Genomic DNA, 1,086,783 nt, shown 5'->3' on the forward strand with positions numbered 1-1,086,783 from the left:
TGATGCAAAAATTGCATAGTAGGATCCTAGTATTAGCAAGCTATACTTGGAACAATCCACGAAACCATCCCCATAATCCTGAGGGTAGCTGGGTAAGGAATATAAGCAATCTGCATGATATGCTGAACATGGTTTATGGTCTCATTGAAGTTATCCAGGATATAAACACAACAATCTTGGCCAATGAGGGTACATGTTCCTCCTTTGGAGGCTGACACTACATCTAGGGCTTGTTGACTCTGTAGGGACATCTGGCAAATTTGCCTTTGTTCGTATGCCAGGCCAACTAGGGCTTCTGCTGTTTCATTGGTCATTATTTCTACTATGGCTTGAAGTTGCAACAAGCTAGTCCCTACTCAAAGCACTCCTGCTATTGGTACAAAAGCATATGTCATAATTGAATTCAAGCACTGTTTTGCCAGATCTCTCTGCAGCCAGAAATTATAAAACTTTCTGGGGGGCTTTTAAAAGATCCTTACAACTTAGGAAACATGGAATCGAGATAATTTCCTACCTTCCTTTTGGCTGTACCCTAAATACCCTAGGGAGTGGGACTGGCACAAGCTAGATGTCAAGAGAGCCTTCGAGACATGTATCAAGAGCATGGCTCCCTTCCTTTGCTCCAACTTCCTTGTCTGTCTCTTGCAACCCAGAAACATGAGCCAGAGGATCTCCCAATTCCACTACAGCCAGATGGATTAAAGCCTGCACCCCCTGGTACAATATCGCTGTATATACAGTATCCTGTGTAGTCTCTCCAGGATCATAGCATATTCCACCTGAACAGCAGCTACACTGACAGCCTTCTCTACCAGAGCTCCCATTGAGGATGTTTGTAAGGTAGCCATCTGGTCATCTGTCTATAAGCTGGACCGCTACAGCTCAGCTGAATCAGCATTTGGAAGAAGGATCTGCCAACAGGTTGTTTCCCAATGATTCATCTCAGTTTTTCAACAGTCTGTCTGTTTTGCAAAATACTTTGGAATCCAAATATTTTGGTGGTAATGAAAATTATTTTAAAAGCTATCCTAGATTGTACAGCTAGATTTCATTCTATAAGTCATATACTCTAAAGATTCTTTTTTTTAATTAATTTTTTTATTTTTTATTTTTATAATTAGGGGGTACAAAAAGGAAAAAAAGGGAAGGGTAAAACGTTGTATATATAAAAACAGGTGTGTATAAACAGTATAGTATATAAAAACATATAGCAATTTTTCTTTAGAAGATAAACTCATTCTGGTGCAGCCTAAGTATTAGTCTATTACAATACACTATATCTAAATAAGTAAAAAAATGTTTGTAAAAATGTAAATTTCAATCGGATTTTCTAACTGTTACACATTAAAAATTTAGCATATAAAAGCCCGAGATTTGCTTTACAGTTAGTTGAAACCTATTAAATAAAATATTGTCTGTTTTGCATTTTTAAACTTGTTAGTACGTCCTTCATTTGCTTAAGTAGAAGTCATGTAAATATAAAAAGACTCCCACTTTTCATCAAATTGTTCTGTGCATTCGTTAAACTTTGGATTTAACACAAAAGTCATTTTAGCCATACTGGCGTAGTCCAACAGTTTTTCTTTCCAATCTTCTATTTCGGGTATCTGAATTTGTTTCCAAGTTCTTGCCAAAACCGTTCTGGCTGCTGTTGTTGCATACTTGAATACATCGTAAAATTTCGAAGGCAAATTTGGTGGCACAATACTGAGTAAATAGTATTTGAGGTCTAATGGTATCTTCATTTTTATTATCGCCTGGAGTTCTCGGTGAATCTTTTTCCAGTACATTTGTAGTTTAGGGCATGTCCACCAAACATGAAAGTAAGAGCCGTTCGTATCTTGACATTTCCAGCAGACACCTTTTTTTCCAGGAGAAGTCATCTGAGAGACCATATTTGGAGTCAAGTACCATCTATAAAATGTTTTGTACCAATTTTCTTTCACTTCTTGACACACAGTGTATTTCAATTCAAAAGTATAGAGTTTCTCCCAGGAGTCCATATGGATCATTTCACCGAAGTTTTGCATCCACTTAATCATATTAGTTTTCACTTGTTCTTCTTCTGTATCATATTTCAGGAGGAGTTTGTAAATTTTTCCCAGTAGGTGAGAGTCATTCTTAGATATTATCAGTTCAAATTCTGTTAGTTCTCGAAATGGCCGGGGATGTGAACAGTCTTTTTGTAGATTGGACCTCAGTTGAAGATATGTCAGCCAATTTAATTTTTGAAATTTTTCTTGAAGTTTGATTTGACTTTTAATTTCTCCTGTAGGCTCTATCATATTGTTGTAGGTAAAATGAACACCCGGTTTCGATTTGACGTTGTCATGATAAGCTTCAGTCGGAGACATTATAGATGGTGGAGAGGGACTTATTCTTTTTTTGTATTTTTTCCATACTTTCAATATTGCCCTCTTGATATCGCAATCTTCTGGTATTTTATCCTTTTGAATTATAGTTGTAGGATCCCACAAAACTTTATGAAGTCCTTGTCCAAAATCCGCTCGTTCTAAAATAACTTGTCTATTTTTGGGATGTTTTATCCATTCTGCAATCCAGGCTAGGCAAGCAGCGTGATAATATAATTTAAGATTGGGTAATGCCAAACCTCCTCTTTTCTTTTCATCTTGTAAAACTTAAAATCTAATTCTCGGCTTTTTCGCATTCCACACAAACCGATTGATTTGTTTTTGCCAATTTTCTATTATTCTGTCTGGTATTTCGATCAGAAGAAATTGAAATAAAAAGTTTAATCTCGGAAGTATGTTCATCTTTATCACCGATATCCTTCCTAACCAAGAAATATTCATTTTGGACCATAAGTTCAGGTCCTTTTCTATTTCTCCCTAGGTTTTCAAATAATTTGACCTTAAAAGTGTCTTATTTTCTGAGGATATTCTAACACCCAGATACTTGATTGACTCCTTCGTTATTTGACACCTGGTGATTCCTTTAATATACTTGTCTTCATTGATTGTAGTGTTAAAGTCAAAAATTTTGTCTTTACTTTATTCAATTTGTAGCTGGAATACTTTGCAAATTCCGTGATGTGATGATGGACATATGGAAAAGTTTGTTCGGGATTTTGACAAATTAAGACAACGTCATCTGCATAGCTTTTAATTTTGTGTTCTTCATTTCCTACTATGAGGCCTTCAATTTTTGGGTCGTTTCTTATATAATTCGCAAGAACCTCCATTGATAAATCAAAAAGAAGTGGGGAAAATGGGCATCCTTGTCTGGTGCCTTTTGTGATGTTAAATTCTGTTGACAAACAGCAGTTTATTAAAAGACGTGCCTTTTGAGCCGAGTATATTGTGTTAAAAACTGTAAGAAGAGTGTCTCCACAATTCATTTGTTGTAATGTTTTTGAAATAAAGTACCAGGAGACATTGTCAAAAGCTTTTTCTGCATCTAAGAAAATCATCGCAGCTTTTAGTGATTTCGACTTTATGTATTTGATTGCGCTAAGGACCAATCGTACATTGTCTCTCATAAGTCTCTCTGGAATAAAACCGGTTTGATCTGGATGCACCAATTTGCTGATATGTTTTTGTAATCTTTTAGTGATTATAGAAACAAAGATTTTGTAGTCAATGTTCAACAAAGAGATTGGTCTGTATGCCTGAGGAAGGTGATGATCGGTACCTTCTTTTGGTATCAAAGATATGTGCTTCTTGCCAGGACGGTGGAACCTTTCCATGTTCAATTACCTCATTGTACAAGGAAAGTAAAATCGGGGTTAGTTGTTGTTCGAAGAGTTTGTAAAATTGTGGTGTGATCCCATCCGGACCTGGTGCCTTATCTGATTTCAAATTGTTTATGGCATCAACAATTTCTTGTGTTATCTTCTGGTTAAGGCTCTCTTGTTCCTCTGGTAGTAACTTAGGTAACTGTGCACCTGATAGGTAACTTATTAGCCCCTGTTCTTGGAAATCGTCCTTCGCATATAGTTGCTTGTAATAGTCAACAAATATTTTTCCAATTTCACCTTGTTTATTGTGGGTTATACCATTAACTTTTGCACCGGTTATCTTTCTTTTCTTCTCTTGTTGTCGGAGTTGGTTGGCAAGAAATCGGCCAGGTTTGTTTGCTCTTTCGAAAAATCTTTGCTTAGCGTATTTAACTTTCGTTTTGATTTCTTCTGTTTCTATCACCTCAATTTGATGTTTGATCATCTTGATGTCACGGAGGATAGTTTTATCTGATTTAATTTGAATTCTTTTTTCCAATATTCTTAGTTGATCTTGGAGAGCTTTAAATTTCTTTTGTTTATCTTTTCTGATTTTGGAATTTAAAGCTATCATTTTTCCTCTAATGAATGCTTTGCTGGCATCCCATACAACAAAATCGGACATACCTGGAGTCTTGTTTAGGGTAAAAAATTCTTTCACATCGCGTTTGCATTGTTCAAGTGTCTGTTTTCTCCGCAATATTTGATCATTCAACCGCCATCTCCTAATTCCTAATCTTCCTCTTAGCACAGTCAATTCAATTGGATTGTGATCTGACAATATACTGGGTGCAATCTGTATCCTGTCCACACTTGTTATCATGGATCTGGAAATCCAACACATATCAATCCTGGAATGTGATCCATGACGATTTGAATAAAATGTAAAATCTTTTGTTCTTGGATTCTTCGTTCTCCATAAATCAATTAAATTAAATTCTTTCATAAATTTAAAGACATTCTTCGGTAATTTTCCGGATGTACTGTTATGGGATTTATCAATCATTGGATTTATTACCGCATTAAAATCTCCTAGAAATATAATTTCTCCTTGATGACAATCTACAAGATTCTTAAACAGTATTTCATAGAAACTTTCTTTTGCAGCATTGGGAGCATATATATGTACTAGTGTAAAGCAAATTCCATCTAATCTGTGAAGAATTAAAATCTGGTAGCGTCCATCTAAATCTGCTATATGAGTCTTGACAGTTAAAAATTTTTCATTAATATAAGTGACTAGGCCTCTCTTCTTCACTTGGGCCGATGCAAAATAGGGAGTTCCAAGATGATTTGTCTGTAGAATTTTTTCATGTTCTTTTTTGATATGGGTTTCTTGAAGGCAAACAATGTCTTTCTTTTGCTTCTTTAAACTATGAAAAACTCTTTCTTTTATTAGGAGAATTAAGACCGTTAATATTCAATGATATGATTTGCAGTTGGTTCATAATGAGTTAAAATACAAATCTACAGTGCAGCTGCTTGGTCTAGTTTGTCTCCTTCAGGAGTCTTCTTGTGTTTCCGTAGTTCTCGTTTTTCGAGCGGTTGTTTTTTGTCTTTCTGAGTCAGTTGAGAACTACTGGGACTTGTTTCCGGGATGTCTTCCGAATCTTTCGGGGTAAAGTCTTTCGATGTTTTTAGTTCCTCGAGCAATTCTTCAGCTTGAGGTTGATTGTGGACTGTTGTCTTCCCTTGTGGCAATGAAATTTCTAAAGAGTATGGAATGAGCCAGCGAAACCTAATTTGTCTCTTTATCAGTTCTTGTTTTAACTCGTTGTACTCTTTCCTTTTAGTTAAAACACTTCCCGGAAGATCAGATAAAATCTGTATTGAATTCCCTTCCCAGACCAGGGGATCGTCTCTTTGTGTCCTAAGCAGCAGATCTCTAGTTCTTTTGTGAACAAATCTCACCAATATATCTCTAGGTTTGTTAAACTTAGTAGCATAAGATGAATTTATTCTGTAACAATATTCCAGCAGGGTGTCATCATCATCAAATTTGTAATTATCATGAAGTAATGTTCTAATATCTGACTCCAAGCTGGTTTTTCTGAATCGTTCAGGAATCCCACGAAATTTAATATTTTTGTCTCTAAACTTCACTTCATGAGCATCAGCTTTAACCGACAGGTCTTGGATTGTTTTGGATTGTTCTAGAAGCTCTGTAGTATGTTGCTTTACTGAAATCTCTATGTCTTCTTGCTTCTGTTTAATTTTGATAATTTCTTGAGAGTTAAGTTCAAGCTTTTCTTCGACCTTTGCAATACTTTGAAGCACCTTCTGCTCGGAATCTTGAATTGACTTCTGTAAAGAGGTTTTCATATCCAGTATCATCTCTTGGGTACGCAAAAAAATAAATAAGAAAAATTCAAGCCTACTTTAGAGAATCCACAGAAAAAAAGCCCGGTTATGGCCAAAGAAAGTCAAGACTTTTTTTTGCGTACTCAAAAGATTCTTGAAACTCAAGAATTGTTGTAAGATTTTGACTTCTTCAAATTAAGTGTTTTATATGATGCCTGAGAAATGAGATGCCATTAAAATATTACAGAGGCATTAGTGCCTGCTAGACTAACTTACAAAGGCCCTTCGAGCCAAACAACTTTAATTTTAAAATGGTGTTTGGTTAGGATTCCAACTTGACACAAAGTTTTTTTTGTTAAAGAACTGGTAGCCTAATGGCCTCAATGAAGATCTGTGAGAAAATACTATTGGACAGTGACTTTAAGATTGGGCTAGGTTGGGTTGGGTTTTTTGTTAGGTTCTGCTCCCGGAAAGAAAAGGTGGTCAAGAATGAGGTTAGTATGAGCCATAATCAGTGCAGCAGTAAGAGAAAGTGGGGGTAAAGATGAGAATTTTGTGAAGGGAGAGCAGGGAGTTACTGTACATCCCCAAGCCTTGTTCTCCTCGTTTCTAGACAGCAGCTGTTACATCTGCTGGGCTAATATACAGCTCTAACAACTGTCTAAATTGCACTGCCCAATGAATATTAGTGTCGGACTGCTCCTGAACACTGAACGTGTTTCAGTTTTTGCTTACTGCTCCATTCTATGGCTTTTAAAAATGTTGTTTGGTTAATGATCATTTAGAATTTCTTGCATTTATGTATGTCTATTAAAAATAGTGGCTGCTTGCTTTTCTGTTTAACAGCTGGTAATTTGTTTTCTTCAGAAGAGTTCCAGAGAGAGCATGATTCCTAATATTCCAGGAGCAACAATATTTGAACGCCTTTGTGAACATACCAGAACTTGGCTTGGTAGAGTTCTTCCAAAACATTTTCTGAGAGAAGGTTCAACTGAAGGTTCACTTGCTTTGCCAGAAGAACTTATGGTTTGTATTTTGGAACTGTATATTTTAACATTCTGTCCTGAAGTTTGTGGAAAGTATATTCTACTAGCTTCATAATTCCTTTCCTCTTTGCCTTATTTCCTTCCCAGAGAAATGGGCCATTTGCTGCTTCTGACACCTTACACTAGATGTTTGATGAATTATGATTGTGGTTTATTTAGACACAATTGCAAAAAGAGCCAGGGCTCCCTCCAATAGTGACCTTGACTGGCACCCTGGAGTTGCTGGCAATAAAAGAAAAGCACCTTGTAAGGAGTTTTACTCCTTTCCAGATTGCTGAAATATCTGGATTTGTGAGTGGTGGCTGACTCACAAAAAGAGGGGGGACTTCTAAACTTCTTTGCACTTATAGTCTCACTAGCTCTCTTGTGTTACAAGACAGAATAGCTTCCACAGTGGCAAATAGAATACATTTTTAGCTTTGCCAAATAGCAAAATAGCCTTAACCTAGTAAGGACAAAAGAAGTTTAAATTCTGGTAGATTGCATATCTACATTAGAAGAGATTATCATATAGATGCCATATTAGCTAGATGAGAATGCTTAGTGGAAAGGGGGTAGGAGGAATGTGCACATTAGTCAGGGGTGAAGAGGTAAAATTGAAGTTTCTGGGAAAGTAACTACTTCATTCTTACTGAACCTCAATCATGCTCACATGGGATTCTTTCCAGTGAAGCATGCAATATGTGTAGAATTTATCTTCATAATTACTGCTTTGTTTGTTATAAGCTAGGTTCTCATCTTCTATGGCTGCAGATAAGTCTGAAAATATAAGCAAACCCCTGGATATATCTTCTCTGGGTGTCCCTCTGCTGGTCTTTTTTGGGTGTCCCTCTTTTTTGGGTGTCCCTCTGCTGGTCTTCATGCATTTCTTTTCCATGTACATTTCTGCATCTTGAGATTTAAGAGCTGGTTTTTAAGTATGTTTACAGATAGCTGTGCACTCCTGTGCACACACACACCAACAGCTTTGTTGGGCTGCTATTCTTGTGTCTCTACTGCTCGTAGGAGTGAAAATGTAGGAGTGTGCTTCTTAGTAATAATTTTAAAAGCTGAATAAATTAGTCGTTTAGCCCTGTTAATCTAGATGTATCCCCTGTCACTGTTTTTTGCCTCCTTCCACTTTCATCAGTCCTTTCTGCCATGGAAGCACAAATGTTTAAGGAATGATTTTTGTCTCGTCTTCCCTTCTTCCTCCACCATTATGTGGGGCATGATATATTGGGTTTGGTAGGTAGAGGGATTTGCATTTTTTCCTCTCTCCTGGTCTCTACTGTGAGTATTGAGCAGCAGGTATCATCACAACTTTTGTGGGGGGAGTTGTGGATTTTTTCCTTCTTGCATTTCTCAATGCCTGACTGCTAAAAAGCGGAGGGGGGGAGGAAACCCCCCCCAAACATCCACGCGGCTCCCCTTGAAGAAGAGGGGAAGCTGACAGGGTTGCCGGCTCGCATCCCGACCTTGATGCGCCCGCTGCTGCAAAACGGCGGCAGGCCCACGGAAGGGAAAGCGAAAGGGCCGGTGCCATTGAAATCAAAAGAGCCTGGGAGGACGGCGCAAAACGGCACGGGAAAGCAAAGATAAGGCTTTTTTCTATGCATATCATTTCTAACAACTAATTCACGGGGGTGTCTATCAGCTTTCATAATCAAGGAGAACTTTTTGGATTTTGTTTTTCTATACTCGCTAACGTTTACATGAAGGAACTTGGCTTTTTGCCAAAGTTGCTGCGCACTTAAAATTCCAGCTGCGCCATTTCAACTCTGAGAAACAATTCAACAGGATAGGGTGTGAGTGAAATGCTGGCAATGGAAAACTGAATGATAACAAGTGCTATGACTCTCCAGACAACTTTTATTTTTTTGAAGCTCCATTGAGAACTGTTTGTATTGATGCTTTAAATAACAAATCTCACCCCCCCCCCTTACTTTCCCTGGACTATAATAGTAGCCATCCTAAGGTTTTTCCATGGGAGATAAAGAAGACAAAGCCAAGAAGGACATAGAAAAACATCCTAAAGTTTTAATAAAAGAGACCAAACAGCTTCAGATCCAACAATCTTTACAACTTAAAAGAAGAGCTTCTGTCACCAGCCCAGCTCTCTCACCAGCTTCTTCTCCTGGAACAGAGATAACACTAACAGCAAAGATGACTAAAAAACCTGATGCCACTCTTAACTCTTTACAAGAACTCTTGACTAAAACACTTCAGGAGGTGACATCAGTTAAACAAGACGTGGCAGAAGTCAAACAGGAAATGGTCTCAATGAAGCAGGAGATTGAATCTGTCAAGCAAGGTCTAAACCAAAATGCAGTGGCTATTATGACACTTCAAGAATCTATCTCATTTCTGACAGTAAAACAGGATAAGCTTGATGCAAAGGTTCAAAAGCAATCAAAGGATTATAAAGAAACGAGAAAAAAGGTTGATGCTCTTGAACTGTCACTGGAAGCTTCCCAAGAACTCGAGGAATGGAGCGATGATCATACTGCAATGTTGGAAATGAAGATAAAGGAAAGTTGGATTCGTATACGTGGCCTCAGAGAAAAACTGGAGGGTACAGACTTGAGAAATTATCTGAAAACATTGTTGGCTGATTTTTTACAGGAAGATGATGCCATTGTGGAAGGTATGATAATAACGGCCTACAGACTGAACTCTGCCTATGCTACAAAAAATAAAGTTCCAAGGGACTCCTGATCCAGCTTTTTTCAAGAAGTCACCGTGACCTAATTTTGAATAAACATTTTAATAATCCAATAACAATTGATGGGAATCCGGTGAGATTGATGAAAGAAATCCCTGGAAGGCTTCTGAGGAAAAGAATTTTTTTTGCAGAGTTTGTGGAAAGACTAAACTACAATGGAATACAACACAGATGGGAATACCCTCAAGGAGTTTCTTTTATCTTCAAGGCCAAAAGATTCAAGATCACGGATACTGTTAAGGCCGAACAATTTTTACGAAGATATGAAGGGGAGCTACGTAAATCACCAGGTCAAGCCTCAAAAGAACTGGAGGGAAAGGACCGTACTGAAGAAGAAAAGGCAGAAGAAGCAACTGGGGGGGGCATCATCCTCAGATGAGGGAGGAGCTGGCTGATTCATATAAAGGGGAAATAAAATGGGATAAGTAGGGAGGGGGGAGAAAGATAATGTGGAGGTTTAAAGAAAAGAAGAAAAATAATTAAAAAAATTAAGTAGGGGTTTATATTAATAATAAAAATGCTACAATTATTATAATGGAATGTTAATGGTTTGAATTCTCCAAATAAGAGGAAAAAAGTATTTTACCATCTAAAAAGATCTAAAGCTAATATTTTTTGTTTACAGGAGACACATAGGGTGCCAAAGGATGTTAATAGGTTGGAGCAAATAAAAATGGGCAAACTATTTACTGCGTGTAATGAAAAAAAATTAATGGTATTGCTATGTATGTTCCTTTAGCACTAGAACCTAAAGTTTTGTATAAAGATGTAGATGGGAGAATATTGATGGTGGAAATTGTAATGGGATTTCAGAAAATAATTTTAGTGGGTATTTATGCAACCAATATAAATCAAAAATCATTTTATACTAATCTAGCATTGATATTAGCAGAATATGCCAATGAAAAAATGATTTGGATGGGAGATTTTAATGGAGTTATAGAACCAAGGTTGGATAGGTCAACAAAGAAGAAAAATAGTAAATTTGAAGGTAAATTACCTGGTATTTTTAGTCATATAACAGATCAATGGGAAATGTTTGATATATGGAGATTAATGAATGGTAACAAAAAAGGGTATACTTTTTACTCATCAAGACATTGTTCCCATTCAAGAATAGATATGTTTTGGCTGTCTAAAGATATTATAAATCTATCTGATGCCCCCGAAATTTTACCCAAGGTGCTTTCTGATCATAATGCGTTATTGCTTAGGATCAATATAGGTACTAAAAAAAATAAATCATGAGTCGTGAATGGGTACTTACTTAAAAATAAGAAAATTGTGGATAAACTGAAAATAGACATACAAAATTATTTTTTGGAAAATATGGATAAAGGGACATTGGATGATATTGTATGGGATGCAGGCAAAGCAGTAATAAGAGGTTTATTAATACAACAAAACTCGAGATGGTATAGAGAGAGAAGGTAAAAAGAAGAAATTATTAGACCAAATTAAACAACTGAGAGTCAACTGAGAAAAGCACAAACTAAATTGCTTAAACAGGAACAGAGCGATAAGATTAAAAACTTGAAATATCAGTATGAATTTCTAATAAATGAGGAAATAGAAAACCCCCCATGTATAATAGATTAAAAAAATTGAACATGCAAATAAACCAGGTAGATTATTAGCGTGGCAACTTAAAAATAAAGAAAAGAAATTACCCATAACAAGAATAAAGAGGGATGGTAAAGTTATAATGGATAAACAAAAAATTGTGGAAACTTTTATAGATTGTTACTCAAATTTATATAGACGAGAGGTTTCAGAAAAAGAAATTGAGGTGTATTTAAACCAATTTGAATGGACAGGAACTTCACAGGAACATAAAGAATTATTAGATGCCAATATAACAATGGAGGAATTAAAAGTAGCAATAGGTAAAAGTAAATTGAATAAAGCAACAGGTGCAGATGGTTTTACAACATTTTATTATAAAGTTTTTATGGAACAAATTTCTCCATATCTTTTAAAAGTGATGAACAATTTCTTGCAGAAAGGATCTATTCCAAATACCTGGAAACAAGCAAACATAGTTTTAATTTCTAAACCAAATTCAGACTTATTAGATGTTAAAAATTATAGACCAATTTCACTATTGAATAATGATTATAAATTTTTTGTAGCGATTTTGGCAAATAGATTGAAAAAAATATTAAGTCAGACTATTCATAATGATCAAGCAGGCTTCCTTCCAGGAAGGCTGATTAGTCAAAATGTTAGGGTAGTATTAGATCTTTTAGAATGTGCGGAATTTAGTACTACACCTCTAGCAATGATATTCTTGGACGCAGAGAAAGCGTTTGACAACGTCAATTGGAAATTTATGAAAAAAGTATTAGAATATATGGATTTTGGGAAAAAATTCCAATTAGCTATTGGAAAGATTTATACTTACCAATCTGCTAGACTGTTGATAAATGGAGATTTAACATCACAATTTGAAATTCAAAAGGGCACCCGACAAGGATGCCCTCTTTCACCATTATTGTTTATAATAACGCTAGAAGTTTTATTGAGAAAGATCAGAAATAATGTAAATATTATAGGATATAAGGTTGGGAGAAATCACGTTAAAGCATATGCGGATGATTTAGTTTGTTTCTTAATTAACCCTATTAGCCAGATTGAAGAATGGAAAAAAACGATGGAGGTTTATGGAAAACTTGCAGGTTTTAAAATCAATAAAAACAAAACGAAAATATTGGTTAAAAACGTCTCATTCTTGCAGCAGCAAGAACTATCCAAAATTACTGGTTTTACTATAGAACATAAAATAAAATATTTGGGCATTTGGTTAACTTCAAATAATTTTAATTTATTTAAAAATAATTATGTAAAAATCTGGCACCAAATTAATATAGATCTGAAAAACTGGCAAAGAATACCTTTATCATTATGGGGTAGAATCTCAGTTGTTAAAATGATGGTTCTACCTAAGATGCTTTTTTTATTTCAAAACTTACCAATAAATAAGGGGGTTAAAATATTTAAAATTTGGAAAAAAAGATATTTTAAATTTCTTGTGGAATAAAGGAAAACATAGAATATCTTACAATAATTTGATTCAACTAAGAGAAACGGGGATTAGGTTTACCAGATTTAAAAATGTATTATGAAGCATCATGCTTCACATGGCTGAAATCTTGGATAATGTTAGAGGATATTGAAATATTAGAACTTGAGGGTTATAATTTACGTTTTGGATGGCATGCTTACTTATGGTATGAGAAAGAAAAAGTAAATAGAGATTTTAATATCCATATTAGAGCTGGACTGTTTCAAGTATGGAAAAAATATAGGAAGATTTTAGAAAATAAAACCCCGGGATGGGTCAATCCAGTGGAAGCTTTTATGAGAAGAGGAACACAGTTGAATTTAGAAATGGATATATATATATAGAAATATTATTGATTGGAAAGAAGGGATATGTGTTTTAAAAAGCAGGGAAGAACTTGATATAAAAGATTGGTTTTTATATTATAAATTAAGGGATATATTTAATAAAGATAATCAGTTTGGATTTATTAAAAATAAATCGGAATTAGAGAAAATATTAATAAAAGGAAACAAAGGATTGATAGGCAGAATGTATAAACTATTAATGGTAATTAATTTAGAACAAGAAAGAATTAAACAAATTATGATTAAATGGATGAAGGAGCTAGGTTTTAATATAGATTTGGAAGTATGGGAAAACTTATGGAAGAGAGAATATTAATTCACAATAACTAATGAAATCAGAGAAAATTTATATAAAATGTTCTATAGATGGCATATAACACCAGTGATGATATCCAAAATGAATAGTGAAGACAGGGGACTATGTTGGAAATGTGGGAAGGAAAGAGGTACATATATGCATGCATGGTGGTTTTGTAAAAAAATTAAAAAATTCTGGGAGAAGGTTGTGAGAGAAACGAATAATTTGATTAATTGTGGAGTAAAAAGAAAACCATTATTTTGCTTATTGGGAATACCACCAAAAATATGAATGATGATGATAGAATTATTTGCCAATATAGTTTTGCTGCTGCAAGAATTGGGTTAGCTAAAGTTTGGAAACAACCGAATAAACCTTCAATTAATATCTGGAGAGAGAAACTATGGTTATATATGAGGATGGCCAAATTAACAGATTTTCTACACGGGAAAGATATGGAAAAGTTTAAACAAACTTGGTCAAAGGCCGCCTCATACTGGGATAAGTTGGCAAAAATTTATTTTATGGTTATAATTAACGAGTTATAGAAATTAGAATAATTTTATACCTTTGTATTTTTAAATATTAAAAACTGATAAGACACCGCTACGGAAGTCGGGTGAAGGGTCACTGTTATTGGTGGGTGAAGGGGGAGGGGTTATCTATTTTTTTTGAACATTAGAAATTTTATAATTAAGATTGTAATGAGTAAGTCATATTGATACCCTTCTGAGTTTGTATTTTGTATTTTGTGTTACTTAATTTTTTTCTTTGTATTGTTTTTAGTTTATAATTTGTTTAATTTTTTTATTTCTGTTAAAAAAAACCAATAAATTTTTTTTTTTTAAAAAGGAAAAGTGTAGGGCTGTTGTCAAAATGTCCTACTTCATCTACCAAAGAGAAAGGAGAGATTTGACGATGGGAAGCAATGACGTATGATGGTGCTTTTCTGTTTGCCGTGTAGGGGACTTTTGATGTTTGCCATGAATGGGGTAGAGGGATGGGGTCTAGCAGCAGCCAGAAATGGAACGGATAATGAAATTTGTGTGAAATAAACTCAGTGAAAAGAAATTTGTCTCCTGTAAGAAAACAAGGATACAATAGGTAACTTACTTGTCTCTGATGAAAACTTGAGGCATGTATCTTCTGGAGATGTAGTGAGGGAGCCCAGCACATCTATTTTCCTCAACGTCGTCATGATCCTGAAGATACCTATGGAGGGAAATATGCAGAAGGGGAAGCATAGTGTTATAGCAGGTTTATAAATCAGGCTTTTTAGGAATAGAAGCACAAAGACCCAGAGCAATATTTCTGGAAAAACAGTTTTTTATTTTAATCAGCTGTTTGAGTCTCCAAACTCTGCTCTCAAGAGCATTCAAAATGGAGTTTGAAGCCCCTGGCAAAAGTGTGTTTGATCTTTTATAATCTTTTACTATCTCATTAATAATATTTTAACTATGCATATCACATAATAACTTTTCATTGGATCCAGAGTTCTTGTTAATGATTCATTGGCTAACAATATTCAGGTTATTTTTAATTGGTTCAATCATACAGAAGAATCATTGGTCAATCATAAAGCAGAAATAACATGATTGGTTAAATAAAATGTGTTTAGAGTCTGTTGTTTAACACCTGGCATCTTTATTTAATTATCCTTCCTGAAAGTTCCCTGACGCCTCGTCTGCTTTCAGTAACTTTTCTCTTGTTTTTTAACCTTGAGCTGACTGAATAATAACTCTTCTTTTGCTTGCCTCCTTTGTCTGTTCCTGAATATATCTTTCTGGCCCCCTTCCTCTTTGGAGTTCAGTGATGTCTTTTTATTTATTATATTTTTATTGTTAGAGGCCTACTGATTTTCAGAAAGCCTGCTGTTTCAGTAGTGAGAAAAGCGTCAGCTTCCTCCTTCTCCCTAAGTTTGCATTTTTGTTTACACTTGCCAGGAAGTAAGCTTTATTGAAGCAGGTGGGACTTGCTCTAAGCAGATATGCACAGGATTGCAGTATTAATGTCTCAGTTGTGTCCCTGTAGAAAATGATGTGTCTAAAGGTAAGAGGAAAGAGAAAGTAAAATGAAGGGAAATTAAACTTCTTCCTTCTTAGGTTTAGGGCCAGACTACACAATACAGCTTTCATGGGCTGGGTCAGACTTACCTGACTCAACTTACAGACAGATGTGACATCGAGTAACTAACATTTCTAAGCTTGCAATTGCCCCTCTGTGAGGCTCCATGTACACTGTCTGCAGCATATGGAACCCCACAACAGAGCAAATATGGCCTCCTGCATCTGTTTTAGCTTGGGAAAACTGTCTGAGGGGGAAGGTGAAGCCCCTCTGCTCCCCATGCCTTGCTCCCAAGATGAGTCAGTCCCCTTTGTGTTTTCAAATTTTAGCTTCCTGACATCACATCTGTCTATGCGTCAACCCATCTAATGGCAGATGGATCATTTAGTTTGGCCCTTAGTAGTCTGATCTAGACATTTGTAGTCCCTGCAGGGGAGACTTCTGGATTTAGTCCTGGAAGCATAATCAGGCTCCAGTCAAAGCACATCTATTTTCTTCCCATAAAACAGGTGTAAAATTTGATCAAACTGCTCAAGATTCCCAGTTCAGTCTTCTGAGGTGGTGGGAACGATGATAATGAAAATGTGACAATCTTCATTGGTTTGCTTTTAACTTATAACGTTTTCTTCTATAGGTGTGGAATTGTTTCTTGAAAATATTTTTTTCTGATGAGAATTTCACAGAGCAGTGGAAAAGGACTTTAATTTCAAATATGAGAAGCAGAATCAAACAGGTACTAATGTGTATGAAAATAGAGGTTGTATTTGTCCTAACTAACGTGGAAGCCAAGCGGATTAGCAGTCTTGTCCAGGATACCCATCAGAAAGTCCACGGCTACTTAGAAAAAGTGTTGTTTATTTGTACAGTGCAGAAATATATACAGATACTCCTTTCACACTCTCCGCTCATAACATCCCGCATAGAACTGCGGTTTCACTTCATTATATACACCTGGTGATTGCAACCACCAATCACAGTAGATATCCAATTATCCTGGCATTGCTACTGCATTGCATCAGCCACCTGGCTATAGCTGGATCAGGCCAGCTTCTCTAGCTCCCCAGGTACTTTCCAGGCTGATTACATCATCCTTAGATCTCACTGATCTATCCTGCACCTGTCAAACTAACTGACAGACTTGTAATCTTGACACTAACCAGCATGGCCCAGGCTAGCCCCAGATCTCGGAAGCTAAGCAGGGTTGGCCCTAGTTAGTATTTAGATGGGAGGCCGCAAGGAAGTCCAGGGATGCTACTCAGAGGCAGGCAATGGCAAACCACCTCTGAACATCTCTTGCCTTGAAAACCCTACGGGGTTGCCATCAGTCTTCTGCGACTTGATGGCACTTTCCACCACCACCACCAGAGGTTGTATTTAAGCGTATAACATTAAATATGACCATGTGATTTTTAAAATGTCTAATTTGCTTTTGTCTCCCTCTTCATGCTTGAAAACCCAGTAAGAAAGTATTTGGGTGTGACTTTTCCTTTGTGTTCTGTTATTTCGTCATTAAAAACTGATGCAAATCCTTGGTTTGATTGCCTTCTAGCGACACCTAGAGCTTAAAATATCTCTGTAGGTGTCCCATACAAGGTGTTTGCCTACAATTTGCCTTTGCTTATAGGTATGACTAATTTGAATATATTACAGGATTTTACACTGTTGTTTAAAGATGGGATAGATTTGGTTGGCCTTTCTCAATCAGATTGCTTAGGGAACATAAGGGACAGCCTCTACATTGAGAAGCTTTCCGTCTGGAAGGGCAAAGCTTTCTCTTTCCTACATAAATAAAAATGGTTAACAATAGCATAAAGTCTAAATTCCTTCCTTGTCTGCATTTTCTAAATTTCTTCCTAGTCAATGTTTTCTTCTAATACTTCTCAATATCTGAAACCAATGATGGTATTTTCTATTCCCTTTACAGGAACGTGAAGTTCAACAGATTAAAGCCTACTGCAATTGCCATACAAAACTCGAGGAACTTCACCCTCAGATTGGGAACACCTTTGAAAACTGTGCCATTGAAGCTATTAATTTAGCATGTCAGGTAGCATATTGGCAAATTCTTTGAATAATTATCTCAGCAAGTATTATTGAACATTTAAGACTATTCAAAAGTGTGCTTATTTGAGCTGGAATAAGTTATATAGAGAATTAGGTATTTAGAATATTTGCAAGTGGGGGACCTGCAAGGACTTGCAAGAGGCAGCTCATTTCCCACTCCCCTATTATTTCCTCTTTTTTCTTCCCTGAAATCGCCTATGGCCTCTCTCCATTTCCTGCTTCCTTTTTTCCTTCCCACCTACCAGCCAACCTACCTTCCCCTCTGTATTTAGCTTTCCCCCTCTCCCCAGCACCCTTTCCCCAGGAAAACTGGTTGGGTTGCACAAGGCCACCTGCTAGTCTGGGCTGGGCCTAATGAGAAACCCATAAAGACTTGTGGGGGGGGGGCACCTTACTTTCCTCTGTATCACTCTGCCCACATTATTTCTTCTTTCCTAGAAGCCCCTGTATCCTCAACTTTCCCTACTTCTTTTCTGCCCACCAACCAACCTTACCTACCTTTTATCTGCTCCCCATCTTCAGCTATGTTTATTATTTATTGACTTCATTTATACCCTACCTTACTTTACAACGGGGACCGAAAGTACCTTACATCATTCTCCTCCATCTTATCCTCACAACAACCTTGTGAGGTAGGTTAGGCTGAGTGTGTGTGACTGGCCCAAGATCATGCAACAAACTTCCATCGCAGACTGGGGACTGAAATTTTGGTCTCCCAGATCCTGTTGAGAAACTGTAACCACTACTCCGCAATGGCTTTTGTGTGATGGCTGCTGTTGAACCAGCCAGGCCTGGGTTCATCATAAAAGTGAGGTGATAAAGCTAGAGACATTGCCTCTATTATTTGGGAGGGTTATCTCCTCTAGTGTGTGTGGTGGTGTTTTAGATATCATATTTTTAGCAAATCTGGGATGTTAGGTTTATAGAAAGATCTGTCTTGTCTGTTCATGGCTCCAATCTGTGGATTTAATTATCCATTGATTTGACCATGTTAAGAACTGGTTATATTGATATTGATATCCTGCCTCTTCAAATAGCTTGAACACTTGATGCAATAAGTTCACTGAAAAGCTGAGCTGATTTAATATTGGTAAATATTAACATTACTTTCAGAATTTTTTGTTAAGAATAGCTGCAGTTCTTAAGTGTTTATTTTGAAAGTGGAGTATTTTTTGCTTGTGCCTATGCAGATAGTGTTGCCCTGACCTGGATGGCCCAGGCTAGCCTGATCTCGTCAGAGCTCAGAAGCTAAGCAGGGTCAGCCCTGGTTAGTATTTGGATGGGAGACCACCAAGGAAGGTCCAGAGTTGCTATACAGAGGAAGGCACTGGCAAACCACCTCTGTTAGTCTCTTGCCATGAAAACCCCAAAAAAGGGGTCGCCATAAGTCAGCTGTGACTTGACGGCACTTTACACACACACACACACACACACACACACATGCATTAGTGTTATAATCTGAGCAAGCTGGGCAAAATTGGATGTGCTGCCATCAGAATATGAGGGAGTTGAAGTGTTGTAAAATATCTCCTTATATGGCCATGCATCAGACTGTTTTCAACTTTAGTGGTATTACCATTCTTAGGGAAATTCCTATCCCTTAGTAATGGAAATTGAGATGTGAATATCTGAACCCTGACTTAGAGAGCCATCATAGTGTGAGTGGCAGACTCTAATCTGGAGAACTGGGATCAGTTCCCCACTCTTCCACATGGAGCCTGCTGGTTGACTTTGAGTAAGTCACAGTTCATCTGAATGGCTTCTATGCAGTCCCACATTGGAACTGGGACTGCGCAGGCGCAGGCCAGCCACGGAAAAGAATTGTCAGCTTCTAGCAAATTCCAAAAGAGTGCTCCCCCTCCCCTCGGGGCATGCAATCTCCCCGCCCCCGAGTCACATGACCCAAGGAGGAGGGAGCACTCTTCCCTCCAGTTCTCTTTCTGCCGCCACGGAGAGAGAACGTGCTTAGCTTCGTTCTAGCAATAGTAATGGAGGCTAAGAAGATTGCTCCATTCAAAAAATGCTCTTCTTGTGGGGCAAAGGTTGCCAAATCTGACCCTCACAAGGAGTGCTTACTTTGTTTGGGAGAAGGCCACGTTTCCTCCTCGTGCAAGAGCTGTGGAAAACTTACGGCCAAAGCTCTGAGGGAACTTTCGACTCGCCTCATCTCCCACCTCTACAAGGTGTCCCTTCGTCCTCAGGGGGATTCGTCTGATCGCCCTGCTGGTAAGGCGTCCTCCTCCGATGGGGCCCTTGTCACCAAACCTACTGGGGTCTCTGTTTCGGAGAAGCCCTCCTCGATAGTTCTTCGCCCGGCGAGGTTTATAGCCCCGGGCTCCCAAGATGGCCGTGGCTCGTCAAAGCGTGCTTCCCGCTCGAGATCTCCTAGGCGTCGCCCGCCTTCTCGGCCCCCAAAGTCCCCGTCGGAATCTTCCAAGAGGGATCGGCGCCGTTTGCCTTCGAAGTCGCCGAGGTCTTCTTGACGCCGGCTGTCGTTGACGCCATCGCGACTCCATCCTCAGCCCGTCGCGGCCCCGCGTTCTGCTGAGCCTATCATCACTGCGGAGGACTCCCCTCCCCATCCCCTGGCAACCCCCTCGGCTTCGGATCCGAGCAGGGCCCAGGAGGTATCGGTGGAATTCAAGGAGCACCTCCTTCATCTTTACAAGGATGTGCCACAAGTACCCCTGGACAGGAGCATTGCCCTGGAGCCGCAAGAGTCCCAAGATGGTGCCACTCAGCTGTGCTCCAAAGATTATGCTCGGGAACCACCGACCCCATCTGGCCGGAGTCGTTCCCAAAGCCGGGGCCGTTCAGCCCGCCGCAGTGGTTCTGTGGCGGCAGGTTGGAGAACTGGAGGGAAGAGTGCTCCCTCCTTGGGTCATGTGACTCGGGGGCGGGGAGATTACATGCCCCGAGGGGAGGGGGAGCACTCTTTTGGAATTTGCTAGAAGCTGACAATTCTTTTCCGTGGCTGGCCTGCGCCTGCGCAGTCCCAGTTCCAATGTGTTACTGCAAAGAAGATCCATCAGATGAACAACAGTTACAGGTAAGTGAAACTCTGTTTTTCTCTCAGAACTCTCTCAGCCCACACAGAGGCAGGCAATGGCAAACCACTTCTGAACGTCTCTTGCCTTGAAAACCCAATGGCGTCGCCATCAGTTGGCTGCAACTTGACAGAACTTTCCACCACCAACTTAGTAATGTTTTAAAAAATTAAAACCAGCTCATCGTAGTTCCATCAATGTAGAACTATGTAGAGAAAATGAAAGCATTTTATCTAATTACATATTTTGTTTGCCTTAAAAAAACACAGACTATTACATTGCCAGCTTAAATTTACTTACCGTATTTTCCAGCGTATAAGACGACTTTTTAACCCCGGAAAATCCTCTCAAAAGTTGGGGGTCGTCTTATACGCCAGATGTATAAGGGCGGGTGCTGAATTCCGAGCCGGACTGGAGAATGCTGAGGGGGGGGGGGGTTGAGACTCAGGCCTCCGGGGCCTCACCAGCCTGCATGCTGGCTGCGCCGCCGGCTTAGTGGGCCCCTGTGTGCGTGGCCAGGTTCATGCAGGAAGGAACCTGGGACCTTCTGCAAGCGGGTGGGTGCCTTTGTGTGTGTACGGGGGAGGGGCATGAACCGGGAACTAACCTGGGATCTTTTGTAAGCCGGTGAGTGCCTTTGTATTTGCGGGGAGGGGGGACCGGGAACGAACCTAGGACCTTTTGCAAGCAGGTGCGTGCCTGTGTGTGTGTGTGTGTGTGTGTGTGTGTGCGCGCGCGCGCAGGGGAGGGGGGGAACCGGGAAGGATTCCATGTTCCTTCTCGGCTCCCCCCCTCCCCTGCACGCGCGCGCACACACACACACACACACACCCGCTTGCAGAAGGTCCCAGGTTCCTTCCGAGTGGTGGGGGGAGGGAGAAAGAAGCTTCCCCCAAGGCTGCCCCTACAGCCGCAGTGTGCAGGAACGTCGCAGCACACTTAAAAAACTCTCACTGCCTCAGCTGTTCCTGCACGCCGCTGCGGCGTGTGCAGCTGGGCTTCACCCTTCCCGCCTCCCTACCCCGCCCCCAGAGTCGCCTTATCGCCTCCCTTGCGGATGCTCCGCCGCCGGGAGCGGCTTGGCTTCTTCTCTTCCCCCTCCCTCTTGCCACTCAACAGCTGACAGGCGGCGAGCGGGGGGTAGAAGAAGAAGCCAGCCGCTCCCGGGAGCCGATTAGGCACTCTGGGGGTGGGGTGGGGCGGGGTGGGGAGGTGGGAAAGTTGAAGTCCAGTTGCGCGGGGTTGCGAACGCCGCCGTGTGTGTGTGTGTGTGTGTGTGTGTGTGTGTGTGTGAAGGCTTTTCTCTCTTTTCTTCCTTTTTCTGTCGCTCTTTTCTCTCCCTTTCTTTCTCCCTCTTTTTCGGTCTCTTTCTTGGTCTGTCACACTCTGTCCTTTTCTTTTTCTCTGTCCTTTTCTTTCTCCCCCATCTCTCTCTCTCTCTCTCTCTCTCTCTCTCTCTCCCTCGCTCCCTCGCTCCCTCTTTCCCTCTCTCTCTTTCTCCCTCCCTCCCTCCCTCCCTCCTTCCTTCCTTCTGCCATTTATGCATGGGAGGTTTTGCCTTGGATTTGCCACTCTCTAGACTAGATGCACATTTTCCCGATCTGAATTCTCAAAACTCAACAATAAATCTCATGCAGAGTTTTGAGAATTCAAATGGGAAAAATGTGCATCTAGAGAGCAGCAAATCTAAGGCAAAACCTCCCATGCATAAATGGCCTTTCTTTCTTTCTTTCTTTCTTTCTTTCTTTCTTTCTTTCTTTCTTTCTTTCTTTCTTTCTTTCTTTCTTTCTTTCTTTCTTTCTTTCTTCCACCCCAAAAACCTCCCTAGCCTCGACCCTCCCAACCCCTCCAACCCCCCACCCCCCGCTGGGAGATCTACAACCGGTATGGCATTGGTATGGCCCCCGAATGATGTGATAAATATGCAAATGGCCCTTGGCAGAAAAAAGGTTCCCCACCCCTGCCGTAGAGAAACCGCCTCTAGCAGTTGCAGCCGGGCGGATGATCACCCATGCAAATCTCCTGCCGCAAAGAGTTTCTCTGACACCATAGGGATGGGACCTTCTGCACGCTGAGCGGGTGCTCTGCCATTGAGCCATGGCCCCTCCCCTATGGGGTCAGAGAAACTCTTTGCTGCAGGAGATTTGCACGGGTGATCATCCGCCCGGCTGCGACTGCTAGAGGCGGTTTCTCTTCGGGCGCTTCTACCCACTCGCCTCGCTCTTGGCTCAGAACCCGGCCACCATTTAACTGTGCGTTGTGTGGGAAAAAACAACAACAACTTCTGTTTTGAATCTCTCCCCCTCCAGCTTGAGCAGATGGCCCTGCCTTCTAGTATTATGGGAGAGGGTAGTCTTATACGGCGAGTATATCCCAAACTCTATATTTTAGCTTGAAAAGTTGGGGGTCGTCTTATATGCCCAGTCGTCTTATAAGCTGGAAAATACGGTATTTGTCCAAATGCTTTGTGTTTTAAGTCCAAATGCTCTTGTGTCCAAGAGCAATGGGTACAGGGGAATTTAGAGAACCCCTATGCTCAAAAAAGGGTGGGTGATCCATGACTTTGCCCAAGAGCATGTTGTTCTCACCAATCGCTTCTGAAGAACACCTTGTGAAAAGGTGAAAGGGGTAGTGGCAACTAGTTAGCATTAAGATATGAACCAAATCAGAATGCACAAAACACTGTGAAAAATTTGTGTTCCAGGTAAGTGAATTCTATGACAATGGCTTGTTGAAACTGGTGAACCTGGGCAGGACTGGACTGTAGGGCTGTCAATCTCCCCCCCCCCCCCCCAGTATTCTTCGGGTTCGGGTTTATTGAACCAGAAAATTTTCGGGAAATCTGGAAAACCCGGATTTCCTGAAAATATTTGGGTCAATAAACCCGGACCCGAATAATACCGAAAAAATTCGGCACAGATCCACGCTGCCAAGCCAGGCTTGGCAGCGTGGATCTCTTTCAAGTCCCCGCTGCCCGCGTCCCTGGGCCTCCCGGGGAGGCGGGCGGTGGGGGCTTAGCTTAGATCCATTCTGCTAGGCTTGGCAGCGTGGATCTCTTTAAAGCCCCCACAGTCTGCGTATCTGGGACTCGGGGAGGCGGGCGGTGGGGGCTTAGTTTAGATCCAGCATGGATCTCTTTAAAGCCTCCCTCCCTGGGACTCCCGGGGAGGTGGGCGGGGGGGGGGCTTAGTTAGATCTGTGCCTTAAAGGAAGGCGGGGGATTCCCTAAACCGGGAAAGCCGAATTAAATCGGCTTTCCCCCGAAGTTTGGCTTCTAGAAACGGCTGCCTTTTTTTGCTTCGGTTAATCCTGAACTGGGGAAAGCCAGATCAACGTTGATTCGGGATTTTCCCAGTTCAGGATTAACCGAATTGACAGCCCTACTGGGCTATACAATGAAAATTAACCGTCTAAGAAATCAAATGAAGCAAGTGTGTGAAATCAGCTCCGCAGTATGATGTACTCATTGTTTTCCAGCACTGAACATACTTTTATGTTTTATGTAGACTCAGAAAAATCTCCTTGACGTGATGTGCTCTTACAACCTGAACAAGCTGGGTGCTCTTGTATCTGCTGTCATCGTAAAATCATGGCCAACTAACAGGGCTGGTGAACCTGGTGACTTGGAAGGTGCTCTGAATCATCTTCTTGTTTGGCCAGATATCAAGCATCTTTTCAGCTTCAATGGTATTTATGTATAGCATTTAATTGGGAGCCGAATTCTGGGTGCAGGAGGGAAATCTTTCAGAGTGTCTAATGGTGCAAAGTACATTATTCAACATCAACACTGACTCAGATTGCAGATAACTTAAATGTGACATTATGGAAAGGGAAAGTCACATAAGACTTAGCCTTTCAGAGAGGAATTATGTTGAAATGAAAATCTGGATTTATTTCGCTGATGATTTGAGAGGAGGAGTGCAGTCGTTACCTGTGTGCTTCTTGTTTTATGTGATTTTTTTCTTTTAAAAACAAAACATTGTGATATACTTGTATAAAGGAGAGTTGACAAGGTGAAGTGTGGCAAATGTGCAAACTTGCCATGGAAATGTTGAGAGGGACAAACGTTGCTTTTGATGAAATGGGGATGGAAGCAATTCAAGCAGTCTTTGTTCTTAGTTCTGAAAGAACAAAGACTGCTTGTTTTTTGTTGTTTAAATACATTATCGATTTGCCAGGGTCAGGTGGGGACTTCCTGGATCAACTTACTGATGAAGCCAAGGAGTGCATGACCATTGCTGACTCCATATATACCAAAATTGCCCATGAACTCAATTCAGGCAATATCCTCGTTAAACACTTAGAACTGATTTTGAAGTACAAGAAACAGTTTCTGTCTATTTGGGAGCTAAGTAAGTATGAATTCTTTTTGCATGCGTGTGGGGGCATGATAGGTAAATGTAATCAGAATAATAGGTTTATATGGGGTGTAGCCATTGTTTCTTCTTAGTAGTTTGAGGTAAACATGTGGGCAGGTTGGGGGCTCCCAGCCTGATTAGGAGGAAAATGCAGATTTTTTTCTTCTGGAGCCCTTAAATAATGCCAGGCAAAGATGCGTTGGAGCAACTGAGGCTTGTTTGCGTGTGGTCACCAGAAATTGTGCATTAGCTCAAGTGCCAGGGCAACTTGAGAGAGTCTTCACAACAGTTTGCGAAGGAAGAAGAAATGGAGATTAGGAGCAGCAAGGACAATCCCCCCCCCAGTGTTTTATGGTCATTTATAAAATAGCAGATCATTACAAAATACCAGACAAAGTTCTGAAACCCACGAAAATAAAAATTTAAATTTAGAGGGGAGAAATTGCCATTAACTCTTGAGTCACTGTTTCCCAGATTATACCAATAAGAATCCTAAAATTGTATACAGAACAAAGTTGGAAGAGATGTAATTAGATTGATTATAACAAAATACGGTAACAGCTTTGATTATAACAAAATACAGTAACAGCTTTGTTATCCAGCATTTGGTTATCCAGCATGCTGTGTTCTCTTATCAGTGGTGGAAGGTATCCAAAAGTGGGTTACACCCTTCCACACTCACTCCACAGGCAGGGCAATGCAAATTATTTTTGCATTGCTTCCATGTCTGGCTTGGGGGAGAGCCCCAGTCCATGCCCTGCCTTCCTCTGCATAGGATGAACTTCCACAGTTCTTCAAAACTGAAAGTAGCCTAGAGAGCAAGAGCGAGACAAAGAAAGCATTTAGGCTTATTGAAGAGTGTAGGTTAACAAGATGCCCAAACCAAGGAGACTTCTGGCATGGCAGCTGCCCACCCTGGTGCCTTTCCAGAGCATTTTGCCAGGATGCCTCACCAGAGTCAGGAGCACTTGGCTGAGTCCCCGGCCACCAGACCATCCACTTTCAGGGCAGATATCAAGTCCATGCTGGCTCCCCAGACCAGGGGAATGGTTGGGACTCCTCATGCAGATATCTCCTCCACGCCAGCTCCCAATGTCATGGAAACAGCCGGCGCACAGCCACCAAAAGAGCCTGCCAGGATCTCCCCTCCGACGAGGCCTCGGCTGAGACAGGATCTTATCAGATCACTGCAGCCTCTACCATAGTGGCTCCCTTGTGCCTTTGGAGCACAAGGGAGTCACTTTTGATTGTAACCGCCAGTCCCCTTCAACGCAATTCACGTGGGCAGGATGATATCCAAGGCTTCAGAGCTCATAATTATTGGTGGCATTGAGACTTCCTGCGCATGAGTAACCAGCAAAGGGAAGGAGAAGTGCAAAGATCCCAGGAATTTGAATCCACCCTCCTCCTTTCCCTCCAAAGATTTTTGACGGGGTGTCCCTACACCCCAGCATGCTCAGACAACTTGATGGTCATAGTGCATTTGATAGGACTAATGATCTCCAGCATCAATCTCCAGCATCAACATAGTTCCACAGACCAGACTGCGCTCGTGCCCTCTACTAGTGGCTCCTCTTGCCTCACCAGGACAGCATCCTACCCTGCAGCCACTAACTGATTCCTCTTCTAAAGCAAGTGTGTACCTTCTTCCTGTGATGGATTAAAAGGGATAACCTCACAAAGGGAACTCCCTTCCTTAAATCTTCCCAGGTGCAAATAACCACACATGCCAGCGTACAGGGCTGGGGAGACCACTGCCAACACCTTTTGGTGCAGGGCAAGTGGAACCCTTCCAAATTCATGTACAGCATAAACTGGCTGGAGCCATCCAAATGGCACTAGTAGCCTTTCAGTTGTAGATAGAAGGTGCTCACTTTCTAATCCTCACAGACAACACCACAGCCAAAGCCCATCTCAATTGGCAAAAAAGGACTAGATCCCACTCCCTAAGGAGGAAGCCCTTCTCCTTCACTGGGTGGAGACCCACACAGAGTCTTCCTACAGGCCGATCACCTACAACAGGCCCATCACCTCCAAGGTGTCTGCAACCTAAAAGCTGACTGGCTCAAGACGCGGATCCTAGCAAGTGAGCACTAAACCCCAGAGTGTTCAGGACAGTGACCAGACATCTGGGCAATCTTAGCCTGGACCTTTTTGCATCTCCAACCAATCACAGGGTTCCCAGGTTCCTGTTCAGATTCAGGACAGAGAGGCAGGACACTCACAGTCTCAGGAATTCCTATACTAGTTCCCACTAGTATCAAGAATTCTGAACGGGGTTCACAGGGAGGGAACAGAAGTAATCTTCATCATGACATACTGGCAAAGATGACTATGCTTCTTCGAACTTGTCATGATGGCAGTCAGACCTCTGTGGATCATCCCCCCATCCCAGAACATTTTCATTCAGGTGCCCTCTCCTCTATCCAGATCCAGCCTGGCTCCAGCTGTCCTCATGCAAGTTGATGTGTAGGCCCTAGAAAGGCACAGATACCCTCCTGAGCTTATAGATGTCATGCTTGCCTCCAGGAAACCCTCCACCAGCAGGGTTTGAGGCAACCTGGATAGCATTCACCAGGTGGTTCTGCAGAAAGAAGGTCAGTCTCTTGGCAGCCGGAATCAGGGAGGTGCTGCAATTTCTCTATGCCAGCCTAGCTCAAGGTCTACGGCCCAACACTCTGAGATGGCAAGTCACATCCCTAACTTAGATATCTCCTCGGGGACCAGGGGACCTCTCTCATCTCATACCCACATCAAAAGATTTCTCAGAGTTGGCCCTCCTAGCCCCTCCCCCCCCCCCCGAGACAATGTTTTCCCTCTTGGGACCTACACCAGGTCCTAGGGCTTTACTTAAACCATAGTTCAAACCAGTCAGATCAGTAACTCTTAGAATCTTATCCTTCAAGGATGCATTCCTTTTGGCCATCACACATGCCAGATGGGTCTCGATAAGGAAAGAATTGTGCTCCTCCCATAAAGACTCAGTAATCCGCAGGACAGACCCCTCCTTTGTATCAAGGGTAACCCCTGCCAAAGACCACGAAAGACCAGGAAATCCACCTACCATCTTTCTGCCCATTTCTTCACATCCCAAGGAGAAGGAACGGCACAAAGTGGATGCAAGGAGAGCACCGAAGACTTACATAGAGCGCACAGAGTCTTTAGGCTTATAAACTCACTGATTGTTCAACCCATCTTCCATGGGTATCCAAGACCACTATCACCAGGAGGATTAAGGTGTGTATCTTATTAGCAAATGAGGTCCAACACTTACCTGCTTCCGTCTTCCATGGGTGATAAGGTATAAAAAAAATCTTCTTAGCATACAAAATCCAACATTTATCTGCTTCCAAAGGAGTCACAGCACACTCCATTAGGGTGACAGCCACCTCAGCGGCATTCTGTACCAATGCTGTAGTTGCAGAAATCTGCAGAGCAGCAACCTGGATATCACTGTCTATCTTTGTCAGTTATACTATTGAATACCTACAGGTCTGCAGATAGAGCCTTGGGTAGGAGAGTCCTCCAGAAGGTGGTTCCCAAGTAATTCCTCTGACAAGCAACAAACTGCCCAACTTGGATGACTCAGCTGTTCAATATCCCACTTCTGGGTACCTTCCACCACTGAGGGAGAATGAAACATTGGCGCTACCATGAGGGTTTCTTCTCATTAGTGGAATGGAAGGTATCCCTTCCCTCCCACAAGACAGAATAAATTTCTGGGAGATGAAAGTAAACATGGTTCGAAGGATGATGTTTCTGCAAAAGAACTAAGGAATTTCTCTTGACATGAACCTTGGCGAGCATGAACTAGGACTCACCCCTTACTGGATGTGGAAACAATGCAAAAATAATGTGCAAGGCCCTGCCTGTGGAGCAAGTGTGTGGGGTTTAACCCACTTCTGGATACTTTCCTTTCCACTGATTAGAAGAATCCCTCCTGGTAAGTCCAGCGTTAACTGGTTAGTTAACTGGTATCTCCCAGAGGGCAAGCCCCTCAGAGCAATAAGCTTGGTTAACCAGCAACCTCCATTGCCCATGCCAGGTAGGGGTGTGTGTGTATGTGTGTGTGTGTGTAAAGTGCCATCAAGTCGCAGCTGACTTCTGGTGACCCCAGCAAGGGGCTTTCCAGGCAAGTGATTAAGCAGAGGTGGGTTGCCATTTCCAGCGTGGTGTAGTGGTTAAGAGCTGTGGTTTGGAGTAGTGGACTCTGATCTGGAGAACCGGGTTTGATTCCCCTCTCCTCCACATGAGTGGCAGAGGCTAATCTGGTGAACTGGATTGGTTTCCCCACTCCTTCACATCAAGCCAGCTGGGTGACATTGGGCTAGTCAGCTCTCTCAGCCCCACCTACCTCACCAGGTGTCTGTTGTGGGGAAGGGAAGGTGATTGTAAGCCGGTTTGATTCTACCTTAAGTGGGAGAGAAAGTCGGCATATAAAAACCAACTCTTCCTCCTCTTCCTCCTCTGCACAGTCTTTCCTGGAGGTCTCCCTTCCATGTACCAACCCTGTTTAGCTTCTGAGACCTGACGAGATTGGGCTATACCATGCTGTCTTCTCTCCTCCCATACTAGATAACAGCTTTTTATTGTGACTATAAAATTGTGTGAGTGTTAAGTGCCGTCAAGTCTCTTCCGACTCATGGCGACCCTATGAATTAAAGTCCTCCAAAATGACCTATCTTTGACAGCCTTGCTCAGATCTTGCAAATTGAGGGCTGTGGCTTCATTTATTGAGTCAATCCATCTCTTATTGGGTCTTCCTCTTTTCCTGCTGCCCTCAACTTTTCCTAGCATGACGGTCTTTTCCAGTGACTCTTGTCTTCTCATAATGTGACCAAAATATGATAGCTTCAGTTTGTAAAATTTCAGATTGTAAAATTACCCATGATCAATAAACATAAAAGCAAACACTAATTGGGTGAATTTGCAAAATGAGAATCTGGCAGGGCTATACTAGCTACACAGTAGAAGCAAACTCAAATAAAGAATGGGGGATGAAAAGAGAACAGAGATGGCTTGCCCAAAAGGGTTTCCCTGGGTGCTCGGAATGCAACAAACCAGAATAGGCAGGAGGGAAAGGACCTGCAGACGCTGACAACCCCCTCCCTCTAATCTGAGACCTTGGCCTGGGCAGCCAAGGTTTTTATAGTCATGAGAGTTCAGAATCTGTTGTGTCTTACTTTGGAAAATACTGAATCCAAGCTAGAGACATTTTTTCTGGGGGTGGCAAGCAGGGGAGAAAGGGTTGTACTGACATGTAACTTCCGGTTTTCATTTCAGAAAATAAGCATCTTTCAATCATGGAGAAAACTGAACAAAAGCAGACCCTCCAAAAAGTGCTTGAGTTGAGGCTTCAAGAAGTCTTGTTAATCAAGAAGGAGCAAAAAATGTTGGGATCCTTCTTGGACATGTGTAGGAAGGTTCAAGATTTTGTAAAAGGTAATGGTTTAAATAGGCAGATGTTGAAAATGAGAGTTTTCTGTTGTGAACTGCCTCTGTTGCAGTGGCAAAGTTGCTTCTAATTTTGGAAGTAGAACAAAACTGTTGACTGGGAAGGCAGCAGCATCCGTGTCATATGGGAACCTGAAAACATAACTTCATTTTTAGTGTTTTAAGCAACTATTGGGGCTGGCATTTGATGCTGAAATGTGATTTGTTGTACCAAGAGAGAAAGTGAGAATGTGTGCATTCCAAGTTATGGCTGTCCTTTCATTTTTCAGTGGACATTTCTGAAATTGAAATGAAGCACAGTGAAAATCTGGACTCTAAAGCACTGAATGACATTGTGACTGTGAGACATCCGGGTCACCATGATGATGGTAAAATAGAGACCTATTACAACCTGAGTCCAGCTCTAGGGAAGACAGCTAAAATAGTGCATGATTTTAAAGAGAGCCATATCTTCCAGCATTGCTGGGAGTGGGCAGCTAAAAACCTGTTGGGCAACGATGAAGATGTAATTGAAGACCAGGATTTTGCCACTTTGAATTTTGATGATGTGCTAGAAGACATATATGAGCCCTGCTACAGTGAATTCTGCCGATTCTATAGCAGCCTGAAATCTGGAGAGCTCACATTTGCTGAAGTGGACATTCTCTTCAGAGATTTTACCAACAATTATGAGGAGTTAAAGAAGGATTTGAGGATTATGTGCAACCAGGACCCTCAAGATAGTGGTGAATGGATAGACCAACGGGCTCAGCAGATACAGCAGTATCATGAACTGCATTTAGCTGTGGACTCTGCTAAAGTTATTGACAAGGTCAAGGAAGGTTTAAGCCTATCTGGTGACTTCAAAGTCTTGCGACTTCTGCTGAACTTTGTAAGTACAGATCTTCAAAATATTAGCAGCCTATCTGTCAGGCAAAGGAAGTGTACCTAAGCTTTGTAAAGCTAGCTTGGATCTGCATGGAGAAAGGCAGGTCAGACGTTATTTTTAAAAATGCCTAGCTGATTTCAGATGTATTCAAATTTATATTGGTTGCTTATCTTAATTCATTTATTTTTGGGGGGATATTTCTGCATCGCCTGTTCAGAGTCCTGCTCGAGGCTGCTATCGATTAAAGCAACCTAACAATCTAAAAGCAAGCCATTGGGCATAAACAGCATAAAAGCTATCCATAAAACAGAAACAGACCATTAAAAAAGTTGGTAAGATAAAATCCCTAATTAAAACCTTACTTGTAGTTACGGCAGTTCTGATGTCCCAGAGAGAGGTGGCGGGGGGAAAGATCAAATACAGTGAGAAAATAATGAAATTTAATTGAAGGATAAGAACAAAAACATCAAGAAGTCTGTTTTATTTAAATCAAACTGATTTAAATCACTAGTCAGGAAGACTCAGCTTAATCATGGCTTTCTGTATAAAAGTCCATTTTTGCTGGTTGTTATAAACCTTAATATATATGCCCAATTTGGAAAGATGCAGGTTTTATTTTTAGAAGATACATACTCTGGAAATAAAAATCCAGTTTTGTGATGGTATCTTCTACACTGAGCACTAAGTACTGTTGGGTAGATAGAAAAAAAATACCCTAAATATTCTTTACATGAGATTCTGGGACAGTATAAAATTGGGCCCCTAATCCATCAATTAAGGCACTGGCAAACCACCTCTGTTAGTCTCTTGCCTTGAAAACCCCATAAGGGGTCGCCATAAGTTGGCTGCGACTTGACAGCACTTTACACATACACACAATCCATCAATTACTGAAACTCGTTTACAAAATTATTCTTAAACATTCCATAAATATATTGTCTCATACTATTGAATTGCCGTTTTAAAAATCTTTTTAACAAAATTTTATTTTGACAAACACAAACAACCATAAAAAACATTAAAACATAAACTCAATATAACAATGTATATGAAGCTTGCCACTCAAAATTACAATTCTGTTGTTCTCCTCATTGAATTACATTGCTCTTTGTATATCACATATTCTTCTATAACTGTTAACACATTTAGTACTTATTGCCCTAAAGCTCTCTCATGTTATCTAAGTGTGATTTAGTTCTGTTCCAAATTTCTAGCTATATAATTGGGGGGGGGGAATCCCATTTTTCCCGAAATTCTGAGATTGGCCTATTATGTATAAACTATGTCAGTTTTGCCATAGTTGCATATTCTATTAATTTATTAATCCACTCATCTAAATCTGGGCATTTCTCTGCTTTCCATTTTGCTGCATGTAGAGCAGTCTTGCCGCCATCACTATATACTTAAATAGTTCATTGTGTGTTTTTGAAATAATACTTAATAAAATGTTTAATAACATACTTTTCAAATCCATAACAAACTTAATTTTTAAAACCTTTGGCATTTTGTCGTGTATCATTATCCAAAGTTTCCTTGTTTTCTTACGTTACTATTGAATGACAAATTAATCCCTATTCCATGATGAGATGTTTTTAAGCAGTAATGTATCTTAAACCTATCAAAATACAGTTTTAATTTTCTTCAAAAAGCAATCTGATTCATTTTTAAAAATCCAGTTGATTATTTTTAAACAAATAATTTATTTTAGCTGCCCTGATGAAAAGTTGTTAAACTCAGAGTTTTTCTCCCCTTCTTCAGATGACCAGTTTCTGACTGTTGTATATTCATATTCCTGCATTTTCTCTAACCTGCATGTATGATGCCCACACACATCTGTCTCTGTCATATCTACTATAGAGCGAATCAGCTCCATGACAGTTATGTAGCAAGCTATGCTAACGTGGTGTCAGTGGGCTGATACAAATGACTGTTGACTGCATGGTGTCTCCTTGCAAGGATAACTGTGCATAGTGATCACCTGTGGTGGAGATGACTGGTTAATGCATGGTAGCTCCATAGAAGTCTTCTGTGGGGGGCACCAAATTATGTGAGGAGCTGGTCATTTATAGTATCCAGCCGCACTTTGAGGCAAATATGGCCCATTCCAATAGAGTTGCAGGGATGTGGTCATGTTTTTGCCTTATTCTCTGACCAGGTGTATTGTAAACGGAGTCTTCAGAGGCTTGAAATGTGAAATTATTTCCAGCTGGAAAAGGAGGCATTAATAGATGAAGCGTACACTAAGGATGCCACCATAATCTAGCAGATTCAGTTTCTAACACTGATATTATTCTGCTGTGGCAGACAATGGGCCAGAACCCAGCATCTATCTGATTTGCTACGCCTTGAGCAAAATCCAAGTACAAAGATTATTGATGTGTGAATGCAGAAGGCTATGCATTCCATTAAAAACATTGAACTGCATCTAGATTTGGATGCACATTCAAACTATAGCACACAAAATTACAACCTATGCTGTTAAGCAAATCCGGAATCCAAAGCACAGCACAAAAGCCAACTATAGATAGATACATACTGTGAACACAAAAGAAACAGCATAAATATCGACCAACCATCTATATGTATTGAAGAAATCACGTTAGTCTAATGTGGTTTCTTCACTACATATAGATAGTTGGTAGATATTTATGTATCCAAACTATGTCTGCAGTTCGTAAAAGCAGTGATAAAAATGGGATGTTCATGGGATATCGGAAACCACTTGGCAGTAAAGTAGAAAACTCCATTAAAGTAAAGGGACAGTTTTTGTACAATGGTGCTATGCGATATTTCTTATCCATCTGTGCAATTGTTGCTTTTCAGAAAGATGAATTTCAATCTTTTCAACAACAAAAACTCACCTGCATGAGTCTCCAATTGATGCGTGCTAAGAAACTGCTGCAGAGCATCACTGAGCCACGTCGCAGGTGTCTTGAGGAGCTTACTCTCAGGAGGGACTTTGTCAACTGGGTCAGAGAGGCTCTGGAAGGTAAAATAGATGCAAATATAATTTATTTATTTATTGGAATTAATTGGGAATTATGCTCAGCATATCTGGAAAGATCATGATTTATATTTGATCTACAAAGCCTTTGTCAGGCCTCTGCTTTCTCAGTTTCTTTTATGCTTGTCTTATTGAGACTTGCAGGAAATCTTTTTGGCAATAAACTGGAAAGTGTCCTCCTTCTGCACCCTCCCTTCACCTCCTCAGTTTCTGAACTTCTCTTCGTCCTACATCGTTTCCCAGTTTCATGCCTCCTTTCATTTGCTTGTACAGTCTCTCCTTCTGACACACACACAAGCAAGCATGTTACCGACCCTGGATGATCACATGTGCAAGTAACTATGCATGCATTCTTGCACACAGTCTCATGTAGGGTGCTTTTGTGTATGTGCAGGGGGTTCATTTGCCTCTCTCCCCATTGCTTTTCACCAGTTTACAGAAACCTTCTCCTGCCCTCCTTTGCCATCTTCACAGATGGTCCAAGATGGCTAATAGCTTTGACTAGGTTTCCAAAAGTATGTTCCAGTTGGTTCCAAAATTATTCTTTTCTCCTCCTCCTTTTTCTTCTTCTTCTCCTCCTCCTCCAAATTGAGCTATCTTATTCCAAAGCAGCATTCACAAATGCAATTCAACTTCTTTCATGTGGCTACTGACTCTGGATTGGCTTAGAATAGCCTATTCTTACCTGACTAGTTTGCATCTGGTAGAAGCAAATAACTCTACAGATGTGTCAGGATGCTGTAAGCATGTGGGCCAGAAAAGTGTGGCACAGCCATTCATTTTTACCCATCCAATCAAGAGACCTTTGAAGCTCTTAATAAAATCAGTTAATGCTAGCTTGTTAAAACTGTTACTTTTTCTGCTAGAAGGTAGCATACAGAGGGTATCAGGAGCCCTCCTTGGCTGGACTCAGACTCAAATCCAGCCTCCTTACGGAATGTATAGGAGGAACTAGGGATCACGCAGGGGCCACATCAGGGATGCCCAGAATCACCAGGCTGTACCCAGACCCCGTGGACTTTGAGGGCTCAGCTGAGGGGCCTGCTCCTGAAGCCTCTGCTCAAGAAGACACTGCCAGCTGATCATACCTTGGGCAGCTGCCCCTCTCCCCTGTAGGGCCAGACCTCAGACCGCCAGCACCCCAGGATGTCCTTCCTCCCAGAAGGCACAGCACAGCATAGACAGCTGGCCTTGTGAAGAGGCAGCACAGTGGTGAAGAGCCTGTGCTCCTCCCATGAAGTACTGTTCTGGTGGAGGCAGTTTCTTGCAGGATCAGGTCTCCATCATGCCCTAGCTGGCTGAAGGCCAGGAAGAGATTGGGTGTCTTTCCCTTTCAGGGTATTTAGCGTGAGGCAACGCAGAGGGATTTGCTGGTTCAGCCAGTTCATAGAAGCCAGTGTATCCCTGTTAAATCTGCAAACTTGGACCTAGTAAACTGCAGATCATGACAGACCTTAGTGTTGCCCTGAAAGGCAGACCCCTTCCTCTAACTAGTATGTGGATCCCTCTGTGTTGCCAAGAGGCAGATGGTTCTTTTTCCACTAGGGATTTCAAAAGCAATGAGCACACCGATGATAGAAGAAAAGCAGTTTTATTATTCACAAACTAGAAACATAAGCAGAGAATAACAGAAATGTATACCCACACTGCTGGAACCCTGACAATAGCAGAGGGTGGACTCAGTTCCGCGGCTTGGCCTGAGCTGAGATTCAGAGGAAAAAATAGCCCCCCTTAACATATATGCTGTTAGGTGTATGTGTGTGTGATTCTAACTCTTAGCCTTGGGAGGCAGTTTGCTCCAAGGCCAAGAGATAGGTGGTGTGAGGCAGTGAGTGCCTCCCCACATTCCAGTGCCAGGGGCATTGTTCCCCTCTATACACAACCCACTCCCAAAAGTGCATTAGCTACAGATAAGAGAAAAGGTATATTTTTTGGAGAGACGCTCAGCATCAGTAACCCCTTCCAGTCTGATGCTGTCACAGAGCAATCTCTGGCACAGAAGGAGAAATCTGTGGTTCACCACTACTTCTTTTGCAGTGTGCCACTACACACTGAGGAGCCCCGTGGCGCAGAGCGTTAAGCTGCAGTACTGCAGTCAAAAGCTTCACTCACGACCTGAGTTCGATCCCGACGGAAGTCGGTTTCAGGTAGCCGGCTCAAGGTCGACTCAGCCTTCCCTCCTTCCGAGGTCGGTAACAAGAGTACCCAGCTTGCTGGGGGTAAAGGGAAGATGACTGGGGAAGGCACTGCAAGCCACCCCGCAAACCAAAGTCTGCCTTGGAAACATCGGGATGTGATGTCACCCCATGGGTCAGGAATGACCCGGTGCTTGCACAGGGGACCTTTACCTTCTCGGCTCAGAGGGACAAGGGGCATCTTCAGAATGGGTGTTTCCTTTTTCCTCTTTGCTCGGGAGGCAGGATTTAATATTTAAATTTTCCTTGACTACTGAGGGTAAACGCCCCCTGAAGCCAGTTCTATTTCCTGCCTTATCGGGAGAGCAGCCTCTAAGCAGCTCTCAGCTCAAGGAGAACAAATTTTTGCTCTTATTCCTTTCTATTCCTATCTATTCTTTTCTATACCTAATTTCACATCTATATTTCCTGTACTTTTTCTATCTTAGATAGAAGGCTTAAAAAAAAAATAAAAAATCTTCCCGCCAAAACAAGATGGCGGATCGGCAAGAAGACAATTATATCGCCTCAGCCGATTTGGACCCTAGCCTACTAACAGCTATGCCGGGTCCTTCTGAATCCTCCACCAGTCAACCAGTTGACTCGGGGGTTAAAAAGAAAAAGAAAAACGGCTCAAGCGGCGGAGGCAGCGGTAAGTGCAAGAGGGTCGCCTCATAGACGCCGCCCGGCTCACAGGCGCTCCGAAAAGAAGCGGACGAGTTCCCGCAGCGGCTAGCGCCACGGAGATTACAGTGGCTCTTGCCGCTCCTCCGGTGCAGCAACTTCCAGGGGAGAAGCAGCAGGCTGGCGGCTCGCCTTTGCCTTCTACCGCTTTGTCCTATGGCGGCTCGCCTTTAGTGCAAGGATGTGAAGCGGCTGCGGAGACACCGGCTACCGGTAGGATTCCTCCCCCCCTGTTTCAAGATGGCGGGCTAGCCTTTCTTAGAGCGGAGCTTTCAGCTCTTATTAAAGATGCCTTCACAGAAGGCTTGAGAGCAGCCCAACCCCCCCCCTCCTCCAATCTATCCCCAGCCCTCCTCAGCCATGGAAGCCCAGACATTGCAGGACTATACGTCCTTGGGTGCCCGTCCAAAACAAACAAGTGCTGGCAGTACTTACCTCGGGGACGGCAAGTGGCCTACTAAGGCGGCCCTAAAAGACACTTCAGCTCAGCAGGTTATGCAAGGGGAGGAAGGAGATGACTCCATGTCTGAAAGAGAGGAGGGCGAGTTCAGTTCGGATGGGGAAGACATAATTGAACAACCAAAACAGTCTAGAGTGTTTAACGCTGAGGAATTTCCTCTGCTATTGTCTAAAACCCTAGCAGCCCTTGATCTTTCAGATGACACTGACACTGCAAACACTCAAAGAAAAAAGGGGATGAAAGAATTCTTTCATATGCATGACATTCCAGACAAGGTGATACCTGTACCTGATTATTTCCTATCACTCATTAAGTCAGAATGGGAGAAACCAATGGCTTCAAAACAGTTCCCTGTAACATCAAAAAAGTTTTATAATGTAGATCAGGCCACCTCAGAAATGCTCAAGGTACTCCCGGTGGAAGCTCCGGTCACTACACTACATACTTCAGACACAGTCACTGAAGAGGGACAGGCATTGATCAGAGATCCTGCTGATAGAAAGGCAGAGTTGGCATGCAAAAAGTCACATGAGGCCTCAGCCCTGGCAATTAAGGCCTCGGTTACATCTGCTCTGGTGTCAAGAGCAGCAATTATCTGGGCCAGAAAATTGACTCAGATTATTCCTCAGGAGGAAAAACAGGCTTGTGAAGGTGTCTCTAGAATTCTAAGAGCTGTCTCCTTCCTGGCAGACTCTACCTTAGACACCATGGCTTATGCTGCCAGAGCTTTAGCTACCTCAGCCGCAGCTAGAAGAGCCTTATGGCTTCGCCCTTGGTCGGTGGAGCACCGGTCAAAGTCAGTCCTCATGGGCTATCCATATCAAGGAAAACGCCTATTTGGAGACAAATTAGATTCCATCCTAGTGGAGACTAAAGATAAAAAGCAAGCCTTACCCAAGTCTCTTCACAAAGATTTTAAAAGCTCCTCCAATTCTACCAATTTTCGATCTTACCATACTCTCCAAAAATTCAGACCTGACCAACGCAGAAATCAATGGGGTCAAAACAATCAGTGGAGACAAAATCGTACTTCCTTTCGGAGAGGAGGTAGATTCAATAGGAATTCAAAATTCTCCTCCTTTCAAAGTGACAAGGGGAATAAACCTGGACAACAGTCCAAACAGTGACGCCGACCTGCTGCCTGTGAGGGGCAGGCTCAGTCACTTTCATCCACAGTGGTTGACCCCTCATGTAGACCTGTGGGTTCAAAACATAATACTTCAGGGATACCAAATAGAGTTCTCTCACATACCTGCAGACAGACTTCAGATATCACCAACATCCAAGAACAAACAAAAAATACAAAGAACTTCAGAAGCGATACAACATCTAGTAGACATCAAAGCGATAGAGGTAGTGCCTCCTTCGGAACGCTCATTGGGAATCTATTCAGTATTCTTCACCGTTCCCAAAACAGATGGGGGATGGCGGGCCATCCTAGATCTGAAGTTTCTGAACAGATTCATCCCATTGAGACGCTTCCGAATGGAGACACTGAGGTCAGTTTCAGAGGCATTGAGACCAATGGACTTCCTAACATCCATAGACCTCACCGAAGCGTACCTACATATCCTCATTTATCCACAACATCGACGCTTTCTGAGGTTCCTCTACCAAGGAATGCACTACCAATTCAGAGCCCTCCCCTTCGGGTTAACTTCCGCCCCAAGGGTATTCACCAAAGTACTGGTTACTTTGGTGGCAGAATTACGCAAGGAGGGCATACGCATTCATCCCTACTTAGACGACATTCTGGTATGTGCAGATTCCATACACAAAGTCTACAACACACAAAACAAGTAGTAGAAAAATTGACAAGCCATGGCTTCCTAATCAATCACAAGAATAGCAAGTTAACTCCTTCACAACGTCTAAAACACTTAGGCGTTCTCATAGACACTCAGCAAAACAAACTCTTCCTGACGGAGGACAAGATCACTCTCATATCATCCCTAGCCAAGGCTGCATGCAATTCCAGGGTGTCCAAACTCATGGCTCTCGCCAAGTTACAAGGGCACATGGTAGCTTGCATCCCCACCATACAATGGGCTCGTCTACACTCGAGGCCTCTACAATGGCTACTCAGACCCTATCAAAGGGACATTCAAAGGAAACGAGACATAAACATCCTCCTTCCCAAGGAAGTCAAACACAGTCTACAGTGGTGGTCACAAAGAAACAACCTTTCAAGGGGCCTCCGATTCATTTACCCGATACCAGAGCAAATTTACACGGACGCATGCACGACTGGGTGGGGAGCAACCTTTCACGAGCACATAGCCCAAGGCAATTGGAACCCCCAGGAACAAAAATTACACATAAACGTGTTAGAAATCAGAGCGATATACAAAGCTCTACAAAGCTTCACTCCACTAATCCAAAGAAAGGACATACTGATAAGAACGGACAATGTGGCCGCAAAGGCACATTTGAACAAACAAGGGGGCTCACGGTCATCAGCCTTACACAAGGAAGCACTGAAAATACTGAATTGGGCAGAAACCAACCTAACCTCACTACAGGCGGAACACATTCAGGGAGTCACGAATGTTCAAGCAGATTGGCTGAGCAGGGAGACAATAAACGAGGCAGAATGGTCCCTTCACCCGGACATATTTCAGCACATCACACAAAGGTTCGGGACACCTCAAATAGATCTATTTGCCTCAAAATCGAACCACCAACTGCCCCGGTATTACTCCAGATTTGCACAACAGGGGGCGGAACAGACGGATGCACTAACGGCTCCTTGGCCCAGGGGAATGCTATATGCTTTCCCTCCACTCCCTCTCATACCAAGAGTACTGAGGAGAATAAAAACATTAAACGCACACGTCTTATTCGTAGCCCCTTACTGGCCCAGAAGGCCATGGTTTCCGAGTTTAATCCAAATGTCTCACAACAACTTCTGGAGACTTCCAGACAGACAGGACCTTCTGATACAGGGCCCAGTATGCCATCCCAATCCAGGATGGTACAAAATGACCGTATGGGTATTGAACGGAGGAGACTTTGCAACTTAGGTTACAGTGAGGACATAATTAATACCATCCAGGCTGCACGCAAACCTTCAACTCAAAGAATCTACAATTCTACATGGAAAGCCTTCACTAGGTGGTGCAGACGCAAAGGCTTTAACCCACTCAAACCTAGAACACTTGGCATCCTGTCTTTTTTACAGGAAGGTCAACAGATGGGCTTAGCCACTTCTGCACTACACAGGCAATTAGCTTCCATAGCCACCATCGTTCCAAGAGTGGCAGGTTATAAAATATCCAAACATCCTCACATTAAATTATTCTTTAGAGGTCTAAGCATCATCAATCCTCCAACAAAACATAGGTTCCCTACTTGGAGCCTGCACACAGTATTGACAGCACTCACAAAACCCCCCTTTGAACCTCTTTCGAAGGTAGGGCTCAAATGGCTTAGGATGAAAGCGATATTCTTAACAGCCATAACATAGGCACGTAGAGTCTCAGAAATAGGTGCATTATCTATTCGCCCTGGTCTCATCACCTTCCACAAGGATAAGGTAGTACTCAGACATGATCACTCATTCTTACCTAAGTGCAATACAAAAGTCCACAGAGATCAAGACATTGTTCTGCCCTCATTTTGTCCCAATCCTAAGACTCCAAAGGAAAAGACATGGCATACACTAGATGTAAGGAGGGCCATTCACATTTATATGTCCAGAACAGAAAGTATCAGGACTTCAGAAGCCTTGTTCATTAACATATCACAGCCAAAGAGAGGTAAACCCATGTCAAGAGCTTCTATCAGTCGCACCATCTCATTGTGCATTAAGACAGCTTATAAGGAAAGCAAGCTACCAATACCGGGGGGCATTACTGCACATTCAGTTAGAAGTTCAGCAACTTCCACAGCCTTCGACAGGCAGGCTCCCATAGTTGAAATTTGTAAGGCAGCCACGTGGTCGTCGGTGTCTACCTTTGTACGACACTATAAGATGAACCTATATTCATCTTCAGATGCAGCATTCGGCAGACGAGTGTTGCAAAGTATATTACAGGACGTCTAACCCACCCTGGGCGGGGACTGCTCTTGTATGTCCCATTCTGAAGATGCCCTTTGTCCCTCTGAGCCGAGAAAGAGCCTTGGCTACTTACCATGAAGGCTTCTTCTGCTCAGAGGGACGAAGGGCATCTTGCCCTCCCAGACGTCTGCTTTATTTTCCTAGTGTTCTTTATAGTTCATTACTACCAGTTATACTTAAACCTTAGTCTCGTTAAGACTACTCTCCTCTAGACTCTCAGCGTCTTTTACTACTAATTGTTTATAACTTACTGATGACTTAAATGTTACAAGTTTTTTCTCAGTTACCTATATAAGGCTTGGAAAGTTTTTAACTGGCTTCAGGGGGCGTTTACCCTCAGTAGTCAAGGAAAATTTAAATATTAAATCCTGCCTCCCGAGCAAAGAGGAAAAAGGAAACACCCATTCTGAAGATGCCCTTCGTCCCTCTGAGCAGAAGAAGCCTTCACGGTAAGTAGCCAAGGCTCTTTTTACACTACACCCTCCTCTGGAGGAGTCCGTAACCAGCACCTGGGCTTGGCTGCGAAGACAAAACAAAAATGGAGAATTACTTGTGTTTGCTTATGGTACGATGTACATTTGTGTGTGAGTGAGTGAGAGAAGGAAGCAAGGGTTGTAAGCAGTGCATAGCATTTAGTTATACTGTTAGGGTGGTACAAGTAGGAAATGGGTAGAAATACTTTCTTCCTGGAATATGGGAATACTACAGTGCATTACCACAGCCTTGCTATTTGTCAATTGAGAGTTTGTTTTGATTTCTCTTAGATATAACTGAGCTGAAGGTGTTCGTGGACCTGGCCTCTATTTCTGCGGGAGAGAATGACATGGATGTAGATCGTGTTGCGTGTTTCCATGATGCCGTACAGGGCTACTCTTGTCTTCTGTATGAGCTGAAGCAGGAGTCTGGGTTTGAGGAGTTCATGGAGTGCTTGAAGAAATTGTGGAAAGCTCTGGAAAGTGACTGCAGCCTTCCCCAAAAATTGGTAATTCCTCCATCAGTATCTTAGTCCATCTGCTGCTGTTTATTTGATAAAAGATTTTAACCCTGCTTTGTGCTCATTGTGAGTTTACTGTTGAAGTACCAGAGCAGTGGTCTGCAGCCTTTCTAGGCCTGGGACTCAGTAAGCTGCATGGACGCAACATGAGTCTGCATTGCAAGGCGAGGACTGTGGGCAGAATAGAGAGGTGGGGACAGAAACTACAAGCCAAGGCACCAGGAGGTATACCACAGTGAGGAACAAGCCAAGGGACAGAGCCACGGAGGAATCCTGTGCTTTGCTGAGTTGATCTCTCTTCATTGCCCTGTTCCTTCTCTGAGTGTGTATGATAAAGAGCTCAGGAGGGGTGGGACCCTTGTTCTCTATACCGGCATGCTAGCGGCAGGTTCTTCCACAAGGTGGGGGTTGGGAATGGCAGCTCTGTAAGGGCTTGCAGTGCAGTAGGTGAGGCTCTGTAACTCACCATAGTGTCCCAACATATGGTGCCACCACCATACGGCACAGAATTCCTGCCTGAAGTACAGAGATGCCAAACATTGTCACTACTGAGGATATCCTACTCATAACTAATTAGCGCTGTATGTTCTGTATATGGAGAGTGCACTACTGCATACATTTTCTACTGTGTATGCTGCTACTTGAACTGGTAAAAGTTGTATGTTTCTGGCATGTCGCAAAATATTCTGTGCAGTTTTGAGCATTGAGATAAAGGAGGCTGAGCACAACTCTGTCAGCACACTGTTATTCCACCTCTGTGGTGGTTGATATGGGAAAAGGTATGGGGTTAGGAGGACTAAACTGGTTCATATTTTCTTATGCCACACAGCGGGATTCTGCCAGATACCTGGAATGGCTAAAAACCATAAAAGAGAGCCATGGCTCTGTGGAACTATCATCTATATCACTGGCGACCACAATCAATCGCAAAGGAATTTACGTAATTGAAGCACCAGCAGAAGGCCAGAAGGTGAGACGACAAGAAACCGTTGACGGCACACTGTTCCAATATTTGCAGCCTCGACTCTTGCCTGTGTTCTTTAGTGTCTCTCTAAACAGCCTGCTGTAAACAAAGCTAGCAAGAAAAGGACTTGTGCAGAGAAAAATTATAGTCACATCGATAATGTCTGTCAATGACTAATGGCCTGTAAGCCCACCCATTGGTAAACTGCTTTCATTATCAGTTTGTGGCCTCTCATTGCAGTAATGCCATTCTGAACAACTGTTTTCTCGTGTAGACCAAACAAAAGTGTCTTGTGGCACCTGAAAGACTGACAGATTTGTAATGGCACAACCTTTAGTGGCATGTATGCATGGGCATAAGAACAGCCATGTTGGATCAGACCAAGGCCCATCAAGTCCAGCAGTCTGTTCACACAGTGGCCAACCAGGTGCCTCTAGGAAGTCTGCAAACAAGACGATTGCAAATGGGGACATCAGAAGGCAATGAAATACGAAAGGTTCAGTCTATTATAAAGTTTTCTGTTGCAAGGCTTTAAATGTACATACAAGTGACCCTTCTCAAGTCAGGAAAGCATGTGGCTTTGCTCTTTCCTGTTAATACTGTTGTGAATGATTAATTTTTATATATTCATGAGATTTGCATTGCACAGCTACTGCTCTGCCATTAACGTAGAGAATATATTTGTGAACGTTGAAGACTTAGGGATTTCCCCCCATAGCATTCATGTGACTATAAGCTTGAGAACACAAAGCATAAAAAAGTAAACCAAATTCAGTTTTAACTGCAGCCACTTATTTATTTGAAAGGTTTCTCTGGAGACAGTCCTGTTCCTGACGGTCTCGGAAAGCCATGATGGCCAAGAAGAGCGGCGGCATTATTCGCTAGAGGAGCTGAAAGAACTAATGAACAAGCTGATGCTGATGTCAGGCAAAGCAGAACAAGGCGCAGAAGTAGAGAAGTTTTCCGAGGTTGGTTTCTAGCCTTACCATTCAGTGAATTTTTTTTGTATGTTGGCTTGCTGAGGAAGAAAGAGTACATTCCAAGCACTTTGCATTTCCAAAGTACATTAAAAAATGGAGATAAAGAGGAACTGATTTCAGACATCTGTTATACAGATTGAAGCTGTTCTGTGTTCTCTACTTATTACTGAAATGTGATTGGTTCTCTTAGAGACTGGATGTCCATTTTCTGGTCTCGCACAAGCATGCCTGACTCAAAATCAGACTGGGTCTTATAGACAGACCTGTTTGATTTCTCTGCAAAGATTTAAGCTGAAAGCATTGAAGAACCAAAATCTAGAGTGCCAAATATGCTTACTAACCAGGGGAGAGAATTTGGGAGGAGGGTGAAGGCCAAGAAAGGAAAAAATAACAGTTACTATATTTTGTCATTGCCTGTCATCCTTGTATTGATTTTCCCTGCAAAATAGTCAGAAATGTTGAATGGATTATGATGACATCCTTTCCTATTTCTAAAGAAAAGAACTATTCTGTCACTTCAGTGTAATGCCAGAGAAGCTTTCACTTCTGACTCTGTAAGTCAAGGGTTGACCATAAGGCATGGGTACAGACTACTGTGTGTGTGTATTTATTGACAGGTGTATAATTTTATTGCTATTTTGAGTTTTGCTTTGGTTGTGTTAATAGCATCTGTTCACTGGAACTATTTGTACTCTGTCTCCCACAATGTTTATTCTACACACAGGTATTTTCTGGTGTCCAGAGACTTGCACTGTCCTTCGTAAGACTGTATTCTGCTGGCAATATGCTCTTCCGATCTTGGATCACTAAGATAGACTGCTCGCCTAACAGCAAGTTCTGTATTGACATGGACTTCAATTTGAATCTTATGCAAGCCTTTTTTGGGAGTGGAGAAGTAATGGAAGTTCTCCCAGCCTTATGCAGAAAGATGGAGAGTTTCCTGGAGAGGTGGGACCGTTTCATGTCTGAAAAGCGATCACAGTATTTCTACTTAAATTATTACATGGCTGAGCAGCTTGTTTACTTGTGTAGAGAGCTTGGCTCCAAATGCCCTAGCGAAGCTGCTTTGTTGATGCTATCATTCATAAAGCACAACTGCAGCAAACAGGATGTCCAGAAGATCTCCAAACATCTGATGTCCAGAAAGGCAGAGAGCAATCCTGATGATCTTTTTGGGACAGTGGTAATGGAGAAAGAGCTGACTGAACAACTGGAGCATGTCTGGGAATCCTACATGAAGAGCATGAGTTCTTTCCTTCCCGGTTGCTTGGACATTGATACACTCGGCACTTACTTGGACCTTCTGGCAGGTATGGAGAACACGAGAGTTGTGCGAACATTCCCACAAGGCCTTCACACTGACAGGCCCAATCTCATCCTGTGTCCTCACTCTGAAGTGTTGGCTTCAGCCTTGGCCATCTACATGAACAGTCCTGAGGAGATGCTGCCTTCCTATGATGAGGTCTTGCTCTGTACACCACAGACCAGCTATGAGCAAGTGGCATTGTTTTTGAGGAGATGCCTCACTCCGGGCTGCAGTGAGAAGAAAATTTTTACATTGCTCTACGCAGATGAGTTGAGCTATGATGTTGGCTACAGATCTGAGGAACTGTTCCGAAGCCTTTACTTGAAACACCAGGATGATTATCACCTAGTGATTCTGTGTAACTGTGAGAGAGAGCACTGCTATGTCCCTGCTGCCTTCAGTCAGTTCAAAGTTCACATGATCCCTCAGCAACCCCTGAAGGACATTCAGAGATACCTTGGGAATCATTATGAAGCCACACAGTCTGCACATTCATCAGCTTCTGTCTTCAAGGATAAAATGTGTGTTGGGATTGTATCTTCCAGAAGAGCTGGAGTGGGTGAGAGAAACATTTTGAAAAGTTTTCCAAATTCTTAGAGGCCTAGTCTACACAAACGGCACAATTAGGTGGTAGAACACTTCAGAGCTAGTATAATGAAGTGGTTAGAGCACTGGACTGGGGACTTAGGAGACCCAAGTTCAAAATCCCTGTTCAGCCATGAAGCTCACTGGCCCAAAGTTGCTCAGTCATGCACTCTGAGCCTAACGTACCTCAGAGGGTTGTTGTGAGGGTAGTATGGAGGAGAGGTGAAATCATGTATGCTATCCTTGGAGGGAGGGTGGCTTAAAAATGTGGTGAATAAATCGCAGGGAAGATACTTCATTTTTATTGCCCCAGCATGTTAAAATACTCTGCAAATTAAACACTAGGACATCAGGTTCAGAGCCTAGCTCTTTGAATGCAATGTTGGTTTTCCACTTCAATGGAATTAAGGCAGGAGGGCTTTGAAAAAATACAATCCCTCAACTGCACCTCAAAGTGGCATTGAGCCTGTTCTACCAGCTCAGCACTTCTACCAGCCATCTTCTTGCCACCTCATTCTTCTGTGAGCGTAGACTCAGGCTTAAAACTTGGCGTTTGAAAGGTCAATGTACCATATATGTGATCAATCGGTCCAAATTCCAGTTATTGAGATGACACACCGGTCTTTAGTTTCTTGTTTTCTATGGTTAGAGGTATTGAAATTCATGACAGAAGAATCTGTGTCTCAGTGACAGAGCATCTACTATGCATGCTGAAGGTCCCAGAGTCAATCTCTGGGATCTCCAGTTAAAAAGATTAGGTAATTGGTGACGTAAAAGCCCCTTTACCTGAGATTCTAGAGAGCAGCTGCCTGTCAGAGTAGGCGGTACTGACCTTGGTCGACCAATGGTTTGATATGGCATAAGGCAATGCTTTTGAATCTGATCTCCTTAATTATGTAACAACTAGGGTAAATTTCTCAGCACATTTTTTAAATAAAAAGTTGAATTTCCTCAGCATTAAAAAAAAAGCAAAGCTAAATTTACTGAATCAGAATGAGGCATGTGCAGGTGAAGATGAGAATTCAGAATCTGATTCCATTTTCACTTTATATAATATAAAGATCTATTTAAAATAAGGTTTATTAAAACTTTGCTAATATGCATTATAATTTTATAATATCTACAGGAATCAAGGACTATGAGCACAATCCTGAAGGGGGTGGTGGATCCGTGGCGGCGGGGAACCGTGCCACCTGCTCCGAGGCTTCCCGGCCGCAGCGGAGGCAAAAAAAACCTTTGTTAACCATTTAAAATTTAGAAGGGGGAAAATGCCCTATAGCAAGCAGTGAGGCTGTGCTATCGGAAAAGGTGGCGCACCGAAAAAGGTGGTGCAGCCTTGCCACCACTCAAGGGGCATTCCCAGGGCAAAAGGGCTGTGGAAGCTGCCTAAGGGCAGGAAGCCCCCCCCCCCCGCTGGTGCTGGCTTCCGGGAAATCTCTGCTGGCATGGCTGCACTGGCGGTGGGGACTGGTAGCACCGGCATAGGTGCCACCTTATTCCATGATAAACTGGCACAGGGTCACGCCAACTCCTAAGGAGCTTTGGGGGCCCCCTTCAGGAATGAGCTGCCCGAGTTCATGCTACTACCATGTGTCAGCATGAATGCTTTCCTCTGTGTGTATGTGTGGGGGGGAGGGACGGCAGGGTTCTAGCATCTAAATTTTGTTGTTTCTTTTCTAATCAGTTATATGATCTTGATTGATACGACAAAACGGTGTCACCTGTGGAGCATGTCAAAGCTTTCTTTTTTATCCCCCTTAGGTCTTGCCAGATATTAGTGTTCTCAGTAATTTGCCGCAGCAGATTTTGTTGTCTGCTGTGGCTCGAAGTAATGTTGAGATTGGTTGAGGAATTTGCATGCTATTTTGAGGAACATCGAGGAATTCTAAAATAGAAAAAAAATGTATGGAGACCTGCATAAAAATGGTTTGCTTCTGTAGCCCGGAAGAATCCTTTAGTAGTTAGTAGTCACAGAATTCCTAGAATGAGAACTGAATTTCTTTACACAAGAATATGTCTTTAGCATTTCACTTATTTATGCTGATTTTTTAATCCATCAATTACGGTATCTTCATTTCTGTGGTGGTCCTTGTACACTAGTAGTGCATTCATTTATATATTTAAAATATGTAATGCCCACCTTTTCCCTGAGCATCCCTGTCCATGAATGCAAGGATCCATTAGGAAATAATGAGATTCAGATGTGGTATAAGATTTAACCGTATACTGTACCAGGGACCTGGTGCAGCTGGCCTCAGCAGGAACTGGTACATCTTGGAATATACCCAGGGGAAATAGCTGGTGTGGACATATCCTTGAATGTAGACTAAATTGTATCTGGTTTGTTGTTGTTGGTTATTGCTGATCAGTAATGCTTTTGTTATTAATAACAGGAAAATCTCTCTATATAAAAAGACTCCATGAGAAATTGAAGGCAAAACTTCATGATAATGAAATGCCAATAAAAACCATTCGGCTGATAGATCCCCATGTTGATGAAAACAAAGTGCTGAAGTCCCTCCTCCCATTCCTTAATCATCAGTACCAGAAACAGCCCATGATATTTCATTTTGACATCACCTCTTCCGTGAGTATACCGCAAATTTGACAAGGAGAGTTCTAGTAGTAAAAAATGTCCCCTTTCCCACACAATAAACTGGGGGGGGGGGCACAACTCTCAACTGGGGTCCTGCAAACTCTACAAGAACTGCTCCGGCTTCCAAGCACAGCCCCACTAAGCACACATGGGGGTGGGGGGTGGGTGTCGTCGTAAGAGAAAAGACTGTGCTTTCAATCCCCCGAGTCAAAGTAGTCCCATTCGGCAAATGCAGCTCTAAGGTGGGCTGGCAGTGGGGAATCCCGGTGCTTTGCTGCCGGAGGAAAAAGAGGGCCCTTTCCTTAAAAATCACCCCAGTCAAAATGATCCAGGCTACCTGAAGTGCGTACACAGAGGGCTAGGAATGGGCAGGGGGGTAAAGCAGGGGCCAGATGGGGCTGCAGTTATATGTGCAATGGGAACCAGTAATGCCTCTGATGCCGATGCTCCTCTTCAACTCCGGCTCACGTTCACAACCCCGGCTCCTTTCTCCCTGCCAAAGACCTGGCTACGTGGTCTGGATGATGCTTACTTGCTCACTCCTCTGATCCTCTCTGTCTGTTGCTCCTGCAAAATGAGGCCAAGGGCTGGGTGGAGGAGCCTTAAATCTGAAATGGGTGGGTACGACGACATTGCATTTGTGTCATGCCGTAGCCCCTCACCCCCAGGAGGCCATCACGCCCCTGTGGATCCATGATAGGCTGCTGCCAGGGGGAAGGCTGGCCCGGCTTCAGCCAGCATGCTCTTCTTCCATGTTGGTACAGTGCTCTGCGGCTGTAAAGGCAGCCACCGGTAAGTCTGTGGCCGCAATTTGTTGGTAATCAAATAGGAATGAGAGATTAAATGCATCCTTCTCATTAAGTTGTTCTCTTTTCCTAGGTCCAATCTGGAATTCAGGAATTTCTGTTCAAGCTTTTAGTTTTACATTATCTGGGAGATACGGATGGGAAACTTTGGCTGCGGAAGCAATGCCATTTGTATGTTATAGAAATTCTTGAACCATCTCCATCACCAGAAAAACAAACAAGATCTGTAAGTCAGTGTGTGTTGTGTGTGTGTGTGTGTAAAGTGCCGTCAAGTCTCAGCCGACTTATGGCGACCCTTTTTAACTACCGTGTACTTAAAGATATCTCTTTATATTAAATGTATAAATGAGCTAAGATGGCTGTAGTATTTTATTACCTAGAAAAATACTAATACATTTATAGATGCTTGTAGTAGTCATTAATAACTGGTTATCTCAAGTGGGAGGATGCCTGATGCTTAGGATGAATAGAATAAATAGACATATTTTATAAACAGCTGCTAACCCTATTTGAAGGTGCAAGTACTCAGTCAACTAGGTCTCCTTTCAAGAGCCATGAGCTGGTTACATACTCTTTAGTTGGTCAACCATTTCTCTTTCAATTAATTGGCTAGATTTAAGGAAATGCAGAAGCCTTTTGAAATGTGAAAAGCAAAATAACTTACAATTTAATAAACAAAGAGTTGTCACTCACTGTAAAGAGGCTACAAGCATACCTCAGAGATATTGTGGATTTGGTTCCAGACCACTGCCATAAAGAAAGTCATGTGATTTTTTTGGTTTTCCAGAGCATATAAAAGTAGTTTATTAAGTGTGCAATAGCATTATGTTTTTAAAAAAGTACTGTAATAATAATGAAATAGTTTGAAATATTGCGAGAATTACCAAAATGTTACAGAGACACAAAGTGAACACATGTTGTTGGAAAAATGGCATCGATAGACTTACTCGAAAATGCAATATCTGTGAGGGTGTGTGCGCGTGTGTGTGTGTGTTTCTATATATACATACACACACACTCACTGTGAGGAAACTGTATTGAATTGTCAGCCCTGCCAGCAAGTCAGAATTGGAATCCTATGCAGAAGTGATACAATGTTTTTGATTTTTATAACCTCTTTTTCTCTTTTATAGAAGACTCCTGGATTAAAATACAACCTTCTTGATGTGTTCCCCAAAATAATGTGCAGACCTCCCAAGGAAGTGCTAGAAATGGATATCCAGAGGAATTCATCCTATGGTTACTCAGACCCAGGAGTGGATGACAAAATTTTCCGTAGCGAGGCCTTTCAGAGACCATTCCAGTACTTAACAAGATCCAACAGAGGCGATAATCTTGATACGTTTCAGTATGAAGCCGGTAGTGTTGAAGGGACTGCAGTAAAATGCCTGCAGTTACTGCTGATACATTGTGGAGTAATAGATCCTTCTTGGTCAGAACTGAGAAACTTTTCTTGGTTTCTAAACATTCAGCTTAAAAATTGTGAAACGTCTGTGTTCTGTAACCCTTGTTTTGTGCAAGATACTTTGCAAGGCTTCAAAAATTTTGTGGTCACCTTCATGATTTTGATGGCCAGGGATTTTGCAACACCTTCACTTAATATTTCTGATGAAAGCCCCGGAAGACAGTTCTTTGACATGGAAGGAGTCACCGAAGAAGATCTTGTTCCGTTCCGCATTCGGAAAAAGTGGGAATCTGAACCTCACCCTTACATTTTCTTCAATCATGACGGTATATCCATGACGTTCATTGGGTTTCATCTCCAGGCCAGTACCGATGGTGGGATTGATGCTATTAATCCCTTGGATGGCACTGTCATCAAAAGGAATGTTATGTCTGCTCAGCTGTACCAAGGATTGGTCCTTCAGAGAGTTCCCTTCAATGTTAATTTTGATAAACTGCCCAGAGATAAGAAAATTGCAAAACTTTGCATGGTTTTAGGAATTGAATGGCCGATTGACCCTGATGAAACTTATGAGCTCACAACAGACAACATTCTAAAGATCCTGGCTATTGAGATGCGATTCAGATGTGGCATTCCTGTTGTCATTATGGGAGAAACTGGTTGTGGAAAAACCAGGCTAATAAAATTCTTGTGTGAACTGCGTAGGTGCGGTGCTAATACTCAGAACATGACTCTTGTCAAAGTCCATGGGGGCACTAGTGCAGACGCAATCTATAACAAAGTCAGGGAAGCAGAACAACTTGCTATTGAAAATAAGCAGCTTTGCCAATTTGACACGATCTTGTTTTTTGATGAAGCCAACACGACTGCTGCTGTCAGCAGCATCAAGGAAGTCCTGTGTGATCGCACAGTAGAGGGACAACCTTTGACCCACAACTCAGGCTTGCAGATCATAGCTGCATGCAATCCTTATCGTAAGCACACTGGAAAAATGATTCAGCGCCTGGAATCAGCTGGCTTAGGCTATCGTGTTAAAGCCGAGGAAACCAAGGAAAAGCTTGGCTCTATTCCTCTCAGGCAGCTTGTGTACCGTGTCCATGCGCTCCCTCCTAGCATGATCCCTCTTGTGTGGGATTTTGGGCAACTGAACAATGTTACTGAAAAATTATATATACAGCAGATTGTACAGAGACTTACTCGCTCAATACAAATGTCTAGAGCTGACATCACGACAATAACAGAAGTGCTTTTTAACTCACAGATTTATATGAGAAAACGGAATGATGAATGTAGTTTTATCAGCCTCAGGGACGTGGAACGCTGTGTGGAAGTCTTCAAGTGGTTCCATAGTCACAGTGAGCTCCTAATCAAACACCTGGCAAAGTATCTAGCAGAGAAGAGAACAGATGCAAAATACATCACGAGAAACACAGTTATTTGGTGTTTGGTACTTTCAGTTGGTGTTTGTTATCATGCCTCCCTGGAAAAGAAAGAGGAATACCGAAGAGTCATCAGCAAAGTCCTACCAGAGCCGTATGACAATGAAAAGGGAATCCTTGAAGAAATCAGCTTAATTCAGGATCTGTTCTTGAGTGGTGCACCTCTGAGGGAAACAATAGCAAGGAACTTGGCACTGAAGGAAAATGTGTTCATGATGGTAATCTGCATTGAGCTTAAAATTCCTTTGTTTCTTATTGGAAAACCTGGCAGTTCCAAATCTCTTGCCAAAACAATCGTGGCTGATGCCATGCAAGGGCAAGCAGCACATTCTGAGCTGTATAAGGAACTGAAGCAGATCCATTTGGTTTCCTTTCAGTGCAGCCCGCACTCTACTCCCGAGGGCATCATAAATACTTTCAAGCATTGCGCTCGGTTCCAAGAAGGGAAGAACCTGAAGGAGTATGTCTCTGTGGTAGTCTTAGATGAAATTGGTTTGGCTGAAGACTCCCCCAAAATGCCTCTGAAGACCCTTCACCCTCTCTTGGAAGATGGATGTGTTGATGATGACCCACACCCTCATAAAAAAGTTGGCTTTATTGGGATATCGAACTGGGCTCTGGATCCTGCCAAGATGAATCGGGGTCTCTTTGTATCCCGTGGAGACCCAAACAAAAAGGAGCTTATAAAAAGCGCAAAGGGTATTTGCTCTTCAGAACGCATCACTCTGCAAAAAATTGAACAGTTCTTTCCCATCTTTGCAAATGCATATGAAGAAATTTGCAAGAACCAACATAAGGAGTTTTTTGGGTTACGTGACTATTACAGCCTCATAAAAATGGTTTTTGCTTTGACAAAAGCATCTAAGAAAGAGCCATCTCCCCATGACATAGCAGAGGCCGTTCTCCGAAACTTCAGTGGCAAAGAAGATGTTAAAGCCTTGGACATTTTTATGTCTAAAATCCCAGAGAAAGAAGATATCATTTCCGAGAATATCGACACAATTGGCCTTGTCGAACAAAACATTTACAGTGACTGTCAGGATGGTGAATGCCGATATCTGCTAGTGTTAACACAGAATTATGCAGCCCTGCAGATTCTCCAGCAAGCTTTTTTCAAAGGAGAACAGCAGCCAGAAATTATATTTGGTTCCAGCTTTCCAAAAGACCAGGAATATACTCAGATCTGCAGAAACATTAACCGAGTGAAGATCTGCATGGAGACGGGAAAGATGGTGGTCCTTCTAAACCTGCAGAATCTGTATGAAAGCCTCTACGATGCCCTCAACCAGTATTATGTGCAGCTTGCTGGTCAAAAATATGTTGACTTGGGTTTGGGAACCCATCGAGTGAAGTGCAGAGTGCACCCTAAGTTCCGTTTGATTGTCATTGAGGAGAAAGAAGTGGTATATAAACAATTTCCCATTCCATTAATCAATAGGCTTGAAAAACACTATCTAGATATCAATACTGTGTTGAACAAATTGCAGAGGGACATTGTGGAAGAACTGAAGAAATGGGTGAAGAACTTCATAGCAGTTGATACAGAAAAACATTTTATAGGCCAGCAAAAATATAGTCCTTCTGATGCCTTTGTTGGGTATCATCCAGACACCTGTGCATCAGTTGTCCTGCAAGTGACAGAGGAGCTAAAAAGGGATTGTCCTCTTGAAGAATTGATGTCAAAAATACAAGATCAGGCCACACTAGTCCTCTTGAACTGTGCAACCCCAGATTCTGTGGTTCGTCTTGGTAATTCCCGACTGGGGGCCTCTCAGGCGGATCATTTAACTAGGATCTACTTTCAGCAACAGCAGCATGATTCTCTAGCAGATTTCCTCCATGCTTGCCTTTGCACAGAGTCCAGGGGTTTTGCAGTCTTCACTGAGGTGAGTTGTTCAAAGATTATTTCCTTTGTTATTTTATATACTTAAAGATTCAGAGCTCTTAGGAGATGACATTAGAGCTTCCCTTGGGACTGTAAGCATGGGAATGTACTTCTCAAATAAATTAGTGGTACATTTCAGTGTTTTCTTTAGCAGTTAGAGCAAGAGTCCAGTAGCACCTTAAAGAATAACAAAATTTCTGGCAGTGTATGAGCTTTTGTGAGCCACAGCTCACTTCTTCAGATATCTTTAGTGTTTCCTTTATAAAAGGTAAAGGTCCCCTGTGCAAGCACCGGGTCATTCCTGACCCATGGGGTGATGTCACATCCCAACGATTTCTAGGCAGATTTCGTTTAAGGGGTGGTTTGCCAGTGCCTTCCCCAGTCATCTTCCCTTTACCCCCAGCAAGCTGGGTACTCATTTTACCCACCTCGGAAGGATGGAAGGCTGAGTCAACCTTGAGCTGGCTACCTGAAACCAATTTCCATCGGGATCGAACTCAGGCCGTGAGCAGAGCTTGGACAGCAGTACTGTAGCTTACTGCTCTGCGCCACGGGGTGCTTAGTGTTTCCTTTAGATTTTTATTTAATCTCTGCCTTGAATATGATTCAGTACTGCTAGAATGTGTTGAAGTAAGCTGTGTGTGTGTGTGTGTGTGTGTGTGTGTAAAAACTGCTCTCCAGTCGCAGCTGACTGGCGGCAACCCCAGCGACGGGCTTTCAAGGCAAATGAGAAGCGTAAGTGGTTTGTCATTACCTTCCTCTGCAAAACCTTCCTTGGTGGTCTCCCTTCCAAGTTACTGACTCTGCTTAGGTTACGGGATTTGTCAAGGTCGAGCTATACCATGCTGCTTTCCCTCCTCAAGCTGGGACTGTAAAGATGAAGACTTGCAGCATGTAAGAATGAAGCAACCAGCAAACAGGTCTAGTTTTTGTTGAATGTATTAATCCATTGATTGGGTGTTTTTTTTATAGCTGGTTAGGATGATGTGAAACTCAGTGAAACTATCTACATGACTGCCATGAGCAGCTGGTACTCTGTCCTGCTGAGTTTGTTAAGATCCATAGGTAGATCATGCAGCAGGAATGTTTTGAAACTAGAATTTGACAACACAGTGTCAGGGTTTCCTTGGGGAAGGGAGGAAGGTGCCTGAATGCTGTTCCTAGGTGTTGGTTGTTTACATTTTCTATTGCCACCATGTGTTGTTTCCCTCCCCACTTCATTTGCATGTTCCTTATGTGGCTCTTGGAATGTTCAGTTGTGCAAATAGGAGATTGAATCCTCATTGGACTAGATGAACCTGGAGGTCCCTTCCAACTCTGATTCGATGATTCATCCAAGCTGTAGGATGTGCCAACAGCTTGGCCTGTGATGGCTGGAAACTTTACTCAAAGCTTTTCTAGTTTCCAGAGTGAGCTTCCAGTCTGATATCTTAGGCATGTTCAAGAGCCTTCATGCAAACAGTGTTTGTTGTAGTGAAAATGCTTTATTTGAACAATATTCAGCAGGGGTCCCCAACATATGGTGCCTATGGGCACCATGGCACCCACTAATACCTTTCGTGGTACCCACCAAGTTTTTTTAGAAAGTGCGTGGAGCCAGGTGGGGCTCCTGCCCAGCAAGGCTTCTGATTGCCCATTGGAGATTTGATTGGTTGTGCAGATTAAAATAGTGTTTTGGTGGCAGCTGCCACTGCAACATGGGCTTTATTCTCTCACTCCTCTTTCCCAGTGTATTTTTGAAAAATGCTCCTCTTTGTCTTCAGCCCTTGGGTTTCTTTTGTGTGTGTGTGTGGGGCTCTTGTCTCCCACAGCGGCCATTTTGTGGTTGTGCCTACCACGCTGTGACAGAATTCCAAAGGTTCCCACACTCAAAAAGCTTGGGAAACCTTGGTATACAGTAATCTGCATCACTCTCATTGGTTTTAACAATGGTGTGGCTTCAAGGGAGGACTGGGAGGGCTGCTGTGTAAGAAATGTAGGCCTATTTAGTCCTGCAGAAATCTCTGCCAATGTCCACGTCAGGATTCCATGGTTTGGGCAACAACTTCTTCCCTTTTTAGGAAGATGCTTAAAATGTTTTGACCATGTTTGGGAAATAAACTTGCTTTCTTCTTTACCATTTTAGATCACTACTTTCTCCAGGCTCCTGACAACTGCAGACGTGGAAACCTTGGCAGCAGAAGTACAGAGCAATATCGAGAGCATCAAAGTTTTGTCCTTGCAGCAGTTTGACACAGAACATGCATTTTTGAAAGGAATCCGGTGAGCTCCTCCCTTTCACAGAGTATAAGGCTTATAAGGCAGGCAGAGTAGAAAGAGGGGGTTGAAGGGAAGGATGGGGTTGCTGCACTGTTTACCATTGGGGGAGGTGTGCGTGTGAGCGTTGCTGTGCAGGCAGGACTGTGCTGAAAATCTTGTAGAGTCCTTCCATCTGTAGGAGGCGTGGCCTCTGAGTCTCCCACCCGTCGCTCCTCCGCAACCTGAAGGGGGCGGGCCAGTGGAGCTTCCTCGGCCTCAGACCATTCGGAGGGAGAGTCTGAGTCGACCTCTCCCTCCGATGAAGCCAGAGTTTCACCACTGCCAGTCGCCAGCACGGAGCCTTCTGACTATCCTTCTCCTCGGCCTCCGCCCAAGTGGCCTCCTTTATAGGCCTGGCTCCACCCCCTCCTCTCTGGCCCCACCCCCCGAGGCCTTATTAGGACTCTGAAAGCCCTCCCCCGGAAGCCGGCCTTCCTTGGCTGGCTTCCGTCCCCGTGTTGCTGCACTCACGCCCGGGGCATGCCCACCCGCCTCCCAGCTGGTCCGCCGGGCTGCCGCCCGTACTCCGGGCTGAAGCGCCGCCTCAACCCTGCCCAGGACACGCCCGCCCGCCTGTCAGCTGGGCGGCAGGACGGTTGCCCTGGAGGCTGACTGGGACGCCACGGCTGCGTGCCTCCCTGCCTTCCTGCCGCGCTTTTGCAGCGGCCTCTCCGGGGCACTCCTCTGGCCGTCGGCTACGCCCTCCGATGGAGGCGTGCTGGCCGGCTCCTTCCTCTCAGTGCGTCCCATCGGTGGTTGAGCCTGTGGGAGGGAAAAACCCGGTAAGGGGCCGGTTACCCTGTTGTGCCCGGGTCCTTTCTGACCCCTCCCTATCTCCTGCAGTCTGCCTGGGTGGGAGGTATTGTTCAGGTCCCGACGGTCCCGGTCCGTCTCAGGACACATCAAAATGCTGGGATTTTGGGAGCATGTATGGCTGTTGTACTAACTATTCTGTGGATGTGTGTGTAGCAGTTTACTGCCCTGCCAACACCAAAAACAGAATCTTATCTTTTTTTTTTTTTTTGTCTCATCTGCTTGTTCCAGGAGTTTCCTTGATGTGACACCTGGAAATAAAATCTTGATTATTCAGACTGACTTTGAAAATGGATCTCTCAGCGCGCAGCTTGTTGCCTCCGCTAAGTATGTTGCATGATAGGTGGCATTGTGTGATGTGTTCTTAGGATTGCCAACCTCCAGGTAATAGCGGGAGATCTCCTGCTATTACAATCTGATCTTGGTGTTTAAGCATGGTCAGACCACTAGGGTTGCCAACCTCCAGGTAATAGCAGAAGATCTCCTGCTGTTACAGGTGATCTCCAGCCGATAGAGATCAGTTCACCTGGAGAAAATGGCCGCTTTGGCAATTGGACTATGGCATTGAAGTCCCTCCCCAAACCCTGCCCTCCTCAGGCTTTGCCTCCAAAACCTTCTGCCAGTGGCGAAGAGGGACCTGGCAACCCTAAGTGTTGTCTAGACCCTCAATTCCATCGGCCTTGAGCCTGTGATAGTAGTCCTTAGTGACTGTTGGTTCAGATCAGTTTTACGAGGTCCACACATTTTGGGCAAGATGGGGGAGGGGTGCAAACTTGGTTCAGAGCAAGCAGAACCCATCGGGTATTCGCATAATATGAATTTTGGGCTGTGGAGAGATGAGCCTTATTGTTCTTAAAACAATGAAAGGGGGGAGTTGATTTGAATGGAAGCTGCTCATAATGCACAAGACAGGAGGGTGAAGGTGTTCTACAATTCTGCATGACTGGTGGCAAAACCCTTTCCCTTCCCTTGCAGATACTCAGCAGTAAATGAAATCAACAAAATTGATTTGAACAAGGCCTCAGTTTTTGTGCTTTTCATCACTAAGCTGTCACGAGTTGAAGGAGGAAGTTCCTATGTGGGGTTTCATGGAGGTAGGACTACCTGTATAAAGGGCTGTAGAATAATGTTTGCTTTTCCTGCTAGTCTGACATCAGTGCCATTGCAGAACCGCCAGCGTGGTGTAGTGGCTAAGAGCGGTGGACTCTAATCTGGAGAACCGGGTTTGATTCCCCACTCCTCCACATGAGCAGCGGACTCTAATCTGGAGAACCAGATTTGTTTCCCCACTCCACGTGAAGCCTACTGGGTGACCTTGGGATAGTCACAGTTCTCTCTGAACTCTCTCAGCCTCACCTACCTTACAAGGTGTCTGTTATGGGGAGGGGAAGGGAAGGCAATTTTAAGCTGCTTTGAGACTCCTTAAAGGTAGAGAAAAAGCGGGGTATAAAAGCCAACTCTTCTTCTTTTCTTCTTGATGCCCCATCTGTTGCATCCACCATAGAAAATGTATTTCTTTCATATATATTTGATGTTGCTTCTGTTCAGCATTGCAATTAATATTTTTGATCTCAACTGGTGGATAAAGAATGCCATTCAAATATGAAAGTTCATTTTATTTGTTACACCTATGGACTGTGCCCTCTAGAAAAGACTGAAGCGAGTAGAATTTTGTCCTACCCAGGCGTGTTCCTGCTAGGCTATTCAGAAGGATGTCATTGTCAGTGTTATCAAGTGTCACTGAAAAGTTCAGGAGAAATGTCGGGAACGTGTTCCCCATTTCAGTAGACTAGTATAGATCATCTGTCAGGGTGACCAAGGGCCAGGTCAGAATCCAGACTGAAAGGGCTCTAGATTATCACTTGCACAGAAGAACACCAGGAGTGCTTCAGCCATCACTCATTCTAATATTTTCCCCAGAAATGCTAAATTTAAGGTGGATTTTATTTTATTAAAATAGTTACCATGCTGAGGAAATCAAAAGATACAAAATGCCATGCTTCTAAGGCACTGTTTTTAGTCATCCTTATCTGAAGGCTTGGCTGGACAGCAAAGTAGTCTCAAATACTAGTAAACGATCATAGTAATATTAGAGTAGAGAAAATGAAAGCAGGTCTGAATGACTTATGCATCTATGTGTACTTTTGAAATAATCTCAATATGCAGTAAAAACATTTAAGAAAGAGCCTGCAGTAATGCAGTAAAAACATTTAGTAAAAACATTTAAGAACCTGCTGAAAATTACTGCTGATGAAAAGATTTCCATTTTTAAACATTATTTATTTGTGTTTTTTACAGTCCACCACTCTCACTTAGACCCAAGGCTGATCACACAGTCAATATAATTGGTGGCCACAATGGAGAAACATGTGTATGGGCAGCTGTTGATTTTGCCCATATGCAGGTTGGCACCTGTAGAAGCCCCTGCTGACATGAGTGAAACTGTTTGGCAGAGCATAGGGGGAAAGGCAGTCTTGCAGGTATGAGGATCCAGGGCCATGAAGGGCTTTGTATGTGATAGCCAATTCTTTAAACTGAGCCTGGTAACTAATGGGTAGCCAATGGAGTGACTGCAGAATGGGAGCAATGTGTATGCACTGTCTAGCTCCCACTAATAGCCGAGCTGCAGCATTCTGCACTAACCCCAAGGCTCTTAACCAAGTCAGCCGAACTCCATCAAAAGTGGGGTGTACTATGTCTTTCAAGATCTCCACCTTACCAACCAGCATTACCTCTGTCTTTTCGGGGTTTAGTTTCAATTTGTTCGCTCTTAGCTGATATAGGATCTCTCCGGCATCATCAGGAGATTTGGATAAGGGTACATACAGCTGGGTATCATGTGCATATTGATGACAATAGTGGAGCATGACTGTCTCACCTTGTCTCTTCTGCTGCAAGCCAAAACGTGTCCTGAAATACTGCTCCTGGGGCACAGTGGCCCCAGAAATAAAACGGGAGATCTGCGGAAGGAGGGGGCGACCCCCTTTCTATCGTTGGAAATAATAAGTGGGATCCAATAAAACAACAAATACCTGTATTGCAGTACATTGTTTGAATAGTATGATGGGGAAGCATGTGTACAGTAAAGCTTTCTAAACTTAGATTCATGTAGTCTCTTACTGGTGTCTTCACTATGAACAGTGAAGAATGGACATTATTTTGTTTACAGGATTGATTATTACCTTTGGTTAAAAAAAAATAGAGGGCATATCTAGGTAGTGAAGCCATTGTCAGTCCCCCATCCCCTCCCGAGATTAATTTACTGATGTAATCTAGGGCTCACTGTGAATTTAGTACAGCTTTGCACTTCCCTGTAATCCTATTCTCAAAATTTTGTACTTTTGTTACATTTTTAATTAGTCAAACCTAGAGGAAATTTAAAATAACTGAAGCTCTTCTGGAGGAAATGGCTGGTTTGGTGAAATGAGAAGTCTACGGAAATCAGTGTTAAGAGCACCCATGTATTTGGGCTCATCTGGATTTGGTTTGTGTTGGAATCTGTTTCTGAGAATCTTTCAGTGCAACCTATAATCCTGAAACATACTTGTTCATTAGGGCTGTGGCAGTCTGTTCACATTGATGATCTGAGGAGGTCCGAGGATATGGTCTCTGATGTAACACTGCTGAGAAATGTTGCCATCAGTCAGCTGTTTCCGGAGCAAATGGGAGAGCCTGCAGGAAATCTTGGATGTAAGAATTTCAATAGTTTGGTAGCCACCTGAAGAATGTGTGTGTGTGGGGGCGGGGGGTATGTGCTTGCATGCATAAGCATGGAAATGCACATGGGTTTGCATGTCTTGCACATGCATGTAACAGCTGTTTCTGGCAGTCTGAAAATTCCCAGACTCTGAGTTTACCAGAAGGCAAATCTCATTACTCTGAGACATTCTGTATTATAGTTGTATTGGCAGAGGGAGTAGAAGAAAAAGAAGATAAGATGGAGGTAGAAGAGCCGACAGCGCCTGAACTGGAAAAAAAGGCTGTAAGTTCAGATCCAGTGTGTATTATTTTAATTATGCTCTTTGACTCTTGGAAAAAACACAGGGCACTTGTTATTGATGCTAGCAAAAGATCTCAAAATAATTCAGAGGAAATGATTATTTTTGCCCTCTGTCTTACTTCATATGTCATTTTTCCCCGGTGACATCTTTAACAATATAAGAATACTGATTTGTATTTTGGGGGTTCATTCACATTTTGCACCCTTGAAGATATAACATGTATAATGAAGGACCTCGCTGTCTTCAGTGGCCTCCAGTCAAACAGAGCAGACCCCCTACCTTGGCAGCCAGAAGGGGTGTAGCAGTGAGAGAGTATGCAGCTTTCAGTCTCATCTTCCTAGCTTTGTGCTTCTAGCAAGGACTTGCTGCCGTGGCCACTCTTTCCCATGTAGCAGCAGTATGCAGCTGTTCTGCTTCATGGAGCCCTGCCATACCAGTTCTTTCCCGAGCTTATTCTCTTTGCTGGTGTTCTTCTCAGAGCAGATCCTTACGCTAACTGCCAGTGTTGCAATGGGAATGTCCCACCATTATCACCTCTACTGATACCTCCACTGGTTCCAGATATGGAAGAAGCAGAAGTGGGCTTCATTATATTTATTAAAATGTTTCAAATAAATAAAAATATTCTTTCATTAAGAAGGAATAGTTAATGTGTTATTAGACCGGGCTGTTTCAGAATACTAATAGGGTTTTTTCCCCCTCCATGCCTGGGAAGACCCAAGTCTTAGACACCACCATCCTTCTGAGGACCTGTGTGCAAAGTGCTGTGGGAATGCTGAGGGACCAAAATGAGGGTTGTAACCGCAGCACTAGGAGAATTGAAATCCTCCTTAATCTCCTGTGTGAGGCAGATCCTTTGAGAGGTATGAATGACTAGAAGCTCTTGATTCCATAAAACGGAAAACGTTTTTTGAAAACCTTCCAGAATGCATTATATGTAAATTTATTCCACAATGTATGAAATCCCACAGTTAACTTGGCTGACCTAACAAGCATAGAAAGGGTAAAGAGGATGAGAAATACCATTTCTACTTTGTGTAGTTTGGTACAGCCAGTACTACTTAATGCATTTTGTTCTTCAGGGTAGTAGTTAATTGGGTGCAGTAGAAAGCATTCCGGAACAGAATGCATATTTGCTATTTCAAAGATGATAGTCAAGTGCTATAGAAACGAGGAAATAATGACTGATGTTAATGAATCTAAGTAAATTAGCTGCCAGCCTTATATTTTTGCTTATTGGCTAACTTTTAAGTGCTGAAGCAGCAGGGCTTCTCTTGGTAAGCTTGGACTCACAAAAAGATAGGGGCTTCTGCATACTGGGAATGGGGTGGAGGATGAAGACACTCCAGCTATGCAGAAAAATATTACTTTGTGAATTTGAAAAAAAAAAAGAGAGAATTCCCCCAAAGCTATCCAAATGAGGATGTAGTATGAACATTGTCCTCTAGGAGACTTGGACCATCAATTAAAAAGGAAATTGGAAATTTTCCTTCTCAAGTTTATAAAAGTTTATAGTTAGGATGAGAGATTTGGGCCAGGGGAGAATTTCCAAGATTCTTATTCCTCATGGTTTCCCAACTTATAAGGAGAACTAATCGGAAAACGTCTGTTGTTTTTTTTCAGCCTCTTTCTTGAGAATAACAAATAATCGTCTCTTAAGCCTTTTGAGTGAGCAAGAGGAAAACTCGTGCACCATGAAGGAGTGGGTGCTGCGGGAGGCATTAAACCTCAGTGCCCTCCAGGAAGCAGGAACTTTCAGGTATAGTCAATTATCAACATTTCAGTAGATCTAAAAATACAGGGCAGAATCCACCGCCACCCTCGCCCCATGTATCCTAAGGCACTTCTTGGCACACAGAGGAGGAATGCCTGATTACTACATTGTGGTCTTTGCATCACACTTGTGGGTTTTGTGTCTATGCACAAACTTTTACCTTTGGGGCACAAATAATTGTGTGCAGTATTAGAACAAAAAACGTTGCATAGAACATGATGCCTGAATTAATAGCTCTGTGTGCCACTTTGAAAGGAAACGTGTCTGAGCTGGTAATATTAATTTTAGGAGTAGTATACCGTCCTTCAGAGGCATGGTTCACCCTTTTTGACAGATGCTACCAAGGAATGGAATAAGGAAGTCCTAACAAAATTGGGTTAAAATGGAGGGTTTAAGTAATTTTTTTCTTCCTCTATATTATTCCATAATCTGTTCTACTAGAGTGCTTCTGAAAGTCTTTGTTGGTGTTTAACATCATGTTTTTAATGCCTTGTTTTAATTGTTTATATTGATGTTTATACAGGCGCACACTGTGGAAGCGGGTCCAGAATGTAGTGACTCCATTTCTGGCTTATATGGTATCGATCTTAGACAGAGATGCCAACCTGGATTTACTGATCAAACCAACAGAAAACTCTGTGAAGGGTTTGTGGATGTTCATCTTCAATGATCTGAAGCTTCTGAATATCTCTTATGTTATTGGCCAAGGCAGGTGAGTTGTGTAAAGTGACCTTAGTGATGGCTGGTGAAATGCTTTTTTGTTTGCTTGTGAATAGGGTTTTAAGTGCATGTATGGTATTATCATTCAAGTTTCTGCTTCAGTTTGGAAATGTATGCCAGTAATAAGCCCAGATAAATTGGATGCCCCTTTTCTGAGTGGGTCTTGCTTATGAAAGATATAGTGGTTGCTTAACTCAAGAGATCCATGCCATGAGTCTTTGTCTTGTTGGAGATAAATAAAATCTCATGGGTTGTTGCAAGACAGCACTACAAGAGCAATCCTGAGCAGATCTATTCAGAATCCTACTCAAGTCTGTTCAGTGGGGCTTATTCACAGAAAAGTGTTCTTGGGATTGCACTTTTAACCTCTTATTTTTTCTCTTGAATGCTGATTAAACAAAACCTCTTTCCATGCTGAAACGTCTGAAATGATACACTAAGCTTCCTGCTTGGTAGAGGACACACCAAGTTTGCTGAACACATTTTCCCTGTATCTTCTCCAGCTCTCAGACTGAAACAATTTTGGTGCAGAGTTGCTTTCAGGGAAGTGTGACTGCTGTCAATGAAATGCCCTTCAGCTGGAGGATAAAAGATTATTTGGAAGACCTTTGGGCTCAAGCTCGGTACATCACTGGCGATAAAGGTGAGAATACAGTGAGAGTGCAGCAGGTGTGGGGAAAGCCTATTAGTACACTTCAGACTGATTTGAGGGGACTGTAAAGGTGCAATCCCTTTCTGATGCTGCTTTTTATTTTTATTTATTTAAAATATTTATACCCCATTTTCTCCTAATAAGTGGGCTCAAAGCCCATGCCTCTTTCAGATACCCAGTCAAAATATTTCATTTTATCTAGGCTTTTAATTAAGTCTTGGTCTGTTAACATCATTTTTATAGTCTGCTTTTAGCCTAAGTACTGAGCATGACTCATTTTAAGCTTCTCAGTGTTTTGTGCTGTGGCTGGGTTTTAATTATTTATGGTGTTTTATATTTTTATTATTTATGTTTTGGGTAGGTTTCATTGAGAGGTGGTGTAGCAGTTGTCTAAATAAAGATGTAAACTGGTTTTATTTAATTAAAAACCTGCTTAAATCTCAATCCATATAAATACAGTAAAGGAGAAAGCAAGCCTGTACTTATTATCTATCACACGGACTGATCTTTAGTCATGCCTCACCAAATGCACACTGTCTGCCTCTGGCTTTCACTGGCCTTCCTCTCTCGTGTTCAAGTGAATAATACAGAGAGTAGCTTTTGTTTTCTGTTTCCAAAAGCTAATAAGGAAATAACCTGGAGCAACTTGTTCATCTTCAGTGCAGCCCCATATTTGGGGACTGCGCTTGCGCAGACCTGCCATTGGTAGAAGTTTCTAGCCTCCGAGATACAACGGGTGCCCCTCCCCCTTGGAGCAACCAGGATGGCTTTTCCCACCAAATCCATCATGTGCTCTGAGGGGGGCCACCCCTTTCCTCCTCAGTTCCTTTTTCTGCCACTGTTGTGTGTGGGCGTTTCTTCCTCTTCGCTGCAAACGAGTTAGTTCTGGAGCATTTCTTTCTCCATATCTTCTCCATTGGTCATTGTCAGGGCATTTCTTCTTTGCCAACGTGTTTCTCTAAAGGTTTGACGTAGCTTTGGCTGACCTAACCTCCTTAACCCTCCCCTGACCATCAGCATAGGCCGTGGCTGCAGGTCTCCAGGCCATGATGGCTTCTAAGGCATTTTTCAAGAAGTGCACTCGATGTAACACCAACGTGCCTTATACTGATGAACATGAGGAGTGCTTACTTTGCCTGGGGGAAGTGCACAATGTTCAGGCTTGTACCATCTGCCTGAAATTCACCCCAAAAAGCCGAGTTTTTTGCCTGAAGGCTGCCGTGTGGGAGAAGACTCTGAAGTTGGTCTCCATTCAGGTTGGAACGCAGCAAAGACCAGCCTCGGTCCAATCGGCCTCCACTCTGTCTTTGACAGAAACACAGACTGAGACCTCATCGGTCAGATCCATGCTGGTCACTTTGTCAAAACCAACTACTGTGTTGCCTTCGGTTTCGACAGTTCCAGAAAGATCCAGGGCTCCCATCAGTTTCAGAGACTTTGGTATCGGTTCCGACGGGTCCGAGCACCTCCAGTTTGGTTCCTGTGGTTCTGGGGACCTTGATCTCTGTTCTGTCAGCTGTGGAATTGATGGGTGCAAAGTGCCATAGACCATCCTCTGCAAGTCAACATACCTCAGGACCTTCTGCGAAAAAGCAGAAGTTAAAGCACATTTTAAGTAACGTATCTCACAGGAGATCTCTGGGGATAGAGTCAAAAGCCCCTTTAAGATCTAAAAAGGTAGCATGTAACTTGGTGCCACGTCTCCCACTCTGTATTTGTTGGCTAGATGGATGAGGGTAGCACAGTGATCCAGGGAAGACTTTCCTTGACAAACTTTCTTGACTTGCTTGCATTGGCTTCTGAAACATCTGCATATAAAACCATAAAATGCCGGATTCTAGATATAGAACTCCAAGGACTTAATTGTGCAGCCAGGAAAACCTGTTGTCCGTTATATCTGGGGATTTCACCATCTTTGGCTGGCCCAGCATTCTATTTCTACCACCTGACCAACCCACAGCAACGTAGAGCCATAGCAACATAGAACAAGGATTAATGTTCTACCCTCAGCTGTGCTATTAGGGAGGGTTCAGAGAACCCCATACATAAATGGACTCTGTCCTTGCAGACTGAGATGTGTAGAATCATTACAGCATCCTTTTCTGTATTGCCCTTTTAAGGCTGACATTCAAGCCAAACTTCTTAGCCCACTCTTAGTTAATTGGAATGGAGCTTCGGACAAGTGCAAGGTACAACTATGTCTTTCCGGACAAAAAACTGCCACTATAGACAGGCTAGCAAAATTTTTGCAACTGGCTATGAGGCTCCAAGAATTTAAATTTTGACTTTGTTTAGTCATAGTTTTGCACACTATTGCAAACATATGCCAATAAAGGTGTTGTTTTTGTTCCAAGTTAAAGCACAAAGAGAAGGATAAGTCCTCCAAGAAGGAGAAGAGGGATGCTAGGCGCTTAGTCCTGAGCCCTGTTCCGGAGGTCTGTTTAGATCCACCCAACAAGGCACCATCTCTGCACTCAGATTCTCCACAGCATTCCTTTTCTGATCCAGACATAGAAGGTTTGGTACTGGAGGTTTTGGAGCCACAGGCTGCTCCTTCACTCCAAGGTGCTGCTTCTTGGTTGCATCCTGTCCAAGCCCCTCCTGTGCTGTTATCACCATAACACATCCAGAGGTGGATGAAGTTTTGCCAACAAAGAGGCTTGGACTTGTCTGGGAGACCCTTGAAACAGATCTCAGAACCAATGGCTCCCACTTTGCACCAGCCCTTCACCCATCTGTCATCTTACGCTGAATCTGAACTTGGTGAAGAGGATTTGGGTGCTTCCACTTACAGCTTGGAAGCAATGTCTGAGATGTCTCCTGGTGAGAAGGTGGGCAACCAGGAACCATCCTCCCCCAATGATGATTTGTGCCTGCATGGAGAACAAATGATTAGGATGGCCAAGGCACTTGACATTGACATTTCTACTTCTGACAACAGTCCCAAGGATAAAATCTTGAGCAGACTGTATGCAAACTCCCCTGGCATTGTAGCTTTCTCAGTTGTTGGGCAAGATTGTGGCAGACCGATCTCATTGCATCTTAATAGCCCTGTTCTGGCCCCGTCAGATTTGGTCCACAGAACTGTTCAGACTAGCGGGCTCAAAGCATATTCTGCTTCCTCTGGAACCAGACCTACTGATGTGGGGGGTGTTGTTCCACCACAATGTCGAGAGGTTACATCTGACAGCCTGGCTCTTACGCCCCAGGATGTAGGATTGCCCCGTGAGATCCAGGAAGTTCTGATTCAGGCTAGGAAGCTGTCTACACAATATTCCTATTCTAGGAAATGGGATATATTTGAGACTTGGTCTAAAATTCACAGTGTTTCCCCTTTTACCTATCCTAGTGCCGTTAGTGTTGGACTATCTATTATCCTTAGCATGCAGTAGTTTAACTGTCTCTTCTGTTAAGCTACACCTAGTGGCAATTTCGGCCTACCATGACAAAATGAATAAGGCTTGGCTTCCTGCCCTGAAAAACCTCCAGACTAACAAAGGCTACAGTCAACAATAGCCATGCAGATTAGTTTTGGATTTCACACATTACCAGATCATTTCAGGATACAATGCTTCCATATTAACATACCACACTCTCATTAGTACATTATCTTGATACTTACAGGACAATGATTAGCACATTACGTCTGCAGGACAGTACTCAGCTCAAACCCAACCCCTCTCTGACTCTTCCTACACACTTGACACTGAGAGACACTGTCCTTCAGTGTTACTACTCTGAAGATGCCTGCCACAGCTGCTGGCGAAACGTCAGGAAAGAAAATTGTCAAAATGTTATATGAAAGGTTTGTTAAATATGTTTCCACCATTGCCAAAGTTAGTTTTCCAATGGTCTCTCTCTCTCTAGTTTTGTCTCAGCTTATGGGACCTCCCTTTGAGCCATTACGAGAATGTCCACTGGGGATGCTTTCCAAGAAGGTTGCTTTTCTATTAGCCATCACATCCATTAGAAGAGTAAGTGAGCTTGCGGCCCTGAGATCTGACAGTCCCTTCTTGAAAATATATGCTGAGAGGGTAGTTTTATACCCTGGCCTAGATTTTCTCCCTAAGATTGTGTCAAGGTTTAATTTGGGCCAGTCCATTACCTTACCGGTATTCTTCCCTGACCCTTCTCATGAGGCTGAGAGGGTTCTGCATACTTGAGATGTTCGGAAGGCCCTCTTGTATTACTTAGACAGAACGAAGGCCTTTAGAAGGGATAAAACATTATTTATTTGATATGCTGGTCTGAATAAGGGAAAGGCTGCTTCTTCCCAGACTATATCCAGGTGGGTGGTGGCTGCCATTTGTTCTGCATACTGGGCTGCGGGGAAGCCTTACCCCCTGGAAGTTACAGCCCATTCTGCACGTGCTCAGGGTTCATCTGCAGCCTTTCACTGCAGGATTATTTTGGCTGACATCTGCAGAGCTGCTGCCTGATTGGCTGGGGACACGTTCGTGAAGGACTATGCTCTGGACCTGCGAGCAAGAAAGGAGGATGAAGTGTACCGCAATGTACTGAAGCTGTACTGCAGTCATTGTTGCGGTAGGATCGCCTCCCCACCTCCTACTGTGATAGCTTGCTAAAATCCCAAATGTGGGGCCGCACTAAAGACTGAAGATGAAAACAGAGTTGCACTTACCTGTAACTGTTGTTCATCAAAGTCTTCGGTGCAGACACACATTCCCTCCCTTCCTGCCCCGCTGTGAGCTCTCTTCCTGTATCTTGATTGGTTTTTCTAGGAGCTTATGGCGGCATCCAGGAACTAAGGAGGGAAGGGGCGCCCTCCCCCTCAGAGCATGTGACAGTTTTGGCGGAAAAAGCCATCCCGCTCTCTCCGAAGGGGAGAGGCGCCCCCCCATTGTATCTAGGAGGCTAGAAACTTCTACCGATGACAGACCTGTGCAAGTATAGTCCCGAAATGTGTGTCTGTACCAAAGACTTCAATTAACAACAGTTACAGATAAGTGCAGCTGTGTTTTATGAGGCAAAAGGTCCTGCTAAAACATGTGTTGCAAATCCTCCAAGAAGTACGGGTTATAACTATCCTTTACTTATCAGTTGTTTATGGGACTAAAATGCAGAGATTTTTTGCCTGTGTCTGCTGACTTTCCTTTTCTCTTGCTAACTATCTAATATTCATATGTAAAACTTGGCGTACCCTATAGAGTCTTAACTCTAGCCACTTAAAGCAAGGAAGCAGCACCCAGTGTTGTGGATGATGAGATAAGAGATGTAGCAACGGAAATTCTCATCTAACTGCATTCTCCCATTTTACAGGCCACAAAGAAAAGTTTATTGACATCTTTCAGAAGACGCCACTTGGGGAATATCTTGCTGAGCTCTCTGAAAAAGAGAGGGACACTCTCTTCCACTGTTACCTCAGGGACTTCATCCTCCTGACAATGGGTGTATCTTCTTATAAAGAATTAAACGTCAGTATTCCTTTCCTTCTTTCATTCAAACTCCCTTGACCAAAAGGTCTTGAGCAGTAAAAGGGGAGCCTATTTCTTTAAGGAAAATATGGTGGATCGATACTTGGCTACCGACAATGTTGTTTTTGGGTCTTTATCTGCCAGCAAAAAGGGGACTATTTTATCTTTTGTTACGGTGGCAGGTAATTTGATTAAGGTAGCGGTAATCCATTGATTGTGATAGGAATTATATGGGGGGCATTCCAACATCATATATGGGATAATGAACCCACTCTCTTCAGATCACATGGACAAAGCCTATCTGAATAAGGTAAATTGCCATATTTTCCATTTAACACCACTGAAGGGGCGGCATTCAAGCGAGCGAGCATGAATGCTAAAAAAATGTCAGTATTGTAACAAGAGTTGATTAAGTGCTTGGGACAAAGTATGTGTCAATTATAGAATGCCCAGGAGTTGTGTGCTGTAGCATCTGTACAGAACACAAGCGTCATCAGGTTAAGGCTGGTAGGCAGCTATCACTGAGGCTGTTTACCAATCCAATATCAAGAATTTGGTTTTTCTTGAATGAGTTAACTTTTTATCCTAAAAAGCCTCATCTGCATAAGAGAGTGTAGATATTACAACATTATGATTGATTGCGACTTTATTGAGATTTTAAAGCCTTTTTTAAAATTAACAATTTTACAGCTGGGCATGTGATTATGAAAATGAATTAGACTTGTGTTTCAATTTCCAGTTTCTCCAAATGGCCCTGTTATCATGTATTGAAGAAATGAAGGCAGCCTCTTCCAGTGCAGACCAGAATGTGCTGCCCCTCCCCTGGATCCACCTTGGTTACTATCAGTTTAGGGGTCGACTACAGAACTTCTCAAGGATTCTTGCTGTGCACCCTGATATAATCAATGCTCTAACCAGCCATGCTGGGAAAGGAGGCAACATCCCACATCACCAGATGGTAATTTTGATACTCAATGTAGTGTAACTAAATGCGTGCCTCTTCTAATGGTTCTACTTTCTTTGCATAATCTTAAGTATTAGGGGAAGTGCTGATCCTTTTGTGGCAATGTTGGAAGACATATATGTAATAAAGTAGGTGTCTGCTGCAGTCCTTATGGCAGTGGTTCTCAAACTTTTTGAAATAAGACCCACCTCTAAACTTTTTAGGGTCATGTCACTGTAGTGCTGCATGCTGCCAGCAGTGCAGGTTCAGGTGGCAGCAGACATAGGGAGCGGGGCGCACATTGCCTTCTGCACTGTTGGCATGTGGGAGGGGACCAAACTCTTAGAAATGAATGGAGGGGCAAAGGAAGGTGAACAGTGGGTCAGCCCTCTTCTCCTTTTCCCATTGCTGTGAGGAGGGGATCCCAGAACATCCTCTCTGAGTTCAGAGGCTTGGGGTTTTTAAACTACCCGCTAGAGTCATGACCCACCCTTTGGGTCACAGCCCACAATTTTGAGAACTGTTGTTTTCATTTATGCATGCCTTTTTATTGGAAAACACAGAAAACTTCCTTTGCTCGTGTGCACTTCATCACTTGCATGGCTGACACTGCATACATATAAATCTCCTGATGTGTATATATTGAGCATTTGCCACAATTATAAGAAGTGTGGAAATTATACTTCGAATAAGAAAGGTAGAGTCTTGTGGCTCTTGAAAGATTAACATATATTTGAAGCATAAGTTTTCATAAGCTAGATGAAGGAAGTGGCATCTCAATCAGTGGAATGTACACAGCAAAAAGAGAGGTTAAAATGCCATGAAAGGCAAGAAGTATTCCTGTCAGAGTCAGTGCTGTGTACTGAAAGTGGCAGTAGCTCCCCTGGGTTGTTGGAAGGGGTCTTTCACATCACCTGGTACCCGAGTTTCTAGGTGGAAATGCCAGGGATTGAACCTATGACTTTCTGCTTGCAAAGTAGATGGTGTACTGCTGAACTATGGCACTATCCCTCCCTCCTGTGTTAGCTGGCTGATGCACTTGAGATGAGCTTTAGCACATGAAAGCTGACCTTAGAATAAATCTGTTCATCTGTAAGATGCCAGAAGCCTGGTTTTTGTTTTTGCTGCAACAAACAAACATGGATACCTCTATGGAATTTGTAACATAGTGCAGGGAACATTACAAACACTGAAAGATGGAATTGTAATGAATTCCTTGATAAATTAATACATTAGGCTGAAAACAGTAAGAAGAAACTCAACAAGGATTAGTATAAGTAACGTACAAGGGAGGAAAATGGATCTTAAAGAGTTGCTTAAGGAATGTTGTTCTGTTCAATTGAGAGATGGGGAAACAAAGGGACATGTCAGAAAGAAGCCAGTTGTGGTCACTGAGGCTGAGAAGAGTCAATCTAATTATGGAACTGGGAAAAAGAAAGGTGTAAGTGCAGCTGAGGGCATGGTCCATTTCATTAAGAGGTGAGGGCTTCAGAATTCAAAGGCCTCTAGAGATCACTCCATTTAAGAAAACAAAATAAAATATAATATATTTAATCTAATTTCCTTACTGTTAGTAAGTGAAACAGTGAGGTTAGTAATAAAACCTTGTCTATGCGTAGGTACTGGATGTGCTAGCTGCCCTGGCCTGCACTGAAATGTTGGAAGGAAAACTGTTGAAATGCAAGCCACAGATATGGCTGCGGCTGGTGAAGAATCTTCAGATGCCAATTGAACTTGTGTGTACAGCAAACGACTTAAAAAGCAATGCTGGTCTATGTGACCTCCTTCTCCAGCAAGTCAGGTAGGTCACAGAGGCCAAGTAAGGACTTCAGAGTGTAGGGATGCTGTTTGTATGGGGGTGGCTCTGCATCCGTGTTTCCCTGCTTGCCAAGCACAAGCCCTCACCTTGATTACAGGGGGTCTGAATCAGTTGCACACGCCTCAGATCTGGGAGGTCCTTTGTCTTTTATGGGGGCTTTATATAGCATTTTACACGACTTACCTACATGTACCAAAAGTTAAAGATTTGTAGATGAGTGCCAGCTGAAAGGAATTAAGAACTCTGGGTAATACAATAGGTCAGATTGCTGTGCAATTACTTGTATTCCCCAGTCTGGTATTCACCTTTCTACTGACTGGCCTTGCCAGTACCTGTTTCTGAGCCACAAGAGAATAAGTAAGCTATTCAGCTACTCTAGGTCTTCAGCCGCTGGTGTCCAACATAGCTTTTCTTCCTCCACTTGTGCATCTCTTTCATCCTCTCTGCCTCTACAGATTGTGACAGAGGAAACTAGTCTATGGGAGCTCTCTAGGCAAGTAGGGCTTAACAGAAGTGTGAATGGGGAGGGAGGGAGAGCTGTTAAGTGTAGACCAAACTGGGCTTAATATAGTTCACAGAGATCAGACTATAGTTAAAATGAAAAGAAGTTCAATAAGTAAATTAAAAGCACACCGCATAAGCAAGGAAAAATTAAAATAGGTATAAACTCATTTCCACTCTCTGTAAATCTAAAAGCTTATCTCTATCATGTTAATAACAGAGAGACTGTTCAGATCTTAAGTTGCATTCATTTTGGCTGATCCATTACTTTGGTTTCAGTATTTGGGGATCTGAATTGAGATGGACTCCTTCCTCTTGAAGGTGTATAAAATGGCCACCTGCCTCAATAAACTGTAAAGCTTTATTTTGCTTCCTTCCTCCCCTCCCCCATTAGACCCTCCTTCTCTTCCTGTCTGCCAGAAGGCCCACCCTCACCTCAAGGTCCACTTTGGTGAGGGTCATCTGCATTTCTGTGGCATAGAACAGCTCTGCACTAAGGCGGTGATTCATACCAACTTGTTTTTCAGCTTTCCTCCTGCTAACCAGAAAGGAGCCCCTTATAGCTTCTGTGCCTGCACAGAGTGTGACATCATTACCCTGTGGGGTTGTAAATTTTGGTACTAGACTTTGGGGGTGGAAGGTATTTCACCACACTATTCTCATTTTTAATTGAGTTCTCACTGTGTTTTGTCTTTCACACAGGAGTCAGTGGAATCGGGTGTTCTCAGTGTCCCTCTTTGTGGAACATGTGCTTCTTGGAGTAGAAACAGTTATGCCAGAGATGCAGGATCGGGTAAAGAAGTTCACTTTACTTCTTGGCAAAGTAAGAATCCTATTCTTGTTTAGTAAATCTTTGGGACTTATTTTTCCATTTGAAATATGCTTAGGATTGCTCTGTTAACCTTAAGATGAGTGCTGTGTCTGTTCTGACCAAAGTAACCAAATACCAAGAAATTATACATGAATTATAAATAAATTGTGGGTCCATGAAGAATCATGGGAGTAACAAAGCACTGAAAAACCGCTCCAGATCTCCCACTCACTGGGAACTTTTGCAGCTCTTCAACAGTCAAAGTAGCCTAGAGAGGAAGGGCAAGACAAAGAGTGTAGGTCGACAAGATGCCCAAGCACTTCAAAAAGAATTACACATGGCAGCTGCCCACCCCAGCAGCTCTCCAGCACATTCTGCTACAATGCCTAGCTAGAGTAGGAAGTGTTAGGCTGAGTCCCCGGCCACCAGACCATTCACTTCTCGGGCAGATGGTATGTTTGTGCTGGCTCCTCAGATCAGGGAAATGCCGGAACTCCTCCTGCAGATATCCACACCAGCTCCCAAGGTTGTGGGAACAGCCGGTGCCCCAGCTGCCAAAAGAGCCTGACAGGAGCTCCTCCCCCATCCCCAAGGCCTCAGTGGAGACAGGAGTCTATCAGATCACCCCAGCCTCTGCCATGCTGGCCACAGATGAGGAGCCTTTGAAAGCACAAGGGAGCCAGTTTTGATTCTAGCCTGCCAATCCCCTCCACCGCGATTCAAGTGGGCAGGAGCATCCACCTAATCTGTAGGTGGCCCTTCACTTTCCTTTTGATAGGTACTCGACCCTAGACTTTGATGTGGATTACGCATTGATTAAATCTATATCTATAAGGAATTTGAGAAAGGACGCTCTGTAGAGCTAGGATCCAGAGGCAGGTGAGGGGCAGGATGCTAAAGACCCAATTTTGACTACTGCTCATCTGATCGTGTCCCCAGTACTGTATAGTTGCTAATGGTAATTGTATACATTTTCAAGCTGTTCTTCCAGCCATTGAGAAAACACTGATATTCTTGCCTTTCTAAATTCTCACTTGGGGCCCGCACAGTCTTTTAGCATTTGCTCTTGTTCACCCTTTATGTTTCAAAAGATCAAGGAACAGAACTAGTATAGTGAAGTACTGGTGGCCAAAACACTTTGAATGCAGCTTCTGGTGGTAGTAGCAGCACCAGGTTCTCTCCTTGCTTCTGAGCACAGGGCAAAGTAACTGGAGAGCAAATACTGTGAAGGGGATTCACTGTATATGAGCTACTGAGGACAGGAGCTTGCTCAATTCTTCCAGAAGTTGGTGCAGGCAGTGATGACTTGGCTGTAATTATTCTGTCATTAGGATTGATCAGAGCTTTAACGGGTGCATTTTTTATTTGGCTTGAGTCGAAAGATCCACTACAGCACATAGGGGGAACTGCTGTTGTGTTACTTTTTAAAGTACATAAGCTGCTTCTCCTCTCTCAAGTCAACTAGCACTCAACAAGAAAACAGTCAAAACAACTTTAAAAACTCCTGTACTAAAAACAGTGAACACAGTGAAGCTGGTCAGAAAGCTTATCTATCTGGTTTGTGAAAACCCGTCTCAATAAATTAATAGATCTGCAGAACTTTACAGTTACTATAAAGCTTAGAGTTGTGGTTATGTGGTTATATTTGAGGATATTGCCTTTACTCTTGCCTAGAGAATGACAGGATTGTTCTTTGCAGTGTTTCCAGTGGGATTCTGACATTAAAACGCATAAAACATTCACTGCAGTGATGAAGGTACTGTGCCAATGCAAGGAAGAAGTCAGTTTAGCAAGTTGCAGGTAATACCTTTTTGGAATGAGTTCTTTTCCAGTTTGTCTTGTTCTTAGAACCCCAGTTTAGTAGTTTAGTATGTTACCTGAAGCTGTAAAGAATGTGGGCTTATAAACAATCCAGTGTCCTGAGAAACAGGATTAAAAACAAATTCCTAGAAACGTTTTCTGTTATGGACATAGTCACATCCATTCAGTCTCCTAAGACTCTTCAGTTTCACCTGAAGATCCAAAGCATGGGATTTCCTGCTGTGGTAAGCAGAGCATGGTTGGATTAGACAAGGAGCCTCCAAACGAGCCCAAGACGGATAGTCCAACTGCAAGAAGAGATCCCAGTAATTAGTACAAGTTAACAGGTATGCCTGATGATATAAACTAAGATCAGGGAAATCAAATCCTCCTTCATTAAATGAAAGTTGCATCCTCTTTAAAGAAATGTGAGGCGATGAGGAACCCCACATAAATTTCCAAAACAAAGTAGTAACTTTATTACTATATATATGCAAGGTATATAGAAAGGAATTGCACATAAAATAGAAATAATCCTAGGTATAATATTCATTTTGAGTGTATTTACTTTGTCCCTTAGAGACATCAGTCTAAATCTAAAGATTTATCAGCAATTAGCTTGTTAATATTTAGCATAAGCAGATGCATAATATCTCTGGGAATCAGTATTAAGATAAGTAATGACATCTGGGCACCACCGAAAATTTTCCATAGGCAAATACACTCTGTGATATATTGTCTCCCAGTAGCACCACCTCAGATTTTTCTAGTTAATTGAATATCCAGTTAAGTCTCCAAAGGGTATTAATCATATTCATTAAGGCAGGAATGGAAGACTGAGGTTCCAAAATAAATAATAAAAAATCATCTGCATAAAGAATTTTAAATTCCAAGAAGTTAATGTATAAAGCCATGAGTATTATTTTTTTTTGTCTAATCGCATAAGCCAGAGGTTTCAAACATAAATCGTAATAAGAGGAGAAAGAGGGCAACCTTGTCTAGCTCCCCTCTCAAGTGTGAAAAATATGCCATTGCAGTGGGGGGGAAGGGGAAAGGAGCCGGTGTGACCTCCATGCTGGTGTTAGTGCCTGCCACTTGTATCGGCTAAAGTGGCACAAACTCCGGCACAGGGGCACTTACCCTGGCTCTGGGGAGCTGCACGGCAGCACCATGCTCTGGCATCAGCACAATCTCACCGGCAGCACAATCTCACCAGAGCAAGCAGGGGCTTGCTCTGGCATCAAAGGGGGCATTCCCTGGGGCAGAACCTTTTTGGCCCGAGAACGCCCTTTCTGCAAGCACCGAGTTATACCTGCAAAAGGCAGAGGTACGCTGAGGAACTCCATGGAGAGTTCCACGAGGTTTTCTTCAAAATTGCTTTTTCATCTTGCTGCACTTAGCAGCAAGCGACTCTGAAAGCGGTGTGGCTGCGCTATCTCCGGCTGCTTCTTATCCACTACCCCCCCCCCATTAGGATTGGGCTGTTAGCACTGTGGATTTGGGAAATGAATAAAGAATTCTAATCCACTTAGAATTTATGAGGAAAACTTTATGAGGAAAACTGAATTTAGTCAATGTAGCAAAGATTCATTTCCAGTATATTTTGTCAAAAGCCTTTTCAGCATCAAGTGAAAGAATGGCAACTTGATCCGCTCTCCTATTTAAAGCAATTAAATCAATGACCAGCTTAAGATTGTTAGAGCCTTGCCTATCTTGTATAAATCCTATGTGGTCTATATGTACCAAAGTTGTAACAACCTTTTGGAGTCTGTTAGCAAGAATAGCAGTTTAATATCTTAACATCCACATTTATCAAAGAAATAGGCTGAAAATTTGCACAGTCTTTGCCAGGTTTCAGAATAACAGTAATTATAGCATCATATAACGATGATGGCAATGAGCCAGACTCAAAAATCTTGTTATAAAATTGGTAATGTTTTGGAATTTTTAAAATACCTTCAAAGGTTTTGTACCATTCAATTTGGCAACCCATCTGGTCATGGAGATTTGCCATAATTCATATTCATTATTGAATTCTATTCTTAAATACATATTTCCATAACTAACAGTTCCAAAAAGGGAACTACTAAATCCAAATATATATATTTTATATTGACTTCAGCTCTTGAATCCACAGGTATGGTTTGAAGCCATGTCCAATTTGCTTGGGAGATCCAAGGGATCCAGTCAGCCTTCCTTGTGATCATGTGTTTTGTGAGAGTTGCATCAAACTGTGGTTGGTACCAGCACACATGATCTGTCCATTCTGCCTAGCCTGCCTGCCAAATGACTACACATTGAATGTATCCATGAAGCTCAGGTAAATCTTTATCTCTGCTCTACCAGATTATAACCCTGGTAGTAGTTTGAGACTTTGTCATTTCTTTCTGAGGATTTTATATCACCCCTTTGGCCAAGTATTTCTTATACATACGGTGCAAATTCTACAACTGACTAATTAAGTAATTTTTTCACCTATTTTTCCTGCAGTGATGTCATCAACAAATATTCCAAATTTCGCAAGTTTTGCAACAGTTTTTTTATTGATCTGGTTTCTACAATGTGTTTCAAAGACAATGAACCTCCTGAAAAAGCTGTGATCCAAGAACTGTTGAACTTGCTGTTTGCTCATAAGGAAATTTTGAGAGGAGGCCAGAAAGGTATGCTTGCTTACTCCTTTCAGTTGTCCTACCCCAAATACATTGACTTTACAGTTTCTCTAAACTGAGTTTTGTTGTGTTTTTTGTTACAGAAAAGCCAAGAGTGCATACGAAATCTCTTTCCCCTTTTGATGATGTGGTAGATAAAACTCCTGTAATCCGTTCTGTGGTGCTAAAGCTGCTTCTGAAGTACAGGTGAGAACTGTCAGATCAAGAAATTTGAACTTGGTAAATATATCCTCCTGCTTGAAAGGTAGCCACTTGATGCCTACGCTAGATACAATTATTGCTTTCCTCTTTTCCTGGCACTTCAGGATTGGACCCTCACAGAGTTTTTAAACCGCCTCAGTAGGTTCTTGTAGGTTATCCGGGCTGTGTAACCGTGGTCTTGGTATTTCTTTCCTGACGTTTCGCCCGCAGCTGTGGCAAGCATCTTCAGAGGAGTAACACTGAAGGACAGTGTCTCTCGGTGTCAGTTGTGTAGGAAGAGTAATATATAGTCAGAAGGGGGTTGGTTTTGAGCTGAGTCATTGTCCTGCAAAGTATTAAAGGTAATGTGCACATCATTGTCCTGTAAGTATCAAGATAATGTGCTAATGAGGGTGTGGTATGTTAATGTGGAACCATTATATCCTGAAGTGATCTGTTAGCATGTGGAATTCAAGGCTAATCTGCATGGCTGTTGTGGACTGTAGTCTTTGTTAGTCTGGAGGTTTTCAGTAATAAAGACTACAGTCCACAATAGCCATGCAGATTAGCCTTGAATTCCATATGTTAACAGATCACTTCAGGATACAATGGTTCCACATTAACATACCACACCCTCATTAGCACATTATCTTGATACTTACAGGACAATGATTTGCACATTACCTTTAATACTTTGCAGGACAATGACTCAGCTCAAACCCAACCCCCTTCTGACTATATATTACTCTTCCTACACAACTGACACTGAGAGACACTGTCCTTCAGTGTTACTCCTCTGAAGATGCCTGCCACAGCTGCTGGCAAAACGTCAGGAAAGAAAATACCAAGACCACAGTTACACAGCCCGGATAACCTACAAGAACCAATGAACTCTGACCGTGAAAGCCTTCGACAATATTTCACCTCAGTAGGCTTTAAAAGGGCATTGGTGTCCATGGGTTGGACCCGGGGACACTGTCACACCTAGTTTGGCCTTTTCTTCTCAAACTCTGCTGGTTCTTTCTCCCTGCTCCCATTACCTAACTGCATCCTTCCTAGAAATGTCTTTTTATTTAATGTACAATTAATATCAGTAGAAGCAAATGCTTTGTTCCTTAGTAATGGGATGCATTTGTTTCCTTAGTTTCAATGATGTGAAAGCCTACATGCAAAACTATTTATCACAAGTGGAAATGTGGATCCTAGGAGAAGATGATAAAACAGAACTTTATACACTATTTGTGAACTGCCTTGAGGTAAGTCTTGCACTTTTCCCCCCAGGGCACTTTGTAAAGTAGTTGTGGAACCCATGGAGACTGCATGTGAAATTCATGGTCTTAATATTTCCTTTGTTCATGTGTGTTTCCAAATGCGGAGTGTGCTACTCTCCTTTAAATGGTTTGAACCATTTATTTTGTTTTAAGTCTGAAAAATCTGCACTCTTATAATACCTGTATCACACCTCTTGGGCTCTTTCATTTTCTTTTTTTACTTGTGGGAAATCTCAGGTTATATCTAGACTGTAGCTTTTTAGGGAGAAAATTGACCTGACCAGAAGCTGCTTGTGATCTAGACTAGTCAATGTTACCACTTAGGAAACAGGAAAGAAAGTAAAGGAAAGTGAGCTAAGGGAACAGGCCTTTCTCCTTAGTATCCAGCCAGACTCCCACCTACCCCTTCCCCAGCATTATGATTGCATAGTTTTCAAGCTGTTGATTATGAGTCAGGTCAGGAATGTAGTATTCACTGTTCTATGGATACTGTAGGTTGTATATAGCCTTGATATAAACATCAGCATAAACTGTGCTATTTGTGTTCTAGGTCATTACAGAGCGTTTTCTGGTTAGATACACATGGTACTGAATTCTTTAAAAGATTTCAGTTAGCAGTTAAGAAATTAGCAGTTACCAGACTTAATGACGATGGAGTAAATTCTTCCTAAGGAACCCTTGAAAGTGTGGCATGCTTCTTAAATTGGCACAAGGCAACACCCTTTGCTGCCATCAGAGTATCAGAAAAGTGCTCTTTTATAAAAGCTACGTTCCCCCTCCACACCAAAAAAAAAACCCTTTAGAGATGTACAGTAGGTTAATTCTCTGTTCACTTTGCTTTCTTGACGCCTAATTTGATCCCCTCAATTGTAATTAACATGATTTTCAAAGCTGTGTTTTCCAGTTATAACTGATAATTTTCAACTAAATGTCCTCCTTTCAGGATTCCATATGTGAAAAATCAGGAGCATCCTCTGAGGAAATCAAGGCAACCTTTCTGAGGGATGATGGCTACTTCCTGGAACACTATTTTCAGTGGACCAGTCAGGATATCCCTCAGGAAGCTTCTGTTGAGTATTTGCAGGGAGTGGCTCGCATCCGGATGTGCTTGGATAGGGCTGCAGAAATGCTGTACAAACTCCATGGAACAGAAAGTAAGTGGGATGATGGTAAACAAATGAGGTGCTAACGTACCAAAGAGCTACTATATGAGAGAAGTTTTTCTGATACAGCTCCTTCTAGGTGTAGAGTATTTGGTAGAATAAAGAAACCTATGTTTTTATGCTTTAGATAAAAACTTGCTCTGTAGGTTACACCTGCAGTATGTCTTCTGTAGTTCATCTTTCGTGTTCTGTGCAGTCCCGCATTGGATAGAAGTTTCTAGCTTCTAAGGAACTGGGAGGGTGCCCCTCCCCTCTGGAGCAGGAGTGCAAATGGTTTGTTCTGCCTAAACCGTCACATGTTCTAGAGAAGCAGCACCTCCTTTCTTCTTTGCCATGGGCGGGATAAGAGCTTCTAGGCTTTCAGTGTATTAGAATTTGTCTCCACTGATCTACTTCTGTCAGTTGATCTTCCTTATCTTTGAAGTTTCCTTTTCACCTTTTGGTGATCTGCAAGGGGGGAAAAAAACCACTGAAAAGAAGGAAAAAAAGGAAGAAAAAGCTGTAAGCCAGTCTTGGTGGTCTGAGATTACTTTAATTTACCTAACCTGGCCATTGGTTCATGGCCTCACTTGACTGTTTCTCTTCTTCCCACGCTGTTCTCTGCCCCTGCTGGGTCTCTACTTGGGTGGTGAGCTACAATGTCAGTTGAAGCCCTCTTTAAGAAATGCACACAATATGGCACCAAGATGACCCACACCGACAAGCATGACCTGTGTTTGATGTGTTTCGAAGAGGATCATAATGAATCAGCTTGCAAATCATGGCAGCAATTTGACTCCCAAGGCCTGCAGTGATAGGGAACTGCAGTTAGAGGCCATGCTGTGGGAGCCGGCACTTTCGTCCGCTTAAACCTCAAAATCTGCCCAAAGTACCAAGCCACACTTGAGACCCTCCTCTGTTCAGTCAGTTCTGTCCATTCTGGTGTTGGAATCGCACTCCAGACCACTTTCTGTGCGCTCCATTCCATTGGTCCCATGCCTGAGGTTCAGTCTTGACCACCATCGGTACACTCAGTTCCATCAATTCCGGCCTCAGAACCAAGGAAATTGCTCTCTCCATCACTATCATCTGCAGGGCCCCAGAACCACCGGCTATAAAAACTAAAAAGACAAAGCACAAGGAAAGTCAGCATCAAAAGAACATAGGCGTCTGCATCCACCTGCCTCAGGTCCACCACAGTAACAACCTGAGGTCATTCTGGTGACACCCCGCACACCTTCTGTGCATTCCAGTTCATCGGCACAATTGGTTTTGGAGGTGGAGATCGAACTGGCTCCACTGCCACCTAGGGAGGATCCAATTTCCCTTCCACCTGAACTATCAGTTCCAGCACCATGGCCACAGCACTAACTACCACCTCTTTGGCACCCATATTATATGTCCCCAGCCTATGCCCTGGACTGGTCCGAGAACTATGGTTCTATGATGGACCCTGCCCCTTTTCAATACCAGCACGGACAGTGCTCACTGAGTGCAAGGTGCCTGGAACCCCAACAGCAGTTCCCCATGGATCCTATCACCGTAGAGTCTGAAGGCGAGGATAAGGGAATGGCAGCTTCTAGCTACAGCGCCGAGTGCCAGTCAGAACCATCCCCAGATGAGAGGATGGAGGACCCACCATGCATCTCGGCCAGTGAGGATCTTCAGCTATATGCCGAACAAATGTTCCAAATGGCTACATCGTTGGAGATTGATGTCACAACTATGGACAATAGGCCTAAGGATAAAATATTGAGTAGGTTGTTGTTCATTGTTGTACTTCCGTGCAAGCACACATTCCCTGTCTTCTGCCCCACTGTAAACTCTTTTCTATATTATTGGTTTGTTATAGAGTTTTTCCTTATTTGAAGAGAGTCATAGTGGACAAACAGGAACTGAGGGAAAGGGGGCATTGCTCCTTCAGAGCACAGGATGGGAAAACCATTGTGCTCTTGCTCTGGAGGGGAGGGCCCCCCCACTTGGTTCCTTAGAAGCTAGGAACTTCTATTTGCAGCAGGCATGTGCAATACCAATGCGTGCCTGCACAAAAGCTACGTTGATGAACAACAATTACAGGTAAGTGCAACCCTGTTTTTTTCTGGTTCTATCATTATTTGCCCCTTTCTTTCAGTTGTGAAGCAACGGAAAGCATTGCTCTGGCTGCTTGGGTACTGCTCAAAATATTGAACATCAGTAGGTTAGCATGGTTAGGAAATAGAATTCTCTTTGTCTCTGCAGATGACTCTCAGGAACATGAGAAGAAGATCCACCTGCAGAAAGTGAAGCAGTTTTGCAGTAAAAATGACTGGTATAAAATTTATCTTGTCCGAAAGATCACTAACCAGCATGGCCTGGAGTTCACACAGAGCCTTTCCAAGAAACAGCAGTGTCACTGGATATTTCCGACTGAAATAATTCAGCAACAACTGGTAGTGCAAATTTATCTGTATCTTCAGCCTTTTACAACATCTAAATGTCAATTATTGGGCAGTTATTTAATACAGGGAGGGGGGCAAATGGGGTATCTGTTAAGGGGGAACATTTGAAAGCAGATGAATGGGATTCTGGTATATTAAGGTTTGTTGCATAAGCAGAATCTGGTTATCACTGAGCTCTTTTTTAATTTTTTTTATAAGAAAAAATAAAACAAATTATATACAATAACAAAAAACATAAAAAAGAACATAAAAATACAAAAAGAGCACATTATACAATAATCAGTATTACACCATTTGATATGAATTATAAAATACACAGTGCTCAAATACCCACCACCCACCTTAACAGTGAATCCCACCCCCAATAGACTCCCGGAGAAGTGTTTTGACAATATTTAAAATTACATTATACTATTATAATTGTAAAAAAAACCCAATATATTTTATCTATAATTCATTAACTATACTTGTAAAGTTCATTTTCGCCAGTTTATCCCAAAAAGCGACGGCCTTTGACCATGTTTTTTTAAACTCTTCCATATCTTTACCATGTAAAGAATCTGTAAGTTTGGCCATTTGCATGTACATCCACAATTTCTCTCTCCAGTCCTTAATTGAAGGTTTATTTACTTGCTTCCAGTTTTTGGCTATTATAATTCTTGCTGCCACAAAACTATATTGACATATGACTCTGTCACCTCTATCCATATTATCTTTAGGTATTCCCAATAAACAAAAGGCGAGGTCTTTTTTATTTTTATATTTATCAGGTTATTAGTTTCCTTTAATATTAATCTCCAAAATCTCTTGATTTTTTTACAAAACCACCATACATGCATAAACATGCCTTTTTCGATTCCACACTTCCAACATAAACCAATATCGTCTTTCTTCATTTTACTTAGCAGTACCGGGGTTATATGCCATCTATAAAACATTTTATATAAATTTTCTTTTATTTCATTAGTAATTGTAAATCTGTATTCCCTTTTCCACAAGTTTTCCCATATTTCCAAATCAATATTATAACCTAACTCCTTCATCCATTTGACCATCACTGATTTAATCCTTTCTTGTTCTAAATTCACTTCAATTAATAACTTATAAATTCTTCCTATCAATCCTTTATTTCCCTTAGTTAATATAATTTCTAGTTTAGATTTATTTTGATTAAATCCCCTCAAATTATGTTTGTTAAATATATCCCTTAGTTTATAATACATAAACCAGTCTTTAATTTTTAACTCTTCTCTACTCTTCAGTGTCCAAACCCCTTCTTTACAATCCGTAATTTCTCTATAAATATCAATATCCAGGTTTAGTTGTACTCTCTCTTCATAAAAGCTTCTACTGGATTAATCCAGCTGGGGGTTTTGGATTCCAAGAATCCTTTATATTTCTTCCAAATTTGAAGTAAACCATCTCTAATAATATGGGAATTAAATTATTTGTTTACTTTCTCCTTTTCATACCATAAGTATGCGTGCCATCCAAAACGCAAATTAAATCCCTCTAATTCTAATAGTTTAGGATTCTCTAATAGAATCCAATTTTTTAGCCAAGTAAAACAAGCTGCTTGGTAATACATTCTCAAATCTGGTAATCCCAGGCCTCCTGTTTCTTTTAATTCCACTAAGTTATTATATGCTATCCTATGTCTTTCCTTTCCCCATAAAAATTTTTAAAATATCTTTTTTCCAACTTTTAAATATCTGTGCTCCTTTCAAAATTGGTAGGTTTTGAAATAAAAAAAGCATCTTAGGCAATACCATCATTTTGATAACTGAAATTCTACCCCATAATGATAATGGTATTGTTTCCCAATTTTTGAGATCTATTACTATCTGTTGCCATTGTTTAATATAATTACTCTGAAATAAATTAAGGTTATTCGGTGATAACCATATACCCAAATATTTAACTTTATGTTCAATATTAAACCCTGTCTTTTTAATTAATACTTCTTGTTGTGAGAGAGTCATATTTTTAACCAATAGCTTAGTTTTATTTTTATTTATTTTAAAACCTGCAAGCTTTCCATAAACCTCCAAAATTCTATTCCACTTATCAATTTGCTCAATAGGATCTATCAAAAAACATACAAGGTCATCTGCATACGCTTTAATTTTATAATGATTTCTCCCTATTCGAAATCCAATTAAATCATTCGATTGTCTAATCTTTTTAATAAAATTTCTAATACTAAAATAAACAACAAAGGAGAAAGAGGACAGCCTTGTCTCGTTCCCTTTTGTATTTCAAATTGTGATGACAATATTCCATTTATCAACAAACTAGCCATCTGATAAGTATATACATTTTCTATGGCTGTCTTAAAATTTTCTCCAAAACCCATACATTCTAATGGTTTTTTCATAAATTGCCAATTCACATTGTGAAACGCTTTTTCCGCAACCAAAAATATCATAACTACCGGAGTTGTAATCTGTTCAGCATATTCTAAAAGATCTATTACCACTCTTACATTTTGACTAATCAATCTTCCTGGTAAAAATCCTGTTTGATCTTCATGTATAGTTTGGTTTAATACCCTTTTTAATCTAGTTGCTAAAATCGCGACAAATAATTTATAATCATTGTTCAATAATGAAATAGGTCTATAATTCGCTTTTGGTATTAATACTATATTCGCTTGCTTCCAAGTCTGAGGAATGGATCCATTTTGCAAACAGGAATTCATCACACCTAATAAATAAGGGGCTAATTGTTCTTGAAATGTTTTATAATAAAATGCTGTAAGCCCGTTATCACTGAGCTCTGAGCAAGTATAGTGGAATCAAGGAATGATGGGGAAGGTGTTTGCCAGGATGATTTAAGGATAGGCTGCATTGCCTGAGGTCACTGTGTCAAAGGCCTCAATATTTGGTCTGGGCCAAGTTACTCCATGGGAAGCTTCATCCTCCTAAAGACTAAGTTCATGCAGGAACTTCAAAATCATTAAATTTAACAAATTATTAAAACCCAGCCAGAGCATAAAAACACCACATAACAGTTCACAGCCTAAAAGGTTCCTCATAAAGCCATAGGCTAGAAGCAGACTACAAAAACAACTCTGAAAGATCAGTGCCCTTAGTTAAAAGCCTGGATAAAAGAAATGATTTTACCTAGCACCTAAAGGGAGAGTAGGATAGATACCAGGTGAGCCTCAGGTGGAAGGGTATTCCATGGGTGAAGTGCCACCACTGATAAAGGCGTGCTTCTGGTCTCCACCTGCCTCACCTCTGCAAGTGAGGGCATGAAGAGCAGGGATTGTCAGGAAAATCTTAACTGGAAGTCTAGGAATCATGTTATTTTATAGTCTGATTTCATATTCACACTTTTAAAAAGTGGAACTTTTTGTGTGTTGTGGCCTCAGAGGCATCAGCCTGGACAGATTGATCGGTTCCTGGTATGTGGCAAAAACTACAAAATGATGCGTGATTCTGTGGGGAAAGCCATGGTAGAAGGCCAGATGGACAGCATAGAAGCAGCCCTGAAGGTAAGGCCTTGTCCTCTAACTGGCACGGTTGTCTTTGATTGGCCGGAAAGCAGGCCTTCTTCTGCTCTGTGGCGAAGAAAACATGTTTCAACTTGGTTTCTTTTCTCTATCTCTCTTTTTGTAGCTGGGCTTGATAAATAGGTTTTCTTGCTTAATGTTGATGCCTTTTTAGTTGTCATTTGCCTAGAGAAATGTCTAATATTTTGTGCTAGGATTTCTCTTAGTGCATCAGTTACTCAATATTGGATTGGTAGAATGTGCAAACGACAGTCCACTTGCACGTTGACCAAAGCATCGAGGGCAGCAAAGTGGCTGTGATTGTTAGCCTGCTGCGTTCCATATTTAGATAATTAGAGGCAATGTTTGCATTTTCCTCCTTCTGCCATTTTGTTTTAGTTAATTGATTAAAAATATGTATACCTCACATTTATAACCAGAGTTGCTGAGCTTCCTGTGAGCATATTGCATTCCACTTTGAGGGAAGAGCTTACCTCTATAGGGAGGCAGAGAAAATGAGTAGAAACCCCCCCCCCCCACAATACACTGCTACTGTTGGTTGGATGTTTCTGAGTACAGGGTTGAAACAGTGGGTCTTATCCAGATGTAAAAATATCCTCTTTCCTGAGTGCCTATAGCAAGTATAAAAATTGTCTCCAGGTGGCCAGACAGGAAAGCTTTACAAAAGTTGGGGGTCTTCCCCTCCTCATTAGGCTGCAAATTGTTAACATAGATACATGTTGACTGGTGGTTAAGTGAAAAAAATCTGTGTCTAGTAACTCACATGGAGTCTTGCAAAAGACCTACTATTATCCTTTTGCACTAATATCAATTATTGTTATTGGCCAAAGAGGGAAATTCTACTGCCAGTGATCTTTCTTTCCCTCCCTGTCAGTCTTCATCATGAGTTTCTTTTTCTTCCAGGTTTATAATGGCCCCAGTTCTGCCCAGCCTCTTCACTTTCTCTTGGCTATTTTCAGTGAGTTCACGTCTCAGTACGGATGTGGGGACTCCAGCCTTCGCCCCACCGAGAAGGTAAAGTATCTTGTTCTGCTGCCAGACAGCGTGAAGGGGCTTTGTGTCCAGACTATGCAAGTGAAACTGGGAGGACTAGGAAAGGGCTGGTTGTAGAAAATACAGAAAAGGAAATATTTTCACCACCAGCTTTTATTTGGAAATCCATTGAAAGGCTCTGTTTCGTTTATTATTAAACATTAATTGACCCCTTCTGCATTTCTAATATTTGACCATACAAAGAGTGAAATGAATCTTTTGAATCTGGCTAAAAAGTATTATCTTGCTTTGTGTAACATAATGTTTCTTCTTATTTCAGCAATATCAAGCTCTTAAAGAGTTCATACAAAATTCCAAAGTTCTTCCTTCTCCAGAACTTGGGACATTTGCCGAATCTCTTGTGGCTAACAGTCTCCCATTCCTGACAGTGAATCCGTGGGATTTCAGCCACAAAAGGGTAGTAATTGAAATGGTGGTTCATATTGGAGCTATTTTGCTGTGTGGCCAGAATCGAGTCCTTGAGCCTCTAAGAAATCTGGCATTTTATCCTGACACTATGCAGGTAAGGGACAGTATACCCATCTCTCAGTCCTTAAATCATTCGTATGTTACTTGCATTAATTTTCTTACATTTTGAAGAAACTGGAGGTACATCTTAGTCTTTAATATCTGCTTCTGCTTTGTTACAAGAGCAAATGGGTCAACTGTGTTTGGGGCTTACCAAGGCAGATGAAAGTCTGTTCTAAGAAAAGCGTCACTGAATGATACTTCGATATAACTTTGATAGGTGTATCTCTTTCTCTGCAGCATGCTTTCCTGCCCACCATGCCAGAAGACTTGCTGGCTCAGGCTGTAAAGTGGGAAGCTACAGCAGGGCTTCATTGGTATAGTAAGTACTCGGCCTAATCTTGGAAGAACCATTGTTTCACTGGTGCTTTTCAGAAAGAGAGAAGAGGGAGGGGTCATGGCTTAGTGGTAGAGCATCTGCTTGGCATGCAGAAGGTCCCAGGTTCAGTTCCCAGCATTTCCATGTAAAAGGATCAGGTGTTCAGGTGAAAGACTCTCTGCTTTGAGACCTTGGAGAAGTGCTGCCAGTCTGAGCAGATAGTATTGACTTCGGTGGACCAAAGGTCTGATTCAGTATAAAGGAGCTTCATGTGTTCTAAAGTATTGGGAAGGCTAGTTTTCCTTTTTACAGACATCTGTACTCCTTCTTGGGTCAGGATAATCCTGTTAGTCTCATAGACATGGTGTGATGCTTCCTTTTAAAAGTCTGATCATGTTATCATATATTTATATACAGTAATGACACTTCACACAAAAAGGAAGGAGTGGTAAAAGTTTTTACGAGACTACTTTGCACAAGAAGGAAAGATGGAAATGCCTTTAGGTACTTTCTGAGCCAGGCATCATAAAATCAAATAGTAAGATGATTCTTGTGTACAAATAAAGATTCCTGCAAAGGATCCAGCCCAAGCATTTTACAGAACCAAATCTTTTCATTTGCATCAGTTCAACTGTGTACATCTCTTAGGAGTACCACAGCATATCGTATTTGTCCTCACAAAAATGCGTTTGTTTAATGCCATTTTATCTCACCTTTCCTGTGAGACGCTCAGGCCAGCATACCTGGTTTTCCTCCATTCATTTTATCCTTACAGCAACCTTGTGAGGTAGGTTAAACAGAGAGTGACTGTCTGAGGTCACTCGGTAAGTTTCATAGCAAGCAAGGATTTGAACCTAGATCTTACTGGTCCTAATCCAACATTTTAACCAGAATACAACTCCAGTGTGAGAGAATCTCTCTGCCATCTGATATAGTTTAGGCTGAGAGATAAAGGCTGTTACCGCACTAGGTATTCCCAGCGATGTATTAAGAGTTTGAAAATGTTATAAAAAACATCGCTTTAAAAGGGTTTTTGGATGCCATGGCTAAAAAATGGTTGGAAGACGTCTTCACAGCTAAAGGAGCCAAACAAAGTGCAAACAGTATTTTTTATAACAGTTTCAAACTCTTAATACATCGGTGGGAATACATAGAAATTGCGAACAGTATTCTTTATAACATTTTCAAACTCTTAATACATCGCTGGGAATACCTAGTGCGGTAACAGCCAAAGACTAACTCAATGGGAGCCAGTGTCAAATTCCTACTCAGAGTCATGGCTAAGTGGGGATTTAAATCTAGATCTTTCTGAATCAAGTTCAATACTCTTAGGGTTGATCATATGTATCCGTATTCTACAACTCCACTAAGCAACGTTTGAAGCTTTCCTCAACCTTGAGAAGCCTTCCTCCAATCTGTTTCTTCTGTTGGAGGAAGAGCCACTAAGGCTTCTTGGAAAGTGGTTGGATTCACCCCCATTGTCTGCTACTTGACCATGGGTATCTGGGGTAAGAATGAGAGTTCTAAGCTTGGGTGTAGTTTAAAAATGTTCTATGACCTATTTGCAGTGCCGATGTACTAATTTATTGTTTATTTTTAACCAGCTTGTCCAAATGGTCACCCCTGTACTATTGGAGAGGTAAGAGCCTGCACTGGTGGTGTGTTTAGTCTAGTACATGTCTTTTTAAATTGTCTTCTGTTTTGCATACCATTTCACTATCCCTCAACACCATATCTTGGGCAAAACTGTATTGCAGACAAACATTGCCTTGGTTCTTTGCAACTGCATAATGGCTTGACAAGCATGAGGAGATACCCTGTGCCAGTTGGTTTTCAGGTTGAGCACAACCAAGTTGGTCTGTTTCTTTTTTGTTTGGTTGTCATTTTGGCACTCTGTCTTCCTTTCAGTGTGGTCGCCCCATGCAACGTGGAGTGTGTGTTGATTGTGGGGCTCAAATAGGAGGCGACAACCACAGAGCAGTGCCAAACTTCCATCAAACCCGGTATGTCTTTTTATTTAATGTTTAACTGTTGAAATGCTGAACAGTACTATAGCTCTTTTCTGGAGATCTTAAATATTTTCAAAATGAGATGCAGACAGGTGTAACAAGTGTATTTACTCTTGACTACAGTGTTTCTAGGTTATAAAGAGAAGATGCTAATGACTTTGCTGTGCTTCTGCCATGGTCACCTATTTACCTGTATTAGTTCTTCTGGGATAGGCTGTATTTTCACATTTTTTATGCTGGGGCCTCTTTGGTCAAAGTAAATAAGAATTTCATTTTCTTTGTGATACATGAATACTGTTCCTTTATGATGGTTTTTTTCCTCTTTAACCCTTAAATTAACTATTCTGTATCTTCTGATGGCCAGACATCTGATGAACAATGCCTAGGATTTTAAACCTAGAAAAACAGACTCTCATTTTTTATCTAGTAAGCACATTCACTGTTCGTTTTTATGCAGGGTTGGAGCAGACAGAACACAAACTGGCCATGTGCTTGGAAACCCTGGCAACCGAGAAGCCACGGTAGCATCCGAGAGGGAGATGTCTCCAGCTGTCTTGATTCTGATTCGCTTGCTCACTCACTTGGCATTGCTTCTGGGTGCCACGAGAGATCCCCAGGTATATTGGGGGAGGGGGGAGGGAAGGGATACCAACCTCTTATTCTACGTGGAATGCATTACAATGAGGGAATGGCCAAGGAATTATTTTTAAAAATCAAGTCTCCTCCCAGTATTATTGCTAACAAGCCAGCGTGGTGTAGTGGTTAAGAGCGGTGGTTTGGAGAAGCAAGTTTGATTCCCCACTCCACCACATGAGCAGCGGAGACTAATCTGGTGAACTGGATTTGTTTCCACACTCCTACACATGAAGCCAGTTGGTTAACCTTGGGCTAGTCACACACTCTCAGCCCTACCTACCTCACAGGGTGTCTGTTTGTGTGTGTGTGTATGGGAGGGTTGTAATCTGGTTTGATTCTTCCTTAAGTGGTAGAGAAAGTCGGCTCATAAAAACTATTCTTCTTCCTCTTCTTCTTCCTCTGGGTGATCATTAACATTCAAGGCTCCTGTCATACACCCTGTGTTCCCTGAGAGCAAGGAGCAGTGTTGCTCCTATAGCATTCCCTCCTTTGTTTAGACTGCTGCTGTGCTTGACCCGCTGTTTCTGTTCCAGGACTGCTTCAAAACAGCTAGGCAAGTAAAGTCCATTGGAAACGATCCTGCACATCAAGCAGCTTTCTCTTCCCCAGGTCTCTGAGCCAAACTTGGCTCCACTTCCCTCCATTCTTGCTTCCCCAGAGTAGCTTGTATGCCCAGGGAAGAGTGAGCTGCAAGATGTTCATGGGTGAGTGAGGGGAAGGCCCTCGTTTGAGGCAAATTGCCTTTGGCAGTATGACAAGAGGGGTCTCATGAAGTTCTGCTGGCGTCATTCTAGAGCCGTCTCTCTCTGTGCACGATGCATGATTGAGACCCAAGCACATAAATCAATTTTTTAAATGCTATACTTGCAGAAATATCTCTGATTGATTTTTAATAACCTTACAAATAAGGGGCCATCAGGAGTCCAGAACAGAGGGGGAAGTAAGACTACAAACATGCTTCAGGAATTGTTGAGACTTCCTAGAAATTGAATGTATGTCCTCAGTGTTGTCAGATTATAGTGAGCACTGAGTGCAGTTCTGGCTTCCCTAAGATTTTCACTCATTCTTCACCCTGAATCTTGTTGTTCAAGGCCTTACTGCAGATCATAAAGCTGCAGGTTCAAGATCCGGTGAGTTTTCTCCTGCAGCATATTCAAAAGGACTTGGAGCAACTGATGAATACCCTTGGGAAGAGCACCGATGAAACTACTAATGTCGTCCATCTCATTCTGTGTAGATTTTTCAAGGAAACCCATCAGCGCCCAGAACATTGTGAGTAGAGCAGTGGTGAGCGTTAGGAACACTTAACACTTCCAGTGCAGCATAAGACTTTTGTCATTGTATTTTAAAGTAATGGCGGAAGCAGCAAAGGTTGATCAAGGTAGAGCTTTGTTTGTTGACTCATTATATTGGAAACAGGCACACCTATTTATGTGTGAAGCCACTTTTCTGCCAGCTGCCGTTCTCTGTGTCCCCGGCTGTTTCCTCTCTGGAGCTTCTTCTTAAATTCCCCACAACATCAGGAGGACAAAACACCTCAGCTTCTCCTCTAGCTGAGTCTCCCTCTTGGAGTCCTTCCCCTTCCTTCGCTCCCTGTTACCAGGCAAAAAAACCTTTACCCTGCCTCCCCTGTAATAAGCATTTCCCTGTAGAGGGCTAGTGTTCCTAGGCTAGTGTTTCATAACTATGCCAGTGAAACAAGGCAATATACTTTTCAACATAAATACAATTTTTTAACAAGGCTTACACATTATTTTGGACTCGTATTTTATTCCATTCAAGAGCCATGAGTGCTGTATAATTTTCAGATTCCAAAATGGCCCCAGTTCTATTATTGCTGGTTCTGTATGTTTTATAAATCCTGCAAGAGGCATACAGTAACAAATGGTGAATTAACATGATTGATGATAAAGCGAAGAGAGTAGTGAGTGATAAGCTTCCTGTTGACTAACATGTGGAACTTTAAGATGCCTCTTCCCCCGCCCAACCTGTAACCATTGCAGTATTCATTTTATACCTGTAGATTTCTTGGGGTTCTATACTTGGTTCCCTTCATCAATAAATATCTTCATAGGTGTGCATGTTTTGACAGTCAACAGGCATCACCCTGGAAAGAACAAGAAGGCCACACAAAACTTCCCAAGGCTTAGAGCTGATTGATAGGTACCCCTCTTAATAAAGAAATAGGTGGGATCAATTTCACTGCCAGTGGAGTGAAATTGCCTGTATTAACTTATTTGCCTGTATTTTTCAGAAGTTAATACAAGCTGTGGGCAGTGTGCAATCCTGAGAGCCTCCTGGCCAGTGTAGCTACACCAGCTGTGCTGTGCCACAGTCATCATCCTATGGGCATTCAACAAAGGAGGGGGGAAATCACAGAACAAAACAAAAAACACTCACATAAACACCCATCAGTTAAGGCCCAGACTGCATAGTGAGTGTGCAGGAGACCCTAGCAACTCTAACCACATCCACCAGTCAGAGTGGCACCCTGCTGACAATCCCTGGGAGTAACATACATGAGTGCAGCCAATCATGCCTGCCAGTGCAACCACGATCCACTGGCAACATCCACCCAGAGGAGGAGCACCAGAAGACAGAAAGGAAAGACTTGCAGACACAACCCCCCACGGGGGCCTGTGGTGTGAGGGACAGGAATCCTGGAGTTAATGTACTCCAAGAAGTTTCACAGACATGCGGCTGACTCTCCTTTTGGCCGTCAAGCTTACGGACATCGGGCATCGGGGTAGCAACAGGGAGACAGACAACAGCACTCCTAAAAAAGGCTATCACCACCCACCCAACCCCGCTCACACAGCTCACTGAGCAAGGGCGCCCATGTGGCGCATTGGAGAGATGGGTTCAAGCCCAGGGGGCAGGGGGGCAGCCAAAAAGCAAAGTCACTTTAATCAGACGATCAGCAGTGAAAGAGAAGGCAGATGCTGAGAATGAGCCCAAACCTCCCATGTTGATGACCAGCACCCTAACTGCCGAGTCAGCCAGGCACACACAAAGGAGAGATGGCATAAGGCATTGCCCACCAGCTGTGGTATCACCAGCAGCCATATGAAGCCAGCCAGGGAACATTGCAAAGGCAGGCATAGCCCACTGGGATAGAATGGCCAAGGGTGCTTGGTTTAGCACCCACACAGGGGGAGCTCTCAGGGAGTCCAGCCATGCACAGCTGAGGTTTTGCTCCTGCAAACAGCACCAGGGTGGACAGGATGGCCCTGCTGATGGGTATTCATCATTTTGGCTGACATGCCCCCATAACACTGCCCTCCCCTCCACACTCAAAAGAGCCCATCAGTGCCTTCTACTCCCATGTTCCCCCTGCACACCTCCCACCCTGAGGATCCTTCTCCCCCCACCCCCATCAAACTGCATGGCTTTTCAGATGCTTCCAACAGATTTGGGGGAGTGCGAGACCCACCCCTCCATAAGAACATACTTTGGACTGCTTCCCATGTGAGCAGCACATCATGAATACATGAAGCTGCTTTATGCAGCCTTGGTCCATCGAAGTCAGTACTGTCTACTCAGACCAGCAGCAGCTCTCCAGGGCCTCGGGCAGAGGTCTTTCACATCACAATGGAGATGCTGGGGATTGAACGTGGGACCTTCTGCATGCCAAGCAGATGCTCTACCACTGAGCCACAGCCCCTCCCCTGTAGCGCACTGCAGACGTTATTGAACAGCAGAAGGGGAATTGTGATGATGTCCAAAGAATGGAGTTGCCTACTGCCTCTGTCTGATACGGCCCCTGTGCCTTTGCAGGCTGCACTGAAAGGCGATGCGAAGATTGCGTGAGCTGTTCCTGTCACAGCATGCCTTTGACTGGGACAGTTGTGCTGCATGATTTTATTTATCTATTTGAAACACGAATTAGCCACCTCTCTTCCTTTGTAGAACTCAAAGCAGTTTACAACACAAATAAAACAACTGTTGAAAAACACAATAAACACAATATGAATAAAACAACTATTAAACAAAAAACATCAAAAGGTCACAATTTTAAAAACTCCAATTAGGACTGCCAGTAAACAAAAACTAAATAAGTCACAGGCAGCCCTAAATGAAACTGTCTTTAAATGCCTCCTGAAGATCGAGGGGGCCAGGTGCAACTCCCTGCTTTTCTGCTCATCTGTCTGAGATGGGAGGTCACCCTTTGGAGTGTGTCTCCGGTAAGGAGATGACCTGGAAGGGTTCTGAGCTAAGACGAGTTAGTGACGCTGCAACCACACTTGCTTTCTTGCTTGGGTGTTTGTGCTAAGTACTCTCTTCGAACATTTCCCAGCACCTGGGCACAATGCTGTGTGCTCTGAGTGTGCACAGCAGAGGCCTGAGTGAGGAAAGCCTGTGCCCTGTCATCTGAGCTTTGAGGGTCCTGGCTGGGGTCTATGTAGCCCTGGGGAGGGGAGCTATGATTGAGCATGGAGTGGGTGCCTGAACCCTGGGAAGGGGTGTGATTGGCTGCAGGCTGTAGTTGGCATCCTAAGCTACATGGGTGAGGTGAGGTGCTTAGACTTACCCTTTTCATAGGCACCTATGGGCTATGCCACTGTATTTTCTGGGATAACGTGTTGATGGGGGAGTGTAACCAGGCTTGGAGGGGATTGGGGAACCAACGAGCTCCAGGCATGCCCTTTTCTTCGCTAGTGTGGTAGGTATACCAGCATATCTCCGGCAGGAAGCCGCAGCACGTGGGCAGCCATTGTGACTCCAGGATACACCCATGTAATGTTTAATTGGCTCTCCAGGCACATCTTGGCTTGGGGCTCAGGACTGCTCTGAGAATCATGGAGTTGCTATCAGTTTTCTCCACTCCTGCAGGAGGAGAAAGTGCTGAGTGTGTTCCCTGGCTGCTGCACTGGTTCTTCTAAAATAACTGCATGCTTGGGAAGTGGGAATTAGCAAGCCTGTTGCTCCTGATATGCTATAAATATTATTTTACAGGGTCGGCTCCCTTTGATGGTCAACTTTCTGGGAAACAAGCCAGAAACAATTGGGAAAAAGTTGCAAAATCCATTATTGTTCCTGAGCTAGAGGTAAAAAGATGCATGTGCCTCCTAAAGTGTATTGAGTAGCCCATGACTCAACATGCTCTCTAAGCCAAGTTAACATTCATGAAGTGTTGCATGCCCTGATTGAAGTGAAATATTATTATGTGGTTCTCTTTGTTGATGTGTATTCTTGTGCATTCAGTCCAGTGCATCCTTGAGAGGGTAAATATATAATAGGGCTTGCTTCTTCATGGACTGAGAGTGGTGTTCACACATGACTTTTTTCGAGTGCTAAGCATGCTGGGGGTTATAATCTTAAATCTCAAAGGAGATAATAATATTCAGCCAATGGTGTATCAAATAGAGGTCATCCATTAGCTTTAGAGGGGGTTGCTGGGAATATTAGCAACACAAGAATCACACCCCCTCCAAATCTGACTTCTAAAATATAAATAAAATATTGGGGGTGGATACTAGGGATTGTAGAGGGTACAGGTTTGTAAGCCTCTCATCATCTTACTATTAAATGCCACAATAGCCATGTAGATTAAGAAGGTGAAAGTAGAAAGGATATTGTAGAAATCCCTGGCACACTTTCATATTGTTGTCTGCACACACAATGGTCTACATGCGCAAGTTGCCATTCCAGTTCTTGGACAAAATACCTTGCAAGAAAATATTTGGAATTTGGCACCCCCCTAGTTTTGCAGATAGAAGAGCGGAAACCTACCAAATACATGTAATTTGATTCTTGTAGGTTATCCAGGCTGTGAGACCCTGGTCTTGGTATTTTCTTTCCTGACGTTTCACCAGCAGCTGTGGCAGGCATCTTCAGAGGAGTAACACTGAAGGACAGAGACACTGAAGACGCCTGCCCGGATAACCTACAATAACCAATGAACTCTGACCGTGAAAGCCTTCGACAATATATGTAATTTGTTTCACATTTTGATAAGTATACTGTATCAAAAGGATTTTAGCCACAAGGAAGTTGTTCAGTTAAGAAAATGTGTGTGTGTGTGCCTTGCATTGCAGCTCTTATGGGCCACCTACAGTCAAATGAGGCGGGCTGATTTTTACTCCCATTGTACTCTTGTCGCCAAGCCATTGTTTCCCCTGAAAATTAGTTCATTTATCCACCTGTATGGGAGAAAATAAATAGGGGACCCTGGGGGGATTGTGTGTGTGTGTGTGTGTGGGGTAACTCTACCTCCTGCCTTTGGAGATTGCAGCCTTTGAGGTGAGGACCAGGTTTTACACAGGGCCATGTTCCAGATTGATCCAGAGATCTCAAAGAAAGCCACTAAAATTTGAACCAGTAGTTACCTGCATAGCATCACCCTTCTCTTCAACATAAGCTCACCTTGGGGTCAGTTTATTCATGTGAAGGTAGACAGGACCCTAGAAACTAGTTTGTTTATATATTGGAGGAGTAATCTTTTTCTTAGAGCCCCATGGTGCAGAGTGTTAAGCTGCAGTACTGCAGTCAAAAGCTCTGCTCACGACCTGAGTTTGATCACAACGGAAGTCGGTTTCAGGTAGCCGGCTCAAGGTTGACTCAGCCTTCCATCCTTCCGAGGTCGGTGAAATGAGTACCCAGCTTGCTGGGGGTAAAGGAAAGATGACTGGGGAAGGCACTGGCAAACCACCCCACAAACAGAGTCTTCCTTGGAAACGTCGGGATATGACGTCACCCCATGGGTCAGGAATGACCCAGTGCTTGCACAGGGGACCTTTACCTAATCTTTTTCTGCATGAACTCCTGTGTGTTGAAAGATTACTTCTTTTCAGAAGCTCTACTTGTGATGACCTATATACCTGACAGAGAGCCAGCAAGGTGTAGTGGTTAAGAGCGACAGACTCTAATCTGGAGAACCGATTCGCCATTCCTCCACATGAAGCCTGCCGGGTGACCTTGGGCCAGTCACAGTTTTCTCAGAACTCTCTCAGCCCCACCTACCTCACAAGGTGTCTGTTTTGAGACTCCTTGAGATAGAGAAAAGTGAGATATGAAATCTACTCTTCTTCAATACAGACAAGCTCATGTTTTAACTAGTTTTACCCTAGACATTAAGAAATAAGCACTCCAGCTTTTGAAACCTGATTTAAGTATCCGGAAGGAAACCAACTGACTCTGTTCTTCAAGGCACAAATACAGTTTATCTTGATTTTTTTGTGTGTGCAAAAGATTTACCTGTCTTTATGCTTATGTTGATTTGCCCCTCCCACCATCATTTTTTCCAAGCAGCTTCTGGATAAAACACTTCTGGAGTTGAATCAACAAATCAGTGAGGATGAGAAAATTTCTTCCAACCCAGTAGTGAAAATTATATATGGAGACCCTGCAACCTTCCTGTCCAGACTGCCAAAGAACAGAACTGTTCATTGTTCTAAAATGTGGAACTGCAGTAAGAGAATCTCCGTTGAATACCTTGGGCACGTTGTCCAGCAGAAAGGTGGCAAAGATACTGTGCCTGTCTTATGGAAATTTTTGCAGAAGGTGAGTGTTTCCGTGGCCCCATCTTGGGATATGGACCCTAGCGTAAGCTGCTTTTTGTAATTAATTAAGCCACCACCACACAGCTTTGCATTGTCTCTTCTCCTTTTTTTTTTGATGAGTGTGATGACTTTGATCTTAAAAGCAGAAACTCTCCTGTCAGCTTCTCGTCAAAAGCTGAGATACATCAGTAAATATCAAACCATCTGGGTGCTTTGAAATATTAAAATCACAGCACCAGCATAAGGTTGTCTTGTGTTGGTGTCCATGAGGTGAAGCCATTCAGAAACCAAAATTTACTCTGCCTCCCAAAGATGCTGAGCATTGTCAGGATATGATTAAGCTAGCTTTTATTCATGCATAACATTGTTGAGAGTAAAGAGAAGAATCTTGAGGACAAATCCTTGTGTTCACGGCGATTAGTGGGTACTATATTGTAGGCTTTGTGAACCGTGGCATACATTTCTCAAGACACAAAGCCAACTTCCTTCGGGTTCCTTGGTTCCAGGGGCTATGTGAGAGAGAAGGTGGAATGCAGCAGTGGAATGATAACCAGTATTACAGAACAATCTGCCACTCTTAGGGCCAAATCAGACAAGATGCCAAGAAATGCAAGATCCATTTCTCAACAACTTGTCTTTTTTAGTCTAAAATCAGGGTGGTGGGTGTGGCAAGCTGTGAATTTCAGAGTAGTCATTGAGGAAAGCAGTGTATAATCCTTCTCAGGTCATTTTTCAGATCAAAATCCTTCTCTCCCTTCCTGCACTTAATAGAAAAAAGATACGGAATTCTGGGGCTGGATTGAAAAATGGTCTCAAGGACAGAGTTAAGCAACATAAACCCTCTGCACTTTTGAACCACCACCCAGCTACACATTTCAGTTTTGGGGAGTTTTGTTTTAAGTCACATAGTGTATCTTCTTAGCCAGGGGGACATTATTGCCCTGAAGGAAGCAGTTGCTTGGCTAGTTTCATGGTCACTTCTTAGAAGAATACATTACCCAAGCCTATTCAGAAGTCAGTATTGTACCACTTAACACTTGGCACAATAAAAGCCTCATACTACTTCATACTTTACTATGGTATTAGACCTTTGGAGATTGGGCCCTAGGGAACCCATTAAAAGACTGAAACCCAAGATGTGAAAATTCTTGCCTTGAACTTGTAAAAAAGTAGTATTTTATGATGTTATGGCTAGACAATTCCCAAGGACTAGAATGGACATATGTTAGAAATGTAATGCTAGTGTCCAAAGATTTTAAAATATTGTTTCAGTCCTTCTTGTCAGGGATGCCATAAGTAAGCATAGGACCCTGAACAGGGTTGCTTTTTACCAGAAATGTGCTTGCTGTATATAAGGAAGATAAAAACTTTGTGAATATAAATGGAATATTTTTTTCCAGTAAGATGGAGAATATCGTCTGGAATGAAAGTAGTCCAATAAGCAGGTTTTTGGCATCTGGTTGCCTTTCTCAAAAACAGATTGAGAGTTTGAGGGGATCAAAAAGAATGGTGAAGAAGACAAATAATATTTTTATTCAGGTTATAATAAAATAGAATTTTGATGGGGTATTGAGTGCCACCTCAAAATGGCTTTCACAGGAAGCAGAGCAATCCAAAATGGCTGCCTCAGAATACCTCCCTCCTCACACCTCCTGGAAAGAAGAAAATCCTAAAGGTGGAAATGGAACCACACCAGTCGCTTACCACTTTGCCTCATCATTCACTGGAAAACTCTTTCATATGAATGAGGGAGGCCAGTAATGGCCTGCCTTCCAGTGGCCCCGCCCACTTTCTGAAAATCCCAGTGGGCGCTAAGGGAAGTTCTGGTGGGCACCATGATGCCCACAGGTACCACAATGCGGAACCCCGAATTGGAGTGTCAGTTTCTTTTATGTTTAATGATGTCAGAAATATTGCATGTGATCTGCCAACTTTACATGGAGTGTATCACACTTAGACTAACAGCTCATTCCTGAGCCTCGCGGCGGCCAGGGACAGCATAGCCAAGGTGCCGCTGCAGCGCCTCCAAAGAGGTTCCCCAGGTGCCACAAGGCTTAAAAAAGCCTTTTTAAAAGGTAGAAAAAGAAAATGGGGATTTCCCCCCTATTGAAAACAGCAATGCTGCGCCAGGAAAAACGTGGCGCAGCAACGCTGTTGTTCAAGGGAGTGTTCCTGGGTTGGAGGGTCTTTGGAAGCTGACTACGGTCACCCCCGGGAATGCCCCCCCCCCACCAGCGCCACATTCCTCTTCCGGGATTTAGGTCCCAGAGAGACTGTGGCGTTGGAGGAGCAGTGTGCAGCCTGGGTGTTGCAGAACTGCCCCCGCCGCCAGTGTAAGTGCCTCTTATTCTGTGATAAGAGGCCACTTTCAGTCCCCCACCTCAGTAATGGTCTGTAAGTAAATCAATGCTCAGAATAAATCATGCGACTTTGTCTAAGTGTCCTTCAAGTACACTTAATTCTGACTGAAATCTTTCTAGAATGCAGAACATTTTGGCAGCCTTAGAGGGGTGAACGGGGATTAAAACTGCAATTTGGGGGTGGGGTGGAGAGAGTGGTAGACAAAACAACACAGCTATAATCAGGAGGTACTCTGTCCAAGATTCCTGGTTGCCACACCTTGCGAGTGCTCCCAACTTTTCTACATTTGCTTTAAAAACATTAAATTGAGACATCTGGGAAACTATTACTTGTAGATTTATGGAATATGAATAGCTCTCTGTGTATGTGAATTGGTGCCTGTTGGCAGCCGTCAGAGCTGATATTTCTTTAAGACCCTGGGCAGTCTCTTGGCTTCTGTTTGACCTCCCTGATTCTGCTACATTTCTAGGAAGCTGAATTGAGGCTGGTGCAGTGGTTGCCAGAGATTTTGGCTCTGCAGAAAGACCTGGTGAGGAGGTTCCAGAATGCCGTTGAATTGGAATACCGGACAATTGCCGACTTCCTTAACAGTTTGCATTCAGGTAGGAGATTGCCAGGCTGTGGGAACAGAGGGCCTTAAACAAAGCGTTTAGTGCAAAGATGCACTCTTAAACAGGTTCACCATCCCCAATAAACATAAAGTTTGTGAATGTGGGACAAGTCTTTGTCTTAATAGCTGCATAAATGGTGAAAATCACACTGAAGGAAATTGTATCAGTATTGATTTGTGGATGTAGCATGTTGTGTGCTGCCTCTGCATCAATGGGGCACATGCAACTATTGTTTGTGAAGACATGATGGGCACAGTATTATTAAAGTGAAGCACTTTTAAATTCGCCTGGTTTCAACAGGACAGTAAAAGAAACAATTAACGTTTCTGCCTGACAGAATGTAAAAGTGTTCCCTTGCCTGGATTATGTGCCAGTATTGATAAAACTTCCTTTTTCATACATTTTGCAGTGCAGACACTTGGTGGTCAGTATCATCTGACCAGAGAGGTATAACTTGCTTATGTTTCAGACAATACAGAACTCATGCTTTGTTTTACTGATGTTCTCCATCTTGGAGATATTGTATGGAAAGGATAGTTAGAAAATATCTAAGTTAATGAAATCCACTGCCACAAGATGTGATTTCCAGTGGTTCAGAGGGAAGGAACATAGTAAGACACTTCCATGGAAGACAGGCCTGACCCATGTTAATGAAATAGAACCCCTGAACCAGATGTGGAGAGGGCTATTACCTTCCTGTCTGCTTGTGGGCTTCTAATGTTCTAAGCCACTGAGCACAAACTACTTCAGCTCAGGGCACTTTTAACAAGATCTACAGCAATCAACAGGGATATCATGAGCTGTTTATTACTTTTTTTGTTTTTGTTTTTTACTTGCGTTCTGCAGAAGTCACAAGACGTACTATGGAAAAACAAGTGAGAACATTTCTGTCTGTCTGGAACAAGCTGAGAAGATCCTTGGAGACAAACGGTGAGTGGCCCCAGTTCACACCTTTGCTACATCAGAGTGGCAGAATTAAGAGGTCCTCTGGTGATCCCTAGTGGAAGGCTGACTCTTCTGTATTTTGAGCAGGCCAGGTTTTCCAAATTGTTTTTTGAATGATGGGGGAAACATCACAATTGATATTCTAGCCTTATCTTCTATGCACATCTAGTCAGTAGAGCATAGCATGATTCATTCCAGCATGCTTAATACTTGCTTCTCAGCCCTGAGTTCAGGAAGTATTGTAGTACTACTGAAGGATAGCAACAGGCAATAATTACTTTAAAAGCTAGGAATGAGCCAAAAGGAAAAGAGAGCTCCCACGAGCATGTCTGGGAATGTTGCTAACCAATGTTTACTTGTCACATTACAGGCGAAATTAAACTCCCCGAAGGCTATTGTGATGTTGACCTCACTCTGCAGAGTGAATTTGAGATCCTTCTGCCTCGCAGGCGAGGTCTGGGCCTGTGTTCCACAGCCTTGGCTAGCTATCTCATCGGCTTGCACAATGACTTTGTCTACACCGTAGAAAAATCTACCACGGACGCCAAGAGGTATGCCTTTCACTGCAGGAATCCCTTCTACTTCCAGAACTCCAGGCGTCTTTACTGCTGACGAATCAGCAGTGAAATGAGATGTCCCATTCTCCCCCTTCCTTCTCCACAGCTATTCTGTCAGCCCCGCAGAAGTGACTGACCTGCATGTGATCACATATGAGGTGGAGAAGGACTTGATCCCTCTGATTCTGTCCAACTGCCAGTACAGCATTGTGAAAGGAGGGGAGGCCCTCCAGGAATTCGACCTGGACAAAATCCAGCAGCAGGTCACCAGCAGATTCTTACAAGGAAAACCTTTTATCAAACTGACGGTAAGAGAGCATAGCGGCTCAGTTCTCCCTCTTGGCTTTTCTGGTTCCCATGAGACCCAGCTTCTACCACCGAGGACGTTGCTACAAACCTCCCACTTACTGAGCTGTTTTATTTTTGCTTTCTATCCTGATAGGGCATACCCACTCTGGTGTACAGGCATGACCGAAACTATGAGCATCTCTTCAATGATATCAAGAGAAAGCTGAAGCAGGTGAGCCATCTGTGGGGAGAAGGACATGTGAAAAAGCAGGCTGGGTGTTTTTCAATATGTCTTGTTTAAAATTGGGACCAACACTTAATACTGTTAACATCATAATACTTTGCATGCTTACCCTGAAGTGAATGGCACTGAATTCCATGGTGTCCTATATATTTGACTGATAATAACCTTTATTGCATGGGAAAGGAGTGGGATATAGAGACAGAACAAGGCACTAGAACAGACTGCACACTGTGTTGTCTGTTTCCTGAAGAAATATTCACACAGCATGTAGTCTTTCCTTTACAGCAAAGGGCAGAAATGATGAATGCTGATTGGCTTTTATCCCTTTGAATTACAGAGCTCCCTTCCAAATTCCACAATTAGCATGATCAGTGGGGAGCTGCAGTCCTACAGTGACATCTGTGAGGCGTTGTTTGTCACTGAAATAACCTTAGGATTCCTGGCTATGGCTGGAGGAGAACCAGAGATGACTCTGACTGAATACGTTGAAAATACCCTGCAAATGGGCACTCAAACAAACACTCATGTTCTGAAGGTGAGTTAGAGGATTCGATGCAAATGGAGGGGAGATCTCAGTCAGATTGTGAGGCATTGCAAGAATAGCTTACCAGTGAAAGGGGTGACTTAGCCTTTTCTGCCTCTCAGACGATTACACTGTTAGGGTGGACAAGGGCAATATCTACTCTGTAGTTTACACAATATTCACTTTGCATTATGTCCCTGCATTTATGGAAGGGATGCAGGAAAGACAGCACTTCAAACAGGAAGCCATATTTTATTTAAGGGACTTGGCTGGTTATATTTGATTAATAGTGGTTCCCTAGTGATGGCCACTGATCTTCCTCATGGATAATTTATTGCTGTAAAAAACCAAAAACCAAACGGCATCTCTCCCTGCTGGAACACTTCCCCAGTTACACAGCAGTTCAACATAGATTACCATCGCCAGTCCACATCCTCCAGATTTGTGCTGTCAACTTCAAAAAATGCAACATAGATTATCTTGTGATGTCACTGAGGATATTGGTGCAGGACTGCCAACCCCGTCATAGCCATGTGTATGTAGTTCAACAGTTGCACTGTGGTATTCACCAAAGGCTGCAGAAGGTTCTGAGATGTATCTCTTAAGCTTGCACGCTCGTTCACTGGAATCCTGCCAAACTTTTCTGTCTCAATTGAGTGCTTGGTTATTTGTGCTTTCCATCTACTCTGGATCAAGCACTGCTGCCAAAGGGCTTAAGGAGATTTATAAAACCTCGTTTTACATTTAATTTGTTTAAAACAAGGTTTGCATAAAAATACAAAATATGAAACACTGGCATGCTGTTTATCATACGATCAATGAACACCACACTGATTAAATGGTGTTACTTTAAAACCAAATTTTACAGATTTCTATTCCTTTTTAGACTCTCTAAAATGTATGTAAGTAATGTTTGTATTTACATTTTTCCCTAACAGGTGTTTTAACTGTTTCTGGATAAACTTTACAGATATAGTTGTGTGATTCAGAATCAGGGTTATAGGAATCCTCTCCTGAAGATAAATTTTCTCCTTTTTTCTTTTCAGGCACTGAGTGGATGTCTCCTGAAGCACACCATCGGCCTGTGGCAGCTGCTCTCCTGCCATAAATCTGAGCAGCTCTTGCAGCTAAAAAGGGTAGGAAATCCTAAGTGGAGAATGAATGGGATGACTGGAAGTTTTGTGTTTCCATTCTCCATTCCTAACCAGGTTTCTTGTTTGTTCTTGTATCTCCCAGGATCCCTTTGCAGAGGTTGGTGAACCTTATAAAGCTGAGCTCGATGCAAAGAACACCAAATGCCTCAATACCTTCCTTCTCCAGGCTGGGGTCGAGACCTTCCTCCAGGAACTGCATGAGATGATAATCCTGAAATTGAAGTATGCCAATGCTGGGGATGAATTCAAGCCTAATTGGAGGTAAGACTGCAAAGGCCTGACCAATCATCTTGTGCAGTAGCTTATTTTGTTCTTCCCTGGAATTGGGAACTCTGAATGTGGAGTGGGAAGCTCCACGTTAAAGGGCTTCGAAGGGGGTTGCAGTATACAGCAGGGTGGCTGATCATACTCATGTTTGATTCTTTTTGTTTTAGCCTGAAGCACACACTTATTCCTTATCTTGAAGCGAAAGAGATTGTGCCTGGAGAACTCCAGGATAAGTATTCAAAAGACATTCCGCTTACTGAGGAACTAGAGGCTATGTTCCCGGATGACATTCAGGTGTCCCATTGCATCGCTGTCTGGAAGGTGGCTGCTACTCTTAAGCGAGATCGAAGACTCAGTTAATGCAGGTGGCAGAGACACTGTCCTCTCTCTTCCCACTCCACCCCTTTTTATTAACTGTTGAAGGATAAGTAGCAGCAGTGGATTTAACAGTATTGCCTTTATTGCACTAAGCAAAGCAAATTTGGGGGCCCAAATTTGTTGGTGACCTTTCCCAGCCCTGCTGTTCAAAATCTTCTGCGCTCCAGAACAGGTTTCTTAGTACTTGCACTTCCTTCTATTAATTGCGCTGTTACTTTTTGAAGAACTAAGCAAATATCACTTTCTTCTTTAAACTCCAAAAGCTACAGTCACAAAAATCCTGGTTACTGGCAGTACTGGCAGCCTGCACAATTTTCCTGAACTGCCCTAACTGCATAATCTTCCTTACTTGAAAATCTACACTAGATACCAAACATAGATTCTGAAATTTTAATAATTCTTTGGGACCTTTCTGCAGTTATCTTAAAATTCTGATGGGTAGGGACTTGTGAATATGGTGCTGTCAGCAACTTTGCTCTTCCTCAGAACATGTGTTGGATTGCATGTCTGTGCACAGAATGAATGAGCCGCACTCTTGCTCATCTTTGGATGTGGGCATGCAGAGGTTGTTTTCAGGGACGGTAGTACAAGTGTTGCAGCTTTCTGTGCTGACAGGGCAGCAGTAAGCAGTGGATTGGGCAACCAATGTGCTGATGGATTTAAGACAATTTTCTTATCAATGTAGTACAAATGTTTTTTCTGTATTTGCTCTTTTTTTAAATAAAGTTTTTGTATTTGCTGCTGAAGTCTTGTTCTTTTGTTCACGGTGACTGCAAAGCGTTAATCTTGCTGGGGAAATTGTGATATACTGAATTCAATCTGGGAAGATGGGCTTGTCTCAAACCCCCAGAAAACGTCTAGGAATTTTATCCATAACATTATCGACAGTTCATTTGGGAGCTTGCAGTGTTGTGCTGAATCTACCCCCCCACCCCAACTAAGACAACAAATGTCCTAGGGGCCTGTTTTCTTTGTTCCTTTTATAGCAGTGGGTACACCACTTCAGAAAAATACAAGATTTGGTGACAAGTGAGGTTTTGCCCATATTGAACCTCACAGCATCTGATAAAAAGAGCAACAAGTAGGTCTTCTGATTAAGCCTCAAATATTGTAGGCCCAAGAGGCTTCACTACAAAATATTCATTACTGAACAGGTGGGGTATTTAATCCATGGTGAGTAATCATCTGCACTCTGCCTAGTATTACCTGTACAAAGGTGGTACATGGACTACTCTTCCATCTACATATCTGCCCCTTTTTAGCAGCCGTATCTGAAAGGAGAAAGAGTCTGTATAATGGTTGATGCTTTCCATGGAATTGCAGTGCTATGGCTCTTCATTTCTCCTCCTTGTCCATACTAACCCTGTCAGCAACCACAGGGTGTTTTGAGAGTGATCATGCATCTTCTGTATTCTTCTAGTCACGGTGTCCACAGTTCTGTCATTTGCTAAAGGGCAGGTGAGGCTCCAAAACAGGGCAGTGGAAGAAGATATCCTTAAGATTGGGTTTATGCAAATGAGTTTTTCAAGGCTTCCTCTGCCTCTTGGAGACAAACTCCAATCCACGCCCGGCCGACTCTGCAGCTGGAGAAGCTTACTCAACTCACAAAAGAAGAACAGAAAATGGAAGACAGCCAAAAGGCCAAAACAAAAGAAATTGTGACCATCTCTTCTGCTGCTCAGTTACTTGCAGGGGCAGTGGGAACAGAGTGGGAGAAGACCCTCTCCCTCCCACCATAAACACTCCGCTTCCTAGGGAGTTGAGCTGTGGCTAGAACCCAGTGTGACCCCTCCACCTCAAGTCTCCAAAGCACCTGCCAGCTCTTCAGTAGCTGCTTCCCCCTCTTCCACTGAGGCTTCAGTAGGGACAGAGCTGACCTTCCAACTTTCAGACTCCTACCAGGAAAGAAGGAAACAATCTTAAGTTGACCAAAGCCAGACATATCAAAGCCTGCATCATCTTGGCATACGAGATCCACCTACTTGCACCTTCAGGAGTCACTGTCCACAATACCAGGGCACCTGCTACGTTGGCAGCCTTATCCTCAAACACACCCATTGAAGCAATTGGTAGGGCAGCTTATATGGATTTCGGCCTCTACCTTTCTGAGGCATTATAGTCCAGATGCCTTTACCTTGGCTGAGGGAGCATTTAGCAATAGAGTTCTCCCAAGTGCTGTCCCCTAGTGATTCTTCATGTCTTCATAGTCCCTTCTGTTAGTCTGCAGCTTTTCAACGTCCCTGTCTTAAGGATACCTTCTTGCAGTGATGAAGAATACAACATTGAACCTACCATGAGGGTTTCTTCTCATCAGTGGAATGGAAGGTATCCTTCCCCACCTTTGTTGGCAGCAGAGGGATCAGGGGAGGACTCCTATGGTTTTTCATTATGGCAGACCTTCTCAGTTAGACATGTTCTCTCATTAACAGTTTTATTCCGACAATAAAAGTAAACCTGTTTTCCTTGGTAGTTGGCAAGACATGAACCAATGAAGGAAGCCTTGCAAAAATCATTGACATAAGCCCTGCCTGCAGAGCAAAGAGGAGGCATAACCCAAACTTAAGGATACCTTATATTTCACTGATAAGAAGAGAGACTCAAGTAAAATACAATGTTTTGATTACTTGTAATTCTGAGTTTGTTACGTGAGCATCATTAGCAGAGATTCTAAGTCACTGTAAAAGAACAAGCACATTATTTCCCTTGAAAGTTGAGAAACAAAATGGGGAACACATACTTATATTTTATGAAGTAATGAAGAGCTCTCGTCCTTCATTTGGGGCTACTGAGAGCAAAGCCTCCAGTTGGGTGACTGACTTTTTTTTCGTACAAGCAATGGAATCAATATTCTGTAATGCTAGTTGACTGGTTTTATTTATGTAAACTATATCATGCTGTACTTCTTATCAATGGTATTTAAACTGCTTTACATCCAAACAAAAACAAATATACAAATAGAAGAAAAAGAGTTGGTTGTTATATGCCAACTTTCTCTACCACTGAAGGAAGAATCAAACTGGCTTACAATCACCTTCCCTTCCCCACAACCCTGTGAGTTAGGTAAGGCTGAGAGAGCTCTGAGAGAGCTGTAACTAGCCCAAGGTCACCCAGCTGGCTTCATGTGAAGGAGTGGCGAAACCAACCTGGTTCACCAGATTAGTGTCCACCGTTCATGTGGAAGCGCGAGGAATCAAACCCGGTTCTCCAGATTAGAGTCCACTGTTCCAAACCACCATTCTTAACTACTACACCACGTTGCCTCCGGTATAATCACAAATTACAGCAATATAATTAAAAAGCAAACTCCAACCTACGTTACAAACCATCAAAAACTTGCTGGAAAAGAGTTTGGCTATGCAGTGCCAACTGCAATCGCATACATGCCCAACACAATAATGAAGCAAATTCAGCCTGGGGTTCAGAGAATGATTCCTTGCAAATGGTTAAGGAACTTGGCAGCATCATCAAGAATGAATTGCTAATTCTGCAATAAGGTGTAAGGACAAAAATAGAGCAGAATGTGTACAAAATTAATGGAGTATATGTTCACCAAACTCTCTCATCAAACTATTAGTATAGCTATTCTGAAGGCGACTATTTTATGGCAAACTAATTTTTAAAACCCTTTATATTTTATTTTGCTTTGCTTCAGACTTTCATCCAGCGCTTGTAACGTCTGGCCTTGTGATTTGTGAGGGCTGTAAACCTGAACCGATTTGATAGCAACAGTCCATTAACCCCTTTAACAGCAGGAAGTTCAAATCGCCACCAAGACTTAAGCCGTTCTGTGGTCTGAAAGAAATGAAGATTTCCAGTACCCAAGGCATTTCTTTGTATCCCATTCCAAGACACAATTTTATCATTTTATTGGATGTTCAGACCGCCTTCCAGACTAGGTCTGTCTCAGAGCAGCTTGCAACCATTTAAAACAGCCATAAGTTACAATAAAATGATCAGCAGTAATAAAAAACTACGCACCTTCAATTTTAGCCGCAATGATAACCTACTACCAGATAGTAGAATAACAACAAACAAAACAATATAATAGCGGGAAGCACGGCAGAGGCGGGTAGGAGGAGGAGGGGAGGCCAATCAGATGGAAACGTCACTGTCCTCAACCATATGCCTGGCAGAACTGCAGTTTTACAGGCCCTGCAGCATTGTTCCAAATCCCACAGGGCCCGAACCTCACTGGGCATAGCGTTCCACTAGGCTGGGGCCAGAGCCAAGAAGGCCCTGGCCTTGGTCGAGGACAGCTGGATATTTTTCGGGCCAGGGATCACCAGTAGATTTTCTCCAGTTGAGCGCAGAGCTCTTTGAGGGGTGTATTGGGAGAGGGATCCTGCAGGTACCATCGTCCCAGACTGCTTGGGGCTTTAAAGGTCAATACCAAAACCTTAAAGCTGACCCAGTGCTCAATCTGGAACCAGCGTAGCTGGCAGAGCACTGGTTGGATGCGTGCTCTCCAAGGGGTCTCCGTAAGGACCTGCACCACTGCATTCTGGACCAGTTGGAAGTTTCTGGATCAGTCTTAAGGGAAGCCCTGCATAGAGCGAGTTATGTTAGTCCAGTCTGGAGGTGACCATTGAAGGATAACTGCCGCTAGGTCAGGGCAAGACAGGTAAGGCACTAGTAGCCTGATCTGATGTTGGTAAAAAGCCACCCTGGTTGTATTGACCCTGTGCCTCCACTGAAAGGGAGGCATCCAGGATTATCCCCAGGCTCTTGATTAATGAAGCTGCTGTTAATTGCACCCCATCAAGAGTCAGTAACTGGCCACCCACACCCCATCTCGCCGATCCAGCCACAGGAGCTCCGTCTCCGATGGATTTAATTTCAGCTGACTGCTTCAGCCGCCTGACCATGGCCCCCAGGCACCTGGCCAAAACATCCGAGGCGGCATCCAGACGATAAAGCTGGGCGTGATCAGCTTACTGGTGACAGCCCAGGCCAAAACTCCAGATCAGCTGGCCAAGGGGGCACAGATAGATGTTAAATAACACGAGAGACAGGATTGCCCCTTGAGGGACTCCCATTTACCAGAGGGTGTCATGGAGACATCCTCTCCCCCTATGTCACCCTCTGTCCCCGATCATGGGGATGGAGGGTTGCGCAAACATAACTTTTTTTCCCTTTCACACAAAAAAGGCAATTAAGAATGTGTGTATTTAAATAAGAATCATTTGTTTTGAACCTTGTTCAGCGGTTTCCACATGATGACATCTCTACACCTACATGAAAAATAGAATTGTACTGCCTCTGTTAAAAGAATCAGCATAAGGGTAGATTTATTAAGGGTTTGTTAATAAAAGGTAAGCCCTGACCTGGATGGCCCAGGTTAGCCTGGTCTGGTCAGATCTCAGAAGCTAAGCAGGGTCGGCCCTGGTTAGTATTTGGATGGGAGACCACCAAGGAAGTCCAGGGTTGCTGTGCAGATGAAGGCACTGGCAAACCACCTGTTAGTCTCTTGCCATGAAAACCACCCAAAGGGGTCGCCATAAGTCAACTGCGACTCGACTTTACGGCACTTTACACACACCCACAATGGGGTGACGTAACATCTGTGGCGGACCAACATTTTTGGGGCCCTGAAGCTTGAACTGTTATGGGGCCCCCTTCGCAACCAGCAACAATAGGGCATCGTCCAACAAGGTCCAAAGGGCCTTGCTGCCCTTGCAAGGACCTTGAGGCCAAAATGGTGAAGAATGGGGGTGGGGTGGAGTCCTTGAATATGGGCCATACAGTGACAAAACTACAGAACTATTGAGCTGTGCACCAACGAAGGACTTGAGGATCCAGCTGCCAAAATGTAGGCTGCGAATAGATTCTGGCGAGCTCAGTGAGCCCTTACAGCTGCAAGCCCCCAAGAAAATTTTGAAACTTGACCAATTACAGGGACATTATCAGGCCATATGAAATGGGTATTAGAGCATATTTTAAAGTCAATATTAACTACTTCAATCCATTGGCTTATGATTCGATCACTAAACTCCCATCGATTTTGTTGAAAAATTCACTCATTAAAAAAAAGGTGCTTCGGGCGGCCCCTCCAGGATTAGGGGTCCTGAAGCTTAAGCTTCATTAGTTTCACAGTGGATCCACCTCTGCGTAACATTTTCTAGGAAGGGTATAAATTGAGTTGGGGGTGGGGTGGTGGGTGGGGATGCCTACAGCCTTAGTGGGTTTAAGCCAAACAAATCCAGGAGAGAAAAACTATGGATGTATATGCGGATGGCCAAACTTACAGATTCTTTACATGGTAAAGATATGGAAGAGTTTAAAAAAACATGGTTAAAGGCCACTGCATATTGGGAGAAATTGGCAAAAATGAATTTTACAAATATAGTTAATGAATTATAGATCAATGTTTCTTTTTATAAATTAGAAATAATAATATTTTTAAACACTTCTCCGGAAGCCCAAGGGTGGTGGGTACACAGTTAAGGTGGGTGGTGGATATTCGGGCACTATATATTTTACAAATTATATTATTCAATGTAAATTTAATGGTTGTAAAAGTGCTCTTTTTGTGATTTTGTATTTTTATGTTTTCTTTTTCTTGTATTATATTATTTTTTGGTTTGTTTTTTGTATTTTTATTTTTATTTTAATTATAAAAATTTATATAATTTGGCAGGACGGTGCCAAAAGAGAGAGGCGCTTGCCCAGAAATTTCGCATTGGCGAAGGCTTTCACGGTCAGAGTTCATTGGTTCTTGTAGGTTATCTGGGCTGTGTGACCGTGGTCTTGGTATTTTCTTTCCTGACGTTTCGCCCGCAGCTGTGGCCGGCATCTTCAGAGGAGTCACACTGAAGGGCAGTGTCTCTCAGGGTCAAGTGTGTAGGAAGAGTAATATGTAGTCAGAAAGGGGTTAAGTTTGAGCTGAATCATTGTCCTGCAAAAAGTATCAGTATGTTAATATGGAACCATTGTATCCTGAAGTGATCTGTTAATGTATGAAATCCATGCAGATTAGCTTTGGATTGCACACATTATCAGATCACTTCAGGATACAATGGTTCCATATTAACACACCACACCCTCATTAGCACATTATCTTGATACTTACCGGACAATGATGTGCACATTACCTTGGATACTTTTTGCAGGACAATGATTCCGCTCAAACCCAACCCCCTTCTGACTATATATTACTCTTCCTACACACTTGACCCTGAGAGACACTTGACCCTGAGAGATGCCGGCCACAGCTGCGGGCGAAACGTCAGGAAGGAAAAGACCAAGAGCACGGTCACCCAGCCCGGATAACCCACAAGAACCAGTTTTGCCTTGGATTTGCCACTCTTGAGATGCACTTCCCCCCCCATCCTTATTCTCAAAACCCAAGAATAAGCCGCCATGGCGAGTTTTGAGAATTCAGATGGGGGGAAATGTGCATGTAGAGAGCAGCAAATGTAATGCAAAACCTTCCACGGATAAATGGCCTTCGCTACCGGAACCGTCCGCCTCGGCCCGCGCTCTCGGGAAGAGAGGAGGTTTGCAGCGCAGGAAGTAGGAGCCCAGGCGCCGCGCAATGGCAAGCGGGGCGGCAGCGGAGGCGTCGCGGCCCGGGGACGAGGCGCTGCGCGGCTGGGAGCGGTAAAGTACAACAAAAAGGTCGCCCCGAAGCGGGGGCATCAGGAGAAAGAGGCGCTGGGCGCTCTGGGGCTTGTATCTCTCTGAGCGCTGGGTCCGCGGAGCCTCCCTGGGCGCCTCCGCCGCCCGGCTGCAGCCGCTTCTCCTCGGCCAGAGGCGGCGCGCGGCAAGACCCGCTTCCCCGCGAAACGCAGGCGCGGCTTGCAAAGGCGGCCGCCTCCCCGCCTCTCCAGCAGTCACGGGCGCGGCGTCGCCGCCTGCCGGTGGCTAAGGCGGTGTCAGCACGGAGTCAGCTGCAAATGATCATTCCCCGTGGGCAGCCGGGTTAGTCTGTCTGCAGTAGTAGAAAAGGGCAGGAGTCCAGCAGCACCTTAAAGACTAACACGAATATTTTCTGGTTAGTCTTTCCCATTCATTCATAGATCAACTCACACCCGCTAAATTAATTCCCAGTGGGTAGCCCTGTTAGTCTGTCTGCAGTAGCACAAAAGGGCAAGAGTCCAGGAGCACCTTAAAGACTAACACAAATGTTTTTTAGAAATCTTTCCCATTCATTCATAGATCAACTCGCACCCGCTAAATTAATTCCCAGTGGGTAGCCCTGTTAGTCTGTCTGCAGTGGTAGAAAAGGGCAGGAGTCCAGCAGCACCTTAAAGACTAACAAAAATATTTTTGGAAATCTTTCCCATTCATTCATAGATCAACTCACACCCACTAAATTAATTCCCAGTGGGTAGCCCTGTTAGTCTGTCTGCAGTAGCACAAAAGGGCAAGAGTCCAGGAGCACCTTAAAGACTAACACAAATATTTTCTGGTTAGTCTTTCCCATTCATTCATAGATCAACTCACACCCACTAAATTACTTCACCGTGGGTAGCCCTGTTAGTCTGTCTGCAGTTGTAGAAAAGGGCAAGAGTCCAGGAGCACCTGAAAGACTAACACAAATGTTTTTTGGAAATCTTTCCCATTCATTCATAGATCAACTCGCACCCACTAAACTAATTCCCAGTGGGTCGCCGTGTTAGTCTGTCTGCAGTTGTAGAAAAGGGCAAGAGTCCAGCAGCACCTTAAAGACTAACACAAATATTTTCTGGTTAGTCTGGCTGCAGTAGTAGAAAAGGGCAAGAGTCCAGTAACACCTTAAAGACTAACAAAAATATTTTCTGGTAGGGTATGAGCTTTCATGAGCCACAGCTCACTTCTTCAGACAAGAGTCCAGTAGCACCTTAAAGACTAACAAAAATATTTTCTGGTAGGGTATGAGCTTTTGTGAGCCGCAGGCTACTGGACTCTTGCCCTTTTCTACAACTGCAAATGATGTCCTACTTCCGCAATCTTTTCTCACAATAACCCGCACAACCGCTCGCATTTCAATCATCTCTCGCGCGTACATCCTTCCTTTTGCATGAATCGAAGGCATTGCCACCGTCAGGACAGATTGCGGACGGGGCGGGGGGGGGGGCGAGAGTCTGAGACTCGGGATAGTATAAGAGATGCCGGATTGACGTCTAAGCTCAACAAGCTATCGCTTAGGGGCCCCACTCTCTTGGGGGCCCCCCCCCAAAAATTAAAGGACAAAAAAACTGGATGTACATTTCCAAAATATAAGATAAAAATCAAATCAAATAAAACCTACATACAGCAACAGTGTAAGTTTGATAAAATACATATTTTGTTATGTGCAAATGGCTTTAGATACCTATTAGGTCCATAAATTACCATATGGCATATATTCAACACACACAAAAAAACAGCGACAATTTGTTGTTGACAAAGGACAGCTGGACATATAAAGGGCCCCATTACCTTCAATAGCTTAGGGCCTCATCAAACCTAAATCTGGACCTGCGGGACACAATTAAGTTTCTCACATGAAAGGGAAAAAATCCTCCCTTGCCTTAAGGAATGAAGTCCCGTTGAGCCCTAGAAAATGGGTTTGGGATTGCAATCTTAATGTGTCTCTGCTGCACAACAAACACTGTCATTCTAGTGCCCCATACTGTAGCTGGTTCGCATCAAACTTATTAATGTAAAGCCTACAGATTTGCATAAAGCTTCTGATGGCTTACTTTATTGGTGTGTTTGGGCTACTATGTATGTTATTCTATGCCCCTCATATTGAATCTGAATTTAGCATAGTCCTTCAAATGTTGATAGGAATTAATGAATAATGAATAAGGCTTTGTGACTAGGGTTGCCAACTGAAACTTGGGAAATTGCTGGAGATCTGGGGCCAATTTGGGGAGGGAGATCAGCGGGGATGTAATGCTGTAAAATCCACCATCCATTTCCTCCAGATGAAGAGATCCCTCTATTGTGGAACTGAGCTCTAATTCTGGGAGAACTCCCAGCCCCTCCTTGAGGCTGGTAAGCCTATTTGCAGTGCCAGAGAGGGGTGAGGGAGAGTTGAGAAGGGAATCCAGACAGGGTGGCCCTCGTAATGAATGGGGTGGATTTATGATTAACAGAGGAGCAGCTTGTTTACGGAAATTGGCTATCTTGTGAAACTATCTTACACTGAGTCAGATCATTGGTCCCTCCAGCTCAGTATTGTCTGTTCTGACCGGCAGTGGCTCTCTGGGGCAGGGAAAGGTCTTCTTAGAACTGATGAGGCCAGGTGTGGAAGCCGCTTTGTTTTTTAAGGCTCCATTTCTAGTGAGCGAGACTATCACATTTTCAGGGAGGTGGGAGAAGGAATTAGATGATTGATGCAGGAACTGGTTTTGGTCTGTTTTATCCAGCCTTGAAAATGTTTTCAGTATTGAGCCTCAAACATAACATGACATGACTGATAAGGTTCAGCCAATCTAAAAGCTAACACAAGCCCCAGGAAACAGTTAAAATCCAACCAACTTTTACTTTAATTATTTCCTAGGACAAAATACTAAAAGAGCCCCATGGCGCAGAGTGTTAAGCTGCAGTACTGCAGTCAAAAGCTCTGCTCACGACCTGAGTTCGATCCCAGCGGAAGTTGGTTTCAGGTAGCCGACTCAAGGTTGACTCAGTCTTCCATCCTTCCGAGGTCAAATGAGTACCCAGCTTGCTGGGGGTAAAGGGAAGATGACTGGAGAAGACACTGGCAAACCACCCCGTAAAACAAAGTCTGCCTTGGAAACGTCGGGATGTGACGTCACCCCATGGGTCAGGAATGACCCGGTGCTTGCACAGGGGACCTTTACCTTTATCTTTACAAAATATATAAAAGGCCTGTATGCAGGGGGTAGGTGTTCTTCTCAGGAGACTGAAACCATGCAGCTGTGTGTAATTAATAAAGAAACTGGCCCAATGCTTCAAATTCTGGTTTCTGAATTTCCTCTTATTTTGGCTACAACACCAGGATTGGGCCATTCTGTGTGCAAAGGAGCTGACACTGAACCATGGCCCCTCCTCTTGGACATGGGAAACCACGAAGCCACACCATGAATGTATGCATTTTACAATCTTGCTGATTCAATCCCAACTGGAGGAACAATAAATTGCCGACATAAGCTTTCTGGACCCACAGAAGGTCTTGCTGGAGACAGATGATAAAATAATGTTTTTTAAAAAGAGGGAACTGAAAGATGTATGCTAGCAACTTCATTGCCTGTGTTGTATACCAGCATGGAGTTCTTTTACCTCTCTGTCCTATCTGATCAAACAGGTTTTTGAAGCACCACAAAAGCCTGCAAAACTTTTTTAACAGCGGCAACAGGGGGTGAGTGCACACACAGTTGGCAGGGATGTCTCTATTGCATTCATCGCCAGCGTTCTGGTTAAACACAAACACGCTTGCATATCTCCAGCCCTGTTCTTAGCCATGAAATAAACTGCTTCTATTGCATTCCCTAGGGATCAGGCCCAGCTCAAGGCAGAAGTGATTGAACAAGATACAGAGGAATGGCAAGGCAATCCCAGCTTTGCTGGGTTGGAAAGAGTTGGAGGGGTGGACCTGTCTTACGTCAAAGGAGATGACACGAGTGCCTGTGCTTCACTGGTAGTACTCAGCTACCCAGACCTCAAGGTAGCGGTCTTGGAATAGGAATGTGGTTCTCTGGGATGGTGTTGAGAGCATAACCAGGAATCCCTGGGGACTGGTGGGCAGCAGGGAAAGATGGCATAGACAGGGGCATGAAAACTCCAAAGATCTTCACAACTGTCTTGAAACTTTAAGGTACCTGGTCAACAGAAGATACCTGTCTACATAGAAGGGCTCAAGATAAAATGGTAGCAGTGAGTCTGGACTAAGGCGGCAGGATGATTGTGATAAAATGGTTAGGAATCACTCTGAATCAAGCAGATTATGGCTACAGATTCTGCCCTGCTTACAGGCAAGACGTGTGTGTTTCCTGAAATGATCCACCATCAGGTCGATATTCCCCAAGGTGTCGTATTTTCAAGCATTTGCAAGTTTCTGCCCAATTTCATGTGTTTGATAGACTTCTGAGTTAGCAGCAATTTTGCCCCTGACAGTTTTTCTTCACAGATCTTAAAATTGTTCCAAAAAATGAGGTATATATGTGCCTGGAAGGAACTCCATCAGAAGGATGAGGATTTAAAAAATAATGTTCTCCACCTTTGACAACTCCCCAATACATCTTGTTGTTTTGTGTCTGGTTGCTTGCCAAACTGAACTCCTTATGAGTTTTAAACGAGCTGGCAAATGTGGTTAAGTTAAAAAAATACATCATTTTTATGAGGAGATTTCTCTCTCAATAATCTCTTTTTGTTTAACGTCGTGCAAGTGAATGCAACTTTTGTTTGGTTTCCGTTTCTTTCAGCAATCAAAGCTGAAACGTTTAGAGGCTGAAAAATGGGCAGTAGTCCATACTGCTTTGGCTGCAAGAAACCCAGAACATGGTCCATTATTTTATCTGTGTCAGATGGTCTCCAGAGACTGGTGACTGATTCCTGAGACTGCTGGTACAAGCTGAGCAGGAAAGAGTTAGGCCCCTTTTCAGCTTCGAGGCTTGGTGGGTGAAGAAGTGCCTACAGAACCGTTGTCAGACAAAGAAAAAGTGCTCAGCTTCTCCAGCTTGCTAGCCTGGACGACCTTGCAAACATTAGGTTGGATCCAACAGAGTATTTCCTTGGGTTAGAGGGCATTTCCACCCTCAGAATGCAACTTTATGTCCTTGTCCTCCCCTCCCCTGCTGTGGGCAAAACGTCCCCCCAAATGCTGTTCCTGCGGGTCCCCTGTCCCAGAGGAGAGCATTTGGGGTGCAGTGAGGGGAGGCAGAGAAAAGCCATGCTGTGTGGACAGAAATTGTTCCACATGCAGAAACATTCTGTTAGATTCGAGCCATTATTATTTGTTTCCTAGTTATCCTGAACAGAAAAATCACTCCTTCTACATTCTGCCTCCCTCTCAGGTGCTGTATGAAGACTGCCGCATGGTGGTAGTTAACGCCCCCTATGTGGCGGGCTTCCTGGCTTTCCGAGAAGCCCCTTTCCTTGTGGAGGCTGTGCAACGGCTGGAGGAACACCAACCTGGCCTCAGGCCTCAGGTGTGATGTTTTCCCTGCTTTTAATGGGGAGTTATTTGCCGCCAAGGATGTCTGTCTGTAAATTATGCCTTTCCCAGTTACTCTGGGCCCGAGGCCAGGGTCTGTTTTACAGGAGTGTGAGGCAGGCTGCCAGCTCAACAGAGCGTTTGGGGCAGTGTGAAAATTGCTGTTTTTGGACCTGACCAATCCAACAGCCAGATGCCTCTGTCATCAGTACCAGTCTGTCAGCTTTCCATGTGAGTCAGCGTGGTTTTGCAGGGATGCTTTCCAGGAAAGCAAAGCATGTGACAAAAGCCATAGAGCAGCCTCTTGTTTCTGAACTTGACTGAAGGGGTCCAAAATGGTCTCAAAGCTGTGAGACCTAGAGATACCCAGAGATGCTCTAGCGGTTCCCTTACATGAAAGATAAAAGGGAAATCAGGTAATATTGGAAGCAGAGGGTCCAAACATCAGAGCTCTCCCATATCCTCCTTCCTGATAAATTTAAGTCATCAGGAACTGAAGGGTGTTCACCCAAAGTCATATTTCTGTAGCAGAGACAATCTTGTTTAATTCATTTATGTGTATATCACACTCCCCCCCCCCATTAACTGGGATTCAAAACCGCTTTTCACATTGTTCTCCTCTCCTCCACCTTATCCTTACAACAGCCACCCTGTGAGGTGGGTGGTTAGGCTGAGAGACTGCGCACAAGGGGCAACTGGCAAGCTTCCAAGGCAGAGCAGGGATTCGAATCAGCATCTCCTAGTCCCTAATCTGACACTCTCACCTCTAACACCAGTCCAGAACGTTATCTCACTTCTTCCTCCCATTGGGAAAAAAGCTTTTGCTTCCTTGTACATCTTCATGCATAAATATTCCATTTTTTTTTCAAAAGTCTCCCACCATGCTTCATCTCTTTGCTTTTGTGTCCTTCTCTGGCTTTCCTAGGTCCTCCTTGTGGATGGAAATGGCACCCTGCATCATAGAGGTGAGACTCTTCAACAGTCCTCTAGACACAGCCAGGTTTCTTTGCTTAGTTTCGAATCCTGCCCGAGAGCTCTGGAGACATCAGCCTGGGGGAGTTACTAGACTTCATTGGTGAAGCTGAGGACTTAATTGGTGAAGCTGAGGACACTTCCAGCCTGTTTCCCTTCTTCTATAGCCACTTACAGCTCTCATTTCCTCACCAATAGACCCTGGTTTTTCTCTCTAGAGCAAATTAAAGGTAAAGGTCCCCTGTTCAAGCACCGGGTCATTCCTGACCCATGGGGTGACGTCACATCTCAACGTTTACTAGGCAGATTTTGTTTACGGGGTGGTTTGCCAGTGCCTTCCCCAGTCATCTTCCCTTTACTCCCCAGCAAACTGGGTACTCATTTTACCGACCTCGGAAGGATGGAAGGCTGAGTCAACCTTGAGCCGGCTACCTGAAACCAACTTCCATTGGGATCGAACTCAGGTGGTGAGCAGAGATTTGACTGCAGTACTGCAGCTTACCACTCTGCGCCACGGGGCTCAAATTAGATATCTCTTTTTCCTGGTTGCTTTTCTTCTACTTCATCTCTTTTACACTTCTTCCCTTGACAGGGTTTGGCATTGCCTGCCATCTTGGTGTGCTCACAGGTCTGCCATGTATTGGTGTGGCCAAAAATCTCCTGCAGGTGGATGGTCTGGCCAATGACGAGCTACATAAGGAAAAAGTAAGTCTGGAATAGGAATGTGGATTCCACAGTCTGAATTGTACTACAGAGTAGAGGGAGCTGCTGCTTGTTTTTGTTTTGTTTTTTTTTCTCAGCAAGGAACCTTGTAGTTACGGGATAAGTTGTAAGATATTTGTGTGTGTGTGTGTCAGCAACTGCAGTTCCAACCATTTCCATCAGGAGGGATCTATTGAAAATCAAAGTGATGATAGTGCTGGGCATTTATTTATTTTAGGACATTTTTATCCTGCCCTTCCTCCAAGGAGCTCAGTGTTCTCCTTTTCTCCCTTTTATCCTCACAGCAACCCTGTGAGGTAGGTTAGGCTAAAGCAGAGTGACTGGCCTAAGGCCATCCAGCAAGCGTCATAGCAGAGTGGGGTCTTGAACCCATACCTCCTAGATCCTCGGATGACACTCTAACTATTACACCAAGCTAACTTAGGGTATGGGGGAGTGCATTCAGGCTGCCTCATGCATTGAGCAATGTGTCCTGCCCGCTATGTGTACATGTGTCAAGAAACCACAGGTAGTCTTAAATATTATCTTAGTAATATTTCCGGCTGCTTATTATGCACAAAAATATACATGATTACTTTTTATTGAGTAAGAATAGAATAGAAATTAACATTTTGAATCAGCAGTAATAACTACAATAAGTATAATATAATTTAGATATTAAGTATAATCTACGTGTGTATATCAATGATTGAGACAATGTCGTTTATTGTAAACGGATGCAAACTTTCCCCCTTCCCCTTCTTCCCTTTCTGTATTCCCTAAAAAATAATAAAAAAAATAAAAAAAGAAAAGAAAGAAACCACAGGTAGTCCTGAGTACCTGGCACGGGTACCCATATCACACATTTGTTGCATGCACAAGTTACATTTTTGCACGCAAGTATAGAGCAGTTTACATGTGTATGTCAAAAATGCAACCTGCAAAGTAGATGTTGAAAGAGAAGCTATGCTTTTCTGCAGGGATTGAGACCTACAAGTGAGAATCGAACCCCGGCTGTTTGGGTCCAAGCCTCTTTATTCAGTCATTGTTGCCCTGGGCGCCAGAACTGAAATGCCTGACCGCCAGGAGTAGACTGGCTGTTTCACTTACTGGGAAAGTTCCTGGAGGGCTGCTGGTGAGCAAATGGCCCTTGCTCTGCTGGCAGCACTACAGAGTCTGCTCAACATGGTGCTGGGCCAGGGTGGTAATGGGAATGGGTGTACCCAGCTTACTCCCAGGTTGTTTTAATGACCCAGTCCCCCTCCTGCTGACTATTGTGATCCCAATCTTTCCCATCAAGGGCAGTTGATCCAAGTACTATCAGCCATCCTGTCAAATCTATTTCTTGCACCCCAGATCCGGGACCTGCAGGTGGGAGGAGACACATTCCCACTATCAAGTACTTCAGGGAGAATCCTGGGTATGGTAAGCAGGCCATCTACTTTCCTCAGGGGCATCCAATGAATAATTGTGGTGGGGCCACCCAATGAAGCTGATGGGCAGTAGATTCAGGGAGGACAAAAGGAAGTTCTGCTTTACTAAATGAGAGATTAAAATACGGAATTCACTGCCAGAGGATGTAGTGATGGCCTCAAGCACATATGGGGCAAGACCACTGGGGCAAGAAACCTCTGAGTACCGGTGCCAGGAGGCAACACCAGGGCAAGGCCTCGGCCTCTGTGCCCTGTTGTTGGCCCTCCAGAGTAACTGGTTGGCCACTGTGTGACTGGGCAAGATGCTGGACTAGATGGACCACTGGCCTGATCCAGCAGAGCTCTTCTTAAGAGAGAAGAGTAAGAAGCAGAGAGCCCCTGCCAAATATATCAGCCCAAAAAGGAGTAGATATTTATTGCTCCTGCATTGTACTCAATCCTCTGGTGCTAGTGAGCTTTCAGCTGGGATCCCCTTTTCAGCAGAGAATTCCTACATGATGGATAATGGGGCTGTGCTGTCAACTAGAGTTGAATGGGTGCTGTACAGACCTGCCCTGGCCACCTGAATGTTAAGAAAGAAGCATTCCTCTGGAGCTTTACACAGGATGAAGTCTCAAAGACTTGCAGAGGGCCCAGTCTTAGGAGGGAAGGGGAGATGCCCTTTGGGACCATCAGCATTCTCTAGGGCACATTTTGGCACAAAATCTTGGATAGGAAGGGTTAGTGAACTTATTCAGTCACCAACACATACTTGTTGCCCACTTTGGTCACAGCAGTCAGTGATATCACATTGTGTGGGGATGTCCGTCTAGAAGCATCATCCTTAGCAGTCCCAAGAACAGTAGTTTTGATTCTGCAGCAACTATCCTGCACACCCACTCAGTCCCGTACATAGCCCCCCTTCACCACCATCACTACCATCAATCTTCCACAACCTCTGAAACCCCCAGCTTCGCTGCTGCTGTCCATTGGGCTGTTTCCCACAGTCCCCTTCGACCTCGGTATGCACGGGGCGCTTGCAGGAAAACAATTAACAAATGTGATTGAAGTCTTCAGTTCTCTCCCTTTCACCTTGTCTCCCTCTTCTGCTAGCTAGCCTGATTTTTTTTACCTCTTCCTGGGGCCACTATATGTGCATGCATTCCTAAAGGAATGCAGGAGAGGCTGTCCTGAGAAATGGAAAGCAGAGAGAAGACAAGCTTGTTACCCCTAGCATAGTGGCTCTTCTTGTTACCCCTAGCATAGTGGTCGGACCAGAACCAACGGGTTGAAATTAAATCAAAAGAGTTTCCGACTAGACATTAGGAAGAATTTTCTAACAGTTAGAGCGGTTCCTCAGTGGAACAGGCTTTCTCGGGAGGTGGTAAGCTCTCCTTCCAGGGAGGTTTTTAAGCAGAGGTTAGATGGCCCTCTATCAGCAATGCTGATTCTGTGACCTTAGGCAGATGATGAGAAGGAGGGCATCTTGGCCATCTTCTGAGTATTAAGTTGGGGTGTGTGTGTGTGTGTGTGTGGGTAGTTGTGAATTTCCTGCATTGTGCAGGGGGTTGGACTTGATGACCCTGATGGTCCCTTCCAACTCTATGATTCTACACCTGCATCTCTGATTTTATTTGTATAACGGTGTAGATGAAGCCGAAGAGCTGGTCTTTATATTCTTGCTAACCCACTGCTCTTGATCGCATCAGCTCTTTGGGTTGTCCTGGGGCGATATAATTTATACTCTGTATGATTCTTCCCTTTCTAGGCCCTGCGCAGCTATGCCAAGAGCACAAAACCTGTGTACATCTCTGTGGGCCACAAGACGAGCCTTCAGTCAGCTGTGAGCCTCGTCCACTCCTGCTGCAGGTACCGGGTCCCTGAGCCCATCCGTCAGGTGCGTACAGGTTCTGCAGTTAGAACTGCATTGTCGACATCTTCAACATCAGGACAAGGGATCCAAAAATAAGGAACACCTTGCTGGGTTAGGCCAAGGTCAATCTAATGCAGCATACTGCTGCGAACAGCAGCCAGCCAGATGCATCTGGAGAGGCTCAGAAGCAGCACGTGAAAGTGACAGGTAGCCCTGGCTTTTTGTCCCCTGGATCTAGCATTCAGAGCTTCTGTCTGTGGAGGCTCCATTTAGCATCATGGCCTCTCCTCTGTGCTTTTGCCTAATCTACTTTCAAAGCCCTCCACACTAGTAGCCATCACCATACCTTGTAGTAGTAAATTCTGTTCCAGAAACAATGTTTTGTGTAAAGAGAGACTTCATCTGTCTTCAGTCTACTGTCCCCTGGAAACATTTATATCCAGAGAATTAGGGACAGGAAAGGAAGGGTCTGGATTACCAAATCACAACCTGGAGAACCAGCCTGTCTCTATAATAACCTGATGACTGTGGAAAAGGATGCAGTTTCTCTTGCCTAGCGCTGTTACCTCACTTCCCTTGCAGCAGGTCTGTAGCTGTACAGTCTTGTGCAGTTGCAAAGCTGGTGGAGGAAGATGGTTGCAATCGGACAAGGGCTGGTGTTCTGGGAGGCCGTGGGTAACCAGTTTCCTGTTCTGAGAATCAGAATGAGTGGGCTTGGGGGAGGGAGGAAGGCCAGTGATTGTGGTGCCCTGCGGGGATGGTCTGGAGTTTTCAGGGAGAATGCAACGGGACCTGGAAGAGATCGCCAAGCTCCAGTAGGAGTGCTAGCATAGACAGGGTGAGATGACAGGATGTGAAGACTTAGTACAGGGATCTCCAACATGGTGCCCGTGGGCGCAATGGCACCTGCCAACACCTTCCCAGCCAGCGTGGTGTAGTGGTTAAAAGCGGTGGTTCGGAGCAGTGGACTCTAATCTTGAGATCCAGGTTTGATTCCCCACTCCTTCACATGAGTGGTGGACACTAATCTGATGAACCAGGTTGGTTTCCCCGCTCCTCCATATGAAGCCAGCTGGGTGACCATGGGCTAGTCATAATTCTCTCTGAACTCTCTCAGCCCCACCTACCTCACAGGGTGTCTGTTGTGGGGAGAGGAAGGAGATGGCAAGCCGGTTTGATTCTCCTTAAAAGGTAGAGAAAGTTGGCATATAAATACCTCTTCTTCCTCCTCCTCCTCCCCCCCCAGCACAAATGTTTTTAGAAAGTGGCTGGGTCCAGGTGGGGCTTTTGCCCAGCACGGCTTCTGATTGACCATTGGAGATTTGATTGGCTGTGCAGATTTTTTGAAATGTTACTTTGGCATCGGCTGCCGCCACAGCACACAGTTCTTCCACTGTGTGACTGAAAATAAGCCTCAGCAGCCATTTTGTGGCTGGCTCTTCCTCCTGCAGCAGCCATCTTGTGGCTGTGCCCACCATGCTGTGTCAGAACTCCAAAGGTGCCCGCAGGTTCAGAAAGGTTGAGGACCCCTGGCTTAGTACTAAGCTACTTCTTGTATCCCTGCTTCAAGGGCAGGATTGACAGTTGTATCTTGAGGGACATCAGCTCTTTTTCCTCGGAGTTAAGCATGCATCTGCTGCTATCCCTTTCACATCCTGCTCAATTTGAGTTACTGGTGTTGCCTAGACAACTCCTTTTCTCTGTCACCTTTCTATTCCATGTTGTTGTTTTTAAGTTCACCGATAATAGTATCTGACCCTTGCCAACTCAGTTAAGAGCCTTAGAGTTATACTGGATCCAACATTACTGCTGGAGAAGCAAGTGAATGCGGTTGCTAAAAAGGCTTTCTTCCAGCTCAGCCTAGCTTGAAAAATGGCCCTTTACCTTGATAGAGCTGATCCAGCCACCTGGATCCATGCCATGGTGAGATCGACTACTGTAACGCACTGTACACTGGTCTCCCCTCAGAATCAATTCAGAAACTCCAGTTGGTGCAGAATGCCACAGGCTCAACTATTATCAGGAGCTAGATGAAGCAGGCATATTTCCCCCATTCTGCAGTTACTCCACTGGCTGCCCATCAGTTACCAGGCTCAATTTGATGTACTGGCTGTCACATACAAAGCCCTTCATGGCCTTGAACTTTCATCTCTGTGACCCTGCCTTGCCCCCTATGTTCCACCACATCAGCTTTGCTCTTCTGAGCAAGACCCTCTGCAGCGGCCAACCTGCAAATGGGCAAAATCAGAAACTGCCCACACACGTGCCTTCTCCGTTGTGCCCCACCCCCCACCTTGTGGAACAGCCTGCCTTAGGAAGTCAGGAAGGCTCCCCTTCTCTTGGCCTTCTGAAGACTATGCAAAACTGAATTATTCAAGAGGGTCTTTCTATACAGACTGTAGGGTACCACTGTACAAAATGATTCACAAAAGTTACTTGGATAAATTGTTAGGGACTGTGGTCTATACTATGGTGTATAGCTTGCTGTTAGTTGGATTTTACTTTGTAGTTTTGCATCATTTAATGTGTCATGTTAACACTTTGCTTCAGTTCTGTTTTTACATTTCTGGTTGGTTCTAAAACCCAAATCCCATTTCATTGTTTATTGAAGAAGAAGAAGAGTTGGCTTTTATATGCCAACTTTCTCCACCACTTAAGGAAGAATCAAATCTGTTTATAATCACCTTCCCTTCCTCTCCCCACAACAGACACCCTGTGAGCTAGGTGGGGCTGAGAGACTAGCCTAAGGTCACCCAGCCGGCTTCATGTGGAGGAGTGGGGAAACAAATTCAGTTCACCAGATTAGCCTCCGCCACTCATGTGGAGGAGTGGGGAATCAAACCTGGTCCTCCAGATCAGAGTCCACTGCTCCAAGCCACCTCTCTTAACCATTACACTATGCTTGCTTTTTGTTCTCTGTGCTTGACCTTGGGAACCAGGGGAATAATGTTTACTCACACCTGCCTCCTTTGCAGCAGTGGGTTTCTGAAGGAAAATGGACAGTCAAGGGATGGAGAGTGGGGAATCAAACCCGGTTCTCCAGATCAGACTCCACTGCTCCAAACCACCGCTCTTAACCACTACACCACGCTGTCCAATCCTGTTGATTGTATTGACTTGCACTGTGTGATCCTCCTTGAGTCCCAGTGAGAAAGGCAGACTATAAATAATGTAAATAAATCAAAATAAATAAATAGATATTTTATCTTCACAACTACCATGTGAGACAAGATATGCTGAGGTGAAGGTGCTAACTGTAGAGGTCATGCAGAAAGCCTCATAGCCAAGTGGGTGTGCACCAGCATCCCCTCCTGCTTGCCAAGTACACCGCATGCATGCTTTAGCAAATCAAGCCATACAGTCCGATTGCTGAGAATTGTTCTTAAGTTGCTTCCATCCAAGTTCTGTTGTCTTTTTAGCAGCTTAGCTCATTTTGAAAAAAAGAGACGCTGACTTCCCGAGAGATGATCCCTTTTCTCAAGAACACTGGCTAGTTAAGAGTCTTCCGTTGGCGTCAAATTTATTGCAGCAAGCTCATGTTCTTTCTTGACTACTAAGCCACGTCTCTCAGCCTGCTTCTAAACACAGGTACCATCTCTCCATCTATCACAATCCTGCATCAACAGGACCAACAGTTTTTACTGAGCAGGCTACCTGCACCGTTCCCTGCTGAAGTATGAAGTTCCCCGGTCAAGGAAAATACTGCGTATAAGCTGTGTTCTTTGAGTGCAAGATGATGCCACCCTGTGAGATCAACACAGGTGCAGCCTGCCATGGAGTAAACATGTCCATCAGCGAGTTCCCAAAGACAGAGATGTGGAAGCCATTGCCCGGCCCTCTTCCTCCCTGAGCCTCTTTTCCCCTGGGCTGCATCCCGCCTTCAGTGCACAGAAGTGCACAGAAGAACCCTGCCAGTGGCAATTTCAGCGAGAGGCTTTGTGCTGCTGACTCTTTAATGGCAAGGCAGCTCCTGCATTGACTGCAGTGCTGATCTCTTGAGTGTTTGCAGAACTGTGCAAGAGGCTGCGGAGGCTGCCAACCTGAGATGCAGCCAGTAGGTGGCAGCATTAGACCACCCACCTGCACCTTGAGGAGCAAAAACCCTGCTTGGAGCATCTGGGCATCAGGCGGTGCCTTTGACAACTGTGAAGCTGGGAGAAGTTCCACAGGAGCAGCTTCTTGCCTGCCTGCAGCACTGACTGGGGCACGATTGAGCAATTGTGTTGTTCTCCCCCCCCTCCCCCCCATCAGCCCTGCTTTGCTTGCCTGCATCATCCTGAAGGCTGGAGAGTGAGAATCGACTTGGATATCTCTGTTGTTTTCATAGTGCCAACTCGCCTTAGGGAATAGTATGCAACACGCTACAATGTTTTCATCCGTTTCTGTCCCCCAGCTTGGGGGCTGCAGCCTTTTGCCATGCCAAGCTGATGTGGGGCACAGCTGAAGTGTAAACGCCTTGTGTGAGCTAGTTGCAGGAAAGACAGAATGCTCTGGGGCAAACCTAAGAGTGAGAAAAGCTAAACCAAAGAGTGAGCTGATCTTGCCGTCATCTCTGTGGAGTCACAACACCCACCCTATTGATAGATTTATTACAAATCTGCAAGTGCAAAAAATTGTTTGTGCTTCCAATCCTGGAGCCCTTCACCCCTTGTGGCCCTCACCCTTCCAAAGAACAAGAGTCCAGTAGCACCTTAAAGACTAACAAAATTTCTGGCAGGGTATGAGCTTTCGTGAGCCACAGCTCACTTCTTCAGATACAGCCAAAATGTGGATCCATCCATCCTTAACTAGAGAAGAGTGAATTAGACACACAATGGCAATGTAAAGGTCAAAAGCAAGTAGCTGGCGTGATATGAATTACGTGTGATATGCAGAGGGGTGGTAGGCATGGAGAAATTAGCATTGGTAATGAGACAGGAATCCCAGATCTTTACTAAGTCCAGGAGAATGCATAGTCTTGAGCTTCAGTTCCTTCCAAAGCAATTCCTTCCAAAGACTACTATTCTAGCAGTACATTCCTGAGATTTCGGCATTCGGGAATGGCAGGGAGGAGGTGCTGCAGCAGCTCCTTCTAACCCGTTTCCCCAGTGCCGAAAACTTTAAAAAAAGCTTTTAAAATTTTAAATGGGCCTTTTCACCCCATAGAGAAAAGCATGGCTGCGCCTGCTAAAAAACAGGTGCAGCCTCTCTCTTCTCGCCACCGGCATACCCTGGGCAAACGGGGACAGGAGGCTGCCTAACGGCAGCTGCTCCCCCTGGAATGCCCCGGGAACACCTGCTGGGACCCCCCCCCGGAACGCCAATGCAGGCCTTTACGCCAGTGGGACGCTGGCGGAAGGCCACGCCAGCATTCCGGGGCAGCGCTGCCATGGCAGCGACTGGCGTCCGGGCCTCCACACCAGTGCTGGGGCCACTAACGCTGGTGTAAGCAACCCGGGTGTCGGCGCGGGAGGCTCGAACGCCAGCACGGCGCCTCCCTGGCCTCCTAAGGGCTTTTGCCCTCGAGGCTCAGGAATGCACTGTCAATATCTGAAATGATGGCTAGGTTTCCTCTACACACACATAGGGATGATTCACACATGTGCATTCATCACAATGACTGCAGCACTAGTGAACCAGCCATAACAGATCAGAATGGAGGAGAGAGCTTCCATATTCCCTTGCACTACTTTGCCCATACTAGTCTTCAGTCAAATCAGTTCACCTTCACTGCTGTGAGTAACCAGGTGTTTAGTACTGAGATCGAACACGTGTGAAGCAGGGCACAGGAAAGCTTACTCTGATACCAGTTAGGAGCCCTTTTCTGTTCTGTCCTGCTTGCGATTGTTGCAGTATGGCCTGTGTGTTCTAGCAGGCTGCTTGTTTCACCACTCTCACTGATATCTAGTCCCCTACTCAGAAGGGGGGTGGGAACCAGGAGGGAAGCTCAGGGGGGATCCTTAGTCCACAGTTCCATGCTTAGCAGCCCCAGGATAAGCAGCTGCTCACCTTTCTCTATATTGTGGCAGAACCACCCCTACCCTGGCTTGCATCCCCAACATAGCCTAATGTGCCCAAATCTCTTCCCAAATTACTCCTACTATAACCTCCATCCCTAATGCCGCTGCTAGTCCAGTCCAAAAATAGATGCAATCTGGGGGATTATTAAGGCAACATGATCCATCTTATTGATTAGCCTCTTGGTTTAATAAGCTGGGTTAAGCTGACTCTTAGCCTGCAAATGTCTCGCCAGTCTTCACTCCTAACACTATGCTAAGAGGACTCTTTGCTGTGCATCCAATCAACTTGTTTCTGGGAACTTCCCTCCCACAGTTAAGTTACAACTGGAAGTAATTCTTGTTGCAACACAAAATACGTTTCTTGAGAAAATGACTTAGGAAATGGTCCAGGATTTATTGATATATACTGGAATGTGCTGAAATTTTCTGGTTATGAAATTGCTCTCAAGTTTTGTCAAACTAGCAAAGTTATTTGTCAGTTGGGTTTAAGAAATTAATCAGCTCCGATGGCATTTTTACTAGGAATTGATTTTTATTATTTTTTTGCCACCGTAACAGCTGCTTCTGCATCATGACCCTGGACTTCCTTGGTGGTCTCCCATCCAAACACTAACCAGGACTGACCCTGCTTAGCTTCCAAGATCTGACAAGATTGGGCTAGCATGAGCTATCCAGGTCAGGGGAAGAATAAATTACTGGCATCTATTTCCTCAGGGGGCTTTAAAAAAACAAACGTTCACTGTAGAGTGTAACACAACTTACTTGCTTGAGCCATCTGGATTCTTTAAAATCACTAAGCATGTTCCTTTGCCCCACAGAGATAGTTGGTCTGGAGCCGTACCAACACCTCCTGCGTCCTGCTAGAGGCGCTTCATAATCTAAAAGACAGAACCTAATTTGGGTTATGGGAGATGGCTGTAGAATAAAGATTCTGAAAATCTGTCACAATGAGACAGAACCTTGTTTTAAAGGCAAAATACAGACATGCAAAGCCGGCAAGGGGTTGTGATATCTTTTGTTGGCCCTCCTTCTGTTGTAGGAATGTACAAGCCTCAGGTTACATAGTGTCTTCACTTGCTTTAATAAATAGGCCGGTAACAAGGAAGTTGGCAACATCCAACAACAGCAGGGTATAGGGTATAATATATATAACAGGATATAAACTGCTTTTTGCCCAAGACCCATTTCTATCCAATCCTATTTCATCCTTCCTTTCCCCTCATTGTGATATGCTCAAAAACATTTCAGCAGCCATGACAGTGAAACTATTGTTAATAGAACATTCACAAACTATCCAGTTTCTGTAAGGAAAGTAAAAAACGACAACAACAGTTTGCTTGGGAAGACAGGAAATGGACAAATTTTGTTGGGTAAATATGGCAGTTAAGGACTGGAAATCTGAGTTGTGATAGGTCCCTGCAGTTTGGAAAGGTAAGAATCATTAAGGCAAGAATGGCTGAAGAAAAGGGGGCAGCATTATCAGTGGGCTGAGAATCAAGTATTGGGGAGGGGCTGCAGCTCAGCGGTAGAGCATCTGCTTGGCATGCAGAAGGTCCCAGGGTTCAATCCTCAGCATCTCCAGTTAAAGGGACTAGGCAAGTAGGTAATGTGAAAGACCTCTGCCTGAGACCCTGGAGAGCCGCTGCCAGTGTGAGTGGACAATACTGACTTTGATGGACCGAGGGTCTGATTCAGCATAAGGCAGCTTCATGTGAGAAGGAAAAGCAGATTGAAGCTACTGGAAGGCAGAGGCCCAGGGGTTCCAAGAAAAAGTCACCGCAGTACTGAGCTAGGGGAGGCTATTGAACACTTCACATAGTGTCTAAAAACAGGAGACCCAGTAGGAAGGAGTATGCTGTTAAGAAAGGTGGGCTGTAAATGCTGTAAAATAAATAAATGGAGAAGGTGGGGGTGAGACAGCAGTACAGGTCAAGCAGAGAGAGTAACGGTAGCTGAAGCATGGTGTGTCACAGAGCTGAAGGAATGAGAAGGGTCAAGGAGAGAGTGGGGCTTGACTTCTGCAGAAGCTTTGGAGACTGGAGAACTGCAGGCCAAGGAGTCAAGGCAGCAGAGAGTGGCCAGATCCCAAACGAGCTTGAGAATTTGTTAGAGTTGCCCAGGGAATTCTAGATTTGAGTCCAGGAGCACCTTAAGAGACCAACAAGATTTTCAGGGTATAGAGCTCTCGAGAGTTAAAGCTCCCTTCATCAGATAGGGAATTCTGCCCGGCATGGCTTTGTGATGGGAAAAGGTGCGCCTTGTAACATTCTCCCTTTTGTATGACTCTTGGGTAAGGCCTGAGAGGAATTGGCACAGGGGGCTGATTTGAATCAGTCCAGCCATTCTTTAGCTGCTGTTTCGGTTGTGTACGCATGGTAGCGAAAGCTGTCTCTGCATAACTGTGAGCTTCTCTCTCAAAGCCATTAGTTTTTCGCTGCAGTGATGTTGCAGAACATCAGTGAAGGACTCAGCTGCAGAGGGAGAAAATTAAAGAATTTTCCTTTCAGCACACTCCCTGATGGAACTGGCCGGCTAATTTTGCCTCAGGCTCTAGATACACAGGGCTTGGATTCAGAGGGGATGAGGGACTGTCGAGGCGAGAGAGAAGGGCGACCTCAGAGGTGCCTGGAGGATGAGAAACAAATGGAGCTGCTGAGGGAGACAGTCAAGATGGGAGCCGGCTTGTGAGGGGAGTGGCCGTGTGTGGTCAGGAGCAAGGAGGGCTGAATTTCACGTAGTGGTTCAAAACCCAAACCTCTCTAAAAATGGGCAAACACTTAAAAGAATTCTGCAGAGTAACGCACATATTGGATAGGGGTGGTATTTTACTTTGTTGTTGGTGGGAGACCAGGAAGGATTCTTTACTAGATGTCAGGTCTTGGGCTGTGCCCTGAGGCCTCCGTGCCTTGTCAAGGCGGTGCCATGCAGACTGAGCCCACCCTGCTGCCACCATGCACTCATCTCAGGGGCTGGGGCTGCAGGAAGCTTGGAGGCCTCGGTGGTCTTCTGCGCTCATGGGAACATCTTGTCCTCCAAGCCTCCTGCTGGCTGCAAGGTGCAAACTGAGACCCTCCTTGCCTTCCCCTCCCCCTGGTAACTCTGAAGGGGCGGCCTGAAGAGTCTGAGATGCACTGCAGCACACATAGGTAGGCACTGCTAAATTCTAGCACGTGTCATCAGTGTGCGCCACTGTGTGTGAGAGTTTGCTGTGGCCTGGCAAACCAAAGATTCATTCCAAACCAACAGAACCCATCACAGAATTCAATTAAACCACCCCCCACCCATTGTGTGTTCAGCCCAGCCAGAATTCACTACCAAACTGTGGTTTATATATAATCCAATTACTATGATGGATGTCGATGGGATGGGTGGTGACCACCACTTGCACTTTGGATTCTTGTCCACCCTGGTTGCTGAAAGGAGGCTCTCATGTCCATTGTAAATCAACCACTGACTCAGGGCTTGGTTCCTTGGTCACTAAAACAGGCAGCCATTTGTCTACTACTTCTTAAAAAAAAAAACATTGCTAGAGAAGAGTGATGTAGCCATTATTGCCAGGTCTCCAATATGCCCTTCCTGGGCATGATGATAGAGAGCAGTTGCAAAATAACTCCATGTTTTCCTGGGTGATTCATCTGCTCTGGACCCCTTTCATTCTGGCTTCAGGCTGGGTTAGGGGACAGAAATGGTGCTGATGGCTTTAGTCAGTCATCTCGGTTTGAATATAGACAAGGGCCATGCTTCTTTGTTGCTCTTACTGGATTTATCACCAGACTTTCATACTGTCGACCGTGCCATCTTATTGAGGCATTTGTGGGGAGAAGTAGGGATTAACGGATGTGTTTAGGATTGGTTTAAATGATTAAACCAACAGTCAACAGTGTGATATGGCGGCTAAGAAGGCCAATGCAATTCTTATTCTGGGCCGCATCAATAGGAGTATTGTGTCTAGATCAAGGGAAGTAATACTACCACTGCATTCTGCATTGGTCAGACCTCACTTAGAATACTGTGTCCAGATTTGGGCTCCACAATTTAAGAAGGATGTTGACAAATTGGAGCGTGCCCAGAGGAGGGCGACCAGAATGGTCAAAGGTCTGGAATCCATGCCCTGTGAGGAGAGACTTAGGGAGTCGGGTTTGTTTAGTTTGGGGAAGAGAAGGTTGAGGGGAGGCAGGATAGCCATGTTTAAATATTTGAAGGGATGTCATGTTGATGAGGGAACTAGCTTGTTCTCTGTTGCTCCAGAGACTAGGACACGGAGTAATGGATTTAAACTAATAGAAAAGCGATTCCACCTAAACATTAGGAAGAACTTCCTGATGGTGAGGGCTGTTCGATGGTGGAATGCACTGCCTCGGAGGGTGGTGGAGTCCCCGTCTTTGGAGGTCTTTAAGCAGAGGCTGGATGGCCTCTGGCAGGAGTGCTTTGATTGTGGGATCCTGCATGGCGGGGGGAGGGTTGGGGTCACTGGGGATGTGGGGGGAGGTAGTTGTTAATTTCCTGCATTGGGCAGGGGGTTAGACTAGATGGCCCTGGTGGTCCCTTCCAACTCTATGATTCTATGATTCATGGACAAGACTCAAGTGAATTGCTGTTGAAGAACATCTGTCATCGCTGTGGGACTTGTCCTGTGGACATACCCGCCATGCTATTTAAATCTCAACGTAAATCATTAGTAGTTTTGGAGTAGGTTGTCCTCAATACGCTGACAACACCCAGTTCTATGTTTCTTTATCCAAATCACCTGTTGACGCTGTACAGTACCTGAGCTACTGCCTGACTGCTGGGGTTAAATGGCCAAGGATGACCAAGTTGAAACTGAATCCTGACAAGACTGAGATTATGCTGGTTGGGAAAGATGAGGTCTTGAAGGACAGGCTTCCCACATTTGATGGGGTATTGCAGACACTCACTGACTCAGTTAAGAGCCCAAGGGTTATAACAGACCCAGCAATATTGCTGAAGAAGCAAGTTAATGTCTCTGCAAAAATGCTTTGTTCCACCTTCATTTAGCCCTGTAAGATGGCTCCCTGCCTTGCCTTTGCCAGTCTGGCCATATGGGTCCATGCCACTGTAGCCTCAGGGCTAGACTACTGTAATGTACTCTACATGAGCGCCCTCAGAAACTCCAATTGATCTAAAACACTGCACCTTGGCTGCTGTTTGTGACTAGGTGGTGCACATATATCACATCCATTCTGCAGACATTCCATTGGCTACATCAGTTACTGGGTTCAATTCAAGGTACTGGTCATCACTTACAAAACCCTTAATGGCCTTGGATCCACATACCTACAGGACCCACCCCTCTCGCCGTGAGGGTGCCACTGTTCAAATGGATGAGATCAACAATGGCCTGTACATGTGCGTTCTCTGTTGTGGCTCCCACCTTGTGGGGCCCCACACTTCTATCATGTTGAAAAATAGAAAAATTCTGGAAGTCATTTTTATAAAGGGATTAGAACTGTAGTAGAATGGATGCTTTTAGACAGAAGCAGGCTTGCAGTCTATCGTAATTTTAATTTTATTTATCACCTTGTTTTTATTGCATTGACTTTTATCTTTGTAATCCACTTTTTGCCTTATTTTTGGTTGCCTTATTTTCTAGCTCTGTAATCCTAGTCCTATTGCATTGTTGATTAGATGTCTTATGTTCTGTGGATGAATTGTTTCTTATATCTTGTAATCCACCTTGAATCTCAACGAGAAAGGCAAGCTACTGATGAAATCGGTAAATTAAAAAAACAAAAAACTACTCCATCAGTTTGGCAGTAGTTCTATTGGGGACCAAAAGCCATGAAAAAGATTTTGTCCCTACTTGGGGAAAAAAACGTGAAAAATATTTTGTCCCGTTGCCTTTTGGCAATGTTGGTCCACTTAGCCATTTTTGTGGCAAATGGCTGTCCATAGCATTTTGTCTGCTGAGCCATTGATGACCAATGCAAGCTGGGCTAGGAGAGATGGAATAGTATATTTCCCCTGGCTATGGAGCTCTTGAAGAGGGGTTCTCGTTCTAATGTGCCTCCTATTGAGTCAAGACATAAATGTGTCTCTTGCCTTGGTTTTCAGTACTTGGTTTCTGTAAGGTGCAGTCCATAGTAGGTAGGTGGCAGAGATGTAGTTTTCCAGTTGAATATTTTGGCCTGTTATAGTGTAGTGGTTAAGAGCAGTGGTTTGGAGTGGTGGACTATGATCTGGAGAACCAGGTTTGATTCTCCACTCCTCCGCATGAGCGGTGGAGAGTCAGCATGGTGTAGTGGTTAAGAGCGGTGGTTTGGAGCTGTGGACTCTGATCTGGAGAACCGGGTTTGATTCCCCACTCCTCCACATGAGCGGCCGAGGCTAATCTGGTGAACTGGATTTGTTTCCCCACTCCTACACATGAAGCCAGCTGGGTGACCTTGGGCTAGTCACACTCTCTCAGCCCCACCTACCTCACAGTGTGGCTTTTGTGGGGAGGGGAAGGGAAGGCGATTGTAAGCTGGTTTGATTCTTCCTTAAGTGGTAGAGAAAGTTGGCATATAAAAACCAACTCTTCTCCTCCTCCTCCTCTCCTTCTTGTGTAGTTTGGAAGTAATGAATACCTTCTGGGAGCAGGTGAGGAGGTGTTGTTCTTTGGTGGGCTCCTTATCAGGGCAGAAAAGGGACCCTAATTCTAGTCTTTCTTGACCCCTGCTGCGTTAGGAACTGCTTTTGCTTGGCGGGTGAGGCTGGGATTTGGGCTGTTGCTCTTCTCTTCCTTTAGGCACAATGACTTTTTACCCAGTTCCCCAGATATAGCTGCAGTACTGGCCAGTCTAAACAAACTGCCTTCTGTCCCTTACCCTGATTCTAGGCAGACATAAGATCCAGAGAATACATCCGGAAGCATGTGGAAGCCGCTTCAGCTGCGCTGTCTCCGCCAGAGAGGTGGGTATGTGGGTGGCTGAGTGGGTGGCTGAATGGCCGCGCGTCCCCTTCAGACAATCTGTTTGTTTAATGCTCTTTGGTAATGGCATTAAAGGGATAGCCAGGGTAACAAGGTAAAATTACAACAGGGCCCACATAGCCCCTGCGAGTGGCTATTTCTGGCTTAGCCCCGTGTCACGCAGTGTGTCCTTTGCAAACCATATGATTGCCCAGGCATGGCAGGGTAATTTGACTTGCATTTGCCTTGGGAAACACACTGGTAGTTGAACCCAAATGAGCCCAAAGCCAATTTTGGGAGTGCAGAAATCTGGGAGTCAGAACCATCAGCACCTGGAGTCCCCACGGTTCACAGAGGGCTCTGGCAACTCTAGCATTGGTTCTACCGTGTGATCTATGCTGTCAAAAATCTGGAGATGTCCCAGTAACCTTAGGGGTGTTAAACTCTTAGAAAATAGAAGCAGCCTTAGTCATTTAGGGGCCACCCCCATTTTAATTTGCTGTCTCAGTTTCCGAGAAACTTGCCAGTTCATTTCGTCCAGATCTGCAATTCAAATATAATGCATGCCTTAGGACAGGCATTAGTTTTAAGTTGTTCTTTTTTCTCCCCTTGCTGTCTCTCCCAACTCTTTTAACTATACAATCAACATTATGTGTATTGAGTGTCCATAGTCCTGTGGCCACTTCCATCCATAATTCAGGAAACTCAATAAAAGCCTGTTGGAGACTGGTCCACTCCGTAACTTCTCAGTTGCCTTCGGTCCTTCAGTTCTTGAGCCCATTGGATCAGAGACTTGGCAGAGGGAGGTTGGTGTTTAAGTGAGCACAACCAGTGCCAGCCAAACCAAAAGGCTATTAGCATTGACCCCAAAAAAATAATATAATGGAAAAGGGGATGGGCAGGCAGAGTTCCTCTGCATACCTGGCAAATCATTATCCTTCTTTGAGAGTTGATATATGAAGGACCCTGCTTTAGTCCAGAGGGTTAGATATCTCTGTGATCTATTCCTCATTTCTCCATTCAGGACATACTGCTTGCTACCCCAAGCAAAGTTCCTCATACCTGGCTGTCCCAGTCTCCCCTCCCAGTTCTGTGCTTTCTAGTTACTCCCGTTCCTCAAAATCTCCTTTGCATACCAAAAGACATGTATTTATTTATTTTATTATATTTCTACCCTGCCCTCCCCAGCCGCCATCCCAAAGAGACACCCCTCTTACTTTTGGGGCCCAGAAGCTACATTTTCATTTGGACAAATGAGATGCACTTTTTAAACAGTTTATACAGTCTAACAATTTATTCCACCTAATGATTGTGGCAATACCTAATGTTGTATGTGCAGCAGAATGTGCAGCAACGCGTATGTGCAGCAGAATGGGTGTTTATGAGGGCAGTAAACCAGAAATGGTGTGTGAACCATTCACTATAATCTGAATGTATCAGACCTTTCCACTCTGCAGAGTCTCCCATGCTTTCACAACTCAAAAAAGACATGCAAGATGAGTATCTCCCCACAATGGGCTCCCAGTCCATGTGCCCATCCCAGCCCCCTGTACAACAGAGATGAACGCTCACAAACCAGCGGGAGCTGAGCAGACTTCAAGACTGCCTCCCTCCTGTGAGGGAGGAATTAGGAGTCCCTTTCAGACCCAGACAATACTTCAGCCCTACTGAGTTTAGTGGGACTTACTTTCAAGGAAGCATGCTGGGACCTGCAGCCTCTTTTCCTCTATGTATCAACACATCCAATTATGAATGCAGAAACCTTCTGTAAAAACCATTGCCATCAATAAATAATCTCCAAATAATTGCTTTGTTGAGATACTGAAAATGTTACTCAAATAGGCTAATTAATTGGTTAACAACAAGTCTGTTGACGAGCTTTAAAAATAACCCTTTTAATTTGTTGACAACCCTAGAAATTTCCTTGCTCTTTTTTCTCTCTCCTCTAGGATGAGTGAAGATGCAGACTCTGAGTAGTGATGTGGCATCAGGGACATGCTACAAAATCTTTTCATCCCGATGAGTTGCAACCCAGGCTGCTGCACAGCTTTCTACTGCCACTGTCACCCATGGGGAAAATGCAAGTGGACAGGATGAGGGAATTTGGGGGCTGCATTGGGGGCCCAAGAGCTACACTTGGCCAAGCTTCATTCTTTTCTTTGCCATCTGAGGAGCTGTTTCACACTCGTTGTGGCAGAAAATCTGCACTGGCGACCAGGTGTCAAGATACAGCTTCTTGCAGCTCCCAGGATGTGTATAAGATACATGTTTGGCAGGATCATCAATTGCGTGTTTATATTAACATACAAAGTACTTTTTCGCTATGTAATGTGGAAAGGAAACCCCAAGCCTTAATGAAATGAATGGAAGGGGGGCAGCAGTAGGGGTGTGGATTGGGGAGAGCGTGGTAGGGAAGCCAAACCCCAGCTTCTGATGCTTTACTTACAGCACAGAGACAGCAGGGGGCTGTGGCTTCTGTTCGAGAGAACCGAATATTTCAGAGTTTGGATATATAAGTGAAAAACTGAAAATAAACCTTCCCTGTAAACCCCTATAAACGTTTGTACATTTTGCACCATGCATTTACCAGCAGCAAACATAAATCCGGGTATCTACTCTGCAGTAAGAAACCAGCCTGCTGGGCTAATGGGGAAAGAAGAAACTGGGCTTCAAAGAGCGGAATTGTATTAAGAGTTGCAAGTCAGTTAAGCAGCGTCTCTCTGTCAGTCCTGATCTCCCCCCTCCCCCGACTCTCGGTCTCGGTCTCTCTCTCTCTCTCGGTCTCTCTCTCTCTCTCGGTCTCTCTCTCTCTCGGTCTCTCTCGGTCTCTCTCTCTCTCTCTCTCTCTCTCTCTCTCTCTCTCTCTCTCTCTCTCTCTCTCTCCCCCCTCTCCCCCTCTCCCCCTCTCTCCCTCTCCCTCTTGCTTAAGCTTTCTTCGTGCTGTCAAGTCACTCCGACTCATGACTTGTCCTTCCTCCACTCCGTGCCTGCGTGGTCGTTGCTGTCACTTTCACACCTCCCTGGGGAACAGATGCTGAATACCCAACTCCTGATGGTCCCAGCAGATGGATGGAGAGAGGACTTTGTGTATTGGGTGGGTGTGTAGCTTGTAGAAGCCAACAATCTGCTGCCTTGTTTTGTAGGAGGCTCTGAATCTGGGGCTGAGATTTGAGCTGCTGAGGAGATTTAAATCTCGCCTGGTGCCTGGATAACACCACAGCGTACAGGGGCACTGGTGTTTCCCCTCTCCCAGTTGGTGCTGCGGTGACCTGCACTGTGTTCTTTTGACAGCCACAAGTAGCCCATTGTAAAAACTGCAGGAGGGGGGAAGTGTCATACTGCACCGTTCGCAAGTATTAGAGAAGCCTGTCTGTGTGCAGCCCCAGTGAATACACCACATCTCTCAATAGGGTCTGCTACAGAACACCCAGGCAGGCTTCCCTTCCGCTGCGTGCTAATTCTTCTCAAAGCTCAGTCTGTTTTGTCCCGAAAGCTACTCTGCATCAGCGCTGACAATTCCACTTAGTCATGATTAGCGGCTTCATCCATGGGATCTTCCCCTTTGGATTTGCCAACGCCTTTCAATCCCATCCCACTGCCCACCTGCTGTTCCCCATCTTGAATTTTGCTGATGCCTCTGCAGCCCCCCCCCCACTCGCTCCCAGCAGCCCTGCCCAGTCCTCAGCTCCCTTTCTTTCAATCCCATCCCACACAGCCCATCTGCTGTCCCAGGGCGTGGTTCGCCCCCTCCTTTCCACACGGTCTGCTGTTCCAGCTCTGCTACTGCTATTCCGTCTCCTCTAGCCCAAGCTGCGACTCCCTCCTTGTTCCAGCAGTTTGGGTTTCCCCACGGATATTCTTAAGGAATATCCCACCAGGCAGAATCCAAGAGTCTGCCTTGTTGCAAGCATCCCTGCCATTGACAGCTTTCCCTGGCCGCTACCTTCTTGCTCAGCAAGCAGCACGAAGGCCCAGCGCTGCCAAGGCACCTGCAGGAGCACGAAGGCCTTGCAGCTGGCCATGCTGCCGGAAATTATTTTGACAGGAACCACGATCACCACCCCCACCACCCCCAGGGGGGGGAGAGGGGAGCTCAACTGTGACTCAAAGCTGTATGGAAGGTACAGGGGTGGCGGGTTAAACCGTTTCTGCTGCCCAATCAATTTGTCACAGTGAATGATCAGCAAAGTATAATTAGTGAACTCTGCCTTGAAAGGTAAATTCAATCTGGCTGAGCAAGCCCATGCCGTCTGCGCGCAGCTGTTGAGGTGCCTGTGCCGGAGCCCCCAGGTCATCGGCCAGATGGGTCCATCCGTCACTCCAGTGCTCCACCTGTTCCCGTTCTGGTGTGCCTGTGGAAATGGAGGATCTCTTATCATGGTCCAGGAGTGGCATTTGGGGAAATGTCCACAACCTGTCAGAAAGAAATGGGGGAGGGGGGACACAGTGGGTTCTCCCCGATGGGAAAAATATCAGCTTGGGAAGGGGGGGGGGGAGATAGTTTGGCACAGGTGAAAGGATTTACTCACTCAGGCCACAGCTCTGATCCAAATCTGCCCATGCTTTTTCTACTCGAAAAGATCATGCAGTCATTCATGCCTCAGCGACATCGAGATTAGGTTACTGTGATGTGCTCTCCATGAGGTTGTTCTTGAAAACTGCTTTGAACCTACAACTTGTACAGAATGGTACTGCAGTTAATGGGTAGAGACAAGAATCCACCATGCCAACTCAAAAACTATTTATTTACTAGTTCAGGTCCAATTAAAGGTACTGGCTTAGAGCTCTAAAACCATATACATTCTGGGTCCCAAGTTATCTCAAGGAGTGTCTCCTCCCATAAATGTCATAGGCCTGAGTAATCCATTAGAATTGTGCAGTTTTCTCTACCAGAAGCAAAGCCCTTTGCGTGGTGGCTCTTGCACTGAAGACTGTGGTTCCCTGAGAGGTCTATGTTTGTCCTTTCTTGGTCTCTTTTTGTAGACAAATTAAAACATTTAACCCACTGCTTAGGGAGTAATGGAGATTCTCCCTGATTTTAGATAGTTCTGAATTTTGGTTTGTATTAGATTAATGGTGTTATTTTTCTATTTTGCATGGATTGTTTTTATACCTTTTTTTAAGTTGTACAATGTCCTATGACTCGTTCTCTGTTGAAAAGGGGTTCTATAAATACTGTAAGTTCATAAACCTCCATGGCTCCTTCCTATGCTCACAGCACACAAGGCACAAAAGCCATGAAGGGGAGGGGGGTGCCCTTTTCCGTTGCTTCTCAAGCCCCCAGTTGCTCCTTCCTTTTTTTTGTCTAGTGAGATATGCCTTCTGGTTCCCTTCTGTCTCATTGTAGCTTGGGAAGTCTTTGAACTGAGGAGTGGTGTTTCCAGCCCAGGAGACAAGAAGCTGACATTTGATCCTGCCTCCCTGAGTGACCGGTGGGAATCACCCAATGTTGCAAGATGCCCTCCATACCTCAGAGCAGAAGGAACCTTCACAGTAAGTAATCCAAGGTTCATTCCTGCTGAAGATAAGGAAGCTGCATCTCCATTGGCAACTGGCAAGAGAACGTCTGGACCCTTCCAGCTCTCCATGTAGCACCTGCAACTGCCATACACTATAACAAGGCTTATAGCCACTAAACTCTTGTGATTGAGCAGAGGCTTTTTGCAACCAAAATTACAACATGAATGAGATGGACTCAGTTAAACCATGGATGAAAGCAACTGAGAGCCCATTTGGGGCGTACATGCCCCTCCAGGTGGGATAACCCTTTTAACCCTCCTGGCTCTGGAGCAAGGCTGTTGGGAGCTTCTGTGAAATAGGAGGAAAGTAGAAAGAAGTCTGAGAGATTTACCAGTAAATCAAGAAGCAGAATGTGCTACTCTCTCCTGGTCACTTACACACTTGTCACCTCCTGTAACATGCTCCATCAATTCCTTCCATCCTTATTCCCTATCTTGCTCCTAATTAAAATTAGCAAAACAGTTTCCAAATTCTGCAAGTAAATGCTTTCTTGCAATAAAATAAGATTAAGTAACTAGCTTTATTAGACCTTCTCAGTACCCAAAGCTAATTGTTTGGGTTCCATTCATGTCCTTATGGTTACAGTGGAAGATTAGCCAAGTATTTCTCTAGTAACTTTAGAAGTAAGGAACAGGAAAATAACTTTGAGTGATTTGATACATGAAACCCCAGTCTTCACAGGGAGACACACACAGGCTGTTGGGGTCCTTTTCTCTCCTGAATGCTTCCCCAAGACTAGGTGTATTGTCTGTCTTCCAACCGGTAGGTAACTGCCCACTTGTGAATGCACATTTGGCAGATTTTCTATCATAAACATATGATGGTTCCTAAGGAGAGACCTTATTGGCAAGATCATGGGCTCACTTATTGAATGGGTATGATCTAGAAGAAGAGTTGGTTTTTATACCCTGATTTTCTCTACCTTTATGGAGTCTTCAACTAGCTTACAATCACCTTCCCTTCCTCTCCTCACAACAGACACAGGTGGGGCTGAGAGAGTTCTGAGAGAACTGTGACTAGCCCAAGGTCACCTAGCTGGCCTCATGTATAGGAGTGGGGAAACCAACCCTGTTCACCAGATTAGAGACTGCTGCTCATGTGGAGGAGTAGGGAATCAAACCCTGTTCTCTCAATTAGAGTCCACCGCTGGCTGTCTCTGCAGGATCAACCAACTCAATATTGATATTGCTAGCAATATTACTAATTTTATTTGATGCTGGGTAAGAAGGGAGTAACCATTTTTCTGGAGTTTAAAACTATCAAAGCACTAATTTAAATGAAAAAAAGCAGTAGCAGCTTGGAGGCAATGACTTCCTTCCACTGTGAGGAAATTTGCTCCAGTTGAGCAAGGCATTGTCCAGTGAAACAAGGCTCCACACTTATTTATGTGCTTATTTCCATTTATACCCCACCTGTCTCCCCAATGGGGACCCAAAGCAGCTCACATTGTTCTTTCCTCCATTTTATCCTCTCAATAACCTTGTGAGGTTAGGCTGAGAGTACGTGACTGGCCCAAGGTAAGCTAGCAAGCTTCCATGGCAGAGTGGGAATAAGTGGAAGGGAGTCACTGGATTTGTGCCCCAATAATGATAACATTGAATAAGAAAAGATGGCATATGTGTGTTCAAACAGTAGCATGATTTAGTTTTATGAGTTTACAGTTATGCTTAGCATATCATAATGTAGAAAGCCAGTCCTGTCTCTTTAACTGCTCCATGGCCCAAAGAAGAAGGTGTAAACAGACTGGCTGTTAACACTGGTGATATTGCTTGGTTAGATGCCTAGTCTTAAATTTTTTTTAAAGCTTGGTTTGTTAATTCCCTGTTTGGATTTTATTAGGTTGAAGTTTTTGCCTCCGGGACATCAGCACCTTTGCCCTCATGCCTCAGGCTAGAAATGTAGGGATTGCAAAATTAGTATGGAGTGCAAAGCTGTTGCTGCCGGAAGTCAGGCATGGAGGGAGGCCTCTGGGACTCCATTTGGAATGATCATCAATTGCACTCTGCTGCCTGTTCTTGGAATGAATCGAACCCACCTGGTCTGTCGCTATGCAGCCTTCCCCTGCATGTTGTGCTGCTCTCTTCACCAGGATATTCATGAGATACTCATGTGACTTCCCTCTGGATTTTCTGAACCACAGCTGCTCAGAGTGCATGCTCTTTCAGTTGGAAAACTGGTAATTAAAGTGAGGAATAACTCAAGGATTCACTGGGCAGGAGGAAAGCTAGCCAAGGCAGCTGGGTAGAGTCATGCTCTCAATTACAAGATTGGCTGTGCCAGGAAGACCTTTCAAGCTTGGTTTCCCAAGCTCTACACAGATTCAGATAGGAGACAGGCTCCAGGCAACTGGGTTTTCTGATAATGTTTGGCTTTAACACATAAAAGATGGGAGAACTCAAGAGATGTGAAAAAGCTCTTGTTGAGCCCCTGGGCAGCCACTGCCAGTCTGAGTAGACAATACTGACTTTGAGAGACTACTAACCAGAACAGGGTAGCTTCATGTGTTCAAAAGCTTCACCTGTTGACTTTTTGCCTATCGTGCAGCTATTAAAGGCTCAGAGGTATTAGAGGAAAGGGTAGCAATCCTGTTGGGCAAAGGAATATCTACAGCACAACCATGCTATTGTGCTATAAGACTACAATTGCCTTGCTGGATGACGCCAACGTCTTAACCTATCTCAGTACTCTGTGGTCAGCAAGATGCCTTGAGGAAGTTCACAGACAGAGCTTATGGTACAGTCTCCCTGGGATTTGTCTCCAGTAATCTGAACATGGAGGTTTCATTTTGTTATCGTGCATAACGTAGTCATTATTAAGCTTACCTTCCATGAATTTACCTACTCTTTTTTTTAAAGTCTTCAAAGCTAGGAGCAAAGACATCAAGGGTTGTCATCTTTTCAACCAGTTGCTGTAATAGCAACAATTTGGTATGTCAACATCAACTGGTCATGATGTTCATTTCCATGCTTCCAATTTCAAGTGCTCATTGTGGAAGATCAAGCTGCTGTTAAAGGCACAAGAGCCAACCAGGCCAGGTTTTCCCTGGTCTGTTGGCAACCACGAGGAAATGAACTTCATACATTGTGCAAAATGTTGCATTTTTTTGTGTCTTGAAACTACTGCCAACCAATTTCACTGGATGTCCTTGAATTCAAGTACAGAGAGAGAAAGAGAGGATTTCTCTCTATTCAGTCTCTCTGCACTATTCATCTTTTTTTTATACCCTCTATTCTCTGTGTGTGTGTTACACCACCTTAGTCCTTTTTACTCTAAAGGAAGAAAGCCCCAACCTTGTAACGCTCTTTTTTTATCCCAAATGGAGGCTGTTCCAATTCCCTGATTATTTTGACAAGGGATCTCTGCATACTGGAAGAATGGGCATTAAAATGGCAAATGAGATTCAATGTGAGTAAGTGTAAAGTGAGTAAGTGTAAAGTGATGCATATTGGGACAAAAAATCCCTACTTCACATATACACTGATGGGATCTGTGCTGAAAGCGACATACCAAGAAAGGGATCTTGGGGTGGTAGTGGATAGCTCAATGAAGATGTCAACCCAGTGTCCGGCTGCTGTAAAAAAGGCAAATTCCATGCTGGCTATAATTAGACGAGGAATAGAGAATAAAACTGCTGATATCATACTGCCCTTGTACAAATCTGTGGTGAGACCACACTTGGAATACTGTGTACAGTTCTGGTCACCACACCTAAAAAAGGATATTATAGAGCTTGAGAAGGTGCAGAAAAGAGAAACCAAAATGATTAGGGGACTAGAGCCACTGTCCTATGGGGAAAGGTTAAGACGCTTAGGGCTGTTTAGCTTGGAAAGAAGGCGGCTGAGGGGAGACATGGTAGGGGTCTATAAAATGATTCATGGTTTGGAGAGAGTGGTCAGGGAGAAGTTTTTCTCCCTCTCCCATAATACTAGAACACGGGGTCATCTGCTAAAGCTGGAGGGTGAGAGATTCAAAACAGATAAAAGGAAGTATTTTTTCACACAACGCATAGTTAAATTGTGGAACTCCCTGCCCCAGGATGTGGTGATGGCTGCCAGCTTGGAGGACTTTAAGAGGGGAGTGGACATATTCATGGAGGAGAGGGGCATTCATGGCTGTTAGTTAGAATGGATATTAGTCATGCTGCATACCTATTCTCTCTAGTATCAGAGGAGCATGCCTATTATTTTGGGTGCTGTGGAACACAGGCAAGATGGTGCTGCTGCACTCGTCTTGTTAGTGGCTTCCCAGAGGCACCTGGTTGGCCACTGTGTGAACAGACTGCTGGACTTGATGGGCCTTGGTCTGATCCAGCAGGACATTTCTTATGTTCTTAATGTACAAATTGTCAGTTCAGAATCCTCAAATGATGATAAACATCTCCATTAAACGTGCAGGCAAAGTTATCAGAGCAAAGAGAAACCTTGAATGATGCCGATTTATGAACCGTCTTGACTTTGACCTTCAACTCTCAACATTTGGCTTGCTTGATAGTGGTGAATCACCAAGAGAGCCAGATGATCACGAAGCAACAGAAATTTAAATGACAGAGGGCTGCAGCTTAGTTTCTGGAATGACTCCCATTGTCAAAGATCGGACTCCGAAACAACAAGGTTTTGATGCTGTGGCTCCGTAGGCTGTAGCCGAGATGTTCCTTCACACAACCAGGGCATGTGAGGCAAGAAGTGGAATTTTGGGAGAGTGGAGGTGTGAAGCCTGGGCAATCAAAGGGGAAATCAGCTCTCACAGAGGGGGGAAAAATCTCTCTTGCTTTGCAATGGATGGTCAACGAGCCTCAACAGGCCTGCAGATTCTAAGGTCATTATACACAGGTTGTTTGCCCTCACTTCGATGCTATTGAGAAGCAGGGCTCCCCCCCCCCCCCCTATACACACAATATTGTGGCGCTTCCATTCACTGCCTAGGTTTTTCCTGGCTTTGCTGCAGCCTTTCCTAAACTTGCTCTGATGTGGTGTTTTGGGAAAGATCACATCAAAGCCAGGGTGGCACCCACATGAAAAGCAACATCCAAATCTTCCCAGCTCCACTCACATCAGCACCATTTCTCCTGCTCCAGTGCCACGCAGTGGCCATTTCCCCCTTCAATGGAGTGCTTTTTTGTTTTGTTTTTTAAATTGGCAATTTAATATTGTTATATCGCAGTAATATGTTGTAACTATCTGTCTATGTATGGGTGTGGAAGCTGGACAGTGAAGATAGCTGATAGGAAGAAAATCGATTCCTTTGAAATGTAGTGTTGGAGGAGAGTGTTACGGATTCTGTGGACTGCCAAAAAAACAAATCAATGGGTTATAGATCAAATCAAGCCTGAACTGACCCTAGAAGCTAAAATGACTAAACGGCGGCTATCGTATTTTGGTCACGCCATGAGACGACAAGAGTCACTGGAAAAGACATACATGTTAGGAAAAGTTGAGGGCAGCAGGAAAAGAGGAAGACCCAACAAGAGATAGACTGACTCAATAAAGGAAGCCACAGCCTTCAATTTGCAAGATCTGAGCAAGGCTGTCAAGGACAGGACATTTTGGAGGACTTTCATTCATAAGGTCTCCATGAGTCAGAAGTGACTTGACGGCACTTAACACACACACACATCTGTCTATCACATGAACACACAAAGCTGCCTTATACTGAATCAGACCCTTGTTCCATCAAAGTCAGTACTGTCTTCTCAGACCAGCAGCGGCTCTCCAGGGTCTCAGGCAGAGGTCTTTCACATCACCTACTTGACTAGTCCCTAACTGTAGATGCCGAGGATTGAACCTGGGACCTTCTGCATGCCAAGCAGATGCTCTTCCACTGAGCCATGACCCCTCCCAAGTTCTCTGAATTTTCAGCTTTCATTTTTTAAACAAGTTTCAAGCCCCTTTCATTCCATAAGATATCTCTGCAATGAAAGAGGCTAGGAACTGTTTGTTTTTTGTTTTTTTTTAATGAAAGTTAGGAATTCAAACAACCTGGTAGATAGGCTGCTACAATTATATTCAAGTGACACTTTTTTAAAAACTGAAGAAGTCTCAGTGGTGCAAGGGGAGGGGAGGATTGGGGCACAGAAAACGTTGGGAAAACATTGGGAAATTTGCCATGTGGATCCCCCTTTCCTGCTGTGATGTATTCACAGTTGCAGCAGCAATGGGGAAACCACACAAGCCCATCCATATGTGGGAAACACCTGTGCCCCAGAGGCTAACACTCTCAAGTTTCTGAGAGTACATAGGGGGAAATCCATGGGAGATTGAATTGAGTTTGTCCTGTGTCCCTTATTCTGTTCGCAGGGCCTCAATTCCACATCACTGCATCTTCACAAAACATAATGGAGTACTTTACGTTAGAGCGATGCCACACAACACACACCACTGCCTCAGCTTGCCCACGTTTATTTCAAACGATGTCCCAGCCCGAGTCTGACAGACGCTCGTGATCCAACAACAGAGCAGGGAACAGCCTCCCCGGGCACTTTTGTTGCTTTATGGGCAAGCACCCGCCATGGGCCAAAAGACTGGCACTTCCCAATCTCTCAAGCGCCAGTCTAAATGCAAATGAGTCTCAGATGCTTGCCGGGCTTTAATTGGATTCCTGCACAGTGATAGCCAAGGGCAGTCAGGCTGTCCCTCCGAACGTTGCGAGCCACTATCTTGCTTTATGGCTGCTTATTCCTATTATGATTATCCCATTGGGATCTGTTCTAGAGACCCAGCACTGATGACACAAGTTTCAAGCTCCAATTAGTGCAGGTAAAAAATGTCCTCTACCAGCCATTCTCACCTCCCCCGTCATCAACAGATGTTGGATGGCCCACTCCCCTGTTTGTATTAATGGCAGAACACGGTGAGCAAAGCTCTTAACTTCTTGTCAAATTGGGGGGGGGGGCTACCTTTTTGGGATGCTTGTCCTTTGGGTGTTGGTGCTTTTAGCTAAATCCAAACTCCTCCTCCTTAGCACACATTTGACAGAGCATGTTTCATGCCTGCCACTGGATCTTCCCTTTGGTTTGGGCATTGGGCAGTGGTTTATTTGGTGCTGGTGTGTGATCCCTTGTCTTTGCTTAGCATATATATAGAGGCTGAGCAAGCGCAGCCCATGCTATCGTTCACCTATGACATGCTTTCTCTAGTACCTATTCCAGAGGAGTAGCCATGTCAGTCTATTGCTGCCAACAAGGAGTCTTGGATACAGTAGAGTAGCACTTCACACACTGGGCAAAATGGACTCTGGATTGCAAAAGCTTATGCTACAAATTGTTAGTCTTGAAGGTGCCAAAAGAGATCTTGTTTTTTCTATTGGTTTTTTTTTTTTTTTTATTCCTCCATAAGGATTTGTCCACATAGGGGAAAAAGTCCTACCAAGTAGGTCTGCTCTCACCTCCCCCACAAGTTACTCTGTAAAAAGACATCTCTCTCATGTCACCACAAACACTGGAGAGCAGAACTGCTGTCCCATTCATAATTGTGCAGAAGCTGGGACTCTGCCTGCCCAGAAACTCATGAGAAGCGACAACAGCCTCTTCTACACAGCCATCAAAGACTCAGGAGCTCTGTCCTCCAGACATCTGTTCACCCACCTCTACCACCAGCGCAACCACCCTGTCTTTCATCCCTCCAGTATGACATGTGGGGTTTGGCTTACAGCCATGCCTCCCTGAAATCAATTTGTTTCCTGACCAGACTCTGACTTCAGACGCCTCACAGGGCAGGTTTTTAATTTTTTCATGACTAAAAGCATTTAGACAGATCTGCAGCTTGTGAATGAGAATTTCTTTCACACTGTTCCGCCAGGACTCTTTTTCATTACTGCCTAGGATTGTCATCTGTTCTCCCAATAAAGACTCCACTGCGCTCTTAAATGTCTTTCTCACCGAAGGAAATTCAGCAAGCCACTGTTGTGACTACAGTATTACATGTCCCTGAATTTCTCCCTGGCACGTATGTGGAAACTTTTTACAGAAACGTAATCCCTCACTTCAGTACTTTCATTCTTCAATTGTGAAATTCAGGGCAGCACACACAGGATTTGCCAAGAGGTCTCCCACCAGGACATAGATCAGACCCAACAAGATGGCTGTAGTATATGCATGCCAACCATAACCTGGGACTCAGGCATATTACCTTGTTGTCATCCTTATAACAGTCCTATAAGGTAGGCCAATTATTTTTTCCCCTTTATTGCAAGGGGAGACACTGAGAGATTGGAGCATGCCTAAGACAAAGATGAGATCTGAACGAGGGATATCCCAGATCATAGCTCTCATTAGCTGTTACTCTACACCAGTTCCCAACGATACCGCTCCTTCTTCAAGGAGTTTGGAATCCTAGAATTCCTTCAGTGGAGTAATTCTCACAGGTAGAGTAGGGTCAGCTTTACCCTAGGAGAGCAACTCTGTGCATGTAACAGATCTGAGGCTGAAAAACGCTTGGCTGGTGTGGCTTTGTGTGTACATGTGCTGTAATGGCACAATCACTAGCCTGTCTCTTTCACTGGCTGCATTGCAGGGACTCCTGCATTCTACAGGAGGTGTACAAGGAATGCAGGCTGTTAAGACTATCTCAGCAGTCTGCTGTGGTAGGAGAGGACCTGTGGATTATTAAAAGGAAAAGTGGTTAGGACACTTATAGCTGGATAGATGTCATCTCCCCGCTGTCTAAAAGAGGCTCTATGACTCTAAGAAGTGATGGGCAGAAAGGAACAGCTGCAGCTTTCTCCATCACTGTATCTCTATGCCAGGGAAAGCTGTATTAGAGTTTGGCCTGCCTTTGTGCTCACAATACCTACATCATCATGGGAGAGAAAAAGAGTGAGGGAGAAAGGGATGACAGTCCTATTCAGTGGGTGGACCGTGGTAGCCCGGTTCAAGGAACATTCTTCCACTTTTGGTTTGGCATTGATTCTCTGACCTCCATCTTTATTTAAAGGTTTATGGAGACTAGGATCTGGTGTCCTTTCTCCAGCACCCATGTCAGATTGGGAAGAGTGACCAGAGCTAAAGGGAGGAGGGCTTTAGATTTGTAAGGAGCTGGGCAACATTTTGGGACAAGCCATGCCTATACAAAAGAGATGGGCTCCACTTGAACCATGATGGAACCAGACTCCTGGCGCTTAATATAAAAAAGGTGGCAGAGCAGCTTTTAAACTGAACCTGGGGGGAAAGCTGACAGGAGCTGAGAAGCATCCGGTTCGGGCAGACTCAATGCACACAGACAAAGGGAAAATTGCTTCAGATTACCCACATGGGAATGGCATAGACATGAAAGGAGATGGTAAAAAAAAGCGGGATAGCCACTTAAGGATGCCCAAAGGCACATGCCAGGCAAGTCGAAAGAGAGAGACAGTGTGGAGGTGTTTCTATGCTAATGCTAGAAGCCTCCAAGCAAAAATGGGGGAGTTACAGTGCATGGTTTTAAGAGAAAACATAGATATAGTGAGCATTACAGAAACCTGGTGGAGGCGAGACAACCAGTGGGATACGGTCATCTCTGGTTACAAACTGTATAGAAATTATAGGGAAGGGGGTATTGGAGGGGGTGTTGCTATGTATATCAAGGAAGGCATAATGTCTAATAAGCTAGAAACCATAAAAAGGGCAGACTTTTCCACAGAATCCTTATGGGTGACGATTCCAGGCCCCAAAGGAGATTTAGTACTGGGGATGTTCTATCGGCCCCCTGACCAAATGACTCAGGGTGATCTTGAGATGGAGAATGAAATTAGGGAAGCATGTAAAGGTAATGAAGTAGTAATAATGGGAGACTTTAACTACCCTCATATTGACTGGATAAATGTATGTTCCAGTCAAGCCAAAGAGATAAATTTTTTAGACATCCTAAATGACTGTGCCCTTGAACAGTTAGTCATAGACCCAACCAGAGGGGAAGCAATCCTGGATTTAATACTCTGTGGTGCTGCCAGTGACTTAGTGCGGGATGTGGATGTAGTTGAGCAAGTTGGCAATAGTGACCACAATGGCATCAAATTTAATTTATATGTAAGTGGGAAAGTGACCGGGAAATCTCACACAATTACCTTTGACTTTAAAAGGGGGAACGTCTCTAAAATGAGACACCTGGTAAAGAGGAAGTTGAAAGGAACAGTTAAGAGGGTTAAATCTCTGGAAAAGGCTTGGGGGTTACTCAAGTCCATATTACTAGAGGCTCAGCTAGCTTGTATACCGCAGGTCAGGAAAGGTAGTAATAAATCCAAGAGGTCACCACCATGGATAACAGGTAAGGTGAAGAAAGCAATTAGAGAAAAAAAGGCTTCCTTCAGAGACTGGAAGGATTGCCCAAACAAGGCAAACAAAAGCAAACACAAACTTGCACAAAGGAAATGCAAGCAGATAATTAGAGATGCAAGAAAATATTTTGAGGGGCATATCGCTAAACAAATCAAAACAAACAATAAGAAATTCTTTACGTATATTAGGAGTAGGAAACCAGCTAGGGAAGCGGTTTGACCATTGGATGACAATGGGAGTAAAGGAACTGTAAGGGAGGATAAAGCGATTGCTGACAAACTAAATGAATTCTTCTCATCTGTCTTCACTGTTGAAGATACAGGGCAGATTCCTTCTCCTGAACAGAGATTTTGGAGGGGAGAATGAGGAACTGGGGCAAAGAGTGGTAACAAGGCAGGAAGTCCTAGAACGTCTGGTTCTCAACCTGTGGGTCACGACCCCCAAGGGGGTCGCGACGTGTTTTCTGGGGGGTCGCTGCCACTATCCTGGGACAGCCCCCGTCCCGGCAAGGAACCGGCCGACCGACAGCCAGAAGGACAGAGGCGAGGAACCAGCAGACCGACAGGCGAGGCGAGGAACTGGAGAGAGGCGAGGAACCGGCCGACCAACAGCTGGAAGGAGCCGGGCGGCAGAGACGCGTTGGCGCACCGCCACACACCAGCTGTAGCCCCGCCGCCCAGCTGAGAGGCGGGTGGGCCTGCCCTGCGTCTCTGCAGCCTGGCTCCTTCCGGCTGTCGGCCGGCCGGTTCCTCGCCTCCCCTCTCTGCCGGTCAGATGACGCGTCGGGATGTGTGGGAGGCCGAGGAAGCTCCCTGGCTCGGCCCGTTCAGGTCTTGGAGGAGAAGAGGGCGGTCCCCCTTGAGGCCGCCCGAGGGTCCCCCCAGCCCTCCCCGTGTACGTGTGTGTGTGTGCTCGAGATCCCCGGGCCGCTGGCAAGTGCGTGTGTGTGTGGGGGGGAGCCTCCCTCCCTCTCTTTCCTTCCTTCCTTTTTTCTTTTTTTCCTTCTTTCCTTCCTTCCTTCCCTTCTTACTTCCTTTCCTTCCTTTCCTTTCCTTCCTTTCTTCCTTTCTTCCTTTCTTTCTTCCTTCCTCCTTCCTTCCTTCCTTCCTTCCTCCCTTCCTCCCTTCTCCCTCCTTTCCTTCCTTTCTTTTTTTCCTTTCTTTCTTTCTTTCTTTCTTTCTTTCTTTCTTTCTTTCTTTTTCTTTCTTTCTTTCTTTCTTTCTTTCTTTCTTTCTTTCTCCCTTTCTCCCTTTCTCCCTTTCTTTCTCCCTCCTTTCCTTTCCTCCTTTCTTCCTCCCTTCCTCCCTCCCCTTTCTTTCTTTCTTTCTTTCTTTCTTTCTTTCTTTCTTTCTTTCTTTCTTTCTTTCTTTCTTTCCTTCCTTCCTTTCTTCCTTCCTTTCCTTTCCTTTCCTTTCCTTTCCTTTCCTTCCATCCCTTTTTCCTTCATTTCTTTCCTTCTTTTCTTTCCTTCCTTTCCTTCTTCCCTTCCTTCCCTTCTTTCCTTCCTTTCCTTCTCTCCCTCCCCTGCATAGCCTCTGCTAGGTTTGCAAACCTCCAGGTGGTGGCTGGAGACCTGGCAACCCTAGCCTCTTCCAGGAAAAAGGTTCCCCACCCCTGCCCTAATGTAATCAGGTAAAACCAGACCAAAACCTAAAAATGTCACCATGCTCGCCTTTCGAGTTTTAATTCCATTTGCCTCTACATATCTCTGCGAGAGTGGATTTTCAACGCTTCTTCATATCAAAACACTCTTCTATACCATCCCTGCCTGCTTCTCTCCTGCTCTGAGCTTGCCTTTTTCTTTCCATACCCTGATTCCTAGGGTTGCCAATTCCAGGTTGAGGAAATCTTGCATATTTTGGGGGGTGGAGCCTAGGGAGGGCAGGGTTTGGGGAGGGGAAGGAGCCCAGTGGGGTATAATACCATAGAGTACACTCTCCAGGGGAGCTGATCTATGGCATCTGGAAATCAGTTGTAATTCTGGAAGATCTCCCCACCAGGAGGTTGGCAATACTACATATTTATTTGCGCAAAGACAAGAAACAGACTAAATGTTGAGGATGACATGAGGTTGGCTTTAACAAACACTCAGCCACGAATTTTGAAGCTGGTTACCCAGATGCAAGCACAACCATCACATTAAATAATAATTATTTAATGAAATTAGTTAATTAAATATTACGTTGGAATTATATTCTGAAAAATCTATTTGTATTGTGTTTTCTTTATCCTATTGAAAATGTCATTTATGGCTTTATTATGCAAATGTCATTTATGACTTTATTATGTAAATGTGGCGGGGGTCGCAGGTTAAAGGGGGTCACGACTCGAAAAAGATTGGGCACCACTAGACAAACTGCAAACTAACAAGTCACAGGGACCAGACAGTATTCATCCTAGAGTTCTTCAAGAACTCAAATGGGAAATTGCTGAACTCCTAACAAAGATATGTAACATATCCCTTCGATCAGCCTCTATACCAGAGGACCGGAGAATGGCCAATGTAACACCCATTTATAAAAAAGGTTCCAAGAGGGACCCAGGAAATTAAAGGCCAGTTAGCTTAATGTCTGTTCCAGATAAATTGATGGAAAGCATTATTAAAGATAGAATTGTAAAGCATATAGAAGGGTGAGGCCTGCTGAGCAAAACCCAACATGGCTTCTGTAAATGTAGGTCCTGTCTCACTAACCTATTAGAGTTTTTTGAAATTGTCATTAAGCATGTGGACAGGAATGAGCCTGTGGACATTGTATATTTGGATTTCCAAAAGGCTTTTGACAAAGTTCCCCACCAAAGACTGCTAAGCAAACTTCATAGTCATGGGATAAGAGGACAAGTCCTCTTATGGATTGAGAGCTGGCTGAAAAATAGGAAACGGAGAGTAGGAATCAATGGTCAGTTCTCACAATGGAGGGATGTGAGCAGTGGGGTCCCTCGGGGATCTGTGTTGGGACCGGTGCTTTTCAACCTGTTCATCAATGACCTGGAGTTGGGGTTGAACAGCGAAGTAGCCAAGTTTGCAAATGACACCAAATTATTTAGGGTGGTTAAAACAAAATTGGACTGTGAAGAGCTCCGAAAGGATCTCTACAAACTGGAAGAATGGGCATTAAAATGGCAAATGAGATTAAATGTGAGCAAGTGTAAAGTGATTGGGGCAAAAAATCCCAACTTCACATATACACTGATGGGATCTGTGCTGGCAGTGACAGACCAAGAAAGGGATCTTGAGGTGGTAGTGGATCACTCGATGAAGATGTGTGCGGCTGCGATAAAAAAGGCAAATTCCATGCTGGCCATGATTAGACGAGTAATTGAGAATAAAACTGTTGCTATCATCCTGCCCTTGTACAAATCTATGGTGAGACCACACTTGGAATACTGTGTACAGTTCTGGTCACCACACCTAAAAATGGATATTACAGAGCTTGAGAAGGTGCAGAAAAGAGCAACCAAAATGATTAGGGGACTAGAACAACTGCCCTATGAGGAGCAGTTAAAACGCTTAAGGCTGTTTAGCTTGGAAAGAAGGCGGCTGAGGGGAGACATGATAGATGTCTATAAAATTATGCATGGTTTGGAGAAAGTGGATAGGGAGAAATTTTTCTCCCTCTCCCATAATACTAGAACACGGGGTCATCTGCTAAAGCTGGAGGGTGAGAGATTCAAAACAGATCAAAGGAAGTATTTTTTCACACAACGCATAGTTAAATTGTGGAACTCCCTGCCCCCAAATGTGGTGATGGCTGCCAACTTGATAGGCTTTAAGTGAGTGGACACGTTCATGGGGGAAAGGGGTATTCATGGCTACTAGTTAAAATGGGTACTAGTCATGATGCATACCTATTCTCTCTAGTATCAGAGGAGCATGCCTATTATCTTAGGTGCTGCGGAACACAGGCAGGATGGTGCTGCTGCAGTCATCTTGTTTGTGGGCTTCCTAGAGGCACCTGGTGGGCCACTGTGTGAACAGACTGCTGGACTCGATGGGCCTTGGTCTGATCCAGCAGGGCTTTTCTTATGTTCATATGAGGCTGGGCTCCAATCCCTTTTAAGAATTATGCAGAAGAACAGTTGGCAGCTTTTGATGCAGTGAGAAGAAAAACTTATGAAGTTGGTAAGCACACAAGATCCTTGCCCCCTTTTGCCACTTTCGAGGGAGGCTGATGCTTCTTCATTGCATCTACAGACTCCTCTTGCTGGAAAAAACCACACTGGCAAATATTGAGTTTCTGGGAAAGCAGAAAATTGGATTGGGAGGAACACACTCTGTCCTTGGTTAACCATAAATTCAGTTGTGTGGTGTTCTACCGGATGTGCTTCAGCTATCACACTGTTTGTCTGTTCTCAAATACAGCTCTATCAGCAAGCAAGGTCTCATCCAATCAATTCCTGGGATAGCCTTGATAAAATCCCTTCCCTCCCATGTGCCCTTGTGCCTCCTACCATTGAATGTCTTGGCTGCATTTGATGCTGGTCTGTGAAATGTAATGGGGTGGGAAGGGACTGCGATGAGCAGCTGGGGACTGGTGCTGCTTCCTCATTGTTCTAACCTTTTCCTCCTCCTTTTTTTTTTATCATCAGAGCCCCCGGAAAGAAAGCATGTGCTGCACATCATTCTCTTGGCTGGCAGCAGCCACATTCTTCATAGGACTGTCTCTCTTTCTGAGTCTGCTGACGAAGAGAAGGACCAGCCCCCAAGTTTTATTTTAAGGGCATATTAATTAAAGGCAAATGTGATGCATGACTTTGACATCCAAATTAATAGTAAATGAGGTAATTATGAGAGGTGCTATTAGTGTGATGGAAGAGTCTGCATGGACCCAGCCCAGCTGATATTAGAAAAGGCTGCACACTGATGTGAAACAAACCCTTAATATGGCTCAGCAACAGGAAGGAAATGCAATAGTGGAAGGCAGGATTATTTCTGCTTTTCAGTGTTTTAGCCTGCCTCATCCTGAAGGCTTTGGCTGGGTAACAATATATATTAAAGTGAAACAATCCCAAATCCTGTCTTTCCACCAGCTTGACTCTAGTCTCCAGAAGCTGAAGCAGCTCCCTTAAAAGATCCCATGGAGGGCTTCCACCAGGTGCCCAGTTTGGCATAATTCAGGGCCAGCTGTAAGTGTCGCCTTGTCAGACTAGCACAGCAACGGGTACTTCTTTGATTAGCTGTGTTATTGAACAGAAATGATCAGCAAGACAATTGATTAACTACCGGAGGCTGCCATTGTTCTTGTCTTTGCCTTCTCAGAAGGTAGGGTTGCCAGGTCCTTCTTTACCAACGGTGGGAGCCTGAGGCTGGCGGGGTTTGGGGAGGAGAGGGACTTCAATGCCATAGAGTCCAATTGCCAAAGCAGCCATTTCCTCCAGGTGATCTGATCTCTATCAGCTGGAGATCAGTTGTAATAATGGGAAATCTCCAGCTAGTACCTGAAGGTTGGCAACTCTGTCAGAAGGCCAAGGGTGCTTGATACTAGCTCCACTCAGCACGTCCTAAGTCTGCAGGATGTGCCAATGACAGTAGACAAAATGCCTCAAAATCATGACCAGAAACAATTTTTTTTACTCCTCCCCACCCCCTTTTCAATAGCCAGCCTGATGAAGCGTTCTGAGAAACCTAAGAGAGTACACACCGTTCTGAGTCATTTTGTTTGGTCTTAATAAAGAGATGTTGTTAATACCACAACTACAGGGGCCATTTTAGACATTGACAATCCATTCAGTGTTCCCATGAGCACTCCATCTAAAGCGCTTTTTCGAATGGTATAAAAATCAATTCTTGTTGGCCCAGTAGTTGAAGAGGGGGGTCATATCGTATATGGTTTACTAGGTTGCACAACCTCAGAGATTTGCCCTTTGCAGCACTGGCTTCTGCTGATGGTTTCCCCTCTTTCCCACTCACTCTCCTGTTTGTAACACGCCCAGAGTCCTCCTCATCACAAGCAGGAGTCGTGGGTGGATGGATGGCAGATAAAAGGACTGGAGGCAGGAGAAGCTACAGCTGCCTGATCTCCCCATTTAGCAACAGATTTATAAAAGGAGGAGGAAAATCTCTAGGTTACAAGTAGGGTTGCCAACAAGCCTTTAGGCTAATGCCCTATGCTTTTAATAGAGGCTTAATGGTATGTTACTATTAAGGATGTTTCCATGCCATAAAGAGCTTCAGCTGCCCATTTCCACATATTAAGCCTCTATTCAAGGGTCAAGGCATTTTTCTCCAGGCCAACTGGCAACCCTAGTTACAGTCTGGCATCCCTTATATTGTATAATTCAAAAGCACTTGCCTCTTGGTAAATCAGCTAGGGCTACTCAGTCATCCCTTAGTAACGTTATAGAAAAATGTTGAATGGCTGCCTGTTTATCAAGGGGAAAATATTTTCAGGTGGCATGCAAAAAGAAAAAAGACACCCTTCTGCAATCAATATGGGGCTCATTTAATGCTGTCTCAATAAACAGGCAGCAGCTGCTGCTTGACTGGCCCTAGGCAATCGTTCCATATTTTCCAGGAGAGCTGGAAATAACAGCCTGGGCTTACTTCACAGGGATTTTGAAATCTGAACTACATTAAATGTTATGTAGACCTGGAGCAAGGATATATGTGGGAAATAATTGGATAGAAAAGAAGAGAGTTGACTAATAGCGCAAAGTTTTGTCTGTTTCATTCCTGAATTTCTTGCTGGTACAGGCAGATAGTTCAGATTTTTTTAGGCCCGTTTAAAACTTGTGAAAGCGTTAGCTGTCATCCTTCTGCATAGGGGTTCTTAGTTCTACTACATAAGTTTTGTGGGGGTGGGGGTGGAAGAAAGTGCCCTCAAGTCACACCTGACTTATGGCAACCAGTAGGGTTTTCAAGGGGAAAAACATTCAGAGGTGGTTTGCCATTGCCTGCCTCTGCGTAGTGACAGTGGACTTCCTTGGTAATCTCCCCTCCAAATACTAACTAGGGCTAAGGTTTTGTGGTTAGGAGAAGAAAAATGCATGAAAGAGCAGAACTACGTGCTTTAATAGGCCCTCAAGGGTCCTTAGGGCAGAGTAGCAAAACAGTTACTTCCCTTCTATTGTCTAACAAGCAGTTGTTCCCATTTTCTACCTACAAGTCTGTAGATTATTCCAAAAGGGCCTGTCAGGTCTCTCTAAGTATACAGGACAGGTAGGATCTGCTTCCTGGTTGGTGCTGCTCTGGCATGGCTGCCTCAGAGTGTCTTGAAGGAACCAGTTTGTCATCCCTTGAGGGATTAGACAGCAAAAAATCCTGAAAGACTTTTTCAAGGACAATATCTGTTAAAAGAACAACAGAAAAGTGGGTCTGCTTAAATGACAGGGATCCGTCTTCTGTGAGCATCTCCCGTGTAGCTGGGATAATATTTAAACCCATCGGTCTTTCCTGGCAGGGTGTCAGTTTTACATGTTCCAACCACAGAATTAGCATTGTCACAGAAAAGTAGCTCTCATATAGCTAGGCTAACAGTTAAAGGGAAGTATCATGGCTCAAAGAGGTAGTTCTCATGTTAAAAGTTGGAATTCTTAGGGTCACTTTTCATATTACAGCTATCATACGGTCGCCATTTTAAATCAGATCACATGGCTGTTGTCACTGGTCAATTCACACACAGGTACTGATTGGATGGTTTTAACCATGCTGCTGAAAATATTTGTTGTGGATGTTTATAGTTAAACCATGAGGGAAAGCTCCCAGTTTGAGTGGGGATTTCGAAGTCTGACCGTGGTCTTGGTCTTTTCTTTCCTGACGTTTCGCCAGCAGCTGTGGCAGGTTCTTGTAGGTTATCCGGGCTGTGTGACCGTGGTCTTGTGTGACCACGGTCACACAGCCCGGATAACCTACAAGAACCAATGAACTCTGACCGTGAAAGCCTTCGACAATATTTCGAAGTATCTTTCACACAAGAACCATGGAAACTTCTTGAATTCCACTTCCCATAGAACAGGGGTCCCCAACATGGTGGCCATGGGTGCATTGGCAGCCGCCAGCACTTTTTCTGGTGCCGACCAAGTGTTTTTAGGAAATGGGTGGGGCCAGGTAGGGCTTTTGTCCAGCAATGCTTCTGATTAACTATTGGAGATTTGATTGGCTATGCAGATTTTTTTTTTAAAAAAAATTGCTTTGACAGCAGCTGCCACCACAGCACAAGGATCTACACTGTGTTACTGAAGTTAAGCAGTGGCAATCATTTTGCTGCTGCACCCACCATGCCGTGTCAGAATTCCAAATGTCCCCACAGGCTCGAAAAGGTTGGGGACCCCTGCTATAGAAGAATGAGCCTGTACGGATTGGACATAAACTGTTCTTTTTCCGTGCAGCCAGCCAAAGTAAAAAAATACTCCTCCTTATTGTGTTTATATGATACTATTATTCTATAGTAAAATTTATCTTAATGGATAATGCTGCTGAAATTTGTAATTAAGTTGGTCTGGTATATAAATTTACCCAGCTGGTAATGCTTGGCTGTGTTATGAAGTGAGTACTGTTTCCTGTTCTCTGGCTCATTATATGAAATGAGATTCTGAACAAGCGCAGGTCTGCATTCAGCAGACCAAGCACCCTAAGTCAGGAGCTTTGAAGCTCTGTCCTTGGCTAGCCATAAACTTGCATTCAGAAGTTCTTTAATGTAACCTTTTCCTTTCAATCCCATTCTCATTTGTTGCTGCGCAGCTATATGAACCACAAAGCCAGCTGCTTTGTAGGTGCATGAAAGAAGATCTTTTAATGTTAACTGCTTATCCTTGAAGAAACTCTCTTTGATGACTGTAAAATTTAATTCTGTGATTGGGGTAATTAACTAAGCAGCCTTTTATTTGGTGAGTATGTTTTCTATTTTGGTCCATAATTGGTCCATAATTTTTTTATTGTTTCCTGGAGGAGGTTGTCCCACATATGAATCTAACACTTTCTGTTGGTTTCAGACTCTCCTTCATGATTGGGACAAGGTACAGGTCAAGTGAAACCAAACTATAATTCCCAAGGGGCAATATGATAACGTAAATGTACATAGCAACGTCAGCATACGCGAGCAATCATTAAGAGCCAAGAGAGAATTCTCAGGAAACAGATCAGCTTTTTCTGAATGCTTGCCAAGAAAGCTCATAAATATTGAGTCAATTCTGAATTGAGCCAAAGGGAGTTTATCTATCAGTCATCTGAATATCTGTGGTTAATCGTTGGCATTTTGGAGCTGGTAGGCTGCAATTACTAGGAAATGTTCAATTGAACTTGATATGATTTACTTCTGAGTAAGGATCCTTCAGAATGAATTAGATGTTATAGGGGACAGCTGGCTTTCATTGACCTGTGTCCTCTCCATATGTCTTTTTGGTAACGTTTAGTTGTTGTTTTAAAAAAAGTGATATGGTATCATTACATTCAGCATTTCTCCAGTTCATTGGCTACCACTTGCATGGGGGAGGAAAACAATGGAAGTGAAATGCTATTCTTACAATAGGTTATCAGGGAGATGTGTGGGGGAAATATTAATTGGTGGTGTCCCTTATAATATGTAGCTATAGACATAAGGATCAGGCTGAAGATCCACTAAGTTTATGAAATCTGTCTTAAGGACTGTCTGCTGTCTGTCTGGGTCACTCCCTTTTCCATCTAAGTGCTCAAGGAAGGCTTCTAACAAGATGACTGGCATTTCAAGGTTGCTTCGCTTAACTGACAGTGAATGTGTGTTTGTCTCAAATATACCGATAAGCAATCCTGGTTTTGTGAAATACGTAATTAAGAATTGGTTGTTTCTCCATTGCATATTGCATTTTTGTAGGTACACACAAAAAAGATATTTTGCTGGGAGCACAGTGTGGGTGTTAGCTAGGAAGGGATTAGCCACAAGTTTTTAACATTTTCTATGTATTAGGGTCCCTGACCTGGATGGCTCAGTCTAGCCCAATCTCATCAGATTTGGGAAGCTAAGCAGGGTTAGCTCTGATTAGTATTTGGATGGGAGACCATGAAGGAAGTCCAGTGTAGCAATGCAGAGGCAGGCAATGGCAAACCACCTCTAAAGGTCTCTTGCCTTGAAAACCCCACCAGGGGTCACCATAAGTTGGCTGCGACCTGACAGCACTGGTCCATCAGCACCATGCATTAGGGGTGCACTGAGCATCATCCATAGGAAGAAGGAAGCTGCTCAAACTCCAGATTTTCTTGGTAGGCAGTTTCTTTGAAGAATTTCTTATCTGACCTACAATGCATTTAAAAAAAAAAATCAAATCCCAGAAGAGGGAACATACCTGAGAAAGCAGCTAGTTTTATAACCAGCTACGTTTCTAGTCAATGTTACCTATCCCAGGCTACAGATGTCTTTACCCAAGAGTGTTTAGAACCCCCACTCCCTTTTCCCCAATTCTCAAATGGATTCATTCATAGCAACAGGTTGTTTTTTTTACATTTTAAATTGGACCTTATCGCAACCCGTGCAGCAGTATCTGGGCTTCTGTGATAAAAGAGAGGGAGGCTCTTTCCCTCTCAAGCTGCTGCCATGACTGGTCTACATCTCTGCATTGTCCTTTATCTTTTGTACAGAGCCCAAATGGCTGGTAAGATGAGAAGGTGCAGAGGGAGAGATACGGAGTGTGATGCTTGTTCTCCAGGGACAGTGATTGGTTAACAGCTCACATTACCTCATTCACCAGTGTTTGTGCTTGCAGAGCTGGAATGTGCCTAGTGTGGAATAGGGTGGTGTACCTAGAGTCCTGAGCCACTTGGCTCTCCATTAGAAAGGGAGCTACTTTCCATCTTCCCCTAGCTGTGCAAAAGAACCAGAAAACAGCAGGTAGTATACTAAAGAGAGCAGGTGTGGTGTAGTGGTTAAGAGCAGTGGTTTGGAGTGGTGGACTGTAATCTGGAGAACCGGGTTTGATTCCCCATGAGTGGTGGAATCTAGTCTGGTGAACCGGGTTGGTTTCCCCACTCCTACACATGAAGCCAGCTGGGTGACCTTGGGCTAATCACAGTTCTCTTAGAGCTCACTCAGCCCCACCTACCTCACAGTGTGTCTGTTGTGGGGAGGGGAAGGGAAGGTGATTGTAAGCCAGTTTGATTCTTCCTTAAGTGGTAGAGAAAGTTGGCATATAAAAGCCAGCGTGGTGTAGAGGTTAAGATCGGTGGTTTGGAATGGTGGAGTCTGATCTGGAGAACCGGGTTTGATTCCCCACTCCTCCACATGAGCAGCGGAAGCTAATCTGGTGAACTGGATTTGTTTCCCCACTCCTACATAAAAGCCAGCTGGGTGACCCTGGGCTAGTCACACTCTCTTAGCTCCACCTACCTCACAGGGTGTCTGTTGTGGGGATGGGGAGGGAAGGTGATTGTAAGCCAGTTTGATTCTCCCTTAAGTGGTAGAGAAAGTTGGCATATAAAAACCAACTCTTCTTCTTCTACTACTTCTACTACTAGTAGTAGTACAGAAAACCAGAAAGTGTCTGATGTGGAATCAAGGCTTGTGGATTCTATAAGTTTCCTTCTATGTCCTTCTTAGTGTTGCCAACCTCCAGGTACTAGCTGGAGATCTCCTGCTATTACAACTGACCTCCATCTGACAGATCAGTTCACCTGGAGAAAATGGCCACTTTGGCAACCGGACTCTATGGCATTAAATCCCCTCCCCAAACCCCGCCCTCCTTAGGCTCCACTTCCAAAATCTCCTGCCGGTAGCGAACCTGGCAACCCTAGTCCTTCTATTGCCACCAATATTCAGATGAGTTGTATTTCACACTTCCAGCAGACCCAAGGAAGTTGTGGAAACTGAACAGGTGCCTGGTGGCAGTTTTGGGATGGATTAGGGCTACAAGCAGAAACTTAATCCCAGCAAAATGGAGGTGCTACTGGTGGGGAGATGGTATGACCCAGGAACTAGAATGTCTTCTGTTCTGGATAAGGTTGCACTCCTCCTAAAGGATCAGGTTTATAGTTTTGGGGTGCTGCTGGGCCCAGGCCTCTCACCAGCTTCAGTTGTTGAGTCAGCTGTAGCCCTTCCTAGACAGGGAAGATCTTGCCACTGTGGTGCATGCCTGGGAAACCTATATTAGATTACTGTAATGCACTCTCTGTGGAGCAGCCCTTGAAGATGATCCAGAAGCCACAACGGGTGCAGAATGCTGTGGCCAGAATGCAGGCCAGAGTGGGTCATAGGGACCATATCACTCCAGTCATGTTTCACCTACAGTGGCTCCCAATTTGCTTTTGGACCCAGTTCAAGGTACTTTAAAGCCCTGTATGACTCTGGCCAGCATACTTTAAGGACCACTTACTTCCATATCTACAGATTACAACAAGATGATTTGTGTTGCCAACACCAGATTGCAAAATTACTGGAGATTTGTGGTTGGAGTCTGAGGAGGGTAGATTTAGGGAGAGGAGGGACCTCAGTAGAGTTATAATGCTAAACAATCCACCCTCCAAAGCAGCCATTTCCTCCAGGGGAACTGATCTGTTGTCTGGAGATCAGTTGATATTCTGGGAGATCTGCAGACCTGACCTGAAGGTTGGCAGCCCTGTGAAGCAGTTTAAATACTGAAAATGCTACTGAAGTAGTAAGTATTATTATTCCAGAGAAGATGTCAGGAAAACAAGTTGCTGCCCTACAAAGGAGAGTGGAGAAAGGTACCTGCTGAAATTGTATAGGTTTTAGCCACAAGAAGGGAATACAGATTCCACAGGGGTAACCACATTGGTCTATTGTATGCATCAAAAATGATGAGTGTTGTGGCACCTTAACTATTTTAACAGCTTTATTGCATCCTAATTGTAAATATTCTAGTCCATGAAAAACCGTGCTTCGGTAAGCCTGTTACAGCGCAATCCTAAGCAGACTTGCAGCCGATTAAAATGACTAGGGCTAGAAGGCTGTAACTCTGCACCATTAATCTTTAAGCTGCCATAATAGGACTTCTGTTGTCCATCCGCCTTGTGACTTGGTGAGAAAGGCCGACTATAAATGAAGCAAATAAACACATTTAACTTGAAGAGAGGAAAGCTATGTTTCAGAGGTCATGTAGTCCCTTTAACAGCTAAACTTTCAGTTCCTTGCCCAGAAAATGTTTCCTCTAGCTAAATACCAAAGCAGTTCTAAGGAGAACTGTGAGGACTGAAAAATCTTTGAGAAAGCACCTCACTTTGTAATTCCCTCTGAAAAGCAATGCCTAGCAATGTGATTAAAGCTCTCTGATTAACACATAAACCTTGTTTCTGGCAAGTAGGAAGTGGGTGCTTGGGGGAATTCACTTGACAACTTAGAAGACTGCAGCGTGACAAATTACTTACATATCAATTATCTTGCTAGGTAAATGTCACCTGATATCTAGTTGTTTGCAGAAGTCTGAGATCCAATTAACCAGAGTTGTCGCTGCTGGCAGCTGGAAGCCCCCCCCCCTGCCCAGCAGTTTCCTGCCTGAAACCTTTCAGCAGAGAAAGCATCCATGAAAGCCCTGGAGCAGTGCTATAAATGTGTTGCAAACCTCTTGTCTACATGTGTGTATACCAAAAAGCTGGAGAGTCGATGTGACTGTAGTGGTTACAGTAGGACCTGGAGACCTGGCTTCAAATCCCCACTGTGCCTTCATCCTCACTTGGTCACCTGGGGCTAGTCATTCACTCTTAACCTAAGCTACTATACATGGTTGTTGCAAGGGTGAAAATGTGGAAGGCAGATCAATGCACACTGACCTAAACTCCTTTGAGGAAGGGTGGGATAAAAAAATGCACTAGATAGAAAAATGTTCAGAACATGAGAATACTGTATCCTCTACCTCTTCAGCCTATACTGGTCACATGTCTCGTTGCAATAAAGGGAACCTCTCTGTACCTTAGCATGGACATCCTGCAAAGAGATGGAAGGTTTAGGCTGACACTGCAGATTTCCCGACCTCGAAGCTTTCTATGTGCTGTCAGCCACCTGCAGTGCAGCCTTGAGGAGAGGACCACTGATCATGGCTCTGCTGCTGATGTGAGCACATTGTGAGGGCTGTCCAGCAAAATGCCATTCGTTAAAAGAGGAGCAATGTGTTAATTGCAACTGTGCAGTGTCAACACAACTGCAGCAGGGTTTTTTCATGGGAGAGCATCCACACGATCATCCACTTTCTTGCTTGTCTGTGATCTATCTGAAATTTGGTTTGATATAATCTGTTCAAAAAGATTGCAGGCATTCCACCCTGTGTGTGCGCGCGCGCACGTGTGTGTGTGTTTATATATATATATATATATAAACTGATAGGACTGTCAATTCGGTTCGGCCCGAACTGAAAATCAGCTGAATTTCCCTTGATTCGGCGGTTTTTAGTTCGGGAGGAACCGAACTCAAAACTGGCGGGCAACCGGGGGGGCCAAATTCAGCGAGTTCGGCAGTTCGCGAATAAATTCGGCCAATTCGGGGCCGTCAGTAAGCAGCATAACCTTCACTAAGCAGCATTCTCCTCCCCCGGCCAATCGGTGGCCAAGCTGGGTCTTCTTCTGGCCAATCAGTCAGGATTGAGTACTGGAGGAATCAGCTGATGTGCGGCCGGCCAGGGAAAGAGATAGAGAGAGGGAAATCCTCATGTGTGTGTGAGGGGGTGCTTGTGCACATTCGCTCCTTTCCGTGGCTGCAGGGGGCGCATTTTTTGGGGTACAGACCCCAAACTTTCAGGGGATATTCAGACAAGTTTTCTTAAGAGACCACCCAAGTTTTGTAAACATTGGGTCAGGGGGTCCCGAGATATGGGCTCCCCCCTTTTCTTTCCATGGCTGCAGAGGGCGCATTTTGGGGTGTGCCGACCCCAAACTTTCAGCGGAGCATCAGACAAGGCTTCTTAAGATACCCCCCAAGTTTTGTAAACATTGGGTCAGGGGGTCCCGAGATATGGGCTCCACCCCTTTTTCCTCTCCCCCCTTTTCCATTTTCGTGGCTGCAGGGGGCGCTTTTTTGGGGGTGCAGCCCCCAAACTTTTATCATAGCTTCAGACAATCCCTCTTAAGAGACCACCCAAGTTTTGTAAAGATGGGTTCAGTGGGGGCTGAAATATCGGCTCCCCCCTTTTCTCTTTCCGTGGCTGCAGGGGGCGCATTTTTGGGTGTGCCGACCCCAAACTTTCAGCGGAGCTTCAGACAAGGCTTTTAAAGAGACCACCCAAGTTTTGTAAACATTGGGTCAGGGCCCCCCGAGATATGGGCTTTCCCCTTTTCCCTATTGGGATGAATGGATCACCCTCGAGAGATGCATACATATGGATCTTATATTGGATACAAATGGAATCATATTGGATTACCCAGCCTCCCAGCCCCTCCTGCTGGAACAGAAGACAGCCACAGTAAGACCCCTTTGGGGGCTTTAATCTATAATTTTTCTTTTCTGTGTGTGTGTGGGGGGGAAAGCAGAGTCTGTGTGTGGGGGGGGGGGAGGGAGCAGTTTCTGTGGATGGGGGGAAGCCAAAGGGGGCTTTTGCCGGTTCTGCCTGGGGTGTGTGTTCCCCCTCCAGTCTCTCTCTCCCTAGTTTGAGGGGGGGCTTCATTTTTATTCTTCAGTTAGGTTATTTTGATGCTTGCTCAAAACTGGTTTTCAAATGGTGACTTAAAGAATGCATCTGCCTGGTCCCAAGTCCAATGCAAAAGGAGAAATTCCACCCCCTCCTGCTCATTATGCATAGCTAGCTGCCTCTGTCCCTTTCCATGGTATGCAAACTCCCAGGTGTCAGGTGTTGCTTTGCGGTGTTGCAAAGGTGTTGCATTGCGTGCTTGTGTTGCTTTGCAGTTGTATTGTTTTGCAAAATTCTTCACACCTGCCCCGCCCTTTGCATGTTTGCAAAGGTGTTGCTTTTCAGTTGTGTTGCTTTGCAAAGTTCTTAGCACCTGCCCCGCCCTTGCTCTCATCAGCTGTTTGTCGGGGCTGGGAGCTTTGTGCATGGGCGGCAAGCTCTGCTGAGAGATGCATATTAAGGGTGGGGGGGACCCCTTTCAGGGCCCATATCTCAGCCCCCCCTGACCCAATCTTTACAAAACTTGGGGAGTCTTTCAATATCGGTCCTTTGAAGCTCTGCTGAAAGTTTGGGACCTCTAAGCCCAAAAATGCCCCCCCCAGAGCCGCGGAAAGGCGCGATTGTGTTTTTAATGGCTTTATTCGGCCGAATTTTTTTCCCGAACTTTGAATTCCCGCCGAATTGAACGGATCCGAAGTGGGGGAGTTCAGACTTCGGCACGTACCGAACCCACAAGGGCCAAATTCGGCCGAATCCGAACTGTACCGAATTTTTTTTTTTGACAGCCCTATAAACTGATATATAACTCCTAAATAACTGAACGGTAGATATAATATTTATGAAGCACTATTGTAATACCTTATCTCCCCCCTTCCTTTTCTTTTATATTTACCCCTTTATTCTTTTGAAAATAATAAAAATAAATTAAAAGATTGCAGGCAAAGCATGTTTGCGCATCATATGGATGAGAAAGTGCATATTTTAAGGTCCTCCCCCATTTTGTTTTTGCACCACTGAAGGCCTTTGTCATTTTTTAAATTTGGTAATCTATTTGGTAATAGATCTCTGTAGCATTATAGTGATCTATTGCCATCTACTAGTAGAGGAATCTACTAGTTCCTCTGAATTCCCAGCTTTCAGTGTTAAAAAAACTACAAAAAGGGGAAGTGACTTACTGAGATAGATTTCTGCAACTTGAAGGTATAAAAACTTACTTTTAAACAATGAAAGCGTGGAATTCAGAACTAGTAAATTATGGCAATAGATCATTATACTGTAATAATGCTATAGTGATCTATCAATTTTGGGTTTTAAAAAACCCTAGCTAGGAGAGTTACTGATTATGAATCAGGATTATGGAGAACATATTAGAGGGTTCTAAATCAAATCAGCCCTTGCTCCCATCCATGTTGGATTTGTTGACAAACCATAATGCATTTATTCTACACACAACAAGGGCAGCAGGTGAAACTGGTCATGTTTCCTCATGTTCGCCTGCTTGTGGGGAGAACCCATCCCGATTCTTGGGATCCTCCTTTGGGACTACTCTGCATCTGGAAGGCAGTTTACATAAGAGGCACTGCAGCCCCAGCATGGAACCTTCTTGATGAATGTAAGCAGCTGCCGCAGGCAATGACTGACCTAATTTCAGAGCTCTCCCTGGCTGTTGTCATCTGTTGCTTGTTGTCTCAGCATAGATGGACTGACAGGCAGCTGTGAGTAGGCAAGGGCAAAGAGGCTGTGGGAATGCTGGCCCAAGAGGGATCAGGGTAGGAAGAGCCAGTGTAAGCCATATTAAGAAGAATGATTGAAAACAGTCATGCAAGCCAAAAGGAATCAGAGGACTGCAGATGTGCTTATCTGAAGGATTGTATCTTTCCAGAAGTCCCCACGCATCAACTGCACTGTTCTGGTTGCCATTTTCTAGTTGTTTCTCCACTTAAGGTAGTCCACTTAGCTCATACCTTGTGGAACAGGCTCCCTGTGGAGGTGAGGATGGCATCTTTAGAAGTTTTTAGGAGCCTAAAAGTGAGGGATTTTAATGGGGTTTAAGCTGCAGGGATTTTCTTGAGGAGAAGGGTTAATGGAGTTTTACTGTAAGTTTTTAATGCTTTGGAATTGTCAGTTGCCCTGAGTCCCAAGTCAAAGGAGGGTTATACATATTTTTAAACAGAAATCCAAACGCTATGTTTTATGTCTCAGGTAGAGAGGTCTTAAAGAGCATCTCTTACATATCACCTTTTAATGGGAGATGCCGGGGATTGAACTCGGGGCTTTTTGCAAGCAAAACAGATACTCTACCATGGCACTGAGCCATGGCCCCTCCTCTACCCTTCAAAGCAGCCATTTTCTCCAGGGGGACTGATTTTTGGGATCTGGAGATCATTTGTAATTCTAGGAGATCATTTGTAATTCCAGTTCATTGCTGAATTCACTTGATTGCTGATTTTTTTTAAAGGGAAGAAGGCACGTTTAATTTATTCTGGGGCCTTGATAAAGCCCTGACAAACTCAGAAATGGGGAAGAGGACTAGTTTAAGGCAGAACAATTAATATGTAAAAACGCTTTGTATGACATGTAACACATCATCAGGGCTGCTACATTTGAGGAGGGAGCTGCATCTATTTATAAATGAAGTGCTGGAAGCAACAGGGTCCCTTCCTTGATACTTAGTTACCAGCTTCCCTCAGGTGAGAATGCTTTCAAATTTACTCTCTCCTTTTGAAGAGCTATTTTCATTTGCCCAAATGAGGATGATAGTGAAGCAAACTGTGAGAAGAAACACCGCCTTTCTCCATGAGAGAAGGGCAGACATCTCTGTCCCATCCCATAGCGCTTCCCTCACACTTTCTGCAGTTGATCCTCCATATTCCATGGAGTCTGTTGGGAACTAAAAGAGAAGTACCTGGATTCCCCTTCAGTTTGTAAATTCAGTGGACTGAATGACTCAGAAATATCTAAAAAGAGGCACTTTCCTATCCTACAGGGAATTAAGTGCAGTTGAAGGAATAGAGGGTATCATAGGGTTGCCAGTTCTGGGTTGGGAAATTCCTGGAGATTTGGGGGTGGATTCTGGAGAGGGACCTCAGCAAGGTATAATGCCATACATTCCACTCTCAAAAGCAGCCATTTTCTTCAGAGGAAATGATCTCTGTGATCTGGAGATCAGAGATGATTCTGGGAGTTCCCCAAGCTCCACCGTGAGGTTGGCAACTCTACCCTGAGGTGGCAGGGGAGAAGACAAGAGTAGCTGTACAGATCTGTTGTGAGTCAAATATTTTTCACAACACTCTTAATTAAGATGCCACTTGCCTTTCTCAAGACTATAACCACCAATTTTCCTAAATGAGATTTGTTGGCATCCACAAAATTGCACATGAAGACAGATGGGTAAATGTAGAGGGAATTAGCATAACTTCATTGCACAGGCATTAAGAATGTGGTGAAGGGATGATTACTAAATTTAAGAATTACATGCAATCAAAATGCAGTGAATAGAACAACGGGAGACAAGAACCATGGAAAGTTTGAAGAAGATCAGACTAACAAGGCCCCTCCAAAAGTTTCCATAGTATTTTGTTTCTAAATGTAGGCAGAATAAGATGAGTATCACTGTTATTTAGAAGGGGCACAGCAGAATTTGAGAAGCCAAATAGTGTTTTTCCCCAAACACAAGCAACTGTAGAAGACTATAAGGCACTTTGTCAGTGAATTGATAAATGGACAGGATGAACGTCAAATGTATACATCCACAAGGTGCTTTCAAAGGCAGACAGTCAGTACGAAGGTTTCATGTTCAAGACTATCTCTGCCACAGACTATAATAAAATAGGGGGAAAGTTTGAGACAACAGTTAATAGGTCAATGAACCTCATAATAGGACCATCAGTCTCTTTGACTGCCACCATATTCCAGTCCCATCTGAAGTTGTGCGGAAGCTGTTCTGCTCCTAAATGAAGTCTTAGGGATTATCACAACCATGGTACTATGCCAGGTTCCACACATTTTGTTCTGAATCTAGATCTGAGATACTGGGAAAAGGGGAGCTTTGAACCAATATTGAGGAGAAGCTGCACATTGGATTGGGCGTGATTGGGATTGCTGAAGTTTAACATTGCATACTGATGATTTGATACAAAAATAAACAATTTGGGCTTCAAGTTTTAATTCTTTTTGTTAGTAGATTAATCAGCTGAAAGCTCTAGTTGATTAATTGAGAAGGGGCCAGTTTTAATCCATGAACCCTTTCGATTCTGACACCTATGTTGGAAGTTTTGGCAATATCAAAATTCATTTAAAAACCACCAATTGGTTAAAAGACAGATGGTTAATTAATTTTAAAAAGTTAATTAGTTAACATCCTTATAATAAAATACTGTATTATAACTTTTTAAACTTGAGGTGTTTGGTTACAAGTAAGTTTGCCCAGTGACTTGGGGTGGGGATGAAGGGACTAGTGGGCTCCAATTAATGAGGCAAATGAAAGGTAACTTCTGGTGGTTCCAGCTTCCTAATAAAAATTAAGGCTGCAATCTTAAATGAACATACTTCAGAACAAATCCCACTGACATCAGTGGGGCTGACCTTTGTGTATCACGGTAAGATTGTGCTGCACCATGTTCTAGTAGTTAGTAACTAAGTGGCGTGGGGCTGAGGTGGACTCAGGCCAACTGGTAAACAACTAAGAAAACAAGATTAGGCAAACTGATTTAAAAGCATTGTGTTATCATAAATTAATGTAAGCATAAAGACATGCTAGCTATGATCATTAGGTGTTAGCATCTAATGCTTATAGTTTACCAAGAAGATATTTCAGTCCAGTTTCAGTAAAAATGAGAATATTACATAAGAAAGGCCCAGCTGGATCAGACCAAGGCCCATCAAGTCCAGCAGTCTGTTCACACAGTGGCCAACCAGGTGCCTCCAGGAAGCCACAAACAAGACGACTGCAGCAGCACCATCCTGCCTGTGTTCCACCGCACCCAAAATTATAGGCATGCTCCTCTGATACTAGAGAGAATAGGTATGCAGCATGACCAGTATCCATTCTAACTAATTGCCATGAATACCCCTCTCCTCCATGAATATGTCCACTCCCCTCTTACAGCCCTCCAAGCTGGCAGCCATCACCACATTTGGGGGCAGGGAGTTCCACAATTTAACTATGCGTTGTGTGAAAAAATATTTCCTTTGATCTGTTTTGAATCTCTCACCCTCCAGCTTTAGCAGATGACCCAATGTTCTAGTATTATGGGAGAGGGAGAAAAATTTCTCCCTATCCACTTTCTCCAAACCATGCATAATTTTATAGACCTCTATCATGTCTCCCCTCAGCCGCCTTCTTTCCAAGCTAAACAGCCTTAAGCGTTTTAACTGCTCCTCATAGGGCAGTTGTTCTAGTCCCCTAATCATTTTGGTTGCTCTTTTCTGCACCTTCTCAAGCTCTGTAATATCCATTTTTAGGTGTGGTGACCAGAACTGTACACAGTATTCCAAGTGTGGTCTCACCATAGATTTGAACAAGGGCAGTATGATAGCAACAGTTTTATTCTCAATTACTCGTCTAATCATGGCCAGCATGGAATTTGCCTTTTTTATCGCAGCCGCACACTGGGTTGACATCTTCATCGAGTGATCCACTACCACCTCAAGATCCCTTTCTTGGTCTGTCACTGCCAGCACAGATCCCATCAGTGTATATGTGAAGTTGGGATTTTTTGCCCCAATCACTTTACACTTGCTCACATTTAATCTCATTTGCCATTTTAATGCCCATTCTTCCAGTTTGTAGAGATCCTTTCGGAGCTCTTCACAGTCCAATTTTGTTTTAACCACCCTAAATAATTTGGTGTCATTTGCAAACTTGGCTACTTCGCTGTTCAACCCCAACTCCAGGTCATTGATGAACAGGTTGAAAAGCACCGGTCCCAACACAGATCCCCGAGGGACCCCACTGCTCACATCCCTCCATTGTGAGAACTGACCATTGATTCCTACTCTGTTTCCTATTTTTCAGCCAGCTCTCAATCCATAAGAGGACTTGTCCTCTTATCCCATGACTATGAAGTTTGCTTAGCAGTCTTTGGTGGGGGACTTTGTGTATTTGGATTTCCAAAAGGCTTTTGACAATGTCCACAGGCTCATTCCTGTCCACATGCTTATTGACGCTTTCAAAAAAACTCTAATAGGTTAGTGAGACAGGACCTACATTTACAGAAGCCATGTTGGGATTTGCTCAGCAGGCCTCGCCCTTCTATAAACTTGACAATTCTATCTTTAGTAATGCTTTCCACTAATTTACCCAGAACAGACGTTAATTTCCTGGGTCCCCCCTGGAACCTTTTTTATAAATGGGTGTTACATTGGCCATTCTCCAGTCCTCTGGTACAGAGGCTGATCGAAGGGACATATTACATATATTTGTTAGAAGTTCAGCAATTTCCCATCTGAGTTCTTGAAGAACTCTAGGATGAATACCGTCTGGTCCCTGTGACTGGTAAGTTTGCAGTTTGTCTAGACGTTCTAGGACAGTGATGGCGAACCTTTTAGAGACCGAGTGCCCAAACTGCAACCCAAAACCCACTTATTTATCGTGAAGTGCCAACACGGCAATTTAACCTGAAGAATCCCCCTGAAGGAACCATGCAAAATAACAACGGCAGGTTAGCTATGCACATGCTAATGGCTATGCAAACAGGAACAAAGGAGCAGGCGAGTGGGAGGGGTGGAATTTCTCCTTTTGCTTCGAGACCGTGAATAGGCAGTTTTAAAGTTGCATTTTTAAAAAGAGCCTTGAGTGAGCATCAAAACTGACCATGCATAAATGGCCAGGGTGTCTGTTGTGGGGAGGGGAAGGTGATTGAAAGCCACTTTGATTCTTCCTTAAGTAGTAGAGAAAGTCGGCAGATAAAAACCAACTCTTCTTCTTCAAAGTGAAACTTTATGTTTGTAACTGAACCATCAGGAAAAGAGGTAAATGTTTTTTGGGGGGGACACCTGGCAACCCTAAGGCAAATAGATGAAGCAAAACCTGATCTATGTTCAGAGGGTTCTGTCCGAAAAGAGGGGTATGATTTTGTCCCGAGTCCACGGCCTGGGACGGGCCCTCGGGACTACAACCCAATCCCGACGCCAAGCCCTACCCTCCAGGAGACCATCAACCCTAGGAGGAGAAGCCCCATGTACCTGGCTGGGAGAAGGAAGAGACAGAGGCGACCCTGCCCACAGGCGGCGCCTCCGAAGCCGGGAACATTTGGGGAGGCGCGAAGACACCGAGCGCCGACGTTGCCCCCCGAGAGAGAGCTTGCCGTCCCGTGGCGGCAGCCCCTGCCACCGGGGACAAAGAAGGGACACCCGCACACGAGGGGGCAAGCTCCTCGGGACCCGGGGACACGGCGGAGGCCGGGATTTGGCGCCCTGTCCCTGCGGGAGGGGGAGGGAATGGAGCGGGGGGAGACGGCGCCTGAAACACTCGGCTGGAGCAAGAGGGGAGGGGGAGGAAGGCGGCAGCTGCAGGAAGGAGGGAGACGGGGGTCTGCTGGGCCAGACAGGGCAAGGAGCAGCTTTGCACCGGAGCAGAGGAGCGAGCTGTGCAGAGCCACCCGACGCTGGTGGGAACGTTGAGTGGGAGGGGCCAACCCCAGGTGGGATGGGGCGGTCGAGCGTGGCAGTGAGACCATGGAACAGGGGAGGCAAGAGTCTGATGGCCCAGGGAAGGCGGAGCCCAGAGGGCTTAAGTTGGTGGAAAGCCCATAAAGGCGGAAGCGGAGGCAGAGGAGGAATGAGACAGTTGGGTGTGCCGGGCGAAAGCCATAACACCCTCTGCTGGGAGGAAAAGTGGAGGAGAGCGTCCTAGGCAGCCGCGAAGGCTCCGCGCGTGCCGGCAGAGAGGGCTACTCGTGCTGAGTCGGGTACGCGTGCCATAGGTTCGCCAATATGGTTCTAGGACTTCCTGCCTTGTTACCACTATTTGCCTCAGTTCCTCATTTTCCCCTCTCCAAAATCTCTGTTCAGGAGAAGGAATCTGCCCTGTATCTTCAACAGTGAAGACAGATGAGAAGAATTCATTTAGTTTGTCAGCAATCCCTTTATCCTCCCTTACAGTTCCTTTACTCCCATTGTCATCCAATGGTCCAACCGCTTCCCTAGCTGGTTTCCTAATATACTTAAAGAATTTCTTATTGTTTGTTTTGATGTGTTTAGTAATAAGCCCCTCAAAATCTTTTTTTGTATCTCTTATTATCTGCTTGCATTTCCTTTGTGCAAGTTTGTGTTTGCTTCTGTTCGCCTCATTTGGGCAAACCTTCCAGTCTCTGAAGGAAGACTTTTTTTTCTCTAATTGCTTCCTTCACCTTACCCGTTAGCCATGGTGGTGACCTCTTGGACTTATTACTACCTTTCCTGACCTGCGGTATACAAGCTAGCTGAGCCTCTAGTAATGTGGACTTGAGTAACCCCCAAGCCTTTTCAAGAGATTTAACGCTCTTAACTGTTCCTCTAGTAATGTGGACTTGAGTAACCCCCAAGCCTTTTCCAGAGATTTAACCCTCTTAACTGTTCTTTCAACTTCCTCTTTACCAGTTTTCTCATTTTAGAGAAGTTCCCTCTTTTAAAGTCAAAGGTAATTGTATGAGATTTCCCAGTCACTTTCCCACTTACATCTAAATTAAATTTGATGCCACTGTGATCACTATTGCCAATTGGCTCAACTACATCCACATCCCGCACTAAATCACCGGCAGCACCACAGAGTATTAAATCCAGGATTGCTTCCCCTCTGGTTGGGTCTATGACCAACTGTTCGAGGGCACAGTCATTTAGGATGTCTAAAAATTTTATCTCTTTGGCTTGTCTGGAGCATACAGTTATCCAATCAATATGAGGGAAGTTGAAGTCTCCCATTATTACTACTTCATTACCTTTACATGCTTCCCTAATTTCATTCTCCATCTCAAGATCACCCTGAGTCATTTGGTCAGGGGGCCGGTAGAACGTCCCCAGTACTAAATCTCCTTTGGGGCCCGGAATCGTCACCCATAAGGATTCTGTGGACGAGTCTGCCTTTTTTATGGTCTCTAGCTTATTAGACACTATGCCTTCCTTGATATACATAGCAACACCCCCTCCAACACACCCTTCCCTGTCATTTCTATACAGTTTGTAACCAGGGATGACCGTATCCCACTGGTTCTCTCCCCTCCACCAGGTTTCTGTAATGCTCACTATATCTATGTTTTCTCTTAAAACCATGCACTCTAATTCCCCAATTTTTGCTTGGAGGCTTCTAGCATTAGCATAGAAACACCTCCACACTGTTTCTTTCTTTCGACTTGCCTGGCATGGGCCTTTGGGCATCTTTAAGTGGCTATCCATCTTTTTTTTTTCATTCCCTTTCATGTCTAAGTAATTCCTATGTGGGCAATCTGAAGCCATTTTCCCTTTGTCCATATGCACTGAGTTTGCCCGAACTGGATGCTTCTCAGCTCCTGTCGGCTTTCCCCCCAGGTTCAGTTTAAAAGCTGCTCTGCCACCTTTTTTATATTACGTGCCAGCAGTCTGGTTCCATCCTGGTTCAAGTGGAGCCCATCTCTTTTGTATAGGTCCAGCTTGTCCCAAAATGTTGCCCAGTTCCTGACAAATCTAAAGCCCTCTTCCCTGCACCGCTGTCTCATCCACGCATTGAGACTCACCAACTGTGCCTGCCTAGCTGGTCCTGCACGTGGAACAGGTAGCATTTCTGAGAAAGCTACCTTTGAGGTCCTGGCTTTTAGTCTCCTGCCTAGCAACCTAAATTTGGATTCCAAGACCTCCGGACTACATTTCCCCATGTCGTTGGTGTCAACATGCACCACAACCACTGGCTCCTCCCCAGCACTTTCTACCAGACTACCTGTATGACGGGTAATGTCTGCAACCTTTGCACCAGGCAGGCAAGTCACCATGCGGTCCATGCACTTGCCAGAAACCCAGCTATCTACATTCCTAAGGATTGAATCCCCCACTACTAGAACCCCCCCTCCCCTCTGAGGCAAATCCTCAGTATGAGAGGATATCTGTTCATCCACCAAGGAAGAGGTCCCTTCTAAGGAACCACATTCCCCTACCTCAGTGAGATGGCCTCCTTCCCCAAGGGCTCCATCATCCATGACTGGCAGGTTGCCGTCACCTTGGGACTGGGATGTGACTATTTAGTCTTAGTCCTTAGTCACCTCTCTCTCTGCCTGCCTCAGCTCCTCCAGTTGAGCTACCTTGGCCTCAAGGAAGTGAACTCGCTTCCTGAGAGCCAGGAGCTCCCCGCACCAAGCACACACCCACGACTTCTGTCCAGCAGGCAGACAATCATACATGTGGCACTCCATGCAGCACACTGGATAGCCCCCCGACCCCTGCTGGCTTTCTACCTTCATAACTGGTATTTTATTAATTAATTAATTATTATATTATTCTTTGGTGTTGTAACCCTGCCTTTTACTCTCTTACACTCTTCCTGTACCAAATAAGAACTGAGTGCCGAAGTTGCTTGCCCTGCAGCTATCTGCTACTAATTCACAGGGATATTCAAGTTGCTTGGTACTCCAACTGGATGGAGCGAGTTACTCTGCCAAGATAACAAGATTTTATACTCACCCTACAGATCCCCATTCACGATCCACAGGCTAAGAGCCACAGGGAGCAGGAGCCTTGGAATTTAAATGCTCACCGCCCCCACCTCTCTCACACAAGCTCCAATCACAACAGCCCCACTTAACAAGGTAACAATCAAGCTTTCAGGCAGCAATCAGCCTTAATCACCCACTGGCACAACAACCACAATCCTCTCCCAGCAAACCTCAATTAAATTCTCAGTTTAGTTAGGCTTCCCAGCGTTTAAAAAAGGCAAAGTTTAAACTCACCCCTGCCTGTAGTCCCCAGCTCAGCTCAATCAAAATATTATTTCTCTGATTGGATGGATCACTTGCCCAAAACAATCCCCATGCTCCTTGATGCGAGAACTTTATCTTCGGCAGATGGGGAAAATAACATTAGAAACTGGATTACTTAGACCATCTCCCTCCATGTGTTGATCGTATGTGTGCACAACATTAATTTACTATTTGGATAACAGTACAGTGTCAGGAAGAACAAAACCGTCAGCGCTTGTTCATACCTTACAAATGACATCTAGATGACTGCTTTAGGAGACAGAATGATGGACAAGATGAACCTTTGAACTGACCCAGCAATGTGGCTTTTGTGGCTGTTGAGGTTACGATGCATACTGCCCCATGTGGCTGCCCCATCCTCGGTGCGTAATGGCTAGAACTGCCTGCCACCCTTGCTAATAGAAAGGGAAGTGAGCTGCATCAGCCTCCTGTACCTGTGACACTGGCCTCACCTTGGAAGTAAACTCAGACAGACCCCTTTTAGAGAGCATGTTACTGTCGCTCCGGAGCTGTCATCTCATTCCCTTCACCTGCCAGCCTGCAAAACAGTCTGCTTTATTACAAACTGGAACCATGCACTTGAGGGAAAGGCTATATGCACTGTGCTGGCAGTGCTAACAAAAGAGTTTGTTACACGGAGGGAAAAAAATCAAGGGGATCTGTTAGTAGCCAGATATGTTGCCGGCCAACTGGGCTGGGGATTTGACTTCAAAACTAGCTGCTCAGGCATTATTCAACAGACTACAAGGCAGAGTCAGCAGCAGGAGTTCAGTTTTCCCAGAAAAGACCTAGCCTAATGTTGGAATAGGTTGATTACTCTGGTGGTTAAAGTGCTGCTCACAAAAAGAGTAAAGTATTTCTGAAAGAATTGCAATAAGGAGAAGAAGTATGAGGGGGGGAAGTATGAAAACGCTTTACCAGAATTTCCTGTCTTTTTGCTTTGAGGAAACTTTAGAAGGCAAGGCAATTTGAGCAGTGTTTTCTATTAATATGGTTGAGCATTGTGGAAAGCAGCCAGCAGTGTTGTTCCCTTGAACTGGAAGTATTCCCCAGAAGGCTACTCACAACTGACCTTTTGTCGCATGAGCTACTCCTTCACTTCCTACTGGGGCCAATAACTGCCTTCCCAGTGTACAGTTTCTGTCCAGTATGATGAGCTTATCCTTTATGCTAAGGACTCAAGTTAGTCCATCTGGAATGTGTCAAGAATACCTGCAGCCCCTATGGAACCCTGTTACCCTGTGAGCCCCAAGACTCCACCTGTCTAACCTCCTCCTACTGAATAGCAACATAAAAATATTTTGGCAGTTAGCAAAATGCACACTGCTTTCAGGAGCAGCCAGTTGCTGGTTTAATATCTAAAGGACAAAGGAGAAGCTATGTTCCAAACATAAGTGGGAATAAGGTTAGGGTTTGTTGCTGGTTGCATCTAGGGCTGTCAACTCTGGGTTGGAAAATACATGGAGATTTTGAGGGTGGAGCCTGGGGAGGGTGGGGCTGGGGAGGGGAGGGCCCTCAGCTAGCTTTTTCGGCCCTGGCCCGACCTGGTGGAATAGTCTTCTTGGTGCCATCAGGACCCTGTGGGACCTTAAGGAGTTCCACAGTGGATCCATCATTACTGGCCTCCCCATCATTTCTCCCCACTCTTGACACCTGAGGGGAGTTGACCTGCTGAAACCCAGTTACATGGTGGCATCTGGGTGATTTTAAGGCCACCTGTCTATGGTTTTATTATGATGTTTTGTTGATATTGCTGATGTTTTATTGATGTCTTATGGTTTTATGTGTTTTAAAGATTGTTACCCGCCCTGAGCCTAGCTTGCTGGGAATAAAGGCAGGCTATAAATTTGAAAATAATAATAATAAATAATAATCGTATACCCTTGACCAAAGAACAGTACATTCCTTCTATCTGGGATGGCCGTCCTTTTCCACCGAGCATGCAGCTTTGGGAGGGACGCACATGGAGCGGTGAGGGAGGTAGGGGACACCCGCCTAGCCAGCCAGATCAGCTGAATCAACCCTGGCGATCAATGGGGTGACAGATGATGCAGCCAGATCGCCCTCACATCCTAAATATTAATATCATAGAGTCCACCCTCCAAAGCAGCCATTTTCTTCAGGGGAACTGATCTTGGCCGCCTCAAGATCAATTGTAATAGCGGGAGATCTCCAGGTGCTACCTGGAGGTTGGCAACCCTAGTTGCACCTAAGTTTTGCCTTGGATATTTCAGATAGTCTATTTTTAAATAAATAGCTCCTTCTTAAACACAGGGATGCCTCTAGTTCTGTCTGTTGTTCTCACACATGATACTTGCTGTGGGCAGGAGCAAGGAGCCCTCTCATGTAGAGAGTTGCTCCCATTTTCCATTTAGATGGCTACTTATGTTCCCCAAACTTTGGAGTTTCTCCTTTTTGGAAAACATGTTGCCTGAATGGAGATCAACTTTAAAGTAAAGCAGATTTTGTCAAAGAGAAACTGACATCAGATTAAAAGGCTGACAAGATGCTGTGACCGTAAGCACATGAAAAGAGCCCTGATGGAAACAGGGTAGTGGTCCATCTACTCCAGCGTAGTAGCTAATCAATCTTTCTCCCAAAAAGAGGAGAATTATTTAATGTAGTTTATTTTAAAGATTTATATGCCACTTCTTCTACACATGAAGCAGCTCAAAAACATATACAAATAATACAGACAATAAAGCTGAACAGACAACAGCAATATTAAATCAGAACTCAAGCCAGATCAGCCCCATCCCCCACCACTTAGTCAAAATCCAAGCTGAATATCCATGAAGACATTAGCCCAACAAAACATAAGCAATCCCAGACATGCACACAGAAAGAGCTCAACAAACCGAAACCCTGGCACCGTCAGAGTTCCTTTAAAATTGTACCCGGGCCGGTACTGCCTCCTGTAAGAACCTGCTCCGTTACTAAGATCTGAGGAGACCTCCTTTGTATACCTCGCCTCGGGCAGTGAGGAAGTGGCCCTCAGAGATAGAAGTGTGATGGAATTCTCTCCCTGGCAACCATTTGCCCACAGCCTGAGTTCCTGGAACTTTTTAAAAAAAGTTTTAGTGGAACTTAAAATTAATATTGCCATTTTCAGTTTATTTTAGCTCAATTTTAATTTAGTTGTTGGTTTTACTTGTTTTGATTTTTGTTTGGTTTGCAAGCCACCTTAAGAACCCTGATGATTATTGAATGGGGCGGAGTGGGGGGAGGAATTAAACTCTGTGACAATTCCTGGTGTCCTGACTCTGCAGATAGGCCCTTCCCAATCTGCTCCATTTTGCACACTGGCCTTCCCTATCCATGTGCTGATCTCCACTTTCATAAGCTCCTCCTAATATTCTCCTTGTGGAGTCCACCACGTAAACCCTCTGTAGAACTTTACTGTATCAAAACTCAGCACTGTGGGCGCGTAGGAGGTGGGGGCTGAGCCAGAAGGTTTTGCTTCCTTTTATAAATCCCCTCTTACCTCCATTTTGTGTTGTGTTGAAGGATTGCTATAGATATTTATGGGCCCTTAGAAACAGAAGGTATGTTAGCCTCCTATCCCTGCTGCCTTCTTCTCCCCATTTCACAGCTTCCTTTCTCTCTTTACCATTGCTGCTTCCTGCACTTACTTATTCAGTTGGAAAATGTGTTTGCCACATTTCCAGATGTGCTTGAGGCAGCTTACAGCAATAAAGCAAAACAGAAAGTAAAAACAAAAACAAATCGTGCCATTAAAGGCATATCAGTAAAACAACTGAGGTCAAAAAAGAACTCATGCCCGTGAAAACAGCCAGTAAAAGCAATCCAGGGCATAACAGCACATAAAATGGAACATAAAATGGTATTGAGAAAACAGCTGTTAAGGAGAAATAGAGCTTCTTTTACGTCCATCAATGAGGCAGGGCTAAAAAGAATCTGAAATAGTCAATGCGGTACTTCCTTAGTCAGCATCCCAATCATCAGTGTATTGCCCTGTGATGATATAGGGTCCCTTTGGAACAACCTTCCATTGCCTGGTGAGCAAGGATTCCAGTGGCAGCAGAGAACAACTGTCCTATGCTCACCTTTGAGCATACCAGCAGCGCCAACAGTGCTAAAAGGAGCGAGCAAGTGTCTGCCTTCTCCTCTGGGCACATTTTCCACAATGGCAATCTCCCCTTTCCTGAAGGGAGGATGCCGGGAGGAGCAAGCAGAGTGTGATTGCATTTCTTGTGCTGCCGCCAGGCAGGTAGGTACTTCTTTCAGCAGGGGATAGAATATATGTTGGTGGTGGGTCCTCTGTCGAGCTGTGAGCCTTGGGAGGTGCCCAGCCCATGTTCACCATTGACACCATGTCTGTTGTGACTGATGGTTCTCGCTTCTCTGACTACCCGACTGCACAGTTATGAAGAAGTCCTTGGCTTTTTGTGTGATGTTGACAGCAGTTGGGAAGGCAGTTACAAAACAGAGACAGCCCTTGTACAAGTGCTATTGAAGTGAAGTAGGTAATGCTGAATTTTCCACCATGGTAGATCCAGGGCACAGAGGTACACGTGACACCACTCAAAGGAGCAGGTATATTTTTAGGTGTGCCTGTTTCTGTTCTTGAGGAAAGAACAAAAAACTTCAAGTCTTTAGTCTGAGACAAAATGTCTTTATTTCCAAGGTCTTCATTTTTGTGGTTCCTCGTCCAGTTCTCTTCGTTCATCTGTCTGCTGAATAATATAGTCTGTACTTGCCAATTCTCAACAAAGTTATCAGACACTAATCTGTCTCCCCTAATGAGCAGTTTTAAATCAAGCTCCGCCACACAAAAGCTTAATAAAATACCTGACAGGTGGTCAGTGGTGCAGCAGAGTGGGTACTTTTTAGGGGGGGGAAATAAAAGAAGACAGAGATGAAGATGTTCACTCAGTTTTCTGCACTCACTCCAAAATATGCTAAATCTACTGCAACAGCTGAAGGAAGATAATGGAAACATTTGCTCTCTAGGCCTCCATTTCTTGGGAAATGGGATTTCCTGCACACCAGGAATGTGGTAATGCACATTGCCAGGAGGCTGTTGTCACAAAGAGTTTGGTACATCCCTTCACTCATCCAGCAGTGACCTCAAATGCTTAAGTCCTAAGCAGACAGGAAGTTGCCACTGCTAGTCTATACAATGGTGTGGTAGAAATACTCCTTATCTGATTCATACATACATATGAATATGATATATGTTGAGACCTGGGTGGATTATGAGCTAAATCTTAGTGAGCCTCGTCTCAAAACAAGCCTTGATCTTGAACACCTAGCCAAGCCAGAGGTTTTGAGAGGAAGGTCATTTCAATAGCCCTACAGAATGAGACAGGAACTTGGGTGGGGCAGTTTAATTTAGGCAGACCTACTTACATTCCTCAGGTCTGACTCCCTCCTTTCTTGTCAATGGCTCAGACTCCCCGAGACCTGGCTGTATGTGACAGAATGCAGCAGAAGACTAATTAAAATGCTTTGTTTGGGATTGCAAAATGGAAAATGATGGAAATGATGCACCCATCATCAAATCTTCAATGCCCTTTCTGCTGGAACTTACAGATGTGAGTCAGGGCTCCATAAACATCTTCATTCTCCAGCTGCTACCAGTCTACTTTTGCCCTCCTCATGAATATTGCATAGGACGCCAGTCCTCTGGGTCAGCTATCTGCCACTTTGAGTCTGAGTGTTTGTGTTTTCCTGTCCTCCTTCAGTAGCTTTGGGAACTGGGCCCTCTTTTATCTCACTGCTACTATAGCAGCTTTGAACAAGGTAGCAAATGTGTGTCAAAATCTGGGTAGCCATATAAATTCAGGTGTCTAAAAAGGGGAAATCGATTCCTGGGATAAGGTAGGCTAGTGGGCTGTTGGGCTAGTGAAGGCCTGTTGGGCTAGTGTCACAGATAGGTAGGTAGGTATATCTGAAATAGCATTCAACTGGAATATCCAGCTATGATTTTATTTAAAAAGAGGAAAAATAGTTGAGTATACAGGGAATGATTAGGTCTGATGTCCAGTTGATATAGATCAGTTCCCCTGGAGAACATGCCTCCTTCGGAAAGTCGCATTATACAGAACTGAGGTTTCTCCCTTCCCCAACCTCTGCCCTCCCCCAAATCTCCAGGCTCCACCCCCAAATCTCCAGGAATTTCCCAACCCAGACTTGCCAACCCTAACTGTGCACATGTCCCTTGGTAACCTTGCAGCTGAAGGTGGGAGATCACTGAGAAGCATCGTGCCAATACGTGAAAGTTCCATCAGCACTGTTTGATTTGTGACCACTCCTTTGCCCAGAGGCGGATCTATTGTGAAACTAATGAAGCTTAAGCTTCAGGGCCCCCAATCCTGGAGGGGCCCCCAAAGCAACTTTTTTTTAATGAGTGAATTTCTCTACAAAATCAATGGAGTTTTTTAGTGATAGAATCATAAGCCAATGGGTTGAAGTACTTAATATTGACTTGGGGGCTTGCAGTGCTTGAACCCCCAGCTGTAAAATTTTCTTGGGGGCTTGCAGTGCTTGAACCCCCAGCTGTAAGGTCTCACTGAGTTCACCAGAATCTATTCATAGCCTACATTTTGGCAGCTGGATCCTCAAATCCTTCGTTGGTGCACGGCTTAATAGTTCTATAGCTCAGCCTTAGGCTATAGCCAATCAGAACCATAAAAAGACATCTGAATTCTCAATTCAGGCTGCATTTGTCTCGCTTGTGCATTTTAACACCAAAATATCAGATTTTCACCTCTTTATTCCTCTGATGACCCCTTCCCTATGATTATTATTTATCAGTTAAATTTATAGCCCACCCTCATTCCCGGTCAAAGCCGGGCTCAGGGTGGGTGTCATGATCCTAGGCCTCAAGTGCAGCCTACAGGCCCTAGGGGGGGGCCTATATTAAAGTAGTTACCAGGTCTACATCTCCCAGGTACCCTATGGGCCTTGTGATTGGTGGAAGAGGATTTGGAGGGAAGGCTAGGGCCAATCAGGGGTAAGGGAGTGGTGCCTGGGCAGAAGGAATAAAATGCCTTGCCTGAAAAGGGAGGGGGGTTCACTCCTAGGGAGCAGGGCTGGGGAGAGGCTGCTGCAGACGGAGGGATCCCTCATCCAGGAAGGGGTGAGTTAGCCTGAAGCCTCATGCCAGGAGATGGCTAGGGACAGTAAGGATAGATGTGTTAGGGTTTTTATTTGTTTGATTGCCTGCCTTTATTGGTTTTGTTATCCTATTGTGGCTTGAGTTATCATTATTATTAGACCTTTTTAATAAACTGTTTGTTACTCTGCCCTGGGTCCTCATGCCTTATTTGGTCACCTGGAAAGTACACCCTGTTGGGAGAAGAAGCAGCCAGGGGCAGGGAGGGTGCTCTGGGCCTTCTTGAGTTAGGCTCACACCAGAGTGGTGGAAGCTACTGAAGATCCCCATTCCTCTGTCTTACCTGACAGCAGGTAACAACAATCATAATAAAATCATATATATCTAAAATTCATAAGTAATCAATCAAATTCATAAAACCATTTAATACAGTTAACAAGATGGCACTCAGATAATTACAGGGCCATTGGAGGCCCGGCCAAGCAGCCAAATCCTCATATCGGAAGCCCCGAGGGAGAGGAGAGGGAGGCCAGTAACAATGACAACCTGTGGTTGCCCTCAATGGTAAGCCTGGTGGAAAAGCTCTGTTTTACAGGCCGTGCCAAACTTCTGAAGGTCCCGCAGGGCCCTGATGTTACTTGGAAGAACATTCCATCAGGTTGGGGCCCAGGCCTTGTTGAATGTTGCCCTATTGTTGCTGGTTGCAAAGGGGCCCCCATAACAGTTCAAGCTTCAGGGCCCCAAAAATGTAGATCCGCCACTGCCTTTGCCCGTGAGCCAGCTGCTCTAGTGATAAACATACATGTGGTGAAAGAATGGTTCTAGGGTGGGAAGCAAACCCAAAAGACTTGAAGAGCACAACCTGCCAAAGCTAGACACATCTGTTATAACGAGGACTTATACAAGTTGAGCCTATGGGCCCTCATTGCAACAACTCCAGCAGCCATCTCTTAACAACCACAATACAGCTTTGGGTTGCCGACTCTGGGTTGGGAAATTGCTGTAGATTTTGGGGTGCAGGCTGGGGTTTGGGGAGATGAGGGACCTTGGTGGGGTACAATGCCATAGCGTCTGCCATCCAAAGCAGCCATTTTCACTGGGGGAAGCTGATCTTTTTAGCCTGGGAGATTTCTAGGCTATACAATATTGTGCTAACAATAGTTATCACAAAAGAAAAAAATATCTTGGTGTAAAGACAATACTAGGCAAGGGGAGGTAAAATACAAACCCAGTAATTTTCCTAGAAATTATTTGGTTTGGATCTGTTTTTAGTATGCTATTGGGACTAGTGCTTTACTGTAACTGCCTTGAACATTAAACCAATGGAAGGGTAACCTACACATTTCCTAAATAAATAAATTTACTAGTGCAGTATGTTTATTTTATATTATGTCTGTATGTTTGTATTTAAAATCTCCTGCTGTATCAATAAATCCTCAAGGTGGCTCAAAACAATTATTTAACATAATACAAACCATTAAAATTTCAACACAGTTTTAACAAAATTCAACATAGATAAAAAACAAAGCAAAGCTAATAAAAGAGCAGCTAGAACAGCAGGTCATCTAATCTCCATATTTATGCCTCCAAAAGCTTGGATTGACAAACCAGTTTTCAGTTGACATCTCAATGATAGCAAAGTAGACACTTGACAGATGTGCTGGGTAGGAATTCTACAGAGGGATCAGAAGGGCCATCTTTCTCCACACCATCCTGTCCACAACTTTAGATTTTCATATTATGTCCTCCTTTCTGAGAACATATCTGCAAAGGTGAGGTGGGTGGCAACCTGAGACAGATCTCTTTTTTTGCTGGGGGTGCTCTGTCTGTGATGTTCCCCACCCCTGGTCTAGAAAGAGGCTACGTCAGGCCCAGGGGCAGTTTAAGGCCTGCAAAATCATTTGGTCTGGCCCTTTGTGGGGCCTGGCCGATCTCTAGCTCAGAAGGATCTAAAGCTGGTGATCTGCCCCCTCCCGCGGACAGGAATAGCCTCTATTCAAAGCAGATGTGAGTTTGTTTTGCTGAGAAAACCCCCTTGTAGAAGAGTCATTAGTTATGGAGCTGCTAGGACCGCCCAAGAAACTGTGTTAACCCTTTCCCACCTGGGCCATGGAGAAACGTATTCCCTCTGTACTACAAGGGGGCTGGGGGCGGAAGTGGCGACAATGGGGTTAAAGGAGGCAGGGCCAGAATGCGCTCAGGAGGTGGGGGCTCTTAGCCAGTGTGTCCTCATTTTATCCCTGCAGGCGAAGGTAGCAGGAGCCGGCTGTAGAATCCCACCATGACCATGCGGAGCAGGAGCAACTCCAGCATGCAGCTGGACGGCTATGCCCAACTGGTGCAACAGACCATCCTGTGCCACCAGATGGGCGAGTGTGCCACTGGTTGGATGCCTGCCTGCTTGCCCGCATGGGGGAGGTCATCTGGGCAGCTGCCTGCTTGGGGCTTGGTCGGCTAATTTTTAAGTTGATAATTTTGTATGGCCCTCAAATGATTTTATAAATATCCAAATAGCCCTTGGCGGAAAAAAGTTTCCCCACCCCTGTTCTAGACATTCACCAGGGAACCTACTCCATTGCCCTTTAGCTGCTAGCTAAAGATAAAGTTGCCCAGTCTTTTAGTTAAGTTCTTTTCCTGTCAGTTTTGCCCAGGTTTTTGTGTGTGTGTGCTGTTGTTTTATTAGTTGTTATTTTATGGATTCCATGTTGCATTTTTTACCCTTTGCCTTGGTCCACTGCTGTTTGGTTGTGGTGGTTGGTTTTTAATCCAGGACTAGGTGATTTTTTAATCCCTTCCAGCACTGCAGCCTTAAAATGCACCATGTACTTCTGCATATGGAGTACAGGGAACCTGTGATTGCCAGTCTTTGAATAAAAGTTTGTGGCAGCTGATTGGAGGCATTTTTCCCCTTCCTTTCTAGCACTTAATGAATTTTTCTCTTAGCATAGCCCTGTTCTCCTCAACCTTGGTAAAATACCTTTGGTGAGGTCAGTCATGTCACCGTCAATGAGGCATGGCAGCAAAGCCCAACACTTGGCAAGCTTCATAGTTGCTCCTCATTAGTTTTGAGCAGGAGGAGCAGACCAGAGGTACACTTGACAGTACTTTGAGCTGGAAAAATGCTGGTTACCTAACTAAGCCAAATAAGGCTACAGCTTGACAAGCGGGAAATTTCTGTCCTCTGAAACTTCCAGCGCTAAGGGTAAAAAGCATATATGTTCATTGGAGCCAAAAATGATGATGGGCTTCCAGAGAGAGCCACTGAGGAACAATTTGATCTTGAGGGAGCAGCAGGTACTTATTATATGTCCTCTTTTTCTTTCATTTGCCCTTGGCAAAGCAGCAGCAGTGGCTGTATACAGCAAACTGAGCAACAAGCTCCACGCTCTTTTTAACCAAGCCAGAAACCTGGTTCTCTAGCTGGGGGAGTCAATATTATCTTTGCAACACATTGAACAATGCCCATATGCTGCAGGTAGGCCCTGTCCTGCTGTGTGGGATAGGAACGCTAAGCTTATGGCAGCTTTGTAGCATAGAGCATGCATTATGACTCACTGCTAATGAGTAGATCTGCATTTTATGGAGCAACTCCCAGGCTTGCCTCTGGCACAGTATAAACAGTGCAGGTGTCATGGAGGTATCTGTAGAATGTGAATTCCCAAGACTGTGTAGGATCTGTTACAGAAACGTGTGCCCAGCCTCTCGGGGCCACTGCATACACTAATTTCTAGTGTAGAAGTCACTATTGTGTATGAAATAGCACAAAACACAAGTAAGCATCATCCTGTAAGATGATGTGTGCCTGTGTTTCACTTCACATACTTGGGCCTTTTCCTGTGTTCTGGGGTTTTTCTGGCAATTACAGCTTCCCTGTATGCGTGAAATGTGTGTGTGCGTGTGTGTGTTTACAATCATTGCATGTAATAACCCTCAGTTTCATTCTGTTTCCTGTGCTAAAATGCTTCCCTTAGGAAATCCATATAATGGAAGAAGATATCCTTGAACTTTGGTACTATTTGTTTTCTCAACCATAGGCAGGAATTCACAGACCAATAATATAGAACTGAGCTCTCTTGGGCAAATCCACCAAGTCAGGGAGGTGCAATTACAGTTGCCAATAGCTGCCTCAAAAAGTGACCCTTTAATAGCTGGGTGATGGACAAAGCTAGGCAGGCCCTGCTTCTCTTACAATACTGTGACGGAAGAAAAGCCTCTGCCAGATGGCTCCTTACCAAGCAGTAACTGAAGAAACAAGAAACCTGCTTCAGCACTGGAGGCAGTTACTCTCAAATTCATTCAGCTAGGTGTGGTCAGATTGGAGGTACTTTTAGCATTGACATTATTTGTGTATGCTTGTATATAAATGATGTACCTATCCTACTCTCAGTACTAGGCTCTTTTTAAAATGTCCCACTGTTTGGAATATCACATAATACAAGAGCAGCATCCACATTTCCTGCATACAGAAATGTAAAATCTTTCAGTCAAATATTTGATTGGCTGTTTTGAATCAATACATGATATCCAGACTTCCTTGCCCCTCCATAATCGCTCACTCTAAAAGCACGAACACACTCCTGCCCTCCTCTACACGAGGTTTCTCTCATCTCCATCATGGTCCTTCTCCTTGTTTCCATCAGCTGTGCGTGAAGCCTCTCCCAACCAAGTCAACCAACCTTCCAAAAGGTGGCAAAACGACTAATGGTCAGCTGCCGGGGTGGGGCAACAGGGCAATTGAGAGAAACTATTCTATTCCTATTGATTTGTGCAATTCCAGGGAGACTAGGAGTCGTTCGTAGATGGGGTTAACGCGCTGGAACAAAGATGCATATGGCTGGATCCGGGACGCGTCGCTTTGCATAGCCGGGGGAGTGATCCTTGTTGCGGCTATCTCGATGCTTATCAATGGGCCATCAATCATGCATATGAAGGAGGGGGGGAAAGGACTGCGTGTGTGCCTGGTCATCTCTCGCAAAATGACAGCTTGCTGGAGACTGGGTCAGAGAAGATGAATTCCCTCTGGTTCTCCCCGAGAGGCTTCTCTGCCTGTGGTACCTCCTTGTCAGTTTCACTGGATGGTGCGGGAGCCTTCCCCATTGTGTTTGGGGCTTGGCACACTTCTGGAACGGTGGTGGCACGCATCTGTTAGGGTTGCCATAGCCAGTCTGGGAGATTGGCAACCCATTTGCTTACAGTTGCTCACTCCTTCCCTGAGAGCAAGACACTGCAGGCCTTCTGCAACTGGGGAGGGGACTGGACATGAGGAATGATGCCTTTCCCTTCCTCTTTCCCATTCTTCAAATGATTAAAAAGAAGGATGTCCTGTTGGGGGCAACACTAAATGGACCCCAGCAGAGGTGAGAATCTCAGCTGCCTGTAACACCAAGGATGAGTACTGGCTTCAATTCCAGTTTCTGTGCAGCCCATCCAGGCCCATTTACTAATCTGATAGAGAGCCGTAGAGTTCTAGGGGTGGAAAGACCATTAAATCCAGCCTTCTATTCAGTATAGGAAGTCCAGATTTTAAACATCCCTGATAGAAGATTGTTCAGACTCTACTTGAAGGCCCCCAATGACCATAATTGGTTCCATTTTAAAACTACTTTTATCATTAAGATGTGTTTCCTAAAATTCTACCAAAAACTACCCTCCACTAATTTAAGCCAATTCAATCTAGTCTTCGGTGCATCAGAGAACAAGTCTTTGCCCTCTTCTATGTGACAGCCCTTCAGGTATTTGAAGAGTGTAATCATATTTCCTTTCATTCTTATTTTCAGTAAGCTAAACATACCCGGCTCCTTCAGCCTTTCCTGACAGCACTTGTTTTCTAGCCCTCTCACCATCTTTTTTACCCTTCTCTGAACCTGTTTGAATTTGCCTATATCCTTCTTAAAGTGTGGTGCTCAGAACTGTACACAATATTCCAGATGAGGTCTGACTAGCAGAGAATGCAGTAGAATGTTTACTTCTCATGACTTGAGTGTTATTCTTCTATTAATACAGCCTAAAATCACACTAGCCTTTGATTCATATTCAGCTTGTAACTGATTGCAATCCCAAAATCCTTTTCACACATGCTACTGCCAAGCCAGGTATCCCCCATCTGTGCATTTGATTCTTTCTGCATAAATGGAGAAATGTGCATTTCTCTCTATTGAATTTAATTTTAACTGGTTTTGGCCCAGGTTTCCAATTTATTAAGGCTGTTTTGGATTTTATTTCTGCTTTCTGAGGTCTTATCGATCCTTCTCTGTTTTGTGTAACTGAAAATGTGGTAAAATACCCTGTACTCTTTCATCCAAATAATTGACAAAAATGATGAAGACTACCAGACCCAGAACAGAGACCTGTAGCAGTCCACTCAGGACCTCCCCCCCCCAAAGAGATGAAATGCCATTGAAAAGCACTCTTTGACCACAACACTCCAACCAGCTGTGAATCCATTAGACTCTGAAACATTCTAGTCCCCAATTAACCAATTTGCTAACCAAAATATCAAGGGGGATTTTGTGGAATGCTTTGCTGAAATCAAGGTATATCATGTCCACCCTTTCCCACTATCCACCAGACTAGTAATTCGATCAAACAGCATGATAAGGTTTTTTATTATTATTTATTTATTTAAAACATTGTTTAGCCCCCTCGAAGTGGCTTATACATTAGAGATAAAATACATATAAGAAAATACATAAAAATGAAATTTAAAAGCACAATTTAGGGCTGCTAGTAAATTAATCAAATGCAACCCTAAAGCAAAACCATCTTCAGCTGCCTCCTAAAAATCAAAAGTGAGGGGTTCAGGCACACCTCCCTGGGGAGGTGGTTTCATAGTCGTGGGGCTGCCACTAAAAAGGAACTTTCTTGTGTACCCACCAAATGAGCTTCTTTGACTGATGAGACAGTCAGGAGAGCCTCTCCCTGTGATCTGAATTCCCAGGCAGGACCATATGGGAAAAGACAGGCCTTCAGATAACCTGGTCCCAAGCCATGTAGGGCTTTAAATATGTATTGATAATCCCCATCTACCTAGGTCCTGTTTGTTTATTTTGTGGTATTATCCATCCAATGGGGAGTGTATTGTCACTACTCCGTCATTGTAGATGGAATTTTGTAAGGTTGGGGGAGACTGGGCCTTTCTGGGTCAAACAGTCCTACACGTGGGAAGAGAGAGCAGGAATGGGAGAGCTGAGGGGCATGAGGGATAATTGTGAGTAAATGGAGTTAAACAGACTTCTACACATTTTTATCCCACCCTTCTCCCAAAGAGGTACAGATAGAGTTCCTTTACCCAATGATATCTTCACAACAACCCTGTGAAGTAGGTTCATGGCTGAATAGGGATTTGAATCTGGCTGTCTCCCATCAAAATACAGCACTGCCCTCTGCTCTCAATAAACATTGGTAGTCTTATTAAAATGCTTTTTTGCTTTCATGAAACCCCTCAGGTATTTCTCCTGGGCAAGTACCTTCATATTCACCTTGAAATTTTGCTTCAGGCAAAAATCAGTGGCAACTCTAGTTCAATATATTATAAAATTGTATGGAAACTTTCTTCACCAGCCCTGCTACTCACTAATGGGGATCCAAAGTGGCTTCCAGCATGGTTTTCCCTGTTCCACATCCTCAGAACAGCCCTGTGAGATAGTTTAGGCTAAGAGAGAGTGACTGGCCCAAGATCACTCAGTGAGCTTCCATGGTAGAGCAGGAATTTGAACCTGGGCCTACCAAATGCTAGTCAGACACTCTAACCCCCACATCAAGCTGGTTCTTGGCAAGAAGCATTTTTGCTCTTTGCTCCACTTATGAGGCATGGCTTTGTATCTAAGTGTGTCCAGGACAGGTCTCACTGGTGCTCCAGGAAGGGGGTGAAGCTGATCTTGCCTCAGTTCTAGCTCCTAATCTGGACAGCTATTTTGGCAATCCTGGTCTGGATACTGCTTCTTGCTGTGCTAGGCAGTTTCCCTGCTACACTGGTAGACAAAACTCTCACCCAGATGTACTGAGGGGAATGGGACACCTTGAAATCTTTAAGCAAATTTTGATGTGAATTCTAGGGCATAATTGCATTGGGAATTGAATGCTAGATAAGCAAGAGTATTTTCTTTCCTGACGTTTCACCAGCAGCTGTGGACGGCATCTTCAGAGGAGTAACACTGAAGGACAGTGTCTCTCAGTGTCAAGGGTGTAGGAAGAGTAATACACACTTGACACACAGAGACACTGTCCTTCAGTGTTACTCCTCTGAAGATGCCGGCCACAGCTGCTGGCGAAACGTCAGGAAAGAAAATACCAAGACCACGGTTACACAGCCCGGATAACCTACGAGAACCAATGAACTCTGACCGTGAAAGCCTTCGACAATACTTCTACACTACCTTGCATACCAACTCAGGGTCCCCAAGGTGACGAACGATAAAACATGTCAAACATTAAAATACAAATACATATAATATTTAAAAGTGTTAAACAAAACACATAGAAACATAAACACACCACATGGAAGAGCTAATAAAAGTTAGTGAGGGAACACCAAACCAAACAAAGAAATCTTCACCTGCTAGAAGAAGACAATGATATGCTAAGGGTATAGGCTATATGCAAACCCTTACCCAAATAAATTTTCCATATGCACCTGGTCACTTTTAAATATACTTAGTGTGTCCTCCAGAGTGGTCACTTCACATGTTGTATTTTATACTAGTGGTTCATTCTTCTGAGATGTTAATAGGTATGTTTGCTAATGTTAGCACACACAGACCAATGGATATGCAGCAAGCGGAAAGATGTTTAAATATGCTTACCAAGTTCCCTGGGACCGGCCATTCACACATTAACATGTGCAACACAGTCACTTATGGCCTACATGGATTAAACACTGATGTGCTTATGTAAATGGACTAAAGAATGTGGTTAAATACCGTTCAATATGTATGTGGAAGCCTATACAAGTAGTTGGTAATTCAGTTGCATTTTGAATTGGCAAAAATACAAGTTAAGAACTTGCTGATAGGGCTGTCGATTCGGTTCGGCCCGAACCGAAAAACAGCCGAATTTCCCCTGATTCGGCGGTTTTTAGTTCGGGACGAACCGAACTAAAAAATGGCGGGAAACCGGGGGAACCGAATTCAGCGAGTTCGGGAGTTCACAAATAAATCCGGCAAATTCGGACCCGTCAGTAAGCAGCATTCTCCTCCCCCGGCCAATCGGTGGCCAAGCTGGGTCTTCTTCTGGCCAATCAGTCAGGATTGAGTACTGGAGGAATCAGCTGCTGCGCGGCTGGGCCGGGGAGAGAGTGAGAGAAATCCTTGTGTGTGTGTGTGTTGGGGGGTGCTTGTGCACATTCGCTCCTTTCCGTGGCTGCAGGGGGCGCATTTTGGGGGCTACAGACCCCAAACGTTCAGTGGAGCTTCAGACAAGCCTTCTTAAGAGACCCCCGAAGTTTTGTAAACATTGGGTCAGGGGGTCCCGAGATATGGGCTCCCCCCTTTCTCTTTCCATGGCTGCAGGGGGCACATTTTTTGGGGTACAGACCCCAAACTTTCAGTGGAGCTTTATATGAGCCTTGTTAAGAGACCCCCCAAGTTTTGTAGACTTTGGGTCAGGGGGTCCCGAGATATGGGCTCCACCCCTTTTCCCTCCCCCCTTTTCCATTTCCGTGGCTGCAGGGGGTGCTTTTTTGGGGGTGTAGCCCCCAAACCTTCAGGATATCTTCAGACGAGCCTTCTTAAGAGACCCCCCAAAGTTTTGTAAAGATGGGTTCAGTGGGGGCAGAAATATCGGCTCCCCCCCTTTTCTCTTTCCGTGGCTGCAGGGGGTGCATTTTTGGGGGTACAGACCCCATACTTTTAGCGGAGCTTCAGACAAGCCTTCTTAAGAGACCCCCCAAGTTTTGTAAACATTGGGTCAGGGGACCCCGAGATATGGGCTTTCCCCTTTTCCCTTTTCCCTATTGGGATGAATGGATCACCCGATCCTATATGCATCTCCAGAGCAAAACGTCCCGTGCTTAAATGGAATCGTCTTGGATTACCCAGTCCTCCTCCCAGCCCCTCTTGATGGAACAGAAGACAGCCACAGTAAGACCCCTTTGGGGGCTTTAATCTATACTTTTTCTCCTGTATGTGTGTGGGGGGGGGAAAGCAGAGTCTGTGTGTGTGGGGGGAGGGAGCAGTTTCTGTGGGTGGGTGGGGGGAAGCCAAAGGGGGCTTTCGCCCGTTCTGCCTGGGGGGAGTGCCCCCTCGAGTCTCTCTCTCCCTGGTTTGAGGGGGGGCTTCAGTTGTATGTCCTCAGGTTTTCCCTCATTCCTACGACGGTTAGGTCTATTTTGATGCTTGCTAAAACTGGTTTTCAAATGGTGACTTAAAGAATGCATTTGCCTGGTCCCGAGTCCCATGCAAAAGGGAAAATTCCAACCCCTCCTGCTCATTATGCATAGCTAGCTGCCTCTGTCCCTTTCCATGGTTTGCAAACTCCCAGGTGTCAGGTGTTGCTTTGCATGTTTGCAAAGGTGTTGCTTTGCAATTGTGTTGCTTTGCAGTGTTGCTTTGCAGTTGTGTTGCTTTGCAAACTTCTTAGCACCTGCCTCGCCCTTTGCATGTTTGCAAAGGTGTTGCTTTGCAGTTGTGTTGCTTTGCAGTGTTGCTTTGCAGTTGTGTTGCTTTGCAAACTTCTTTGCACCTGCCCCGCCCTTGCTCTCATCAGCTGTTTGTCAGGGCTGGGAGCTTTGTGCATGGGCGGCAAGCTCTGCTCAGAGATGCACATTAAGGGTGGGGGGACCCCTTTCGGGGCCCATATCTCAGCCCCCCCGACCCAATCTTTACAAAACTTGGGAGGTCTGGCAAGAAGGGTCCTTTGAAGCTCCGCTGAAAGTTTGGGACCTCTACCCCCCAAAATGCCCCCCCCATAGCCACGGAAAGGCGCGGTTGTGTTTTTAATGGCTTTATTCGGCCGAATTTTTTCCCCGAACTTTGAATTCCCGCCGAATTGCATGGACCCGAAGTGGGGAGTTCGGACTTCGGCATATCCCGAATCTAAACGGGCCAAATTCAGCCGAATCCGAACTATACCGAATTTTTTTTAATTCAACAGCCCTACTTGCTGACACTATCGAGTTATCATGTCCGGGGTCATGCTGGTAGGATATTCCTTGTGAGTCATATGTTGTAGGCATGAGGCAAGATTTGTTTATTTACTTACTTACTTCTCCCTTATGCAGGCCCAAATTGGCTTACATTGTTCTCTTCTTTTGCATTTCATCCTCTCAACAACCCTGTGAGGCAGATTAGGCTGAGTGTATGTGACTGGCCCATGGTCACCCAGCAAGCCTCCTTGGTAAAGTGAAAGTATGAACCTGGGTCTCCGAGATCCTAGTACAACACTCTAACCACTATACAACACTGCCTCTGTTAGTGATCCATTTGGATTGTCATAAACCCTGCATATGTAATTGATGACTAGGAAACACAAATAAACACTTGTCTTGTGGCATGGATATATAATAATCTAGAAGCATCAACTGATGTCTTAGAAGCTGTGCCTTTATTTGAATATATCTGGTGCATTTAAAACAAAATTCGAGTCCAGTAGGACCAATTTTGCATTTGATGCATTTTATACATCGTAAAGGTCCCAGTTTGAGACTGGTCTCATTTTTTAGATATGTAAAGGAGCACCCTTCAATTAAAAATTGATGTAAGTCTTTCTTCTCAGAGGCATGGTGCTGATTCTTCCCTGGGACAACAAGAAATCTGTATTTTGCAGATGCTGGTGAGTGGGGTATTAAAGTTCTGGATGTTATGACTCTGTTTAATTGAATGGATGACATGGAAGCCAAGTTGTGGTGTCAGTGTGCAGTGATACCCCTTGGAAAAGGGGCCATTAACTGTAGAAATGGAGATATGGGATCTGACATGCAAAGGAACATGGATAATGGTGTGAATAGGACATAGGAAGTAAAACAAATACAAGTTCATGTAAGACATCAGAGTCAGATTTTTTCATGTTGTGGTCACAGACCTTAATAAACCAACTACACCCAAAGTAAAATAGAATAAAATGAACTAATACAGCTGTGGGTTAAAATTTTAATATCACAATAACATCTACTACTACACATTGAGATAAAGACTTCCCCCCAGGATATTGTGGACCATATTAAAACTTTTCCTTAGTTTAATTGCTATAATGAAAAAAGAGGCCATTCTCTGTGTAATAGATAAATTTATATCAGCCAGCAAGAATCTTACTCGCTCTTCTTCTGAGACCAACATTTGCGGTATGCACTGAGCCAATCTAGGTCGTATGGTGGTGTATAGGGCACAGTGAAAAAGAACATGTGGCAGGTCTTCTACCTGGTCAGCAGAGCAGGGGCAAAACCGTTGACCATATGGAATTCTACCATGTCTACCTTTAATAACTTCTGATGGAAACACTTGTAACCGGGCCACTGTAAAAGCTCTCCTCTTTTCAGGTTCTACCAACTCCTTAAGGTAATTAGAGGAGGCTTTGTTCTGTTTAAATAGGGAATACCACTTTGAAAACTGTGCATTTTGTATCTGCAGTATGTCTTGCTCTGCATCCCTGTCACCTACCCATTTCCTGATTTCTTTTGAGTCCCAGGATTTTAGGATCATCAATGAGGGCAACTTGTAAAGCCTCAGGATTGGGGAAAGAGCTTTAGACCAGAAATTCTCCTTTGAATAAAACATGTTTCCATAGAAAACCAAATGTGCTTTTGGGGTCCTGGTTAATTTTAAAGAATAGTTCAGGAGTCTTAGATGTATTCTCATGGCCACTGAGGGTAGACCAACTTCTAGTCTAAGATATGCTGCTGGGACGCACTGAGGTAACCCGATAAGTTTCCTTATAAAGTTGTTTCAGATTGCCTCCAGGTCCTTAAATGGTTTCTGGTTTTGTCCCCAAATCTCTACCCTATATAGGAGCTGTGGTACCACCTTTCCTACAAATGCTTTAATTGCAGGAAGGATTAAACGACCCCCTTTAGAAAAGAAATTTTTTAGGATGGCACCCATGGCCCGGGGTGCTGCCATAATGGTAGATGTGACATGCATGTTCATGTAAGAATATAGGAAACTGGCATTAGGGTGATGCTTGTTGCAGAGTTAAAGTGTTGTTGGATGAACCCTATTACTCCAAGTTTTAGAATGTTCTGGTTATATACTTATACATTTAAAATGTAAATTGAAGTATTGGTACTTGACATACGCATATGCAAACCAGGTCCCTTTATTCTCTGTCACTGGCCAGTCTACATGTAACCTTCTTCATACCCCATCAGCCTTTTCCACTCTTGCACATCTGACTCCAGCTTCCATACTTTATCACATGGAGAGTTTCTTGCCAGTGATATAGATCCTACAGGTAACAGCATCCAGCTCTGGCAAGAAATCTCTTCATGCAATAGGAATAGTCACAGGATAACCACAGAAGAAGAGTTAGTTTTGATATGCTGGCTTTGCTACCACTTAAGGAAGAATCAAACCAGCTTACAATCACCTTCTTTTCCCCTCCCCACAACAGACACCTTGTGAGGTAGGTGGGGCTGAGAGAGCTGTGACTAGCCCAAGGTCCCCCAGCTGGCTTCATGTGGAGGAGTGGGGAAACAAATCCAGTTCACCAGATTAGTGTCCGCCACTCATGTGGAGGAATGGGGAATCAAACCCAGTTCTCCAGATCAGAGTTCACCGCTCCAAACCACTGCTCTTTACCACTACACAACGCTGGGTCCCAAAGGAAAAGGCTGTGATACAAAAGTGTGAATTTCCATCACTCTTTCAATCATATCTGAAGGGAGAGTAGGGATTATTACTATAGGGCTGGGCAGTGTGCAAGGTCCTTCTCCCACTGATTTCAGCAAAATTCAGCTGACATTAGTAGGGGTATCCCAAGGAGAGTGATTTGTAAGTTACACAGCTTCCATCTGCCCTTCCCTGGTGATAGCCTGCGCTTCAGCTACGATGCTGGCCATTCTTTACCTGTGCCCAGTTCTCTTTGAGCTGTAATCATGGCCCCCAGGAGCAGGGTGAGGAAGCCTTCTTCTTAATCATAGTAACACTTGCCAGTGTCTGGCAAGTTAAAGTGCAAACACGGTAGTAGCCTCGGGATGATGTCATCCTTTTGTTCTTCACAAGTGAGGTCGTCATAGCTGGCTTTCTTTCCAAGCAGAAGGGATGCTTGGCTGCAAACAAAATAACAGTTCTTTGTTTCTCGTGGAGAATATTCTGGTTTGGAAGACACAGAATGTTATGTGGAAAAGTGCAAACCAGCATGGTGTGGGAGGGGAGCGAGGAGGGGAAAGGGAGCTTTGATAGAAATACAGAGTGATTTGTGCATTTTGCTGCATAAAAATAGCATTTCAGTTGGAAAAGTCAACACTGTTCCTGGTAACAAAAAGGCTGTCCTTGGAGCGCTTTGCTTCTCAAAAAAAAAGAAGAAAAAAGATAGCAGCGTTATTACTGAGGCCTTGGTCGGCCATTAGACAGGTATAAATATTAAAATAAATAGCTAGCAGCCAGGGCCATTAAGGCTGTAACAATATGGTCCTTTAACTAGAAGTTAGACCCATTGAGAGAGTGGGAATTGATTTCTGACCAAGCATGCAAAACATCAGACACCATGTTTCCTGAGTACATGATATTTAGGGAAGGGGCATACATATTTAACATTATATTTTTGTGTGTTATCTTTAAACATACTTGCAGATATCCAGAACTGCCAGGAAACTGGGTCCTTAGTAATGTTTGTATCAGAAGGAACAGAGTGATTAAAAAAAAAAATCTCCATCTCATGAGTTGACTCTTTCTTCTGATGTCCTATGGGTCCTCATGACCACATTTGTGTCTTCTTGCTTCCAAGGCAGAGCGCCAAAAAGGAATGCTTGAATGAGCTGACAGACATACCCACCCTTTCATTCTGCATTAGATGCCAGCAGCAGTAGCTGTGAAGCATCCTTTGCCACTCATTGGGAAATGTGATGTGACATTGGCCCTATCAATAAGGGCTTCCTACCTCCGGTTGCTTATACCCAACTGAGTCTTTAATGTGTCCTGGCCTTCAAGAAAGCTTTCAGAGGAACATTACATTTAGTGTCTCAAATGCCCTGCCCTGATTTTAGCTTGCTCTTAATTGCATGCAGGCTCCCTGTTATGAGCCAGCCCTATCTACTCTCCAGTCTTTCTTTTCTTTCCAGTCTTACCCATTCCCCTTCACTAAGAGGAGGAAGGTGATGATGATGCTGGAATTAACCAGTCCCTTCCATCTCTTCTTTTGGGTGCTGTCTTATAGTTCTACATCAGTTGCCAAAATTCAAGCATTTGCTTCCTGTCTCAGGCTAGAAACATATAGTGCTTTTCTCCCTTCTTTGGAGCAAGATCAAACTTGTAATGATAAGACCTCCTCCATTTTCCCACTCTGCCTTGGTCCCCCCCCTTTATTTTGCAAACAACTGTTTTAAAAATAAAATAAAATAAGGCAAACTCTGCTATCAGCTCTTCTGGAGACAAGAGGCTTTTATGATAAGGTCACATGCACTTAATGAAGAAGAGAAAGGTTCCAATATACTGTTTCCCTGACAACCAGAAGGGGAGGAAAAGTGAAAGATGGAGAGTGGCTATTGAGTGGAAGTTGATGTGAAGTCTCTGAGGCCTGCAGGGAAGAGACTTGACTGGGGGCTTGGCAGTATTGCTTGGAAGAGATCTTTCTACACCAAATCCTGAGATCTCAGTCATTACTTTGTTATTCCTTCATTCCTGCTTCCTGGACACGGCTTATACGTCATGTATATACCAATACACCACTTCTTGTTCTTCACTGTAGTTGTATTTCTTCCCTCTTGTTCCAGCCACTGAACTTCTTGAAATCTCAGTGCTATACCTTGCTCATTGTGAAGGATGAACCATTGGCTTATTTGCTGTTCTGTGAGCAAAGCAAGAATTGCAGGAGTGGGAATCTGATCAGGAGCAGGTCAGGGCCAAGAGGTCAACCAAATTGTTTAGAGTTCCCATAAGGGGTTAAAAGAGATTGACTCAGATGCTAGCCTAATCTTTTGTTTAGGACAGGAGTGAGCCACAAAGTGATGAGTGACTACAGGATGGAAGGGACAGACTAGATAAAAGCAAACACTGAGCTGGAGAGGGGGAAATAGACTTTGTGTGACTGGTGTTGTAGCAAGGAGCCAGAGCAACAAAAGGTTAGGCAAGCCTAATTGTTTATACAAAGGAGTTGACAAAACAAGGGCATTTCTGTGCATGTGGCAACCAATTGGCACTCAGCTGCTGGTTACCTGATCCATTGGATGAGAGCATAGGCTGTTCCCCCCCCCCTCCTCCCAAGGCTGGCTTTGCACAGCCCTGGCAGAAAGCCACAGTCTGTGCTGCAATCCTGTGGGACCTGGGTGTGACATCTCTGCTGCTCAGCAGCCCAAGGCATAGCTGCCCCTATGGGAAGATCACTTGGAGAGAATTCCACCTTAGTATCGGGGCTTTCTCTGGGAAGAGAGTGTTTGGAGATGAACACATTGTCTTTCATCACTCTTTATTGTGTAAAAATAAACTCAACAATTCATGTAGTTTGAGCAATAAAATGAAAAAAAGCATGAAGAACCAGTAGAAACAGTGCATTTTTAGAACTGCTGATGGGGACTGTGGATGGAAGATAGAACAACAACTCATTCAAAACCCAGTAAAGACTGTTAGCAAGAAGTAGGAAAAATATACAGCTTTGGTTAACAGAATGGTAACTCAGGAAATGTTTATCCTCTTTCACACTGTACAGTATATACAATTGTACAACTATCACCTTTTTTTTTTGGCAAATCACACACAATTCAGACTGGATTTATCTTTACATTTCCCCCCCTTCATCCGATTCTACTTAAATTCATTATTAGTTGCAACAAAGGTTCCAATCAGGATTGAAACAGAATGATCTTACAAGGTCCAGTTGTTTTTGTTTTTAAAGAGAACTGCTTAAAATATGCTGCTCTGAGCCAAGATTTAAGAGCGAGGTATCTGGGCTAGGTTTGTATGAATTATATATTCCTAGCATTGTGTTTTCACAGGAATGGTAACATGGTCCATTCTGATTTCTGAATAGCAGCAGCTTTTCAACAGTGCAGTACCAACCTTGAACTGCTTATTATATGCCCATCCATGTTGCATATTCATTTGCCACAGCTTTAGAGATGGTCAAAATGGCTCAGTAAAACCTTATGGGATTGTCTTTTCCTTTAACCCCCTTAGACAGGGAAAGCTCCTTGACCGGAGTTAGAGAGGTTGAGATCATTAAAAGGGGTGATGGCTGTGTCTATTAGTACAAATCAGGAATTCTTTTAAAAAAGAAACTATATAAAATATTATCTATTCAAAATAAACTTTATCATCCTTTATCCTTCATCTGTAGCGTAAAAGCATTTTTTCAGGGAACAATGGTTAATTTTCTATATATTCTCTTCTAATAAAAATACCTTTCTTGGTAGTAAACTCCTTTACAAGAGAAATAATTTTGTGTTTACAAAAGCAGAAAGGGTAGATATTTCAAACAGTACCTAAAGGGACAGTAAAGGCTATTTCAACTATTATTACATTTAGGCTGACTCTAAAAATTGTTATTTGGAAGTAAGTTCCATGAACTTGCTTCTTGTTGCACATGTTTAGGATTAAGTGCAAGAGGATGATTCACTGACAGACTGAAGTTGCCTTATATTCGTTAGTGTAATTACACCTGTGTAAATGGCTAGTTAATTCCCTCTGTGGGAAGAAGCTTTTGGAGTACTGTCAGACAGTATTTAGGCAAATTCCACACATGATGCTCGACTTTTGTTTTCATAAAAGGACATTACCTGAGAGAGGCATGTACTATTCAGTGCAAGAAGGAACACATTAAGCAATAGACTTGGTTTCGATGGACCAGATTTATATCCATGCTTGCTAGAGAACCCCTAGTTAGTAAGCCTGGAGTGGAAAAGACTGTCTGCAGGGGTGCTGAGGGGACAGCTCCAAGAACATCCAGTTTGATAGGCGTTGGTAGGTCTGAACCGCCAGCACAGTGTAGATCAGGCAGCAGAGATGCTTAAACAAATATCTCCCACTACTGCCTTTAAGGATAGTTCGGGTGCTGTGGGCTCCTGGGGCTTAAAGGAAGAATGGTGCTGAAGGGAACAGTCCCCACTGATTTGGTAGTCATCAGGATTTTAACAGTGTTTGTTTAAATACAAAAAGAAGTATACTACAGTTTATCACGGGGAAGAAAGCTGTATCCTTGGTCACCTTCTTTCCAGCCACACCTGACCTCTACGAATGTGCTCAGATGACTGTGTTTTTTTAAGCATGAACTATTTCTCGGAAAAACCCCCAACAGCTCTACAGTAGCCCATGCAAGCAGGCAAGCATTAGACCAGGTAAAACAAGATTGAGGCACCTACTGAAACATGCAAGAAACAGTGCACCCCTTGCCTCCCCTATAAACCTGCAGGAAATAGAAGGGTGCCACAAACTGGGGCATCAATAAACTTCACTGAAACACCACGTCACTATGCAACCAGTTGCCACGAAAAGTGGAAAGATAGGCTGTCTCGTCTAACCAAAACAGTCTCCATGAGAAAGGTCAACCGAGGCACCTTTCCAACTTCCTAAAATAGTTGGTACCTTTCAAGATAAACAGTTCAATCTATATTACAATAAGGATTGCACACTTCTCCCCTTCAGAGAGGTTTGTGCAGGCTCTACACATCCATTCAACCTATTAGCATCCCTTGTGTTGTTTTAAAAATATAACACAGGCTCTTTTCTGATACATGAGAATAACACAGCCTCTTTTAATCCCCTGGGGCTTTGGAGCAATCCCAGGATTTGCCCTTTATTCCCATCTCTGTGCATATTCACTGAAAGCCTCTCTCAAATAGTTCCTTTACTCCCTTCAAAAAGGAAGAATCTGTAACCTTTGTGAAAGCAACACATTGCTCAAATCCCATTGTGCCAGGTAAGCACGGGGCAGGCAAGGCTCATTGGGCTTGTTCATCCTGCCAGCAGCAATCATCCCAATTTATATTTAAAAGGCAAAAATCTCAGCTGCACAGTGTGGCCATGGACATTGGACTGCACTTGCATGCTTTGTATCCAATTCCCTCCCCTTAACCCACCCCCAGCCCTTCATGTTTATGGCTCTTAGTGAGAGTAAAGAGGTGTTGATAAGGACAGGGGAATGTCTTGTAAGGGGGACATGAAACTCTCCCGGCCAGCTAATTCTGTGAGAGGCCCAAAGTAGATCATCTTTGGGGCAGAAAGGCAAGTGAGAGCCTGCTGCAGAACTGAAGAGGGAGAGAAGGGAAATGAATCAGAATTCTCTGCCATCTCCAAGTCACAGAAGCGGTAGCTGAGCTTGTGTAAGCCTGTGTAAATAAAGGACTCCAGACTATGCCTAGGTTTTGTGATTGTTAACAGAGGCAGATTCTTTACAGCAAAATGAAGGCGGAGTCAGAAAGGGAGCTCTGCTACAGCTCCATTAGAGCAGATAGGAGATGGCCATTCCTACAAATAACCCAGGATCTGGACAAGACATCTAGGACCCTTGGCCCAGCAGTGCTCCTGAATCTGACATGTGCCCTTGGGGCAAAGATGGCTTTGTAGTGCTCTGGCCATAGCCAGAGTATACATGGCATGGGGGTGGGGGGAACCTGAACAGGTTAAGAGACCTGTCCTACCCCCTACCCCAAGTCTTACTTCTAATCAAGCCACCTTCATGCATCATTCAAAAGCATTTATCCTCTGTCGCTAAGAGAATAATTCTTAATACAAAATAAAAAAGTCTGCCCATAGGAGAATTGGCTGCTTAAAAGACATAGAATAGGAATATAGAGATATCCTTTAAAAAGTATATGCAAATGAAGACAAATGTGCTGAAAGAGTCGCACCAGCCCAAAGGCACTCAGGCTTCGAAATGAAGTTGGCAAGCCAGAAAAATCAGACCGTTCGTGATGAGACTTCATAAAGCAAACTGGAAGGGGAATGAAGTCTCGTTCCAAAGGGAAAAGGGAGAAATGGGAGAGGGGAGGAACCAGTGAACCCCCCTCCCATCCTCATCAGGTTCCAAAGTTCCAGGTCACCTTAGAGTCGCCATCTGAGAAAACTTGGTCCAAGTCTCCCAGACGAACAAGTGGCTGATTCTTTAGAACAAACAAACAATAGAATGGGCGGGGGGGGGGGGGAAGAGATGGGGAAGCAAGAGAGACAGAAGAGAGAAAGGGAATAGGATTTGTCCATGATTCATTCCTGGGTGGAGAGAATGTCTGTTAACCAAGGGTTAAATGGAATGGGAGGGGAAGGAGCAGCACTTTTAGTTGATCTGACGACAGGCTTCAAATGTCCATTTGGTGGCTCCTCCGTAAATATCAATGTTGGTCTCAGACCAGGCTATGACGCTGCCAGACAGGGCTTTAGTGCTGCAAGTAGCCAGGTTGTAGATTTCCCCTGGAGTGAGCTTTCGATCCCAGATGTTGAAGTGGGCCAATTCTCCTACAAATGCCTGGGTGGCATCAAACCCACCACCAAGGGTGTCCTTGAAGAAAGAAATGGGAGACAAAGGCTTTGAAAGTGTTTCCTTCTGAAAAGAGGCAGCATTTGTTCTGGTCAAAAGAGCGGTCTCCCTTTTCCTAGGTGCCAACCCAGGCGTTGGACGTCCTACAGCCTAAACACTTGAAACAGGCCAGAAACCTTTTATGGTAGTTTGAAAAGGTCAGTGCTGGGAGAGCTCAATAAGAGGGAGGGAACAAACCATCTTTGAAATGCATTTTCCATGGATGAACATTCAAAAATAGAACCTTTTGGTCCCTGACTCTGATGATGGTGTGCCTGAGAAGGGAAAAGGCTGCATTTGTTCACATGTTCACAAAAGGCAATATAGTTTGACAGATTATGTTATTGTGCAAGAGAGAGGGCAGGTGGGCAATTATAAAATAAATTATCATTAAAAGCGTCCATCCCCCACACTGAGATTTTTGTATATGTGAAAATACAATAAACTGACTGTGTGTAAAAAATTAACATTGTGACATGCAGATTCTGTGGATATGTGTCTGAGTGAGCGTGCTGTGCTAGTAGGAAGGAAGGAAGGAGTTGGTTTTTATATGCCGACTTTCTCAAACTTTAACTTTGATGCAGAAGGATCAGCAGCCCATTTTTTTGGGAGCTAAAAAAATAATTTATGTTAAAAATACTAAAAAATTGCAAAAGTTAAAATACTATTGAAGCAATTACTGATTGAAATTTATTTTTTAAAAGACCTAAAAAGACCATAAACCTCCCTAATTGTATGCTTCTAACACATCGTGAGGCTGATGAAGCTATGCTTTGGTGAAAGCGCTACAGAGTATCCGGAATAGCGTTTCCTCCTTCTTTGGATCGGACTTCGTGCCAACTATTTTTTGACATTGTCGACCACATTTGGATTAGAAGAAAATTTGCCTCGGATAGACTTTTGGACTTTGCTATTAGGCTTGTGATAATCAATTGTAAATAATTGTATATATTTGTATACCTTGTGGTTGTTTTTCACTGTTTGCACGTTGTTAATGAATTGTTGAATATATTGAGTTGTGCTGGTTTTTTCCCCCTTGACTTTCTCAAACCAGCTTACAATCACCTTCCCTTCCCCTCCCCACCACAGACAACCTGTGAGGTAGGTGGGGCTGAGAGAGTGTGACTAGCCCAAGGTCACCCAGCTGGCTTCATGTGTAGGAGTGGGGAAACAAATCCAGTTCACCAGATTAGCATCCCCTGCTAATGTGGAGGAGAGGGAAATCAAACCAGGTTCTCGAGATCAGAGTCCACCACTCCAAACCACTGCTCTTAATCGCCACACCATGCATAGTAGCAGGCAAATGGATCGATGCAAGCTGTGCTGTATGCAATGGGGAAAATAATTGACTGCCTTTTCTGGAAATGGAGAGGGGAATTTGGGATGTCCTACAGCATCCCATTCCATGTGAAAGATTCATGTCTGCCGAGGACTGGCTTTAGGCAAGCAGGACAGGGGTTTTGACCCACTCTCAGGGAATATGCAAAATCCTATCAAACGTAGATTGTTCAGGGGAGGTGTTCATGATGGTGGTTGGGACATGTTGTTCCCCACACTGAGAAAATGAGTAAACTGTAATTGGAGCTGAAGTGCAACCTGCAAGTCCCGTGTCTGGGATAAATGTACCATTTGCACAATGGACAGGCCATTGTGAGTGATGTACATGTTTTGTGTGTGGTTGTTCTTGAATGTGTACATAACAGAAGGGAGCAGATGGATTCTTTTTGTTTCCTACTCATTTTAAAGTCCTTCTCCCCACACCATCTGTGCTCTCCTCCTCCCCTTCTGCTCTTATAAAAATGCCATAGATTCTGCCACTGGCGGTATTTGGAGGCAAATCTGCAATACCCACTTATGGGGGAACTGTTCTGAAGGGGATTTACTCCCAGAACACCCAGCAAAATTTCACATGGTTCTAGGGACTCCATCATCCCTATCAGCCTTATACCACATGTGCAGAAATGTCTTGTACCGAACCAACATGTTGGTTTCGCCATACCGTATTCCCACCACAGGAGATCTCTGCATATAAATAACCAAAACTGCTGAGGCAGTGGAGCATCCAAAACCATCAGAACCCTCTGGTTTCCAGTAAGCACAGCAGGCATCAGGAAATGGAGATGGATTCTCGTAAAATCGGGGACTGAACCAGAGCAGAAACTGTGGGTTTCACCCACTGTTTGTTCCGAGCCCCTCCCATATTCTTCTTATATAGTGAATTACTGCACACCTAATACACACCCAATTCCTGGCAGACATTCTCTCATCTTTCACTGTCACCATGCTACTTTACCTGTTCCTGTCCCAGAACAAGGACCCCTTGAGGCTTGATGGGGTGATAAGGGGCCAGGTTTTCCCCATTGCCTTGCAGTGCACCATCTTGATAAGCCTCCCAGACACCATCCCGGGTTGTCCATGTAATACAGATGTGGTGCCATTTCCCATCATTAATGACAAACGGGAGCTTTGCTACCTGAATGGAGAAGAGGAAAATGACTACAGGCATGCAAACCCTACAATGGAGAAAAGGAGTACAAATCGTACAAGAAAACAAGTTACTAGTCCTGACTCATCTGTCCTCTTCTCTAATCACAGAACAAGGACACCCAAATGGCACACACGTCATAGCATCCTCTGGTCTCTGTTGCTACAGCTGGAGTCCTGACAAATTTGGACCCTGCATGCGGGAAGCAATCCTAAGAATCTTTTCCTGGGGGTAAGTTCCACTGAATAAAATAGGGTTTAATTCTGAGTAGACCTGCCTAGGATTGCTTCCTAAGTGATGTCAATTACAACGGTACTGTTACCTTCATAGGATCAGGTTGCTCAACTCCAAATTGGTATCTACATACATTACATTATATTATATTTTGGGAAACCTAGACCATATTTTTCAGCTTCATAAAATCTGGTGCCATTTGCTTCATACCTTCTGAGAAAGCCTCAAGATTTGTAGCTTAATTTGTTTGGATATCTTGATACGTTTGGCATGTACATTCAAAACCCCAAGTTCACACTTGTGAAAATGTGTAGTTATTGCAGTTTTCTGAAAATATCTATAAAAGGATCTGCAAATAAAGGCCTTTTCTTTCACTTCAGGCCACAAGACTATACATCTACAATTTATGTATGGTAAATATAAACCTGTCTTACTCTGAGTAAATATTGGGAAAAGGAGAACCAGGACTTCTGAAATCTGTAACTACTTCCCTGAAGAGCATGCCACACAGAAGACCCTGTAAATAATTTTTAAAATACCTGAATGTTAAATTTCCCCCAGGAAAAGCACTGAAGCCTAGAGAGCTTTAACTCACTTCCTTTGCCCTGAGGTATCACTTCAAAAGCAAAGTCATGTTTTCTAATATCATTGATTGCAATATCAACTAGCACAATCACCAGAGGTGTGTGATTGTTCTCACTTAATGCAAAAGATACTACGAAGTGTTTGGAAAGAGGATGCTGAATATTGACTGCTTAACTATCTATTTAATGTTGATCTCTCTGCCACTTACCTTGTCATTGATAAGGATCTCCATGGGATTGTTGCCCCACTCAATAAGCACCAACTCATTGGCTTGTCCTGGAACCGCATAAGAGAAGGGTGTACCTACACCTGGGGAGGCATTGGATTTTATCCACATGCAAATAGTGAAGGCATACATCTCTGGCAGGCTTTTCTTCACCTTGGCATACATGTAGTTGGTTCTCAAGGGGAACGTTAGCTGAAACTTGTCTGTCGGCCTGTTATCTTTCTGACCTAGGGGAAGATACAGAGGATGTTTGTGTGATGTCTTGAGAGAATACTAAGACAAGGTGGTCCTATAGGGGCAATGATTTGGAAAGATAATTAGCAAAGGGCATAGGGTGTCTCAGATCCCTTTTCAACACCCATGATTAGCAGCGTAAACCAACCCAAACCATGGAATTGTCATTCTCTCTCCTTCTTTCTTTCATTATATAACGAGCCTTAAGATGGCACTGTTTAAATCCCTCCAGCATATTTCTGCTCTCTAATCCTGGTCACATGGACAGCGTTTGGGGAAAAGGGTCTCTCTTTCTCTCTCTCTCCCCCCGCCCCAGCTTTGTTTTATTTTATTTGTTTTATTTTTAAAAAGAGCTACTGAACACTAATCAATCCTCAGGAAGGAAGCAGAGAGTTCAGATGGGCAAAATGACCATATCTTGCTTAACTTTAAGATACACAGATTCCTTAGAGGAAGGAGGAAAATGCTGTAGTTTGTCCTAGGTCACTTAGAGGGTAGATCCCAAAGCTATGAAATACAGAAGGCTAGCAGAACAAATGTGTTTTTTCTCTCTTTAGGATGTGAAAAGTACAAGATATCTTTCCTCCTTTAGTGAAGCATTTATTTCAGTCGTGACAAATATTTACATACTTGTTATTTAGTGCTTTACCTTACTACACATAAACATGCATGCTCCTATCCACTGGTTCCAGAGAAAAATAGAGTTGAATTTGCTCATAGCTGAACTGTAAAGCATTAATTCTTCAACTCTTCAGATAACAGAAGGGGGGACCACTGCTGTGTACCATGGTGGGGGTGGGGGAGACATAGCAGATCATTTTATCTCTGGCAGCCCTCCAAATGTAGCATTATTCAGAATAAATGCTGACAATTTCACTCTGTGCCTTTTACCTTTCTCTAGGTCACTGATCCTTTGGTGAAGGGAAGTTAAAGTGCTTTCTATTTTTCCTCTTTCTTCAGTCTCGTTCTTAGGGTTGTACTTTCCTTCCTCCAAGCTGTTAATTCGGGACAACACTTGCTTCTCTAAATCATCAATGTTACTCTGAAGTATATCCTTCAAGGAATTGGTCTGGCTTGATGAATTCATCCTACTGAATTGCTGTGTGGGGGGGGGGGGAGAAGCAAAGATAGTAAGTGGATTGTTGCAAACCAAATTAACACGGCAGCATTATTTACCAGAGTCTAGTTCTGATGCCCATTACCCTGAGAGCTAAACTCATTTAGAGCTTATCAAGCTAAAGAACAATCACTTCATTAAACAAAAGCACCCCGTCTGCAGGAAGCATTAGTTCCGGGTTTTTTTTACTGCAGACAATTTACCTTTGAAAAGGGGGGCAAAGACAACATGAAAGGGGGCATTAGAGCAACATGAAGGACAACCTGAAGGCACCAGAGGACCTCAAAGCTAGCCTGGCACATCTTCTTGACTAACTCTGAGGAAGAAGAGAAAGGAGAAAGTTGTACCTCCAACGTTTCTAGCCTTGTTTTAAGTGACTGCAAAGTTTGCCCAAGTTGGCTCAGGGTCTCTGCGGCTGGAGTCCGGGAGAGATCTCCCATGGTGTTTTTGGAAGACCCGGTCTGCTTCCTGTTGGAGCCCCCACCCGTTTTGGATTCACCGGGGACGGTCTCCAGCAAGCTCTGGCTCTCACACCTGCCCAGCTTCGTGGTCAGTTCCCTAATGGTCTCCTTTTGGTTCATGATGGTCTCCTTTTGCTGCAGCACCGTTTCCCGGAGCTGCAGCACCGTGGTCTTCAGGTCCTCCGCGCTGCCCCCGGTCTGCATGGAAGAGGTGCACATGTCCATATCCACCGGCACCGAGGTGCAGATAAACCGCGTCTGCCCGAAATTCTGGGCGCATCCTCGCAGGGAGAAAAAAGAAGCCAGCACGAGGCTGCAGCGGATGCCGGCCAGCATGGCCTGGCCCGAGCTCCCCACCGACGCCCAGCAGCGAAACCCGCGACTTTGGTTCAGCACCATGGAACTGTCCGCCGAACTGCCGAGCGGACTGCGGTACGCGGGCTCCTTTTATAGCGGGCGGGAGGGGCTACCACGCCGTTGACGTCATAATAGGGTGGAATCCCTGTTTAATTGCCTTGTGACCGCCGCGCCTCCTGCTTTAAGGAGGCCCGGGTACGCGCGGAGGGTCCCGCAGGCGCTGGGCGGGCCGCGCGCCGCTGCCTGCTGCCCTTGGCGACGCGTGGAACGGTGGGGGCGGCCAGCCGGCGCGTGGGGACGGCGCGCGCGCGGTCGTGAGCAGCCCAGGGTTTGCCCTCCGGCCCGGGGAAAGTGCTGCTCGGGGCGCGAGGGCAGAGCCGCGGGGCGTGGCGTGCGCGCGGGTCCTCGCTCTCCGCGCGTGAGTTGAGCCAGCGAGAGGCCGCGTCCCGGCTGGTGGCGCAGCGCGGTACGGCTTGGGGAATCGGGTGTTTGGTGAAAGCAACTGGCGTGGTGTGGATTCATCTCGTGGGAGGTTTTGCCTTGGATTTGCCGCCCGCTAAGGCGAAAACGCACCGTCGCTTACTTTATCCTCCTTTAATCCCTATTTTAGCCGGGATCGAACGCACATTGGCCGGGCCATTTATTCATGGAAGGTTTGGCATTGGATTTGCCACTCTATAGATGCACGTTTTCCCCATCTGAATTCTCAAAACTCTGCATGGCGGCTTATTGTTGAGTTTTGAGGATCTGGGTGGGGGGGGAAAGTGCATCGAAAGAGTGGCAAATCCAATGCAAAACCTTCCATGAATAAATGGGTGAAACGCATGCATTCAGTCCACGCTGAATCCTGGCTGAAACAGAGATTGTGTGTGTGCGTTGAGTGCCGTCAAGTCGCTTCCGACTCATGGCGACCCTATGAATGAAAGTCCTCCAAAATGTCCTGTCTTGGACAGCCTTGCTCAGATCTTGCAAATTGAAGGCTGTGGGGTTAAAGGAGGATAAAGCGACCAAGCGTTTTAGAGCGGCAAATCCAAGGCAACCTCCCATGCATAAACGGCCTAAAGGCTCTTGCTTGTGGGGATACTTTTAGCTCCTGGCGCCTCTTTGGGAGGGAGGCTCGAACCGAGAGTCTTCGGGTGCCTTCCAGCCCTGGGAATCTGTACTGTGTCTGTCTCACTTATACACAGGAGTCCTGAATGCGTTTCTGGTGGATAACCCACTTGGGTGTGTTTGCGTGTGCTGTACACACGCCGTAATAATAGCACCACGTGTATTAAGAGGAAGCGGTGTTAAGAGGCCTGAATGAGTGGATACGGTGGGAAAGCTTCGGTGGAGAGGGTGCAGGAGGCGGCGCATCATGGCTGTAGATTAGATATTTATCGGCAAGAACATGAGGTTCAAGCCAGTTAGCGGAGGAGAATCCTCTGATCCTTGCCGACCGGGAAGTTCTCTCTCGCTCACGAATAGCCATGCTGCTTGATCCTAAAACGCTGCGCGCCTGAGCTAGACGCGCAGAGGCCCACGGCGAGAGTTCCCTGGAAATTTGCACATGCCCAGAGGCCCTGGCACAGAAGACCCATCGCCACGATCGCGCTCTGTCGCCGACCAAAAGGGCCCTGCTGTCCCTCTGGCCTTTGCCTTTGCCTCTTTCGGCCGTGTTGGCCGCTGCTCCTTTCCCCGTCTCGATCACCGGCGAAACCCGACGGCGGGCCCCGGGCGGGGTTCATTCGCATAGGCGGAGCTTCAGTTCGGGGCCCCCCTGGAGGCGTCGATTTCCCCGCCGCTCCGGAGCTCCGCCGGCCGAGCAGGGGCCGCTTGTCTGCTGCCGGGGAGGCCAGACCCGCCGCCGCCTGCTCCTGCGCCCAGCCGAGAGAGTCGCTTCCAGCCAAGGAGCGCCTCCCCGCGCGGCGCGTCCGCCCAAAGGGGCGCGCCTGCGGAGCCATCCGCGGGAGGAACGCCTTGCCTTGCGCGGCCCGGGCTCCTGAATCACGGGATCGGCTGGCGGAGACGTCTGCCCCGCGCAGCACCGAGGCGCCTCTGGGGATGAGGCAACGGAGCGCTCGGGTCGATCCGACCACCCAACCCCCCCCCCCCACCGGCCCAGCCTGCTTCCTCCTCCCCTCCTCCCCTGGCTTGCATTGGTTCGCCTGCTCCGGGAAGAGGCGAGCCGGCGCGGCGTCATGCCGGGGAAGCGGGCAGCTCCCCTTAAAACGTCCAGCTTCGGATCTGGGCCGGCAAGGAGAGGCCAGGCAGGCCGCGGGTTGCGACGCCCAGCCTTTTAACTGGAGATGCCAGGGATTGAACCGGGGACCTTCCGCATGCAAAGCGGATGCTCCATCAACGAGCCATGGCCCTTCAGTTCTGCTCCAGGTAAGAAGGGCAGGGGACAGTTGTCCCTCCATATATCATACCTGATTATGTCTCAGGAGCACCTTCTATAGCTCTGATACCAAAAAGAAGCAGCATCAAATGTTCCCAGAAACACTACTCTATTGCAGTAGTAGAAAAGGGCAAGAGTCCAGAGCACCTTAAAGACTGTATCTGAAGAAGTGAGCTGTGGCTCACGAAAGCTCACACCCTACCAGAAAAATATTTTTGTTAGTCTTTAAGGTGCTACTGGACTCTTGCCCTTTTCTACTACTGCAGACAGACTAACAGGGCTACCCACTGGGAATTAATTTAGCGGGTGTCAGTTGATCTATGAATGAATGGAAAGATTTCCAAAAATATTTTTGTTAGTCTTAAGGGGCTACTGGACTCTTGCCCTTTTCTGCTACTGCAGACAGTCTAACACGGCTACCCACTGGGAATACTCTATTGCAGGTTAGAGTATTGCAGAGAACTTTGGGTTCTCTGGGCTCGACCTTGGCCTTCGCCTTGGGCCTTCGGGCTCCCGCTGGCTGCATCCACACAGCTTGGCTCTCGTTATTCAGCAGCGGGGGGGGGGGGGCGGGGGGGGGCGGGGGGGGACACCCCCTGCAGTGCATCCACCTTCTTGCCTGAAACATTCCTGAGAAAGTTCGACGTGGCTTCTGATTTGAAGAACTGGGGTCGGGGGGGGGGTGGCTAGGAGGCTTTACTGAGAGGAAGAAGGGGGGGGATGCCCACGGGCCTGTCTGTGTCCACACAGAAGGAAAAGGCGCAGGTGCGTTCTTGGCAACACAGATGAAAAGTGCGAGCTGAGCCTGTATGCACCCCCACCATGGCGTGCTGTCAGCTCCATAATCCACGCCCCGTCCCTTGACTGTCCTTTTCCTTCGGACACCCACTGCTGCAAAGGAGGCAGGTTGAGTCAACGTTATTCCCCGGTTCCCAAGGTCTAGCGCAGAGAACAAAAGGCCGGTGTGGTGTAATGGGTAGGAGCGGTAGTTTGGAGCGGTGGACTCTGATCTGGAGAACCTGGTTTGATCCCCCGCTCCTCCACGTGAGTGGTGGAGGCTATTCTAGTGAACTGGATTGTTTCCCCACTCCTACACATGAAGCCAGCTAGGTGACCTTGGGCTAGTCACAGATCTCTCAGTCCCACCTACCTCACAGGGTGTCTGTTGTGGGGAAGGGAAGGTGATTGTAAACTGGTTTGATTCTTCCTTAAGTGGGAGAGAAAGCCGGCATATAAAAACCAACTCTTCTTCTTCAATGTCCTACGTATTTATCTCTCCACCTCCCTGAATCCCCTGGTGGGTCATGCAGGGGAGCTATTTCAAGTTTCAGAGGTGGTGGACAAGATTCACAGCATGCATCAAACGCTTGCTATTGGATGTATTCAAGACTAACCTGCAATAGAGTATTCACAGTGGGTAGCCGTGTTAGTCTGTAGTAGTCAAAAAGGGCAAGAGTCCAGTAGCACCTTAAAGACTAACAAAAATATTTTCTGGTAGGGTATGAGCTTTCGTGAGCCACAGCTCACTTCTTCAGATACCTGTATCTGAAGAAGTGAGCTGTGGCTCACGAAAGCTCATACCCTACCAGAAAATATTTTTGTTAGTCTTTAAGGTGCTACTGGACTCTTGCCCTTTTTGACTGCAATAGAGTAGTGTTTCTGGGAACATTTGATGCTGCTTCTTTTTTGTACCAGAGCTATAGAAGGTGCTCCTGAGACATAATCAGATATGATATATGGAGGGACAACTGTTCCCTGCCCTTCTTACCTGGAGCAGAATTTAAGGGCCATGGCTCACTGATAGAGCATCTGCTTTGCATGCAGAGAACCCTGGTTCAATCCCTGGCATCTCCAGTTAAAAGGGACATGTACTAAGTGATGTGAAATACCTTTTACCTGAGACCTTGAAGAACAGCTGCCAGCCAGAGCAGACAGCATCATCCTTGATGGACCAGTGATTTGGCTCAGTATAAAACAGATAGTGTATGTTCACGTGGACAGCCTGATGTAGGCAAGAAAGAGGTGGGGATGCTGTCCAATATGAAGAGGTATTCTCCAAAACCCAGTGGGAAACAGCTGACTCTGGTAAGACATGGGATCTGCCAGCCAAGGTGCATACAACTTTATTTCAGGCTCTTCCTCTGGGATTCCCCGTCACACCATCCAACCCGAATCCAAACATTGCATGGAGAAAAAAACCCACACACGAGTCCAACGCACGGACGCAATTCTGCCCCCCTCCTCTACCGCCACCACTACACAGCAGCCCTATAGTGAAGCTTATTGTGTGACCTTGGGCCGGCTGCTCTCTCTTAGCCTAACCTACCTCGCAGGGCCGTGGTGAGAATAGAATGAATGAAGCGAAAACGGTGTGAGTTGCTTAGAGGATGAAGAGGATAAGTCCGTGCATACTAGTGGTTTTTTGTTTTGTTTTTTAAAACAAGGATTCCTAGCTACTCGCTGAGTTAACCACTGCAGGGGAGGGGAGAGAGCAAGCCGAGGGAGTGCTCACCACTTGACTTGAAGAGGGAGGGAGGGAGGAAACAACATGTGCTCGATCGATGCAGATTTGTACTGCTCCATTACACGTCGTTCCCCCTCCTCCTCTTTCCTTCCTGCCTTCCCTCGGGAGAGCCAGAAGGCGTCCCGGCACAGGGATCCGGGCAGGGCCGGCCCGATGATCGGCAAGGAAAACCCCTTTGCCCTGCCCCAGTAGCAGCAGCAGCACAGGCTCCCCGGCCCCCACCCCCCAAGACTCTTCTGGAACAGCCCCACGAAAATCACTTTGGTCTGGGTGAGGTTTGCCAAGGAGCTGGCTGTTCTACACTTCGACAGCTCTACAGCGCAACGTTAAAAAGCAAAACGGCAAGCCAAGCAGAAGGACCAAGCCGGGCGTCCCAGAATTGCCCTCCATCCAGACCACCTTAAATGAGACTAGGCGCCTACTGCTCCCTGGGGAGAGGGGCTCCCGCCTACTCGACTTTCCTGCTGTTTGGTGTTTCTCCCTATTCCCTCTAGGCAGAAAGTGGAGGAAGGGGCCAGAGGCTGTCGGTTGAACCAGCAGCCCTAGAGAAGAGCTTTCCCTTCGAATCAGCCTGCCTTGCCCCACACTGTCATCCGGACTTCTAACAGGGATACTTTTACTAAGCAAGTAAACAATGTGTGGCAACCAGCGAGGGCTTGGCACACACTGGCCCAACATTTCTGATGCAGAACTTGAAGTCTGGGTGGGGTGGGATCTCAGGGGCATAGCGAATGACATAAATACAAACAGGTTGTTCCAAGTTTCAAAGCTGGTGCTCCTTATTTGGTTCTCTTCTACCATACCCCACCTCCCCTGCATTAAGAACGTCTATGCTGGATGCTCAGACCAATAATATACTTAGCTTACTTAGCTCTGTCCCACAAATTGTTTTCCCTGCGTCCCCCCCTCACCATTTGCAAAACCATCATTGTAAGCCACTGGGAATCTATGCCCCTTCTCTTTCTCCCCTTTAACTTTGAATCCAGACAAAGACATATATATATATATGTATATGTATATATATATATATATATATATATATATATATATATATATATATATATATATATATATATATATATATATATATATATATATATATATATAAACACACACACACACACACACACACACCCCAAGCTCCTGCTTTTGATATTTTCTTGAGAATTTCATTGGGTCCCTTCTTGAAGAGATTGGCATGGGAGAGCGGCTTCTGGAGCAAAACTCAAATGTTTCTAAGCCAGAGGCAAGGCATAAGCCCTGGGTGCATCAGACAGGCATTCTTCAAGGGAGAAGAGGCAGAGGGTTGCCAGCCTCAGGCGCTAACCCAGAGCAGCTGTAAAAGTCACCCCAGGGGGAGCAGAAACTTGCCTCCCTGCCAGGGGGAAGAAGATCTCAATAGCAGCCAACACTTTCATCAAGGGAGAGGGAAAGCCGGGAAGCAGAAAACCAAACCCAGCCTCTCATCAAACACACATGTTCTGGGCAATGAGCCCAAAGGCCTTAGTGCTGTGCTGGTGATTCATTGGCTGTAATAACCTGGGCTTGGCCATGACACTTTCCAAGAATCACAAGGATGAATGAGTAGAAAAGAGCAAGAGTCTAGTAGCACCTTAAAGACTAACAAAAATATTTTCTGGCAGGGTATGAGCTTTCTGAAGAAGTGAGCTGTGACTCACGAAAGCTCATACCCTGCCAGAAAATATTTTTGTTAGTCTTTAAGGTGCTACTAGATTCTTGCTCTTTTCTACTACTGCAGACAGACTAACATGGCTACCCACTGTGAAGGATGAATGAGGCTCTGCCCCTTTGGACTGATGAAAGCAGAAGTCCACCGAATAAACTGCTGTTAGGAATCCCTACAGAGTCATCAATACAGAGGGGCTATTCTTATGACTGTTACTCTGGGATCATAGATCTTTCTGTTGACTTATGCATTCAAAGGGTGAATGAATGATTCACGTGTGGAGAGTCCAGAATCCCCTGGCAAAATTGAGAATTCTTGGCTAAATATATTTAACATATTTTTATTTAATAGATTTTTATCCTGCTTCTTGGCCAAGTGACATCCGAGGCATCCAAATGATCAGATATTCATTATATTTCCTAAGAGGAGGATGGCTAGGGTTATTGAGAGAAGATTAAAAAAAAAAAAAAACACCCAGGCATACTAAAAGGGTTTATGGGGTTAAAGATTCCAGGACCTGGATCAGCTTCAGAGCCAGAGGAGCTGGGCTAGGTGCTGCAGGGAGGATAGGAGCAGTATATCTGTCCTAATCAAAGCACCTCAGAAGTTTTTCTGAATGTGAGAGGCACTCTAGAGGGAGTTTTAATCTGGGAAGCTGGGATGGCTCTTTGTAGCACTGGGAATATGTGTACACAGTCCCTTGCAAACTGTGTAGTGAGAGAATATGTATGTGTGTAAAGTGTCATCAAGTTGCAGCCAACCCAGCAGGAAGTTCAAGCCAAGAGACTTACAGAGGTGGTTTGCCATTGCCTTCCTCTGCACAGAGGCCCTGTATTCCTTGTGGTCTCCCATCCAAATACAAACCAGGACCGACCCTGCTTAGCTTTTGAGATCTGACGCGATCAGGCTAGCCTGGGCTATTCAGGTCAGGGTGAGAGAATATAGTCCGGGTGAAATACCCAGAAAGTGCTTCTCCATATTGAAACACAAGAGCTGTCTCAGGAAGCAACCTCGATTGCTCTTTCAGATCACTGACCCTGGCAAGAGCTGTCATGACATTGCACAGAGGGAGGTTTCAGCTTACCACAGCGTTACCCATAACCCAGGCATACATGTGTACAAAGGTACAGGACTGGACAGAGGCATGCCAAGGCTGTAAACGATGTCAAGCCTAAGAGGTCCCATAGCATTACAAAGAAAGAGTAAGTTAGAAAAGAACCTAAGCTGCAGCATGCTTTAAAAAAGGTAAAGGTCCCCTGTGCAAGCACCGGGTCATTCTTGACCCATGGGGTGATATCACATCCCGACATTTTCGAAGGATGGAAGGCTGAGTCAACCTTGAGCCATCTACCTGAAACCAACTTCCGTCGGGATCGAACTCAGGTCGTGAGCAAAGCTTTGGACTGCAGTACTGCAGCTTACCACTCTGCGCCACGGGGCTCCTAGCATGCTTAAACTTGTGCATACATCCAGCTCTGCAACGGTATGTGCAAAATCCTTAATTTTGTACTGTCATCCTCTCTTTAGGGCAGTGGAGGAATTGAGGATGCCAACTGAGTTGCATGTATACTTGCATACTGTAATGCCTCCCCCATAACCACAGTCCTGAAACCCACCCTACATTCTGTAGGATATTAGTAGGGAGGCAACTGGGTGACCCTGCCCTTGAGATCCAGATTTTGAATGCTTGGTGATGTAAAGAACTGAGTGGGGATGGCTAAAAGCATGGGGGTATCTTGTAGCTCATCTCCCTATCCTAAGGCAAGAAAACCTCTGCCCAAGGAACAGATGCTGCTGCTCTACAGTATCCATTCTAGCGACAGTCGTGGAGCAAACAAGGACATTCTCAAAATTGCTCTTTCAAAAGGAAGCAGTAATGCTAAGAATACTTTCTTAGGAGTTTTCCCCAATTATGTTAACTTGAATCAGGATTTGTAAAGACACGACAAAGGACTTTTTTGTTTCTTAATTTTTATATACTAGATTTTAAAAAAATTTCAAGTGGCACATAATTATTGTTCTCTCAATTTGGAACTAATGTAATTGGAAACACTGGAACCACCTGACCTTTACAGTCTTTTCAGTTAAATGAAATATATTCGCCATCAACAAAGACATCAACAACTCTAGTGGAATCATTTGCACAACTGACTAGATGAAGGAGCTTTGGTTCTAAATTCCAAAGTGTAGATGCATAACATTAATGGGGGTATAAGTGGACTAAGATGTTTTCTTATTTTCCTGCACAGTACAAATACCTCTTCAGTCAGTGGGTTTGGATATAATGAACACTCTGTGGGTGTTACTTTAAAGCAAATGGAATCTTAAAGCTATTTTGTTCCACACGATAGAGCACTTAAATGATCTTAACTGTTTGGTTGGATACTTGCCATTGCTGGCAGATGATGGTATATGTCACATTAAACGTGTGAAGTTGAACTAGCTCTTAATAGTGTTGCCTAGTGTTTAATCCTCTGACGGTTTCACCTGAATAGATATGTGAACAGAATTGGCCCTGGGGTTTGTTGGTGTGGTTTGTATCTCCATTAGGTGACCAATTGATGCTGCCGAGGAGCTGATTCAGATTGGGAGGGAGGAGGATTGGTAACTAAGAACAGATCTATTGCTTAAATCTTAAGTCCTGTGAGAGGTTTAAAAATACTTTCCAGGGTAGACTACTGCTCCTCAGTGTTGTGCTCGTGAGGTTTAAACTGAGAGGTGAGGATAATAACTATTTTCTTTGTTTATTCAAAATATTTATATCCTCCCCTTTCTCCTTAGATTTAAAGTGGATAACAGAGCAGTAACAAGCAAAAGAATGTTTAATATAAATCCTGCAGTGAACTCTAATCTGGAGAACTGGGTTTGATTCACTACTCCTCCTCATGAGCAGTGGACTCTAATCTGGTGAACCAGGTTGGCTTCCCCACTCCTCCACATGAAGCCAGCTGGGTGACCTTGGGCTAGTCACAGCTCTCTTAGAGCTCTCTCAGCCCCACCTACCTGACAGGGTGTCTGTTGCAGGGAGGGGAAGAGAAGGTGATTGTAAGCAAGTTTGATTCTTCCTTAAGCGGTAAAGAAAATCAGCATATAAAAACCAACTCCTACTCCTCCTAATTCTTGTGGCTGTAAAATATTGCATCATGGGTTCCAGGTGGTAGTTTAATAGTATGCAGCAGTTTGTTGGTTTGTGGGTTACAAAGTGGTACAATTATCCTGTGAGATCAAGAAAGTGAGGCTGCTGCCCAGTGTATTGCAAGCTTAGTTAATGCTGGGCATAGAAATCACAGATATCCTCGTGCAGTTTCCCAAGCGTCTCACACTATTATTGTAGTTGATCATGTTTTTATTCTTACATGGAGCTTGGGTGGCGTGAATGGTTCTCCCCTTCTCCATTTTGCCCTCACAGAAATCATGTGAAGTAGGTTAAGCTAATAGAAAGTCTGAGGTCACCCTGTGAACTTCATGGAAGGAGAGAGCTCCCAGTGTACATGAGAACCAGTGTGGTATAGTGGTTAAAGCGTCTAGGATCTGGGAAGCCCAGGTTCGAATCCCCACTCTGCCATGAAAGCTTGATGGGTGACCTTCAGCCAGTCACACACCCTCAGCCTAACCTACCTCACAGGGTTGTTGTGAGGGTAAATGGAGGAGAATGATGTAAGCTGCTTTGGGTCCCCATTTGGGAGAAAGGCAGGATATAACTAAAGTAAATGAATATATACATACACATACAGAGTATATAATAATATTAAGAATATCCAGTCCAAGGCCTACAATATTAACCACAAAAAAATAAAGAAATCATGCCATAATACATTTGTTAGACTTCAAAGTAAGGTGCTGCCAGACTCCTTATTGTTTTTAATGCAATAGACCCGCGAAGTTACCCTCTGGAACATTTTAGCAAGTCTTTGAAATCCAAATGCTCTCCTGTAATGGAAATCCAAGAGCATTGTACTAACAGAAGATAAATGGGTGTTTGTCTTTCAAGAGAACAGTGATGTGCATGAAACAAAACAGGAGAGATCAAAAGGTATATTTTACAACTTGATGGGATTCCCCTGGCTGATGTTGGTCAAGTTGAATACAAGAATGTCTTTGCAGTGCAGTTAACACAGGTACAAATATTAATATTATCAGCATCTCACATCCTCCATAAAATATACATATAAGGATAAATAGAAATTAGATTTTTATATTACAGTGCTTTCAGGTGCTAGACAAACCTGCTGAGCCTGTGGGTGCATTGCGCAAACCCAAAATACAGTATTGGGCATGAAAATCAGCAAGCTGATAGGATTGCAATAAGTAGAATTAATAGCTTTTAAATCCATTGATTTAAATGGATTTAGCAGAGTATAGGACTCTGCTTAGGACTACACAGTGAGATTTTCATCTTCTGCATTTGCACTGGTGTTTCAAGAGGGTTTCTTTATGGTTTCTAGTGAAAAACGGGAACAATATGGGTAATGTTCACTGAAGAGGCTGAATAGGACTCTTTCACTGGACTCTTTCTCTCTTACAGGCTACTGTTCCATCTGACCCCAGTAACTCCCTTCATTCCTTTCTCTTTTTGTTCTTTTCCAAATTATTCTAGTGCTTATAGAAGTGAATATTTCAAGTTGGATAAATGATGCAAAAGTGAGACATGTATTCACATGTACTTAATTTTTATCATTCTGGGTCTGCACTTTTGGGCTTTGTGGCACAGAATTGGATATTGTTCAGTTGTTTGGTTTTATGTACTCTCTTATGATAAACATGCAAGCTTGAACTTGCTTGTCCAGATCCAGTGAGGCAGGAATAGGCTACCATGTACATAGCCAATGAGGAAGTACATGTTCATCTGTGTTCTACCCAACAGGTTGGAAGCATCTTCTGATGCACATCCCCACATGGGCTCACCACTTGTGTGCAACTGATTGCTTTTTGCTAGTTCAAGGGATGTGCAGCATGAATGATAACCTAAACCGCAGCCATTGATGATGAATGGGTTACCAGTGATCATCCACAGTAAGCACATATTATGAGATTGTAAATATTATTACATTATTATAAAATTATAAAAATATTATAAATATGAGCTCAGTATAATGGATGAAAGAAGCCCTATTGAAAACTTCAACTATGATCTTTGAATGGGCAAAATTCTCCCTTGGACCACAGCTTTTCCAGGGTGACTGTTTTAGAGAGCATTTATTGGTGCAAGAGGAAATGTTCCCTATACATTTAACAATTCTCCCCACACTTAAAACAAATGGTCCAGGTTTCTGGCTAACTTTTCTTTGCAGCAAAAAGGTACAATTCGTCAAGGCTGGAGCCCATCAACATCCTTTTATTGTGAATGTTGGCTGAAATACTTGGGTATGGAATGTGGGAGGGGGTATATTTAAGAGGGCTTGAGAATAGATTTTGTGAGAGTTTGTTCATAGGAGAAGACTATAGAGAGCCAGTGTGGGGTAGTGGTTAGGAGCAGTGGACTCTAATCTGGTGAACCAGGTTTGCTTCCCCACTCCTCCACATGAAGCCTGCTGGGTGACCTTGGGCTAGTCACAGTTCTCTCTGAACCCTTTCAACTACCCAACTACTTCACAAGGTGTTTGTTGTGGGGAGGGGAAGGGAAGGTGATTGTAAGCCACTTTGAGACTTCGGTCCTTTATGCATGCCCCCGGACTGACTCAGTTGTTCCTTGGAGTTATGGATGAGTTTTTCGTCCCTCGGAATTGACCTTGCAACCACCCCGCACTCTCTCTGGTTCTTTCTGATGCTCTTTTAACACGATTCTTAGTTCTTCTCTGAGATCAACCTGGGTCAAATCGTTGCCAAAGTGGGGGTCTCTCTTCCCACGCCTCCACATGCTCCTGTTCTCCTGTTTCCTCCTCCCACTCCTCCTCCAGCCAGCCTTCAACCATCCCCTCCGCAAAGCCTTGGGAAACCATTGATACCATAGAGGTAAGCAGCCATGTGGCTTCTTACTTCTCCAGCCACCCTCCACTGGGTTTTTTTCTTTTGATATGATGATTTATCTTTAAATCGTTAAAAACTGAAATAAAAATGAAGAGAGAGGCAGCCAAGGCTAAGATCCAGTGCTCCATTGCCCCCACCCATCACACAAATGTGGGGGGGGGGAGGGAGTGTCGGATCTTAGCCTCGGCTGTCTTTCTCTTAATTTTTATTTATATTGCATCATATCAAAAGAAAAAAACAACAACGGAGGGAGGCTGGAGAAGTAAGCAGCCACATGGCTGCTTTCCTCTCCAGTCCCTGTTGACCGCAGGGGACGGGTAGCTGAGCCCATTGTTTCTCTGCAATCTCCGATCACGGGGGAGGGGAAGCCAAGTGCCGGGCTGCTGTCCAGGGCGTAGCTTAGCTTTCTCTCCCCTGCGTGCTCCGTGATCGCAAGGAATAGACAGCTGAGCCCTGGGCTGCAGCACTGGCTTTTTGTTTTGTTGTTGTTGGTGTTGTTCGTGGCACTTGGGTTGTAAAATGGCCACTTGCCAGGGGGAGCTGGTGGGGAGGTGGTGATTTTTTTCTAACAATAAACACTACAGCCAATTACAAAGAAGCACTTTCAAGGGGCAGGAACTCAGGCACTTCCGTATTTTTGTTGGTGATTCTGCAGTACTCCTGAAACTGCAGGAATTTCTTTGGGGCAAACAACCACCATGCATAGGATTTCAAGAATTCGGATCAGAAAAACGTGGGTCAAGAGAGTGTCAAGCCCAAGGTTAAATTTCCATGCATAAAAGACCTTCTAAAGGTAGAGAAAAAGTGGGTATAAAAACCAACTCTTACTCTGAGAAGCAATTTTGGTATGAAGTGGGACCTCATGGAGCTGATGCAAGGTAGTGGCTAAGAAAGGTCAGGAACTCTCCGGTTCAGCTCTGCTTTTGTCATGAAGTTAACTAGTGGCCTTATGTGAAAGCCCATATTGCTCAGCCTCAGAGCCACACTCATCCCTATAAATACAATGTAAGGATAATTACCTTATAGGGCTATTGCAAAGATTACAGATGTAAGTCAAGCATTCTGAACACTCAGATATAAATGCTAAGTATTTCTATTCCTTGGAAAACTTGGTCTTATTAAGATTCTCATTTTCCCCCCAGTGGGGTGGTTCTTATGCCTTTAATGGCATATTGAGCAGAGATGTAAAAGGGACTGCTTTTCCTGGCATGGAGAAGCAGTGATGGGGAAAGTGAAGTATGTGGACTTTTCCATTTATCATGCAGCTACTGAAGGCACAGAAAATTTGTCCACAAGTTACAGTGAACGCACATACAATCCATGTACAGTGTACACTTGATTTTTCTTCATACGTGTATTCAGTAATTCTCCTGTGACATTCAACACATGTACAGCTGAACATGTGACTGAAACCCCACATAGATCCAAGTATTGGTCCCTGGTTTCATTTGTAAAGTAAATGTGTGTAACATGGAAACAGCACTAGAGTCTCTGCCAGATGGGAAAATGGAGCAGTGAGGTATGTTAGCTAGAGTACTGGGCTAGGACTTCGAAAGCCTGGGTTCATATCCCCACTCCATTATGAAACTGACTGGGTGATGATGGGCCAGTCACTCTCTCATCCCATCTCACAGGGTTGTTGTGAGGACGCAATGAAGGAGAGGATAACCATGTATAACACTTTGAGCTCCTTTGGAGGAAGAATGGGATGAAATTATATGTGTGTGTACACTAGGGTTGCCAACTGCCAGGTAGTAGCAGGACATCTCCTGCTAATTCAACTGATCTCCAGCCGATAGAGATCTAATCACCTGGAGAAAAATGGCCGCTTTGGCCATTGAACTCTATGGCATTGAAGTCCCTCCCCTCCCCAAACCCTGCCCTCTTCAGGCTCCGCCCCCAAAATCTCCCGCCAGTTGAGAAGAGGGACCTGGCAACCCTAGTATATACACACACACTCACACTTTCATGGGCACAGTATCATGGGCAATTTATTGAGCATCATGGAGCTAAGCAGAACATCAAAATGCCAGTTTCCCCCCTTCCTAGCCTCAGAATCTGGCTGCCTCTTCTTTCTCATTCAGCCCAGTAGCTCATCAATCACTCCCCTGTATCTTTTTCATTTTAAATAATTTGGAGACAGTGCGCAATTATGCACTCTTTCCATTCTGAGACAAGGTAGTGACGACAGGTTATTGCTGTAATTGTACTAGGAGAAACCATGAAACCCACCAGATTAGAAAACGGAATCTTGAGTGTACTCCCTATGGGCAAGGGGGCAAGACAGCAGTGGAAATAGCAAGGAAGGGCCCAAAGTCTGGGCAGCCACTTGGCCCACAGGGGGCTGAACAAGGGCCTGTGCTGAGCATTTGCTCCTCCCTCTCTTGCAGGTAACTTCAAGTCTGGGCTTAGACAAGGGGGGGAGCTCAAGCACAACAGCTAAAGGGCTCTTGGCCTACATGAGCCACCCTGGCCACACCCAGGACATTCTTATCTCCAGTTTTAAGTTTAACGGGGGTGGGGGCTATTTAAGGTATCTTTTTAAACAAATTGTTATTGTTTATGTATATTTTACCTGATAGGCTGCTTTGAGTCTCCAGTGTGGGAGAAAAGGGGGATAAAATAATGTTTAAATGAATGATCAGCCAAGGTTTCCCAATGCATGTTCAGTCTGCTTATCTCATGAAATGTGTGCACCTGCACAAGTCACCCACGTATCAAGAGACAGACATCCTCACATGAATCAATTTAAACAGATCAAAGGTTACACAGAGCATTTGGTTAAATAATAAAATTTGAGTAAACATCCTGTTGAATGTGAGGAGAACCTCAATCTACTTCAAAGCCCCAATGGCAAAGGGCAGGCGGGGGGGAGGAAGCCCGTTTCTATAAAACAGGCAGAGTGAACAAAGAAGACAGCTCTCACTCACTCACGCACACATACAAACTGAAGCCATGGAACCTCCTGTGACTTGACTTATGCTTATCTTAATGTGTGTGAGTATTAGGAGTTAGATTTTGTTATGTTTACTGCACCAACTTACTTGACTACTGCGTGCACCTGAACCTTTTATTTATACTGAAATAAAGTCTAAAGCTTTTTCAGGGGTGGTTTTGCTGTTTGCAAGGGTCCAATCCAAACTTGGCCACAGCTACCTTAGAGGGTGATTTAATTCCAGGGTCCAGAAACAGGACAGGGGAATTAAAATCAACCAGGCTGGTGAGGTACTACCAGCCAGGTTTTGACACCATGACAACCAGGGGTTTGCACAATACATCCTTCATGGACACGATTTCTATGTAGACATTTTTTCAAGATTGAAGTAGTCTTAATCTGTACCACTGGAATTTGCTTTTCAGAGAGGTGCAATCTAAATAGTGCTGTCACAGGCTCCTTCTGTGCTTCTACTGATTCCCGCAGGTCTTTAACAATGATGCTACAGGTCAGCTGCATGTTATATCCACTTGAACTCTGCCTTGACAGGGGAAAGGGTGGATTTATGTTCTTCTTTTTTTGGTACTTAACAAAAAACTTTTTACTGTCTCCTAGATGACATGTTTTATTTTTGTCTTTTTATCGTCCCTTGTAAACTCTTGCAGTCTGTTTTACAGCTTACTCTTATAATTGTTTGTTTTTAATGGCCATGTTTTGACCTCAGATGCCTCTATGCCAGTAATTCCAAACCAACTTCATTTACTACTAGTCCTATTGTACCAAGTAATAGAGGTAAGTTGCAATAGAAGGTGCATTGAGGTTTGAGCCTGCAACCTCATTTTCCTGTTTAAGGACGAACATTTCTACAGTTGTTTCAGATCTACACTGCCAACTGGATCCAGAACCCATTTGACTAACAGAATTTGGATTGAAGCCTATATGGTGCCATGGAAGTAAATGGAGCTCAATTTGAATCTTGAACTGTGTAATTGCCTTGGGCATCCGTCTGAAAGTCAGGGCTGCTTGAAATAATGGTGCATTTGGCAAGCAATTAGTCACTTTAAAAGCTCTCTTTTCCTTTAAGATAGAAAGCTCCTTCCTTCTACTAGGCAGCAGGCAAAGATTTCAGTCTGAAGTCTGCTACATTTTGCTGCAGTCCCTTTTTGCAGAGGCTTCCCTTTTTCTCACTGTCCCTGTCTCTGCTCAGTAACTTTCTCAACGCTTGACATTTGGAGCCAAATAAGAAAGCTAGAAGGTTCTTTGTACAAGCCAGGTCTCAGCAATGCTACAGGGGCATGGTTCCTTTCATTACAAATAATTAATTTTGTTACATATTGCATAAGATCCTAAGAAGCTTTCTGGGGCAATCTCTTGCTCGCTGGATACACAGCCCCTATCAATATTACATTGCATTTGGGTACTAGAGTTATGAAGTTTCATTAAAAATTTAATTTGTGGCTTAAAATGTCAGCATTCCCTTTACAAAAATCTAGGAAAGAAATCATAATAGAGGGTGTGGGGTAGAGCTGGGGGCTGAAGATGGGTGGAGTGAACAGCCGAAAAGGCTTGCCATGGTATCCGTTTGTCAGACCTTGACTTCTATCCTTTTCCCATCTATTGTGGATTTTAAGGAACCATCGTCATTCTATAACACCTTATTGATTAAAAAAATGCTTTTTCTTTGGGTGGGTGGGAAAGTAGAAGTAGGGATGTTCAACAGCACTATAAAAGGGGGGCTGGGCCCATTCTTATATTGCCCCATTGATATTTAGGGTTGTTAGGTCCCTCTTCGCCACTGGTGGGAGATTTTTGGGGTGGAGCCTGAGGAGGGTGGGGTTTGGGGAAGGGAGGGACTTCAATGCCATAGAGTTCAATTGCCAAAGCGGCCATTTTTCTCCAGGTGATCTGATCTCTATCGGCTGGAGATCAGTTGAATTAGCAGGAGATCTCCTGCTACTATCTGGCAGTTGGCAACCCTATTGATATTGCTTTGAAAATTGGGGAGAAAAGGAAAATTGAATTAGGGCAGAGAGAGATATGAGGGAGGGTGTGGTTTGACAATCGGAAGTGAGTGTTGACTGTCCATGGGCAGTAAAAAAAAAACTGATTGAAGCATTATGCACGAGGAGTAAAGGCAACTCCAAATTGGTCTGAAAAAATAGACTGGGGGTAAAATTGCTCCCCCTAAAACTGGACAAAAATGCCAGAAAACTGAAGCAAACCCTATAGGCACTAAAACATGTGCAGAAATCAGCGAAACAACAACAACCTGAAGTAGTATGGGGATGGAATTGACAACCCCACCAATGCAGAAGCCACCCTGCATAGCATCTCATTTTCTTATCCCTAGATATATATATAAACAGGAGCAGGGGCAGTCTTAGTGATTCTGAGGCCCAAGGCAAAACTCGAGGATGGGCCCCCAGAATCACATGGTGGGTGGGGTGGTAGGGCATTAGACCCAGGCCAGCTGGCCCATTTGCCCCTTGGCTAAGGTCGCCCCTGAATAGGGTTGCCAGGTCCCTCTTCATCACCAGCGGGAGGTTTTTTGGGCAGAGCCTAAGGAGGGCGGGGTTTGGGGAGGGGAGGGACTTCAATACCATCGAGTTCAATTGCCAAAGCGGCCAATTTCTCCAGTTGAACTAATCTCTATCGGTTGGAGATCAATTGTAATGGCAGGAGATCTCCAGCTGCTACCTGGAGGTTGGCAACCCTACCCACGAACAAGAGCAGCAGCAGCAGCAGAAGTAGGGTTGCCAATAGGTCTGGGGAAAAACATCCTGTCCCTTTAATAGAGAAAGGCTTTGTGTGTAGAAATGGGCACCTTAAGTTTTTCATGGCATGGAAGTAAATAACTTCATTTGGTAAATAATATCTAATTTTGCCGCTATTAAAGGGACAGGACATTTTTTCCCTCCAGGCAGTTAGCAAGCCCATCTCCCCCTCCCCACGCATAGTGTTGTAAACCTCTTTCATGGTGTCTCCCCACCCCCCATAGTCATTTTTTTTCTAAAAAAAAATTTCTAATAAAAACATAATTCTAAAAAAAAACATGATTTTTCTTTTTTTTTTTAAAGTAATTCTGATGCACAATATAGAAAATTCCTGTCTTTGGATAGCGGCTACCAGAAATTCAGAAATCCACTCCTCCTAATGGGTAGGAACCAGTAATGTCTCAGTGGAAGGCACTGCCGGTCATTAATCTTTCCCATGATCTTCCTTTTCGCCCATGAGAAAGTTTATTCCCAGAGTCACAGAACCTGTATGGATTAATAGCTATATGGGGCAGACGGCTGCAGTGGGGAGGGAAAGGGGCTTTCTGCCTCTTCTGCCATGCAACTCCATAGACAAAGAGTGATTTCAGCCCCTTCTCCCATGCTGCTGCAGCAGCCTCACAACCCACATGGGTCCCATGACTTTTCTGTGATCAGGAATGACTTGCTTGGGGGGAATAGAACACTGGAAAGCCTTACTTCTTTATCCTTTGCATGTATCCAGCTTTCCTTCAAACTCAGCTGTTTGCTAAGCAGAATAAGCATTTCCAATGAAAAATCCAATAGAAAATAAAGGCATTGTTGCAATTTCAGTTCCCCAAACAAAGCAGAAACATTAAGGTTTTAACTGGTATTTCAAGTGAGAAGATATTGAAGCTGCAATTTATGCTTCTAGTGAATGTGTTCAAAATTCAGGGATATTCATATTTCACACCTTGGGGAAAATAGGTGGAAAAATTAAAACCCAACAAGTGGGAAGACAAAATGCTTCTGCTGTGTAGGCCCCTGGGCAATCAGACAAATATTAAATAACACTGTTAATTCTTTCCACAAAGACCTGCTACCAGCAAACGTCTGCAATAATCATTGCTTTTTCTCTCTCTTTTTAGAGTTGCCCCTGTGGTGTGCTTTAGTTTGGGAAGAACAATTATTGTAGCTGATGTAAGTATTATTACAAGCTGTGGCTTCATAAGGAAATAGGGGAGGCTGGAACAATTTGGACCCCACCCTAAATCTTCCTCCCAGGATTCTCTATCCTCTTAAGGGCTTGAGCTATTTAATTGTCCCTCTCACTTTTTTCTTTCTGCTGCCTTGACTGCTCTCCACATGCCATCCTCAGTTCTCATCAGGCCATTTTGGGTGGGTGTTTTGCTTTTTAGTCAATTGACAAAGTCATGTTTTTCTGCATACCAAATATGTAAAGACACCTCCCCCCAAAAAACTCATCTAGACATGGCCCAGTTCAGCCGCTTTCATCATTAATATACTTTTCTCCTTCCCTCCCTCTTAGGGCTGCCAACCTCCAGGTGCTGCAAGAGAAGAAGGCTCAGTGCTGCGAGCATAACTGGAGCAACCCAAAACAGCACTATCACAATTCAAAGCAAATTAAAGTGAATTTTATAAAGTGCAATAGTGAAAAATTATATACACAAAAATATATACAAAATGCAAGTACAACAAGATACAAAAATTACAAAACGCAATCCAATAAATATAATTCTTCAAAGGATATCACAAATCCTAAAGCACAGGTAAGCCAAAATATATAACCCATAAGGGCATCATTTGATATAAAAGTCTTTTGATCTTTCAAAATTATTCCAAGTATTGGAGCAAAGCCACATACTCTGCTTTCCCCCACACACACACACATACACAGGAGAAAAATTATAGATTAAAGCCCCCAAAGGGGTCTTACTGTGGCTGTCTTCTTTTCCATCAGGAGGGGCTGGGGAGGACTTGTAATCCAAGATTATTCCAATTAGGCATGGGATGTTTTGCTCTGGAGAAGATGCACACAGGATCGGCTGATCCATTCATCCCAATAGGGGAAAGGGGAAAGGGGAAAGCCCATATCTCGGGACCCCCTGACCCAATGTTCACAAAACTTGGGTGGTCTCTTAAGAACACTGGTCTGAAACTCCGCTCAAAGTTTGGGATCTGCACCCCCAAAAATGCGCCCCCTGCAGCCACGGAAAGAGAAAAGGGGGGAAGCGATATTTCTGCCCCCACTGAACCCATCTTTACAAAACTTGGGTGGTATCTTAAGAATAATTGTCTGAAGCTATGCTAAAAGTTTGGGGGCTATATCCCCAAAAAAGCGCCCCCTGCAGCCACATAAATGTAAAAGGGGGGGAGGGAAAAGGGGGAGAGCCCATATCTCGAGACCCCCTGACCCAATGTTTACAAAACTTGGGGTGTATCTTAAGAAGCTTCATCTGAACCTCCACTGAAAGTTTGGGGTCTGTACCCCAAAAAATGCGCCCCCTGCAGCCATGGAAAGAAAAACGGGGGGAGCCCATATCTCGGGATCCCCTGACCCAATGTTTACAAAACTTGGGGGGTATCTTAAGAAGCTTCATCTGAAGCTCCACTGAAAGTTTTGTGTCTGTACCCCAAAAAATACGCCCCCTGCAGCCACAGAAAGGAGCAAATATGCACAAACACCCCCCACACACACACGAGGATTTCGCTCGCTCTCTCTCTCTCCCTGGCCGGGCCGCACATCAGCTGATTCCTCCAGTACTCAATCCTGACTGATTGGCCAGAAGAAGACCCAGCTTGGCCACCGATTGGCCGGGGGAGGAGAATGCTGTTTACTGACGGTTATGCTGCTTACTGACGGCCCCGAATTTGCCGGATTTATTTGCGAACTCCTGAACTCGCTGAATTCGGCCCCCCCGGTTGCCCGCCAGTTTTGAGTTCGGTTCCTCCCGAACTAAAAACCACCGAATCGGGAAATTCAGCTGATTTTCAGTTCGGGCTGAACCGAATCAACAGCCGTACATCCGAGTATTTGAGTTTGTCCCTGCATTACTGTTCTCACTTCGAAGAATACTGACTTCTGAATGGGCTGATTACTTTTTCTAGATCCCTTTCATATGGGGTAAGACTTCATTTTTAGTATGGAGAGTTGTTCAATCTTTGACTCATTTTTAATATTAGCCTTATTGATTAGCTTCATTGTACCAAAGGAAAAAATTGTTCCCATGAATTTTCTTTTGGAGATGGACTTTTTGAAAAGCAGCAGTAAGCAGTCTTATTTTTGAAATTGCATTCATGTTGTTACAAATGTATTCTTAACACTCTTAAGTTGTCACTGTAGCCATTTTGATAAGCCTTATTATTATGATGATTATCATTATTTCTAGAAGCCATTATTATTGGTCTCTTTAAACATCGTTGTGGTCGCCAAGCTGAGGAAGGATTGGATTCCGAAACGTGTACTTGTGATAGACCCACCTTGGGCATTTCTTCGTCTCTTCGTGATTTTTCATGGACTATAATTCTTGAGTATACATGAGCTTTTGTTAAGGCCACAGAAATAATTCTTGAATTTATGTTGTTCATGTTTTGTTGTTAAGAGCAATCTGTATACATACATTTTTTGTTTTTTCAGACCCAGTGAGGTTTCTGTGTGGCTTTCAACACAGTGTTTATGAATATATGTTGTGTTTTGGATTTTCCAAAAAATAGAATTATTATATTCTGTAATATTGTTTTCTTTTCCAGTTGGTATATTTCACATTATATTATCTTTGAAGCTACGTGCTGCCATTTATTATAGGACCTGGAGGTTGGCAACCCTACCGCTTGGGGATGGGACCTCTTCCTCCTTCCCTTCCCCACAGTGCAGGGTCAAGGAGGGAATGTGGCGGCTTCCTACCTTGCCATGGTGTTTGGGAAGAGAGGCTGAGTGGCAGCTTCCCCCTTTACTGCAGTACAGGGGGGAGGAGAGCAATCTGTGCCTTCCCTGCTGAGGTGAGGTAAGGCTCCTCTGCAGTGCAGGAAAGGGTAGCAAAGCAATTTGCCATCCAGGGTGCCAAACATCCTTGAGCCAGCCCTGCATATACATATCCTGCCCTTTCATAAAGGATTCTAGAGCAGCTTATGTGGGGTTATCTCTTTTTATCCTTACAACAGCTCTGCGAGGTAAGTTATATTGATGGAATGACTTGCCCAAGACTGAGCTTTGATTTGAACCCAGATTGCCCTGGCCTATGGGTGGCCAGCCTGAACCAAACATGCCAAAGCCAGCAGGCTTTTGTGGCATACCTGGACAGGAGCAGGAGAACAGGTGCTCCTATCATAGCACAGCCTTCTTGTTTGTGTTACCAGCTGCTTCTCAGGTGCTACACTACTGCCTGCTCACTAGATCAAGAGAAAGATGCACACAACTATCCTAAGAGATGGTGGGCTGCACAATTTTAAGGCATACTGTCATGGCTTTATCTCCTGCTCTGAGCTTGATTTGTCAAGAAGGCTTGCAACTGCACACTGTATATGTCTTGTGCATTATTATCCCTCCCTCCCTCCCTCCCTGGAGCTCAGGAAGGTGGAAATGGCTCTCCTTTTCCCATTCTATCATCACAACAACCCTGTGAGTTGGGAGAAGCTGAGAAGGAATGAATAGTTAGAGCAGTTCCTCAGTGGAACAGGCTTCCTCGGGAGGTGGTGAGCTCTCCTTCCCTGGAGGTTTTTAAGAGGAGGTTAGATGGCCATCTGTCAGCAATGCTGATTCTGTGCCCTTAGGCAGATGATGAAAGGGAAGGCATCTTGGCCATCTTCTGGTCACTGGGGGTGTGGGGGGGAAGTAGTTGTGAGTTTCCTGCATTGTGCAGGGGGTGGACTAGATGACCCTAGTGGTCCTTTCCAACTCTATGATTCTATTAATAGCCAGTGAACTTCATGGCATAATGGAATTTGAACACTGGACTTCCAGAACCTAGGGCAGTGCTCTAACCACTCCACATCATTGGCTTTTCTCAATTAAACATCTGCAGGCAATTTCTTTGGGAGGGGGGCAACATGGTGTAGCCCAATCTCATCAGATCTCGGAAGCTAAGCAGGGTCAGCCCTGGTTAGTATTTGGATGGGAGACCACCAAAGAATACTAGGGTGGTTATGCAGAGGCATGCAATGGCAAATCACCTCTGTTCATCTCTTGCCTTGAAAACCCCATCAGAAGTTGCCATAAGTTGGCTGCGACTTGAAAGCACTTTACACACAGAGAGACGATGTCTTTAATTGTTTTCTGGTTCCTTAAGAACTTTCAGTCTTTGGGGAGGGGGGGAGTTAACCAGAGGACTTTGTTAAACAGCTGAGATAGCAATCCCATGAAATCCAACCACATTAAAAGCACTCCATTATCCTTTCACAGAAATATAGATCCTTAAAGCCCTTTGGCAATTGGACCATGCACAATTCTTTTGGTGTACACTAATTTATCACTATGAGCACTATTCATAGTCCTCCATTGGATTATTTTCTATTTTCTATTATTTTCTATTCAGAATAGCGCTCGGAACAGAATAGTAACAGCAGAACAAAGTCATCTTATTGTCGAAGGCTTTCATGGTCAGAGTTCATTGGTTCTTGTAGGTTATCCGGGCTGTGTGACCGTGGTCTTGGTATTTTCTTTCCTGACGTTTCGCCAGCAGCTGTGGCAGGCATCTTCAGAGGAGTAACACTGAAGGACACAGTGTTACTCCTCTGAAGATGCCTGCCACAGCTGCTGGCGAAACGTCAGGAAAGAAAATACCAAGACCATGGTCACACAGCCTGGATAACCTACAAGAACCAAAGTCATCTTAGTCTTTGACACAAGTAACACCAGAAATGTTCCATGAATTTAGTGGTATGCTAATTTTCAACTTAAACAACACACAGCTATGTGTTTAGTTTTTTCACATGAAACACAACACATGAAGACTCCTTATACTGAGTCAGGCCGCTGGTCTGTCAAGGTCAGTATTGTCTACTCTGACTGGCTCTCCAGCGTGTCAGGTGGAGATATTTCACATAGCCTACTACTTGAATCCCTTTACCTGGAGATGCCAGGGAGTGAACCTACAGCCTTCTGCAGGCTAAGCAGACAGTGGCAGGCACTTTACCACTGAATCTATCCCCTAATCAAACTGCTCTCTCCTAAGTGCCCCTACCCCCTCAGTAAAAAAAATTCAAATAAGTGAGGTCTGCTTGGACTGCAATCTTAAGAACTCTTTCCTGGGAATAATTCCCATTGAAGAAAATGGGACTAACTTCCACGTAGACCTGCTTAGGGTTGTGCCCCTGTTATTCTGTCTCATGGAAGCTAAACCAATATGCTCTCACTCCACTTTTATACTTCTTACTCCATCTGGTGAAAGATTACGCTTGCCCTTTTCTTGTCTTCCCCTTCTTTCCTGCCAACTCATCCCTTCCTCCCACCCTCGCACCGCTGCTGGAGCACTGCCATGCAAAGCTGGCATCTAGTACCTAAACACACACAAGATCACATTCTGCTACTCTGTCTTTCCAAATGACTACTACTCCCTTTGCAGTCACAATCACTATCAACATCACCACATCACACTGATGCTGTAAGTCTGCCCTTTTCTCATCCTTTAACAATGTGGAGGATTTGTACACATAAACAAGGAGTTAAGAGGTGCCTGTTCCATGCACGCCCAGTTTCTATACACAAGGCACTGCCCCACTCCATATTCATGCCAATTCATGTAGCTGTATGTTTGTGCTATGAGGTGCAGCAACAATGTAAAGAGAGACTTTATCACAATTGCCACACAGAGGAGGGGCTTGGAAGACAGGCTAAGCTCCTCATCCTGACTATTTTTACATACAAGCCAATAAGAACTATCTTAGGAGAGGAAACAGTTATGTGAGAGGGCGTGCTTTCTTTTCTTCCTTGTACTGTGAGTTGGTAGTGATTATCATAAAAAATTGCTTGCTAAAGAATCTGGACCTGGAAATTGCATACTGGAACCCTGAGCACTTTGTAACATAGGGCTCAGAAGGTAGATTTGGCAGACCATCAAATGAAGCCATAAAATACTTCTGCCTAGGTTGTTCAAGGGTTAATGCTTCAGTCCCCTACTGATCAGTATGCACATTCAAAATGGACAAAGTAGAGTTTAGGGATGTTTCCGTTTGCTTCCGTTTCCTAGGTGAAAAAGAGGCACGAAAGTAAATTAAGACTGTCAGCTCATTATTCATGTGGGGTCAGCTTGTATCACAGTCTCACATGTTTCATGAAGCTGCCTTATACTGAATCAGACCCTTGGTCCATCAAAATCAGTATTGTCTACTCAGACTGGCAGAGGCTCTCCAGGGTCTCAGGCAGGGGTCTTTCACATCACCCTACTTGCCTGGTCCCTTTAACTGGAGATGCTGGGGATTGAACCTGGGACCTTCTGCATGCTAAACAGATGCTCTACCACTGAGCCACAGCCCCTTCCTCTGCTGCCACAGCTGCATGTAAAACTAGACAGCTGAAGAGAATATCCCCCATGGGTTCCCTAGGAGAAAGTCCCAAGCCCAGTATTGGCTGAACAGCCACAGCAAGACGAATCCTTCATAGAGCTGGGAGCCTCAGATGAGCCACATAAGGCAGAGATTTGCAGGGGAGAAATAGGGCATCAAGGTCAAGGAGAGAAGACCCCTTGTGGAGGATCCAACGGGTCATGACATCTACGCACTATGTCTTGCATTCTTGCAATAATGCATTGCTTTGGCAAGGAGCATCTTATTCTACCTACCCCCATCTGTATCTTTCCTTCTTCAGATGAGCTCATGGTTGTATGCCTAGGGTTTTCCCATTTTCCCACAACAACCCTGTGATGTAGATTACAATGATAGGTAGAGATTAGTCCTAAGGACATATCCTCAATGGCCATGTGGAGATTTGAATCCAGGTGTCTGTGGTAAAATCCAGCACTATCAACTGCTCCACTCTGGGCATTTAAGCTTTTCCAAGGATAAGTGACTTGCATTCTGCCAAGCTCTCTAAGGGGAATAATGCAAATTACAGAACCCAAAACATGACTGGTGCTGCCTTTTCTGGACTTGTGATTGCAACAGCTAATGTATGGATTTTCAATAAGCGTAGAAAATTGTAACTTTCATTTTCCTTACGCATCCTTGGCATAACTGGTGGCTATGTTAGGAGTTAGAAAGGGGTTTGGCACAGTGAGCTGTCTGACTCCAGGGTTCTTTCATTTTAATTCTTACCATACTATGACAGGATTGATAGCTTGTATAATAATGTAATTTCCTGATCTGCAGGACATCTCGAGCAGAGGTGCATTTTGTACTCTCATGCTCTTTCCCTGTGGCATGCTACACTTTGATCACTCGCAGGCAGAAATCTACTAAATGTGTTAAACTATTAGGAATTATTGGTTCTTGTAGGTTATCCGGGCTGTGTAACCGTGGTCTTGGAATTTTCTTTCCTGACGTTTCGCCAGCAACTGTGGCAGGCATCTTCAGAGTAGTAACACTGAAGGACAGTGTCTCTCAGTGTCAAGGGTGTAGGAAGAGTAATATATAGTCAGAAAGGGGTTGGGTTTGAGCTGAGTATTGTCCTGCAAAAGTATTGTCCTGTCAGTATCAAGATAATGTGCTAATGAGGGTATGGTATGTTAATATGGAACCATTGTATCCTGAAGTGATCTGTTAATGTGTGTAATCCAAAGCTAATCTGTATGGCTATTGTTGAATGTTGTCTTTGTCTGGAGGTTTTTCAGGGCAGGAAGCCAAGCCTTATTCATTCTTAAACTCTCCTCTTTTCTGTTAAAGTTGTGCTGATGTTTATGAATTTCAATGGCTTCTCTGTGCAATCTGACAAAATAGTTGGTAGAATTGTCCAGTCTTTCAGTGTCTTGGAATAAGACCCTGTGTCCTGTTTGTGTCAGTCCATGTTCAGCCACTGCTGATTTCTCAGGTTGGCCAAGTCTGCAGTATCTTTCATGTTTGTTGTTTGTTGTATACAAACAAGGATAAAAGAACATGAAAGATACTGCAGACTTGGCCAACCTGAGAAATCAGCAGTGGCTGAACATGGACTGACACAAACAGGACACAGGGTCTTATTCCAAGACACTGAAAGACTGGACAATTCTACCAACTATTTTGTCAGATTGCACAGAGAAGCCATTGAAATTCATAAACATCAGCACAACTTTAACAGAAAAGAGGAGAGTTTAAGAATGAATAAGGCTTGGCTTCCTGCCCTGAAAAACCTCCAGACAAAGACAACATTCAACAATAGCCATACAGATTAGCTTTGGATTACACACATTAACAGATCACTTCAGGATACAATGGTTCCATATTAACATACCATACCCTCATTAGCACATTATCTTGATACTTACAGGACAATACTTTTGCAGGACAATACTCAGCTCAAACCCAACCCCTTTCTGACTATATATTACTCTTCCTACACCCTTGACACTGAGAGACACTGTCCTTCAGTGTTACTACTCTGAAGATGCCTGCCACAGTTGCTGGCGAAACGTCAGGAAAGAAAATTCCAAGACCACGGTTACACAGCCCGGATAACCTACAAGAACCAATGAACTCTGACCGTGAAAGCCTTCGACAATATATTAGGAATTACTTTGTCACTGGTGGGTTCTTTCCTCAGTTCAGATGTGTGGATTAAGTGACTTTTGAGTCACTGCCATTCTAAAGATTCTTTGACCTCTGATTCTGTTACTGTGTTGATATTTGCAGACACAGGTACTGTTCTGAAGTCAGCTCCATTTTACAGTGATTAAAAAGACCTGATCTGAGTCTGAAAGCCACCTAGGCCCACATTTCCTTCCTCAGTATCGAGTGAGCCATCCTTATAAACGGGTTTTATCTTGGATAGAGAGAGAATCCTTCCTCCTCCCCTCTTGAAACTGCATATTTCACACTGTAACAACAAAAAGACGTGTCAGCAAACCAGGCAAAAGGCCTGAGTGAGGCATAGAGGTCAAGTTAAATTGTGGAACTCCCTGCCCCAGGATGTGGTGATGGTTGCCAACTTTGAAGGCTTTAAGAGGGGAGTGGACATGTTCATGGAGGAGAGGGCTATCCATGGCTACTAGTCAAAATGGCTACTAGTCATGATGCATACCTACTCTTTACAAGATCAGAGGAGCATGCCTGCTACATTAGGTGCTGTGGAACACAGGCAGGATGGTGCTGCTGCAGTCGTCTTGTTTGGGGGCTTCCTAGAGGCACCTGGTTGGCCACTGTGTGAACAGACTGCTGGACTTGATGGACCTTGGTCTCATCCAGCATGGCCTTTGTTATGTTCTTATGAGTACCTTTGACAGTTAGCTCCAGACATGGCAAATGGACTTTGCTTGATCCCCATCTCCCCTAGATTAAGGGTTCATTTTGCCGCTGAGTCAGAACCAATATCGCTTATTGAACCTACTAACATTTAAGGAAACATTCCCACTCCAGAGAAAAGAGAAAAGTCTGTTCAGAGATTTGTATGATGGCACTCGCTGTACATCTATTTATAAATGTGCACATGGCTGGAGCTGAGGGGTAAAATTATAACAAGTGTTGCAAACAAGCCCAGAAAGATAGTGTTATAACAAATGAGCTAACGTTTATTTATATAACATCTTTTATACAGATGGATATTAATGTGGTTCATAGAAAAAATGAGGCTAGACAAGGATTCAGGAAGGCTCTTATTTCTCTTGGCTGCAATGAAACAGGATTAATTATACCCCTCCTAGACTGTCCCTCTCTGATAGATGTTTTCTTCAGCCTATGCCCCATCATAAACACTTTATAACGTAAACAAATCACCTAAATCAGGGGTCGCCAACCCTTTCTTTAATGAGAGCTATTTCTGAGTAATGTACCTCCCCCTCCACCCAGCATGTTACCAAGTTCTGTCCTAGAACAGAACACGGACTAGGTAAACACCAGAAATGACGCTATCAGCTAAGTAACACAGAAAAAAACCCTATGAAATAAAAGCTTTTCTTTAAAAAAATAAAGCACAGAGCAGATCTTTTCATGATCTTTCCCTAGGTCTTCTAGAGAATGCATGAGCTACTCTGCAGCAGCTGGCAAGCTACTGGTAGCCTACTAGCTACCTGTTTGAGACCCCTGAATTAAATAATTTGGACTGGTGGTGGAAAGTGCTATCAAGCTGCGGTCAACTTATGGTGACCTCTGAGGGTTTTCAAGGCAAGAGGTGTTCAGAGGTGGTTTGCCATCGCTTGACTCTGTGTAGCAACTCTGGACTTCCTTGGTGGTCTCCCATCCAGGTACTAACCAAGGCTGACCCTGCTTAGCTTCCAAATACAGGGCCACTTGGACTTTACTTCAGCAATCCTGCATTCTTGCTACCCACTTAGGTCCCATGGAAATTGATATAAGCATAAGCACACCTAGCAGGAGCAGGATTGCAGCAGGCCTTTCTGATCCAGCGCACATGGGGATCTCCTACCCTCAAGAGGTTCTCCCAGGGCCAGGTTTAGGTTTGATGAGGCCCTAAGCTATTGAAGGTAATGGGGCCCTTTATATGTCCAGCTGTCCTTTGTCAACAACAAATTGTTGCTGGTTTTTGTGTTGAATATATGCTATATGGTAATTTATGGACCTAATAGGTATCTAAAGCCATTTGCACATACCAAAATATGTATTTTATCAAAGTAATTGTTGAACTGAAATACAATTATGAAGTAGTATATTAATAGTGAAATAATTATCATTTCCTTTAAATTTTTTGGGGGGCCACAAGAGAGTGGGGCCCTAAGCTATAGCTTGGTTAGCTTATACGTAAATCCGGCACTAGTCCAGTCAGTTCAGTAGAGGAAGCAGCTCCAGATGAGAAGAAAGCCAACATACTTCTGATTACAACACTGATTTTAAAAAGCAGAGGACCACTTTCACCCAGGATGAGTGATGGTAAAAACAGTGGTCATATCCCATTTTTATATGTGTGCTTCTCTATATGGTAAGGAAGAACATGTGCTGAGAGAAATGATACCCAAACTGCATTTGCAAACTGTTCCTAGCTGGAATCTAAATAAAGAATGCAATCATTGCTAATCAATAACAAATTTGTTTAAGGCACTGAATGTTTTATAGAGATCTCATATAACAAATTGTATTTGGTTTTGCATTATGTTAAAATGTACAAAAAAGGAACTGTGCATCACAGCCCATCTAGCACTGCAACTGAAACCTCAGTCTGTAAGAAATCTGACCTGGATAGCCCAGGCTGGCCTGATCTCGTCAGATCTCAGAAGCTAAGTAGGGTTGACCCTGGCAAGAATTTGGATAGGAGACCTCCAAGGAATACCAGGGTCATGATGCAGAGGCAGGCAATGGCCAACCACCTCTGAACATCTCTTGCCTTGAAACCCCCACCAGGGTGATTTGATTTGAAGGCAAAAATGGAAAGGAAAAGAAACCAAATGAGTCTAGATGCCAGATCTCTATATGGAGATATTGTCGAAGGCTTTCATGGTCAGAGTTCATTGATGCCCATGGAAATCCCCCAAGAGTTTGGGGGTACCCATTTGCCTCTTCCCTAAAGTTAGCAGAGATCCCTGTCTTTCCTGTGCCTCACTGGAGCAGGAAGTGCTTTAGAAGAATCCAGGAGGCATTATCTTTGTGTCTGCAGGTAACACTCATTCGTAAACACATCCCCCATGCCAAATCCTTGTTATGGCCCCAGCATCCCCTAGCAGCTATTTTGTGACTGGGCCCAGACCCAAGTCCCCCTGGCAGCCATTCAGGAGGGGCCATAGCTTACAGGCAGAGCATTCGCATGGCATGCCCAATGTCCAAGGTTCAATCCCCAGCATCTCCTGTTAAAAGGACCAGATAGCAGAGATCATCCTGTTTCAAAAGGATTACTTTCTCTTAGCAGAAAGATCTCTACCCAAGGCCCTGGAGAGCTGCTGCGAGTCTGAGTAGACAGTACCTACCCTGATGGGACAATAGTCTGATTTAGTGTAAAACAGCTTAATATGTCATATATTATTTTGAAATGGCACCCATCCCCCATTCTCAAAAGGCTGAACAAGAGTGGGGATCCCTGTGTTAATGGGTAAGCATGGAACTTAGTTTGAAACGAAGAGAAAGTAATCCTTTTGGAAACAGGATGATCAGGTGGAGTTCCTTTGTTATTTAGGGTATTTATAAGACGCCAGTCCGGAGTCCTGCTCAGCATTAATCAAATGTTGGCTCCTGGCTTGTAAGAATTTCACCAAATGCAACTTATTCCTCCATGGCATTGTAGTGATCCAGTCAACCGCCTTTCATCTTCACCTAGTGAAACCCAAGATTGTGGCTGTATGTTCTTGTAGGCAATTCACCAGGAATTGCCAGAATTATTGCTGTTTCTGAACTCTTAAACGCAAATGATGCAAATGGCCAGCTTCTCCATATAGATTCTTGTAGGTTATCTGGGCTGTGTAACCGTGGTCTTGGTATTTTCTTTCCTGACGTTTCTCCAGCAGCTGTGGCAGGCATCTTCAGAGGAGTAACACTGAAGGACAGTGTCTCTCAGTGTCCAGTGTGTAGGAAGAGTAATATATAGTCAGAAGGGGGTTGGGTTTGAGCTGAGTCATTGTCCTGCAAAGTATTAAAGGTAATGTGCAAATCATTGTCCTGTAAGAATCAAGATAATGTGCTAATGAGGGTGTGGTATGTTAATGTGGAACCATTGTATCCTGAAGTGATCTGTTAACATGTGGAATCCAAGGCTAATCCGCATGGCTATTGTGGACTGTAGTCTTTGTTAGTCTGGAGGTTTTCAGGACAGGAAGCCAAGCCTTATTCATTCTTAAACTCTCTTCTTTTCTGTTAAAGTTGTGCTGATGTTTATGAATTTCAATGGCTTCTCTGTGCAATCTGACAAAATAGTTGGTAGAATTGTCCAGTCTTTCAGTGTCTTGGAATAAGACCCTGTGTCCTGTTTGTGTCAGTCCATGTTCAGCCACTGCTGATTTCTCAGGTTGGCCAAGTCTGCAGTATCTTTCATGTTCTTTTATCCTTGTTTGTATGCTGCGTTGTGTGGTCCCGATGTAAACTTGTCCACAACTGCAAGGTATACGATATACAGCTGTTAGAAATCGGTGCATCTGGAGAAAATGGTTGCTTTGGTAATTGGACTCTATGGCATTCAAGTTCCTCCCCTCCCCAAACCCCACCCTCATCAGACTCCGCCCAAAAAACCTCCCGCCAGTGGTGAAGAGGGACCTGGCAACCCTAATCATGCTGGGGACCACTGCTTTAACATAATAAGTGTCGTGGCAAGATAATTGTCCTGTATTGCTGGTGTTCAGAGGGATATTACCTATGAACATGGACATGAATGTTTTTATGTATGTGTTGACTGATTTACTTTATTTGTAGCCCACCTTTCTCACTGAGACTTAAGGCTGATTAAAACAATGCATGATAGTATGGGAGAGCTAATAAATAGTGCAATATGACTAGGATTATAAAAATTAGAAAAAGTGCAAAACAGTATCAGACATTCTCAATTAGAAATAATGCAAAAAACAGTATCCGATATGGTATGTCAAACAATGTGGAGAATGGCATTACAAAATTAGAACACAATGCAGCTAGAGCAATATAATATATACAATAAACAGATAATACACCCCATAAACAGTAGCAGACTACAGTCCTGTTCCCTTAATAAAAGCACCTTCCTGAGCCATTTTTTTAATACTATAGCTTTGCTCTCTTAGTAAAAGCACCTTCTCAAACAATTCTATTTTACATAGTTTGTGGAATCAGCAATGCTGATTCTGTGACCTTAGGCAGATGATGAGAGGGAGGGCATCTTGGCCATCTTCTGGTCACTAGGGGTGTGGAGGGGGGAGGTAGTTGTGAATTTCCTGCATTGTGCAGGGGGTTGGACTTGATGGCCCTGGTGGTCCCTTCCAACTCTATGATTCTATGAATGACAGAAGTGTGGGAGCCTTCCTGGCCTCTTCAGGAAGGCCATTCCACAAGGTGGGGCCTCAACAGAGAACGGACATGTATGAGCAGCTGTCATTCTTACCCATTTGCAGCATGGCAGCTTCAGAAGGCTTTGCTCAGATGAGCAAGAGGCAGACAGCAAGATAGCAGACAGCAAGAGGCAGTCCTGCAGATATGCTTTGTATGTTATAACAACTACCTTGAATTCAACTTGATGACTGAGGGAGTGACTAGAGAATGGGTATAATGTGCTCACTCTACCTAGTTCCCAATAGCCACTGAGCTACTGTATTCTGTACCAACTACAGTTTCTGAGGACAGACCCATGTAGAGTGCATTATAATACTCTAGTCTCAAAGTCAGTGGCCTTTTATGCATGGCTGTTTCCCTAGCGGTCACCCCTCTGACGACTTCGGGTCTTTGTTTTGATTATGCATGCCGTTTCCCACTGTCACAGGTCATCTCATTTTCAGAGACCTGTTTTATCTCAAATTTGAAAATGCGAGCAAAATGCAGGGAAGTGCAGGGGGAGAGCAAGGTGACCTCTGATGGTCAGAAACAGCATTCATTATCAAAACAAAGTCAGAGGGGTGATCGCGAGGGAAACAGCCATGCATAAAAGACCAGTGTTTACCATAGTATTTTTGACACTGAATGTGATAATTATGTGCTGTGTAAAGAAGTACTTACTTTTGTCTGTTCTAAAGCTTAGCATTTCTCCCCCTAGGCTGCATTACATGGGGAAGTGAAAACATGCCTCCATCGTAGAAGCAGTAGCAAGAGGCATGAGAAGAAGTGGGATTTGGTGTCCACCTGCCCAGTCCCTGTACCACTCATTGCTGTTGCCACTCTGCCCTCTTCCCCCCCCCATCATGTCTGCCCAGAAGCACAGATACAATGGCAATCACAACAGTCCCCTCCACAGCCCAGAAACCCCTCATTTCCTTCCCTTTACCAGGTGAGCCACCCAGTAAAATTAATGCATGGCTCAGCTAAGAAAGAAAGAAAGAAACCTCTCTTTTTTTCTTCCAGAGGTTAGGTCCATGCAGGACCAGTTTATTCTTTTAAGGGCCCTAAAGGGGACGGATGGAAAACAACTCAACCACTGAAGGTGGAGGTTAGCTCCTTCCCCTTCTCATCGCAGCTGCAGATGTAGCCCCCTCTTAGCTCCCTCTTTGAACCAGATCAAAGGAGTTTTTTCTGTTTTGCAGGGGGGAAGCCCTGGAAACACAGGAGTCAGAATGAGCATGACATCATGTGGATGTTCCTATTTAATTATGGGGATTACTTGTTTCTATTGGGTGAAAAAGCCCTCATGTAGAAACAGCCCTAGTTAAGTCCTCCTCCCCCCCCCCTTATAAAATAGGACGGGCTACAAATGTCTCTCTGGGTTGGTTCTTTACAATACCAGAAGGGTGGCATATGTTCACAAGAATAGTTCAGCAGGTTTACTTCTGCAGCTGTTCCTTTTCATTAAAATGCCACTGCGTGTTAAAGGAGGACTACAATAGACCATGCAATACTGTACCGTGTTGTACTTTCCCCGCCACCAAAGAAGAAGGGCATATCACTGGGTCCTGTACGGAAGGACAGCCAGTCACTTGGATCCCCTGAGGGTATCCGCTGACCAACTTTGTCATGTAAGCACTCTTTCTCCTAAACCTTGCCCTGTTCTTAGTCTTGGTGTGCTCTGATTCACATTTTCTACAAGAAGGCAAGTGCTGGAGTCTGTGCACTGTGGATGCATGAATAATAGAACTGAAATCATCCTTAGTTAAAAATAGATATTCTTCTTAATAAATATTTTACGTACTGTCTTTAGGATATAAAGCTCCCTTGACTGAAACCTTGGTTTTTGGCCCAAAGAGCTTAAAATGACCCCTGGTTCTGGGTTCGCAAACAGTGTGGGATTAGTTTAAAGGTTCTCTTTGTTTTCTTTCTTAACGCATTTTATTAAGCCTATTCTTGCTTCTCCAGCTGTCAGAATGGGGAATCAATTTGACTAAAGGGCAGATTCTCAGTTTGTGGATAATTTGCATTTGTATTTGAGTGATGCAAATGCATAATGAAACATCTCTCCAATGCTAGGACCCTTGTCGACATGAAAGGAGGCAAAGCCCATGATTTCAGTAGTTACCATGTGGGTGGCTAAGAACAAAAAAGGTGAAAATTGCTTTTTAGCCACTGTCAGAATGCTGGTAAATGGTCTTATTAGAAGAAGAGGATGCACTGGTGAGAGTGACTGCTAGAGCAATCAAAGTTAGATTTGTTTATTTCATTTTCAGGGGCTACCCTTCATCCAAGGAACTCAGGGCAACACAAATGGTTCTCCTTCTATTTTATCCTTGTAACAAGCTTGAGAGGCAGATTACTCTGAGTGATAGTAAGTGCTGACCTCTTGACTATGTAGGAACTTGAACCCAAGTCTCCCCAGTCATAGTCCAACACACTAACTACTATGCCATACTGGTTTACTCATCAGAAGTTTGGTAGCACTAAATTCACTGGCTATTCAAGAAACATGACGCAGGAACAATGTTCCATTCCTCCACATCAAGTATATCTTGGTGACCTTGCTCCAGAACATGCTGCTGCATATCAGATGCATGTGCTTGCTTGCACATGCTTGTACTTGGTACTACAAGCCATTTTAGAACAGGCAATGCTATTAGGTAAAGGTAAAGGTCCCCTGTGCAAGCACCAGGTCATTTCTGACCCATGGGGTGACGTCACATCCCGACGTTTCCAAGGCAGACTTTGTTTGCGGGGTGGTTTGCCAGTGCCTTCCCCAGTCATCTTCCCTTTACCCCCAGCAAGCTGGGTACTCATTTCACCGACCTCAGAAGGATGGAAGGCTGAGTCAACCTTGAGCTGGCTACCTGAACCAACTTCTGTAGGGATCGAACTCAGGTCATGAGCAGAGCTTTTGACTCCAGTACTGCAGCTTAACACTCTGCGCCACAGGGCTCCTCCATGCTATTAGGTGCACCTAAAAACTAGTTTCAGAGGAAGGGCTAACTGGGACACCTTCTAGCCCAAGCTTGAGCAATTATAAGTCCCATTGATTGCAATGGGAGACTATTAAGCAAGTGCTTGAACTCTCTTATTTAAATCAATGGGATTTACAGTGCTCATCTGGATGATGGCCTTAATCTTTAAGGTGCTGCTGGATTCACTACGCTCTTTAGATAACAGATTAACAAGGCTATTCTTTGGGATTTAGGACTGTATATTTTGTGTATCGTTTCCAGTCTTTTACATATTGAAACTGGGTCAAGATAAAGGCCCTGGAATTTTAACTTAGATATTGTATATATTTATGTGCATGCATAAGCAAGCACAGGAGAAGGAATGAATAAGCACGAGGCTGAGCTCATAATAAAGCTGAATAATCTGCCTTTCCATACCCTGAAATGCTTTTAAGTTTTTTCCTGATATATGTTCACATCAGGTTTTATAACTATCAATCTAAATAATGTGTCTAAGAGCAGCATTAATTGATTTTTTTTTTTTACGGTCTGGACTTCCATTTCCCCCATATTAAGGAAGATAAAACAGAAGTCCTCTCCCTTTGTCAATCAGTCTCTGTTGCCTCCTTGGATTCAGTTCTATGTTTCGCTGCCTGATATTGTTCACAAACCAGGTTGTACGACATCAGCCTGGTTTCCATGGTGTTAAATGGTGATGCCCCAAACTATTGCAAAAAGCCAACGCTTTTCCAGTTCCAGGGTTTCTTTCCAAGGAACTTAACATAATTGACATTTCAGAGTGAAGAGATGTGTTATTTTCTGTTTCTTATTGTTCAGCGAATCTCTAGTACCCTTGGCAATGAAGACTAAACTAATTTGTTTTGGGGAAGTGATAAAAATGGTTATTCACAAATGAGCACAGCTAGAGAGGCTCATGTGCTGAGGAATAGGGATGTGTACCTTTTTTTCTTTGTATTTTTTGGGTTTTGGTTTAATAGACCTGGAAATCTTTGAAAAATCCGAATGCCCATATTGGTATTGGGGGGGGGGGGTGTTCGGCTTTTTTCAGATATTTGAATTTTTTTAATTAAACCCAAACCCTGAAAAATTCCAGCAACCTCCAAACTCCAGGTGAGTCCTGGAGGTGGCATGTGGTGCAGGCTGAATGCTAGGCTTAGCTCGGCCAAGCCCTGTATTCAGCTCTGCGCTGCCTGCCACCTCCAAAGTCCATGTGGGCTTGGAGGCGACAGGCAGCACAGACCTGCCACCTCCAAAGTCCACATGGACTTTGAAGGCGGCGCAGAACTGAATGCTGGGCCCGGCTGAGCTGATCAGAGTATGGGAAACAAGCAGGAGGAACTTGAAGTCCTAGGACAGGAAAGGGACTATGAACTAAGGCATTACTGAAACTTGGTGGGATGACACTCACAATTGGAATAGTAGGATTGAGGAGTACAACTTGTTTAAAAGGGACAGACAAATAAGGAAAGGGGGAGGAGTAGCCTTATATGTCAAGGATGCGTATACTTGTGAGGAAATACATGAATCTGAACATGGAAGTTCAGTCAAGAATCTCTGTGTAAAAATAAAAGGAGTAAGAAACAATAGTGATATTATGGTGGGGGTCTGCTGTAGACCACCAAACCAGGCAGAGGACTTGGATGAGACACTCCTAGACCAGACTACAAAGTTCTCAAAGAGGCGGGACACAGTGGTCATGAGAGATTTCATTTACCCGGATATCTTTTGAAAGTCCAACTCAGCTAAAAGTGAAAGGTCAAATAAATTCCTGACTTGTCTTGCAGATATCTTCGTTTTCCAGAAAGTGGCAAGGGAAAAAAGGGGTCTGTTATCTTGGACTTGGTTCTTACCAACAGGAAAGAACTGATTGATGAGGTGAAAGTAGTGGTGACCCTGGGTAGTAGTTACCATATAATGTTGGAATTTACAATCTTGGGGAAGGGAAAAGCTGTACATAGTCAAGACATATAGGTTGGACTTTTGGAAAGCAAATTTTAACAAACTTAATGGTGTGTAGAATCCCATGGTCAGAAATACTTAAGGAGAAGGGAGTTCAAGAGGAGTGGGAGTTTCTTAAAAGTGAAATATTGAAGGCATGATCACAAGCGATTCCTATGAGAAGGAAAAATGGGAGGAGGCTAAAGAAGCCAGGGTGGCTCCATAAACAGCTTTCTAAAGATTTGAGAAATAAAAAAAGATTCATTTAGGAAATGGAACGAGGGCTTTATAACAAAGGAAGTATATAAACAAATAACCAGTGCTTGTAGGGAGAGTGTAAGAAAAGCTAAAGCTCAGTATGAGCTTAGGCAGCGAAAGGTGCTAAACACAACAAAAAAGGGTTCTTTTGCTAAGTTCAGAGTAAGAAAAGGAACAAGGACATGGTCGGCCCATTGTGGGGACAGGAAAGTGAAATTGTAATCTGTGATGAAGAGAGGGCAGAACTACTCAATTCCTACTTTTCCACCATCTTCTCTCGTGAGGAAAATGGTGCTTAACACGGCAAAAACAGAACACATGATGAGGGAAAGGAGTTGCAGCCTAGGATCAGCATAAGGGAAGTACATAAGCACCTAGTTTTTTCAAATGAAACAAAGTTCTCAGGGCCATCCAAGGGTACTGAAAAACTTGCAGATGTAATTTCTGAGCCCCCGTCCATAATTTTTGAGAATTCTTAGAGGTGCCAGAAGACTGGAAGTGGGCAAATGTTGTCCCCATCTTCAAGAAGGGGAAAAAGGAGGATCCAGGTAACTACTGACCCATCAGCTTGACGTCTATACCTGGAAACGTTTTAGAACAGATAATCAAACAGTCAGTCCTTGACAATTTAGAAAGGGTGGCTGTGATTACTTAGAGCCAGCACGGGTTTCTCAAGAACAAGTCATATCAGACTAATCTCATCTCCTTTTTTGAGAAAATTACTGCCTTGCTGGAGCAGGGGAATGCTGTGGACATAGTTTATCTTGATTTCAGTAAGGTTTTGATAAGGTTCCACATAATATTCTTGTTGACAAGAATATTACTGTTAGGTGGATCTGTAATTGGTTGATAGATTGTACCCAAAGAATGCTTGTTAATGGTTCCTCATCCTCTTGGAGAGGAGTGACAAATGAGTGCCTCAGGGATCTGTCCTGGGCCCTGTGTTGTTCAATGTCTTTATAAATGATTTGGATGAAAGAATAGAGGAGATGCTTATTAAATTTGCAGATGATACTAAATTGGGAGGGCTAGCAAATACGGTAGAAGACAGAGTCAGGATACAGGATGATCCTGACAAGCTTAAAACTAGGCTTAAACGAATAAAATGAATTTCAGCGGAGATAAATGTAAAGTTTGCGTTTAAGTTGGAAAAATCAAAAGCATAATTATAGGATGGGGCAGACTTGATTTGACAGTAGTATGTGCAAAAAGGATTTGGGGTCTAAGTAGACCGTGCACTGAACATGAGTCAGCAGTGTGATGCAGTAGCTAAAAAGGCAAATGCGATTTTGGGCTGTATAAACAGAAGTATAGTCCAGATCATGCAAAGTGATGGTATCACTTTAGTCTGCTCTAGTTAGACCTCACCTGTTGTGAGTATCGTGTTCAGTTTTGGGCACCACAATTTAAGAAGGATATAGACAAGCTGGAACGTGTCCAGAGGAGAGCAATGAAGATAGGGAAGGGTCTGGAGACCAAATCCTATGAGGAAACGTTGAAGGAGCTTGGTATATTTAGCCTGGAGAGGAGATGACTAAGAGGTGATATGATAACCATCTTCAAGTACCTGAAGGGCTGTCATATAGAGAATGGTGTGTTGTTTTCTGTTGCCCCAGAAGAATGGACCAGAACCAACGGGTGGAAATTAAATCAAAACAGTTTCCAGCTTAACATTAGGAAGAACTTTCTGACAGCTAGAGTGGTTCCTCCGTGGAACAGGCCGTCCTTGGGAGGTGGTAGGCTCTCCTTCTTTGAAGGTTTTTAAGTAGAGGCTAGATGGTCATCTGTCAGCAATGCTGATTCTATGAACTTAGGCAGATCATGAGAGGGAGGGCAGGAAGGGTTGCATCAGTGCTTGAGTCTTGTGGCCCTCTCTTACATGCCCAGGGAAATGCTGATCACCACTTTGGGGTCAGGAAGCAATTTTCCTCCAGGCCAGATTGGCCAGGGATCCTAGAGGGAGGGTTTTTTGGTCATCTTCTGGGCATGGAGTAGGGATCAGTAGGGGGGTGGGGGGGAGGTAGTTGTGAATTACCTGCATTGGGCATGGGGTTGGACTAGATAACCCTGGTGGTCCCTTCCAACTCTGTGATTCTATGATTCTGTGCTGCCTGCCGCCACCAAAACCCAGTCAGCAGGTAAGCGAGGGGGAAGAGGACTCCCCCATTTAAAAAAAAATGGCAGCGGGGCCAAAGCAGCCCAAATAATGCCCCCAAAATTTGGCATTATTTGGGATCCACTTTTCAGCTCCTTTAAATCACCAAAAAAAAATTCAGGATAAACCCTGATATGATATTTTTGGGGGGTGGGTTGTGTTAGCCGAATTGCTCCTTTATATGGGGAAATTAGCTGAGCAATCGGTAACTATGTATTTTTATAGCGATCTCGCACTCAACTATACCAGAATCCGTTTAATGAGACGTTTGAATAAAGACAGAGACTAGAAGTTCCAAATTAAACAGTGTTTATGTATTCACGCATTCAAATGGTGCAGTACAGACATACAAGAGGCTAAGAAATATCAGACAGTAGCACAGGGACGTTTGCCAATGTGGCAGGAGAGCGTTGACCCAATATTTACCTTATCTAGATGAGGTGTTGTCCCAAATTCACGTAGACTAATAACAGATTGAAAAGGAAGACCGAGATGGGGGGGGGGTCCCCGTAGACTTGACCAGCAAGGCGGGGGGGGGGGGAGCGTGGTAAGGCTGCGCAGACCAAACCAACAGAGTAACGGCAAAGGTGCCAGGAAAGACCTAAGGTGGCCTGAATGGGCCAGGGGCATCCTAGTTATACTGTTTTCTGGGGGCGGGAAGAGGGGTTTTACCCCTCCCAGGTTCCCAGGTGACAAAAGGTGACAAAAGGATTAAGCACTGTCTACCGGGTCAGGGTAGTGAGAATTTGGAAATCTATTCTAATGCCAATGGCTTTCGCAACCCGAGATGGTCAGGAATCTCTCTGCTGATGGGATTTACATTCAGGAACAATAGGTGCGATCTGTGCAAATGTCCTGGGGTCTCTGCAGCTGGACAGGAGAGATGACTCATCTGGATATCAGGATTACTGCTAACGACCCTTTGAGCAACGGAGGAAGTTGGGAGGGGGAGCAGCTCGCATTGAGTACGTGGCTGTCAGCTCTCTGCGAAATGGCTGCTTCTAAAACAGAGATTTACAGGAACATGGCTCCTCTCAGGTTCACAAGAGACAGCCCTTTGCATCTGGTTCCTAGTAGCTGGTTGCCCGGGCTGGCAAGAGCGGCTGTGTCAGTTTCAAAAGAGCCGCGCCGTGACTGCACAGTAGCGTTTGAGGCAGGTGCACGGCTGGAAAGCAGTCAGTGCGCTTGCATACCGGGTTGCCAGGTCCAGTCCTGGAGATTTAGGCAGGCCCGTATGCTATCAGTTGGTTGGTTTGGTTTTGCCAAATGCACACCCCTACTGAGGCCTTCTTTATTTATGCAAACACAACTGCCTCCTCACCTCTTACTGTGACTTGGCACTTCTGTTCTCACAGATACTAATTACTGAGGGCCCAATCCAGGCGTTGATGGCATGAGTCTCATCGTAAATCAACAGAAACGGCAAGCACACAGATTGGATGGTGAGGGAGGTCAGAGATTTGAACAGATAAGCAAATAGTTTAAGTGAAAATTAACTGATATTGGTCCATGGTTTTGACAGACCATGGTTTTGTTTCGTTGCCATCAAGTCACAGCTGATTTATGGTGATCCCATAGGGTTTTCAAGATAAGAGACATTGCCTGCCACAACATCACGACCCTGGTATTCCTTGGAGGTCTCCCACTCAAATACTAGTCAGGGCTGAGAGTGTGTGACTGGCCCAAGGTTACCCGGCAAGCTTCCATGGCGCGAGTGGGGACTCTAACCTGGGTTTCCCATGTCCCAGCCCCGACACCTTGACCACTACACCATGTTGGCTGTCAGACCATGATAAGAAAAGCCAATTAAAGTTTCTAAAAAAGGGGCCCTGTGAAGCTGTTAGTAATGATAGAGGAAATCCAAGGATGACATGTAGTGTTTAATTTTTTGATGAGTTCTAATTCAGTACTTTCATGTTGTATATTCCCTTTGAAGTTTTTTGCCCCCCTGCAAAAAAGTGACTTTCAGGTATGTGATAGTATGTATGTCAGGGAAGAATAAAATGTTCCCCCACAGTTGCGGATCAGATATCAACATAACAATGGCAGCAGCTCTGCCACTAAGCTTGGATGCTTAGAAGCGGCTTTTGCCCTCCATATTGGAGCCTGCATTTCACTGAGGTGATTTTGTTCCATTCTTTTAGACATACTCTAATTTCCCACACAGCAACAATCGCTTTCTTTCTTTCAAGACTAGACTATTGGCTGACACAACAAAAATGGGAGAGTTTTCTCTTTACATTTGAGGGAGCCAAAATAGGTGCCTCTTCCATGTCACTATTTAGTGCACTTTTATCTTGCCCTTCCTCCAAGGATAGGGTTGCCAGGTCCTTCTTCACCACCGGCAAGAGGTTTTGGGGGCAGAGCCTGAGAAGGGCGGGGTTTGGGGAGGGACTTCAATGCCATAGAGTCCAATTGCCAAAGTGGCTATTTTCTCCAGGTGAACTGATCTCTATCAGCTGGAGATCCATTGTAATAGCAGGAGATCTCCAGCTAGTACTTGGAGGTTGGCAACCCTACCCCCAGTGGTAGAGGAAATAGTTGCTTGAGGACAAGGGCAAGGAAACCGGCTACCATGTGGCTGGACTGGGATGCTGTAAGGAAGCAGAAGGAAAAAATACTTGTATTGAGCCCAGGCCCAAGTAACCCATGCAGAAAAGGTTAAATTCCTATGGTTGGATCCTACTGGGCAAAAAACAGCATTGAACCCGGGGCAAACAGGCCAGGAAAAGGTTAAATTCCTGTGGCTGGATCTTTCCAGGATTTGCCCTTGATGTCTCCCAGTTCCACTCTACACTAGAACCCATGTCCTTGATAGACTTTTGTCTACTCTGGTCTCAAAATTTCTCTCATGCTGTCCTGGCAGGGTCCAAGATGGGATGTGGGGAAGCAGCCCACCTTGAACCCCAGTCAGCAGTTGCATGCCTTGCTTTCCTCAGGACTAGGACAAGAATCTTGATAGTTGCCTCCTACTCATGAAGTGAATGTGTAGACCAAGCTGAATTTGTGGTCCAAGCAACATCACTGTCTGTCCTGATTGCTGAGATAGGCAATCCTATAAACTCTCACTTTTATGTAGGGTTGCCAGGTCCCTCTTCACCACCGGTGGGAGGTTTTTTGGGTGGAGCCTGAGGAGGGCGGGGTTTGGGGAGGGAAGGGACTTCAATGCCATAGAAGTCCAATTGCCAAAGCGGTCATTTTCTCCAGGGAACTGAGCTCTATCGGCTGGAGATCAGTTGTAATAGCAGGAGATCTCCAGCTAGTACCTGGAGGTTGGCAACCTTATCTTTATGCAAGGATGCCATTTTCAGGTTTCAGATCTTCATTCTTGTAGTAACCAGAGCAAGCAGTAGCAGAGGAGAAACTCATTTCCTTTATTTCCCTCCCTCACCATAAAGCACTAGCTTATTTCTGTGGCTTGAAGGGTGCTGCAGCAATGTATTTTACAGAAATATGGCAGAAGGCGTAAACTACTGCTTTCCTCTGACTGGACATGCAGACTCACCCTGGGGAGTTCCAATCAACATTGTATCATGTATTTGTGACTAATACTAGATTATTCCATCCAACTGTTTCATATAAATGCCATCTGCTTTACTCTATCACCAAACAGAAGTGAAATGCTATGCAGAAGTAGAAGCCCATGAACTAAATGGAGTAACTGCACAGGATGTCAGTTTTCATCTTCCAGTTTCATCTTTCATTTCTCAATTTTGCTAACTATTAATTGGCTCATGAAGGCCACAATCCATAAAATGCTTCTCCTGACAAACATCAATTGAAACAATCAGAGTATCTGTGGAATCCATATTTGGTAGATTGTGCCTGAAATTCTAAACAATTTGGCATTTGAGAATGATAACGATACTTTGTGCAATTGACAATTAGAACGAGACAGATTTGGGGTATCAAAATATCATCACCTGCTTTAGAGAAATTTGAGTTTTGACAGTAATACTGCAAAAATTCTTTGTAAACATAAACAGACAATTTGGTAAGTCAAGGAAGAAACCTGTTTTTTTCTCTTGGATGTACTGTGAGCCACTTCCTTGCTTAATGTGAAACAAATGTACCTATATTCATCTGTCAAATGTTGGAAGGTATGCACCCATTGCAAAAATGAATAAAAATGCTGGCTGTGTCATCTTGGTCCCATAATAGCCAGTCTTCTTGCTCTGGCTGGGCTGTTAGATTGGATACATAAGTGAGTGAATTATATATAAATGTATGGTGTGAAAAAGATTGCCTTTCTCTTTTCCATTCATTCCATGTTGTTTCTTTTTGGACAGCAAAGCTTTTGGCTAATTTTCAGACTGATGTTTATCTTATTCCCTGCTCACATTCTTGTTTGGGAGACAAATACACTATTGAATTCTTGGACTTGAGATGTTGCCAAGGTAACAAACTGATGGGCTGTGAGACCTAAATGTTGGCAATAATTCTGTGGTCACCACCCTTCCCTATAAAAGGGTACAGATTCCAGTGTGATCGCATTCCGTTGCTGTGAAAACAAAAAGCAGTCTTGTGGCACCTTAAGAATTAACAGATTTAGTGAAGTATTAGATTTCTTGTGCTAGAACCCACTTTATCAGATGCATGCAATTTAAAAGGGTGGAAAGCTACTATTAATTTGCATATGCTAATTAATGTCAAGACCTGCGTTTAAAATTGCCCTTAAACTAGCTCCAGAGAATGAACTGATTATGTCAATTAATTTTTCTTAGAGATGAGCTCTTGCAAAGGGCTCTTCTTTGATCTATCAACTCAGCTGAGCCATAATGTGAGCACTGTCCCTAAAGCACTCTCTTAAGCCATTGATTCACAATGCCAAAGCATTCCTTAGACTGTAAGGCTGCAAGCAAGGCCTGTTTACAGTTTTTGTTTTTGCATAATGCATACGTTATTTATAGCTGATAAAGAAAGAATAATATCAGAATTCCTGCACACCAGCAGTACAGTTTTATAGCTATTCTGATATCATTTTGCATGTCCTCTATATAGCCAAGGATTCAGTGTATGACTATTAAGGAAAATGTGTTAGATTATTTTAGGTTGGTTGTATAAGAACCAGGTCTAGCTTATTGTAATGTATTGTCCTAGAAAAAGAAGAGGAAGAAGAAGAGTTGGTTTTTATATGCCGACTTTCTCTACCACTTAAGGAAGAATCAAACCAGCTTACAATCACCTTCCCTTCCCCTCCCCACAAAAGACACCCTGTGAGGTGGGGGGGGGCTGAGAGAACTGTGACTAGCCCAAGGTCACCCAGCTGGCTTCGTGTGTCGGAGTGGGGAAACAAACCCAGTTCACCAGATTAGCGTCTACCACGCATGCAGAGGAGTGGGGAATCAAACCCAGTTCTCCAGATCAGAGTCCACCACTCCAAGCCACTGCTCTTAACCACACACCACACTGGCTCCCAAGGAGAGTGCCAGCACATAAGCACACATTGTGTTCATGCATTCTACCTAATCCTGAAACACTTCACAAATGCTTAGAAGCATTAAATTGTATTACTTTCCAAGTTAGAAGCTTGAGCCATAACTTTGAAAACAAGATATATTGACTGTACCCTTGCCTACCCATTATTCCAGAAATCAATATGTCCCTTACATGCAACCAGTAGTGTTCCATAATGTCACTTGTGTTTAAAATTTTGATGTGGCTATCCTATCTGGTAGAGGCTACAAGGTTTCTACAATTTGCACAAATACACACATTCAGGACAATAACACTTGTCTCAGTAAACATTTATAGCCATTGTCAAAATACTTTTTACTGACAGTCAATGCACAATTGATAGGTGCTTCAATTGGCAAGTTTAAAAAAATTAATTTATCTGTGGCATAGTAGATGATTAGAGAGGGATGTTCAGCTGGATATGACCTTGCATGAGATCAGTTCTGCTCCCTTTTTCACAGATTGCTGCTGAACATTGTTTTCTCCAAGCTTCACAGACACCCAGGGCCAGAACAGCAAGAGAATGAATGCTACATTGCCAGAGCTGTCTGTTGCCTTTGGCAAGCAAGGAATAGCTAGGGAGGTGTACAATCCAGGCAGGAATAGTAGGCGAGACTGCAAATAAGGATTGAGTTGCATTGACATAACTTGTGCCTCTCAGATGGAATAGAGCTTCAGGTCAAGACTATAGAATATTGGCCAGACTGAGCAGGGTGCACATATCCCTGACAGAGAGGAGTGCCACAGGTCAGATTGAGATGCACTAGCAGAGATGTGCAAAGGAAGGCTGTTGACAGTCTGTCTGGTGCTTATCCTTGCTTTCAGGCTCTAAATGGCTCCATTTTTTAAAAAGCTCTGCATCTTACTTTTACATACCATTCTGCAGTCCTCTGCTTTTATTTTTTGCTTAGCTTTCTTGCTGCACTTTTTGATTGCCTAAGAAATCCAAACTAAATCCAAACATTGCCTCTTGAAAACAGAATGAGGTTGTTTACCTTTATGTCTTTTTTTTTGCAGATCCTATATATGAGCAAGTAATTACCATTAAGAATTGATCTGAAGTAAGATTCATGTTTCTACAGATGTATTATATAAACAGCAAGACAAGCATTAGGTTTGAAGAGGAAAAGCTGTAACTAGCATGGGTTTATACCATATGTGGCTTGAGGAGGCTGTCAAATTTTATGAAAATAAAATACAGACTTCAGCGCTGCAGAGCTTGTAAGACAGCAGTAGCTATATTACTGCTTAGGACACAGCCAGTTGACATGGCACAGTAACTCCGAAGGAAACTTTCTAGTGTGTATGTCAGGTACCATTTGAGCAAGCACACATAATTCATTAGATTATCATGGGCTGACCTGAACTGATTTCTTGGGGTGTTCTTAGATATAGTAGTGGTTAGAAAAACAAAGTTATAACCCCTGCCTAGAGGGAGATGTAGTATGGTAGCACAGGAAACAGGAAGCAAAAGGGAGGAGATTTTGCCTGGGTAGGGTTGTCAGCCTGGCAGCTGCCAATCCTGGCAGTTTTGGAGGCACAGAGCCTGTGGAGGGGAGAGAATAGCTGACACTGTGACATTACTTCTGGGTGATCACCTGGAACTGGAAGTGATGTCCCAACTGTCAAAATGCTGTAAGAATTCCCTTCATCTATGGTAAAGACCATAGATATTAGAGGAAATTCCTAGAGGATTATGGATGCTGTGACATCACTTTCAGGTAAAAATGATGTTATAGCATCCAATGAGTTACTCCCCTCCTCCTTTTTTTTTCCTCCCACAGATCTATTGGTTGAGTCCAGGTGATCAAGGATGGGGGCAGAAGTTCTCCTGGAGATGGTAACTATAGGCCTGGGCCAGCAGGGGTGGGGTGGGGAGCAGCTTTAGGAAATGGCATGACTCTTCTAGGAAAAACTCAGAAGTTACATCAGTCCTTGTAGAGGAAGGCCGCACTACCTCCGCTGGACGGTCCTCTTTAAAGGTGGTCCAAAGTTACTTTCAGACAAAACACTGAGCCCAGGAGCTTTCTTGAGTTCAGTGGGTAAGCTGCCACCAGCCCTTATGCAATCTGTTCAGCCCCAGGCAGAAGATAAGGGCAACCTCTGCCTACAGATGCCAAATTAGTGTGTAACGCTCTCCCTGCAGGATAGGAGGCCCGACAGGGGGAGGACTTACACAGACCAAAGTTTGAATTTAGTAGGTGGACTCACAAAACAATGGCACTTAGATTTAGAGCTTGAAGCTCACAAAGTCAAAAGACACAACCAAAATATAGGTTAAATATTTATTCCAAAGATTTGTGCTTGTTACAGAAACAAAAGGTTCGTGAAGCAGGTTTAAGCGAAAACAACAAAAGGCTTAGCACAGCTAACTACACAGTATGATTCTTAGGTTCAAAAAGGTTTGGCAAAAGCTTAGGCAAGTTTCAAATAGGTTTACCAGTTCCACAAAGATCATAGCATCTTGGTTCAGTCTCCAAAGTTGTTCCAAAGTCAGTCTGACAGAGTTTCCCCCTGAAAGGGTAAATCAAAATGGGTTTTGATGAAGCGGGGCATGGTGCCTGCCAACCCCAAGCGTTCATAGATTATGGTCTTCAACTGGCCATTTTTATTGTCGAAATCCCAACAATGTGAGCTCACATGGGCCAATGAGATTGCGAAGAAATCCATAAACCAGTAATTAATGCCATGTCAAAACATTGGCCCTTTATTGCATCAGGGTATGTCAGAGGTGAGCTTGAGCCTGCAGAATCTCAGTTCACCTGGACCTCATCAGCAAGAGATAAGGCTTTGCTCGACAGATTTGTTGCCCTAGTAATGAACGGCCATCAATTTAAGGAGGAGGAGGGCTGTAAAGGATTCACAGCTGTGTGTTATCTCTCCCCCCCACAGGAGTGAATCTTTCAGAAGTGAAACTGTTCCCATGGCCGTAAATTGCAAGCTGGCATGTTTGCATTCCAACCCCTTCAGAGTCTAATATCACACTACAGCAGGCCAGCAGCCTGAACCAAAGAAATTGTAACAGCAAGGAATTATGGGAGCCCATTTCCTTGACATCTTTTCCCTTCTGGAGATAAAAATACAGGGTTTACACTTATTTTTATCTAAAAAGGCTAATCTACCAATACTAAGTAAGCATTAAAACCATATATTATTATATTCTAAAACTATACCTTTAATTTCTGACAATTGGGAAATTGCATCTTTTCTCTCACTCCAGACTGGACCTACCAAAAGCTTAAGCAACAGTTGCCTGCAACAAGAACAAAACCTCAAGCAATTTTTTTAATTGGGGGAAGAGAAAAAGAGGTTGTTTTGATTTTCAGTTCCTAAATAAAACAACATTTTTGAAAAAGAGCATATAAATTTAAAAAAAGGTTTTAGCAATGAAAATGGTTTGAAGGTTTAATAATGTTTGAATATTTTTGTTTCTGCTATCGCAGACTAAAGCAAATTTAATACTGTAGAAGATTATTTAAAATATTGACATATACATAACTTCTTTTATTTGCTTATTTTTCAAAATTAGGTAGACATTAATAATAATGATTCCTAAAAAAGCAAAACAGAAATCTATATTATGTATGTCAGGACTTGCACGCTTGTTCTATGTAAATATCTTGTCTTTTGCTTGTTGCAGGAGGCCCTTCATATACTTGATTTTTCAATGATAATTGGTGTTTCAAAATTCTCACTTTGTATCTTGTACAAAGAAGATAAATGCCTTATGAAAATTCAAGAGAGGCTGATTTTTGGGACATCTGTATTTGACTTTTAGCCTTGCACAGTGTCAGATAGGAGAAATGTCAATCTGGTCCCCAAACGTGTTATCTGAAACCTGAAGAAGTCCGCTCTTATTCTAAAGAATTCCAAGCTTGGCCTGTTATAGGTCCAGGCATGATGGCCAAACAGAATCTTTCCTAAGTGGAAGCAGCCTAACCAAATGTGCTCAGAAATGTGGTGAAGGTCATGTGAAGATTAAAATTCAGCAGTGTGTGATGAGAAGACAAGGGTGGCATATTTTTGCTGTATAATTGATGATACAAGTATAATAAAGTTGAAAAACAGCCAAAAGTGCAGAGCTGATTGTATAATAAACCAAGTAGCCTTGCATGCCCCTGTGTGTAGTGATGAAGATGGGTCTGACAACGCCCCATCCCAAATCTATCCCCTTTCCTAAGTACTGAGATGTTTGCAGGGTCTGGGAATGCTTCTACCTCATCCCCTATCTAGTCCAGAGGCTTCACCTGAGTTTCTTGTCTCCCTCCAAACCCAAGAAATCCAAACGTTTTCAGATCTGGAGGTGTTCCTCATTGCATTCCATGGGTGTCTGGATCACTTGCTGCACCTAATTCTGCTCCACATTTCATCCTCTCTGGATGTCCTTGGGATGATTGCCTGAATTTCTGCTCAGATCCTTGCTTGGTTCCCTGCCAGTCCTCTCCTCCTGAAGCCACAAAGCCCCTGGTTTGTGGAGGTCCAAAGTCTATTTGGCTGCCTAGAAGCTTGTTACGGCAGATGACATCCCTGCACAGAACAAAGCTCTTCTTGCTATCCTTTTCTCTCTCTCTTCTTGTCCTTGAGTTAATGTGTTGTACAAGAGCGTTTTTTTTTACAGGCATTGGGACTCTTTACCTGTATTGTGTTCATTTCAGATTTTGGTGCTACAATTGACTGCATGCATCTTGTTCCTACTCGATAAACAATCTCTGATTATTCCACTATATTCCATTTGCCATTTCATTTCACATCTGCCTTGGAGCATCACCCCCTTGTTTTTAAAGGTCACCTTAAACACCAGTGTGTCATTCTCCATATTAATACCTATACTTGCTGCTACTTTAGGATAGGAATTAGAGGTGGCATCAGAGAGGTTTGACTGTTATGGTTGGCTTCCCCAAGCATAAGACCTGGGTAAAAAGTGAGTCTCAGTCACACAGATGTGCGTCTAATATACAGGTATCTTCCTGAGCGCACACAGGAAGAAGTGTATGTATTAGCACTACTATTAAGATAGATGTGGTTATTTATTTAAAAATATTTATATCCTTCCTCAGACTCAAGACAGCTAACAAAACAGCAAAAGCTGTTTTGATACAAAAAAATCACAAGCTTCCAGCAACAAGTTAAAACCAATACACACAAAATAAAAGGTAAAGGTAGTCCCCTGTGCAAGCACCAGGTCATTATTGACTCATGGGGTGACGTCACATCCTGACGTTTACTAGGCAGACTGTGTTTATGCAGTGGTTTGCCATTGCCTTTCCCAGTCATCTACACTTTACCCCCAGCAAGCTAAGCGCTCGTTTTACTGACCTCGGAAGGATGGAAGGCTGAGTCAACCTTGAGCCGGCTACCTGAAACTGACTTCCATCGTGATTGAACTCAGGTTGTGAGCAGAGCTTGGACTGCTGTACTGCAGATTATCACTCTGCGCCACGGGGCTCCTTCTACACAAATAATACACACCATTAAAAACCAGTTCGCACAGCAACAATGCAGCCAAATCTGCCCAAACTGTTTAGCCTCCACCAAACAACTTCTGGAATGAAACAGTCTGGCCTGCCTTCCTGAGTGCAGCCAGTAAAGGTGCTCCTAGCAACAGCACTGGTCTGCTTATCCATTGACAAGTGATATATTGAATGGAAGGCGTAGAAGGTGTTCCATTTCTTGAATGACTGCTTAGAGGGCACTTGTTATTGTTTTGTTTTTCCACGTATTACGCTGGCTGATAGTTGTGTTTTGGGGATGTTGTTTGTTTTTAATTTTTTGGATTGGACTCTAGTGGTTGGGAGAAAGGCAGGCCCATAAATCTTTTAAAAATATGAATAATTTGGTTTTTTAGAAGTCTTTGTTTTTAAAGAAATTGTCACAACGACAACAATTTTCAATATATTACACTGGTAATTATATATGATTGACAGTTCAATTTGCACATCACTTTTCCTTGTTTAATTTTTCCATCTGAGTTTTCCAAAGGAGAGTTCTGTTTATTATATAAGTTAGAATATGTACATTAAAGCAAATCTGCTCTGGAAACTGCTGCCCCCCAACATCCAAGTAATTAAATTCCTTCTACGCTGGAATCCTTTAGGCTATATGGTCTAAATGGACCAAATCTTAGGTGGCTCATCAGTTTTCACAATAATACATGGAATAGTTGTTCTGATTATTATTACTTCTGCGGCGTTTGAAGGCTCTCCAAAGTGTGTGGCGGGAACGGCACTTAGAATGGAACTTGCACAGTGTTCTTTTGAATCTAGGGCCTGGATTGCTGCCTTCAAATTAAGGCTGAAGGTTCTCTACTCAACTCCTAACATCCAAGGGGGCCTGTTACATAGATTAAAGGAAGATAACTACAGAGGGACGTGGGGAAGACATATAGATAGTAAACTGGTACTGCTTGACCTTCCACCATTAGTTCTTAACAACTTAAACTTTTCTGAAGCATTTAAATTAGTAAGGTCAAGGGTGAGAAATCTTGAGTGTGTTAGCACTACATTCCGCGCTAGGCGCGTATGTTCTACCCTTGCACTGGGGATTCCCCCTCCTGAGTTCGTGCCCTCTTATGTGAGCTTGCTGACAATCCCAAACCATAGACGTGCCTTTATGCTTGCCAGATTAAATGCTTACCCAACTGCAGAGATGTCAGGTCGTTTTGCGAAAACTCCATACTCAGATCGAGTTTGTGAATGTAAATCTGGAGATATTGGGACTTTACACCATCTCTTATTGTTTTGTCAGCACTGGTCAGCTCCTCGGTTGCGTTGGATCACCCCAATATTGTCTAAATACAAACTTCCCTTGGAGTCCTGGGTGATATCCCACATAATGGGAGATATTCATCCTGATATCACTAGTTCTGTTGCAAGATTTTTGGCGGAGGTGATGTCGCTCAAACGTCAAAACAAAACAAGCACGTAAACTGCGAGTTGAATGTTGAAACAGATTTTGTGATTTCAATGAGACTGGTTCAGGGGGAATATATTATTATGGTATTGGTGATGCTATGTTTAGTAATTGTTTTCTACTGTGTTTTAACCTTAAGTATACGTTGGGTGTTGTAAATTGATTGTGTTGTTGTATTATGTATTATTGTTATGGTTAAGCTCAAGACCTTTGGTCAAAGGAGCTAGTAAATAAATGGAATGGAAATGATTATTATTATTATTATAATGCAAAGCAACATATTCCATGCAGTACACAGAAAAGTCCAAATATGAATACAATCATAAGCAAAAGCCCCCTTTGCGTAGAATCACCCCTTTATGATCAACCAATAGCAAAGAAAGGAGAGGCCAGACATTTAACCTCGAGCTGGGAGGTGGGGAAAAGAGGGTAGGGAAACTTATGCCCAAATAACTTAGTTATGTGAGCATTCATAAAGTGTCTGGTTGACATCATTTGAATTCATGATCCAACAGAACTATAATTCTAAATTAATGTGCACACCCCAGGGAAAATCAAAGAAAAAGGGGGGGGGGAAGTATTTGGTAATTTGTGGTTCTTTCCATGCATCTGTTATGTTCATATAACTGATAAATTGCATAATATTGCATTCAGCACACAGGGTAAGCAATGATGTATCACGATTCCATTAAAAGAGTTTTGATGACCCGGCTTTCCTCTCACCTGTGCGTTGTGCTGAGTCCCCTATCACTATCATCTCAGAATCTGACACAATAACTTCCACTTACATAATGAAGGGATTATATGTGTGAGATAATTAACCTGTATTAACACACATATGCAATGTAGGCTTGCCAATTCTAGGTTGGAATTGGCAACCCCTGGAGCCAGGGTGGGCAGTGTTTGAGGAGGGGAGGGACTTCAAGAGGTTATAATACCATGGAGTCCACCCTCTAAACTTTAGAGGGTTCCCAACCTTTTTTTGACCAGGGACCACTTTTTTGTTCGGTGCAGGGACCCCTAGGTTCAAAATAAAAATTCCGAGAATTTGAAAATAAACTTTAATCATAACTTAAACATTAGAATAATATTTGGATATATTTTTTATAATAGAGAAGTTTGAATTGTAAATCAATGTGATTTTTGAGCTTGCATCCTTTTTACAAGCTGGGCAATATTTGCTTCCAATCGATTTCTTGTCGTGGTCTTAATTATAAGCAAAGCCGAAAACCCATGTTCGCATAAATAAGTTGTGGAGAAGAGCATAAGATATCGCAAGGCGAATCCCCGAACTGTAGGATGTGAAATTGTTTTTTTACACCAGAACTCTTCAAAAGAAACTGATTCAAATGCATCCTTACAGTGCTTATCATTTTGGAATTCAATGAGCTCTTCCTGGATTTCTTCTGCAACCTCTTCAACAGCAATACCAAAAGGATTGCGAATCAGCTTTTGGGTATCTTTTGATTCTGTCTGGTTATATTCCGGGAAGTAACGGTGGAATTCATCGACCAGCATTTGCAGATGACTTTTTATTTTTGAAACAAGCTGCTCCTTGATGTCATTTGACATAATTTCAATTCAAGCTTTTACCGTGTTGTTCGATAGAGGTATTTCTTGTATTTTCTTTTTGGCTTCCATCCCTAAAACCTCTTCGACAGCTATCATCAAACAAGGTTTGACGAGTGTTTCTCCTATTGTGTGTGGTTGTGTGAGGCTCGCTTGCACCTCCCCCGGCCTCCCCACCCCCGCATGTTCCTTACTTGTCGTGCGCCGCTCCCGCGAGTCACCACCGTACTCCGCCGCATAAATATTAATTTATTATGGGTTTATAACTTTGTTTCGCAGATCCCTGGTTTAGTTCTTGTGGACCCCTGGGGGTCCATGGACCCCTGGTTGGGAACCAGTGCTCTAAAGCATCAATTTTTGCTAGGTGAACTGATCTCTGTAGTCTGGAGATCAATTGCAATTCTGGGAGATCTTCAGGTACCACCTGGAGGTTGGCAACTTTGCCTACATCCCTGATACACGAAGACATCTTATAGTGATTCATTTTAACCACCAGGATATATAAACAATTCATATACAAAACATGTTTTGCCTTTTTTACTTCTAAGTGTTAGTGTCTGGAAAAATAGTGTAGTGGAAATTACATGAAGATTTACTGTCCTCTCCCCCTCCTCCCTGGATCTTTACAAGTTTTTCTTTTGTAATTATTGCCTAAAAATTTCATCAACCATCTATTGCAGTTGTTCTAAAATTGTCTTCTGGAGCTCCTCCAAAGCATTCAGTATTTTCTCGATAAAATTGTTTATGACAGACAAGATTCCCTGAAATTCAGCTGCCTTCATTGTCTTTCCTCCTCTGCAATGAGCAGGAGCAGAAGAGAACTGGGTATGTTTTAGAGCTGCACTCATAGATTATGCAGGACAAGGATAAAGTCCAAAAGGCTGATTTAGCATTCAATGTGTGTTGGCTGTGCACCTCAGAAATAGGATTCCCAGCTTAGGGGGGGGATGGTTTGCCCGTTTTACTTTTTTTTCTTCTTCAAGTAAAAGGCAAAGCTATTTTTCCACCCTTGGTCAGGTTGTTCTTTAGCCACATGTTTTAGGTGACTATATGCCTTTTGTGCTTGTCTCTACCCTCAGATGTATTCTGTACCCTCAAAATCCAGGGGTCTGCTTCCAGGCATTTTCCGTGGATTTGCATTGGGGTTTGATCCTAAGGACTTTGTCTCAGGCCTACAGTTGACAACTCCAGCTTGGGCAATTCCTGGAAATCTGGTGGCAGTGCTGTTGAGGGCAGTTTGAGAAGGGAAGTCAGCAGCAGTGTGATGCCATAGAATTTACCCTCCAGGGCTACTATTTCCCCCTGGGGAACTAGTCTGGAGATCAATTGTGACTCTAGGAGAACTCCAGGCCCCACTATGAGGTTAACGTAGGGTTGCCAGGTCCCTCTTCGCAACCAGTGGGAGATTTTGGGGGCGGAGCCTGAAGAGGGCAGGGTTTGGGGAGGGACTTCAATGCCATAGAGTTCAATTGCCAAAGCGGCCATTTTTCTCCAGGTGATCTGATCTCTATTGGCTGGAGATCAGTTGAATTAGCAGGAGATCTCCTGCTACTACCTGGCAGTTGGCAACCCAGTTCAGTCAGTTGTTTATTCAGTCCTTCAGGCATACAGTGGAAGGAGACAGTTGACAGTACTCTTCCTGCCTCATGGCTCAGACGTTTCCCTTGCTATTCCATCTGCCATTCTCCCCTGCAAACTTTTTCTGCTGCTTTTAAGCTGTGCCTTAACAAGCACCCTGGCTTGGCTGACCTGCAGCTCCACCTATTCCCAGCTTCTGCTGCCAATGGCTGCTAGCTCACATCCCCAAGTTTGTTAGTCCTTACCACCTCCATCTGGGGTTTGTCTTGCCTTTTCTGAGCAAGCTTCTCAGAGCTGCTGGTGCACCCTTTTGCTTCCAGCCATGTCTCAGGGCTTTCCTGATGAGGAGCATCTCCTGGCTTCTGGAAAGTGTGTTACCTCTCTAGTCTGTCCTGTCACACTTGGACTAACAATGCTTCAGAATTAACTGCCCATCCCCCACTCAATGTGGGTATTTCCCCCTGCACCGCTACTACTCGGATCAACAACATGTGATCCAGAAAGATGATCTGCATGTGGAATCTTGTATTCACAGAAGAACTGTTCGGGCTGGATTGAGACAATAAGTTTAGGCTCTTCAGCAAGGCCAGAATCCTCAGTGTTGCAAGATATGTCTTCTTGTTGGATGCAAAAGCCAGACCCCGTTCAATGGCACAGACCCACCAAGAACAGGGACAACTCAGGTTATTTCTTTAGAAGCAAGAGGTTTTATTATGCTAGCAGGAAGAGCTCTGTCTCAAGACAGCCAAATAAAACTCTTCAAAGAAATCATGCAACACATGGCAGTATTTATACATTTTTGAGTTCTTTGTCTACCTGTCTGCTCTTTGTGCATGCCCCACGAGCTCACGCAGGCTTCATGACGTCACCTTACCAATTAACTTAATTGGTGAAACTATCTTTATTTTTATGCCAACCTCTATAACTGGCCAGATTCCTTAGAGATAACACACCTGAGAGAGATATACCTTATACCTTCTAATTCTATTTTGGCATGCCCTTTCCAATGAACTGTCCTCTTGGCATGCTTTCGTCCTGCTGAAGAAGTCTGATCTAATCCTTGGAATGGTTTTTAAACTTCGGTCTTACCTAATGAACTTTTGCACTCTTGCTGAGTTCTTCGAGGAGATTCAGATCCCTCCTGGCCTAACCATTTAAAGCTTATACATACATCCCTTTAAGTGCTTACTATTATATGGTGGTATCTTTAATAATATGTGTGCCCATAAAATCTGAATAACATACCTTCCCTATAAGCTATTTTATCTTATGTGCTTAACTGTTGTGATATACAGTATAAGCCAAACAAATTGAGATTTTACACTTCCTTCATTCTTGCATAGGATGATAGCACAATTTATGGGCTGCAGATTTCAGTGTTATTTTTTGTTTTCAGATCCCTGCTAACCCCTAGTCAAAGATCTGTACATTGTGAAAAAAATGGTTCTGACAGAGCTACATAAGTAAATAATTTATTTTGGTGTCAGCTCCAGGCAAAACAAAGAAGAAAAAGGCCTTAAGACCAAGTATGGAATTCACGTCATCAGAATGTGTTGATGGCAACTAGCTTAGATGGCCTCCAAGAGACCCTGACATATTAATGAAAGGGCCTGCCAACAGTTGTAAGGCCAGATAACTAAACTTCCATGTAGGGAAGCTTTATATCATTGAGTGACAGATACTGAGCACATGAACAAATCAGGGACATCCCCACTTGTGAGTTTCACACCCTACTTGTGAGTTTTCGGAAGCATATATCTGGCTATTGATGAAAACAGGATACTGGATTGGTTGGACCTTGGTCTCCTTCCACAATGTGTGTTCAGACTGGAGTGCAGGGATGCCCTGGCACAGTTTAGTAGGGGGAGGGGCAAGATTCAGAGCTATTGGGTATATTCATAATTAAATGGCAAAATAGGAGTGCATACGGTTATTTTTATTTTTATTCCTCATTCATAACTATAGCAAATCACTATTTGTTAACAAATGGATTTGCATACCCAGAGTGGGCTTAGACCTATTAACTGTAGTCAGTCAACATGTAGAACTGGTGAATTGGCCAGAGATACAGATGCTTCTGAGGAGTTTTCATATGTGGCTGGAAATATGGTGCCCCTGACTAAGAGGAAGGTGCTTCTTCTTTATGTTAAAAAATACCATTTGTAGTTTGTCTCCTTTCATAAAGTTACATCCTTTTTTCCCCTTGTACCTCTGGCAGCTTTAGGGACCTCATTGTTTCTATGCCCTGGCTGAGTTTTTAATACTGTGTTTTTAATCGTTAATTTTTATGACATTTTATTTTGTAAGCAGCCTCAAGCAGGTTCGCTGGGAAGGCCGCATAGAAATTTTCTAAACAAATAAATAAAACACTTTCTACTTCATTTGTAATCAGAATGTTACAAAAATGGGGACAAACTATGTCTTCAATGGTTTAGGCTTTTAAAGTGCATTCTACCACCTTGAGCCATGAAGAAAGGCAGAATAGAAATATTTTAATAAACAAATAATCAATAAAATCCTAGACATAGTTACACCCTTCTAAACTTGACTTCAGTGGATTTGGAAGGGTATAACACTGTTTAGGATCATACTATAATTTACTGAAGAGCTACAAGCAAATATTATTATCATTGTTATTAACTTCAGTTATAGCTCAACTTTCTCGGTGAGCCTTAAGATGGATTTCTAAGTATGAAAAGCAATTCAACCAGACAACAATGACCTCCAATAAACAATGCAGCAGATCAAGGATTACAGAACTGGAAACAATGTGTACAAAAACTATCAAGACAACAAAACTGTCAAAGGCATGATATACCATAATAAAGAAAGGGATACAAAAGTAGTAAAAAAAGGAGGTGAAATGCATAATAAACTTTACAATACTGTCCCCTGTAGGAAGAACCTCCTGAGCTGTTTAGGGTTGCCAGCCCCCTGATAGGGAGGGAGATTCCCCACTCCAGAGTGGACATTTGAGAAAAAACAATATACAAAAAAATACTAGAGGTTTCATAAATGAAAACTGGTGTATTATGAATATCAAAATTATAAAGCACCTTAGCCCATATAGCAGTAGAAAAGAGCAAGAGTCCAGTAGCCCTACTTCTTTCCTTGATGGCATTACTTCACAGCACTTAAAGTAATTTTCACACAACACTTGGGCCAGGAATACCTCCTTCCCCAGACACTATTAATCCCCTTAGTGACTACAGTAGGGACCTTTCTCCCCACTCTCTCTTTTGTCACCCTTCAGGTTTTTGCCCCAGTCACACTAGGCACAGCCTATCACACCCGAACTCAGAGTAAAAGACCTCTTCCAGCAGCTCAGTCTCTTCCCTTAAGCTCTGCCCACCTACAGTCAGTGACAGATATTAACCCTTAGTCCGTCACAGCATTTGTTACATATTCTACATGTATATAAAATATATTGTATTACTGTACATATATGGATTAAGGTACTTCATAATTTAGATTTTCATAACAAGCCTAATTTCGTTTGTGAAACCTCTGGTACTTTTGTACATTTCTCTGCTCATAGAGCTTTGTCCCCCCCTTTTTTTTTTTAATAGGATGGGGACTGGAACCTGGGACACCCAGATCTTAGTCTGACACTCCAACCACTATACCACATTGACTGAAACTTGGTGGGATGTTGCTGACAGGATCACTTTGTCTCAAATGACTCTTGCTGGTGGTGCTGGGCTTCTTCGGATTATGCTGGGGGAATAAAAATGCATGTGAAGGTCCCCCTGGGCCATGGTCAGGTTTCGTAAGCACTGTAGCTAGTGTCGGTTGTTGTGGGCCCTAGATACACAAAAAAGCTGTACAGTGGATATCATCTTTTGCACTAAGCATCTTTCTGGTGGTCTGCTAAGGGGGTTAGATATAATCTATACTGTTATCAGACCATTATCTGAGGAGAACATAGGTGGTTCTGTTGGTGTGGTGGCGGGCAAGACACATATTTTATTACATATTTATTTAGTACATTTTAATCCTTCCCTTCCTTCAAGGAGATCCAAGTGCTATGCATTGTTCTCCACTCCTTCATTTCTCCCTCACAACATCCCTGTGAGATAGGTTAGGCTGAGAGAAAAAGACAAGCCCAGCAAGCTCCATGGTAGAGTGGGGATTTTAAGCAGGCAGGATATTCCAGATCCAAGTCTGATGCAATAATAATTACACCACCTTGGATCTTTGATGGACTCAGTTGGATTTTAGACATCTCTGGAGGATTTTGAGGGGCTGAATGACAATTCTATGGGAGCCTTGGTAGCAGCCTGGAATGCTAGGCACTTTAGACCACTAGGTAGGTGGATTCCCCACTAACATACACCTGGATCATGACTTGCTATGGAGTTAGGAAATTTGAAAAAAGCTGAAAGATGTCTGGAGCATTATTCGTAGAAAATTTGGGCCAATTTTGACAGACTTCATTGCAAAGGCAATGTTTATTATAGTGTTACAGCTGTTAATTACAGTGGCAAATAAACTGCACTTTTTGGCTGCTGTTCTGTCAGCTTAATTGTGTCCAGCGCAATTTTTTAGGGTAATTCAACAGTTGGTGATAAGGAATTGGCTGTGACATTTTTTGCTTAATTCTTTGTTGATAAAATATCTCAGATTTGCTCCAATTTACATGCCAGTTTGAGATTAGGTAAAGTCATAGAAATGTCTGAAATGCTGGCTCTGTGTGGTTGTGTGTGTAAAGTGCCCTCAAGTTGCAGCCGACTTATGGCGACCCCTCACAGGGTTTTCCTGGCAAGAGACTAACAGAAGTGGTTTGCCAGTGCCTTCCTCTGCATAGCAACCCTGGACTTTCTTGGTGGTCTCCCATCCAAATACTAACCAGGGCTGACCCTGCTTAGCTTCTGAGATCTGAGAGATCAGGCTAGCCTGGGCCATCCAGGTCAGGGCGAAGTGCTGGCTGGACTTTTTTAATTCATAGTTTCATCTTGGTCTATGATTGCCAACTCAGGGTTAGAAAATTCCTGGAAATTTTGAGGGTGGGACCTGGGAAGGGCAGGGTTTGGGGAGGGGAGGGACCTCAGTGGGGTATAATGCCATAGAATCCAACCTCCACAGGAGCCGCTATGGTTCCCAACCTTTTTTTGACCAGGGACCACTAGGAATTTTTTGTTCGGTGCAGGGACCCCAAGGTTCAAAATAAAAATTTTGAAAATTTGAAAATTAACTTTAATCATAACGGTTAGTTAAACATTAAACTTAAATTAATATTTTCAATTAAAAGTTCTCTATTATAAAAAATATATATTCAAATATTATTCTATTATGGGTTTATAACTTTGTTTCGCGGACCTTAATTTAGTTCTCGCGGACCCCTGGGGGTCCACGGACCCCTGGTTGGGAACCAGTAGGGGAACTGACCGATGTGGGGTGGAGAGCAGTTGTAATTATGGGAGATCTTCAGGCCCCACTGGGAGGCTGGCAGCCCTTTCTTGGCCAGTTGAACATTGCAGGGGAATGACAAGGTCTAACCAAGCAAGGGTGCGTGTAGGAGAACGGATATGCTTTACCTGCGCCCAGAGAGTCAGAACGTGGGTTGCAAGCCCGTTACTTTCCACGGCGCGGTAGACTTAGGGCATTCAAGAAAACGAACGAACACATTCCCCCGCCCCCATGATATATCACACACACTTCACCGGGGGGCATAATTGTAGCCAGAAATAGTAGCAGGAAGCTGCTTTTCCCGCTCTCTCTCCTTCACACACAGAGAGAGCCAATTCCCGACTGCACGCCGCGAGGGGCGTCAAGCGGCTTCTGCTTCCGGTATCGGACTTTTGAAGCTCACTGCCCCCAGAACGCTTAGGGGGTTGCCTTAGCAACGTCGCCCTTCCCGGTCAGTCCCTCTTTGAACGGCTCTTAGCGAACGCATTTGACTCGGCATGAACTGGCCGACGGCCCGTCGCCGCGATGCATTCTGGGCTCTGGCAATATGGCCGCCTCCTTGGTGTGCTGCTGAGAGGAGTTTGACTGTCTGGGAACATTGGTCCTTTTCCTTCTGCTTCCCGAACCCCGTTATTTGGGGATTTGGTACGCGAAGAGGAGCAACCAGCTGCCCGAGGCGGGTGGCGCGATGGGCCGGACAGGGCTCCCGTGGCAGCAGCCGGATAGAGAGCAAGCACCCCCGCGGGGGTAGGACGTCCCCCCCCCCCGACCACTACAAGATCTCGGAAACAGGCCCAGGAGGGAGAGCATATCCCATCGCCTGAACCGGACTGCCCTGCAAGGGGTGGACTTGTTGGGGGGTGAGCTGCTTCCTCCTACGTCCTCACCAAAGATTGGTGTAGCCACTCCTGGAACAGAGGCGCCACCGGTCAAACTGCCCCCCTCCCGTAATCTTTCACTTTAGTGCTCGGTAGTTTATCTGAAATAGGATTCCGACTCATCTTTATATAGTTCTGTCTTGAGCTGAGGACCATGTCGAAAGGCTGGGCCGCTTTTGTCACTGTCGTTCCTTCTGAGGCCGGAATCCTGTGCTAACAGTCTTTATAGTTGAACGCAGAGCAGGAATTGCCCGGTGGAAGCTCCCTATATTTCTGCTAATTCCCCCTCCATAAACACCGACTTTGAGACAGTCTGAACGGCACCTTCCATTAGAATCTGGTATGTGCCTGTGCTGTTGATTGAAAAAGGATTCTTGCTCAGACTTCCCCTTTGAATAGGGACATTCTCCCTTTTCAGTAGCTCTTGCATTGCCCACAGTCTGTGTGGCACAAGGCTTACCCCGAACAAGAGTGCCAATCTGCCCTGTTGTCACAGTTGCTTAAACTTTCTAGCAGTTAATTGGCTGTGATTGCTCTTACAAGCCATATTTTAGAGATACTCCTCGGCCTTTGTGCTCGGATTTGGTTCTGGACAAATTGTTCCTGGTATTCTTTCCACTAAAATGACTTAATAGTTTTATTGTGGACAAGGGCCTATTCCAATAAAGACAGCTGTTTGGAACCACGTTGTGCTTTCCTCAAATCGAAGTACAGTTCATGTTTCTCTCTATTCTTGCTCATGAAAAGGCAGAAAAAGGATCCACATGCATGCCAGCAGTTTATAGCTTCATCTAGAAAGTGAATATTAAGTTCCTGCCACACACTATTAATTATTCCTTGAACAGGGATTACGGTACTTTACCCATTTTGAAAAAGATTCCTGCAGCTGCTAAGCAGGAAGCACTTGTTCATTTCTGGAACAGTAGTACTCTCAAAATCTACTCTGAACAGGGCTTCTTCCCATAACATTTCATCTGGAACAAGAACTGCCAGATTCCTTTGCTTTCAGTGTTGTTCGCCACATGTTGTGTTAGACTGGATATTTCTGATCACTCACTACCTTGGTTCCTCTCCTCTGATGGAGTCTGAGATGCTACAGTCACCCCTTCTGGGGCTTGGGGAAGAAGACGAGTCGGACATGACTGACTGGAATTTGCCCCTGGCCTTCATGAAGAAGAGGCACTGTGAGAAAATTGAGGGCTCCAAGTCACTGGCTCAGAGTTGGCGGATGAAAGACCGGGTAATGATCTGTAGCAGATGATTTTATTTGGGAGGAAGGGATATTCTAATGTTTCTGTTTGTTCAAGCTGAGGTTTGCAACCTATCCATTAGTTCAGCCCTGGGGCGTTTAGGTTAGTTCTTTTTTTGGCTTGCACACATTAAGTAGTTCTAGCAAACAAATTATGAATATGCATAAGCAACTTGCACCATTGTTTCTTTTATCTCTTTATTAATTGTTTAATTATCCACTGTATGCAAATTCATGTTGCTAGGAGGCTTACACCTTTTCTTGCCTGTATGTTGCAGGAAACATATATTTTACAAAGTAATAGTAGACTGGAGCCCCATGGCTCAGAGTGGTAAGCTGTAGAACTGCAGTCAAAGCTGTGCTCACAACCTGAGTTTGATCCCGATGGAAGTCGGTTTCAGGTAGCCAGCTCAAGATTGACTCAGTCTTCCATCCTTCTGAGGTTGATAAAACGAGTACCCAGCTTGCTGGGGGGAAAGTGTAGATGACTAGGGAAGGCAAACCACCCCATAAACATAGTAAATGTTATGATGTGATGTCACCCCATGGGTCAGTAATGACCTGGTGCTTGTACAGGGGACTACTTTTACCTAATAGTAGACTGGTTCCATTTTAGAAGATAAAAGAGAGAGAGCTGCTGAAACTCTATCAAGTACTGTTAGATTTGATTCCAGTAGCAACAGAGATCAAGAAGAGTTTCAGGGTGTAAGCTTTTGAGAGTCAAAGCTCCCTTTGTCAGATGTCTGATAAAGAGAGCTTTGACTCTCGAAAGCTTACACCCTAAAACTCTTGGGGGTCTCTAGGGAGCTATTGGACTTAAATCTAACTGTTCTACTGCAAACCAGCACAACTACTGTCTGAAACTCTCACCTGGGCTGTCACCTTGCATAAAACATGTTGCTTTAGAAAGCTGCAGTAATCAAATGAGGCCTGTTTGTTAGTTCTCTTGGAATAGGGAAATCATTTGTTACATTTAAGCTTTTCTTTGAAGATGGAGAAGCCAATAAAAACATGCAATAAATTTTAGAGGGTGCCTTTAGGATAAGTGATAGTTTATCAGAGGTGCAAGCAGGATAATTTGGGAGAGTATACTACTTGTCAGTGTTCTTGTTTTACATTTCGCTTCGGCTCCTCTCTTCTATACTGCGTTAACATTCTCTTCTTGCCTCAATTACACCCACCACAAAGTAGGTAACAATCTAAAACTTTTGCTGACTGCAGCCCATGGGGTCCTTGTTACATTCAGAGGAAGCTAAAGGTGCAGAATGTTGTCAGAACAAGGACTGGTACTAGTTACTGTCTGGAGGAGTGTATCTTCCTAAACAAAAATGTTTTTGTTTATGGAGAATAAATATTCATAATTCAAGAACAGAAGTAATGAGAGATGAACATATAAATCTGCTTTATAATGAGTCAGATCATTGGTCTGTGTAGTTCACTACTGTCTATTACAGCTGATAGTGTCTCATCAGGGTCTTGGGTCAATACCTGCTACTCAGTACCTGCTACTGAGATCCTTCTTTATTAGATGTGTCAGCGACTGAATGTACAAACATGTGCTTTATTCCTGAGTTTTGCTCCCTTCAGTCCAAGCCAATAATGTAAAATCTCAAGAAATTATGCATAATTAAGCAATTATGAATAGCATAATATAGGAAGAACAAGGTCACCCAGGTGAGTATAGTGGATGATTGCCCAATTGATGTGTACAGTGACAACTCCTGGGCCTATATGGCCTGTTGTGCCATTTTTATATACTTGACCTCCAAACGATTGTTTTCCCATAGTTCTATACACAAATAATGTCTTTTAACCAATGCATTTAATATAGGGCCATGGATTGAGTTTTATTATTTACTTCATTTACACCCCACTTTTCTTCCACATAGGGATCCTGAGCGGCTTACGTCATTCTCCCTTCCTCTATTTTATCCTCACAACTACTCTGTGAGGTAGGTTAGACTGACAGCTTGTGCCTGGCCCAAATGTCACTCAGCAACCTTCCATGGCAGGCTGGGGATTATGAAGGCAGGTTTAATATGTATATATTCAGATTTATTTTTAACTATATATGAAAATAAATCCCAGGTTTAATAGTCAAGAAATTACTGATTCTAATCCACCCTGGTAGGGAGAATTTCAAGGGGGAGGTTTTGAAACTGTTTATCTTGATATAACTCCGTATGAGCACAAAGGACATAAAACTTTTTTGGTTATATGTGCCTTTTGTTCTATATTTCTCAGTTTGGTCCTGAAGCTAACCCTTATTAGCATGGGTTTACAAGAAAATTGCATGTTATGCGTATCCATATCTTATCTGTCTTCTTGTGCCACCTCCCACCTTGAATTGAATCAGCGTTTACTACAACGCACTTTGGGATGATTTCCACAGATGCAAGGATTGTGCACCTTTCCTGCCTTTCCCTCTGGAAAATTTTATTCCTGGGATTGTGAGAGCTGCTTGGAGTAATAACGACATGAGCTGCGAGGCTACAGTGGGGGAGAGGAAGGGGGCAAATTTGCTACCATCTTCCTCATCATCAGCAGATTGTCTTCATCAAATTGACCTGTTATGCCAGTGCTTAGCCCACCCATATACAGTGATTTATGAGAAACAGCCATTTCTCTTCTGAGACTGGACATTTGATATAAATAGTTGCTTTTGGTGATTTTGTTTAATTATTTTAATTTTATCTATGTACTGACTTTACAGATTGCTTGTTAAAGCAAACAGTCTTGCATAGCTGTGAAATGCTGGAGAAAATCAGTTCCCAGGCTGTGTTCTCTTAGGCAGCTACAACTTCAGCAAATGCATACTGCTAATTAGAGGTCATGTTAACACTTTTTGCTATGACCCAGTCTAAGTGCAAGGAAAAGTTGAAAAGAAAGAAATCGGAGAGCCCTTTGAAAGAAACACTTGCAGATCACAGGTGATCTGATAAGTGAGTTATTAAGTGAGGCTGCATCTAGCACAGAAGGCTGCAGCTACACTGCTATTTGGGGCCAGTTACTGGGATCACGTGACCTCAATCCTACAGCAATTACACTGGCTTCTGCTCCGTTCTTGTGTCCAGTTCAAGGTGTTGATTTTGACCTTTAAATTCCTACATGGCTCGGGATCAGGGACTGTCTTCTCCCATACGTTCCTGCATGGGAATTAAGTTTATGGGGAGAGGCCCTCTTGAAAGTCATGTTTAGACCTGAAGAACCAACAGTGCATTCATTTCAATGGGCTTAGACTGGAGTAACTATTCATAGGAATGCACTGCAAGAGACTAAAATTGTTTGGTTTGGGGGGGGGGGTGAAAGAGAAATTTTAATTGTGCTCTTGGGTAGGTAGAGGGGAATGACCTCTACATTTTAATGATGCTCACTGACAAATCTTAGTAACATGGTTAAATATTCACTACCCTCTTTGCCCAGAATTCTGAAATTTTGCAGAGTATTTATTGCTTTCTATCCTAGATTCATGGAATGTGTATGTTATCGGAATGACACTGTTTTGTTGTATTATTTATTTAAAGAATCTTTTTCACCTAGAGTAGGAATTACACTTTGAATGTGGAATTAAATCTCATAGCTTTGGTAGCAAGAACTTCATTATAATAAATAATTATTTATTATAATAATAATGAAATGGCTTTTATTGACAAGTTGCTACCAAAGTTAAAACATTTACCTGTATCCTTATATTGATTTCTGAAACATAGAAAGCAAAAACCTGGTTGTAGTAGCTTCATTTTAACAACCTTCTTTCCCCTTGCTGCCTTGTAACCTGCCAACTGAGAATTAAATCTGTCCTTCACAAGACTAGGAAAACAGTGGGGCTTCCATAGTTAAGGAAGTGTATTGCAGGGCCTGTTTGTTCTAATGGACTAATAAAGCATACTGATTTCAGTATCACACCCAGTCTCCCCAAGAACCAGCACTAATGGACAGGTTTACTGGCACTTTCAGCATCAAACCTATACACAAATCTTGACATTTCTAAAGATGAAAATGGCTGTTACTGATTTGCAGCCTGCCTTTCCTTGCTTCCTGGGGTTACCCTTGCTTAGAGAATGTGCACTGAGGAAAGACTTGTTCTGGTGGGAGGTGGTGCTTTTTATAGCTCAATATGCTGTGCTGATCACTGCTATACCTGTAAGCACTTTGAGGATTAATTGCAGTGCCTGCTTCTCCTCCCTTCTCCCATATTATTGGTTGACTGTGGACTAATCCTAGGTCTAGCTTTTGAAGACAAGCAAGATATTTGGAAAATAATAATTTTGGGGCTTATGCATGGGCCTTGGTAGATTCATAAATGTAAATTTAATTTACAGGGAAGCAGTTTAATATACAGAACTTGAAGAGATGTAAGCTGAGCTACTGTTTGAGATTGCTTGATGTAACTATGCCTATAGCATAAACAATAAGCAACAATAATACAGGAATGTGAGTTACATGGAAATATGATCTAAATGAAACTGATGTCTTAAGTTCTGGCAGATTCTAGAATTATTCTTTTGAGCTAAGCTATTATGGCCAGATTGTTAGGGCACACGTCTTCGTATCTGGGGCTGTAGGTTTGAGCTTTCTGTAATTTTGCTCTGAATGGTTGATTTCATTCACAGTCCTGTTCTCACCCTTAATGGATGACTTCATTCACAGTCCTAAAACAATTGTTATTGCAACTATACTTTGTGTCTATTTTAAAAAGCTTATTAGGAAATGACTACTTTCGTGTACAGAACTTAGTTTTAGTCTTGGAGAAAATGTCAGTAGAGAATATTTGTAAATCAAATGGGTTTCATTGTTTTTTAAAAATCTGTTATAACATGATCCCATCTCCATGCTCTCCATTTCTGCTGTGGCAGATAAATGCAAATAAGCAGTTGTATCTTTGAAATGCATTGATAAATAGCCATATGGTAGAGAACTGCTTCACATAAACCTCTTATAGAAAAAAAAGTCATGCAACATCTGTTCATTTAACTACTCCCCCCCCACCTTTGCCACTGTATATATTTGGTTGAGAGGCAAGAGGTTGTGAACCTTCTGAAAGCAATTTATAAATGCTTCTCTGTTGACATCTTGTAAAGCTTTCTTGTGTTTGGTCACACTTTTCTTTATTAATTTCCATTTATTTTGTCCTGGAATGTCAACTTTTTTGCCCTCTGTGTTGGTTATTCCCCAAGTTCTCTGCTTCTCCAAGCAGAACTCTGTTCCATTGGAAGTATGCCAAACCAAAGACTATACTGTTCAGGTAATCTGCTGTTTTAATTTAAGATACTTCAATAGAAATTAGTTCTGTTTCTTATTTGGTCTTTATCTTGAAGTGCTGTTATCCATACTGAATTTCTTTTGAAGATTGGGGCAATGTATTCATAGCCCAGGTCTGTCTGCTCCTTTACTTTGTTTACATAGTAATTTGAATGTTGGGCTAATATCTGGGAAACCCAGGTTCAAACCCCCACTCTGCTATGGGAGCTTTCTGGGTGACATTGGGCTAGTCACACACTCTCAGCCTAACCTACCTCATAGGTTTGTTGGGAGGATAAAATGGAGGATGGGAGAACAGTGTAAGCTGCTTTGGGGCTCTACTGGGAAGGAAAAGGGAATAAATGAAATAATTAAATAAATCAACATACATTGTGCTGTTGCTCAGGGAACCATTATCTCATTGCATCTTCTTTTTCTTTTATTGAGTAGATGTAGCCTTTTTAGCGTGTCCAATGGAAGCATGATTTTGTATTTACTCCCAGTGCTTCCTCTTCATGAGCACCTTGTTCTTCAGTGGGTCCCTGTTCATTCATGCTCTGTTTATGGAAAGCATGGTGTTTACCATCTGTGGTTATGAGGCCACAGGGCAGGTCATACAGACTTTTCAGTTATAGCCTTTGAGATGGATTCTTCCATTTCTAAAAAGACCGAATGAATCTTGATGACTGTTCTGTTCTCTGCAGGCAGTCCCGGTCTCCTTTGGAGAAAATCAACAGGAGCTGGTGGTCAGGCACTGGAACACAGGCTTGCATCTAGTGGAGCCAGGCAGCCTTCCCAAGCCTCAGCCTAAATAGGCTGGGAGGTAATCAGGCTCAGCTGCACTTCTGGCAGGTGTTAAGCTCCTGTAGCTGCATAGTGGTTTGGCCAGGATCCTGCAAAGAAGTATCGCTTTCACTGCATGGCTCTGGGATAGGTTTGTGTACGGCCTGCCTGGCACTTTACCTCTTTTGGTCCGCTTCAGCCTGGGCCTTCTGTTAACCACTGTTCCTGCAGAGTAGGGATGGGTCCCGAAGGGCTATGGACCTGGGTTCAAGACCTGCTCAGTGGTAGCATGGGGGCTATTTAAGGGGTCGGCAGTGAGTTCTCACTTGCAGGTTCCAAGTGTGGCCTCTGGCACATCGCCCTCTGGTGCCTCTGCCATGTTAGGCCCTTCTGGTCCTCAGGCTCTTCCCCTGAGGACTCCAAGTCGCTGGGCTGGTTGGAGGAACTTATGACAGACACTCTTCACTTGGCAATGCTAAATGTATGTGTGTGTGTTTGTCAAATGCCGTCAAGTCACAGCTAACTTATGGCAACCCCTAGGGTTTTCAAGGCAAGAGAGAATAGAGGTGGTTTGCCACTACCTGCTTGTGTTAAATTTCCCTGGACTTCCTTCATGATCTCCCATCCAAGTACTTACCAGGGCCAGTGCTTCTGAGATCCGATGAAATCAGGCTAGCCTGGGCCATCCATATCAGGTCAATGCTAAATACTGTTACTGAAATCTTGGTGGGAGGACTTTTCAAAGGTTTTAAAACTTTCCGTTTGTATACGCAGTAATGTAGTACAGTGAAGAAAATCACTTCTGCCTTATTGCACTGGAAGGTTTTACAGGTAGCAGAATAGTAAGCTGGTGTCAATGGTATTTTACAACCACTGCTTTTTCCAGTGGTCCTGCTGATATCATAGCTGCTGCTTCTTACCCCCCAGCGTTGTGAATTCAAAAAGTTGTTCTGCAGCAACTTGCACTTGCCTGGGATACTATCTACAGAATAAAACCTCATTTGAGATACGGCAATAAAAGCTGTGGCATTGTGGTGTGTGGTTTTAAAAACATTTTTAGTATTTCTGTGATCTTCCAGGAACTAGGAGTTGCGCTTGATTGTGATAACTGGCACCTTTCTTTTATTCTGTAGGGCAGTCTCCAGTAGGGCAGTGTTTGTTCTTCAGGGGTCACTTTTCTCTCTGCTGTATAATTGAAAGCTTCCTTAAGGGTAGTGAACAACATACAGTATCTCTGATGCCTTCCTGAGATGTAGAATTTTATTCTTCAAGGTCAAGCTAGAACTATTCTTTTTTTACCACCAGAGAATAAACAGCAGGAGGCAGGACCACTGAAACCTTAACTGGTTACATGTCATTAAGCAGGGTTCATTTCTGGGGCTTGCTTACTCATTGCCAGTTGTCCTTCATCTTCCTCAGTTGGAGGAAAAGTGCTCAGTAGGCTAAAGCAGGCTTTGTTGTTTGCTGTGCTCTGCAGAGTTCAGGACATGCCCATGTGGAAGGAATGTTGTTCCTGGTTGTTGGGTGGACCTACAGAAAACTGGACAATTCTCATTATGGCCAAAAAGTCATGCTTAAGAGGGGTTCTGCCCTAAACAACAATGTTGAACATTTTGTAAGTGTCTTCACAGAGTTTGATTCTGTCCTTTAAGTTTAATAATAAGTATATCATTGGGCAAACAGCCAGTAAATGGAACATGTATGTTTATTAATGTTTGGCTATCATTACATGCTCCTAACTTTTCCAAGTGGAAAGAAGTTCCTGGGCCAGTGCTAACCTAAATTGGTTCCCTTTGTGGAACAGAGCACTGGAGACTTCTGGGATTTTAGAAATATTTGCTTTATTTTCATATATGCAAGGAGAACAGAGGTAAAGTCAAAGAGTCACTCCCACATATCACATCCCCCAGAGAGAATCAGAGAGAGAGCCTGCATCCCCAAGGTGCTTGAGTTAATCCTCAGGAAGGTCAGTCTGTTTCTGTCTCTGTTTCCAACTCTAAACTGCTCTTAATTTTTTTTCAGTTAAGCATAGGCCCGCCTCCTGTCTGATTGTGTGGTTATGATGGCTCTGAGTAACCATTACAGCCCTTGGGGAAAACGTCCTTAGTCCTTAAGGAACATGAACATTCTTTTGTCATAGACCCTTGCTCCCATCGGGTATACTGCATGAGGCCAACCAATCCCCATAGGATAGAGCTGTTTGCAGGGAAGAGCTGTTCGCAGGGAACACACATCGCACTCACCATAATAGGTATATGTGAGTAACGTACACTTGGATTGCTGCTGAGGTCTCCACAAACTTAAGGCAGGTAGCAAAACAGCAGAAGCCGCAGAACACAAATGTTACAAGGGCCCCGCAAATTAAAACTAATACAGAATTAAAATACAAGCTTTAAAAAGCCACTATACAGTGTTGTCATGAATGAAGTTGTAATATTTGCCCAAATAAGTGATTTTTATTTAGTAAATGGTGAATCAAGCAGGAATTTATTTTATTTGAGGCGAAATTGGCACTACTGGCCTTGAACATTGTTCCGCATTTGTTGAGTGAATAAAACCAGGATAATAGGAAATTTCATGGAAGTTCTGCAGAATGTGGAAGTTAGGGGAAAAAAAGAATGAAGAAATTAGTACACATTGTCAGCATAGTCACAGTGAGAGTTGACCTTTTAGGATACCCATGGTGCAGACTACCTAGGGGGGCATGTGAATTATTGATATTTTGCCAGGGTTTTGTTCAGACTTTATGCTTTCTTTTGGTTTATCAATGCTGAAATATTTTCTTGTTTTTCTGAAACATTATCAAACCAGTTGCAGAATTTTTTTAGGTCTTTGAGGGAGATTGAAAGAGAACAATATTAACAGCACTCTTAATTGAAAGTATTCTGGGGATCTTTAGTAGGCATGGAAGGTTATCCTGGATTAAAAACCAGTATGGTTGCTACAACATAGAGTAGCCATTGTGGGTAGAGAGTCATAGCAAATAAGAGGATTTGTTTGTACTTTGTAGGGTTTGCCTCATTGTCTTGTTTCCTGAGATTTACATAACATGAAGTAGCAAAGATTGGTATAACACAGTACCAAGTTAAAATGGCATCAGTTCCTTACAAAGTAACCCTAGTATTAAACCCCAATATTAACCTCAGGTAGTCCATGATAAGGAAGATTCCTGCAAAGCTTCAGTATCCCACTTCTGTGACAGAAACCTTCTGAAATATTCATCATTTGAATAAAATAAAAGGTTAGAGGACTCTGTTGCTTCAGCAGGATCCATCCTGGTCATTCTTCCCATTTTATAAGTAAAGATTATTTTGCTTAATGTGTTTGATTGCATTCCTTTAAATCATCTTTATTAGTAGGCTGGCTTTATGCATGAAGTCATGGTTACTAGCAGTTTGTTTAAGAAGCATTTCATAGGACACTGTAGAAATCAAAACTTTCAAACTTCTGAGAATGGCTTGTTTGTTTCAAGTGAAGCTTCCATCGATGCATACAAGGCAAGGAGTAGTGAGAACACACTTGATGCTGAGTGAAGATATTTTAGAGAACAAGGGATAATCATGTTCCTTGGAGGCAAAAACCAGCTGAATACTGACCCTGAATTAGAACTGCACAAGCTACACAAAATGGTCTATTCTGTTGAGAAAACTTTGCTGTGCTTTCACTTGTACATCAGTCAGATAGGGTGGCATAGTAGGGAGCTGTTGGAGGGGGGGCGGTCAGCACAGGATTAATAGTAACCATGTCATTCGCTACCATTCATTCCATTGCAGTGGGAGTATGACAGTGCTGTAGTTGCATAGATTGGCTGGCTTGTCCCAGAACTAGGAGTTTGTAAGTTCTTGCACATGAATCTTTTTAGATACCTTTAAATATATGCAACAGAGCTGTATAAGCTATAGTAAGAATTGCCAGGTCAAAATTATTCCCTCAGGGCTTTGGCTGGCCACCCAATTAGAGTGATTTGTTAGCATGGAGGGAGAGGCATTAGTTCTAACATATGTCAGAGCAATACATGCACCCTTAACTTGGGGTGGATGCATTTTAAAACAAGCTGACACAATCATTTTGTGTATCTGGTGTTAGTTCATTCTATGTTGTGCCTTTTAAAAGGTTGACCTAAGAACCAGTGTCACTTTCTTTGTAGTTCTTAACCTGAACAAGTGATTGCTTCCAGGCACGATGAAATGCTGGTACACTTGGATGAATTAAAGCACCTTGTGACAGCAAACTCTTCAGTTTTTAAACATTTTAGTGAATTAGATAGTCTAGCAGGCAGTGATTAATACAAGTAGGAGTTTTGAGGAGCGGGTATTCACTGTATTAACATACTGGGAACGTTAAATATTACCACCCCCTTTCTTCCTCTTGGAAAGGTTTTCTGCTACCCTTTATTTCTTTTTTTCTTGTATTTTTGGACTAATTAAGCAATGATTCCAATAGATTTCTATGCACTTTATCAGGTCATTAACAAGATATGTAGAAGTAAAATGGCAAATAAATGCCTTGCAGAAAAGAAAAGGAACACAGACTGCAACAAGCAATATGTGAGAAGGAGACCAGAATAAACAAGATGGAATTTCAGAAACAGGTGGCTAAAGAGAATTTTTTTAAAAAAAATATTTTGGATGAAGCCAGGAAGTCTAGGCTTGCTTGATTACCAGGGGCTAAAAGAAGAGGGAAGGAAAGAAAGCTGGTGAGAGAATCTTAGAAACGAACAGCAGTAATTCCTTTACCACACAAGATTTTGAGAGCTATTCAGTCTTTTGGCTTACAAAACTGAGAATACTTTTAAGAGCCATAAACTTCAAATTTTAAAAAGTGTTTACTAGGCCACTGAAAATAAGCTGTAAATTTATCATTTTTCTTGCTTAAGACAGAGATTACCTATGCAGCTTACACCAGCTTCCTTTGGCTCTGGAATTTCATTCTGCACTTAAGGTTGCCAATTCCGGGTTGGGAAATTTCTGGAGATTCCTGGAGTGGAGACTTGGTTAGGGAGAGGGAAGGGACCTCAGCAGGGTATAATGCCATAGAGTCCACCCTCCAAAGTAGTCCTTTTCAAACGGGAAATTAATTTCTGCTGTCTGGAGATCAGTTGTCATTCCAGGAATGTCCAGGTCTGACCTGGAGGTTGCCAACTCTATTCTGCATCTCTGTTCATGTAATAATGCTACATGGATAAATGGATGAGATAGTTGAAAGTGTGTGTACACGTATAATATGCATTTCCCTGCACCCTCCATGCCTTGTCTCGGAGTTGTGTGGAGCAATGTACTGCTGGAGAGGGCGTTGGAGATATAATCCCCACGGGGTGGTGATCTAGGACCATTGATCCTCCAGTTCTTGTTCAGGTGTGTAAAATGTCCTGCTGCCAGTACCACAGGCTGGCCTTGGATTTTGTTTGAAAAGTTTTATGGACCAAACTGGGTGTCAGCTTGTCAGTGCTTCTTGCTCTACCAAAAATTGCTGCATAATATAGATAAAATTGCACTGAAAACAAGGGCCTGGCATTTTTCACCACTGACATTCTGATCTTGGTTCTTTACATGGAGGGAAAAACTCCGTCCCTTAACTTTGACTGTTGTTCTCTTCCAATTTTATATACTTACCCCCCAAAAAGATGAACCATACACAGAATTTATCTAGCATAATTTCTTGCTGAAATTGCATTTTGTTTCTAAATGCTATCATTATTTGAATCACTTTGTATGTATCAGTGTATTTTCTCATCATCAAGTCTCATGTATCTGGAAAACTGCTTAGCAATTGGAGAGCAGCAACTTTCTCATTGCCTTGGCTTGCTTTCTTGAAATGATTTTGTTTCAGCACCTTGGGAAAACGAGTCACAGGGAAGGATGTATGAAGAGAGTAATATATATTGAAGTTGAACAATGTATTTATAAGGGAGTCAAATTGCTATAGTGTAGAGTACCATAGTTTTTGTGGGGGCAGGGGAGAGGGCAGGAGGGAAACAACCCTATTAGTCTTCAGGAACAGCCAGCTAGACTATTGCTTATTCTTGCCAATTTGGTGTCAGTTTTCAAGGAAAAATGCTCCTTTAAAACACATGGAACTCAAGAATAGAAAATAAATACTGGCATGCACAATGCTGGTCACAGATCAGACACTTCAAGTGAAATATTGAAAAATAAGATAGTGTTAGGCCACAAAGGGAAGGTAGTAAATAAAATGGGGTGGAAGAAAAGATTATTTGGCAGTGTGCTTTTTCCTAGAAGAAATACTTGTGTGTGTTCTGTTCTAATAAGAGAATCTGTCATGTGCAGGCAGTGCTATTTTATTTTCCCATGGGCTTTTAAGTAGCATTATCTCAGTTATAATATGTTAACGTTAACCAGCAGTTCATCATTGTTCTCTGAAACTGTCCAAACTCATATTATTGCTAAACTAAAATAAGGTTTCATAGTTACAATATAGAATAGTGGTCTGATGTTTCCCCACCCTCCTTAGAATGAGAACACTAAATAGCTATGCCATATGATGCTCACACAAGCATATTTTATCCCTTAAATTAGCTTTTAGTGTCTGTACATTGATTATTCAACTACTTGTATTACCATCATGACAATATAGTCTGACTTTGCTAGCAGAATCTTTTGAAAGGTAGAAGTCTTCTTGCTTTTGATATGTGCTTCAATAATGTAGTTAGCAAAGCAGCGTGATCCTGTTATAGGGGGCAATGTTTGGTTCTCCCCAGAGGGTTTTTGAAAGCCAGAGCAGTGTTGTGGTTAAGATCTCAGACTAGAAACCCAAGTTCAAATCACCACTCTCGCCATGGAAGCTTGCTGGATGATCTTGGGACAGTCATACGCTCTCAGCCCTGGCTAGTATTTGGATGGGAGACCTCCAAGGAATACTAGGGTCGCAATGTGGAGGCAGGCAATGGGAAACCACCTCCCGATGTCTCTTGCCTTGAAAACCCTACAGGGTTGCCATAAGTCAACTGTGACTAGACAGCACAAAAAACAAACACAAAACAAATAAAAAATGAGGGTGTTTGTCATCTGGCAGTGGTGGCTGTTGCTGGTCTGCCTAGATCTCTTACTGCAGGAAGGGTTTTCCAGGATCAAGACCCTCAATATAAATACTCTTTTAGACCTCAGGCATGATTTTTAAAATAAACAGTTGCATATAGTTTAAGGGTTGAAGCAGTAAAATACCAATATTAGTAGTTATAGAAACATCTGATCATTCAAAAACATTTTATATGAATTTTTGTTTCATTTGCATAGGGTGTATGGATTCTTGGGCAAATTACAGCATTAACTACATTGTAGCAGACTCCATAGATTTCAGTAAAATACATAATTCAATAGGATTTAGATTTACCTGCAAGTGACTCAAAAGGAGTGAGGCTTTCTTCACTTGTTTATTAGCCCTCCAGACAGGGCTAGAAAGTGGGGCCCTGAAGGGAGTTCTGCTGTTGCTTGGAAATTAACTAGAATGTGACTTGTTTTCAAGCTCAAGGTGAATTACAAAAGAGGGCAGGCATGGGCTACAAATTGTGTTGTTTATGGTTTAGTAAACCAAGACTGAGGCAGTATTGAAGGAGATTTAGTTTTAAGAGCTGGGTGTGTCGGCTCTTGATCGACAGCCTGTGTGTTGTATGTGCATGTGTTTTGAGATAACACAGACTGAGTTGACCAAGACAAGCCAGAGTGCTTCATAGCTGAGCAGGGATTTGAATTTTAAGTGTCTGAGGGGCAAGTTCGGAATTCTGTCCACTATTCCACACTGAGTTTCAGTTATGGTTAGGGTATGCTTTATTTTGTTTGGATGTTCTGAACTGGTCCTAAGAGGGTTTCTTCAGAGCCATGCATTGCTAGAGGTGGTGTGTGTTACCTTATTTGCTTCAGAATTTGATTTTGGTACTACAAAAGTAATTTCCTGTTCTTTTATTGGCTTCTCCCAGATTTTCAGTGGCAGAAGCCTGACGCAAGAGCTGGCGGATTGTGCCAACGTCCAGGAATGACCACCAGAACCACTAGAGCTTATAGAAATGCAGTTGTTTATTTACAGTGCTATATACACACTCTCTCCACCTTATCTCCTGACACAGAGTCTTACACTTATATACAATGCCACCTCCAGGCATCAATTAGCAGTACATGCTTAGTCACTTTCCAGGTGCAACACCACACCTCAGCCTCTGGCCTCAACTGGATCTGGCCAGTATAATCAGGCCTCCTAGGGGCTTTCCAGGCCATTACATCAGCCTATGGTTGACAGTTAGATCCCTTCCATCTAAGTCTGCCTGTCACAGCTAATATGACAGCCTTGCATATTTCAACACTCCTTCTCAAGTATGTCATATTAGTTTGGACAGTTGCAAGAATCTGTTACGATCCACCACCTTGGTAAACAGATCTGCTATATTAGTTTCACCTTTATTACATACTTGCACACTTTATTACAGTTATCTGACCATTCGTTACTGCAGCTGACACATTTTGGTACCTTATTTTAACATATTTGCTCTTGCCTCTAAAAGATTGCTCGTTGGCAAGAGTTTTTGCTGCTTCATTGTCAGAAAACACATTCACTGGCAGAGATACCTGTACACCCAATTCTTTTAACAAGATCACAAACCATTCTACTTGTCTCACACACTCGCTAATGGTGCTATACTCCGCTTCACATGAGCTAGTAGCTACGAATGATTGTTTTTGGGACTTCCAATGAATTGATGCCTTTCCTAGATACAAAATATACCCACTGGTAGACCTTGAATCTTTCTCGTCTGCCCAGGAAGCATCCACATCCGCAGTCAAGCTTCCCTCCTCTGCTCTTAAGTGCAACTTCTTATCCACGGTGCCCTTCAAGTACCTAAGAACCCGCTTAGCAGCCTTCCAGTCTCTTTGCTTTGGAGACATATTTTGCTTTGTGAGACAATGTACAGCTTGATAGATATCAGGTCTTGTCCAGCAAGCTAGATAGAGAAGGCTACCGACTAGAGATTGATACAGTTCTCTGTCACACTCTTCTTGCCCTTCTGTCTCATCTTTCCCATACCCTGTGACCATTGGGTATTCCACAGCATTTGCATTTGCCAAATTAAACCTTTCCAGCAATTGCTGTATTTTGCTTGGTTGAGATAAGGAATAAAACCCTTCCTTGTCTCTAGTCACTTTCACCCCCAAATAACTTTGAATGGGTCCCAAACATTTCAGTTTGAAATTGGTACTCAACTCCTTCTGAAACTGTATCTGTTCTTGTGTTGTACTAGTTACCATACAAATATCATCTACAAACACAATCAAGTAAGACACGCCTTGCCCCGTGTTTCTTGAATACAGACAGGAGTCAGCCACACTTTGTTTAAATCCCAATTGCTTTATGGCTTTGTCAAAGCAATTGTACCATTCCCTTGCTGACTGATGGAGACCATAAAGAGCTTTGTTAAGACGTAACACCTGGGCTCCCTTTGTCAGTTTAAACCCGGGAATTTGCTCCATGAAAATTGTTTCTTTCAGGGGAGCATTGAGGTATGCAGTTTTGATATCATAGTGCCATACCTCTAACTTCTTTAACCCTGCAACTGCTAGAACAGATCGTACCGATTCAGCCCAAATTGTGGGGCTAAAGACTTCGTCATAGCTCAGGTATTTTCTTTGACTATATGCCTTGCAAACCAGCCTGGCCTTTCTCTGCACAGCACCATTTGCAAGCCTCTTTACCTTGAAAATCCACCTGCAGCCTATTACCAGTTGCCCACTTGACAGTGATGTGGGAGTGAACACCTTATGCTCCTTCAGAGCTTCAGTTTCTAAATTCATCGCCTCAAGCCATAAATCTTTCTCCTTCTCTCCCAGAGAAAGCATTTCTTGATAAGTAGCCGGTTCATGCACTGACACATAATTCACACAGTCACAGTTGTACCCAAACCTTATAGGAGCTTTTTCTTTTGTAATTCTGTCAGAGCGTCTGACCACCATTTCCCCCTCCTCCCCTCCTCCTGAATCCTCAGAGCTCGCAACTTCCCTGCTGGGAGTTCTCTGCGGGGAAATGTTTATCTCTTGGGTTTCTGCCTGCTCGCTTAAAGGCAACTGCACTATCTCCGGCTCCTTTTCCTCCCCATGCAACCTTGGCCAGTTAAAAGATTCACCAAATGTAGCAGACCTGCTGAAGGTAATCTTATTCTGGGTATCTTCAAACCTGTAAGATTTGGCTGCATTTTGATAACCTAGGAAAAGTAATGGCTTGGACTTTTTGCCTTCCTTTCTCCTTTGATTCAAAGGAACATTTACCCATGCCTTTGTCCCACACACTCTCAGATGCTTCAAAGAGAGATTCTTCCCATATAACACCTTATAGGGAATGTCATTGATGCTTGATGTCCACAACCTGTTTATTAAATAATTTGATACCTTTATTGCCTCACCCCAAAATCTAGGTTTGAGCTGTGAGTCTTCCAGCAGAGCTTGCCTCATTGATTGCAAATATTGATTCCTGCATTCTGCGACTCCATTTTCCTGTGGGACCCCGGGGTTAGCCAGTCTCTGCTCTATCCCTTTACTTTCCAACCACTGAGTCAGGGAATGTGATAAGAATTCTCCACCCCTATCACACTGTATCTTTTTTACTTCAAGGTTTAACTGCCTCTCAACTCTGGCTAGCCAATATTTGATTGTTTGACAAGCCTCACTCTTTTGCTTCAAGAGATAAATCCAGCCAAAACGCGTCCTGTCGTCCACAATACATAAAGCATATTTGTTTTTGGAGACACTGTCAGGATAGAGGCCACTCAGATCCATGTGAACGATCTCTAGGGGTTGGTTACTAACCCTGCTTGCTTTTGCCACTGGACCCCTCCTACTTTTTACTGATTTGCAAACCGTGCAGTCTAAGAAGGAATTGCACTTATTTAGCTTTAGGTCACCCCCTAGTGCCTCTAGAGTTTTCTTTAGAGTAGAGAAGGCGGCATGACCAAGCCTTCTGTGGAGGAGATGCACACAGCCGTCATGTGGCTTAGGATTTAATGCTTCCACCGCATTAAATGACTCCTCTGGGCTACTGTGCACCACATACACATCCTGTTTAATGTGCCCTTTCAACAGAACAGCCTCTTGCTTCTTTATCAGCATGTTTTATCCTGAAACACCACAGTAAAACCATCCTGAGCAAGAGATGACACGCTCAATAAATTATTCTGTAGCCCTAGGACACATAAAACCCCTCTGAATGTGTGTTTTAAAGCTGGGAAAAACAACTCCCCCTCACATTCCACCTCCAAACGTTTCCCGTCCGCCAAACTTACATGGGTTTTGGCTGAACACGTTTTAGATTTTAACATAGAAACATGGTTTACAAAAACCTTGCTGGCTCCACTGTCTATAAGCCACAGACTGTCCGCTTCTCCAGCCTCTGCCACCACAACTGAGGTATGCGAGGAATTTCCAGGCTGTTTTCTCAGACGCCTCTTTGCCAGTTCATTAGGGCAATCTCTCTTGAAATGCTTCGTTGATCCACAGCTGAAGTATTTTTTCACAAAGAGCACACGTTCCTCCAGTTCCTTCTTGAAGAGTCCACTCCTCCGCTCAGCTCCACGTGCTTGCTTCTTCTGCGCAGAGTAGAACGCCGTCCCTCCGGTATGGCCCCTCAGCTCGGCTGATGTCTTCGGCGATGTCATCGGTGGTGACTGTCTGGGTGGTCCCTCTCTGGGGTGTACTCCCAACTGCGGGGCTGCTGTCTGCCGTGACGATTGATGAGCTGCTCTTATCTCCTGATGCGGTCTCGCCTGGGCTGCGGCCATCTGGTCCTGGCTCTCCCACAGTCTTGCTTCGTCTTCAAGGATCCTTCCCGACACATATTCAGGCGTTAACTGTGCCGCGTCCATACACTCCAGGGATGTTATTAACACATGGTAGCTGTCATCCAATGATGCCAACGTGATATGCATTCTGTCTTCTGGAGAGTAATTCTTCCCCCTCAGCTCTAGCTGTCTGAATATCTCCGCTAGATCCCTGAGGTGCTCGGCTGCAGGCGTGTAGGGTGATTTATGGCTTCTGTACAGCCTCCTCGTTAATGAGAGGATAGTCCCGGCTGAAGTCCAAAGATGTATGGTCTTCAGAGCTTCCCACGCTTCCTGAGCATTTGGCTTGCCTGCCACATAGACCAACTGGCTATTGTCTACTGACAGAATTATGTTTGCTAGAGCCTTACAGTCCCGTTCCCGCTCTATCGCAGTTACAGGCACCTGCTCTACGGCTGCCCACTGAGCCTCCCGCTTGAGATAATGTTCCAATCTCACCGACCATGTAGCATAGTTGCCTGAGGTCAGCTTCTCCACGGGTAACTGAGATTGAGCCACAACTCCACTCAACCTCCCACTACTTCGTTAGCTGCTATGGCTTCTGGAATCCTGGATGCTGCTGTGCTACTCCCACTAGTCCTGTGAGGCATAGCAGACTGGGCCCATAACCCTGACGCGAGAGCTGGCAGATTGTGCCAACGTCCAGGAATGACCACCAGAACCACTAGAGCTTATAGAAATGCAGTTGTTTATGTACAGTGCTATATACACACTCTCTCCACCTTAACTCCCAACACAGACTCACAGAGTCTTACACTTATGTACAATGCCACCTCCAGGCATCAATTAGCAGTACATGCTTAGTCACTTTCCAGGTGCAACACCACACCTCAGCCTCTGGCCTCAACTGGATCTGGCCAGTATAATCAGGCCTCCTAGGGGCTTTCCAGGCCATTACATCAGCCTATGGTTGACAGTTAGATCCCTTCCATCTAAGTCTGCCTGTCACAGCTAATATGACAGCCTTGCATATTCCAACAAAGCCATGAAAATTACTCAATTTCAGATTAGACTCAGAGTCAAGACTGTAGGGAATGGCTCATCTAGGCATTCTACATTGTGGGTGAAATATCAAATAATGTTTATGATGAGTTCTGATTTATGGGTCATGTATTGGTTCTTGGGGTGATGCCCATGAGGGTATGCACATGGAAGTGTTATCAGAATGGATCATCCATGCAGATTTCCTTATGGCAATTTTATGCTCTCATAAAAGCTAAATAATATACAGCATGTGCACCCCTTGACTTCTCATTGATCTGACCTGTTTGACTCCAGGTTATTAAGTTACATGTATGGTAAGTTTTGTACCCAGACTGATACATGGTAGTATGAAAATTTTGTCTGTGATGTTAGATTTGCATTGGAATTAGGCAGATGTGCAAGTCATCACTTGATATTGCAGTTGTCATGTGAAGAATGTGTGTTGTCATCTTGCCCTTATTGCATAGGAAATCTGTTTAGAATTGACATGCAGAATTTGGAATAATTCAAGTTGTAATTGGGTTGTAAACTAGAGGTACATATTATTTTTAGAGAAAGGTTGTACCTCATCAAAATGATGTACTATGTTCCCCAAAGTTCCTTTAAAAGCAAAGCTGCTGCTTTGAGATATGTTCCATGGGTTACATTTTCTCATGAAACACTCCACTGGAAGTTTATGTAGTTCAAGGACTTTGTCTTTTGAATATCTTATTACATTATTTGGTTCATACAGAGCTTTCAGAATTCATAAAAATCCATTTTGCTTTGAATAGACAATAACAGGAGCTCTCAGCCTTGCTGATCTTGTAGGCAATTTTGGAATTTTGAGAATGTTTAATAGATGCTTCCACAAGATGATTGCCATTGATGTTGTGGCCAATAGCAGAATATAGAGAGGTCCCAAGTGTCTTTCTGTGATGGTGGCAGCTGTTGCTGGATAGCTGCTTGTTGAAAACACAAAGGTGATGCTTCCTGGACTCTTATTTATTTATTTACAAAATTTATATCCCTACCTTTCTGTCCGCATCAGAGTCTCCAAGGCAGCTGAAGTGCCTCCTGCTCCAGTGAAGTGGAGGAAAGCTAGGACTGATGCTTTGCTCTGGGGAAGAATGAATAGGTTATGGAAAAGGACATCATTGGGAACCACACTGGGAATCACTGGTCAATAGCATAAATAATAGTTGTCAAATTAAAACTTCAAAAAGAAGAGAGATTATGGAGGTAAAATGCTCTTAATAATGTGTTCTTGGCCTATAACATTGTGATGTTCTGAAATAAAACCAACATTTCTAAAAAATGATGGAATCGTAGATTAATAACCCCATCTTCTGTTTTTATGCCATCACATCATTTTAAGCAGCTTTATTATAATTTTGGTAGGCAATGGCCTATAAGTCCCAATATAAGCAAAGTCCCAAAAGTTAAGTTTTTTTCTCATGACGAACTCATAGGGTTTTAAAGGCAGGAGATATTGAGGTAGTTTACTATTGTCTGCCTCTTCGTAGCAACCCTAGACTTTTTTGGTGGTCTCCCATCCAAGTACTAAACATGGCTGACCCTGCTTTAGCTTCTGAGTTCTGACAAGATTGGGCTAGTTTGGGCTATCCAGGTGAAGGATAAGGCAATCTACCTGAAATAGAAAACTAGCTTTGGTAAATAATGTTAAATACATAACTGTTCTGAAATGTGTGTGTGTGTAAAGTGCCGTCAAGTCGCAGCCGACTTATGGCGACCCCTTATGGGGTTTTCAAGGCAAGAGACTAACAGAGGTGATTTGCCAGTGCCTTCCTCTGTATAGCAACCCTGGACTTCCTTGGTGGTCTCCCATCCAAATACTAACCAGGGCTGACCCTGCTTAGCTTCTGAGATCTGACAAGATCAGGCTAGCCTGAGCGTTCTGAAATACCACTCAGGTATTGGTGAGGGATGGTCACATCACAGTGTGCTGCTATCAAATGAGTAATGCATAACTTGTATACCTTTCCCATTTCAGTAGTGCATGGGCTGGTGGAAGGAGCTACCATTTGCAAACAACCACCCTGTAAAGCACCTGTGGGTTGAAGTAGTTCCACTGGATCTTGACCTTTCTCTGTTGTTACCATGTCTTTATTGTGGAGCTATTCCTAGGTAGCCACGAATAGTATCCTTTTTTGAAGTATTCAGATGTCACTATTAACATAGCTATTTAACTGACAGCCCATTCCTGAGCTGAAAGGACGAAAGTCCTTAGGAGGTCAGGAAGGGGCTGTGCTGGCGTCTGAGCCCCCTGCACTGGTGCCCATGCCACTTACGCCACCCAGTGTGGCATGGATGCCAGTGGGGGGACGGGCATGCCATCCTCCCAGCGCTGCCATGGCAATGCAACCTAGGGATGCCGGCACACTTTTGTGCCCTGTCCTCCCGGGGGCGTTTCCAGGGGCGTTCCCGGTGTGTTCCCGTACCAGGCCAGGGGTGGAGCTGCCTGTAGGCAGCCTCTTAAGCCCTTTCAGGCTGGGAACATACCCTTTGCCCTTACCTGGAGATACGCCACCTTTTTAGGTGGCATATCCCTGTGCAACCCAATGGAGCGGTTCCACAAGTTTTACAGGTAAGGGCAAAGGTTTGGCTTCATGGGGGGGGGGACTCCTCCTTTGGAGGCAGTGCGGCTGTGCTGCCTCCAGCAACCAGCGCAGCCCCTTCCCTCAGGAATGGGCTGCCAGAGTACTAGTTATGAATCAGTATTCAAAGAATAAGATAGAATCTTGTGTTTCCTACTATTTAACAAACAAACACATGCACAATTTGCCCACTGCTCTAAACCAGTTGCTGTTTTTCTAGAAAAAAATTAGAAGCAATAATTTTCAAAAGCTTTAATTTTAATGTATTTAAGTGTCATTGGATATTTATTTCAGTAAAGACGAGGTAGTGGAAATGAGACATGGCTGTGGATTTTGTGGTTGTAATTGCATTATGTTCCCGCTGTAGTAAATCACTGTGGCTCATTAGTAAAAGCAAGTATACATTAGTCATACCCCATCACACTTTTTTTAGTAAGAATAAACTGCCAAGTTGTAGTGTACTTGAGTGTTAATTAAAAAGTGATTAAGCTGTGATGCTGCTTCCCTTCTTGCTGGCTTATGAAGGCAGTGGCTTTTGTGAAACTCTGCACCAAGAGGGACAATATGATAGATGTGGTGACAAACACTTTAGTTTCTAGAATGAAAAAAAGTTCTGGAGGGTTTTTTAGAACCACTTCCCCGTTGTGTGTAGAATTTTGAGCATGTTATTAGCAAATTGCCTTTCTGTGTTTAATGGCTAGTGATTGCAGTACCGTATTGGGTTGAACCATTGATTTGGAATAGTCCAAAATATTGACATTTGTGTATCCCTATATAAATCAGCAGAAAGATATTACTCAGTTGACTCTTTTTTGCACTGTACTATTCTAGGTACAGAAGCTTGTAGGGGCATGTCCCAGTGTCTGAGCTGAGGGAATCCTCTTAAATTGGTCCATCAAATCCTGCTTGTATGCATAAATAAAGCCAAGGTGCCATATATAACGTCGGGCCTGCCTGGACTTTGGTTAACTAAAGAACTGTTCCAGTTCCCAAATTTTGCCGTAATACCTAAGAAAAGTCCAGACATTGCAAACCTGTACACATTTACTTTAGAGTAACTTACCGGAGCTAACATTTATTGGAGTAGAGTTAGGCTGTTAGTCAAGTAAAAAAGAACTGCACCCCAAATATAAGATCCTGTATATTCTAATCCTGATAAATTCACAATCCAAAATGAGAATGGTATTTCCACTGGTATTTCCTTCTTGTGGATTTTTGCTAGCAAATTATAAGTTTAAAAATAAAGATTAGAAGACTTTTTAAATAATTCAAGCATATTCAGGGAAGAATAGGCTGAAGATTCATCTTGTTCCTTAAGTGAAATAAGAGCTTCTGGGTTAATATACAGTGAATAACAGATTAGCTATTTGCATTTACTTCATGTAGGATTTGATTAGGTTTACCTCAGTGCCAATTTTAAGGAACAATAGCCTGTGGAAAAATACTAATACAACATGGATTGTTTTAAAGCCAGAAGTTTTTATAGTGCTTGGCATTGTTAGTTTGCATTTTAGAGAGACATATTGAGAATTTCAGCTTGCATGTAAAAATGAAAGCTGACCCACCAACATAAAACAAAATAGTGCACTGTCTTTCGTTCTCTAGAAATTCTTATCAGGCGGATGTTAAAAGGAGGGGGTGATGCAAAACTTGCATCAGGAAATAATGTTATATTTATTGACTGCAGCTAGAGTTGTTTAGGCATGCTTCTGGAAATCTTGAATTGCTCCAGGGAAAAAAGGATTGGCTGATCAAAGTATGGGAAACAACTGGTAAAACGTTCTGTGTTTCAGAGGCCTGAGGAGAGCAGAAACTGGGAAATATGTTAGTATCGCTTAATGTGTTATATTGAGAATAAATTGATGTGCTAATATTGTGATTGTATTGTTATTATATGTAGTTGTAAAATCAGTGATATATGTTTGTCTGCTTTTTCTATGATAATAATTTAACGTTTTAAAGGGAGAGGGAGAGGAAAAATGATTACAGGGCTTCTGTTGGTTTTCTTTGGACCATTGTAGCTACCTGCTCTCTCAGTTTACTTTCAAGAAAGGCTCTGCCTTCATTCTGTGTAGTTCCACATGGAGACTGTGCACAGTAACAGAGAAGATTTTCCCCCAAGATTTTTAGCTCTTTCCTAGCTCTGAAGCACTCTCTCTCCCCTCTGGCATGTGGGAGTGTTTTTCCAGTGGTTAGACTGGGATCTTCGGAGGAGGTGGAGATGGTGGAGATCCAGCCACCTTCACTGGAACCTATTCACCAACCAAAAAAGACAAAGACATCAGAAGCATCTGACCCATCTGTTCTGTCAGTTCCATTTGGATGGACTCCACCACAAGGCCCATGGTTTCCCTACCCCATGGTTTGATCACTGATGTATTGGTCACCCAACTTAACTTGGGAACAATATACACCCGACTTGCAGCCTCCAGTATCTGCCTTGGCTCTGAGTGTCTGCCGCCGCTGTTGACATCACTCTTCTCTCAGCCCCTGGCATCATTTCCTCAGGGACAGTTGTAAGTAGAGGAAGAGACCTCGGATTCAGAAGGGGCTATAGCGGCCTCTGAAGTTAGATCAGATGCCTCGTTTGAACCCTGTCCAGATGAGGCAGTTGGGAACTCTGGCTCCATTTCTCTTACTGAGGATTTACATCTCTATACAGAACAGTTGATCTGCATGGCCCAAATCATCAGAATTAGATGGTGTGTGCTCAGATCCGCGACCTTCAGATCCGACCGTCAAAGTACTCTACCCTGTGTCCTTGGGTCCTACAGCATTCCCCATGTTGCCGGGATTGCTTGCTGTTGCTAAGGGGGTATCGGCCAAACCTGTCTTTCTCTGGTGGAATATTAGAAGCCATGTATAAAGTAAGGGAGGAAGGGTACAGATTCCACCTGGTGGCAAACCCATTGTTACCAAAGTTATCCCCTCAAGCCATCATTATGGGGCCCATTTTTTCCCTTTGATTAAGAAGGGAGAAAGTTGGAAACCTTGGGGAGAAAGGTCTGTTGTTCAGGTGCCCGCACACCCTGAACGGAAAATTTCAGTGCCAGAATGGGCGGGTAACAGATGTTTCTCTTGGAGCACATTATGAAATACCTTGATACCTTGCCAGAGGTCAGAAGGTCCTAGTGAAGGTAGCTCAGGCTGAGTGTATTAAATGAGAAAAGCAGCAGATCAGTGGCATGTAGCTGACTCAGCAAGCAGGCATCTGCTGTTGCCCTGCGTAGACATGCCTGGCATCTGCTGTTGCCCTGCGTAGACATGCCTGGCTACATGCTACTGCTGTGCCCAATGAAACCATGGTGAAGGTGGAAGATTTGCCTCTTGAGGGCAGGGAGCTGTGTAGTGCCCAGACAGATGAGGTGTTGGATAGAGTTCGCAAAAATAAATTCTAGGTGTCACTGGCCCACCCGACCAGCCCTTCAAACAAAGATATTTTCCCAGGCACATTTCACAGCCTCCAAGTTTCAACCGAATAGGACCAAGGGGTCCCAGTTATACAGCCCCCTGAAAAAGGTGTCCCCAGGGAAGGAGAAAGAGCCAACCAGACCTGCTGGCTCATGTTGACAGGAAACCTGACAAAGGAGGGAAAACCCAGGCCTGAGATCCTTAAAATGTTGGCTCCAGATATTCCTGAATATTTCCAGAAATATATGGGACCCAAATACCGGTATTGTGGAGAATCCCAAATACAGCTGCAGATAGCCGAGTATACCCAGAAATACTGAGAAGGTATATACTTGTGTAAATTGGTGCTTTTATATGTCTACCTGTGCTGGTCATTGACTGTAATAAAGATCTAATCTAATCTACTGAGAAGGTATTTCTCGGGTATATATTTGGACTAGATATATCTGAGTGCACATCTTAGTATTAACAAGTGGGGAAGCTGGACAAGCTTATCCTGGCATTGAAAAGATAATAATGATATCCTATGAGTTAGTTTAGGGAGAGAGTTTCACAACTGGGGGACAAAAAGAGGTCAGTTTCCAGTAGCCATTCTTCTAATCTCTGAAGGTGGTGGTGATGGGTACCCAAATTAAGACCTTCATATGGAAGACGGTGGTGTTTTAGTGACTCACATTTGGTGCTGCTTTGTTGCTCACTATGGTGTATTTCCATGTGACTCTTGAAACTGAACAAATGTTGTCTGTGATGGCTGTCTGGAGGAGTTACTGCTTGGTCACTCTGAGCTACGATTTTATCCCATATCTCATGTTTCACACCACTAGTTAATGATTTGATAAATGTATAATTCTTCTCAATTAATCTTTTGAGTACAGAGTTGTAAATGTGTTCTAAAAGATGGCTTTGATTACAAATAAATCACTTGTAGGGTTCTTTCTGTAAACTTTAGGTGGTCTTTCTTTGGAAATCAGTATTTGGATTCTAGCAGATATTCTCTTCATTTACTGTGAGGGAGAAAGGTATAAATTATGCAAGACAATGGGTGAAAGTTTCAAAAATGGCTCCTTCCGTTTGACAGAGCATAGCATTTCTCTTGTTATCTTGACAATAGTTTCAAGGAAATAAAATTCATCTTTAATAATCCTGCAGTAATAGCTTCTCGATTCGGAAAAAATCTTTCACTGTCAGCTGAGTCATTTCTTTTACTCCATCCTGCTGAGTATGAGTGCATAAATGAATTGATTACATTGACAGTATTAAAATAACTTTGTCATAAAGTAGTACTAGCTGCAAATAAATCATAACATGTATTTTACTATTTCAACTTGACACTTCAGAATTAAGGCAATATTTTAAATACACTGCAGCAAGCAGGTCTTTGACAGAGGTGTGAAACCACAAAGGAAGATTTGCAGTTCATTCAAGTGAGATTGTTTAGATGACATTTGTCACATATGTATCTAATCGTAAAATATTGCTTGCTGAAATGATGCTTAGGTTGAGTGCAGCATTTTAGTTGAGAAGAAATTGTTACATATTTTCCCTATGGGTAATGGGAATTTTTGTTTTCACACTTCTTTAATATCAAGATGTTATTGAGAGAGGGCAGATGCCACACTTGAAGCTATAATTTAAACAAGTTCATGGTTATACTACATTCATATTTTATATATTTATATCCCACTTTTCTCCCCAATGGGGAGCCAAAGGAGCTTCCTTTTTATCCCCACAATAACCCTGGCAGGTAGGATGGGTTGAGAGTGGGATTGATCCAAATTCACCTATGGCAGAGTGGTCTCCCAGATCCAGCTGCAACTCTGTAACCACTACACCATGCTACCTCTTCTATGACTCAGCTCCATTTCTTATCTGAGGTTCATTGGTACACTGGGTATGTTGACACCAATTTTCTCAGGCAGCAGTAAAGTAAAGATTAGCAAACAACCAAACAGTCCATGTATACATTGTGTTAACTCATATTCAGCAGGTCTTCATCCTTCATCAAATGCCAAGAAACTGAAAAGATGTCATTTAACAAAGTGTTCATAGTTTCATTAGAACTGTACTAACATTTTTCAGCTGTAAAATAGATTGTATAGTTATCTCTTTACTTACTTATATAACTTGACTACGTATAAATATATATATACAAATATAGGTTTCTGTTGGATGAAGGACTGGAGGAGAGATTGCTTTGCTACTCAGTGAGAAGACAAGACGAGGCATGAAATTTCATCTGCTTGTACTTGAAAGCCCATACTAAAGAAAATGAAGGATGGGTGGGCTAGTTGTCTTAAGCAATACCTGGACAGGACTGACTGTTGCTTCATTTTTATATTCTCCTTTCATCCAGAAGAGTTCAGGGGTGGTATACCTGGTTCTTCCCTCTCTGTTTTGTCCTATACCATTCCTGTGACATAGTTTGGGATGAGAGGGAGTAACTAATGCCATTTCCTGGGCTCAGTTCAGACCCAGCCACTGGCAGCGTCAATTTTGGAAGGCAACAGACATATAGGGTGTGCCCATTGCCTCCTACACTGCCACAGACTAGGGGCAAGCTGGGTCTATGATGGCACTGGCAGTGCCACAGGCCGGGGCTTGGCTTCAGACCCATCTGTCAGCAGGGGTTTGAGAAGAGACAGGCATAGAGAACTCAGGCAGATTGTTAGGTAACCTGTGTGCTTAGCTGGCAGGCTTTTCACATGAGCACATAAGCTAAGTCAGACGTACCGTTTATTAAGGTCAGTATTGTCTCCTCTGACTGGCCAGTGGCTTGTCAGATTAACAGGAAGAGGTTTGTCACATAATATGTGGTCTGGTACTTCTGACTGGCGATGCTGGGGATTGAACCTCTGACCTTCTGTGTGCAAGGAGATGCTGTGGCATTGAGCCATGATCCCTCCCTCTCTCCTTATGAGGGAATGAGCGAGGGCCGCAGGGCAAGGAAAGGGTAGAAGAGGGAGCATGGCAGCTGCTCCCTCTTTTTCTATTCATGCTGCTGGGATGAGGCAAGTCCAGAGCCTTGTCCTTCTGCTAACCCTGTTCCTCTTCTCTCCCACCCCCAGCTTTGCAACCCCCCGTGAGAGAATTGTGTTCCACCTTTGGATCTTGACTGCTTTGCTAAACTGGCTCTTTATAGTCACTGGAGTTCGTATGTCTTGCCTAAGGATCCTGATGTGGTGACTTTCTGCATTGTCTTCTGATGGTTAAAGGGAGTCCTGTCACACCAGCGGGGGCCATTGTTGGGAGCCTCTTTTTCTGGTAACGAGTAAAGGGAACACTCACTTCTGCCATATTCAGTTGGGTTTAGTACCTGAAGAGATCAGCCTTAGCATCTTCTGGGTTCAGTTCAGTACACTTTGTTGTAGTACACAGATCTTTGTGGCTTCTAAACGACAAAAATTAATTTAAGTGAATGCATTGGAGGCCCCTCTCTTTTTGGTGGTATCTCTTAACTGGCAGAAGTTTGAGTTCTTTACTGACAGTAATGAATGGGAGTAAAAAATACGTTGTTTCTTCATCCTTGTTGAAAAGTTGAAACTATGTAATGTCCTATCCACCTGCATACACACATGCACTAAAGGCAGGTTGAATGGTGTATCTGGCAACCTTCTTGTTCAAAAGGAATTGCTGCTCGCTTAGGCTAAGCTGGTTAATTGTCCTCCAGAAGGCTTATCTGCTTGTTTAAAGTAACTTAATTGTTATAGTTTTTTCTTTTCCAGATAATAACGAAGTACTGTTTCACTTTGATCTGTATTATTTTCCTGACCGTTGACTATGCTATATCTTGAACATTTTTGATAGCTTGATTCTGAGAATCATTGCCAAAGGGCATCAGTATTTATGCACTAGTTATATTAATGAGCAGATGCTCCTCCTCCTTACATGGTTTTCCATGCTTCTGATCTTGGGGTATGTTTTTTTCTGGGTGTATAAAAATCAATGATTTCTTTTAAATAAAAAATTTGGATTTTTAAAATTTTAATTGGGTTTTTTAAATAAAATACTTTTTGAAGAAAAATCTTTCTAAACATACCGGTAGTTTAAATAGTTTTCTGTTTAAGATGCATTATAATCCAAAGGTTATTCATCATGAAATAAGTTCACTAGGTGATACTGTACCAGTGATATACTTTCAGCCTAACCTACTTCAAAGGATTGTTGTGAGGCTAAAAAGAAGGGGAGGAGAATGATGTAAGCTGCTTTGGTCCCCACTGTGGAGAAAAGTAGGGTAAAAATGAAGTTAATAAATATAGCTGAAGATGAGAGGCAGATAAAAAATAGGTAGGTGGGAAGGAGAGAAGAAAGCAGAAAAGGGTGACGATATGGGGTTTGCCAGGAAGAGGGAAAGGGGAAATAGTGTGGGGAAAGTGATACCGGAGAAAATTAGGTACCTCTTGCAAGTTCTCCATTTTACAACTGGGCCCAGCCTGGTGACCAGCACCATGTAAATGGGCCATAGGTTTCCCAGGTAGAGGTTGCCAGATGTAGGAAAGGAGGGAGAACTGAAGACTGGAGAGCTGATAGAAGTAGGTTCATTGGTGGGTGGAAAGGGGAGGAGGAGACAGGAAAAAAGAGAGGCTATAAGGACTTTCAGTGAAAGGAAATAGTGAAAGAGAGGGGAATGAGAGCCCTTGTGGGTTCCTGCTTGTTTTTGTATATTTGACTCATCTAGAAGTACGTAAAGAACAAGTAAATTTTAAGCTGGCTCTTGCTAATCCTAAAATATCCATTAGCACTACTCTTCTTCACTAGAAGTGCTTGTGCTTATGGCCCGATGGAAGGTATTAATTTCTTCAGTCAGCCATGGCAGAAATGTCACCTTTTTGTCTTTATTTAATTTGTTCTCTGCTTTCATAGTACAGGGAGATAGCTTTCTGGCATTCAGTGTGCAAGCAGCTCAGGACTTGAGCTAGTTAGTGCAGAATTTAATTTAAGACTTGTAACAGTTAGTCCTGCTTTGTTCCAAGACTCCCTCACTGCCATTTCATAAATAAGATATGTGTGCATTCCCATGGGGCTAAACTTCTATGCATGACCTATTCACATTTATGTGTGTTAAGAAAGAATCAGACATGGTCCAATTTTTCTTTTTCTCTGTTGAGCAGTAAAGCTTATAAAATGAAATATCTAGTGACTGTGAAACCGCTTTCTCCCATTTCCTAAGGGCTTTTCAGTCCTGTGGGAATTCATGTGAAATACTGATGGATGGAACCTCATCAGAAATTATGCTGCTTTCTTTCTGCATGCTAGAAAGTATCACTTAAATCCCTTGTTAATATAAAACGGGGATGTGAAGCTTGCGTAGCACCCATGATGGCAATGTGTTTTGATCAGCCACTTGCCTTAGGATTCAGTCTGTGCTGCAGCAGAATGCTGGATGGGAGGAAGGGAGTCTGTAGATGCTACAGAGGCTACCATGAAAACAGTTGGGATTTTCCCTGCTTGGCCCCTCCCTCCAGTTCTTTCCTTGCACAGTCTCTTTGCTGTGTGCTCCACTTTCTAGCTTTCTTTATAAATTATACATTTGTACGGCTCTAGCTTTGCTGTATGTTTTTTGCCTGCTGTTCTGAATCTTAATGAGCACCCCAGGGAGGCAGAGATGGGGGTGTCTTTGCTTCGGACAGGCTTGGGAATGCTGAATACTTTTTATGTAAACATTTGTAGGAAGGCGTCCCCACATCTATGGGATTTGGAAAGTAGGGATGGTGGCCTTGCAGCAGCAACAACAAAACAGCTGTGTACTGCCTCTCAATCCTATTTAGACGTAATTGAGTTTTGAGTATCATTCCTTCCTCATGGTTATGTCAGAGTATATGTTTTGATCAAATTTCTGCTGTTGCTTTTGAATTGGCAGCCCTGGGCAATACTAGGCAGTGAATCCAACTATCCGTTCTTGACTAGATCCTGCAAATGTTTCTTAATTATATAATAAAGCATGTTATAATAACTTTTTATCTTCATAATTAAACACTTAATGTCTGGAGGACAAATACGCTGAATTGATAGTCAAAAGAAAGCATAGCATGGGAATCCTGTACTTATTTTGTACGTCAGAATAACCAAAGGAGATTTTATATTTGAAAATATGCTTTTTCAGGTAAAAGTACCACATTAGTATCTGCACACCCACTTTCTCACTCTGGAGCAGCGAGAGCATCTTGGAACAGATGGGTGATTCCGTTCCTGGTGCTAGCTTAGGCAGGAAGTAATTAATTTTAACCCCACTTCCTGTTTCCTGGCCGGAATCACCCTCTGTTTCCCGTTTTCCTCCTGCCTCGCTAGCGAAAGGCAGACTTTATTTATTTATTTATTTATTTATTTATTTATTTATTTATTTATTTATTTATTAGACTTGTTACCCGCCCTGAGCCGGTTTGCTGGGGAGGGCAGGGACCTGTCAGTTGGATTTGTGCCCATCCTGGAAATAGCTAGTCAAGATAATTTATTTATTGAGAACAATTGTATTTAGTCTTTTCATTAATAAATGCACTCGAGGCAGCTTACAAAGAATTTTAAAAATCTGTAAAACATAAAATGGCAACCAATATCAATTGAAAACAGTGCTGCAAATAAAAAGAACACAACTGAATAGGAGTATCACAGCAGCAATTCTCAAATGCCTCAAAATCCCCAAATATGCCTGGAATGCCTTTCAAATGGGGAGTGGGGAGAATGAGGTCAGATGACTATCCAGTTGTGCTTATGGGGGGAAATGACACTGGGAGTATGCACCATCTGCTTTAAAATACCTCATTTTAGGTTCCTTGGCCAGCTACTACCTTGCCTCCAGCCTTTTCTTGATGGGAGTTCACTTGGTCAGTTCTAAATGTGCTTGAAATACCATATATTTTATATATCCTTGCCAGTCTGTTTTTTATCTGGGACTTGATGAATTTGCTGGATCCTGTTCTCTGTTAGGGGGATTTGTGCTCTTTAACATGACACATAGACGTGACCACAGGACTTAATGTGGCCCCATTGGGTCCTGGCAGGGAGTTGTAGAGGATACAGGAATGATGGACTGCTATTGATCCCCTCGGAACACTTCCCTCAGGCATCTGCAGAGTTCTGTTCTGTTCCATATTTTCAGTTTTGAGTAGAATCAAATGGAGGTAGGGAGTTCAATGGCATTGGTATGCTGAAGTCATCCAGATTTGTTTTGGTTTGTGCCCAGTACCTTATTGTGGTAGAGATGATGCAGATGTGATGCCTGGGGCCGATTCAAACAATACAGCAGGAGGAAAGGGGGATCAGCTGGGAGCTGGCTTTGGGTGTCAGGCCTGCTCTCTGCTGAGACAGCCAGACTGTGTGTGTTTTGGTTTCACCAGGTGCGTCCCAAGGCCAGGCCTGTTAACTGTCAAATTCCTTTCGCTAACTCTGTGGGAACTGCCCTCATAGGGAGGGTGGTTGCCATGGCTGCCACCACTATCTGATATGACCAATGCTCTTCCATATAGGCCTTAGGCCGTGCCTGTAGTTCTCATTCGTGCCAACTTACCTGTTAGCTCTGTATACCTGTAGGTTTTCTAATAAATCAACTCTTGGACTACTCGTCTGTGGATGTTGTTTATGGGATTACCACGGGGAGAAGTGCTCACATTGGGTTACACAACATGGGTCTGCCAGACAGGACGGATGCTAACGGTGGACTGTATGTTGTACACCCCAGGTTACATTCTTTATTTGGTATGGGAGTACAAATCACAAAACCATAGTTTGCCAGTTCAGATGTAAAGACAAACTGGCTTGTATTAAACCAGAAGTGGGTAATTGACTCTGAGTTGTAAAGGAGAGGTAGTCCCTAAAGACATGGCTTGTTCATTTAGTGCCAGAGTATGGTTTGTCCTTAATGTCTGAATAATGCCTGATTGAGATGGTTGGACCTTCCCTATATACTCAAATTCGATAGATTTGATGCTCATCAATGGGCCACTATACATTAGCACTTGGCATTGATTTCTTGAAAAATATAGTTGCACTGGAAAAAATAAATGTACAAAGCTAAGCAGTGAGGTCAATTTGAGTTCTAATGAACTCCCACATAGTTCTCGGGAAAGGTAGTATGCTCTGTGCAAAGAGATGTTTTATCCCCCATGGGGTCTTCGCAGTATATAGGGCTCTTCTTTCTCACATCACCATGTGCCATGACATCTGTGAAAATCACTCATCTGAGGAGTAGATATGACACACAACTTGTCCTTCAAAGTATACAGAACTGCTAATAAATAAAGTGTGCTTTATGGCAGGTCTTGACAAATTTCTGCAGCCAGCCCCAAAATTGAGGTACCAGATTCATTTTTTATCCTTCAGGATTTTCTATTGTAATTACTATATTTTCTAATAATTTCTACTATTGAACCTAATCCTAACCCATTTTTACAGTGCTCGTAATTATTAATGCTATTATAAAAGTGTTGTAAAAAAATAACAGTGTAATCCTGATTATCACCTCAAAAAGCTAACCCCTCTTCCTTTTTTCCAGTAACTGCAGAACTGTTGAAATATCAAACGGGTCCTGGGGGTTAACTTATAAATATGCCTAAGTGGCTCAGTAAAACCATTATATCCGTCTTGCCCCCCACCAATTAGGATGGGGGCAGACCTCTCTGAAGCTAGTTCAGTCCTTCTCTCATTGGGGATAAGGAGAGGGTGGGACTGGACAAGAGCTGTTGGGAGCAGCAGTAATCAAAGCTGCTTACATCATTGTCCTGTCCTCCATTTTATCCTCACAACCACCCTGTGAGGTAGGTTAGGCTAAAAGTCACCCAGCAAGCTTCTATGGCAGAGTGGGGTTTCAAGCCTAAATCTCCCAGATCCTTGTCCAACTTTGTAACCATACACCACACTGGCTCCAGTAACTACAAGGGAAATGCTAATTGTGCAGGAAATTAAGTTATCCTGTTGATTAGGGCTCTGATTAATTTACCAGCCAGGTCGGTATGCTGAGGGGAGTACTCTTTGAGGGGAATGGAATATCAGCTCATTGTCCTACAAGCAGCTGTTGTTCAATTTGGTCTTGATGTGGGGAGATCCCATGGATCCCTCAAGAAATTTCTAGGTGCCGTATTGACCTGGTGCCTGGGATTTGGCAAGCCTTGCTTTAGGAGTTATTTAAGGTGAGCATGTGGCAGAGTGGTGGCAGACCCCCATTTCCAATGCTCTTGTTTCGAGAGTTTAAATTTTATATCACATCCTGAAGATGGAGGCATTGGTGTAGAACAGGGGTGTGGAACCTTTTTTCTGCCAAGGGTCATCTGGATATTTATAACAGCATTCGCGGGCCATACAAAATTATCAACTTAAAAATTAGCCTGCTATATTTGGTCAAACATTTAGCCAAGAGGCACGACCGGAGACGGCTTCAAGTGTCTGCCACATAGAGTGACTTGTTTTTGAGCTCTGCTGTCCCCAGCTGGGCCCAAGAGATTCAAGCAGGGCAGCACCCCTCTGAGCTAGATATCTGCCAGGACCCATGAAGGGTCAGACCAAATGATTTCGCGGGCCTTATACGGTCCTCGGGCCTGACGTTCCCCATCCCTGGTGTTGAATCTGGCAGGGATTTTTATTCTACTTTGTCACAGATGAGTGTGCTTTGTAATAGCATTGTAGGGATTGACGATTACATACTTGAGCTTCCTGCATTTCCCCATGATTTATTGATATTAGGGTTGCAAAATAAATTCTCAGTTTTGTCTGCTTAACCTTTGGTGTTTTCAGTGGTTTCTTTTGTACCAAGAAAGCACAATCAAACATGTTTGGGCAGGTTCTTGGAGAGTCAACATAAAAAACATTCTAAGTAAATAAATATTTATTGATGTTTTTGATATTTATTGATGGCTTTGTATTTTGGAAATTTGTAAGTTGTTTTGAATTCCTCCTGTAGGGAGAAAAGTGGCAAAGAAATGTCCTTATAAACAAGGAGAAAAATGGCATGTTAACATTCATTGTAGGCAGAGGGCAATAATATTTACAGACACCTAGAAGGAGAAGGATCCTTTTAAACCTCATTGCTTTAAAAGGACAGATTAATATTCCTTTTTTACCATACAGGGGAAAGCTAGACCAATTAATGCCCGACCAATTACAATTCAGTGAGGTGGCAAGGTCTTATTTTTTTAAGACTTCACTTGTAGGAACACATCTTAATTTTTTTAATGGCTGCCGTAAACCACATGGCTAGAAAAAAATTGTTGTTAACAAGGAGGCACAAAACAAATGTAATACCAGAAGAATAATTTTAATTTGGATTTCTAGAAAAAAGAACTTATGAAGGGATGAAGAAGAGTTCTTTGAACTTTGAGGAATCCCCAAACAATCAAATTTGCAGGTTCATCTCCAGTTAACAGGGCCATACATACTTAGCCTCAGTAGCAGCTTCATTTTCCTTCAGACCATTCCCTATCAACAATGGAATTAAACATTGCCTCTCATTATATACAAGCCCATGAATATTACTCTCTCACTTGCCCACATTTTTGGTGTGTTGAATTTCCCAATTGAGAAAAAATTCCTTGCTTGGTTGCTTGAGGCAGCTGCAGTTGTCACAAGTGAGTAGCTATTTATAAGCCTGGTCTTGTCATGACAACAAAGAATATTGAAAACGTTGGACTTGGGGAACATCTGAGCTGTCATTCAGTGCCTAAAATGAGTACTACTTGCCATCTTGGTGTGGATCATTCTGAAAAGGAGTTCCTGGCAACATCATTTAATCTAAACTTTCTTGGTTTGCTTTTATGATGAAATGATATCGCTTTAAAGATATAGTTCACGCTAAGTCACATGAATAAATAATTTTTGAAGGGGAAAACTGCACCTTATATGAGAACAGGACCACAGAAAAGCTGAAAGGAAAGAGATAGAGATGTAAAATTTTCCAGAAATTTTGAAGGGATGGGGAATTTTTTCCCACAGAATTTTTTTTGGGGGAGAAATGGAAATATATGCAATACTGACTTTAAGGGCAAATGTAAACATATTTTTCTGCTTTAATAACATAAAATGCATAATTTATAACTTGGCATATAAACCGGTATCAGTTGTCATGCTTAATTTTCTACAAGCAAAATTGCAGCTCGGAGCTACTACATGGTCTGGTATCTTAGCACATTTCAGTCATTCAAAAAAATGTTTCATAGGAGGGTTTTTTCCCCCAGTGCTTCCTAAATTTCCCAATTATCCAAAAATCACCCATTTGAAAAAGTGAATTCTGTTCAGTTTGAGTGAGTTAAACCTTGTCTGAAAAAACATCTTACTTGTTCAAAAAAGAAGTCATCCCTTCTTTTCTGTAGTGCTCCCTACAAATTTCCATTGGAAAAACTGAAAATAAAATCCGCATCCTTTCATGCTATATATTTGAGGAGTAACAGCACCTATTAGACATTATAATGCCTACTCCTCACAAGACAGGTATTGAAATATTAAGAAGTAACAAGCAAAATAGTACTTGATGATATGCAGTAGATTGTACTTTGAAAAATAAAGGTGAAATATATTGGTACAGTAACATTGAATGGCAATGGTTTTAATCATCCAATTAACAAAATATCACTAGAATATGAAAAGCATAAAACATAGATGTGGTCTTTCTATAAGAAACCCACTTAAGGGAGATTACATCTGACAGACAATCTATTTAAAGATCAAATTTTTTTGTCATGTGCTCGTACCATAGCTAAAGGAATTGATATCTTTATTGTGCCTGAAGGAAACTTTGTAAAGAGGAATATAATTCCTGATCCAGAAAATAAAGATGTAATTACAAATAGTTCTGTGGATAATAAAACTCATGTGTTTGGTAGTCTGCATGTACCCAAATGTTCAACAGCAATTTTTTTTTGGGTGGGTGGGTGGGGGAAATAGTAAAATGTTTACGCTACTTCATGAGGGAGACATTTCCTAGGTTGAAAGTTTAATAGCTGTTCAAACTCTTATATAGGGAAGTCTAATAATAATTAAAAAGTGTCTTGCAGGGCATGCATTATTGTTACTTCTTTGATATCAAAATAACTTAAATCTGCCATAGTCAACCAGGAGTGGGGCAAGGAAATTAATGTGAGATTGCTATTTATAATAATTCGTAGGGCTGGAAAGTGAAGTGGTATATCGGTTCTTGTAGGTTATCTGGGCTGTGTGACCGTGGTCTTGGTATTTTCTTTCCTGACATTTTGCCAGCAGCTGTGGCAGGCATTTTCAGAGGAGTAACACTGATGCCTGCCACAGCTGCTGGCGAAATATCAGGAAAGAAAATACCAAGGCCACGGTCACACAGCCGGGATAACCTACAAGAACTGATGACCATGAAAACCTTCAACAATATTTTGAAGTGGTATAGTTTGGCCCTTATTTAGTCTGGTTGTTTAAGTACATTAACTAGGGCCATGCGTAATTTCCCAGTTGTGTATTTTGCAGGTAAGGCAGATGAGCTATATCTTATGCTGACAGAAAATCAACGTAAATGCACAGTAAGGATGTGATATAGGCAGGCTCTTAGGATAAAAATATATAGTCCTGGACTTGGTTCTCAGAAGATACAATACGTTTACAGTTACGTTCTCTTTGTTTGTGATCAGCAGGTATGGTGAAACTGGTTTATGGTTCTTCTGCAATAGATGCCCTTTATTTTAAGAGTCATAGTAAGAGATTACTATTGGAGACGTGTAAGAGAACACCTTTCAGGCTGCTTTTGTACTGTTGGGTTTCTGAGTGGCCACTTAAGGCAAGGCTTGCGGTGTTGCATTATTGATTTACAAATCTTGAATAATGAGTTTCCATTATTTTTTAATAAAGCATTTCTGTTGGACTCTGCCTAATCCATGATGTTTGGCAGAGGTCCACTGGCAATCAGTCTTCCATAGAGCTGCACTAAGGGCTTTAAAATACAAGCTTCAGGAATGTAAGACATATGTGCAGTCCTGTAATGTGTCTTCTGAAAAAGATGAGATCAACTCATGAAGGACGAGGGCACCTTTTTGTATTTAATGGGTTCTTGTGAATGCAGAAACCTATGTAGCTTATTCCCAAGTGAACTAAATTCTGGCAACGTCTGTATTGACTCATCATAAGGATACCTACTTTTTCTCAACAGCCCTTGGATTTTTACTTCTGGTGGAAATAGGCTGCAGTGACATTATTACTGTTCTGAAGGTTCAAATCAGCTCTTTCAGTAAGTCCACAGAAGTTTCTAGGCCACACAATGTTTTACTAAAGTACCTGTATTACATATACCTACTTTGTTGCACATCAGTAGTCTGAAAGAAAACAACCAATTCTTTCCCACTTTTTACAACTGGAAAGGTTTTTTACAATTTACTTTTTCTTATTTCTCTAGAAGTGATTATTTGTCATAGGCTACCAGGTGATAGTATATTTATGTTTCTTCTTCATGGCAACATGAGAATATACTCAATAGTTGTTTTTTGGGGAGGGGGGGTAGGATGTGAAGGGTTATCACCATTTCCCCTGCCGATCAGCCTAACAGGTTTTCAACAGGCTGCTATACAACAAGTAGCAGAATTGAGCTTCAGCTTTTGGCTGCATGTGCATAAACACACAAATCACTGCACTGACTTTTGTCATTAGCAAGTGGGAACCCATATGTTTTCCTGCTGAATGGTAGGACTCCACTCATGATACATTTCCATTCATTTCCAGCATTGTCTGCACAACAGCAACAGGAAGCTACATCTAATGGTCATGTGTGCTTCACAACAGTGTTACCCAGGGCTAGGGTACTGCTCTCTGCAAACCCAAGTTTGCAAAATAATCTGACAGTATAAATAGAATGGGTCAGAGGATCTCCCCCAACCTAACAGCCATATATGTGCAGGTGTAGACATTGCAAACCACCCTCTCTGGAGTTTTATGACCCCTAAGAGCCCCATGGCGCAGAGTATTAAGCTGCAGTACTGCAGTCAAAAGCTCTGCTCACGACCTGAGTTCGATCCCGACAGAAGTCGGTTTCAGGTAGCCGGCTCAAGGTTGACTCAGCCTTCCATCCTTCCTAGGTCGGTGAAATGAGGCCCCAGCTTGCTGGGGGTAAAGGGAAGATGACTGGGGAAGGCACTGGCAAACCACCCCGTAAAACAAAAGTCTGCCTTGGAAACGTCAGGATGTGACGTCACCCCATGGGTCAGGAATGACCCAGTGCTTGCACAGGGGACCTTTACGTTTTTTTAAAAGATGTAAGCCACCATTTTGGGTTGCCGAGGCAACCCATGGCCATAATGCAGAGGCCAGTGCCTTGTATACAGCATGTTGGGGAATCTGGACATGGGTTTACTGCCCTCTCCCAAGTATCAGCAAGCCACCTGGCATCTGATGGGCACTAACCCCTTCTCCAGAGTTTCTAGCATACTGTACACTAGGCAGTGGCTTCAGCTTATTGTGGGGCAGGGAGAAGAGAAGTGGAACAGGGCAAATGCTGGGAGGGGCCGGTTTGATGGAGAATATAGGATTTTATCTCCCCCATCTAGGGGACCAGAAGGGGGGCCAAGTGGGTGGGAGTAAAGCAGAACCAAAGGGGAACAAGCAGGTAGGAGACGGGGGGGAGCAAAGGAACCAAGGTCCCTCTTGTATTTATTTTACAAGCTAGCTTGTTGTATATGGGGCTGCTTAATGGGTTCACATCCAGATAACAGACTTATTAGACCCATACTCAGATTATGGACAAGGAGCTGATCAGAAATAATACAGTCGTTTCTTGTTGCCTAGAATAAGGATTTATGGACAAATCTATTTAGGAGTACAAGTAGTGTACTTGAACTGCTGATAATCAGAACCATTCTGTTAGTGAGATGATTCTACATGTTCAAATTTTAAAGGAATCTCAGTTGCAGTTTCTTTTGAATAATCTGTGAGTGTATAGATGCATGCACACGAGCCTTTTAGATAGTTAAAGTGCTTATACCATTTTCATCTCTTTTCCAGATGAAGACAGTTAGTGTTGCCTTAGTATTGTGCCTAAATGTTGGTGTTGACCCCCCTGATGTGGTGAAGACGACTCCTTGTGCTCGCCTTGAGTGCTGGATAGGTAAGAAAATACTATTATTTCCTTTAAACTTCTAACTTGTCCGGTCTTGAGATTCTAAGTACAGGTAACCATACTTTTAACACAATTTAAAAAAAATACAAACTAAAGTACTTTCAAGTGTCACATTAATTGCCCTGTTTCTTATGGGTTAATTCACCTTGCTGAAATGCAGCCCAAATGGGGGAAAAAAAGGCTTTTCTTCAGGTTTTGGTGAGGTCTGAGGCTGAGAGTTTTGTACTTGTGGAGCAGATAGTGGGGTTCCATCCCACATAGATTTCCACATGTGTAGGATGGGGTGTAATTTTTGGTAATTCTCTGCTCACAGTGTAGCGTACATCCCCTCCAAATGCTGCTTCTGGGGACAGCCCCCCTCCCCAGGAATAGCTTAGGTGGAGGAATTGGGTGTTTCCTATGGCAGGTGAAAAAAGCCCCCCTCCATGCCTATGGAAATCGATGTGGGATCCAAATGATCTAGACCACTTTTGTACATGCCTGTGGGCGCCCTGAGTCATTTTGTGACTATTTTGGAAATCCTTTGTTGATAATAAACATGCTTGGATGTACATTTGTCTCTCCACAGTCTGCTGCCTGGGCTACCACCAGGGAGGATAATATCTGCCAAGTTTTGATCTGTGTAAAATTAGCCACTGTGAATGATCTTCTAATAGAGGTCTCATACAGTCATATTGTAGTATGCTGGTTTTTCCTTCAATTACTATAAAACCCCCCAACAAGACCCTTTAGACTTTAAGTAAGATTTTAATTAATATCTGAGTAAACCCTTTTTAAAAAGGTAAAGGTCCCCTTTGCAAGCACCGGGTCATTCCTGACTCATGGGGTGACGTCACATCCCGACTTTTACTAGGCAGACTTTGTTTACGGGGTGGTTTGCCAGTGCCTTCCCCAAAGCACATTTTACTATATAGCAAAATAAATTCCCTATAAGTTTACCTTTTGTGGCCTGGGCAGATTTTTGACTGAGAAGGCATATAGGGGTCACGTAGTTGGGGGCATGGGCAATAATTTCCCTGACGAGTGCTGTCAGTAAAATCATCTTCTAACAAGTTTTATGTTTGTTTATTTATTTGGAAATCCCCAAGTTTATGCTGCCCTGACCTAGATGGCCCAGGCTAGCCTGATCTCATCAGATCTCAGAAGCTAAGCAGGGTCAGCCCTGGTTAGTATTTGGATGGGAGACCACCAAGGAATACCAGGGTTGCTGTCCAGAGGAAGGCACTGGCAAACCACCTCTGTTAGTCTCTTGCCATGAAAACCCCAAAAGGGGTTGCCATAAGTTGGCTGTGACTTGAGGGCACTTTATATACACACACACACACAAGTTTATGCTGCTTGTGGTGATTGGATTTTTCTTGATGCCTTAATTGAACATGGGTATTTTTTCTCTGTGAGCAAATGGGCCCTAGTGAACATTGATTAGGTGAGATATTTTGTGTTTCATAAATGTATGCATCTGTATGCAAATGTTTCATAAAGCCAGTGTTTCAGTTTAGTTCTGGTGTCATAGAAGCATGTTTTTCCCCCCAGCATTTGAAGCTGGTCAAAAAATGGATTGTGGTCATTTTGCTAACTTCATCTTGGTAAAGAATAAAAACTTTCTGAGCACTATACTCCAAATGGAGTTCTGTTTACTGTATCACTTAGTGTGAAACCAGTCCCCTCCCTCTCCCAATTAAACATTTTTCAGTGTGAGTCGTTTTTATGCATTATGAAATTGGGTCAGGGAATCTCCTGTGTTAGGTCTACTGCTTTAATAAGGGCAAGTACTCTAGTAGGCTAATAATACCTAAGAAATGCTGCAAATGAGATGAGGAAGGAAATGTAAGGTGCTACCTTAACAATGGAGGCCTCTTGGTCTGTGTTGCCTGAGCATTTTCTCTCTGTAGTTTACAAGTTCCTTTTGTTTTTGTTTGTCCTAAAAAGCACTGCAACACTGGATTTAATATGGTTGCTAAGAAGTCAGTAGGTTTAAAAAAATTACTTAGGCATTTACTGCAGAGCTGTTAGCAGTGTCTCACTGTTTTATGCATGCCTGTTAAAATTGTATAAAGATAACTATGGATTTCTCCTTGCTGTTCAGAGTCTTAGACTCCCAAAACCACAAGCAAGGGTTGTAACAGTGAGCAATGGAATAATGCTAGTATTTGGAGCATTTTCAACAAACATTAAGCTGACAGTTAGTGCAGTGCATATTGGGTATAGTTGTGTTCAGTGCTTCTCCTATTGAGTAGCATGTTGGGATTGCTAACAGACCGAAGGAGAACGCGGTACCTTGGTAGTCACTACTCTTCAGTTTGTGTTATTGGTGTCCCTAGGTTTATTGGTCAATGGGAAGGAGGCAGGGAGATATGATACACGGTATCTTTGTGTGTAAATCAGATCTTTCCAGCTGCTTGCCCAGTCTGCTGCATAAGTAGCAGAGAACTAGGTAGGTGTTAGTGGTTTCCCCATAAAATATTTTCCAGTATCCAGGAGGGTTAGCATACATATTGTCCCAGTCTACTGCTGCTTACTGACCTAAGTAGCAGACAGCTAGGAAAGCATTTGGGATTTCTTGAGAAAAGGCAATTGTTAGAAGATGCAATATTTCTGTTAGTTTCCAGCACTGTCAGGCAGTGAAAGAAAAGTAGGAAGATGTGATGCTGCTTCATTTCACACAATCTGTGGTTGGTATTCCATAATATTAAGCAAGTGGGAGGTGGGAACAGGGGTGGATGGCCATTAATTTCACTGGGACAATTCCCTGTGTGGTTGTGCCCCTGGAGGGCTGGTGGCAAGGCTAAAGGGGCCATCGGTCACACCAGCTGGCTGAGGCATCTACAAAGGAACAGAGTGCAAGGAGACAAAAAGATGGCAGCCAAGGTGATAGGCTGGGGGAGGTGGCCCTGACATGCAAGGGAAGGTCTGTCCAAGACCCCCTTCCTTGTCAGATTCCTCTGCTCTCTGGGTGTCTCTGTCATCTCCAGCATTTGTTTATTTTTTTGCCGTCAAGTAACAGCTGACTTATGGCGACCCCTGGTGGGGTTTTCAAGACAAGAGACGTTCAGAGGTGGTTTGCCATTGCCTGCCTCTGCATCCCAATCCTGGAGTTCCTTGGTGGTCTTCCATCGAAATACTAACCAGGACCGACCCTGCTTAGCTTCTGAGATCTCACAAGATTGGGCTAGTCTGGCCTATCCAGGTCAGAGCAGCTCCAGCCTAGCACAGGCAGTCCCAAAGCTGCTACTACTCTTGTGAGTATGTTGTGCTTTGGATTGCAGCCAGCCCCTGATACATGTTTACCTTGAAGTAGTTCATATTGAGGTAAGAGCACATACATCACCAAAACTGTCTCTGATGGGGGGAGAGGGAGTGTTCTTTATTCCTCGTACTGGGACTGAATTCAGAAGTAAAAATAAGCTGATACCTTCCTCCTCCCCCCTTTCTGACAGCCCAACAGGAAAATTATAATACACTCTTCACATGATGTACCATCCTCAGAACACTTCTTCCTTAATTTGTTGTTTACTGTACTTTATTGCACTTTTGTCTTCACTGCAGAATAAGAGAGAGGCTTGAACCTTTGACCTCTGTCATCATCTGTTATTTGTGAACTGCTCAAGTCTCTAACGTAGAGAACCATACCTGATTTATGATACCAGGCATCTCTTAGCTCAGTTCTTCTCTTCCCCCTCTCCTTCTGTAATTCTCTGCATAAAACGGAGGGAATTTTTTTTCTTTTTTTCATTGCACCTGAGGATGGGAGTTCTGACTCATGAAAGCTATGCTGGAATAAACACTTTGTCTTAAGGTGCCACTGGATTTCTCTAGTGTATAGGGTTGTCAGCTCTGGGTTGGAAATTTGGGGGGGGGGTGGAGCCTGGGGACGGTGGTGTTTGGGGAGGGGAGAGACCCTAGCAGGGTATAATGTCATAGAATCCACCCGTCAAATTAGCCATTTTCTCCAGGGGAACTGATCTTGGTCGTCTGGAGATCAATTGTAATAGCAGGAGATCTCCAGGTGCCACGTTGAGCACCATTTCCCTCGCAAGAGAAGACTGAGCAAAGTAGGAATTGAGCAGTTCTGCCCTCTCTTAATCACAGATTACAATTACACTTTCCTGTAACCGCAATGGGCCTATCATGTCCTTGTTCTTTTTCTTACTTTGAACATTACAAAAGAACCCTTTTTTGTTGTGTTTGGCATCTCTTGCTACCCAAACCTTATACTGAGCTTTAACTTTTTTAACATCCTGCAAGCACTGGTTATCTGTTTATATTCACCATTGGTTATAAGTCCCTCCTTCCATTTCCTAAATGTGTCTACTTTATTTCTCAAATCTTTAGAAAGCTGTTTATAGAGCCACCCTGGCTTCTTTAGGCTCCTCCCATTTTTCCTCCTCATAAGAATCATTTGTGATTGTGCCTTCAATATTTCACTTTTAAGAAACTCCCATCCCTCTTGAACTCCCTTCTCTTCCCATGGAACTCTACCCAGCATAGCTTTAAATTTGTTAAATTTGCTTTCCTAAAGTCCAACCTGTAAGTCTGACTAAGTACTGCTTTTCCCTTCCCCAAGATTATAAATTACCAAATTACTTGGTTGCTTCTACCCATGGTACCCACTACTTTCACTTCATCAACTAGTTCGTCCCTGTTGGTGAGAATCAAGTCCAAGATAGCAGAGTCCCTGGTTTCTCTCTCCGCTTTCTGGAAAATGAAGTTGTCAGCAAGACGAGCCAGGAATTTAATTGACGTAACATTTTTAGCAGAGTTGGACTTCCAACAGATATCTGGGTAATTGAAATCTCCCATGGCCGCTGTGTTCTGTCTCTTTGAGAACTTTGTAATCTGATCTAGGAGTGTCTCATCCAAGTCTTCTGCCTGGCTTGGTGGTCTATAGTAGACCCTTACCATAATATCACTTTCATTTCTTACTCCTTTTATTTTTTACCAGAGACTCTCAACTGAACTTCCATGCTCAGATTCTTGTATTTCCTCATAAGTATACACATCCTTGACATATAATGCTCCTCCTCCCCCCTTCCTTATTTGTCTATCCATTTTAAACAAGTTGTACCCCTCAATCCTAATATTCCAATTGTGAGTCATCCCACCAAGTTTGTGTAATACCTATTAGGTCATAGTCCCCTTCCTGTATTAGGACTTCTGCTTCCATTCCATTCCATTCCATTCCATAAACCTTTAATGGCATAGACATTATGACAAATATCACAAACAGAAAACATACATCTTAAAATCGGTACGATAAGATCAAAACTGAGAACCATAAGTATCAAAGATTTTAAGGTTTTGGATTTTCATCACTTCAACCAAAAACTTGGCTATATCCACAGTGATCTCTGGAGTTACATCATTCATTAAGAATTGGCATTTTATTTTATTAGGCAAGTGAGACTTAGCGTGTAGCCTATTTCCTAACCATTTCTCACGTGGTGATACATATAAAGAGCAGTCAAGTAATATGTGATCAAGCGTATCCAAGGAGTCACATGGGCAAATTTGATCCTGAATTGGAATTTGGTGAAACCTTCCGTACAAAATTCGAGAAGGAGTATCCAAATTATAAAAATATTGGGGGATACTTTCAGTTTTAGTCGAGAAACCCAGCATTGCTGATGAACAGACAAAAGGTTGTGGGATGTAACCCCTGAAATTCCATATCCAAAAGTCGTTGTTTGATAGTTTTAAAGATGTGGGCCTCAGAAAGTGGGTCTAGATGGTCAAGAGAGACTCCAATTGATCTTATTTTGGTCAGAATTATGTTGTCCCAGGAAGTGTTATGGCGTTCCTTTAACAGTAAAGATAAAAGGGAGCCCTGCTCCATTCTAAAATGTAATTTGATCCAGTAGCGAATAGTTGATAACCAAGCCTTGGTTTCGCATAGACTTTGGCCAAGTTCAGAGGTGGTTGCAAAATAAGACACACAACAAGGCAAACCCAAAAATTGTCTAAAAAAATTACCTTGGAGAGCTTCTAGATCGCGATTAAAGGCATTTATCCAAATAGGGATGCCATACAGAATCTGGGGTAAAATTTTAGAGTTAAAAACCTCGGTTGCAGCAGGGACGTATTGGTTGCCCTTACCAAAAGAAAAGGACTTCAGTTGGCTTAAAGATATTTTCCCAAGTTTGATGGTTCTAATTCTATGCACCACCCATCTAAGGTTATAATTAAAGGTCATACCCAGGTATTTGAAACTCTTTACTTGTTGGATTTTGGCCTTTCCAATATGCCAGCTAGAGGGCGACCACTTCTTTGAGAAAATAAGAACACTGGACTTTGAGTAATTTATTTTGAGGAGGTTCAGCTGACAGTATTTCTCAAATGCTACTAGATAGGGCTTAAGTCCGATTTTAGAGTAGGATAAGATGACAGTGTCATCGGCATATAGTAGGATGGGAACTGGTTTACCACCTAATTTTGGAGGGTGTCCGTTGATAGTGTTTAAGGAACTGGTCAAGTCTGAGAAAAACAGGTTAAAAAGAAGGGGAGCGAGAATGCAACCTTGCTTCACACCTTTGTTCAATGTAATTTTATCGGTGAGGCCTCCACATGAAGAAAATCTAACTTGGCTCGTTGTAGCAGAGTGCAATTTCTTTAGAAGGAATAGGAGGCACGGATTGATACCTAGTTTAGATAGTTTGGTCCAAAGAATGTCTCTACAGATCGAGTCAAATGCAGACTTCAAGTCAATGAATGCGACGTATAGTTTCTTGCTGCCCAATTTCATGTACTTTTCTGCAAGAGTGGCGAGTACTAAACAGTGATCCAGAGTTGATTTATTTTTTGAAAATCCAATTTGCTCAGGTCCAACGATGGAGTTATCTTTTACCCATCTTGAGAGACGCTGTTCCAGGTGCTTTGCGTACATTTTGCCTAAGATTGATAGAAGGCTGATGGGACAAAAATTTTCAGGCAAGGATGGGTCACCCTTCTTATAAATGGGAATTATGATTGAGTTGAGCCAGGAATTTGGTAAGATACCGTATAAGTCAATGGATGTAAATAGTTTGGCAAGGAGTGGGGCCCAACAGTCAGAAAATTCCTTAAACAGCTCAGCAGGCAGTCCGTCCGGACCTGGAGCTTTACCAGATTTCAGGCTACTTATAAGTTCGGTAATTTTTTCAACATCAACAGCTGGCCATCTTGGATAAGATGAGGGAATAGTTTCATCAGAATTAAGCTGAGTATTAGTGAGGGAATAGAAAAGCTTAGTAAAGTGATCCACCCAAATTTGGGGAGGAATGCTAGTTTCAGGAGAAAAGTTATTGTTACTTGAGATAGCAATTGCTTTCCAGAAAGTCTTACTATCACAGGATTTAAGAGATGCGAGAAGATGGGACCATCTTTGTAGAAAGTGGGTTTTCTTTTTATCTGCAACTAAGTTGGCATACAACTTTCTGTGTGTAAAGTATTCTTCAAGGTTATCACTGGGAAGACTCATACTAGCTTTCCTAAACAGGAATCTAAGCTGTCTTTTGTGGGCTAAACATTCCTTGTCGAACCAGGAGGCTATCTTATTAGAGTTGGACAAGCATGGTTCGGCCAGAGCAAAACAACGCTCTTCAATCCGGGAGAGAGTTAATAGCGTCTCAGTATGCGAGTCGGAGTTCAGGATGGAGAATTTGAGCTCAACACTTCTTTAGATTGGAGAAGTGAAGAAAAGGAAATCACCCGGGCGTCAGACCATTTAATTCATTTTAAACTCATATTGGCCTGCGGTGTAGCACCGTGTTCTTGCACAGAAGGGTTATTAGTTAGGCATAGCCGGGAAATTGAAATTGGCAGATGATCACTTTCGGTATGAAAGTCAATGGTAACAGATTTGACTGAGGTTAAGAACCTGGGAGAGCAGATTCCATAGTCAATAACACTGCGCCCTTGCCTCGCATTGAATGTAAAATATTGGGAAGCTGGAAATTGATGGAGGCCGTTTAGCGTTATCATGTTTAGTTCAATGCAGAATTCAATTAATTTATGGCCAGCATTATTACAAGAGTCTTGGGATTGTCGCAGGAAACCAAGCTGCGGAGGCACGGGCCCAATATCATCTAAATCTACAGAAAGGTCCCAATTCCGATTATCGTAGCCAATCCGGGCATTAAAATCCCCTAAAAGAACAATCAGAATCAATGAAAATTTATGGAGAATTTTGGTTACAAAAATCACAAGATTTGACCAGTTTAATTCTAAGTGTTTTTCATTTTCTGTGAAAATGTGTTTTTCATTTTCTGCTTCCCATACTGTTTGCATTAGTGTAGAAACATCAGAATCCATGGTTTATGTGCCCTGGGGGTTTTATCTCGGTAAACTGTGAGTTAATGTTTCCTTGTATATGTGCCACTCCCTGCAAATCTTTAGTGTTCTTATCTCCGATTATAGGCATCAAACTAAGCTTTGAGTTTTTGTCTTGCTTCCCCATAGGATTTAGTTTAAAGCCCTCCCTATCAGGTTTTCAAGGCTCTTACCAAACACATTTTTTCCTGCCCTTGTGAGGTTCAAACGATCTCCTGATAGAACAACTTTATCTCGAAAACGTAGTCATGGTCCAAAAAACCAAACCTTTCCTGACCATCTACATAGGCAGTCATTTATTTGCAGTATTCTTCTTTCCCTTCCTAAGTCACGGTCTTCGACAGGAAGAACTGATGAAAATACAACCTGTGTTCCCAGGCCCTTCACCTTTTTACCAAGAGCCACATAGTCTCTTTTAATACGTTCAGGGCTGTGCCGGGCAGTATCATTTGTTCCCACATGGATAAGCAAGAAACAATAATAATCTGTGGGCTTGATGAGTCTCTCTAGCCTTTCTGTCACATCCTGGATGCATGTACCTGGTAGACAGCATACCTCTCGAGACTACAAGTACAGTCAGCACACTTTAGCCTGTACTCCTCTCAGTAGGGAATCCTCAGTTACCAGCACATGTCTCCTCCTATATTGGGGAATGGAAGCTCGAGTCCTCTCATCCACAGGGCCTGAGAAATTTCCTTCAAGCTTCAGGGAGTCTGGGGGAGTAGCCCTTGTTCCAGTGGTCCAGAATCAGTATCTGTGGGGAGATCCTGGAACCGATTGCTTAGCAAAAGAGGTTCAGAATGTCTCCTGATTTCTCTGCTCCTGTGGGTTACATTCTTCCATGCTCTTGTGTTGGGTGCTCCTCCATTTCCTTAGATAACCTTTCCCTCCTCCTCTAGTATCCATCTCAAGAGTGCTTGTCCATCTCAATGCGTCCTGTCCATGAACTCTTCACCTTCCCTTATAAAATGGAGTTTGGACAAGTGTGCCTCAGGTCCCTTTATCTTCTCCTCCAGTAGGGCTACCAACTTACAGTTGCTGCAAGTGTCATTGCTATTACCCTCAGGTAAGAATACGAACATGCCACAGACTTTGCATGTCACTGCCTTAGCTTCCTCACCAGCCATGCTGCTACGATCCATTGTAGAAGTGGTTCAGTCCTCAGTCTCTATTGACTGACTTGTTACGTGGTATCCCAAACTTGCTAGTAATTCCATAGAACTTGGTATGTTAGTCTGTTGCAGCAAAAACAAAACAGGAGACATGGCATTTTACAGATGATCAAGTTTTAATTCTAGCATAAACTAGTGCAGAGGTCACCAACTTTTTGGAGCCTGCATGGTGGACACAGCAACAAAATGGCTGCCATAAAATGGTTGCTGCAGGAGGTGGAGCCAGCCACAAAATGATTGCCACAGATTAACATCACTAACACAGTGCATGTAGATCTGTGGTGGCAGCTGCTGCCAAAGCAACATTTTAAAAAATCTGCACAGCCAATCAAATTTCCAATAGTCTGTCTGAAGCCTTGCTGGACAAAAGCTCTACCTGGCCCCACCCACTTCTGAAAAACACTTGGCGGATGCCAGAAAAGATGTTGGCAGGCGCCTTGGGGCCCACAGGCACCATGTTGGGGACTAGATAGAGCCCATTTTGTCCCCAAAACTCTTGTCCCTAAACTGAGGTTCTCATAAATGATTACAGTATAATTAAAGAAATTTTGATTCACCCAAGTGCTTCAGCACATAGGTACTTGAATTTCTGAACAGGAACAGTTAATTAAAGGAATCTTCATTTGAAGTTATAATTCTTATTATTGGATTGTAGACATTTCAGAGAGCCACCCATAATATCATTAGGGTTGCCATGTCCCTCTTTACCACCGGTGGGAGGTTTTTGGGGAAGAGGGGAGGGACTTCAATGTCGTACAGTCCAATTGGCAAAGCAGCCATTTTCTCCAGGTGCACTGATCTCTGTCGGCTGGAGATCAGTTGTAATAGCAGGAGATCTCCAGCTAGTACCTGGAGGATGGCAACCCTAAACATCATGGACTGATTTCTCTATTTATAAATTATTAATCTTGTCAGGGTTTCCTAAGAGGACCAAAATTCATTGATAATGCAGCAGAATCTTTCCCCAGTAAAAATACTCTTATGATTCAGGATCCAAGGTGCACTGATGCTCTCCCCATGGAAATTCAGAATAGTGTTAATGTATCTTACAGTTAACCAATTTATTTATTTGAGTGGGTTTGTGGGGGTGTTTGGTGACCGAGGTTAAAAAAGAGAAAAAATAGTTGCTATATTTTGGGTGTACAAAATCTGCCCTGAATTATTGAAAAATGTGTGGAAAATATCTGTACGTGCTTACATCGGATAATGTGATTTTTGTTTCCAAAAGATATTAAAATAGCTTCAGACTTGGCCTTTGAGAAGGATTAAGCTACACATGATGCTGCAGTTCTTTGACTGAAATTCCAGATGTGTTATTTGTCCTTAAAATCAGTAATGAGAAGGGGAGGGCCATATGGTAGATTTCCCCTCCACAATTATAGGGAAAAAAAGTAGAGTAGAATTAAAGTAGTAGACTCTGTGAATATTTCTATGTAAAACTTAAATATGGTCACCACTTACTTCTCTCCTGACTTGTCACTATGTGCTTATCTTGGGTTAAGTTTGAGTTTTAAATATAGATCTCAACCTGTTCCTGCATCTCATGGTGCTTTGCAAGGTAGCCAGTTCTAATCTCATCATGCTCATACTAGGTGGCCTTAGGCAAACCATTTCTTGTACAATTTTAATCACTTTCTAAAAATGCCCTCTTGAACATTACAGTTTTGTACATTCTGTGGGATGACAGAAGTGAGCGGAGTCTTTCTGACCTCAGACAGGCTGCTCCATAAGATGAGAGCCACCACTGAGAATGTATGTGAACAGGCAGCTACCTATCTTACCCATTCACGGGGTGACATCATTAGAGAGGCCTCTACATCTGTATCTTTCTGCACATACACGATTTAAAATATAGTATTTTAATAGCCTCTGGGTGATCTTTTTAAACATTCTGGTCCTTTTGCTTTCCCTTAAATCTGCTTTATGTCTCTCTGGGATTAATACTGGAATGAAGATGCGGTTATGTCTTGAAAGGGAGTGAATGATAGGTGTACATATCTTTTGTAATTTGCCCTCAATGAGTTGCAAAACGCTATAACATCCATCTTTTGGGAAACTAGAGTTGCTGGGCATGCAGCTTTCACTTCAGGTAATAGACAGTGTTTCTATAATATTCCCTTTCCTTTTTAAGGAGAAATGATACCTGTCCTTAATTCTGGTTTTACTTTAGGAATTAAGTGTCACAATAAGAGTGTAGAAAATGACATTAAGAAATATATATACTTATACCTTAAGATATACCTTATACTATGTGAAAAAAAATCTGTTCAACAGTGATATAAATGAGATGAATACTGAATAGAAGCAGTGTAATTGGAATGAAATCTCTTTCTTTATACACCCCCTAATGGAGGTGATGCATCAAAGCAAGTCTGGCAATATGGCAAGGGTTTTTTGAGACCTCTAGAAATAGGTTAACTGAAAAGCACTGCTGAAATCTGCCTCTCTCTCTTTTTTTTTTGCCTTAAACATGACCAAATTTGTAGCATAGATAGGTAAAATAGTTCATAATTGGGGGGGGGGGAACAGAACAGCAAACCTCCACCTGGCAACTTTTTGCCAGGTGGAGGCTGCGGCGGCTGGAAGTGTGTGGCCTTGGTGTTAGAAAGGGCTGCCACTTTGCCTCTGATGGCGGGGCTCCAGGCTTCTCTGAGGTGGGCTGAAACGCCGGCTGGTACTGGGGGGGGGGGCAGAGGAGCAAGCAGGGGAGAGGGGGAGAGGTGTGGGTTGGAGGGGGGAAGGAGCTGCTGCTGCCGCCGCTGGGCTTGGTGGTTGCTACAGCCGTGGGAGTTTACCGGCGTTCTGAAATGCACTGGCAAACTCCCGTGGCTGCAGCAAAACACCAATTTAAATTGGGATAACTCAAGACACCCATTTAAATCAGGACAATCTGCGGAAGTCCCGGAAATGGGTGGGTTGATCCCACAGTCGGGCACCGATCATGCGTGCTTACTTTGCAGATTTGCTACATTCACAGGAGAAAAGGGGGACAAGACAGCCATGCCTAAATGGCCATTGTGAACCTAGAGCTATTGGGAGCCTGACTTGTTTCAGTTGCTAATGGTAATGATGATGTATACCTAATACTTTGAAGACACCATACTCCTTTGGGTTTTTTGCTTGTTTGTTCATGGCACAGAGTGGTGAACTGCAGTATGGCAGTAAAAGCTTCGCTCACAACCTGAGTTCGATCCCAGTGGAAGCCGGTTTTAGGTAGCCGGCTCAGGGAAGCTGGTTTCAGGTAGCCGACTCGGCCTTCCGGCCTTCCAAGGTTGGTAAAATGAGTCCCAGCTTGCTGGGGGTAAAGTATAGATGGCAGGGGAAGGCAATGGCAAACCACTCCATAAACATCATCTGCCTAGTAAACGTTGTGATGTGATGTCACCCCATGAGTCAGTGATAACCTGGTGCTTGCACAGGGGACTACCTTTAATTTTGTCTTTTTCATATTGTTGCCAGTGGAACAAGTCAAATGCAACTATTTTTTCAGTGTAATAAAGTCAGGAACTGGAAAACATCCTGCTTTGCAAGAATGCGTACTCTGATGCTAACAACGGCAGGACCCAGGGGTACATCCTTACAGAGTCTTGGCACAGGCTATAATGCAGATAATCCTGAGAACATTCATACTTAGCACCACACAGGGATTAGATGTTTGTCATCCCCTTCTCTGACAGTTACTCATGACAATGTCTCTGTTTCCACTTTGATCAGGTGCTTTCCACGTGGGGACAGGCTCATGTAGTTTCCACGTTGCTGCTACACAGCAAGTGATGCAGTGCAGCAACACCAGGGCTTCCATGTGGATTGGTTTCTAGGAGTTTCCCTGCCCCAGTTCCCCAGCAGAAGCCAGTACCCTGCCACACCACCACAACCCTTTCATTAAAAAAAATCAGCAAATGAATAGTTATAATGATAAGGAGCTAGAGACTAACTTAAAAAAATAAAAGCTGTGAATTTACAGAAGATGATACACAGATAACTATAACGTTATATCACCAGTGGTGGTGGTGGGGAGAAATGGCTGCTATGTGGGTGAGACCAAGAAAATCTGAACTTTCATCCAGGCTTTGCTATAAACTTAACAGCAAAGCAGGTTTGGGAAAGATTTGAGAAAGGCCAGGCAAACCCCAGGAGGTGCATGAATGCACCATGATGTTGTGGGCAAGCGGGAAAGGATCCCACTTCCCAAAAACATGGAACTTGGGGCTAGTAACCCATGTGAAAACAACTTCAGGCTTCTTAGTCGCTTGCTCATTGCCATTTCCTCCTATGTCTGTCTGTTTTGCCATTGCTATTTATGCTGTATCTTCTCACTCTGAAGGGGAGGGTATATTAGCAAGGGTGATGCCCACCAATCAGTTAAGGAGACAGGTCTTAGTTTCAAGCTTCCTGTCCCCAGTGGTGGGTGGAGATTCACTCCTCAGTTAATTTCCTGCCTTGCCAAGGAGTGCAGTTTGTTGGAGGGAGCTCCTGAGCTAGGCTTCCACAGCCTATTACTTTCTTCTTCTCCATTGTCCCCCCCCCCATTCTACCTTCCCTCACTCTCCCCCTCCTTTCTGAGGAGCTGTGAAGCTGAGGCAATGGAAGGACAACAGATGTCAAGGAAGCCCTGGATGATTTCACTTCCATGGAAGACTGAGACACCCTGTTCCTCCCCAGATATGGAGGCAGAGATTCTTCCCCTGTACAGCTGGGCTGGTGAGCCCCTTGAAAGTACATGTAGCTGCAGAGAGCCAGAAATGCTGTTTCTCTCCCCCCCACCGAGCACAGGCCCTGGATGCATGGTAGGAATTGCAGCTCGGGAGAATGGCACATGATGCTAAGGCTGGGCATCAGCATAGCCTAGATGAGGAGGAAGAGGATTCATTTTGGTGGGGAAATCCTTGCAACAAGGGATTATGCAATAGCACTGGATCTCCAATGGCATCTACTGCAGGCCACCCCAGCATATGTCTCTCAGAGGTGCAGAGGCACACATGGAGAGAGCTTAAGGGCTGGTATCTTCTAGAGGCCACCAGTGGCATAAGCTAAGTTTCACTTTCCTCCCTCCCTCTTTCCCTTTGGGCCTGAAAATGCAAGGGTGGCCTCTAGGCCCAAGCTAGGCATGGGGCCGGGCTGCAGTTTGGTCTCACACCACAATGCAACAGTCTGTGCCACAATGCAAGTCTTGGTAACAATCCTCCCATTGGGAATGCAGTTGTTTCAGGTTTGTAGAAAGATCCGACTTGCCCATTCACAGCTCCAGTCACCAGATTTAAGTATCCAAATATTTGGTCAAATTCGCTATTAGAATATAGGATTTGTAGAGCGAGCCAATTTACCACAACAACCAGACAGCGATTTAAGACCTCTACCACATCACCATGAGACTTGGGTAGAGCTGGGTATCATCCGCATATTGATGACAATGAATGCCAAAGCTACAAATAATTTTTCCTAAGGACTTTATGTAGAGATTGAAAAGCATTGGGGAATAGAATTATGCCCTATGGAACTTGACAGGTTATGTCCCACATTGGTAACAACTGGTTGCCAATAGCAACCTTTTGAGTATGATCCATGAGCACTGATTTCAACCAGTTCAGTGCACATACACTGATACCTACTTCTGCCTCCAAATGCCTCAATAAGATGGTATGATCTACTATATCAAAGGCTGCAGATAAATCCTCTAAGAGCAACAAAGAGGCATGGCCTTTGGCTACACTAAAGCTAGGAGAGCCATCTCTGTCCCATAGCCCGGTCTGAAGCTGGACTGAAAAGGATCTAAAGCAGATAAGTTATCCAGGAAGACCTGGAGTTGATCTGCTACTGCTCTGTCAATCACTCTGCCCAGAAAGGGCAGGTTAGAGACTGGCGATAATTGGCCACATCATTTTTCTGTAAGGTCCAAGGCTATAAAGAGCTTTGTATGTAATGGCCAGTACCTTGAATTCAGGCCAGTAACTGATGGGCAGCTAGTGGAGTAACTGCAGAATTGGTGTAATATGTATGTTTCACCTCGCTCCTGATAATAACCAAACTGCAGCATTCTTCACAAACTGGAGTCTTGGAATTGACCCATGTATAGTGTATTACAGTAATGTAGTATTGATGATATTGTGGCATGGGTCCGGATGGCCATATTAGCCAAGTCAAGGTAGGGAGCCATCTGTCAGGCTAAACTAAGTTGGAGGAACTGCCAATGAGGGGGAGCTTACCACCTCCTTAGCTGTTTCTACTGCTGAACAACTCTTATTGCAAAAAAAAATTCCTAATATCCAGCCAGTACTTTCCCATCTGTACCCCAATATCCTGTTCACACACACTGCTACCCAGAAGTGTATCCCCCACCCATTATGCATGCTTCTCATTTTTGTTACCCAGATGTAGAACTTTGCATTTATCTTTGCGAATTGCATCTTGTCCACATCTGCCCACTTTCCCAGTGTGTTCAGATCTCATTTAATTCTTTATCTTCTGGTGTGTTTGCTACTCCTTGCAATTTGGTGTCATCCACAAATTTAATGACTATTCCCTCCACCCTCTTATCCAGATCATTTATAAGAATTTTGAAAAGTACAGGCCCAGAACTGAGCCCTGTGGCACCCCACTAGACACCTCCTTCCAACAAGATAAAATGCCATTCATCTGACATGAATGGCCATGGGCAACTAATTTGCATTAGCAATATTCAGGGTAACACTAATTTGTTGTGTTGGATATGGCTCACAATACCATTTGAAGACCCTAGCTTTAGATCTTAAAGTGGGGCAGGAGGGTTGCAGCCCAGTGCCCTGTGCGACAATACCCCAGAACTGTCTGCTACCAAGTCACATTGCCAGCCCTGACCTGGATGGCCCAGGCTAGCCTGATCTCGTCAGATCTCAGAAGCAGGGTTAGCCCTGGTTAGTATTTGGATGGGAGACCACCAAGGAATACCAGGGTTGCTGTGCAGAGGAAGGCACTGGCAAACCACCTCTGTTGGTCTCTTGCCATGAAAACCCCAAAGGGGGGTCGCCATAAGTCGGCTGCGACTTGACAGCACTTTTTACACACACACATGTCACATTGCCAGAAATGCTCCTTGTTTGCACACTTCTCTTTCCTCTGGCATTGCTAGCAGTGGGGCAGATGGCAGCATGGGATGTTGACCCATACGCTACCAGTTGCTGACCTATTTTAGAGGCATTTGTGCTGTGAAATGAAATTGTGACTGTACTGCATCACCAGTGTTGAGTGAAAGTGACTCTCCCATACCTGGCTGCACAGTGCACCTGCTAATTGTAGCTCATGAAAATGAGGACTGGTGTTCTAGGAGTGTGTCATGAAGCTAAAAGGATAGTGATTTTACAGCACTCAAAGTATTGCTGGAGTCACAGTGCAGTCTCAGAGGCAGTCTTATGGTTTGTGGATTTGGGAGAGAGCTGCAGGTTTCTGTGTGGACATCTCATGAGTGACCATGGAGGTGATCTAATTGTTTGTGGAGAATAATTTTTGAACAGGCATACTAAAAATAATCTTAGCTTAAGAAAATCCAGATTTGTCATTTTTTCCCTCTCAGTGTGACTGCAAGATAGTATAGTAGCAAAATATTCAGTTTGATGTAAACTGGTTTTAATGTAAACCCACCTTAATAGTTCTTTTATAAGAACCCTGTGGTGCAGAGTGGTAAGCTGCAGTACTTCAGTCAAAGCTTTGCTCACAACCTGAGTTCATCCCGACAGATGTCAGTTTCAGGTAGCCGGCTCAAGGTTGACTCAGTCTTCCATCCTTTCGAGGTCGGTAAAATGAGTAAAGTGTAGACAACTGGGGAAGCCAATGGTAAAACACCCCATAAACATAGTCTGCCTAGTAAACGTTGTGATGTGACGTCACTCCATGGGTTGACGCGAGAGCTGGCGGATTGTGCCAACATCCAGGAATGACCACCAGAACCACTAGAGCTTATAGAAATGCAGTTGTTTATTTACAGTGCTAAATACACACTCTGTCCACCATATCTCCCGACACAGACTCATGGAGTCTAACACTTATACACATAATGCCACCACCAGGCATCAATTAGTAGTTCAGGCTGAGTCACCCTACAGGTGCAACACATCACCTCAGCCTCTGGCCTCAACTGGTTCTGGCCAGTGTAATCAGGCCTCCTAGGGGCTTTCCAGGCCATGACATCAGCCCAGGTTGACAGTTAGATCCCCTACATCTAACTCTGCCTGCCACAGCTAATATGACAGCCTTGCATATTCCAACATGGGTCAGTAATTACCCACACCTTGCACAAGGAATACCTTTACCTTTTTAACAGTTCTGGTGTTTTAGTCCTTCTAATGATCTGTTGGTGTCTTAATTCTATTGCTAAACTTGCACTGGTTTCTGTACAACACATGGCTGTGCGTACATAACACCAAAGAAGTCCAAATTCTGTACCAGTATAACACAAATTCTGTAGTAGACAATGCAAATTGTTGCTTATATTTATGTATTGTATTTGTAGACCTTGGTGAAAAGTGTGATAAAGGGTTCTGGCTGCTAGCATCCAATTTTTAGACCCCTAGGTTCTTCCAGCTTTGCTATAACCAGTATAATAGTAGCAATATTTCACTATTTATTTATTTAATTAAATTTCTAACCTGCCCTCCCCAGCCAAGGCTGGGCTCAGTCCTCCCCAGCCACGGCCCACCCACACCATTAAGCACCCATTTTTTAAAACAGAGGTTGAAAGAAAAAGTGTATAGAGATCAGAGGACTGTGAGCTCCTTGGGATATGGGCTGCAAAATAGTAGCCTGCAGAAAAAAGAACATGGTTTTATGACCACCAGAACTCATGCACTGTGTACCCCCCTCCCCGAAAAAGCTCTGGGGTTTTATAATGTATTTCACATTTTTCTTCACAGCTGCAGGGCATGGGGAACTTTTTGATGAGTTTTGTTTTTTAACTGGAAAGAAACTGCAGTTCTCATGATACTGAATTCTACTTTGATACCAGCTTTTGTTCTTGCAGTTGATTATATCTAACCGTAGGCTTCCACAAAGACCTATTTTTTTATGAAAGATGAGCAGATCAGCTCAAAGGATTATTTTCCCTTGTGTATCTTTTGTAATATTTTGATTTTGTCTTGGAAAAGCATTAGCTATTTACCTCTACTTTAACCCCACCCCCCTCTTTTTGGTAAGTAATGAATCAGCCTCTAGAGAAATAAGATGCTAAATTTAAAGGTTTGTTCCGGTAATCCTTATGTCCATTAAAGTTCAGGTGTTCTGAAATTGAGGTACTGAATATATGAAATGGAATATTTATGTTAAATATTTAAAAGAAACATGAGTATATCTATTCCATGCAGTCAACTATGCTTGTCTGAAAATCTCAGATACAGTTTTTCAAGGTCTCAGCCAGAGAGCACTGTTACCAATGTATTGGACCTGTACTCTCTTACTTGAGTACTATTGAGTTTGTTCTTAACAAATTAACGTGAACAATCCAAGTCTCTCTCAAGAATGTGCCGTATTCATTTGTAACCTGCTAAATCTATGTTTAGAGAAAGGCAAGTGAGAAATTCCTTTCCTGCCCATTAATGTATAAAACAAGTAGGAAGTCCACAAGAACTTGAGGGAGAGGATCTCCTTTTCCCCTTGCCCACCCACTATTTTCTCTTCCTGGAAAGTCCCCATAGCCTCTCTCCTTTTCCTGCTTCTCTCTCCTTCTCTGTTATGGGTTGAGAATTATCACATGCCCAATGTCAACCCAGTAAGCTTTCGTGGTAGGCTGGTCATTTGGAACTGGGCCTCCCAGATCCTGGTCTGAGACTAACCACTACACTACACTGGCTTCTGGGGGGTTGTTGTTGAACAATAGCTTTCAAATTACATGGTATCAAGTCATCTGATGGCTGCTGCCAGGCCTGGCCCTCAAATGCCAAAGCAGGCTGCCAGGCCCTCCCTCAAATGCCAAGCCCTCCCTCAAATGCCAAAACAGGCCTGGAAAGGGCCTTGCTCCCACATCCTGCTTTTGACTGACAGAAACCAAGGCTTGAAGGCTGGGAATACTGTTGTGGTTGACTAGCAATGGTCACTGAAGGCATTCTTTTCTTAAAGCTTCTGCTTCTGTTAGGTATTCACAGATTTGGCCATATTGAGAATGAGATGTATTGATTTAGGTCCTGTTGTTACATTGCTTTACTGTTTGGAGTTGGTCTGCCACTTTGAAAAGGTATATTAATGACCTCATCAAATGTAAAGGAGTGAGATTGTTCTTTATTTTATAGCTATTTAGCTTGGGCAGTCATGATTTCTGACATCAGGATTAATGTACTTTCTCAGCAATAACCACTGACAGTTCAGGCACAGCTGCTCTGAGCCTAGTCTTGGCTGGGAAAGGGTGGCCTATAAATCAGATTAATAATAATAATAGTAATATTTCAAATATTTCAAATCAGTGGGTTATAGATCAAATCAAGCCTGAACTGACCCTAGAAGCTAAAATGACTAAACTGAGGCTATCGTATTTTGGTCACATCATGAGACGACAAGTGTCACTGGAAAAGACAGTCACGGTAGGAAAAGTTGAGGGCAGCAGGAAAAGAGGAAGACCCAACAAGAGATGGACTGAATCAATAAAGGAAGCCACAGCCCTCAGTTTGCAAGATCTGAGTAAGGCTGTCAAAGATAGGACATTTTGGAGGACTTTCATTCATAGGGTCACCATGAGTCGGAAGCGACTTGACAGCACTTAACACACACAATATTTCACTGCAACTGGCTTTCTAGCTGGAGGCTGGAGAAGTATGATTTTTTGCAGTAGCTTAGAAATGACTTCTTGTTGTTGCACAATAAAACAACAGTCCAGGTATACCTTCAATAATTTTATGCATGATACATTTTATTTGTTTGTTTGTTTATTTTTGCGCTTTGTAGCATGTCCTCCCCGGCCAAAGCCAGGCTCAGGGCAGGTAAGATTATTTAAAATACATTGGTAATAATCAACAATGAAATTAACAGTAAATTCTAAATTTAAAACAGTAAATTCCCAATTAAAAAGACCTCAAAAACTCCAGATAGTGCCTAAATTTCACTCAAGTTGCCCAAGATAGACAGCAGGTTGCCCCCTCAGTTGTCTCAGCCTGGAAAGGAAGGGGTATATTTAATTAATATTTTTATTTTAATCTTGTTTGTGAGCTGCCTCGGAAGTCTCATAAGTTGGGATATAAGGCGGGATAGTACATACATAAATACAGGAAAAAATAAACTGTCCATTCTACCTTGCATGTATTTGTATAGAATAGTTTGTATAGCCTAGTTTGCTAATTTTTCATTCTCACAGACTGCATTAGGGTTGTAGAAAGAAGTTATGGGGTGATAGTGTTTGAATTTTAATATATATACAAAGCAACTGTAATGGAAAGTACTTGTACTGTTGAGGTGCTGATCGAAAATACTTATGGCTCTTTTATGTGTCTTAGATCCTTTGTCAATGGGGCCACAGAAAGCTCTGGAAACCATTGGTGCAAATTTGCAGAAGCAGTATGAAAACTGGCAACCAAGGGTAAGTATGTATATATACATGTGGGCATTCAGATCCTCTCTTCCCCCTGTTGTATTTCTGCTTCTATGACAAAACCTTGGTTTCATCTTAAAGTACAGAAAGTACCTTATGACTTTGTACTATGTATAGTTTATACATTTGTGTGATTGATGCTCAAAAGCTTTTCGGTTTTGACAAACATGCTTTAACATGTACTCTTGCTGTCTTTAAGGTCAATATTTTTATGCTGGCATCTATATTTTCTTCCATTACTGTACATTTTCAAATGTACAGGCAGTAGCTCTTTCTGTAAGTTACGGCTTCCCTTTGTGCATCACCATTTCTTGATTCATTTCTTGTAGTCTTGTCTAGTTTAGACTGTATTGATTATGGCTGTTTCTTAGATCTGCTTCAAATATTAGATTTATGGTGTTACAGCCACTGAAAGCTGGAATCATGTTGCCTTCCTTCCATGTAAAGAGTCATTTGTGTGAAGCAGTTCAAATCCTGGTTGTGACCATTTTAATTACACTAGAGAAACTGAGCCCAAATAAGGAGATTTGCTTTCATGGTGAAAATTGCTGCATTTTGTGTTCGTATCACGTGAATGGTTTCCATTATGGACTTGGTTCCATCTTTTGCTGAAATGTTTTGCAAACATTATATCTGAATCTGAGCCTCAGAAGTATATCACTCTCAGTTTTGTAACAATTTTTCAAATACTTCAGGTAATAAATATTCCTTGGGGTACAGTGACTGCATTTTTGGGACGGAAGAAATGGTCGATTTCTTTAACTAATCTGGTGATTCATTTACTCTTTCAGAGGAGTGAATGTCCAGGTGAAAAGCTTATGTGTGTTTGGAACAAAACCTACTTTTCATACTTTTAGCAGCAACATACTTTCTCTGTATCCAGTGTAACATGACGCCTCTATAAACCACCTGTGTCTAATTATGGATGAAGTCATTTTACCAGTTGCACTTTCCTGCAACTGTGTATCATTCAGATTTCTGGACCAGTCCTTGCTGTGGGACTTGCATTCTTTTCTACAGGACACCCAAGGATATTTTTTCTCCCCACCCCCTTTATCACCTTCTGATGAGTATGCTTCATTTGTGTTTTGCCTGCATTGAAATAGATTCTTATGCTGAACTGGCCATCTTATTGTTGCATGGGCAAACACAGATACCAATCTCTTGTCTGAAAATCTGATCAGTGGAAAGCTTTAGGGCATGCTCTAAGAGGAAGGCTTTGATGAGAGCTCACTTGCCCTGGCTTTAGGAGACCTTTTGATTTGAGTCCAGTAGCACCTTAGAGACCAACAAGAGCTTCAGGGTATAAGCTTTCAAGAGTCAAAGCTCCCTTCATCAAACACAATAGAATAGACCAATACGGCTACCCTCTGAAATTATTCCTAGTCATTTGGCTTTAGTGCCTGATTGGTTATATATAGACATGTGGATATTTCATCATTTATTTATTTGTTCTTCTGTAACTTATAAAATGAGTAAAATAATAAATTGCCAAAGAAAATATGGCTAAATTGGAATGAGAGCAAAGAGGGTAGATTTCTTTTTCTTGAATAATGAAACTGAAATAAAATAAATTTTTGTTCAAGCTGAGTGGTAATCAGAAGATATTGATATCTTCTTTATATCAATTGATATTGATATTGATTTAACAGAAGTGGCAATGGGAAAATTTAGACCAAGTCATCCAATTGACACAATTGCAAAATAAAAGGTTCTTTCTTCTACATATGGAAGAGCTCTGAAATTGTGGCCAATTTGGAGATCAGGTCTCTCAACAAATTAAAAGAATTGCTGATCGTAGCATCTGTTGTATTTTCTTGGTGGGTTTAAACACCGTTTGTAGGTTATGCTTTTTCAAAAGTTTCTCCATCCTATCAGTGACATAACCTACAAACGGTGTTTAAACCCACCAAGAAAATACAACAGATGCTACGATCAGCAAAAGACAAAAGAGACCCCCTCACCTCTGCAGGAGTATATCGTATACCTTGCAGCTGTGGACAAGTTTACATCGGGACCACAAAACGCAGCATACAAACAAGGATAAAAGAACATGAAAGATACTGCAGACTTGGCCAACCTGAGAAATTAGAAGTGGCTGAACATGGACTGACACAAACAGGACACAGGGTCTTATTCCAAGACACTGAAAGACTGGACAATTCTACCAACTACTTTGTCAGATTGCACAGAGAAGCCATTGAAATTCATAAACATCAGCACAACTTTAACAGAAGAGAGTTTAAGAATGAATAAGGCTTGGCTTCCTGTCCTAAAAACCTCCAGACTAACAAAGACTACCGTCCACAATATCCATGCAGATTAGCTTTGGATTTCACACATTAACAGATCACTTCAGGATACAATGGTTCCATATTAGCATACCACACCCTCATTAGCACATTATCTTGATACTTACAGGACAATGATTAGCACATTACCTTTGATACTTTTTGCACGACAATGATTCAGTTCAACTCCCCCCCTTTCTGACTATATATTACTCTTCCTACACACTTGACACTGAGAGACACTGTCCTTCAGTGTTACTCCTCTGAAGATGCCTGCCACAGCTGCTGGCGAAACATCAGGAAAGAAAATACCAAGACCACGGTCACACAGCCCGGATAGTCTGGACACTTTGGGCAACAGCATGAATTCTGCCACCTTCTGACTTGCATCTGTGATAGTGAGTCAACAAGGATTCTTTCCTCAGTTGGCATGGCAGCAATCCAAGTTCTAGTTCAGCAGGACCTTGTGACTGTTGCAGCCTATATGTGAAAACCTTTAAGTTGTAAAAGACACAAGAACATTTCAGTAAGGTGCTGGAATATGACTTGGGAACAAATGTTTGGTCGTTCTATGTAAGAAGGGATCACGGTTTTCGTCAATTTACCAACAAGAGTTCATAGTCACAAGACGATACATCAGTAGTACATTTCCCCTTAGAGACTTTCAAAAGTCTGCCTAACTCTATCAGGCAAATATTGGAACTGCCCTTGTAGGAAAGCTGACTTCCTACACATGTGGTGGTCATGTGAAAGGGCCCAGGAGTATTAAAAAATGGTCAACTACACTATTTAGAGGGATTATAGGTTATTTTACACTTAAAAGTTGAGATTTCCCCATCAACCATACAATCCTGAGTGGGGTGTGTGTGGAGCTGCTTAGGAGCTGCCATGACCCCAGTGCTGGTGTTCCCGGGGGCAGAAAAACAAAAAGTAATGATTGTGAAACAATCACTGTGTAGTGAAGCACATGGACCAATTGGCCTTACCAATTAAACAAGCTTATTTTTATGAGTATATCATGTGTAATCAAGTTTATACCAAGTTTCCAAATAACAACAATGTTTTGTGTCAAATATCAAAATAACTACAGCGAAGTGCCACATGAATTCTAACAACGACCCATAAGAACTAGAATAGCTGAACATTGTTCTAGAATCAGATGCAAAAAACATGGAAGACCATTAGTTTCCCATTTTTGACAAACAGGACACACTGCAGATTATTTCAAATATTTTGTGATTTTTCGCGTTCAGCCACATCAATACAACAGAGTGGATGTAGATAAAATTCTAAAACAAGAAGCAGCATATATTTATTAACTAAACACAGTAGCTCCTCATGGGTTAAATTCTGCATTAGTTTTCTGCCTACTTGTAAACATTACTTGTGTACAACGATTCTCTGTATCATGTATATATATAAGTTTGAACAAAGACACACCGTATTTTTCGCTCCATAACACGCACCTGACCATAACACGCACCTAGTTTTTAAAGGAGGAAAACAAGAAAAAATCTTGTTTTCCTCCTCTAAAAACTTGTTTTATGGAGTGAATGCCCCAGGGAGGCCAGGTCTACCCATTGGTTTGCATGGCAGTAGACCTGGCCTCCTGTCTCAGTCAGGAGGCCAGGTCTACTGCCATGCAAACCAATGGGCAGCCTGACTGTGCCCGGGAGAGGGGGGGCGGCGGGGAAAGCAAGCCTGGCCCTCTCCGGGGCCAGGATCGTACGGGAGAGGGGGCGGTGGGGAAAGTGAGGGGAGGGGGCTGTGAGCTCAGTGGCAGAGCCTCTGCTGGGCATGCAGGAGGTCCCAGGTTCAGTCCCCGGAACCGGCCCGTGTGCGCCCAGGGAGGGAGAAGGGAAGGCTGCAGGCTGGCGCGCCAGGCCGGATCCGGCCCGTGTGCGTCCGGGGAGGGAGGAGGGAAAGTGGCCCCTTGTGTGCCTGGTAAGGGAGAGGGGAGGGCTTCTGGCTGGCGTGCTTGGTCGGATCTGGCCCGTGTGCGCCCAGGGAGGGAGGGAGGGGGGAAGGCTCAAGAACGGGGGGGAGAGAGGAGGGGGCATCAACTGGTGCATCTGCCAGCCCAGCACCCCCCCACTCGCTGCACAGAGGCCGGGTGGAGAGCGAGACCAGATCCCGCTGCCGGGACGATCCGCCGGGTCCTCCCTCCTTCCCTTCTGCTCGCCCGGCCTCCGTGCAGCGGGGGATCGCCAAGGGGGAAGTGGGAGAGGGAAGAAAGGAAGGCCGGGGGTGGGGTAGGCCTGAGGGGGAGACGCCGCCTTCGCCCGCGGGGGGAGGGGGGATGGTGGGGGAGGGGAAGCTGGGGTGGGGGAGGGAGCCCCTTCTGAGGAGATCCTCCTTCCTTCCTGACCGGTGAAGGAAGCCAGGCCGCGGGTCCACTTACCTCCGGCACTGTCCGCCCAGGAGCCCAGCAGGAGCCACCCCAGCACCACCATCTTCGACCCCCCCCCCCGCGCGCTTCCCGGTCCTGAAGCTCGCCGCCGCCCAACAGCTGAGCCTCAGGACCAGGAAGCGCGCGGGGGGGAGGTTAAAGACCCACCGCCCCCTTCCCGGGACTCCCGGGAAGGGGGGCGCCCAGGCAGCGCAGAGCAGTTTAACACACACACCCCCGCCAGCTCTGTGCACCAGGGCGCACGGCTCGCGTCGTTCCAGCGCGCCTAGAGCGAATGTGCACAGAGCCGGCTAGGCGCGCCGTTGCAGCGGGCCCAGCCGGCTCTGTGCATATTCGCTCCATAACACGCACAGACATTTTCCTCCTCAAAAGCGAGGGGGAAAAGTGCGTGTTATGGAGCGAAAAATACGGTAAGTTATATCAGGATCACACAGTATCACACACACAACTGGAAGACAATGGATAACAGCTGTTCAGTATTGAGGGTTTTATATGTAGACAGTAAAGAACTTTTGTGATGATTCCCAGCAAGAACAACCTAAAAAGAATGAAAATACTGATGCTACAGAGCTGAGAAGTATGTGACAATATTATTAAATTTAGCTTAAATTATTTTATTGTCATAACAACCTAAATGTTGGCTTCCTCATTTAGAGTAAATGTTATAACTTTAATTACTGGTTATCTTCTACAGAACGACAAAAATTTAGTGACTCTGGACAGACACGGTTAATTAAGGAAGGTGAGCCCACATTGCTAACAGTCTTTTTACAACATATATAACAAAAAATAACATAGCTCTGTTTAAAATTCTTGCAGGGAGTCAAACACATACCACTTGATAAAGCTTGTGTGAAACTAGTACCAAAGCCAGGCGGCTCGTTACAGCTGTACTTTTAAAGACAAGATTAAGTCAAGACTGTTTATTTACAACATGTATTAAGTCATTTGTTTTGTTAAGATTCATATGGCACTTCACTTTATTTTGTTATTCGACACAAAACTTTATTGTTATTTGGAAACTTGGTATAAACTTGAATATGCATGATATACTCATAGAAATAAGCTTGTCTAATTGGTAAGGCCAATTTGTCCATGCTCTGCACTACACGGTGATTGTTTCACAATCATTACTTTTCTCAAGCTATACTCTGTGGACCCCAATGGTACTCCAGGGGGTCCATGAGTCCTTTGTAAGGGCAGAGGATGAACCCTTTTAATGCTAATATCTAAACAATTGCTTTCCATTTTTTGGTGTAGGAACAGGGGTTCTTTTCCTTGAGGGAATGGGAATGTGTAGAATCACCCCACCTGCGGTCAGTAAAGAGCTTCTAGATCACCTCTGTGCACTAGCAAGATAATGTGCTGATTGGTTCCTGGGAATAGATAGTTCAGCTGTAGGAACTCCCAATTGTCTGAATGGCACCATGGCATAGTCCAAATTCAATTGTCATAGTTACTTCTGCCATAAAACTGAACTGGGTTTCACTCTGTTTTCCACTTTAAAGATATACTGAGATGCCACTCTGCATTCATAGACAATTATAGCCAACAGAGATATTCAGTTGAGTCCTAGAAGTTTAGCTTTTGTGTGACATTGGTCTTTCTATCAACAACTATGGAAGTTTTCCCAGGTCTGTTATTACCCTGTTCAGCAGACATCTGGCACAAAGTCCCTTCCAAGCAGCTGCTAAAATTAAGTAAAATAAGGTTCAGGGTCTTTTGAGCTGTGGCCCTGTATCAGCTGTCCTCTGATACCTGATGTTTTAGATCACGTACAGGCTTAAATGTACATTTAACTAAACTTACTTTAATGGTAGTTGATGTGGTTTTCACAGATTTGTTTAGAGGACAGAACATGTTGATTTTATTGTGCACTTTGTAGGATTGTCAGGTCCCTCTTCGCCACCAGTGGGAGGTTTTTGAGGCAGACCCTGAGGAGGGCAGGGTTTGGGGGAGGGGAGGGACTTCAATGCCATAGAGTCCAATTGCCAGAGCGGTCATTTTCTCCATGTGAGAACTGATCTCTATCGGCAGGAGATCAGTTGTAATAGCAGGAGATCTCCAGCAACTACCTGGAGGCTGGCAACCGTAGCACTTTGAGTGGACATTTTATAGAAACTTCTGAGTGGGGACGGCAGGGCATGAAATTTTAAAAATCAAAATGGGGGTCCTGAGTTACTATACTTTGAAAACTGCTGCAATAATGAATGTACATGAGTTGTAAATAGGTTTAGCAGTTGTGCTGGCAAAAGAGGGTGAGAAAAAAGAACAATCTGCTTAAGTTTAATGAATGTTAACACTAAAAAAGTCAACATTTCTCTGTTCTGCTGACTAGCTAGGTGTCTTTGTTAAAATAAAACTAAAAATCCAAAGAAGCCACGGCAAATTTAGGGTTCTTATTGATAAAACTTTGGTGTAAAATCAATAGGCTGAGCTTATAAAATGTATTTCTGTTGGGAGTTTCTGAGTAGAGTGTTCTGTAAATGTACTCTTGGGCTACATCAAATGTTAACCTATTTAGAGGGGCCAAAACATTCTCTAGAATTTCCTCTTGTGTTGTTTACTACCACTTTTAAAAGCTAGGCTGACTTTTTCCTAGGAGCACTGATCCTAACCAGTTGTGGATTGCATAATGAGTATATCACGATGGCAGGTAGCTAATCAGGTTTGGCTGTATGATGCCACAGAGGTAACTGATAGCTTGTAAAATGCTGACAAGATTTGCGTCGCTCTCACTCTGAATTGGGTGAGCAGTGTCCCCCCACCCCCACAATTGCTGACAGGAGCATTTTCTGCCACTACCAAAAAGTTTCCCCCTGCTTTCCTGTTCAGTCTTGGTGTATTTTTCTTAGTCGCTTCCAGTAATTTTTTTTAATATTTAGTATTTTAATATTTAGGTTTAAATTTTGTTTTTTGGGGTTAATTTCATTTTACTGAATTTCCTGATCTTGTCAGATCTCAGAAGCTAACCAGGGTCAGCCCTGGTTAGTATTTGGATGGGAGACCATCAAGGAATACCAGTGTTGCTATGCAGAGGAAGGCACTGGCAAACCACGTCTGTTAGTCTCTTGCCATTAAAACCCCAAAAAGGGGTCGCCATAAGTCGGCTGCGACTTGATGGCACTTTACAAACACACACACACGCACACACAGCACACACACACACACATACACATTTTTCAAAATATAACTTTTAGTTTCAGTATTCTCTATTCACCTCCCCCTTCTCCCCCCAAAAAAAAACGGAGGGGAAGAAAGAAAATAAGAGGGCCATCTATTGTGTTTGTTTTGGAAAATTGCTTGAAGATTTTTTTAAAAATCCCATCTCAGTAAGTCTGTACCTTTACTAAGATGTCTTGTACTTTGTAATAATGTTAATTCAACAGTCAAGATACAACCTTCTTGTGAGATCATGTACTGACATTAGGTTTTTTATTTTAAAATGAATTGCCAACATGGAATGTCATTGGCCTTTTCTGTTTGAAAAGGTAATGGAAAATATTAAAAGGGGGGGAGAAAGTTACCCTCTATTCTCCTGCTCTCCTTCCACTTATGTTATTTCTGTACACGTGAGGCAGACGAAGGAGTATCTGCTACCATGTTTCCCCGAAAATAAGACACTGTCTTATATTTATTTTTCCTCAAGAAGACACACTATGGCTTATTTTCAGGGGATGACTTATTTTTATTAAGTATGGTACAACAATCTACATTTATTCAAAGATAGTTAGGTCGTCTTCTTCTGGAACATCGTCATAACAATCGCGCCTTTCCGCGGCTTCGGGGGGGCATTTTTTGGGATAGAGGTCCCAAACTTTCAGCGTAGCTTGAGGGGACCCTTCTTGCAAGAACCCTCAAGTTTTGTAAAGATTGGGTCAGGGGGGGCTGAGATATGGGCCCCGAAAGGGGTCCCCCCTCCTTAATGTTCATCTCTGACAATGGGGGTTTGCAATTAGCAGAGCTTGCCGCCCACGCCCAAAGCTCCTAGCCCTGACAAACAGCTGAGCTGCAGGGAGTAAGGGTGGGGCAGGTGCGAAGAAGTTTGCAAACCATGCAAAGCAACACATTTGCAGCCATGCAAACCATGCAAAGCAACACATTTGCAACCATACAAACCATGCAAAGCAACATGTTTGCAACCATGCAAACCATGCAAAGCAACACGTTTGCAACCATGCAAAGCAACACCTGACACCTGGGAGTTTGCAAACCATGGAAAGGGACAGAGGCAGCTAGCTATGCATAAGGAGTAGGAGGGGGTGGAATTTCCCCTTTTGCATGGGACTCAGGACCAGGAAAATGCATTCTTTAAGTCACAATTTGAAAACCAGTTTTGAGCAAGCATCAAAATAGACCTAACCGATCTTATGAATGAGGGAAAACCTGAGGACACACAACTGAAGCCCCCCCCTCAAACCAGGGAGAGAGAGACTCAGGGAGCACCCCCCCCCCGCAGAACAGGCGAAAGCCTCCTTTGGCTTCCCCCCACCCACAGAAACTGCTCCCTCCCCACAAACACACAGACTCTGCTTCCCCCTCACACACACACACACAGGAGAAAAATTATAGAGAAAAGCCCCAAAATGGGTCTTACTGTGGATGTCTTCTGTTCCATCAGGGGGCACACAGGAAACTCTCCGGGAACAGCGAACTGGCGGGAAGTCTGGGTACGCTGCATAGCCACACCTATCACTATGTCTTATTTTCGGGGTATGGCTTATATTGCGCAAATGCTTAGAAATCCTGCTGCGGCTTATTTTATGGGTATGTCTTATTTTCAGGGAAACACGGTAGTATGCATAAGGTTATGCAGCTAGAAAATGAGATACCTGTACACATCTTTGGTTATAAGACGATTGATTCCCTTAGTGATAACATCTGTACAACCATGAAAGACCATGGTGGATTTGACGAGTAAAATTGCAATGATAGCACATTATTACACTTACTGATGAGTCATGCAGTTTCTAGTATCTAGGCTATGTGCCATTCCAGAGCCCTTCTGTTTTCAGCAGTAACGAGAATAATGAATCCTCTGGAACTCAGATGATTGGATGGCTGACATGAGACTTTAACACAGCATGTGGAACCTAACGTATAGTAAAACCTCAGGGTACAAGGAAAACAAATGAGTCTCTCTTCTGTTTAATAACAGAACCCGTGGAATTGGGGGAAGGGGCTGAGGGAGGAGGATTCTGGTAGCAGCAGGTACTCTGTGTGTGGGCAGACCTCACGCTGCCTTGTATAGTTTGCACAAAACATGAGGCAATTACTGAGCTCAGATATTTTGTGTGCAAGGTACCTGGTTTGTAGCAGTAAATCACTGCCCTTTGAAACATTGCAAAGCTGAACACGTACCACTTCATTGCACTCAGCTAGCTTTTGAGTTTTTCTGCAGTAATAAAGAGAAGTTGCTGGGCTATCTGCAATAAAACAATAGGGGAATGATTGAATTTCCTAGGCCTTTGCTGTAAATACTAATAGACCTACTTTTCCTTTTGTTCACTCCCCCCCCCCCCATTTAGTTTGGAAGAGAAGATGACTTGCGAAAGAGCTAAGAGAGAACCTAATGCCTGATCACTGAACCAGTCACTATAGGGAAGGGAATGTAGAAATGGTTTATTATGAAAGCACGACAAGTATTGATTATTGGGAAATTACAAGATTCATCTGTTGAAATATCTGTCTAGGTAGATAGTAATTAAGAGAAAATACAAATATCAGAAGTGATCCTTTGATAGAGTCTTAAACACAATGAGCATTCATTTAGTTTCCAAAAATGGCTCTACCCTGTGTTATTTGGCATACCTTCCTATGCCAAACATTATCAAGCCCTTACTGTGTAATTTATCAGCCTGCCGCTGCTTTAAGTATTTCTTTTGATTAAATTTAAGACTTTCCCTTGTTGTATAGAGCTATACATTTTTCTGCTGCATGAGAGGAAAAATCTTCATCTTGTAGTTTCATCTGCAGGACAGTGCAGTTAAATAAAACAGTCATTTCATTGCAAGACTCAAAAGAAATTTTTATTGGGAGGAAAGAGCAGAGAATTACTAAGTTGCTGGTGTATAATAAGGAATTTATCTGGGGAACAAGAGTTCTGCAGTTAAGGGTGGGAATTATTACAATGTTGCATTTTTAAAAAGTCTGTTTAGCAAGAAACCATCTGCCACAGAATGGTAATAATATGTGCTTTTAGTCTGGGCTGCCTTGATATTAACTTGTACGTCTATGAATCAAACTGATTGCAGTGTTGGGTATTCAGATATTGCTGAATCGCCCTCAGTACTAATTGCTGCTGTTTGAACCTTGAATTTCAAAGGGTAACATCCCTTAACTATCCAGCTAGCTTCTCATTATTGAATAACTAAACTCCTATGAAGTGAAACCCCAAATATGTTCCCTTCCTGTTAGGATAAGTCTGGGCATGTGTTCTATATTAAGTTGCCAAGGCATTGCCTTCTGGTTCTTTTTAATTTTTAGGATACTCAAAAGAATGATCAGGATGAGCTGTTATTTCCTGTGGCAGCCTTAAGAAGAGACTGTATCTAGTCTGTCTTCCTGACTGAACTGCTGTGTAAAGCTAGACTTACGTTTAGCCACCTTCCATTGGTGTGCATTATATTGACTGAATGTTCTGGTGTTATGCTTCATTAACCCTAGTGGATGCAGTCTGATGCTGCTAGGAAGCGGAGTTGGGTTTTGCTTCCACTTAAATCCTAAGCCTTCAGAAACCAGATGACAGAGAACCATTGTTACTTATCCCACTTCAAGTCAATCCACCCAAAGTGTTAATAAAGGAATAAAATGCACAATAAACACGGTAAACAAGGGAGTAAAACTTCTAATAATACCTAAAACAGTACCTAAAAACCTCCAGTTTTAAAATGGTTCAGCTTTACCATCCCATTAAAATATTGATTGGAACAATGATGTCTTAATATTTTTTTCCTAAACAGAAACAATAGAAAGTAAGAATATATGCTGCTGAGGACTAGATTATAGAGTCCAGAAGCATTATGACAGGGATGGGGAACGTCAGGCCCGGGGGCCATTTAAGGCCTGTGAAATCATTTGGTCTGGCCCTTTGTGGGTTCTGGCAGATCTCTAGCTTAGAAGGATCTAAGACTGGCAATCCGCCCCCTCCCGCGGACAGGAATAGCCTCTATTCAAGGCGGATGTGAGTTTGTTTTGCCGAGAAAAGGAACCTTTTCCCCCCCCTTGCAGAAGAGTCATTAGATATGGAGCTACTAGGACCGCCCAAGAAACTATGTTAACCCTTTCCCACCCAGGCCGTGGAGAAATGTATTCCCTCTGTACTACAAGAGGGCTGGGGGTGGAAGTGGCGACAATGGAGGGGTTAAAGGGGGCAGGGCCAGAATACCTGGGGGTGGGGAGTTCTTAGCCAGTGTGTCCTCATTTCATCCCTGCAGGTGGAGGTAGCAGGAGCTGGCTGTAGAATCCGGCCCATGCGGAGCAGGAGCAACTCCTGCATGCAGCTGGATGGCTACGCCCGGCTCGTGCAACAGACCACCCTGTGCCACCAGGTGGGCGAGTGCACCACTAGTTGGATGCTTGCCTGCGCCGGGGGGGGTGTCATCTGGGGCAACTGCCTGCTTGGGGCTTCGTCGGCTAATTTTTAAGTTGATAATTTTGTATAGCCCGCAAACTATGTTAAAAATCCAAATGGCCCTTGGCGGAAAAAAAGTTCCCCACCCCTGCATTATGAAAAAGGCCCTGTCTCCTTTAACAGTTCTTAACCATTTTTACTCCTCTGAGAGAAAATGATTAGCAGGACCTCATCTCTAGAACTTAAAGATGCCATCAGCAGAGCAAATTTTTAAAGATTTATTTTAAGACTAAAATTCTTATTCAACAACATCTTCTCTGGAATAACCCTAATTAAAATTGTTGTATCAATTTATTGCTTAAGCTACTGATTAAGTGGACTATATATATATCTATATATCTAATTCTCAACTGTCCTCCCTATCTGCAGTTACTTAAATCCATAGATGGGGGCACACTTACCCCAATAGATGTTTCTTCAAACTTGGGGTACTCAGAAAAACCTGGAAACTAAAATAAATCAATAAATGGGGGTCTTAACCCCCCAAATAAAAAAGCATTCTCTGTGCATGCTGCCTCCTATCCTCGCTGGTCCGGCCAGGCGCAGAATGCATAGCCACTGTACAACTGCTGCAGCAGAGCCCGGAAGCACCTGGCAATCCCATCCACAGCACCCGGGAGTTGCTCCAGGCTCGTCCGAGGCAGTGACAGAGTCCTGCTGCAGTTGGGCTGGAAGGTGAATGGTGTGGGAAGAAGGAGGTGGGATTCCCCCCCCCCCGTGAGTTTTGTGGACCCCTACTTGCATATTTTAGTTATGAAGCTGTAATTTCTGTCACTCTTGTTTTCTTGCCTGAACGTTTTCAAAATTCTGCCCTTGTACTACAGTTCTTAACGGTCTTTGCTTTGCAATGTCAGTGATGTCGTTTATATTTAAAATATTTAATTGGTGAAACTAACATTTACCTCAGGAACCAGCACATAGTATGGATTGGTAATTTTTTTACAGTCTGGTCCCAAACTTCCTGACTCAGAAGCAAGTCCTGTTTAGTTTTATGTGATTGACAAACAGCTGATAAAGTAGTGAACCTATTGGGATGGGTTGCATACATACCTCACAGTATTTGGTTGCTGTTCCATACAAAAAAGTGCAAAATGTACACACAGGGCCCCCTCAGATGTCCAGGGAGGCCTGGGCCACTCCCAACATTTGATACCCCTAACCATAATAAAAATTAAAACTGACAACATATGATGCGTATAAAAGCAAGTCATGAAACATATTAAATACCAAAATGTTAACAATTGTCTAAATCTGTGCCACCCTTTGAGCCTGAGGCCCAAGCCAAATAGCCCTCCTGCTCCCTCCCCACTGGCCCTTCGTTTACTCCAGCATTTGTCTCAATACTGCAATGTTCAAGGAATATATTCATGCTGAACTTTCCTTGCTGCTTTGAAAACAGATGCAGAGGGTAAGCTGGTGTTTAGACTTTTGTTCCTGGAATGTGTGTAACCAAAATGAAATGTTCAGCAGAGCTATTGCATTACAAACAATCATATTTACCAAATGGAATGCTCAATAGCCTAGCTAAATGAAAGTTGTTCAGTTCACTTTGCCTATGAAGATGAATACTTCTAATTCTCTTACCACTTGGTAAATAACAGCCCAGCCCCATAGATTTTAGAGGGCAGTGCTCCTGAGCCATAGGCTTTGGTTTTCGGGAAGACAGTAGTTCCAGCATCTCTTCTTAGAAATGAACCGAGGCCAAAGCTTTGTTATTGGTCACTGTCAATTTCAGCTAAGTCCGCTTAAAGCAACCTGTCTGCCTTAGCCTCATAATACATTGTTTTTATGTAGTCATGAGCCATAAATAATTTGTATATTTTTGTTGTTCACTTCATTGGGCTGTGCATTGCATTTACTACCAGAAGATCATGAGTACATGTCAGCTGTGGAAAGGCAAAGTTCCTTATGCATCTTATGCAAGTGTCTCTAAGTCCTGGATGTCAGGTTTTTAAGTTGGTTAATACACTTCTTGGCTAATATAGGAAATATGTGCCTTCTTCCTATAGGGTCTCTTTCCTCCCTCCCTTTTGACAAATTCTTAATGTGGGGGGAATAGATTATAGTTCTGCTAAATTTAGGAATAGCCAAATGTGGAGAAATCATTAATAAGACAGAGGCTTATAATTTTAGCAGATTAATCTCTTTTGTGTCAACTTCCCCCCACCCCCGGTCTGTGTTGGAGTAAATTGTCTGTAAGCAACACTTTGGTTATTTTGCTGGAAAGTAATTTTGCTTAGCCAGTGGGATTGTGAGCATAGCAACCTGTCCAAATGCTGCAGCAGTGACATTGTTCACAAGTACGCAAAAATAGTTCTATAAAAAGTCTAATGCAATACAAGAGGATACTTTAAGAACACCCTTGGTCAACTAGACCTGTTTTTAATTCTAGTTGCTCCTGGAGCAGTACAGATGCAAGGGAAGAGGAGGCATCAGGCTGCCTGGTACTTTACGTGCCAATGTTCCTGTTCCAGTATCTTGGCCTAAGAGGACAGCAGTGTTCTGTACAGCTGGTTGGCTGGAGCCTTAGAATTGGGTTAAAGTGCTCTCGTCCAAATACATTAATTCCATCCTTTGTATGTTGGCAGTTCTAGCATGGAGCATTAAACAGACGCTACCCTGTAATAGATCTTCCCATGGTTGTTGACAGATACTGTTCAGAGAGCCAAATATCAAACCTGTCTCAAACTGTAATGGTCACCCTCTGGCTCTTTCCCCCCGGACTGTGAGCTTTTGCCTAGGTTTATATTGTTCATGCATTTGTCACAAACTGCAAGCACGGTTGTGTAGCCAAAGGCAAAATTGCAGGCTGCATAATTCAGAATCTGGTGTGAAGTACTTTGCAGCATATGTTCATTAAATTTACATGAAATTAGATTTGTTCCCTTTGGATTGATATTTTTTTGACCATTTCATTATTTCAATGCCTGGTTTTCCAGAATATATCTCCTTCATTTTACACTACTTCCTCCCCCCACACCACCACACAGGATATTCTTGCTAATCTTATTCTGATCCTGGACAAATTAACCATTCTTCTCAGTTTCTTCTTCTCCCTGAGATCTTTTTTTAAAGGCCATTGTGATGGCAGTACCTCTTGTTGAATATAGGCTGAGAAAGCTAATTTAAAAAAATTCTCCACATTCTAGTACCATTATTTCATTACATTATCATGACTTACGTTCTCCTTTTCAGTTGCTAGATTGATTCTGTCCCCGTCCCCCCCAGGGAATGGGATATTTGAATTCAAAGAAATGTCTTGGGCTTTAACGGTATTGATGTTGAACATCATAGAAATATTGCAGCCTGTTGTGCTATGCACTTCCTCACTGGCAGTACCCTATCCTTTTGCTCTGGGAATGATGTTGAATGATGTCCTCTGCTGTGTCCTGGTGATGCAGCTATGTCATCAGTAAAGCAGTGCTTCCCTCCTTGTAGCAGTAGAGCCTGGCACTCATATGTTAATTATCATGTACAAGGGCTTCTCTGATAGTCTTTAAGTTGTGGTTTAATTAGAGATGTGAAAATCTGGGGAGATGGAAACAGACAAATATGAACCTTTTCTCCCTCAAGGAGCCCCCCCCCCCAAGGATTTGGGTGGGCATTGAGGAGAAAAGACAACTATGAAATATTTTCTCTTTCAGGAAGAATGAGATGCGTTTCAAGGCACTGTTTTATTAATTAAACATACTTTCCAAGGTTTGTCCTGTATGAAGATTTTTATATTATAGAATTACATAAAGATAATTCTAGTGCATGCTGCTGACACATAGCATCACTCAAATTCAAGACTTCTACATCTACAGTGTGCTGCCATCTTCATGACTGTAGCATAACAAGACTTTGTGGATTTCTATCTGGTGACTTTGATGTAGTTTGGAGGTGTGTGTGTTAAGTGCCGTCAAGTCGCTTCCGACTCATGGCGACCCTATGAGTCAAAGTCCTCCAAAATGTCCTATCTTTGACAGCCTTGCTCAGATCTTGCAAACTGAGGGCTGTGGCTTCCTTCATTGAGTCAATCCATCTCTTGTTGGGTCTTCTTCTTTTCCTGCTGCCCTCAACTTTTCCTAGCATGATGGTCTTTTCCAGTGACTCTTGGAGTTTGGAGGTACAGAAGCCAATATAATGAACCTGTTCCCCTCTTGACCCTGCCCTCTGTAGTCAACCTTTTTACTTCTCAAAGGATTGTTAAAACAAGTCTGAATTAGACATGCAGCAGAATGTGGTGGGAATAAGGTGGTAAAGTGCTAAGATGGTAGAATAGACTTCATGTGGAGATCATGGATGCTCACATTGTTTAATACTGAAATTTATTAGGGTTACCAACCTCTAGGTGGGGCCTTGAGATCTCCCAGAATATCATCTCCAAAATACATACATCATTTCCGCTAGAGAAAATAGCTGCTTTGGACAATGGTCTCACATTGTTTAATACTGAAATTTATTAGGGTTACCAACCTCTAGGTGGGGCCTTGAGATCTCCCAGAATATCATCTCCAAAATACATACATCATTTCCGCTAGAGAAAATAGCTGCTTTGGACAATGGTCGGCATTGTTTTATACCCTATTGAGGTCCCTCCCCTCTCACAACCCCACCCTCTCTAGGCTCCATGCCCAAATCTCCAGGAATTTCCCAACCCAGAATTGGCAATCCTAGGAATATTGAAATACTTCCTCTGAGGGTCCGTCCCTTGGGCCCCGCCTCTTATCCCCGCGGCCTGGCCGGCTTGACTCCGAGGGCGCTTCCTTGGCCTCAGAATGGGAATTGAGGAAGGACCTTTTTCACTCCTCTCCACCCCACAGCAGGTCTCTGCTCCACTGAGCCCCAGCTCCACAGCAGACCGCCTCTTCCTCCCTGACCGCCGCGCCCCTCCCGGGTCATATAGGCCAGGCCCCCTGGGGTTCCGCCCCTTCCCGATCCTCCCCTCCTGCCCTGCTGGGGCTCCACCAATCGTCCCCTGCCAGCGTCTGCGTCCCGCCCTCCCTCTCAGCTGAGCCGTGGCCCCAGCTCAGCTGTTCGGTGGCTCCTGCCCCTCCTCCCCCGCTCATGCCCACCCGCCTCTCTGGCTTTTCCCTGCCTGGCTCTTTCCCCGCCGGGGGAGGCTGCAGCTGAGCAGGGGGCCCTGGCGCGGCTCTCGGAGGCGCGCCTCTTGGACCCCACCGTTGCTGGGCGGCATTGCCGCGCTGCCTGGCTCTACCCTTCCCGGCCAGGATGTTGGTCCCTCCGGGGATTTCGCGGGCGGCGGAACAGCCGGCTCCGCCCCTTCGACAAGGGATGGCTGGGATTCCCACCCGGTAAGTGCACCGCTGGGCAGCCCCGCTGCTGGGGCTTGCCTGGGTGCGGGACACTTCCTGTACTGAAAATTGCCTGAGATAGAAAGCAAACACAGCAAGAAAAGAGAGAGGATAAAAGTTTTCTCTATGCCGTGCTATTTTTCAATTTGCATGGAGTTTTAATGTGAAGGAACATTCAAATTTGGACTCCACCTCCTAAAGGGATGGATTCTACCCCTTCAGCATTCTATCAGCTCATTCTCTGCCATGTATAAACTAGCCACAGACCCCCTGCTAACCCTTACCCTACAGACAGCATATCTCTAGGTGCAAGGCAGTAAAGCCAACTGACAGTCCTTCCTCTGTGCTTCCTTCCCTGAGCTGAATAAAAAGTTGCACTGAGAAATGTTACCATCCAGGATACCATACTTGAGTTTGGTATAGTTAGCACAGCTGTTGATTGCTACAAAAACAGAGGTATAGTGTTAACAGTTCTGGGCAGGGATGTCCCCCTAGTATAGGTACTAGGTTAACTAGTACCTATACTAGGGGGACATTCCTGCCCAGAACTGTTAACACCATACCTCTGTTTTTAGCCAGTATTTTGTGGGAAATGAAACAGACCATAAGACACTGCAGGAAAGTGCCACATAAATTTATGTATGACTGTAATGGGTGGGCATCTTGTCTCTATTTTTTGTGGCCCTTAGGTATTAGATTTTTTCCATAGTAAACTGTATCTATACTTAAATGCGCAGAATCTTCCTCTGTCTATGGAAGAAGTTTAGGCCCTCTCCATTAGACAGATTATCCAGCTCCAAGAGAAAAGCAAGCATATAAAATATATTTTTGGTTCATGGTTTTCTAACCAGCCTTGGAATGTAGGTTCTAGCTTTTTCTTGTTTATCAGAGTGACAGTGTGTATATGTATGAGTGGGTGGGTGACTAAATTCCGCAAACAGAACTGGTGTTTTTTTTTTATTTATTCACTCCTCTTTTTGGTGGAACAATCTTCAGGCTCTCTCATCTGTTCTTTCAGAGTCTGCAAGGATTATCAAGCATTTCATGTTTTTATTGCTAATAGTTAAAATGCTGTTCAGCACCACAGACTTTCCTTTTGTCAACTTAGTCTGAACAGTTTTTAAAACCAAGCAGTAGCAGTGAAGTTTTCTGTGGTTCATTAAGAATCATGGTTATTTATTTGACTTTGGTTTGCTACTATGAAGGCACTGAAACAGCTGCCACTGGTGATCATGAGCATTTAGAATGGCAAAAAGGCAGAGGCCCCTAGGAAATCCATGCAACCTCTTTTTAATGAAAGATGGCTTGGTGTGCCAGGCTTGTCGAATGTGTATCAGCACTCTTATGGCTGATTTTTCAAATATTGGTGAGAGATAAGACCAAGTATACAGGAAAACCTCGTACCCTGTTGCCTCCTACAACAGTGCTCATTACTGTGCTGTTCATCCTGGGCATGTAAGATGTTAAGCTCCCGTGCTAGAGTGTCCTCATCCTCCCCGAGTGACCTTCCGTGGCAAGGCTTCCCTTTGGGAGAGCCGCAGCAGCTTACCCAGTTGGCCTCAAAGCTCCTACTGAAGCTTCTTTACTCAGCTGCACAAATCTTTTAAGACCTTTTGATATGGCCGGGTATATTTTAATTATTATAGCAACCAATCAGAAAAACAAAGAAATGCATGAATTATTACATGGAAAATGTGATGGTCTTTTTTTTTCTTGGTGCTTTAAACCATGATTTATACCAGTGATTTAAATTACTTAAATTTAAACCAATCTACCCTGGTTTTGAGGAAGTTAAGAGTTCTATTTTCAAACTTTTCTGGTAATTGGAGTGTTTTGGAGTTTGCGTACAAAACTTCAGGTGTCTGACTTGTGGATCTGTCTGAACAACTTGGCGTCCCTGTCAGTGAGTGATGATCAAGATTGTTTTATTTTAAGAACGGATGCTCATTTTTTGCAAGTGAACACATTTGGTGGATTATGTTTAACCCAGCATTATCAGATAAAGTACATGAAAAACATGATTCTGAAAAAAAAGGAGAAGGAATAGCAACTGTAGCCACAGATCACCACATTTTCTAGTGGCAGCTAGAACCAGTAATCAAATACTTCCAAGTCCCCAATTAAATAAACGTCTTTTCAGTAACCTCTTTAACCCACAGAGGAAGTGAGCTAGAGATATGTTTTGGCAAGGTGTTCTCAAGTTACAGAACAATAACGTTCTCTAACTGCACAACAAGAATGTAAAGTGACTTGCTTGGCACCTCTGCAGATCTTCTCGTGTGGTTTGGGAACACAAAGCAGAGCCCCATGTGGGTAGGGTGGCTGACAGTGAAGGCATTTTCCCAAGTACATTAATCCATGCCATTTATAAGTTATGTCTCATACCTTGAAACATACCTCATATGTAGGGACTAGGCAGCCAACAAGTCCAAATTCACTTGGTATGGTGATCCACTTTAAAAAACAGAACGTGCAAATCAATAGAACTGCTAAAGCTTGGGACCCACTTTTACAAGCTTCATGGTTCACTTAGGTTGGGACCCATATATCAAGAGAACTTTAACACCAGTTTCTAGCCATAGTACTCATGAGGGAGAATTAATTTACCTCAAGCTGATTTCAGTCAAATTTCCCATTTTGAAGTTGATGTATGTCTTGAACAAACATGCATGCTATTTAGTATTTTTATGATAACTCTTAACACATGTAGGTTTGTAACCTAGGGGCATAATTTAATTTTTTTTATCTGCATAGAGGTAAGGGACAGATTTCTCTTTGAATTTTTCTGTACAATGTTAACCACAGTCATGACCATGAAAGCTAAGGCTATAGTCCTTATAGAAGGAGGTCTCAGTGAACAAAATGGGTCTTGCTTCTGAGTCAATGTGCATAGGCTTCAAATGTCTAGAACTTTGCATAAGCAAGGCCAGGTGCTTATTGGACAAAATAGTTTTTCTACATCAGATGGAAAGTAAATACATGTGGTGTTTGGTTAGTAAGACCTAAATATTCATAATGAGAACTAAGTACATTGCTGAGCTCAGGTAGTTGGAGAGCATAAAATAGCACAAGGTCTCCGAAACAGACTCTATGAATGGTTGTGGTAATATACAAGAAAATATCTCCTTGATGACTGTGATCAGTTGCTTCTTCCTTGGTCCAGTGGTAAGCCCAGGACAGTAAATACAATTAATGACTTTTTGTGTCATTAATAATGCTTTATTATTTTTACTGAGCTGTTCCAATGATACTAATTTAAATAAAAGAAGCTGTAACCCTTCACAATTAAGATGCTGAAGTTCCATTGCCTTCAAGGGGATTTAAAAAGCCTTACTGTGCAGAGGGTATCAGACTTAAACAGAATTATTAAATTTAATGTCGATTGCAAATTTTGGAACATCAGCAAAATTCCCAGTTCAACTGAATGGCTACAAAAGGTTTTGGAATATAGTCGGTGTAGTTTGAAATTACACACTTTATTCAACTGCAAGAGGGAATCATCAAAAGAAGTTTGCTGGCATTTAATAGGTCCTTGTTTGCTAATAACTGGAATAGGAGATACTCTATGAATTATTCGAGTGAATTTTATTTCCATTTTCATAGTTTATTATATATTTTTGATCACTGAATGAAAAATAAATGGTTTGATCATATTGTTATGGTATTGTGAAGCTACTTATGGAATGGAACTTTCTCCTTCCTGTTCGAAACTTCTGCAACCAAAATGCTGCAACACCAAGAACTGTGTGTTTTAAGTGCTGACAAGTTGCTTCCAACTTATGGTGACCCTATGAATTAATGACCTCCAAGGCAACCTATCATTAACAATAATGAGGAACACCTGTGCCAAAGTTAACGTAGTTGAAGAAAATGGTAGCACGAGGGCTCAAGAGTATAACACCACACTGGGTAAAAAATGCAAAATAATGATGCAAACAATGAACATGCAAACTATACAAAAAATCATATAAGCACTTCTGAATGTGTAGACAATATTTATAGGCATAAAGTCAACAAGCATAATGATAAATGAAATGAAATGAAAAGCATTACATCATGCAGTAGAGCAAGCAAATCTGTGGCACAAATTAGTGCTCTAGACTAAATACAATCCACAACGAGTACAGGAATATCCAGTCCAAAACATAAGGTCAAACATCAATAGTCCAGAAGTAAGAGATAAGAAAATCCAAGAAGTGCAGCCAAGGAACCAAGATAAAAGGAGAACGCGTGGCTAGTCGTAAATCACGTTTCAAGGCTTTCTTCAGCTCCAATGTTGTTAGCATTAATCAGCCCGTAGGCTAAAAGGAGGGTTCAAATGACCGTCAGCTGTGAAATAAATAACATCTTATATATAGCATGCTGAAAACATTATTGCAATATAAATTATATAAAAGGACATAACAGATACAACAAAAGGTTATAAGCTGTACCTAGGGAATGCGTCTATGTGGAATTCAAAAGCGCATGTATCCTCATGTGAGCGGTACTGCAAACAGGAAGTGGGGCGTTTTTATAGCAGTCTGATAGCAGAAGGTGCATATTTAAAGAGATGGTACAATTATAAGTAAGATGGTGCAGTTTTAGATAAAGCAGGACAAATCAAACTCATTATTGAGACCCAGGGGAGTAAGGGTCCGAAAGGCATAGATTAGACGAGCTTCTTGTTGCAATAAAAGTTTTTTGGCATCCTGAAGATGAAATAGTTTAGGTTTAAATTGCCATAAAACAAAAAATAGAATATCAGTGTCCAAATGATGAGCATTAATGAAATGTTGGACAAGCGGTGCCTCTAAATTGCGCGCCCTGATGCGCGTTCGGTGCTCACCGATCCTAAGGCGGACAGGACGAGATGAACAACCGATGTACATCAAACGGCACGGACAGAGGACCGCGTAAACAGACATGGCCGTGCCGCAGTTGCTAAATTGCTTGAGAGTGTAAGAAAACTTAGAACTGTTAGAATGTACATCTTTGATGGGTAGACTATAGGGGCACATGGAGCAATGACCACACTTGTGGTGTCCCGGAGACATTGTAGAGGTAGATGGTAAAGAATCTGTTTTAATTAAGATGTCACGTATGGAACGAGTTTTCCTCATCCCCAAAATAGGGGGTTCTTTGCATCCAGGAATATCCTGTAACAAATGCCAATGGCGCATCAAAATACGTTTGATGTCAAAAGATAGATGTGAGTACTGTAAGGAAGCTACTACTCTGGGTGCAGAGGAGCCATGAGTAGATGACGAGGAAGATTGGTGCAGCAGTTCTGATCTAGATCTAGAACGGGTTCTATCAAGCGCACTTTGAATGATGTCAAGTGGATATCCTCTTCTGCGAAAATTGGCCGCCAACGAATTGGCAGCTCTGAAGAAGTCTTCATCTCTGGTGGAATTTCTTTTGATGCGCAGGAACTGGCTAAAAGGTATCACAAACCCTTGGTCTCATTTAAACCCAAGTCCACGTATGTACCTAAAAACTGTAGCCATTTTCTTGCCACTTTCCAGTCCCTGGTACTTCGTGACTTACAGAAATTGGAGCGCCGTAAGGCTAATCATATGCAGCACCCCAACGTCTCCCAGTTTCATATGAACATCTTACGTGATTTATCACAGGACACTTCACTGATTTTTCGACCTGCTGATAAGGGCGGGAGTTTAGTTATACAGGATCGTTCCAACTATGAACAAGAAAATTGGAGGCAACTCAGCAACACCACCTATTATAAGCAACTCTCCTCTGATCCTACCAAAAGAGTGTACAATATCATTAAGACGACCATCTATGAAGCTTCTTCTCTCAATTACATCAATAAAAATACCGCTGATTTTTTGCTCGTATAAGGCAGAGACGTCAAAAGTTGCCAAAGTGGCTTCAGAAGGAATAAGCAGATCTTCAACATCACGAATGAAGTGTCTTGTATCGGAAAGATAAGAAGAAGTGTCCTGGGCAAAGATTTGCAAAAAGGAGTCAAGGTATTTGGAAATAGGTTCCAGTAGAGAACCAACTAGACTGATAATGGGCCTCCCAGGAGGGGACACCAAAGATTTGTGTACTTTAGGAAGACTGTAAAAAATCGGTACGCGTGGAAATTGTACGAGCAAAAAATCAGCGGTATTTTTATTGATGTAATTGAGAGAAGAAGCTTCATAGATGGTCGTCTTAATGATATTGTACACTCTTTTGGTAGGATCAGAGGAGAGTTGCTTATAATAGGTGGTGTTGCTGAGTTGCCTCCAATTTTCTTGTTCATAGTTGGAACGATCCTGTATAACTAAACTCCCGCCCTTATCAGCAGGTCGAAAAATCAGTGAAGTGTCCTGTGATAAATCACGTAAGATGTTCATATGAAACTGGGAGACGTTGGGGTGCTGCATATGATTAGCCTTACGGCGCTCCAATTTCTGTAAGTCTCGAAGTACCAGGGACTGGAAAGTGGCAAGAAAATGGCTACAGTTTTTAGGTACATACGTGGACTTGGGTTTAAATGAGACCAAGGGTTTGTGATAAGGTTTAGTGTCACGAAATTGTTCCTTGAGTTTCAATATTCTGAAAAATTTAAATAGATCAACTTGACTTTGAAATCGGGAATACTGAGGGGTGGGAACAAAGCTGATGCCCAGTTCTAATACCTTTTGCTCATCTGTTGTTAAGATTCTGGAGGATAAATTGAAAATCAGGTTTTTAGTTTCTGACGTCCCCGTGGTTTGGGGTCCCGACGAAAATCCAGACGTCCAGATCTTAAAGAATACGAAGAGCCATAAGACCCAAGGCTAGAGTTGCTAGAAGAGTTACGTTCTACAGAGGAGTCAGATTGGGCTTTAGGAGGGGGTTTGCCTTGAAATCTGCGGGGCCGGCGTGTGCCTTGGCCCAACCAATATTGTATCTGTTATGTCCTTTTATATAATTTATATTGCAATAATGTTTTCAGCATGCTATATATAAGATGTTATTTATTTCACAGCTGACGGTCATTTGAACCCTCCTTTTAGCCTACGGGCTGATTAATGCTAACAACATTGGAGCTGAAGAAAGCCTTGAAACGTGATTTACGACTAGCCACGCGTTCTCCTTTTATCTTGGTTCCTTGGCTGCACTTCTTGGATTTTCTTATCTCTTACTTCTGGACTATTGATGTTTGACCTTATGTTTTGGACTGGATATTCCTGTACTCGTTGTGGATTGTATTTAGTCTAGAGCACTAATTTGTGCCACAGATTTGCTTGCTCTACTGCATGATGTAATGCTTTTCATTTCATTTCATTTATCATTATGCTTGTTGACTTTATGCCTATAAATATTGTCTACACATTCAGAAGTGCTTATATGATTTTTTGTATAGTTTGCATGTTCATTGTTTGCATCATTATTTTGCATTTTTTACCCAGTGTGGTGTTATACTCTTGAGCCCTCGTGCTACCATTTTCTTCAACCTATCATTAACAGCCTTGCTCAGGTCTTGCAAACTGAGGGCCGTGGCTTCCTTGATTGAGTCAATCCATCTCATGTTGGGTCTTCCTCTTTTCCTACTGCCTTCAACTTTTCCTAGCATTATTGTCTTTCTCGGTGACTCTTGTCGTTTTATTATGTGACCAACGTATAATAGCCTCAGTTTAGTCATTTTAGCTTCTAGGGAGAGTTCAAGCTTGATTTGATCTAATACCCACTAATTGTCTTTTTGGCAGTCCACGGTATCCATAAAAGTCTCTCCCAGTACCACATTTCAAATGAATTAACTTAAAAAAACAAAACGAAAAACACACCCCAGGAAAGGGAACAAGGGGAAAAATTCAAAATCCAGCAACTAAATAGAATTAAAAAAGAAAAGAAAAAGAAAAAAAGTATACATAAATTAGAGACAAATATATAAGAACAGTGGTGGCAGATCTACACCTATGGTTTCCAAATACATAAAAATAAGTCCATATGCAATTGTCATCTATATGTCATTTGTTCAAATATTGATAGAGTTCTAAAGTCCTCGATCCATTGATTTACCTGAGGAGGACAAATATCTTTCTAGTGTAATATGAGTCTTTTAGCTGTAGTAAGGGCACAGAGGGGCCATTTTAGTTGACCATTGGTTAGCCTTCAAGAGATGGGCAGATAATTTAAAAGAACATAATCATCCTCAAAAATCAGTGAACATTCTAAAACAAAATTAATATGAGTAATAAACATTTTGCCAGGAAAACCAAATGACTGGACATGTTCAAAGCATATGTTTAAGGGATGCATCCTGTGAGTTACAATTCCAACAGTCAGACACTTTACTCAGTCATCTCTGTGGTGTCCAGTATATCCAAAACATATTTCTTGCTGCATAAGTCACAACTTAAGATCCATGGAGAGGAGGCATAAACTTTAAGGCCATATCCCATTGCTTTGGCAAAATAGGGTGATCTTGCTCCTTATTCCATTCATTCCTGCGACTCCATGTAATATTTATTAATCAACATTAAAATTTTATAGACAAATATTGAAGGTTTCATTTTCTTCACTGATTCAACTCCAGGCACAAAGGGGACTCTGAGACATTTAATGCCACAGGGCCATATTTAGATTCCAACAGCTATGCAATTTTAAATATTGGCATGCAACAGAAGTTGACAAGTCATAGCTAGACCTCAGCTGAGAAAATGACAAAAACTCATAGTGTATCAATTAGTCCAGTTGGTCAAAGGTAAAAATCTCCCTATTGGTTCAAGCCTTCAATTAAAAAAAAAAAGTTTTATTTCCAATTTGTGGGTCTGGATTTGCCCATATTGATAATTTAGCATATGAAAATTGATCATATTGTTATGTTGTGCACCGTTGTTCTCTAGTTGCAAAAATTGCAGGAGGAATGGGATTTCCTCTACCATAAGTAGACAAATTTCACAATTCACTTAGAGAGACTCATTTCACAATTCGCTTAGAGAGAATCACCAGACAATAAGCCTCCAAAAGAGCCCAAGATGAGTAGTGCAACTGCAAGGAGCAAATCCAGTAATTAGTACAAATTAACAGGTATACCTGATGATGTAAACTAAGACCAGGGAAACCAAATCCTCCTTCTTTGAATGGGAGTTGCATCCTCTTTAAAGAAATCCGAGGTGGTAAGGAACCCAACATAAATTTCCAAAACAAAGTATTAATTTTATGAATATATGTGGAATATATATAGAAAGGAATTACATGTAAAATATAAATAATCCTAGGTATAATATTCATTTTGAGTGTTTAAAGTTGCCCATCTCTCTAAGTCGAAAGGTATATCAGCAACTAGTTTGTTAAAATTTAGCATAATCACATGTGTAATATCTCTAGGAATCAGTATTCCAAGTTAAATAATGACATCTAGGCACCACTCTAAATATCTATAGGCAAAAATATACTCCGTGATCTATTGTCTCCCAGTGGCATCATCTCAGGTTTTGCCTAGTTAATCGAATATCCAGACAAGTCTCCAAAGGTATTATTCATATTGATTAATGCAGGAATGGAAGACTGAGTTTCTGAATTAAAAAATAAAAGCTCATCTGCATAAAGAATAATTGTAAATTCCAAAGAGTTATGTACAAAACCATGAATATTATTATTTTGTCTACTGACACAAGCCAGAGGTTCCAGACATAGATAAAAAATAAGAGGAGAAAGAGAGCAACGCTGTCTAGTACCCCTCTCAAGAGGCAATGACTCAGAAAATATGCCGTTAGTCACCACCCAGGTTCTGGGAGATGAATAAAGGTTTCTAATCCACTTCAAACATTTATGAGGAAAACTGAATTTAGTCAATGTAGCAAAGACAAATTTCCAGTATATTTTGTCAAAAGCTTTTTGAGCATCAAGTGAGAGAATAGCAACTTGATCAGATCTCTTACTATTTAAAGCAATCATATCAGTGACCAGCCTCAGATTATGAGAGCCTTTCCTACCTCGTATAAATCCTACTTGGTCTACATGTACCAAAGTTTTAACAAGCTTTTTAAAGTCTGTTAGCAAGAATAGCAATTACTATCTTAGCATCTACATTAATCAAGAAAAGAACTGTGCTCTGTGTGATATGGTGGTCTGTAATGGGAGAGGGGGAGCAGGAGAAAATCATGGCTCTGATTTCTGCTACCATAAACAAAACCAGATCTGTAGGACTTTTACCACCCCAAGATACATTGGGATTTGGCGTAGCCCAGACTAGCCTGATCTCATCAGATCTTGGGAGTTAAGTGGCGTTGGCCCTGGTTAATATGGGTAACCTCCAAGGAATACAAGGGTTGTGACATGGAGGCAGGCAATGGCAAACCAACTCTGAATGTCTCTTGCCTTGAAAACCCTATGGGGTTGCAATAAGTTGGCTGTGACTTGACAGCAAAAATCTCCCTAAACTAATCTATAAATATATGCAAGGTTTTTTACAGTGTTAGTTAAACTAATACGAATGTGTATTTTTGAGATCCTAAACAAGCGGTCGGCCCCAGTTGCAAACTATACTGTCACTTTTGACTATCATTTGTAGCAAACCCATTCTTTTCCATGTGAAGCCTTTCAGTTGTGGAGTATTATGCCAATAAAGGTATTTGTATTTGTAGTACTGGAATATTTTATTTTCCTTTTTCTTTTGTTATCCAAGTCTGAAATCATCTGTAGATTAATTGGTGCAACTCATCACTTAGTTCATTCATCATTCTAGCCTTTAAATGTGGATTTTTAATTGGATTTTAATAGATGACGTTCAGTTCTAATAGCAATTTTATAAACAATGTTTGTACATTACTTAAGGCAGGAATGTGGTCGAGATGGTTTGCCAAAGAACAAATTGTGTGTCTCTGCTGTTTAGTCAACAGAAAACATTACCTTAATTAAATATCCTGAAATGATGTACTATTCATTTTGATTGGTTAATTGATTGATTGGGTAAAGCGTGATAGGAAATGTGGTTAAACTTTTTTTTAAAAATGGTTGCTATTAAATTCTAGCAACTGCAATGTATGCTTGGGAGCTCCATGTATGACTAGGCTTCTGTATTCCCTTCTATGAGCAGTGGGATACTGTATGCCTTTAGTAGGGAATCATAAAGCCTTAGTACGGAAACTCACCACATGTACAGTTTTGGATTGTACTATGTGGCCAAGGCTACGCAGTGTGTCTAAAGGATCAGAGATTTGGGTAGTGATGAATATGGTGTCAAGATTTTCTTGAGACATTGTGATTTTATTATTTAGCTATTTTGGGTCCCCCCAACATTCTTCCTTCCTTCATTTTATCTTCTCAACAATCTTTTGGGGTAGGTTAGGCTGGCCCAAGGTCACCCGGGTGGAAACCAACTGCCAACCATAACCCCCATTGAGGAAAGGCCTTGCCCACTATTCTGAAACATAGTGCAGGTGCCACATTGGGGAATGGGGCTAAGAAAAGCCTCAGATGACATGCCATAGAGTATCACTGGCTTACAAAGAGTTACTGAGAGAATATAGGTGCAGTATACCATATTAATGTTAATATTATTGTAACACCCTGTTCCCAATATGCTTTTCTCCATATTGGCAAATTCCAGTTTTGCTTATGCCATAGTGTAATAAAAATTATGGTGAGTTTATATCCACTAAAGTATGTTTTTGATCCCTTCTCAACTTGCTTAATTTTACAAGTAATGAAGATTATTTGCTTGAAGCACCTACATTGAAAGGTCACTTCCCTCCCCTTTCTGCATGTTGTCTGCTGTTGATTCTGTTGTATCCCTCATTAGATATCTACGTGGACTTTGATATGGTTTCTGAAGTTTTGCTCTCTTGCATCTCCTTCCTTCTTCCTAATTAATTGGTGTGCTGCTTACGGTACATCAAAGACCGAGCATTTCTTAAAGAGTAACTAGTTAAGCATGAAAGCTAATTGAACATATGACCTAATTATTGGGTACTCTCCAAGCCATTGCTTTCCCTTTATTTCTGTAGAGTTTTTGTTTTTAAAGCTATGGCAGATGCTAATTATTTTTCTAAAACAAATCTAAGGGAATTCCAAACGGTGGAAACTATGCAAGGGAAAAGTTTATAACTCTTCAGTACTCAAGTTTTGGAAAAATGCAGCTTTCCTAGCCAAAGTTTGCAGCACATGCCTTTTTCGTAATACTCTCTCAAGGTTGACATCTTGAATTTAGTACGTATGAAATTAAAAACTTGCAGTGCAACTAAATGTTTGCTTTTTTCCCATATGAGATCATAGCTTGTTTTTTGTTGTAGTTATTTGGGGAGGTTTGGGGAACTGTTGAGATATCAATTTTGTGTTCAGAAGACTCATGTTAGATTTTGAAACATAAGAACTAGCCAAAAAAGCTAGGCTATTCTTTATAGCCAATTTAAGCCAAAACGTTCTCTCAAACTCAGAAAGGCAAGTGTCCAGTTCACTTACTCTGGGGCCCCTCTCTCTTGGTTTAACCCCAAGTTGGAACTCTACATGCTTTCTGTTTCAAGCCCTCCTGTTCCAACTCAGGGTTCCATCTACGGATTCATTAAATCTTTAAGTAAGATCAGTGATTGGCCTGTAGTTGGAGGTGGAGGGTTAGATTGGGGAACAGGAAATTGGATGAGGTGTTCTGGGAGTGATGGACATGTATATCAAGAGAGTGTAAAGGAGAAATAAAATATTTGGGGGGAAAAAAGAGTGTAAAGGAGTGTTCCATTGGAGACCTGTAGCAATATGGTTGTATAGAAATGCCTTCTATTACAGAGACCACATTTATACAACAGTATTGGGTCTGCACTCTGCTTATTTACGGGAGCCTTGTTAATAGCTGGCAAGAGGAAAATTACAGGGGATGAGCAATCAATTCCCAAGTACAGATCACTTCAGTGCTTAGAGATGCAAATGGATTTGGCCAGAATGAGACAAAAAGTTTACCAGCTAACACCTCAGCTAAATTGTCATACCTAAGGGGCAGAGACTGGGAATGCCAGAAGGCTAGATTGTATTTTCTTCTTTTTAGGTCAGGAAGGTCAGCCAAGGGGGATGGACTTCCAACAGGTGATTATAAATTCTCTGGACACCAAGGAGCACCTATTTAAAAAATCTTTGGGTCTTTTGCTTTTCTGTGCTTAAGCCAATGGGACTTCATCTTGATCATCTTTTGAGGGGAAATGGGGAGAAGCCCCAGACTCTGAGAACTAAGGTAATGGAGGATTTTATATACTGCAACTTTAAGATGTCCTTGCCTATTCTAATTCAATATGACTGTAGAGTGGTCCTTGGATTTCCCAAGTTCCAGATCAGGTGAGTTGGAAGAACTAGAAAAATAATTAGAGGTTTGTGTAGTAAACCATTTTGATAATCTACAAAGATGTTTAGTAACAAAACTTTTGGATCCGGTGACATGTTTAAATTTGATTCTCTTAATTTCTTGAGAGACCTGATCTCCAAATTGGCCACAATTTCAGAGCTCTTCCATATGTAGAAGCAAGAACCTTTTATTTTGCAATTGTGTCAATTGAATGACTTGGGGATGTGTTGAAATAGTAGGGTGAGATTCCTGTATAGTATTATAGTGTCTTTGTTTACATTGGAATAAATGGCTTGAAAAGGTTGTGTGGTTCAAGCAAAGGAATGTACAACAAAAGTTGTCTCTCTATGATTTTTATTATGTATTTGATGCATGGTGTGCACTGTCCAGAAGGAACCTTCAGTAAACCATAGGGATTGTAGTGGATCATAGGTGACAAGCTGTTCTCTTGGGTAGGTGGAGCATGTGCTATAAAAGTGATATGGTAGTTATGTTATTGGTTTATATAGTGGTACTGCATTTTATATGTCTTCTACACTTTTCTTGATATCTGACATTCGAGCTGCAGCACATTGTGCACATGGGATTGAAAATAAAACAGCAAGTGTCATAATGCCTTTATATAAATCTATAGTTCAGCCACATTTGGAATCTTGTATAGAGTTCTGTTCAGTCAGTTGGAAAAGTTACAGAAAAGCAAAGCAAAAGTATGTAGGATTGGAGCATTTTCCCTTTAATGAAATATGAAAGCATTTGGGGGTTGTTTGTTTAGGTAAAAGTTGGTTGGAAACAAAATGATGTTTATTCAGTTGTGAATAGCATTGAGAAAGTGGACAGTATCAGTGCCATCCTATGCAGGGTTATTCTCGTCTGAGGTTATTGATCTCAATCAATTTAGTAATTCTGTATAGGATTGCATTTGTTAGTCCTATAATACTAGAACTTAGGGTCACTCCATTAACTTGATTAGCATAAAGTTCAGGACAGACAAAAAGTGATAATTTGCGCAAACTGTTAATGAAGTAGTGAAATTCACTACATGAGCTATGGTGATTGGCACTAGCTGGTACAGCTTTAAAAGAGGATTACACAAATTTATGGAAGATATGTTTATCATTGGTTAATAGCGCATTTCCAATTCCCAAAAAAGGAGACATCAAAGATTGCATCAACTATAGGACCATTGCATTAATTTCCCATGTGAGTAAAGTGATGCACAAAATCTTACAACAAAGACTGTTAGCATATATCGAATGAGAAATACCTGGTGTTCAAACTAGATTCAGAAAAGGAAGAGACCCTAGACTGTGTGGATCATGAAAAGCTATGGCTGGGTTTCAAGGAAATGGGTGTGCCATAGCATCTGATTGTTTTGATGTGCAACCTGTACTCTGGCAAGAGGCTACTGTTAGGACAGAATATGGAGAAACAGAATGGTTTCCAGTTGGCAAAGGTGTTAGATAAGGATGTATTTTATTTCCCTATCGCTCTCTAAATTAGATTTAGATGAAGCTGGAATGAAAATTGGGAAGAGGAACATTAACAATTTGAGATATGCCGATGATACTACATTACTGGCAGAGAATAGTGAAGACCTGAAATGACTACTGCTGAAAGTTAAAAGAGAAAGTACAAAAGCAGGACTACAGCTGAACACCAAGAAGACAAAAGTAATCACTACTGTAGGATCACTCACCTTTAAGGTGGACAATGAGGAAATTGAAATTGTTCAAGACTTTCTATTTGTTGGCTCCATCATCAACCAAAAGGGAGACTGCAACCAAGAAATCAGAAGGTGATTGAGACCGGAAAGGGCAGCCATGAAGGAGCTAGAAAAGATTCTAATGTGTAAGGATGTGTCGCTGGTAACCAAGAACAAGCTAATTCACGCCACAGTATTCCCTATTACTATGCATAGGTGTGAAATCTGGACAATGAAGAAAGCTGACAGGAAGAAAGTAGAAATGTGGTGTTGGAAGAAAATATTACAGATACCATGGACCGCCAAAAAAACAAATAAGTGGGTTCTAGATCAAATCAGCCCTGACCTGGATGGCTCAGGCTAGCCTGATCTCATCAGATCTCAGAAGCTAAGCAGGGTCAGCCCTGGTTAGTATTTGGATGGTGGACCACCAAGGAATACCAGGGTTGCTGTGCAGAGGAAGGCAGTGGAAAACCACCTCTGTTAGTCTCTTGCCATGAAAACCCCAAAAGGGGTCGCCATAAGTCGGCTGCGACTTGTCGGCACTTCACACACACAGATCAAATCAAGCCTGAACTGTCCCTTGAAGCTAAAATGACTAAACTGAGGCAGCAATTTGGTCACATTATAAGAAGACAAGAGTCACTGGAAAAGAAAATAATTCTAGGAAAAGTTGTAGGCAGCAAGAAAAGATGGATTGATTCTATAAAGGAAGGTACGGCTCTCAGTTTGCAAGAACTGAGCAAGGCTGGACGTTGATTCATTGGGTCGCCATGAGTCGGGAGCGACTCGACAGCACTTAACACACACACATACACATTAGCACATTTAGATAAATGGACCACTCATGTATAAAGGCATTACACCTCTGAACAACAGAGTACTGGAGGCGGAACTAGCTGGGCCTTGGTCTAATCTAGTGGGATTTGCTTTGTTTTTTATTCTAACCCAGTGATTCTAAAACTGTTGGTTGGGACCCAAAAGTAGGTCACAACTCTCTCATTTGTGAGTTTAGAAGCCAGGAGGAAGGGCAATAGAGTGAACAGGAAAGCTCAGTGGCAAATTTGGGTTCATTTCTGCATCATCTGTAAATTGGTCACAAAATACAGTCTATTGCATGGTAATACTATATATGTATATATACTAAACATGAGCAATTATAATTTTTTTCAGTGGTGACTGATGTGTGATTCCTGTGTTTCTTTCTGGGGAGGGGAAATGTAACATGAAGTTACTTTACTAATGGGCCCCCAAACCTACAGTAGATTGGATACAGTGGTATGCTCATACAGGGATCACAAATCTTCTTTGCTTTCCCTTCTCCCCAGCAGTTGATTCCTTGGGTTGAGGGAGTAATTTGGAATAATAGCTATGCAGGTTGGTGGGCTGAAATGAATAACTGGTGAAATCCTTCCTTGCTGCCTCTTCCCTTGGTGGAATTTCACTGATGGAAGATTTACAAAGAGTAATTTCACCCCCTCCTCATTGCAACCAGCAACCTGCTCCACACAGTTCCATGGCCTCCAAACATCAACTTTTCCAAATTTTTAAAAAGGCTACTGCAGGGAGGAAAAGCAGGGAAGAACTGCAAGCATGCATTCTGCTGGTAGATCCCTGGGTCCAACCTAGTACATTTAGAAGCAAGTCCTGGACAGTATAATAAATTAAGAAATGGGTCCCACTTAGAAAGTGTGAGAACTACTATCCTAGCCAATCTCTCCTAAATTGGCATAGAAATGCAAGGTTATTATTTACAGGACTGGGTCAGAAGAGGTGGGGATTGTGCTGTGGAAGCAGCTACCTTATTGCTCATTGGCTCTTATTCTAGACAAGTGCTTTTGGCTGCCTTTTACAGGAACCCAAAAATCCAGAGTGTTACTAGTTAAACTGGCCCTTGATCATCAGTTGAGACAGTTCTTTTCTTCTGTGTTCTAATACAGTGACAAGTATGCATTACGTTGGTATTCTGTAATAACTCATTGAGATTTTATTGCCAAAATTTTTATTTTACATTTTTTATAGTCTGCCTTTCTCCCTTGGATTCAATGAATGAGTCAATATATTCACCAGGATGAAATTTTCAGTAAAGATACAATAAGATTAGGGTTGTAGAACCAATCAGAAGTCTAAAAACAGAACTGAAGCAAAGCATAAGTATTAACACGACCCATTAAATGCAATAGTTACATAGCGGGATCCTAGTTTCAGCAAGCTATACACAGTAGTATAGACCACAGTCCCTAATAATTTATCTCAGTAACTTTGAGGATCATTTAGTACAGTGCATCTCAGATAAGCAAAGTTGTCATGTCGGAGCATGGGGAAAAGGTGGTCTCACGGATATGAGGGTCCAAGGCCATGAAGGGCTTTGTATGTAATAGCCAATACCTTAAATTGTGACCAGCAACTGATGGGCAGCCAGGGGAGTGACCTCAGAATGGGAGTGATATGTGTGCTCTGCCTAGCTCCTGATAATCATCGAACTGCGGCATTCTGCACCAACTAGAGTTTTTGAATTGATTCTGAGGGGAGACCAATGTACAGTGCTTTACACTAGTCTTGTCTCAATGTTATTGAGGCATGGATCCTGGTAGCTAGATCAGCTGTATCAAAGTAAGGGGCCATCTTTCGGGCTAGGCTGAGTCGGAAGAAAACCTTTTATGCATCTGCACTAACTTGGTGAACAAAATAGTACTTACACACACACACACACTAAAATGGAGGAATCCCACAAATGTGGATCAAAAGAAAAGTGGTAGACATTTCTTGAGTAAATTACACAGATTAGCTGAGGCTCAGGAGAGGTGAAGTACAAAAATTGAGCTGGTCATTACTACTGTTGTTTTGACCATCTCCCTATCTCTCAATCAACCAATTATGTGTTCCACACTTAATACCGTCCTACCATCAAATATTGCACCAATCCCAAAAAGCCCTAGCTCGTGTTTACTGGAGCCCTGAGCTTGATTCCTTGGTGCGTGGCAAAATGCAGCTTTTGGAGGTGACTTCGCCCTCCTTGAGCAAGAGTCTGCAGCTACTGTCTTAAATGTTTTTTTCAGATTAATTGATTTATTTAAACCTTTATTTACTAAAGAAATCACCTCAAGCTTGCACGCTTTATACAAACGAAATTCTTGGTTTAATCACGAGTGTAGACTACTCAAACGAGCAATAACCAGGAAACATAGAGAATTCAGAAGGAACAATACTATTTCAGTATTGAAGGAATTGTTAACTATTAAAAAGAACTACAAGGACTTGGTAAACTGGAGGAAAGAAGAGGCCCTATATAAAAATTGGAGGAGCTTGATTACAGCTATAAACAACAATGATAATTCAACCTTCTGGCGGACTGTGAATTCTTTAAGTAATGGCTATGCCAGAGTCCCCTCATGTATCCCGTCTTCGGTCTGGGTAGCTTACTTCAAGAGCCTCTTCTCCTACTCTGTGGAAAACCAGGGTCTTATACCTGTAGAACCTTCTATTTTGCTGAATTCCTGGCCAGATGTGTCTCCTAAGGACATTAAACCGCTCATTGATCGCCTACGCTCAGGCAAAGCTCCAGGTCCTGATCTAATTCCCTACGAACTTTTTAAAGTCAACAGCGAATGGTGGGCCAACATTCTTGCTCCTGTATTCACACAAATTAATGCATCAGGAGCTATTCCAAAATCTTGGAGACATACTATTATTGTCCCAATCTTTTAAAAAAGTCAGCGCTCTGACCCAAGCTGTTATCGTCCAATCAGCCTTTTGTCTTGCTTAGGCAAATTGTATTCCTCCTATTTATTAAAGAGGTTGTTGGACTGGGTTGAGAGTAATGACATCCTTGGCTGGGAACAGATTGGCTTCAGAAGGGGTTGGTCTGTCATGGACCACTGTTTAGTGCTCTCCCATCTAGCCGAGAAATATTCTTCCCCCCGAAATGGCACCCTTTATGCGGGTTTTATGGATCTTAAGGGAGCTTTTGATACCATCCCGAGGGAGAGGCTATGGTTGAAACTATCACATTCTACTATGGATAGGAGGTTACTATGGCTTATTCAGCAATTTCATACTGACCTCACAGCTCAGGTTCGCTGTGGCAACCAAGGAGAACTAACTGAGCCTTTTGAACTGGTCAAGGGAGTTAGACAAGGTTGCCTCCTTTCTCCTCTCATGTTTAATCTATACCTGAATGATATGGCAACCAATTTCTCAGAGTTTTGCCACCCCCCAAAGCTTGCAAGTCATCCCACCCCGATTCTACTCTATGCTGACGATGCAGTTCTCCTGTCCCGCACAAGAATTGGTTTGAAAAGATCTTTGCAAACTTTTTCTGAGTACTGCTCTAGGGAAGGTCTTAAAATAAACCATCATAAATCTAAGATCATGATCTTCACTAAGAGGAGAAAAATGCCTCTTTTTCGCTGGGTATTAGATGGCTTTGAGGTTGACCAAGTCAAGGAGTTTGTTTACCTTGGCATTCTGTTTTCCCATAACCTAAATTGGAATGCCCATCAAAAAGCAGTGTCCAACAAAATTAAACTTGGGGTTGGTGCTATTGTCAATTTTTTTCACACCAAAGGTGGCAAATATATTCCAGGGGCTATTCAGGTTTTTAACCTGAAAATTACCCCAATTATCCTCTTTGGTGTTGCCATCTGGATTACAGTCATCAATGAATCTATAGATCGTCCACTGCTTCAGTTCTTACGAAAACTCCTAAATGCCCCTCGATGTGTTGCTGGCGTTACTCTTCGTTCCGAGTTTGGCCAGATGTCACTTGAAGCTAGGGCGTGGTTGGCCGCCTTTAAACTACACCTTAAACTGTGCTTTAGCACTGAGGGGTTCCTAGCTTCTCTGAAGCATGACCCTTTCAAATCCTCATGGCAAAAAATCTTAGATGAGAAACTGGTGTTGTTGGGCTTCTCGCAGGATATGTTATCAGATCTTGGGAAAACTGTAGCTTTTGCCAAAATTAAAAAGCGCAATAAAGAGCTCGGTTATAACAGCACTACTTTTCGTGCTTGTCGCGTCTGTTCATCCCAGTTCTTCGGAATACCCCCTCCACGTGGTCTGCCTGCCTATACATATTATCTGACAACTCCTCGTCTCTGTAGAGCTTTTTGCTTGGCTAGATTGAATGCTAACTCTTCTGTGGTAATGCAGGGCAGAATTCTGAATATACCATACTCAGACAGGATCTGCCCTTGCTCTTCTGGCTCTATTGACTCATTAGCCCATGCCCTTTTGGAATGCCACTTTTACGAGGAACTTCGATCGCACTATATTTCCCCCCTTTTAATATACAAATCCAATGCTTCTGTGACTGACATAATGCCTTTTTTACTAAGCGACAGGGACCCCAAGGCTACATTGTCAGTGGCAAGATTTGTTTCAGTCCTTATATCCCTCCAACACTAGATATATGCTGCTCAAGATCAATTGATCAAGGAACTTCTAAGGGATGAAAGGAAAGGACTACTGTTGTTTATGCATTTTACAGCAATGACCTGTGATCCTGGAACTAAATCAAGAAAATTGCCAAATCTGTTCAATGGGAAAATCCTCTGGGTTTTGCCATCCTGTTGAGAAATGCAAACACTGCAAACAAAGGGTGAAAACGCATGGTCGCTTTAGCCTCCTTTATTCCCTGTTTCAGCCAGGATCAAACGCATGCGTTTCGCCGAACGTGCGTTTGATCTTGGCTAAATCCTGGCTGAAACAGGGAATAAAGGAGGCTAAAGCGACCATGCGTTTTTGCCCAAAGTGACCTTGGAGTTGAAGAATCTGGGGCAAAGGGGAAATTGGTGGCTAAGAGGACAGAGCAAATAATAACCACAGTCATTGCTCTCCAATGTTTGTGGGCTAGCATCTCTGGTTTAGGGAAGTTAATGTCCTTGCAGTAATGTAAATGGTATACATATGGGAATTTTGGAGAAAGCATAAGAGCTTTTAAAATACACTTAATGTATACTGCTCAGGTGGGATATTCAGTACTGATCTATTCGTGCCTTGCAATTCTCTTTGAATAAATTGCTGAGTCACTGCAATGCTAAGCTGAAATTTCCTGCTGTTTGCTAGAAAACTGTGATTACAAGTGTATATTATATGTAGTACATATAATACTTTTAAATTCCTAGTGTATTCCTTGAAAAGCTAGGCAGTACATGTAATATTTTCATTATTATCTTCTGGGTGGCTTTTAGTAGCCATTTTGACCAAACAGTCAGTGGCAGTCTTTGAGCCGTGGTCATTGTTTCCAAAATGAAGATCATTTGTTGTTAAATCTGCACTGTGATTAGATTTCTGCCAATGTAGGATATTATCATTTCATAGGATATGTCTGATGCCATGATATTAGAACTCCCTATAAGTATCTGATATTTTTACATAAAAAGACAGGCCTGGCAATATCTGCTTTGATTGACCTGGTAGTGTGGCTATATCAACGCTACATGAAAGATTTCCAGATAAAAAGCAAGCTCTGCTTTTGTTGAATTTGACCAAGTAACCATCTTTTGGAGAGCTCAAAACTGTAACAAAGGATATTTGTATCTTACACCAGACCTCTGTGTACGCACCGATTACTTATTCTGAAGAGGTTCAAGGTACTAGTTTAAACCTATAAAGTCCCTAAAGAGTGGTTATCTTTCACATCAGATATAATCAGTCTGGAATAAAGACTATTATTTCAGCTCATAGTTATTAATGTTCATCAGTGTTTTTACTTTGTATATCAACATGGAAAGAGTGAGAAACTACATCTAATTGCCCTGTAAACTCTTGTTTTGTAAACCAAGGTTGATTTAATTGTGTAAATGGTTCACTACACTGAATTAAGGATGTAAAAATGTAATGTCATAAGTCGCATAATTATAGTGTTACTACTGTGTTTTTTCTAATGGTCAAGGGTAGCAATGGATTGATAATCAAGATTTTCACCTGAGAGGTCATGTTTGTATGGCCACTGCACTCCTCATTGTGTTTTTTCCCCTCCTAATGAGGATGTGCCAAAAGGCCTAACATCAAAAAGACTTCTTGAAAGGGCTAAGCAGCTCTGCTGTTTAAATCTGATTAACGTTTTTCTGTAATTACTCCCCAGCCTCTAGGTGACCTATTTAAATAATACTTTGTCTTTGTGTACAGAGAAAGGTCTCACAGTGAATGGATATGGAAGGGTAAAGAATATGTTTTGCTATGGATCTACTTGATGGTGACCTGTGTGAAGTGTAGCCTGCTGGGAACAATGGTGCAAGCTATTATACCAAGTAGGAAAGGGATATATAGGCTATGTTGGTTTTCTGTGCTGTAGAAAATCCCAGATAGGCTTGGTGCCCAATCCTGTGCATGTTTATTCAGAAGTAAGTTCATTGATTATAGTGAGATCTACTCCTCAGTATGTGTGCATAGGACTGTAGTTGATATGTTTCACCTTTCCATTATACTTAGAATCATGAAATTGGGAAGATTTATTTAATCAATCCCAATCTCATGAATTTGCCAGTTTCACTATAACTGAGACATTTTTTCCCTTTAAAGCCCTTCATTGTGTGAGGATTCTTTAGCTTCCATGTATAGTCTGTCCTGAGATGAAGCTTTTCTGAAAAGCATTTTAAAACTCCACAGTGTTGCTTTTGGAGTTCTTACTTCTACTGTTCACTTGTGGGTCTTCCTGATCAGGTGCCCCTCCAGATGTCAAAAATTTGATTCCCCTGATAGCTGTCATTAAGTTTTTATCAGTTCTTGCTCTGAGGGAAGGGCATTTTGCAACTTTGGGTGATTCCCATTGTGTGCCCAGGGAGGCAGGACCAATTCTTCACTTCCTGTCCTCCTGGGCAGGAATTACTCAGTAGCTCAGTTTCCATCCTACCTTAGCCAGGGAGAGCAGCATCACTAGAAGCTCCTTGCTTGCCTTTACAGCTCTTAGGGGACCTTCCTTTTTCCTGTCTTATTTTCTTTCCTATAGCCTTTTCTACTTGTTCTTTTTTAAAACACCACCAACCTCTTCTCTCCTCCCGACTCATTTCTTTGACCTGTTTCTCCCCTCCCTCCTTCTTCGACCAAGAATGTGTCTCGAGGGAAAAGCACCAAAGATGAGTTCCTCTCCGTAGAGGATTATGATGTAGCCCTCTCCTCCGAGACAGGGCATTATTCAGAGGAATGCTGTAATGGCCACAAACACAGTACTGTAGAGTTGGAGGAGGTTGGGGCAACTGGCGTGACCAAGACAGTATGGTCTGATGAGCCCCATAAAAAAATGCGAATCGGCATCATGATGAAGGAGCAGCCTCCTCCGCTAGCTGATGTGACCTGCACGAGAGGGAGATGGGTGAGGTAGATGCGGCTCCGATCCAGCAACGTGAGTAATGTTAACCCTTCCCTCAGAAGCAATCCAAGCCATGATGGCCTCCGGACCCACTTCCTTTCAGCTGGGTAACTCTGGCTCCCCAGGGAGCTCTACCTCCCTCCCCTCCCCACTGGTCTAGGCAACCCCCAGAAAGGAAAGCTCAATCTGACTTCCAGAGACCAGGTCTTCAGTGGCCTACTAAAGCAGCCATGTAGGCCTCCTCCTCAATGGTGGGGACCCACCGGCAGGAGGAATGCTACTCCCAGGGCATGAATTCTGATGAAGAGGGCAAAGAGGAAGGGGAATTTGTCTCTGACAAGGAGGAACCAATAGTTGTGGAAGAGCAGCAACCTAGGCTATTTGCTTCAGAGGATTTTCAGTGTTCTCAAAGCTTAAATGATGAGCTAGATACTCCGGAGTAGACCAAGACTAAAATAAATAAAAAGGGAGTCAAGGAGTTTTTTCCTAGGACTCAATGCCAAAATAATACCGTGCCATTCCCAGAATCTTTTCAAAGGTTGGTTAAAGCGGAATGGGACAAGCCTGTGGCCAACAGGCAGTCCACAGTGAGTGTCAAGAGGCTGTATAAGTTGGCACCTCCTGTGATGCCTATGAGGTGGGCCACATTAGAGATCCTCTAGACAGGAAAACCGAAGTTTTAACCCAAAAAGTGTACGATGCCTCCACCCTGGCAATTCAGGCCTTGGCCCCTACCTCAATTATAGTAGGGCCTCCATAGTATGGATCAGGAATCTCATTCAGTTAATGCCAGGGGAAGATCACAGGATAGCTGAGGGCCTTAACAGGGTGCTCAAAGCAGTCACCTTCATGGCTGACTCCTCTCTAGATGCCATGACCTTTGTGGCTCGATCTGTAGCCTCCAACACTGCAGTCAGGAGGTGTCCCGAGTCAGCAGAGGAGGCCCCGGCGGGGGAAGCAGGCGATAAGGGCCGGGACGAGGAGGAGATGGAAGCAACCCTTCCTGCAGGCTGCACACCCAAGGCCGGGGGCATCGGGGGGAGTGTGGAGGCGCCGAACACCAGCGTCGCTCCTCCGGAGGTAGCTTGCTGGCCTGACACTGCTGTCCACATGGCTGGGGAGGGGGCTGGGATGCCACCACACGGGGAGATGGGCTTCCTGGGGTCCGGGGGCTTTGCAGAAGCCTGGATTCGGCCCCACGGCCCCTCGGAAGAAGGAGAGGGTGCCGCCGATGGGCTTGGTGCCAGGAAAGCTCAGAGGGAGCGGGAAGGAGCGGGAAGGAGAGAGGGGTTTTGGGGCTGGCAGGAGAGGGAAACCGATGGGGCCCAGGAGGTCGCAGAGCAGCTCCACGCCAGGAACAGGGAGGAAGCCGGGTGGAACCCCGTGCCGGGGTCGGAGGCGAGGAGAAGGCGGGAATGGAAGCAAGAGGGACGGGGAGGTCAGGCGCAGCCAAAAGACTGCGGGAAATGGGGAAGAGAGAGCCCGATGGCCCTCGGAGGGTGGGGCTCAGAGACCTAAAGGGGGTGGAGAGCCCATAAAGGCGGAAGCAGAAGCAGAGGCTGAGGAGGAGTGAGGCAGCTGGGTGTGCTGGGCGTAAGCACAACACCCTGTGCCGGGAGAAGAAGCGTGGGAGAGCGTCCTAGCTTACTTTCTCCTTATCTGAAGCCTGGGAAGCTGACGCCCGCCAGGGCTGTAGGGCGCGGTGGACCCTCATTGGAAGAGGGTAGCATGGCCGTGCGTCAGAGGAGGGCTCTCTGGATTCGCCCCTGGCAAGCAGACTTCAGGTCCAAGTCGCATATGCTGGCTTATCCTTGCCAGGGAGACAAGCTGTTCGGAGTAAGTTTAGAGAATATTCTCATTGAAACCAAGGACAAAAAGAAAGCCCATCCTAGAAAGGAGGGAAGGAGATGGGATCCTCATCTTTCTTCCCAAATTTTAAGTCTTTCCATGCCCTTCCTCACTTTAATTCAGACCATAGAATGGGGTCAGGGAAGGAGTTCCTTTCATAGGGGAGGAAAGTTTAACGCACACACCCCGGCTCAGAACTTCAGATCAGACAAGGGGGATAAAATTCTCCAAGACTCCCAAACAATGACTCCCAAACAGTGTAAGAGGGAGGCTACAATTATTCCAGGAATGCTGTTTCCTCTCTCAGCCAGATACATGGGTACAGCAGATAGTCATCTCTGCTAGAATTCAGGAGTACACCCCCGGACAGGTTTGTTCCTTCTCCAAGGTCCCTCTGACTGGAAAAACATCTCAGAACATTATCAGCAATCCAGCACTTGCTACAAATTCAGTCAGTAGAGCCAGTACCTCGGGGGGAATGACTGCAAGGGTTGTACTTCATATTTTTCACAGTCCCCAAGAAGAATGGGTACTGGAGGGCCATTTTGTACCTAAAACATGTAAACAGGTTTATGCAGCCCAAGAAGTTCTGCATGGAGACCCTTCGGTCAATCGTGGAGGATCTACGTCCGGAATGCTTTATGACCTCAGTCAACCTCATGGAGGCATATCTGCACATTCCCATTCATCCGAACCACCGCCGGTTCCTTATGGACAGTCACTTTCAATTCAGGGCCCTTCCCTTTGGCTTCAGCATCCAGCATCTTCACAAAAGTCCTGGTGCTGGTAGCCATTCTATGACAAGAGGGCATTCAAATCTACTCCTTCTTGGATGATATCCTAATCTGTGCTCAGTCTAGGAAGACATCCAAGGCTCACACCACCAGAGTCATTCGTATGCTGGAGGAACACGAGTATCTAGAGTTAAACAGTCTCATCCCAAAACAAAGGATGTAACATCTGAGGGTGGAGATAGATACACGATTAAACTTTCTCTTCCTTCCACCAGACAAGGTATCCAAAATATCGAACATGACGAGGTCCATAGCCAGGGCCAGAACCATTCATCTGATGTCCCTCGCAAAATTGCTGGTCTCCATGACTTCCTGTATCGGGTCTGTCCCATGGCCCAGGTTTCACTTGTGCCCTCTGCAGTGGTTCCTACGACCCTTCCAGACAGATATTATCCTCAGGAGGGTCAAGTCAGTAGTACTGGCAGCTAAACTTCGCAAGGACCTCTTATGGTGATCCAAACAATCACACCTTTCCAAGGGGCAAACCTACCTGATCGAGGAACAATTCCAAGTGTTCACCGATGCCAGCCTAAATGGTTGGGGGGGGCAACTCTCAACAACCATTTAGTTCAAGATCGGTGGTTGAGAGAGGAAAAGAGGCTTCACATAAATCTTCTGGAGCTCAGAGCAATAAGGTTAGCTCTCCTGCACTTCAAGCGCCTGGTCCTTAAACACCACATCCTAGTGCACACAGACAATCTAACAGCCAAGGCTCATTTGAACAAGTGGGGAGGAGGTGCGATCATCCAACCTTCATCAAGAGGCCGAAAGGCTGTTAGCCTGGGCAGAGAAAACTTCCTATCCTTGAATGCGGAGCACATCCAGTGGTTGCTCAACCTCAAGCTGACTGGCTCAGTAGAAGGGAGTTGGACTAGGGAGAATAGTCTCTGAACAAAGCAGTCTTCAACAAGATGGTGGAGAAATTAGAACGCCCATCCGTGGACCTCTTCATCTTGAGGGAGAACCACCTACTGCCCTGATTCTTCACACGCTACTTCCATCCGGGAGCAGAGGCCAATAGATGCTCTATTGACTCCTTGGCCTTAGGAGACCTTATTCGCCTTCCCTCCTCAACCAGTTCTACCCAGGGTTCTCAGGAAGATACAGAAAGAAAGGGCTCACATCATCTTAATAGCATCTTTTTGGCTGAGGAGACCTTGGTCCCCAATCCTGAAGGAGCTGTCCACTCAGGAACCCAGGTTCCTCCCAGTGACCCAGGATCTCCTGTTCCAGGGACCCCTACTCCATCCAGACCCTTAATGGCTTCACTTAACCACCTGGAATTTGAGAGGGGAAGGCTCCTAGGCCTTGGATACAGCGCAAACATGATTAACACCATCATTGAGGCCAGGAGACCCTCCACGAGGCGCATCTACAATACCTCCTGGAGAGCATTTGTCCTATGAAGTTGGACGAAGCAGATAGGCCCTTTGTCACCAGCAGTGCATCAGATCCTGGAGTTTCTACAGGATGGGGTTAAACAAGGCCTAAAAGCGTCCATGCTCCACAGGAAACTTGCAGCCCTGGCAGCGGTCATCCCTACCATAGAGGGATACGCTCTCAACAGTCATCCACATGTGGCATCTTTCATCAAGGGAGTTTCACAAATCCCCCCTCCAGTCATTCACCGCTTCCCAACTTGGCATCTGCACACCGTTTTGTCAGCTCTCACAAAACCACCATTTGAGCCCATAAGGACATTCCCTTAAAGTTTCTCAGGATGAAAGCCATATTCCTGACTGTGATTACATCTGCACATGAAGTCTCAGAGCTGGAGCCCTGTCCATCCGGCCGGGTCTCTGCGCGTTTCAAAAAGACAAAGTAGTCCTAAGACCAGACTTTTGTCCCAAAAGTGAATTCCCCTTTTCACCAGAAACAAGAGATCCACCTGCCTTCATTCTGCCCGCTTCCTTCTTGTGAGAAAGAAGGAGAATGGCACAATCTTAACCTACGCAGAGCTGTCAGCCATACAGCGTCCATCAGAAAACCCAATGCTCTCTTCATCTCCCTAAACAATCCCATTAAAGAAAGAAGTCTTTAAGAGCCGCCTTTAGCTGTTCCATCCAACAGTGTATATTTCAAGCCCACAAGTCAAACAATGAACACATGAACACATGAACTGCCTTATATTGAATCAGACCCTTGGTCCATCAAAGTCAGTATTGTCTACTCAGACTGGCAGCTGCTCTCCAGGGTCTCAGGCAGAGGTCTTTCACGTCACCTACTTGCCTGGTTCCTTTAACTGGAGATGCCAGGGATTGGACCTGGGTCCTTCTGCATGCCAAGCAGAGGCTCTACCACTGAGCCACAGCCCCTCCCCTAATGCTCTAGTCCCAGAGGGCATCACAGCACATTCAGTTAGAGGTGTGGTGACTTCTGCAGCCTTTGACAAACAGGCCACAGAGGAAGACATCTGTAGAACAGCCACCTGGTCTTTGGTCTCCACATTCATCAGACACTGTAAGATTAACTTCTTTGCCTCTGCTGATGCGGCCTTCGGCTGGAGGGTGTTGCAGTATGTGTTTGAAGACGACTGAGACCCACCCAGTTCCGGAAGCTCTTGGGGATCCCAAAGTTGCAAGGTGCCCTTCCCTCAGAGCAAGAATGGAACCTTGACTTCTCACCATGAGGGTTCTTTCTGCTCTGAGGCAAAAGGGCTTCTTGCCCGCCCAGAAGAAGAAGAGAGTATATGGATGTAACGCAGCAACACATACTCAGAACAGGAAGAAAGACTTCTGTGGAGAATGATTTACGATAAGGAATATTCCTCTCCTTTCTTCCTAAGTCCTCCTAGTTTTTACCTGACCCAGGAGCTCCCTGTTTGTTATAGTTGTGTTTTTTCTGGAGTTATAAGTGTTTTCTTATTGTTGGCACTGTTGTTCTTGCCTTTGTTACTATATATATGTGATTCCCTTTTCCTGTCTCGATTAGCTTGTGAAGTACGAAACTGAGCTACTGGGCAATTCTCGCCCAGGAGGACAGGAAGTGAAGATTTGGTCCTGCCTCCCTGGGCATGCACTGGGAATCACCCAAAGTTGCAAGATGGCCTTTTGCCTCAGAGCAGAAGGAATCCTTATGGTGAGTAGTCAAGGTTCCATTTGGTTACATCCCTCAGCATCTAAAGATGTAGCCTCTTGAGTGTGTTTGGACTGTCACACTGGTTTCTGAGTGGCCTTGGGCCAGTCTGTCTCTCAGCCTAACTTACTGTGCAAGGTTGTTGTGAGGATAAAATGGAGGAAGGGAGAATGACGTTGTAACTTGCTTTGGGTATTTTTCATTTGTGGTAGGGCTCAACAAATCTTAGGTATCAGGTAGCCATGACAACTGGAAATTTCATTGCTGCCCCTAATATTTTCAGCAGTGATTTTTTTGTAGAGTCTGTAACCCATTCTCAGAGTAACGACAAAGGGTTGGATCCAACTAGTTTTCCCACTGGTAAAAAAGGGAGGAAGGGGTGCCCTTTGACCACCAAAAAGGCTGTGTTTGGGACCTACATGAACAAAAGCCATGTGGTATGTGGGCTATAATAAGAGGGGAATTGTCTGAGAGTGACTGGATCTAAACCAAAACTAATTTATTATTTCACATCAGAATGTCTTGTTGTAAGACATAAAATACATTTTATATAAAGTTCTTGTCTTGTCACTGCTTGTTTAGATGTAAATTTAATTTTACAGCATTCAATAGTGTTGGATAAATTCATTTCTTAACTAGTGGCTTTCTATACTGGTTTCAAGCAATAATGGAATTATGAGAAATTGGGGAGAAGTTAGGCCAATTTTTCTTTTTTTGTCGAGGCCTGGCTTATGGGGACATACAGTTTTTCTGTTGTGTTCCTGCTGTATACTTGCGTCTAACATATTTGGCTAATTTTTTCATTTTGTTTATCATTCTTCTTACTCCTTTCTGCAAAATATTGGGCTTCTGTCATTAAACTCCACTGAGTACACTCTGACATATTGTTCCTTCCTTGTTGCCATGTCCCCCCCTCCAGCCCTCTACTTCTAATGCATTCAGCCATTTATGCAAGCAAAGTTAATGTGGCTACTCTTGCACTGATGACAAAGTGCATTTTTGGATTCTGAAGCATACCCTAGTTAGTAGTGATTCCTCATGGGGTTGGTGCATCTTGTAGTCCGAACAAGTAAAAATAACTCCCCACTGAATTGTGTTTCTGCTTCAAGCGGCAGTCCTGCAGCCTGAACTGAACTTACAGTACTGATGAGTTTACATTTAGGAAATGAGGAGCCACATGTAGTCTGAAACTTTAAAAGGCTCTTAAAATAGAAAAATATAGGAAGAAAGGTAAAATGACACAGCTGTGTGGCGATCAGGTAGTCTACTGACTAAGGTTTTAAAGCTGTGTCCTGGTGTATTCTTAAAATCCTGTTACAGCGTTTCATGATATAATCCTTCAAGGATCCCAAACTGTCAGATAAGATAGAACAATGGGACAAAAAAAATAGATTATGTAGTTTTGCTTTTATCCCTAATTTTTTTAAGAAGTAGAAAAATATTTACCCTGTCAGCCTTTGAAAAATTGATTTTGTGGTCTCAAGTAGAAAGGCGCAACTTAAGGGCAGCTAAGGAGGCTGCAGAGTAACCTCCCCCAATGCTGTATTATATAATTCTACTGTTTATTGCATAAACAGTAGAATTACATCTTCCATATTGTAGTTAAAATATGGTTATTAAGAAAAGGGGTTTTAGCCACTCTTGGGTAGTGATTGTTGGCTGTACCTTGTTACATGTTGTACCTAACTAACATCAGGTTTTTTTTAAAAGAGCAAGATAAAAGTATCGTGTTCTGAGGTCATGCCTCTTTTGCGTCTCCTTTTTCAGCCCAAATAGTCCAAACACTTAAAATATAGCTCTGTTAATATTCATTAGTAATGTTCATTGCTGATGCACATAGACATTGTAATCCTTGCAGTAGGCTGGTTAGTCTGTGTAGGATGAGAATTATTAAACAAAATTTTGTTTCAGCTTATTAGTGTAAAGACACATGAATATAAACCATTGACAAAACCAGGCCAAAGATTTACTAAGGAAAAATATACCAATAATAAGCATTCATATATCTTTCAATTTCTGGCCACATGCTTTGCAAAGTTTTGTTTAATTACCCTCTTTCCTTCAGGAGAAAGAAACAGATACTGAAGCAATGCTAATAAAACATTATTATGATTTTCTCTATTGTACTGCAGATCCTAAGGAATAATTTTTTGCAGGTGAACACTTCAATCATTGAGGGAGAAATCTGTCATTTCACAAGATCCCTCCAGGCACTTAGGGCAAGGGATTCAGAGGTTCTTGAGTTGATCAACAATCCAAGTCTTAATGAGATTTCCTTCACTTGTTTTGTATCAGGCTTGTGAACTCAGTAAATGATTCTCAGCTGTTCTATCAAAACCAGCCCTTCAAGCCTTGAGATATCGGGATCACTGCACCTTTCAAGATAAATATTTGTTAGAGCAGATGAATTCTTAATGTGGTGAGTGCTATCGGAAGCCTCTTTGATGGGGTTATGGGTGTTGCATAACATACTGTCAACCGAAGGCAACATACGCTGTCCTCCAAATGGGCTACTCATAATTTTCTACTGAATTTTGCAATGGTGAAATGTCCTTCTGTTCAGTTCGGCATGTGTATGGAGCTTTTGACTTTCTTGAAAGCTGATGCAAGTTCAAGGTTCCCAGACTCTTTACTGGAGCAAGAAAAAGAGGCTCTGTAGAAGACTTCTTGAAACGAAATTGCAATTAATCACTTTGAGTTCTGAAGGAGCAAAGGAACAAAGCCTGAACTATTAGTGAAGCATGTAAAAAAGGTAAAGGTCCCTTGTGCAAGCACCACGTCATTCCTGACCCATGGGGTGACTTCACATCCCGACGTTTTCTAGGCAGACTTTGTTTACGGGGTGGTTTGCCAGTGCCTTCCCCAGTCATCTTCCCTTTACCCCCAGCAAGCTGGGTACTCATTTTACCAACCTCGGAAGGATGGAAGGCTGAGTCAACCTTGAGTCGGCTACCTGAAACCAACTTCCGTTGGGATCGAACTCAGGTTGTGAGCAGAGCTTTTGACTGCAGTACTGCAGCTTAACACTCTGCGCCAGGGGGCTCTTTAGTGAAGCATGTAACTCATTAAAGCAACTGCAATACCTAATTCCTTAAAGACTGGCAAACATTTGATTCTTTTCAGGAAAAACAGAGAAATTGTGCAGGGGTATAAGGTTTTTCTGAAGTCTGTAATCAAATTGTACAGTCCTTTAATTTGCCTGTATTCTTTAACTGTTCTTTGAAAGAATAAATCAAAGGAGTGGTTTAGTGAAAACTGACTTTTATAGTTCCTCAAAAGAGACTATTAAGAAAGATTGTCCCAGCTGATATATTGCTACTACTTTAAAATAGTATATTAGTGGCTTGGAAACTTTATTTTTTAAAACAAGAGTAGTCAAAATATCTCAACAGGAATCTGAATTATTAAGTAGATTAGACTTCCATTCATAGAGAAAATAATAATGGAAATTTCAACTGTTCCTAAGAAAACAAGGAATTTCTTGCGGGACCAGACCAGTGAATGGTCCATCTAGTCCAGCATCCCATTTCACACAATGAGCAACTGATTGCCCTGGAGGACCAGCAAACAGGACATAGGAACCAATGAAGCCTCTCCTGATGTTACCTCCTAACACTGGTATTTACAGATTTACTGTCTCTAGGTGTGGAGGTTCCCTTTAGTTATTATGGCTAATTGATGGACCTATGCTCCATGATCTGTCTAGTCCTCTTTTATGGGGAAACCATTTAGCTTGATTCCTGATTGGACCCATGGGCTGAATTCAGAGATAACGATAAACTGTGATTTGTTTAAACTATGGTTTGTGCAGCATAGTGTATTTAGTCTACCATATGTAAGTAAAAAAGAAAACCCCTGTTTATGTGAAACCCTGGTTTGTGTGCTGCTTGCCTCCTGCCACCCAGCAAGAAGGATATGTTCTCTGCACTTCCATGTGTGCTGGCCTCAAGTAACAGCACTACTCAGTGGACTATGGGTTGTGCCTTCATATGTCAAAAACGAACCATATTTAGTTCAGACTTTGTATAAAACCCTTGGACAAATTCACAGTTCAGTGCCTACCAACAAACCATGGGTTGATAAATGGTTTTGCATTTAGACATAGGAACTAATGGGGTTGATCATGCTTTGTCATGATGACTGAATGCAGCTGTAGCGCCTGCTGTGATTTCTCTAGAGTTTGCAGTACCCTGCAAGGTAGAAGCCTGCCAGGGAAAGATTACACTCCAAAAAATGTCTTAGGTTTTTGGTAGGTGGTTTTTACACTCAAACAAGGTACTTAGAATTTAGGCTTGGCATCCCAAAATCACAGACACAAGCCATTTAAAGGCTAACAATTTATTTATAAGATTCAAGCTGGTTTACAGGAAAGAAAAAGTCATGAAGTGTTAAGCAAGAAAATAATAAACTATTTAGCAAATCTAACTAATACATTCAAAAGCCTTTTTAATTCAAAAGGATTGGCAAAGGTTTCTTGCATCAGGTTTTATAGTTACCAAGTTCCAAAGATGCTTCCAGCATTCAAAAGTTTCAAAAGGTTATCCAAAAGGTTTCTCCAAGCAGGTCAAGTTGACCAGAGTTTCCCCGTAGGGCCAAAATCAAATGGGTTGTGATGCAGCCAACACAGCTTTCCTGCTGTGTACCCCAAAGCGTGCATAGTTTGTTTAGGGTTGGTCTGTCCTTATATTCGTTTTCTCAAAAGGATGAGCTCATAGAAACCAGTCGAGAAAACGAAAGCGCTTAGCTGGTAATTAATCACTTGGTCAGAAATGCTGACTCCTTAAGTGATGTGTTCAGGTGAGGAAGCTTACAGAACTACCTGCACCTGGACATTATCATGATGGCTGACCGATTAACTACTAGGGCAAGGCACGGCCTTGCATTCCAGATGGGGAGAGAAGGCTTTAACAAGCACCAGCTGGGGCCCATCTTGTTCCCTCCACCAAAAGCAGTTTTCAAAGTGTAACTATTTTACTGCTCCAAAATCCTAATAACACAAAACTCATAGGCCTCCCAGGCCTGAACCAAAGAAATAACACACTCCAAGAAATTGAGAGGCCTCAACTTCTTGACAGCAGGCCTATTTGAAACTAAGAAAATGGCATGTCCTCAGGACTTGGAAAACTCTTGTAAGAAGGTGCTGGTACTCATTACTGGCGAGAACCATCACAAAAAAACCCCTGAATTATGTTGGTAGCAGTGCTCAGAGATAGAAGATGGTTCCATTCCTTCCTCAACAATTTCTCAAGAAAAAAGTTTCCACAGTGAATTTGTACATTTATTTTGAAGCATAATTTGTACTACTTGTCCAGGATCCAAAGAGCCATATAGGATATTTTTTGTTTGCCCCCTAACAATTGTGTGTGTTTGCCCCCTAACAATTGCTTTTGAATGCCAGAGACCTTCTTGACTGGCACTTCATGCAGCAGAAGGGAATGTGGTAGGAGAAAAAAACTCCTCCAGATATGTGCCACAGCTCTTCTTGCATTCATACAGGGCTGGTTGGATCCTGACATGTATCTTCAAAATACTATATAGCTAATTTTTAAAAACTATTTTGTGATATTTTATATTTACTTGTAAATCTATAAGTTGCTTTTGGTATATATTGTTGGTGTAAAATAGGTACTGAAATTCCATATGCAAGATGCACAGTGGTCTTATGCATATTTGGTAGGAAAACCTTAAAAGATAGAACAATTAGCCTATTACCTTATGTTTGTTATATCAAGAGAACATTGATTAAGAATATGTTTGCAGCAAATAAGTAGTGAGGAGAGGGGGATGCAACTGTATGATATTCTGCAATGCAAACATCCCTCCGTTTTCCTTTTTTGTTGTTTTGGTTAGAGTATATCCTAATAGCTCACCTCCTAGTCAGATTTCTATTCAGTAATCAGGAGGTTCTGTATGTCTGTTAAGGGGGGGGGGAAATCCAAAGCATTTACATCTACTTTGAATTCTCTCTCTTAGATAATTAGCTTAAACTCATTTAAGTAAGATTTCCCTCTGGGTTTGCAGTCTGAGTGGGTGATCTAAAGAGAATTCAAAGACATATAAAAAAAAGTTGGTTTATTCCTTACAAATGGAGATTAATTTAACCTGTAATATGAGATGATTGGAAGATATAACAAGTAGTAGTTCTGCCTGTCTCAGCCCCCAGGCATCTAAATGTTAACACCATAATCTGGTTCATCTTCGTGGCTTCTGTGCAGTCCCACATGGGGACTGTGCGAGGGCACAGGCCAGCCATGGAAGATTTCTCTAGCTTTTGCTTCAGCTGGATAGCTATAGGAGCGCACCCCTCCCCCCTCCGAGTCAGGGCTGCCACTTTCCCGCCCAAACAGTCACCTGATCGAGGGGGAGGGGGCGATTCTCCCTCAGTTCTCTTTCTGCCGCCGCGGAGAGAGGAGCTAAATTCTTCAGCTGTTTCTCCTCCTCACAGTAGTCATTCCCTGAGGAGATATGGATAGCGAAAAAAATGATAAAAACAATAAAGATAAGAATACATCAAAGTCTTCTGGGGCACTTTTTAAGAAATGTGTCACTTGTCACACCAAAATGGGAAAAAATGATAAGCATAAAGAATGTCTAATGTGCCTTGGGGAAGGGCACGTAGCGGCCTCTTGTTCTGCCTGTCCTCTGTTTACACCAAAGGCCCGGCAGGGCAGAGAAATTAGATTAAAGGCTGCTTTATGGAAGAAGGCTCTGGAGCCCCAGCCTTCTACTTCCACACACACAGGACGATCACCTTCTGTTGTGTCAGTGCCCTGTTCTTCGAAGCCGGTTATCGGAGAGCCGGGGGTGAGAGCCTCTTCCCTACCCCCCCCCAAAAAGAAACCTGACAAGCGGCCCCAGACATCTGAAACCGGGTCGGGAAGCGGCCCGAAGAAAAAAGCCAAGCAGTCATCCCCCCGGGCTTCACCCGAGCCGCGACAGGATCGGGCGCTCTCAAAATCACCGCCTCACTGAGTCAGACGGGAAATGGAACACAGGGACAGCTCCGGACGGAGTCCCAATCAGCCTACCCTTATAAGGGTGGTTTCAAGATCTCCGACGGGGAAAAGCCGCGAATTAGGGCCGAAAGACCGCCCTAGGCTCTCCCCTCGCCATCGAGGCCCCACCCCTCGGAGGCTTCCTTCCCGGGACCGAGACAGATCGCCCGGCAGGAGAACTCCGGCATCGCTTATCTCACCCCGACGTCAAGGAGCTCCGAGATCAAGAAGTTCCTCCTGGCAACGATTACCCTCTGCAAGCATTGCTCGGCGGCCAAGAACGCCCTCTTTGTCGTGGAGGAGTAGATTGCCAAGATCCTCTGATGATGAGGTCATTGAGCTTCCGCTGACGCCCCCCTCCCATCCCAGGGAGTCTGCGCGATGAACTCGCCGCTCCTACAGCCCTCGGGAAAGGAGCCCAGCAGTTCATTATTGCCGGGATTGTTCCTGCAGTTATCACAACAGATCTCCTTCTCCTCCGAGGTACCCTCCCTCCTCGAGAGCTTGTCGCCACTCGCATACTTACCAGAAGGGGCTGAAGCCCTGATGCCGAGGAAAACCTACCAGAGTCATCAAGACCCATCGACGTCTAAGGATGCCTGTGATCGACGTCGAGGTCAGGATCGCTTGGAATTGGAGAGGCATCGCTCCCCCACTCCTTGCAGCTCAGTGTCAGAGCAAGAAAGGGAGATAGACTCTGACGCTGAATCTGATGCATCTCTGCCTAATAACATTGTGCAAGAGGCTAAAGCAGCATCACCTCCAGAGAGCGTCAGAGCATTTGTAAATCAGATTCTCCGTATGGCTAAAGCTTTGAATCTTTGACTATGGGGTGAATGACTCAGAACCTGTTGATGCAGTGTCTGATATTTTAAGTAAATCTGATGGGGGTCCAGTGGCCCTGCCTATGGTACAAAGTATACTTGATATAATTCAGTCTAATTGGCTGAAACCAGCTTCTAATCTAGCGTCCTCACGCAAGTCAGACTCCCTCTATAGAATTAAGCGTGAGGGCTGTGAATTTTTGGCTCAGCACCCAGTGGCAAATTCAATGATTGTAGAGGCCCTGCCAGGGCGCTTTAGATCTACCAGCCACTCTTCTCCACAGGATAAGGAAGGTCGGAAATTGGACCTGGTGGGGCGCAAACTCTACTCTGCTATGTCCTTAGCTCTTAAAATTTGCAATTTTCTTGCCGTCATGGGACGGTATCAGCTCTACTTGTGGGACAAGATGTCTCCATATGTAGAGCTCTTGGAATCTGACAAAAGAACCTTGGCCAAGATTATCCAAGCAGAGGGCCTTAGTCTTGGTCGCCATCAGTTAACGGCATCTAGACATTTAGCTGATGTCTCCAGTAAAGCAATGGCTACTTCGGTAGCCCTCAGGCACCACTCTTGGCTTAGGGCCTCTGCGTTGCCGCATGACACTAGACTCCGCATCAAGGACCTCCCTTTTGAGGGAGGTAACGTCTTTAGTGACCAGACGGATGTGTTTTTAGACAGGTTAAGGAAGACCAAATCCAGCTCAAAATCTCTGGGCATCACCCCGGCTTCGTCTTCCTATAAACCAAGGTATTTCCCCAAACAGGGGCAATCTTTTCAGAGGCTGTACCGGTACCAGGGTCAACAGCAACAGCCTCATTCACAGTTCCGGCCTCCTTATCAGGCTCCACAACATGATAGGAGGTTCCAACCCAGATCCAAACCCAGAAGGGGTGGGCATGGTTCCCCGGCTAGGAACAAAGGGAAGTCTAATTGACTAGGAGTCGCAGTATGTTTTGGTGAAAGATTGTTTCCCTTTTGGCCACGTTGGCATGAAATCTCCTCTGACCCATGGGTTTTGTCAATAATAAAGTGTGGGTATTTCCTGGAGTTGAAACATTGGCCTCCATGCATCTCTCCTGTCACTGTTCCCTTAACATCTCAGCACATTCTAATGCAGGAGGTACATGAACTGTTACTCAAAAGTGCTATTTCCGAGCTTCCCTCGGATGCTGATCTACCAGGTTTTTTCTCCAGATACTTCTTAATTGATAAGAAGGATGGAGGAAAGAGACCAATATTGGACCTTAGAGTCTTGAATAAGTTCTTACACGTGTGCAAGTTTCGCATGATTTCTATACAAGAAATTCTTCCTCTATTGGGTACTGGCATGTGGTTTGCGGTCCTGGATTTAAAGGACGCATATTTTCACATCTCAATCCACAAAGCCTGTAGAAAGTTTCTCAGATTTCAGGTGGGGGACAAATACTACAAATTTAAAGTTTTGTCTTTTGGCTTGGCTACTGCTCCCCGGGTATTTTCTAAGTGCATGGCGCCTGTGGTAGCCTACCTCACACTTCATGGTTGTACACTGTACCCATATCTAGATGACTGGTTATTTGTGGCTGACTCATCAACTGTTCTGTCGGCCAACCTGTCCTTCGCTGTTAGCACACTACAAAGTCTAGGATTGGTAATTAATTATTCTAAGTCCCACATGGAACCGTCACAGAAGGTTGAGTTCATTGGGGTAGTATTGGACTCCATAGCTGGTAAAGGGTTCCTACCTTTAAAACACATTAAAGATATTCAAACCATGGTTAAACTTTTCCAGCACAACAGGTTCCAGAGAGCTGTTTCAATTCAGAGGCTGCTAGGGCTGATGTCCTCAACCACTGCGGTCATATCCATGGCGCGTTTCCATATGAGGACACTTCAAAATTGGTTCCTTAGGAACTTTGACCCACGGATACACACTAAATATAAAAGGTTTTCTATCCCGAGAGTGGTTGTCCGCTCATTGATCTGGTGGGAATCTGAGCCTAACTTGTCACAAGGGGTGTCCTTCTCCTGCCCCACTCCGGAAGTGTACCTTAGCACAGATGCTTCACTTGGGGGATGGGGAGCCTACTGCGAGGGCAAATCGGCCCAGGGACGTTGGTCCCCATCGGAGGCTTGCATGCACATTAATTTCTTAGAGTTAAGGGCTATAAGGCTTGCTCTCTGTTCTTTTTCAGATGTGGTTACAGGACATGTAGTCCAAGTGGCAATGGACAACATGGTGGCAAAGTTCTATGTTGCCAAACAAGGGGGCACACTATAGCTCTGTGCAATGAAGCGATGAGGCTATGGGACGGGGCTACTCGCCATGACACAATCCTCCAACCGATTCACATTGCGGGTCAAGACAGTGTGGTGGCAGACGCGCTCAGCAGGTTCACTATCAGTCATCACGAGTGGGCCCTCAATCCAACGTACCTCACTCCTCTTTTCACACTGTGGGGTGTACCCGAGATAGACCTGTTTGCCACTCCCGCCAGTGCTGTGTGTGTGACGTTCTGCTCCAGAGCGGGCATTGGGGATCGGTCCAGAGGGGATGTATTCCAGTTGACATGGACAGGGATGTTTGCTTACATGTTTCCCCCCTTCCCCCTGTTGTGCAGGGCCGTTGCAAAAATCAAGGCAGACAACGCCAACTCCATTTTGATTGCCCCATTTTGGGCGAGGCGCCCTTGGTTTGCAACCCTGATGACCCTGGCCAAGGGGAACGTCTTAGCCCTCCCTCTGGCAGATGACTTGCTAGTGAACGGGCCATTCAGGCACCACGATGTGCACTCCCTACATCTCTTGGCGTGGAGGATACAATGGTAACTCACTGGCCAACTAGAGTTTCAGATATTTTACTGTGTTCTCGGAAACCCTCCACCAGAGCGTCATATATGTCCAAATGGAGCAGATTTGTATCATGGGCTCTAAATAGGAATCTAATACCCGAGACCTGTCCGTTACCCTCTGTTTTAGAGTTCTTGTTAAGTTTGAAGGATCTGGGATTGTCTAATTCTTCCATTAAGGTTTATTTGGCTGCAATCTCAGCCTTCCATGCAGGAGTTGGGTCTAAGTCACTTTTTTCAAACTCTTACTGTAAAAAGTTTCTTAAAGGTTTGAACAATGTTTATCCTCCGGTTACACCTGCTGTTCCCCAGTGGAGTCTGTCTGTAGTACTCACACAATTAATGACATCTCCATTTGAGCCCATGGCTACCAATGACTTGGCGTTGCTCTCCTATAAGACTGCGTTCTTGGTGGCCATCACATCTGCCAGAAGAGTCAGTGACATTTCTGCATTACGTTGGGATGAACCATTTACCAAATTCCATAAGGATAAGGTGGTCTTACACCCTGGTATGACTTTCCTACCTAAGGTGGTGTCTGCGTTTCATATGAATCAAGACATTGTACTCCCAGTGTTTTTCCCTCACCCGGAATCCTTGGCTGAGAAATCTCTACACACATTAGATGTTAGAAGAGCATTATTGTTTTATTTAAGCAGGACTGCAGATTTTAGAATTCAAAATAATCTGTTTGTCTCTTTTCGGGGTGCTAATAAGGGAAAAGGGGTGTCTTCTCAATCCCTCTCTAGGTGGATCTCTACTGTGATTAAGCTGGCATATGGCAGAGCCAAGTTAGACTGTCCTTTTCAGGTTACAGCACATTCCACCAGGTCGCAGGCCACGTCTGCTGCTTTCCAGTCCAGGGTCAGCCTGCAGGAGATTTGCCGAGCTGCGGCGTGGTCTATGCCATCGACATTTCTGAAACATTATACGGTGGATGTGGATTCCGGAAAAGACGCAGCTGTTGGGAAGGCGGTGTTGCAGTCGCTCTTTCGCTGAAGGAGTCCCACACCCGCCTCCATGCGATAAGTGAGCTTGCTAAACTCCCATGTGGGACTGCACAGAAGCCACGAAGATGAAAAACAGTGTTGCACTTACCTGTAACTGTTGTTCATCTAATGGTCTTCTGTGCAGGCACACATCCCTCCCGCCGACCCCGCTGTGGGACTAGCATTGCATTGTGGGTCTCCACGGCGGCAGGTGGGAGAACTGAGGGAGAAGCGCCCCCTCCCCCTCAATCAGGTGACTGTTTGGGTGGGAAAGTGGCAGCCCTGACTCGGAGTGGGGAGGGGTGCACTCCTATAGCTATCCAGCTAAAGCAAAAGCTAGAGAAATCTTCCGTGGCTGGCCTGGGCCCTCGCACAGTCCCCATGTGTGCCTGCACAGAAGACCACTCGATGAACAACAGTTACAGGTAAGTGCAACACTGTTTTTAGCCACACATCTCACTTAGGCACACAGGAAAGCTGAAAACTCTGGGCTAGTGTTGTCTGCATTGCCAGCAGTGAAAGCTAATGATGTTTGCTAATATATGTTGTACGTATGGTGTTCCTTTGAAGCCCCTTTCACTCAATTGAGTTAAATCTTGTGGCCTTTTCTAAAACTTACAGCTCTCCTATTCCCCCTTCATAGTTAAATTCAAGGTTTAGTGCAGTGCTTAGTCTCTTGTTGGAACACTTTGGAATTGTACATAATTATTAACAGTGTAATATTTATCTGTGCACATGGTTCTTAAGCTGACAATTATAGCACTTTCTAATGCTGTGCTATAATTGCTATTTCTACATCACAATACATAATAGACACTCTAGTCAAGTGGTGACACGCCAGGCACTATATTAATCTGGCAAATGCAGAGTGTTTTCTATAAAGAAGAGTTTCTGTTTTTGTGCTCCATTAACTATTTATTTGAACACTATGAAACGATACAGTAAGGTAATAAAAGTGATCAGGAGCTGTTAGAAACCATCAGTTGAATAAACATATGAGTATGTTAATGAAATGTTGCTTAAAGTCTGAGGCTCCTTCCTTCCTGCAATGGCACAGCTTTATGGGCTGTACCACATTTAAGCCTAACCACACTAATTAAAAACAACAACCCAAAAACGTCCCTTTAAGCCCATTCTAATTATATATGTTTTTAATTTTTATTTTATGCGGAATTACTAAAAGACAAGAGGCCAACGACTTAGCAATATTTGGATCATTATCTTGGAGAAGAAAGGAAAAGCGGGGTTATCAGTCTCTATCTTCGCTAAATAAAGGGCATTTAAGGACTGAGTGAGCCAAGATACCTATCTTCCCCCTGTGACAAAAGGACCAATGTTCTGAAAAAGGAAGTCCTGCAAATGTAGTAGGTAGGAGTAGTGCTTACTTTGGAAGCACATATACTAAAATTGGAACGATTGGAGACTCTTTACTGTGATTATAGGAAGGTGTGCAAGGGAAGGTTCTGTGCTGTTTAAGAGAACGTCTTTCATGGTAACAAATCCATACATTTGTTTAATTATGAGACTATTTGCTTTCATTAAATTATGGCGTGACGGATTGCTAATTGTGTAAATGAAAACACCATATGTTTTATGATAATGTGAAAATGGAAGTTTTGTTCCATAGATTTAAAGTTGGTCCATATTGCAGGAACTTTTTTTGTTTAAGAAAATATGCAAGTAAATAGTGTAGAATTGTATGGCTGTATTTCTATGACACACTGACGTTAACCCTATTACCTGGTATTCTTTTAACTGAATTGCTGGACTTGAGTCCTTATTCATATAACACAAATATACTATGAGGAGCATCTTTGTGCTTTGCCTAATTAAGGCTTACCTCTTTTACAGTAATGATTAGCTGTAAACTTGCTGTGGGAGGGGTCGTGGTTCAATTTGTAGAGCATCTGCTTGGCATGCAGAAGATCCCAGGTTCAATCCTCGGCATCTCCAGTCAAAGGTACTAGGCAAGTAGGTGATGTGAGAGACCTGAGACCCTGGAGAGCCGCTGCTGGTCTGAGTAGTCAATACTGACTTTGATGGACCAAGGGTCTGATTCAGTATAAGGCAGCTTCATATGTTCGTGTGACTTTTGACTTTCCCTTATTACAAGTTAAAAATATTTTCCGTCCCAAGAATCAAAATACTGTACAAACACACATATACATTCCATGCTTGCAACACGTTGTACAAATGAGGTAACTATATGTACATAAATTTGACCACAGTCTGGCAAACAAAGCTTTGGCTATTTCAGATTTACTTTCAGCTCTGCCTGCCTTATCTTTTGCCTAGTGCTTCCATCCTTAAGCTCTACCTGCTCACTTAACTGTTAATATTTCAACAAGCTTCAAAGTGCATCCCCAGAGCATGATGTTAATGACTTCTGTTCAGTTTTCATTTAAAGGATCATAGGTACACAGGCCTGAGTTTAAGACAACAAACATAAGAAGAAAATATCCAAATGTGCTATAGAAGAAACCTCAAGAACCATAATTCTCAGAAATTGTCCAACATGTTCTAGTGTTTAGTCAGGAAACGCATATAGTTCCATTCTGGGAAAACATGTGGGGTGGAAATCTTTTAAAAATAAATAAGTACATTACTTTAATCATTCCTCCAGTTGTATTAAATTTTCTCTCTCCATGAAGTCGTTGAAAGAGAGAAGAATTTGTTCTTCTCTGCCAACCTTTTACCAGTGTGTTACACTTGAGGGCCAATGAACCTGGCAGAGACCAAAACCTTCCCCTGATGTTGCTGCCTAGCGCTGGTATTCAAAGGTTCCCTTTACTCATCCTGGCTACTAGCTGTTGGTGGACAAATGTTCCATAAATATCTGTAATCACCTGTCAAAGCCATCTGTGCTATTGGCCATCACTTGGCCGTTAACTCCGCGGCTTAATTATTCATTGAGTGAAGAAGTGCTTCCTCTTATCCATCCTTTCTCTTGCCCATCAGGTTCAGTGGGTTCTGACTCAGTACTATGGGAGAAGGACAAAAACCTTTCTCTATCTTCTTTCTCTTCCCTCTGCATAATTTTATAAACCTTTACCATGTCCCTTCACCCTTACTTACCGTTCTTCTACACTGAAACTCCACAGACTCTTTAGCCTTTCTTTGTAGGAAAAATGTAACCTATTAATCTTGGTTGCCCTCGTCTGCACTTTTCCAGCTGTGCAGTATCATCTTTGAGGGCCAAACTAGGTGAGATGGCATCCATGGTTTTGACCCATGGATGCTGCCATTTTTTAAAGCAATTTGAAAATGCTGTGAGGAGGCCTGCAGTGCAACAGTCTGAGGCATTCTTGTTGCTCCCATCTTTTCAAGTGCCGAAATAGCTGAGAGGGTGAATGTGGGCATTTTGGCACTTGACAAAATGGGCTGGGAGGAACAAGAGCTCCTCAACCTGCCGCACTATAGGCCCATTCAGGTTCGAGCCCTCACAGCATTTTTAAATGGCAGCAGTGCCCATAAGTTGGCCCCGTGTATTCTTTCTCATGTAGTTTGGCCCTTGGATATGGTGACCAAAAATGCTTCCTGTTTATACCTGAGCCTTTTAGCAAATGTCTATTCATCATTTTCAAGACTTGCTCATAACCTTGTAGAAACCAGGCCTGTTTCAGATGAAAGTTGAGAGTGATAGTATAATAAGATTATAATATTGTGTGTGTGTGTGTGTGTGTGTGTGTGTGTGTAGAGAGAGAGAGAGAGAGAGCTAGGAAATGTAGATTCCGTAGTGTATGCAAATGTTCTGAAAGGTCAGGGTGTGGGAAAACAACAATGAATGAATCATAGGATTGAAAGGAACCAAACATTGGGTGTTCTGTCACAATAAAAGTGATTGTTGTATACAGTGTCTATTTTCTTGTGCAGTTAAATGTATAATAAGTTTGATGTAGCTCACAATAAAATATGCTGTCTAAAATTGGCAAACTGCCATTAGCATATTTCCTTCCTTTTTATTTCCGGTGGTGTTGTGGACAGTGAAACCCTTATGTAGAACTGATTATCTGGATGTACTTCACTGATTCCTTCTGTCTTCTACAGTCCCCTGATCTGCCATCAGTGTTTCACCTAAATAAATGAAAGGGAACAATGAAAGGGAACATCAATCAGGAATTATAATTGCATGAAACTCTTGCATAAATCAGCTTTTGTCATCTTGGAAGAGAAAACGTTTATTAACCTTTTTATAACATCAGAAGGAAATAGTGCTTCGTATGCAATGTACAGTTTGTCCCTAAAACATTCGACATCCATTTTGATTTTCTGATCAAATGGCTTCATTTTAGTCTTTTCTGGGATTTCTTATTTTCCACTCTGTGCAATTTCATCACAAAGAGATGCCTTTTAACCCCCCCACCCCCCGGCCCCGGCAAGATTTATCTAGAAATAAAGTGAATAAAGCTGTGAAAGCCTCTTGGTAAGGGAAAATATAGGAAGTCTGCCTTGATGATAGCCTTAGTCTTTTGTGAATGTTTGGTAGATTTTGTACTCTTAGATGAATTGTGGTGTTCTTATTCATGAAACATTAATGGTCACAGGCAGGTGCACTGCTGAAAGTAATCACCATTTGACTAGAACCAACATGCTTTTCAAAGGTGTGCCTCTATTGGGTAGGATTATACACTAGGATATCATAGTTCTGATTTGTGCCCATCCAGACTCAAAGGTTTGTCCTGCTTTCCATTAACCACTTCTGGTGTTGGCAGAACAGAGTTCAAGTTGGGCTGAATTGCTTTACAGGAGTTTTTTTTTTTTTTTGTCTATGAAGTGGATAAAAAACATATTACCACCATCTTCCCTTTTGTCACTGATTCTTATGTTCTACTCCTGCTATTTTGTGTATTGTATTGCACTGTACTGTATTGATATGATCCGTACTTAAGTTTAGTCTAGATGATGCAGGCATCACAGAGTCATTTCAGTTTTCATGTGATATATTTATTTATAAGACATCATGCCCTATTAGTATATTGAGTTGGTAACTTCAACTCAGCAGTCCACCTCAACAATTCCATAATGGTTTCCCATGATGTTTTTGACACATGGCAAATAAAACATTTGCATTATATTCCCAGGGAATGAGGCTTTCAGTATCAGCTGCCCTCAGAGTTCTGATTCTGAGTCATCTAAGGCCATTTCCACATGTCTCAAATTCAGTGCTGTTGGGAAGCATTTTTTCCCTGCAACTGCACAGCATCATGGTACATTTGTGCACTTCCCAGAGTTTTCCTGGATTGTCTCTGATCTTTCTCAAACCTGCTTTGCTGCAAAGCTTTGAGGAAGATCGCAGTAAAGCCTGGATGGCTGCCATGTGAGTGGGAAAGTTTGGATTTTCCTTCCCACATGGCAGCCATTTTCTCGGTCCCTGTGTCATCCATTTCCTCCTCCTGCCATCAGGGGGCTTTTTTTGGGGGGGGGGTTAATTGGCAATTAAATATTGTTATACTGATATAACATTATATGCATAACTTGTTCTCTGAATTCCCAGTTTTCAGGGTTTTTTAAAGTAGTTCTCTACTTCATTTCATTGCATAGATACTAGGAGAAAAGATATCTTGACAACAAAAAGAGCTAGAGCAGGGGTCCCCCAACCTGTTTGAGCCTGCGGGCACATTTGGAATTCTGACATGGTATGGTAGGCACAACAACAAAATGGCTGCCAAAAATGGCTGCTGCAGGAAGGCAGAGCCAGCCACCAAATGATTGCCACAGCTTAACTTTGGTACCATAGTGCCTTATACTGTATTGGTGGCTGCTGCCAAAGCAACATTAAAAAAAATCTGCACAACCAATCAGAAGCCTTGTTGGCAAAAACCCTAATTGGGCTCACCCACTACCTAAATGTTATTGGCAGGCACCAGAAAAGGTGTCGGCAGGAACAGAAATGCACAGGGGCACCACATTGGGGATCCCTGGCCTAGAGACTTGCTTGGTTTACAAATAAAGCTGGGAATTGAGTGAATCCCATGCAGATATTGCTATATCAATATTACACAATTCAATTGTCTATTTAAAAAACCTGGAAAAACCTGGTGTCTTGAGGGAGGGGAAATGGCTGCTGCCTGGAGACCAGAGTTTACCACCTGCCAGCAACCCTCTCTACTGAAGCTGAGAATCCGGGTGGGAAACTAACTCTGGTTACCCAAGGTGGAGAAATGGAGGTGCATGGGTTAACTGGAAAAAGAGCTGCTCCATTCTAAGCCGAAGTAAAATCCAGGTTTAGAATTGCTTATTTGTGGGGGGAAACTTGCCTGACTGCTGCCAATATATGTGTGTCCATCAGGAGTATGAGATAATCCAACAGAGCTACCATTTGTCAAAATATGCCAGCGAGATTTGACTTTTAATATACATTCACTGGTGTATTAATTGTTTTTTCTTGGTCAGTCTTATTAAATTGTGTTAAACTAATTTTTGGGACTAATTACTCTATTGGGAGTATAAGGGGAATCCTGAGGTGATCTTGAACTCACCTTAGTTATGCTAATCTTTAAAATCAGTTGTATTGGTGCTGCATAGTCAGCACTTTGCTTTCTGTTGCCTTCTGAGTTCAATTCAGAAAGGTCATTTTGCCCCATATGCCCAGCATATAGGGCAAAAGAGGAGAACTGAGTCAAGAGAAGAACTGAGGGAAGAGCGCTGCCCCTCCCCTCTGCCATGTGCCCATTTTGGTAGGAAGAGCTGTTGGGCTCGGGTGCAAGTCGGAGGGGAGGGGAGAAGCGCTCTTAAAATGACTGACCTTGGTGGAAGCTTGCTAAACCTTTCTGTGCATCTGGCCTGTGCTGGCGCAGTTCCCATGTGTGCCTGCACAGAAGACCGCTTGATGAACAATAGTTACAGGTAAGTACAACTCTGTTTTCTGCCTTTCCAACTGCAAAGGCAACTTTTTAAATGTAAAGAGACATAAATAAGAATTATTTAAATACTTTTGCACTTTGTTCTCATAACCACAAGAATGTACAGATTAAGACAATAGAAAAATTCATCTGAAAATACTGCAAATCACTATTGAGTTGGACAGGTAATGCTAAAGATGACCTGGCTTAAATCTGGTTTATTTTCCCAAGATTATCCTGACCTTTCCAAAGATAATCCAAAGATTATCTTGACCTATGGTACCATGGGGTAAAGGCAGGCTGGAGAAGTTAATTAAGCCATGTGTAGTTGCAGATGACTTGTAGTCGTGGTATATGCATGGCGCTAATTTAAGGTTTATTCTGGAATATTCATTCATTCATGTTTGTTACCCTGTTATCTGACGAAAACCTCAGAATGGATAAGACCAATAATATCAGAACAAAACGAATAATAAGTCATGATTTTCCATTGAAATAATGGAAAGTTGTCTTCAGTCCCTACCTCCGTTTCTGGCTGTTAATGGTTTCTCAATAGGTGTAATGAGATAAGAAGTGGCAAATTGTGATAGCTTTGACACATCCTCAGCTGCTAAGTGTGCCGTGACCCACACAGAATGCCCATTCATTTCCAGTCTTATTCTTTGTGGGAAGAATGATGATGATTGTCTATCAGAATACTTCTGCCTGACCTTTTCATCCTACAGACCTATGATGAACCTTAATAAAAGCATCAGCATCTAAGTAAAACAAAAAGAACCCCAAATATAAAATACAATTTTAGATTAAAAAGAAAAGTTGGTGCCTTAGAGTCACAAAGGAGGAGGTCAGTAAAGCTTGTTCAGGAGGGAAGGGATATCCTACTTTACCTCTCAATAAACTGACCAAACAAACCTTTAACAGCATCAATGCCTGAACAGGTATGTTTGCAATTGGACTATTTCCTCAGCAGTTTCATATCTACCATTGTTTACTTCCAAACAACTGGCCTGTTTCCCTCAGCTCCTATAGACAACCCAAAATTATTTGCAGCATTTCATTACCTTCGCTGAACACCTTAAAATAGGCTGTGCAAAACTGTCTTTAGTGTTTCTTAGTTCTGGAGCCTAAGGTACAGTCCTCTTAGTATACTAGACCATCTGTGTGGTTACTGCTTTCTAGATGAATAATGCCCCCAGCATGACAATTTTTCATTCATTTCTCCCATCTTGAAATCATAGCATCTTGATGACCAGAAGTCAAGTCTACAGTGTCAGTGGAGAAATGCTGTTCTTCTCAGGGGATACACAGTAAATAATCCTCTGTTGTGAAGACTAACAAGGCTAGGACGTGGATCAGGAGGAGGCTTCTTGGTCTAAAACCCTCTAGGTGTTGACATTGTCTTTCCCACACAATATGACAATTTCCTACTTCCCTTTGCCATCCATGACAAGATTATGAGAAACCAGAGGACTTATTATGTTGTTCTTATTTTTGCTCTATCCTCTTGTCACTCTGTTTTTAATTTGTGTGCTCCTTGCAGTACAAGCAACACATTGTACCGTATCCTGCTTACACAGGTATGCTTCATTGTGTCAGTACACCCCTCCTGTCCACACCCTGTTTTCAAATTCAGTTTACCAACACGTCCAGCTTTTTAACTGCTTCTTCCCTTAGTGACATATGGGATTCAGCTTCAGAGACAACTGAATCTAGTATTGTCACATTAAATTCAGGGCAAATGGAATGACATCACTGTAGCTTAAACTTTTACAGGTAAATTTTGGATTTTGATAGGGTCAGGGTCCCAGACCTTCTGTGTGGCTTTGCCCCCCTAAGCCTTTTCTAGTTCCTAGGGAGCTCTATGTTCATATCAACATGAATGATGCTTGAGCCTTCTGGTGGGCATTTTGGATTGTTCTTAAAAAGAGAGAGGGAGAGAGAGGGAGGAATGAAGGTACTGTGGCTGTAAGCCCAGAGGGCTTTAATGCAGAATCTGTTGGCAACTTCAGTGGTGCTCAAGTGTTGTGTTCTATCTGTATCAGAGGATGATTTGCAGCACAAAGCGCAGTAAATGATGCACTGCAGCTCTCAGGGAGAACTGCATTATTTCAGCTTGCACAATAATTTATATCTAGTGATTAAATGATTCCCAGAGGTTCTTATAATTAAACTACTGTACCCTTTGTGATCTTCTTGCCTCCAAGTATTCACATCCCCTCTGGCGTGAAGGGAACGAGGCATAGTTTTGTCAGAAATACATCTAGAAATCTTTATAACTTCATTCTAAAGGAGCAATGTAGCTAATCAATTTGTTGCTTGAAGAACAAGTATTTTAAACATTGTTAAAGCTTTTCATAGCCTTTGTTTCTTTTTTGTTTTTATCTTTCCAAATTGAAGAAAAATCTGGATTAGACTGCTGAATTTGAGTTGGTGATTGCCCATATGGCTGGCTTCAGCTTGGGTATTTGGTGTAGTGTCAACCAGTCTCTGCAAATTGGAGACACTATGGCAGTAACATGTAAGGACTTGTATGGAGTATTCAGTGCAGTATAGTCTATATTTTGTCCTAGTCACCATGCTCCCAGCAAACTCAGCAACTTAAACTGGCTGAGCTGATGTTGGAGGTGGTGTTAAGATGTATTAACTGAGGTGGATTTAAAATACATGCTAAAGCCAGCTGAGACCTTCACAATTTATACTTCCTCTGAAGCCAAAACAGTGTATTGAGTATATAATAGCTCTCTGGTCATATATTAATGAACTCTCTCAAATTGTGTGTGGGGAAAACTACTTGGTGAAAACTACCAATGCATTCTCACAAGGACAAAGTACAGTGATATGCAGAGTTGCATGCATAAAGTCCTGTCGGGGAAATCCAAACCCAGACCCAGATAGGTTCAGAATATGGGCTGAACTCAAATATGAAACTCAGAGAATATCTGAAACATGATAAATATTATATTGAAAAGAAAACAGTTTGCGCAGATGGGAGAGGTGGTGCCTGACTTACAGAATAACAGAACACACTCTCTCCAAAATATCACAAGTATCAATGGTTTTTATAATAGGATGTAATAGAGAATAAACAAGCCCCTCCTAATTAGCATGTATGAACGCAACAAGGTTACAGAATTCTGATAACAAACATCTGGGCAGCCCCCTTTCCCTTATTCTGAGCTAAACCATGGAATGTTGTTTCTGATGGCTAGAATGTCAAGCCTGATCCTTGGCATTCAGTATCCTTAACTATCCTTGAGAGGAAAGCTTACCTGATTAGAAAATATGTTTTCAGCTGTCTGTACTCTGTATAGAGGTTAGCAATGCTTGCAGTTTGTCTGCATAAGATTCAAACAATGCCTGTAATATTGATGCTAGAATTCTGGTTCATTGGAAAGGGCTTTGGGTAACTTAGGCCTCAGCCAATGCTCAATTCCCCAGTTCCTCTTCAGTACCAGGTGCAAATCTTGACTTCTCTGGTTTAAAGGGCAAAATAACTTTCCCGTAGAACTTTGCATGGGCTTAGAGTCTTGTTTAAGCTGTGCTGCAACCCATGCAAAGCAGCAACACATGCTTAATAAGCACACCAGCACAATATCTGCAAGGACTACAGATTTCTGGCCTGCAGACTAAGGATGTAGAGCTCATTTGTATAGTTTGCAGCACCATTTAAATGAGATGCTGAGCCCATGCAAAATTGTATGGGAAATTTCTTTATACTGCCAGTCTTGTGTTTAAATTGTGCCTCAAGAAAGTGAGTTAGTACAGGGATAGACCAAGGCATTTTGATGCCTGGGTCAGAATATCCAAATGCCCCTCCAGTTGTACCAACGTTACGATAAATTGTTAATAATTCAGTTTCCTTTAATGATACAACATCATCTGTTGCTTGACAGACTGTCGCATCCAGCCTAATACATGAAGCTGCCTTATACTGAATCAGACCCTTGGTCCATCAAAGTCAGTATTGTCTACTCTGACCAGCAGCGGCTCTCCAGGGACTCAGGCAGGGGTCTTTCACATCACCTACTTGCCTGGTTCCTTTGACTGGAGATGCCGGGGATTGAACCTGGGACCTTCTGCATGCCAAGCAGATGCTCTACCACTGAGCCACAGCCCCTCCTCAAGTATGTTTAAGCTCTACATCCTTAGTCTCCCCAAGTATCCCCTAAGTATGACCATCCTCATTAATGTGACACCTCAAAGCATGGGTGTCGAACTCATTTGTTAGGAGGGCTGGATATGACATACATGTCACTTCTTTGGCCGGGCCATGCCTTGCCAGCCCAGATCTGGATGGGAGGGGGTGGCTGCCTCAGCTGGCTCGCAGGCCGGATAAGAGCTCTCAAGGTGGCTGATCCGGCCCCTGGGCTGTATGTTTGACACCCATGCCCTAAAGCCTCATTCAGCCCTTGTTCCAAAGTCAAAACTTCATGCAGCATAATGAAGTTGTTCATTTCCGTGTAGTATTTCCAGCTGTTTCTTAAGTTCCGCCTAGCTGAATCCATATGACATTTGTGACCTCTGCTATTTTCCAGTGGTCGACAGGGAAAGAATTAACAATGTTGAATAAATTTTTGTTTGGAAAATATTCAGAGTGACTTTGGATGTGATGATGATTGGGAGGATGGAGGCCTAGAAGCACCATAATATTGTCCTTTCTATCTTCTTCAAGATCCCATTGGGACAGCCAGTGCTACTCTCCATGGGTGTAGATATGAAAGTTCTTTGGGTCTGACAAAGAAGGTAGAGAGAAACTATGGTTGCTTTTCCTATCCCCCCTGTCTTCCACTTTCATTGTGGTGTGCAAAGTTTGCTCAAAGATGTTAAAGATGATCAAAACAATGGGGGTCACAAGAGGTGACCAAGTTATGCAAAATACTAATAGAAAGAACTGGGAAAGTTAATAACTTTCCTTTTGTCATCCAGGTATGGCATTTTTTAATTCATTGTGTCTCTGTGGCTGAATTCCATACTGGCGGTATCAGGATGCTAGGATTATGCTGAACAAAAAAGGGTTCTTGGCTTTATTCCTGAAACATTAATTTTTCATGTGACAGTCTATTTTCTTGTTTTTCCTTATTTTTCCTTGTTTATGCAGGGAAATCCCTCATCTTTGTCTTCCATTAATTGCATACTGCACTAATAACTGCCAGCTAAGGGTAGACGTGCAATCTCTTTATTGGGCCAAATGTGGTGATTATATAACATCTAAAATTCAGCCATCTTTTCCAGTATCTTCAGAGAACTCCCACATCTTTCTGCTTCAAACACCAATTTTGGAAAAATACTGAGTTATTTCAACAAAATTTTTGTGATCCAGATGTGCACGTTAGACATTTTATTGTCAGGAAGTTCCCACTGTGTACATAAGCTAACTCTACTGCATCATAGCTGGTTTTTAAGACCAGGCACGCAAATAAGCAAGAGACACAAATAACATTGTTATTTCGGGTAGCAGATAGCTTACTCACACACACATCCTTCCTTCTTTTTTCAAAATAAAAACAAGGTTATTGAATGTACCTTAATGCCTTAAATCTCTGTTTATGTATGGCACATAAGTTATTATTGTCATCCATGTATCTAAATAAAGTAGTGGAATAGTTAAGAATTCTTAAGCTGTATTTGTAGAAAAGAGCAAGAGTCCAGTAGCACCTTAAAGACTAACAAAAATATTTTCTGGCAGGGTATGAGCTCATACCCTGCCAGAAAATATTTTTGTTAGTCTTTAAGGTGCTACTGGACTCTTGCTCTTTTCTACTACTACAGACAGACTAACACGGCTACCCACTGTGAATTAAGCTGTATCTGATTACTTTCAAATGAGATTGTATTTGTTTTACTGCAAGGTCTAACATCTTTCTAAATTCATCCAAGTTTGTGAGCCTGTGAGAGAAATAAATAATATGTGTGGCAAGGCTGGCAAAAGAAGTATGAGCTATAGATGCAGGTCAAAGGAAGAAACCCTGTTGTCTCCCTCTCCCTGTCCTGCAGAATGGCTAGCCAAGGTGAAGGGTCAGGTGGCCTTGTAAAAAAAGGCCTAAAGCTCCTGGCCCCCCTTGACTAAGCTGCAGAGTGGCTGGCCGCTGAAAGGGTTGGGGAGGATGAGGGGCAAGTGCCATGCAGTTAACTGGGGCACTTCATAATTTGCATTATTTGTTAGTTGCCTGTCAGATGGGTCATTAAAGTATCCCTTCTGCTCAGTGAGAGGAGACATATAAATGAGATTTAGCTTTGGTTTTAATTTGATCTTCACAGCCAGTCAGATGAATTCTTAACTTGATTTTTTAAATTTGGATTATTATATGTATTTGTGGCTTTATTCCCTGCTCCTGATTTGCAAATCAATAAAATATTCATGTATTTACCTTATGACATAATTCCTATTAATAATCACCTGAAAAACATTAATTACCAATTTGGAACTGCCAAGATTGCCTAATACTGTATTGGCAATGGTATCCATTTGTTGTTGTTATTTTATGAAACAATAACTCTTTAGAAACTTCTGTACAAAAAAGCAAAGTCCCGAAAAAGTTCATCTGGGAAGTTTTCTGCCCCTCTTTGACCAGCGGGCAATCGGGCCAGGAAAGCCATTGGAAATCATCTCAGTCTCACAGATTCTTCCATTCCACTCTACTTTCATTTCCTCACCATAATGCAATAATTTGGCTTGTGTCAAAGGAGATGCTTATACACACATTTTTGTGTGTGACCGAGTAACAGGCAAACCTTTTCTTATGGCATTTATTATGACAGAATGCCACAATTAGACTTACGGTCTCAGTGCCTATGAGTGCAGCCGCAAAAGCCACACACAATTTTTCTGCATCATACTCAACAAGAGGTTGGTGGTACTAGGCTGCAGCTGCTTCATGTGATAAATTGGTGTGGGATATTTCAGCTGTGTCAGTGTGGAAACTTTAATACATATACGAGTCCTCATTGTGGCAGAATTTAAGCACCAGAAGTCTACAGAATAGTGGGTTTTACACTGTGTGCGCTAGCATATGCATACCTCTGTAGCATAGAAACCGAAGAATGCAATGAATTGTTCTTTTCCTTCCAAGCAAGGCACCCCTTGCTGATACTGTTACACTCGCTAATCATCATGGATTTGGATGTTTTATTTATGTTATGAAAGAATGAAATCCCTTCTCAATTGAATAGGGTAGCACAGGAAAGACAAGGATGCTTATGATTTCTCATTACCTGATCGGATGGGACAGGAACAACACTGTTGTAGCAATTTTAGCTAAGCCTACTCTAATAACAGGCTATTTTATTGCCCATTCAGGACCCTCACCCGGTTTTTACTTTGACCTGTTAATTGTTTTAGCAATGGTGGTGGTGTGTGGTTTGCTCAGTGCAGTCAACATGATGCCATGGAAGCCTGCACAAACAAAACACATGGCTCTCTTGAGTGATGGAACCCAGGATGCGTGACAGAATATGACAATGTGCCATAGATAAAATATGCAGTGCCGAAACCCAGTATGTAATGCCATGATGACACACTTTCCTTCTCGAGAGGGAAGGAAGAGTATTTGTATTCAGAGCTCTGAGTCAGAAAACTTACAACTATGCAGGTGTGATCTGTGTAGATTATATTTTTGTTGTTGATGTTACCATGAAAAGAGTCAAGCTGCTCTTTCAGTGTATCCTTATGTTGCTTACTTCTTTTCTTAAGAGGGTGGTTTGAAACATATGTGAGTACTGGGAGGGGCTGTGGCTCAGAGGTAGAACATTTGCTTGGCATGCAGAAGGTCCCAGGTTCAATGCCCGGCATGTCCAGTTGAAGGGACTAGGCAAGTAGGTGATGTGAAAGGCCTGAGACCCTGGAGAGCCGCTGCCGGTCTGAGTGGACAATACTGACTTTGATGGACCAAGGGTCTGATTCAGTGTAAGGCAGCTTCATGTGTTCATGTATTAGGAAAGAAAGCAGAATTGAAATGGAAAATGTCACTACCTTGCATCAGGAAATAAAAACTGTGTGCTTCATTAAACTTTAGCCTCCTTGCGTCCAAAAATATCAATGATATTTTTGGACGCAGAAAAAGCGTTTGATAATGTAAATTGGAAATTTATGAGAAAAGTATTAGAACATATGGATTTTGGAAAAAAAATCCAATCAGCTATTGGAAAGATTTATACTTATCAAACTGCTAAGATTGTTAATAAATGGGGATCTATCATCACAATTTGAAATTCAAAAGGGTACCAGACAAGGTTGCCCTTTGTCACCATTGTTGTTTATAATAACGTTAGAAGTTTTATTGAGAAAGATTAGAAATAATGTAGATATTATAGGATATAAAGTTGAGAGAAATCATTTTAAGGTTAAGGCATATGCGGATGATTTAGTTTGTTTTTTAACTAACCCTAATAGTCAGATTGCAGAATGGAAAAAAACAGTGGAGGTTTATGAAAAGCTTGCAGGTTTTAAAATTAATAAAAATAAAACAAAAATATTGGTTAAAATATGATTCTTACAGCAGCAAGAATTATCAAAAAATACTGGTTTTACTATTGAACACAAAATAAAGTATTTGGGTATTTGGTTAACTTCAAATAATTTTAATTTGTTTAAAAATAATTATGTAAAAACCTGGCACCAAATTAATATAGACTTGAAAAATTGGGAAAAAATACCTTTATCATTATGGGGTAGAATTTCAGTTGTTAAAATGATGGTTCTACCTAAGATGCTTTTTTTATTTCAAAATTTACCAATTATTAAGGGGACTAAAATATTTAAAATTTGGAAAAAATATATTTTAAACCTTTTGTGGAATAAAGGTAAACACAGAATAGCTTATAATAATTTGATTCAACTAAGAGAAACAGGAGGATTAGGGCTGCCAGATTTAAAAATGTACTATGAAGCAACGTGTTTTGCATGGTTGAAATCCTGGATAATGTTAGAGGATACTGAATTATTAGAATTAGAGGGTTATAACTTACGCTTTGGATGGCATGCTTATTTATGGTATGAGAAAGAAAAAGTAAACAGTGAGTTTAACATTCATATTATTAGAGCTGGATTGTTCCAAATCTGGAAAAAGTATAGAAAGATTTTAGAAAATAAGACTCCGGGATGGATCAATCCAGTGGAAGCTTTTATGAGAAGAGGAATTCAGTTGAATAAAGAAATGGATATATATAGAAACATGATTGATTGGAAAGAAGGGAAATGGGTTTTAAAAAGTAGGGAAGAACTTGAGATAAAGGATTGGTTTTTATATTATAAGCTAAGGGATATATTTAATAAAGACAATCAATTTGGATTTAATAAAAACAAATCAGATTTAGAGAAAACATTAGTAAAAGGAAATAAAAGTTTGATAGGTAGAATGTATAAATTATTAACGGTAATCAATTTAGAACAAGAAAGAATCAAACCAATTATGATTAAATGGATGAAGGAGTGATGATATCTAAAATGAATAGAGGAGATAAGGGATTGTGTTGGAAATGTGGGAAAGAAAGAGGTACATATTTGCATGTATGGTGGTTTTGTAAAAAAATTAAAAAAATTTGGATGAAAGTACTGAAGGAAACGAACAATTTGATTAATAGTAAAGTGAAAAGAAAACCAGTGTTTTGTTTATTGGGTATACCACCATGCAATATGAATGATAATGATAGGATTATTTGCCAATATAGTTTTGCTGCTGCAAGAATTGTGATAGCCAAAGTTTGGAAGCAAGAGAATAAACCTTCAATTAATATCTGGACAGAGAAATTATGGATGTATATGAGGATGGCCAAACTAACGGAATTCCTACATGGGAAAGATATGGAAGAGTTTAAACAAACGTGGTCAAAGGCCGCCTCATATTGGGATAAGATGGCAAAAACGGATTTTACGGTTATAATTAACGAGTTATAGAAATTAGAGAAATTTTACATCTTTGTACCTTTAAGTATTATAAACTGGTTAGACACTTCTTCGGAAGTCGGGTGTAGGGTCACTGTTTTAGGTGGGTGGAGGGGGAATGGGTATCTTTTTTGAATATTAGATTTTCATAATTTAGAATATACTAATTAAGGTATATTGATACCCTTCTGTTTCTGTATTTTGTATTAATTTACTTATTGTTTTGTACTGTTTTATGTTTTTTTTTTAAATTGTTTGTTAAATTTTATAAAATTTAATAAAAATTTATATATATATATATATATAAACTTTAGCCTCCTGAATTGCATGCTCATAGTTTCATATAGTTGTCCTTCGTTTAGGTAGGCTTGGCAAGTATAGAACTCTGTAGAAATGTAGAGGAATTTCCTGTAGATAGGAGAATCCTCTACAACTTGAGCTTTTGGTGTTTTCCACAAAGGTACAAGCTTGTATAGTTTCTCCAGTGCTGCTGCAGTTGAAGACTTACTTTTAAGAAAATGAAAGCTGGGAATTCAGAGATCCTGATACACAGATTGTTATGTTGTTATTCAATTGCTGATTTTAAAGAAAAACACAAAAAGCTGCCCTACCCAGTGACAAGGGATGAAATGGCTACTCTGGGGTCAGGGGCAGGAGAAATGGCTGCCATATGGGTGGGACTGGGAAAATCCAAACTTTCCTGCATACATGGCAGCCATGTAGGCTTTGCTATGATGTTTCCTAAAATTTGCAACAAGCAGGTGTGGGAAAGATTGGAAAAATCCAGAGAAGCCCTAGGAGGTGCATGAATGCACCATGATGCCATTGGGAACTAGCATAACCTGAATTATAATATGCCACAACCAGGTGCCGGGTATGAATGTGTGTGTGTGTGTGTGTGTGTGTGTGTGTGTGTGTGTGTGTGTGTGTGTGTAAAGTGCCGTCAAGTCACAGCCGACTTATGGCGACCCCTTTTGGGGGTTTTCATGGCAAGAGACTAACAGGTGGTTTGCCAGTGCCTTCCTCTGCACAGCAACCCTGGTATTCCTTGGTGGTCTCCCATCCAAATACTAACCAGGGCTGACCCTGCTTAGCTTCTGAGATCTGACGAGATCAGGCTAGCCTGGGCCATCCAGGTCAGGGCTATGAATATGTACCCAGATGATTTTGTTGTTGAGGCAAATAGCATCTGGACTGTAAATGGGGGAGGGGGGATTTATTGGAGAAAATGGCGCAGGAGAAGGGGTAATCCTCCTTTACTCCATATCATGGTTGCAATCCAGTTGCTATCATCACTAGTTGCTTTTCAAAAAGAATACATTGAGAGATCTGATAATTAATCTTACCTAGTTTGGCCCTTAGAAGCAGATTCCCTAAGAAAACTGGACCTAAGTCAGTACAGTTGAGTAATGTAAATTTAAGACTACTGTGTTGACCATGAGAACAGTAAGTTCTCAGTTCTCCATGTCTCTAGTTTATAGTATTTAGAGTGTTCTAATTTTCCACTCCAAAGTCTGGGCTTTTAAAAACCACACTCGTATCTATCAATCTTGCTGTTTGTACAGTTTTTGTTATCATTCTTTTGGAAAAACTGATATAATTCAGGATTTTGGTTACTTCTTTTAGAGTTGGTGTATGTGATATCAGTACAGTTATTTGTGTATCCTATTGGTATGGTTATTTTACACTTACGGATATTTTATACCCTCAATTTGCATATATTTGTAAAAGCTGTTTGGATTGCACCAAGTATTACTCTTGCTAAGCCTGCTTTCTTGTGCACAATTCAGTGGCTTATTCCATTAGTTTGGTGGTATTTCATGGATTAATTGTGTACAGATATTGCTGTTGCAATCTGTTGTTGTCTTATAGGTGTTTTGAACTTGGGGTAGCTTGGTTTTATATAAATTTCTGTGAGTGATATATATATACATCTTAAATAATAGTAAGTTATATATGTTATGTTGTCATTCTAGGCTTTTCATAAGGAGGTCCAAGCTTGTCTCATTCTCCAACCAAATGTGCATTTCTTGGGCAAGAAAATGAAAATCTCACCCACATCATATAGCTCTCAATCAAAATAATGCATATAGCTGTATCCCCACTCTGTTTTAACAATTGATGGTTCTGAGAGTTAATAGGAAAACTTTCTTTTTGGGTCACTGAGGATTTCTCTTTTTGTAGGATTCCAAATGTTATATCTTCCAGAGTGGATAAAAACCAATGATTTTTAATTTTTTTATTGGATTTTAAAAATTTAAATTGATTTTTTTATTTAAATCGGATTTTTTTAAATAAAATGCTTTTTGCGGAAAAATCTGTCTAAAGATATTTTTCTATTTAGGATACATTATAGTCCAAAGGTTATTCATCATGAAATAAGGATTCATTTTTAATTATGTAGCATGAGGCTGAATATTCATGCAATGTTTAAATGGTTGGGTAAACGAATTCCATTAATCAATTCACAATGTCATGCTCTTCCAGAGGTTTCTATAAGATTATTTTGGGCATTTTTTTTCTATCTAAAAGATATTATCACAAATGCTTGGTTTTGCAATTTTCAAAACTGTTAATTTTTGTCGCAGAGTTAACATGCCTCCTCTTCACAGCAAAAAGGTTATTAAATAAACATACAAAGTTGAGAAAAAGACTTTAATCCCATTGTTCCTTTGTCAATCTATGTACACAGAATCAACCCCTTACCCTTTAAGTGCTAAGTTTCAAGAAGATCAATAAATAGAAGATTGTTTGGGGTGGAATAGATCTGCACAAGGAGCTAAGTGTGAGGAGGGAGGGGCAAGCAGTAAAAATGCAAGTGAAATATTTTGAGCAGAATACTCCATAAGTCTTGGGATCTTTGTGTGTGTAGCCTGGGTTTATCATATTATTCTCTCCCAGGAGGAGAAAATCTATAATGGCAGCAGGCCATTAAAAAAAATCATGATTTAATAAATCTAGTGTTACTGACTAGTGATGTAATCATGATTTAAATTGTGGTTTAAATCAACCCCTGATACCTTTGTACCCTACCTTGGAGTTAAGATGTAGCCAGCATTTGAGAGGGTAGTGGTAGAACAGCTAGATTCGAGTCCAGTAGCACCTTAGAGACCAACAAGATTTTCAGGCTATCAGTTTTCAAGAGTCAGAGCTCCCTTGGTTAGACATCTGATGAAGGGAGCTTTGACTCTCAAAAGCTTATACCCCCCAAACAGTGTTGGTTTCTAAGGTGCTACTGGACTCGAATCTAGCCAACATTTAAGTATCCTTTTTTCATTCTGATGATTCAAAAAGTAAAAATAACAGGTTCATGCACTGTTTTACATTCACTATTTCATATTCAGTGTAATACATTCCTTTCTTCAAATGTAGACAAGCAAATTTCAGATCACTTCTACTTTCCCAAAACATATCTGCCCTCAGGGAAGGATAACTTTATTTTACATTTTTCTTAAACTTCCTCTAATTTTGTCTGTCTACCAGTGTCATCTTATATTAATGTAAGAAGTGCCTTGTGTACTCTTAGGATGCTTCTTGCAAAATATTTTGCCTCCAGGTAATGGTACTTGGCTATATAATACATATAGACCATGTCATTTATGAAATCTTATAATATGGACCTTGACAAATTTTCTTTGGCTTTAGGAGCCAGCCCATAATATTGGGCACCAGATTAACTTTTCAGCCTTCAGGTTTTATATTTTAGTGACAATATTTTCTAATTATTGTCACCCAGAAACCTCATCCTAAGCATTTTACTGTGTCTTGTAATTTTGTTAATGCTATGATAAAAGCATTGTAGTATATAAATAAATATAGGGGTAACCCTGGTTGGCATTGCCACTACAAAAACCTAATCTCTAGCCATAACCTGATTCCCCCCCAACTTCTCCAAACTGTATTTCTTTTTTAAAAACCAAACCAACTTACCTCAATTTAATTGAATATTGGAACCAGTATAGAATGCAACTGGTTAAAAAAGGAATTCATTGGCCACTACTAAAGGATGTAAACCTAATATATAAACAAAAAATGACAAGAACCTCATGTGCATGCATTTTTATGTCATACAGCAAAACATATACTGAGAGTAAATAAGTACTTACTTTATTTTACAACATTTATACCCAGCCTTTCTGCCCTATAAGGGCCACCAAGGTGGCTAACATATTAAACACAACCTTAAACAGTCTTCAGTGAGATATCAGGTGGTAGATACCTCACCTTCCTGTGTTCACCTCAGTTCACTTCCTTTTTTGCTTGCTTGGACTCTGCCACTGCTCAGTGTTTTATTTCCTTCATACATTTTTCTTGGATACAAATCGAGCCTTAATACTTGCTGCTTCTTTCTCTCTTTTGACCTTTGTTAAAGGAACAGAGTAAGAAAAAGCATAGTCAACTGTCCATCATGGGGATATATATTTCTAGGTTAAAAGCAGAAATAGTAGTTCTGGTGATTAGTAGCTGGGACTCACCAAATAAGGCTATATGTCAGTTCTTGGAGCCCATGGAACAAAGAGCCTGGTATGGTAAAAAATGATAAATAGTGCCTTGTTAGAACACACATGATACGTAATAGCATTGTTTGCCATTTGTGAACTCTCCTGGGTAGGGATGTGCATTCAGATAAGACCAAGTTGAAAATATATCCCAAAAATACGTTATTGGTATTTTTTGGGATATATTTGGCTCCTCCAAACATATCTGGGATTTTTCGGCATACTGGAAAAAAGGGTCCTGAAAACCCCCAGAAATATTCGGGATTAACTAAGATTTTCAGGAGCTGGCATTTGCAGGCTCCCAGGACTGTCGTCCCCCCATGTTTCTTTGCTCCTGGGGCTTGGTATTGGCTTGCTGGGCTCCTTTGGGTACGATTGGTCACTTTCAAGTGTTTATGTGGTTTTTAAAAAGTTTGTTCTTCTCTGGAGTTGGTTTGTGTCAGGTTTGCATTTTTTGTGGATTCTCATGTTTTACATTGAGATTCTTTCATTTTGCATAGTTTGAGGTGTTACATAGTTTCAGATTATCAGGTGTTACATTGGTTGGGCTTAGTAATAGCTTTAATAGTGTTTCTATGGGGGGAGATTCTTGGCTGTTACATTTTTCATGGGTTTCATGGGAAACAGTGGAGGATGATTGGGGACATCTTGTTCAGGGGCCCATAAAATTGGACCCCTTGGTCCAATTCACTTGGAATTTGGGGGGGTTATTTAAAGGACAGGCACCAGCAGTGTCCCTGAAATTTTGGTGCCAGTACCTTTAAAAAATCCTCCCTTCTTGGGAAGATTCCAAAAATGGAGCCAAAAATATCAGAACCCAGAAAAACCTTGAATCTGAATACCACACCAGTTTTTGGAAATCAGGAAACCAGGAATACTGATATTTTTTTGGCTCCAGTATATCCAGATCTGAAAAATACAGATGGGGGGGGGGATGCCCACCCCAAACCTGGGGCTGCTGCTATTTTGCCTAGGCAAGTCACAAGCAGCATTCCCAAGGATATCTTTATTACTTTTTCTTGCTTTATTTGTTAGTTTGCTTTTTGTCTCTGGAGAAATCCTGGAGGGTAGTTTGAAAATTAAATGATGCAGTGTTTTCTTCGTCTGCATTCCAGAGTGTGTTTGCATCGCCAGCTTGAAATTTAGCTTGGATTTTTTAGGCAGGCTGAAATACATGTGTTTTCAGTTCTTTTCAGTTCTTTTCCTGTGCCAGAGGCACTACTTATTACCTCTCTATTGCTTTCTTAAAAGCCCGTATCTCCTGTTTCCTTTAAATACTTATATTGTCATAACAAAAGCTTTTGGTGTTTTGAAATCTGCACAGTGCAATGAACCACACACTATGGAAAACAACAGGATTTTATGCTATCTTTCTCATATTTTATCACACTTTTAATCAAAACAAATTAGCACAGAAGCCTCAATTAGCTACACTGGAACATTACAAAGCAAAAGAATTGTCCATGCATTATAAGTTGTGGATGGACATTTTCATAGTCTTGTTTAAAACTTTGTTGCATTTTTCGCCATGCTGTCCTGAATCTTAGCAGGAGTTGAACTATTGTTTTCCCTCTTGGTTTTAGATTAGACTGTTACAGGGAATGCAGAGGTCTCCAATATTAAATGGGGGAATTAGTCAATTTGGAGACAAATTTAGAGCACTAACAAGAGGCTTTAGCGGAGTCTTTTTCCTGTGTATACTCAAGGATGAGCAAACCAACAAGGAACAAACGCTATGAGAAGCCATTTAAAGTAAAATAGAATAAGATTTATTTGGGGGAAATTAAGACGGTACAAAACACACACAAAATGCAGTAATACCCACACATACACACAAGAATCCTATAGGGATAGCACAAAGAACTCAATAACTACCAATCCTGTGAGGTTCCAGAGAGAGAAGCTGCTGATGAAGAAAAGGGGGGGGGACTGCTCAGCGAACCAGCGCTTTGCAGTCAAGGGAGCCATGCAGAGAACCATGGGGCCATCCCATCTGGATCCAAAGTGAACGAGAAGCAACTGGCTTATGCCAGGGTGCTATGTTTTATAGCTAAATTCTGCCCTGGGGCAGGCTGACTCACTGAGCATGTGTACAGTGGAGCACAAAAGTAAGATTGCTTCATAAATGGGGAAAGATTGGGGGGTGAAAGGATGGGAGCTAGGGTGATCAGAATGAGAAAGGATTATTGATGGCTGTCAAGTACCGATTGATTGCAATATTGACAGCTGGCAGGAGCTGGGAGGAGGGAGAGGAAGAAGAATGAATAGGGAGATGGGATTAGCCTGCACCCAGACTATCCCAGAGAAGGAATGCAAGGTGTGGAAGATGAAACACATTGTTCTGAGGCTGACATCGTTAGGCAGATCTTGATATGCTGGCCACCTTCTTGGTTATGCAAAAGCGTCCAGGAAGGCAGCCGTTCTGTACGCAAGTCGCATGCAGGAGAATGCAGGAGGAGAATCCAAAGGTCGTTGTTCTGCTGTGCAATCACATCCAAGATGGAGTTCAGGCCACTTCCTTTTTCTGGGTTCAAGGTGCTGCTTGCCATCTGCAGGGTCCTGCTGACTCCGTACAGCAAACTCCAGTGGGGTGTCTGAGGTGCTCCTATGCTATGGAGTGCGGTGCAGTGTGTCTCTCTGCATCCCATTAGGTCAGGTAACTTGGCCAGGTGTGGCAATAGTCCATATATAAAAGGTTTCAAATATGTATTTCCATATATTTAATCCATATATTGTTTTTAACTTACATAGTTCCTTTATCCCATATTGTAAGTGGTGCCTTCAACCTATAGCAGGATGAAAAATAAATGGGAATATACTGTTATTTTTCTAGACTTTGAGATGTGCCCAACATTGAATTAAATAAAGTCTTCTGTTTTAATTATATAAATAGAATTGAAACTGTCCTGCAACTGGATTTCCCCAAGGGTCTTCCTGATGACAGGATGTCTTGAGTCACTGAAGTGATCAGGAAAATCAGATTCTCACCAGAAAAGCATTTGATTGATGTCACCATCAACAATTTCATGCTTGTTCTGTAGTGCCCATCAACAAGGCATTTTGACAACTTCCGTGGCTGGTGTCAGTTTAGGAATGACAGATACAGCTGGGTACCACAGGTAAAGCAACCGCAGTTGAGATTGCCCTGTCTGATAGCCTTAATTAGAAGCAAAAGTTCTTTCCAATGGTCAGGAAGAACTATTCAGAGAAAAAACATTTTAGAGACCATGACAGCTTCTCAATACATAGGAATGTATAAGAGCAGTGGAAACTTTTCTCTAGTTACTTGTGTTTCTGGCCTGTGACCAGTAGATAATAAGATAGTACAGCCTTTGGGAGGCCATCAGAACTACTTACTCTTCTGTTACAGTTACATGTTATTGTAGGGTTACAAGCCAGTCTAGAAATCTATGGAAAAAATATTTATTTTATTTTCAACCTAAGCTAAAACCATTCTTTGCCTCCAAACACGGACTGGAAGATCTAATAACCAACACAGACAGAGCAAACTGATACAGAAAGGCAGAACATAAAGTAAGATTAAAAATGCCTGGAAAAGGAAAAAAGCTGGCATTAAATACCTTTCAGGGGAAAGGAGAAAGCACATTTATAAGCAAAAAGAAGACAGTTTTTAAAACACCGAGAATGACAAGATGAATTCTTTCAGCTGTTAAATGTTATGACTAACCTGCACACCCATATAGTAAATTCATTTACAGGTGAGTTACATATGCTTTAATGTAGCATTTAGAGCCAGTCAACCTTAAAGCTCTCTCTTAGTACCTGGAAGGAATAGCTGTCCATGGGTTAGTACATAGTGATGCAGTTCAGTCTACTTAATCTAAACAAAACCAATATGATCTTGTACATTGGTGCCCTTGGTAAATCTTTATGGGAGGATGGTAATGTTGTAAAGCTGTCAGTTGCAAACTTGGAAAAGTGGCAAGACAAATATGTTAGACAGATTGGAGGAACAAGATGTGCTGCTTTCGACTCCCAAAGCTCCTTGGACTGAAAATGAGGATGACTCCCCAATGAAATGCATCAGTGTTCTTTCTTTAGCGTCTAAATTTTTGGTTTGAGAGACATTAGGTATGGAGATATGAAGCTCTGGCACACAGAACAATTTAACACTTTTACCAGTTGTTTGGAAGAAAACTGACACAGAAGATGTTCCTTTAAAATGTTGAAATAATTATTAAGAGGCTAATAATGAACAGATGGTACATTGATTACATGTATAGTCTCCTAATCATAAAACATGGAGAGAGAGAGAGTTCCCAATCTCTGAATTTGTTTGCCCCTCTGGACCTTTCTCTAACTGAATCAATCAAATTCCAACTATCCCAGAATGTTGCTGTCAAGCAAGTAGCTCTTCTTCAACATTTTATAGTCCTAGGTTAGCACATTAACAGAGGCAGAGGAGAAAAATGAATTCTAATGAAATTATGTGCAACTCTCCTGTCTTTTGCTATCATCTGAATTAGCTAAGATATTGGTGACAAATCTCTGGTATTTAAAGCCTTCCCATTTAAAGTCACTGTACGTTTCTTTGAGGATTTGCACTGATGACTTGTTACTTGTTCTATTATAGTTTGTATGTTGAGGGTCCCCGCCATTATTTTCAGAAAATAATCATTAAGGCCAGTATTGGATTATTTTAGTGCAATCTTTTCACTTAATTTCAGTCAGTGCAGATAAAATGCTTGATCCTTGCATATCTTTTGCTTACAAATCAACCTTGGGAATGAGCATTCCCTCCCCTTCCTCTCTCCAATGCAAATTATTCCCTCTTTACCATGGTTCAGTGTTGCACAATACTGTCGATCAGGGTTTTCATCTTATGTTAGCCAGGGTTTGCAATCTTAATTCAAACCCTGTTTAAGATTGGAACCCTGTTTAACATTAACTATGGTGAATATTGGTGCAAAACATGGGTTAAGGCTGAGAAGAGGGGGTTGGTCCCAACTCTGGCTCCTAGTTTGCAAACCATGGTTGGCAGAAAGTCAGAAGTGCATCTGCATGGGATCATCGTGGCAGATTTGTCCACTTTAGTATGGATCAGTTTGCTCATTTCTGGCTTAGGGCATGGAGTATGGGGTTTTCAGTTGTGTCACTATCCTTATAGTGTTCTGCCAGATGCAGGTAAGGGTGCTTTGGTTGGCAAAATATTTCTATAATCTTTTTAAGTATGTTTTTTGTCCATTGATGGATTTGTCCTGATGTACTGGCAACCCCTGATTTTCTGTGGAGGTAGCTGGACATTCCCTTTCCATTGTAAATTTTTTCCAAATTGAATTATCACCCCCAATGTGGCTAGGAAAAAAAGCTTCATATTTATCTCATGAGTGTCTTCAAAGAGTGAGGTGGCTATTTGCAGGAAGTGTATAATAAATAGCACCTTTACTACAATGATAATCGTGGCTAAAAATCTGAAGACGTCTTTCAATATATATATATTTTTTTAGATTTTTCCCCCTCAATACTAACTGGTTCCATACTCAATACTTCAACCTGTTCAAAAAGGGAGTGTTCAATGTTCCTAAGTTTTGTTCTGTCCCATAGCTTTTGATACTGTCCAAGGAGAACATTTGTCTGTCAGATAAATCACATTTGTCTGGAACTGGAGATGAGCAGTGTATTGGCTAAGTTTGCAGATGACACAATATTATGCAGGGTGGTGAGAACTAATGCTGATTGTAAACGTCTCCAGGAGGCTGTGTCCAAATTAGGTGAGTTGGCAACAACATGACAAATGAAGTTCAATGTAGGCAACAAAAATTCCTAATTTAAATACGTAATGATGGAGTCTGAACTTGAGAGGGAAAGAGATCTTGGGATTGTACTAGATAACTTGATGAAAAATGTTGATTCAGCATGAACAACAGTGAAAAAGGCAAATTTCATTCTGGGGATTATTAGAAAATAAATTGAAAATAAAATGGCCAATGTTTTAATTTCCCTATATAGATCTATTGCAAGGCGTCCTATGGAGTCCTGTGTACAGTTCTGGTCACTGTATCTCAAAATGGATAATGTGGAGCTGGAAAAATCACAAAAGAGGGCAACCAGGATGATTAAGGGGTTGGAGTACCTCTCAATGAGGAAGTGCTGAACCATGTAGGACTTTTCAGTTTAGAAAAAAGATGACTGAGAGGGGATGTGAGAGAGATTTATAAAATTATGCATCAGATGGAAAAAGTGGACAGAAAGAACTTTTTCTCCCTCTACCATAGTAACAGTACTCCGCAGCACCCAAGGGATAATAGATTTAGGGCAGGTGAAAGGAAATAGTTTTTTATTCAATGAGTAATTAAATTGTGGAATTCATTGCGAGAGGAGGTAATAATGGCCACGAGCATGGATGATTTTAAAAGAAAATTAGACAGATTAATGGAGGATAGGTCCATCAGTGGCTATTAGCCATGGTGAGTAAAGGGAACATCCATACTCAGAGGCAGCAAAACATTTGAGTACCAGTGCCAGGAGGCAGCATCACCTTGGCCTTTATTCCTTTATTCTGTTGGTTGGCCCTTCAGGGTGGCCGGTGCTGGACAAGATAGACCACTGGTCTGATCCAGCAGGGCACTTCTTCTGTAGTTCTGCCTTTAATCAACCTTTCTTTCTGGTCTACAGAAGTAATAGTATTTTGAATATGTGTAGTCTTAGAAGGAATTTAGATAGCAAAAGGCTTTTGTTGCTTGACAGTACCTGGCACATGGTGGTCAGAGTATTGATTCTTGGTTCTAATCCCAGGTGAGCAATTCAGTCTATGTTGGGAAACCCTGCCCCCTGCCTCCACATAAACTGCTTTGCAAAGCTGTTGTAAAGAATAAAATTGTGATCTGTGTATGCTATCCTCAGTTCCTTGAAGGGGAAAGGTAGGTTAAAATATGATTAATAATATAAGAGGAAGTCCTAATTGGGTAGAAATCTTATGTGTATCCTAACTGCTTAGTGTGACTTGCACACATTGAAGCAGGTTCTCTGCTCTTTATTCAAAGTATATTGCCTGTTGTTCCAGTTGGTTTGGAAGTGCAGGGGAGAGGGGGGAGAAAAGAACGGGGTGGAATAAGATTGTAGGCAAGAAATAGAGCTGACTATGTGTTATTAAGGCACAACACAACCAAAATGGCTTATGGCACAGGAGAACATTCATTTGAAAAGAAATGAAACTTTGAGCTGCAGTTTCATGAGATGAAAATGGGATTTTTTTTGCTTGTGTGGAATCTTGCATCCTGTTTTACTGTTTATACAATATTTGTGCTGTCATTAAAATGGTACAACAGCTGTGGACGCTATTTTAGAGAACTCATTTTGACAGGATAACATCTGGGGGGAAATAACCGTGAATCAGAAGAACCAAGCTGGGCCATTCACATTGCTTTTTGCTTTGATGTTCTGATGCTTAAATTTTTAAAGAAAAAAATCCTAGCGTTTTTGAAAGGGGCAATGGCACCATCCAGAAAAACTTTGTCGTGTACCTTACTTAACTGCAAATTGATAGAATTGATAAACCATATTAATTTTATTAAATCTATTTAGAAAAGTAAATATGGAGGTGCATGCAGTTAAAATGAGGACAGTAATCAGTGAAACATGCAGCATCTTTAAAATATCACCTCTTCATTGTTGTGACTTTTGTGCAGTCTCACATGGGAACTGCGCGTGTGCAGGCCAGGCACAGAAAATCTACTAGAAAGTTTCTAGAAGGGTCTGTTACTAAGGAGTACTTCCCCCTTCCCTCCGTCTTGAGCCCAGAGTCAACGGCTCTTCCCACCCAGTTGCCCCTTGACAGAGGGGCGAGGGAGTGTCCTTCCCTCAATTTTCTTTCTGCCACCGCGGCGAGAGGATGCAAGAAAGCTTTGTTGGCGCTTTTGTGCATTTGTAAGATGATTCTGTTTTCTTCTGATCGTCATTCCAACATGGCTTTGTTTAAGAAGTGTACCCATTGTGGGACGAAGCATTGCTCCTCTGCTTGGGTGAGGGCCATATTCCTTCAATCTGTTGAGCAGGTGGCCTATTCATGCCCAAAACTCAACAAGAAAAGGCCTCTCGGCTCAAGTTGGTGTTATGGGAGAAGTCCATGAAGATCCCATCTGAGACAGAAAATGGATCGACATGAACTCGATCCCCATCCACAGCCTCAAAGCTGTCTCTTCCATCAAGACAATCACAGGGCTATGCATCCGTAAGTAAGAGAGTGGTGTCAAAACTGCCGACTAAAAAAGTACAGAAAAGTCAAAACACTCTTCTGAGCTGGGCACAAAGGCTCCCTCAAAGAGTAAGTCGGCTCCGTCAACTTTGGTGACGATTTGATCTGGGCAACGTCCATTGAGCCCGAGGCTTCCTCAGAGACATCGGCAACCTTTGGCATCTGAGACCACCATGGATCCCAAGTCGGCATCTCCTTGGAGTTGTACACCATCTCCGAGAAGGACTGAACATCGGTCGAGGTTACTTCGGTGTAGATCACCTGCCGAGGTTACTTCTGTGTAGATCACTTTCTCGCCTTTGACACTGACAGAAGGCCGGATGAGATCTCCAGATCATAGGACAAGGTCCTCACCCCCCCCCAACTTTCTGGGCATGAGCCTCGATCTCCACGTTGTGGTTCTACCTCCTCTCGAACCCGAGGTCTTGATCAGTGCCGTAGTTCTTCTTCCTCTCCTCAACATTATTCTCACTGTTGAGAGCATAGGTCAGCACCAGAGAAATCTCTGTGCAAGCCTAGGATGCCCTCACCATCGGGTGCAGATATATATTTCTCTTCCTCTGACAACGATGTTGTGGAGGTACCTCAGGTATCATTGGAGGCAGAATCCCACTCAGCTTGCAATCTGTGGGATTGCCATGGAGATCACTGATATCTGTGATGGGGAGCTCATTCACAGTGCCCGTGCTGCCCGCAGGTGTTCCATCAACTGTAGGGGCACGGGGATATATGTTGCACATACCGGCTCACACAGTGCCGAGTTTCCGGCAAGAAGGATTTGCCTTCGACTTTGACAGTGGTGTCATCAAAGTCAAAGATGCTCTCCCTTGATGTTGATTCCAACACTGAGGATAGGGAATCAGTCTCTGAGACTACGTCCTCTCTGGATGATACCCTCGGAAATCCAGCTCCAGTATCCCCAGTAAAGGACATTAGACTTTACAATGAGCAGCTGCTCTATCTGGCCAAGGCTTTGGGACTCAAAGTCGAATCATCAAACCTGAAGCTTGATGATCCTATTTTTGTATGCAAGTTTTGTATGCAACCGACTTGGGTCCAGTTCAGTTTCCCTGGGTTAAAGGGATTAAACAAATTGCCACAAATAGGTGGGCTAAGCCAGCATTGAATGTTGCCATGGTTAAGAAAATAGAAAACTGTCCATGATGTTGGTAGTGATCAGAAATTTCCTTCTGTAGCCAAAACTCTTGGTAAGATTTCTTAAACTTTGGCTTCAACTCAAAGTCATTTTGTAGCTCAATTAGTTCTTCCTCTACTACCCCAACTTATTCAGTATCTGAAAATGGATTTATCACCCAATCTGAAATTTCCATCAAAAGAAGATCCTCAAATTGTTCAGACATATCTTCATTCAGCATACCCAAAATGGTCACAAAAAACTTACAGATCATCATCTTGAATCCCACCTTTCTCTTTCTCTTAGAGAGGCCCAGACATTGCTATAGCTTGTGACAGGCTAAATTGTATTTGAATTAAGTTAACTTTGAAATAAACATAGAGATGACATAGTTGGCCTTAATAAGATTGACCGCATTTCCTTGCAACTGCAAATTCATTTCATTGAACTTTGCAAATAATTCGGGTAAATAAGCAATGTTGTGCTTGATCTCTTTGAGTCCACCACTAAGCAAAGCATTTGTGTCTTCAAAAAACTCCACAACACTATCAAAAAGGTCATAAAAGCATCTCAAAGTGTTGCCTTTTGATTTTCAATGAACTGCAGTAAGAAGCAACAAATGTTCAAAATCGTCATCATTCTCAATACAGAGCTCCCAGAAGAGTCAGTCATTGATAGCATGGGCTTTAATTTTATTTAATTTTATTCACTGCAGTAATGACAGTGTGTAATGACTTGTGCAGGTGATCACTGAGGTTTTTTGCAACCAGAGTTTGGTGATGAATGACACAGTGAATGGTAAAGACATATGTCATTGCTTTTTTTTTCAAGTAAGCAACACACCCACAGTAGTGACCAGTCACTGATGGTGCTCCATTAGTTGCCCAAGCAAGTATGTGAGTAAGCAGAATTTCCTTATCTTTAAAGAACTGCTCAACTACATAAAATATTGACTTCCCTTTAGTATCTGTTCTTAGTTGCCTTTCAAATAACAAATCTACAAATCTATGGTGAGACCACACTTGGAATACTGTGTACAGTTCTGGTCACCACACCTAAAAAAGGATATTACTGAGCTTGAGAAGGTGCAGAAAAGAGCAACCAAAATGATTAGGGGATTAGAGCAACTGTCCTATAGGGAGCGGTTAAGATGCTTAGGGCTGTTTAGCTTGGAGAGAAGGCGGCTGAGGGGAGACATGATAGAGGTCTATAAAATTATGCATGGTTTGGAAAGAGTGGACAGGGAGAGGTTTTTCTCCCTCTCCCATAGTACTAGAACACGGGGTCATCTGCTAAAGCTGGAGGGTGAGAGATTCAAAACAGATAAAAGGAAGTATTTTTTCACACAACGCATAGTTAAATTGTGGAACTCCCTGCCCCAGGATGTGGTGATGGCTGCCAGCTTGGAGGGCTTTAAGAGGGGAGTGGACATATTCATGGAGGAGAGGGGTATTCATGGCTGTTAGTTAGAATGGATACTAGTCATGCTGCATACCTATTCTCTCTTGTATCAGAGGAGCATGCCTATTATTTTGGGTGCTGTGGAACACAGGCAGGATGGTGCTGCTGCACTCGTCTTGTTAGTGGCTTCCTAGAGGCACCTGGTTGGCCACTGTGTGAACAGACTGGTGGATTTGATGGGCCTTGGTCTGATCCAGCAGGGCCTTTCTTATGTTCTTAACTCTTGAGCCAAACTTTGAAGTTCAGTAACTGAGAAAACAAGAAAATACAATACTCAATACTATTATGTTAAGGAACAGCAGAAACTTGAAAAATTTCAGAGAAACAACACATGCAGAAACTTGGAGCACCATTTGCCAGCCTCTAGGCTCTGGCCTGGTGTCACGGTCTCTGACATAATTATGGTATTTTGTGTACATGTGCAGAATTAATTCCCTGTAGAGCTAGAACACATTATGCAAACTGAGCCACAAGCTGCAGAGGTTTGTGTAATGAAAGCCTGTGTAATGCAAATGTTCTTAGAACAGGCTGATAGAATTCTCTCAAGGTCAGCTCTTTCAAGAGCTAACTAACTAACTAACTGGTCTTGTCCTTGAAGGGAGAAGAACAGAGCACTTTTCATTATCTGTCAAAAAGATGCAACTAAAATCACCTTTTCTGACTCAGCTGTCAGAAGAACAGTTTTGCCCTTCTCAAGGTCTACTGAAGATACCTTAATGTACTGAGAGTGCATTAATAGCTTAAACTATTGCTTTTTATAACTTAAAGGCATTAAAGATTCCTGCAGTCCTATCAAAGATATGAATAATATGCTTTCTTGCCTTCTGTTACCTTGCTCAAGGCTATGTGTTACTAACAGATGGTCACAAAGTGACAATGTAAGCAATAATTGTGTTTTATGAGTTATATAGTTAAATATTGTGCTACAGATTTCTAAGTAGTCTCATTTAATGCATATTGTCCTAAAGAGAGGATGGTATAAAAATTAAGTATATAATGTGATCATGGAACTCAGAAATGAGTGTTTATACTTTAATCAAAATAGACTGAAAGGAAAAGAAGCCCATATATGGTCATGGGGAGCTGAGCAGCTGTAACTATGGCATTACTGCACTGCTCATGATATCTGACAGAGGGAATAAAAGGTATTCCTCTTGATGGATAAAAATGTTGTTTGAAAGTGGGGATAAAAGAATTCTCTTCACTTTTAATGAGTCTGAAACAGTATAAATACAACCACAGTACAGCTAGAGAATCAGAACCTTCCAAAAGGCTCTCAGAAAAGGCTGAATGGTATGTATGGCTTAAATACTTTAGACTTTGTGAATTAGATACTTTGAACTGAATCAGAATAATTTGACTGTTATATTTTAGAAGTTGGATTTTAAAACTGAATAGTATGTAAGACTTGCTTTCTTTTACTACATACATTGTAAATACATACATTGTATTTTGACAAGAGTTTTTATAGAATTGTTAAAGACTTGATAATCTGCATTTACACATATTTTACTAGAAGTATATCAATAAAAAGACTTGCTTTTTAAAAGTAAGTAAAGTTGTTGAGTCCTGCTTAATCAATGACTGGTTGAATAAGATACCTTCACTTCTCAGTAAGTGAAACATTCTAAGAGCCTGTCATCTGAACAGCACGACCCGCTTCAGTGGTTATTCGCAAATATATGAACAACGCACCCGAAGGGGCCTATCTCCAGTGCCTCCTACCGCCCCCTTGCTTTTTAGCATCCCTCAGGCAATCTCACCATCCTCAAGGGGGCATTACCACCCACTTTGGGAACCACTGTTCTAGTCTAAGCTCTGGATCACCTTATAGTACTCCTTTCCATGCTACAATAAAGCACCACAAAGCTTTCCCAAAGTTTCTACTTCCTGAGTTACTGCCCTGTTTTTCCTCTGTTTTTCCCTAAAGGAAGTATTACACTGCTGTCAGAGAAAAAACAAATTGCTGATTATTCCTCTCATTGCAGGCAAAACTAATAGAGATTTGGTTTGTCTGTGTATCAGAATGCTGCTTAATAAAGTGAAGGCTAAAAGTTGTTGGCTGATAGATAGGCATTTATTCTCTCATTAACAGGCTCTCTACTATTCTCCTGTTTTCCTCCTCCTGCAACCCTGCATTTTTAAATGTGAAAGTGATAAGTTTATTTCACGTTAGATAGGCAAGCTTTTCTTTTTCTTCATGTTCATTAGTTGTGAGTTCAATCTAATATTCATGCTAGGGAGATGTGATGGGAGATTCTGATGAGGAAATTGTCCCTTTAAAAAAATGATGTGGGGGTTGAAAAATTGCCTACTATTTGAGGGCTTGGTTAAAGTGTCTTGTAAATGTGCCAACAGGCAGAATGTGATTTAGGATGTACATTTTGCAAATCAGCACCTTCATAACGGCGCTATGAGATATGAGAGTGAGATGGAAGGCGATGCTTACACTAATGCAGTCTACTGCGAACAACACTCCCAAGCGAGAAACCTTGGCATCTTTTTTGCAGCTGTTTGTCCCTTGCTCATAAACATAGGTGAATAGGGTGAAATATTGCACTGCAAGGCATAGTTTTCTCTGAATAACTTTAAATGCTAAGAACCATCATTCCTTTATTCCTGTAAAAGTACACAAACCTGAAAACAAAATGTGTACTGAAAGGTTACTGGGACCATAACTGATATAATGAAATGTGCTAGTTCATTTGTTAGTTTGCCAAAACATATGGAAAGGGCTCTGTGTATCAGGCTGAAATTGGAGTGTCTCTCTTTGTTCAGATTCTTTCTTTCTTCCTTCCTTCCTTCCTTCCTTCCTTCCTTCCTTCCTTCCTTCCTTCCTTCCTTCCTTCCTTCCTTCCTTCCTTCCTTCCTTCCTTCCTTCCTTCCTTCCTTCCTTCCCTCCCTAAAGGCATTGCTTTGTGATCCCCCCCCCATGGCAACATGTTAGATGCAAGGCTATTTAGTGTACATATGAATGGATATTTGATTCCATTCTTGGCTCAAACCCTCATGGAAAGCTATTGGGGCTGATGTGAGTATTCTGCTTTGAGCCAATGTAGATAAGCTGATTTTCATCCTCACATGAAAAACATGAGATTGGAGTGCAACATTTATATTGACTTTGCAGAAAAGATCTGTGAATAGGAGCGGACCCAAAGCTGTCCTCTGCTCATAGAATTTCCGCAAAGAGGAAAGAAGTTACGTTGTGATTGGCTTTGCATGTGTATTTGTTTTTGGTAAGTGTCGCTCATTTCAGTGTGGCTTGTACAAGAGATTTTTATCGCATTGTTTGCAAAATGACATCACCTGTTTTTAGATGTTTTGGTGCTGTGTTAATGAGCCTTATGTACTCCCTCCTTTACTCAAGCATGTTGAGTCAATCAGTGGCTTGGATTCAGCAATGTGTAAATAGAAACATAATTGGACTTAGTGTACTTCTGCTTGCACAAGGTCTTGTGCAACTCCTAGCACTTCCCTCCCTATATATTTTAATACCCAGAAATTAGTTGCACAAGGTCTTGCTCAAGTGAAATACAAGTGGGGATACAATAAGTTTGGCTTAGTGCAAATTAGTCTTTTTCTTGGTCTTTTTCTTGCATTTCCATTTGCGTAAGAGCTGTAACACAAGTGGAAATTTTTCACTGGATCAAACCCATTGATACCTGCTTTTGCACAAACTATAATTTGATGCTACATCTAAACTGGCAAGGTTGTACTTTCCCTTTAAACTATGTTTGCAAGCTATATGGTTTGCACTAAATTGGAGGTCACTCATTGACTACAAATACAGAGGGAATGAGGAAGCACACAGCCATAGGGCTTGTTTCACATGCAGCCAAACCATGGTTTGGTGTAACAGTTTGTTAACTTTCTCACAGATCAAATTTTGAAAGTTGATAACCTGATCCTCAAGGTGGAGAGAAGAATATCACTGGACAAGACATGGACTGTGCAGCACTTCTTGTCTAAAAACACAAAAAAAACAGAAAATAACAAGTTTGCGATACACTCAGTCATCATCACCAGTCTTTATTGCATTAGCAAAAAAAGCCATAGCAACAATACAGAATAAGGTGGAAATTCCACCAAAATAAAATCAATAAAATTAAAAATAGAAACATAATTTAACATACTTTAAAAAGTTAAACATTTTCCATAGAATATTAAAATACAAATTAATCATTAAAATATATATCTAATAATAGGAAAGAAAGGTCATACAAAATATTGTCGAAGGCTTTCACGGTCAGAGTTCATTGGTTCTTGTAGGTTATCCGGGCTGTGTGATCGTGGTCTTGGTATTTTCTTTCCTGACGTTTCGCCAGCAGCTGTGGCAGGCATCTTCAGAGGAGTAACACTGAAGGACAGTGTCTCTCAGAGTCAAGTGTGTAGGAAGAGTAATATATAGTCAGAAAGGGGTTGGGTTTGAGCTGAATCATTGTCCTGCAAAAAGTATCAAAGGTAATGGGGACAATGATTAGCACATTACCTTTGATACTTTTTGCAGGACAATGATTCACCTCAAACCCAACCCCTTTCTGACTACATATTACTCTTCCTACACACTTGACACTGAGAGACACTGTCCTTCAATGTTACTCCTCTGAAGATGCCTGCCACAGCTGCTGGCGAAACGTCAGGAAAGAAAATACCAAGACCACGGTCACACAGCCCGGATAACCTACAAGAACCAAAGGTCATACAATCCAGAGACAAATAAAAGATGACAAGTGACCCAGAGTAGAGCAATCATGGGTCAGAGATATTATGATCAGCATGCCCCATCATCTTTTTATGCTTCATGATGGCAGCTGCAAATCTTGCCATTTGGAAAGTAATAAATTTGTCTCTCTTTCAATAATATAACTAATTTCTCCTGATCTGACCTTCCTCGGAAGCAGTATAATATAGTCCGCAAAAATAGATTACACTCATCCTCATATCTTGGACATTGGAATGTGACATGGGATAGATCCTCAATAGACTTTTGATCACAGGAGCAGACTTTTCCTATATGGGGTCCCATTGAAACAGCCTTCCAAGACTGCAAGCGGTAAAATATCAAAGCGTGCCCTGGTGGAGGCATTTTTATACTTGCAGTTCCTTAAACTGGTGAAGTACACTGGAAGAGTCAGGGGAGAGAGAGATAGCTGTCTATAAAGTATAGATGTTCTCAAATTGTCTACAAAACGTACGTTGATTTGAGTACTCTGGTCTAACAATCTTTGTTTTATGAGTAGTTTGGCTGCATAGAATCCAAGGGACCTCAAATTTTCTACTGCAAAGCCAAAATTAGCCACTAGTCTCAACACACAACTGCACCATGAGTTATTCTTCCTCTCTTCATATGCCAAGGTCGGAAGGCCTGCGGATGTACAAAAGCCAGTAATTTATGGTTGTTTTATTAACTAGGGTTGTTATTGAAGATAGAGTTAATTCTACTCTAGCCATAGCTGAAGGTGTAGATGTCAAAACAACTAGCAATCGGCGTGCAAATTTGTTTTGAGAAGTTTCTAAAGATGGGAAGATGTCCAAGGCCCCAAACAGGTGCTCCATATAGAAGTTGGGGCAGTAATTTCATTTTATAAATTTCTATAGTTGGAGGAATCAGGCAGCCTCCCTTTCTCTTCTAAAACCTAAGAAGACCAAGGACAGCTTTTTCAAGGTTAATCTTAGTGTAGACAATATGTGGTTGTCCAAGAGCCTGACTGATGAAACATCACCCCTAAATATTTAAAGCTAGACACCTGTTCTAATGGTTTCTCATCCTTTGTCCATTTATAATAATGCTGTCTCCTACCAAAAACCATAATCTTGGTTTTATCATAATTAACATGTGTAGATTTTTTACAGTAGGAGCTGAACTGTCTCAGCAGCCTTCTAAGACCAATTTGGGTATGGAAAATTAGCAGTGTGTCGTCTGCACAGAGCAAAATTGAAATGGTTTTTCCACCTACATTGGCAGGAATTTTACCATATCATTTATGTATAGGGGCCAAAATGCAGCCTTAAAGGACCCCTTTTGAAGTTTTAACTGAGTCAGACAAATGGCCATGGACACCTAGTCTGATCTTTAAACTGGTGTCCATATAAAGGCCTTTTATATGCTCTAGCAACCTAAGATCTATATTCATATTACTTCATTTTCTCCATAAATGATATCTTGAGATGGAATAAATGCGGCTTTAACATCAATGAATGCCACATACAATTGCTTAGATGATCCATTTAACTATTTATTAATAAGGTGGTGCTGCAGAAGAGAGTGATCCAGGGTGGAATGCCCCTTCCTAAAACCAATTTGCTCTTGTGCTAACAAGTTATTTTCAAATACCCATGTCTCCAGCTTCAATAGGATATGTCTTGCATAGAGCTTTCCTGTTACATTTAGGGTTGGTAGGTACACTCCTACTTCTTATAAATTGGAACCACAATAGAAGAGGTCCATTCTTAAGGAAACCTACCAGACCTGTCTATATCAGTGAACAGAATGGCTAAAACAGGTGCCCGCCAGTCCCGAAAAGCGTTAAGCAAATCAGGGAGGATAAAATTTTCACCTGGGGCTTTATTTTCATCCTAGAAACTAGGGATTTTATTTCACTAACAGATACAGGGGGGCAGGTGAGTTGGTTATTTGGATCATCACGGGGTATTTAACTACACTATCCTCATAGGTTTTATCATTAAATAATTTAGAAAAGTATTCTTCCCATTGGTCTTTAGATATATATGTAGGAATCTAACTCATGGTGCACCGTCCCTTCTGAAACTGTATGTATGTGCCAGAACCTCGTCATGACTTTCTGTGTTAAAGCCAAGGCAAGCTCTTGCTAAGATTCTCTTATTGAGGCAAGTTTTTCCCAGCCTCTGAGTGGACGTTTATATTTATTACGGAGCTCAAAGAAAGATTTGGATAAGCAGTTTGTTTCTTTTTACTTATGTACCCTAATATCACGTCTGAGTTGTTTTTTCATATTTGAGCATTCTCTGTCAAACCAGTTTTTAAATTGTCCTGCTCCATTTGATATTCTACCACTCTTGATCAGGAAAGGTCTCAATTATTAAATTAACTCTCCTTATAGTGTCAGGGCAGTCTCTATATCTTTTGCTACAAGCAATTTCCCCCTTATTTCAAATAGTGGCTCATTGTCCAGCACCTGGTGTAATTCATTTTGAACTGTATACGTCCATCTCAAACGAGTAATACCTGTAATTTCAATATGAGGTATTGTCCCACAATTCCACAGAGCTTCAGATACAGAAATACAAAATATAAGTGGTTGATGTTCCCTTTCCGGAAGCGACCCTACGTCAAAGTGTAATATATCTAAAAAGAGATGGTGATACTAATATATAATTGATCACACTTGTACCCTTATGGTTATAAGTGAATTCTCCATGTTTATGTCAAAGTTGCCATTTAATATTACAAAACCAAGCTTGTCGATCATTTGGCTTAAAAGTATCCCATGTTTATTAACTAAGGAGTCTTTTGTATTCCTCCTGCCATTATAAAGATCATCATCACAGGTATTTCCTCTAACCTTTAAGTTACTTTTTCCAATGCAAGCATTAAAGTCATCTAACAATATTATTTGTGCATCGGGGTATTTAATTTCAAGTTCATAGATGTAATTTTCCAAGCCAGGCCAACAGTTCTCACAGCAAAAGGATGAGGATGGGGGAGGAATTAACTATCAAAATAACCTTATCTTTAAAAGTAAAAAAACAAGCCATTGCTAAAGATCTTAAGTGAGGAAGTAGTGTTACCCCACACTTCACTGACGTAGAAATCAAACATGCCAGCCCCTCACTAGGGTGTCCTTTAGTAGTTGGGGTGGTGGCCGCACAAATGCACCCAATGTAATATATTTTTTTGTTACTGTAGATAACCCATTCTGTTTAGTCAGTCTATACAACTCCAAAGTACTGTAAACCTTACCACAACAGGAAACACTGGTTCACAGTAGAAAACTGGCTAAAGCTGCAGATTTACCTGGGGAGACATGAAGGGCTTTCTCCAGATGAATATGGTTGTCTCCTTCCTATTAACTGAACTCAAGCCATTCTTGTTTTCTCTTTAATGATCTAGCAACTGTCCCTCTCATAATGAAAAGTGTTAGTTTGCTTAGGAGACTTCTATGCTGTTTTTTCATTCCAGGAATTTTCAAGTCAGCTTACAAATAAAAACATAAAATAGTATTATAGGATTAAATATCGGGCCGATGAATAATAAACACTAAAACATTAAGATTTTGGAATAAATTCGTGAAATATCTATAAATACTTTCAGAACTCTACTGAAATCAGCAGATTTTTTACTGACATCGGTTGACTGACAATGAAGGTGATAGTTGCAACTCCATAGTCTAGGGGATGGAGCCAGGAGAGCCCTTCCATGGGTCTCTCCCAGCCATACCTCTGAAAGAGTGAATTGCTGCAGCTAGGTTGGTATAAGAGGAGGTGGTCCATAGAGTACTTTGGGCCCATGTTGTTTATGTCTCTAAACATCAAGAACAGTCCGTTGAATTTAACCCATAAACTGGCTGATAGGTCATGACGTGCTAATTGCAGTAGACCCATGACAGATCTACTCTGTATTAGTGAAGGCCACATCTCATTACCAATTACCTTTTCTAGAAGAATCTTCGAAATACTTAATTTTAAAGCAAAATTTGGGGGGACTGGAAGCCTTTAATAAATGTAATGATAATGGATCATGTCATGATAGTGACTCCCAAATAATGGTCATAAACATTTCCTCATTTAATAACAATAACTAATAAACTCATTATTTTCTTGGCTGGAAATATTCTTATATAAAATCTAAGAACCAATACTGTCCTATTTGGAAACTCTCCAACCAAATTCTGGCAAATTCCTTCAGTTTTGCTGTTTGGCTGCAATTATATGGTGTCCTTGATATTGACAAAGGACTTCTGTTTGCAACTTAAAGTAAGGAGCGAACATAACTGAAGGATATGAAGAAACATATACTCAGTTCTCTGCCAGGATGCCCCAGGTTGCCAGGAACTGTTTCACAATACAAAAGGTCACTTTTTGCCAGTTGCTTCTCACTAATCTTTGCTTCAGACAAAAAAACAGGTCCGTGGTTCTATAGAAAAACCAATTCTGTTCAAAGCTAGGAGATGTGCATGTAGATGATAATGTAAATCAGAGGAGGAGCTAACATACCATGATCATAGTCACTGTTACCATCACTAGACTGATTCTATAATATAAAGTTAATAGCATTGTGCATATATAGGTAGAAGCAAGAAATGAGAGGAGAAGTGAGGTGCTTGAATAATATTGGAATTGGCTGTGGGGGCGTCATGTATTTCCTGTACATGTTCTCATGGAATGTGTCGATCTTTTCTTGCCAACAGTGAGAATGATTGCTGCACAGTAGCTAAATTAAGTCCATATTCAAGAGAAGTATACTCCTGAATAGCTGGTGGTGGATCCATCTTCCTGTCCTCCTTGTAGACTTTCCTACAAGAAAAATGTTTTAAAAGTCAAGAAATGACTGGACTAGCATAAACCATCTGCCTAGTTCTGTGTCCCAGTCATAGACTGCTAGAGAAATACAATAAATTAGGAGGTTAAGCTGCAATGAAATTTCATTTGCAGGAGCTGTTATACTGGAATCCTCTGCCTTTATTAATGTTTAATGATCTTTTGTCTGGGTCTAATTGTTGCAAGGCCTTATTAGGTAAACATTTCAGGACTATAGTTCCTTGGATACCAGTATACGGATTATACACTATGAAGGGAGAGATGCTTTTATAGTATGTGGACATTTATAAGTTCTTGGGATTCAAGTTTTTAATAATGTAAAGAATGTAATTTAAAAGTGTCACATCTGTTATTGATTTATATATTTTAGGAAATGAATATTCATGTGTATGAATATTTTGCACTACTGTTAATATTAATGTTTATGCAAAAACCCAAGTAACTCTTTTACTTTTTTTAACAACCAGGCCCGGTACAAGCAGAGCCTCGATCCTACAGTAGATGAAGTTAAGAAACTGTGTACCTCATTGCGTCGAAATGCCAAGGAAGAAAGAGTTCTTTTTCATTACAATGGGCATGGTGTCCCCAGGCCAACAGTGAATGGAGAAATATGGGTCTTCAACAAGGTATGTGATTTGCTATTGGAGGAAGACCACAGCCCCTCTTGTGTCAGCTTTGCTGTGTATTTGCAGGAAAACCAATAAAATACCACACAGTATTGCTGATGCTTGAACTGAGAGCTTCAGTTTGTTTACTCTCTTCATGTTCCTCCAGGTTAAGTTCTTATGAGTTTCTCCTTCCTCTTTTCCTGAGGGAATGGTTTCCATGTTCCTTCTGGAGCAGTGCTCTCTGCATGACTATAGAGTAAATAAAAGTGTTAACTGAGATCCAGAATGGTGCACGTGCACAATTCATATGCATGCCCAAATTTCTTCCTTGGAAGGTGATCCTGCAAAACTAACAAATGGCTCTATAAATTCATTTGTGTTTCTAACAAAGTTTGATGCCAGAATGTTTTAGAATAGAAAGTTGAGGGAATAGTCCTGGCGGAACCATCCCAAATTCCTTTAAAAAGTTCTCATTCTAAAATCTTGAACTATTACTGCTATTTCCTTATTTATTTTATTTATTTAGGATATCCCTATTCAGGGGAGTTTAGAGGTTTGGGGCACCAGTGATGGTTTTCGCTGGAAAAAAATGAATTGGAAATTTTCCAGCAAAATCAACCAATGGCCAAAATAGAGTGTGTTCTGATTTACCGTGTTTATTTTGACTTGTGTTTAATAAACAAAAAATTTTAAATACACTTTGTTAATTTTTTGTCTCAATAGCAGCAAATACATGAACAATATTTGATTAGGGGGAAAATCCCTAATAGTTTGTGATTTAAACATAGTTTAAAAAATTCAAAGCTTTGGGTTGCCTAAGGGGGAGATTCCTTCCTCCTATGGCAGACATCCAACTCCTTCCAAGCAATCCCCCAGTAGCAGCATTTTGGAGGAACATTTTGGGCTGCAATGAGAGAAAGCAACAGAGAAGTCATACTCTGCAGATGAAAATCCTAGACAGGATCCAAGGCAAAACATGGACACTATTTTTATTGGAATAATACTTTACACATTTAAAGACGATGTAGCATGTACTTCCTTTACATTGTTTAAAGGCACTGAAAATTATTCCACATTGGTTAGTATATTGTAGCAAAATAAAACAAGTCCTTAAAGACTAACAACATTTATTCCAGCATGAGCTTTTCATGAAGCTCACTTCTTCAGATGCTATGAAGGGAAAATGATTTTTTGTATCATTGTCCACATTAAAAACAGTTGATGTACATTTCTTGCAATGTGCTAAAATTAGTATATGATATTCCATTGATGTGGTTGTGTACTACTCTATTTCAGCAAAGTGTAGTTCCTTTCCCCAGAGATCACTGGAACACTCTGTAGCATCTCTACTTTAGTTCCAAATCAGCTTGGTTATTGAAATATCTCTTCTACCACTTGATAAGACATGTATAATTTTGTATAAATGTTTGTATAAATTTGATTTTTTGCTTTGGTTTTAATTTCCCTGTATAGCCAGCCAACAACAACAGTTCTTCTTCTTGTTGTGGACTGAGACTCAAGGTAGATTGCATAGCTTAAGTCAAGTACAACAGGATGGGACATCCAATGAAAAATACAACAGGGTTTGGACTAGGGTTTGGGGCTGAATAGTAGTCCCTCAACACCACCTTCTGGAGTTGGCCAGGCAAGATTAAGAGCAGAATCACTGAACCATGGTGTCCCATCTCAGCCAGCTTCTCCAGAAGAATATCTTGGTCAGTGGTAAAAAGCCACCATGAGGGCCAGAAGAATGAACAGGGGCATGCTCCTTTGTCACCCTCTTAGTAAACATAATCATTCTGGAAAACCTAGGTTATTTCTATGCCTGAATCCAGATTGAAATTAATCTAGATAAACCCATCTCCCACAGGACTGCTTGAAGCCATGTAGCCACCACCTGTTTGAGCACCTTGCCCAAGAATCGAATAATGGCTGCTAGGCAACAATTCATTATTAAATTAAACATGCCAAAACATAGCATGTGCAAACCTTCAGTGGAAGACTTTTTAATGCACATAACCATATTATTTTGCCAGATTTTAATTCATGTGAATTTTTAAACATATTTACCAGTATTTCCAGCTTGCATGTTGTATTTGAAGCCATATCCTAATATGGCCACTCTTCCATTCAGAATCATTGTCAGTTTTACTCCAGATAAAAGTGTATCTTATTTCAATCCCTTTATGGAAATGGTTCACTGATCACTGCAACTGAGTTGTCCCACTGACTTAAAGGGACCTTTAGTAATGTAAGTGGCTAGTGGTTTGGTTGTTAGGGTTCAGGATTCTGTCTAAACTAAATGTGGTATTTAAAAGCATACAACATGATATTCTTATCAAGTGGTTTGTAATGACAATAAATGACAGAAATAATGCTATGCTGAATGCATTACCAGTGGGAAACAAAACAAATTACTATTCAATTAAATCTGGATTTTGTGCCAGCTACATTATTAATTATTTATTGATCATTTGCCAGCTAACTTGCAATATCAGATGGGGTAGTCTGGTGAAGACTGGATATGTTTTAAAGATTTACAGTCCAGGATATAAAGTAGGACTAGTTTTGCATAAATTGAATGTTGAATTTGATAGCTGTTTGGCAGTATTTTAGCCTGTCAGAAAGGGATGAAGTATACCTTCTTTCTAATAAAAAAGACAAAACAGATGAGCAGAGAATGTGTTTTAAGTACCAGACTAAGACCATGTTGACCATAAACTGAATTGCTTTTGTGTGTATGCCCCTTTTTAGTTGAAGTACTAAAGTAATCTAAATGCTGAACTATTTTGCTGTCATCTCTGTAGTCATAAAGACAGCTCTCGATAAACTATGAGCTAAGCTCTTAACCAGTAGTCTAGCCCTCTGTGGTCACCAGAGACAACATGGAATGGACAGTGTTTCTCATTTGCTGGGCTTTTGTGGAAGATGGAAGCAGCACTCACTGCAGCTGCCTCTTGCAAAAATCTAACCAAAAGGGAGAAAGAAGCTGCTTCTCTTTATGATGCGTGGCGGGGGAAAGGACCTGAGTTTAAATCATTGTGGTCACTGCAGTTGCTGCCTCCCACCAAACAGGGAGGGAGAGAAACTCCCATGTTCCTCATGAAAGAGTGTTTTCTTCCCCTTTCTGTTTGGTTTTTGTGTGAGGCTGCAGCAGCTGCTAGGACTGCTGGTGCTTTCTGCAAATGCCCAGTTCACAGGAAGGAAACCACTTCTTTTCAGAGAGTGAAGAAGGAAAGTAAAAGTAAACCCCCTGCCCCCAATAGGCTGAAAGTACAGGGGCACTTGTCACTGATAGTGAAGGCATTTGTAATATCTTCCACTTTAGTGGAAAACAGGAAGGGTTAGTGTTGGGATGGTGTTTAGATGGCTGTTTCTGAAATTCTGTAAGATATGGGGAAAGTGGTGCTGCTGCTTAGAAACCTATGTTAAGACAACCATATCATTTGGTGGGTTACTTGGTTTTTTGTTGTTGTTTTTTGCTGAGATGCTGGTAATGCTTTATTCTTGTCCCCTGGTTTCCCAAATTATTTCATTTGTTGGCTTTGGGATCAGGGGATAGGGGGTATTCCCTGGGGGTTTGAAGGAGGCATTGGTGTGTCCTCTCTTAAAAAGACCATCTAGTCACCTAGTGATCTGGCCAACTACCCCTCAGTGTTGAATCTATCTTTCCTGGGTTAGGTATTTGAAAGAGTGGCCGCTGAACAGCTTCAGGCATTCCGGAGGACTCATAGCTGCTGGACCCATTTCAGTCTAGCTTTCAACCTGACCACGGGACAGAGATGGCACCGGTCGCCCTCACAGTCTTTGTTGACAGCTGGATCAAGGCGGGTCAGGGCTGTTGATTTGATTAAATCTTTCAGCAGCCTGACATGGTTGATGACAATCTTCTGAACTACCGCCTTGCCAACATTGAGATACAGGGTACAGCCCTCCAGTGGCTGCGCTCCTTTCTCCGAGGTCGGGGACAGAGGGTGTCACTAGAGGAGAACATATCACTGTAGCACCCCTTGGTGTGTGGGGTTCCCCAAGGTGCAATCCTCTCCCCAATGTTATTTAACATCTATATGTGCCCCCTCGCCCAGCTAGCCGTTTTCTACCATCTTTGCCGGGCTAGACAGCTGGTGCCATACTTCTCTCACCCTAACCTAGCTGCGGTAGTCCATGCGATGGTCACCTCTAGGCTAGATTACTGTAAATCGCTCTACATAGGGTTACCCTCGAGTCTGATCCAGGAACTCCAGCTGGTACGAAGAGCCAGCGTGGTGTAGTGGTTAAGAGCAGTGGGCTCTAATCTGGCAAACTGGGTTGGTTTTCCCACTCCTACACATGAAGCCAGCTGGATGACGTCAGGCTAGTCACAGTTCTCTCTGAACTCTCTCAGCCCGACCTACCTAACAAGTTGTCTGTTGTGAGGAGAGGAAGGGAAGGAGATTGTAAGCCAGGCTGATTCTCCTTAAAAGGTAGAGAAAATCAGCATATAAAAACCAACTTCTTCTTCTTCAAAATGCAGCCGCAAGGGTCCTGTCTGGGACCCTGTTAAGAGCGCATATTCAGCCAGTGCTCTGACAACTGCACTGGCTCCACATGGAGTACCAGATTGGGAGGAATGTATGGTTCCAGTATCCTCCCCATATCTCAGCAGCTCCTTCTCTGACACCTCCAAGGCTTCTGTGGTTGTTCTTCAGCCTCTTGGGCCAGTTCTTGCTTGTGTAAGTCTCTACACATGTATAAGTCAGCCTATGAGGATCAGAAGGGGCTCCTGCTGTGGACAAATATTGGGCATCCACTTTCCTTTGGCTTGGAGTCAGCTGCATTTCTGACACTGCTTGAAAGGAGAAGGATTAAGTGATACGGTCACGTTAGCTATGGTGTTGGTGGCAAGATGTGGAAAGGGTGGCATCTGAATTAGTATTCTATAAATGAATGGTAGGATTATTAAAAGTAAAGGTTCCCTGTTCAAGCACTGGATCATTTCTGACCCATGGGATGATGTCACATCCCGACTTTACTAGGCAGACTGTTTTGTGGGGTAGTTTGCCAGTGTCTTCCCCAGTCATCTTCCCTTTACCCCCAGCAAGCTGGGTACTCATTTTACCAACCTTGGAAGGATGGAAGGCTGAGTCAACCTTGAGTCAGCTACCTGAAACCAACTTTCGTCCGGATCGAACTCAGGTTGTGAGCAGAGCTTGGACTTCAGTACTGCAGCTTACCACTCTGCACCACGGGGCTCCTAGGTAGGATCATTAGATTCTAATAAAAGCCTAAGCAGGTTTTGCCATTTTTTGAAAGCTGTACTTGTCCTACTGTAGCCATGATCAAAATGGTTTCTTTATAGCCATATGTTCAAATATGTACATTTATGCATTACTGAAAAGTATTTAAATTGCTCTTGTCGTCTGTTCTCCAGCTGGCTCATGCTGTGTACCATTGAAGAAGTATTGAGGGTTCAGATGTAAATTAAATGCTATTGTTATATATGACACCCAACAAATCCATGAAAGCAAATTTCTCCCAGTGCTGCTCTTATACAGTAGATAGACATCCAATTGGCCATACCCTTGCTAGCAATTGGATTGAGAGACCATTGAATGGCCCTGAAATGCTCTTAAGGATAGCATTGTGAAGTCATGTCTTCTTTTGAGGTACAGAGTTGCTATTTCTGATCAGAGGCTTTGCAATTATCTCTTTGTCCTTCAGTGGAAGACCTGTGAGTTTTCAGTGGGTCTGTGCCAATCTAAGCACCCATCATTTTCTGGGAGTGCTATATTTATGAGAGATTAAGCATAATATATCCAGATAGATTAAAAAGGATAAGCCCCTCAGGAAGTATTATTTCAGCCTGATTTGTTTTAGCCAAAAAGCCAGATCTCAGTTGCTTTGTGTAAGTAAGCAGAGCTGAGATTCCACAGGGATCCAAGTGTAGAAGGACAACATGGCGTGGTTGGAATGAAACATTTAAAAACTAATAGTTAAATTGGTCTGATTTTTAAAGAACACACATATACACTTGCACCCAGCTCTTGCTTCTCTCCACCCTTTGCTTCCATTCATTTTTATTCTTATGTTTAATTTTTCATGTTGTACTTGTTTTCATGTTGTACTTGTTGTGGTATAAGTGCCTTTGTGGCTTGCTTAATCTTTTAGGACTGCCTTATAAAGTATGCTTACTTTTTAATGTTTAATTTAGCCTAACAGATAAAGAGGATCTTAATAAATAAATAATCTGCAATGCATCTCTGTTCATTTATTTGGAATGTAAGGTGGGGTTTCTCTCTATATTTAGTATGAGAGTGAGGGACACAAGTACATTGTGCCTCTTCCCCTGTCCCAAATCCATGTTGCCAGGTGGTGGGGCATTCGGGGATGAACAGTGCCAGTTCTTTTGGAGGATTGCCATCTGATTTAAATGCAGCAGATCCAGCTTTTTAACGTGTAGAGAGAGGCAAAGATGTATAGCAATACCTCAGACTGTGTCTGGAAACATTTATTGTTATGATTTTACCCTCCACTTACCTCTACTACAACAGCATAATGGTCTTGTGCAGCATGGTAAAAGTGATAGGCCATTCATCTGAAGACTTCCAGTGGTTTAATATTGATTTCCAACTTGACAAGCAAGGCAAGTCAGTTAGTCAGAAATAATGGATGGGCTTCCTCCAAGTTATCTCCATCCCTCCCATGATTACATCACATCAAATTTTTGGAATGAGAAGAGAATGCCACACCCATCAAAGTTGTTTTGGTTTTATAGGAGTTAATGTGCATGTCTGTGGTTTGTTGTTTAAAGAAAAGTTACACTTCATGCTAAGGAAAGAATCAGCAACAGGTTATTTGAAAGATTTCCTGGATGATCTTTTTTACTTAGCTTTGTCAATCACACAGAAAGTAGCTACATAGCTCTGCAGCACCAAATCTGCACAGAATGTTTTATTGTTGTTATGTTTTTACATTGTAGTTACCTGTCCTGCTTTCTGAGTTGCTCAGGAGGAAAGGCAGACATAAACATTTTAAATAAATATGTATGAATGCCATTTTTTTTTGTCATAGCCTTCAGTTCAGTGAGAGTTGAGTTTTGTTATGCTGTTGAACTTTCTACTCTGTTAGACACAAGATTGCCTACTTCTGGTCATTCTGGCAATAACAGATTCCCTTTTCATACAAAGTCATTTTGTCTAGTATAAAAGAGTATATCAGCAATGTCTTTAATCTTTTATGGAGAACAACAAAAATTATTTGTCCAGTATTACAAGCTAGCAGTGGAAATCCTGTACAGTAGAATTTTCGTACACTGTTCTCAGTGCCCTGAAGCATTTGGTATGTTAAACGGGACTTGTGCTGTAAGGTTGCTTCTCAAACCGGGTCTGCTTTTATCTGGTTGACACATAATAACTCCCTCTTCTCCCCCCCTTTTTTCTCTTCTTGTTCTTTCTTACCTACCTGGATTAGGAACTTCTTTTCTGGATAATTTTGTTCCTTCCAAAGAAATATATTTGTGTTACTGAATTTCAGAGGCTTTTGTTTTTATTATTGTTCATTATTTTGTAGTTAATGATATGGAACATTTCAATAAACTACTGTCCATGTTAATGCAAGAGGTGTATTCTAATGTATATAATAAAGAGCACGGTTAGCACATTTCAGAAGCCTTGGGTGACTTTCCAAAAGAATAAAGAGTTGCACAACAGTATTTATAAGATGTGGGTGGACCCTGCACACATAAACAACTTGTTTAATAGTTCTGTATATTGGAGGCAAAAGGCCTACTTTTGATTGTCCTGTGCATTCTTTTTATTTCTTTTGCAGAACTACACACAGTACATCCCATTATCAATATATGACCTACAGACTTGGATGGGCAGTCCTTCTATTTTTGTCTATGATTGCTCCAATGCCGGCCTTATTGTCAAGTCCTTCAAGCAGTTTGCCCTTCAGAGGGAGCAGGAGCTGGAGGTGAGATATCGCAGAGGGTAATACAGCACACAGGGGTAATCACAGAGGGTTGGCAGGGCATTGGAAATCCTGGGAGAGGGCTGGGGAGTTCTTATTGATTAGGAAACACACAACTAAGCTGTGTAGAAAACTGAACTGAAAAGCAGAAACTTTATTGGAAAGAGTGTGTCATTCTAATCCAATCTTTATGGCTATGTTTGCCACCCCCTATTATGGCCTGGATAATTAATAGAGGGGTTAATTAAATGATATAACATTAATACAATTAGTTAGTGTCCTAATGGGTTTAACTGCAGGGATGAATGCAGGGATCAAACAAGCCCATATATCCTACACATTGCTGACCTTTGGCTGCGTAGAAATCTATTATTGTTTCTTGCTGTTGCACCTAACATACAGTTAATAAACTAATGCTTTACAAAGTTTACAATGAAGAAATGTACTGCTTTTGCTATTGATTTCACAGAATGGAGAAGAGCCCTGGCACTCTTAATAGAAGGGACATTTTATGTTTAGTGTTAAATTTGGTGTTGCAAATGTAAATTTTAAAGATGAAGTCATTATATTTAAGATTCTTTCAGTTTTGCCTTTGACACTGAGTTTGGATAGATGTTATTTCCCCTAGTTGCAACTGCCAGAGATGCATGATTAGATACAGATTTCTTACTTTATATTGCTAAAACCTTTCAATCTTTTCAACTTTCACTTGGAGTGTGAGAAGCCAAGCCAAATCGGTCTGAAGTATGATTCTGATTGCCAAGGATGTCCACTAATTTTATGTTTTGTTAAACCAAAAGTATATGTGTTGAGATTTACTATGTATAAATAACTCGGCCTTTCAGATAAGTTCAAATTTTGACTAGCCTACTTATACATTTACCTGCATATAACAGAGCAGCATTAACAAAGTCTGACATTACCTTGGGTTATCTACAAGGCTAGACTAATAGACTAATATACCATTCCACATCCCATCCACTGTAATATTGTTACATACATTATAATTGTAAAAAACAATATTAAGTTTGAAAATCAGCTGACATTGTTTCTGACCAGCAGACTACACTATTTTATGCATTACTCTACCATTAAATTTAACCTGGTTGGCCACTATGTGAACAGCCTGCTGGACTTGATGGGCCTTGGTCTGATCCAGCATGGGTTTTATGTTCTTATGTTCTAACTATCTTATTAAACGTTGCCAACTTTCTTCTTCATACTTTACATCCCCAAAACATTGAAATGCAATTAATTTTACCATTCACAGGGTATCATAAAGTTTTAACAGCTATTGTTTTTTATTAGAAAGTCTTCTAATGCCTAGCGAAAATCATTTTTGCCACTGTCAATAGATTATCACCAGTTCCCTTTGAGTAACTGGACCAATAGCAGTAATATTAAGTAAAAAATCTTCTGGCTGCACTGGAAGAATAATATTCCAAATTTCATGAAGCAACAGAGTATTTCCATGTGTAGAAGGGTTTCTGCCTATGGATGGTGATTCCCCCCCTCCGTGGTACCTTAAAATACCCATGGAAGCTCTCTGTTGGATGTAAGCCAGTGCTTTTGTGACACATTTATGTATGGAAACTGTCCTGTGGTAAGTATATAGCTGCCTTGGTTTGATTTTGTGACAACTGAAGAGTACTTTCCCTCAAGCAGTAACTGGATGGGCCCTCTGAAGTCATGGTGTAGATGGTTCTAAGACAACAATTTGAAGCCTGTGTAATAGCTCCTCAGTGAATGATGACAGGGAGCAAAAATTCAGACATTCATATTAAGTAGCAGTATCTAATTGGCTACCTTTGTGATGTATGCAGCTGCTTTTGTGTTACTTGGCTTTGTATTTGGTGGGTGTTCTTTTTGTTTGTTTGTTTTTTGGTCTTTTCTTTTTGTATTGTTGATTTTATTTCAGTCATGGCCAACATAGAGGTCTTTGCATGTTGGACTGACCTTTGTAAGCTAAGATGGATCAGTCTGAGACCACGGTCGGTTATTAAGCCATTCAGTGGTCACTGCAGCACCCAGAACTGTGTTTGAAAGACCTGTGTGGCTGCTGTACCTGAGCAGTCTAAGCCTCTGTTTTATCTCTCTAGAACAGTAGCCATTTTAACTTGTAGCAGCAAGAAGGCAACATTTGCTGTGACCGATAAGGTGCCAAGGCAAGGCAGCAGGGCTGGCTCTTGTTTTATACATGAGGAGCCAAGTCAGACAGCTTACCTAAGATCCCACAAAGGCTCTGGGACAGAACAGGGAGCTTACCTGCTTCCCAGTTTTGAGGTTTAGTAGTTTTGGCCACAGTCTTCCTTCTGTAATGGCCATGGCCATTTTAAATAAGTTGCTGAAAACATTTTTCATTTATGCCATTCTCTTTAGTTAGCTTTGTAATTTACATTTTCAAATTTCAGATAAATACAGTTGTAGCATTTAAAAATAAAAGTAGAGGGTAATTAAAAGCTATTGGGGTTTGGAAGAGTTTGCAGCACTCATAGCGCAAGAAAGATCAGAATGCAAGCATGAAGGAAAGACAGACAATTCTGTATCTTTTCTCCTTGGAGAATGCTCTCCCTTCTCTGAGCATCCAAGGTTTTTATTAGGGAATATTACAATGGATAGCCAAAGGTCAGTTAGTGATTACAATGGAACTAAAACAAGGCATACCAAGATTAATGATTAATGAGGTAAAAAGAGAAAGAAAGACAATGGTACATTAGCCAGAATCCTTTGAGTAAACATTGGCTGTCTGTCACATAGAATGATGAGATTAAAAGAAGCTAATCTCTTTAATCCCTTTAAGGTTGCTGCACTGAGGTCATTAGGTCACTATACAGTCAGTAGACTTTTAGTCAGGAGCATTTCCATAGACCTAGAATTTATTGTGAGCCATTATTTCAATAAGGCAAGAATCAGTGTTCAATGGAACCAATATTAAAATGGTGAGAGTGTGGAAGACGGTTGTATCCAATGCTTTCTTGTGCCAAGGGCCTGCCCAGCTGGTCACGCAAAATACATACAAGAATCTTCTACACAAGCATGCACAACATTTTGTGAATGGGGAAAGAAGACAGCACCAAACTAGCAAAACTAGTAAACTGCAGAAAAGCCACTCTTGACAGTTTCAGGGATTGGGTGGAGTGGTCCCTATTAGTGCAAGTTAAAGAAGCAAAATTGTACTACACTGTGCTTCTCGGCTTAGATCTACCAGAGCATTTCCATGGGTGAAATGTGTTTTGCCTGTAGGGCACAACATTCTTGCCCCCTGCCCCTGCAGTACAAAATGTCCCCTGGATTGCTGCTTCTGGTGGAAATGCTCCAGTAGATCCATACTCCAGCCTACACATTTCAGAATGGAATCATCCAGTGTGTTGTGAGCCATACTGTCAAAAGTAAAGAGCCAGTATAATGTAGTGGTTAGATCATTAGACTAGGACTGGGGAAAGCCAGGCATTGCCTCTGTCATGAAACTCACTTGGACCTTGATGTGGTCATTCTGACTCAGCCAAACTTATCTCACAGGATTGTTATGAGAAGCATAGGAAATAATGTAATAAATAACAATAAACATTCTTCCATATATGAACGGTAGGATATTCTTACTCTTTGGCTTCCTCCCTGGCTTCATAATAAGCCTTGATAGAACCTATGAAGGCCTTTCTGTCTCTGTACTTGATTTCTTACAGGAAACCTTTCTTTTTCCTTCCTCTGTCATTTCCTTTTTCTTCCCATGGGTCTCTAAAGCAAGCTGCATGTTTCTTTTTTTTTTTATAATAATTTTATTGGTTTTTATAATACAAATTTTCCATGATAATAAACAACAATAAAGGTAATATGAAATTCAAAATTCTAACTCAATGTTGTTATAGTTTCTTAAATTCATAACAAAAAAAACAATTAAAGGAAAATTTATGACTTCCCCTTCACCTCTGTCCGCCTCTTAATAAAGTATTCATCCCATCGTAATTGGTCTGATTTTAACTATTCATAAACTCATTTAACTTTCATAAAACATCTTCTATTAATATAAATGATTATAACTCTTAATATTAATTGTGTCCTCTAGATCAGATTAATAAGTATTCTTCCATTTCCCCCAGTTTTAATTCATATTCACAATATTTCATCCAATCCTCCCATTCCCCTAAAAATCGAACATTGTCTTTTTCGTTTAAAATGGCTGTAAGTTTTGCCATTTCCACCAATTCAAACATTTTCCCAATCCAGTCTTTTTTCCCGGGAGTTTCTGCCCCTTTCCATTTTGCTGCATAAAGCAGTCTCGCAGCTGTTGTAGCATAGATCAAAAAAGTTCTTTGTGTTAGCAAATCGTCAGGTATCATTCTTAGTAGCATCATTTCTGGTGTTTTGGGTATATTTTTTTGTACTATTAGTCTCAATTCATTGTAGATCATATCCCAAAAATCTTTAGCTTTATCACAAGTCCACCACATATGGTAAAAGGAACCAATTTCCTTATTGCATTTCCAACATTTAGGGGATGTCACTTTATATATCTTTGCACTCTTCTTAGGTGTTAAATGCCATCTATACATCATTTTATAAATGTTTTCTCGAATTGATTGCGCATTTATTCCTTTCAAATCTTTTGACCATAGTCTTTCCCATTTATTTAAAGCGATATCATGTCCCATATTTTGAGCCCAGTCGATCATAGTTGGTTTAATTGTCTCCTGCTCACAGTATATTGTTAAAAGTAGATTATACATTTTAGAAATCAATTTCAGATTGTTCTCTAGTAACATCTTGTGAAAAGAGGACTTTTCTTTAGAAAATCCATTTTTCATATCTTGTACAAAAACTGATTTGATCTGACAATATTGCAACCATTGTAAATCCTCTTTAAGAAATTGAAATTCCTTTAATGAACATTTTCCCCTCCCAGTTAATTAATTCCTGGTAAATTATAAATTTATCCGGTCTAAGTGGGCGTAGTGTTAACATTTCTTGCGGTGAAATCCACATCGGTGTTACTGGTTCCAGAATATGTTTATATCTCATCCAAATACGAAGTAGAGAGGACCTGATTATATGATTCCTAAATGATGCTTGTATCTTAATTTTGTCATACCACAAATAGCCATGCCATCCACTAATATTGTTGAAGCCTTCAAGCTCTAACAGACGTGTATTTGATAAAGTTATCCAGTCTTTTAGCCATGTTAAGGCTACCGCTTCAGCGTAAAGTTGAAAATTAGGTAATGCTAAACCTCCTCTAACTTTGAGGTCCACCAAGTATTTATAAGCAATCCTCGGTTTTTTCCCTTGCCAGATGAAGTTTAAAATGTCCTTCCTCCAAATATCAAAGTATTTAACATGTGATATTATAGGCAGTTTTGGAATAAGAAGAGCATCCTTGGTAAAACATTCATTTGAATTGTTGAAATACGTCCCAATAGTGACAACTTTTTATTTGACCAGATGATCATATCAGTTTTAATTTTACCCCATAGTTTAAAGTAGTTATTATTTAGCAATTCTTTATTCTTCGCTGAGATCCAGATTCCCAGATATTTAACTTTGTTGGCCTTCTCCCAACCTGTAAACGAGATAAATTCCTGTTGCTCTATTTCTGGTAGATTCTTGAATATTGTCTTTGTTTTTTCTTGATTAACTTTAAATCCCGATGTTTCCCCAAAGTCGTCCAAAGTTTCTTGTAGTATCTTCATTGATTGTGTTGGGTTTTCTAGAATTAACAGGAGGTCATCCGCGAATGCTCTCAACTTAAATTCATGTTTTTTAATTTTTAAACCGCGAATGTCCTCCATGCTCCTTAGTTTACAACATAATGTTTCCAACACCAACAAAAATAATAACGGAGACAAAGGACAACCTTGCCTAGTTCCTTTCTTAATTGGACAATTATCCGACATTGATTCATTCACCAAAATTTTTGCCTGTTGGGATGTATAAATAGCCGATATACCTTTCAAAAAACGGTCTCCAAAATTTAATTTTTCCAATGTTTTTTCCATAAAGTCCCATGAGACCATGTCAAAGGCTTTTTCCGCATCCAAAAATACAAAGGCAGCTGATCGTTGAATGTTCTGATCATAATATTCCAATGAGTCCAATAAGATTCTTATATTGTCTTTAATTTGCCTTCCTGGAACAAAGCCCGCCTGATCTTCATGTATAAGATCTTTGATAAATTGTCTCATCCTATTCGATAAGACCGAGGCATAAATCTTATAATCCACATTTAACAACGAAATAGGTCTGTAATTTGATGTTTTTTCTGGATCTCTTCCTTCCTTGGGTATCAACGATATATATGCATGCGACCAAGTCTCTGGGGATACTCCCTTATCCAAAATTGTATTGCAAAGTAATACAAAAAAGTCTGCTAAGTTGTCACTAAATGTTCTATAAAATAGTGCAATAATTCCATCTGGTCCAGGTGTCTTGTCCGATTTTTGTTTCATTATTGCTTCTTGTATTTCTTCCCTTGTAATTGGAGCATCTATCCATTCTCGTTGGGCTGTTGAAAGAACATTCATCTGTATTGAACTTAAGAACTTATCTATTTTCTGTTTTGAAATATTTTCTTTCTGATACAGCTTAGTATAAAATGAAACAAATTCTTTTTGTATGTCTGTAGTTGAATGAACTGGTCCTTTAGCAGTTTGAATTTTTGTTATAATCTTCTTCTGAAATGAGTCTTTCAGTTGTGTTGCTAAAAATTTTCCAGGTTTATTAGCATGTTCAAAATATTTTTGTTTGGCAAATTTTAAGTTTTTATTCATTTCCTCCATTATAACCAAATTTAATTGGTGTTTAGATACAGAAATCTTCATTTGTATTTCGTTTTTCTCTTCTTCTTGTAACGCCATAACAAGTTTTTGCTCCAAATTTTGTAAATCCCAAAGTATATTATTGGTAAATTGTAGTTGAGTTTTCCTCCACGCCGCATGTTTCTGTATCATAAATCCTCTTAGAACTGCTTTAAATGCATCCCACACTGTATTCAGCGTAGTTTCTCCATTGAGATTAAATTCAAAAAAGTCTTTAATCAAGTCATGTAATTCTTTTTGAATCTTGTTTTCCTTTAAAAGTTTATCATTCAATCGCTATCTAAATGCTTGTTTATTGTTCCACTCAAATGTGACCGGATTGTGATCAGAAAAAGTTCTTGGTAAAATATGTATTTTACGTAGTTGCGTAAAAATAGATTTACTAGCCCAAATCATATCTATTCTGGAGTGTGAGTCATGTCTCGCTGAATAAAAGGTATATTCTTTGGCTGTAGTATTCATTGTTCTCCAGATGTCTTGTAATTCCAATTCTGTAGTCATGGTGAAGAAGGTTTTAGGTAAACATCCTTCATTTTCGTCTTTTGCTTTTGATTTTTTATCCAAAATTGGGAGAATAACGCCATTTAGATCACCCATCAATAGAATCTGGTCATTGGCATACTGAGAAATCAGTTCGTGCAATTGTCCATAAAATTTTGTTTTTCCTTCATTGGGAGCATATATTCCTACCACAATCGTCTTTTGCCCCAATATTTTGGTTTTAATAATTACAATTCTCCCTTCGTTGTCTTTATATAGTAACTCGGGACTAAGGCTAGAATGAGCATATATTACTACTCCCTTAGTTTTTGTTTTAGCCGATGCAACAAATGCTTGTCCAAGCATTTGCCTATCCAAGTATTTTCTGTGTTTTGTTGCTATATGAGTCTCTTGTAAGCAAATTAGGGAGTATTTGTATTTCTGTAGATATTTAAAAATTCTAGCCCTTTTAGTTTTTTCATTCAAACCATTCACATTCCAAGAAATTACTTTTGCCATGGTACGATGATTATTGAAGCAAAATATATAGTCTATAACTTAGTTCCTCCTACTGCTCCCTGTAATTCTTCTTGTTGTTGTTGTTCTTCTTCCTCTTCCTTTTGATCCCCAGTTAGTTTTTTAAGATCTGTCTTATATTTCCTCAGAAATTTCCCCACATCTGCTGTAGATGTAATTGTCATTTTCATTTCTTTGTAAGTGAAAGCCAAGCCTTGTGGCATAATCCAGCGATATTTGATACCATTAGCTTTCAGAACAGACACAAATTCTTTGTAGTTATTCCTCTGTGAGAGTAGATGTCTTGGTATATCCTTTAATAAAATTAGAGGAGTATTTCCTGCTGACACCGGATTGTCATAATGAATCTTCATGATCTTATCCTTAATCCTAGTGTCATAGAACACTATCATCAGGTCTCTTGGTTTAGATCTTTTCATTCTGGCAGGTAATGGTATTCTATATACTCTGTTAATGGCTTGGTTCAATTCTTGTTCTTCCATTTGAAATAAGTAAGCCAGATTTGGAACTGCAGTTTCTTTGTTGTCTCCCATCATATCTGGAAAATTGCGCAGACGAAGGTTGGTCTCTCTCACTCTCATCTCCATCATGGCTATTTGATCTTTTACAGCTGTCTGATTTATTTGTATTGTTTCAATCTGTTTTTCTTGGCTTGCTAATTTTTTCTTTGTATCTTTATGCTCTTCCATCACTCTCTTTATTGATGAATCCATTGCTTGCATATCTGTCTTCATAGTACTCATTTGAGTTTTTACTTCTTTAAGGTCTCCTGTTACCACATCCAATTTGTGATTAATGGCTTGAGATGCTTGGCCAAGATTTGTCATCATAGAAGTTAGCTGTGCCATCTGTGTAGACATCTGTTCAAACTGCTTAGTTGTTGCCTCTGTTTGTTTGGCTAACATGTCCTGTAATTTCTTATCCATAGTTGAAACTTGTGCTGTCTCCTTCAGTTTAGTATAGGCAGGGCTATGTAGTGAGCCAGATCGGGGCCGAGTTCCAGACATTTACATTGGAATGAAGCTGGTAAAAGTCATGACCTCAGACAGGGCCCTCCAAATGGTGGTTAATAGAGGATGGTTCAGTGATCAGCTTAATAATTTTTTCGGGTTGAAAAGAGCCAAATTTGGCTTTAAAACAGCTTAATAAAGTTTTGAAATACCAGCGAGTTTTACCGGACGCTCTAGGTCGGATCTACCAGGAAGTATTCCGGAAGTTGAATTCGCCGCGGACCTTCTACCGCCTCATCTCGATGGTTGTTTCCTTCAGGAGTTATTTCTATGTTACTCAAGTGCGACGCGTATCCGGTCCTACGACTTGTTTCCTGTTGTTGTGACTCAGATGATAGAGAGGGTGGTATAGAGGGTCTTCCGGTCTGATGAATCCCTTGCTGCTAACGTGGCAGGAAATTCTTTTTCACCGGGGAATCAGAAAGAAATTCACCCTCCCCTTCCCTCATGTTTCTTAGGGGAACGGGAAAAGCTACTTCCTTTCCCCATAGAATCCTGAGGCTTATCTTAACCAAGTTGGTTGCTCATCTTGTCCATCCCTCCTACTCAAGAATTTTTGCCATGGGTTTTGGAGTTTTCCTTCCTCACACCCAGCAAGTCTAAATCACATACCGTATATACTCGCTTATAAGCCAAGTTTTTCAGCCCAAAAAAAGGGCTGAAAAAACCCAACTCGGATTATATGCGGGTCAATACGGTAGGTGGAAGGAGGGACAGAGGGAAGGAGGGAGGGGGAACTTACCACCGCCGCAGCCGCCGCCGGCCCGCGCGCCTTCCCTGCGGCCTGGGAGCTGCCAGCGGGGCCTTCCTGCACGCAGGCAGGGTCCCGCCGGCCCGCGAGCAGGAAGGGTGCCGCCGCCGCCTCCAGCTGATCAGCGGGCCTCGTCCTCCCGCCTCTCCCGGTGGGTAGGGGGTTCAGGCGCTCTTCCCCCTCCCCCCCTAGGGTGGCGCTGGGGTCGGGGTGGGTCTGGAGGGTCCGGGAGGCCAAGCGGGCGGGCGACCCGGGGTAGGGGCGTTGTATAAGCCGACCCTCGGCTTATATGCGGGTGCCTAATTTTCCCCATTTTGGGGGTGAAATTAGGCACCTCGGATTATACGCGGGTTGGCTTATACACGAGTATATACGGTAAGCATCATAAAGATGTATAGTGAGCTGGAGAATGCGCCTTCGTGCAGGTCACTTTAGCAGCCGATGAAAGTGTTTAATTACTCTTTTGTGACCACTGAGGAAGCAAGGACGGAATGGGTGATGCTGACATTGTGATAGAGAGGTTGCAAAGCTGGGAGTGAGAGATATGGCTACTAGATGAGGTCTGGAGTAAACATTGTCTATATCCATTGCCTGATAAAAAACCATTTTTACATTAACTGGTGCTGGTTGGAAGCTGTTGTTGGATTTTTTATGCAAATCTTTTACCCTCAGGCTACTGATCAAACACATCCCTCTTGGTATTTCTTTTCCATGAGCATGCCAAGAGTTGCCATAAATTCACTGGTCAAGAAATATGTCTTTCAGTTTTGTAGAAAATATTATGTACAGTGCCTGCAGTTTTGTAAAACAAAATGTATTAAAGATTAAACTGCAGGTTACTTTCAGATGACAAATACATAACAATGCAAGAGTGCATCATTATGTTTCATAATTAACTAAGATTTTGATCTCATTACTGTATTTTTAATTAAAATTAAGAAGTGCCTGTTCTCTTCCCCCCACCTCCAATTTAGGCTTTATATTATTGGTTATTGTTTAGAGCATTGCTTGTATAAATAGCGGATATTAAGAACACCAAATCTGTTCCTAGCTAGTATCTCTAAATTTTTATTTTGGTAAATGTAATATTTCCAATTTACAAGAAGGAAGCCAATACAGCATGGAGATTGCAGATCATAAGTTGCATTTATTCAGTGCCGCTGTTGATTTTCTGTCTGTGTGCGTGCGCGCACCTTACCAGAAATGTTGACCTACTGGATTATTGACTCACGGAATAATTTGACATACTTTTAAAATTTTTGGCCTGCAGTAGTAGTAGGGATTAAAGGATGGCCAGATGGTGTCTCTAGCCTTATTAATATAAGCTAGGCTTTCCCCCAAACATTTGATAACCAAGACATGTTTTCTGGACTTAAATTTGAAGAATGTTTTACTTGTATCCCATTTATAGCTAGTGTCTGGCTGCTAAAATCATGTAAGGACCACCTCAACAAATCCTTAGTATCTATTCTAAATCATTCACTAACTCAGGGTACTACTACTTTAAAAAAATCATCCCTACACAAAAATGATGTGGACAGTCTCCATTCTTCCCTTTCTGAGCAAAGAGACACCAACTCCAGGTCTTATTGGATAACTTATCTGCTCTGTTCCCTTTTCAGTCTGGCTTCAGGCCAGGCCATGGGATAGAAGTGGCTCTGCTAACTTTAGTTGATAACCTCTGTTTGAGAGTAGACAAAGGCCATGCCTCTTCGCTGCTCTTGTTGGATTTATCTGCAGCCTTTGATACTGTAGATCAGGGGTGGGGGACCTTTTTTCCGCCAAGGGCAATTTGGATATTTATAACATCATTCGCGGGCCGTACAAAATTATCAACGTAAAAATTAGCCGACCAAGCCCCTAGCAGGCAGCTGCCCCAGATGACCACCTCCCTGGGCACGGGCAAGCAGGCAGGCATCCAACTAGTGGTGCACTCACCAGGACCTACGAAGGGCCAGACCAAATGATTTTGCGGGCCTTAAACGGCCCCCAGGCCTGATGTTCCCCACCCCTGCTGTAGATCATACCATTTTTTGAAGCACGTGGAGGCAGAAATAGTTGGCAAGGGATGAGTGTTGAACTGGGTCAAATCATTCCTTACAGATCAGACTCAAAGGATTGCTATTGGAAACTACTTCCCATCAGTGTGAGACCTATTTTGTGGAGTTCCACAGGGCACAATTCTATTCCCCATCCTTTTCAGTCTCTATGTAAAGCCCTTAGGACAAATTGTTAATAGCTTTGGGGTTGGTTGTCATCAATATGCATATGATACCCAGCTGTATAAATCCTTGTCCAAATCTCCTGATGGTGGAGTAAAGGTCCTGAATAACTGCCTTGCTGCTGTGGTATATTGGCTAAGAGTGAGCAACTGAAACTAAAACCTGAAAAGACAAGAGTAATGCTGGTTGAGAAGGCAAAGATCTTGATGGAGTTCAGCTGACCCCTGCTGACTCAGTTATGAGCTTTGTGGTTATATTGGACCCAACTTTATTGCTGGAGAAGCAAGTTAATGTAGCCACAAAAAAGGCTTTCTTCCAACTTTGCCTAGCTCATAAGATGGCCCTTTACCTTGATACAGCTGATTTGGCCACCAGGATCTATGCCACAGTAACATCAAGACTAGACTACTGTGTTGCACTGTGCATTGGTGTCCCCTCAGAATCAACTCAGAAGCTCCAATTGGTCAGTATGCCACAGCTTGGCTATTATCAGGAGCTAGATGGAGCATGCATATTACTCCCACTCTGCAGTCACTCCTCTGGCTGCCCATCAGTTACCAGGCTCAGTTTAAGGTATTGGCTATCACATACAAAGCCCTTCATGGCCTTGGACCCTTATATCTGTGAGACAGCTCACTGCAACAGCTTCACCCATGTCAGCAGGGGCTTCTGCAAGTGCCAACCTGCAAATGGGCAAAATAAACAATTGTCTGTGCACATGCCTTCTCCGTTGTGGACCCTACTTTATGGAATGTCCTGCCTGAGATGCTTAGGAAGGCTCCCACTTGCCTGGCTTTCCACAAACTATGGAAAACTGAATTATTCAAGACGGTTTTTCTACGCAGGGAATAGGGTTGCACTGTACAAAATGATTCTCAAAGTTACTTGGATTAATGATTAGGAACTGTGGTCTATACTACAGTATGTCGCTTGCTGTAAGTAGGATCCTACTATGTAATTAATGCATCATTTAATGTGTATATTAATACTTGTGCTTTCTTTCAGTTCTCGGCTCAGAGGGACAAAGGGCATCTTTATGATGGGTGTTTCCTTTTCCTCTTAGCTCGGGAGGCAGGAATTAATATTTAAATTTTTTCCCTGGCTTCCTAGGGTAAATGCTCCCTATAGCCAGTTCTATTTCCTGCCTTGATCGGGAGAGTAGCCTTTTGAAGCTCTCAGCTACCAAGGATACAGAATACCGAGCCTTACTTCTAATCTTTCTAACTTATACCTAATTTCTTATTTCTACTATTCTCTCTACTATTATCTTTAATAGCCTTTTCTGGGGAAGTAGGGACTCAATTTATTTAAAAGGGATCCCTTCCCGCCAAAACAAAATGGCGGATCGGCAGAACGACAATTACATTGCCTCAGCTGATTTGGACCCTAGCCTGCTGTCGCCTATGCCTACTACATCCGAGGCCATCCAACCTTCCACAAGTCAGCAAATTGACTTGAAGGTAAAAAACAAAAGAAAAAATGTCACAGGCGGGAGCGGCAAACGCAAATGGGCCGTCTTGGCCAGTAACAAGTGCGCGAAGCGCCTCGTAGAAACAGCCCGCGCAGTAGACACGCTGCAACGAAGTGGAAAAAAGATAACGGCGGCAAGCAGCGTGAGGAGTTCAGCGGAGACTGCCGCTCTTCCTCAAATTTAATTTGGGTGCAGAGCCAGGAGTATGGCGGCTTGCCTTTGCCGAAGGGCACTCCAGCTCCAGGCGCGGAGCGAGCACCAGCACCAGACGCCCACTCCCTGCAGATTCACAGGGAACGGGCCCAGCAGGCTGGCGGCTCGCCTTTGCCTAGTGCCATTTCGTCCCTAGGCGGCTTGCCTACAAATCAGGGACGACAAGCGGCGACGGAGACCTCATCTGACGGTAGGATCTCCCTTCCCATTCTGCAGGACGGAGGTTTAGCCTTCCTAAAAGCAAAGCTATCTTCCGTTATTAAGGACGCCTTTACCGAAGGCTTGAGAGCGGCACAGCCCATCCCTGTACAGAATATCCCTGTACAGGGCCTGCCAAGCCAGGGTTATTACAACCTTCACCCCCATCCAAACCAACCCTTTACAGGCACTGCTCCTGGGGCCTCATATGGGGGAGGGTAAATGGCCCACCAAAGCGGCTCTTAAAGACAGTTCTGTGATACAGACCATGCAGGGGGAAGAAGGGGACGATTCTGTATATTCAGGCGATGATGACAATGACAGGGAAGATTAATTCAGCTCCGATGGGGAGGATATTATTGAACAGCCTAAACAATCTAGAGTATTCTGCACAGAGGAATTTCCTCTATTATTGTCAAAAACGCTAGCTGCCCTCGAACTTTCAGATGACTCTGAATCCCTGAATCCCTGAGCTCTCAGAGTAAAAAGGGATCCAAAGAGTTTTTTCACATGCACAACACCCCTGACAGAGTGGTACCATTACCAGAATATTTTTTGTCCCTCATGAGGTCTGAGTGGGAAAAGCCCATGGCTTCAAAGCAATGGCCTATAACATCTAGAAAGTTCTACAACTTAGACCAAAACACTTCAGACCTACTCACGGTCCCCCCGGTGGAAACACCGGTTACTGCACTCCACACATTAGACCTAGTTACAGAGGAAGATCAGACTTTAATCAGGGATCCAGCTGACAGAAAGGCAGAGTTACCCTGCAAAAAATCACATGAGGCCTCAGCAATGGCAATTAAGGCGTCAGTAACGTCAGCATTAGTGTCTAGGGCGGCAATTATCTGGGCCAGAAAATTAACACAACTCATCCCACAGGAAGAGAAACAGGCCTGCGAAGGAGTGTCTAGACTCCTAAGTGCAGTTTCCTTCCTGGCTGACTCAACATTAGATACAATGACATATGCAGCTAGAGCTATGGCTACCTCTGCGGCAGCAAGGAGAGCTCTTTGGCTCAGACCATGGCAAGCCACACACCGATCAAAATCGGTTCTAATGGGTTTTCCCTATCAAGGGAAAAGACTGTTCAGAGATAAATTAGACCCCATTTTAGTGGAAACTAAAGACAAAAGGAATGCATTGCCTAAGACTCTTCAGGAGGAGTACAAAAGTCAGACCTTTACTCCTTTTCGTTCGTACCATACACTACAAAAATTTAGACCAGACCAACGTAGAGGCCAACGGAACCAGAACCGTAATTCCTTTCGGAGAGGAGGAAAGTTTAATAGAGGTTCAAAGTTCAGCCACATTCCAGGGCGACAAGGGAAAACAACCCAATCACCAAACAAAACAGTGACGCCACCGTGCAGCCTGTGGGAGGAAGGCTCAATCTTTTCCAGCCACAATGGTCAACCTCCCACCCAGACCAGTGGGTAATGAACATCATATCACAGGGTTACCAAATAGAATTTGCCCACCTTCCACGAGACAGATTGGTGACATCACCAGTATCCAAAAACAAGGACAAGCTCCACAGAACATCAGAAGCCATACAGCATTTGTTGGATATCAAAGCTATAGAGATAGTGCCTCTATTGGAACGCTCATCGGGAATCTATTCAGTATTCTTCACAGTTCCCAAGAAAGACGGAGGATGGAGAGCCATCGTAGATTTGAAGTTTCTGAACAGATTTATCCCACTGAGGGAGTGAGAATACACCCTTACCTCGACGACATTCTGATTTGTGCAGACTCAAAACAACAAAGCATCCAACACAGAGAATTAGTAATAGAAAAGCTTTCATCACACCGATTCCTAATCAATTACAACAAGAGCAAACTGACCCCCTCACAACAACTGAAACATTTAGGTGTAGTCATAGACACACACCAAAACAAACTATTTCTCACAGGAAAACAAATCGATCTCATCTCATCCCTAGCCAAAAAGACATACACAGCACGATCAGCCAAACTCATGTCCCTTGCAAAATTACAGGGTCTCATGATATCCTGCATACCCACCATTCAGTGGGCACGTCTACATGCCAGACCCCTACAAGGGCTCCTCAGGCCATATCAGAGGGATATACAAAAGAAAAGGGACATCGACATTTTACTCACCAAGGAAGCCAAAAACAGCTTACTATGGTGGTTGGACTGAAACAACCTGTCAAAGGGACTACGGTTCATTTCCCCTGTTCCATAACAGATGTACACGGATGCTTGCACGACGGGGTGGGGGACAACATTCCACGAGCGTATAGCTCAGGGCACCTGGAAACCCCAGGAACAGAAACTCCACATAAACATCCTGGAGTTCAGAGCGATTTACAGGGCCCTGCTCAGTTTCAGGCAACAAGCACAAGGGAAAGACATACTGATCAGGACAGACAATGTAGCCGCAAAGGCACATTTAAACAAACGGGGGGTCCAGATCTTCAGCACTTCACAAAGAAGTTCTACCCATTCTTCGGTGGGCAGAGACCAATCTAATGTCACTCTCTGCGGAACACATTCAGGGAGCCATCAATACACAGGCGGATTGGCTCAGCAGGGAGACAATCAGCGAAGCGGAATGGTCTCTCCACCCAGATGTCTTTCATGGCATCACACAGAAGTTCGGCACACCAGTAGTGGATCTATTCGCAATCACGACAAACCACCAACTTCCACGCTATTACTCGAGGTACTCACAGGTGGGAGCAGAACAGACGGACGCACTGAGGGCTCCCTGGCCCAAGGGGATGCTTTACGCATTTCCACCCCTACCTATCATTCTAAAGAGAATCAGGATGCTAAAGGCACACGTCTTATTCATAGCTCCGTACTGGCCCAGGCGCCCATGGTTCCCCACATTAATTCAAATGTCAAACAACATCAACTGGAGACTTCCGGACAGACCGGACCTCTTAATACAGGGCCCAGTGTGTCATCCAGATCCAGGATGGTACAAAATGACCGTTTGGGTATTGAAAGGAGCAGATTGCTCAGATTAGGATACTCTGAGGACATAATTAACACCATTCAGGCCGCACATAGACCTTCAACACAGAGAATTTATAACTCAACATGGAAGGCATTCACCAGATGGTGCAGGCGCAAAAACTTCAATCAACTCAAACCACAAACATTGGGCATTCTATCCTTCCTGCAGGAGGGACACAGAATCGGATTAGCCATTTCCACACTGAAGAGACAACTAGCATCAATAGCTACCATAGTACCACGAGTGGCAGGCTATAGGGTGACTAAGCACCCTCACATCAAATCATTTCTTAGAGGTATTTCCCTCACCGCACCTCCCATAAGACACAGGTTCCCCACCTGGAGCCTGCACACAGTACTGACAGCACTTACAAAACCTCCCTTCGAGCCTCTCACTCAGGTGGGGATGAAATGGTTAAGAATGAAAGTCCTATTCCAGGAGACTTCCGGTGGTGCTGCTGGGGAGAGCACTCCATTTCCCCAGGCTGTCCTGGGAGAAATCCAAGTTTGCGTTATTTCTGGGGTACATAGATACCCCAATCCGACCCTTGCAAGTGGGTTGGAAAGCAGGAATTCCCTGCAGCCCGCAAACGCGGTTTGACCTCCTAGGTACTCTGAGGGGGCTTTTTAAGCCCCTCGGAGTCCTGGACGCCGGTCCTGCGAGGGCACTAGGGAAGGACATCGCCAAAACGCAACTTAGGCATCAAGCTCCACCCTCCACCACCTTAATACCAACATAAGGACTACATAAAGAAAAGAACCTCACCTCTTGACACCCAAGTGAGTACAAAAGAACTCTTCGTCTACTTACTGGAAACTTGAACAGACGGGGGGCTGATAAGAATATTTCTGGGACCCCCATTCCTCCTTAATCCAAACTGAAAAAGTTTGATTTGAGTTAGCCATCGGGATTAGCGACAGGAGCCTTATCAATCCGATCAGCCTAAACCATAATAAAGAGTCGGAAGGATACCTTTTGATTGACAAGAACTATCACCAATGGGTCCAAGGGAAGGGGAGGGTGATTTTTCTTCCTGATTTTCCGGCGAAGAATATCCTGCCACGTTTGCAGTAAGGGAGCGCCTGGAACGGAAGACCCTCTATAACAACCTATCTATCATCGGAACTAAAATAACAGGAAGTAGTTGTAGGACCGATTACGCGTCGCACTCGAGTTACTTGGAAATCATTCCTGAAGGAACAACCATCGAGAAGAGGCGGTAGAAGGTCCACGGCACTAGCAACTTCCTGTATACTTCCTGATCAGCCCGACCTAGAGCGACCGAAAAAAACTCACTGGTATTTCAAAACTTTAAAACGCAATTCTAGAGCCAATTTCGACTCTTTTCAACCCGAAAAAATTATAAGGCTGATGTTTGAATTATTATCTTTTAATTAGAACTTTAAAGGCCCTGTCTGTGCACATGTATTTTACCAGCTTCTTTTGGCTTAATACATAGCCCTGCTCCTATGAAATCAAAGGGAATTTTACAGAATTCAAACATGGAAAAAAAAATACAGGACATGCTTGCTAAACATTCTGAGGCGACAATTAAACAATTAAAACAGATTTCAACACAGATGGCTCAACTGATTTCAATGATGACGACTCTTGACCAATCATCACAGGTAGGCAATCAGAAGTTGGATCTGGTTATAGAAGACATAAAAGTCTTGAAAATTCAAACGATGACCACAGATACAGACATACAAGCAATGGACTCTTCTGCCCAAAAAGTCATGGAAGAATACAAGGATACAAAGAAGAAGACAGAAGTTCAAGAAAGCAACCAGCCGGCGATAAAGAGATCAGACATACAAGAAATAGACTTTTCATTTAAAAAAGTCATGGAACGACGTGTGGATATAAGGAAGAAGAGAGCAGGTCAAGGAATACAGATTGAAGCCACGATGGAGATGAAGCCCAGAAAGAGTTATTTTTGGATACGTATCCTGTCTGAGGAAATGAGAGAGAACAAAGAAATCCTGTTCCCATACCTGACTGGCCTATTTCAGTTACAGAAGGAAGTATTAGACCATGGTTAAAGGATTGATTTAAACATGATTGCTGGATCCAAAGGCTTTGATAGTGTGGACGGGTGGCATGGCTATTAATGATGTAGTGGAATTAAGATTAAGACATCATTTTGGGAATAAAGGGCTAGAAATTCTTGAGAAAAAAGACTGGATTGTTAAAATGTTTGAAGTGGCAGAAATGGCAAAACTCACAGCTATTCTAAATGAAGAAAATGACGTTCGGTTTCTGGGGGAATGGGAGGCGTGGATGCATTATTGTGAATATGAGTTAAAATTGGGAAGAATGGAAGAATGTTTTCTGATCTGATCCAGAGGATTATTTTTGGGTTTTTTTATAATGAATAAGCATAATTATATTTACTAACAGATTATGGGTTTTTTTGTACAGGATATTGATAGTTTATTAAGATTGGATTGGCTACGACGAGATGAGCTTTTTATTAAGAGGAAGATAGAGGTGAAGGGGAAGTCAAAATTTTCCATTTCTTTTTTTTTCTTTTTTTTCTTTATTATATGTTATGGAACTATAACAACTTTAGGTTAGAATTGAAATTTTATATTGTCATAGATGTTGTATAATGCAATGGAAAATTTTTAGTATAAAATCCAATAAAATCTATATAAAAAAAAAAAGAATGAAAGTCCTATTCCTCACGGCGGTAACCTCAGCACAAAGGGTATCTGAGCTAGGAGCTCTTTCTGTCCACCCAGGACTTATCATTTTTCACAAGGACAAGGTGGTGCTAATACATGACCACTCTTTCATACCTAAGTGCAACACAAAGTTTCATAGGGAACAGGATGTAATTCTTCCATCATTCTGTCCTAACCCAAAGACACCTTTAGAAAGGACTTGGCACCTATTAGACTTTCGTAGAGCGCTTCACGTGTACATTTCTAGAACAGAGAGTATTAGAACCTCTGAGGCTCTATTTATCAACATAACCCAACCATGTCAAGAGCTTCAATTAGCCGCACCATTTCCTTGTGCATAAAGACAGCTTATACGGAAAACAAACTTCCCATACCTGGAGGCATAACCGCTCATTCGGTCAGAAGTGCGGCCACATCTACGGCCTTTGATAGACAGGCTACCATAGAAGAAATTTGCAAAGCAGCCACATGGTCTTCCATGTCTACATTCGTTAGACACTACAAATTGAATATCTACTCGTCATCTGATGCCGCCTTCGGCAGGCGAGTTTTACAGAGTATTTTGCAGGACGTCTAACCCTCCCAGGGCGGGGGCTGCTCTTGTATGTTCCATCATAAAGATGCCCTTTGTCCCTCTGAGCCGAGAACGAGCCTTGGCCATTTACCGTGAAGGCTTCTTCTGCTCAGAGGGACGAAGGGCATCTTGCCTGCCCAGACGTCCATCAGTGGTTACATTCTAGGTACAGTTCAAGGTTTTTATTAGAAGTTTGCAGTTCATAAAGTTCTATTTTCTATTTAACGTTGGTTGTCACGTTTCTTAGCTTTTTCCTACTAATCTTCTAAGGCTTGGAAAGTTTTGTAACTGGCTATAGGGGGCGTTTACCCTAGGAAGCCAGGGAAAAAATTTAAATATTAATTCCTGCCTCCCGAGCTAAGAGGAAAAGGAAACACCCATCATAAAGATGCCCTTCGTCCCTCTGAGCAGAAGAAGCCTTCAGGGTAAGTGGCCAAGGCTCGTTCTGTTTTTAGATTTCTGGTTGGTTTTGTTAGGCTGTAGCTCAGTGGTAGCGCATCTGCTTGGCATGCAGAAGGTCCCAAGTTCAGTCCCCAGCATCTCCAGTTAAAGGGACCAGACAAGTAGATAATGTGAAAGACTTCTACCTGAGACCCCGGAGAGCAGCTGCCGGTCTGAGTAGACAATACTGACTTTGCAGTGTTTATGGAATATTCCATCCTGTTGATTGTATTGACTCATTCTATGTAATCAGCCTTGAGTCCCAGTGAGAAAGGTGAACTATAAATAACAAATAAATAAAGAAATGTGTAAACTTTCCTGGGGAAAGCATGAGGTGTAGAAGCTTGAATTATTCAGAATAAAAACTGTGATGTATAGGTGATCTTGTTTTTTGCAGTGAATGAATTCATAGAATAAGCACACTCTGAGTATGTTATCAGCATTATGGAAAGTAGTTCTTTCCTCTGTGGAAGCAAGTTGGGAGGGTTTGCTTGAGGCTTTAAACCTCAGTTGAGACTGCAATTAGGAAGAATTCTTGCTCAGCATGAATACTGTTCCTGAGGGACGTGAAGATGAAGGGTTGAAATGCCAGTTCAGTGTTTTGAAAAAGTTAAATGCCAATTCAGCTGTATTTGTGTTCTATGTTTTAAAACAAAAGGCGAGGGCACCTTTCTTGTTGCTCCAGTATATCTTCTTCTTCCAATCACCCAGAAGAGGAGTTTTATGAAGTGCCTTTTTGAGTCACCAAAATCCCATGGGACATTTTAAATCACTCTCTAATATTCTACCAGTGATATGACTATAAACAAAAGGTGCAACATGCCATCCAGTGGTGTTCACACATTACAGGACTTTTTCCAAAAAAGATTGTTATTGTTCATCTTGACAGCATTAACAAGGAACCAAAAACTGTGTCTGTTCATTGCCAAGTTGAAACAGCCTGGAGGCCAGAGCCACAACTAGCTAATTTTGCTCCCGAGGCAAGAATATAAAATTGCGCCCCCTCTACTTTTATAGTAGTTATTTTGGTAAAAAGGTAAATATATAAATAACAAAAGTAATAATCATACAATATTAGCTATTATAGTAATTTTATTTATTGTAGTGATGATATACTTTTTCTGTGCGCCTTGGCTTTCTGTGCCTGAGGCACATGCCTCATTTGCCTTGCCCTTGTTGCAGCTCTGCTAGAGGCACCTCCTCTTGGCAGTAAGGCTGTTTCCAGAAGCTTCTAACACCATCAACTAAAGCCGTTCTTGATTTGCCTTCAGATGCTGGACAGACAGTGTTGGTTGATCCTATGTATATATTAAATTGTTTCTGCAAATCAACCCATTGGTCCATCTAGCTCAGAATTGTACTGTACTGGCATTTGTTTTCCAGTGTGTCAGAGAAAGCAGCTGAGATCCTTTATCTAGAGTTGCTGAGTACTGGACCTCTGTCCTTCTGTATGCAGAGCACGTTCTCTTGTCTCTAAACCACAACAAGGATTACAGCACCAATTGGAAACTTGGCATACAGTAATAATTGCCTCTGGGGTAGTGAGCACAGGCCATGGTCATTATTTTGGATGCTGATAGAACAGATGAGAAGGTTACAGTTTTGACCCCAGTGAGTAGTCACATTAGGAGAACAGGGACCTGGCCCCAGATTATTATTACTTCCAGGGATAGGAGAGCAAACTGTTTATATACAGAAATGGTTTTGTGAGAGGTCCAGACATCTATGTCAGCTAATTCATTACAATCAATGGTGTAATTGGGAACATAGGTCTAAGCACAGGTGCCAAACCTGCCCTAAAGCGCAAGTACAATCACAGAAGGGCTGCTTCAGAATAAGAGATCTAACAGAATGATACAAAGGCTGTTAGCAAAGGAGCCACAAGTCTTCGTGTGAAGTTCAGGACAAATAACCAAATTAAGGGTTTGCTAGGCCTGTGTACATCTTGAGTAGTAGGGCCATCACTAGGCAATCCACTTCTAGCCCAATCAGCTGTCAGGTTGGAGATTTCCTAACTGTCAGGGGATGGAATGGGACGGCCCTGTCCATTTTTCAACTGTTCATTGTGTATTGATACCCTTCCCCAAGCCAGTTGAAAGTGAATAACTCCCCTACCATTACAGGTACACTGTAACATGTTCAGCCACTGACATCAAGGAGGGAAGAAGAACATTTAAGTAAGACCCTGTCTCTCTTTTTTCAGTGAAAAGTGACAGAGCAGAACAAACAAACCCCAGAACAACAGAATTGAGGAGTGGAATGTGGTTGTGCAAGACCCATCCTAAGAGATGTTTGACAATGGCTCAGTCCATTGCTACCATCTAAAATTTATTGATACAGATACTTTTTTTACTTTTTTTTATACGTAGCAAAAAGGTTTTTTAAATTGTCCTTACCTCATTCTCAATTTTTTTTTTCAAATTTAGAAAATAGTTTGAGTTTTAGATGCAAAGTCTATTCCTAGTGTTTTTTTTTCTCCTTGTGGGTTAATTTCATTCTTGGCACTATGACGGTTGCTCATGAGAAGACTGGTGGTCACAGGGGGTACAACCGAAGGCCTGACTGATTCCAAGGCAGGTGCTGATCTCTTCAGAAAACAAATTGCATATGAGTTCCAGTCATTTGGTAGGTCTTTATGAGCAATAAGGCACCCCCCAATCCAGCTCTCAATTATCTAATTAAGTAACTTCATTGAATTCAGAGAGTGTCTGTAAACATACCATAATTCTGGGTAGTTAAATGAGCTGCTGAAGTGCACTGCATTAAACAAAAGGCTGCTTAATCGTCCTCCGTCCTCCCACATAATTGCATATATTTGACCCAGCTTATTAAGAGAAACTGGAAAAGGAAAGTACAGGGGAGTCTCTGCATGTTGCATGGCACAGCTCAGGCTATACAGAAAGGACGGACATATTGGATTTCCCTACCTTATTTTCAGACGTTTTAAAAACACTAATCCCTGCAATAGCACGATATTCCCTTTGTGTTTATATCTTCTGTGTGTGGGAATTAAATAGAACTGTGGGAGTGCTTGTTCCTTTAGACTCAAGTAGGGTACATGACTAACTGCTTCTGATCAGAACTGATGAAATCAGATTTGTAGTTTTCATTTGTTTGGCAGTGATGAATCTTTGAAGTTACAACCCAGAGGAGTGTTATATTACATGTCAGTGGTGTGGGGATTTTTTTCCTAATCTGTTAGAAAAAAAAGAAAATTGTTCTTCTCTAGCTTTATTAGCACATAGAAGATGAGGACACTGTCAGCTCTGAGAAATCACCAGGCCTTGCCTGCACTCACAATTATGAGAACTGCAATCTCAAGTTTCCACTTTCAGTCCTTTTGACCTCTCACTGTCTCCTGTAAACAATTGCTGTGTTGCTAGAGCAAACAATGGCAACAAAGAAAGGTACAAAACACCAGCTCCTAAACATCTGCAGGTGAGACTCTGGGCCTGTGAGCATTTAAGTCAGTATTATGCATTTTGAACAGATGGAATTCATGGAATGGATCTATCCTCTTCTCCCATCCCCTGGTAATCTCCTGGCTCTCCTAGAAGCTGCTCCTCTCAGTCATGAGATCCTCAGGAACAGTGGGATGCAGAATGGGGAAACTAGCAGAAATCACCCATGCTTCCCTGAACAAAGCAAGAGCTTGTACAGCAGGAGACTGTGCCAGTTCCCCCTTCCCTCTCCATTCTTCCCTCATCACATCCCATGTTTTAAGGAACATAGGAGGTTGCAGGGGAAGGTAGGGAGATCTGTCCATTGAAGTCCCATGTCAATTCACAGTTTCTGAGTTCCAAACTGTGATGTTCCTACATGAGTATATACAAAGGTAGGAGGGAAAAAAACCATTTACATGGTATGCAACACCATGTGTTAAAATCACACCTTTATATTTTGTTTTATTGTACTGTACACCCATTCAAAAGCTGAGTTTTGGTAGTATACTGGCCTTCACTCAAAATATTGTATATCACTGTACATTTTTTCCAGTGTTCATCCATACAGGGGAAATGTCATGTATAACACTGTCATTGTTCAACAGTAGAATGTTGTTCTACAGTGGAATCAACTACCTAGGGAGGTGGTGAGCTGCACCTCACTGGCAGTCTTTAAGCAGAAGCTGGACAAATACTTGTCAGGGATGTTTTAGGCCAAAGCTTCTTAAACTGTGGTATGGGGTCGCATAACTGAATGTGGGGGTCGTGAGAAATTTGATTTATTATCAGTAAATGTTTGATTTGTATATCTATTTTATATACGTATATACTCAGGGTCGCATAAACATTTCTTGGGCAAAAAGGGTGGGAAAAGTTTAAGAAGCCCTGCTCTAGGCTAATCCTGCATTGAGCAGGGGGTTGGACTAGATGGCCTGTATGGCCCCTTCCAACTCTGTGATTCTATGATCAAGCCGGCCCCTAGAAAAATTAAACCCTGCAGTAACCTAAAGGGACTGTTGTGCTCTGCCGATGTACTGGAGATGCTTTGTTGTGCCTCTGAACATTACCCAGAGGGCATTTGAAACAGTAGAAACAGAAGAGAAACTGGAGGGCTGTTCAGATTTTTCTAGGCCCCCAGCTGGGGTAGACGGGGAGCAAACTTTAGGTCACACCCTACTTCTCCCTCAATAGAGGGAGACATGAAGAAGTGAACGGGAAAGATCTCCCAGTCCTTCAGACAGTAGAAACCACCTTTCAATCAGGTTCTCTTTTGCAAATTCAAGAGACCCCACTATTCATTAAAGATGGGAGCTGCATGATACATTCATTAATTAATGTGTTCCTTCTGTGAGGAGGTCCGGAGAGGGCAACATGCGAGCCTCAGGTCTGCTCTTGACCCTTAACTCCTATGATAAAATCTGTAGATGAAGTATCTGTACTTGAAAGTATTGCACAGTAAGCCCAATTTAGCTGCTGTTTAGAGGGCTACACAAATACAAACATTCCGCTGTAAAAGGAGGTTTCCTGGGCATTGACCAGGAATAATTCCTGGGCATTGACCAGTAGGAGCTCCTAAGCAGCCCAGAATTTCTGTGATACAGAGATACTGTGGAACCACGTACTCTAGATTACTAATGTTACTTACTAGTGTTTGTGCTGCTTGTCGGTTGGAGTTCTCAGGTGTCTATTGAATCACCAACTTATTGATTAGTTGTCAGGCAGTCAACTGAGTGGCAAGGGGAATTGCTGCAGTCCTCAACAGCAATGGACTAGAGCAATGGCAAATGAGGGGCCAGGGAAAACCTAGGGAAATCTAAATGTGCCAAAGTCTTGAGCACACTCAACTCCTTTTAGGTTATTCCTGGTTTGGTATATTCAGGATGATGGTTGTCCTAGCAAATGGAAAGCTGTCCAGACACTGTTGAAGCCCGCTCTGGAAATCAAGCAATAGTAATCCTTTTGCTGGACATAGAGTTGTGTTCAGCTGATTCTGTGCCATCAGAAAGTGCTTTTGCCTTGATACAAATGGCACAGCTTCTTGGCCAGTCCTAGATTCTGGTCTGCCCATTGTTCATCAATTGACTAAAGACAAGAGGTTTCAGATGCTGCGAGATCAGCCCAGAAGTATTTTGTAACAGATGGTGATTTTTCAGATTCCTCCCCCAACACACACACACAAATACATGACCAAGTTGCAAAACTACAGAAGCGGTATCTTTAAGGTAGTATATCTGCTTTCTAGAAGTTTGTGACACTCACCACAGACCGGAGCAGTTTTTTGACAAATCAAGGGGGGAATCCAGGTTTAAAGCTGGAGAATTCCATGGGTTCTCTTCGTCAGAAGAAGGAAAGTTGTCCCCCAATGGGGCATTTGTAATCCGGGACCCGGCGGGATCATTCGATGTAGGAAGGATAGATGAGTCCTCAACGTGAAGTGCAGAGGGTGTGGGTCTTCCCGGCGCTGCGCTGCGGGTGGCCGCGGTGCCTCTGCGTTGAGGTCGTCCTCTAGCTCGGGCTGTCATGCTGGGACGAAAGGGTTCAGGGCGATGTGGGCAGACTGCTGCAAAGTGGCCCAGTTCCCCACAAGTGAGGCAAGCACCTCTTTGAAATCGGGTTTCGCGATCCTGGGGTGGACGCGCGGGTTTCCGTGGATTGGGGGGCGGTGCCTTGGGTTGGGGCTTTTGGACGCTTTTCTCCTTGTTTCTTTGGCGGACAAGGGAAATAAAGCGCCGGCGGCTTTCCACCTCTTCGGCTAATAGGATCCAATCCTCGAGGGTGTCGGGATCACCCCGCATATACGACCAGTTCAGAATGTCAGGGTGTAAGGCTTCCCTGAAATGGTGAATTAGGGTGGCTTCGGGCCAGCCCACAATTTTGCTTGCTAGTCTTTGAAATTCATCGGCAAACTCTCGAACTGGAGTAGAGCCCTGTCTTAGTTGTAGAAGTTCCGCTTTGGCTCGTTCCCCCAGAAAGGGGTCCTCAAACCTCCTCCGTAAGGCAGTCATGAAATTGTTGAGGGAACGGATATAGCGGGATCGGGTGTCGAACTGGAGGACCATCCAGTCGGCTGCTTTACCTGTCAAAAGGGAAGCCACATAGCGAACCCGGCTATCCTCTGTAGGGAAGAACTGTCCTTGTTCTCGCATATAGCTGTCCACCTGATGCAAGAAACAGGGCAGGGTTTCGAGAGATTCATCGTAAGTAGTTTTCAACTTGAGTTGTTTCCAAGGACCGGGCATGGGTTGGCCCGGTTGCACGGGTGCCCTGGGTGCAGGTAAAACGGGACCTCCGGGAGCCGGAGGTTGAACAGGCACATTAGCGGGTGGCTGGGCTGGCACTCCCTGAACCGGTACTGCGGCTCCCTGTGGAACGGGTTGTGCCAGGGTTGTCAGGGCCTGCTGTAACTGCCTGTTGTCCTGAAGCAAGCGTTCCATTAGCTCCTGGAGTTGATCAACACGGCCAGATAGCTCTCGATTCTGAGCTCGTAACAGGTGAACGTCCTCACCCGGGCCACCTGTACGTTTGCTTGTCCTAAAACTTGTGGCCCATTGAGAACTGTCCCCATACAAGTCCTCTGCTTCAGACTCCTCAGAGTCTTGGCGTTGTTCCGCGAGGCGGCGTGCGCGTTGGGTCGTGCGCGACGGGGCAAATACCGGGGAAAAAGACAGGCCCAATGGAGGACCGCTCCTTCCGGAGTATTTGGGGTGGCCGCCTGTCCGCGCCCGATCCGCAGCCAACTGCAGTTCTTTATCCCTTGCGGCTGAGCCTCGGCTTCCGCCTTAGCTGCTTCAGCAGCTTCCTTATCCGCGAGAACTTTTGCGCTTTCAAGTCTCAGAGCGGCAGCTGCGGTAATGTGCGGTAAAAGTTCCGTTTCCAGGAGCGTGAGTAGGGGGTCGGGATCCCCACCTAGCAATGGTTGCACTCGGACCGCGACCGCGGGTGCATCGGCCCCGAACGTCGAGGCCAAACGTTGAGCCAAGGTGGCCACCGTGGTATCCTTTGTACAATCCGCAAAGAGGAGGGCCGTCTGGATAGCGACCCTCTTGGCTTCAGCTTAACAGTCAGCTGCATTGGGTACCAAAGAAAAACCTGCCGGTGCGGCTCCCGCCATGGTACCTTTCCCCAAGGCGACAGGGCGCGTTAGAGCCATGGATGAGAGAGTCTCACGGGCAATAAGCTTATCCAATAAATCGGTTAGTATTTGTAACTCCTCAGATGCCAGCCGGGCATCATCCAGCAACTGATCAAAATCCTGGAGGTCTAAACGAGCATTAGTATCCTCCGACGTTAACATCCAGAGAACCCTCACCAGAGATTGCCACTGTGTCTGGACCAGTCCACTCAAGCGGCAAACCTCTGAATTAGTCCTAAAGAGTTCAGCTACTATGTCCTGTAGAAGGGTAGGATCCTCAGATGAGGACTCCAGGGTTCCAAGAAGCAGTAGTCACGGTTCACTCGGAGAGCGCCCTCCTAGCTCCCATCCGAGTGGCAGGCGAACCCTCCGGGGCTCCAGCCTGACTAAAGAATCGATGAAGAAGAGTAGAGATAGCTGTCATAATGTGAGCTCTTGACCCATCGAACCAAAAATCACCACAGAGACAATCAGATTCCAAGCAGATGGCTTTACTGGTCAAATAGGCAATACAGTGCATTGAGGATAAGATGACAGCTATGAGTTGTCTTGCCCGTTACTTGGAAATATAAGGCAGAGAAGCGGCGGGAGATTACAAAGCATAAACAGAGCATTATTTCCCAGGAGTGGCGTTCCCAGGCTTTGGTATGTGAAGCCGTCCTTGAAGTCTGGACGGTTCAACAGAGAAACGAAAGGAAACATCTAAACCGAGATAACAGCCTGACACAAGTACGATAATGACTTTGTATGACCATTGCTCCTAGTTACAGTAAATTGTTTTGTTGACTGAATAAAGCTAATTTTTAACATGACATAACCTAGTATTGGGTTATGTTATGTACATGCAAGAGGAAAAAATGAATAAATGGTAGTAGTTGATTCAGGGGTGTCAACCGTGATAGAATGGGAGTGGCCGTGGCTCTGTGGTAGAGCATCTGCTTGGCACGCAGAAGGTCCCAGGTTCAATCCCTGGCATCTCCAGTTAAAGGGACTAGGCAGGTAGGTGATATGAAAGACCTCTGCCTGAGACCCTGGAGAGCTGCTGCTGGTCTGAGTAGACAACTGACTTTGATGGACCAAGGGTCTGATTCAGTATAAGGTAGCTTCACGTGTTCATATGTTCAATGAAGCAATATTGGCTGCATTCAGGCAGAAAACTTAAGGGCTCATGATGAAGGAATTCTGGCTAGAAAGTACCTCTAGCTACTCCTCACGTATGAATGCAAGCTCATTGGCTAATGAGAGTTTCTCTCTCCCATGGCCCCAAAGCTGACCAGGGCTTAGAATCTTGGTTAGTGAGGGGAAAACTAACTGGTTAATCTGCATTTGTACATCATGAATATCCAGAGTTGGTTTCTAACAGGAATTTCTTCACTGCACTCCGTACAAGAAAGAAGGAAAGAGGAGCAAGGCACACGCATGAGCCTGGCAACAAGCTGTAGGTTCGTGTGCATTTTAACTTGAATTTGTTATCTGAATGCAGCCCAACTGTGTCTGCCACATTGTTGGGGACACTCATTTGTTCACAGTAAGAGTTGAGGTTTGTTGTTGTGCCTAATTCTTTAACAGAATTTGTGTCAAGTGATTACAATTGTTACAGATTGTCCCTGTTGATTACTTGACTGACCTCAATGCCATATTTGACCAGAGCAGTAATACTGAACAAAAAATATTTCTCTTTGAATGGGTGTTTCCAAAGTACAAACACCAGTATTGCTTTTCATAAGTACTATGGATCTCATTGTCACATGGTCACATAAAGGTATCATATACTGAATCAGACCCTTGGTCCATCAAAGTCAGTATTGTCTACTCAGACGGGCAGTGGCTCTCCAGGGTCTCAGACAGAGGTCTTTCACATCACCTACTTCCCTAGTCCCTTTAACTGGAGATGCCGGGGATTGAACCTGGGACCTTCTGCATGCCGAGCAGATGCTCTACCACTGAGCCACGCCGCCGCCCCTCCCGATATCTCTATATTTAGGTTCTGGAAAACAAATTACTTTTTCTCATGAAAACAGAAGCAAAGTGATATGTGAAAAGAACTGTGATGGATTGGCACGATCTTAAAGGTCATCATATAGCCAAATTTGATTTTTTGTAATAAAATTAGTTGTGACTCTGCAGCCAAACTGGGTTTCAAACAGGTTCACTGTCAGTGATGCTACTCCCATTTGGACCTGAGGTATGAGGGACAGGGCTTCTCTCTACATCTTTCCCAGTGGGGGAAAAAATGCAGGAAACCGTTCCTTTGAGAGGTCACCAAAAAAAGGGAAGGATATTTCTTAAGAGGATTTAACTTTCATGAAATGTGCCCCATTTTAGCTCAGCCTCACTGATCCCATATTGGCCAGAGTGGTCAGTTTTGCTTTGTCTGTACAGTATCTGGCTCTGTTATTTGGAGTCCACACTGAGTCCAGAGCATCAGAATCCTTAGTGTGTCTCATCTGCAGTCAGCTTCCATCATCTCCTTTTGAAATCTTGTCTTTCAACATTTTTCCAGTGCTTCCTTTCCTTGGCTCTTCTTTCTTTTTATCCTTTTCCACCCAATTGCTGATTTCTTGGTTGGTTGTGACCTTGAACATGCATACTTTGGGACTGAAGCCTCCCCTCAACATGCTGATAAATTTTAGTGGCTGCTTTTAAAATGGGGATGCCATGCTTTGAATGAAGAAGAAAGTTTATCCTTTTTGTTGACTATCTAAGCAAATACTCAGAGTGAATGAATTTAATTTAATAGAGAGCCAGCATGGTGTAGTGGTTAAGAGTGGCGGACTCTAATCTGGGGAAGTGGGTTTGATTCCCCACTCCTCTACATGAAGCCTGCTAGGTGACCTTGGGTGACCAGTCACAGTTCTCTCAACTCTCTCAGCCCCACCTACCTCACAAGGTGCCTGTTATGGGGAGAAGAAGGGAATGTGATTATAAGCTGCTTTAAGACTCTTTAAGGTAGAGAAAAGCAGGGTATAAAAACCTACTCTTCTTTGTCTTTATTTATACTACTCATGTTTTCTGGCCATTGTTACAGGTGTAGTGTTAGCATAATGTATTCATCAATGCACATCTATTGTAAGAAAGATGAATTTGACATTTCTGTTACCCTGGTTATTCTCTCATCGTGACTCAGCTTTCATTGCTAGCTGTTGCTGGATCAAGCACAACTTATAGCGAGGATGTCATCCAGTCCTTGGGAAGCAATTTCCTGTTTGGAGTGATTTCATTTTGTTGACTCCGTTTTGGTTAATCTTACTGACATGAAAGTAACATGATTTGATATTTCTCCTGTGACCCAGTGCTCTGGACAAAAAGCTGTTATTGCAGGCTGACTACTGCCTCTGGCCCCTTGTAAACACTGAACTTTGAAAAAGATCCACACAAGCTGCCTACTTGGTATCTTAAGAGCTATATGTCCTCTGAAGAAAATATTCCTTCTCTGTGTATCCCTTTTGCATAATGATCCTTTTGCCTTGACAAACTCGACCTTCTCTTTTTGGAATAGGCTTCCTTAGAACATCTCTGTGCAGTGCTCTTTTTTACTCTTAGTTCACATGTAATTTTCTTTCCCTGAGTATGAGGAATGGCTAGTTTAGTCACATCTTTCTAGCTAATCAGTATCTCTGATCTTCAGTGTGGGGTTTGGAGGTGATAATCAAGTGTTATTTTGTGGGCTAAAACAAATACGTGATTGCATCCGGAATTTTAAAATTAGAAATCTCTTGAGCAATAACCTGAAATCTCCTGAGATGTCAAAAACTACTTAAAACCTTTTTTTGCAGAGATGCTTTGCGCCATACATAGACTACTTCCCACCTGCTTTTTAGTATTCTTACTTCTTTTACAATGATTTTCAGGCAGTGAATCTTTCTGACCTGGTTGGCTTGTCTAGACGAATGTTTTGTGTCTTATACTACTAAAAGTAGGTTGCAAAGCCTTTGAAAGCGGCCTCCCTAATCGCTGCCCCTGTCCTTTCAATTGCTCTCTTTTGTATCTTGGAAATCAAGATGTGACCCTAGAAACAGTATCTTCCATGGCTTACATTAGTTAGTTGTTTTTTTTCTTCACTGCATATATATGTTTATCAAGTAAGAAGTGTTCTGATGGTTACTAGAGCGAATGAGAATCTTAGGGGGGATTAGAGGGAGTAATGGAGAAGGAGATGGCGGTCAGAGGCTGGAATGTAACCTCCATATGCAAAAGATGTGTATGTTAGGGGAAATGATTGATGTCTTGTACCCGGTGTGCACAGAGGAAGTAAATTGAAATTTTGAGCTCACACTAAACAGATTGTTGTTGTTTTTTGCTGTTGGCTATTATTAGCTTTTTTTGTTTTTTTGCAAGAATGGTGGGGGAGGGAAAGGAGTAGAGATACTGTAGAGCAAACCGAGGCATTAAGGGGTATAGCAATAAGGCTAGAGGATACACTTGTTCAGGGTGCCTAAATCCCTTGGCCTTCTAGCAGCTAATGTTTAAAGTTGTTGCAACAACCACAAAAATGACATTAAACCAAACTTACCTTTCTATGATTCCAATATCTGTGGAAAGTTCACAAAACTATAATGTGACCCATTCTACACCCAGAGCACTGAAGACTTATCTGCACAGCCCTTGTTTCAGGTTTCACTCCACATTCTTATCTCCAACTGTCCACGTGACTAATCAGAAGTGAGAAACAGGATCCTTCCCTCCCTTTCACAGTCCCTTCACTTTCCCTGCTTCCTTCCTTCCCTCCAGCCCCCATGGTGTCCCTCCATGTACTCTAGCTTCACGCCCCCCATCCTTCTTGTCTTTCCTGCCTGCTCCTCCTTTTCTCTCCAACTTACCTCCAATTCAAAACAAAACACATTTGCCTAGGCAATCCAGAATGGCTGCTGAGATCTTAATTAATTAAGCACACGATTAAAAAGCTGACATCTAAAAGAAAGTAAAGTAGGTGGCAGGCTAGCCACATAAGGTTATCTAGTGAGATCTCAGCATTTTAAACTTTTTCTTTTCTTTTACTTCCTTCTCCATTTAGACATACAGATGAGGCTCCTGCTTGGACTATGTAGGTCACATGGGCATCTTTCTATACTTAACAAGACAATGTCTCTGTGAAAAACTATCCGCTTTCCCCAGGACTCTTTTGGTACTTCAGGTTGCACACTATACAGTGCCAGAAGAGCACAGGAAGGGCATCTTTTGGATAAGCCATTAGATAGAACTTAGAGCTATTCATTCCTGAATTATAATTGTTCATCAGTATCATTAGTAATTTAAGTGGTGTTGAATGGAGTGATTTGCTGAGCTCTGACATCTGCTGTCAAAGATCCACAGTATCAGAGGACTTTCCAGATAATAGTAGTTAATCTGAAGTAAGGCTTAACTGTTTCTTGTTTTATTTTAATCTCCCATAAAGGTGGCTGCAATTAACCCAAATCATCCCCTTGCTCAGATGCCCTTGCCCCCTTCGATGAAAAACTGCATTCAGCTGGCAGCCTGTGAAGCCAGTGAGTTGCTACCAATGATCCCTGACCTGCCTGCTGACCTGTTCACATCCTGCCTTACTACACCAATCAAGATTGCACTGAGATGGTAAGTGATTTGCCTACTGTCTGGGGGATAATGTGTGTTCTGTGTTCTCTGAGGCTTGCATGTTGTGCTGATAGACTTGTTGACCCAGATACTTCAGCTGCTGTAAAATTTCTCTGCAGTATTAAATTACAAGGATTTGAGGTGTTCATCTGGAAGAGCATCTTATTAGGCATACTTTCACCTTCCTGGTTTTGATTATCCTTCTGTTTATTACATTTTGGATTCTAGCTGGATACTTGGGTTTGCTCAGATTAAGGGATTTACTGCACTGGAAATTAAAATAGTCTGCCTTTTCACAGATCAGAAATACCATATGGTGTGACACAATGTTCTATCAGTAAATCATTTTTCAGACAATATATAGTTCTGATCCTCAAGTCCTCTACCTGTGCATGTTCTGTTTGTGTTGGTAGGCTTGTGTCGGTATTATACTTTGGGGATTGGATTGTGAATCCCATATGTTACAGAAGTGTCTCAAATAATCTAGTTAACTAATACCATAGTGAACAAATAAAAAGGAATAAATAAGAGAGGAGATAATTGGAATTTATGTGGCCCTCTGCTAAGGCAGAAAAAGATGAAAGCTTATTTAAGCAAGCTAACTCTACCAAAGAAATGGAATACACAAATACCTGGTTGTTATTCTATGCAAACATGTTCAAAGCTTTATTCATTTTAATAATGTTCAGTTCTGTGACTTTGTTTTATATGTCATAATGCTGAATAGAAGATTCATTTTCTGGCTTTTCTGTTTTTTTTATGCTTGTTGAATTATTGGCATTGAAACATTCTGACAGTTTGGTGTTACGTGCCTTAGCTTTCCACTGGATAGTTCCATACGTTACATGGCAGACCCAGCTGCTACATATATTTGAGTATTCTGTGCAGCAAAGATTTGGAAAAGTGGATAACTTTCAATTAGTGCAACCTAAGGATGTGAACAGATTGCTCGAAGGAGGTCCAGCCACCATTCTCAAGCCCAACCCTTTCCTTTCAGGCTGAATAAAGCTGGCCGAGGGGAACATGGTGTAGGAATTCATAAATACATCTTTATAAGAGGAGGTAGTACAAAGTTTCTTGGAGAAAGTGGTTGTGACAACTCTCCTGCAAAGGCCATTCCTGGATCCAAAAGAACTGAATATCATCCTGTGATGAATATCTGTTTTTGGACAAGATGCTTGAATGAATGGTGGTCAGCTTTCTTCAGGCATTTCAGAAGAAGTCTTATTATCTAGGCTCATTGCAATCTGGTTGCAGGCCCAGCTTTGCTACAGAAATGGTCTTGGCTGTGCTGGTAGATGGCCTGAGCGACTGGGGAAGTGTGACACTTCTGATTCACCTCCTGGATCTCTCAGTTGCATTTAATACCATTGCCCAATGTATCCTTGTGGATTGGCTCACTGATGTGGGCAGGGGATGGGACTGTACTGTGGTCGGTCTAGTCCTGTTTTACTGATTGATTTAAGAAGGTGCGGTCAGGCACTTCTGTTTAAGCCCATGGTATTTATACTTTGGAGTTCCATAGGAATTGTTTTTTGTTCCCCACATTTTTTCACATATATATGAAACTATCGGGAGAGGCCAGCTGGAGATTTGGAGTTACTTTCTTTCTTTTTCTTTCTTTTTCTCTCTTTCTCCCTTTTTCCATCTCATTTCCCATGTGTGTTCACAGTTCATTGATCTCATTCAGGCTACCTTGCTGTACTGTGCACTATCTGGTGATGGTAATTTGTAGGGCTGGTCGTTGCCTTTAAAAACCCTAAATGATTTGCTACCAGGATATCAAAAGGACTGCCTTCTCCCATATGTTTCCAACCATCCTGAAAAGTTGACACCTGAGGCCCTGCTCCTCCTTCGTCCTTTTTTGGAGGTGAAATGAGTAGCGCCTAGCAACAGGGTCTTTTCAGCTGTCTCAAACAAGCTGTGAAATGCCTTCCCTTTAGATCAGTGGTTCCCAACCTTTTTTTGACCAGGGACCACTAGGACTTTTTTGTTCGGTGCAGGGACCCCAAGGTTCAAAATAAAAATTCAGAGAATTTGAAAATAAACTTTAATCGTAACTGTTAGTTAAACATTAAACTTAGAATAATATTTGAATGTATATTTTTATAATAGAGAACTTTTAATTGAAAATATTAATTTATATGGGTTTATAACTTTGTTTTGTGGACCTTAATTTAGTTCTTGTGGACCCCTGGGGGTCCGTGGACCCCCCGTTGGCAACCAGTGCTTTAGATAGTTGCTTGGTGCCAGATTTGTTCTCATTCCACAAACACATAAATACCAATTTTTTTCTCTTAGGCTTCCTCACCTTCCCTCAGTTTTATGTTGTTGTTTTTTAACCTTAAACTGCTGTGTTTGTAATTACTTGTTATGAATTTGTTTTTTAAGTATCTCTTCCTGGTTGCATTTGGTTGCAGTCTTAAAGGAGTTAAAGGCTTCAATGTCAAGTCCCAAGAAGAGAAGCTGGAGTTAGGACATTCAATTATATTTCTATTAAAACAAGTGATGATAAAATATGCTGATTTATTTAAAATATTGATACCCCACCTTTCTGCAATGCCCAAGGCATTTTTGCCGTCAGTATCAATTGGTCTGCAATTTACAAATTGAATTTGTACCCTTACTGCTTCAAAAGTAGTTTTTAAGGCTGTGGCTGCATTCAGATGTCACAACAAGTCTCCATCTGTGAAGGGAATGACTCAGCATGTTCTCAAGGCCACGCACTCCCTCTCATCTCCCCCCTTCCCTCATGTGTGAAACAGAATTGAAAGCTTCCTGGTTTGCAAAGCGTTCACTGAAACGCCTTCCCTTTGTAACCAGTGATGACTCAGAGAAGCAGAGCTGTGTGGCTTCATCCTCCCCAGGGGAGATTTAGAAATCAGCGGGAGAAAGTATCTCACTTAATCACATGCTTTTATTCCGTTTGCCAACATATGAAGTAGAAATTGCTCCACACAAAACACTGTTACAGTCAAAAGCAGTTCATAACCCACCCATTGCCATACTTCCCTCCCCATTAAACAGGTTCTCCTTCAAATGAAAAACTGCTTCTGTTCACCCAGTCTTTTAATTATTGGGTTAATCTTTTAATACGATTTTAGTCTGGAAACTGTTATTTTAAGCTATTAGCGATCTGTTTTTATATTCTATATTTTTGTGCTGGGCTGGGTTTTTAATGCTGGGATTTTAATCAATATATTTTAATGTTATTCATTCATTTATTTTGTGGGCCACTTTGGACGGGTTCCTGAGGAGGTAACATTTAAAAATTCTGAATAAAAAAATAAAATTAACATCCCAAGAGAGAGTATGTGACAAGAAATTTCATGTATTTCTTCCTGCATCCATTTATTACAGCTGACCATTCGGTGTAATTAAATTCTCAACTGTCCCTATTTATTTTATTTTATTCAATTCATGTGTGGGGTTTTTGTTGCATCTGCCATCTGGTTATACTCATGGCTTTGTTTGAAAACAACCTAAATGATTACTTTCATCAATGTACAACATGTGTCCTTTTAAAAGTATTTCGGTTATATGTAATCCATTCGGAAAAGGAGATACCAATAGGTAGAGCTAGTATATCAAGTAATTTCCATATCAAAGTGGATATCTGAACTATAAACCTTTTCTCTAATCACTCTTTCATCATCTCTAGATAGGAATATTTTTGAAAACAAATAATACTCACACATGCACACTTCAACATTGCTTAGCCCAATTCTTCTTACCAACTTGTTCCATTGGAGAGCCATCATGGTGTAATAGTATTAGAATGTTGGACTAGGATCTGGGAGAAACAGGTTTGAATCCCCACTCTGCCATGGAAGCAACTGGGTGACCTTGGGCCAGTCACACACTCTCAATCCAACCTACTTCACAGAGTTGTCGTGAAGATAAAATGGAGGAGAGAAGAATTGTGTAAACCACCTTGGGTCCCATTGGAGAGAAATTTGGGGTATATATAAAGCAAATAAATAAATATACGATATTTCTTAAATTCCTGGTTTACTTCATTCTTTTCTAACTTTAATCAGTACAGAAATAGTGGATTTATGTACTCTTTCCTTGATCGGGGAAGACCAATGCAGCCGATAAATATTGTCGAAGGCTTTCACAGTCAGAGTTCATCAGTTCTTGTAGGTTATCCGGGCTGTGTGACCGTGGTCTTGGTATTTTCTTTCCTGACGTTTCGCCAGCAGCTGTGGCAGGCATCTTCAGAGGAGTAACACTGAAGAGAGAGACACTGAAGAGAGAGACACTGACCTTCAGTGTTACTCCTCTGAAAATGCCTGCCACAGCTGCTGGCGAAACGTCAGGAAAGAAAATACCAAGACCACGGCTACACATCCTGGATAACCTACAAGAACAGCTGATAAATTATTGAGAAGACCCAAAAAAGCTCTAAGGAATTTATTTTGTATTCTAAAGGGTTAACCCACAGTTTTGTACAGTATACAATTTCAGCAATAACCTTGCCAACAAAATGTTTAGTTGTGGGGCCCCTAAATATAAGTAATTGTTACAGATAATACTGTGATTGGATCAGATTTCACAGTTGGCTAGTAGAAAGTAACAGTTGGCTACCACTTCCCAAGAAATAAATTAGGCTGAGAGTGAGTGACTCATTTTCAAAGTCACCCAGGGAGCTTTATGGTCGAACGGAGATTTGGACCTGGATCATCCAGGTCCTTACCTGCACTCTAACCACTATATCACGATTTTCATTTTGTCTGTTGTAGGGATGTTCCCCTCTGAAGTAAAAAGGGGAAAGTAATATTTTTTCTGCATACCTGTGGGTTTTTTCAGGTATGTAGAAACCTCTCTCTTTTGTTGACCTCATTGTCCTGCTGTAGTGATTAGCATTGACCACCAGTAATAAGTGGCTTCATCTTGCTTAGTTTAGTCGGTAGAAGGTGATTGTGGAGTAGATTGATAAGCTGTTTCCTTTATACCATGTTTACCTAGGTTATCAAAAGATTCCCTTGAGATTGTGGCTCAATTACAGTTGTTTTTTTTTTGTAATTCAGAGGCAGTGTCCAGTGTCTCCCAGAGGCAGAAAAACATTGAGGATAATAAAAATAGTTTGCTGTTTTATAAGGAAGTCATATGTACTATAAAGAGAAAAATGGAATTCCAGAGAGACCTTTTAAGTTATATTATTGCTGTACAGAACAATTTGTGTGGGGAATTAAGGGGTAGCATAGCTTCTCTGGACATTATAGTTCTTTCATACTGAAATAAGGTAGATAAATGCATCTGAATGTTCTTCAGTCCCAAACCATCTCATTATAGAACGAGTTGCTTTTGTTCTTAATCTAGTACTGCACATTTGAACAGAATGTACTGTACATGTGCACCAGTGTCCAAAGGCTTTTGCTTAAAGGGAGAAGCATGAATCAAAATTCAAAGGCTTTAGTATAAATGACACTGCAATATAAGTCTTGGTTGCTTCTGAAATAGTAGCTTAATCTTAGCATGTATTATCAGTTCATGGGGTGTAATTTCAGAGCAGAATGTCATGCAACTGCAAAGTTTGAAGAACACAAGTCTGTTTGCCAAACTTACATACAGTAAAATGAAATTTTACCTCGAGTGAAATGACAGGTAAATTATTGAGGAATATTAAGAGAAATTAGAATGCCATGTGAACTCCAGTGTTTGGGCTGTCCTAGGTCAAGCTTAAGAATAGCCAATATAAAATAACTTAATAGTTCATCCTGTGTGGCAGTCTTTTTATATCTTACCGTATATACTCGCGCATAAGCCGAGTTTTTCAGCCCTAAAAAAGGGCTGAAAAAGCCGGCCTCGGCTTATACGCGGGTTAATACGGTAGGGTGGGGGAGGAGGGAGGAGGGAGGAGGGAGGGGGCAACGTACCACCACCGCCATCGCTGCCGGTCCCATGCGGCTTCCCCCGGCCAGGAGCGCCCTGTGAGGGCCTCCTGCGGCCACTGCCGCCGGGCACGCCCGGCTGCCCCCGCCCTGGAAGGGCCAGGGGAAGCCTGCTGCGGCCGCTGCAAGGCCGCGCGGCCGCCGCCGGGCGCGCCTGGCTCCCCCCGCCCTGGAAGGGCTGGGGGAAGCCTGCTGCGGCCGCTCCCGCCGGGCACGCCTGGCTCCCGATACCGTATGGAACACAAAAGGGATATGACCCCTGCCCTCGTGGGCTTACAAGCTGTATTGAACAGATGAGGCAGGAAGTAAGAGATTTACATTGAGTAGTGAAGTGGAGAAAAAAGTGGACACTGGTAGTCCCTGTGAGGGCCGTGTGCTAACCTTCCAACCGCCAGCCACCTCCCTCCGGGCTTCTCAAAACTGCTTGGAGGGTGGGCAGAAGTGAGAGAGAGATGGGGTCATGAGCCTGCAACTATTAGTTGCTACACAGAGAGCCAGTGCAGTGTAGTGATTTAAACTGTTGGACTAGAAGCGGAGACCCAAGTTCAAATCCCTGTTTACCATAAAGTTTGCAGGGTAACCTTGGGCCAATCACTCTGTCTCCACTTAACCTATCTCACCAGGCTGTTGGGAGGATAAAATGGAAAAGGGGAGACCACTGAATGCTCCATGGAGGAAGGGTAGGATTAAAATGAACCGAATAGATACAGTCAGATTTGCTTGAGCATCTGACTCTCTTTCTGAAAGCAGATGGGAAACTGGACAGGGTCATGTTAGTGAGACGATTCTTCCTGTTACTTCATTCTGCAGTCTCTGTTTCCAGTCCCTACAGATTCTCCTGGAGGGAATAGAAACCCAGAAAGGTCCAAGCAAGATCAGGATATCTCCTCAGTAGTCCAGGGAGGCTTCCCCCTCATCCTCTGTTTCAGGTGTGGGGGTAGGTGGGATGGAAGCATGGAGAATGGAGATGGGTGCATGGATTTACTGCCAAGTCACTGTCAACGAGTTTTTATCCTGGGATTTCTGGAAGAATGGGGGGGGGGTGTTGCTTGTTGAAGACAGTTGAAGAGAGGAAGTAAAGAGTAATAAGAAGCAGGAAATTTTGGAAGTAAGAACCAGAAACTTGAATTTGGCACACAGCTTGAAGCTAGCCATTGTAACTACTTAAGCAGCAGGGTGACATGATTACAGCAATAGGAGTGAAAAATGACTTGGGGAAAAGGCAATTTAAACCTTCTAGAGACGATTGGACATAACAAGAAGGGGAAAGGTTACAATATTGTAGGTAAGGTTACTACAAACCTATTCAGGTCATTAATGAGCAACACTGAGACAACAAATCTGGAAGACATTTACTCTGTGTTAGTCAACTCAGGCTGGTGATAAGTGATAGAATGGCAGAACCACATTCCGTATCTTCACCTCATATGTGTGTGTGTGTGTGTGTGTGTGTGTGTGTGTGTGTATGCCATCAAGTCACATCTGAATTATGGCGACCCTGGGGAGGTTTTCAATGCAAGAGACTTTCAGAGGTGGTTTGCCATTGCCTGTCTCCACGTCACGACCCTGGTATTCCTTGGAGGTCTTCCAGCCATATTCTTGCCATGACCGACCCTGCTTAGCTTCTGAGATCCCCTCTAGTGTCAGCTGAGCAAGAGGTCAAACAAACCAACTACCAACTAATGGTGAAAAAATATATGAAAAGTCTGTTTGGAAACTATATACAGTTACATAGAAGAAACATATACACGCAAGAAAATGTGAATGAGAGGCACTGAACGACATAATTGAAAGTCAGCTGCAAATCAAAAAGCTGGATGAATAACATATATTATGAATAAAGTATATCATTGGTTACTGCCTAGATGTTTCGAGAGATCTTTTTCAGATAAATGTTATTTTTTTCTTCAAATATGAAATATGCTTCTTTCTTGTATGAAGCCATCTATAAAATGAAGAGCTGAATATAGAAGTTTCTCTTTAACAGGCTCACTCAATGGAAGGTCACATCTCTTGCCACTTACCCTCCATTCAGTGCCCTAGCAAATAAAATGGCCTTGTTGTGCTTCCTTTGTAAAGATGTTGCTCCCGTTACCTCCTCAGGAAGCCCGTTCCATAGGGTAGGAGCTACTATAAGAAAAGAATGCCAGGCAGGCTTACCTGAACTGGGAGAACAACCAATCAGTGGCAGCTTAAGGAACATAGTTGTCACATGGGGATGCATGAGGAGAGGTGGTCCTTTTAGATAAGTGGGTTGCAGTCCATGCTGGGCTTTCAAGGTTATAACCAGCACCTTGAGCTGAACTTTGAAACAAAGTAGTAGCCAGTGTAGCTGTCTTAAAATAGGTGCTGTGTTTTCCCATTGGCTAGCCCTTGCCAACAGGCAGGCTGCCACATTCTGAATCAGTTGTTGTTTCTAGGTTGTCTTCATGGGTAGCCCAATGTAGAGCTTATTACGGTTCAGTCTAAGAAAGGCGAGAGTTAGCAAATCAAATGCATGTGATCGGAGGTGCTTATGGTCACCACTCCAACTTGCTTTTTAAATAGCAAGGCTGGGTCCATGAGCACCCCCAAGCTCTTGATCACAGCCTCAAAGCCCTGGTTCACAGCCAGACACATCTGGAGGCTTAAATAATGAAATCTAAAACTAGGTGTTGTCTGCGTATAGATGATATCCCACCCCAGAACCCTGGATGATCTCGTTCAGTGGCCTCACATAAATGCCGAAGAGCATGGGTGACAAAATGGAACCCCAAGGCACTTCACAGAACAAATCCAAACCAAAAACCTGTTTTTTTTTAATACCAGCTCCATATTCTAATCTTGGTTCTTGGCAGAGTTACTAACATGACACTGCTGGAAATGAGAACCCACTCTTTGCAGGCTGAGGCACTCTTTGTAAAGCTGAGGATACAGGCCTCTTTTCAGAGGAAATTGTAGCATCTACTTAGTTGCAGTGTATGTGTGTGCTTATACAAAGGCAAACAAGAGCTAAAGCTATTTGCAGTTTAGACCGCCTGGGAGCTTTTAGGATGTTTGAGTTATTAATGTAATCCAGAAAAATAAATCTCAGGTAGAACTACATTACAGCTTCCCTCTTCTCTATTGGCTAGAGTGGGAAGAAAAATGTCTGCTTATGGTACCTTAATATCATTATGCACCAGGACTCCAAATTATTTCTCTGACTTGTCAAGAAATATAACCTACAAATCATCTGAAATGTAGCTTTCCTCCTGTTTCTGGCATCTATAGTTCTTCTGGGCATTCAAATCATAATTGTTCAGTGCAGCTTTCAGTATATCTTATCTGTGAGAGAAACCTGTAAATGTGAGGTGCATGTTATTGAAAGGATACTGGTGAGATCCTGTTGAGAACTTTTGGAAAATCCAAAAAAAGAGTAAAAATGAATGGATGGGGGGAGAATAGAGATGTATATATTGCCTAACTGGTTCTTTGAAGACATTTTAGGATTGTAGCTCTAGAGCAGAGCTTCTTAAACCTTTTCTACACGCAACCCATTTTCGCCCAAGAAATTTTTACGCAACCCCGGGTATATGGGTATATAAAATAGGTATACAAATCAAACATTTACTGTTAATAAATCATAAATAAATTTATTTAAAAAATTCGCGACCCCCACATTCAGTTACGCGACCCCATATGGGGTCATGACCCACAGTTCAAGAACTTTGCTCTAGAGAGTGCATCTCATTGAAAATTCCAGAGTATCTGATTTGTCTCCAAAGACTGGCTTCTCACGCCTTGACCCACCTTGACATTCCAATCTATGCAGTGGGTTGGAGAAGAATATTTCTTGTGCCAAACTAATTTCTTGGAAATATTATTTAGGAGTGGGAGAACACTGATGTGTTGCATTTGGCTAAATAACTTCCATTTTAATTGAGACACTTTTTTGTCCTAAAATAATAATGAGCTACCTATTTCTTACGAATTGTTTTTTTCCTCCAGTGGAATGTGTGGTCTTTTTGTGGCCATCTAATATATGTATGGCATTGCTGGGTGATTAAAATAAAGTGAATTAATTGCATGATCAAAAGTGATGTGAGAATTATAGGAGGAGATCAGTTACTGTCCAAAATTGCAGTGCAAGATGGATGAATGAGGGTTGATTGATGAAAGAGAGTTGGGTTTGGGTTGTCTGAAAAGTTATATCTTTTGGCTTCTGTCATGCGGGGGGGGCGTCACCCGCGGTTGCCCACGTCGCTGCCTGGGAGGGAGAGGGGGCTGAGACGATTTCTTCCGCCTCAGACCAGTCAGAAGGAGAGTCAGAGCTGGTCTCTCCTCCTGATTCAGCCAGTGTGCCTACGAGCGCTCGGCTCTAGCTAACACTGGCCTCTGTATCCTCCCCGGCAGTTCTCTCTCCTCCCCCTTTATCCTCCCAGCCAGCGAGCTGACGCCCGGGCCCCGCCCCCCGGAAGCCGCCTAAATAGCCGGTTACCTAGGCTGGCGTCCTCCTCCCCTCCCTGTCGTGCTGGGCGTGGGGCGCAGTCCGGCCGCCTGCGTGCCCGCCCAGGAATCAGCTGCTGGGCGGGCTGGTCCTCCCCCGCCCAATCCTGTGCTGCGGCGGGAAGGCTCCGAGCCGCCCCGCGGTCATTGGGGCCAAGTCTGCTGCCTGGTGGCGGCGCCGTGGGGCCGCCGGCGCCCCTCTCTCGTCGCCGTCGCCGCCGGGCCCCTAGGGGAGAAGAGAGAGAGGCCCGTGGTAAGGCGACAGGCCGGGGGGAAGGGGGGGCCGGCCGCGAGGTCCGGGGCGCGGGGTGGGAGCCCCGCCCCTGGAGAGCCGGCTGCTAGGTCCGGGGCGCGGGGTGGGAGCCCCGCCCCTGGAGAGCCGGCTGCTAGGTCCGGGGCGCGGGGTGGGAGCCCCGTCCCCGGACAGCTTCTTAGTAGTAGTTCTTCTGAAAAATTAAGGTAGTTCTTCTGAAAAATTTTGTTATGTAACTTCAGTTTGCCTTGACTTCATTCAGTGAAGGCAGAATGAGCAGATAATACATTGTTGTACATGAGAGCCTGAAACAATGTGTGCGTAAAGTGCTGTCAGGTTGCAGCCAACTAATGGCAACCCTAACAAGGGGCTTTTAAGGCAAGTGAATTAGCAGAGGTGGTTTGCCATTGCCTTCCTCTGCAGAGTCTTCCTTGCTGGTCCCCCTTCCAAGTACTGACCCTGTTTAGCTTCCAAGATCTGGCAAAATCGGGCTATACCATTCTGCCTTCCCTCCTCCCCACCTAAATCAATCTAGGATGGCAAATAAACATTGACAGTTTTAAAGCCTAATTACCATATCCCTTGTCTCTAATCCTGGTGATGTTTGAGCATATTTCTGTAGCTAAAGAATGCATTGGGCATTAAATAACAAATTAATTTTATGGCACACAGAATGCTGAAGACTCTGCTTATTTGTCCAGATTTCCTAAAGACATTTGCCTAGCTTGGTGTATTTTTAGCATATGTGCAAAATTAATTGCTGTTTGGTGCTATCAAGGAAGGGAGTATGCCATCAGTCCATTTATTTGATAGAATTTCTAATACCTGTTTTAAGTGGAAAGAGGTATAAATGTGTTCCTGTTTAAAGGGACCTATCAAGGATATTTTGCCTTGGTTTGTGACCCACCTCCAGAGTTCTTTCCTGTTCTTTCTATTCCACCCTCCCCAACCACTTTGCTACAAAAAGTGTCAAGGGTTTGCTCATCATTAACATGATTTTTTTCCCCTGTATGGGGGCATGTGCAAACAGAGTCAGAAAGACTTTGGGGAATCCTTGGGAAAAAATGTTTGAAGAGCCAAGATTGTAATAGTTAGTGTTGGATTAGCCACCCTGAGCCCTGCTTGGCAAGGAAAGGTACAGGGTAAAAGTTGAATAAAAAAATAAAATAGGGCCTGGTGGACCTCCACCCTGCCATAAAGCTTTTTGGGATGAGTTTGGACCTGCCGTAGTCTCTAAGCCTGGCCTACTTCACAGAATTGTTCTGAGTATAAAATGGCAAAGGAGCATGCTCTGAGTAGTCATATGAATGACTTTACTAGTTCTTCCCTGTTGTCAGAAAGGAACACAGATACTTAGCCATACTCGAGGGTCTTTCAGGCTTTCTGTCATATGAAAGATGTGAGTGGTCCAAGACGCATGGAAGAAAGGTCTCTTCCCCCCCCCCAAACAGCTTGCTGTGCCTCCAGAAATCACACCCCTGGGGGTCAGTGGACCTTGGGAGCAATGTGAAAGGCAAAGTGGAGGTCTGTGTTGGAAGAAACCCCAAAAATCTCTGCATCCCTTTCACTAACAGATGTGCCTTCCACCACTAGAAAACATGGTTAGAATATAAAGCCAAGACTTCAGATAATACAAATAAACTTGATTACGTTATTCAGAGGTGATTACGTTATTCAGAGGGGGTGTTACAACATTACAGAGAAAAGGCATATTTTTGGCACCAGCTTATGCAGGTTTGTGGTGTACAAGTTGGTTTTCAGATTCCATATTAAAATTACATATTTAAACCTGCAAGTAATAATTCTTGATTAGCTTACCCTTTGTCAGGCCTGTATCTCAGTTGCTTTCGTTTCCTGCTCTCTGTTCAGACTCAACAGCTCAAGGATTGTTATGCATACCAATCTGACTTTGAAGCTGTGTGAACTTCAGTACTGTTTGTGTTCTGTAATCTCTTACGTGTTTTCATGCCTTCATATTACCAAGCCCAAGCCAGCAAAAGCCATTGCTGTCACCTTTTCTTCATGCTCTGTAATCCTATTTAGACCAAGTAAAAACCAGCTTCTTTTGGACCTGGCTGTCTCTGATGTGGTTTTTTTGGTTCTGATTTAGGCCAAGGGCTCACACCCTTAAGCAGAGAAGGTACAACTCTTATTTTGACCAGACCATCTTTAAATTAAACCATAGTTCAAAAGTCATAAAGAATCCTTACAAACACTCCTAATTAATCTTTATCAGTAGCAGCATCTAAGTTTAGAGGTCTCCCAGGAAATGTCTGAGTTTCTCAGCCAGTATTTTATAGTCTGTAGGAGTGAGAATAATATTCCAGGAAGTTGGGGGATAATCTTTTATCTAAGAATATCTTCAATTTAAATTTAGATTATAGTAAACGATAAACCTTGTGTGCTTCATAAAAAAAACTTCCAGCAGTCTATACATTTTTCAAGAAGAAGGGCTAGAAACTTCCAGGTATTGGTCAGATTGGTCAAGTTCTGTTATCAAATATAATGTGACTATATGGCAAAAGTAAATAAATCTAGATCCAAACTTGTGATTCAGACTTCTGATCCACTTTTAAAGGAACTGTGATCAGCTTTGGGGTCCCAGTCCACTTTTCTTTTTCTTTTTCTTTTTAAATGTTATTGGTTTTTATAATAGAAATTTTCCATAATAACTAAGAACATATAAACATTACAGAAAAAGAAAAAAGATAAAGGAAATTTCTTTGACTTCCCCATCACCTCTGTCCACCTCTTAATAAAGTATTTTATCCCAACGTGATATAGTCTGATCTTGATTATTCTTAAATTCATTTAAATTTCATTTAAATTTCATATAACATACTCTATTGATATAAATGGTTATAATTCTTAATATTAATAGTGTCATTTAGATCAGATTAAAAGGTATTCCTGCATTTTTCCCAGTTTTAATTCATATTCGCAATATTTCATCCAAGCCTCCCATTCCCCCATAAATCGAACATTGTCTTTTTGATTTATAGTAGCTGTAAGTTTTGCCATTTCCACCAGGTCAAACATTTTCACAATCCAGTCTTTTTTCCCAGGAATATCTGCCCCTTTCCATTTTGCTGCATAGAGCAATCTTGCAGCTGTTGTAGCGTAAATTAAAAAGTTTCTTTGTGTTGACAAGTCATCAGGTATCATACTTAGTAGCATCATTTCTGGTATTTTGGGTATATTTTTTTTGTAGTATCAGTCTTAATTCGTTATAAATCATATCCCAAAAATCCTTGGCTTTGTCACAGGTCCACCACATATGGTAAAAGGAACCAACTTCCTTGTTACATTTCCAACATTTAGGGGACGTCATTTTGTAAATCCTTGCAATGGGTCCCAGTCCACTTTTCGAGACCCATTAGCTTTACCACTTATTTCTAAAACTCTCCATGTAGATTACAATAGTTGTATGATATTTCTTTTAGCCACAAGGCTTGTAATCTTGCTAACCACTTCAGCTTCCTTTCCCCATGTAGATTACAATAGTTGTATGATATTTCTTTTAGCCACAAGGCTTGTAATCTTGCTAACATCTTCACTTCAGCTTCCTTTCCCCATGCTCCATTATCATTAACATCTTGCATATTCCTGTTTTGTAGGGGCACTGAAACTATTCTTTAGGATAACCAACTCTGACTTAGGAAATTCCTGGAGATTTGGGGGCAGTGGCTGTGGAGGATGGAATTTGGGGAGGGAACAGAACTTTTTAATTTACGCTACAACAGCTGCAAGATTGCTCTATGCAGCAAAATGGAAAGGGGCAGATATTCCTGGGAAAAAAGACTGGATTATGAAAATGTTTGACCTGGTGGAAATGGCAAAACTTACAGCTACTATAAATCAAAAAGACAATGTTTGTGTTGACAAGTCATCAGGTATCATACTTAGTAGCATCATTTCTGGTATTTTGGGTATATTTTTGTAGTATCAGTCTTAATTCGTTATAAATCATATCCCAAAAATCCTTGGCTTTGTCACAGGTCCACCACATATGGTAAAAGGAACCAACTTCCTTGTTACATTTCCAACATTTAGGGGACGTCATTTTGTAAATCCTTGCAATGGGTCCCAGTCCACTTTTCGAGACCCATTAGCTTTACCACTTATTTCTAAAACTCTCCATGTAGATTACAATAGTTGTATGATATTTCTTTTAGCCACAAGGCTTGTAATCTTGCTAACCACTTCAGCTTCCTTTCCCCATGTAGATTACAATAGTTGTATGATATTTCTTTTAGCCACAAGGCTTGTAATCTTGCTAACATCTTCACTTCAGCTTCCTTTCCCCATGCTCCATTATCATTAACATCTTGCATATTCCTGTTTTGTAGGGGCACTGAAACTATTCTTTAGGATAACCAACTCTGACTTAGGAAATTCCTGGAGATTTGGGGGCAGTGGCTGTGGAGGATGGAATTTGGGGAGGGAACAGAACAGGGATATGATGCCATTGAGTTTACCCTCCCATTGCCATTTTCTCCAATATGGGCTGGCGAGCACACTGCGGGCTGGTACGCATGGCCAATCTGGGCTGGTATGTCATATCCGGCCCTCGTAACAAATGAGATCAACACCCCTGTTATAGTCTGTCCACAGATTTGTATCTTTGTCTTAAATCCTTTCTCTGCCAGTCCTCATGTACTTATCCCAGCAAATGATTTTACATATGTATGTCCCAAGTGTTAGGCTGATAACCTCATCAGCTGCTTGGGGAACCACTCATAAGTTTCCTTTTGTTTTACTATTTGAGAATCGGTGGTATAAATAAGAATTTTTTTCTGCTGTAACTATTGCTACTTGGCTGGTGCTTGTTGTTCTAATATTTTTATACCACCTGGCACCTGCATGACCATGAAGGGAGACAGAAAAAGCCTGTGATTCAAAATTAGTAGCTCTGCCATCTTTCAGAATGGTATTTGGCAAAGACCCACCATGCATATTTGCTACCTGGGATTGAGCAAAATCATCATAGTTAAGTTCCAACAAAATAAAATACATGGTTGTTGTACTAAGATTCATTCATCTTTGGAATAACTGAACATATGCATTGGATTACCAGAGTATGTAACATAATGTATGATTTTTTGGCATGCATTATTTTAGAAACAAAACCTGTTACATGTAATATTGAAAGGCTTGGATTGACTAAGTTACAACCAATTTAATGGGGAAAGGGGAAATTCTTTTGCAGTGGAAGTGATATGGCAGATTGAACTCAGTGGCTCTTCAAACACAGATGTACAGAACACATCTCAAAGGATCTGAAAGTAGGGATGTTGAAAAAAATTCGGTAAAATTCAGATTTGGCAAAATTCAACCCATTTTTATTTGGGAAATGCCGAAGTCCAAACTCCTCCTATTCAGATTCGTGGAAATCGGCACGAAATTCGGCATTCCTGAATAAATTCGTTCAAATAAAGCCATTTAAAGCACATTTGCGGCTTTCTGCGGCTCTGGGGGGAGACATTTTTGGAGGTAGAGGTCCCAAACTTTCAGTGTAGCTTGAGGGGATCCTTCTTGCAAGAACCCCCAAGTTTGATACGGATTGGGTCAGGAGGTCCCGAGTTATGGGGTCTGGAAGGGGTCCCCCCTCTGCCCATTGGAATGAATAGAATAGACCTTTTGGAGTTTGCAAACCATCCAAAGCAACACACGACCTGTGGAGTTTGCAAACCATGGAAAGGAACAGAGGTGCACTAGTGGGTGCTGAGCAGAGGGAGACTCATGCACCGCTGCACTCAACTCCAGGCGAGGGTGTCAACAGGCAGAAAAAGCAGAACACACACTCCCGCAGAGGCGAGCGGGCACCCACACCCTGGCAGAACAGGCAACCCCCCCTCAAACCAGTATGGCTCGGCTCAACCCCCAAAAAACGAACCAAGGAGGAGGAGCGGGTGCCGAGCGGAGGGAGACTCACGCACCGCCGCACTCAACTCCAGGCAAGGGTGGCAACAGGCAGAAAAAGCAGAATGCACACTCCAGCAGAGGCGAGTGGGCACCCACACACCGGCAGAACAGGCAACCCCCCCCCCCGCAAACCAGCACGGCTCGGCTCAACCCCAAACGAACGAACCAAGGAGGAGGAGTGGATGCCGAGCAGAGGGAGACTCACGCACCGCCGCACGCAACTCCAGGCGAGGGTGGCAACGGGCAGAAAAAGCAGAACGTACACTCCCACAGAGGCGAGTGGGCACACACTCCCGGCAGAACAATCAACCCCCCCTCAAACCAGTATGGCTCGGCAAATCAGGCACACACACACCGGCAGAACAGGCAAACCCCTCCCCCTCAAACCAGTATGGCTCGGCTCAACCCCAAACCAATGAACCAAGGAGGAGGAGCGGATGCCGAGCAGAGGGAGACTCACGCATCGCCGCACTCAACACCAGGCGAGGGTGGCAACTGGCAGAAAAAGCAGAACTCACTCCCGCAGAGGTGAGCGGGCATACCCCCCCGGCAGAACATGCAACAGCCCCCCTTTGGCTTCCCCCCAATCACAGTATCTGCTTCCCCCCACACACACACACAGAGAGAATCTGCTTTCCCACACACACACACACACACAGGAGAAAAGGTATAGAGAAAACCCCAAAAATCAAACTGTGTGGATGTCTTCCAGCAGGAGCAGGGAGGAGAAGTAAATCCAATCCAATCCTATTCCAGTAAGCAGGATCTCTCAGGAGCAGCACCACCAAAACAGAAGGAAATGAATACAGACTCCGGACTGGATGGGCGTTTTCATACTCTTCTCCTGGAGAATCCCTGCTCTGAATGGCCAGAAGAAGACCCAGCTTGGCCACCATTGGCCGCGGGAGAATGCCGATTCAGGGGTGCCGAATTTGCCTGAATTTATTCGGCGTATGCCCAAACTCGCCAAATTCGGCTCATCGTTTTCCCGCCTTTTTTAAACTTCAGCTCTATGCAAACTGGAAGCCGCCGAATCGGGGAAAATTCGGCTGTTTTTCAGTTCGGATGGAACTGAATCTACAACCCTATCTGAAAGGTGAGGAGAAAGCAGTTTGCTTGCCACTTCCTTCTCTCTCAGGCTTGAATACGCTAGGAAATAGACTTATTTGCCCTTGGGAGCTTAACAAATATGGAGGCAATTTTTTTCAGTATATGAACATGCACTAAGTTTGACTCAGTAGCTGTGGAAACTTTCTGGAAAAGGAACTTTCCCATTGGTACTCTTTCCCATTGGTACTCTTAAAACCAGAAAATCAGAAGTCAGGTGTGCAAAGTCTTCAAAATGCACAATAACTGGGCCTTGGTGAAAGGGTCAAAAGGCTATACCTTGCATCTTTCTGGGGAAGAACATGGTTCACTTTGAAAACCTTGGGGCTAGACATTACTGACATGACATGGTACACTCAGGCTGAGTTGTCTCCGTGACACAAAAATTAACTGATTCTGTGAGGGAGAAGTGTTCTTTGTCTCATCATCATCAGACTTTATTACGGTCCACGACCAGCACAAGTATTCTTTGTCTTATTACACTATAGGCTCTTAATATGCGGTGCTTCGTGTACTGCTTGCTTGAAGGGTTGGAGGTCTGTTTAAATTTGCATCACTCTGAGATTGGTATATAAAGATCATTGCTTCTCATGTGGCTGCCTGGCAAGCTCATTAATAATATGGGTGATAGACCTTTCAAGGCATTTGATGTTAAATCCTGTGTCACAGCTTAAATTTCATCTCCGCTAAAAGTAGGTCACTAAGATACTGCAGTTGTAACAGGTAATAGAGGACTATTTTGCAAACCAAGTAGTGCGTGTGAATAGATTCCAAATTACCCTCCTAATTAAGTGACCAAATTAGTTATAATGCAGCTAAACTCTCACTTTACTATGTGTGTGTTTCTATTTTCCACACACACACATGCTGTGTTTGAAGTGTATAAATTCCAGTGGTCTGAGTAATATTCCCCATGAACCAGTGTGAACCGAGGATTTGATTTGAGACTGGGGAGATTTAGATGAATAGGGAGGACTATGGGGGAGGGCTGCTTCTGTCATTTTTTTCTTTTTCTTGAAACTGAAGGTATCTAGGATGTTAACATAAAAATCTTTTTATTTATATAGCCTATTCATTTACAAGACATTCCTTGACAACTTAATTTTTTTTATAAGAACCAGAGACTCTACTTTCTTTATAACTCCTTGGTAATGAAGGTGACCTGCTTGTTTGGAGAAGAAAGTTTAATGCATGGATTGAGTGAAAACTTAGAAGCAACTTCTTAGAAAATAATCTAATGGCCGGGATGACACTGAGCCATAAAATCGCTGTTCTGTCCGTCTGCCTCTCTTATTCCCAAGGAGTTTGAAATGCCTTGGCATTGTGCTTTGCTTGGTTTCACCTCACTTTACTGAATCATGAAGGCCAAGAGCTAGTGTGTAGTTACTAGTAGCAGAATTCATCCAGTGTTTGCTCTCATGTTCTCGGAGATCTTGCTAGTGTACAAAATGTATTACTAGCCCATGGGGCATGCCTCTGCTAGTCACTTGTGGCATAAAAGAAAAAAGAAACATCTTCTGGAAACCAGCTGATAAGCCTGAGCCCAGTCATCTGAAGTGATTCTTACTCATTTCAAGTTAATGTCTATTTACTCAGTTGGCTTTATAAGTAAGTTAATGTCTATTTACTCACTTGGTTTTATAAGTAATGAGTAGTACTTGAAGTTATACATGGAATCAAGGGCTCCTGGCAGTCTGTGTCTTTAGGAGATGGGTTGCTGTGTTTGACACAGTTGGAATTACTGTTTAGAAGTGTAACTAAAGAGCCTGCCCTTATCTTCCAATGACAATTTGAGAAGCCTTCTAAATGATGGCTTGTGACATGTTGCGTTGTTTTCAGTTGTCACAATTTTGAGCATTCTAGAGGAAATCAAACATAAACAGTAGCTTGTTTAAACCACAGTTTGTTGCATAAACCCAGGCATAACGTGAATAACACATTAGCTTGTTCATAAATCCCAGGTTTGGTGTTTGTCTCCTTTCCTGCTTTGAAGCAGAATCTCAGGTTTGCTAGCCTGATCTCCCTTGCATTGCCAGCCAGGCTACTGACAGAGCTGCACTTACATATACAGGCTGCTTACTATTGGTTGGCTGCGCAATAAATGAGAGGAGAACTAGAAGGGCAGCCTAAGGGAATTTCAGCTTATTCCTTCTCGCTTTTTGCTAAGGACTGTCAGTCACTTTCTGTCTCCTGGCTTCTTTACTGTATTTCTTAAACTGTACTTTGAAACTATTTTGTCACCTTTGTTGAAGTTAGTAAAGCACATGTATCGACACTAGAGCAGGGTGTGTGTGTAGAGAGAAAGAGGAAAGGTGCGTCCTTAGAAAGCACCCTTGATAGCTGGAGCAGCAAGGTTTTATATGTGCAGGAAGCTAAAAGGGGCAGTACTACAAGACAAGCAGATTTCTCCATTCAGATGTCACAACAAACCACAGTTAACAAGACAGGAACCATATGGTTTATAATTCCAGTTTAGCTCCCACTAGTAAACACAGATTGTTGGGTAACCTGCAACCAGACTTAAACTGGAGTTGATTCACATTACGGATTATATACTGTGGTTTATCATGACTTCTGAATGCGGTCAAAATGTGTTTGATTGTTTCACTTCAAATTCAGCGTGTAAAAGAACTGGGAAAAGGCCTGGAAGAAACTGGGAACAGTAACTTTATTGGTAGCTGAGTACTACGCTACAATATAACCCACTACCATGTGGGACACAACTTCAGCAAGCTGCTGAATCACTATCTTGTACTGTTAGAACTGCAGCAAAAAGCAGAACTTTTTCTTCTTTATTCTAATGCACAAATCCACCCCCTTGTTTTTATATGGGATCTTTAGAATGACAGGCTAAAAGGCATCTGTAGGATGTCTTACTTTTTCTGGATGGTGTAAAATTGTGAGCATCTAATTTGAAATAACTCCCACCTCACACCTAATTGCTCTAAGAACCAGTAAATTTTTCCCTGTATGGTGTTCACCTCCTGGATTTTTTCAACTCCACATTTCAGAGCTTGTGAATTTGAAGTTTTTATATTACGAGAAACTGCATTTGCTCATTTTTTAATAATCTTTTACAAATAGAGAGGAATGGCCTACATATGATAAGCAAAGTCCTGTTTATTTCAGCAGACATTTCAAAAAGAGTTGTACATATCAGATTTTGAAGATGGGACTGCCAAGGAGAATATATAAACACTGGATGTTCCCCTTCCTAAACCTAAGATAGTAGATTTTCAAAGGCTGATTTTTTTCTGAAGCACTTGAAAAGAGCTGTGCGTGCGTGCGTTTGTGTGTGTGTGCGCATAGCTCTGTGATTCAAGGGCAGCACTTAATCTGAGGGGAAAGATGAGAGGATAGATGTTTTCAGTAGATGTTTTCAGCCAAATGTTCATGACAAAATCTGCATATTCGATGAGAGAGAATCTAAAAGATCTGGAACAGTTAAGCAATTAGCATGAAAATCAAGTGTTTCTTTCACTACTCTTCCTCTGAATCCTGGACATAAATCACAACTAAGAACTGTGCAGAGTTCCCCAGCATTTGATTTTTTAAGTCTCCCAAGGAACTATACAGTCTTTGTATTATCAGTTACATTTTTATCCAGCCCTTCTTCCATGAAGAGTAGGGGCAGTGTACATTCACTTGTTCTCCATTATGCTCTCACAACAGCCCTATGAGGAAGGTCAAACTGAGAGAAAGTGACAGTGAGCTTCATGGCTGAGTAGTGATGTGGATCTGGGTCTCCTGACTAGTATTTTAGCACTCTAACCTTTCATGACTTCTCTATCCCACAGGGCACAGCTCAGGTGCTCCTGGGAGCTGTGCAGTCCCCAGGCTGGTCTGATGAAGCTCATTGAAGCTCCCTGACCTGACTGAGCTAAAGCAAAATCAACTCTCTTACCCTAGCTCATGTGACTGGTAACAATGTCACCCCCAACTCTAGGTGTAGTCGCATGTTCTAGGTAAGGGAAGGTTTTTCTAGAAAATATGTAAAGGGACCTTGTCTAAGCTTTTAGATCGGTTGAGGAGCTTCCCCAAGTCCATTCAGACAAGCTCAGTGGTTACATGGCTGCTTTGTTTCTAAGGGCTTTTCCCTGAGCTGTGACCTGTAGGCTAACTCGGGAACCCCACACTTCCCTCAAGCAGTGGTTCTTAATTTACTGTGCTTTTTGATACTACTTGCAAAATAGTTCCATGGTAATTTTCTCCACCCCAACATAAAACACAAGAATACCACATTAGTGAACACTGAACAAGTGTATATCTTACTTTTTAATGGTTTGCATTTATAAATGTACAAGTGGAGAACCTGCAAAGACTTGCGGGGAAACATCTCATTTTCTGCTCCACCACTATTTCATTGTTCCCTGCTCTAGCAGCCCCCATAGCCTCTCCCCTTTTCCCGCTCCCTTCTCTGCTTCCCATGCCCCAGCCAATCTACCTTTATCTATCTTCTCCATCTCTTCCAGGTAGCCTCGCCCTGAAAAAACTATGGCCAAGTTATGCATGCTGGCTGAGCTGGGCCCAGTTCCTTGGTGGGGATCCCACAAGAACTTGTGTGGGGCATACATCACTTTTTCCTGTAACCCCTCCCCACACTATTTCCTCTTTGTCTCCTCCTTGCAGCCCCTGTATCCTTACCTTTCCTTGCCTCCTTCTCTGCTTCCTACCTGCCAATCAACTTGCCTTATATGTGGCCCCCATCTTAATCTATATTTATTATTTACTGACTTCATTTATATCCCACCTTTCTCCACAATGGGGACCCAAAGCAGCTTACATCTTTCTCCTCCATTTTACCTTCACAACCACCCATTGAGGTAGGTTAGGCTGAGTGTCTGTGACTGGCCCAAAGACAATGAACTTGCTCAGCAGAATAGGAATTCAAACCTGAGTCTCCAAGATCCAAGTCTGAAACTCTAACCAGCGCCACGCTGGTATTAGTGGGATGGCGATTGATCAGTAGCAAGTAGTTGGACCTGGGTGAATCATTCAAGACACATGGTAGCAAATAACTGGTGGTTGCTGCCAGGCCTGGCCTCAATGAGTCCTCCCTCAAAGCCCTGGAAAGGGACCTGTCTTTTACTGACAGAAACCAAGACTTGAAGGTTGTTGTAGTTGCCTAGCAACAGCCACTAAGACATCCATTTCTTAAAACTACACTGTTCCTTTTATCATGGGGGCGTTAAATACCTCCAATGTACTTTTTTTTAATTTCAGATTTTTCTGCAAACCTGGGCCTTTCCTCAGGTTTGTAGAAAGATCTGTCTTGTCTGTCCACGACCCCAGTGTTTGGATTTAAGTATCCACAGATTCTGGGTTAAGATTTTATTCTCTACGGAGTCGAGTGGATACTTGCCTTGGTTGCAAGCTGATTCTTATCAGAGCTCATGAAGTAAATTGGTTGAAAGTCATATCTAGATTTTAGGAATGTCTCTTTACAATTTAAAAGACCTTGGGCAATCAGCAGCCCTTTCTTTAATCCTGAGCTGCTTACAAAAACTGGATTTTAGAAGTACCATGACGAGCACATAGAGTATGTTCACCTTTATACTTAAATTTAATGCTACCACAATCTCTACCAGCATACTCTGACTTCCTGTTAGTCCCATGTTACAGACAATTATTTTTGTTAGCTAGATTGAATGCCATTCTATCAGGGGAGCTATTGGGTTGTTTAAATAAGGCGCTGTATTCTGAGCAAGTGTGTCAATGTGGTTCTGATCAAATAGACACCCTTTGACATTCTTTATTTAGTTGTGGCCTGCTTAATGAGGTAAAAGATAGATGGATAAAACCTTTTATTCAGATTTTAGCTGTGAATTGGATAATCTGAGGGTTGTTTTTTTTTTTTTTTTAGCAGGGGTGGATTTTAATATTACTTTGGCAGTTGCCAAGATTTTTCCCCAGTTTATTAAGATTAAAAATTATTAATTTTGCGCTGTGTATATCCCTTTTTTCTTTTATTCTTAATCTGAGTGTGACACAGTTCAGAGTCAAATTGGCTGTATGAGCAGTATCATTAAATAAAGTAAGTGTCCACAGATTGGGGCCACATTGAGAATTAGCTAGATTTGTACATTACTGTACAACTGGCTGTATTTCATGGCCTTTTTGTGGTTTTGAACCCAAATTTGCCATAGAGATTCACAGAGCCTCATCTCTGAGCTTACTTGGTTCTTGCTTTTTCTTTGCTTCTTCCCTTTGCAACACATCTGCAAGAGAGTAGTTACCCATATTTTGGTCCTGAACCACTGCTTTAGAGCTTAAATAATCAGGATATTTCTTTTCCCTTTCAGTATACAGGACTTGGATTAAGCTGAACTTTTGAAGGGGCACTTGAAAACATGCCCAAAAGAAGATTGCTTTACAGCAATAACAAAAGTGAAAACAAAATTTAGGGGACTGAATTTAGCTGTATTTTTTTGTTGTTGCAACAAGGGGTACAACCCAGCCAAAGGTGCTCAAAGTCCTGCATTTGCCAGGCTTGATACGTGGAACCTGGTCCCACAGAACTAGATGTGTAGAAATTGGTTGATGTGGACTGAGTTATACTAATTGGTTGATCTGGACTGAGTTAGACTAATAGGAAATGTGAACCTCAGACTTCAGGTTTATTCTATGTATGAGCCTGTGTTTCTCCATTTTTAACAGAGGATTAAAAAAAATGCCCTGACCTGGATACCCTAGGGTAACCTGATCTCTTCGGATCTCAGAAGCTAAGCAAGATTACTTGTTACTATTTGGATAGGAGACCACTAAGCTAAGCAAGGTTACTGGCTACTATTTGGATGGGAGACCACTATGGAAATCCAGGGTTGCAGTGCAGAGGCAGGCAATGGCAAACCACCTTTGAATGTCTTTTCCCTTGAAAACACTGCGGGGTTGCCATACGTTGCTGCAACTTGATGGCATTTTTCACCACCACAAAAAGAGAGAGACAGAGAGAGAAATGAATGAATAACACTGCCTTCACAGAAAGGGCTAATGAATTTAAAAAAAAACAATTTAGTGGTAGGATTAGAGGTAGGAATTATTAAAAAGCTACGTGAAGCTCTGGATGTAGGTGCAGGGATTGATGCACAAAAGATAAATCAGCTTTTGAAAGACAGGTATGTGAAACCTTTAACAATCAGTCTTTTCAGTACTGGCCTTAGATGTTTCTGTGCTTGTAGCAACAAATAAAAATGGCAGCTTCTACGATTACTTCCTTTTTTTAAAACACAAAGAAAATGGAGATTAGTGGCTAGAGGATGAAGCCCCTGCCAAAACTGACAACTTGTTCCTTATCTCTGCAGAGTAAGGCTGGCCCTCAGTCAGTTTAGCTTTGATATGCTATTTTTAATGGGTAAAATCTCCTGCAAGTCTTTGATCTGGTCCCAGTGAGTTTCCCTTGAAGATCAGAATTACATGTTTTGTTGTATTGTGTATTTAGAAATTCAAAACTTTGCATTAATATGAGTTTTGGATTCAGAGTAAATACAGGACAAATGTAGGTAAAATCTGTAAAGATGTGCAAGAGAAGGGATTTTTTTTTGTTACTGTTTATACCTTTTGCAAAGGGATCACCAACACTGATGGGCTCATATTAGGTTCTCCAGGCCTGTTTAAAATTCTTTGCAGCTCTGCAAGAACCCAGGATTAGCTTATTTCTTCTTCTACAGGCATTATTATGGAAGGAGAGTCAGTTTGGCTTGATGCCACCCGCTTAGTTGAGATTCAGAGCTCTGCAATAACATCAGTTTCAGATCCCTTTAAAGACTAGTTTTGGTAATGATACATGTGAGGACATCTTGCATGGTTTAACAGTATAAAATGCACTTTAGTGTATTGTTAAACTCCTAAGCAATGCTGCTGTCAACATGATTCTGTAGTCCTTTGTTTTCATGAAGGTCAACTCTGTCTTAGTTGTCTGTGCTGATAAAAGGGAAAGGAAGCTTGTTGCTGCAAGTACATTTTGCCTTCCTTAATTTGGTGGTACAGTAAAAATTAGCAGGTTGTTCCATGAGGGTGTGAATGTGTGTGATTTCTATGGTGAAAATTTTTTAAAATAACATTTTAATGACAGGAATGCAATGTATGTGTTTCTGATCTTCAAGGCAAACTTACTGGGATCAGATGAAATACTTGCAGAAACTACAACTCTTTTAAGATACTGAGGGAGGATATCTAACTTAAATAGACATTACAGCATATAAAACCGGAATTGTAGTACAATGCCCAAGCATACTTGCAAATTTACCATACAAATGCAGATTACAAGGGCTAATATTTGAGTACTGTTAAGATTGAAATTACTCACTTCTGGATCCGGGGGGAACGCCGTGAAAGTGCGAACGATCGCACTCCGTGCTCAAAGCGGCCCGGGGGCAGGGAATCCGCCCCCCAACACCTGGCACGCGGCACCCCTTGAAAGAGAGGGGATGCTGACTGCGGCCCTGCCAAGTCTCCTGTCTTAGGAGCGCCCGCTACCTCAGAAGTGGCAGCGGACGTTTGGACGGGTGAGCGAGGGAGGTGGCGCCATTAAAGTCTGAACAGCCAGGGAAAAGCGGCGAGGAGACCCAGATTGCACAAACAAGGTTTTTTCCCCCCACTTTTTAAATATTATTAAAAACAGCTATCACGGAGGTATCTGACAGTGACTTTAAAGAATAAAAAAGCATCCAGGAATTCTTTCTAAGACTCTCTAACAAATCCAAATCGAAACTTGGCTTTTTGCCAGCTGTGGCGCACTGGAAATTCAGTTCTGCCAGTTGAACTAACTGTTTAAACGAAGTTTACTGCCCTATAAGTCATAACTGAGCCACAGTAGGATTTTAGGCATTGGCAGTGGTGGTAGATAGTGGTATAAGTATGTTGCAGTCCAAGGGATGGGCGAAATGGACAATATAAAATTAGATGTGTTCACTGTTTTTTTTGCACAAAGTGTTTCTTTGCTATGACTGTTTCATGTGTTTTATTATGATAACCCTTTGAGGTTAGGCTGACAGGGATTCCACTTCAAGTGAGCTTCATGGCTCAGTGAGGATTTGAACCTGCAGATCTCATCCCACACCCATACTCAAGATCATGGCTTCTCTGTCACATCAGTTCTCTTCATCTCTTTTCTTTACCCTTCTTTATCACTGTCTAGCTCATCTGATACCTGCAGGCTATTTATTTACTCAGATCTTGATTAGCAAAACACTGTTCCAAAAACTGCAGATCCTTGTCAGTACCATACTATTGGTACCTGCCACTCTACACAAAGCCAGGGCTGCCAGTGTTTAGGCTCTGACCTCAGTACTCACACCTTCCCAAAAGCACCATCTTGTGTTCTCTTTTAAAGACACTCCAATGCCATCTTAATATTCTTTATAAGTTTTACAGTGCAGTCGTAGGCACCGTTGCATCCTTATGAGTCCATGGAAGTAAATGTAAGAGTATAACACTGCTGAGGATTACACTGTTCTTAGCATAATGCCGACCACCTGAAAGAGGATCTCAGGCAGTCTCAACTGGTAGTGCTGTAGCTGTGGTATCTACCACGAGACCGTACCCACAGATTGTTCAACCCTTTTAGCAAGCATGACTAATTCTAGCTTGGCTACAAAACAAGCCAAATAATATACAGTACAAAATAGCTGTTGTCTTATTGCTTAGACACTCTGGATGAAATAAGAAACCTTCATTCTGCAGCACTTTCCCTTATTTCTTCTTAACCAGTGAGAGATGTAAGAGATCCTGCTGGTTCTAAAGTCTTCTAGTATATCCAAAAAAAGTTGCTAAGTATTTTTTAAAAAAGCATTTGAGAAGTGCCTGGATTTTTTATTTGGACTGGAATGCAGGCTCCAAATTTCATTTGGTGTATTATTTAAGAGCTTCTGCATACAAACCTTTCCTAGGTAGGTTTTTACTATGAAGCTGTTTGAGTGCCACGTACGTATATGCACTCTTCCAGTCATGCATGCTTACTGAGGCATTTGTGCAATGATTTGGTCATTCTTTACTTGCCTTGATAGCATATCAAATGATTTTTGATTTTGCAGTGTAGTCTTTTAGAAGTTACTAGGAATGAAGAAAACAAAATATAAGCAAACCTGTTTGGTTTAACTTTGGTTTTCATGAGAGAAAATAGGGAGGGTCCCTAGCAATAAAAAGTCAAGATATGCTGGTTTGTTTTGTGTGGAGTTAGCCTGGTGACAGCAGGTGCTCATTAGAGGAGAGGATTAGGAGTGTTTCCTTCACTAATCTATTCTGAAGTATGATTGCAGACCTGTGGTAGTTGCAGCTTTGTGAACATGGAAGTTATGAGCCCTTGCTGAGTTTGTGTCATTATGTTGAATACTAAGCAGGTCCATGGTGAACTGGCTGTGCCCTAGAAAAGAGTATTTTCCTTAGTGATCAAAAGCAGACTGATCTGATTCATTATTCTGTTGCCTCTGAGAAGCTGAAGGCCCCCTTGAAATTTCTGAAGTCTCAGCTTTATTTACATCCTGCTCATATGTATTTGTGGAATGCCCCAGAGGAGGAAAGCAAAATGACAGCTTTGTACTGTGTGGAGTCTGTGGGAATACCTTATTATAACTGACCCCAGATGTGCACTTTGTTTTATTTCTTTTTTATATACATATAAAGAAGCAGAATGACATACTTGACACAGTGACATTTCCCACCTCTATTAGACATGTAGGAGGTCTGCGACGGCTCAACCACCAAGCCCTTATCAAAAGCCTGCTGCTCACAAAGCATATGCTAGAATGTTTCTCCCAGGAAACGAGGTAGAGGCTCAATTTAGATAATGAGAAGGGCTCTCTGCACTAAGGTCTATGACCACAGTTCGATCCTTAGGCTCCTGAAGTGTAGCCTAGATGAGCTTGATGAAGGAGAAAATAAAAATTCACACAAGACCTTTGGGTGGCCGGAAGCGTTACTCTGATGTCATCTTGTCAGATTTCACAAGCTACGCAAGATGAGTTCCCAAGTGAACCAGGCTCTAAGGAAGTCAGCGACCATCAAGTAGTACATCCTGCTGGTGAAGGCGTATTCGTTAGACGCCTGAGTTAAGCTGATCCTAAAAGGGCACTCTGTATATTTGTGCATTCGTTTCAGTTTTTGCAGTCCTAGATGGAGATACTTAGTGCTTAAGCCTCAAGTACATATTTTCCTCATTAACTTTACTCTTTCTGTTTGTAGGTGGTAATTTCATCCATGATCTTTAAGAGGTTTGAATGAGTTGTATAGCTTCTACTTCCACAAAAGTTAGGTGAAGCCACAGACATAAATGTTTTTTTCCCCCCCTAGCAACCAGCCGTGGGCTTCCCCACCCTAATTACTCTATTATTAACATCCTGCATCTCCTCCCTCTCTCAGTCTGGGCTGTTATGTTTGTTAACAGCTAAAAATTTATTTCCTCCAAGAAATATGTGTGGCAATAATCATAAAAATTGTATGAAATAAGTTTTATATATAAACAAGAATAAATTGCACTGTTCTCATGCCAACAGGTACTTACAGACATAGTGTGTAGTATTTCAAGGCCAGGCTAAGTCTGAAGGAAAAGTGTTGAGCAAGCAGTGAATAGTTAAAATGGGTGATTAAGTAGTGAAGTACTGTGCATTAACTTGGAGCGTAAGGGTCTGAGGTATTTGGTGATAGCGATGTTTGGCTGAAGGGTCCCAGTCTAGCAGTGGATGAGTCGTTCTGATTTTCTAGCAGGTAGAAGAACACATCCAGGTTTCATAACTGTAATGAGGTTTATGTGGGACTGCCTTTGAAAACTGCCCAGACCTTCCATTGGTCCAAAATGTGACTGCCAGGTTACTTTCAGGGGCTGTCTTTTTACATGCACAATTAAAACAGCTGGTTCCTACCTTTAAGACCATAAATGGCTTGGAACCAAGGCTCTTGAAGAACTACCTCATTCCATACTGTCCAGCCTGTCAGCTAAGATCCTTTTGCCAAGCTGCACTCCGTGTGACCCTGTCTGCAGAAATGATGTGGGTAGTAGCCAGAGACAGGACTTGTTCAGTAGTGGCCCCTCAACTTTGGAACTCTCCCCATTGAGGTTTACCTGGCCTCTGCTTTACTGCCCTTCAGGCACCAGGCCAAAACATTTCTTTATATCTAGGCTTTCAGTTAAAGAGTTAAAACAACTTCTTCGTTGTTCTAAACTTCTAGCCTGAGGACCGTTTTATATGTATCATTTTAGGCTGTTCAGTGTTTTATGCTCTTTTTACAGTTTGTTTTAATTTTAACAATTCTTGTGTTGTTGTCTTTATGTTTTTATTGTATTGTTGTTACTTCAAGAGCCTCCTTGGACTGATGTCTGGGGAGGCGGTACCAGCTCCCACTGCTGTTTAACGTAGCGGCAGGATCAAAATACAGGGGGGCATCGCACAATACTGCAGTGTCATTCCCAGGTTCACACCTGGAAGTGGCATCACAGCATCATGCAGTTCTGTAGGAATTAAAAAAACCCACAGAGATTTGGGGAATTCCTGATGCCAGTTTCTGCAGTCTCTCTCTCCCCCCCTCCCCAAATGTAATGCTTTATAATATCTGCCTGGGCAGATCTCTGAGCTATTCCGTAGACTTTTATAGATTTAACTAAAGGGATTTGTCGTACTGGTCTTGGCAAGAGTGAAACAGTCCTGTGCGGTTTGCCAGGGGCGAGGCCCCATCCACTGTTGTTCTTTGGGCTTCCCCTGCAGCTGAAGAGACATAAGCATATTAGCCTCTTGCGCTGAATGTTCTGTAAATGTGATTTGCTTCTATAGGCTACTTTAGACTACTTAAATAAATCTGTTTTCCATTTTCAAGTGTGTTCATTTATTTCCCCATCTCTTAGAGGAAAAGAAGCACTGCCTCTCAGCAATACAGGCTTTTAGATGAGAAAGTTGTCCTTTCCATATAGACTTGTGACCCAACATCTTTTCTAGGAATTAAGTGTTGGCTGAAGGAAGTGTTGCGGGGCAGTGTGGGGAACTAGAGAAGGCCACAGGGAGGAGTCTAAGGACATCCAGCAAAGAGAGGGGCCAGAGGTACAAAGTGGAGGAGGCGGTGGAGGAGGAGGACTGAAGTTCACAGTGATTTGAAACAACCAGCTAAATTCTTGACTGTATCTGAAATTTTTCTTTGTTGAGTCATTTGGAACTACAGGTTTGTGTTCTGGCAACTATCACTGCTTGTAGTCTATTGCTCTGGACCGGAGGAATGAGAGAAGGACTTAGCATAAATGATCTATTAGTCCCTCCCTGACTAATTGTGACTCTATGAATTGTTTTGACCTATTTGACCCAGATACTTCTCTTTTTAATCTCTTCCCCCTCCCTTGGGTTTCTCCTTCGGTGTTTATTCTCTGGAAAACCCAGCCAACATGGATCATTTGTTTCATTTACTCAGCTTTATTTTTGTTCCTATACCTCTTGCTCTCTAGAAATTGTGGAGGACGACTGAACCTTTTGCCTCTTCTCTCCCCATTCCCAACCTGCTTGGAAACTTGTCACTTTGGCAGTTACAATACACAAGCATGACACTGTGAGGATGGAAATCACTGCATAATCATGGCTGCGGCAAATACTGAGGAATGCTTGCTTTCTGCTATGCTGTAGCAAACTTTTATCAACACTTCCATATATGAAAAAAAAAATCAAATAATGAGGAACCGGTTCCTGCCACAAGACCTGTAGAGAGTCTGTCATTAAATATTTAATTAGTGTGATTTACGTTTAATCTCTTCTTTTCTCTGCAGGTTTTGCATGCAGAAGAGTGTGAGACTGGTACCAGGAGTCACATTGGATTTAATAGAGAAGTAAGCATGATTTTGAGACTGTAAAACAATTCTAATTTGCCTAGTTTTTATTTTTATAAATATTAACTCTGATAGGCTGAGTAAATTTCTGCATAGTTGAGAAGCCCTTTCCATCTGTTTTCTGGGAGTGTGTGCCTCTTTGGACTGTTTTGTTTGCCTGTGTTATATTGAAGAATACAGAGCTCCACCATGGCTGCAGCAGCCCGACACAATGAAGAAGCTGGCTTACATCGAAGCAACAGCACAAGAACTAAGCATATTTTGTAGTAAAATGCTGGTTGTAAGTTCAGATAACAAGTAGACTCCATTCAGAAATGGGCCGACTGACTAGCAGGACAGAAGCATTTATTGAATTGTTTATTTACTTCATGTTTACACCACCTTTATCCTCAATGGGGACCCAAAGCAGCATACGACATTCTCCTTTCCTCCATTTTATCTCACAACAGCCCTTTGAGGTAGGTTATACTGAGAGAGTATGACTGGCCCAGGGTCACCCAGCAAGCTTCCATGGCAGAATGGCGATTCAAACCTGTGTCTTCTAGATCCTAGTCTGACACTGTAATCACTACACCATACTTGCTCTCAGATACCATTCTAGTATGTAAAGACCAGTGCAGCAGATTTCAAGAAGCCAATTGACACAGTTCTGAATGGTTGCCACCACTTGCTGCGATGCTCTGTGTATGTCCTCCTGGTCCTGTGTGTGGTTCAAGTATCATTCCATCAACAAGCAAAGACAAATTCAGCAAACCTAATTTTGAGGATCAATGAATTCATTTTGGCCTGTTATATCTGAACGTGATCTAAACTGTTCATAAGGTTAGGATATATATACTCCACCATCATGAGGTTTTGCTCAAAGTCACCTCTTGGTGATTCTTCTGAACCCACCCTAGGAGCCCGAGAGTAGCAAAGGAGAGCACTGGACTGGTACAGCATGAGTGGTAACATAGGGAGGGACGTCAAGTGAGTTTTAAGAACCAATGTGAAACCAGTTCCTGCTCGGCGATAACTATTGATTTTAAAGGGAAAGTTAATAAATTTTTGGTTGGGCCCCTGCTTTTAATTAGACCATCAGCCTATATGAAATTCTAGAAGTTCCAGCAATACCCTATGGAAAGAGTAGGTATATGTGGGAGAGTGCTCCTTCCACTCTTAAAAAATCTACTGTTGACCTCATTGGTAAAACTTTGCTCTCCTGCAGAATTTCTAAGCTGTGAGAATATCACACTTGCACTCGAGTTCCATTATCTCCCATACTTTCAAAGCCTGCCAGGGCTGTATCCATTTTACTGCTGTCATATCCCAAACTATCCCTGTCTGTGACCTTCACTCACCCATTTTCGCCACTCTTGAGCTGTCTGCTCTCTTTTCACTGCATGTCCCTTATGTCTGGAAATCCTTTGGATAGTTTCCTTTGGATTAAGCCCTTAGTCTTCATCTCCTATTGAAGCTAAGCTTAAGTATGTATAACTCAGCTGAATGCATTACTGTTGTTCATTCTCACACCCATTGTAGGGCTGTTGAAAAAAAAATTCGGTATAGTTCGGATTCGGCTGAATTCGGCCCGTCTGGATTCAGGATATGCCGAAGTCCGAAATCCACCGCTTCGGGTCTGTGCAATTCGGTGCGAATTCAAAGTTTGAGAAAAAAATTCGGCCGAATAAAGCCATTAAAAACACAACCGCGCCTTTCCGCGGCTCCGGGGGGGGCATTTTTGGGGGTAGAGGTCCCAGACTTTCAACGGAGCTTCAAAGGACCCTTCTTGCAAGACCCCCCCGAGTTTTGTAAAGATTGGGTCAGGGGGGGCTGAGATATGGGCCCCGAAAGGGTCCCCCCACCCTTAATGTGCATCTCTGAGCAGAGCTTGCTGCCCACGCACAAAGCTCCCAGCCCCGAGCTGCAGGGAGCAAGGGCGGGGCAGGTGCGAAGAAGTTTGCAAAGCAACACAACCATGCAAAGCAACACAACCATGCAAAGCAACACGTTTGCAACCATGCAAAGCAACACCTGACACCTGGGAGTTTGCAAACCATGGAAAGGGGCAGAGGCAGCTAGCTATGCATAATGAGCAGGAGGGGGTGGAATTTCCCCTTTTGCATCGGACTCGGGACCAGGCAAATGCATTCTTTAAGTCACCATTTGAAAACCAGTTTTGAGCAAGCATCAAAATAGACCTAACCGATCTTATGAATGAGGGAAAACCTGAGGACACACAACTGAAGCCCCCCCTCAAACCAGGGAGAGAGAGACTCGAGGGGGCACACACCCCCAGGCAGAACGGGCGAAAGCCCCCTTTGGCTCCCACCCACCCACAGAAACTGCTCCCTCCCCACACACACAGACTCTGCTTCCCCCACACACACACACACACAGGAGAAAAATGATAGATTAAAGCCCCCAAAGGGGTCTTACTGTGGCTGTCTTCTGTTCCATCAGGAGGGGCTGGGAGGACTGGGTAATCCAATACGATTCTATTTAAGCATGGGAGGTTTTGCCTTGGATTTGCCGCTCTGGAGATGCATACAGGATCGGGTGATCCATTCATCCCAATAGGGAAAAGGGGAAAGCCCATATCTCGGGACCCCCTGACCCAATGTTTACAAAACTTGGGGGGTCTCTTAAGAAGGCTTGTCTGAAGCTATGCTGAATGTTTGGGGGCTGCACCCCCAAAAATGCGCCCTCTGCAGCCACGGAAAGAGAAAAGGGGGGAGCCCATATTTCTGCCCCCACTGAACCCATCTTTACAAAACTTGGGGGGTCTCTTAAAAAGGCTCGTCTGAAGCTATGCTGAAAGTTCCGTGGCTGCACCCCCAAAAAAGCCCCCCTGCAACCACGGAAATGGAAAAGGGGAGGGGAAAGGGGTGGAGCCCATATCTCGGGACCCCCTGACCCAGTGTTTACAAAACTTGGGGGGTCTCTTAAGAAGGCTCATCTGAAGCTCCATGGAAAGTTCCGTGGCTGCACCCCCAAAAAAGCCCCCCTGCAGCCACCGAAATGGAAAAGGGGGGAGGGAAAAGGGGTGGAGCCCATATCTCGGGTCCCCCTGACCCAATGTTTACAAAACTTGGGGGGGTCTCTTAAGAAGGCTCGTCTGAAGCTAAGCTGAATGTTTGGGGGCTGCACCCCCAAAAATGCGCCCCCTGCAGCCACGGAAAGAGAAAAGGGGGGAGCCCATATTTCGGCCATTGCTGCACCCCCAAAAAAGCGCCCCCTGCAGCCACGGAAATGGAAAAGGGGGGAGGGAAAAGGGGTGGAGCCCATATCTCGGGACCCCCTGACCCAATGTTTACAAAACTTGGGGGGGTCTCTTAAGAAGTCTCGTCTGAAGCTCCGCTGAAAGTTTGGGGTCTCTACCCCCAAAAATGCGCCCCCTGCAGCCATGGAAAGGAGTGAATGTGCACACGCCCCCCCCCTACGAGAATTTCTCTCTCTTTCTCTCCCCGGCCGGGCCGCGCAGCAGCTGATTCCTCCAGTACTCAATCCTGACTGGCCAGAAGAAGACCCAGCTTGGCCACCGATTGGCCGCGGGAGAATGCTGCTTACTGACGGTTATGCTGCTGCGCCCCGAATTTGCCGAATTTATTCGTGAACTCCCGAACTCGCTGAATTCGGTTCCCCTGTTTTCCCGCCATTTTTTAGTTCGGTTCGTCCCGAACTAAAAACCGCCAAATCAGGGGAAATTCGGCTGTTTTTGGTTCGGGCCGAACCGAATCGACAGCCCTAACCCATTGTCCTCCCCACTCCCCCATTTCTTCTCCTTGTGTCAAATTTTAGGCTTTAAGCTCCTGAGGCTTGGGCCTACCTTTATTTGTAAAATCCCTTGCATGCTGGTGGTGCCATATAAATAAATAATCTTTCTGCTATCATGGCATTAAGAGTGTCTCTTGCAAGTAGTGTCAATAGCATGCAACACCACGTGTGTTATTGAGGGCAAATCCTGACAAGATGGGGGCACTCCCCTCAGTTGTGCTCTTATGAACCAGGAAGGGGAAGCAGGAGCAACACCAACACAAACCGATCACTTGAGAGGTGTAATAGGAATCAGTCTTCCTTCTCACTTTGAGGGAAGGGCATCTTGAAATCTTGGGTAATTCCTGCTTCATGACCGGAGAGGCAGGAATGAATTTCTGCTTTCTGTCCCCAAGGCAGGAATCATCCACCCAGTTTCTCTTCCTGTCTCACCAGGGAGTGCAAGCTTGGCTAGCAGCTTTGTACAGTGATCTTGTTGTTTAGCCTTAGGATTTATTTTTTCCTACACATCTATACTTACTTTTATCTTCCTATTTACTTTACATAGCATTTATTTGCTTCTTACAGCCTTTCTATTCAAATTTATTGATCTTTTCCTTGCCATTGCTGCCTTCCTCCCCCCGGCCACACGCACACCTTTCCCTCAATGATCAGCCAAGATGGCTGATGCACACAAGTGTCAAGACGACAGCTTCTTGTTTGAGGGGGAGTACGACAACAGGCAGCTTACCTTAGAAGTTTCAGATCAACCCGACCCCTCTGGCAGCTGCCAGTGTGGCCTTACAGAGAGGGGAAATGGATAGGAGGCAATCACAGATAAAAAGAAGCTGCTGGATGCACCACACAAAAAAGGCACGAAATCGACGACTTTAGAGGAGGGTACCTCTACAGCGCCCCAATCAGCCTGAAGTGGCATCGAGGGAGCACATTTTCTCCAGGATGACTTGGCTTCCATTCAAAGGTTTCCATCACAGCCAGCAGCGGTCGGTATCATACCCCCTCTCACTTCCCAGGAAGAAGAGGTTAGCAGACCAGTTACTCAGGATGAGATATTCAATCTGGTCAGGAGAGCACTCAGGGATCACTTCCAAGTTCTCCAAGTCCCAGCAATGCAGTGATAGATAGATCATAGAATCATACAATCGGAAGGGACCACCAGGGTCATCTAGTCCTACCCCCTGCACAATGCAGGAAATTCATAACTACCTCCCCCCCACACCCCCAGTGACCCATACTCCATGCCCAGAAGATGGACTCCCTCTCATGATCTGCCTAAGGTCATAGAATCAGCATTGCTGACAGATGGCCATCTAGCCTCTACTTAAAAACCTCCAGGGAAGGAGAGCTTACCACCTCCTGAGGAGCCTGTTCCACTGAGGAACTGCTCTAACTGTTAGAAAAGTCTTCCTAATGTCTAGACAGAAACTCTTTTGATTTAATTTCAACCCATTGGTTCTGGTCCAACCTTCTGGGGCAACAAAAAACAACTCGGCACCATCCTCTATATGCTGACAGCCCTTCAAGTACTTGAAGATAGTTATCATATCCCCTCTCAGTCTTCTCCTCTTCAGGTTAAACATACCAAGCTCCTTCAACCTTTCCTCATAGGACTTGGTCTCCAGACCCCTCACCATCTTTGTTGCCCTCCTCTGGACACGTTCCAGCTTGTCTACATCTTTCTTAAATTGCAGTGCCCAAAACTGAACACAATACTCTAGGTGAGGTCTAACCAGAGCAAAGCGATACCATCACTTTGCGTAATCTGGACACTATACTTCTGTTGATACAGCCCAAGATCGCATTTGCCTTTTTAGCTACCGTATCACACTGCTGACTCATGTTCAGTGTTTGGTCTACTAAGACCCCAAGATCCTTTTCACACACACTACTGCTGAGACAAGTCTCCCCCATTCTATAATCATGCATTCGATTTTTCCTACCTAAATGCCGAACGTTACATTTATCTTTGCTGAAGTTCATTTTGTTAGTTTTAGCCCAATTCTCCAGCCTGTCAAGATCATCCTGTATCCTGGCTCTGTCTTCTACCATATTTGCTACTCCTCCAAATTTAGTATCATCTGCACATTTAATAAGCATCCCCTCTATTCCTTCATCCAAATAATTTATAAAGATGTTGAACAACACAAGGCCCAGGACAGATCCCTGAGGCACTCCACTAGTCACTTCTCTCCAAGTGGATGAGGAACCATTAACAAGCACTCTTTTGGTGCGAACTGTCAACCAGTTATAGATCCACCTAACAGAAATAGGATTTAAACCACATTTTCCCAATTTGTCAACAAGAATATTATGTGGAACCTTATCAAAAACCTTACTGAAATCAAGATAAACTATGTCTACAGCATTCTCCTGATCCAGCAAGGTAGTAACTTTCTCAAAAAAGGAGATAAGATTAGTCTGACATGACTTGTTCTTGAGAAACCCGCGTTGGCTCTTAGTAATCAGACCCATCCTTTCTAAATGCTCAAGGACTGACTGATGATTTGTTCAAAAACCTTTCCCGGTATAGACGTCAAGCTGATAGGTCGGGAGTTACCCTGATTCTCCTTTTTCCCCTTCTTGAAGATGGGGACAACATTTGCCCGCCTCCAATCTCACTATGCTCAATTCTGGCCTTTTTTCTTTCACAAATTTTGAAATCTCTTTCTTAGTTTCTTTACAACATTTTTATCTTTTCATGTCTTTCCTGAAAAGTATAGCTCAATATAATATTGACTATTCAAAAACTATGCCCTGTGAAGCTATTATTGGGAAGCGTAAACATTTTTATTGAAAAAGGGTTAAGCAAATGGAATACTGGCAATCATTATCTCTGTTCTCTTTTTGTTTTTATACCATGGGGCACATTATTATAAAGCCATTTATTAAGTTGTATTGTTTTGCTTACCAAGCTGCAAGAGAGTTGCAGAGAGTCTTTTCTAGCCAGTGTTAACTAGCCATTGTTTAAAATAAGCCGGTGTGTCTGGAGGGTGTTAGACATTGAAGTGCAGTGTTAGTGCTCTTTGAAAGCTTAGATTGAGAGGAGCTGATATTGCTGACATTGCAGCATGCCTGCAGCTGAGTGTGCGTCCACAGAGCTCTGTCATTTGTTCTGCACTTGGGGTAGCAGGGCGTTGCTGCAGCACTAATGAAGTGCGTTGGCACAGATGTTGTTGTGGGTTGCATAGCTGCAGCACTGCAGGGAAAATTTTTTTTCACTGTGCTTGCTTAAGCTAGGACTTTCTTTAGCCACTACAATCTTTCTCTCTTATGATGTTCAAAATTCCTTCTGCATCCTGAGTGTCTGCCAAAAAGTTGTGAAAAGGGAAAACAAACCGTTTTCCATTTGTTGGGCACATTCTGTTTCTTAATAAAACAAAATGATAGCTTTTCTTTTGCATCAGATAGCCACTCTTTAATTAATCTTCCATCAAAGTCTCATATTTCCACAAATATACATGCCCAGTGCAGGACAACGTGGTATGGATAGTGTTATCCCACCAATAAATCTGTTCATGAAATTCAACTAAAATCTAAATAAAAGCCTTCTGCATTTTCATAGTGTCCTATTTGAAATTTTGTTGCAGACAAATATTAGTATCTTTGATGCATGCTAGTGATTTTGAATCGCCCGTCATTTGTGTTCAGGTACAATCGACAGAAAACAATAAGAAAATTTATTTCTAAGATGTCTTTCCTTTAGCAGCCTTCTTTATCAAGATTAATTGGGAAAACAGACTATGGACTCATTTTGGTTTCTGATGTGCCTAATCAGTAACAATTATTCTTTTTTTCATTTATCATGGCAAAAATTACAGACCACGAAAGCCTAAGTGTATTCTAATTGTAATGAATAGGTGGGGAGGCACACATGTAATTGCAAATACTTTGACAAAAAAAATAGTTGTAGCGCTTAGCCAACTTGATCTGCTGAAAAGCACTTGGTTAAGAATTGCAATTTCGGAATTCCTGCAGAAAATACCAATGACTGCAAAGTGTTAGGCATTAGGTCACAACACGCCTTTCGTGACTCAGCATCATCTGTGTTAGATAGTTCGAAGTAGCAGAAATGTTAGCTCTCTACCCCTTTCCTCCAGTGCCCTGGTCATTTCCTCAGCAACTTCCCACCGTAGAGATGATGTTTTCCAGTGCTTCCCCCAACCCACAGCAAGCAACACTGTCCTCTCACCCCATCCTCTCAAAGGCAGCTTTGAAGCCCAACCCCCGAGCCTTGAAACTTTCATTTGAAAAGGCATTTCAAATGTCTGTTACCTCTACGAAACTAGGAATGTAGCCCTGCTCATAATTTTGACAGCTATTTTGAAATTGACCCCCACTGAATAAAACTTGATTGTAGCACCTGAGATGGGAAAGAAGATTGGTGGGAATAGAAAAGCATTCATTCTCCCACTGCTCTGCTTCATTCCCAAAGTAGCCTCCATGAATCATTGCTGAGAAGGTGGTAGGTGGGTGGTGAGTTGGGCAAGAAACGAATCTTCCCTCTCTCCCCTCCCCTCCCCCTCCTACACTTCCATCCTGTCTCAGCAACATTTGACAAATTCGCTATGAATCTTTTGTCTGGTAGGTAGGTAGTTAAAGAAAATTGGTTATTCCTTACAAACATAAAAATTTTAAGTCAAAATATTTTTACGTGAAATGTTTGGTCAGCTCCCATCTATGATCCACAAGAAAAAAACCTAACCACTTTGTCTACTGTTGGATACTCAGGCCTGGATTTAAAGATTTAGTACTGCATGACACTTCCATCACTGGTTAATCTATCTATAATGCACAGCACGTGTGCATTAGTTGCTCAGTAAAACATCCTACTTGGGCTGACTGAAGTTGGCAGAGTAAATAAGGCTGCTAGGTAATGGCAGATTATGTGGGAAATAAAAAAGAGGGTTTTTTGTTTTTGTTTTTTTTTTGTAACCACATTTGAAAGAGACGCTTGCTGCATAGCCAGGTTTGGAAACCTGTTTGGTAAAATAAATAAGAAAACAGCAGAGCGACTGTAGAGCTTCCATTTATCTTGGGGACTGTTTTACATATGATCTGTGACCCTTAACTTGAATGCTGTATAGATTTTTCAGATTTTGTTTCTGTTATGCCATCACTGAACACATTTTCTTTTCCTGCTGTTTGCAGTATGCCTCATGTATTTTTAATCACAGTAATCTAGGCTGTATATTGCACACTGCATTGGTGTTTTATCCTGCTGCTCCAGGAATCCCTGTATGTGACCTGTGTTTCAGGCAGCAGAATTAAATTCAGGCCATTTAGGAACTCATAGAGCTGGGCATTATATAGAGCTGGGCATGGCTGGAGAAGCACTGCCTGCAGTCCTGAAATATCTATGTGTGTATGCAACTAATTGGCACCTGCCTATTGTTCTTTCTCTTCTTACAGTTATTTGAAAGATTCAAGAGCTTGCTAAGCAATTTAATTTTGAAGAGCAATTTCAGAAAAAAGAATTGTTATTGTTGTTTTCAGAAATGTTGATGAGATAGTGGCCTTGTGTCTCCAGCGATAAGAAAGCAGGGTATGACACTTGGTCTTGTGAAAGAGCAGCATGAAGAGGTGGCAAACTGTGTTGAGACAGAGGACACCTCTATACAATGCTGTTTCCTGGTTTGCAGGGAACAATCAGGCCAAGGCCAAAAAAGAAAAGGGAAAAAGTGGATTATTGTAGAAATATGCACTGTATGTTGAGAACTTTCCTCTTTGTTGGGAGATAGAGCACTTCCCAACCTTCTAGACAATTCTGAATGTATAAATACAACAGAGTGAACCTCCCTGATTCTTTTGGAGAAGCCAAAGCATGAACAATGTGCCTCTGAAGTACAAATATGGGTTTTTTAATAGGGTGCCTTGGTAAGGCTGTATCCAGGAATGTGTTCTTTCCCTTTTACAATTTTGGGATTTTCACACACACCCCTCATCGGACACATCATAGATTGCAACACTATGATGTGTCCGATGAGGGGTGTATGTATGTGATCACATTGAAAGGTACTTTCTTTTGGTTGTTTGGGGAGATACAAATATGAGTGCATTTTAGATTTCATGCCAAAGTGATAAGTGGGGCTAAGTCTACACCACAGTATAGAATGTAGAGAAAGCATAGAATGTAGTATGGGTTGAATAATACAACAAAGAATCTCATTTTTCATTTAAACTTTGAAGAGTAAGGTTCTAACCTTTTGATTGCAAAATACACTTGTAGACACTACCTGCTATAACTTCAGAAGCCAGAGGAACCACTGGATAAGATACCATGATTCAGGGCCAAATGCCATGAATTGCTTCTCCCTTGCAAAAGCAGAACAAATTATGTAAGGTGGTGAAAAGTGCAGAATATATTATGAATAATAAAACTAGGTAAAATGTGTTCATTATTTAAAACATTTATCCTGCTTCATCCAGTGCTCAAAGTGGCCTACAACAAACATTTAGATTGGCAGTTCAGTAATAATGGTATGGTATAGTGCACTGGTTCCCAACCAGGGGTCCATGGACCCCAAGGGGTCCGCGAGAACTAAATTAAGGTCCGCGAAACAAAGTTATAAACCCATAATAAATTAATATTTTCAATTAAAAGTTCTCTATTATAAAAATATATTCAAATATTATTCTAAGTTTAATGTTTAACTAACAGTTATGATTAAAGTTTATTTTCAAATTCTCTGAATTTTTGTCGAAGACTTGCACGGTCAGAGTTCATTGGTTCTTGTAGGTTATCCGGGCTGTGTAACCGTGGTCTTGGAATTTTCTTTCCTGACATTTCGCCAGCAACTGTGGCCGGCATCTTCAGAGTAGTAACACTGAAGGACAGTGTCTCTCAGTGTCAAGTGTGTAGGAAGATATAGTCAGAAAGGGGTTGGGTTTGAGCTGAGTCATTGTCCTGCAAAAGTAATGTGCTAATCATTGTCCTGTAAGTATCAAGATAATGTGCTAATGACGGTGTGGTATGTTAATATGGAACCATTGTATCCTGAAGTGATCTGTTAATGTGTGAAGTCCAAAGCTAATCTCCATGGCTATTGTTGACTATAGTCTTTGTTAGTCTGGAGGTTTTTAGGACAGGAAGCCAAGCCTTATTCATTCTTAAACTCTCTTCTTTTCTGTTAAAGTTGTGCTGATGTTTATGAATTTCAATGGCTTCTCTGTGCAATCTGACAAAATAGTTGGTAGAATTGTCCAGTCTTTCAGTGTCTTGGAATAAGACCTTGTGTCCTGTTTGTGTCAGTCCATGTTCAGCCACTGCTGATTTCTCAGGTTGGCCAAGTCTGCAGTATCTTTCATGTTCTTTTATCCTTGTTTGTCTGCTGCGTTTTGTGGTCCCGATGTAAACTTCTCCACAGCTGCAAGGTATACGATATACTCCTGCAGAGGTGAGGGGGTCTCTTTTGTCTTTTGCTGATCGTAGCATTTGTTGTATTTTCTTGGTGGGTTTAAACACTGTTTGTAGGTTATGTTTTTTCAAAAGTTTCTCCATCCTATCAGTGACTCCTTTAATAAATGGCAAGAATACCTTTCCTATGGGAGACTGTTTTTCCTGAGTTTTCTGATTTTTGTTTGGTTTAATGGCCCTTCTGATTTCATTCTTGGAATAGCCGTTTGCTAGCAGTGCGTGATTTAGATGATTAGTTTCTTCCTTGAGAAACTGTGGTTCACAGATCCGTCTTGCACGGTCCATTAATGTTATTAAGATGGTTTAGAAAGTCCATTAATTTTTCTTCACCATGGCTCCAAATAGTAAATGTATCATCTACAAACCTGAACCAGACTGTTGGTTTGTAAGGTCCGCGAAACAAAGTTATAAACCCATAATAAATTAATATTTTCAATTAAAAGTTCTCTATTATAAAAATATATTCAAATATTATTCTAAGTTTAATGTTTAACTAACAGTTATGATTAAAGTTTATTTTCAAATTCTCTGAATTTTTATTTTGAACCTTGGGGTCCCTGCACTGAACAAAAAAGTCCTAGTGGTCCCTGGTCAAAAAAAGGTTGGGAACCACTGGTATAGTGGTTAGAATGTTGAGATAGGATCTGGGGACACTTGTTTGAGTCCCCACTCTGCCGTGGAATGTTGCTGGGTGGTCTTCAGTCAGGGCGCTTTCACACATGCCTAATAATGCACTTTCAGTCCACTTTGCAGCTGGATTTTATTGTGTGAAACTGCAAAATCCACTTGCAAATGATTGCTAAAGTGCATTGACAGTGGATTGAAAGTGCATTATTCAGTATGTGTGAAAGTGCCCTCAGTCTCTCTCTCTCTCTGCCCAAAATGCCTGATAAAGTTGTTGTGTGGAAAAAAATGGATGAGGGGAAAATGATGTGGACCGCTTTGGGGTTCACACTGGGAAGAAGGTAGAAGAAAATATTAGAACGGTAATAAATTAAGCTCTTGTTATACAAACTGGTTTCTCCTGATGAAGAATCCTTTTCTGGTTTTGTTTTGTTTTCAAGCATCAGAGTATTCAGAACTCAGGATATAACTAATCTCTTAGGAATAAATCCCCTTGGTACATGCAGCCATCCAGGAACCAATGCTGGGTGAACATTACAAACTCCTAATGGAGAGACAAATTGTATTAGCTTGTCTCAACGGTGTGTTCCTGTATTCTTAGTACATTACCAGCACAGGCTTGTTGATCAAGCTAGGGAGAGAGGTCATAGGAGTTTCATCTCTTTCTCTGTGTCCCCAGTTGGGCACATTTCAGATGCTGAGGGTGTGTACCTATGGTAATGTTGGGTATTGGAACACATTAGGAATTCTGTTAGCGAACTGCTGATTACTATTCCTATTTTAGTCATTAAAATGTTGTTGATTGATTTTGTTGCTGTAGCATTTTATGGTACAAGTCACTTTGAGCTTTATTAATCTAAAAGCTAGATAGAAATATTTTATATACATTAAAAAGATACATTGGCCAGGGACGTGGAGTATCTCAAAGTATTTCCTATGGTGTATCTCAAAATATTTTCAAGATTTTTACTAAATGTGCTGCTCTTGGAATGGACTGAAGGAGCTGGAATAGGATCCTTAATATGTGTCTGCTTCTCTTAGGAGGAATTCTGTGCATTAACTAGAGAAGGGTTATCATATCATATCAAGGGAGTCATGAGAGTCAGAACTCTGACATAGTACGGGAGCTTTTGGTCCCATTGCACGTATGGACTATCAGCTTTGAGTGCACCAATCATTGGTTTTGGTGGGCTTAGTGGTGGCACTGTTGCGGGTGATGCTAGTGAATGTGATATGTACAGTTTGATTGCAGAGTACTGCACTGGAGAAGGGAGGTGGAAACTGGGAGTCCCTTGTGCATGAAAAGAGAGATAAATAGTGCAATCCTGTGCAGAGTTACTCCAGTCTATGGCCATTGATTTCACTGGTGTAGTCTTGAGAAACTTTCTATAGGATTGTACTAGTCTAGCAGCTAGGTGATGTGCTCAGTGTGGGGAGTCATCACCTTAAAATTACTGACACAAACTTTACCAGTTTCCCCTTGTCTCCATGTATATTAGCCACAAAGGGAACGGTGCTAAAATTAAAATGGAGATGTTTAAGAATAGCCCCTTCACCAGATGTTCTAATTGCATCCGTAGCTGCGCTTTCTGCCTGGTACAAAAGAGACACAGTGGAAACAGTAGAAGCAATGTTTGCATCCCTCTCTAAGCCAGTTTCTGTGTTTCTGTCAGATGAGAACAGAATGAGAAAAACCAACAAAAAATGCCATTGTGCAGTGAATCTGTGCTGTGTAGACTGGGCAGCTTTGCTTTGGATTTTTTTGCATGTGTGTTTATAAATAGTTACTGCGGTTTGCAAATATTGTCAAGTCTGCCAAATGGTACACTGAAGAGGAGGAAGAAGAGCTTCATCATTAAACCCACTACATATTGATTAAGCTGTCAGGGCACTTGCCAAACAGAATTTCTGGATTTATTGTGTAATTGGAGAACTTGCTACATGTCTTTATTGCAGTCACTTTTTTCTTTACTCACCCTTCTCCCCCCAAAATTGAACCAAGATTTCCTTGTAAAACATCTTTAAAAAAAAAAAATCAAGCAAACAAGACTGACATCTCCCTGTATCAGTTTTAATCCACTTGGGGTTGTTGTATCCTCTGCTCCAACCCTTAAATCCTTCACATGGACATAGCAATAGAAGCTCACTAACAATGAAATAAGCAGTGTCAAACCAAGTTACTCCACCTGAGTGTTGAATTGGGGAAGCTTGCCTTGCTGGCCAAGAGTGCTTTGTATGTCTGAGCTACTTCTGCTGAGTTAAAAACTCACAATCATCACTGATACCAGAGCCATTCTTGAGTTGACTGTGAAGATTAATGTGAATAAGCAGAAACAGCTAAAAGTTCATGTAGTGTTAATTCCTCCTATTCAGAAGAATCAGTGTTACCATTAAAATCTTTTTGATTTTTACCTGAACTACTCAGAATGTTTTTAGCAGAATATTTAAGACTGAATCATTCTGTTTGCTTCAGCGGGATGTAGGAGAACTATATAGAAACTGGTAGCTGTCAGTGGTGGTGAACAAAATGAGAGACCTGTAATTTTTAACTATTTCAAATTAGAAGTATCCAAGCAAGGGAGAACTGAAGTTTGAAAAGCTCATGTCTTAAAAAAAAAAAAAGGAAAATATTTGTATTGCCTCGCACATGAATAGATGTTCCTACTTTCATAGAGAAGAGGATGTCAACCTAAATCCTGATCATCTTGCAGACAAGCTTCTAGTGAAGAGCAGTTAACCAATGCCTAGCGAAAGCATTCCCAGGGGGATGTATGTGTGGAAACAGAATAAAAGGATGGGGGAAGGGCTGTTGGCAGTTGTGTGTGTAAGAGAGAGGAGGAGGAGAGGCGCAAGGTACAGAATTGGGTCTTAGGTTTTGCCAAGTGAGGCTAGAAGGCTAGAAGAGAAGCAGCACGATGCCCAGGAGCCAGAGGGAGGGAGTAAATTGCTGGCAGCGGGGAGTTATCACTGCAGTGAGGCTCTGAGCAAGCCAGAGACTGGGATGAGAGAGAGAGAGAGAGAGAGAGAGAGAGAGAGAACGAGAACGAACGGTGAGGAGGGGAGAGAGATTGACAGTGGAGAAAAATTCATACATTGCCTGATTCAAAGCATGAGCATAATCAAGAGCTATGAAAAGGAAATCCTAAAGTGTCAATGGTGAAGGAGCAGACAGGGGAAGACCAAACTGACTGAGCCTTAACTAAGCCTTCAACAGGAACAGTGATGGAGGAATAGTGTTGGATGCCTGCCTGCTTGCTGCATGTGGGGGGGGTGTCATCTGGGGAAGCTGCCTACTTGGGGCTTGGTCAGCTAATTTTTAAGTTGATAATTTTGTATGGCCCACGAATGATGTTATAAATATCCATATGGCCCTTGGCGGAAGAAATGTTCCCCACTCCTGCCCTACGGGGTCGACATAAATCATAGACTCATAGAGTTGGAAGGAGCCATACAGGCCATCAAGTCCAACCCCCTGTTCAATGCAGGATCATCCTAGAGCATCCCTGACATGCGTTTGTCCAGCCTCTGCTTAAAGACTGCTGGTGAGGGGGAGCTCACCACCTCCCTAGGTAGCTGATTCCACTGTCAAACAACTCTTAGGAAAAAAATTCCTAATATCCATCCAGTACCTTTCTGCCCTCAATTTAAACCCATTATTGCAAGTCCTATTCTTCGCTGCCAACAGGAACAGCTCCCTGCCCTCCTCTTAAGTGACAGCCCTTCAAATACTTAAAGAGAGCAATCATGTCCCCCCTCAACCTCCTCTTCTCCAGACTGAACATTTCCAACTCCCTCAGCCTTTCCTCATAGGGCTTGGTCTCCAGGCCCCTGATCATCCTCGTCACTCTCCTCTGCACCCACTCTATTCTGTCCACATTCTTTTTGAAGTGAGTCCTCCAGAACTGCACACAATACTTCAGGTGCTGCCTGACCAATGCAATGTACAGCAAAACTATGACATCTTGCGATTTGGATGTTATGCTTCTATTGATGCACCCCAAGATTGCATTAGCTTTTTTTTTTTTTTTTTTGGTCGCTGTTATCACACTGTCTGCTCATATTTAACTTATGGTTCACCCATACCCCAAGATCTTGTTCATACACACAGCTACCCAGAAGTGTATCCCCCATCCAGTATACATGTCCCTGTGACTTGACAGCACTTTCCACCACCACCAATGGGAAAAATTACCCTCTCTCCTTTTTAATTTTGCGCTTATAGAGTGACCCACTTGCTCATCTTTTTCAGTGGATTTTTACCAAGCTTGTAAAGAAAAAGACTCAATTGATGAACACACAATTTGGACATTACTATCAGAAGAAGACAGAGGAGGCGGCGTTGGTTTTTATATGCTTACTTTCTCTACCACTTAAGGAAGAATCAAATGGCTTACAATCACCTTCCCTTCCGCACTCCACAACAGACACCCTATGAGAACTGTGAGTAGCCCAAGGTCACCCAGCAGGCTTCATGTGTAGGAGTGAGGAAACAAACCCAATTCAACCAGATTAGAGTCCACTGCTCCTAACCACTGCTCTTAATCACTACACCACGCTGGCTCTAGAGATAACCATTATTTTGTGGGCTTTGTAAATTAAGATGAATGGTCATAAATCAGTGCAGACTGAGCATGAGAAATTATGATTTCAGCACTTTAGCAGATACCTGGAGAAAACTGTGATTACAGAAGGGCCAGTGTGGGTAATATTACAGTTTAACATTCAGGGTCAGGGTAATGGTGAAACAGAAGAAGAAAGAAATGAAATGAATCCCTTTAGGATTCCATGTGCAAAGTTTGTGCCTTTCCTGAAGTTTTTCATTTTGTCTGGTGCCCTGGAGTCCCTTCAGACTTTGTGGCTATTCGCTACTATATGGTTCAGAGCAGACACTTTGCTTTACACTACTTTGATAATTATTTTACCAAGCTATCAAAATGGGTTTTGCTGAAGTTGATATCTGTGAAGCCAACCTTCCCAAGATCAAAAAGCTTTTTGGCCTTTTGATCTTTTACTGCAGCCACAAATGCCCATGGGTATATTCCCTTTGCTCTGGATTAGATCAGAAATTCACCTCTCGTTTGGTATTTCCTTGAGACACTTAACTAAGGAACAGCTGTTCTCTTCTCTCTCTCTCTCTCTCTCTCTCTCTCTCTCTCTCTCTCTCTCTCTCTCTCTCTCTCTCTCTCTCTCTCTCTCTCTCTCTCTCTCTCTCTCTCTCTCTCTCTCTCTCTCTCTCTCTCTCAATGAACAGAGCAAGCTATATTACAAAAAATAAAGATCATTTCAGGAAAAGTATCCAGCAACTCTGGGATTGTGTAAATTAAAAATCCAAATAAAATAAATATAGAAATAAAATAGTGCCTTGACATATCCTCTATAGTTCTGTGAAGGCCTGTCTTAGGAATGTGAAGATAAACTCCACCATTGCTTGACAAGGATATATTGTCTTCCACGTATCAGAAAAAAGATGGTTGGGGCAGGCTAGGAAAGCAATAGATGCTGATTCTTTAAATTGGGAGAAACAGCTAGCCTGATGCTTGAGCAGCAGGGAATATGTAGTCATAGTTGCTAGAAGTGGCCATAAGCACAGGGGCCTGGAACTGGCCTACATGCTGTGTAGAACCATCGCCTGATTTCCATTCTTAAGGTACCTATCCTGCCTTTAGCCTGATTTGCAGGAATGCAATTATTTCTCCTCTTGTTTTAAAACATTAGTACCAGACAGCTGGGTTTATCTACATGCCTAGTTAAAGTTGGGGCTTAATGGCAGAACATACATAAAGATAGGGTTGCCAACCTCCAGGTGGGCCTGGAGAAAACAAAGGCTCAGTGCTGTATGGATAATGGAAAAGATCCAAACAGCACTCACAAATATATAGAATATATCAATTAATTTATAAGGTGCAAGGGTGCAAAAAGTGAGCATATATATACAAAATACAGTCCTATATTGAAAGATACACATACAAATTCTCAATATCAGTCCAGCATAATACAATAAGGTTTAGAAATATCCTGGAATCAGGTAAGTCTATGTATATTGTCCGTGATGGACTTTTTTAATGCTTATTGGTAGCTGGGAAAAAGGAGGTCCGAGGCAAAGGCCACGACGAGAGAATGTCAATCAAGACGTGTCGTCTAGATCTGGATCACGTTTCGCTTTGGCCAGGGGAGGAGCCGCCTTTAGGCAGCCTCCTAAGCCCTTTCGGCCTGGGAATGCCCCCTTTCCTTTTCCTGGAGATATGCCACCTTTTGAGGTGGCGTATCCCCTTGCAAGCCCATGGAGCGGTTGCACAGGTTTTCCGAGGAAGGGGAAGGTTTTGACCTCAGTGTTGGGGGGACCTCCAGTCACTGGCGCAGCCCTCCACCTCAGGAATGGGCTGTTCCTTATTTATTTAAAACATTTATTCCACTTCTGGAGAAAATGACTGGTTTGGAAGGTGGATTGCATGGCATTATCCCCTACTAAGGTCCTTCCCCTCCCTAAACCTGACTCTTTGAACCCGGAGTTGGCAACCCTACATAAAGATCACATACCTTCTTTCATCTCGCAAATTGCAAACACACACAGCCCTGTAAATTGGACTCATGCAGAGGACAGAGTGGGTTTATCTCTTCAACCTTCACACAATTTCACAAATTATCCCTCCCTACACACACACACACTACTGTTGGCTCTTTAACAGAAGAAAGATGAGCTTTTGAAAGGACCCATCTCTTTCCTGCAAAGTGCTAACAGCAGTGTGCCCCTACATTTCAATTAGTGAAACTGCAATGGGGGTTGAAGGGTTAAACCTTCTATTCTCTCCCCATGGTGCCCTGCTCTGAAATGCAGTTTGTCTGTTACTAAAGAATAAAGATTTATGGTCTTTATCATGGCTGTTTGGGCTCTGGGTTTGTAGTAAGCAAGGTAGTAATTTGCCAACCAGAACCAGTCAAATCATGATAGCTTGTAGAAAGAAGAGCTACATTGAAAAGCTGTTTGAAGTGAAGTTCCCCGGAATATCCTATATTAAGAACTTCCTCACCTTAATGTGTTACATATATCAAGAATAAATAACACTTTTTTTCCTAGTAGATCCTAGCCAAAATTAGGGTATGCAGTGAAGGCAGTGTACGTCTATTGTTGGTCTTGGACCGTATTAAACTATTACTATTGTAATGTATAATTTAAATTTTGAGAAGCTGCAGACATTTTAAGTAAAGTCCCTTGCGTCTCCTTTGAAAAGCTGAGATTTCTCATTAACCTAGAAGTACAACCATGTTGCTAATACTGCCTCTCCTGCTTCTGGAGTTGCCACATGGATTAATTTTAAGCCCTTTTCTGGACTACACCAAGTATCCCCAGTTTAGAGATGCCGGCCATTTGCATATCAGCACTCAGAGTTGTTTGTTTGGGGATACATGATTCAAGAGTTTCAGAAATCTGGGGAAATTCAAGAGGCCGTGGACCATTTCTTAGGGTCTGAGAACATTGTGTGGAATATGTATATTCTGTTTTCCTACTAGTCATGCATTTTTCTTTGCACAATGGATTTATGGCCAAAGCCATTTTTAATAGCCAATGCATGGCTTGAAAATCTGCCTCTACATTTGGCATAATTACTCCATATGTTTAGGGTTTTAGAATGTTAATACCATCATCCTCTTGAGGAAATTGAGCCTACAGACCCCATTGCCAAATTCTAAAGGTAATTGTAGTAGGTCCAAGCTTGAACCTAGGCAGACAGAAGCCACACAAGAAAAGCTAGCTTTGCTACTCCTCATGATGTAGTCATTCAGTGAATACTGATTGTTAATCTCTGATGCTGTCAATCAGACCATTTTTACCCACACAAAATTCACTTTGGAGAATTTATTAAAAATAACAAAATCTGATGCCACAATTACCTTTGTTTCCATTATAAGTATCATGGAGAGTGTCAGGTTGGAAATCAGTAATTTATTAATGTCTGCCAGTCACTGATAAGATGAGTAATGATTCACCGTGAGCTAATTTAGAGATGAAATGTGGAAAACAAAATCCCTAGAGAATGCGCAGCAGGAAGAATGTGGGGGGAAATTATGCTGCAATATAACACAACAGCCAATTTTGCCAGTGTACCATCATTAGAGATCCTTAATTTAAGCAATCTTACTTTTATCATAGCTAATCTGAAAGGCAGGCTGCAGGATGTAGTTGACTAAAACCCCAGTGCTTCACCTTTGTAGAACTGGATAAAAATGTACATTCCAGTCAGTTGCTCATGCAGTGCTGGCTGGGTTCCTCATAGCCTCTTATGCACCCCCATCACCTACTGTTTTACCATTTGTTATGATTAGCAAGTTCTTCCTGAAGCGAGGGCAAGCCATAAAATATAATTTAAACTATCACAGCTTTTCTTTGTGCTTGCATTTATTAGAGGCCGGCAGGCTATAAGCAGCAACAACATTATCAGGCATGTATTCTTCAGTGAAGGAAAGCATAACAGAACTAACACTTGCCTTCTCAGGTATCACTACAGATCTTTGTGTGGTATTGGTGACAGCAGAGATCCAGTGTGCCATAGTGTTTAGAGTTACAGAACTAGGACTGGGGAGACCTGGTTTCAAATCACAGCTCAGACATGAACTCTCTGGTTGACCTTGGGCTAGTCACCCTTTCTCAGCTGAACCTTATTGAGAGGATAAGATGGAAATGGGTGAATCATGTACACTACCCTGTGTCACCATCCCACCCTGGTTCTGTGTGTTCTCACGTTTGTGCTGTGTGATTGCCTGCATGTAAAAGTTGCCACCACCTCAAGCTATAAAACCCAGCCTCTCACTTAACCAGCACCTTGGGGAACCCTGGTAAGGCTGCCTCTGAGCAAGTGCAAAGGGCAGAGCTTCCAACTACTTCAACTTCCCCGTGTGTGCATATCCTTAGTGCGTAAGAGCAGTCTGTGGCATGTATGTACAGTTTGAATCATAGTTTGCTTTCTTAAACAGGAGAGAAGCTTTATTACTAGAACTAGAGCACATATCTGGAAAATAGTTATCATAGCTAGGAGATACAGATCTAAAGAAAATGAACATAAAACATGAATCTAGCAAAGTTACAATACAGTATAGTTACCTTAGATGGAGCAAACACATCCCCAGCTTCCCTACTGCCCCCTGACAGAGGAGGATGGGTCCCATTGGTCACAGCGACTGGGTGAAGTGTTTGAACTGAGAGCAAAGGAAGATTCCACCTTTTAAAACTTCTGCGTGCTTCGGTGAATCCCCCCCCCCATCCAGAGTTAGGAATCTTGCCCCTCCTGGGAAGTACTCTAAGCTCTGCCAATCAGGTCCTTTGGCATGTAGCCCTCATCTCTCTCCCCATCAGGTTTTTATGATGCCCATTCATCTCCTCCTTTGCAGGTAGGCCAAATGGGTCCCCCCCCCCAAAAAAAACCAGTTCCTGTTTTTTCTGACTCTCCTTCTCTTGTGGAAATAAACAGTTCATCTTCGGTCCCGGTGCAGCCCCACATTAGGACTGCGCCTGCGCGCAGGCCAACTGCAGGAAAATTTTCTTTAGTCTAAGCCCTATAGGGGGCACTCCTCCCGAGGCGCGCGCGAGCGGCTCCAGCCCAACCGTCACGCCTACCTCGGAGATGCGCCCCTGCCCTCCTCAGTTCCTTTTCTGCCGCCGCCTGGAAAAGAAGCATTTAGAGTAAGCTCTAACACAGTAGATCAAAGTTACAAATACCTACGAGTAATGACTGAGGCAGAATCCTCTGGCCTAGTCCCACCGAGTCCTTTTTCCGTCTTTTCGGAACAACCACAAAAGAACAGATGGCTTCCAAGCCTCTTTTTAAGCACTGTACCCGATGTAATACCAAAATGACACAATCAGATGAACATGAGCTTTGCTTACTCTGCCTGGGGGAGTCACATGTGGTGACTACGTGCAACGTGTGCATGAAATTTACCCCAAAAGCCCGGTCTGAAAGAGCCGCGCGCTTAAAGGCAGCGCTCTAGAAAAAAGCTTTGACTCCACCTTCGGAAACGACCCGTGCGGGGAGTACGAGAGAGGCTTATCCCGCTCAATCTACCACGTCTTCTAACAAGAGAAGTTTCCCTAACGCCCCACTGCCAAAAACCACTCAGGGCTCAAGCGACCCCAGCTCGGTTCCACTCACGAATCAGATACCGGTTACTCCCTCACAGACGGCTCCGCCCCTCCCCCCTTCAGGGAGAGCCGCTGATGCTTCTGACGAACCTCCTCCAAAGAAGCATAAATGCAAAAATAAGCACTGTGACAAATCAAAAAAGCCGAGGTCTACTCGGAGGGACCTGGATAAACAGAGGTTTGACCCCCCCCTTTTATGCCACAGTTCCAGAGACTTTACTGGCCTCTCAAGGCACCCCATCCTGGGGCTCTGAGTCCTTCCCCAGATCTTTATCTGATCTTGAGGGCAACGCCCCCGTTGAAGGAGCAGGGGACATGCCTTTTGAGCCATTCCCCCCCCCTTGGAATCAACAGCCACCATTCCCTTACTTCCCACCTGAACTGATGAGAGAATGGGTGGAGTTTTGCCACTCCAGGCAACAAGGACAACTTAATAGAGTACAGCCATCAGGCTTTACACAACCTACCGCGGTACAGCCAAATTACACCCAGGTACCATATGGAGAATCATCTGAGTCACATGACATACTCTCCCCTCCGGATGAGACTTCAGAGACACAGTCTGGTTTCTCTGAGGATAGGGATGAGGACACCGGACCGTTTTCATCTAACAAAGATTTTTGCCTGCATGCAGAGCAAATGCGTCGCATGGCACACGCGTTAGAGATAGATATATCAGAGTCCGATAACAAACCAAGAGACAAGATCCTAAGCATGCTCCATAATGACTCTCCATCTTCAGTGGCTTTCCCCATCCTTGGGGTTCTAGCTGATGTAGCATCAACTATCTGGCAAAAACCGGCTTCTACATCTGCCTCTACCAAGAGATTGGAGAACCTATACAGGATTAGACAGGGGACCCTTGACTGTCTTCAATCCCACCCTCACCCATCCTCCATAGTAGCCGGTGAGATGCAAGCAAAACAGAGACAGGGGCAGCATTCTACACAGGCTAATAAAGAGAGTCGCAGGATTGATTACCTTGGAAGAAAGCTCTACTCCTCAGCCTCACTAATTTTCCGCATTGCTAATTACCAAACTATTATGGGGGGATATCATCTCTTCCTCTGGGAGAAGATCGCCCCCCACCTTCATCTCCTACCAGACGAAGCTAGAACCGCTGTTAACCTCATTCAGTCAGAGGGCAACAAGCTCTCCAAACAAGAAATTGCAGCGGGAAAGAATGCAGCGGAGGTAGCAGCACGGGCCATGGCTTCCGCGATCGTGGTAAGGAGACACACTTGGCTACGCACAACAGCCCTCCCCATTGAGACGAGAGCCCAAGTTGAGGACCTCCCCTTCGAAGGTCCTACACTGTTTGCAGCAAACACAACGGAGTTTCTGACGAATGTGAAGAAAGATCGGCAGACAGCGAAGTCACTAGGGGTCATGCTGAATCAACCAAGGGAAAGGTTTCAATAAAGACAGCAATCCTAATCATTCTTCCGGGCTCCTAGATATTCTTGACAATACCAACAGCAGTATCTTACAAATAGATATCAGCAGCCCAATTTCCAGCAACAACCGGGCTGACGTAGGGGCCCTAATAGACCAAGAGCAGGTCCTAACCAGCCTAAGGAGCACCACGCTCAAAAATTTTGACTATCAAAAAAAACCCCACTGAGTCGCTCCAGTTTGGTGACCGACTAAGCCAATTTGCTACACAGTGGAGGGAGATCTGTTCCAACTCCTGGGTTTTAAGGATTGTTTTAGAGGGTTACTCCCTCCAATTTAAATCTTTACCTGTATGTTCTCACCCGTCTAAGGCAAGGGATAACCCGTTCCCTCAATTTGAGGTGCCGCTCCAAGAGCTTCTCGCTAAAGGGGCAGTCCAATTAGTTACATCAGAGTTTCCTATTTCTGGTTTCTATTCAAGGATTTTCATTGTAGAAAAGAAAGGGGGAGGTTTTCGCCCCATTATTGATTTGAGAGAGTTAAATAAACATCTGTTCGTTTCAAAATTTAGGATTGTCTCCCTTCCTATGGTGCTGGAATTACTCTCACCACAGGTATGGTTATGTGTTTTGGACCTCAAGGATGCCTATTTCCATATAGCTGTACACCCAACACATCGCAAATACTTACGATTCCGCTTTGGTCAGGAGACCTACCAGTATACCAGGGGTAGGGAACCTTTTTTCCACCAAGGGTCATTTGGATATTTGTAACATTATTCGCGGGCCATTCACCACTTCCGCCCCCCAGCCCTCTTGTAGTACAGAGGGAATACATTTCTCCACGGCCCGGGTGGGAAAGGGTTAACACAGTTTCTTGGGCAGTCCTAGCAGCTCCATAGCTAACAACTCTTCTGCAAGGGGGGAAAGGGTTCCTTTTCTTGCCAAAACAAACTCACATCTGCCTTAAATAGAGGCTATTCCTGTCTGCGGGAGGGGGCGGATCGCCAGTCTTAGATCCTTCTGAGCTAGAGATCTGCCAGGACCCATGAAGGGCCAGACCAAATGATTTTGCGGGCCTTATACGGCCCCCGGGCCTGACGTTCCCCACCCCTGCAGTATACAGTCCTCCCATTTGGATTGGCCACGGCCCCTAGAGTTTTTAGTAAGTGTATGGCGGTCGTTGTAGCACATCTTAGGACACTAGGATACTCGATTTTCCCTTATCTCGATGACTGGCTGATTACAGCAACATCGAAACAGGACCTACTAGACCATGTTGAGCTGGTCACTACCACCTGCTCCAGAGTAGGCCTACTTATAAATCAGGAAAAGTCAAAATTAATCCTGTCTCAACGTGTCCAGTTTATAGGTGGGATCCTTGACTCATTGAAGGCTAGAGCATTCTTACCGCCAGATAGAGCACACAGTATCACATCCCTAGTCACCTCCCTCCAGGGGTCCCGTAGACACCAAGCACTCCTTATAAAGAGGCTGTTGGGCCTCATGGCTTCCACTACAGCAGTTACACCTCATGCAAGATTGCACATGAGGGACCTACAGAATTGGTTTATACGCAAATTTAACCCTGTCCTAGACAGTCAATTCCATTGCCTTTCAGTTCCAAGACCCATCCTTTCAGCATAGGATTGGTGGAATTGAAGGTGCAATCTCCTACGGGGTACATCCTTCGGACATTGGATTGCACACCATCATCATCATCATAAACCTTTAATGGCATAAAATTATTACAATTGTTACAAAAAGGGATCATAAAACATAAAATCAGTGAAATAAAACAAAGAACAATATAATCAAATATCAGAGCTTGCAAGTTTTTGCACTTTCATCACATCCACTAGAAAATTGGCAACATCCTCAGTAATCTCTGGTACTGAACCATTCAATAAAAACTGACATTTTACTTTATTAGACAGGTGATGTTTTGAATATAACCAAGTTTTTAACCATTTCCCACGGGATGTTTTGTACAGAGAACAGTCAAACAGTATGTGTTCAATTGTATCCAAGGAGTTGGAACCACAGGGACAAATCCGTTCCTGTATTGGGATTTGGTGGTACCTTCCATACAGCATCCTTTATGGAAAGGCATTGACCCTAGGAAGAGAGAATGCTCTATGGAGGATAGGGATATCCAGATTGTAAAAGTAGTGGGGGATACTGTCAATTTTATTCATAAGACCCAACATTGCTGAAGAGCAAACATAAGGTTGGATTGGGTGCATCTTTTGAAGCTCCATATCTAGAGACATTGTTTAATAATTTTAAAAATGTGGGCTTCAGTAGTTGGAGCCAAATCTTCCAAAGAAACTCCGATAGATCTTATTTTGGTCAAAATTATACAATCCCAGGAGGTATTGTGAAGTTCTTTTAACAACAGTAATAAAAGGGAACCACACTCAGTTCTAAAATATAGTTTGAGCCAATATCGAATAGTTAATAACCAAACCTTGGTTTCACACAAATTTTGGCCTAGTTCAGAGCAAATTGCATGATAAGAAACACATTTAGGGAGACCCAGAATTTGTCTAAAAAAATTTGCTTGAACAGATTCTAAATCACGATTAAAAGCATTGACCCAAATAGGAATACCATACAAAGTCTGGGGTAAAATTTTGGAGTTGAATACCTTGACTGCTGCAGGAACAAATTGATTGCCCTTATAGAAGAAGAATGACTTCAGTTGACTTGAAGAGATTCTCCCTAGTTTGGCAATCCTATTTCTGTGTACTGCCCATTTAAGGTTATAATTGAAGGTAATACCCAGATATTTGTAGCTCTTTACCTGTTGAATTTTGGCCTTTCCAATGTGCCAACTAGAGGGCGACCAATTCTTTGAAAAAATTAAGACATTAGTCTTAGAGTAGTTAATTTTAAGAAGATTTAGATGACAATATTTCTCAAAGGTTCCTAGATAACGTTTGAGTCCAATTTTAGAAAAGGATAAAATAGCGGTGTCATCGGCATATAAAAGGATAGATACTGCTTTACCTCCTAGTTTTGGAGAATGACCATTGATAGGTTCTAAAGCATAAGCCAAGTCTGAAAGAAATAAATTAAAAAGAAGGGGAGCAAGGATGCATCCTTGCTTCACTCCTTTATTAGATGGGATTTTCTCAGTAAGTCTGCCATTTGAGGAGTACTTTACTTGGCTTGTTGTGGATGAATATAATTTTTTTTAAAAGGAATAAAAGACGAAGATCAATTCCTCATCTAATCAGCTTAGACCAGAGTTTATCTCTGATGATTGAGTCAAAGGCACTCTTTAAATCAATGAACGCGACAAAGAGTTTATTACCCAGTTTCATATACTTTTCTGCAAGTGAGGCAAGAATCAGACAGTGATCCAAAGTTGATTTATTTTTGGAAAAGCCTATTTGCTCTGGGCCAACGATGGAGTTATCCTTTACCTATCTAAGTGCTTCGCATACAATTTGCCCAAGACTGATAAAAGGCTAATGGGGCAGAAATTTTCAGGTAAAGTAGGATCACCCTTCTTATAAACAGGAATTATTATTGAATTAAGCCAGGAGTCTGGCAAAATGCCATACAAGTCAATAGAAGTAAATAATTTAACAAGAAGTGGGGCCCACCAATTGATAAATTTCTTAAACAATTCAACAGGGAGACGGATTGCACACCATACAATGACCACGGATGCCTCCCTAACGGGATGTGGAGCTCATTGCGAGGGCAGAGTCACTCAGGGTAATTGGGACTTATCCCTATCTGGTGCGCACATTAATTTCTTAGAACTTAGAGGTGTACGTTATGGCCTTATTACCTTCTCAGATATCCTGAGGGACTCCAATGTCCTAATACAGTTGGACAATACCACCACAATCTTCTACCTCAACAAGCAAGGGGGGACGGGATCGCTACCCCTCTGCGGAGAGTCCCAGAAGATCTGGGACACTGCTATTACCTTGGGTGTCTCACTTTGGGCCATGCATACTGCAGGAGTTTCGAACCGGTTGGCGGCTAAGCAGAATCACCCTGTCCAACCACGAATGGATGCTCCAATTCAGATATCTCTATCCCATTTTTCATGTGGGGTACACCCCAGGTAGACCTTTTTGCCTCTAGGGACAATAGGAGAGTCAAGAAGTTCTGCTCCAGGGCAAGGAAAGATGCCCTGTCTATAGGGGATGCCTTCCAGATCTTCTGGCAGGGATGCTTATTTTATGCCCCCCCCTTTTCCCTGCTATCAAGGGTATTAGCTAAGATGAAGGCTGAGTGCTCGGTCGCTATACTAATAGCACCCTTTTGGCCCCGCCAGGTGTGGTTTACAGAACTGAAGAAGATGTCTCACAACCGCTACATCCAACTTCCAGCTGCGCAAGACCTACTGAGTTGGGGGGATGTGTTACATCACGATATCACCAGACTGCACCTTACAGCCTGGCTAATAACTCAATAGTCCATAGATTCTCAGATAGGGTGATACAGACATTAAAACACTCTAGGAAGACCTCTACGAGGTATTCTTACTCAAGAATATTCTTACTCAAAAAAGTGGGACAAATTCTATCAATGGTGTGCGGAGAAAAACCTTACATGCGCTATTTCTGTGATCCTCGATTACCTAGTGTCGCTAGCCCACAGGGGATTGGCAGTGTCATCCATCAGAGTACATTTAGCCGCAATATCTTCATGAGCCTATAGAGGGATATTCGGTATTTTCTCACTCTCAAAGAGGCTTCTCAAGGGTCTTCTGAATCTGTTTCCACCCCTACCCACAATAACCCCACAGTGGTCATTATCCCTGGCCTCACTCACCTGATAGGTCACCCGTTCGAGCCACTGGCAACCTGCCCTTTGGATTTGCTTTCCATGAAGGTTACCTTCCTAGTAGCAATCACCTCTAAGCGTAGGGTGAGCCAGCTTGCAGCTTTACGCATTGACCCTCCATTCCTAAAAATATTTAATGAGAAGGTAGTACTCCATCCTAGACTTAGTTTCCGTCCAAAGGTGGTTTCTAAGTTCCATTTAGAACAGGACGTTAGACTACCCGTATTCTTTCAAAATCCCACTTCAGAAACAGAGAAGAAGTTACACTCACTCGATTTAAAGAGGGCAATACTTTATTATCTGCAAAGAACTAGAGAGTTTAGAGTCACTAATACCTTTTTTGTTTGTCACTCTGGCCCCAAAAAGGGTAGAGCGGCCTCATCGCAAACCATCTCCAGATGGCTGGTGTCAACTATCAGAAAGGCCTATGAGGTCAGTAAGACTTCCTGTCCTCTAGAACTGAGGGGTCACTCAACTAGGGCTCAGGGTTCCTCTGCAGCTTTTCCCCAAAAAATTCCTTTGGGGGAGATCTCTCAATCAGCAACGTAGTCATCAGACGAAACCTTCGTGAAACACTACGCCATTGACCTGCAAGAAAGAAGGGAAGCGAATGTTGGAAAGGCTGTACCTGGGTACGTGAGTAGCTTGCTAATATCCCAATGTGGGGCTGCACCGGGACCGAAGATGAAAACAGAGTTGGACTTACCTGTAACTGCTGTTCATCGAGGGACCCGGTGCAGACACACATTCCCTCCCACCTACCCCGCTGCTAGCTATCTTACTGATATATTTTATTAGTTAGCGGCGGCACATAGGAACTGAGGAGGGCGGGGGCACACCTCTGAGGTAGGCGTGACGGTTGGGCTGGAGCTGCTCGCGCCCCCTATAGGGCTTAGACTAAAGAAAACTTTCCGGCAGTTGGCCTGTGCGCAGGCGCAGTCCCAATGTGTGTCTGCACCGGGTCCCTCAATGAACAGCAGTTACAGGTAAGTGCAACTCTGTTTTGCCATGGTTTCAGGGTCCCCCATCATAACACCCTGAATTCCTTGCAGTGAGGGAAGGCATAAAACATATAATGGAAAAATAGATTGGTGGGATACAGTGTGGGTACTTTTTTCCTTCGTACCAGCTGCTGCACTTAAGTCCTAGCGGTCCTGCATTGTATGTAATGTTTAAACTGTTGGGCCCCTACATAAACCAAAGGGGAAATAATGCAAAAAAAGGCACATTTAAAATAGTCTAGCATTGAAATTAAGCTTTACTGTGCAGTCCTAAGCCCTGGTAAACCCTTCTGAGGCCGTTGTCTTCCACAGTCTTGGAAGAGTGTAATTCTGCTTAACATAGAACTGTTAAAAACCCAGCTAAGTGCTAAAATGTGATCGGTGGTTAGCTTATCCAGGATGATGGAGCTGGCCTCTTTCTTCTGCAGTTGTAATTGTGAGACTTTTACGATTCCTGCTCAGTAGCTTCATATAATTGCAGAGTGTACAGCACAAGCTCCCAGTTTCCTGTGGAGGTTAATGTATATGGTATATAGGATTACAAATAAGATCACTGGATGGTTGTCAATTTTATTTATTTAGATAAACTTTAACCCAAGGCAGTTAAACATGTAATATCAGTTCATATAGAAATTAAAATAGTAAATCTGACAAATAATACAAATCCCAGTGAGACAAATCATGCCACAAAGTAGGAAGTTTTCCTAAGGGATGATTTTGCATGATTTCTGAGAGACCGGGGTGTCAATTTCTTAGTTTTCTTTAAAAGGGAGTTTCAAGAGGGTGGGTCTGTAGTAAAAATCTGTGTTCTAGATTACATATTGATGCAGTAGGAGATGTGGATGTGGATCAAGGCCTTCCTTTCGGGTTTCATGAAGTCTCGGGCACATGGAAAGTGCGCAACCTTATTGTCATTTTAGTGATCCTTTGCACAGTCCTACATCTGGGAGAAGTAGAGAGCCAAAACATACTGGAGAAAGATGTAGGAGAAATCATAAGAACAGACTGAAGATCTGCCTGGTGGTACATTTGTTGTACTGTGGTTGTCAATAGTGGGTTTTTTCATTCCTGTACTTCAGACACTTCTTTATTGTTGGGGCAATCTCATACAATATACAGCAACAGTATAATTGGATGCTTTGTGTAGACACCACTCTTTTACACATAAGTGCAAAATTCCTCAGGGTGTCTAGCTATGGAGATATTATACTATAATGATGCCAAAGGGATAACAGTTGTATATAGGCAACAAGCTCAGTGCCCTTGGACCTTGTCTTACAGCCCATTCCTGAAAGGGCCCCCCGAAACCTCTTAGGAGGCATCGTGACCCCGCCCCCAGCGTAAGTGCGTGTAAAACCGTGATTACACGCACTTACGCTGGCGGGGAGGCCAGTACAGCCGGTGGCTGAGCGCCGCAGGACTGCGCCTCGCCCTTCCGCCGGTGTGGCCTCTCCGTGGCACAGGCCATGGTGTAGAGAGGCCGCGCCGGCATAGGGGGGCGTTCCGGAGGTGGGCCCGGGGGGAGGAGCCACCGGTTAGGCAGCTTCCTATCCCGGTTCGACTGGATACGCCGGCGCCGGAAACGGCAATGCTGTGCCTGCTTTTGAGCAGGCGCGGCCTCGTTGTTTTCAGTGGGGCTTTTAGCCCTGATAAAACAAATAAAAATCTGCAAAACTGCTTTTTTTCCTTTTACGCCGTGCACGAATTGGCTTTGGAAGAGGCGCCGCTGACTCTTCCCCTCCAACTCTGCACGCCATGATTTCAGGAATGGCTGTTAATTAGTTATTCATACTCAAGAAATCTAAACCCAATTGGATTAAAATAGTATTATCCCTGGGACAGCACCACCCTCAGTTATTTTGTGAAGACAGACCACAGGTGGTTTAAATAAGTTAGGGACAGATTTCTTTAGAATACAATGCAGCAGAATTGTCTTGAAACCTGTTTTGGGAGTTATCATTTTGGTGGCCAGGGGCCAGTGATGGAAATGTCAAGTGTATTTATCTGGAAAAGCTGGCTTATCTCCTGTGCAACCCTATGAGGGTTGCACAGGTTTTTTGCACCAGGCGGAGGTTTCGGCTGTGCCGAAACCTCCTTAGGAGGCAACGCTGCTAGTTTGCCTCCTAAGCCCGGCGCAGGCATTCCTTTCAGGAATGCGCTGTTACAGCCCATTCCTGAATCCTGCAGTGGCCAGGGATGGCATGGCTGCAGTGCTGCTACTGCGCCTCCACAGAGGTTTCGCAGTAGTAACTGCTGCAGGGGAGGGAAAGGGCATTTTCACAAAAAAAAAATTTTAAGGGGGGGAAGCCCCATAGAGAACAGTGATGCTGCGCAAACAAAAAGCTGGCGCAGCACCACTATTACAAAAGGGGACATTCCTGGGCTGAAAGAGGTTTGGAAGCTGCCTAATGACAGCTCTGCCCCTTGGAACGCCTCCCAGGACACCGGCGAGAGGACTTGTGCCGGCAGGATGCCAGCGGGAGGCCAAGCCAGCATCCAAGGGCCGTGCTGCCGCAGCTGTCCACTGGGGCCACCGCAAGTGGCACTATGCCGTTATCCATGCCAGTTTGCATGGTGCAAGTGGCACAGACACCGGCATTGTGGTCATATCGCCTCCTAAGGCGATTTGGCCCCCTACCTCAGGAATGCGCTCTGTGTAGTGTAGGGTCATGCAATGATCTGAAGTACTTCCTTATTTTCTGAAGCCTGCTTGTTCAGGGAAAATTACCTATTAGCCTGTTCCCATTCCTTCAGCTTACTAAGAAGATGTTTGTTCTAAAGTTTAGAGGCTATTTCCCACAGGCTTATTAATTGATAGTTACTAAGATCCTGCCCTAATCTGGATGGCCCAGGCTAGCCCAATCTCATCAGATCTCAGAAGCTAAGCAGGGGCAGCCCTGGCTAGTATTTGGATGGGAAACCACCAAGGAATACCAGGGTTGCTATGCAGAGGAAGGCAATGGCAAACCACCTCTAAATATCTCTTGCCTTGAAAATCCTGCGAAGTCGCCATAAGTCGGCTGCAACTTGACAGCACTTTACACACACACACACACACATCCTGCTTGCTGCCCTTTTAAAAGATGGGGACAACTATGCTTTATTTCCAACCCACTGGGAAAATTCCCTTTGAGTTGATCTGGGTAAGCAACTTGCCAAGAATTGGCACCCACCAATCAGGGAAGTATTGATCTAGCTCTAGTATAAGAGAGGAAATGAGGCATTTTATCTCAGGAACTGTAACAGGGAGCCATTAGGGCTGATTTTGAACGTTAGAACAAAAATCCTATTGCCTATCTGAATCAAGGTAAAAAGGGACTCAAAAAGCCGACAGTGGGGGAAGTGCCAGTCTTTAGCTGAAATCTTCCAGTAATGGTGATGCTGTACCCTGGTCAGTAGTAACCAAATCCCAGAAACACGATTCTTTTATTTCCTGGACCTCTAGCCCTAGCTCTTGCCACTGGATTTTAGAAAATGCTAGCTGCTTCTGGTTTAAGACATTCTTATAGCCAGGTTTTAAGGATATAAGAACATTTATAAATGAGTCCACTCCTACGATATCGTACTTGACGGATGTACTTCATTAGCTTTTTTCTGGCTTGTCTCAGAGCAATTCCTTTTAGGCTGAAAGTTTCATTCTCCATAATCTGGACTACACTGGAATGCAATTGAGGAGACTACTTGTTCCTCTTTTGCCTGGAAAGTACACCATCTAGATGCAATCCTAAACTGAATTCAACTCTTCTAAACCCATTGGCTTAAGTACAGTTAGAAAAGCATAAATCTGTTTAAGATTGGACTGCATGATACTTTAGGATGCATAACATAAACATTAATACTGTGACACCTTAAACAGTGACTAAATTGTAGTCTGCTGCAAGAGTCAGTGTGGTGTAGTGGTTAGAGCGTTGGGCTAGAATCTGGGAGACCCAGGTTTGAATCCCCATTCTGCCCTGAATGATTGCTGGGTGACCTTGGGCCAGTCACACACTCTCAGCCTAACCAAACTCACAAGGTTGTTGTGAAAGTAAAATAGAGGAGAGGGGGATGATAGTAAGCTGCTTTGAGTCCTCTTTGGGAAGAAAGGCAGGCCATAAATGAAGAAAGTAGACAAAATTGCTATTTATTTTTCTGCAGTAGACTAGTTCTAGTTACTTCAGTTGTAGAATATCTTTGGGGTTTTGAAATTCAATAAAAGTCTAAATAAATTATTTTCTGTAGCACCCACATTAAAGTAAAGGGAAAACACTATTTGCTCTTTCGTTCACATTGGGGAGGGGGAAGTGATGGTTGTTCTGAACTGAGATACTTTCCAGAACCAAGCAAGCAATAAGAGAGGTCACAGTTTCAGGGAACAAACCATGAATCTGTTGACAATAGAGGAGGTAACAGAGGGAGAAATGTAATCGGACAGAGAGAAGGGCTGAATATTTGCATTTCAGTTGGAGATTATTATGGAATTATACCATATACCGTATTTTTCGCTCCATAGGATGCACCTTTCCATAAGACGCACCTAGTTTTTACAGGAGGAAAACAAGAAAAAATCTTGTTTTCCTCCTCTAAAAACTTGTCTTATGGAGCGAATGCTGGCTGGGCCTCCCAGCTGGCGGGGCGCACAGAGCTGGCTGGGCACGTGCATGTCCGGCGCGAGCCGGCGTTCCCCACCCCGACGGCCAGCTGGGAGGCAAGCGGGGCCGCACAGAGCCGGCTGGGTAATATCGGCTGGGTAATATCATAGGCATGCTCCTCTGATCCTGGAGAAAACAGGTCTTCATCATGACCAGTATCCATTTTTACTAGTAGCCCTCTCCTCCATGAACATGTCCACTCCCCTCTTAACGCCTTCCAAGATGGCAGCCATACCACCACCATTCAGTGATCTAAAGCAAGCCAGTTACTGGCAAACCTCAGACACTCCGCTGTCTGCAAGATAGTGGTAATATTGGCCTACCTCGCAGGGTTATGGCAAGGTTTCCTGCAAACACTCCAAAATGCTGTTATTGTAAGAACTGCCTTCACAAACCCAGCCTAACAGCTTGGCAGACCTCTCCAAGGCCAGTGCCTGGACTCGCTCCTACCCAGGCAGTGGATGGCCCCTCACTGACCCCTATCATCTCCCTATAGAGCTCCTGCCCTCTCCCCTCTGCAACTGCCTCCCCACTTCCTACTTGCCCTGACCTGGATGGCCCAGGCTAGCCTGATCTTGTCAGATCTAGGAAGCTAAGCAAGGTTGGCCCTAGTTAGTATTTGGATGGGGGAACTGCCAAGGATGTCCAGGGCTGCTAAACAGAGGCAGGCAATGGCCAGCCTGATCTGGTCAGATCTCAGAAGCTAAGCAGGATGGGCTCTGGTTAATACTTGCATGGGAGCTCACCAAGGAAGTCTGGGTTCAGTGGGAAACCACCTCTGTTGTCTCTGGCCCTGAAAACCCTCCAGGGTCGCCATTAAGTCGAATGCGACTAGGGTTGCCAACTCCAGGCTGAAAAATACCTGGAGATTTTGGGGGTGGAGCCTGAGAAGGCCAGGGTTTGGGAAGGGACTTCAATGCCATAGAGTCCAACTGCCAAAGCGGCCATTTTCTCCAGGTGAACTGATCTCTGTTGCCTGGAGATCAAGCGTAACAGCAGGAGATCTCCAGCCACCACCTGGAGACTGGCAACCCTAATAGTTAAATTTAGTTGGATGTTATGGTTGGGGAGGAAATGACAGGGAGAGAGTAGGGTTGCCAGCCGCGGGTTGGGAAATACCTAGAGATTGAGCCTGAGGAGGGCAGGGTTTGGGGAGGGGAGAGATCAGTTGTAACAGCAGGAGAACTCCAGCTAGTACCTGGAGGTTGGCAACCCCTAACTGCGACTAGAGGGCCGTTTCCACCGCCATCCCCGCTTGTCACCATAACAGATGCGAAGTTAGTCAAAACCGTGAAACGTTGAAAGCTCCTAGCCTGGAAAGGAAAGGCCATTTATGCCTGGGAGGTTTTGCCTTGGATTTGCTGCTCTCTAGATGCACATTTTCCCCATCTGAATTCTCAAAACTCTGCACGGGGGCTTATTTATGAACTTTGAGAATTTGGATGGGGAAAATATGCATCTGCAGAGCGGAAAAATGAAAGGCAAAACCTCCCAGGCATAAACGGCCAAAGTTTGCTTGGCGCCTCTGCCCCGGGCCGCGCTTGCAAGGTGAGGCGCGCAGCTCCGCTGGCTCGAGAGGAGCGTGGACGCCGTTCAGGAGAGGCAGACAGAGAAAATTCTGTAGTGCCGTCCCTGGCACCCACCTCCGCCCAGACTCCGCCACTCTTTGGCTCGGAGCTCTGTGCGATCCGGAAGCCTGGCTGGGGACTGCAGCCTTGCAAGGTTGAGCCCCCCCCCCCCCCGCTCTCTTTTTGCAGAGCAGATCTTTTCCAAAATGAAACCCGGGTGGGGGCAGGAGAGGCTGCCTGGCGTGCAAGAGGGCGTGTGCCGCCGCCACGCTCTGCAAAGCTGCCCCGGGAGCGCCCGCCGCCTGTCTCTCGCTCGGCCCCAGAAGTTCACCCAACTGGCAAATCCAGGCACAACCTCCCGTGCATGGGAGGTTGTGCCTGGATTTGCCGCTCTTTAGATGCACATTTCCCCCATCTGAATTCTCAAAACTCTGCATGGAGGCTTATGGTTGAATGTTGAGAATTTGGATGGGGAAAATGTGCATCTAGAGAGCGGCAAACCCAAGGCAAAACCTCCCGTGCATAACTGGCCAGAGAGAGTGGGGAAGAGGCGCCTGCATGGCCGCCGATGCCAGGAAGTTCCCCCCGACAGCCTCAATCTCCCTCTCTCTGCTGAGTAACGCCAAAAACGTCACCGGCAGCCCGAGCGCAGAAATGCAGAGTCATCGCAGCCTCGATGTGCTTTCCAAAATAAATACATTAAAAAAAAAATCTCAGCCTCGTTCCAGGCTCAAAGGCAAAAAGTCCGGAAAGTGGCCGGCGTCCAAAAGCGACCCCCCCTTCCCTCCCCCAGTTATGTCACTCAAAAAAGAAAAGCGGCGCAAAGAGGAGATCTTTTGGGGAAGGAGGAACGAGGTGCTTCCTCCAAAATCACCGGATTGCTGCAAAGGCTTCTCCCCCCCCCCCCCCGGCGTCCACTCACTCGTCCTTCCACGCAAGATGACCTGCGAGACGGGGGAGGGAGGGATCGCCTCCGCCGGCCTCTTTAAGGCGGCGTGGCTTGCAAAACCCAAGCTGCTAGTCCCTCGGAACCTGCCACTGCCTGCTAACTCAGAGAGGGGGGCCTCTGCATTCCAAAGTTCCTCGCACTCCAAGGCTCGCTCTGTGCGGCCCTGCCCGCCTCCCAGCTGGCCGTCGGGGCGGGGAACGGCACGTGCCCAGACGGCATTCGCTCCATAAGACGCACGGACATTTCCCCTCACTTTTGAGGAGGAAAAAAGTGCATCTTATGGAGCGAAAAATACGGTTCTTCATGGAAAAGGTGAGAGATGAGAAGAAAGAGAACAAGGTTGAACCATACAGGTGCTCTGAGTGGACATTTATGACATAGGGGAGAACAGGCTGAGGAATGTGGATGTAGAAGAGTGATGGTCACATTTGTGTTGGGAGATTTGGCAGAAAGGTATGGTGGCAAGCCTGTGGGGAGTTTTGAAGTCAAATGAAGAAGAGGAAGAGTTGGTTTTTATACCCCACTTTTCTTTACCTTTAAGGAGTCTCAAAGTGGCTTACGGTCACCTTCCCTTCCCCTCCCCACAACAGGCATCTTGTGAGGTAGGTGGGGCTGAGAGAGTTCTGAGAGAACTGTGACTAGCCCAAGGTCACCCAGCAGGCTTCGTGTGGAGGAGTGGGGAATCAAACCCGGTTCACCAGATTAGAGTCTGATAATCTTAACCTCTACACCATGCTGGTTCTCTGAAGGATACAGATAAAGATAGAAGGCTGGAGAAAGAATCATTTGTTCTGAATGATCAACGAGTAAAGTTCTGTATAAAGGTAAGGGGATGAAGATGTGACAAAACCAGAGGAAAAAGGTTGTAACAGTCAATGCAGTACATAAGGAGTACTAGCCAGTTTATTAACCGAATAGATTGAGAAGTGGGGTTGAAATTTCACAACACTCTACGGGAAGAAGTGTGATAATACGACTGTGAATATGGGGATCAAAGGCAATTTAATAATAAAAGATACATTTCAAGGTGTCTTGCTTCATCAGTCTTGCTTCATCAGTAAAGTACACAGCAATTATGTCAATGGACAACAGAGTAATTTAGGAATCAGCAACTCATGCAAACTTTGGCAGTCATGGATATAGTTGACAGGAAAATTCCGTGGTCACAGAATTGCTTTTTCTAGCTCTTGTGATCATAGGAATTCCTGTCTTCCAGGTTCACATATAACATTTGTCTACATTAATACATCCAGGGTTGTTTTAAAAGTCTTGAATAGACAAAAACATGTATTGCGTGAACAAAAAATACCTTATTTGAGGGAAACTATCCAGCCTTGGACTCTGCTGATCTGCTTGATTGAGCGCAATCCAAAACTGTGAGCAAAGGCTCACCTTTCTTATTTCATGTTTTATGTTTAGAAAGCTACAAGCCATGAAAATGGGGACTGACTGCAACAGGGAAAGAGGCAATTTCTGTGTGTTGTTTAACCAAATTAACTGTGGTCAGTCGATATCTAGATTTCAGGCAAGAGCTGGTGAAAGTTACATTGATGCTGTTCCACACTTTCTCTTCATAGCATGGATCTAGCATTTCTGATTTAAATGCTTTTGATGTTATGTAGTTGTCATGTGTAGCACCAATAAACAAAAGACTGCCAGCAAAACAGCATAAAACGCTAGAGCCAGTATAAATCAGAAACAGTCATATTTATTATTTATGTTATTTATGGTCCTTTTTTACAGGGACTCAAGGTGGATTACACAGAATGAGTCATCAGCAAAAATGGGACATTCAATAAACAATGCAATATGATTAGGATTGTAGAAGTCCAGAACCAATGAGAAATCTAAAAGACAGAACCAAACCAAAGCATAAGTATTAACATGACACATTAAACAGTGCAAAAATTACATAGTAGGATACATATCTAATAAAGAATTGAGAGGGTAAATAGTCATGTTTTGGAATGAGAAAATCAGGAGATTTGGCTGCTGGTACACAGGGAGAACATTGCATAAATAAGGCATCACATCAGAGAAGTCCCTGTCCTTATTGGCCACCTACCTCACCTCTGAAGGTGGCGGTACTCAGATGTACCAATGTTGCAGTCACTGGTTTGGACTGTGCAATGTCACTTGCTTGATAATATTCATCAGAATAGGTTGTGACTATTTGTGAACATATGCAGCATTATGATGCTTGTATAGTGTGACCGTTCACCCATCAATGAAATGCAGAACAATTAGTGTCCTGATGAAGGTGGAAAGCTTGGTTTTGTTGATGTTAGATGTTCCAGCAATAGTTAAAACTGAGTGAGTCATACAAATTTGCTAGATATTCAAAAAGAAACTTTGACTGTGATGCCTGGCTCAAGCTGTTTAGTGACCCTGACATTTTCATAGCCCTAATCTTGCAATGGACTGTGGTGAACTTGAGCTCTATAGGGAGGGCTGCCAGGAATAGTTGATAAAAGAAGGAAGTGAAGCAGTATAAGTATGGCTTGGACCAATGTGGCCTATCTCTCTCCTTTCCATTACAAATGTATTTTAGTTGGTCTTCTGTGTCAAACGTTTTCCTGTGAATGTCAAAGTAGAATGTGATGGCATCAAGAGAAACAAAATCAACTCCCTTCCCCCAAGTATTTTGTAAGATTCAGGTGACCTTATGCTTTTCTTGACTGGGGTGTGTGTAATTTTTGTCCTTTGGGGGGGGGGGGATGGCTGTGTCTGCAAACTTCAAAATGTGGTGGGGAGGTGCAGTAACAGTGTTTTCTCACAAGGGCAATCACTGTAAATTACTTTTTAAAAACAATATTTAAATGGAACGGTGAGTTTTTAACTTCTGTTTGTAACATATTTGGAAATCAGAACCTTGCAGAAGCACTTCTCATTTTAGTATGCATCTGATAAGAAAGAAAATGAAAGATTTTTACTTTTCCCTTCTGAAACTTTACATGTACTCCCAACTATGGTATTGCATTTAGTAGTTGTTGTCCTACAAATGTTTATGTGCCTGTAAGTATTCAGGATTTTCTCCTCTATATGCCATGGTTATATGAAAAGCAAGAAAACTATAAGGCCTAAAATCAGAATGAAAGAACATGCTCAATTCGATATCTCTTAGCAGAGCCCTGTTCCTTCCTTTAACCCGCCCCAAAAAACTCTATCCCATTATAGTCTTCCAGAGCATCTAAATTGTATTGCTCTTGTAGTGTTGAAGCCTCTGACACACGTTAGCAGAGATGGTGTTATAGTTTAAAATATTCATGAACCATTCAAATAGCCAAGCTGTCAGGTTGTCTGCAATCCATCTTTTGTAAGGGACAGGAAAGTAGTCAATTAGGCCCTGTGGCAAGAAGGAACCTTGCGAGCAGCCTGAAAAGTGGATAAAGGTCCCAAGAGGTAGGCAAACGAAGGGACAAAGAGACCAGAGTCAAGTAGCTCAATGAAATTGCAGAGCAACCAGTGTGTAGTGGAAGATGATGATGAGGCAAGAGGAAGTATAGAGGGAAGTGTGGGGAAAGGGGCTGAGGAGATAAGGCTCTAAGAACAACAGGAGCTAATAAACAAAGGGGCCCTAAAGAAAAAAAAACCCATAGCACATAAAGGCAGGGTCTATGCTGTGGAAAGATAATGCTAGAGAAGACTGTCAAGAGAAAAGATGCCTAGGTATAATGCTGTAAAATAAGTGAGCTGCAAAATAGAAATAGAGAGCAGTGGATGATAAAGAGATGATAATGAACAGAGACAGAGAAAGGAAGAATGTTGGACTGGGACAAAGCCTTACATTGCTCCCAGAGGTAGGAATATCTAGGCAAGGTAGAAGTGGGCAGGCAAGGGAAGTTGGAAGTACTTGAAACAGAGTCAGAAAGCCGAAGAGATACAGGATAGTTGGTCTGGAGTCTCAACTCTGATAGAGCTGCTGTGTCTTTTCAAGTTACATAGAAGGTAAGCTCTGCCAGTGGTGGCTTTTTCTACCACCCAAATGCTGTAACCTGGCAATATTAAGAGAACAGCGATGGCCAAGAAATAATGGGGCTGGTGGGAGCTGAATACACCTGGATCTATTTAAATGATAGCTAACGCTGCATAGATCAGTGGCTTCATGACACTTTGGCCTTACATTGCAAGACTTTGCCACAAAGTTGACAAATTTTTACAGCATAGTGTAATGAAGCTGTTGTTTTACATGGCCTCATTAACTATAATTTGTTTAGAAGCAGACGTATGTAGCTGCTTCAGGGCCCTCACTGGTCTCTTAGATCATAATGCTGGTGTGATAGTCACAACTGTGGGAATGCAGGTACCTTGCCTATTGGGACATATTCTCAAGGGGTAACAGTGTGCTACAGTGAAAGCAAAAAAGGGGTCTTGTGGCATCTGAAAGACATAAGCTCAGATCAGATCAGATCACCCTTATTGGCATAATATTGATGGTCACAAGGTCAGAGATAAACAGATAATACATATCTAGATTAAAATTAAGTTTGAATCTTAATCTTAACAACTTCTGCCAAAAACTCCACCACCTTCACCGTAACATCAGGACATAAGCTTTTATGGGTTTTTCATCAAGTGCATGAAGTGGATTCTTTAAGTGTGTGGTATGTGTATGGAAAACAAAATCATAAAAAGGAAGCCAAAAAGCTATACAATGCAAGAGATGCCATCCATGATATCTGCAAAGCTCAGTTGCATACAAGATAGACTGTAATCATTCACACCCTCAGTAATTGGCAATGATAAAATCCTCCTAGCTTTGCAAAGCTAATTCAGCATCTGTAGCGAGTAAGACCCCTTTGGTCATGTAGACCAAGGTATGCCCAATAAACCATCTTGATGAATTCTAGTTTGTCAAATTCATGCTGATTTCATGCTTTGAAAGTTTGTTGAATGAGCCCCCAGTAACATGGCTGATGTGGTTGGTTGTAACATTGCCTAGGTGGCTAAAGGGACAGAGTGAACACACATGAAGCTGCCTTATACTGAATCAGACTCTGGGTCCATCAAAGTCAGTAGTGTCTACTCAGACCAGCAGCGGCTCTCCAGGGTCTCAGGCAGAGGTCTTTCCCATCACCTACTTGCCTAGAGCCCTTTAACTGGAGATGCTAATCTGAGCTAATAGCCGGGCCTAGTCTCTGTCTCAGAATCAGAATAATTTTATTACGGTCATATGACCAGCATTATAAAAATACAAGAGTGGACATCATCAGCCTTGCCAAGAAAATCAAGACAGTCTCTGTCTCATTGTCTGTTGTTTGCTGCTGCTGAGAAGCTACCAAGGCTACCACTGAAAGTCTGTGAAAGTCTTGTCCTGGTATGGCTGGGAACACCACACCAGTCAGGGGCAGAGGAGAGGACAGAAAGCCCACTGAGAAGAAAGAGAAAATTAATACACAGGAAGGGAGAACAAAAAGTCCACAGTGATTTTTTAACATATAAAAATGAAGATTGAGGTGATGTTGAGATAGTGAACAGGCAGTTAGTTTCTGTACTTCGTAGTTGTAAGTTTTTCATCCCTGGCTGCAAAGGCTCTCCCTTAACAATAAACTGTTAATTCACAGCTGAGGGTCTGATATCAGCAGCCGGGAACTGCTACAATGGTAACATTTCCATTTTTGACACCTCATATGAATTAGTGTAGTATATTCTGAGAATTTCAATGGATCTGTGCAAGATGCAGCCTGACAGTTGCTTTTTCTTTTGGTCTTTGTGTGGTATATTCAGGTCCTCTAATATCTTTCAGGTGTTCAGAGACACCTTTTGGTGTCAGTGGTGAATTGTGGTGGTGGGTTTTCTTTTTTCTTTTTTTGTAGCATACAACTCCCCCCCCCAAAGGAAAAGCATTATCCCCAAAAGTTGAAAAATTCGTCTACCATTCCATTCCCAGTTGTCTGTATGAGGAAAATAATTTAATTGTCATCAAGAGGCCTTGTTTCCATGTGATGAGTTGAGGATCAAAACAAGGTTCACAGATAAATAGTCTTTTGAAGTTGGGGTAATCACGTTCTTACAGATAGGCATCTTTGTACTTTCAGACAATTTCAAACATAGTGTAGCGCTTTAATGGTGATTTGACAGACTGAGCACCTTAAGCCATTTAATCATCTTTTGGTGGCTTAAAAAAAAAGTGAAGGACACATTAAATTTGATTGACTACCATATGCTGCTTTCATAAGAGATCATTTAGGGTGTGTTTTGTGACACAAATGTTGGATCAGCATAAATGACTTTATTATTTCAGAGGAAGATTAACTTTTGCTCATTTGTTGGGAACTGAGTAGGTTTTTTGTTTTCATTCATTTAGAATTTATTTTGTGTGTGTGTGTGTTCTCTCCTGAAGTATTTCATGTTCCTGAACAGGAGGAACTACATTGCTTGCCAGATTGAACCCCACCCCCCCCACCCCCCACCCCCCTATAATTGTTAGGGACAGGAACATTCTCAAGCTTGTAAGAGTTTTACAAACATTGAGATTTTACAGAAATTAAACTCTAAGAGCATCTCGGCGTGATGTTTAATTGGTCCATTCGGAGGATGGTTGCACCAATTACTTTGTTGTGATAGTACAAAGCAGCCTATAAAGAGATTTATATCAGACAGCAAAGTGCTTGGCTGTGTCACTTGAAGCTGCAGAGCTCCAGGATAGACTCCCATCTGCCTTTTTATTACATTCTAAAAAGATCCATTGTAGTGCATATTATTGTAATGAGGGAAATTTATGTTGTTACCTCTCCATTTACGCATCTTAACCAAGCCGAATGCACATTTCCCAGGCTTTTATTGCAACTGATCCCTGAGACTTTCTCAACAGAGAAATGTTCTGGAAGGGTGCCATATTGTGTTAGCTTTGAGCCAGCTCAACAGCACAGAGCAAGTTCTGAATGAGGTCTGCATCCCCCACTCATGAGTAACAGGATAGTGCCAGAAACTGAATGATACGGCAGAGTGCTGAAGAGAGTAGATGGCATCAGTAAGGCAGTGACGTTGAAAACATGCGTATTGCCCACACATTGTAACAGAGCTGGAGTGTCTGGTGTGATATTTCAGTTCCAAGTGTCGTGACCATTTGCTTCAGCTTGAAGCACTTGAATCACCTTGTGGGAGGGGGGCACCTCTTTGGGGGACGTTTCCATGGCAAAGGCTGATGGTAGCTGAAAAATTAGCGTTATCCTTTTCTGATAGTCAGATGCCTTTTTTAGTAAAGCAATATGTTCACAGGCTACTGCTTCTGAACCAGTGGGGCTCTAAAAAAAGAAGTGGTCTGCTAATCCGTAGGAGCTGCATGCTATTTCATCACAAATCTAGAAGATCATGAAATGTATTCAGTGCCTGGTCATTATCTATAGAATTCTTTCCACTGTGTATTCAGTATAGTCCAAGTGCAGTGTAAATCTTTTATTGGCATAATATAATACCTGGGCATAAGCAGAAGCTTATTTTAGCTCTGTGTTTGAATTTCAGTATTTTGAAAAATCTTATTAATGTGGTTTCAGTAAAGTTCCATTTTATAAAACTTGTCATCCTGCTAGTGCCTTCTAGATTGTTATAAAGCCAGTCAGTAACTTTGTCCAGCAGAGCTCAGTTCTACTCTGGGCACAACATTTTGCAGGAGCAGTGAGTGAAAGAAAACTGCTAATACTGGTTACACTGAGAGCGAGGGTAGTATAGTGATTAAGGTATTGGACTAGGATCTGGGAAACCCAGGTTTGAATCCCCACTCTGCCATGGAAACTTGCTAGGGGACCTTGGGCCAGTCACACACTCTCAGCCTCTACCCTGGCTAGTATTTGCATATGTGACCTCCAAGGAATACCAGGGGTGTGATACGGGGGCAGGCAATGGCAAACCACCTCTGAATATCTCTTGTCTTGAAAACCTACAGGGTTGCCATAAGTCAGCTGTGACTCGATGGCAAAAAAAAAATACTGGTTACAGTTTTCTCTACAAGTAGAAATGAACTGCAGTCAGTTATGTGCCATCTACTAAGAACTTGCTGGGTGTTACCAGATAAGTTATATGGGAGATGTAAGCAGTGACAGTGCTTTTAGTCCAAAAATGTTTTTTAAATACCACTATCATTGCTCCATCTTTGATGGATGGAATAAACCTCTATAGCCTCTCTTCGCAGTGGAAGTGTCCCTCATCCCTTTTGCCTGCGTACCTTTGATATGCAGACGTGATCTGAAGAGGATGCACAGTCCGATGAGTATTTACAGTACCACACAATATGGCTTCTCTAATCTCCAGTAAACTAATTGTAGAATCATTGGCTGCTTTATCAACTGCTAAACTTACCTTGAGCTAGTGTCAGTTCTACTTCACTGGAGAGAGGGCCACTGTGTAAACATTCCAGTGTTTGCAGAGATGCCAATTGATTTCTTACCCCCAAAAACTCAACCTTGTGAATCTGTGCTAGTGCAATTTCCATCAAGCCCCCAGGGATGTGAACAGTGTAGGCTAGAGATTGTTACTTGGGAAGCTGCCATGCTCAGAATTGATTAGTGTCACTTTTCTCTTTCTTTAAACAATGAAACAAGCAAATAGAGAACTGTGAAATACCATGGAAATTTGGAGGAGGGGGTGAGGTTGTGTGGTTCATTGGGAAAGAGGCTTTGAAAGTGCTCTCTACTTGACTGCACTTCCTCCTCTTCCTACTATTGTTCCAACTGAGCTGTGTTACATAGGCAAACAAAAATGATTCTGCCAACATTATTAGCTGATTAATTCTTCTCTCTTTCACTGCAGTTAACATAAGTTATTAATATAGTCGTTTGTTTTAAAATTTACTAGCCTACCTTTCAGAGTATGCATTCAGGGTGGCTTACACTTCTTCCAGCAATAAACTTCTATAAAACACAACTGAAACCACTTTACTAGAAACAGCACAAAATTAATAGTAACAAAACTCTGTATTGCCCATAATTTTCAGCCTCAGCTGTTAGACACTGAAACTCCTGATAAAAATAATTGCTGCTTCCCTAAAATGTCTTGGTCCTGAAAGCAAATCCCAATTCAATGCCTGAGCACTAACATTTGGTAATCCTGTCAGATTTTTTTTAACTTGGGTTTAGGCACCAGTCTGCAATTTTAGTACTCTGCAATGCTTTTTGGCATTTCAGGGTTTCTTGGCTAGAAGGAGCATGTTATAAGTTGTTACGTTTGCAATTAATATGAGAACCTTTTGAGAGAATTGTTTTGCATATGAAGATTGCAGGAAAAAAGGCTCCTACCTAATGAATCTAATATTCTTAATGAACACAATGTCTTCTTCACAAAGATTCCCCGTGGATTATATGTGTTTAGAAAATATACACGTTAGGGAAGAAATGGATGTTCCAGCTTCATTAGTGTTTTCTAAGGGTGCTTAGAAATTTGAAATCCCGTGGTTGTAAAGATGCCACCTGTTGATATAATTAGAAATTCTATATATTTAAATACTAGCTTTATCTGTCCACCAACCTACTGTTACTGAGAGATAGAAAGCAATGGTGCATTGGCCATTTCATTTACAGGGAAGGTTCTTTGTGGACCACAGCCTCGGAGGGCTGCTGGCAGCCAGGAGAAAGCAGAGCCAAGCTCCAATAGCTATGCCAATGCTGCAGCGGCCACTCAACTCAGACCTGACTATTAGGGCCAACAATCAGTGTTGCTTCCTCCTGTTGGCAACAGTGCAGGAAGAGGCAACATTTGGTTTTTTACTAGACTACAGGAGAATCACACAACTTTAAGGTTGACAATGAGAAAATTGAAATAGTTGAAGACTTTCTATTCCTTGGCTCCGCCATCAACCAAAAGGGAGACTGCAGCCAAGAAATCAGAAGGAGATTGAGACTGGGAAAGGCAGCCGTGAAGGAGCTAGAAAAGATTCTGAAGTGTAAGGCTGTGTCACTGGCCACCAAGATTAAGTTTATTCATGCCATCGTATTCCCTATTACCATGTATGGGTGTGAAAGCTGGACATTGAAGAAAGCTGATAGGAAGAAAGTAGATTCCTTTGAAATGTGGTGCTGGAGGAGAGTGTTACGGATACCGTGGACTGCCAAAAAAAACAAATCAGTGGGTTATAGATCAAATCAAGCCTGAACTGACCCTAGAAGCCAAAATGACTAAACTGAGGCTATCGTATTTTGGTCACATTATGAGAAGACAAGAGTCACTGGAAAAGACAGTCACGCTAGGAAAGGCTGAGGGCAGCGGGAAAAGAGGAAGACCCAACAAGAGATGGATTTACTCAATAAAGGAAACCACAGCTCTCAATTTGCAAGATCTGAGCGAGGCTGTCAAAGATAGGACATTTTGGAGGACTTTGATTCCTAGGGTCGCCATGAGTCTAAAGTGACTTGATGGCACTTAACACACACAGAGGGAAGGGAAGACTCATGGGCATTGCCCTGCATTTATTGGAGGAAAAATTTGGGAGGATCTTTATGCTGTGGTGCCAATGCTATTTAGAAGCTTTGTAATATAATTTTTACTTTATTCCATTATTGCTATTTGGTATGGTGATGTCAGACTCACAGAATGTTTGCTTTATGGGAAGTAGAATGATTACAACCGTATTATCCTATTGCACTCTGTTTGGTTAAATTTTCCATTTCTTTCCTAGTGGCCTTTTCTTTAAAAAAATTTTTTGGTTAGACCATTCAGTGATTTAGTGTGCAGATCATCCTTCCTGAATAATTGGAAAAACAGATTGTAAAAATATTCCCCAGTTGGCTTATTACCATTTATTCTGAACTATGCAAGAGTCTTTGTTGTTATCTACCATTTTTATTTCCTTGATGGTGTTCATAATTTGAGCTTTTGGAGTCTAATGAGTTGTTGAGATGGCAAAATCTGCAAACTGGGAATGGGAACAGTACATGGGATAAACTGCCATGTGACAGGATTCTCATAGGTCACTTAAGTCAAGAAAGTGCACATTTGGAACATGTGAATAAAGCATGGTTTCTGTTCTAACATGGAAATTCTACTATGGAAAAATGAAAAACCATGCCCGTTGCTATAGATGTAGCTTATGTCTACTTAACAATAAAATTTCATTATTTTTGTAGAATTCCTGGAAGGCTAAATGACAGGAGAACACCTCTGGGAGAACTGAATTGGATCTTTACAGCCATCACAGACACAATTGCGTGGAACGTCTTACCAAGAGGTATGACTTTGGCAGATAAACATCAGAATTACTAGCTATATATAGCCTGACAAGAATAGAAGGGAGCAGAAGTTTGAAACTAAAAAAAACTAACGAGAAAAAATAAGAAGTAATGAGAATCCAGAAATTTAAAAAATTGAATAGAGAAAATAAGGTCTCCCCACACCTAACTCCTCTATGATATCTGATGCCTCCGTCATTTGCATACTTTGGTCTCCACTGTTATTTGCTGATTAAGCTTTGACAGCCCAAGCCTCAGAATTAGCAGAGCTATCACATGGCAGGAGACAGTGGCATTCAAGTTGAGCTGATGAGGGGTTTTTATTAGTATCTTGTAACAGTGGAAGCCATGCAAAACTATAGTACTGATGCTTAGGTATAAAGACTCATCTGAAAACTTAGCTAGCTGTTGTTAGGGTGTTTAAAATGTAAATGCATATTGGAGGATATAACTATTGCAGTAATCATTTTAGCCAGCTGGGTTGGCAAACATTACCCCATGGGCCCCAAGGTGAAGATTCTCTCTATCGCATTCACCGCCACCCAAACCCATCCCAAGCATCATATGAAAAACAAATGTCGTGATTTACCTGGCTCTATGAGCCCTCCGGATGATTATGGCCCCCTTGTTCCTCCCTTCTCAGCAGCACTGCTTGCCAGAAAACATTCACATATTCAGACCTCTAATTTTATTATGGCTTTTATCATTTCCCTTCTCTTTATGCACGCTATCCCACTTTTGTATCCTTTTTTCCTTTTTGGCAGATCTTTTCCAGAAACTCTTCAGGCAGGACCTACTTGTGGCAAGCCTCTTTCGTAATTTCTTATTGGCAGAAAGGATCATGCGGTCTTACAACTGCACACCAGTTAGCAGCCCTCGTCTACCTCCGACTTACATGCATGCCATGTGGTAAGTTGCTGCCAGAAAACTAGCTCATGCTCTGAAGGCTTTGCACAGATGTCTCACAGAAGCTTCCAAAGTTGTTGTCACTTCCTGAACCTCTTCACGTCATGGATGATTTATGGATTAGGAGTAAAAGACCACATGGCGGCTGAATGCCCATTTGTTTGTTTCCTAGGTGTTAGTTTCCTAGATGTACTGAGCTACACTATTTTGGCTGTGTCAAATAGCTGCTGGGGTGGGGGAGCAGAAAGTTGGGATAGAAATACCGAGATATATTTTTTCATACCATGGAAGCCCCACTTTATTTGGATTGCAATATTCTGTGTTGGGTTGGTATTTGGTTATATATGCTTCTGTTTCACTTTATTCTGAGTGTAAAGCTGTGGTTCTAAAGAAGGCCCAAGAGAAGACTTCTCTGTTTTAAGGCACTTGCATTGACATTAATACACACATACACACACCACAAGAAACCAAGCTACTGTGACCAATTTTGTTTTGTAAGACTGTGTTTCATTGGCTTTGAATAGTTGTTCCACATTTTTGAAGAGCAGCTGCTCTTGTCTTATTGATACAGCTTATTTAGAGAAAAGGTTCACCAAGTCTTATGCCTGAAACCTCTTTTCAGTGCTGTCCCTCTGAGGGCAGCATAATGTTTTGGAGCATATTTCTGCACATCGGCAACAGGCCTTTTCTTCAACACAGTTGCCTCCTGCTCACCTGGCATAAAGGAGAAGGCTTTCAGAGCAGAGCAAAGGTAATCTAGGATGTCTTCAGCCCTGGCATCTTTCATGTTAGAAATTAAACAGCAATAGCAGCTGCTTTTAGAGCCTGCAAAGGTCACACAGAGCTTTCATAATTGTGTAGCTTAATGCAGATTGTGATGTAGTTGAAATTGTCACAGGTGGTGGTGAAACAATGCTGAACTGCCCCCAGCATTTGTTTCCTGTCATTGTGCTTTTTTCTAATATGATGAATGAGAGTGTAAATGGCATGGTTATTACAAAGAGTTTCTTAAATTAATTTCTGATTAGAAACAAAGGAAAGAGGAGGGAATCTAGCAGTTATCCTTGAGAATCTGATGCCTTTCCAATTAGAGCCATGATAATATCTGATGCCTTTCCAATTAGAGCCATGATAATATGTGTGTAAAATAGCATATTTCATTGGAAGTGACTTCATTGCCTTGTATAATAGGTTACTAAGGCCATTCGGTAGAGGGAGCAAAGGATACTTGATTTAAGTGGACTTTCAAAAAAGTTCTTGAAAAGATTTCTCAATAGAGTTTTTTTAAAAGAGTGACAAAATGAGTGAAATATAAGTCTGGTAAGGTATAGTAGTAGCTGAGGCAACAGCAGTGAGCAAGAGGTTCAGCTGTTACTCCCACCCATGGGAGGGCATTACTTAAAATAGGTACATGGAAACCAAAAAATCTCTTTGACTGTTTTAAAGCAACCCATTAAGCACTAAACCACAAGGCTATGTGAAGAATTATCAGTCTCTCCAAAGGTCATTCAGTCCAGGTACCAGGTCCTGATGAAAACCTTGTATCCCATCCAAAAATCACTTAATGTTGTCTTTTAAGAACCTTATTTAAAATCACTCTAGTTACTATTGAACAGATTAAATAAACCTGAATTGTATATAAAATACTAGCATATATAAATGAGATTATAAATAAAATAGCATACATGCTATTTTCTCCTACCTATTCTTCTACCTATCCTGCATTTAAAGATAAACTGCAATTTCTAAAATTCTTACCTAGCTTTTTCAGAAATGATAAAATAGTGTTACCACAACCCAGATTCGAGAGATTCAGGGGTTTTAGGGTGTGGCTATGTTATATAGACACAATTGCATCAGCCTCACATGACTTTCTTAAATCTTGTTTTCTCGAAAGGTGTGATGTTAGACACCTCTGAGCATTTCAAAGAATAATTGTTGCAAACTTTGTTCCATTTGTTATAGCATTTATTCTGAACATAAAACCATTGATTCATAAAATATCTTTCTCAAGGCTGAAGCTGGGACAGTGAAAATAAAATGCATGTTTGCAGATTTACCCAAGAATCTAAAAGCAAACTGTGTCAAAACATCCTAAGTGGTGATTTAGAAGAAGAAGAGTTGGTTTTTATGTGCTGACTTTCTATGTGCCGACTTTTAAGGAAGAATCAAACTGGCTTACATTCAGCTTCTCTTCCCCTCCCCACAACAGACACCTTGTGAGGTAGGTGGGGCTGAGAGAGCTCTAAGAGAGCTGTGACTAGCCCAAGGTCACCCAGCTGGCTTCATGCGTAGGAGTGGGGAAACCAACCCAGTTCACCAGATTAGCGTCCGCCGCTCATGTGGAGGAGTGGGGAATCAAACCCGGTTCTCCAGATTAAATTCCACTGCTCCAAACCACCGCTCTTAACCACTACACCATGCTGGCTCACTACACCACACTGGTGAAAACCTGCATCAAGATTTAGTTGTGGGAACAATACTATGAGGAGGTGGTCTAAGATAGGATATTGTGTCATCTTTTATCAGTAATTCACAGAAGGCAACGGACAATCAGTAACAAAAGTAAACTGAAAACAAATATGATGAGAACCATAAGACAATATGTAAAGTTTATAGCAAAGTAGAAGATGATAGAATTAAGATCGTTTTGAATGGATTGGACACCTCACCTTAGCAAAAGCATGCACTCTTGAGTTAACAGGTTAGCATCATACACAATAGTGTAGGAGCTGTTTCTGTGCCACTGGGGAATGTTCCAACAATATGAGCAAGGCTGGTCACATGGGTCTTCTCCACCTGAACAGCACCCTAGAAGCCAAGCCAGAGTTGGAGACTACTGCCATCCTGTCACACATGATCAGGAACTAAGTAGTAGCTTGTGCCCAGTGAAGAGGAAGGAGGGTGGAAAAGAGGATAAGAATTAGAACATGGCCCAGGAAACATCTCAGTCTGAAATTGTCAGGAAGAAAGTACTTGAGGAGGGAGGAGAAGGCAGGGAAACCTTATTGTTGCTCAGCAACCAACAGGAGGCAGTCCTGGCCAGTGAAAACTTTGGCTATGGTCCATATAAACAAACTAACTCCTCCAGGACCAGATGGCTGAAGAGTTCTTAATTCAACTTCACTATGTTTCTAGGGATAGTGATGTGGGCAACTTTATTTGTTTAGATTTTTCAGCACTATCTCAAGGGCTTCATGAAAGTTATACTTTGTCCAGTATATAATACAGTATATTATTCACTGTGTGATAGATCATGAGTGGTTGACAGCAATGAAGGATATGCCAACTTCTAAACCACTAGGCTGAATAGGGCTCTGCATTAACTGTATAGAGTGCTTTTTGGTTAAAATACATTATTCTGATTTCCTGGGGGGTGTCACATATATGTAAACTTTTCTCATTGGTTTCTCCCTCCTCATACTTTCCATGGAGTAATATTAAATCTGATTTTTGTCCTGTGGAGTATAAGCAAGCTGAGCAGTAAACCACATATTGGGCCATAAAAAGCAAATCATGCTTGTTGAGCCCCCTGTGCTATGAATGCTTGAGAACACCGCCGGACTACTGGCTGTTTTCCCATGAGAAATACTTGGACTCTGTTATAATATAAATGGGTAATTTACTCAGACACATAGGTTTAGATCTCATTAATCCGCTTTCCTTGGGGATCTGATATAAAGGTTTAAAGACTTTTTTTTTCTTCCTTCACTCCCCCTTCCCTCCCACTTCTTGGTTTACGTGTGTGTATGTTGTTCCTTGCACGCCTTTGTGATTGTGGTGTTTTCTTAGTTATGCTCTAGATCAGGAGAGCTTGCCTAGACCCTTTCCTATGGCCTATATGATTATTTTGTGAAAACTGTAATGCATATGGGGCATTATTCTTTGAGAAAGAAAAGGAGGAAAGCATTAGCAGGCCAATCTAACCTGTAAATGGTTTTGCAGTCTGTTCTGCTTCCCCCCCCCCACACACACACCTTCTGTCTGCATATATGTATAGGGTACAGTAGCAGTTCTTCTCTTGGGGAGGGGAAAATGAGACAGTTGGTTTAATAATGGGCAAAGAGATATATGGCAATAGGACTTCAGTACACTAGTGAAATTAGGAAAGCTGGATTAAATTTAGATGAAGGTGGAGTGAAAATTGGAGGGAGGAACATTAATAATTTGAGATATGCTGATGACACTACATTATTGGCAGAAAATAGTGAAGATTTGAAACGACTACTGCTGAAAGTTAAAAGAGAAAGTGCCAAAGCAGGACTACAGCTGAACATTAAGAAAACAAAAGTAATGACTACAGGAGAATTACACAACTTTAAGGTTGACAATGAGGAAATTGAAATTGTTCAAGACTGTCTATTCCTTGGCTCCACCATCAACCAAAAGGGAGACTGCAGCCAAGAAATCAGAAGGAGATTGAGACTGGGAAGGGCAGCCATGAAGGAGGTAGAAAATATTTTGAAGTGTAAGGATGTGTCACTGGCCACCAAGACTAGATTAATTCATGCCATCGTATTCCCTATTACTCTGTATGGGTGTGAAAGCTGGACAGTGAAGAAAGCTGATAGGAAGAAAATAGATTCCTTTGAAATGTGGTGTTGGAGGAAAGTGTTACGGATTCCATGGACTGCCAAAAAAACAAATCAGTGGGTTATAGATCAAATCAAGCCTGAACTGACCCTAGAAGCTAAAATGACTAAAGTGAGGCTATCGTATTTTGGTCACGTCATGAGATGACAAGAGTCACTGGAAAAGTCAGTCATGCTAGGAAAAGTTGAGGGCAGCAGGAAAAGAGGAAGACCCAACAAGAGATGGATTGACTCAATAAAGGAAGCCACAGCCTTCAATTTGCAAGATCTGAGCAAGGCTGTCAAAGATACGACATTTTGGAGGACTTTCATTCATAAGTTCACCAGGTCAAGTCGGAAGCGACTTGATGGCATTTAACACACGCGCGCGCGCACACACACACTAGTGAAGATGAAGTGGTTACAGGCAGTCAGGGATTGACCTACATCCATCCCCTATTGTAACTAAGGTGTCTTAACATAACCCTCTTATCTGACAAAGTGATCTTTGGGTCATGAAAGTATACACCATGAAAAAAATTTGATTGGAATTTTGTTCTACTACTACAGACTAAAAGGGCTACCCACCTGAAACTATTGTAACCAAGGTAAACCAAGGTAAAGTTCTGCCTGGTGGTTAATGCTTGTCAGTACATGCAAAAAACCTCAGGATGAAGGCGCTAATCTGGTTTGTATTACTGAGATTTATCTATCACAGCACTTTGTCCTCATAAATTCATGGTTCTACATTATCATAAACTTGAGGAACAATGAGGAGAATTCTGTCAGAGTTCAGTCTCCATCATCAGCAATCTTGTGTGGTAGAAGCCCAATTTCAAATACATTTATCTGGTGATGGGCACAATTGAGACAGACTAGAGGTTCTATTAGTATATCCAGTATCTAACAGTTTCCCTATCTGGCCTGATTGCAGTGGTCTCAGATTTGTTGTGGAGGACCTCCAGATCCATGGTACTGGGAGACCTTGACCTCAATGCTGAGGCAAGGGCAATACAGACTCTTGGGGCTACCTGAATATGCTACTGGGCTTACTCATACAGAAGATATATCTGGTTTAATGTTCTCTACTAAGTGAATGGTGATCTGTGGGTTGAGTTCTCAACATGTACATGAAACCACTCCAGAATTTGGACGAAACGCCATCCATATGGAAATGCCATACAGTTCTGCTTCTCCTTTCCTGGTGAGGCTGTGAATGATCTGCACAGGGGTGGCTGGAGTTAGTAAAGGGCTGGCTGAGAACTAACCAACTGAAGTTGAGATGTGGTGTTGATTCACATCTACTGCTGGTGAGTGGCCTAATGGCGCATGGATGTGGTGTTCAACATTTTGTGAATAGGGTTGCACTCCTTAACAAACATGCTTGCAACTTGGGAGTGCTGTTAGACCAACTCTTGTTTTGGAATGCAGCTAGTTTTTGTGGCATCTTTTCCAAGCTTAGGTTGATGTGCCAGCTTTGCTCCCTCTTAGACAGGAATAGTCTTGCCTGTGCTCTGTAAAATCCAGATTTGATTACTGCAATGTACTGTACATGGGGCTGCTTTGAAAACTGTTCAGAAGCTTCCGTTGGTTCAGAAACTTCTGTTGGCTACCCAATGGTTAACTAGGAGTTGAGGAACTAAACATATTTCATCACTAAAGATCTTCGGTGTCCTTAACTGTGTTTCAAAGCACAATTCAGAGTTTTGAATTTGATCAGTAAAGCCCTAAACCAGGAGTGTCGAACTCAATTGTTACGAGGGCCGGATATGGCATAAATGTCACTTGGTCGGGCCGGACCATGCCTTGCCAGTCCAGATCGAGAGGGAGGGGTGGCTGCCTCAGCTGGCTCGTGGGCCGGATAAGAGGTCTCAAGGGGCCAGATCCGGCCCCTGGGCCTTATGTTTGACACCCCTGCCCTAAACAGCTTGGAACCAAGGTATCTGAGGGACCATCTGTTCCTATGCGATCATCCCTGTGTTTTGAGGCCACCTTGAAAGGCTTTGCTCTGATGCCCCATATTTTCATATTTGAAGGGTTGAGATCAAGGACAGGGTGTGATGGATAAGGGGTTAACCAGCAGCAAGAGCTGACAGGCCAAGAGTGGACGGAGCCAGAGAGCTGACACTCTGAGCCCTGAGAGAGACAGAAAGCATTCGAAGTTTGGGACCCAGCCTGACAGGAGGGCTGTGATAGGATTCGAAGCTTGGAACCAGCCTGGATAGGAGGCTGAGAAAGTAGTGGAAGCTTGAGACCAGCCAGAGAGGGCTGTGTGAGGTTCAGAGCTGATTGAGGAGACAAAGAAGAAGCGAGACTATACCCTGTGAACCTGAGGGTTCAGTGAAAGCCAAAGCTATTGACACACACAACCTGTGGGAGTGACAGGAGTGAGAACTGGGTTAGAGAGGGACCATTCTCAAGTCACAAGGGGAATTAGTCTCTGAGGTAGAGCTATTCCAGTAGCAGGAAGGTGTGGAGAATTACAGCCACTTAGGTGGGGTAGTCAGAGAGAGCTGGGCTGGGAACATAGTGAGAGTCTGAAGCTGAATGACAGACTGAGAGTCTGAACGCCTGAATAATAGTTCTGTGAGGTAGAACTAAGCTTGAGAACTGAAGGAACTTGTGTGAAGGAAACATCTAAGCTAGTTCTCTGAAGCAATCTTGTGTATATAAATCTGACTTGAGTTTTCCCTTCAAATTTCTGCCTTTTCTTACAAACCAATCCCTGTGAGTTCTCTTTAATAAACTTCCCTGTTTTCTCTGTTTAACTTTAAAAATCTCTTGTCTCCTATTTCTCACTGAGGTAAATACGGGTGTGGGACTGGAGGAGAAGAAGAAACAATTTTCCTCACAAATATACTCAGGCCAACACCTTTTCCCCTCAGCATATACGGCCGGGCTGAGTGAGTGGGATAGTGAAGTGGTTGGAAGGGGGGTGCGTCATAAATTGGTGGCAGGGTCGTGATCCGAATTAAATCCACAAAAATTAGTCCCACCATAATTACTGAATAAAGAAAAGAACAATATTTTGACATTCTGAGAGAATTTACCTCAGACATCTCTGTGAGAAATGGCACCCCCACACAAAACAAAAGAGGCACAAGGAGACACTCAGAAAGAGGGAGCCTCTTCCTGTGAGGAAAATCCTAGTCAGGAGTTAGAACTGATGAAAATAAAACTAGAAATGGCTAGGATTGAGGCAGAAAAAGAAAAATCTAAGATTGAAGCTGATAAAGAAAAAGAGAAAGCTAAGATTGAGGCAGAGAAAGAAAAAGAGAAAGCTAAAATGGAGAAGGAAATTCAGTTAGCCAAGATCCAGGCAGAAACAGAAAAGACCAGAGTAGAGGCTGAAAGAGAGAGGGAAAGAATGGCACAAGAAGATAGAGAAAAAGACCGTGAAATTAAGATGGCGCTCCAAGAAGCTGACAGGGAACATGAGAAAGAGATGTTTAACTATAAGATGAGAGAAATACAGCTCAGGGCAGAGTTGCCAGCTCCACAGAGAAGTGGGGAAATCACCTCAAGTGATCAGAAGAGGTTTCCCCGTTACCAGAAAGGAGATGATGTTGAATCCTTTCTGTTTAGCTTCGAGAGAACTCGCAAAGACTTGGAAGTTCCAGAGGAAGCTAGGATGATATATTTGTGCCCACAAATATGCGGAAGTCTCAGTGAGGTTTACGCTGAGATGAGAGAGGAAGAAACCTCAAATTATGATCTCTTTAAAGAGAGAGTGAGGGTACGTTTCGGGCTAACTGCTGAACAGAGCAGGAAAACCTTTAGAGAGATAAAAAGGAAGCCAAGTGAAACTTATGCTCAGCTGGGATGCCGAATTGATAGAGCTTTAAACAGGTGGATTGAGGGAAGAAGAGTGCAGACCTTTGAAAAACTGAAAAATCTTGTGGGCTTAGAACAGTTCTACAAGCACGTTCCCTCACAATTCAGTTGGTTTCTGAGGGACAAGAAACTGAAAACTGGAACAAGCAGCCACTCTACTTGATGAAATAGAGGGGGACATGGGAGGATTCCAATTCCCAATGCCCAGCAAAAGGAGTAGAGTGTGGGGGCCCTCAGAGAGACAAGAACCACCTAGAGCCAACCCTGCGAGGCGGAACTCTCCACCACAAAGAAGGCAGGGAGGGATAACATGTTATAACTGCCAGGAAGAGGGACATCTAAGGTTTCGTTGTCCTAAGTTAAACAAAGACAGAACACCAACAACTGCCAAGTCTGTCAAGATTGTCAAGAGGGCAGACCAGGTTACTTAGCAGACCAATAATCCTGACCAAGATGAAGCTAGTCAGTCTGAAAGACCAGCTAAAGTCTTGCAGGTCTGGAGGATCAGAGGGGATCTGACTAAAGATTATATGGAGGCTGTAACCATTAATAGTGAGGAGGTTTTGGGATTGAGAGACACTGGCGCTGAGGTTTCTTTGATAAAACCCCAGCTAGTCCACAAACATCAGTACTTGACAGGCCGGTCCTATAGGATAAAAGGGATCAGTGGGTCTGAGTTCGAAGTTAAACTAGCAGAGGTTCCCATCACCTATAAGGACTTCCAGGGAAAGTTTACAATGTGAGTCTGGGATGAGATAGAAGTGCCTGTCTAACTGGGGAACGACTTAGAACAACAAGTTAAGTCGGTGAAAGTGATTACCAGGAGTAGGCCTCTGGCTTCAGAAGGGCAGACTCTACCAGCAGAGCCCCAGACCTTACAAGCCAAGCCTAGTGAGAGCGGTTCAGATGAACTGTTGCCAGGGATACATGCTACCGAGTTTCTGGCTGAGCAAAGACAAGATGAGACCTTGGCAGAGCTCTGGAGGCAGGCTGAAAGCACTGCAGCAGAAGTGACTATAGGCAATCCCTGCACTTTTACCATCATGAATCAAAGACTGAATCGTGTGGCCAGGAAGAAAAAGTACACTGTTCTCTGGGAAAGGAAACAACAGCTGGTCATTCCCAGAAAGTACAGGCTACAGATACTGAAGCTGGCTCATGAGACAGCAATGGCTGCTCCCTTGGGCATTAACAAAACCAGAGACAGGGTACAAGGGAGATTTTATTGGCCGGGGATGAGTAAGAACATTGGAGACTTTTGTAGATCTTGTGAGACATGCCAGCTTGTGGGCAAGGCCCAGGACAAGACAAAAGGGCTCCTACAACCCATCCCTGTAGTGTCTGAAGCATTCTCTAAGATCGGAGTAGACATCGTGGGGCCAATCTCTAGAGTCACCAGGAGGGAAAATAAGAGTCTGCTAACTGTTGTGGACTACGCCACAAAGTACCCTGAGGCAGTGCCACTGAGGGACATCGAGGCCGTGGTTGATGTGTCGTTGAAAACCTGTGCCCACGAACATCCAAACAAGTGGGGCCAGCGGCTGCAGCATTTCCTGTGTGGGTACCGAGAAGTGCCACAGGAAAGTTCCAGAGTTAGTCATCCTAAGATGTTCTGCAGACGACAACCTAGAGAGCCACTGGACATCCGGAGAGAGACGTGGACGGGGTGAGACGACATCGGGAGCCGAGATGACATCTGCCTACAAAAGCTCCAGGAGAACCTGAGGGTGCTGAGATCATCAGACAACATGCACAGACCCCAGAAGAAGCGGAAGACCTGGGACCTGAAGGAGCTGAGATCTACAGCATCAGGCAACATGCACAGACCCCAGAAGAAGCGGAAGACCTGGGTCCTGAAGGAGCCGAGATCTGCAGCAACAGACAACATGCACAGACCCAAGAAGAAGAAGACCTGGCACGATGCCATGACCAAAGACTTAAGTAATAAAGTGTTGAGACCATATTCCATGAAAGGAATATGTGGTGCAAGATGTGCAGGTGGTGAGAAGGGATCCATCGCTTTGGCAGGGTGGGGGAAGCTTGCTCAGGAGAGGGCAGCAGGTAAAGTAGTCTCATCCCCATCCCTGACCAAGGACCAAGTATGGCAGGTCCAGGCGGTGTTAATGGAGCATCAGTCCATCTTTACAAACTTCCCCGGGAAAACCCAAGTAGCATTGCGCAGAGTTGATGTGGAAGGTTAGCACTGCACAGGTTTTCTTCTGAGATGGAATCCCAGCTGCAGAACGCTTTGTGACACTTAAAAGGTCACCATTAAGGCCTTGCTGTTCTCCCAGGTGTTTGGATGATGACTTCTTCAGTGCTCATTGTTCTTCTTAAAAATGCTACAGCTGTTTTCTCTTTATTATACTGTTGTTTTTGCGCTGTTTGTATTGTTTGCTTTTACACATAATTTTACCTTGTAAGCTGCCTTGAAGATTTTGAAAAGGATGGATAGAAATTGCTTATAGAAATACATGACCCTGTTTGCGCTCAAAATGCTAATTTTCCAACAGGTTTTACAAATATCTGATTGCAGTGTTTTTGTAGGTCATCAGTCTCCATTCTTGTAGATGCTAATGTTTCCGGTAGATTGCTCTATCTTTAGATGATCTGCACCAAGCCATTGCTTATGTTTTGCTAGCAGGATAACTGGCATGACATACTTTTATCTGCATTGTTTATTATAAGCATGCACTTCCACATTGCTGCAAGGGCTTTTTAGTGTGGCATTTGCAAGCTATCTCTTATTTCAGATGCAGAGAAGCCTAATGGAACATTATCTTTGCACTAATACTGAGTGAATGTGACATTGCAATTAAGTATTTAAAAAACTAAGTTCATCTTTTGTTATTTTGGTAACTGAGGAACTGGCTGTATCACACAGTGCTGTGAAAAGAGGACCCTGCCTTTTGAAGTGCATAACTCCTCCTCAGTTACACATACTTGGGTTGCATTGCTGTTCTCGTCTTGCTGTTCATTCAGATCATTAGAACATCTCCCTTGGGCCACCATCTACACTAGAGAAAGTGATTCATTCATTACTAATTTGAATAAATGCTAATCTTTCAACACACATGGCCCATCATCGGATCTACTTCTGGGAAGTACTGTAAAATGGTGTTTCCCACACAGAGCAATCTTGGTTTACATTTTTAGCACATAGTCTACATTTGTTCCTAAGTGGATAGGATATTTTCTGCATATAGAAAAGGGCAAGAGTCCAGTAGCACCTTAAAGACTAACAAAAATATTTTCTGGTAGGGTATGAGCTTTTGTGAGCCACAGCTCACTTGGTATCTGAAGAAGTGAGCTGTGGCTCATGAAAGCTCATACCCTACAAGAAAATATTTTTGTTAGTCTTTAAGGTGCTACTGGACTCTTGCCCTTTTCTACTACTGCAGACAGACTAACACGGCTACCCACTGTGAATTTTCTGCATATAGTTCATCATTGCATTTGGTGCATGAAATGATGTTGCTATACTGGCCACATGGTCCATTAAACAGTAGATGCTTTTAAACAGTCTTGTTCCATTGTGTCACCACAATTTGGTGATTTCAAAACCCATTGTACATTGGGAAGCAGTTTGAAATCTGCTGCAAGAGTTAACATGTATGAGCTTTGGATGGCATGACTGTTATTTGTGGCCACTTCGGCAGCAGTGGTTCTCAGTATGGGTCTGAGGGAATATTCCAGCCCTCACCACTGAGCACGGCAAGAGGAGAGTTGGTCCTCTTACCAGTGGGCGTTGAGAGTCAGCAACGGAGCTGCTGAGGCCACAGCTGCAGCCCAATGCAGTCGTTCAGCTGCTGAGTGGCTAGAAGAACCTGGTGTACATGACTTCATTTGCAGTAGCTGATCTCTGCTAACCATTTCATAGCTGAGTAATTGCATAGGGCTGGAGCTGTGATTCTGTCAGCTCTGTTGTCGTCTTCTAATGCCAGCTGGTTACAGGGTGCTACCTCCCCTCCCCGGTCAGCAATAGGGGCTGGGATATTCCCTGGAACCGACCCCATTAGTCACCACTGTACTTTGGTGCCCTGATTTAACACTAAACTGACAGAGATTAGTGTTCCATTTTCTCCTCCTTCCATATATAGGGTTGCCAGCTCCAGCTTGGGAAATACCTGGAGATTTACGTAGGGCTGCCCTTGGGACTGATTCGGAGGCTCCAGCTGGTACAGAACACAGCGGTGAGACTCTTTACTTGCCCCCCCAGAGCATATAAAGCCAGTGCTCCGCCAACTGCACTGGCTCCAGCTGAAGTATTGGATCAGGTTCAAGGTGCTGGTTTTAACCTTTAAAGCCTTACACAGCCTGGGACCTTCATATCTTCGGGACCACCTCTTTTGGTATATCCTCCGAAGATCGTTATGGTCATCTGATAACAACAGGGATCTGGTGGTCCCTGGCCCTAAGAGTGTGTGGCTGTCCTCAACGCGAGCCAGGGCCTTTTTGGCCCTGGTGCCGGCCTGGTGGAATGCGGATCTCAAAGGGTTCCGCAGGGCCTGCAAGACAGGGCTATTCCGCCAGGCCTATATCATCATCTCATGGCCTCCCTATCCCCTTCCCTTTGGGTATATTGATATCAACTGAGGGGTAACCTGCTGCTTATATTTGGCAACATGAGCAGTGTTTAGGCACCATCCGTATTTTTGTATTTTGTAGTTTTAAGTTTTTAATTTGGATTTTATTGTTTTTAAATTCAGTTTTTTGTCTAATTTTATTGTTGATTATATTATTGTATTTGTATGATGTTACCCACCCTGAGCTGGCTCCGGCTGGGGAGGGTGGGCTATAAATCACTAAATAAATACATTTTGGGGGTGGAGCCTGAGGAGAGTGGGGTTTGGGGAGGGAAGGGACTTCAATGCCATAGAGTCCAATTGCCAAAGCGGCCATTTTCTCCAGGTGAACTGATCTCTATTGGCTGGAGATCAGTTGTAATAGCAGATCGCCAGCTAGTAACTGGAGATTGGCAACCCTATTCCATATAGCTGCTGTCCCCTACCATCCCCTTCACACAAATACCAACACTCACACACACACACACACACACACACACACACACACACCTTCCACCTAGCTGGATTCCAGAGACTTGTTAGATGTGGTGCAGCAGCTTTTGTGGGAGAGAAGGGTGAGCACAGTTCACAGCCTATCATGGCAACGTGCTGTTCCACCCTTGGGTGTACCAAAGGGATGTACATATGCTGTGAAATATTTTTCTGCTTGACTTGAACATTTCTCATAAATAATTGTAGAATCCCCCTTGTAGATGTAAGATGACAGCCATTTCTCCCTATCTTTTTCTGTCTGTGTGTCTGAAGATTTTCTCCAGCAGTGCTCTCACTATATAGAAGGGATTCCTCTCTTCTCTTTCAGTGCAAACCACATGAGGTTACTTTTGATAGGTTTCCTCCACCAGGTTTCTCAGTTTCTTATTTCTTTGTATTATATGTCTTGTAAGAACCCTGATACTTACACTTACTTCAGTATTGATAATCTTATATCCTGCTCACCAGTTGGAGGCAAGTCCAAGGCCACAACAGATATCTCAGCAAGGGTTCCAGTCCAAAGTCAAAGTCCAGGTTTCAGTTGCACAGTCCAGAATCATAGTCCAAGGTCAGGTAGCAAGGTTTCAAGAACTTAAACAAGGCAGGTAACTGGGAGGATCATCAGCAAAGTTGCAGATGAGTTGATCCCACACTGGGTTTAGCCTTATGTAGGGAGTTTCCTTATAGGTGTTGCTGGATCCCACATCATGCTTGTCCTCAAAAGTGGTCAGTTCCTCTACTCCTGAAGAGTTCTGGGGCCCAGAACCTGTGGTGACGTAGCTCTCTCCTAGCACTTCTTTGGCAGAGGGGAGGTCTTGGGCTGCCAGGCACACACTCCTGCCCCTAGTCCTTGCCTCAGTCCTAGCCCTTTGTCTCCTCCACTCCTGGGATGCTTTAGGAAATTGTGGCCAGGTCCATTTCTGGGACCTCCAGGCCTGAGGGCCCAGCTGTCTCAGTATCCCTTTGGGGATGCATTGGAAAGTCCATCTCACTGGGAAGACCTGCCATGACAGGGCTTGGGGGCAGATTGTCCTCCTCCAAGGACTCCTCTTCCCATTCTCACCCAGGGCAGTCCATGACATCGTAAGAATTCCTGTTTCCTAAAAGTATTTATTGCTGTTTGCTCGCATGGTTCCTTAAATCTGGTGTTCATGCCAAAATCTATAGTTTTTTCTTCTTCTTTAAACGCTTTTTAAAAAATGGATCCAGTAAAGCAGGGGTCCCAAACCTTTTTGAGCCTCTAGGCACCTTTGGAATTCTGACACAGTGTGGTGAGTCCAACCACAAAATGGCTACCACAGGAGGCAGGACCAACCACAGAATGGCTGTCATAGCTTACCTTCACTCCCACAGTGAAGATCCTTGTGTTGTGGTGGAAGCTGCTGCCAAAGCAACATTTTAAAAAATCTGCACAGCCAGTCAGAAACCTTGCTGGGTACATGGCCCTGCCTACTTTCTAAAAACATTTGGAGGAGGGAACATGAAAAAGCGGGACTTTTTGTTTTTTTGATGTATTTATTTTATTTTATTATGTATGTGGTATAATGCAGATAGTGGCTTTTGTAAAGTACCTTACATATGCAAATAGAAAAGTGATATGCTAAAAACACAGTGGGACTTGATTCTGAGTAAAGAGATTGGGGATGCATGGCTAAAATGATTAATGCACCTAACTGGAACTTCTGGTGGTCATCAGATCTCCCCAGTTTTAATGTATTTTTCTAATTCAGGTAGAAGTAGATAATAACATCACTACACAAAATTTTGTTCACATTTCAAAAATCATTATGTTCCTATCACAATCTGGCACCCATGGCAGCCATTTTGTGGTAGCACCTACCCACCCTGGGTCAGAATTCCAAAGGTGCAGGCTGTAAAAGGTTGGAGACCCCTGCAGTAGAATCTGTCATTTGTGTGTTTGTCTGATGTAATCCAGAGTTGTTCTGCAGAGCATGTGAAGATGGTAAGGTTGCCCACCTCCAGGTAGTGGCTGGAGATGTCCTGCAATTACAACTGATATCCAGGTAACAGAGATTGGTTCACCTGGCATTAAACCCCTCTGTGGCATTATACCGTTTTGAAGTCCCCACCCAAACCCTGACCTCCTCAGGATCCCCCCTCCAAATCCCCAGGCATTTCCCAAACCAGATCTGGCACCCTAGGGAAGATTGTATGGCCGAGGCATGTAGCAGTCTTTGGTTTTGAAACTCATCTGCACACTTAAAGTAAATGGAGGAGACAAAATCCACTGGGATGGGGAAGTTAAAAGTTGGGATATAGTATTGCCTGCATATCCTTTTACCATTATACATGTGTACCTTAACCATATTTGCCCAATAGGCCAAGAACATCAAAGAATAATTTTGAAAAGAAGAAGAGTTGGTTTTTAAATGCCGACTTTCTGTACCACTTAAGGAAGAATCAAACCGGCTTACAATCACCTTCCCTTCCCCTCCCCACAACAGACACCCTGTGAAGTAGGTGGGGCTGAGAAAGCTCTAAGAGCTGTGACTAGCCCAAAGGTCACCCAGCTGGCTTCATGTGTAGGAGTGGGGAAACAAATCCAGTTCACCAGATTAGCCTCCGCCACACATAAATACACATTGAGCAGCTTGGCAATTGAAAATGCAGTAGTACTTTGGTCTGTGCAGAAAGGAAGTAATCTGATATTATTTATGAACCTGGATTTGTATAGGCATTGATTGTTAATAATAAGCTCTGACTTAGATAAAGTTTATGAGCATTATGAAATGGTCAAGCAAACAAATAATAATTTTCTAGTATGATACAGACCATGAAGTTAAAATGTTAAGTGCCATTTAGGGACCAAGATGATGATAGGCAATCTTTATTAGACATAACCAGCCTGAAATTCTAGGCAAGGAGGAAAGCAGAGCATAATATAACATCCCAATTTAGAGAGATTATTGTTATCAACTAATTTTGCAAGATATGCTATTGTTATCTTTAAGATAGGGGATCTGGAGCTGACAATAGGGCTTTGCTCAGCATGGTCCAGTGAGAAACTCCTGCTTCATCTAAACAACACTAACTCTGGACTGTCCACAGTGTGGCCTGGTACTGACATCTGGAGGGGTCATGCTAAGATCTGTGTGAAAGTACCCATAGGGCCGTGAGAACAAAGACTTGACCCAAGTCCGTTCAGTAAGAACATAAGAAAGGCCTTGCTGGATCATTCCAAGGTCCATCAGGTACAGCAGTCTGTTCACACAGCGGCCAACCAGGTGCCTCTAGGAAGCCCACAAACAAGACAACTGCAGCAGCATTGTCCTGCCTGTGTTCCAAAGCACCTAATATAACAGGCATACTCATCTGATTCTGGAGAGAATAGGAATGCATCATGACTTGTATCCATTTTTACTAGTAGCCATAAATAGCATGTTCCTCCATGAACATGTCCACTCCCCTCTTAAAGCCTTCCAAGTTGGCAGCCATCACCACATCCTGGGGCAAGGAGTTCCACAATATAACTATGTGTTGTGTGAAAAAATACTTCCTTTTATCTGTTTTGAATCTCTCACCCTCCAGCTTCAGCAGATGACCCTGCATTCTGGTATTATGAGAGAGGGGGAAAAGATTCTCCCTGTCCACTCTCCATACCCTGCATAATTTTATAGACCTCTGTGATGTCTCCCCTTAACTGCCTTCTTTCCAAGCTAAACAGCCCTAAGCATTTTAACCGCTCCTCATAGGGCAGGTGCTCTAGTCCCCTGATAATTTTGGTTGTTCTTTTCTGCATCTTCTCAAGCTCTGCAATATCCTTTTTTAGGTGTGGTGACCAGAACTGTACACAGTATTCCAATTGTGGTCTCGCCATAGATTTGTACAAGGGCAGTATATCAGCAGTTTTATTCTCTATTCCTTGTCTGATTATGACCAGCATGGAATTTGCCTTTTTCACAGCAGCCACACACTGGGTTGACATCTTCATCAAGCGATCCACTACCACCCCAAGATCCCTTTCTTGGTCTGTAGCTGCCAGCACAGATCCCATCAGTGTATATGTGAAGTTGGGATTTTTGACCCCAATATGCATCACTTTACACTTGCTCACATTGAAATCTCATTTGCCATTTTAATGCCCATTCTTCCAGTTTGTAGAGATCCTTTTGGAGCTCTTCACAGTCCGATTTTGTTTTAACCACCCTAAATAATTTGGTGTCATCTACAAACTTGGCCACCTCGCTGTTCACCCCCAATTCCAGGTCATTGATGAACAGGTTGAAAAGCACCAGTCCCAACACAGATCCTTGTAGGGCCCCACTGCTCACATTCCTCCATTGCGAGAACTGACCATTGATTCCTACTCTCTGCTTCCTATTTTTCAGCCAGTTCTCAATGCATAAGAGGACTTGTCCTCTTATCCCTGACTATGAAGTTTGCTTAGCAGTCTTTGGTGGGGGACTTTGTCAAAAGCCTTTTGGAAATCCAAATATACAATGTCCACAGGCTCATTCCTGTCCACATGCTTATTGATACTTTCAAAAAATTCTAAAAGGTTAGAGAGAGAGGACCTATCTTTACAGAAGCCATGTTGGGTTTTGCTGAGTATTCTTGTGATTGGATCCCATTGGCTCAAAAGTCTGCACTAGACTTCTTGAGGCTTCAACTAATTTGTTTAGCATGATTATTCGACTCTTTCTGGCCCCTTGCAGCATTCTGTCCCTGTTTTAAAGATGTCCCTTAAATTTGGGATTCGTTTCCCCACCTCCTTGTAACCCCAGTAGCAACTGAATACCCACATTATACTAACCACTCTTCAAACATATTTGAGACCATCCCTCTCCTATAGGATGTAGCAACAGGAAGCTTACAAAACAGAGCATAGGGGAAATACAAAGGAACAATCTAGTTTGCTATCTTGGATTTTTAAAATATTCCCTATATCAATATAAGAATGCTTGGCTGTGTTTCTTTTGTTGTTAGCTGTCACCTCATGCATGCACGAAGACGCAAGTGGCCATCTGCTATTTTTTCTAGATGTTTTCAAGACTAATTAGTGGAGCTGTATGCTGCCGTTGTGTTACAGGTGCTGAGTTATCAGAAACTACTTAGCTCTAGCACTGTTTCCAGTCTGCACAATTCTCTTGGGACATGAAGAAAATGTTCTCATCTTATAACCTTGGTAAAAAAAAACATTAAAGGTAACATGAGAAGAGCACCTTTGGATTGAGGCACAGATGTCACCGGAGTAGGTATGCAATAACAGGATGTCTTATAGGTCAGGGGCTGCATTGCTGAAAAAGCAAGAGGTTGCCTAGAGAGAGATTCTGCATTCTACCTCAGCCCCTACTTCCACAGAAACCACTATAGTCATTGAGTGTTCCACCTTCTAAAATGTATACTGACACCTATCTCCATTATGCACGCATGCAAACCACACATGTTTCTTAGAACAGATTGTTTATATTGTATTATGTTGCAGTTGGTGAGTCCAAGGAGAAATCTGAGGTCAAATGGGACAAAGTACTGAGAAACAACAAACTTGCGCAATGTACTCAATACTGACTGAAATGCTTAACACACCCGAAATCTATAATGCCATCAGACTGATTGGTGTCAATGTTCAGAGAACTCAGATTCTTGCAGCAGAAAATCCATTGCAGCATTCAGAAGGAGACTTCAGAGTATTGGTTCCTTTTGCAAAGTAAAAAGCATAAGGCTAAGACATTTGCGAGAGACTGATTTCAGCTCCCAAAATTAAAGCAAAGGCAAACCATTTCTACCACCATTTCATGTGACAGAAGTGAACCAAAGTGAGCTTTTGTAACTGTGTTTCATTTCTGATAAAGTAGAAATGTGGGTTTGCAACGTTCCACAATTTATGGTGTAGTATAATAAAGTGGTCTTTAAGGAAATCTGGAGGTTCTCAGCCTTCCTTTCCTTACTTATAAAGTCAAGTTTTGCTGCACCTCAAGAGACTTAAACTAGAAGCAAGTTAGAAGAAATTGGGATAAATTATTCAAAAGTATATTATATTCTTGCTGTATGTGTATTTGGAGTGGAAGAAGATGGAATTTTCAAGGGGAGAAATAAACACTTTATATTTTAAAGTAAAATATTGCTGCCTTTTTCCCCAGGGGAAGGTGGAAGCTAATGACAGGAATCACAGAGGCCTTTCCATACTTTAATTTTTGATGTGGAGCCATGAGGGAGTCATGCTGCCTGCCTTCTCTAGAATACCGGTGTTCCTTCAAAGTAATAGCTTGCAGTTTATATTTTCATTCAGGTGGGGATATCTTTAGTGCATCACTGAATTTTTGCCCACAAAAACGTTGGTGTTCAAAGAGAGGAAGGGTCTCCAGGGGCAGAGGTTTCTCAGACTCCCCTAGCTTACGTGTTTTGCATGCCTTTCACTGCCTATTCATAATGCAGTGAAATGCCACTTCGCCCTGCAGGTCACTTGTGTAAAAATTACAACTTAAGCAAATGTTTAATTTGTACTTTGCCAATGTTCTGAGGTTGGTTTAATATAGACCTTCCTCAAAGGCTGCAGAACAAGGCTATCGGCTGAGTTTTCAGCCTGCCTAACCAAAAGACTGGAAAAGACAAGACGCCATCTGACAACATGCTGACATCACATCATTAAACATCCTCTCAGATTTGGCTGTGTAATTGAGGACACAAAGTTAAATCACATTAATGATGAATAGCATTGTCCATACCCTGAACAAATTTCCTGATGATGCCATGTAACTGATCAGTTTATCTGTGTGGTGACATTATAGTGCTAAATCGGAGTTAAGGCAATGCTTCCTACCCTCATACTAAGTAGGCAATAATTTTCACACACACCCTCCAGATTTCCAACAACAGGTATGTTATGTGTATCAGGTTACACATTTTTTCACACAATCTTTCTCTTCTTTTGACTCAGCCTTTTCTCTTGCTTGCTTTTTGTTTCTGCAACAACAAAAAAGCAAGTTTTTTTCCTCAGCAGGGGCAGTTTTGAAATGAATGAGAAGTTTTAGCATGTATGTCTTCCAGTGAAAGTAGGGCAAGTATGAATAGTTTCCCTTTACAAGTGTGAGCCTGTGAGCCATTTTATCACCTGGTAACTTGTCACAGATACTTTAAAAGGGTTGCATATGGCCAAATGTGGGGAAAGGGTTTTATATGTTAGATCTACATCTCATTCCTAATCCTATCGCTTAAAATGATTTCTCAGCATGAGGCTCACTACCTACTCACAGGCAAATGGAAACTCTGCCTCAGAAAGCTTTCAAATCAAAAGAACTCTTGCTGTCTTGGATTGTCTGTTGTACAGAAATGAAGGGGTACACTATATTAAGCTGCATTATGAAGTCTTTCATAGTTCCCAAATAGTGTGCCATAAGACTGCTACTGTGAGGTTAAGAAATCAGTTCACAAATCATTAAGGCACAAAACATCATTAAGGCACAAGAGGCTGCCTTCCACATCTCTGTACCTTTTACTGCTATAGCCTTGCCTTCTTCCAATTGAGTCTCTGCATCAGGTGTGGTTGAACGGGTCAATTATTCCTGATGCAAAGAGTGGGCAGAATAACCTGTCCTTAGAGTGACTGCCCTTTGCATCTCTGCATAGTTCACTGCTTTGCCAGGTTTCCCCCGTGAAGACAAGCACAGCCAAGCTGCAAGTTCTGGTGCCCCTTACTGCTTAAGCTACAGCTGCTGCCCAGACTTCACAAGAGGTGATCAGAGAATCTCTCCCTCTTCCCATACTATTGCCACCACTGTAGCTTCTTCTCATAGCCATCGGGATACATGACAGGGGGCAGGAGTTAAGGGCAGAGAAAGAGGGGCAGAGAGGAGGGAAGGGAGGAAAGTGAGAGGTGAAGATAATGAATAAAACCAATGGAATCCAGTGATTTTTCCGGCCTTGGCACCTATCCTAGGTTTGCCTGTAAATAAGGAGAGACCCCCTTGTTTGCTGAACATGTAACAGAAACAGAAGGTTGAAGATAAAATCTACTTTGGTTCAGTTTGTTTATAAACACATTTCTTCATAAGCACATGACTTAAATTCAGTCCCTGTGGATACAATGCATAACAGGAAGTCATTTGAAGCTGTTACATTGTAGGGGGCCTTCATAATAAAGCCTGTGATCCAGCAGCACCAATTATCAGGCCTATTACAGTTCCCAGATGTTTGGGTGAAGTTATTGAATTCCCTTGTTTTTTAAGCTCATTTGTTAGCAGAATATTTCCAAGTGAGACTGGCTGACTGGTGGGCAAGGGCAGTGCTTACTTAGAAATCACATAGCAGTGGAACATTTGTCAAATATTTTTCATTGAGGAGAAACTGGTCTTCAAAATATTTTTCTAGAAGAAGCCACTAGGCGAATTCAAGTGGAAGTGGCAACCACTCAATGATAAATATACAGGAGTTTAAAATACCTTTATTTCAAAGTAGGTAGAGAAGTAAAAAGTTTAACCAGTACTTAACAATCAAAGTGGCTAGTTTTAGTTTAATTAGTTAACCACGAGAATACATATATATTGTTTCATGAATCATAAAACATACTTGATTATTCAGTTGATACAATAGCCAGCACTAGATATTAATGCAGTAATAATCATATTAATTAGTACTTAACCATCTGAATATTAAATATCATCCAATGATTTTTTAGATAAGTTTAATGTGTGTGATGGGGGCAAAAATATATCATTATATTGAAACTTGGACGTAGGTATGTTGATATTTTTGTTAACTCCCCTATATTCTTTTTCCCTTTTCCCTTCTTTTTTCTGTATCCTATATATACAATAAAATTATATTTAAAAAAAATAATTGTCCAGATGCTGAAGCTCAGTCAAGTCTTCTTCTTGTGTGAGCAGAGGCTCCATTTGGGCTCCCTCCAGTTGCGCCCTTCCACCTCATTGTCTCTTGACCCTGCAGAATGGTTCCTTAAGTTATGAGAGCAGCTTCAGATATGGGAGGGAACTGGCAACACCACCAGTGTATGAGGAGAAGTGCAGTTAAGTAATACATAGTCTGGCTTTTATAAAATGCTTCCAAAGTGCAGATCCTGCCATTGTGTGCTTGTGTAAAATGCTATCAAGTCGCAGCCGACATGACAACCCTGTAGGGTTTTCAAGGCAAGAGACCAACAGAGGTGGTTTGCCATTACCTTCCTCTGCATTGCGACTCTGGACTTCCTTGGTGGTCTCCCATCCAAGTACTAGCCAGGGCCAACCCTGCTTAGCTTCTGAGATGTGACGAGATCAGGCTAGATCCTGCCATATGTATCCCTTTATACTCTCCATTTGAATTGAGTTGATCTACAGATTGCTTGCCTTTCTAGCTCTGGTTTTGTCACCTCTTAATTTACCCCAGTGGATGGCATTTGAAGAGCTCCACCCCCCCACACACACACACATTTTTACTGGGTACTTGTTGTTTATTTGTTACGGCCAATGGCCAGCATAAAATTACAAAATTTACTGGGTACTTGTAATGTCCCTTTCTTGGGTAGCTGCCTATTGTATTTGCATATTTGTACAAATTTGACATTTGTTCTCCAAACATTAACACAGTGGAAATATTAGCAAGTCTTATACTGCTTGCAGCCCCAAGCCCCCCCTCCCCTGCACAAAAACTGCAAAGAAAATGGTCTCAGAGGCAGTAGCAAATTACGTAAATGGATTGAGCCTTGCCTATGAAGCAGTTCAGGTTAATCACTAGCTCTTTACATTGCTAAAGGCGGTCATATTAAATTTTGATTCTGTTTATACATTTCCGAATGACTGAATAATATTGACTGATTTGACCACATTGATTTTTAATCATGTGTTTTAGAATAAGGTAAAGAGATTTGGTCCTAATCTGCCAAAATCAATTTTCCAGTACTACTGAAGTTTCTCTCCCCACCACACTCTAATGCCTTAAAACCATTATTTGACCTTGTGGGAGCAGCTATGGGCTTTTTTTTTTAGAGGTATTAATGTTCTTTACCTGAAATGCCTTTTAAGGCATTCAGCATCTGCCTCTATAGGCTAATGACCTACACTGGTGTCTCTTGCAATTTGCAAGCAGCACAAATCAAGTCTGTAAATGTGTCTCTTCCCATGACCCCTCCTCACCCCTAAGCAATAAAGTATGAGATAGGAGGCATTCATTTCAAAGCCCAGTGCTGCTGGTTTTTGCCTAGTAATGTAGAGTATTGTGTTCTTCAAAACAGAATCTTATCCTTCCTTATTCCGCCCCCCACCCAAAAAAAAAACTTGGCAATGTTATTAATCCTGCAGTGGAAGCTAAAAAAATAGTACTGTAGCAGAATAACATCATAAAATCTGCAGACGAGTTTTATTCAGTGCACCCTTTGGGGCTTTGGCTTGGCAGTTAGGAGTCGGAACACAAGGGGAAACCTAGTCTCTCAAATTGAATTTTTGCTTCATAATCCAGGCTGCCGCTTCTGTCACAATTCCCAACTTAAAAGCTATCATGAGTGCTATCAGAATGCCTCAGAGCAGTGGTTCCCAACCTGGGGGCTGGGGATTCTTTCAGAGGCGACAGAGTTGTTGCAAGTGGTATGCAAATCCATATGTACACTAAGGACTGTCAGTGTGATCTTTTTGTTATGTATTTTTTGTTGTTGTTATGTATCTTCTCAATCAGCTGATACTAATAGTACAACTACTATTGTGAGCAGGGGTTGACTGTGGAATTTTTTGATGTTAAAAAGGGGTCATTTTACTTGAAAGGGTTAGGAGCCACCGCCTTAGATTACAACACCCACCTCCCTTCCTAGGAGTGTGTGGGGTGCCTAGACTCTTTAACCCAAGGAAGATGGTCTGATAGGGTTTAGTTTTTTGCAGGCAACAATGAAGAGAAACTTGCATTTCTGGGAGAATGCAACTTTTTGTTTCAGAAACCAGTTTTTCTCCATTGTTCTAGTACCAGCAGTAAAACTAGCACCAAATGAACAGCAGGACCAATGGGTAGCCAAATCAGCTGAGTGCTGGCAATAGCTGCTTCAGTTTCAGCTGTATATATCTTATGGTAGGAACTTTGGGGAGCCAGTTGCCTACATCTACAGAGTAGGCTTTTTCTAGGGGGAAAAAAACCCTGAACCAGGTTTCTGCAGTTAGTGTAAATGTTCAAATATCGTGTCAGGATTATAGACTGAAATAAGATATAGATGTGAATGTAATAATTGACTTTATCTCTTGTCACAATATAGGATAAATATCTCCCGCAACTGTTTTCTGTAACCATATCGCCTGCATCCTGGGTATTTATTGAGCATGTGGGAGGCATTTATTGCTTTTGCTTTGAAGCTATTTTGATTATCCCCTGAATACCTCTTAATTATATAGGCAGCCTATTGTGAAGTAGAAGGTCATTACTGAAGGAGTCGTGGGGACAAGGGAAGGAGGGAGCAAGTGAAATAAACAATATGTGGAGTATTAGAGAAGAAACAGAGAGTTTTACATTTATGTCTTTTATTCTGCGAGTAGATTTTACTATCTGCAGTCAGCTAGTAGCTGAGCCAAAAGGCTCAAGCCCTGTTTTTGCTTTGGCTAATCCCTTGGGTAGAAGACAGTTCAATAAGATTTAAGGGAGGTGCTCAACCAAGCAGCTAATATCCAGTGTGTTGATTATCTACTATATGTGTGAAGATTCTTGGAAATTGCTTATCCTGTGAATGGTAACATTTTTATTTCCATGAGTCATGAGGAAGTCACTGTATTTAGATAATGTTTCCCCCACACACACCTAAAGCAAAAGCCCCTTGAGAGTGAGACATACATCAATTGGAGAAGGACTGCGAAGAACCTTCACAGGCAAAACTGATTCCTTCTGTCTCCCCCCCCCCCTTTAAATGAGAGAATAGGGACTCGCCAATATTTAATGGAACAAAATGTCTTGCTAGGAATCTGTAATGACTCATTTTAACCTTTACTTTGCTGGAAAATATAGCAAGTGCTCTAAAAAAGCATAAGTTAATGCCTGCATAGTATTTTGTTTTTTTTTATTTCAAGTATTTGTATGCCATTCTTCTATTAAAACTTGCAAAGCAGCATATGCTTGTCAATCAGAATAAAGTGATATTGTATTGCAGTGAAAGATAATAATAACACAATAAATCACATTAAAAGCACTGGAATAAAAGGGGCCAGAGCAAAATCAAAGTGCTGGAGAATACTACGGACATTCTCGCTCTGAGAGAGAAGGGCGTCTACGATTGGGTGTTTCGGCTTCACATGCTTCGGGAGGCAGGACCTAAAAAACTTTCACTCCCATTTCCTGTCTCCTGGGAACGCCCCCTGTCTTCTCCAGTTCTTTCCTGCCTCGCTATCAGGAGAGCGTGTTTTTTGCAGCTCTCTGCTCAGCTATAGAAAAGGTTTCCTCTTGTCCTTTATCCTTACCTAATCTCATACCCTTTCCTAGTTGTTTACCTATTGTGGTCTAATTCTGTGTGTTACCCTCTGTGTTTTTTAACCCGTCCAAGGGTTTACTGGGTGTGAGGGGATAATAACCGGGTTCCCGCCAAAACAAAATGGCGGAGGGTCGCCTAGAACAGTACATTGTCCAGGGCGATCTGGATCCTTCCCTCCTTAAACCGGCTACAGCCCTCCTGCAGTCAGTCGGCAAGCGCTAAGGCTAAAGTTAAAAAAGCCGCGCTTAAGAAAAAGAAAGCTGGCTCGGCGCATGGAAAAGCGGCGAAACGCCTCCTCACGGCCGGCCGCATCCAAAAAGCCCCAAAGCTTCGAAAATTGAGCGCAGAGCCGATACAGTTTGTGGGCGCTCAGGGACACACAGCGGCTCCGGCTGCTCCGATCCCAGCTTATGCCCCCGAGCATACAACGGCTATTGCCGTTCCGTCTCTGGGCTGCAGCGCAGAGCACACAGCGGCAGTTGCCGCTCCGACTCCACAAGATGGCGCCAACTCAGCTTACCCAGGGCCTGCCGCCAGAGCAGCCGCTGGTAACGTACCCTCGCCATCGGTGATTGCGGGGGCGGGGGGATTGGAGTTTTTATGGGCAGAGCTCGCAGCGCTCATTAGGGATTCCTTTGCAGAGGGGTTGCGAATGGTTAGTTTAGCCTCCCCGACCCCCCCTCTCGCATCAACCTCCAGGGAGGCCTCTCCTCCCAGGTGCAAGAGAAGCGCCATTTCTCGCGCCAAAGCAGGCAAACTCGACACGCTGCTTACAGGGGTCGGATTAAAACCTCAACCTGTCTCTATGTCTGGGCAGCAGGGGCCCGATACTTCTCCCTTCTCCACGGATGAGGAGGAGGAAGAGAGGGAGGAGGGCGAGTTCTCTTCTCGTGGAGAGGAGATAGTTGTGGAAAATAAAACAGAATCTTTAATGCAGAAGATTTTCCCTCACTATTAACTAAAACCTTAGCTGCATTAGATCTATCAGAAGACTCCAAAAGTTCCTTTTCTGAGAAACTAAAAGGGTCAAAGGAATTTTTCCACATGAACGACGCTCCCTCTAGTTTTATCCCTGTCCCAGTGTCGTACTCAGGCAGGAGTGTAGCGTGCAGGCAGTCACCAAGCCCGAGGCTTGGCCTCTGGTTTCAACAACAGCAATTGGAGTACAGCGTTGACCAGAGCCTGACGCAGACTTTTCTCTTCCGTGGACCGGGCTAGACCAAGGTAATTAGCGGGTAAAGGAGTAGAGGCACTTACCAGTCCAATCTCCTTGTTTCTCAGATCAGGCGGCAGCTTGCACGCCGGGGTTGACTGGGATAGCTTCAGTTGCTGGAGCTTCTGTTTGCTTCTCTCAGTCAGTGGCCTTCAACATGTGTTGAACCCACAAGCACTCTGGCATTCTGCCTGGTCTTTTATCAGCCTTGCGGTTCCAGCGTTTTCTATTCCTCCCTGATTAGGCTTGATTGTCTTTGCTCTATCTCTCAAGGCCCACCTGGCCTTTTGCCTTCGTTCCCTTAATTGAAGCCGGGCCCTGATTCTCTGCTTCTCAGCCGGCTTGGGAGAACTTGCAGGCGAGGAGTCCTGCTCTTCTTGCTGTTCCGTTTGCTGCCAGAATGAGCAGCCCTCATCCCCTGCCATGGGTCTTGGTGGCTCTGATGCCTGTTCCTGCTGTTCCAGTGCAGTCCTTGGAGGAACGGGCCCAGGTTCCCACTCCTCCTCTTCCTCAGAGGAGGAGGGCAGCTCAGGTTGGCCTACGACACCCAGATTACTTCACAGGACTGGTAAAGGCTGAATGGGTGAAGCCCCTAGGGGGGAAAAGGGTCCCTCAAGCCACAAAAAAGTTTTATAACTTGGCCACTGCATCTGCAGACCTTCTACGCGTACCCACGGTAGAATCCCCAGTATCTGCCTTGCACTCTTCAGACCTGGCCACGGAGGAAGGCCAGGTGATGATTAGGGACCCAGTTGATCAGAAGGTCGATTTAGCCTGCAAACGTTCCCATGAAGCCTCGGCCCTGGCCGCTAGTGTGTCCATCACATCGGCCCTTGTATTCAGGGCAGCAATAGTGTGGGTCAGAAAGCTAGGTCAGCTCATTCCCGAAGATGACAGAAATGCCCTAGAGGGAGTCTCTAGGATTCCTAAAGCGGTTTCCTTTCTGGCCGATACTTCCCTAGATACCATGGTGTTCTCTGCCAGAGCAATGGCCACTACAGTAGCTGCCAGGAGAGCTATGTGGATACGTCCCTGGCAGGTAGAGCATCTCTCCAAAATAGTGCAAACTGTTTGGAGAGTCACTAGAACCAATCCTTGTCGAAACCAAGGATAAGAAGAAGGCCCTTCCCAAGGTCTTACGTAGAGATAATAAATATCCAAACCAGACTTCCTTTCGGTCCTTTCACACTCTGTCACGCTACAGACAAGACAACAGGAGAGGTCAGTGGAACTCCCAACGTGGTTTCTTTTGCAAAGGTGGTCGCTATTCCAGGAACTCCCGATTCTCCAATTTCCAATCGGATAGAAGGGATAAGACCCCACGACAACCCAAACAGTGACTCTCTGCCTCAGCCTGTGGGGGGCAGGCTCAGCCTTTTCCTGGACCAATGGTCCTCTTCCCACCCAGACTCCTGGGTCATGCGGATAGTATCGTTAGGCTATCAAATAGAGTTTTTCAAGAACCCTCCAAATCGGGTGGTTCCCTCCCCTCGTCCTCTGAACAAAGAAAAGCAACTGAGAACACTGGCGGCTATTCAACATCTAATAGACATACACACCATAGAGGAAGTTCCTCTCCTGGAATGGAAATCCGGCATCTATTCTATATTCTTTACAGTTCCAAAAAGAGACGGCAATTGGCGAGCAATTCTCGACTTAAAATTCTTAAACAAATTTGTCCATCGAAAAAAGTTCCGCATGGAGACCCTGAAATTCATCTCAGAGGCTCTCAGACCGGGAGACTTTCTTACGTCAGTGGATCTAAGAGAAGCATACCTGCACATCCCGATCCATCCTTCACATCGCAGGTTTCCACGTTTTCAGTTCCGCCATCAACACTACCAATTCAGAGCCCTCCCGTTCGGACTGACCTCTGCCCCGCGGGTTTTCTCCAAGGTGATGATAACGCTGGTGGTGATGGCGCGCCAAAGGGGCATAAGAATCTACCCCTATTTGGACGATCTTCTGATCTGCGCCGCTTCAGAACAACAGAGCATAGATCACACGTCCATCGTCCTGAAAATGTTGGCAGATCACAGATTCCTGACAAATTTCGACAAAAGTCAGCTGACACCATCCCAACACATTCGTCATCTAGGGGTCTACATCGACACGTCCAACAACATGCTCATATTGCCGGAGGACGAGATTGAGAAGATTAGCACCATCGCCAGGAAGACGATCATCGCCAAGTCCTCTCGCCTCATGTCATTGGCCAAATTCCAAGGACTGATGATATCCTGCATCCCTTCTGTCCAGTGGGCAAGGTTGCACGCCAGACCGCTCCAGGACTTCCTCAACATATACCAAAAGGACATCGCGCAAAAGCACGACAGGAGCTTAACTGTCCCGGAACAAGTGAAATCCAGCCTGGTTTGGTGGTCGGAACCCACATACCTGTCCAAAGGTCTATTATTCATCAGACCCACACCGACGGAGATCTTCACCGATGCTTGCCTCTCAGGATGGGGAGCCACGCTCCTGGGCAGGCCTGCACAGGGAGTGTGGAACTCTCGAGAGAAAAGACTTCACATCAATGCCCTCGAGACCAGAGCAGTCCTAAAGGTACTGAAATTGTTTCAACCGCAGATCCGGGGCGCGAACCTCCTGGTCAGAACAATGTGGCCATGAAGGCTCACATCAACAAGCAGGGGGGGTCTCGCTCCACGGTACTCAGCAGGGAGGCCAGATCGCTGATGCTATGGGCCAAAGCCAATCTGTCCTTCATCTCAGCAGAACACATTCAGGGGACCCTGAATGTGCAGGCGGACTGACTAAGCAGAGAAACCCTGAACAAAGCCAAATGGTCTCTCCACCACGAAGTATTCCATCATATCTCCCAACGGTTCGGCCACCCAACAGTGGACCTGTTCGCAGCGCGAGGAAATCAGAAACTAACAAGGTTCTTCACACGTTACAAACAGGACGGGGCGGAGCAGACCGACGCGCTGGTAGCTCCATGGCCCAAGGAGCACCTATATGCCTTCCCTCCGTTCCCGCTAATACCATGCGTTCTATGCTGCATACGGGGCCTACAGGCATCAGTAACACTAGTGGCTCCCTACTGGCCGCGTCGACCATGGTTCCCAGTCCTGATGGAGTTGTCCACCCAGGAACCTTGGAAGTTACCGAACAGAGAAGATCTTCTCCATCAAGGTCCAATCCTTCACCCCAACCCAGGATGCTACCATCTGACCGCCTGGGCATTGAAAGGAACCGGTTCCTAGCTCTAGGTTATTCCACAGAGATTACCAAAACCATCTTGGCGTCCCGGAAACCCTCTACGATCAGAATATATAACACATCATGGAAAGCCTTTGCAAGATGGTGTCGCCGCAAAAAGGTCAATTCTCTGAAATCTCGCACAGTGGATATCCTTCACTTTTTGCAGGATGGTCACAAACAGGGACTAAAAGTCTCCACTCTCCGCAGACAATTAGCGGCCATTGCCACCATAGTTCCCAAGGTCTCGGGGTTCCTGATCACAAAGCACCCTCACGTCCAGGCTTTCCTGAAGGGAGTTACATTGATATCCCCACCTGTCATCCATAGGTTATGTGGAGTTTGCATACCGTCCTCAGGGCATTGACCAAGCCACCTTTCGAGCCTCTCCCACAAGTAGATCTCAGTTGGCTCCGCATGAAAACCCTATTCTTGACAGCCATGACATCAGCCCGTAGGGTCTCAGAGCTTAGTGCCCTATCTATTAGGCCGGGCCTATGTACGTTTCATGCTGATAAGGTGGTGCTAAGGCCGGACCCATCCTTTTGTCCAAAGGTTACTTCCAGGTTTCATAGGGAACAGGAGTTAGTGCTACCCTCCTTTTGCCCACATCCGAAGTCTCAAAAAGAAAAGGAATGGCATTCTCTAGATTTAAGATGAGCTCTGCGGATTTACATAAGATGCACAGGCCCTCTTAGGACTTCAGATTCTCTTTTCATTAATCTCACCCCACCTAACAAGGGAAAACCCATGTCCCGGGCGGCGGTTAGTAGAACTATCACAAAATGTATCTCTCACGCTTACACTCACAGTAATCTGCCAGCTCCTCCTAGGATTACTGCCCATTCAGTGAGGAGTGCGGCCACATCTACCGCCTTTGACCCTAGGGCCCCGCTCGAAGAAATATGTAAGGCTGCCATGTGGTCATCAATCTCCACGGTCGTTAGACACTACAAGTTAAATCTATATGCTTTGTCGGACGCCGCCTTTGGCAAACGGGTCCTTCAAAGGGTATTACAGGGCATCTAATCCCACCCATTGGGGGACAGCTCTGGTATGTCCCAATCGTAGATGCCCTTCTCTCTCAGAGCGAGAATGAGCCTTGGATACTCACCGTGAAGGCTCCTTCTGCTCTGAGATACGAAGGGCATCTCCCCGCCCAGATGTTCTGAGTAATATTGGAAGAAAATTATCACGGGTATACCTCCCTGTAAGGGTAAACTTAACCTTTAAAAAAGTAAGTCAGTCTCTCACTAATATTATTACCTATGTGCCTTGCCTTCGTTACCTACTTAAGTAGCATACATTTATGACTGTTGTTACTTACCTGTTTGCACTGTTTTTTCCCGTGCTACTGTTTCTTACCTGTTACACTGCTGTTCTGTGTTAACCACGTCATATTTTCTGAGCTTGCTTCCTTCCTGGGGAGTTTATGTTTGAGCCCGCTAATTCTCGGAAAGTCTTGAACTGGAGAAGACAGGGGGCGTTCCCAGGAGACAGGAAGTGTTAGTGAAAGTTTTTTAGGTCCTGCCTCCCGAAGCATGCGAAGCCGAAACACCCAATCGTAGATGCCCTTCGTATCTCAGAGCAGAAGGAGCCTTCACAGTGAGTATCCAAGGCTCATTACCTGGCACCAGAAGCATAGTAAAGTAGTGTATCTCATAAACAGGGCATTACCATAGTAAAGATTATTCCCAATTGCAACCTGGCAATCTCTGAAGGCAGGGAAACCCAGAACAGGACCTCAGAACCAGATCTTTAAGAACAGGTAGGTTCATAAGGGAGATGGCAGTTCTTCAGATACCCTGGTCCCAAGCCATTTAAGAGCTTCATGAGTGAAAACGAGCACTTTGAAATGTGCCCAGAAACACATTGGAAGCCAATAAAGATCTTGTCAAAGGCTTTCACGGTCAGAGTTCATTGGTTCTTGTAGGTTATTCGGGCTGTGTGACCGTGGTCTTGGTATTTTCTTTCCTGATGTTTCGCTAGCAGCTGTGGCAGGCATCTTCAGAAGAGTAACACTGAAGGAGACACTGTCCTTCAGTGTTACTCCTCTGAAGATGCCTGCCACAGCTGCTGGCGAAACATCAGGAAAGAAAATACCAAGACCATGGTCACACAGCCTGAATAACCTACAAGAACCAATAAAGATCATTTGACATTGGTTAGATATGATCATATCAGCAAGTTCTGCTTAATAATTTTGCCTGTGTGTTCTGAACAAGTTGCAGTATATTGAATAATCCTAGATTACTTTAAAGTAATCTGTCTGGAGTGTCATCAGGGCATGGATAATTGTGTCAAGGCTATCTTTATTCAGAAGGAGCTATAATTGGAACGCCAACCTAATGAATTTTGCCATGGATATCACTTGGGGCATCCAGTATAAATCCTGGATCTCATAGCTACAAACCCAAAATTTAAGGGTCAATACAACCTTATCTGAAACATGATTAACACCAAATTCATCCAATCCATTAACAGTTTCAGATATTGTTTAACAGGTGGATCCAATGAAAAGGAAAACTACCATATATACCCGTGTATAAGCCGACCCGCGTATAAGCCGAGGTGCCTAATTTCTCCCCAAAAATGGGGAAAAATTAGGCACCCGCGTATAAGCCGAGGGTCGGCTTATAACCCCTCCCCCCCGCAGGCTTACCTGACCGGGCTCCTGGCGGCGGGAAGCGGCGGATCCGGCGGGGGCGGCCTTCCTGCAGCTGCAGGAGGCCCCCCCAGGCCGCTCCTGGCGGCGGGAAGTGGCACGGGCCCGGCGGCGTGGCCTCCCTGCGGCCGCAGGGGGCCTCTGGAGGCCGCTCCCGGCCGGGAAAAGGCGGTGGGGACAGGTGAGCAGCCTCCGTGCGGCCGCAGGGGGCCTCTGGAGGATGCTCCGGGCCGGGAAAAGGCGGCGGGGGCGGGTGAGCAGCCTCCGTGCGGCCGCAGGGGACCTCTGGAGGCCGCTCCCGGCCGGGAGAAGGCGGCGGGGGCGGCTGAGTGGCCTCCCTGCAGCCGCAGGGGGCCTCTAGAGGCCGCTCCCGGCCAGGAAAAGGGGCGGCGGTAAGTTCCCCCCTCCCTCCTCCCTCCCCTCCCCTACCGTATTGACCCACGTATAAGCCGAGTTCGGCTTTTTCAGCCCTTTTTTTGGGCTGAAAAACTCGGCTTATACGCGAGTATATACGGAATATGTTATCTTTATAGTGATACTGTTTCACTCCAGATCTCCAGATTCTCTCTCCTAGTTTCAAAACAGAGTCCTGTGATACTTTATAGCTTAGTGCCATGGAGCAGAGCAAAGATTTCCCAGCACATCAATTTGGAAACTTCATCACCAGTATAACCAAGAAGGTTTTGGTGCAAAAAAATCATCCAAATACCACAGTGAAATTGCTATAGGTGATCAATATCCTCCAACAGTATTTGGAATTGAACTCCTAGATCTGCACAAGCATCTTTTCCCAACACTTGTAGCCATCATGCGAGCCTAAGCAACTCATCACACTCACGCACATCAAATACATCAGCAAACTTCATATTTTTTAGGGAGTTGAGGCGGCGGAGCCTCTGCTGGCGGCTGCTCTTGCAACGCGGCTGCTTGTTCTCTGAACGCCACCTCCCTCTTGTGCCGGTCACACTGAACTTGCAAAAACTTAATAGTCCGCTCTTTCCAGTCTATGGTAGGACTATGACCACGTAGCCAGTTCATCCCCAACACTAAGGGGTACTGAATAGTGGGGGCTATGGTAAAATGGAGTTGTTCCCAATGTTCCCCAACTCCCATGGCAACCCGGGCTGTTCTCTGTGTGACCGCCCCCCCCCCTAAAGTCACTACCATCCATCTGGGCAAACTGAATGGGCTCGGGCAACTCAACCCTCTTCACCCGCAATTCACGTGCAGTCTCTTCGTTGATCAAAGTCCGAGCACAGCCTGAGTCAACTAGCGCTGATACTCGCAATACGGGTCCCCCCCTAGGTAACGCAAGGGCGACCTTAATGAACACATTGTCCTCTTGATAGCTTACCATGACTGGAGCTCCCTGCTCAAGGCCCAGAGTGGCCTGCTGTAGAGCTCCCTTTACAGCAGACCGACGACATTTTTTGCCGGCGGGCTCCACTCATCCCCTCACTGGAGGAAGAGGAGTCTTGATTTGTAATCCGCGGCTCCGATGAGCCGGTTGCTTTCGGCGGTTCCTGGGCGGGTTGAAGTTGAAGAGCAAGGGGTGTCCCACGTCGTCCTGGCGGGGCGCTTCTGCGGCGAGCCTGTCCCTCGGGGCGCACCTTCTCCGATTCCACAGCCGCTGGTTGGACTGGGGCTGGTTTCTCGGACCGGGATGGGCAACGAGCGGCAAAATGCCCCAAGCCTCCGCAAACAAGACAGGCACCACTCTGGAAACGTCTACTCCATTCCGCCACTGACAGACCCCCTCCTTGCACGGACCGAAAGTCTTTAGGGGTGCCTGGCCTGTCTCCACGGGGCTTGGTTTCCCACGCGGTACTGTCGTGAGTCAGCCTGAGAATTACTCTTCAGAAGAAGAAGTGGCAACAGAACAAGCCCTCACTCCCTCTGAAGAGATAACACCGGAACAGCAAGACGGGGCCTCGGAGCCAGAGGATCGGCCGGCTGAAACAAGAGAACAGGGAAGAGAAAGCCTTTCACCTTCAGGGTCTCCTCCACCAGTGGAGAGAAGAAGAATAAAAGGCAGAATGGCATTGCAGCAAAGGAGAAAGTCAGCCCGGCTTTTGGACAAAAGACGTAAGTTGGCGCAGGAGGAATCAGAGTCTGAAGCCGACAGTTGAGTTGAAACACCTGGAGAGTCACGAAGGCAATATAAGCAAGACTGACCGTTAAGTGCCTCGTGGGAGCAAATGTTATTGCATGCTGCCTGTCTCTTATCTTGAGAAGCTTCATTTAGGAGTCCGGTTTGCCGTGGTGTTGAACTTGGAAGAAAGCCGTGCCTGCAGCCAAGACCTTAAGGGTAAGGAACTTGTATCTGTCTGTGATCTTGTTCCTGTATTGTGTTAAAGAGCTGCCGGCCCCTCCCGGCAAGAGTAAAATACGCGTCTTGCTTCCTTCAGCATTGATAAGTTGCTGTGTGGGAAGTAGAGACTCAGACCTGCCTGTACGCAACAGGTACACTGCTTCGAAAGTTGCAACAGCTGCCAAGAGTTTTTTATGTCGGCTGCATGCCGCACCCATCCCTCCACATCCGGAGGATTCTCTTGCATGAAAGCCCAGTGCTGCAATTCGGGATTTAGCCCCTCCCGAAAATACTGTACTCGGGTGGCCTCGCTCCAGTCCAGGATTTTACTTGAGAGCGCTTGAAACTCACTAGCATGCTGCACCACCAACTTAGTCCCTTGGCGCAGCTGCAGAAGAGCCGTCTTGGCTCGCTTCCCCCAGTGTGGGTCTTCGAACCTGTTGCGGAGGGCTATCGTGAAGTCATCCAAACTTCTCAAAACTCGAGAGTGCAGTTCATACTGTTGCACCATCCACGCCACCGCTTCTCCCTGAAGCAGCAATGCAACATATTGAACCCGGCTTTCGTCCGAGGGGAAGGTTGGCCCCTGTTCACGCATGAACACATCCACTTGGATCAGAAAATATGACAACAGGTTGCTCGACTCATCAAACGTCACCTTCAACTCATGTCTGGTTGGTGGCACTGGACCCAGCTGCCCCGGGGGTGGGGGTGGCTGGTTACCTGGAGCCGCTGGTTGGTTGCCGGGAGGTTGCTGTGGCTGCGGAGGCTGCTGTCGCCGCAAGTCGCCCAATTCTTGCCACATTTCTTGCATCAAGGTTTGCATGGCATCCATCCTTTCCGCCATCTCCTGCTTCTAAAAGCTGAGTTGCTGGCGTTCCTCCTCCCACTCGCGCCGCCAGAACGATTCTCCACGGATCGGGTCCTCCCCGAACTCCTCCAGCATCCCAGAAATCGCAGGTCTCCGGTGTCTGGTATCCGTCCCCGACCCCCTCCAAGGCTGGGGGGACTCACACCAGGATCGAACATGAGAAACCTTATGCACCGCACCCTTCCCGGTGCTGCTTGGTTTCTCCTTCATGGGCTTGTCCCCCGACAAGCCAGGATCGGGCTCACTCGGAGGCACCGTCTTGTCTCCTTCTTTCTTGTCATCTCCATTCCCCTCCATAGCCACCCACACGTAGGGTTGGGAGAGGAGAACAAAGCAGCTTAATGTGAGGTTCTTCAGCCAACCTCAGCAATCCCAAAAAGTCACTCGCTCAGACAGGCAGGTCTAAAGCAGGTAAACGTTTATTCAGGAGCCGCAGGTACAACATGAGCAATCCACAGTTTTAAAGCTGCTAATGGCGAACCACACTACAAAGCATAACTTTAAGCATAGAGTCATCCCAGGTGCTAATCCAAGAGGCCTGGGAAATAGGAGATAACAGTGCCTGGTGGGAAGTAGGGAGTGAGCAGGCCATAACACTGAAGTTGCCTGCTAGACGCTCAAGGTCAAAGCAGAGGGGGGAGGTAGGAGCTGGGACAGCTTGGATTGTTCAGAGAAATAAAACAAATGAATAACACTTGCACAGAAATGGGCCTAACTCATGTCAAGAGCCTGCCTGGACTCCTGACAGGCTGAACATCAAGACCAATGGATACATTTGCAAAACAAATAGATACAAACATCAGCATGACTCTTGCAAGCCCTGCAAGCATGACATTGGAACTGGAAGAGGCATGACTCTGACAGGCTGCAGGAACTGAAATACATCCAGGAAAATGTGACAAGACAGGTCCATGAAAGGATCCAGTAATTGTACTGCATCTAAAGTCCATGTGGTCCAGAGACCAGAACAGATGCAAGTGATTTCATAAACAAAATGCTTAGCAAATACATTACAGTAGTCTTCCAAGGGTTCGTGCTAATGCTGAACCTGGGAACTCACATACTTAAAGCAGACCCTGTATCACTTGGAAAAGCTCCTCTGGATAGTATTGCATGTTGGAATAATATTGGTGGGAAAGTATTTTTTTCCCTCCTTAATAATTTTTTTATTATTTTTCATAATACATAGTAGATAAACAATCTTCCAACAATTACTAAAAGTCATCAGAAGAAAAAAATAAAATGTTATTGTTAGAAATACATATATGTGATAAAATAAAATATTAAAGCTTCCCCTTCACCTCCCTCCATCTTGTTATAAATTTATGCACTCTTTTGTATAGTGGAAAGTACTTTTTCTTTGCCACCATCACTGCCACAGAAAGGAGTCAAAAGTGAATTCCAGTCTCATGTCAGACTCAGCTCAATTTTTTTTCCATTGTACTCTAGCCATAGTCACCGATGATTCATTGTCCCAAACACAGTAATTTGTCAGTCAACTTAAGAATAGATTTGGAGAAGGAACTCATCATGTCTACAGCCTGGGCTGTTTCCATATTCTACAAATAAATCAGGGTTTTAATCAGAGTTTCAACAGGAAACCCCACAGAAAGGGCCTCAGGAAGCCATCCAAATCAGTCTGCAAATCAGAGTTGCACCATCCTGTTTACTGACATTGTAGTGGTCAAGAGATCCTATAAGTCTATTCCTCTCTAGGAAATGGTCAATCCGTAGCAAGGAAGATGTTGAAAATCCCCCCACATGTGCACACAGGCCCCATATTTTGTGTACAAAATCTAAAGCATGATCTGACACAGAACCTGAGAAGGTCCTATGTTTGTCATGATGCCCACAAAGTCTTGAGTAGCCCCTAGCAAGGAGGCATCAGCATGGCATATTGGATTCCTTAATGCAATGTGTGCATCTAACACTAGGTGTGAATGTTTAAAATCTGAACTCCTCCAGACAGAAAGTTTTGCTTTCTGTTCAAATTGTATATTTTTTATTATGTGTTAATCGTTTAATTTTTACTGGAGCAAAGATCCAAAAGGGATATGTTTCCAATCCATGTGTATAGTCAAATATTTCTAAGAGTTTCTTTGTAAGAAAGAGCACCCTTAAAAATAATAAACTGCTCTTTAACCTCTCTCCTAAGGCACTGGAGGCTATGTCTCCTCATTCCTTGATGGGAAATTGTGGCAATGGTTCTGATCAGTTGCAGTAGCACTGGTATTACTGCACTGCAGCTGGAACCATGTGCTCATCTGACTCCCAGTCAGCCTGGGGTTTCTAAGCCTCAGAGTTCTGCTAGCATGGCAGGGAACATCTGTGAATCAAGCCTGTGATCTATGATGTCTCTTTAGAAATATTTGCAATCAGTTTTCATTGCAGCTTTTATCGGTTTAACTTTAAATGGAAGCAAGCAGGCTGAAACCTATCCAAATACCTAGTTTTAGAATAAAATGATCTTGACAGTTATTTTGCCATTTGTTGAGCATTTTTACTTAACCTTACTGGGGGCTGTGTAGAAGGCTTCTGAAGAATGTGAATAATCAAACATAAACAAATGTTCAATTTATTTTTCCAGTACATCGCACAGTTTGAAGCAAAGGGAATATGGATGATAAGGTGTTTTTAGATATATGAGGTTTAAAAAGTAGGGCTTACTAATATTATTTATAATTATTTAGATTGCTTTTCTCATTCCCCCCCCCCCCCCACGAATGCTTATTACCTGCATCTTTGGCTGCATAGGCCCTAGGAGTATAGGGTGCTCTCAGGATAACACTCTGCATTTATGAGCAGCACTTTCAAAAAGTTTTATTAACTGATCTGAATCTTGATTAGAAGATTCTTCCCTCTCCAGTAGAATGAAAACCAGCCTTCTTCAGGATCAGCTTGTCACCTTTTGGTATATGCATTAGAATTATGGATAATATAAGACTTGGAGTGCAGTCTCTGTGGTGGATATTAAGACAGCAATGTGAATGTAATGAGAACAGAAAGGTTAACTTCAAAAGTGGCCATTAAATTTAAAGCTAGAGCAAGCACAAGAAATAAAGTAAATAAATAAAATTGTCTCCTAGCTTAAGCAGCTTTTGTGTTGACTAAATTTTACAAAGGCTGAGCATCAATTACACAGTTTAAAATACAAAGAATCAGCTACTGTCTGTTCTGGAGGAGTAATGTGTTTTATGGTTATCTTTGCTTTTTGCCTAGAAGAAATTGGTTATCTTCCAGGATGGCATTTGTAGTTGTTGGCCACAATAATGATCAGAGTTAGGAGAGTTTAAGCCTTTGATTTTCTAGGGGTTTAAGTGCACCTAGATTTTTGCTGAGTTGTGACCATGGGGTGAAGTGCTGAGCTATATAATTTATATATAAGATGTAGTATACATTCAAAAGTGATAGTCATGTTACTCTGTTGCAGCAAAAACAATAGAGATACACGTGGCACCTCAGAGACTAGCAGACATTATGCCACAAAAGCTTATACTGTAAGAAATCTAGTAGTCTTTAAGGTGCCAGAAGAACCAGGTGCTGGATCTATGAATAAAATTCAACATAGCTAAATTGTGTATTATTTTGTATACATTCATTATAGCCTTCCTTGCTTTCAAAGAGTGATTTTTAGAACTTTTGAACCTTATGCTGTCATGGAGATTTTTACTCTGAATATATTGGTTTGGATCCCGCCATTTTGTTCCACTGGGACCTGCTCATTCCTCCAGCACAAGGATCTTTCATCAGAAGAAGGGTCCTTGCACCAGAGGAATGCTCAGGTGCTAACAGAATGAAATGGTAAGAAGCAAACTACTGTTTGTCGATCATTTTCAGCCTGTTGAAGGGATGGAATTGGTAAACTCAGAAACTTGGATACATTTTTGCACAACCAATTATATTAGACTTGTAATGCTGATCTGTTGTATCTTTCCCCAGGCAAGCTTGGGACCTCGCTGTGGATATTTGTCTATCTCAGTTGCCTACCATTATAGAGGAAGGAACTGCTTTCAGGGTAAGTTACTTAAGGGGTGTTTGAAACATATCTGTTGGGGCCAGTTAGTATCCACATCTCTACAAACTTAATTTTCACATACATTTTTGTCTTTTTATAGCAAAAGATATAACCCAACAAATACAAACAGTTCTTATTAATTGAAAGCTACTAACTGTCTATTTCTGATGCAGCTGAGCCTGTAGTTGGATAGAAAATTCCCAGAAAGAGATGTAAGCTGCTGAGAGCAGTTATGTAATGCTGATTATGTTACAAAGCCCTTGTGTCCACCATGTGAACTTTCAATCAGATGTGCACGAAGAGTTCAGGCCTTCATTCTGAGTTTGGATTGGGACTGCTGTGCAAGTGGAGCAGTATCGTAAGCCTTTCATCACCCATGCAACCTAACAACCTGAAGAGCCGCTGTTTGGGCCATTGGACAAACTTACATGTACTGATGGTTACACGTAAGGCTGTCGTAATGTGAATTGGCAGTGAGTATGCAGAAATGGGGCTGCATCCTGCCACCTTGGTCAGGAACCAAGGCCTGGTCATTAGGGCTGTCCTCCTTTTTTCAGTATTTTTTGGGTTCGGGTTTGATAAACGTGGGAATTTTCGAAAAGCCGAAAAAGCCAAATATAAGCAATTTGGCTTTTTGGAATAACTGAAGTTTTTTGGGTTTAGTAAAACAGAGTCCAAAAAATATGCCATGCAGAGCTGGACACTGGGCTCCGCCCTGCCCTCTCAAAAATTCACAGAAAGCTGCAGGGATCTGAGTCAGAAGAGGGGAAGGGGGAAAGGGTGGTGGGGACAAAGCGCCCCAAATAATGTCGGAAAAATCGGCATTATTTGGGATTTGCTTTTTCGGCTCCTTTTTATTGCCGCCTTTTTTTAAGGGGGTCGGTTAGTCGAATGCACACCCCTACTGATCACACAATGGGGAAAAAGACTGGTCTTAGATGGGTACTTCAGCAGTTTTGACAGGTCACAAAGAAACCATATACTTTCCCTTGACCTCAAACAAGAGTGGGTCTTAAGGAGTAGTCCCCTAGATTGGGACCTAGTGCTCCAGTTGTCTTTCTGTCAGTTTTTAGTGTATGTGAGTTGCCTCCATCAGTGAGTGGGGCCAGGGGATCACAAGGCCTTTGGTGAGGGGGATGGCAGCTCATGAGCCTTTGGTACAGAGGACAGTTGGCTATTGGGTTTGGGCTTGCTATCAGGACATGGGCCTGGTATCTTTGCAGCTTGCTCCTGACCAGTCCCTCTCATTCTCTTTTGTGTGTGTCTAGGTTGCTACATAGCTTTTGACTAAAATAGAGATTGTTCTAATTTACACCATCTTCTGTTTCGATTCTTATGAATAAGCATACTGTCTCACACTAATGTACTCGGGTTACTGTTGATTACTCTTCTAGTAGTAAGTGGTAAAATTGTGTAATGTGGCTTTCATCATAAGAGATCATATCACCCCACACATAGTTTGTTTCTCTCATTCTGCTCTCTCAGTACCTGTATGGATAAGTACACATGTACTTCCTCTGGATGAAGGTGGTGTATTCAAACTAAATTTAGAGTATATTGAAGAACTTACTGATATCAAGCTACAATTTGCCCACAATGGAAAATTGACTTGTCATCGCTTTGGTGTTACATTTTGTTGCTGAGAACTAACAAACATGCTCCGTTTCCACTAACAGAAAACTGCCAGTACAATCGGAGGGCAGGCTAAGCAATTTTGGGCACAGAGAGGGCTGAGCAATAGCTGATACTCATTTTTTTGGACCTCTCTGTTTATATTATTTCAATAAAATGTAGAGTATCTCATAATTGAGCTGAGTACATGGTTCTCTTTACTGCTAACTGCAAAAGATTTGCATATTCTTATTCTGGAAATTAATTGTCATCCCATATTGCAGAGACAATGCTAGGTATGCATACAAACCCATATAGCCATGACATATTCATATTGTCAAGAAAGGAGTGTGGAATGCTTCATTTAATTCATACTGGGTTTTAGAATGAAATAAAAAATAAAAAAGTGTTATTTATTCTTTTAGGCTGAATGCACTTCATAGGCTATTTATGGACAGAACTGTTTAAATTATGGCTCTTTCATAGGCATTAGCTTACTAGGTAAAGACACTGAGAGATTCTGGCCTGAACTTGATTAAAGATGTTTGAGAAAATAAAACATGGGGTAACCAGTTGTTTTCTAATCTGTGAGGAAGCAGGGAAAGAAAGGGTTAAACATGCTCCATCGCTTCTTGAGTGTAAGCAGTTTTTCCATAACTTCAAAACCTTCAAAAGCAGGTTTTCCATAACTGTAGCGGCCTTTGGTGATTTAAAAACATCTAGTTTGACCCTCATTAGTTTAGCTAGATTCTGTTTCTGATGTGCAGAAACATCTTCCATGATCTTTTTGGTCAGGACCCACAACTGTTCCCCTGTATTTCTGGCCATATCTGTGACAACCCCTTTCTGAGTGGTTGGGGCAGATTTTGGCTTAAAGATAAAAATCTGCCATAATCGTGTTTTCTTCGGCCCTCAGTCCAATGTATTTTTGCTTAATGGTACACCTAACAATTGTTAAATTAACCACAGTATACTTTGTGGCTGATTTAACAAATGATAAATTTGATTCCTGGTTAATGACAAATTGCCACTACATCCATCTATCCACATTTAAGCAAAACATTATTCTAAGTCCAGGTGTTGCTGTGAATACTCCTTTCTTGTGGTGGCTTCCTGCCATTTATTTTGACTATACCATGCTTCAATGCTGGGAATAATTTGTATGTAGTAGTTTGCAAATTACAGTATACAAATAATTCCTAGAAACATACTTTGAAAACCAGCATGGCTGAGTGGTAGAGTATCAGACTAGAATCTGGGAGACCCAGGTAGGGTTGCCAGCCTCCAGATACTAGCTGGACATCTCCTGCTATTGCAACTGATCTCCAGCCGATAGAAATCAGTTCACCTGGAGAAAATGGCCGCTTTGGCAATTGGACTCTATGGCATTGAAGTCCCTCCCCTTCCCAAACCCCGCCCTCCTCAGGCTCTGCCCAAAAACCTCCCACCAGTGGCAAAGAGGGACCTGGCAACCCTAGACTTAGGTCTGAATCCCCACCCTACCATAACACTGCTGGGTATTTATTTACTTCATTTATACCCTACCCTGCTCCCCAGTGGGGACTCAGAGTGGCTTATATCATTGTCCTCTCCACTATCCTCACACCAAGCCTGTAAGGTACGTAAGACTAAGAGTATTACCCAGCAAGCATCCATGGCAGAGAACAGATTCAAACATCCGTCTCCCAGATCCTAGTCTGGTATTCTGGCCAGCCTCTTTTTTCAGCCTAACCTACTTCATAGGGTTGTTGCTGTGAGGAGAAAATGGAGGAGGTTGAAATCTATGTTGTTATGCCATTTTGGTCCCCATTGGGGGGAAAAGTGGAGTATGAATATCTTAAAATAAATTGCATGTATCAAAATGCATATCCACGTATCAAAATGCATATCCACATTCAACCCAGCAGATCCACAGTTTTTTTATCATAAGCTTCCACTTCTGTGTGTGGTTTGACGCTATGGCCTGGATTTTTGCACTCAGAATTCTGATACTTATCCACAATATTACTCATTTGTCCTTCACAATGATTTGTAAATTATTGTTCTTATTAATTTGTAATTTTAGTTAGAATAGTATTCCTAAAGTTGCTTATTACTTAGCCATTTTTAGAGGCTTTCCATCTTTGTAACATTTTTGTAGCCATTCATTTTACATAGTTAAGAGAGATCCTGTTTGTTGGAGCAAAGAATTGTAAACCAGAAAGGGCAGATTAAAGTTACTTCGATCAATGACTATGTTACTATAGAATATACCTCACAGGTTTGCCTTATGGTACCCTAGGTAGTTATGGCCATCCTAGATATTGCCAGATCCCCAAGGCTGAAATAACCCTTGCGCTGGATATTTATTAATGTAATACCCAGGCCGAGTTACACTGAACCCAGTCAGTTAACATATTGGCACAACTATAATCATGATTTCACATAATTTTAATTAGCATAGTCAGTTTTCCTTACAACAGCAGTTCTTTAGAATGCATGTGGAGGACTACTTGAAAGTGTCCCTCAGTTAAAAACTTTTGCGTGATACACATACCTTTCTACATGTAGGGAGATTTTGACACGAAGATGCATTTAAAGAAGCAATCATCAGTGGAAAATTCAGACCTGTTACAGTTGTATGTGAGGGCTCTAATATCTCAGTATCTACACAAGGCCTTGACAGTTATAGTCGCCGGGTCACCATTGCAACCTGAAATTTGTTCATGGCGCCTAAAGATCTGGTGGCCCTCAGCCTGTAAACTCTCTTATAGAATTTAAAAGAATGATGAGGGTAAGGGGAATGACCTGCAAAACTTGTAGCAGAAAGCTAATTTGTTGCTAGGATATAAGCTCTGCTGCACACAGAGCTCAATGGCTGCTGGCTCTCCTTTGCCTTTGTTGGGAACTTCTGCTGTCTCTTGCTGCAGGGAAAGCTGCCGGCAGGCAGGTGGCTGTGCTTGGTGGGGTGGGCAAAGGTAAGAGATTTTACCCCCAAGGGCAGGAAGTGGGACAGAGAAACCTCGCCTGGAGAGGAAGCAAAGGCTTTCAGTCTTGAAGCCAACTTTTAGTGATGCTGCAGTCATTCACACCAGAAATAATAGATTAAATGGTGAGTAGTTCTATATTCTAATTACATAAACAGGACTATTTATATAAACAGGATTATTATCCAGATTTACTGAACTGCTGTAGCGAGGGTTTCTGTTTGAACTCTGTTCACGTCCCTCCCCAAAGGATTCCATGCTTGAGTTGGAAAGAGAATAATTAATGCACTTTCCCCCCTTCCTTTACTTTCGTTCTAGTTACAGCAGTTGTCCTGTCATGTGACATTGGCTTAAACAAAAAAGGCTCAAGTCTGCAAAAGCTTATACTTCAGTAATGTCTTGTAGGTGCTGGTAGATTCTTGTTCTTGTTGTCGCAAACTTGATATGGCTATCCCTCGAGAACCCATTAGTTAAGGCCCAGTTTGTTTACATTCAGCTATATTGAATAGTAGGTTTTTTTATTACACAGGATAGTCAATATGCATGATGCTTTACGGAGTACAAGAAGACAAGTCCCTGCCCCAGGAATCTTACTGTGTAAAATTTGAGGCAAGGAAGATGATAAAGAGATGGGAGAAAGGCTGTAGGCGAGGGAAAACTGAGAAGAATGCGTGTTTATTCCAATGACATGTACATGGGCTTAGTTCCTGTAGGAAAAATTTTCAAGTTTTTCCTGGGCTGTGCCTCTTCAGGAAAACATCCTCACATCCTGAAAGAAGATTAGGAAAAAGAAACTCTACCCTTTTTTCAGGAGGGCATGCCAGTGCAGAGGGCCAGTTGCAGGAAAGGCCCCGTTCTTCACAGCTGTCTATTGTTATTCTCTCTTAGAATAGGGCCTGACCTGCTGAATTTAGGATTTCCAGTGGGTGTGGAGGAAAATGTCCTGTTCCTTTAACAGAGGCTTGATGTGTGGCCTGTTGAAGTTTTTTTGTGATATGGAACTAAATAACATTATCTGATAAATAATATCCCAATAATCCTCTATTAAAGGGGTGGGGCATTTTTCTCTAGGCCAGTTGGCAACCCCATTTATAACTTTGAGGCAACATTAAACTTGTTTAACATGACATAGAAAAATTTGTATGATATGGATTTGTTATGGATGAGTCTGGGCTCCTTAATTTTTGGGCTGGATCATAGGTTCAAAGAAAAATTGTCAAGGCCTGATCTATCCATTTTAATTGTCTCTCAATTTATAGGACACCTCCCTATGTTAAATAGAATGGTTGTTCCACAACAGCAGAATAGTGGCCAGATTCCCATCCAGAGAAGAGCTTGGTGTATTTGTCAACCAGAAAGCAAGCTGAGAATTATAGTTTTTGTTTTGCAGAAAATCTGATAGGAGGGTCAAGATGGCAGTGTGCTGCTTTCATTTCTGGCCACCTTTAGTGGTTAGGAATATGCAGTTTATTACATTATTACACTTTGGTATTTCCAGATAATTGTTAAAGTAGCATTAGGAGCTAGGTACAAGAATGTACTTGAAAGAAAAACTTCAATAAATGCCTGCAGAATGCTGTAGCACAGAGAATATATAAGACATGCAGCCTTTGAATATATAGGGTCAGGAAGCATAAATATGAGGCTGCACAATAAAGCAGTTCAGGAAGATTTGGAGAGCGGGTGACTCAGTCATAGGAATAAGCCAGGAAGACAGCCTGAGCTGTGAACTCAGTCTAATGGAATAAAGGTAGGTGTGAAGAAGGCTAGGCAGAGGTAGATTACTGTAGAAGAAAGGCCTTTCTGATGCAAAAGTGATGAAAATAGTCTTACAATCTATATTGCAGTATCTAGAGCTTTGAACTTATATGTAATGAATGTGAGATGAGTCCCCTCTTGGTGGCTGTTTCAACCCTCTGCATCTAGATATATAAAACTGACTGGATTGGAGCCCAGTAGAGATTTATTAGAGAGAGTTTTTTTTTTTAACTGTAGCCGAGTCTGCTGGCAGTGATAGCGGCAATCTATGACTTTAAGATGAGCATGTTCAATACAAATGATTAAAATCTTGACACTAATGACCAGAAGAGGGGGAAATGTGTAACTTACTGCTGTGTGTTTTGACTTTTTTAAGACTTCCCAGTAGAACCTATACCTGCCGCATTATATTCCTGCTATTTGTGGCTGTAAGTGAGCAGCAATCAACTGATGGAAATGTAACAAACTCTTTTCCTTACCACTTCTGAAAACAGCTGTGGATCTTTGTCTGTTTATTTGAATATGTTTGTCAAGCAGTATTTACTTAACTTTGATTTGTAAACGCTGGTTTCAGGATTTGATAGTAGCAAGTGTTTTAGTGTGCTTTGGCTCACCTAAATGTGCGACAAAGAAGTGTGGTTCAGAATATCACTAGGCATTTAAGAGTAAGTGAATTTAGTTGATTTGTGTATGTCTGAATCTTGTACTCTTAAACACAAGTTAAATAAAATTGATTTATAATAAAATGCTCATTCTCTGAGTAATGTAGTTAGTCTGTTTCTTCCACAAGTTTCGGCACCAGCTTTGGTCTGATTGCCATTCAAAAAATGTGTTCATGAGATCACAGTATTTATTCCAAGCTAGTTAATCTGCAAAAAGTACTACCTGCAGTTTCTTCTGATTCGTATTGCTTTTGCATCAACGTTTCTCCCAGTGTGGTCTTATCAGCCCCCAAAAGTGTATGTCTCATAAAATATAACATCTGTGGTTTGGAAATATTTCAGTCACTTAGATAGTAAAGCCAGAGTTTTTCCTCCTATGTTCGTGCACTGCTTTGGTTTATAAACCTGGCACAGGTAATTTTTTGTAGGGATTTCATCTTTGTTTCTTTTACTTATCTTGAGGGACTAGTGAACAACCTTTTTTTTATATAAAAGGAGTTTTTTCTCAATACCTAATTGTGTATTTAATCCATTTTCCACTCCTGTTTGTTTTCTTGCATGTGTCAATCAAGAAAGGAATCCTCCATTTCATTAAATCATTGCTTTTGCTGGCCTCTAGCTGTTAGTCTGCTTCTGCTTTACAGTTACATCCTAAATGGGATGGTTGTACAGGCAGGTGATTCAACAGTAGGTTTTTCACACTACCAGCCAGGCTTGTTCATCATTTCTGGGTCTTGTTGGTCACAAGATGTGCACAGCCCACTGGTATTTGCCACATATGCGTATGGTAGATCTGGATAATCATGAGATGTGTATCACCTACACCAGGGGTCTGCAAACTGCGGCTCCTGAGCCGCATGCGGCTCTTTGGCCCGTTGAGTGCGGCTCTCCGAACTTGGTTTGGAGCCCCTGCTCACGCGCCCACTCGCGCCGGCAGCCGGGCTGCAGAGCCGGCGCACCTGAGAGAGAGAGAGAGCGAGCGCGAGAGAGCAGGCGAGCGGGCGCACTGTCTCTCCCCCCTTCTGCCGTGGAGAATGGCCAGGTCCCCCTTTCCCTTGCCCTCAATGGTTGGGAGGCTAAAGCCTCCCCTCCCCTCTAGCCATGCGATTGCTGGGCGGGCGGCTTGGCGGTTCCTGCCCCCCTGCCCGCCTATCAGCTGTTGGGCGGGGCGGACTTCCTTTGGTAGACCTGGCCTCCGGCTGAGTCCCATTGGGAGGCCATGTCTACCCACTGGCTTTCTTGGCGGTAGACCTGGACTCCGAGGAGGGGAAAATGTCCCCCTTCAGAGGCCAGGTCTACCAATTGGCTTCTATGGGCCTCCGGAGGCCAGGTCTACTGCCAAGAAAGCCAATGGGTAGACCTGGCCTCCCAATGGGACTCCACCGGAGGCCAGGTCTACCAATAGGCTTTTATGGCAGTAGACCAGGCCTCCAGACGAGGACTCCAGATGGGGAGGGGGAAATGGCAGGGACTTACAATTTAATTTTTATCAATAAATAAGATCACTATTAAGTATGATATCAAGTTTTATTCAGTGTACCTATAGTTTAATTAAGACTTAAAACTTTAATTAAAGTTTATTAAGTTAATAAACAGTGTACCTACCTATATAGTTTAAGTTTAAGAAATTTGGCTCTCAAAAGAAATCTCAGTCGTTGTACTGTTGATATTTGGCTCTTTTGACTAATGAGTTTGCCGACCCCTGACCTACACCATGAGTGTCATTCAAGTGGCCTCAGACCTGGGCTTCCTCCTTGCTAACAGCAGAGGTCATCCTTATGTGTTCCTCCTTGGCAACCTGTACAATCTAATGAGGTTACTTCACCAAGTCCATCTCCATCTCCTTTTAAACCTCAGACCCATACCACAATGTTGCCGTGCCATCTGCCAAGCCACCCCAATACCCCCAGAGTTCTTCCTCTTTGGCCCAGGTGCCTTGTGGATTTTTGCCTTATCCCATAGAGTTCAGGCCCTCACTCTCAGCTCCTTTATTCACCTCTTAAATTCCCTCTGGACACTTTCACCAGTCCCTCCTTAGAAGCACTCATAGCCTCGCCTTCAGTGCCTCTCTGTTGAGCAGTCTTTTCCTCTGTCCTCTCTATCAGCGCCCCACTTAGTTGCTTCTTCCCTTGCTCCCTGGTTGTGAGCCTGTCCTTCGATGCTGCCTCTACCACTTCCACAAGGGTTACGTTTCTGCAACCACCCCTGCGAGCGTTCTCAGTTTTGGCGCATTTCTCAGTTCTGGCGCATTGCTCATCAGCTGCTTCCCAAACCTCCAGCTCCCTTCTTGCTGCCTTGCTGGTCCCTGGTCTTTCAGCAGTCTCTGCTGCACCTGTCGCCTGCCCTCCTTCCGTAACTCACTCCTCCACCTTCTCGGCTCCCCCCTTACTTGTCTTCCCATTGCCTTTTAAAGATCCCCACCAGCTGTCCCATTCCAGTTCCCTTGTTGACAGACGTGCATCACTTCCAGTCCAGGCGTGTTTGTTTCCACCCAAGCTGCAAGGCATGTCCAGCTGGGTCCCGCCGAGCTCATCTGCCTGTCACACAGGGAAATAAGTCATATAGGCATGGAAAATCTTAAGCCATACTATGGCTCTTTTTCTTGGAAATGCTTCCATTTTTACACTGAAAAGTGCACCAGGAGCAGGAAGAGATTCCCATATCAGGAGCAATAACTTGGTTACACTGTTGTATATGCTTATCATGGGTCTAATTCTGTAACACACTATAAAATATGGTCATGCAGTCTCTCGTGATGCCTGATAAAACCTGTGGAAGGTTTGTTCATAGTTTCTCTAATAGGTACCGATACACGCATCAACATTGTCAAAAACAGTGCAGTGTAGTCTCCTCCCAAATAGTTCCTTGTCATGTCTTCTGAGCAGTGCCACATGGGAATTGCACATGTGCAGGCCTGTTGTTGATGTTCTGAAAGCTCCTGACATAGTGAAGCATTTCCCCACCCTTTTGCTTTATGTATTTAGAAGGAAATGATAGTAGGAATATACTGTACGTGTACATGACTGGTCTATTCATACATAACAATGTGGATGCAGAAATGACTGTATCATATCAGGCTACCAGTGGGGGTGCCATTTTTTCAGTACTCACCCATGAAAAAGCAGAAACCTCTTTGTAAAAAAACTAATACCTCACCTCGGGGAAGAGGGGTCTAGACTAGCCCATTCCCTTCTGTGTCCATTTTTTAAAACTTTTATGAAGCAGGAGAACATTAAATATGTCATTCTTACATGCAGCCTTCATATGTAGCTGTTCAATCTTTTCTCTCCACTTCATATTTAGACAGGCTCAGTGCTATGATCCAGGGAAGTGTGTACTCATTCAGGTTTTCTCTCTTTCTTGGAAGAAGCCTTGTCAGAAGTCTGAATGCTCACCTAGGTTTACAAAGCAGTTTGGGAATTTGGTCTGAGAGATTTTTTTAAAGGGAAAATGAAGTCCCTGTTGTGTGCACATGCTAGCTCTTGCCGTTATTACTTCTAGAAATACCAAGCACCGCATGCCCAAACTGCTTTGTTCAATTTAGGAGACTTAAAAAGCAGTTAGGACTTTTCATTGTGACAGCATTGGGAAAGGCAGAAAGAGTTAAAGGGTATGAAGAAATTGCCTTGAATTGATGTCTTTTGTGACTAAAAATTATTTGATTTAGACTTTCCAGTAGCCCTTAGATGAGCATGAGAGACTGTACGTGTAGATACTGCTCACAAAGGATGTTCCGTACAAAAATGAGGGCACAGACATCTACCCTTGGTAACAGTTGGCCTTATGATTGCAATGGGAAAGACTTTCCATTGCTGATAGAGAAAAATATTTCCTTGGCTTCTTGAGGCAATTGACAATATATGGTCATGATCAATTGATCAGTGTTTCATGCCCAAATCTCAGGTGATGCTTACAGCTGAGCTAAGCAGTTTCACAGTTGTGGTTATCACAAACAACACTTGCATCCACACATCCGTGGACACTGTGCCGTTGCAGCACTTTGTCACTTGTTTGCAGCTAAACTGACTTGTTCATACAAGGAAGTCCAATAGCAAATGTGTAATGACAGTGCAGTATCCAAGGATGTGTGGATGCAGTGCTGGTCTGGACTGTGACCATCACATGGAATACTGCATGAAAAAAGCACTACATGGCATCTGCAGTGGGGTTCACCGTGCGGATTGGCAGCATGTGAAACATTTCCAGACCACCAGTACCTGTTGCTGAGAATGTCTGGCTGTGGTGTGGAATGGGAATGTTCCACCTAATGGAGATAATATAGATGGGTAGTCAGTGTGCACGTGAGTAGCTACCACAGTGAGAGTGTTTCAGCCAGCCTCCACATAGAGGCCTTTGATGTACAGACCAGCTCAAACTCTCTTCAGACAAATTATAACTGTTCAGAACATCACGAAGAACCATATGTGCGGTTTTGTGTCTGTCTAGCCAACTTCATAAGCAGTTCTGTATTCCTCTATGCAGAAGCTTTTTCTGTTTAAACTCAATTTGTAAATATTTGATTCTGGGGGAAATCCCCTGTGTTTTCTGACAGACTTTGTACAAATGTGATTAACTTTGAGATCTTGTTACTCATTCCTGTCTTGTGCATATTAATCTCAATTTTCCCCAACTATTTATACAGAGATTTAGTTGCTGTACATTCATCAACTCTCAACGATTCAAATAGCTAAAACTCTGTGATTCAGAAAATAGAGGTGCAAATTGTCTAGATTTTCACCAGCATTTCTGTGATTTCTATGCCTAACATTGCCAATTTCCTATATTTATAATGATATCTTTCAAAGTATCTTTCCTAATGAGGCAACCAAACAATCTTCCAGGACTCCAAGAGGCCTATGACTTTTGAGGGGCAACTCCCTCCAGCACTACAGATCACAAATGCAATGTGAAAAGAAATAACAAGATGGATCTTACCATTACCTATCAGCATGTTTGGGAGCACTATGCGGTTCATAGAGCAGATCTCTTTAGCAAATGCCCAGACTGGCTCAAGAGAAAAGCACACTGCTTTGTGCATTGCATGCATTCTGTGAACCCATGCACACAGTTCTCAAGGAACACATCCAGCAACTGGGATTCAGAGGACACAAAGCAGACTTAATATTTCCATAACTTCACACAGTACAGTGGAATATATTCAATGGGCCCAGGTCTCAAGCCATCACCTAGGAGTGAAGATTACCTCTTCAGTTGTATTCCACTGCCCCCCACTGTGCAGCACATAAAGGATTCCTTTTCACTGCAACCAGCAGGTTGAGAGCTGCATGTATGCTTGTCTAGTAACAGCAATCCAAATGTTCTTTTTCGGTCTCTTGAGACTTTTCTTGAAATGTAGAGGAAATCTTGGAAATCTCACTTATTAGAATAATACAGATCCAGGCAGGTATCTCCCTGCCTTCTCTTTGCATGCTGGTAAGCATGAACCCATTAAGGCTTTTCTGTGAGTGTGACAGATCACCATAACACCAATTTCAGAAAAACAGAAATTTAAGTTGATTTGTATAAACAGCCGTTGGTTACAAAAAAGCAGCTAGAGCAAAAATTGACTTAACGTCTGAGCAAAATAAAATAAAATGAAAAACACATGCATGCTTTCACTGTAAAACTCCCCACAAACACACACACCTTTGATGGTGCATTAAGAGTTAAGCAGAATAAGCTTAAAGATTCCAGATTTCTGTTCAAGCTGTGTTCATGTCTTTCTCTACCATTTTGTCAGTCTCATTCCTCAAAGTCTGACTCACTTCTCCCACCAAAAGAATTATCAAACCTTCATCCTCTTCTATTTCCTGACCAAGGACAGAGATTCTCTATATATCCTATACAACTCCTCTCATCCTACCTAATGGAAAATTACCAGCCAGCTTCCAGGTGATTTCCTGCAGTCTTCATTGTTTATGTGCAGCTCTTGGTGCCTCACTAAGAATCTTTATTCTTCTAGCGAATTCTGTCATATGAATTAGCATCCTGCTACCTTGGAAGACCAGAAGCCAGATAGGCAAAAGGTTGTAGAGCAGCTTTTTCTATCTTGTAAAGATAGTTTTAGATTAACTCTGAGCCATTTGCAAAGTGCAAATTCAGTGTTTTCCTTGCAATGTTGTAAATTTTTACCCAGATGCCTTAGGTGATGGCGTGTCACCAAACCTCTTTCCCACTTTGGCCGACCAGATGCCCCTGGAAGCTTATTCTCCATAAAATTGGTTAATCCCCTTTTAAATGTACCATGGTACTGTCAGAGTAACAAGTTGCCCATAATAATCTGACAGAGACAGCTGACAGGTAGCTGTCAGATCAGAGGCATCTAGGATGATGCAAGAATCTTATAGGTACACTAAAGAACGGTAAAGCTCCGGGAAGTGACTTAATCTCTGCAGACCTAATTAAAAGGAATGTGGAATGGTGGACACCCCTCCTGGCCGCACTATTCACTGCAGTTGATAGAACAGGTAGGATCCCTCCTGATTGGGGCCTAGCAATAATTGTCCCTATTTATAAGAAAGGTTGCAAAGAAAACCCAGCCAATTATAGACCTATCAGTCTATTAAACATAATTAGTAAGTTGTACGCAAGACATCTGCAATGGAAATTTAGAGATTGGTTAGAACAGGAAAATTGCCTTTCAGAAGAACAAGCCGGATTTAGAGAGGGTCGCTCATGCTTGGACCATTGTATGATTATGGAGCATTTAATAGCTAAATACTCCTCTAAATCAACGGTCTCCCTATACACAGCATTTATTGATCTTAAGTCAGCTTTCGATTCTGTGTCTAGAATCATCCTATGGGAAAAACTGGAAGCAACCAATATAGATAGGCGACTGTTATTTCTGATTAGAGCCTTACATGAAAACACCTCTATTAAAATAAGATGTAATCCCCAGGGTCAGCTGACCAAGGAAATAAGAACACTAAAGGGAGTGAAACAAGGCTGTATATTGGCTCCCTTACTGTTTAACTTCTACATTAATGATCTTGTGGATTATTTGAGAAGTCCAGCGTTTCATCCTCCTAAGTTAGCTGACAAACACCTACATCTTCTTCTTTATGCTGATGATACAGTAATACTATCTAGAACTCCCATTGGTCTCAGAAGGGCCCTCCATGCATTTAACCAGTACTGTAAGGAGAACTGCTTGGAGATCAATTATTCAAAAACAAAAATAATGGCCTTTGCTAAGAGGCCAAAAAACCACTCATGGCGTATAGACACTACCCCGATAGAACAGGTACATACCTATAAATATCTAGGTGTAACTTTACAAGAGTCTGGTTCGAAGAATGCCCACTTAGCCCATGTCTCACTGAATGCTCAGATGAGTGCGGGGGCTATTCAAAGATTTTATTGGTCTAAGGGGGGTAGGAATGTGGCGGCCGCTGTTAAGCTTTTTAATATGAAATCCTTGGCTCAATTATTATATGGAGCCCCACTCTGTATAATGGCAAATAAGATGTTACTTGAAAAAACTCAATCTAAATTTTTAAGAAATATCCTCCAAGTATCTACTGGAGTGTCAAATGCTGCCATTCGACTGGAGGTTGGAATGGTTACGGTCGAGGCTAGAGTTTGGATCGCTGCCATTTTTTACTGGCTTAAGCTGATTTACTTCCCTGGGCGACTTGTTTCACTCACCCTGGCAGATACCTTTGTCTCCCCTTGGAGTAAGATGATTGAGCAAAAACTGAGCTACTATGGCCTGTCAAAACAACTTTACAAAACAAATGATTATGCTCAGGCAAGAGAAATTGTTAAACTCCGTATATTGGATGTCGAAAGACAGCACGATATGAATAGGCTAAGGAGCCCTCTTTATGATATAAGTGGGTTGAATAGGGTGGTCATGATGCCATATATTAAGTTATTGGATAACCAGGAATATAGGAGGATTTTTACCTTGTTAAGATATAACATGCTACCCACAGCTGTTCTAGAGGGAAGATATAGAGGCGTGCCATATGGAAGTTGTCTATGTGAGTGCGGCGATGGCTCTGTAGAGACTTTAGAACATATTCTTTTTGAGTGTAGACTATATAGTCAGATTAGGGAATCCCTGATTGTGCCTATAATTGCATGTTACCCTCATGAAAATAGAAGGTCTCTTCTTTCAATCCTGCTATCGGATAAGCAGCAGGAGATTACCTGTAAAATTGCCAAATTTGGTTGGCTGGTTCTTAAAATTAAGAAAAGGCGGAGTGGCGTATAAAGATGCCTTATGTAAATTCGTATTTTAATAAGATGTATATTGGTAGTATGTAAGCTATTTTACTTATGGATTGTGTTCTTATTTATATTCTGGTCTATGACTGTTTTAAATAAACTTGAACTTGACTAATAAGGGTGAGGATTTATGGCTGGTTGATAGTGGGGCTAGCAAGATTTTTGTTAAAGAAAGCTCCTTACTATCAAACACAAAGCAGTCTGCTAAAACGCATGTCAGCCTGGCAGACGGGAAACGATTAGGGGTCCAGTGTGAGGGCAACCTAAACTTTCCAGAATTAAGCCATACGTTCCAGAATGTGCTCTGCGTACCTCTCCTGGAAAATAATTTGCTAAGCGTATCTGCCTTGACTAGGGCTGGTTTTTCTGTGCAGTTTAAAGGAAACTCCTGCCAGATAAGCAGATAGCCCAGTGGTTAGAGAGCAAAGGGATTCAGCACAGACTTGCTAACCCTTGTGCCCCCCAGGAAAATGGAGTTACAGAGAGACGGATAGGATATTTAAAATCCATGATGCAATCTCTGTTGGAGGACGCTAATCTAAAGCCTAGGTTCTGGGCGGAGGCAATTAAGGTTTCTGATTACCTCATTAATAGGTTGTGGACTTCAAGCATTGATAACATCCCCTATACGGTTTTGTATAAAAGGAATCCATCCTTGAAGCATTTGAGAGTGTTTGGTGCCAAGGCATAGGTGGAAATACCTTTAAAGCATAGGAGGGGAGGCAAAAGGTTCCTTGGGTATCAGAATGCTGCAAAGTCCTACCGTTTTGCTGATACTTTCAATAGGATAACAATTAGCCGTTCTGCTAATTTTGGAGAGTCATTCAACTGGGCAAGGTTGCACGGCTCAGATAAGGTGCCTGACATGGTATCTCTTCCAATTAATGAGCAGCTGGAAGCCAGAGAGGGCTCAAGAAGGGAGAGTGTAAGGTCTAAAACTTCAGAAGGTTCTCCAGGAAGGGAGAGTGTAAAGTCTGACACTTCAGAAGGAGAGAGTTCTGAAGAGACTGAGGTCAGGAGGTCTGAACGCAGCACCAAAGGTGTGCCGCCTACAAAGTTTGGTTTTGATGACTGTGATTGCATTTGCAATATGGATGCTGAGAGCTATGAACCTGGGAGCTATGAAAGTATATTAGCGGACAATGAAAGAGATAAGCTATTGTGATTCAGAGCAAGGAAAGCTGAACTGGAAGCATTGCAATAGCACAAGGTATTCTCACACTAATTACCAGGTGGCGGTTTGTAAATTGGCTGCACCTGGATGTGAGACTGTGAAATCAGCTCTGATGATGTGCAAACAGCCTATTTAAATGCACCTTTAAAAGAACAAATTTTTATGCAGCAAATTCCTGGCTTTGAGTTGAAGCAGGAAAGCATGGTCCTGAGGCTAAATAAGGCATTGTACGGTCTCATTTCAGTCAGCAAGAGAGTGGAATCATTGCCTGACTGAAGCCATAAAACAATTGGGATTCAAACAGAACGTGTCAGATTCGTGTTTGTTTTCTAAATGCTCAGGACAGAAGGAGGTCTTTGAGATGTCGTATGTTGATGATTTGTGTCTGATGGCTAATAATAAAGGTGACATAGAACAGTTTGAAAAGCAATTAGGTGAACGCTTTAAACTGAAATGTCTAGGCAAAATCAGTAATTACCTAGGAGTAAAAATAAGCAGAGATGAAGATGGGATGTTTTCTTTGTCTCAGCCTGACAAGATACAACAGCTACTGGAGAAGTTTAAAATGGTAGATGCAAATGTTGTGGATTCTCCTATGGTAACAGGATATGTGAGTGGTGAAACAAGCACAGGCAGAATGTGACAAGACTATGTATCAGTCTTTGGTGGGAAGCCTGCTGTATCTCACAATCTGGTCTAGACCAGACATTCATCAGGCTGTGCATTGCCTGAGTAAAAAATGTGTGTCACCAACAGTATCTGATTGGAAGGCAGCAAAGAGGGTGCTAAGATACCTGAAAGGATCTATGCACAGAAAGCTGTGCCTGAGCGTTTGTGATAGGGAGCTGGTTGCCTATTCTGATGCATCATGGGCAGATCAGGGGAAAGCAAGGTCTACCACAGGGTATGCGTTGTATTTGGGCAGAGCTCTTATTCACTGAAATCAGTTACTCAATCATTTGTGGCAATGAGTACTTGTGAAGCTGAGTACAGTGCAATTAATGAGATAATAATACAGTTGGAATGGTTCATGTATTTGTTAAAAGAACTGAATGTAACTATACCTGTACCTGTAAAGATATATACTGACAATGCTGCAGCAATGCAATTGGGAAACGAGCAACGTTTCAGAAGCAAAAGCAGACATATCCGGATTAGATATCAGAATGTGGCGGATGCTATAAACAGAAATCAAGTATGTATTGAGAATTGTGCAGGTGACGAAAACATAGCTGATCTGTTTACTAAGACAGTAGATAGTAACAGATTTCAACAGTTGGTAAAATTATTATGACAACTTGAGAAGGAGTGTCAGAGTAACAAGTTGCCCATAATAATCTGACAGAGACAGCTGACAGGTAGCTGTCAGATCAGAGGCATCTAGGATGATGCAAGAGGCAGCAATAGCCTTGCAGGTTCTAGGGTGAACTGCAACTAACCGGTTTGAAGCAGTAAGGATGATGTAATACTGTGGCCAGGTCTGCAGGTGGCCTTATTGGTTTCAGGTGGTGTTATGTATATAAGCCTATGTAACTGTAACTCTGTGTTAGGAAGTTTGGTGGAGAAAGTGTACGTGACAGTTTGTCTTTTATCTGTGCACTGTAAATTAAACAACACTGTTTTCTATAAAGCAAGGAGTTCTGGTGGTGTGACCTGGATAACTGCTAATCCGCCTGCTTCCACATCAGGTACAAAGCTGATAAGATTGCCTACTCCAGGTTGGGAAATTCCTGGAGGTTTGGGAGTGTGAAGTCTGTTGGAGGGTGGAGCAGGATATAATTTATTTTTTATTTATTTTTATTCAATTTATACCCTTTCTCAACCCAAGTTGGGCTTGGGGCGGCTTCCAACAGCATATGTATACAATAATTAAAACATAGGTTTAAATACCAGATTAAAACACATACAGTTAAGAAGGCCACCTAATTACACCTACCAAAATAAAAAGGTTTGCTCAAGTGAGGAGAGCCCATCAGAGTTGTAAGCAGAGGGCCAGTGATATAATCTAATGACAGTCTTCAAAGGAGTGGACTCAGAGGTAAGGGATAAGGGAGGCCAAACTACTCTATTAACCGTTGCTGCCTCAACCAGATAAGTTTATTGTATAAGGCCATAGGCCATTACAATCTAAAACAGTATAATAACAAGTTAAAATATATCCTCAGCCATATGTCTGGTGGAAAATCTCCGTCTTACAGGCCCTGCAGAACTGAGTTAAGTCCCGTGTGGACTGGGTGTCATTTGACAGAGAGTTTTACCAGGCTGGGGCCAGAGCCCTGGCCCTGCTTGAGGACAGCTGGATAGTCCAGGCCAGGGGGCACTAATAAGTTGTTCCCTGAAGAGCATAAGGCTCTCTGGGGAGAGGCGGTCCCACAGATACAAAGATCCCAGACCGTTTAGGGATCTGAAGGTAAGCACCAGAACCTTGAACTTGATCCGGTATTCAGTCTAAAGCCAGTGCAGCTGGTGGAGCACAGGTTGAATATGTGCTCTCCAGGGGCCCCCAGTTAGGACCCGCACTGATGCATTCTGGACCAGTTGAAGCTTCCAGAGCAACCTCAAGGGCAGCCCAGCATAGAGCAAGTTATAGTAGTCCAGTCTGGAGGTGATCGTTGTTGCATGGATCACTGTGGCCAAGTCAGCATGGGACAGCATTGGGACAGCTGTCGGGCTTGACAGAGATTTAAAAAATGCAACCTTTAGTGATATTTACGACCTGGACTGCTAACTAAATGGAGGTATCCAAGGTCATACCCAAACTCATGATGGTAGGAGCCGGAACTACCGGCACACCATCAAGAGTGGGGAGCTGGATCCCCTGAGCCAAGCTGCCCCAGCCTAGCCATAGGATTTCCGTCTTCAGTGGGTTCAACTTCAGGTGGCTATGTTTCAACCATCCCACCACAGCCTCCCAACACCTGGCCAGATCTTCTGGGATGGCGTCTGGTCAGGCGTCCATCAACTGATACAGAAAATACTTCCTCTTTCCCAGGAGGCCGTGTTTATGTAAAATTCATGTAGCATTCATGAATCTTAGGGCTGCCTTTGACTCTGTTCCAACTGTTCTCTGGACTAAACTGACTGGCACAACAATGGACAAAAGGCTTCTGTGGTTGATTTTTAAACTGTAAGAGAACCCAACAGCACAAGTTTGTTGTGGATTGGAGGACCAGTTAACTGGCTCCATTCCCCTGCTAAAAAGCATTAAGCAAGGCTATCTCTTAGCACCTCTGTTTTTTAACCTTTATGTAAACGACATGATACCCTACCTCCAAAAATTATCACTTCATGCACCTATATTGCCTGGTCACGAAATCCCAGTTCTGCTATATGCAGATGACATGGTGCTGTTATCTAGGTCAGAAGTTGATCTTCCTAGGTCATTAAATGTGTTTATTGATTACTGTTCTCAAGAGGGCCTATCTGTAAATTATGACAAATCAAAAATAATGGTTTTCTCTAGGTCTCTGCAGAAAGTTTGGAATATTAAGAGAGAGAAAATAGAGCAGGTGGCATATTTTAAAGATTTGAGAGCGATGTTTAGTTATAATCTTAATTGGAAAGCTCATGTAAGCTCAGTAACTAATGCTGCTATGATTAATGTAAAAGCGCTCCTAAGGTTTTTCTGTTCAAAAGGTAGCCAATTTATACCTGCAGCCATAGAGGCTTTTAATGCAAAAATAACACCCCAGGTTCTCCTTGGGGCAGGAATTTGGGTAGGTGGAGTTTCTGAGTATTTGGACAACACACTTCTCCAGTTCGTACGGAAGTTGCATAGTTCTGTTGCAGGAACTGCACTTAGGGTGGAGTTTATGCAGCGCTTATTTGTGTCTAGGGCTTGATTTGCTGCTTTTAAGTTGAGAATGAAGGTTCTTTTTGCGGTACCCAATAACTATGGGGGGCTTTTGCACCTCTTAAAGGAAGACAATTTTAGAAGTGCCTGGGTAAAGTATAGATGATGGGATTGAATTCCTTGGCCTTTCCCTTACAACCCTCAGGAATATGGGTATCCAGGAAGTGCTGAAGTTGATTAATACAGGGTTGACTGACCTTGACTGAGCTAGTACATTGAGTTGGGCAAGGAGAGTGTGCTTTAATTTTGCACTCGGAATTTCTCCTCCAATTACCCTCCCTTCATATTTGAAGTTCCTCACAATCTCTAGTCATAGGTGCACTTTTATTCTCGCCAGATTAAATGTCCTTCCGATAGCAGAACTGTGAGGATAATTTGATATGATTCCATTCTCAGATCACTTCTGTGGTTGCATATCAGAGGAAATAGAGATTATAGATCACCTGTTTCTATTTTGTGATCAAAATCGTACCCAGGCTATCTGGATTGCTCCTATTTTATCTAGATATCGGCTCTTGGCTTCCTGTTGAGTCATGGGTGGTATCACTATTACTAGCAGACTCTGACCCAGAAATAACTAGATTTGTTGCAAAATATCTGGCAATAGTAGTTTCTTTAAAGTTAAGTTAAAATGATTTTTATTGCTGATTATATACAAATTGGATGGGTCTGTGTATTTATTTTATTATGTGGTAACGAGATATTATTTGTTTTATTGTTTATATTTGTAATATTATACTGTTTTAGGTCTTTTAAGATTTTATCATGTTTTAACATTGTTTTATCTTTTACATATTCTTCATGCTCAAGATCTTTGGTCATATGAGCTTAATAATAAAGGAAAGGAAGGGTACAGATAATGCCATAGAACCCACCTTCCAAAGCAGCCATTTTCTCCAAGAGATCTGATTTCTGTAGTCCGGCAATCAGTTTTAGTTCTGGGAGGTCTCCAAGGCTCACCTGGAGGTTGGCAACCTTACTGATCAGGCAGACTAAAATAGTCCAAATTGTGCTGGAGGTCAGGGGATCAGAGGGAAGCAGGGCTCAGCTGAAATGTTAAACCAGGGAGAAATCAGGATCTATCAGGGCAGACTGAGGTTTAGCAGAAATGTAGTAGTCAGAGCCAGAACCTGGGTAGTTTAAAATGAAGGCAAATCAAATGCTGGCAGGGTTCAGGTTCTAAGTTCCAGCAGAGGCATTAGACTATTTACACTACTAAAAAGACTTCGAAGAGCCAATATGAAGATATCTCCAGGGCAGGTAACTCGTCTCAACAGCTCTCACTGGACTCTTCAATCAATATATTGTCCCCTGTTAGCAATTTTGAGGGTGGTGCAATGGGGAAGAAGAGATCAGCCAGCAGCTCTGTCTGCATGCAGGCCACTTCAAAAGCACACTGAGGAAAACTCTAGATTCTGGGTTCCAGCCTGTAGTGCCTGACAGCATCTCAAGTAACTGCCACCGCTATATCTTGTGGTAGAGATGTGTAAGATAATTACTGTATTTTCTGGCGTATAAGACTACTTTTTAACCCAGGAAAATCTTCTCAAAAGTCGGGGGTCGTCTTATACGCCGGGTGTCGTCTTATACGCCGGATGCTGAATTCCGAGCCGGACTGGAGAATCTCCCTGGGGAGCCGCCTCCGCTCTGTCCATGTCCCCGGGGGTTGAGCCGCCCCAGGAGGACCGGTGGCTGGCCCCAGGCTGCGGACTCGGGTTGGGCCACTCCAGGAGGTCTGGGGGCGGCCGCGGGGTTGGGGCGCAGTCCTGAGGGCCGACCCTAGGCCGCGGACTCGGGACAATCCCAAACTCTAAATTTTAACTGTAAAAATGGGGGGGTCGTCTTATACGCCCAGTCGTCTTGTACGCCGGAAAATACGGTATGTATTTCCTTTTGTCTATCTTGACTCTACATTCCATCAACTTTAGTGTGTGCCCCCATGTCCTAATATTACAGGACAGGGAGAAAAAGTTCTTGCTATTGACTTCTTCCACGCTATGCATTATTTTATAAATAATTTCACCCATAGTGGTTTTGCAGCAGCAAAGTTGATTCCTCTTCCATAATCCGTTGGCCTCCATGCTCTCTGTGACATACAGGGCAGCACCTTCCCCAGACAGCCTTCCTTGTCATTTCTATAGAATTTATAACCTAGGAAAGTTGTATCTCACTAAGGTTTTTGAAATCCTCACTCTATGTTGTTTAGTACTGAGCATTCCAACTCCCCCATCTTGGGTTAGAGGCTTCTAACATTTGCATATAAATACTTACACCATCTCTTCCTCACCCCCATTTATTATATTTATTAATCTTACCCTGTTTTCTCACTGTGCCAACCATGCACAAGAAGTCAAGTGAAGATAAAAAAAGGATAGCTTAATCTACCCTATTATATAGTATATTAAAACATGATTACTGTGTAATAACAACCTCAATAAAATTCCAAAGCAGGGATTTAAAATTTGATGTTTCCTCTATGCCATTAAGTAACCTACAAATGCACATAATAGTTCCTCAGCTTTAGTATCCTGCTAATGTTTTGTTGGCAAGTACATTTTCAGGAAATACATTCAGTTCAATGGTGCCAGCTGTAGGTTTACATTCAGTGATCTGGGCACCCAGAAGCCTGATTAGATGAAATCTGTATGAACATGCAACTATTTAGTAGCCATTTCAGTTATGGTAAGCAGTTCTTTACAGGGATAAAGCCAGTGCCATTCTAAACACTGAGGGCAAACAGTTGGTTTGTCAATAAACTATTGATTTGACACCATTGTGTATATGTGTGTTAAGTGCCATCAACTCACTTCCAACTCATGGTGACTGGTGACCCTATGAATCAATGTCCTCCAAAATGTCCTATTGTTAACAGTCTTGCTTAAGTCTTTCAGACTGAGGGCCATGGCTTCCTCTATAGAGTCAATCCATCTCATGTTGGGTCTTCCTCTTTTCCTGCTGCCCAACTTTTCGTAGCATTATTGTATTTTCCAGTGATCACACACTATTGTGTTTGAAAAATGAAAGTAACTACATGTTGAGTGAAAAACGTTCTTTGCTGTGGCTTTTTATTGGTTGAAATTTGGAAATATTCTGGAATAAGATGTGGCACGTACAACGTGCCACATCTTATTCCAGACTTAGTGATGACTTCAGCTATAGTTCAGTCTTCTAACTAGCTATACCTATTTATTTGAAGAGAAGCTAGTATAATAGTACTTTATTCTACATTGCATGCTATATTGTATTGTGTGACATTGACAGTGGTCTCATAATGTGACCAAAGTACGATAGCCTCAGTTTAGTCATTTTAACTTCTAGGGACAGTTCAGATTTGATTTGATCTAGAACTTATTTGTTTTGTTGTTGGTCCACGGTATCCGTAACACTCACCCCCAACACCACATTTCAGAGGAATCTACTTTCTTCCTGTCAGCTTTCTTCATTGCCCAGCTTTCACACCCATACATAGTAATAGGGAATTCGATGACATGAATTAACTTGATCTTGGTTGCCAGTGACACCATTACCAATAATTAATTGCTGAGACAATATCATATCAGCCACATCAAATTTTAGATGAGAGGAAAAATTAAATAGGATTACTTTCCTCTATACAGCAACTTCTTTAGGATTTGAATAGAGTTCTAACCACTGTCAATGTCACACAGTACAATATAGCATGCATCTTAGCATAAAGTACTATTATACTAGCTTCTCTTCAAAGAACTGGATATAGCTAGGCAGGGAGACTGAACTATAGCTGAAGTCATTACTAAGTCTGGGGGAGGCAGAGGAAAAACTGTTGTACATGCTACATCGTATTCCCCAGAATATTTTCAAATTTCAACCGATAAGAAGCCACAGCAAAGGACGTTTTTCACTCAAACTTTCATTTTCCCAACACAATAGTGTGTGATCAGCAGCTATTACTTGCCACAATAAGGAGTTAAAGCTAAGTATACAACATCTGTTCTGTTTTTTCCCTTCAAAATAAACTCGAGATGCTAACGGAGCACAGACATTTATTGGCCACTGAGTACAAACCTACAGAAATCCTCATCCCTTGAACCCCAGAAGGGAAAAATATATTAAGTATGGATAGTCTACACATTCCATGCTGCTATTTGACTATATTGCAATTTCTCAAGCCAGAAAATATATATTTTTAAATGAAGAAGAGTTTGCATAGTTAATATACACAGACTGGTGTCCCTATGTTTTCTGTCTGGTTGTGTATTTCCTGATAAATTAAGGTAAACAAACTACAGCTCAACAGTACACTGCATATTTCTGAAACTGGTATATACTAACGTTTTGGGCTGCATATGAGAGGATGTCATAAGTGGGCACACAGGACAAGTTGCTCATTTAAGGTCACTTCAATGTGTCATATATCTGATAGTCAAGTGTATGCCAGTCTCCAGATACCTAAATCCACAGATCGGGCCTACACTGACAGAAAGGAGATTCTTCTACAAATGTGGTGGACCCCTATCAGATCCAACAGCAGAGGCCGGGAGCCATACCAAGCAGTAGCTGCAACCATTGAGGGGGGCAGGAGCCATAGTACTTGTGGGGGATCTCTACTCCCTCTTAGCCTTGATTTAATTTAAATTTAATTTAAAGTGGGAGCAGCAATGGGCTGCCAGCAGTGACTATCGGGGGGGCATGAGTATTGTGAGCCCCCACTTTGTTTATATTAAATCAGAACCCAGATGGCTGAATTCTGCAGGATTTCTGAGAGGAATCAAGTAGAGCTGGTTTCGAATTTCAGATGGCACCTAAAAAGTTGTGATCTTTTGCCAGAAGTTGTCATCCACATGGTGTCAACAATGAGTCAGCAAGTCTGATGTAGTCAGCCCTTACGAAGGCTCATGCTTTGCAGTGGACCACAGTGGTGGCAATTGTATATCACTATAAATATCCAGAAGAGCCCCATGGCTCAGAGTGGTAAGCTGCAGTACTGCAGTCAAAAGCTCTGCTCACAACCTGAGTTTGATCCCGACGGAAGTTGGTTGCAGGTAGCCGGCTCAAGGTTGACTCAACCTTCCATCCTTCTGAGGTCAGTTAAATGAGTACCCAGCTTGCTGGGGGTAAAGTGTAGATGACTGGGGAAGGCACTGGCAAACCACCTCATAAACACAGTCTGCCTAGCATATGTCAGGTCAGTAGAAAACCTTTACCTTTATAGATATCTGGGGGTCCTTGTGGTGCTTTCTGTGTCCTGGTTTCTATAGTACCAGTAGCCCATATACCTCACTGGACTGTATAGGCTCTGGGCTTTCCCTGTTTTTTCAACCAAGGATTTTGTGTAGTAGCAGACCTGTTCCAAGGGCCAGACGACATCCACACCACTGCTAGGTATTTCACTGTGTGTGTGTGTGAAGTGCCGTCAAGTCGCAGCTGACTCATGGCGACCCCCTTTTGGGGTTTTCACGACAAGAGACTAACAGAGGTGGTTTGCCAGTGCCTTCCTCTGCACAGCAACCCTGGTGTTCCTTGGGGGTCTCCCATCCAAACACTGTAATCCCTTGATTTTTCTGATTTCACCATCATCATTATTCTTTTCACTCATTTGCATTCTGAGACTGAACTTTGAGACCACTACAGTCAACTGCTTCCTGCTCAGGCTCCTTCCAGTCTTCCTCTTCCTTGTTTACTGCCTTGGCAGCAGCAGTGTCAGTGCCAGTAGCCTCCCCAGAACTGCCTTCAGTTTGGCAGCTTTCCCCCTCTGAAAATGGATATTATGGGCAGGTTTCAAAAAAAAATGGAGCTTATATAAAGATACTGTCTATGCAACCCTAAGATGCATGTATGAATTTTAAGCCCATTTGCCAGGGAGACATACGAAGGGGATGGAGAAAGAGATTTCACTGTTGCTGATTCATTTTCACCTTGGACTTGACAGAATCAAAACATGCACTGAATATTAGAAAGCATATCTGTGAGGAAGAAACAAAAGTGGGTCCTGTCAGATTTATGAGAAATGGTGGACTAGGTAAATTCCTCAAACATTTTAAATAATAGATTTCTCCAGTTTTCCTTCAACTTCTTCATTAAACCGATATTTTAAGTCCGAGGAGTTAACGTAGCATTTCATAAAATAAGAACTGAATAAACATTTGCCATTGCTGTGTTGCAGTAACTATAACATATTTATTCTCCATGCGCTGTGTACTTAGTAAAAGATCTTAAACCCTGGGATCGCTGCTTAGTGTGTTGGGCATGCAGTTGTCACTGTGGTTTATTGATGACTCTACCCATTCTGTTTTCTACAGCACAGCCCATTCTTTGCCGAACAGTTAACGGCATTCCAAGTGTGGCTGACGATGGGAGTAGAAAATCGCAACCCACCTGAACAGCTTCCCATTGTATTGCAGGTGAGTCATCTTGACAGGTGGTCAGATTTGTAGCTTAGCTGAGATTCTTGAAACGTGGACAGTGCGCTAGCAGCCAACTTGTTCTGTATGTGTGTATTAAGGGCATGTGTTTCTCCAACTGCTTTGCTCTCTGGCAGATGGTGTTTGGATAAATAAATTATGTGGGCAGTATTCAAGACTAATTGGAGCTGATTGTTTGCTAGGCCTTTGCTGATAAAGACACATTGCTCACAAACACAGCCCCTCCCCCACAGCTAAACATAAATTGAGGTAGTAGCTATTAGCCAGTCCTACAGAATTTAACTCTTTCCCTGTTTTATCTATCAGCAAAGCTCTTATACACAGCAGTTATCTTGGTTTATGTTACTGGGGGTAGAGGCCTGCTGTGCCTCTGTGTTTCCATTTGCAAATGAACAGGAGGAGCCTTTGGATCTTTCCTTTTGCTGTTCTGTTTATTGTTTCACCTACATACAGTCCCAGACCCTGGTTGTTACATCGCTCCAGGTCTCCGTGCTCATCCCCCTCAGTCAGCCAGCAATCAAAGGGCTCTTCATCCCTTTTGCCCTTGTCTCAGTCCAACAGATTATCCCCAGTAGATTCATCTCTGTTCTCCTCCTTCCCCCCTTGGACACTTCTTTAGGGTCTCTACCTCCTTTATAAACTCCACCAGCATACAGGTGCAAAACCTGGTTTTAAAGAGCGCCACTGGGGCAGGGGAATCTCCCTAGGCACTGTCATGGGTTACCTCTGATCCAGAATCGTAAAGGAAGGTGCCTGTGGCAGCCAGTGCCACTCATGGTGGAGCTGTTGCATGGCTAGAGCTGCCTCTTTAGGCTGTATCCAGGGGGTCAACAAGCATACTCCCCCCTTCCAGAAATCAAGGGGAGCCATCCTTCAGAGGTTCGTGGTCATCCTCTTTCACAGTTTGCTGGTTGTTTCTGACAACATCTATTTATTCATGTATCTGAATCATTTGTGTCCTGTTTCTCAATAAAATGTTGTCAGGGCAGTGTGCAGAAATTCTTGTAAAACCATAAATCAATAAATGAACACAGTACAGTAGCACTGAAAACAAGCAGCACAAAAACCTTCATAAGAGCTTACCAGCAGATAAAATATAACCTGAAACTGCAAAACAGCAGGCCATTCATACTAAGAACAGGAGAGTAAAACTCTATACATCTAAAAAGTAATCTTCTAATATTAATGAGTTGAAAGCTAAAAACCAGTAACACGAAAGAGACAAAATTCATTAAAGGGAAGCTTGAGCAAATATCAGATTTGGCAACAGGTGAACTTCTTGGCTTAATTTTGGAGCCATGAAAGAGAAGGCCCTGCCCTGATACTCACCCAACTAGCATCTGACATTGGAAGCACATGAAGCAGGGCCTTTGAGGATAGCTAACCTGTAGACAGGTTCATATGGGCAACTACTTCTATCAAGTACACAGATGTCAGGTAGTATAGGGCTTTATAGGTATTGTGTCCAGAAGCAAACTGGAAGATCTTTTAAGACCTGTCAGCAAACTTGTGGCCACATTTTGAACCAGTCAAAGTTTCTAAACAGTCTTCAAAGACAGCCTCAGATAGAGTGCATTATAGCAGCAGAAGCTAGATGTAATCACTCCATGGATAACTGTGGGCAAACCAAACCTCTTGAGGAAAGTCTATACCTGGCACAGCAGTTGAAGCTGGTGAAATGTACTATGTTCTACAGAGGTGTGACCTTCATCTTGAAGTCTTGGATGTAACAACAAGCCCAAGTTTCTCACCAGCTCCTTAAGAATTAATATAACCCCTTTTGGAAGAGACCAACTCCTCAAACCCCAGTGAGCTTTTCCTATCAGCCATCATCTTTTTAGTGGTTATTTTTATGGCCTTCTACCCTAGGGGCTGTTTTATGGATAAGATTTTAAGCTTCTGAATATTGTTTTATGCCTCTGGTGGGCTCTTCTTTTATGGTTTAATATTAATAATTTTATATTTTATTATTTTATTGTTGTTTGTTTATTTTCTAAATAAATAAACAGCACTCCAGCCATGTCTGGATTGAGTTTCAGTTTAGCAGCCCTCATTCAGCCCATTACCAACTTTAGACAGTGTTTTAGAACATCTAGTATGCTACCTGACTCAGTTGAAAAGAAGAAATGGGTTGGGTGTCATCCACATGTTGGTGACATTTCAGTTCAAACCTGTGGACAATCTTTCCTAGCAGTTTCATGTAAATATTAAACACTGTGGGGAACTAAACAGAACTCTGTGGGACCCCATATTTAAAATGCCATGGAGCTGAGTAGTTGTTCCACAGAACCACATTCTGGAACTGATAATTAAGATAGGAGCAGAACTGTGGAAGAACAGCACCCCGATAGCCATCTCAGCCAGCCAGTCCAAAAGGATATCGTGGATTGATAGTATACCAGAAGATCCAGAAGTATCAACAGTTTCCTTCCCCATCTCTCTGTGCCAACAAAAGTTAGCAGTCAGATCGACCAAGACAGATTCAGTTCCACAACTGGATTGACAACTGGATTGAAATAGATGTACATAATCTGTGTCCTTCAAGAAAGCCTAGTATTGCCCAGCCACCATGCACCTGAACACCTTAACCCCAAAAGAGTATATCTGCAACTGATTGATAGTCTTCTGGGTCCAAGGTAGCTTTCTTAAGGAGTGCTCTCCCAACAACTTCCATCGAAGTGGATGGCACAGCCTCCTCCCTAAGATCCAGGCAGGCTATGCCTTTTGGATACATACAGTAAGCCATAATGCACAAGGGTCTAGCACTGAAATGGTAGACCATACTTCTCCAATTATCTTACCTACATGCTTATGAAATAGTAATTAATATTCACTCTAGATGGCATTCTGGAGGTAATTGGCTGTAACAAATGAGTCCAAGTTATAGTGACTATGTTTGAAATGCTTTGTAAAAGGGGCACCACAACCATTTGTATCTTCAAATTTTACATTATCATCAGAAGCCAAATTTAAAAGCCCCTTGCCAGTACCTAAATGGCTCATTTGTATGGTTTTGTACAGATGCAATGGTGGCAGAGTAATATGCATATTCTTCCACTTACATCACCATAAAATTCACCCTGAGTTGTGCTTTGTTCTGTGTTTCTTCTTCCTTCATTTGGGCTGTGCCAAACCACTTCATTGCCCACGGTTCTTCGATAAATCAAGGAGCCCCATGAGCTTGGCATACTGGTGTAGGAAATCTAGGCATGATCATGTCAACTGTTTGATTATCTCAGGGTTCCTGCGATTGATCAGACCATTGACAGAAGTGTCAGCCATATAATTCTGAACTTCCCCACAGGCCATCTGGAACCAGTCTCTGAGGGTGGACCATCTTAATGGGTCCCCCGCCATCCCTTCAGAGGATTCACTTTTTTTAAGTCTAAAGTGCACCAGCTAATGGTTCTATGACATACAGATTTCCTCCGCTCCTGAACTAAGCTGATTTTGGCCTGCTGGATAAAAGCAAATTAAGCATGTGGCCTGCTATAGTCTGTGACAGTGCTATGGTTGTCATAACAGTTATGAAGGTAAGTCATCCCAGTCACAACAGGGTCTCTGAAATCCACAAGGACTTAAAAACCATAAAGACTTCAAATCCAGGTCCAAAATCACTTCCCAGAGCTCAGGTGTGGAGGCAAGAGGGGTGGGTGGTACACTAACAAAATTCACAGCCTGTGTGATATCCCAAATACCAGGTATGTACACTAAGAATTGGAGCTGACAAAGTACAATAGCCAGGTAGACTACAGACTCCCTCTCCAAGGCAGTTGAGTTTAGGCTGATACCCTCCTGAGAACCCGGAGAACAAAGTTGTAAGAGCCAATTCCTCCAGATTTGTCCACTCAGGTCAACTCCCTCATTCAGGATTAAATCCTGGCTAACATGGCTTCCCAGAGACTATCCTGATAATCAGCCTTAGCACTTTTAGATCTGATGACTGCTTGACATTAACTACTCATATTTAATATTTTAAAAAAATATTCAGGCCCTGTTGACTGAGAGAAGAGCTAGAAAGAAGCACAGGTATAATTTTGCTGAGGTTCCTCCCCCTTGTCTGGCTAATCCCCATCCCACTTCCAAATTATTCCTATACTACCACTCATGGCACCAAATTACTTTCCTCAGTTCTAAAATCCTGGCACTTGTAAGTTGTCCTATGCTTAAAATCTGTCTAGCTCAGCATTGCCTACTCTGACTAGCAACAGATCTGCAGGTATTTCCTATTTCACAAGATTCTTTAACTGGAGGTGCTAGGTATAGAGTGTCTGGTTTAACTGTAAGCCACATTCTTTCCCCTAAGACTAGCATCTCTGTGAGAAATATATGTCACCTTGTTTGTATTAAATGGATGGTTCTTTAAGCTGTCCGTTTTTAGCAGCAGAGCCTGGGAACCAGGAAATAGAATGATGTCTCAGGTGTCATATCTAGTGGCTGTATGACAGACTTGTCCAGGGTCAGGGGCCTATTCTCAGCAAGCAAGAATGCAGAGCAGTCACAGCTTTCTGCTAAGCTTTCCTTGAAGTGTAGAACTGGCTGGTGGGTTCCCTCAATTTTTATTACTTTTTAAGTCAAGAAAACCAAGTTATACAAAATAAATATATGAAACAGGTAACTTACATTTAAAAGAAATATGCGTGCAATCAACATCCAGAAAAAGTAATACAATCTTAACCTAAGAAAAATGGATGTATCAATTATTACCCTTTATATTTAATATCTATTCAATGGCTGTAATCTATCCTACAATTAATCTACATTTCCCCCATTTCCCTACTTTTTCAAAAATAGCAGTATCATAATTATTGCAATATCACATACCCTGGAGAACCACACACCTATGCTAGGAATCTAAGTGGATTTCCAAAAACATATCATAATTTGTGCAAAAAACTCACCCAATTTTTTACAAGTCTTTGAGAACTTTTTTTTTTTTTTGCTGTCAAGTCACAGCTGACTTATGGTGACCCCATGGGGTTTTCAAGGCAAGAGGTGGTTTGCCATTGCCTGCCTCTGCATAGTGGCCATAGTTTTCCTTGGTGGTCTCCCATCCAAACACTGACCGGAGCTGGCACTGTTTAGCTTCTGAGATCTGATGAGATCGGGCTAGCCTGGGCTATCCATCTCAGGACTTGAGAACCCTTATACACTTTTTTGGAGAGGCTGGGATAGGCACAGGCTTTTCCTGCTAAGAGAACTGGGATTGTATTTTTTTTAACCTATGCAAGGGCATCCATTTTCCTCCCTTAAATGGGAAAGGACTATCATTCCCATTTATATCCACTATCTTGTATCATGCCTGACAATATAATCAATCTCTGTGAGACTGAATCTTCATTTTGTAGAACCTCTGGGTGATCATTTTGGGGAGGGGGTGATAGATGAGCCATTTATCTCTGACAAATGGGAACAGGCAGATTTTTTATCTGGCATTGGGTCTGTTGAGTAGCTTTATACCAGAAGACTGCTCTGGTAATTAATTTTGCAGAAGTATTAAGATACCTACCTGCTTCTAACTACTTCATGGAGAGAAGTGAATCATCCAGTGCAAAAGGTAGCACAGAGGTGAGGATGTAGTAAGGAAATCAAGTTCACACTGTTTCATCAGATTTAAATGATGATGTGATTAATTGAGTCTAGCAAATTGTGTGGATGTTTCAGGCCCTTAAGGAGCCCACTTGCGTAGTGAAACTAAATAAATGACTAAGAGAGAGAGAGATACATTGCTAGTTTTTCTTTCTTTCTTCTTGTGCTGTCTCTTCCTGAAGGAAAGGGGAATTTGTATGCCTAAGGCAACTTGACCTGGATAGCCCAGGCTAGCCCCAACTCGTCAGATCTCGGAAGCTAAGCAGGGTTGACCCTGATCAATATTTGGATGGGAAACCACCAAGAGTCACAACACAGGGTCACAACACAGAGGCAGGCCATGGCAAACCACCTCTGAATGTCTCTTGCCTTGACAACCCTATGGGGTTGCAATAAGTCGACTGCGGCTTGATGGCAAAAAAAAAAAAAGCACTGTGCCTGGAATTTATGTCAGTTTGTGCTGGCCAAAGGAAAACAATCCATTTGTAAATGGCCTATTATTGACTTTTTAAAAACTTCATTCCCTTGAGAATCTCTGATCTCTTGGGAAAGACCTGACAAGCAGATTTATGACTCAGAGAGGAATAAAACCACTTCATAGAAGAGAAATGTTGCCCGCTTTGCAACATGCTCAAGCGGTTGATTTTTAATCTTTGGTGAAGCATTTTCCTTCCGGACTGTATCTGGTGCTGCTCAATAGGATTAGTAGTTGCCATGTGATCACAAAACCTAATTGCAGATGCAAAGGAAGGTTTGTTTCATCTAGTGCTGACTTTTCATAATACTACTGTCTGCTATTTGACCTATGATATCTTAGCATTTTAATGCAAAATCTCCATGAATTTATCCATTCCTGCCTTGGGTAGGAGGTCTGAGATTTGTGTGTTTGTTTCTGTCTGTCATCTCAGCTACACTGTTTTTTCTGTATATGTGCCCCTCTGGTTTTGAAAGCAGCTTTTGCTCTTCTTATCAGACAGGGATTGAAGCTGTTACACATCAACTGAAAAGTTAATTTTATTTTAACATCTAGCAAAGTCTGATTTCTAGTATTTGCTTCTGTACTCAGAAATAAAGTATTGCCCCTGCAGTATCCACTTAAAAACAAAAGAAATTATATATTTATTTCCAGCATCAAATGAAGTTTGCAAGAAAGTATTGTTTTTATTGTTTTCCTTTGTGGTCTGCTTTATGATTGCCAGATACTTTTTAAGTAGAGCTGGACACAAATGGAGGGAGCTGGATGTTTCATTTTTTTAAAAAAAATCCCCTGCATCAGCTATGCAGAGTGAAACCAGGAAGCATTGTCCTCATTCTGATTTGCCTTAGTGATGTCATCACATAACCAAGTCTGTTTAGTAAAGTGCCATTTTCAGGAAGCCTGTAAGTAAAAGTAAGGGCCATTCTTCTTACAGCTCATTCCTGAGCTTTGCTGTGGCCAGGGTCGGTGTAACTGAGGTGCTGCCGTAGCATATCCAAAGAGGTTCCCCGGCCCCCGAAAGGCTTAAAAAAAGCCTTTTCAAATGTAAAAATTCAAAAATGGGGCATTTTTCCCCATAGAGAACAGCAAGGCTGTGCCAGGAAAAACCTGGTGCAGCAACGCTATTTCGGAGGGGGGCGTTCCCGGGCTGGAAGGGGTTAGGAGGCAGCCTACCAGCAGCCCCGTCCCCCAGAACACCCTGGGAATGCCTCCCAGGACACCAGTATGAGCATTTGCACTGGCAGAATGCCAGCGGGAGGCTGAGCCAATGTCCATGGGCTGTGCTGCCAAACCAGTCCTGGCGTGCCGCCACAAGTGGCACTACGCCAACATGCATGCCACTTGCACGGCACAAGTAGCACGGATGCCAGTGTAGGGGGCTGGTCACCTCCTAAGCCCATTTGGCCCCCAGGCTCAGGAATCTCCCTCTGATTTGAAATTGGTTGTAGGGTGGCATGATGTCATCATATTGCCTATATCATCAGTTGTTGGCTGGGATAGACTACTAGGGGGAAAATCCATTTAAAATAATGTTGTAGATTGAAGAAGCTGTAAAAATTACAGCAGTATTAAAAAAAGAAAAGAAAGAATAGGCAGTGTGTTTGTGGGGTGGGGGTGAGGATATATGAAACTTCCCATAGACTTACCTTTTGCCCTAAAACCTTTAATGAGGGAAAATTCTGTGCAGCTCTTATCTTGGGGCCCTTATCAAGTCTATCAGAATTAGCTAAATTACAAACTTTACTTAAATTCCAAACATACTTACAACAATAAGACTGTTAAATAAAAGAAAACACTGTAATAATGTTATTTTTGTAAACTTGTTTGTGTTTTAAGTAAAAAACAAAATCATTAATTGACTTTGCCTGTGTCTTCTATAAAGTTCATATCTTCAGTACCTGGCATTACATTGTATGGTATTTATTTATTTATTTGGTACACATAGTCGGCCCAACCAAGTGACATTTATGTTATATCCGGCCCTCCTAACAAATGAGTTCGACACCCCTGACTTAGCCTCTGGGCTTTTCCTTAGACATTTTGGTCCAGCTACACCAGATGTTTTACACTGCAGTAAACTTAATCTGCCTTTGGAAGATTATGAGAGGAAGATGCTTCTCTGACCTCTCCCCCAATTATCTCTGGGAACATGGCTCTTCCCAACATCCTCTGTACTTACTTCTCTCATAGTGTAATCCTAAACAGAGTTACACCCTTCTAAGTCCACTGCAGTCAGTGAGCTTAGAATGCTACTTTGGATAGCACTGCCAGTTCTGTAACACTGCAAAATAACTTGATATGCAAGCAGGATTTTGGATTTCCAGACCTCAAGGACATTTGGCAATTATTTGGAAATAAGGAATGATATACTATCTTTATAACTCTTTCAGCCTACCCTTATGGGGCAAGGTTTAGAAACTTACTGCATCAAAAATAGATCAAAATGGGTCTTTTGTTGCAGTATTACGCAGTGCTAACGGTATTTCCATTATTTCAGTAGTTCTGGTTACCTCACCTTAAAAATGGGGGAGGTTGTGGTAGAGAAGATACAGAGAAGAGAAGAGCAGCTGAAACAATTGAAGGGTTTGAGCACATTATCTAAGATAATGCATTCATGCAGCTGAAGCTTTTTTAATTTATGCAAAATGGAAGGGGGAGATATAACAAAAGTTATGAAATTATTCACCATGTGAAGAGAGTTTATAGTTATAGATAATTCTCACCATTTTAAAACTTAGAGTTATCTGATATAATTGCCAGTCGGTTCAGGCTAAATGCAATGCATAACTAACTTAGAAAATTTATTGCACAAAGTGAGGTGGTGCCCTTTTAGCATAGATAGGTTTTAAAAAGCATTACAGATTCACAGAGGAGAGAGTTCTCAGTGATTATTAGTGATGGGAGTCAACACATTGAACTCCTCTTGAGAATGGTGCTGCCTTTCAAAAACTGGTGATGCAAACAAATAGCATGGCTGTTTTCACCATGCCTTTTTACATTGTTTATTTTTATGTCAATACTTATACTCATTTTCTCCCTGACAGGGACCCAAAGCAGCTTACAACAACATTTATCATCCATATTATCATCACCACAACATCCCTATGAGATAGGTTAGGGTGAAAGAATGTGACTGACCCAAGGTCACCCAGCAAGCTGGCAAGCATCGGGTTGGCAGGCACCCCTGACCTAATCCTTCATTGCTTCCTTCTTCGCTGCTTCATGGCGCTTTGGTTTTTTTTATTTATTTGTCAATCTTCAGCCTCTTCCTCCCACTTCTGTCTTGGTCTTCTGGGGAAAATGGCATTGCTTCTGTTCTGCACAGCACCTAGCCCATTAGTATCCAATAGATGCTAAACAATAGTACCGTATATACTCGCGTATAAGCCGAGTTTTTCAGCCCCAAAAATGGGCTGAAAAAGCCGGCCTCGGCTTATATGCGGGTCAATACGGGGGGGAGGGGGGAAACTTACCGCCGTCGCCGCCGCCGGGCCCGTGCTGCTTCCTGCCGCCGGGAGCGGCCTGGGGCAGCCTCCTGCAGCCGCAGGAAGGCTGCCCCGCCCTTCCCGCCCCCGCCGCCATTTTTCCCGGGCGGGAGGGGCCTTGGGCAGCCATCCTGCGGCTGCAGGAGGCTGCCCAAGGCCCCCCCGCCCCCGCCACCATTTTTCCCGGGCGGGAGGGGCCTTGGGCAGCCATCCTGCGGCTGCAGGAGGCTGCCCAAGGCCCCCCCGCCCCCGCCGCCATTTTTTTCGGGCGGGAGGGGCCTTGGGCAGCCATCCTGCGGCTGCAGGAGGCTGCCCAAGGCCGCCCCCGCCGCCATTTTTCCCGGGCGGGAGGGGCCTTGGGCAGCCATCCTGCGGCTGCAGGAGGCTGCCCAAGGCCCCTCCCGCCCCCGCCGCCGTTTTTTTCGGGCGGGAGGGGCCTTGGGCAGCCTCCTGCAGCCGCAGGATGGCTGCCCAAGGCCCCCCCACCCCCGCCGCCATTTTTTCGGGCGGGAGGGGCCATGGGCAGCCATCCTGCGGCTGCAGGAGGCTGCCCCGGCCCTTCCCGCCCCCCGCCGCCATTTTTCCCGGGCGGGAGCGGCCTGGGGCAGCCTCCTGCAGCCGCAGGAAGGCTGCCCCGGCCCCCCCGGGCTGCGCCGCCGCCGGACCCTCGCCGCTGGAGAGCCTTTCAGGTAAGCCTGCGGGGGGGGAGGGGTTATAAGCCGACCCTCGGCTTATACGCGGGTGCCTAATTTTTCCCCATTTTTGGGGAGAAATTAGGCATCTCGGCTTATACGCGGGTCGGCTTATACATGGGTATATACGGTAGTAATTTTCAACATCTCATTTTGTCTCATTACCCAGTGTTTGTTTTTGAGATAGCAGATTGCTGTCTCATATCAAATTATGTTGTAGTCTGATGTCCTAGAAGGTAACCAGCACGAAAATAAATCAACCCTCTTATGCCCTGAGTCCATGCCCTAGACTAGACTGTTGAGCAGTACTGGTAAGAGATCCATTTGCTCCTTAATGCACTTCTTATTTTATTTTATATTTCTAGGCCTACAGTTGGTTTTAATATATGAGATGAGAATAATAATTTCAGGGGATAGGGATGTGAGGCAGAAAAAAAGTCAATAGTAAATAAAGTGTAAGAACAGTCTGGCAAAAAATTAGAGGGACAACTCCAGTTATTCAGGATGGAAATGCAATTGATTTATAACCATGGATCACACATCACAGTGCAAAAATTTTATTCTATTAAAATTATTAGAAGAGAGATAGCGCACAGCCTGAAGACATTTCACACCTAGCTAAATGTGATCCCATAGAGCTACCATTTCATTAACATAGTTGGACATGGCTTTAATGAGTTTGTAGTAAATGACTAATGTGTGGCATCTTCCTGCATTCCTTTAAGCATCCATTCGCCAAGGGAAGCAAAAGCTGATTACTGCTTCCAAGTATTTCTTGCTGTTCTTTATATTTTTGGACGGGAGATTTAATTCTCACCTTAATCTCTCCACTTCCTCCTCCCCTGGCCATCATACTACCAGTCTTTTCATTGGTGTCATCTAAACAGTCGTGTATCAAAGCACCTCATCTCTGTAACTGAAAAGCATATGGTATTGCAAACTGCTCCCTTCTAATGAGTGATGATCCCTCATTCAGTATGCACAGGCCACCATACTGCCATCTTAGGGGAGGGCACAGTAAAAATGAAAATGGGTTGATTATGACTGTCTTGGTTTTGCCTATAAGATAGTGACTCTGACATGCGGTGATTAATGGGTGCCAGTATTCCAGTGCTGCTGTTATTTCCTGGGTTTTCTTTCTGCCTGTCCCTATTAATTCCTCCATAGCACCAAACAGACACCTGTATATTGGGGGTATTGCCAGATGGTGATGGTGGAGGTGGGTATAGGAGGCTGGCTCACCACCAGTGGAGTGGCATTTTTTAGTATCTGGCTGCTGATTGGGCAGTTGCCTGTGTTCAGACTATAATATTATTCTCCCCCTCTCTGGGAGACTTTCTTCATCCTTCCCCATTCACCCCAGAAGGTGACCCAAGTTAGCAAGAGAGCTGGCCTGACTTGAATAGTGGACATTAGTTAAAAACTGATTTTGTGTTTCAATAGCAAGTATAGGTTCAAAGGAGTAGTCCGTTGTTTTGAGGCCCAGATCCCGCCTGTGTCTTGTATTCGGTTAGTGGTCTTGGACCAGCTATTTGTCTCCACTTTAGTCGGTTTGCATGTGACCAGCCAAATGCCTCTAGGAAGCCTGCAAGTCAGGCATGACAGCAGCGTCCTCTGTTGTTTGCCTTCAGCACCTGGTGTTCAGAGAAAGAGCAGGATATGTGCAGTCTCCTCCCGGGCTTTGTGTCATGTTCCCCAACTCTAATATGGGTAAATGTTTTCTCTAGGAAAATCTTCTACATGCTCCCTTCTTTCATTATATCATGTGTGATTTGACCTGTAGTCCATGGCTTGGCTCACATTTTTGAAGTATCCTCTCTGCATGTAGAATTTTCCTGCTTTCTGGCTGTGAAAAAATTGTAGTCTGGATTATATACCTCAAACCTCTGAACTGAAAAGACATTTTAATGCTTGAATATCATCATTCTCCATTTCCCATTCTTGTGATATGTGCTTTGTAGTTGATACTCTGCCCTAATAGTTTTTTTCCCCTATGTTTTTTTGCAGGTGCTCTTGAGCCAGGTGCATCGACTACGAGCTCTTGATTTGCTGGGCCGGTTTTTGGATCTGGGTCCCTGGGCTGTTAGCTTGGTGAGTATATATTGTGGACATCTCTTTGGAAAAAGGAAGTTTCTCTCTGTACAATCAGCATGTATGAGTGATGAACTTATACATGCAGGATGTGGAAAAGAGTTTCTCATGAGTTTGTGGCAGTGGCTGCTATCTGTCAGCAGTCGGATGACCCTAAGGTCATCATAAATCAGGCTGCCAGAGCTTCAGCAGGCTGTAGAAGTTAATAGGAATCCTTTTTATATGTGCTTCACAGTAGCTGAAGACTGCAGTCCCCATCCTTGCTTGGTGTTTCCAATTCTGTCTGAAGCTGAGTGCAGACATAATAAGAAAGGTGATATGAATGCTCAGATATCTTCCTAAGGCATGTTGGATTTATTGAACAAGGTGCTTGGGTAAAATGAGAATAAGAAACTAGATCAACTCCAAGTTGTAGCAAATTTTACCCAGACTTCATTCATGGTCCATAAGACCATGAGTCACCTTAGAGGAGAAGGGCCTTGTGTTTAAAACTGTTTCAGAGTTTGAACTATTTGTGGCTGAGTGCACATGCAATTGAGGGTCACCATTTATTTTTAAGATGAAAAGTTCAAACAAATTAAAATGAGAAGAAGCAAAGAATGGAACACTATTTCAATTTAAAATTTATTGCAGGTTTCTTGCGAAATGCTTAATGACTGATTTTGGCAACTTGTTTGTGAGAGCTAGAGGTCCCAAATCAGGAGTGTAAAAGATAGCAGAGCATTATAAGCATCCCAAGTAAAAATTGATACTAGTAAGCAGTGATTTTGGCCAAGCCAAATATGTTTGAAAGTACCAGGTAACATCTCGGTGTAAAATCAGTCTGCACTGAATATGCAGCACTCATCCCTAGCATTGCTATTGCGATAGCTAGTCATGTCAGGCATTCTTCATGATATAGAAGGATGGGGATGGAGGGGGATCACATGTCCGGCTGTTCACCTCACACCCTACACATTCAAAGGTTATATTCTGGTCTCAATTTTCTTCCCTCAGGCTTTGTCTGTTGGCATTTTCCCCTATGTATTAAAGCTCCTCCAGAGTTCTGCTCGAGAACTGAGACCTCTTCTTGTGTTCATCTGGGCCAAAATCCTTGCAGTGGACAGTGTGAGTAAACATATTAATATGGTGTCTTAACCGTCAAGGCCTGTCGCCTTTGATCTTGCAGGACAACTTCCAGTCCTTATGGCTTAAGGCAGTTTACAACAAAATACAAAGGCTGGGCTTCTCTCCACTTTCCTTGTTGTCTCAGGGTAAAGATCAGGCAATATGCCTTTTGAAGCAAAGGGTGAATGACATAGAATGTCGGGCAGATCTCGGGAGATCACCGCTTTTCCTGTCCCCTGTACATAGTCTCCCCCACAGCATATCTTTCCCAATTAGAACTTATCAATCATAGGAAAGCTTTCACCCTCACTAGGTGCCAGGTCCTACCATCAGCAGTATTGGAGGGAAGATATAAGAAGGTCCTTATAGCAGAAAAGCTTTGCCCTTGTGGGTCAGGGGATATAAAAACTTCAGAACATTTCTTGATCCACTGTTCATTCTACCAAGAAGTCTGCACAAGGGTTCTTTCCCCTTTGCTTAACACTTTTCCTGACCAACCAGATGAGTTTCTGGCTAAGAAGCTCCTAAATGATGAAAAATCACAGTTTACACTCTTGACTGCCAAATTCTGCACTGCATCTATTAAAATATGTTGTACCCTGACAGGATAAGAGTAACAGAAATACTTTATTACTCAAAATATTAAGGGGGTCACACCAAGTTATACAGTGTTTATATAAATTTTATTCGTACATGTAATATGTAATTTTTAAGCTTAGATTATTTGTAGTAACAGTAGTAGCTGTGGTTCAATTATTATCTGTTGTGGCTGTTGTTGTTTTTTGCTGGTCAGTGACCTTATTAATAAATTATATTAATATGGTTGGGACGTCTCCTATGTCTTGTTATGATTGTGTGAGATAGCTTGTTTGTACATGGTGAGAGGGAGAAGCTTGCACAAGGTGCCTGAACTGCGTCTATGATCAAGTTGGAGTTTCATTGCAGGTCTTGCAGAATCAAGCCCAGACATCTGTCTGCTAGGTCTATGTTTGCCTCAGCCTCTCTTTCTTCCCCTTTTTCATTGCCTTTCTTTTCCTGTCTCACACTCTCATTTTATGAAGCCTACTCGTACCTGTCAATTTAAACCTTTTACAGAAAGCAGGGTGGCAAATAACAGTTTCTGTGATGAACTGTCAGTATTTAGACTGAATAATCAAGGGTGTCGGAGGCTGCCTGACAACAGATTCAGACTCTGATGGAGACCAGATCCAGGGACAATGTCCTCCTTCCCCACCCACACTGACAGAGAAAACAGCTGATGACGATGTATTGCCAAGACATACCTTAAAGTCACCGGCTACAGAGCAGCCAAAAGAAGACCAGACGCCGGCCGTCCCAGGAACATCAAAGAAGTTGCCCAGGGAGCCAGGAGACCATGAGGAACAGATGTCTCCTGGGACTCGTCGAAGGAAAATGGGCCGGGTCCTGGCAGAACAACGCCGGTGTTCAGCCAGGTTGGAACAACAAAGAAGGAACCGGGACAGCCATGAAGATAGTGAGTCTTTACAGAAGCTGCCTCCCCCAGACAGCTGCAAGTATTTAGGAGGGCTGAGTCAGCAGAAGCTGTGGAAGCAATGCGTGGTGAATCTGCGGCACTCCACTCTGACTGACGCTGTATCGACTTGGACTGCTTTCTCGACCCTGAATTCTTCTGGACTCCCTGCCTGACCTTGGACCGGCCCGACCTTGACACTGCCTTTCGCTCTGACGGATTGCCTTTCACCCTGACTGACCTTGGACTGTTACTGGACTGTGTCTATTACTCCCACTCCCAATTAATACAGCTGCCTGCTGTAGAAGCCTCGGCTTCAGAAACCCCAGCCTGTTGCCCTGCCTGCTGCAGGCCTCTTCAGAGCACCGTGCTGCTACAGGAGCACCCCGCCCTAGTGGGCCAGCACAAAGGGATAGTTTTCTATCACATTGTCTTCTATGCTGATGTGAAATCCTCTGTGATGGCGACACCAGTCCTTTATACATATTTTTTGCACAAAATATCTAGTATCTTATAGTTGCTCTCAAAAAGCATACAAAAAGCACTTTCCCTTTATTTCTCACTCATACCAAACTCCACCTTCAAAGGAGAAACTTGAGGTTTAAGGTCTTTATTGGGCCACTCAGTTTAATAGGAAAGTACTTCATAATACAGGCTTAATTTTTCCATGCTGGGATTTGTTCCTTAAAGGCACATGCAGGACATCAAGGGTATTACAATATTGTTATTTTATTTTCAGTCCCTGTCCTAATCATTCCTAACATGGAATTTTCTTTTCATCGTTGCCATACGCTGAGTCAGCATTTGCATTGAGCTTATCTATTCAGAGCAAAGAGACCCCAAGGTTTCTTTCCTTCTCAGTATCCACTCAATTGGTTCTTTTTCTTTTCTTTTTCTTTTTCTTTTCTTTTTTTTTCTTTTCTTTTTCTTTTCTTTTGGAGGCCTGACATTATGAGTATTGGAGTTGACTAAGTATTTTTATTGCATTTTTGGATGGGTGGTTTTTAGCAGGAAGAGGGAGCTGTGATCAGGAACTGATATTCTTTCCGACTGATTATCTAGAGTTATGTTTAGTATTATTAAATATATTTGGGATAATGTTTTAAAGTGATTTTTGGCTGCAAAGAAAATAAAAAGTAATCCTCAGATTCTTATGGGGGGAAAAGATGTATTTTTGATATGTGTTCTTGTTCGGCTGGAGAGTCAAGCCTAAGTATAATTTGAAGTAAGAATACATTCACTGAATCTGGCACACAACACTGTAGAGTTCCATGCCAGTGAAATTGTTATCCAGGATAAAGGATGCATTCACTGTTTTAAAATAATTCTAGATACAGCCTTGAAGAATAGACTGTTGAACCACAAGCTTGAGTAAGCGACTGGTGTAAATCCCTTACGTGTAACTTTGTATATTATATTTTGTAGGAGTGGTATTCAGCAGTGACACTGGGATTCTAAAACAGAAAGCCCTGTCTACCTTACTGCATGCTTTTATTGCTATTAGATATCTAGGACACAGAAACATTTGTGCTTTTATGTTATGAGTTTTGCTGGCCCCTGGTATTGGTTTATGGATGTGAAAATCAGTGGGTGGATGTGGGAGTATATTGCACAAGTAACCATGTGTGTGTAGTTGCAAACTTCCCTGCCTATTAATGATGCACTATAACCGTTCAATCCTGAGTGGGGGGGGTGTTCCACAGTGGCTGGAGGTGGCAGAGCTGCACCACCTCAAGAGCGGCTCGCTGCCAGCGTAGCAAGCTGAAAAATGTTTTTAAAAGTGTTTTTAAAGCCCCATGGAACTCTCCTTAGAGTTCCCCTGGGCACGCCCCCAGGACACTGGTGCAGGGAGATATACTAGGGAAATGCAGGCGGAAGGTCACGCCAGCATCCAAGAGCTGTGCTGCCCTAAGCTGCTCTGTGCCGGCCTCCGGGCCAGTTTGCACAGCGCAAGTGGCACGGACCCCGGCTTAGGGGTCACGCCGGCTCCTATGGGCATTTGGCCCCCCACCTTTAGGAATGGGCTGCCCGGGAATAATGCCAGACATTTCCTTTGTCAATTCCTGGGTTGAGAACAAACCTGTGGTTGTAGGGAAATGTAGTATAAAAAGCATAGATACAGCATTTATGCTAATGGTAGAACGCTAAAATACAATACAGGGTAGACTTCCCTAACTGTCTCTCAGAGCATTTAAAAAGCATGAAATGTAGTACTGAAAGGAGATATGGGAGTAGGAGAGGAGGGGAAAGGATGCAGTCCCGAGTGTGGAAAATTGAAGGCAGTCATCCCTAAGGCTTGGGTTCTGATGGGTGTGTTTTTTGCCTGGCTATGGCTTTCCAGGACTAGTTTGTAAGATTTATGTCAGGGAGTGATGACTGCAGGGGAAAGCCCTGGAAATGTAAGCAAAAGTATTATCCCAGCTGTTGTAGGCAATCAGAAGAAGCTGTTGTTCATTGTGTTGACTGAAAGATAGATGGGGTGATTAATTGTTCAGCTACAGTGAATCACATCTGTTGAAATGTGCAGCAGGAGAAAAAGTGAGAGAGTACAAGATATGTGAGTTTTTAGCAGTAGTAGGTTGTTAAATAGAACTGTCAGACCGAAGCAATGTTGCACAGCATGTGTTTATTTTCAAATATTTGTTGTTCTGGGTCCAGCCAGCAGTCTTGAAAACACCTGAGGCCGCAGTGTTGCTGAAACTAACAGTTAGACATACACAGAAACCTGGTTGGGGGGCCATAGGGAATGTAAGAATGGGGTATAAGTATAATAAACTTTGTTTGGGGGGAAAAGGTAACTCTAGTTCAGACATTTCATTGGCTGTGATTCAGTTACGGCTGTCTTTCATGTTCTCCCTAATGCATGTACTGTGATGTAACTTCATTAGCAGGAGTGCTGATCTCTGAATCATGGTACGTATCATTGTTTACTCAGTGGTTTCAAATGGTTGGACCAGTGAGGACTCAAAACAGTGTATGTACTCATCCTTTCTGATAGCTTCTCTCTTATACGCTTCCGACAGAAGAATCTGCTGCATTTTATTACTTTGTCTGCAGGATGAACAAAGAATCGGAAGATCAGAGAGAGGAGTGGGAGGATAGCACAAGTATGCATTTTTACTCACAAACCATGTACTGTATTGGAAAACTTGGTTTCAGGGAGTCTTCAGTTAGTAGGCCTTTCAATAAAACATTTTTTTTTGCCATACAGACTGAACAAGTTGGCAAGAGTTGTCTCGTTAAACAACGCTAGATATGCCTGCTTCGTGTGGATGTTTTTCAATCCTTGTAAACATATCTATGACTTAAAGATATTTGGTATAATCCTGTCATTTGGCAAGGCAGTACTCACAGATGATTTTTTTTAGCTTTCAAAGTTTCTTGACTAGCACCCATCTCAGCACACAGAGTGGTGGCAGCAGTGGCAGAGAGTCAGTAAAGGCCACAGGTTCAGTGTTTTTGAAACTTTGGGGAAATTATGGCAATGTGCTTGGCAAAGCTTAAGCAGGCCTGTGATGCTGGGCTTCATCTCCAGGTAATGTTCAGCCAGTGTCAGTCCAGTGAATCACCCTGGAGCAGCTAGCTAGGAAGGCACTTAATGAAAAGTTTTGTAGGGACTTTTGCTGTTACAGGATTTACACAGAATGTACATGAACCCTGAAAAATCTGTAGGTGGATAAGAGGTTTAGAGATATTCCCATGAGAGTTGAAAATAATGATGACATATAAAAAGCCATTGTAAAGGGAGGTTAGGTCAAGTAATCAGCATATAGTAACATAATGTACAGATTTTGTTGGGAATGCTTATTAAAATTCCCAGTAATATTCACTTCACTCAGTCTGTAAATAACCTAGATGTTGAGTCCAGTAGCATCTTATAAACCAACAAGATTTTCAGGGTATTAGCTCTTGAGAATCAAAGTTCCCTTTATGAAATTGCCATAATCTCTCCAAATATTTATATCCTGCCTTTCCTCTTGGTTCAAGATGGCTTACAAAAATAGTTAAAACATCCTCCAGCTAAAACCAAAAGTAAAATAACAAGCCCCAAATCCCTCTTCCCTCCCCCCTTAAAAGATGCCTGCTATTCAAACTACCTCAAAAGTCCTGGCAAACAGGCAGGCCCTGCAGCACCTCGTGAAGATCTCCAAGGAGGGGCCCCCTCTTACCTCTTCAGGGAGTCCATTCCACAGAGCTGGAGCCATGATGGAAAAGGCCTGGGTTCTGGTCAATGCCAAACAGGCCATCTTTAAGGTGTAACCAGACTCAAATCTAGCTCTTCTACTGCAGACCAGCCCCCCCGAAACTGTAAATAATCTAGTGAGACATCTGAAAACGCTCAGTAACTAGGCACTGGGATAAATTATAGTGTTTTTGCGTATTACTATTGCATTGCTTTGGAGGTGGAATGGGAGACAGGGATTGCCAGGTATACAGTGGGCAACCAGAATGTTAGGGTAGTTGGTGGAAACTAAACAGGGCACCAGTTCTCCTTGTTTAAAAAAAGGAAAAGGAAAAATCCTCTTTATGGTCATTGATAATTATGCAAAAGGAAAAGAGCTGCAGCAAACACTGAAGACACAGGCACAGCAAAAATGTATGTTAAGGTATATATGGCTTCTCCTTCCGTTACAGATGAATAAGACAGACAACTTGTCTATATTTAAAGGAGAAGCCATGCTTGTCTGATTTTTAAAAATACCCGAGGAAGACTCAAGATACATCAGGAATTTGTATTACATGTTTTGGACAACAAACAAAAAGGAATTTTTATACTAAAAACAGTTTTAATTACTCCTTTTTTTAGCTGTACCATTGATAACATTAACAACGATCTTTATCAACGGGTACTGGAATTAATGTTAATTATACCTTAGAACTGTGGCAGCCTCATTGATAATCGACCCCCACAAGCTAGTGTTAATTTATACTCCGCATGACAACGGTACCAGTGGGACTCTCATTGTAAGCTAAGAGGGAAACAGACACATTAGTAAGGCAATGATTGTTCAGTATTTAAGTATATATACAATGCACATTTTAAAAGTGGACTTTCCAAAGAAAAGACTGTGACTCTTTAAATGGCATATTTAAGTGCCACATAAATAATCTGCTGCTAGTATTTGTAAGGAACAGTGGGATCTTGTACCCAATAAAAAAATGTTCCAGACATAGTTGTTTGGTTTTTTAGACAGACACACACAATTGTACTCTTAAACTATTCCTCATATTTGTATCCCAACATCACAATATATATTTGCTTGCTGAATTAAATGGATATTATGCACATTAACGATAGCCCATCAGGGCCAGATAAGGTATTTTGTCACAACAAACAAGATGCAACTTTACTGCATGCATCTCCCCACTCTTTCTGTTACTATCTAAAGAGCACAACATGAGTTCATGGAAAATAACCAGGAGTTCATCTGCGTAGCTTCTATGCAGTCCCACATTGGGACTTCGCAGGCGCAGGCCAGCCACGGATAAGATTTGTCAGCTTCTAGCAAAATCTAAGAGAGTGCTCCCCCTCCCCTTGGGGCATGCAATCTTCTCGCCCCTCGGTCACATGACCCAAGGGGGAGGGAGCAGTCTTCCCTCCAGTTCTCTTTCTGCCGCCACAGAGAGAGAACGTGTTAGCTTTGTCTCTAGCCATGGAGCCCAAGAAATCTCCACTTTTCAAGAAATGTACCTCCTGTGGTACCAAGATGGCGAAGAATGATCCTCACCTTGAATATCTCCTTTGTTTGGGGGAAGGCCATATTCCTGCAACTTGTAAAAGTTGCTCCAAACTCACCAACAAGGCCTTGAGGGTTCGGTCGACTCGCCTGCTCTCTCATCTTTATAAGGAGTCTCTTCGTCCACGAGGTCAATCTGCTGAGCCTGGTCCTTCGACCGGTAAGCCTCAATCCGAACCGGGTCCCCCAACAAAAAAATCCAAGTGGGGTGGCCCTTCTAAGAAGCCCTCATCGGTCGTTGTTCGTCTGGCGAAGTTTATTGCTCCGGGTTCGCAAAATGGCCGCGGCCGTGGCTCTTCGCGCCATGCGTCCCTCTCCAGATCGCCTCAGCGCCGATCACCTTCGCGTTCGCCGAAGTCTCTTCAATGCCGATCACCCTCAGCTTCTCCTCGACTCCGATCTCAAACCAAAGCGTCTCACCCATCGGCATCGCTCGCCTCCAAAGTAGCTGCGCAGCAGCCCATTACCATCGAGGATTCGCCTCCTCATTCCCTGGCTACCCCCTCGGTTCCGTGTCCGAGCAGGGCCCAGGAAGACTCAGCTGAGTTCAAACAGCACCTCCTTCACCTCTACAAAGATGTGCCTCCTGTGCTTACAAAGTCCCCACGGCCTGATAATAAAGGGCCTCGGGCAGAACCAGCAGAGCTCCAGGTCGGTGCCGATCAACCACCCCCTCCTGTGAGCGCTCAACAAGACTCCCAGCAGTCTGTCAAAAAGAACCAAGTGGAGTCTCCAAAAGGTTTGTCCCATCTCGAACCTGGCCAACGGCCTTGGCATCGATCGACTTCTCGACGCCACTCTCGAACTCCGGCCTTGTCCAGATCCAGTCGGCGTCGGTCAAATTCGCGCTGTCGCCGCCCTACCCGTCAGAGCCGATCCTCTTCTCGACGTCGATCCGATCATCGGAGTCGATCCTCTTCTCGCAGACACCGGTCATCCTCTCGTCGGAGCCGTTCTTCTCGTCGGAGCCGATCTCGTCGTCGGAGCCGTTCCTCTCGTCTGAGCCGTTCCTCTCGTCGGAGCCGATCCTATCATTGGAGCTGATCCATTCGTCGGCGCCGATCTACCTCTCGTCACTCCCAATCTCATCGGTCTTCATCCAGACAGTCTTCTTCCGGTCATAGCAGTTCATCCCGCTCACATACTCCAGCCGTTCAACAACACCATTCATCATCTAAACTGTCAATCACCGGACATAGCCGTTCACTTCATTCACATGGTCCAGATGTTCAACCTTGCCGTTCATCATCCAAACAGCCAACCACCAGACACGGTGGGTCATGTGACCGAGGGGCGAGAAGATTGCATGCCCCAAGGGGAGGGGGAGCACTCTCTTAGATTTTGCTAGAAGCTGACAAATCTTATTTGTGGCTGGCCTGCGCCTGCGCAGTCCCAATGTGGGACTGCATAGAAGATCCACCAGATGAACAACAGTTACAGGTAAGTGAAACTGTTTTTTCCTGGGATATCATTTCCCTTTAGTTTCTTTAACATTAAATATATGATACTTATTAATTCACTGCAAGGCATCGTAACTCCATGGGAGAATTAATTTAATGTACTTTTTGCTCTCCTTCCTTGTGGCTCAGATAATTATAGTACAGATAATGGCTGAAATAAAATTTAACAGTAGATTTAAGTGTATTAAGCAGGACTACGTTACAGCTACTGTGAATGGTCACTGTGCTTATCTTGTACTTTTGAGTTTTGCAGTAAATGTGACAAGGTCTACCTCTTGTATTTCATGGCCTTTTTAACCCTGCAATTTACAGTGTTTCCTCACTGTATCCATTTGTGCAGCTGTATCTGCAGACTGAGGATCAACTTCATACTTCTGATGAACTAGGCTCTAGCTATGAATGAATAAATAAATAAAATAAATACTGTTACTATATAAGGTAAAGCAAAATTCCATTTTGGTTTTGTTACCAAAAAAACCTACCATGGCTACCCCTCTGGAATTTGTCTCTGGAATTAATTCGTTCATTTGTGGCCAGACTTCATTGTGGCTTAGCGCAGGAATTTTCAGCTTTCATTGCTGTATGCAAGAAGTGGTCTCTCTGAGTAGGCCTTTCCCTCACCTCACCAATGAATGACTGCAGATTTCTGCCTCCCCACACACTTAAAGGTAGAAGATCAGGCTGCCTCTGGGCAGAGACTTAAAGAAAGGATTTTGAAGTATAAAGGGTCAGTCCGTAACTCCTTCCTCAGAAAAAGCTTCACTCCTAATTCTTTCCCCACCCCATTTCCCAGCTTACATCCACATAAAAACAAAGCTATATGTTTTTAAAAGCAACTACTGGTTCTGTGGGAAATAGCAGTTTTCTTTATAAAATGTTGCTTTTGATGCTTTCTCAATAAATTAAAGTGAATATAAAAAGCCATTTCCTTCGCCAATACTCTTTTTCTATTTCCTACCCTCTGACTGACTTTTTCAGTCTGAGTTGGGCTGGAATTGGAAGGAGCCAATAGCAAAGGGATCTGACTTGCATTTAACCTTGAAGCTTCTGTGAGTTCGGGGATGGAGGGGGGGTCTCAACAAATTAATACAAGAATATTCATAGAAATTTGCAAGAGAAACAATTCTAAGGGGAGGAGGCAGAGGAGTTGTGCCAGTATAATCTTGATGACTTCAGATGAAAAGGACTATATATGTAATGTGGAATTCTAGTTACTTGAGAGACTCTTGTCTTCTTTAGTCATTCCATTCTGGAGTCCTCCACAACCTCCCAGATAGACAGCTCCTAATGGGGGGGGGGATGAAGGCAGGAGCCAGAATACTCTGGCCTGCCTAGCATGGTGCCCTGTTGCCATGGTACCCTATTTGGTCCCCTGTTCTGCTTGTGCAGATAAAGCAGACCTGGAACCCATCCTCATCTACCCAACTACTGCCGTTTCTTTTTCTTCTTCTTCTTCTTCTTTTTGCAACATATTCTTCACATACTCACATTTTTGCGGCAGCATACTCACATGTGTCATATCCTTGAAGGAGAGAGATGCTGTAGTGATACTGTACATGAAATATTTTTCACAGGCATCATGTTGAGGGTACAAATTAAAATTTATGTATGAAGCATATCTGCCACTACAGAGTCTGATTCGTTCCGTTGTCAGACTGTTATGAGAATCTGATAGAAAAAGTAGCCAGTTGCTGTACAGTTAACTGACCAGTACTTTAATTGGCAGCAGTGTTAAAAAGAGCCCCGAATTAGCAGCAGGCCCATTCCCCACAAAAAAAAAAACTAGCCTCCTCATGTAACGTCAGTACCTGTCTCCTGCAATGCAGCTGCCTGCAGATAGCAACTTTAGTCACTTCAGCAATGAAATATTCTCTTGCATCTATGTTTTTTCAGCCTATTTATTTAACAGTTAGACCCACCAACCCTGTACTCTATATTCCTGATTAAAAATGCATCACTATCCCCCTCCCGTACCACACCCTGCACTTTGACATGTAGCATCTTGCAGAATCTATTGCTGCAAGGAGAGTTCAAAGTGAAATCATCTTCCTGCTCTTCTCTCCTCCCTACCAATTGTCACTTTTGTCTTGTATATAAATATATGTATATATTCATTCATCCCCTTTTCTGGCCTTAATATGTCATACCCAAAGCCTAAGCTTCAGTACTAGTACAGGGTGTCTCAAAAAGAGGTTGCCGATGAGGATTATTAGCATTAAGAAGAAGGCTGCTTGATTCTCATTTAATTGGCACCCCATGTGAAAATGTGGGGGAAGCTAATTTTCAAAAGGAATTCTTTTCTATCAGTAGAGTACATCTGTGCCCCATCCTTATTACTGGACACAAGCAAATGCACTTCATTATGATGGGGGGTGCACATAGGGAGGGAGGGCTTATATATTCCCTGGTATTGCTGGGGTGGATCAGTCCTTATTTTTAGGAAATGTGTCCTCTTGGGTCACATGATATTTAATCACCAAGGAGGCTGTGCATGTTTCTCCATACCAGCCCCGCCTATGTAGTAGATTGCATGATGTACTACATAGGAGTGCCTCTTTCTCTCTCCCCTCCCCTATCTTAGTTAGGGGTCTAGAGAGCCATTTTCAGTCCCACTTGAGGGTACAAGGCACAAGTTCAGTAACCATTTTTTCCTTCTTTGTCTCCACCCCCTTTCAGGAGGCAATGACAGTGAATCAGTTGTGTGGATTGGTGGCCTGGCCCTTTGTAGTTTTTTTCTACAGGCTTACCACTGCAGCCAGGGCCGGTGCTACTATTAGGCGAACTAGGCGGTCGCCTAGGGGGCAGACCTCAGAGGGGCACAGAACTGGCCTAAGGGGCACCATTTTAAACAGATTAGTTTCTTGGGGAAAATGCAACTGACAATTTATATTTTTTAATTTTAAGATAAGTAGTGCTTATGGAATATAATTAATTATAACATCTTATTAAAAGTTTTGTGCTTTTATTTTTTTCTACAAGACGTCTGTTTTTGAAAATTGGTTAGCAGTGGGGGAGGCACAAGTAGCTAGCCTTGCCTAGGGCGCAAAAATGACTGGCACCGACCCTGACTGCAGCTCTCAAAAACGTTGGGCAAATTGCTTTGAGGCTGGCAGTTCTCCTCTTTAACCCTGACTTTGGTAATGTGTGAGGGACTGAAAGCAGCAGAGTGAGGAGAAAAGACGTCCCTGTATTTGAGGGCTGATGCATGTAACTAAGTAGCATCACAGATACTGCTAGTAATTGCTCTTTGCCACATGGCTACTGCACATGGCAGGCCTTTTGCACATGGTTCAGTTGACTTTTTGAATGCAGCTGTTTCCTCTGGCCATTGTAACATAGTGGTAAAATGAGCTACTGGTGATGTGAAGAAAATGTTGGCTCTGTGTAGGAAGGTGTTTGCTGCAAATACCTTGTTGTGGAGCAACCACCGTGTGGAGCAGTTTAAAATGGCCTCTGTGCATTGGACAAGAGATTGGACAAGCCAGTCTCGGTTTCATCCCATGTACTCTGTTCAACTTAGCTTCAGCTCATTGAAGCAAAAAAGATTGTGCCATGCTGATGAGATGCAGAAATGTGGAGATTGGAGGCAGATTACTCTTGGGTAGTTGTTTCACTCTTGGGTAGTTGCTTCAAAGAGGAAAAAAGGCAGCAGGAAAAGAGGAAGACCCAACAAGAGATGGATTGACTCTATATAGGAAGCCACCGCCCTCAATTTGCAAGATCTGAGCAAGGCTGTTAAGGATAGGGCACTTTGGAGGACATTGATTCATAGGGTCTCCATGAGTCAGAAACGACTTGACGGCACTTCACACACACACACTGTCAGCCAGGGCATCCATTCGGGCCCCTGATAAGCATATGTTTAGTATCAAAGCCACTTCCTTTCCCGTGGGAAGTTGAGGAAGACCGGAGGCAGCGATCTCCACTTCAAAGTAAGCCTTCCAATGGTAAAACTGCTATCTGCTCTCGAGGTGACAAATACTCTTCCTTTGATGTAACTTACCCTTTCATGTCCTACCAATGATGTAACCAAATGTATTGTATGTTCCCTATAAAGATGCCCTGTATTCCCCATACCTGAATTCTGAGCTTAAGTTCGTTAGACCTACTGACCCGTTAGCTTTTCTTAATAAATCTTTAAACTCTCTGCAACGTCTGGAGTAAAGTTTTATTGCTGAGACGCAATGGGGTACTGAAGCCTCTCTCTCTCTCTCTCTCTCTCACACACACACACACACACACACACTTGCTTCACCTAGCAATCTATCCAGGAGATGTGACTGGGAGGCTCCTGAGTTTCATATCGTTGGCCCTTTTAGCCATTCTATACAAGATTACTGTCTAAACAAGGCTATCTATATACATTTCTGCTGTCTCCGCAGAGACTTGACTGGGCAGCTATAGATGCATTTTGTTCACTGAAGGCAAGCCTGCTCTTGTTTCCTTAGCCTTGTTTCTCTTCAGCTGATTTTCCCAGATTCTGCTTTTTGATCTCCGATGCTGACCAATATCTGCTGTCATTTGACTCCACGTTAGTTTCCTTAATAGTTTCCCTGTCCTTGTTGCAGTCTTAGCCCTGTCCCTCTCCTTGAATTCTTTAGTTCCTTTCTATCTGCCCATTTTTATCCTGCCTGCTTTTCTCTTGTCCCAACCCCATCACTGCCATGGTTTAACACTGTGCTTTTGTGAGATGTTCAGCTTTAGCATGTAATTTAGCAAATTATATGTAGCTGCTGAACATGGCATAGATCTTCCTTTTAGACAGATTTGTGATGTTGTTTTAGGTCAGAGTTTATCAAAGCAGATATAGACTATAAAGAAGTGATCCCACTTCTTTATAGTCTATATCCTACCAATGCAGCCTATCTAACTACCATTTAGGAGACCATGGGTTATACATGTCCCAGAACGTATGTGTGGTTGTTGTTTTTAATTAACACCTGTGCCCTCCCTTAATTTTTTTCATAGTTCTCAAACAGCTGATCTTTTGGAGTCCTTTCCATTGAAGAATATAATTTAAATGGGTTAGGTTGAGAATGGGTGGTCTTAGCTGGTGGGGGCCATGCACTATGAGACATCAGTTCACCCAGCTGCCCTGGTTGCCTGTTGACAGAGTTGTCAGTTGACAGCCAGAAAGAGGACAAAAGAGGAAGACAGGAAAGGGGTCTAGCAAAGACAGCAGGAAGAATTTGGGGAGGTTCCTGTAATCCAAACTGGACCCAGAGAAGGAGAAGTTAGTTTATTACATGGTTCCAGAAAAGAATAATGCAAAACCTTGTAGTCTGTATATACCAGTGTGGATCTCGGTAGGAATATCTCAAAATAAAATTATGAAATCAGAGCGAGAAAGTGATTGTAAACGCAAACAAATAACCTTATGGTATACAATATTTAAAAATAAAAAAATAAAGAACCTACACTAAGCACCAGAGAACTGATTCCCTAAGCGTTTTCACACACCCCAACAAGAGGGCACAATTTATTAGAGGGGAAAAGGATGAATTTGGGAAGTTTAGGGAAGGAGCTATGCAGAGGAATGCAAAAGCAAACCACCTCTGTAAGTCTCTTGCCTTGAAATCCCTACAAGGTTGCCATAAGTCAGCTGTGACTTGACAGCACTTTACACATACACACACAGGGAAGGTGGCACAAGCCCTTATGTCAAGAGCTTGAGGTCTGGAGAAGTCCATGGATTGACACAGCAGAGGTCCAAGGAGCAGAGTGAGGAGCCGGCAAAGCAGAGAGAAAAAGCCTGCAGAGCACAGTGGGGTTCTTAGAAGAAAGCCAGAGTTCTGACCAGCAATGATCCGGACCTCTGAGGAACAATTTGCTGGGTCTTGGGGGCTTCTTTTATGGACAGAAGGACCCCCATCCCAGTGGGGGTTTGACCATCCTGACTTTGGATTGGGCCAAGATAAGAAGTTTAAATCTTACTGGCAGGTTTAAAGTTAACTGCTGTCATACTTTGGCGGGAAAAATTTGGGAAATTAACTTGATTAGGCTATTGTCAGATGAATCTTCATGGGCAAAAAGACCTGGGTGAGGCAAAAATGACTGATGATATTAAGGGTGGACAGCAACTTGATGCCTTAAGTGTTTTCCCTGATTAAGTAATGATCTTAAGTGGCTTTCTGGACTGAGTCATTGATCTTGGGCCTGGGCAGACACTTCCAGGGACATTCAGTAATATCCTTAGTGTTGAAATGTCCTTTATTCTTGAGCAAAATACGCCATGGAGCTGGGGGAGATTGCACTTAATCCGTTTTGATTCCAGCAACAACCTTCCTCTTTCCATGGGAATCTCCAGTATCATGGCTGAACCCCAGTGCCTTTTTGAGATTCCCCAAGTTTCAGATCCCCTGGCACTTAGGCTCTAAACGGGGGTGCCTATTAAAACAACTAAGTCTAAAATAAAAGGGGACCCTGCTATATAAGGGGTCTCGGCTGGAGGAGAGAGCAGAGCCCTCACACTCCCTCTCCCCAAGTTTTATTTGGAGGCAAGATTCTTCCCACAATCATAGTTGGTGATCAACAACATGCCCTTTCCAGAAGTTCACACCCCCAGCTATCATTGTGGTGACTGTCATATACCTCTCTCTATTACTGGGTTTCAAAGTCTCTCCATCCACCCGCCCACAGTTGGGCAACTTTGAAAGTGTCACTTCCCCCCTCCCCCCCCATATGCCAGTTGAGTTGAGGATGAGAGGCTGCCTCCATAACTGGAAATGATCAGATTCTACAAGTGTCATTTTTGTCCACCTCTCCCCTCATGTATGTATGGCCTTGAGGTTAGTAGAAACATCCATATGCCATTGTGCAGATTTTCTGATCCATACTGGAGGCCATATTCAGAATTATATATATGATGCTATCTAATTAGAACTTTGAATACTTCACATTAAAACCCAAAATTTTACAATCTGAACTGCCAGTCTACAATCTTATAGTGAACAAAATAATGTAAGTACTCTACAGCGCTGTTCTGGTTTTGATGTAGTAAATGAAATGTCAATTCACTGGACACCAACCCTAGCATGAGGAATTGTTGCCAGTGATATTCATGGTGAGATAGCTACTCTATCCTGGTGGAAGAAAGTCCCATAATAGTGGCAGAGAAATAATGGAACAGGTTGAATATTGGAAAGCAGTAAGGCAGAGCAGATAAGCTTGTCTGCTTTTAAGGCTTATTTGTACAACTAGAGTGGTTAGAAATTTGCTGGAAGCCAAATTCTACAATTCATGGCTTTATCACAGTCATGCAAGAAATTGGGTTCCTGTGTTTGCTTCCTATGGGGGCAGGATTGGAAATCTGCATAGCACCAGAACACATATATCATTTAGACTACTTGTATATGAATTATCAGGAGATATTGGGTTCTTTAAGCAGAGGCTTATCATTTATCCAAGGGAAATTTCCCAATCATATTCTGCAAGCAGAAAGGAATGCCAGTGCCAAATAAGCCACCTGGCTCCCAAGGCAGTTTCTGGAAAGGAAGAGCTTGTCAACATTTTAAAATCTTTCCTTTCTTTCTCCCCATAGTTTTCTGCATTTTAGAGTTTAAAAGTCACTAGAGGAGGAATAGAAGGACTCTGAGGTTTTTGTCTGTTAGAAAAGACCTACAGTTATGAAGTACGTAGGACAGCGCTCTTGTTCTACACCTGGCTTGCGGGTGGCTGTTCTCCCAGTTCCATTGCTGAGGCTGAATGAGCAAGAGCTGAACCATTCTCTGCAGATGTGGCTTGCTGATAATTGCTTCCAAGGACTCTCCAAACACACACACAGTTGCAGAACTGAATGAGCAGCTTGTGGAATCGGCCATGGTCTTTCGGCTCCTTGGGCAGGGAGCAGCTATCCTATCTGTGCTTCTATAACACAAATCTTGACTAGTATTGGCCATTGTCCTGGCAAAGATATTGTTTTAGGGTTTGTTTTCTTTCTTTGATCAATTGAAAATTGGTTTGGGAGGAGAAAAAAATTGCTATGACATGAAATATTCATAAATCATCTAGAGGCATAAAAGAAATTCTCCTCAGGTTATTGTACTCATTTCCCCCCCTCCCCTCATTTTTCAGTCATGCCAAGCCGACCTTGTGAAGGACAACGGTCACAAATATTTCCTTTCTGTTTTGGCAGATCCCTACATGCCGGTAAGGACAAATAATCCTTTTCCCTCCCTCTTCAAATTACGTTCAGAACTAGCTTGCTCTATCTTGGCTGTGCTGCTGCTATGAGACAAGTTACACTGCTGGTTTTGTAGATGGAGAGAGATTCTTATTATGTAGATGTAACATACAACTGTCCTATTGAAGAGTGGACTGGGGGAGTGGAGTTACAGTGCATTAGGTGAGCCAAAGAGATTTAAAATGTCTAAATTATTTTTATGTAATCAAAGTATTTTCTGCACAAACATTCTTTTACTCAGTATTTATTTCTCCTTGCAAAGGAGGCCACATAAGTGGACTGAGAGGTTATTTATTGTCAGTGGATTGTGTAACAACCTATTCCATCTGGAAAAAGCAATTGTTCACATTTATCCAATAAATATTCTTAAGTCTGAAAAAAATGATACACAAAGACATTCTTTTCTTCTTCACTATACTGCATTTGTGAGCAGGAACTATTGGGGCAACTGATCTCTCCATTCGTTTTTAAAACCTTCCACTTAAGGGAAAAATCTAGCAAAGTACAAAATAATTTCCCATCTCTCCTTACTGCATATGAAACACAGTAACCTTGGGGAAATGCTTATATAGTTTTTTTATTTCTTTGAAACACAAAGCAACCATATTGTTAGCTTGTTGACATCTATCAAGATAGAAACAGCAAAAAAAAAACAACCAAAATTCTCTTAGAGAAGGATAGAAAAACCTATGAAGAGTTTTCCTTTTTGTTTTTCTGACAAAGCTGTGCTGTGTGCACATGTGCTGGCACAGGTTTTGGTGTGTGACTGAAATTGTTATTTAAAACAGCTCTTTCCTGCCTTACTTGATAATGCTTGAAGAACCAATTGAATTAATCCAAGCACAGCCATAGTGTGATTTTCATGGCCATTGTCCCCATTTTCATTAAGTAGCAACAAAATTCAGACAAGCCTGAATGTTCTCAGAGTCTTCCAAAGACAGAGGAACAAATTCTTCCAAGAAAGATAGCATCAGTTTTTTTTTAAATTTGCCTTGCAGCATCCATATGTTGTTATCTTGAAGTCTTAAAGATAAATTCTTCTTGTGCATGTGTTTTAAGGCTGAACATAGGACAATGACAGCTTTCATCTTGGCCGTGATTGTGAACAACTACAATACAGGACAGGTGAGTTCCAAAGAAGAAAGGGATGATTGCCTCTGCCTCTGACTTCATGGATAATCTTGATTTATTTTTAAAAGTTGCGTACCACTGGCCTAAGCCAATGTACCGTATTTGTGTTCTCCCATTGGATCATTTCCCTAGGTTTTGATATAGTGGCATGCTGTTTGTTTCAATACTGTTCACTGCCCTTTGTTGTAGGAAGCCTGTCTTCAAGGGAACTTGATTGCCATTTGCCTGGAGCAGTTGAATGATCCACATCCTCTTTTGCGCCAGTGGGTGGCGATTTGCTTGGGACGTATCTGGCAGAATTTTGACTCTGCAAGGTGGTGTGGTGTGAGAGATAGTGCCCATGAAAAACTCTACAGTCTTCTGTCTGATCCAATCCCAGAGGTAACCTTGCTAGATTTGTGAATAACAACCCACTGGAAAGAATGGAGCCATTGTTTGACTGCTCTGCCAAAGGCAGATTCACTTACAACATTGCCTAAACTGTGCCTAGCTAAAAAAAAAAAAGTCTTTAATTTAGAAGTCCTTCCCAATGTAACGGGTATAGGTTTTTTGCACTGGCACACCAACACACACAAGTGAGACTGAAGAGGGCAGCAGAAAGGACATGCTAAAAGGTTGAGCTGGGACCTAGATGAACCGTGTTTCTCTTGCAGGTTCGCTGCGCTGCAGTCTTTGCCCTTGGCACCTTTGTCGGCAATTCAGCTGAGCGGACTGACCATTCTACCACCATCGATCACAATGTTGCAATGATGCTGGCCCAGCTCATCAACGATGGAAGCCCCATGGTCCGAAAGGTATAGAAAAGGATGGGGAGGGGTAGGTTTATGCAGCTGACCCCTCCCCATCAGACTAGCCTGTACTGATTTAGATGGCTGGATGGTCAAATTTGGTGTAAGGCAATTTTGTCTGTTCTTATGAGCAACTCAGACTATGCCTTGGCAATTTGTGCATAGATTTTATTTTTCCCTGGAAAGTAGCGCATAAACATGTCATGATACTTGAACAAACGAATAACTTTTATAATGTTGTTATACATAATTTAGGGTTCCCAGATGTCTCGTATTTTAAAGGCTAGCTTCTTATTCCAGAAGTTGATGGCTGCTCCTTACTCCAGACAGTGAAGCTTCAAAGAGTGTACCACATTTCAAAAATATGCTACTTTTGATGTTACTATCTGACAGCATTAGGCAGTGAAGGAAAACATGACATGTCTGGAAGGCTACTCTGTAGGGCCTTCCTTGTGGGATGCATGAGGATGAACATGAATATCTTCTGTAGATGTGGTTGATTGTAATGGCTAAATGGCATCAAGTTTGCTTTGTCATCTACACTTGGCCTATATTCCTGATGCATTTTTATAGCTGCCTGTGCAGTGAGGTTGGACCTGTTTGCATTCTCCTCTTGCAAATTAAATCCTCATGAGGTTAAATGACTAATGAAAACCTTCCTCTTCTGCCCCAGCATAGCCAGTTCTCATTGGTTTTTTCTTGCTTTAATCCCTTGCCTTCAGTAGAACAGTAGAACTGCCAGTAAAAGTTTTTTTTTTTTTTTTTCATTTTCTTTTTAGCATGTGGTGCTTTTTAGTTTTCAGGTGCCATTTTGTGAATTTTAAAAATAATTTGTTCTCCGAAAACAAAATTATTTTCTGTAACAGAGATCTTGCCTTTCTTATTCCTGCCCCCTCCCCACTATCTCAGGGAAGTTCATGTGTCCTTGAAAGGGTTACTGGGCCAGCTGCCTGTTGGCTGAGTGTGTGTCATCAGGGCTCTTGCACTCCTGCAGGTTAGATCGGCCCTCTGTTCATCAGTGATTTTTTTCTGAATGGCAAGTCCCGTCGTGTCGATCATTCTGTCTCTCCGTTTCCCGGGAGGTTTACATAAATGTCAGTTTCTGCCTGGCATTGTGTTTTTTTTGCCTGAAAATTAACATTATGCTGCTGTCCCTCTTCTAAAGGAGATATAAGATTAAGCTCAGCACGCAGAGCGTGATTTAGGAGAATACTGGCTGTGGGGGGGCGGGGGTAGCAGTCCTTGAGATGAGGTCACAAACTTCATGGGTACTCTTTCCATCATGACTTCTGAGGGCTGTCACTCCGAAATACTAAATGGCATTTCTCGTTTGTCCTGAACATCAAGATGCTACATTTTGCCCAGTGGGTTCTAGACATGAGGGTTTTTTTTTTTATCAATGTGGCATTTCATTTGCTGTACAGTATGGGAGATCCCACTTGAGATGCTAAAGGGCATTGTATAACAAAACAGTGAAAGATGAGACATTAAAAAAAATATTTTGGACCCTGCAGGGTATCCACCACTGGAAAGTGCATGTCTGAATGTTGCTGAATGCCAAAGGAAAAATATATCTGTCAGGAGGAAGCTGTCAAGCTTGTTATGTCACTGCTTTCTTTTTGAATCCCCTGAAGAAAAACAAGAGACAAGGAAATGAGATTAGCCATGCTGGCCTCTGCCTCCAGAATGTACTCACTTTGGAGGCTGTGTCATTACTTCCTCAGGAAACATTCTGTCTGTGTAATGCTCTTCTGTTTATCACTGTTTTGGTACCAGCGTCTTACATTACAAGCTATGAAAGTAAATATGAAATATTAATTTGTTACTGGAAACATGAAGTGTCTGGCAGCCCTCTGGGAGGAAAAGGGGATTGGATATGCAAGGGCAAAAGGAAAGCAGGACAGTTCACTTCAGCAAAGAGCTTTGCCGTAAACTATAGTTGGAAAAGGGGGCTGAAATAGTAGATTGGGCTTAGTCAACTGAAGGCTGCATCTTCTGACCTCCCATTTATAGATCAATGGCACAGTAACCACTTGCCTAGCACTCGGGCACAGTGCCTCGAGCCCACGACTTACGTTCTGTTTCAGACAAAATGCATTTCAGTTTTTCTGATCCCTGTTTGTGCAAATAGGACTTCAGCAGCACAGCCATTAGCTGAACTTCAGGTTTGCTTCCTTTCTTCGAGCTGCGTCACCCGGTACAGGCAGATCTGCAGTTTGTGGAGTATATCACGATGTTTCTGTCAGGCACTCAGACTCGCTGTAGAACAGGTAGACAAATCTTCAGACTGCAGATTGCAGGCTCCTTTGTCATGCAGGAGTCTTGCCCTTTAGTATGATTCATTATGCCCTGCAAAGTGCAGAAGGGAGGGGCCTGTGGACAGGAGAGGAATGTGTCCATTTCCGTACTCCATGTGACAGTACATCAGTTTGACAATATTGGGCTGAATCAAAGAATAAAGGGAGCTTGGCTAAGAATAAAAGGCTTTTGTTGCAAAGAATTCGTTTTAGAGTCAAACGCTCCAGCTTTCTTCAGATCTTCACACTAAAGTGAAGGAAAAATCAATGCTTCACCAAGCCAAATATAAAAAACTGCCCTCATCCCCTCTCTAGGTGACAGATAGGTATTAATTTTGTCAGAAGGCTGGTTTCGCAGGGACTTGATTCTCTTGGCTTATTTTTTTTTGAAGATGCTTAGAAAGGGGTGTTATCTGCCACAATATTCCAAAAGAGAAGACATTTGTTAAGCAGTGCGGTTTTCTTTGTGCAAGAAAAGGAGTGAGGAAGAAGTATATGCTGTTGGTGCCTTAAGAGGAAATGTGCACAGCCCAATGCATCTGTACAGAGTACAATGAACTGAGAACAGAAGCACATTTGTAGCGTTATTCCTCAGCATAGAAATGCTCTTGGTCTTGCTGAGTTGAGTAAAAAATGTGTAGGTCTGATCTTGGAATTCAGACTCGATATTATTGCAGAAATCCATTCCACATCTGTCCCGCAGGGAGGGTTCATAGTTCAGTGGGAGAACACATGGTTTGCATTCAAAAGGTCACAGGACCAGTATCTCACATCATCTCAGACTTATGTACCTGCTGCCTGAGACCCTTTAAGATCTCTGCATGACACCATCTTGTAAGGCAGAGCAGACAGATCTTCCATTTAGAGTGGAAATTATTGCAGAAATCCTTTCCTTGACTGCCTTTGTCTTGAAATGTAGCTCTTCAAAGAAATAAGGGATTCTAACCTTTGCTCTAAAGGAAGATTTGGGTCTCAATTCTTATGTAAAAGCATTCATCTATATCAGTGCATTGCAACGAATCCAAAATATCTGTCTGTTTTTGCTTATAGATATTTGAGGGGGGGGGGGACCACAAGAATCAGTCTACAAACATTCCCATGGAGTCCATTACACAGGATCCTTGAAAGGGTATTATTTGCAGGTTAAGGAAATAAGACTGACAGATAAGTCCCAAACATTGACACAACTCCATCAGTAGTCTAGAAATTTTTATTTCATAATGCATTTTGAATTTGGGATTCATCATTATAGATGACTTAAGCTTCACAAACTTGAAGATAGAGTAGAGGAAGAGTTGCTCTCTCCCTATGCCTCCCCCTCCTCCATGCACGCTAGAATAATTTTATATTAAAGTTACATTGAGTTTGTTCTGAGCTTGTAAGCATTTTAGTAAATAAAGGTTGTGAAATTGCACTCCAAACCAGCTTAGGAACGCTTAAATATTAATTGTGTGCCCAGAGTCTGAACCTTTCTCAGTATGGATAGATGGTACCAGTGAGTCTTATTTTTAAAACGTAAACTCCTTGTTCAAAAACCACTTGTCCATGGTGCAGTTGCTTTAGATAACATGAAAATCACAGCATTTCAGCAAATAACATTCCTCAGACTTTGACTTTCAATGCTGGATATCCCATGTTCTGCTCTCTGAGACACGAGGCACCCACTGATAGAAATGTTTCCCAACTTTTGCAGAGATGGGAGTTCCTTGCAGTTGCACACACGGTGATCAAAGGTCTAATTTTTTTCCTCCTCTGCTTCTCCACAGGAGCTGGTGGTGGCGTTAAGTCACCTCGTGGTCCAGTATGAAAGCAATTTCTGCACTGTTGCCTTGCAATTTATGGAAGAAGAAAAGAACTATGCACCACCTTCTCCTGCTGCTCCAGGTGCTGTTACATTTTCTTTGTGGTCAAAGAAAGTTTGAGAAGTTTATTCTATGGGCGGGGGGGTATTGCATGGTTGATAATATTGGCAAAAATCTGATAGAGTCTGCATTTTCCGGTGTTATGACATTTTATCTCCAGTATGAAAAGAGTGAAATTCCTTTGTGTTTCACTGCAAGAGTCATTAAGAGTGAACTTTTCTCTTGACTGTAACATGGCTTCCCCAGGCCATGGCTTTGTCAAGATAGCATGGTGATGTGTATAAAGTTGTTACCTGTGCTAAAATAAGAGCTGCTATAAAGAGTTGTTGTTTTCTCTTCCAACCCTGCTCTTGGGAGATGACAGATGAGAAAACGCCAGGCTGTACAGAGAATCTGTAGCTCTCAAAGTCTGTTTCTGTCTACAGTTCAAAAGTGAGGGCTTTACATTATTTTCTATCACTTCTTCATTTTATTTCTTCATCTTGCGCATTTTGTTTCATTTTAGAAATGAAAAAATTCTTAGACAAATTGTTGCTGGCCTTTTATTTTATTAAATGTCATCTTAAATATTGAACAACCTAAGTAATCTCTGGAGACACTGTCAGACCATTTAGATGAAAGTACAATTGTTTCCCTGAAATAAGAAATTTAATTACTCCTTTTTATGAAGAAGTGAAGTACATTAAAATATGAAAACCTATCCCACCTCCACCTTCCTTGCCTTTTTAAAAAAAGGATTTTGGCTGTAGATAATAATCTCTACTGGTTACACCACAACTATATTCACTCAAAATTCCAAGGTACTCTGTAAGGAAAACACACAAGGAAAAATTATCTCCACCATTCCAAATGCACCTATTTCTGATGTAAAATAGGAACACTTTTGAACGGTACAACTACTTGAATCCATAGGATGGTTATGGGGAAAGGGAAATAGGTAGAACAGTTGAATTTGCAGGAATTTTGTGCTTAGAATCCTTAGGCTTTATGGACCTTTTATTGTAGAAGCTGCATCTACCATCACACAGCATCACCAGTCACTCTGCTGCATTCAATTAACTGAGACTTGCATGGGGGCTGTCACATGAGGCCCATTACAATTCACAGAGGTGACAAAACAGTGCTTGGTAAATTCTGCCCCTCTGTCTTAAGTGAGCAGGTACAAACAGTGTCTTAGATTCAGAGGTCATTGTAAGTGGGTGTCTCCTCCATGAAGTCCCCTTAATGCTAAGTGCCCAAGAGAGAGTTAAAGGGGGAGACTCTTCATGCCAGTCCATTTCTGGCCTGACTAAGCCTAGTCCTTGTTTTGGTTTGAAATCCAGGCTGTAATCATGCTATGGAAATGTAGAAAGTAGCCGTCCTTTGCGTGAAGATGATGAGGGAGGAATTAACTTACCACATCTTGTTCAGTTCTCTAGTGAGTTGGTGTGATGCTGTTATTTTATGCCACTTTTATTTTTTTAACTATTGTTGCCTGTCACAGTGAAGGAGCTGCTTTTGATTTTTTTTGTCTGTGTGGGTAATAGTTAAATATTGCCTCTACAGAAGGTGGAAGTCTGACTCCAGTGCGGGACAGTCCATGTACACCAAGACTTCGTTCTGTCAGCTCCTATGGGAATATCCGAGCAGTCACCACAGCAAGGAACTTGAATAAGTCTCTGCAGAACCTCAGTTTGAATGAAGAATGTAAGATGGCTTTTCAGGATTTTCTTTCGTGTTTTCCTCTAACTTGTTATTTCTTTATTTATTTGAGTAAAGTTTAGCTGAAGGGCTGCGGCCAACCAAAGCCATAGTGAGACAATTCATTATTTAAACAGCAGAGTAAACAACATCCGCTAAACACTGCTGGTTTGCCATGGTGTTTTCAGCCTCTTCCAAGAAGACATATTAGCATTGGTTCTTGTAGGTGATCCGGGCTGTGTAACCGTGGTCTTGGAATTTTCTTTCCTGACGTTTCGCCAGCAACTGGCAGGCATCTTCAGAGTAGTAACACTGAAGGACAGTGTCTCTCAGTGTCAAGGGTGTAGGAAGAGTAATATATAGTCAGAAAGGGGTTGGGTTTGAGCTGAGTATTGTCCTGCAAAAGTATTGTCCTGTAAGTATCAAGATAATGTGCTAATGAGGGTATGGTGTGTTAATATGGAACCATTGTATCCTGAAGTGATCTGTTAATGTGTGTAATCCAAAACTAATCTGTATGGCTATTGTTGAATGTTGTCTTTGTCTGGAGGTTTTTCAGGGCAGGAAGCCAAGCCTTATTCATTCTTAAACTCTCCTCTTTTCTGTTAAAGTTGTGCTGATGTTTATGAATTTCAATGGCTTCTCTGTGCAATCTGACAAAATAGTTGGTAGAATTGTCCAGTCTTTCAGTGTCTTGGAATAAGACCCTGTGTCCTGTTTGTGTCAGTCCATGTTCAGCCACTGCTGATTTCTCAGGTTGGCCAAGTCTGCAGTATCTTTCATGTTCTTTTATCCTTGTTTGTATGCTGCGTTTTGTGGTCCCGATGTAAACTTCTCCACAGCTGCAAGGTATACGATATACTCCTGCAGAGGTGAGGGGGTCTCTTTTGTCTTTTGCTGATCGTAGCATTTGTTGTATTTTCTTGGTGGGTTTAAACACTGTTTGTAGGTTATGTTTTTTCAAAAGTTTCTCCATCCTATCAGTGACTCCTTTAATAAATGGCAAGAATACCTTTCCTATGGGAGACTGTTTTTCTTGAGTTTTCTGATTTTTGTTTGGTTCAATGGCCCTTCTGATTTCATTCTTGGAGTAGCCGTTTGCTAGCAGTGCGTGATTTAGATGGTTAGTTTCTTCCTTGAGAAACTGTGGTTCACAGATCCGTCTTGCACGGTCCATTAATGTTTTGATTATTCCTCTTTTCTGTCGGGGGTGGTGGTTGGAGTTTTTGTGTAAGTAGCGATCTGTGTGAGTTGGTTTCCGGTAGACCTTGTGACCTAACTGAAGGTTTGATTTACGGATGACAAGGGTATCAAGAAATGGGAGTTTACCCTCAATTTCCTTTTCCATGGTAAACTGAATGTTTGGATGGATATTATTAGACCACGGTTACACAGCCCGGATAACCTACAAGAACCAATGAACTCTGACCGTGAAAGCCTTCGACAACATATTAGCATGTTTGTTCACTAAATTCTCGCCTCAGATTTTCTTCCAGCTCTCCTAAAGGTCATCTCCTGCTTTTTTCAATCTTTCTTACAGGTCTTTCCCTGGATGTATCTCCTCTCCAAATGTTCTCTAATTTCTCATTCCCAGCCAGATTTTTTTCTCAGGCCATTTTCAGATCTATCTTAATCTGAAAAGACAATGTAGGAGTGGCCATCCCTCAACCAGAAACTGGTTACTGGGGTACCCTACAATAAAATCTAAAAACATTATAGTCAAACATCAATAATAAAATGAAAATAGAACCCCTATTACATAAAATGGCAGAACAGCAAAAATAAATAAATAAAATTAAAAACCAGCAAAATTAGCAGATAGTAAAAAGAAATATTCCATAGCTTCTATTCCCCCCCCCCCCCCAAAGCCAGGAAATAAACACACACCCTCACTATGGAAATATTTTTCCTGGCACTAGCAACTCAATAAATTTGGCACCAGACGAGTGTCGGAGGGGAGGGCTCAACAATGACTTCACCTTGGGAAGAGCAGATCTCCACAAGTGGACAAGAGTCTGTGGGAAAAGGTGATCCTTATATATATCTTGGACCCAAGCCATATATGGTTTTAAATGTAAATATCAGCACTTTGAATTAGGCCTGGAAGCGAATAGGCAGCCAGTGGAATGGTGTTAAAACTGCATAGATGAGGTCTCTGTAACTGATGCCAGGCAGCAATCTAATAGCTTTAAGATGCACAATTTGAAACTTGTGAACCATTTTCAAAGTCAGCCTGATGAAGAGCTCATTATAGTAATCTAATGTGAATGTTATTAGTGGGTGGCTAACCATGAACAATCCATTCTCTCTAGGAAGGGCCACAGGTGGCATACCAGCCAACGCTCATTAAAGGTGCTCTCTCTGTGTTGTAGAAGAGATCAGTGCCTCCATCCTGATCTAGCAGCATCCCCAAGCTATGAGCCTGTCCCTTTGGGGAAAGTACAACCCAATGCAGAACAGGCCAGCCATTCAATACCAGACTGGTTACATTATACCAACAGGACCTCCAGTTTATCTTGATTACATTTTTGTTTATTGGTCTTCACCCAGCCCTTTACTGTCTCCTGGCAGTGGTCCTGACCATCTCTGGTCTCACCTGATTCAGCTGAAACAAACAGAGTTGCACATCCATTGATGGATGTGACTCCAAAGCCCCAGATGACCTCTCCCAGCAGTTTCGTGTAGTTGTTAAATTACATGGGGGACAAGAGGGATCCCTGTGAAACCCAATAGCCACAAACAGTAGTCTCCTGGCTCCATCTTCTGGAGCCAGTCAGCCAAATACAAAAGGAACCACCAGGGCATGGTGCCTGAAATTCATGTATCAGCCAACTATTCCAGAAGAATACCATGGTCAGTGATATCGAAAGCTGCTGAGAGATCCAGGAGAATTCAGCAGGGTTGTACTTCTGTCCCTCTCCCAGTAAAGGCTATATACCAGAATTGCCAGCTTTCAAATACAAGGCCAAAGCTTGGTTGGAAAAGTGGTTATTTTCCTGCAAGATGACTGGCACTACCCTTCCCTTAAAGAAACATTTATTATCTCCTGGCTGCAGCTAGTCCTCCATCTAGCTTTAATCAGCCAAGATAGGCAAGGGTCAAGCACTAACTATGTTGGTTGGACTCTTCCAAGCAATTTGATCATCTCCTCTGGCTCCAGTAACTGAAAGTCATCCAAGCAGCTGTGATTAGACTGCGCTTTGATACCATTCTGAGATTGAATTATTAAACTCATAGAATCTTTTGTGTCAAATGTGAGTGACTTCCTCTGCAAAATATTTTGCAAAAATGTCAAGCAAGCTACAAAATGTTGCAAGGCATTTATTTGCATCTCCTACATCCTTCTACATTGTTCATGTGTCTCATATTCTTGTCTGCACATTCCCACATTGCAAAAATGTGTGTATAGGTCATTTAGCTACACATTTTCAGAACATAAGACAAAACAGCACTGAACACATGAACACACGAAGCTGCCTTATACTGAATTAGACCCTTGGTCCATCAAAGTCGGTATTGTCTACTCAGACCGGCAGCAGCTCTCCAGGGTCTCAGGAAGAGGTCTTTCACATCACCTTCTTGCCTAGTTCCTTTAACTGGAGATGCGGGGGATTGAACCTGGGACCTTCTGCATTCCAAGCAGATGCTCTACCACTGAGTCTGGAATGCAGACTTTATTTTTAACCATTATTCTGCATTTTCTGCTGTGAGAGAGAATCTGGAAGGTATCAAATACTAGCTGAACATTATTCCGTAATATCTGCCAAGGTGAAAATTCATGATCCTAGCCAACAAAAGTACCTAAAGCCATTTTCCTCAAGGATGTGTGTGTGTGTACATCTCAGCAGTTTTTATAAGCTGCTGAAGCATAAATGTTTTGCACTGAGAGAACATGGAAACTTTTGATTGTTCTCCCAAGGGTGGCAAAGACCATAATGTGTGTGCATTGCTACTTCTATGTGTGGCCCTCACAAGCTTGTTTCTTTCAATGCTGTTGTGCTTGTTGTTCTTTAATAGCGGGGAGCTCCGTTGCCTTTTCTCCTGGGAACCTGAGCACCAGCAGCAGTGCCAGCAGCACTTTGGGCAGCCCTGAGAATGAAGAGTATATCCTGTCTTTTGAGACCATTGACAAAATGAGAAGAGTCAGCTCCTACTCCTCACTGAATTCACTAATAGGTGAGCCTGAATGTTTCCAAGGCACCCTGTCCCTCTAGTTAGCAGAGCAGGAAAGCTTTGAGAAGTAGCTTCAGGCAGACCTCTTTCTAATGGCAATGCCCACTAATGTGAGTAAACAGCACTTCTGAGAAAGGAAATCAGAGTTTACATGAGGTTTTTTGAGAAGAAATGGGGGAGGAGGGTGTAGAACAATGACACAGCTACAGTTATGTGAAGGCATGTTTATTTTTGATAGGGAATTAATCATGTTTTGCTCCTTAGCAGACAGGGGATAAGAAGTTAACATTGAGTGGACATATACAGCTACTTCCAGCATTCTAGAAAACAGCCTAGGCTAAGCCAGTTCTATAATCCATGGTCTTGATAAAATGCATTGTTGATAACTGACTTTTGTATTGTTTATACCAGGAGTTCCCAAACCGTGCTCCATGGAGCACTTGGTGCTCCACAAAACATCTAGTGCTCCATGAAGAGAGTGGAAAGAAAAATTATACTGTAATTTGATTTAGTATATAGGTGCTAGGTGAAAATTAGTGCTCCATGAAGAATTTCTCTCCTGAAAAGTGCTCCATGACTCAAAAAGTTTGGGAACCACTGGTCTATACTATATTGTGATGTTTGTCCAATTCAGCTTCTGTCTTACTCTTTCCCTAGAGTTTTGGAGCCTGTTAAGTCTAGGAAGTGAGCCACAATCATGTAGGCGCATCTTAATTATTAAGCCAGTTAAAGTGCCTGCCAAAAGGGGGATGTGGAATTAGAGACATAGAGTACTAGATTTATTTTCCTTCTTTCTGCTCTATACCCCAGCTCCTTCTCCCATTTCCATCCTGCTTACCCCTACAGCCCTCTTGGTGTTTCAGGTCCCACTCTGGGGCAGGACAAGCAGCCACAAAATTAGAGCTGCTACTTCACTTGCACCAGAAAGGAGGCGCAAGGCAGTGGAAGTTTGAGAGGTGGGCAGGGAGGGGGTGAAACAGGTCCTGAACTAGCACCAGGAAAGGTTTCCTCTTTTCACTGACATGGCCTTTAATGGGGAAGCACACCAGAACATTCAGGTGAAGAAAGGCAAGTGTCATGGGCCTCCTTGTGAGGCAAAGAGGCTGAAGAGAAGGGGGCAGCTGGGCAGCTAATACTGAAGGAAGCAGTTGAGACACCTCCAGTAGCCTCCTTTAATGTACAGGAGGAGCCTGAAGACCCTGAGTCATGCTGTTCATGCTAGGAGACAGCCCTGTCTTCTGATTTGGACTTGGACCCTGAACCCTCCTCCCCGGAGCCTGCTGCTGAACCAGAACCAAGCCCTGAACTGCCTCACCCCCATTGCAGCACTCACCCCTGTAACTGGGCACAGCACCTTTAATTACAGGTAGCCAGCTCCTGGAAGGGCGGAGGCTGTATCTCCACCTCCTTATAGCCATGAAGAGGGGCCATGGTAGAGTACCTGCTTGGCACGCAGAAGGTCCCAGGTTCAATCCCCTGCATCTCCAGTTAAAGGGACTAGGCGAGTAGGTGATGGGAAAGACCTCTGCTCGAGACCCTGGAGAGCCATGAAGAGGGGCCATGGCTCAGTAGTAGAGTACCTGCTTGGCACGCAGAAGGTCCCAGGTTCAATCCCCAGCATCTCGAGGTAAAGGGACTAGGCGAGTAGGTGATGGGAAAGACCTCTACCTGAGACCCTGGAGAGCCGCTGCCGGTTTGAGTAGACAATACTGACTTTGATGGACCCAGGGTTTGATTCAGTATAAGGCAGGCTTCATGTGTTCATGTATTATTTAAGGCCTTAGTTCACCTTCAGCCTTGGCTAGGACAACATTCATGATACACTGTTGGCTCCAGCTGTGGTAACTTGATTCCTGCCTCGAGTCCTGGACCTTGGCCTCAAGCAGGACAACAAGATCTGCTGTTTCAGGTGCTCCAGTATATTTCCATCCCCGTCAACATTTGAGCAAGATCATGGAGTTTCCTGGGCTGGTGTGCTGTCCTCCACTGTGCATTTAGCAGGATCTGAAGGACTCCGAGCAATTCTGTACAGATTTACTCCAGTCTAAGCCCATTGAAATGAATGGACTTAGACTGGAGTAGCTCTCCTTAGAATGACGCTGTCATTCATTCATACATTGCTGGCCCATCTAGCTTGCATTATAGCAAGCTATAAACTAAGGAACTGGGAGTGGTGCCACTCCCTCATCTCTAAGCTTCACTGCACTTTGTCAAGACACTGTCTCACTGATGTGAGCAAGGGCCAAAGCTCCCCAACTCCTTATCCCAGAGCAGACTACACTCTATTGCAAGAGAGGAATGGTTGCAGTGGAGAAAAAAATTGGTTTCCGTATGGCACATTTTGAGTCCTGGTTATGGCATCCTTCTATATGAGTTTTTGAGGAAGAGAGAATTGCTTTTGAAGCATTAGATACTAAAATTGCTTCCAAGGTGAACAATTTGTGAAGGGCTTGGGGGCTTAGTGGGCCCAAAATGTTTTCCGTAATGTTTGCCTTTTTGTGCCTGCTCGGTGTTGCTCACAGCCCTCTCAGTAGCTGCTCCATTACTGCTTCCTAGCCCTCTCCCATGTTCCTGGGCTCTGTGACCCCAACTAATCAGGGATCAGATTGTGAATGTGGTATTATATCACCATCTAGCCAATCACATTTGGCTATGTGATTACATCACAAAACCAATTCTGAATGAGCAGGGACTTACACTTGTGTACAGCTCCGTCCACTGCACGATTGCTCAAGAGAATGACACATTTTACAGGGGGATGAAACATGTTCTCCGTTTCATCTCTGCCCTATTAGGATATCTCAGTGCCTCAGTGTTTCCTTCTGTGAAGTAGAATTTCCCATTGCCTTCTACTGGAGTAAATAGCTGCGTATCTAATGGTTTACAGGTGTCTTAAAAGTTTTAGAGTACAGCTGAAATGAGTTAGATATGAATCAAAGAAACTGAAAATACAAGAGCTCCAGTGCCTTCCTCATTCATATTCAGTCAGGAAGAGCTCGTATCCAGCTGTAAACGACATAGCTTATGGAAGTGTTTAAAATTCATAACTTACACAGAATCCCATTAGTTTCAGCATTTACCGCTTTAAAGCCAGGAGTTTTCTTCCTTCTCATGATTTCTCCTCCCCCCTCCCTTTTTCAAAACTGTCTCTTCCAGTCTTTTGCTATATTCCAAAGGAAATGGTTTGAAGAGCTTGAGTTTGGGCCATCCTTCATTTGGGATGCTTGCACTTGAGTTTACCTGCACATTTAGTTATACAGCTGAATCTGCCACCTCCAGCCCATTCTCTCGTTTAAATTTCTCCCTGCTGACCAGGAACAGGAAACTCACTGAGGACCAAAGTCCATAATATGAATTTCATGAGTGGAAGGGTCAGAGACCTTTTATGTATAATTGACATGAACTTTGTATGGATACTGTGGAATCCTAGGCAAGTGCTGATGGAAGTTGCATTCTGTGAGATACCATTCATGTCGTTTGCAATGTAAATGTCACATTCGAAGCAGACTGTGAGCTCCCTAGGTGCCAAGCGAAGCCTAGAGGAAACTGGCCAGGGGCATGAGTCATTCAGCGATGAGAAGGCAAGTAGCAAATATGGGTTCCAGGTAGTCAGGGCTGGGTCAGATAGTTCAGGCTATTAGCTTGTTCCCAGGAACGCTGGGGTGCAGATGGGGGAGAAGAGGTCTGAATGCAGCTGAGCATCTAAGGAGCAAAGCAGGCCTGCCTGCGTAAACGCCTCCCCAGTGCTGAAAGCTAGCATGGACTGAAAGACTCATAGCCTTGGTCTGAAGCCTTGCACTCTGGTATTGTGAGGCAATCTCCAGGTGTGTCTTCTGTCTGCTCTGCAGAGAGCAAACAGGGAAGTAGGGGGCCTGAATGATCAGTGAGGTGACAAAGCTTCAGATTTTGGTTTCCTGCTTGAATTAAATGAATACCTAGAGCTATGTCCTCATTCTCTGCATGTTCTGCAGATTGCTTTCCCTTAGATTGTTCCTTGGGCTAGCCTGGAGTCTGCAGGATTTCTGATTCATAGAAGCTGCTGATTCATAGAAGCTCCCCTCACCCCAGCTCCACTGCTACTGCCTGAGAATCACTCTCTGAGGCATCTAGGGCATGACAGTGAGGACATGATCAACTATTAAGATTTATATTTGTTTAGGCATGACAGTGAAAGCCATAGTTCACCAATGTACACATCAGCTTGCTTTCCAGTGGCACTTCTGATTGATGGGGAAGAATTCTGTTAAGTGGATCTTCCATTGTTCCTCATGCTTAATAAAGAGAAATAAACTTCTGGGACATACGAGGGACTCACTCATAAAAAATAAAATCTACGTAAACTTAATCTGCATTAAATTAACAAATAATAACATTCTGGCTTTTGTATCCCAGGTTTCTTTGCTTGCCCAAGGTGCAAAGTTCAGTCTCTGGCATTTCCATTTAAAGGACCTCAGGTAGCAGGACTGGAGTAGACCTAAGTCCGAGTAGACATTGGAGAGCAGCTGCCAATCAGAGTAGAAAGTGCTGGGATAGACAGTGCTTCATATACTGAACTGGTTTCTGTAGATCTCAGTAGTTCCCTAGGCTAGCTAGTGTCAAATTCTGAGGATCCTGGTTCAAGTCTCAAGAATTCTGTGTATGTGTATTGAACTCCTGGCATCTCCAATTAAAAGGTTCTCAGATAGCAAACGTGGGGGAAACGTCGTTCACATGCCTTGGAGAGCCACTGCTGGTCAGAGCAGATAATGCTGGAACAGATAGACCAATGGTCTAACTCAGTATAAGATAGGTTCATTTTTTCTAACCCCAGTTGTAGTATCTTAGTGTAGAAGCCTTTTTTCTCAATGGCAGAATGTTTTATTATCATGTCTTGTTATGTACCTCCATTCCACAAAAGGTGCAACAGCAAAGGATTTAAATCCTTTGCATACTCTATGTCAGGCTTCAGCAACACGTTGCGTTCCTGGTATAAAGGACTTTACTCCAGACGATGCAGTGAGTTAAAAGTTTTATTCAGAAAGTCAGCGAGTTCAGCAAGTCATAGAAACTTAAGGCTAGAATACAGGCATGGGGAAATATCGGTACATATATAGGGTAATTCAATGGGGTTGATTAGGTTTTAGAAACAAAGAAACAATACAGAAGTTAACTACCGGTAAAGACTTTAGACAAAGCATACAGGAAATAAACGCGTGCATTAACTGGCTGATCTTCCCGAGCTCCCGGCTTTGTTTTTGCGGGACCAGGTATCAGATCAGCGATTACTCGGGCTGGTCTCCATAGAGTTGCAGATCTTGGGCAGGAGACCGGGTGCAAACGGGGGGGAGCGGAGTGCACAAAAAACTCCATTTTGTCCGTGGGGGAAACCCTAGGTTAGGAGGAATAAAGAGAATCCAGGAAACATGTTTTTCTTGAGGTCTGAAAATCTATTTTACAAGCTATATACTATGTTCTCATAAATGTTGTCCTGAACTCAGGGTTAGAGAAAAATTTCATTGTAGCCCCCTTGCAAGCATCCAGATTTTACCAGTATAATCCTTCTCCTGCCTAGACAATATTATAGTAATACCATAAATGTGTCAGGCTCTAAGGAGGCATTTTGGTTACTAAATATTTGCAGGTTCAATAGTATTTTGTGCTTAGATGCCATACAACTACCTTTTTCTTGCATATCCAAATGGTAGTTGGATCCCATTATTAGTCCAGTCTCGTCTTAAACTTGCCGGGTGTTTTTTCTTCTGCATTTATGCTAATATGATTATTCAAGTACAATGTTGTTTATTTAGGAAATTAGTGTTCTGAAGCTTCCAGTATCCAGCAAGCTTGGGATCTGAGTGATTTGTATGGGAAGCAGAAGCCTATAGCACGTGTCACGTAGGAATCCACCTGAAGGACTATTAGTACATACTGATATTTACAGAAAAATGTCACTGTGCAGTAAGTGAAGGTATGGTGTTCGTAAGGTTGGCAGTGAGAAAAGATAGAAGATGAGGAAGTAAGAACACTGACAAAAGAGGAAGATGTTGCAGTGCTTTAAAAATAAAAGCACAAATGAGATGTGGGATGATTTTTAACACATACGAATTCAGAATCTGCAATTGTATATCTGTGGGTTATATACCCAGCAAGTTGGTAAAATATGCATGATAGAAAAGAGCAAACTTACTAATGTGGTAAGGTAATATAGAAGCTGTATGTGTGGGTGGCTGAAGGATTGAAAAGAGGTTTATTTTCATAGATTGTATTGGGGATGTGAATTGCCATGTACCACTGCTACCAGTAATTATGCTTGGCACCAGTAACTTCTCTGTGTGTTTTTGTAAATCAGATGTGAAATAGTCTTTGCCCAGAGCGCTCACACTCTAGGTCCGGTGGGTAGAACAGAGGGGAACATGAGATGTATTTCTGAACCAATGTAAGGAGGGGTACTCTTTGGAATCTGGGAATATCACAGTACCAAGTAACACAAACAACAAAGAATGTCAGAGTAGTAAGAATGTCATAGTGTGCAGGAGTGCAAGAGAATGATGGACGATTCAGGACAAGAGGAACCTTAGCAATATATATTCTCCTCCTCCTTGTCACAATGAGTAAGAAAGCTGCCATGGCCATGATAGCGTATTATGAAAGCCCCATTGCATTTAACTCTTTTCATTTTTCTTCTAACACTGGGCAGTTTTTCTGTTTTCCCTGATTCCCCTGCCATGTACTATCATGTACGTCTTTGGGTCAGTCTTCAGTGAGTTGACAGTGCTGCATCTGGAGATAGTGTTGTTGAGTTCCTGTAGTTTCCTGAACAGTCTTAAGAGGTGTGAGGAAGAAAAATTCCTGATTGAAGCCAGGGAAGTCTAACTGCCTTAACGTTTGTGTGCCATTCAGCTATGCCCTTTCAGTGGTCTGGCTGCTGAGGCTGAAAGATGTAAACCACTTATTCTGCCATAATAGCGACTGTTAAATTGAATGAAGGGCTGTGTGTGTGTCTGAATAAAAACTAAAAACCATCAGTGAAGAAAGGCAAATTTACTTCATATGTTCATTGCTAAAAGGAGTCATTTTGCAAATATCTGTGCTGCAAGGTCCATTTAACCAGTTTTGAATTGGCCCTGCTAATTACAGCGCTGTCATTTTAGATGAACTTCTAGCATATGCACTCTTGCCTTGTGCTTTATTTCTGCATCTTGTGAGGGGGGTGTTTATCATTACAGCAGAAATAGAGCAACTGTTCCCTCCCGCTGCTGGTATTTCCTTTCATCGGTACAGTGACTCAGGTGGTTCAAACTTGACAAGAAGCTGTCTTGAATGCATCACTCATGTTGAATCAGTGCTGTGAGCAATCCTTTCATTAAAACAAAAAAAGAGTAAAATAATTTATGTGGATGTCACTTTCCAATAGTTGTTCTAATGTATCTACAATCCTTTATAGAAATCTCTTCCATTCTCTTTAGTTGGTGAGCAAGTGAGGTACTGCAGTGCTGAATTCCTTTTACTTGCCTGGGTTTCCCCCTCTGTCCCCAACAAGAGAAGAAAATGTTAGTCTATGTGTTAGGTCAGGATCTCAAAATAGTGAAAGATACTTTCTCTCTACCTCGTCGTTCATGAGCTTTAAAAGGAATCTCAAACAGTTAAGATTTCCCAGCAGTCTTTATGTAATCTTCTGCATTGAACCAAGAGCACAGGAGGCAGAATGCTGCTCAGGGAAAAGAGGGCTGTGGAGAGCTCTCCTGGTATTGCAAACTGCCTGACGCATTGACAGCTGGCATCTTCCTGACTTTCATCATTTTTGCCTGCTGCTATCCTTGAATCTTCCAGAGTGAAAATGCCAAATGTCAAGCCAGTTAAATAATCTCATATCCCTGCCATTGACCATGTTCAGTCCAAGTACTGTGGGCTTGGAATATTGGCCAAAGTCATCACCAAATACCCAGACCAGTATGAAGAAGAGGAAGAAGAAGAATTGGTCTTTATATGCCAGCTTTCTCTACCATTTAAGGAAGAATCAAACCAGTTTACAATCTCCTTCCCTTCCCCTCCCCACAACAGACACCTGTGAGGTAGGTGGGACTGAGAGAGTGTGACTAGTCCAAGGTCCCCCAGCTGGCTTCCTGTGTAGGAGTGGGGAAACAAATCCAGTTCACCTGATTAGCCTCCACCACTTATGTGGAGGAGTGGGGAATCAAACCCAGTTCTCCAGATCAGAGTCCACCACTCCAAACCACCGTTCTTAACCACTACACCGTGCTGGCTCTAGTACTAGTAGTCTGGTGTTTATTTTCCCAACAATTGCTGGTTGGCCTAGTTTGTGTTTTCCATGTCATTTTGGGCCTATGATTGATTAGTGACAGATAGGGGGATGCTTATGTTTGGTGCGGGAGGCATGAAGTAACTCATATACTGTCTTAACACTAACTGTGCCTGGGGTAGCCACGGTAGTTTGGTATTGGTAAGGCCATAGGGAACTATAACCCCCAAACCCTACTTTGTAACAATCATAGGTTGTTTCCTTCCCAAGGATTAGTTTTCCCAGGCAAACCAAGTGGCCCTGATCATCTGTACTCTGCTTAGGACTCCCCACCCCCACCCCCCAGCCAGAGTATAGTCACAACTTTTAACTTCCTTTAGTTTTTGATATTGAGTGTCTATTCAAGGTCAACTTCCTATGTTACTTTTTCCTACACAGAGATAAATTTCAGCATAGAGAAAATGTAATGATGTGATCTACACAAATTGAAATTAGTTGACAAAAACTGCTACAGTAAGATTATGAGCTTTTGGCTCTTCACTGTTTTTTCAAGTTGACCATGTGATCAATAACTGAGATATCATTTCTTGTGGGTAGAGTTCAGAGCTGTCTACAGAAACACAGCAACATGTTCATGACACAAGATACCCAGCAAGGGAGTGTGGCTAAGTACATTTGAACTGGCCCAAGGGACCCATGTTACACTGATCTTATGAGTTGCCAAGGACAATTCAGAGTGCAGGCCTTGGCCTATCTGAAGGAAAGCCTTCATAAGGCTGGGGAAGGAACATAACGGAAATCACCCAAGGAGACCTGTTGGAGGGTGTTGTCACCATCAGAGGTTCACCAGATGACAACCAGGATTGTATCTTCCAACTTGCTCTCAAGGGAACTTTGCAGCTAACTCTTTATATACCATTATGAAGGTAAAAACTGGTGTCTTTGGGAGGACTTCTTGTATATACGAGCTAAGGTGACCAGACCTGAAGTGCTGGAAATAATATATTTTGCAGATGAGATTATATGTTTCACTGCTGTATATTGTGCTGTTTGTTGTGTAATAGTTTTATTAATTTAAACAGGTTTTGATTAATTTTATTGTACATTTGTATGATATTTTAATTTTAGTAAGTCTGAAGATTTGGTAGGGGGCAGAGTTTAAACTGGGTGGGAGGGAATGCTTCACATGCAGATACCATAGTAACTCTGATAAGATATCCTCTGAATCTTACCTGTATTAACAATTCCAAGATCCTGTTTCCATGTCATGGTGGCAACAGGCAAAAAATTTACCCAGATAATTTTCAGTTGTTTATTTAAATCTTTACCACACTTTTGTCCCCAGACAGTGTACAGCAGGGGGGGACCTCTAAATAAATAAACCAGTAAACAACAAACAAAACAACAAACAAACATCTGTATCTTGGGCAGGTGCCGGATTTATTGGCTGGCTCATTTAAAGACATAGGCCTAATGGCCCTTCAGCTCATGCTTTCCACACCCAAGCTTTGTAAGATTAAAACAAGAAAGGTGTCCTCAGCAAAGACGTTAGGCAGGTAGCAACGATACATGTTCCATTCAGGCACAGTTGCATTTAAATGTATTCACTACAGGCCCAGCCAGTATAAGCATTAACGCCCCAGCAGTTAATGAGACTGCCATAGTTGGATTTGGGGAGCGGGGGGAGAGGCTTAGACATCAAGCTTCATGAGATCAGTCAGTTCAAACCCACACGCTCATCTTAAATCAGTTCCCTCTGAAGTCCAGCCATGATTCAAAATTGCCTAATTTTTGGTCCCACCATGCTGCCTCCATTTCCAAAAGTTACTAAGGGGAATTGGCAGCAAGGGGGACGACGACTCTGAATTGATATAGGCCTTGACGCTGCCACACATACTCAGGGCTTTGTCCACAAAGAAGGCTAATCATGGCTATTAGTAAAAATGGATACTAGTCATGATGCATACCTATTATCTCCAGGATCAGAGGTAAAAAGTAAAGGTCCCCTGTGCAAGCACCGGGTCATTCCTGACCCATGAGGTGATGTCACATCCCGATGTTTATTAGGCAGACTTTGTTTACAGGGTGGTTTGCCAGTGCCTTCCCCAGTCATTTTACCTTTACCCCCAGCAAGCTGGGTACTCATTTGACCGACCTCAGAAGGATGGAAGGCTGAGTCATCCTTGAGCCGCTACCTGAATCCAACTTCTGTTAGGATCAAACTCAGGTCGTGAGCAGAGCTTGGACTGCAGTACTGCAGCTTACAACTCTGCGCCACGGGGCTCCTAGGATCAGAGGAGCATGCCTATTATATTAGGTGCTTTGGAACACAGGCAGGACAATGCTGTTGCAGTTATCTTGTTTGTGGGCTTCCTAGAAGCACCTGGTTGGCCACTGTGAGAACAGACTGATGGACTTAATGAACCTTGGTCTGATCCAGCACGGCCTTATGTTCATATGTTCTATGTCACAGATACTAGGAAGCAAGGAAAATGTAGCTCCTGTCCTTCCCAGTGTTGGTGGATGTTGCTGAGCCTGCTTACAATGATATCCATTGAAGCTCAGAAACTTTAGAGCTACGTTTCCCATGCTATCAAGAGTTCCTTGCTGCTCTTGTCCATGATCACAACAGTACCCTGGCCTTAAATCAGAGGCGTCCCATTGATGTGAGCCTTATTTGTGATACCTGAAACAAAGAGGCAGTATTTTATTGAAGGCCACCCAATCAGTTTTATGGCTCAGCAAGGCTTTGGGCTCTGGGTTTAAATGTGGAAAGTGTGTGTTTTTTTCCTACACTGGCTCTCCCACAATCTCAAATTAAGCAGACCACATTGTTTAAAAGGTCTTCACTGTACTAGACAGAAGAGCTTGTTTCAGCATTTGTTTCAACCTAACTGTCCTCTGCTAAATCCCTTGTGTACCAGATAGTCAAACAGTAATTTAATCTGTAGGTTTTGTGAGCAAATGGAAAGGCAGAAAGATGGTTGTCTTGCCATATAGAAAACCCTGTCACCTCTTTCTAACTAAGGCATATATATGGAAATGAGCATAGTTCACACACAGCTCAAGCTTGCTAGCTGTATTCTGTTTACGTTTTTGGACACAGGTTCACAAACAATCGTCTGCCAACTAACAAAGTGGGCACTCTCTCATTGTAGCTTATGTCACAATAAATATTAGTCTTTTAAGGTACCAAACTGATTATTTTAACCAAATGTTCTGAATCTAGTCTGAATCTAATCTAGTTTAAATATTCGGTAAACAATGATCAGAGCTACAAAAGTACTAACCTGTGAGAACAGTTTTCTTTCTTGCTGCAAATTGTGTTTCACATTCTCCCTGGGAAATACTGATTTATTATTTCTGGCAGTTAGAAACAATGTTCTCGTCACAATATCTATGTTATCTTTTGAAATAGCTCAACTTCCAAAAGTCCGATCACAACTGTCAGAATGTCCCATCACAACTAAAACTAGAATGTGGAAACTGGAATTGCTGAAATGTCTACAATCCAGTAAAGCATGTCCATGTCACACAATGAAGGCTTTTATTTTGGGGTCACAAATTGACCTCTCGGCCTGAACACTTCTGGTTCCAGATTGAGAGCATTCTCATTAATTTATGGCAGGGGTAGGGAACCTTTTTTCTGCCAAGGGTCATTTGGATATTTATAACATCATTCATGGCCCATACAAAATTATCAACTTAAAAATTAGCCTGCTATATTCGGTCAAACATTTAGCCAAGAGGCACGACGGGAGACAACTCCGAGTGTCTGCCACATAGAGCGACTCGCTTTTGAGCTCTGCCGTCCCCAGCTGGGCCTAGAGATTCAGGCAGAGCAGCATACACAAGACGGAGTGAACGACAAGCCGCTCGGGGCTTGTAGGCAAAGGAGCCCTGTCCAGTAACACCCTGATCTGGCACTTTCCCGCCCTACGCGCCTTTTGCAGGACATAGAGGGGAAAGAACCATAAGGGAGAGGGGGCACCGACCAAGTCCCAAGCAGGCAGCTGCCCAGATGACACACCCCCACGCAGGCAAGCAGGCAGACATCCAACCGGTGGTGCACTCACCTACCTGGTGGCACAGGATGGTCTGTTGCACCAGATGGGTGTAGCTGTCCCGCTCCACGCTGGAGTTGCTCCTGCTCTGCACAGTCGGGGCCAGATTCTACAGCCGGCTCCTGCTATCTCCGCCTGCAGGGATGAAATGAGGACACTGTGGCTAAGAACTCGCCCCCGCGCATTCTGGCCCTGCCCCCTTTGTCGCCACTTCCGTCCCCAGCCCTCTTGTAGTACAGAGGGAATATGTTTCTCCACAGCCCGGGTGGAAAAGGGTTTACACAGTTTCTTGGGCGGTCCTAGCAGCTCCATAGCTAATGAGTCTTCTGCAAGGGGGGGAAAAGGTTCCTTTTCTCAGCAAAACAAACTCACATCCGCCTTGAATAGAGGCTATTCCTGTCCACTGGAGGGGGTGGATCACCAGTCTTAGATCCTTCTGAGCTAGAGATCTGCCAGGACCCATGAAGGGCCACACCAAATGATTTCACAGGCCTTATACGGCCCCCGGGCCTGACGTTCCCCACCCCTGATTTATGGGATTGTAATCTCTCTCAGGCATTGACCTATCTTTTGCCTAGGGTACTGTAAAAATGGAGAGCGGCATAAATAAAAATAGGAGAATGGTATGCTGTTACATGTATTGTGTGTGTGTAAAGTTCCGTCAAGTCGCAGCCAACTTATGGCAACCCCTTTTTGGGGTTTTCATGGCAAGAGACTAACAGAGGTGGTTTGCCAGTGCCTTTCTCTTCACAGCAACCCTGGTATTCCTTGGTGGTCTCCCATCCAAATACTAACCAGGGCTGACCCTGGTTAGCTTCTGAGATCTGACGAGATCAGGCTAGCCTGGGCCATCCAGGTCAGGGCATTACATGTATTAGAACAGTATATATGACAAGCTGGCCATAAGATTTGATTGGAAAACTTCTTTTTTCCTCCCTCTTGTTTCTAGGAGTTTCTTTCAACAGTGTTTACACACAGATTTGGAGAGTTCTCTTACACTTGGCTGCTGATCCCTATCCAGATGTTTCAGACTTGGCCATGAAAGTACTCAACAGCATTGCTTACAAGGTAAATCTCCATGTGTTCCAGTTTCTCAACCTTGTACACGTAGCGAGAAGATAGAACTTGAACTTGATCTTTTGGAAGTCATTCTGAAAAAATTACCTTACCAGTAAGCAACAGACTGTTGAACGCCATGGAATAGGGCATACATTTCTCTGTGTTCATTGTTTCTTTTGGTTTGTGGTCTACTCTATGGTCTGGATAATACCACTTATGTAGAAAAGAAAAGATTTGCTTTTTCCCAAATAGTTTGCATCTAATTCAAGCATAAAGCATCTGGGGGAAAGGAAACTGCAGGATTAAAATAATACAGTGTAGTATTGGGCTGAAAACATCTCAGAAGGTAATTTTTGTCCCATCACTTTAACTACCTGATTTTTTACATTGGTCCCTCTGCTCTGAACACAATTTGCAGCTCACATCTTCTTTCGCTGAAGAGTTGAAACTGATTGTTAACATTGTCTTTTGGCATCACCTCTAAGTCTATTCTCTGAGGGTAGAAAGATAAAGGAGAAAAAAGAAAGCATCTATAAAGACTTCTAATAGAAGCCCAAACAGCTCCAGAAAAGGAGCCGCCTGCTAGGCAGCTGTTCAAGTACAATGTACTAGGGGCAGGTGACTGTGTTGAATTTACTGGAGGGATCTGAATATGTAAGGGCATACACAATTAACTTTCTAAATAGAGCTTTTCTTGGATGTCTGTCTAGTAAAGTTGGCCTTACGCGTTTTTTGGTTATTTTCTTTGCAAACTCATTTAGATTATGCAAGTGAAAGTAAGACTGGATTGCAGATTGAAGCCACAACGGCTGCCCAGTGCAGGTGATCTAGTACATGTGAGTCAGCATGCAGACACTCCATCCCACTCCTCACATCTCTCTCGAAAGCACTGTCGTCACTGCTATCCTTCATTTTGCAAGGATGATTTGATTTTTTTATACCAGAGGCTGCTGTCACTATTATTGTAGAATTACTAGCTCAAGGAGCTTCAATAACTGGTCCTGTTATCACATGCCATCTGTGATAACAGATCTTCCCCCACCAGCCAAGTGCACTCTATAAACACTTGGGTAAATTTGATTATCAAATACCTCCATACCTGCTCTCACTAATATGCAGCTGAAGACCATTTGAACATTTTTTTCTTTGTTAATAAGAGCATTCATCACTCCAACAAATTAATCGCATGAACCAGTCTAGTGTAGATGGGATATCTAACTGACGATTCAGCCAACATTTAAGATTCAAGTTCCTGAGTTACTGTTGGCATAAAAGATGCCACCAAATTAATGCACTGGCCAATATCCTATTTCTCCCCATTTTTCCCTTAATACACTAATTTTTCATTTAAAACATTTACTTACTGGGATTTGGAACCCACTACATAACCATCTCATCTGATTGGCCATATCTCTTGGATGTTTCGTGACAACATATTTAAGTGCTCAGAGAAGCTGATAATTCAGTTACAGAAAAAAATATAGACATGAAGTATGAAAAATCCTGATTACTCATATCCAAGATGAATGATGAAGAGGGAAATTTATATTTTGAATGCCTGATTTACTCACATTGGTATTACACATGAAGTAGGCTAGATAAAACTATAGATGACTGAATGTAAATGAGTCTGAAAATGGAATTATACTAGAATCAAAGTGGCCCAAAACATCTAACTACATCATTCTCCCTTCCTTCATTTTAACCACACAAACAGCCTCTCAACCTCTGTTTCTGCCCACGTGGAAGCTTGGAACTTACATGGCTGTCCCAGGTCTCTACCTGGCAAGGCCCCTTCCGCCAGGTGTGAAGTAATTCTCTCGAGCTGCCACAGCTAGTTATTAAGAGTCTCTTCTGCTGAAGTACACCAGCATTCTCAGTTGCATCGCTGTTTAAATGTTTCACCTCAGTTTCACATCTTCCATTTGCATCTTCCGTTTCACTAACACTAGGACAGAAGAAAAACGTCAGTTTTAGACCTCGGAAAATTGAATAAATGTTTAAAAGTTTCCAAGTTCCATATGGTTACCTTGTTTGAAGTAGTCACCTTGTTGGAAATAAACAGTTGGTTTGTAGTTTTAGATCTCCAAGATTCTTATTTCCACATCTCTAGTCATGCTGACTGCAGAAAATTCCAATATGGAGCTACCAATTACCAGTACACTGTTTTGCCTTTTGACCTTGCTACAGCTCCTAGTGTTTTTACTAAGAGTATGACTGTGGTGGTTGCTCCACCTGTGTTTGCAGGGTTGTGTTATATATCCCTGTTTAGATTAAAGGCACCTGGTGGTGCTATCTGATACTACTTTATCACAGCATATTGAGCTGGTTCTACATAAGGTCCAGGATCTGGGTTTGTTGGTATATTGGGATAAGTCCAAATTACACCATACCCAATCTATTCAATTTATAGCAATAGTTCTTGACTCCTTGGTGGCTCATGCGTTTCTCCCTGGAAATAAGGCATGTGCTCTGTGCTGCCTGGTTCAGGCTCAGATTCCTGCCCACCTTGAATATTCAAAGTTTAGGCTTCAAGCACACCCTGTGCTCACTTCCACATGAGACCACTGCAAAATTGGTTTTTTTTTCAGTGTTTCAGTCCTTTCCATATTCCATGTGGAAATGGTTTTCTGTGCCCAGGGATATTTTCAGGTCTTTGGCTTGGTGTTTTTTTGACAATTTGTTGAAGGGCTGCAAGCTTAGAATACATCCCCATGACACCGCAGTTGTAATGGATGCCTCTCTAAAGGGTTGAGGTGCCCATTGTGGTCCCTGTTGGCAAGTGGTGTTTGGTCCCTCACTGAGGCTAGGCTACATATAAATCTCCTGGAACTTAGGGCCACCAGACATGCACTAACTTCTCTTGCAGCTGTCCTGTGTGGCAAAATAATCCAACTGTCTACCAAAAACGTAACTGTTAGATTCTACTTCCACAAGCAGCATAGCATCAACAAATCATGAGTGGACTCAAAAAGGCTGTTACCTTACACCCATATTTGAGCTTTGGGGGTTTCCGTCTGTTGCCTCCCACAGCAATTCCAAATGCCCCTTTTCCTGTCTCAGCTTCTACTGGGGATGCATTCCAACTTAGTCGACGGAGAAGTCTTCTTTAACATACTTTCCCCCCTATTGCTCTCATGGGCAGGGTGGTGTCCAACTTACAGAGCAATCACTGATCGTGCATTCGAATAGCCCCATTCTGACCCAAACAGGTCAGGTTTCCTGTCCTGTGGACCTTGACAGGGGGCAGTCCTATCCAACTCCCTTTGGAGGAGAATCTGATTCACATAGGGTCCCCTTCTTTTTCACAACCTACCACTGCTTCATCTAATTGTCTGCTGGTAGGATAACAAGGAAGTATTCTTCTAGGTTTGCCCAGATTTTAACTTACTATCACAAACCACTCACAGATCACATGCCACTAAGTGGCATAAGTTTGCTGGTTAGACTTCCACTTGTGGGATATCCCCAGAGTCCTCTCCATTATTGTGCATTTTTATTACCTTTTACTATTAAGGGATATAGTGTTTGCAGTAGCCTCTGTTAAGTTTCATTTCACAGACATTTCAGCATTTCATTTTACTAAATTTTACTAAAGGCTCATCTGTTTGTTTTTTTCTGCACACCTATCTAAGAGGTTCCTGAAGGACTTGTTTAATCTCTACCCTCCCTTCTCCCCACCAGTTTCTCAGTGAAGTCTCTCCCTGCTTGTTAGTTTGATGCATAAACTGTTTGAACTTATAGCTCTGTGAATTATCTTCCCTTTCCTTTAAGAAAGCCTTTTTAGTTTCCATTACGTCAGCCTGTAGTTTAGGAAAACTGTGCCTTATGGTGTGACACCCCCCCTTCACTGAGATTCACATTAACATGGTGGCCCTATGTCACAGTTTGCAGTTTCTCTCCAAGGTTGTGTCCAGTTTTCACCTTTCCTAGGATATTATACTGCCAGTCTTCTTTCCTGCACCATCCAGCAGAGCACACACTACCCATTTAGGATATTAGAAGAGCACTGCTGTTTTATTTAGAGCATACAAAAGAATTCTGAAAAGATCTGCATTTCTTTATCTGCCATGGGGAGCCTTGAAAGGATCATCCATTTTATCCTCAGTCCCTTTCTCCATGAGTGGTGTCTGCTATCCAACGCTTCTGTGCTCTGGCTCAGATACTGTGTTCACTACCAGTTATTGCACACTCCGTCAGAGCTCAGGTGTCCTCTGTCACTCTCCTCCGAAGTGTGACTTTCTCTGACATCTGTAGAGCTGCTACATGGCTTTCTGCCTCCAACTTTCGTCAGACATTATTCTGTAGACGTAAATTCGAGTAGTGCCTCAGCTGTTGTTAGACCTGTTCTACAAAGTCTGTTCCGCTAAGTATCCCACACCCACCTCCAGGGTAAGCGAGCTTGGGAGTCTACCAGTTTGGAACTGCACAGAAGCCATGAAGATAAAAACAGGGCTGTATTTACCTGTAACTGTTGTTCACTGAGTGGTCTTCTGTGCAGGCACAAATCCCTCCCTCCTTTTCTAGCTGTGGGCTCTCTGTTTTATCTAAGCATGAAATACTAACTGTCATTTCTCTATTAAAGTCAGCTGCCCTGAAGTTCAAGGCACTTGATTGACTATGCTCAGCTTTAGCATAGTATATGCATCAAGCTGACAAGAACGGGCTGATCCCACATGCTGACATAAAGAAATTAGGTGCATTGGCTTGTTGTACCTAGGCTAGCATTCTTTGTTATTTTAAAAATTGCTAGATGCAGGAATCAAAAGCTGGCTATGAAATACGTGGATCCAAGTCTTGGGTTTGGAGCCAAAGATTCCACTGTGTAAGAGGAAGATGTGTGTGTGTGTGTGTGTGTGTGTGTGTGTGTGTGTGTGTGTAAAGTGCCGTCAAGTTGCAGCCGACTTATGGCAACCCTGTAGGATTTTCAAGGCAAGAGATGTCCAGAGGTGGTTTGCCATTGCCTGCCTCCGTGTCACGACCCTGGTATTCCTTGGAGGTCTCCCATCCAAATACTAGCCAGGGTCGAGGCTGACAGTGCGTGACTGGCCCATGGTTACCCAGCAAGTTTCCATGTCAGAGTGGGGATTCATACCTGAGTTTCCCAGATCCTAGTCCGACATCTTAACTACTACACCATGTTAGCACTACACCATGTTAATTCATGGAGTTGCTGATTTCCTCCACCCCACCCTAAAGAGCTTCCTTAGAGTGTTTCTTGATGCACTGGAGCCAGTTTGAGGCAGTATAGTGGGATCAAAAATCAACAACATCCCACACTCCTCTTACATATCTGTGTGCCTTCCTTCTTTCACACTGAGATCTTTGGAGCTCAGCCATTAATTGAAGTGGAATAACTTTGCTTTCAACATTTAAAACAATTTAAATGTTTAAAGAGCTCATTTGCTCTTTGTGTTATAATTTAAAGGAAGGGAAATGACCTTTAATGTACAGTGGCTGCAATTAATATAACTATTTTTGGATTGTTTAAAGTATCTGGGTTTTTTTTTTTTTTTTTTATGGCATAAGCCTCAGATGACTGTGGGAATTAGATATATGCAGCGTTCACTCTCTGTCAGACAATTCTGTGGATGAACAAGCACTAAACCCTAGTTGCTCTTCAGGTTCCATCATTCGCTGTCTTTTTTAGGAAAGATAGATCTGGTATGAGTATCTTGAGAATAAATGTTTAGTTTATTTTTCAGGAAACAGATTTGAAACATATTCATCAAATTGATTGTTGGCTGTGGGGACTTGAAGTTTGTAGCTGCTAGATAACAGATTTTGACAAGGATGTTTCATAGGACTTTATGCTACATTTTTATCCAACTCTCCATGCGTGTTACCATTTGGGAAGTGAGTCCTCTGTTTACATGTCAGTGGCTTATTCCATCAAGGGGGAAATGATTAAAGTACAGTTGCACCTTAGAGACCAGCAAGATTTCCAGGGTATAAGCTTTCAAGAGTCCCTTCATCGCTTCCTTCGTTCCTTCGGTATCTGACAAAGGGAGCTTTGACTCTTGAAAGCTTATACCCTGGAAATCTTGTTGGTCTTTAAAATGCTACTGGATTCCAATCTCGCTCTTCTGCAGGACCAACATAGCTACCTATCTGAAACTATCTTCATGAAAAAAAAGCTGACCTAAGTTTTGTGAACAAGGTTTTATTCAGTTGTTTTAACGAGGAAAATACAGCACTTTCACATATTGTAAATATAGACAGAACAAACCAGAGCCGAAATCCACAGAATTCCTGCATTAAACTGTTTGGAATCTTTTACTGCTCTTCCTTTCTCCCTCTCAAGAAAGCTAATGCAAGCATTCCAGCAAATCCAGCAGCCAGATGCACAGTTGGAGAGCCACTGACAGTGCTTCTCTGTTTCTATTCAGGATGCTTTGCAACTGCTCTGGTCTGTTTTAAAACCTCCCATTCAGGGGAAAGTGCCAGGGAAAGATAGTCTGCTAAATGTAGGTTCTTACATTTGTGTACAGTATAGGTTATATTTTCACAAACATAATACTTTAGTGGAAGTTGTTAAACATTAGCCCTATATGGAGGACCTGGGATGCCTTTGCAATTTGCTTGGATTGCTTTCTTTATCCCAGCGTTTCAGAGTCATTCTTAATGTAAATGTATTTATCGTTCTGGTAGAGGCCCATTAGAAACATCTTTCTAATGGAGAGTTTAATAAGTTTAATCACTACAGTAGTTTAATCAATACAGTAGTATTCATATATCCTGGGTGTAACTGAGTAGTATAACCCAATCATCTGCCTTCATACCCAGTTTTTGGCTTTTCAATACAGTGGGAGGGGTGTTCTTGTTTGGTTTTGTTCTTGCCGAGGCAGAGAGGGCGGGTGCTAGCTCTGGTATGATTTGCTGGTTCACTTGAACTAGGGTGGTGTGAACCATTTATAATGATAAGAATCAGATGATGAGGAATCTTTTCTCCAGCCCTTGAAGGTAATAGAAATATTCTGGGGTTTTCTCTGAGTCTTCGTCATTAACAGTGGATCAGGAAATAAGTGCTTTTTAATTAACCTAGGATTTTTTTTGTCGTGCCCAATTTGAAGACTAGCAGCAGCAGCAAATTCTCTCACTCATATAGATGCAGCTGGTTCTTCATCATTATTATCCACCTCCACCCAAGAATGGAGCACATAAGTAATTTGACACCCTCCTTTCTTTAAGCCACAATGTAAATATCTCTTTTGAGAAGTAGGAAATAAAGAAGAAGTCCATCTGAAAAGGCCAACACAACTAGGTGAGGGCTGCAGGAGAGATAAAGTGTGCTCTCAAGCACAACAGCTGTAATCTGCCAGCATGCACCCAGCAATCAGGGGTGTGAAGTGCAAATGCAGGTATTATGAGAAACACTCTCTGCCATTTATGCTCTTTATTTCTCCGAGATCCCAAAGGCCTTGTCGATGGCTCTTTTACGCTTTTTCAGTACAACTACTGTGATCATAATGGCCATCATCTCAATCTCGTTTGGGTGTGATGCACCTGTAAAAGTGAAGGTTCTGTTGCATTAGAAGACTGGTTATGAGACTTTCTTGCCCTCAGTTCCCCTCCCTCCTTTCCTTGCTAATGGTTTTCAAGAGGTGGTAAAGGAGGTTTATTTATTATGACTTTTAGGAAATTGCAGGGGGGCCACGGTATTTATTTTCCGACTGTTTTTTTTTTTTAAGTCATTGCCCAAAAAGCGATTTCCCCCTCATCTCAGTATCTAAAGACAATTTGCAGTTGAGGAACTCCGTTTATGGGAACAGTAAGTAATATTTCACCCCTGAACACACTGTGTTTTTTCCTCTTTCCTCACAGATTGTACTAAAGCACCGTGCACGCATGTTGGTTTGTTTGCAAATTTACATGTTCCCATTTCTTTTTTTAAAAATTTACATATTGTTTATGAAAGACTTTGTGCTGAACAGGTACCAAGCCAAGTTCTGATATTGGTAATTTAATGAAATTTCCTTTGAGTTATAAAGGTAACCTCGAGCTTTCTGCTCTGCTTCCCCTTTTCCAGGATGCCCTTCCCCCACGAAGTTCCAATGTAAATGTTAACTACATTAAAGGGAGAAGGAATTGCTTATTAATTGTGAACAATAAACACAGTTGTAAAATGCTTTTTATTAGGACCAACCAAAGTGACATTGTACCAGCTTTCAAGCTCACCAAAACTTTATTCATTTTGAGCCTTTTGTCAATGGTATCAGATCTGATCCTTTGTGATAGGTGTGTACCTAAGTAGTCTAATAATCCCATAGCAGTGCTCAAGGGTCCATCCTTGTACTCCCCTTGACTGTGAGGTTATTGACGCTTGTGAAAATTCATTTTATTGCCAACTCTAAAGAGAGGTTGGCATTTGCTCCCTCTCAGTTTTTTCCATTTTTTGTTTCCTAGGCAACTATCAATGCCCGCCCGCAGCGCATCCTTGACACCTCCTCCCTCACTCAGTCAGCCCCAGCCAGCCCTACCAACAAGGGTATGCACATACACCAAGTGGGGTAAGTTACTTATACCTTGGGCTCCTTATCATACACAAGTGACTTTGTGCCTGAGGGATGCATGTATGCATGCGTGTTTGCATGAGTACTGTTCTCATTTAGGCTTGGCTTTTATGCTCCTGCTTTGCTCATGGAAGAATGGGAAAGAGTTTTTTTTTCCAGTTCTCCCCTCCCATTGCAGCCCCCATACCACTTCAACACCCCCCCACCGTGGGATTCCTAGGATCTGGTAACCCATGGGGGCACAATTTGGAAGAGGAGTTTAGAAGACTATAGCAGGGGAGATATGGAATGGGAAAGTTGCCTTTTGACTAACATAGTTCTGCCAAGCCATGGTCAATTTTTCAAGCCACCTGTCCGGAACAGTGAACTATGAGATGTTTCACATCAGCGCAGGTTCAGCCAAATCTCTCTCCTTATATAATGATCTCATACAATCTCTGCAAAGAATACTGCATTGCCTCAAAATGGCTACTTTTTATTCTACAGCAAGGGGGATTCAAACCTGTTAGTCAAAAGGAACATATAACTCATTCTTGGAGCAACTTCATATATATATATTTTTCAGTACACGGAGAGGTTATTTTCTATGCAGGAAAAAGTTTATATCATGCCCTGTAATGTATGAAAGGTGTCACAAGCATCTTGTCATGCCACTTGTATTGGGAACCTGTCAGCTTCCTACTGCACGTACCCAAGTATAAAAGGACCATTAAACAATCTTTCTGTCATTGTGGAATTCGGACTTTTTCTAGCACATAGAATAATCTGTGCATTGGGCGGGGGGGAAATGGCTGATCAAGTGGTTCTTGTGGCTTTGCTATGAAGGGAAAAATGTCTCTGCACAGACTTCATTTTCACTGAAGAGTTGTCTTTCACTCAAGGATAACCTGACATTCTGATTGCAGGTAAGGAGACTTGTGAAAAGCAAATTGTGGCACCCACATTTACACTTGGTTGTAAAATACAGACAATTCCTAGATGTTAGGTAAAATTTCAAATTTTCTTTGACGTCATTGGGGCAAGGGCCAAATGGCTACCACTTTGGGGAACAATATCCACAGACACACTTGCAGTATTCACAAGAGTAAACAAGATTGCAAAAGCAACTGGGAGCAACTCGAAGCCACTGTTAGTAAAGGCAGCCCGAGCATTCCCAGTTCTGTGTCCACTCACATTTCTTTCCCCTTTACTAGAGGATCACCACCAACCACCAGCACCAGTAGCTCCAGTTTGACAAATGATGTGACAAAGCAGCCTGTCAATCGGGACATCTCATCTGTAAGACCTGCAAATGTGGGCAGCATGGGGGTGCAGTACACTCCCCACTCCCACCAGTTTCCCAGGACAAGGAAAATGTTTGACAAAGGCCCGGATCAGGTAAAGATAATGGTCTTCCCACTAGTCCTTCCATCCTGTTGTTTATCTCATTACATTCTGGTTCCTGCCTTACTCTTATGGCTCCCAGATGTGTCTAACTTATAGCAGCTTTCCATACTTCAGTCTGGAAAGAATCTGTTTATATTTAATAGCACATAATAGTATACAGAGTTTCTGAACAGGATCAGAGGGAAATGTTGGTGTTTATGATATAGAAAGACACAAACATGGTCAGTGCAGCCCCAGTGGAGATGTGGGTGGTCAAGATGCATTGAGATTTTTACTAGGCACATGCAGTTCTGTGCACTATAATATACAAGGGCAGAATATGGCTATTATGCATCTAGCTACCCTTGACCTCCCAATAAACCTGGGTCAAGTCCTAGTCTATGCTGTCTTCTGATTTGGCATCTTTGTGGTGCAATAACGGGTTCCTGGCTGATTATATCATCATGTAGCCCATCTGATGCCAGTGCCAGAGAAAAAGGGCATGCAGGTCTCTAGCTGAAGTGTTTGTACTTTCATTTCATCACTCCTTTCCTCAACAGACAGCAGATGATGCCGACGACACTGTGGGACACAAGAACTTCATGTCAGCCACAATGCAGACAGGGTTTTGTGACTGGAGTGCCAAGTATTTTGCCCAGCCAGTTATGAAGGTACAGTCTGTCTGTTTTCCATAAACCTTTTCTGAATCATAGAACTGGGCAAATATGCTACCCCTAAAAAGTGAATCATTTCCATATATATTTAGCCAAAGTGTCTTCCCAGCGCTCATTCCCCATTCATGATCCCCTATTTCTCAATTATTCATTTTACTTCCTGACTAGTGCTGAAGATTTATTTTTGAAAACAGTTATTTGTTTCCTTCCGTTTGCTAATAGGCATGCAAATGAATAAGTGATGTAAGGCTTATTCACAAAATATTTCCCAAGCGGATATCAGTTTTATGCTTCTGAAGGCTTCTGGGCCAGTACTGAACCCACCCAAGATACTCTGGGAAGATCTGGCTTGGCCCAACTTTCTGCCCTCTATCCACAATCGGCAGGGAAAGGGTCTGTGTATAGGGAGGGGGAAGCAGGGGAGGGGGAGAGAAAGGGATTGAAAATAAAACAGCCAACATTATAATGCCCCTGTATAGATCTATAGTACGGCCTCATTTGGAATACTGTGTGCAGTTCTGGTCACTGTATCTCAAAAAGGACGTTGCAGAGCTGGAAAAAGTACAGAGGAGGGCAAGCAGGATGATTAAGGGGTTGGAACACCTTTCCTATAAGGGAAGCCTGAAGAGTCTGGGCCCTTTCAGTTTAGAAAAAAGACAACTAAAGGGGGACATGGTAGAGGTTTATAAAATTATGTGGAAAGAGAACTTTTTGAGTCATGGAGCACTTTCCAGGAGAGAAATTTGTCATGGAGCATTAATTTTCACCTAGCACCTTTATACTAAATCAAATGTCAGTAGTATTTTTCTTTCCAATCTCTTCATGGAGCACTAGGAGATGTTTCGCGGAGCACTAAGTGCTCCACAGAGCACAGTTTAGGAACCTCTGGTCTAGACCATGCCTATCGCTTTAATATTTGAGCAGACTGAGTAACATTGAGGACAGTTTTATGTAAACTTCCATAGGTATGCTTACTGATGAGTATTGAGCACCGGTGTGGACAAATTCTGTAAGGAGGATAAGCTCATGGTAAAGGTAGACCTTCTTTGGACTTAGAAAATATGGGTTCAGACCCTTGGCTCACTATCTTTCAGCCCCCGTTTCCATTAGGAAATAGTGGCAACTTTCCTCACAGAGAAATGAATGTGATATGGGCTGTATGCTAGACAATGCTATATGAATTATGAATAATAACAGTGCCCAAACCATCACAGTGGTTCAGGGAAGGGCGGTTTATAAGCAGCTGGCTACATATTTTGTGTAGGCAGCTGCGATTTCCATATCTTCCCTTGCTAATTACTGTAGATGTTTGTGTAGAAAGAGAGTTTTGCTGCTGCCTCCCCTCTCATCATACTCCTATTCATCTCCATAGTGAAGAGACTGTGCTGAATTCAAAATATTGATATTGTGGCTGATTCGTGAGCAGGCTAGTGCAGTATCTAGCTATTATCAAACATGGTTAATCTTCATTGTGTTTTATGTGCATTAATATATCTTCGAACACAAGGAAAATGAAGTGGGATGGCTGAAGAAAAAGGAATATGAGAACTGAAATTTAAGCACATGGGTGAATATAGCCAGAGACACCTTTTGCTGTCTTTGGTGTGGAACGCAAACAAAAAGAACACAGCCCCCAGTACAACACATTATTTTAGCTTGCCTACTATGAAAAGCAGTGCCATATGTTTTCTTTATGCCCCACAATAGTTAGAAAACAATATATCTCTGAGTCAAACTACACTTACGCTTCCTGGGAGATTTGTGATGATCATATATTCTGCCTGTCTCCCGTCCCAGAGGGACACCGACAATTAGGTTTCTAGCTGTGCAGATACTTTAACAATATTGAAACATTGTTCCTTAAGTGAAGGCCATTTAATCCAGGGAGAAGGTCAGCAGATCACATCCTTTGCTAGAATTTAGACTTGAACTGGCTTGATTGACGGAATCTTTGGAGTTTCCCTTTCTTGCCAAGCTGCTCCTATGCAATTTGAATTGGAACTTGGAGTAACACTCTGGCCTCTTTTTAAAACATCAGACATCAAGAGCACCTTTCACATCCACAGTAACCACAGACTTTCTACAAGGACAAAACTAAAGAGGCATGGGGGATGATCCCCTGGAAGAAATCAGGCAATTGAAATTTGAACTATAAGAAACCATGGAAAAGTCTCTAGATTAAACTAAAGGAACAAATAATTCTCCCGGTTATTGAAGGGGTGAATTGTCAAATAGCAACTCTCTGTGGTGTTTTTATATGAATGCCTGTGTTTTAAATCACCTGTGAATGCTCCCTGGTCATATACTATGCTACTGTCCTCTGGTTGCAGAAGGAGTAGAAAGAAATCTTTCCCGCTCTGAAGGAAGGGCATCTTGATCTTTGGGTGTTTCTCGCCCATTCCTAGGGGTAGGCGGGACTAAACTAACAACTTCCTGTCTCCTGGCAAGGAACACCTCCCCTTCCAGTTCTTCTCCTGCCTTCGCTGGGGTGAGAGCATTGCAGCCATAGCTGCTGCCTAGGTCTGGTGAAATTAGGTTAGAATAGATTCTTTTCCTTACCTTGCCGTATCCAATTGTTTTCCCTCCCTACCCTCCCTCTCGTTTGGGTACGTTTGTTTTTTAAATTTAAGCTCCCGGCTCTGCCGACCATCAACTGAGCCCCAGGAGAAACAGCTAAGCCACGGGAAAGATGCGGCAAACAAAATGGCTGCCGGAGAAGCTGCATCAGAGGACATCGAGCTCCTTTCTGATGCAGATCAAGAATTGGCCTTAAAATCAGCTCCCGCCGTTAGCCGCCCTGGCGGACTATCGGAGAGGGAGACTGGAAAGTCGTCGCTGCCATCTACTTCGGCTGGAAAATCGCTGAAGAAAAACAAGTCTAATGACAGGAACAAAGGTGGCAGCCGCAAGCGCCAGCTTAAGCAGAGTTCCGCTTTGACCTCTAAGGTTCCCGCCGGATCCTCTGGTGTGCCTTTGGATGTGGAGCCCAGGATACCTACGGAGGGTAAAGTAACCCACCCTTCTGAGGAAGGGGGATCCCCCAAGAACCCCTCGTTTGAACAGGTACATAATAGAGGGCTCCATGGAAAGACATTTATCCAAGAGCAGAGAAATGAAACCTACCAAGAGCAGAGAAATGAAACCTACCCTGTGGATAGGGATTCTGGGGCTGACGATAAGGAGGAAGGAGAGTTTTTGCTTTAGACCTATCTGATGAAGCTGAAGCTCCTGAGGAATCTAAGCCTAAATCCAGATGTAAAGGTTCCAAGGAATATTTCCCGCAATGTGAGGCCCAGACTATTAAGGTCCCCTTACCAGAATACTTTGAGAAAGTTATTAGAGCTGAATGGGACAAACCCCTACATAATAAACAGTTCTCTGGCAATGCCAAGAAACTATATGATATGGCCTCATATAATGGATATGTTGGAATTGCCTGTGGTAGATGCTCCTATCTCTGCCCTTCAATCCTCTGACTTCCTGGCAGAGGATGGAGTGGGCTTTATTAAAGATCAGCTCAATAGGAAAATGGAATTTCTTTCCAATAGAATTTCTTTCCAATAGGCAGCTGCACTGTCTATTCAGGCCAATACCACAATAGCACTGATGGCTAGGGCTTCAAATGCCTGGATAAAGAAGTTCACTCAGCTTCTACCCACCGCAGATAAAAAAAATAGCCAAGGGCCTGTCTCGAGTGCTAAAGGCATCCTCCTTTATGGCAGATGCCTCCTTGGACGCAGTGATCTTTGCTGCTAGAGTGTCATGAGTCAGCCGGCAGAGAGTCAGCCTGCAGAGACCTCCTCTGACGAAGAGGAAGTAGAGGCCAGAATAGAGGATCAGCCAAAGTCAGGAGATGACTCGCCATGCCTGCAGCCTGCCAGCTCAAGGACTCCAGCTGGACCTGACACCTTGCAACATGCAGTGTCTCCAGAGGCCTCACCAAGGCCACTGGAGCAGAAAAGAAAACAGGTTCGTCTGGCAATGCAGCAGAGACGGCAGAGTGCTAGGCTGAAGGCTTTACACAGGAACCTCCCCAGTAGCAGTGATGAGGAAGAGCAGGGCTGAAGCACCACCTGTGAACTCAGTCTCATCAGCATCAGCTGGCTCTGCTACAGCAGCAGGGGAAGGGATTTAAGCCATCAGTTAGGCTTGGCTGTTGTGCAAGCAACTTGTCACCAACCTCTTGGTGTACCGGCCTTGTTTCCCTGCTATCCTTTGGATTCCTGATACCCTGACTTCTTGGACTGGCTCTGACTAACACCTTGGACTTCCCTTGCCTGTATTGATATCTCAGACTCTGCCTTCACTGTGAATGACCTTGGACTGTTCCCCAGATTACGCTTACAACTTACAGCCCTCACTCCTCGCCTGCACCACGACATAGAGCGGTCGCCTCCAATACAGCCATTCGCAGGGCCCTATGGTTAAGGCCATGGTCGGCTGAGTCCAGGTCCAAAACCATGTTAATGGGTCATCCATACAAGGGTGGAAAGTTATTTGGAGAGAGACTAGATAAGATGCTCTCTGAAATTAAGGATAAAAATAAGGCGATCCTTAAATCCCATGAAAAGGAACCCCGTCCTGGCCAATACTCTCAGTCCTTTCGATCCCACCATACCTTATCCAGGTTCAGACAGGATCAGAGACGCCCACACTGGACTCCTCAGAGAGGGTCCTTTCGACGTTTCAACAGATTCAACCGCCCCTCACAACCACAGTCCTTTAGGGCAGACAAACCTGACAAATTCTTCAAAGGAAATAAGCAGTGACGCCAGGGATCAAGTTGGTGGGGGGAAGGTTACTACTTTTCCTTCCACAGTAGCGCCACTCCCAGACGGATGCCTGGGTACTTCAAATAATTCAGCAGGGATATCTAATAGAATTTCATCACAAGCCTCCAGATTGCTTTGTCACATCACCATGCTACCGCAGTGCTGTAAAACATCAGAGAATGATGGAAGCCATTTCTCACTTGATCCGGATCAGGGACATAGAGGAAGTACCTATTCAGGAACATTTCCAGGGAGTTTACTCCATATTTTTCACAGTTCCCAAAAAGAATGGGGACTGGAGGGCTATCCTGAATCTCAAATTTCTCAATCAATTCATCCAGGCCAAACATTTTCGCAAGGAGACACTGCGAGCCATCATAGAGGCACTGTGTCCAAACATCTTCATGACATCCATAGATCTCACAGAGGCTTTTATGCATATCCCCATCCATCAGTCCCACCGGCGCTTTCTGAGATTCAACTATATGAACCTTCATTTTCAGTTCAGGGCACTACCATTCGGGTTGACATCTGCCCCCCGAGTTTTTTCCAAAGTGATAGTGGCTATTGTGGCGATGTTAAGGAAGGAAGGAATCCAAGTACATCCCTACCTAGACGACCTACTCATATGCGCCCCGTCATACAACCTGGCACTTCAGCACACCACTCGAGTCATCATGGCACTTGAAACTCTCTGCTTTCTTATAAACAAAGCCAAAAGCTTGCTAAGCCTGTTGCAGAGGATCCTACATCTGGGAGTGGTCATAGATTCCACCACCAATTCAGTATTCCTCCCAACAGACAAGGCCCGCAAAATTGCGGCGGTGGCCAAGTCCATGGTAAAGTCATCACGACATCGACTGATGGGTCTGACAAGGCTCCTAGGCCTCATGGTATCATGTCTAGGCCTGATTCCTTGGGCTCACTTCCACTCCCGACCACTTCAAGCAGCGCTGCGTCCATTCCAGCTGTTCATCACACACAAGATAGACAAGACCCTCTCCCTCAGTCCGGTGGCCAGGACAAGCCTCTTATGGTGGACCAAAGTCGACAATCTTAACAGTCGGACAACCGTATCTACACGAACAGCCAGTCCAGGTGTTTACAGATGCCAGCCTTGAGGGATGGGGAGCAACAGTGGCAGACTCCTTTGCTCAGGGCGTATGAAGCCAGTCAGAAACATCTCTCCACATCAATCTCCTCAAACTCAGGGCAGCACGCCTAGCCCTCATCAAATTCCACCACCTTGTCAGAAACAAACATGTGCTAATCAGGACAGACAATGTGGCGACCAAGGCCCACATCAACAAGCAGGGTGGGTCTCGCTCCTCTCGCCTGTACCAGGAGTCATCGGCCATCATGATCTGGGCAGAAAAACACCTTTTGTCTCTGAGGGCAGAACATGTAAGGGGCATCCACAACACTCAGGCAGATTGGTTAAACTGTCAGACCCTCCAGGAAGGGGAATGGATGCTGAATACTCAAATCTTTCAAGCCATCACCAGCTGGTTTGAAACGGCCACGGTGGAGCTGTTCGCCTCAGTCCGGAATCGTCAGGTGGAAAGGTTCTTCTCCCGGTACTACCATCTGAAAGCAGAGCAAGTGGACGTTCTTCTGACTCAGTGGCCTCCGGGTCTCCTATATGCCTTTCCACCACTGCATAACCTTCCGAAAGTCATCAGGAAGATAAGGGCGGAGAGAGCGGAAGTCATCCTGATCGCTCCCAATTGGCCACGCCGGCCGTGGTTTCTGGCACTCATGGAGCTCTCCACCAGGGCACCCTGGCAGATTCCGACATCCTCGGATCTCCTTCAACAGGGACCAATGATTCATCCAGATCCTGGATGGTTTCAATTGACCGCTTGGAGGTTGAAAGGGCAAGGCTCTTGGGCTTTCCGTGGAGGTGGTGGGGACCATCCTTAAAGCCAGACATCCTTCTACTACAAGGATATATCAATACACCTGGAAAGCCTTCTCCAGGTGGTGTCACCGGAAGACGATCAACCCTATCTCTCCTAAGCTACCTCAGTTACTGGACTTTTTACAGAACGGTGCACAGCAGGGCCTTAGAGCAGCAACCTTACTAAAGCAAGTGTCTGCTATTGCCTCAGTCTGTCCGGATGTTGATGGGATTCCTTTGTCATCCCACCCTCAGGTTAAGGCTTTTATTAAAGGAGTAGCTCAATCTACCCCTCCGGTGACTCTCTTTTCGCAAAGACTTATGTATCTTTCACAAAGATAAAGTCGTGCTACATACTGATCCCTCGTTCACCCCCAAAATGGGTTCCCGGTTTCATCAGTCTCAGGAACTTCACCTCCCTTCCTTTTGTCCTAATCCTTCTACTCCCAGAAAGCGGAGTTGGCACACCTTGGACCTGCGTAGAGCTATTCATATTTATATATCTAGAACTGAATCCATTAGGAGAATGGAATTTATGTTTATCTCCATTTCTGCACCCAACAAGGGACTTCGCATGTCCCGACAGTCTATCAGCACATCCATTAGACAATGCATCAGAGAAGCCTACCTAGCCAGTGGTCTCCAAGTTCCGAATGGGATCACAGCCCATTCACTGCAAAGCGCAGCCACGTCGGCCGCATTTTTCAAACAAGCCTCGACTGAAGAAATCTGTAAAGCGGCTACTTGGTCCAATGTGACTACCTTCATTAGACTTTATCGAATCAACACTATGGCATCCGCCGAAGCGGCATTCAGCAGACTTATTTTACAGCACAGGGTGGAAGATGATGAGGACTGAGTTCCCACCCATTATTTCATTGCTCTTGGAGATCCCAAAGATCAAGATGCCCTTCCTTCAGTGCAGGAAAGGTACATTGTTTACTCACCGAGACGGTCCTTTCCACTCTGAAGTAGAAGGGCATCTTGCCCACCCGGAGATGGCAACATCATCTTACAAGGGTGGCCTGAAGCACACCAAACTGGCCTATGTATTTGATTGGCATAATAATATTGTAGCAATACATATAGAATGGTTCTAAGTTTATCATTCAGTTTAATGTTGTTTGTACTCCTTGTTTGTGAGTGCCTTTCCCTGTCTCTTGAGCTTGCTGTAGAATAACTGGAAGGGAAAGTGTTCCTCGCCAGGAGACAGGAAGTTGTTAGTTTAGTCCTGCCTACCCCTAGCAATGGGCGAGAAACACCCAAAGATCAAGATACCCTTCTACTTTAGAGCGGAAAGGACCTTCTCGGCGAGTAAACAATGTATTTTTCTGTATGCATACCTCAATAGGTTTCTTGTATGCTGTAAAGTGGTTAAAAAAAGTCTTGCAATGAATTTGGGATAAAATTGACTGTAAAAAGAAAACCAGACAGATGGCATAAATGGGCATGCATTCAAAAATTAGAGTTTGAATCATGGCAATGTACTGTATCTTGTACAATAACAAAACCTCATTGCCAGTACTATTGTATTTAGCCACTCGGTATCTCACACTGATTCACATAATGGTCGGACCCTTTCATCAACATGGAAGCCACTGCAGCTTGTTTCTTAGTCATTTGAGAAGAGTGCCTGACATGGCCTCTTCCCTGGCCAGGACTGACCCAGCTCTGAGGTGGAGCAAGCTTGTAGAAGTAGCCATCCTGGTGCTGGAAATAGCTATAGTTCCGGTCCTCTTGCTTGATTTTTGAACTATGAAACCGCAAAGCCACATGGGTGGGAGGCATTCCTCTGCACGGTTCTCGTCATGTTGTGTTTTTGAAGTTTTTACCTAGGATGATTGAATGGTGCACCTGATATTATAATGCATGAATGTGGTGAACAGGTATTTTCCTGGGAACTAGGACTGGCCAATGACAAGCCCACCCATGTAACCTGTGAAACAGCTCTCAGTGGATGCACATGCCAAACAGACTACTCTATCCATTCTTCCATTGTCTGTCCTTGTGCAGCACCAGAGAAGAGCAGCTGCAGTGCCATTTTACATTGCAATTCATAATAGTCTGGAAGTAGGGCTGCCAGGTCCCCCCTCAGCTCTGGCAGGAGGTTTTTGGAGCGGAGCTGAGGCAGGGATCGTGTGTGCTCAGCTGTGCCAATGCGATCACGTCACTTCTGGTTTACAACCAGAAGTGCTGCATAAAAGGCCCATTGCGATATGGCACCTCCAGGTGTAAACCGGAAGTGACGTGATCATGTCGGTGCAGCTGCGTGCGATCCCCGCTTCCAAGCCGGCAATTGCCCACCAATCTAATCAACTTGCCAACCCTATCTGGAAGTTTGGTAACGAAAGCAGTCACAGTATCCTGCTTCACTGTGGACCTTTCTGAAAGGTGAACAGCATTGTGCAGAAACGAAACCTAGTTCTAACAATCCTGTGGAAGTTCTGCCACTTGTGTCTCATGTACATAGTATTACTTCGTAATAGATGCTGGTAAAAACCATGCCTTTGTGTCAGTCTTGCTCCTTGAGCCTCTCAAAGCAAAGGGCCAAGGTTTGCCTTCCGTTGACTGGTGTCATAACAATGCTGTCGCCAAGTGAATCAAGTAGATATTGATGGTGTCCCTGATTGAAGTCTCGGTTTCCTGGAGCAGTTAAGTTACTGAACATCCATTATTGTTGTTCCACAGAGCAACTGTTTTTAGTTATGCAAAGATTAAGAGAAAACTGTGTGCTAACTGGTTATATGTAGTAAGTGTTTTATACTAGAACAGATATTGCAGACAGGTTTGCAAATCGTGGTGCTCTAAAAAACTTGAATCATAAGGGAATCTCCTAAGTAGCAAAACAGTTGGTACTTCATCCACCACAGCACAAATGTAATTAATTTTCTCTTGATACCCATAGCTATACAGCCAGTGAAACATTTGGAAATATTACTGATTTGATAGGCATCTTGTAATGTTCAAGCTGTTGGTCTCACTACAAATGTTTGTTTTGGCCAAATTCAGATTTGTGTGTTTGTTTGAGAACCCAAAAAACAGTAGGTAAAATTAAAAAAAAAGAAATTAGGATAATGGTGTCTTTATTTTACCATTTAGAGAGGGTAATATATTAACTCTCAATGGTTATTAAAAACATTTGTCTCGTTTCTGAGAATAGCTCTTTACCGGAGTGGTACTTTATTAATCTCATAAATCACTCTAGACAACCAATCAAAATGCATCTTTTTGTGCACACATGGTTGGTGGAGTTTTTTTTAGTACTTCAGGATCACTCTACATCACCTGACCGCGGAAGTGGTGCTGTTACCAGCACAGAGCGGGTTACAGCGATCCCCACAATATTGCTTACTTTTGAGTAAAGGACATTGCTGCCGGCTTTTGGATTTTCCCGAGGGGTACTCATCAATGTTAAAAGATTCTAATAAGTGATATTGTATAGTGAAGTTTCACGGTAAATCTAACTGTATTCAGAACTTATAATTTTGTTGTTGTACATGTTGTTATGACAAGTTAAAAGTTTAAAACTAAGAGGATATTTGGAGAAGGAAACACTTGGAGAAAATATATTTAAAAGAGAACAATTTGTTGCAGTGTACTGAGATTATTTCCTTAGGGTTACACAATTAGGACAGTGGTCGGCAAACCGCGGCTCGCAAGCCACATGTGGCTCTTGGGCCCCTTGAGTGCGGCTCTGCCACAAATCCCCCCCACCCGGCTGCCTGACGAACAGCTGATGGGCGGGGGGTTTAAACTGCTCCGCGCAGGCAGTGCGGAGCAGTTTAAACTCCCCCACCCATCAGCTGATTGTCAGGCAGCTGGGCGGGGGGGAGTTTAAACTGCTCTGCGCTGCCCGCCAGGCTTCCCGGGACTTCCCGGCGCCTCCCCTGGCCAGAAAAGTGGCGGCGGTCGTGGGGTGGAGCGTGCGCATGGAGCCGGAGCCGGTGCTGCAAGAGCTGGAGGCGCTGGTGGCACGTGCGGGGGGGCAGCAGCGGTGGGTCAGGGAGCCACCGCCGCGCGCTGCTGGAGTGCTTCGTGCGGGACCTCTTCGGCGAGGCGGCAGCAGCGGAGGCGGGGCACGGGGGCGGCAGGCAAAGGCGCGCTTGGGGCCGGGCCGCCGCTGGCCCTGGTGCCCGCTGGCCTTCGTGCTGTGCCAGCCAGTCCCGCCGGCGGCGGGGCGGCTGTTGGGTGAGCTGGTGCGCGACGTGCGCGGGCAGCTGGCGCCGGCCGCCGGCCTGGTGGGCGTGCTGCTGTGGGAGGAGGAGGTGGGCGGGGCAGCCCCGCCCCAGGCTGAGCGGAAAGCGGTGCTTCTTCGGCTGGAGGCGCAGCTGCGCCGGGCCTCCGGCCCGCACCAGGCAACAGCGCTCCAGATGGCCCACTACAGCCCCGGCACCCCGCAGGGCACAGCACCGCCGCCCTCCGCACCGCCCTCCAGGTGCGAGCAGGTGCGACGCGCCCCCACCCCCACGGCCTCTGGCGTGTCTTGATACCCCGCTTCGCTCCCTGTGGAGGTTTAAACTGCTCCATGCTGCCTGGGAGTCCCGGGAAGCCTGGCGGGGGGCTGTTTAAACTGCTTCCTCGGGCAGCTGAGGGGGGGTTAAACTGGCTCTCAAAAGAAATGTCAATCGTTGTACTGTTGATATTTGGCTCTGTTGACTAATGAGTTTGCCGACCACTGCCTGAGGAATATGGACCATAATCTACCAGGTATTCTCCTCCACAAGTTGAACTAGAAACTAAGAATTTCCTTTCTTTCATTGGATTCTTGCAAGGAAAATATTCCTAGTGGATTTTAGCTATGGTCTACGAATAAGCTTCATACAGTAAGATAATTTTCTACCCAGTTCTTACTGCCATTTTTAAAAATTACTATAATCAGAACATGCATATTGGAAATTAAAGGTGGCTTGGCTGGTTAGGGAAATAAAACAGAAGTCCAGTTACTCTTCTGGTAAATGAACAGCTTAAATAAATGCTGTTCGTTTTTAGTCTTTAAGACTAACAGCCTTTATTTCAGCTATCATGACAGAACTCTCTTCAGATACTATGAAGAGGAAATCATTTCCCACATATTTCGAAGGAAAATTACAGAAGGGGAGAAGGGGAAAGAAAGGAGTTGAGGGCAGAGAGAGGCTTGGTGTGAGTCCTGCCATGAATCTTTCAAAGTGTGATTCTCTGTGTGAGAGACTGAAATGGGTTAGGTTGTTCACATGATGGGTGATCAGAATGGTCAGAGGTTCCAGCCTCTCTCTCGTGGGGTACTGATAAACAAGAGTGTAATTATGTAGGATAATCAACAATCAGCGGAGGATCTGTAAAAGGTTATAATATGACAGAAAGTGTTGAGATCAGCCAATTAAAGTTTCTAAAAAGTGTGTTCTGATGAGCTACTATATTGAAACTCAAGTCTCTCTTTAAGCCAGGATGACAGAAGGTGGGTTTGTTTTTTTTGGTTTTGGGTTGTTATTGTTGTTGTTTTGGTAGAACAGTGACTTTCAAACCTGCAACAGTATGACCAGGAAGACTGAATATTCTCCCACACATTTCTGAATGTTGTGCTTTCTAATGTCAGTTTTATGTTAATTGATTCTCTCATGTAGGGACCAACATGTCTATCCAATGTCCGGGTTTGTAATTTGAGGATATTTCTAATTCTGGTGCTTCGGGATGCTCAGGTAGCGGCTATTGCCCATAGTGCCTTTTATCAGTTTCAACTGATACTTCAGTTATACCCATTACCAGAAGATAAACAACTGGCTACCATTATACATATTTTGGTGACTTCCAGATTACTGCTGTGTTCTTTATGTAGGACTATCCTTGAAGATGGTCAGAAACTTCATGTAGTACAAAGTGCTGTTGCCAAATTTGAAACATCTGCATTGGAAAGTTTTGGGTTTAACCTGTATAATCATAAACAGGCTAGCTCTCATCGAAGTACCACCTTTCATATGACCTGCCCAGTGCTTAAGATGTACCATGAGAAGCAAAGGTGTTTGTTTTCCATTCACAGCTGTAGAATTGCCCTCCTTGTCCTTTCAAAGGCATTAAAATCTTTCATTTTTATTCCAGTCTGCTTTTGGGGCTTAGAGTTGCGTGGGTTTTTCTTTTTCATCCAGTTACTATGCTTCTGCTCTTTAGGTTATGTTGTAATTTTAAGTTGTTTGCTTTTATTGAGTTCTAGATCTGAATTTAATTTTTTAAATCAGATTGTGAATCCTTTATTGAAAAGCATTATACAAGTTTTTTACATTCATAAAGGCTACCTATAATTTAGGGGAATTTGGGTCTGCATTCTTTGAATGGGAGGACATTCCATAAATGTTGAGGTAAATAGCTGAAGATGTTCCATTTATTCCCAGGCTCACAGGCTGAAAGCATTAAGCTATAATGGCTGAATTCTCAGACACCGAGGAATTATAATATTAAGTTTACATGTACAACCTTTCTGGTACTGCTTGTTGTAGAGTGATTATGCAGTTGCAAGGTTTTCCCCCTTCCCCCTGAAAGGAAAATGGTATAAATGTGGTTTATATACTCTTAAAGTGCATGTATGCAGTATTTGGTTGCCACATTTTCATATTTTTCCTACATAATTTATCCTATTGCCTTCATTTTTAAAATCCTTAGAGAGGTCACTTTGCAGAGTCAACAAAGCTGCTCCACCTTATAGGTATGCTGTTCCTGCCCCTACCCGCCACCTCCTTTCACACATACCAAGGACCAGTGACACTTTTCCTTGGCCAGACCCTTCCCCAGTATAGTTGGATATTGTCTGCCTGCCTGCTTTCATGTTTTCTCCATGTAAATGCTAATATGTTTTTTACTGACAGTTACCCAGCTTGGCCTTCATTAGCATGAGAAATGGAAACATTAGCATAAGTTTCACTGATAAGGTTTTCTCTTGTCATCTTGTACAATATTGATTATCCCATATAACCAAGGGAATACCCTTTGTCAAATGTGAAGGAATTAGATTTTCTTTTAAGGTGGTTCCCAGTGCTGTGGATGGATATTATTCTAGTAGATTCTTGCACCCAATAAGACTAGGTGTGTATCAAACTGGCATGGCCTAACAAACGTGTCCAGTACCACTGTGACTGATTTGAAATGGCCAGGAAAGAACTCTTTGAAACTCAATATCTGTATCTGTATGTTCCTGTCCCTTTATATCATTATGAGACTGATAAGGCTTACTTTTCAGCCAGATTAAGATGCATTTTGTTCTTTTTGAATGCAAAGGGATTCTGATTTTCTAATTAATAAACTTATTTTTATCTGTGCAACTAATTTTCGTTTGGATTTAAACGTTTTGTGTCTTCCTACACTTATGTGTACTGTTGTGCTGCTCTTCACTGGTAAACCAGTATTTTGATTCTACGTGAGTAACTGAGGCAAACCTAAAAGCCCAGCTATAAGAAAATCCTACTTGGGGACATGGCAAGCAATAACTGTAGTGGAGGATAGCAACACCATCCATATTTACACAGTATAATACTGCAAATGAAGGATGTTACTTCTATCCACAGCCAGTGCCTAGATCGTATTAACTTTTTAATTTTACATACACACACACACACACACACACACACACACACACACACACGTGCACAGTATTGTACACCATGAAAAAGGCAAGAAGTGGTAATAAGTTCATAAAGTCTGCTGCTGGCTCTGGAAAGTTGCTCCTGGCTTCCCTCAGCAGCAGATGCAATATTATCTGAAAGCACTTATTGGCTGGGGGAAGGGAAATGAAGAACGCTTTTGCCTCAGGCTGGGCTTTTGAATGGCATGATCTGCTTTCCTCCCCTTAGTAGCAGTACAGTCTGACAGCATCTGCTTTGGTAACACACTGGGGAAGAGTGGGGGAAGGGAGGAGAAGGGGGTTCTTTCTACTCTCATAGGGAAAGGGTAAGGCATGAAGGTATGACACTTTCCACTGCATACCGTGGTTTCTCTGATCCTCTTCACATCATAAAAATGAATGGAACCGAATCAGTTCTTTAGCAGAAATAAACCACCATTCCTGGGGACGTTGTTGCGGTGGTGGGAAAAACCAGCCCTACATTGGAATTTAGGCAAGTTGGCATCAACTGGTATTCCAAGTTGGCATCCCATTAGGCATCCATGTAATATGTTTTAGTCCTCCTTCCCCACCCACCCCGACTCCTGCAGTGTCCTTGAGAAGTCTCCACTGCTACCTTCCACCAGGGTGGGCATTTTTCTAGTGTACAGGACAGTATGCTGTGTTCTTCAGGGAGCCCTGTGTCAAAGATAATAAAAATAACCTAATGCATCATTGAGCAATAATTTGTGCTTTTGTTAGAAAGCTGTGTTATATTGCCTGTAATGAAGAGGTAAAATTGAATCTGCCTCTTCTTCAGCTGGGCTGTTTTCTTGATAGTTGCACCAGTTCATCTAGGCAAGCTTGACATTCTTACAATCTGCATTGTTTGCTGGCATTATGCTGAACGGCCTCTCTCCCACAAATGCCACACTTGGCTCATTCAAGAATAAAGAAATCTGATTTGTTCCTGCTACCTTCTGGGAATTTCAGCTGCCTGGATAAAACAGGTTGAAATGAGAACTAAATGTCGGCAGGATAGACAGATGTTTCCTGGCCCTTATGCAAAGGCTCTGCTAACAAATACTAGCATCAGGCAAAGTGACAAAGTGGAGGCTCGGCAATGAATAAAGGTAGAAGGTGTGCAAGTATCTAACTTTCGTAAAGGCCTTGTTCTGGGAAGACCTTTTTCTTTTAAAAAAAATGCATTCTGCTCCTCTGCAGAATCTGGTAGGATTATAAATCACTGGTGTGGTTTCAGGTATCAGGCTTTGATTTATTGACTATCAGATCACATTTTATTGCAGAAGAGAAGACTGCATTATGGTTTCTTGTTAAAGTCTTTAATTGATGCTGCATGAATGCTGATCTAATCTAAGATTTTGATCCCCCCCTCTGCTCAGAATTCTGAAAGTGCATTAAGTAAAACTGTAAGCTTTGAACTGCATCAGGGAAATGCAGCCGTGGTATGTTCCCTTCTCCCTCCTTATGTGAAAGCAAATTTGATTTGTTATGTTTAATACTGGCAGAATACAAATGAAAAGTATTTGAAGGTAGAAGATGGAGGGACAACAAAAACAGTATAGCCTCAAAATCCCATGTGTCCACCTCAACATCTCAGTGGCCCAAGCTCAGCTGAACAGATAAGAGGCTTTAACCCCTTAGGAAACTGCCTCAGCTATGACAGCCAACAGAGAGCTCCTTATAACATTATGTATTGCTTCAAGGATCCATCCTCTGCCCTTATTTCCACAACCTCTCGCTGATTGTTTCCATCTCAATATGGGTAACAAGGAGAACAAATTCACTGGTTTTCACGTGGTACTCCTCAGTGGGAGACTTCTGAATTGTAATTGGTTTTTGTCTGAGTGGATACCAGGAGGTGTTAGAAATCTGTAGTGTGTCATCATCCAAATAATGTAATACTATTACAGATACCCACACCCACACACTTCTGGGAGACCCACATAGAAGATAATAGAATGGAAGCCAAAAACCTGGCTGTTATTTACTAAAGACAGATTTACCTTAGTTAGAATGAAAAAAAAATGGGGAGGGGTACCTGAGGATGGCCATACCAGTTGAGGAAAAGGGTCTATCCCTGTTTCCAACACTGGCTAGCCAGATGTTTCTGGGAAGCCCACAGGCAGGATACTGAGGCACCCATGTCCACCGTGCCCTAAATTGTTTGCCCACCAGGAACTGTCCAAGGCAGACTGCTTGTGAACCTGGAGATTCCATGTTTTCATCATCACTAGTGGCTGTTGATAAACCTGTCCTCCATTACTGTATGTCATCCCCTTTAAAGCCACCTAATCTGGTGGCTATTGTCACATTTTGGAGGAGTGATTTCCATACTTTATTATTCTTTGTGTGAAGAAATACTTCCTTGTGTCTGGTCTGAATCTGCTACCAGTTAATGTCAGAGATTTTTAAAAAATCTTCTTTTTCCACACTGTTTATAATTTTATAAACAGAGCCCCGTGGCGCAGAGTGGTAAGCTGCACTACTGCAATCCAAGCTCTACTCACGACCTGAGTTCGATCCCAACGGAAGTTGGTTTCAGGTAGCCAGCTCAAGGTTGACTCAATCTTCCATCCTTCCAAGGTCGGTAAAATGAGGCCCCAGCTTGCTGGGGGTAAAGGGAAGATGACTGGGGAAGGCACTGGCAAACCACCCCGTAAACAAAGTCTGCCTCGGAAACGTCGGAATGTGACGTCACTCCATGGATCAGGAATGACCCGGTGCTTGCACAGGGGACCTTTACCTTTGCCTTTTATAATTTTATAAGCCTCTCTCATGTTCTGACCCTCCCTGCCTTTAGTTATCTTTTTCTAAACTAAAGAACTTCAAATGCTTTAACCTTTTTTCATAGGGAAGGAATGAAGGATTTGCCTGAATCACTGACTTGGGGATATGCTCCTATATGTGATCTGTGTGGTTTGTTCCCATCCAGCTTAGCATGTCTCTTGACTAGGGTTGCCACGTCCCCCTTGGCCACCGGTGGGGGATGGGGGGGTAAGGTTTCTAGCTCCAGGTTGGGAAACTCCTGGAGATTTGGGGATGGAGCCTCTGGAGATTTGGGATGGAGGAATGTCAGTGGGGTGCAATGCTATAGAGTCAACCCTCCAACGCATCCATTTTCTCCAGGGAATCTGATCTCTGTAGTCTGGAGATGAGGAGTAATTCCAAGGGATCCCAGGTCCACCTATAGGCTGGCATCCCTACTCTTGACCTCTCATTGGTTGCTTCCATTTGGAGGTTTTCTCTGCTTTGTCTGCTAAACTGAAGCACTTGTTTCTTTTTCAGGGTTGTGGGGAGGGCATCCACACTGTGGTGTAATCTGATCGTGCTCCAGTCATCGTTTCCTTGTTCTTGGTACGCTCTTTCCCAAACCTGCTTTTCTCTGATCTTTTTGAGAAGATCGCAGTCAAAGCACATTATCAGGTGGTCTTGAGGGAAAGGTCCAAGGTCCCACCCACAATGGCACCATTTTCCATCCTGTGGCCCTACAGCCTCCATTTTCCAAGGTCCCACCCACAATGGCACCATTTTCCATCCTGTGGCCCTACAGCCTCCATTTTCTCCACCACACCACTGGAGGGCTGTAAAATAAAATCGGTAATCTCATAAAGCAGTTCATTAGCTGAAGGCTCTCTGCTGCTTATATGACACTGGAAAAACAGGCTTCTTTTGTATGCAGACTGATTTGGTTGTTTCTTCAGAGCTGTAACATCATGGTTCTTTTACCACCATCTTTATGCAGGTTAAGTTATACAGGGAAGGATCAGTGTTCTCATCTCCAAGGTTAGACATATTGAAGGGATGTTGGTGCCAGCTAGGAACTTTGGGGATTCTTTTCACACACACGTTTTCTCCTTTTGATGCAGCTTTTTTGGAACTTCTAATTTATTTCTCTAAAACTAGGTTTTCATTAAAGTGTAATATCTCTCCACTTGAATATGCTTGGATGCATTTTATCTTGAATTCACTTATTGCTGTACATTACTGGTCATTTGTCATTCTCTGTCTAATAAAGCTTGGATTGTTGCAAAAGAAAACGGGGGGGGATAAAAAAATAAGCAATCTAGTGTAGTAATTCCTGTTGTGAATTGTTTACAGAGGGTGAGCTGCTGTGAACACGGTTTGCATGGCAATATGATTGGGCTAGCTATGTGCAGTTTTCCTGTTGCCGCAGCATCTGCCAATACATCACAGTGGCAACGGGGCATCCACGTGGCAGATTTCCCTATCGCTTCTTTGCTGCACTCCCCTAGCAGCGGCTATTTTTTCGTCTCTCCACACACACACACACCACCACCACCAGCACCACCACTAGGGATTTTTCAAGGTTTTTAAGTTCAGCAATTGAATATCATTGTGACATTTTAACAATCTGTATATTAGATTCTCAAATTGCCAGTTTTCATTTTAAGAAGTAAGTCTCAAGCCCCTTGTGTAGCAGAGATATGACTTTCCTGTTATATCTCTGCAACAAAAAGGGTAAACATGAACTCTGGCAATTCAGACAACCTGATATGCAGATTATAACAGTATAAAAATGTTCAGTTTCCTTTTTTTTTTTTTAATCCACTCCATGGAAGGGGAAGGAAATGGCTGCCATGGGGACTGGGCAGGGAAAATCCAAACCATCCCAATCACTATGTGATTCAAATATAGCAAATATTCCTCTAGTTCTATTCATATGCAACCATACATGCACAAATTTTCAAGTTCCAGAGTATATAGGGGTACCAGTTAAGTAAGCAAGATTCGCACAACCAGTTCACAAAGGCTGAGCAATCTTTTCTTTGCTAGTCATGGCTTCTGCCTAATAAGAAACTCTTAATAGCTAGCCCATAATGGAAATTTCAGATCTTTAAGTATCTTCTAAAGGTACCTTAGTCTGACTGGCTTGCCCTTTCTACTCCAACTTGCAGTGGCTCTCTGAGGACCAAAATGCACAACATGTGAGACACAGGTGCCTGACCCAATTCGTTGTCACACGTAGGATTGGTTTAACTCACTTGGGAAGCTTTGTGTTTCCCTATGCTGCTCCAAGTTTTGCGAGGAGGGGCTTCAGGATTCAGGATTATCCCTGGGGTAAACATTTGGAGCCTAAGGAAGGGGCAAACAGGCCTCCCCCCAGACATTTCTGGTGGCAGAAACATTGTGAAAGAGAAGCGTGAAGCCTCCCTTCCCCTGACATCATTTTCAAAGTGAGTAACATTTATCCTTCATGTGGCAATGAGTCAGGTTGGAAGAAGAAGAAGAGTTGGTTTTTATATGCCAATTTTCTCTATGTTTTAAGGATAATCAAACCAGCTTACAATCTCTTTCCCTTCCTCTCCCCACAACAGACACCCTGTGAGGTAGGTGAGGCTGAGAGAGTTCTGAGAGAACTGTGACTAGCCCAAGGTCACCCAGCTGACCTCATGTGCAGGAGTGGGGAAACCAACCTGGTTCACCAGATTAGTTTCTGCCGCTCATGTGGAGGAGTGGGGGATCAAACCCGGTTCTCCAGATTAGAGTCCACCGCTCTTAACCACTACACCATGCTGGCACCCATGTTCCAACTCACATCACTCATATAATGTATTTTGGTCATGAGATTGCAGCCAGAGGTCTTTCCCACCTATGTTGCCAAGATTCATTAATTGGAAATGCTGGGGGTGGCGGGAGTGCATATGGGACCTCACAGTTGCAAAACATGTACTGTGCCAGAGGGCTGTGGCCCCTCTTCTAATGTCACAATAATTTCAATACTGTATGAATAATATGATCTTGAAAATCTATTAGTGCTCTTCAGCAGTATTAAATTCTTGCACTGGGACTCCAAAATATCCTTTCCTGTTTTCTGGCCACATTGGTACTTCCAACCCTGAGTTTAAAGTAAATAATGAAGCATTCCTTTTCAAACTCTCAAGAGTTGTACTGCAAAAAAACAAAAGATTTCCATGTGGACCTTCAACTGTGAACCAGACCATCTGTATTTATGCCTCCCAGTCTAGTGTTTTATGGCACTATTTATTAGGAAGGAATTATGCAAACTACCATGCTCCTTTCATGTAAAAAAAGTCATGGAGGCAAGTGTTTAAATGGTTTCAGAATTTGCCATATATTTGTGGTTCATGATAGAAGCCACTAGATTCAAATATATCCTCTGTGGCAATCCATTTATGTAAGCTTCATAAATCTGTGTTGCTCTTTAAGGAAAAGGACATCCATTTTCTTCCTAGGAGATCATGCAGCCTGTGTAAGGAAAGACAAAGGCAAGGCCCTTGTTAAGGCATAGGTAGAGAGTAGGTTTTCAGATATTTGTCAATTGATATGATTTATTCATCATAGGCCTAAGGTGTATTTTTAAGCAGCTATCCCTCTATGCTAGTGGCATTTTTGTGAGCAATCTGTGTACATAATTACATTCAAACAGTACATTCCACATTGCCTTCCAAATCATAAATCATTTTTTCATGCATTTAGTCAAGGAAAAATGTTAGCTTTATTGTTTGTTGAAAATATATAGAAAACATGTAATGTTTATTTCATCTGGTTAAAAGGAAACCTTTCGATTACCCAGGCTTGGGTGGGAATCAGTTTATGGTGTTTAACTGTAATTAAGTGTAAAAGAACACAAGGCTTTTATCTGTCTCTTACTGCTGTTGGCCATGCTGCAAGAGGACTTACCATCGACAGTCTTTTATGACTGAAATAAGCCGAGATGATATTGCAAGGAACTTTCTGGTCTTCACCCCTTTTGCCCTATTGTATTCTTTTTTATTATTTACTGGCAGATTCCAGAAGAACATGACTTGGAGAGCCAGGTCCGCAAAGAGAGGGAGTGGCGGTTTTTGCGCAATGCTCGAGTACGAAAGCAAGCACAGAAAATCATCCAAAAAGGTAAATGCCTGTTTTTAAAAATACCTGTATATCCCCTGCTACTGAAAAAAACATGGCAGCCGAGCCCAGAAAGGATCTCTGTGGCAGCAGCCCCCTCGCATGTGCAGATAATGCTTTTTTATATATAGGGGGGATTTCAACCCCCAATTATTATTTTTAATTTTCAGATTTTTCTGCAAACCTAGGGAGTCCCCCAAGTCTGCAGAAACATCTGGGGGAGGTGTGTCCCCTATCTGTGGATTTAGGTATCCGCAGATAGGGAGCACACTTGGGAATTGGATGTATAGATGTAACAGTTCCAATATGAAATTAAAATTTAAAAATCACTCAATTACTCTTCCATTACTGTATTCACATACCTGTAAACTGATTTGTGGTGGCCGAAAACTGCCCCAAGAGTTGCAGTGGTACTAGTCCAGTTTCTGGATATGGTATTTTTCAGGGAAATTGGCAAGTAAAATCAAATGACCCAGTTACACTCAATGTAAATGATTCTTTTGTTATATGGTTTTACTAAAGGTGGGAAAGAATAATGGAATTAGAGAAGTGAACGAGATCCACATTCAGCAGCTGGAATGAGATTCTCCTGCCTCTTTCAGCAGTTTGCTCTGGTTTGGCCTTGAACTCAACATCTTGCTGTGGAACTTGTAGGCAGCCATGCCGATCAGAGGAGATGTGCCCACTAAGAGGCACAATATCTGGCACATAATGAATCACTCATGGGCACTTCACGGATTCTGTTAACTGACCATTTTGGCCTTTCTTCCCTGTCCTCTCTAAAGCGCTGATGGATATTGCAGTTTAGTTACAAGGGGGGAAAGGGTGTTGCAAGCAAAATGCTAGAGTTTCCACTATGTCCAAAGGGCAGTGTCAGAATTTGATGCATGTCAACATGCTGCTGGGGTTGTCAGCCTTACCAGATTGGCTTCTGTTCTGCAAGAGTCTGCTGTGTCCTCTTAACATTCAGAAGGCAACTAAATAACTTCAGTTTCCCTTGGCTTTATGGAGCCCTGTAAATGATTGTTTATTCATATCCTGTCATATTTCTGCAGGGGTTTTTTAATGTGTCGCCTCTCTTACACGATGGCTCTTTTGGCTCGTAAGCATTTCACCAGCATGTAAATTCTGTTTTCTACTCAAAGCCAGTCTTTCTTATTTATAACTCTTTATGTATTTGCAAGGCAGAAATCAGGCTTTAGGCTTCTTTGTTTAATGACGGACATTTGAATTCCCTGTATTTTGCTGAAGTGCCCCCTTAATTTTGCATTGCTGTGGTTAGAATTGACATTCATGCTGTTCTGTTGCTTGCTTGGCCAGCCAGTAACAGGAATGAATTTCTGCTGTTCGCCTATAGTATCATTTTCAACATGACTTAAGATTGCTCTCACCAGGGAGGAAAACATTTGGGGTGTTTTCCCATTTTGAGATGTCAGCTAGGGAAAGATTAGTGTGAAATATTAATCTGCTGATAGAGATGGCCTGTCTCTCATGTACAGCTCAGAAACCTGATAGGCTTGAGTCAGCAGAGAGGAGGAGAACCTTCAGAATTTTATGAAACAGAACGGTATGAACACACATCTGTACAAACAATTGAAACAACCAATTCAGAATATTATGGGAGGATTTTCTCTTTACTACATTGGAAGCAGATAAGGATCTCATGTCCCTCCAGCTCTTAAGCTCAACATTCTTCATGATACCTTATAGAGCTTTGAACAATATCTCAATTTTAAAATATACAGTACTTATAAATATTTTATTGGATATTGTAAGCTGTGGTGAAAGGTCTAGGTGTAGTCTATTTTAGAGATCAACCTTTACTGGTTGGTCACACAACCAGCTGTGTGAAAAATACTTGGTAAAGTTATTGCCAGATTGCCTTCAGCCAACTCTACACAAACTTCCTTTTTTGTGAACTTTTTATGACCATTTGGGAGCTTTGGTATGATACTCATTTTGCACAATTTCAGATGTGATTCTTATTTTGCACAATTTATATTGAAAAGGGCATTATATATTTCAGTGGCATCTGGATTTGTAACCTGCCCATTCACCATGCCCCAAAAAATTCAAAACACCTCGACTGGTAACCTTTTCACCCCCATTAGACGGTCCATTCCTGAGAGCTGCAGCAGCCAGGGACAGCATGGCCGGGGCAGTGCCGTGGTGCCTCCAAAGAGATTTGGCCGCTGCAGTGGGGGAGGGCATTTTTTTAAAGAAAAATAAGAAAAGTGAGGGAAGCCCCATCGAAAACAGTGATGCTGCACCAACAAAAATCTGGCACAGCACTGCTGTTGCTAAAAGGGGCATTCCCAGGCTGAAAGGGGTTAGAAAGCTGTCTACCGGCTGCTCCATCCCCAAGAACACCTCCCGGGACGCCAATGCAAGGACTTGGGGCACTATGCTGGCGTCCATGCCAGTTTGCATGGTGCAAGTGGCACAGATGCTGGTGTGGGGGTCACGGCGCCCCCTAAGCCCATTCGGCCCCCAGGCTCAGGAATGGGCTATTAGTCGTGGAGCATGGCAAGCTCAGATAAGCTTCATAGTTTCTCACATTTCTCAGGGATGCAAACCAGTGCCAGGAAAAAAGTATCAACCAACAGATTTAGCAGCCCTTTATTGCCTTTGTTTTCACATGGGAAACTGATATGCTGGACAAAACCAAGCTCGTCAGTTGGGCTTCTGCTTGAATGAAAGCTGGGTGATGTCTTCATTTTGTTTCTGAGAGCAAATTTCAGTAGGAAGGAACATATTTTGAAAACCTCTGGTATAGAGCGGTAAGCTATGTCCATTTGATTCAATTTGAATTCTCGACACTGAAGCCAGTATTCTTTGGTTTCCCATCTACCTTTCTAGGCATTTCAAGACTTGATGATCAAATCTTTCTGAACAGGAACCCTGGCATGCCCTCAGTAGTCAAGTTTCACCCGTTCACCCCGTGTATAGCAGTAGCTGACAAAGACAGCATCTGGTAAGACTCAGGACTGTAAGGACTTATTTGACACTGATAATTTCAAAGTGACATAGGCATATCTGAGCTGATCTCCTGCTTTATTTTTTGGGCTTGTTTACGTCTAGCATTGTTACAAACCCTTCTAATACAATTTCAACCTTATTGCTCCCTCTGCAGAAGCTGGAGATGTAATTAATCAAGAGATGCCAAATGCTTTCAGGGAAAAAAAATACATTTGATTTGAAGTCAGTCTGTAAACTAACTTATTGTATCCTGGGATAGCTGCTTCGTATATGAAACCCACACTTCTAACTTATAGGGTATTTTTTCTCCCTTTCTTAGTTTTTGGGACTGGGAAAAGGGGGAGAAACTGGATTATTTTCACAATGGAAACCCACGGTATACCAGGATCACTGCCATGGAATATTTGAATGGACAAGACTGTTCTCTACTGTTGACTGCTACAGGTGGGCATGCACTTATTTATAACACGACAATGTGAGAGAGATTCCCAAGCATCAAAAACATGTTGGAGATTGGAGGAAATACCAGTGCTAAGTTCTCACCCCATATCACTGGTTCTGACAGTGACTACAGGAATCTACCCAGTACTTCAACCCTTTGCCACTGGCTCTCCCAATTCCAGAGTAGTCCTCCACCACCAAAGGTCAGGCTTTATGTGATAGTGGAATTCCATCATTGGAACTCCTGCCATGTTGTTTTGCCCTAGGAAGCAGTGGCAGGAGGGAGGGGAGGGGAGCAGGAGCTAACGTGTACTAGGACACTAGACATTAGGAAGTTAGAGCGGTTCCTCAGTGGAACAGGCTTCCTCAGGAGGTGGTAAGCTCTCCTTTCCTGGAGGCTAGATGGCCATCTGTCAGCAATGCGGATTCTATGATCTTAGGCAGATCATGAGAGGGAGGGCATCTTGGCCATCTTCTGGGCATGGAGTATGGGTCACTGGGGGTCTGGGAGGGAGGTAGTTGTGAGTTTCCTGTATTGTGCAGGGGGTTGGACTAGATGACCCTGGTGATCCCTTCCAACTCTATGGTTCTGTGGATAGCTGGGGAGAAGAGGGGGATTCTCCAATTAAAATTTCATATGCATACATACAGGGGTGCTCTGAACCATAGTTGGGGACAAAAAAAACCACACTATCGGTACTAGAGGCCATTGCAGAATGTATCTCCAGGTGTATGGGGCTCTGTGGCAGTCTCTTCCACTTTTAAGCCAAATAGCATTAGTGTGCATTGTTAGTTTCAGAGCAGATCATGTCTATGCAAATATGTGTTGTGGAGCAAAGTATTACAAAGTATTGCTGGGTGTATGATCATGACTGCATCCCGTGGGAACTTTGTATGTATGAGTAGGTGAAAGAAATAGCATGCATTTGTTCAGGGAGACAGCCACCCTAAAAGCAGACTCTTGTTCAGTGAAGCAGTCATGAATATTGTTCTAATAAAGCCATGCATTTAGGAGTTGTTTGGTGAAATTTCTTTGGAAACTATTAAACATACTGCAATTTACTTCGATTATGGTCTTTTAGGCTTGTTTGCATTAAGGTAGCAATAAAATCCTTATAGGAAAACATTCATATATGCCCCAAACCTACTTGAACTCATGATAGCATTACAGTGCAATCCTAAGCAGAGTTACACCCTTCTATGCCCACTGACTACAGTGGACTTAGAAAGGTATAACTCTGCTTAGGATTGTACAAAATCCTTGTCCACAAAACACAGACAAGAAATCTAAATGGGAATTCTGTTCTCGCTATCTGTGCTTGAGCATTGGTGCTGCCATTACTCGAGTAGTGAATGGGTGTGTTGTAAGGAGCCATGTCATGAGCTCCTTGGAGGAATGACAGGCTAAAAATCTAGTACATAGGTACAATTAGGGGGGGGAAACATTTATATATCTTTCTCTGTCGGTGTTATGTTAAAATTAGAGCATCTTCAATGTCCTTGTCTGATCCCGAACAGATAAACTAACAAACAGTATTGCTGAAAACATTTGCAGCGTGGAGTGGTATTCTCCATCCGTGCTCTTCTCAAAACCATCACCACTCAAAGCTGATACTTGTATATTTCCTTATTTCCTTGGCCCATTTTAAACCTGTCAGACTAAGGATTTCCTATTGTTGAATTGTTTCACTTAATTAGGAAACTTTGGCAAAGGAATTGTGGCGCCTCTAAAGCATCCTTACCCCCCCCCAATTCCCCCGCTGATTCGTAAACACTGAAAACGTTTTTGCTGGATGGCAAGAGGGAGCAAACAAGGTGAACGGTTGGTGAAATATGCTGTTGAAGGCTGGAGCCATTTATGAAAGCCATTGTGGTGTAGTGATTGGAGACTTGATTTGAAATCCCCACTCCGCCATGAGGATGACTTTGGACTAGTCAATTTCTCTCAGCCTAGTGTACTTCACAGGGTTGTTGTGAGGACAAAATGTGGATGAGAACCAAATATGCTGCCCTGGGCTCATTGGAGGAAGGATGGGATTAAAATGTACTAGATAGATAAGTGCCTTCCCCATTTTCAGTCTCAAGGGAAAAGAAAGAGCTCTAAAAAGCAAAAAGATGTTGAAGGCGCAGGAGAAAGAAAATATTACGACCCCATTGGAACTTTTATGGAAGATGTCATTAGATTGTTCCGTAAGAAGCTTCTCTAATTGACACTCCAATCCAGAATCATGACGAGGGAAATGCTGGGCTGCGAAAGGGATGCCAGGAATTGAAAAACCTCCAGAAATGTTGGTTCTTGTAGGTTATCCGGGCTGTGTGACCGTGGTCTTGGTATTTTTTTCCTGACGTTTCGCCAGAAGCTGTGGCAGGCATCTTCAGAGGAGTAACACTAAAGGACAGTGTCTCTCAGTGTCAAGTGTGTAGGAAGAGTAATATATAGTCAGAAAGGGGTTGGGTTTGAGCTGAATCATTGTCCTGCAAAAAGTATCAAAGGTAATGTGCTAATGAGGGTGTGGTATGTCAATATGGAACCACTGTATCCTGAAGTGATCTGTTAATGTGTGAAATCCAAAGCTAATCCGCATGGCTATTGTAGACTATAGTCTTTGTTAGTCTGGAGGTTTTCAGGACAGGAAGCCAAGCCTTATTCATTCTTAAACTCTCTTCTTTTCTGTTAAATTGTGCTGATGTTTATGAATTTCAATGGCTTTCAGTGGCTTGTAGTAGGGCTGGGTAACCCTGCATAGTTTTCCCTGCTTCTGCCTTCAGTAATGTCTGGTTAACTATCCTTTGGCCTCCAGAAATCTGTTGCTTACTTCTAGTTAAAGCAATAAAGCATGGGAGTAAGAAAAGCATGGTTTATATTGCCAGACAGTTTTCTCCCTGTGATTGGGAATAGAGGGCTGCTTGATAATCTATCTCCTTACCTAACCCACACTTTTTTAAAAAATAGCTGGTTATAAAGGATTAGGGAGGAGTGCAAACCTTCCATAGCGACCACTGACCTCCTTAGGGATGCCTGCTGTCTATTTGGAAAACCATGGCCCTAGTGCAGGGCTTTTTCCACTTGCAACCCCTTTTCGCCCAAGAAATTTTTATGTGACCCCGGGTATATAGGTATATAAAATAGGTATACAAATCAAACGAGTCATAAAGAAATTTATTTTAAAACAATTCTTTGGTATACATATAATTTTACCATTGACTGTTACCAAATTTTTCGCAACCCCACATTCAGTGAAAATTCATGGAGCTTGGGACTGCTTCCACTAGGCCAAAGTTTCTTAAACAAAGTTTCTTAAACCATATGGGGTCGCGACCCACAGTTTAAGAAACTTTGGCCTAGTGGAACCAGTCCCAAGTTCCATGAATTGTACATTAAAGCAGAATTGGTAATGGGAATGAGTAAATGACATTTAATTATGTGGCACTGTCCAGAGTTTCTCTTCTCCTCCGAATGTATTGCTTAATACATGGCAGGACTGGCATTGCCTTATGTTTTCCTTTCTGTCCTCCCTTGAAGATGACGGTGCTATAAGGGTGTGGAAAAACTTTGCTGACCTGGAGAAGAATCCCGAGATGGTAACTGCCTGGCAGGGCTTATCAGACATGCTGCCAACAACACGCGGTAGGTATGGGCCTGGCAGCCTATCCAGATTTGGAGGGGTAATAATAACTTGCCGTGGCTTGTAGTAGGGCTGGGTAACCCGGCATAGTTTTCTCTGCTTCTGCCTTCAGTAATGTCTGGTTAACTATCCTTTGGCCTTTATGGAGTAACCTGAAGATAGATTTCTTCTCCGCCATGCTTTTAAAAAGAAATCAGTCTTTAATATAGATGCCAGCTGGGAATAGATGGGGAGGCTCTTCCCCCCGCCCCCCGTAATGCTAAATAGAGGGATTCAACTTTGTTCTCCCGCCTGGATTCCAATGGAGTTGCATCACTGGAGGTCAGATCTAACTTTTCCTTCTAGGTAGAGAACTATCCGAAAATGCTGTACTCAGCACTGCCCTTCCTTGACCTCCTTCTGGCAGCTGGTTATCTCCTGTCAGTTCAGGGCTTACCCAGGAGCTCACCCGTTGTCTGTTCACCCTCCCCTCCTCCAGCTTGCTTGTTCACCCTCTCCTCCTCCAGCTTTGCATGCTTCCCATATGACCCTGCTCAGCCTGCCTTGACTTTAGCTCTACTTGCAGTACTTCCTGCCATTCATTGTGGGGGATTCAAAGGGATAATAGGAAATAGGCTTATATACAGGATGGCAGTGCAGGTAGATGTAAGTGGCCCAAGTATTTTAACAATCTCGGCAGGGCTAGAGGTCAACAAGAGACCCCTCACGAAGCAAGCCAGTCCAGGCGGCCATTGCAGGGTAACGTGAGCACAGAACCTCTGTCAAACACTATAATAAAAGGGTACTTGCTCTGCGTCCAAGACACGAGGACTCATTAATGCTCTGACAGCTCTCGTTTCTGAGCTTGTGTATCTTGGCACTCAAGCCTTGACAACACCTTATTTGAAAACTTCCTGATGCTAATCTACTCTTTTGCCCCCCCTTCAAAATATTTATGTTAGCGCAGCCCAAAAGCAGCAGCAGTTTTGGCATGTCAAAATAAAAATTACTTTCCTTTGAACATTAGGAATTTTACATTTCAGTAGCACTGCCTACCTATGTTTCTTTAATGTCACTTTCCTCCCTTATGTTGCCCTGCTTTTCCTGGGCAATGCACCTTCTAGCTATTCGTTCAGATTCACCTGCCAGCCTTCTCTCAGATCTCAAACTTTGACAGGTCTTATTCTAGTTCTCTCTTTTAAAATTGCCTCATGGTGCTTTTATTTCTGTGCCTTATCTAGCCTGGCAGTGAGAAAGCTGAGGCCCATTTGCTCTAAGCCCAAACTCTTCAGCACTCCATTACAAATGCAAGGAATTGATTGTAAACTGCTGGAAGTTAAACTTGCTGTGGCTGAAATCCTGCCACTTACTGGCATGTCATCAATAGTAGCCAGAAGAAACAGGCCATTCTGGAAATGGCTGTATTGCTCAGGGAAGAGTGCTACACTTGAATCTCAAGCTGATCTCTCCAAGACTTGGTCTTCACTGGCCCCTTCATATTTATTTAATGCTCATTTAAAGCCCCTCTTGTCTGAAGTGTCCCCGGCTGTCCACCTGAGAATCAGAATCCCCATTAACTGCACAATTCAGCTCATTTTATTAATTCATTTGTGGTTGACCAGATTAGTACCAGATACTGCAAATACAGGAAATTCATCCCAGTGCAGTGTAATAAAAATATTCAAATCATTACAAGGTTCCACACATTTTAAATACAGTACAATTTTTGTATGCATTTTCTCTGTCACCAATACAAAAGAAGTTATAACATTAGTAACCACTGGCAACTTGTAACTATAAACAAATAGGCTAATTTTAAAAGAAATAGTCATGTGTAAAATTGTATCCAGAGCTAGCAATAAGACTTGAGGTCTAACCTTGAAGTATAAAAGGCAGGAGAAAATATAGAAGAAAACATCTTCTAAGAGCCAGTGTGGTATAGTGGTTAAGAATGGCAGATTTTAATCTGGAGAACCAGGTTCGATCCCCACTCCTCCACATGAAGCCTGCTGGGTGACATGGGGCCAGTCACAGTTTTCTCAGAACTCTCTGAGCCCAAGCGGAGGCAGGCAGTGGCAAACCACCTCTGAACATCTCTTGCCTTGAAAACCCTACGGGGTTGCCATAAGTCAGCTGTTCTTGATGGTACTTTACACACATGCATCATCTTCTATGCAAGTCCAACAAAATGAATAAACAAAGTTCATATCTAAGTCCTAAAACAGCAGTAGTATAGTACTTTTCATTAGGATTGACCCGAATGTTTGAGATTCAGTGGGGTATAGTGATTAGAGTGCCGGACTAGGATGTGGGAGACCCAGATTCAAATCCCCACTCTGCCATGGAAGCTTGCTGGGTGACCTTGGCCCAGTCAAACACCCTCATCCCAACCTACCTCACAGGGTTGTTGTGAAGATAAAATGGAGGAGAGCAGAATGGTCACCACACCTAAAAAAGGATATTGCAGAGCTTGAGAATGCAGAAAAGAGCAACTAAAATGATCAGGGGGTTAGAGCAACGGCCCTCTGAGGAGTGGTTAAAATGCTTAGGGATGTTTAGCTTGGAAAGAAGGCAGTTAAGGGGACATATGATAGACGTCTATAAAATTATGCATGGTATGGAGAGAGTGGACAGGGAGAAGTTTTTCTCCCTCTCCCATAGTACTAGAACATGGGGTCATCTGCTAAAGCTGGAGGGTGACAGATTCAAAACAGCTAAAACGAAATATTTCTTCACACAATGCATAGTTAAATTGTGGAACCCCCTGCCCCAGGATGTGGTGATGGCTGCCAATTTGGAAGGCTTTAAGAGGGGAGTGGACGTGTTCATGGAGGAGAGGGCTATTCATGGCTACTGGTAAAAATGGTAATTAGTCATGATGCATACCTATTCTCTCCAGGATCAGAGGAGCATGCCTGTTATATTAGGTGCTGTGGAACACAGGCAGGATGGTTCTGCTGCAGTCATCTTGTTTGGGGCCTTCCTAGAGGCACCTGGTTGGCCACTGTGTGAATAGACTGCTGGACTTGATGGACCTTGGTCTGATCCAGCATGGCCTTGATCCAGCATGGCCTTTCTTATGTTCTTATGTAAGCTGCTCTGGGGAAGACAAGGAATGAATGAGGTAAATAAATAAATATCATAAATTAGTGAGCAAAGCTCTTGAGTTCCATGAAATTCTTCCTCAGAGTTGATGTTAAACAGTACAAAATGGGGAGGCATGGAGGGGGGTGGGGAGAGAGACTTGATGCTGGACTTGATGGGAAAGCCCTTCTATCTGCACAACTTAGACACTTGCATGCTAATTGCATTTCATGTTTGGTTGGTCCTAATAAAAGGTATGACATTACTGTTATTTTTTATTTATTCCCCTAGACCAATGTAGCTGCCTACAGTTTTTAACAAAATTTAGGTGATCATCTATCTGAACCTGTCCTTGTCTTAAATCTAAGCAAAGAAAAAAGTTTATTTCAAAGGCTTCAAAGGTAGTTTTATAATCTGCATGTTTTCTTCAAAAGTTCAAGATCGAACAAGAACCTGCTGCTACAGACAGCTGATGTGTATTGTACTGTAATACCCTCACTTCTGATTTCAGCTAGTGACTTAGTAGCCCTTTGTTCAGATCTGAACAAGAGACCATTTTTAGAAATTCAGAAATATATTCTGTTTAGCCATGATCCCTTAAATAGTTATTTCTTGTTCTTTTGAGTTAGTGCATAAATATACTCCTAGAATTGCATTTTAGTGAATTACATCTCAATTAATTGAAACATGTACATGCATATTTTTCTTTATCCAGTGGACAACCAGCATAGAAACTGGTGTCTGTATGCAAATCCGGTTGCATCCTTGTGCTTTCCATTAACTTGTCCACTGCTGCTATCATCTTCTTCCCCAGTTTAAAAGATGATACACACCAATATCTTGTCCATGCACCAGAAGTCCATTTATACTTGCTCCGGTGTATCCCACCATGAATTGAGAGGACAGGAAGGAGAGGAAAATTAAAAAGAACTGCACAACAAGAAATTCCAGCCATCATATTGGCACAAAATGTACACATGAAATATTGGATTGCAAATACAGTTAATTTTGAATAATGGACATTAATGTTTGTGTCTCAGGTGTAAAGATCTTGTTGTCTTTACAAAGGGACTGTCAATGTCTGCTACAAAGCAAGAAAATGTTGGCTGTTCTTTACCATCCCCCTCTTCGTCCCCTTTTACAACACCAGCAAAGAGAAGGCACACAGAAGCAACAGATGATCTAAGCAGATGAGTGACAGAGATCCCCTTATGTGACCACCCTGTCCGATATCTATCCGTGCACTACGGTTTGGATTTCCAACCAGCATCAACTTCTCTATTTTAATGAATAAGAGCTCTAAGGCAGGGCGGGGTCTGCTTCCGTGGCAGAATCTTTTCCTGTTAAACATTCTTGTGATCCTTGAGATTGCTATTATCCTTGCATTCAGCTGTGGGGATGATAGGGGTAGTTAAACACACAGAGAACTTCACTTGCTGTAAAGACTCAGGGTTAGGGTTAGTGCTAGCCTTTACTGTGGAGTCTGCAAGTACAGTTCAGCGCAAGGTTATAATGTGCCTGGTATCTCTCTGAGACCATTATGTTCATGGCCTTGATATTCTGTGTTGTGCTTCCCTCTTTATATGGCCAGAGGAAAACTATCCACGTTTCAGCAGCTGTGCTGGTGGTTGCTTTTCCTCCATTTTCCTCCTGCACCTCCTAATCCTCTGCTGATGATGTAATCTTCTTGATGAGAAAGAGGTGACTGACCTCACCAGAGGATTGAATGAACAGCAGGAGCAGAGGACACTCTTAAGGAGTGGACATGACCGCTTTAAGTAAGCTTACTCATTTGTGAAGAGCAGGCTAGAGTAGTTTAAGAGGGCTAGAAGGAAAGAAAGCTTCCAACTGACTGTGTAGTTCTTTTTCTGTAGCAGAACACGTGCTGGTGCCTCTATAAAGGGGGAACCAGAAGGCTTCAAGGCAGCACTGACCATATATCACTATAGCAATTAGGCTTTTTTTCTTAGCATTGACTATTCCCTTTCTTGGCTTACATCTACCCTCCAGAATCATTGTCTAGCTGGGGTGTAAGGCAGACAGGAGTAAATATCATGTTGATCGTACTATAACATTTTGGACATTGAATCAAATGGGACCACAGGTCCTATGTATTTTATGAGCTAACTCAGAGCTGACTGATGTTGATTTAATCACCATCTAACCAGTGTTGTCTATAATAAAACACTCTGGGACTAGAGTAGGCATCACCAGTTGTTATATGCACATAGTTCATAAAGGTAAAGGTAGTCCCCTGTGCAGTCACCAGTTCATTACTGACCATGGGGTGATGTCACATCCCGACGTTTCCTGTGCAGACTATGTTTACAGGGTGGTTTGCCATTCCTTTCCCCAGTCATCTACACTTTACCCCCAGCAAGCTGGGTACTCATTTTACCGACCTCGGAAGGCTGGAAGGCTGAGTCAACCTTGAGCCAGCTATCTGAAACCGACTTCCATCAGGATCAAACTCAGGTCATGAGCATAGCTTTTGACTGCAGTACTGCAGCTTACCACTCTGCGCAACAGGGCTGTCTTCATAGTTCATATTGAGGGCAAAAAGATAGACATCCAAATACACCTAGTACCTGGTCATTGTGGCTTCTGAGTGTTTGTCTATGCCATTTGTCTCCTGCTTTGGTCTCTTCTGTTACTCATGTCAACAGAGCTGAGCAAGCCTTTGTGTGTGTGTGTGTATGGGCGGGGTGTTTCTAGGTTGTTTTCCATACTAGTTCATTTCTCTGCTCCCTGACCTACTTCACAGGGTTTTTGTGAGTATAAAATAGAGGAAAAGAGAACCATGAGCTGTATCCCACTGGAAGAGTTTGGACAGGGATGACAGAATTAATCTTTCCCTTATTCCTCAAGTGTCCCAAAACTCTTCTCTCGGGATTAGAAGACCCTTGCAAGCAAACTAAGCCATATAATGGGGGCTGCAGTGATGATGGGGAATCTGCTGAGGTAAGCCATGAACAGAAGAGGACAAAGGAGGCAATTTTACCTGATTTCTCATTGTTACTGCAGCCCCTCCCCCTGTCCCATGGAGCAACTTGTGTGGAAGGCTCTTTTGGTCCTCAGGGAGGAGCTTCAGGACGAATGGCCCACTGCTTGGGGAAGGGAAAGATAGGAGGCAAGAACCACTCCTCCAAAACTTTCCATGAACTCTTCCATTGGATCCAGCCTAGTGTATGTTATCCTGAGCTCCTTGAAGGAAAGATGGGATAAAAAATGTAATAGATTTTAGTCACACTGTGGCAGGCTTTTCAATATCAGTAGTTACTTCAAAATGCCAATGCTTGTTTGCATGAAGGAAATGCAAGAGTCCACGTAGAACACGAAGTCTGATTCTGATACTAATAGGATACTTAAGATTCATGGTTTAGCAGAAAGCACAGAACAGGTTCTTAGCTAGGTCTCTAAACTTATACAAAGAGGACATGTCAGTTCCTGTCAGCATAATTGCCATTTTGTATAATAATACTTCCTCCAAACAAATTTGTGAGAGGCAAGTGGAGCAAGGAATAATTTTTTTTCCTGGATCACATTGGCAGTCCACCTAGCCAAGGTTTCTGTCTGCCTGTGATCAGTACTGGATGTTACCAGTCTATACAGCAAATCGTCTTTTGCAAGGGGACCCCAAATCATAGTTTTGGAATGGGGTTACGTATTTCTGTCAGCACTGCTTTCCCTTCTCACAGATTTAAATAGGTGAACTAGAATATGCAGACGGGCTTTTGCAAGAACCGCCCTGGACAGGACAAGTTGGCTCTCTTTCTCAAATTCCTGGTGTTCTGTGGGCAAGCCCAAGGGCAGCTAACCCCAGGATGTGCTTGTAATGCCCCATCTTTATGGCTGGGCTACTGCCGCCACCCTCAGCATTTTTCATTATCCAGCTTTCTTTCTGATGACTTGAAATGAATCTTCTTGTACCACTAATTTCCTCCACTTAAGCAGTTGTTTGAGCACAGCCTCTGTAAATTGCCCTGCCTCTCTGACCAAGGGCTCATTAGCAAATCATTGGAGCGCACTGTGTTGGAGCCCATTATACTGTGCCACAGCCAAGCTGGTGGCTCAGTGTGTGAGGCCTAAACAACACATGCTTGCTGTTTTGTGTTTATCTTTCTCCAAGCAGGTGTTTTATGTAGAGGGTCAGTTAGAGTGGTTTTTCATTTCTCACTCTCTCGTGACAATGAGAGGCATTTTGCTCTAGGTCCAAGAGGAGGGGTCATTCTTAGAGAGAAAATTACCAACAATATGGGGACAGGCGCCAAAAAAAAGTACAATCTTGTTTTTCTCCCCATGGTTAATGGCTTCCTAGGACTGCTGCAGTGTTCAAGCTACTTGTCTGCCTTTGTTCCTAAATAGAGGCCTCTTCTGCTTCTCTCTTAACTGTGTTCTTTTCTGTTCCTTTTGGGTTGCTTTTTCTAATCCTTTTTAAGATTTGTTTTGCTTTGGCTGACCAACTTACCCTTAGCATCAACCCCTTAATCCCTGTCTTCTCACAGGTCTGGCCCGAAGGGTTTCAATCTATCTTGACAGAAGTAAACAGGGAGGTGAGTGCTCTCTTTCCTCTTACCTATGATCAGCTTGGGAGGGGTGATTCTTCTAATTTATCTCTTAAAAAAAAAAAAGACCATTCCTTCTAATGTCTACTGGGTCCTGTTAGTTCTTGGAAGGTGGCTTAACTTCTTGTGTCCCTTCTTATGCCTCATCTTATATTGCCTGTCTATAATCAATGTAGACTTCTGAATGGTGGTATCTAATATCCTGTCCAGACAGGCCTCTGTGTAGTGGGGAAAAGATGGAGAAGATTTTTCTTTGTGTGTTGTTTCAGGTGCTTGTTCACAAAATGGGTGTTTCCCCCCCCCCCAAGATATGTCAATAATTGTTTATGCAAACACTTTAAACAAGGTTTGTAACAAGGCAACAAAACGCAGGGTCTGCGCTCAGCTCCCCTCCCCGCCACCCACCCCAACATTCTGGTATACTTCAACAGGCTATTCTGGACTACATGAATGTCACTTATTAAAGTCTTTCTGTCCCTGTTTATTGCTACCATTGTTTAAGTTCGTGACAAGGATAACGCTGACTGAAAATGAATACTAGGCACAGCCTTCCTATTGTAACCTGGAAAGTGGGTCTCCTCCTTTGTGTGTTAACCCATGCATATGCAGCTCTCCAGAGTCAAGCCGCAGGAACGGGTGGTGGGATGGGACCTGAAATCATTTGCAGTTGCTTCAGCCTTTGAGATAGGGACAGATGGCTGGCACAACGGGACATTGTGTGGTATGTGTCAGAAAGCTGATGTAATCTTCTTAGGTGCTTTATGAATTATTAATATTCGCTACTTGGTAAGGGCTGGAATGTGTCTGCAGTGATTATCAGAACAAAGGGAGCTGCATGTTTATGATTCAGGCTTCTTTTAACCTGAGGCCTTTATACTGCTGATTACTGGGAGGCAATGGAGAAAGAATATGCAAAATGAATACATTACTACTATTAGCATCCTGACTCTCCATTCTCAAGGAAATGGCTGGTCCTTTATGCATGGGTACTTTGACTCACTTTCATCCCCGGACTGACTCGATTGTTTCTTCGGACTGACTCGATTGTTCCTTGGAGTTATGCATGCTTTTTCCGTCCCTCAGGGTTGACCTTGCGCCCACCCTGCACTTTTCTCAGGTTTTCCCAGTGCTGTTTTGCCACAGATTTAACGTCTGCTCTGAGATCAACTCGGTTTAAATTGTAACTATTTGCGTGCATAAGGTATTCCTGGGTTCTCCCTCCTCTTCCAGCCAAGCCAAGGGGGAGAGGAGGAAGCAAGTGTTTGCATAATCAGGAACCAACTTAGCTGCACTTGCATGGGCTCGTTGAAATACATTACAGCACAAAAATGGTTGCAAAGAAAATGCGGAATGGATTTTCCATTAAGGTCACTTGGCCCAGGTATACTACTCTGGCACCTGATTGACAGCCCCAAGAGTGGAATAATGGTCCCAGGGAACATAATCTGTGCTCTGGGACTGGAATGACAGCTCCGAGAGTGGAATGACAGACCCAGGGAACAGAATCTGTGCTCTGAGACTGGAATGACAGCCCCCAGAATGACAGTGCACTCTGGGGGCTGGCAATCCAGTGCTAGAGCAGTTTATCTGGGTCAAGTGTCCTAATGGAAAATCCATTCCACATTTTCTTTGCAACTGTTTTTGTGCTGTAATGTATTCCATTGGAGCCCATGCAAGTCATCTTGCAATCCTGGCTCCCATAATCTTCAATGGGCCTTCCAGCCTCTCCCATTGTTTCCAGTAGGCAATCCTATCATTCCTTTTAGTACATCCCATTGCAGACTACAGCCAATTACAAAACAGCATTTTCAAGGGGCAGGGAATCAGATGCTCCGGATTTGTGCTGGTGATTCTGCAGCACAAAAACTTACTCCTGATACTCCAGGACTTTCTTCAGGGCAAGCAACCACCATGCGTAGGATTTTGAGAATAGTTCAGAAAAGTATGGGTCAAGGGAGAGTTGAACCCAAGGTAAAATTCCCATGTATAAAAGACCTAACTGACAGGATTGAAATTAGAAAGATGGAGGTTGAAGAGGTTTCCTCTTTGATACACTGAGCATCAGAGCAAGTTTAATGCAGCCATCATGGAGAATCAATACTGACAATGCTCAGACAGCAATAGTCTGTCAAGAATGCGTAGATAGATGGCTGTAATTCAGTGCCAGCCTGGCACACTTGTTCAATGCCTTGGAACTCTCCAGATCTTTGTCCCCATTCAAAGAAATGGGTTCTCTGAATGGCTTTGCACGTTACATAAGTGCATCTCCTTTCCACTGTACGTTGCATGCAAAACCATAGCCATTCATACAAAGTCAGGTTAGATCATTGATCCATCCAGGTCAGTTAATCTGACAGGCAGCAACTCTCCAGGATCTCAGGCAGGTTAAGGTGTTTCTCAGTATCAGCTACCTGTGCTTCTTTAACCTGGCACCTTCTCCATACAAAACATGGGCTCTGTCACTGAACTCACATGGTGACGAAATGTATGCTTAATTGCAAAATATGCCACATCCACCAGATTCTTTGCTGTCAAGTGTTCCTACTGATAGTACAGTATTTGCTACAGCCAATTAAAAAAATATTTTTATGTCCAAAACATTTTTCAAGGGTGTGTTCTGTATCTACTCTTAATCTAATTCAAAGTGGAATATTACAAGTTTATATTCAGCTCACCTTCTAGTTACATACCTAAGGCAGCTGTGGAATTCCATAGAAGCAAATGGAGGCTAAGGAACAGCATGCAGTTTTAAGGAAGAACACAGATTTGAGCAAAGGTGAAACTACATTAGGTCATATTTTTTGTAGTGCTACCAAGGACATTTTGGAGGACTTTGGTTCATAGGGTCGCCATGAGTCGGAAGCGACTTGAGGGTACTTAACACAAACGCACCATGCTGATTTTTTGAAGACTTCAGCAAATGTGATGCAGTCCTCTGTGTCCTAGACTCCCAACAGCTCTTATGTACCCCAAAATCAAGTCAGCCCCATTTTCTCCAATCTTTAGAAATGTATCAAAACAAATTTGCATGCTGATTACTAGTTGTTCCACCATCAACACTTTCAGCTATGGTTAGAGTAGAATTATCCCTACCCTCAGTAACAACCCTAGTTCATTAAAAAAAAAAAATTAGTGGCTGAAGGTCGTCTTCTGTACATCCCCAGGCCTTTTGACCTTGGCGTATGGAGAGACGAAGGATAACTCATGGCGCACTTAATGTGTTGAGATTGGTGGCTAGTCTTGGCTCCTACTTGAGGTCCCTTGGATTCTTTGCAGCCAAACTACTCATGAAATAGACTGTTAGACCAGAGTGCTCAAACCAATCATAGGCAACTTGAGAATAACTATACTTTATATACTTTATCTTCCTCTTCCCTGACTCTTTCAGTATACTTTGCCAGTTTAAAGAACTGCAAGTAGAGAAAGACCTTCACCAGGGCACTCTTAGATATTTTACCGCTTGCAGTTTTGGAAGTCCATTTTAATGGGATCCCATATAGGAAAAGAATATGCTCCTGGGTTGAAAAGTCTACTGAGGATTTATCCCATGTCACATTCCAATGTCCAAGATATGAGGTTGGGTGTAATAGATTTTTGTGGACCATAATATCCTGCTTCCCAAGAAGGTCAGATCAAGATAAATTAGTTATATTACTGAAACATAGAGACAAATTCATTACTTTCCAAATGGCAAGATTTGCTGCTGCCATCATGAAGGATAAAAAGACGATGGGGCATGCTGACCATAGTATGTCTGACCCGTGACTGCTCCACTCTGGGTCACTTATCTTTTATTTGTCTCTGGACAATATGCTCTTTCTTATTATTAGATAGATATTTTAATGATGGCGTTGTATTTGTATTTTAATACTCTCTGGAAAATGTCTAATTCTTTAAGTTATTTTACTATTTTAAATTTTATTTTGGTGGAATTCCTACCTTATTCTGTATTGTTGCTGTGTTTTTTGGGGCTAATGCAATAAAGACTTCAACTAAATATCTGAAATACTGCCCCTTTAAGCAGCTCAAATCCACCCTGGCTCAGTCTCACCTCTAGTAGTCAGTGCACCCATGGGAATCTGCAGAAAATATTTTAGGGTTTGTGGACTTTAAGGAGCTAGAGCATTCTAAATAGGATTGTGTGTGCATTTGTTAACTAATGAAGAAGCACAGCCAAGAAGTCCTATTTGTTATTGTCATTATTATAACAAAAATGAATAGGTTAGCTAACAATATTCATTAATATTTGTTATTCTGGCATCTGACTTCTGGCTTACACAGTTCAAGCAGAGTTCAGGTTCAGAGGGAGCGTGGAGGAACTCAGAAATGAACAAAGCAATAAACAAATTTCTGAGTCAGCAGAGTAAGGCTGCTTCCACACACAGGTGGGGAAATGCTCCACTGCAGCAGCAAATGGGGCAGGATCAGCATCCACACGCCTCCATCCCCAATGTGCTAGCTGCTACCACTGACCCCCACCCCTGCTCCTCTCTCCCTGCCCCTTTTCCCCATGGCATCTGTGCTTTGGTTCAGGCATGATGGCAATTTCAGACCCCTCGCCATTTCTCGTCCCTTCCATTTATTTAGAAAAAAAAATTATGTCACCTCTCTAGGGAACATGTCTGAGGCAGCTTACAAAATAAAATGTAATAAAAACAATAAACATCAAAAGTTATCAATTAATGTCCAGAATTAAAATATTAATAAAAATCCAGAATTTTCCTTTCCCTTCCAAGTCATGCTGTAATGCTATAGTGTAGCTCAGCTGGGAAAGGGAAAAGCCCTTGCAAGGGCTGAAAAGAGTGGGAGGAAATGTTAGCTCTGCCTTCTTCCTATAGTGGTTCCTTCTATGATTCTATGATTCTTCCCCTATAATGGGCGCTCTGCCTTCAGCCACAGTTTCTCCTTTGAGCTGGATTAAAGCAGGTTTATTTTTAATCCAGCTCAATGGGGTACTATATGGGAGCCAGACGAGTCATGGATCATGATGTCCTAATACTGTGCTGGCTTCCTGCTGCTCATGCAGGAAAAATCCCTATATGGGAACAGCCTAAAACAGGTTTTGTAACATGAGAGGCTTTTCTTGATAAGTCTTTCTTTCCCCAGTGTTTCCACCAACATTGTTACCTTGGGGCGGGCTTTCTTGATTCTACATAAGTAGCATTCCCTTCATTCAGCCTCACTTTGCCTGAGCTAGTTCTGTTCTTTTGAGACTGAACATTTTCAGGTTCTTTCTGGTGTTAGGCAGATTGCACAGCTGTTGTGTGACTGAACTTTGTGAAAGTGTGATTGATTTGCTTTTTTTTACTAGTAGGGTTGCAAGATATATATTTTTTAAACTGCTGCTTCGTACTTTAGCTTGGCGCCACCTCCTCCAAGCCCAAACCATGTGCTTTGAGCTGCTTGGGCCTGGTAAGATTGCCAGTTGACCTGGACAGTCCAGTATTTTCACTGACTGTACAGGCAAAACTGGGGGGGGGGGGAACCTGACATTTAAATGTCCATTATTTTTTCAGGTTTTTTCCCATACAGTTAGTGAAAATACCGGATTGTCCAGGTCAGTACCGGACACCTGGCAACCTTGTTTACTACTGAAGAAGAGAGTTCTGCTATTCAGCTAGTGTGAGGTTTCCACTTATTTCCTTTACCTTTAGCATTACTTCAAATGTAAATCTGTCTCTGCTGCCATTTCTGCTCTGTTTGTACATTTCTTGTGTCACTGTGTATGTCAATGTGATTATTTGCAATGTAGATAAATATACTGGATACATGAGTGTTATTCACACTGACTAAATGCCTGCAAAGTAATAGACAGTAGTCAGTCCCTTTCTGTGTATATATGCATTACAATCTGCACACACTTAAATTCATTTCTGCTAAGCATGATTCTATGGTTTGTTTTCCATTAAGGAGTTATGCTCACTTCCTGAATAGTGATCGAGAGACCGGGAATTGTGCCTAAATGTTCTGCCATCACTAGCTACCTTACTTGGGGTGCAGAGCACTTCCCTCAGCTTGTTTCTTCGAGGCATTAAATGCAAGCCTCTGTGCTCACTACATAACTTGGCCTGCCTTTGTCGGGGTTTCAGATCCCTCCCTGCACTGATCTCCCTGCTGACTGCCTTGCTGGGATGCCAATTATCTGCCTCTGCCTATTCTACTGAGAATTTAAATTTCCTGTAAAAATGGTAACTTTTCCCTACCTTCCTGAAATTTGGCAGGTGCAATTCCCTGAATAAGGAGTCCAATCCTAGAATTTAAATCAAGTTGGATTTAAGATAATGCTTCAGCCAGAAATGTATTTGCCACTGAAAAATGAATGATGCAATAACAAAACAACCAACATTTTTAAAATTAAAAAAATGCAAACCCCTACTTCTGAGGGACTAGATGACTTCTGTTTAACACTTATTAAAGAAAGCAATACTTAAAACTCCAATTTTGATCAAATGTCTAATTTAAAGAAGTTCAAAGGTGGGTCAGGAGTGTTCTCTTTAGCAGATTGCTCTTAAGTATCAGATCTTGTATTTTTCAGTTTTAGGAGGGGAGAGAGAGAGAGCTGGAGGGTTAAGAGGAGAAACTAGCAGCAGGGTAGAGAACAGAAACATGGTGGTATTCAGAAGTAATTCAAACCATGGTTTGGCATTACAGGAATGAGTCTTGGAAGTCCTTGGGTTCATATGCTGCTCAGAAATTGAAGACATTTTGGTTCCCACAAAAACACAGTTTGGCTTAACAGCTGAATAGGAAGAAAACAACAAAGTGGTTTGTCCTCTTACATATAAATCAGGATTCTAAAACACCGTTTGTAAGTAAGAGGACAAACCAGAATTTGCCATTATGTCAGAATGCAGCCTCAATGAAACAAGGAACTGGGTTAGGGTTTGTTTTGTGGAATAAATGCTGTAAAATGAAAAACAAGTTAGATTTTAAACTGAAAAGGTATTGTGAAAATTCCATTCATGGAAATATCTAGTTGACCCTGTTTGAGAGAGGAAGAGGAATTCCTGAGGGGGAACTCGTATCATGGAACATTTGTGCTATAGAAAAGCCAGCACCTGAACAAAACAGCCTTGATCCAGAAGGAATCAAAGGGGGTCTGACAGGGAAAAATATTTTTTAAAAATGAAGTCAAGTGGTGAATCCCAAAGCCTGCTTGTGTCTAGGACTGACATCTGTTGTGCCCCCGTAGTCAAGACAAAGAGCTATGCCTTAAGAGAGGTCAGGTCTTTTATGTAAATAAAGTAATTAGGGGAGCTGCGGCTCTATTTTGAAGCCCTTCAGTTTGTTAAATTAAGCTTCCCTGTGTCCTAGATATTCTTCCTTTGTCATGTGCTACAGTGGGCGACGCTTGGCACAGAAGGAGTGTCACTTGGAGGCACATTTTTAGGAATTAATGAAGAATGAGATAATTCAGCCTTCCCACTGCTGCCTGGAAATTAAAACAGGGACATGCCTCATTCATCAGCCAAGAGACTGTATATATAAAAGATCAACTGCCTGTCTCTGGGATGCCCTTGTGATGTGGTTCGTGCATACATTTCTTCATTAATCAAAATACCGGTTAGACACTGACTGCATTCTGGTATTGGTTTACCCAAAAAAAAAGTCTACCAAGGGTATAAGTACTTGGAATACAACTGCTTGTGAAGCCAAGGTACTAAACTGAAATGTATGCAGAGAACTATTCTATTGAGAAGTATCTCTAACTTTAGAGAAAATTCTGCAGAGCACAGTTATCAAAAGCTCTTGTTGTTGATGCTCATTGCCTGCAGAGCACAGAACTTCTTGCAGAACTGCTAGAAGTTCTTAAACTGAATTTTTAAAGGTACCTTTCTGCAATGGTCCTGTACATCTCTCGTAATCCCCTATTGCACAGATGGGCATTCTAGCAATGCCTTGAATGTCTGCATGGTGCTGTGCAAATTCCACTGTCTCTTTGTCACTGTGGACAAAGAGCTGCCTTGGAACAGCAGTGGTTTTGAGCAGCCCCTGAGCCCCTTGAAATGGCATAAACAAGTAATAGGTTAGTTTAGATTAGAAATGCTAATCTTGGATCTTTTGAGCGGCCTTTCCTCTGCTTGGAAAACTGCCAGTACTGGGTGTACCATTCCTGCCTCAGTTTTCCCTGAAGCAGGCAGTACAATCTGAGCCCCAGGACGCTGGCAATTGATCAGCACCATGGCACCAGAGAATTTGAAAATGTTGATGAATTCACCTCTGTCTCACATCCCAGACAACAGAGCAAAATTAGGTGAAAACCAACCAACCAACCAAGATTCATTTGCAGAACACGCTCTCCCCAAAGCCTTAAAGTTTTTAGATAATTCAGATTGTAGTGTGTCAGATGTGACTAGTACTGACAAATTAGAAACGTTTTGGCAAAACTACCCAGATGGCTTGAGTGAGCAAGGCAAGGCCACATACACTAGAATGGAAGGCAAATAAAAACCAAAAGCCAGGATTAATAGCCAACTGGAGTAGAGTAAAGCTCCTTGTTCCCACATAGATCATATTTTTACTACTCATCCATTGAGCCTCCCCCATCTCCTTTTTCATAGTATCACTGTACCAGTCAGTGTCTTGAATCCAGAAATATGCAAGCAGAAGCATAAACTTAGTGCATTGCACAAGGTCTTATGCAATACCTAAAGCTTTCCTTCCTGTACATTTTAGTGCTCAGAAATTGGATGCCCAAGATCTCACACAAGCAGAAACTCAGGTGGGGATACAAGAGGGGTGACTTAGTGCAAAAGCTCTACTTGGGTGCAAAAGCTCTACAGCAAGAAAAGGTTTTGTACTGGATCCAACCCAATATATAGTACTGCTCAAGAGCGAAACTATTTCTGTAGCACTTCAAGGAAATGTTCTCTATAGAATACTTTTTTAAAACCTTTCTGTTAATGATATAGTCATAGTTGTGCAATCCAATGCCAGTAGTACAATATTTCTGCTTTTAACATCACTGTAATGACTTGTGGGATTTGCTGCATAGGGACAACTATATTTTTTGTTTTTTACTTTTCTTCTGTTGTCGAGTTGTAAAGCACATTTATGATAGGGCTGGAGAGGGGAAGCTCCACAAAGCTTTGAAATACCCATTGTTTAAAAAGCAAAGAGTCTAGAAGGTGGCAGGGCATTGCTGAGATGGGGAGAGGGAAACCTAGCTGGTGTTTGCTCCTTTAAAAAAAGTCTGGCAGAGTGTTTGCATAACAGGTTGGAGGTACGTTTAGCCCATAACAAAGTAAAATGATAATTGAAAAATAGATTATCTGATCATGGAATCAGGGGAGAATATTACTTGTCTAGGGATGTCACAAGCTGTACCCAGTAGATGACTGTGATGCTCATGCAGTCATATTCCACACTATGCTGACAGTGGCAATGCATGTGCTAGCTGGAGAGGGAACATTCTGTTTGTATCCCTACCAGTCTTCTGTTGTCTTCTGTTCCTTGCAACAGAAAACACTAGCTTGAGGGAAGGGCACTTCAATCCCTGCCGCAAACAACAAATAATTGCCCACAACATTTATTTCATGCAAAAATCATTTGCTCTCAAAGATTTCGGAGAACTGTCATTCTCATCCTTTAGCAGGTTTTGTTTGGAGGTTTTTTTTTTTAATTAAAAAGAAATCAAGAGTTGGCAACAAACCTCTCATTCTCAAGACACAAGGAATTTGAGATGTAAACAAGAGCCAATAATGTTATGATGTTTCCCTCTTTGAAAAATGTGAGAAACCTCTAGCCCACTTTAATAAACATCAGTTTACCCTGAAGAAGATAAAACACAAACTGCTTTGCTCTTAATTGTGCAGTTTTCTCACAATTAGCATTTCACAGCCTTCTATACGTTTAAGCAGTTATGAATTACTTAAATTTCTGTATGGAGGAATGCTAACATACCACTTCTTTTAGCCAGATACAGCATAAGCTTGGATAAGTATCACTGTATAAATATTGCTCAGGTTCTTCTCTGGTGCAATCCTTTGAGGGTGGGACCGCTGCTGTGCGATCATGGTTTTCAACACATGGGTACCCTCTGCTGGTGAGAGGTGCCTGTGTAGCAGTGGTTGAGGTTATTCTCTTATTTCTCACCAACAAGAAGCCAAAGGCACCTCTGCCACGTCATTATAGAGTTCACTTATGTTCACTTGCTCAATTAAGTGGGTTATATGGAATTATGAGAGCCCAATAAGTTGCTTATGTCACATTCTGTTAGACAAGATTTTTTTTAAGGAAGGCTAACATTTAGTGAAGGGAGCTTACTGGACTACAGGTGGAAGGGAACCCCAAGTCTGCAGGAAAAAACTGAAAACGAACACCAAAAAAACACTGGGAGATTAACATTCTTGAAAATGATAAAAACAATGTCTGTAGCTTTAAGAAAAGAATGCTTCTGAACTCTCAGTTGCCATTTTGGAAGTTGCTAGGCAACAACAACGGTATTTCTGAGCCTTCCAATCCTTTCTGTAAAGCAGGGGTCCCCAAACATTTTGAGCCTGTAGGCATCTTTGGAATTCAGACACAGTGTGGTGGGTGCAATCACAAAATGGCTGCTGCAGCTTACCTTCACTCACACAGTGAAGATCCATGTGCTGTGGTGGCTCCTGCCCCCAAAGCAACATTTAAAAAAATCTGTACAGCCAATCAGAAACCTTGCCGGGCTTGTTGCCCTGCCCACTTTCTAAAAACACTTGGCAGGCACCAGTAAATGTGTCGGCAGTTTCCATAGCGCCCATGGAAACCATGTTGGTGGTAGCCAGAGATCTCCCACTATTACACACGCTCTCCAGGCAACAGGAATCAGCTCATCTGGGGGAAAAAGGCCACTTTGGAAGGTGGACTCTATGGCATTATACCCCACTGAAGTCCCTTCCCTCCACAAGCTTCACCCCCAAAATCTCCAGGTATTTTCCAACCCAGAGCTGGCAACCCTACCTATTGGGGATCCATGCTGTAAAGCATAGCCATTGGGGGTGGACGGGGACCCTGAAGCCACGATACATCTCAGCCAGACTTTTCCCTGAGAGCCCCTGCCCGGGGGGAGGTAAGGAGGGAAATCTGAAGACAGAGGAGCGGATAAAGGTAGGTTGACTGGTAGGCAGGGAGAAGAGAAGGAAGCAGGAAAAGGGGGAGAGGCTACGGGGACTGCTGTGAAAGTGAAAGAGGAAATAGTGTAGGAGGGGGGATACAGGGGGAAGCTAGAAGCCCCCTCCACAAGTCCTTGTGGGTCTCCCACTTGTATACTTCTACATTCAGAATCCTGGCTATTGCCTTTTAACCCCCTCAGTGGTCTGGAGCCAGGATACTTAACAGACAGCTTGATCCTAGATGAACCTGTCATTAAAGCTCTTTGGTAGACACACGTCTCCGTGTGCCCCATCCTCTGAAGTGTTGTGACCAGGGGGGGCAGGGCCTATTCTCTAGTAGTCCTTTATTTTTGGGATTTCCTTCCCACTGCTTTTTTCCTGGTTGCTTTTTAGCCAGAAGAAAACTTTCTTGTGTACTTAGGTTTTCTGTTGATTTTCTGTTGCTGTCTTAAGTTTTTTGTGAGATGTTGATTTTCGTCCAGCCAGAGATATTGATTTTGCCATTTGCTGTTGAAAGTTGTTGTATTTTAAAATGATCTTTATAGTGATTTAACTATTGATTTTGACCTGTTTATGTAAGCCGCCTTGAAAACCTTTTCCAAGATAAATTGTGAGGTATAAATCTTTAAAGTAGTACTTGTCAAATATGATAGTCGAAAAAGTCAGCAAAGGGCAACAAAAATGAGATATCTGTGGCAATTAATGTGTTGCTGCAAAGTTGGCCAGATACATTTCTATTGAACAATATGTATTGGGAGCTAAGCAGTAATGTTTGCTAACAGCTACAGCTTCCAAATTGTCTTCAAGGCAGCTCTATATTGAACACATTGCAGCAGTCTATCTAAGACAAGGGTACCGAATGTGGCACCTGTGGGCACTATGGTGCTCGTTGACACTTTTTTGGGCGCCCACTAAGTGTTTTTAGGAAGTGGGTGGGGCCAGCAAGGCTTCTGATTGACTATTGCAGATTTGATTGGCTGTGCCGATTTTTTAAAGTGATGATTTGGCACCAGCTGCCACCTCAGCTCAAGAAACTACACTGTGTTATTGAAGTTGTGTGTGTGTGTAAAGTGCCGTCAAGTCGCAGCCGACTTATGGTGACCCCTTTTGGGGGTTTCATGGCAAGAGACTAACAGAGGTGGTTTGCCAGTGCCTTCCTCTGCACGGCAACCCTGGACTTCCTTGGTGGTCTCCCATCCAAATATTAACCAGGGCTGACCCTGCTTAGCTTCTGAGATCTGACGAGATCAGGTTAGCCTGGGCCATCCAGGTCAGGGCATTATTGAAGTTAAGCTTTGGCAATCATTTTGTGGCTGGTTCCATCTCCTGCAGCAGCCAATTTGTGGCAGCCATTTTGTTGCTGCGGCCACCGTGCAGTGTCAGGATTCCCAATATTCCCCCAGGCTCAAAAGGGTTGGGGATACCTGGCTAAGAAGTTATAAGAGCATGGGGCTCAACACAGTGAAATTTCTCTTCTCTCAAAAAGAACAAAGCTTTCAGAATAAATGCAGTTGGTAACAGGCATTCCTAGCAACTGCTGCTAATTGAGTTATCCTTTTCATGAGACAGGGAGACTGAGAGCACCCCCAGACTCTGCACTTGCTCAGGGGAGGAAACACTAACCCCATCTATTGCAGGTAGCCTAGTTTCCTCTAGGGCATTGGGATTATACACCAACATCACCTCCATATCACTTCAGTTTGCCTCCACAGTAGTGCAAAGGCAGCCCTACTTGCACCTGTGCAAGAAGGAAATGCAACATCCCTGCAAGGTATGCAGATTATGATACCATTGAAACTATGTAACATCCTTGACTTGAAATGTGAGTGCATGGAACTGAAAAGCTGGGAGCTTTAGCAGTGCTTCCTAGTGCGCTGCCTGTTTAAGATGAAACGGCAGCATCCATTTCAAAGCCTGCTGGGTTTATCTTGTCATACGGACCATAAACAAGATGACGAACGCAAAATGCTTCAGAGGTGCTTATCATCTCAACGGCTGCTGCCTGGCTTGCTCTGAATTTCTACTGCTCCTCAGAGTTGCCAGAGAAGCTGAAGAAACAATCAATTTGGATGTCCAGATAAAGATGTGAGCCGTCAGTTTAGCTGCGGTTCTTTCCCTTTCCCCTTCTTGTATCCTGCAGTGGGAGAATTAACTGCCGGTTAGTTAATCCAGTGATTCAGCAGGACTTGGTAACATTCTATGGCTATTTTATGTGTTATTCAAAGGAAGGGGATAGGGAGATAATTAGAAGAATGTTTGCAGTTCATCCAGCTTAATCGTCCACTTTCTCCTCAGAGCAGAGGCATCAGCTTTGAACAAGGCAGTTTTGCCACCGTTGCTTTTTTGCCCTGCAAAAGCCCCACAGTGTTCAGCTTTGCAGTCGCGGTTAGTGCCTCTGTCCTGCTGTATGAATGCACTTCAGTTCGCATCTAGGAAAGGTTTTGAAATGTTGCTCTGAGGACAAAGAGAAAACAAATGGTAGTGTCTGTCAGACCACGAAACTAGGTTTGGGCAGGGTAGTTAAGGTTTCCATATCATGTCTGTTTCAGAAGTTCAGTGTTACTGGTGTTTAAGTTATTCTCATAAAAGGGCCTGGTGGAAATGATAGGGAAGTTAGCTGGAGTAACTGCCCAGACAGACACCTGTGAATCCTCACCTGCTCCAAAGCCATTTGACTTAATGATCTAACCTTCCTAGAAAGGAGTCTAGGTGTAAAAGCCAGACCAAACTCACCTGCCCTATGATTTTGTTGATTGGAACCAATTCATGTCAGCTTTTCCAAGCCTAGAACATTATGTTTCTCTCTACACACACAAAAAAAACATCCACACACATCCTTTTGGCAATATTATAGATGCATTGTCCATTTCTTCCCAGGGAAACACTGGGAAGAGCGATAATTCCCAAAATTCTGTCCCTAAAAGCAGAACATTTGCACACCAGGCAGTTAATGAATTCTGTTAAAACAGCCATTGCATATGATGGAATTCATTGTTAGAAACTGCCCTGGCTCTTTGCAAAACTTTCTAATCCCAAAAGCCCTCCGTAGCGACCATGTTCTAAGATGGGAAGCACTGTGTTGTTGGCTGTGAACATTTAATTCCAACAATATGAGGAGAGTGAAGACCTGCTGCAGAGGAAGAAAGGTCTTCAGTTCCTATCATCTGACAGCTTGCCTGTGTCAGTCCAAGCTATGCTTGAAGAGAAAAGAAATATGCCTTGCAATATGCCTGTGCCATGGTGGAGAATTTCTTCCAAGCTTCTGCTGGCAGTCGGTTTATGTTGTGCAGCATATGGATACAGCTGCCGTTATTCCAACTCATGTAATTTTAAAATGTTTTTATACTTTTTTTTTAAGTTGGCCTTTTTGTCTAGGTATGATTTGATCCAGGATTTTGGAGCAGTGAATTGAGCAGTTCCTCTGTCTCTTCTTTAAAATGCTTTTCCTGATAGGGACATGCAGTTCCTTGAAAGCAGAGTTACTGGTGTGTACCACTCTAATGTGCCATTCCAGACCAGTCTGTGTTGCACAAACCATATTATTCTTGCAATATAGGGTGAAGGAAACCCCAGCTGTACCTCACATCACCCTCTGAATAAGGCGTTCCGTAGATGGCTCATTAACTAGCTCTTGGGTATTTTGCTGCACAAGTTTGTCTCTGGTGGCCTTTCCCACTCTAGTACTTTTTTCTTTTCCTGGCAACACTGGCAATTTAAGTAGAATATATTGTGTCTGCAAGTTGTGTTCAGTTTTTTCCTTCTGTCCAGGCAACATGCATGCTCTTCCACAGAATTTTCAGAAGTGGCATATAAAATGTTCTGGTTGCTGAAAATGTGTCTCAAAAGCAGAAACTCCGACTCTCTTCAGCTCTGCATGTTTACACAGAATAATTGTGTGCTACACCTTTTCTTTCCCCCTTCCTCTTCGCAGGCGCAGGGATGGTGGTGGACTGGGAACAAGAGACTGGGCTTCTCATGACTTCTGGAGATGTGCGGATTATCCGAATCTGGGATACAGACCGAGAAATGAAAGTGCAGGTAACCCACAGCATATCTTCCTCTGCAACTCCAGTTATAAACATTGTGAAGCACAATTTTGCATTAACCTGTAGTCCTTTTTCTGTTTTAAAGTTTGTTCTCGATGTTCATAATATTTCCTATTTGCTCAAACTATGACCGATACAGATTCCGAGGTCTCCCAAACCTATAATCTATTATATATCAATCTGTCATTAAATTTCAGTACTCCTTCTTTGAGCCATTAACAGCTCCTGGTACATTTCAGTTTTTAATGTCAGATCTCTCTGTGTTCGCCCTGACCTGGATGGCCCTGGTTAGTATTTGGATGGGAGACCACCAAGGAATACCAGGGTTGCTGTGCAGAGGAAGGCCCTGGCAAACCACCTCTGTTAGTCTCTTGCCATGAAAACCCCAAAAAGGGGTCGCCATAAGTCGGCTGCGACTTGACGGCACTTTACACACACTCTCTCTGTGTACACCTGAACTAGTAGGTTAGACAAAAGATTTTCCCTTCCAATAGAGTGATTGAAAGCTGCAAGGAATAGTATTTGGAAAGCAAGCTGTAAACAATTACAAAATAAGATCTTAAATAAGGTTTGGTCCTTCGTGTTTAAGCATGTAAATCATAAATGTTCATCTCTCTTCTTCCAGATACCCTTTAACAGAACTTTTTCCTTGCCAGACTATTTCTGTTGGTTAGAAATCCACAAATTTAGACGAGCTTTCTTGTTGGCAAGGTGTAATGCCTTAGACTCAGCTGAGACGCAAGGGAGATACAATAAAATGAGTCCAGATCAACTAGACTCCCTAGCCAACATTGTTTTAGCATGTTCACAAAATAATATTTCATGGATAAAACAGCTAATGACACTTTATGAGAAGCAGATACTGTATTACCTGCTATTGGTGAATCGCATGAGAGATGTGGCAGCGTTTCTTTTTGTAATGTCAAGAAAATATTAATCTTCATTAACCAATGGCTGTTAAATCTAGGGAAAGGATACCATGGATTGCCAAAAAGACAAATAAGTAGGTTCTAGATCAAATCAAGCCTGAACTCTCCCTAGAAAATGACTAAAATGAGCCTATCATACTTTGGTATGAGAAGACAAGAGTCACTGGAAAAGACTAGGAAAAGTTGAAGGCTCAGGAAAAGAGCCTTCAACATAATATGGATATATTCAATCAAGGAAGCCATGGCCCTCAGTTTGCAAGACCTGAGCAAGGCTGTTAATGATAGGAAGTTTTGGAGGCCATTAATTCCTAGGGTCTCCATAGAAGCAACTTGATGGCACTTAGCACACACACATGACAGAGAACACAAAACACATGCAGATCACCCAACTAAATAAGCCAAGCCAAAGATTGTAAGTAAAGACATGCTCAACAGTTGTATGAGTAAGGAATTAATCATGTAGGAAGCATTTCAAAGAATATCTTATCCACTTCACAGTTTCATATTTCCATCCCCCTTCCCACATATACATGTGCACTCTTCGTCCTTTCATAGATACACAGACAGGACAGACCAAAGCAGTGGTAGAGATATGCTCATGCCTTCTGTAATATACAGATAAGAATCATATAGAATCACAAGCTTTCTCACGTACATACAGACACAACTGTATATACAAAAACAAGTATATCTAGCCCTTAGAGAGCCAGCATGGTGTAGTGGTTAAGAGTGGTGGTTTGGAGCAGTGGACTCTGATCTGGAGAACCAGGTTTGATTCCCCACTCCTCCACATGAGTTGCGGACGCTAATCTGGTGAACTGGATTTGTTTCCCCACTCCTACACATGAAGCCAGCTGGGTGACCTTGGACTAGTCACAGCTCTTAGCTCTCTCAGCTCTTAGAACTCCCTCAGCCCCATCTACCTCACAGGGTGTCGGTTGTGGCTAGAGGAAGGGAAGGTGATTGTAAGCCAGTTTGATTCTTCTTTAAGTGGTAGAGAAAGTCGGCATATAAAAACCAACTTTTCTTCTTCTTTTTCTTCTTCTTGTTCTGCTGCTGCTGCTGCTGCTGTTGGTTATGGGTGTTTCTTTAGGCTTCACAGTGCGCTCTCCCTTCATCTGCTGCTGGTGATATCAGTTTCCTTCCCCATATCTGTCTTTGAGCCTGACCTGAGTGTCATGGCCCAGCCTTCACTCAGTGAAGTGAGGACTCCACAGAGGAGGAGGGACCCTGTGCAGGAAAACCACAGCTGACAACAGACAACCAGCATGGAGACCAAGTGCAGGCACTCCCGGAGGTGCAGCAAATAGTTGGCTCAGAGGCACCTCCACCTCCTGACCCTGAGGCAGTAGCCCAGCCCTCATGCTGCAGCTATCCAAGGTCACCAGAACCCTTGGACTTCACTTCCGGACATTCCTTTGGCTTTGTCACCCTCAGAGTGAGAGGGGTATTGTTAATTGACACTAGCCAGCAGGCAGAGCAGAACGCTGAGGGGACCTTAGGCAGGCAAGGAGTAGGTCCAGGTGTATAGGTGGGCTAGCAGTAGATTCAGGCAGGGACCATCCCAGCTGTTGTAGCCCCTGGCTGTCCAGTTACTGGTGGCATCACAGCTTGCTGGAGAAGTCAGCTCAGAAGCCACACCTTGTTTCTGGCTGCTGTGCTGTCACTGCCATCAGGCCCCATTGGCTGGCTCAGGTTTGGTCCAAGTTTGAAGCAGTGTTCCATACACCAACCTCTTGGCTAATGCATGTACCCACTGTGGCAGCCCCACTCTTTTCATTTGCCACCTGAACCAGCTGGCTTCATCACTCCTCACAATACCACTGCTCCCCCTTTTTATAGGCTTGAAGAATGGCAAAGAGATATGGCTCTCTCAGCCTTGTGTTTTTTCTCTACCAAAGTAGTCCTGCTGCGCATCATAGCAAAATGTACAAGAATTCACATCACTTGCCATTAAATCAAACCTGTTCTTCAGCCATGTAATGAGAGGTAACATCTCTGTCTAAACCTCTATGGGAAATGAAGTCTAGTCTCCTCCACAGTTTTTAGAAATTAATTACCTCTGGATGAACATTAATTATGACACGTTGACCCAGCAATGCTGCACAACTAAGCTTATGCTAATCTTAATTATTTTCAAATATTATTTTATCTGTGCAAATTAGGGAACATCAGAAATCAGCAGGGTGAAAATATTTTAAATGAGAATGATTAATTATTGTACTGAGAGCATCTTAAAGGCATTTTATTTCTTAGGTACTGCAAATTGGTTTTTGCAGAGATGCAGGGAATCAAAACGTAATAATATTGCCAAACCAAGAGCTGTGGAATCATAGAAATCAATTCAGATGTGTCTGTCTAGTTTGAGCTAGAGAACACTTGAGGGCTGCAGTCGTAGTAGAAAGGATAGTTATGGGTGACAATGGTTGTGTTTATGTACCTACAACAGCTGTCATAAAATTGACCCTACAGCCAAGTTTAGAATTATCAAGTTAAGTGCTAGAACCTAAAGAGAAGGCAGTACAGTTCAGATGTACCTTTTTACTGTATAGAACTAGAACAATTAGTGCAATAAATTCTCACTCTGTTCTGTATATGATCTTAATACCAGATCTCTGTCAGGAATAGAGGTCTGGAGGCAAGCTGGTATCAGGCAGGCAGGCAGGCAGGCAGCAGAGTTAGGAAGTCAAGCAGATATGTGATCAAGCAGAAGAAGGGCAGCTGAATAGCTGTATCTGTATCTCGATGAGGAGTTTCTCAGACCGAGGAGCCAGGCCACAACTGGGCACTTTACAGGATGACATGAAGAAGAAGAAGAGTTGTTTTTTATATGCCGGCTTTCTCTACCACTTAAGGAAGAATCAAACCGGTTTACAATCACCTTGCCTTCCCCACAACATACATCCTGTGAGGTAGGTGGGGCTGAGAGAACTCTAAGAGAGCTGTGACTAGCCCAAGATCACCCAGCTGGCTTCATGTGTAGGAGTGGGGAAACCAATCCGGTTCCCCAGATTAGCGTCCTCTGCTCATGTGGAGGAGTGAGGAATCAAACACAGTCATCCAGATTAGAGTCCACCACTCTTAATGACTGCACCATGCATGGATTCTTGGCCCTTTATGTGAACCCAATGCCTGATGAGCTAGCAATACTACCCTCTTGTTTATCCATCCAAAGCAGTGCTGCTCAGAAGCTCCCTTCTCTGAGGCTGCCACACTGATATAGAAAAAAAGGTATCAGGGCCCACTGCTAGAGTCCCCAGTTAAGATTCTTTTATGAGATTGGTAGGTCATTTGATTGACTGACAAGATGCTGTTCTTATGCTTACATCTTACTGGGACAATTTCAGCAGTGGCACTCAGGTTGTGGGATTCCCTCCTCTGTAAGGTTTGTTCTTAGCCATTCTAGTGCCAGGTTGACCTTTTTTTTTCATGGGACTTTGGCACCGTGTGTTTTGATAGATCTGGACTTAACAGTGGAGGTAGTTTTCCTTCATTCTATCGATGAAGTTTTCTGATGGGTGATGAGTTAGGTAGTTTTATTGTTTTCGATTATTTATTATTGGTTTGTTTGTTGTTTCTAATCTGCTGTGTGGTCTGGGTTGCATAATATGGCCTTTTAGGGAGACTAAAAGGGGGGCTAGAATAAATGTTGTGGTTCCTATGAGAGAGAGCTGCTGATTTAGAGATGAGCACTTCTATTTATTGTGGGAGTTTTTATGCAACTAGAGCCCCATCTGAGTGAAAATCTGGCGATTCTGGGTAGGTGTCTTCAGCAAACAGTTAATCTAATGTTCTCATCAAGCAAATGCAAAAAATAACAACCAGAGAAGGTGGATAGGCTCAGAGGAGCAAAAAATAGGAAGGAGGTGTGAAATTAGCTAACACAGTTCTACAGAGCAGGCTCTGATTTTTATCCTAGTTTGAAAATGTTGTTCAGTTTTTTTTGGCTGCTTAATTGAAACTGTTTTTCTTTTTCACAGCTGCACTCTTATTATCCCAAACAGTTCTTTTATATGTAGCAGATAAAGAGGGGAGAGCTACAGCCTTATAATAGCATTGTCGGGTTTCTTTCCAACAACGCACCAGCCTTGCTCTTTGCATTTATTTCTTTCCAAAGCTTTTCTTTGAAAAAGTATGCAGTCCATTGTTTTCTATTCTAACCATTCTTCTGCAGAGCTTGGGCACAGTCTATCAGATTGAGGACTCTGGTCTGACCTTGATCTGGCCTTGCTGTGTTTCATTTTACCCATATTATTTGGCTTGCCTTCTGCCTTAATTTACTCCCATAAAAAGACGAGGTAGCATTATCTGCCCCAAAGAGATTTTGAAAGGCTATGATGCTGTCTGCTGCAAGTTTTGGGGAAGAGGCAGTGTCAAAGTGGAACAACCTTCAACATTTAAAAGCAATCACTTTCTGGTAATGACCTTTTCCTCTCTCCAGAGAGGAATACAGGGCACGGGAGTTGAAGACAGGCTAAATAGTCCTGTAATTGTTGGCAAAGTGCCATGCAAAAAAACTAGAAGTAGAAAGGCTGCCTGCACTTGCTGTTCCCTTTAGAGACCTACCACTTCTAGTAGACAACATTGCTGTTTGGTTGGGTGTGCCTTTTCCACACGCTCGACTTACTCTTGGAGGTCTAACGCATCAACAGTTTACAGCATAGTATCATCGTGCTCAGTGTGTGTGTTTCAGATGCGTATTCTTCATTCCCTATCGCACCGTGCCTGTTAAGACTGCTTCCAAGACGGTTTATTGTCAGATTGCACCTTCAAAGTAATAGTCCGAGGAGGAGCGAGGGGAGCACTGTGTCATGTCGAAGTCGCTGATGCTTGCCCGCCTCCCTCCCCTTTCTTTGTTTCACGCATGTGCAATATCATTGATCCAAAGGAGCATTGTATTCTATTAAAAATTGCCTCATTTGCACGGCAAATCCTAATCACAACCTATGCAGGCACTCCCCCCCCCCCAAAAAAAAACCACCAAAATGAGCCATTCCTTGCACAGTGCTAATTACAGAGCTGCCATCCCTTCGGGCGTTGGTCCAACGATCTTGCATTCTTTCGCTGGGATGAGCACATTAAAAAAAAAATTAAAAGCAGGGAGCCACGCTCAACCCTGGCAGCGGGAGAAAGAGAGAAACAGGCGGGGAGGAGCTTTGTGCCAGCAGGAGAGCCCTGACTTGTGTGTGTGTGTGCACGCGGGGGCGCTCTCTCTATCCCTCAGTCTCTCTCCCTCTTTCCTCCTGCTGCTTCTCCCTCCCACATCTGCCGCTCGCAGCAATTTCGCTGCTTTTTCAGCCCTTGCCCTCCTGCATTCCTTCCCCCTCATTGATTGGTGGATGCAAACAGGTGTCGAGGGGGAAGGTGGGATGGGAGGAGAAAGGCTTTTCATTGGGTGCTGCAAAAAGAGGGGAGGAGGACTGAATAGTGTATGTGCTGTTTTTGAAACGACATAAAGAAAAACATTGTGGTATAGGCGTTTTGGGAAAACACGGATATTTGGCACTTCCGAAGCATTTCCAAGCCAAAATGGGAGGTCTGAGGTGCGATCTACCATGGATAACACGTTTTTATAAATGTAGTATATACTGAGTGTGTTAGCCCTCTTGATTTTCTTGGGAGTTAATCCACAAGCATTGGAATCGGTTTGGGCACGGTTCTTCCACACGTCTGCTCTCCCTTTGATTTTCACAGTTGTGGAGCCAGTTTATTTTCTTCCACTTGTGGCTACATGTGGCTTAAATAATCAGGATTTTCAAGGGAGGGTGCTGTGGTCGTCGGTGGTGTCATCAGTGGCATCACAGCACCATGAGATATAAAGGAAAAGGCATATCTCCACAAGGGCCTAGAGACTTACTTAAAAAAAAAAATGAAAACTGGGAATTTAGAGAACTTGCTTAAACTATCATTACAACACTATATCAGTATATTGATATTTTAGGACTGTTTAAAAAAAATGAAACCACTCATCTTCAGGAGGGAAGGAGACAGAGTGGTTTGACAATGACAACAGTCCACTCGTTCAAAAGTGGGCTGGAGATGGGTGGGAGTGGACAGGACAAAGAAAACTAACAGAAGCATTACACACGAGGAGCAAGCTTCCACAAAAAGATCAGGGTAAAAGGGTTTTTAAAAACCCAGAAAAAACTGCGGGGGGGGGGGGCAATGGACAAAAACACCAAAGCAAAAACTAAAGGCACAAAAATGCGTGCAGACATCAGGGGATAAACTGAAGCAGCATGGGGCCAGAACTAGCAGCAAAAACCCATGCAGGAAAGTTCTAGGTCAGGATGTTGTCAGTTCCTTTTCCAGCATTCATTTTTCTTCAGGGTGTATTGAAGCTGCTTTTGTGGCATTTGTGGTTTGGTTTAACACCCAAGGAAGAGCTGTTGCCCTGCAGGTGCATTCCTTTAATAGGTACTTCTTTAAAGAGCGGCAGCTGTCAGTAACATGTTCCATCTCTCCTCCTTTCATGTATGTTTGGATTTCCCACATATGCCCATTAGCTGCCAGCAGTATACTTTCAGCAAGTACAGATTAATTTTTCTCCAGGGAAATCTTGGGCGTGTGTTTGTCTTTTTCTGTGTTTAAATAACTTTTATCCATCAATCCTGCTCTCCAAAGCAGCATTTATGACTGCTACAGGATGAATATGTTTTATGGAGGCCAAGAAGGCAACTCCTTTGGGACATATATTTAAGTTAATTAGGTATTTTTAAAAGTGGATATAATTAGTATCTTTTTTTCCTTCAGAATGAAGGCCCACTTTACACACTACTTTTTCAAATGCAGAAATTAATCTCGAGATAAATTACTGTTCTAATAGACACTTGATACATGTACCTAAGGGACTTAAGACACTATTTTATGGTGTGTATGTGAAAAGCAGCCCATATTACTTTTTCCATTATTTCCATGCATGTCTGGGGGAGGGGGGGAAGTAAAATGTCAACAAACCCTAAAACCTGGCTGGAGCAGTCAAATGTTAAATTTAACATTACCCAAAAGATGAGCTTACATAACATTGCGTTTGGCTTCTGTACATGGCCAACAATTGTATCTTGCTTACTTTCACTGAGATAGAGTGACATTGCTGGAACATGATTTGCTCAGTAGCGTCTCTTGAAGTACCTTCTACAATGATAATGATTGGCATTTATTACCTGTCTTTCCTGTTAAAATTTGCCCAAGGCTATGTATAACATACAGAAATGTCAATAGATCATAAATATAAAGCCAAACAACAAGAGCAATAAAATGTTAACAGTACAGGCCTTCTAAATAAGGTATAAAAAAGCAATAATCAGTGTAAGCTTGCAAAGCTTTAGAAAAGGAGACACTGTTCGCTTACCAGCCAAAGGAAATTAATGAAGGACCCTGGTGGGTCTCCCCAGGAGGCAGTTCCTTAGTACCTGTGCCATCACTGAAACAGCTTAATCCAGTTCCCTAGCAGTTCTAACTTCATGGGTGGAAGGAATATGAAGTAGTACCTCCCCTGATAATGTGAGATGGGAAAAGGCACTCCATAAGGTATAAGGACATAAGAAAAGCCATGCTCGATCAGACCAAGGACTATCAATTCCAGCAGTCTGTTCACACAGTGGCCAACCAAGTGCCTCTAGGAAGCCCACAAATAAGAAGACTGCAGCAGCATTATCCTGCCTGTGTTCCGCAGCACTTAATATAATAGGCATGCTCTTCTGATCCTGGAGAGAATAGGTATGCCCCATGACTAGTATTCATTTTGACTAGCAGCCATGGATAGCCCTATCCTCCATGAACATGTCCACTCCCCTCTTAAAGCCTTCCAAGTTGGCAGCCATCACCACATCCTGCAGCAGGGGGTTCCACAATTTAACTATGTGTTGTGTGAAGAAATACTTCCTTTTATCTGTTTTGAATCTCTCACCCTCCAGCTTCAGCAGATGACCCACGTTCTGGTGTTATGAGAGAGGGAGAAAAGCTTCTCCCTGCCCACTCTTTCCATAACATGCATAATTTTAGAGACCTCTGTCGTATCTCCCCTTAACCACCTTCTTTCTAAGCTAAACAGCCCTAAGCATTTTAACCACTCCTCATAGCTTTTGACGGTGTAAAATTAACACCTGCGCCTGCCGTCAAGAGCCAGGGTGTGATTTTTGATGCCTCCTTATCTATGGAGGCTCAAGTCACAGCCATGGCCAAGACGGCATTTTTCCATCTCCGCCGGGCCCGGCAGCTGGTGCCTTACCTCTCCTGCCCAGATGGTCACCTCTAGGCTGAACTACTGTAACTTGCTCTACGTAGGGTTGCCGTTGAGACTGACCTGAAAGCTCATGCTAGTACAGAATTCTCCTTACTGGGGCCTCGCCCCGAGACCATGTACAGCCAGTGCTCCGACAACTGCACTGGCTCCAGCTGGAGTATCGGATCAGGTTTAAGGTGCTGGTTTTAACCTTTAAAGCCTTACACGGTCTGGGACCCACATACCGTATTTTTCGTTCCATAAGACGCACTTTTTTCCTCCTCAAAAGTGAGGGGAAATGTCGGTGCGTCTTATGGAGCAAATGTGCGGACCCCCGCCCCTCCCGCTAGCCTGCGTTCCCCGCCCGGAGGGCCACCTGGGAGGCGGGGTATTTAAACTGCTCTGCGCTGCCTGCCTAGACAGCGCAGAGCAGTTTAACCTCCCCCCCCCCCGCGCGCTTCCCGTTCCTGAGCCTCGGGACAACAGTACTGAGTAGACAGTACTGACTTTGATGGACCGAGGGGGGGGTCTGGTTCAGCATAAGGCAGCTTCACGAGGAGGGGCCCGTGGCTCAGTGGCAGAGCCTCTGCTTGGGCATAGCACGAGGCCCCCTGGTGGGAGCGGAGGCGCCCCGCGGGGACTGAACCGGGGGCCTCCTGCTATGCCCAAGCAGAGGCTCTGCCACTGAGCCACGGGCCCCCCCTCATGAAGCTGCCTTATGCTTAACCAGACCCCCACCCCTCGGTCCATCCAAGTCAGTACTGTCTACTCAGACCGGCAGCGGCTCTCCAGGGTCTCAGACCAAGGTCTTTCCCATCACCTACTTGCGTAGTCCCTTTAACTGGAGATGCCGCTGGGGATTGAACCTGGGACCTCCTGCATGCCCAGCAGAGGCTCCACCACTGAGCTCAAACCCCCCTCCCCATGGCTCTCCAGGGTCTCAGGCAGAAAGGGTCTTTCCCATCACCTACCTGCCCGGTCCCTTTAACTGGAGATGCCACTGGGGATTGAACCTGGGACCTCCTGCATGCCCAGCTGAGGCTCCACCACTGAGCTCACAGCCCCCTCCCCATGGCTCTCCAGGGTCTCAGGCAGAAAGGGTCTTTCCCATCACCTACCTGCCCGGTCCCTTTAACTGGAGATGCCGCTGGGGATTGAACCTAGGACCTCCTGCATGCCCAGCAGAGGCTCCACCACTGAGCTCACAGTCCCCTCCCCATGGCTCTCCAAGGTCTCAGGCTGAGATTTTTCCCATTACCTACCTGCCCTTTAACTGGAGATGCCGCTGGGGATTGAACCTGGGACCTCCTGCATGCCCAGCAGAGGCTCCGCCACTGAGCTCACAGCCCCCTCCCCATGGCTCTCCAGGGTCTCAGGCTGAGATCTTTCCCACTGCCTACCTGCCCGGTCCCTTTAACTGGAGATGCCGCTGGGGATTGAACCTGGGACCTCCTGCATGCTGAGCAGAGGCTCCGCCACTGAGCTCACAGCCCCCTCCAAAATACACATGAACACATGAAGCTGCTTTCTAATGAATCAGACCCCACCCCAGGTCCATCAAAGTCAGTACTGTCTACTCAGACCGGCAGTGGCTCTCCAGGGTCTCAGGCAGGGGTCTTTTCCATCACCTACTTGCCTAGTCCCTTTAACTGGAGATGCCACTGGGGATTGAACCTGGGACCTCCTGCATGCCCAGCAGAGGCTCCGCCACTGAGCTCACAGCCCCCTCCCCATGGCTCTCCAGGGTCTCAGGCAGAAAGGGTCTTTCCCATCGCCTACCTGCCCGGTCCCTTTAACTGGAGATGCCGCTGGGGATTGAACCTGGGACCTCCTGCATGCTGAGCAGAGGCTCCGCCACTGAGCTCACAGCCCCCTCCAAAATACACATGAACACATGAGGCTTCTTTCTAATGAATCAGACTCCCCCCCTCGGTCCATCCAATTCAGTATTGTCTACTCAGACGGGCAGCAGCTCTCCAGGGTCTCAGGCAGGGGGTCTTTCACATCACCTACCTGCCCGGGCTCTTTAACTGGAGATGCCGGAGATTGAACCTGGGGCCTTTCAAGACCCCCCGCCCCCGCCCGGCTTCCAGGGAGTCCCTAGAAGCTGGGCGGGTCCCCGCCCAACAGCTGAGCCTCGGACCAGGAAGTGGGGGGGGAGGTAAAACTGTTCTGCGCTGCCTAGGCAGGCAGCGCAGAGCAGTTTAAAGACCCCCGCCCGGCTTCTAGGGACTCCCTGGAAACCGGATGGGGGTCTTTATTCGGCAGAATATTTTTTCTTGTTTTCCTTACTCTAAAAACTAGGTGCGTCTTATGGTCAGGTGCGTCTTATGGAGCGAAAAATACGGTATCTTCGGGACTGCCTCTCTTGGTGTATACCCCCTGAAGAGCATTACGCTGTGCTGATAATAACTTGTCCCTGGCCCGAAGAGTGTGCAGCTGTCCTCGACTAGGGCCAGGGCCTTTTCTGCCATGGCTCCGGCCTGGTGGAATGCTCTGCCTAGTAACGTCAGGGCTCTGCGAGACCTCAAAGAGTCCCTGTAAGACAGAGGGCCTGTAAGACAGAGCTATTCTGCCAGGCCTATAGTTGAGGATAGCTGCAGGTGAGATCAGTGCTGGCCTCCCTACTCCCCACCCCACCCCCTTTTTTAGTCTACAATCAACTTATTAGGGGTGGACAGCCAACCCAGTTTTCAGCTGTTGTTCTGTGGTTGGCATCATTTGCTGCAGTGGGCACTTTATATATATGGCAGCCATCTTTTTAAAATTAAGGAATGGTTTTATGGTTTCATATGTTTTACTGTTATATTGTAAATTTTAATGTTGTAACCCACCCTGAGCCTAGCCTGGCCGGGGGAGGGCGGGCTAGAAGTATGAAAAATAAATAAATGAAAATAAATAGGGCAGTTGCTCTAGCCCCCCGATCATTTTGGTTGCTCTTTTCTGCTGGACCCAGGGCATCTTTAAGAGAGATAGTGCTTTGAACTAAATCTAACCGGTCCAGCTAGTCATGGCTACAGCAGGTAAATATATTACATCCACTACTGGAGGCTCCTTTTTAAATCACTTCAAGTGGAGGATAACAACATGCAGTGAGCATCGTATGGCCATATGCTGAGTGCACAGTGTAGTTTGGAGCACACCACTGTAAAACCTTTCTAAAACAGAATCATCTGATTCGTACCTCACGTTTGTGGCTTGTAAGCTGCCAAATCTCTGTGGGTACTACATGCTTGTACCCTCATCTTTGTGAGAACCAAAGATCTGGTTAATCGAGTTCTGGAGCTTTGTATAGAGAATCCAACTGGTGCCCTTGGATTTTTCTTTACCTTGGTCCCGCACAAACATGTTCTATGATATCGTTCCCATTCCACGTCCTTATTTACAACTTTTAACTCTTCATAATTCCAGTATTGCTGCAACACAACTGTAATTTGCTTCTAAAGCTTGTGTGTTGCAGCTGCCACGGTCATTTTTTAAACATCAATTTATTCAGATAATGGAGGCACAGAATGTGCAAAGCCCACTAAAGAAGTTATATTGAGTTGTGTTGTCTGTACTCTTAGAGGTTTCTTGACTTGTGTGTTTTTCTTTACTAGGATATCCCAACAGGAGCCGATAGCTGCGTCACAAGCCTGTCCTGTGATTCTCATCGCTCCCTCATTGTAGCAGGTCTAGGCGATGGCTCTGTCCGTGTTTATGACAGGCGGATGGCTCTGAGTGAATGGTAAAAGACCCCTCTCACCTCTGTGGCTGACAAGTATGGTTCACTCTGACACTCACTGTTGTTCGTCAGTAGCCCCAAACACTCTAGGAACCTGACTACTCTGGGCGCCCCTTACAGCATTCTTTTTTAGAAATTACAGTGCCTGAAATTGTAGGGTCAGATCCAGTGATCAGAAGGTGCTGACAGTCATGGATCTTTCCTGCATTCCCCTCCACCAACTAGGAAAGTTGATGTGGGACCCAACAGCCACAGTAGGGAGGGGAAAGGGGATAAAATTGTCCTTTCTGACTCTTCTTTCAGCGCAGTTTGCTGGCAGAAAAGGGAGATGAAAGTGGTTTCGGCCCTTTCCCCCATCCCAGTGCCATCTGCTAACCTGTGCAGCATGTGAGTCCCTTGACCATGGGAATAAACTTTCCCAGAGCAGTCTAAATATAGCTGAGGAGGTGCTGCACTCCTTGCATGTACAAATCACTGGATCCATCCCATAATGTAGAAAGGATATTGAATGCTTCCATTCTTTGTCTCAGGAAAAGTGCACAATTCCAAAATGATTTCCATAGGTCAAGTGATTTCCCCCAAATCACCGCAAAACCTTTCTGTAGAATTTGGTGATGGCATGATAAGAATGATTCTATGTTACTTTAGTTTTTGAATGAGAGTGCAAAGCATATCTATCACTTGATGGCTCTGAGATTAAGTTCATAACATACTACTGGGCTCTGTTCCATCCACATGCTCCCTCCAGACTAAAGTTCATTCCTCACCATAAACTTTCATCTTAACATTTTGTAAATTACAGTTGCTTGGGAATTAACCTGCTTAAACTCTATATTACTCACTTGCTTGTCCAAAAAGTTGTGACCTAGAAACAAATGCTTGTCCAAAAAGTTGTGACCTAGAAACAAATGCTATGAGGAGGTGCTGAGTTAGTTTTTAAATCAGTTTGGGTCTGTATAGGGGAGTCATTTTTTTTTTCATTTTAAAAAAGCCTAACAATATTGCATGGATTTCCCCTCTCCCTCCTTTCTGAAATTCAGAGTTACTGAAGTCAACAGTTAAGTTAGACATAACTTTTCCATAAGTGACTACTTCTAACTTTTCCATGCAAAAGAGAGGGATTTTTTCCTTTTCTCTAGTCTGTTACTTCCTCTGATATTATATCTAGCCAGAAACACACCAGAGTATTTGCTGAAATGTGTAGCTGCAGGATGGGTGCCTATATGCAGTCTCCATTTTCGACTCCAAAGGCTTGCAACTGTACGTAACTGGCAAACTAGTCCCAGCACGTAGCTGGTTTCCCTTGGATGATTGCAAAGCAGTTTCTGGATTTTTCCCAACTGTGTCTCACAAAGCTTTTCTTCTTTCCTTCTCTTCTAGCCGTGTGATGACCTATCGAGAGCACACAGCCTGGGTAGTGAAAGCATATTTGCAGAAACATCCTGAAGGCAACATCATGAGTGTCAGGTAAAAAAAATGGAAAGGAACAAGGGCCTCTGAATATTTATGCGACATTTTCCTGTCAAAATATTATTTTGCACTCTCTCGTTTAAAAATGGAGCTTTGGTATTTAAACAGCAATGAGGTTTGAGCTTTTCACTTTGGCATTTCTGCTCTGCAATTAACTTCTGCTCCAAAGCTTCCAGGATGTGCTTGGGGGAGGTAGGAAGGCTTTTCAAATTTCAGTCAGGACAAACAATTTGAACCTCCCCAAATTAAAGGTGACCTTGGGCCAATCACAGTTCTCTCAGAACTCTCTCAGCCCACCGGAAGGCTGGCAATGGCAATCCACCTCCCAATGTTTCCTGCCTTGAAAACCATACAGGGTCACCATAAGTCAGCTGTGACTTGTCAGCACACACACAAATTAAAGGTTCTGCAGGTGATCAATCACTTTTCAGAATGTTGGCCATTCAGACAAAAAGAACAGGGAGGGCACTGTAGTTTAGGTTTGAACATTATTATTACATGTAGAGGGGGAAAGGGCCCACAAACACATCGATTCACCCCATGACTGCCTTTCTTTGTGATACGTGGTTGGGCCTGTGGGTGAGCACTTTGTGTTCTGGTCTGTCAAAGGTAGCCTGAACTGGGACAGGTCAGCAAAGAATCCACTCCTTTGCTGGCAATTTCCTGCGTCTTCAGGGCTCTGGATCCTCCATTTTGAAACTCTTGTGGGTGCAGAGTGTTCTTTACAGCAAGACTTGCTATAAAGGGATGCTGAAAGAAACAAAAAAAATGAAGTGGAAGCAGGGTGGGATTTCATTGCATGTTCTGGGCTTATTGCTATGCAGGATTATTTCTTCATCTAGCAATTTTCTGTGTATAAATCAGTTTCTCATGCTTTGTAAATATGGTGTGGGAGCACTGTGTCGGTTTACTGTCCCATTCAAGGACAGCAGAATACAATTTACTGCCACTAAGCCTCAGTTTGTTTTGAGAGAGGCTCTGCCTTGTATATAAAATTGAAAGAAAATGGAATTTTTTGAAATTCAACACTTACCACCACCACCCCCATTGCGAATGGGCAGCAAATGTTACAGTTTTTATCTTTCCTGGAAAGGGGTTGAAGTAGTTCAACATGTCAGATGAGCAGCTGTTTCCCATATTAGTTTTATATTCCTCATAGCACTTCTCTGCTATTTATCCTTTGTAAACCCTAGCTGGCATTATCTAACGGGATCATACATCACTTCTCTCTGACACATCTTTCCCGCAGTTCTACTCACCAGATTGCTGAAAGAGACCAGAATCTTACATGAAACATGTTTGGGTCTCCATCCAAGTTTGGAACCCCATGTTATTTCAGCAGCAAGCATGTTCATTTTTTTTTCTTCAAAAGGAAGTGCCCTGCAATTGTATATGATCTGAACATACATGGTCCGAAATCACATGTTGCAACCATCTTATTGAAGTTAAGCACACCTGTGTCTGGTCACTGGCTGGATGGGAGGTCACCTGGAACATCATGAATGCCACCTTGAGCTCCATGGAGGAATGGTGGCATATGTGAGTACAATCGTAAACAGAGTTGTATCCTTCTAAGCCCATTGACTTGTGGACTTAGAAGAGTATAACTCTGTTTAGGATTGTGCTGTAAATCTACTAAATAAATAACAGTTGAGGTTAGTAGCCTGCTACATAATATGTGAAATATGGGTGATTATTTCTAGGCACATATCTTAGCCCACTCAGTGGTTCAGATCAAGGATGGGTGACATAATTTAGGACTTCACCATCATACTTCTAATTAGCTGATAAATGTTTGTACTAAAATGTTAACATTAAGGACCCACAGAACATGGACTTGTTACCCTTTGGGAATATTGCCATGAATAGTGATCTTTGTTCATTTCAAAGGTCAGTAAAAGCTTTGCTAAGAGATTTATGTACCTAGAAGTGAAGTATAACTGTGGATAAATGTCTAATCTCAGCACTTCTTATGGCAAAAGCAGCACTCTGAATGTCAGTTATAACCTCAGAGTCTTGAATTGTCTGGGATGGGGGAACTGTTGATACTGGCTTCAACTTGGTCCTGTTGTTGTTGTTAAAAGATATATCTTATTTCTCTTTGCATGTGGTTTTTGTTCTGCAGGAAAAGGAAAGGACATTAAAGAAGCAGCAGCCAGCTGCTGCAACAAAGAAAGTGTACATGAGCCAAAGATGCTCTCAAGTGCTCTTTCCCTTCGTGTATCTTAGGATGGTTAGAACAATTCCAGGAATAGCATCCCTCTGAGACTAAGCAAGTTACTCCTAATTATAATAGTTCTGCTACAGAAATCCTTAGTTGTAGGCCAGTATTTCTGATTTCAGTCAGAATCTAAGACACAACATTGCTATGGTTAGAATTTAGATTGATGAATAATGACACTGACTTACATAGATGGATTCTTTTGAGAAATTTATTCTGTTTTGTGAAGTACTTCAGGCAGCTTTTATGAACTGAACTCTAAGGTGTTCTGAATTAGAGTAGCCTTCACTGATTGTCTTTACTCTGACTGCACTGGTGGCTTTTGCAGCAATAAAACAAATAGTCATGTGTGCTGTTAAATTTTCTCCTTGAAATCTGGCTTACTTTGTCACTATGCAACGGCTTCAGCCACTAAATCTGGCAAGTATTTGTAATGTTACTTAGTTCCAGTGTAGTGACAGAAACTTGTGCTAACATTGTGTAGCCATGGTTCTCAGACTTCAGCAACTCAGATCTCCAATTTTTATTTCAGTCCATTTACAGATGCCCAAGGCCTTTCCCTCACCAGGATCTGGCATACATCAGGCAGCACCCTTTCAAAGCCGAGTGGCAAGCCATGTGTGCCTTAAGGAGACTTTCATTCTCTAGTGTCCTCAAAACAATACAGTAAGAAGCACATGAGCTGTCGGCCCTGCTCTTGTGGCGGTTTGGGCATTGGGACAGATCCATTTGTGGGGGAGGCTGTGCCTGCTTGCCCAACTCCCCTATTTTGGTGACTCCCTTAAGGGTCTTGGGGGTGGACCCATTCAGTGGCGCACCCAGCTGGGGGGCTGTTGGCTGGCTCTCACCACCAGGTGGCAAGGGAACCATGCAGCGACTTGCACCCATGTGGATCCTGGGGCTTGCCTAGGGTTGCCAGGTCCCTCTTCGCCACCAGCAGGAGGTTTTTGAGGTGGAGCATGAGGAGGGCAGGGTTTGGGGAGGGACTTCAATGCCATAGAGTCCAATTGCCAAAGTGGCCATTTTCTCCAGGTGAACTGATCTCTATCATCTGGAAATCAGTTGTAATAGCAGGAGATCTCCAGCTAGTACCTGGAGGTTGGCAACACTAGGCTTGCCATTCTGAGATTTCTCCCCCCCAGCAGGTGGGCTTGGGGGATGGGGTAATATCAGGCAGCAGGCTGGTTGCCTGATGCTGTATCCATCCTCCTGCTGCACCAATGCTCCTGTGGTTGTATTCAATAAAAGCTGTGGCCTAACTTTTCCCCAGTCAGGTCTGTGGTGTTGTTCTCCCTGCTCAGCCTCGCTCCCTCCACCGCCCCTGTGTCCACAAACTTCCTTACTGGTTAATTGCTTCTAACCAAAGGCTGGCTGACCAGGTGGGGAAGGACCAGGAAGAAGTCTGAGAGCTGCTCACAGAAAAAGGGCCAGCCTCACACAAAATCTGAACTTCCAGTTGATATTCAGTTGGTATACAGTTGAAAACCACTGTTGACTGTTATTGTCTATAGAAACAGTGGCATGTCTCCGTCTCTGATGAAATCCTTTGCACTGGAAAATAAGAGTGGAAGCTAGAAACATTTTTGTTTGTTTTACTATTTATATTCATGTGTACAATTAGTTTACAATCGTAGCTGTGGAAAGTTTTAACCTAAATGAGTCAGGCAATCATTTTTCAGCAGTAGTTGCTGCTCTTGGTTTTTCTTTATCCACTGGTGCTGCCCACTGTTAGTAACTATCACCCAATAATGGGCAGTGGAGTTGCAGGGATATTATATCTGTGACAGCTGAAAACTCAGAGTGACAGTTGAAGAGTGGAGCATGTCTCTGTGGTTCATCTTTTTGGAGCATCCAGCACTGACCTTTGGCTTCTGTGATCTAGCTGTGCGTGAGCCAGCTCCCGTTCTGCACCTGTGGCTTCTTTTGGAATTGGACCTCAGAACATACTCCTTTTCAGCCAGCATTTAGACATACATACATGAAATATAGGCTATTTCATTTTTCTTTGTATTGTTATGGTTTCATTGGCTCTTCCTTGAGCGTCCACTTTGACATTACAACCCAGGAGCCTTCTTCCTGTACATCTGCAAAAAAAAGTGCTGCCTGCATTTATTTTGTCTTTTGAAATCATATTTTGACTCACTAATCGTCTTTTGCATCTAGAAAACCCTGCTTAGACTTGGAGGTCCTCACAGAGCCTTTTTTGACCCAAACTGTCTTTAATAATCATTATAAGAATAATATGTATAGTTAACAAAGGTCCTCAAATACCAGGCGAAATACTATTATAAAACAAACAACCCTGTCCAAATCCATACAATTTATAGGAAGACAAGACAGTTAGAAAATCGGAAGGAGAAGCAGAGATCAAAGATTACAGGCTCAAGAGAAAGATGTTTTCAGAAACTACACAGAGGGAAAGAGCAATGGAAAATTGACCATGTGATTTAACTGCCCTATGAGGAATGGTTAAAACTCTGAGGACTGTTTAGCTTGGAAAGAAGACGATTAAGGGGAGATATGATAGAGGTCTATAAAATCATGCATGGTATGGAGAGAGTAGACAGGGAGAAGCTTTTCTCCCTCGTAGTAGAACGCAGGGTCATCTGCTGAAGCTGGAGGGTGAGGGATTCAAAATCAATAAAAGGAAGTATTTCATCACACAATGTATAGTTAAATTGTGGAACCCCCTGCCCCAGGATGTGATGATGAATGCAGACTTGGAAGGATTTAAGAGGGGAGTGGACATGTTGATGAAGGATACGGCTATTCATGGCTACTAGTAAAAATAGATACTAGTCATGGTGCATACCTATTCTCTCCAGGATCAGAGGACCATGCCTGTTATATTAGGTGCTGTGGAACACAGGCAGAATAATTCTGCTGCAGTTGTCTTGTTTGTGGGCTTCCTAGAGGCACATGGTTGGCCACTGTGTGTACAGACTGCTGGACTTGATGGACCTTGGTCTGATCCAGCATGGCTTTTCTTATGTTCTTATGTTCTAATAAGTAAGAGATCATTAGAAATGCAAGAAAGAGCAAACTCAGTGGAATAAGTTGAATTTTGTTTTTAAAAACTTGACTGAAAGGGATGTACGGTAATGGTGATTTAGAAGTAAATTTAAACACTCAAGGACAAAGTGTTGAAGAATTTTTGAAGAGGAGAAAGCAAAATAGGACATTTATTGGAGAAGGAAACAATATCAAGGGAAACCTCCTTCAGAATGGGGAGACATACAGTCTTGTAGTAAGATAAATAGATATCCTGAAAAGTTAAAGTATGCAGTAGTTAGACCAGTAGGGAAAGGGGATTTTAATAAAGAGAATCAAGTACACAAGTAGATGAAACAACAAAAAGTAAGACTGGGAAAACAAGTAAGAGTAAGAGAAGAAAATTGCTATGACAAAGTGGTCAGTTCATCTGGAGATTGATTAGAAGGAGAAGAAAGAGAAGCATGGGTAAAAGAAACTTTATCCACAAGAGCTTGAAGGGAGAGGGCAGAAGGGTAAGGACAAGAAGATGGATGTTGAAAAAGAGTGAGACTACTAATATAGAAGATAACAGCAGAAACTGGGAGAAGAACTAGATAGAACAGGAGCTAAGGGAATAAAATGAGATGAAAAGGAAGCCATATTTATTGAAAATCTTGAAAAGCCATTCTAACAGGAGGAGGGTAAAGAAAAGTGAAAGAATGGACAAAATGTCCAGATTTTAGGAGAAGAATTGCTGGGAAATACACAGGAGACAATATAATAGTACATCAAGAGTTTATTCAGCAAGGTGGATACGGATTTATGAAAACAGAGATTTTGAAAGAGCTGAGGTGACAATACAGTTGCTGAGAAGGTATATTGGCAGCTAGACCTTAATAAATGTTAAAATCATCCAGGAAAACAACTACAAAAGAAGATGAAAGAAAAAGCCCTAAACAAATAACCACAAGTTAAAAAGGAAATTGATAGAAAAGACATAGGGATAGAAAATTAAATGATGAGGAAGAACAAGAAGGGAAAGACAGTGGCGTACAGCAGCAGAATCATGAGATACTAGAACTTTATTAGCAGAAAAGTAAGAATCTAAGAGGCTACATGGCACAGAAATAAGATTAGGGCAGGAAGAAATCACTTGAAATAATCTAGGTTTGAGAAAGCATTCTCAGCTAATAGAACAAGAAATAGCACTAAAAACAGACAGATAACATGAAAAGGCCAGGATAAAAATAACAAAATTGGAGACCAAAATCATACAAAAACAAAACATCCCACCCATCCTTATAGAGGTCCAGTTGGAAATGCAGTCAGTGTGCTTTTTCACTATCTTCTGGTCACTAGGGGTGGGGGGGGGAGGTAGTTGTGAATTTCCTGCATTGTGCAGGGGGTTGGACTTGATGACCCTGGTGGTCCCTTCCAACTCTATGATTCTATTCTACTCTTACAACCATATAGGTGGTTATTGTCACAACCGCAGTGGAAGTGTTTTCCATGACTTTCTTCACTGTTCCACTGAGGGGTGTGGTAGGCTATCCAGGTAGTTTTCCTGTTATTTCCCTGGGCCCCTCAAGGGCCAGCCTTTGCAGCAGAAGTCAATCAGAGCCCTGCCCTGCCCTCTCAATACCAGATCAATACATCAGTGGAGGAGCTGGGAATGTAGACATCTTAAGCTACTACAGCCTTTCTATCTGTATTCAGCCTGAGTCCCCGAACCTCTTAACTGAAGCAAACAGTAGTTAATAGACTGAGTGTACACTGGGTTCTTGGCACCTTGAAGGACATGTACCTTTAACTACAGAGCTAAAGATTTCCCATTACCTTCTGTTATATTTGAATATTGGCTTTTACATTATTTTGTTGACATTTAAGGCTTTTGAATGAATGCTTCATTTATTTATTTTTTTGCAATTTCCCCCCCAAATTCCATTTATGGTCATTCTCCCTAATGTGCAAAGTCAGCCTATAGCTGAAATTGCCCTGAATTTGATATCCTGACAATCTGATTTTGAGCTCTTTGCAATTATTGTGTCAATCGATTTGATGGCTTTCTTCTCCCTGCAACTTATTATACAAGCACATTCACAAACTCATTGTAAGATAGTGATGCAAATGTGTGCTTAACTCATACAAAACGATGCCAAAGCTCAAGCCAGGCCTTTTGTCCCCAGGACTGCTGATTTCCTTCAGACAAAAATTCCTTCCGACACCCCCCCCACACACACACACACACAGAGCACATTTAGGCTCCCCTTGGATTCAAAAGAACAGGCACAAGAAGGTTAATTAAAACATATATGCTGCTGCTATCCTCCAGCAGCACCGTGCCTGGCTCTCTCAGACCCCAGAATTTTATACCCGCCCCCAGAAGCCCTTACTGCTTTCCAACAACAAGTTGTGGTTTTCAACCAGTGAGAGAAAGGAGCTCTGCACATTTCAGAGGCACTTTATTATTCACACATCCCAGTCTGGTACTAAAAAGAGCTGACCAGGCTAAGCCCTAGTCATTCCTGAAACAAACTATATTCTGCTTTTGCAACAAGGTGGCTCCAGGTCCATTTCTCATAATAAATTGCCAACATTGGAGAGTTGAGAAGATCGATGAAGTTATATAAGAAAGAGTATCATAAGCTTAGTTATGGAGCTCCCTGACTTTCCCATGGCAGGAGGTGCAATTCTCACTTCTGTAGATGGATCTTCTGACTGATTAAAGTACCTGCAGTTGCATTTTCTGACCAGCTGTTGTAATGCACACTCAGTAAGGAATAAATGTTTCCAGGGCTTGATAGGTTGGGTGAAAGTGGATTAAGTTTTTACAGTTAACTGCAATTACAATTAGTTATATAAACCCAGTATATTTCCTTTATGCTGTTTCTGATTTCTTTCACTTAACAAGATCTGGGATTTTGTGGAATTTAGGCATAGAAACTGGCAGGCTGGAGTAAAGGCAAGCAGATTACCAGAGTTGGGTGTGAGGAGGGGATTGTGAATATAGAATTTCTCTGTCTCCTGACTCCTAGGAGCCCCATGTGGTTTCAGAACCTTAGCAAATGTTATTGACATGTTTTTAAGATTTTATCAACAACAAAGAAGTGTTTACACAATTAACTACCGTATATACTCGAGTATAAGCCAGGTTTTTTAGCCATGATTTTTGGCTTAAAAAACTCACCTCGGCTTATACTCGGGTCAATACAGTAATTCGCCTGCTGGGCCCTCTCCCAGCACGCTCCCGCCGGCCAGCTGATGGGCGGGCTGTCCCTCCTTCTGCGCGGCGGTGGTGGCAGCTTCTTCCCCCCCCACCCGATCGCGCCTTCTGCGCAACGGCGGCAGTTTCTTCCCCACCTCCACCCCACCCCACCCGATCGCCCCTTTTGCTGGGCGGCGGCGGTTTCTTCTCTCCCACCTCACCCAGGCCAGTCCTCCCGCTTGCCAGCTGACCCTGCGCGGCCTCCTGCGTGCAGGGAGGGGGCCGCCGCCGCCTGCCCGCACGCCTTCTGTGTGGGCCAGGAGCGGCCTGCGGGGCCTCCTGCACGCAGGGAGGGGGCCGCTGCCGCCGCCTGCCTGCGCGCCTGGAGCCCGGTCAGTAAGCCTGCGGGGGGGAGGGGGTGCATTTCCCCCTCGGCTTATACATGGGTGCCTAATTTTTCCCCATTTTGGGGGTGAAATTAGGCACCTCGGCTTATACTCGGGTCGGCTTGTACCCGAGTATATATGGTAATTACATAACTAGTTGTTGAGATCATGGTGACCAAGAAGATTATTAGTCACCATACTAGTCACTAGTCACAACTACTAGTCTATTTATATCCCATGTTTCTACAACCATGTAGCAGTCAAGGCAAGATAACTTCTGTTTAGGCTTGTGCAAAAAAAAAAAAAAAATCTGGTAAATTTCGGGTTCGGGTTTATTGGACCCGAATTTTTTCAGGAGACCTGAAATAAGCCAAATTCCCATACCAGTAAATATGGGGATTCGGCTTATTTTCGGGTTTCCTGAAAAAATTCAGGCATTTGCGCCTATGGGGATTTTGTTTAAGCTCCTGGGGGGGGGCATTTTTTGAGGTAGAGCCCCCAAATTTGCAGTGTGGCTGCAAGGGACTCTCTTTGCATGAATCCCCAAGTGTGGTGAAGATTGGGTCTGGGGGTCTTGTTTTATGGGGTCTGGAAGGGGTCACCCCCATCCTCCTCCAGAGAGAAAAATAGTGAAGTGACCGTGGTCAGATTCTCTATTGCGAACTTTGCTATGCTTCTCTATGGAGGAGCCCAGCCAACTTTCCCACCATTGCAAGCAATGGGCCATGGCTTTCTCCCCAGGTGTTGGCATTCGGTAAATCCAAAATTTTCCGAAATGGCTTTTTTCAGGTTTATTTTCAGTTCAGGTTTATCAATATGCACAAGCCTACTGCAGTTGCCAAAGTTTGGTTACACCTCTTTTTCTGCCTTTCTTACTCTACTTACTCTTTTGTATTATTTTAATTAGTCTCTTTTTGCATTAGAAGTTACAGAAAGAGGCTATATAAAAAGATAGAAGTTTTTCAGTATAAATCTAATTATATAAATCTAATTTCCCAGTGATCATGATGAGACCAGCACCTTTGCTAAGAAATTCATTGTTTGCACAACAGTAGAACCAGGTCTGGACATGCTAAGTCCCTAAACTGGGTCGTGTAAGAGCCCCCATGGCATTAGCAAATATATGTATTATTCTAACAGTTGCATTTAGTTGCTGTTGTTTAATTTAGAGGCCCCTCATAATCTGAGGCTCTAAACTGTAGTTTACTTATCTTGTGTATAATCTAGCTCTGAGTAGAACCAAGGTTTCAATTTTGTCTCCCTCAAAAAACCAGCACCGTGAATGTGTGGGAAGTAGTGAAGCCTAGGTTCATAAGGTATTAATCCAGGTAACAATCTGAGGGCTAGAAAGTTCACTGTTTTGTGTCTTCATTACCCACTCACATCACCACAGTTGAAGGCCTTCATGTGGCAAAAATCTGTCTAAGACCAATCTGTCTGGAGTAATTTCTCCAGCGCAGATCACACAATTCAATATTGCTCAAGTTACCCAACAAGTAAAGTTGTATCAAGAGCAAACTTGTGCTTACTCCTGCAGGATCTAGGACCTTGCAAATGCTGCCTGAAACAGATTACCATAGCTACGAAAGATTGATGCGCATTGGCACACCAGTTTTCTGGTGGTGGGGATCTAGAACAATAAAGTTTCCTTTCCAGATTGGAGCATGCAGGTAATATTCCCATGTTTTGTCTGTTGGCAGCGTCAATGGAGATGTCCGTTTCTTCGACCCCAGAATGCCAGAATCAGTGAAGGTCCTTCAGATTGTCAAAGGACTGACAGCTCTCGATATTCACCCACAAGCTAACCTGTTTGCATGGTAAGTAACAAGTTGATACTGCTAAACACCCCCTCCTTCCTGTAAGACTCCAGCTGACACTTCGGCTATAAGACACCGGGAGAAGAAGCCCAGTATCATTTTCACCCAAGAAGATCACCCTATGGTTGTAGTCTATCTGCTTTTCTTCCTCCCCACACTTCTCTGGATCTCAAATAGAGCATATCAATCTTTTGCTGTGAGCCTATTGTTGGGTGGGGCTGTGCTGAAGGATATCTTGATTTATTTGATGTAGTTAGATGCTGCTTTTTTCTGTGCCAAGCATACACCAAGGTTCTTGCAAAATAAAGATAAATACGTTTATAACCATAAAATTGTAGTAAAAAAGTACCAATAACAGCCTGAAAACCAGAGATTTAAAAAATAGATAGGTCTTCAGTTGACTCCTAAAAAGAGGGAGCCTAACTAAGTTCCTGAGGAAGATGGCAGCAAAAAAGGCCATTGCCCATGATCCCCGTCAATCATATTTGTGAGACTGTGGTTCCTGAAGTGAAGCCCCCTTGAATTCAGACAGCCGCATATCGGTGGATGCACTTAGTACTTCAGATATTTGGGACCCAAGCCATTAAGAGCTTTAAGATTAAAATCAGTCATTTCAGTTGAGCCAGGAAACAAACTGGAAGTCAGTAGAGTTGGGGTGAGCCCTAGTTAACATTCTGGCTGCCACATTTTGGACTGGCTCTAATTTTTGAATGGTCTTCAAAAGCAGCCCCATGTAGAATGCATTATAGTAGTTCAGTCTGGATGTTACCAAGACATACATGTCAGTAGCCAGGTTTGCCTTCTCCAGGAGTGGCCACAGGTGGTGCACCAGCTTATGCTAGTGAAAAGCTAACCAATTCTGCCACCTGTTTATCTAGAGACAAAGACAAGCTCACCTAGGCCAGAACAAATTGTCCAATCTACAACACTTCCATTCTGTCTGGATTATGTTTCAGTTTGTTCACCCTTATCCAGTCTTTCACCACTACTATTTATATATTTAAAACATTTTTACCCCACCTTTCCACCCAATCAGGGTCCACAAGGTGGCAAACATAAAAACATTTAAACAAACTCCAGTTTAAAATATAATGTTCAAATAAAAATACAAACAATGCTAGAAGGACGGTCAAAAACCGTAATTGGGGGTGTACCAGATGAAACAAAAAGTCTTCATCTGCTGGTAAAAGACACTGATAGAGGGAGACAGACGAATCTCCCTGAGGAAGGAGTTCCAAAGTTTTGGTGTCACGATGGAGAAGGCCCTTTCTCGGGTAACCTTAGTTGGCAGTGGCAACCGAAGCAGGGCCTCCGAGGATGACCAAAGTGAACGGATACTGGTTTAGCACTTATGTCTACTTGGGTTTCAGCAATTTCAAAACAGATCTCTCTGCTGATACAGGCTTCTTGCTTGGAACCTTTTTGAATGATGCCTGTGTCCATAGCTGACATAAAAAAAATGTGCAAAGCACCAGAGGCACCTATCAGAGGTTTCTCCCCCTTCTTTTTCTTTATGTCCATAGCTGACCTAAGAGTAAGGGACACTGCCTGTAAGCTTCAACGGCGACACTGTAGCATCATTGGTTTGCTGTGTTCTCTCTTTCTCTTGTAGTGGCTCTATGAATCAATTTACCGCAATCTACAATGGGAATGGTGAACTGATCAACAATATCAAATACTACGATGGATTTATGGGGCAGAGAGTGGGGGCCATCAGCTGCTTAGCTTTTCATCCACACTGGGTCAGTCTCTTTTCTTACCATAGAATATTTTTGCCATTTGTCTAGAAATGGAGCCAGAGTGTGCATTGGCCCTGTACTCCAATATGCCATGTATACAGGGCTACTGTCTAACAATGATGCCTTCTGGCATTTGCATGCACCTGGTGGGAGGAACTGCAGTCAATGAGAATGTGCCCACTTGCAAAGTGCCTCCTGTATATGCATATTACATTTTTCTCTCTCTCCCCCTCAGCCCCACCTGGCAGTTGGCAGCAATGACTACTACATCTCAGTGTACTCTGTGGAGAAGCGGATCAGATAACAGTGTGTGGCTGCTGTGTCAGAGCAGGACATCCTCTGGCAGGCGGGACCATGGTCTCACTCATGATGTACATAGTGAAACTATCGACTTGAATGTTTAGTGTTGGCTGCTGCTGCTGTGCGACCCCTTTAACTTGAACACTTTTTTTCCTCCTGATTTTAGCTACTGATGATTTTTTGAGTCTGAGGGGAGGGAGAGAAGCTATCACTTGTCTTTCATCACAGCCAGAAACTCCAGGAGCTACAGAAAAGGAGCAATTTGTACTTTGAGTGGGATCAACCTTCTTCCACACGGCTGCTTCTCTGGTTCTTTGAAAACATGGCTCCTATGAACTCATTGAGATGGTTTCTGCCTGGAAGACGGGTGGGTTTCCTTTAAGACAAGAATGAATTCAGAACGTACCTACCGTTCCACATAGTTTACCTAGAACCTCTGTGGCTGCTACCTATCTCGTGCCAAGTGCTAGCCCTGGCATTTATATGCCAGTGGGCTTCCTGGTCTTGGATAGTCTGTGTATCTTTCTACTCTATGTGCCACTAGCCACCTTTTCTAGCATTCACAGTCCCACTGGAAATAGACAAAGGGAATTAGTGGGAATCCTAAGGAAGAGAAAATCTCGATGCTGCAAAAAAAAAAATACGGCAGGGTTGGCTGCCACTATGGTAGGGGAAAGCAGAAATCGACACCCCCCCCCCACTTCTTTGGTGTCCATAGGGGAACCAGTGTGATGCATTTTTAGTTGCAACAATGCATGTGACCGGACAGGAGACCTTCCCCTCCTAAGTCCACTCCATCATTAAGTTGCTGTAGCCACCATCTGCTCCTTTGGCCTGCAGCAAAACCCCATAAGCACAAGAAACGGCCTGCTACCTCTGCATAGACAGCAAGGAGTTCGCTGATCATTGTACCACTGCCTTAAACCTCCCCCACCCTCCCCTGAATGCTTTCCTTTTGCAGAAGTGCTATTATTCAGCTTGGTAATGGATGCAGATACCTGCACATGCATACAGCTCAGGCCTGTTCCAGGTGTCCCTCCCTCCTCCTTTCCAGGCATTTGCACCAAGGCTGTACAGAGGGGCAGCTATACATACTTGCCCTACCTGTATATGTACTTGCATGCATGTATGCTGACTGTAAGATAATTACTGCTATTCCTCTCTCTTGAGAATGTTGGTTTCATCTTGCATATAATGACAATTCCAGTCCCTTCAGAAGCCCAAGGGAGGATAATCCCAAGAAGAGAACCGCATGAGTACCATAGAGCACAAAGACAAGAAGGCCTCCTATAGCATTGCATCAGGGCCACCATAGAAACTGTGCAGTTGTCGAAGCAGTGGCTACACTGCCCATTGCCTACGAAGTTGCCGAGAGTCATGGAAATTTAGTCTTATCAATAATGTTGTTGATTACGATAGCATTAAGAGTAGAGAACCATCCTGTTAATGTTTCCTTTTGGATGTCAGCCTTGCCATTCCTGCAGAATCCATCTCCTGGCTCTCCCAAACAAAGCCTGCTCTATGTTATGTTTTTTTGTACGCTGACAGCCACCATGCATAATTTTGGTCAGAGACCAAGGAAGTATGGTTGCATAGCTAGAAACCTGCTTTGCAGCCCTCCAAAGTTAAATTATGGGAATAAACAGGAGATGATGCGACATGCCGGTCGGCTGGCCAACGTGTCAGTTGTGTGGGATGCACTCTTTGCCCCCCCCCCCCCCCATTGCCATGCCGGTCCTCTGTAGTAAGTGGCAGTGAACTCAGGGAAGGACAGAAAGATGATGGATTTTGCTAATGAGCATCAAGCCAGATTCTGGGATCCATGTATTAACTGACTTAACCAACACAAGTTTTAAAAGAATGGAAATATGATTTTATTTTATTTTTTGGTATCCTGTATCCAGTGTGTTTGTTTCAAGAACAAGATCCCCTGTGCTTCCTCTCATCTTGCGCAGCCAGAACCATGGTTGTGGTGTTTTTTAAAAGAGAAACTAATGCCAGACGGTCGGCTTTCATCACGCGTGTGTATGTGTGGGCTGTGCTTTTTCACAGGTCTGATATGGAGCTCCAATCATGAAGTTTAACCAAGTCTCCAGAATGCATCCTACCTACACAGTTCACTTTTCTCTATTTATTTTCCCCCTAAAAAAAAATAAAAGAAAAACTACATACATCTAACAATAAACCACCACAAGATTGTAATGTGAGAGTAAAACAATTAATGAAAAAAATGGTTAATAAAATGTAAATGCCAAAACCACCTCTGGCGACTGTAGTTTCATTTTAGTTAATGGGCAAGGCAGCCCAGACTAGCAGATAACTAAATGGGAGCTCTGCTCAAGACTTGGAGCTCAGCTGCCCAGGCCAGTCAAATATATCTGAGGTATCCCAATTTCTGTGGCCTGGAATATAGGAGACAGCAATATAATTAGTAGCATGCCTGGCCGTCCTTACTTCTCAAGGCTCAGTGGATTTAGACCTATATGGAATGAAAATAGCAAAATGTGGCCCTAAGCTTAGTTACTCAGACATAAAAAATATCGCTGAGTTCAATGGGATGTAATATTAATATTCATTAAATAGTAGTAATAGTAATATTTATTAAGCTTGTATCCTGCCACTCAGTTTTCTGAAGCAGCCTGCAACACAATAAAAACCACGCTGGTATAATCTGGCCCAGCCCCTCCCCCCTCCCCACTACCACCATTTCTTTTGTATGTCTGGCCCACAAGGACTTCTGACAGAACTGATAGCAGTAGTACAGATCTAGCTATCTAAGGAGCTTGGGGCAGTATACATGGTTCTCTCCCACTCTGCACTATTTTCACAACAACTATGTGAGATAGATTAGTCTGAGAGTGGTCAAAGCAACCAGTAAGCTCAAGATCAGAGGGAGCATATGAACCCTAGGGACTGGCCCTGATAACAATAGTCCATCCTCCAACACCACACTGGCTCTCAGATCTCCTGCACTCCCTAGATGAGAGATTTTTGTTCAGCCTCACTTTTCCAGTGTTTCTGAGGCGGATGTGGAGAGAATGAGGGAGAGAATTCTTGGCATACAGATATCACAATGTTGTGTGAGCGAGGAAGAACTTCCTGAGTGGACGCTCCTTCACAGATGTTGTGCATGCATGGAGGCTGAAGGGCAGACTTGTCCAAACTGCGGCCCAGGACGGCTACGAATGTGGCCCAACACAAAATCGTAAACTTAAAACATTATGAATCAGCTATCATTAGTATTAGTGTATTTTATGTGTGGTCCAAGACAATTTTCTTCCAATGTGGCCCAGGGAAGCCAAAAGATTGGACACCCCTGCTGTGGGGAGTATTTGGCTTTTCCTGGCAAAGGAAAGGGCAAGGCAGCAGCTGTTATTTTTGATGCTGCACATGCAGTCACTCTTGCCTTTTATTTTGCTTCCTTACCTCCACAGCTATATTGACTCCTGAGCCGCCACCAACCCCCCATTTGAGTTGTACCCCTATAAAATCAGCTGCCCTCTGAGGCCTGACCTTTGAAGGCCATGTATAGGCAGAACAAGCATTTTACTTAAACTTGCTTTAAAGTGTAGCTGATGTGGTCCTTAGTAGTGTATGAGGACACTAGAGGATGGAGACCTCCATGGGACATGTCCAGCTGGCACACAAGGGGGCTTCCAGTGCGTGGCAGGCACCACTAAGGGAGGAGGGGACACTAATGAGCAATGTGCTAGGACTAGGGTTACCGAAATTTGAATGAGCATCACATATTAGGCATGACACAAAGCATTCGTTATCCATATAGAAGCCAACTCTGAGAGCAGCTGAGTGAGGGTCAATCTGAGAAGAAGAGTTGGTTTTTTATATGCCGACTTCCTCTACCACTTAAGGAAGAATCAATCTGGTTTACAATCACCTTCCCTTCCCCTCCCCACAATAGACACCCTGTGAGGTAGGTGGGGCTGAGAGAACTCTAAGAGAGCTGTGACTAGCCCAGCTGGCTTCATTTGTAGGAGTGGGGAAACCAACCCAATTCACCAGATTAGAGTCTGCCACTCATGTGGAGGAGTGGGGAGTCAAACCCAGTTCTCCAGATTAGAGTCCACTGCTCTTAACCACTACACCACGATGGGTTCTGTGGTTTAAACTTTTACGCCAAATAAAGGGGGTGTCCTTTTATTGGGGGAAATTAGCTAGGAGACTGGCAGAGTTTTGCAAGAGGTTGGCGTGGGGAATCTTTGAATCTATTTTTACAGGGATGAGCACATCAGTGGAAAATGTTCCCAATAAAGAAGCTTTTATAAATTTTAAGGGTTTATTGCAAATAATCAAATTTGTATACACATTCAAATCCCGATACATACAGAACTAGGAAAACGAAGGTATGGGGGGTAGACACAAGGATTAGAGGTTCCCAGGGGAAAGTATATTTACCGATTCAGAGAGCGAGGTCCAGACAGAGGCAGCCGTGTGGAGACAAGTAATGACCAGCGTTTCTCATAAGGAAAGCGAAAGAACACTGCACGCAAGTACAGGGCTCATGTTTTGGATCCAAGGAAAAATGCTAGCAATTGGCCATGGTGAACAGGGAGATATTTATATCCCAAAGAGGAGTTGGAGGTATGGTTTCACTGTGCCTAGCAATGTTTGGTAATAGCCTGTCATTGCCAGTGGACAAAAGGTCTGGTTGCTCTTAATTGATTTAGGAGTTTGGGTGAGAAAAGAACAGGAGGTGAGATAGATCGGAAATAATGCATAATACTTTGGCCAAATATCCCTGAGTATTAGCTATAAATTTTCAGGTGAGGGCAAGTTTTGGGAAACTATCTGTCAGGTGAAGGATAGGATGAGTCAGCTAGCAACTTGAGTTTATTTGTGTCCATCGGATTCTCTGAATGAAGTTCTGTCTCTGATGAGATTACTGAGGTGTGCCTTATCTGCTGCAGGAGAGTGCTAAACAAATGTTGAAGAAGTCTAGCTTTTGTCTTTTTGTTTCCAGGTTACACTGGTGTCCTCCCAAGGGCAAACAGGCAAACAAGCCTGAACTTGCCCAGTTGGCTCCGTAGTTTGGCACACAAGATGGATGCCAGGAGACTCCACTTTGTCTCTGGCTGTACAGCAGTGTTTTATCCCTGCACACTTGCTCCAGTCCTAACACCGTGCCTGGTGTACCAGGATAGCCTACGGCTGTCAGCATGCCACAACACAAAGTGACCACCAAATCGTTCTTTGGTAGAAAGGGGTCCAAAATTCCACATGGGTCATCAGGCCAGCTTGTTTTGTCACCTCAGGTACTATGAAAACAGTTCTTAAGACTTGTCATTGGTCTGGTAGTACACTATAAATTCCAGGGAAATAGGGCAGAACTGAGTGTAGGTATAGGAAGATGGAAATATTTTGTACAAAATGCTTCCCTATGTGAAACACAGTCACAATATAGGACAAACACCTAATGTGTCTGTCTAGCTTGTCTGGAGCTGTTTAAGATTAATTGACATGGTACTTAGTTATGTCTTAGTGGAAGTGGTTACCATAGGAACTGTAAATGAGCTCTGCCTGTAGCACCTGTTCCAATCAACTGCAATGACTGCACTAAATTACTTTATTTTAAACAATAAGACTTCCTAACAATTTACATCAGTTTGGTCATGGGTTTGCTGTTCAGGGTAGCAATAGCATTGGCCCATCCCGTAGCTTGTGACTGTTACCCTAAATCTGTATCAACTGGATTGGACCCCAATGATAATCTCTGCCAACAGAAAATATTTCCATTTAGAGAAATGGCACTTCCCTGCCTCTCTCCTCCCACCGCAGCTCACTGATCTCCCCAAACTGCTACTCCTGGAGAACAGAGGACCCTCAATGAGCACTAAGAATCTGCAGTGGGAAGGAGGATTCAGCAAAAATCACCCCACCTTTTCCATTAGCAGAAATTATCATCTGGTACCAAGCCACTGTGGGGTATTGTTCTGCACAGGTAATGGGTACAGTGACCGTTTGCATAATGTTTGCATACCTTTCTTATTTTAATAATTATGGACCCATAGTTCTGCCAGTGTCCCCCAGTCCTGGCCCATAAATAGTTATCCAACCGGTCCCTTTTCACAGCTCTTCTAAGACCTCTTGCTTGTCAGCTCAGTCCCACTGGTATAGAAATACACCTTCTTCTATTTAAACCCAGCAGATCTATCCCAAAGGAGTCTTAAGGGGAATTACAATGTTCAGTCCTTTAGATTACATGCTGATAAATATTGCAAAGTTAAAGGGTGCCCGATTGTTAGTGTAGTGCTACTAGGACTAAGTTTGAGGATCACCTACCCACTGATAACCAACTTATTTTGGGGGAAAATGTTGTTGACTAATCCAGTCTTTCGGAGACAGAAGCCAGCTTCTGTAGTGCCTAGGATAGATTTGGGGTTGAGACTTAATGGCTTGGAGCTAGCTCATGTTATGACCTAACTTGCTTGGTCCAGCTTCAGCTCCACCCTGGAAATGTACTACAGCTTTGTAGTTTCCTGTTGGATCAAGCCTTAAAAGAGGCAAGGGCCACACTGCTGCTGTTCAAGAAGCACTTAAAATAAAGACAAGGATTCCACTTGTTTTCACAGCCATGAAAATGTGCTAAGATAGTCCCACGTATCTGGTGGTGGGCCAAAGTTTAGAACACTAGCTGGATACACCAGGACTTAATACTCTGGTCTAACACAGACTCCCTATATAACCCTCAGTCAGGTTGCTCTAAGCTTTGGTTAAACATCTGTGAAATACAGGCCTGTCATCTCTTCCAATGGCTGATTCTCAGTTACACTGACCATTGGGGCTGGATAGATATGTATTTTCTGGGGTTTTAGCATCACAGCATGATTCACATGTATTTCAGCCTCACTCTGTTGCAAGCTTAAGAAGCAATAGAGGGTTTTTTCTGTGCTCTTAGCTTGAAGTATACTAATTCCCGAAATGCAGTGGATTTCTGACTGTATGGTTACAAACAAACAGTGGTCTCTGGGTAGGAGAATGCCTGACAGCTTTGCGGAATGTTTCTGTGGTTTAAAAAAAAACCATTCTCCCAGTGATGTACCAATTTAAGAGGGAATTCTCCCTGTAAGTGAAGGCCGTTTTAGACCTTCCTGTATCCTGTTTACATAGGGTTGCCAACTTCCAGGGGTGGCTGGAGATCTCCCACTGTTACAACTGATCACCAGGTGATAAAAATTAGTTCACCTGGAGAAAATGGCCGCTTTGGCAATTGGACTCTATGGCATTGAAGTCCCTCCCCTCTCCAAACCCCGCCCTCCTCAGCCCCAACCCCCAAAATCTCCATGTATTTCCCAACCCGGAGCTGGCAACCCTATGTTTACAGCCCTTTGTGTCCTATTTGCTCTCATGTCTTCCCCTCCCCCTCCTTAAACAACATTCACATAAGGAAATGTTTTGCAGATGAAATGACAAATGCCGGTACTCAAGGCCAGTTCTTTCCTGTCAAAAGTGTGGCCTGACAGCAAAGCCAAGACTACCGCTGTACAAAGCTGTGGCTCAGGCGACATCGGATGTGTGCAGCCGCCCCACCTTTTATGCGTCACCAGAACTGCGTGCCTTTCTCTCTTTTTTTTAAAGCATTGCTCTGCAGGCTCTAGAAATGTGCTGGTTATTTTAAAAGAAAGTTGGGATTCCCTCAAATGTTTACTATTCATTTTGTGAGTGTTGTCAACCTTGACATTATATCCTAGATAAAATTGCTACTAAATTTAGTATAGACCACTAGGAGGGTTTGCCTGAAAATGCAGCATCATATTGCACCATAAAAATCCACCAGAGCTTGTGCAAGAGGAAAATCGGCTGCATAATATATTCCACATGCACAAACTGTTCTGCAAAGCTAAATGTTCTCCTGAACAATTCATACTGCCCGATAACATATCCACAAACATGGAGAAGTGCCAGCCTTCCCCAAACTGCAGCCATTGCTCCTTTCCCAAGCAGGGGGGTTTGGGTTTAGTTAAACAAGGCTGTGAACAAATTAAAAGAAGACTTGAAAAAAAATACATGGACAGTATTTTTAGTAGCAGCCCTGTTATGTTTTTAATTATCTCTGTACAAGTGATACTCTGAGCATATTTAAACACAACTTTAAAATAAAAACACAAGGTATTCCTTGGGAAATCATCATCAATATATCACCTGAACCGAGAGATGCAAGGACTATGAATTCAGCGCTGACTTTAAAAGCCGTGTTTGAATCTGTGAGTAATCCAACTGGGATTAATTATTCTGATTAAGTGATAAATGCTTCCTCACCTCAGGGTAATGCCACCATATCTTATATCCTCTCTTTGCACCCCAACTTCATTTAGTTAGCAATCACATGTAAAATAAAAAGATGCTTAAGCAGTTAGAAACTGCCCTATTGCTTTTCTGAGAGTATATCCACATTGCAGATTTATATCAGCATTACCAGTATAACGGTCATGGCCTCCCCCTAAACGTCCTGAGAATTGCGGTTTGGTGAGAGTCCTGAGAGTATGTGGAGAGGTATAGTATACCCCAGTCTCATCAGATGTCACGCACTTAGCAGGGTCGGCACTTGGATGGAAGACTTTGCAGAGGGAGGCAATGGCAAAGCACCTCTTCTTAATTACTTGCATTGAAAACCCTATGGGGGGGTCACCATGTCAGCTGCAACTTGAGGGCACTTTACATACACACGCAAGAGCCCTGAGATTTTTGTCAGAGTTCCCAAATCCCTCTCACAGACAGCATTACAACTGCAAGCATTCCCAGAAGAGAGAATGACTATTGAACCAGGGTAAGTCTGTAACGTAAACGTGCCGGGAATATCTAATTTATTTTAAATGTTATATGGTGCTTTAAATTTCCATGAGGCTGTCATTCAAAGAACCAAGTAATAGTCATACAACCACAATAAAAAAAAGTTAAAACAATACCTGCATTATCTAAAAGCATCAAATACAACCAAGTACTCGGGGAGGGGAAAGCCCACTTAAAAAGCCACCACTTTATAATTTTTTCAGAGCAGGCCCCGCTCTCTGCGAAGCATTTTTAAGCAAGGGGGGCAACCACTGGGAAGGCCCAGCTCTCTGTGGCCACCACCTTATTTCCAAAACTGTTGGCACTCTAGGATGAGGCTCCTCGGAAGTTCTTAAAGCATACAAGAGATTTTAAGGGAGAAGACTTGGCCCACAAGCTTTGAACATCAATATCACCACTTTGAAGGGATCCTGGTAGCCAACTGGTAACTAACATAGTTCTCAGAGAACAGGTGCGATGTGCACCGAGTAGGGTCCTTTATAAAATTGCTTTTTTATTATATTCATCTTCATTTGCTCATGCTTAGCTTGAATTTATACAATACAATTAGAATGTCTTGTTACTGCCTGGATTTTCATTTTCTTCCTCTGCGCATTTCTTCCCTCCTTGTTGCTGCTCTCTCAGGACCACTTCACACAAAATACATTTTCTATACTTATTTAACGCATATGTGACAAATGCCTGTTATCTATTTTGCTGTGAAAAATGATTCATATGAAGTATTTTTATAAAGCATGCATCAAGCTGAAATGTTCTGAAAATCAGGAGTAGTGGGTAGAAATCAGGCTTTAGATTTCAGTGGTCCATTTAGTTTTGTCCACAAACACATCACTAAGATGGACGATGCATCAAACTTTTCTTACCTGGGGCCATTTCAAAAACTCTGCATTGCCATCCACCATTTCCCAGCTATTTGGGAGTATGAGGCTGCCTCGCTGTCCTCATTAGAGGTTGCCTCGCTCTCCTCCCGTGTTTTGCTCCTGTTTTCAAATTTGAGTTAAAACAGGTCCCTCAAAACGCAGGCAAAATGTGGGGGGAACACGGGAAGAGTGAGGCAACCTCTGTCGGTTGGAAACGGCATGCATAATGGGGAAAAAAAAGATCAAAGTTGTTGGAGGGCGAGTGAAACAGCCATGCATAAAATACCATTGTGGTCCTCAAGTTTGCACTACAAGCTTGAGGAAGTGCTCTGTGAAGTCACAATTGGAGACTGCTTTAGAGGCTAACTAGACTGTAGCAAGCACCCCTCTCCCACCCACCCACATACCCACGCACACACACACTCCTGGCAATAGATTTGAATTTGGAATGAGTGTACTCTTTGTTGCAAAGAAGTCTAATGGCTAGAACTACATGTACAGTAGAGTCTCCCCCTCATTGAATATTACACACACACATGCACTACCCATGCTATACTGCAAGCTGTTTTTGAAATTCAGGAGAATTTCTAAAGCAGCTTATGATGTGATATGAAAAAAGTTTCTGTTCAGAAAATGTAGCCCTTACTGTTCCTTGAGGATATATAAAGGAACTCAGTGGAACATGGCTTAACTTTAGGAATACTGGTATTTATGTGAACAATCCATTTCCTAGCCAAGTTTGCATACTTGATTTTCTTTCCTATTACCATTGTTGTCAGCCACCTCTGATTATTTTTAACCCATCATCACACAGTTTTTCTCAGTTCTGAAGGCTAATATTAAGACTTCATTATAAAATCATAACAGTTGAGTCTTTTTTTAATAGTTTCTACACCCACTAACACTCAATTATAGAGAAACTCAAAATCATAATCGCATCCTAACTTTTTTGTTGGGACTCTTTCTGGGGCCATTCTTTCCATCACTATCTGGGATGCTCAGACATACCATATGTCTACCACTAGAGAGGAGGGCAATTTAAGAACAACTGGTTTGATAGAGAATGCTCAAATATGAAAAAACAACTCAGACCTGATATTAGGGTATATAAGAAAAAACAAACTGCTTACCCAAATCTTTCTTTGAGCTCCATAATAAATATAAACGTCTACTCAAAGAGGAAAAACTTGCCTCAATACGAGAATCTTGGCAACAGCTTGCCTTGGCTTTAACTCAGAAAGACATGACGAGGTTCTGGCACATACTTGCAGTTTCAGAAGGGAGGGTCCGCCATGAGTTAGATTGCTACCTATCTAATGACCAATGGGAGGAACACTTTTCTAAATTATTTAAGTGATACAATTTACGAGGATAGAATGAATCATACAAAGAACAACTGTTGACATCTCCCAATATATCTGCACTTTAAATCAGCATAGACTCTGGAAAGCAGGACCTGGAATCAAAGCAAGCCTTTGAAAGGAAAGCATGCCAGATCACAGCAGACCAAGCAGTCTCCATACACTGATAGAGCCTTGTACGCTGATAAACATGGCCACTTCTTCTGCTGTGACTCAAGATTAAAGACTAACAAACTCAGTTCTGAAAATATTGTCGAAGGCTTTCACGGTCTGAGTTCATTGGTTCTTGTAGGTTATCCGGGCTGTGTGACCATGGTCTTGCTATTTTCTTTCCTGACGTTTCGCCAGCAGCTGTGGCAGGCATCTTCAGAGGAGTAACACAAAAGGACAGTCTCTCAGTGTCAAGTGTGTAGGAAGAGTAATATATAGTCAGAAAGGGGTTGGGTTTGAGCTGAATCATTGTCCTGCAAAAAGTATCAAAGGTAATGTGCTAATCATTGTCCTGTAAGTATCAAGATAATGTGCTAATGAGGGTGTGGTATGTTTATATGGAACCATTGTATCCTGAAGTGATCTGTTAATGTGTGAAATCCAAAGCTAACCCGCATGGCTATTGTGGACTGTAGTCTTTGTTAGTCTGGAGGTTTTCAGGACAGGAAGCCAAGCCTTATTCATTTTTAAACTCTCTTCTTTTCTGTTAAAGTTGTGCTGATGTTTATTAATTTCAATGGCTTCTCTGTGCAATCTGACAAAATAGTTGATAGAATTGTCCAGTCTTTCAGTGTCTTGGAATAAGACCCTGTGTCCTGTTTGTGTCAGTCCATGTTCAGCCACTGCTGATTTCTCAGGCTGGCCAAGTCTGCAGTATCTTTCATGTTCTTTTATCCTTGTTTGTATGCTGCGTTTTGTGGTCCCAATGTAAACTTGTCCACAACTGCAAGGTATACGATATACTCCTGCAGAGGTGAGGGGGTCTCTTTTGTCTTTTGTTGATCGTAGCATCTGTTGTATTTTCTTGGTGGGTTTAAACACTGTTTGTAGGTTATGTTTCTCCATCCTATCAGTGACTCCTTTAATAAATGGCAAGAATACCTTTCCTATGGGAGACTGTTTTTCCTGAGTTTTCTGATTTTTGTTTGGTTTAATGGCCCTTCTGATTTCATTTCTGGAATAGCTGTTTGCTAGCAGTGCATGATTTAGATGATTAATTTCTTCCTTGAGAAACTGTGGTTCACAGATCCGTCTTGCACGGTCCATTAATGTTTTGATTATTCCTCTTTTCTGTCGGGGGTGGTGGTTGGAGTTTTTGTGTAAGTAGCGATCTGTGTGAGTTGGTTTCCGGTAGACTATATATTACTCTTCCTATACACTTGACACTGAGAGACACTGTCCTTCAGTGTTACTCCTCTGAAGATGCCTGCCACAACTGCTGGCGAAACGTCAGGAAAGAAAATACCAAGACCACGGTCACACAGCCCGGATAACCTACAAGAATCAGTTCTGAAAAATTCATTATTTGTGGGCTGATGACCCAGATTGGACCCTTCTGTGCTACCACTTTGAATTGGTTTCATACCACCCTGCTTCCCAAATCCAAGAAGTGTAGTTCTGTTAATTCGATTACATATCTCTACGCCTTGAAGGATGACCATCTACAGATGGCCAAAAAAGAGGACACCATTTGCATATGCAAATTTACATTCAGACATGCTAATTACACATTGTTATAATGTAAATAGAAATACAGCACACCACAGGGCCAGCTCCACCTGCTATTTGTTGATGGGGAGCTCTTCAAGGCCCCTGCTTTTCCTTCATATGCCTCATCATTTTTCATTAACCCCAGACTACCTGGGTAGCTTTAGCAGCCCATCTTTCAATTACAGGTAGCTCTTGGCTGCTCAGGAATCAAGCCCCCATGGCCATCTCAGCTGATTTTATGGGGCAGAAACAACCCCAGACATTTCAGAGGACTATCATCTGGAAAAGAGGATGGTCTTTTATGCATGGGAGTTTTACCTTGGGTTTGTTGCTCTCTTGACCCAGACTTTTATAGTCCAAATTCTAAAAACACTATGCATGGTGTTGTTTATCCTGAAGGAAGTCCTGGAGTATCATGAGCACTGCAGAATAACCAGCAAAAATCCAGAAGTGTCTGAGTCCCTACCCTTTGAAAATGCTGCTTTGTAATTGGATGTAGTGCTTACTGTGATAAAAATGTCACCACCACCCTAGTCCCCTCTCCTCCTGGTGAGTGGCCATTTTACAACCCAAGCTCTTTAAAGGGGACTGGGTGAGCGGGAGAAACCAAAGTGCCATTTTACAAACCATTTTACAACCCAAGTGCCTTTTTTCCCTTCTGGCTGCCTCCTTCTCTGGTGCCCTCCTCTGAGTTTTATCTCCTGGTACGATGATATATCAATATATCATTAAAACTGAAGAGAGAGGCAGCCAAGGCTAAGATCGGGCACTTGCTCCCCCCCCCCCGTGGGTAACTCATCACCCAAATGCAGGGGTGATCTAGCCTTGGCTGCCTCTCTTCTCAGTTTTATTTATATTTTAATGATATATTGATATATCATCATACCAGGAGAAAAAAATGGTGGAGGGCGGCTAGAGAAGAAGGCGGCCACACGGCTGTCTCCTTCTCTGGTTTGGCTTCTTGGGGCATTATGGAGGGGATGGCTGAAAGGCTGGCTGGAGGAGGAGTTGGAGAACAGGGACATGTGGGGTCATGGGCAGACAGACCCTCACTTTGGCTTATGCATGGTAATGGCGACAATTTAACCCAGGCTGATCTCAGGGAAGATCAAAGAATCACATTAAAACAGGATTGGGAAGACCTGGACATTGCACGGGCTGGGCGGGGGGTCATCTGTAAGGGATGGAAAACTCATGCAAAACCCCAATGAAAAACTGTGTAGGAGCAGCAGAGAAAGTGAGTCAAAGTGCCCATGTATAAAAGACTTCTTCAAAATACAATTGTCCCTGGGAAGAGGGAATAGCCATTAAACCATTTGAAGCTCATGTTCAGATATACCCTCAGTCCATATTTTCAATACTTGTGGGCTAGAGCACACTTGGCCTTAGCGTTACCAACTGCCTAGGAAAAAATATCCTGTCCCTTTAATAGAGCCTTAATAGGATGTTATTTACCAAGGATCCTTCCAGTCTAGGGAGTTTTACTGTCATAATGTTGCCAGTGCTATATTTCCTTGATTCACACTTGAAACAGAGATTCCACATGACATAGTGTAATCCAGTCAAAGACTGCAGCAACTATCAGACCATCGCATTAATTTCTCAAGCAAGTAAAGTGATGCTCACAATCTTTCAACAAAGACGGTTACCATATATGGAATGAGAAATGCCAGATGTTCAAGCTGGATTCAGAAAAGAAAGACGCACTAGAGATCATATTGCAAATTTGCGTTGGTTACTGAAGCATATGAGAGAATTCCAGAAGAAAAAGAAAAAATTTTTCACAGATTACAGCAAAGCTTTTGATAGCACAGCTTTTGACTGTGTGGATCATGAAAAGCTATGGCTGGTTTCAAAGGACATGGGTGTGCCACAGCATCTGATCGTTTTGATGCGCAACCTGTATTCTGGAAAAGAGGCCACAGTTAGGACAGAATATGGAGAAACGGAATGGTTTCCAGTTGGCAAAGGTGTCAGACAAGGATGTATTTTATCTCCCTATCTCTTCAATCTATATGCAGAACATATCATAAGGAAAGATGGATTAGATTTGGATGAAGTTGGAGTGAAAATCAGCAGAAGGAACATTAACAGTTTGATATATGCAGATGACACCACATTACTGGCAGAAAATAGTGACTTCAAATGACTACTGATGCAGAAAGTGACAGCAGGATCACAGCTAAACGTCAAAAAGACAAAAGTAATGATTACTGGGGAATTACACAACGTTAAAGCTGACAATGAAGAAACTGAAATATTGTTAAATATTTTCTGTTCCTTGGCTCCACCATCAACCAAAAAGGAGACTGCAACCAAGAAATCAGAAGATTGAGACTGGGAAGGGCAGCCATGAAGGAGCTAGAAAAGATCCTTAAGTGTAAGGATGTGTCGCAGGTAACCAAGCTCAAAATAATTCATACTATAGTATTCCCCATTACTATGTATGGGTGTGAAAGCTGGACAAAGAAGAAAGCTGACAGGAAGAAAGTAGATTCCTTTGAAATGTGGTGTTGGAAAAGAGTGTTACGGATACCATGGACCGCCAAAAAGACAAATAAGTGGGTTGTAGATCAAATCAATCCTGAACTGTCCATAGAGGATAAAATGACTAAAATGAAGCGATCGTACTTTGGTCACATTATGAGAAGAATCACTGGATCAGTAATGCTAGGGAAAGTGCTGAAGGCAGCAGGAAAAGAGGAAGACCCAACAAGAGATGGATTGACTCCATCAAGGAAGCCACGGTCCTCAGTTTGCAACATTTGAATAAGGCTGTTAATTATAGGACATTTTGGAGGTCATTAATTCATAGGGTCACCTTAAGTTAGAAGTGACTTGATGGCACTTAGCGCACACACAATACAGTATTAGCTGTTGCGACGGACAGGTTAGGTTACTCCTCTCCCTAAGAGCGACCGATGAGAGCTGTTGGGGAGAGACAGTTGGAAAATAGCAGTTAGGACAGAAGTGGGGAGTTGGCAGTTGGGGGGATTAGAGCGGGTAAAGAGTATGTGTGACTGAGTGAAGCAGAAGCAAAGAGCAGCTGAAAACTGAAGGGAAAGAAAAATCAATATGTAACAAAAGACCCCAAATGCTGGAATAAGGAAACAGTTCCAAATTCAAAGGAAGAGAAACATATAACCTCTACTTTTCTTCCTTCAGTGTTATGTTCAACACATAAATACAAGTTAACTCCTTGTTTGTTTAACACTGTGGACAGTGTGTGTCAGGGAAAGAAACACACAAGACACCAGTGAAGATATTGGTCTATACCAATATACATCTTTATTACAGCCAAAGGCCAGCATAACATATAAAAAATATACATTGGTCTATACCTATTTTAGGATATTAATAAACAGGACTGCCAGGTCCCTCTTCGCCACCTGTGGGAGGTTTTGGGGGCGGAGCCTGAGGAGGGCGGGGTTTGGGGAGGGACTTCAATGCCATAGAGTCCAACTGTCTCCAGGTGAACGGATCTCTATCAGCTGGATATCAGTTGTAATAACAGGGAATCTCCAGATAGTACCTAGAGGTTGGCAACCCTAATTAATCAATGGTGGCAGTGTTTGAGTGAAACACTGTTTGAGCCCCCAGCCCCAATAACTCTGTGAAGTGCTGCAGTGAGGGCCTGTTATTAAAGGAAACCAGGCTACCCTGTTTGCTGATGTCTCTGTAAGTGGGAGAGAGGAGGCCTGAGAGGTGAAATGGTCATGATCCTCTAAAGATTTTAAAAGAGGCAAGAAGGATAGTGATATGTGATAGCCTGACCTACTTGTAACCCTGGATCTGAGAGAGAGAGGTACTGAGGGTGGTAGGCCCTCTGTGTGAGTGAAAAAAAAGGGGGGGTCACAGCTGTATTTTTCCTTTCACACCAAGTGTGCATTACCATCACCCCTCACTCTGTAGCTGTCTCGCCCCTGTCATAAATCCCCACCCACCCTCTTTCCCCTTTTAAAATATTTTTGGGTGCATGCATAGTGCTGAAGAGGAATTACACAATAACACAAGCCTTTTTAAAAGCCTTCCACACATTTGCATAGCCCTGCTCAGGAAAAATGCAAACCTTGAAGCCTTCCACCCCTTGTATTTGATCTCCTATTATAGTACAGCTCTCCTTTCTCACTTAATGAATAAGAGCCAGCGTGGTGTAGTGGTTAAGAGTGGTGGTTTGGAGCGGTGGACTCTAATCTGGAGAACCAGGTTTGAGTCCCCACTCCTCCACATGAGTGGCAGAGGCTAATCTGGTGAACCGGGTTGGTTTCCCCACTCCTACACATGAAACTGGCTGGGTGACCTTGGGCTAGTCACAGTTCTCTTAGAGCTCTCTCAGCCTCACCTACCTCACAGGGTGTCTGTTGTGGGGAGGGGAAGGGAAGGTGATTGTAATCCGGTTTGATTCTTCCTTAAGTGGTAGAGAAAGTGGGCATATAAGAACCAACTCTTCTTCTTCCAAGTTTGCTATATTTTAGCACCAGGCAGGAGAAAATGGGTACCAAGTTAATTATACCACTGGGAAACACATGCAAAACTTTGGTTTTGAATTGCGTTTAATAGCAGTGCTACAACATTGCAACATTATGTGTGTGTCCCGTCAAATCACAGCTGCCTTATGGTGCCCCCATAGGGTTTTCAAGGCAAGAGATGTTCAAACGTGTTTTGCCACTGCCTGCCTCTGCATGGTCTGAGAAAGTTCTGAGATAACTGTGACTGGACCAAAGTCACCCAGCAGGCAGCAGGCTTCATGTGGAGGAGTGGGGGATCATTGAACCAGGCTCTCCAGATTAGAGTCTGCCGCTCTTTACCACTAATGGACAGGTAGAGGAAGAGAAGTGTCCCTTTTCACTAAAACTTAATGCGTACCTTCAATTTGGGAATCATTCCTTAGCAATCTCCTACCCCTCTTTATTCCTAATGCTGAGATCCACAGAAAGATCTCATGCAATTGTGCTGTTCCGCATTACTTTGAAAGAAAGAAAGAAAGAAAGAGAGAGAGAGAGAGAGAGAGAGAGAGAGAGAGAGAGAGAGAGAGAGAGAGAGAGAGAGAGAAAGAAAGAAAGAAAGAAAGAAAGAAAGAAAGAAAGAAAGAAAGAAAGAAAGAAAGAAAGAAAGAAAGAAAGAAAGAAAGAAAGAAAAAGAAAGAAAGAAAGAAAGAAAGAAAGCAACATATTTTTAAAAGCCCAAATACAGCTGCCCCCTTTCCCCTGCAATTGTGACTCATCAGTGAAGCTGAAACAGACAAACAAGAAGTTTAAAACCTTCTAATACATAGATGCCCTGACCTGGATAGCCCTGGCTAGCCTGATCTGGTCAGATCTCAGAAGCTAAGAAGGGTGGACCTTGGCTAGTATTTGGATGGTAGACCTCCAAGGGTTATGATGCAGAGGCAGGCAATGGCAAACCACCTCTGAATGCCTCTTGCCTTTAAAGCCCTACAGGGTCACCATAAGTCAGATGTGACTTGAAGGTAAAAGAAAAAAATAGGTGCCTTTACCTGGATAGCCCAGGTTAGCTTGATCTTGTAAGATCTTGGAAGATAAACAGGATCTGCATTGGTTAATACTTGGATGGAGTCCACCAAGGAAGTCTAGGGTTGCTACACAGAGGCAGGCAATGGCAAACCACTTCTGAATGTCTCTTGCCTTCAAAACCCTACAGGGTTGCCATACGTCAGCTGAGACTTGATGGCGGAGGGGGGGCGGGGGAAGAATGGGAGGCATTCCTTTTCATTGAAACCCACCTACCATTCTGGACACATTGAAAAGAATGCTCCAGCAATGCCACACAATATGGTTTCATATTTTTTTTAAAAAATGTTTCTTTTAGAAAGAAAACAGGCTGCCTATGGTTTGGGCATGAAGTTGGATGATATCATGTGGAAACAGGAAACAAAATGCATGAATGGGGTGGTTGAAACATTCTGCATCCCTCCTTGGCTATATTTAGTTTATATGGAAGGAGGTTGCTAACTTGTAGATCTTCTAATTGATGGTGGTGACTGTCCTTTCGTGGCTGTAGCTTGAAAGGCAGAGGTGTCAAAATGTTTGAGGGCAAAAAAGCTATTGCAGCATCCTTTATCTTCTGAACAATAATTGTTCGACAGAGCCTTGATCACTTGACAGAATGTCAAGTAACACTGGTATGGAGCTAAATATAACCTCACTTGAAATTCAGCAACTCCAAAAGGGATTTGGAGAATGAAACCAGTCACTTTCACTGGTGTATGGTAGAGAGTAAGTATGGTATTTCGTTCTGCTGAGAACTGAAGAACTCCCAAAATGAAAGGATTAATAATTGTGTTCATGTTTATTTCTCTGGGAAGGAAGAGATTTCTTTCTACCCACAGCCGTTTGTTCCTGCCACTTCACTGACTCCAATTAAAAGAGACAGGAAAAAACAGGTGTTTTTTTTTTCAGTAGACTGGAGGAGGGGTATTCTTCACTAGAGATAAAATGGGAAGAACTATCTTTCAGAGAGGAATGTATTGTTTCTAGAAAAGGTAAATATGACCATTGGGACCCTTTCAAATTTTAACTGGTCGGGGCGGGAGGAAATTCATCCAGGAACGGTGAAATTATACAGTTTGCATTTAAAACCTGCTTTAAAAGTTATATTTTGTGAACCTCTGTGTTACTAACAGTGGCATCCTAAACAGAGCTATCTATACATCTAATTCTGAAGTATGCTCCCTACCTGCAGATTCTTAAATCTGCAGTTAGGGGGCATACTCACCCCAACAGGTTTTTCAGCAGACTTAAGGGACCCCCTAGATCTGCAGAAAAATCTGAAACTTTAAAAAGTGCTTTAAATTTCCCCAATTTTTATAAAAGCATTGTCTGGCAGTGGCTACCACAGCCGCAGAGAGCCAGGATTGGCCACCAGGCAAGACGGCAGTGCTAGATGCAGCTCCCGGGCTACCCTTCCAGCTGCTCTGGGGACGGCCAGCACCAAAGAGAGTGAGAGGTGGAGATTGGATTTCTCCCCCCTTGCGAGGGGGAGGTGGGATTCCCCCCCATGGATTTTGCAGGCCCCCACTTGTATCCTTCTAACTCCAGAGAACTCTATGGGCTTAGAAGAGTATAACTTTGCTTATTAGGCCACTATAAAGTAAGGAAAACGTTTTATTTGGATTGCTTTTAGAAATGGTTGTTTTTGGAGTACATTGAATCCTGGCACCTCATGTAATCTTCGATATATGGCAATAGTGACACTCCTTGGCTGTCTGGCTTCTACACAGAACATCTGTTGTCTGTTCCATACACTATTCTTGGAAAGAGTGAGAAGGAAAGGGGGATAGTTGCCATAAGCTAATCAGCCTCTAACCATTTTCCAATATACAAAAACTTTGCACTTCTCCCAGCAGAGGTAGATCTCTACTGACAATACATTTGGAAAAGCAAGACGTGCTTGATATCTAATTTTTTTTACTGCTTTCACATATGGAATTTGGAGCAGCTCTTCCATCTCAAAAGATGTAAATGTTCGAATAAGGAAAGGCACTTTTAAAGGTGTGCTTTGTGTGGACTGGAATGCTAGGCTACTTTTGTTGGTAACACGCAAACAGACACAAAATACGCTGTTCCAGAAGAACATTGGTGCAGTTCAAAAAATTCAAGCCATGCGAAAGTTATCTTATGTCAGTGGGTGTAAAAAGTGACTAATAGCAATGTTAAGTAAAAAATCCAGACTCCTCCAGAACCCTGTGGCCCAATCAAGACTTTTTTTGGCCTACAAAAAGTAGGAAGTGACTAGTTAAAATGAGCAGTGAGCAAAACCCTCCATGTTCGTCTACAGGCTTCTGTGCAGTCCGACATTGGGGGACTGCGCACGAGCAGGCCTGTCGCCGGGAAGATTAGATAGCTTCTAAAGGCTAGAATAGGGGGCGCCGCACCTATGCGCATGCGTCTGTTTTCCCGCTGAAATGGCGTCATCTAGAAGGCGGAGCCCCCCTATTCCCTCAGTTCTTTCTCTGCTGCCGCTGGGAAAGGACCTTCTGGCTTCAGCTAGTCTTATACGAATTACTACCAAAGATTTTCTGGTGAATTCTCTTCGGATTTGGCAATCATGTCGCCTTCTAACACGGCATTGTTCAAGAAGTGTCAGAAATGTTCTACCAAAATGCCTAAGATGGATGATCATACCCTGTGTGTCTGCTGTCTGGGTGAGACACACAATATGGCTTCTTGCCTTATTTGCCTTCAGTTTACACCTCGTGCCAGGAATAGCAGAGTTGCCAGATTGAAATCCTGCTTATATCAAAAGGCATTGTCCTGCTCAGAGATGCCAGCTTTGACTTCGGCAGCCGGGCGTGAGCAAGCGGTTCCGTCAGATCCAGCGTTGCAGTCAGATCCATCCCCTTCTGCTGGTTCCAAGCTGCGTTCCGACCAGTCGGAACCTAAGGCTAAGAAGAAGAAAATCGCTTCGGAGCCTGTGTCAACCTCTGGCAAAAAGGCTAAATGCAAGACCAAGCATTTGGAGAAGGCTTCCGAGGGTACTAAAGGGGATGCGAAGGCTTCTACTGCTGTGAAGCCTGCTGTTTTGGAGGATGCCGCTACACCACCTCCTCCCCGTACTCCCTCACCTCATTTGGGTTCCGAGTCGCCTGGTTCCCAAGTAGGGTTCCCTGATCTCTCTATGGCAGATTTGCAGCTGGCCAAGTCGATGTTCCTACCTGCTTCCACACCATTGGTTCTGGTGCTAGCATCCCAGCCTTCTACCTCGCAAGCTCTTGCTTCCATGTCTGGACAACCCCAGTCAGTTCCACAACCTTGGTGGCCTCAACAATGGCCTATGCAGAACCCTCCTCAATGGAACCCATACTTTATGCCATGGGGTCCACCAAACTACCAGCCACAGTTGGTTCTGTGGGCACCAGCCTTGTACCAGCTAATGCAGCTTAATCCCGGACCTGCGGGTGATGCACAGTTTTCAGCCCATGAAAGTGGATCTGATTCCGACAGGGAGTCAGATCATGGCCGGTCTGATGCAGGTTCCGAGATTCCTTCGGATCCATCACCTGATGACGCTTTTAGTGCTGTGTTTCCTGGTTCTCCTAATGAGGATATTAGAGGTTTTACAGAGCAGATGTTACGGATGGCCAAATCATTGGAGATAGATGTCACTTCATCAACTCCTAAGCCCAAGGAAAAGATCTTGGCCCCTATTTACACTGAGTCTCCTCTGACTGTGTCTTTGCCAGTTTTGGCGGACTTTATGGATAATGCCAACAAGGTCTGGAGTAAGCCTTCTACTTGCCCCTCTACTTCTAAGAAAGTGGACAATGTATACAAAGTCCAGCCTGAAGGTTTGAATTTTGATTTACACACCCGCCACCTTCCTCCATGATTGTAGCTGAGGTACAGGCGAAACATCGTCAGGGCATTAATTCAACACCTGTCGACAAAGACAGTAGGAAGGTGGATGTGCATAGCCGTAAGGGCTATTCTGCTGATGCTCTGGGGTTTCGCATAGCGAATTATAAAGCCTTCATGGCGGCTTACCAAGGCTTTCTATGGAACCGCATGGCCAGTTTCATGGAACACTTACCTGATGAGCAAAAGTCTTTAGTCAAGATAGTCCTGTCTAAGGGAAAGAAGCTGGCAAGGAATCAGATGAATGCCGGTTGGCACGGATCCGACTGTTCTGCTAGGGCCATGGCAGCTTTTATATCTTTATGGCGTTTTTCATGGCTGCGGTCCACTAATCTTTCTCAAGATGTGAGGAATCACATTGAAGATTTGCCGTTTGAGGGGACTACATTATTTGCAGCTTTGACAGATGAAGCCTTAAAGCAGCTTAAAGCACAAAAGCAGACCACGAGGTATATGGGGGTTACTGCACCACCACCTCCTCCTTCTTTCCAATGATCCCACTTTCCATACAGGGAACGCCAGTCCCCCAATCGTTGGCAGAGGCAGGGTCAGAACTCTCCTCAACAGTGGCAGCAAAGATCCTACCAGCCCTATCAACAGAATAGGCGTAGGCCTAATAGGTCACTTTCTGGTCCGGCTAAACTTTCTTCTCCTAAATAGGGCCAGAAACCAGCCTTTTGACTAGGGGATGAGGGTTCTGCAGCCGTGGTGCAGTTTGAGGATCGGCTGACCTCTTTCATCCAGGCCTGGAGCGACATCACTAGTGATGTTTGGGTTTTACAAATTGTTGAATCTGGTTACCGTTTAGAGTTTCTTGAGTTTCCCCCAGTTATGGCTCCACCATGCCTTTCTCCTCTTCCTGCGGCCTCATTGGGTCAAACCTTACAGGAACTGGTTTCTAAGGGTGCTGTTCAGGTGCTACCTGTGGACTCTCTTGGTCTTGGATTTTATTCTAGACTTTTTTCAGTTGCAAAGAAGGATGAAGGCCTTCAGCCCATTCTTGACCTCAGGCAATTGAACAAGTTCTTAGTTAATAAAAAGTTTTGTATGTTAACTTTACAACATGTCCTGGCCTTATTGAATCCTGATTTAAGGTTTGCTGTTATTGATTTAAAAGATGCTTACTTCCATATTGGAATTCATCCCAATTATCGTAAATACTTATGTTTTGAATTAGGGGGTCAATATTTTCAATACTCTGTATTCCCCTTTGGGTTATCTACTGCCTCACAGATATTTACCAAGTGTATGGCAGTGATTGTTGCCCATCTTAGAGCTAAAGGTGTTTCAGTGTTTCCTTACCTGGATGATTGGCTCATTACGGCCCTACCAGTGATCTGGTCCATTCTTACACTCAGAAGATGTTGGACCTACTACAGACTCTCGACTTCTTGGTTAACTTTAAGAAGTCTACCTTGATTCCAACTAGAGTTATCCAGTTCATAGGGATGATTTTAAATGGTTCCATGGGCAGGGCTTTTCTCCCCGAGGACAGACATACCTTTATTAGGAGTTTGGTTGCAGCTTTTCTATCTATTCGCTTTCGTTCTGCTCGAGACATCCAAATTTTGTTGGGCCTGATGGCCTCTACAACTGCTGTGGTCCCATATGCGAGTCTCCACATGCGCCCCCTGCAGACTTGGTTTGTGCGTTGCTTCAATCCCTTTAGACATTCCCAATCAAAGAAATTCTCCATTCCTAGACCCATTCTCAAGTCACTTACCTGGTGGTCTATTGAGGCCCACTTGTCGACTGGTGTCCCGTTCAGCATCTTTGTTCACTCTAATGTGCTGACCATGGATGACTCACTGTTGGGTTGGGGTGCTCACTGTGATGGACAGTCGGTTCAAGGGCAGTGGTCTCAGAGGGAGTCTACACTTCATATCAATTTGTTGGAACTAAGGGCTATTAGGTATGCTCTGCTCTCTTTTTCAGACCTCCTCCAGGGCGAGCTCGTCCTGCTTCAAACAGACAACACAACTGCAATGAGCTATGTCAACAGGCAGGGCAGCACTGTGTCTCTGTCTCTATGCAGAGAGGCAGTAGCAGTTTGGAACTGGGCCTACTGACACGACGTGGTTCTGCAGGCCATTCACATTGCAGGGACCAACAATGTCCTGGCAGACGATCTAAGCAGAAATTTTTCCCCACATCACGAGTGGGAGATAAATTGGGAGTATCTAGAACCGGTGTTTCTTCAGTGGGGTTATCCCGGCGTGCATCTCTTCGTGACGTTAAACAATTGCAAAGCGCCAATGTTTTGCTCAAGGGCAGGCCTCGAGCCAGGTTCCTTAGGGGATACCTTTGCAATAACATGGGACAAGGGGCTGTTTTACGCCTTCCCGCCCTTGCCCCTAGTGCTAAAGGTAGTCAAGTGTATCCAGCAGTACAGAACTCACTGTATTTTGGTTACCCCTTTTTGGCCACAGCAGGTTTGGTTTACAACCGTGCGGACCCTGGCCAGAGGCAATTGGGTTCACTTCCCCCCTGCGCTCAACCTGCTGAGCTTCAACGGGAGGTTTCATCCAGAGCCCAACAAACTGAGGCTCACAGCTTGGCTGATCCTCCCGCAGGAATAGAATATTCTACTAGAGTGTTGAATGTTTTGGTCAGTTCTAGGAGACCTTCTACCCGTTACTCCTATATTTGCAAATGTGTTAGGTTTGCTAAGTGGGCTAAACTAAGGAAACTGCGTCCTCATTCGGCCCCCTTGCCTGTGGTTTTGGAGTATTTACTCTCATTAAAAGATTGTGGCCTCTCAGTATCATCTATTAAGGTGCACTTGGAGGCCATTTCGGCCTTTCATACCTGGAGAGATGGTGCTACGCTCTTCTCCCACTACACTTCCAAGTTGTTTCTCAAAGGTCTTAAAAATTTGTTCCCTCCTTGCCCTAGAAGGGTAGACCAGTGGTCTTTATCGTTAGTGCTGTCCAGGCTAATGTTATCTCCTTTTGAGCCATTGGACAATACACCCTTGCCCATCCTTTCTAAGAAGGTATGTTTTTTGGTAGCTGTGATCTCTGCTAGGCGGGTGGGTGAATTGGCTGCCCTAAAGGCTTCTCCACCATTTATTCAATTTTTTCCCAACAGGTGCTTAAACCGAGTTGTGAATTTTTACCCAAGATAGTATCTAAGTTTAATTTGGGTCGGACTGTTTCGTTACCAGTTTTTCCCTCCCAGCCTACCTCTTTGGCTGAGAGGGCGTTGCATTCGCTTGATGTTAAGAGAGCTTTATTGTATTAATTACAACGTACAAAAGTTTTCAGAAAGTCAAATGCTTTATTTGTTTGTTTTGCTGGATCCAAGAAGGGTCTGCCTGCTTCCTTATCTAGGTGGATAGTCCAGACTATCCAGATCTGTTACCAACAGGCGGGTGTGCAGTGTCCGGCTTCTCTCTGGGCACACTTGCCCAGGGCGCAGTCTGCGTCTGCTGCTTTCCATGGTGGAGTACCGACATCTGTAGAGCGGCCACCTGGTCTTCGCCTGACACCTTCGTGCAACATTATGCGATAGATGCTGAAAGCAGAAGAGATACTGCAGTTGGGAGAGCAGTTCTACATTCGTTGTTTGATTAGCAGCTCACTCCCTCCTCCTGGTGAGTAGCTATTCAGTCTCCCAATGTGGGACTGCACAGAAGCCTGTAGATGAAAACAGTGTTTCACTTACCTGTAACTGTTGTTGGTCCAGGGTCTTCTGTGCAGGCACACATTCCCTCCCTCCTGCCCCACTGTGAGCTTCTCATTGTTTTTGCTTATTTTCAGAGTTGCTTGGCAGGAGAAAGAACTGAGGGAATAGGGGGGCGCTGCCTTCTAGATGGCGCCGTTTCGGCAGGAAAACGGACGCATGAGCGTAGGTGCGGCACCCCCTATTCTAGCCTTTAGAAGCTATCTAATCTTCCCAGCGACAGGCCTGCGCGTGCGCAGTCTCCCAATGTGTGCCTGCACAGAAGACCCTGGACGAACAACAGTTACAGGTAAGTGAAACACTGTTTTCTTAAGGTACTACTACTTTCTTCTCTTTGGAGTAGTGTATGGAATGAATATGTGGTAAAAGGATTACTGCTTCTTTAAAAGTTGACTTATGAGTGGTTCTAGGGTTGCCAACCTCCAGGTACTGAAGGAGAAAAAAGACAGCTCTGTACTATTATCAGGAGGATGAGAAAACCAGTACAGGAGCAATGCTGCTAACAATGCCAATATATTATAGCTACATATACACTTTACAGTATGTGGTAATGAAACCACCAACACCACATACATTCAGTACCATAGTGGATGTACAAAATTTCCACAGCTCATTTGAATTCCATCTGGTAAGTATCAAACAAGTCCTTTGAAGTAATTATCATAGTCTTTTCTCAAAACAGATGCTGCAAGATGAACAGTCAAGGAGAATACGATCGTTTCGGAGCACAAGGGCTCAGTTCTTCATCAGTTCTTCAAAAGATGCAATGCATGCAATCCTATATCAACATCCATGATATCAGGTTTCAAAGAATAACCTTTTTCAGAATAAAGTGCATAATACTTCCCCAGAGGGGTAAGATGCTGAGTTCCTTCCACTCCTGGTAAGGACTCAAGTGGCGTGGAAGTAACTCAGCCTTTTACCCCTCTGGGGAAGTATTATGCACTTTATTCTGAAAAAGGTTATTCTTTGAAACCTGATATCATGGATGTTGATATAGGAGAACACGGCTGCTTTGGAGGGTAGATTCTCTGGCATAATACCCTGCTGAGTTCCCTCCCCAAACCTGGAATTTCCTGACCCAGAGTTGGCAGCCCTGTTCCCAAACAACAGGTCTACAGTGGTGATTGTGATTGTAACAGGAATCCTGTCCATTCAGGAAGCAAACAGGCAGTGCCCAAGCAATGCAACAACTCACCAATTACTGGAAAATGCAAGTAAAGGAAAAGAACTGTGGATGCTGGAAAAGGCATCCCATAATTGTTCAGTTAGTTAACCCTTTCCAGACATTGTGATCTATCCCTTTCCAGACACTTTGCTATTGTTTTGTTGCCTTCCATGATGCCTCTTGCATGAAGGCACATTCAGCTTTGTGTTCTGCTTTAGGGTTGTCAAAGTCCCAGTTCTGAGGATTTTCTCCCACTCGATCTAGGCTTCTAACACTACAATCCTAAGAACGCTTTCTTGGGAGCAAGCACCACCGAATAGATCTGAGTAGGATTCCCAGTAGACTTGCTTACAATGGCACGGTAAACATCATGGAATGTGACTCTAAACAACAAAGTATTTACATGCATACAAGGAAAGGACACAGGTGTGTTGTAGCAGTGTGCAAATTACAATCTCATACCTCTATGCAGTTCCACATTTTCCTTTTTTGAAAGTCCTGGAATGAAGCACTATTTAAAGATAATTGAATTCTCCTTCAAATGACTGTGAGAACTAAGTTCATATTTTAGAGAAAGTACTTTCTTTATTGCAGTTCTGAAAAACTATTTTCTCTTTAGCTCGTTCAGTCTGCCATCTGGTTTAGCTATGAGTAAACTGATGGGATAGACTTGGAGTTCCAGTCTACTAAAAGTAGCCTTTTGGCTGTTGTAGGTGCCCTTGCTATCCATCTACAGTGGCCTAAAGGCAGGGTTCATGTTGCTGGAACTTGGCCAAGACTTAACTTCAATTAAATGTACGCATCTCGAGACATTTTTTCTAGAAGGGTGTTGTGACTTTGCACTGCCCAACATATGTACAAACTGAGCATCTTTTGTGCTACTCCTCCAGCAATTTTTCTGATATCTAAGAATCTTGGGTGAAATCTGTGGGTTTTATACTGAATTAATTATCACTATTTAAAAATAAAATAAGAATTTTTTTAAAAATACAGTGTTTATACTCACCAACTAACACTGCAATCTTAAAGTGAAGTCAATGGGTTTAGAATGGTGAAACTCTGCACAGTAGGGTACTGTAATTTGCTTACTTTTTCCTTATACACTGCACTTGATCTTAGCCAAAAGGCCGAGGAATGATATCCTTATACAGCTGATTGCTAAGCAGTGAGCAGCAACAACAGGTCTGTGGAGGAAGGGGAAACCAGGACTCCCATGAGGCTATGTGACAACATGCATGCATGAAATAATGCTGATTATTGTGCTGTAATGTTTTAATATGCAAAAGACAATCCAGTAAACAATTTCCTCCTAGCTGCCAGCAGCTCTCCAAGACAGCAGCTCACAGGGAACTTTCCCAGTAAGTTAAAGGGCTGAACTGTCCCTGCTCCCATCAGGCAGGCAGGCAGCCATACCCCACATGAGTAGCACCTTCTGAATAGGGATGCCAGCCTCCAGCTGGGACCTGGGAATCTCCTGGAATTACAGCTCATCTCCAGACTACAGAGTTCAGTTCTGTTGGAGAAAATGGATGCTTTGGAGGGTGGACTGTATGGCATTGTACCCCGCTGGGGTCTTTGTCCTCCTCAGGCTCCATCCCCAAATCTCCAGGAGTTTCCCAACCCGGATATGGCAAACCCCTGCCCGTGGCCACGGGGGATCTGGCAACCCTGCTTCTGAACTGTTCAAGGGTAGTCCAAAGCAGACAACATAACAGTAACTTGTCCTGAAGGTTAGAAGAACATGACTGATGATTGTCTGACCATTATGCTCTTAGACAGACATGAGGTTTGTGGGTAGGATGCATAAGAGATTCCAGTGGGCAGGGTCCAGTAGGGCTACCAGGCTTCAAACCTGATCTGTTAAGGGGGAAAGGAAACAACATTAATCTCTCTAGACTCACTTGCAACTACTTCACCATCATCCATTTGCCCATGCCTACCAAGCAGCATGTGTTGTGACCGCTACACCTGGATTGGTTGCAAACAGTGTGGTCTAGTGGTTAGAGTTTTGGCCTAGGTTCAAGGAGATCCAGGTTTAAGTCCCCACTCTGGTATGGAATCTTGCTGGGTGACCCATGAACCAGTCAGTGTCTCTCAGCCTCACAGGGTGGTTGTTTTAAAGACAAAATGGAGCAGGGGAGAAAAATGTTGTAAACCCCTTTCGGTCTGCATTTCAGGGAAAATAGCAGGGTATAGTTATAGAAACAAATCATAACAGCTGGATTTTATCTGCATATTGACAATACCTTGCCCCAGACTTTAACTTTTATCCCAGCTTTAAAGTGGCTGCTTGCTTGTCTCTGTCATTCTCAGCAGAGTGAATGTTAACAGTAAGAATTGGGCTTTCAGGTGTGTTTGTCTTCCCCCTGCCTTGGCCTACTTACTATAAAAAGCCCTGCTTGTTTACCCAGTCTGAAAGGTGATTGCTATCATGGAGCTCTTTTAGGCCAAGGGAATTTAAAGGGAATGCTTTCAACCTCCTTCCCATATTGTGCATAAAACAAGTGGGCGGTGGCATTGCGGTGAGATCAATCAGGAACTGTTGGTTGAATCCCATTGACCTGCTCCCTAGGGTGCTGGGAGCTGGCAGTCCAGTAGAGGCAGAGATGGTTCATGGTTACAGAGGGTCTCAGGCACACTCAGTATCTGAACATAGGGTTGCCAGCTTCGAGTTGGGAAATACCTGGAGATTTTGGGTACAGTACCTGAGGGCAGGGTTTGGAGAGGGGGGACTTCAATGCCATAGAGTCCAATTGCCAAAGTGGCCATTTTCTCCAGGTGAACTGATCTCTGTCACCTGAGATCAGTTGTAATATCTCCAGCCACCCTATCTTGAACACCTTGCTGCCATCAACATCATAGGGCAAGAAAGGAACCATCTAGGCATAGGTATGTATTTCCAGTCTGAGATGTACATCCTAAACAAAGTATTGAGTTCCCTTGCTGATACCTGGGCTGTGACATCATGCCAAGGTGGAGAATATTGTTGCCCCAAGGCTCCTTGAAAGAACCTCAGCTAGAGATGGCAGACACAAGAGGACATTCACACTGGTATGGGAGCCAGCATGTTATGGAGGACAGAAGGTTGGATGAGGACCAGGGAGGCCCTTGTTAAAAATCTGTGCTTGGATATGGAAGTCAGTAAGAACCAAATGCTGGAATTTTAATGGAAGTAAATTTATTAATTAGCTAAAGGGATTTTATTGTTATGGATGAAATGTTGTATTATTTGTGGGTGTCTGTAATGTTGGGAGCTGCCCTGAGCCCAGCTTTGCTGGGGGAGGGTGGGGAATAAATTGAATAAAATACATTCACACACCAGACTTGTTAATTGTGTTACTGCTGTTGTCCATAAACAAGAACTCCTAGGGTGGGTTCGGGTTGCCCTGCGATTGTTGACAGAAGAAGAAGAGTTGGTTTTTATATGCCAACTTTCTCTACCACTTAGGGGAGACTCAAACCAGCTTACAATCACCTTCCCTTCCCCTTCCCACAACAGACACCCTGTGAGGTAGGTGCAAAAAAACCTACGCCCCAGGAACTAAACATTTTGAAAACACTGGATTAGAAACACAGATGGAAGGCTAGTTTAGAGTATAGAGATCAAGACTGAGAATCAACAAGTGACTGTGGTGGGGGGAATAAAGCATATTTAGTAGGTGGGTTGCATCTCTCTCTCAGCTGTTTTTGTTTAAAATTCAGAGTGCACCTTTGATCTGTAAGACTCTCAGGCTGCTAACAGAATGACCCGTATCGTTGAAAAGTCCAAATTCCAGCCTGGAACTCTGCTAGTGTCTTTAACAGCACACAGCCACCACAAGCAGTGATTTCAGACATGAAATTAAGCAAGTCTTACAGTAGTTATTGGCTACCTTCCTAAGACTTCAGCCCTGATGGGTAGCACCATCCTAATAAAAAGGAACTGTTTCTGAAAACTCAGCAACAAGAATGGTGCAAAGCCGGGCAGAATAAAATTCCCTGATTGCCAGTTTGCACACGTCTATTGCACGAGTTAGTGGCTGTCCCATTGAAAGCATTTTGACATTCGTTTAATTTATATTTCTCATGGACAGTGGGAAATTGATTAAAATTTCTTAAATCAAATTTTTTTTTACTAAGGAGCACATTTGGGTCCCTGCGTGTTTTCTGCCTTAATTAATTCACTTCAGTTTCTCAATTAGCTGCCATTCAAACCCTGGAGGTATCCAGGCAGTAGTTCTGGTCTGTTTCTCCAAAAAGATCATTAGACTCCACAACCGTAGGTCTTTCCTTTCCTTTATAACCGATACAATACCATCTGCTACATTTCAATATCTGAGGCTGGGTTTTATTGAGCATCCAGCCTATTGATTCATTCTCATAAGATGTCAAAATCCACAATACTTCTTTTTAAAAAAGACAGCATCCACTTCCCTTCTGGCATCAGTCAGATAGGCTCGTCTCAAAATAAAACAAAAGTGTTTTTAAAGAGCTAGAGTGTTGCTTTTATTTCTAGGAATGAATGGTTTTTGTGATTGCTGCTGTTGCAAATAAACACAGGCTATGAACACACACAGCAGAAGAAGGATTTCAGTATTTAGAATCTCAGTGTTATTAGACAATTTACTGAAGATCCCTTACTCTGCTCATGGGGATGAATGAATCAATACTGGAAGAAATTAGCAGTCTTGCAAACTCTGGGAAAGAAACACATTTCAGCAGCAGGAACATACTGTGAGGTGCCCAAGTCAGACCAATGCTTCTGGAAAAGTAAAACGCACAAGGTCACCCCATAGCATATTCACATCAGTAGAGGTGTATTTGTGTGTTCATAAATCAAACAACTAAACAAAAAGCCATTTTTGTTAAGGTTATTAATAACAAATATAAAAAATGACATCTGTTCCTATTTGACAATAATCAGATCAGTTTGTTATTCTACTGCCTGGCTGTCTGGTTTAGAGTGGTTTACAATCCTCCTTTTTAATGCCTGTATAGCTTCTCACTAACTTGGTCCATGACACTAATCATAGGTATCTCCACTTGATACAGTGGCACAGAAATGCTATCCTTGATGGTACTGTGAACCCATGCACTTCCCCACAGACTCGCCCAAACTCACACACAAAAGGTGTAGATTCTTCTACGCAAAGCTTGCACTGTACAGAAGTCATGAAGTAATTCTAGTCCCTTGTCATGGTTAAAACACATCAGGTTTTGTGGCCTATGACAACCCAGTGCTAACACAATTTGTTGCAAGTCAGATGAATATCTGGTGTGCTTTTATAGCTGGGGGAGCTACAGGCAGCCATCCTATGTTTGGCCGTGGACAAGATCTCTTGGAAAGGTGAGATAGACGTGTTCCAAGTAAAGAAAGAAACAAGATAAAACAAGACACTTCAACCTTTATTCATCCTGGAGTGGGAAAAAGTGGGTAGAGGAAGCTGTCTCTCCCTTTCCTATAACACTAGAACTCAGGGGTACTCCGTGAAGTTGGTGGGCAATAGGTACAGGATGGACAAAAGGAAATACTTCTTTACTCATTGACTAAATAAAATCATGAAATTCACTGCCTTTGGGACTTCCTGCTGGGGCAGCTCGGCTGAGCGCCATGTTTCCTGGACTTTCCAGGAAAAATCCAAGAAATGTTCAAATTGGGGTGCTAAACAGCACCTCAACCCGGTCCTAAACAGTGGACTTGGGAAGCAGGAATTCCCTGCAGCCACTTAAGCGGTTTGACCTCCAGAACTCTCCGAGGGAGGCTTTTAAGCCCCTTGGAAGTTTTGATGCCGGTCCCGCGGGCAAGAGGGAAAGTCATCGCCGGAACATTTCATGGGTAATCAAGGTTCAGTCCTCCCCCTTCAATCACCATCTAAGAAAATTATCATCACCGTAACCTTATCATCCAACATCTGAGTAAGTTGCAAGAATTCTTTTGTCTTTACCTTGAAATTGAAGCTCTGGAAGATCGTAATAATCATCAATGCAATCTGCATCTCTCTGTCCAGAATATAAGTGACTTTGTTTGTTTAAAAAGAGTATAGTTGAACGGCAGGAGCCTTATCTACTCGATCTCTACTTTGGCATAACAAACGGGACGGTTGACAGACACTCTAGCTACCAATTAGAAGCTGAGGTGTTAAAAGGGGTGGGAGCGAATGGGCTAAATTCCTCTGGAGATGACGTCTTTCCGATTCATCAAAGAAAACCATCGAGACTGAAAGGGAAAGATCATACAGGAAATCAAATCGCAGGGCTTGAAGTGCGTCTTTATTGTGCAACAGTCAACATATTCCTACTACTGGAAAACAAGACGACCGAAGGTCCGCGATTTAAATAATGCCCAGCTCACCCCCTTTTTTTACAATCGAGCAGAGTGTCAATAAAACTTGATGGCCCTTTACAACAACACTAATTGTTTTACAGCGGAGAGAAGAATTTGCAGCCATTTAATCCCAGGACCTGTATAATTGATGAATAGAACCACTACAAGGTTTTGGACCCTGCCAACATATTTAAAACAGCATTTCTTGGTATTGGTGAACTGTCAGAACTATTTTCAGAAATAAACATGGGAAAGGCCGACGAGAAAATACAGGAAATGTTAACAAAACACATGGATGCCTTTACTAAACAATATGAGCAACAATCTCAACGTCTGGCTCAGTTAACCAACATATTGACTAGTCTAACTCAAACTACCAACCAGACTAGTCAGAAATTGGACATTTTGGCAAGCGAAATTACATATATGAAATCTCAAATATCTACAATGAAAACTGATATGGGAAAAATGGATACTACAATTAAAAAGGCAATTGAAGAACAGAAAGATATTAAAAATAAACAGATACTTCAAGGTAATCAAATTCAAGCTATACATTTCCAACAAGAAAATGTTATGGACCAACTGGCTATTATGGAATTAAAATTAAGATAATCGAACGTACGTCTTCGCAATTTTCCAGAAGCAATGGGATGTACTAGAATAACTATCATAAAATCATTGGCTGACCTGATTCATATAAGTGAACAAGATCTGGATTATGCAATAAACAAAGTATATAGAATTCCTTTACCCACCAGTTTGGAGAAGACAAAGGCAAGAGATATTATGATTTCCTTTTATGATATAAGGATGAAAGATTATATTATGCAAACCCTCTATGATAATTCTTTGTCAGTGAATGGAAATCCTCTTATCATTCTTAAGGATATCCCATGACATTTGATGATGAAGAGAAATATGTACAAAGAATTTACTGGGACACTGAAGAAGAATGGAATAAGATTCTGCTGGATCTTCCCACAGGGACTCACTTTTACCTACAAAGAGGTCAGATTTACTATCTCTTCACAGGAAGAGGTAAAAAACTTTTTGAAAAACTATGAAAAAGATCTAGCTGGCCTTAACCAGGAGCCACAACATCAACAAGAAGAGGAGAAAAAGGAGTTGGCCTTGACATCTGGACAAAAAAGACAGGACATCAAAAATAACAGAAGTGTTGGAAAAACAAAAATTCACAGCAAGAACAAAACTAAAAGGAAACATGCAGTTTATGGGTGATAGAGAGAAACAGAGGGCTAAACAGGGATTTAAATGATGACTAGGGAATTTTGTATTTACTGATCTAATCCTTTTACCTTAAGAACGGTTTTGAAATAAAATCTGTTACTATATATGAAATCAATAACAAACACGTACTAATTGTAAATGAATTGAATAATTTAGAATTAGTAATCAAGCTTGATGTATTTTTCTGGATTAGAATTTCTTTGCAAAAGAATAGATAAATTTATAGCAAGATGGAGGAAGGTGAGGGGGAAGTCTCTTATTTGAATATCTTTTCATTAATAGATGAATATGCTTTTCGATGACGCTGTTAAAGTTTTTTATTGTATGATTTATGAAATAAATGTGTTGTTGAAAAGTACCTGACAGTAAAATATTTTAAAAATAATAAAAATTTTATGGAAAAAAAAATTCACTGCCTTTGGAGGTAGTGATGGCCACAAGCATAGATGGCTTTAAAAGTGGCTTAGACAGATTCACGGAGAATAGGACCATCAATGGCTACTAGCCATAGTGAGTAAAGGCAACCTCCATATTCAGAGGCAGTAAACCTCTGAAACCTAGTTCTAGGAGGCAACATTGAGGCAAGGCGTTGGCCTTTGTCCCCTGTTTGTTGGCCCTTCAAGGCTTATATGTGAAACAGGATACTGGACTAGATGGACCACTGATCTGATTCAGCAGGGCTGTTCTTTTGTTCTTACAGTGTTTACTTGTTTTTCCAGGCCCTACAAAAGAGTTGGATTATTATATCATATAAATATAATCAGCAACAAATCCTGTAAAAGTGCATACATTAGACCTGAACTCTAATTCAGGGATTGGAGAGAGGGAGGGAGGTACACAGATCAAACAATTCACTTAGTTAGAGGGGTGGGAGAAAAAGGAATGGGCATATTCTTCGGATGTATCTTTGGACTTCCAAGATGTGAGGTTCTCAGTATTCTAAAAAAAAAGGGGGGGGGAGAGAAGAATGACCCATAGAAGAAGGCCAAAAAGAGCTTCTGATCTCCTTTTGCTGTTAGTATGAGCATCCTTCACCATGGGCAGCATCATTCTCTTCTCCAGCATCTGCTTCTCTGACCACATTATAATACTGCCTTGCAAGTTCCAGCTACCTACTCAGACATGATGAGATACATATTCCAGGGCCAAGTAGAATGTGAGCAGCTTTCCTGCTTTCCAGGCGCCACTGTAAGGCAAGGAGCATGCAAGTGTTCTTGATTATATGGCACGCTCTTCCTGACCTGTTAGGTCTGTTTTGCTTGTTCTGGATATGTGTCAACTCTGTTGGATGTTTTTTTCCAGGGGAAAAAAGTCAAATACAATTAAGGGACGTTGCCCTTGTCCAAACTTGACTCTGGTTCCATTTATGGGCCTCTTAGTGGGAAACCAAGGTGTATTAGCATATCACATTTGCTCTTGGCTTATAGGCAAGATCCAAAGGAATGACCAGCTATGCTCTTTCTTTAAAAGATCCTCAATCTAATAAGTTCAATCCTTTCTGTCTCTATTAACTTCACCAATCAATTTGCCTGAAACTTCTAATAGAAAAAATACACTATTTCTCCTTATGGCACCAGCTATTTCCAGCTGCCACCAATTAACAATGTGTATTGAGACATTAATTAAGTAAAAAACCAACATGTCCATTAATGTCATAATCCAAATAGGAGAAATAACATTATTTTGTTATAATAGGATCTTTGTTACTGGGCTGTCTGTTTTAGAGTTCACCAAGGTCATAATCAGAAAATCCGTAACTGTCGTGGAAGATTATTAGTGAGCGGAGGAAACATATCTCGCCACTGAAGGGATAGAGATAGGATCTGCTGACAGGTCTGTCTTTCCACAGTGTTTCCTTTTAACCAGTCATTGCTAGCTCAGTGACTAAAAGGGAGGTTGTTCTGGATTCTGTGTTAGCAAACCCTCTTTCCAGGTGTTATTTCTTTGCTTGTGCTATTTTTGATCTCTGTGACTTAGTATTTACAGGTTTGGGGTGGTGTTTGGCTTTTCATTGCTGCTATTATTACTGAGCTGTCTGAGAAGGTATGATTGTTATTTTAGTCAGTGCTTGGGATTTTCCTACAGTATATGCCCTTTATAGTCATTACTTTGTTAGTGTGTCTATCTGAAATTTTGTATCTTGTGCATTACTGCCATTAATTACCATGCACACAAATATCAGTTTCTTGTGTGCTATTCATATTTTGGATGCACACCTTAACATCGTGAGGGGGTTTGTGTGTGTGTGTCGGCGAAGCTGGGAGCAATATCGTAAGGGGTCTAGACTCTGTCAGAGGGCTAAACTCCTAGCAGAGTCACTCAAGGCAGAATAGTCACAGCTGAAGCACCAGACTAAGATGCGTCCACCCCCTTCAGGGATCAATGGCCACATAAGCAAAAGTGAACAGGCAGTTCCAATGGTGATGGGGGCAGAGGAATCCTTGAAGGCTAGCTACAGGGCAGCAGATATCGTGGAAGGTGACACTGGTGGAGGATCTTTCATAGACAATGGCAGTACCACTACAGCTCTTTCAAATGCTCCACCTTTCCTAGGTGCAGTGGGCTTTCCCACTTCTCCAGATCTTGCTTTGGGGAGCAGTGAAGGCAAGCAAAGCCCACACATACACACACACACCCATCATTCCATAGAAAGGAAACTATAGGTTTTCAGGGAAGGAGTGTTTCTGTGCCCTGGATTGCCTTCTGTGTGGGAAGGAAGGAAATCAGTCAGAAAAAGACATATCAGCAATTCGATCTTTTAAGATTCTTCATAATTCTGTGCTGCTGCAAGTCCAGACAGGTATCAGGAACCAAACATCTTCCTCTCTCCAGCTCCAGCGAAGGGCAGAGTGAAGTAAAAGAATCAGAAACCCTTGTCTGATTCTCTGCTTCCTAGTCTTGGGTAGCAGTAGTGCCAGGTCACTGCAGAGCAGGTGAGGGCATGTAGCACTGGCATGGGGATGCACTTGCATCTATCAGGATCAACAAGTGGAATCAGAATAAAGGCCACCAGCTGCTGCTAGAGAAGCAAGGATAGCAAATTGCTATCCTACTTCTATGCACTCTTGTTATTATTATTATCATGCCAATAAAGGTGACTAAAACTGAAACTGCTATCCTACCTCATGTAGGGCATGGGCACGAGGCACTGGAGAGCTGCAGTTTTTCCATGCTGGTGAGGCCAGTGAGGCAGTTGGAGAGCCCAGTGGGAAACCATGGCTCAGGTGGTGTATGTCCTGAAGCCCTTCAAGGACTCCATTGAGGCCTTCAGCGCCGCTGCCACCATTTTAAGTCAGATTATCTGTCTTGTGAATCTCCCAGGGCAACAGAGGGTGCATTTCAGTGAACACGTGGGTCATTGTTAAAGGAGTCCCTCCTTCTGTCAGTGGCGGTGGGGGACTTCTGTGCAAATGTTGCCAGAACAAATAGTGGAGAGGAGGAAAGGAGAGCAGATGTGAGCAGAAATGGGCCTGAAGGACGGTGAGAAATGAGGAGCCCTCTGCGTGAGGGAAATGAGGGAAGAGTACGCATGGGCCAATGCTGTGAAAAGAATGTTCACCTCATTGATTTCCATATTAATCTTGGATTATGGTAACTGAAATTAGCATTTGTGCTCCTAATTCAAAGTTTCCATACTTTGTCAGTTCTAATATTTGACAATTCCACTGAAAATTTCTGAACCCCCAAAGCACTCTACTGTTAACAATATTTTTATATAACGCAAGATGGATTTTGTGCTGAAATGTTCTTGCAGAGCAGGTAGGAGTTCAGAAGCATTTCGGATACAATGACAAAAAAGAAAGTAGTATATTGCAAATTTTGGTGATGCTGAATATTCTCCCCTACCCCCCCCCACAATGCACACACACATGCACAAATAGAGTTCTGATGGGCAGCATATGTACACAAATTAATTACTCTGGCTTATAAACCTAACCTGCAGACACTGATGGAATGTTATTTCAATTTTGATTTGCACTGGCATTTTATATGATCTGCAGAATCAATTACTCCTTTAACATGTGAGAGATGTATTGGCATACAGGCAAGGAGTAATCAACGGCTAGTGACAGATTTCATTAGTCCTGGTAATAACATGTGGGGTAGCTGTGATGAAGTGTCACATTTCCAGCTTTAGCCTTGCATAAGCAATAGGCAAAAATTGGCCATTGTGTATGCTTCCCCCCATTCCTGTGTACATTTAATCTACTTGAACACCATTCTTAGCATCCGGCGCCCTTCAGTTATTCTTGTTGCCAAGGCCTAAAAATTCAAAGTTCCCATGTATTTGTGAAACAAATGCCTTTGTTTTCCATGTAAATGATATCTCCATCTGAGCCCCAATGCCAGCCTAAACCCATGTGCTTACACAGTTCCCTGCCATCCAGCTTCCTGGCTTGCCAACAGGGCACAGCCCTGTGACAGAAACCCTAAAACCTTACTAGGGTTAGAGCATCACCTAGGTTGGTTATGCATGGCTGGTTTGTCCTAACGATTCCCCCAGCAATGTCCTGATTCTCTGCGGGGATTATGCATGATGGGTTTTCCAATCCCTGTTTTATCCCGAAAATAAACTTACTTCCGAGCTTATCTCAAATGTGAGTAGGTGCACAGTTCAGTCGTGGGTCGAGCTTCCCACGTACCGACATGCCCCCATTCTCCTACCCTTTCTCCAACTCCTCCTTCAGCCAGCCTTCAGCCATCCCCTCTTGTTGGGAATTAGATAGCGAGTTTCATTTCTGTCAGACAGCAAAGGGTTACATTGTTTGTATTGACTATTTACAGACGCAATCTGATGATGTAGCAGCAATGTGTCTTTATTCTATTGGTCAGCGAATCGCCACTGATTACATGCCAAAAGTCATGTACCTACAATTGTTTTTAATTGCTGTCTTTTGTTTAGAAGAGACAGCAGAGTCAGTCACGTTTGGATCTTACACCGACCAGATGCAAGACCTCTCTGCTCTTAGGAGCAAAGATGGATTTTAAGCCTGTAGATACCTGTTAGTGCAAACTAACAAGTTTTGTAGGGAACTAGTCATGTAGAAAGAAAGTGTTGTTGTTTTAATCCATGTAACCCTACCCTCATTAGAGAGTAAAGAATTTGTTTTGTTTTGCCTAAGACAAAAGTCTTTGTGTTTTATTGGGTGCTGTGATCAGACTCTTTCTAACCACAATCACGATTCATCGACTCTGATTTCTAACACCTCCGCAATGCCCCACAAAGCCATATTGGAGATGGAGGCGGCCATGGTCAGTTCCTTCTCTGTGCCCCCTCGCCGTGTTTTTAATTTTTTCCCTGATACTCTGAATACAGATATATCACCATATCATCCAAAATAGTATTCAAAATCACAGAGAGAGCCAGCGGAGGCTAGGATCATACGTTCGCTTCCCCCACCCCCCGCACTTGGGTGATGACTTACCCATGGGGGGTGGGGGAGAGCGAGTGCACGATCCTAGGCTCCACTGGCCCTCTGCAATTTTTAATAGTATTTTGGTTGATATGATGGTTTATTGCTATTCCAGCTGTGGAGATTCTCCCTCTTTCCTTTTGTGCAATTCACTGGGATGAACGAAGAACTTGCCTGTGTATTCTAGTCAGTTTCAGCAGTGTGTGTACAAAGGAGAATCTCCCCCATTTTACTCTTGCGGATACAATTCTGTATTCCATTTTGGGTTGTGAAATGGCCACTCACAGGGGGGAGGTTGACGTTTTTGTCACAGTTAGCACTACTGCCAACGACAATGCAGCTTTTAAAGGGGTGGGGACTCAGCCACTCCATGATTTCTCCTTGTGATTATGCTGCGCTCAAGAGACTGTCCAGGACTTTCTTAACTACAAGCAACACCATGCACAGGGTTGTGTGAGACAACTGAGGGATGAACCAGGGACATACTAATCATGCATAAACAACCCTAGAGTGTCTGGAATTTTGGACCCCTGGGGGTTTACAGTAGAATGACCCATTCATTTCCATTCCACATTGAACCATCCTGGTAGACCCCCTATTTGTCATGGAAGTTCAGAGCTATTACCAGATGCTTGATGGTGGGTGGGAATATATTTTATAAGTCTATTACTGGTAACAGTAGCCTCTGACATCAGAGAAGGCTTTGTGTGGCATTTGCTGCATCAGCCCATCAATCTTAGAAAAGAAGCTGGCTTAGGTCCAATTCCATTGAATATAAATATCTGGACATTTGAGATTTTTCCTTGTCTTCAGTTTTCCATCTTGGGCAGAAACTGGATCCACAGGAGGTTGGGTAGGGGTTAAGGACTCCTCCAACATCTTGTTACTGCAAGGAACTCTGCAGATAGTCTGAGGAACCTTCTACAGCATGTTAGCTTAGTTAGTTCAACTATTGCGTTTTTATTTGAACACCTCTGTGCTGCGTTGCTTTGTGCCTTTTCCATGTATTTTGTTTCTACCCTTTTCCCACCACTTTAAAAAAACCAACCACCTTTTTTCTCTTTTATAATAAACCTTTTTTATAAAGACATGTTTTGGCTTCACTTAGTATTATTTACTTCCCTGGAATATTTCTCTGAATCTCTTCCCTATGTGCTAGACTTCACGGGTGCTACATAGTTGGTGATAAGGTGTTTTTTAGGGTTCCTACCCTGTCACTGTGTTATTGCTCCAGTACTATACTGGAAGGTCAGTCTAGATGTTCTCAGGATGTACTGAGTGGTGACAGCTGGTTACCAGGGTGTATTTCAGGGAACCCTTGCTCTAAGGGAGTTTCCTGGCAAGGAGAGATACCATCCCCCCCTTTCTACTGTAACAATAGGTGGCAGCGGCCCTTCCTGTCCCTACAAGAGCTTTGTAACCTCACTCCTGGTTTCTCCTTAGTCCCTCCATTCTTGACCATTCTCTTGGTCACTCCTTGTCTCCTGCTGATGGTAAGTGCTGAGAGATATTTTGAGAAGTCCCTTCAGTTCCCTCCATCCTCTGCCCTTTTCTTCAAGCCTTTCCTTCTCCCCCCTCCAGTTTCCTCTGTTTTAGTCCATTGCTTCTTCTGCACCTTTCCTTCAGCCAATGATGGGTTAACAGGTGTGTCCATTCCCTTGGCTTCATCCCTCTACAGCTGCACCCAGAATCTCAAGCAGCTTCTCTCCTCATTCCCAGTCAAGACTGAAATGATTTGCGAATCCTTGTTGGGTACATGCAGCTTGTCATGGTATGTACCTCAGGAACAGGGAGGGAAGGAACATTAGTTACTTCAGTTGCTGAGTGGGGGTGGGGGTGGGAGGGAGAGGCCAAAATCTGAGACCATTATAATGCCAGCCCTGCCTCCTGCCACCTTATCTCTGCTTTCTGTGCTCCACAGTTTCCCTGCTTCCCAGATTCTCTTTCCTGTTCCCAGTGCTGTCCAACAAAACTGCACACAGGTCCTAGAGACCAGAGTAGTTTTAATTCCAGCCAGGCTGACAATTTTGCTCTCTTTCACAGAAGCTAGACTACAAGCATTGAGACAACAGTGAGGAAAAACAGGCGTCAAAGTCTTCACTGCTAGAAACACAATACAATATAGATGGGGCACAGAGGGGCACAGGCTGTAGACTAGGGAATGAGTAACTCTGCATGCTGCACAGATGATCCAGAATTCGAATTCTTGATCAATTAATAGCATTTGAGCTCACCCTTTTGAAACTTTAAGCTCTGGGCATAGTTGGGATGATGTGCCCCTCAACTTGTTTCCTCTGTGATGCTCTAGATGGCACTGTTGCTGAAAGCAGAGAGAGAAACAGAAATGAGCTGCCAGGCTTGGAACAAAACGTGCTCAGGCATGTGAGAGTTATACAGCCATGTCTTCCCAGCAAAGCTGCTGCCCTGAGCAGAGAGCTGTGTCTCAGAAATAAAGTACCTCCTGAGCCATAGCTGTACTGTGGCGTCAGCTGCAATCTTGGGTTAATTTCCCACTTGTGCTATCATATCTCGCAGCCTGGAAATCTCTGCATTGGTTGTTTATACAAGGAACAGCTTTCCTCTCAGCTTGTTCTGGAATACATTGTACATAATACCATTCTGCGGTGAAACTGCCCCTCTCACTGTTCAAAGACAGTGTTCAAAGAAGCAGACAATAGCTGTGCATAGATGGGGTAAGAAAAATTATTCGCCTCACTTTGGTGGCTGCTAATTGTCTGGCCATTGACCTCCCCACAGACATACCAGTGAGTGACATTTGATCTAAAAAAGAAACAAGAAAAAAACCAGACCTATGCCTGTTCTCCCCGTTTCTTGAATGCAGCAACACCTGCCTACATAAAATGCGCTAAGCTTCTATTGATGTAGCCTTTGTTACTTTGGCCTAGGAAGATCCTAAATAATTTCTAACTCTCCTCCTAGAGCTTGGATCTAAACAATTTGCCTTATCCAGGAAAGCTTGATGTTGTCCAGCCACCACCCGTTCAATCACCTTGTTCAGGAATGGAACATTTGAGAATGGTGAATTGTTATTGAAATATCCTGAGCCCAAGGTCTTTAATAGTGACTGGAGCGACCACCCCCTCTGTTGAGGAAGCATTAACAACTTATCACACCCAGTCAACCAGCCCCCACCCCGAGATTAATTAGCCAGGAAGGGTAAGGGTTATACAAGCAGGTGGTAGACTTCAAATCTCCAAGAATCCGGTCCACATCCTCAGACCGAATTAACTGAAAAGTATCCCAAATAACTGGACAGGATGTCACACTGGATGTAACATAGAGTCCAAGTTGGAACAGATATGAGAGACAGTATCTATGAAGTACTGACCAAAACGGTCATAGCAGGCCACTAAACAGTCCACCTCCTCCTCCAGGTCAGATACCAAAAGGCCTTTGACCACCCAAACCACTCCACTTGTCTACACTGTGCAGATGCAGTGGTGGCACAAAAGTGTTGTTTCTTTGCTGCCATCACTGCCCCGGAGTACGCTTTAAAATTAGCTTTTGTCCTTGTTTTATTGGGTTTGTCCTCCACTGTTGCTCTAGCCATCTCTCTTGTGTTTTCATTACCTGCAGCCCCTCATTAAACCAAGGGGCTACCTAATCTCTAATACTTGAAAGCAGATGCCTGACAGCAATTGTGTCAACTGCCTGGGTCATTTCCTCATTCCGGAGGTCAACCAGGAGCACCAACCATATCAACCGGGAAATCCCCTAGAGCCATCAGAAAGCCATTCAGCTCTATCTGGTTCTGGGGCAGATAAGTTTAATAGATCTCCCATCCCTGCAGAGTCTTGGTATCCATGTAAGTCTAAGTCTCAGCAAACAATGATCTGTCCATGAAAAGGAACTACTATCAATTCTTCCACCCTCAGTTCACATTACTTTTCTCCAGTGCAAAATATCAGATCAAGAGTGTGACCTGCAAAACGTGTAGGACGAATTATTACCTAAAACAGGTCCATGGTTGTCTGGGAGTCCATGAAAATTCATGACAGATTTGGCATGAATGTTGAAATCACTCAGGACAAATAACAAAGAGCAGGGGTCCCCAACATGGTGCCTCGGGGCACCATGGTGCCCACCAGCACCTTTCCTGGTGCCGACTAGGTAAGCTTCTGCCCAGCAGGGCTCCTGAGTGCCCACTGGAGATCTAATGGACTGTGCAAATTAACATAACATTTCATCAACAGCTGCCACTACAGTGTCAGTTTTATTTTATCTCTCGCTCTTCTTTCCCAGTGTATTTTAAAAATTTACTCTTCTTGTACCCTGCACTTGGACTTCTTCTGTGTGTGGTTGGCTCCAGCTCCCATGGTAACCATTTCGTGGCCCATCTCCCACAGTGGCCATTTTGTGGTAGTGCACACCACCCTGTGCCAGAATTCCAAAGATGCCCATAGGCTCAAAAAGGTTGGGGACCCCTGGCCTAGGGGACCCTCAACATCATCCCTGAGACCAGCTCTGTCAGTTGAGACAGCAAGCAGGGTGTAGTGGTTAAGAGCAGTGGTTTGGAGCAGTGGACTCTAATCTGGAGAACCGGGTTTAATTCCCCACTCCTCCACATGAACGATGGATGCTAATCTGGTGAACCGAGTTGGTTTCCCCACTCCTACACATGCAGTTGGTATATCAATCAATACCTTTATTGGCATAATGGTTACAGTAACAGACGTAAAAAAAAAGGATATCCAATAATAAAATATACAACAAGTAAATAAAATTTCATTCGTAGTGGCCATCAGGTAGGTTGCGCATGGTTCCTCGAATTCTCATGGCAGCTAGAAGAAACTTTGCTACCTTCTCTGTAGTACCAGAGTGCTAGTCAGCCACAAGGAAAGCCACATTGTTATATGCAGAGAGATATGAGATACCTTTTATCAACGGTTCAATATGAGCTTCCCGTAAGGACTCATAATAGACACAATGGAGCAGCACATGAGTCATTGTCTCTGGCGGGTTCTGTGCACATGGGCAAGTCTGATTACAGAACGGGATGTTCTTGAATCTGCCCCAAAGGATTTCAGATGGAATGATGTTTAAGCACGCTAATGTGAAAGCCCGTCGGAGTTGTGGGGAAGTTAAACAGAAAAAGTAGATTGGTAGGGCTCCGAGTGTTGGATAAATACCAAGCTCTATGGGGAGCAGACCCTACGTGCTGATGAGGACAAGGTTTGCCACTCAATGTCTAGAATCCTTTGTTTCAGTAATCTGAAAGTTTGCTGCTCATCGCCAGTTGGTAAAGAATGATGTGGCCAGAAAGTTGACTGCAGTGGGTCAGAGGACCATGTCGCTCCAGTCTTGTTCTATCTACACCTGTTCCACTGTGCTTCCAAGCTCAATTCAAGGTGCTGGTGTTAACCTTTAAAGCCCTATAAAGCCTGGGGCCAGAATACCTGATGGACCGCCTCCTCCTATATGAACCTACCCATCCACTGTGGTCATCTTCAGAAGCCCTGCTTTGGATGCCCCTGCCATCTGAGGCTAGATGGGTGGCAACTTGAGAAAGGGCCTTCTTGGTCACAGCACCAAAACTTTGGAACTCCCTCCCCAGAGAGATTTGTCTCTCACTCTATCATTTCTGTTGCCAGTGGGTGGACTTTTTTTGTTTTGTTTGGCGCACCCCCAATAACTGTTATTGGCCTCCCCTCCCTGCTTGTGTTATTGTGTGTTTGTATGTCTATATGTTTTTATTGCATTGTTATATGTACCTTATTTTTATATGCTTATTTTAAAAACATTTTAAACGTTTTAATGTTGAAATGTTTTACTTTAGTTATCCTGCTCATTTAGATTTGGGGGGCAGTTTTTAAAATATAATAAAACAAAACATAAGAGAAAAAGCCGGGATTAATACAGGAAGGAATAATATCATACTCTGATTTACAATTAAGATAATTAAGACAATTATACAAAAGGAAATAATTTTTTTATCAATAACAGTGCTAAACGTAAAGGCAGTTGTAAGCAATATGTAATAAGATAATAGATAACATTTCTTAATAATTATTCTAATATTTTATCATTAATCATAAGTCTTTTTTAACACTTAGTAACCACAATATTTATATTCACCAGTATATTTAAGTAAGTTATTAAATAATATTGCTAAAAATACATCATGTTAGTTACAGCCTACAGGTTTGAGCAGTTGAAATGTTTTAATGTTTTTATGTTTGCCACCCTAGGGACCCTATTTGGGTGGAAAGGTGACATAGAAATGTTTTAAATAAAATAAATATATAATAAACTCTGGATGAATTTAACTCCAAATGTTTTCATGGCTAGTGTTGACTGCCTGAGTTCAATCATTGCCTCCATTTTGTAACAGTATCTGATGGAAAAATTCTTAAATCAGTGTAAGCAAACCTTACTTCCAGAGCCGCCAATAAAACACAGATCTATTCACCATCCTGGGAAATACCCTATAGATGTACTACATTGCATTTCTTTGGGCAAACTTAGAATTGACTGGTTTTGTTTGAATGCTGGCAGACAGGCAGCTTCATGTCCACCTGACCAGGGTTTGCCCTCGTTTGCCATAAACACCACTGCAGTAAAATCTGGTTTCTAAGATGCTGTGCCTCAAAGGTTGGACAGTGGATCTCTTATGCCACCTAGGGGAAGACAACGTCCATGATCTCTGGGTAGTGGGGAAATGAAGTAACTATGTGCTTTTAAAATGACCCCTTTTGTGCAGTATAAATTTTTTTTGACTGAAAGTCAGTCTGGACAAATTTTCTAAATGATAAGATATTTGATAATCATGTGCGCTAAAGGGAAGTTGTTGTTGTTTGTGCCATCAAGTCACAGCTGACTTATGGTGACCCCATATGGTTTTCAAGGCAAGAGACATTCTGAGGTGGTTTGCCATTGCCTGCCTCTGTGTCACGACCTTGGTGTCCCTTAGAACTTGCCCATCCAAATACTAACCAGGGCCAACCCTGCTTAGCTTCTGAGATCTGACCAGATCAGGCTAGCCTGGGGGTTGAACCAACGGGTTGAAAATAAATCAAAAGAGTTTCCATCCAGACATTAGGAAGAATTTTCTAACAGTTCGAGCGGTTCCTCAGTGGAATAGGCTTCCTTGGGAGGTGGTAAGCGCTCCTTCCCTGGAGGTTTTTAAGCAGAGGCAAGATGGCCATATGTCAGCAATGCTTATTCTATGACCTTAGCCAGATCATGAGAGGGAGGGCATCTTGGCCATCTTCTGGGCATTGGAGTAGGGGTCACTGAGGGGGTGTGGAGGAGGTAGTTGTGAATTTCCTACATTGTGCAGGGGGTTGGACTAGATGACCCTGGTGGTCCCTTCCAAGTCTATGATTCTATGAACCCTCATTGTAGCATCTCTAATAGCACCAATCAGTCTGATATCATCAGAGCTCAGAAGCTAAGCAGGCTGAGTACTTGGTGGAAGACCATTAAGGAAGATTGGGGCTGCTATACACAGGAAGGCAATGGCAAACCACCTCTGCTCATCTGTTGCCTTGAAAGCTCTATGAGGTGGAACTTCATGGGGTTGCCATGAATCAATTGCAACACAATGGCACACTTTACCTTTAACCCTCATTGTACAACTGTATAAGTCATACAAGGTGGCATGGTTATGTACGCAAACACAAAAACTGGACATAATGGAAGAGCAAGGAATAACACTCCATAGGTTTAAGAATTAGACTGGGTCTACGACCAAGTTACTAAGGGTCTAGGAAAGCGTGGGAACCATTGTTCATTTGCATATACACTGCCCTTTAAATACTTATAAAAATATATCCAACTGCCAGCCAACACACCTATGAATTTATGGGGATGATTTACAACCAGCCACATGATACCTCTGCATTTAGCTATTTAAATATTTATTTAAAAAGTACAGAGTTCAAGTTGGCAGGATGAACTCCAGAGGCCCTGTTTGTTTGTTTTTATTCAGACTACAGTCAGAAGGTAGATGATATATAACATGATTGTAACCTGAAACCAGCACCATTTAAAGCATCGCTGCACCTCATACATGAGGCAGGCTTGACTAAGGTTGTTACCGCACTAGGTATTCCCAGTGATGTATCAAGAGTTTGGAAATGTTATAAAAAACATCGCTTTAAAAGAGTTTTTAGATACTACGGCTAAAAAATGGTTGGAAGACGTCTTCACAGCTAAAGGGGCCAAACAAAGTGCGAACAGTATTTTTTATAACAGTTTCAAACTCTTAATACATCGGTCGGAATGCATAGAAAGTGTGAACAGTATTTTTTATAACATTTCCAAACTCTTAATACTTTGCTGGGAATACCTAGTGCGGTAACAGCCTAGGACTCACCATCATGGCCTTATTCTTTTAAAACTTGACCACAGTGATCCATGCAATAGTCACCTCCAGACTTGATTACTGTAACTCACTCTTCATAGGGCTGCCCTTGAGACTGCTCCAGAAGCTTCAGTTAGTACAGAATGCAGATGTGTGGGTCCTAAGTAGGTCCCCTTGGAGAGCTTCTATTCAACCTTTACTCAGGCAGCTGCGCTGGCTACAATGGGCAGGTTCAAGGTGCTGGTTTTAACCTTTACAGCCCTGAATGGTCGTCTGGGACTCTCATTTCTGTGGGACCGCCTCTCCTGCTATGTCCCCCCTCCCCACAAGGATGCTGTGCTCTAGCTCTCAAAATCTACTGCAAGTCCCTGGCCCAAGAGCAGTCTGTTTGTCCTCAAACAAGGCCAGGGCCTTTTCAACCACGGCCCCAGCCTGGTGGAACTCTCTGTCTGAGGAGACTAGGGCCCTGTGAGACCTTTCTCAGTTCCGTAGAGCCTGTAAGATGGAGATGTTCCACCAGGCATATGGTTGAAGACTTTGCAGACGCTTGGCAAAGTACACTGGCCACTGGACAGAATCCCTCCCCCCCCCCGTTTTCCCCTATCCCGCCTGTTTTTTAGCGGATGGTTATGGGCCTATTAGGGTAAGGTAAGACAACAGTGGAATTTTAGTGTGCCATCTATTGTTGATTGTTGACTGGTTTTAACTTATATATTGGGATTTTATGCTATATATTTTATTAATACTGACCTTGACGGACCAAGGGTCTGATTCAGTATAAGGCAGCTTCATATGTACATTCCTACTGCTTTCTCTATGACTTGCTACCACACTCTGTTCTCATAAATAAGCCATCCCCAAAGTGATCAGTTGGTTGGAATCTTAGGCACCGTTCTTCAACAGCTATCAGCTCTAGCGCTGCTGGTAGACAGCTGGCAAATGAGTCTCTGAAGAGCCTTGGGCCCCTCTGTCTTCTAGAGCTGAATGGCTTTGGCTGTATATCATACACGAAATATGGATATAAATGAAGGAAAGGTTTGTGCACAGCAGTTTCCACTCTTCGTAAAACGCAGTTGCTGTCACACTGGTGGAAAAGAATTAATGGGTTTGGCAGCTGATGCAGGTGCATGATTTTTTAAAATCAGAGTTATCTTCTGACTGCCAATCTCATCTGCCCACCTGTGTAATTTGTTTGGGCTTACTCATACAGATTCATGGAGGACAGGAATGTCTAACTTTCCCCCTACAAACCCATGTGGTCTATCTACTGGCTTTCTAATTTTGGGTGGGGAGAAAGCAAGAAACCCCCCACAAACAAAGCCAGTTTTCCAGAGTAGATATTTCTTTGCCAAATCTTACCCTGTAGTACGCTTTTAGATGAATAACAGGCTGTGACGCCTCTGTAACTCTTGGGGAAGTGAGCTCAGATTTACGAAAGCTTATGCTGGACTAAATTAAGGTGCCACTGGACTCCTGTGGATTCTGTAAATTCTCCAGGGCCAGAAACCATTCAGCTAAATGCCTCACGCTGTGAAAACCAACTGACAAAAAAGGACCAAATTGCTATCTGTGGGGAAATCTCTAAATTAATCCCTTGAGTGTGTGTGTGTGTGGGTGGGGGAATAAACTCAAAAGCAGTTATGTAGATATCTCCCATTGTAATTTCTAATCCATCCATAAAGATTTGGGATCTGCACCCCAAAATATGTCTTGATCCACCCCAAAACCCATGCTATTGGCCAACTGTCACAAAGCATGATATAAAGGACTTAAAGGTATATAAAAAAAAATTTGGTCTGTACTTAAAAATCATACGTCTCTTCTGCTGACACCCTACCCTGGGAATTTTAACAGATTTTCAGTGTTCGCAGTGTATGATTTGGGGAGGCTCGATACTATCTTCTGCTAGTGAAGCCATGATATGAGGATGATTAAGGCTTACATTACAATGCACAAACCAATCCCTTGTTTTCTGTAGCATTTCTAATAATAAAGCAATGCCATTTCCAGAACATTTGAACGTGAATTGCCAAAAGGATGTTTTCAGCAGGATGCATTGCATTGCTATGTCATTTCATAAGTAGGGTGTGATGGGTATATCATTGTACTGACCCAAGTCTTACTCAATAAATATATTCAGTCTGTATCTTTAACCAATTAGGAACTTGACATTGTAGAGACCATGAACAAACACTCTCTTCTGTAACAGTTTACAGCAATTACGGTAAACTGCAACTGTTATGGGGAGGGGCTGTGGCTCAGTGGTAGAGCATCTGCTTAGCATGCAGAAGATCCCAGGTTCAATCCCCGGCATCTCCAGTTAAAGGGACTAGGCAAGTAGATGATGTGAAAGACCTCTGCCTGAAATCCTGGAGAGCCGCTGCCAGTCTGAGTAGACAATACTGACTTGGATGGACCCAGGGTCTGATTCAGTATAAGGCAGCTTCATGTGTTCAATTTGTTAATGGAAGAATTTAGGGTAACTGACAGAAAGCTGGTCTTTTGATTTCAGTTTACATAATATTTCCACTTTGAATAATATTTATCAAGCAGGCCCTAAAGAAGTTCACTTGGAACAAAATTACTATTTCATAACTGTTATGTACATTATCAAGAGCCACATGGTGTAGTGGTAAAGAGCAGCGGATTCTAATACGGAGAACTGGGTTTGATTCCCCACTCCTCCATATGAGCAGCGAACTCTAATCTGGAGAACCAGGTTTGATTCCGCAGTCCTCCACATGAAGCCTGGTGGGGGACCTTGGGCTAGTCACAGTTCTCTCAGAGCTCTCTCAGCCCACACAGAAGCAGGCAATGGCAAACTACCTCCAAATGTCTCATCTTGAAAACCCTTTGGGGTCACCATAAATTGGCTGCAACTTGATGGCACTTTTCACCACCACCATGTATATTGTCTAGAAATTAGTACCCCAGTTTGCTTGGTTTTTTCTTTCCTTCCTTTTATGTGTGTCATATGTATTATATTGCAGGAAATTATTTGGAATTATAACCCACCTTGAATGCTGAGGAAAGAAGCAGAGAAAGTGAACAGATGGAACTTTTACTCCCTCTGCCATAATACTAGAATTCGGGGGGGGGGGACACCCAATTATGTTGATGGGCAATACATTCAGGATTTGTGGAATTAATGGCCAATCAACTTTAGGGTTGCCAGGTCCCCCCAGCCACTAGTGGGGGATGGGGGGTAAGGTGCCATATCCACAACGGGAAACTCCTGGAGATTTGGGGATGGAGCCTGGGGAGGACAGGGACCTCAGTGGGGTCTATTTCCATACAGTCCACCCTCCAAACCATCCATTTTCTCCATGAGAACTGATCTCTTTAGACTAGAGATAAGCTGTAATTCTGGGGGATCCCCATGTCCTACCTGGAGTCTGGCATCTATAATCAATTTAGTGATGGACTCTAGCATAGATGGCTTTACAAAATTAGACAGATTTACAGAGGATAGGTCCATAGATGGCTACTTGTCATGCCGATTAAAGGAAACCTCCATATGCAGAGGCAGAATACCAGCAACATCAGCAGAAGGCCTTGGCCTGTATGCCCTGTTCATTGGCCCTTCGGGGCAACTAGTTGAGAACTCTTTGAAACAGGATGCTGGACTAGATGGACCACTGGTCTAATCCAGCAGGCCACCTCTTTTATTCTTAAATGAAGTAAGTAAAGTGTAGTGATGTTTCTGCTTACTGACCTTCAGTGTTACTCCTCTGAAGATGCCTGCCACAGCTGCTGGCGAAACGTCAGGAAAGAAAATACCAAGACCACGGTCACACAGCCCGGATAACCCACAAGAACCAATTTCTGCTTACTCTTTTCCACTGACCTCTCCTTGTTTGTTTTGCTCTAGTGATGTTCATTTCTTACACCCTCACAGAACAAAAGCCCCCTTCTTGGGGATGGTGGGGCCTCAAACTTTCTTTCCAATTAAAATTTCCCCTTGAAATACATGTCTTATCTTCCTTCTGCCTCTGTGGGGGGCATCCCGCAAGAGTTCACATGCAGAAACGAGGGGCCCCCCCTCATCTCGCTCTGCTCCCACCCCCCAACCAACCCCACGACTTGTACAGCAGCACGCCACATGGAAATGAAGCAGGCCGAAGCATTCCTGGCAAGGCAGAGGAGATGAAGGGGTCCCGTTGCCATGGGAATTACAGTGTGAGTCAACACTGAAACCATCGCGGGCTAAAAGTTGAGCCTCCAAGAACTTATCGCAACTATCTGCATCTTTTTAAAAGGAAGGCGATATTACATCTACCTTAGAGGCTGTTTCCTTTCCTTTTATTAACTCTGCCAGTTCACAAATGGAAGATTTGTATTGTATTGTAAATGGAAGATTTGCCATGAAAGCAAGCTTGGAATTGCCATGGTAGTATAAATGGGGATTTTCACATCCTACCTATACATTGTGTTATGCATTAGTTGATTGTATGAGCCCTACTCCAATGTTTTGCATAGTTATGTATGTGAGGTTGTACATGAAATAGGTTCATTGAATTTTTTTAATAAAGATTTTTTTTTTAAGTATTCCTGGCAAGGGTATCAGGCAACTGGAAAAACTTCACCCTCTTTAAACTTCTTGCTCATAGAGGCAGAGAGGAGCCCAGAGTGGGACAAACAAAAAAGACTAATAAAAACTAATGGAGGGGAAACAGGTCCTTAAAAAGGTCTAACATCGTTTCTAAAGAGTATTTAACTGCTGCTGTTGACTATTTAGTTTATTTATTATTCTATTGTTTTAATGTTATGTGGAAGCCGCCTCGAGAACCTTATGCTGGTGATGTGAGGTATTGTTTTAAAACAAATAAATAGGCTGGATTTTAAGTCTCGTACTTTTCAACGGTAAGGTACGAGCCCCCCCCCTTTTTTTTTTAACAAACCCGTCTAAATAATAATACCATTTTTATTTTTTTTATTTTTTGTTTAGTTTTTCAAATGTCTGCGGGCTCTTCCGAAGGACGAGACAGTTTGCAACGAGACAGTCTGGCCGTTCCGAAGAGCCGGCAGGCGGAAACGCCCGAACGGCGCCGAACAGGAGACGAGGGAAACACCGGCAGCTCGCCGAGAAACCTCGGCGCTGAACTAGTCACTCTCCTATTGGTCGCCTTTCCTGCCTGTTTAGCCATGAGCCCCGCCCCCTTTCCAAATCCCGACTCCGCCCCTTTTGGCCGCGCGGGCGCTCGTTACCCGAACACCCAGCTTCTGTTATGTGTTTGCGTTTCGGTTCGAATAGAGCCCTGGTGGCCGCCGTACTGGGTGGGGCTAACGTAGGCCAGGGCTGCGCGGGCGGGGCCGTGGCGATGGGGAATCTGTTCGGGCGCAAGCGGCGGAGCCGGGTTACCGAGCAAGACAAGGCCGTGTTGGTGAGAAAGGCGGCCGTTGGTAGCCGATGTCGTGCAGGGCATAGAGAGATGGGTGGGATTGGGGCCTGGGAGGCTTTTACGGCGGATGGCTTCCAAGGTGGTTGAATAGAACCTCCATGTTCAGAGGTAGTATATCTCTGGACAACATTTGCCGAGGAGGGCCGAAATAGAGGGAGGCTTTGGCTTCTCTGCGCTTCCTGAGGACATCTGTGCGGCCACTTTAGGGAAGAGAATGCTGAACTGCAAGGATCGCTGGTCTGATTCCGCAGGGCTCTTCTTTGACTCTCATCTGAGTAGTTTGAGTGCTTTTTGGTAAGATAGACGTGATAAAGCCCCCTTGACGAGGGAGATGAAGGTTGTAAAGAACTTTTCATGCTTTGCATCTTACTTACTAGTTTGGAGTTCCAGCTCATCTTGGGTACACTGTTGACAGCTGAGCATATACTTCTGGGAAAAGAAGGCTGCCTGTTATCATGCTTGTGACAAAACCTACAACTCAGTGTCCAGTTCTAGGGAGACTTTTCATCTTGCCTTATGCCAACATCTCAAAGATCAAATTTACACAAAACAGTTAAAATATGAACAAAGCACTGTCTGAATCCTAGCCATTGCATACTGAATGAAATGTGCTTCCAGGCCTAGAATGGGGGTAATCTTCTGAAGAACGGGTTTCGCAACTACAGGGCAGCCCCAAAACAACATCTCTTCCATTCTTTTGCTTGGCTGTTATATGCAGGTGGAACAAAGTCAAGAATACTTAAAAAGCAGTAAAGTGTTGCATAAATTAACATATTGCATGGGATGGGGTGTTACAGGGTATACACACAGGGTCTGGGAAATAATAATAACATACACTGGAAGTAGAAGCCATTCATGATGAATCCTATGGTTGAGAATTGTTGTGGGCAGGTCGATAGTATGTCTGACATGAAGCTGGGGGACCTGGCATTGAAACCTTATCTTGACCACAAACATGCTGGCCTGTATCCAACCAACATGTTTCCTTTGATGGGACATTACTTCCCTTTGCAGAAGAGGGGGTGGTAGTTTCTGCCAATTTCCCTTCCCACTGAGCACCCCACTTGTCCTCTGTGCCATTGCTGGGGGTCCAGTGACCCACCAGGAACAAAAATTGGAGGTCTCAGTGAGCTTCATCAGGAGGAGGTAAACAGAAAGTCTTGCTTCGCAAAATCGGCGGATGGTTGGATATGTGTCACTATCTGACTCAGCTTGGTTTACAATTTGGAAAATGGAAGAACTGACTTGCAGAGTTTTCGTAAGACAAGAATGATAAAGAACAAGATCTGAGTCCAGTAGCACAGAAATGAGAGGGGGATGTAACTGCCAATAGTTGTTAACAGATCAAAAAGGTTCAGGAGTATTAAAAAATGAACTGTTAAAAAATAAAAGGTTCTTAACATAACAGAACCCTTAGCTGTTCAAGAGTCACTTGGCTAATGGGTTCTGGTGCACCTACAAACTAAGCAATCACTGCTCGGACTCTGGACTGAGTATGCACACCTACGTGGGCAGAAGGGCCTCGGTGTTTTAATGAGTAAGGAACTTTGTAATTCCTTCAGGATAGCCGTGTCGGTCAGTAGAAAAGCAAGGTTTGAGTCCAGTAGCACCCTGGAGACCGACAAGATTTTGGGGAGCGCAAGCTTTCGAAAGTAAAAGCTCCCTTCTGATGTACCTGACGAAGGGAGCTTTGACTCTAGAAAGCCCAGGTATACGCTTTCTAGAGTCAAAGCTCCCTTCGTCAGGTACATCAGAAGGGAGCTTTTACTTTCGAAAGCTTGCACCCCCCAAAATCTTGTCGGTCTCCAGGGTGCTACTGGACTCAAACCTTGCTTTTCTACTGACCGACACGGCTATCCTGAAGGAATTACAAAGTTCCTTACTCATTAAAACACCGAGGCCCTTCTGCCCACGTAGGTGTGCATACTCAGTCCAGAGTCCCAGCAGTGATTGCTTAGTTTGTAGGTGCACCAGAACCCATTAGCCAAGTGACTCTTGAACAGCTAAGGGTTCTGTTATGTTAAGAACCTTTTATTTTTTAACAGTTCGTTTTTTAATACTCCTGAACCTTTTTGATCTGTTAACAACTATTGGCAGTTACATCCCCCTCTCATTTCTATGTGCACTTTCCATACCCCAGAATTATTGTCCGCCCTAGTATGATAACTTGTAATAACTCCAGATCCTTTGCCATTGTTGGGCATCCAAATATTTCAAAATGATGTGTGGGGTTGGGCAGATCTTTCAGCTCTTGTTGCTAGACTAAGTATTGCTGTCTCATCTTGAAGACGGGAATAAACATGATCACAGAGTAAAAAACAAAATCTGTTTTACCATATTTCTTTTGCAGAAGCCACCAAAATAAAGTGAGGGTTAAGGCTGATTTTCTTTTAGAGCCATCAAACTAATAGGAAAAAGCAATGTAAAAATTACTGTGGCGGAGGTATCTATTCTAATGCTTAAAGGTTAAGGTCGCCTGTGCAAGCACTGGGTCATTCCTGACACATGGGGTGACATCACATCCCAATGTTTACTAGGCAGACTTTGTTTACGGGGTGGTTTGCCAGTGCCTTCCCCATTCTAATACTTAGGATGTTCCTAATAACCTGCAGGTAATCAGAAGCAATGCCAAGGGAGTGCAGCTGTTTGTGCTATGTATTTATAAAGCCTCTTAAAACATCTGTCTTTGAACGCAATTGAAGATAGGGTCCCTAGCATAATATAGTTTTTAATTAAACCTGTTGCAGTCTTCAGATTGTCATTTCTTAGGTCAGGTGAGGGTGTCCATGATCAATCCCTATTAGAACTTGCTGCACAAACTCCTGCTGAATGTCTCATCCTGTTGATTTCAGTGGATTGAGACGAGTAATTCTCCATAGGGTTGCAATCTTGTCTGATGTTCTTTGTTGAGTGAATATTTTTTGTTATAAAAAAAAAAGCACCCACTGAATACTTGTGGCTTTATTGTCCTGCCACCTGAAAGAAGTGTGAGATTGACTATACTAGACATGTCCTTTGGAGAAGAATATCTGTTTATTTTACTAAATCTAATGGTCTCTGTATCATCCTATCTCTCGTGGGTATTCCCAGTAGCCCTATTCACATGTTACAGTGAATGCACATACAATCCATGTACAGCATACACTTGATTTTTCTTTCTGCAGGCATTGAGTAATTTTCATGTTACATGTGATTGAAAGCTCACATTTATTCAGGTACTGGTCCACGGTTTCATTTGCAAAGTGAATGCATGCTGGCTGTTCCTTACAAATAGGTGTGTACGCACATACATGCAGGTTGTAATGTGTTTGCTGAAACACGTGAATAGGGTTACTGTAAGATGTATTGCACCAGTAATGCAACAGTAGTTAGTTTGTGCTTAAGTTTGCACAGTGTCACGTCCAGCTTTTATCACTGCTTGTGGAGCTAGCTACTGATGACACTAATGGAGGGTATGGGGGAGTAGGATTTCTGATGCTGTAGCTCAGTCTGCTTAAAGAGGATGTATCTGTGCCATTTTCCAGTGGTCCTAATGCTACACCTTGGCAGTGCATCTTCTAATTGCCAATGTCCTTTGTTCTTAGCAATTGAAACAGCAGCGGGACAAATTAAAGCAATATCAGAAAAGGATATCTCTGCAATTGGAGCGAGAGAGAAGAGTTGCTCTGCAGCTACTGAAGGATGGCAAGAAAGAGTAAGTAGGGATCAGTTGGATGCATCCTTTCCACTCAGAGGTGTGCTTGAACACGTGAAGCTGCCTTATACTGAATCAGACCCTTGGTCCATCAAAGTCAGTATTGTCTACTCAGCCTGGCAGTGGCTCTCTAGTGTCTCAGGTAGAAGTCTTTCACATCACCTACTTGCCTAATCCCTTTAACTGGAGATGCCGGGGACTGAACCTGGGGCTTCTGTATGCTGATCAGATGCTCTACCACTGAGCCACATCCTCTCTCCTTATAAGCTGGTTTGGACAGTCAAGGTCTTCTCACCTCAGCTGTCTCTGGCAAGTGTGGGAGTAGCAAACGTAATATCCTCTGATACATCCATATCTGCTCAGAAGTGATTCCCATGACCATGACTTTCAAAAAGTGCTTCTGCAACTGAAGAACCAACCAGTGGGAAGCTATGGTCTTTTCCATGGTCAGCCTGTCTCATCCGTTTTATCCACACAAATTTGTCATGGGGTGGGGGGAATGGGGGCCGAAAAATATCTGAAATGGCCCTTTTGTGCCTGAACTTCATTGTTGTGTCAGTTAAAGCTCTAACTCTTGCTCAGTCCGTGTTCCCTGGCAGTTATATAGTATTTCATTATTAACAAAAAACTGAGGATAGTTTAAAACTGTGTGGTTGGACTTTAAAACTTTTTTAGTGACTGTGTTAGTTCTAGTTACTTGATGGACTGTGCTTGAGCATAGATCTGTTTATTATGTCTTCCGCTGCAAATTTTTGTATGACAACTCACATTATGGACAGATAACATGTATTCCACATTGGACCATTTTACAAAGCTGAAGGAAGCCTCAGATGCAGCAGTGCTGTATTTTCTTCTCTGTATGTGTGTGTTTTAAATGCAAGGGATACTTGAGTAATACATGCTTAACTCTACAATCAAAATTGGCTTCATATTTTAATACTAAAACAACAGCAACAGAACTGGCAAAAGGCTTTTTAAAAACTTTTGGCAGCCTTGAAATGGCTTTGGAGGCTCTGCAGCAGCGCCTCAGCCACGCCGTCCCCGCCCGCCGAAAGGTGAGGAATGCACTGTAAGTTTATAGAATGTTAAGCATTAAGGGAGAACTGGTGTAAAATATTCTACAGATGGTATATCTCACCCAAAGATATAGTGAAAACTAACAGTAACTACAGTGAGAATTGCTGGAAATGACAGAACATGGATGCATCCTTCTATCATATGTGGGGGTCATGTAAGAAAGTAAGAAAATACTGGGTAGAGATCATGATGAAATGCAAAAGATTCTAAAAATTAAGTTTACGATGGACCCCAGAAATATGCTATTAGATATATTACCAAGCAATATGCCAAAAATATATGATGAATTATTCAAATATATGGTGACAGTGGCAAGAATAATATATGAAGCAAAATGGAAAGCCGATAAATGTCCAAATCTAATTGAATGGAAGAATAAACTATCTGAATATGCTGTCATGGCAAAACTAACATTTTATATACATAATAGACCAATATTGGAGTTTCAGGAAAAATTGAATGCTCTTTATACATATATGGCTGGAAGTTTAGGAGAAAATTAAAGCAAAAATGGAAAGAAAGATTTAAGAGAGAAATGTTTTATAAGGAAACTTAAAATCATTAAATAAAAAAATAAACAGCACATATCATATTGCCATGATATTAAAGTCTATGGTGTGGCTGTTTTGGTTTCCACCATCTTGACTGTTATGCTGCAAAATGTAAACAGTGGGAAAGGGAAGTAAAATGAAGATGGTGAAAGAGGATCTTCTGAAAAAGGTATAGGAAAGTAAAACTTTTTAGCCAAGAACAAAAGAGGACATTGCTGATGTAACAGAGGTTTAGATAGTTGTGTCTGGCTTGGGAGAGTGCAAAAATTGAGCAACCTGTTGACGCTTTAAGAGATAATGTTAGACTTGAAATAGGTTTGTTATAGTCCAGTAAAGTGTGAGGCTTTGATATCATGCTGCTTAAAGTCTTGTTTGTTACCATCCGTGCTCTTCTCTGCATCTAGAAAAGCCAAATGGCTGCTGAAGAAAAAGCGGTATCAAGAACAGCTGCTGGACAAAACGGACAACCAAATTAGCAACTTGGAGCACATGGTATGTGAGCTTTCAACAGTTCATGACTGGCCTCCTCATTTTCGTGATTTCTAAAACTGGGGTGTATCTGCATTTCATGCCCTAGCCAGCAGTTTGCCACCAAGCAGCTGCTTAGGACAGCAAGCAGGTAGTGGCAACATGGGAGGATGGCTTGGGCCAGCTATTGCCTGCTGTGCCAGAGCCATGACTGTCTGTGGTCCGTGGTGGGCTGGGCTGAAGAGGCAGCATGGAGGGAGGCATGTACTTGTGCCTGCCTCCTCAGATCTATTCAAGGTGTAGAAAAAGGCAGTTTTTCTGCAGCCTACCTTGGATCCTGCCATGCATGTCCCTAGCACACATGAGACTTTGTACTGGAGGGTAAGATCAGTATCTTGGTTGCAAATACTTTTTCTTGCTTTAAGCTTTTTTTAAGCTTAATGTTTTAAGCTGTCTTTTACAGTAGGGAATTGTGGAGCCAAGTGTAACATGAATGGTTAAAAAAAATCTACAAGTGGAAGGCCCATGAGACTTGCAAGGGACGAGTACCCAAATTTTGCAGAAAAATCTGTTTCGTGTCAGTGTGGTCTCAATCCGCAGATTTAAGAATCCGCAGATGGGGGTCACATGTCACTATTAGATATATAGATTAAAACATTTATATTTCACTTTTCCTCGTGATTCAATGCAGTTTACAATAATAGTTAAAAACATTTTCTGTTAATACCAAAAATAAAATAGTAGACCCCCAAATGAACCTTTGCTCTGAACTCTGCTTGCCAGGGTACAGTGGTGTTGGGCTTTTGAAGTTTTTTTAAACTTCCCACCAGGCTCATTTTGCTATCATTTGCTGCAGCCAACCTGAGTTCTGGGCTCTCATTGCACAGTAGTCCTCTAGTAGTATCTGCTGTCAAAGATAGGACATTTTGGAGGACTGATTCATAGGGTTGCCATGAGTTGGTAGCGACTTGACGGCACAACACACACACACACAGTATCTCCATTATGACTGTAATACAGTCTCATGCTGAGGAGAGTGGCTTGTTCATGCATTTGGAATGCTGCTTAGACAGATAGGCAGGTGTACACAGAATCTGTGTAACAGAGAGGTTTGTATGGCTGGGTCCTACTGCATTTTCCAGTATAACTGGTGCACCCTTATCCAGTATGACCGGGTACTGAGCTTGGCTGTGATCTGTGGAAAGATGCAGGCTGTGCTTCTAGGCTTCCCTTCTGGCAAATAGCAGCCCAGCAGTAAACATGTGGGGAGAGTCTGACTTGCGTAGTGCAGGCACAGCAGTATTGTCTCTGTGCAGAGGACAGAAGTATGTCACTGGTTGGCATAGGCACTGCACTTCCGCTGTACAAAACCAGTTTTTCTGCCCCCTTCTTGGTTACTTCTTGTGTTATATGGAAAGAATAGTGCACACCTGTACCCAAGCTGCAATAGCTGCTTTCCTTACAGCCTGTTAGAAGACCTGACCCCTCTGTTGACTTCTGTTTCCCTCAGGTCCAGGATATTGAGTTCACCCAAATCGAGATGAAAGTGCTTGAGGGCCTCAAAATTGGCAATGAATGCTTAAATAAGATGCACCAGGTGGGTATCAGCTGGGGTTCTTGGGCTGTCTCAGATCTGAACACTGGCTGTTTGTATGTCTCTTCTGGGCATCCTTCTTTACATATGGTTTGAACGTCTCTTTCTGTAGGTTATGTCAATAGAAGAAGTGGAAAGGATCATAGATGAAACCCAAGACGCTATAGAGTACCAGAGGGTATGTATTGCTTTCATGTGTTTCCTAAACGATAGACCATTTATTTATTTATTTATTTACAAAATTTATTTGCATTATGGAAGTTTCCTAAACAATAGACCATTTATTTATTTATTTACAAAATTTGTACTCCACCTTTTTGCTCTAATTGGAGCTACTGAGGTGGCTAGCATAAAAAAGTAATAAAAACCATTAAAACCAAACTGAAATACACATACAAAAACAACAGTGGAAACATAGGGCAGGAAACAGGTATCACTGACTGGAATGCTAGTTAGATGAAACAAACAGGTCTTCATTCACCTGCTGGCGGAAGTCAGCAACAAAAGAGGACAGGCGAATCTCTCTGGGGAAAGCATTCAGTGTGGTGACTGAGAAGGCTCCTTGCTGGGTTGCCACCCACCTAGTCTCAGAAGGTGAGGGCACCCAAACAAGGGCCTCAGAAGATGGCTGTAGCATTCAGGTAGGTTTGTAAGGGAGCAGGCGGTCCTTTAGGTATGCTGGTCCCAAGCCATGTCAGGCTTTAAAGGTTAACACCAGCACCTTGAATGGTGCCCGGAAACCGATTGGGAGCCTGTGTAGATGGGCCAAGCCTGGAGCGATATGGTTCCTATGACCTACTCCAGCCAGCATCCTGGCTTCAGTGTTCTGCACCAGTTGAAGTTTCTGAACACTTTTCAGGGGCAGCCCCACATACAGTGCATGACAGTAATCTAATCTAGATGTAACCAGGCACCACAGTGTGTTTCCATATGTAATACAATTGTAGTCTAGAGATTATTAATGCTGAATGTGAGATTAAAATATAAGGATAGCTAGGAAGTTTAAAGTAGGTTAGATACAGCTTTTGCTTGTGATGAATTTGATTACACACATGCTTTGTCAGCAGCTAGAACAGGACTGTTGAAGGGAAATCAAAGGGAGCTGAACATGATTATGGAATCGGTGACCTTTTGGAAGTAAACTTTTCATGACCCCAGGGGCTCCTCCTAACTACTGTCTTTAAAAGTGCAGTTCCTCAGCAGCGTTACACCCTTCTAAGCCCATTGACTTCAATTGATTTAGAAGCGTATAACTCTGTTTAGGATTGCCCTGTAATTCTAGCTCAGAGAATAGCTTCACAGACTCCAATTGGAATAAATATGTGAATTAAAAGAGGCTTGGTTAACTTATTTTGGGGTCCATAATGTGGGATCTTTTACAGCTCTTGGTTCATTTTGGGCATAGTAAACCTGCTATGAATTACTTCTGTGTAACTGATTTGCACCTCTCTTTACCTATTCCCATTTTTTCTTAACTTTCAAAACTCATATTTAGCCTTTAAACAAGCACACAAGGCATTTTGTAGCCACAACATCATAGAAATGTGCTAAAACTTAAATAGTTACCATGTGACTAGTAACCCACAGTAAGTATAACATGTGCAAATTAACCTCATAAACATCATATACAAAATAAAGAAGTACCCCATCATCATCCTTGAGCAGTACAGGGAGAGTGCCAAGAGGTCGTTCCAGAGATGTGGAGCCAGGACAAGGAAAGCTGCCTCCTTCCAGGACTCCTTGTTGTGCTGCCAGGTTCTCTGGTTGCAGCAGTTGTGGGTTTGCTGTTGTCATGGTGGTCCCTGATCCATCTGCCCATTTCCTTTACAGCAAATAGATGAGATGCTGGCTGGCAGCTTCACTGAAGAGGATGAAGATGCCATTTTAGCAGAATTAGATGCCATCACTCAAGTGAGTGTTCATCCTGCTAACTGATATCAGGGCTTCATTTTGGAGTGGTAACTCTTTCATGATATGGTTCCCCCCCCCCCATCCCATTTGCTGGCAGCTGATGCGATTCTGGTACAGAGAGATCTTAATTATTTCTGCCTGCATTTGTTTTCGGAACCATCAGAGAAGACAGCCCAGTCCAGAGGTTGGATATTCTTACAGCGTTTTTCTACATATTATGTTTTGCTTTCTTAGCTTTCAGTTGAAACCAATTCTTCCAAGGTAGAATCTGTCCTTTGCTAAAATAACACATTCACCTACTTCATCACTATGAAATAATTGCACCTAGTTTCCATTTTTATCCAGGTCACTGTTAATTAACACAGTCAGGCTGGCAGTATATCATTATATACTGCCTATACCAAAGAAATTTCAGGCTGTTTTCTCTGAAGGCAGTGCAACTTCTGCAGCAAATGCACACAGCTATTTATATATACCTTTGCTTAGCACTCAGCCTTATCAGCAAGGGGGAAAGTAAAATAAAAATTACTTCCTAAGACATGCCGTGTTTGTAAGACACAAGCAGTACATTGATGGAGCCATTATCTTAATTTATGGGGTTTCTATTGGCACAAAAAGGATCCCAAGCAGAGATGTTTGCGAAACAAAGTGGGAGGGTTCTGGCTCAAAAATTGATGGCAGTTCAGTGAGCATTGAACCAATCATGTCCATTGCAATGTTTAAGGGCTAGACTCCTGCTGGGGAATGTGCTGTAACTCATGGACTCTGGGTCACTAACTGGGAGCAATTTCTAGTTACCTCTGGAAGGTAACATGTAAATAGCCAGGTGACATGTAAGTGACAAACCTGCTCATACTTCTGAGCCATATCACTATGAACTCAGGGATAAGTATGATGTGCACTAATGGAAGCAAGGCCTTGTGAATTGTGGCGTGGAGAAACTTAATTGTTGCACAGGCGAATCCTGCTGCCTGCTTATTCAGAACTCATCATCACTGTTAAATTGTGGAACTTCCTGCCCCAGGATGTGGTGATGGCTGCCAACTTGGAAGGCTTTAAGAGGAAACTGGATATGTTCATGGAGGAGAGGGGTATTCATGGCTACTAGTAAAAATGGCTACTAGACGTGTGCCTATTCTCTCCAGTATCATAGGAGCATGCCTACTATATTAGGTGCTGTGAAAGACAGGCAGGATAATGCTGCTGCAGTTGTCTTGCTTGTGGGCTTCCTAGAAGCACCTGGCTGGCCACTGTGTGGGCACACTGCTGGACTTGATAGGCCTTGGTCTGATTCAGCATGGCCTCCCTTATGTTCTTATGTGAAAAGTGGCACTTGCTCCCAAGTCAGTGCAGACAGAATCACAGTCATAATATGCTGATGCCCCACTTGACCTCTGGCGTGGGGGTTGGACCTTGGCTTCAAAGGTATCCTCCTTGGTCTTGTGAGGAGTTGCTGGAAACTGGTTGGGAGGTGAGTGTCCCAAGTGGTGGAAAATTTGGAGTTGAGTCCAGCTAAGAATGGCACTGAGCCCACTTGGGTTGTGTGGTTGTGTTAGTGATACAGAAGTGCTACTGTTCCAGCCAAATGCCATCCCAGCAAAGCTGTTTAGGGGGAGAAATCTCAGTTGTCCTTTAACCAAGTAGAATCATAACTTATTTGCAAAGTGTTTTGAAGATAGATCCGCTTGCATCGGTGCTGACTTGGATGCTACATTGTTAGAAAGTTCCATACCTGAAGCCAACTTGGTCTCTCCTGGTTGCATTTGCTTGGGTGCATTTCAGTTGATTTCACCTGTAGAGGCAGATGGAGTTGGCTTCAGGCCACTTAGCAGGCAGGAGGGCTCTAACTTCAGCTCTTTGTGATGGCACTGGCTAAGGGTTTATAGGTGCTAACCAGAGCTATGCTATGATCCCTGCCAGGAAATATTTTATTTATTTATTTATTTCAATTTGCATTCCTCCCTTTATCCCGGCCCAAGGCTTGTCAAAATCCCTGAGTGAAAGTTTTGCAAACTGGCACAGCAGTCTTTCCAGGGCAATATCTCTGCCCACTGGCTTAAGCAGGCAGCCTGGTGAAGAGGCTAAATAAATGCTTTAAGAACTTTGTGTAACCTAGTAGCAAAACTCTTGAGTTCGGCCATTTCTCAGCTGGGGGTGGGGCATGGGGGAGTCAGGGTAGCACTTCTTCCTGTGAATCAAGAAGTTACTGGTTAAAGTTGTCTATTGCAGAATATTAATTCCATAGTGTGCCGTGGCTTCTTCTTACAGGAGCAGATTGATCTTCCAGAAGTTCCCTCAGAGCCCCTCCCAGAAAAGATTCCAGGTAGAAGTTTTGTTTTTTCTTTCCCTTGCATTGATCTCTTGGTGATATTTCTACAGTACAAAGCTGGGTGGGACCTTCTTGGGCTTGTTTGTATCAAACATATCACCAGTGGAGGCTTGGCAGATGCTGTGCAAACGTCAAGCGTAAAGTATCATCGGTACCCTTATAGCAGCCTCAACCACTCTCTGGTGCTTGTTGTGTCCTACTGCAGCCTATTTAATAATAATATTTTAATAACATTCAACAATATTCATAATAATAATTAGTAGAAGAAAAAGAAGAGTTGGTTTTTAAATGCCAACTTTCTCTACCACTTAAGGAAGAATTAAACTCGTTTACAATCACCCACCTTCCCCTCCCCACAATTAACATTTATGTAGCACTTTAGAGTGTTCACTTTGTGGAAATCCTTGGAGCATTTATGTACCAGAGGTTGCTCTCATCTCCACAGTGTCGATGGGGGACTGAAGCTGAGATGGGGGGTGGGCCTTGGAAAACCCATTGATTGCATGGCAGAAGAGAGTTTCAGGCCGGGGACTTCCTGATAGGTAGTTCAGTCCTTTAGCCGGTACCTTTGACTACACCAGCTCTCATTTGGGTGGTAGGGAGGTTGCAATGAATGATCCTTTGGGAGGGGGGCTTAGAAGAAGAAGTAGTATATATATGCCAACTTACTCTTCCACTTAAGGAAGAATCAAACCGGCTTACAATCACCTTCCCTCCCCCTCCCCACAACAGACACCCTGTGAGGTAGGTGGGGCTGAGAGAGCTCTTGACTATGCCAAGGTCACCCAGCTGGCTTCAAGTGTAGGAGTGGGAAAACCAGCCCAGTTTACCAGATTAGCTTCCACCACTCATGTGAAGGAGTGGGGACTCAAACCTGGTTCTCCAGATTAGAGTCCACCGCTCCAAACCACCACTCTTAACCACTACACCATGCTGGCTTCATGTTTTCAGTTTAAATAACGCGCACACACTTGCTTCTTCCAGTAAAGCATGTAATGCAGCATTGTGAAGAGCCGCTAGGTATATTGTTATGGTGCTGAGCTCTTTTAGAAACCCTAACCACTTCCCTGCCTCCCTCTCCAATTCTGCATTGCCATGAAGGTCTGGTTCATTAAATGCTGCTCGAGAAGTTGAGGGGGCTTTAGGGACCTCATACGATATGAGCTGAAGTAGATATAGAGAAGCAGCTGGGCAAGAACCAGAATTTGCTGTGGTAGATAATGTAAACCTGTGACTCTTAGGAGTGCAGTATGAGTCTGCTCTGGTTTCTGAGGTCTTCAGTGGAAATATTTTCAGGTTTTCTGTGACTCAAAGGCCTAAAAACCTGCAGACCTTATGCCTGCCCCCTCCCCAAAAGAAACAATCGAAAGGATAGATACTTTGGTATTTACAGTCATCTGCTATTGTAAAAAAAAAAAGTCATACTTAGTGACTGATCACAGAGTCATACACACAGATAACAACAGTTGCCTCTTATCTGTTAAAATTACATTATGGAAGCTGTCAGTGTGATTCATTCTTTTGCCTGGGAGGGTAGACATGGGCACCTGCGTGCATTGGTACTTTCCACAACAAGGAAATGATTTACCAAAGTCCACAGGGAGCTTTAGTTCACACGGGGGAATAATGGCCCTTTTGTGCTATTGCAGTTTCATCTGTCTCCCTGCAACAGAATCTCTTGCCGTGGCCTCCCTTCTTCCTCCCTGTAAAGGGGTGGGGCTGTAGCTTGGGAGGGCAGGGGGCATGGTGGGCAGTCATCGGTTGAGCAGGAAAGCGGCAGGGCTCCCCTGCCCAGGCCCTCCTCTGAGACAGGGGGCTTTTTTTGGCATTGTGCTGAGAAAGCTCATTCTCTGTTCACCTGGTGACTCCTTAGCTGGCAGAGCTGTTGAGCCATTATTGCGGCAGCACCAGGAACACATGCATGCTCTGTTCTTAGCCTGACACAAATACACAGCCATTTAGGAAAATATCCAAGGGGAAATGAAGATCACGTCTTAATGGGGCCAAATTCATGGAGATCCTTTTAAGCAGGACATGGGGAAGTTGTGAAAACATATGATTGTAAGTACAAGATCTGTCCATCTCCCCTCGCCACTGCAGGCCCAATTTTTTTCTCATGAAGGGAACCCGATAATATGACAGGCCTTTGCCTGGGACTAGGAGAGTGGAGTTCAAGACACACATCAGTCCAAGGATAAAATAAGTCATTGATCAGAGTTTAATGGATTTTTGCTCCTTCTGAGATTGTCAAATGAAATTAACCTGTTCCTCTTTATGCAACTTTCCCCCTTAGAAACATCGCCCATCAGAGTCAAGCCAAAGCCGGAATTGGTGGCAGCATCTTAACTTCGCTTCCTGGGAGATCCCTGCAGGGAATCCTGGAATCTCAGCATGCCTGGGGTGTGAGAGAGGCCTCCATGGTATCCCACTGGCACTAGACAGCCATGCTGGAGCGGGTTTCTTGCACAGAATGGAAGCTGCAGCTGGTTATTGTTCCTATATCAAGATGATTTTTTGTAGTGTGATCTCTCCTCCTTTTTTGTAACTTAAACACTGGGTTAAGCAGTGACTCTCAAACCCTTGAAGCCAAATGCTTTCTGCAGAGCAGATTTCGGCTGCAGACCTGCCTCGGATGCCAGCACAACCTTTTGCTAACTGTCTACGCCCCCCTGGTGCCCTTTTGAGCTGGTGGGCGCTGTGAACAGTTGCAAGGTTTCCTGCTGCACTACAGGAAGAACTGCTGGGGATGTTCTCGGCTTTTCTCTTGACTCGTTTACAATTCTCTGGCTTTTTTGGAGTGGATTCTCTTAGTGGGAACGGATTTCCTAAACACCTGGCTGTACCTGTAGAACCGGCTTGCTTGACATTGAGATGGGAGTATCATTTCTGTTGACAGTGATTTCTTCTTGTGCTAGCCCACTAGCGGAGATACAAGAAGAGCCTCCTGTGTTGAAAGAGTTCTTGGGAGGTGCATACGGTTATAGTTCTATGCAGCAGGAAGCACAGCCAGGCTGCTGGGCTGCATCTATTAAAGACAGAAGGCCCGCTTCCTACTGGGGTGATCTAAAGTGCTTGCTAAGATTTCATATCTAAACACCCCTTGCAGGAACTGGATAGTTGCAAAGTAGCCGCTTGATGGCTCTTGCCCTCCCAGGCCTATTGCATCTCTACATTAGGTGGAAACTGAAGGCATGTTAACCCTTGTGGTGGTGGGAGCTGTCTGCTGTATCTACTGTTCCTCTGCTTACAAGATGGGAGAGTCAGGAACATGGCGAGTCAATGCTACCCATATGGGGCTAAACATCTCCCCCCCCCCTTCATGATATAAGAGCAGCATTATTCTTTTTCCTCCTGAATGTTAGAAAGGGCTGGACCCCAGTTAACTCAATGGTATTGCTAGCTGCCCTGCTTGGATGGTGAAAACTTGACTCCAAACCACGTGACTTCAGGCTCCCTTAATCTCTGGTCTGAGCTACCCTTGTGGTTGGTAACCTCATGGGCTGTATCCCAAATTCTCCATCCTTTAGAGCCAGCTGGCGTGCACTGATGCTTGTATCCATGTTACCTGCTGAGATTGTGTGGCTTGTGTCTCTGGATGGGCGGATGAATAGGCCAAAGCTGGGTCAGGGGATATCAATTGTCCCTGTGGCAATACATACCTTAAGAACAGTAGAAATTCCTACCAGCCAACCTTTTTACTCCTGAGAGCTCACGGCTTATTGCTGAAAACAGCTTCCTCTCTTAAAGTCTCCATCCCCATCCTGACTGGCATAGAATCATGTTATGTTCATGCATAAGAAGAGAAGTAACATAGTTGGGCATTTTGGATTGTAATGTTTAATGTTTTTGCAGTGAGTTTTCACCCTTCCAGTCTGTTGTTCGAAGGCATCCAGGCTGCCTTCCTCTCCCCTGGAAGCTTCTCTGTTACCAGCCATTGTCTCTAGGGCTGTGCTCCTTAATGCCACATCTGTAGCATCCCCTTCCCCCAAATGCTGTGAGTGACTAATGTCCAGGTGGCTGAGCAGTGAGCTAGATAGATCTCCCTTGAGTAGACAGTTTACACTTAAACATCCTCCCTACTTTTATAATGGTATTGCATTCACATTGCAGAATTTGACTTGGCAGCGTTCAGCCAGGCTTAACACCGGAGAGCTAACCCAGAAAAGTAATGTTGAGGTTTCCTAAAGAGCTGGTTTGCCCATTACCAGTTCTGGCTTCCTGCTGCTATATTCAATGTGTCCACCAGGTGGCAACCACGTCCTTGCCTGTTCCATTACTGTGGATGAGAGGCGATTGTTTCTTCTCTGTTCAACCCCTCCCCTGCCCCCATTTGCTTGCCCTCTTGCTCTGGGTTGGGTTTATCGATTTTTTTAAACAAATGGAACAGTGGATGGGAAGGAACATCAGGTTTTCCCCTTAGGCATTATTATGTGAACATTTAGTGCCCTTATGGGGATCCTTAGCAAACTCCGTTGGGTTTAGTTAACCACTGAGCCCTGTTGCCTGGGGGAGCAGAGAAAAGTGTGTTTTTTTCTCCTTCACTGCCAGTAAGTACAGGCAAGACTGGTTGTTTGCTGGCCCTGTGGGAGACAGCGCTGCTGATGTGCAGAAGTGCCCTTCGAAAGCATCCCCTGGAGCAACCAAAATTGTTGACCTCCTCAGATTTCCTGGTGGAGGCCTCTTGGGCTGAAACCAGGTGGAATTTGAGCTGCCGTCCTGCCTCCAGGAAAGCTCCAAACTTTCCACTTTGCCTATGCGAACAGAACATTTCTCTCTCTTGGACTGAACCGCGAGGGCCAGAGGCTAAAGCAGGTGCCGTACAGGCGGTAACAATAAAGTGTTTCTAACACAATTGCCCTCTAGGCTCTGTCTTGGTCTGTGGCAAAAACGGTGTCATCTTCCTTGGGACCTTGAAGTATTGGCAAGATGGCTTACCTAGGGTGGTTTCTGGCAGAGATGCTGACCTCTAGATAAAGGGTCTTTCAGAAAGACACATAAACGGGTGCATCAGATGCAGAGATTATGGCATATGGCACTCTGCTACACTAGTTTGTACGCAAAGGGTGGAGATGACTGGTTGGTTGTTAACCAGCTGCTGTATCACTCCATGGTATTTTTAATAAGCCAGTAAACATAACATCCAGGCCGTGTAGTGTTTGACATGGCTTTTCCTTTCCTTTTCCTTTCCTTTTATCCCTTAGAAGCTCCTTGATCAATTGATCTTGAGCAGCATATATCTAGTGTTGGAGGGATATAAGGACTGAAACAAATCTTGCCACTGACAATGTAGCCTTGGGGTCCCTGTCGCTTAGTAAAAAAGGCATTATGTCAGTCACAGAGGCATTGGATTTGTATATTAAAAGGGGGGAAATATAGTGCGATCGAAGTTCCGCATAAAAGCGGCATTCCAAAAGGGCATGGGCTAATGTGTCAATAGAGCCAGAAGAGCAAGGGCAGATCCTGTCTGAGTATGGTATATTCAGAGTTCTGCCCTGCATTACCATAGAAGGGTTAGCATTCAATCTAGCCAAGCAAAAAGCTCTACAGAGACGAGGAGTTGTCAGATAATATGTATAGGCAGGCAGACCACGTGGAGGGGGTATTCCGAAGAACTGGGATGAACAGACGCAACGAGCACGAAAAGTATTGCTGTTATAATCGAGCTCTTTAATGCGCTTTTTAAATTTGGCAAAAGCTTCAGTTTTCCCAAGATCTGATAACATATCCTGCAAGAAGCCCAGCAACGCCAGTTTCTCATCTAAGATTTTTTGCCATGAGGATTTGAAAGGGTCATGCTTCAGAGAAGCTAGGAACCCCTCAGTGCTAAAGCACAGTTTAAGGTGGAGTTTAAAGGCAGCCAACCACGCCCTAGCTTCAAGTGACATTTGGCCAAACTCGGAACGAAGAGTAACGCCAGCAACACATTGAGGGGCATTTAGGAGTTTTCGTAAGAACTGAAGCAGTGGACGATCTATAGATTCATTGATGACTGTAATCCAGATGGCAACACCAAAGAGGATAATTGGGGTAATTTTCAGGTTAAAAACCTGAATAGCCCCTGGAATATATTTGCCACCTTTTGTGTGACATGGCTTTTCAGGAAATCCAGCATGCTGCAGAAAATGAGCAGAGAGGAGGACGCTGCCAGCCAGCTTTGGCTTTCTGTGGTTGGTGGATTGTTTGGGAGGGGGGACTAGGAGTTTTCCTTGCGTAATCTTGTGCCTTATGCTTTCAAATTTGAAGTTTTCTGTTCTTAGCAGTTTTGCTCCACATGGAGCATCCCCCGGAGACTGGAAACCTCAAAGAAAACAAAATCCACCCCCCTTTAGACATCCTTAGGATTACATCCATGTTGCGCAAATTGAGATACAGCTGCCGTTGTTTCTCTAAAGAGAGCATTGCTGAAAAGTCGTCCAGAAGGCCGCAGCGCCTCTTCTTAGCGGTGGCTGGGAATGCATGTTCTCACTGCTGTGTCTTCTGGGAGTTGCTGCCTTTAAACTCCATGTGAGTGGGCTCCTTTCCACCCCAGCCAGCTATCCCTTGTGGCCTACACAATCCTGTGGAGGAGTTCCTTCTTTATTTAGTGGGAATTGTGAAACTGCTCCTCTGAAGCCTTGCCCTGATAGTTTCTATGCCAACCCAGCGCAATATGGGGCTAATAGGAGAAAGAAGTGGGGAGAGGGAAAATTGCTCTGATATGGCCCAGAGTGGCCATTTCTGGTTTATTATGGGGTAAACTCTAACACTGAATCCAAGGGGGTGGGTGGGTTTTTTTTAATTAGTGGAAATCCTTGTTGCCAGTAGAAGGGAATAGTGATTTTTGCTGATTTCTCCCTTCCTGCGAGTTCCTAAATGGTTGCTTGTAGTGAACAGGGGGACCCTCGAGGGTGAACGGATAGTTTGCAAAAAGTCACCCCATTCTCACGGGTGGAAAACCATCTTTGGATTCAACCCCATGGCTTCTATTTCACAAATGAGCCAAAGGTTCTTTGCTCCTTGCCTTGTGCTGCAGCATTCATCTGTCCCGGATAAACAACTGAGGGAGCCACCAAAGCACCTGCTGTGTTAATGGCAGGAGGAGATGCTTCCTGTTCCATCCATCCTTGAGATTTTCCAGAGAGGGTATAGTTTCCATCCAAGAAGGATGAAGTGGTCTTTCTTGGAGCTAGTGGCAATTTCCTCCCAGCTCTTCATTTTCCAGGTGTGTAGCATGGCTGTTTTTCCTCATACTTCATGTGTACTCGAGGCTTACCTAGTGATGGGAAAGGGAATAGCTTGCTGGAGGACTCCTGGGTCAGGTACTCCTTACAGGAAACATTCCTGAATTAACCTCAGTGTGGAAGGCTCTGGCAGGCAGCTGTATTTTTATCTTATAACTACCTCCATTCTTAATAAAATCGAGCTTCCACTCTTTCAGGTGGGATACATATTAGCAAACCATAATCCCAGCTGAAAACAGCTTGCAAGCTGTACATTTATTTACTATATTTCTCTGCTGCTTTTCCTTGTTGTTCAAAGCAGCCTACAATAAAAACAAATGGCTTAAAAACCAAACAGAAACCAGACACGTAAAACACTTAACAGAATTAAGTCAGTAAAAGCACATTTGAACAATACAGACTTGCACTGCGTTTTGAATTGAATGAGAAAAGAGGCTACCGAGAGCAAACCTTGTGAGGATCTTAAGGTCTGTTTTAGTTCATGTGGTGTCAGGTGGTCCTGTGATTATGTGGGACTCACGCTGTGAAGGGCCAAAAACAGCACTTTGAACTGGCCATGGAATCAAACAGGTACAGTGCAACTTATCAGATGGGTAGTTCAACTAACCCCAGTTAATAAACAGGATCCTGCATTCTGGTTCATTTGCACTAATCAACCTGAGTGCTATAGCTGCAAAAAGTCTGACCAAATGTCCTCATGCTTTTTGTACACAATCCTTCTGGAAAACACTATACGATCTTTTATAGCTAAGTCCAACATCCTTTCTTGCCAAAGTTCTATATATAGCATGGAATTTAATTTCTTATGTCAATATCAAACAGCGTAGAAAAGAGGATGGATCCCTGGAGCCTGCTAAAGAATTCAGGCCGTGTGGAAGATGGGAAGCCTGTCTCAACAAAAATGCTTTGGCGTGCCTCCTAAACACAGGTAGGGCCATGTGTTGGCATGCTCCTCTGAGGAAGGAATGTTGTAAATGCTACAAGGCCACTGTACACCATTGCAAATCCTACAGAGCTGGTGAGACATGCTTGACAAGCAATGGTTCTCAGAGAAAGACATTTTCCAGTACCTGCTCTGAAACCTTCAACTTGGAATGTCAGCGATTAAATGGGGGCCCGGCACACGCTCTGTGACTGAGCTAGGGAACATCCAGATGCTCCAGCGGACGGGAGACATCCATGTTCTCCATTAAGTTGATTCTGCCTCCATGCAGTCCAGCAAAGGCAAGCAGCTTTGTCCCTGCAACTGAAGTAAAATAAGCCTTGGGAGTGCCTAGAGGGTCCTCGCTCCATAGGATATCAGTAGCTTCATAAACAGTAGTGGTTGTGATAGAACCCATTCAGTACTTGGCCGAATTGCTCCGTCAATATGGGGAAATTAGCTGAGCAATCGGTAACTATATATTTATATAGAGGGGTCGCACTCAGCTATATCAGAATCCATTTAATGAGACCTTGAATAAAGACAGACACAGGATTCCGAATTAAATAGTGTTTGTCTTTCTCATTCAAATCAGTGATGCACACAAACATACAGAGAAACCTAGGAATATTCAAAGAGAGTAATACAAGTACAGATGCCAACGTGGCAGGAGGTCGTTGATGGGATTATATTTACCTTCCAGACGAGGTGGTGTCCAAGCACAAGCAGACTAAAACAGATTGAAAGTTAAAGCCGAGACAGGGGCAGGGGTTCCCGTAGACTTGACCAGCAAGGAGGGAGGGAGCGAGGTAAGGCTGCGCAAAACCAAACCAATAGAGTAACCGCAAAGGTGCCAGGAAAGACCTAAGGGTTAGAGAGTGTTAATGGGTGGGAGGCACCCCAGAAATACTGTTTTTCTGGGGGCGGGGAGAGGGGTTTCACCCCTCCTCGGTTCCCAGGTGGCAAAAAGGTGACAAAGGATTAAACTGTGGCTACCGGTAGTGAGAATTTGGAAATCTATTCTGATTCCGATGACTTGCAACCCGTGAGGAACTGGAAATTCTCTGCTGACCAGATTAGCATTTCGGAACAAAGGGTGTGATCTATGCAAACGTCCTGGGATCGCTACTGCATAGCAGGAGGAACGACTCATCTTGATATCAGGATCTCTGTGGACGGCCCATTAAGCAGTGGATGTTGCAAGAGGAGAGGGGTGTTTGACACTGACTACGTGACATTTTGCTTCTCATGACATGGCTGCGGCTGGAACAGAGTCTGTACAGGAACATGGCTTCTCTCAGATTCACCGGAGGCTGCCCCTGCATCTGCTTCCTGGCTGCTAACTGCACGGCGCTCGCAGAAGCGGCCGAGTCCGTGACAATGGAGCGCGCAGTGACCGTCCCGTATCGTTTGGGGCGGGTGCACAGCCAGCACAGTAGTCGAGTGTCTGCACAGCGGGCTGCCAGCTCCAGTCCGGGAGGTTTGGGCAGGCCCGTTTGCTATCAACTCCAGGAGGGATTGCGGGAGGCTGAGGAGCAACCCCCACTAAATGCCTTAACCCCAAGCATTAGGCTGAACCATCTGCTCTCTAATCTTGTTCTCAAAGGACAGTTTTTATACTAAATTGGAGTGGTTGTCCTTCATAGGGATGATTGTACTTCTGGCACAGCCCTTCTCCAGGTATGCATGTACTCTTCCAATTGATAAAGAGACCCGTTTGCACTAATGGATTCTGAAAGCAAGTCATGACAGTAAGCCAGAGCATATTTTCTATCTCTCTGCCCAAGTATAGTTTTAGTTACCAAACTACAAAAGGGAGAGAGTGCCCACAGGAAAGTAGCACCTACTGTGATTCGTTATATGGGAGTGATTTCACCCAATATTCCCTGCAGTCAATCCTCTTGCTACCTTGGGATCTCAAATTGGGTCTGCATGTTTAAAGAGCATGAAGAAAGAGAAGAAGAAAACTCTCTAACTAGCCAACTATGCAAGTTGTGTACGCTGTTCTCATCTTTCTAAGGCATCCCTAGAGAACAATTTGCGGTTTTGCATTTACTAGACCGTACACCAGTTTAATATAGGAGACAGAAGGAATGTAAGTTCAGGTATCTCCAAGGAACTGATACTCCCATCCATCTTATCCTTCTCTTCAGCTCATTCTTGTTCCCTCCCCACCAATTTACACATTCCAAGTCACTGAAGCCATTAGAACTCCCTTCGCATTCCATTCTGGTTCCTCTGCACCATGCCTTAACAAAAAGCTATAATGAAGAAAGATCTTACTACAAAAGCTCTGTTGAAATTAAAAAGGTAGAGGTCCCCTGTGCAAGCACCAGGTCATTCCTGACCCATGAGGTGACATCACATCCCGATGTTTACTAGGCAGACTTTGTTTGCGGGGTGTTTTGCCAGTGCCTTCCCCAGTCATCTTCCTTTTACCCCCAGCTGGGTACTCATTTTACCGACCTCGTAAGGATTGAAGGCTGAGTCAACCTTGAGCCGGCTACCTGAAACCGACTTCCGTCGGGATCGAACTCAGGTTGTGAGCAGAGCTTGGACTGCAGTACGGCAGCTTACCACTGTGCGCCACGGGGCTCCTCTGTTGAACTACATGGGAAAGGATGCCATGTTGCCTTACTGGTCAGATAGAAGTCATATGAAAACAATCTAAGCCCAGCAGTGTTAGTTCTGAGAGGCTGCTTTCGGCTGGTCTTGGAAAGTCTCAAAGGAACACCAGGAAAGCAATGGCCTTTACAGCCTACCCTGTGGATTTTTTAAAAATATTTGTTTTGAAAAAATTATTATTTATTATTCTATTTATACCTTGCCCTTTCCCGGCAAAGCTGGGCCCAGGACAGCTTTCAACAAACAAGACAGTGAATAGATATATAATATAATAATATATATAATATAATTTTTAAAACATACAGTTAAAAGACTATCCAAGCACCCTAAACTATATCCTATTCCACAAGGAGTATGTCACTAATATGGTGATGGTGGACAGGGGATACCTCCAGGCAAACACAAGAGTTAATCAGTCTAGAGCAGGGATGGGGAACATCAGGCCCGGGGGCCGTATAAGGCCTGCGAAATCATTTGGTCTGGCCCTTCGTGGGTCCTGGAAGATCTCTAGCTCAGAAGGATCTAAGACTGATGATCCACCCCCTCCCGCAGACAGGAATAGCCTCTATTCAAGGCAGATGTGAGATTGTTTTGCCGAGAAAAGGAACCCTTTCCCCCCCCTTGAAGAAGAATTGTTAGCTATGGAGCTGCTAGGACCACCCAAGAAACTGTGTTAACCCTTTCCCACCAGGGCCATGGAGAAACTATGTGGCAGACACTTGGAGCTATCTCCGGTCAGGCCTCTTGGCTAAATGTTTGACCAAATATAGCAGGCTAATTTTTAAGTTGATAATTTTTATGGCCCACGAATGATGTTATAAACATCCAAGTGGCCCTTGGCAGAAAAAAGGTTCGCCACCCCTGGTCTAGAGGATGGAGACAGAGAAAGCAGGAGGGGAAGAGTGGGAAGGGGAAAAGGAGGGAAGCCAGCTACTACACAGCACCATCGCTGTCCTTAACTGTAGGCCCAGCGGAACATATCTTTTACAAGCCCTGCAGAGCTGAACCAAGTTCTGCAGGGCACAGGTCTCACTAGACGGAGAGTTCCTCCAGGCTGGGGCCAGAGCCAAAGATGTTTTGGCCCCAACTTTGGATAAATGAGGTCAGCCATTGCAGGTCTGTCCCATGTAATCCAGCATCAGCAAGGTGGTGGGTCAACCGTGGGTCAACAGATGGTGGTCGACTGTGTCAAATGCTGCTGAGAGGTGGAGCAGCAACAGCAGCTCAGACCTGTCCCAATCCAGCTGTCTATGGAGATAGTCTGTGAGGGTGACCAGCATAATCACCGATCCATGGCCAGGATGGAAGCCGGACTGAAATGGATCTAGGACCAATGCTTTTCTGTTCAGTGAAATGAATGAACAAAGCAGCTTACAATAAAAACAGAAAATGCAAGTATTATTAAAAACCTCAGTGAAATTGTAGCAAAAATGCACTCTATTTTGCCATGCAGAAAACAAAATATTTGAAACATAGTCAAAGGATGTCTAGAAAAAGTGTCTTCATTTTTTGTTTAGAAGTAAGGTAAAGATGAAGGCAAAATGCACTTCTTACATGAGGGGGGTTCCATAATTTAGCAGTGACACCCAAGAAGGCCTCCCCATGAATTCCCACCAATGGAACCTCTTGAAGAGGTGGAGATCCTGCCACAAGGGGCCCCTCCCCCCATAATTTTAAGATTGGACTGACTTGCAGGTGTGTGGAGTACTTCTGATACTTTGGTCCCAAACCTTCAACTGGGCCTAGAAACAAACTCGATGTCAGCATAGTTAGTACAATACTTGCTTTTATATACTCACTGTAGTGGCATCCTGTTGACATGCTGTATTTTGTGCCAATTGCAGTTTCAAAGGCAGCTCCATGTGAAGTGTGTTACAGTAATTGAATGCAGGCACTTGGGAGGCCCCAGATCTGACTTCTTAGAATAACAGTTTCCTTAGCTCTTGGTGAAGCTACATCAAAGGTTGATGATGGATATTAACAGTGACAACTGCAGGAAGAAGAGAGAGGATTACAGAAAGGGGATTCTATGGATCTACATCAGCACTGGAATCTCCGTAGAGTGGAAGATTACCTCTGTCCTAACCGGTCTGTTGGGATATACAAAAAGAAGTCATTAATGATACTTCCTTAGTGTTACAGATACTGTGGACTGCCAAAAAAACAAATCAGTGGGTTATAGATGAAATCGTGCCTGAACTGACCCTAGAAGCTAAAATGACTAAACTGAGGCTATCGTATTTTGGTCACATTATGAGAAGACAAGAGTCACTGGAAAAGACAGTCATGCTAGGAAAAGTTGAAGGCAGCAGGAAAAGAGGAAGACCCAACAAGAGATGGATTGACTCAATAAAGGAAGCCACAGCCCTCAGTTTGCAAGATCAGAACAAGGCTGTCAAAGATAAGACATTTTGGAGGACTTTCATTCATAGGGTCACCATGAGTCGGAAGCGACTTGACAGCACTTAACACACACACAATGATACTTCACCTGACCCACCATCTAGGATGCTTCCATCCATCCACCCACCTACCCACCCGCTTCCTGTGTCCCACCAAATGTGTGGTAGAGTGAGTCACTCTTGTTTAGATTCAAAAAAGGAATGAGAAAATTCTTTGTTTCCTATAGGCACCACTAGCCATGAAAAACATTAGTAGATCCTTCTTTCTGCTTGTGATGCTTCTTAATAAGAGCACCATCATTTGGGAGTGTCTCATATCCATGGTGACTGAACTTATTGTTACTGTTTGGATTGAATTGAACTGGCTTCTATTTGTAACACTCCCCCTTCTGTTGTATAACCATCTTGATGTATTTGTGCTCCTACTTAGCCTTTTAGGAGCCACTGGTTTCTTATTTTGTTCTAATATTGGACTCAATCAGGAGCCTGCACTGAGCTAAAGTGGGAAGTGGAAAAAGGCCCAGTGATGCATGTTTGAAACAAGCACTGGATCTAATTTGTAGTAGTAGAGGAACAAACAGAGATCTGTGCCACTACATCTAGCACACCATGCTCACCATTGGAGCAGTGGAGTGGATCTCTCCAAGGACCGCTCCCCAAGCTGGTTCTCTGGGGCACAGCTGAATGTGGCAATGGGTAAACTAAGCCATTGAAGGGTCAACTATAGGGCTGAGACCCTTCCAAATGTTGCACACAAAAACAGCATTACTCAGAATAAATTATGCAAACGAAACAACTGTATACACATTGGAATTCTGAATGAATGGCCATTGTAATTGGTGGGGAAAATATCAAATTGTCATGGGCCATGATTCTTTCTGTGCATATCCATGGTGAAGTCAGTAAGCACAAGTAAAACATTGTTTTGGTTATCCTGGTCGCTGAGTCAGCGTTGGGAGTTCCTTTGCATGATGAATGAACATTCTTGGCTTTTGACCCTGGTTGTTAAATTCCACATTAGAGCTACGAGCCTTTGCTTGGCCTTAACCTGGGCACATTTCCCACAGATACTGGGTGGGACCTGCCTGCCTGCTATTCTTCATACCTGGAGGAAGTGTTGATCTAAGGGTGCTGTTTCCCAGACAGCAGAACAATGTTATGGCTTGGAGTGGTTGCTGCATACCAAGGAATGAACTAGGATTAACTGGGATGTTTACATGGCTGTTTAAGTTTTGCTGGGATGTCATTTTTGTTTTGGTTGAACAGTCATGAAAATATTGACAAAAATAACTGGATTCCTGGAGAAATTGAGGGGGAGGCTAAACTTGATGGGATTGATCGTGACCTAGTCATTTGTGGTTGAATCAGGCAGGTGTTTTAGAGACATTTGACTTCTAAACCGACACAGCAACCTCTGCTTCATGGAAGTTAAACATATATACTGAAGAAGTCTGGAAATTAATGTTGTCTTCAACTGTTCTGTTAAGGGGTAGTAGAAAGTTTAGTAGAGTCACTATCAAACTCATGCATCCCTTTATGTTTTTAAAAATGGCTCTTTGAGGATACAAAGTGCTTGACAAGTCCATCTCATTCACCTTCACAACAGATGTGTAGATCTATAGAATCACGATTGCTGTTTTGTTTGTTTGTTTTTTACCAATGAGGAGGAATTGTGATGACATGATAGAACAATGAAAGCTGAACTAGATTTCCCAACTATCTTTATCTTTGGTTCTTGTGGGCTATCCGGGCTGTGTGACCGTGGTCTTGGTATTTTCTTTCCTAACGTTTCGCCAGCAGCTGTGGCAGGCATCTTCAGAGGAGTAACACTGAAGGACAGTATCTTTATCTTTGTATTGCATTGTTATCCTATTGCTCCTCCAAGGAAAATCAGGGCAGCCTAAAAAATTGTCCCCTTGCCCTCCATTTTGCCCTTACAACAACCTTGTGAGGTACATTCGGGAATGAGTGGCTGAGTGCATGGCCCACTGGCTACCAGTGAGTGTCATGGATGAGTGAGGATTTGAACGTGGCTCTCCCTAGTCTTAGTCTGACACTTTAGCCAGTTTATCACGCTGTTCAGTATAACTTGCACCATTCTGTGTCACATTCTATCTACCAATGGCTGTTGGGATTTGGTATGTGCATATTATTAGAGTAGATGGGCAGAGCTCTTTTTTCACCCCTTCTGTGCAAGGAGCTTTTCCTGAAAGCCCCCATCGTCTCTCCCTTTTTCAGCTTCCTTCTCTCCTTCTAGGGTTGCCAACCTCCAAGCTGGCCCTGGAGATCTCCTGGAATCACAACAGATGTCTCAGCTACAGAGATCAGTTCTCCCAGAAACAGCTGTTTTGGAGGGTGGAATCTATGGCATTATACCCTTCTGAGGTCCCTCCCCTCCTCAAACCCCACCCCCAGGATCCACCCCCCAAATCTCTGGGTATTTCCTAACCTGGAGTTGGGAACCCTATCTTCTTCCCTCCTTAGGGTTGCCAGGTGCCCGCTGGTGGCGGGCAACCCCCCAGCAATTTCCCCCTCTGCCCGCCAACCACCTGAGGGTCAGTAGGCAGATGTGCACGTGCGCATGCATACTGCACGCGTCACTTCCGGTTTAGAACCGGAAGTTTCACCTCGCGAGGGCCCTTTTACCTCTTAGTTTGAGTGGTAAAGGGCTGCTTTACCACTCAAACTTAGAGGTAAAGGCCCTTTGTGATGCGGCACTTCTGGTTCTATACCGGAAGTTATGCGAGTGCATTGGTGCGCACTCACATGCACGCACTTTACAAGAAGAGCCTCCCGCCGGAGGAGGGAAGGGACCTGGCAACCCTATCCCTCCCAACAGCCAACCTACCTTTATCTGCCCCTTTGTCTTAAACTTTCCCTCTCCCTCTGCCCTGGGAGCCTCTACCAAGGAAAACTGTGGTCCGGTTTTGTGATGCCAGCCACTGGGCCAGGCCCACTTGCATGGTAGGGAACCTTCAAGGACTTGTGCGGTGGCATCTCACTTCCCACTCTAACCCCATACCTATACTATTTCCTCTTTCCCTCCTCCAGGTGACCCCCATATCCTCTCCTCTTTCCCTGCCCCATTCTCTTCTTCTCAGCCATTCACCAACCTATCTTTTATCAGCCTCCCAATTTCAGCTATATTTATTATCTTTTAACTTCATTTATACCCCACCTTTCTCCACAGTGGGGACCAAAGCAGCATACATTATTCTCCTCTCCTCTTTTTTATCTGCACAAAAAGTATGTTTCTGGTCCAAAATCAGCCAGAGAGCTTCCACAGCAAGATGGGGATTTGAACTTGGGTCTCCCAGGTCCTACTCTGAAGCTTTAACTGCTATGCCACACTGGCTTTCATACGGTAGTTGCTGTTGAACAGTAGCAAGCAGCCAGGCCTAATTGAGTCATGCAAGTCGGGAGGTATCAAGTTACCCAGAGGTTGCTTCCAGGCTGTCAGCCCTTGGCCCACTTGAACCAAAAACCACATCAGAGACAGTCAGGTCCAAAGAAGCTGGTTTTACTTGGTCAAAATAGGTTAACAGAGCATAAAGAAAAGGGTGACAGCTATGGGGCTGGCTGGCTAGAACTTGTTAATATAAAGCACTGAAACGGCGAGAGATTACATACCACAAACAAAGCTGTGTTCCCAGAGCTTCAAACAGTGTTCAGTAGGCATAACAGACCTTGGCATAACAGTCCTTGAGTCTGGTCGGCGGAAAAGCGAAAGTAAACATCAACTGAGATACAGGCCTGACATCCTGCTTCCCTTAAGGCCCCCTCCCACCTTGCAAAGGGGACGGTCTATCCGGGTAGGCGGTGTGGAAGGCAGTCACTAAGTGCGGGGCGGAGACATCCTGTGCACGCACCCACTCATCGTAGGCAGGGGGGAAGTGTTTCCAGCGAATTAAGTACTGCAGAGATCCATGCCGTATACGTGAATCCAGGATCTTTGATACTTCAAAATGCTCCTCCCCCCCCCCCCCATCACGGGCTGCTCGGGAGCCGGTTCTGGGTGCCACTCCGAAAAGGCGACATGAGGCTTAAGGAGGCTGACATGGAAGACAGGGTGGATACGTCTCAGGGTTTTGGGGAGAGTCAGTTCCACAGTGACAGGGTTGATGATCCGGGCAATGGGATATGGTCCAATGTACTTGGCACTACGTTTATGGCACGGTCGAGTGGATCGTAGGTTTTTTGTGGAAAGATACAACCTGAAACTCCTTCGCCAACCTGAAACTCCTTGCTGGGGGACCGATGCTTACCTGCCTGTACCTTATATTTGCGCTTGGTTCTATCTAGGTTGCTCACTAACCAGGGCCATGTGGTGCGGAGGGCATGTGTCCAGGAGGCTACATCGGGATCCCCCTCCCCCTCTGGAACCTCCGTAGGAGTAATAGGACTGAAGTCCTGACCGTACACAGCATAGAAAGGGCTGAACCCTGTAGATTGATGGACAGCATTATTGTATGCATACTCAGCAAAAGGCAATAGTTCCACCCAGTCATCCTGGTGGTAATTGACATAACAACGTAAATAACATTCTAATACAGCATTGACACGTTCAGTTTGTCCATCCATCTGGGGATGGTAAGCACTTGACAACCCTTGCTCCACCCCCACCAATTTGAGGAACGCCTTTCAGAATTTAGCCACGAAACTACTTCCGCGGTCGCAGATTATCTTGCGCGGGAACGAATGCAACCGGAAAACATGTGACACGAAGAGGCGGGCCAATTTGGGGGCGGAGGGAATACCCGCACACGGAACCAAATGTACCTGTTTGGAAAATAAGTCAGTAACAACCCATAGTACAGTTTTGCCCCCGCTAAGGGGGAGATCTGTCATGAAATCCATGGCAATCACTTCCCAGGGCTTGCTGGGAATTTCCAGTGGTTGCAGTAGTCCTGGGGGTTTACCTTGAGATCGTTTGACTGTGGCACAGATAGGGCAGCTGCGAATGAAGGAGTCTACATCAGAACGCATTCCCCCCCACCAAAATTGCCTGCGCAACAAGTGAAGGGTTTTCAAGAACCCAAAGTGTCCTGCAGTTTTAGCTCCATGGGCTAACTGCAGAACTTCCCTTCGAAGTATCTTAGGCACGTACAGTTTTGAGTCTTTATACCAACAACCACCTTGCTCAAGTACACCTTGGGGCAAGGTTTGGGCAGTACGTTCGGCTAGGCACTGAGCCCGAAGGGAGTCCAGGAAGGAATTAGAGATGATCACCCCCCCCTTCTTTCGCGGGAGAGGGTGAACCAGGAGCTGGTGGTGTTGGAGGGGGAGGAGAGACTGGTTGCTGCGGAGCGCTGGATACAGGTGGCGCAAGGGGGGCAGGTGAGGGAGCCTGCTGGTTAGGGCTGGATACCTTGTCGGCCACTGTGTGGTTCCCCTGCTGGAGTCGGGTTTGGGACCGGGTTTGCATGGCCAGCAGGGGCAGGGCTTCTCTTTGCGCCGGGGTGAACAAAGAGTCTGTCGGCCGATCACGTTTTACTGGGTATTGAGGCAACCGGGATAGGGCATCTGCAAGCACGTTCTGTTTCCCGGGCACATGTTTGAGAACAAAACGGAATTGAGCAAAGAAGTCCGCCCAACGCTGTTGTTTTGCGGACAATTTATGGGTCCCCTTGAGGGCAGCTAGATTTTTGTGATCGGTCCAAACTTCAAAGGGGACCCCGGACTCCTCTAGAAATGGCCTCCACAGCGTAAGGGCATGGTGGATGGCTGATGCTTCCTTTTCCTAAATGGGCCAGTTTAATTGGGAATGTGCAAACTTCTTTGAGAAGTAGGCACAGGGGTGCAGGAGACCGTCCGGTCCTCTCTGGAGTAGCCCCCCCCCCCATGGCTACATCGGACGCATCGACCTGTACAATAAACATTTGGTTCGGATCTGGGTGCTGCAGGACCGGTTCAGAAGTGAAAAGCCGTTTGAGGGCTACAAAGGCGGATTGGCATTGATCATTCCACAGTATTTTGGCAGAGGGCAACGTTGCAGAAACCCCTTTACCCTTCGTTTTCAGGAGGTCAGTGATTGGCAGCGCCACTTGAGCAAAATTGGGAATGAAACCGCGGTAGAAATTAGCAAAGCCCAGAAATTGCTGCATTTGTTTGCGGGTGGAGGGCGGAGTCCAGTCAAGTACTGATTGGACTTTAGCGGGGTCCATGCTAAGGCCACGATGAGAGATTATGTACCCAAAAAAAGTTATCTGCTTTTGGTGAAATTCGCATTTAGACAGTTTTGCATAGAGCTGGTGGTTACGCAGTCGTTGTAAAACTTCTCTGACCAGAGCAACATGTTCCTCCATGGTTTTCGAATAAATAAGAATATCATCCAAATAAACTACCACGCCGTGGTACAGCAAATCATGGAGGATTTCGTTAATGAGTTGCATGAAGACCCCCGGGGGCCCCTTCAATCTGAAAGGCATCACAAGTAATTCATACATTCCAAAACAGCTAGAGAAGGCGGTGAGGGGTTCGTCTCCCTCACGGATACGGACGCGATAATAAGCTTCCACTAAGTCCAATTTGGAGAAAACGCGACCCTCCTGTAATTGCCCCATAATATCTGAAATCAATGGTATGGGGTAGGCGTTAACTTGGGTAACTGCATTAAGCTTTCGGAAGTCAATGCATAAACGCAGGTCACCCTCCTTTTTCCGGACAAAGAACGCTGGGGCTGAGTTTGGAGCGTTCGATGGCCGAATGAACCCTCGAGCGAGATTTTTATCCAAAAAGTCACGTAACACAGCGCGTTCGGAAACGCTCATGGGGTAAATCTTGCTTTTAGTCAGTGTGCAATCTTTTACCACCTCAATTGCACAGTCAGTGGTACGGTGGGGGGGCAAGGCATCACATTCTTTAACATCAAAGACATCTGCAAAGTCTCTGTATGCTTCGGGCAAAGGCGGTGGCGATGCGGTATCGGAGGTTAAAGCCGGAGCGGGTGGAGGCATCACCGCGACTCCCTGTCGGTGCTGTTCGCACTTGGGATTGGCAAAGGAAATAGTGTCCGTTTCCCAGTCTATATAAGGATTATGACCTTTAAGCCAATTAATCCCTAGGACAACTTCGAATCGAATGGGGGCTATGGTAAAGTCTATTTGCTCCCAATGGGAACCAATACCCATCGCTACTCCCCGTGTGCGATGATCGACTGGTCGCCCCTTAAAAGGGCTCCCATCCATCTGGGCAAATTGGACGGGAGCTGGTAATGCCTCGGACTTGACTTTGAGGGCTGCAAACGTGGCTTCACTAATTAAAGTGCGACCGCAGCCAGAGTCAATAAGTGCCTTGACAGGCAGTTGGGGACCCCCTTTATAGTGTTGCAACACTGCGTCCACATAAACAGTGGTTTCCACTTCACTCACCTTGACGGGAGCTTTGGGTTTAGCAGGAGATTCTGCAGGGGTCTGTGGAGACGCTCCACTCACCACAGACCGAATCCGTTTTTTGACAGATCAAGAGGGGTTTCCAGGTTTAGAGCTGGAGAATTCCATTGATCCTCATCAGAAGAAGGAGAGTTGTCCCCCATTGGGGCACTTGTAATCCGGGACCCTGCGGGGTAGCTTGGTGCAGAAAGGTTAGCCGATTCCTCAACGTGAAGTGCAGAGGGTGTGGGTCGTCCCGGCGCTGTGCTGCGGGTGGCCGCGGTGCCTCTGCGTTGAGGTCTTCCTCGAGCTCGGGGTGGCATGCTGGGGCAAGTGGTCTCCGGTCGTTGAGGACAAGCCGCTGCAAAGTGGCCCAATTCCCCGCACACGAGGCAAGCCCCCCTCTGGAACCTTGTTTCGCGATCCTGAGGCGGTCGCGTTGGTTTCCGCAGGCTGGGGAGTGGTGCTTTGGATGGGGGTTTCTGGGCGCTCTTATCCTTGTTTCGTTGCCGGACCAGGGAAATGAAACGCCGGCGGCTTTCAACTTCTTCAGCCAGTAAAATCCAATCTTCGAGGGTGTCAGGATCGCCCCGCATATACAACCAGTTCAAAATGTCAGGGTGTAAGGCTTCCCTGAAGTAGTGGATTAGGGTGGCCTCCGGCCAGTCTACTATTCTACTGGCTAGTCTCTGGCATTCATCTGCAAACTCTCGGACTGGAGAAGAGCCCTGCCTGAGTTGTAGAAGTTCTGCTTTGGCTCGTTCTCCCATAAAGGGGTCCTCAAACCGTCTCCGCAAGGCAGTCATAAAATTGTTGAGGGAGCGGATAGAACGAGACCGAGTGTCAAATTGGAGGACCATCCAGTCAGCTGCTTTCCCTGTCAATAGAGAAGCTACAAAATGAACCCGGCTATCCTCTGTGGGAAAGAATTGCCCTTGTTCCCGCATGTAACTGTCCACTTGATGTAGGAAACAGGGTAGAGTCTCGAGCGAGCCATCATAGGTCATTTTCAACCGGGGTTGCTTCCATGGGCCGGGTATGGGTTGTCCCGGCTGTACGGGTGCCCCGGGAACTGGTGCAACTGGCGCTCCGGGGACCAGTGGCTGAATGGGGAGATTAGCTGGTGGTTGAGCTGGCACAACCGGCTGAACTGGTGGGTGAACTGGTGCGGCGGGGCCAGGAAGAATGGGCTGCGCCGGAGTCACCAGCGCCCACTGCAATCGTTCGTTTTCCTGGAACAAACGTTCCATTTGATCCTGGAGACGGTCTACACGATCGTATAACTCCCGGTTTTGAGCCCGCAATAAGTGCACCTCGTCCTCAGGTCCACCCGTCCGATGTGCCCAGCTGGCCCGGAAGCCCATGGCCCATTGGGAGCCGTCCCCATACAAGTCCTCCTCGTTGGAATCGTCGGATCCCCAAAGCCGTTCTGCGAGGCGCCGCGCGCGTTGGGCGGTGCGGGACGGGGCAAAAGCCAGGGAAAACGTTGGTCCCCACGAAGGGCCGGCTCGTTCCGCAGCCAACTGTTGCTCCCTTTCCCGTGCGGCCTGAGCTTGGGCCTCCGCCGCCACAGCTGCTTCTCTTTCCGCGAGAGCTTGGGCGGCCTCGAGTTTCAGGGCAACATCTGCGGTCACAAGCAGTAGTTCTTTTTCCAAGAGGGCGAGGAGCGGTTCAGACTCCCCACCCAACAGCGGTTGAATCTGGACCGCTAGCGCAGGTGCATTAGCCCCGAAAGTTGGGGACAACAATTGTGATAGAGTGGCTACCGTGGTATCCTTCGTTAGTTCCACGAACAGAAGCACCGTTTGGATAGCCATCCGTTTTGCCTCTGCTTGAAAGTCGGCTGCATTCAGCACCAAAGAAAAACCTGCCGGCGGGGCCCCTGCCATGGCACCTGTGGAGTGAGTCTCACGAGCAATAAGTTTATCCAACAAATCAGTTAGTATTTGTAAATCCTTCACCGCCAGTTGGGCATCATCCACCAACCGATCAAGGGCTTGGAGGTCTAAACAGGTGTTAGCATCCTCAACATCAGACATCCAAGGAGAAGTCACTAGAGAACGCCACTGGGTCTGTATTAATCCATTTAGACGACTAACTTCCGTGCTAGTCCTGTTCAGTTCAGCTACAACGTCCCGTACGAGATTGGGATCGTCTTCCAGGGTTCTTCCAGGAACCCGCAACCCGGGGATTACAACCGGCGGGTCTGGGGCGAACCACACGGGGCAGCCCCTGTTGAATCACTCGGAGAGCGCTCTCCTCGCTCCCATCCGAGTGGCAGGCGAACCCTCCTGGGCTCCAGCCTGACAGAGGAAAGAAGGGATAGCTGTCACAATGTCAGCCCTTGGCCCACTTGAACCAAAAACCACATCAGAGACAGTCAGGTCCAAAGAAGCTGGTTTTACTTGGTCAAAATAGGTTAACAGAGCATAAAGAAAAGGGTGACAGCTATGGGGCTGGCTGGCTAGAACTTGGTAATATAAAGCACTGAAACGGCGAGAGATTACATATCACAAACAAAGCTGTGTTCCCAGAGCTTCAAACAGTGTTCAGTAGGCATAACAGACCTTGGCATAACAGTCCTTGAGTCTGGTCGGCGGAAAAGCGAAAGTAAACATCAACTGAGATACAGGCCTGACACAGGCCTAGTGTTGCCAACCTCCAGGTGGGACCTGGAGCTGAGGCCTCTCCCCTCCCCAAACCCTCCCTTCTTCAAACTCTACCCCCAAACCTCCAGGAATTTCTCAACCTGGAGCTGGCAACCCTAGTCAGGTCTGGCCCCAATGAGGCCTCCCTCAAAGGTCAAAATAGGCCTGGAAATGACCCTGCCCTCTCTCTATGCCTTTTTAGAATGAAACCCAGCCTAGGATACTGTGATTGTAGCAACAGCCACTGAGGAAATCCATTGCTTAAAGCTACAGTCACTCTTTTGAATTTAAAAAAAAACCCAATGTATTTGTTTTTTAAGATTTCACCTGGTTCTGCAAACCTGGGGCATTGTTCAGGTTTGTAGAAAGATCTGTCTTGTTCATTCCACAGCTCCAATCACCGGATATAAGTATCCTCAGATTTGACTGATGTTGCTATTAGAATATACAAGTGGGGACCAACAAGAAACTTGCGGAGAGGGTGCATCCCTCCCCCACTTTACTTCCTTCCCTCTTCCCCAATAATTTCCCTTCTTTCTCACCCCTCCCCTTCTGTCAGTCTTCCCCACCTCTCTTTCTCCCTCCTCGGTCAATCCCCCCTCTCTCCCTCCCCTTATGTCAACCTACCCACATCTCATTTGCTCCCCTTCTCCATCAATCTACCCTTCCTTATCTGTCAACCCACCCCCTATTTCCACCTCTTTCTCCCCTCCCTTTATCTGTCACCCTACCCCTCTTTACCTTTCCTCCCACCCCTTCTCCGCCAACCTACCCCCTATTTCTCTCCCTTTCTCCCCGCCTCTTATTTCTCAACCTGCCCCCATCTCTTTTGCCCCCTACCCCGTCTCCTTCAATATACCCCTCCCCTTCTCTGTCAGCCTACCCCGTTTCCCCTCTTTCTCCCCTTCCCCTTATCTGTCAACCTATCCCCATCTCTTTAGCTGCTCACCCTTTCTCCATCAATCCACCCCACCCTTCCCGCTGTATCCCCCTTGCCACTTCACTCACCCCCCACCTTTGCAGCTCTTCCTATCCACTCACCCCCACCATTGCTGCTTTCCCCACCTACCCCCCACACATGGCACTTTACTCACCACCCCCTTTGTTGCTCTCCCCACCTACTTTCCAGCAGGTGGGTGGGCTTGCTGGCTCAGCGGGGGGGAGGGGGTCCTTCCTTGCCGGTTGAGTGGAAGGGCCTGTGAGATTTGCATGAGGGGGGAGTCACGTATCCCCCCGACACACACACTCTTACTGGGCCTGCTGCGGCTCCCGGGCTGCACCACTGCCACTGTGCCCAGCACGGGGTTCCACGGCCACCTGGTCCAATGTCGTTCCTGGGATCCCCCTGCTGCCACCATTGACCGGCTGAGGTAAGTGAATTCTCAGTGCTTGCACAGAAAAGGCTATTTTATTTTGGGGGGATTTAAAAAAAACCCATGTTTTTTGTTTGTTTGTTTTAAATGTGAGATTTCCCTGCAAACCTAGAGGGTCCCCCAAGTTTGCAGAAACATCTGTTTTGGGTAAGTGTGGCCCCAGTCTGCAGATTTGGATATCCACAAATGGGAGCACACTTCAGAAATAGGTATATAGATGATGATTAAGCAACCCTGAAGGTTTCTTCAGCTGCATAGCCCAGCTGAGACTTCCTTCCATTCCATTGTTCCTTTGAATTTGAATTTTCCCTAGTGACAATTATGGAATATTAGAGCTGCAGGAAAGTCTGGTGGCTGCAGAGACTGAATGCTGAGTCTTAGATTTTTTAAGAACTAGTTTTGACCTCACAAATGAACAGTATAAAAAATACTGTTAATAGCCATATGAAAGAAACGCAAGTGCCAGAGATTCTTGGAGTCTTGCCAGCTGCATTTATTATGATAAAATGCCTCTAAAGGTCAGTAAAGGCCATTAATTCTTTTAAAAAATAACCCCAGTTTCCTCTGCTTGTTATGTGGGCTTCACGATCCGATTAGAATAGACTCTGTATTGCAGCTCCATGCTTTCTCACTAGATGGCAGCAACTGTCTCAGAACTCTTCACTGTGGTTTCATTAACCTTTTTGGGGTGGGGGAAGGAACAAAGTTGTTTAATATGGACATTTCAGTTGGGTTCAGAAAGCACACTAGCGCTGTGTGAAGACTCAAGAATAGGCTTGCCAACCTCCAGGTGGGGCCTGGAGATCTAGCATTCCAAATGATCTCCAGTGATCAGTTCCCCTGCTTTGGAGGAGAGAATTAATGTCATTATACCCCTCTGAAGTCCCTCCCCAAATCTTGATCTCCCCAGGGTCCACCTGCAAATCTCCAGGAATTTCCCAACCCTGAGTTGGCAACCCTGTCAAGAATGAAACATTATGCACACTTCCTTCATCAAGAAAGTGCTTTTGGGGGGCATGCTCCTCTTAAGCGATGTATTAATCTAAGAACCAGTCTGCACAGACAAACTGGCATGTTAGGAATGTTGGCTGAGTGAGTGTGCAGGAGGTAGCCAGAAACGCCTTGTGTGATTGCCTTACCTCAGGGTTGGCTCACAACTGAAACCACATTTCTATTCTGCCCTTCCATTAAGACGCTGGCAGGGGCATTGTGCTGCTCTCTCTTCTTTCCTTTTCCAGGTTCGGCAGAGAATGTTTGACAAGCAAAAGGTCACTTAGAGAGTTCCATTCATGTTTGATTTTAATCCAGGTCTCCCAGATTCCAGTCCAGCCCTCCAGCCACTAAACCAGACTTGTTCTCTCATCTGTGACGTTGTTCAACTCACTTTCAGCAGCTCTGTGGTGACCTGGACATTTTGGGTTCAGGTGAGAACCTGGATATATGATGAAGTAGTCACTTGCACGCACACACCACTGCTTTGCCACACGTTGAACTAATATTGGAGCAATTCAATCTATACTGTCAGCTTCACAGCCTGATCATGTGACTGGTTCCAAAAAGGAGGGGGGGGGGAGACCCCGTAGATGATATGTGACTAGTTGAAGCCCTTCTGCAGTCCTCCTTGCTCCAAGATATTTGACTAGTATATGTATGCATTGGTCAACATTAGGCACAAAACGCCATGAACCATTAATAGGCTAGTCCTATGTGGCGCAGAGTGGTAAGCTGCAGTACTGCAGTCAAAAACTCTGCTGGGGAGGGTACCGAATTGTTTATCCCATGTTATCATACTAGGGAGAGAGCCCCGTGGCGCAGAGTGGTAAACTGCAGTACTGCAGTAAAAAGCTCTGCTCACGACCTGAGTTCAATCCCAACGGAAGTCGGTTTCAGGTAGTCGGCTCAAGGTAGTCGACCTCCTTCTGAGGTCGGTGAAATGCATACCCAGCTTTCTGGGGGTAACGTGTAGACGACTGGGGAAAGCAATGACAAACCACCTCATAAACATAATCTGCCTAGTAAATGTCAGGATGTGATGTCACCCCATGGGTCAGTAATGATAGAGATCCGTTTACCTGGAGAAAATGGCTGCTATGTCAATTGGCCTCTATGGCATTGAAGTCCCTCCCTTCCCCAAACCCTGCCCTTCTCAGGCTCCGCCCAAAAAACCTGCCAGTGGCAAAGAGGGACCTGGGAACACCCCCCCCCCACTAGGCTATTTTGGAATTCTAGCATTGCCCACAAGGCATTCTGGAGGGGCCTGCTAACAGAACAAAAGCGAATACATGTAACACACAAATGAATGCTTGTGGCACTTTAATTTCTCCAGAACTATTTGCTTTCTTTGTAACTCTAATAGAGGAACAAGTTAAAATAAGTTTAAACCAGTAGGTGTTTGTGTGTGTGCATCCATGCTGGGAGAGATGCCTTAGGCAGGTTAAGTGGGGACAAGACCCATCCCTAATTATTCTTTCATTAAAATAAAACCTTCCCAGTCAGGAAAGATCACTTAGGAGCAAATCTTGGAAAGCAAGATGGAAAGACATGTATTCTTCTGGAACTTGAAGGGAAAGAAATATTTACTGCAGGACCAGGGGAAATTAGGTATCAGAACTGATAAGAAAGGTAATAATGTGGGTGTTTGCCCTCAACAAAAAGCATTCCTCTCTCAAGAAGCAGAATCTGCACAGAAAGCCAATGAAAGGGGGAATGCTAAATCGTTTCTATCTCTACCATGTTTACATGGTCCCCAAAGTACAACATTAGATTGCAGATGATTGGGAAATCACAATAATTTGAAAGCAAAGCGCCCCTCTCCCACTCCCTTTCTTCTGTTGATTGCTCCTCACATATCCAGACAGAACGCACAGTTGTGTGTTTGGATTCTAGTGGGAAGCCACCTGCTTAAGAGGGAGCCAAATGTCTTGTTAATCTAATTAAATAGATGACACTTGCAGGTACAGACTGAGCTTCCTGCAACACAGGAAGAGGATTAAGATATGATGCCTTGTTTTTCCAGAGTATCCTTGTTCAGAGGAAGGAATATCAGAAAACACATTGTTTTCCTTGATATGCCCTCCATGTAGCTTTACATCAATGTAACCTCTACATAGGACTGCAGTTCTCTGCCCAGCTATGAATGCTTGTGCCTATTTTCTTCAGCTGGCATTGCTATATCTCACAGAAGCAAAGCTGCAGCCTCAGCTTGTAACTTCTCCTAGTTTATAACCTGATCAACCTGTGGCACTAGCAATTAAGCCTGGAAGGAGTGGGCAATAATCTGATCCGATGGGATAATGCTGCTGTAGTGCACGCGCTATCAATTGAAAGACTTGTGTTAATGTCAGAATTTGCACTAATATAGCTTCTGGTTCCAGTTTTGATGCAACGGCTAGGGTTGCCAGGTCCCTCTTCACCACCTGTGGAAGGTTTTTGGGGTGGAGCCTCAGGAGGGCGGGGTTGGGGTGGGGAGGGACTTCAATACCATAGAGTCCAATTGCCAAAGCAGCCATTTTCTCCAGGTGAACTGATCGCTATCAGCTGGAGATCAGTTGTAATAGCAGGAGATCTCTAGCTAGTACCTGGAGTTTGGCAACCCTAGGCACCACCCAGAACCTGTACATGGCAGTGAAATAGGACTAGAGGCAAAGAATGTCAGTATCCCTCTAAAACAGGGATCCTCAGCATGATGCCCTAGTGCTTTTCCTGGTGCCACCCCAGTGATTTTGAAAGTGAGTGGGGCCAGATGGGGTTTTGCCCAGCAGGGCTTCTGAATGGCCATTGAAGATCTGATTGGCTGTGGATATTTTTTAAAAACATTGCTTTGGCAGCAGCTGCCACCACAGCTCAAGGATCTTCACTGCATGATTGAAGGTTAGCTGTGTGCATGCAAGAAAATATGTTGAAACAATATGTTAATTTTAAAAGACATCCGGTTAAACAGAGCTTCTGCCTGAAATGTTGAAGAATTTTAGAATTATGCATAACCTCACTCCCTGACATTCGGTGGTTTGCTCCGCCTCCTATGGCAGCCATTTTATGGTTGCGCCCACCACCCTGTGTCATAATTCCAGAGTTGACAGCAGGCCCAAAAAGGCTGCGGAGCCCTGTTCTAAAACGTACCCTCTTCTAATTATTGGCATACTTCAGACATCATAACTCCATCCCAATGGGACAGGCAATATCTCACATATGTATTTCTGTCTAAATTCCTAACGCAGTGGAGTCTTGCTGTCCTGTTATCTAACATGAGAGATTACTTTGGTGTGGCTACCCGCCTAGTCATTCATGGGGGCAGTGGACAATAATGGGCAATTTGGCTGCTCCTGTCCAAAGACACTGGAATGCATTTTGAGTTGTGTCCGCTTGAAAAAGTGGGGGCGGGGGGAACCCTGCCATTACTACTTGTACGATCATTTAATCCTGCAGTAAGGCCTATGAGCTGTCCCACCCAGTCAGCAGCCTTTTGTGCAGAGCTCTTGGAAGTGTTTCTTGAGCACCAGACCAAAACGGCCAGCGGTTGGTCCTTTTTCCTCTGCTGCCCTAGACTAGATGGCAAGCTGCACTGCCGGCTCTCGGAGCGAGAAGGCAACGCATCTTCCTTCATAGGCACAGAATCAGTCTCTCAGCCCCTTCAAAAATGAAACCGTCCTGGGGCCTGTGTTCTTCTCCCGTTGCCTAAATTTCTCCATAGTAAGTGTCTGGATGTTTCTCAGCGTAGTTTCTATTAGCATCCCTTCCCTATCTACAGCTTTTTACCTTCTCAAGGATGTGTTTGATGACGAATAAAGTAAGGCCTAAAGCTAGTGCTGGTTACCAGGGTTAATGATAGATTGAGGTGTAAGAAAAACACATGATCTCTGTTTAATTTGTTCTGACTCCCTCCCTCCCTCATAAAACGTGATGCTTAAATCGGAGAGAGTTCGGGGGAGAGAGCAAAGATGACAGGAAGGAAGGATCTTGAAGGGGGAAAGGCTGATGGAACTGAGACATCTGAAGTGAGGAATGTAATGAGACAGCTAAGACATAAGCCATCCATTCATAAAGAGGGGACAGATAATAGTTTCTCTTGCCACCAAAGAGAGGGTAAAGAGAATATGGGTTTAGCATACAGGAAGTTAAATTGATATTAAATACTAGAACAAATGGTTAAAGACTCTAGAGCAGGGCCAGGGCAGAATCCTTCAGTGTCAATCCCCAGTTACGGGAAGCTTTTAAAACAGACTGCATAAAAGTTTTGAGCAAAGGATGGAGTGGGTTGTAAGGCACCTAGGAAACTCTTCTAACCGCACAATTCATTTCTCCTGTTCCCTTCTTGAATCTTAAACAGCTCTTTTGTTAGCTAATGGGCCATAATGAACAAATGCGTGAGAGATACAGCATGACACCACCGAATAATCATTAATTACAAGGGGGAGGGGAGAGACTAATGAAACTGCTGAAGGAATTCATGCATACCATAGACATACTTCTTTCTCTCTCTCACACACACCTGCAGTCAAACTGGGCAGATTATATAATGTAGTGTGTTGCTACAGTAACTCCACTTCACCCCAGCAATAGCTGGGGGTGGATGCTACTGTGCTGTGAGCCAATGCGTTATCATCTCTCCCTTTCCTGGTAGAAAACACTCTGAAACCAAAAAGGATCGGGGGTGGGGGTGGGGGGCTGAAACCTGCATCATTATTTTTTCCAGGAAATAGACTGTATAGCAAGGTAGGAGATGTTTGCACTCACCCCCGTTTTGAAGCTGCTTGAATAATTTGGGAAAAGAAAACACATCTTTCTTCCCCCGCAGGTGCCATTTGGTCAATTCCCCATTTTGTCTGTTATACTCCTCAGTGGTGTCGTGGCCACAAGGCATTTCAGCACCTCTCAGAGCATGAGCCCACAGGGACTGGTTGGTGTTGGTGGGGCTATGAATTGTCCTGGTCGCTATAAGCTAGATGGCAGCTTTGCCCAGCCTACACTGATCTTCTGACAGACAGGAGGCAGTGTGCATGAGGATAGGATGAGGACTACTCAGTGCAACTGAGCACCAGATATTGCTGCTTCTTAGGGTTATAAGATCCCTGGTTACTTAACCTGTAACTTTAAATGAATGGACGCACTGTGTGAAGCTGTAGCCACTGTGCATCCATGCCTGCTTTTGCCTACCCGCTATGTGGAACAAAATAAGATTCTTGCTCACAACAGCATGAGGCCCACTGTGGTTATAGCCTAGCTTAACACATCTAAAGGGAATATCTCCAAACGAGGACTGGCAATCTTTATTCTGGTTTTCCATCAAAGAAAAGAACTGAAGCTGCATGCTGAACTTTAATGATCTTTTATAGCAGACTCTGCCTGCATCAGAAGTGCTGATTACCAGGGATAGCTACATACAGCTGATAAAAACTGGTGACTATCTCATACAAACTGCATCTTAAGCAGAGTTATCCATTGAAGTCAATGTGCTTAGAAGTGTGTAACTCTGCTTACGATCCCCAAGTGTCTCTTAGTTTTGATCTAGCATTTAGCAGTCACTGTCAGGACTAATCACATAGGCAGACATGTATTGTATGTATTGTAATAAGAGATATTACCACAAATTGGGGATTGCTTATCCATTTCATGGAAGATGTATATTGTGTCAGGTCACTGATCCATCTAGCTCACTATTTTACAACACCTGCTACCTGAATTTCTTTTAATTGAGAAGACCAAGAGTTGAGCCTGGCACCATCTACACAAAAAGTATGTGCTCTACCACTGAGACACACCTTGCCACTTTTTACAGTATGCATGAATAATGATACAGTAAATACACAGTCAAGAGTAAGTAGGTATCTCTTGAGTTATGGCCATGAATGCTAGCTACGGCACTATAGAGCAAGCCTTAAAGCATCAACTCACTTAAGCTAAGTCTAGATTATTCACGTTTCATGGAAACATTTTTCATGCGATATATTTGTTTTTAAGAGTTACCATATCCACTTGTCCCCTCAGGAATGTATCTCACCATGATTTCCCCCATTATCTTTTTGTCTGTGGCAATTAGAACATTTCCCCATGGAAGGAAGTGTTCAGTATTGGCTGACCAAAGCCTTCTGACTCCAAACCATCTGAATGGGAAATATCTAGCCATTTGTGTCTGTGATTCTTTTCTCAAAGTAGTGACTCTTACAACTCCCTTTAGGAAGTTTGCAAGTCCTCCGAGGCTTTGGGGAAAGCTGTTTATTTAAAAGAACAACAATTTTAGACCATGCAATGCAAGTAACATCTGCAACAATCCACACACATGGCAAGTATTCATGCCAGATATTACATTACAGCTGGGAATGTGGTAAATTGTCTCGTTTAGATTAAGCCTCAGATGTGCTACAACAGTACTTTGAAAGATGGCAATTGAAATATGTTTACTTACTCCAAGTGTCTTTGATGTAGGAACTGGTGGCATGTATTCTACTTCAAGCTGGAGGAAGTTCCTCCATCCAAAAGTCTTTCTTCCAACTTAAGTGGCTTTTCTGTTTGAGGAAGAGCCACTCAAGATGGAGGAAGACTCCTTGGCTTAGAGCAGTGGTTCCCAACCTTTTTTTGACCAGGGACCACTAGGACTTTTTTGTTCAGTGCAGGGACCCAAGGTTCAAAATAAAAATTCCGAGAATTTGAAAATAAACTTTAATCGTAACTGTTAGTTAAACATTAAACTTAGAATAATATTTGAATATATATTTTTATAATAGAAAACTTTTAATTGAAAATATTAATTTATTATGGGTTTATAACTTTGTTTCATGGACCTTAATTTAGTTCTCGCGGACCCCTGGGGGTCCACGGACCCCCGGTTGGGAACCAGTGGCTTAGAGGAAGGATTCAGACTTTGCTCAGTGGATTGGTAGGACACATGCCACTCTCTTTTCACATGGCAGGGTTTTGAATGGCTCCTGCATTTAACGGTTGCATGCCCTACATTTAGACAATCCATAATCTCTCGCTGTTCAGGATTTATTATAGTGTAACCCAGCCTATCTCAAAGGCTCTGCTGGATAGACTATACCTGGGAGGAGCCTTTTTGCAACTTATTCTAGTTAGTGAACCCAAGAACTGAAGGAAGGAGGGAAGGAAGGAAAGAAGAGTTGGTTTTTATATGCTGACTTTCTCTACCACTTAAGGGAGACTCAAGAGGGCTTACAATCACCTTCCCTTTCCCTCCCCACAACAGACACCCTGTGAAGTAGGTGGGGCTGAGAGAGTGTGACTAGCCCAAGGTCACCCACTTCGTGTTTAGGAATGGGGAAACAAATCTAGTTCACCAGATTAGCCTCCGCCGCTCATGTGGAGGAGTGGGGAGTCAAACCCAGTTCTCCAGATCAGACTCCACCGCTCCAAACCACCACTCCTAACCACTACACCACGCTGGCTCTCTTAAGCCTGATGCCTGCCCACCCCTGTGGTAGAGATATCAGCCACACCAAGGATCAGCAGCCACAACAGCAGAGGCTGTTCCCAACTTCTGTCATGCGGTAATTCATAAGATGTGGACTGGCCCCTTAAAATGGCTTTCTCTCTATGAGCTCTCTCTGGTGCACAGATGGTAACCCTAAGAGAACGCTTATGCACTGAGGGTATTGATTGCTGTAAGTGTCATCATCCCGCTGACCACTAAGATTCTGGTGGGGGCATAACACAGAAGGCAGCACAGGGTCCAAACCTAAGGGGGGGAAAGACTGCTATTTTGTTAGGGTTTAGGGTTGCCAACCTCCAGGTACTAGCTGGAGATCTCCCGCTATTACAACTGATCTCCAGCCGACAGAGATCAGTTCACCTGGAGAAAATGGCTGCTTTGGCAATCGGACTCTATGGCATTGAAGTCCCTCCCCTCCCCAAACTCCACCCTCCTCAGGCTCCGCCCCAAAAATCTCCAGGTATTTCCCAAAGTGGAGCTGGTAACCCTATTAGGGTTGCCAACCTCCAGCTACTAGCTGGAAATCTCCTGCTATTACAACTGATGTCCAACCAATAGAGATCAGTTCGCTTGGAGAAAATGGCCGCTTTGGCAATTGGACTATATGGCATTGAAGTCCCTCCCCTCCCCAAAAGCCGCCCTCCTCAGGCTCTGCCCGGAAAACCTCCCACTGGTGGCCAAGAGGGACCTGGCAACCCTATATTTTTGTCAATGAATTGTCAGAGGTCACATACGGCCAAAATAAACAGCATCTTTATGAAAGGGGACCTTTAGCAACATGGTGTCTGAAACCATGATACACTAATGCCAATAAAGCCTTCGTATTCGAAACCATGATAGGCCCCAAATCTCAGGTTAGTTCTGTTACCTTTGGATCTCTCCGTGGAATCTCTGTCCAATGAAACTGCTGCTTCCCCTTCTTTCCCATTTTAAGTAAATGGTCTTTATTTCTTCCCAACTACATGCTTATGTCAGAATCCTCCTCCTCCTTTGTTTTCCTGCTTACCTCCTGTAAACCAAGCCTATATCATTTCAGCCGCCTTTTCAAAGCTTTCTCTGCAAATAACCAATTTTAAAGGGGTTGAAGAAAAGCAAAAAAAAAAAAAAAAAAGTGCTCCAATGAAGTAGCCCTGATTATTGCAGTAGCCCTGATTATTATACCGAAACTGCCTGCTGCTTTCAGAATAACTCAGAGAGGAAGAAAAGGACAATTGAGGGAAACAAAAGAAAATGTTATGGAATGAGGCAAAGACATATTTACCATGAGTACAATGACACACCCCAAAAGCACTTAGCTAGCTTGCACAATAGATCCTATTTCTGGATCAGTGCTGCACTTTGGGGCACTGCAAGGCTTTCAAAGCAAGAGAATAAGCTGGGATCTTCCCAGACACGTCATGGCTGATCCCTGCTGGTTCACAGTCTTGAAAAACTATTGGAAAGAAAATGCATTGGTTAGAACAAAAAAAGAAAAAGAAAAAACGGAGGGAGCCCATTCACCTGGGATTGGAGGAATCCCCTTTCATCCTGTTAGAATTTGGACATGATGATTAAGCTAAAGTACCACCAGAAAGGTGATGTGGGAGAGGGATGATAAGTAGCAATACTATCAGGATATGCTTGAAAGTAGAGCCTGGTGTCAGGGGCGTCTCTGATGAGAAGCATCCCAAAAGGCAAGCTTTATTATGGGAAATTACTGCAAATCCTTTTATCTCTCTTGCCAGAGGAACAGCTTGTTTGAATTGGTAGGCTGCAATGCTGAAATTAAGCCCCCTCCCCACTCCCTTTTCCTTCTCCATCCGCCACTGACACCCTCTCCAGCCACGCAAACCTGTGACGTAGTGAAGAAGGTCTTACATAACAGCCCTAAAAATAATATGACAGAGATGCATGTGGAGCCACCTCCTGATCTGAAATCGTTGTCTTAGAAGCTGTCTCAAGGGATATTAATTAGATCTAGGACTTCTAGCCAGCAGATAGGAAGGGCCAGTACTCCAATATTCTCTCCCTCCCTATCAGGATGTTCAGTGAAAAATAATTCTCTCTTGCCCTCCTAGGTTTATTTCTGAAAACAGGAAACAAGGAATTTTAAAATTTTTACCATGGAATCTGAGTCAGTACTGACCCACAGGTTCCTCTTAAATGTTGGTGTATGCGTTCTCATAAAGCCTCATGAATAGAGTTGCCAACCTCCAGGTAGTCAGTACAGGAGTGAAGTCAATTTAAACAAAGTGCAAAATTCTTTATAGGCTACCACATATAGTTCAAGACAAAACGTACAACAAAACCCACAAAATTCCATATATACATATGTACAGAAGTTGTTTGACATAGTTGTCTCAATTGTGAGTACAAAATCTTCTTATTGAAGACAAATATCAGGTGATAAGCCAGAGATCATCAGTTTGTGGAGGATACGGCCGTTTCAAATTCTTAGCTTATAAGGCAATTCTTCCTCAGTCCTTCAATCAATCTCCTGCATAACTGTCTACATATTCCATAGATATAATGTAGGTAACTTTTAATTGTCCCTCATAGGGTACAGAACAAACCTCCTCCCACTCAGGGTAAGGATTCAAAGTGTGGCAATTGAAGGACTGAGGAAGAATTGCCTTATAAGCTAAGAATTTGAAATGGCCATATCCTCCACAAGCTGATGATCTCTGGCTTATCACCTGATATTTGTCTTCAATAAGAAGATTTTGTACTCACAATTGAGACAACTATGTCAAACAACTTCTGTACATATGTATATACGGAATTTTGTGGGTTTTGTTGTACATTTTGTCTTGTATTGTCTTGAACTATATGTGGTAGCGTATAAAGAATTTTGCACTTTGTTTAAATTGGCTTCGCTCCTGTACTGATTTCCAAATCCCTTGATACTTGTACAGTGGTGTCTACTTTGTTCTCTCAACCTCCAGGGAGTAGCTGGAGATCGCCTGCTATTACAACTGATCTCCAGCCAATAGAGATCAGTTCACCTGGAGAAAATGGCCTCTTTGGCGATTGGGCTCTATGGCATTGAAGTCCCTCCCCTCCCCAAACCCCTCCCTCCTCAGGCTCCGCCCCTGAAAAATCCAGGTATTTCCCAACCCAGAGCTGGCAACCATACCCATGCTGTGTGGTGAGAAGCACCTGTTTTGTACCATCCATAGGTAGATTTTCAAAAGCCCCTGAATAAAACTATACGGATTTCTCTTGATAGATCAAGTTGCCATGTGGATTTAAGGACTTTTCAGGCCTTTTCCTTGGGTTGATTTTAATGTGTTCAAACAGTACTGTGCAGTTAGGATTGTTAAATCCAGCTTGGGAAAGCCGCCTGCAGATCGCTATTTTTGGAGTTTTAGCACCATTGAGAGGCATTATTGGGCTATTTTAAATTGTATTTTAAATTACATTTTTAAATGGGTTATTGTTTTATTGTATTTTAGATTGTGTAAGCCGCTCTGAGCCCGACCTTCAGGTTGGGGAGAGCGGGGTAGAAATGTAATAAAATAAATAAATTGGAGATTTGGGGGTGGAGCCTTTGGAGGGCAGAATCTGGGCAGGAAGCTCAGCAGGGATGTGAATCCATGGAGCCCCACCCTCCAAAGCTGCCCTTTTAGCCAGGGGAACTGATTTGTTCATTGTAGAGATTATTGGTAATTCTGGGAGAACTCCAGGACCCACCTGGAGGTTGGGAATCCTAGCTGCAATGAGGTTGGCTGTCTTTCACACATGTGTGTTCTTGGTGGTGTCCTGCTTTCTCCCCTCCCCCACAGACCTGTTTGGGGGGGGGAGGAAGGGTTTTTTCTAACAAAGAAAAATAGTCCTTGTCACTTTTTGCTGAATACCTAGATGAATCCTGGTTTTGTGAGTGATTCTTCACATGTTCAGATCCTGGCTAACATGTCCAAAAGTTTGCATTTGTTATTAGTCCATTATCTGAGCAGATATTAAGCAATTCGTAAGGACAAGGTGTATATGGATATTGGCTAAAAGGTGCATAGGGAAGAGGTGTCTCAGTACTGGGGGAAACTGAACTGGATTTGCCCAGGTCAATCCAGATAGCTGTTGTTGTTTTGGGACAACACAGTGTGTGTGTTTTTCCACCCATTGGGCACATGGAGAATATCTACTTGGTTGGGTTTGGGGTCTCTGTGACTCTTGGTGCCAGCACTAAGAGCCAGTTCTTACATTATGAATTAGCTCTTATAAACACTCATATCAGCTCTCCCGATCCATTTTCTCACAGGAACATTAGAGAAGTTTACTCAAGATGCTGCAGCAGCAGCTTCCATAGGCAGGTTGCAGCATGTAGAAACTGCTGCTGCTTCCTCTGTCGATAAACAAAATAGCATAAGAGACAGAAGATGGGCAGAGAGAGTTAAAATCATTTGTGTGTCCACAGAAGAGCATAGGCACAGTCATACCAGGAAACAGAGGGAAAGGGAGATGTACAGAGTGTCAGGAGGGAGGGTGGGAGTTTTCTCCTACTGTCAACCTTTCAGGACTATGTGATCTGAACTGATCCTGCCAGCTTCTACTTTGTGACAAGTATTGGAACTGGTGCAGTTTCCCTGTGGCTTGTGAGTATTGGGACACCCAGCAAACCCTATGTTGAGAAATAAACATCCTAAGCGATCTAGTTATTTTATTTATTTATTATTTACATTATTTATAGTCCGCCTTTCTCTAAGGGATTCAAAGCAGATTATAGTGAGTCAGTACAATCAACAAAATGGGACATTCAAATTCAAATTTCAACACCTTTATTGACATATATAAAACAGTTCTGGTAAAATCTGCCAGACAAAGGGTCACAGTGTCTGGGATATCTGCGTTGTTATCACATTATCAGTTAAAAAACACAGTGATGTCTGGGATCCATTCGGTGCGGCATTCTAAACGAAGCCACGAGGAATCTAGCTACCGACCAGGCTACATGGGAATTACAGTCATTTAATAGGAAACTAACAAGCCCAATGTCCGTTTGAGCTCTGCTGTCTTTTAGGAGCGGTTCTATATATTTTTCTCTTGCCGAAGTGTGTCGTTCACAGTGCAGGAGGATGTGAGCTACTGATTCTGGTTGTTTTTTGGGAGCAGGAACAAAGTATCTTCTCATAAGAGGTATTTGTGTATATACTGCGCGTTACTGCCGATGGTAGGAGATTTAAACACGCCAGCATAAACTATGATTATACGTCCAGAGCAAAAATAAAAGTTACTCTCTTTCAAGTTGCAGTGATAGTGTAGTAAATGCGTGGATTTTATATATCCTCCTAGGATCTTATTGGTAATCCCTATGAATCCTTCATATGATTAGACAGGGATTCGGATATATCCCTGTTTTGAACCTTCGCATTCCAATCAATATGTGAACAAACTACATAGCAGTCCATGTTGAATCCTGACGAAGACTCAGTCGAAACAGGGCTATATATGGATCCCTGTCTAACCATATGAAGAATTCACAGGGATTACCGATTCAATCCTAGGAGGATATATAAGAACCACGCATCTACTACACTATTATTGCAACTTGAAAGAGAGTCTAACTTCTATTTTTGCTCTGGAGAGATCACCTTCCACAGGACCTTGGTCTCAAGGAGCATCTCTGTACTGGACTTGTTCTATGGCTTGTTCACATGTTGAATATGTATAATTACACTGTAATGTATAACTGTACACACCTTTGTCTGTTCTCATAGTATTGTCTTATTATATTTGCAGTTATTTCAATAATTTGTGTAGCATGTTTTTTACTGCTGTTATTTGGTTGAACTCACTATACAGCAGGCTAACCTCCTTTTTTGGTTGCGTACCTGGAGGTTGGCAGCCCTACATCTTTGGTCTGATGCAGCCAGGCCATATTTATGTTCTTAAGGATGTGCTAACAATTCCTCAACATTTCAAAATAAGAAACCAAGCCATCTTTAGGTGTCAGCATAGAGAGACTCTTGAAACTTTGTTTAAAGGAATGGAAAAACTAATTGCTATTCCAAATATAAAATATTTTAATGTACAAACACCCTGTTTATTTTGGCTTATTGATAAAAACCTCCTGCTGGTGGCAAAGAGGGACCTGGCAACCCTACCCACTGGTCACCTCCCTTCATTCTGATGAAATGCCACTGACAACTACTCTTTGAGTGCTGTTCTCCATCCAGTTCCCTATCCACCTAATTATCCTAAAGTCCAGTCCACAGTCCTCCAGTTTACCCATCAGAACATCATGGGGAACCCTGTCAAACGCTTTACTGAAATCCAGGTAAACAACATCAACTGCATTCCCTTGATCCAATAAGCTCGTCACTTGATCAAAGAAGGAAATAAGATTGGTCTGGCAGGACCTGTTGGCTTCAAATCCATGCTAACTTCCCCGGATCACCAAGTTGTCCTTCAGATGCATGCAGTCTGATCCCTTTAAAATCTGCTCCAGTATCTTCCTTGGGACAGAGATCAGACTGACAAGCCTGTAGTTTCCTGGGTCATCTTCCTCCCTTTTTTGAAAATTGGGACAACATTTGTCCTCCTCCAGTCTTGTGGCACATCTCCTGTCCTCCAAGAGGTCTGGAAGATGATGAACAAAGGCTCGGCAAGTTCTCTAGAAAGATCTTTGAGCACTCTTGGGTGCATACCATCTGATCCTGGGGATTTTTTTGTTAGCCACTGTGTGGATCTGTACATTGAAGAGATATAAAAACATTTTAAGGAACAAATAAATTAAAGTGCATGTTGCAATTCAAATGTCACTCTTCCTCTTTGATGACCACTATTTCTGATAAAAGAAATAGCATAACACAATTTTTGTTCTGGCAGAAGGCTAAGGATTATTACAGAGGAAGCACAGTTTATTTTCACATACAGATACACATAGAAATATGCAGCTCAGATGCTTGGTCTGTTGGATTCAAAAGGTGGATTGTTACAAACTTATGTAGAGGCATCTTCAGTCAAGCTCCAATTTGTGACCTATTTTATTCACTTAATCAGGAACTCTCACTCTGATGATGACGATGCCTTAAATGTCAAGAACTTCACAGTTTATCAAATAATTATTATAAGGAAGGAGAGGAAGTAACATCTACGGCAGTGTCTCCCCAAGTAGCGGGGGTGGTGTTAGTGGGGTGTGTAGGTGAAAAAGTAACTTGCAACTTGTAGAAAATACTGATATTTTCAGATTTTTAACCCATTAATAGGTTACAGAGGAGTCAGCTCAGCCTTGTAGTCTACTTCCTGAACGAGTTGTCAGCTTTTGAAAGCCTGGGAAAGGGAGAAATAAACCTTATAGGCACCTCCCGGTTGCCTTTGTAAAACTGTCATATATTCTGAATAATAATGAAAATTGTTTACTTGGAAATAACACAGGTTCAGAAAACTTCTCCGAAAAGAAGACTCTTTCCATACCAACAGTTTCCCATAGAAAATACTTTCCAAAGAACCCCACTGAACAAACAACCCTGTAGAAAAAGTTTGTGGTACCACAAGATGTGGTGATGGCCACCAGTTAAGACACCTTTAAAGGAGGATTTGATACATACATAGAATATAAGTCTATCAGTGGCTATTAGCCATCATGACTAAATAGAAACTTCGCGTTCAGAGGTAGTATACCCATGAATACCAGTTCCTGGGGGACAACCAATCATGGCAGACTATTGTCTTCATGCGTTACTTGTACTCTTCTTGGAATCATGTTGCTGGCCATAGTCAGAAACAGTATGCCTTTGGTCTGATCCAGTAGGGATTCTTCTTATGACCAAATAACTCCATATAATGTACATGCAATAGTTCTTATGGACCCCACATAAGAGATATGATCAACTTTATAAAATCCCATGTATTAATCTACTTCCTTAATTTACACAGACATTTTAATACTGATATATCTGGAAAAAAATCTGCAGTTAATACAACTCTATACATAGTGACTAAGGATGAATTAGGAGGGAAGGTGGCATGGTATATCCCAATCTAGTCAGATCTTGGAAGTTAAGCGGGGTTGGTACGTGGAAGGGAGACCTCCAAGGAAGACTCTGCAGTGTAAGGCAATGGCACACCACCTCTGGTTCTCACTTATCTTGAAAGCCTCTTGCTGGGGTTGCCATAAGCCGGCTGCAACTTGATGGCACTTTACACACATGCAAGGATGAGTTCTGTTACATTTTCCATGGATAGACTTCCAAAACATGAATGGTGGGCAGAGATCTTTTTTGTTCCCTTTGGTTACTTTGTCTGTTCTACAGGACAAGCAACAAGAGCTTTCCCCTCATTTTTAGAACCACACATTTTGACATTTAACTAAGGAGTTATTTTTTAAAAGCAGTTTTATGACCTGCTTCTGGCCTGAGGACTATTTTATTATTATTATTTTAGGCTGCTCAGTGTTTGTTTTATGCGGTTTTTGTCCTGATTTTTAATGGCTTGTTTTCAATGCCTTGGTTTGTTTTTAATAGTTTGTTTTTAATTGCCTTGTTTTGTTTTAGTGGTAAGCTGCCTCAAGCAGTTCTCTAGAGGGTTGGCATATAAAATTTCTGAATGAATAAATGAATGAACATGTGTGGATCCACATTATGACCAATAGTTTACTATGTTCTAGATTCCTGTGCTGACCATACTTCATCTGAATTTTAAAAAATAGACTAGTTGCAAAAGATTTTGGCAGCAGTATGGCACTTTACACACACACACACTTCAAGAGGGGTGCCACCTGAGGCGACCCCTGCTGCTTGCCTGCCTCTTCTGCTGCTCCCAGAAACAGGAGTTTCTGGAGGAAAACGATTGATCCCTTGTGTTTCTCGCCAGGCTCAGGAATGGTTATGTTGGTAAAGATTTCATTGATGGGGTGCCCTGGCAAGCTATTTACTTCTGTGTTTGTTTATCACAACTGTTTGTCAATCAGTTAGCTTCATTGGTATACATATTCTTGACCCATCCTCTTTCCCCATGCAATAATTCTTCCGAGTTCTAAATGTGCCTTCCTTGAACTCATGAAGCTGCCTTATACTAAGGCAAACGATTGGTTTATCAAAGTTAGTGCAGTGTACTCTGGCAGCAGATCTCCAAGGTGTCAGACAGAGGTCTTTCACGTTGCCTGCTCCCTGAGTCTTTTAACTGGAGATGTTGGGGTCGGAACCTGGGACCTTCTGCATGTGACACAGATGCTCTGCCTGGTCCCGTCTTGCCTTATCTTGAAAAACCTTTTTTGTAAAACCTTCCATTAGGACTACCTTCCAGCTGCAGAAACAGGTGGTCCCTGGGCTAAGTGTGCTCCCCTGAGAAATAGCCACAGTAGTAAAGCCAGAGGTTAAAAAGAAATGGACAGGGAATGAAGGCGACCATGGCTGGCTTGCCAGCTCTCGTCCCCTTCTAAAAGTAACCCTGCGGTACATTTAATTGCTGGCCAAGGACATCCAAGTTAGCAGCAAAATGTCTCGAATGTTGTGAGGCCGAGGCTTTCAATTGTGTGCATGGGTGTGAAGCATACAATGTTTGTGTGGGTTCAAGATCAGATGAAAGTATGATGCTGAGGTTAACAGCATATTACTTTTGTTCCTGCCTTTTAATAGTTTAGATTTGGTGTATGTTGATGAATTGGTGCTGAAGAAAATCCATGTGAAGCAAAACAATTGCAGAATTTTTGGTATCAATATCAGAGCATAATTTTTAGAGGCGAAGGTGCCAAGGCTGACGTTTGTGTAGAAGTCATGTCTTATGACTTGGAATATCCCCCCCTCCCATCTCAAGCATGGGGAGTTGTTTGCATTACTCATTAATGAGGGGGAAGCTCTTTGCACACATGGAGAGCCAATGTCTTCTGTACCATTACTTCACATTTCCTGGGGGAGTCTAGCGTGGAAACAATTTCCAGAACTAAGCCCTGCTGAGCCTTGATTCATGTGTAGGTTGTGGTAAGGGTAAGAGATGGAGGCAAAGTGATTTGTGTGTGTGTGTGAACAATTGGTTTAATCTTGTGTAGCCTGGGTGAGAGCTGCTGGAAGAGAGGTACTGTAAGTTGTGTGTGGTGCGGCCTGTAAGATGGCAACGGCCTTTTGTTCTTTGTCCTCCCTTAGAGGGGTGTCTGTCTTCGAAGGGTATTCTGGTGTCCTGCTTTTCATTCCTTGGTGACGCTTGGTGAACTTTACGTCACCCGTCAGCTCATGTCCTGGGGCTTCCTATTTGGAAGCCAAAGGCTGTCTGGAAACAATGGTTGCCAGGGGCTGAAACAATCTCGAGGACAGACGACCTGGCAACAGCGGAGGGTTGAAGCGTGCTCTCTGGTGGAAAAGCGGCCTTTAGTGTGCCTTCGTCTTTTCCCTCTCGCTCCCCGTGGCCTGTGAATCCTTCGATGCTTACTATCAATGGGGAAAAGAAGGAAATGTTGGAAGGGACTAATTTAAAGGAGTTTAGTTTCTCTTGTGGTTTCTCTTGTGGAAAAGATTAAAAGGAACTGGTTAAAAGGATTGGGTTTAATGGAAATAGAACCATATATGATATTAATTTACTAGAACTATGTTTTAAATGATTGTTAGGGAGAAATGGAGCACTTACAAAATATTTTTAATGGAAATGGAGGGAGGTGTAGGGGAAGTTAATATTTCTGTGATTACATACAAGTATTTATAATAATGGTTCCTTTGTTTTTATCTTTTACTGTTTAAGTCAATTGTTAAAAAAACGATGTGTTTAATATTTTTGGAAAAATTTAATTCTGAATGGGACCATTTAAAGGATACTCTTTGATCTAATTACTTATCTGTACTTTTTATCAATTTTATATTAGGTATTGATCTAATAATGTCAGATAAGAATATGTTAATTAAAATAGTCGGAATTAGTTCCGTTAGCAAAAGTCTATACAATTTATTTTTAGATGGGAGAGGGAGAGGGGGAAGTCAATTTGCGGTTGATTTAGCAATATTATTTGATTCTTTAGTAATTATTATTATTTTTTAACATTGGATACTGTTTTATATGTTGATATTTTAAATCAAGAAAATAAAATAATAATAATAAAAAAAATTAATAAAAAAGAAATAAAAGAAGCGTGCCCTTTGGCGGAAAAGCGGCCGTTAGTGCGCCTTCGTCTTTTCCCTCTCGCTCCCCGCGGCCTGTGACTCCGCGAGCGGGGCGACTGACTGAGGGGCGCGTGTGGGGCGAGAGGAGGCCGCCGCTCGGCCCCTCGGCGTCTGAGGCGGCCTGTGTGAGGGCGGGACTGTGTGAGGCGAGCGTGTGACGGGGCGCCCCGCGGACGGCTGTTCCCCGGGCGTGGGCCTCGTCGCTTCGTGTGAACATTTCCCCCCACCCCCCGTGCGCCGAAGCCATTCGACGGGCGTGACTTCCGCCCCCTTTCCCTCCCCCTTCGGTGACTCCTGTCCCCCCCCCTCGCCGCCTCCGCGCCCGCCCCCGGCCCCGCCCACTCGCCGGCCTGCGCTCTTAGAGGCGGCCGCCAGGGCACAGCAGCCACGCAGGGCCGGCGGGTGGGCGGGGCCGTGGGCGGGGCCGGCCCTGGCAGGCGGTATAAAAGCGTCGCGCCTTTTCCCGCCGCGCTGCAACGTACGCTCGGATCTTTCGCTGCAGCCTCCGCTCCTCCTCCCGCGCTCTCTCCTCGGAGCTCTGCGCTCTGCCCGGTCGATGGTGCTGCCCGGAGCCCCCGGCGTCGTCATGTCGCGCTCGGAGGAGGTGCACCGGATCACCGAGAATGTCTACAAGGTGAGGAGCCGACCCTTGCGGGGGTGTGTGTGTGTGTGTGTCCCGGGGGTGGGGGCGGACGGTGATTTGCGCCAACTGCTTTTGGAGCAGCAACGGTCTTCGGAGCCCCCCCCGCGCGCGCGCGCGCCCCCATATGAACAGTCGCCGTTGCATGGGGGTGAATCTTTTCCTTGCGTTCTCGCCTGCCTTGTGTGTGTGTGTGTGTGTGTGTGTGCGCGCGCGCGCCTTGCGGAGTGGCAGAGTCACCTGTTGCGAGATTGCCTCGCTTGCCTTTGCTTCCTCTCGGCTCGTACTTCCATTGCTCCGTTGGGTGCATCGGAGGGATCAGGGTTTTTGCAAACATCTTCTTTTCCCTCCGGGGCGGCGGCGGCGGCGAATCTTTCCCCACGCCTGCCTTGCCTCGCCGGCTGCGTCCCTCGGCTCCTGCTGGTTTGTCGCCTGTCCAGTGCAGAGCTAGTAGAAAAGGGCAGGAGTCCAGTAGCACCTTAAAGACTAACAAGAATATTTTCTGGTAGGGGATGAGCTTTCGTGAGCCACAGCTCTGTTAGTCTGTCTGCAGTAGTAGAAAAGGGCAGGAGTCCAGTAGCACCTTAAAGACTAACAAAAATATTTTCTGGCAGGATAGGAGCTTTCGGGAGCCACAGCTCACTTCTTCAGTGCAGAGCTAGTCCTCCTTGTCCCGGGCGGCGTCCTCTCCGCCTTGATTATTGTTCTCCGAAGTAAGACGTTGTGCCCTGACCTGGGTGGCCCAGGCGAGCCTGATCTGGTCAGATCTCAGAAGCGAAGCAGGGTCGGCCCTGGTTAGTAATCGGATGGGAGACCACCAAGGAAGACCAGGGTTGCTGTGCAGAGGAAGGCACCGGCAAACCACCTCTGTTAGTCTCTTGCCATGAAACCTCCCCCAAAAAAGGGGTCGCCATAAGTCGGCTGCGACTTGACGGCACTTTACACACACAAGTAAACGTTGTACTGTGGAGGTTTGATAGAAAACCGTGATTTATACGGATGAGGGAGAAGCGGCTAGAGACTTGGCAAGGTGTGTGTACACGTAAGATGTATGGCTCTGTCTGAGAGAGGCAGTCGTTGGCTAAATACGCTAGGAAGCAGTTATTAACTCTTTCTCCTTTTCAAAAAGCTTTTAAAAAAATGTTTGGTTTGTTTCAAAGCGATCCCAGGTAGATAGTAGCTTTTTAGCATGTCTGTTCTTCTGACTTGCTAATAAAGGTTAAGCTCCTCTGAAGCAGTAATTTGCTGCTGTCTTTGTCAAACACTATTATGCAAGTGTAGTGTCTTCATTTAAAAATAATGGTAAGGTTTCACCCCCCACAGGCTATCACTATTGTCTCTTCCTCCCTTTTCTCGGTTTCTAAATAAGCGAAACAAGTTGGTTTTGTTCTACAATGGGTGTAGAGAGATATCTTATGTAAGAGCAGAGCTGACAGGTGACTTTGTGTGTAGGAGTACCTTTTTTTGGAGGGAGGAAATCAAACTTTTCTTCTTGTACTTAAAATGAAAAGTGTCCTCTTATAGTCGGTTGTTAATAGACATGGTGTGTATGTGTGTGTGTATATATATATTGCTGTCACTTATGGTGACCCCATAGGGTTTTCAAGACAAGTGATGTTCGGAGGTGGTTTGCCATTGCCTGCCTCCATGTCACCTTGGTATTCCTTGGAGGTCTCCCACCTAAATACTAGCCAGGGTCAGGGTTGGGAGTGTGTGACTGGCCCAAGGTCATCCAGTAAGCTTCCATGGCACAAGTGGGGATTCGAACCTGGGTTTCCCACGACCTATCTGACACTATCTTTTAAAAAAAGATCTTCCCATTAATTCCAGACAGGACCATCAAAGACCCAGGATTACAAATCAGATACCTCTGAAATTACCTTTAGATTGTGCCTGTTTATTATTGCCTTAGTATTTATTCTTTGTAGAGGTTTAATTAACATAATTCTGGATGTTCACGTAGTAACTAAACAGTTTCACGGGTAGGTCAAGTCACAGCTTTGCCATGGTATGTTTTATGGCAGTATAGGATACGTACGTGAGTGCTGTTCTTAATAGTGTCATACTTCTTAAACTAATATGTAGATTTGTCAGTTCATATACCATCTTGTCAGTTCATATACCATCTTTTCAATTTATTGACATTTCAATAAATGTCAAGAATAAAGAAGGGATTAAGAAAAACTCCAGTTAAAGCATCTCTGTGTTAAAGAGACCTTTAACTTGAAGGTGTTTTCAGACAGTGTGATACAAAAAATGGCCCGTGTTAAGCTGTGCATTCACGATGGATTAATTATCACATCTGAATCTATGGTATTCTGTGGCATTAAGAAAGCACTTGTCCCATCATAAACACAGCAGTTGGCGGATCATCCTTGGGCAGTTGTTCCAGATTTATTTTCCTGAAGCATGACTGCATTGTGGTATGTGTTTTTTTAAAACAGGGCCGAGGCACAATCACTTAGTGAGTGCTTGATCCCCCAAAGCCTCACACCACATGTAAATAGGTCTGTACTTATCCACCACCTGCACATATGTCGGATGCAGGAATTATAGCCTGATGCAGGAATTATAGCCTGTGTGCACAGATGGTGCTGTCTGTTTAGAAGACAAGGAGGTACAAAACCCCAGCACTATCATACCTAGGAGAACAAGTCCACTTCCTGCCTTGTGAATCTATGTCATGTGGAACAGGAAGCGTTGGAATCTCCCCCTTCTCCCATCACTGACAGTTCTCAAGGATAATATAACAACGTTGGCATTTTTATGAAGAGCAAATGGTGTTTTTTTAATTTTTTTTACCAATATTAGTTCAGTTTGCTCTGAGTAGTTTAATGTGGGCCACCTTTAGTATATTTCGAAGTACCCTTTGCCTTCAAGCAGTTGATTTCTATCAGAAATGTTATTGTTAAGCCAGTAATTAGCTCCATGGTTGTGGCTCTGTTGAGTTTTTTTGTTTTTGTATTGGCAAATCTTTTGAAATGGCTCTTCTGTTCACCTTTGAGTTTGACAGCTAACATAAAATATTCTTGTGCCGTGAGAATGTGGGTAAATGAAGCGGTTGTGCTTCACTGGACTCTGTGAACGACTCTTAATAAAATCTTGCTAACTTTAAAAGGTAATGCAGGCTGTCATGCATTAAACTAGAGCCAGTTGCACTATTGTCTAGGGTCAGTCTCCATTCCTCTCTTTAAATGATTACAACATTAAGTTATCTATGAAAAGCATGAAGTGGCTGAGTTATTAGGCTCACACTATTTAACCCTGTGCTATCTTGAAGCTGTCTCTCTCTTTCAGCTTTGTGATTTTCTTTTTTTTAAATATAGTTTTCTTGAATAACTGATAACAGGTTTCCTGGTGTGTTTAAAAATATTTTCGCCAGGATCCAAAGAACCATAAAAATTGCTTAAAGCTGCCTGGGATTTGGGGTGGGGGTGGAATAGGACCCCCCTCCCCCTGTGTTGCATGGCAAGCTGCTTTTAAAATAGAGGAGTTTCAAAAAGCCCTTTGTGGTATGATAGCTGTTCAAAGGGAAAAAGGTATCTCTTTCACAGAGCTAACTGTTGCATGAGCCTAAGCAGGATTTTGGCTATGATTGCGCAGGATTTCATTTGACTGATTTTTATAGCTATGTGGACAGATACATTGTTTTTCCCATAAGTCTGATAAAAGTTCTTTAATGTGCACTATATCAGAGTCTTGAATACATTTGTTTGGAAGAAATGTTTATTTGTTTTGTTTATGGCATTTTGACCACCTGTCTCCTAATGTTGATTTCATCTGTTGAATGTGATCATTTTGGTTACGAGTATATGTGTATTTAGGATTACACTGATTTGAAATGGCCCTATAAGAAGCAATGGGTTTCAGGATTCAGCACAAGGGTCCTAGTATAATCTTTAGTTTTACAGTGAGTCCAGATCCTATGCAGAATCTATCACTGGTGTTGTTGCACCGATGTTTACTATCTCTGTGCAGGAGTCACAAACAGTTGTTACCTGTTTCTACTGGGGTTAGCAATGCACTCTGTACTGTGGACGCTTTCTTGGCTTAGAAACCAGGAGCAGCAGCACAATTGTATGTCACAGATCCCTTCATAATAAATGGATGTATTTGGCATATGAGGTCAAGAGGGATGTCTTTATCTCCCTTGCCAAGTACAGGGCTCCTAAATCAAACTTATAAAATATTAGGCTGCCATAATCCAGATGACTTGGAGGTGGAAAAACAAGTTCTTTTCTTTAATTACAGGGAAAAAATGAGCCGGAAATACTCACTGTAGTTCTCAAAAGCTAATTCTGCTGCTGCCACAAATGCCAGAAAACTTCATCCTCATTCTGTGATTAAGGCTGGCAGCCAGAATCAGAGTTTATTTGTAGTCATAGACCATCAAATATCCCCCCCCCCAAAGGCTGGCAGCCAATCTAAGCCAATATTCAGTGTTCAGGATAGTACAGGGAGAAAAACAAGTCAAATATGGGACAATCGTCTGTTCGCACCCTGGTTATAATGGTTGAGTCCTTGTTGCTTACTGAATAGCAAAAAATGTGATGAGCTTATTGTCCAATGCCGTCAGCGTTAGGTTGTGTGACTCAATAGGTGGAGTTTGGCTTGGGCCTAAGAGACAAAGTTGTACAACCGAGCTTTATCTTAGGCAAACTGAAATGGTTTTAGTTTGAGTTTTTAGAAAAATGTCAGGCAAAACACACATTAACATGATGACTCTTGCTCCCCATGTTTAGGTGAGCAGGCAGATAAGGACTTCATATATTTTGAGAATTATTGGGTGGGGAGTAGCCACCTTTTTGGTTTGATCGCTCAAATGCTATTTTAATTGAAGGAAATAGTTGTGGAGCTTTACTCTCCCAGGTTGGTATGGCATAAGGCATTAGCGAAGTGTGTAGATGTTAACATGTTGCACAGTGGAAGGTAGGAAGAGTGGAGGTATGTATATATATCTGTGTGTGTGCTTGAGAGAGAAAGGTATCTATATAGATATAGTGTGAGATGGATATATTCATATTCCAGACTGCCTGTTGCAGTGAGGAATAGAGATAATACTTTACAGAAAATGCATTTTATCTAAGATCTCTGGTACCATGGGGTCTACATGGTACTTGAAGGAACATCCGGAACTACGTTCCTTGTGAGTTTGCATCCTTGTGGACATTCTGGATAACTGCCATAGAGTTCAATCTTTCAATCTGTAGTTCTTGTGAACACATTTATACAACTGACCCTCTCAGCGTGTTCCATTGTTTGTGCCCTCTTACAGACTGTTTCCTCTTGGCTGTCTTTCATAGGCAACCAGTTTTCAAAATAATTTCATTGGAAGTTACTTCAGCGTGTATGCATGTACTGATGGTAATAGTATGTAGCATTTATAAAGTGTGTTCAAAGCTATTTAACATATATAAGCCTTACAGTGACCCTGTAAGGTAAGTCAATGTTATTATCCCCCCTCCTGCAGATAGGGTAGATCAGTGCAGTGGAGTCTGAACTTATGACTGAGATGAGATCTTACAACTCTAATAGCCGTTGTGCTTCTCCAGCCAGGTTTTGATAAATTACTGTGTGGTATAACAACAAATAGTGATACCTTAAAGGCTAATTAATTATGAGAAATTATGACCTTTATTTGAAGGCAGCATGATATAGCCCGATCTCATCAGATCTCGTAAGCTCAGGGTCAGCCTTGGTTAGTATTTGGATGGGAGACCACCAAGGAATACCAGGGTTTCTATGCAGAGGAAGGTATTGGCAAACCACCTGTTAGTCTCTTGCCATGAAAACCCCAAAAGGGGTTGCCATAAGTTGGCTGCGATCTGATTGCACTTTACTCACACACACGACCTTTATTTGCTCCCTCCTCCCCATCCTTCTATTGTTTGGGGGTATATGTGTGTAAAAAACAGTTGTCCGCTGATAGTAACTAAATGGGGTTCAAGTTTATGCATTATTGAAAATACCGAAGGTGCCGCAAGACTCTTCATTTTGGCTACAGTAGACTAAACATAACTGCCTCTCTGGAATTGCTGCATGGTATAGGAGCACCACCTTTACATATTCCCTGGTAATCTGCATGGCCTGTTATTAGCAGTATCGGTGCAACCAATGCAGCCTATCCAGGAGAAGAATATGAACACTCAGTGCAACGTGGTATATTAATCCTGCCCTCTCATTTATTTTGATCAGAGCTCTGTGCCAAACACAAGGGGCAACTGTCATATGGGTACTCTGTGGTCAGAATGGATTGATTTTAAAAAATGTGTGATAAACTAATACTGAATAAAGACTTTTTTGTTCTCTTAATGGGGGAATGTTTAAGTTTAATAAAACCAGCTCTCATGCTGCTGCTTCTTTCTCAGACATGCTTAGTTCCCAGTTAGAACTAAGTTCCCAGTTAGTTAGAACACATTTTAAATTGTGATGACAGACTCTGTACTGGCAGTCTGAATGTTTTCTTGTTGAAGGTTGTGTTAATTAGTGAGCTGGGGCAAGCTTGGTAACTAGAAATGGTGCGTGGTTAAGCTGAGCAAACTGGAAGAGAAACGTGGCTGAATAAGTAAACTGGATTCACCAGCCATGTAAAAAACACAAGTTGGCCTCCATAGACCATCACACTTGGATGATAGTTGTGGCTGTTGGCTGTTGCTGTTTGGAAAGCAAACAGGAGCAGAGCTGATGTGAACTTCATTGACTTTGCCATATGGTATTACTTACCTGGGTAGATACAAACTTCTAATGCTTCCCTCCCCACTACTCAAGACTCCTTGAAGTAATTTTGGTTTGGGGATGGGAGGGATAAATGGCCTAAGACTATTTCACACCAAGAAAGAAATGGCAGATGTCAGGACTTGCCATGTTGTCTTATCTTACAGAGGGTTGGGCTAGTAAGCATGTCTATAGCACATATACAAAGCTTTTTCTGAGTTAAGCATTGAGTCATTTTTGCTTGCTTGTTTAAATCTGCTGCTGTCTTAAGAATGCCTTGTTGCTAAGAATGCTAGACCCGTACCAATTGACAATGCCTAGTTTTGCTTGTTACAGAATGGACAGTGGCAGGGTCAGCTATCTGGGTACCTTTTATCCCTACTTCTCTTGAACTTTTACATTAAATCTCTTCCTGTGATCATATAGAGCTTTGGAGTGGGCTGCCACCTGTATGTGGATGACATCCAAGTTTACATCTCATCATATAATCCTTTGGAAGCAGCTGTGGGGATCCTGGGCCAGGGTTGGCGGCTGCAGTCAACTGGTTGAAAGCAAACAAATGGAAGCTTAGTTCAGACAAGATGGAGGTGATGCTGGTAGTGATTTATCAGCCTTAGATGGGATCAAGCTTTCTTTAGAAGGTCAAGAGATTGGGGTTGCTTCATCTGGACCCAGCTTCGTTGATGGATGTACAGGTCAGCACAGTTGCTGGAAGTGCCTTCTTTCAGTTGCATCTAGCTTATTAGATAGCCCCTCATTTAGTCTCTAGTGACCTACCATAACCTCCAGATTGAACTATGCTGATGTGGTCTAGGTGGGGCTGCCTTTGAAGATGTCTCAGAAGCATAAACTGCTACTAATGTGCAGCAAAATTCCTGTCTTGGGTCAGCCGCTTGGAGCATATTACTCCAGTGCCACATTTATTGCACAGGTTATCTGTTGGCTTCTGGGCCCAATTGTAAGAGCTGGTTAAAGCCCCTTATAGCCTTTCATGGCCTAGGGTTCTCCTGTTTATTGAACTGCATCTCTGGTATACCCTCTCAAGCCAGCTGTACTTTTCAGAGAGCTTTCCCATTGTAGCACCCTCTTTCAGGATTGTCCATCTGGCAACAGTCAAGTCATGGGCTTTTTAGCTTACTAGAATAGGGGCAGAGAGCACCTTCACCTTCTGCATTCAGGAGGGTGTTTTAAACAGTTTTATTTCAGAGGATATTTGGTAGAAAGTTGTTTGGGGCAGTTATTTTGCCAGTTGACTGTGGTCTTTGTGTATTTGTACCCTGTTGTTGTTTTGTTAGCTGCCCTGTCTAAGGAGACAAGGTGCAATATAAATATTTTAATACATCAATAAAAAGTAAGTTAAAGTAAAAACCAGCCATCCCCAAAGTTCTAAGCAGGATTTATTGGTGGGTGATGGCATTTTTATGGATGGATTACGTTTACTACTCAGCCATCAGCAGGTGTTTAGTGCCATACAAAGAGTTAAAACTGCACTTCAGTAATGAAGAAATAAGAAGATCAAATCCACTGAAAGACAGACATCCTCCTGGTGGCACATAGATTACTTCCCCAGAAGGAAGGAGAACTTTCCAAACTGATTCAGATTACAAAGGCTGTCATCTTAAGCATGTGTCCTACATCCCACTGAGTTCAGTGAGAATTATTTTAGAGTTAACATACCTACACAGCACATGCTCTCAAGACCCCAGAACATTAATTGTAACTATGAAAAGGAGGTAATAAGCACTCCTATTTCACAAAGCAAACAAGTAACACAAAACTATCTAGTGCATCCATGGCTAAACTGAAATTTGAGACTGGTTCCATCGATGATTGGATCTTATACTGGTTCCAAGAGCAGCTCCTGTTCTGTTAATATGAAGGGAGCAAGAAGAACAGTTGCATCTCGTTAACTGTGCCTCCACATTGTCCCAGCAGGGAGACTCATAAGCTGTGGGGGCAACATGGGGGGAGGGAACGTGAAAGTTCTGTTTGGACATTATGATAGTGTGGAGGAACAGTAGAGGGAGGCACTTATGCTTGCTGGCAGTTTCAGAGTGCTATTTGGTCCAAAAACGTGGAATTTCCCTCTTTGAGCTATTTAGCATACACTAAATGTAAGCTAAATGGAGTAGATTACATATATTAGTGAAACTCTGGTATACTCCACAGCCGACCATTCCAGCTCACCTTCAGCACTGGCTAAATATATCCTATTGGGCAAATGAGGAGTTCCTTTGCAGTTCAGTGCAACACTCCAAGGTAAAAGGTACTAGTTGACAAATAAAATTTAAAGCATTTAGAGAACCTGTTTGGGAACATTACTGATTTTACTTTGTAAGTAAAGATTTTTAAAAAAACACACACACAAACTTTGTTAGCTTCAAATCAGACCCTCTCTGCTATCTTTTGGGGGGAGTCTTTTGAGGAAAAGTTGGACCAGTTTGCATCAGCAGCTTCATTGTAGTATTTTTTCCACAGTGGAAAAAAAATTATTCTTCATTCTGCTAGAAGTCCTAAAATCTATGATTTTGTATGCCATCCACTGCCCCGAAGCAATTTTAAGGCACTGTCAATTAAACTGTGAACACTGAACTGATGAATTTGTGAGTAAATAGCCTGAGAAAGTACATTCTCTTAAAAATCTGTCTGTAAAGAATTTACAAGGGAAAAAAATATCAGATTTGTGATACAACTTTTTTCCACTAAAAAGATTCTGAAAAATATTAGGCATGGTCTAAATTACATTTTTTTACCACTTTAAAGACACAAATTAGAGTTGGATGAAAGAAGCAAACATTATAGTTTTCATGCGGGAAAGACCAGTTACAAGTCAGATCTTGCAGACCTGTTAGAGCAGGTGACCTTTCCAATGTAAAGGTACATTTTTCACCCACTACTGTATTTTTGCCTTTATAACTTTCTGATGTCCAGGTTCAGATTCATGAAAGCAGAGGAGGTGGGCCAGGATGCAGCACATGCAGGAGATCAAGATAAATTTCTGACAAAACTGTTCATTTGACTTTAAAGATGCCACAACTCTTATTTTGCCCAGATTCCACAATGGAAGCGTACAGCAGAGCAGGCCGGGATATCAGCTAGGGTGCTGCTGAGAGCGGTAACAGACAGGAAGAAAACAGGAAAGGCATGTGGAAGCAGAGGGACAGCCTTGGGACTTCCCACAATTGGCCCACAGTCAGGGATTGCAGCACACCTAGGAGTGGCATAGGACTGGTTCTCTGAGAACAAACTATCAGGGTTCTGGTCCATGATGATGGAGCTGGTTCAAAGTTCCTGCCATTCATCTTCTGACTAGCAGTCCCAATGCTACGGACTGTAGGGGAATTGAAACTTGGCCCTCAGGTCGTCTGCTTCATGGTGCCATAAAATGATGCAAATGCACAGAAATAAAACAATATTATTCTCGCTTGAAAGGTACCGTATATACCCGTGTATAAGCCGACCCGCGTATAAGCCGAGGTGCCTAATTTCTCCCCAAAAATGGGGAAAAATTAGGCACCCGTGTATAAGCCAAGGGTCGGCTTATAACCCCTCTCCCCCCCCCCCCCGCAGGCTTACCTGACCGGGCTCCTGGTGGCGGGAAGCGGGGCGGGGGCGGCGGGGCGGCCTCCCTACGGCCGCAGGAGGCTCCTGCAGGCCTCCTGTGGCCAGGGGAAAGCGGCGCCGGCGGTGCGGCCTCCCTGCAGCCGCAGGAGGCTCCTGCAGGCCGCTCCCGGCCGGGGAATGGCGGCGGGGGCGGCGGCACGGCCTCCATGCTGCCGCAGGAGGCTCCTGCAGGCCGCTCCCGGCCGGGGGAAAGCGGCGGCGGCGGTAAGTTCCCCCCTCCCTCCTCCCCCCTCTACCGTATTGACCCGCGTATAAGCTGAGTTTGGCTTTTTCAGCCCTTTTTTGGGCTGAAAAACTCGGCTTATACGCGAGTATATACGGTAATCTTCTTATTCATCAACTTACTGACCACAGAATTACAGTGCTCAGGAATACTGCAGAAGAAGAGAGGTTCATGAGAAATACCCTCTGAAGCACCAACTACATTTTGGCAGTTACTTAATTTCATGCTCCAAAGAACTTTCAATAGCAGAACTGGTTTATCCTGATTCAAAACTCCACCTCAGTATATAGATTAATATTTGTTGCTTAAACTAGAGTTGATATTTGCATCTCAGTCACTCCCACCATATGAGTTCAGAACACCACATCATAGTTTCAGAAGGCCAAGCTTCTACTTTGACAAAACACAAATTACTGCTGGATCCAATTTTGGCAGTAGGCAGGCTTTATAAACACCCTTCTTTTCTGCCTGTAATGACATTTTCAGTTAGGAGGTTGTAAATAGAGTTACATCACTCTGGAGAATGATGGTATCTCTGTGTTGCAAGTAGTATCATCTGGCATAGGTGTGACATAAGGCATGAAGCCCATTGACTGAGAGCCTGAACACTCATCAGCTACTATCACAGCTCACATACACAACATTACTTGAAGCTCCTGCTCCCCCATGGAAATTAGTACTTTAATTTTGTCTGCTGCCATCACATTTGACCCAACAATGCCACTGTGGGAATGATCTTATGGAGAAGGCCCTAAGTAAAAGTCAATATGCAATTTTTATTTGCTCAGTTGTAATAAACTAAATATTACTATAAATCATTGGTGAGAAATGAATCAGAGGGCTGGAATTTTCCTTGCAGTCACTAACCCAATGCCCTCAGTCGGTGATTAAGATAATATCTAGTACACAGATTTCTGCACCGCACAGAAGAAAGCCTAAGAGCAATTTATAATCTCCCATATTCTTGTCCCATTTCCAAGGTCTACCCAAAGATAATTATATACACAGTTAGCTAGTCATGAGAAATTGCTACAAGAGACACAAGTAGTTTTGCCCTCTCTCATCCTAGAGGTCACATGCCTCTTGACTCAACTGTCCTAATTAAAGCAACATACCCGTAACTGGTTACCTGCATTGGGGGCTTTTGTTTTTGGCATGGCTTATGCTAGTAAAAATTCTATTACTAATACTATGCTGGGAACAAGTATAACAGTAATTTGTTTTACCACATGTATTGAGCTTTCAGATGGACATGGCCCTATCTTCCTCCTTTAGAGGGAGGTGCACATAGACTCTTATGTGGGTGGAAAAGCACACAAACAGATCTAGGAAGCAGCCAGCAGGTGATTTCTAGTGATGGGAAATCTCACAGTCCCATAGCTTGGCAAATTTTTACTTAAGCAGTACAAGGTGAACACAGCCATCTCCCCAAATCATTTACTTGGGAATTTACACTTTTGTTGGATGTCTGACTTGCATTCTGGTTCAAACAACTGATCTGGAGTAAGATTCACCAGCAAGCAGGTCATCAACACCAATTCACGAAGAGTCCATTCCAGAACAAACAGGGAGTGTCTGTCTCAGTGATGCCACCATACGTTTACAGTCCAACCATCCTTAGTCATTAATTATATTTGCATAGTGCTCACTACAGTGCATACAGTTTCAGCCAGAGGCATACAGGGGTGATCTAAAAGCATGACATATGAAAGGTGGCATAATGGAGCCTGTGGGGCAAAGGATCCCCTCTGTCAACCTGTATAACTCCTTCCAGCTGTTGGGATGTGACAGCCACCCACAATTCTAATTTGGCTTCATTTGAACAAGAATCTCTCTTCTTCCCCTCTGGACTTCGAGATAATAAGGCAATCAGCTGTTCTGCTTGGGATGACATTTATTGCATCTGATGTGCAGCAAGTCATGATCAGGAATTCTGGCTACACTCACCCCAGGCAAGTAAAACGGCACTAAAAGGGAAGACTAAATTTTCTTCTAGTCCCTTCATAAATGCTGGGATGATGTAACCTACCACACATTTAAAATGTCTAAAAATATCTTATTTTTAAAATCACATTGGATTGAAATTTCTTGCAGATGTCTCTAGGTACTACCTAGCTTTTCAGAGAAAAGGGGGAAGAATTAAGTCTCCCTTCTGAAAGGAGTTCTCCACACAGGGACAGGCTCGTGCGGTTTCCCTGTTGCTGCAGTGAGGACAATACAATTAGCAACAATGGGGCTCCCACATGGCAGGTTTCCCTGCCCCAGTCCCCTTCCAGCAACTGTACCACTGGGACTTCTTCAGTTTTTATTTTAATTAGCAACTGTATATCATCAAAACAATCAGTGTATCAGGTTCAGTGAATTCCCAGCTTTTAAAAAAAAAGTCTGGACCCACTTGTTGCAGTGATATAAGGGGAAAGGTATATCGCTGCAACAAAAGAGGCTAGACACTTTTTAAAGTGAAAGCTATGAATTAAGAGAAGCTGATACCAGATTGTTATGATATACAATTACCAATAAAAAAGACCTCTGTGTATGCGGGGGAAATGGCCACCACAGGGACAGATGCAGGGAAAATGACTGCTGCGTGGAGAATCCCAAGTTTTCCACCCACAAGGCAGCCATCCAGGTTTTGCTGCAATCTTTCCTAAAATTTCATAGCAAAGCAGGTTTGAGAAAGATCGGAGCAAATCTGGGGAAAACCCAGGAGGTGCACAAATCTACTATAATGCTGCTGGGAATTGAGAAAAAACGTGCTTCCCAACAGCACAGAACCCAGGACAAATAAACCATGTGGAAAAGGTCAAATAAATGATTGTTCAAAGGAAGTAGTTTGTTTTCCTGCACTAATTCCATATATATATATCTGTTGATGATGTACTTCTTATACATTTTTAAGCAATGAATTCTAGGTTGATGAATTCGCACCTTTGTGCCCAGTTGCAACTGTACTGCAGATGTAAATTTTCGCAGATCACTAGAAGAGGTGATAGAGTCCTATCAGTACCACCATGAGAGTTGTTCTGTTACAAAGAAGTCCATCAGGATGAGTCATAGGAGAGGGGAAGTGGGATTACGTTGGCGGTAGGTGCCAAGCTTTCTCCATTTCCCCCTGTAATTATTCCACATGTGTAGGCAAGACGATTGTAGTGGCAGCGGTGGTGAGGGGGAGGCTGACAGTTCCTTCCACTATCTCATTAAGTATAATCATACTGAGGGTGAGTGCTAAAAATCGTAATTCTTTAGAAGCAAGACATTTTTAAGCAGGGTAGTTTGGGAAAGGCTACCATGTGGAAGCTAAGTGCTTCAACTCATTTGCTAAATACCATGAAATGCTCTGGAGAAAGCCCCTGGTTTCCAAGCTATACCCAGTGGAGGAGGAAAGGCAGCAAGGCATCACTGGTGATTCTTCTGAAAGGCCCACAGGGACAAGGTGGTTGCAGAAGCAGAAATTAGTAAACACAGCATAGGAAACTATCAAACCATGAGCCACCATGTTCCTTTGCCATATCTGGAATATACCCAAAACTATGACAAAGGCTGGAATGAATATTTTGTATGCAGAGTCAAGAGTGTTTCCAAATCCATGCATGATACCCCATAGTCACTTCTGAGATGTTGCTTATTTCCAGCCTGCCGTTAGTAATTCATTCTCTCCCTCCCAGTCAAGAAAAAAAAAATTTTGGGAACAAAATTGCAGCCGCTTCCACCCACCAAATACCTCCTTTTTGTAAGCAGCAGTTCCTGACCTTTGCATCCTAAGAAAGCCAGAGGATTTTCTTCTATTTCTACAACAAATAAGTAGCATTCATAAAATGTCAGCAGATTTTTAAAATTTTTGGGGCTCCTTTAACTCCCTCTCAAAGTTTGAATCACATTCAGAAAAAGCTGGAAGAATACCATTATACTCTGGTCAGGCTTGGAATCATTCAGTACAAAGGAATGATAAAAGTTGGTAGCATCTGGGGGGTGGGGGGAAGGAGAGTTGGTTTTTATGTGCCAACTTTTTCTACCACTTAAGGAAGGATTAAACCGGCTTACATTCACCTTCCCTTCCCCTCCCCACAACAGACACCCTGTGAGGTAGGTGGGGTTGAGAGCTCTAACAGAGTTGTGACTAGCACAAGGTCACCCAGTTGGCTTCATGTGTAGGAGCGGGGAAACAAATTCCAGTTCACCAGATTAGCATCCGCCACTCATGTGGAGAAGGGAATCAAACTAGGTTCTCCAGATCAGAGTCCACAGCTCCAAACCACCGCGCTTAACCATTACACCATGCATAACCTCAAGCTTTCATACCTCCTGTATTTTTCTTCATAATTTTTGTAATTAGCCAAGAATTACCACTCGCAAGTAATATATTAACCAGCTGTTTTCAGTTATCATTAAGTTTCAGAGATAGTGTCTTGTTCTGCTTAGTATTGCATTAACAGTATCATCCTAAACTAAGTTATACCCTTCTAAGACCACTGAAGTCAATGGGTTTAGAAGGGTGTAGATCCGTTGTACTGTAATTTGTAGAGAGAATACAAACTGGCCAGACTCAATTTATTGGAGTAACTGAAGGACACACAGCCCCAGCAGACTGTCCCTGGGCAATTCCTAGGACACCAAAAACACTACCTGTGATATGGTATGCTTTCTAGTTCAGACTCCAGTGGATATCCAGCTACCAACTCTCATCATGAATCTCCCTAGAGCGCAAAACTGAATGGGTCAGGCAGACAGACAAGAGGATAAGTAAAATCACTTGAATGTCAAAACAACACCACTTATAATTAAACAGTTTTAAAGAAATGTTTTTAAAATTGTCGAAACATTGAAAAATAATCTCTCTGCATGTAATCTTTGGCACACCAGATGGCATAATATAAGGATGATATGGATTTTATTTTCAGTTACAAAATCAAGAGAATGGGGGTGGATATCAGGTTGCCATGGAACCAATCTCCTTCCTCGGAGAACACCATAAAACAATGCAATGGTGTGTGCAGGAGTTTTTCACACAGTCTGCTTTAGGGATAACCTTACATGTCTGGATATATATTATTGGCTTTGAAGTAGGAATAAGATTTTTCCAAATCCTTTTATTTCTCTTTGCATTCTTCCCTAAGAAATCTGGAATTGGACAAAAGATACGAAGCCACCATCTTCATCCCACTTATATCAGATAACTGAGGTGTGAGATTACACAAGACTGGAGTTTTGACCTTCCTAATTGACACTGGTTAGATACTGAAAGCATTTATCCCATTACTACATAGCATTTGTTGACATCTGTTCTAACAGAGAGGAATTGCACTAGAAGCAAGAAAACAGGAGCTCTGAGATAACAAACCCAAAATGAGCATTTCAGGCCTCACTACATTTTGAGACATAGATCTGATAGGAACACAAGAAGCAACATGATGAATGGATGCTTCAAACCTCACTTCAGTCTCATTTTGTGAAGCTTTTGGCTTAGCCCCTTAGTTAGTTTCAGTCTCCCTTTTCTTTGATGAGGATTGCCCTTATCCAGTTGTAGCCAGAGATCATTCGCCAAGGCTGCTAGTGTTTTTCAGTTCCACAGTGAGGTCTGAAGCCAGGTGGATATCGGTGCTGCAACTATCTGTAGTTTGTAGTTACAGATACAGACTATCTGCAAATGTCTGTAGTTGCTCTGCTGCAACCTGCTTTGATCACCTTGCCCCCAAGGGGGAGACTAGACTCTGGTCAGTAATTTCTTGCATCCTTATTCTCTCATCGCAGCTTCTTTCAGCTGTGAAGGAAACACCCTTTGTAAGACAACCATATTAATAATCTTCCCCAGGGGAGTTTCCACTTTCTCCCTGCATGACTTTAATAGCCATGATGGGCAGGAGTCTAGTTTGCAGTACCGTATATACTCGGGTATAAGCCGACCCCCCAAATTTGAGGCCAGAAAAGGGAATTTCTTATTGACCCGCGTATAAGCCGAGGGTCAATAAGAAATTCCCTTTACCGGCAATGCTGCGCTCTAAAATGCCGGCCGCCCTCCCGCCGGCCTCCCAGGCCCTCCCGCCCCACCCCACCCCAACCCCAGTGCCATCCAAGGGGGGGAGGGGGAAGAGCCCCTGAACCCCCTACTTACCGGGCGACGCGGCGAATCGGCGGCGCGGCCTTCCTGGGCCGGCAGGAGGCCTTTCCAGGCCCCTGCCAGCCGGAGGAAGGCGCCTGGGCGCGTGGGTGGCGGTGGCGCAGCCGGCAGGGGCCTCCTGCCGGCCAAGGAAGGACCCTGCCGGCAGGAGAAAGGCGCCTGGGCGGTGGCGGAGCGGCCAGCAGGGCCCTCCTGCCGGCCCCTCCAGGCCCCTGCCGGCAGGAGAAAGGCTCCCGGGCGAGGCGGCGATGGCAGCGGTAAGTTCCTCCCTCCCTCCTCCCTCCTCCCCCCTCCTACCGTATTGACCCGTGTATAAGCCGAGTTCGGCTTTTTCAGCCCTTTTTTTGGGCTGAAAAACTCGGCTTATACACGGGTATATACGGTAAGTGGCCTTCATAACCTCAAGCACTCTGTTGACATCAGTCAGGGAGACCAGTCTAAAACTATCGATGGAACTCTCACAAAAGATTGCCTCCGATATCTCCAGCGCAAGATCTACCCTCAAACTCGCATCTCATGAAGGCATCGTTGTACTCACAGATTTGAGTCTCGTATGAGCCCCTGAAACCGTTTTTGTGCCAACCATGCCCCAGAATATAACAGAATAAAAAGACTACAGAAATGTTCTAAGTACCTATTTACAGCTGAGTAAGCAAAGCCGGCTCAAAAATACGTGAAATTGGGAGCCAAATCATCCAGGCAAAGGATACAATTCTAGATGACCTACTTGAGCCCTATTGGATTTTGATTTGATTTGATTAAAAAAAAACCCCTACATGCTATGTACATTAATTTCCTTTCCAACATGTCTCTGTAGTTCTTGGGAGGTTATTTACTATTTGGTAATGGCAGTAATTTTGAACTAGTGATACAAATGTCTATTGCTGATTCGTTAAATGCCGTGTATGTTCCAGTGACTGTTGGAGCAGCCCTTGGAGAGGTAAAGAATGAGTTGCACAATACTCTGTAAACACTGGTATTTGTTTTCTTTTTTAAAGAGAGTCTGGCCTTCGGGCTTGCTGTTGGGTGATACTCTCCTCTGCTGAGTAAGAGCTTTTTGGGGGGATTTGAGTGTAATTACACAACTGTTATGTTGGATGCAGAAACTTGTCTTCAAGGAGCATTTTTGTTATGAGTAATGTTTCAATTTCCCATCACATAATCAGACATATTTGTCACTGAAGTTTAATGTTCTTGCATTGCATAGGCAGTTCAGCCCCCTCTTTCTTGTCATGTTACTTGCATCCTGATTGCCAGACAGTTCTGCTCCACTGTATGCTTTAGCAAGTGGGACTCCTGTGCCATTTCAAAAGAGAGAAAGGAAGGCAGATTATTTATTAACTAAAATATTTATATCCTTCCTGAAGGCAGCTGACATGCCATAACTCAAACTTCTCAATGTAAATAAAGCCAACAAAATAAAGCCCCAGATAACAAATCCTCCCCAAGATACCTGTAGCTTATACACCAGTGGTGGCGAACCTATGGCACGCGTGCCAGAGGTGACACTCGGAGCCCTCTCTGTGGGCACGCGAGTCGTCGCCCCAGCACAGAGTTTGCCTGAGTTCGTTCCCCCCCGGCTGAGGAGGCTGGGGACCCGCAGTGCCTTCCCGGCTCCTCTGGGAAGCTCCGGGCTCCTTCCCAGTGCCTTCTCCGCAGTCGCTGGCTGCGCGCTCCAGAAGTGAAGACAACAACGAGCCTTCTGTTGAGGACTGGAAGAGGCGGAGCTGGGACGGGGCTGGACAGGGAGTGGGAAGCCTGGGCGGCCGTCTGCGGTGGGCTGGTTGGTGACTGCAGTGCAGGGGGTGGGTGGTGAGGGGCGAACGGGGGCCCGCCTGGCGTTTGTGCTGGAGCCAAGCCTTTCGCTTAGCTCGGGTTTCCACTCTGCTCGTTCATACAACTGAAGGTGCCTCTGAGCGCGTGCAGAGAGCTGTCCCCACCATCAGCCCTCCCGCATAACAGTCTTTTTTAATTCGTATGAAGATAACAGTTGGAAAAAACAAACAAACTGAAGGGGTGGGGGCTATGCTCCAGCTGCTTTCCTTCCCTCGCTTGGCCGCCCATGCAGGGTTGCCAACTTCCCGGTAGTAGCAGGAGATCTATTTCAGTTCACCTGGAGAAAATGGCCACTTTGGCAATTGGTCTCTATGGCATTGAAGTCTCTCCCCAAACCCCACCATCCTCAGGTTCTGCCCCAGAAACCCCCCATAGGTGGCAAAGAGGGACCTGGCAATCCCTAGCCCCATGTGGACTTCTAGCTGTGTTGGCACTTCGCGATAAATAAGTGGGTTTTGGGTTGCAGTTTGGGTACTCTGTCTCTAAAAGGTTCGCCATTACTGTTATACACATAGGACTTATATATAAGTCCTAGCAAGTAAAATTATCTTATAACAGACCTTGAACATTTCTCAAGATGGCACTCCCCTTACCTCTCCAGGGAGCCCATTCCACAAAGCTGGGAGCTACAATGGAAAAGGCACAGGGTCTGATTGATGTCAGATGGGTTACCTTAAGTGGGGAAACAGCTAGTAGATGTCATAGTTGGTTCACAGAGACATATAGGAGGATATAGCCTTTCTGATATCTGGGTCCTATGCCATAAAGGGCTTTCAAGATCATAATCAGCACCTTGAATTGGACTCAGAAACAAGCTGGCAGCCAATGTAGGGGTTTTCAGATGGACCAGATATGTCCCCATTGGCTAGCCCCTGACAATAATGGTGCTGCTACATTTTGAACGAGCTGCAGTTTCTGGGTTGTCTTCAACGACAGCCCAACAGAGAGCAACTTACAGAAATCCACCTACTAAGTTACAAAAAATGGATCAGCATGGCCAGATTGGTTGAGTCTAAGAAAACAAGAGAGGTTGCCAACCAAACGCAGCTGATAAAAGGTACTGTGCCAAATTGCATTTCAAACAACACCCCAAGTTTTAACCTGCTTTGATAATGCCAGCTCCATTCAATACAAGTGCAGCCAATCCCTCAAGACCATCAGCCTCCCTGAACAGCATCACCTTTGAACTATCTGGATTCAGCTTCAGCTTGTTCTTACAACAGATTCAAGGCAATGGTTCAGAGCCAAGATGGACATATCTGGAGGCTTAGATAATGAAATATAGAACTGGGTGTCATTTGCATATTGATGGCACCTAATCCTGAGGTTCCAGATGATCTAATTCAGCCTCCTCATATAAATATTGATGGGCATAGGTGAACGAATGGAACCCAATCCTAACTTCTTGGTTCTCGCTCAGAGGGAGAAGGGCATCTTCATTATGGGTGTTTCCTTTTCCTCTTATCTCGGGAGGCAGGAACCAAATATTTAAATTTTTCTGACCTCTGAGGGTAAACGCCCCCTTGTGATCAGTTCTATTTCCTGCCTTGAACGGGAGAGCAGCCTTCTAGCAGCTCTCTGCTACAGAAATAATAGAGAAACCTTAACCTTACTTATTAGACCTAAAAATATTCTTATTTTAACAAACCTAAACTTAACCTAACTAATCTACTACTCAATTCTATTTACTGTCTTAATTTTCTGCCTATTCTCCTCAGAAGGGTCTTTTCCCGCCCAAAAAAAAAATAAAAAAAATAAAATAAAAAAAAAAATGGCGGATTGGCATCAGGACAGCTATATAGCACCTGCCAATTTAGACCCTAGCCTGCTAGTGGCCTTACCACTACAATTAGATGAACCCTCGGACAGTCACTCTGGTGACCTGAGGACCAAAACTCAAAAGGGAAAGGCAAAAGCGGCAAGAACGGCGCAGGCAAGTACAAACGGCTTGGCTCGACCGCTAACAAGCGCGCCAAATGCCTGCTGCAAAACGCACGCTGCTCTGCCGCGCCTGAAAGACGCGACTGCCAGATCGCAACAGAAAGCGGCCGGGAGAAAACAGCGGCGGTAGCCGCTCCTCCCACACAGCATGAACGGGGGAAATGAAGGAGGTTGGCGGCTCGCCTTTTTGCCTCGCCCGCCGTGCTCCGTCCTTAGGCGGCTCGCCTATTGTTATTCAAGGACGGGAAGCAGCAGGAAGCAGCCAGGAGAACACAGCGGCTATAGCCACTTCTCCCACACTGCACAAACGGGGAAAATGAAGGAGGCTGGCGGCTCGCCTTTTTGCCTCGCAATGCTCCGTCCTCAGGCGGCTCGCCTATTATTATTCAAGGACGGGAAGCATCAACGGAGACATCGACTGCCGGTAAGGTGACTTCGCCCCCCCCCATAGATGCAGCCTGTTTTACTCCTGTAAGAGCAGAGCTCTCCGCCCTGATTAAAAACGCCTTCTCAGATGGCTTAAGGGCAGTACAACCTCCTTATCCTGCCCCATCCATACAGGGATCGTAGGGATCACACCCTCCAGCACCACAAACAGTAATCTGATTGCTAAAAGGGCAGAATATCAGCCAAAGCAGGGGAACGGCTGTGGCTCAGTGGCAGAGCGTCGGATTGGCATGCAGAGGGCCAATTCTGGTAGTAGGTGATGTGGAAGACCTCTGCCTGAGATCCTGGTGAGCCAATCACCAGTCCAAGTAGTACCAAGAGAGTACGTGCTGGCCAGCCTAAGCAGCGCTGAAAGCTAATTCACGGTCCCAAAATTGCCAATTGGTACCCAGACTGTCTATAGTATTTAACGCAGAAGATTTCCTTCTGCATTGGCATAAAAACCTAGCTACTCTTGATCTCTCAGAGGACTCAGAGTGGGAGAAAAGACTCCAGATAGGTTTGTGCCAGCGCTTGATTATTTCTAACTCTGTTGAAAGCAGAGCGGGAGAAACCAATGGCACCCATACAATGCTCCACAGCCTCTAGGAAGCCTTTATATTTGGTTTATCGGTGCTTCTAAAATTCTAAAAGTGCCTTCAGTAGAATCACCTGTCACTGCCTTCACTCCTTCAACCTTGTTACATGGCCTTGCCATGATTAAGGACCCTACAGATAGGAAGGCAGAGTTAGCAGGCATAAATGCTCAGAGGCCTTGGCACTCACTATCAAGCGCTTCTATCACATCTGCCCTAGTATACAGAGCGGCAATAATTTGGACTAGGAAGTTATATCAACTTTTTCCACAGGAAGAAAGAAACGCCTTTACAGGAGTACCCTTTTTTTTTTTTTTTAGAGTGGTATTCTTTCTAACTGATTCGAACTTCGATACCATGCCATATGCAGCTAGGACACTAGCCGCAGCATCAGATGCCAGAAGGGCATCCATGTTTTTTTTTTTTGAGAGTGGTATCCTTCCAGCTGATTCTACCTTAGATACCATGTCATCCATGTTTTCGAGAGTGGTATTCTTTCTAGCTGATTCCTCCTTAGATAACATGTCATATGCAGCTAGAACACTAGCCACAGCCTCAGCTGCCAGAAAGGCTCTCTGGGTACGCCCCTGGCAAGCGGAGTATATAGATCAAAATTGGTTATTATGGGCTTCCTGTATCAGGGAAAGACCTTGCTTGGAGACAATTTGGTCCCCATATCAGTGGAGACCAAAGACAAGTTTCTACGCAAGGAATCCAAGGGATCACTCCCCCTATGTCCTTTCGTGCATACCACATACTTCAAAGATACAGACCTGATCAACCCAGAAACCACCGGAACCAGAATCGCAGCTCCTTTAGTAAAGGAGGACGATTCAATAAATCTCCAAAATCCTCCACCTTCCAGGGCAATAAAGGGGATAAACCCGACCGCCCAACCAAACAGTGACGCCAGCCACCAGTCAGTGGAAGGCAGGCTCAGCCTATTACACCGTCAGTGGTCACCTCCCAACCAGGCCTCTGGGTCACAAACATTATCTCACAAGGCTATCAGATAGAGTTTTTCTTACACTCCTTCACACCGACTAGTAATATCTCCAACATTCCCCCCCCCCCAAAAAAAAAAATCCATAGAACTTCAGAGGCCTCTTAGACATCAAGGCGATGGAGCCAGTCTCACCATTAGAGCATACATTGGGAGTCTATTCAGTATTCTTTACTGTTCCCAACAAAGGCGGCGGATGGAAAGCCATCCTAGACCTCAAGTTTCTGAACAGATTATCCCATTAAAGCGCTTCAGGATGGAGACACTAAAGTCAGTCACACAGGTCCTCAGGGAAAAGCATTTTCTTACATTCTAATACACCCGGCACATTGTTGTTTCCTTCGGTTCCGTACAAGGGACACCTCTTCCAATTCAGGGCCTTACGATTCGGGTTATCATCGCCCCTCCTCGAGTATTCACCAAAGTTCTGGACACACCAGTCACATCTCTGCGCAAGGAGGGCGTGAGAATCACCCTTCTCAGACGACATTCTGATTTGCGCAAGCTCAAACTAGCAGAGCATAGATCATTCAGAGAGAGTTCTGAAGAGGTTAACAGAACACGGGTCATAATCAACTTCAGAAAGACCCACTTAGTTCCATCCCAACGATTGAGAGAGATGGGGGATGGACATAGACACACTGACAAACTCCTTATACCTTCCAGTGGACAAAAATCCACAACATTTCATCTCTAGCAAAGAAAGCGATTAATTCCCGGTCGCCTTCTCTAATGTCCCTGACCAAACTGAAGGGTCACATGTCTGCATGCATTCCCGCAGTTCAAGGGGCACGCTTACGAGCAAGACCTCTTCAATGGTTCTTAAGGCCATACCAAAGAGACATACCAAGGAAGAAGTGACAGAAATCTCATCCTGACCGAGGAAGTCAGATCAAGACTAGTATGATGGTTTCAGTCTCAGAATTTGACGAAAGGAAGTTGGTATCTCCGTCCAACACCAATTCAAATCTTCACGGACGCGTGTCTATCAGGTTGGGAAGCCACGCTCAAGGGACAATGGCTCAAGCAACATGGACCATCAAGAACAGAATCTTCACATCAGTGCCCTAGAAATCAGGATGATCCTCAGAAGCGACTACATTTTTCCTTGGGCCGAGTCCAACCTCTCATCAAAATCAGCAGAACATATTCAGGGCACAGTCAACATACAAGCAGACTGGCTCAGCAGACAGGACATCAGCGAGGCAGAATGGTCTCTACATCCAGAGGTCTTTCAACTTATTACTCAGAGATTCGGCACGCCACAGATTCATCTGTTTGCATCCAGCATCATCCACCAGCTGCCAAGGTACTATTCCATGTACCGTCAACAGGGGGTGGAACAAATGGACCTCTTAATGTCACCAGGGCCACACGACCTACTGTACGGGTTCCCCCCCTCCCTCCAAGGGTATTGAGAAAGGTACGACTTCAAAAAGCATCAGTCAGATTCATAGCTCCATATTGGCTGCGACGACCGTGGTTCCCATCTATAATTCAGATGTCCATACAGAACCATTGGAGACTTCCAGACAGACAAGATCTCCCTCTACAAGACCCAATATGCCATCCCAATCCAGGGTGGTACAAACTGACCGCATGGGCACTGAAAGGAGATGACTTATAGCCCTAGGTTATAGCCCGGTGGCCGTCACTACCATATTGACAACAAGGAAGCCATCAGGAGGGACAGAGCTTAGGGCTAGCTACCTGCACTCTACAAAGGCAACTGGCATCTATAGCTACCATAGTACCCAAGGTATCTGGATACCGCTTAACCAAACACCATCACATAAAAGCCTTTTTAAGGGGCGTCAGTTATTTAGCTCCTCCTGTTAGACACAGGTTCACAACTAGAGCCTGCACACAGCTTTGACAGCACTCACACAACTACCATTCGAACCAATCACTGAGATAGGACAAAATGTAGCTGCAAGTTTCACAGGGAGCAGGACATAGTGCTTTCATCTTCTGCACTAACCCCAAGAATCCTAAGGAGAAGGCCTGGCACTAGCTAGACCTAACAAGGGCACTACCTGTTTACATTTATCTTACTAAAATTATTAGGAACTCTGACTCCTTATTCGTTCATATCTCACCACCTGACAAGGGCAAGCATATGTCCAAGGCATCCATTAGTAGGACCATTACCTTATACATAACACAGGTTTATAGAATAAGTAACCTACCTGCTCCTGCGGGCGTTACTGCCCACTTGGGAAGAAGTGCGGCTACTTCAGCAGCCTTCGACTGCCGTGCTTTATGGAAGAGATATGTAAGGCTGCAACTTGGTCCTCGGTGTCCACATTTGTGAGACACTACAAATTAGATCTATACTTGTCAGCAGATGCCGCCTTAGGCAGACGAGTACTGCAAAGTATACTTCAGGACGTCTAACCCTCCCAAGGGCGGGGGACAGCTCTTGTATGTCCCATAATGAAGATGCCCTTCTCCCTCTGAGCGAGAAAGAGCCTTGGCTACTTACCGTGAAGGCTTCTTCTGCTCAGAGGGACGAAGGGCATCTTGCCCGCCCAGACGTCAGTAAAATATAAATAAAACAAATAAAATAAAATTACAGGTAATCATGGTTACATCTAACTTCCAGTTGACGTTCAATTCAAGTTAAATGCTGTTTGTTGGTTCATGACTTATAGTTATCCTAAAGGTTCATCGTTAATGTTTATTAGGAACTTATTTCTTGTATAGAATTATAACTAACATGTTTCTTCAGTCTATCTTAAATATATAAGGCTCGGAAAGTCTTTAACTGATCACAAGGGGGCGTTTACCCTCAGAGGTCAGAAAAATTTAAATATTTGGTTCCTGCCTCCCGAGATAAGAGGAAAAGGAAACACCCATAATGAAGATGCCCTTCGTCCCTCTGAGCAGAAGAAGCCTTCACGGTAAGTAGCCAAGGCTCTTTCTGCTCTTCCGGGTGAAATTTTGTGTCAGATCAAACACACTGGAATGGGCAGATCTGGAGGATATAGCAACAATTCTGTAATAATGGAGCCTTAATGTCCCCCTATGCCAGTTCTTCACTTCTTATATGTGCACATCCTTTATTCAGATCGACAGTTCGGTATTTTTATTGTATCCATTTTCAAACTAATTTAGTATGATGATTTGGGAAAGATATGTGGGGGTACAGATATGACTGTGGGAACAGTATATGAGCTGCTTCACAGTACACAAACCATCTCTGCAGGAAACAATCTTCCTTTGGTTTAGAAGATGTTGGCTTTTGGGTTAACCCTTCAACAATACAGGCTTTTGCTGTTGGTTGGTTTTTTGCAGAAAAGGGTAACCAAAAGGAATGGGTTGGAGCACCTTCCCTACAAGTAAAGGCTAAATGGTTTGGAATTTTTAATAGAAAAAAGACAAGTAAGGGGGATTTAATAACAGTTGTAACATAGGTATACCAGAAGAATCATTTTGACCCAAGATCTTGTGAAGGCCACTACTTGTACTCTGTATTCTTGCCCATCCTGCCAGCTAAAATCCTGTAAGGGCAACATCAGCAAACCCTTAGCATCTACTATAAATCAGTAACTAAATCAGAGCACCTTCCCTTGGACACTCAAAGGGCGGTTATCCATCAGTTACTTAAAAAAACATCCCTACAGAGAAAAGATGCGGCCATTTATTGCCTGGTCTCTAATCTATCCTATTTGGGCAAAGTGATTGAGACAGCAGTATTATGTCTTGAGGGCACTACATGGAATTGATAGACAGTAGATTGAGGACAACCAAACAACACACAATTAATAGCTCAACTCACTACCCATGGGATGAAGAGATGGCCACTAGGTGGTTTTAAAGGGGAATTAGATAAATTATAGTGGTTAGGTCTATCAATGACTGTTAACCATGATGGCTACATGAAACCTCCCAAGTTAATGGTTTCTGAATGCATCTGAATGCTAGTTGCTGGGTGAGAGGAAGCGGTGGGGAGACTTTGGCCTCTGTGCCTCTCCTGTGGCTTTGCAGGGCATTTGGGAGAAACAGGTTGCTGGACTAGTTGGATTGGTCTGATCCGGCAGGCAGGGCTCTTATTGTATTCATAACATGAAAACTTGGAGAGATTAATCTCCTGGTGTAATTGTAATATATATTTGATTCCAACAGATCTTCTATTGCATATGTATCTCAGCCTTCATCTTCAGTCTTTAGTACAACCCCACATTGGGACTGTGCCTGTGCCCAGGCCTGCCAACAGATGGAAATTTCTAGCTACTAGACTACAGAGACCCTCCCCTTCGCAGTGAGCGGGATGGTTTCCCACCGAAACCATCATGTGCTCCAGAGAGGCCAGCTCCCTCTCCCTTAGTTCCTTCTCTGCCGCCATTGCATTTGGACATGTTTCTAGTGTGTGCTTCATTTAGAGGTGGAAATAGTTGTTTCTTCGAATGTTCTATCATCGATTCTTCTGCTGTACATTGTGAGTTAGTGGCTGAGACAGCACTCGCTGGTCTAGCCCTATTATTCCTCTTTTCCTTGTCCTTGGAAGTCTTTCACCCCCTCCCCCCCACACCTCTAGGGGTGCGGCTAGGAGAGAGCTAGGACAAGATGGCTTCAAAGGCTCTGTTTAAAAAGTGTAGTCAGTGTGGCACCAAAATGAAGTGGGAGTTATGAAGTGGGAGCTTAGACGGCTAGAGCAAGTATGGTGGCAAACTTGTGATGAAGGTGCAAGAGCATCTTATAGGATGTTTATGAAAGCCTATTAGGTGGCAAGGAAAGCTGCTAACAAGGAGTATTATGCAGCTGAAATTGTGGCCACTAGCCCTCGCCTGGCACAATTGTTGAGAGTGATTTGATCTTTGATGTCCCTTGATGGACGTTCAAATATAGGTATAAATTCAGCACATAGCTATGAGGCATTTGGGAGCTATTTTGGGGATAAAGTCTTATCGCTCCGCCATGACCTCCCTGCCAACTTTTATACGGTAAGGGGACTAGAGCCCCCTTGCCCGTCTTCTGGTCCAATTTTGGACCACTTCAGCTGGCTTCCAGAAAACAATGTGGACAAGATCCTGCTAGCTGTAAGGCTTACCAAGGACCCCAAGTCCAGCAAGACCATTTTGGAACTGATGCTTCCGACTCCAGAACCTGAGATGATCCTGATTCCTCCCAAGACTCCATCTTTGTGTTCAGCATTGCTGGTTCCATCCTTTTTGGATCCGGAGCCAGAGTTTCTAGTGAGGGGGCGGATCGCCAGTCTTAGATTTTTCTGAGCTAGAGATCTGCCAGGACCCATGAAGGGCCAGACCAAATGATTTTGCGGGCCTTAAATGGCCCCCGGGCCTGACGTTCCCCACCCCTGTCTTAGCATATAGAGCTGCAGGAAAGCCATGCCCCCTAGAGAACAAGGCTCATTCAGCTAGGGCTGTGGGTTCTTCAGCTGCTTTCCACCGAAGGGTTATGTTGCTGGAGATCTGCAAGGCTGCAGCCTGGTCATCTGAGGACATGTTCATCAAATATTATGCTCTGGACCTGCAGTCAAGAAGAGATGCAGATGTGGAAAAAGCAGTGTTACAATCACTGTTCCAGTAAGATTGCTACCCTCTGCCTCCTTTGGTAAGCAGCTTGTTAAAATCCCAATGTAGGGTTGAACTGAAGACCGAAGATGAAAACAGAGTTGCCCTCACCTGTAACTGTTGTTCATCGAGGTCTTCTGTGCAGGTACATTTCCCCTCCCTCCTGCCCCTCTATGAGCTCTCTTACTGTTAATTGTTATACTTATCTGAGCTTACGGTGGCATCCAGGAACTGAGGCGCGCCTCTCCAGAGCACGTGACGGTTTAGGTGGGAAACTGTCCCGCTCGCTCTGGTGGGGAGGGGTGCCCCCTCTGTAGTCTAGTAGCTAGAAATTTTCATCCAGTGGCAGGCCTGTGTGCAGGCGCAGTCCCAATGTGTGTTTGCACAGAAGACCATCGTTGACCTCGATGTTACAGGTAAGTGTAACTCTTTTTCCTCGAAGAAGCTCAGGGAGGCGCACATGGCGCACATCACCTCCAGTTGATCCTTGCAACATTCTTGTGCGATTGGCACTCATTTTCTGCCTAACCTGCTTGCTTGTTAGTCCTCATGTTCCATGTGTGCCTATCCTGATTCTGTCTACCAGATGTGTGCTGGGAATTCCATGGTGAGAACTCAGTTCTCGGGAACATGTGGTGCTTGTTCAAACTGGGACAATGGCACACGGGGAGAGGAGGCTTAAGATTCCCTCCTGCCATTTGTTTCCAACCTGAAACAGCCTTGGGGAGACACTGTTTTCCACATTGGGGAAACTTGTGTAATGATAGCCTACATCATGTATGTTTCTCTATCGGTATACTTACTGTTAGCCCTATTGGGGAAACGTGGTTCCCCAGGGCCATTGCAAGTTAGGAAAATGTCATGGGGGAAGCCTTAAGCCCCCTTTCTGTGGGTGCTGTGTTCCTGAGCCAAGTGTTTGTTTGGAAATTCAGTTCTGAGACAGAAGTCCCATATATTTATTGACAGGACTGGGGGGGAAATGCAGGAGACATAAGGACTTTGTAATTTATACTGGTGACTGGCCCACCATCTCTCAGGGAGGTCCATGGCTAAGTGAACCCGAAACTCCCCAGGTGCAGTCTGAAAGCCTAACTACTACACCACTCTGGCTCTGATGCAATTGTGAATGCCAGCTTAGTTGTGCTTGAAGTCATGTTGATGCAACAGTGGCTGTGTCACAGCATATGTAAGCAAAGCATTAACAGATAATACAGTAATACTTGCAATTAGAAAGAGAAGCCCTGGTGACTGCGTGGAAATGTTTTTCCTGTCACTCTATATGGCTGACAGGGTGACTAGGCTTGGTGAATTGAAAAGGTCTGGAAGATGTGGAGAGCTGCATTGGCAAACAAGCTCAGAACGAAGCTGACAGAACGTGCTATAAAGCCCATTGGAAGGTCTATGAGGTGGCAGTGATAACAGCAAAGAAACTGTACTTTGCCACTACCACTGCATTCGCTAGTATGTGGCAGGCTTAGTTGTTCAGGGTATTTGGCACCCACAGACGTCTAGTTATTGTTCCTTAAGTTCTTAGGAATTGGAAATTTGTTGTGATAGTTTTGTGAAGTTTTTTTCTGAAAAGATCTCTCAAATTCACTTGGATTTGGATGCTGGTTGTGATTGAGCTGAGGCAATAGAAGGGTCTAATGCTCTGTTTGGTCCATTTATGGATAATTGTGACTTGGTTATTATGATGGATCTTGACAGGATCTTTGGGGGGGGGCTGCTGTGAAGGACACTTGAACTTCTGACTACCATGGTTACTGAAATCTTATAACAAGCATATTAGAAAACCCCTGATGTCCAATCAATAATTGACTCAGGGCATTTTTCTTCAGCTGCTAAAGAAAGCCAGTATTGAAAAGAAAAGAAAAATGGCTGGAGAAGAATGTTGTGACCAATTTTCATCCAGACTCTAACCTACCCTCCCTGGGCATTATAATTAAGAGTGGTGGCAAAGCAACTCCAGGCTTTCGTGGATACCAAATCTGCTCTAGACTCCTTGAAGAAGAGAATGGGCTCATCTAGAGATGATAGTAGGCAAGGCATGGCATCCAGGCTGCTGGTTGACATGAACAGATAGGTAGTTGAGAAGCACCTAGCTGCATTGGATTACAAATCCCACGGACCAGATGGTTAAATATGAGCAGCCAGTATGATGCAGCGACAAAAAAAAAGCTAATGCGATCTTGGGATGTATCAACAGAGGCATAACATCCAAATCGCAAGATGTCATAGTTCTGCTATATGCTGCATTGATCAGGCTGCACCTGAAGTACTGTGTGCAGTTCTGGAGGCCTCACTTCAAAAAGGAGGTGGACAGAATCGAGTGGGTGCAGAAGAGATCAATGAGGATGATCAGGGGCCTGGAGACCAAGCCCTATGAGGAAAGGCTGAGGAAGTTGGGAATGTTTAGAGAAGAGGAGGTTGAGGGGGGACATGATCGCTCTCTTTAAGTATCTGAAGGGCTGTCACTTAGAGGAGGGCAGGGAGCTGTTCCTGTTGGCAGCAGAGGATAGAACTCGCAATAATGGGTTTAAATTGTGGGCAGATAGGTACCAGCTGGAAATTAGGATTTTTTTTTTCCATTAAGAGTTTGACAGTGGAATCAGCTACCTGGGGAGGTGGTGAGCACCTCCTCACTGGCAGTCTTTAAGCAGAGGCTGGGCAAACACTTGGCAGGGATGTTGTAGGCTGATCCTGCATTAAGCAGGGGTTTGGACTAGATGTCCTGTATGGTCCCTTCCAACTCTATGATTCTAGGTTTCAATCTGGGCTCTGGGCTGGAGATAGCACTGAAGGCTTTAGTTGATGATCTCCATGTGTAGACAGTGGTTTTTCTTATTTGTTGTTTTTATTGGATCTATCATCCTTTGATATGTAGTACAGTGCTATCTTGCTGAGGCATATGGAGAATGAAGTATGCATCGTGGATGTGCTTTGGCGTATTTAAATTCGTTACTGTTTGATTGGACTCAGAGGGTTGTTGCGGATGGCCAGGTGTTATCAGTGGGGAGTTATTATGAGGCTCCAAAAGGCTAAGTTTTATCTTTATAAACACTCCTTGATGATGTGCATTTCTGGAGATGAGTATCATCAATGTGTTGATGACACTCTGTTCTATATTACTTTGCCTAGGTGGTCTGATGCTGCTGTAGCTGTCCTGAGTCAGTGCCTGGCTGCTGTGGTTAAATGACTAAAAGTGAATGTTGAAATTGAATCCTGGCAAGATATAGGTGATGCTGGTTGGGAAGGATGATAACTTGGGGGGCATCGTGCTTCCCATATTTGATGTGGCTTGGCTTGTTCCTTTTTAATGCAGTTAAGAATCTAGGGGTTGTACTTGGCCCAGCCTTACAATTTGAGAAGCAAGTTAACTCAGTGGCTAAAAACCCTTTTCTCCCATCTTCATTTAGCCTAGAAGATGCCTTCTTACCTAGACTCAGCTGATGTGGCCATGTGGACGCATGCTATAGTATCCTCAAGGCTAGACTATTACAATGCATTCTATGTGGGTCTGCCCTTGATGACAATTGGGAAACTCATAAGAACATAAGAAAGGCCCTGCTGGATCAGACCAAGGCCCATCAAGTCCAGCAGTCTGCTCACACAGTGGCCAACCAGGTGCCTCTAGGAAGACACAAACAAGACGACTGCAGCAGCACCATCCTGCCCATGTTCCACCACACCCAAAATAATAGGCATGCTCCTCTGATACTAGAGAGAACAGGTATGCAGCATGACCAGCATCCATTCCAACTAATAGCCATGAATACCCCTTTCCTCCGTGAACATGTCCACTCCCCTCTTAAAGCCCTCCAAGTGGTACAGAGCACTACCACTCCAGATGGTACAGAGCACTGCAGCTTAACTACTATGCGGATCTAGGCAGAGTATGCGTATTACACTTATTCTGCAGTCGCTTCTTTTTTAACTGATTAGTTTCCAGGTTCAGTTCAAGGTGTTGCTTATTATTTACAAAGCCTTTAATGGCCTAGGACCCATATCTGCAGAATTGCTTCTGTTGAGATGCTTCGCTATGACAGCTTCAGTGATATGACCAAAACTTTCTGAAGGTGCTATCCTGCAAATGGGCAAAATCAACAACTGCCCATGCAAAAGTTCTCTCTGTTGTGGCACCCACATTTTGGAATGGCCTCCTTGATAGGTTCAGGAAGGTTCCCACACTATTGTTGTTCCAGAAGAGTATATCTAACAGAATTGTTCTGAAGTCCTTTTTGTGTGTGTAATATGAACAGTATTTTGACATTAATGTGTGATAATTTTAGGCAGTTTTCTTTTATTCTTTCATTGTTTTCTGTATCTGTATTTACTTCATTTGTTGCCCACCTTTCTCACTGTGACTCCAGGTGGATTTCAAAATATTTTAAAAACCCAATTCTATTAGACAGTGTAAGATATTCAATGAACAGTGCAATAGGACTAAGATTACAGAATTAGAAAACTATACAGACAGAAAATTGTCTACGGTGTTAATACCTTAGACAATGTAGAGAGTGGATTACAAAGGTAGAAGACAGTGCAATAAAATCAACATAACACATACAATGGACACTGTAATAGGCTATAATTCTGTTCCTTATAAAAGCAACCTTCTGGACTTCCCATTATACTGCAGTTCTAATCCCATTATAAGAATGCTTCCTGAATATTTCTGTTTTGCACTTTCTTCAGAATTATAGACATGCTGGAGCCTTCCTGACCATAGGCTGTTCAACAAGATGGGAGCCACTACAGAGCATGTACATGTATAGACATTTGCCAATCTTACCCCATTGCAAGGTACCACCCCGAGAAGGCTTTGCTCAGCTAACGGAGCATAACAGGAGCGGTGGAGCATAGTAGGAGAAGTAGTCTTGTAGGTATTTGTTTCCAGGGCTATTAAGGGTTTTATAGGTGGTAACCAATACCATGAACTGAACCTGATAACTGATCAGTATCTCATGGAGTGACTGCAGAATAGGTGTGATATGCATGGTCCTCCTAGCTCTGGATAACAACTAAACTGTGGCATTCGGTAGTTACTGGAGTTTCTGAGTTGATTTTAAGGGCAGACCCATGTAGAGTGCATAACAATAGTCTAGCCTGTGGCATAAATATGCATGGCCAGTTCACCCAGGTCAAGGCAGGGAGCCATCTTCCAGGCTAAATGAAGGTGGAAGAAAGCTCTTTTTTTTGCAGCTGCATTAACCTGCTTCTCTTAGCGTGATCTCGTCAGATCTCAGAAGCTAAGCAGGGTTAGCCCTGGTTAGTATTTGGATGGGAGACCACCAAGGAATACCAGGGTTGCTGTGCAGAGGAAGGCACTGGCAAACCACCTCTGTTAGTCTGTTGCCATGAAAACCCCAAAAGGGGTTGCCTTAAGTCGGCTGCAACTTGACGGCACTTTACACGCACACACCAGTTGTAATACTGTGTCCAGTATAACCCCCTAGGCTCTTGACTGAGTCAGCAAGTAGTAGCTGGACCCCATCAAAAATTTGTAGTATTGTTTTCTAATTCTGTAATCCACCTTGAGTCTCAATGAGAAAGGTGGACTGTAAGTGAAGGAGATAAATAAATAAGTAGCTGCAAGGGCTAGAGCTGCTGAGCAAATTGGGATTTCTGAATTTAAATGTGTGAGAAACCACTGTCAACACAGAAACCCAGTTTAGTATCTCCAAACATGTAGAAGACCATTCAGTGGACACAGAAAGCATTGGCACCAGCATAAAATAAATGACAGCATCCTGGAACAGAGGTGCATTGACCATATTTGAGGCTATGTTAAAGAGAGTTAATAAAAATATCAAATTGGATATAGTTGTTGAGCAAAAATGTAGGCGTGGAGAATTAGAGTTTTTAGAAAGCATGTCTGACAGTTGTGAGGAAACTGTAACGAAGCGAAGACCAGGAAAAGACAGATAAGAGAGCTGTAAGCTAGGATAAAGTTATCTTAGTCTTGTAAGCAACAAATGGTGCCTGGGCACTTGTTCACTATTTTATGTGCCACCTAAGCAACTTGGAAGAGGGTGGGATGTAAGTGTGATAAATAAAACGGTGGGTGTGCCCTATTCCCCTGTATATCTGTGCCTGCATTGGCCCCATTTCTAATGGGTCAGACTGCACAGTCACTACTTGCTCCTGACTGCTGTTTCCTGATAACCCCAAATACCAACACTGCAGTCCTTACTTCAAGTAAACTTTCAGAGGATTATGATCATGTAAATCACCAGGCTGTGTTAAGTTAAGCTTCTGGCATTACATTCTGGCATTACATTCTGCATTTGGGCTACCTCACACCCAAGTTTTCCTACCAAAATATATCTGTCTTGGGGAGGTAGTGTCAGTTTTAGAAGTGGCAAAAGCTGTGCTCCCTGGGATCTATGCTGCGTCTCTCTGCCAAGCTGGGAAGAGTTGGCTTCGATTTCTGACCTGAGCTATTGTTTCCTTCTATGGATCTCCTGTAGTGAAATAAGCTATAATCTGCTTCCATATTTTATCTGGTAACCAGAAAAAAACCCACATGAAAAAAGCCCACAAGAAAATTGCTCACAAAAAAACCCCACGGTCATAAATGCACACAAGAAAAGAGCCCATACGGAAAAGAGCCCACATGGGGAAAAGCCCACACAGAAAAATACTCACATTTGAATACTTAATATTATTTATTTATTTTGCTTTTAAAAAATTACAGCCATAACATAATTTTTACAACCCATAACATAACTTTCACAACTATTAACATTAACAATTACTTAATAAAAAATAACTAGATCAGAAAGAACCATATTTTATTATTTCCAAATCATGAAAAACACTATTTGTACTGGTATGATACCTGATAATTATTCATTTTTTATACTTACATTTCACATTAATTTTATTCATACTTCTGTAAAAGTCTCTTATTTGTTGTTTAACTATATACTTTATTCCTTTACAGTGATTATTTGACATGAAATTAAAGCCATTTCACTGTTTTAATATCCCTGCCAATTCTTTCATTTGACATGAAAATGAAGCTATTTCACTGTTTTTATATCTCTGCCAGCTGTTGAAAACAAACCCGCAATGAATGGGGACCCCCTGGATTAAATGAGGGACCAACATTCAATAATAAATCGAGTAAATAATAATTCAGATATAAATCTTTACTGCAAATTAGCCAATCTCCTTAAGTAAGTAAGTTTATCTTCCACCTGCTCATATTCCTGCACCGAAGTGGCAACCATGTCACGTAGTGCCTCGTATCTTCTCTTTTTCACCTCTGTGGGACCTGCTTGTGCATTAGCCAATGTTAATTTGTGGCAAGCCAGGTCCCTCTGCAGTCCATCAAATAGAAACCACACACTGGGATGACTGCAGTGGAACAGGGAATCAAGAGCGTTGTGAGATCCTTCACAACAGTTGGTAGTTTTTGGTGACCGAGGGCTGCATCATGATGATTCCATATTCTTATAGGAAACTGAGGATCTCTACCTGCTGCACCCTCGATATATGTAGAAAAGAAGTACGTGAGCACCTCATTGTAGCTGTCTTCATCTGGAAATGTGGCGGCAAGCTTTTCAAAAACACTTCTTACATCATCTATTGGGACAAAGGTTAATGCAGCAAGAGACTTCAGTGTAATTTTTATGTTCATATAGTTTCATATTCAGTCTTCAACCCAACATTATTGATTTTCCTAATGAGACTCTGACACAGATGAAAATAGCACCCTTTGACCTTAGCGTGTGGAAAGGCAATCTTCACTGCATTCATACAAGCCTTCTCAAAATCGACTAAAGCCTTTTGAGGTGCCAGATTTGGAATCAATAGCTTCATTATTTGAAACATTCTATTATAGGTGTTTGTGTTCTTTTTTTGGAGTAAAATGTAAATACATGGCGGATATGAATTACCCACCTTGTGCAAGTCAGTAGTGTGCCTGTGCAACTCAGACTTGAGGCAAATGCTGAAGTAGGCCTCTGGCGCACCTCCCTGCCATCCCCCTGCCCCTCATCTGGAGGCCTGGTCTACCGCCATAAAAGCCTCTTGGTAGACCTGGCCTCCAGATGAGACCCATCAGGAGGCCAGGTCTACCTATTGGCTTTCTTGGTGGTAGACTCCCTGGACTCCAGGGGCCCATAGAAGCCAGTGGGTAGACCTGGCCTCCGAGGGTCTTCACAAATGAGTGTTCTTGTTGCACAGGAAACTACACACACTTCAGCAATTCTCCAAAAAGTACAGGGGCTGAAAAGGTCCAAACAGGCAGCTCCAACTAAAAAGCACAAAAACTTCCTGATCCATAACACCTTTTACAAAGACACTTCAGAATTGTGTCAGCTCTGAGGGGAGAAACTTGGAGGTGTTGCCTGGCAGAGCCTCCAAATTCAGAACAGCTCTTTTCTAAGGCTTTGGCTGCAACCTGACTGAAACTCCCTTCTTAGGGGGAGAAATTGAAATTGAAAGAAGAGCTTAGGAGTACCTGAAGCAGCCCCCCTCACTACCATGCAAAAGAATGTTCTCAATCAAGGATACACCCCATGCCTAGCAAAAATGACGATAGCAGCAATAGGCCTTTCAAATGGACTATGAAGGTACTCATCATTTTAAACAAATAAGATGTTTGCTTCCAAACATATTGTGAATATGGAAATTTTTCTACTTTGAGTATATTTCTGTGTGGGCTTTTTTCCGTGTGGGCTTTTTTCCGTGTGGGCTTTTTTCTTGTGTGCATTTATGACCGTGGGTTTTCTCTGTGGGCAATTTTCTTGTGGGCTTTTTTCTTGTGGGCTTTTTTCACAGAACCATTTTATCTATGGCAAGAGTCTTGCTGGAACCAACATTTGGTTCCTTTACTAGGACTGTTGAATTTTAAAAAATTCAGTATAGTTCAGATTCGGCTGAATTTGGCCCGTTTAGATTTGGGATATGCCGAAGTCCGAACTCCCCCACTTCGGGTCCGTGCAATTCGGCGGGAATTCAAAGTTCGGGAAAAAAATTCGGCCGAATAAAGCCATTAAAAACACAACCGCGCCTTTCCGTAGCTCTGGGGGGAGCATTTTTGGGGGTAGAGGTCCCAAACTTTCAGCGGAGCTTCAAAGGACCCTTCTTGCCAGACCCCCCAAGTTTTGTAAAGATTGGGTCAGGGGGGGCTGAGATATGGGCCCCGAAAGGGGTCCCCCCACCATTAATGTGCATCTCTGAGCAGAGCTTGCCCCCAAGCACAAAGCTCCCAGCCCCGACAAACAGCTGATGAGAGCAAGGGCGGGGCAGGTGCAAAGAAGTTTGCAAAGCAACACTGCAAAGCAACACCTTTGCAAACATGCAAAGGGTGGGGCAGGTGCTAAGAAGTTTGCAAAGCAACACAATTGCAAAGCAACACCTTTGCAAACATGCAAAGCAACACCTGACACCTGGGGGTTTGCAAACCATGGAAAGGGACAGAGGCAGCTAGCTATGCATAATGAGCAGGAGGGGGTGGAATTTCCCCTTTTGCATGGGACTCGGGACCAGGCAAATGCATTCTTTAAGTCACCATTTGAAAAACAGTTTTAGCAAGCATCAAAATAGACCTAACTGTTGTATGAATGAGGGAAAACCTGAGGACATACAACTGAAGCCCCCCCACAAACCAGGGAGAGAGAGACTCAAGGGGGCACCCCCCAGGCAGAACGGGCGAAAGCCCCCTTTGGCTTCCCCCCCACCCACAGAAACTGCTCCCTCCCCACGCACACACAGACTCTGCTTCCCCCCCCACACACACACACAGGAGAAAAAGTATAGATTAAAGCCCCCAAAGGGGTCTTACTGTGGTTGTCTTCTGTTCCATCAAGAGGGGCTGGGAGGAGGACTGGGTAATCCAAGACGATTCCATTTAAGCACGGGACGTTTTGCTCTGGAGATGCATACAGGATCGGGTGATCCATTCATCCCAAAAGGACCCCCATATCTCGGGGTCCCCTGACCCAATGTTTACAAAACTTGGGGGGTCGCTTAAGAAGGCTTGTCTGAAGCTCCGCTGAAAGTTTGGGGTCTGTACCCCCAAAAATGCACCCCCTGCAGCCACGGAAAGGAGCGAATGTGCACAAGCACCCCCCCCCCCACACACAAGGATTTCTCTCTCTCTCTCTCCTCGGCCCGGCCGCGCAGCAGCTGATTCCTCCAGTACTCAATCCTGACTGATTGGCCAGAAGAAGACCCAGCTTGGCCACCGATTGGCCGGGGGAGGAGAATGCTGCTTACTGATGGCCCCGAATTTGTTGAATTTATTCGTGAACTCCCGAACTCGCTGAATTCGGCTCCCCCGGTTTCCCGCCATTTTTGAGTTCAGTTGGTCCCAAACTAAAAACCGCCGAATCAGGGGAAATTTGGCTGTTTTTCGGTTCGGGCCGAATCGAATCGACAGCCCTATCCTTTACTTCTTTTGATTACAGCTTTGTATATTGCATTGCATGATAAATTTAATCTCTTAGATAAGTAAAATTATCCTGAAATTGGCAGTTATAATTTGATACTCTAGTTAGAAGTTGCTAAGATTTACTGATCAAAGTTTCTGCTGGTCATTTGAGTATGTTTATACATTTGATAACGAGAGAGAAAATAAATTTAGTCCAAGCACTAAGTTGGAATAAATAGCTGCCCATCCAGTTGAGTTTGCTAGTGAATCCTTCAGCCTCTCAGGTGTCAAGGGGCCCTAGGAATGTCATAGGCTGCCATTCTAAGGACACTTTCTTGGGGATAAGCCCCTCTAAATAACCCATGTGGTCTGAGCAGATGTGCCCAGCATTGCTCCTAAAGTCCATTTGCTGCTGCTGGATGTCAGCCCTGCTCTATTCTTTCATGCTCAGGGCTGTGTTCCAAACCCAAATGATGTCCAGGAGTTGTTTGCCTTTCAACTCTTTTTCAAGGACACTAAGAATACAGAAAATGGGGATTGTTGAAAGGTGTGTATGTGTCTATGTTTTGTTCTAGGACCAGTTGAAGTGACTGGAACGGCAGCTTTCATGAGAAACATTTATGGCTTGTCTCTTTCCTACCTCAATATCATTAATAAAACAGCACTTGAAAGGCATGGAGATTGCGTTATGATTTTTTAATTAGTTCCTGACTGCTTGAATCTTTTATGCAAAGCCGAGATTGGTTGTGCTCAAATCCTTCTCCCTTAAATTTGAAGGCAGTCAAATTTTCTCAAATGGATGCCCCCAAACTAGTAGTCTGCATATTCCTCTGAGGTATGGAGAAACATAGTTTTCCCCTCTGTTCATTCTGTTGCTTTTCATCTCTGTCAGCATAAAGCCTTTTTTGCCCCTGTCCTGGAGCCCTTGTGTTTTGCATTAGTTTCAATTTTTTGTCAGTTGAATTAAAGCTATAACAATCTGAATGAGTTGAGCGGTAATACCAGGGGAATTTAGAGCAGTGGAACAAAACCACAAAGCCCTTTCAACCTTTTTTGCTAGGGTTTTGTGCTGCATTTCTGCCTCCCTCCCCTTTCCCAAGCAATGCATTGGCAGCTCATAGAAAGCAAACAACTTGTTGGTGGAGCTGATGGGGCAGAAATTAAGCTAGAATGCTGTTTGCTTTCATTAACCCAGGCTTTTGCTGAGTGTAAAGCTCTGCTACAACCTCTGCTAAATCTGGATGCATTTTGCTTTGGGCCAGTGTAACTACCTTCACCTTTGTCTATTTTGCCTTTATAACTGACCAGACTTACATCCATTATGTACCTTGTGTACGACAAATGAATGATCTTTTGAGCTCCATCCAGCAGCTGATCATAATCTATAGCCGTGTTGGCGAACCTATGGCACGCGTGCCAAGTCCAGCATGCGGAGCTCTCTCTGCGGGCACATGCGGCGGCGGGGGCTTTGAACCGCGCGGCGCTGCTTGCAGGCAGCGCGGCGCGGTTCAAAGCCCAAGGGACTGCCCAGCTGGGTGGCGGGGGCTTTGAACCGCGCCACACTTCTTGCCCCCCCACCCCCCCTCCTGAGCGATCCTGGCCCCGGAGAGGGCCAGGTTCGCTTTCCCCGCCGTCGCCCCTCTTCTATAGAAACCAATGGGTAGACCTGGCCTCCGTGACGGAGGAAGCTTCCCAATGGGGACTCCCCCCACCCCCATGGAGGCCACCTATCTTCAAAGCCCCCCCTTCCCTGGACTGCCCGCCGCCCAGCTGTTGGCACTTTGCGATAAATAAGTGGGTTTTGGGTTGCAGTTTGGGCACTCTGTCTCTAAAAGGTTCGCCATCACTGATCTATGGGAATTACTGCAGTCAGTTCAAATAAATAGAGGCACATATCACATTGATGGACAGCTGTGGTTGCCGAGCATGCTGTATAGCATATTCACAGTGTTAGCAAAGGAGGGGATGGATTATGTGAATTAGGTGTGCCACAATTTCCATTGGTGAACTTTAGTTCTACCTGTTGAAACAGAACAAGCAAGGTTCTCTTTGGCAAAACCCCTCCAACTCCAAATATTTGTTTTATGTTGTCATCTCTGCCCTTTTGAGATCTGCTATGAAGTTACATATCAAAACTTTATTTCTCGGTTGTATGGGTTAGAAATATTCCTCTTTAAAATGAAGAGCTAAAATTGTCATACTAGGTAACCTGTTGGATAAGGCTTGTGACAAATCAGAGAGAGACTGTCAAACAGGACATTTTCAGTGCTAATAGTGAGTACCTCAAGAGGTTAAAGAATGGGAATAGTGAAATGGTTATAGGAATCTGCTATGTTGGGAAGAGAGCCCTGTTGTGGCCTGAACAAAAAACAATGTGGGAGACTTCAAACTTACTTGATCTCTTCCATGCGCTATAAAAGCTATCTTCTGGCAGGGCGAGTTTTCACCCTTGGAGTTTTATTGGATTTGGAATGTCTTGCCCACATGTTTCAAGGACTGGCATTAACATCTTCTATGCTTGTACTGGAATAGCAAGATGTCATGTTGCTGCTGATTTCCTAAATAGAGGTGTAGCATGCCTGAGCTATAGACTTTCACAGCTGGGTGTGCTGGATTTAAATCAGGATCTGCATATTGAGTCTGTCTATTCGAATCACATGCTTTGCTTATTGTCTTTTGGTATTTGCATTGTAGTCCAGGATAAGGTTACACCATTGCTTGACCAAATGTTCTCAAACACTGTTAAAGCTATCCTACAAAGTCAAGAAATGAACTGGGGTCACTGCCAAACTTTGAATAGAGAGGGGAACATGTTACACTTGACTGCAGTGCAATGTTTAGGCTCCCTAATTATGGCCTGCTTTGATCTTTATTAAATAGCTGTGGATAAAGTAAGATTCCTGGGAAGTATTTGTTGCTCATTAACCTCATGTGAATGTTGGGCTGAAATAAGGGGACCAAAAAGGAGCAGCCTTTTCTACAAGGAGTTTGCTTCTCTTTTATTTTCTGTATTAAATAGCAACTGAGTGAAACTGTGAAGCCTCTCCTGAGTTTTTCTTTTAGCAAAACAGTGCAGTGTTGTATTTTACCTTTTTTTCTTGCAATGACCATGCAAGCCATGTTATATTAGAAAGATTAAATCCTGTTCATACAAGCTTTGTAGAATAAATTATTCATATATAGGTGGAAAGGCTAAAACAGTTTAGATTTTTACCTGTTAAAATTTCATTTTGAAAAGCAGTATTTTGGTGGTTTTTTTATGCAGCGCATTGCTTAGAGCAACCTGATAACATTCCTGTAGGCTGAGAAGATCTTGTTGCTGTTTTTCTTGTGTAGTTTTAATTGAAATTTAAGTTGTAAAATGCAGGTTCAGTACTTGCCATTTGCAATTGAAAGGCTCTCTGGTAGTCAGAGCAGACATCAGAGGCCTAGATGAAGCATGACTTGATATAAAGCTGCTTCTTGCATAGTTTTTTTCCTTGAAGAATTCTATGGCATTCCTGATATAGTCTAAGAAAAATGAAAAGGTTTACATACAGATTCTTGCAATGTCATTTCCCTAGCAGTATCTCCAATTAGGAATTCTGAGGAATTCCTTGCAGATTTCTTTAAAGTATAATCACTGCTACATCTCTGATAAAGGTCATCACAATGTCTAGAGGGGAAAATGCATTCAAGCAAGAGAAATGGCTTTTGTTAGAGTAGAGTGAATCTGTCTCTTTTGTACGATGTGTCCTTCTGTTGCTTTCTTTGAGAAATGCCAGTACAGTCCTGTTACTATAGCACTCTTATTCAAATTCTGCCTTTAGTATATCATGCCTACTCCATCCACATTTGCCTGAATTTTAAAAAGGGTTCCTCTTTCAAAATCCTAATTAATATATGTATATATGAACACAAAATATTATTTTATTTGCTGGACTAGCATTTTTTACTGTTCTTTAACTGAAGGAGGAGCCCCGTGGCGCAGAGTGGTAAGCTGCAGTACTGCAGTCCAAGCTCTGCTCACGACCTGCGTTTGATCCCAACGGAAGTTGGTTGCAGGTAGCCGGCTCAAGGTTGACTCAGCCTTCCATCCTTTCGAGGTCTGTCAAATGAGTACCCAGCTTGCTGGGGGTAAAGGAAAGATGACTGGGGAAGGCACTGGCAAACCACCCCGTAAACAAAGTCTGCCTAGTAAGCGTCGGGATGTGACGTCACCCCATGGGTCAGGAATGACCCGGTGCTTGCACAGGGGACCTTTACCTTTTTAACTGAAGAATGTAGAAAGATAACAAAGCATTTATTTTAAATATTTATTTCTTTTCCTTTCTGCACGACAGCTAATATAAATACATAAAATCATATGTGACCCATTAAATTATAGCTTTGTTAAGGAAAAGAGTACTTGTGTCACTTTACTGTTCTTCTGGAAATGAGGCATACCTATTCTCTCCAGGATCAGAGGAGCATGCCTATTATATTGGGTGCTGTGAAACATGGGCTGCTGCAGTCGTGTTGTTTGTGGCCTTCTTAGAGGCACCTGGTTGGCCACTGAGTGATCACCTGCTGGACTTGATGGGCCTTGGTCTGATCCAGCATGGCTTTTTTTATGTTCTTAAGAGGATTTTATCTGGCAAATGCACATTTTCAGTGCCTATAACTGTTTTGACTTTTAGTTGTAATCTGGTTTTGGAAAAGGGATGCTTATTAGTTTAAAAGGACAGCAGCTTCATTTCAAACAAGTTATATGTTTCCTTTCCAGGGGAAGCATGGTGTGCAGATTTTCTTCAGTGTGATAATGTGTCATATATAAAAGCCTCCTATCATGATGGAAGATAATCTACCAACACCTCACTGCTAGTGATTCAGCGTATTGTCTTACTGCAAGAATAACTGATGAGCACTGTAGAACATTCTGGGTGACACAGTCACATTGACTGGCAATATGGAGCCTCTTGTTAGGATAACTTCTAGAATTTCAAGAGTGGTGTCCTGGAGGCATCTGATGTAATTTTGTTGATCCGTGTGGAGATCTCATCTGGGAATGCAGTAAAAGCTTAGGGGATGGATGGGTAGGATGGCAGAGATACATATATAAAGTTAGTGCATTTTAATACAGTGGGTTTATTTGGTGAGCTATTTTTTAGGACTGGGCTAGAAGGTTGCAGTAGCCATAGAGTGAATTTCAGGGACTAAAATATAACAAATCTTTGTGGAATAAATAAACATGGCTATATTAATTTTTTTTTACCTCCCATCACATGCAATTGGTGGCAGATACCTTAAGTATCATATTGATGCAGATTCAAAGCCTTCCATTTATGTATAGTTAACTTTGTTAGGTATGAGATGGTTCTCTTCAGGTGGCCTACTGGGCACAGTCTGCTGAACCTTTTTACCATTGTATTTCTTCTTCCTCCCCATGCTTCTTCTTTCCCATTGCCCTGGAGCTATGCTCTGCTGGTGACTGCTGGAGTCCCAGTCCCAGCCACCATTTACTTTTTTAAAATGCACACCATCATAAGAGAACATGGTGCCCCAATTTCCAGGCTATACACCACAAGCAGCATAAATGCAATAGATGGGATCCTATGTGCCCCAGCCAAGGAATTGGGTGACCTGTACCACAGCTGGAGTTTCACAGTTGTATCTTCAAATTGAAGCAAAAGGGATGAGCAATAAGGTGTTTTTTCCAATATGAAGTTTATATCTTGAGGAGGTCTTTTAATTATGAAAAAGTCAAGATGGTAAAGCAGCTCACAGAGAGAATTTTGAATTTTTCAGGAGTAAGACTGAGTCCTTGTTTCTTTAGAGCAGAGGTTCCCAAACTATTTGAGTCATGGAGCACATTTCAGGAGAGAAATTCATCACAGAGCACTAATTTTCACCTAGCACCTGTATATTAAATCGAATGACAGTAGTATTTTTCTTTCCAATCTCTTCATGGAGCACTAGGAGATGTTTCGCGGAGCACCAAGTGCTCCATGGAGCACAGTTTGGGAACCTCTGCTTTAGAGCTTTTCTTTTTTGCCGAAACATTCCTCTGAATAAAATAATAATAATTCTACTTCTACTTCTACTACTACTACTACTACTACTATCATGGGGGTCTTTGCCAGCACTTGGTGTCTGCTGACTTAGTAGCCTGTCAGGAAAACTGCTGGAGTGAAGCCATTTCTCAGAACTAATCTGAGGGTTTAAAAGGAAATTCCTGAGCTAACCAACATTTTTAAAAGTCTGAACAAAGTAACCTCAAGACATAGTATACTATTTTGAAACCTCCAGGCTCGGATGCATTGCCTTGAAGGGGCTGTGGCCTGTTTTGAAATTAATAACCTGCTGTCTTTAATTCCAGAAAGGCAGATGCTCTGCTGCTACTCTTCAGTGTTAGCAGTGGGCTGCATTTGCAGCACTAAATTACAGTGGTCACGGTCTCAAAAGAATAGGCTGCAGGAATGAGGGATAAAAATGCTTCAGGCAGAAAATGAGCTTTATAATGGCATGGCCGGCTTCAATTGAGATAGCAGATGTTGAATCAGCTTATTCAACAGAAGTGTCCTATCTCTGTTTTTTGTCTCTCTCCCCTGGGAGCATAACCGCTAGAACTAGCCCTGCAGTAATGTGGAGGACAAGTGGTAAAAAGGCCAGTGAGGAATATAGCAGCCTTACCTATTTTTGTGACTTAGATGCCGTTCACCTAAGAGGAGGTGGATTACTAAATTATCTTGGATTACTGTTTCACCAAAAGAGAAGAGGGGAAAAAATCATAGGCATGGGGGGGGGGGCATAGGAGAAGAGGGGGGGGATCATAGGCAGCAGGTCAAGTCCTGAGGTAGGAGAGCACTCTAGTTCAATAGCTGTATATTAAGAAATTTTAAAAGTATAGAAATAGAACAGAGAATAAACCTTTCACACCAAGGAAAGTATTATTTATTACATGTGAAAGACCCCCCCCCACAACAACACCTTAATCTGAATTGCATTTAAGTTAAGATTTGAACTTGTTCTTCTACCTGTCTTTCCATTATCTGATTGTGGGTTGCTTTACTGCAGAGTGAGTTCCTGTTAATTCCAAGGTTAGGCTCTTGATCTGAAAATACAGAGTTGGTTCTGCTTCCTACAAAGTTCTGTAGGTGAAGTCCTTGTCTCATTTGTAAGAGGCCATAGCTACAAAATGATTGAATGACTTTAGATTGTGGAGCTAAGGTGGGCAGGACAACTCATTCACAGCCTGTTACCCGCCTAACAAAGGGCTATTCTTTGCCATGATTATGTAGAACAGGAAAAACAGTTAAAGCACATACTTTGGTAACCCAAGGTGAGAACTTGCCCTGTCTTTGAAGTTTCTTGTTTGTGGCTGGTTTCCTCTCTTTTCAGGGCCTCCTACAGAATAATATTTTAAGGAAATCATATTACCTGTCAGTCTGGCTTTACAAAATTTGGCTTAGATATGCATGCATTTGATTGATCTTCCAGCCCTTTCTATAAATAAACCTCTCTCTTCCTTTTTCACATGACCAAGGCTACCAAAGTAAGTGCCATTGTCAGGCAAGTTTTTGAACCAGTAATCCTCCAGGTCCTAGTTTTGGCTAACAAGTGTTTTTTTTTTTTAAAAGACAGAGACTTTCATGGCTCATAGAACAATGTATTTGTTTATCCTTATCCCCAAAAAGTCCTTTTCTTGCACTTTGATCTATAAGCAAACTACTTGGAACTACTTTTCCACTGAAAATTGAATGAGAAGGTTTAAGTAACAGGACCGAGATTTGCAAATACCCATGTAATGATCAGTTGTTTGCCATTTTTCTTAGCTGTGAGTTGATTTGATGCTTCTTAATTTGACCTCCAGGCAGTTCCAAGATTTAATATGCACATAATGAAATCTCTCTGGTCTTGCTAGCTTTCTGGCCTTTTGCTTTTTAAATAGAATAGCAGGAACTGAGGAATCTTGCAGGAGGAAAAGAGCTCTGGTAAAAAAGGTCAGGATTAAGTGTTGAGTCTCAGGCAAGGAGTATTATTTTGAAATGAGTGTGCATGTGTACAGACTGTATTAGGAAGTGGAATACATGGAATCAACTTTATTATCTATAAATTGGAATTGGGTGACAGTTCTACATGAATAAGTCTTCATTTTCCTCTGAGGCAAGGGCATCTTGATCTGTGGGTGTTTTCCTTGCTCCGTCCGGGGAGGCAGGACTAACTTTAACTTCCTGTCTCCACTGGCGGGAAAACAGCCTGCAGAAACCCAGTTTCCGTCCTTCCTCTGAGGGAAGAGCAGTTTATATGCACAGCTCTGTGCTTTAGGTTAGGTTAGGAAAAGTTACTGTAGGTCTACCCTATTTGTGAGTCTAGTTCTTCCTTACAATTTCTCTGTATTTGTATCCTGCTTACCCATTCCCTCCCTCCCTTCTGTGTCTTCTTAGCCTCTGCTAGCCTTAGAGCTCCCAAATATGGTGGACGCCATTTCTGCTAGGGAGGGTGACTTGCTTTTGGTGGAAGATTACCAGGCTGGGCTGGTCCAGTCCGCCAAAAAGACGCCAACTCTCTCAACGGCCACGAATGCGGACCCTTAGGGACGGAAAACCAGTCAGGTTCACTGCAAAGCAAGCAGACGGGTCTGGTGCAGCTGAAAACTAAAAAGGCACGAATAGCCGCGTCGCTGCAACTGGGACACAGAAAAAGAAAGCGCAGCAGCAAAAATGGCGCAGGCTCAAAAGCCTGGGGTAAAAAGCCTGACTCTTCTTCGCTAGCCCCAAGCGATCCCAGGTGGTTCTGTGGCTGCTGAGGTGGTGGCGGCTTCATTGATCCCGGCTGGAGTTGGTAACGTTGCCCCCCCCCTCAGCAGAAGTGGCGGGCAGACCTCTCACTCAGAAGAACAACAGCGTAGGCTGTTTTCGGGAGATTATTTCCAGGGGCTGCTAGCCAAAGCCCTCTTGGCTCTAGACTTAAATGAGGAACAAGATACCTCTGAGGAGGCCAAGCCTACATTTAAGCAGGGAGTTAAAGAATGCTTCCCCAGGAAACAGATTCAGAATAATCTGGTGCCCTTTCCAGAATTTTTTATAAGGGCAGTCAAGAATGAATGGGACAATCCTTCCTCTAGCAAGCAGGTTCCCCCAAACATTAAGAAACTATACACCCTGGCACCTCATGTAATGAATATGCTAAAGGTGCCGTTGGTTGATGCCCCGGTGGTTGACCTTCAGGCCTTGGATCTCGTGGCAGAGGATGAGGTTGGGTCATTGTGTGACCAGCTGGATAGAAAATCAGACTTCCTGGCTAGGAAGGCGCATGAGGTGGCTGCCATGGCTATCCAATCCAGCACCACCATTTCTATTTTTGCAAGAGTTTCCCATCTTTGGGTGAAGAAGCTCATCCAGCTTGTCCCTGCGGATAATCACCGAGTGGCAGGAGGTTTGGATAGAGTTCTAAGCGCAGTCACGCTGATGGCTGACACCTCCTTAGACACCATGTCATTTGCAGCAAGGTCTATAGCCTCTGTTACCTCCATTAGAAGGGCCCTTTGGTTAAGGGCTTGGCCAGCAGATCTAAGACCACTCTCATGACTTACCCCATACACGAAGGCAGGTTGTTCGGAAAAAACTGGACAAAATTCTAGTTGAAACCAGAGATAAGAAACATGTGCTCCCTAGGCAGGTCAGGAAAGATCCCCGAACTTAATCTTATCCCTCCTTTCAGTCATCAAAGGCCTTACCGAGATACAGGGCGGAGTACAAAAAAGGATCCTGGAATAACAACAGGTCCTTTCGCAAGGAAGGGAAGTTTCAAAGGCAAGGACAACAGCCAGGGTCAGACAAAGGGGACAAGTTTCTGAAAAGCAATTCCCAGTGACGCCAGGTCATTCCGGGTAGGGGGGAGGTTGCAGGAATTCAGCTCCAGATGGATTCTGTCTAACCCGGACAATTGGGTTTCCAAAATAATTTCCAAGGGATACCTCCTGAAGTTTTCCTCCCATCTTCACAATCGCTTTGTCCTTTCTCCCATCTCCCTCAAGAGAGAAAAACATGCTAGAACCCTCAGAGCCATACGATACCTGTTGCAGATCAAAGCCATAGAACAGGTTCCCGCTCCTGAAAGGTGCCAAGGGGTCTACGCCATCTTTTTTACTGTCCCCAATAAAAATGGGGATTGGAGGGCCATCCTCCATTTAAAATACATAAACAGAAGGATGGAGAGCAAACATTTCCGGATGGAAACGTTACACTCTATAGTGGAATCCCTCCAACCTGGCACCTTTATGACGGCAGTGGATTTGACAAAGGCATATCTACATGTGCCTATTAACCCTCTGCACAGGAAGTAACTGCGCTTTGCATATGGCCACAACCACTTCCAATTCAGGGCCCTTCCATTCGGGTTGGCCTCCACCCCACGAGTCTTTACAAAGATCCTGGTCACCGTCATTGCCACCCTCAGACAGGAGTGCATCCAGGTACATCTGCACCTGGATGACATCCTGATTTGTGCCCAGACAAGGGAACAGTCTCCTCCACATGTCAAGAGTCGTCCAGGTCCTTCAGGAGCATGGGTATCTAGTCAACTTAGACAACAGCTCCCCACGCCCTTCTCAAATCATGGTGCACCTGGGGGTCCGGATAAACTCAAAGGCGAACTCTCTCTCGTTTCCCCAGGAGCTGGTGGAGAAGCTAGTCTCCCTCGCAGCATCCACAGCCAAATCCAGATAGGCCCGGCTCATGTCCTTGGCAAGGCTCATGGGGCTCATGATTTCCTGCATAGTGGTCATCCTGTGGTCCTGGTTTCATTCCAGACCATTACAGTGGCTTCTCCGACCGTTCCAGAAAGACATCACTCAAAAAAGGGAAAGACATCATTCAAAAAAGGGACAAAATCTTCCCCTCAAGGTCAGACAGAGCCTCCACTGGTGGTCTTGCCCAGCAAACCTTCGGAGAAGCCTCCAATACATACATGAAGAGTCGTTTCAACTGTTCACGGATGCGAGCATAGAGGGCTGGGGAGCCACCCTCAACGAGCAGATTACCCAGGGCCGGTGGTCCCCAGAGGAAACGAGGATGCATATCAATCTACTAGAGTTGAGAGCTGTGAGGCTCGCGCTCCGTCGGTTCTCTCCAATACTCCAGAATCAACATGTCCTCGTGAGGACGGACAACACGACAACCAAAGCTCACCTGAACAAGCGGGGGGCACGAGGTCATCCACCCGTCAGTGCTGATCTTCAGTTGGGCTCAACTCAACATCTAGTCAATTCGGGCAGAGCATATCAAGGGCACACTCAATGTGCAAGCAGACTGGCTAAGCCGGCAGCTCAGAGACGAAGGGGAGTGGTCCTTAGACCAGGCCAGCTTTCATCTCATCGTAAGCAGATTTGGAGCTCCAACGGTGGACATGTTCGCCTTCGCCAACAATCATAAGTTGCCAAGGTTCTTCTTGAGGTACTACAATCCAAGGGCGGAGGGGATAGATGCCCTACTAAGCCCATGGCCGAGGGAGTTATTCTATGTCTTTCCGCCTCTGCCCATACTTCCAAAAGTCCTACGCAAGATCCAACAGGAGAAGGCCAACGTCCTCCTGGTGGCTCCCTTTTGGCCACGCAGGCCATGGTTCACCACACTGCATTAGATGGCAGTCCAGAATCCTTCGTCATGGGGCATTCTTCGGCAGGGTTCTCTAGTCCACCCGGACCCTCAGTGGTTCTGCTTGACTGTATGGCACTTAAAAGGAGGAGCCTCATAGAGTGCTGTTATTCTAAGGAGGTCGTGGCAACTATTCTGGAAGCGCGTAGACCTGCTACCCGACACATTTTTAATGCATCTTGGAAAGCTTTCGTCAGATGGGCTCGCAGGAAGAAAGTGGATCCACTACGACCGGGGATCAGCAAGATCCTAGAGTTTCTACAAGAAGGGGTGCATCTAAATCTATCAGCCTCCACCCTGAGAAGGCAGGTTGCGGCCTTAACCACCGTGATTCCCGAGTTAGATGGAGTGACCACCTCCAAACATCGACATTATCGCCTTTTTGAGAGGAGTCGCCCAGATCCGGCCACCTACCATTCATCGATTTCCTACATGGAACCTCAATATGGTGCTTAAGGCCCTCACGACAGACCCCTTTGAGCCGCTGAAAGCAGTTTCCTTAAAATTTCTTCAGATGGTTTTGTTCCTAACCGCCATAACATCAGCACAGCGCGTCTCGGAACTGAGAGCGCTATCCATCTGAAAAAGTCTTTGTGTGTTCCATAAAGATAAGGTGGTTTTGAGACCGGACCCTACCTTTCTTCTGAAAGTAAACTCACCTTTTCATCATTTGCAGGAGATTATCCTGCCTTCATTTTGTCCAAAACCATCTTGCCCAAAAGAAATAGATCTACATAGAGCCATCCGCATCTTCGTTAACAGAACAGCAGAGTTCAGGAAGTCGGACTACATGTTCATAAACGTCTCCAACCCCAACAGGGGACTTAGAATGTCGTTGTCAGCTGTTAGTTGCACCTTGAAGCAAAGTATAATCAAGGCATACAAGGTAAGCAAGGTTCCTCCTCCGGATGGCATCACCGCCCACTTCTTGCACAGCGCATCCACTACGACGGCCTTTGACAGGCAAGCCCCGGTGGATGAGATTTGCCGAGCCGCCACTTGGTCGTCATTGTCAACCTTTATCAAACATTACAAAATCAATTCTTGGTCTTCTGCACAGGCAGCATTCGGCTGCAGAGTTCTTCAGCATGTGGTCCAAGAAGGTTCTTAACCCATTCACATGGGAGCTCTTGTAGGTCCCACAGATCAATATGCCCTTGCCTCAGAGGAGAACGGAGCCTTGACTACTTACCGTGAGGGCTCCTTCTCTTCTGAGGCGAAGGGCATCTTGCCCACCCTGGCGAAGATATTATGGAATAAGCAACACAGAACCTTCGGACCGAGAGACATCATAGAATCCAATATCTCCAGAACCCTAAGGTTTTCAATCTCAGTTCTGACCTTCGTGCCAGCTTGACCTTGGATCCTCTGTGTTATTGTTATTATTAATGTTGTAAGTTATTTTTTTTCACTCCTGTCTCATTAGCTAGGCAAGCCTGTTACTGAGTTTCTGCAGGCTGTTTTCTCACCAGTGGAGAGAGGAAGTTAAAGTTAGCCCTGCCTCCCCGAATAGAGCAAGGAAAACACCCACAGATCAAGATGCCCTTTGCCTCAGAAGAGAAGGAGCCCTCACGGTAAGTAGTCAAGGGTCCGTTTTTTAGCGTTCTGCCACTGCCACAGTGGAGAAGCAGAAAGGGTTCAAAATTATACCATTGAATGCTTGTCCATGAAGAATCTAATCTTTCTTGGGCAGTTGAGGGTGATGGCGATTATAAAAGAAATTGAGGGTTCCTTTATTCCTGTTCTTTATCTTGAGCTGCTGGATGCTTTTGACATAAAGAGCCTCAAACATCAGGGCCCATATATTTAATTGCAACTGGTAGGCATGGCTTCATGCAATGTTATGGAGTTTTTCCCCCATGGTATTCTGTACCAAGAAAAAAAATGTGCATAAGCCAGTTTCTACTGTGTCTGGTGAGTTTAATTCATGGTTCCTGTCAACTTGTTTGTTTATACTCTGTTTACATATTGATGTGTTTGTACCCCATTGCCAGATGTTCTAATGCTACATTCTCTAATCTCTATCTCTCCCCCTCCCCCCCTCTCCCTCCCTCCCTCCCTCTCTCATTTGTTGATGCCAATCCTGGCAGAATAAATAGTCACACAAGAGTTCTGTGGTGTCTAGAATTACTCATCTCCTGTAGTGATATGCTTAACTCCTGGACCGGGTTGTAAAAAGGCATCATTGTTTTGTAAAATGTCATCGATTCTTGAGTTGTCTTTTCTGTGTGGCAGTGTGTTTGTGTGTGGAGGAGGCATTCTGTTTCCAAGGCTTTATTCTACATGGTGGTGTGACTCAGCCTCTTACTTATTCCTACATGTGTACACAAAGAATGCAAGAATGCTTCAGATGTCTCTGTACAGTATCCTTAAATTGCTGATGTCTTTTTTGTTTATTTCATAGACTATCATGGAACAGTTCAATCCTAGTCTCCGGAACTTCATTTCCATGGGGAAGAACTATGAAAAAGCCCTGGCAGGTAAGCAAAGTGGTATTGTGCACACTGTCATGGCTGTAACATGACAACTGTGGGAAAAGCAGTCCTCTGACATTTGGGGAGGGATGTGGTGGAAGGTAAGACCTACTACTAGGTACCATTTGTCAGCATTGTTATTTAGATTAAAAAATGTCTCAGGCATGCTTTTGTCTACTAAAGGCAAACAAGTTTTTTGAATTAAGATGTAAACATATTATCGTTTATGACATATGAGGTATGAAGGGCTGTCATAGGGCAGACTGCGTGAGGAGCTATGGCATGAAATCTTCCTTAAAATGATGATCCAAAAACAGTCTGCTGATTTACAGACAACAAAATGATAGATACAACTTGGGATTTCTTCTTCTTAAATAGCCTTGTGAAGTTTCCCCCCTTTTATATGTTACAATTAAAAATAGTCATTAAAAAGTTACAGCTATAGAATGCAGGTTTAAATTTGATAATCTACAAGAATGTTCTAAAACTGGCTAATCTGTAAAGGAGTAAATTACCATTGTTAAATAAAGAGTGCAAACCCTCCTTTAGTAAACACAAACTTAAAGAGTTTTATGATACTTTTAAAGACTAAGGCCCTGATCTAGCTAAAGTTAACCATGATCAAGTTCTATTGAAACCAGTGGCAACTAGTTATTTGCAACAATAGTAAAGGAAAATCTGTTTGTTTCTGCTTCAGGAGGTAGTTCTTTTAAACAATACGGAACTTCTGCATCAACAATGCATATGTTTGAGATTTAGCTGCCAATGTCTAATACTGGATTCCTGTGAATAAACAGGCTGCCTAAATCCCAAATCAGTATAATTTAAGCACTCTTCCTGGGGATGGGATTGCAGCCTAACAAACTGAATTCTGATACAAGCTTTTATAAGTGTCACCCCTTACCAAGGGAGAAATCCTAAGAAAGTCTGCTAAAAACTAAGTCCCATTTTAGTTAATAGGGCTTACGCATAGGAAGGTATTCTAAGGATTGCCCTGAAAGTCTCTTGCCTGCGAACACTCGTGCCATAAGAAATAGCAACATAGTCAAGTTGTACACATTACACAGCAAAAATACCAGCCAGCTATAAAGGGTAGACTTCAGCAGGTGTCACATCCAATGAGGAGTCAGTCTGTGAGAGTTGCTTGCTTCCAAACATCTGTTTGTTGCATTTACTCTGTGTATTTTAAAGTGTAATTAAAAAAAAAATCTGTGCCTTGGCCCCCATCAATACATGTAATTTAAAAGTTTTGGAACACACTACTAAGGGGGCAGTAGTCCTCCTAGACCAGGTTTTCTGGATTTGTTCTGGCAGCTTTGTGCATGTAAAGTGCTGTCAGGCTGCAACCGACGTATGGCAACCCCAGCAAAGGGCTTTCAAGGCAAGTAAGAAGCAGAGGTGGTTTGCCATTGCATTCCTCTGCAGACTCTTCCTTGGTGGTCTCCCATCCAAGTACCCTGCTTAGCTTCTGAGATCTGACGAGATCGGGCTATTCCATGCCGCCTTCCCTCCCCCGGCAGTTTTACTTGCCTGTAAACTGAAAAACTCCTAGAAGTTTTGGGCCAGTGTTTGGCTCTGATGAAATGAGGGGTCAGTTGTGGATGTTTCCGCTCTGACTATACTTTGCTGTTCAGCTGCTGGTGCAAGCAGGCTGTTTGGGATCCACCAGCTCCCATGGACTTGAGCGAGCGAACAGAACTTAATTGGTTCTTCCTTTCATGCTTGCTGGCAACTGAACCCAGATGAAGTCCCTGGGGTTAAGCTTCATCCTAAAGTTTCTCTTTTTAGATGGCTTGAGCGTTGCTTAGGAAGCTTCATAGATTGCCTCTCTCAGCCTATTTAAACACAACTTTCAATAACACCTGGGACTTCTTTTTTCTTAAATAAAAAATAACTATCTGATGAGTCAGACGTGAGTCTTACATCTTCTGGCTGAGACTTCAGGAAAATCTAATTGAGCTAACTGTACATACCAACTGCAGGTCAATAAATAGAGGGCGTGCTAGACAGTCTCAAGTGAAGGCTTAAAAAGAAAGACTGGTACTGGGCTCAAGCCCAACTAGAAGCAGGCATGCTGAGGCAAATCACTGGGGAGAGAACTCAGCATATGCACACAGCACCGCCTTGTTAGTTGCTGCTTCATTCATTCCATTAAGCCCTTGCAATCTCTTCCTTGGAAAAAAAGAAGAAAGTAAGTAACATAATTATTCTATTAATCTCTTGATGCATTTTAAGCATCTCAACTTTGATCAATCTTCTATCCTAAAAGAGATCAGAAAGCTACGTGAAGAGAGGTACCATAATTTGAAATGTGATGGGATTCAAGGGGAGAAGTAATACAGGTTTTACTTTACCACTATAAAATACTTGTCAGCATAACCTATCTGGGGAAACTGGGTTGTGTGCATGCGTGTGTATGGATGTGATATCTAATGAGGAAAGTCAGAGAAATAACATAGGGTTACACAGCCCGGATAACCTACGAGAACCAACATAGGGTGTGTGCGTATTCTATAATGTGTTCCAAAAGTATTCTTCCAATCTAAGGATCCTTCATCCAACTTTAGTGGCTTTTCTTTCAGTGGAAGAGCAACTTACCGTAAGTTGGAGGAAGGCTTTTTAGGCCTCAAACAGTGTCCAGTGGAGTGGTAGAATACATGCTAATATCTCAAATAATGTGTGGATAGCACTTGCTTGTTCATCATAAATGAAGCTTAACTTATTTTATGAACACTATAGTAAATGTTGAATGGGCTGCAGATGAATAAGCACCCACTTGCACAGGCAGGGTATGCATGCTCAAAATCAACTTAATATACTGAGACTATAGCGTTCATCACAATAGTCCATTTTTAAAAAATTCACCAAGTTCTGCCATCTCCCGTACATTGTTATTTTGCCCTTACATGATGAGCTGCATCTCCATAGGAACAGTCGAGTCCAGTAGCACCTTAGAGACCAACAAGAGTTTCAGGGTATAAGCTTTAGAGAGTCAAAGCTCCCTTTATCAGACAGACGGGACTCGAATCTAACTGTTCTACTAACTAGACACAGCTACCCTCTGAAACTATCTACATAAGAGCTATACCTGAGTGACAAATATAAATTTAAAAAAAGCATTTGTGAAAGGGGCTGGGGAGAGAAACAGACCCACCCACCAAGCAGAGGTGGCACTCCAGATAGCCACCACCAGCCTATCGCCTAAGGTCACAGGCAGGGGTCCATCTTTTTCATGAACACACACCACAGTCTTAAGTTACTGGGCTGTGATTATACTTGGGGGGTGGGGGAGAAGCACACATGCACAGATGGAGTTGCAAGAAAAAAAGAAACACATATCCTAACTAGACTTTCCCTGGCCATGATTTACATTTGTCCAAATAGTCCTGAAAAATCTATTTGATCAGAGCTTCTCACGCCCATCCTTGGGTGTGCAGGTTTTCCTGGGTGTTGAGTTGGCTAAAGTGCTACCTCTCTACCTCTTGCTACTTTGATGGGCAGTTTTTAATTCCTGCTACTGGGGAGAATGAAGAGCCCCATGGCGCAGAGTGATAAGCTGCAGTACTGCAGTCCAAGCTCTGCTCACGACCTGAGTTTGATCCCGACGGAAGTTGGTTTCAGGTAGCCGGCTCAAGGTTGACTCAGCCTTCCCTTCTTCCGAGGTCGGTAAAATGAGTACCCAGCTTGCTGGGGGTAAAGGGAAGATGACTGGGGAAGGCACTGGCAAACCACCCCGTAAACAAAGTCTGCCTAGTAAGCGTCGGGATGTGACGTCACCCCATGGGTCAGGAATGACCCGGTGCTTGCACAGGGGACCTTTACCTTTTTACTGGGGAGAATGGCCAGTGGGGAATTTGTCCTGGAGAAGAATGTGGATGTGTTTTCACACCTTTGCACAAACAACGAACCCAGACTCTGTTGGAAGGAGGCTTGGTCTTGAGAGCAAGGATGTTGGCCCAATGAACTAAACATCTCTGAGGATCTTATTCCTGCAAGGAAAAATAACAGCAATGAGGGAAAATATACACACAATGGCTGTTACCGCACTTGTATTCCCAGCGATGTATTAAGAGTTTGAAAACGTTATAAAAAATGCTGTTCGCACTTTGTTTGGCCCCTTTAGCTGTGAAGACGTCTTCCAACCATTTATAAGCCATATCCAAAAACCCTTTTAAAGCGATGTTTTTTACAACATTTTCAAACTCTTAATACATCGCTGGGAATACAAAGTGCGGTAACCCCCAATGAAAGGATGCTGCTTTATAAGTGTTTCTGGTAGCTCCTAGAGGATAGTTTCCAGAAAGTGATACTTCTATTCTCCATGGGACGTCTTCTGTGGAGTAGCTTGGAGTTCAATCATGTCTCTCCATGCCATTTAACTGGGAATGGATCTCACTTTGCTTCTGGAACCGCAGATAGTGCTTGTATATCAGAGATGCCATTTACCAACTTTTATGACCACCTGTCAGACTCCAGGACCTTGTTGCATCTCAGGAATAATAAACATCGCTCCAGACATTGCAGAGAGTTTTTAAAAGTTTTATTTAGAAAGCAGACGAGTTCAGTGGTCTATACAACTTAAGGTTAGAATGGCGAAGGAGATTTTACAGATCAGCTTTATAGGATGCACACACTAGAATTGTTTACATGTAATGGCTTTGAAAAGCAAAACATCAGAGTTCTCTCAAACTTCAAGAGAGAGAGGGTTCCGGCAAAATCACACCTTGAGATCAGAGTAGATTTACAATAGGAAGGCTACTTTGAAATGGAGACATCGGAGCCCCTGGTCATAGCACTTCTCTCCCAACCTGAAGAGACTTTCCCACGGGACCAAAAGGTGTGTGTGTGGGAAACACGGAGCTTGCTATCAGGGGCTCGACTGCATGCCCTCGCTGACACTCCGCCTCCCCAAAGACCCCCCCCCCGGGGTTTCTCGGTTTGGCAGGGTAGTGACGATGGAAATCTGCTACTAGGGTGGGGGCTTGTACGTGTACAGCAGACACCCACTCATCGTGACCGGAATTCACATGTTTCCAATGTACGAGATACTCCAGCTGGCCCCTCCGCACCCGAGAGTCTAATACCTTGGAGATCTCAAAGTGCTGTTCCCCTTGCACCATGAACGGGGTCGCAGCTGCGGGTTCGGGGTGCCATCCGGGCGCCGGTAGGAAGGGTTTTAACAGACTCACATGAAACACCGGGTGCACCCCCTGTAAGGTTTTTGGCAGTTCCAACTCCACTATAACCTCATTGATAACCCGGGAGATTGGGAACGGCCCCACAAATTTTTGACTCAGTTTCCTGCACGGGCGTAAAGACCTGAGATTCTTGGTGGAGAGGTACACCTCCTCTCCGACCTTCAACTCCCACTGTGGCGCCCTGTGTTTGTCAGCTTGTGCCTTGTACCTGTCCTTCGCCTGTTCCAAGTTTTTTACAAGCCAGGGCCAAGTGTTCCTCACTGTGTTAGCCCACACAGACACCTCAGGGGGGTCGCCGTCTGGTGGGAGGGGTATGGCCCCCAAGGGTCCGAAATCCACCCCGTAGACCGCTTTGAACGGGCTTATACCGGTCGCAGAGTTTACCGAGTTATTGTAGGCATACTCCACCAACGGCAGCAGATCGACCCAATTGTCTTGGTGGTAATTTACAAAACAACGCAAGTAACATTCTACCACCGCATTAACCCTTTTGGTCTGTCCATCCATCTGCGGGTGATAGGCTGAAGACAACCCCAGTTGTACACCCACAAGTCCTAAAAACGCTTTTCAGAATTTAGACACGAACATGGACCCCCTGTCACTCACGACCTTCCGCGGAAAGCCGTGCAGTCTGAAGATGTGGTGTACAAACAAGCGAGCCAGTTTGTGTGCAGATGGCATTCCTTCGCACGGAACGAGATGAACTTGCTTAGAGAAGAGATCCGTGACCACCCACAGAACCGTCTTCCCCTGGCTAAATGGGAGGTCGGTTATGAAATCCATCCCAATCACCCGCCAGGGCACCTCTGGAGTCTCTAGGGGCTTTAACAATCCTGGGGGCTTCCCCATCAAGCACTTGCTTGTCGCACACACAGAACAAGATTTTAATGAATACATAGATGTCCTGGCGCATCCCCAGCCACCAGAAATGCCTTCTTACTAGGTGCAAGGATTTCATAAACCCGAAATGCCCCCCCGTTTTGGAACTGTGGCTCCATTCCAATACCTCTCGCCGCAGCTCTAGGGGGACGTAGTGTTTGTCCTTATGGGTACCATTCTCGTCTGTCACCTGGGATGGGAGAGACTCTCCCCCCCCACTCCTGCCGAAGAGCTTCCCCCCATTTCCTCTTGACGGCTTCGGGGAGGTTCTCCGGAACTGCCCAGAAGCGGGAGACGGCAGTATCCGACATTTGAGAGGAGACTGGAACCGGCTCCTCAGCCCTGTTCTCCTGCTCTTGCTGAGGGGATTCCCCCCCTCCCCAGAGACTGTATTCAGAAGATCCCTGGGGACAGCCGGGGGTGAGGAGGCAGGAGAGGCCTCCTCTCGAGAGGGACTTTGGGTTGACCCTTCCGCCGCAGCACGGGTTTATGCTCTGGTCAGAACCGCTGCGCTATTCCCTTCCGGAGTCAAACCCAGGTGTTCCCGTGTAAAAAGAGAACCCACCAGCCGCTCGACCTTACATTCATATTGCGGCATTCGGGATAGTCCGTCGGCTAGGCAGTTTTCCTTCCTGGGCATGTGTTTAATGGTGAAATGAAATTTGGAGAAAAAGTCTGCCCAGCGTTGCTGTTTGATGGACAGCTTTCGCTGACCCAAAATAGCCTCAAGATTCCGATGGTCCGTCCAGACCTCAAAAGGTTCGGCCGCCCCCTCCAGGAACTGCCGCCAAACCGTGAGGGCATGCTTAATTGCCATGGCCTCCTTCTCTCCAATCGGCCAATTGAGCTCCGGCCCAGAGAATTTCTTGGAAAAATATGCACAGGGTTTAAGCCTCCCTTGGTCATCCCTCTGAAGGAGTGCACCTCCCATCGCCTTCTCCGAGGCGTCTACCTGAAGGGTGAACTGCCTGGAACAATCTGGGTGAGCCAGCACGGGCTCGGAGGTAAAGCGTTCCTTAAGAGTCTCAAAAGCCACCTGACACCGGTCAGTCCAAGGCACCTGGTACTGTGCAAAGGTGGCCTCTTGCCCCTTCCCTTTGGTTTTAAGCAAATCGGTGATTGGTAAGGCTATTTGGGCGAAATCCTGGATAAAACTTGTGTAAAAATTAGCAAACCCCAAGAATTGCTGAACCTGTTTGCAAATTCTAGGGGGGTTCCCACTCCCATACTGCCTGAACCTTCTCGGGGTCCATGATCAACCCTTGGGGGGATACAACATATCCGAGAAACGACAACTGGTCCTGATTGAACGCACATTTCGACAGCTTAGCATACAAATGGTTTTCCCTTAAACGACGCAAAACCTCCCGCACCAACTCTCGGTGTTCTTCGGGATCCCTGGAGTAAATCAGAATATTGTCCAAATAAACTATTACCCCTTTAAACAGTAGATCGTGCAGGATCTCATTAATTAATTGCATGAAGCACTACGGTGCCCCAGATAAACCGAACGGCATGACCAAAAATTCAAACTAACGATAACAACAAGAAAAGGCTGTCTTTGCTTCGTCTCCCTCCTTAATCCGGACCCAGTAGTAGGCTTCCGCCAGGTCAAGTTTCGAGAATACACAACCCTCCTGGAGAGTACTCAGGAGGTCCGGGATTAAGGGAATGGGATAGGCGTTAGTCTCTATAATCGCGTTAAACCCCCTATAGTCTACACACAGTCTGAGATCAGAGGTTCCCTTCTTCACACAGGAGCAGGGAGAAGAAAACGCAGCCTTGGACGGCCGTATGAATCCCCACTCCAAGTTCTTGTCCAAGAATTCCCACAGTACCGCCTTCTCTTGGGGACTCATGGGATAAACTCGGGCTTTGGACGGCTTAATGTCTTTAATCAGTTTGATGTCACAGTCCGTCCCCTCAAACACATCAGCAAAGTCACTGTTCTCCGGGGGTAGCGTGTGCGCCTCCAGCACGGCAGCATTCCCCCCCTCGGCTCCGGGCAAGTTGTCCTGGCCATGTCTCGCACTGGGGGGCTCCAAATACAACCCGCCTTTGTTCCCAATCAACGCTCGGGTTGTGTCCCGCCAACCAGTTGCTACCGAGAACCACCAGGTAGGAAATCTTAGGGACTACAGTGAAGTGGATCTGTTCCCAGTGGTCTCCCACCCCCAACACCTTACGAGTGCGCAAATGGACCGCACCCCCTCACAGATCACTTCCATCCATTTGATGGAAATGTAAAGGCTGGTCCAGTTCTCGAGACCCAATTTTCAGGCGTTCTACCACTGCCTGATCAATCAAGGTCCGGGAACACCCGGAGTCCAGGATAGCAATGACAGCCACCAGTTCCCCTCCCCAGGGGTTTCGTAACACAACAGGTAGTAGCAGCGTTTTCCCCTGGTCACTCACCCAATTCGGAGCCGATTTGGTTTCTTCCGAGGGTGCCCTCCGTGCCGGCTCTCTCACAGAAGGCCGTCCTCGTTTTTTGCCAGCGAGGGATCTCTGTAAAAATCCTGAGTAGGAAGGTTGTGTGGATCCGATGTGGATTCTGCCTGCAGGGCTGCCGATCTGCAGCGACCGGTCGTCCCCTCCGCTCTCTTACGCTCCAGGGTCAGAGGTGGTGTCAACTCCTGCTCTCGGGCCGCTCGGGTGCTTGCCCCCTCTGTCGACGCACTGGTACACTTCGCTGCAAAATGACCCATCTTTCCGCACTGGAGACAAGCTCCTTCTCTAAAACGGCGCGCCCTGTCGAGGCTGGAGACCCCTCGGTTTCTTCCCTCTTGCCGCAGGTCCGCTGCATTGTCCCCTCTTGCGAGAGCCACGGGGGTTGCCTTCAATGGACGATCCTTGGAAAACTGGAGGGTCAGCTTGCGATTCTCCACCAAAGCCGCCAAATTTATCCATTCCTCTACTGACTCAGGATCCCCCAAGGTTAAGCAACCATCCAGCACTTCCCACCGTAGTCCTTCACGGAAGTGCTGGACCTTGGTGCTGGACCTTCGCTCCACTCCTGTATCTTGCACGATAGGGATAAAAAGTCCTGTGCGTACTCACTCACTGAACGGGTCCCCTGTCTCAAACGATGCATGGCAATCTTCGCCTTCTCCCCCCTGCGGGGATCCTCAAAACGGTGTCGTAGAGCAGACAAAAATTCTTCCAAGGATTTCAAGACCCTGGGCATAGTTTCTGCCGCCGTCACTGCCCATTCTACCGCCTCCTTCTCCAAAAGGCTGTTCACGTACCTGACCTGAGCTTCCTCCGAGGCAAAAGTCTCTCCTTGGTCCTTCATGAAGCCGGAGACTTGGAGTAGGAAGTAGGGCAGCTGTGCCCTGGATCCGTCAAAGGACACTTTAAGATCCCTGGCAGTAGGGCGTCTGGGCGTGGGTGCCTCCCCACAAACGAGCGGTTCTGTAGTGGGCTGCAAGCTCGCTTGGGGTTGCTGCGAGGATTGTCTGAGCTCTCTCATAGCCCCCATAACAGCAGCCAAGTCCCTCTGCAGAGTCTCCAACTGTGTCTGCAGGTCCCGGTTCTGTAGAACCAATGTCTGGTTCTGTCCGCGTAGCAGGGTAGCCTCCTCTGCGGTGAGGACGGGAGTGCGGGCAAGCGAGGGCTCCTTCCACCACTCTCCAGGAGCGACCTCCTGGCTTCGCTCTTCCCCTTCTCCATACCAAGCAGTTAGCGGTCCTCGGTATAACTCGCCCCATGGTTCCGACGCTTCCCGTTCGCCGGTTATGACCCTATGCCGCTGTCCGGTCTCCAAAGGCAAGGAGTTCCACGTCGGCCTCCCAGGGACATTGGTAGGTCCGGGCGGGCGTTGCTCCGGGGTCGTTTATTCCCGGCCAACCTCAATATCAATGATGGTCTGCTGGAGGTCCTCTCTCGCTGCGAGCGGATTTAAGGATTGTGCAGACATACTAATACTAACTCCTAACACAAAAATAAAAAAGAAGGCTGGGGATTCTAACCTACTGTCAGACTCCAGGACCTCGTTGCATCTCAGGAATAATAAACTTCGCTCCAGACATTGCAGAGAGTTTTTAAAAGTTTTATTTAGAAAACAAACGAGTTCAGTGGTCTATACAACTTAAGGTTAGAATGGCGAGGGAGATTTTACAGATCTGCTTTATAGGATGCACACACTAGAATTGTTTACATGTAATGGCTTTGAAAAGCAAAACATCAGAGTTCTCTCAAACTTCAAGAGAGAGAGGGTTCCGGCAAAATCACACCTTGAGATCAGAGTAGATTTACAATAGGAAGGCTACTTTGAAATGGAGACATCGGAGCCCCTGGTCATAGCACCTCTCTCCCAACCTGAAGAGACTTTCCCACGGGACCAAAAGGTGTGTGTGTGGGAAACACGGAGCTTGCTATCAGGGGCTCGACTGCATGCCCTCGCTGACACCACCCAGCAGCACTTACTACTGGAACAAAAGGAAATTACCATCTCTATACCATGGACTTTCAGCAGGGAGCACCTTATGCCTTTGGTTTGTGAATTGCATTTGGTTACCATTATGTTTGTGTGACCAATTCAATAAGGTATTTGATCTTTTAAAACAATAGTTTGGGTCCAAGGTAGTTGAAAAAAAGTACACACACTAACAGTGCTGTGCAGAGTAACTGACCTTAGGATTGCACTGTAAGACAGGTGCTGTTGTTTCTGCTGCTGCTTTCTAAATCGGGAGCTGTGTATTGGCATCTTTTGGAAGGCACTTCCTCTAAAGGATCACATCCATGGTTTGGGGTGCTTTTAGTTTTGGCCATGTCTGGAGGCCAAATAGCTTCCAGGGCTTGAAGTACTTTTTGGCTGGCTTGTCAGCTGTATGCCTTCGTGCAAAGGGGTGACCGTGCCACCAGACCTTGTTCTGATTTCATCAAGGCTGGATGTACTTTATGTGAGTATGCTCTTGAAGACCCCCAGCTGGTCAAGTATGCTGCAGCAAAAGCCATGTTGTGGTGACTCTTTTTATCTACACTGGCTTCTATTTTGTTCTTGTGCTGGATTTGACGTATAAACATGTTTCAGAAAAAAAGAAAAAATTATCTTTGCTTCTTACGGCAGTCAAAAAGAAAAAGCAAACAGTTGTACAATTGACAGCATCCGAGTGAAGGAAAATAAAGGGAGCATTAAACACAATCTCCTCATTCTAGGTCTTAAACTTATCCCTTGTGGTCATTTAGTAGGTAAGCAGAATACTCTTAAACTTTCCAGATTTCCTATTCAGGCTCTGTTCATATATCTACCATGTGCCACAATCTTGTTGGTCTTCTCCATTCTGCCCATGGGCTCCAATCTCTTGTGTTTATGTATGGGTGTGTAAGCGTATCTGTGTCGGTCTCAACTGACAGAAATTCTCCTTCATATTCTGTGAGACCACTCCTATGCTACCTAGTGGGAAATTGCCTGGTAATTAGAAAAAGAACCCTAGAAGGTTCTTACTATTTCCACTGTATACATGCTATTCTCCCCCCCCCCCACGCCCCAGAAACAGGTCAGTTGTTTTCCTAACTAGCTCCATCAACATATAAATTGACATCCTGCTACCTTTACAAATTGGAAGTTACTGAAGGGAAAAGTTCTTCTACAAGGTCTTGTGTTCCAGTTCTCATTTAGCCTCTCTGAGTGTTCAGTGTGCAAATTCAACATTCATATTGCAGAGCTGTAAATTTTTACACAAATACCTGGGGTGAAATATCATTTCACCACAGTATCTTGGATAGTTCCAGTAGTTATCACTGAAAATTGACACTTCACAGTATAGATTTTAGATCCATCTACTTTGAGCTTTTCCAGATGTACATCTCTTACATGAAGGTTCAGCCTATGCAGTTATTCCAGACTAAACTAATTGAAATCAGTGGTTTTTACTCTTCATAAGATTGTACAACTTATCTTTTGATTTGGAACCTTTATAAAGGGTTGTTGTGTTAAGTCAAATCTGTGCAGCATGTTCTTTTGATAAAGGGGAATCTCTTGGTTATCTGTTTAAAGTGGTTGTGTGTGTCCGCAGTTGGAATGTCAGCAAACTAGCTATAAGTATGAGCCACAATGAAAGTCAGTGATAACTGGCTATTTAGTAATGTTTTCTGGCACCTTGACAAACCAGTATTATCAGGAATGTGTGCCCTTCTGTGGGTCTCCTCCCAAATGAAAAATCCAGATTCTATTCAAAGGTAAATGAATGTCTTAGAGTCTGAATAACCTATGCAAACACAATAGATTTCCATATGCTTTGTGCATAATTTTGCTTTCAAGGCTCAAGTTTTCAGAGAGTTAATTTAACAGAGCCTGGGCAATGGCAGAAGGATCAGACCCTTTCCAGATCATGAGACTTGTGGTAGACACAGCCCACACTTTCATGCTTTTCTGTGTTCTCCCATCTGCTACCAAAGGAGAAAGCTAAGGAATATCAAATCCTGCGCTAGATAACAACATATTGTTGTATGTAACCCTGCAGATGTACATAATACCTGGTGTTCTGGCTACCACTATGATGGTGTTTTTCTAAAAATGTACCTTTCACCATTCATTTGTCTTGGCTAAATTCCCTCCAGTTTTGTACATCCTATAACTTTTAAGATTAGAAGTGGTCAATGAGAACTTTTATCTGAATCTGTGGTGAAGTAATCATTAGTAGATTTCTTTAATCTAGAGCGTAAGAGTGGTTAGATGATACATGGACTGCAAGCAAGCCCTGAGATGCTGTTGTGTGGTCCACAGATTGTTCCTTGAATCCTTTCAGGATTCCATCTCATTTTCCAAAGTGAAGTTAAAGCATGATGGCATATGTGCTAAAGGCCTGAAACTGAAAACAGGAGAGAGAAAAAACCACATTGTATGCCTGTGTCTTTCCCCTCTCACAGGTACCATAATTTGTAAATCTTGTTTTGCAGCTTTTCAGTTCTGGAATGTAGCTCTCATTAGATCCTAACTGGAATTCTAAAATCAGCATATCTTAAAATATAGTAGGACAGCGGACCTAGAAACTCCTAGATTAGTCTCAACAAATTTACCTTATGTGAAAATGTGTGGAGGTGGAGCCAATCTGTGCACCCCAAATATTTAGTTGCATCTTATTTTTGAAAGAGAAATGTAGAAACTACATTTTCATGACCCCTTTGACTTCAAAGAATGCCGATATCTCCCAAGGCTGTCATTGTTGGCAATCACTACTATAGCTTTCTTTAGCTCACTTCTGTATCCTTGTTTGCTCAGCTCTGCTCTTCAGCAACCTCCCTCATGCCTCACTCACACTTTTAAATGATATTGCCCTTGTTCCATCTTTCTGTGTTGGGTTTCATACACTTGCCTCCCTTATCTCTCTCTGGAACAGTGGCTGGATTAGATAAGTGAAATGTCCACATGGAATTCCACTGTGAAGTCTGCCTGCCTTATCCAGGGCCATGGATTTCTATGGAAAATCTGCCTGATTGCTCAGTTCAGTTTATGGTGCCATGCTTGCTGTATATATATTATATAGGCTCATGATGCTAATATCAAACATAGCAAGTAAAAGAGCATAAATAGGACCAGCAGAATTTAAATGAAGTGATGCAGGTTCTAGTGTTTTCCTAATTCTTACATTACTTTAAAAAAAGCAAATGTATGTGCCATCTCTCCAGGAACCTGCTTAGGGGACTGCAAAAGTTAAAAATAAAATAATAAAACAACTACCATTGTACAAAACTTATTTTCCCCCCACTCCCAAATTGATTTTGTCTGCAAAAGAAACCAAATTCTATTTAAAATAGAATTTGAAGGCAGCCTCAGCATTTTGGTAGTAACTCAAGTCCCAGATGGCGCAACAAATCCTACCAGAAAGTTATATCACGGGGACACGTTGCCAGGTTTCTAGCACCACTGGGCATTATGACTAATAAGCAGTATTATCAATCAATGCAATACTAGGAACCAAAGGTAAAAATGATGTCATGGTATGCACTGTATCACCAAGTATTTCCAAATAAATAGGGTTGCCAACCTCAAGGTGGAGTCTGGTAATTTCCTGGAACCACAACATATGTCCTGACTAGAGTGATCAGTTCCCCTGGAGAAAATTGCTGTGGAGGGTGGACTCCATGGCATTATATCCTGCTGAGGTCCCTCATCTCCCTCAACTGTGCTCTCCCTAGGCTCCACTCCCAAATTTCCAGGAGTTTCCCAACCTGGAGTTGGCAGCCCTACAAATAAAGGACACATTTCTGTCAGGGAACTCTCTAAGGAGCCATTAGAGTGAAAATTTATATGACCATGTGTTTTTCATTTTCTAGGTGTGACATATGCAGCAAAGGGGTACTTTGATGCTCTAGTTAAAATGGGGGAATTGGCCAGTGAAAGTCAAGGATCTAAGGAACTGGGTAAGTCATAAAACTTAATGCTGTCAATAGACGGGTCAAAGTAGCAAGTTCATTTAATCAGGGATCCCACCACTTAAAAGTTGTATTTATACAATAGATGGCATCCTCTTATTTGTGAGGTTGTTTGAGTTTTAATATCACCAAGTGGTGATATAAAGCTGGCTTTTTAGATATAGGTTCCTTTTGGGTTTGGCCTACTGATCTCAGTAGACAAACACCCACTGTTTTTTCTTCTGCTCTCTCCCCTCTCCTTACAGTGGATTTTGCTCTGTAGAAATTTGTGGAGTAATGCTGGTTGGCCACCGTAAGACAAAGGGACAAATATTGAACACTTTGTACTGTGTGAAAATCAATACTTTTATCTTAGTTAACTAGGCAAATATGAGTTCTTTAATCTTTTTTTTAATTAACTCTGAGCTGTGCCCTTCAGTTGATTCATTGACTGACCACCTGTACAGGATGTTTATAACACTGGAATCTTTCCATACCCACACACAGTGCATATGTGTAGTTAATTTTGTTGTTCTTAATATATGGTCTGTTCTAATTCAGGCAGGGGGTTGTCATTTCATGCCTCCCGCTGGAAGCTGGAATATATTGGGTTTTGGCTTGTGATACATAAACAAACATAAGCCAAAGTCTAAATGCTAAGATGGTGACTGCCAAAAGGGGTGTGTGATGTCAAACACAGCTTCCCAGAGGAAGATAAGCATTCATACGGAGAGAATGGAATTCTAAACTTGCCTAGTATGTATGCTCAGTGTTCCTTAACATAGACGTATGACTCCATTTCTCAACTACAATTAAAAGATATAGCATGGAGTCTACTTAAAGCCTCTGTTGGCACTTATATTGGCTGATGAAATTTTTATTTGTTAAAACTCCCAAATTCCAAAAATACTTGTCCCAAGGTGGCTTATAAAAGTTAAAGACAAAAGCAGAAGCAATTAAAACAGTATTCAGTTTCAAAAAAAGTTGCCCAAGTGAGCAATTTTAAATCTGGTCTAATAAAACATCCAATTTTAGTTTCTTTACACTATAGAAAATCTTTAAGCTGCGCTTCCTAGGAAAATAAAAGCACCAACCACTATGGGTTTTCCACAGTGAAAGAACACAGGTGCTTGCCTATCTATCACTTCCTTTTAACTACCCTTCTGAGTAAATTCCAGAAAGATTGATTCCTCCATTCCGATTTTGTACCTCTAGCCCTTTTCGGGGGAAGAGTGCCTGAGATTCTCAGAAAATGGTTTCTGAAGCTTGGTCTTGGCTAGTGTTGTAATACAGCTAAGAGGTAGTGTATGAGTTAGGAAAATGAAACATAAATATACATATGAAGGTGTATATATGTGTGTTAATTTTGTTTTAATGTTTTTATTGTTTCCCACTTGGGGAAACCTAAGGTGGATAGAAAAGAAATTTCAAAATGTTTTTAATTAAAAAATGCTATACGGAAACATTAGGGATGTTTGCTGAGAAAATAGGTAGTAGACATGGCTCTGTTTGGAAAACAGTGAAATCTAATAATACACATATGCCCATTGTAAGTGGCCCAGGCCATAGGATCCGCACCATGCTAGGCGAGCAGAAACAGCCAGTAATTGCTGCGATAAATGGTAAGCCTAACCTCAAGAGCAGTTGACTTGAGCTGGAAGATTTCTAGAAAGCTGATGTTGCTTTAAGAAGCAAATATGACTAACGTTTCTTTAAATTTGAAGCTTGTCTCAGAGGAAACTGGATTTGTATAGACTAATTGCTAGAGGGCCCGAGCCATTTAAAACTTTACATCAATCATGAATTTGCCTCTCAGCTGTTCAGCCAAGATAGGCAGGAATGTGTCAAACTGACCTTCGGGCTCTGGCCTACATACTTGTGGGGTACATAAGAAGCATAAGTGGCTTGTGCGTCCTGCTTTCCTGCAGTTGTATAATGAAATTATTCTGGATTTCCCATTCCTCATACGAGTAATGTGTGAAAGCAATTGTTTTTCTAGACCAAGTTTATTTATTTATTTACTTACTTCATTTATATCCCATCTTTTCCCCCGATGGGGACATAAAATAAGATTCTCCTTCCCTCCAATTTATCCTCACAACAACCCTGTGAGATAGGTTAGGCTAAGAGTATATGGCTGACCCAAAATCACCCAGCAAATTCCCATGGCAGAGTGGAGATTAGAACCTGGGTCTTCCAGATCCTAGTCAAGCACTCAAACCACTATACAACACTGGCTCTGCAAAGGCTAGATGGTAGGAAAGCACTGTGAAAACACAGCCCCGTAGAATGGCAGTTGTCAGAGACAGGGCAAGCAGAACAGTGGAGGGCAACCATCTACTGTCTAGCAATTTACATGGCTGCTTTATGTAGTCACAGAAATTACCACATTGATTAGAATGGCTTCCAATCATCTTGATGCTAATGAGCAGTAAAAACATGGTGTGTGTGGCAAGGCATTGATTGACTACATCTTTATCCTTTGAGTTATTTGGGCTTTATCCTTTGAGTTATTTGGGCTTTATCCTTTGAGTTATTTGGGTTAAAATGTGTTTCTCTTTTGCTGCTTTGGAAGTACAGTGTTGAGAAGCTAGGGCAGGAAGAATAGTTTTTTCAGAAAGTATTAAAAGGATGTCTACTATTTTGCAGGTTTTTGTTATATACGGTATATGCTCTTCTTTAAGGAATGGCTCATTTTGGAGGGTTTTTTTGGGAGGGAGAATGGGTTGTAAATTGTAACTGCTTTTGGCAGCCTATAAAGATTCTGTGTCTTTCATATATGTATATATTGCATAGTTGTAAACAAAATACTGAAATGAATTGTATACATGAGTTGTAAATTGTCCTACTCTGTTTGCATTTTATGTTTTACCTGGGGTGATATCCTTTTACGGCACTTAAAAAAAAATTTTTTTTTTTTGCTGTGCAGCCAACTTATGCTGATCCTATAGTTTTTTCAGGGCAAGAGGTGTTCAGAGGTGGTTTGCCATTGCCTGCCTCTGCGTAGCAACCCTGGGTTTCCTTGGTGGACTCCCATCCAAATACTGACCAGGGCTGACCCTGCTTAGCTTCCGAGATCGAGCTAGCCTGGGCTAGCCTGGTCAGGGCGCTATACATACAATACTGACAGTGTAGAACATGGAATCAGTGCAAACAGAAACACAGTTCTGAAATTTGCCCATCCAAGGCTTTATGAAACTAACATTTGGTTTGGTGATATGGTCATCTTTAAAGCCCTGGACATCTGGAGTCCAGGATACTTAAGACCAGGATTTTGAATTGTCCTCAAATACTAACTGGAAGGTAATACAAATCTTGTAATGTATGACTTGTACCAACTGACAACTGGGAAACCACCTTCTGAATCTAGTTAGAAAGGAGTCAATGAACCTGTAGCATACATAAAGTATTGGAGGCTAGTTCATACTGTGTCCTAATGTGTACATGCTACATGCTGTGGAGAATGAATATTTTGCATAAACAAATGCGTACATTTGTAAATGAATGCATGCACATTTCCAGTCCATACCTCCCCCCTTTTTTGGTACAGGTGTGATTGTCTACAGGAAGCATATTCACATATAAATGTATGTACATAAGCATAGCTCATGCTGTAAAATTAGCCCCATAACCCAGTAGATGCTTAGCCTGCATTCTGGGATACAGTGCCTTTAGACATTGTACCACATCACGGTTTGCTCTAATCATATTTTGCAACCCAAACCATGACCTGGTTTATCATTTTGTCTTCTGTCTGCTCCGTACTCCTGACTCTAAGTTCAGGGGCCTCCAGGGCAGACCAATGGTCAGATTATAGCAGAAATTACGTCTTAAAAATGCACTTCAAACAATAGTTTTGGATTCTGGTTTGTTGGCAAATTACAAATGATGGTTTGTCAATGTGGATATTGTGCCGAACCATAGTAAAGTTTCCATAATCATGGCTTGGTTTGATGCCTGAATTGAACCAATATGAGCTGACTTTAAGAAGTAATAAACTGTGTCTTCTTTCTGCCTGCAACATGGTAGCTGAGTTATGTTGAAGTAAAGAGTTAAATTTCTGTAATAAACCTTGCTTTATTGGACTCAAATCAGTGAGTATAAATTTTTAAACAATTAAAAATCTGCTTAATATAAAGAGCATGACAGTACTAGTTATGGGATATTAAGGGTCTTACAGTTTAATTCTGGTCTTTTTCCAAAATGTAGAATACTGCTGATTAAGACTTCTGTTACACTCTACTATGTCTGTAATTCTGTAATTCCTCTGTAACCTGGTTCATAAACACTAATTGGCTACAGTGCTTGGAAAAAGAAATAGCTTTTAAATTGGTTTCTTAAACATCTTCCTTCATGCTTACCTGAAGGTAAATGAAGATATCAGGATTTTCTGGTAAGACGTTGAATGTATCAGTCCTGCTTAATAAGGCACAAGAGTGCATGGAAATCTTCTTGGAATGCTGTTTTGTTCTCCTTCCATTCACATTCACATTTGGAGTGAAAGTTCTGATATTCAGTTTTAGTAGGAAGGTGAATGGGCAGCCTTGAGTTCGCCAACCCTAGGGATTAGGGTTTCCAGGTCCCTCTTCACTATCGGCGGGAGATTTTTGGGGTGGAGCCCGAGGAGGGTGGGGTTTGGGAGGGGAGGGACTTCAATGCCATTGAGTCTAATGGCCAAAGCGGCCATTTTCTCCAGGTGAACTGATCTCTAATGGCTGGAGACCAGTTGTAATAGCAGGAGATCTTCTGCTATTACCTGGAGTGGCAACCCTACAAATGATGCCTAGTATCTCTTTCTTTTGGTTCCTACAAAAAGACTGGAGTGGTAGTTCAACAATGTCAAAAGGAGGTTTCTAGGAATAAATAGCAGGGGGCATCTCCATGTGGCTGAAGTCTTAATTAGGGCTGTTGCCCTCATCTGTGGCTGTCTTGATGGGTTACTGCAACGGCATTGCTTAGATCTACTGAACAGGTAGCTGATGGGGGTGGGGGAGAGAACATGTTTGATTTGGTATGGACGTTGCTTTTGATCCAGGATTCCTAGAAAAGCACTTAGAAAACACAGGCCCATGTCAAATTTCAGTGCCTACTGCTGGTCAAATTCAGTGAAAACACCAGAATGTACCAAGACATAGATACGTCACAAACTTTCCTGCGTGTTCTGAAAACCAGACTTTTGGCATACGTGTTGCTGTTTCAAGTAAATTCTTGTTGGCATAATGAGGGCTTGTTTGGGTTTCCTTGAAATCTTTGTGCAGCCTTTCTAATCCGTATCAAACAGCCACCCACGTTTAATTCCTTCCTTGCTGCTCAGTGTAAAAATCTCCTCCCTCATCATCCTAAGTAAATGTGCACATACTGCACGCTTTGTGCAGTAATACAGTTTTCTGCCTGCACTAAATTCTCAGGTTGAGCATTTAGGAAATCATCTTGAAGTGAAGGCTGTTAGGACTGAAAAGTCTTTCCAGGCCTTTAACTAATCTGATATTCAAATCACGTTCTTGGAAAAACTACAACTCATTTGAGTTCAGTCCTAGCAGTGTGCAGATAAATGGCATCTCCTGCACAAAGAAAGTATAAGTTCAGTTCGCTTGCTGCTTTGATTAAAAGTGGTCATCTTGCCCCAAGGAGGGCTTTCTCTGCTTAAAGACATCCTATAGAGAATGGACATTTTTGCACATATCTTGGGTGTTGTGTGTATTTGCTTAGTAGATTAGCATTTCCTTTAGTGTACTCAAACTGCTAGACATTCTATATCCCTATCAATTTGACAGGGAATCTGTTGTTGAGGCACAGGCATTGGAGTTACAGAGATTTGGCTGCAATCCTGTGAATACTTATTTTGGAGTATAGAATAAAATCTGTCACTTCTCTGGGTATCATGTAAAACCTGATGAAGCATGTCAAACATATTAAGCCATGTGGATCAATTCTATGTTGTTGAATAGCTGTAGGGTTAAATATTGTCAAGGGACAGTGATTGCAGAAACGTTTTTGATTGTACAATTTCTGCAGAAAACCTATTTCAAATGTTGGTTCTCGTAGGTTATCCGGGCTGTGTAACCGAGGTCTTGGTATTTTCTTTCCTGACGTTTCGCCAGCAGCTGTGGCCGGCATCTTCAGAGGAGTAACACTGAAGGACAGTGTCTCTCAGTGTCAAGTGTGTAGGAAGAGTAATATATAGTAATATATAGTAATACACTGAGAGACACTGTCCTTCAGTGTTACTCCTCTGAAGATGCCAGCCACAGCTGCTGGCGAAACGTCAGGGGAAAAAAATACCACGGTTACACAGCCCGGATAACCTACGAGAACCAATGAACTCTGACCGTGAAAGCCTTCGACAATATTTCAAATGTGTTTCTAGTATTCACATTGCCATGAGGTGAATGAGCTCATTGTGGGGGGAGGTGAGTGAGTGAGCCATGAGAATACCGAGCTTATGGGGGGGGGGGTGAGTGAGTGAGAGATTTCCTACAGCCAAGATGTCTGACAAATTAGACAATTCCCTAGCTTTGGGGTCACATGCTTATTTCAAGTTCTTCGGTCTTGTTATTCCTGAACACTGCACAAGCCTATTAAAACAAATAATGTCTGTATATCAATTAGTGTATTCAGAATTATGTTCAGGAAAAATGTGCACACTTGTAGGCAGAATTCATGGGACAAGTAAAGACAGCACAATATTCTTTTATGCTACTGCTGATCACCACAAGCAACATCCACATTTGAAGTACTGAAAGTTTGTCAGTTAAAAAGCTGAGAAGTCTGAAACTAGTGCTGTAGCGTTTAAATTAAATTGGTTGATGTCACATTCACCAAGGATAATGTGGGACCACAGTTGAAGCTATGAGTATTTGTGATTACCTAGTTTTCTGTAAGCAGGTTACCTTTGAGCCTTTGTTAGGCCTAAATTACACAATTCCAACCAGCCATGGTTTGATCATCTGGTATCTTCTTCTTTTTTAAGAAAAGCTTAAAAGTGAGCCACAAGAGGAATGGAGTTGAGTTGCAGTAGTGAAAGAGTTCAAGCCCAGTCTGTTTCCTGAAGTTGCTGTTAGCCCTACTAGAGATGTCTGTCCATATTGTGTCCCCTTTTAAATCCCAGTGAAATTACCATCTGCTCTGAATATGTATCTATGTGTGTGACAGAGACAAAGATTTCAGTTGGGGAATCATTTGGGGAAAAGGGTTGAATACCCCCTCCACCAGGGAATGCTACCACTCTCCAACCTGCAGAAAGTAGAAGCTTTTGTATAACATATAGCTTGGTCCTTACTTTTCCACTCCACTTGCATAACAAGTTCTGAACTTACTGACGTGCCTACGATAGATACATTGGCTCCGTTCAGATGTAATATGAAACCATATCTTGTTTTAACTGTGGTTAATTTCCAAAATCAGGATTTGTTTCTTGAATGATCATGCAAATCCTGGTTTACCTCAACTCATGATCGTTTTATCACTTCTCTCCTTCCCGCCACTGGGACCAGCCTACATTTTGGAAAAGGTGGGGTGCTGGGAAACAAGCCAGCATGAAGCCAGAATGTCCACATTCATATTTCATGTGAAATCATATCTAAGACTGTTGTTGAATGATCCAACTTAAATCATTATTTCAAATCCTAGTTTTGAGATACTCGGTGGTCTTCAGCCTGTGGATAAGAGTTCCTACACAGCTGCCATTTTTGTTGCCTTTTAGAATGTCCTTCGTTTGCTAGTTGCATGTTGATTTTAAAGGCATGTGAATCTGATGCATTCCTTGTCAATTATGTGTTGGGAGACAACAGATTCTTTTCCCATTGGCTGTATAACTTGTACGATTCTATTCTCGCAAGTTTTTTACAAATAAATACTTAAGCAAGAATAATGGAAAGGTAGTTTTTACTTACCTATAAATAGACAAGGTTGGGTACAGGGCATGTTTAGCTGCAAATGCAGGTGTCTAGATATTTCAGGTTGTGATCTCATTCAGCTCCTTAAATGCACAAGACAACTTGAGCAGCAGTTTACAGATAATTGTAATGATCAAAAAGTTGCATTCAACCCATTGTCCTTTCCATTCATCAAAGTCATGGAAGGGCAGTTCCTGTATAGTCTAGGTTTCTTTAAGAAGGAGAAGGGTAGAATAGAATGTTATAGTGCTTGAAGGCCTGATCTGGCACTCATGGGAGTACTCTTCTGTGTAGAAGGGCTGAACTTTATACTTAATGCTTTGACAGATTCCAGGGAACTGAGTCATCATATTAGGGTGCAGCTTTAAAATTCTTTCCTTCCATAGTTCCCCTTATCACACCCTGTCATCTTTTCAGTTACTATTACCTAAACAGAATGCGGGGGGAGGGGGGACAAATTGAAGACTTTTGAAGACGCGTACTATAAGTGACCTGTTTTTATTTGGGTTGCTACTTCAGGGACCGATTGATTTTTTTTTCCTACTGGAAAACTGGAGAAGAATTCAGGTGAGCTGTCTGATTTTTCTTTGTGGCCTCTTACGTGGTAACCTTTATATGGAGCCTCTGAAGAACATCTCCCTTGTGTTTCTGTTTTCCAAGCAGATTGTATAAAGAGCTTGGAAGCAAGACCTATGGTGAGCAATTTCATAGAACAAGTATGGTTTTACTATGGAAAAAATGGAAAAAATATAGTCAGAACAGAAGATGCCATTCTGTATGTGGCTTGGGTGGTGCTAAAAAAGAGAGGAAATGAGTCAGTTTGAACTGGATTAAAATTATCTCTAAATGAGTAATAGGGAGGGAGGAGAAATTGTCAGATATACAACTTTCAATATCTAGATGATTTTAAGGAGATGGGTTAGAAAGAGAAAGACGGTCAAGGTATGTTTTGTTGGACCACTGTGCTGGTAGGAATGTAAAGAAACATACCCTTCAATTAAAAAAAAAACGAACACAGAAAAAAGTTGTATGTTGTCATCATGTTTCCTTCCCTCAAGCAGAAATTACTGCATTTTGTGAAGCCTATTTTTTATTTTTCGTTACTGTGTTGGTCATTAGGATTTGTTTAATTAGTCTGTTTCTTTTTGCCTCTCTAGAAAAGACTGTCTGTGGCAGTTCACAATTTTAAAGTGACATGAAACAATTGAATAAAAATTAAAAATTAGAAATAGCAGTAAATCCTAAAACAATTCAAGAATAGAGACAATAAATAAAAAATAACCAAAAATAGTGTAAAAGCAAAAAAAAAAAAAAACTTGGCAGCAAGGGGAAAAATACTTCAGCGAAATCCCCATAAAACTACAAGACAGGGCCTGTTCTTGCTCTGAGGAAAGGGCATCTTGAGAAGTGGGTGATTCCCGCTGTGTGCTCAGGTAGGCAGGATCAAATTTCAGACTTCCTGTCTCCTGGACGGGAATCGCCCCCTCAGCCCAGTTTCCTTCCTGCCTCGCTGCAGAGAGCAGCTAGATAGCCAAGCTCTGCGCTGCAGCTTCAGTGGCTTAGAAAAAGCTACCTCTTTCAACCTTTTCTGTTCCTCCTGTGCCTTTTCTTTCTATTTAATCCATCTCCTACACTCATCCTTGTGTGTGCCCTCCTATTCTCCCCTGAGGCAAGGGCATCCTCAGAAGTGGGTTGTTTTCCCTCTCCATCCGGGTAGGCAGGACCAAAGACTTTGACTTCCTGTCCCCTTTGGCAGGAAAACAGCCTGCAGGAAGCCAGTCTTTGTCCTGCCTCCACGGGTAGAGCAGCAGATTTCGCACAGCTCCGTGCTTCTCAATTACATAGGTGTAGTTAGGAGAGATTGTGTTCGTCTTTTCACCCTGTCAAATTCTAATAGTAAGTTGTGTATTCGTTTCCTCTTTGTTGTCGTTTCATACTTGTTCCCTTCCTACCCCCCCAGTGTGTGAGTATTCCTTTCGGCTTAGAGCCAAGGGGAATTCAAAATGGCCGACGCCATTGTGATCAGGGAGGACGACCTCCTCTCTGAAAAGGACTATCAGAGTGGGCTGGTGCAAACCTCCCACAAGACGACCGGCTCTCCCAACGGCCGCGATTGCGGACCCTTAGGGACTTTGCCGCAGCCTGATGAGCCGCCGCTTGAGGGGCCGTCCCGAGTGCAGCCTAAAGTAAAAAAGACGCGAAAAGCCGCGCCGCTGCACCAGGGCGCTAAGAAAAAGAAACGCGGCACTAAATTAAGCCCTGATCAAAAAGCCGTGAGGAAAGCCGGGCGGACCTCGCTCGCCTCTTCCTGCAAGACGCAGAATCCGGTCCCCAGCGTCCAGGCGGTTCCAGAGTCAGCGGCGGCGACTGGTAACTCAGCGGCAACGGGTTTTTTACCGCCGGGAGATGGCACCCCCCCCCTCAACCGGTGGCGGGCGGCCATTTTTTATCCTGGGAGAATGCAGATGACCTTATTAACTGTGCCCTGCAGTGCCAGTGGTTAGCCTTTCAAGCTTACCAGGCGCGTTTGCCCCCTAATCCTTGGATGGCTCCGAGTATCCCCCCCCTCGGGACTTCCCCCCCCCTCACCAATGGTTAGACCTAATACTGACAATTCAGTGGAGCCTGGTTCATCAGCAATCCCTAGACTATCCTCCTGACCCACTAAGGCAGCCATGAAGGCACCTCTTATTAACACTGGGGACTCCTTAGCAAATACATCCAAGTCTACCTCTTCTTCTCTGGAGGTGGAAGAGGGAGAGAATGAGGAAGGGGAAGAAAGAGAGGAGGGCGAGTTTGACTCGGACGAAGAATTCCTCCAGCCTGCAGAACAACATAATAGACTGTTCACAGGGGAGGATTACCAGGGATTGTTGGCCAAAGCCATTCTGGCGTTAGACCTAAATGAGGAGACGGATTCCTCAGAGGAGCCCAAATCAAAATGGAAGCAAGGAGTTAAAGAGGTTTTTCCTAGACAGCAACCTCGCACTAACTCGGTCCCTTTCCCTGAATTCTTTCAAAGAGCAGTCAGGGAGGAATGGGACAAGCCTTCATCTAATAAACAGGTCCCTCCTAATGTGAAAAAATTATACACACTGGCACCTCATGCCATGGAGATGCTAAAAGTGCCACTTGTGGACGCACCGATAGTGGATCTCCAATCACCAGGCCTAGTGCCAGAGCATGGTGCAGGGTCCCTAAGGGACCAATTGGATAGAAAGTCCGACTTTTTAGCAAGGAAGGCTCATGAGGCGTCTGCATTAGCGATTCAGGCCAGCGCCACCACATCCATATTCGCCAGAGCATCATACCTATGGATCAAAAAGATTATACAGCTGGTCCCTGAGGATAACATTAGGGCACTCGGTGGTCTGGAGAGAGTACTCAATGCTACCTCACTCATGGCAGATGCTTCACTCGACACTATGTCGTTTGTAGTTAGATCAATGGCCTCAGTCACCGCCCTCAGACGGGCCCTGTGGCTAAGGGTTTGGCCGGCCGACCTTAAGGCTAAGACCTCCTTAATGTCATACCCGGTGAAGGAAGGTCGTTTGTTTGGTGAAAAACTAGATAGTATTCTTATAGAATCCAAAGATAAAAAACAGGTTATGCCTGTGCAGATAAAAAAGGATCAGAGATCTACCTTTCAGTCCTTTCGTTCCTTTCGACCTTCTAACAGATTCAGAGCTGATTTTCGGAGAGGATCCTGGGGACCATCTAGAGGTTCCTGGGGCACTCGACCCTTCAGAAGAGGAGGTAGATTCCAGAGAGGCCAGGGACCCCAGTCCAGACAAGACAGGGGAGACAAGTTTACCAAAACCAATCAACAGTGACGCCATCCATCCCCAGGTAGGGGGGAGACTCCAGCAGTTTGCTGCAAGGTGGACTCTGTCCAACCCGGACAAATGGGTCTCCAAAATCATAACTCAAGGCTATTTTCTAGAGTTTTCAACCTATCCTACAGATCGTTTCCTCAGATCCCCAATCCCCTCCAGGTCAGGGAAACACAGCGTTACGCTGAAAGCAATACAACATCTACTCCAAATCAAGGCCATAGAACCGGTTCCGGTCCTCCAGAAATGCCAGGGAGTATACTCAATATTCTTTACAGTCCCCAAGAAAAACGGGGACTGGCGGGCCATCCTCAACCTCAAGTACATCAACAAGAGGATGGCCCACAAACACTTCCGCATGGAGACGGTCAAATCTACCGTGGAGTCCCTTCTCCCTGGCACTTTCTTGACTGCCGTGGACCTGACGGAGGCCTACCTCCATATTCCGATCCACCCTTCCCACAAACGTTTCCTTCGTTTTGCCTATGGAAACGATCATTTCCAATTCAGGGCCCTCCCTTTTGGCCTGACATTAGTAACGGTCATAGCCGTCCTCAGACAGGAAGGAATCCAGGTACATCCGTACCTGGACGATATCCTGATCTGCGCCCCTACTCTGGACCTGTCCAAATGACACACGGCCAGAGTTATCCAAATTCTCCAGGAGCATGGATACTTAATAAATTTTCACAAAAGCTCCCTACCATCACAAACCGCCACCCACTTAGGGGTTCAGATCAACTCAGTGTCCAATTCCATTTCCTTAACCAAGGAAAGAGTGGACAAGATTATCACACTTTCTCTATCCATAGTCAGACAGAGAACAGCCAGACTGATGACATTAGCCAAACTCATGGGTCTGATGGTATCATGCATCGCAGTAGTACCATGGGCCAGATTCCAATCACGACCGTTGCAGTGGATGTTGAGTCCCCATCAGATAGACATTTCCAGAAAAAGAATCAAAACGATAGTTATTTCCCCACAGGTCAAACAGAGTCTACGTTGGTGGTCCTCCCCAGCGAACCTATACAAACAAACACAGTACATACACGAGGAGTCTCTACAAATATTCTCAGATGCCAGTCTAACGGGCTGGGGGGCCACCCTAGGGGAACACCTAGCCCAGGGACGATGGTCCCTTCCGGAAATGACACTTCACATCAATTTACTGGAGCTCAGGGCAGTAAATCTTGCCCTGCGGGAATTTGCTCCAAAAATCAAAAATCATCACATACTTAAAAGAACGGACAACATATCCACGAAAGCGTATCTGAATAAGCAGGGAGGCTCCAGATCCTCCTCCCTCCACAAGGAGGCGGCCAAAATCTTCTCATGGGCCCAAATGAACATCCCCTCGATTCGGGCAGAACATATCAAGGGGACCCTCAATGTACAAGCCGATTGGCTAAGTCGCCAAACTCTCGACGAAGGGGAATGGGAATTAGACCAGGATACATTTCATCTAGTTTCGGAAAAATTTGGCACCCCTTCTCTAGACTTGTTCGCCTCAGAACAAAATCACAAACTACCAAGATATTTTTCCAGGTTTTTCCATCCAAAGGCGGAAGGCACAGACGCCTTACTGAGCGATTGGCCAAAAGGTCTCCTGTACGCCTTTCCACCCATTCCCATTCTTCCCAAAGTTCTCCGCAAAATTCAACAACAGCATGCCAATGTCATACTCATAGCCCCATATTGGCCCCGCAGACCTTGGTTTGCGAATCTAAAAAGAATGTCTTGTCAGGATCCATGGCAGATTCCACCGAGCAGAGCCATACTACACCAGGGTCCCCTGAATCACCCAGACCCCCAATGGTTCTGTTTGACCGCCTGGCACTTGAGAGGCGATCTCTTTTCAATCAAGGGTACTCCATAGAAGTAGTTAATACTATTCTGGAAGCCCGTAGACCATCCACTAGACGAATATATAATTCGTCATGGAAAGCATTTGTTAGATGGGCCAGACGAAAAAAGGTCAATCCTCTCTCACCTTCTATATCCAAGATTCTAGATTTCCTACAGGAGGGAGTACGACTTAAACTCTCAGCTTCGACTCTAAGGAGACAGGTAACCGCTCTATCTACGGTGCTACCCTTCGTAGATGGCCTTCCTATTTCAAATCATAGACACGTTGCTGCCTTTTTAAAGGGAGTGTCACAAACTCAACCACCAGTCATTTACAGATTCCCATCCTGGAACTTAAACCTGGTTTTAAAAGCATTAATGGGTCCCCCCTTCGAGCCACTTAGGACAGTTCCTATTAAATACCTTCGCATGAAGGTACTGTTCCTAACTGCTATCACGTCAGCTAGACGGGTGTCGGAGCTCAGAGCCCTTTCGATTAGGACAGGCCTCTGCGTATTCCATAAGGATAAGGTGGTTTTGACTCCAGACCCAACGTTCCGGCCTAAAATCAATTCTCATTTCCATAGGGCTCAAGAAATTAATCTTCCCTCTTTCTGCCCTTCACCATCAAGCGACAAAGAAAAACAGTGGCATTCTCTGCGCAGAGCTATTCGCATATTCATAGAACGTACTAAAGAGTTTAGACAAACAGATTATATATTTATTGGAATTTCAAATCCTTCCAAAGGAAAAAGAATGTCAGCGGCTTCCATTAGTTATACCCTCAGACAGTGTATCTCAGAGGCATACAAATTGACCGGTACCCCTTTACCAAGGGGAATCACAGCCCATTCACTCCGCAGCATGGCAACATCAGCAGCCTTTGATAAGCAGGCACCTATAGAGGAAATATGTCGAGCGGCCATGTGGTCTTCCGTATCAACGTTCGTTAAAACACTATAAAATTAACGTCTGGTCCTCAGCATAAGCGGCCTTTGGGCGCAGAGTGCTCCAAAACGTAGTAGAATAATAAGTTACCCACCCATGAGGGAGCTCTTTAAAGTCCCACTTCTGAGGATGCCCTTGCCTCAGGGGAGAATGGAGCCTTGGACACTTACTGTAGAGGCTCTTTCTCCTCTGAGGCGAAGGGCATCCTGCCCATCCCAATTAATTAGTTTACGATAAAAATTTCTTCTGAGTGACGTATCAAGTGAATACTTTATGTTTTTTCTGGAGTCTGTTTCATCAAAGTTTTCAGTTTTGCATCATTCTTGTGAGTCCGTATTCCAATAGTACTGTTTTAGCTAGGCTAGACGATAACTGGCTTCCTGCAGGCTGTTTTCCCGCCAAAGGGGACAGGAAGTCAAAGTCTTTGGTCCTGCCTACCCGGATGGAGAGGGAAAACAACCCACTTCTGAGGATGCCCTTCGCCTCAGAGGAGAAAGAGCCTCTACGGTAAGTGTCCAAGGCTCCATTCTCTTTGCCTGTTCCTCCCTTCTTTCCTTTGAAGCTAAATTGCCTTGACGGCAAACAAGATGGCAGCGGGCACTGAGAGGAATGACAACAGCTTCCTCTCTGAGGGGAGACCATGATTTGGGTTTCCTTTCCTCGACCAAGCTGACCAACGACGAAACCTCTAACACCCACTATCGTGGTGTCTCAGAAGGCGACGGGAGGGACAAGCCAATGCTGGCCAAATGACATTCGCCTGAGGCGGTGCCCAAAACAGGCACACAAACGGCCCAGACAGACAGATCTGACCTGGAGGCGCTCAGTGCGCAGCACGGCGGCAAAAACAGCCAGGCTCTTGCCATGGAGATTCTTAGACTCAACCCTCAACATCAGAGGGAAGGATGATCATCCTCTGATGAGGAGATGCCTGCTGTTGAAGACCAACAGTCTAGATTGTTCTCAGCTGAGGATTACCAAGCACTGCTAGCAAAGACCATCATGGCATTAGATCTCTCTGAGGACCCGAACCCATCTGAGGAGACCAAGGGCAAGGCCAGAAAGAAGGGAACTAAGGATTCTCCCCCCCAAATTACAACCACAAAATAAATCCATGGTATTTCCTTGATATTTTGAATCCCTAGTTAGATCTGAATGGCTATCACAAACAGGCAGTTTCCAGCTAATACCAGAAAGCTTTATAGTCTGGCACCACATGCCATGGAAAGGGTTCAGATGCCTCTGATAGATGCCCCCATCGCAGCTATGCAGTTGTCTGACCTGTTATCTGAGGATGGGGTGGGATCCATTGAGGGTCCTCTGGATAGAAAAGCCGATTTCCTGACTAGAAAGGCTCACAAGGCCTCCATGCTAGCCATTGAAGCCTCTGCCTCTTATCATCGCCAGGGCGTCCATAGTCTGGTCACAAATGTTGGCTCAATTAAACAGAGACGTAGCTCTTGGTCCAACACTAGGAACTCCTTTCGACAAGGAGGTCATTTCGGAAGATCATCTCAGTCTCAATCCTTTTGCAATGACAAAGGTGACAAATGGTCTAAATCAGGAAAACAGTGATGCCAGGCCAGCAGAGGTCAGGCGGAGACTGCTGCAATTTCTTCCACAGTGGTCCCAGTCTCATCCAGTCGCCTGGACTCACCAGGTCATTGCAATAGGATATTGCATAGAATTCAAGCATCACCACCCCCCTCCTGATCACTTTGTACAGTCTTCCGGGTTGGTGAGGCCAGAAAAACTTGCCAGAACCCTGGCAGCAATAGCGCACCTGCTTCAGATAAGGGCCAAAGAACCTGTTCTGCAGATGGAGAGGGGCTTGGGGGTGTATTCAGCATTGTTTACGGTCACCAAAAAGAAGGGGACTGGGGTGCTATCCTAGACCTGAAGCACATGAACTAGTTTGTTGAGCCAAAGCACTTCCGTATGGAAACTCTGCGATCCTTAGTGGAAGCTCACCGCCCCAGAGCTTTCATGACCTTGATCGACTTAACTGAAGCCTACCTCCATGTGCCCATTCATCTAGTTCATCGCAGGTTCCTTCGTTTTGCTTATCTAAAGCAGCACTACCAGTTCAAGGCTCTTCCTTTTAGCTTGGCATTGCTGTCAATAGTTTTTTCAAAGTTTCTAGTCACCCTGGTTGCCCTGCTGAGGAAAGAAGGGATACAAATCCATCCTTACTTGGACGACATCCTCATATGCGCTCCACCCAGCGAGATGGCATGCACACTGCCATGACTATTCAGACATTAGAGGATTATGGCTATCTCATAAATCGGGAAAAGAGCAATCTGGTACCTCAACAGAGGCTTCATCACCTGGGTGTCACAATAGACACCAGATTGAGGCCGGCTCATGGCACTTACATGCCTTCAGGGTCTAATGATTTCTTATATAGGCTCCATCCCATGGGCTTTCACACTTCCACACTCTCATGTGGGTGCGGGGTGGTTGCATGTGCTTCTGTCACCTTTCCTTGCTCTTGTGTGGGTGAGTTGTGGCCCACCAGTACCCAGGCATTCCCGTCAGCTTCTGAGGCCCTGAGAGGGGCCGGGCTCACCTCGGTGTGGAGCAGTGTGCCATGGGAGAGTCCCAGGTCGGCGTTGGGGTGCCCCGACTCAGGACACTGGGCATATAAAAATGTCTTAACCTGGTACCTAAAAGAGAGGGTACTTCTAGGTGAACTTCCAGGGGAAGACTGTTCCACATAAAGCAGGGGTGGAGAACGTCAGGCCCGGAGGCCATATAAGGCCCTCAAAATCATTTGGTCTGGCCCTTCATGGGTCCTGGCAGATTTCTAGCTCAGAAGGATGCTGCCCTGCCTGAATCTCTTGGGCCCAGCTGGGGACAGCAGAGCTCAAAGCGAATCGCTCTATGTGGCAGACACTCGGAGCCGTCTCCGGTCGTGCCTCTTGGTTAAATGTTCGACCAAATATAGCAGGCTAATTTTTAAGTTGATAATTTTGTATGGCCCGCAAATGATGTTATAAATATCCAAATGGCCCTTGGCAGAAAAAAGGTTCCCCACCCCTGACATAAAGGATGAGAAGATTAAAAAAAAACCTGCCCTTGGCTATCACTTAACACACTGCTATGCATGGGAGCACCCAGAGCAGGATTTGGGATGAAGAATTTAAGTGGCAGGAAGGCAGGTAAGGAGAAGGTAGTCTTTCCAGTATTCAGGCCTTAAGCCATGTAGCTGAGAACCAGCAGTTTGAATTGTGCCCCCAAACAAAATGGCAGCCAGTGCCGATCTTTCAGTACTGGAGGGGATGTGTTTTCTGTATCTAACTACCCCCACCCCCACCATCCTGTACTTATTGAAATTTCCAAGCAGTCTTCAAAGAGAGCCCCAAATGGAATTCTGCATTACAGTAATCTACCTCGGATATGAGGATGGATTACACAGGCTGAGTCTTGTTTCTCAAGGAATGGCTGCAGTGAACATATCAACTGATGATGGTAAAAGATGCTACATGAGGGCCCTAATTAGCTGCAAAGGTAGGTTAAAAATTAAATTAATTTTTTTCCAAGAGGAAATCTGAGTTTTCTGTCATAAACCCAGATGTAGCAGCACCTCCAAGCTAAGAACATGCTCTTTCAGAGGGAGTGCTGCCCACTCTAGAACAGTCTGATTTGTTGTTCTCTGTCTAAGATCCTGGAGAGATGTTGTCAGTTGGAGCAAACAGTAAGTGAGCTAGATGGGTCTGTGGTCTGACCTTGTATTAAGCAGTTTCATGTATTCAGTTGCATTTTTCAAGTTTCAAATTGCACACAAAACACTCAGAACATGAAATATCTCTGTAGTAGAAGCTCAGTCTTAGAGAAAATATTATTTGTTTACTGCAAGTAGTAGCTACAATTTGTAGTTTGTTATGCAAATATTAGCCAGATGTCAGTAAAAGGACAGGGATTTTATATAGAGATCATGGTCTAGGGATGGTTGGGCCCTTGCAAGGTTTGTACTGATTGTGTTTTGTCCAGAACTCTGGAGTACTTGATCCCGCTTAGTCTCTGGTGAAGGCCAGAGGTAGCTAGGCAACTGTTTTGAATCTGCAGTTTTCAGTATTGCAGTTATCAGTCAGGTTGTAGGCTGCAATTGTGAAGGCATTGAAATGTACATATTCAGGAAGCCTTGCTGTGATTTTCTTCTCTGAAGTTTGGGGGCGGAGCATTTGGAAAAGATTTTTCAAAAGTGAAAGATAATAAGCAAGATTATTAAGCTTGGTATTTTTGGCTATACTCCTGTACCTTTGACAGAAGTTGTGCAGGCAAAAATATAACAGATATAGCCTTTTTCTAGCAGGCCGATGAGAATGCTGTGCAACAGTTAAATGCAAAGGAAGGAGGAGGAGGTTTTTATATGCTGACTTTCTCTACCACTTAAGGAAGAATCAAACTGGCTTACAATCTCCATCCCCTCCCCACAACAGCCACCCTGTGAGGTAGGTGGGACTGAGAGAGTGTGAGTAGCCCAAGGCCACCCAGCTGGCTTCATGTGAAGGAGTGGGGAGACAAATCCTGTTTACCAGATTTGCCTCCGCCGCTCATGTGGAGGAGTGGGGAATCAAACCCGGTTCTCCAGATCAGAGTCCAAGGGGGGGAAAGCTGGCAGTTCTACAGATTTGGTGCCTAAGGAACATATTGGAGAAGGGTGTGCAGGAGTCCACTTCATTCTTCTCCCTCCCCATTAACATCTGCAGAAATGGAGAGACTCAAAAATGTCCTTGCAACATAGCTTGAGGGTAATTCTTCTATGTGGTGGCTTGCATTTTAACGGGAAGAACTCGGACACTATGCATGTGCTTCCTTGGAAAGGAATTAATGAGATACCAGTTTGGGCTTCTCTGTGGCAAATCTTCAATATAAAATAAGTCACTTCCGGCATCCCTCCCTTGTAGATGTGAGGGGAGAGAGGTGTGGTTTGCTGCTGCTGGTGAAAAGGAAGAGCAGGACTGTATTAACACTTCCTTCACATTCAGTGGCGGGGCTATAAAGAGGACACTGGTCACCCACCCCTCCCTCGGTGCTTGAGTGAGTATGCAGTACATCCTGGGTGACCACCCTGAGGGATCATTTGGAGGGTGAAGTGGTAATACTCAGACCAGGCCTTAGACCCCGAAGCTAGGGGGTAAGGACATGGTACACCTCCCTTGAGTGCTATGAAGACTCGGCAAGAAGGAGACTGAGCTGTACACTCATGACTGCTCAGTGCTTGAAGCCAGGGTGCCCTCACCCATAAAACTGGAGATGCATGAACAGAGGAGGCCAGACTATTATGCACCCTGCCAACTGCCCCCACTGCGACTGAGGGCAAACAGGGCTGGCCTGTGGGCACTACAGATCCCCCCCTTTGTTCAGTGTAAATGAAATAAACTTGGCCCTTTATATTATACTATATGACCTGGATAGCCCAGGCTAGCCTGATCTCATCAGATCTCAGAAGCTAAGCAGGGTCAGCCCTGGTTAGTATTTGGATGGGAGACCACCAAGGAAGTCCAGGGTTGCTGTGCAGAGGAAGGCACTGGCAAACCACCTCTGTTAGTCTCTTGCCTTGAAAATCCCATGAGGGGGTCGCCATAAGTCGGCTGTGACTTGATGGCACTTCCCACACACACACACACACACACACACACACACACACACACGACAGTGCAGCTTGTCTCATTTCGGTGTCTGTGTGCAAAGCCCCTTAGGTTCTGCTGCCTTGGCGCATTAACACTATACCCCTTTTTAACCTGGGATAACGTGCAAGTAACTACCCATTTCAATCAGTAGTGTAGCCCAGCTAATTACTAAAACTACAAGACATGCAGAAGATGTGTAACTGCTGTGGCACAGGTTATACCTTGTTTGTAAAAAACAACTGCTGGTATGAAAAGTAATGTAATAATTGGAGTGAGGCTTTTACAGTTCTGCACAAGAGCTTGTACAGTGTGTGGAGAGCAGTTTCTTCTTTGTGCAGACAAATTGCCCTGAATTGTCTCCTCTTCTGTGCATCTGTCATTGCCTTTGGCCCAGATTGGAAACCTTTTTGCAAGTGCTCCTTTTGAATCCTTCTCCAGGGAGATTAATAAATCTCTTAATTGGATTTGTACTTTGTCTTGGGTATCTGTGTTCGCTGGCAGCCAAATCAGCATGGTGATAAACATGGTGACTATAGAAAGGTCATTTGTCTGGGCAAGGTAGTTAATATATGTATACCAGACTAGGGACCTGTACTTATTTGTGTGGGCTGATTACAATATCTTCCGTTATATTGCCCAAGAATTACTCAACCATTCATTCGGCATTCCCAGAAGGGAAGGGACATCTCAGGAAATATGTGCAATCTTTTTCAGGGATACCCAAGAAAAGAGTTACGTGTCATTAGCTAATAGTTTCTAGATGTGCAGACTGGATATCAGTGCAATCCTAAACAGAGTCACACCCTTCTAAGTCCATTAAAATTAGTGACTTTAGAAGGGTGTCATTTTGTTTAAGATTTCTGTGTACCTCATTGATGGAGTTTCTTAGACAGAGTACTGGGTGGAATGTTACTTTTATTGTCGATATAGTTATTTTTACTTAAACGGCTTTGAGCAGTATCACACTGATAAAGTTAAAACAATCCTAATAACCTGTCTCCGGACTCAGACCCATTTATTTATTCATATTATTATATCTTACTATAACTTGGGAGAAAACTTTGCAACAGACAAAGTAGCTTTGTGAGCAATGCCTGCTAGAAGCATTCTCAGTTTCTCTCCAGTTTGCCCTCCCTTGAAGAAGCGGCAAAATACATAATTCTCTTATATTGGAGTTAAACACACATTCCAAAAGACAATGCTCCAATGTATCAGTTTGACCCAACTGACACAAACATAATCTATTCAAGTAAGGAAGCTTCTTATAGCAACCATTCATTACCTGAGGATAGAGTTGCCAGCTCCAGGTTGGGAAATCCCTGGAGATTTTGAGGGTGGATCCTAAGGAGGGTGAAGTTTGGGGAGGAGAGAGACTTCAATGAAGTATAATGCCATAGAGTTCACCTTCCAAAGTGGCCATTTTCTCCAGGTTAATTGATCACTGTTGCTTGAAGATCAGTTGTAATAGTGGGAGATCTCCAGCCACCACCTGGAGGTTGGCAACCCTACCTGAGAAGATATTGTGTTTAATCTAGCTAACATAAATGTTCTATATAATGGTACAGTTAAATATTTTAAATACGGTAGTCAGGAAAGGCTCTTGGATATGACAAACTTAAATAAAGCGGGGAGTGGTGTATAGTTATTTTCAAAGCTCAGATCTGCCTGTCCAAGTTCTAGCAGCTGTTTATGTTCCATATGTGATCCCTTCCACAAAGGGGATTGTGTGATAAAACCTTTGCAAACCAAGCTTTGTATGGATAGAGCTTGCAATGGCCATTCCCTTGACAACCGTAGCTGCCTCCCCCCACAAAAAAAACAAACTATACATGTTTGTTGAGGGAGACCATGGTTAGTGGCAAAGTTCTGACAAACCATTAAGCAATGTTCCATATACTTCTATCATAAGGTGTTAGGAGAGATCCCTGTGTGCTAAAGTGCATGAAGTAACATCTAATACCAGCATATTCAAGTAGGGCTAGAAGGAAGAAGAGTTTTTTCGGGTATGAACGCATGAAATTGCCTTATACTGAATCAGAATCTTGGTCCATCAAAGTCAGTATTGTCTACTCAGACCAGTAGCGGCTCTCCAGGGTCTCAGGCAAAGGTCTTTTACATCACCTACTTGCCTAATCACTTTAACTGGAGATGCTGGGGATTGAACCTGGGACCTTCTGCATGCCAAGCAGATGTTCTACCACTGAGCCACAGCTCCTCCCCGAGGTACTATATTAATCTTCTGTGTGTTTAAATGTTTTCATTGGGAATTGGTTTCAGTCCATCTAATGCTACCAGGTATGTGTATACAAGTATTCATCTGAATTAGCAAGTGTTACTGCTGTCTGCCTTCTCCAAAAACCATGTTTTGAAACCAGGCTTCCAGTCAGTATCCTCCTGCATCAGATTGAAGTGATGGAGTCAGGCAGTTCTCGCTCTGAAGGAGGAGGGCATCTTTAGTGTGGGTGTTTTCCTTCACTTGCTTCAGGAGGCAGGAACCAAACTTCCACTTCCTGTCTCCTGAGGGAAAACGCCCCCTCTCTTGGCCAGTTCTTTTCCTGCCTCGCTACGGGAGAGCAGCTATTTTTGCAGCTCTCTGTTCTTCAGTGCTAAGAAGCTTAGTTTTTCTTCTTTCTAAACTATTACTCTAAGACTAATCTTGTTATTCTACTCTGATCTTTCTTTCTATTCCACCTTAGCAGGGCGAGGGAGATAACTTTTCCCCGCCAAAACAAAATGGCTGAAGATCGCCCTGACCAGTACATTGCCCCAGGCAATTTAGATCCCTCCTTGCTGGTGCCTATGCCCCAAGATCGGGAGCAGCCTTCAGGCAATCTCTCTGTGGACTGAAAGGTCAAGCTTAAAAAAGGAGGATATGGGACCAGCAAGAGGAAACGAGTCGGCTCGTCTCAGGGAAGGAGTGCTAAGTGCCTTCTCGCTGCCGCCCGCACCAGAGGCATCGGGGCCAGCTGCACAGGCACACGCGCCATGGCTACCACCGCAGCAGCCAGAAGAGCCTATGGATTCGTCCTTGGCAACTAGAGCACAGATCAAAGGTCGTGCTCATGGGCTACCCCTATCGAGGAAGTAATCTCTTCGGTAACAAGTTAGAAAGTATCTTAGTGGAGGGCAAGGATAAAAAGAACTCCTTACCTAAGAACGGGCATAAGGACCAGAAAGGATTCTCTAACCAGTCACCCTTTCGTTCCTTCCATACACTGTCCCGTTACAGGCCAGACCAAAAAAGAAACCAGTGGAGTTCCAATCGCGGCTCCTTTCGGAGGAGAGGCTGGTTCTCCAAATCTCCCCACTTCTCCAACTTTCAATCGGATTGGGGGGATAAAACCCCCCAACAATCAAAGCAGTGATGCCCTCCCTCAGCCTGTGGGGGACAGGCTCAGCTCATTCTGGGACCAGTGGATCTCCTCCCACCCAGATGTCTGGGTACTACAAATCATTACACTGGGTTACCAAATCGAATTCTCCAGGACTCCGCCAGATCATATAATCTCCTCTCCACGAACCGGGAACAGAGAAAAACAGCTGAGAACAATGGCAGCAATACAACATCTATTGGACATCAAAGCCATCAAGCCAGTACAACAGTCGGTCCGCTCATTGGGAATGTATTCAGTATTCTTTATGGTGACAAAAAGAGACGGGAATTGGCGCGCCATTATCGATTTAAAATATCTGAACAAGCACATATGCCAAAGGAAATTCAGAATGGAGACCCTGAAATCAATCACGGAGGCATTAAGACCTGGAGATTACCTCACTTCCATCGATCTTATGGAGGCCTACCTCCATATTCCAATTCATCCATTACACTGCAGATTCCTGCGCTTTCTCTGACAAGGCCAGCATTTTCAATTCCAGGCTCTTCCCTTTGGCTTGGCTACCGCGCTGTGGATCTTCACCAAGATCCTGGTGACACTAGTGGCGCGCAAGAAGGAAAGTGTTGGAACTGGCCAAGAGAGCGGGCGTTTTCCCTCAGGAGACAGGAAGTGGAAGTTTGGATCCTGCCTCCCAAAGCAAGTGAAGGAAAACACCCACACTAAAGATGCCCTCCGTACTTCAGAGCAGAAGGAGCCTTCACGGTGAGTAGTCCAAGGCTCGTTCTCCCGTCAATTGCAGAGCATCAAAATAAGTGTGTGCATGGGGAAGCAAACATGGGCATTGACACACAGATGCGCACATGTGTGACTCACACCCACCCACCCACACACACACACACACACACACACACAGAGAGAGTCAATGCCTTAACTGATCTTGAACCTCAGGAAGTGTTAAGGTTGTGGGCACCTGATACGAAAGCATGCATACTTGGTTTAACCCAGTCAAGCATCTTCAGTAGTCTCTGGATCCATGTCATCAGCTAGAGTTGAAATTGCAATGTTGTAACAGGATGAACCAATCTCTCCTTAGTTTCCTTTTCTACCCCACCCCCTAGATAGTGGTAGGGGTGGAGGAAGGCCCAGCAAATACATCTGCGGTGGCCACAAAGCTGAAATGTTAAAGGAATGGAATGCATCTCTAGATAGAAAACAGGATCATTCTTTAAGAATCTGCATGACTCCTAGTAATGGATAGGTAACTAAAGCTTCCGTTTTTAGGTGGACAGGAAAGAAGCCAAGTGTAGGAACATAAGATATGGATAAAAGGGTAAATGTATGGTTTTAAGAAGCGTAGTTTCTGACACTGAAATTTAATTGGCAGGCTCTTACTAGATTTGCACTCCTGAGTGGGCCTAATGATTTGTTTGGATCTGAGATGACTATTTTCCCATGACACTGTCTGAATAATGCAGTGTTGACTGCATTGGGGGTGGGAGAGGGAGAAAGGGACAACTTTCAATTAAACACAGCAGCCTACCATTTCTCTGCTATTCAAATGCTGCAGTGAGCTCAATTTACCAGTAGCAAATGTGCTGGATGTCTGCTACTTCAGTTTGCAGTGTGTTGTTCATCATGCTATTTGTGAAAATAATAAATGTAATTTTTCTATCACTCGGATATATATCATAACATATGGCACAAACTTTTTTTACAAGTCCTAATTTTTGTGGCTTAAACTGTGGCTTATTTTTTTGGGTACAACAATACAACAAGGATTCTTAATAGTTGTCATAAAAATGGAACTTCCTGTTGATGAATCTGTTTCCCTTTCTCTCTACACTTTCTTCTGCTTCCTCTTTCCTGTGTAAGTAGAGGTAGACATTTCCTAGTGTTTTCCTAGCCAGACTAGACATTGGCTGTTGAAAAGGAATATGTTTATATCACACTTGGAACCCTGCAGGATGAGTCTTTGTGAATGAAGTTTGAGAGACAACTTGAATCAGAGGCATGACAGTCTTAAAATAGACTGTTTTTGTCTACTCCTCCCCTCTTCTGTTGTTAGCTAGGGTAGAAGGAATATGGTGTAAAATTTGATGATGGTACAAAATAAAGAGCAAGAGAGTTTCATCCAAGTTTCAGTTGGGAAGATGATGTATGGGAATACTTGGAAATATTCTGGAAGATAGCCAACGGAAGGCCAGACTACACCTGACACTGGTGTTCTGTGAATTCTTTCCCTTCTCAGCATCTCTATTTAACTCATGTTTTAAGTCCTGTTGAAGAAAAACACAGGCACAGCAATATGGGTAGATATCTTCTCCCTCCCTTATTTGGGTTTAAAGCAGCTGCAGGGGGCATTTTGAATTAGGAATATAATCCAGGGGAAGTCTCCCCTCCACAGCTTCACAGCTCTAGTACATGGGGGGGGGGGCTGCAGTGGTCTTGTAGGCATATTACATGTATGGTGTTCCAGTAATGTAGCACCATTATCATTTGTAGGTTCAACCATTATCATTTGTAGGTTGGGGAGGGGCTGTGGCTCAGTGGTAGAGCATCTTCTTGGCATGCAGAAGGTCCCAGGTTCAATCCCCAGCATCTCCAGCATCTCCAGTTAAAGGGACTAGTCAAATAGGTGATGTGAAAGACCATAGCCTGAGACCCTGGAGAGCCACTGCCGGTCTGAGTAGACAATACTGACTTTGATGATGGGCCAAGGGTCTGATTCAGTATGAGGCAGCTTCATGTGTTCATGTGGACCTGAGAATTTTTTCATACATCCTCGCCAAGGAATGAGAGCCAGTATAATGTAGAGGTTAGAACTTTGGACTGGGAACAGGGAGGGCTGGGTTCAAATCCTTCCTCCCCAGTCAGCCTTGAAGCTCACAGGTTGACCTTGGGCCAGTTACACACACACTTTTTAACTTTTCCCACTGGGTAGATAAAATGGAGGTGAGAAGATCCTGTATGTCATCCTGAGTTTCTTAAAGCAAAAGCAAAATAACAATGCAATAAAACTAAATAAATAGTTGTAAACTGTGTAAATCTAAATGCTTTGCAATTGGGATTGCTATTTTTGGGTTGGAAAATTCATGGAAATTTAGGGGTAGGGGTTGGGAGGGTAGGATTTGGGGAGGGGAAGGACCTCAGGGGAGTATAATACCATAGAGTCCACCATCCCTGTAGTGTGAAGATCGATTGTAATTCCAGGAAATCTCTAGGCCCTACCTGGAGGTTGGCAACCCTGTTTGTGATTAAGTTGAACATTCCCCGGAAGCACTCCTAAGGAATTCACTTCACTTCCTTTTCCTGTGTTTCAGAGGGGAATGAAGGGGTGTGTGTGATGCTCATAATCTCTGCTAGGGGAGGGCAAGATTGCATATGTCCAGGAAGAACCTTGTAGAGTTTACCTCACTCCAAACCAAAATGAAGGTGCTTTTTGATAATGTTGTCAAACATATTTTTTTAAAAGTCTTTATATGAACATGATAACTATATGCAAAACAGTTTGATGCTGTATTTCAGAGAATTGTTAGTAGACTCTTAATTTTTTCTCTTGGAACAATTCATGTTTGATTTAAGAGATGAACACATAAAGTCCTCTCCTAACTTAGCACTTGTTTCTGTGTAGGTGCCTAACAAAACAGAGTGATCTGTTGTGTATCATTCACCACATCAGACTCTCAGGTTAGCAATTAACATGTGAACCACACATGCCCTTGATTTTTACCTGACCTCCTGCCTCCAATAAGCAGCTGCCTGTACCACTTGGTGACCTGATTTACTGATTTTTGAAAACAGAGAGCACACCAAATAGTACTTGGTCTTTGGATTATTGCAGCATTGTCAAACCTGTATTTGTAATCCTAGATCAATAAGTGTAAAAATGTAACCAGTGAAACTTTTTCTGGTGTGCAAATGCAGTAAGGAGAAGAGCTTTCTTGGCCTGCTTAATTTCTGGACATTAAAGGTACAGGTATTTGGCATGATGGGGAGTTTGGTTGTTCATTAACTGCCCGTTCCACTTAAGGAAAAGAAATGAAATAAGACCTAAATCTGGTGCGGCACCTCAATGTTTCAGCAGCAATCGGTGTCCCAGACAAAAGTAACACTGTACAAGACCTTAAGAGAATTGTATCCAGAAAGTAATACAAAGGCTGTCTAATATAGAACATATTTCCCAATGCAGGAAATCTATATTAAAAGCATCTGTGACAAATATCAATCCTTAGGCTCTTTAAAAGTTTGCAGAATCATAAGGCTAAGGTCCTACTCCATCTTCTTTCACAAAAGGTGCATGCCGAAGTGCCTTCTCCAAGTCCATCAGCCAACTTTTCCTCCTGCATGAGGCAAAACTCTGCTTACCTCAGCTGGTGGAATGGAAGTGTGGCAGGTAGGACTGCAAGGGGGGCATGGTGGAAGAAGTCAGGCCCACATCCTGTTTCAGGGTTGCAGAGCTGTTACAGGTGGGTTGCAACCTGGAAATTCTAGTTGGAAGGGAGCTGGCAAGCATGATGCTCGCCATCCCCTGGTATGACCACTATCAACAGACTTTGATATGACATCCATCCCTTACAGATTAAGTTTATTATCTGCCAGTGCAAATAAGGTACTTCTTGCCAGAGAAATGCTCATGCCAGCAGTACCTGAGACTGAAGTAGTTTAACAGAATGATCCAGATGGCACACGAGTGTGAGCCAAGCTAGATGCTGCAGGGGAAGAAAACTAATGAAACCTGGGAAGCAACTGACAGATAAAGCAGACATAACACTAGGTGGCTTCATCTACCTTTAATTTGACTGAGTAAATATAAATTCAGGTTATTACAAGGTGATTGATTGATTTTATTATTACGGCAATAGCCAGATAAGCTGCAAACCTTGTCAGTAAAATTGATCACATAATAAAAATCTCTATATACAAAATACAGATAAAATTATATCAATTAAAAATCACCTTGTTCACATAGGCACTGGTTATTACAAGGTGAAAAGCAATGTTTCTGGAGACAGTAAATTAACTTTCCTTGGAGAGTTTGCTCTTGGAACACAAGTACTGACAACTCCTTTAGATTGCAAGCTTTGGGAGGGGGTTAGGTACATAGTTCTTGTGCTGTTTAGTAAGGGAATCATATACAGATATCACTGTGTAAGAATAACTCTTGACTTTAGTTCTCCAGTTATATACATGTTAGACGTGTGTGAATGTTGGAATTTTGGGGTAATTTTGCCCTGTATTCCCTTTGCTTTTTTTCTTTATATGCCTATTGTTCATTTTCTTGTAAATCTAATACTGCATGTAACAAACCTTTCATATTAGCACATCGTTCTGCTCACCTCTTAAGATTTCTTCATTTACACATAAATGGAGATGGGAATCTCTGTTAGTTCTGGGAATTAAGTACCACAATTGGAAACATGTGTTTGAAAAGTTACCAACAACCATTGTGTTGACAAAAAGTCAGTTGTATTTTTGTGTCTGATTTAGTTTTAATGTAAGATGTATCCTTTTGTCACATCCTTAATTTGCAGGTGGTGAATTGGCTGAGTGGGGTGGATCCTGATATAGTTATAAAGGAAGCTGGGACAAGATTGATTCTGAGAATCTTTTCAGCCATTCTAAAGTGTGTGTGTGTGTGTGTAAGCACACATTCTTTCTCTGTCTCTTCTCCTTCCTCCCCCACTCAGTGGGGAACTGCTGCTCTGGCACAGCAGTCTCTTGCTGACTGCCACCAAACCGCCAGTTATGTCCTCCTGTACCTGTTAATTAGCTCTCTACCCTAAAAAGAGTCACTGCCTTTCCCCTGTGTAAGTTGCCTTGGTAATTGGGCATTAGAGACTTGCTGATACAAGCAGTCTTCCTCTGACATTTCTCTCTTTACAAAAGAGCAGATACATGAAACCAAAACGCTGTTCCTTGATGGCTAGATCTTAAACATTCAGCTAGTGAAATGCAGTACAACTTCTTGGGTTTTGAAATATACTTTAAAGTGTGCAAGATATAACATACATACTATACTTTCCCTGATAGTTCTTCAAGTACAGCAGGGAAATCTTTGATCTGTTCCACAGCTGCCTTTTTATTTTAGGAACTGAGCTTGTTAACCTTTGACTGAAAGGTGTTTGGTAGAATTTGGCAGAACTAAAAAATGTGCAGCAGAAGTTTCCCTCGCATTCTTCCCACTCTTCAGCCCTTAATACAGAGCAAGAACCCTGGGGGTGCATGCAACTGTACTGATGCAGGTTGCAGTAAAAAACTGATAATTTGGTTTGCCACTAAAAGAAAGGTGTATTTGGATCCACTACCAAGAAATGTATACTTATTCTGGATTACATTTTTGCATATTAAGTTATACTTTTTGGATTTGTATTTTTTCCGCTGCATGTTTTTGTCCTCTGAGCTCTGGGGGGAAACACACTTGTAATAGACAAGCCTTAAAATATTTCCTGCAAACATTTGATTTTCAGGTTAAGGCAAGCAAATTCCTGGCAAAATTGCATTAAGCAGCTAGTAGTAAAGACATCAACATCCCATGTTTCCTTTCCAGACATGAAAGATCCATTAAAGGTGCTGCTTCCTTCTGCAAGTTTATAAGCCTCAGCTTCCCCGCCCCTTACATAAAAGGCGAAGGGTCGTATAGTCAAATTACAGCATCAGAATATGTTTGCAGGCTTTAATTCAGGAGTGGGGAACCACCGACCCGCGGGCCGGAAACGGCTCACGAGCTCATTTTATCCAGCCCCCGGCCCCCCTGCCGAGGCCGGGAGCTCCACGGAGCTAGCTGTCGCTTCTTACTTATCAATGCAATAAGTCTAATCAACTTCACCCCCCAAAAAAATTCAAGGGTCCCCAACGTGGTGCCATGGTGCCCTTGAACACCTTTCCTAGCACCCACCAAGTATTTTCAGAAAGTGGGCAGGGCTAGTGGGCTTTTGCCCAGTAGAGCTTCTGAGTAGCCGTTGGAGATCTCAGATTGCTTTGGGAGCAGCTGCCACTGCAGCACAAATACCTTCACTGTGTGACTGAAGGTACACTATGTGCATGCAAGAAATTTTTTAACAATATATTCATTTTACAAGACATCTTGTTAATCAGAGCTTCTGCCTGAAATATTGAAGAGTTACCATTAGATTTTTGCATAACCTCACTCCTTGAGAGTTTCAGGTTGGTTCCACCTCTAGGGTCAGCCCTTATATGGTTGTGCCAGCCACCCAGTGTCAGAATTCCAAAGGTACCCTCAGGTTGGGGATCCTTGGGCTAAAGTAAGGGCACATGTTAGTTTTGAAGTCGCCTTCCCTTCCAACAATAACTTAGGGGGGTTCTGCACTAATTAGAGCCAGCATGGTGTCGTGGTTAAGAGTGGTGGTTTGGAGTGGTGGAGTCTGATCTGGAGAACCGGGTCTGATTCCCCACTCCTCCACATGCGCGGCGGAGGCTAATCTGGTGAATTGGATTAGTTTCCCCACTCCTACACATGAAGCCAGCTGGGTGACCTTGGGCTAGTCACACTCTTTCAGCCCCACCTACCTCACAGGGTGTCTGTTGTGGGGAGGGGAAGGAAAGGTGATTGGAAGCCAGTTTGAGTCTGCCTTAAGTGGTCGAGAAAGTTGGCATATAAAAACCAACTCCTTCTATTTGTAACATTTAATGAAACATCATATCTTTTTGTGTCCACACCATTTCCCCCCAGTTTGGTCTCAGAAACGTTTTCCAAGCATTTAATCATCATGTTTTTCACCAACACTTATATGATGGTGTATTTCTTTACTCCATTTCAAAGACGATCATCCTCGGGGTGCAGACAATCTGAAGATGCTTCTTTTCTCTGCCCCTCTGTTGGCAACACCCTCTGTGTTGACTGTTTCCTCCCGTCCTACCTCCCTCCCCTCTCCTTCCACCAATCATTTTCTTTGCTTTGTTTTTTTCCTCATTTGCATTTGGACTACTGAGGGAATGTTGAACTAACCCCATCGATTTGTGGCTGCCCGCTCTGCTTCTCCACCCCAAATGTCTCCGCTTCTCTACCTTCTCTTCTTAAATTGGCGGCAAGGATCACCAAGAAGGGCAGCATGAGTGTGAGGCAGGGATGGAGGGGGGAGAGAGAGAGCACGCAAGCAGTCGGAGGAGGCTGTGGGGATCTTTTAATTGGCAGCACAAGCTACCAGCGCTACGTCCCAAGCTTTGAGCCGTGTTGGCAACCAGTTCAGCATTCTCTCAGATGGTTCCCACATGACAGTATCACATAGACAGGATTTCCTTCTCCCTCTTGTTCCCCCTCTCTTCATTTCTTAAAATTTGTTGAATTTTTACTAGTGAAGGAATGCTGGAGCATTGTAATAACCCTGACAGGATGGAAGCTCTGTGATTGTTTGTGGAGGAAGGGAGGGAATTGCCTGCATGGACATTGTGATAAGGGTCTTTCTCACTGAGGAGGAGGGCATCTTGAAACATGGGGTGATTCCCACTGTTTGCTCAGGGAGGCAGGATCAGATTTCAACTTCCTGTCTCCTGGGCTTGAATCGCTCCTTCCTCAGTTCGTTTCTTGCCTAGCACAGGGAGAGCAGCAGCAAAGCAGCTCTCTGCTGCAAATATCTCTTAAGTTAAGGAACTCTATTCTTTCTTTAAAATTCTTATTTTCATTCCTAATCCCATCTCTGAGCTAGCTTTCACCCTCTGTGCTCTCCTCTGCTGTTTCTCTTTCTGTCTGAGTGTATTTTCCTCCCCCCAAAACAAAATAGGAGATCAGCAGCACAAAAGACAGATTAACCTCAGAGGGAGTTTCAAGATGCCCTCCTCCTCAGAGCATCCAACGAACCTTGGATTACTTACCGTGAAGGTTCCTTTTTCTCTGAGGTAAGGAGGACATCTTGCCCTGCCCACAAATGAATAAGATTGACGAAGAAGTCAGTAAAATGACGATATGGTTGTAAAGCTTGCCCTGTATCTAATGGGCACAGATCAACAGTCAGGTCATGGAACAATCTCAAATCAAGGTTTAAGAATATTTATAGAGAGAAGGACAACCTGGGTCACTTAGTGATCCCCTGCAGTCCTTCTATTGTCCTCTGTTTTTCGTTTAACCGTTGGCACCTATTCTGTTTTTTTCTAGTTAGGTATGCCTTCTGGTTCCTTCCTGTCTCATTGTAGCTTAAGAAATCTTCAAACTGAGGAAGGGGTGATTCCAACCCAGGAGACAGGAAGCTGAAATTTGATCCTGCCTCCCTGAGCAACCAGTGGGAATCACCCAATGTTTCAAGATGTCCTCCTTACCTCAGAGCAGAAGGAACCTTCATGGTAAGTAATCCAAGGTTTGTTCTCCATGCTGTGCTAATGAAGTGATTCTCAAAATCGCATACGAACACAAAAAGCACACAAAAGTAGCGAATGGGGGGGGGGAAGTAACCCAGTGAGACAGCAGCCAATCACAGCGCACCATTGTACCAAAGCTAAAGCACACGAGCAAAAACAAAAAAAAATAGAGAGGGGAAGAGGGGGGAGCGTCTTGGGCATTCACGACATCACAAATTATATGACACTCTCCTGCAGAACATTGTTCTTTTCCTAGAAGTTGCAGGCAGGGAAAAAACGTTCTTGGGAAGAATGTATACAACAGAGAAAATGGTGAAATGCAGACAGAAATTTGGAATTTGTAGCCAAACCTTGCAGGTCCAACTCGAGGATAATATGTTGCAAGTGAATAGTGCAGAAATGGCCTTAGTTCAACTGAATTGGAAATTAAGTTAAACTTCTTTCCATATCTCTCTGCCCCTGAACACTCTAAATAAGGGTGCATATGGCCAAATCATCAATACAGTTAATTAATTGTTTACAAAACAGAAGTTTCCATTTTTAAAAAGTTGTTGGGTGGGTTGCCCTAATTAGAAGTTTCTGTTCGGGTGCATGGGACCTCATAAATTTAAGTTTTTATTTCTTATGCTAGAGACAGAGCTGAGTTTCATCAGCTTGGAGGCTAGTAGGTATTCTTTATGGGCAACTTTGTGAACAGTGTTCTTCAGTTAGGGGAAAAATCCTACAGGGGCCAGTTCACATCCATCAAGGATTTCATTCTCCTACGTATGAGCTTTGTGTTGCAGCTGAACATCATCAGTAAGGGAGCTGTTATTGCGCATCCTTCCCCCTAATGAAATGCTATGGGAAAGCTGCTGTTTAACCTTAACATACCTGACCTTATCTCTCCAAGGAAGTAAAGATCTGTGTAAAGTATCCACTGCTCCATGGTTACAAAGAGGCTCCCTGCAATCTCCTGTGTGTTTTTGTGCCCATTCATACCATTTTTCATGCAGTCTGCCACACAAAAGGGGGGATTGTACTCCTTATCCCATGAATTATCATTATTACTGTTCTACTGTCTAGTTTTCTTATGCAAATTCATACAGCCTTTTAACAATGACTACATCTTTTAGACAAAACATTGTGAATAGCTTGGAGTGCATAACATGCAGGCTTGCATGCTATGTAAAGTTGCTCTTAATACGTGTGGATAGTTGTAGGTTTAATTTGCTGATTAAAATGTCAGCTGCACATATGCAGTGGTATATTTGCTTCTGGAGTCTGTCCTAATTTTTTTAACTTAAATAGCACACTGGCTGATATTCTCCATGGAGATCGGGTAGGTGTAGTTTGCAAGGGATCAGACAGAAATGAAAAACTCTGATTCTCTACCTCCTCTTCATTTTTAAAGGCCAAAAACCTCTTAAAATATTTGAAGATAAAACTGAGTAGGTTTGCAATGAGTTTGGAAGGCTATAACTCTGCTTAGGATGGCACAGAGAGATACACGTGCTTTATTTGCTATCCTAAAGATTTGGTTTTGACTGTATACATCTTGAGAATTGGTCCAAAGGCTTTCATCTGCTCATTGTGGGATGTGGAAGTGAAAAATCTTTAAAATCAGTTTGCACTAAAATAACACTTGACGGCTTAGAGAAGCTTTTCAGCAGCGAAACTGAAGATGATTTATTGTGAATCTGCTTTGATTTGGAAAGTATCTTACCCTAATTTGGAAAGTATCTTACCCTAACTTTATTTTGTATTTTGTTTTCCTCTAGCAAATAAGTTGGAGTTACCTAGTTTTTTATTTGTGTCTATCAGCTCCACTCACAGCATCAATGCTGTATAAAGATTCTTGACGTATTTAATTTTCTTTTGTCCAGCCTGACCTCTCTTTTGAGGGAGTGAGAGCACAATCCTGAAGGGGGGGTGGCCAAATCAGAATAGGAGCCAGCATGACCCCTCGCCAAGTTAAGTGCCCATTTATCCTGGGACAAGGGGTATTTACGGTGGCACAGGGGGCATTCACACTGGCACCAGTAAGCCATGCTGCTGTGCGGGGCTCTGCTGCTGGGGCAGCCATACTGGGAGCGAAATCCCGGAAGTGGGAGCCCAAGCCAATGTGTGTGTAGGGGGCATTCCAGGTGGCGGAGCTGCCTTTAGGCAGCATCCTAACCCCTTTTGCCCCAGGAACCCCCCACCCTCAAGTTGCAGCATTGCTACGCCATCTTTTTTCTAAGGGGGCATTTCCCCTATTTTACATTTTAAATTGTTTAATTTTCTCCACGGTGGCTAGGAAACCTCTGTGAAGGCGCCGTGACTGTACTGCTTCCGGCTGCCTGATATTCATCTCCCCGCTTCAGAAATGGGCTGCCCGTGAGGGAGGGAGGGAGAGAGAGAGGGAGAGAGGTGATGGTGCATGTAACAAGGGAAATGGGGTGGGTCTTTTGTGCTCTGAAAGATGTGGAACAAAAAAATGATTCTGAGATATTGATAACAATAAATATAGACACTTTAACTTGATTCCATAGAGAAAAGTATGTAATCTTCAGTGTTTCTTGCTCTGTATTGGTTGCCAATCTCCAGGTTAACTCGGAATTACAATTTATCTTCAGGCTACAAGGATCAGTTCTGCTGGATAGAATGCAACTTTGGCAGGTAGATTGTAGGGCAACACATCCCTGCTAAGCTCTCTCCCCTCCCCTCCCCTCCCCAGGCAACACCCACTCAAGGAATTTCCCAAGCTGAAACTGTCAACCCTGTGGGCACCTTTGGATTTCTGATAGAGAGTGGTGGGTGCAAACACAAAATGGCTGCCACAGGAGGTGGATCCAACCACAAAATGGCTGCTGCAGTAGGTGGAGCAAACTACAAAATGTCAGCAAATGAGGTTATACATAACTCTTATAGTAACACTTCAGTGTTTCGGACGGAAGCTCTGCTTAACAGTATGCCTTTCTAAATAAACACATTGTTTAAAGATATGTTCTTGCTTACATACAGCTTACCTGCAATCATGTAGAGAAGATCCATGTTCTATGGTGGCAGCTGCTGCTGAAGGAATGTTCTTTTTTTAAATCCTCACAGCCAGTCAGATCTCCAGTGGCCAGTCAGCTGTGCTAAAGCCCCATCTGGCCCCACCCACTTTCTAACTACTCTTGATGGGCACCAGAAAAGATGTCAGTAGGTGCCATGGTCCCAGGGATGGTGGTCTTTGCAACTCATAAATAAATACATCTTGGTCTAATTGATAATAGTGGCACTTGTAAGTTGCAATTAACTTGTTCCTATTACATGTGCGAACCAATTTTTTTTTTCTGTTGGAGACTTTTCCGCTTTGCTACCCAATACGTTGTCTTTCCCCCCCTATCTTCTGGCCCTCTCCAAGATATTCCTAATTCACAAGAATATCTGTAGTGCTCCTTGTAAGCTTTGGAGGCACCAAGAAAAGAGTGGAGTATAATACTGCAAGCATATCAGCTTTCATTTGAAAAACTGACCAAAGTTTCTAAACTCTATTACTCCTTCTTTGGAGCCTGGACATCAAGGATATGGGTGTTGCTATGCCTCTTAAGAGGAGCCCCGTGGCGCAGAGTGGTAAGCTGCAGTACTGCAGTCCAAGCTCTGCTCACGACCTGAGTTTGATCCCGACGGAAGTTGGTTGCAGGTAGCCGGCTCAAGGTTGACTCAGCCTTCCCTTCTTCCGAGGTCGGTAAAATGAGTACCCAGCTTCCTGGGGGTAAAGGGAAGATGACTGGGGAAGGCACTGGCAAACCACCCCGTAAACAAAAGTCTGCCTAGGAAATGTCGGGATGTGACGTCACCCCATGGGTCAGGAATGTCCCGGTGCTTGCACAGGGGACCTTTACCTTACCTTATGCCTCTTAAGCACTTTAGCAGAGGGAGCACTTGCAAGACTTTTAAAAACAAAGTGTCAAACTCCAGCAAAGCTACCTGCTGCTCCATTTCATAAACACCACACTACGAAAAGCTACTTGGAGACGGTGCACTCTCCCTGTCTGGCTTGGGAACAGTTCTGCTTTATTTAAACACAGCAACACAAAGGCTTATTTGCAGGAAACAAAACTTCGTGCATTGCCTGGAATCCTGTCAATGGGTTTGGGCTGAGCTAGGGATAATGTGGATTTTTGTTAGCCCTTGCAATAGAACATTCTCTTTTCTTGCCATTGAGAGTCACACCACTGTTTACGTTCTGTGCATTTCTCGTGGTTCATGATACTCACTGTGTTAAGTTTCTGAGCTAGCACTTTGATTCTTAAAAGATGCCAAGTTGGAAAGTGCATGCTACTCATGCCACTTTGCTTTCCCAGCTTTGCTGTTCTTTGGTATGTGTCTCTTGGGATAATGCGTGGATTTCACTTGTCTTACTCATAAACCATCTTAGGTGCTGTAAAGAATCAGATACGTTTCCCTCCAATAGCTGTGCGTTGTTAATATGTAAACCTGTTGGTACCAAGAATCATAAAGCAGCATCTCTGTTCTGACACTAAATCCTGATTTTCCATGACTATTGTTGCCATTTTATTTGTACAGGTAGGATGAACCCCACCTAGCATAGTGGGGAGGACAGGCAGTACATGGATGTGCTGTGAGTGCATGTGACATCTTCCATGAACAAACACTCCTCATTTAACTTTGATTCTATTGCATAATGGCTGTTGCGTCACTGCTTCCAAGTTCAGGATTCCTTGGTAAAGGAATTATTTCACCAGCCTTTTCAATTTGAACTTTCCCAGTGCTTTGGAGAGGAATCTGTGTTTGCATGAAATATTCTGTAGCTTCTGTCTGAAATTGCTCAAGGCCTTTGAGTGATGGCAAATAAAAATGTTGATGCGTGCAATTAGCTGAATGCAAAGCATAAGGACTGTGGAAACTGTGATGGCATTTGCCCCATGTGGATTCAAGTCATGCTTCTTGTTTCCTTGGGATTGAAATAGGGTGATTTAGCACCAGTTCTGAAGACAATTGGTGTTTTCAAACATCTTAATAGACGGGGTTTCTTAGGAACTGAATTAAACAGCAATAATTTGAGTCTTGTCATTACATCCAGGGGAGTCCATGTTGCAGTAGTAATTTTGCATTTAAGCCTACACATTATACTCCTATAAAGTGGGGCTATTATGTTGCATGATGTCAATGTGGTATGAGTTGTTGTATTGGTCCGCCTTCAGAATCTTGAAAATCTCCACTTTCATTGAAAACTGAATATGCCTCTAATCCTTTATGGAGTACAGAGAACATGAATGTTCTTGAAGGGTCTTCTGATGTTCTAACAAGGCTGGGTTGGTTCTGCAAAACAAATGTGTGCAACTCTTTATTGTAGAGGGTTGGCAGTGTCTTTGTGCAACCTTGGGAAGCTGTCCTTGGTATTTTTGGTTGCTTTCTTGTATTGAGAGCAGTTAGAGCACATGAGTTACAATCTAGACATGGGAGTGATAAGTTTGTGACATAGATGCCCCAAGGGTCACAGGTTATGTCGCTCAGTGACCAGAATGAGAGGGTTGTGACCCCTTTAGCACAGTTAGGCCTGTAGGCTTGCCTACCTTTCCCATGTGATGTTGCTCCCCATTCCCAAGCTTAATAGGCTAGAGGTGAAAATACACCAGGGGCTGATGTAGGTATACATATATAATTAGGATGCAGTGAAGTACATTTCCTTCAGGGCAGATTGTCCAGGGATCCTGGAGTGGTTTTTTTTTTTTTTTGGCCATCTTTTGAGCATGGAGTAGGGGTCACTGGGGATGTGGTAGGGAGGTAGTTGTGAAATTCTTACATTGTGCAGGGGGTTGGACTAGATGATCCTGGAGGTCCCAATTCTGTGTTTCTATGATTCTATGACTCTATCCCATCTCATGCTTTGTATTTTGATACATCTGCCAAAAGAGTTGTTCTTATGGCCTTAGCCTTAGACAATTGTTCATCAGAAGAACAGTCCAGGGGCATCAAGGACCCCGAGAAAGGGGGAGATGCTCTCTGCAGACTACTTCAGGAAAGAACTTCTGAAGAGATACTGTGGGGGGTGGGGGGACTATGCATCCTGTATTCTCTATTGTCGACAACGTTTCTCTGCAAATGTTGACAGAAGCAAAGAATTTCCAAAAACTTTAAAGCCAGGCAGGGGAGGGAGAAAAGTTGGAGGATAATGAAAAAAACACAATATTTCTTATAAGATCTAAGCATACTTTATCACTTTAAATCATAAAATGTATTATATAGATATATATAAAATTTAGTGCACACAATTTTTCTGTTCGACATATTTATGAAATTATAATTTAATAATTATGAATATGCCCACTAATGGAGGTGGAGCACTACCCTATGCTTAGTTCTTTCCAGTTGGAAAATTTGAATAAAAATAAGAACTGAAAATAGAAGCCCTCAGTACTGTAGGAAAACAGAAATGGAATCATCTGGATTTAGTTTCCTTGCCATACATGTGTTATCTGTAAACGATAAGAAAACAAACCTACAACATCTGACTTACTGAAGGTAATAGTGGGCTGAGTGTATGTATCATTAGCTGTGATCCCCATTTCAAAATGCTTCCAGTTCTCTTGTTGGGAGGAAGGGAGAAGAGATCCTAGTCCCTGCCTCCAGCCTAACAGGTTGTCCATAATGCTGTAACCAGTAAATCTTGATATTGAATTAAACTTCATAATAACATTGAATCTTCAGTAGTGTTTCATTATCACACACAGAACGTGTCATAGTAACTGTGGACAAAATTAACTACTTGAAATTCGTATCACGTAATTTAAACAGTGAATATAGCCTTAAGTACTTCAGCTCAAGTGCTTAGCTAGCCAGAACCATTTTCCATAAGATCAATTGCATCAGATACTGAATTATCATTTTTATCTTCAGAGACCTTAAAGTTTGCACAGATTCAGACTGTACTTTCACATGTTACCTTCTTCATTGGTGTGTGTGTATCTAATATATATACTGTCTGGTTTCTTTCAATGCTGTGAAAGGTGGTGTAACTTGGAGCAGGTGAGAAGATTTGAGAGTTATATGTGTCAACAGTGTATAGGAATTATTATTATTAGGGATGATGATGAAATCAGGGCAGATTTCACTATCTAATCTTGCCCCCCCCCCCCAGTCTAACACCTAGATTTGAGTCCAGGAGCACCTTAGAGACCAACAAGATTTTTGGGGTATAAGCTTCAATGAGTCAAAGCTCCTTTTGTCAGATACCATCAGTCTGTTGTTCGTATCAGTACCCAATCTACGAGAGATCTGATGAGCATTACAAAGGAGGTTCATTTTTTTTTTGATGTTTGTATTTTTACTGCGAAAACTAGGGGAAAGTTTATTTAAAGTCCACTGGATATACACATTTATGGCTGCAAGATTTGGGAATCCCAGAGAAACCACACCCATGTGTGGTTTGATTATTTTCCAGTAAAAATAAATACAATCAGCTTTGTATGGTCCTCACTTCAGTTTTGAGTATGAATGTTGGCCACCGCAACGATCCTTGAGTATAATTTGGTACCTTAGTATTTGTCATTAAGTTCAGTAGTGCAGATGGGAGGGGGAAAGATTAACATAACATTGTTTGCTTTCCCATTCCTCAAGTGGTGTAGTATGAAGTTAGCATGCATGATTTGGTTTATTTTTGGATAAGATAACTGAAAACATGGTGCCTTTTGTCTATATAATTTTTTTTTACAAATATACATGTTGAACATGGAAGAGAATTCTGGCACCTGGACTGATATGATCTATAAAGCAGCACCAGCCCACCCCCCAGCAGATGTCCTTAATTTGGGCATCCCTTGCAAGCCCTCTTGTTCCAGCCAGTTGCAATGGTCCGATAAAGCCAAAGAAGCTCAACTTGTACTCTAGCAATAGAAATGCAGAATCTGAAACCCCTCGCTAGAAGTTGGTTCTTGTAGGTTATCTGGGCTGTGTGACTGTGGTCTTGGTATTTTCTTTCCTGACGTTTTGCCAGCAGCTGTGGCAGGCATCTTCAGAGGATTAACACTGAAGGACAGTGTCTCCCTTAACACTGTCCTTCAGTGTCATCATCACCATCATTTGTTTATTACGGTCAGTTTTTACAAAAAGAGATATCATAATAATTAAAACAGAATGTCTGATATTTGCTCAGTAAATTGTAAATTTAGTTGCAGCAGCTCTTGGTAAAATAGTCTGTTTGACGTAAAAGTCATTTTAACAGCTTCTTCTGCCTTATTGCACATGCCCTAGCACAAAATCTCGCAACCTGATAGGTAATATCTTTAACAGAATCATCTAATAATAAAGTGGTATAGTGAACTCTGTATCTGGGAAGCTAGACAAAATTGGATCAATGAGCGTTTTGCGTATGTCTTGATAAAATGGGCAGTGTAATAGCACATGTTCAACCGTTTCCACCATTCCAGATTGGCATGGACAGAGGCGGAATTCGTAAGAGAGGCTGGCATACCTCCCGTCAAGAAGAGCAGATGGAAGGGCATTAAAACGTGCTAAGGTGAAGGCTCTCCGGTGTTTAGGGTGTTCTAAGGTATTGAGATAATTTGGAGGGGCCAAAATTTTTTTACGGTTCTCCACTACTGGGACTGAGTAAGCCCTTGATCTGTCATCTTGAGTCCTTCAGTGTTAATCCTCTGAAGATGCCTGCCACAGCTGCTGGCGAAACATCAGGAAAGAAAATACCAAGACCACGGTCACACAGCCTGGATAACCTACAAGAACCAATGAACTCTGACCGTGAAAGCCTTTGACAATACCCTCGCTAGAAGGCTCAAGGAAAAAAAACCCTCCCTCCTTGGAAGTCTATAGTGCAACTTTTAAATCTCTGTTTAGATCTTATCTGTCTTTCTCATTACAGTTTGCTAAAGTCTTTTACACTTCCTAGTTCTACACTGAGGAAAACATGATTCAACATACACAGTTGAGCCTAATTATTTTAAGCATATTAGCAATAATAGTAACTAGAAAAACAGACCAGGGTTTTCCACTTCCTCTTGCTGATATGTGCTGAAAACATTCATTTTATGGGTACTTTGGCCAATCTTTTTGCCAGACTAAAGAGAAAATCTTCAGGAAATGGCTACAAATGAGAGCTTACTTCCTTTAAAAAAAAACACCAAAACAAACAGACAAACAAAAACCCAAACTTTGCATTTCTGGTCAGTGAGTCTTAAAAAATTCCAGTTGCTAACTGCAGATGATCTATGCCCAGGATGCTGCATAGTACTTAACTGAAACTGTGTTCATGGGTTTCCAAAAACTTCCTGCAATTTGCATTCTGTGAGATGGATGTCTTTTCCTGTTGCATTTAATAGCGGAATTACACATTCACATTTAGTTTTGCAATGAATTTTAATGACACTTATAAATGTTTATACAATGTAGCTGCTAGAATTGCTATTTAGAAGGAGAAGACTGGTGATAGGGAGAGAGGGTAATGTCCCACTAAAAATTGCTCCCTCCTCCAGTACTCTGAGCCTGCTGTGGAGAATGTGTGGATATACTCCAGTTCTCCCCAGTAATAGTAAAAGGAGCTAGATATGTGTCATTTTTTTAAAATGGAAAACTGTTTCTTGAGAGAGAAGGGTTAAAATATCCTCCTCCCTCTGGACTTCCTCTTTTAAATTGCATGTAACATTTTTGTTCCACCCTCTTATTCCAGGTCCATGTGTACCAAGTTGCAATCCTAATACTGGCTCAGTATTAGGATTTCTAGCTCTGGGTTGGGAGATACCTGGAGATAGGGTTGCCAACCTCCAGGTAGTAGCTGGAGATCTCCTGCTATTACAACTGATCGAGATCAATTCACCTGGAGAAAATGGACGCTTTGACGATAGGACTTTATGGCATTGCAGTCCCTCCCCTCCCCAAACCTCGCCCTCCTCAGGCTTCGCCCCATAAACCTCCCGCTGGTGGCGAGGGACCTAACAACACTGAGCATGGAGAGAGTGTGGTTTGGGGAGGGAAGGGACCTCAGCAGTGTTTAATAGAGTCCACCCTCCAAAGCAGCCATTTTTCTCCAGGGGAACCGATCTCAGTCATCTGAAGATCAATTGTTGTAGTGGGAGATCTCCAGGTGCTACCTGGAGATTGGCAACCTTATCATAGTTAGCACACACACACACCCATCTCAGTAGCCTGACTTGGGGATGCTTGTTCTGGGTTGTAAATATTTAATCTTCTTAAAAAAGCAATAAATAGTGGTCCCCCCAGGTTAAAAACATAGAATAGAGTTGATTTGGGCTAGACAGGAATTTTCCTGATTGCTGTTCCTTTTCTGAAGTTACCTTGAAACACTTTGAAGCAGGAATACATTGTCTCTTTGCTAGTACTGTAAAAGGCCAGTGATCATAAAGCTCTAATGAGTACTGACAGCAACAAGAGCTGTTCTCCGTAATAATTCAAAGTTTTTACACAGGCTACTGCTCTAGAGAAAAACAAAATTGGAGCCCTTCTAGCCTGTTAGATAATTTAGGAGTTGATTTGAATTCAAATTCAAACTAAGCCATTGATTTCATGCCTTCTTTGGGTTAAGTTGCTACATCTCATTCTGTGTTCAACTATGGAATAATTATCGGTTGCTGTAACTGGGTTGTAGAAAGAAGAATCTGAATAATTGTTGCAGAACAAGACTGCAGAAAATATAGTTTTTGTGTAAAGTGTCTAGTCTGTGTGGTTTAAGAGGCTTTAAGTCTTTCCAGGCAAATATTCTGCCTGTGCTGTGAGAATTTCTTGCCAATGAAGGCAGAGCGGTGCTGCATTTTGAACAGGACAGAAATTACACATTTACGCATGCTCCGTGGAAGAAATCCCAGCTGAATTTGTAATATTACATCACTTCTTACTACAAGAATTGGGTGCTTCCCATTATTTAGCTTTTGCAGCTCATCCAGCGAGCAATTTCCTGTAGGTTTTGTGGCTTCAGCCCCTTGGTCAGACCTTTCATTTCATGCACAAAACCATATACTGTGGAAACTGTGTACTTGCAGGTGACTGGCAGAGTTCAGGATGGCTTTGATTTTATTCAGGGCCATACTGAGCAGCTGCAAGACTTGCAACTTCTATCTGTACCTAGAAACCCCTTCAGTTTCCATTATATAATGCCTTGTAACTGAATTCAAGTAACAGCCCAGAAATTATGGGCACTGCAAGACACAAAGTTATTGCTTTGAGTAGCTTCTCATTCAAAAGGATGGTATGATGAGCTTTCTGGGCAACTTCAATAGCAGGAAGAATCCAGAATTGCAAATTTAGGGACCTAGTGCTGTGCGGTTACTAGGATTGCTAGGCCCCTCTTTACTACTGGCAGGATGTTTTTGGGGCAGAGCCTGAGGAGGGCAGGGTTTGGGGAGGAGAGGGACTTCACTGCCATAGAATCCAATTGAAAAAGCGGCCATTTTCTCCAGGTGAACTGATCTCTATCGGCTGGAGATAAGTTGTAATAGCAGGAGATCTCCAGCTAGTACCTGGAGGATGGCAACTCTAGCGGTTACTGAAGGATAGGAATATGGTGAGAGTTTGTGCCATCTTGTAGTTTGGTGGGAGACATATGCATGAAACTGCCTTAGAGTTGCCAAACATCAGTTCCTTTACTAAAGCAACAAGTACCAGTCTACGGTTTCTTTTTGCTTGGAATCCTTCTAGCTGAACATTCCAGTGGTTGAATTTGAGCACCTGAACACAAAACTCAAGCTCTACCTCTGAGTACATGACACATCTCCATTTGTATGGGGTTATTATGTCATATATGCTCTAAAGAGGAGAGAAATACTACACACCACTGATTCCATAGATGATAGAATCTTAGGGCTGGAAATCTTCAGGAGGGTGGGTAGGGCATTTTTCAGAGATGCTTTAAATATAAGAAGTCCTGCCTTAAGGAAATATTTTTCCCCCCTAAAGGAGTTTCTCTAAACCTGATAATCGGAAGAGAGGACAGACTAAATTGATTGCCTTGTATTGTCTTCAGAATCTGGGCACTGCAATGAAATTTTAAGATAGTAGCAGCATAGTAGTAGCTGTGACTGGCTTCCTAGTCTTGAGAAGCTGCTAGGAGAAATGGATGGTAGTAATACAGGGATCTGGCCTTCTGATATGTACTGTGGAAGTAAGAGACAATTCCTTTCACACTGGGTTTTCCTCAAAGCCTTGATGGCCCAGGAGCAGCAATGAATGTATAGTTCTGGCACATTTTTATCCCAGCCTTTCTCCAAGGAGTTCAAGGCACCTTCCCCATTTTATTCTCTCGCTGTCTCTGTGAGAAGGGTTATATTGACAGTGTGACTGGCCTAACATCATTCAGAGAGCTTCATTGCAGAGTAGGTATTTGGGTCTTCGCAGTCCTCTTCTTACCATGCCGCCCATTTAGGTCTGTGGATTCCAGTGGCAGAAAGAGCTGTTATTTCTGCTTGCAGGCTGCAAGGAATAGGTGAGCCTAAAGGCAGCAGGAAAAGAGGAAGACCCAACATGAGATGGATTGACTTTATAAAGGAAGCCACAGCCCTCAGTTTGCAAGACATGAGTAATGCAGTTAACGATAGGACGTTTTGGAGGACATCGATTCAGAGGGTCGCCATGAGTTGGAAGTGACTTGACAGCACTTAATACACACACACACACAATAGCACTATTATAATAGAATTAACAGGAAGTTATTAAAGATGACATTGTCTTCCAACAATCCATGGTCTTTTATACTCTCAGTTACCGTCAACATATCAAAAGGTACCTATATTGGGGTTTTGCTAATGTGCTAACTTGATTGTTAAAGACAGATAATTAATCAGTCATTAATTAGCTCTAGTTAAACTCTGAGAAGTATGCAGGCGTTTTTATGCAAAAGGATTAAAATATTGTATGCATGTGTTATGAGAATAACACTTGCTTATGGGTAATATACACATACCAACAATAAAGCTACCTTATCTAGGGTGAACATGCGTGGGTTTGGTGAAAGCATGGTGGAGTTCAGTGCAGGCACCCTTGCTTCTGGCTTCCTTGTCATGAGACACATGAAGATGTAACTGCTGCTGAATTTTTTTCCCCATTTCTGCGGAATTTCTGGTTTATATGAGGTCCTCTGCACAGATTATTAATACTTGGGTTTAAATAAAAACGTTATCTTTATGTAGACTCTCAGTCATTCTTACAACATCCCTCCCCATATAGGAAGCCAGTCTATCCTTCCTGTATTGTATGTGGTTGGGGGAAAGGAACAATGGCTGGTCAACAATGTAATGTAATGAATTTGGGTGCAGGTGAAATTCGAACTGCGGACTTGCCAGCTGGCATGCTTTACCGTGGTGCTCACTAGATGAAGGAAACTGCAAATGTTGCCCATCCGTTACGGAAAGGTTTTTAGAATCAGTTGGAGTAAAGGAAGGGGATGGCCTTTGTATCTGGCGGTGTGCTTTCACTGTAGCAACAGAATAACCTAATTCTTGTTGTATACATTATGGCCGATTCCTTCTATGTTTGGCAGACAGTGCAGGAAAAGTCTTCTTAAAATGTTTTTTTTTTTTTAATGGCAAATATCTTAGGCCGTCCCCAAAGTCTAATACCATTCAGCTTCACTGCATTGTCACAGTACTGAGACATTAATTCTGTAGTGACCTATCTCTTACCGGATCACCTGGACCTCCCCTACCAAATGGTGACCGTGTCTGACCCAGATTACCTTTATTTGCTCTGACAAGAGCACAGTCAGAGCTGGAATGGCTTCAGCCTCTGAGGCTAGAATAGTTCCACAGCCTAAATTGCATCATGTACTGTCTGCAAACCACAATAACACTATCTTAGTGGGAAAATGCTTGTATCCAAAACAAAGATGTAATATGATGCCTTTCAGAGTAAATTTTTTTATAAAGTCCCTGTGCATCAACTGTAATAAAAAGTTATTAGTATTTTTAAAGAGATAAACCTCTAGCAGTTTTCTGTCAAGAGATCTTCCATCTATTTGCTCAGTTCTCTTCTTTTTCTACCTCTTGCTGTTTTGGTTGCTCACAATCACTGATCTGTGTATATGCGTGGGGATATATATTTATATATATCCCCACGCATATACGCATATATACAAATATATATATTTGCTTGCATGCATGCATACAGAGCAGGGAAACGGAGTTGTAAGAAGGGTACTGCCTTAAGCACCCCCAAGTGCTACTGAGTTCACATTTGAAAATCATTTTCCCCAAGTTTGCTACTCCAGAGTAGGAAAACTGGAAATTAACCGCACCATCTACGTTCAGCTTTCTTAATACACAGACTCCGGTTTCTCTTAATTTCTGCCCTAAGTCTTATAAGCAATTGTATGTTCTTTGATTGGCACAGAGCCCAACCAAACTCTGGCTTTTAAATGTTCAAGGAGAGAACATCCATTTTCTCAAAACCCCTCTATGCCTTCTTAAGGCAGATTGAGCCCTTTTTAGCACCAGGCAGGGTTTAACCCAGTTAAGTCCACACAAAACTCCTCCACTCCATTTTAAAACTACTTCAGTATCAATGGTGTACTTAGATTTTATCATGTCCGCAGTCTGATTTTTTTCTTGTCCCTTCCCCACTCTTTTTCCTTTTATGTGTGTAAAATGCTGTCAATTTATGGCAACCTGGTAGGGTTTTGAAGGCGAGAGACTAACAGAGGTGGTTTCCCATTTCCTTCCTCTGCATAGCGACCCTGGTGTTCCTTGGTGGTCTTCCATCCAAGTACTAACCAGGGCCGATCCTACTTGGCTTCTAAGATCTGATGAGATCAGGCTAGCCTAGGCCATTCCTTTTTAGTATTTTTTAACTTAAGATCATTCCTGAAGAAGAGTTCTGGTGAACTTGAAAGCTTGCTTGCTTGCTTGTTTGTGACTTTTTCTTTCTGCCTAATAAAAGCATTATGCCAGTTTTGTATTTTGGATTTTTGTCAGGCAACAACTGCTAAAGTCAGTGTGCTTTGGAAGGTCCATATGACAGGTGTTGATCTGTTTAAAAGTAATTCACAGTGGGTAGCCGTGTTAGTCTGTCTGCAGTAGTAAAAAAGAGCAAGAGTCCAGTAGCACCTTAAAGACTAACAAAAATATTTACTGGCAGGGTATGAGCTTTCATGAGCCACAGCTCACTTCTTCAGATACTTTAAAAGTAGTTCACCACAGCTGACAAGCTAGCAGGTGGGAAATATGCCTCCACCGTATTGTATGTGTATGTAGTTGCAGGGGTGGCAGTTGTCCATAATTTAAGGAATTGTAACTTTTAAAGTACTGTACTGGTGCATTTTGTTTTCTAAAGAAGTGAGACCTCTGTTTACTCAATATCCCCTTTAAGGGAAGTCACTTGCTTTAAATTCTCTGAATAAAGGGCCCTAGGAAAATAAGCACCTCATCAAAAGATGAGAATTGTCCTAATATCTTTGCTGGAAATCTGTCAGTGAGCTCAAGTCATGACATACTTGGCCTCTACTACTGCACTGACTGGGTGGGAAGACAAGTCTTGAAGTCCTATCAAGACTTGCATTGGAGGGATCAAGGACTGGTTTGTGTCTCACGTGGCAACAGTCCATCTTAAGAGATATTCAGGAGAGTTTGAAGCCACCAGACGAGCTTGAGTAGGCAGTGTTATTAAATAACTAACTGAATAAGTGCTTATTCATTCGGATTCGCCAAAATTGAATTGTTTGTCCTTGTCCAGGGCTGCAGGATGATAGCTGGGCAGGGGGGGGGGGAGTGAAAAAGGGATGCTGAAAAACAGTCTCTAAAATTTCTCCTTTGGTCTTCCTTCATCTTCTTTTGTCTTGATTTTTTTTTCTAGGTGATGTTCTTTTCCAGATGGCTGAAGTCCACAGGCAGATTCAGAATCAGTTAGAAGAAATGGTAAGCACTTCACTTCCTGTTGACCTATCCCTTTGGAGAGACTGGCCCCAATTCATACATCCGGATGCAAAATACCTCTGTTATGAAACAGTCACCAAGTCCTCAAATAAGAATTAAGTCCGTGGCTTAACTTACAAGCCTGCACAATCATAAATCATATAGTGGCCTTAGGAATGTCACAGAAATAGCTAGATATCTAATGAATTGCAACAAAGATATCTAAAGATTGCTGTCTGTTTGACCAGTTGGTTTCATACACTGTGAGGACTGAGAGAACTTCTCCACCCTTTATCCAGGTAAAGATACCCACCTTTCACTAATAACGGTTCATTGCTTGTTTTATGCCACTTGTCTTCCCTGCGGTGATTTGGCTGCTTCCTGGCACTTTTACCTGTCCTTGAACATCCTGTTTTGTGGTTAACTACCCCATTACAACTGGGTGAGGGTGTGCAAAATAAACTAAGGTCCTTTCGGGCATCCTCTTCCACATGAGCATAAGAGGGTGGCAAATCTTAATGTATCTAGAAGTTAATATCACACCCTTTTCTGTCCTTTATGGTTCTTAGCTGAAGTCCTTCCACAATGAGTTATTAACACAGCTGGAGCAGAAAGTAGAACTGGACTCACGGTACCTAAGTGTAAGTAAGACAAAACATATCACCTCTCAGCTTTGACTGCATTTATGTGTTCATTTCATTGGAGGGTGTACCTCTAGAAATGTTCTGCTACTCTTAGACAAGGATACGCAGAAGGTTAATTGTGGTCTTCTGGTGAATCATCAAATGCCTGTTGGTTTCTGGGATTCTTGCAAATAATGCTGGATTAAGTAGGCCTTGATGTGATCCTGCAAGCCGTGTCTTATCAGTTAAGACATAACTAATCTGTAACTGGTTGCCCTGAATATGTGTCCTTGCTTAAGAACTTAAGAGACCATTTGGACGCACTTAGGTTTAACAACAGGCCTGGAGAAAACTGTTCTGCCACTTTAATAGAGGGTTACTGTGTGGAAATATGTGGCTGAAGCTTTTCAGGGCATGGTGGTAAATAACATCACATGGTAAATAGCATCCCATTAAGTCTCTGTTAATGGGGCAGTACATTTTTCTCTAGGCAGTTGGCAACCCTAGATGCACTCTTGTTCCATAAATTTAAAACACAATACAGTGGCATGGGGATTCTAATGAAACCAAAAAATAGATTGCACAAGCTTAATGTTAGTTTGTCTCTGCTCTAAGGCTTATACTATAGCTTTATGTATATCAGTACAGAGTAAAAGTGGATAAGGTGGCTGGAGTGGGATAGTACAGTTGACTTTAAAATCCTGACATCTTCCCATTGGCTAAGACTACCCTGTCTATTGCCTAGCCTCCACCTTAATTTCTGGCCACATCTGAAATGGCTCTATGATATCATATGTCATGCCTCGTTCCAGGTGTTCAGTATTTCTTGGCATGGTGTAGTGGTTAAGAGCAGTGGTTTGGAGTGGTGAACTCTGATCTGGAGAACCGTGTTTGATTCCCCGCTCCTCCAGTTGAGCGGCAGGCGCTAATCTGGTGAACCGGGTTGGTTTCCCCACTCCTCCACATAAAGCCAGCTGGGTGACCTTGGGCTAGTCACACTCTCTTAGCTCCACCTACCTCACGGGGTTTCTGTTGTGGGTAGGGGAAGGGAAAGGTGATTGTAAGCCCGTTTGATTCTTCCTTAAGTGGTAGGGCAAGTTAGCATATAAAAGCCAACTCTTCTCCTTCTTCTTCACTGCAGACAGCTCTTGCATTCAAAACAAATCCTTATGTTCTGTTGACCTGAACAGAGCTAGATAAAATGCCTGTTTGTTTAAAATTCAGCATTTTCCCTGTTCCCTTTATCACTGTGTGGGAGCTTAGGATAACATTATCTCTAGGTATTTTGGTGGGGAAAGAACATAAACAGATAACATTTTAAAACAGCACCATCCAGCCCTATTCCTTCTTTTGGGGAGAAAAATGGGTTCCTTTTCAGAGCTGAATTTGTCTGGTCCCATGGTGCAGAGTGGTAAGCTGCAATACTGCAGTCAAGCTCTGCTCACGACCTGGATTCAACCCTGATGTTAGTCAGTTTCAGGTAGCTGGCTCAAGGTTGACTCAGCCTTCCATCCTTCCGAGTTCGGTAAAATAAGTACCCAGCTTGCTGAGGATAAAGTGTAGATGACCCTTTATAAACTAATGCCCAAAGGAAAAAGGGAGAAAGAATTTGCAAAGCCAAACATGACCCTCATAGGCATTTAATACCATGTTAAAGTTGTAACTTTATGTCCTGCTAATAAAGCTCCTAGGGTTACCATACCTGTTCTCTAGGGCACTAGGAATGTGTGTTCTCCACTTTTCCCACATGAAGTCAGCTTTGATCTCTAAACATTCAAAACATGCTCTCTGCAACAGGCACCGAGTCTGGACCTTTTGGTTGTAGGGAGGATGTAAACAGTGCTCATTAGAAGAAGAGGCAGCCTGTGCCAATCTCTTCAGCCTTTCTTGTTTCAGCTATTAGCAGTCCCACATTTCTTTCATATTTAGGCTGCACTGAAGAAATACCAGACTGAGCAAAGGAATAAGGGGGACTCACTAGAGAAGTGCCAGGCAGAACTCAAGAAACTTCGGAAGAAGAGCCAAGGGAGCAAGAACCCTCAGAAGTACTCTGACAAGGAGCTACAGGTAGGGTCTGTTTGCCTGGAAGGCTTCTGGGTTAAAGAGTCAGTTCTTGTTATCCTTGCTGGGACTGTAAGCATGTATGGCTATGCGTGCGTTGTGCCACGCAACTATGTTGGCCTTTCCCTCCCCCCCCCGGTAGCTCGGCCAGCTGCAGATCGTATTGTAGGTACCACTTTGAGTAACTGCTCTGCATTTTCTATTGTGGAAAAATAAAGCAATTTTGTGACAGAGAACTCTGAGGTTGCTGGTATATAGCTGTGATCCAGTACAGATTTGCCTGGGAGGAAGTCCCATTGAACAATTTGATATTTGCCTCCACATAAACCTACACAGAACTAGGCTTCAGATCTGGAATCCTGAAATAAGTAAAATCTCTTCCTTGTGATATCTTAAGTTGCCTAGATATGTTTTCACTTCAGACTGTGTTCTAGTTCTTCAGGCACATAACAACAGCTATAAAGTCAAAAGCTTACAAAAGAGTTTGAAAACTCTTTAATTGTCTGAGATGCTGTTCTTTGTTAATGTATGATTTGCAAAATCAGGGACCCCCACTTTCCCACTGTTATTAATTTTAAATTGTTGTGCTACACACACACACATAAACCAGATCTCATTCTGCTAACAACATTCCCCAGGCCTCTTAATTTTCAATTCAGCTTCTTCTTTTTCCACACCCCACTTCAACAAATAGAAAATTTCTATTAGCGTACGCCAGAGGGGATTTTCATTAGAAAAAGGTAAATAACTTATCTAGACAGTGACTTCTGATTTCAAGCACACTTGAAAGCTTCATGCTGTTTCCTAATCAGATTTTGATTGTGTCCCCTAGAGACTCAGGCATGAGAGTCCCAAGGCAGATGCAATATCTGTTGTCTGACATGAACAACCAAGTGTAGTTGCATAAATCTCATGAAAAGGAAATTATGTTCTTCAAAACAAAAACTATGCACTGTTGTGAAGAAGCAAAAGACTGTCAGAAATTATGATGGGGGGAAGCAAATATCTTCTGATGCCATGCAATAAGCAGTAGTTTCAGTCTGGAGCTAAACGCAAGGTGGCGCTCTTTGGGTTAATGGGTGTAGTTGCTTGGTTATCTTCCCCACCCCCACACACACACAGGCCAGTGGCTTCTCAACTGATACCCCACCTTTTGCAGATCTGCAAGCACAGCAAGTCTTAACAAGAGATTAATAATGTTTCCCTAAACATATTGTAGCCTAAAAAATGCTGTGTTATTGCTGGCTGCTATTTTTCCCTGCTATTTTTCCTCGGCCAATAGGGATGCCAGCTCTGGGTTGGGAAATAGTTGAAGATTTTGGGGCAGGGCAGGGTTTGGAGAGGGGAGGGGCTTCAGTGCCATAAAGTCCAATTGCCACAGCGGCCATTTTCTCCAGGGGAACTGATCTCTGTCGCCTAGATATCAGATGTAATAGTGGGAGATCTCCAGTCACCACCTGGAGGTTGGCAACCCTACTTGCCAATGAGATAAATGCTGCAGTCACTGTCATATACCAGAGTCATCGGTGGAATTAGGAAAGTGAAATATATAGGCCTTCTACCATTGTAATTACAACTTCCCAGGATTTTCTTTCATTCTTGGGCCTTTTCCCCATTCTTTCCTGTTCTTCAGTGCTGGACTAGAAACTGTTGTTTGTCTTTCTTTGTATCTACACATTTTTATATACTCATGCCACCAACTTAGTTGGTTGGTTGCATGTTTGCTTCACTAATGCAGTCTATATAAATTCAAGTTACCCTGTTTCTCATTTCCTCACTTGCAACATGTCTCTGGTAAGAAGCAGACCAATACACTAAATTAAGCTTAAGATGTGTCTGCATTATGCTTGTAACAGTTCCGGACAGGTAAGTTTACTTTTAGTCACTGCGTATAAGCGTTTCTTGCGTGGATTCATGAGAAATAACCCTGCCTCATCTGATCAGAGTTCAAACCATCATGATTGGAGAACAAGACTATGCTTCTCTTCTTTGCTGAATTAAGCATGGAGGACAACTTGGATCTTTTCCACTAAATTGAGGTGCAGGTGTAGGGAAATAATTGCCAGGTGATTAGCATGAAGGTTATACTGGTGAAAGCTGTATGTTTTAATTGTATGTAAAAGCAATGAGTTGCAAGTTCTTAATTGGCTGTGTGATTTGTAAAAGTCACTAAAGGGAAATAGGACTGTTTATCAGCAATTATCTCTTAGACTTTTTAGAGAGATCTGATGCAGTATTTAAAGTTAAAATAAGAACTTTATTTTTTACAAAAAATTACATGTATCTTCATGGCCGAATAGTTTCTGAAGTTTGTTCTGAGATGCTCTCAGAAGAAAGCAGTTGCATTTCTAATTTTTTTAGAATGCATTCATTGGTCTGTATAAGCCTTTTTATGTAGTACAGCTACCTGGATGACATTTTATGAAACTTGGCATGCACCTGAGCCTTTACACTCAATGCCTCCTACTTTAGTGCCTACAGAAAGGCTGTCACAAGAAGCATCTGTACAAATTACAAGTGTTTCAGAACTACTGCAGAAGACTCAGACTTGGAAAGAATCAAGACATTCCATCTATCTTGCAGTGTTGGCATTTCTGCAATGGCTGTATGATATCTGTACAGTGTTGGCACTACTACCATGCATTGATTTTTAGCATGTTTTTTTCCTCTCTTTTTTGTATGAATTCAAATAATGTAATTGTAAAAAATTCTTCTAATAGTCTTTGAGGGGTCAATAAAGCCTGGCTTCCGGTGGAGCAGCAAATCTCCCTTGTGCACATCTTCAGTTTGCTGCCTTGGATTCAGCATCAGTTGCCTCTGAGGGTCTGTTTTCAGAATCCAGCTGAAGCCCTAAAGGCTTATTCAGATGTCAGCATTTCCCTTCACAGAAGAATGTCTGTTTGATAATGCATATGAAACAAATAATAATGCAATATTCATTTACACTTTGCCTTTCGTTAAATGTTTTTCCCCCTGTGTGTGTGTGTGTGTGTAAAGTGCCATCAAGTCGCAGCCGACTTATGGCGACCCCTTTTGGGGGGGGGGTTTCATGGCAAGAGACTAACAGAGGTGGTTTGCCAGTGCCTTCCTCTGTACAGCAACCCTGGTATTCCTTGGTGGTCTCCCATCCAAATACTAACCAGGGCTGACCCTGCTTAGCTTCTGAGATCTGACGAGATCAGGCTAGCCTGGGCCATCCAGGTCAGGGCCATCCTGGTATGTAAGTACTTTTTAAATGAAAAATTAGATCAAGTTGGTGGAATGATTCAGTAGCAAGCCACTACTGAATCAATGCCTTAAATTATGAGATGGACAGACTTGTATAACTGTAATTTCTTCCAGTCTGTAACTTTTAGCACAGGAACTGAAGCTGGGAAAGGTTTTGACACTTGAGATAAAAATCCAGAAAATAGACATTACAGCACAATCCTATGCAGATTTACTCCAGTCTAAGCCTGTCGAAATGAATGGGTTTAGACTGAAGTAACTCTGTTTAGGATTGTACTTAGTTCTCTTTCAGAGGTGTCCAAAATATGCCTCCTTGTTCATCCTCTTAGTCTTATTAGCTCTAATGTGATGTGTACTCTACGGTATTTTATGAGCATTCATTTGATGGAGGTGGAGTGGTGCTGCAGTATTGCCTCTCCTGTATGTATATGTTAAATGTCTGACCTTGGAAATAGCGGGGCAGGTTGTGGGGAGGGGAGGGAGAGATTCTCCTCTGAGGCTGCGGCGTCTTGAGCTGTGGGTTATTTTCCTCCATCTTCAGGGTAGGCAGGACTAATATTTATTAATTTTTTTGCTAACTTCCTGTCTACCCTTGGCGGGAAAATAGCCTGCAGACCTCAGTTCCTTCCTGCCTCTAGGGGTAGCAGGTCGCAAAGGAGAAAGCTCCGTGCTTCTGTACCGCAATTAGGTTCTATTCTGTCTGTGCGTCCAGTAAGTTCTTTGTCTCGTATCCTACCCCGTCTCCGTTCCATCCTCCGTTTTACCTCCCCAGTAGCCAGCCCTGTGTGTTCTGTCCTCTGTGGTAAATTTTTTGTTTCTTTTCCCCGGAGTTTTCTCCAGAGATTTTTCAAAATGGCAGATGCCATTTTAGATAGGGAGGACGACCTCCTGTCCGAGCAGGACTATCATTGGGGGCTGGTCGCATCCGCCCCGAAGGAACCCGCTTCCCCCAACGACCGCGATTGTGGCTCATTAGGGGGAGAGCAGCAACAGGGTTCCCCTAAGAGTGAGAGAAAGGAGGCGCCCGCGCCGAAGACAAAAAAGGCGCGAAAAGCCGCGGCGCCGCTTCTCTCCACTAATAGGCGGAAGCGCAACTCTAAGCCTGGAGCGGGGACGAGAGCCGGAAAGAAATCATCCGCCTCCTCACCAAAAGACCGCAGGACTCCTCAGGCGGCCCCCACGGTACCATCCAGGGAGACCGCTTCGTCTTTCCCAACGGGAATTGGTAACTCCCCCCCCCCTTTCCAGCACAAGGCGGGAGGCTGTTAACGCAGGAAGAGGCTGACGGCTGGGTGAACCTGGCCCTCCAGCGTCAGTGGCAGGATTTTCAAGCCTTTCAAATGAGGATCCCTCCTTTCCTCTGGGCAGGTCCTGTTGAACCCCCCCTCTTCCTCAGCCCATTCTAATACCCTTGACGTTGAAGAGGGATCTCCAGTAGTCCAGGGACCTTCTACTTCTGGCCAGTGGCCCACTAAGGCCGCCTTAAAGGGAAGGGTGGGGGAAACCCTGCAGAATGAATCGCAGGAGTCACTTGAATCCACCATGGATTCTGATGATGAGAAAGAGGAAGGCGAGTTCAATTCAGACGATGAGGCGCACCCCCCTGAAGAATCTCAGAACCGCCTTTTTAGTGGGGAGGATTACCAAGGACTCCTAGCTAAAGCTATTCTGGCCCTTGATCTGAATGAGGAGGAGAGTGATCCTGCTGATGTTCCTACTCCTAAGCTCAAACAAGGGGTGGCTGAGTGCTTTCCCAGAAGGCAGTCTCATAACCACCTGGTTCCCTTTCCAGAATTTTTCCTTAGAGCAGTTCATGAGGAATAGGACAACCCGGCCTCTAATAGGCAGATGCCCCCTAACGTGAAAAAAATTGTACAATTTAGCCCCTCATGCTGTGTCTTTGCTCAAAATACCTCTGGTGGACGCTCCAGTGGTGGATATACAGACCCCGGGCCTTGTCCCTGAGGATGGGAAGGGATCACTGAGGGATCAATTAGATTGAAAATGTGAAGCCTTAACCAGAAAAGCCCATGAGGCCTCAGCACTGGCCATTCAGGCTAGTGCAACCATGTCAATATTCGCGAGGGCTTCATACTTATGGCTAAAAAAGCTTCCGGTACTGCTGGAGAACCGTAGAGTAGCAGGAGGCCTGGAAAGAGTCCTGAGTGCTGTCACCCTAATGGCGGATGCTTCTCTGGACACAATGTCACTAGTCGCTAGATCCATGGCCTCCGTTACATCTGTTAGAAGGGCTTTATGGCTTAGGGCTTGGCCCGCAGATTTTAGGGCAAAAACCACCTTGATGTCCTATCCTATACAGGAGGGCAGGCTCTTCGGCGACAAATTGAACAAAATCCTTATCGAAACCAAGGATAAGAAGCAGGCCATGCCCAAGCAGATTAAAAAAGAACCCAGACCTTCCTCGTACCAGTCCTTTCGGACATCAAGGCCCCCATTCAGATACCTATCAGAGTACAGAAGGGGCTCCTGGAATCCCTCCTCTCAGCCCTTTCGGAGGGGAGGGGGAGGTAGATTTCAACGATCCAGTCAGCAGTCCCGTCCCGATAAAGGGGACAAGTTTCCCAAAAATAATCCCCAAAGACAACTGCGCACTAGAAGTGGGAGGAAGGCTCCAGTACTTTCAGGAAAGTTGGGCCTCCTCCTGTCAGGATCAGTGGGTTCTAACAATCATTTCACAGGGATACTTACTGGAATTCTCGACACAACCAAGGGACAGATTCGTTCAATCCCCCACGTCCTTCAAACTAGAAAAACGGCACAGGACTCACACTGCTATTCAGCACCTCTTACAGATCAGGGCCATAGTGTCTGTTCCCAAATTGGAAAGATGTCAGGGAACATAATCGATATTCTTCACAGTCCCCAAAAAGAATGGGGACTGGAGAGCCATCCTCAACTTGAAATTCCTAAACAGAAAGATGGTCCACAAACATTTCCGCATGGAAACCGTCAAGTCCACTGTGGAATCCCTACGCCCCAATACATTCATGATGGCTGTGGATTTGACGGAGGCATATATGCATGTGCCTATCCATCCATCACACAGGCATTTTCTTCGCTTCCCATATGGCCATTCTCACTTCCAGTTCAGGGTCCTTCCCTTTGGATTAAAGACAGCTCCCAGGGTGTTCACGGAAATTCTAGTGTCAGTCATCGCGCCGCTCAGACAAGAATGCATCCAGGTACACCTGTACCTGGACGACATTCTGATCTGTGCGAAATCCCAACATCAGTCCAATTTGCACACGGCACGGGTGATCCAAGTCCTTCAGGAACACGGTTTTCTGGTCAACCACAGCAAAAGCAGTCTCACACCTTCTCAATCCCTGATCCACCTGGGGGTCAAGATAGATTCAAAATACAATTGTATATCCCTACCCTCAGAACGCATACACAAGATTATAGGTTTAGCAACGAATGTAGCCAAATCACAAACATCCAGACTCATGAAGTTAGCCAGACTGTTAGGTCTCATGATATCATGCATTGCCGTGGTGCCCTGGGCCCGCTTTCGTTCCAGACCACTTCAGTGGTAGCTCCGGCCCTTTCAAAGGGACATAGCAAAGAAGAGGGACAGGATCGTTACAGTTTCCCTCGAAATCCGGCAGAGTCTACGCTGGTGGTCTCTACAGACAAACCTCTCCAAACCTACTCAATACATTCACCAAGAACCAGTACAAATATTCACGGATGCCAGCCTGGAGGGGTGGGGGGCCTCGCTCAACTCACACACTACACAGGGTCGCTGGTCAGAGCAGGAATCCTCCCTGCATAGCAATCTGTTGGAATTGAGGGCGGTCAAGCTCGCCCTGCAGGCCTTTGCTCCACTGATCTGGGGTTTACACATCATTGTGAGAACGGACAATATTTCCACGAAGGCACACATAAACAAGCAGGGAGGGTCCAGATCATCAACCCTCCATCGCGAGTCAGAGCAGATCTTCCTTTGGGCTCAAACGAACCTGAGATCCATTCGGGAAGAGCATATCAAAGGGATCCTCAATATCCAAGCAGTCCAACTAAGCCGCCACTTCGTAGACGAAGGGGAATGGTCCTTGGATCAGGAAGTCTTTCGGCAAATTTCCATCAAATTTGGCAATCTCTTAGTAGATTTGTTCGCATCCATCGAAAACTTCAAGGTGCCAAGATTCTTCTCCAGGTATCATCATCATGCGGCGGAAGGCATAGACGCCCTTCTGAGCTCTTGGCCAACGGGTCTACTGTATGCTTTTCCTCCCCTGCCCATTATACCAAAAGTCCTTCGAAAGATCCAGATCGAAGGACCCAATGTCCTCTTAGTAGCCCCTTTCTGGCCGCGACGGCCATGGTTCGCGACTCTGCGCCAGATGTCTTGCCAGGAACCTTGGAGAATTCCTTCTCAATGGGGGACTCTCCGTCAGGGTCATATGGTTCATGCAGACCCCCAGTGGTTCTGTTTGACCGTTTGGCACTTGAGAGAAGATCTTTACTAGACGGGTTACTCCGACAAGGTAGCGGACACCATTTTAGAGGCCCGTAGACCCGCTAACAAGAGGATCTATAATACCTCTTGGAAAGCCTTTGTGCGCTGGGCAAGAAGGAAAAAGGTGGACCCATTGAAACCGGGAATGCATCAACTTCTGGAGTTTCTCCAGGAGGGGGTACATATGAAGCTTTCCGCATCCTCCTTGCGTAGGCAGGTTGCAGCTATCACCACTGTCGTTCCCTTAATTGAAGGGGTTCCTCCTACTAGACACCATCACATCATTGCCTTTTTAAAAGGGGTTAAGCAAGGCCAACCTCCAATCAGACATCGCTTTCCATCCTGGAGTCTTACTTTGGTACTCAAGGCCCTTACAAAGCCGCCATTCGAGCCACTTCGATTGGTCTCCCTGAAATACCTTCACATGAAGGTCCTTTTTCTAGTTTCCATCACATCGGCAAGAAGGGTTTCCGAGTTAAGAGCTCTTTCTATACGTAGAGGGCTTTGCGTGTTCCATAAGGACAAGGTAGTCCTTACTCCTGATCCCTCCTTTACTCCCAAAGTAAATTCTCCTTTTCACAGATTGCAGGAAATCACTCTACCATCCTTCTGTCCAAAGCCGTCATGTCCCAAGGAGCGAGCCTGGCATTCTTTAGATTTACGCAGAGCTCTGCGCATCTTTATTAAGAGGACAGAGGATATAAGAAGAACAGATTACATGCTCATTGGAATTGCTAACCCCAACAAAGGGGAAAGAATGTCTGCCACAACAATTAGTAATACCATCAAAGCCTGTATCACTGAAACTTATAAGGCCTCGGGAGTCCCAGTCCCAGAGGGTATCACCGCTTATTCGCTGCGTAGTGCCGCCACCACAGCAGCTTTCGATAAGCAGGCTCCGTTAGAGGAAATTTGCTGTGCTGCGACCTGGGCATCGACATCGACCTTCATTAAACACTACCGAATAAATACTTGGTCGTCGGCCCAAGCGGCCTTTGGTCTCAGGGTGCTGCAGCAACTGGCGGAGGAAGGTTCATAACACACCCATCAGGGGAGCTCTTGTAGGTCCCACAGCTCAAGACACCGCAGCCTCAGAGGAGAATGGAGCCTTTATTACTTACCGTGACAGCTCCTTCTCTTCTGAGGCGTAGGCGTCTTGCCCACCCAGATAGGAACCTTTTCCTACCTCACTATTGAGGGAATGTAGTTTACAAATTTTAGTGATTGATCACTTTCCAGATTGTACCAATAGGTTTATCCGGGGGTATGTTTTTCTTCCAAGGTCGATAATACAAATCCTTTGAGTTCAAAAAAGTTTGTTCCACTGTTGATGTTGTCAATGTTATATCTTTCGTGTTTTTTATAAAGCGAGTGTTCACTCCTGTCGTAATAGCTAAGCAAGACTGTAACTGAGGTCTGCAGGCTATTTTCCCGCCAAGGGTAGACAGGAAGTTAGCAAAAAAATTAAAAAATATTAGTCCTGCCTACCCTGAAGATGGAGGAAAATAACCCACAGCTCAAGACGCCTACGCCTCAGAAGAGAAGGAGTCGTCACGGTAAGTAATCAAGGCTCCATTCTCTGCATGGTGGCTGTCTAACTAGCTGGCGTTTCCTGCATGGAATTTGCCACTACCTCCCCCAGTCATCTACACTTTACTCACAGCAAGCTGGGTACTCATTTTACCGACCTCGGAAGGATGGAAGGCTGAGTCAACCTTGAGCTGGCTACCTGAAACCTACTTCTGCCGGGATCAAACTCCGGTTGTGAGCAGAGCTTGGACTGCAGTACTGCAGGTTACCACTCTGCGCCATGGATCTCCTAACTGATTAGTACAGGGTAGCTATAACTGTAACCGTGGTGTGCATGTGGAGGGAGGATTTCCTTCTGATACTAGGTTACAGAGCAACTGAATGTTGCTATGAAATGCAGTCTTGGCTTCATATTGCCTGATTGCACATTGACACCCAATTTTGTTCTTTAAGCGTGTGATCATGTTGACAGTAGTTATTTTAAAAATAGAGCACCACTCCTTTCCTGGCAGAATATTTTATGTTTGGTCCAGATGCTCTTGGCTTATGGAGTTCTTTACCCTGCATCATCAAAACCCTGGTATACAAACATTTGTATGACTAAGCTGCTGGAATGTATATGGGAGACTGAATACAGTTGCTGATGCTGGTGGCAAGAGGATACTATGTGCTGTTACTTGGCTTCTGAAGGCTATTTTTTTTTCTTTTGGCAAAAATGTTAGTTCCTCCACTCCAATTATTTTAGTTAAAGAAAAAATTAATTCTATTGCTGGAGTAGAGATCTATTACTATGAGGAAGAGTCCTAGACTTGACTTTGATAGGTACGTTTATTTAACTGGCTGTTAAACATCCAGAACTCAGGCACTCTGTAATCTCTTGTTTTCATATTTTAGAACCACAGGAAGTTCAAAAGCGTCTTTTGTGTGTAGCCATTGTTTGCTGAATTACGGCATTTTTTCATTGTCTAAAGGTTTACGGGGGGAAAGCTGCTGAAGGGAAAAGGACTGCTGGCTGTGCTGGAGATAAGACTGAATAAACATCCAAATCTGAGTCTGTATCACATAGGTCCAACATGTGAGAATTGAACAGAACAGGCTTCTCTGATTGTTTTGCGGTATGGCAAATGTAAATTTCGGCAAACTGAAATAGGAGCAGTCTGCCCAAGAAAGAGGCTTGGTGCCCATATGGTGGGCAGGGATACCTTGGTAAAAAGTCAGCATGTGTTTTTGATGCAAGAAGATATGGCAGGAAATAAGATGCTTTTTTAGAAAATGGAATTGAGAAGTATATGAAAAGTGCAATCAAGTCACCGGTGACCCGGGTGACCCTGTAGGGGTTTCAAGGCAAGAAATGAACAAAGGTGGTTTGCCATTGCCTGCTTCTGCATAGCAACCCTGGACTTCCTTGGTGGACTTCCATTCAAGTACTAAACAGTGCCTACCCTGCTTAGCTTCAGAGATGGGACAAGACTCGGCTGTCCTGGTCAGGGCATATAAACTTTGTTATAAATATTATTTTCTTTTTATTTATTTAAAATATTTGTTTGCCACTTTAATACCCAACTAGGACCTTCAAGGTGGCAAGCTATCAAGAAGACATTACAATTCTTTCCAAAGTTGGAGAGTGGGAGATTCATAAGGAACAGGGAAGACCTTTGACTCCAGAATAAAACCAGCTTTATTTATTTATAGATAGATAGATAGATTTCAAATTTCATTCCATGGCAGCATAAATACAGTATGCTGGAAAGATTAGACATGAGTGCCTAATTGATAATTGCATGCTTCAGCATGAGGCCAAAGTTGTGTGTCTTCAGTAGCTGCATAGAAGGAGACATTTTGCATGTGCCTCATCCCCTATCATTGTAGCAGTGTGATGGGAGAAGTGATACCTTCTGAAATTCTCCCTTTAAAGCTAACTAAATATATAGGCTAAAACACAATATTTTCCAGATGACTGGAGCAATCCTCAGTTCCTTGTCCTGATTTCTGTGGAACTAATATAGTTACTTGGCCATATTAATTTGAGAGCTGGCTTGGTGGCAAGAATACCTGCAAACAAGCAGTATTTTCTTCTGGACACGTTTGAGGAAATACTTGCAAAATCCTGGTGTCTGAACAACTTGGATTCTAGGGAAAGTGCTGTTTTATTGAATGGCTTAATCTTTAGAGGCCTTCCTTATCCATAGGATGACTTCATCAATTCTGCTTCTTCACAGGGGCTGCCTATCAGTGGACATACTGTGTATAAGTGGATTCCTACTGATTGGTTAGGGAGAATAATTTAAGTTCTAGTATGAGACATCTTGCCTAGTGTATACTAAGATCCTCTATCATTTCGCAGTCATGTTTTCTAACTTGTGATTTTATGAGCAGTCGCTTCTAGATCTGATGCTTTTTACAGCCTGGTCCTGTGCATGTTTACTTGGAAGTAAGTGCTACTGAGTTCAGAAAAGCTTACTTCCAAGTAAGTGCACATAGGATTATAACCATGAAATGAAAGACACTGTTCTGTTGCTGATCAGCTGGATGACTCTGTAGCTAGACAAATGGCCCATTTTAGCTTTCATTTAGCTTTCATTTGTGTCACTTACATATTTTAGCACTTGGGTCTTGCCTGTCTTCCTCTGTTATATTGCAAATCTATTTGATGTGCCATTCTCTTGAGGTACTTCAGCCCCATTATACTGTCATGCTTAAATGGAAATAAGACTGAGTGAGCATATCTCTCTTACTAAAATATGTCCTTCCCCAGCTGCAAATGTTTGTCACTAACATCCTTTTGCATGATTATTGTAGGGGTCTAGATGTAAAAAAGTGAGCATTGGCAGATTTCTTTACGACTTACCTAAACAGAAATCCATTATATTAAATCCTAAAAGTTTCATTGCCACCCACAACAGAGTAGGATAGGCCAGCTAGTTGGTTGATGCTAAATTAACAGGCCAGTCCTAGGAGCCACTGCGCTCACCCAAGGCTCATAGGAGCAAGTTTCAGGATCCATTCCAAGAGCTACTCTTGGAATATCAGCTGCCATTAGCATCACTGTGTCAGTGCTGTGCCACATAAGGACTTGTTTTTGATATGAAGTAGGTTTGCCAACTCTGGTTTGGGAAATTCCTGGAGATTTGGGGGGTGGAGCCTGGGGAGGGCAGGGCTTGGGGAGGGGGAGGGAGCTCAGTGGGAAAGCAGCCATTTTTTCCCTAGGGAACTGCTGTCTGGAGCTCAGTTGTAATTCTAGAAGCTCTCCAGGCACCACCTGGAGGGTGGAAACCCAAATATGAAGAGAGGAGAGGTGCAGATGATGGTTGGGATTCCCCATCATGCTGAGTCTGATCTGCTCTAGAGATTAGTACATTGCTGTTTCAGCGTTCTAGGAACAGTTTTAATGGAAAATTAAGCAGAGTCAGGTGATGAGATTAGGTTGTTAATTCTGAAGAATTTCATCTTCATCCCTTGTTTGATTTCGCATGCCTAGGTATGGGGTGGGGGTGGGGAAACCCTCTAAAACCGACTTACTATAAAAACTTTCTTTGTCTAGGCATTTAGGTTAGGCAAGGCTGAACAGAATCTAACTTAGGGCTAAGTATCTAGGTGTCTTCCAGGAGGCATGGGAACTCTCCTCTCCTCTTTTAATATTTTTAATGTTTAAATAGTATTTGTTCAAATAGCCTGGAGTTCTTATAAAATTTCCATAATTGAAGCCTCATTTCAATATTCCCAGAAGGAGAACTAATTTTAGTTATAGGTCAGGGAACTCTAATGAAGGGGGAGTTAAGCTTGAACCAGGCCATTTGTGTATAAGTGGCATGAGGGGGGATTATATAAAAAGCCCATAGGTACTTAAAATTAAAAAAGAGATCAGTTTTTGTTCTCAAAACACTGAAAACTGCTCATTTACTCGGGAGCAAGGAATGAAAAGTAGCCTACTTAATAGTTTACTTCTAATGTTGGTTTTAAGCATTTGTCAGTGGCCTTGTTTCAGCTTTCAGATTTGATTCACTCGTAAGCTCTTGGGCTATGGAGACTAAAGCCAGATGCAGTTTGAACCCTCTGTGTCCCTTACACAGAACTGTTTGAATTGTATTTTTAAATCCTTTTATGGGGTCCCTGAAAATGGTAGGTGATGTACAGAAGAGAGAGAACCAAGACCAGTTTTGCTTGCATGCTTAAAACTTAATTAAATTAAATATTGCATCATCTCATACCTGAATTACTCAATTTCATTTCTGCTTCCTAATTAGAACAAGATGCATCAAGCCCTGTGCTGCTATGCACTCACCCACTCACTCTCTCACCCACCCTAAGATGTTTGAAATTAACCAGAAGGAGGTGGCAGGTAGTTGCATTCATCCAAAATTCCAAAAACTAAAGCCTTTTAATACCTTTTGTAATGATCAACCAAAATGACACAAAACAGTGTGCAAGCATTTGAGTGCTCCAGAACTGTTCAACAGGCTGGATGTCTTTTTTAAAAGGGTGTGTGTGAAGAAAACAAGATGCCCCAAGCATTGTCCTGTAAGTATCCTGTGTTTTTTAGTTTATCTTTAAATGAAAGAGCAAACACCATCTTGGGAGAGGGTTGTGGTCATGCTTCACTTAAGACTCAGGAGTACTTCCTGGGATGCTCCTGGATGTTCAGATCTTGGTAGTGGCCAGGAGCCACTTATAATTAGCTTAGTTACCCACCCCCAGGCAATCCTTTATTAGGCCAGAAGAGGCCAAGGAGGAATGGCAAGACCACTCCCAATTTATGGAGAGGCTCCTGGCAGCAGGAGAGAAGGAGCAGAGTGGAGGCAACCATCCTCCAGTGTGGCATAACGATTAAGAACGGCGGACTCTAATCTGGAGAACCAGAAAAATCAGAGTTTGAGAAATTAATGCTTCAAGATAAAGTTTCAACTTCAAAAATATATGCAATTTTAGTAAAAGAAAGTTTAAATTCAACATTAGGCTATAGGGACAAATGGAACATTTATTTAGATAAACTATTGAGCGATCAAGAATGGGAATGTATTTTTTCAAAGGGATTGGATTTCTCAGTTAGCTTGCAAATAAGAGAAAATCTAATTAAGATGGTATATATGTGGCATTAAACTCCAATTAGAATAAGTAAAATCTACAAATCAAAGAACGATAGTTGCTGGTACTGAGAAAAAAACAAGCAGACTTCATTCATATGTGGTGGAAGTGTGAGAGAGCTATAACGTTCTGGACTGAAATAATGAAATATCTGTCTGTTGGAATGGAGATTGATATCCCATGTAAACCTGAGATACTTTTGTTAAATTTAGCCCCTAACCTAACTAAAGATAAATGATGTATGGGGTTACACATGATAACTGCTGCTAGAATGACTTTTGCCAGACATTGGAAGCAAAAAACGACTCCAAAGATAGAGGAATGGTTGGTTAAGGTAAAAGAAATATACCGTATTTTTCGCTCCATAACAAACACTTTTTTCCTCCTCAAATGAGGTGTACACATTTAGGCTGGCCTTGGTAGCTTGCCATTATTTGAGGTTACCTTTGTCCTTTCATCTCTCCCCCATACAAATAGTTTGAAGCTGCAAGAAGAATTCACAATTCTTCTAAGTGCCTTCTGTACAAAGCAAACATCAGACCCTTACCCTCTGTACATGCCACCTCCTTGTGAGAGGTCTCTCTCTTACTGGCATGAAGCAAAATACCCTTCCCTTTCTCAAGTTTTCTTCAGTGCATGTAGAGCATGGCAGAAAGCAGGAGGCTCGTGTTGAGGTTAGGCAGGTGGTTGATAGGAAGTCATCTAGGTTGCCATTGGCAACTGGCAAACAGCTTTTGTGGAATCTTGGTTCCTAAGCACACTGTCCTTGATGTTTAGTGTGGATTTATTCCATCATATGTCCCATGTTGGTTAGACTGGCCTTCAGCAAACTGCCAGTAGTTCTGGAACAGAGTATATACTGTAAAAAAACTAATGCTTTTCCTTTTAACAAGTGAGTTTTCTAGGAGAAAGTGTTTTGCATCCATATGGCAACAGAAACCCAGTTGATGTTGGGGAAAAGACAAGTTATAGCATCGCAGAGCTTGACTTAACCTTTGCTGTTGATTGGTTGAGATGCATTAGAAGAAGCAGAGAGTATGAATAAATGGTCAGCTCTCACAATGGAGGGATGTGATCAGTGGGGTCCCTCAGGGATCTGTGTTGGGGCTGGTGCTTTTCAACCTGTTCATCAATGACCTGGAGTTGGGGGTGAACGGCGAGGTGGCCAAGTTTGCAGATGACACCAAATTATTTAGGGTGGTTAAAACAAAAGTGGACTGTGAAGAGCTCCAAAAGGATCTCTTCCAACTGGAGGAATGGGCATCAAAATGGCAAATGAGATTCAATGTGAGCAACTGTAAAGTGATGCATATTGGGGCAAAAAATCCCAGTTTCACATATACACTGATGGGATCTGTGCTGGCAGCGACCAACCAAGAAAGGGATCTTGGGTGGTAGTAGATAGCTCGATGAAGATGTCAATCCAGTGTGTGGCTGCTGTGAAAAAGGCAAATTCCATTCTGGCCATAATTAGATGAGGAATAGAGAATAAAACTGCTGATATCATACTGCCCTTGTACAAATCTATGGTGAGACCGCACTTGGAATATTGTGTAGAGTTCTGGTCACCACACCTAAAAAGATATTGCAGAGCTTGAGAAGGTGCAGAAAAGAGCAACCAAAATGATCAGGGGGCTAGAGCAACTGCCCTATAAGGAGCGGTTAAAATTCTTACGGCTGTTTAGCTTGGAAAGAAGGTAGTTAAGGGGACATATGATAGAGGTCTATAAAATTATGCCTGGTATGGAGAGAGTGGACAGGGAGAGCTTTTCTCCCTCTCTCATAATACTAGAATGTGGGGTCATCTGCTGGAGGATGAGGGATTCAAAATAAAAGGAAGTATTTCATCACACAATGCATAGTTAAATTGTGGAACTCCCTGCCCCAGGATGTGGTGTTGGCTGCCAACTTGGAAGGCTTTAAGAGGGGAGTGGACATGTTCATGGAGGAAAGGGGTATTCATGGCTACTAGTAAAAATGGCTACTAGTCATGATGCATGCCTATTCTCTCCAGGATCAGAGGAGCATGCCAATTATATTTGGTGCTGTGGAACACAGGCAGGAAAATGCTGCTGCAGTTGTCTTGTTTGTGGGCTTCCTAGAGGCATCTGGTTAGCCACTGTGTGAACAGACTTCTGGACTTGATGGTCCTTGGTCTGATCGAGCATGGCTTTTCTTCTCTTCTGTTCTTAAGTGGTTTCTTTACTGAAGCAACGAGAAAGGTATTATATTAGTTTTTCAGAGTAGCAAAGCAGACTATCAGCTTTTAGTGCACTAAATGCCATTTTAATACTTACATTAACTCTTGAACCGAGGACCAATTTAAGGATTTATTAAACTAAAGTTAACTGTTCAGGAGAACATAGCCAAATGTTCACCTTCAGACAATGCAATGTGAGTCTTCTTTGGAGGCGGCGTGATGTCGCCGCCAGGGTAAGTGCGTGTAATCACGTGATTACATGCACTTACGCTGGCAGGGAGGGCAGTTCCGCTGGCGCCCAAGTGCCATGGAGCTGCACCGCGTCCCGCCGCCGGCGCGGCCTCTTTGTGGCACAGGCCACGGCGTAGAATGGCCATACCGGCGCAGGGGGGCATTCCCGGGGCAGGTCGGGGGGAGGAGCCGCCAGCGGCTTCCTATCCCCTTCAGCCTGTTACGCCGGTGCCAGGAACGGCGGTGCTGCGCCTGCTTTTCAGCAGGCGCACCCTCGCTGTTTTCAGTGGGGCTTTTAGCCCCATTGAAAACAAAAAAAAGCCTTCTCAAGGCTTTTTTTGTTCTCGCGGCGTGCGCAAAACTACTTAGAAGAGGCGCGGCTGCACCTCTTCCCGCCATCTCCTCACGCCGCCAGCTCAGGAATGGGCTGAACAAAAAGCAGAGGTAAACAGAAATGGCTCCACTGGCATGTAAAGTTCAGTAGTCTTAGGTTAACTGCTTTGTGGAAAGAAATCCACAGTAATGGTGTCAAGATAGAAAAAGTTTTGCTTTTCGTGCTCATCCTCTTGATGGCGTGTGTGTACAACAGGGCTCTGTAACTGATTTTAGCTGATGAGCAGGTTTGTATGGGAGAAAGTGATCCTCTGAATATCCTGTCCAGACCTTTTGGGGCCCCTCTGGGCAGAGGCAAATTGGCAGCCAGTATATAGGTGATATGTGTTCCTAGGAAGTCTTGTCAGTAAATATCTTTAAGGCAACATTTTTGTACAAACTGAAATTTCTGAACTGTTTTCAAAGACAGCCCTGTGTAGAGAGTGCATTGCAGTACTCTAACCTGGATGTGATTAGAGGATGGACAACTGGTCAGATCTTATCTCTTAAGGAAGGTCTGCAGCTGGCACACCGGTCAAATTTGTAAAAAAGACAGACAGAAAGAAAAAATGGCATGCACCCCAGAGGAGAATGGTGCCTACCTTTTACCTTGATTAATTTGGCATTCAGTTACATCCTAAGCAAAGTTAGACCATTGACTTCAATAGGTTAAGAGGGGTATTTAAATAACTTTGTTTAGGATGGCATTAATTACATCATGAAGGGATATTGCTTAAATGGGCTGTGTTGTTGTTGTTTTTTGTAACAAACCAGTTCTTTAAAAGCTTTTAAGACCTTGACTCTTTGCAGCAGTTGTGGAATTTGTGATCATGATCTTATCTTTAGAGTTTCCTAAATCCTCTGTTGCAATCTGTTCTTAGAATTGGGGGATTAATTTTTCATGTCTTCTGCTAGAAAATGTGCTTCATGAAGATGAGTCCCAGTGATCTCTCTATAGAGGGGATTGCCCTTGGTGGCAATGAACGAAACACCCATGTTTTCAATCAATGAACCTTTTTTTTGAGCTTTTGTATTTTATAATATCACATATTCATGGCACTTTGCAGATAGAGCAGGATGGCTTCTCTTTTGATTTTTCTACCTATGAGTTGGGAGAGACAATGGCAGATCAGGCATTTGTGAAAGAGCAGGGCTTGATTCCTAGAAATTGTACATTAAAAAAAACAAAAACTTTTTTTTCTTGTAACTTGCATGTGTTTTATATTTGCCAAGCTGTAGTTAGTGCAAATATCCATCAGGGTATGAACAAAATGTCACTTACACAGAGAACTTGATTTGTCTCTCACTTTGTGGATAAGCCTTAGACTGCACATTAACAATTGTTTAAAGCAATCTGAACAAAGGGAGGGAGGGGAGGGAGTTGTAGGAGGAGATTGAGGGGGGGATTTGCCATTAAAAGGAATAAGACAAAGAGAAAGGCCTCCTCCTAATCTCTGTTGTGATAATACATTGAGGAAACATTTAAAAAAAATGCAGGGGGGGTTGTGCATGGATGTCTTCAGCAAAAGTAAAGCAGAAATGCTGGAAGGCTTTAAGAAGTCTGTTACCCTGTGTGGTTAGGGGGACACCGGCATCCCAGTCAGTGTGAATGAGGTCCACACTCCCTTGTTCTTTTCGTTTGTGTGTGTGTGTGTAAAGTGCCATCAAGTCACAGCTGACTTATGGCGACCCAGTAGGGTTTTCAAGGCAAGGAACATTTGGAGGTGGTTTGCCTGCCTCTGCATGGGCTGAGAGAGTTCTGAGAGAACTGTGACTGGCCCAAGGTCTTCCAGCAGTCTTCATGTAGAGGAGTTGGGAATCAAAACCGGCTTTTCAGATTGGAGTCCACCACTCTTTACTGGTACACCTCGCTGGCTTATCATCTTTTCGGATTCATGATTCATTTAGACATGGCCTTAGTCCTTCTGCTAGTCTTCAGCCCTTCAGGGTGCCAATATTCAGTAATTCTGCTTCTCAGCCCCATGTGATTAGCAGACAGAAGCTGGTCACACGTCCTCAGGATGGAGGGGAGAAAGAGAGAAGCCAATAAAAAAACTGAGGTTTGACAGCAGCTGTTGGAGTGGGGCATTCAAACTGCTTTACAATCCTTTTTATAGATACTGTTGGTGGGAATGTTTCTTAGAACTATTATGTAGATGTTGAATGCTGTTTTACCTTCTCTATGTTTGTGCATGTGGTTAATCAGACTTTCCGAAACTGGAGCTGGGACAGATTTTGTGTGAGAAACTTATTTAATGTATTTTTATTCTGCCCTTCCACCAAGAAGCTTAGGTCAGCATACATGTGTCTCTTCTCCTGTATTCTACCCTCACAACTACCCTATGAGGTGGGTTAGGCTCTGAACAAGCTACATAATCTCATTCTTAGATTTGTCAAATCTGTTTTTTTTAAGCCTCCTTGAACCTCCTTGTTGGGGAAAAAGGTAGGATTAAAATATTTTAATATATAAACTTAGGGAAAACTAATTTCCATTGCTTTCAGTGATTTGAGAACAGTCAATTTAGACTTATTAATGTTTTCAAATTTTCACGGAAGTCTTTTTAAGATTTCAACTTTGGAAAATTTTTCTTCTTTCCTATTTGGAAAGAAACTAATTTGGATGTAACCGGTTATTCAGACATAGCCAGATGTCTTATCCCACTTTACCGCCAGTGCTGGCTTGGTCACAAGAAATTTATACAGTCAGTTACAGTTTTTTATGATTGATCACTGCTCCACCTATTTCTCTCATCTTCCAGTATCTTGAGCATGCAGCTTGTTTGTTATCTGATATCCATCGCTATCCCTCAAAACGTTTGCTGACGCCATGTAAAGCTTGCAGTGAACCTGCGGGGTCCTTAGTCCAAATCTTTTCCTCACTCTGATGCCTAAATATTAGTCAAATACAAAAAGTTTGAAGATAATGATGATTGCAGGTATTTCTAGATTTTTTTTCATCAAGTGGCAGCTGATTTATGGCAACCTCTGGTGAAGTTTCCAAGGCAAGAGATGTTTGGAGGTGGTTTGCCATTGCTGCCTCTGCATCACGACCCTGCTATTCCTTGGAGGTCTCCCATCCAAATACTAGCCAGGATCGACCCTGCTTAACTTCTGCAATCTGACGAGATCACGCTAGCCTGGGGCTATCAAGATAAATGATAACTATGACCTCCTCTTAACATTGCCTTAAACTGAATGTACCAGATTGGTGGTTAATTAGATGAACTTAAACTGAATGGATACAAAGAATGTGTGCTCAGAAATACTCCTCATGCTTGACTGAAGTCAATGGGGTGCCCTGTATGAGCCTGCTACAGTTAGACTTATACCCATTTAACTCTGTTGCATCCTTACACAAGGCCCTTGGCTGGTCAGCTTTCTGTTCCTGTTCTTTGGCCATGTTGAGCCACTGGTTACCATCTATGTTCTGTAATTCCTGCTGTGCCCTTTCTTTTTCCCCCTGGAGTAGTCTACAGATGGTCATGCAAGTCACATTCATGCAGTTGTTGTGTTAGTGTGTGTGTCTGCATTCTCTCCCTATCTCCCGTAATACTAGAAGCTTGTTCCAAGCTTCTAGCTGGGAATAATTGTTGGTGGCAGTAACAGATGAGATGCAGAGTACTCTTTGCTGTCACAAACTGTTTAGTGCTCTGAGTAGCAAATCTGTTTTAAGTAATCATAGTGAAAGGCGCATATCTGTCACCCTGCCAGTCATTTGCATTAACTGCTTTATTTTAATAGTGGCATATCATGTTGCCTTTCAATCATTTCTTCCTTCACCCAGTGCAGTGCAGGGCGTGTGTCTGTATATATCTCTTGCATTGCTACGTCTCCTTGCTGTCATTTTTGTGATAGTTGTATGAGTATGTAGAGATTCAAACTCTGTCTTAAATTAATTGGCCATTTAGTAACTCCACTCATGTTGAAGTGATTCTTGCTCACTCACCTTGAAAAATTAAGCTGAGCTTCCCATATATTTAATGATTTTAAGAACATGTTTTTCTGAAGAAGTTGTATGGTTAGTGCCCACTCCTTCTCACCAGAGTTAACCAGACTGCTTGGACTGTCTTAGCTCCTATCCACTTGTGTAAGAGCCAAGAGGTGCAGCTTCCAAAAGTTCCCAATTACAGGCTACACTGCTACATATCTTGCTGGCAGGGAAGTCTTCTTCCTCAATTGGTAAGCATTTCTTATTTCTTAGGCTTATACTGTCACATTTGATTCTCTCCATGGGTGTGAAACCCATGTTTTTAAAACAAAAATCTAAACTGAGTCTGAGCAAAAAAAAAAAAGCTAAATTTTGTGATCTGTACAAATTATGCAAAACAGGAAATTCATGTGTATTTGCTTGCTTTGCATGATTCTTCAGTGGCAGAGCACCTACTTTGCATGCAAAAGGCCCCAGGTTTCTGACATGCAGTACAATCCAATAAAGTGTTATTTCATCCTAAACCCATTGAAATGAATGGGGTTAGACTGGAGAAACTCTGTTTAGGATTGCACTGTTAGTGATTTAGCATATACTTTGTGTGTTTTTCCAGTTAAAGCATCAGTGATGGGTAATGTAGGGAAGGCAGTATGGTATATCTTGATCTTTTCAGGTCTCGGAAGGTAAGCTGGGCCAGTACTTGGATGGGAGACCACCAAGGAAGTCTTTGCAGAGGAAGGCAATGGCAAACCACCTCTGCCTCTTACTTGCCTTGACAGACCCTTGCTGGGTCACCATAAGTTGGTTGTGACTTGACGGCACGAATGTACATAGTGGTTAATATGAAACACCACTCCCTGAGATAGAGGCAAACTACACAATATATTTCTTCAGTTGTTTACCCTAATTTTCCTGTGTTTCCTGCAGCACCCAGCCACACACAGCAGCAAAATCAGTGAAATAACTCCCCCCCCAAACAGTTTTCACATGAGAAAACTGCTGCGGGGGGGAGGCAGCCCTTCTTCCCCCATGGCACTGTTCTGAGCCTATTAGTGCTCCCCTTTTGTTTTTTTGAGAGGTTCCCCACAGCTGCTGTATGGCTGCAGGGAACATGGGCAAACTAGTGTAAACAAGTAGAGAAACATATCGTGTAGTGAGCCTCTGAGAGCAGCTGTCAGTCATCATAGACCATACTGGATAGAACAGTGTTCTGGTTCAGTGTGGTAGCTTCATGTGTTTGTATGACAGGCAAAGAACTAGGCAAGGCACTGAAGCTTCCTCCAGGTCCTGAGACATGACTGAGCATTATATACATGCTGTCAAAAATTTCTTCACTTTCTTCATGTCCATGGAGATGCAGGGGTCAGTGATTCTGTCTTCATGAAAACCTGGACAGAGAGGCCAGGTGACAGCGTTGAAAAGGAGAAGAGCCTTTCGTTTTTAATTATTGTGCCTGAAGAAGTAGGTGGGGAAGTATGTATGTTGGGAGTAGTTGGAGCCAGACATGCCAAGGTAAGGTATGGGGGAGAGGGGGGTCAGATGTTAATTGTCTATAATAATGTTTTTTTTGTCAGTGATTACGGTAGTTTTATCAGTACGTTATAAATATATTGAATGCTAGGCTGGTTCTAGGAAAAATAGCTCATCTAGGATTTCTTCCTGAATGAATAGGCCAGTGGTTAGTGCAAGCCAACGGCTTCAGATACCAGACAATAGACGTCTTAGTTCTTTTAAGTGCACTAGCCAATGCTTTTCATAGTCTTTGTGCTGATGTGTTTATTTTGTCGATTGTAAAATCTGACCTATTTCATTTCACAGCAAATAACATATAAGCTATAACTTTTATTTATGTGTTATTGTATTGCATTTTCCAAATTTTTATTGCTGCCAATTCTAGTGTGGTATCGTTGGATTGTATTTTATTCAATTGGACACATTGTAAATAAAGGGGGGGGGGAAATAACCTTCCAAAAAACTATTCACTTTCTTAATGGCTAGAAACTTGCTTTCTCTTTTAAATGAAAACTGAAATTTTCAGGGAGCTGAATTCTGCACCCAATAATTATGGCCAAACTTGACCTTGTGTCTCTTAATTGTTCATAGCTTTAAATTGTGCACATGATTAATTATTAACCTCTCCCATTGCTCCCTGTTCCCCTTTGAATATTTCCATATAGGAAACTGTCTTTAAATTTGTGAAGTGAAATAAATCATACTTTAAAAAAAAATTGTGTTCTTTGATGCAGCTCCTCCCTATTTAGCATCTGCAACTTTCACGGACCTGCATGTTGTCCTAATGTAAAGATCTTAATCCATTAACTGTGGTTGGCATTGGCATACACAAGCGCACTATCTCACTCATCTCACAGATACATTCCCCCTCCTGCCAGCCTTAACTACAGTTAAGGGATATGTTGGTACATCCGACATAACTCTAAGGGGTATTAAAATATCTAACTGAGAAATAAATATGACTTATGTTAATCAGGGTTAAGGCCAATGAGGTAAATTCACACTTGGGGAAGAGAGTGAATGACATTTCCACATCTGGTCCTAATAACTTTAGTTTAGGGATTGGGGGATGTTGCATCTACCTCAGACGCTACTGTTTGTTCACGCCTAGAAACCTTAATAAAAGAGTTGCCTTGTAAAATTATTGGCAATTATATGACTTCAAAATGCTGCTGACAATAGTTCAAATACTCTCATACAGTTTAAATTAGCATCTGGTTGGCCTTATGTAGAATGACTTCAAAGCCCAAGATCTCTCTGTGTTAATGAGTCACCCCTTTTAGGTCCAATGATTGCCAATAATTTGAAACATAGCAAATACTATTTGACAATTTGTCCCATACTAGGCCTATATGGAGCCGGCTCTGAACACATGAAGACTAATTTTCACATCCTTCAAATGAATTCTTTAAAGTGTTTGTTTCCAGCGTTTGCTTCCCTATTGAATTCTCTGAGTTTCAAGTGGTATGGCTGTCAAACATTGCAAACAAAATGGCCCCCATTCATCCCTCAGAATAGAATTCTAGTCTCACAACAACATTTTGAGGTAGGATAGGCCAAGAGGTTGGCAGTTTGCCAAAGATCATCCAGTGACCTTCACAGCCAAGCAGGGATTTGAACTTGTGTTTTCCATTTGTAAAACCAAAGCTCTAGCTATTGATTCAAATAAATAGCTCCTGGGATATAGCGCATTGTTTATTTCTCTGTTGTGAAAGCTTGCCACTCCAAGCCTCAAACTGTTATCCACTCAGAAAGACAAGGAACATTCAGCTATGAGCTGGATTAACTCAATGACGTATACATGACCAAGCAGTTGAGCAAGAATTTGGAGTTCTGTATTTGCTTTGAGTGCTAATTTAGCTTCTTGCCCTTTTGAGAGCTCTTTCTGTTTCCACGACACTGCAGCACGTGGCATACAGACAAACCATCACAAGTAAGTTACATAAACAAGTTACATCATGCTGCTAAACATGTGAAGAATAAATGGCAAACTCTGAATCCATACAAACCTTTCCTCTGCTTTTATCATTATGAAGTATGAAGAAGAATTAATGTCTCTGCTGAAGATAACCAAGGTGAATACATGCCTTTTATAGGTCACTGCTCTTCTGTGACTTTTTGTGCAAGTGCTTACACAAACGTGTATTTATGTTTGCTTTATAGATTGGAAAAGGGATTTGTGCAAGAAATATTGTTCTGGTTTTCTATCATGCACAGTGGCGGGGGAAGAGAAATTGAACTCTGGGCCTTCTCTCTGTCTCTGTGCCTTTATTGTTGGATTGATGTGATATTTTGGAGAGGCCAGTCTGAATCTGTTACCCACTTTCATGCTGTCACGACGACAGCAGACGTTCTCCCAACAAAGAAGCAGTCAAAGAGTTAAAGCTGTATATCCCCATGAGCAGAGATTCTGCTTATGAACAGCCCATTGCTGCTGCAGCAGAGATGATGACTTTCACATTGATCCATAGAGTTAGTTATATGAACAGCTCCCTTCCTTTCCACCTTTCCACCCACACACACACATACAGTATTACAGAACAATAGAGATTCTGCTTACAATGCAACTGGAGTTCTCAGTATAAGCCGCAGCTTCTGATGAATGATTAGTCACCAGCTTCAGGCAGGGCTGGATCTACATTTTATTTGAAGGGGGGCAAAAGTACAAAATGACGCCCCCATATATTGTAAACATATTTTTCTTTATATATACATATATAATCAACATATATGACCAACAACTCTTTTAAATGATAGAATATATTATGTTGACCTCTATGAACTGTCAATGAATAATTATACTTTTACATTATTTTATCTATCTATAATGTTTGTTATCTATCTATAATATTCCCTCAACCCCTCTGCACACATAAAAACCCAACCCAGGGAGAAAGTTTTTCAGCTTAGCCTTTTCCTTGACATGTTTTTTTAAATTCAGCACACATAATTTTCACATGGGAAACACCAAACACCTCACACTCCTTTGCAGCCTGATAAAGTACAGCACAAGAAAAGCTTTATCTGATAATTATGCTGCTAGAAGTTAAAATGACTAGACTGAAGCTTCTGTATTTTAGTCACTGGAAAAGACACACTAGAAAAGACAATAATACTAGGAAACGTTGAAGACAGTAGGAAAAGATGAGATGCATTGACTCAATAAAGAAAGCCACGGCCCTCATTTTGTATGACCTGAGCAAGACAGTTAACGAGAGGGTGTTTTAGAGGTCATTGATTTATAAGTCAGAAGCAACATGATGGCACATAACGCACGTGAACAGGCCCTCCGTTCTTGCCCCCCCTTTCCTAAGGTGTAAAATCAGGCTCTGGGGAAGGCCAAGTCTATCAGATGAGGTAGCAGGTCTACTTATGGCCTTTGGCAAAGCCAAGCATAACACAGCTCCCAGTTTTAAAGTGCGGGGAGGGGCAAGAGAAGAGCCCATCCTCTTCTCCACCCTTTTCAACTCCAGGCTGCTCTAGGGCTTAGCCTCAGCAGAGCACAAAGCGGGGGGGGGGGGGGAGAGGGGCGCATCAGGCACTCTAAACTGTTAATGGTCACCAGCCCCCAAAACTCTTCTCCCCATGTGAGTGTTTAGAAGGCTCCCTAAGCCCCCCACCCCCAGAAGTCATGCATGTCCAAAGCCTACCATGGCCACTGTCCATGTGTGGTGCTTGAAATGTGGAGGGGCAGGAAGACAAGGAATTGGAAGGTCTTGCAGTTGGAAGAGCAGAGAAGAGCCAACGTGATGTAGTGGCTAAGAGTGGTGGTTTGGAGCAGGTGGACTCTGATCTGGAGAACCAGGTTTGATTCCCCATTCCACATGAAGCCAGCTGGGTGACCTTGGGCTAGTCACACACTCTCAGCCCTACCTACCTCATAGGGTGTCTGTTGTGAGGAGGGGAAGGTGATTGTAAGCCGGTTTGATTCTTCCTTGTGGCAGAGAAAGTCAGCATATAAAAACCAACTCTTCTTCTTCAGAGGGTGCCTCGGCCAGGGGAAGGAGGGGGAGATTAGCGAGGCCAAGGAAGGTTACCTGGAGGTCTATGTCTCCCACTGCATAGAACTTGACATATTTGAACATCTCCTCAGGAACCTTTAGCTCCCCTCCTCTTTGCTCATCATAGGCTCACCTGACCAACAGCCACAGCTTCTACCTTACCAAGGACTGTAGTTCCCCTCTGAGGCCCAGGGTATCGCTCTCCCTTCCCCACCACCTCCTAGCAGCAGCCTAATCAGGGAAACGGGGTGCGCGCACTGCCGAATGAGCCATGTCTGCTGGGCAATTGAGCCTCCCCCACCTCCTGCCGCTGCCCCCTCTCTGCCCACCGCCCAGGGCACCTGACCCCCTCACCCCCCTAGATCAAGCCCTGTCTTCAGGAGATAACATATATTTCCCCCTAAGATTCAGATTTTCCTTTTATCCCCCAGATCTCTTAATTCCTCCCTCTTTCCCCCCCCTCCTCCAGTCTTTTATCATCTGAGCTGTATTAGCTTAGAGATACTATAGTCAGCTTGCCTGTGCAAATGAAAGGCATGAATATGTCTTAACAAAAATTCCTTGTCCATCCTGACTGCAAGTGCTTCTGCTTATAAGCATATCCCATTGATTTCACTGGAGCTTGCTTTCAGGCGAGTTCAAGATAGGGATGCAGTTGTAGTGTAAAGCACTGACATAGTTGGAGCAGGTCTTTGTTCTGAATGACTGGCCAGCTTGGGCACTGAGGAATTCCTTCTGGGGCACAAGCTTTTAGAGCAGTTAAAAACAAAGGTACAAATTCAGTCCATCTGGTATATAAAACCAAGAGGGAACAGTGCTACCAGACATCCTGTAAGTATTGCTTTTTTCAGAGTTTGAATCCAGTGACCTGGTTTGCCCCATGACTTTGAACATTATGGGTAGTACCATCTGTATGATTAGATGATTTTTCTCAAGCTTATCATAGTCTAAGCCTCTCTGTAAAGCAGCTACTTTGTGAAACAGTACACATGGCTCTTGCCAGGGGGTTCATTGTTGACCAGTACAATGATTGGGTGGAGGTTGCTATGGTGCTTTGCTTAGCAGATGAAATCACTGATCATTATTTAAACCCTGGGCCAATTCCCAGTTTTTGTGGGCCACCAAGCTGGCTCCTGTCCATGGATTCTCCAGGCCCAACTTCTACTGTCCCAAGATCACTTCTGCGCCAGCCCCTGTATCCTAGCAGCAGGGCTGCTGTTGAAATGTCCTAGGCCTAGCACTGGGCTCTTAGTAGTAGTGGGATGGACAAGTGCCACTCTCAGTACAGGTGGGGCTTGGCTGGGGGCCATGTGCTGCTTTTATCTTGCCTGAGGTAATGTCACAAATTGTTCTAATTTTATTTACGGATGGCCAGGTTGAAAGGAGCCTATACTCAGGGTTGCCAACAGGCCTGAAGAAAAACGTCTTGTTCCTTTAATAGATGTTCAATAGGCTATTACTTACCAAGTAATTTAATTTACTTCCATGCCTCAAAGGGAACTGGATGTTTTTCTTCAGGTCTGTAGGCAGCTCTACATATGGCCTCTGACATGCCTGTACCTTGTGTGAACTTAGCATGAACATTCTCCAACCCACTTGAGGCTGCTACCTGACTCTTAAATGGGTCAACATCCTGGTGTGTGACCTTGCCAGCTTCAGCTGCCAGCCATTTTCATGTCCGATATGTCATAGTGGATTCCCTGGTTCAGTGCTGCTACTAGATTTAACAACATATCAGGAAGTCTCTTTTGTGTCCCATTGGAGAGTCGTCTTGAGAATTATTTTTGCACATCTTCAACTAAACAATTATTTTAAATGGTTCTTGTGGGTTATCCGGGCTGTGTAACCATGGTCTTGGTATTTTCTTTCCTGACGTTTCGCCAGCAGCTGTGGCAGGCATCTTCAGAGGAGTAACACTGAAGGACAGTGTCTCTCAGTGTCAAGTGTGTAGGAAGAGTAATATATAGGTTGGCCAAGTCTGCAGTATCTTTCATGTTCTTTTATCCTTGTTTGTATGCTTCGTTTTGTTGTCCCGATGTAAACTTGTCCACAGCTGCAAGGTATACGATATACTCCTGCAGAGGTGAGGGGGTCTCTTTTGTCTTTTGCTGATTGTAGCATCTGTTGTATTTTCTTGGTGGGTTTAAACACTGTTTGTAGGTTATGTTTTTTCAAAAGTTTCTCCATCCTATCAGTGACTCCTTTAATAAATGGCAAGAATACCTTTCCTACCTGAGAAATCAGCAGTGGCTGAACATGGACTGACACAAACAGGACACAGGGTCTTATTCCAAGACACTGAAAGTCTGGACAATTCTACCAACTGTTTTGTCAGATTGCACAGAGAAGCCACTGAAATTCATAAACATCAGCACAACTTTAACAGAAAAGAAGAGAGTTTAAGAATGAATAAGGCTTGGCTTCCTGTCCTGAAAACCTCCAGACTAACAAAGACTACAGTCAACAATAGCCATGCAGATTAGCTTTGGATTTCACACATTAACAGATCACTTCAGGATACAATGGTTCCATATTAACATACCACACCCTCATTAGCACATTATCTTGATACTTACAGGACAATGATTAGCACATTACCTTTGATACTTTTTGCAGGACAATGATTCAGCTCAACCCAACCCCTTTCTGACTATATATTACTCTTCCTACACACTTGACACTGAGAGACACTGTCCTTCAGTGTTACTCCTCTGAAGATGCCTGCCACAGCTGCTGGCGAAACGTCAGGAAAGAAAATACCAAGACCACGATTACACAGCCCGGATAACCCACAAGAACCAATGAACTCTGACCGTGAAAGCCTTCGACAATTATTTTAAAGTCACTTTAAGTGGAGTGGGAGTTGAGTAACAAGGATTCCCCCTCACCTTGGCGAAACATCTTTTTTATTCCTCCGGTGTTGTTAAAGTTCCTGTTGGAAATCTAGAAAAAACGTTTTGAAGAGTCTTCCACAGGGACAAGCACAGCATACCATGAAGTGAAATGACACACCTGATTATTGTTTATCAAAAATCATATGTCATATTTGTACAGTTTCCTAAAGAAAGTGAAGTGAAAAGATTTGTTGTGGAAAAGAAATTTAAATGACTCCCTGCAAGTCAGTGTTATGCCTCTTGGGAGCTGCAGTTTTAGCATGGCTGAAGGGGACTGTTGAAGACTGTAAAGCTGTAGAAACAAACTGTATTTCCCAATAGGCAGTGATTACTTGTTAGTTCAGAACTCCAAATTAATATATATATATATATATATTTCTAATTTCTAATATTTCTTTCCCAACCTGAGCTAAGAGAAACCACACAGCAAAATTCCTCATTCTGTGATTGTTTGGCTGTGGCAATTGTAATGGTTGAGTGTTCTCTTCCCTTCCCTCCAGCAAGGGTGGAGTATGTGAGGCATAGATTGTTATGCTAACAATATTTTGCATGTACAGAGTACATCTCCAATGTTAAATGAATGTGAGATTTGAAGTGGGGGGGGCAGGGGCTTCTTGACTGACAGCTCATAGCTACTGTTTCTTGCATGCTCTTCACCATACATATTTAAGGCCCTTGATGTGCCTCAGGGCTACTGTCAACAGGAACTACACCACAGATGCATTTCATTGACTGGAATCCTATTGGGATTTAGCACATGCTCCTTCTTTTCCAGCTTAGTTTTTCGACCATTTCTCTCATAAGAGAAAATATATCTTGTGTCATGTTTTCTCAGCATGTGTGTGTGTAAAGAGCCATCAAGTTACAGCTGATTTATGGCAACCCAGTAGGGATTTCAAGGCAAGAGACGAACAGAGGTGGTTTGCCATAGGGGAGGGGCCGTGGCTCAGTGGTAGAGCTTCTGCTTGGCATGCAGAAGGTCCCAGGTTTAATCCCCGGCATCTCCAGTTAAAGGGACTAGGCAAGTAGGTGATGTGAAAGACCCTTGCCTGAGACCTTGGAGAGCCGCTGCCGGTCTGAGTAGACAATACTGACTTCGATGGACCAAGGGTCTGATTCAGTATAAGGCAGCTTCATGTGTTCATGTGTGTTCCTCTTCATAGCAACCCTGGTATTCCTTCATGGTCTCCCATCCAAGTACTATCCAGGACCAACCCTGCTTAGATTCTGAGATCTGATGAGATCAGGCTAGCCTGGGCCGTTCAGGTCAGGGCTTTCTCGATAGACGCCTAGAAAGGTTGGTTGGACATGATTACTGTCACACTGCTGTGGAGAGCATCAGTATGGAAAATGGCTGCTCTCTCTTCATATGTCCTATATACAGTAACAGCTCTGAGTGCTACATTATCAAATAGATATGGAGGGCTGCATGGTTACATCAAGTTCCTTGACTGGCTTTCCTTCTACATTTAAAAAACATTTCTCATACATTTTACTTGAGTGTATTCTCTAATTTCAGAATGCATTCTCCCTGCTGGTTCTTCTCAAGAACCTGTGCAAGAGGCATAGTGGGAAGCAGCAGCACAAAACACTTGGTTTTAGGCCTTAAAAACATATCTTGCACCTGTTTCATCAAATCTGCATACTGCCCGTTGTCAGTAAAGGCTTGTATAAAATAGTGAGGAAACTGTGCATACATTGATTATGGTATATGATACTCTGTGAATGTTGACATTTAGAAAAGGAGTTGGTTTTATACCCCACTTTTTTTCTACCTTTAAGGAGACTTGAAGCAGCTTGCAATCTCCTTCCCTTCCCCCCACCACAACAGGCACCTTTTGAGGTAGGTGGGGCTGAGAGAGTTTGGAGAGAAGTGTAACTAGCCCAAAGTCACCCAGCAGGCTTCATGCGGAGGAGTGGGGAGACAAACCTGGTTCACCAGATTAAGAGTCCGCGGCTCTTAACCACTACGCCCTCCTGGCTTTCTATTTAGTGATATTAAGATTTTTAGAAAGCCATTGGGGAAATATCAGAGAAGTCTGACAAAAGTAAATCTGAAGGTCAGCCAAATACGTTTAGCAAATGAACATATTTCATTCCAGTTTCTGCCTTTTTCCAGCGAAGAATGACACCATGACAGGCTCAAAATCCTTAATAAGTGAAGAAATTGTGTTTCCTTGCAACTATTCCAAAGTAATTGCAGATGTACTAGCAAGTACAATTCAACAAAACAATGCACATAAAATATTGCGACAATTAAAAGTCAAGGGATGCAGTAAGAGTCAGATGGTAGTCAGTGGCTCTTGGTCATAGACAGGTTTGCCAGATATAGGTGGCTGTATGGGGTGTGATCTAGATAAAGCGATGGACTTTGAAATCCCATTTATTTCAACAGAGAACAGATAAATATATGTTTAATTCTCCCACTGAAATAAATGGGATTTCTAATTCCTAAACCTTTTTTTAATTTAATATTATTTACATACATACAACAAACAACTCATAACAAAGAAAAAGAGAAGAAAAAAGAAGAAAGGAGAAAAAAACTTATATTACTTCAACAAATTTGCAGTCGTTCAGACAATAACACAATAAAATTTCTACCGTGCACAAAAAAAGTAAGCTTTAACTTTCAAATACATTTCATTCAATTTATCAATACAAACCTGAATGTTTGGGGTTTCTTTTGACTTCTAGCACTGCATAAACCAGTTTAGCTGTCATAAGTGAATTTAGTAATATAATTTTAATTTACCAAAAACCAAAGGAACAGTTCAGCAACAGAGTTTCAGGAGTTTGCAAGATGCTAATGTTCAGTCCAGAGTTTAACAGACTAACAAGCTTATTCTAACATTCTGCTGCTCTTGGACAAAGCCACCACATATGTAAGAAGTCTGCTGAAGTCGCATGACAATACCAAGTAGGAGCTATATATTTTTGCAATATGTTTTGGGGTAACATCAAATTGGTGGACCATTTTGTAAATATTTTTCTTAAATTTCAAACATGCAGAGAAAGATGATCCACGAGAAAATGCAAATTTCCAAACCTCATCTGTTGTTATATAACGTAAAGCCTGATCCTCTGAGTAAATTTATGTGGTTCATCATCTATATATTAACAGCGGTCAGTCAAATCTTTGGATACTCAAATCGGTGACTGGAGCTGTGAACGGGCAAGACACATCTTTCTACAAACCTGAAAAGGGCCCTGGGTTTGCAGAAAAATATGAAATCTCTCTCTCTCTCTCTCTCTCCCTCTCCCTCTCCCTCTCCCTCTCCCTCCCCCCCCATAGTGGATTATACTGTTCTGATCCATCGAAGTCTTATAACAGTCTTAAGTTAAATCTTCCCCATTTATGCAGTTTCATTAATTAGAATCTTTGATGTTTATCTAATTCCTTGCTCCAGAAAAAGATGAAATATTAGAAGAGAGTTTGAACACATGAGCACATGAAGCTGCCTTCTATTGAATCAGACCCTCGATCCATCAAAGTCAGTATTGTCTACTCAGACTGGCAGCTGCTCTCCAGTATCTCAGGCAGAGGTCTTTCACATCACCCACTTTCCTAGTCCCTTTAACTGGAGATGCCGGTGATTGAACCTAGACCTTCTGCATGCCAAGCAGATGCTCTACCACTGAGCCACAGCCCCTCTCCTTTGGAGACATACTAAAAAAGCTTAAAGGCTCAGACCACATAAGGTGTTTCCGGGCCATAACTAGCCCCTTCCCCATCCTGACACCCCCGAACCCTCTTATCCAGAACTGCCCCTCCCTCTCACGATTTCTTTATATACCTGTCCCAGACTTTTAACAGATTATCTAATACTACATTACTGCTTATGTCCACTCTCTTCCTTATGTCTCTATCAAGGCAAGAGACATAAAAAAGTTTACAGTGTCCTATTAACAGTGTTTTGCTCGAATACTAGGTCTAATGAATTACTGTGTTTAACCATCTGCTGATCCACATGAGTTTGGCAGTGCCACAATATGCTTTTATACTGGAAACAGCAAGATTGGCAGAAGACCATTTTGATTGAGCTATAGACCACATTACTTTAGGGTTTTTTAAATCTCCAAATGAATTCTTTAAGTAACTCTTGCCACTCCTTTAAAGTCTTATCACTAATGATATATGGATTTCCAGCAGTAAGTTTAAGTATCAATATCATCTTGATAGCATTGATGCACCCCAAAATTGATAGATTAAAGGCTTTCCATAATACGAGTTTCTGCTTAATATCAAGTGTCACTGGTTTAAAATTGTCTTCCAAAATGTTAAGAGTTGTCTTTACCTATGTTTATGCCTAAGTAAGTGGTATTTTTGCCAATTGTTTTCATCTTTTTTATCCAATTTAATGTATCAACTTCTAGTAAAGAACCATTAAAAGGTAGTACAACTGTTTTATCAATATTTAATTTGTACCCAAAATTGTCAAAAAAAGAGAGTTCAGAACAGATTCAAGTGAAATGCTAGATTCTTTTGTATTTGTTAGAAATATGATAATATCATCCATGTAAAGCATCATTTTATAGTGGGCTTTACTTACCTTTAAACCCATTATCAAATCTGATTCCCTTGTAGCCAAATCCAATATCTCTGTTGATGGACTGAATAACATAGCTGAAAGGAGGCAACCTTGCTTTACCCCTCGGTTGATACAAATTGAATCTGATAACACATTATGGACACATAACCAGGCATTAGATTTTGAATATATAATGTTTACTCATGCTCTAAATTTCTGAATTTTGGGTGGATCTTTTCTCTTGACACATAACAGTTTATTGCCAGAAATGCTATTTTCACAAAGCTTCTTTTGGACAACTGGGCTTTGATGAATGCCCCTCTTTATCGGTAAATTAGATAAATGAGGATGAAATCTGTTATGTATACAGCGGGAAGCTGTATCTCCACTGAGCTTGGCGTTTCTCCAGGCTCCTGAGCTGCGTGCTCTTATTGGCTGTAAGGACTGCCGCTGTCCAATCACAGACTCGAGTGCTTGTGTGTCCTCATTGGCTGCAAGGGCAGCAGCCGCCCAATCGTGGACTGGGGGTGCGTGGCCTGCAGGGATGTGCAGGCATATAAGCAAAGTTCTCTAGTTGGAATCTCAATAAAACGCTATCGTTTGAACTCCGCCTCTGACTCGTGTATCGCCCACGTAATTTAACAAAATCTTTCATTTTCCCACAAGATTCCAGTATAACCTTTCTTGGGATGTGTCACACTCTTTTTTGCCCCTGCTGATAGACACTGAAAAGGAGAGTGATGGAACAGCTTTGTGAGATATCCAGCATAAATGTGTATTTGTGTACATAATAATGCAGTGAATGATGCAATGTTGATTGAGGGAAGTGGTTAACTTAAGCAGCTTGTTCAAGTTGAACTTGTAACAGTGCAAGAAAATTGAACTCAAGGTTTTTCTTAACTTAAAAAAGCCCAAAACTTTTATGTTTATTGCATTGTTGCAAAAAAATATGTGCCCAAAATAACTATATTGTGAAAAACAAGCTTCCTTGGAATACAAGGGAAGTGAAAATGAAAGCCATTTAATACCAGTGCACCATGGAATCCTGGGTAGGGTTGCCAGGTCCTTCTTTGCCACTGGCGGGAGGTTTAGGGAGGCGGGGTTGGGGGCGGAGATCAGCATCATCTACGTGATGACGTATATCCAGCACCAACTGGGGCTGTGGATAAAAAAGCAGCCCCAGACGACCACCCCAATGCGTGAGCAAGGAAGGCAAAACAGGCTGGAAAAGTTAACCCCGTCCTCCTGCCTCGAGGCTCTGGGAGGAGCAGGAGGGGAGAAGATAAGGCGCGCCTTGTTTCCTACCCTCGAACTACACTCCCCGCTCCTCCCAGAGCCACCCTGATCATCTGTTTTTTTTCAATCAGCTGTTTCGCGCTGCAGGAGGACGGGGCGCAGTTTTCCAGCCTGTTTTGCCTTCCTTCCTCACACCTTGGGGTGGTCGTCTGGGGTTTCTTTTTTTATCCGCAGCCCTAGTTGGGCTCCTGAGGATGGCTCCCCCTCCCTTTCCCCTCCTACTTCCACCCTCCTACAGCTGAGAGTGGGCGGGCAAGAGGAGCAATGGCCGGTAGATTACCCGCCATAAGCGGGCACTTGGGAACCCTAATCAGGGGAACTGTGGAGGGCAAGGTTTTGAACACTTTACAGCAAGTCTGAGTACATTTGTGGAGGATAGGGTTGCCAGTTCCGGGTTGGGGAATGCCTGGAGATTTTGGAGGTGGAATCTGAGGAGGGCGGGGTTTGGAGAGGGGAGGGACTTCAGTTTCATAGAGTTCAATTGCCAAAGCGGCCATTTTCTCCAGGGGAACTGATTCCTATTGCCTGGAGATCAGTTGTAATAGCGGGAGATCTCCAGCCACCACCTGGAGGTTGGCAACCCTAGTGGAGGATATTATTAGAAGGTTGTAACTCTTAATTTTAACACTGCTCTTTAGTCATTTGGATATATTTGTAGAAAGGGAGGCTGTTATCCAATTTTAAAAAATTTAATTGATGTGTTTCAATCGATTACTTGTTTAAATCTTCATAAGAATAATAACCAATTCCTGAAGGAAAAAGCACACCTCCTTTGTAGATATATGTCTTAGCATGCAGTATTTTAGAAGAGGCATCCTCCTCTTTTCTATCACATATGGGAATGCTTGTTCTAAGATGGCACCAGCTGCCGGTATTGTTTTTGCAAGTAGCTGTGTTTTTAATTTTTTTAAAGAGTTTCTCAATCAGGCAGTAGGTTTAATTTTTTTATTGATTCATATGTTTTAAAATAGTTAATTGACTAAACTTTATTCTTAAGAATGTCTCTACTCGTTGGCTGAAAAGGAACCCTGAATTCATACACGTTATCAGGGGGTCAGTGTATCTCCCCCACTGCTGAAAAGAAAGCTAGGTGATTTTGCCAGTGAATTAACAGAAGTCAGAGATCCAGACAGGAGAGCCTGCATGGTGTAGTGGTTAAGGTGTTGAACTAGGACCTGGGAAACCCAGGATCACATCGTCACTTATGCCATGGAAGCTTACTGCGTGACCTTGGGCCAGTCATACACCCTCAGCCCTGACCCTGGCTAGTATTTGGATGGGAGACCTCCAAGGAATACCAGGGTTGCGAGGTGGAGGCAGGCAATGGCAAACCACCCCTGAATGTCTCTTGCCTTGAAAACCATACCGAGTCGCCATTAGTCAGTTGAGACTTGACAGCAAAAAAAGAAAGAGAGAGACAGGAGTTACAGTCATTATAAAATGAAAACTGGATCATACCATAGGTCTCATACACCTGAGCAGCACTTATAACAAAAGAGAGAGAAAGCAGCAGATACCATTAAGTGAAATCTGTACAAGACACAAATGAATTCATAGTTAGAACACAATTTGGAGGAGGGAGTTATCTGCCCATTCATGTGTAAAGTAGGAGTGGAGTATGTTTTTATGGAGCGTATAGGTGAACTTTGTTCTCTTCCCACCTAGCTGTACTCCTTGGCTTTAAATCTATTTTTCTTCTAGTCTGGCTCACTTCTAGCATTGGAGTGGGCTGGGAGAAAAAAATGCTTCCGGCCGCAATTAAGCAAAAAGTAGGAACGGATGGAATTTAGTTTCCCTCACACACATGCTTCATTATTCTAACTTTAAAAAACCCAGCCCCTCCTTTACACATGAATAATTATGCATTGAACCCCCTGTTGTATCTAGTTGTGTCTCATTAATGGTGTAGTCAGAGGGCAAGCGTGGTTCATACCGATGTCCAGTCTGCATTTGAGGAAGGGAATTTCTTCTTTCAAGTACTACTTGGTCTTTCCAGCTATTGAGACTGCACATCAGGTTCATGAGCTGGATGCCCCTGGATCCTCTGGCAGAAGCAGGCAAAGGGATAGGGGTTGTCAGCTCCAAGTTGGAAAATCCCTGGAGATGTGGGGGCAGAACCTGCGGGCTGGAGTTTTTAGAGGGGAGAGAGTTCAGCAGGGATGTGAAGTCATAGAGTCTGCCCTCAAAGTTGCCATTTTCTCCAGGGGAAGTGATCCCTGTAATCTGTAGATAAATTGTAATTCTGGGAGGTCTCCAGGCCGTACCTGGAAGTTGGCAGCCTTGTTAAGGGGAGAAAGAGAGGCACCCTCTTAAGATGCTGCCATCTGGGTATTCAGTTATACTTCCTTCTCCTCCCTGCCAAAACATGAGGGGAGTGGACAGGGAAGGAAGAGAGGGGCCCTCTCCACACCAGAGTTGAGTGAGGCACATTCGCCTTGTTTCATATGTCACATACTGCAAGCCCCCTGCTATTGGGAGATAACTGCCTGACAAATCCACAGGGAATAGCCCACTATTCCCTTTACTGGATGAAATGAAGATTTGAAGATGGATTTCTAGTACCCAAAGATCCGAGAGGAAGGATTCCTTAGAGCGTATTGGTCTCTATGTGGGTGTATGGTGAACTAATGTGAGCGGGCGTTGTGTTTGACACAATGAATACATTTTTTTTTTGTAAAAGGAACAGTAGGCTCTGTGGGGATCTGTCAGGTAGTGATCTTCCCACAGGAGGGGCTTGTGGGATGCGGCGTATGAAACAAGGTACATATGCCTTACTCAACTCTGGTGTGGAAAGGGCGCACCTCTCTTCCTTCCCTGTCCCTTTCCCCCTCATGTTTTAGACTGAGGAGAAGGAAGTAGATTTTAACACCCAGATGGCAACATCTTAAGAGGACAACTGTGCTTAAGCCCTTTCTTGCCTGAGCGATTGTCTTTTAAAACACTTTAACCTGGTACAAGCAATGTAGCCAGTTTGTAATTCTGGGAGATCTCTGGGAGATCAGCACTAGGAAACAAGCACTATCCAGGTGCAGGGCTAAGTAGGAGGGAGGCTGAGAGAATCTCTCTGCTCTTCTGCCACCCACACAACATCTGAAGCCCACGTTCTGAGTCAGGAGCTTTTGTGTGGGGGAGGTCAGATGACTAAGGATGGTTGGTGAGGGGGAGGTAATATATATGCTCTCAAGTCAACATATGTTCTGTTGCCTAGTGCCCCCTGCTGTCCAGCCTTTAAACTGTATAAAGAACTGTACATTTTTCGGCAGCAAAGGGAGGCTGATCTCTCTGCTTCCTTTTCTTACAAGGAATGCCACGGGTTCCGGCGTTCTACAGAACTCTGCTGCATACAAATCACTAAGTGATGATATGGCTTAAGATAAAAGGCCCAGTTTGATATGCTGGCGTTCAGACTGTGCACTGAAGTAATCGCCACTTGTTTTTGCTTTCCTTCATAGTTTATTGAAGCTATCAGTAACAAGCAAGGTGAGCTGGAGAACTACGTGTCTGATGGCTACAAGACAGCACTCACAGAAGAGAGGCGGCGATTCTGTTTCCTGGTGGAGAAGCAATGTGCTGTGGCCAAAAATTCCCTCGTGTACCATTCCAAGGTAAGCTAGTAGTATATTGGTAAGCCCAGCAATTGGAATAATCTGCTCAAAAAAGCAGTCAGACAGAAGTCCCTCCCATGTAAGTGGTCCTAAGAGATCCAGATATGAACTTGGCAATGCTTATTTCCTCTCTGACCTTAAAATCCTACTCATCATGTATGACATCACTTGTAAACAGATTGAGTAATTTCAGGTAGGTTGGTAAATTTAAGGTAAATGTATTTTGAGGAAGAGTTGTGGCCCACCAATTACAGCCACTTTTAAGGAGCCAGCAGGCAAAGAATGTTCAGTTCCTCTGTAGAGGATGTTACCTATCCCTTCCCGAAGCATCTTGAATCATGTAATTCCTAGAGTATAGAACATTCAGGAATGGCCAAAAAAAAAGTGGTAACAGAGAAGTATACATGTCAGTGTGTTCCATGCTTTGCTGCCTTCGCCCATGCCTCTGCTTACTCTCAGGCACTTAATGTGTCCCCATGGAAGCTCTAATTTCTTATAGCTGTGTTTCATACATCCCTTGTTTCAAGCAGATATTAATTTTGCTGCAGAAAAGACATGAAGTATGTATTTCTGGGGCCCTGCTGTAGGTTGCTGGGTAATTAAAGCATGGAGGTTACAGTGTGTCTGTAAACTTAAAAAACTATTGGACTGTGACAGAAGTGTGGCGGTTCATACCACCGCTTGTAATGTAACCTTCCAGTTCTAATGCAGAAAGAGATGTTGTACAAAAGGCCCGAGGTGGATGCATAGTTTCTTAGCTGAGCCTGAAGGTAGGTAGGTGCCAACTCCCACCCAATCCATATAATTTTGGTTACTTCACCTCTTGTGTCTAGCATAACACCTATGTTACCATTAGCATATCCAGCTGTTTTTCCTGTCCTTTTTGATCCCTTGGGGAGGTTTATCTGAGGGTCCCTCCTCTATAGTTTTATTAACAAAGAATACATACATGTGAAAGAAATCTCACTTTGTTAGTGTAATACCCTTTATCAATGAAATCCTCAGCATTGACACCGTTCTGAGCCCACTAACTTTGAATGGTGTAACTCTGCCTAGGATGGCATTGTATATCTCTAAGTCAACACGATGCAAGTATTCTGCTGCAGGAAAATGATCTGGAATAAATAGGATGCTAGCACATACCTAGAGATGAGTCACAAGTGGTATATTAATTAAAGCAATGGAAGGGGAATTGAGTTGTAGACAGGCATGGATAAGTACTTCAAATTTCAGCAGGATGCTGTATTCACCATGTATTTGTAGTTTTGTCATTTGATAGCCATATGAATATACTTTAAAATCATCTCTATGTTGCACCAGTCTAGAGCAGTTTTTCCACCTTGTAATAGCTGCCTATTATCCTGGTTCTTCAGCAGAGAAATAACTTTTTCTTCCCCTGTCAGCTAGCTCCTGCTGGTATTGTTATGAACAAACATACTCTACACTTAATTGCTTATGTATATGTATGAGGTAGTATAGCCACATTCCCACAATATATCACTCATCTCATCATCTTCAGTACCCATCTGGCAAAACTCAAAAAGATTTTTGGATAATAAAGGGATTAACTTAAAAGTCCCGCTTAGTCATAAACATCTTCAGGCAGTAATATATGCCAAGTCAATTACCAACATATGTGAAGGGCTTTTGTGTGTTATAGATGCATGTAATGCACACACAAAAAAAATAAAACCTCTTTCCCTTTTCAGGGTTGGGCAGGCAGAATTCATTTGTCTACATTTTTGAGGCTTAGGACAACCTATTACAGTATTCCAATAAAGGAAAAGAAACTCCCTTTATCCATCTAGTTGTATTTACATTTGCTATATGTAATCTCTCCTCTTAAGGGAAAAAAACACACTCAGAAAAACAATTGCTTTGCATGGGGATCTGTGCAGGTGGCTGCTCCATACTGTGGGTGGGTGTAAGTGTAATATGTATTCTAAGTCTGTAGAGAGAACAGCATATGAACTTCTAGTAAAAGATGTTGCTTAACTCTCCCCCCTTTTTTATGTGTGTGTGCATTTTTGATCGAGATCTGTGGCTGACATCAGTTTGAGGAGCCAATTTTATTTTCTGAACTATTTGCTTGTTTTTGGTAAAATAAGTGAGCCTGACTCAATGGAGGAAAGCTTGGCATATTTCATAAACCAAGCTTACTCGCATCCTAATAAACATGTTGAGAAGTGGCTCCTTTGTCTACAAATGGAAGGGTTGTTTATTTTGAAAGATGTGGGTGCTCTCAAGGGGAAAATTTATACAGGCAACCTCTAAGATTAATGGTTGTATTTTACCACTAAGCCTCTGATGGAATTCAGGCAGGAGTGGCATTCCCCAGAGCATACTCATGACTTCCAGCAAGAATATAAAATGTGGCGTCGAGCGCTCTAGATTTTCAGCTGATGGTCCAGATTAAGTCTAAAGAGCTTCCAAATCCCCTATTGTGGCTGAATGTTTTTTTTTTAAAGATACGTAAAAGACTGGCCACTGGGAGACCCTGGTGTGGGAAAAGGGTGGTGGTGGCAGCAGTGAGACTGCTCACAGCAGGGCCCTGGCAGGACAGTTGCCTCACATGAGTCTTGTAGCTTTGAGGTACTTAGGATGACAGTTGAATTTCCTGTATTTTTCAAACCTGTATTGTAAAGTGATTAAACATGTCACATGAACACATGAAGCTAGCTTATCCTGATTCAGACCCTTGGTCCCTCAGTATTGTCTACTCTGACTGGCAGCAGCTCCCCAGGGTCTCAGGTAGAGGTCGTTCACATCACGTCTTTTTAACTGCAGGTGCCAGGGGTTAAACCTGGGACCTTCTGCATGCCAAGCAGATGTTGTGCCACTGAGCCACAGACCCCTTTGCTTCCATCTCACCTCTGCCACCAGTGCACTGGGTGGCTTTAGGCAAACCCCCATTGCTAAAAAAATATGCAATCTTGCCCCTTGTGTAAGACCCAGGAGTTGGGATACAGGAGGTGGAAAGAGGAGTGTTAGTGCAGGGCCACCATAACATGAATTTCTCACACAGATATTGTTTTTGTGTAGGAAACCTTAGGTATTCCATATGGTACTTTTTATCCTGCCCTTCCTTCAATGAGATCAGGACAGGATACAGGGTTTTCCCTTCCCTATTTCATCCTCTCAACAACCCTTTGAGGGTAGTTAGGTTGAGAGCGAATTGCTGGCCCAAGGTCACCCAGCAAGCTTTCATGACAGAGTGGAGATTTGAACCTGGCTCCCCCGAGAGCCTATTCCTACAGTCTGACTGCTACAGTCTGACTGCACTGACTCTGTATGGATCTGTATGTCTCTTTCACTGCATGTGAACATCTCCTATAATTCTGGGCTTCCCCTTGCACATAAATGCATGTCTGCTCATGGTATGTGATTATTTAAATGTGGAGTCCATTGTCATCTGCTCAGAAGTGATATTCTGTGCAGAAATTTATCTTATTCAACACAACCCTGATGCATTGGGGTGAAATGGGTAAAAAAACCCCTGCTGTGCTACATTTTTTGTGCCTTTTGTCCTTTTCAGTACTGTAAACTACCCCAAGAGAGAGGTTTCATGCTCTCCTTTGCAGTGTACTGGGAAAGTCAGAAGTCTGCCTGCAATTTGTCACTTTAATATTCCCCTGCTGTGGCCATTGCTTTCTTGTTTGTGACATTTCTGACCTATCCCTAGGATTATAGACTAGTTAGTTTTTTTTAATTAGAATAGAAGGAAGGGCTTCAGACCTAGCAATGCTGGGCAGTAGGAAGTCTAGGGATTTCAGTCCTTCATTAGCTGAGCCCAAGGAGAACATCTCTTTTCTTGCAAACCTTCCTAAGGCATTGCAATTTACAGTTCATGCAAGAGAAAAGACAGCTGACTGGTACAAACAGTGCTCGCAGCCGCCGTCACCCCTGTCCAGGCTATCCGACCATCAGGATCTGCTGAGGGTGTCAACGTGGCAAATGTTAACCGGCCCATTTAAACTGAGCCACACAGACCTTTACACAGGCAGCCTCTCCCACCCCAGAATGCCAAGCTCTGCGAAAGACCGCATATTTTCATTCTCTTAACTCCAAAGTCACTATGCTTCACTAGCAGATCTTCTTTCTGCTGTAATCCACCTGCCCCATATCATACCCCACTCCCAACTAACCTATGCTTGCCTGGAGCCTGCTGAAGGCTATTCTGGGATCTCCTTATACACACACACACTATTGTTGCTATGGAGCAGTTGGGCTGTGCAGCCTAGTAACCAACTTTGCGCGTTGACAGCACCCTGCTGCTACACAGCAGTATTCCATGAACAAGCTATTTCTGAGGCAGTGTCCCATGTGTGGTAGAGTTCCACTTTATTTTTGCTGTTAACCTTTCATGTTGAACACTGAACCACTGGGAAAGCAGGTCCTGGTGCTTTAACAGAGATGTCAAGTGGTTGCTTTTCACTTGACCAGACAGAAATCTCTTCCCGTCCCCTTCTTTGGCAAAGCATTCCTGACTCGCTTCAAATAAACAACTAGGCGCACAACTTTTGAAGCAAAGGCACATCCCTCCCTCTTCCATCCCCTCAGCCTGAGCTGGAGGGAGAAAGTCCTGTGTGACCTCATACCCCTGTCCCCCACGTCTCCCTTTGGAATGGAGGAAGACCAAGCCTTGAGAGTCTGATGTCAGCATGGCAGCTGTATCCTGCTCCCTAGGTGGGGCTGAGAGAGTGTGACTAACCCCCAAGATCACCCAGCTGGCTTCATGTGGAGGAATGGGGAATCAAACCTGGTTCTCCAGATCAGTCCACTGCTCCAAACCACCACTCTTAACCACTACACCATTCTGGCTCCCTAGCGTCTTCACGTTTTTATGCTATGGATGAGTTGTTTTCTCCAAGCTCCCCCTCCTCACCTGCCCTTACACATTACAGTTTTAAGTGAAAACCCCCTTACATTTCTTGCACATACCATCTCTTCTAACCTTGGTTCCAAAGGCTTTCCTGCACAGAATTGTGTGATTTGTACCATATGGCATTGGTTGTTATAAAATGCCACTGGAACTATTGGGGTTCTAATGTACCCAACAATGTACCCTAATTTACCTAACAGTGTACTCAACAATACAGAAGCATTGCGCTTGCTCGGAGAAAGTTGGCCCCTGCTGATACTTTCACTACCACTGCTGCTATAGGGGAGGTTCAAGCTATTGTGTGTAGCATCAGCTATGTACTCTACACAGCTGGTTTTGCTTTGCTGGCATGGGGACATTCTAGAGAAAAAGCTATCTGTGTATCAAGGGAGTTTTCTGATTTAATCGTAAATCACTGTGAAGGACAGGATTGTGCCCTGTTGGCTCTAAAGGATATGCTTTTATATACCAGCAGTTGGTGACCTAGCATCAGAAATCCTATGCTATCTTGACACTAAATAGTACTGTGCACATTTCCTTCCTACTTCTTGAGGCTCAGTGCCTGCTAGAATTCCTCCTCCCAGGTTCTGAACCTTGCTGTTTAAATTCCACTTCTCCAGTGTCCCTAATGGCAGCAGAAGCCCCAAACTTGGTCAATGAGAGTACGGTGGTGGAGGAGGGGGATAAGATCACTCCCTTCAGGGAAAAAATCCTAAGATGAGATCATTCCTTAACCCCACTGTTGGCTGCTATCTTCCAGCTGTGCTTTAGACTGACCTGCAACCAGAATATTTCAAGATGCACTCAAAAAAATTAATTGCTTTCTTTTCACCCTCCCTTTCCTTTATAAATGTGCCCTTAACTGGCTCATCAGCTATCATGACCCATATATTGATCTCTTTTATTGGAATTTATCTTGTTTATAGCTCACACAGGACCAAATGAATCTCCTTCACTGCCCTAACTAGATAAACGGTGAATAAATATTACGTGTGTGTCTGTGAGTGTGTGAAGCAAACCAAGCTACAAATTCACGGTTGACTTATCACTCCTAGAATCCAGTAATCATTAGGAGGATCCATTGAAGAGGCAGAGAGCTCTGTGTTTGTTGGCCTTACTACTTGTCATGCACTTTTTGTTGGTGGAAATATTTTTGTGGGTCCCCTTGTGCTCTGACTTTCTTCTGTTTTTGGCAAACTTCAGGGAAGAGAAATATTGACACAGAAACTCCCACTGTGGCAGCAGGCTTGCTCCGATCCCAACAAGATCCCAGACCGTGCCATTCAGCTCATGCAACAGATGGCCATCAGCAGCAATGGAACCGTTATGCCCAGTCCTCTCTCTACATCAAAATCAAACCTCGTCATCTCTGATCCTATCCCTGGTGCCAAACCACTCCCAGTCCCACCAGAGCTGGCACCTTTTGTAGGAGTAAGTATTGTGTGAGGGGAGGATTGTATACCTTCCGCTTTCTGCAAAGCGTTTTGGTCCTAGAACCATCTCTTGCTCAGTTACATAAGACAGAATGTTTGTGATTTAGATTGCTGTTAGAAAGCCCAGGGCTGTTTAAAAGAAAACAGACTGTGCTGCGCTCGTACTTATAGAATATATGTTTTCACAAAGCAAGGTCATTAAGGTTACTCAGGGATTGGGCTTTTTGAGAACCTGGGGTCCAGGGTCCTGTCTGCAGGAAAGCAGGGCACCGAATGAAGCTAGCAACCTTTTGATGATAACATCCAAGGCTGCATTCAGATGTCACAGACAAACTACAGTTGTGACAAGAATGAACCTGCTCTCCTTACCCTGACATGTTTGAACTGAACTGAACAGTATCAAGCTATTCAGTATTTTCAGTAGTATATAATAATCTGTATGCTGCAGTCCAACATGAATTTAGCTGAAAGTTAGTCCTGTTTTAAACATAATATGAATGATCTGAGTTATGCATTGAAATATGAAGGCATTGTAAGCTACCTTGAACTGTGCCTTTGGAAATTTTTGCACAAAGATGCAAAGTAAAACAGTAGTAGTAGTAGTAGTAGTAGTAGGCTAGCCTGATCCTGATCTCGTCAGATCTCAGAAGCTAAGCAGGGTCGTCCCTGGTTAGTATTTGGATGGGAGACCACCAAGTAATACCAGGGTTGCTGTGCAGAGGAAGGCACTGGCAAACCACCTCTGTTAGTCTCTTGCCATAAAACCCCCCAAAAGGGGTCGCCATAAGTCGGCTGCGACTTGACGGCACTTTACACACAGTAGTAGTAGTAGTAGGTTCTGTATTTGGGAGAGGGGGTTAAATCTTGCAGTATATTTTCTAGTAAGATCTGACCAGTGAGTTTTCTACTATGTGTTCTCCTTTGCTTGAATCTCACAGTATTTTGGTCTTTTTCTTGCTTTCTTCAGCGAATGTCCGCCCAAGAGACCATTCCAGTGATGAATGGTGTCTCGGGCTCAGAAGGTGAAGATTACAACCATTGGTCTGACAGGAAGCCTCCTCAGCCTAAGTCCTTATCCCCGCCTCATCCACAGAAGCAACTGAGTGACACTTACTCCAACACGCTTCCTGTGCGCAAAAGTGTCATGCCGAAAAACAGCTACGCAACCAGTAAGTCTTTCTTCTGAGAGAGATAGATGGGCTCTAGGGGAACCTTCTAGCAAGTTTCCACTTTTGGGAGCAAGTCACTGTTGTGATGCTGGGTAGAAATGGCAGCTCCTGCTGCAGCAGCGTTGGGAAACAGGGTGGTACTAAAAGCTGCAGGGTGGTACTAAAAGCTTCAAAACTTGTTCTCAATGCCCATTTACTTCTTTATGGTGGTAGAATTTCTGGAAGCCTGGAAGATACAAATAAAGCAGACCTGGCCACATTTGTACGATGTGCTGCATATCTCAAGTAGTCTCTGTCTCTGTACTCTTGTTCTTAATATATCGTATCAGAAGCAATCATAAAAGAAGCTTTAACACTGGCAATCTAGTGATTTTTTTTGCCACGTTTAAAGTGGCTGATAAAACCTGGATTCAGATATTTACTGCTGTTGCTCAGTTGTAGCAACAGACAAGAGATCTTGCTTGGTGCAAGCAGGAAAAGCTCATGGCATTCGGCGAGAACAGAGTGTCTATTTTATAAGTGTTGTTTGTGCTCCATTCTTTGTCATGTTGCACAAGCATAACTCTTCATCTGTACCTTCTTTGAAGAGGAGTGGGCTCAGTGTGAGTATTTTGCCAAGAGACTCACTCCACCTTTCACTTTTTTCCCTTTTGGTGGCATAATCAAGAGGGAAATGGTCAGATTAATGAATGAAATCTTGGACGCAAAACACCCCAAAGAGCTTGGTTTGCAAACAGGCAAAGTAATAGTGTTTTTAAAAAATTCTTCCTTGCACCCAAAGCCTGAAACAATTAAGGATTCTAATGAGACAGCAGCTATTAAACAGTAGTTATGAATATTTCCCTCAGCACCATATGGCACAATTATGAGAGATGCCATTAGCTTTTCTGGGTACCATAATTTACTGCTTATGTAGCTTACACTTCACGAGAGGCTCTCTGAGTACATCTCAGCAAAATGTGTCATGATCATTTAAAGTGCATGCCATTAAATGCTTCTCCTGCATGTCCCTTCTTCCTTCTAGTGGGCCTTGTGGGTAATCACTGATCCCATACATGAGTGTGTTCACTTTTCTGGTGCTGGATCGTTACTTTGAACTCGTTTAGAATAATAGAATCATAGAGTTGGAAGGGACCACCAGGGTCATCTAGTCCAACCCCCTGCACAATGCAGGAAATTCACAACTACCTCCCCCCCCACACCCCCAGTGACCCCCTACTCCATGTCCAAAAAATGGCCAAGATGCCCTCCCTCATGATCTGCCTAAGGTCATAGAATCAGCATTGCTGACAGATGGCCATCTAGCCTCGGCTTAAAATCCTCCAGGGAAGAAGAGTTTACCACCTTCCGAGGAAGCCTGTTCCACTGAGGAACCGCTCTGTTAGAAAATTCTTCCTAATGTCTAGACGGAAACTCTTTTGATTAAATTTCAACCCATTGGTTCTGGTGGAGGACTACATTAGAGGACTATTTTCACTGAAGTTAAAAATGCTACCTTTGTTTTTTATTTCTATATTTTTCAAAACTTTTGTTTTTTGTTCAAAGAACTTTCAGTAAAGGTCTCAGCAAATGGTTTTGCAGTTGAGAAGATAGATATGTGTAGTAAATCTTTGAACATTTTCTCATACACCATTGTTTGGTCAGCTCGTGATTAAAGAAGAGCCACTTGGCCTGATATATATATATTTTGTTTTTTCCATTGTTTCCTTGTTGCAGCCGAAAACAAGACTCTGCCACGTTCTAGCTCCATGGCCGCAGGCTTGGAGAAGAATGGCAGGACGAGAGTACGAGCCATTTTCTCTCATGCTGCTGGAGATAACACCACCCTTCTGAGCTTCAAGGAGGGAGACCTCATTACTTTGCTGGTGCCAGAGGCAAGGGATGGGTGGCACTACGGCGAGAGCGAGAAGACAAAACTGTAAGTTTTTTTGTCTTGGCTCTGAGGTTATGGAACTGTGTGGATCTCCTGTCTTGTAGCCAAGAAAAAAGCAAGCACTTGGCAATTGCTTTTCAGTTCTTTTCCCTGTAAAGGCAAGGGAGTAGGGGTTGCTGGGAGGCCCACAGAAGGGAGCCGGCACCCAGAAAGCATACGTACAGTGTGGGGGGACAACATAGGAGGAAGCCATGTAAGGCACGGTTGTGCTTGCTGCGGAACTGGGGACAGCAGGACTTGTGCTATCCATGTTGCTCTCTGCTTATCCATTGTATCTTTTGGAAACACAAGCAGGGGGAAATCCAAAATGGAGCAAAGCCTGGCCCAATTTGAGCACAGTACCATCTCTTCAAGGCAGTTGTTATGTTCTGCCCTTTGTGCTTGAAATGCCTGGTTTTCTCAGAAATCTGGCCTGCACCACTTTGGAATTTTTGTAGTCTTTTTGGTGCCCAGTATTTTAGTACCAGGAGAGAGTTTGATTTCCCCAGAGGTAGAATGTATAGTAAATAGAAATGGGCCAAATTGTTGTCCATAGGTTAAAATTTGGGGTGAATTGGGGGGCGGGGTTGTAGGGTATGAAATGATTCTCCCACATAATGCATCTTCCCGCTTCCACTGTACCCTTTTTTTTTGTGATGGTTCTCCACTCCAGTTCTCTGCTGTTTTGCTCCCCAGTGCCACTGAGAAGAGCTTCTGATGCTGTGCTCTCAGGCTAGCATAGTTTTAGTGCAGGAAGCAAGCAAGCAATGCCTGGTTGCCTATACATTGCAAGGATGCTTTTCTAGCTTGTTTGTGGAGCTGCCTGGATGCAGCACAGGAAGTGTGAAGTGTCCCAAGTTGCCATAGAAATACAGGCACGTGCTTCCTTGCCATTGCAGGGTGGATGAACGTTGTCCTGCTTTGATACCTTCCACCTCCCAATGTCAATAATAAAAAGAGGGTGGCAGCTGCAAACAAGGCTGCTTAATAAGAGAGGATGTTTCAGCTCATCCCTAATAGTAAGTTCAGACCCAGCAACAGAACTACCATTATTGGTCTCGAGGTGAGAAAGCAAGAAGTGAGAGCACTGAGAGAAACTGTGGAAACTGTTGTCACGTAACCCCTAGAGTTTCTGGGGCATAACCTGGAACAAAAGTTGCCTCTGGGTTAGACTGCTACAGCCAGTTTGATTTTGCGTAATACGCTTGCTGAGGAATAGGGGCCAGCTGGTTGCTTGGCAACAGCTGTGTAGGTAAGTTCCTCTGTAATCCCCGACTATTTGTGAGCTGTCTCTGATAATCAAAATCTTGATGTTCAAAGCCATGAATCTGGACCTACAAGTCTTTTCCCCATCTGCCAGAAAAATAGTTCTGGAATTTACTGCTTTTTCCGTGCAGTCAGAAAGGAATTTGGTTTTTAAATAAAATGTCTTGTGGCTGGCTTCACTGACCTGTGCCAGTTGCCGAGGAAATAGTGGATCTGAGTGGCAAAATCAAGCTTTGGAAGGCAGGGCAGGCAAAGTCCTTGTCTGCTGTGATCTGCTTTTATTTAACCACCTAGTCCTACTTATCTCCGTACAGTGAGATAGGAAGCAAGGAGTGGGGGCTTCAGGTAAGCCACCCTTTACAGCATTGGATGTACAGAAAGGGGAATGTTATAAGCAGCTTGATGGATCAAATGGTGCCATGGCATGGTATCTGCCCCAGCTAGAACTGTTGCAGGTAACAGCAGTTTGCCTATAAGCATCCAGAAGTGAAAACTATTGTGGGATGGGGTGGAAGCTTGTTTTTGTGTGTTTCTTCCTAGACTAAAGGTATTCTGCTATGTTAGCCCTTTTCGATTTATCATGCTGAAAATCTAGTGCCACACTTTTCACAAGCAATTAAGAGCAATATGGAAGGATTGGGGAACAAGCAGAGTGATGCTGTCTGCTGTTGACATTAGAAAAGAGCATGAATCCAGTAGCACAAAGTCTAACAAAATTTCTGGCAGGGTATGAATTTTCATGAGTCACAGCTCACTTCTTTAGATACAGCTAGGATGCGAGTCCATCTATCCTTATGTAGAGAAGAGTGAATTAGACACACAATGGCAATAGCATGTAAATGTCAAAAGCAAGTAAATGACATTAGCAGGCGTGATTGGATTAGGTGTGCTATGAATGATACAGGAGTCCCAGATCTTTATTCAGTCCAGGAGAATGCATAGTCTTGTGCTTCATTATTGTAATTCAGCAGTCTTTCTTTCTAATCTCCCTTTGAAATCCCTTTGTAAGAGGAGTATGAACCTGAGATAGTATGGCTAACATTGCTGAGCCCAGTGATGGTGTTGCTAGGATCTATATGAGAGCAAAATTGGCACCTTGGTTTGCTGCAGGTACCAGAGTCCATGCTACTGTTAAGTAGTTTATCATTGCGGGTGACCTAAAAAATTTCTTCTAATGTGATTTATGTCATCACATGCCAGCAATGCCCTTCCATCCTCGACACTGTCCCTGCTACAAAGATTAAATGGATATAAGTCTGACATCAGAAACAACATTCGGAAAACAGTGGGAAACATTTTAACCTTCCAGGACATTCAGTTGCTGATGAGTAGCAGTTCTCTTACAAAGGAATTTCAAAGGGAGTTTAGAAAGAAAGACTGTTGAATTACAACTAATAATGAAGCTCAAGACTATGCATTCTCCTGGACTGAGTAGAGATCTGGGATTCCTGTCTCATTACCAATGCTGATTTCTCCACGTCTGCTACCCCTCTGCATATCACACCTAATCCAATCACGCCTGCTAATGTCATTTACTTGCTTTTGACATTTACATACTATTGCCATTGTGTGTCTAATTAACCTTTCTCTACTTAAGCATAGATGGACTCAAATTCTAGATGTATCTGAAGAGCTGTGACTCACAAAAGCTCATATGCTGCCAGAAATTTTGATAGTCTTTGAGGTGCTACTGGACTCTTGCTCTTTTCTACTGCTACAGACAGACTAACATGGCTACCCATCGTGCTGTTAACATGTTGCAGCAAATGTGGAAATTTTCAGAGAAAGAAAAATAATGTTCTAAGCCCACAGAGGGATATGGAATGATATTGTATAGTCTGATCTCATCAGATCTCGGAAGCTAGGCATAGTCGATACATGGAAGGATGATCTCCAAGGAAGAATCTGCGGAGGAAGGCAATGGCAAACCAGGGGCCCTGGCTCAATGGTAGAGCGTCTACTTGGCATGCAGAAGGTCTCAGGTTCAATCCCCGGCATCTCCAGTTAAAGGGACTAGGCAAGTAGGTGATGTGAAAGGCCCCCACCTGAGACCCTGGAGAGCCACTGCCGGTCTGAGTAGACAATACTGACTTTGATGGACCAAAGGTCTGATTCAGTATAAGGCAGCTTCATGTGTTCATATATGTTCACCTCTGCTTAACCACTTGTCTTGAACACCCCACTAGGGGTCGCTATAAGTCAGCTGCAACTTGACAGCACTTTACACACACACACACACAAGCCTGCAGATCTTTTTGCCACAAGAAAGCATGGAATCCAATTTTATTTATATGATTAACACAAAAATCCAGAATCCGGTAGCCTACATATGCTGGGCATCATTTGTGCAAAGAAGAGATGGGACTAGAAGAGACTTCCTGGTCCTTGTGGCTAAGGAGGTAGGGGTCTGTGGGGGAGGGAAGGCAGCATAGTATAGCCCGGTCTCGTCAGATCTTGGAAGCTAAGCAGGGCCTGTTCTTGGATGGGAGACTACCAAGGAAGAGTCTGCAGATGAATGCACCTCTGCTTCTCACTTGCCATGAAAGCCCTTTACTAGGATTGCCGTAAGTTGGCTGTGACTTGACAGCATTTTACATTCACACTGGTCTGTGGCAGCTCAAGAACATAGCTTAAGAACGTCACAATGGGTGAATAAGTAGGGCTTTAAGAATTACACAGGACTTATGGCAAAAGAATGTTAGGAAAAGTTGAAGGCAATAGGAAATGAGGAAGACCGAACATGAGTGTATTGACTCAATAAAGGAAGCCGTTTGCAAGACATGAGTGAGGCTGTTAATGATAGGATGTTTTGGAGGTCATTAATGCATAGGGTCACCATAAGTTGGAAGTGACTTGAGAGCATATCATACCTACACATGCAAGCACGCATGTATGCATGCATGTATGCTAGGGAATTTATTCATTGTATGATCCTAGAACTCACACCTGTGCCATCCTCTGTCTTGCTAAATTCCATGAAATTCAGAATGAATATATACCAAATTGCTTCAGTTTGAGGCACTCAAGCCTGGAGTTTGGGCCCAATGGATTAACGGAGTAGAATGCCCACTGTCTTAATTGTACCACTTCTCAAATGTAGTTTTCCTATGTGACAGAGTTACATTCACTCTTCTTTCCCTTTTTGCTCTGCATTGTAGAAGAGGCTGGTTTCCCTTCTCCTATACCCGTGTGCTGGACAGTGATGGGAGTGACAGGCTACACATGAGGTAAGAAGATGTTGTTGGCTGCTACCTCCATACAAGCCTTTTGAGGAGACGTATCTTTATAAAGGTGGACCCACCTTTGCGAAGCCAGAATTAGTTCCCATCTCCTAGTGCATTGTTCGGTCTCATTGTTTGTCGGTAACATGCTGTACCTGATCCAGGTCAGTCAGACCAGTAGCACAAGCTTTGCTGTGAAAATTTTTGATGTCTTCTATTAGGAACAACCCAAAAGTAAATATGTGTTTAATAGAATGACTCCCATCATGATGTTTGTTAATGATTCAAAGACAATGGGTAGGAACTGTTAAGCCTTTGGAAGAAAAATCAGTTCCTTATGAAGATTTTAGACAGAATGCCTAAATGGGATTTTGGAGCATCATGGCTCTTTTTGATTTCGTATGAACACACATGAAGCTGCCTTATACTGAATCAGACCCTTGGTCCATCGAAGTCAATATTGTCTACTCATACCAGCAGCGGCTCTCCAGGGTCTCAGGCAGAGGTCTTTCACATCACCTACTTGCCTAGTCCCTTTTAACTGGAGATGCCGGGGATTGAACCTGGGACTTTCTGCATGCCAAGCAGATGCTCTATCACTGAACCACAGTCCCTTTCTAGCTGAAGACAGAAGTTAACTTACTGCATGGGCAATAACTGCTACCAATGAAAAAGAAGTGTTTAGATAAGGTGCAATCATTTCATTTGGGATGGCCCTGCCATCAAAACTGCCGACTAGCTGCTTAATTCCTGGTGTATAGCAGATATTAATCAAGCGTATTTCTTCTTGCAGCCAAGGGAAAAGCAGCAGCACAGGTAACCTGCTGGACAAAGATGACATCCCCCCTCCTGATTACAGCATGTCCTCCCGAGCTTTCCAGACACAGAATGTCAGCACTTTCAAACAGAGGCCATATAGCGTTGCAGTGCCAGCCTTCCCCCAGGTGAGGAATTTCATTCAGTAGGACAGGATATATAACCCACTATGGAGGAAACCTGATTTATCTGCCTGAAGCTGAGCCAGAGGTGAGGAATGTAAGGCAGAAATTCCACAGCTCCACGGAGCAGAATGAATTTAGATTTATTATAGGGCTGCTAACAGAGACTCAGAAGACAAAAGTTCCGTTGTACACTTTGTGGGTGGCATTATTGTTTGCATTTAAAGAGCTGAAATCTTATGCAGCACAGGTAGAGGTGACTTAAGTCATAGTCGTTAGAGAGCCAGTGTGTTAAAGTTGCCATAGGAGCGTGGCCATTTTTAAACTACAGCTCTGATTGGCTGGGACTGAGCAAAGAGCTGGAGTTGACTCTTCCTTCTGGATTTCTTACTGGCTGAATCTCAAGGAAGAGAAAAGGTCAACGGAATCATTACCTGCAACCACATGGGACTGAGGTTGGCAGAAGAAGCTTGGTTTTGCCCTACAGTAGAGAGCCAGGTTCAATTTTTTGACTGAGCAGCACTTGTAATATCTGCTGTGTTTTTGTTTGGGATTTTCCCTCTTCCCCAGTCCCCACCTCCACAGCCTTTGTAGAATAGGAATTTTGAGTTGAGTTGAGAAATTATGTAGTGCACATGTTTTGTATTTGAGGAATATTCACATGGGCTGTAAGGAGCAGCATTTCCGAGCCCTATTTTTGACATTATTTTTGGAGTGCACTTGGAGATAATGTTACTCCTGCTGATGCTTGTTACTGTAATCTAGTCCAGCAATTTCTATTGTGTGTGAACTGTTTAGAACCTTTTATGGAGTAGAATGCTAGAACAGGGAGGGTAGTAAAAATGTACACCCTTTAAATGTAACAGCTACTTTTCGCACCTCCTGTTGTGGCAGGCTCTAATTTATTGCACATATCTCATCTCTAGACAATAAAGTTGCCCTTGCAAAACTTGGCCAAAAGCACAGAACCCTGAGGATCACTGCCTGGGTGGGTGGAAAGGGAGGGCATTTTGCTATCCTTGTTTCAGCACTGCTAAAAGTGAGCATTCTCCAAGTGGTCTGTTTCTGACATAGGTCTGTTTACAAACAGGTAAGGCTTACTTGCCAACAGGTGCTTATGTTCATTATTTATAGGACTACCTTATGCCCTACGGCCGTGCACTTAATGAATATTCCAGTGGCCCCTACCAACTGCTACCTGCTTCCTACCAGCCTTATTCTAGGTCAACAGCCGTAAGTTCCGAAGAACACAATGCTCCAGTTGGGACTTCGGAGGCCTGTTTTCTGCCTAATGCATCTTTTTGCCTTCCCAGCATGTTACCCTGATGCATCTTGCTCTTCCTCCTTTCAAAGGAGGCAGTCAATTGAACTGCTCCTTTAAAAAAAATCACAATAGAAGGAGAGAAATGAACCACAATTAATGGAGAAAAAATGTAACCAATTGGCAAATGTAATGATGGATGAGGCACAAAGTATGGCAGTAAAACAGCAGTGCAAACCCAACTGGTAACATTGGCTGTTCTGTAACGTCTCAGACTAGAGATGGGCTGCTTGCAGGTCAATTAAGCTTATTTTTCCCCTCTTACGTTCAACCCCCTAGGTGGGAACTATCTCTAGACTGGTCCTGACCCAAAGCCAGACAAAGTTGCTAAGTTTCCAAAAAGTTGAGAGGGTGGGTGGAGTGAAGGAGAACAAAGCCTATCTCCAATACGTTGGAAGGCATTGGCTGATCCCAAGGCAAAAAAGGAGGTACTGTTGGCTGTTGAAGCCTGAATGTTGTAAAGGTTTTCAGCTTGAGTATGTATTGCCATTACAAACATTTGGCTACAAAAGGTATCGCTGGTATCTAAAGACAGCTGAGACTTCCGAGATAAAAGGATTCAGATAGCAATCCATCCATTTCTTAGGGTCTGTCAAGACACAAATATTATGTTAGGGTCTGCTACAAACAGATTTTACAGGATAATAGCAGCCCTGTTGTTTGACTGGGGTGCTATGCCAGTTTTGTTAAATTAATGAGGTAATGTGGTTCAAGCTTCCCTGGAAGACATGGCCTTTTGAGTTGGAAACCTTTCCCCCTAATTGTAGATGTAAGAAGGCTAGTTATGATCGCTCAGGAGTTGGGAAAGGTCTTGCTTTCTCTCCTTGCTTTAAAACAGGCTCAGTAGCTGTCCCTTATTGACCCTCCTCAAGTGAAGATGTGACTGAGGAGTTGCAGAGTGGATGGAGGGCTGATTTAGCTGAGGGAAGCCCCAGATTTTGAGCTACAGGTTGTTTAGGCTTGCTGTCATATTGAGGGAAGTTTATGTGTTTACCATAGTAACTGTTATTCACCAGCAAGCATGAGGGGAAAGTGCCTGGAATTTTTGCTGTATTGTCATAGCCCTTTAGGGAATAAGGTGTGAGACTTTGTTACTGGTTTAGTGAAGCAAGCCGAGCAAAAAGTAATTCTTGCTAGGGATTGAGGAGGAGTTTGTATCCACAATAGAAATAGCCTCTTTGGAAATAACCAAGCTTGCAGGTCTTTTACATAAAAACTTGAGGATCTGAAGTGTCCCAGCTTTAGACCTGTGACTTGGCTGGATTCTACTGCCCACCCACCCCTAAATCCCAGCCAGGAAAAATAAGCACTTGTAGATTTTCTTTTCTGTATGCATCCAAGCACAGAGATGAACAGGCAGACTGCAGTTTCTCTGTTCACTGCTTACTCCTGTTTCATCCTTTTCACCAATGCTTGAACCATCTCTTTAACAGGCATTTTATAGGAGGGCTGATAATATCTAAAAGAGATGGAGGAATCAAAATGCTCTGTTTCCACCAGAAATGCAATGCTGCCAACCTGCTTTCTTGCACAAGTAGTTTGTGCTGCATATCTAGCATTCTGTGTTGCCCAACTTATGCCTCTTGCACTGCATGTCTTATAAGTTACAAGGACCTCTTCTGTCCCAAGGCAGAGCTCAATATGGGAACTCACTATTCATCCTCTACTGCTATGTCTTTGTAATCCAAAGTAATTATCTAGTGAAAGGAATGCAACTTTCCATCCTTCACTGGTGCCTGTTTAATTTCTGCAGCTAAGCCATTTTTAAAACCAAGAGCTTTGATTTCAAGCGTGAAAATGATTCTTGGACAATTTGTGTTGATCTTCTATAGCCACCGATTGGAGAAAATGCAGCATCTTCTGATTATTAACATCCTGGCTGTCTTTTCTAATCCATAGGGCGTGGATGACTATGGGGCAAGATCCTCAAGCAGGTAAGAAAGAGCTTGTACTTTAAGCCCACTGTAGATCTACACAGTAAATGTCAGCAAGGGAGGCTGCAGTATCTCTGGCTAGAAGATTGCATATAAATACTTGCTACGCAAGTGTAAGCCTTTGTGGGCACTGGAACCTGTGATTTCCAGGTTGCAGAATCCTCCACCTTCCATTGTTTGGAGTCTGTTGGGCTTTGGTCCAGAAGATTCATTTTGGGAGCCTTCACAGAAAGGGAATACCCTGGAAGTAGTGACACATTCTCTTTCTCCTTAATGACAAGTGGCTTTCAAGCTGCATTCCATGGAACCCTGGGTTTCTTTGTGAGCATAGAGATTCCTCAGTGAAAAGACTCATTTGCCCCTGCAGTGCCCTTAGAAGAGAGCTGGGCATCTTATAGATCACTCTAGCAAATCCAACACTCACCCCTAGGGCATGCCTCAGAATCTTCTTGCAGTGCATTCTTGTTCCATGCCATATATTCAGGCATTCCATGCTAAATGAGACACTGCAGAAAGGGCTCATTGGAAGTAGAATCATAGGGTTGGAAGGGACCACCAGGGTCATCTAGTCCAACCCCCTGCACAATGCAGGAAATTAACAACTACCTCCCCTCCCACATCCCCAGTGACCCCAACCCTCACCCCGCAATGCAGGATCCCACAATCAAAGCACTCCCAACAGATGGCCAGCCAGCCTCTGCTTAAAGACCTCCAAAGACGGGGACTCCACCACCCTCCGAGGCATGGATGACTAAGTAGGAAATGTATAATAGAAAAACAGCAGTCAAAGCTTGGAAACCCTAAGATGTACACAAAACCAAATACAAAACTTGGCTGCTTCTTAACGTAGACAGGAGAGGATTAACCATTCAGCCAGGCAACCTGAAAACTGGGGATGGGGGGTAGGAATCTCCACGGCTTGACAAATCCTCAGATCAAAAGTTGATGTTAGCTGATTTCCCCCACTATGCTTTAGTCCTGGAAAGGGCTTTCCTTGTGATATTTATTCTACAGACCTGTTGGTCTTCCAGCAGAAACAAATAGCACTCTGGTTCTCATTCTAGGAGCCAGAGGAACTATTCAGAATTAGCGATGGCACTTCCAGCAGCATGGGCTGTGATGATGAGCATAAATCCCCAGTCTAAAAATCTCCAGATTGATATCCCTATGGACGTTAGAGAGGCCTAGAAATCTTGCTTGACATCAACTAAATGTAATGAGTCTTCTCCCTGCCCATTCCACAGCATTGTGACCACTAAAGGAGTGGAGCCTGAAGGGAGGGAGCGTTGAGCACAGCAATGCAGAGAACAGCCCAATCTCTCACTCTTCCTCTCCCCTGCCCTCCCTCCCATGTTCCGAAAACCAAAGGGATACTGCATTGCGCTCAAGATGTGTTTCTGTTTGGTTGTTGTCCATTAGATGATTTCTTTTTCTTTTCTTTCTTTTTGTGGTGAAGTGCAGTCTGGCAGTATTCTGTGCTTTTTTTCTATTCCACAGCGGCAGTGGCACTTTGGTATCTACAGTGTGAGAGAAGGAACCTTGACTAGAAATGGCAGCTGCTGCTTGGAAGACTTTTCTGCTTCTCTGTCCCCTCCATTTCTTTTCCTCTTCCTCCCTCTTCTGCAGAATCCATACACGCACACATACCTCTTCCTTTTTTTTATGTCACTCCTCCTCCTCCTCCTCCTCCTTCTCCTGGAATTCTAACTCTTGTGATCATCAAGGAGCCCATTGGTGCTGCTACCCCCATTCCCTAACGTTTGCTGACATCCTTTTCCGAGCAGAAAAATGTCAAAACAGGGTTTGCTGGTTTTCACAGCAGCAGCAGCCACCTGGATGCAGTTTACATTTAAAGTAGATTAGATGGAAATTCTGCATCTTTCTTTTCTCTCTCTCTTTCTCTCTTTGTACTTCATAAATGGTTCTTTTTTTAAAAAAAAAAGAAAGAAAAGAAAATGCACTATCCCTTTTCAGAGGCTTTAATGTCAGCTGCACATTAATAGGGAAACAAATGGAGGTTTTTTGTTTTCTTTTTTTCGCTCTCTCTCTTTTTTAAAACCCAGAAACAGATATGCATGGCCTATGGTGTACGTACTGTTATTCCAATGATCCTTTTTTGACCTTGACCATGATGCCAGTTTTGTCTAATGGGAAGGTGCATATTGATGCCAGAGAGGCTGGTCACCCTCAGTGTCTCATCAGTGGTTGCTGCAAGAAAAATGGGCAGATCTTGGATGCCTGGGCTTGGAGAGAGGTGGCTGGTTATTGGGGAGGACTGGACTGATCCAGCTGGTTAAGCTGAGCACCAACCCAGTATCCATTTTTTAAAAAATGCTTTGTTTTATATATATACATATAATATATATTATATATATATATTTTGTAGGAAGGTATTGTTACCTCATGGTTAAGTGCTCTGGGGTATTGAAGTCAGGGGTTGCCCAAAGGGAGAGGGAAAGAACGTTCTGTGGAGTTATGCAACTTGTCAAATCATTCCAAAGACTTTTCTTTCTTTAAAATCTGAGGGCTTTCCCCCATCACTACTTTTGGATAGAAATGGGTGGCAAAAACTGCCTGTGTTTGAGGGTGGATGGGTGGGTCGGATGTAAAACCTCATGGTTTTGAGAAAAACTGAAGTCTTTTCATTTCCTAAAATGCTGTCAATCTTCTTTGTGTGTCTTGATTAACTTCAGAGACAAACACGGTAGGATTGGAATTAATGGCTACTGGTATTGCTTCTTCAATCTCTGAATTCTGGGAAGTCAGTCACGTGGCCCCTCTTAAAGACTTAACTCTTTCAGTTCCGGCTGAAAATCCACAGTGCAAAGGTGTATACCATTCTTTTTTTTTAAACCCCAATGTGATATTTTTTTAAAAGAAGAAAAACCAAAATAGAATCACATTTGCTCTGCGTAGGAGGCTGCTGGCAATATAATCTTGACTATTTGTATATATGAAAGAGCCATCTACACACATAGCGAAGGTTTTATTTGTTTTATATGATAGACCTGGGGCATATGTAATTACAAAAAACTCTCCTTGCATTGTTGTCATGACTTTTCTCAAAAGACTTTGACATCCAGGGTATTCTGTAGTCAAACAACGAATGTAGAAGACAACACAAAACAAAAATACGCAAAACTTTTGTGGAGACTGTAAAAGTGCTGGGGGGAAAACTTTTTTTAGGAAAAGAAAAAGCACAAAAATGAATAAAGCCGAAGAGAAATGTGCCCTGTACTAATTTGTTTGAATAAAAGTTTTGATTTCCTCCACTGCGTTGGGTTTATTGAATTTTCTTCCCTTTTACTGCTTTGACTACTGAGAAGTCATCAAACTGTGTGTGTTACCAGATACTGTTAATTCATTTGTAATACTGAAGAATTTCATTCTTTTTCAACTAGTTTTCACTCTGTTTCTCTTTCTTTCTCCACCCCCTCCCAGTCCCAAATTCAGTTACCTGGTCTCTTGAGTGTACCAAAGGGCTTTTTAGAAATCTCCTGACATTCCTGGGAGGGCAATACATTCTTTCTGTTCTACGGATTGGTAGTTGAGGCTGAGAGGACAATTTGCAGAAGGCTGAACAGGGCATCAATGGATCTTCTAACTCTGGTTTCTGCTGGACTTAGGGGAAGGTGTCGAGCAAGCCACATTGGTCAGCTGACAGAATATTAAATTGGGTATTTGGCGGGAAGTTGCTAAGGGAGAGTTTAAGCCAAGACTAATATTGGTTTACTCCGCATAACGGGTCATGTTCAATTGAACTATCACAGTTTTGCTTTTCCAGTTATCCTAGGAATTGGTTGTTCCACTGTGGCAGCTTAGAACTCCACCATGTGGCATCTGTATCCATGTGGGTAGCCAGAAGTATGCTTGCTTCTGGCTAGCTGCTGTGACATGGTGGAGCCCTTGCTACAGCTCAGAAACATGGGGTACTGAGAGTGCAGTAAGGTCCTCTCCGCCTCTGTGTGGAGTTACCGAGTTCATTAAAGTCAGCCTTATTTCTGTGGTCGTTCTGCTTGAAACACTGTTGCTGACTTCCAGTTGGAGCAGGCTAGTTTTTCTCTCCCCCCCCCCCAGTATGTTACCCATGTGAGATAATCAGAATTATCACGCGTTATCCTGGTTGCCTGAAGCTTTTGTCTTGCGGAGGCTCTGTGCAATTATCACAGTGTGATAGATCTTTATTATGACTTGTCACTTCAGACACCTGACCCTCCATTTTCAAACGCCTCTGAGATTGTCATCTTGCTAAGGCCTGGTAAAAAGAGATTGCTTCCTTGAAGAAGTTCTCTGAATTTTAAACAGGAGAAGTGATGGATGTGTTTGAGAAACAGGGAGTTGCGTTCTTAGTCCATCCCTAGCAATTTACAAAGGGCAACAACTTGAATTTAGCCTTTCTACAATACATCCTGCCTTTGTCATTTCGTGGCAATACATTGCAAATGCACCTTTCCCAGATCCCTTGCATCCAAGCCTAATGGGGTCATGAAACTTCTCCGTTGACCATCAAGGATCCTAGGACACCATCAGTTCATTTTCTCAGTAACTGCAACCCCCCCCCCCATCCTTCCCTCTTGTTACTTAATGCCAGTTATTGGTCTACAAACATCCTTTCTATTTTTCCATTACAGCGCTGATGTTGAAGTGGCCAGGTTTTGAGATGTATCCCTGACTGTGTGTAGTTGTAAGTTAACCACTTTTTTTTCATGTGCCAACTCCTTTCCCTTCGCCCCTCACCTCACTCCTAAGAGTGCTCTGGACTGACTCTTTCAATGCTGGTGAATCTGGAACCAGAATATGGGGGTGGAGGCGGTCATTGACTGTGGAAAAGGGGCTGATGGCCGAATGGTTATGGACACACTGTTGGTAAATTCTCTTATCTGCAGGTGATTAGTCAGTTCAGAGCTTGACTCATTTGCTTGCACCTCAGGCTACTGTTAGGAATTTCTTTGTCTACCTCTGGCTGATGGAACTGGATTCCTTTCCCTCTGCTGACCTTTGAAATAAGCCGTGTCTGCAACCCCAACTCCTGGCATAATGCCCCTACCCCATCTCCACACTCAATCCCTTTTTTGCTGCCTCACTGCTGGGGTGAAGCGTGGTTGGTGTTTCTGTTGGGTTCTTCTCAGCCTGGGCAGCTGGGGGGGGGGGAGGGGGTCTCGCTTCAGGCTGGTGGTGGACATTTTTGCTCAGTAATAATGATATTTTTATTAAATCCGCTGGATCTTTATCCACACTGGTTTTCATCATACTTGATATGACAAGGTTTTTGTTGTTTTTTGCTCTTATTGGGTTATTGTTTTCAGTACCAGAACACATGCACACCCATCCAATGTGTATGTTCATAGATCAAGCTTCAGCACTAGGAACGGCTTTGTGTGTTGGACATCCAAAGTAGATATATGGTGTGTGTGTGTGTGTGTGTGTGTATGTATATATATATATATATATATGTATATATATATATGTGTGTGTGTGTGTGTGTATATATATATATATATATATATATATATATATATATATATATACATACACACACACACACACACACACATATATATATATATATATATATATATATATACACATACACACACACACACACCATATATCTACTTTGGATGTCCAACACACAAAGCCGTTCCTAGTGCTGAAGCTCTAGGAGCTTTTTCTTCCACAATATTTATTAGACTTCTGAGGTCCATGGACTTGGTGGTCTAAAACAAATTTCTTCTAGTTTAAAGCAGACGAGCTGCATTTAAAAAAAGCTTTCTTTGCACTCTGCAGAATTGATTAGAATCTCAACAATGTTTTGACTCCACATTGCTTAAGATATTGATCCACATTTAGGTGGCCAAGTCCCTGCTTCCATTATTCAAGGCAGAACAGCAAAGAGAATGCCAGATGAGGGCTGGTGAAGTCATAGAGCACATTTAGCCCCAATCCTCCTTGTCTCTCCCCCCCCCCCCCCCAACAAGTACAGACTGTCTGGGGTTTGGCAGGAGGCTCTCAAGTCACCCTTGCCTTTCTCACTTCCCATTACAAAAATAGTTAACTATTCCTTGATGAGTCACAGCGAGAACAATTTTCAATACTCCCCCCCCCCCCGTTAGTTCCTTTCAGCTTCAAGAATCTATTTTAGCATCCCCTGGGAGAAAAATGATCTGAGCTTCTGCATTAATTAAGTAGGGAATATTAATTGCCTGTTCTTTAAAAATAGGATAATTAATCTTGCTGCTGTGAACTGAGCAGCCCTTTTCAATAGGCAGAGCTGGCGATGGCTGCAGCGAAGCTCTTGTGTCCGAAAGAGGGCTGAAATTCTCTCCGTTCTTGCACAGTAGAGTCAGCCTCCTCCTCCTCTCTCCCTTTTGGAATAGGACTGATCTGCTCCACACCGAGTACTGAAGTACTTGAGTGAGATATCAGAATGTAAAACGAATGAGCCGCATCAGTTTGAGGTCTTTTAGAGTGTTATTATCTTGGATCCAGGGCCCAAGCGATTGCAATTTTTGTGTATTTTAAAGGTACACTTACTAAAAATAAATAAATACATAGGTGTGCTTTTCGCAACTGATATTGCTCAAATCTCATATGAAGCAACTCAATGGGTAATCTTTCGGGGATTCCAACACAAAAAGCCAATTGTATGGTGATATTTTCCTCCTCTGGAATCCCCCTTGTAGGAAATGCCTACTCTGATCAGCTAGTTTCCAGAGCTTCCTGTCTGCTGAGTCCTGTTTGGTAATACTGCTGAGTTTTGTGAGAAATTAGTGCCAAGACAAGTGCTATGAACTGAGAAAAGATTCTGCTGTATTTACATCAAGACCTAGTACCAGTAAAATGAAAACAGTATTCCCCTACCCCAGAATATTCTCCAAGTATCACTATCAGGAAAGGTCATTGATCGTTGTTTTCAAACTACAATAAGGTACCATTCGTAGGTAACATTCTTAACCCTCATTCATCTGGGCAACAACTTTGTAAAGTGAGGAAGTCCCTGATAGTTCTGATTTTATGAATAAATGATTTTGCCATGACCATTCTATGAGCTTTTGGCTGAGCATGACCTCAGGCACAATTTATTGACTGGCTCCCTATTCCTTGCTTTTTACATAGAACATAACAGTTGCCAAACAACCCAGATCCCAACCCATTTAATTGCCTGCCTGGCCTTCTCTGTACTCATTAAAATTTAAGGCATGTTTCCAAAGCCAGCATAACATATGCCAGCCTATTCTTCAGTATCTTCCCAAGTTCTGAAATCCTAGTAACAAACATGGAATTGTACTGTAGCCTCTCCCGTCCTTTATACATACACTCAACCACACAAGTTGTGGTATTGCGTGGTGGCCTCCAATTGGAGCAACCCCCTAGCATTCATGGGTATTGCGCATCCCACCAATTGTACACACATGGACCTCACATCTTGCCACAGATCCCTTTAGAAGGCCTTAACTTTTTCCTTTCATCTTTGAGTTGAGGCAGGAATGTATGCAATAATCCAACACAACAGTGTATAATGCCATTTATTAGGACTGTCTAAAATTTCACAGATCAGGCCTTATTGAAACATAGTGCTGGTGAGACAAAAGTACTCCTCTTTGTGACTTCATACTCACACAGTGTCTTGTTTAAACTGGTCTGCTACCTGGGCTAAGCACCCGTGTTTTGTTACCAGACCAGAACTCCATAACCAGGACAGATGTTATGCTGGCATGCTAATTAATCACATGTAACCGATTTGCAAGGAAAGCAGCCCAGTTTAAATGAGACGCTGAGCAAGAACAAAGTTGCATGGCTGCCTTATCAGTAACATGCTTAAAATCTGGGCCTTTGTACGAAATTACTGGGGAACGTGAAAACTCACTCAATCTGTAATGTTTTAGTTATTCCTAATAAAAGGTTTTACATTAATGTTGTGTTTTGAGATTTGGCTTAAGTTATGCTTGGAGTAAAATGCTTTATTGGCATGGGGATACTACTGGGATCATTATCCTGTTTTGTTCGATGCAAAATGTAACTGCATCCTCTTTGCTATACCTGTTTATACCCGTCCATCAAAACCATTGCAGATTTCCCCTACCATCTGGACAAATGGCTTATTCCTGCTTATCTTTGCATCCTAGGACAATATGATATAAAAAAGGAAGTCAAGGTATTCACAAGAGTTCTCTCCCACTCACAGTGCAAGTCTGGTCTCAAGCTTTTTTGCATTTTCAGCAAGAAAATGGATGCTCAGTCCCATACCTAATGGTGGCCTTGATATTCACTTTTCAGAAGTGCAGCATTTCAGCTGTTTCCTCCAGCATAGAAGTGGCAATGATTGAAATAGTAATTGTTAGCTTGAAACTCAAAGGACATCATGGTGTCCATTACTCAATTTTGGGCTCTTCCTCAATAATGGACACCATGATGTCCTTTGAGTTTCAAGTTAACAGTCGCTTTTTCAGTCAGGAGAAAGGTGAGGCTGCCTACCTCAAAGGGTAGGTTTGTTGATGATTGGGCTTTTCTTTGGTTTTTATATGTACTGAGTTATTATTTTTAAACCAGACTTGGTTTTGGGAAGAGGCTTAAAAAACACCTTTTCCACCTATTTCAATGAACATTTAACTTAATCTGCTACGGACTATGGCCATCCACATGGAAGATATTATTACGTGTTGTGTTGTGTACAGTGGTACTTCCAGGAAATTGAGTTATGCACAAATATAAGCTGCCCCTCAGTTATAACAGCAACAGTGTTGGGGGAGGAGGTGATTTTAGAGGTTTGTGTTCAGAGCATATATTTGGCACGTATAGACTGATCTGGGCGTTGATGGCTCAAAGGTTCCCAAGAGCTCTAGGAAGAAGAATGGCCCCCTTTTCATTAAGAAATTGTTTCATGATTGCACTATGTGCCAGTCTGTCTTTTACTATATTAATGCCAAACGTTTGGGGGTAATGCAGAGTTGTCCAACGAAGCACCAATTTGATGCCTTCTGTTCTTTCAACATGGCAAACCAATTAATCAATTGCACTTCGAGTCATTGCCCAGTTATTATCTAAGAACCTGCATGTTGCCTCCACATTTGGTTTTGTGATGTTGAAATGGCATTCTGTAGTGTATAGTCATTATTGGCACATGACCTGTCTTTCATGTGAAACATATTGTTCTCCTGCATCTAAACCGGGAACGCAGTAGGACAAAATGAAAGTGTGTATCGTTCCCCAAACCCCCAAGACAAAGCAGGCAAGAAACCCAAGTAAATAAAAATGAATCCATGCTGCTATTCCCAAGACAAATCAGACATAGTCTGGAGCAGTTTGGACTTTTCTTAGAGTGGGAAAATGTGTACTGATGAGTCCCATGTGCTGCTTTTATGCTTGGGGTGCGGCTTCCAAAAGTACTCCTTTTTCCAGAGTTGTAAGAATCAGATCTCTCAGATCCAAGAAGTCTTATATAGATGGCAATCTTGTAGGAAGAATAAATGATTACTTTCACTGCACCATATTCCACCTCCCCATATATTGACGACATCCGGGACAGTGAACCTTCTGCAAGATCCCCAGAATGCAAAAAGGCAAACTTCAATAGATCGATGTTCTTTAACACTTGTACAAAGTGTGTTTTTGTCAACATGTGCATGTGTATCTTTCTCTCTGTGTGTCGTACATTTCCCATGTCCTGTATGCATGTGAAAGGTAAAGCATGTTGTCTGTTACAGAGAAGACTGTAGGGAGTGAAATATATTCTCCTTGGCCTAAGCCCAAAAGATCTGGCCAAACTTCATGCACCATTTCTCTGCTGCTGAGCCAAACTCAGTACATCATTGCCTGTCGATGAGCAGCAGATGCAACACCCCCTCAGATCCCTCTGTGCCAGGATAGATGAGGAATGCATTTAGCTATTGGTTGGAAGTGCCTCCTCCACATCCACCCTACATAACCTTAATCAGGCTCTAGATTGGTCTATGATGGAGCAGCCTGCACCCGAAAGTGCAGTAGGCCCACAATAACGACTTGCTAACGAGTGTTCGGGAGAGGAGCAGCTTGCCCTGGATAGATGCAAGATGTTCTGGAGGAAGCAGTGCTGTGTATGTAGGTGCAATGTAAATATCAATAAAATGTGCTTTCCCCCCCCCCCCAGGTGTGGGGGAGCATAACAATAGCTCAATCTGAAAATAGCTCCAGTTGCTTGGGAGACCTGTGAGGTGAACGTGCAGCCCTTAGGCAGCCTCCTCCTCCTCAGGAAGCATGCTAGGGAAGCCCCTTCCTAGGGAAGATGACTCCTCCTGGCCAAAGAGGTTTTTCTTTGACCTTTGTGTAATCTTGCCCATGAGGTCAGGCTTAGTACATATGTAAGTATGTTCTCCTTTATGGGATGTGTCTTTGTTTACAGATGGATTGTTTATAGAAGATTCTCTCATGCTGTGCCCCAGTGTTCAAGAGCCTTTGTTTTAGACTTCTCCTTTATAGCAATTGCTTACCCAGAACGACAGATTTTTAAAAAGTGTTTCTGGGAACTTTACAGTGGCTTGAGTCTTGAGTCTTAGTGGTCTTGGTTCACCTGGTTTCTAAAGTCCACCAGCTGCTTGAATTTTTTACTGCCTTGAAACTTAAGTCTGGGAGCATGTTAACGTTGCCATGGGAATACCACCAAAGCCTCATTGGTGATTTTTCTCACTCAGCTATAACACATATGAATACTGAACATGTGGAGTGTTAAACTGCATGGCTTGGATCCTGTATCTTTGCTGTTCTTAAACTCGCTGGACACTGCAGCCGAGTGTGATTCTTCTTGCTGTAGGTGTTTGCTGTAGGACTCATTGAAAGGGTGCAAATTGAGGTGTCTTGTGCAAAAGAAAATGAGTTGTGCACCGGAGGACTGTCTCCCCAGCACACACAGAGAAGTGCATGCGGAGCACAGTACAGGATCAGTGTCCCCATGGCAAGAGTGGAGGCTATTTTGGTGGACTCCCCATAATAATGAATAACATGGGGTCCAAGACTTTGGGTGAAAACAGACGTGAGGTTTGTGTCTTTTAAAAAAAAGCTAATTAGTAGCCCCAAGTGTTCGTACCGATCTTTTCATTCTGGGGAATTGCTTGTAGCTTCAGAGTGATTTAAGTGATTGAAGAGGTACAAGAGGTAAATGTTAAGCACCCCTAGCCAAGACTATTGCCTGACTTCAAAGCAGCCACCTGAGGCTACTTATTAGCTGTAAAAAAACTTTTAAGAGATCCTGATAATGGATTCTGTTGAACCTCGTTTTGACCCTCAGTGATATTTTCTCTGTCAGAACGTTGACAGGTTTCTTCCTGGCACATACTAAAAAAGATAATTTTGTGTTGTTCTCCTTCTGAGGGAACTTGTCTCTTTCCATCTGTTCTTTTTTCTGAACAGTGCTCCACATATTTAAAAGCAAAACATGAAAAGGATCTTAAAAAACATTGATACTTTTAAGACTCAAACCACTTAGGACCAAGCTACCTTCCATGTAAAACCATAGTTGTGAGTCTAGTAAAAATTGACGTGTGTCCATCTGGTTGTAATGGGAGCTGTGTTTCTCATGAATGTTGTTGGTGTTTCATTCTCCATGTTCCCGCCATTGTCCTGTTGTCCCTGTTTAGTGAAGGCCACTCGAACCCTAAAGCTCTTCTCCCTAAAGTTGTGCCTTGCTTTTTCTCTACAGGAATCCTTTTGCCAACGTTCACCTCAAACCAACGGTGACAAATGACCGTTCAGCTCCCCACATCAGCTGATTCCAGGAACATTGGGCGACGGCGGGTACCTCGCACCTTTTAACCTCCATTTCACCTGTGTTGCATTTCTGTGGTGTCCTTGTACCATTTACATGTCTGTCTTCCTGCAACTTTATTTTTTGTAGTTAAGCTGAATTGTGAACCCCTCTGCTTGAAAAGCAGTTGCTGGTACATAAACTTTAAAATAATTTTTTGGGGGGCCTGTAGAACAGAATAGATACCCTGACCCTGGAGTGACAGGGATCTCAACAAATTATGTGATGTCCGTATTCTGAATGGAGAAACAGATAGAACTGTGAACCAAGCCCTCACGTTATAAACCAAGTTCTTCTAAGGACAGTGAAACTGACCTTCGTGCAGTAGTTTATATTCTATTTAGCATTTCTTCTGGCCATCCTGTATCAGCACCATCAAAATGTACGGATTTGAATAAACTTAAACCTAGCGACTCCTGTGGTTGTCAAGAAAAAAAAAGTTTGTACTGCCCACTGCCACAAGCTAGTAAAGTTTGGCAGCCCAGAGTCTTGCATGAAATACATGCTTTCTGCAATGCACAACTCTCCAGCTACAGCAGCACCCTATATGGACTCTATAAACCTATTTTCTAGCTAATTTGTCTGCTACATCTTGCATGTCTCCTGCTCGACAACCTTATCTGCACCAGTATTGTAGAACTGGAATTCAAAAACTACCCTTAACTTACTTGCATTTTTAATGCTCATGAACACAGTGCTCAATGCTGCAGAACCATGTGGTTGTGGAAAGGGCTGTCAAGTCGCAGCTGACTTACGGTGATCCCGCAGGGTTTTCAAGGCAAGAGATGTTCAGAGGTGGTTTGCCATTGCCTAGCTCTGCGTAGAGACCCTTAGAGTTCCTCAGTGGTCCCCTATCCAAATACTAACCAGGGCTGACTCCACTTGGCTTTCAAGATCTGACAAGATCAGGCTAGTCTTGGCCATCCAAATCAGGGTGCAGAAGCATTTGCACATTGTGATATCAGCGTGTGGTTCTCAGAAGCAGTTACCAAAACACAGTGGGAGCAAATTACTCCCTGCCATTGTGAAGTTGGAGGTGCTACCTTGGCTGCTGCCCTCTGGCATTTTCAAAGTATAGCCTGCCCTCAGATGCAGTCAGCAGAAAAGTTGATTGCTTAAACTTAGAAGATTGGTTCTGATACAGAACCATCATCCTCTGTGGTAAAGTATAGCCATTCTGTTTCCAAATGCTGATGTACAAAATGAGTTCTTTTCTGTTGCCAGCTTCACTATGGCTCTTTCTGACTGTCTTCCAGTGGCCGTTCAGCTACCACATCTTGTTCTGACATCAGTAAGAAGGAATTGTGCACCAAGCTGCACATTATATGTAGTTCCAGTATGTGCCTGTGTTTAAACAAAAAAGTGGCCACCAGTGGTCTTGGGATAAGTGGCAGCATTGTACAGTCAAAATCACACACACACACACCAGCCGCTTTTCTCCCCAACTGGGAAAAGCTATGGAGTCTTTCCTCACAAGAAAAGCAACTTGAGAGCGGATCTGTGGCTTTGAATTGACAAATGTCTCACAAGGGCCACTAGCGCCCCTCAACCCAAGGCCTCAATCTGAAGATACAAGTGGCTGCTTGGTTTTTGTTTTGTTTTTTGGTGGGGGGGAGGTATGGGAGTGTTCAGTGCACTCACGGAACCATACTGCATGTGTAGCTTGTCCTGCAGCTAAAGTAGACACATCAAGACCGACAGATTTGATCTCTGTGGTGGTTGTGACAACTCTTGGTTTAATCCAGGCCAATGTTTCAGACTTCTTTAGTCCACTCCAGGACTTAGTGTTGGCAAGAACAGAGGGAAAAGGTAGTTGTTACCACAGCTACACAGAGAGAAAGACTTATTAAATTGTGCTGCTGCTTAAGACTGTGCTGCCTCCTTATTCTGATGCCCAGTATAAGGACACAACAATCACACGCACAGGTTCTCTGCCTGTTCCTTCTTGCGAAATGCTGCAAATTGTCGATGTAATGTAGTGGCAGTCTGGTTTCTGAGGAGGTGGGATCTCTGACAATGAATTGATCATGCATTTTTACAGATGCCAGTGATAGGGAAATGTATCATTGCTTTTTAAAAACCTTTAATTAACTTTTAATGTGCTTCCATGAAATGGCAAAGGAAGCCACCTACAATGTATCAACGGTTTTATACTTTGATAGAAAGGAAATGTATTTTAAACTGTAAATCAAAATAAGAATGCTGGTCATGATTAAGTGTCCAATCTTAGGTACACTTAGAATGGAAATACCTTTGAACTCATTGGGTCGGACTTCTGAGTTTACACACGCAGGTTTAGGGTGTGGTTAGAAGTAGCCTGTTGTGTGCTCTGCTTCTACTATTTTCTTCCTTTAGCAGTGTATCCCCCTCCCCCCCGGTTGATTAATATTACCCCCGGTGGCCTGGTATTCACAGGATTTCTCACTCAAGGCTTTATATTTGCAGAAGTACTAGCATGCCATGTTAGCAAAGAACAGGTTCCATCTAGAGCCCCACCCCCCAATGATCTTTAACAGGAGGATTTTTGGCTCTTTCCTATTGCTCACCTCAATCCAGCATCAGTGGTGGAATATTCCATCACTATTTCTGCTTTCAGGACACCAATCATGCTGCAAAGAGATGGTATATTTATTACTTTCTTTCAAATAATCTATAGGAGATGTGTGTTCTAGCCCTGTCTATCAGCACATAGCACTGAAAGAACTAAGGAGTTAAAACACCCCAGTTCTGGAAATGTGGAGCCCCTGAGCCCCTACTGTGGGTCCTTAAGCAGTAGAATGCAGACCGAAGTAAGCTGAAAGTGTTCTCATCCTGCCTTTTACCTTCTTGGATGCCTCATACACGGTAGAAATGGTGATGCTCTGTGTGTAAACAGTCTATGGGGGGTAATGGTAGAAGGAGCAGTTTAGGTTGTGTGCACGTAGGTAAATCTCTAGGGAAAAAAGGCTGTGTTGGGTATTTGCCTTTTCTAAGTAAACAGGTGCCATTGTTTCCCCTGGTTGCTATGGTGCTGCTTTGGGACCTCAACCAGGTTGCTGTACCTTCCTCCTCCTTGGATTTGCCACATGGTCGATCCCACCCATTTCTTTGATGAACAGGAAGTTATCACTCAGCTGTATGCTGACACGAGTGAGTAAGGGGAGAGGGAGAGTAATTTGAACAAACCAGCCAGCCTTTCTTCAGGGCATGCAGGAAAAATTGAACAAGAGTTTTCTAGTGCTGCAGAAACAGTTTGGGCTTAACCCTGGGAGGGGTGGGGGTAGGACAAAGGGATTAAATGGTCATGGCTGTTACCGCACTAGGTATTCCCAGCGATGTATCAAGAGTTTGGAAATGTTATAAAAAACATCGCTTTAAAAGGGTTTTCGGATGTGTGTGTGTGTGTGTGTGTTAAGTGTCGTCAAGTTGTTTCGACTCATGGCGACCCTATGATTGAAAGTCCTCCAAAATGTCCTGTCTTTGACAGCCTTGCTCAGATCTTGCAAACTGAAGGCTGTGGCTGTGGTTTTTGGATACCATGGCTAAAAAATGGTTGGAAGACGTCTTCACAGCTAAAGGGGCCAAAGTAAGTGTGAACAGTATTTTTTACAACATTTTCAAACTCTTAATACATTGGTGGGAATACACTGAAAGTGCGAACAGAATTTTTAATAACATTTCCAAACTCTTGATACATTGCTGGGAATACCTACTGCGGTAACAGCCAGAATGACTGGATGCAGGTGCAGGAAAGATTGGCTAATATTTGGTTCTGTTTCCCTTGTTGTTCAGACCAACATAAATGTTTCCCTGCTAGAGTATTCAATGGCGAAGTGCTAAGCTCCTAAAGTAGGTTTAAATAACAAACCGGGGAAGTGATACGGAACCACATACCCAACAGCAAAATGCAGTAACCACCATTTGTTGCAGAAGAAATGCAGTTCTCCAGCAAAACACTTCCTGGGGGACAGCCAGTATGCATTGATGGCACTAACATATTAGTTGTCCCAATCCAGCTAAAGTGAGTTGCACTTAATCCCCCTCAGTTTCAATAGGATTTAAATTTGCTGGAATTAATTTAAGACCTATCACTTGCAATGGAATTTATCTGTGACTAGTTTTACTTGAATTAAAGTTTACTGTTTCCAACCTCCTTTCCTTTGTTTCTAGAAAGTGCCCTTAAAGCTCTAGTAATGCTATCCAAAGCTCTGGGGCAATGCCACTTGAAAGTTGGATGAGATTGCTCTAGTAAAGACTTTGTTTTTTATTCTGCCTTTGCCTCACTTTGGTGATCAGTAGTTTTTTGCAGATTAAAGTATTGTCAATTCTCTCTAGCTCACAATACATGCTGTGTCGAAAGACTTAAATGTCTTTGGTGCCCCCCCCCCCAAAGCTCCTGGCATAGCATGATAGACAAGAGCAGATGTAAATCTTCCATTTTCAATTTAAAAATACACATAGCAGATAACTCAGTACGGTGAATGGATGGTGTTAAAATGTTCTTCACAATCAGCAGGAATATCCACAGTCAGCCCTTCCAGAGCAAATTCCATGATGTGAGAAAGTGCCCTGTGATATCCTACCACTTCTTCTGCATGACGATATGGCATGGATTGCAAGTAGCTGCCTGTGGTAACGCATTTATTTTATTCCAGCCCAATTAGCAGCCCTCCCCCAACTGCTAGAACAGAAGGATATAGAGGAGATCGCAGTTGCATCTTAGTGGAAAGAAACAAAGGGCATAACTTGCTAAAAATGACAGCTTGTGCTTGGATTGTGGGTTACAGATTAGCAGCAAGGGTGAAGGGACAAGCATTTCCCTGAAATACACCAGTTCACGAGCGTTTCATGAATACAGAACTGTCCACATGTGCTGTGTATTCATTGTTGGGCAGGCTGGTTGGCGTGTGCCATTTTGGCACAGTTGTTGCTTCTAACAGATGCAGCTTGTAAGAGTTAGTGCTTCAAAGTTTGGTATTGTAAATAAATAAATAAATAACCTGTAAAAAGCAATCCCAGTACGTGAGCAACTTCATGCCTCACTTGAAGTGGACTGTTTCCTCCAAATGCACTTAACCTTTAAAAGTGCCACGGCACTTTCTACCATTTTGCTTCTGTAGACTAACATAAAATTTGCAAATTCTAGGCTTCCCATTTGGCAACTTTGGGCAGGTAACCTCTCAATGGACAGGGCACCCTCCCACTCGGCCCTTTGCATCTTGGCCAGCAGAAGAAATGCGTGGTGCAGAAATGATATTGCATGATGTGCCACTGTCACTTCTGGGTTAAAAGCCTGGATGTGGCATCAGCATGTAAGGAAACACTCCGGACTTCCCCCAAATCTCTGCAGTAATGTCTACTAAGTTTCCAGAATTCTAGTGAGATCTAACACATTTTACAAATTAAACATTTATCTTAATTCTAGTTGGAAAAAAATGCTAAGGGTTCCCTTTATATTTTCATTCTCTTTATTTCATACAACATGTCTGATGAGAAAAAAATGGAAAGAAGGAATAGCTAGTTCTCACTAGCGGGAGGACATCTGGAGAGATGGGTGATTCCCTTCCTGTGGTCAGGATAGACAGGATCAACTTTGATTTCCTGTTCCTGCCCAGAATCGCCCGCCCTCTTCAGTTTCCCTTCTTAGCACAGGGAAGGTAGCAGCCGCGGTTGCTCCAGGAGCAACCCCACTAGGAGGAATACTTTGTTTCCCCACCTCCTTCCTCTACTTTTGGGGGGACAACTCTTTGCATCATTCCAAGCAGAGCTGGCTAATGGCAGACAGAACTGGGACCAGTCCCGATGGGTTCCTTGCTCCCGAAGACCACATGGACAGCCTTGTCCCAATGATGTGGCAGGCAGCCGCTCAGGCCTCCCGCGGCTGAAACCACGGGGAGGCGGAAGAACCGGTGTGGCAGACGGCCAAGGAGGAGCCAGCTTCCCACACAGACAAAAAGAAGCAAAAGAAGCAGGAGCCAGAGAAAAAGGCTGTGGAGAAGACGCGGTAGGAGGGACGGCTGCAGAGGCAGCCTGCTCGGCCCGTTCAGCCCAGAGAGGCAATGAGGGGCCCCGGGAGCCACCGGCGGAAGCAATGACCTCCCAGACTCTGCCTGAGCACCAGCCACCACAAGGTCAGGTACTGGCTCCCACTTTCAAAGTTCAAGGCTGGCGGCAGGCCTAGGATCTCCTGGCCCTCATGAGAAGGGCCCTCAGGGAGGAGTTCCCCTTCTTACAAGCACCAGCTATCTCTTATTCCATCAGAGGTTCCCAGGCCTCCTGGGCTGCTGCTTCAACAAGTGGGGGGAAGGGCCCACCACGAGTCGGGATTGCCCTCAACCCAGGCCCTCTCAAGATCTTACCCACAGGCCGGCCTCTCTTCCCTCCCATTGGGACTCGGATGAGGAGGAACACGAGGAAGGGGAATTCTCCTACGAGGGGGATGAATTCCCATCTAAACAACAAACCAGGCTTTTTTCTGAAGATGACTACCAGAGTCTCCTAACAAAGGCCATTATGGCTCTGGATCTATCTGAACCTGCAGAGCAGGGGAAGGAGGTCAAAGAGAAGGCAAGGCCCAAGGGACCCAAGGAATTCTTTCCATGCAAGCATACCTCCACCAAAACCATCCCATTCCCAGAATTTTTCGAGAATGTCTTAAAGCTGGAGTGGGAAAAGCCCCTGGCAAACAGGCACTTCCCCACCAGGCCCAGGAAAATGTATACGCTGGCCCCGCATGCCATGGAGCTGCTACAGCTCCCCCTAGTGGATGCCCTATTACAGCTCTCCAGTCTTCAGGCCTCTTCTCCGAGGAAAGCATGGGGGCGCTTAAGGACCCTCTCGATAGGCATGTTGACCTAGCATCGAGAAAGACCCATGAGGCCCTAGCCATTTCTCTCCAAGTCTCAACCACGGCAACCCTGTTTGCCAGGGCAGCCATTCTGTGGACTGGGAAACTGGCCACACTAATACCCCCAGAACACCACAGGGTGGCAGAGGGCTTTAGCAGGTTTCAACAAATCCAATCAGTACCAAAACCAGAGGCCCGACAAGGCAGATGGCTTCTCCAAGCCAAAGTGACAATTACACCAAGCCGGGCCAAGTGGTGGGACGGCTACAGCTCTTCTGCAACCAGTGGGAACAGGCAGAGCTGGACCAGTGGGTCTGACAACTAATCCAGGTGGGCTACCTCACTGAGTTCCAATAGGTCCCCCCCCCCCCGATTGGTTTGTCCTGTCACCCACATCACACAACCCGGAAAAACACCAGAGAACCTAGGCAACAATCAACCATCTCCAAAGCATCGAGGCCACTGAAACGGTCCCTCCAAAAGAGAGAGCCTCCGGAGTCTACTCCATCTTTTTCACCGTTCCCAAAAAGAATGGAGCCTGCACGCCATCTTGAACCTTAAATTTGTAAACAAGTTTATTCAGCCAAAACACTTCCACATGGAGACGCCGTGATCCATCATGGAAGCCCAGGGACTTTCATGACATCGATTGACCTGATGGATAGGTACCTACACATCCCCATTCATGCTGTGCACTGACGCTTCCTTCACTTTGCCTATGGGACACAGCATTACCAATTCAGGGCCTTACTGCTCGGCCTATAGTCAGCCCCCAGGTTCTTCTCCAAAGTCCTCATCATGCTGGTTGCGCTCCTCAGGAAGGAAGGCATCCATATTCATCCATATCTGGATGACATCCTGGTCTGCGCTTCAACCGCAGAAATGATCACCAGTCACACTGCCAGAGTTATCCAGGTACTGGAGCAACACGAATACCTCCTCAACCGCACCAAGAGTACTTTTACCCCTACTCAACAAATCCTGCACCTGGGCGTAATCATAGTCACCAGACGCAACACCCTTGCTCTCCCCAGGGAGAAGATTGCCAAAATCTCACACCTGGCCAAGCAAGTGATCAGAACCAGGTCTGTCAGCACTTGCTCAGCTTCAAGGCATGATGATTGCATGTATGGGGTGGTCCCCTGGGCCTGACTACATGTGCGACAGCTACAATGGTTCCTCAGATCTTATCAGAACCAGTTCTTGCAGAAGAAGAACCCTTGCCTAACCATCCCAACAGCTATGAAACAAAGCCTCCATATCAGCAAAGGACAGCCTACATCCACGACCACACCATACAGATCTTCACAGACGCCAGTCTGGAGGAATGGGGGGCTACCGTCAACCAACAATTGACCCAGAGAGCATCGACCCCAACAGAACAACTGATGCACATCAATCATCTGGAGCTAAGGGCCTTACACAGGGCTTTGATGCCCTTTCATCCCATCATCCAGGGCCACCATGTCCTGATTCAGACAGACAACATCTCGGCCAGGGCGCACCTCAACAAGCAAGATGGCTCCAGTTCCACGGCACTCCACACGGAAACTAAAAGGATTCTCTTCTGGGCAGAAAAACATCTGTTGTTGATCAGGACAGAGCCTATACAGGGAGACTTGAACAACCAAGCTGACTGGTTCAGTCGCCAGAGGATCAAAGAAGGGGAGTGAGCCCTGAGTTGGGAAGCGTTCAGACTGATCACAGAGCAGTTCAGGACACTTGTAATGGACCTCTTTGCCTCCCCAGCCAACCATCAGATGCATCGCTTCTTTGCGAGGTATGCTTGCCACCAGGCAGAACAGATCGATGCCTTGATGCCACTGGGGCCAAGAGGACTACTTTACGCCATCCCACCACTTCCAATAATCCCAAGAACTCTGAGGAAGGTTCATCAGGAGAGGGTCACGGTCCTATTCATAGCACCAGACTGGCCCCGCATACCTTGGTACTTGATCCTCAAGGAACTCTTGATCCAGGACCTGTCAAGGGACATGCTCCAACAGGGGCAGTCTCTCATCCAGACCCAGGCTGGCTGAACTTAACTGTGTGGCTCTTGAGAAGCACCGGTTCCTAGAACTGGAGTATGGCCCAGCAGTTGTCAACACCATTCTGGAGTATTGCAGACCATCCACTTGACGCATCTACAATGCCATGTGGAAGGCCTTTGTGCGCTGGTGCAAACGTAAGCAAGTGGACCCTTTACACCCCATCATCGCTGGAATACTGTTGTTCCTACAGGATGGGATATGTTGAAGTGTCAAACCTTCAACGCTACGCAGACAGGTCGCGATCATCACCAAGGTCTACCCAGTCCTTGAGGGTTATCAGCTTATAGGCATCCCCATGTTGTCTCATTCCTCAAGGGCGCTGTGCAGTCATCTCTCTCACTGGTTCATAGGTTCCCCACCTGGTGGCTCCACATAGTGCTGATGGCCCTAACCAGGCCTCCTTTTGAATCCTTGCAGGAGGTACCATTAAAATACCTACACATGAAAGCTATCTTCCTCACAGCGGTCACTTCCGTTCACAGGGTCTCAGAGCTTGGTGCACTGTCTGCAAGGGAAGGACCCTATGTATTTCACAGATCCCACCTTTGTCCCAAAGATCAACATATTCCACAGATAGCAGGAAATCCACCTCCCATCCTCCCCACAACCTCAGCACCCCAGGGAGAGGAGATGGCACACCCTGGACCTCAGCCGCACCCTGCGTATATACCTCGGCTGCACCCAGGACATCAAAAGGACAGACACATTGTTCATCTCCATCTCTGGCCACAACAAGGGCAACAGACTGTCCAAGGTGGGTATCAGTCGCACACTGCACAAGTGCATTGGGGAAGCATACATATTGGTTCCTGAGGGAATCACAGCACACTCCATAAGGAGTGCAGCCACATCAGCAGCCTTCAACAAGCAGGCATCCATGGAGGAAATCTGCAAGGCGGCCACATGGTCCTCAATATCCACATTTGTGAGGCACTGCCATCTGAATACCTGTTCCTCTGCAGATGCAGCCTTCAGCCACAGAGTGCTCCAGCATGGCATAGACCAGGGGTGGGGAACGTCAGGCCCGGGGGCCGTTTAAGGCCCGCGAAGTCATTTGGTCTGGCCCTTCATGGGTCCTGGCAGATCTCTAGTTCAGAAGGATCTAAGACTGGCGATCTGCTCCCTCCCACTGCGAGAAAAGGAACCTTCTTTCCCTCTTGCAGAAGTCGTTAGCTATGGAGCTGCTAGGACCGCCCAAGATGCCACTGGTTGGATGCCTGCCTGCTTGCACACATGGGGGGGTCATCTGGGGCAGCTGCCTGCTTGGGGCTTGGTCGGCCAATTTTTTTAAGTTGATAATTTTGTATGGCCCGCAAATATGTTATAAATGTCCAAATGGCCCTTGGTGGAAAAAAGGTTCCCCACCCCTGGCATAGACGATGGCCAATCCCACCCGACATTGGAGTTCTTGTCCCATCTCTGCAGATGCCCTCCCCCTCAGAGTGAGAACAGACCCCTGAATACTTACCGTAAGGGTTCCTTCTACTCTGAGATAAGGAGGGCATGTGGCCCCACATGGGGCAAAGACTGGAGCACTGATGATAAGGGATCAGGGTTGGGGATTCAACCCATGACAGTATTTTTGGTACATGGGAAAGCTTACATCTCCACGGTTACGCTCCAAGGCTGGACCTTGTTAGCAGGCCATTGTTTCACTGTACTTACATTACTTATTATTATTATGTCCTGTTTTGTAATGTTGAGTCGTTAAAGTTATATAAAGTTGGCACTGGTTCATCTGTACTTCTCTAGTGATTTTTACCTATGGGGGTCTGCATGGACCCGTACCTCCACAGCTTTTTAACCATTATTTTACAGTCATTTTCCTGCCGGAGCCCTATCTCGGAAAGTATTGAAACTGAAGAGGGTGGGTGATTCTGGGCAGGAACAGGAAATGAAAGTTGATCCTGCCTACCCTGACCACAGAAAGGGCATCACCCATCTCAGAGTAGAAGGAACCCTCGCGGTAAGTATTCAGGGGTCTGTTTAGGGTGATAGCAGGAATCAAAAGAATACATTTTTTAAAAAAAATGAGGGCAAAAATAGATGTGCCAAAGGTAAAAAAATTTCCATCAGTCTGTGAAAGATAAATTACACCTATAGCCAGGAGGAGAAAGAGAAGAGTGAATTTAATGCTTCAGGCCCCCACTGAGTTTTGATAATTGAAATTGCCCCGTCAGCACTTTTTAAAGTATGAAGATAGGGGTTTTACTTTTTCTTCCCTTCATAGCACTAACAGAAGGTCAGGTAACAGAGCCCAGTTTTAGTTAGCGAAAATGAGCAAGGCTTGAAAGGTTAAATCTCTGTGCTCCCCACAGTGACTGATCCAAGCTAGGGCTGCACACGCACGCTGTTTATCCCATGCTGTCAGAGGGAGATCCGTGATCCTCGCTGTGTCTGATATGGCCCCATGTAAAAAGACCACAAGCTTTTTCCTGGTGCTTTCTATCCAAGCACTAACCCTGGTGGTAGTTGTGGATGGGAGAGAATAATAATTTCTAGTGATTACATCCCACATTGAGATTAGATGAACAAAAGGACCCAGGCCAAATTGGGCAGCCCAGCTGGGGAAACACTGTGGTAATTTACTCAGTTGCTCAGTGGCAAATCACGACGGTCCTAAACCATGAGGCCTTCTTGCAGACAGCAGAGATCCCTAACTGGTCACCAGTTGAGTGAGGGGATAGGTTTGCCAACTCCAGCCTGGGAAGTTCCTTTAGATTTGGGGATGGTGCATAGGGTTGCCAACTTCCAGGTGAAGCCTGGAGTTCTCCTGTAATTGCAACTAAAGAGATCAGTTCCCCTATGGCATTATACCCTGTTGAGGCCCCTCTCATCCCCAAACTGTGCCCTTTCCAGCGACACCTCCAAATCTCCATTTTTCCTAGACTCTGGTATACCTTTGGAGTGGCTGTGTTTTCCAAGGGAACTGATCTCTGTAGTCTGGAGATGAGATGTAATTACAGGAGAACTCCAGGCCCCACCTAGTGTCCTCATGCCAGGCAGGGCAGGTCCTAAAAGCCCTAAATAACAAGAGCACCTTTTCAGGCAACTGCAAAACATGTGGCCGGGGGGAGGGGGTAGAGGGGGTGTCAGATGCATAGTAGGAAACAATTTGTTTCTGCTGTTAGTGCCATTTGGCCTGCAAGTTTGACTGCCCTGTTTTGTATAATACCTAAAGTGAAGTATGGTTTTTCTGCCCTCCAGTCATTCCTCTGACCATTTATATAGTGTAAGAGGTGAGTATGAGCTTGTCTTCAGAGTCAGAGGGCAAGCATAGCAGCTAAGGGGCTGAGCTACATACCAGGGAAGTCCCTGGTTGGAAACTTCTCTCCCCTATGAACTCAGTGTCAGTCCTCTGCGGAGTTGATAGTAATTGTATACAACATTACGGAAGCATTCTGAACACTCAACAGTACTATATAAACACCATAAACTGTGAAATTTCTTGGTAACTAAGGGGCCACAGAGTCACTGTACATAGTTCAGGACACAGCTGCTGAGCTTTCCTAGGGGAAGCGCATATTTGGAAAGGATTGTTTTTGCAACTAAAAATCCCATTGCTAACTCAGCCCCCACTGGATAACCAGCCTTCCCTGTTTTAATTCGCCCACCATCATCCACAAAAGCACCATTGGATCCTATAGTAAGAAGTGACCGAAATATCATCCTAATGGAGCTATCAGCTTCTTATCCACACCTCATTACCAAAGTATCCATGCTTTTAACAAGACAGGACAGCAAGCACAGCTTTTCCTGCTTCCCTGAATTTACTTCTTGTTTTTGCAGCTGCCGGAGGCACGGCAGCTTTTGCCACAAAATTAGTTGGTTACCTGACATCCAAGCCACTACCACAGGGCCAGCTCATCCACCCACTAGTAGGGCCTCTTGCTTCGCTAACACAGTTCATACTATCCAAATAGCAGGTCGGCTATGAGACACAGATGTTATGAGGAGAGCAGGACAGGATTACATTATTTTAAAAACTTTTTATTGTTGTTATTACTGGACCGATGGTATTTGACATACATGCTGGGAGCGGTATGGAAATCAGCACTGATAAAAAAATACAGCAATTATGACCCGTATCAATAAAATATACACTGTAAATAGCCTCTCTTTCTTTCTCAAAAACAAAAAAAAAATCGAAAATGCAGCTCTAGTTCTCTCTTTATGCAGCCACTATGGAGCTGAAGGCATTTTGATGCTATAGACCATATGCCTGTAGGACCGTCCCTCTTCAAACACAGTTCAGTAGGAACGCAACTGGTGGTCAGGCACTGCTGTACTTGGCTAGGTTCCCGACTGCTGTTGTTTGCCCTCTACTGGAATTGTCTCTGCTTGGCCTTTGTGACAGGCTGAGGCCACCCTGTATGCCTGCCATGCTCCCCCCTCCTTCCGAACTATTCCTCTTTTAACTACAGGAGGCCAGCGTTCACCACCTCATGCCGATGCTGCCACCACGCAAATTCCCAGATAGGCCACATTCATGCCTGACAGCACTCCAGGGTGCAGAAAGGTGTGGGCGGCAGAACATCGGATGGACCTGGAACCCATGCAAATGGCACCGTATGTTGCATTTGCTCTGCAGAAGCAGCATATGATGCTGCTTTCATACCATTTTTTTCTGCCTTGACTTCCAAACTGGAGTGTTTGGGGAGAGGGAGGTTGAGCATCCACACGACATTGTGCTCTTTCTGGGCTTTCCCGTTCCCAAAATTCGTTCCCAATACTCTTTAAGATTGCAGTCCAAGTGCGTTAACACATCATGTGCAATGAATGGTGCACAATTTCCTGATGTAAAGATCCCACCCACATTTGAGATATTTTTCCCACCATTTTGTCTTGCTGTGCCATCACAGGGCTTTTGGCATTTTAAAAAAACAACCAGTATTTGCTATAGCTCTGTAATGACATATTGCCACTTACAACTTCTGCTTCAAATTATGATTCTTCTGAATTCATTAAAAAACCCCACAAAAACTAGGAAGTCTCCAGCCCTTTTCATTGAAGGAGAAAGGTACAAGCAGTGTTAGTCCCAATTGCTCAGAAAGGAAAGAGGAGGGGATGCTGCCTGATGCCTGGAGGGATATTAATTGTATATCACTGTTGCGCTACAGCACTATAACAATCTATTGCCATTTATGTATTCCAAATGTTAATAGAACTGTCATAATGCTGTTTTGCATATGAACAGAAACGAACAAGAAAAGGGTCAGCAAATTGCTACACCAGCTCTGACCACCACAGTTTCAGAGATCCAATGCAAAGTCAGGGTGGAGCACGCGTGGAAGGGAAAGTCATTAAAAGACAAAAATATACAGAAAATGTTCCCATGAGGATGCTGTGCTGCCAACGTTTATGCTTCTGCATTCACAGCAGCCATGGAAGCAATGCAGACAATTCTTTCCGTGTGGGAAGCATCCAGCATAAAGCCTAACTTTCCCTGATAGAAATTCCTGGAACTTTGTGCCTCAAACTTGTATTCGGCCTAACAGAAATCTACTCATGGCTTCTTGTAGCCAAATTCCCCCCACAAACAACAAGTGATAACATGGCTCTGTTACATTCAATCTACTTTTCCTCACAAGAGGCATCTTGCGCACTTGTAGATAAAGGGAGACTGTTGTCCGAGGGACAGCATTTTCCTATTTTTGTTGTGGATAATGGATTAGGAAGACTTAGCCTTCCTACCCAAATTAACCACTGCAAAGCTCAGCAAAGTGTCTTATCTCCACCCACTTTGCTTTGAGCCTTTAACATGCAATTGGCCGTAACAGGCAGCCTTTTCCCCAAAACAAGTTAAGACAGCCCCATTATTTGCTTTCTTGATTTGCAGGTATGCAGCACACTGGCTTGGGCAGCTCTCCCTGCAACAACCGTCTACACTGAGGGACATACATTCCTCACACAGGAACAGGCAGGTTGGTCACTCACTGGATTCAAGCAATTCCAAGTTCCAGTGGCTTCGATCTCCTTTATGGCATCTCTTGCTGTACTCTCCTCCCCTACCAGTCAAGTGCATGCCGTAAATAAAACAGACATTTAAATTCTGTGCCAAGAAAAGCTGGATTGTGTGACCTGTAGTAGTAAATGTTTATTGCACATGGCCAAAGGCATGTATAAATCATAGAAATTAAATCAATCTGCTTATCTTACACTGTTTATTTTGGTGCTGCTAAAAATGGAGTTCAGCATGAAGCTTTACATTGCATTCAAGCCTTGATCAAAGGAACCTGTACTCCATCCTCTGACAGTCTTTGTGCTTGGCCTGATACTACTGTAGAACTGGGGCAAAGAACACAGTCTCACTGCTCAATATTGCTTCAGTGGGTCAAACAGAATAAAGCATAAGTTATGAGCATTTGTACCACTGAAAGCTGTATTTGTGGCTTCTGACGTTTACACAGTAAGCCCTGCAGAGATTCCATTTTCTAGACTAGAAAACTGAGGTTAAGAAACAGTAGCAAACTTTGGGGGGGGGGGGTAGCACCATATGATAAAGGCAAAACTGAAATGCAAGCTTCTGAGCAACAAGACTGAATCTTTCACCTTCCTCCTTAAGCTTATAACAAATACTCAAAGTACCACGCACTCTGTGACAAGCTGGATTCTGCTATCTGTGTAATGTAAATTAAGCAGATTTGCATGCTTTTCTATACTTGCAGTATTTATTTGGCTTCTGCTAGAGAAAATGGAGGGGTAAAGGAAAGTATTATTATAGGGAACTGAAGCCCCACCTTTAACCATGAGAAATCTTAGCTAAGAATTCAGTAATAGTTTTGAGATTTCACCTGGCAATGCCTATACACTTTCAAGATTTTCTTCACAACTGTAAGGGATAAGGTTTTGCTATTCTTTGAAATGAAAATAAAGGTTCTTAGAAAGCTGGAACTGCAGTGTATTCAAAGCCCTGGCAGTCCTCTCTAGGGGTGGCATGGGCAAATCCATCAGTGCAGATGGATGGCTGGGTATACCTGGCGCTTTTTGGCAGTCCAAAAGATTCGGCAGTACCTGGTGGTATTGCTTTCTGGCAATACAATACATTTGGTAACATCCTACTTGCTCTCCAAGCATGGAAACGTATGAGTAGGTGGGACTCTTACGAAGGTCACTAAGGATGGCAGGAGAGCTGTTCAAGGGCTGATTATTCCTGATGCTGAGAGCACAGGGCATGACAGAACCCGTAACCCTACGGTAAAACCTCACAGAACTGCTATTGCAACAGCTTGATTTTAGGAGGCTGCAGGAGTGGTGGTACACTCGGTCCTAGGCACTGGCAGGCTGGCAAAGATGTTAATGTTGCTTAGCCCTCTGGACTAGCTGACAGTACAAGAAAACAGATTCTTTCCAGTTTGCTCTGCAGGTTTCCTGATCCACTTGGCAACTCTGAGCTAAAACAAAGGACGTTGAAGTGGTTGTCAGAGACTGTGGAACAAGCGGAGGACCTCTTTCCACGCTAGTTATATCAGTTACAGTTTGGGCCACTTTTTAAGCCCAATTATCTCCATGCCATCTGGCTTTATAGTTTTCCAGGTAACATTTGGGTGGGTGTAGCACGTGCTGCATGACCAAAAGTGCAAGCACCCACCCATGTCTTTGTATGCCATTTCTACGTGACTGCAACCTGGTTCAAGTCTGTTTTTATACTGACTAAGAACAGCATGACAATGATGCATACTGATTTCCACCAACCAAAAGACAAAGGGATTTTATAGTATTAGAAATTAATCGGTATGAACAGGGAGATTTGCTTAAGATTTTGATTCTTTTCATTCTAGAGAGGCAGCAGCTACTGCCTAATCCTCCATTGGAAGGGAAGTCCTTTTTTCCTAGGTCGGAGGTTCCTGTTTTGGCCAGTAAATGCTGAACACCTCATGTTGATGCATGAGAGGCAGCCTTGTCTGAAGGTGTTGGCTGTGCGTAGCTGATGTAAGGAATGTATTGATGTCTCTTGGCAAAATGTAGATGGTCGCAGGAGCAACCTTCCCATGTGCACTTTGTCCCATAGGAGACCCAGAGGCAGGCACAGGCTGGTGTGGGGAAACGGTATATGAAGTGTAACCCACTGGGGGCATCAGCTGCAGCAGCCAGATGAAACTTGGTGGGAAGGAACTCAGGGCCTTTGTAATTCCACTGGGGTCACACATGTTGCCTATGTTCAGGAACATCTGGAGGGCAAATGTAATTTTTTAAAATCCATCTTTATTTGTTTACTTTGTACCTCACCTTTCTCCCCAATGGGGCCCAAAGTGGCTTACACTGTTCTCTCCTCCATTTTATCCTCACAACAACCCTGTGAGGTAGATTAGGTGGCCCAAGGTCACCCAGCAAGATTCCATGGAGGAGTGTGGATTCAAACCTGACTCTCCCAGATCCTAGTCCAAAACGCTAACCACTACACCATGCTGGCTATACAAATGCTGAAAACTGTTTTCTGGCGCTCCTCCCACTCATGACTTCCTTCCGAGCTGCCCTTGCCCCCTTCCAAGGAGACATCGTCTGAATTGAGAGCAGCACCACTGATTCAGCTCTACCTGTTTGTGCATGCCAGAGCCTCTGAAACCCCGATCAGGATGCAGACTAAGGGACCCACTTCCAGCAGTAACAAGGGAAGGGAACTAAGCATCATCACCTTGACAGGGAAATCCAGCCTTGAGGGGTGGGCAACAGGTAAAGGCACTGCTGTCTGCTTTCCAAACCTTGGGCAACTGCATACATAGCTTCAGGAAAGAGCAGGTGCTCTCCATTTTTGTTCAGAGATCACAGCTGCAGCAAACAGGTCACTTCAAGTCTTATATATCTGTTGGGCTGACAAAGGAGAGAGAGACGAACGCCTCTGTCCCTGCCATTAGAGCCACCTGTGGCCAAAGGCTGAATAACTTGCCATGCCCAGTGGGGGTGTTGTCAGAGCCCTCACCAAGATTGGAGCAAATATTTCCCACTGAGGAATGTCACACAAATGACAGTGTCCTAACTACAGAGAAAGAAGGACAAAATCTACACAGAGGCCTAAGAGTTCTGGGCATCTGCCAGGTACCTAGACTGCATACACCATTCAAAATAAACAGCAGGATCCTTATTCAGAAGTAAGTCCCATAGAGTTCAATGGGTCTTCGGAGTATGTTAAAGATTTCAGACTTAAGAAAATCTCCAATGGACTAAAGGAACTGCAGGGGTAGGGAAATTAGGATGCCACCACCCTGCAAGAGTGCCATCCAATAAAATGATTGGTGGAGGCTGCATGTCAACTGAAGCACTTTAAGTTCTGTGCGGTCATGATCCAAACAAGAGGGGATGTAGCCACAAGGCCAAACCCACCTTCCATGGTCATGTTATATATCAGCAGAGTGCAGGACCACAGTCACAGAAGTATTCAGAACTAACACAAACGTAATTTCCTGCTGCCCAAGTAAGTGCTGTCTAGGTCTTCTCTAATCCCATTAAGCGAAGGCCCATAATGCAGCAGTCAGCAGAGTGGATTGTGGATCAGCATGCTTGCCTTCCAATTTCCAACATTCATGTTTGGTCTATAGCCCCAAAAGGCCACAATCCCCTCCTTTTGTCCTCTTCCTTCTCCCAATCCAAATGGCACAATTATCCTAAGCTTGAAACTGCTCATATTGAAACAGAAAACCAAAAAAGTACCCCTCATCCCACCCTTCCCCTGCTTCACCCCTCTTCCCCTCCCCAGTGCCTAGATAAAAGTTAACTTCTTTTACATCTCTTTGGCAACAATAAAAAAACCCACAGCTCTGTTAGAGCAGGTGATATAGCAGAGGGGGTGGTGGTCAGTGTTATACAAAAATAGTCTGGGTGGCGGTTTGACCTGCTTCTGCTATATGTCTTGCCTGGAGACTCCTCCGGCATGTGAATGACTGGACAGGGTGTGGAGAGAAGCAGGAGACCCTCCCTACACTGCAAGGCTCGGCTGTCTAGCATAATTCAGCTCTACCTCCTGCAGGAAGCAACATCTTTGCCCCTAGCAAGGCTCCAGCCCATAATACTGTAACAGAACATGAACATTGCAGCAAATGGGGATGGGGAGAGAAGAGGAAACCATACGTGGATCCCAGCGCCACATGGTCCCTCCCAGCCAGAAATGCTCTCGGATCTCAGATTTCTTGCTCCTCCCCTCCATTTTCTACCTATGCCACTTCCAAACAAACAAACAAGCAAAAAACAAACAAACCCAGGCTTCAAAAATGTTACTTCCCAGAAGGATAAAATGGAGAAGTGGTGTGCCTAAGGCCATTAAGGCACAGCTCCCATGCCTTTTGGGGCCCTGGCTGATCTTGTCCATCACAGAGGTGGAGGTATTCACTGCAGCTGAGTAATCGGGACAAGATGATCTCTGACCAATGCTGACTGCGATACAGGGAACAGTTTTGAAACAAACTAACCCAAAATACTCAAGTTGTGCAAACAGCAGCAAGTTGACCATAGCAAGAATTTTTATATGGGGGGGGGGGGAATCCACTGCAAAAAGGGGAAATGGC

The 1,086,783-nt window shown here is 43.4% G+C and overlaps 6 protein-coding genes across 12 annotated transcripts; 5 read left to right on the forward strand and 1 right to left on the reverse strand.

Moving 5' to 3' along the window:
- The first annotated feature begins 9,228 nt into the window (after window positions 1-9,228).
- Window positions 9,229-106,813, forward strand: RNF213 (ring finger protein 213). The gene is made up of 55 exons (XM_056848648.1): window positions 9,229-9,709; window positions 10,527-10,585; window positions 16,195-16,293; window positions 17,485-17,607; window positions 24,178-24,358; window positions 24,850-25,023; window positions 30,313-30,471; window positions 30,753-31,354; window positions 34,175-34,340; window positions 42,498-42,715; window positions 43,557-43,697; window positions 44,498-44,659; window positions 45,396-46,536; window positions 48,956-49,149; window positions 50,038-50,190; window positions 51,098-54,694; window positions 56,819-56,955; window positions 58,036-58,131; window positions 58,780-58,898; window positions 61,360-61,494; window positions 61,704-61,786; window positions 62,521-62,668; window positions 63,429-63,564; window positions 64,103-64,291; window positions 64,803-64,942; window positions 70,232-70,386; window positions 71,126-71,344; window positions 72,949-73,130; window positions 74,352-74,472; window positions 76,160-76,260; window positions 78,398-78,580; window positions 78,751-78,920; window positions 79,013-79,115; window positions 80,254-80,365; window positions 81,324-81,534; window positions 83,761-83,951; window positions 87,337-87,459; window positions 88,381-88,491; window positions 88,790-89,032; window positions 89,278-89,359; window positions 90,961-90,995; window positions 91,265-91,359; window positions 91,823-91,982; window positions 93,093-93,273; window positions 96,958-97,049; window positions 99,253-99,504; window positions 102,334-102,466; window positions 103,322-103,405; window positions 103,791-103,971; window positions 104,084-104,285; window positions 104,420-104,497; window positions 104,847-105,044; window positions 106,079-106,168; window positions 106,269-106,447; window positions 106,621-106,813. Exons 1-55 carry the CDS (start codon window positions 9,229-9,231, stop codon window positions 106,811-106,813), a joined length of 13,293 nt encoding a protein of 4,430 aa, XP_056704626.1.
- A 7,436-nt stretch (window positions 106,814-114,249) lies between these two features.
- Window positions 114,250-139,763, forward strand: ENDOV (endonuclease V). Its single transcript, XM_056848659.1, has 10 exons — window positions 114,250-114,751; window positions 117,084-117,111; window positions 118,259-118,430; window positions 119,779-119,913; window positions 120,844-120,883; window positions 121,483-121,595; window positions 122,949-123,017; window positions 124,773-124,901; window positions 137,715-137,788; window positions 139,736-139,763. Exons 1-10 carry the CDS (start codon window positions 114,250-114,252, stop codon window positions 139,761-139,763), a joined length of 1,290 nt encoding a protein of 429 aa, XP_056704637.1.
- A 67,528-nt stretch (window positions 139,764-207,291) lies between these two features.
- NPTX1 (neuronal pentraxin 1) lies at window positions 207,292-213,359 on the reverse strand. The gene is made up of 5 exons (XM_056857725.1): window positions 212,847-213,359; window positions 212,274-212,481; window positions 211,131-211,375; window positions 209,912-210,091; window positions 207,292-207,600 (listed from the first exon to the last, which is right to left on the reverse strand). Exons 1-5 carry the CDS (start codon window positions 213,357-213,359, stop codon window positions 207,379-207,381), a joined length of 1,368 nt encoding a protein of 455 aa, XP_056713703.1. The 3' UTR covers window positions 207,292-207,378.
- Window positions 213,360-276,767: 63,408 nt separating this feature from the next.
- RPTOR (regulatory associated protein of MTOR complex 1) lies at window positions 276,768-771,057 on the forward strand. Of its 3 annotated transcripts, XM_056867014.1 has the most exons (36): window positions 276,768-276,932; window positions 316,719-316,821; window positions 337,754-337,836; window positions 438,114-438,272; window positions 446,061-446,207; window positions 479,566-479,741; window positions 511,126-511,185; window positions 558,527-558,627; window positions 559,393-559,537; window positions 599,606-599,681; window positions 626,219-626,320; window positions 638,593-638,676; window positions 639,673-639,783; window positions 656,547-656,621; window positions 657,715-657,780; window positions 657,976-658,167; window positions 658,440-658,580; window positions 662,638-662,755; window positions 664,279-664,419; window positions 668,431-668,589; window positions 681,839-681,957; window positions 682,710-682,784; window positions 690,355-690,458; window positions 691,655-691,838; window positions 692,387-692,497; window positions 713,531-713,636; window positions 716,493-716,607; window positions 716,932-717,056; window positions 720,577-720,681; window positions 728,248-728,295; window positions 743,329-743,435; window positions 756,196-756,323; window positions 757,701-757,787; window positions 768,276-768,392; window positions 770,005-770,134; window positions 770,367-771,057. In XM_056867014.1, the coding sequence occupies exons 1-36, from the start codon at window positions 276,771-276,773 to the stop codon at window positions 770,433-770,435; spliced, it is 4,131 nt and encodes a 1,376-aa protein (XP_056722992.1). In that variant the 5' UTR covers window positions 276,768-276,770; the 3' UTR covers window positions 770,436-771,057. The 3 variants fall into 3 exon arrangements, with proteins under 3 accessions (XP_056722992.1, XP_056722993.1, XP_056722995.1); XM_056867015.1 differs by lacking the exon at window positions 682,710-682,784; XM_056867017.1 differs by lacking the exons at window positions 682,710-682,784; window positions 728,248-728,295.
- A 52,886-nt stretch (window positions 771,058-823,943) lies between these two features.
- On the forward strand, window positions 823,944-838,503 carry CHMP6 (charged multivesicular body protein 6). 2 transcript variants are annotated; one of them, XM_056867022.1, is made up of 8 exons: window positions 823,944-824,063; window positions 827,666-827,775; window positions 829,808-829,895; window positions 831,382-831,468; window positions 831,578-831,643; window positions 833,296-833,376; window positions 835,645-835,699; window positions 837,999-838,503. In XM_056867022.1, the coding sequence occupies exons 1-8, from the start codon at window positions 824,001-824,003 to the stop codon at window positions 838,049-838,051; spliced, it is 603 nt and encodes a 200-aa protein (XP_056723000.1). In that variant the 5' UTR covers window positions 823,944-824,000; the 3' UTR covers window positions 838,052-838,503. The 2 variants fall into 2 exon arrangements, with proteins under 2 accessions (XP_056723000.1, XP_056723001.1); XM_056867023.1 differs by having other exon boundaries at window positions 824,022-824,160.
- Window positions 838,504-880,289: 41,786 nt separating this feature from the next.
- BAIAP2 (BAR/IMD domain containing adaptor protein 2) lies at window positions 880,290-1,067,521 on the forward strand. Of its 4 annotated transcripts, none has more exons than XM_056867021.1 (15): window positions 880,290-880,405; window positions 932,830-932,905; window positions 947,257-947,343; window positions 995,919-995,980; window positions 996,547-996,618; window positions 998,530-998,667; window positions 1,037,403-1,037,555; window positions 1,043,641-1,043,868; window positions 1,044,838-1,045,039; window positions 1,046,756-1,046,957; window positions 1,051,376-1,051,444; window positions 1,052,232-1,052,382; window positions 1,053,511-1,053,609; window positions 1,055,597-1,055,631; window positions 1,067,303-1,067,521. In XM_056867021.1, exons 1-15 carry the CDS (start codon window positions 880,328-880,330, stop codon window positions 1,067,370-1,067,372), a joined length of 1,722 nt encoding a protein of 573 aa, XP_056722999.1. In that variant the 5' UTR covers window positions 880,290-880,327; the 3' UTR covers window positions 1,067,373-1,067,521. The 4 variants fall into 4 exon arrangements, with proteins under 4 accessions (XP_056722999.1, XP_056722998.1, XP_056722996.1 ...); XM_056867020.1 differs by lacking the exon at window positions 1,053,511-1,053,609 and adding an exon at window positions 1,060,263-1,060,315 and having other exon boundaries at window positions 1,067,303-1,067,423; XM_056867018.1 differs by lacking the exon at window positions 1,053,511-1,053,609.
- Window positions 1,067,522-1,086,783: the final 19,262 nt, after the last annotated feature.

The sequence above is a fragment of the Euleptes europaea genome, chromosome 1, assembly GCF_029931775.1.
Source record: "Euleptes europaea isolate rEulEur1 chromosome 1, rEulEur1.hap1, whole genome shotgun sequence".
Classification (NCBI taxonomy): domain Eukaryota; kingdom Metazoa; phylum Chordata; class Lepidosauria; order Squamata; family Sphaerodactylidae; genus Euleptes; species Euleptes europaea.

Excerpts from the sequence above, each read along its gene's own strand:
- RNF213 (XM_056848648.1), top strand. The coding sequence starts at position 9,229 with ATGACTAAAAAACCTGATGCCACTCTTAACTCTTTACAAGAACTCTTG. Across the intron at positions 56,956-58,035 it reads GCATTTTTGAAAGGAATCCG|GAGTTTCCTTGATGTGACAC; the intron begins GTGAGCTCCTCC and ends TGCTTGTTCCAG. Across the intron at positions 64,292-64,802 it reads TATGTTATTGGCCAAGGCAG|CTCTCAGACTGAAACAATTT; the intron begins GTGAGTTGTGTA and ends TATCTTCTCCAG.
- ENDOV (XM_056848659.1), top strand. The coding sequence starts at position 114,250 with ATGCAAAACCTTCCACGGATAAATGGCCTTCGCTACCGGAACCGTCCG. Across the intron at positions 118,431-119,778 it reads TCAGCTACCCAGACCTCAAG|GTGCTGTATGAAGACTGCCG; the intron begins GTAGCGGTCTTG and ends CCTCCCTCTCAG. Across the intron at positions 119,914-120,843 it reads AACCTGGCCTCAGGCCTCAG|GTCCTCCTTGTGGATGGAAA; the intron begins GTGTGATGTTTT and ends TGGCTTTCCTAG.
- NPTX1 (XM_056857725.1), bottom strand. The coding sequence starts at position 213,359 with ATGGTGCTGAACCAAAGTCGCGGGTTTCGCTGCTGGGCGTCGGTGGGG. Across the intron at positions 212,482-212,846 it reads CAAGGCTAGAAACGTTGGAG|CAATTCAGTAGGATGAATTC; the intron begins GTACAACTTTCT and ends CCCCCCACACAG. Across the intron at positions 210,092-211,130 it reads AGATCCTTATCAATGACAAG|GTAGCAAAGCTCCCGTTTGT; the intron begins GTAAGTGGCAGA and ends TTCTCCATTCAG.
- RPTOR (XM_056867014.1), top strand. The coding sequence starts at position 276,771 with ATGGAGTCTGAGATGCTACAGTCACCCCTTCTGGGGCTTGGGGAAGAA. Across the intron at positions 691,839-692,386 it reads TTGACAAAGGCCCGGATCAG|ACAGCAGATGATGCCGACGA; the intron begins GTAAAGATAATG and ends TTTCCTCAACAG. Across the intron at positions 713,637-716,492 it reads ACAGAAAATCATCCAAAAAG|GCATTTCAAGACTTGATGAT; the intron begins GTAAATGCCTGT and ends CTACCTTTCTAG.
- CHMP6 (XM_056867022.1), top strand. The coding sequence starts at position 824,001 with ATGGGGAATCTGTTCGGGCGCAAGCGGCGGAGCCGGGTTACCGAGCAA. Across the intron at positions 824,064-827,665 it reads AGCAAGACAAGGCCGTGTTG|CAATTGAAACAGCAGCGGGA; the intron begins GTGAGAAAGGCG and ends CTTTGTTCTTAG. Across the intron at positions 831,644-833,295 it reads ACGCTATAGAGTACCAGAGG|CAAATAGATGAGATGCTGGC; the intron begins GTATGTATTGCT and ends TTTCCTTTACAG.
- BAIAP2 (XM_056867021.1), top strand. The coding sequence starts at position 880,328 with ATGGTGCTGCCCGGAGCCCCCGGCGTCGTCATGTCGCGCTCGGAGGAG. Across the intron at positions 998,668-1,037,402 it reads ACTCTGACAAGGAGCTACAG|TTTATTGAAGCTATCAGTAA; the intron begins GTAGGGTCTGTT and ends TTTCCTTCATAG. Across the intron at positions 1,052,383-1,053,510 it reads CAGTGCCAGCCTTCCCCCAG|GACTACCTTATGCCCTACGG; the intron begins GTGAGGAATTTC and ends CATTATTTATAG.